The 1153433-nt window shown below is 42.9% G+C and overlaps 2 protein-coding genes and 1 long non-coding RNA gene across 5 annotated transcripts; 2 read left to right on the top strand and 1 right to left on the bottom strand.

Moving 5' to 3' along the window:
- Window positions 1-193193: 193193 nt before the first annotated feature.
- On the bottom strand, window positions 193194-246880 carry DDX1 (DEAD-box helicase 1). The gene is made up of 26 exons (XM_056564223.1): window positions 246737-246880; window positions 242829-242880; window positions 240041-240104; window positions 239862-239891; window positions 238289-238385; window positions 238071-238118; window positions 234374-234457; window positions 233175-233258; window positions 230915-230991; window positions 228405-228477; window positions 228247-228323; window positions 227966-228080; window positions 218834-218972; window positions 218689-218749; window positions 215481-215579; window positions 210881-210970; window positions 209349-209537; window positions 207737-207788; window positions 207507-207653; window positions 203390-203481; window positions 202101-202173; window positions 201488-201560; window positions 200188-200230; window positions 198712-198807; window positions 197220-197340; window positions 193194-193591 (listed from the first exon to the last, which is right to left on the bottom strand). The coding sequence occupies exons 1-26, from the start codon at window positions 246750-246752 to the stop codon at window positions 193461-193463; spliced, it is 2223 nt and encodes a 740-aa protein (XP_056420198.1). The 5' UTR covers window positions 246753-246880; the 3' UTR covers window positions 193194-193460.
- Window positions 246881-264179: 17299 nt separating this feature from the next.
- On the top strand, window positions 264180-965529 carry NBAS (NBAS subunit of NRZ tethering complex). 3 transcript variants are annotated; one of them, XM_056564221.1, is made up of 52 exons: window positions 264180-264201; window positions 277441-277495; window positions 279163-279199; window positions 284741-284818; window positions 285261-285308; window positions 285899-285942; window positions 287817-287950; window positions 291134-291267; window positions 294458-294556; window positions 338461-338599; window positions 344578-344646; window positions 352112-352240; window positions 373808-373871; window positions 376072-376265; window positions 397318-397575; window positions 398548-398673; window positions 403248-403399; window positions 406436-406573; window positions 409805-409883; window positions 416375-416479; window positions 419185-419321; window positions 469180-469263; window positions 474407-474560; window positions 485323-485508; window positions 486754-486927; window positions 495460-495593; window positions 497537-497599; window positions 506043-506165; window positions 523205-523307; window positions 542915-543144; window positions 553351-553463; window positions 581962-582075; window positions 592487-592600; window positions 595580-595737; window positions 598771-598887; window positions 619312-619470; window positions 621023-621136; window positions 623896-624019; window positions 660377-660453; window positions 661999-662136; window positions 690654-690883; window positions 706277-706387; window positions 730162-730412; window positions 733074-733408; window positions 743410-743625; window positions 746519-746721; window positions 755222-755311; window positions 801997-802192; window positions 854809-854948; window positions 877504-877639; window positions 897558-897686; window positions 963843-965529. In XM_056564221.1, exons 1-52 carry the CDS (start codon window positions 264199-264201, stop codon window positions 964116-964118), a joined length of 7014 nt encoding a protein of 2337 aa, XP_056420196.1. In that variant the 5' UTR covers window positions 264180-264198; the 3' UTR covers window positions 964119-965529. The 3 variants fall into 3 exon arrangements, with proteins under 3 accessions (XP_056420196.1, XP_056420195.1, XP_056420197.1); XM_056564220.1 differs by lacking the exon at window positions 264180-264201 and adding an exon at window positions 265095-265303; XM_056564222.1 differs by lacking the exons at window positions 264180-264201; window positions 277441-277495; window positions 279163-279199; ... (4 more) ...; window positions 291134-291267; window positions 294458-294556 and adding an exon at window positions 327898-328000.
- A 90351-nt stretch (window positions 965530-1055880) lies between these two features.
- LOC130360560 (uncharacterized) lies at window positions 1055881-1061154 on the top strand. The gene is made up of 3 exons (XR_008890708.1): window positions 1055881-1056006; window positions 1059037-1059165; window positions 1060340-1061154. It is a non-coding gene; the product is annotated as an uncharacterized LOC130360560 (long non-coding RNA).
- Window positions 1061155-1153433: the final 92279 nt, after the last annotated feature.

The following is a 1153433-nucleotide window of genomic DNA, read 5'->3' as shown; positions in this document are numbered from 1 at the left end:
GGAGCAATCACAGCTTGCAATATAAATGACCCCTGCACTTTGACAATTTAATACGTTTCCAATTTGATATCACCGTCCATCTATCAAATTCTCAGAATTCTGTTTGGTAGGTAGAAATTTGAAAAACTAGTTCTCCTGCAAGAATGTTTTCCGATCACCTTGGATTGAGCAAGGGTTTTTTATGTTCCTTAGGACACAGATGACAAGATCCAGTACGTGTCCCATTCTGTGGGATCCTTAGCTGTTAACCAATCCCTTCCATCGAATCTTTCATGAAATTCCTCAGTGTCTTCAGAGAATCCTCAGAACAATTGTTAAAGGGGTATTCCAGGCAAAACCTTTTTTAATATATATCAACTGGCTCCGGAAAGTTAAACAGATTTGTAAATTACTTCTATTAAAAAATCTTAATCCTTCCAATAGTTATTAGCTTCTGAAGTTTTCTGTCTAACTGCTCAATGATGATGTCACGTCCCGGGAGCTGTGCATGATGGGAGAATATCCCCATAGGAACTGCACAGCTCCCGGGATGTAAGTCATCAGAGAGCAGTTAGACAGAAAACAACAACTCAACTTCAGAAGCTAATAACTATTGGAAGGATTAAGATTTTTTAATAGAAGTAGTTTACAAATCTGTTTAACTTTCCGGAGCCAGTTGAGATATTAAAAAAAGTTTTGGCCTGGAATACCCCTTTAAATATGTGGCAGCTCTGCTACAGGTACACTTGAATCGTAGAAGCACCAACATGAGTTGTTGAACTGAGAAAAAAAACACTGTTGGGATCTTAGCTTTAATTTGATTCTTTATTAAAAGTTGCATTTTATTCACTGTTACTTAATTAAAGGGGTACTCTGCCCCTAGACATCTTAACCCAGGATGTCTGATCGTGGGGGACCCTTGAGACCTCACTGCTGCACTCGTCGTTTTTGTTTATAGAGTTGGGTGCAGCGCCAGAGGCTCGTGACATCATGGCTATGCCCCACTCATGACACCATGACCATGCCCCCTCAATGCAATTTGTTGGGAATGAGCGTGACTTCTGTCATGCCCCCTCCTATAGAATTACGTTGAGGGGCATGGCAATGATGTCACGAGCCTCTACCCCGCATCGCTAGTCATCCAGCATGGAGCGAAGTTTGCTCCGTGCACCGGATGTCTGGGTTGCCGCAGCCGAGATCGCGGGGGTCCCCAGCAGCAGGGCCACCGCAATCCGACATCTTATCCCCTCCTTTGGATAGTGGGTAAGATGTCTAGGGGTGGCGTACCCCTTTAAACTACAGATAAAAATGTTTTTATATCTTTTGCCTTTAGGGCATCCGGTAGTAAATTTAGTATTACATCCCACACCTACCGAAGGGGCATGTTTTGTATTGATTGTTGATACAGGGGTGAACATAGGCCAATGGCAGTTCCAGAAGATTGTGGATCAGTGTATTTTAGGGATTCATTTATTTTTGGAAACTGGGTGAGAATTAATATGGCTACCAATTATAGGCCTTACTTATTAGTACTTACCCAGCTTTCCCAGCAGGTTTGATAGTAGTTTCTTTCATCATGTCCCAAAAGAAGAACATGCGAGGAAAAAAGAGACCAACGGATTCCAGGCGCTGCTTGCTCAAACACCATAGGCAGAGGTTAATAGTAAAAGATCCTTGCAGGGATCATATTTATTATTAAAATAATAAGTTAACAGATGACGCGTTTCGAGGGTAACCCCCTCTTCATCAGATCAGCATGTTGCTGATCTGATGAAGAGGGGGTTACCCTCGAAACCCTATTAACCTCTGCCTATGGTGTTTGAGCAAGCAGCGCCTGGAATCCGTTGGTCTCTTTTTTCCTATTCTCCTCGCATGCTACTACAGGACAGAATTCCCTGATTCCTGAGGACGCTCCGGCTGAGCAGCCTGCTCCACCGCTATACCTCTATCAGAGGTGATATGCAATTTATCCTCCACTCTAAGGTGAGCGGCCACCTATAAGGTGCTACACTGTTTTAATCTTTCCTAAGGGTAATACACGAGGCGCCGTTCGCGGTCTTCTTTTCTTTTCACATTTCCACAGGCAAAAGAAGAACAGGGTGGCACTACTGTCACAGTTGCAATCTTAGTAACCGAGACCAACTGGGAACGCTGTCGATTAAGACCGATCCTTCTAATAAGTCAGGTGGTGTTGGGAACAGCCAAAAACCAAATTAGGGTGGGTTCACATTACGTTTTCGTTGTACGGGTGCTGGATCCGGTTTGGGGGGAGCAAAAACCGGGCGCTCCCGTATCCCAGCCGGACCCAGCCTGTATCTATTGCATTTCAATGAGCCGACTGGAGTCAAACGGTGACTCCGGTCGGCACATTTTTGCCCCGTATGCGGTTTTCTGACCGGACCTAAAACCCATACAGCAAAAACGTAATGTGAACCCAACCTAACACAAATCAGCATATACAGATATAAATCAGTAGCCCGCACTCAACGCTAAACTTGGGACTTCATGCTCATAAATGGACTGACCGATGGATTTGGTTGCAGAACTAGCATGGGGCACTCAGAGGCGACTGTGTTGGGTAGCTGTTGGTGAGCCATTTGTGCAGAGAAGGAAGATTTGTATGTGTATGAAGTTAAATAAAAGAAGAGAAGAAGCCCTCTGTACATGTTACTTTTGTGTCCCTGTCTCTGACTGCTATTTTGCTGCAATTTGACTGGTTCTCTAGAGCTTATCTCCCTCACTGTATAAAAGGACCCTTGGAGATCTGAATAACAACACCTGTGGGGCCTATAAATCCAGCTGTGTTGTCATTCAGCTTTCCCATGACAGCTATACCTGGGAGCTAAATGAAATTTCAAATGAATTGATAGACGACAAAGGTCTCAGTGGACCCTATGCAAAGGAATGAGCCATGTATAGCAGAAATCATACCACCTGGTTTTATTCCACATAGCGCTTTTCCTTAATCTGATTCTTGTGAATGATTTGGGTTTTCTTGTTAATAAGGGAGAGGCTTTTGTGCTTTTGGCTTAGCGTAAATCGTCTCATAGTTAATCTTTTCTTGAAATATATCTGGAGGAGAAAAGGTAGCACCTTATCATTATGACTTATGGGCCCATCTTACATCCATACAATCTCAGCTTAGACATTTCAAATTCCACTTGGATGTTTAGTAATACTCCCATTTGTCCATAAATCACTGTTAAATACACATTGTGAGTTCATTTACGGTATGTAAAATAACACAAAACAGAAGCAAACACTCTAGAGATTGACTTCAAAAAGCCTTCGGAGACAATTGGAATAAAGCAGCTTTCCTTACCATGTAACTATTTGTTATAATCTCTACGTAGTGCACTGATCACACGTTTAAATCATTTCCATAAATTCTTTATTGTTTCCAATATTGGAATGATTTGCCATTTGGTTTCAGAAAATAAAATGAAATAAAATCTGTTCAAATGTAGAATAAAGAGCTGGCTGGTGTCCAGAATCACTCTAAAGAAGCTTGTACATTAAAGCCTCACGCACGAGAGTATTATGACTCAGGACAGCCTCCAAGTTATATACCATGTATTATGGAAACCATTGATTTTTACGTGACTCTACTATGTGCTTTTATGCAGAGGCATACAGAGTTTGTTCTGTCAAAGTATACATACATTCACCCAAAACATTTGTGGCATGCTTCTTAAGATGTCTTTGTAATACAGCATCGTACGAAGGCACCATATGGCAGCAGAAAGAGCCTTAGGAACTTTATGTGCCTTCATACAAGCTCAGTTGTGCATGAGGCCTAGATGAGATTTTTAGATTTGTAGATTAGCCCAAGAAAAAGGGGGCATTATAATATAACCAGTAGCTATGGAGCTGTCTGCTACTTATGGGGGCATTGGGCATGTAACTATAGGGGCTTCAGAGATTAAGGTCATAACTAGGTCCTGGTGACCTAAGGGGTTCCAAAACGCTCATATGTGAAGAACAGTATCATAAATTACAAATAATAGTTGGGGTCCCTGTTACAGATGCTTTATAAGGACCCAAGATAGGTTATGTTTGCAAGTGGAATGCTGGGCTACAGGTTAATGTGGACTTATACAGTTAAATGGGCACTTCAATTACAAATAACTTCCCTTCATTTGATGTGAATCCATCACTTTATGCTCCAAAATAACTCCCTACCCTAGAAAACCAGCTTTTAAGTTTTGGCCTCTAGGTGTCTCACTTCTGTGCAATTAGCTGTCCACTGCCTATTGTCAGGGAAAATTTAATAACAGCTAGTCTGCCTGCTGAAGATGATCCACAATGTTCCTGAAAATAAATTGAATCAAGACTTCCCTCTCATCTCTCACAAACCAAACCAGTGAACCCCATGCTGGATGTCCATAGTGCTGCAGTGTAACCCCCCCCCTCAATTGAGCTTGTCAGCAGCAACAGTAGAAGTGCATTGCTTAGTGTAACACCTTCCTTGCTGTTACCCTGCTACCGATGTTTCTTTTATTTTTGTTCATCTAGAAAACCCAGCGCAGCAGTAGCCTCGTCTCCCTTGACATGCCATCTAGTACTGTATTGTAAATCATCCCCAGCAGAGTGTAGCCCATTAAGTCCAGTGCACTTCCTCTAGCACTATGGGATAGCAGAGGAGTATGCTGTGCTGTGCTTTCATTGGTCAGACAAATAAGTGACAGCTTTGGTCCAACCCACTAATATGAAGACAATGAGAAACAGCGGACCACTATGGGGCGGATTATCAGTGGCTCAATTACAGTAGTAAGAGTATTTTTTATTAGCAATAGATCCCTGTTTCAAGTCCATGGGTACTTTGTGTCTACTGGATGTTCTGGGGGATTATGCTATATTCCTTTCTGTTCCTATAGTCTGTTGACTTATCCATTTTCCTGTCTGGTGTTTTGAACCCTATTTTTATTAGTTCTTGATTTCAGATCTCTGGAATTCTGTATATGACTACTGATCTATAGTGTCATCTGTTCATGACCACGGATCTATAGTGTCCTCTGTTCACGACCACTGAGTCCTCTGTTCATGTCTGCTGATCTATAGTGTCCTCTGTTCATGACCGCTGATCCATAGTGTCCCCTGTGCTTCTCACTGATCTGTGTCTTCTGAACTTATACTATTGAGTTCTATGTTCCTTATGTTTCTGGTTTGTGACCGACTATTTATTAGTATGTGTTTTTATTAGGCCCCTGCACTTTAGTTCAGGAAGGGACCGGCGCCCAGTTGTCCATCTACCAGTTAGGGTGGATGGGCAAGTAGGCAGGGAGAGCAGTTTAGGGGTCAGTTTTGGAGTCACTCTCCCTGTCCCCCGGTCGGTCCCTGACAGTTAATCTAACAAAATCAATCAAGTTTATACAATACTTTTATTTTATACTTTTGAAATTGTAGGCTTTAAGTTACAGCTTACATTGTCACATGTTAGTATAAATGCAATAAGCCACTCAATGTGTATGACTCAATATGGCTTTTTGTTACTTTTGTGTGATCCAATACTTTTACATTTTAAAGGAACACCAGAGGCAAAAATAGTACGCCGTGTTATGTCAGGGTTTGAAAGGATAAAGTACAAAAAAGGGATTCAAAGAATTCCAAAGAGAGACTCTCTGTGTCAAATTTTGCCCATGAGACTTGCACAAACCAAGGCCCCTCAGGCTTTGCACTAGACATCACACATTAATAAGATTTGCAGAGTGTAGCTGTGTTAGCTATTCTTCATTGACTAAAAGTTGGGTAATTTTAATAGATTAACCCCTTAAGGACCAAGGGCGTGCAGGTACGCCTTTGCTCCCTGGTACTTAAGGACCAAGGGCGTACTTGTACCCCCCGTGGGAATTTCGGTCCCCGCCGCGCGCCGGGCGGGGACCGGACCGGGGTGACTGCTGATATCTATCAGCAGGTACCCCGCGCAAATGCCCAGGGGAGTCATCAGACCCCCCCCCCATGTCGGCGATCGGCGCAAATCGCAAGTGAATTCACACTTGCGATTTGCGCGATTCCGGGTCATTACGGGTCTATGGTGACCCGGTGACCCGGAATATAAGAGGGATCGCGGGTGTCTAAGACAACCACAATCCCTCTGAAGAGATAGGAGTGAGGTGGCAGGGGTGCCAACCCTCCTATCCCTGCTATTGGTGGTGTAGATGCGCCCACCAAAAGCAGATCGGGGGCAGGGTGTTTAACTTTCATTTTCCCCGTTCTGCGCACCCACAATAGGCGGGGCAGAACGGGGAAACGACAGAGGACCAAACGCCGGAGATCCACTTACCGATCCGGAGGCTGCGGGCGACGATCGGAGTCGGAGATCGGCGGGCGGCGATGTCGTGCAGCAAGCTTCCTGGATCCGATGGAAGCCGGTAAGTTGCCTAGCAACATCTGGAGGGCTGCAGTCCGAGACCACTATATAGTGGTCTCTATACTGTAGCACTCCAGATGTTACAAAACTACAACTCCCAGCATGCCCAGACAGCTGTTTGGGCATGCTGGGAGTTGTAGTTTTGCAACAGCTGGAGGGCTACAGTTTGAGACCACTATATGGTAGTCTCTGAACTATAGCCCTCCAGATCTTGCAAAACTACAACTCCTAGCATGCCCAAACAACTGTTTGCTGTCTGGGCATGCTGAGATTTGTAGTTTTGCAGCATCTGGAGGGCCACAGTTTGCAGTGGTCTCTATACTGTAGCTCTCCAGATATTGCAAAACTGCAAATCCCAGCATGCTGGGAGTTGTAGTTGCGATCCCTCCAGCTGTTGCATAACTACATCTCCCAGCATGCCCTTCGGTGATCAGTACATGCTGGGAGTTGTAGTTTTGCAACAGCTGGAGGCACACTGGTTGGAAAATATTGAGTTAGATAACAGAACCTAACTGAAGGTTTTCCAACCAGTGTGCCTCCAGCTGTTGCAAAAGTTTGCCCCCCCCATGTGAACGTACAGGGTACATTCACAGGGGCAGGCTTACAGTAAGGCTTACAGTAAGTTTTCTGCTTCAAGTATGAGCTGCGGCAAATTTTTTGCCACAGCGCAAACTCCTAGCACGGAACTCACTGTAAACCTCCGCCAGTGGGAATGTACCCTAAAAACACTACACTACCACATAATAAAGGGTAAAACGCTACATATATACCCCCTTACACTGTTCCCCCAATAAAAATTAAAAACATATTTTACAGCAGTGTTTCCAAAACAGAGCCTCCAGCTGTTGCAAATCAACAACTCCCAGCATTTCTGGACAGCCACTGACTGTCCAGGCATGCTGGGAGTTTAGCAACAGCTGGAGGCACCCTGTTTGAGAATCACTGGCGTAGAATAATCCTATGTCCACCCCTATGCAATCCCTAATTTAGTCCTCAAATGCGCATGGCGCTCTCTCACTTCGGAGCCCTGTCGTATTTCAAGGAAACAGTTTAGTGCTACATATGGGGTATCTCCGTACACGGGAGAAATTACACTACAAATTTTGGGGGGCTTTTTCTCCTTTTACCCCTTATGAAAAGGAAAAGTTGGGGGCTACACCAGCCTGTTAGTGTAAAAAAAAAATTTACACTAACATGCTGGTGTTGCCCTTTACTTTCTATTTTCAAAAGAGGTAAAAGGAAAAAAAGACCCCCAAAATTTGTAACGCAATTTCCCCTGAGTACAGAAATACCCCATATGTGGGCGTAAAATGCTCTGCGGACGCACAACAAGGCTCAGGAGTGAGAGCGCACTATGTACATTTGAAGCCTAAATTGGTGATTTGCACAGGGGTGGCTGATTTTACAGCGGTTCTGAAATAAACGCAAAAATATAAATACCGACATGCGACCCCATTTTGGAAACTACACCCCTCGCGGAATGTAACAAGGGGTATAGTGAGCATTAACACCCCACAGGTGTTTGACAAATTTTCGTTACATTTGGATGGGAAAATGAAAAAAAAAAATTTTTTTCACTAAAATGCTGGTGTTACCCTAAATTTTTCATTTTCACAAGGGAAAATAGGAAAAAAGCCCCCCAAAATTTGTAACCTCATTTCTTCTGAGTAAGAAAATACCCCATATGTGAATGTAAAGTGCTCGGCGGGCAAACTACAATGCTCAGAACAGAAGGAGCGCCATTGGGATTTTGAAGAGAAAATGTGTCCGGAATTGAAAGCCACGTGTGTTTACAAAGCCCCCATAGTGCCAGAACAATGGACCCCCCAACATGTGACCCCATTTTGGAAACTACACCCCTCATGTAATGTAATAAGGGGTGCAGTGAACATTTACGCCCCACAGGTGTCTGACAGATTTTTGGAACAGTGGTCCGTGAAAATGAAAAATTAAATTTTTCATTTGCTCAGCCCACTGTTCCAAAGATCTGTCAAATGCCAGTGGGGTGTAAATACTCACTGCACCCCTTATTAAATTCTGTGGGGGGTGTAGTTTCCAAAATGGGGTCACATGTGGGGGGTCCACTGTTCTGGCACCACGGGGGGCTTTGTAAACGCACATGGCCCCTGACTACCATTCCAAACAAATTCACTCTTCAAAAGCTCAATGGCGCTCCTCCTCTTCTGAGCATTGTAGTTCGACAGCAGGGCACTTGACGTCCACATATGGGGTATTTCCATACTCAGAAGAAATGGGGTTAGAAATTTTGGGGGGTATTTTCTGCTATTAACCCTTGCAAAAATGTGAAATTTGGGGGGAAACACACATTTTAGTGAAATATATATATATATATTTTTTTTTACATATGCAAAAGTTGTGAAACCCCTGTGGGGTATTAAGGCTCACTTTATTCCTTGATACGTTCCTCAAGGGGTCTAGTTTCCAAAATGGTATGGCATGTGTTTTTTTTTTGCTGTTTTGGCACCATAAGGGCTTCCTAAATGCGACATGCCCCCCTACCAAAATTTGCTCTCAAAAAGCCAAATATGACTCCTTCTCTTCTGAGCATTGTAGTTCGCCTGTAGTGCACTTCAGGTCAATTTATGGGGTACCTCCATACTCAGAAGAGATGGGGTTACAAATTTTGGGGGGCATTTTCTGCTATTAACCCTTGCAAAAATGTGACATTTTGGGGGAAACACACATTTTAGTGAAAAAAATTCCTTAATTCCTTGTTACGTTCCTCAAGGGGTCTAGTTTTCAAAATGGTATGCCATGTGGGTTTTGTTTGCTGTTCTGGCACCATAGGGGCTTCCTAAATGCAACATGCCCCCCAAAAACTATTTCAGAAAAACGTACTCTCCAAAATCCCCTTGTCGCTCCTTCGCTTCTGAGCCCTCTACTGCGCCTGCTGAACACTTTACATAGACATATGAGGTATGTCCTTACTCGAGAGAAATTGGGTTACACATACAAGTATAAATTTTCTCCTTTTACCCCTTGTAAAAATTCAAAAATTGGGTCTACAAGAACATGCAAGTGTAAAAAATGAAGATTGGGAATTTTCTCCTTCACTTTGCTGCTATTCCTGTGAAACACCTAAAGGGTTAAAACGCTGACTGAATGTCATTTTGAATACTTTAAGGGGTGAAGTTTTTATAATGGGGTCTTTTATGGGGTATTTCTAATATGAAGACCCTTCAAATCCACTTCAAACCTGAACTGGTCCCTGAAAAATAGTGAGTTTGAAAATTTTGAGAAAAATTGGAAAATTGCTGCTGAACTTTAAAGCCCTCTGATGTCTTCCAAAAGTAAAAACACGTCAATTTTATGATGTAAACATAATTTAGACATATTGTATATGTGAATAAAAAAATGTATTTGGAACATCCATTTTCCTTACAAGCAGAGAGCTTCAAAGTTCTAAAAATGCAAAATTTTCAATTTTTTCATAAAATTTTGGGATTTTTCACCAAGAAAGGATGCAAGTTACCACAAAAATGTTCCACCATGTTAAAGTAGAATATGTGACGAAAAAACATTCTCGGAATCAGAATGATAACTAATAGCATTCCAGAGTTATTAATGTTTAAAGTGACAGTGGTCAGATGTGCAAAAAAACGCTCTGGTCCTAAGGTGTAAAATGGCCTGGTCCTTAAGGGGTTAAGAGACAGAGCATGTCCTTGAATTGAAATCCTCACTGTTACGCCGAGCGCTCCGGGTCCCCGCTCCTCCCCGGAGCGCTCGCTTCACTCCCTCCGCTGCAGCGCTCCGGTCACGTCCTCTGACCCGGGGCGCTGCGATCCCGCTGCCAGCCGGGATGCGATTCGCGATGCGGGTAGCACCCGCTCGCGATGCGCACCCCGGCTCCCCTACCTGACTCGCTCCCCGTCTGTTCTGTCCCGGCGCGCGCGGCCCCGCTCCCTAGGGCGCGCGCGCGCCGGGTCTCTGCGATTTAAAGGGCCACTGCGCCGCTGATTGGCGCAGTGGTTCCAATTAGGGTTTTCACCTGTGCACTTCCCTATATTACCTCACTTCCCTTGCACTCCCTTGCCGGATCTTGTTGCCTTAGTGCCAGTGAAAGCGTTCCTTGTGTGTTCCTTGCCTGTGTTTCCAGACCTTCTGCCGTTGCCCCTGACTACGATCCTTGCTGCCTGCCCCGACCTTCTGCTACGTCCGACCTTGCTTCTGCCTACTCCCTTGTACCGCGCCTATCTTCAGCAGCCAGAGAGGTGAGCCATTGCTAGTGGATACGACCTGGTCACTACCGCCGCAGCAAGACCATCCCGCTTTGCGGCGGGCTCTGGTGAAAACCAGTAGTGGCTTAGAACCGGTCCACTAGCACGGTCCACGCCAATCCCTCTCTGGCACAGAGGGTCCACTACCTGCCAGCCGGCATCGTGACAGTAGATCCGGCCATGGATCCCGCTGAAGTTCCTCTGCCAGTTGTCGCTGACCTCACCACGGTGGTCGCCCAGCAGTCACAACAGATAGCGCAACAAGGCCAACAGCTGTCTCAACTGACCGTTATGCTACAACAGTTGCTACCACAGCTTCAGCAGTCATCTCCTCCGCCAGCTCCTGCACCTCCTCCGCAGCGAGTGGCCGCTCCTGGGATACGCTTATCCTTGCCGGATAAATTTGATGGGGACTCTAAGTTTTGCCGTGGCTTTCTTTCCCAATGTTCCCTGCATCTGGAGATGATGTCGGACCTGTTTCCCACTGAAAGGTCTAAGGTGGCTTTCGTAGTCAGTCTTCTGTCCGGAAAAGCCCTGTCATGGGCCACACCGCTCTGGGACCGCAATGACCCCGTCACTGCCTCTGTACACTCCTTCTTCTCGGAAATCCGAAGTGTCTTTGAGGAACCTGCCCGAGCCTCTTCTGCTGAGACTGCCCTGTTGAACCTGGTCCAGGGTAATTCTTCCGTTGGCGAGTATGCCGTACAATTCCGTACACTTGCTTCAGAATTGTCCTGGAATAATGAGGCCCTCTGCGCGACCTTCAAAAAAGGCCTATCCAGCAACATTAAAGATGTTCTGGCCGCACGAGAAATTCCTGCTAATCTACATGAACTTATTCACCTAGCCACTCGCATTGACATGCGTTTTTCTGAAAGGCGTCAGGAACTCCGCCAAGATATGGACTCTGTTCGCACGAGGCGTTTCGTCTCCTCGGCTCCTCTCTCCTCTGGTCCCCTGCAATCTGTTCCTGTGCCTCCCGCCGTGGAGGCTATGCAGGTCGACCGGTCTCGCCTGACACCTCAAGAGAGGACACGACGCCGTATGGAGAACCTCTGCCTGTACTGTGCTAGTACCGAACACTTCCTGAGGGATTGTCCTATCCGTCCTCCCCGCCTGGAAAGACGTACGCTGACTCCGCACAAAGGTGAGACAGTCCTTGATGTCTACTCTGCTTCTCCACGTCTTACTGTGCCTGTGCGGATGTCTGCCTCTGCCTTCTCCTTCTCTACAGTGGCCTTCTTGGACTCTGGATCTGCAGGAAATTTTATTTTGGCCTCTCTCGTCAACAGGTTCAACATCCCGGTGACCAGTCTCGCCAGACCCCTCTACATCAATTGTGTAAATAATGAAAGATTGGACTGTACCATACGTTTCCGCACGGAGCCCCTTCTTATGAGCATCGGATCTCATCATGAGAGGATTGAACTTTTGGTCCTCCCCAATTGCACCTCGGAGATTCTCCTTGGACTTCCCTGGCTTCAACTTCATTCCCCAACCCTGGATTGGTCCACTGGGGAGATCAAGAGTTGGGGGTCCTCTTGTTCCAAGAACTGTCTAAAACCGGTTCCCAGTAACCCTTGCCGTAACTCTGTGGTTCCTCCAGTAACCGGTCTCCCTAAGGCCTATATGGACTTCGCGGATGTTTTCTGCAAAAAACAAGCTGAGACTCTACCTCCTCACAGGCCTTATGATTGCCCTATCGACCTCCTCCCGGGTACTACTCCACCCCGGGGCAGAATTTATCCTCTCTCTGCCCCAGAGACTCTTGCCATGTCCGAATACGTCCAGGAGAATCTAAAAAAGGGCTTTATCCGTAAATCCTCCTCTCCTGCCGGAGCCGGATTTTTCTTTGTGTCCAAAAAAGATGGCTCCCTACGTCCTTGCATTGACTACCGCGGTCTTAATAAAATCACGGTTAAGAACCGCTACCCCTTACCCCTCATCTCTGAACTCTTTGATCGCCTCCAAGGTGCCCACATCTTCACTAAATTGGACTTAAGAGGCGCCTATAACCTCATCCGCATCAGAGAGGGGGACGAGTGGAAAACGGCATTTAACACCAGAGATGGACACTTTGAGTATCTGGTCATGCCCTTTGGACTGTGCAATGCCCCTGCCGTCTTCCAAGACTTTGTCAATGAAATTTTTCGTGATCTGTTATACTCCTGTGTTGTTGTATATCTGGACGATATCCTAATTTTTTCTGCCAATCTAGAAGAACACCGCCAGCATGTCCGTATGGTTCTTCAGAGACTTCGTGACAACCAACTCTATGCCAAAATTGAGAAATGTCTGTTTGAATGCCAATCTCTTCCTTTTCTAGGATATTTGGTCTCTGGCCAGGGACTACAGATGGATCCAGACAAACTCTCTGCCGTCTTAGATTGGCCACGCCCCTCCGGACTCCGTGCTATCCAACGCTTTTTGGGGTTCGCCAATTATTACAGGCAATTTATTCCACATTTTTCTACCATTGTGGCTCCTATCGTGGCTTTAACCAAAAAAAATGCTGATCCCAAGTCCTGGCCTCCTCAAGCAGAAGACTCCTTTAAACGACTCAAGTCTGCCTTTTCTTCGGCTCCCGTGCTCTCCAGACCTGACCCTTCCAAACCCTTCCTATTGGAGGTTGATGCCTCCTCAGTGGGAGCTGGAGCTGTTCTTCTACAAAAAAATTCTTCCGGGCATGCTGTCACTTGTGGTTTTTTCTCTAGGACCTTCTCTCCAGCGGAGAGGAACTACTCCATCGGGGATCGAGAGCTTCTAGCCATTAAATTAGCACTTGAGGAATGGAGGCATCTGCTGGAGGGATCAAGATTTCCTGTTATTATCTACACCGACCACAAGAACCTCTCCTACCTCCAGTCTGCCCAACGGCTGAATCCTCGCCAGGCCCGGTGGTCTCTGTTCTTTGCCCGATTTAATTTTGAGATTCACTTTCGTCCTGCCGATAAGAACATTAGGGCCGATGCTCTCTCTCGTTCCTCGGATGCCTCAGAAGTTGATCTCCCTCCGCAACACATCATTCCACCTGACTGCCTGATCTCCACTTCTCCTGCCTCCATCAGGCAGACTCCTCCAGGAAAGACCTTTGTTTCTCCACGCCAACGCCTCGGAATCCTCAAATGGGGTCACTCCTCCCATCTCGCAGGTCATGCGGGCATCAAGAAATCTGTGCAACTCATCTCCCGCTTCTATTGGTGGCCGACTCTGGAGACGGATGTTGGGGACTTTGTGCGAGCCTGCACTATCTGTGCCCGGGATAAGACTCCTCGCCAGAAGCCCGCTGGTTTTCTTCATCCTCTGCCTGTCCCCGAACAGCCTTGGTCTCTGATTGGTATGGATTTTATTACTGATTTACCCCCTTCCCGTGGCAACACCGTTATTTGGGTGGTCGTTGATCGATTCTCCAAAATGGCACATTTCATCCCTCTTCCTGGTCTTCCTTCTGCGCCTCAGTTGGCTAAACAATTTTTTGTACACATTTTTCGTCTTCACGGGTTGCCTACGCAGATTGTCTCGGATAGAGGGGTCCAATTCGTGTCTAAATTCTGGAGGGCTCTCTGTAAACAACTCAAGATTAAATTAAATTTTTCCTCTGCATATCATCCCCAGTCCAATGGACAAGTAGAAAGAATTAACCAGATCCTGGGTGATTATTTGCGACATTTTGTTTCCTCCCGCCAGGATGACTGGGCAGATCTCCTTCCATGGGCCGAATTCTCGTATAACTTCAGGGTCTCTGAATCTTCCTCCAAATCCCCATTTTTCGTGGTGTACGGCCGTCACCCTCTTCCCCCCCTCCCTACCCCCTTGCCCTCTGGTCTGCCCGCTGTGGATGAAATTTCTCGTGACCTTTCCATTATATGGAGAGAGACCCAAAATTCTCTCTTACAGGCTTCTTCACGCATGAAGAGGTTCGCGGATAAGAAAAGAAGAGCTCCCCCCGTTTTTTCCCCTGGAGACAAGGTATGGCTCTCCGCTAAATATGTCCGCTTCCGTGTCCCTAGCTACAAGTTGGGACCACGCTATCTTGGTCCTTTCAAAATTTTGTGTCAAATTAATCCTGTCTCTTATAAACTTCTTCTTCCTCCTTCTCTTCGTATCCCTAATGCCTTTCACGTCTCTCTTCTCAAACCACTCATCCTCAACCGTTTTTCTCCCAAATCTGTTCCTCCCACTCCTGTTTCCGGCTCCTCGGACGTCTTCTCGGTCAAGGAAATTTTGGCTGCCAAAAAGGTCAGAGGGAAAAATTTTTTTTTAGTAGACTGGGAGGGTTGTGGTCCTGAAGAGAGATCCTGGGAACCTGAGGACAACATCCTTGACAAAAGTCTGCTCCTCAGGTTCTCAGGCTCCAAGAAGAGGGGGAGACCCAAGGGGGGGGGGTACTGTTACGCCGAGCGCTCCGGGTCCCCGCTCCTCCCCGGAGCGCTCGCTTCACTCCCTCCGCTGCAGCGCTCCGGTCACGTCCTCTGACCCGGGGCGCTGCGATCCCGCTGCCAGCCGGGATGCGATTCGCGATGCGGGTAGCGCCCGCTCGCGATGCGCACCCCGGCTCCCCTACCTGACTCGCTCCCCGTCTGTTCTGTCCCGGCGCGCGCGGCCCCGCTCCCTAGGGCGCGCGCGCGCCGGGTCTCTGCGATTTAAAGGGCCACTGCGCCGCTGATTGGCGCAGTGGTTCCAATTAGGGTTTTCACCTGTGCACTTCCCTATATTACCTCACTTCCCTTGCACTCCCTTGCCGGATCTTGTTGCCTTAGTGCCAGTGAAAGCGTTCCTTGTGTGTTCCTTGCCTGTGTTTCCAGACCTTCTGCCGTTGCCCCTGACTACGATCCTTGCTGCCTGCCCCGACCTTCTGCTACGTCCGACCTTGCTTCTGCCTACTCCCTTGTACCGCGCCTATCTTCAGCAGCCAGAGAGGTGAGCCGTTGCTAGTGGATACGACCTGGTCACTACCGCCGCAGCAAGACCATCCCGCTTTGCGGCGGGCTCTGGTGAAAACCAGTAGTGGCTTAGAACCGGTCCACTAGCACGGTCCACGCCAATCCCTCTCTGGCACAGAGGGTCCACTACCTGCCAGCCGGCATCGTGACACTCACTTTATAGGAAACATAAATAACAACATTTAACCAACTAAACAATCTCAGTGTTTTGTCAATGCTCAAGTGTCTCTAACTATGTAAATCTTTCTCAAAACATATAGAGGGACATTTATCAATGTTTGCTTATGTATTCTTTTTTTTAGTAATTTTTTCCTTACTTTTTTTTTTTGCTTATGTGTGACTTATTTATCAACTGGTTTCCGCCTGTTGATCATTTTCTTTCACGTAATTAATTTTTCCTTTTTTACTTTGGTAGTAGCTTTTTCTGCTTCATGTTTGAGCTGGAGTAAATTTTGTCAATTTTTAACCCTGTTGCGACTTTTTTTTGCGCAGTTGCAACTGTCGCAGTTAATAAATACCTGACTACCCAGAGTCCATTTTAAAATTATTACTACCTAGTTAATTTTTGGAAAACTTGCTTTTCTCGCTTTCCAGTCAAAATGTTGCACGAAAAATCGCGTAGTCGCAGTAGCGACAATTTTGCGACAATTATAGTAAAGAAAACCTGACTAAACCTGTTGATAAATGTCCATAATTGTGGTGTATCGCAATGTTCCCAACAATGAGCTGCTTTGTAGCTACAGAATGGGACAAATAAGGATATTGGGGGGCATTTACTAATCTTTTACTATGTAGTCTGGTTTTTACCCAGTTTTTTTCTACTTCATTTTTGACTATGTGCGACAAATTTACTAAATTGTTGCACGGCATTAATAAATTTGGCACACATAGGCAAAAGTGGGAAATTTACTTTATGTAGTAGAAAAAATAGTCTGTTCCTTTTTCCTGCTGTCTGAATAGGTTTGGCTGCTAGGTTTCCTTCTGGATCTTTTGTTTTTGAGTTTTTTTTTAGCTTTTTCACCACATCTAAATAATTCAATAACTACAGTGGTCCCTCAAGTTACAATATTAATTGGTTCCAGGAAAACCATTGTAAGTTGAAACCATTGTATGTTGAGACCATAACTCTATGGAAACGTGGTAATTGGTTCTAAAGGCACCAAAATGTCATCCAAAATAGGAAAAAGTGACAAAGAAAAATAAGTAGATAACTGATATAGATAAAGCAAATCCTTACATATAAAAGTAATAAAGATCTGCTGGGAGCTGTAAATTACTGTCTATGTCAGTGTTTCCCAAGCAGGGAGCCTCCAGCTGTTGCAAAACTATAACTCCCAGCATGCCTGGACAGCCAAAGGCTGTCCGGGCATGCTGGGAGTTGTAGTTTTGCAAAAGATGGGGCCACCCTGCTTGGGAAACACTGTCTATGTAGAGGACAGGAGCTTCTTCAGGGGTCCTGTACAGTACAGGCAATGTCCCAAACAAGTAATGGAGTCGCCCTCACCTGGTGTCCAAAAGAGCAGCTAACCCTGATACAGGTAAAGTGTACAGAACATGTAATACCAGACACCAGTCAGTGCATACACTTCAGTAATACAGGGGTTTTACCAGTGAATGCCCATTTTGATTGGTTGGTTCTTCCAGCCATTGACACGTTTTACAGATCTGGACTGTCTGTAGCATTGTATGTTGAGTCTGGTTTCAACTTACGATGGTCCAGAAAAGACCATTGTATGTTGAAACTATTGTATGTTGAGGCCATTGTAAGTTGAGGGATCACTGTAAATTGTAGTTATGGCTCAGAAGTGGTAAACGGCGTTTAGTGTGTGTGTTTATTACATTTTTTTAACACAGTTTTTTTCTCCCTAAATGTACTTACACTTTTTTTTTTTTTTGGTTACTTCTTCTACAGATCTGTGTATCCTGTGGACTCCTTCGGATTCGGTGGACTACTTCGATGACCAGCGTTTTTCTTTGCTTGATGTTAATAAAATGGTTAACGAGGGCTTGTGGGGGAGTGTTTTTTGTAATAAATTTTTTTTTAAACCTGTTGTGTTTTATTTTTATTTTACTTTACTAGACAGGCTTAGTAGTGGAAGCTGTCTTATAGACTGAGTCCATTACTAAGCCGGGCTTAGCGTTAGCCACAAAAACAGCTAGCGCTAACCCCCAATTATTACCCCGGTACCAACACCACAGGGGTGCCGGGAAGAGCCGGTACCAACAGGCCCGGAGCATCAAAAATGGCGCTCCTGGGCCTAGGCGGTAACAGACTGGCGTTATTTAGGTTGGGGAGGGCCAGTAACAATGGTCCTCGCCCACCCTGGGAACGTCAGGCTGTTACTGTTTGGTTGGTATTTGGTTGAGAATAAAAAATAGGGGGACCCTATGCGTTTTTTTAATATATTTAATTATTTATTTAAAAAAAAAAAACGCATAGGGTCCCCCCTATTTTCATTCTCAGCCAAATACCAACCAAACAGTAACAGCCTGACGTTCCCAGGGTGGGCGAGGACCATTGTTACTGGCCCTCCCCAGCCTAAATAACGCCAGCCTGTTACCGCTTAGGCCCAGGAGCGCCATTTTTGACGCTCCAGGCCTGTTGGTACCGGCTCTTCCCGGCACCCCTGTGGCGTTGGGTACCGGGGTAATAATAGGGGGTTAGCGCTAGCTGTTTTTGTGGCTAGCGCTAAGCCCAGGTTAGTAATGGACTCTGTCTATAAGACAGCTTCCACTACTAAGCCTGTCTAGTAAAGTAAGAAAAAAACACAACAGGTTTTAAAAAATTTTTATTACAAAAAACACTCCCCCACAAGCCCTCGTTAACCATTTTATTAAAATCAAACAAAGAAAAACGCTGGTCATCGAAGTAGTCCACCGAATCCGAAGGAGTCCACAGGATACACGGATCTGAAATGAGAAGAAAACAAAAAAAATGGGTTAGTACATTTATTATCACCTGCTCACACATCTCCCGCCCCGCACGACTACAACTGCCAGCATGCCCTTACAGTAAGGACATGCTGGGAGTTGTAGTTGTGTGGTGCAGGAGATGTGTGGGCAAGTGACAAGCTTGTCCCCTGCCCCCAGCTGCAGGACTACAACTCCCAGCATGCCCTTACAGTAAGGTGGGGCGGAGGCCGGGCACAGTGTTTCCCAACCTGGGACTTGTAGTTTTGCAACATCTGGAGGCACCCTGGTTGGGAAACACTGTTTTAGGCCAGTGTTTCCCAACCAGGGTGCCTCCAGATGTTGCAAAACTACAAGCCCCAGCATGCCTGGACAGTCAAAGGCTGTCTAGGCATGCTGGGAGTTGTAGTTTTGCAACATCTGGAGGCAACCTGGCTGGGAAACACTGGCCTAAAACAGTGTTTCCCAACCAAGGTGCCTCCAGATGTTGCAAAACTACAAGTCCCAGCATGCCTGGACAGTCAAAGGCTGTCTAGGCATGCTGGGAGTTGTAGTTTTGCAACATCTGGAGGCAACCTGGCTGGGAAACACTGGCCTAAAACAGTGTTTCCCAACCAAGGTGCCTCCAGATGTTGCAAAACTACAAGTCCCAGCATGCCTGGACAGCCAAAGGCTGTCTAGGCATGCTGGGAGTTGTAGTTTTGCAACATCTGGAGGCAACCTGGCTGGGAAACAATGGCCTAAAACAGTGTTTCCCAACCAGGGTGCCTCCAGATGTTGCAAAACTACAAGCCCCAGCATGCCTGGACAGTCAAAGGCTGTCCAGGCATGCTGGGAGTTGTAGTCTTGCAACATCTGGAGGCACCCTGGTTGGGAAACACTGGCCTAAAACAGTGTTTCCCAACCAGGGTGCCTCCAGATGTTGCAAGACTACAACTCCCAGCATGCCTAGACAGCCTTTGACTGTCCAGGCATGCTGGGAGTTGTAGTCTTGCAACATCTGGAGGCACCCTGGTTGGGAAACACTGTTTTAGGCCAGTGTTTCCCAACTGTTTTAGGCCAGTGTTTCCCAACCAGGGTGCCTCCAGCTGTTGCTAAACTACAACTCCCAGCATGCCCGGACAGCCAAAGGCTGTCCAGGCATGCTGGGAGTTGTAGTCTTGCAACAACTGGAGGCACCCTGGTTGGGAAGCCTGCGCAACTTACCGGCTTCCGTAGGATCCAGCGCTGCACGACACTGCCGCGCGACACTGCCGCGCGACCGTGCCGCGCGACGATCTCCGACAGCGATCGTCGCTGGAGCCTCGGAAGGGTAAGTGAACTTCTTCGCCGGTCCCCTTCAGCTGTTTAGTTTTGCAACAGCTGGAGGACTACAGTTTACAGACCACAAACCAGTGGTCTGCAAACTGTGGCCCTCCAGCTGTTGCAAAACTACAACTCCCAGCATGCCTGACAGCCAATGGCTGTCCAGGCATGCTGGGAGCTGTAGTCTTGCAACATCTGGAGGCACCCTGGTTGGGAAACACTGTTTTAGGCCAGTGTTTCCCAACAAGGGTGCCTCCAGCTGTTGCAAAACTACAACTCCCAGCATGCCCGGACAGCCAAAGGGTGTCCAGGCATGCTGGGAGTTGTAGTCTTGCAACATTTGGAGGCACCCTGGTTGGGAAGCTTGCGCAACTTACCGGCTTCCGTAGGATCCAGCGCTGCACGACACTGCCGCGCGACACTGCCGCGCAACAGTGCCGCGCGACGATCTCCGTCAGCGATCGTCGCTGGAGCCTCGGAAGGGTAAGTGAACTTCTTCGCCGGTCCCCTTCAGCTGTTTAGTTTTGCAACAGCTGGAGGACTACAGTTTACAGACCACACACCAGTGGTCTGCAAACTGTGGCCCTCCAGCTGTTGCAAAACTACAACACCCAGCATGCCCTGACAGCCAAAGCCTATGGCTCTCAGGGCAGGAGCCCGGGCTGACATTACAGTGCAGCCGCCCGGGCTCCTCATACGGCCTCCCCGCTACCACCCCCTTGTCTCCCGCCCGGGCTCCTCATACGGCCTCCCCGCTACCCCCCCCCCTGGTCTCCCGCCCGCACCGCTCAGCTCCCGCTGCTACAAGACTACAACTCCCAGCGTGTCCTCACTGTAAGGCCATGCTGGGACTTGTAGTCTTGCAACAGCAGACAGATGGGAGTTGTGTGGCGCTGGCAGGTGAGAGAGGGGGGGATATAAATCACTGTAGTGTCCCGGTAGCGCAGTGAGGGTAGCGGGGAGAAAGTATGTCGGAGCCCGGGCGGCAGGAGCTTTTCCTGCTCCATGTTGGAGCTGGAGTAAATTTAGTCAATTTTTATGGCCGTTGCGACAGTTTATTGCGCAACTGCGACTGTCTCAGTTAATAAATTCCTGACCACTGCAAGTCAAAACTGAAAACTTGCGTAAATTAAGCGGGAAATTTTTTTTTGACTTTCTAGCTCTTGCTAGGGAAAGTCGCACAATTTATAGGGTAGGCGCAATTGCGACAATTTTGCGCCAAAAATAGTCAGAAAAAAATGACTAAACCCCTTAGTAAATGCCCCCCATTATACTTAAGAATCACGGAACAATAACATTCCTCAATAACATGACCATAATGTTATGCTTTATCTCAATACCTTTTTCTTTAGCATAGGCATATTTACTTTATTAAGCATCTCTAACGGCTATGCATAGGAGTAGCTATCACATCTGACTATATATAGAAATTGTATTGACATTTGCCTATGACTGATATTTGATATTTGACTATGACTGACTTTTGATATTTGACTAAAGTATGTATGATGATTACAATGCTTCTACACACTTGACATTATTTCTCTGTTATTATTTTCTTTTTATTAATAGACATTTAATATAATACAACTTCTGATTTCCATTGTTATACACTGGTTGCGGATTGGGTTGCCTGAGGCTTTCTGCCCAATGCCTTGGCTGCTAGGGTCTATCGGTACTACACATTTACCCCTAGAACACTCTATTCCAGATAATATTTAAACATTCTGTTACCTTTACTGTTTACATGCATTTTAGTTAGCTACAGGTATACCTTCTGGCCAGTAAAGTACCCTGGACACGCAAAGACAAGAGGAACACATTAGTTGCATGACACTTGGTGCATAACAGTGGTATGGACTGATATAGAATAGGTTACAGTCCTAAATACTCATTTATTTTTTTGTGCATGTGAGATAGATATAGTTATTTTAGTGAATTATGTGCACTAAACTTGTAGATGTCACTAATGAAGTTTTTAGGTGTACTGAATTTTATGTTCATGAATGAAGTCAGTGTTGGTATCTAATTAGTGGGAAGGTGGCTTTTCTTGTTTCTCCCAGTGGAGCTGGGACAGCACCTAAGTAGAACACTATAACACATTTATATAATTTCATGCTTCTGTACAGGAATTTTGTATTTCTGTACAGTAAACAATTTACATTTTTGGTAAGCATAACTTTTATTTTTTTAGAGACACAAAAGCTACATACCAGCAGTGCACAAAAATATATTACTATTATCACATTTACAATAACATGCATGTAAGGCTCTACAGTCCACCTACATTATGGAGTTTTTGGTTATAAACACGGCTATAGCCGGGCACAAAACTTAATAGGATCTCCTCAAGCAAGGAGTCTCTCGGCCGGAGCTGGGCACAAACTTATGAAAGCGGTTGTGTTGTTAAACAGTGGAACTTCTTGGCATAGTCTTGCCAGGCACTTAGCTTGAACTGTTGCAGACAATGGTGAACCTGGAACAATAAAGAAGGTACTAATGTACCACATAGTTAGTAGAATGCCAACAGAACTTTTAGAAGTTGGTTCTTCTTGCTTCCCAACCTCGCCTGTCGATGTGCTTCCTACTTTGAGACATATATCGGGGAGCACGAGGTTGGGTTTCCCTCATGGGGTTGACAGTAGTATTCCAGGCTACATGGGTTAGCTGGGACTGTGCCATGGTCGGATTTACATTGACCACAACATTAACTTCAGCAGCGGAGGCCACTGGTACAACTGTAGGTGCCGGCTGGTTCGGCCACACCTTCTTAGGTGGAGTAGGCAGTGGCACATCGGTCGGTGCCTGCTGATTAGGCCACGCCTCCGGGACTGGAGTAGGCCTAGGCACATACGTTGGTGCCCATTGGTCAGGCCTCACCTCCTCAGAGGGAGTAGGCCTGGGCACATTTTCTGTTAGAGAAGATGCTGAACTGGATCTCTTCATGAATTTAGGCACAATGATGGGAACCTCGTACTTGAACATTTCTTCTTTAAAGGCAGTCTCTGACAACCTCATTGTCTGAAATCCATGGTGATCTGTGTCCCAGTTGTCCGATGGAAAGTATGTGAAGGGTATTTGAGTGTGATTTTTGGGCCTGGTTATGGCTGCGGCCCATTCCCCCCACAGACTTTTCACTGGGGTGTATTCCACTATCTCCCCTCGCTCAAGGGAGTGGTATTTTTCTAGGCAGGTAGTCCCGCTGAATTGCTCTCCTGTTGATTAGTATGGTCCCTCCATGCCGGCAGTCCTTGAGGGTACCAAAGCCCCGTGCTTTGTCAAACTTAACAACGGGGGTGCATCGGCGCTCCAAGGGTGGCTCATCCTCTCATGGATAATCCAGCCTGCGTATATATAGGGCCTCCAACCTTTTAGTATCCCGTTGCTGCTCTACTAGAACTTCATAGGGCAACCGTTTAGGCCCATATCTTTCTCTGTGCTGGACTTTTAGCTTCTCAATAATGCCGGCTATTTCAGCCTCTCTGCGGGCTCTCTCAGCTTGCACTGTGGGGACCGGTGGATGGGCCTTCCCTGGCAGGGGAAGGACATGATCCCACATGTACTGGATGAGTGCAGGCTCGTCGCTGAACACCCATTGAGGAAGAGGGGGTGACTGTGGGCGTGCGGTAACTGGAACACACTTCTGCACTAGGGGTTCCCTGTTGGGGCTGGAGGAGGAAGAAGACATAGAAAATGTGGCTTTGGCCGGCGTACTTACATCCGACTCCTCAGTTGCGATCTACTCCCAGGATCTGTGATGAGGGGACAATCTCACCGGCGATGCTGTCCCTGAAGTCTGCGGTGATTCCCCTTTCAGGGGTGGCTGGCCACTCGTCGTCCTCCGGAAGCGGGGGCAGGTCGCAGGCCTCCTCGGCCCCAAGGGACAACTGCTGCAAGCAGTCAGCTAATTTGTGGAAAAGTTGTGCTGCAGCCACGGCAACTTTCCGCTGTTCCGACACCATCTTGCTGCCCTCCTCGCATGCTCCGGTGGGCTCCGCCATCTCCTTACACCTTGCTGCCATCTCTGGACTGTAGAGGGCTGGCCGCATGGTCTCTTTTATATGAGGCTTCAACAAAATGGCTGCTGGCCGGAAGAACGTCATCGTCATCAGCAAACACAAGCAGACAACAGTTCCACTTTGGCATAGAGACGGCTACATGATGTCCACGCCCAGGAGCGGGACGCAGACCAGCGCGGGACATTTTAGCGTGCTTCTCGGGTTCTTCTTTAACCCCTTCATGTACTTTTTGTAGTGGAGCACGTAACATGGCTTCGTTCCTGATTTTACACATGGCCACAATACAATATTCTTCACCTCCCCCTTACTTTTTCTAGTGCCCCAGCAAAGCACAATTTCAGCAACAATGTCCTGTACACTTTTGGGCGCAATTTCGCTCGCGACTTGCGACAATCCTGGACAGTTCTCTATACACATTCCTGCATAGGGCGAGGACTAATGGCACTTGTAATAACGATACACACCCGTTTTTCATTGCGGGTGGTCTGGGTAGCTGAGTTATTAAAGGCACACACCCGTATCCTGTTCGTAGAACGCCAAAAGCTATGTGGTGACTGGGGTGTTGCAGTATGTAGCAGGGTCTGATGGTATTAACCTGGGGTGGTAAGATGTTGTTAACCCCTTAGTGTTTGTGATGCCAGGATGTGGTTATTCCGGTATGGTAACCACCGTCAACCAACCCAAAAACAGTTTTGTAATAAAGGAATGTCAACAGCAAGGATTCTGAATAAACTGGAACTTTTACTTGAAATGCTTAGGGAACAGTCTTTACAATTACGCAGTTCCTTCAGAGGCAACCAGACACGGGATAACTTGCAGGCTTGCTTGGACTTGTGGTTATTGAGATATTTAGGCAGGCCACTGTGCTACTAATATATTACTTAGCTGAGTAGTAGTCACTGGATTTGTTGAGAGAATTGTAACTCATGTTTTAGAAGTGGCTGAGTTTCTTTAGGCTTTGGCCTAGATGAGATGAATTTGCAGTGTACAGGACTTTGTGCTTTCTTTTGAGTCCAAGAGATAAGAGAGCTAACTGAGAGACTACAGCCGATTATAAACTAGGGGGCTGTACTAAAGCCCATTGAATGCTAATGCCTGGGGTTCCTGTGCCCAAGGAACTCTGGGTATATCACATGACAGGAGGTCACATGACCAAGGAAGGTCCTATACATGGTATACAAACTATACAACTTTATGCATACAGACAATATGTACACAACACAAATATATTACATTTATATGAGGCAAAAAGGGGGAGCCCTGCAGAAGAGCCCTATGGACTCAAGGGACTCTTCCTGAGGGGACTCTTCCTGAGGGGACTCATGGAGGGGACAGGACAGGTTAAATGTTTTATGTACCAATGTTCTACATTGTTTTATACTGTTATTGTACTTTTGTGTGTGTTTTAGCAACACTGAATTTGTTAATAGACAGAGCTTAACTGTGAAAGGGTTAATCCACACTCACACAACACAGTAGGAACCTTGAAAGGGAAGCAAAGCTTAACCTAGTCCAGCCTCTCTAGATAGAGATGATGAGGGGCATTTACTAAGGGGTTTAGTCATTTTTTTCTGACTATTTTTGGCGCAAAATTGTCGCAATTGCGCCTACCCTATAAATTGTGCAACTTTCCCGAGCAAGAGCTACTGCCGCTCGGGCTCCGCCATACTTTCTCCCCGCTACCCTCACTGCGCTACCGGGACACTACAGTGATTTATATCCCCCCCTCTCATCTGCCAGCGCCACACAACTCCCATCTGTCTGCTGTTGCAAGACTACAAGTCCCAGCATGCCCTTACAGTGAGGACACGCTGGGAGTTGTAGTCTTGTAGCAGCGGGAGCTGAGCGGCGCGGGCGGGAGACGGGGGGGGGGGGGTAGTGGGGAGGCCGTATGAGGAGCCCGGGCGGCTGCACTGTAATGTCAGCCCGGGCTCCTGCCCTGAGAGCCATAGGCTTTGGCTGTCACGGCATGCTGGGTGTTGTAGTTTTGCAACAGCTGGAGGGCCACAGTTTGCCGACCACTGGTGTGTGGTCTGTAAACTGTAGTCCTCCAGCTGTTGCAAAACTAAACAGCTGAAGGGGACCGGCGAAGACGTTCACTTACCCTTCCGAGGCTCCAGCGACGATCGCTGTCGGAGATCGTCGCGCGGCAGTGTCGCGCGGCAGTGTCGTGCAGCGCTGGATCCTACGGAAGCCGGTAAGTTGCGCAAGCTTCCCAACCAGGGTGCCTCCAAATGTTGCAAGACTACAACTCCCAGCATGCCTGGACACCCTTTGGCTGTCCAGGCATGCTGGGAGTTGTAGTTTTGCAACAGCTGGAGGCACCCTTGTTGGGAAACACTGTTTTAGGCCAGTGTTTCCCAACCAGGGTGCCTCCAGATGTTGCAAGACTACAACTCCCAGCATGCCTGGACAGACTTTGGCTGTCCAGGCATGCTGGGAGTTGTAGTTTTGCAACATCTGGAGGCACCCTGGTTGGGAAACACTGTTTTAGGCCAGTGTTTCCCAACCAGGGTGCCTCCAGATGTTGCAAGACTACAACTCACAGCATGCCTGGACAGCCAAAGGCTGTCTAGGCATGCTGGGAGGTGTAGTCTTGCCACATCTGGAGGCACCCTGGTTGGGAAACACTGGCCTAAAACAGTGTTTCCCAACCAGGGTGCCTCCAGATGTTGCAAGACTACAACTCCCAGCATGCCTGGACAGCCAAAGGCTGTCTAGGCATGCTGGGAGTTGTAGTCTTGCAACATCTGGAGGCACCCTGGTTGGGAAACACTGTTTTAGGCCAGTGTTTTCCAGCCAGGTTGTCTCCAGATGTTGCAAAACTACAACTCCCAGCATGCCTAGACAGCCTTTGACTGTCCAGGCATGCTGGGACTTGTAGTTTTGCAACATCTGGAGGCACCTTGGTTGGGAAACACTGTTTTAGGCCAGTGTTTCCGAACCAGGTTGCCTACAGATGTTGCAAGACTACAACTCCCAGCATCCCTGGACAGCCTTTGACTGTCCAGGCATGCTGGGGCTTGTAGTTTTGCAACATCTGCAGGCATCCTGGTTGGGAAACATTGGCCTAAAACAGTGTTTCCCAACCAGGGTGCCTCCAGATGTTGCAAAACTACAAGTCCCAGGTTGGGAAACACTGTGCCCGGCCTCCGCCCCACCTTACTGTAAGGGCATGCTGGGAGTTGTAGTCCTGCAGCTGGGGGCAGGGGACAAGCTTGTCACTTGCCCACACATCTCCTGCACCACACAACTACAACTCCCAGCATGTCCTTATTGTAAGGGCATGCTGGCAGTTGTAGTCGTGCGGGGCGGGAGATGTGTGAGCAGATGATAATAAATGTACTAACCCATTTTTTTTGTTTTCTTCTCATTTCAGATCCGTGTATCCTGTGGACTCCTTCGGATTCGGTGGACTACTTCGATGACCAGCGTTTTTCTTTGTTTGATTTTAATAAAATGGTTAACGAGGGCTTGTGGGGGAGTGTTTTTTGTAATAAAAATTTTTTAAAACCTGTTGTGTTTTTTTCTTACTTTACTAGACAGGCTTAGTAGTGGAAGCTGTCTTATAGACAGAGTTCATTACTAACCTGGGCTTAGCGCTAGCCACAAAAACAGCTAGCGCTAACCCCCTATTATTACCCCGGTACCCAACGCCACAGGGGTGCCGGGAAGAGCCGGTACCAACAGGCCTGGAGCGTCAAAAATGGCACTCCTGGGCCTAGGCGGTAACAGGCTGGCGTTATTTAGGCTGGGGAGGGCCAGTAACGATGGTCCTCGCCCACCCTGGGAACATCAGGCTGTTACTGTTTGGTTGGTATTTGGCTGAGAATGAAAATAGGGGGGACCCTATGCGTTTTTTTTTTTTTTTAAATAAATAATTAAATATATTAAAAAAACGCATAGGGTCCCCCCTATTTTTATTCTCAGCCAAATACCAACCAAACAGTAACAGCCTGACATTACCAGGGTGGGCGAGGACCATTGTTACTGGCCCTCCCCAACCTAAATAACGCCAGCCTGTTACCGCCTAGGCCCAGGAGCACCATTTTTGACGCTCCGGGCCTGTTGGTACCGGCTCTTCCCGGCACCCCTGTGGTGTTGGGTACCGGGGTAATAATTGGGGGTTAGCGCTAGCTGTTTTTGTGGCTAACGCTAAGCCCGGCTTAGTAATGGACTCAGTCTATAAGACAGCTTCCACTACTAAGCCTATCTAGTAAAGTAAAATAAAAAAAAACACAACAGGTTTAAAAAAAAATTTATTACAAAAAAACACTCCCCCACAAGCCCTCGTTAACCATTTTATTAACATCAAGCAAAGAAAAACGCTGGTCGTCGAAGTAGTCCACCGAATCCGAAGGAGTCCACAGGATACACAGATCTGTAGAAGAAGTAACCAAAAAAAAAAAAAGTGTAAGTACATTTAGGGAGAAAAAAACTGTGTTAAAAAAATGTAATAAACACACACACACACTAAACACCGTTTACCACTTCTGAGCCATGACTACAATTTACAGTGATTCCTCAACTTACAATGGCCTCAACATACAATAGTTTCAACATACAATGGTCTTTTCTGGACCATCGTAAGTTGAAACCAGACTCAACATACAATGCTACAGACAGTCCAGATCTGTGAACAGTGTCAATGGCTGGAAGAACCAACCAATCAAAATGGACATTCACTGGTAAAACCCCTGTATTACTGAAGTGTATGCACTGAAGTGTAAACCCCTGTATGACTGGTGTCTGGTATTACATGTTCTGTACACTTTACCTGTATCAGGGTTAGCTGCTCTTTTGGACACCAGGTGAGGGCGACTCCATTACTTGTTTGGGACATTGCCTGTACTGTACAGGACCCCTGAAGATGCTCCTGTCCTCTACATAGACCAGTGTTTCCCAATCAGGGTGGCCCCATCTTTTGCAAAACTACAACTCCCAGCATGCCCGGACAGCCTTTGGCTGTCCAGGCATGCTGGGAGTTATAGTTTTGCAACAGCTGGAGGCTCCCTGCTTGGGAAACACTGACATAGACAGTAATTTACAGCTCCCAGCAGATCTTTATTACTTTTATATGTAAGGATTTGCTTTATCTATATTAGTTATCTATTTATTTTTCTTTGTCACTTTTTCCTATTTCTGATGACATTTTGGTGCCTTTAGAACCAATTACCACGTTTCCATAGAGTTATGGTCTCAACATACAATGGTTTCAACTTACAATGGTTTTCCTGGAACCAATTAATATTGTAACTTGAGGGACCACTGTAGTTATTGAATTATTTAGATGTGGTGAAAAAGCTAAAAAAAAACTCAAAAACAAAAGATCCAGAAGGAAACCTAGCAGCCAAACCTATTCAGACAGCAGGAAAAAGGAACAGACTATTTTTTCTACTACATGAAGTCAATTTCCCACTTTTGCCTATGTGTGCCAAATTTATTAATGCCGTGCAACAATTTAGTAAATTTGTCGCACATAGTCAAAAATGAAGTAGAAAAAAACAGGGTAAAAACCAGACTACATAGTAAAAGATTAGTAAATGCCCCTCGATATGAGAGAGGTTTCAGTTTAAACCACCAAGGAGGGACTATTCCAACTAAACTTTCTGCTCAGAGAAAGAGAATAATTTTCTGCCTGAAGAAGGTAGAGAGTATTGTCTGTGGTAGTATGATTCACAAGGACCCCAGATCCCTTGACTAGGACTTACAAAAGCTTTTGGCCAAGCCTAGTACTGTAACCAGGGACACAAATAGAAGTATCATGATACACCACGATAGACCAAAACCCTACAGAAATGATTCGTATAATGGAATTGAGAATGTTGTGAGCTAAACAGATCTATCTATGTGATGTAATCCTCTTGTTTGTATCTGTAGTTCAGCTGCAGCAGCGTGCACCTCTATACTTATTTCATACAATAGTTGTGTATTAGTTGTGGATTAGGCTTTTTGCTTTTTATGTTACACATGTGGGGGTTGCCTTCATTGCACTAGGTAAGAAATGTGCCAGACCTTACAAGCCCAGATATTGAGGCTCAGTGCTAGCCTAGGAGAGGCATATTCATAATGTAGGGTCCGTCCCAAATGAGGTCACATTATCGTGGTGGGATGGTACACACTGTTTGGCCAAATAGTAAGCTAAGAACCTCTATTTTTCTCTATAGCAGTATTGCATAGTAAAACATGTCATATTTCATATATAGTTTAGCGCTAGCATTGTGCTGCTGTTATTCTTTTGTTTGTATTTGTATTTCAGCTGCAGCAGCGTGTATCTGTATACTTATTTCATACATTAGTTGTGTATTAGGATGTGCTGACCAATTTTTGCTTTTTATGTGATAAAGGAACTATACAGGAAAAATATTGTGTTATTAAAGGGGTATAATGGTCATAGACATCTTATCCCCTATCCAAAGCATAGGGGATAAGATGTCTGATCGTGGGGGGGACCGCCACTGGGACCCCCTACGATCTCCATGCAGCACCCAGCATTCTGTGCTGCGCTGCTGCTCCAGTCTTGAAAACCTCTGTGTGACGGCCGACACGCCCCCTCCCATAGACATGAATGGAGGGGGCGTGGTGTCACAAGGGGGCGTGGCATGACATCAAGTTTCCAGTGCCGGTGTGAGGTGGTTTTTTGCACCCCCGTAGATCCATGCGTCCGCTCCTCCCCCAGCTCTCCGAACATTTCCGAAGCTAGAACTGGGGGAGGGCAGAGCAAGGGGAGAGAGAAGGTCCACGCCCCCTCCCTCATCTCCCCTCCCTGAGCTCAGCTGCTCGGCTGGACGCAGATCTCTACGGAACGCCCCCTCCCTGAGGACATAGATCGCCACGGCAGGTCCCCTCCCTCATCTCCCCTCCCTGAGGATGTAAATCTCCACGGCAGGTCCCTCCCTCATCTCCCCTCCCTGAGGACGTAAATCTCCACGGCAGGTCCCTCCCTCATCTCCCCTCCCTGAGCTCGGCTGGACGCACATCTCTACGGCCACGCCCCCCTCCCTGAGGACATAGATCTCCTCGGCAGGTCCCCTCCCTCATCTCCCCTCCCTGAGCTCGGCTGGACGCAGATCTCTACGGCACGCCCCCTCCTTGAGGACATAGATCTCCCCGAGCTGAGGACATAGAGCAGTGCTCCCAATGAGCTCTATGTGTAAAAGGGGACATACTGCACGGGCTAAAGGGGGACATACTGTACGGGCTAAAGGGGGACATACTTTACTGGCTAAATGTCCCCCTTTACACATAGAGCTCATTGGGAGCACTGCTCTACGTCCTCAGCTCGGGGAGATGAGGGAGGGGACCTGCCGTGGAGATCTATGTCCTCAGGGAGGGGGCGTGGCCGTAGAGATCTGCGTCCAGCCGAGCTCAGGGAGGGGAGATGAGGGAGGGGGCGTGTACCTCCTGCCTCCCCTTGCTCTGCCCTCCCCCACTTCAAGCTTCGGAAATGTTCGGAGAGCTGGGGGAGGAGCGGACGCATGGATCTACGGGGGCGCAAAAAAAACACCTCACACCGGAAAGACAGAGGCTTCCAAGACTGGAGCACAGCACAGAATGCTGCACAGAGATCGTGGGGCGCCCCAGCGGCGGGCCTTCCACAATCAGACATCTGTTTATCTATCCTTTGGAATACCCATTTAAGAAACAGACATCTAAAGTTTACACTACATGGAAAATCCTGTTTTCAGCTACGCCTGCTTGAACCTCTGTTAAAATGTGTAACTCTTGTAAGCTGTGAGGTGTGATCTTCATAATTCAGACTGGGTTTTTTTCAGCATATGCCACAAATGCTTGATCATATTTAGATCTGTGACATTTAGACCACATAGGCACCACTGTGTGGCTACACGGCCCCAAACGCAGTAAATTGTGATGCCCTGTGTGTTCTGATCTTCCTATCATAAGCAGATTAAGCTTTTCTAGCAATGCATCAGTGAGTCTTGGGCGCTCATGTATCACTGGCTCACTGGTTGTTTTTCCTTGGACCACTTTTGTTAGCTACTAATCACTACATATCCAGAATACCTTACAAGACCTGCTGTTTTGAATAAGATTTGACTGATTCTTCTAGCCTTAAATTGACCCTTATTAAAGTCACACTTGCCCATTGTTCATAGTAAAAATTTCAGATGTGAATTCTGTTATTGCAGGGGTTAGCGATGAACTTTTAAATATGCCATTTTCCAGAAACACTTAGCAAAGAAACCCCTGAGCATCTTAACATATTAGTCCTGACCTGGGTACCTAGATGAAATAGTTAATACCAATTCAGTGTCTGGCAGAAGTATCATAGTCTCCTGCGACCAAGGGCGTAGGTACCATAGTGGCAGACCATGGGGCTGCTATAGGGCCCTTTGAGAGAAAGGTCCCTGTCCTGTTTAGTCCCATTCCTATTTCTATTGATAATTTGGTGGCCCAGTACAGAAGTGCCATTCTGTACAATCTATATCTGGTCCTTTTTCAGGTGGACTCAGTCTTAGTCCCCTGGCCCCACAGTTCTCAGGACCCTGGTTATGTGATTGTTCCTGCAAATGGTTAATGTATTTTATCTGAATGTATAGGACTTTAAGTCCTGTTGTTAAGATGTGTAACCAAGGAAGGTGCCAGTGACCAGGTGATTTGGAGGTGACCTCTAGGACTCCCCCAAAAGTCCTCCTATATAAACTAAGGGAGGAGTTCATTAGTAGTGTTTAGTGGCATAGGCCATATTCAAATTTGCGATATTTCGCGAATATATGGACGAATATTCGTCGTATATTCGCTAAATTCGCATATTCGTAATATTCACGTTTTATTTTCGCATATACGAAAATTCGCGTATTCGAAAATTAGCATATACAAAAATTTGCATAAGCGGAAATTCGCATATGCAAATTTCCGCAAATGCGAAAATTAGCATATGCAAATTTTCGCACATGCGAAAATTCGCACGCCAGTCTCACACAGTAGTATTAGAGCCTTCTTACACCACACAAGCTGGAAGCAGAGAGGGATGATCACTGTGATGTGTACTGTGAAAAAATTAAATAAAAAAAAAAAAAAAACGAATATTCGTAATTACGAATATATAGTGCTATATTCGCGAATATTTGCGAATATGCGCTATTCGCGAATAAAATTTGCATTGCAAATATTCGCGAGCAACACGATTAATTAGCTCTCTTGAGTTCCAGTCTTTGCTGAGTTTAGAACAGCCAAGACCTGAGAGTGTCTGGTGTCCTGAAGAGACCCAAGGCCTAACCACGCAGCCCTGCTTCCACCAACCAAGTGCCCCACAGGCGAATGTCAAAGCCGTATAAGCTACCACAGGGGTGAAGCCTATGCAGTCATAGCCAAGTCAGTCAAATCTGCATGGGTCTGCATCATCCAGTCCACGTCCACTACAAGTCCCAGTGAGCCCGCAGGTTTCCTAAGTCACTGGTCATCTCCTTGGGCCTAACTGAGTTGTAAAGACTATTCCATCTGTTTGCCTAAGTAAAGCTGCCGTTGTTCCGCAATTTTGCATCGGAGTCATTATTTGCCCCGCGCCTAGCCCAGGATCCAGTGGCCATACCTCAGGTGGTGCAGAGGTTAACCACGCCCTGGCATTACGAATACAAGGGGTTAATGCCATCTGCCCCTAGGGTAAATAACATCTGCCCTTCATCACATTCTCACAACAACTTTTGGCGTCACGAACAGGATACAGTTGTGCACCCTATGCAAAAAGTACCCCCCCAGTCTAAACTGTGTCAAGTATTGACGAGAATTTGCACGCTGATGCGAAAAGAAATTGCGCCAGAAAGTGTATGGGACTTTGTCAGTGAAACTTGTATGTTGCGAGGCGCTTGTGAAATAGAGGGGGAGGTGAAGAAACGTTTACTGTCTGCCATTGTGAACCGTGAAAAAGTAGTGCCTTCCATGTGCAAAATACGTTCCGAAGTTATGCTGCATAAGAAAATGCTGGCTGTACCTGAAAGAGTTAAAGATGTGGAGGAGAAACGTGTAAAAAATTCCCGCACTGGTCAGCATCCCGCCCCTGGGCGCGGAAGTCATGTTGCCATTCCAAGTCCTAGGTGGAACCAGAAAGATCCCCCCCCCCCATGTTGTTGGGGGAGCGGAAGTCAGCGATGCACCACTGACGTACTCCCAGACCTCTTCAGTTTGCCGGAAGTCAGTGGAAAGAGCAACATGGCAGAATCACAGCAGAGCACATGATCCGAGAGTCCTAAGATGGCGCCCAGTGCCCGAAAAGCTACAGCGGCCGTGGCTCTAGTTTTTCAAGAATTGGTGGATCGGCTGCAGAGGAAAGTCCCGCTGCCAAACGACGACGGGGAGTGACCAGTGATCCCGGCGGGCAGAGCGCCCACATCGTCCGAGAAGTGTCGCCGGTGAGGTCCCCACACCACCGGCACTGGGGATCCTGGGCAGAGCTCTACATTGAGGAGTCGGATGTGAGTACCCCGGCTGAGGCTGTTTTTTCTAACTCCCACTAGCCACAACTCATCCAGTACATGAGGTAATATCTCCTACCCCTGCCAGGGAAGACCCATCCCCCAGTTCTGACAGCCAGTCCCAGAGGGCTAAGCAAGAGGCCCAGATGGCTGCCATAGGGGAGGAGATGAGAGCACAGCAGAGGAGAGAGTATGGCCCTAAACAAATGCCGTATGAAGTGCTCCAATCACAACAAAAAGACACTAAAAGCCTTGAAACCCTGTACATCAGGATGTTGGAACACCCAAGAGAGGGAGAGCCACCCCTAGAGCGGCGGAGGGCCACTGTCATTAAATTTGATAAGGTACGGGGGTATGGCACCCTAATAGACTGCCGCCACGGAGGTACTATTCTTGTGAATCGGAAGGCAGTCAAGAGAGACTATCTCCTACCACCACTACATTCTCTGGAGAGCAGGAAGATAGTAGAGTATACTCTGGTCCACAGTGTGAGAGGAGAGTGGGGGGCAGTGGTAACTCGTCCAAAGAACCCGACACAGCTTCCTTTGGCCTATTTCCCATAAGAAGATTGAAACGTGGACCCCTTTGGCTTACTGTCCCCCCAAGGCTAAAGAAGAGTTCCTGCCCGAGGCACCCGTCATGGCTCCCGTATACCAACCAGGAACAAGCAAGAAGTCTGCAGAAGTGCCCATGCTTACTCCTGGCATTGAGAAGGTTTGGCCTGCTCATCGGACACCAACTATAGGGCCTCGGCTTACTCCAGCTGAAGAGGAGGTTTGGCCGGCCGAACAGGCACCATCACATTGTCCCCCAGTGGCACAAGCTGCTGCGGTACAGATGGTAGTCACTGTGAGTCCTACCATCACTGATTCTGCCTTGTCATGCGTATCCTGGAATACAAAAGTCAGTCCTTTGGAGGGGGCACAGTCACGTGGTCCCCGCTATATGTTCCAATCTCAAAAGCAATCCAACAGGCGAGGCTGGGATGGCCAATTCCCAGCATAAAGCTCACATATGATAATGTTGTTTCTTTCTGCCATTAAGTTGTGAGAGTGACTGTTGCTTGTGGAGATACCACTGTTGATTTGCAGGTTAGACATAAAACATAAGACATAAAAAGTCTAATGTTCTTTCTATCCATGGCATTTGTAGAGGAGGTATCCTGGCCCTGTCAGCAGAAGCGTATCCACTTATCTCATTGCCAAGTGTACATAACAAAACACTTACAGTATGTATATACAGTAGAAGTCAGTAGTCAGAAATATACTATTGTCTAGTCACTATAGAATAACTAGTTCTTGTAAAATTTCATTTACATAAGTCAGTAATGTACATAGTATATCTTGTGTACCTAAGCTAGTCCCATGTCATTTTCAGTTAGGACTGTAGCCTTAAAGGGGTACTCCCGTGGAAAACTTTTTTTTTTAAATCAACTGGTGCCAGAAAGTTAAACAGATTTGTAAATCACTTCTATTAAAAAATCTTAATCCTTCCAGTACTTTTTAGGGTCTGTATACTAAAGAGAAATCCAAAAAGAAATGCATTTCCTGTGATGTCCTGACCACAGTGCTCTCTGCAGACCTCTGCTGTCCATTTTAGGAACTGTCCAGAGAAGCATAAGTTTGCTATGGGGATTTTCTTCTTCTCTGGACAGTTCCTAAAATGGACAGCAGAGGTCAGCAGAGAGCACTGTGGTCAGGACATCACAGGAAATGCATTTCTTTTTGGATTTCTCTTTAGTATACAGCCCCTAAAAAGTACTGGAAGGATTAAGATTTTTTTTAATAGAAGTGATTTACAAATCTGTTTAACTTTCTGGCACCAGTTCATTTTTTTAAAAAGTTTTCCACGGGAGTACCCCTTTAACCCCTTAACTCCTTGGGGACGGAGCCCATTATAACCCTAAGGACGGGAGCATTTTTTGCAATTCTGACCACTTTAAGCATTAATAACTCTGAGATGCTTTTACTTTTCATTCTGATTCCGAGATTGTTTTTTCGTGACATATTCTACTTTATGTTAGTGGTAAATTTTTGTCGATACTTGCATCATTTCTTGGTGAAAAATTCAAAAATTTGATGAAAAAATTGAAAATTTAGCATTTTTCTAACTTTGAAGCTCTCTGCTTGTAAGGAAAATAAACATTCTAAATAAATAATATTTTGATTCACATATACAATATGTCTACTTTATGTTTGCATCATAAAGTTGACATGTTTTTACTTTTGGAAGACATCAGAGGGCTTAAAAGTTCAGAAGCAATTTTCCAATTTTTCACAAAATTTTCAAAATTGGAATTTTTCAGGGGCCAGTTCAGGTTTGAAGTGGATTTGAAGGGCCTTCATATTAGAAATACCCCATAAATGACCCCATTATAAAAACTGCAACCCCCAAAGTATTCAAAATGACATTCAGTAAGTTTGTTAACCCTTTAGGTGTTTCACAGGAATAGCAGCAAAGTGAAGGAGAAAATTCAAAATCTTAATTTTTTACACTCGCATGTTCTTGTAGACCCAGTTTTTGAAATTTTACAAGTGGTAAAAGGAGAAAAAGCCCCCCAAAATTTGTAACCCAATTTCTCTTGAGTATGAAAATACCTCATATGTGTATGTCAAGTGTTCGGTGGGCGCAGTAGAGGGCTCAGAAGGGAAGGAGCGACAATGGGATTTTGGAGAGTGAGTTTTGCTGAAATGGTTTTTGGGGGCATGTCGCATTTAGGAAGCCCCTATGGTGCCAGAACAGCAATCAAAAAACACATGGCATACTATTTTGGAAACTACACCCCTCAAGGCACGTAACAAGGGGTCCGGTGAGCCTTAACACCCCACAGGTGTTTGACGACTTTTCGTTAAATTCGGATGTGTAAATGAAAAAAAAAAATTTCACTAAAGTGCAGGTGTTTTCCCCAAATTTACCATTTCTACAAAGGGTAATGGGAGAAAAATCCCCCCAAAATTTGTAACGCAATTTCTCCCGAGTATGGAGATACCCCATATGTGGCCCTAAACTGTTGCCTTGAAATACGACAGGGCTCTGAAGTGAGAGAGCGCCATGCGCATTTGAGGCCTGAATAAGGAATTTGCAGTAGGGGTTGACCCGGTTACAAGGATGGGGCTTGTCTCCACCAAAACCCTACAGCAGTGTCTCCCACAGGGTGCCTCCAGCTGTTGCAAGACTCCCAGCCTGCTAGTACAGTCTATGGCTGTCCGGCAACACTAGGAGTTGTGGTTTTGCCACAGCTGGAGGCGCCGTTTAGGAAACACTGCCGTATGAGACGTTTTTCATTTTTATTGGGGCGGGGGGGGGGGGGCGACGTGTAAGGGGGTGTATGTGTAGTGTTTTACTTTTTATTATTTGTTAGTGTAGTGTTTTTAGGGTACATTCACACAGGCGGGGGTTCACAGTAAGTTTCCTTGAAGGAAACCCACTGTAAACCCGCCCGTGTGAATGTACCCTGTACATTCACATGGGGGGGTGGGGGGCACCCCAAACCTTCAGCTGTGGCAAAATGACAACTCTCAGAATGCACTGACAGACCGTACATGCTGGGAGTTGTAGTTTTACAACAGCTGTAGGCACACTGGTGGGGAACCACTGAGTTAGAAAACAGACTAGCTCAGTGATTCCAACCCATGTGCCTTCAGCTGTTGCAAGAATACAACTCCCAGCATGTACGGTCTGTCAGTGCACTATGGGAGTTGTAGTTTTGCAACAGCTGGAGGCACACGGGTTGGAACCACTGAGTTAGGAAACAGACTCTAGCTCAGTGTTTCCCAACCAGTGTGCCTACAGCTGTTGCAAAACTACAATTCCCAGCATGCCCGTACAGTCAGGGATGCTGGGCGTGTAGTTCTGCAATATCTGGCCCTTCAGATGTTGCAGAACTACAACTCCCAGCATGCCTGGACAGTATTGGCATGCTAGGAATTGTAGTTATGCAACAACTGGGGAAGAACAGTGGCCTCCAAACTGTAGCCCTCCAGATGTTGCAAAACTCCAACTCCAAGCATGCCCAGACTATCCAGGCATGCTGGGAGTTGTAGTTCTGCAACATCTGAAGGGCCAGATATTGCAGAGCTACACGCCCAGCATCCCTGACTGTCTGGGCATGCTGGGAGTTGTAGTTTTGCAACATCTGGAGGGCTACAGTTTGGAGACCACCATATAGGGGTCTCCAAACGGTGCCACTTCAGATGTTGCAAAACTACAACTCCCAGCATGCCCAGACAGTCAGTGCATGCTGGGAGTTGTAGTTTTGCAACATCTGGAGGACCACAGTTTAGAGACCACTACACAGTTGTCTACAAACTGTGACCCTCCAGATGTTGCAAAACTACAACTCCCAGCATGCCCAGACAGCCTTTGACCTGCAATTTGCTGCGATCGCTGACATGGGGGGGTCTCAGGACCCCTCCTAGGCATTGCCACGGGATGCCTGCTGATAGATATCAGCAGGCATCCCAGTCCGATCACCGCCCGGCGAGCGGCAGTGATCGGAAATGCCGAGGGCGTATGGATACGCCCTCCGTCCTTAAGTGACGGGACGCGAGGGCGTATGCATACGCCCTTCATCCCCAAGGAGTTAAGGACGCATCCCTTTTTCACCTTAAGGACTGAGCCCTTTTTCGCAATTATGACCACCGTCACTTTACAAATTAATAACACGAAAACGCTTTTACTGAATATTCTGATTCTGAGATAGTTTTTTCGTGACATATTCTACTTTATTTTAGTGGTAAATTTTCGGCGTTAATTGCATCCTTTTTTGGTGAAAAATCCCAAAATTTCATGAAAGTTTTGCATTTTTCTAACTTTGAAGCTCTCTAATTGTAAGGAAAATGGATATTCCAAATAAATTTTATTTTTCTTCACAAACACAATATGTCCACTTTATGTTGGCATCATAAAATGGACATACTTTTGCTTTTTGAAAAAATTAGAGGGCTTCAAAGTAGAGCAGCAATTTTCAAAAATGTCATGAAAATTGCTAAATATGAAGGGACAGATGTTACAGAACTACAACTCCCAGCATGCCTGGGCAGTCGAGGCATGCTGAGAGTTGTAGTTTGGCAACCTCTGGAGGGCTACTGTTTGGGCACCACGGCAACAGTGGTCTCCAAACTGTGACCCTCCAGATGTTGCAAAACTACACCTCCCAGCATGCCCAGACAGCCTTTGGCTCTCTGGGCATGCTGGGAGTTGCAGTTTGGCCCCCCTAGTGGTTGCCACAGTAAAGATCTATTTACTTTCACTTTCAATTACCCCCCCCCCCCCACTGTCGATTCCCTACCTGATCAGGATCCTGCAGGCTCCAGCGAAGATCCCAGGTCCCAGGCACCAGCAGGTACGGCCTCCATCTTCTTTCCAGAGCCCCTCGACATCCAGGGGCGGGCAGAACGGGGGGTTGCCATGGCAACCCCCTGTCCTGCGCTGCCATTGGTCAGAACTCCGTTCTGAGTAATGGCAGGGGATAGGAGTAGATCGCAGCTTTGCGACCTCACTCCTATCCTTTAGGCTGATCGGGGCTGTTGCTGACAACTCCGATCAGCCCTATTTTCCGGGTGATCGGGTCACCAGAGACCCGATCAGCCCGGAATTGGAGAAAATCGCATGTCTGAATTGACATGCGATTTTCTCCGATCGCCGACATGGGGGGGTCTCAGGACCCCTCTGGGCGATGTGCCAGGGTGCCTGCTGAATGATTTCAGCAGGCATCTGGCTCCGGTCCCCAACCGGCTAGCGGTGGGGACCGGATTTCCCACGGGCGTATGGATACGCCCTCGGTCCTTAAGGACTCGGAAGGCAGGGCGTATCCATACGCCCTGTGTCCTGAAGAGGTTAAAAGTCAATGTATAGTCTGTCCATATCAGTCATCAAATGTCTAATGTCTATTGTTTCCTGTCCACTGTGCACAGGGTTCTCTTGTGGTCAGAGAGATCTCCTGAAAGTCGTAAGTAGCACATATAAGAGTGGCAGAGCTATTGTGTATATATGTACTGTTGTCATGTGTTGTAAAAAGGTAAAGAAAACTGCTAATCAAATGTTATGGGGAGAAGTAGCTTAAGCTGAAGGGCCCCATTAGCACAGGCATCAGTGTAGAAAGCCTCCACCAAGCAGTTACAAGGTCATCAAAATGTTCTTTATTGTATCCCATTTTCAACATCCCATTATTGAGCTTGTATGGATGTTGTGCAAAATACCACATGGACACTTTCCTAGTTTATCAGCCCTGTGCAGGACATTCTCTATAAATGCCCCAGGAACGGTCTACCATTTTTGGGCCAGTGGCCTAGTCTTTCACCCTCCATCAAGGACCTGTCATTGAGGGCGGCTTTATTTAAGAGGGGGAGTTTGTCGTGGCCCAGTATAGAAGTGGCCCTTCTGTGCAATCTTTGGCCCTTTTCAGGTGGACTCAGTACTAGTCCCCTGGCCCCACACTGATCAGGACTCTGGTTATGTGATTGTTCCTGCAAATGGTTAATGTATTTTATCTGCATGTATAGGCCTTTAAGTCCTGTTGTTAAGTGTAACCAAGGAAGGTGCCAGTGACCAGGTGACTTGGAGGTGACCTATAGGACTCCCCCAAAAGTCCTCCTATATAAACTAAGGGAGGAGTTAGCTAGCTCTCTTGAGTTCCAGTCTCTACTGAGTACAGAACAGTCAAGACCTGAGAGTGTCTGGTGTCCTGAAGAGACCCAAGGCCTAAGCACGCAGCCCTGCTTCCACCAACCAAGTGCCCCACATGTGAATGTCAAAGCCGTATAAGCTACCACAGTCCAAGTCCACTACAAGTTCCAGCGAGCCCGCAAGTCTACCAAATCACTGGTCATCTCCATGGGCCTAACTGAGCTGTAAACACTATTCCATCTGTTTGCCTCAGTAAAGCTGCCGTTGTTCCGCAACTTGGCATCAGAGTCATTATTTGCCCTGCGCCTAGCCCAGGATCCAGGGGCAATACCTCGGGGGGGGGGGGGGGGTACAGAGGTTAACCACACCCTGGCATCACGAATACAAGGGGTTAATGCCATCTGCCCCTTGGATAATAACATCTGCCCTTCATCATATTCTCCCCACAATAAGTAACTGTGCAGGACTACTCTATCCAGGGAACTACATTGTCAGGATATTAAGGATGTGCTGTATTGACTTATGGGTCATGGAAAGCAAGCGGATATCAATACCAGACCTTTTTGTGCTGGGGACAAAATCAGACACCATAATAGGAGGTCCATTTTGACATTTGCTAGGGGCCCCCTTTTATTCTATGTATGCCACTTCCTATGACTTTTAGAACAAGGTGCTTGCCCCTTTAAGACTACAGGAGGAAAGGGACCAGAGAGTTCTCCTGTTCTTGTGACATTGAAGTCAGAGCACACACAGAAAGGGTTGAGTGCTGGAGTCCCTACACTGGTAACAGAGAGCTCTGTGCTTGTTATGCCATCAGCTAAAGCCCAGGCCCCAGAATGAAGCAGTCAGCCTGGACAACAGCAGAGCTAGAATTGAGCACAGCACTAGAGTCCGAAAACTGGCAGTGTGGATACAGCCAATATGAATGTAGCCCGAATAAAGACCAGAAATCAAAAACACTAAAAACCTCACTCTTTAGCCAAGTGTGAGAGACTGTCTGACGTACTTGCTTATCAAGGATATCATGGGCTTTTTGCACCTAAACATTAAGTAAACTCTTGAGCAATGCTGCACACTGCATAAAATCTGTTACTGGCCCAATATAGACACTTTTTGCTCCCTTTCTAATACAGTGGTCCCTCAATGGCCTACAATGGCCTCAGGTTACAATAGTTGCGGTCTTTTCTGGACCATTGTAAGTTTAAACCAGACTCAGCAGACTCCATAACGGACAGTCCAGATCTGTGACACATGTCAATGGCTGGAAGAACTGACCAATCAAAATAGGCACTCACGTGTAAAACCCATGTATTACTGAAGAGTATACACTGCATGGCTGTCTGGTAGCGCCCCCTACAGTACAGAGAGGTATTACATGTTCTGTACTACTATACCTCTACCAGAGTTAGCTGCTCCTTTGGACACCAGGTGAGGTCGGCTCCAAGTTTACTTTTTTGGGACACTGTGTGTTCTGTACAGAACCCTGAAGAAGCTCCTGTCCTCTACATATACAGTGATTACAGCTCCCAGCAGATCTTTCTTACTTTTATATGAAAGGATTTGCTTTATCTGTATTAGTTATCTACTTATTTTTCTTTAATCCTAACATTTTTGGGCTTCACAACTTAATTACCATTTTTCCATTGTGGTCTCAACATACAATGGTCGTCCTGGAACCAATAAATATGTAACTTAGGGAGCACTGTACAGCTAGGCTATTGCCATTGTTATCTCTGTAATAATCAGTAAAAAGTTCTGTCTGGTCATTGACACCTAAAGCTCCTTGACCCCTTACAGAGGCACTGTATAGCAACAGCATGTGTTTATTGTATGGGACTATAAGAAAAGTAATGAAAGGTAGTAGTACATGTTTACTGCACGACACCACTATAAAGTTACTGTTATATTGACTATATATGGCGGTATTATTTACAGCAGATACAGAAACAAAAAAGGGCATAATCCTATTTACCTCCAGTCACACCTTATAGCATATATTTGATTATGTTATTGGGCAAACTATATTGTCCTTGGCATTACAAATACAATCTGAAGAGCAAGCAACAGCAAGATTCCATTCTATATCTCAGTGATACATCCACTGTTCTGGGAAACACGTGTGAACTTTTTTTTTTTTTTTTTTGCCTATATTTAGAGGAACAGCTTGAGTCAAAACCTTTGATGATGTTAAAGGGGTATTCCAGGCCAAAACATTTTTTTTTTTTTTTTGCCTATATTTAGAGGAACGGCTTGAGTCAAAACATTTGATGATGTTAACAGATCCGACTGCTGCAACAGGAAGATCTAGAGTCTCAGCACATTTCCTATACATTTTTTAGCACTTGGATATAGTCTGACAGTCCTAGTGTGTCCATTTACCAAACAAACACTATACAGTAACCCCCCGACCTACGATGGCCCCGACATACGATCATTTCAACATACGATGGCCTCTCAGAGGCCATCGCATGTTGAAGGCAGCATCAACATACGATGCTTTTGTATGTCGGGGCCATCGCATAAACGGCTATCCGGAAGCGCAGACTGCTTCAGCTGCCACCGGATAGCCGTTTACGGTGCCCCGTGTGCTCCGCTGACGATCACTTACCTGTCCTCAGGGCTCCGGCGCGTCCTCTTCGGGATCCCCTGCATCGTCGGCGCTCTCCTCCAACGTCATCACGTCACTGCGCACGCCGTCCCGTCATCCAATAGGAGCGGCGTGCTTGGTAACGTGATGGCGGCAACGGAGAGTGAGGATGCCGGGGAAGCAGAGGCCTTGCCGGAGCGTCGGGGAAACCCTGGGGACGCACGGCAGTGATGGACGGCGACATCCAGGGCAGTGGTGACGAGTAGTGACGGTCCGGAGTGGCAGGGACACGTGAGTATAACCTCCAATACCAGTGGTCTTCAACCTGCGGACCTCCAGATGTTGCAAAACTCCCAGCATCCGCAGGTTGTAGACCACTGTCCTATACTTTACATTGCACAGATCCCTCAACACACGATGGTTTCAACAAACAATGGTCCATTTGGAACGGATTACCATCGTATGTTGAGGGACCACTGTATTAGGATACATACATAATTTCTACAGTGTTGGTGTGTACATTCAATAACTACTTTTTATAGTGTCATTTGTATTGCGTTTTTATTTTATTATCAAAAATTACATGATTCTAGAAAAAGTAGACTTTTCTCCTTAAAAAAAGTTTAAAAAAATTTAAATTCAGTAATTAATTAAAACCAAGGCAATTGAGAAATCTGCACAGATGTCAAATGATGCCAGTGCAAAACAATGCACATCTTATTGGCATGTTTTGGTTAAATACAGATTTTAGGAATGCCTTATATCAAACCATTACTTAAAGAGTACATCTCATGATCTTGTTACATTTTATAATCCTCCCAGTTCACTGCCCCATAATGATAAACCACCCTCTGTATTTTCTGCTCAGTCAGATTCACAGACTGGGAAGGGGCGTTCCCCAGCAGGTGACATCATCTGAAGCCTTACAGGGGAGAACTTCTTCCCTCACTCTGCTACATAGAGCAGTTCAGTGTGTGAGATGATGGTGCTGTACTGAGTCTTGCTGCTCAAAGGGTTTTGTAAAAGGGTACTTGTGCCTTCTTTATTACTCTAATGTAAATAAAGAAACTTTCTAAAAAGTTCAAATGAAAAATACACTTTGTACATACAGCTTTTATGAAGACCTATGGGGTTCACTTGGGCACATAAAAAAATTGGGATGCAGGTCATCTCACAGCACCCCATACACAAGTTCAAGCAGGTAAGAATAGGTTTCCTCCACCACATAACAACTTTTATTTATTGTATCTGGGAACCTGGAGACTGCACTTCCGATAACATTACCAGCAGAGTGCCCACAAATAAACAGTGCTATAATAGCTTCCAGATAAACAGTTAAAGTGGAGTACTCCCCATAAGCAGTACCAGAATTGTGCTTTTAGATAAAGAGTGACAGTGGAGTACTTCCCAAAAAACAGTGCCAGAATAGTACTTCCAGTTAAAGAGTGATTGTGGACTTGAGCGAGAAGAGTACTTCCAGATAAACAGTGATAAAAGTGACAGTGGACTATTCCACATAAACAGTGCCAGAATAGTGATTCCACATAACCATGACAGTGTAGTATCCCCCATGCCAGAATAATACCCTAATATAAATAAATATGTAATAACCCACCCCTAGTGATGGATGTGAGAAGCATTTTGTGAGAAGTTTGCCTCCACCAAGACTCTGAATGTTAAAACTAGGCTCCAGTTATTTGCCATGTTTCTGGAGTAAACACCCCATAATGTCTTGCACCATTGTAAATTATTGAGTATTTAGTATTTTCCAATACTCATTTGCAAAAAATTTCCAAGCAACACACTATTGATGGGGACGTTATTTAGTCATTATAGTTTAGTTACTATATCGTTTTATCATTTTTGTGTACTTTCCCTTTAAGACCATAAGAGGAACGAGTTTTATTCTTGTAGGCAGACGTGATATACAGTAGAGTCTCTCCCTCCCCTCTTAATCCCACAACAAATTAATTATGTAGGTCTGCTGATATACTAGACTATGGGCAGCACTTCAAAGCCAAGTTGTGCCTTAAATGACGGATTATTAAAGTATACATATAGGGCTTCCTAATTACAAGATTGAATACTTGAATAAATGACTAAACAGCGAAAAAGCTTATTCTAAAATTTATGAGCACTGGTAAAAGCCATCAATAAACCATTCAGAAGTAGTTATTTGCTGATACAAAATTCTTTCACATTTAACAGATGGCTGCGAGCTCGGCCAAATAATGAAGTGTTTCTAAGAGATTGTAGACCTTGGGTTCCTGCGCTAATTATGATTTTATCACATTGCAGCTGAACGTTAGATGGGTGATGAAGTAATGGGAATCATACCAGAGATGCTTGTTTTCTAAATGTTCTAAAAGGGTTTTATAATCACAAGGCTGGAAATCAGGAAAGGAGGGAGCAACATGGCACCACCAATGAGAGAGACAGGACCACCAGACACAAAGGTAAGTACCGTAGATAGTACAGGCAGATACAGGGATAGTAGAATTGTTCCATCAGTTAAGGAAGTCAAAGTGTAAAGTGGTGGGAATAGTTGAAGACCACTGCTGGAGACACAGTGATTCTAGTTATGGAGGTCCCACAATGGGTATCAGCCAGACAGACTGAGGCTTTTTAGGGTTTTACTGTGGAATGTCACAACTCAACAGCAAGTAAGCTTAAAATCTTCCCAACTGGGAGGCTCCTACCTCCTCAGTGCACGGACTCTTTTCATACAGCAATAAACATATCAATATACATGGACTATCACATGGGTATCGTGATATCATAAGATATGTCACAGTAACACTAATATTGAAATGGATCGCAACTGGACCCGGTATCAGATGAGTATCTGCCCCCTTCCTAATTAGGTGTCAGAATCGGCATATGTAGGACAGGAGAGATCACTCTGAGACACACAGTCCAGATAAATGGTACTTCTGTCACGATGCCGGCTGGCAGGTAGTGGATCCTCTGTGCCAGAGAGGGATTGGCGTGGACCGTGCTAGTGGACCGGTTCTAAGCCACTACTGGTTTTCACCAGAGCCCGCCGCAAAGCGGGATGGTCTTGCTGCGGCGGTAGTGACCAGGTCGTATCCACTAGCAACGGCTCACCTCTCTGGCTGCTGAAGATAGGCGCGGTACAAGGGAGTAGGCAGAAGCAAGGTCGGACGTAGCAGAAGGTCGGGGCAGGCAGCAAGGATCGTAGTCAGGGGCAACGGCAGAAGGTCTGGAAACACAGGCAAGGAACACACAAGGAACGCTTTCACTGGCACTAAGGCAACAAGATCCGGCAAGGGAGTGCAAGGGAAGTGAGGTAATATAGGGAAGTGCACAGGTGATTACCCTAATTGGAACCACTGCGCCAATCAGCGGCGCAGTGGCCCTTTAAATCGTAGAGACCCGGCGCGCGCGCGCCCTAGGGAGCGGGGCCGCGCGCGCCGGGACAGAACAGACGGGGAGCGAGTCAGGTAGGGGAGCCGGGGTGCGCATCGCGAGCGGGCGCTACCCGCATCGCGAATCGCATCCCGGCTGGCAGCGGGATCGCAGCGCCCCGGGTCAGAGGACGTGACCGGAGCGCTGCAGCGGAGAGAGTGAAGCGAGCGCTCCGGGGAGGAGCGGGGACCCGGAGCGCTCGGCGTAACAGTACCCCCCCCCCCTTGGGTCTCCCCCTCTTCTTGGAGCCTGAGAACCTGAGGAGCAGACTTTTGTCAAGGATGTTGTCCTCAGGTTCCCAGGATCTCTCTTCAGGACCACAACCCTCCCAGTCTACTAAAAAAAAATTTTTCCCTCTGACCTTTTTGGCAGCCAAAATTTCCTTGACCGAGAAGACGTCCGAGGAGCCGGAAACAGGAGTGGGAGGAACAGATTTGGGAGAAAAACGGTTGAGGATGAGTGGTTTGAGAAGAGAGACGTGAAAGGCATTAGGGATACGAAGAGAAGGAGGAAGAAGAAGTTTATAAGAGACAGGATTAATTTGACACAAAATTTTGAAAGGACCAAGATAGCGTGGTCCCAACTTGTAGCTAGGGACACGGAAGCGGACATATTTAGCGGAGAGCCATACCTTGTCTCCAGGGGAAAAAACGGGGGGAGCTCTTCTTTTCTTATCCGCGAACCTCTTCATGCGTGAAGAAGCCTGTAAGAGAGAATTTTGGGTCTCTCTCCATATAATGGAAAGGTCACGAGAAATTTCATCCACAGCGGGCAGACCAGAGGGCAAGGGGGTAGGGAGGGGGGGAAGAGGGTGACGGCCGTACACCACGAAAAATGGGGATTTGGAGGAAGATTCAGAGACCCTGAAGTTATACGAGAATTCGGCCCATGGAAGGAGATCTGCCCAGTCATCCTGGCGGGAGGAAACAAAATGTCGCAAATAATCACCCAAGATCTGGTTAATTCTTTCTACTTGTCCATTGGACTGGGGATGATATGCAGAGGAAAAATTTAATTTAATCTTGAGTTGTTTACAGAGAGCCCTCCAGAATTTAGACACGAATTGGACACCTCTATCCGAGACAATCTGCGTAGGCAACCCGTGAAGACGAAAAATGTGTACAAAAAATTGTTTAGCCAACTGAGGCGCAGAAGGAAGACCAGGAAGAGGGATGAAATGTGCCATTTTGGAGAATCGATCAACGACCACCCAAATAACAGTGTTGCCACGGGAAGGGGGTAAATCAGTAATAAAATCCATACCAATCAGAGACCAAGGCTGTTCGGGGACAGGCAGAGGATGAAGAAAACCAGCGGGCTTCTGGCGAGGAGTCTTATCCCGGGCACAGATAGTGCAGGCTCGCACAAAGTCCCCAACATCCGTCTCCAGAGTCGGCCACCAATAGAAGCGGGAGATGAGTTGCACAGATTTCTTGATGCCCGCATGACCTGCGAGATGGGAGGAGTGACCCCATTTGAGGATTCCGAGGCGTTGGCGTGGAGAAACAAAGGTCTTTCCTGGAGGAGTCTGCCTGATGGAGGCAGGAGAAGTGGAGATCAGGCAGTCAGGTGGAATGATGTGTTGCGGAGGGAGATCAACTTCTGAGGCATCCGAGGAACGAGAGAGAGCATCGGCCCTAATGTTCTTATCGGCAGGACGAAAGTGAATCTCAAAATTAAATCGGGCAAAGAACAGAGACCACCGGGCCTGGCGAGGATTCAGCCGTTGGGCAGACTGGAGGTAGGAGAGGTTCTTGTGGTCGGTGTAGATAATAACAGGAAATCTTGATCCCTCCAGCAGATGCCTCCATTCCTCAAGTGCTAATTTAATGGCTAGAAGCTCTCGATCCCCGATGGAGTAGTTCCTCTCCGCTGGAGAGAAGGTCCTAGAGAAAAAACCACAAGTGACAGCATGCCCGGAAGAATTTTTTTGTAGAAGAACAGCTCCAGCTCCCACTGAGGAGGCATCAACCTCCAATAGGAAGGGTTTGGAAGGGTCAGGTCTGGAGAGCACGGGAGCCGAAGAAAAGGCAGACTTGAGTCGTTTAAAGGCGTCTTCTGCTTGAGGAGGCCAGGACTTGGGATCAGCATTTTTTTTGGTTAAAGCCACGATAGGAGCCACAATGGTAGAAAAATGTGGAATAAATTGCCTGTAATAATTGGCGAACCCCAAAAAGCGTTGGATAGCACGGAGTCCGGAGGGGCGTGGCCAATCTAAGACGGCAGAGAGTTTGTCTGGATCCATCTGTAGTCCCTGGCCAGAGACCAAATATCCTAGAAAAGGAAGAGATTGGCATTCAAACAGACATTTCTCAATTTTGGCATAGAGTTGGTTGTCACGAAGTCTCTGAAGAACCATACGGACATGCTGGCGGTGTTCTTCTAGATTGGCAGAAAAAATTAGGATATCGTCCAGATATACAACAACACAGGAGTATAACAGATCACGAAAAATTTCATTGACAAAGTCTTGGAAGACGGCAGGGGCATTGCACAGTCCAAAGGGCATGACCAGATACTCAAAGTGTCCATCTCTGGTGTTAAATGCCGTTTTCCACTCGTCCCCCTCTCTGATGCGGATGAGGTTATAGGCGCCTCTTAAGTCCAATTTAGTGAAGATGTGGGCACCTTGGAGGCGATCAAAGAGTTCAGAGATGAGGGGTAAGGGGTAGCGGTTCTTAACCGTGATTTTATTAAGACCGCGGTAGTCAATGCAAGGACGTAGGGAGCCATCTTTTTTGGACACAAAGAAAAATCCGGCTCCGGCAGGAGAGGAGGATTTACGGATAAAGCCCTTTTTTAGATTCTCCTGGACGTATTCGGACATGGCAAGAGTCTCTGGGGCAGAGAGAGGATAAATTCTGCCCCGGGGTGGAGTAGTGCCCGGGAGGAGGTCGATAGGGCAATCATAAGGCCTGTGAGGAGGTAGAGTCTCAGCTTGTTTTTTGCAGAAAACATCCGCGAAGTCCATATAGGCCTTAGGGAGACCGGTTACTGGAGGAACCACAGAGTTACGGCAAGGGTTACTGGGAACCGGTTTTAGACAGTTCTTGGAACAAGAGGACCCCCAACTCTTGATCTCCCCAGTGGACCAATCCAGGGTTGGGGAATGAAGTTGAAGCCAGGGAAGTCCAAGGAGAATTTCTGAGGTGCAATTGGGGAGGACCAAAAGTTCAATCCTCTCATGATGAGATCCGATGCTCATAAGAAGGGGCTCCGTGCGGAAACGTATGGTACAGTCCAATCTTTCATTATTTACACAATTGATGTAGAGGGGTCTGGCGAGACTGGTCACCGGGATGTTGAACCTGTTGACGAGAGAGGCCAAAATAAAATTTCCTGCAGATCCAGAGTCCAAGAAGGCCACAGCAGGGAAGGAGAAGGCAGAGGCAGACATCCGCACAGGCACTGTAAGACGTGGAGAAGCAGAGTAGACATCAAGGACTGTCTCACCTTTGTGCGGAGTCAGCGTACGTCTTTCCAGGCGGGGAGGACGGATAGGACAATCCCTCAGGAAGTGTTCGGTACTAGCACAGTACAGGCAGAGGTTCTCCATACGGCGTCGTGTCCTCTCTTGAGGTGTCAGGCGAGACCGGTCGACCTGCATAGCCTCCACGGCGGAAGGCACAAGAACAGATTGCAGGGGACCAGAGGAGAGAGGAGCCGAGGAGGAGAAACGCCTCGTGCGAACAGAGTCCATATCTTGGCGGAGTTCCTGACGCCTTTCGGAAAAACGCATGTCAATGCGAGTGGCTAGGTGAATAAGTTCATGTAGATTAGCAGGAATTTCTCGTGCGGCCAGAACATCTTTAATGTTGCTGGATAGGCCTTTTTTGAAGGTCGCGCAGAGGGCCTCATTATTCCAGGACAATTCTGAAGCAAGAGTACGGAATTGTACGGCATACTCGCCAACGGAAGAATTACCCTGGACCAGGTTCAACAGGGCAGTCTCAGCAGAAGAGGCTCGGGCAGGTTCCTCAAAGACACTTCGGATTTCCGAGAAGAAGGAGTGTACAGAGGCAGTGACGGGGTCATTGCGGTCCCAGAGCGGTGTGGCCCATGACAGGGCTTTTCCGGACAGAAGGCTGACTACGAAAGCCACCTTAGACCTTTCAGTGGGAAACAGGTCCGACATCATCTCCAGATGCAGGGAACATTGGGAAAGAAAGCCACGGCAAAACTTAGAGTCCCCATCAAATTTATCCGGCAAGGATAGGCGTAGCCCAGGAGCGGCCACTCGCTGCGGAGGAGGTGCAGGAGCTGGCGGCGGAGATGACTGCTGAAGCTGTGGTAGTAACTGTTGTAGCATAACGGTCAGTTGAGACAGCTGTTGGCCTTGTTGCGCTATCTGTTGTGACTGCTGGGCGACCACCGTGGTGAGGTCAGCGACAACTGGCAGAGGAACTTCAGCGGGATCCATGGCCGGATCTACTGTCACGATGCCGGCTGGCAGGTAGTGGATCCTCTGTGCCAGAGAGGGATTGGCGTGGACCGTGCTAGTGGACCGGTTCTAAGCCACTACTGGTTTTCACCAGAGCCCGCCGCAAAGCGGGATGGTCTTGCTGCGGCGGTAGTGACCAGGTCGTATCCACTAGCAACGGCTCACCTCTCTGGCTGCTGAAGATAGGCGCGGTACAAGGGAGTAGGCAGAAGCAAGGTCGGACGTAGCAGAAGGTCGGGGCAGGCAGCAAGGATCGTAGTCAGGGGCAACGGCAGAAGGTCTGGAAACACAGGCAAGGAACACACAAGGAACGCTTTCACTGGCACTAAGGCAACAAGATCCGGCAAGGGAGTGCAAGGGAAGTGAGGTAATATAGGGAAGTGCACAGGTGATTACCCTAATTGGAACCACTGCGCCAATCAGCGGCGCAGTGGCCCTTTAAATCGTAGAGACCCGGCGCGCGCGCGCCCTAGGGAGCGGGGCCGCGCGCGCCGGGACAGAACAGATGGGGAGCGAGTCAGGTAGGGGAGCCGGGGTGCGCATCGCGAGCGGGCGCTACCCGCATCGCGAATCGCATCCCGGCTGGCAGCGGGATCGCAGCGCCCCGGGTCAGAGGACGTGACCGGAGCGCTGCAGCGGAGAGAGTGAAGCGAGCGCTCCGGGGAGGAGCGGGGACCCGGAGCGCTCGGCGTAACAACTTCCTTCATTTGAAACAATTACAAAGGTTTATATAGGCTGTAGTATGTCATGAACAGCTGTCCTTGTGATTGGTTTCTTCCATCTGTAAGTGTACCTCGCCCATCACATGGGTATTATCATTTTGGGTGGAGTCTCTCTGGAAACGCCATCTTGAGACATTCTTTAATACTCGATGAGTTAGTTAGTGAATGAAGAGGAGGGGGAGGTGAGTGGCCTTTTTAGCAAGCTTGTAATGAAATAGCCATTTTACCTCATCCACCACAATATCACAAATAGGCAAACAGTAAAAATAAAGGCACATAATAAGTTATTCAATTAGAAAACCCAACCATTGCTTATGAGAACCTCCTATACCCTTACAGAAGAATGATACAGCCAAAGAGGACAACATACCATAAGAAGGGGCTACTTACACATAGAAAAAGTGTTTATGAGCAGCACATTGGCATTTATGAGCAACATTATTTCCTTCCATCTCTTGTGATGGATCCTCAACCGATGGTGGTCTCTGTTCAGGTGCATTACAGGGTCCAAAACAATAAACAAAACACTGTACTGATGACAGGGAAGCAGGCTACGATAAAAAGGGTTAACAGACCAAGCACAAAGTATAAAACACAGGGAATAAATGGGCAAACAAAGGAAGCGTAGTCAGACAGGCCGAATCAAAACCATGAGATCTTGCAGTACAAAAACAGATGATGGAGGGATAGTCAAGTCACTTAGCCAAGGGTTAGTATACACCAGAAAGAAAAAGCAGTGAGAGATACATTGCCCCTTTTCAGCCCAGGCATTGCCACAGAAAGCATCAGCACACTCTTCTCCTGGAACCAGATCCACTCATTACAGGTAAGTTTTAGGCTCACTTTGAAAAATTGTGCAAATAGGCCCAACAACCACAGCAGGCACATCAATATATCAAGATTCTAATCACAGCCACTGATCCCTTCTGAGAACCAGGAACTATCTTACAGAAGTTGTTGGAATGTAAGGGCCACCTTGTCCCTAAGTCCATATAAGATTTGGATGCTGACCCTTCTCTATAGCATGATTTTCCACTGTAGCAGCTGGGGATTAACCCATGATATCCAGGTTACATAAACCATATTTATTAAGGGATGCTTTATATAGACAAGTCTTGTCTATTGCTTTATACTTCTTCAGGTCAATCTTTTGTCAAAATTACACATTACACATGGAAGGGGCAGATCTGTTACATATGGTGTGGGCTTGCCCAAATCTGTGCTCATTCTGGAAAGAGGTATATAAAACTGTTGAGGTGAAACTGGGAATAAAGATATTGTTTGATGTTAAAACTGCCATTTTGGGGATAGGATTAAGGGAGAAGGAAAAGAATAGTTTTACAATCAAGGTCTTTGGAATGGCTAGAATTATGATTCTGAGGAGATGGTTTGCACCGGAGGGTCCATGCTGTGCTGAATGGCAAAGGGAAATAGTACAAATGAGAAGCTTTGAGGCCATATATTATAGAGGGAAAAAAATGGGACGAAAAATAGAAACTGAAAGGAAGAAGTGGGAGGACGCATCCTAGCTGGTAATGGGTTGGGGGAGGGAAACTGGATGGGAGGGTGGTTTATTCATTTTTCTTGAAAAAAAACTGAGTAGATTTGTGTATGTATTTTTTTGTAATCATGTATAATGAGAAATAAAATTAATAAAAAATAAATAAAAAAATTACACAATTAAAATGTCACATGGACTTTATAAATGTTGTATGATGCTAAAATGTTGTAAGGTTGTACAAAAGGTATTAATGATAATATTCTTTAGTTGCCTCTCTGGTTTGGTCCTAATATAATGTTGAATGTTCTTGTATTGAAATTAAATAGAATCCATGTTTTTGGAAAATCAAAGAGTAAATAGGTAATACAAAGAAAAACAAACTACCTCACGTAAACCTACAAGGCACTGCATCAGGGCCTATAAAATCCAACACATATAAGCAGTTTGCCGAAGAGATCTCATTACCTAGTGGTAAGTCTTTAATGTGGTACCAGCTTCTTGCTTTTTTTTTTTTTTTTTTTTTTTTGGGAAACAAAAGTTTATAACGTGAAAGTTTTATTGTCCCGTTTGTTTGACTTGGGAAGTGAGTTCTTTCTGTGAAGAGAGCAAGATGTCTATGGAGATATTTTTAAGGATTTCCTTCATCATAAGAATTGTTCTAATTATAAGGGGTAGAAACGGCAGCACTTCTCTGGCAATAAGCCAAGGTCTTAACCTCCAAGGCAGGAGGTAGAAGGAAGGTGTTAGAAGACTTACAATAGTGTTTTAAATATAAGCATATGGTAGACCAATTAACTCAACTACAAAGAATGCATCTAATAAATATATTTACCAGGGAACATGCTCAATGCAACATGTCTAGTGATTTAAAGGTCCTGTATGAGGAGGAGGGAAAGAAAGGAAATGCTTAGTGCATGTTTGTGTTTAATATGTGACAGTACCGTAATCGTAACAAACAAACAAAAAATAAATAAATAAAAATACTATAGCTATATATTTAATGTAGTACAATATATCAAGGCTCTTGCCTTAGGCACAGCTCTTCCTGGTGTCATGCTGGAGTTGTACTAGTTGTATAGGCTGTATTTTAGCTATATTTTTTGGCTATGGGACTTTTACCAAACAACATGCCAAAATAGAGTCAGAAAATGACCATATTTTGGGACATTAACAGCCCCAAAAAAAAAGGGCCCAATACTTAATCTCTTAAGGACCAATGACATATGAGTACGTCCTTGGTCCCGCTCCCGTGATATAACACGGGGTCCCACGGTGACCCCGCATCATATCACGGCGGGCCCAGAGTCATAGTGAAGCCGGGACCTGCCTCTAATAGCGCGCGGCACTGATCGCTGTGCCGCGCGCTATTAACCCTTTAGCCGCGTGCTCAAAGCTGAGCAACGCAGCTAAAAGTGAAAGTTGCCGGTTAGCTCAGGGAGCTGTTCGGGATAGCCGCGGTATAATTGCGGCATCCTGAACAGCTGTACTACAGGAGGAAGGTCTCTTACCTTCCTTCCTGCAGTCCGATCGCCGATTGAATGCTTCAAGCCTGAGATCCAGGCTTGAGCAATCAATCGCCGAAAACCCTGATCAATGCATCTCTATGGAGATGCATTGAACACAGTTAAAGATCAGTAAATGCAATGTTATAGCCTCCTATGGGGGCTATAATATTGTAAAAGAAAAGTATAAAAAAAATCATTAACCCTTTGAATTATCCCTTCCCCTAATAAAAGTTTGAATCACCCGGCATTTCCAATAATAAAAAAAAAAACTGTGTAAATAAAAACAAATATAACATATGTGGAACACCGCGTGCGAAAATGTCAGATTTAAAAAAAATATACCGCTAATTAAACCGCACGGTCAATGGCGTACACGCAAAAAAATTCCATAGTCCAAAATAGCTTATTTTTGGTCACTTTATATATCATGAAAAGATGAATAAAAAGCGATCAAAAAGTCAGATCAATGCAAAAATGGTACCGACAAAAACTTCAGATCACGGCGCAAAAAATGAACCCTCAAAGCGCCCTGAACACGAAAAAATAAAAAAGTTATGGCGTCAGAAGATGACAATTTTAAACGTATACATTTTCCTGCATGTAGTTATAATTTTATTTCTGAAGTAATACAAAATCAAACCTATACAAGTAGGGTATCATTTTAACCCTATGGACCAAGAGAATAAAGATAAGGTGTCATTTTTACCGAAAAATTTACTACGTAGAAACGGAAGCCCCAAAATTTACAAAATGGCTGTATCTTTTCAATTTTGTCACACAATGATTTTTTTTCCCGTTCCGCTGTAGATTTTTGGGTAAAATGACTGATATCATTACAAAGTAGAATTAGTGGCGCAAAAAATAAGCCATAATAGATTTTTAGGTGCAAAATTTTAAGAGTTATGATTTTTTAAAGGTAAGGAGGAAAAAGCGAAAGAGCAAAAACTGAAAAACGCCCAGTCCTTAACCCCTTAAGGACTCAGACAATTTTATTTTTACGTTTTCGTTTTTTCCTCCTCGCCTTCAAAAAATCATAACTCTTTTATATTTTCATCCACAGACTAGTATGAGGGCTTGTTTTTTGCCCAACCAGTTGTCCGTTGTAATGCCATCACTCACTTTACAATAATATATATGGCGCAACCAAAAAAATACTATTTGTGTGGGGAAATTGAAAAGAAAACCGCAATGTTGCTAATTTTGCAAGGTTTCCTTTTCACGCCGTACAATATACGGTAAAAGTGACATGTGTTCTTTATTCTTTGGGTCAATACAATTAAAATGATACCCATGATAACATACTTTTCTATTACTGTTACGCTTAAAAAAAATCACAAACTTTTTTACCAAATTAGTATGCTTAAGATCCACCTATTTTGAAGACCTATAACTTTTTCATTTTTCTGTATAAGCGGCGGTATGAGGGCTCATTTTTTGCGCCGTGATCTGTACTTTTTATTGATACCATATTGGCCTATATACAACTTTTAATACATTTTTTTGTTTTGTTTTTTTTGAATAAAATGTTATAAAAAAGCCGCTATTTTGGAATTTTTTTTTTTTTACGTTCACGCCGTTCACCGTACGGTATCATTAACATTTTATTTTAATAGTTCAGATATTTATGCACGTGGCGATACCAAATATGTATATAAAATATTTTTTTAACACTTTTTGGGGGTGAAATAGGGAAAATGGGGCAATTTACGTTTTATTGGGGTTTTTTTTCACATTTTTTTTACTTTATTTTTTTACTTTTATTTTTACACTTTAATAGTCCCCATAGGGGACTATTTAACGCAATCATTCGATTGCTAATCCTGTTCAGTGCTATGTATAGGACATAGCACTGATCAGCATTATCGGTCATCTTCTGCTCTGGTCTGCGGGAAGGCAGATGAGAGCAGAAGACTCCCGGAAGACAGCGGAGGCAGGTGAGGGGACTGCGGGCGATCCGATCATCCAATTAAGTGACTGCCATCCTGCAGATGCCGTGATCGGTATTGATCACGGCATCTGAGGGGTTAATGGCGGACATCTGCGGGATCCCGGGTGTCTGCCATTACTTGCGGGTCCCTGGCTGCGATCAACAGCCGGGACCTGCCGTGCATGATCCGGGCATCGCTCCGATGCCCGCGTTTATGCTTAGGACGTAAATGTACGTCCTGGTGCGTTAAGTGCCACCTCACCAGGACGTACATTTACGTCCTGCGTCTTTAAGGGGTTAAAGGGGTACTCCAGTGGAAAACTTTTTTTTTTTCTTATCAACTGGTGCCAGATAGTTAAACAAATTTGTAAATTACTTCTATTAAAAAAATCTTAATCCTTCCAGTACTTTTTAGCTGCTGAATACTACAGAGGAAATTCTTTACTTTTTGGAACACAGTAATAGAAGGAGTATTGGAAAAATGGGCTCATACTGGCACTGGCAATCTGAATGTTGAAGAATTAAAGTACACTTTGACTGACGAAGGGTCTGGCAAAGACCAGAAACGCGTTGTTTGTGTATCTACCAAATAAACCATTTTAAAGGTATACCACAGTGTTCCTAATCCTTCAACATCCAGATTGCCAGCATCAGTATCAGCCCATTTTTCCAATACTCCTATTGCTTTGAACTGGGACAGCGAGGCTGCTACCAGACGACTATGGCTGCGGGTCAGGAGACATAATTTGAAAACGCTATATTAGGTGTTGTGCTCAGAGCGCAACCCGACTTGGTGAGTGTAATTTTATTTACCACCTATATTCCTCTTATAACGGGCTTCACTAGGGGTACAAAATTCCCCCTTTTTATTTCTCCCTTTTTTGGGGGGGGAACACAGAGCTCTCCGCTGACATCATGAGCACTGTGCTCTCTGCTGACATCTCTGTCCATTTTAAGAATTGTCCAGAGTAGGAGAAAATCACCATAGCAAACATATGCTGCTATGGACAGTTCATAAAATGGACAGAGATGTCAGCAGAGAGCACTGTGCTCGTGATGTCAGCAGAGAGCACTGTGTTCCAAAAAGAAAATAATTTACTCTGTAGTATTAAGCAGCTAAAAAGTACAGTGACCCCCCGACCTACGATGGCACCGACATATGATCAAATCGACATACGATGGCCTCTCGGAGGCCATCGCATGTCGATGTCAGCATCGACATACGATGCTTTTTTATGTCGGGGCCATCGCATTAAGTGCTATCCGGCAGCACAAATTGCTTAAGCTGCTGCCGGATAGCAGCTTAATGTTCCCCGTGTGGTGCGGTAAGTATTACTTACCCCTCCACAATGCTCCGGGGTGCCCTCCGGGTCCAGCGCTGGTCTTCCAGTGTCTTCTCGGCCCTCTCTCGATGACATCAATACGCTGCTGCACACGTCATCCAATAGGAATGGCGTACGCAGCGGCGTAATGACGTCGCTACGCAGGACTAGTAAGGCCTTGCGGAAGACAGCAGAGGACCGGAGAAGACAGCGGAGGACCGGAGAAGACCAGTAGAGCCCAGCGGAGGCCTGGGGTCACCATCGGGAGCGGCAGGGACACCATCGCGAGGGCGGGGACAGGTGAGTACAGCTCCCTATACTTTACATTGCACGAATCCCTCAACATACGATGGATTCGACAAATGATGGCTCGTTTGGAACTAATTACCATCGTATGTTGAGGGACCACTGTACTTAAGATTTTTTAATAGAAAAGGATCCTTGAGCCTACGTCATGACACCCTGGTACTTAAGGACCCATAACGTAGGTGTACGTCATGGAGAATTCCGGCCCCCACAGCACGCCGGGTGGGGATCGGACCGGGATGCCTGCTGAAATCATTCAGCAGGCATCCCATGCAAACGCCCAGGGGGCAAACCCCCATGTCGGCGATCGCGGCAAATCGCAAGTGAATTCACACTTGCGATTTGCGCGATTCCAGGTCATTACGGGACTATGGAGACCAGGTGACCCAGAATATAAGGGGGATCGCGGTTGTCTAAGACACCTACGATCCCCCTGAAGGGATAGGAGTGAGGTGGCAGGGGTGCCACCCCTCCTATCCCTACTATTGGTGGTCTAGACGCGACCACCAATAGCAGATCGGGGGCGGGGGGGGTTAACTTTCGTTTTCCCCATCCTGCCCACCCACAATAGGCGGGGCAGGACAGGGAAACGACGGGGACCGACGATAAAGATCCACTTACCCATCCGGGCAGGCGTCGGAGGAAGTGGGCGACGGAGATCGGCGGGCGGCGATGTCGTGCGGCTGGATCGTACGGAGGCCAGTGAGTTGCCTAGCAACATCTGGAGGGTACAGTTTGAGACCACTATATGCTGGTCTCTAACTGTAGCCCTCCAGATGTTGCAAAACTACAACTCCCAGCATGCCCAGACAGCTGTTTGGGCATGTTGGAATATGTAGTTTTGCAACAGCTGGAGGGCTACATTTAGAGACCACTATACAGTGGTCTCTAACTGTAGCCCTCCAGATCTTGCAAAACTACAACTCCTAGCATGCCCAAACAGCTGTTTGCTGTCTGGGCATGCTGGGATTTGTAGTTTTGCAACAGCTGGAGGACCACAGTTTGGAGATCACTTTGCAGTGTTCTCTAAAACTGTAGCCCTCCAGATGTTGCAAAACTGCAAATCCCAGCATGCCCAAACAGCTGTCTCAGCATGCTGGGAGTTGTAGTTGTGTACATCCAGCTATTGCATAACTACATCTCCCAGCATGCCCTTCGGCGATCAGTACATGCTGGGAGTTGTAGTTTTGCAACAGCTGGAGGCACACTGGTTGGAAAATACTGAGTTAGGTAACAGAACCTAACTGAAGGTTTTCCAATCAGTGTGCCTCCAGCTGTTGCAAAAGTACAACCCCCAGCATGCACGGTCTGTCAGTACATGCTGGGAGATGTAGTTTTGAAACAGCTGGAGGTTTGCCCCCCATGTGAGTAAGCAAGTTTCCTGCTTCAAGTTTGGGCTGCGGCAAATTTTTTGCGGCAGCACAAACTCCTAGCGGGAAACTCACCGTAACACGCCAGTGCGAATGTACCCTAAAAACACTACACTGCACTACACTAACACATAATAAAGGGTAAAACACAACATATACACCCCTTACACTGTCCCCCCCAATAAAAATTTAAAACGTATTGTATGGCAGTGTTTCCAAAACGGAGCCTCCAGCTGTTGCAAAACAATAACTTCCAGCATTTCCGGACAGCCATTGGCTGTCCAGGCATGCTGGGAATTTAGCAACAGCTGGAGGCACCCTGTTTGGGAATCACTGGCGTAGAATACGCCTATGTCCACCCCTATGCAATCCCTAATGTAGTCCTCAAATGCGCATGGAGCTCTCTCACTTCGGAGCTCTGTTGTATTTCAAGGAAACAGTTTAGGGCCACATATGGGGTATTTCCGTACATATGGGGCTTTTCCTCCTTTTACCCCTTATCAAAAGGAAAAGTTGGGGGCTACACCAGCTTGTTAGTGTAAAAAAATAAAAAAAATTTACACTAACATGCTGGTGTTGCTCCATACTTTTTATTTTCACAAGCGTTAAAAGGAAAAAAAGACCCCCAAAATTTGTAACACAATTTCTCCTGAATACAGAAATACCCCATATGTGGGCGTAAAATGCTCTGCGGACGCACAACAAGGCTCAGGAGTGAGAGTGCACAATGTACATTTGAGGCCTAAATTGGTGATTTGCACAAGGGTGGCTGATTTTACAGCGGTTCTGACATAAACACAAAAAAAGAAATATCCACATGTGACCCCATTTTGGAAACTACACCCCTCACGTAATGTAATAAGGGGTACAGTGAGCATTTACGCCCTACGGGTGTCTGACAGATTTTTGGAACAGTGGTCCGTGAAAATGAAAAATGTAATTTTTCATTTGCACAGCCCACTGTTCCAAAAATCTGTCAAACACCAGTGGGGTGTAAATACTCACTGCATCCCTTATTAAATTCTGTGAGGGGTGTAGTTTCCAAAATGGGGTCACATGTGGATATTTCTTTTTTTGTGTTTATGTCAGAACCGCTGCTATTCCTGTGAAACAACTAAAGGGTTAACAAACCTTTTGAATGTCATTTTGAATACTTTGGGGGGTGCAGTTTTTATAATGGGGTCATTTATGGGGTATTTCTAATATGAAAGCCCTTCAAATCCACTTCAAAATAGAACTGGTCCCTGAAAAATTTAGTTTTTTGAAAATTTTGTGAAAAATTGTAAAATTGCTACTATACTTTGAAGCCCTCTGATGTCTTCCAAAAGTAAAAACATGTCAACTTTATGATGAAAATATAAAGTAGACTAGAGATGAGCGAACTTTTCAAAAATTTGATTCGGCCGATTCGCTGAATTTTCCGAAAAAGTTTGTTTCGATCCGAATTTGTTCGCAGCGAATCGATATTAAAAAAGGCTATTTCTAGCCTACATACAGCCCCTATAGGAGTATAAAACACTTTGCTGTGTCCTAAAACGCATATGGAGTGTGCTGGGGTAGTGAAATAATATTGTTATTCAGAATAGCATGCAGGTTACCGGCATGACTCTTAGAATCACTGCCGCACAGCAGCACAATGACAGAGCCTGGTGGTGGCATCAGTGTCAGGAGACCATATAGTGACTGAATGACACAGTGTGGAGGTGTTGGCAGCATGAGGACACCATATAGTGGATGAATGGCACAGTGTGGAGGTGTTGGCAGCATGAGGACACCATATAGTGGCTGAATGGCACAGCGTGGAGGTGTTGGCAGCATGAGGACATCATACAGTAACCCCCCGACCTGCGATGGCCCCGACATATGATCAAATCGACATACGATGGCCTCTCAGAGGCCATCGCATGTCGATGTCAGCATCGACATACGATGCTTTTATATGTCGGGGCCATCGCATTAACTGCTTAAGCTGCAAAATGCTTAAGCTGCTGTCGGATAGCAGTTTAAGCATCCCGGGCAGGTTCGCCTACCTATTCCCGCTGCTCCGGGTCCACTTCGCGATCCTCCGGCGTCTTCTGCATCTTCTCCAGGGTCCAGGCCTCGCTTACCGGCGTCGTTATTACGTCACTACGTACGCCGCGCCGGCACAGCAGCGTAATAACGTCACCAGAAAGCGAGGCCCGGACCCTGCAGAAGATGCGGAAGAAGCCGGAGGATCGCGAAGAAGACACCGGAGCAGCGGGACAGCATCGGGAGCCCCTTGGACAGCATCGGGAGCGGTGAGGACCTGGTCCGGAGTGGCGGGGACAGGTGAGTACAGCTTCCTATACTTTACATTGCACGGATCCATCAACATACGATGGATTCGACAAACGATGGGTTGTTTGGAACGAATTACCATGGTATGTTGAGGGACCACTGTATAGTGGCTGAATGGCACAGCGTGGAGGTGTTGGCAGCATGAGGACACCATATAGTGGCAGAATGACACAGCGTGGAGGTGTTTGCAGCATGAGGACACCATATAGTGTCTGAATGACACAGCATGGAGGTGTTGGCAGCATGAGGAGACCATATAGTTGCTGAATGACACAGCTTGAATGAGGCTGAAGCATGAGGACACCATATAGTGGCTGAATGGCACAGCGTGGAGGTGTTGGCAGCATGAGGAGACCATATAGTGGCTGAATAGCAAAGCGTGGAGGTGTTGGCAGCATGAGGACACCATATAGTGGCTGAATGGCACAGCCCGGAGTTGCAAGCAGCATGAGTAGGCACTAGGCCTTCACAATCCCTAAGATTAAAAGATGTATTAAGAAATTTAAGCCGAAGATTTTGGATAGCGGGTGCTACCTATGAGAAAATTTGAAATTACTAGACCCAGGCCCCACAGCGGCATCAGTAACCCATATATTGCCTGAATGACACAGCCTGGAGTTGGCTGATGCACGAGTACACACCAGGGCTTCACAATCCCCCCCAAAAAACACCAACATTTTAGAAATTTTTGAAAAAGATTTTGGATAGCGGGTGCTACCTATGAGAAAATGTTTAAATTACCAGACCCAGGCCCCACACGGCATCAGTAACCCATATATTGCCTGAATGACACAGCCTGGAGTTGGCTGATGCACGAGTACACACCAGGGCTTCACAATCCCCCCCAAAAAACACCAACATTTTAGAAATTTTTGAAAAAGATTTTGGATAGCGGGTGCTACCTATGAGAAAATTTTTAAATTACCAGACCCAGGCCCCACACGGCATCAGTAACCCATATATTGCCTGAATGACACAGCCTGGAGTTGGCTGATGCATGAGTACACACCAGGGCTTCACAATCCCCCCCCCCCCCCCCCAAAAAAAACTAGTTTAGCTACTGCTAAACTTCAAAAAATTATAGGCCCAAGGCCAGAAGCATCAGTTTCCCCCATATTAGGAGCATAGTTATCCCCCAGATTAGGAGCATAGATGTCCCCCAGATTAGGCAGCATAGATGTCCCCCAGATTAGGAGCATAATTGTCCCCCAGATTAGGCAGCATAGATGTCCCCCAGATTAGGAGCATAGTTGTCCCCCAGATTAGGAGCATAGATGTCCCCCAGAATAGGCAGCATAGATGTCCCCCAGATTAGGAGCATAATTGTCCCCCAGATTAGGCAGCATAGATGTCCCCCAGACTAGGAGCATAATTGTCCCCCAGATTAGGCAGCATAGATGTCCTCCAGATTAGGAGCATAGTTGTCCCCCAGATTAGGCAGCATAGTTGTCCCCCAGATTAGGCAGCATAGATGTCCCCCAGATTAGGAGCATAATTGTCCCCCAGATTAGGCAGCATAGATGTTCCCCAGATTAGAAGCATAGTTGTCCCCCAGATTAGGCAGCATAGATGTCCCCCAGATTAGGAGCATAGTTGTCCCCCAGATTAGGCAGCATAGATGTCCCCCAGATTAGGCAGTATAGATGTCCCCCAGATTAGGCAGCATAGATGTCCCCCAGATTAGGAGCATAGTTGTCCCCCAGATTAGGCAGCATAGGTGTCCCCCAGATTAGGCAACATAGATGTCCCCCAGATTAGGCAGCATAGATGTCCCCCAGATTAGGAGCATAATTGTCCCCCAGATAAGGCAGCATAGATGTCCCCCAGATTAGGCAGCATAGATGTCCCCCAGATTAGGCAGCATTGATGTCCCCCAGATTAGAAGCATAGTTGTCCCCCAGATTAGGCAGCATAGATGTCCCCCAGATTAGGCAGCATAGATGTCCCCCAGATTAGGCAGCATATATGTCCCCCAGATTAGGAGCATACTTGTCCCCCAGATTAGGCAGCATAGATGTCCCCCAGATCAGGAGCATAGTTGTCCCCCAGATAAGAAGCATAGTTGTCCCCCAGATTAGGCAGCATAGATGTCCCCCAGATTAGGAGCATACTTGTCCCCCAGATTAGGAGCATAGTTGTCCCCCAGATTAGGAGCATAGTTGTCCCCCAGATTAGGCAGCATAGTTGTCCCCCAGATTAGGCAGCATAGGTGTCCCCCAGATTAGGCAACATAGATGTCCCCCAGATTAGGCAGCATAGATGTCCCCCAGATTAGGAGCATAATTGTCTCCCAGATAAGGCAGCATAGATGTCCCCCAGATTAGGCAGCATAAATGTCCCCCAGATTAGGCAGCATTGATGTCCCCCAGATTAGAAGCATAGTTGTCCCCCAGATTAGGCAGCATAGATGTCCCCCAGATTAGGCAGCATAGATGTCCCCCAGATTAGGCAGCATAGATGTCCCCCAGATTAGGAGCATACTTGTCCCCCAGATTAGGCAGCATAGATGTCCCCCAGATCAGGAGCATAATTGTCCCCCAGATAAGAAGCATAGTTGTCCCCCAGATTAGGCAGCATAGGTGTCCCCCAGATTGGGCAACATAGATGTCCCCCAGATTAGGCAGCATAGATGTCCCCCAGATTAGGAGCATAATTGTCCCCCAGATAAGGCAGCATAGATGTCCCCCAGATTAGGCAGCATAGATGTCCCCCAGATTAGGCAGCATTGATGTCCCCCAGATTAGAAGCATAGTTGTCCCCCAGATTAGGCAGCATAGATGTCCCCCAGATTAGGCAGCATAGATGTCCCCCAGATTAGGCAGCATATATGTCCCCCAGATTAGGAGCATACTTGTCTACCAGATTAGGCAGCATAGATGTCCCCCAGATCAGGAGCATAGTTGTCCCCCAGATAAGAAGCATAGTTGTCCCCCAGATTAAGCAGCATAGTTGTCCCCCAGATTAGGCAGCATAGTTGTCCCCCAGATTAGGAGCATAGTTGTCCCCCAGATTAGGCAGCATAGTTGTCCCCCAGATTAGGCAGCATAGGTGTCCCCCAGATTAGGCAACATAGATGTCCCCCAGATTAGGCAGCATAGATGTCCCCCAGATTAGGAGCATAATTGTCCCCCAGATAAGGCAGCATAGATGTCCCCCAGATTAGGCAGCATAAATGTCCCCCAGATTAGGAGCATACTTGTCCCCCAGATTAGGCAGCATAGCTGTCCCCCAGATTAGGAGCATAGTTGTCCCCCAGATTAGGAGCATAGTTGTCCCCCAGATTAGGCAGCATAGTTGTCCCCCAGATTAGGCAGCATAGGTGTCCCCCAGATTAGGCAACATAGATGTCCCCCAGATTAGGCAGCATAGATGTCCCCCAGATTAGGAGCATAATTGTCCCCCAGATAAGGCAGCATAGATGTCCCCCAGATTAGGCAGCATAAATGTCCCCCAGATTAGGCAGCATTGATGTCCCCCAGATTAGAAGCATAGTTGTCCCCCAGATTAGGCAGCATAGATGTCCCCCAGATTAGGCAGCATAGATGTCCCCCAGATTAGGCAGCATAGATGTCCCCCAGATTAGGAGCATACTTGTCCCCCAGATTAGGCAGCATAGCTGTCCCCCAGATTAGGAGCATACTTGTCCCCCAGATTAGGAGCATACTTGTCCCCCAGATTAGGCAGCATAGTTGTCCCCAAGTCATCTTGGGCCGGTCAGAGCCAATCAAAGGACCGTATGTGGCAAGCGGGCCGTACAATGCCCAGGTCTGCCCCAGAGGGTTTCATTACCAACCATAATAGAGAAAATTTTGTTGTGGGAGCATGGTCAATCTACTCAGACCCATCTGTCATTGGCGCTGGAAATCCTGGCTGATCCATCCCTGATTAATCTTGACAAACGTCAGTCTCTCCACATTTTTAGTGGACAGACTGTGACTATGGCCCCAGCCGCACTAAACACCCGCTCTGATGGCACACTACTGGCCGGGCAGTACAGCTTTTCCAGGGCAAACTCCGCTAGTTGCGGCCATAAATCGAGTTTGGCTGCCCAGAAGTCCAGCAGATCTTCAACAGTTGTTGGCACGGTCATGTCGAGGTATGCCACCACCTGCTGGTTCAGTTCCTGCTCCATGTCCACCTGCTGCTGATGAGTAGCTTCACTATGCGGCTGAAGGAAGCTACTCATCAGTGACTGTAGACTCAGGCTGCTGCTGATTGAGCCGGTACTGCTCCTGCCACCCCTCCCCTCCACAGCAGCCGTGGCAGTGGAAGGTGAGCGCAGAGGGCCTCCCGAGTCAGACCTGCGAGTGGATGGACCATGTGGCCGATAGGCATCGGCCAACCGACTACATAGAAGCTCTCTGTAGTAGGTCAGTTTGTCCTCCCTCTCAGTGGGTGTAAAAAAGGCCCCCATTCTGGGCCAGTAGCGAGGGTCTAAGAAGGTGGAGATCCAGAAGTCATCGCGCTGACAAATTTTGACAATTCGGGGGTCACTACATAAGCAACTCAGCATGCATCGTGCCATTTGTGACAGTGACTCGCTGGGACTACCTGCCTCCATCTCCACTGCATACTGCCACGGTGTGTCTGGGTCCTCTGTCTCGCCTCCCTCGTAATAACCCTCCAGCTCCTCTGGCTGCTCCTGCTCCTCCTCTCCTGTCCAATGACTAGAAACACCATCTCATCCACCGTAAACTGTGCTCTGCTCTGCCCCTCATCATCCTCCTCCAGTTCATCCCCCACAGGACTCATGTAGCCTTCTGATGTAGGCGCAACGTCTCCATTGCCGTGACCAGCCATGTTTTCAATCATTTTTTGGAGAAAATGTAGGAGTGGAATTACATCGTTCATGGCGTAATTCGAGCGACTAACAAAAAATGTGGCTTCCTCAAAGGGCCTCAGCAAACGGCAGGTGTCACATATGAGCTGCCACTCTTTGTTCGTATAGTCTGACCAACATATGGAGGGTGGAATTCCAACGTGTGGCAACGTCACAAATGAGACTATGTTGTGGGATACCGTTCTGACGCTGCAGCTCAAGAAAAGTGTGCTTGGCGGTGTACGAGTGGCTGAAATTCATGCACAGTTTCCTTGCCATTGTCAGGATGTCTTGCAAATGGGGTGAAGACTTGATGAACTTCTTGACAACCAGATTCAACACGTGTGTCATGCAGGGCGAATGGTTCACACTTCCTTGTCGCAGCTCGGCCACAATGTTCTTCCCATTGTCGGTCACCATGGTTCCCATTTCCAGATTTCGTGGAGTAAGCCATACTCGGATTTCTTCACGAATGAACTTTAGCAGTTCCTCCCCTGTGAGACTCCGTTCGCCAAGGCAAACCATGTGAAGGACGGCTTGACACCACTGTGCCCTACACACATGGTACGATGAAGGGCCACCGAGATTTGGACGTGCAGTGGAGGCCGAGGACACAGGGGAGGAGGAGGAGGCGCACACTGTAAAAGGACCAACTGCCTGGGAGCGAGAGCGTGGAGGAGGAAGCGGTGTGACCTGTCCAAGTTGCTCTTGTGGCTGTGCAGGAACAACATTTACCCAGTGGGCCGTAAAAGACATGTATTGTCCCTGCCCATAGTTTTGCACTTTTGAACACACCGACAGGCTCAAGACTGGCCCACCTTCTCTTGTACAAACTTATGCAGGGCTGGTACTGCCTTCTTCGCAAAGAAATGATGGCTTGGGACTCTCCACCTGGGCTCGGCACAAGCCATCAATTCCCTGAAAGCTGCAGAGTCCACCAGTTGGAAAGGGAGGGACTGCAACACCAGCAACTTGGACAGGAGCACATTCAACTTCTGCGCCGTTGGATGAGTGGGCGCATACTGTTGTCTCTTGGAAATGGCTTCGCCTATCGATTTTGGCGGAATGGCTGACTAAAAGCGGAAGAAGCAGGAGTGCAAGAAGGAGGGTTTGACACAATGCTCCCTTCGGCTGAGGTGGTGGAGCCTTGGCTGGATGACGGAGGGAGCGGATGGCCACTGGGTGATGCGGCAGGCTGGACCACTACATCGGAGCCACGGTTATCCCAGGCCACTTTATGGTGGCGAATCATGTGTTGACACAGGGCCGTGGTGCCGAGATTTGGACCCTGGCCACGTTTCACTTTCTGTCGACAGATTTTGCATGTGGCTACGCTAAGGTCCTCCAGATTCTTTATGAAGAACAACCACACCGCAGAGTAGCTTATTTTCCCATATATTGCCTGAATGACACAGCCTGGAGTTGGCTGATGCACGAGTACACACCAGGGCTTCACAATCCCCCCCAAAAAACACCAACATTTTAGAAATTTTTGAAAAAGATTTTGGATAGCGGGTGCTACCTATGAGAAAATTTTTAAATTACCAGACCCAGGCCCCACACGGCATCAGTAACCCATATATTGCCTGAATGACACAGCCTGGAGTTGGCTGATGCATGAGTACACACCAGGGCTTCACAATCCTCCCCCCCCCCCCCCCCCCCAAAAAAAAAACTAGTTTAGCTACTGCTAAACTTCAAAAAATTATAGGCCCAAGGCCAGAAGCATCAGTTTCCCCCATATTAGGAGCATAGTTATCCCCCAGATTAGGAGCATAGATGTCCCCCAGATTAGGCAGCATAGATGTCCCCCAGATTAGGAGCATAATTGTCCCCCAGATTAGGCAGCATAGATGTCCCCCAGATTAGGAGCATAGTTGTCCCCCAGATTAGGAGCATAGATGTCCCCCAGATTAGGCAGCATAGATGTCCCCCAGATTAGGAGCATAATTGTCCCCCAGATTAGGCAGCATAGATGTCCCCCAGACTAGGAGCATAATTGTCCCCCAGATTAGGCAGCATAGATGTCCTCCAGATTAGGAGCATAGTTGTCCCCCAGATTAGGCAGCATAGTTGTCCCCCAGATTAGGCAGCATAGATGTCCCCCAGATTAGGAGCATAATTGTCCCCCAGATTAGGCAGCATAGATGTTCCCCAGATTAGAAGCATAGTTGTCCCCCAGATTAGGCAGCATAGATGTCCCCCAGATTAGGAGCATAGTTGTCCCCCATATTAGGCAGCATAGATGTCCCCCAGATTAGGCAGCATAGATGTCCCCCAGATTAGGCAGCATAGATGTCCCCCAGATTAGGAGCATAGTTGTCCCCCAGATTAGGCAGCATAGGTGTCCCCCAGATTAGGCAACATAGATGTCCCCCAGATTAGGCAGCATAGATGTCCCCCAGATTAGGAGCATAATTGTCCCCCAGATAAGGCAGCATAGATGTCCCCCAGATTAGGCAGCATAGATGTCCCCCAGATTAGGCAGCATTGATGTCCCCCAGATTAGAAGCATAGTTGTCCCCCAGATTAGGCAGCATAGATGTCCCCCAGATTAGGCAGCATAGATGTCCCCCAGATTAGGCAGCATATATGTCCCCCAGATTAGGAGCATACTTGTCCCCCAGATTAGGCAGCATAGATGTCCCCCAGATCAGGAGCATAGTTGTCCCCCAGATAAGAAGCATAGTTGTCCCCCAGATTAGGCAGCATAGATGTCCCCCAGATTAGGGGCATACTTGTCCCCCAGATTAGGCAGCATAGCTGTCCCCCAGATTAGGAGCATAGTTGTCCCCCAGATTAGGAGCATAGTTGTCCCCCAGATTAGGCAGCATAGTTGTCCCCCAGATTAGGCAGCATAGGTGTCCCCCAGATTAGGCAACATAGATGTCCCCCAGATTAGGCAGCATAGATGTCCCCCAGATTAGGAGCATAATTGTCTCCCAGATAAGGCAGCATAGATGTCCCCCAGATTAGGCAGCATAAATGTCCCCCAGATTAGGCAGCATTGATGTCCCCCAGATTAGAAGCATAGTTGTCCCCCAGATTAGGCAGCATAGATGTCCCCCAGATTAGGCAGCATAGATGTCCCCCAGATTAGGCAGCATAGATGTCCCCCAGATTAGGAGCATACTTGTCCCCCAGATTAGGCAGCATAGATGTCCCCCAGATCAGGAGCATAGTTGTCCCCCAGATAAGAAGCATAGTTGTCCCCCAGATTAGGCAGCATAGGTGTCCCCCAGATTAGGCAACATAGATGTCCCCCAGATTAGGCAGCATAGATGTCCCCCAGATTAGGAGCATAATTGTCCCCCAGATAAGGCAGCATAGATGTCCCCCAGATTAGGCAGCATAGATGTCCCCCAGATTAGGCAGCATTGATGTCCCCCAGATTAGAAGCATAGTTGTCCCCCAGATTAGGCAGCATAGATGTCCCCCAGATTAGGCAGCATAGATGTCCCCCAGATTAGGCAGCATATATGTCCCCCAGATTAGGAGCATACTTGTCTACCAGATTAGGCAGCATAGATGTCCCCCAGATCAGGAGCATAGTTGTCCCCCAGATAAGAAGCATAGTTGTCCCCCAGATTAGGCAGCATAGATGTCCCCCAGATTAGGAGCATACTTGTCCCCCAGATTAGGCAGCATAGCTGTCCCCCAGATTAGGAGCATAGTTGTCCCCCAGATTAGGAGCATAGTTGTCCCCCAGATTAGGCAGCATAGTTGTCCCCCAGATTAGGCAGCATAGGTGTCCCCCAGATTAGGCAACATAGATGTCCCCCAGATTAGGCAGCATAGATGTCCCCCAGATTAGGAGCATAATTGTCCCCCAGATAAGGCAGCATAGATGTCCCCCAGATTAGGCAGCATAAATGTCCCCCAGATTAGGCAGCATTGATGTCCCCCAGATTAGAAGCATAGTTGTCCCCCAGATTAGGCAGCATAGATGTCCCCCAGATTAGGCAGCATAGATGTCCCCCAGATTAGGCAGCATAGATGTCCCCCAGATTAGGAGCATACTTGTCCCCCAGATTAGGCAGCATAGCTGTCCCCCAGATTAGGAGCATACTTGTCCCCCAGATTAGGAGCATACTTGTCCCCCAGATTAGGCAGCATAGTTGTCCCCAAGTCATTTTGGGCCGGTCAGAGCCAATCAAAGGGCCGTATGTGGCAAGCGGGCCGTACAATGCCCAGGTCTGCCCCAGAGGGTTTCATTACCAACCATAATAGAGAAAATTTTGTTGTGGGAGCATGGTCAATCTACTCAGACCCATCTGTCATTGGCGCTGGAAATCCTGGCTGATCCATCCCTGATTAATCTTGACAAACGTCAGTCTCTCCACATTTTTAGTGGACAGACTGTGACTATGGCCCCAGCCGCACTAAACACCCGCTCTGATGGCACACTACTGGTTGGGCAGGACAGCTTTTCCAGGGCAAACTCCGCTAGTTGCGGCCATAAATCGAGTTTGGCTGCCCAGAAGTCCAGCAGATCTTCAACAGTTGTTGGCACGGTCATGTCGAGGTATGCCACCACCTGCTGGTTCAGTTCCTGCTCCATGTCCACCTGCTGCTGATGAGTAGCTTCACTATGCGGCTGAAGGAAGCTACTCATCAGTGACTGTAGACTCAGGCTGCTGCTGATTGAGCCGGTACTGCTCCTGCCACCCCTCCCCTCCACAGCAGCCGTGGCAGTGGAAGGTGAGCGCAGAGGGCCTCCCGAGTCAGACCTGCGAGTGGATGGACCATGTGGCCGATAGGCATCGGCCAACCGACTACATAGAAGCTCTCTGTAGTAGGTCAGTTTGTCCTCCCTCTCAGTGGGTGTAAAAAAGGCCCCCATTCTGGGCCAGTAGCGAGGGTCTAAGAAGGTGGAGATCCAGAAGTCATCGCGCTGACAAATTTTGACAATTCGGGGATCACTACATAAGCAACTCAGCATGCATCGTGCCATTTGTGACAGTGACTCGCTGGGACTACCTGCCTCCATCTCCACTGCATACTGCCACGGTGTGTCTGGGTCCTCTGTCTCGCCTCCCTCGTAATAACCCTCCAGCTCCTCTGGCTGCTCCTGCTCCTCCTCTCCTGTCCAATGACTAGAAACACCGGCCATCTCATCCACCGTAAACTGTGCTCTGCTCTGCCCCTCCTCATCCTCCTCCAGTTCATCCCCCACAGGACTCATGTAGCCTTCTGATGTAGGCGCAACGTCTCCATTGCCGTGACCAGCCATGTTTTCAATCATTTTTTGGAGAAAATGTAGGAGTGGAATTACATCGTTCATGGCGTAATTCGAGCGACTAACAAAAAATGTGGCTTCCTCAAAGGGCCTCAGCAAACGGCAGGTGTCACATATGAGCTGCCACTCTTTGTTCGTATAGTCTGACCAACATATGGAGGGTGGAATTCCAACGTGTGGCAACGTCACAAATGAGACTATGTTGTGGGATACCGTTCTGACGCTGCAGCTCAAGAAAAGTGTGCTTGGCGGTGTACGAGTGGCTGAAATTCATGCACAGTTTCCTTGCCATTGTCAGGATGTCTTGCAAATGGGGTGAAGACTTGATGAACTTCTTGACAACCAGATTCAACACGTGTGTCATGCAGGGCGAATGGTTCACACTTCCTTGTCGCAGCTCGGCCACAATGTTCTTCCCATTGTCGGTCACCATGGTTCCCATTTCCAGATTTCGTGGAGTAAGCCATACTCGGATTTCTTCACGAATGAACTTTAGCAGTTCCTCCCCTGTGAGACTCCGTTCGCCAAGGCAAACCATGTGAAGGACGGCTTGACACCACTGTGCCCTACACACATGGTACGATGAAGGGCCACCGAGATTTGGACGTGCAGTGGAGGCCGAGGACACAGGGGAGGAGGAGGAGGCGCACACTGTGAAAGGACCAACTGCCTGGGAGCGAGAGCGTGGAGGAGGAAGCGGTGTGACCTGTCCAAGTTGCTCTTGTGGCTGTGCAGGAACAACATTTACCCAGTGGGCCGTAAAAGACATGTATTGTCCCTGCCCATAGTTTTGCACTTTTGAACACACCGACAGGCTCAAGACTGGCCCACCTTCTCTTGTACAAACTTATGCAGGGCTGGTACTGCCTTCTTCGCAAAGAAATGACGGCTTGAGACTCTCCACCTGGGCTCGGCACAAGCCATCAATTCCCTGAAAGCTGCAGAGTCCACCAGTTGGAAAGGGAGGGACTGCAACACCAGCAACTTGGACAGGAGCACATTCAACTTCTGCGCCGTTGGATGAGTGGGCGCATACTGTTGTCTCTTGGAAATGGCTTCGCCTATCGATTGTTGGTGGAATGGCTGACTAAAAGCGGAAGAAGCAGGAGTGCAAGAAGGAGGGTTTGACACAATGCTCCCTTCGGCTGAGGTGGTGGAGCCTTGGCTGGATGACGGAGGGAGCAGATGGCCACTGGGTGATGCGGCAGGCTGGACCACTACATCGGAGCCACGGTTATCCCAGGCCACTTTATGGTGGCCAATCATGTGTTGACACAGGGCCGTGGTGCCGAGATTTGGACCCTGGCCACGTTTCACTTTCTGTCGACAGATTTTGCATGTGGCTACGCTAAGGTCCTCCAGATTCTTTATGAAGAACAACCACACCGCAGAGTAGCTTATTTTCCCACCCGCAGTCCGCACTATTTGACTGCTATTGGCGCCGTCTCCAGGAACCCCTGTTCCACTACCTCCCAGAATGGTAGCTTGCCGCAAAGCAGGTGGTCTCCCCCTGGCACGTTTGGCTCCTGAATTTCCACTACTGCCACCACCACGCTGATTGCCAAACGTGCTACCGCCTTGCTGCCTCATAGACAAAGAGCAAATCTCTTCTCCTGATGATGATGAAGCCCCGGCTTCTGCAGCCGTCTCCCAATTGCGATCAGCTTCATCATAATCAAAAGATGTGTGCACGTCACTGATGTCCTCCTCAGGTTCCACAACAGTGTCTGCTTCAGGACCCTGAACAATCGCAACACCGCCTCCCATGTCACTCTCCGCATCACTACTTGCCCGCCTTGCGGAGCAAGCGACGCATATCTCCTCACATTCTTGGCTGCCCATTAGATGCTGACTGTCCTCTATTACATCGTCCTCACTAAATAGTGGAGCTGAACCCAAAGCATGAGATACTTCTTTGGGAGAGGGAACAGCATAGGACAAAGGCAATGGGATTACAGGGACTGCTCCAGGGCCATGCCAACTGAGGGTTGTGTCTGAGGAACCCACCGACTCTTGACTGGGTTTGTCACATGTCGCTTGTGATGATGGGCATGAGTGTGCAAACTAATTGACGAGGAGAGATGGGTCGACCACACGACCGCTGGGTGTTAACGGGAGCTCAGGCTATTGCTGCGACTCCTGCTGCCACTCGCCCCAAGTCTGCTGCCAACTCTGCCTGACGTATGTAGTCCTCTGCCCCTTCTCTGTGCACGTCCTGGCACTTCCCTGCCTGACATACTTAGTGCGTTTATGAGGGCATTACAATACGCCACACTACTCTTTAAACGGTATTTGTCTAGAACAGCAGCAGGCGATTACTTATGGCTGTCCTTTCACAGTATGTAGGCCCTAGACAGAATAACAGTTACTAAATAGTACACTCCTTTGTTGTATGTATGCCCTTTACAATGATGAGCGCACTGGTATGCGTATTTCTACACTGAAAAAAAGCTTTTTTTTGTTTAATACACCAGCAGGTGTATACTAATGTGTGGAATAGCACTGAATTTAGCACAGAGACAGAATAACAGGTAGTAAATAGTACACTACTTGGTTGTATGTATGCCCTTTGCAATGATGAGCGCACTGTTAAGCGTATTTATACGCAAAAAAAAAGGAAAATGGAGTTTAATAAAGCAATTTGTGCGATCAAATGGCGGCGAAGTTCGTATTCTATCAGAATCAAATTTTTCCTGAAATTCGTAAGGAATTCAGGTTCATCAGATTCGATTCACTCATCTCTAAAGTAGACATATTGTATATGTGAATCAATATATAATTTATTTCAAATATTCATTTTCCTTATAAGCAGAGAGCTTCAAAGTAAAAAAAAAAAAGCTAAATTTTCAATTTTTTCATCAAATTTGGAAATTTTTCACCAAGAAATTATGCGAGTATCAACAAAATTTTACCACTAACATAAAGTAGAATATGTCACGAAAAAACTGTCTCGGAATCAGAATGAAAGGTAAAAGCATCCCAGAGTTATTAATGCTTTAAGTGAAAGTGGTCAGATGTGCAAAAAATGGCCGGGTCCTACAGTGAAAATTGTCTGGGTCCTTAAGGGGTTAAAGCGTACATCCATTGATGGCTTAGGCAGAGGGATGTAAGTAAAAATTTTTGCTCCACCTGAGCAGCCAACATCCTTGCACAAAACTATGGGCGTTCAATTTACAGATTGGGGGAGGTCCTGTAGACTTGAATGGGACTTCTGCAAAATGCATAGATTGAATATCCATAGTCTCGCACAAGTCTCAGGAAATGTAAGATTATATTAATCCACCAAAGCCATCACTAGATGTACACTAGTTGCCCATAGCAACCAATCAGATCGCTTCTTTCATTTTTAACAAGGCCTCTGAAAAATGAAAGAAGCGATCTGATTGGTTGCTATGGGCAACTGGGCAACTTTTCCTCTGCACAGGTTTTGATAAATCTCCCCCATTGAGTTCAGTAGAAATCAATAGTAAAAAAAATACAGCTGTATGTATCTGTAAAAAATTTCCCCCCATGAAACAGTATTTTCTGGGTGACAATAGAATCCCAAAATACTGAGTGGGAACATGGTCTTACTTTTCAGTGATCTTTTCATGACTAATAGGGTCTTGCAACTTTTACAGAGAAAATGCAAATATGAAACATCAAATCTATTGATGACACCTACCGTATTTTTCGCCCTATAGGACGCACCGGCGTATAAGACGCACCCAATTTATAGGTGCAAAATCTAAAAAAATAAAGATTTTGAACCCAATAGTGGTCTTCAACCTGCGGACCTCCAGATGTTACAAAACTACAACTCCCAGCATGCTGGGAGTTGTAGTTTTGCAACATCTGGAGGTCCGCAGATTGAAGACCACTGCATAGGAGGTAATACTCGCGTGTCCCCGCCGATCCGGACCTGTCACCGCTGCCCTGGATGTCGCTCCATCGCTGTCGCCGTGTCCCCGTCGCTCCGGAACGTCTCTGCTGCCGGCCGGGTATCCTCGCTCTCCGTCGCCGCCATCACGCCATCACGTCATTACGCACGCCGACGCACGTACGTGACGCCGTGATGACGAGGAAGGAGAGCGCTGACCATACAGGGAATCCCTGAACGGAGAAGACACCGAGGAGGCAGGTAAGGTCCCCCCCGGAGTCCTGTAAGCACTAGCTTAGCTATTCAGTCAGGCTGTTCACGATTTCACCGCGGCGGTCCCGAACAGCCCGAATGAACAGCCAGGTTAGTGTCACTTTCCCTTCAGACGCGGCGGTCAGCTTTGATCGCCGCGTCTGAAGGGTTAATACAGGGCATCACCGTGATCGGTGATGCCCTGTATTAGCTGCGGGTCCCGGCCGTTGATGGCCACAGGGACCGCCGCGATAGGGGTGTTTTCGCCGTATAAGACGCACCGATTTCTTCCCCTCAGTTTTGGGGAAGAAAAAGTGCGTCTTATACGGCGAAAAATACGGTAAGCCCCTTTTTCCCACACAGACATGCGTCGTCTGGCCAGTCATTTCCCTTGCAGGGGCATCTGCAGGGGACTTTAGTGTTATGTGGCGGCCATTCTTGGACACAAGTATAACACATAAGGGGTATGGAGACCTCTTGCACCATTTTCTTTGTTTAATATGATTACGTAACGTGAATCTTAGCACAAGCTCTGAGCTATGTCTGTTCAGTGTTATTATTACAGATCAGCCTTTCAGATTCTCATTGTTTATGTACAGCAGGGAGAATTCAATACTGATTATATCATAGCAGCTATAGTTTATGTATGAATTACCTTAAATAGAACCTTCACATTTACATTCGTACTTTCTGGCGAAATCTGTAAGCTGGATGATTAATGTTTGTTCTGGTAGTCAGTGCAGGCCGCGCTGGATAAAGCAAACAATGTGGTTTTTTAGGGGATCAAACAATTGATGTAAGATGTTCAGGAAATTATATGTATTTGAATAAAAAAGAGAAGCAAAAACCGGGCACTGCAAAAAATAAATGGAAAGAAATGTCTCGGTGGCGGTGGGGGTGGGATGTGATGTAGAGCTGTGTGGTGCTAACATCCAGCAAGGTACTGCAAACTTCAATGGAAAGGAAGCAGAAAAAGCGGAGCACACACCTGGATATCTTGCTTGTGATGATTTATTCAATGATAACCAGCAGGTTTCAAAATCCTGACACCCCTAGACCAAGCAGAGCTGGAGCGGCAGGAGCTATGCACCTGGACGACCACGCAGTTTCACGCTAATGGACGTTTCCTCAGGTCCCAGGTGCATAGCTCCTGCCGCTCCAGCTCTGCTTGGTCTAGGGGTGTCGGGATATTGGAACCTGTTGGTTTTCATTGAATAAATCATCACAAGCAAGATATCCAGGTGTGTTCTCCGCTTTTTCTGCTTCCTTTCCATTGAAATTATATGTATTGTCTGCCTCTTAACACTTCTCCCTCTTTCGATACTGTACCCCTTCTTCCAAGAAGTTTAAAGGGGTACTCCAAAGGATCCCTGCGATCTCCGGTGCGGCACCCTGGTCATCTGTGCACAGAGCGAACTCCGCTCGGTGACGGATGACTGCCGACTACAGCCGCCACGCCCTCTTCATTCATGTCTATGGGAGGAGGCATGACTGCTATGTACTAGCCGTCACGCCCCCTCTTATAAACATGAATGGAGGAAGCTCCAAGCTTCCATGTTCCGGATGCCGCCGCTGATGGCCTGAAGATCGCAGGGGTTCCCAGTGGCAGGACCCCCGCGATCAGAGATATTATCCCCTGAATAGATCAGTATAACATAGAGAGGCCGATGTTCAACTTCGCCTCTCATGCAACATGAAATACTCTATTTCGAAAACTTATGAGACAATGCAAACACCCCCATACCTTATATACAAGGTATGCATTAAAGGGGTTATCCAGGAATAGAAAAACAGAACTGATTTATTTCAAAAACTGTTCCACGCCTGTCCACAGGTGTGGTATTACAACTTGGCTACATTCACTTCAATGGAACTGAGCTGCAGAACCACACCAAACCTTGGGACAGATGGGTTTTTGAAAGAAATTAGCTCTGTTTTTATATTCCTGGATAACCCCTTTAAACAAACCTTTTGTTTTCTAGCCAACGGCTCTCTAGTGGGTGGTAGCTGGCGCTGCTGTACTGGGACACTTCAGTTGCTATATAATGTGTATGGGCCACACTGAATGTAAACAGAATATCCACCCTAAACTACCCAAGATAAAGATACAGTTCAATGTTGGCACTGCCACTAGGCACTTATAGGGAGAGGCTCCACGGTGTTCTGTGCAATTCACTACTCACAGACCCCCCCGACAGTAGGTGCAGCTCCAGGAAACCGGAGGCAAATGTTCAAAGAAAGAAACCAGAGGCACTCAATACTTCTGCGGGTGTTTATTCCAAGACAGGTTCACAGGTATGCTCAGTCGACCAAGCATACCTGTGAACCTGTCTTAGAATAAACACCCGCAGAAGTATTGAGTGCCTCCGGTTCCACCCTAAACTACCACTGTTTATATCTAAAAAAGTTCAAAATGTTCATTTCATATTATATCACTTTACCAGACAGCTCTCATTTTTTTCTGATACAGAGCTCCAAATCTCCTGATTAGACATAAATATAACCCCTTCTTTTGGCAACAGTTCATGGCTTCCAAGAAGCATAAATTTGGAGTTTTCTGTTGACGTAGGCATATGAATAGCTCGTTTTCCCTACTGGCACCATTTATTTTACCACATAATATATTGAAAAACTGTTACATTTTTTTAGTGTGTTGAAATGGAAAAAAGGGCAGTTTGATTACAATGATACCAAATTCGTATATTTTTTATTATGTTTTACTAAGTTTAAAAAAATGTTTTATTTGGTTTGCACCTACATATTCCAATACCTATAAATTTCTGTTTTTTCATCTATAACACTATGCGAGGGCTGTTTTTTGCAAGATGTTTGCATTGCAGGGACTGCCTTATTAGTACAACTTGACTTTACTAGGTTATACTAGGTGTGTTAAGATGGCAGGCCGAGGACCATGGATGCTGTGGTCCCCATTGACTGGAGCTTCTATGACAATGTTGTACCAATGACATAAAGAAGTGACAAAACTACAAAGTAGTAGCATACACCTGTTTGATATTTTGTAAGCCACATCGTACTACCAAAAGGGCTCTTAATGTGAAAGATACTATGCTGATCCATAGGATACCTGCCTCCTCCCTCCCTCCCCTAAATATTCTTGCCTTGACTGATTGATATGCATGGTTCAGTGCTGGAAGATGTGCACTGTAAATCAATCACCAAGTCATGGAAGGATGGGGGAGGGAGGCATGCATGCTCCTACTCAGCACAGCCTGTTTGACACTTGAGCTCTTGAGCATGATCTAGCACTGACAGATTCCCTTTGATTTGCTTAATGCAAAATAACTGTTATTGCTATATAGTTACTACTCCAACAATGAGGACATCATAGACTGTGGCCTCCACTGAGGCATGGACTACCCAAGAAGGTATCTGGCACCAAGATGTCATCAGCAGATGGATTAAGTCGTGCAAGTCCTAAATTGTTGCCTCCACGGATCGAACCTTTTTCTAGCAAATTGTGTGTCCATAATACTATCGCTTGGTGATTAGTAAGCCTTCTGTGGACTCCTCTTGGTAGATGCTATCTGCTGCATTCCAGGAACACCCAACACCAGAAGGAACCATTGAAGTATAAAATCTAAATTAATAAAATGAAATCTATTACATAATAATAAGTATTCTGAAAGATCAATAGACAACAAAGAGACTGATGAAGTAAATCAAGTTCTTTATGTATAATCACCTGGTACTCTCCGAATACTATAACAAGGCATTTGTATTGAACTTTGCCTTACTTTTTCATTATTGTTATTCTAGTAGAAAACTTTTAATAAAGACTTAAGTCTCCGATCCCATGAAAAACAGGACTACGAACATTTGTATGAACATTGGCTTTGAAGATTTTTAATAAAGGACTGGAAGTAAGAGAGTGACTTATATATTCACCCTCTATAATAAAGGCCAATGGGTGAGAAATCCCTAACAATATTTCTAAATAATTGATCATTCTTCTGTTTTTAGAATGAAAAGAGAATTTCGGTTGAGGCCACACAATGCCCCATTTTGCTAGCACAAGAAACATTTGAAGGCATGTGATCTTTAGTTTAAGGCCGTGTATGTTTCTGATTACTGTGATGACCCTTACGCAGATTTCCCTTTGTAGAAATTTGCCTTTTCCCCAAAAGTCAAACTACTGACTAGCACATGATCTAACAGGCTTCACAGGACATAAATATAGAGCTAATAAATTGTCCATAATTTGGATTGTCTAATTTTAGAATCAATGAAGCAATTGAGTTACAAATATCATTAAACAAAACCTAATACATGCAATTGAAGCACAAGAAAACAACAAAAATATACAAAATATAAGGCTAAGCTGTATATTATACTAATGCTATACCACTTACAGAGAACAGGCCCATGTGAAAGGGGCCCCTGGAAAGATGGCAACCAAACCATGTTTGGTGCCATCACATATTTTAACGGGAGATGAGTCACTTTGCAGATATCCCCTATACACACAGACTACAACATTACTAAATAAGTATAGAATGGACATGAGTCAACTTTACAAAAGTTGGGTTCTGCCGGTTCAACGAATTTTGGAAAAAGTTCAGTTCAGACAAAATTAGTTTGAGGCAAACCCGGTCCCTAGCAGTAACCCCAAAACACTTGTATAACACTGTCTAAGAGCCCTAAAGCCCCATATAACACTGTAAGGTCATCTAGCACTGTATCCAAGTACTTTTGAGCTGTTTTGAAAAGAAAGTTAAACTCAAATGCTACATGAATGGCTATGCGCAAACAAAAACAAAAATCTTGTTGGTGGCAGTTGCCTGCTGGTATTAGTAAGTAAACTGTGGTATCGGAAGAAGAAATTGCCTTTTCCAAGACAGGATCAGTAGAAGAGCATCAACAGCGGAAGAGGCCAGGTGTGCATACTGTTTGCAGAATATAGATTTGGCTATGGATAAATGACGGGATGGAGGAGGAGGAACACTTAATGACAGTCATGATGACAACATGGAAACTATACTGCCTGTGGATGAGGCTTGGCTACTAGATAGATGACTAGGATTGGGAGCTGCAGCAGCAAAAGCATCATCCGCAGTAGCAATAGAAGCAAGGTTTTGGTCATTTTGTGGGGCATATCATTGTCTTACATAGCCTTCTAATGCCATGTCATGTGCTTACATAGAGCCATAGTTCCTAGACTAATACCCTGGCCACTTATTACTTTCTGCTTGTGTGGTGTCCCAGTACCAGACCAGTGGGTCCTGTCAGGTAAACATTGCTTCAGGTGCCTGCGCTAGGCCCTACTGTTCACCTGATGCTTTCATATTCATTGCCTGTCAATTTATATTGTTTTGCACTGTAGTAGCGTAGTGTTACGAGTTTGGAGAGTCTGAGTGCAGAGCTCAGTGTGAGCTATAGCGTGGAGAGGAGTCAGAAAGAGTGTGAGGTGCTTCAAGGGAAGCCTGAAGAAAATCTTCAAGCAAGCGACCACGCCATTCTGCAAGTCTTCCCCGCCCAGGAGAGCGCCGGCCAAACAGGGGATCCCTGAACGGAGAAGACACCGAGGAGGCAGGTAAGGTCCCTCCCGGTGTCCTGTAAGCACTAACCCGGCTATTCAGTAGGGCTGTTCGGGACCGCCGCGGAGAAATCGCGGTAGTCCCGAACAGCCCGACTGAACAGCCGAGTTAGTGTCACTTTCCCTTCAGACGTGGCGGTCAGCTTTGATCGCCACATCTGAAGGGTTAATACAGGGCATCACCGCGATCGGTGATGTCCTGTATTAGCCGCGGGTCCCTGCCGTTGATGGCCGCAAGTACCGCCGCGATAGGGGTGTATTTGCCGTATAAGACGCACCGACTTTTCTCCCCCCAGTTTTGGGGAAGAAAAAGTGCGTCTTATACGGCGAAAAATACGGTATATTATGAAACGTGACTGGCAGGTCAGGTGGTGTTTAATCGGCTAAATCTGGCAAGTAGTGTTGCTTTTAGAGGATGCGATAGCAGACATTGTGATTAGTTGCATTTATATACACCTTTTCCAATCTCATGGTTGCCTCTTTCCCTTTTTTTCTGTGTGTATAAGCAACTTGCCAGTTGGGGGCCAGATTTGGCATAAGAGTGGGTGCTTTCCTAATGGTGATCTAGAAATGACTGGTAGTAATGGGCCTAGTGAAGCATCTCTTTTAAGAAGGTACCTTCTTATTTAGTATACAGTTATTTTTTGGGGTATCATTGTACTCATAATCTTTTTTTCAGGATCCCTGCTTGTTGTTTGAAGATACATTTTTGGCAAAGTTTTTTACAATAAGTCTATACTCATAGTACAGAATTGTAATCCTCCATTTCTTATAATGTCTACTCTGGAAGGAGAGATAACTTTGAGTCCACAGTTTTAAAATGCGTGGAAGTATGGATCTCTAATCGTTCATACAGTACTAATAGGTCTAAGACATACATTTATTTTACTGAATATTTCAGTGCTAAGGTGATTTTGCAGTTGTTGCTGTGGATCAATGTTACAAAGGGATTGATGTCCAAGTTGTTTCCTTTCCATAGAAATAATAAATATTCAATGAGTCTTTTTTTTTATAGTTTCTCATGACTTTTAAAGCCTGAATGATCAGGGTTGAATTGTGACCCAAAGCCCCCCCATGAAAATATAAGATTGATACTGCGCCATCCTCATTCCCATCGCCGTCCCACCATCATATTGTAAAATGTTATTTGTTAAGATCAGTTTCAAGCGATCTATCAGAAATAGTTTTTATATTGCTACTTTTCCCCACCAACGTGTGTACGACAAAAAAATTTCCAGTTTGAATTTGTGCTTAAACCACCATGTGCAAAAGTCAAACAACACCTAGTTCCCCCCGAGTGTACCACACAAAAAAAAAAAACACAAAAAAAAAAAACACAAAAAAAAAAAAAGAGAATGCTTTCCCTGACATAACAAATGCAACATACTCTATACAGCTTGGAATATAGTAGCGGATGGGCCTACTTGTTTCTGGGCTGTTGCACACACTATCCCTCACACAGATCTGCTCCTTATAGCTGCGCTACCTGAATCGACCACTGCAGCTACGTGCATAGGCTTTTCTGGTGCCTATGACCCACCCCTATACTGCCCCCTTAATTGGCTATGAGCTGTCTGCAAGGTAGGTGATCTGTAAGGCAGGTAATCCTTCCTCCTACTTGTAAGATATTCATGACTCCCCTTAGGTCATGTGACCCTCTCTTTTTATCCTATTCTGGCATGGAACAGATGTCACTTTACCTGGTTTAGCTAAACCAAACGAGCCAATGTTCAGCATTTCACAGCTCTAAACTTTTGCTAAAATTCTGACCGAAACCGGGTTCACCAGTTTATGTTTGCCCATCTCTAGTGAAGAATTAAACAAAGTAACTTAGAATGAAGAGTAGAGACCAACAAATATTACTCCCTCATGTCCAAGAGGATTAGGCATGTGGTTTCTACAGGAAGTTGGTGGGGATTCTAGTAGATAGTGCCAAGGAGAGAGGAGCTGTCAAGCTTTGCTCCCTGTAAAGGGTCACACGAGAGATTGCACTCAGACGGATCCCTCCAAGGAACAGCCCAGGATAAAAGCAGCGCTCAAGACTTCAAAGGTAAAATGGGTTTTTTACCCGGCATGCAACGCGTTTCGCTGGACAACCAGCTTCATCAGGCATGTGCACATGGCTGATGAAGCTGGTTGTCCAGCGAAATGCGTTGCATGCCGGGTAAATAAACCATTTTACCTTTGAAGTCTTGTGCGCTGCTTTTATCCTGGGCTGTTCCTTGGAGGGATCCGTCTGAGTGCTTCACCTGTGTTGCCAGGAGCGGCTGCCGTTCTTCGCCCGTTGAAGGGTTATCCCACGCTTTCACCATAGTTGTACTTGGTCGCAGTACAACTATACTCGGTGAGCATTTCTGCTTGTTTTCCATCTCCTCTTTACAATACGTTATCACACTAGGAGTGCACATGCCTGATGAAGCGGGTTGTCCAGCGAAACGCGTTGCATGCCGGGTAAATAAACCATTTTACCTTTGAAGTCTTGTGCGCTGCTTTTATCCTGGGCTGTTCCTTGGAGGGATCCGTCTGAGTGCTTCACCTGTGTTGCCAGGAGCGGCTGCCGTTCTTCGCCCGTTGAAGGGTTATCCCACGCTTTCACCATAGTTGTACTTGGTCGCAGTACAACTATACTCGGTGAGCATTTCTGCTTGTTTTCCATCTCCTCTTTACAATACGTTATCACACTAGGAGCGCTCTCCTTGTCTGTATTTACAGGAGAGATTGAGCAGAGGAAAGAGAAAATTATACAGCCTTTGATAAGAAGCTACTGAACCTTAGAAACCTGCAACCAAATGTTGGGAACTGCAACCCCAGTCATGACTAAAGACTTGTAGGTGAAGCTGAGAGCCAACCAGCTGGGATCTACCTTAAGAAAAAGAGACAAAGGCACCCACATATTCCTTTAGAATGGCACACAAAGGAAATGGACCTGTTTCTTAGGCCAAGAGAAACAGAATGACTGAGGTTGGTACCAGATGCTATTAGTGTTACGCCGAGCCCTCTAGGTTCCCGCTCCTCCCCAGAGCGCTCGCAGCGTTCTCCTGTTCGCAGCGCCCCGGTCAGACCCGCTGACCGGGAGCGCTGCGATAATGTCCCTAGCCGTGATGCAATCCGCAATGCGGGACGCGCCCGCTCGCGATTCGCATCCCGGCCCGCTTACCAGACTCATTCCCTGTTTGTGCTGTCCCGGCGCGCGGCCCCGCTCCCTAGGGCGCGCGCGCGCCGGCTCTCTAAGATTTAAAGGGCCAGTGCACCAGTGATTGGTGCCTGGCCCAATCAGTCTGATTAGCTTCCACCTGCCCCCTGTCCATATAACCTCACTTCCCCTGCACTTCCTTGCCGAATCTTGTTGCCTTAGTGCCTAGAGAAAGCTACTACTGTGTTTACCTTTACTGTGTTCCTGACCTCCTGCTATTACTATTGACTAGGAACCTTGCCGCCTGTCCCGACCTTCTGGTACGTCTGACCTTGCTTCTGCCTAGTCCTTCTGTCCCACGCCTTCTCAGCAGTCAGCGAGGTTGAGCCGTTGCCGGTGGATATGACCTGGTTGCTACCGCCGCAGCAAGACCATCCCGCTTTGCGGCGGGCTCTGGTGAAAACCAGTAGCAACTTAGAATCGGTCCACCGACACGGTCCACGCCAATCCCTCGCTGACACAGAGGATCCACATCCAGCTAGCCGAATCCTAACAATTAGTACCACTTGCTCCAGAACCAGAAAATGCCAGGCATTCACCCACCAGCGGCAGCAGTCGGGGAGGAACACCAAGCACCTGACAAGTTGATGGATTATAACACAATGTTAATTGTGTTATAAGTACCATATTTTTTGTCCTATAGGACGCACCGGCGTATAAGACGCACCCAATTTATAAGTGCAAAATCTAAAAAAAATTTAGATTTTGAACCCAATAGTGGTCTTCAACCTGCGGACCGCCAGATGTTGCAAAACTACAACTCCCAGCATGCCCGGACAGCCGTTGGCTGTCCGGGCATGCTGGGAGTTGTAGTTTTGCAACATCTGGAGGCCGCAGATTGAAGACCACTGCATAGGAGGTAATACTTACGTGTCCCCGCCGCTCCGGACCCGTCACCGCTGCCCTGGATGTCGCTCCATCACTGTTACCATCGCTCCGGAACGTCTCTGCTGCCGGCCGGGTATCCTCGCTCTCCGTCGCCGCCATCACGTCTTTACGCACCCTGACGCACGTACGCGACGACGTGATGATGAGGAAGGAGAGCGCCGGCCATACAGGGGATCCCTGAACGGAGAAGACACCGAGGAGGCAGGTAAGGTCCCTCCCGGTGTCCTGTAAGCACTAAGCCGGCTATTCAGTCGGGCTGTTCGGGACCGCCGCAGTGAAATCGCGGCGGTCCCGAACAGCCCGACTGAACAGCCGGGTTAGTGTCACTTTCCCTTCAGACGCGGCGGTCAGCTTTGATCGCCGCGTCTGAAGGGTTCATACAAGGCATCACCGCGATCGGTGATGTCCTGTATTAGCCGCGGGTCCCGGCCGTTGATGGCCGCAGGGACCACCGCGATAGGGGTGTATTCGCCGTATAAGACGCACCAACTTTTTCCCCCCAGTTTTGGGGAAGAAAAAGTGCATCTTATACGGGAAAAATACGGTAAGTGTTAATTTTCCCAAGGATCTCCACCAGTGTTAATACAACCCTGAATAGAAGACAATGTGTCAACACTATTCAAGAAAAGTTGAGAATAAACATAAACTGACTGTATGTTTGAACATCTTAAGGTAAAACCATTACAAAGATGTTGACCAAACCTATTATAGAGATCCATCTCTGGTTGTGGTCCCTCTCTAGTTGTGTGCTGGACAGAAGCCTGGTATGAGTCAATTACTTAAATGTGTCAGTTAGGAGAATGCCTGCCGGCCAACAGAGGTTCTTACAGATTTATCACTAGAAGGATATGAAAGATGGATAAAGGTCATCTAGATAAACTAGGAGGCCATGAGCATATAATGAGGCCCTTTCAACCAGCCCTCCACGAAGAAGACCAGAAGTGGCCCTTAACATGTATAATGACCCAGTGTATTCTATGCTGAAGCCGGTTTACAAAAATAGTACAAGAGTCTCCATCAAGTCTATGTTCTCGATTAATACTGTAACATACGATACAGATTATTGTCACATGCGGTTCAGATCAGTGTCAAACAGCGACTATTAAATCCAAATGGACAACACTATTTATGTTATATTGATCTATAGAAACGACTTTGTCATCTTTGCATTTATATCTATTTTTCTATGAGCTTCCATGGACTTTCTTTCATAAACTGCTATAACTGCTATTATGGTGATACAAATGTATGAATATAAATCAAACTAGAAGAAAATGTAAAGTACCATTGATAAATGAGAAAATGGCATCATAAATCAGTTAACAAATCAGTTAATAAATCACATATAGAATATATCTACTTTATGTTGACATTCTTTTTTAACATCCTTTTACATTTTTAGGATATTAGAGGGCTAAGAAGTTTAGCAACACATTTTAAAATTTTCATGAAAAGTTCCAAACTCAATTTTTTTTAGGGACCAATTCATCAAGTGAATTTCAGAGGCATGTGTGTTAGAAACCCCCATAAATCACCCAAATTTAACCTTTTAAGGATACAAGGCGTAGCTGTACCTCCTGCAACCGCATCATATCCGGTCGGTCCCGGTGGCTAACGATAGCCGGGACCTGTGGCTAATGCCGGACATCACCGATCACGGTGATGCCCAGTGTTAACCCTTTAAACGGGGCGATCAAAGTTTATCGCCGCATCTAATGTTAAAAAAAAGCATTCCCAACAGCTCAGTCGGACTGACCGGGACCACCGCCGATCGGCTATTAGGTCACGAGGATGGTCCCTACCTGCCTTCTCGTGGTCCGATTGCCGATTCACTGCTCCGTGTCTGAGATCCAGGCAGGTGTAGTGGAGTGCTGATAACCCTGATCAATGCAATGGTATGGCATAGCATTGATCAGTGTCTGAAATCAATGTATTGCATGTTATAGTCCCCTATGGGGGCTATAACATTGCAAAAATAAGTGTAAAAAAAATTGTTAATAACTGTGATTTAACCCCTTTCCTAATAAAAGTTTGAATCACCCCCATTTTCCCATTTAAAAAAAAAACTAGGTGAATAAAATAAATATAAACATATGTGGTATCGCCGCATGCGTAAATGTCCGAACTATAAAAATATATAATTAATTAAACCTCACGATCAATGGGGTACACGTAAAAAATTGCGTATTTTTGGTCATTTGTTATACCATAAAAAAATGAATAAAAAGCGATCAAAAAGTACGATCAAAACAAAAATGGTACCGATAAAAACTTTAGATCACAGCGCAAAAATCCCTCTATGCGGAAAAATAAAAAAGTTATAGGGGTCAGAAGAGGACTTTTTTAAACGTATTAATTTTCATGCATGTATTTATGATTCTTTCAGAAGTAAAACAAATTCAAACTTATTCAAGTAGGGGATCATTTTAATCGTACGGACCTGCAGAATAAAGAGAATATGTCATTTTACTGAAAAATGTACTACGAAGAAACAGAAGCCCCCAAAAGATACAAAATTGCGTTTTTGTTTTTTTTTCAATTTTGTCCCACAAATATTTTTTTTTGTTTCGCCATAGATTTTTGGGTAAAATGACTGATATCATTACAAAGTAGAATTGGTGGCACAAAAAACAAGCCATCATATGGGTATGTAGGTGCAAAATTGAAAGAGTTATGATTTTTATAAGGTAAGGAGGAAAAAACAAAAGTGCAAAAACGGAAAACCTGAGTCCTTAAGGGGTTAAAAACTGCACCCCCTCAAATAATTTATAACTCGATTTAGGAACGTGTAGCCTTTAGGGAATTTAAGAAAGTGGAAGTGAAATTAAACAATTTTTTTTATTACCAATTCTAAATTTTTATTCATTTTTATGTAACAGCAGATATTAACAGAAAAATTCAACTTAATATTTACTACCCAAATTCTGCAGTTTTTAGAAATATCTCATGTGTGGTCCTAGTACACTGTTTAATTTTCACACAGGCCTCAGAAATAAAGGAGCACTGCAAGGATTTGGGGGCTCTCTTCTTATTAGAATACAGTGGTCCCGCAATTTACAATATGAATTGGTTCCAGGATGACCATTGTATGTTTAAACCATTGTAGGTTGAGACCAGAACTCTGTGGAAACCTGGTAATTGGTTCTGAAGCCACCAAAATGTCATCCAAAATTAGGAAAAAGTCAGGATTAAAGAAAAATAAGTAGATAACTAATATAGGTAAGTAAGGTCTTACATATAAAAGTCTATGTAAGGAACAGGAGCTTCTTCAGGGTCCTGTACATTACACACAGTGTCCCAAAAATCTAAATGGAGCCGCACTCACCTGGAGTCCAAAGGAGCAGATAACCGTGGTACAGGTAAAGAGTATCACAGCACATGTAATACAATCCTGTAATCCAACAAAAACATGTCCTTATATGTCGACTAAAAATGAAAAATATATGGGTCTTTGAAGGTGGTGAAAATACTTACAATTTGCTGCCAAAAAGGGGTTAAAGGGGTATTTTCAACTTGCAAAGATATCCTCTATCCATAGCATATGGGGTAAGAAGCTGATCAGTGGGGTCTGACCACTAGGACTCCAATCAGTCCCCAAATTAAAGGGGTACTCCGGTGAAAAACTTTTTTTTTTTTTTTAATCAACTGGTGCCAGAAAGTTAAACAGATTTGTAAATTACTTCTATTAAAAAATCTTAATCCTTCCTGTACTTATTAGCTGCTGAATGCTACAGCGGGAATTATTTTCTTTTTGGAACACAGAGCTGTCTGCTGACATCACGAGCACAGTGCTCTCTGCTGACATCTCTGTCCATTTTAGGAACTGTTCAGAACAGCATATGTTTGCTATGGGGATTTTCTCCTACTCTGGACAGTTCTTAAAATGGACAGAGATGTCAGCAGAGAGCACTGTGCTCGTGATGTCAGCAGAGAGCTCTGTGTTTCAAACGGAAAAGAATTTCCACTGTAGTGTTCAGCAGCTAATAAGTACAGGAAGGATTAAGATTTTAGAATAGAAGTAATTTACAAATCTGTTTAACTTTCTGGCACCAGTTGATAAAAAAAAAAAAAGTTTTTCACCGGAGTACCCCTTTAAGGAGACCCGCTGGTCTTGCATAAGCGGTGCACACCTTCAATTTAGAGGACAGTTTGTCTTTGTTCTCATGATCGGTGGGGGTCCAAGCTGTCTGACTATCACTAATCAGCCTGTTAGCCCCTATATTGTAAATAGTAATTACTTTGTAAATTAGAAATACCCCTTTTAGAGCATACTATTTGTTGAAATACCAGTTTCTTTTCTAGCACTGAATATTTGTTGCATGGCAGTGTTTGGAATAATGATAGCAGCTATTTCTATAAGCTTTATCTATATTAGCTGTTGATGTTACATTCAGTGCTCAAGTAATGTACATAATGTATTTACAACCTTTTTGTTGTTTTAACCAATTTTCGTGTTTCACATGACAGAGAATAAATGTCTTCTCTTCAGAAGGGGGAATACAAATTCCCTTTTTGCTATGTGCTCCGCTCATTTTAGCTAGCAGTGATTTATGACCCAGAGATAGAAGATGAGTCAAATGGAGAAGGATGATGGACAGCGTATGTCCTGTTCTGTGCCATGTTTCATACATTTGCAATATGACGGGCGCTGACAACTTCGCCAAAGATTCAGTATTCAACAACGTTCTATTTAAATTGAAACTGAACAGCATATTTTTAACCGCCCTGAGGAAAAGCATCATATATAATACAGGAGCGCCAGTGACATCTACTTGCTCTGAGAAGTGATACATCATCCAAGGAACACAAGCAATCATAGCATTTTAGGAGAGGCCTGTAGCTTAATAATTGGTGTATTTATGCTTCATGGTACATGGCTGCCATACAGGGCTACGGGAAAGTTTTTGGTCCAAATGTCCTGTAATAATGCAATAACTAAAAAAAAAAGCTCTCCTTTGTTTACCCAGACACATCAACATACATATGGTTGTAAAGCAAATTAAGTCCAAGCAGTCGGCACTCCTCCCCTTAGCTAACCCTTAAAGGGGTACTCCGGTGCTAAGACATCTTATCCCCTATCCAGCTGTCAGGCCCCCTCACATAGGCTTACATTGAGGGGGCGGAGCGTGTCGTCACAAGGGGGCGGGGTCGTGACGTCACAATGCTCCGGCCCCCGTGATCGCCAGTAATCAGACCCGGAGCGAACGTGCTCCGGGGACTGATTCTAACAGGTGTCTGCGTGTAAGATCACGGGGGTCCCCAGTGACGGGACCCCCGCAATCAGGCATCTTATCCCCTATCCTTTGGATAGGGGGATAAGATGTCTTAGCGCCTGAATACCCCATTAATGTAGCAGCTTCTGCGTTGTCGCAGGTAAGCAGTAGTGTGGTGGAACCCTAAGCAGTCCTAATAAGGACATAGACACTTATGTCCCTCAGGTTCCAAAGCCCATAAGAAACAAGTCCATGTAATAAACTGTGCAGGTAGAAATGAAGGGTGTCATTCACCAGGACGCAGTGTCACGGATACTTTATTTCATCGGTGTGTAGGGTATGGGGAGTGTAGCTGTGCGGTAATCAAAGGGTGTTTGTAAACCCTTGCTATTCGTGATGCCAGGGTGCGGGCTCCTCAATAAAGCTTTTCCTACCGCCGCCCTTCCCAGGAACGATAGGGAGGTAGATTATAATATGTTTGAGGTAGGGAATAATAGATTGTCCACAACCGGAGAGCTTCAGTAAACAGTGTTAACTTTTAATGAAGATTTTCTGTACGCTTCATTAATATAACAGTCTCTTAGCATAACAACAGCTTTCCTTTGGAGATTGACAATGGTTGGGACTTTGGCATTCAGAGTCTTTTAGTCTATTGCGCTGTTCCACTTGATTTAGGGGAATTAGTTGCGGTCCAGTAGTCACGCTAGCATTAGCAGGAATTTAGATTTGAACTCACGATTTTGGTTCTGCTGAGGCTGTAGGTTTTGAGGCCTAGCGTGTCTTTGAAAGTTGCGTAGCACACCGCCCTGTTAGTCCGGCATCCACGAGAGAAGCAATCCAAGAGAGCGATAATTGGACGCAGCTCCCTTATATGGGCAGGGGCTGGACTAATGCTAATTGGTTCATACGGATGTCAATCACCATTACAGAGATTTGTGGGTAACGTGTGACCCAAGGACCTCCTAAGGTCCTACAACATACCACAGAGGCTACCAGCATGGTCACATGACCGAAGGTCCTGCGATGCTGAACAAGGTGAGTACTATACATTACTATGAAATATAGATATAATTATTAATTATAGACACACATTAGAGTTAGACTTAAAGAGAGGCGACTAGGGGGTTTCCCACCTGAGGAACCCTACCTGAACATAGTTACTCTGACTTTGGGGACCTCTACACTAGGTACTGTATGCAATACGGTACCGGGACACCACAAACCCCCTTACTTAAGATAAGTCGGCCTCAACGACAGTCCCCTAAGACAGGGACGAAGTGAAGGTCGGGTACAACCTATAAAGCTACTTAACATTTTCTTTTTGTGTACTTACATTGGTTTGGGTAAACTCACGAACAGGATTGGTTCATGAATTTAGTAACAGGATGATATTATTCACATGAGATGCATCCTACTTAACATTTTTTTCTTTCTCTAGCTCACTAGACAAGTTAAATCTCACTATACATTTTTGCCATATTAGCTACCTGTTTAGTACACTGGAAATATATTGGCTTGCCCTAGGCTTTCTACCAATAAGTCTGGCTACTAGGGTCTATTGGCTACACGCTCCTATCCTAGGTTACCTATAATTAAGTGCATTATTTTTAGCTCGCAAGAGTATCTATTGGCCAGGCAGAACATCTCGTACATGTATAATAACAGAGAATTAGTGTGCATGACAGGGGCAGGAATTGGCATTAGCTGCAATTCCCAAGGCATTTACTTTAGTGTGAGATAAGTTTTTGTTTGTTTGATGTACTAAGTTTAAGTGAGGTGAGTACACTTAAGTGATTGTTTTGTGAAGTACTATGTGTTTAGTACTATGTGTAAGGTCAGCCTTGATACCTTAGGGGTAGTTTCCCTTGAGTGGACCTTTGAGAAAGTGTTAGTGATGGGTGACAAAACTGTTATTCCTCAGAGGAGCCAAGGAAGCCACCTACTAGTAACTACTACAACACCTATTATTTAAATTTTTTTATATACACATGTACAAGGCTAGTTTTTCTATGTACAATATCCACTTACATTAGTTACTCTAGTATAAGCATTTATTAAACACTCCAACAGGGTTCAGGTGCATTCACCTGATAAGTGCAACTTTCACGAAGAATGTCACGTTACTATTGAGGTATATACACATAAACAAGCATGCAAGGATCAGCAGTCCACCTGCAATAAGAGTCTAAACTTCACGGCTATCAACTCTAGCCGGGCACACACTTACGAATCTACTACCGCTAAGAGTCTCTTGGTCTAATGAATAAGGCACAAAAGCTTGATGGTTGCATTACAACTTTAACAGTCTTAGCACAGTCCTGCTAGGCACATTTCTTGAACTTTGTTGCAGAACAGTCTGTGAAGAAAAAAACTTTGATGCAAGAATAAGGTTCACAGCTTAGATTAAACTCTGGCAATGTCGTCCTGCTCCTCGCCTAGAGCCTCTACCCCTCTCAAAATCACAAGCAGGCAAAGAGTTAATGTGGCTCTCCCACACCACATTGGTCAGGGTAGAATGTAACACTGAAGGATTGAGGTTAACAGTTGGTGCTGGTTGATTCGGCCCCACCTCCTCATCAGGCGTGGGCCGCAGCACATTTGTTGGTACCTGGGGGGCAAACCAAAGCTCCTTGTCGAGAGTAGGCACAGCCCAGGTACTTCAGTTGGCACCCGCGGTCGAGGCCAAACCTCTTCGACAGGAGTAGGCCAGGGCACTTTGTTGTAAACAGAAGGAATTGGTTGCTGCTGTAGAGACTCCTCCTCCTTGAGTACGTTGGTGGAGGCATCAGGAGCAGGCCATTTCAGCCTCAGTTGGAAGGGGTCCGCTTCCCAATCCTCAGAAGAAAAGTACTTGAAGGGCAACTTGGTTGGAGCTACTGGCCTGGTGACTGCGGCCGCCCACTCTCCTCGCAGGCCCCGGACTGGGGTGTATTCCACTATCTCACCCACCTCCAGGGAATGGAACTTTTTGTGAAGATAAGACCTCTGTACAGCTCGCCGTTTTACGAGGATGGTATAGCCGGTGTGGCAATCAATGAGGGCACCATAACCTCTGACCTTGTCGAACTTGGCCACTGTTGCTCTGTGACATTCCAAGGGCTTCTCCCATTCTCGGGGATGATCCCACATGCGTATGAAGAGTCCCTCCATCTCTTTGGTATTCTCTTGGTAGCGGATCCTCTCCTCAAGAGGCAGATGCACATGCTTGGAGACATAAAGTTCTCTGTGTCGGGCCTTTAATTTTTCCATCAGGTCGGCTATTTCGGCCTCCTGGCGGGCCCTTTCATGCTGTGCCTTAGGAACTGATGGTAGAGGCTTCCCAGGCAGGGGTTGAAGCACATCATGCATGTATTGAATAAAGTCATGTTCATCCCCAAAGACCCATTGGGGCAATTTTGGCAAGCACGGTCATGCATTCTGCAGGGCGGACAGGGGTATCTCTGGCTCAGGGATGGTGGAGGAAGAGAAGGCAGCCTCAGATGGTGTGCTTACCGAAGATTCCTCCGTCGGGATCTCAGCCCACGAACCCCAGGTGCAGTGGTGAGGGGACAATCTCACCGGTGATGGAGTTCCAGGTGTCCCTGCGGTGTCCCCCAGAGGGGTATCCTGCCAGTCGTCGTCGTCATCGGGCAGTGGGGGAAGATTGCAGGCCCCCCTCTTCTTCCAATAACAACCGCTGCAAATGGTCGGCAAGATCGTGGAACAGTTGGGCTGCGACCGCCGCAACTTTCCTTTGTTCCGGTGCCATCTTCGTGCGCATGCTACGTGGAACGCTGCTCTCCGCCATGTCTGTACCTTCCGGCTCTCCTTTGTGCAGACTGAAGAGGTCGCTGTGCAGGGTTCCTTTTATACTGGGCTTCGACAAAATGGCTGCCGGCCGGAAGAACGTCATCGGTGCCGCATCGACTTCCTGTCCCCCCCGGAAACAACAACTGCGTCTCTAAGTTCCCTTTCGGCTGCCATACATTCACTTGATAGCCACGCCCAGGGGCGGGTCGTGGTGCACCGCGGGCCTTCTTCGCGCACTTTTCCGGCAGCGAGTTAACTCTTGCAATGCTGACCCGACCAGGGGATCATAGCATACATTTGCATCGCACTTTACACATTTCTGCAGCAAAAAATTTTTCGTCTCCCCTACTTACTTTTCGCATGTGCTCTCTGCACGCGGCACCATATGCAATCTTCTGTGCAATAATATGGTGCTCCGTAACACATGGGGACAGTCTATTATACAGGGGGGAGTACACTTTACTTGGTGGCAACAGCTGGAGGCACACACCCTGTTCGTGACGCCAAAAAGCTATGTGATAGCCTGGGGGGTGTAGGGTATGGGGAGTGTAGCTGTGCGGTATTCAAAGGGTGCTTGTTAACCCTTGCTATTTGGGATGCCAGGGTGCGGGCTTCTCAATCAAGCTTTTCCTACCACCGCCCTTCCCAGGAACGATAGGGAGGTAGATGATAATAGGTTTGAGGTAGGGAATAATAGATTGTCCACAACCGGAGAGCTTCTGTAAACAGTGTTAACTTTTACTGAAGATTTTCTGTACACTTCATTAACATAACAGTCTCTTAGCATAAAAACAGCTTTCCTTTGGAGATTGCCAATGGTTTGGACTTTAGGATTCAGAGTCTTTTAGTCTATTGCACTGTTCCACTTGATTTAGGGGAATTAGTTGTGGTCCAGTAGTCACGCTCGCATTAGCAGGAATTTAGATTTGAACTCACAATTTTGGTTCTGCTGAGGCTGTAGGTTTTGAGGCCTAGCGTGTCTTTGAAAGTTGCATAGCACACCGTCCTGTTAGTCCGGCATCCACGAGAGAAGCAACCCAAGAGAACGATAATTGGACGCAGCTCCCTTATATGGGCAGGGGCTGGACTAACGCTAATTGGTCCATACGGATGTCAATCACCATTACAGAGATTTGTGGGTCACACCTAACCCAAGGACCTCCTAAGGTCCTACAACATACCACAGAGACTACCAGCATGGTCACATGACCGACCGTCCTGCGACACTGAACAGGGTAAGTACTATACATTACTATGAAATATAGATATCATCATTAAATATAGACACACATTGACATTAGAGTTAGACTTAAAGAGAACCCTACCTGAACATAGTTACTCTGACTTTGGGGACCGCTACACTAGGTACTGTATGCAATACGGTATCGGGACACCACAGGTGCATAGACATGGGGTGTGCACGGATGGTTTTCCAGGGACGCAGCTAGTCAGCCGTGAGCTGGGTAACAGCTGTTGCGCGTGCATCAGCATACATATGGTTGTGACTGTGTCTGGTAACGCAATTTACTTGAATGGAGGTAATTTGCTGTGAGCTGCTGTACCTGGTACAGACACAGTTGTATGCATGACACTGCGCCAAGGCAAAAAATGATGAGCAATCACCTACGATGCCAGATGTTAAATCTGTGGTGAGGGTGTGATGAGAGCAGATGTTATAACCCTAGTGGCAGATGGCATTAACCCCTTGTGTTCATGATGCCAGGGCGTGGTTTAACCTCTTCACCACCCGAAGGTATACCGCTGGATCCTGGGAAAGGCACGGTGCAAATAATGACTCAGACGCCAAGTTACGGAACAACGGCAGCTTTACCGAGGTAAACAGAAGTGGATTTGTTCAATTTGCTGCAGGCCCACGCTGACTTGATACAGAGTGATCTTGACTGACTTGACTAGACTGACTTAACAGACTTCACCCCACATGTAGCTTACCAGGTTTTGACGTTCACCTGTGGGGTAGTGGACTTGTGGATGCGTGGCTGCATGGTAGGCTTTAGGCCTCCTCAGGACACCAGACACCCTCGGGACTTGGCTGTACTGAATCTCAGCAAAGACTCAAAGAGACTGAACTAGCACCTCCCAGGGTTTATATGGGGGAGACTCTGTGGGGTCCCATAGGTCACTCTATAGGTCACATGGTCACTGGTACCTTACTTGGTTACAACACATGACAACAGTATTTAAAGGTGCATAACAATATATACAAATTACATTAGATAACATAGGTGCTTATTAACTATTTAGGGAACATAGATGAAAGGGGGGCCCAGGGTTCGCTGAAATAGAGTCCACCTGACAGGGCAGCAATGGTACAGGGGTGCAACTCCTGTACTGGGCCACCACAGATCTATCAAATATTGCCATCCAACAATTAACCTCTTATAGACATCCGATAGCTGGAACCGCTACAGCTGGGACCTCGACCGCTGGGACCCACAAAATCACCTGTAAGGTGTCCAGCTCTTGCACTGAACTTACTATACCCCTGGACCCTCTGGCCCCCACTCTCACAGACCAGCTGAGTGGGCCATTACACAAGCACGTCTCTGAATATAGGGACCAGAGAACTAAAAAAAGAAGCTGGCGAATGGTCAGTACAGCACGAGAGCCGGGTACTGTACAAGAGATAGGGGGGAAAAACTGTGTTCATGCCTCAGAAGGGAATCAGTGGACTAGTACTTAAAGGAGTAGTCCAGTATCCAAAAACATATCCCCTATCCACAGGGACTCCTGCATAGACTGTATTTGGTACCCACATACACTTTGCTTTCCTTAAGAGTGCTCCCCTGCTCTAGTTATTGGTCCAATACACCTATTTCTGTGTCTGGCCTGCTGTCTATACACTAAACATCAAGGGCACCCCACACTTTTTGCAAGTGGACATTACAAGGGTATGCCCCAGGGGAACTAGTGCCATGAACACCAACTGTGCAGCCCCTTGTTTTACTTTGTCAGAGTATGGAATAACCTTGTCGAAGTCCTGGTGCCAATTTTGACCGCAATTGTGACAAGCTGTGGAAACTACTGAACGTGGCCATCCAACAAGCTCCGCCTATTGTGACGCTCCCTCAGGGGCATTGGCTATGAAATTATTAACACAAAAGCTACGAGTAGTTATTTCTAGGATAATGATAATTTGCCTCTAAATATATTTTCCATTGTCACTAAATTTCCTCTTTAAAGGGGTACTCCACTGGGAAACTTTTTTTTAAAGCAACTGGTGCCAGAAAGTAAAACAGATTTGCAAATTACTTCTATTCAAAAATCTTAATCCTTCCAGTACTTATCAGCTGCGGTATGATCAACAGGCAGTGCTCACTGCTGACCCCTCTGTCCATTTTAGGAACTGTCCAGAGCAAGAGAAAATCCCCATAGAAAACCTATCCTGCTCTGGACAGTTCCTTAAATTTACAGAGGTGTCAGCAGAGAGCACTGTGGTCAGGCAGAAAGGAAATTCAAAAAGAAAAGAACTTCCGGTGGATTTTTTAATAGAAGTAATTTATAAATCTGTTTATCTTTCTGGCACCAGTTGATTAAAAAAAAAAGTGGAGTACCCATTTAAGCTTCATTAATTTTTATTTGCAGAGTGTTTAATGAATTAGAAAACCCCTTATACACCCAAAACCTCATCTCGTATCTTAATAATAATCTGTATTAATTACATGAATTGCATGAAACTAAAGCAAGAACTGTGAGATTTCCTTCTGTATAGAGTGTTCTTATGGGGAGAGCTAAACACTGTAATTAAGAGAAATTAAATGATATCATAGAACTAGTAATAGCCGAGCCGAGGACTCTACTGGGCTAGCATTCAGAAACAGATTACAGTATAAAGAGGAGCTAAGGATATGACAAGCCCTAATTTCAAATAAATATTAACACAGTAATGATTCCCTGGTTTCTAATCCTATAAATATTTTAAGGCCTTCTGTGCAGTCAATAAGTGCAGCTCTATTCAGGATTGTATATACCCTATGCAGCTCATATGGTACCTTGGAGAAAGAGGGCCCAGCCCTGGAAGGTCCTGCCATATTTCTAATTAAAAAGGCAAACTCATAACAGGAGTTCTATCTTCTCAAACTTCATTGTTAGTGTTGCGACCACTGTGTGATGATTGGGGTGATGGAATACAATGGGTAAGGTGTAGTTTGTGACGCCAGGGCACCGTTAACATCTACAGTCCGAGGATGAAATTGCTTTGTCCTGGGCCAGGCACAGGGTAATTAACCCCTTAAGGACTGAGCCCTTTTTCACCTTAAAGGGGTACTCCCACCCTAGACATCTTATCCCCTATCCAAAGGATAGGGGATAAGATGTCTGATCTCAGGGGTCCCACCGCTGGGGACCCCTGCAGTATTGCATGTGGTACCCACCAGTTTTTTGTCCAGAAGCGCTGGAGGGTCTGAGTCGCGTCTACAGGAACGGAAGTCCGTTCCCGTAGTCGCGACTCTGAACCTCCAGCGCTTCCCTGACAAAAAAACAGGACTGAGCCCTTTTTAGCAATTCTGACCATTGTCACTTTAATAAATAATAACTCTAAGATGCTTTTACCGAATATTCTGATTCTGAGATAGTTTTTACGTGACACATTCTACTTTATTTTAGTGGTAAATTTTTGTCACTACTTCTTGGTGAAAATCCAAAAATTACATGAAAAATTAGCATTTTTTTTAACTTTGAAACTCTGCTTGTAAGGAAAATGGATATTCCAAATAAATGTTATATTGATTCGCAAATACAATATGTCTACTATTTGTTGGCATTATAAAATGGACATATTTTACTTTTTGAAAAAATTAGAGGGCTTCAAAGTATAGCAGCAATTTTCAAAATTTTTATGAAAATTGCAAAATCTGAAGGGACAGATGTTACAGAACTGCAACTCCCAGCATGCCTGGGCAGTCTAGGCATGCTGAGAGTTGTAGTTTTGCAACATCTGGAGGGCTACCGTTTGGGCACCACTGTCTGGGCCTTTGGCTGTCTGGGCATGCTGGGAGTTGCAGTTTGGCAATCACTAGAATGGCAGCAGTAAATATCACTTTACTGTCACCTTCCTTCCCCCCCCCCCCCCCCCCCCCCCCACTGTCACTTCCCTACCTGTGCTGCTGATCTCAGCTGCTGTCACCAACGATCGGCGGTCCCCACAGCATCTTCTCTTCTTTCCCCTGTTCTGTCCGACATCCAGGGGTAGGCAGAGTGGGGGGGGTTTCCATGGCAATTGATCAGCATTCATTGCTGACTAATGGCAGGGGATAGGAGGAGATCGCATCACTGCGACCTCGCTCCTATCGCTCAGAATGATCGGGGCTGTCACTGACAGCTCCGATCATCCCTATTTTCCGGAGACCCGATCAGCCCGGAAATAGCAGAAAATCGCATGTCTGAATTGACATGCGATTTCCTGCGATCACCGACATGGGGGGGTCTCAGGACCCCACTCGGCGATGTGCCGGGATGCCTGCTGAATGATTTCAGCAGGCATCCCTGTCCGGTCCCCAACCGGCTAGCGGCGGGTACCGGAATTCCCACGGGCGTATCTATACGCCCTACATCCTTAAGGACTCAGGATGCAGGGCGTATGCATGCGCCCTGCGTCCTGAACAGTAAATAATTATTATTTATTGACTATTAAATGAAAATGGCAGTTTACATACATAGGTACAATTAACAATATTAGACTAAATAAACACTATGTAGGAGATCCTTATCAAATAATAGAGGTAGAATAATCTCATCTCATCATCTCGGGCTTAATAAATTCATATAACATGGTGGATTCCTCTTGTTTCCTTGTTCAAGATGGCCTTGCTCCGTCTTCCATCCTTCTTCATCCAGACGTCCTCATGTGTCCTCCTTCAGGCTGGCTTGATATCGTCTGACTTGGCCTCACCTCCTTCCTTTGTTCTTTCCGCTTTGAAGTCTTCAACTTATATTCAGTGGTCTCTCAACATACGATGGTAATCCGTTCCAAATGGACCATCGTTTGTTGAAACCATCGTATGTTGAGGGATTTGTGTAATGTAAAGTATAGGACAGTGGTCTACAACCTGCGGACCTCCAGATGTTGCAAAACTACAACACCCACTGGGAGTTGTAGTTTTGCATCATCTGGAGGTCCGAAGGTTGAAGACCACTGGTATTGGAGGTTATACTCACGTGTCCCTGCAGCTCCGGACCGTCACCGCTCGTCACCGCTGCCCCGGATGTCGCCTTTCATTGCTGTCGCCGCGTCCCCGGGGTGTCCCCGACGCTCCAGCAAGGCCTCTGCTTCCCCGGCATCCTCGCTCTCTGTCGCCGCCATCACCGCTCCTATTGGATGACGGGATGCGACGTGCGACGCGCCGACCATGCAGGGGATCCCGAAGAGGGTGCGCCAGAGCCCCGAGGACAGGTAAGTGATCGTCAGCGGACCACACGGGGCACCGTAAATGGCTATTCGTGGCAGCTGAAGCAGTCTGCGCTGCCGGATAGCTGTTTGTGCGATGGCCCCGACATACAAAAGCATCGCATGTTGATGCTGCCTTCAACATGCGATGGCCTCTGAGAGGCCATCGTATGTTGAAATGATCGTATGTCGGGGCCATTGTAGGTCGGGGGGGGTCACTGTACCAGTGGCTAACGTCTGATTGATGTTGAACACTTCCTTACAAGCTGAAGATTCTATTTAGGTTTGCTCATGTAAGCATATAGGTATGGTATACAGTTATGGTCATGAAATACTTCTTAGCTTTAGCCATTCTATCTATAGGATTCAGCTAGCTCAACTTGTATATATTTAATTTGTTTCAAAAGGTCAGTTCAGCCATCTTATATTCAATACCCTTGCTCAATTACCTTGATCCACAGATTACAATGATATCGTTTATTATTTTACAACTAGACTATTCCTTTCCCCCTACACTTCATTGGGGCTAGATTTGGGGGTCCCCCATTGGGGCATTAGGGTCACCTGGTCACTCTGCCCCAATCCCTTAAAGGTGCAGTGATAACTTAATACATAACATAACACCAAAATATATCACAGTATAACAGAACAGACAATGGAGCAGTGGGCCCAACACTACCAATAGACAGCAGGGATGCTCAAGGCAATCTTTAGTCCTTAGCCTCAGCCTTTGATATTGGGACATCACATCGTGAGTAGGGAAGTGAGTATACCAAGGATCTTGGATAGGAATTGGAGGCAGGAAAAAAAACACCAGGTCCTTCAATCGTTGCTATGTTTTTAAAGTTATAAACAAAACAGACAAAAGAGAGGACCCTTGTGTACTATCCTGCAAGTAAGGAAAAGGCAGGTGAATTGGATCACTCACCAGATGAGATTGTGCATATGCAGGCACAACAGTCATATAAGCCAAGATAGATCTAGTAAGACTCCCTATTAATAGTTTTTGGAAATGGTTAGGGACTGAATCAGGAATGGTTTCAATAATCTTTAACAAGACCACATCCCTCTGAGTACTGTGTTCCAGAGCAACGTGTTGTATTGTATATCCTGCTAGTGGTTAGCTTCATCATACCAGAGAAAGGGGTCAGAAGGGCCCGGAGACACGCTGTACATTTTAAATAAAGTTTTCACTACTTATACTGGATTGTGGCAGTCAACATATACAGTGGTCCCTCAACATACGATGGTAATTCGTTCCAAACGACCCATCGTTTGTCGAATCCATCGTATGTTGAGGGATTCGTGCAATGTAAAGTATAGGAAGTTATACTCACCTGTCCCCGCCGCTCCGGACCGCGTCCTCACCGCTCCCGATGCTGTCCCAGGGGCTCCCGATGCTGTCCCGCTGCATCTTCTTCGGGATCCTCCGGCTTTTTCCACATCTTCTTCGGTGTCCGGGCCTCGCTTTCTGGTGACGTTATTACATTGCGGCGCCGGGACGGCGTGTGCAGTGACGTAATAACGACGCCGGAAAGCGAGGCCCGGACCCCGGAGAAGATGCAGAAAACGCCGGAGGATCGTGAAGTGGACCAGGAGCAGTGGGGATAGGTAAGTGAACCTGTCCGGGATGCTTAAACTGCTACCCGACAGCAGCTTAAGCATTTTGCGCTGTCAGATAGCAGTTAATGCGATGGCCGCGACATATAAAAGCATCGTATATCGATTTGATCATATGTCGGGGCCATCGCATGTCGGGGGATTACTGTATTTATTTCTCTAAACACAGGTGTACAGATGCCAATTTGATTACAGAGGCAGGGACCTGTGATGGTGTCCCTACTCCGGTACCAGGGATGTGCACAGGTTGACTAGAAAGGGGGCTTGAGCCCCTGCCCTTTTGATGTTTCTCCTAAAAATGCCCTGGGCAGTGCTGGGCAGTCTGGCATCATTATGTAGGCCTTTATATAAATGTTTATGAGAAGTTCAGCCCCTGCCCCACAAAATGTCTGTGCACATCCCTGTATGGTACATATTTCTCATAGAGTCCTACTCTATTAGCATAGGGTGCAATGGAAAATAAAGACAGTGGGGGAGATTTATCAAAACCTGTCCACAGAAAAGTTGCCCAGTTGCCCATAGCAACCAATCAGGTCGCTTCTTTCACTTTTAACAAGGCCTCTGCAAAATGAAAGAAGCGATCTGATTGGTTGCTATGGGCAACTGGGCATCTTTTCCTCTGCACAGGTTTTGATAAATCTCCCCCAGTGAGCGGCAATTCATGCCCACCCCTCATTGTCGTGCCATCACCATGTGTTAGGCAATGGCTACATCTGTAACCACTCTGCAGGCAACAGAAAATGCTGGGAGATTTCTGCTCTGAAACCTGTAGATTTGGAAATGCAGCTCTCACCTATAACATTGCCTGCAACCCTTTCTTTTACTAATCACATAATAACATTTTCCAGAACGATCTGTTTTTATAGACTAGAACATTTTGTTTCATCTCATGTATCTTTCTGTAAACCCTTTGCTAAATTTAAAGTACAAAATAATGACATCCGAAAGTGCTCCTCTTAAGTAACACTGAATTATAAAAAGAGACAAAAACAGCAGCATCCGGCCTGCTTAAAATGGATTGTGAATTCTCGTATTTACCATGATTAACACAGTATATAAAAAAGCATTCAAATCTTTGCCTTCATTGTGCTCCACAGAGGATTATTGGGCTATTACCTGGGTTGTTCGGAGATGTTGTGGAGGAGAAATATGTATTGTCCCTCTGTAATTACTAAAAATATTAAAAAAAAAGCAAAAAGAGCGTATTAAACCAATTAACTCTAAGCAAACAAATACTGAACAATGCACCTTATATCCAGCAATGAGTGTACAGTATATAAATGTGGTTAATGAATTACCGTATTTTTCGCCGTATAAGACGCACTTTTTCTTCCCCAAAACTGGGGGGGAAAAGTCGGTGCGTCTTATACGGCGAATACACCCCTATCGTGGCGGTCCCTGCGGCCATCAACGGCCGGGACCCGCGGCTAATACAGGACATCACCGATCGCGGTGATGCCCTGTATTAACCCTTCAGACGCGGCGATCAAAGCTGACCGCCGCGTCTGAAGGGAAAGTAACACTAACCCGGCTGTTCAGTCGGGCTGTTCGGGACCGCCGCGATTTCACCGCGGCGGTCCCGAACAGCCCGACTGAATAGCCGGGTTAGTGCTTACAGGACACCGGGAGGGACCTTACCTGCCTCCTCGGTGTCTTCTTCATTCAGGGATCCCCTGTATGCCGGTGCTCTCCTTCCTCGTCATTACGTCGTCGCGTACGTGCGTCGGCGTGCGTAACGACATGATGGCGGCGACGGAGAGCGAGGATACCCGGCCGGCAGCAGAGATGTTCCGGAGCGACGGGGACACGGCGACAGCGATGGAGCGACATCCAGGGCAGCGGTGACGGGTCCGAAGCGGTGGGGACACGTGAGTATTACCTCCTCCTGCAGTGGTCTTCAATCTGCGGACCTCCAGATGTTGCAAAACTACAACTCCCAGCATGCCCGGACAGCCAACGGCTGTCCGGGCATGCTGGGAGTTGTAGTTTTGCAACATCTGGAGGTCCACAGGTTGAAGACCACTATTGGGTTCAAAATCTTTATTTTTTTAGATTTTGCCCCTAAAAATTGGGTGCGTCTTATACGCCGGTGCGTCCTATAGGACGAAAAATACGGTATGGATATGTGCAACTTAAATTGAATATATTACCTATATCTGTTTACTAATAGTGATGAGCAGCATTGGCCATATTCGAATTCGCTATATTTCGTAAATATATAGACTAACATTCGTCCTATATTCGCGAATTCACATATCCGTTATATTCGCATATGTGAATATTCGTTATATTCGCGTATTCAAGGCAGAAAACAGTGAGGGGGTGGGCAACTTTACTATTGGTTGCTAGGGATGTTGTTGATAACCTCTGACAAGTGTATTTGCATCACTCTAATTGGCCCACAAGTGAAAAGAAGGAATATGCGAATATTCGCGCCCAACACTATTTACTAATTAAAAGCAAATACTGAATACTTTTTTTAAGTCTATATATCCTCTATAATTGTGTGGGCAGCCATATTGCCTCAGCGGCTTTTAACAGCGTTTAGATAAACAACGCTTTACATCAGCCACAGGAAACATGATAGGGGATAAGTATATTATTGGGGGGGTCTGACTGCCTCTAGGTTGGGCCCCCCCCCCCACAATCTTGAGTTTGAGACCACTTCTGCCTCCAGCCTAAATTATGCAGGGGTTGAACATGTGCATTGCCACTCCATTCATTCTTTATAGGCTATTTTCGATCATCTCACAAAAAACGAAGAAAAGGTTAATGCAAATACACAACCGTCAGACAAAACCCTTGGTAGCCCTCCGTTCTCAAATTACTGATCATATTTATTCACTGTCCTGTGGATAGGGATTTAGTCTTAATTAGAGATGAGAGAACCCGAATTCGTTACGAATTTCATGAAAAATTTGATTCACAATGAATGCGAATATCGCCGCGATTCTATTGCGCAAATCGCTTCATTAAACCCTTAAGGACTCAGCGTTCTTCAGTTTTTGCATTTTTGTTTTTTCCTCCTCACCTTTTAAAAATCATAACCCTTTCAATTTTCCACCTAAAAATACACATTATGGCTTATTTTTTGCGCCACCAATTCTACTTTGTAATGACATTAGTCATTTTACCCAAAAATCCACAGCGAAATGGAAAAAAAAAGCATTGTGCGTCAAAATTGAAGAAAAAACGCCATTTTGTAACTTTTGGGGGCTTCCGTTTCTATGCAGTGCAATTTTCGGCAAAAATGACACCTTATCTTTATTCCGTAGGTCCATACGGTTAAAATGATACCCTACTTACATAGGTTTGATTTTGTTGCACTTCTGGAAAAAAATCATAACTACATGCAGGAAAATTGAAATGTTTAAAAATGTCTTTTTCTGACCCCTATAACTGTTTTATTTTTCCAAGTACAGGGCGGTTTGAGGGCTAATTTTTTGTGCCGTGATCTGAAGCCTTTATCGGTACCATTTTTGTTTTGATCTGACTTTTTGATTGCTTTTTATTCATTTTTTAATGGTACAAAAAGTGACCAAAAAAACGCTATTTTGGACACTGATCTTTTACACTGATCACTGGCATGCATTAATATGCCATTGATCAGTGTTATCGGCGCTTGACTGCTCCTGCCTGGATCTCAGGCACGGAGCAGCCATTCACCGATCGGAGCTGCCGGGATACTTTCAGTTTCACTTCAGACCAGACACGGCAGTCAACTTTGATCGCCGCGTCTAAAGGGTTAATACAAGGTATCACCGCGATCCTGCGTTATATAGCGGGAGCCGGCGGAGGACGCAAATATACATCCTGCGTCGTTAAGGGGTTAAACTCCATTTACTGCGGGCCAGGCTCCAGGGCATCTAAAATGGCTGATCCACATGTCAGTACATGGGGCAAGGAACGCTGGGAAGGCAAGGCGGGAAGGGAAGTAGGCGGGATGACCCTGAATCACATGCAGGATGCAGCCTATCAGCAGCCAGTCACCCCTGTGATGTCCCAGCCCTATATAATCGGCAGCCATTTTGCGGCTCGTCATTTCATTCATTACACTGCATAGAGATAGGACGGACATCGCTGTGTGTGTGTTACAGAGAAAAGCTTGTTGCAGCAGCGTTTCACCTCCTAGTCACCTCAGCCTTCTGTAGGACACAGAGCACCGCGTTTTTGTACAGAAATTTCTGCAGCGATTAACCCCTCACTGTTAACAGCATTGTATTACAGAGGGGCAGAGAGCTGTGTGTTGCCTCTGCAGCTGCAGAAACGTTTTCACAGGAGGGAGAAATAATTTTTTAGGGCAAATCTGTGTATTTGTTCCACAACAACTGGTCTGCTGGTTAGTGGTTATACTAGTATATAGACGGTATAATCCATACCCAGCAGTCCATTCCTAATAGTATTTGAGAGAGAGTCTTTTTGCAATTTTGGGTTTGGTACACAGTGGGGGATATTTATCAAAGATTTAGACTGGTTTTTCCTGTCTAAGTTTGTCGCAGTCTAAATATGTGCGACTTTTTTGCGGCTTTTGCTCAAGAGGATTTTTAGAATATAGTTACATAGTTAGTATGGTTGAAAAAAGACATACGTCCATCAAGTCCAACCAGCGAATTGAAGGGAAGGGTGTAAGGGGATAAGGGAAAGGGATATAATTTTATAATTCTGCATAAGCATTAATGTTATTTTGTTCCAGGAATGTATCTAACCCTGTTTTAAAGCTGTTAATTGTTCCTGCTATGACCAGTCCCTGCGGTAGACCGTTCCATAAATTCACAGTCCTCACGGTAAAGAAGGCGCGTCGCCCCTTTAGACTAAACCTTTTCTTCTCCAGACGGAGGGAGTGCCCCCTCGTCCTTTGGGGGGGTTTAACCTGGAACAGTTTTTCTCCATATTTTTTGTATGGGCCATTTATATACTTATATACGTTTATCATATCCCCCCTTAAACGTCTCTTCTCAAGACTAAACAATTGTAACTCCTTTAATCTCTCCACATAGCTAAGATGATCCATGCCCCATATTAGTTTAGTCGCTCGTCTCTGCACCCTTTCCAACTCCGCAGTGTCCCTTTCATGAACAGGCGACCAAAACTGAACAGCATATTCCAGGTGAGGCCGTACCAATGCTTTATAAAGGGGGAGTATTATGTCCCTGTCCCTTGAGTCCATGCCTCTTTTGATACATGACAATATCCTGCCGGCTTTGGAAGCAGCAGCCTGACATTGCATGCTATTCTGTAGTCTGTGATCTACAAGTACACCCAGATCCTTCTCTACCAGTGACTCTGCCAGTTTAATCCCCCCTAAGACATACGACGCATGCAGGTTATTAGTACCCAGATGCATAACTTTACATTTATCCACATTGAACCTCATTTGCCAAGTGGATGCCCAGACACTTAGTCTATCCAAGTCATCTTGTAACTTATGCACATCCTCTATAGACTGTACCGTGCTACAAAGCTTGGTGTCATCTGCAAAGATAGAAACAGAGCTGTTAATACCATCCTCTATATCATTGATAAATAAATTAAACAGCAGCGGGCCCAGTACTGAACCTTGGGGTACACCACTAATAACCGGGGACCAATCAGAGTACGAATCATTGACCACCATTCTCTGGGTACGATCCATGAGCCAGTGTTCAATCCAGTTACAAACTAAAGTTTCCAAGCCCAAGGACCTTAACTTACCTGTCAGACGTCTGTGAGGGACAGTATCAAACGCTTTGGCAAAATCCATAAACACTATATCCACGGCCATTCCTCTGTCAAGGCTTCTACTCACCTCTTCATAAAAGCAAATTAGATTGGTTTGACAACTTCTATCCTTAGTAAACCCATGCTGGCTATCACTTATAATACTATTATCCCCTATGTATTCCTGTATGTAATCCCTTATAAGTCCTTCAAACAATTTACCCACAATGCAAGTTAGACTTACCGGTCTATAATTGCCTGGCGAAGACCTAGAGCCCTTCTTGAAGATTGGTACCACATTAGCCTTGCGCCAGTCCCTTGGCACAATACCAGACACCAGAGAATCTCTAAATATCATGAACAAGGGTACAGATATTACTGAACTTACCTCTCTAAGAACTCTTGGGTGTAGTGCATCCGGCCCTGGAGATTTGCTTACATTTACTTTACTTAACTTACCTTGTACCATCTCTACATTAAGCCAGTTCAATACATTATATGATGTGTTACCAGCACTGACCTGGCCAATGTCAGCTCCTTCTTCCATAGTATATACAGAACTAAAGAACCCATTCAGTAGCTCCGCCTTCTCTTGATCGCCCGTGACAACCTCCCCATTATCATTATTAAGGGGTCCTACATGCTCTGTCCTTGTTTTTTTTGTATTTATATATCTAAAAAAATATTTAGGATTAGTTTTGCTTTCTTTGGCCACCTGTCTCTCATTTTGAATTTTTGCTGTTTTTATTACATTTTTACAGATTTTATTAAGCTCCTTGTACTGTTTAAATGTTATAGCTGACCCATCAGATTTGTATTTTTTGAAGGCTATTTTTTTGTTGTTTATTGCTCTTTTAACCTCATTTGTCAGCCATGTAGGATTTAGTTTTAATCGTTTATATTTGTTCCCCTTTGGTATATATTTAGCTGTATAGTTATTTAGAGTTGATTTAAAGATGTCCCATTTACCTTCTGTATCAGTATTTGAGAACACCTCCCCCCAGTCTATGTCCTGTAGTGCAGCTCTCAGCCCAGGGAAATTTGCCTTTTTAAAGTTATATGTTTTTGCTTTCCCCGTCTGTCTTTGTTTTCTACATTTTAAGTCAAAAGTGACTATATTGTGGTCGCTATTACCAAGGTTTTCCCGCACAGTTACATTCCCAATCTGCTCTGCGTTGTTGGAAATGATCAGATCCAACAAGGCATCACTTCTTGTTGGGTCCTCCACAAACTGGCCCATAAAATTATCCTGCAATAAATTTTGGAATTTTCTCCCCTTTGTAGTTTTAGCCAACCCCCGGCCCCAATCTATATCTGGATAGTTAAAATCTCCCATTATTACCACTGTACATGCCCGGGCGGCCCTCTCTATTTGTTTATACAGCCGACCTTCTATCTCTTCAGTGATATTAGGGGGTCTGTAGATTACACCAAATATTATTTTTTCAGTATTTCCCTCCTTTTGTAATTCTACCCACAGTGATTCCACATCCTCAGAATCATCACACACTATGGCATCGTTCACATTGACTTTCATACCACTTCTTACATACAGACAGACTCCACCACCTTTTCTGTTCATTCTATCCTTGCGAAACAATGTAAACCCCTGCAGATTAACGGCCCAGTCATGCTAGGAGTCCAGCCATGTCTCAGTGACCCCAACTATATCAATATGTTCCTCCAGTATCAAGGCCTCAAGCTCCCCCATTTTATTTGCAAGGCTTCTGGCATTTGTGAACATACACTTTACATTTCCATTAAGTTTTACACATGTAGTCTCACTAATGGGATTTTCAGAGTTATTGGGGTTAATGTTATTATTTGAGTTATAAGGGCTAATTGTACTATTTAAGTTATTGGGGCTAATGGGATTTTTTGAGTTATTGGGTCTAACGTTATTATTTAAGTTATTGGGGCTAATGGGATTTTTTTGCGTTATTGCGTCAAACGTTGTTATTTAAGTTATTGGGGCTAACGGTATTTTTTGAGTTAATGGGGCTTATTGTAGTTATTGAGTTATTGGGGCTAATGGAATTTTTTGAATTATTGGGATTACAATTTTTCGGGCTACATTTATTTTTACAGCTGGTTTGTAACGCATGAATCTCCTTATCCACTGCTCTTAACCTCCCCCCACAGGACTCCTCTCCACCCACCATTATGTCCTGACCCCCCTCTAACCTATCCATCCCACTGTCTGCTTTCTTTGCTTTATTATCCTTCCCCCTGTTACGCCGAGCGCTCCGGGTCCCCGCTCCTCCCCGGAGCGCTCGCAACATCCTCGCATTTGCAGCGCCCTGGTCAGACCTGCTGACCGGGTGCGCTGCAATACCTCTCTCAGCCGGGATGCGATTCGCGATGCGGGATGCGCCCGCTCGCGATGCGCATCCCGGCCCCCGTACCTGACTCGCTCTCCGTCAGTCTTGTCCCGGCGCGCGCGGCCCCGCTCCTTAGGGCGCGCGTGCGCCGGGTCTCTGCTATTTAAAGGGCCACTGCGCCACTGATTGGCGCAGCAGGCTTAATTAGTGTGTTCACCTGTGCACTCCCTATTTATACCTCACTTCCCCTGCACTCCCTCGCCGGATCTTGTTGCCATTGTGCCAGTGAAAGCGTTTCCTTGTGTGTTCCTAGCCTGTGTTCCAGACCTCCTGCCGTTGCCCCTGACTACGATCCTTGCTGCCTGCCCTGATCTTCTGCTACGTCCGACCTTGCTCTTGTCTACTCCCTTGTACCGCGCCTATCTTCAGCAGTCAGAGAGGTTGAGCCGTTGCTGGTGGATACGACCTGGTTGCTACCGCCGCTGCAAGACCATCCCGCTTTGCGGCGGGCTCTGGTGAATACCAGTAGTAACTTAGAACCGGTCCACCAGCACGGTCCACGCCAATCCCTCTCTGGCACAGAGGATCCACCTCCAGCCAGCCGAATCGTGACACCCCCACTCACCTAGTTTAAATACTCAGCCACCCCTTCCAGGATTCTCTCCCCCAGCACAGCAGACCCCCTTCCATTCAGGTGCAAATTATCCGTAGAATAGAGTTTGTACCCCAATGAAAAGTCAGCTCAGTGCTCTAAAAACCCAAACCCTTCCCCCTCACACCACGACTTAAGCCATGCATTTAACTCCCTAAGCTCCCGCTGTCTTTCCTGCGATGCGCATGGCACAGGAAGTATTCCAGAGAACACAACCTTAGAGGTCCTTCCCTTCAGCTTGGCACCTAGTTCCTTGTAATTATTCTTCAAGGACCTCCACCTACCATGTATTCTGTCGTTGGTTCCCACATGGACCACGACAGCTGGGTCATCCCCAGCCCCCCCTAGTAATTTGTCCACCCTTTCCACCACATGCCGAACCCTGGCACCAGGGAGACAGCAAACCATTCGGTTGAGGTGGTCTTGGCGACAAATTATTCTATCCGTCTTCCTGATTATAGAATCCCCTACCACAACTAACTGTCTTGGCCTACCTTGCATTCAAGTCTATTTTAGACGGAAATGCATTGGAAAATGCATTGGTGCTGAAGTCATCAATAGCGACTTTTCAGCGACAAGTCGCATCGGCTGAAAATATGCCGAAATGTCAGACCATGTTTGAGCAGGTTTAAATAGTCTAAAGCATAGATCCTGAAGTCTGTGCGCAGAGTTAATAAAGAGCCGTGCGCCTTTTAATAAATTAGGCACACAATAGACCAGCCTAACCCTCTGTAGTTTAGTCTATATTGATGCAGGACATAGACAGCTTTGATAAATATTGCCCAATGACTGTGTGCTCCAGCATTGTTGTGTACTGCAGGTGCTGTGGGCAATTATTATTATTTTTTCTCATAAGTGCATACCACATACCTACATCTAAGGGGTGTACAATTTTGTACCTGTTAATCTGTCAAGGGCCTACATACTGTGAAAGGACAGTCAAAAGTAATCACTGGCTGGTGTTTTACTCAATACATTTTTGAAGCATACTGTAGCGCATATTTCTGCCCTCATAAGTGCATACCACATACCTACATCTAAGTAGTGTACTATTTTGTACCTGTTAATCTGTCAAAGGCCTAGATACTGTGAAAGTCCAGGAAAAAAAGTACTCTCCGGCTGGTATTTTTACTCAGATACTTTTTCAAGTGTACTGTAGCACATTTTTCTGCCATCATAAGTGCATACCACATACGTACATCTAAGTATTGTACTATTTTATACCTGCTAATCTGTCAAGGGTCTAGATACTATGAAAGTCCAGGCAAAAGTAATCAACAGCTGGTGTTTTACCCCAGTGCTTTTTTAAGCATACTGTAGAGCATTTTTCTGCTCTCATAAGGGCATACCACATACCTACATCTAAGTAGTGTACTATTTTGTACCTGTTAATCTGTCAAGGGCCTACATACTATGAAACAACAGCCAATAGTACACACCTACTGCTGTTCTAGACAAATACTGTTTTAAGCATAGTGAAGCGTATTGTACTCCCCTCAAATACGCAATAAGTATATCAGGCAGAGTAGTGCCAGGACGTGCCCAGAGGAGTGGCAGAGGCCTGAATTCATCAGGCACAGGCAGAGGTCGCAACAGAGTAGGGTTGTGTGGCAGCTGGAGTTGCAGTGAAAGGTCTGAGCTCCCGGTGTCAGCTAGCAGTCGTGTAGCGTCCAGAAACCCAGCAGCCGCGATTGATCGGTTCACTCGGTCATCCACTTTATCCCAAGTGACATCTGACACCCCCATCTACAGTCGGTGGGTTCCTCATACTCAACCCTCAGTTGGCATGGCCCTCATGCTGCTGCTGCCACCTCCAGGCTCTGTAATTGTGCTGGTCTATGGTCTCCTCATGCTAATGCTACCACCTCCAGGCTCTGTCTTTGTGCCGCCATATGGTCTCCTTATGCAGATGCTGCCACCTCCAGGCTCTCTCATTCTGCTGCTCTATGGTCTCCTCATGCTAATGCTCCCACCTCCAGGCTCTCTAATTGTGCTGCTCTATGGTCACCTCATTCAGATGTTACCACCTACAGGCTCTCTCATTGTGCTGCCATGGATACTGCAAAACAAAATTAAGGTGCTGGTCCCCGGTTTCAGAAATTCCTTGCATTAGGGTCACTTTCAGAACTCCTGATGCCATCTCCAGGCTGTCTCATTCAGTCACTATATGGTCTCCTCATGCTTCAGCCCAATCCAGGCTGTGCCATTAAGCCACTATATGGTATCCTCATGCTTCAGCCAACTCCAGGCTGTGCCATTCAGCCACTATATGGTATCCTCATGCTTCTGCCACCTCCAGGCTGTGCCATTCAGACACTATATGGTCTCCTCATGCTTCAGCCACCTCCAGACTGTGTCATTCAGCCATTATATGGTATCCTCATGCTGCCAACACCTCCACGCTGTGTCATTAAGCCACTATATGGTCTCCTCATGCTGCCAACACCTACACGCTGTGTCATTCAGCCACTATATGGTCTCCTCATGCTGCCAACACCTAGATGCTGTAACTTTCAGCCACTATATGGTCTCCTCATGCTGCCAACACCTCCACACTGTGTCATTCAGCCACTATATGGTTTCCTCATACTGATACCACCTCCAGGCACTGTCATTGTGCCGCTCTGTGGCAGTGGGTCTGTGGTAGCCCTTGGGGGGTGTATGGTAGTGGTGGTATAGTATCGGTAAATGAAGGGTTAATGTTAACCCTATAATTCGTGACGCCAGGCTGAGGGCTGGTATGCTGAATCAATGTTCCGGCCTATCGCCACCCTTCCCAATAACTATAGGTGCATGAAATGACTGAAGGTCCACAAAGAGATTTAACTTGAATGTGAATAACTTTACTGGCAATATCCACGGAACAGTAACAGTCTCATATAAACAGTCCTTAGGTTACTTAGTGACTGACAGTTGTTGTGGACCTTGAGTTAGTGATACAGTCTCTGAATTTAGGAAGAGATTTGAAGATCTGTCCGGATTTAGGGGAGTTATTAGGTCCATTGATGCTGTAGAGTATTTGGTAATTGATACACTCTATAATTAGATTGTTCAGCCGTCGCCGCAAGGCTCGGGCCTAACTCACTGCGTCAGTTGCTGTACAGGTCTTGCTTGCTTGCTTGCCCAGGAACAAGAGAGCGAGAAGATGGCCACCGCTCCCTTATATGGGCAGGGGGTGGGGCAAATCTGATTGGTCCGAACATCTGCCATTCACCATTACATGGTGTAATGGGATTGCTTACGTCACAGAGCCTCCAAAGGCCCTTAAGCTTAATACCATAGAGTTCACCTAGTCATATGACCCACAGGTCCTGCAACGCTATGGAAACAAGTAATTATCCATTTATTTACAAATAAATCATTACATTTACATTAACCTTATATAGACCACTGGTCTACTAGTAGAAATAGAGGCGACAAGGGGTATACTACATTACAGGGATCCCTACGTCCTAGGGACTCTGGCTATGGGGACCCATACATAAATAGGTACCGTATAGAATGCGGTACCGGGACACCACAGTTCTAATAGCGATGTCTGTAATCTGCATGTCATACTGAATAACAGTATTATTTCACTACACCAGCACACTCCATATGCGTGTTAGAACAAAGCTAAGTGTTCTATACCCCTATTGAGGCTCTCTGTAGGCTAGAAATAGCCGTTTTTAATATAGATTTGCTGCGAATAAATTCAACCTGAAACAAATATTTCTGGAAAATTTGTCGAATTGGCCAAATCGATTTTTTCAAAAGTTCACTCTTCTCAAGTCTTAAAGGTGGCAAAACCTCCTTAAGGGGTTAAATAAAATAATGTATTAACTGATAGGGTGCATAGGACTTGAACATTGTAAGGAGGAATAACTTAGAGTTAAGTGGTATAGCTTTAATGTAATGTCTAAACAGCACCTAAAATTGCTTTTGCATTCCCGGGGGTCTGACACGTACATGAGCTTTATAACGCCAATCTGTTTTCACCCTTGTATGTGTTAATAAATGCGTTACAGATCGCTAGTACTAAAATTATGCTATAGGCTTGCATGTTGCACCACATTCTGTAGCTTCATTGTAATGTTTAGTGGAATAACACTGAAATGTATGGAAGAAGAACATTACGGTGGCTATGAAGTATGAAGACCAATATATATATATATGTGTGTATGAAGATGAGAGAGGATAAATAATTTTTAGGGAGTAGTGAGTATGAGTCTGAGGGGGGGGCTCAGACTCAGGGGATGTGAGTAAGGGGATAGTGGTGGTAAATCAGGCTCAGGAAGGTGTAACGATGTATAAGTCAAGCTGACTATTGTGTAGTCCACCTGACTATTCAAGTAAAAGTGCAGATAGCAGAGCTGTAGCTAGCTCCTTTTGCGCCCAAGGCGAGAACAGAAGATTGTGCCCTCTCCCCATGTCGGCTCAGGGCACCCCTCGGAAAATAAATTTTTGCGGGGTACCCCTACTGAATAATTTTTTTATATGTTAGCAATGTAAATTACAGTACAGCAACTCATAATTGACATGTTTTCTGATTGGAGTCGTTCTCTTCCCCATCTGGCCCAGGACATCATGATGATCACTTCCAGCCAAAACTCTTCAGCACAGAACCTGCAAGACAAACACAATAAGCTCTGCACTTTTCCAGCATTATCCTCCTATTTTCTCCACAAATGCATCCAGTGTCTCCCAAACAAATGCCAGCAGCCTCCCTACAACACACAATGTTTCAAGCCTTACTCAAGTGCCTCCAGCCCCCCCCCTCCCACAATGCCTCCAGCCCTACCTCACACAAATGCACAATGCCTCCTGCCTTACCCAAATGCCTCAATCCTTCCCCACATACAATGCCTCCAGCCTCTCACACAATCAATGCCTCCAGCCTCACCCACACACAATGCCTCCAGCCTTTCTTTTACAGGTGTAGAGGAGTACAGGGGTGTACACAGGAGTGTAGCGAGGTGACAGAGGGGTGTACATGGGAGACATGGGTGTAGAGAGGTGTATAGGGGTGACAGAGGGGTGTACTTGGGTGACACAGAGGTCTACAGGGGTGACATAGGGGTAATGAGGGGTGATAGAGGGGTGTACAGGGGTGACAGAGGAGGAATGAGGGGTGTGAAGGGGTGACAAAGGGGTGTACAGAGGTGACAGAAGGGTGCAGAGGTGTGACAGAGAGGTAACAAGGGATGTAGAGGGGTGACAGAAGGATGGAGGTGCAGTACCTGAAGCCAGTTGTGGATCCAGAGTCTAGTCTTGGGAGGGACACTATCAGAGTATTTTGCAGAAAATACGGCGTTGCTTACAGAACCCAGAGGATACTGAGTATGAGCAGTGGCGATGCTGGGGTTGGTGTCATCTGGTGCGGTAGAAAATGGTGTCACCTCATACCCCCCAAAGTAATTTTTTAGCCTTCTGTGACAGGTGCCAGTGGTCTAGCGCATTGTGGAAAATGATTTACAGTAAAATAATTAAATATACCAATTGCCACAGAATAGGAAATAGCTAAGAAAGATGTAAAACTACAGCTCCCAGTATGACCTAAGAAGTGGTGTTTTGTTTTAAGTTGCAGTTTCACCCATCATAATTGTAGAATATACAAGTGACTGCAGCTCTGATGGGACATAGTGAGGCAGAATACACAATATCAGTGATTACAGGTGACGTCTTCCCTATAGTCTTCCCTTATCTAATTCAGATGGTACATACCGCCGTGACTTGTTCCACTTGCTCCAGATCTTCTCTCAGCAAAGTAACGCCCAGATGACATTGGCTCCTCACTATGTCATTTCTGATCTTCTATATGAAAACAATAATTATTATAACCGTGCCAGACACCGTACCCTCTGAAAATAATACTACTATACAGTGTTCTCTCTAAATATAGTACTGCCACACACTGTACCCTCTGAATATAATACTACCACAAACTGCGCTCTCAGAATATAATACTACCACACACCGTACCCTCTGAATATAATACTACAATACTACCACACACTGCGTTCTCTGAATATAATACTATCACACATTGCACTCTATTTATTTTATTTATTTATATAGCGCCTACAGATTCCGCAGCACTTACAATTATGGGATGCAAACAAAGACAAGTATCAGACATAAAATTACACAATAACTATTCAAACATGAGGTGTGGGGATATGTTGAGGCCAATTAGAGAATGTTATAGGCCTGTCTGAAGAGATGTGTTTTTAGGCCATGTTTGAAACTATGGATGTTGTTGTTGAGTCTGAGGGATTGAGGGATAGCATTCCAGAGACCCGGTGCAGCACGAGTGAAGTCTTGGAGACGGGAGTGAGAAGTTCGGATTATAGAAGATGTTAGTTTGAGATCATTAGCAGATCGGAGAGAACGTGTAGGATGGTAGAAAGAGATGAGAGAGGAGATGTAGGGAGGTGCAGCATTGTGGAGAGCTTTGTGTGTGAGACTGAGGATTTTGTACTGTATTCTGGACTGAATTGGTAACCAGTGTAGTGACTGGCACAGGGAAGAGGCGTCGGTGTAGCGGCTGGAGAGGAAGATGAGTCTGGCTGCGGCATTAAGGATGGACTGGAGAGGAGAGAGTTTGGAGAAAGGAAGGCCTATTAGTAAAGAGTTACAGTAGTTGAGGCGGGAGTGAATCAAAGCAATAATGAGAGTTTTAGCAGTTTCAATAGTGAGAAACGGGCAGATTCTTGAAATGTTTTTGAGATGCAGGTGACAAGAACGTGAAAGGGACTGAATATGGGGAGTGAAAGACAGATCAGAGTCAAGTATAACTCCAAGACAGCGAGCCTGCTGCCCGGGAGTTATGGTAGTACCACATACCGAGATGGAAATGTCAGGGTTAGGTACAGTATCAGTTGATGGAGAAAAGAGAAGAAGTTCTGTTTTAGAAAGATTTAGTTTCAGATATAAAGAGGACATGATGTCTGAGACGGCAGAGAGACAGTCACTGGTATTCTGTAGGAGTGCAGGGGTGATGTTGGCGGAGGAGGTATAGAGTTGCGTGTCATCAGCGTAGAGGTGGTACTGGAAACCAAATCTACTGATTGTTTTTGACTCTATGAATATAAACCTGTCATGCAAAGTCCTTCTGAATACAATACTACCACACACCTTTGAATATAACCTTCCCGTGCAGTGCACCCTCTAAATACAATACTGTAACATATTGTGGCCCATAGAGACCATACCACCCCAGAAATTCCTTATAATATACACTATACCTCTGAAATGAAAAACACTCGGTGCCCCATTCATATAGTTATGCTCAATCCTGCCATCCTGTGCCCCCCAACATAACCCTGTGCCCCTTGCATATAATACCCTGTCCAGTGCTTCTCACATATAATGCCCCCTGTTCTCTCCCCCTGACATATAATGCCCCCTGTCCTGTGCCCCTCACATATAAGCCCCCTGTGCTGTGCCCTTCACATAAAATGCCCCCTGCTCCTGCTCCACCATTCTTGTCTACTGGATGGGGTAGAAGCTCAATCTTGGGAGGGGGGGTTGAAATTGCCCCGTTACCCCTCCTGAATCCGCCAATGCCTGAAGCTTAGTAGGCCTCTGTCAGTGCCGCCCCTGCTCCTTCCCTCTATTCCCATCATTCTGCTGAGGGACCAGTGAAAATGTGGAGTCCACAGATGCTCCACAGGAGGAGGAGGATACTCCAGAAGGATACCTTCCAGAGCTGCAGCATCCCGTCCCGGCAGTGAGCACAGACTGCCACCTGGCCAGTGCACCTGTGACTCACTTACAACACCACAAACCCTGCCGCACTGTGAATGGGTCACAGGTGCACAGGCCTGAGTGGAAAATTCAACAAAATTTCTGTGTCATCTTTAACCACCAGAGTGTCCCGGCACCCCTGCCGGGGCACCCAAGTTGAGAATCCCTGCCCAGTGTAATGTGTGCCGGACATCTCAGGCCAATGTGCCCCCTTGCAGCAGCACACCTGAGACGATTTCCCCAATTGCCTTTCGGGAGCTACAGCCCTGGCAAATATCTATATACCTATATCTTAGTAACAGGATGGCATAGCAGCAGATGAAAAACAGTGTTGGAATCTGGCACCAAGACGTAAAAATTTTATAAAAACTGAATTTTTTACATTGAACACAGGTCCCCTTAAGCCTCAACAGTGGAAATGAGTATAATGATCTTATAGGAAGTGGTGACCTGTGCAATGGTGTCACATTAGTAACATTTGTGGTACCCGGGTGGTGTAGTGCAAGTAGTAGTAGGGCAGGTGGTAATAGCCCAAGGACAGATGGTAATAAAATCCCTTGTAGTGTTCGTGACGCCAGGATGTGGTTGTTTGGTGTAGGGCACCACCGGCAACCAACCAAGAAATGGCATATATTAAATGAGAGTCCAAAGCAGGTTTTGATGCAACTGGAACTTAACTGAAGAAAGCAGTATCACAGTCCTTACAGCCAACTTCCACAGAGGTGACCAGGACACAGGGAACCTCTCAGGCTTGCTTGGACTAATAATGATAATAATGATAATGCAGGCCACTGTGCTACTGTTATGACTTTGGTAGTGTGGTGCTGGGGTATTGCAATGGTGTAGCAGGGTCTGGTGGTATTCAACCTGTGGGGTATGGTGTTATTAACCTCTGATTAGTCGTGACGCCAGGATGTGGTTGTTTTGGTATAAGGCCCTGACGACAACCAACCCAGAAATGGCAGGCAATAAAGGAATGTCCACAGCAGGAATTGTGAAAATAACTGCAACTTTTACTTGGAATTCTTATTAAACAGTCTTTACAAATATGCAGTTTCTCTAGAGGCAACCGGGATGCAGGATACCTCACAGGCTTGCTGGGACTTGTAGTATTGAGATGATTTATGCAGGCCACTGTGCTACTAATATTATTCTTGCGTTGAGTAGTAGTCACTAGAATTGTAGATAGATCTTGATAACTCACGTTTTGAAGTGGCTGCAGGTTCTTTAGGCATTGGCCTAGATGAGATGAATTTAGATAGTACAGGTATTGTGCTTTCTTATGAATCCAGGAATCAAGAGAGAGAGAGTTTAGAGACTACAGCCCCTTATATACTAGGGGGGCTGGACTAAAGCCCATTGGTTGCTAAGCCTGTGGTTCCTGTGCCCATGGCACTCTTTATAACTCTTTACAACTTTATGTATAATGAACAATATGTACACAACACATTTACAATGCATTAACAGAAGGTGAGCAAGGGGTGAGCCCTGCAGGAGAGCCCTATGGACTACAGGGACTCTTCCGGAGGGGACCTAGATATGGTACAGGACCATGTCCTGTACCGGGACACCACAAACTTACTTAACAAAAGTCGTCCCCGACGTACTTCCCCTTAGGGAGAGGAACAGAATGGCCATGGGTCTGGATGCAGTCCTGAAGCATTAATCCAAATGTTCAAGTTCAGGCTGGAGATAACAAAAATGATGAAAAAAATATATATAGTCTCTGTGCATTTAAATAATGTCCATACATGCTCTGGAACTTATTTACGAACAGGATGGAATAAAAAAATGTTTTCTTTTCCTTTTGGTAAGTTACTGATGATGTTATTAGTCAGTATAACAATGATACTATATTACGTTTCAATACTTGTTTTCTTTTACTATGATGCATCTCTAACAACTAGGCACACAATATGACTAGCTTGATCCGAGCTATAACATCCGTCTATAGCTGAAACTTTATTGACATATGACATTTGACTGACATGTAGATATTTGACTATGACTAGGACATATTTTTACTTTTTTTTTTTTTTACTTGGCCTGAAGTATGTATAATGACTGTAATGCTTCTACATACTGAAATGAATCTCACTGTTACCTTTTATTGACATATATTTGATATAATACCACAAATTATTTCCCTTGTTATACACTGGCTGCGGATTGGGTTGCCTGAGTCTTTCTGCCCAATGCCTTAGCTACTAGGGTCTATCGGTACTACACACTTACCCCTAGAACTCCGGATCTAGATAAAAATTTCACTTACTGTTACCTTTTTGAATACATGTATTTTTTAGTCCGCTACAGGAATACCTTCTGGCCACAAAAGCATCCTGAACACGTTGAGATAAGAAAGAACATATTAGTACATGACAATTGTGCATAACAGTGGTATGGACTGGTAATAAACAGGTTACAGTCCCAAAGACTCATTTCCCTTTTTTTGTGCTTGTGAGGTAGGTATATGACATTTTAGTGAGTTACAGTATATGTACTATACTTTATGGATCTACACTAAATGGATTGGTATGTACTGAATCATGAGTACACTGAATTTTATGAAAATATGGGAAGTCAGTCTTGATATCTAATTAACTAGGCTCTAGTGAAGGGTGGCATTTCTTGTTACTCCCAGAGGAGCTGGGAGAGCACCTTTAGGAAAACACTATAACACCTATAAGGAAAATTATTATTTCTATTTTTTTTCTGTTCTGTACAGGAATGTACTTCTGTACAGTAAAACCATTTACATTTTTGACATTTTATGTAACCATAAATTTTTTTATTTGCTTGAAATACAACGGTTTCATGCTAGCAGCACAACACTTGAGATATCAAGGTTACATTTACCTGCTGTTGAAGTGAAAAATTTTGTGCACAAAAATATATTACTATTATAACATTTACATTAACGGTAATGCTCGACATGTAAGGCTTGAGAGTCCACCTACATTATGGAGTCCTGGATGAAAACAGGGCTATGCCGCGCACAACTTACTACAATCTCCTCAGGCAAGGAGTGTCTCGGCCAGGGGCCAGGGACAAACTTATGCAGGTGGTTACGATGCAAACAGGAGATCTTCTTGGCATAGTCCTGCCAGGCACTTTATCTTGAACGTTTTGCAGTACTGAAGAAAATCTGTAACAACAAGAGTACTCGTGTATCACACAGTTAGTGATGAGCATGACACTTTAGAAATAGGATTTTCTTGCCTCCCAACCTCGCCTATCAGCGTGTTTCCTACTTTGCGACATATATCAAGGAGCATGGAGTTAACAGTAGTGTCCCAGGCTACATTGGAGAGCCGGGACCGTGTCAGAGGGAGTAGACCTCGGCATATTCTCTGTTAAAGATAATGCTGACGTGGATCTCTTCATGAACTCAGGCGCCATGATGGGTGCTTCATACATGAACATTTCTTCTTCACAGGCTGTGTCAGGCAACCTCATTGGCCAGATTCCATGGGGATCTGCGTCCCAGTCGTCCGATGGGAAGTATGTGAAGGGTATCTGAGTTGGATTTTTGAGCCTAGTTATGGCTGCAGCCCATTCACCCCGCAGACTCTTGACTGGAGATTACTCTACTATCTCCCCTCGCTCTAGGGAGTGATATCTTGTAGGAAGGTAGTCCCGCTGAACGGCCCTTCTGTTGACTAATAGGGTCCCTCCAAGCCGGCAGTCCTGGAGGGTAACACAGCCTCGTGCTTTAACAAATTTAACAACTGTGGCGCGTCGGCGCTCTAAGGGTGGCTCACCCTCTCGAGGATAGTCCAGCATGCGTATATATAGAGCTTCCAGCTTTTTAGGGTCCCTCTGTTGCTCTACTTGGACTTCATAAGGGAGGCGTTTTGTCATATATCTCTCTCTATGCTGGGCCCTTAGCTTTTCAATGATGGCAGTAATTTTGGCCTCCCTGTGGGCCCTTTCTGCCTCAGCTGTGGGGACCGGTGGATGGAACTTCCCTGGCAGGAGACAGACAGGATTCCACATGTACTGTATGAGCGCAGGTTCGTCACCGAACACCCACTGTGGAAGAGGGGGTGACCACGGGCATGCGCTAATGGGTGCAGACTTCTGTACTATGGGTTCCCTGTCGGGGCTGGAGGAGGATGAAGGAGTAGAAAAAGCAGCTCCAGCCAGCGTACTTACATCCGACTCCTTAGTTGCAATCTCCGCCCAGGATCCCCAGGATCTGTGGTGAGGGGACAATCTCACCAGCGATGCAGGTCCTGAAGTCTGCAGTGATTCCCCTCTCGGGGTGGCTGGACACTCATTGTCCTCTGGAAGCGGGGGCAGGTTGCAAGGGACAACTGCTGCATGTGATCAGCTAGATTTTGGAAAAGTCGCGCTGCGGCCTTTGCAACTTTCTGCTGCTCCGGCGCCATCTTGCTGCTCTTCTCACATGTTCTGGTGGGCTCCGCCATGTCCGTACACCTAGCTGCCATCTTCGGACTGTAGAGGTCTGGCTGCATGGCTGCTTTTATAAGAGGCTTCAACAAAATGGCCGCAGCTCTGACTTCCTGTCCCCCGGCAAACACAAGCATAAGATAACAGTTCCACTTCGGCATAGGAACTGCTACATGAAGGCCACGCCCAGGGGCGGGCCGCAGACCAGCACAGGATATTTTGGCATGCTTCTTGGGCTCTTCCTTAACCCTTTCAAGTACCTTCTGCAGCGAAGCACGTAGCATGGCTTCATTCCCGATTTTACACATTTCTTATCACCAGTTCTTATTGTTGCGGGTGATCAAGGTAGCTGAGATATTAAAGGCACACACCCGTATGCTGTTCGTAGGACACCAAATCTATGGTGTATCTATGGTATCCAATGGTGTAGCAGGGTCTGGTGGTATTTGCCCTGTGGGGTAAGGTGTTATTAACCCCTGATTAGTCATGACCCCAAGATGTGGTTGTTTCGGTATAAGGCCCTGCCGACAACCAAAAACCAGAAAGAAAAGGAGATCTATGGTCCTTCAGCCAGTAATATATATGCCCTTGGAGACAATTTGCCAAAATAATAATACTACTAAAATCTACCAATGAGGCCACAAAGAACGCATTAAGCTAAAAATATATAATTTTATTAACAAAGATAATAAGAAAAACAATGCCTCACGATACAGTGCTCAAAAAGGTATCAGGTATAGCACTGAATAATGAACAACAAACCAAGGGAGGGGGTATAGGGTACAGGTGAAGAACCTGACCTGACCAACCCTACCTAGTCTAACCCCTTGCCCTCACTACAATAAGTGTGGACAGGGAGTGGGGATAATATAAGTCACATAAACATAAAGAATGAACAATGCAATGACTTAATATGTGTATATTCTTACTCCTAATGACCTACGCGTTTCACCCTTACTTATAGTTAGGGGTTCATCAGGGCTCAGGGGAGCATTCAACATATCACAAATAATAATCAAAAAAACTCTATAAAAGAGTGATAAATAAACAAGTGAAGCACACGTGATACAAAGGTATAATAACCGCACATTGATACTGAGTAATGATAAATAGATATATGAGAAGTAGATAATTCATCCCACATTGGCCACAATGGAAGAGATGTAGATCCTTAATTGTACTATGAGTAGATGAAGAATACGTCCCTTGTCCAAAGAAAGTACTCCAAGAGTAATTAGGTAAGTATGAAATAGCCCAACGTCGTATTATAGATATAGTACCACAGGAATCACTGTTTGCCACACCCTATGTTAATGAATGTGCTAGAACCCATATATGATGGTAATAGGCTAAAAACTGATGACCGGTGTGACACACCAAATATAATGGTACAAGATGTTGGGCCAAAGATACCCCTGACCAGATAATGTACAGCGTCAGGACGGATAAAGGTGGATTATAGATAGATTAGAGACACTTCCAGCAGAGTACCCAATGTAGGATGTTTAGAGCATCAGGCAGTCCAAGATGCAAGATGAATAAGGTAATAAGAGAACCTGGTATCACCTCCCTAATGTGGAGGCTCCAGAGGAGACGATGACTCCCAATCCCCGGTGTCCCATGTGTGGACTCAGTGCGCGGCGTCGACGCCGCGCACTGAGTCCACACATGGGACATCGGGGATTGGGAGTCATCGTCTCCTCTGGAGCCTCCACATTAGGGAGGTGATACCAGGTTCTCTTATTACCTTATTCATCTTGCATCTTGGACTGCCTGATGCTCTAAACATCCTACATTGGGTACTCTGCTGGAAGTGTCTCTAATCTATCTATAATCCACCTTTATCCGTCCTGACGCTGTACATTATCTGGTCAGGGGTATCTTTGGCCCAACATCTTGTACCATTATATTTGGTGTGTCACACCGGTCATCAGTTTTTAGCCTATTACCATCATATATGGGTTCTAGCACATTCATTAACATAGGGTGTGGCAAACAGTGATTCCTGTGGTACTATATCTATAATACGACGTTGGGCTATTTCATACTTACCTAATTACTCTTGGAGTACTTTCTTTGGACAAGGGACGTATTCTTCATCTACTCATAGTACAATTAAGGATCTACATCTCTTCCATTGTGGCCAATGTGGGATGAATTATCTACTTCTCATATATCTATTTATCATTACTCAGTATCAATGTGCGGTTATTATACCTTTGTATCACGTGTGCTTCACTTGTTTATTTATCACTCTTTTATAGAGTTTTTTTGATTATTATTTGTGATATGTTGAATGCTCCCCTGAGCCCTGATGAACCCCTAACTATAAGTAAGGGTGAAACGCGTAGGTCATTAGGAGTAAGAATATACACATATTAAGTCATTGCATTGTTCATTCTTTATGTTTATGTGACTTATATTATCCCCACTCCCTGTCCACACTTATTGTAGTGAGGGCAAGGGGTTAGACTAGGTAGGGTTGGTCAGGTCAGGTTCTTCACCTGTACCCTATACCCCCTCCCTTGGTTTGTTGTTCATTATTCAGTGCTATACCTGATACCTTTTTGAGCACTGTATCGTGAGGCATTGTTTTTCTTATTATCTTTGTTAATAAAATTATATATTTTTAGCTTAATGCGTTCTTTGTGGCCTCATTGGTAGATTTTAGTAGTATTATTATCCTGCCGACAACCAACCCAGAAACGGCAGGCAATAAAGGAATGTCCACAGCAGGAATTGTGAAAATAACTGGAACTTTTACTTGGAATTCTAAATACACAGTCTTTACAGTTATGCAGTTTCTCTAGAGGCAGGATACCTCACAGGCTTGCTGGGACTTGTAGTATTGAGATGATTAATGCTACTAATATCATTCTTACGTTGAGTAGTAGTCACTAGAATTGTAGATAGAGCTTGATAACTCACGTTTTGAAGTGGCTGCAGGTTCTTTAGGCTTTGGCTTAGCGGAGATGACTTTAGATAGTACAGGTATTGTGCTTTCTTTTGAATCCAGGAATCAAGAGAGAGAGTTTAGAGACTACAGCCCCTTGTATACTAGGTGGGCTGGACTAAAGCCCATTGGTTGCTAAGCCTGTGGTTCCTGTGCCCATGGCACTCTGGGTAGTGTCACATGACAGTGGTTCACATGACTAACCTCTATACATTTGTAAAACTTTATTTATAATGAACAATATGTACACAACACATTTACAATGCATTAACGGAAGGTGAGCAAGGGGTGAGCCCTGCAGGAGAGCCCTATGGACTGCAGACACTCTTCCGGAGGGCAGGCACTCTTCCGGAGGTGACCTAGAGATGGTACAGAACCATGTCCTGTACTGGGACACCACAGTAGGGGCATTAGAGACTTAACTTGTAGACATAGATGAGACATAGATGGGATTGAACTTGTACAGGACTTGTGCTTGCTTTACTGTCCAAGAACTAAGAGCAGGAACCAAAAGAAGCAAGAGACTACAGCCCTTTATATATCAGGGGCTGGACTAAAGCCCATTGGTAGATGGTTGCCTGTGGTTACGTGTGCCCCTGGAACTCTGGGTATAAAGTGATCACATATCACATGACCTTAGGAAGGTGCTTTACAGTTTAAACATCCTAATAACCTTTGCACATAGCTTATATTCACTGTACAATACCTAAAATAAACATACATAATGAATGTACAATAGAAACCATAATAATGACCTAAAGGGATCCTGCAGGAGAGCCCTGTGGACTTGAGGGACTCTACCTGAGGGAACTTTAGGAACTGTACAGAACCATGTTCTGTACCGGGACACGACAAAGCCCCTTACTTAATATAAGTTGCCCTTGACGTCTGTTCCCTTAGGGAGAGGAGCAAAATGGCCACAGAGCCGTATGTAGTCCTGAAGCATTACATATAACGTACAATTCCAGGCTGATGAAACGAATATGAAAACTGATGAACTGGTGATAAGAGTCTCTGTAAATAATGTCCATACATGCTCTGCAAATCTGATGAACATAATAACTTGCTTGATATAAGGATTCATTATCTTACGAATATACCTATGACTATAACAACATGACTTATACTTATGACATAACCTTTTTTTTTTAGTAGGTATAACTATGGACTATGCACAATTAGTGACTATGCATATAACAGACATAATTGACTATATATTTCTGACTGACTAGGACATTTTATGAAACTGGACTATATCTGACATTCTATTATGACTATGATATCACACTTTATGAGTACTGAGACATTTGATTAGTACTATGATATATCTGACTATGACTAACATTTGACTGACTATTAGACTTGGTATGCATGGTGATGGCAATGCTTATACATACACTTTGACAATATACCACTGTTTATTTTTGGCTGTTAGACACTGGTTGTGGATTGGATTGCCGGAGGCTTCCTGCCCAATACCTTGCCTACTAGGGTCTATCGGCATTACACACTTACCCCTAGAACACTTTACTCTAGATAACATTTGACTTTCTGTTACCTTACTTTTTTACATGCATTTGGTTAGCTACAGGAATACTTTCTGGCCAGTAAAGTACCATGAGCACGCAAAGACAAGAAGAAATGTCATTAGTTATATGACATTTAGTGACTAACAGTGGTAACAACTACCTACAGGTGTGGAAAACCACACGACAAAATTGTGAATATACGCCAATTAGAAGTAACTTGTGACAAGTGTAATCATATATAAAAGTAATTTTATTGGAATATATAGTTAAAAAAATACATATATATATATATATATATATATATATATATATATATATATGAAACCACAGAATCAATTCTGGCGTTTCGCCAGAAGCGGTTTTGTCGACAAAGCCGCTTCTGGCGAAACGCGTCGGAGTTGTGGAGGTGGACTGTGGTGAGTCCTGTGCCAGCCTATACCAAACATTCTTCCTTTGTATATCATTTTCTGCTTCTAGTCACTACTCAATTTTGCTGCTATCTATTTGCTGCTATTCATATCATTGCTGCTATCTGCCTGCTGTTTGTTATTGCTGATTGTTAGCACCATATTGGGTGACCTTTTTTTCCCCCTTTTGGGTTGCATGTTCATGTCCTTGCCTATTTCACTTGCACTGTATTTTTTGCATATTTTTTGCACCTTTTTAAACTCACTTGAGTGCTGTGCCTTATTTGTTTTTTGCTTTGGTTATTAACTAATAATTCTTATTATTTTATCACATATTTTCACTTGCCACTGTGTGGTATTTAATCCCCACACGCATTGCACATTTTGCTTGCGTATATCCTGCACGACGCCCCTCCCCCTCTTCCCTTGCCTTGTTTATGCAACCCCCGTATATATTAATTTATTTATATGTATGAATTGCAGCTCACTATCAGCACTGTGACTTCCCAAGCAACTTTTCATCTCTCCACCCATTCTATTGGCATACAGGTCTTCTCACCCCAGTATCCACCCTATATTTTATTATTTTATATATATGTATTTTTATCCTTATACTACCCTTTATGAATTGATTCTGTGTTTTTTTATATATATTATATATATATATATATGTAGTTTTTTAAACTATATATTCCAATAAAATTACTTTTATATATGATTACACTTGTCACAAGTTACTTCTAATTGGGGTATATTCACAATTTAGTTGTGTGATCTTCCACACCTGTAGGTTGTTGTTTTAGTTGCTTTTTTAGTGAAAAATTAACCCCCCCCCCCCCCCCTATCTATAAATTATTTTATTTTAGCCCCTGAGGAAAGTCTTTTTGGGTCACATGACTAACAGTGGTATGGACTGATATAAGAATGCTACAGTCCCTAACGTACATTTGACTGAAGTTTGTGACTGATGTACATGACTTTTTTATTTAGGCTTATGTGTACTGAACTTATGTGTGTACACTATGTAGGTCAGTCTAGATATCTGACTGTGTTCAGCATTAGTGTGAAGGTGGTTTTCTCATCTCTCCCAGTGGGGCTGGGGCAACACCTATGTGGTATCACTAGAACAGCTTTAACCCCTTCCCGCTATTGGACGTATGCATACGTCCAGGCGAATTACACGTTCGCGCAAATGGACGTATGCATACGTCCAAGCGATCTCCTGCTCTGCCGCGGGCAGCGCAGGAGATCGCGGGTGGGACTCAGCTGTCAATCACAGCCGGAGTCCCACCGCAGCTGCCGGGGCCGCGATCGCGCCGGTCCCGGCAGCATTAACCCCATAGATGCCGTGATCAGTCTGATCACGGCATCTATGGTGTTTGCAGGGGGAGCGCTCTCCCCCTGCCCATCAACGGCGGCTCCGCGATAAAATAAGGGGGATCGGGGGTGTCCAAGACACCCTCGACCCCCCTTGAAGAGATAGGAGTGAGGTGGCAGGGTTGCCACCCCTCCTATCCCTGCTATTGATCGGCGGAGCGGCCGACCAATAGCAGACTGGGGGCGGGGGGGTTAAAGTTCGGTTCCCGCGCTATGCCCGCCCATCGGTGTCCGGGCACAGCGGGGGGAACCGTGTAGTAGCGGCAGCGGCGGTCACTTACCCGGCGGCGGAGCTCCAGATGACGGCGGCGGCTTTGATCATCTCGGCGGTGGAGGTAAGTATGACGCCGCGTGTCCAGGAGTCTGTTGCCTAGCAACATCTGCAGGGCGACAGTTTAGAGAGTGGTCTCTAAACTGTCGCCCTCCAGATGTTGCAAAACTACAACTCCCAGCATGCCTTTGCTGTGTTGGCATGCTGGGAGTTGTAGTTTTGCAAGATTTAGAGGGGTTCAGGCTAGAGATCACTGACAGTGGTCTCTAAACTGTAGCCCTCCAGATATTACAAAACTACAACTCCCAGCATGCTCAGACAGCAGTTTGCTGTCTTAGCATGCTGAGATTTGTAGTTTTGCAACATCTGGAGGGCTACAGTTTAGAGACCACTGTCAGTGATCTCCAGCCTGAACCCCTCTAAATCTTGCAAAACTACAACTCCCAGCATTCAGGAACAGCAAATGGCTGTCTCGGCATGCTGGGAGTTGTACTTGCGTGCCTCCAGCTGTTGCATAACTACATCTCCCAGCATTCCCTTTGGCAATCAGTACATGCTGAGAGTTGTAGTTCTGTAACAGCTGGAGGCACACTGGTTGGGAAATACCGAGTTAGGTAATAGGTTCTATTACCTAACTCAGTATTTTCCAACCAGTGTGCCTCCAGCTGTTGCAAAACTACAACTCCCAGCATGCACGTTCTGTCAGTGCATGCTGGGAGTTGTAGTTTTGCCCCCCTCCCCCCCCCCCCCCTCCCATGTGAATGTACAGGTTACATTCACACTGGCGGCGGATTACAGTGAATTCCCTGCTTCAGGTTTGAGCTGCAGCAGCCGCAGCTCAAACTCCTAGCGGGAGACTCAGTGTAATCCGCCGTCAGTGTGAATGTAACCTAAAAACACTACATTACACTAACATAAAATAAAGAGTAAAACACTACATATACACACGTACACTGCCCCCCCCACCCCCCCTTCCCCCCCAATAAAAATGAAAAACGTATCCTACAGCAATGTTTCCAAAACAGAGCCTCCAGCTGTTGCAAAACAAAAACTCCCAGCTTTTACGGACAGCCATTGACTGTTCAAGCATGCTGGGAGTTTAGCAACAGCTGGAGGCACCCTGTTTGAGAATCACTGGTGTAGAATACCCCTATGTCCACCCCTATGCAAATCCCTAATTTAGGCCTCAAATGCGCATGGCGCTCTCACTTTGGAGCCCTGTCGTATTTCAAGGCAACAGTTTAGGGCCACATATGGGGTATCTCCGTACTCGGGAGAAATTGTCTAACAAATTTTGGGGGGCTTTTTCTCCTTTTACCCCTTATGAAAAGGTAAAGTTGGGGTCTACACCAGCATGTTAGTGTAAAAAAAAAAACATTTTTGTACACTAACATACTGGTGTTGCCCCATACTTTAAAATTTCACAAGCGGTAAAAGAAAAAAAGCCTCCAAAATTTGTAACGCAATTTCTCCTGAGGACGGAGATACCCCATATGTGGGCGCAAAGTGTTCTGGGGGCGCACAACAAGGCCCAGAAGGGAGAGTGCACCATGTAAATTTGAGGTCTAAATTGGTGATTTGCACAGGGGTGGCTGATTGTTACAGCAGTTCTGACAAACAATAAATACCCACATGTGACCCCATTTTGGAAACTACACCCCTCACCGAATGTAACAAGGGGTACAGTGAGCATTTACGCCCCACAGGTGTCTGACAGATCTTTGAAACAGGGGTCTGTGAAAATGAAAAATAAAATTTTTCATTTGCACAGCCCACTGTTCCAAAGATCCGTCAAATGCCAGTGGGGTGTAAATTCTCCCTGCACCCCTTATTACCTTCCGTGAGGGGTGTAGTTTTAAAAATGGGGTCACATGTGGGGGGTCCACTGTTCTGGCACCACGGGGGGCTTTGGAAATGCACATGGCCAAATTCTCTCTCCAAAAGCTCAATGATGCTCCTTCTCTTCTGAGCATTGTAGTTCGCCCCCAGTGCACTTCACGTCCACTTATTGGGTATTTCCATACTCAGAAGAGATGGGGTTACAAATTTTGGGGGGTATTTTCTGCTATTATCCCTTGTAAAAATGTAAAATTTGGGGGAAAACAAGCATTTTAGTGTAAAAAAAATTTTTTTTTTTACATATGCAAAAGTCGTGAAACACCTGTGGGGTATTAAGGTTCACTTTACCCCTTGTTACGTTCCCCGAGGGGTCTAGTTTCCAAAATGGTATGCCATGTGTTTTTTTTTTCTGTCCTGGCACCATAGGTGCTTCCTAAATGCGGCATGCCCCCAGAGCAAAATTTGCTTCCAAAAAGCCAAATGTGACTCCTTCTCTTCTGAGACCTGTAGTGCGCCAGCAGAGCACTTTTCATCCCCATATTGGGTGTCTTCTGAATCGGGAGAAATTGGGCTTCAAATGTTGGGGGGTATTTTCTGCTATTACCTTTTTTAAAAATGTAAAATTTTTGCTAAACCAAGCATTTTTGGTAAAAAAAAAATCTTTTTTTTTACATATGCAAAAGTCGTGAAACACCTGTGGGGTATTAAGGTTCACTTTATCCCTTGTTACGTTCCTCAAGGAGTCTAGTTTCCAAAATGGTATGCCATGTCGTTTTTTTTTGCTGTTCTGGCACCATAGGGGCTTCCTAAATGCGATATGCCCCCCGAGCAAAATTTGCTCTCAAAAAGCCAAATATGACTCCTTCTCTTCTGAGCATTGTAGTTCGCCCGTAATGCACTTCAGGTCAACTTATGGGGTACCTTCATACTCAGAAGAGATGGGGTTACAAATTTTGGGGGGTATTTTCTGCTATTAACCCTTGCAAAAATGTGAAATTTGGGGGGAAACACACATTTTAGTGAAATTTTTTTTTTTTTTTTTTACATATGCAAAAGTCATGAAACACCTGTGGGGTATTAAGGCTAACTTTATTCCTTGTTACATAACTCAAGGGGTCTAGTTTCCAAAATGGTATGCCATGTTTTTTTTATTTGCTGTTTTGGCACCATAGGGGCTTCCTAAATGCAACATGCCCCCAAAAAACCATTTCAGAAAAACGTACTCTCCAAAATCCCCTTGTCGCTCCTTCGCTTCTGAGCCCTCTACTGCGCCCGCCGAACAATTTACATAGACATATGAGGTATGTGCTTACTCGAGAGAAATTGGGCTACAAATTCAAGTATAAATTTTATCCTTTTACCCCTTGTAAAAATTCAAAAATTGGGTCTACAAGAACATTCAAGTGTAAAAAATGAAGATTTAGAATTTTCTCCTTCACTTTGCTGCTTTTCCTGTGAAACACCTAAAGGGTTAAAACACTTACTGAATGTCATTTTGAATACTTTGGGGGGTGCAGTTTTTGTAATGGGGTCATTTATGGGGTATTTCTAATATGAAGACCCTTCAAATCCACTTCAAACCTGAACTGGTCCATGAAAAATAGCGAGTTTGAAAATTTTGTGAAAAATTGTAAAATTGCTGCTGAACTTTGAAGCCCTCTGGTGTCTTCCAAAAGTAAACACTTGTCAATTTTATGATGAAAATATAAAGTAGACATATTGTATATGTGAATCCAAAAAAAATAATATTTGGAATATCCATTTTCCTTACAAACAGAGAGCTTCAAAGTTAGAAAAATGCTAAATTTTCAATTTTTTCATCAAATTTTGGGATTTTTCACCAAGAAAGGATGCAAGTTTCCACAAAAATTTACCACTATGTTAAAGTAGAATATGTCACGAAAAAACAGTCTCGGAATCAGATTGATAAGTAAAAGCATTCCAGAGTTATTAATGTTTAAAGTGACAGTGGTCAGATGTGCAAAAAAGGGCTGCGTCCTAGAGGTGAAAATGGGCTGTGTCCTTAAGGGGTTAAACAATCCTGCACACGTGTACAGTAAACCATTTACACTTTTTTACATTTTATTAGGCATAACCTTTAATACCTGTAGACATGAGGGTTAAGTACAGCTAACATAATAACTGGTCTGGTCATTTTAAGTCCACCTGTTATTCTTGAGTACACAAGGGTGCACAAAATACATTACTTTACCCATATGTACATTAAAGTTCATGTATCGCTCAGTAGTCCCAATACACTATGGAGTCTCTGGTTAGAATCACGGCCGTGCCCGGCCACAAGACTTACAAAACATTGCAAGATAAACTGGCTTGACTAAAGTTTGTCAGGTACTCTTCTTGAACGTTGCTCTGTTGTAGTAAACCTGTAACAATAAGAATGTACTTGTGCACAGAAACAGTTAGCCATATACCCACCCATGGTAGGTACAACTTTAATTTGGCACTCTTCTATGCCAGCCTCACCTATCTGTATGCTTCCTAGGTTGGGACATGAACCTAGGAGTGCGAGACTGGGCCTCCTCCATGAGGATAACATGAGTGTTCCACGTTACATGGGACAACCGTGACTGTGCAATGTCAGGCTGACAGTGACCACTACGTGCATAGCAGCAGCTTGCGCCATTGGGGAAATTGTAGGAGTCCAAAGCAATTTTTAATGCAACTGGAACTTTACTGAAGAAGGCAGGATAAGGGTGCATGCACACCACGTTTTTGCTATACAGTTCCCGTATATGGTTTCAAGTTAAAAACCATACAGAACCATATAGAAAACCATATGCATTGATTTAACATTGTAAACCGTATGTCAAACACATCATCTGGTTTAGTCCGTTTTGCGTCTTATACGGTTATGTCTGGTTTTTTACCCGCACCAAAAACCGTAGTCTACCACATTTTTTGGTCCGAGTGAAAAAAACGCATTGGTTCCATCCGGTTTTCCCCATACGGTTTTTGACTTTGCACAGTTTTTTTTCTTGAAATTTCGATCAAATAAGCAAAAATGTATTCAATATGAAGTGAAAAGTTAAAAACTTATACTTTTTTTCTTAAAAAACGGACGCAACTGGACATCATTTTTCAAAGCGTATACAGTTTTTAACCCCTTAAGGACCTGTTTTTTTTCCGTTTTTGCATTTTAGTTTTTTCCTCCTTACCTTTAAAAAATCATAACTCTTTCAATTTTGCAGCTAGAAATCCACGACACATAATATTATTAAGGGCTGTTTGAAATAGTGGCAGCCCAATAAGGAGGCAAGAACAGAATACAGAATACCCTGTACTCAGTGGGGGAGATTTATCAAAACCTGTATAGAGGAAGAGTGGAGAAATTGCCCATAGAAACAGATCAGATCACTTCCTTTTATATTCAGAGGCTTTTTTTAAAAATTCAAGAAGCGATCTGATTGGTTGCTATAGGCAACTGCTCATAGCAAGGGCTTGTTTAGACTGTGAGCATTGCGCCTGTGAAATTCCACTGTGGAGTCCCAATGTTTTCAATAGGATTCTACTGCTTTGTTCACACTGTGGAATCACCAAAAGGCTCATCCACACCACGGACAGTAAGCCACCACAATTCTGCTGCCTGTCCTACCACTGATCATTCCGGCGGTGCCTGCTACAAGCAGACTTTCAGATGCAGAATTGCGCTGGATAAATGTCCGCAGCATGAATGAGCCCTAAAAGTCCAGTCTTTCTAGCAAGTTAATGATAGGCATGGCAGGCCCAGCTGCAGGATTCTGCCCTGTCTGGCACTTTTGATGTGATAGCAGAAACTGTTCTACTGCAGTATATTAGGCCTAATGCAGGGCCTGAGGGGACAGCGCATGACAGAAAATGCAAAGTACCCCAAAGAAAGAAATTGGAAAGCATGCACCACCCCTTTCAGGCCCTGCACTAAACATAACTTACAATACCAATTTCTTCAAAGGTTATTTATTGTAAAATAGATATATTATTACCAACAGTTTCAATTTCAGTGCAAATAAATGCACCTACTTTATCAACATCATCTTAAATATAATCTGTCATTTCTTTCATGCTGCCTAAACCCTGAGTCATCGGGACAGTCCAGGTGGCTTTTGCCTGTTCCACTGGCCTTGGTTATATAGATTTTTCCCTATACCCAAACATGGAAGGATCTATCAACTAGGGCTTATGGGGCAAAGAGAAGGAGCCAGTGACTACCTGATGATTCATGGTTCGGGCAGCATGAAAGTAATGACAGGTTCCCTTTACAGCTTCTTAAGGTCTACAAAAATGAAAATTTTTCCTTTAAAGTATCCCAGGATTTTTTTCTCTCCAGCCATTGACCCCAAGGTGCCAAGTTATTATACTGTGCAATATGCTTTTGTGGTAACCCAGTACAGGAGTTGCACCCCTGAACATTTGCTGCCCTGTCCGGCAGACTCCATTCCATGACCCCTGCCCCCACCCCCTTTACTTGTGTCTTATGTATTCCCCTAAGTGTCTATGTTATATGGTGCAATGTACATATAATGTTATATACCATTTAAGTTTTGTTGTCATGTGATTGTAACCAAGGAAGGTGTCAGTGACCTACAGAGTGACCTATGGGACCCCTCCTGATTCTCCCCCATATAAACCCTGGGTGGAGCTAGTTCACTCTCTCTTTTCCTGCTTAGCTGAGTTGCCGTAAGGTCAAGTCTGGAGAGAGTGTCTGGTGTCCTAAAGAGGCCTAACGTCTACCACGCAGGCACGGATCCACTAGTCCACTACTCCCCAGGTCCAAGTCAAAACCTGGTAAGCTACAAACGGGGTGAAGTCCTGTCATAGTTAGTCTCAGTCAAGTCAGTCCAAGTCAATCTGTCTTAAGTCAGCGTGGCCCTGCATCAAATTGTCCAAGTCCACCATAAGTCTCAGCAAGCCCTGTGGTCTCTAAAGTCACTGGTCACCTCCATGGGCCTAGCCAAGCTGTATAGACTGTTGTATCTGTTTGACTCAGTAAAGCTGCCGTTGTTCCGTAACTTGGCATCTGAGTCATTATTTGCCCACGTGCCTAGCCCAGGATCCAGCAGTATACCTTCAGGTGGTGTAGTGGATAAACCACACCCTGGTTTCAAAAATACAAGGGGTTAATGCCATCTGCCCCTAGGGTAATTTCATCTGCGCTCATCACACCCTCACCACAACTTTTGGCATCACGAACAAGATACGGGTAAGTGCCTTATGCGAAAAGTCATGATTACAGCAAGCTGTTATGAAGAAGAATGAACCCCACCTCAGACAGATGATGTATATAAACAGTGGTTTCCCGCGGAAGTTCAAACCACCAATCAGGTAAGGCCACACTGTCCAGTACACATGAAGGTCCAAATTCTGCACAGCAACAGCAACTTCCAGATGTTGTTCCAACTCTGCCTAGCAACAGCTGTACCTGAAAGAGAACTCCATACAAAATTAAACTCCAATCTTTATTAATAATAAACAATGAACAAACCCAGGATTGGGCGCGCGGGAGGGGGGGGGGGTGCATCCCATGTGAGCCCTACTCTGTATTCCGGGCCCTTGACATGTTTTGTCAGAAAATGTGTATTTGCTATTTGTATAATGTTCTGGGGAGAAGTAGCTATAGCTGAAGGGCCCCAGCAGCAAAAGGCATTCGGGTAGAGAGCCTCTGGCAGCCCGATCTGAGTTTATCCTTATTCTCCAGCATGCAGTTGCAAGTCCTAAAAATCTCACATGTTTATATCATTGTCCCAGTTATTCACACCCTCATCAATTGAGCATGTATGGACGTTAAGAGAAATGCCACATGGACTCTTTCCCCAGTTGTTTATTCACCAGCCCTAAAAAGGGCATTGTCTTAAAATGCCCCAGGAACTGTTATTGCTATCAACATGCCTCAGTGGCCACATCATGTCGTCCGCCCTCCAGGACTGGGCCCTGAGGACGGCTGTGGTTAAGAGGGGGAGTTTGTGGTGGGCCAGTACAGGAGTTGCACCCCTGTACCTTTGCTGCCCTGTCTGACAGACTCCATTCCATGACCCCTGCCCCCCCCCCTGTACTTGTGTCTTATGTATTCCTATGTTATATGGTGCAATGTACATATAATGTTATATTTTGTTGTCATGTGATTGTAACCAAGGAAGGTGTCAGTGACCATGTGACCTACAGGGTGACCTATGGGACCCCTCCTGAATCTCCCCCATATAAACCCTGGGTGGAGCTAGTTCAGTCTCTCTTTTCCTGCTTAGCTGAGTTGCAGTGAGGTCAAGTCTGGAGAGAGTGTCTGGTGTACTAAAGAGGCCTAACGTCTACCACGCAGCCATGGATCCACAAGTCCACCACCCCCCCCCCCAGGTCCAGGTCAAAACCTGGTAAGCTACAAACGGGGTGAAGTCTGTCATAGTCAGTCTCACTCAAGTCCGTCCAAGTCAATCTGTCTCAAGTCAGCATGGCCCTGCATCAAATTTTCCAAGTCTACCATAAGTCCCAGCAAGCCCTGTGGTCTCTAAAGTCACTGGTCACCTCTGTGGGCCTAGCCAAGCTGTATAGAATGTTACATCTGTCTGACTTTGTAAAGCTGCCATTGTTCTGTAACTTGGCGTTGAAGTCATTATTTGCGCCGGTGCCTAGCCCAGGATCCAGCGGTATACCATCGGGTAGTGTAGTGGATAAACCATGCCCTGACATCACAAATACAAAGGGTTAATGCCATCTGCCCCTAGAGTAATTCCATCTGCCCTCATCACACCCTCACCACACTTCTATTACCATGTGAATTTAAATAGAGAAAAAAACAGACAGACTGTGGTGTGTGGCGTCCATTGCTGCCACGGCACCATGTCGGTGGGGAGGCGCAGCCCAGGGTCTGTTCGGACAGTACTGGGACTGCTCTGCCAGTGAGTCGTTCCCTCTGTGGGCACATGTGTTGCTGTGGACATTTTAAAAAGTGAACGAAGTGATCTGATTGGTTGCTATGGGCAACTGGGCAACTTTTACTCTGCACATGTTTTGATAAATCTCCCCCATTGCTCTTGGCCGCATAGCAATAAAATAAAAAGACTTGCACTACAGCACTTCCGGGTGTGGGATCCTGTGCATGAAAACGGAACAAAGTGGCACACGGAGGTAATAGAAGTGTATTTCACAGTATTATAACTTGGCACTATGGGGTTAAAGGCTAAAGAGAGAAAATAAAAATCCTGGAATACCCCTTTAAATCTGCGTAAAGAGACACAAGGCACCTGTAGAAGACAGACAGACATCACTGAACCTAGCAAACGCACAACTAGGATTGTCTTATTTTCTGCCTGACGGGGTAACAACCCAATATGCACAACAAGGGGTAATAACCAAAGGGTCAGCACAGTGTTTTCCAAACAGGATACCTCCATTGCAAAACTACAACTAGTAATGTGCCTCTTGTCAGTAACACCACATATATTGGAAATAACTTCATAAATCAACCAGGTAACTTTTTTTTTTCTTTCTTCCACTATCAAACGCATCGCTTTACACCAGACTCTGTGAATAAAAGATGTCTTTATCTTTTTTTATATATATACCATCAAGGTATACATCCCCAATGTGTTTTTTTTTTTAAATGTTCCTCAGCAGCAAGTATTAATATCATCCTCCGGTAACATATGGTACAAGTTAGCAATATAATCTATCTGAGGGTCCCTGGGACCCCAGCAGAAGATTCCTCCTCTTCCAGTGTTTGTAAAGAGTCCAATACTAGGCAGTAGGTGTAATTAAAACCAACATTCTTCCAATTTCACCGGCTATAAAATGTCTGAGACAGCTTTATTCAGCATGAACAGTGACCTTGCTATAGACCAATCCAGTCTGACCTTGTTCACATCAAACTATCAATCTGGCTATAAGGAGAAGAAAGGAAAATCATAGTTCATTCTGGAGTCAGCTGTTACCTTTGAGCTCTCGACTGAAAGCGAGTGTGAATGGTATAATGGAATGTGTGGCGAGCCGGGCTGGGCTAGGACACAATTGCTAGCCATAGTTGAAAGGAGTAGGTCGGTTTTTGTCACGCAGCGCTGTTCCTCTTCTGTGGTTTGGGCTGTCTTCTCAGGCTATTCATAATAGTAACACCCATACAGGGTTATAGAATGACTGTGAAAAAAAAAAAAAGATTTAAGGACGCAGAATGAATAGGGCCTAGCAGTGCCGTACACTTCCCTGATATATGATCTATATAGACACAGTACAGAGTTCCATTACAAATGTACAGTGACCCCCTGACCTACGATGGCCCTGACATACGATAATTTCAACATGCGATGGCCTCTCAGAGGTCATCACATGTTGAAGGCAGCATCAACATACGATGCTTTTGTATGTCGGGGCCATTGCATAAATGGCTATCCGGCAGCGCAGACTGCTTCAGCTGCCACCGGATAGCCGTTTACGGTGCCCCGTGTGGTCCGCTGATGATCACTTACCTGTCCTCGGGGCTCTGGAGCATCCTCTTCGGGATACCCTGCATAGTCGGCACTCTCCATCGACGTCATCACGTCGCTGCGCACGCACATCCAATAGGAGCGGCGTGCGTAGCGACGTGATGGTGGCGACGGAGAGTGAGGATGCCGGGGAAGCAGAGGCCTTGCCGGAGCGTCGGGGACACCTCGGGGACGCGGCGACAGCGATGGACGGCGACATCCCGGGCAGCGGTGACGAGCGGTGACGGTCCGGAGCGGCGGGGACAGGTGAGTACAACTTCCTCTAACAGTGGTCTTCAACCTGCGGACCTCCAGATGTTGCAAAACTACAACTCCCAGCATGCCCGGACAGCCGTTGGCTGTCCGGGCATGCTGGGTTTTGTAGTTTTGCAACATCTGGAGGTCTGCAGGTTGTAGACCACTGTCCTATACTTTACATTGCACGGATCCCTCAACATGCGATGGTTTCAACAAACGATGGTCCGTTTGGAACGGATTAGCATCGTATGTTGAGGGACCACTGTATATGCAAAGATATCATCAAGGGCGTAAGAAAGGATGAGGAGTCCCCAAAGCAAATCTTAGATTGGGGGTCTCACTCCATCACTTCAAAACATGAAAAGCGTATGATTATTTTGGGTTCCCTAATGCACAGGGATAGTGCACACAGTGATGTGACAATTGCCAGCATAGGAACAATATACACCAGCGATAATATGATGAGGGTAGTAGTCAATGCTTCTCTGCAAACCACAACCTTTTTTTCCCTAAGGAAATGCTGTTTCTCATACAGGAATGAGACCTCTGAAGCTTGGATTCCTGTAAACAAGTGTAAGGTCAATTAGATCATTGATCTGGATTTGTGGCACGGTGTCCTTAGTATAAACTAAGGCTATGTGTGTATGTGCTGGCTTCTCTATGGGAGCTTAGGTACCGTATCTCTCAGCAGTAAATGTTCCTGATATGTGTTAGCATCTGAATCATAAGTAAGCGTGCTTTCCGAAACAACAGCGTTAGGCTATGTCGACTATAACTGTTACCCAACTCTTGTTGCATGTTGGAGCTGATACTAACCACTACTCATAATTCTGCATGTTGTCTTCTGCTTATTAGAAAGAATATTATCAGATCATCAATGAAGCGTCCCACCCTCCCTTCCCCTTTTGGTTATCCTTTCTATCATACCTGGTGATAGATAGAACGATGTCGGTTAGCCAAGGCACACCACATGTTACTATTTCACCTTCACGGACTTCACCGACCCCACCGTGTGAGCTGTTCCCAACAATATATATACCCGACTACATCTGATCATCTACATCTGCTGATTAAAATCCAGTACAACACAAATACATAAACAGGTACAGCGTTGGTGGCACAACTTTATTTTCAGGAGAAAAGTATTTTAGCCACCGTCCCTTGAAGTAAGGCTTTCAGAGAAGCTTAGAGGAATGGTAGACGTCTGGAGGTGGTTGCATTTGTATGTAAATATGTCTAATGAAGATGTATTGATGGAAAACAGTCATCCTGTTCATCAACATCAAACCCAATACACTGGGTAATAGTGTGGGTGAACAGGAGACCATTGAGGGGTCACTAACTCTAATACGCACCTTTGTTCTGGAGATATGTCCCTTCGAAGATCAGCTTCCATCTTCTGTGTATTGCGCGCTGGAGGCAGGCCTGCTGGCTCAATTTGAATATTCATTGTCGCAGGTGACTTGAATGCTGCCGGTCATGTGGGTGAACAGGATGACCCGTTTTTTTTAAATTTCTCTTATACACAAGCCGGCAGTCCAAATTACAGAAACTGCTGGACGAGGACCTTTAGGACACTTCATGCAGTCTTTTGGCGGTAATCTGTGACATGACACTCAGAGAAGCATATCTAGGGAAGGCCTGACAGTGGTCTGACCAGATGCCTGTGGTGGCCCAGTACAGGAGGTGTTACCCCGTACCCTTGCTGCCCTGTCAGGCCGCCTCCCTGCAGTGTCCCCTGGGCCCCCCTTGCATCTGTCCCCCATGTAAATATGTTTATTATGTATTATACTGAGTAACGTGTGAAGAAAGCCGCCCCCTCCCTGAATATGCTGTCTGCTCACATCTCCCCTAACATTAGCAAAACTACAACTCCCAGCTTGTCCTCGCTGACAGTAGCGGGACACAAGCTGACAGCTGACTGCGCTCACAGCTGTCAATCAAAGAAGTGTGTCCATGATGTAGATGATGATTTATAGACACAGCAGGACTAGTATGTGTCCAAGCAGGCAGGGGGGGCAGTTGTTTGGCTGGCTTTTTCAGTATGAAATACTGAAAATTTTCTAATGAAAGCAATTGTAAAACCTATTGGTTTTGCATGCTTTACAGCATATGCCCATTTGACAGTGCCCATTTAAGACTGTTTACCATGTGAGCTGTCATGTGATTGTTACCCAGGAGGTATCAGTGACCAGGTCACTTAAGGGTGACCCCATAAAAGCCCTGTGTGGAGCCTCTGCTCTCTCTCTCTTTTTCTTCCTGCTGAGGTCCAGCAGTCGTGCCTAAGTGTGTGTCCAGAGTCATAGGAGGCCTCAAGTCCAGTCTGCAGCCACAAGCTACAAACCTGCAAGTAAGCCACAGTCCCAGTCTTGTCAGTCATCATTCACAAGTCAAGTCAGTCACAGTCATCATTTGTCAAGTAAACGTGGTCTGCATTAAATTGGCCCCATCTACTACAAGTCCCAGCAAGCCCTTTAGGTCTCTGAGTCACTGGTTACCTCCTTGGGCTTGGCTGAACTGTATAGACTTTTCCACCTGTCTAACCTCAGTAAAGCTACCGTTAACCGTAACTTGGCGTCAGGGTCATTATTGCCCCCGTGCCTAGCCCAGGATCCAGCGGTATATCCTCGGGTGGTATTGAGGATATATCACACCCTTGCGTCACAAATGCAAGTGGTTAATGCCATCTGCCCCTAGGGTAATTACATCTTCCCTTTGCATCACACCCCATACCACAACTTTTAGCGTCCTACGAACAGGATAAGGGTGTGCGCCTTATGCGACAAGTCCTCCCCCCCCCCCCCAGTCTGAACTGTGTCCAGTATTGTCAAAAAATCGCATGCCGATGCGAATAAAAGAAAATGTGCAGTACTTTGTCAGTGGAAAGGGTTTTACCCGAGGCGCTTGTGAAATAGAGGGGGAGGTGAAGAAAAGACTGTTGTCTGCCATTGTTAAACATTTAAATACTGTGCCGACCATGTGCAAGATCAGATCAGAAGCTATAGTACGTTGTCAAGTATAGCCTGTACCTTCAAGGGTTTAAGATGTGCCGGAGAAGTGCGCAAAAATGTCCAGCGCTGGTCAGTATCCCACCCCTGTGGGCGTGGAAACCATGTTGCTATATCGATGCCGAAGTGGAACTGTAAAGATCCGCCCCTTGTTGTCGGGGGAGCGGAAGTCAATGCTGCACCACTAGTAATATTTCAATTCTCCTTTAGGGTACCCAGGGCACACAAATATCTATAATCCCAATTCCCTTTAAGGTATAAAAACCCCTCCAGGACTAGACCTGTCTAGTCCTAGAGGGGTTTTTATACCCTAAAGGGAATTGTGATTATAGAACGCTGCACCACTGACGCACTTCCGGCTGGCGGCCATTTCCCCAAAGCCCTGCGTAAAAGGAGCAGTGCTGCAGGGTCCTCCCATTTTGCCGGAAGTCAGCAAGTGGAGCAACTTGGCAAAACAGGCAGGCAAGCGTGCAAAGAGTCCCAAGATGGTGCCAGAGGCCCGGAAAGTGCACATGTTGTAAGTTAGCTGACAGTCTCCAGAAGATCTCCATCAGGACCGTAGTGACCTGCGACCAAGTCCCACTACCCGAGGACAATGGAGATTGGCCAGCAACCCCGGTGGAGGGCATGCCAGCATCTTCCCGTGGATCATCTCCAGTGAGGCTGTCCCCTCACCACCGGACCTGGGGGTCCTGGGCCGAACTCCACACAGAAGAGTAACTGAGGCCGCTTTCTCTACCCCTCCTTTTACCCCTAGCCCAGAGCAAACCCTCGTGGTCCAGAAGTCTGCAGCACGTCCCCGGTCCCCACCTTTACCAAAGTAGTTGTTTGGCGATGAGCCTGGACTAATACAATATATGAGGGAGCACCTTCTTCCCCTGCCAGGGAAGTCCCATCCCCCAGTCCCACAGGCCCAGTCCGAGAGGGCCAGAAGAGAAGCTCAGGTGGCCGAGATTGTAAAGGGGATGAGGGCACAGAGATGAGAAAGATATGGGCAAAAGCTGCTACCATATGAGGTGCAACAAATGCAGCAGCAGGATACAAAAGCATTGGAAGCCCTGTACATTAGGAAGCTAGAACATCCCCTAGAGGGAGAGCCACCCCTGGAATGTCACAGATCCACATTCATAAAATTTGACAAAGTGTGGGGGTTTGGCACTCTCATGGACTGTCGTCATGGAGGGACTATCTTGGTAAATTGTCGGGCAGTGCAGAGAGACTATTTTTCCCCATCATTGCATTCTCTAGAGAGCATGGAGATCGTGGAGTATACTCCTGTACAGAGCATGCGAGGAGAGTGGGCGGCAGCGGTGACCCGTCCGAAGAACCCCACACAGATTCCTTTTGCATATTTTCCCTCTGATGATTGGGAAGCCTTTGGATTACTACCTCCTCAACTCAAGAAGTCGCATCCAGAGGAAGAAATCTACATGGCCGAGGCGCCTGTTGTGGCTTCAAAATACCGTCCTAAGTCATCTGTGAATGTGCCCAGGCCTACTCCTGTGGTCGAGGAGGTTTGGCCTAACCAGCGGGCACCAACTGAAGTGCCTTGGCCTGCTCCCGCAGAGGAGGTTTGGCCAGCCCAACAGGCACCAACTGCTGTTCCCCCAGTGGAGCAAGTCACTGCAGTACAAATGGTGGTCACCATCAGCCCCACCATTACAGAGTCCACTTTGTCACAGGTGAACTGGAACATCCGAGAGAGTCCACTGGAGGGGGCACAGTCCCGTGGACCTCGCTACATGTCCCAGTCTCAGAAGCAGTCCGACCGGCGAGGCTGGGATGGTAAGTTTCCAGGTTGAAGAATCTGCTTTGCTTTGTGTCACTAACTTTACTTTGTGAAGTACTTTTGTTGTCTACAGGTTATGCAAAGTTTAAGAAGGGGTACCTGATGCACCTGTCAAGAAGTTTATGTGTAACCATTTGCGTAAGTGTGCACGGCTTTTAGCTGTGTTTTAGAACTCTAAAGTGTACCAGAATTGTGGAGCGGTACCAAAAAATAAAAAAATAAAAAATACGTATATACTATCCAAGTAATATATTTTTGCTCACAACTACGTACAAGTGAGTATTTATGTTAGTGTACTGTAATGTTTATGGTGTGCTGTAATAAAATGTATACAATATGTTTGTTCAAGTGTACAGTGTCTTGTATATATGGCGATTTATATAGGAGGTATCCTGACCCGGTTGGGAGAAGCATAACCATTGCCTCACTGCCATGACAATTACCCGTCAGATATAGGGAATAAAAATAATACCTGTATAAAATTGCCAGTATCACACAGTCCAATTAATTTAGTCAGTCTATATAATGTGTATATAACCTAGTCAAAATGCTTACTTAGGACTGCATCTAACATGTACATTCTCAGTCCATATTGTTGAAGTGTTTATGTATCTAACATTTTTTCCTGTCCCCATGTACAGTGTGCTCTCCTGGCCAGAGGGTTCCACTGCAACTTAAGTAAAGCACGTAGAGTGACAGAAATGCTGTATATAGAAGTAACAAGGATATGTTGTATAAAGTATGTATGGAGTTCTGCGGAGAAGTGTTTAGTACTGAGGGGCCCCAGCAGCTAAGGCATTGGGTAGATGGCCTCTGGCAGCCCAATCCGCAAATAATGTGTTTCAGCGTCTAGAGTATAATGAATCCCATGTGTTTACCAGTTTATTTCCCAAAGGAGCTTGTATGGACATTTTCACCAAAGTGCTACATGGACTCGTCGCCTGTTATTGTTAACTATACAGACCTGTGAAGGACATTCGGCAATAATGCCCCAGGAACTGTTAGTCTAGGCCCCAGTGGCCACTTCCAGTCATCCGCCATCCAGTACTGGGTGCTGAGAACACTGTATTCAATAGGGGGATTTTGTGGTGGCCCTGTACGGGAGGTGTTACCCTTCAGTGTTCCCCTTTTATCTATCCCCCATGTAAATATGTTTATTGTCACGATTCGGCTTCCAGGTAGTGGATCCTCTGTGCCAGAGAGGGATTGGCGTGGACCGTGCTAGTGGACCGGTTCTAAGCCACTACTGGTTTTCACCAGAGCCCGCCGCAAAGCGGGATGGTCTTGCTGCGGCGGTAGTGACCAGGTCGTATCCACTAGCAACGGCTCACCTCTCTGGCTGCTGAAGATGGGCGCGGTACAAGGGAGTAGGCAGAAGCAAGGTCAGACGTAGCAGAAGGTCGGGGGCAGGCGGCAAGGTTCGTAGTCAGGATGGGTAGCAGAAGTTCAGGTACACAGGCTTTGGACACACTAAACGCTTTCACTGGCACAAGGCAACAAGATCCGGCAAGGGAGTGCAAGGGAGGAGACTAGATAAAGGCAGGGAGCAGGTGGGAGCCAATTAAGCTAATTGGGCCAGGCACCAATCATTGGTGCACTGGCCCTTTAAGTCTCAGAGAGCTGGCGCGCGCGCGCCCTAGAGAGCGGAGCCGCGCGCGCCAGCACATGACAGCAGGGGACCGGGACGGGTAAGTGACCTGGGATGCGATTCGCGAGCGGGCGCGTCCCGCTGTGCGAATCGCATCCCCAACGGCCAAAACAGTGCAGCGCTCCCGGTCAGCGGGACTGACCGGGGCGCTGCAGGGAGAAAGACGCCGTGAGCGCTCCGGGGAGGAGCGGGGACCCGGAGCGCTAGGCGTAACAGTACCCCCCCCCTTAGGTCTCCCCTTTTCTTTGACCGGCAACTGCCTCCCCTGGGATGAGGACACCGGGAAAGAATGGAGGGTTTCCTCAACGGCAGGCAGTACAGCAGGAGTGGGAATGGGGAGGGAGGGCAGAGGGCGAAGCCTGGCACGGGGCAGTGTGACACCAGGACGGGGGCCATGAGGAGGCACAGAGGTTTGCCTGACGGGACTGGGAGGGGGGGAGAGGCACTTCCTATGGCAGGCAGAGTCCCAGTTCTTTATCTCCCCGGTGGTCCAATCAAGGGTGGGGGAATGAAGCCGGAGCCATGGCAGACCGAGGAGGACCTCAGAGGTACAACTGGGGAGAATGAAGAACTCAATCCTTTCGTGGTGGGGTCCGATAGACATCAGGAGGGGTTCTGTGCGGTAACGCACGGTGCAGTCCAATCTGGCTCCGTTGACCGCGGAAATGTAGAGCGGTTTGGCGAGACGGGTCACCGGGATGCTGAATTTATTGACAAAGGACTCCAAAATAAAATTCCCGGAGGCACCAGAGTCCAAGCAGGCCAAGGCTGAGAGGGAGGAGTTGGCTGTAGGAGAAATCCGCACGGGCACCGTGAGACGTGGAGAAGAAGATTTAGAACCAAGAGATGCCACACCCACGTGAGCTGGGTGCGTGCGTGCGTTTCCCAGGCGTGGAGGACGGATAGGGCAATCCGCCAAGAAATGCTCGGTACTGGCACAGTACAGACAGAGATTTTCTTCTCTACGGCGATTCCTCTCTTCCTGGGTCAGGCGAGACCGATCCACTTGCATGGCCTCCTCGGCGGGAGGCCCAGGCATAGACTGCAAAGGATGCTGTGGGAGAGGTGCCCAGAGATCTAAGTCTTTTTCCTGGCGGAGCTCTTGGTGTCGCTCAGAAAAACGCATGTCAATGCGGGTAGCCAAATGGATGAGTTCTTGGAGGTTGGCAGGAATCTCTCGTGCGGCCAGCACATCCTTGATGCGACTGGATAGGCCTTTTTTAAAGGTCGCGCAGAGAGCCTCATTATTCCAGGATAGTTCAGATGCAAAAGTACGGAATTGTATGGCGTACTCGCCAACGGAAGAATTACCCTGGACCAGGTTCAGCAGGGCAGTCTCAGCAGAAGAGGCTCGGGCAGGTTCTTCAAAGACACTTCGGACTTCAGCAAAGAAGGACTGGACTGTGGCTGTGGCAGGATCATTGCGGTCCCAGAGCGGTGTGGCCCAAGACAAGGCCTTTCCTGAAAGAAGGCTTACTACGAACGCCACCTTAGACCGTTCTGTAGGAAACAAGTCTGACAACATCTCCATATGCAGGGAACACTGAGACAAAAATCCACGGCAGAGTCTGGAGTCCCCATCAAATTTGTCCGGCAGGGACAAGCGGAGGTTAGGAGCGGCCACTCGCTGCGGAGGAGGTGCAGGAGCTGGCGGAGGAGATGGTTGCTGCTGTAGCAGGGGCAGAATTTGCTGTAACATGGCGGTCAACTGCGACAGCTGCTGTCCTTGTTGGGCAATCTGCTGCGATTGCTGAGCGACCACCGTGGGAAGATCAGCGAGACTTGGCAGCGGCACCTCAGCGGGATCCATGGCCGGATCTACTGTCACGATTCGGCTTCCAGGTAGTGGATCCTCTGTGCCAGAGAGGGATTGGCGTGGACCGTGCTAGTGGACCGGTTCTAAGCCACTACTGGTTTTCACCAGAGCCCGCCGCAAAGCGGGATGGTCTTGCTGCGGCGGTAGTGACCAGGTCGTATCCACTAGCAACGGCTCACCTCTCTGGCTGCTGAAGATGGGCGCGGTACAAGGGAGTAGGCAGAAGCAAGGTCAGACGTAGCAGAAGGTCGGGGGCAGGCGGCAAGGTTCGTAGTCAGGATGGGTAGCAGAAGTTCAGGTACACAGGCTTTGGACACACTAAACGCTTTCACTGGCACAAGGCAACAAGATCCGGCAAGGGAGTGCAAGGGAGGAGACTAGATAAAGGCAGGGAGCAGGTGGGAGCCAATTAAGCTAATTGGGCCAGGCACCAATCATTGGTGCACTGGCCCTTTAAGTCTCAGAGAGCTGGCGCGCGCGCGCCCTAGAGAGCGGAGCCGCGCGCGCCAGCACATGACAGCAGGGGACCGGGACGGGTAAGTGACCTGGGATGCGATTCGCGAGCGGGCGCGTCCCGCTGTGCGAATCGCATCCCCAACGGCCAAAACAGTGCAGCGCTCCCGGTCAGCGGGACTGACCGGGGCGCTGCAGGGAGAAAGACGCCGTGAGCGCTCCGGGGAGGAGCGGGGACCCGGAGCGCTAGGCGTAACATTTATTATGTATTATACTATGTAATGTGTGGAGAAAGCGTTGTCACTTTAAGAATGTTTACCATGTGAGTTGTCATGTGATTGTTACCCAGGAGGTATCAGTGACTAGGGGACTTAAGGGTGACCAATGGGATCCCCCCAGAGCCTCCCACATAAAAGCCCTGGGTGGAGCCTTTACTCTCTCTCTCTTGCTTCCTGCTGAGGTCCAGTCAAGTTGTGCCTAGTTGTGTGTCCAGAGTCATGGGAGGCCTCAAGTCCAGTCTGCAGCCGCAAGCTACAAACCTGCAAGTAAGCCACAATCTTGTCAGTCATCAGTCAAAAGTCAAGTCAGTCACAGTCATCATTTATCAAGTCAACGTGGCCTGCATTAAATTGACCCCATCTAAGCAAGCCCTTAAGGTCTCTGAGTCACTGGTCTCCTCCATGGGCCTGGCTGAACTGTATAGACTTTTCCACCTGTCTAACCTCACTAAAACTACTATTATCCATAACTTGGCATTATTACCCGCGTGCCTAGCCCAGGATCCAGCGGTATACCTTCGGGTGGTATTGAGGATAAACCACGCCCTGGCATCATGAATACAAGGGGTTAATGCCATCTTCCCCCAGGGTAATTCCATCTGCCCTTTGCATCACACCCCATACCACATGCCAATGTAGAAAACGTAGAAATATACTAATATGAAAGAAAGGCCTTTGTTCCGCTCTATCCCTTGCAGACTGTATCTTCACAGCAGGATTGGAACAAAACGTAGGAAAAACTTGGTAGCAAACTAAATGGGTGATATATGGCCTATATATGAACTATGCTAAACTTTAGCATCACCTAGGCTCACTAGACTTTCATCTCCTTAGAAATAGCAGAGGAGTGGAATAAAACGTGGGTTTGGCAAAGGCAAGCCCTGACTGACTAAAACTGATTTTGGTCGACCTGTTTTCCCAGGTGAGGAGGACTGGACTTGGGATTCTCCTGCAGCTATTGGCTAGAAGAAAACATGTGACTAAATAACTAGCTGTATAGTTTAATACGTGACAAGTGAGCAATATGATCCCTTTTGCATTGTGGTTACCTTAGTGTATGCATAAAGATGGCAGTGAAACACAGAAAATACATTTGCAATTCCAGAAAATACATGTGCATGACTCTCCAGTTCCTAAAACACACAATATGCATCCAGCAAACCTTTCTTTACTCAGCTACCTGATTACAATGGGTAGCAGCTGGAAATGCGGTACTGGGCCAATACAATAATGGGGTACAGATAGCCCTGGAGGGGATAGTATAGGACCGGAGGGGCGCATGACAGGGGGATTATGCAGGTATGGCAGGGGTTAAGGTGTGGACTTAGGAAGGGTCAAGAAGGGGTTAACAGGTTAACAGGAGGATGGAGGGGAGCTAGTCACGTAGATGGGAAGTGTTAAGTGGGGGTTGAAAGGCTGGGGGCAGAAGGGGGGGCACAGTCGGCGCGTGGCCAGAGAAAAAGTTGGCTGAAGAGCTCCCTACTTGATGCCGTCCATTGAAGACCTGCTGCAGAGGATGAGAGAGGAGGCCCTCTGGCGGAGTCCCGGGTGGCTGGGGGAGCACCTGTCCTTCTCTTTCCCCTACTGCTGCGCTCCCGGTGGGGGAGCCTGGGCCCCCAGGTCTGCGATTGGCTCCTCCCCCAAGCCGGCAGCTGGCTCCGCCCCCAGGTCAGCTGTGAGGAAGAAGAGTGCCGGTAGTGGTGGCCTCGGGCGCGAGTGGTGGGGTTCGTCTGACAGAGGCGGGGAGAGGCGAGGTGTACGTCTACTTTGAGGGCCCTTTGGGGGCGCACCTCAAGGCGGAGGTCTGGGAAAAGATCTGGAAGAGGAGTACGTGGATATATTTTCCCTGCTGCCTCTTGAGAAATTCAATTTGGATAAGGCCCGGCCGGACGAGGGTAAGCGGATGGAGAACGAGTGTTACGCCGAGCGCTCCGGGTCCCCGCTCCTCCCCGGAGCGCTCGCAACATCCTTGCTACTGCAGCGCCCTGGTCAAATCTACTGACCGGGTGCGCTGCGATACCGCCCCCAGCCGGGATGCGATTCGCGATGCGGGTGGCGCCCGCTCGCGATGCGCACCCCGGCTCCCGTACCTGACTCGCTCTCCGTCGGTCCTGTCCCGGCGCGCGCGGCCCCGCTCCCTAGGGCGCGCGCGCGCCGGGTCTCTGCGATTTAAAGGGCCACTGCGCCACTGATTGGCGCAGTTGGTCTAATTAGTGTGTTCACCTGTGCACTCCCTATGTATACCTCACTTCCCCTGCACTCCCTCGCCGGATCTTGTTGCCATTGTGCCAGTGAAAGCGTTTCCTTGTGTGTTCCTAGCCTGTGTTCCAGACCTCCTGCCGTTGCCCCTGACTACAATCCTTGCTGCCTGCCCCGACCTTCTGCTACGTCCGACCTTGCTCTTGTCTACTCCCTTGTACCGCGCCTATCTTCAGCAGTCAGAGAGGTTTAGCCATTGCTAGTGGATACGACCTGGTTACTACCGCCGCTGCAAGACCATCCCGCTTTGCGGCGGGCTCTGGTGAATACCAGTAGTAACTTAGAACCGGTCCACTAGCACGGTCCACGCCAATCCCTCTCTGGCACAGAGGATCCACCTCCTGCCAGCCGAATCGTGACAGTAGATCCGGCCATGGATCCCGCTGAAGTTCCACTGCCAGTTGTCGCCGACCTCACCACGGTGGTCGCCCAGCAGTCGCAACAGATAGCGCAACAAGGCCACCAGCTGTCTCAACTGACCGTGATGCTACAGCAGCTACTACCACAGCTTCAGCAATCATCTCCTACGCCAGCTCCTGCACCTCCTCCGCAGCGAGTGGCCGCTTCCGGCCTACGACTATCCTTGCTGGATAAATTTGATGGGGACTCTAAGTTTTGCCGTGGCTTTCTTTCGCAATGTTCCCTGCACTTGGAGATGATGTCGGACCAGTTTCCTACTGAAAGGTCTAAGGTGGCTTTCGTAGTCAGCCTTCTGTCTGGGAAAGCTCTGTCATGGGCCACACCGCTCTGGGACCGCAATGACCCCGTCACTGCCTCTATACACTCCTTCTTCTCAGAAATTCGAAGTGTCTTTGAGGAACCTGCCCGAGCCTCTTCTGCTGAGACTGCCCTGCTGAACCTGGTCCAGGGTAATTCTTCCGTTGGCGAGTACGCCATCCAATTCCGTACTCTTGCTTCCGAATTATCCTGGAATAATGAGGCCCTCTGCGCGACCTTTAAAAAAGGCCTATCCAGCAACATTAAAGATGTTCTGGCCGCACGAGAAATTCCTGCTAACCTGCATGAACTCATTCATCTAGCCACTCGCATTGACATGCGTTTTTCCGAAAGGCGTCAGGAGGTCCGCCAGGATATGGACTTTGTTCGCACGAGGCGTTTTTTCTCCCCGGCTCCTCTCTCCTCTGGTCCTCTGCAATCCGTTCCTGTGCCTCCCGCCGTGGAGGCTATGCAAGTTGACCGGTCTCGCTTGACACCTCAAGAGAGGACACGACGCCGCATGGAGAATCTTTGCCTGTACTGTGCCGGTACCGAACACTTCCTGAAGGATTGTCCTATCCGTCCTCCCCGCCTGGAAAGACGTACGCTGACTCCGCACAAAGGTGAGACAGTTCTTGATGTCAACTCTGCTTCTCCACGCCTTACTGTGCCTGTGCGGATATCTGCCTCTACCTTCTCCTTCTCTACTATGGCCTTCTTGGATTCCGGATCTGCAGGAAATTTTATTTTGGCCTCCCTCATCAACAGGTTCAACATCCCGGTGACCAGTCTCGCCAGACCCCTCTACATCAATTGTGTTAACAATGAAAGATTGGACTGTACCGTGCGTTACCGCACGGAGCCCCTCCTAATGTGCATCGGACCTCATCACGAAAAAATTGAGTTTTTGGTCCTCTCCAATTGCACTTCCGAAATTCTCCTTGGACTACCGTGGTTTCAACGCCATTCCCCAACCCTTGATTGGTCCACAGGAGAGATCAAGAGCTGGGGTACTTCTTGTTTCAAGGACTGTCTTAAACCGGTTCCCAGTACTCCCTGCCGTGACCCTGTGGGTCCCCCTGTAACTGGTCTCCCTAAGGCTTATATGGACTATGCTGACGTATTTTGCAAAAAACAAGCTGAGACTTTACCTCCTCACAGGCCTTATGACTGTCCTATTGACCTCCTCCCGGGCACTACTCCACCCCGGGGCAGAATTTATCCTCTGTCCGCCCCAGAGACTCTTGCTATGTCTGAATACATCCAGGAAAATTTAAAAAAGGGGTTTATCCGCAAATCCTCCTCTCCCGCCGGAGCTGGATTTTTCTTTGTGTCCAAAAAAGATGGCTCCCTACGTCCTTGCATTGATTACCGCGGACTTAATAAAATCACGGTAAAGAACCGCTACCCCCTACCTCTTATCTCAGAACTCTTTGATCGTCTTCAAGGTGCCCACATCTTTACCAAACTGGACTTAAGAGGTGCTTATAATCTCATCCGCATCAGGGAGGGGGACGAATGGAAAACTGCATTTAACACCAGAGATGGACACTTTGAGTATCTAGTCATGCCCTTTGGCCTGTGCAACGCCCCTGCCGTCTTCCAAGACTTTGTTAATGAAATTTTTCGTGATCTCTTATATTCCTGTGTTGTTGTGTATCTGGACGATATTCTGATTTTTTCTGCCAACTTAGAAGAACATCGCCAGCATGTCCGCATGGTTCTTCAGAGACTTCGAGACAATCAACTTTATGCCAAAATGGAGAAATGTCTGTTTGAATGTCAATCTCTTCCTTTCCTAGGATACTTGGTCTCTGGCCAGGGACTACAAATGGACCCAGATAAACTCTCTGCCGTCTTAGATTGGCCACGCCCCTCCGGACTCCGTGCTGTCCAACGTTTTTTGGGGTTCGCCAATTATTACAGACAATTTATTCCACATTTTTCCACTATTGTGGCTCCTATCGTGGCTTTAACCAAGAAGAATGCCAATCCTAAGTCCTGGTCTCCCCAAGCGGAAGACGCATTTAAACGGCTCAAGTCTGCCTTTTCTTCTGCTCCCGTGCTCTCCAGACCTGACCCATCTAAACCCTTCCTATTGGAGGTTGATGCCTCTTCAGTGGGAGCTGGAGCGGTCCTTTTACAAAAAAATTCTTCCGGGCATGCTGTTACTTGTGGTTTTTTTTCTAGGACCTTCTCTCCGGCGGAGAGGAACTACTCCATCGGGGATCGAGAACTACTGGCCATTAAATTGGCACTTGAGGAATGGAGGCATCTGCTGGAGGGATCAAAATTTCCAGTTATCATTTACACCGATCACAAGAATCTCTCCTATCTCCAGTCTGCCCAACGGCTGAATCCTCGCCAGGCCAGGTGGTCGTTGTTCTTTGCCCGTTTTAACTTTGAAATTCATTTTCGCCCTGCCGACAAGAACATTAGGGCCGATGCTCTCTCTCGTTCCTCGGATGCCTCGGAAGTAGAGGTCTCTCCGCAACACATCATTCCTCCTGACTGTCTGATCTCCACTTCTCCAGTCTCCATCAGGCAAACTCCTCCAGGGAAGACCTTCGTTTCTCCACGCCAACGTCTCGGGATTCTCAAATGGGGTCACTCCTCCCACCTCGCAGGCCATGCGGGCATCAAAAAGTCCTTGCAACTCATCTCTCGTTTCTATTGGTGGCCGACTCTGGAGACGGATGTTGTTGATTTTGTGCGGGCCTGTACGGTCTGTGCCCGGGATAAGACTCCTCGCCAGAAGCCTGCTGGTCTCCTTCATCCTCTGCCTATCCCCGAACAGCCTTGGTCTCTGATTGGTATGGACTTTATTACAGACTTACCCCCATCCCGTGGCAACACTGTTGTTTGGGTGATCGTTGATCGATTTTCCAAGATGGCACATTTTATTCCTCTTCCTGGTCTTCCTTCAGCGCCTCAGTTGGCAAAACAATTTTTTGTACACATTTTTCGTCTTCACGGTTTGCCCACGCAGATCGTCTCGGATAGAGGCGTCCAATTCGTGTCAAAATTCTGGAGGGCTCTCTGTAAACAACTCAAGATTAAATTAAACTTCTCTTCTGCTTATCATCCTCAATCCAATGGGCAAGTAGAAAGAATTAACCAGGTCCTGGGTGACTATTTACGGCATTTTGTTTCCTCCCGCCAGGATGACTGGGCAGATCTTCTACCATGGGCCGAATTCTCGTACAACTTCAGAGTCTCTGAATCTTCTGCTAAATCCCCATTTTTCTTGGTGTACGGCCGTCACCCTCTTCCCCCCCTCCCTACTCCCTTGCCCTCTGGTTTGCCCGCTGTGGATGAAGTGACTTGTGATCTTTCCACCATATGGAAAGAGACCCAAAATTCTCTTTTACAGGCTTCATCTCGCATGAAAAAGTTTGCCGATAAGAAAAGAAGAGCTTCCCCCATTTTTGCTCCCGGAGACAAGGTATGGCTCTCCGCTAAATATGTCCGCTTCCGTGTCCCCAGTTACAAACTGGGACCACGCTATCTTGGTCCTTTCAAAATCTTGTGCCAAATTAATCCTGTCTCTTACAAACTTCTTCTTCCTCCTTCTCTTCGTATTCCCAATGCCTTTCATGTCTCTCTCCTTAAACCACTCATCATCAACCGTTTCTCTCCCAAACTTGTTTCTCCCACTCCTGTTTCCGGTTCTTCTGACATCTTCTCCGTGAAGGAGATACTGGCCTCCAAGACGGTCAGAGGGAAAAAAAATTTTTGGGTTGATTGGGAGGGCTGTGGTCCTGAAGAGAGATCCTGGGAACCTGAGGACAACATCCTAGACAAAAGTCAGGTCCTCAGGTTCTCAGGCTCCAAGAAGAGGGGGAGACCCAAGGGGGGGGTACTGTTACGCCGAGCGCTCCGGGTCCCCGCTCCTCCCCGGAGCGCTCGCAACATCCTCGCTACTGCAGCGCCCCGGTCAGATCTACTGACCGGGTGCGCTGCGATACCGCCCCCAGCCGGGATGCGATTCGCGATGCGGGTGGCGCCCGCTCGCGATGCGCACCCCGGCTCCCGTACCTGACTCGCTCTCCGTCGGTCCTGTCCCGGCGCGCGCGGCCCCGCTCCCTAGGGCGCGCGCGCGCCGGGTCTCTGCGATTTAAAGGGCCACTGCGCCACTGATTGGCGCAGTGGGTCTAATTAGTGTGTTCACCTGTGCACTCCCTATGTATACCTCACTTCCCCTGCACTCCCTCATCGGATCTTGTTGCCATTGTGCCAGTGAAAGCGTTTCCTTGTGTGTTCCTAGCCTGTGTTCCAGACCTCCTGCCGTTGCCCCTGACTACGATCCTTGCTGCCTGCCCCGACCTTCTGCTACGTCCGACCTTGCTCTTGTCTACTCCCTTGTACCGCGCCTATCTTCAGCAGTCAGAGAGGTTGAGCCGTTGCTAGTGGATACGACCTGGTTACTACCGCCGCTGCAAGACCATCCCGCTTTGCGGCGGGCTCTGGTGAATACCAGTAGTAACTTAGAACCGGTCCACTAGCACGGTACACGCCAATCCCTCTCTGGCACACAGGATCCACCTCCTGCCAGCCGAATCGTGACAACGAGGAGGAGGAAGAACGTCGGCGGTATCGGCTGACCTTCTACCGCGGAGCATCTCAAATTCGCTACAGGCATTTGCTATCCTGGCCAGTGTAGTGGGGGAGAAGTCGCCGGAGCACTGCTCTGGTTTGTTCTGATATATGGATGTTGTGGGGGAGGCGTCCCGGGTCTATGGGGGAACGGTGTGGCTGCGGTAAGACAAACAATTTTGGCAGCATATGGTGGTGCACCCTTCGCTCCGCTGGGATCATAAGGATATAGGGCTGTGAATGCGGCTTATGGCGGCTCCTCGGAGCGGGAGGGCCTTCAGTCCTTTCGGGATGACGCCGGCGGTTCCGGGGTTGGAGGGGGACGGTCGGCGGGGCGGGGAGTCTGCTGGCAGTATAATGAGGGGAACTGCAAGTTTTGAGCGGAGTGTCGCTTCAAGAATGAGTGCTCAGGATGCGGTGGGGGCGGGCACGGGTTGTCCCGCTGTTTTCGTAAAAGGAAGGGGAGAAAAGGAGATTGCAAATTAACAGTCTAGTAGCTGTGGAGCCCCTCATAGCCCTTTCCTTTATATGGGGCAACAAGGAAGGGATTAAGAATCTGTACTATTTCAAAAGACATTTTGCAGAGTGATTCTCTATTCTGGCTCATAGAAGTGCCAGCAGAGAGCACTGTGGTCAGACAGAAAATAAATTTAAAAAGAAAAGAACTTACTCTGGAGCATACAGCAGCTGAAGGATTAAGATTTTTAAATAGAATTAATTTACAAATCTGTTTAACTTACTGGCACCATTTGATTAAAAAAAAAAAATAGTTTTTCACCGGAGTACCCCTTTAATGTATGGTAACTGTGAAATTGCACTTGTGCTTTAAATTCATAAACTTTTGATGAAAAATATTATACTTTAGCTTTCATATATAATCTCCCTTCATTTGGAATAGACCTAGACACAAAAGAGTCTGCAATGCTTCTAATCTGGATAGACAGCTGTGATCTCTGGAGGATCCAATCCAGACAGAAAGCCCATCATTCCATAGCAGTGATGCTTCTTTCCTGATATTACAAGGACACACCTTTAGAAAAACAACTTGGGTACCAGACAATGACCAAATGCCAATGTACAGATGCAGGTGCTGCTGGTTATTACCCAGATATCTGCTGTGTTAGGATTTTATGTTTATAGAATCATACGGTACCAGCTGTATTTATACTACCTTTATTTTTGTAATATTTATGTATTGTTGAAGACACCTCCTTAACTAACTAGCAATATATGAGTATGTAGCATATCATTAAAATAATACCGTATTTTTTGCCATATAGGACGCACCGGCATATAAGACGCATCCAATTTTAAAGGAGGAAAATCTAGAATACAATGTAAAGTATAGGACAGTGATCTTCAACCAGCGGACCTCCAGATGTTACAAAACTACAATTCCCAGCATGCCCGGACAGCCGTTGGCTGTCCGGGCATGCCAGGAGTTGTAGTTTTGCAACATCTGGAGGTCCGCAGGTTGAAGACCACTGGTATAGGAGGTAATACTCACGTGTCCCCGCCGCTCCGGACCCGTCACCGCTCGTCACCTGGATGTTGCCCTCCATCAATGTTGCCGCGTCCCCGGGGTGTCCCCGTCGCTCCAGAACGTCTCTGTTGCTAGGTATCCTCGCTGTCCGTCGCCGCCATCACGCCGCTACGCACACCACTCCCAGTGGATGACGGGACGACGTGATGACGACGAAGGAGAGCGCCGGCCATGCAGGGGATCCCGGCACGGAGCAGACACCGGGGAGGCAGGTAAGGTCCCTCCCGGTGCAGCCGGGTTAGTGTCACTTTCCCTTCAGAGGCGGCGGTCAGCTTTGATTGCCACGTCTGAAGGGTTAATACAGGGCATCACCGCGATTGGTGATGTCCTGTATTAGCCGCGGGTCCCGGCCGTTGATGGCCGCAGGGACCGCCGCAATAGGACAGGTTTTAATGTGTATTTGCCGTATAAGACGCACCAACTTTCCCCCCCAGTTTTGGGGAAGAAAAAGTGCGTCTTGAAAAATACGGTTCATTAAACAATGCATTATTTATAGGGACACATGTCAGTGTTATTTAGTCAGTCACCCGTGTGTTTATCGCATTTCAGGGGTAATGGACTTCTTTATTTTCCACCCTGTGCAGAATATCTTCTAGGAGAGGGGGGAAATGTGATTAATACGATGTGTTTAGAGATCAGGTGGGTTGCCATGTGAATAGTAAATGTGAAGTGCTGCTTACAATACCCTGTTCTGTCACAAGTTGTCCCTGCCTGGATAGAACGTTCGCCTAACAATAACGGAACCTTGACTGACAGTCAACATGAATCACAGCCGACAAGCTGGAGCAAAGCAATTAGCAGGCGAAATGTCTTTTTCATGGCGCTAATCATCAGAAAATGCCATATTACATATTGTGAACACTTTGTGGAACAGGACAAATTAAGGCTGACATACAGATCGATAAAACCAACAAAGCAAATACATTGTAGCCGTATACTTGGCCAGAATGCAGAACCTTGAAAAAGTCTCTCTTGTGTCTCATTCTCTTTGTGAGCTGTCACTTTTCAGTTTGGGAAGTAGAGTAAGGACGTTGTAAACATCCATAATGCCGACACATTTAAAAGGCTGTATTAGCACCATAATACCTGGACTATTTACAATAGAAACTCCAGATTACCGCACCAAACACCGAAGACTCAGGATCTTGATAGGACAATACTTTATTAGCTCCCTAAGGCACCATGGGGAGCTAATAAAGTATTATCCTATCAAGATCCTGAGTGTTCGGTCCTGTAATCTGGAGTTTCTATTACATGCATATCTGGACCGGCATTTCCGGACAATTACGGGCACGATGGAGGAATCCAGTGCTGTCTCTTTCCTTTTTGCTGTGGACTATTTACAGTTCTACTGAACCGCCACAACCAGGGATGTGCACACATAGACTCAAAAAGGGTCTTGAGCCCCTGCCCTTTTAATGCACCTGCCCTATAACGTCCTCATTGATTGGGACCTCCATGGGGTGATGCGAGTCTCATTCAGCTGACATGATTGCCGGAGGTCCCTTACCTCAGGAATTGTTAACATACCTGTAAAAATTTTTTAATGTATTGTATCATGTAATGTGTTCAGAAAGCGTTGTCACTTTAAGACTGGTTACCATGTGACTTGTCATGTGATTGTTACCCAGGAGGTACCAGTGATCAGGTGATCCCAGGAGTGACCTATGGGCTCCCTGATAGTCTCCCCCATATAAGCCCTGGGTGGAGCTAGCTCTCTCTATTTCCTTACAAGTCTTTTCTGAGGTCAAGTCAAGTCCTAGAGATAGTCCAGAGTCATAGGAGGCCTCAAGTCCTGTCTGCAGGCACAAGCAGCTACAAGTAACCACAGTCTCAGTATTGTCATTCATCAGTTAAGTCAGTCACAGTCACCAATTGTCAAGTCAACATGGTCTGCATTAAATTGACCCCATCTACTACAAGTCCCAGCTGAGTCACTGGTCACCTCTGTGGGCCCTGGCTGAACTGTATAGACTTTTCCACCTGTCTAACCTCAGTAAAGCTACCGTTGTCCATAACTTGGACCAGCAGTATACCTTCGGGTGGTATTGAGGATAAACCACACCCTGACGTCATGAATACAAGGGGTTAATGCCATCTGCCCCTAGGGTAAATCCATCTGCCTTTTGCATCACACTCCATACCACAACTTGATAAAAAGCATGTCACCCCTCTGTATGGAGTCAGATGTTGGAACTCGGGCTGCAGCCTGCAGGATCTGGCCGAATACTCCAAATGAGGTCGGGCAGAGCTAAATGCCAGAAGAAATACACACACTGTGGCAAACTGCTACAGTACTTACATCACCCTGCTGCAGCCTATTACGAGCCTTCCTGGAGGGGTGCGCGCGCTTGGTGACATCATCGCGTCCGCAGCACAAGACGCCAGGACGCTGAAGTCCTGCACAGCGCATGTGATGACGTCACCTATCGCGCGCATCCCCGTATAGAAGGCTCGCCATCGACTGCTGCAGGAAGATGTATGTACCAGTAGCGGGAGACACCATGGCCACTCAGCACTCTTCCCCCTATCAGCTGTGCCGTCCACTAGCAGCAACCACCCCCGGTCCTCAGCTGCGGGCAGCACGTCCACGGTTAGCACCCCAACAAACTTCCCTGACCCCCCCCCCCTCATCCTGAGCTGCTGCAGACATGGTAAGGGCACAGTAATGGGGGGATGATAAGGCTGATATTAATCCTCATCCAATCTGGGTGTCAAGTTCTGCAGAGAGGAAATTTAGCTTGAAGAAGTCACAGCGGAAATTACTTAAGTTAGAAAAGGAAAGATTATAGAGAAGACATCAAGACCTGTGACTTACCTAAAATCATTGTCTGATATGTCCAATCAGGGCTGTAGCGATTTCTTTCAATATATATCTTTGTCAACATTTTACATTTGGTGGGGGTGACACCATTTTTTACCGCATCGGGTGACACCAACCCTAGCAATGCCACTGGTAAGTACTGTAGCAGCGCTTTCCTAATGACTCAATAGGGAGGACCTGCTAATCACCAGGGGCTTCTTAGGGGGCATAATTGTTTAAATAGGAGCCCTACCTGCTGGGGGTAATATCTATCTGGGGCCTATACACCTATTTGGAACCCCTACCTGGAGCCCTACCTGATGGGGGTCATATCCACCTGGGGGCATAATGGGGGCATTATATGTGAGGGGCACATAATGGGGGCATTATATATGAGGGGTGCATGGTGGGGGCATTATATGTGAGGGGCACATAATGGGGGCATTATATGTGAGGGGCGCATTATGGGGGCATTATATGTGAGGGGCACATAATGGGGGCATTATATGTGAGGGGCACATGATGGGGGCATTATATGTGAGGGGCACATAATGAGAGCATTATATGTGAGGGGCACATGATGGGGGCATTATTTGTGAGGGGCACATGATGGGGGCATTATATGTGATGGGTGCATGCGGCCCAGCCTCACCCAGCCGCTATCTCCAGTGGCCCCCAGATAATTTGAGTTTGAGACCCCTGCTCTAGTAGTAGTAGTACAGCGGCCATTTTGCTTTAGTTTGTGATCCAGCCAGGACCCTGCTGTGTGATGTGACATTTGGGGTTACTAATAACTCGCACACAAGCTGTTGGAACCTTATGTAAACTATAATGCAATCGACTGATGAGAAACTAACAAGTTTCTAGCAACCAGTGCCAGACTATAAGGTTGTGTCCTGTGTGGCTTGTTCCTGTAAAAAAGTTGCACTGGTTATGCATACAAAAAAGGGAGCAAAGTAACAAAAAATTTTGTATTTTAATTGGAGTTGGTTATAAGCTGACTATGAACTATAGGTACATAATAACACATTACCCACAATAGATGTTGTAGATGAGATGCCCTATGGCCCTCTGTTTGTCAGGTCATGTGTCAGGCTGGTGATTCTGTCAAGGACCGACCAGGGGACAGGGAAAGTGAGCCCTAAACTGACCCTAAAGCTGCTCTCCCTGCCTACTTGCCCATCCACCCTAAGCGGTGGATCGACAACTGGGCGCCGGTCCCTCCCTCAGCTAAAGTGCAGTGGGCTTAAAAACACATACTAATAAACAGTTGGTCACAAACCAGGAACATAACAGGAACATAGAACTCTATAACAGATTAAGTTCAGAGGACACAGATCAGTGAGCAGCACAGAGGACACTATAGACCTATGGTAAAGCACAGAGGAAAACACTAGCTAAGTGATCATGTACTCTAAGACCAGTGCATGTAAAAAAAAAACTCCAAAGATCTGAATAAAGAACTAATAAACAAATAGAGTTCAAAACACCAAACAGGAAAACAGATGAGTCTAAACAGACTCCAGGAACAAACAGGAATATAGCATAATCACCCAGAACCTCCAGTAGACACAAAGTCCGCATGGACCGGTAACAGGGATCTATCGCTAAATAGTAATAATCGCAATCCCTCATAAAACCTCCAGTAGACACGGAGTCCCCATGGATAGGAAACAGGGATGCCTAGTTACAACCCAGAACTGTCACGATGCCGGCTGGCAGGTAGTGGATCCTCTGTGCCAGAGAGGGATTGGCGTGGACCGTGCTAGAGGATCGGTTCTAAGTCACTACTGGTTTTCACCAGAGCCCGCCGCAAAGCGGGATGGTCTTGCTGCGGCGGTAGTGACCAGGTCGTATCCCCTAGCAACGGCTCAACCTCTCTGGCTGCTGAAGATAGGCGCGGTACAAGGGAGTAGACAGAAGCAAGGTCGGACGTAGCAGAAGGTCGGGGCAGGCAGCAAGGATCGTAGTCAGGGGCAACGGCAGGAGGTCTGGAACACAGGCTAGGAACACACAAGGAAACGCTTTCACTGGCACTAAGGCAACAAGATCCGGCGAGGGAGTGAAGGGGAAGTGAGGTGATATAGGGAAGTGCACAGGTGTAAACACTAATTGGAACCACTGCGCCAATCAGCGGCGCAGTGGCCCTTTAAATCGCAGAGACCCGGCGCGCGCGCGCCCTAGGGAGCGGGGCCGCGCGCGCCGGGACAGAACTGACGGAGAGCGAGTCAGGTACGGGAGCCGGGGTGCGCATCGCGAGCGGGCGCTACCCGCATCGCGAATCGCATCCCGGCCAGAGGCGGTATCGCAGCGCCCCGGGCCCGGAGCGCTGCAGTGAGAGGAGTGTAGCGAGCGCTCCGGGGAGGAGCGGGGACCCGGAGCGCTCGGCGTAACAGTACCCCCCCCCTTGGGTCTCCCCCTCTTCTTGGAGCCTGAGAACCTGAGGACCAGACTTTTGTCCAGGATATTGTCCTCAGGTTCCCAGGACCTCTCTTCAGGACCACAACCCTCCCAATCCACTAAAAAGAAGGTTTTCCCTCTGACCTTTTTAGATGCCAAAATTTCCTTGACGGAGAAGATGTCCGAGGAGCCGGAGACAGGAGTGGGGGGAACAGATTTGGGAGAGAAACGGTTAATGATAAGTGGTTTAAGAAGAGAAACATGAAAGGCATTAGGAATACGAAGAGAAGGAGGAAGAAGAAGTTTGTAAGAGACAGGATTAATCTGGCGCAAAATCTTGAAAGGACCAAGATAGCGTGGTCCCAACTTATAGCTAGGGACACGGAAGCGGACATATTTGGCGGAGAGCCATACCTTGTCTCCAGGGGAAAAAATGGGAGGAGCTCTTCTTTTCTTATCCGCGAATCTCTTCATGCGTGAAGAAGCCTGTAAGAGAGAATTTTGGGTCTCTCTCCATATGATGGAGAGATCACGAGAAATTTCATCCACAGCGGGCAGACCAGAGGGCAAGGGGGTAGGGAGGGGGGGAAGAGGGTGACGGCCGTACACCACGAAAAACGGGGATTTGGAGGAAGATTCAGAGATTCTGAAATTATACGAGAATTCGGCCCAAGGTAGAAGATCTGCCCAGTCATCCTGGCGGGAGGAAACAAAATGTCGTAAATAGTCACCCAAGATCTGGTTAATTCTTTCTACTTGTCCATTGGATTGAGGATGGTATGCAGAAGAAAAATTTAATTTAATCTTGAGTTGTTTACAGAGAGCCCTCCAGAATTTAGACACAAATTGGACGCCTCTATCCGAGACGATCTGCGTAGGCAACCCGTGAAGACGAAAAATGTGTACAAAAAATTGTTTAGCCAACTGAGGCGCTGAAGGAAGACCAGGAAGAGGGATGAAATGTGCCATTTTGGAGAATCGATCAACGACCACCCAAATAACAGTGTTGCCATGGGATGGGGGTAAGTCAGTAATAAAATCCATACCAATCAGAGACCAAGGTTGTTCGGGAACAGGCAGAGGAAGAAGAAAACCAGCGGGCTTCTGGCGAGGAGTCTTATCCCGGGCACAGGTAGTGCAGGCTCGCACAAAGTCCACCACATCAGTCTCTAGAGTCGGCCACCAATAGAAGCGAGAGATGAGTTGCACAGATTTCTTGATGCCCGCATGACCTGCGAGATGGGAGGAGTGACCCCATTTGAGGATTCCGAGGCGTTGGCGTGGAGAAACAAAGGTCTTTCCTGGTGGAGTTTGTCTGATGGAGGCTGGAGAAGTGGAAATCAGGCAGTCAGGGGGAATGATGTGTTGAGGAGAGAGTTCAATTTCAGAAGCATCTGAGGAACGAGAGAGAGCATCGGCCCTAATGTTCTTATCAGCAGGCCGAAAGTGAATTTCAAAATTAAATCGGGCAAAGAACAGAGACCACCTGGCCTGACGAGGATTCAGCCGTTGGGCAGACTCGAGGTATGAGAGGTTCTTGTGATCGGTGTAAATAATAACTGGAAATCTTGATCCCTCCAGCAGATGCCTCCATTCCTCAAGTGCTAATTTAATGGCTAGAAGCTCTCGATCCCCGATGGAGTAGTTCCTCTCCGCCGGAGAGAAGGTCCTAGAAAAAAAACCCACAAGTAACAGCATGCCCGGAAGAGTTTTTTTGTAGAAGGACAGCTCCAGCTCCCACTGAGGAGGCATCAACCTCCAATAGGAAGGGTTTAGATGGGTCAGGTCTGGAGAGCACGGGAGCCGAAGAGAAGGCGGACTTGAGTCGTTTAAAGGCGTCTTCCGCTTGAGGAGGCCAAGACTTGGGATCGGCATTTTTTTTGGTTAAAGCCACAATAGGAGCCACAATGGTAGAAAAATGTGGAATAAATTGCCTGTAATAATTGGCGAACCCCAAAAAACGTTGGATGGCACGGAGTCCGGAGGGGCGTGGCCAATCTAAGACGGCAGAGAGTTTATCTGGATCCATTTGTAGTCCCTGGCCAGAGACCAAGTATCCTAGAAAAGGAAGAGATTGGCATTCAAACAGACATTTCTCAATTTTAGCATAGAGTTGATTGTCACGAAGTCTCTGAAGAACCATACGGACATGCTGGCGGTGTTCTTCTAGATTGGCCGAAAAAATTAGGATATCATCAAGATATACAACAACACAGGAGTATAACAGATCACGAAAAATTTCATTAACAAAGTCTTGGAAGACAGCAGGGGCGTTGCACAGGCCAAAGGGCATGACCAGATACTCAAAGTGTCCATCTCTGGTGTTAAATGCTGTTTTCCACTCATCCCCCTCTCTGATGCGGATGAGGTTATAGGCGCCTCTTAAGTCCAATTTAGTAAAGATGTGGGCACCTTGGAGGCGATCAAAGAGTTCAGAGATGAGGGGTAAGGGGTAGCGGTTCTTAACCGTGATTTTATTAAGTCCGCGGTAGTCAATGCAAGGACGTAGAGAGCCATCTTTTTTGGACACAAAGAAAAATCCGGCTCCGGCAGGAGAGGAGGATTTACGGATAAAGCCCTTTTTTAGATTCTCCTGGACGTATTCAGACATGGCAAGAGTCTCTGGGGCAGAGAGAGGATAAATTCTGCCCCGGGGTGGAGTAGTGCCCGGGAGGAGGTCGATAGGACAATCATAAGGCCTGTGAGGAGGTAGAGTCTCCGCTTGTTTTTTGCAGAAAACATCCGCGAAGTCCATATAGGCCTTAGGGAGACCGGTTACTGGAGGAAGCACAGAGTTACGGCAAGGGTTACTGGGAACCGGTTTTAGACAGTCCTTGGAACAAGAGGGCCCCCAACTCTTGATCTCCCCAGTGGACCAATCCAGGGTTGGGGAATGAAGTTGAAGCCAGGGAAGTCCAAGGAGAATTTCCGAGGTGCAATTGGGGAGGACCAAAAGTTCAATCCTCTCGTGATGAGATCCGATGCTCATTAGAAGGGGCTCCGTGCGGAAACGTATGGAACAGTCCAATCTTTCATTGTTTATACAATTGATGTAAAGGGGTCTGGTGAGACTGGTCACAGGGATGTTGAACCTGTTGACGAGAGAGGCCAAAATAAAATTTCCTGCAGATCCAGAGTCTAAGAAGGCCACAGAAGAGAAGGAGAAGGCAGAGGCAGACATCCGCACAGGCACAGTAAGACGTGGAGAAGCAGAGTGGACATCAAGGATTGTCTCACCTTTGTGCGGAGTCAGGGTACGTCTTTCCAGGCGGGGAGGGCGGATAGGACAATCCCTCAGGAAGTGTTCGGTACTAGCACAGTACAGGCAGAGGTTCTCCATGCGGCGTCGTGTCCTCTCTTGAGATGTCAGGCGAGACCGGTCGACCTGCATAGCCTCCACGGCGGGAGGCACAGGAACAGATTGCAGGGAACCAGAGGAGAGAGGAGCCGAGGAGAAGAAACGCCTCGTGCGAACTGAGTCCATATCTTGGCGGAGCTCCTGACGCCTTTCGGAAAAACGCATGTCAATGCGAGTGGCTAGGTGAATAAGTTCATGAAGATTAGCAGGCATTTCTCGTGCGGCCAGAACATCTTTAATGTTGCTGGATAGGCCTTTTTTAAAGGTCGCGCAGAGGGCCTCATTGTTCCAGGATAATTCAGAAGCAAGAGTACGGAATTGTACGGCATACTCGCCAACGGAAGAATTACCCTGAACCAGGTTCAACAGGGCAGTCTCAGCAGAAGAGGCTCGGGCAGGTTCCTCAAAGACACTTCGAATTTCCGAGAAGAAGGAGTGTACAGAGGCAGTGACGGGGTCATTGCGGTCCCAGAGCGGTGTGGCCCAAGCCAGGGCTTTTCCAGACAGCAGGCTGACTACGAAAGCCACCTTAGACCTTTCAGTGGGGAACTGGTCCGACATCATCTCCAAGTGTAATGAACATTGGGAAAGGAAGCCACGGCAAAGCTTAGAGTCCCCATCAAATTTATCCGGCAAGGATAGTCGTAGTCCAGAAGCGGCCACTCGCTGCGGAGGAGGTACAGGAGCTGGCGGAGGAGATGGTTGCTGGAGCTGTGGTAGTAACTGTTGTAGCATAACAGTCAGTTGAGACAGCTGTTGGCCTTGTTGCGCAATCTGTTGTGACTGCTGGGCGACCACCGTGGTGAGGTCAGCGACAACTGGCAGAGGAACTTCAGCGGGATCCATGGCCGGATCTACTGTCACGATGCCGGCTGGCAGGTAGTGGATCCTCTGTGCCAGAGAGGGATTGGCGTGGACCGTGCTAGAGGATCGGTTCTAAGTCACTACTGGTTTTCACCAGAGCCCGCCGCAAAGCGGGATGGTCTTGCTGCGGCGGTAGTGACCAGGTCGTATCCCCTAGCAACGGCTCAACCTCTCTGGCTGCTGAAGATAGGCGCGGTACAAGGGAGTAGACAGAAGCAAGGTCGGACGTAGCAGAAGGTCGGGGCAGGCAGCAAGGATCGTAGTCAGGGGCAACGGCAGGAGGTCTGGAACACAGGCTAGGAACACACAAGGAAACGCTTTCACTGGCACTAAGGCAACAAGATCCGGCGAGGGAGTGAAGGGGAAGTGAGGTGATATAGGGAAGTGCACAGGTGTAAACACTAATTGGAACCACTGCGCCAATCAGCGGCGCAGTGGCCCTTTAAATCGCAGAGACCCGGCGCGCGCGCGCCCTAGGGAGCGGGGCCGCGCGCGCCGGGACAGAACTGACGGAGAGCGAGTCAGGTACGGGAGCCGGGGTGCGCATCGCGAGCGGGCGCTACCCGCATCGCGAATCGCATCCCGGCCAGAGGCGGTATCGCAGCGCCCCGGGCCCGGAGCGCTGCAGTGAGAGGAGTGTAGCGAGCGCTCCGGGGAGGAGCGGGGACCCGGAGCGCTCGGCGTAACAAGAACACAGATATAACAGGATACAATTGTAGAACACGGTTCACACTGAACACAAGAAAGGAATTGCAATCCCTCAGAAAACCTCCAGAACCCACAGAGTCCCCATGGACAGGTAACAGGGATGCCTAGTTACAACTCAGAAAACTGATACAACAGGAAATAATTATTGAACACTGTTCACACTAAACACAAGACAGGAATCGCAATCCTTCAGAAAACCTCCAGTAGAAGCGGAGTCCCCATGGACAGGTAACAAGGGATATCTAGATCAGAGCCTCCAGTAGACACAGGAATGTCCCCATGGAGTGATAACACAAAAAACGGATACAAGAGAAAACACAGTGTGAACAGATACATAACAGAAAGGATATACAAATCCTAAAACCGACTAAACAAACACAGCTTAAAATCTACTAAGAGCATGCCACATAACCATGGCTAAAATCAGAACATAAAAGGTGCATGCTAAGACAGAGCTAGTAGATTAAAAGCTCAAATAAAGAGTGTTTCACCAAGAGCTCCAAAGCAGCATGTCAGGATCTCAGGAAGTCAAAATGTCAAATGTTCTCAATCACCAGCCCAGAGGCTAGAATGGGATGACTTTAAATAGACACGCCCTATGAGCTACTGGCTAGCAAGCCAAAGGCTTTAACTATTCCCTGACTGGGAAACATAAAACTGTTCTAGTGGGGTACCACAGGGGTCCGTCTTGGGTCCTGTTCTATTTAATATATTCATTAATGACCTTGTAGAGGGGTTGAATAGTAAAGTAGCAATCTTTGCAGATGATACTAAACTCTGTAAAGCGGTAAACACTATAGAGGACAGTGCACTGTTACAAATGGATCTGGATAGGTTGGAGGTTTGGGCTGGGAAGTGGCAGATGAGGTTCAACACTGATAAATGTAAGGTAATGCACATGGGGAAGAAAAATCCTGGCTGGGATTATGTATTAAATGGGAGAACGCTTGGACAACTGATGTGGAAAAGGACTTGGGAGTCTTAGTTAATAGTAAATTTAGCTGTAGTGACCAGTGCCGAACAGCTGCTGCCAAGGCAAATAAAATCATAGGGTGCATCAATAGGTGCATAGATGCCCACGACAAGGAAATCATTTTACCGCTGTACAAATCACTAGTCAGACCACACATAGAATACTGTGTACAGTACTGGGCACCAGTGTTCAAGAAAGATATAGTGGAGCTGGAGAGGGTTCAAAGACGGGCAACCAGAGTAATATGGGGAATGGGAGGACTACAGTACCCAGAAAGATTATCAGAACTAGGGTTATTTATTTTAGAAAAAAGACGGCTTAGGGGCGACCTAATAACTATGTATAAATATATCAGGGGACCGTACAGAGATCTCTCCCATGATCTATTTATACCCAGGACTGTATTTATAACAAGGGGGCATCCTCTATGTTTAGAGGAAAGAAGGTTTCTACAGCAGCACAGACTGGGGTTCTTGACTGTAAGAGCAGTGAGACTGTGGAATTCTCTGTCTGAGGAGGTTGTCATGGGGAACTCTGTGAAAGAGTTCAAAAGGGGTCTGGGTGCATTTTTGGAGAGTAATAACATTACAGGTTATGGATTTTAGATTTATAGGGATAGAACGTTGATCCAGGGATTTATTCTGATGCCATATTGGAGTCGGGAAGGAATTTTTACCTCTAGTATGAGGTTTTTTTGCCTTCCTCTGGATCAACTCAGTAGGGACTCATTAGGGATAAAGGTTGAACTTGATGGACTTTAGTCTTTTTTCAACATTATGAACTATGTTACTAAATACAGTAGCTGTGTGTGAACACAGACATGACTGCATGTTAGATATAGTTTTGTAATAGCCAGAGCGCCACAGGTTGAAGACCACTCATTTAAAGCATAAATCTTCAAACTCCTCTATGTGTACCCTTAAAGTGTTAGTGTCTGCGGTCGTAAGCAAATAACAGGTGAGGTGCACAACTGTGCACTCCTTACTCTCCAGCTTTCAATTAAATCCACCTCATTCACCGTATTAGTCTATAGAGTGTCATATCGGGCAGCTGGCAATGGAGTGAAGAGGGCTGCCATGCACTTCAGCTGGCTACTGCAGATAATTCGGGACAGTTTGGGAGACCAGGGTAGTAGCTTCCCGGGCCAAGAGCTGGGGTAATCAGACCACAGATGCAGGGTTACGGAAACTAGTGAATTTTACTCAGGAACATGCAAAAAATATAAAGGAACAGTTCAACAATAGTGCAAAGTTCCCTGGAGTTTGCCGCGGGGATCACAGTTGCTTCAGGGCACTATAGGACTTGTAGTCCTTGCTGACTAACTAGCTTCTTGCTTGCTGAATTATGTTTGGACTGTACTGTATTGGGTTGTTTAGTTTGTATGAGACTTAGGAGCTGACCAACGCTAACTCTACTCTCCACATAGGTATCCAGAATTAGGGCTTACTGTCAGGTGAAGACTGTAGATTTATGGACTGGAGTTGCCCAAGGCTTTCTATCTCCTGCAATACTCTTCTCTTCCGTGGGCTCTCTTGGCTCTTCTCCTCACTGCAGACTTGCTTTTGACTAGCTGGATGGCCTGGATGGTGGGGTCCTGTAAAGGGTGCTGTAGCTCTGAACAGATTAGTGCTGCAACTGGATTTTCTTAAGCCTGCCCTCATGTGTCCTCTTGAGTTACAGGTCCACAGCCGAGGTCTAGAGGTGACCTTCACTCTTTTCTCCTCCTCACAACTCTGACTCTAGACTGACAAACTCCTCTCAGTCTAGCAGACTTGGGGGAGGCAGGGGCCAGCCATGGTTGGCTAAAGCAAACATGTGATCCCCTTAGCATCCTCCTGCACAAACAGGTTAACCCCTTAGGGTACAAGAAAGTAATATAAGGGCATTGACAAGACATTGCAAGGTAATAACACATTTAAACCTCAGTAGTGGGTCCAGAGCAGACACGATAGGTGACATTCACCCGACAGGTCAGGAAAATGCCATCGGTACACCACACTGTATGTTGGCATTCCGCCAAAAAATGGTTGCCGATTGGCATCCTGACATGTTGCTGGTGTGCTTATAGATAAATGGGCCAAATGTAGTCTCATTGTAACTATTTTCAGTCCATTGGCCAAAAGTATACGATTCCAAAACGTGACACTGGTCTACCAGTCCTCCATGCTGATTGTTTTCATAATGTTTCCAATTAACAGGTCGAGAATGTTTCCAGTCAGCACATTCTTGGTTAGCTACATGTCAGAGAATGGAGCCCTGTATAGTGTGGAATTATAAAAACTGTAGTGATGTTGCCTATAAGGCTCACACACAGATTTTGAGGTGTAGTTTAAGGCGTAACAGCCATATTATGCCTCAAAATACCATGATTTTGAATTCATATTGTGCACCAAAAAACTATCATAGGCTGGTTTCACATGTGTCTGATGTCTGGCTCAGTAAACCCAGCTGGCAACTGATGCCACAACTGATGGAAAAAAGTGCATCAGTTGTCATCAGTTGTTTAGATCTGTTGTTCATTAATTGTGCATGCCTATACGTCGCCTATGCAGCATGTTCCAAAGTCTTGGAACATGCTGTAGAATAAAAGGTTTTCGTGTTGCTGTAGATTGTGTCCTGTTAATATAATCCTGTCTGGGTATGGTTAAACTTGTCTGAAGTTACACATTGTTTTGAACTGCTACACATATGCATACACTGATTAGTTAGTATGTGCAAGGGTTCATACTTCTGTTCTTCCACCACGAGGGGAATGTCACATACATTTCTTTTAGCCAGGCTGGAACCAGTCACAACTAGTGAGTGTGTTTTGGCTAGGCCTAGTCTGGTCTATCTCCTTGCCAGCAAAATCTGCTGTGCAGTAAATTGGTCAAGCCCTGGCTTTGCCAGCAAAGTTTAACCCAGTTCCAAATTGCTACCAAGTCAAGTCAGCTGTATGTGGTCGCCCAGTACGGGAGATATTACCGATACCCTTGCTGCCCTGTCAGGCAGCCTCCCTCCAGTGTCTCCTGGGCCCCCCTTCCATCTGTCCCCATGTAAATATGTTTATATGTATTATACTGTGTAATGTGTGAAGAAAGCCTTCCCACTCTAAGACTATTTACCATGTGAGTTGTCATGTGATTGTTACCCAGGAGGTATCAGTGACCAGGTGAATTAAAGGTGACCAATGAGATCCCCCCAGAGCCTCCCCCATAAAAGCCCTGGGAGGAGCCTCTGCTCTCTTTCTCTCTTGCTTCCTGCTGAGGTCCAGCAGTCGTGCCTAAGTGTGTTTCCAGAGTCATAGGAGGCCTCAAGTCCAGTCTGCAGCCACAAGCTACAAACCTGCAAGTAAGCCACAGTCACAGTCTTGTCAGTCATCAGTCACAAGTCAAGTCAGTCACAGTCATCATTTGTCAAGTCAATGTGGTCTGCATTAAATTGGCCCCATCTACTACAAGTCCCAGCAAGCCCTTAAGGTCTCTGAATCATTGGTCACCTCCTTGGGCCCTGGCTGAACTGTAGAGACTTTTACCTCAGTAAAGCTACCATTGTAGACTTTTCCACCTGTCTAACCTCAGTAAAGCTATTATTATCCGTAACTTTGCATCTGAGTCATTATTGCCCCCGTGCCTAGACCAGGATCCAGCGGTATACCTTCGGGTGGTATTGAGGATAAACCACGCCCTGGCATCACATATAAAAGGGGTTAATGCCATCTGCCCCTAGGGTAATTCCATCTGCCCTTTGCATCACACCCCATACCACAACTTTTGGCATCCTATGAACAGGATACGGGTGTGCTCCTTATGCTACAGGTCCTCCCTCAGTCTGAACTGTGTCCAGTATTGTGAGTGAAAATCGCATGCCTATGCCAATAAAGTTTGTGCCAGAAAGAGTACATGACTTTACCAGTGAAAAGTGTTAAACCTGAGGAGCTTGTGAAATAGAGGGGGAGGTGAAGAAAAGACTGTTGTCTGCCATTGTGAAACATTTAAGTACTGTGTCGACCATGTGCAAGATCAGATCAGAAGCTATGTTACGTTGTCAAATATTGCCTGTACCTGCAAGGGTTAAAGATGTGCCGGAGAAGTGCGCGAAAAATGTCCTGTGCTGGTCAGCATCCCACCCCTAAGCATGGAAACCATGTTGCTGTAAGGATAGGAGGTTGAGATAGGAGGACAGGACAGGAGGTTGGGATAGGAGGTAGGGATAGGAGGTTGAGATAGGAGGTCGAGATAGGAGGACGGGATAGGAGATCAGGATAGGAGGACGGGATATGAGGACTGTTGGCAGTATATAAGCAGCGCGAGAAGGCGGGTTCCCCTGCGCGCAGACTCGGTAAAAGTCCTCAAAGGATGTCGATCTTCAATTCCATGAAACAGCAGATGTAATGTTTCGGGTTGTTTGGATGCCTGTAGACATTACCCAGAGCGGCCTCATTACTATAGGATCGTAAAAAGTAAATCTATGCTACCCCAAATTTAACTGGCAAAAGCTAGTCTTATATATAAAAGGAGAAGACCTGACTCACTGACTCACTGACTCATCAACACCCAGCCTAAATCATTGAACCTAGAAACCTGAATTTTTGCGCAGGTGTTGTTTTTAAGATGTAGACAAGGAATAAGAAAGGATTTTTCGAAATTCCACCCTTAAGAGGGTGAAAAAGGGGTTGTTTTTTTGTTTTTGTTTAAAGTCCCATGCAAATCAATGGGAAATGTATGTTCCCACATAACTTCCGTACGGCTGGAGATATTTCAATACCTGGTACACATATTACAGGTCGGGATATGAGGATGGGATGGGAGGTCGGGATATGAGGTCGGGGTAGGAGGTCGAGATAGCAGGTCGAAATATGAGGTCGAGATAGGAGGACAGGATGATCGTGATAGGAGGTCGAGTTAGGAGGATGGGATATGAGGTTGAGATAGGAGGACAGGATAGGAGGTCGGGATAGGAGGTAGAGATAGGAGGACAGGATAGGAGGACGGGATAGGAGGTCGGGATAGGAGGACGGGATAGGAGGACGGGATAGGAGGTCGGGATAGGAGGCCGGGATAAGAGGTCGAGATAGGAGGATGGGATATGAGGACGGGATATGAGGAAGAGATAGGAGGACGGGATAGGAGGACAGGATAGGAGGACAGGATAGGAGGTCAGGATAGGAGGACGGGATAGGAGGTCGAGATAGGAGGACGGGATAGGAGGTCGAAATATGAGGTCGAGATAGGAGGACGGGATAGGAGGTCAGGATAGGAGGACGGGATAGGAGGACGGGATAGGAGGTCGGGATAGGAGGACGGGATAGGAGGTCGGGATAGGAGGACGGGATAGGAGGTCGAGATAGGAGGTCGGGATAGGAGGTCGGGATAGGAGGACGGGATAGGAGGTCGGGATAGGAGGTAGAGATAGGAGGTCGAGATAGGAGGTCGGGATAGGCGGTCGGGATATGAGGATGGGATAGGAGGTCGGGATAGGAGGTCGAGATAGGAGGACGGTATAGGAGGTCGGGATAGGAGGTCAGGATAGGAGGTCGAGATAGGAGGATGGGATATTAGGACAGGATAGGAGGTCGGGATAGGAAGTCGGGATAGGAGATCGGGATAGGAGGTCGGGATAGGAGGTCGGCATATGAGTTCGAGATAGGAGGGCGGGATAGGAGGTCGAGATAGGAGGACGGGATAGGAGGTCAAGATAGGAGGACTGGATGGTTAGGATAGGAGGTAGAGATAGGAGGTCAAGATAGGAGGAAGGGATAGGAGGATGGGATAGTAGGATGGGATAGGAGGTCGAGATAGTAGGATGGGATAGGAGGTCGGGATAGGAAGTCAGGATAGGTGGACGGGATAGGAGGACAGGATAGGAGGTCGAGATAGGAGGACGGTATAGGAGGTCGGGATAGGAGGTCAGAATAGGAGGTCGAGATAGGAGGATGGGATATTAGGACAGGATAGGAGGTCGGGATAGGAAGTCGGGATAGGAGATCGGGATAGGAGGTCGGGATAGGAGGTCGGCATATGAGTTCGAGATAGGAGGGCGGGATAGGAGGTCGAGATAGGAGGACGGGATAGGAGGTCAAGATAGGAGGACGGAATGGTTAGGATAGGAGGTCGAGATAGGAGATCAAGATAGGAGGAAGGGATAGGAGGATGGGATAGTAAGACGGGATAGGAGGTCGAGATAGTAGGATGGGATAGGAGGTCGGGATAGGAAGTCAGGATAGGTGGACGGGATAGGAGGACGGGATAGGAGGTCGGGATAGGAGGACGGGATAGGAGGATGAGATAGGAGGTCGGGATAGGAGGTCGAGATAGGAGGTCGGGATAGGAGGACGGTATAGGAGGTCAGGATAGGAGGTCGGGATAGGAGGTGAAGATAGAAGGTCAAGATAGGAGGACGGGATATGAGGATGGGATAGGAGGTTGGGATAGGAGGTCGGAATAGGAGGTAAAGATAGGAGGTCGAGATAGGAGGTCGAGATAGGAGGTCAAGATAGGAGGAAGGGATAGGAGGATGGGATAGTAGGATGGGATAGGAGGTCGAGATAGTAGGATGGGATAGGAGGTCGGGATAGGAAGTCAGGATAGGTGGACGGGATAGGAGGACAGGATAGGAGGTCGAGATAGGAGGACGGTATAGGAGGTCGGGATAGGAGGTCAGAATAGGAGGTCGAGATAGGAGGATGGGATATTAGGACAGGATAGGAGGTCGGGATAGGAAGTCGGGATAGGAGATCGGGATAGGAGGTCGGGATAGGAGGTCGGCATATGAGTTCGAGATAGGAGGGCGGGATAGGAGGTCGAGATAGGAGGACGGGATAGGAGGTCAAGATAGGAGGACGGGATGGTTAGGATAGGAGGTCGAGATAGGAGATCAAGATAGGAGGAAGGGATAGGAGGATGGGATAGTAAGACGGGATAGGAGGTCGAGATAGTAGGATGGGATAGGAGGTCGGGATAGGAAGTCAGGATAGGTGGACGGGATAGGAGGACGGGATAGGAGGTCGGGATAGGAGGACGGGATAGGAGGATGAGATAGGAGGTCGGGATAGGAGGTCGAGATAGGAGGTCGGGATAGGAGGACGGTATAGGAGGTCAGGATAGGAGGTCGGGATAGGAGGTGAAGATAGAAGGTCAAGATAGGAGGACGGGATATGAGGATGGGATAGGAGGTTGGGATAGGAGGTCGGAATAGGAGGTAAAGATAGGAGGTCGAGATAGGAGGTCGAGATAGGAGGACGGGATATGAGGTCGGGATAGGAGATCGGGATAGGAGATCGGGATAGGAGATCGGGATAGGAGATCGGGATAGGAGATCGGGATAGGAGGTCGGGATAGGAGGTCGAGATAGGAGGAAGGGATATGAGGATGGGATATGAGGACTGTTGGCAGTATATAAGCAGCGCGAGAAGGCGGGTTCCCCTGCACGCAGACTCGGTAAAAGTCCTCAAAGGATGTCGATCTTCAATTCCATGAAACAGCAGATGTAATGTTTCGGGTTGTTTGGATGCCTGTAGACTTTAACCAGAGCGGCCTCATTACTATAGGATCGTAAAAAGTAAATCTATGTTACCCCAAATTTAACGCGAGCGAAGCCGCGGGCAAAAGCTAGTATATGTATATTTGTAATATACATTGATTAAAATATTTCTATATTTTTGGGTGAAAAAGTACTGTCCCTGCAGCTATTGCCTGTGTGTCTCTATGAGGAGACCAAATACAGGAAGTGAGGGCAGGATAAGCAGAGCTCTGTGCAGGCTCCTGACTTGTCAAGCATCCTGATGTATAAACTGGGAGCGTGTCATAGAGCCTCACAGCATAGAGCCCTGCTTGTACTCATTGCACAGAACCCTGCTTGTCCTCAGTGTGCAGAGCCCTGCTTGTCCTCAGTGTACAGAGCCCTGCTTGTCCTGTGTTCAGAGCCCTGCTTGTCCTCAGTGTTCAGAGCCCTGCTTCTCCTCAGTGCACAGAGCCCTGCTTCTCCTCAGTGTACAGAGCCCTGCTTGTCCTCAGTGTACAGAGCCCTGCTTGTCCTCAGTGCACAGAGCCCTTCTTGTCCCCAGTGTACAGAGCCCTGCTTGTCCTCAGTGTACAGAGCCCTGCTTGTCCCCAGCGCACAGAGCCCTGCCTGTACTCAGTGTACAGAGCCCTGCTTGTCCTAAGTGTACAGAGCCCTGCTTGTCCCCAATGTACAGAGCCCTGCGTGTCCTCAGTGTACAGAGCCCTGCTTGTCCTCAATGTACAGAGCCCTGCTTGTCCTCAATGTACAGAGCCCTGCTTGTCCTGTGGATACAGGGCCCTGCTTGTCCTCAGTGCTCAGAGCCCTGCTTGTCCTCAGTGCACAGAGCCCTGCTTGTCCTCAGTGTACAGAGCCCTGCTTGTCCTCAGTGTACAGGGCCCTGCTTGTTCTCAGTGTACAGAGCCCTGCTTGTCCTCAGTATACAGAACCCTGCTTGTCCTCAGTGTACAGAGCCCTGCTTGTCTTATATAAAAGTTTTTTGTTAATGACAGGAACACTTTAACTCCTTAAGGACCCAGACATTTTACACCTTAGGACCCGGCCATTTTTTGCACATCTGACCACTGTCACTTTAAACATTAATAACTCTGGGATGCTTTTAGTTATCATTCTAATTCCAAGATTGTTTTTTCGTGACATATTCTACTTTAACATAGTGGTAACATTTTGTGGTAACTTGCATCCTTTCTTGGTGAAAAATCCCCAAATTTGATGAAAAATTTGAAAATTTTGCATTTTTCTAACTTTGAAGCTCTCTGCTTGTAAGGAAAATGGATATTCCAAATAATTATTTTTTTATTCACATATACAATATGTCTACTTTATGTTTGCATCATAAAATTGATGTGTTTTTACTTTTGGAAGACATCAGAGGGCTTCAAAGTTCAGCAGCAGTTTTCCAATTTTTCGCTAAATTTCCAAAATTTAAATTTTTCAGGGACCAGTTCAGGTTTGCAGTGAATTTGAAGGGTCTTCATCTTAGAAATACCCCACAAATGACCCCATTATAAAAACTGCACCCCCCAAAGTATTCAAAATTATATTCAGTCAGCATTTTAACCCTTTAGTTGTTTCACAGGAATAGCAGCAAAGTGAAGGAGAAAATTCACAATCTTCATTTTTTACACTCGCATGTTCTTGTAGACCAAATTTTTGAATTTTTACAAGGGGTAAAAGGAGAAAATGGATTGTTATTTTTGTAGCCCAATTTCTCTCGAGTAAGCGCATACCTCATTTGTCTATGTAAAGTGTTCGGCGGGCGCAGTAGAGGGCTCAGAAGCGAAGAAGCCACAAGGGGATTTTGGAGAGTACGTTTTTCGGAAATGGTTTTTAGGGGGCATGTTGCATTTAGGAAGCCCCTATGGTGCCAGAACAGCAACCCCCCCCCCCCACATGGCATACCATTTTGGAAACTAGACCCCTTGAGGAACGTAACAAGGAATAAAGTGAGCCTTAATACCCCACAGGTGTTTCACGACTTTTGCATATGTAAAAAAATATATAATTTTTTTCACTAAAATGCGTGTTTCCCCCCAAATTTCACATTTTTTCAAGGGTTAATAGCAGAAAATACCCCCCAAAATTTGTAACCCCATCTCTTCTGAGTATGGAGGTACCCCATAAGTTGACCTGAAGTGCACTACGGGCGAACTACAATGCTCAGAAGAGAAGGAGTCATATTTGGCTTTTTGAGAGCAAATTTTGCTCGGGGGCATGTCGCATTTAGGAAGCCCCTATGGTGCCAGGACAACAAAATAACCCCCACATGGCATACCATTTTGGAAACTAGACCCCTTGAGGAACGTAACAAGGGGTACAGTGAGCATTTACAACCCACTGGTGTCTGTCAGATCTTTGAAACAGTGGGCGGTACAAAATGTTTTATTTGCACAGCCCACTGTTTCAAAGCTCTGTCAGACACCAGTGGGGTGTAAATTCTCACTGCACCCCTCATTACATTCCGTGAGGGGTGTAGTTTCCGAAATGGGGTCACATATGGGTTTTTTTTTTTTTTGCGTTTGTCAAAACCGCTGTAACAATCAGCCACCCCTGTGCAAATCACCTCAAATGTACATGGTGCACTCTCCCTTCTGGGCCTTGTTGTGCGCCCCCAGAGGACTTTGCGCCCACATATGGGGTATCTCCATAGTCGGGAGAAATTGCATTACAAATTTTGGGGGGCTTTTTTCCCTTTTACCTCTTGTCAAAATGAAAAGTATAGGGCAACACCAGCATGTTAGTGTAAAAAAATTATTTTTTTACACTAACATGCTGGTGTAGACCCCAACTTCACCTTTTCATAAGGGGTCAAAGGAGAAAAAGCCCCCCAAAATTTGTTAGGCAATTTCTCCCAAGTACGGCGATACCCCATATGTGGCCCTAAACTGTTGCCTTGAAATACGACAGGGCTCCGAAGTGAGAGAGCGCCATGCGCATTTGAGGCCTGAATTAGGGATTTGCATAGGGGTTGGACATAGGGGTATTCTACGCCAGTGATTCCCAAACAGGGTGCCTCCAGCTGTTGCAAAACTCCCAGCATGCTTGGACAGTCAACGGCTGTTCGGCAATACTGGGAGTTGTTGTTTTGCAACAGCTGGAGGCTCCATTTTGGAAACAGTGGTGTACCAGACGTTTTTCATTTTTATTGTGGAGGGGGGCTGTGTAGGGGTATGTGTATATGTAGTGTTTTTTTACTTTTTATTTTATTATGTGTTAGTGTAGTGTAGTGTAGTGTTTTTAGGGTACAGTCACATGGGCGGGGGATTACAGCGAGTCTCCCGCTGCGAGTTTGAGCTGCCGCGCAAAATTTGCTGCATCGCAAACTTGCAGCCTGATACTCACTGTAAGCCCCCTGCTCATGTGAATGTACCCTGTACATTCACAGGGGGGGGGGATCTCCAGCTGTTGCAAAACTACAACTCCCAGCATGCACAGTCTATCAGTGCATGCTGGTAGTTATAGTTTTGCAACAGCTGGAGGCACACGGGTTGGGAAATACTAAAGTTAGGAAACAGACAATGTTTCCCAACCAGTGTGCCTCCAGTTGTTGCAAAACCACAACTCCCAAACATTCTCAGGCATGCTGGAAGTAGTAGTTCGGCAACATCTTTAGAGCCAGATGTTGCCGAACTACAACTCTCAGCATGCTTGGAGTTGTAGTTTTGCAACATCTGGAGGACTACAGTTTGCAGACCACTAATACAGTGGTTCCCAATCTGTGCCCTTCCAGATGTTGCAAAACTACAACTCCCAGTATGCCAAAACTGTCCAGGCATGCTGGGAGTTTTAGTTCTGCAACCTCTGAAAGGCCAGATGTTACAGAACTACAACTCCCAGCATGCCTGGACAGTAAGGGAATGCTGAGGATGTGTAGTTTTGCAACATCTGGAAGGGCACAGTGGTCTCCAAACTGTGGACCTCCAGATGTTGCAAAACTGCAACTCCCAGCATGCCCAGACGCCAAGGGCTGTCTGGGCATGCTGGGAGTTGTAGTATACAGGGTCCCATTACAGCAATGCATGTCGCTTTACGGCGACGTGCATTGCTGTAAAGGGCCAGACCACGGCTGAAGATCTACTCACCTGTCGCCGCCGCTGCCGCCATCTTCATCGCCGGGATCCGAGTCTTCAGGGACGAGGTAAGTAACGGGGCCGGGCCCCAGCACTCCCCCGTCCCCCGCCGCGTCCTCCGATCTTCCTCCCGTCCTCTCCGGACTTTCAGGGGCCGGGCAGGACGGGAAGGAAGTAACCGCCCCCCCCCCCCCCTGCGATTGGTCGGTTAACTAACCGGGGAATCGCAGGGGATTGGAGGAGGTGGCAGGCTTGCCACCTCGCTCCTATACTCCAGCATGGTCCTGGCTGTCTGTGACAGCCGGGATCATGCAAAATTACCGGGCGGTCGGGTCCCAGAGACCCAATCAGCCCGTTATCGCCGCAGATCGCAAGGGCGATTTCCCTTGCGATTTGCGGCGATCGCCGACATGGGGGGCCTACCCAATCAGCCCGGTATCGCCGCAGATCGCAGGGGCGATTTCCCTTGCGATTTGCGGCGATCGCCGACATGTGGGGCCTCGGCGTTTGCCCTGGATGCCTGCTGAAGCATTTCAGCAGGCATCCATTTTCGATCTCTGCCCGGGGCGCGGCAGGGGCCGGAAACCACCAGGGCGTAAGTTTACGCCCTGGGTCCTTAAGTACCAGGGCGCCGGGGCGTAAAATTACGCCCTGGGTCCTGAACAGGTTAAAGAGGTTGTCCAGGAATTGAAAAAGTTATAGGTAAATCTATGTATTATAGTTGAGCTATTATAAGCATATATGCCATTCAGTAGCATGAAAAATCTAGGTGAGGAATTGTCACACAGCTTCTCTGTGCTCCTTAGTGTCATTTCTACTTATATTAGTTTAGCTATTATAGAGATGTTTGCCTATAATTTACAGTAAGTTATTCTTACTAGACTTTAAGCAGCAATAGCATTCAGGAGCACGGAAAAGCTAGGTGATAATTTCTCACCTAGCTTTTTCATGCTCTTGAACGCATATCTTCTTATAATAGCTCAGCTATTATAGACAAATTTGCCTAGAAGTTATAGACTAATGTGCTTAACCCCTTTCCTGCAAAAAAAGTGTTAAAAAAAATAAAAATAAAAAAGTAATACAATTGAATTAACCCCTTCCCTAATAAAAGTTTCAATCATCCCCTTTCATTCCCCCTTCTCATTTTTATGTGGTATCGCCACGTGTGTAAATGTTCAAAATATTAAAATATAATGTTGAGTAAGCCGCATGGTCGATGGCCCGATTTGGGTATTGTTGCAATCGTATGGACCTACAAAATAAAGCTAATGGGAGAGATTTATCAAAACCTGTGTGGAGGAAGAGTGGTGCAGTTGCCCATAGCAACCAATCAGATTGCTTCTTTATTTTTTAAAAAGGCCTCAGAAAAATTAAAGAAGTGACCTGATTGATTGGTTGCTATGGCCAACTGCACCACACAGGTTTTGAAAAATCTCTCCCAATGTGTCACTGGTTGTGACAAGTGCACTGTGTAGAAAGCCTCTCAAAATATTTTTACCATTTGGGCACTATAGATAGGTGGGGTTCACACTTGCGAAAAATTTAAGTTGTTTAAAGTGCATCTGTTGTACATTAGTTTCACACTGCTGTTGTGCCCCACCCTTAAATTTTGGGACGGGGCACAATGGGCAATAACGGGTCCCGATGGATCCCATTTACTATAATGGGGTCCATTGGGCACCATTATTTTGTATTGGGACTAGCAGGAGAAAGTGAAGCCGCAAGCAGTAATTTTTCTCCCGCTATTCCCCCAGGAATGGAAGGGGTGGTGAGTATGGGTGTTTTTTGTGCTTTTAAATCTTGGTGAGGAGGATACTACCTATACACCCTGTTTCAAATTATTATGCGAATTATATTTTTCTGATTTTCTTAAATAATTGATGTGAATAACAGTCAGCATAATTCTCATCAACTATTAAGAATACAATTAAAATTTTATTGAACAAACCTCCTAATGATAACAGTACTTTTTTTAAACATGAAAAACTTACATGCACTGTTCCAAATTATTACGCACAGTAAGTTTCAAAACACTTTATAGGTTGTAAAGAACTGAAAATTGTCATTTGTTGTGTTTACAGAAATCAAAAGCTATTTTAAACTTTTAATAACATTTTAACTTTTTAAACCTATTAACAGATCACGCCACATTTTAACATAGGACCCCTTATTTGATGGCAGCTTCACAAGTCTTGCATCCATTGAACTTGTGAGTGTTTGGACAGTTTCTGCTTGAATTTGTTTGCAAGATGTCAGAATAGCCTCCCAGAGCTGCTGTTATGATGTAAACTGCCTCCCACCCTCATACAGTGGGGCAAAAAAAGTATTTAGTCAGCCCAAAATTATGCAAGTTCTCCCACTTAAAAAGATGAGAGGCGCCTGTAATTTTCATCATAGGTATACCTCAACTATGAGAGACATAATGAGAAAAAAAAATCCATAAAATCACATTGTCTGATTTTGAAAGAATTTTTTTGGCAAATTATGGTGGTGTGGTAGCCCAGTACGGGATGGTGTTTCCCCGTAACTTCCCTGCCCTGCTAGGCAATGTCCCTTAGTGTCCCCAGGGCCCCCTGCAGTTGTTCCCCCCATGTAAATAGGTTATGTATTATATTGTGTATTGTACTTTTAATAAATGTACCGTGTTATTGTTACCCAGGACGTACTGGTGACAAGCTGACCCCAAAGGTGACCTATGGGCTCCATGCTAGACTCCCCCATATAAGTCCTGGCAGGAGCTAGCCTCTTTTTATTTTGCTCCAAGTCTTCGCTGAGGTCAGTTGTGCCTATAGTGTGTGTCCAGAACAGTGGAGGCCTCAAGTCAAGTCCTGCAGCCTCAAGTTAAGGGTAAGTAAGCTCACTGTCCTGTCAATCAAGTCAAGTCTTCTGTCTACTCAGCGTGGCCTACACTAAATTCTCCTGTCTACTATAAGTCCCAGCAAACCTGCGAGGTCTCTGTGTCACTGGTCACCTCCTTGGGCCTGGGCTGTACTGCATAGACTGTAACAACTGCCTACCCTCAGTAAAACTACCGCTGTCCGTAACTTGGTGTCAGTGTCTTCATTGCCCCCGTGCCTAGCCCAGGATCCAACGGTATACCTTCAGGTGGTTAAGGCTAAACCACACCCTGGTGTCACGAACAAAAGGGGTTAATACCATCTGCCCCTAGGGTAACAACATCTGCCCTGGACCTCACACCCCGCCGGCACACCACAACTTTTGGCATCACAAACAGGATACGGGTGTGTGCCTTATGCCACAAGTCCTCCCTAATAGTCTGAACTGTGTCCAGAATTGTCTGCAAGAATCGCATGCCGATGCGAATAACGTGTGCGCCAGAAAGTGTACTAGACTTTGTCTGAGGAAAGTTAATCTCAATACTTTGTATACCCTTTGCTGGCATTGACAGAGGTCAAATGTTTTCTGTAAGTCTGTACAAGGTATTTTGGCCGATTCCTCCATGCAGATCTCCTCTAGAGCAGTGATGTTTTGGGGCTATCGCTGGGCAACATTGACTTTCAACTCCCTCCAAAGGTTTTCTATGGGGTTGAGATCTGGAGACTGGCTAGGCCACTCCAGGACCTTGAAATGCTTCTTACGAAGGAACTCTTTCTGCGCCTGGGCGGTGTGTTTGGGATCATTGTCATGCTAAAAAAATAGCCATGTTTCATCAATGCCCTTGCAGATGGATGGAGGTTTTCTCTCATAATCTCAGGATACATGGCCCCATTCATTCTTTCCTTTACACAGATCAGTTGTCCTGGTCCCTTAGCAGAAAAACAGCCCTAAAGCATGATGTTTCCACCCACATGCTTCACAGTAGGTATGGTGTTCTATGAATGCAACTCAGCATTCTTTCTCCTCCAAACAAGACGAGTTGAGTTTTTTACCAAAAAGTTCTAATTTGGTTTCATCTCACCATATGACATTCTCCCAATATTCTTCTTGATCATCCAAATGCACTCTAGCAAACTTCAGATGGGCCCGGACATGTACTGGCTTAAGCAGCAGGACACGTCTGGCACTGCATGATTTGAGTCCCTGGCGGCGTAGTCTGTTACCGATAGTAGCTTTTGTTACTTTGGACCCAGCTCTCTGCAGGTGATTCACTTGCTCACAGTTTTTGTGATCATTTTGACACCACGGGGTAAGATCTTGCGTGGAGCCCCAGATCAAGGGAGATTATGAGCTGTCTTGTATGTCTACCATTTTCTAATAATTGCTCCCACAGTTGATTTCTTCACTCCAAGCTGCTTGCTTATTGCAGATTCAGTCTTCTTAGCCTGGTGCAGGTCTACGATTTTGTTTCTGGTGTCCTTCGACAGCTCTTTGGTCTTGGCCATAGTGGAGTTTGGAGTGTGACTGTTTGAGGTTGTGGACAGGTGTCTTTTATACTGATAAGTTCAAACAGGAGCCATTAATACAGGTAACGAGTAGCGGACAGAGGAGACTCTTGAAGAAGTTACAGATCTGTGAGAGACCAAAAAACTTGCTTGTTTGTTATTGACCAAATTCTTATTTTCCACCATAATTTGCTAATAAATTCTTAAAAAATCAGACAATGTGATTTTATGGATTTTTTTTTTTCATTATGTCTCTCGTAGTTGAGGTATACCTATGATGAAAATTGCAGGCCTCTCTCATCTTTTTAAGTGGGAGAACTTGCACAATTGGTGGCTGACTAAATACTTTTTTGCCCCACTGTAGATCTTTTGCTTGAGGATGCCCCAAAGATTCTCAATAGGATTGAGGTTAGGGGAGGATGGAGGCCACACCATGACTGACTCTCCTTTTAACCCCATAGGAGCCATTGATGCAGAGGTATTCTTTGCAGCATGAGATGGTGCATTGTTACGGAAAGCATAGTTCTTCCTTCTGTACCAGGGAAGAAAGTGGTCAGTCAGAAACTCCACATACTTTGCAGAGGTCATCTTTACACCTTCGGGGACCCTAAAGGGGCAGACCAGCTCTCTTCCCATGATTCTGGCTCAAAATGTGACTCCACCACTGCCTTGCTGACGTTGCAGCCTTGTTGGAACAGGGTGGCGGTCCACCAACCATCCACTACTCCATCCATCTGAACCATCCAAGGTTGCACGGCACCTATCAGTGAACAGGACTGTTGGAAAATTAGTCCATGTATTTTTCTGCTCAATGCAGGCATTTCTGCTTGTGAGCATTAGTTAGTGGTGACCGAATAGAAGGTTTATCCACAATTGCAAGACTCTGGAGCACTCTACACCTTGACCCCTACTCCAGAGGCACCAGCAATATCGGTTTTCTTTAAATATCTGTTTGCTGCTATGTAATGGTATTTTAGCAGCTGCTCTCTTGATCCGATGCATGGATCTGGCAGAAATCTTCCTCAATGTGCCTTTATCAGCCACAAATCTCTTAATAATGTGATGATCACGCTTACATTTTCGTGAAATATCTAATGTTTTCATACCTCGTCCAACGCATTGAACTATTTCACTCTTTTCGGCAGCAGAGAGATCCTTTCTCTTCCCCATATTGCTTAAAAAAGGTGCTCGGCTTAATAATGTGGAACACCCACCTTTAGTAGTGCAATCTAATTATCTTAGGTGTCCGTGATCAAAAGAGTTTTCAGTGACCAAAAGAGCCCTGAGACACAATGCCATCCATGAGTTAAACTGAAAAACAAAATATTTAATCTCTGTGACACTTAAATAGAATTTGCATAATCATTTGGAACAGAGTGTAGAGAGTGTAAGGCTACATTCACACCTCGTTTTTTACATACGGGTGCCGGACCCGGCTGGGGGAGGGGAAAACCGGGCGCTTCCGTACCCCAGCCGGATCAGCCCGTAAATCCATTTACTTTAATGAGCCGACCAGAGTCAAACGGTGACTCCGGTTGGCTCAGTTTTGACCCGTATCCTGTTTCCCAACCGGACCTAAAACCGTAGTGTACTATGGTTTCAGGTCCGGTCACAAAACGGGATACGGGTAAAAACTGAGCCGACTGGAGTCACCGTTTGACTCTGGTCGGCTCATTAAAGTAAATGGATTTACGGACTGATCCGGCTGGGGTACGGGAGCGCCCGGTTTTCCCCTCCCCCAGCCGGATCCGGCACCCGTATGTAAAAAACGATGTGTGAATGCAGCCTTACCTATATATAGGGGGGCTCCAAGTAGCTGGTCTTTCTAAGTACACAAAGTAGTCTAGCACTGGCCCTGGCTGCACCCCTCAACACTGCTGCCCTAGACACAGGCCCACTACGTCTAATGGCAAATCAAACCCTGAATGTTGAATGTGACAACCCTTTTATATATAATGTATAATACCTGGGGTACCAAAACTCTTTTTCTGCTACACAGGGTGGCACAGTGGCTATTGCAACTCTTATAGTGGACTCCCTGAAAATAGTATTAATCATTGCTAGCATATGCTTCCTCTTGCATTTTAAAAACCTCCATGTATATTTATCATCTTATGATCCTGAGAAATGTATGTATATAGGGTAGGCTCCCTTGGGGGTAGACGCTGATATCAATGACGATTTATTTATAGAACATCCTGTTTTCCAAACAGTGTGTTGCAAAACTACAACTCCCCGCATGCCCGAACAGCCTTCGGCTGTTCGGGCATGCGGGGAGTTGTAGTTTTGCAACACACTGTTTGGAAAACAATGCACTATACAGCTATGCTATAAGAATGACTGAATAGGATTCTACATGGGGCATTCTGTTTCTTAACTATATAGTTAATATTGCAATGTTACTTCGCCTTATCACAGTGATCAGCTGCCATTTACAACCACCGCAATAATGTCAAGTAACCGAACCAAAAAAAAATAAAAAAATAAGTGTGTCTGGAAAACTAAACTGAGCTTCCCCAGCCGGCTGCAATGTAAGAAGGCGGATATATAAAAAAGAATGAATCTCTATCGCCATCGTGTGACCGGGATCAAAAATTGCGAGCAGGAGCAGTAAGCTATAAATAGCCGTACATCCCATCAATTATACTGTATATTTGTGGGGCTGGGTCACAAGGCTGTAATGGGATTGGCCCTTTTATTGCTACTTGTTGACAATCCTCCAGGATAAACAAAGCCATGTTGCCATGGCGACATCAGCCGAGCTCGGAAAGTAGGCCAAATATCTCCTCTCATTTATTCATACAGAGGAGGCAGCGCCAAGGCCGCCCAACGTTTAGCCAAATATTGCACACAGGTTGCTTCATAGCCTTGGGTAAAGCTCGTAGAAAGCGATGAACATCGGGCATAGTGAAGTATGACAGGATTTCTTTTTCACAGCTTGTATTTCTTTCCATTTTATTCTTTCACACATTCTGCCAAAATACACACTACTTGTAAATTTCATGTATAATGTAGGAGATTTATCAAAATCTGTGTAGAGGAAGAGCGGTGCAGTTGCCCATGGCAACCAGAGTGCTTCTTTCATTTCTAAAGAGACCTGTGAAAAATGAAAGAAGCGATCTGATTGGCTGCTATGGGCAACTGCACCACTCTTCCTCTACACAGGTTTGGATAAATCTCCACCAATGTCTTCAAGGGATTTTCCTGTTTTAGTAAAAATAATACTTTGTTTCGCTTCCTTAAAGGAAAACGGCCATCCGGTTCACCCACGCTAAACCCAATATACTGGGTTATAGTGCGGGTGAACAGGAGACCGATGAGTGGTCACTGACAAATACTTTCCTGCAGTCCGGAGATATGTACCTCTGAAGATCCGCTTCTATCTTCTCTGAATTGCGCTGTGAATTGCGCTCAATTTGAATATTTGTCAGTGACTCCTCGTTCTAGTGACCTGGAGTCGCTGGTCACCTGAAGGAATGCGCCGACTGAGCGTTCACGTGACCAACGACAATGAATCAATGAATATTTAAATTGACCCAGTGGGGCCCGCCTCTAGAGCGAAATTCAAAGTAGATAGAAGGGGATCTTCGGTGGGACATATCTCCAGACTGAAGGTACGTATTTAATCAGTGACCCCTCTTCGGTTTCCTGTTCACCCATACTTAACCCAGTTTATTGGATTTAGTGTGAGTGAACAGGATGACCATTTTCCTTTAAAGGGGTACTCCGGTACTAAGACATCTTATCCCCTATCCAAAGGAGCCTCCAGTGCTGCCTGCAGTGCTAACAGGTGAGTGCTGCATGCTAGATTGCGGGGGTCCCCAGCGGCGGGACCCCCGCGATCAGACATCTTATTCCTATCTTTTGGATAGGGGATAAGAGGTCTTAGTGCCGGAGTACCCATTTAATGTTTGCTGTCAGTGAATGAGAACACTTAATTCAAACCCAGAAGCCGTAAACTGGTACATAGCTAGTCTTGTAGACTTGTATCCAATCTAGACAATTGGGGGGCATTAATTATTGTCTTTAGAGCTATTTTTGTGTGTAGATTTGTCTCAATTTAGTCGCAGCGCTGCACCTAAGGCTCACACCTAAGGATCACATGCATCTTAGTAAATGCCCCCAAATGTTCTGTGAGCGAAATACATCAGCTGCATAGAGTTGTATCCGCTTGTGCTCTCTCACCTCCCGTCACGCCCCCTCCCATAGGCTTGCCTTGAGGGTGCAGGGCGTGACGTCACACGGGGCAGAGTCATAAAGTCACAATACTCCAGCCCCGTGGTCGTAAGTCTGCAGACACGGAGCGATCATAGCTTTGTGCAGCTGAGACAGCTGGGTGCTACATGAGAGGGGATAAGATGTCTTAGGGCCGGAGTACCCCTTTAAGGCAGCTCCTTTACTCACAAATCCGGGATAAAGCTGGCACCATGACAGACAACGGGCAGAATCTGGCTGCCGAGCCAGGGTGTGAAAGTGCTGCCTTGTACAGACAAAATGTAGGCACTGAAGTAACTGCACCTGAGGCTGCACTGAAATAAGAACCCAGAGCGGAGGGCCAAGAAGGAGAAGAGTTGCTCCAAATCTCGGTCAAGGGAGAAGATGCCAGGGTGAAGATATACACAGACATGTAATGGGTGTGATGTGACTAAGAGGAGGGTGCATGCTGCCAGGAGAGTACTCCACTGGTCAGAGAGCCATTCTGAAGGGCAACAGAGCCAGTAGGCAGTCACCCAAAAGTAGAGACCCTCAGATATCCAAGAGCTCCATGTACGGAGCTTTTCATCTTCTGCCAACAGAAGAACAAAAAACACACCTCTTCCCTGGCTCGTAGGATATTTATGGAGTTCTAATTGGTCTAATTTCTTATTGTCATTGCCTAAATACCTTGTTCTTCTGCCTGGTAAGATGAATCCTAAGTTAACCTATTAGTTTTCCCTGTGTTGCTGTAGGATGAAATGGAAACCTTATTTACAAACACATTGGGGGAGATTTATCAAAACATGGCATTCGTGCAATGATATAAACCTGTGTCTAGAATTTCATGCAAAATCTATGGGGAAAAAAAATGCAAAAATTGCATGTACTATCCCATAATATATTATGGTGGCACAGAGTGTCTATCAATCTGTGGCACCGAACCATATAAGGTCAGTACGGGGTTAAAGGAGTAGTCCAGTGATGAACAACTTATCCCCTTTCCTAAGTATAGGGGATAAGTTGCAGATCGCGGGGGGTCCGACCACTGGGGCCCCCCGAGATCTCCTGTACGGAACCACGACAGCCCGTGGGAAGGGGGCGTGTCGACCTCCGCACGAAGCGGCGGCCGACACGCCCCCTCAATACAACTCTATGGCAGAGCTGGAGCGCTGCCTTTGGCAATCTCCGGCTCTGCCATAGCGATATATTGAGGGGGCGTGTCGGCCGCCGCTTCGTGCGTTTGTTTTGATCGGACTTTTTGATCGCTTTTTATAAATTTTTTAATTGTATAAAAAGTGACCAAAAATAAGCTATTTTGGGCTTTGGATTTTTTATATTTTTTTTTAAGTGTAAGCCATTGACCGTGCGGTTTAATTAACAATATATCTTTATAGTTTGGACATTTACGCACACGGCGATACCATGTATGCTTATATTTATTTTTATTTACATAGTTTTTTTTTATGGGAAAAGGGGGGTGATTCTGACTTTTATTAGGGAAGGGGTTAAATCCAACACTTTTTTTGCAATGTTATAGCCCCCATAGGGGAGCTATAATATTGCACACACTGATTTCCTACACTTAACACTGCCATGCAATAGCATGGCATTGATCAGTGCTATCGCTGCTCGACTGCTCCTGCCTGGATCTCAGGCACAGGGGAATTAGGCGATCGTACACGCAGGAGGCATGGTAGGGATCCTCCTGGTGTCCTGCAAGCTTTTCGGGATGCCGCAATTTCACTGTGGCGGTCCCGAACAGCCCGACTGAGCTGCCTGGATGCTTTCGGTTTAATTTCAGACGTCTGAAGGGTTAAAGGGGTAGTCCAGTGGTGAAAAACTTATCCCCTATCCTAAGGATAGGGGATAAGTTTGAGATCGCGGGGGGTCCGACCGCTGGGGCCCCCTGCGATCTCTCTGTACGGGGGCCAGGCTCTCCGGCCAGATAGCGGGTGTCGACCTCCGCACGAAGCGGCGGCTGACACGCCCCCTCAATACATCTCTATGGCAGAGCCGGAGATTGCCGAAGGCAGCGCTTCGGCTCTGCCATAGAGATGTATTGAGGGGGTGTGTCGGCCACCGCTTCGTGCGGAGGTCGACACGCCCCCTTCCCGCGGGCTGTCGGGGCCCCGTACAAGAGATCGCAGGGGGCCCCAGTGGTCGGACCCCCCGCGATATCAAACTTATCCCCTATCCTTAGGATAGGGGATAAGTTGTTCACCACTGGGTCACCACTGGACTACTCCTTTAATACCGGGCATTACCGTGATCGGTGATGTCCAGTATTAGTTGCAGGTCCCGGCCGTTGATGCCCGCCGGGACCGACCTAATATGACGCGGTTATATCGCGGGAGCCGGCGCAGGACATCAATAGTACAAACATTCATGCCTTCCTATGGTCTAAACACCATGAGGTACTGCCCAATGTGGCCATTTGCTAAGAAAACACCTTTGTACCTCTTTTAGCAGTGCCAATTTGGTTGGGCCCTATTGGGCGGCCTGGAAAAATAGTCAGATAATCTATTTCCAAGAGCAGCTTATCGTACCACTCAGTACTATACAGACTATTTCTTGAGCATACTGTGGAGGCAATCCAGGAGACCTGGCGCCCTAAAGTTGTTTTATAAAGGGAGCATTGTATGGTCTAGAAGACTCCCTATTCTAGCTTGGTGACCTCTTTACAGAAACATTAACTCCTCAGACCCACAAAGGCCTCCCAGCTAGCCACTATCCTGCTCAGTACTGATCAGGAGCAAGAATCACACATGAAAAGTTCTTTGGGACCCCTCAGACCCCAAAACCCTGGTGCCCTCACACCCCCTATAATATGTCCCTTTATCCATTGCCCATTGGATATATGACCTATAAAGAAGACCTTTTTTAAACATCACAAAACACCAAATTTGCATTAAATGCATTTATTATCTCCACTGCATGCACTGAACAATGTCAAACATCTTGGAAAAAAAACAGAACTACATGATGCATTAAATTAAAAGTCTAGTATGGACCAAAAAAAATAAATCCAATTGAAGAACAGTAAACGTCCATATTATCACTTCTACAAGCTGGATAAGTGCATGACAGTGAGTATATCGGAGCGTTCAGCTGCTGGATCCACACAATGTCATCAGGATTCTCAGGAAGATGAACGTCAATATTTCCCATATTAGAAGGTTCTGAAGAGCTGGTTCTGGAGATATCCAAGGTGCAAGAAAGATGTCTGGGCCTCCTTTTCTAGAGAAGCCAATTCCTGTACGGTTGGTGCCAACATTTCTACATGTCCTTTATAGAGGCCACCTACAAGAGCAGGGGAAATGTCAAAGAAGGATATGGTGAAGACTTGAAGACCGTGGCTCAAGATCACCTCATGTTTTGAATAGATTTTTTTCTCTTAAAGGATATGTTCACTTTAGCATTTTTATAATTGCCTTAATGCAGTTTTAAGAAAGAATTAAGCAATTTTGGCAATAGTCTTAAAGAGAATCTGACAGGCTGTTCACCCACAACAAACCAAATGTACTGGGTTATAGTGCGGGTGAACAGTCTACTTGTCCCTCATGACAATCCACTTGTACACAAAATAATTTTAACCAAAATAGTATGTAAGGTCTTTATTAGTTTATTTCGTTTTTGTACTTTAGTTTTTTCCTCCTCTCCCTATAACAGCCATAATTCCTATTTTTCCATCTACAGACCCATATGAGGGCTTGTTTTTTGAGGGACCAATTGTACTTTGTAATGCCACCTGTCATTTTTCCATAACATATGCTTTGAAACAAAAATTTATAATTTGTGGAGGTGAAATTGAAAAAAATAAAAAGGCAATATTGCAAGTTTGGGGTTTTATTTTACACACCATTCACCTTGTGGTCAGACTTACATGGTATTTTGATACTTTAGGTCGCCCCTATTACAGCTATACCAAATCTGTTTAGTTTCCGTCATGTTTTACTAATTTAAAAAAAAATTTAATTGCCATTTTCTGACCCCTATAATATTTAAATTTTTCCGTATACTGGGCTTACGAGGGCTCATTTTTGCGCTGTAATCTGCTGTTTGTATCGGTACCATTTTAGTATTGATCAGATTTTTTGATAGCATTTTACATTATTTTTTGTGGGATACGACGCACACAGTAATATCAAATACAATTATTATTATTATTAGGTTTACATGTTTTTTTGTATGGAAAATAGGAAAAGGAGAGAGGGTGATGTAAACTTTTAATATAGAAGGGGTTAAAAGGGGTACTCAGGTGGAAAACAAATTTTTGCTAATAACTGGTGGCAGAAAGTTAACAAGTTAACCACCATGGACGTGTATACATGTCCAGGGGGATGCACGTTCTTGCACCTGGACGAGTATACATGTCCATGGTTCTCGCGGGTACTGCCCAGTATACCCACGAGATCGCGGCAGAGACTTGGCCGTACTGCCAGGACCGAAGTAAACTTCTGTCACGATAGTTTAACCCTTACAGCAGCGTCTGGAAGTGACAGCGGGCTGGAAGTGCTTTGACAGAGGGTGCTCTCTCTATGTCTCTCCTGTAGCACCCCGCAACGATCACGGGGTGCTGCTAGTTACTTGGGCAGCGGGGGGTCTTACAAGGACCCCCAGGTCAGCGCCGGTTATTGCCTGTCAGGACGTGCCAGAGGCAGCATATAACTGCAATGCTTTGGAATACTAAGTATTCCAAAGCATTAAAAAAAAAATTGTACAAAAAAAAATAAAAAATAAGTGTAAAGAAAAAAAAAGTGTAAAACAATAAGTGTGATAAAAAAAAGTGTAGAAAAAAGGTTAAAAAAAAGTGGAAAAAAAAAAAAAGTGTAGAAAAACATTAAATAAATATAATGAAAACTAAAAATGCATAATGAGTAGGATCACACGGTGCACATCCACATCATATTACATGCTGCGGACGCCCGCCAGCAGTCACAATAACGAACTACCTGCTGCAGCTGGGTAGTTCTGTGTGTCCACTCATTATTACCACAACATGACGGATATATCCATCAGGAACTTAAAGGGGTATTCCAGGCAAAAAAATTTTTTTCATATATCAACTGGCTCCGGAAAGTTAAACAGATTTGTAAATTACTTCTATTAAAAAATCTTAATCTTTCCAATAGTTATTAGCTTCTGAAGTTGAGTTGCTGTTTTCTGTCTAACTGCTTTCTGATGACTCACGTCCCGGGAGCTGTCCAGCTCCTATGGGGATATTCTCCCATCATGCACAGCTCCCGGGATGTGACATCATTGAGCAGTTAGACAGAAAACTTCAGAAGCTAATAACTATTGGAAGGATTAAGATTTTTTTAATAGAAGTAATTTACAAATCTATTTAACTTTCTGGAGCCAGTTGATATATAAAAAAAAGTTTTTGCCTGGAATACCCCTTTAACTGTCACAGACAGCCGCGCGTCACAGCTAGTTGACCAAGGACCGATCAGAGTAGTCCCTGGTCCAGCAAATACACTTGTATTGTTCTGCCAGCTCTGATCCTTTGCAGGCATGGAATGGGGGGGTCTATAATTCATATAATTATGCCCTGAAAGCCAAACGGGGCTCCTCTCCTTCTTGGTCCTACCAGGCGGTCAGGCAACCAGATATGGCCTAAGTAGGGGTACTGCCCAGACCGGGACAGACAGTGTGATAAGATAAGGGGCACATTTTCTACTTTTCAGATGCAATGTACAAAAAATATCTCCCATAAATGATGCATTTGTGAAGAAAAAAAAGCAAATAATTTTTTCCACTGACTTTGTAACCATTCCAGCCACACAAAAAGGACTCAAAGTACTCACTTTTGGTCTAGGTCAGTGTTTCCCAAATGCGGTCCTCTAGCACCCCCAACAGGTCATGTTTTCTGGATTTCCTTAGTCTTTCACAGGTGATATAACTGTGTTGATGCCTGATTCACTGACCAGAATTATATCACCTGTGAAAGACTAAGGAAATCCAGAAAACATGACCTGTTGGGGGTGCTAGAGGACCGTGTTTGGGAAACACTGGTCTAGGTGAATACTTTAGGGGTGTAGTTTCCATAATGGGTCACTTGTGGGGGTTCTGTATGGTTCTGGCAGCTAAAACCCTTGCAGGCATGAAGTGTGGCCTATAATCCATTCAGCCTAAAATGATGCCCTGAAAGCCAAATGGCGCTCCTCTCCATCTGGGTCCTACCACGTAGCCAAGGAACCAAATATGGGCTAAGCGGGGGTATTTCCAAACACGGGACGAGCAGCTCAATAAAATACAGGGTGCATTTCTTTCAATATCAGAAGTGATGTGCAAAAAATATGTCCCACAAATGATGCATTTGTGAAAAAAAGCTAATTTCGAATTTTTTACGCTGACTTTGTAATAATTCCTGCCAAAAAGCTATGGGGTTAAAATACTCACTGTACCCCCTAGCGAATACCTTGAGGGGTCTAGTTTTTAAATGGGGTAATTTAAGGGGGGGGGGGGGGGGCTATGTTCTACCACCTTCAAATTTCTGCAAACCTTGCATAGCACATAAAAAAAATATGTATTTAGCAAGTAGACATCTGAAAGTATAAGTTTCATAAACTATTTTGTCAGTAAGTATAAATATATGCAACCTATTATTGTTCAAATAGCTAAAAAACTTTTTTATTTCATGATTTTTTGCATTGTAAAAAATAAACTACAAATTATATCGGCTTACTTTTACTATGTACATGAAGTACAACTTGTAACAAAAAAAAAACGATGTCAGAATTATCGTGATCGGCAAAGCTGTAAACTCAAATGGCAGGATTTATTTTAATATTCTTTTTTAATAAGTAAGACTATTTGTAACATTTTTTTTGTTTTATTTTACAAACATGGTGGGGTTGGAAACAAAAGCAGCTTGCAATGATGGATATACCCTTTATAGAAGTAAAGATAGTTCCATTGAACATACCTCCAGTAGCCCTCCTTTGTCCATAGGTCACCTTTCCATCAAATTCATCCAGGGGCACCTTCATATCAGGCTCCACTTGGGATATAGTGCAGGTCAAGTGCTCCTCAATTTCTGACAGCAGCTAAAGAAAGGGATTGCAGTGACATAATACACTTTAATTAAACAAGGAACAGATTCCAATAGACAAAACAAACGGTGGCCCCTCTAGATGTTGCAAAACTACAACTCCCAGCAAGGTCGGACAGCTGTTGGCCTACTACACAGTGTTGCCTCCTAAATGTAAGACAGCAGTCATACATGTGCCCAGATGTTTTAGAACATCTAGTGCAGTGGTCTTCAAACTGTGGCCCCCCCCAGATGTTGCAAAATTATAACTCCCGGCATGCCCGGACAGCTGTTGGCCTACTATGCACACAGTGTTGCCTCCTAAGTGTAAGACAGCAGTCATACATGTGCCCAAATGTTTTAGAACATCTAGAGCAGTGGTCTTCAAACTGTGGCCCCCCAGATATTGCAAAACTACAACTCCCGGCATGCCCGGACAGCCAACGGCTGTCCGAGAATGCTGGGAATTGCAGTTTTGCAACATTCGGAGAGCCAATGTTTGGAGACCTCTGCACTTAAGTTTATGAAATGCAGCTACACCTATGTAAACTGGGAGGCAGGTTAGATGCATGGATTGGATGTCAGGTCTGTGTGCTATATAAATGTAGGTCAAAACATAGCATTTTTATTTTATGGAGGATTTTTTTTTCCATTTTTTTAAGTGCTTTATTAAAGTGGTACTCCAGTGCTTAGACATCTTATCCCCTATACAAAGGATAGGGGATAAGATGCCTGATCGCGGGAGTCCCGCCGCTGGGGACCCCCGTGATCTTACATGCCTTACCCTGTTAGAATCAATCCCCGGAGCGTGTTCGCTCCGGGTCTGATTACTGGCGATCAAAGGGAAGACTAAGCATAGTGACGTCACGGCTCCGCACCCATGTGATGTTATGCTCCGCCCCCTCAATGCAAGCCTATGGGAGGGGGCGTGACAGCTTTCACACCCCTCCAATAGACTAGCATTGAGGGGGGCGGAGCATGACGTCACACGGGGGTGGAGCCGTGACTTCACAATGCTCCGTCCTCGTGGTCGAGATGGACTCAGCCTGAGGACCTCCAGCGGTTCCGGAAGCCGCTAAAGGTGGGTGCTGCACGGTAGATCCCGGGGGTCCCCAGTGGAGGGACCCCTGCGATCTGACATCTTATCCCCTATCCTTTGGATAGGGGATAAGATGTCTAGGGGCGGAGTACCCCTTTAAGTGCTGCAGACATTTTTATCTGTTACCCCATGACACATCTTATATAATGATTGAGAATGCCTGGAAATGTGGTGGTGAAGCTTATATTTAAAGACAACATGGCAGATACACTTTTCTCTCTTCCAATATCGTATGTACAATTCTTCAACACACAGACTGAATGTTACTACAAGAAGGATAACAGATACCTGCATCTCATTGTACCAAATAGTGCAGCCTCCTTCTTCCTTTAGTCTGGTGTTATAACAGCCTTTTCCACGACTGCTGCAAACATGATACCAAACCTATAACAAAAAGGAAGGCTTTTATAAGTTTTTATGAAAAATGATAAAATAACTAAATTCACCAATTTCCATTCCTATTGCTTTTTGTATTGCACTTAAAAATTTTTTTTTTTTATTGCAACAGTTGCAGTGGCCAAAGTCCCTTACACGCATAAAGTGAGGGAATGACATCATACAGCCATCCACTCTGTCACTGTCCATATCCCTCTCTGAAAGCAGCCCCCACTCTCCTACGAGACAGAGACCATGTGATTTCTGCCCTGCCCTGATGAGTCATGCTCTCTTTAGTGCTGAGAACTGGGAGGTGTGTGCAGCCTCAGCCAATCAGACACTGAACCTCTCTCTGCTGCTCAGAGCAGGAGGATGGGGGCTGGCAGAGCAGAGCTGCAATGATTGCTGGGAGATGTAGGCAAGGGGAGAAAAGGATGGCAAAGAATATCAAGCCGCCAGAGAAGACAACAGGGGCCACATGACCCATCTATATCAGGTAGGGTGGTTTACAGGGAACATATTCCAGAAGTGTGGGGGGCAGTGGCAAGATAATGCCACTAGGTCTATAAGGTTAGACTTCCTGTTGTGTACAGATCACTTCCCAGCAGTGTCCTCTTTATCATCCCATACAGAGTTACAGTGAATGGTGACACCAGTGTACAGATAACAGAGATACACCGTATAGCTGTTGCTCACAGATCAGCCTCCCCCTCCCTGTGGAATGATCTCTGTAAAATTCACTGAGAATGCACAAACCCCTTTCCTATTCATATGAATGGGATAGCTTGTTGTCTATAATCCCTGGGTCCTGCTGTCAAGCATCTCTCTAACTATGATGTTACAGCTCAGGCAAAATGGCTTCCTCCATAATAATGTACAAAAAAATGAAATAAATTACAATCAGAAAATAGAAACAAATTACAACAACATCAAGAACATTTTTAAGTAACTGGCTCTAATCAGAAGAAAAATCTAGGTGATACATTTCTTTTAATAGGCTGCTTGCATTAGACATCACTACTCAACTTTCTCTATTAGGGAATACAGATGTAATAGAGAGAGTGGTACCTGGCTCTTGTCTTTCCTCACCCCACTGGCTAAAGCAGATCGATAATAAAAATCTGTAAATCAGTAGCAGATAGAACGTGCTGTCCGATACCCTTAGCAATAATAGCAGATTACAGAGCGTTCCTAGTAGAAAACCACCCGGTGATCCATACAACAAGGGTCCAACCTGAACAAGACCTTCAAAGTCCTAAAGAGCACTTCTGAGCATATAACCAAGTCCTGTGTCTTTAATGTTTGCATTTTACTGCGATTACATTTTCCACTGTATTATTACCACTTTGCTAAAGCCTCCAGAATCCCGTGTATTATCTTGTTCCTTACCTTTTCTTTTTCTGATGCAACCAGAGAAATTGCCAAACCCATTCTGAAATATTAAGGAAGTTGGTAAGTGCACTATCATACAGCATTTATATAACAGACAAAATAGTAGAATGTTACTAACCCAATTTAATCCTTTATGCTCTATTCACATGTACAGTATTCTGTGCAGATTTGACGCGGAGGATTTTCTGCTGCAGTTTTCAATATAAACTGAACACAGGTGGAAAGCCTGTGCATCAAATCTGCGCAGAATACTGTACGTGTGAATAGACCCTTACGGAGCAATGAGCAGTATTTTACCCTTTAATCCCCCACATGATATCCCAATTAGTGGCCAGTAGTATAGGACACTGCCATGATACATCTTAGGAGAAGGAAAGGTCTTTAGATCTCTTTAGATTAGGAGTTTCCAGGCTTGTAATAATACAGAAAACTAACAGAGTGTCTGAATGCTCACAACAGGATGTCACCAGAGCTCAGAAGTATTTTTCATTTAAAGCACAACGCCAGCATTCCTCTCCTGCCATTCTGTGGAGTTCAAAAGTAGAAGAAAGATGATACCCAGCACTCACCAGTGATGCACAGTGAAGATTTATTATGCCGTAGTGTAGTACAAGGATGAGTTTCAGTGTGGGAGCCTGTCTGTAGGAAGACAGCTGAGGAAGGCTCCCACACCGAAACGCGTCTTTGTACTACACTATGGCATAATAAATCTTCACTGTGCATCACTGGTGAGTGCTGGGTATCATCTTTCTTCTACCTGTGGCTTTACCCTACCTAGTGCACCACACCACAGATTCCAAAGAAGTGCCGACATATCCCCTATACACTGTGGAGTTTGGCGTGGCAAGATAGAGGCCAGGCAACTGTACAACGCCCAGCGAGTTCGGTGCAATACCTTTTACTTAGATGTGTGCCCATGCACAGAACTACAGGGAGCTACAGGGAAGTGAGGGAGAAGAGATAACCGTGTTTTCAGAGTCCGAGATGTCACATGAGCAGGAGAAAACACCAGGAACGTGATAATGTGAATGCATCTTAGATTGGCCTACAAAGGCATCTCAGCTATAGACATTACATTTGCACATAATTTTTAAAGATCAATTTATTTTTTTTATAAAACAAACAGTTAAGTCAATCCCTTTCACATGAATTCCTACCAATGAATGAATAGGATCCGCATTAATGCACACAGTGTTAGCATATGAGGGCACATGTACAAATATGAGGTGCTACCTTATAACATCAATTAGACCAATTGTAATTAGGAAAAATAAGATGCTTTATAATTCTACAATACCTCTCAGCTCGGCCCACTCTACCAATGCGGTGGACATAGTTCTGCTTCTCATCTGGAAGGGTTACATTGATAACTGCAAGATAAAAAAAAACACCAGAGCTTTACCCCTCTGAACACAACCAACACAATAAACAATAAACACATACATGAAAGCGATATTCCGGCCATAGACATCTTAAGAATAGGGATAAGGATAGGGGATAAAAGGTCTGATCGCGGGGACCCGCCGATGGGCCCCCGCGATCTCCGTGCAGCACCCGCATTCTGTGCCAGGCTGCTGCTCAGAAACCTCTGTGTTTCCGGGACAGGGGATGTGACGTCACACTATGCCCCCTCCATTCATGTCTATGGAAGGAAGCATAACGGTCATGACCCTCGGGCCTCCTGCGATCAGATATCTTATCCCCTATCCTTTGGACAGGGGATAAGATGTCTATGGCCGTAATACCCCTTTAAAGGAGAACTATCATGCAGAAAAACGTATCCTCTTTCTAAAGGGGGACCAGTCTCTTCCCGGGAACCCGATGCGATCCCAAACTTATCACCTATCCTTTGTATATAGGATACATTTTTCTACATGATACTTCTCCTTTAAGATTTTACAGGCACTCACCATAAGGGACTCCACGGATATCGATACCTCTGGCAGCCACATCCGTACAGATCAAGAACCGGACATCGTTTTTCTTAAGAGAATCAATGCAACAAGTAGTTAGACGATAACAGATTTATTGTACTCGCAAATTGTTTTCTTCTATGCTAAATGTCCATGAATCTATTAAGCCATTGATCACTATGGCCAGAGGAGTTTTCAGATGTCACTGCACAAGGATGATATTTTAAGGTATGAAGGAAACGTCTTGGTGTTCACACAGTAATATGTGTTTTGCAAGAGGTTCCCTAATTTTTATATAATCTGTAAAAGCAATCTGCAACTGTGACGATGACCTTTTATTTGGACACTCAGCAAGTATAAATGAAAACTTAAAGGGAACCAATCATCAGATTTTACCCTATATAATGCTTGGCAAAGCGTTATATAGGGTAAAATTGTTGTCCTCACCATCCCCGGGGGACGCTCCTGCCCCCAGGGATGGTGAAGATAGGAAGTTACAAACTAGTCACCGCCGCCGCCGTAAGTAGTCACCTGGGCGGGGAGCTCTTCTCACCTACTCCCGTTCTTCGGCCAGGAGCAACGCCCCCTCCACTTGATTGATGGGCCGCGTCATTGTTCCACTCACTGAACAGACGGAGCAGAGCGATGACGCTGCCCGTCAATCAAGCTGAGGGGGCGTCGCTCCCGGCCGAAGAACGTGAGTAGGTGAGAAGAGCTCCCCGCCCAGGTGACTACTTACGGCAGCGGCGGTGACTAGTTTATAACGTCATATCTTCACCATCCCTGGGGGCAGGAGCGTCCCCCGGGAATGGTGAAAATAAAGATTTTACCCTATATAACGCTTTGCCAAGCATGATATAGGGTAAAATCTGATTGGTTCCCGTTAATGTGACATATACTAATACTAAAGCAACACTTGTTATGGGGCAGGAGGGTATTTTCTTTTTCTGTTCTCATTAATTAATACTAAGTAATACTGAGTAAGTGGTCTTCTGAAAGAGACTGGCCACTATGCAGAATATATGGTGGACTCAAAAAATCTGGTCTGGATAAGGGGGTGATCTCTCATAAAGGTGGTCTTTAAAGAGGTTTAATTGTATATTGTATTCTCCTTGTTCACAAAACACACAACAGTGACATCTCCAGGTTTTACTAATATTATATTGAGGTTGTATGCTGGACATACTGGGAGTTGTAGTCTTGAAACAGCTGGACACACACTGTTTAGAAAACACTGTTTTAAGAGATACTCAAATTCATTTTCTAACCAGGGGGCGCTGTTGTACCTTAAATCTTTCCAGATTTTGTTTTCTCTCATGCGGCTTTCTGTCACTATGAAGACATACACATGAGAACTGATGTCCTTTTCTGTCAGGTCCTGTAACATATTGAAGCATTTCTCAGATTATTTGTGCACATTGTATTGGGATACAGATGTAAATTCTTTTAAATACTTTTTTTTTTTTTTTTAGACACCCTGTATGATGAAAGTATATGCAGATCGTGCACTGTTGTATATCCAGCAACTTTTCACCAAACCACAAACGTCTTATTGTAACAGAATACATACCTATAATAATAGGTGTTGATTATATTTAGTAAATGTTGGCACCCCTGAAATTTTTCAAGAAAATGAAGTATTTCTCACAGAAAAGGATTGCAGTAACATGTTTTGCTATACACATGTTTATTCCCTTTGTGTGTATGGGAACTAAACCAAAAAAGGGAGGAAAAAAAGCAAATTGGACATAATGTCACACCAAACTCCAAAAATGAGGAACATTGTGGATAAATAAGATTGTTTCAAGCATGTGATGCTCCTTTAAACGCACCTGGGGCAAGTAACAGGTGTGGGCAATATAAAAATCACACCTGAAAGCAGATAAAAAGGAGAGAAGTTCACTTAGTCTTTGCATTGTGTGTGTATGTGTGTGTGAGCGCAACACTAACCATGGACAACAGAAAGGAGAAGAGAACTGTCTGAGGACTTGAAAACCAAAATTGTGGAAAAATATCAACAATCTCAAGGTTACAAGTCCATCTCCAGAGATTTAGATTTGCCTTTGTCCACAGTGCGCAACATTATCAAGAAGTTTGCAACCCATGGCACTGTAGGTAATCTCCCTGGGCGTGGATGGAAGAGATAAATTGATGAAAGGTGTCAACGCAGGATAGTCCGGATGGTGGATAAGCAGCCCCAAACAAGTTCCAAAGATATTCAAGCTGTCCTGCAGGCTCAGGGAGCATCAGTGTCAGCGCAAACTATCGATCGACATTTAAACTAAATGAAACGCTATGGCAGGAGACCCAGGAGAACCCCACTGCTGACACAGAGACATAAAAAAGCAAGACTACATTTTGCCAACATGAACTTCAGTAAGACAAATTCCTTCTGGGAAAACATCTTGAGTACAGATGAGACCAAGAGAGAGCTTTGTGGTAAAGCACATCATTCTACTGTTTACCGAAAACAGAATGAAGCCTACAAAGAAAAGAACACAGCACCTACAGTGAAATATGGTGGAGGTTCAATGATGTTTTGGGGTTGTTTTGCTGCCTCTGGCACTGGGTGCCTTGAATGTGTGCAAGACATCATGAAATCTGAGGATTAGCAACGGATTTTGGGTGCCACTGTACAGCCCAGTGTCAGAAAGCTGGGTTTGCGTCCGAGATTTTGGGTCTTCCAGCAGGACAATGACTCCAAACATACGTCAAAAAGCACCAAGAAATGGATGGCAACAAAGCGCTGGAGAGTTCTGAAGTGGCCAGAAATAAGTCCAGATCTAAATCCCATTGAACACCTGTGGAGAGATCTTAAAATTGCTTTTGGGAAAAGGCGCCTTCTAATAAGAGAGACCTGGAGCAGTTTGCAAAGGAAGAGGGATCCAACATTCCGGCTGAGAGGTGTAAGAAGCTTATTGATGGTTATAGGAAGCAACTGATGTCAGTAATTTTTTCCAAAGAGTGTGCAACCAAATATTAAGTTAAAGGGGTTCTCCGGTGAAAACCTTTTTTCTTTTAAATCAACTGGTGGCAGAAAGTTAAACATATTTGTAAATTACTTCTATTAAAAAATCTTAATCCTTCCTGTACTTATTAGCTGCTGAATACTACAGAGGAAATTCTTTTCTTTTTGGAATGCTCGCTGGTGACAGCACGAGCACAATTCTCTCTGCTGACGTTATTATAATAATAATAATGCTTTATTTATTCTTGTCCTTAGTGGGATTTGAACCCAAGTCCCCAGCACTGCAAGGCAGCAGTGCTAACCACTGAGCCACCATGCTGCCCTTAGCATACATCTGCTATGCATGGTTGCTAAAATGGACAGAGATGTCAGCAGAGAGCACTGTGCTCGTGATGTCATCAGTGTTCCAAAAAGAAAGTAATTTCCTCTGTAGCATTCAGCAGCTAATAAGTACTGGAAGGATTAAGATTTTTTAATAGAAGTAATTTACAAATATGTTTAACTTTCTGCCATCAGTTGATTTAAAAGAAAAAAGGTTTTCACCGGAGTACCCCTTTAAGGGTGCCAATAATTTTGTCCAGACCATTTTTGGAGTTTGGTGTGACATTATGTCCAATTTGCTTTTTTTCCTCCCTTTTTTTTAGTTTAGTTCCAATACACACAAAGGGAATAAACATGTGTATAGCAAAACATGTGTATAGCAAAACATGTGTTACTGCAATCCTTTTCTGTGAGAAATACTTCACTTCCTAAAAAAAATTTCAGTGGTGCCAACATTTACGGCCATGACTGTATATATATTCACAAAATTAATAATTATGTAATTTCTCCGATTTCCCCTGATGCTTTTTTACACCTATTTTATACACAGACATTTAATGTGTCCCTGTATACATGTTAACTAGAGATGAGCGAACTTACAGTACATTCGATTTGTTACGAACTTCTCGGCTCGGTAGTTGCTGACTTTAGCCTGCATAAATTAGTTCAGCTTTCAGGTGCTCCAGTGGGGTGGAGACTCTCTCCTAGGACTGTATCCACCTTTTCCAGACCACCGGAGTACCTGAAAGCTGAACTAATTTATGCAGGCTAAAGTCAGCAACTGCCGAGCCGAGAAGTTCGTGACGAATCGAATGTACTGTAAGTTCGCTCATCTCTAATGTTAACTGACTGGAAGTGTGCCTTAACACAAATGCACCAAGACAGGGCCTTATCCTCAGGGTAACCCAAACATTGCAGCAGGCACCTGTAGATGAACCCGCACCTGCATGCAGTGGTCTAAGGATCAGTAATCCCAATTGTCATATGCCGTAGTCATGACCTCACTCCTTGGAGCCATGATACCGTGAGTATGACACTTGACAAATGAGGCTATTGACTAGCTGTAGTAGTTAGCTGTTTCCTAACCAGGGTGCCTCCAGCTGTTGCAAAACTACAACTCTCTCAGCCAAAGGCTGTCCGGGCATGCTGGGAGTTGTAGTTTTGCCACAGCTGGAGGCACCCTGGTTGGGAAACCCGTTGTTAGATGCTTGTAAAAAGAGCGAGCTTGTAAAACGGATCACCCCTAGATCGAAGAGGTAAGTAATCATTTTTTTGTTTTACCTATCTATTGAAGGACTCTCTGTCACTCAGAGTTCTCATATAACTAATGTGCAAAGTGAGAAACCGACTGTCCGGCACTACATGCAAGAGTAAGGCCCGTCTGTATAGCAGCCTAAATTCTGTTGGCGGGGGTGATGCAATGCAGGTGGTGCTCTATCCTGGATAGCACAAATCACTTCCATGCAATGGTCCGCAGCGGGTGGTGGTGCCGGGACTTCTCTCAAAGACGGCGCAACAGCTGTTTCGTAGCTCGCACTACTTCATCAGGCCATCAGCCTGATGAAGTAGCGCGAGCTATGAAACAGCTGTTTGACCGTCTATGAGAGAGGTCCCGGCGCCACCGCCCGCTGCGGACCTAGCTGCACCCTGCACTTCGTACAGCATCACGAATAAAGTCACGTTTTACAGCAGAATTCCGGTGAGTGCCATCCTTATTTTCTATTTGGAAACGTTCTCATATAACTGAAATGAAGAAAGTAAACTCCAGCTCGGCTCAGGAAAATGTGGCTTTATTCACATCAACGAGGCAACAGGTACAGAGAGGAAGTGACGCGTTTCGCCAGGTGCTGGCCTTGGTCATACCTTAGTCGTGGTACGACTAAGGCCAGCACCTGGCCGAAACGCGTCACTTCCTCTCTGTACCTGTTGCCTCGTTGATGTGAATAAAGCCACATTTTCCTGAGCCGAGCTGGAGTTTACTTTCTTAATTTCCATTGTTCTGGGTGAGGTCCACACCTTCTCCTTGCTCGGGGTCCAGACCAGGGATAGAGCCGGAATATCTCTACTTTTTCACAAGTTCTCATATAACTACACTGAGCAGCTGTGGTTATTACCTCCTCCGTGCTGTATAAAGTATTGCTCCATATTATCACAGTCCAGCTTAGTGCGGCAGAATATAATGGCTTGGTCCATGTTATGTTCCTTGATGGCACGCAGCGCGTACTCTCCCTTCAGGATTTTTATTGCTTCTGACATAGTTTCTGAAATGTAAAAGCTGTGATCAGATACACTGAATAACATCTCTTACATATACTAATTCAGATTTATCACAAAAATAGATTACCTGCAGAAGTACCACCGGGCCTAGTGTTATCTTTGTCGTGTACACCATCAGTCTGGGGAGAGAAACAAGTATTTTACATTTATATGTATTCTGAGGTTCCATGTGACAGGCGGATGACCTCCTTTACTTTTACTTGTTATTTTAGTGGTGGGAATGGCTGCGTTGCATGACTATAGACTCTTTCCTTTGGCATGCTCCCCTACATGGTGCCAGGCCTGTGATTTCAAGTAATTATATATTTTTCAATCCAATATGAAAAGACAGGGGTTCCAGCTCCACCAAAAAATTGTTAAAAATAGGTAACTTTAATTCATATCACATAAAAAAAAAATGATGAAAGGAAAACACACACAACAAAAAAAGTGCTCTAGTGAGCTAAAAACCCACGCGTTTCGAACAAATATGTTCTTAATCATGGCATATGGTCTGCTCACTAGATATATATTTTTCAGTGTATACTGAAGCAGATATTTTTAGCTACTTTTGGCAAGATAGGGCAACACAGCCATACCATGAGATCACAAAGAGGAAGATTTATCAAAATGAGTGGGAGGCAAAGTTGTCCAGTTGCCCATAGCAACCAATCAGATCGCTTCTTTCATTTTTCACAGGCTGTGTTAAAAGGGGTACTCCGGTGGAAAACAAATTTTCTTTTCTTTTTCTTTTAAATCAACTAGTGCCAGAAAGTTAAACAGATTGGTAAATTACTTCTATTAAAAAATCTATACTCTTCCAGTACTTTTAAGCAGCTGTATGCTACAGAGGAAATTCTTTTTTTTTTGTCTTGTCCACAGTGCTCTCTGTTGACACCTGATGCCCATATCAGGAACTGTCCAGAGCAGGAGAAAATCCCCATAGCAAACCTATGCTACTCTGGACAGTTCCTGATACAGGCATCAGGTGTCAGCAGAGATCACTGTGGACAAGACAAAAAAAGAAATTATAAAAAGAAAATACATTTCCCCTGTAGCATACAGCTGCTAAAAAGTACTGGAAGGGTAAAGATTTTTTTAATCAAAGTAATTTACAAATCTGTTTAACTTTCTGGCACCAAAAAGAAAATTTTTCCACCGAAGTACGCCTTTAAGAATGATTGGTTGCTATGGGCAACTTCGCCTCTCCACAGGTTTTGATAAATCTCCCCCAATGAGATTACAAATCTAATATATTCCCATAGTAATGTATAAAACCATATAGGTACACGTGACTTTTTGTAATCTTTTGGGATTTTATATCGTAATTAGAAGAATGTTGGATTTTCTTAACATCTTAAAAGACAAATCTGAATGTAGGCCTGGCATGGTCTGTGATGTTATATTGCATAACATCCAAATGTAGTTTGATATTGTATAAGAGAAGTCCCTGTGGAAACAGTCTCCACATAACTCATTTCCATTTATCCCAGAAACTTGAAATCAGTTCCACTGCATAGACCAGTGTTTACCAACCAGGGTGCCTCCAGCTGTTGCAAAACTACAACTCCCAGCATGCCCGGACAGCCTTCGGCTGTCCGGGCATGCTGGAAGTTGTAGTTTTGCAACAGCTGGAGGCACACTGGTTGGGAAACACTAGCATAGAACGTTGATTTTCCGAGGTTCTACAGCATCCTTACTCGAATATGGTTCTTGCCAAGTCGTTCCCACTGCTTATCTTTCTTGGGGTTGATTGGGACAACAACATGATGCACAGTTTCAGGCACAGAGTCTTCTCCTTTCAAGTCCACCCATGTAGGAAAGTGCATGATCTTCTCCGACAACTTCTTTACATCGAAAGAATGAAGGGTGGCGGAGCAAACTATCACCTAAATAGGAAACATCAAATACGTTGCGGTCTGTAACTAACATGACTGTAAAGCTACATAGCATCCTGATCTGTACCCTGGTCTAAGTCATCACATAGATGTACAATAAGGCCCGCTCACACTACGGAATTCTCGCGGCTGAATTCCGCTATGGCCCGCTCGCGGATTCCGCGCAAGGAAAGAACATGTTCATTCAATGGTGACGGCTAAGTGCCCCGCGGCCCTAGCGCCGAAGCAACTCCGGCGGCGGCCACCAGGCGGAATCTCCGCTCGCGAAATTCAGCCGCGAGAATTCTGTAGTGTGAACGGGTCTCGCGGAGACCCGTTCACACTAATGTTAAAGTTCACACCGCGGAATTGCGCCCGCGGAATTCTGCCCGGAAATTCTGAGGCAATTCCTTAGTGTGAACGGGGCCTTAGGGGTGTGAATTGGCAAGAATTTGGCGATACGATACATATCGTGATACGATATATCGAAATATATCCCGATTCTGTTTACGGGACGATATATCGCGATATATCCAGATTCTGTCTCAAAAACAATGTCTTTTACACTTTTATTAAAACTTTTTATTTTATTTTTTTTTATTTTTTATTTTTTATACCCTTTATTAGACTTTTAGGAGGAATCATTAGATTCCTCAGACAGATGAATAGAGTTCTATTGAACGCCATTGATCTGCGATCCATTGATAGAGCCTAGTCAAACCAGGCTCTATCAATGACAGAGCCACGGGACAGCTGGAAGCAGAGGTAAGCCCTCCGGCTACCTCCACAGGGGATCGCCCACCCGCGATCGCGCTGTGGGGGGGGGGGGGGGGTAATGGCAATCCACCCCACTAGCTCACCAGGGAGCATTCACAATATCCTTTTAGACGCCGCTGTCAGCTTTGACAGCGGTGATCTAAAGGGTTAATAGCCAGCCGCGGCGATCGCTGCATGCTGGCTATTAGCAGCGGCCCGGCTACTGAAAACAGCTGGGGGCTGCAGAGTATGGTGTGTGCAGGAGTCCGGAGCCCGCTCCATACACCCAGAGCGATGTCGCGTCAGATGCGGCCCTGCTTGCACGAGCCGGAAAAATTCACCTGCCCGGCGCCCAGAACAGCATGTCCCGGGCGTCAGGAGATACAAATTTCACATCCCTAAAAGGATCGATTCAAAAATATTTTGAATCGATTCAGTGTCGCCAAATGAAAAATCGCGATAATCGCGCAAATCGATTTTTTCTTACATCCCATTGTACAATAATGGGGAAAAATAAAACAACATAAAAAAGGGTCATACAAAAACCTAGAGTACCTTGAATACTGTGCAGAGAGGGGCAAAAGTAAGCCAGTCCCTACCTGTAATCTCTTCCCATCCGAGGTGACCTGCGGGATCTGATGATGAATTCTATTAATGAAGTCGGAATATCCCTGGGACAACAGTCCATCCTGGAAACACACGGGAGCAAGAAGACAAGTCTGTAAGTCAGTGTCACACCCTATGACCGAGATAAAGAGGAGGTATACAGACAATGCACATGTGTCTAAAGTGTCATAAATCGATCACTGCCTGCTTCTATTGGAGAAGGTTACCTTAATAAAAAATAACCTAAAACACAAAGTTATAGTGCAGAAAAAGGGATACAAGAAGAGAATACATTCAAAAAAGAAAGTATCAATTATTTATATTATTATGAAAAAAAGAAGGAAAATAGAAAGCTCTAGTATGCCTGTGTATGCATCACAGGGAATGTGTCACCTAAGGGTACGTTGACACTGACAAATATCTGAGCGGAATTTGCGCTGAACAAATCCACTCAGAAATGACAGTTTTTTTCTGCTCTGACTCGGCGCTGAATCTGCGAGTAATCTGCGCGAAATTCCACGCTGATTACGCACAGAAATTTCTGTACACAGTACATTAACAGTACACAGAAATTTCTGTGCGGAGTTCAGTGCAGCATAGAAGACATTGTAATTTATTTTTTTTGCGCGAATTCCGCATGAAGAACGAACATGTTCATTCTTAATGCGGAACGGAATTCAGTGACGGAATTCCGCCAGCGGAAATTCCTCAGTGTGAACTGAGGAGCAGAATTTTCATTACATGCTATGGGGTTTTTCACTGCTGAATGATTTGGAGAGGAATAAGCGAGCAGAATTACTTGCGGAAATTCCTCTGCAAACCCTCAGTGTGAATATACCCTAAATGTTTATTTTATTTTTTTTTTTTTTTTGACCGATTAGAACCAGATACTGAACATTTTTTTCTAATCTGTTTTCTCTATTTTTAAATAAAAATTAAAGGCAGGGGTGGTTTATTATGATGGGCGGAGTGAACTGGGAGGTTTAAAGGGGTACTCCGGTGGAAAACTTTTTTTTTTTTAATCAACTGTGTCAGAAAGTTAAACAGATTTGTAAATTACTTCTATTAAAAAAATCTTAATCCTTCCAGTACTTATTAGCCGCTGAATACTACAGAGGGAATTCTTTTCTTTTTGGAACACAGAGCTCTCTACTGAATCACGAGCACAGTGCTCTCTGCTGACATCTCTGTCCATTTTCAGACCTGTCCAGAGTAGAAGAAAATCCCCATAGCAAACATATGCTACTCTGGACAGTTCCTAAAATGGACAGAGATGTCAGCAGAGAGCACTGTGCTCATGATGTCAGCAGAGAGCTCTGTGTTCCAAAAAGAAAAGAATTTCCTCAGTAGTATTCAGCAGCTAATAAGTACTGGAAGGATTAAGTTTTTTTAAATAGAAGTAATTTACAAATCTGTTTAACTTTCTGGCACCAGTTGATAAAAAAAAGAAAAGAAAAAAAAAAAAGTTTTCCACCGGAGTACCCCTTTAAACCTCACAGTTCACTCCGCCCATCATAATAAACCACCCCTGCCTTAATTTTTATTTAAAAATAGAGAAAATAGAAACAGATTAGAAAAAAAGCATGTTTCAGTATCTAAATCGGTCAAAAAAATTAATAAATAAAAAAAATACGTTCCCTCAATGTCACACTCCCTCCTTCCATTATTCAACAGCTGCGTGACTCTTTTCCATTCAAATGGTGTAGCAAATCGATCACATATCTAGGGATTCAGGTCCCTGCTACCCTCTCAGACACGTTTACCCTCAATTACCCCCCCTCTCTTACACCTACTGAGGACAGACTTGGCCAGATGGGAGCGCAGGGACTTTTCATGGATAGGGAGGATCAATATACTGAAGATGAATATCCTACCTCGTCTCCTGTATTTATTCTCCACAATCCCAGTTGTCCTCCCCCAATCCTTTTTCAGGGAGCTCTCTGCACTCCTTTCTGGCTTTGTTTGGGCAAATAGACACCCGAGACTGGCACACAGGATCCTGGTCAGACGTAGATTGGATGGAGGCCTGGGCATGCCTGACTGCCTCTTTTATCACATTTCTGCGGTTCTGGCCAGGACCCTGGACTGTTTCTCACCCTCCCCTGCCAAACTATGGATAGGTCTTGAACGTGATGCCTCTGAATTAGACCCCAAAACAATTATGTGGCTACCTGATGGTAAGCTCACAACACGGTCTCTCGCTGCTTTGCCACCGGTCCTAGCGAGTATGGCTCATGTCCGTAGTGTTTTCCTGGCCTCCACGGCCCTTTTCACTCCCGATGGCCCACTTACCCCTATATTTGGCAACTCATCCTTTCTGCCCGCCCTTTCCACCTCCCTCTTTCTTGGGCTTTCTGAATCAGAGTCCCCCACTTTCTCTAGTCTCCTTGCATCAACATCTTTGAGACCACTTCACGACATCTTGGGAGGGGCTCCAGCTTCCTTCCTAAATGTCTTTCAATATTCTCAGCTTAGTCACTTTTATGTACAGGCCAGGGACACACTTAAATTACACCGCCCCCTTTCCACCTTCGAGAAATTGTGTATTTCAAATTCTCGGACGCTCCGTCCAATTAGCTCCATCTATGCCCTTCTTCTTGATACGCTTCAGACTGATCCACTACCTTTTCGGATCGGTTGGGAGAGGGAATTAGCCACAACATTCGATGATGAAGAGTGGGAAAAAGCATTCCGACTTTGCCATAAGTTGTCGATTTCCTGCAGGGCACAGGAAACTAATTACAAAATTCTAACAAGATGGTACCGGGTACCAACCCTTTTATCCAAATTTTACCCAGGTGTTTCTGATGCCTGTTGGAGTTGTGGTGAGCCAGGAGGGTCAATGTCCCATATATGGTTATTATGCCCGAAACTGACTCCTTTTTGGTCCCAAGTACTGGAAGTAATTCACCAATTGACGTCTATCCGTTTACCTGTGTCCCCAGGCCCCCTTCTTCTCTCCATGCTCCCACCCTCTTTGCCAAAGTGGTCCGCCCGACTAGTTAGCTTTATGCTTCTGGCGGCTCGTACGGTCATCCCCCGATTGTGGAAATCTTCCTCTGCTCCCACATTCACTTCTTGGCTCCAGGAACTCTCCCATCTACATAGGATGGAGGAGTTGCTAGCAGACTCCAGAGGGCAAGTGGAGAGACACTATCTCATATGGGGACCGTGGATATCCTTTCTCTCCTCTGACACATACAGAACTCTCCACTTGAACTCTCAAGAAATGTCTACTGACTGATGCCTTGAGCGTGTGCCCTTACATATGATGTCAGTCTGTCCGATGTTGGGGTTCTCGCCAGTGCACCGTGCTGAAAGGTTAGTCCTCTTTATTGTCTCTCTCTCTCTGCCTGTGTTTTTCTGTCTCCTTCCAACTCCTCCTGTCTTTCTTCCGGTCTACCTGGGAGCCTTCTCCCTTTCTCATTTATTATTGCTCTTCTCTTTTTCTTGTAGGAACACTTGTGCCAGACTAGGTGCTGATATTTTATTGTCTGCCATGTATGCCTAAGTGTTTATTGTTGTCATGTTGGAGTCCTAAAAGACTAGTGTTACTGCTCCTAATATGACTTGTTTGCCATACTGCCTGTCTATTTCTTTTGGGCGCATGTGCACCACATATTTTGGCCCCTTGGTCACTTGCACATTTACTACTTTGTATGTTTAAAATCTTTAATAAACTTTACTATTGAAAAAAAAAAAAAAATACGTTTCCACTGGAGTACCCCTTTAAAAAAAATTCAAGATCATGATAGGATTAATATAAAAATGTGATTTAAACAATAGGTCATTTTCTGAGGACACATTCCCTTTAAGGGTAGGCGCATCCTCAGCATATTTCACGCTGTGGATACGCTGAAGGCAGTCACAGAGGTACTACTGAGCGAGCTCCTGGCTGCAGCTGGGTAGCTGTGTGTCCGCCCGCTATGAGCGGACACGAAGAGCTACCCCGCCATAGCCAGGAGCTCGCTCTGCAGTCCCTCTGTGACTGCTGTTGGTGCATCTGCAGCGCATTTCACGCCCCGTGTGACTCTGGAAAAGGGATGTTGAGGATTGCAATAACATGGAAGCTGAAATCAATGCCACATCAGTGCATGAGTTGTGTGTGTAGCAAAATTTGGCAAGGTTTACAACCCCCAGAGTATGAATGGAGCACTGGCCACACACACAGGCTGCACCTTATTAATTTGAGGGACAATTTTCCTCCGCTTATGTGTTCGGTGGGGGTCCCAGCAGTCAGACCCACGGTAATAGCTTTTTTTATCCCCTGCAGATAGGAGATAACTTTTGGAGATGGGATTCTCTCCTAAGGGTATATTCTCATGTACATAATCTGCTGCGGAATATCCGCAGATTTACCCGTTGAAGTCAATAGATAGCAACATGACCCGCTGCGGAATGTCTGCTGTTTAAAAACTGCAGTGGAATTTCCACAGCTGATTATGTAGGTGCCGTTGGCTGTACGGACATGCTGGGAGTTGTAGCTTTGCAACATCTAGGTGGTCCACAGTTTGGAGATCTCCGATATATACTAATCCAAAAAAACACCTTCCTAGTCAATATAATACAAACTGCTCTGTCTTCTAAACTTACAGCTTCATCAAGTACCAGGAACCGCACTTGTGATAGATTAAGTTTCCCTGTTGAAATGAGATCATCAATTCTGCCCGGAGTGCCCACCACTATATCAACCTGTAGAGAAAGCAGAGAGGTTGTCTTCAGTCTCAGCAAGGCAATGAGTGGGCACAAAACATACAAACCATTTGACTGCATTAATATTAAAGTATCAATAAGAGAAATCATTTTCTAAGCTCAAGGTTTAATGGAGAATTCCAGCAAACATTGAAATAAGAGAAAAGAAGGAAACAGGTCAGGGTTGACTCGTATGTAAGGCCCTGTCAGAAAGAAGGCTGCTTGTTTCCAATAACAACCAAAAGAATTAGAATTGTAGTGCTGAGTATAATAGGGGCTGTAATTCAGGATCAGTACAGGATCAGTAATGTGATGTATTTACAAAGTGAGAGAGTTTAAGAGGTTTAATAGTGGGTATAACGTGGAATAGAGTCTTAAGGGAAAATACAGCTTTGGTATTCTGTGGTATTCTGGCTTTAAACATCTTATCCCCGAGACGAGATGGGACGTTGCGGCCACACCCACTCAATTCAAGTCTATGGGAGGGGGCGTGGTGTGACGTCACTAGGGGCGTGGCCGTGAGGTCACGTCCCCGTCTCTGAGGCAACGCCTGGCACAGAATGCCAGGAGCTGCACAGAGATCGCATGGGGTCCCCAGCAGCAGGGCCCCTGCGATCATACATCCTTTGGATAGGGGATAAGATGTATAAAGCCGGAATACCCCTTTAACCATTCCACTGTCAAGGACATACATAATGCAATACATCCTATCTTTAAAAGCAGTATTCAGGCACTTCTAAAAAAAAAAAAAAAAAAATTATAATACTGGAAGCCAGCACCCTGCAGGTCCATTTTGGCCCGGTCTGGTCCTCCGAACTTCTGTCTTCTTCAGGACCTGCCGAATCAACCAAGACACCACTGCAGCCAGTGATTGGCTGAGCCAGCTGTTCAGAAGAAGGAAGAGGACAGGAGATCGGGGACCAGAAAGAGCTGAAAGGGAGCTGTAGAGAACCAGGGTAAGGCAAGTATGGCTTTTTTTTTTTTACGGGTCCCAGCAGATTCATTTTTATCAACAAAACTGCTAGGAAAGTTGGCTCTCCGGTATCTGCTCTATAAGGCCACGAAGATCTACACAAACACCATAAGTCCTAACAGACAACAAGGCAGCAGCCAGAATCATCTATGGGCAAAAACTATCACTAGTGTCTGTCACTAAATCTCGAGCTAAAAGGTTTCTGGGAGGGAAACATTTATCATGTAACTGTAGCATCATTAGAGTTACACTTTACGTTGTTAATATACATGCTCCTTTTACCCAGTTGTATAGGTATATTATCACTTAGTGGATGATCCGGTGATCTGTATGAGAACCACAACCGCCCTGTTTACTACTAATCAGTAGCCGACTACAGGTGCTATTGCCTTTACTGTCCTGACTTTTAACTATGTAATATACTTCTACATTGATTTGTTCTCAAACAAAGGAGCCAAATGGGCTCTTTGCACAACGAACACCGCCGGGGCTCATTGATTTGAAAGCGTTATGTCAGGTGTGGGTTATTCTAGGAGAGTTAAAGGGGTACTCCACCCCTAGACAAATGATAGGGGATAACATGTCTGATCGCAGGGGGTGCGACCGCTGGAACTCCCTGTAATCTCTAGAAAGGCACCAAGTTATTTGATGCACAGGGCAAACTCCACTCCACGTCTGATGACTGGCGACAAGTCTATGGGAGGGGGCATGACGGCTGTGTAAATGGAGGGGGTGTGGCATGATGTCACAAACACGGAAGCCCCGGCTTCTTTGTTCGTGAATGCCGCAGCGCAGGCTCAGAGATTTGGGGGGGGGTCCAGCGGCTGGACCCCCACGCGATCAGACATGTTATCCCCTAGCCTTTGGATAGGGGATGACATGACTAGAGGCGGAGTACCCCTTTAAGTGGCGAAAAATACTGCCTTCCCTTTGAGTTCCCTTTAGCGGATGATGATTGTCATGTGAACATAGCCTTAAATGGGCACTGTCATGAAATAAAAAAAATTGATATGTTGTAGTACTTAAGTACTACAACATATCTCTAATATAGTTTAATAAAAAAAAAGTGATTTTAAACCAGTTTAAAATCACTTTTAAATTCGGCCACTAGGGGTCGCCCTCCTAGTGGCCGAATGCATTCGGCAGTGACGTCAGTACAGAATTTCGTCTCATTTGAGCCTGGCAAATGAGTCGAAATTCCAGTCACTGCGGTGCTCGCTCCCGCCTGTCAATCAAACAGGCGAGAACGAGCACAGTGAAATCCAGGGCTGCGCATTGGCTCCCTGGACTCACACACTGGCCGCCTCCCTGCTGCATATTCTCCCTGCAGCAATGAGGCACATGGCTCTTACCTCTCCTTACAGCCGTGGCTCCTGTGGGGATACACCGCCTCCTCACTGCTGTGTCCTGTCATTACCGGGAGCGCGTTATACAGAGATGGGGGCGCCATTTACAGGAGGGCCCATCACACTCTGAGCAACAAGCGTGTGCCCGGCTTCCTGTCATGCTTCTACACTCTGGTAACTCTCTCTATGGTTCTGGAGGACTTTCAATCCTCCAGAAACATAGAGACAGTTTCCAGAGTGTACGGGCATAACAGGAAGCCGGGCACACGCTTGTTGCTTGCTACGGACCCCCGCTCATGGTCCAGCACAGGTGAGGGGGACGATATTGGTCGGGGGCTGGGTGTCTTCCAACACAGGGTGCCTCCAGTTGTTTCACCACTACAACTCCCAGCATGCCCTGACAGCAAATAGATGTCAGGGCATGCTGGGAGTTGTAGTGGTGAAACAGCTGGAGGCACCCTGTCAGGAGAACTAAGGGCGGAAGTCGGCCCCCAGTAGGCATCAGTGACGTTGTGCCTGCTGGGGAAGTCTGCCTGGTACTGAGCACACTACCAGGCAGACAAAATGCCATTTTTAAGATAATAAAAAAAAAAAATAAAGGCAGAAAAGGGGTTAGGGATAGATGGGCAATAGGCAGGGACAGAAGAAAAAAAAAAGAGGATGGTAGGAGCTACCCTTTAAGGCAAAAACTACACTTAGATTTCCATAAAGCAATGTTTTTCTGAAAGATTTATTGTATGTTTCCTATGGTCTCTGAGGCCAGGTAACTAACCTACATTCCAAAACTTACCCCACCCTCAAGCATAGCCAGCTGATCCTTTGCAGCAACTCCTCCAATGATAAGCAATTCCCTGCAAAACAGAACAAACAGGGATGACTTCTTCTGCACCACACACAAGAGCCACAGTGCGACAACCAAAGGATGCAATGGTTACCTTAGCTTTGGATTCTCAACATATTTCTTGAACTGTTTCACATTATTCAGAGTCTGTTCTGCCAGCTCTCTGGATGGTTCAATGATAAGGGCTTTTGGTGCATTTGGAACATTCTTGGTTTGTGCCACCTGTGCACTCCCTAAAAGGAAGGGAAAAAAAGACATGAAAAATGAGAAAAAATAAAATAAAAATTATGGGTAAGCATTGGGCAATCAAATAAAGCAACATTTGCACTTATGGGCCCAGAAAAAGCCTTAAATCTCTTAAAGCTGTTTGTCCATCAGTAAGGTCAGTTACAATAAACTAAAACCTGCCTAGTAAATAGAACAACAATGGGCCCACTCTATAACCTCAGCTTGCCACTAGGATCATGAATGGAGATATAAATGCTACGAATAATGAAAAAAGTCTTCTATAGCACATGGCTTTCCAAATGTTATTTTTTTTCCATTATATTTACTTTTTTACTGCATTGCATACTTAAAAGGAGTACTCTGGTGGAAAACTATTTTTATTTTATTTTATTTTATATTTTCAAGTCAACTGGTGCCAGAAAGCTAAACTGATTAGTAAATTAGTAAAAATCTTAATCCTTCCGGTACTTAGCTGCTGTATACTACAGATGAAGTTGTATTTCTTTCTGGAGTTCTTTTCTGTCTGACCACTGTGCCCTCTGCTGACACCCCTGTACATGTCAGGAACTGTTCAAAGTAGGAGCAAATCCCCATAGCAAACCTCTCCTGCTCTGGACAGTTCCTGACATGGACAGAGGTGTAAGCAGAGAGCACTGTGGTCAGACAGAAAAGAACTCCAGAAAGAAATACAACTTCCTCTGTAGTATCCAGCAGCTTAAAGTACAGGAAGGATTAAGATATTTAAAAATAGAAGTAATTTACAAATTTCTTTCTGGCACCAGTTCATTTAAAAAAATATATATTTTTCCACTGGAGTGCCCCTTTAAGTGTTTGTTTACCCGGTGGTGTGGCCTGGATGCCTAGCTAAGCGGTCGCACACTGAGGAGCTCCCGCTGGCCGGCACCTTTTACCCTGCATATGAGGTTTTTACCTAATTTTTGCAGGCTTTCATGACCCCCAAAAATTATTTTGATCACAGCCACTGACAGTCGGATAGGCGTAGCGCGACTTACGAGATGCCCTGCCACCACGCCCACCCCCTGTATGTCATCTCTCAGACCGCTGTGTGATTGACACCCAGCTCCCAGCACAAGCGCTCTCCAGCTCATCTAACGTGCGCACCACTGCATTTTATCCAGGCTCGCTCCCGCCGCCGTCTGCCTGCACAGTATCGGGAACTGAAGGTCGCATGCGCTGGGACCTGTGTGTCAATCACACAGCGGTCCCAGCGCTGACAAACAGGGGGCGGGCGTGGAGGCGGGGCATCGCGTACCTCGCGCCACGCCTATCCAACAGTCAGTGGCTGTGATCAAAAGCATTTTTTGGGGTCATGAAAGCCTGCAAAAATTAGGTAAAAACATTGCTGTACACACCATCTGCACACAGTACAAAGGCTGTGTGCAGATTATAGCACCCAGATTTCATGACAGTTGCACTTCAAAAGTATTCCGGAGTCCGGTGGATCTGTGGTGGTGTCCTGGTGAGAGGCGGTGCGGAGACCAGGCTTCGGCAGAGCAGACTACTGCTGCGGCCTGCTGAATGCGGCTTCTGGTATCCTGGCTGGTGATGGTGATCCCCTGCTTATCTGCTGTGGGCGGCTTGGGACACATTAGAGGAGCCGGAGGTGAGAGCGCTGGGTCCTGAGGTCTCTGTGCCTGAAGTGAAGCGATCCTGTGAGAAAGTGGGGGGATGCTGCCATTACCGGCTCCGTGGGCATGGATACCCCATTACCCTGGAAACTCACGCTTTTCCTGAGGGGCGCACTGCTGCTGCCACACACTGAGCTCAAGGCTTAGCTCCTGCATGGTATGGAGCTCCTGTCCCTGTGCTCTCTAGGGACCTGAATCTTAGCTGCACTTCTGCCCCTGTTGAGAAGGAAGTACTGCATCCTTATTCGACTGTAGAGACCTGGTCTGGGGGCACTTGGAGGTGCTTGTGTGTGGACTCCTACTGCATTATCATTCGTGTGAAGCTCATGGACTGTGTGCTGACTCTTGCCTTGGTCTGCCTGTGAGTACAGTGCATCTGCTGGGACCTGTGGTGCTTTCCTCCCCCCCCCCCCCGTTAAGGGCTGCAATATCTTCTGAAGTACCCGGCCTCTCCCGAACTGTGTGCTTGCTGTGACTTGTGGTGCCTCGCACACTTGCTGGGGTCTGCTTTGCCGCTTGGGGTGACCTGTGCTCCTAGTGACTCTCTACCTGCTCTCTGTGTGCCCTGTCAACCATGGGTGGCCCAGTGGTAGTAACAGAAGTAAGAAATCCAAACTAAATACTGCAGCCGACTTCTGATGAGGAAGCCTCCTCTGATAATGGGTCTTCCCGCTCTTGTGATCCGTCCCACTGGGACCCTGGTGCTCAGACCCTGTTTGCTGCTAAAGTCTCTGTGCAGGCAACGAAAGAGCTGAGCCAGTTAAAATCTGGACTGTCCTAGGGGCGACTCTCCTGATCCTCCACTGTCATTGTTTGAGGGATCTCGGACTCCTCCACAGCAACAGTCCCTGAAAGGCCTGCATAAGATGCTGTTACAATGGACCAGCGGTTCTCTGAACTACTGGCTGCCTTTACCTCCTGTCAAGCGATTATGGTGTGCAAGGTGGATGAACTGCTGCAGGAGTTTATCTTACTACTTGAGACTCAAAAGATACGCGAGCGGACTGAGGAGGTGGAGCGCTGGGTCTCTACAGTGGAGGATACTCTCCATCCTTTGCCGGATCAAGTTGCATTCCTTCAGCTCCAAGTGACGGGAGTCCTGAGCCGCATGGATGATATGGAAAAAAATCGCTTACGGCGCAATATTTGCCTCAAAGGCTTTCCTAAAAAAAAAAAAAAAAATGAATGAATGAAAAGGTGGAAGGGAATGACCCTGTGTCGTTCCTTGCAACGTGGCTGAAGGAGATTCTTCCAGCGGATACCTTCTCTCCTTATTTCTCTGTTGAAAGGGCCCACAAAGTATCGGCTCGGCCTCCCCCTGGGAGTCCTCCACGCCTTTTCCTAGCAAAACTTCTCCACTTCAAAGACAGGGAAGCTGCTCATCATGCAGTGCAAATAAAGGGGGACGTCATCTGTAGTGGTAGCAGAGTATCCTTTTATCCGGACTTCTCGTTGGAGTTACACAAGCAGCAGGTTAAGTTCACCGAGGTTCGGTCAAAGCTTTGTGCAAAGGGCTACCGCTACTTAATGTTGTATTGCTCGCCTGAGGGTGGTGGATGGGGCCGCCACGAAATTCTTCACCTCCCCGACTGAGGCTCTCCACTGGGTTGATGCAGCCCTGCCTGAAAAGTACTGGACTGTACTACCCGGGACTGCTCTCTCCTCATTTTCCCCTTAGTTAGTGGTTAGGGAGCTAGTTTGCCCCGTGAATCTCCCTAGGTTCCAGTTATCCTTAGGGGTCATTTTCCTTAGTTACGGGCCATTTAAGTGTTAATGGTGGGGTGGTGGGAGGGTTTTGGTATTATTTGATCAGTTTAACAGGCATTCTTCTAACGCCCCGAGGTAGTTGCATTTAGGGTATAGCACTGCACTGTGCACTGTGTTAGGGCATAGAGTTTATATTCTGTCCGTTTAGTGCTAGACAGGGAAGTTTTGGGGAATAGTTTGTGTGTTGGATGTGAGCGTTATGTGTGGACCCGGTGCTCTCTTCTTCCTTGCTCTGGTCCTCCCTTGGTCTTTTCCTGTGTTTGCTCTTTCCTGCTTGTGATGATGGGGACCCTAAAAGGTAGTTAGCTGGAACGTGCGGGGGCTTAACTCCAAATTTAAAAGGGCCTTATGCTTAGACTGTGAAAAGTCAGTCTCATATTATATGTCTACAAGAGACTCCTATAACAGGCCAGAAGGTTCTTGCCCTGAAAAGGGCTCGATACCACAGGGTTATCAAGCCTCCAACACTAACTACGCTAGGGTGTCTCTGTACTGATTGCTAAATCTTTGCCGTTGGTTGTTTCCCAGGCTGCTTGTGACCATTTTGGGAGATTTGTGATATTGCACTGTTCTGTCGACTCTTTTTCCTTTGTTCTTGTCTCTGTTTATGAGCCTCCTCCTTTTCAGGTCTCTGTGCTAGAGCTGATTACTAATAAACTTTGTTTCCTTCTGACCCAGTCCTTTTTATAGGTGACTTTAATGTGGCTCCAGATCCTCAGCTTGACCGCACCACTGCTGCTAACCCTGGTTCTCCTTCCTTTACTAATTGGCACTTGGCCTGACAGAACTCTATAGACACAATTACCCGACTGCGACTGCATTTTCCTTGTACTCTGTGGTCCTTCTCTAGCATCGACCTTGCCCAGGCTTCTGAGGATCTCCTCCAAGTGTTAAGAGATGTTTCCTATACCATTAGGGGGATCTCAGACCACTCAGCTGTACTTGTGGTCCTCAACTTAGGTCCTAGTCCCCCTTCCAGTCTTTGGCACATGCACCTTGGCTGGTTGAGGGCTGAGGCAGTTGCGGAGGCGTTGGGGGTGGCTCATGCTGAGTACTGGGAGCATAAGCTTCTTCTCCTGATCCCTTAGTTCAGTGGGATGCGTATAAAGCCACGATATGGGGTGTCTATGTAGCGGGCCAGAGGAAGCTTAGGTCGGCTATGGAGGATGGCTGCAGGTGGAGGTGAATACTTTGGAGGCGGAGTATGTCAGGGATCCCTCCCCAGATAATGAGAGGACGTGAGCTAGGGCCCAGAGGTCTATTTTAGGTGGTTCAGAGGGATAGGATCCAGTTGCGGTTGGCAGACAGGGAGGCGTCCCTTTTTGAGTTTGGGGACAAGAATGGGAAGTTGCTGGCTTATTTGGAAAGAGCTAGTCGACCAGCCCCCCCTATTCCGTTTATCAGGTGTGATGATGGTGCTGTTGTGTGAGACCCCCAGATGATTAACTCCGTCTTCAGAGACTTCTGTGTCTCTTTATATTCTTCTCCTGTTCAGCCCCGTCAGGGGGAAATCCTAATTTTTCTACAACACCTATCCCTTCCATGCTTAGTCGGGCAGAGGCGTTAGATGCTCCTTTTACAGTTGAAGAGTTGAGTCAGGCTATTCGTGATCTTCCTTCTGGGAAGACCCCGGGTCTGGATGGGATGATTGGTGACTGGTACGGGATGAATGAGGAGAGGCTGGCCCCTATACTCCATGGATTGTTTTACTCGGTGGCTGTCGCAGACTCTCTTCCAGACTATAAGGGAGGCTTTGATTGTTGTACTCCCCAAACCTGGTAAGGATCAGTTGCTGCCTGATTCTTATAGACCTCTCCATGCTCAATGTTGATATAAAAATTTTAGCTAGAGTGTTGGCTACTCACATTTCTGGTGTCATTGCCTCTGTCATTCATCCTGAACAAACTGAATTTACACCGGTTAGAGCTACTGATGTTAATGTTAAGTGCCTACAACTTAATATTGCAGCGGTGGGGGCTGGATTTCCTTCCGGAGTGGTAGTTAGTTTAGTTGTTTACAAGGCCTTTGATTCTGTAGTATGGCTCTATCTCTGGGAGCGCTTGGGTTTGGTTCCCATTTCTGTGCTTGGGTCCGCCTGTTATATGATAACCCTAGGGCCCGCATTCACACTAATTTGGATGTCTCTGCACCTTTTCCCTTAGGTCGTGGGACGAGGCAGAGATGTCCGCTGTCCCCTTTCCTATTTGCACTTGCAGTGGAGCCTTAAGCGGAGGCCATCCGTATGGATCCCACTATTTGTGGTATAACCAGGGGTTCTATTGTTGAAAAGGTATCCCTATATGCAGATGATACGTTAGTGTACTAGGCGGATGCAGAGGGTCCTCTCCTGTCTTTAATGGAACTACTTGACCGGTTTGGTTCGACATCACGGTCACTCGTGACATCACCGCCATACCCCTCAATGCAAGTCTATGGAAGGGGGCGTGATGGCCATGACGTCACGAGCCCCCCGACACTGTAAACATATGCCGGGTGCAGCACAGAGATCGCGGAGGTCCCCAGCGGCGGCGGTTCTGTATGATCACGAAGGGGTATGACTTCTGGGGCTCAAAGTCTCCAACCAAAATGAAACAGCAGTCAGCTGTGCACACTGGTGCTTCATTTATTGTCTGCAGAAGCTGCCAGTGATAGCGGAATACATTGCTTGGATATGGCAGTCCAATAGCGAGTGAAGGGAGCAGCAGTGAGCATGAATTCCTGCCAAATTGTGACTGGAGGCCCAGGACCATCAAACACTTCACCTCTTTGTGATCTGGCTGTCTGTCCAGTTTGTCCTGCATTGTATTCATGAATAATTTGAAATAAAGAATTTAGAATTTATATAATTTTATACTGCAACACTTGGTAAGTGCTGATCAGCTTCTACATTTATACTTTTGGAGTTAGACTGTTGTTTTCTAAAAGCTATTTGAGCATCACCCTGCTGCTCCTACTTAATGTGGATCCATTGACTCTACTGGTGCTGGGACTTCTAGTTCTAGTCAGGCTGTGCCAGCAATATGTGCCTACATCCCATATTGTGGATAGGGGATGTTAGTTAATGGCCAACCCCTTTAAAGGGGTACTCCACCCCTAGACATCTTATCCCCTATCCAAAGGATAGGGGATAAGATGTCTGATCGTGGGGGTCCCGCCACTGGGGACCCCCGCAATATAGCATGCGGCACCCACCTGTTTCTTGTCCGGAAGCGCTGGAGGGTCTGGGTTGCGACCACGGAAACGGAAGTCCGTGACGTCATGACTCCGCCCGTGGGTGCCGCATGCTATATTGCGGGGGTCCCCAGCGGCGGGACCCCCGCGATCAGACATCTTATCCCTTATCCTTTGGATAGGGGATAAGATGTCTAGGGGTGGAGTACCCCTTTAAGGAAGGTACTGTGATACTGTACACTAGCCAGTGCATATCTCTATTCTCTTAGGTAATTCAATTAAGGTAATTCAGAAACACTTATCAAATGAAATGCAAGAGAAAAGTAGCATCATGTGCATTGAAAAAAGTGCAAATGAGGTGCAAGATACTTTCTCTTGTTGTTTATGACAGATTCGGCAAAACAAACTTGTCATGTGCGAGACAGATTTAATATCAAGCACATTTTTAAGTGGTGAATGTGTAAAACGACCATATAGTGTACTTAACACCACAACCTTGATAATTCTGCCACATTGTGAACTGAATAATGCTACTTGTTCTCCATTTGTTAAGTGTCACTAAAGACAAATGAGTCCCAATGCTTTAAAGAAAACCCACACACTAAACATTTCACAAGCTGTAATATTGTGTAATTTTCATTAAAGAGGTATTCCAGAATTATTATTTATTTTGTTTTTGACTTTGCTACAGTGGCTGTATAGTTATTGTAGGGGAATGTTTATCAAAACCTGTCCAGAGGAAAAGTTGCTGAGTTGCCATAGCCACCAATCAGATCGCTTCTTTCATTTATTACTTCTTCATTTACCAGAGGCCTTTTAAAAAATGAAAGCGATCCGATAGGAATTTTTTCCAGGTGTGCTTCATTGGGTGTGGCGGCTGATGTGTGGGAGGGAGAAAAGTGACTTCACGCAAACAAGGAATCCTGGGACTTGTAGTTGGGGGGAGAAAACTCCAACAGGAAATAGCAATTTCAAAAAAAGAAAGCTGCAGCATTATAGTGGACTCCTCATCCCTAAGCATGTCCATTACTGTCTGGTAGTTAAGTACTAAAATCACTTTATGGTGGATAACCGCTTAAACTCCTTAAAGGAGTTGTCTGGAAAAAAAAGTGACGGTCAACTGCATCCGGATAGCAGTGCCATGAAGGTTGAGAATAGGAATACCCTTTTCCAGTGAAAACAATTGCCTTTTCACTTGCAGACCCTTTCTTTATCATATTTGCTAAATACTGGGAGTCCACTCCATTCATTGTCTATGGCAGCTACTGGAGATAGCTTAGCGCTGTATGTCCTATACCGTATGAAAACATACCGTATATACTCGAGTATAAGCCGATTTTTTCAGCACGTTTTTCACAGGGACATTCATGCGCAAACATCCCTGTGCGTCATCATCAATTCAACGTCACTATTCCAGGCCCGAAGCGAGTAGAAGAGGCCCTCCCGTTGAAGATGGGACAACCCGGAACGACTATTCCTCCCCACCGGACGGCCCTGCAGCACAAATGGCCCGGACCAGGTCACCCTTCTTACCCACCGAGGGGAGGAGAGTAGAAAACTAAAGGGGGGGTCTGGATGATGACGAAGGCCGCAGTGGTCTTCAACCTGCGGACCTCCAGATGTTTCAAAACTACAACTCCCAGCATGCCCCGGTTTTGAAACATCTGGAGGTCCGCAGGTTGAAGACCACTGTCATTGAAAGGAGGTGATGATGAAGGGGGGGGGATGATGACAGATGGTGATGATGAAGGGGAGGTGTGGGATGATGACAGGGGGATGATGACAAGCGGTGATGAAGGGGGGTGGGATGATGACAGGTGGTGATGATGAGGGGGGGTGTGGGATGATGACAGGCGGTGATGATGAAGGGGGGTGGGATGATGACAGGCGGAGATGATGAAGGGGGTGTGGGATGATGAAGGGGGATGACGACAGGGTAATGATGAAGGGGGGGATGATGACAGGTTAATGATGAAGGGGGGATGATGACAGGCGGTGATGATGAAGGGGGATGATGACAGGGTGATGATGATGAGGGTGTTAATGATGGGGGTCTGGATGATGACAGGCGGTGATGATGAAGGGGGGTCTGGATGATGACGGGGGTCTGGATGATGACATGGGGGGATGATGTATTTCACACCCTAGGCTCATAGTCAAGTCAATAACTTTTCCTGGGTTTTTGGGGTGAAATTAGGGGCCTCGGCTTATATTCGGGTTGGCTTATACTCGAGTATATAAAGTATTAGGGATACAGAAGCATATTATTGAGGTTTGGAAGATTTAGAAAAAAAAGCAAATGTTCAGCAGGAGACAGAAAGCAATGTGGCCCCTCTACTACGTGTCACACAGGTTATTATTTTTCACCATGTCAAAGTCAACAGAAGAAGAAGAAGAGTCTGTGCACATACCTGCATTCTGTGATTTCACAACTTGGCCTTCCGGGGCCTTGCACAGAGCAACAAACCCGTCCTTAGGAGGAAACTTGAACTCCTCATCTCCAAAGTTAAACTTCAGTTCAGCATTCTGAGGTGAACAAACAAACAGACGTTACCAGACAAATCAATGGGATTATGTTAATGAGTAAATCCAATAAATAATCGCAAAATGAAAGATAAGAATACATAATACTTGTATAGCATTATTGGATATACCAGCACTACATAAGAAACAGGAAATAAAATAACTTTACCTTCAAAACACACGATGCAAAGAAGGCCTGGTTCTTTAGATGAGAAGGGATGTCAAACGCATGACCAAGGTCCTTGCCTAAATGGGTGGAAGAAAGCACACCGATTATCACGAGACCTATCGACCTATCCATTGTAGGACACTGTACAGACTACTCACCATTTTTAGAGAACTTTACACGGCCACCATCTATGTCCAGATAACAGCCAATAGTGTCATGCATTGTGAATTCCTGCATAAGAATAAAATGAGTTAAGATCTTTTATTCTATATAAAGGAAATTTGTTGAAATTTACAAAAGCGTTCTATAGAAAAAAAAAAAAAACACAACATGCTCACAGTGACCAATCACATTGCTTCCTTCATTCACAAAAGAGGCTCTGAACTAAACTTTGCACCCGATTTGATACATTTCTAACTTTTATAAGTCTAGGAAAAATAATTAGCTTGTTCCGCCGGCACTAGGACCGCTCACAAATGCGCCATCTTAATAGATAGACAATGTATAGCCGAGTGGAATCTGCAGACACAAACAAACACGTTTATTGTTTCTGCGGATACCATAATCTGGATTTCCGTGGCATTTGTTTCTGCTGTGGAAATAACATCGTGTCAACGGTGCAGCGGAATCCCATTGAAATCAATGAGACTTTGCTGCAGCAGAATTCCAGGGCTTATTTTTTCTGGCAGATTCGTAAATTCCTCCATGTGAACACGACTTTAAAAGGAGCACAATTTTTTTTTTTTTTTTTTTTTTAAATCAACTGGTGCCAGAAAGGTGAAGAGATTTGTGAATTACTTCTAGTAACAAATCTTAACCCTTCCAGTACATATCAGCTGCTGTATGCTGCAGAGGAAGTTGTGTCGTTCTTTTCTGTCTGACCACAGTGCTCTCTGCTGACACCTCTGTCCATGTCAGGAACTGTCCAGAACTGGAACAATTCCCCATAGCAAACCTCTCCTGCTCTGGACAGTTCCTGGCACGGACAAAGGTGTCAGCAGAGAGCACTGTGGTCAGACAGAAAAGAACGACACAACTTCCTCTGCAGCATACAGCAGCTGATCAGTACTGGAAGGGTTAAGATTTGTAAAAAGAAGTAATTTACAAATCTGTTTAACTTTTTGGCACCGGTTGATTTGAAATGTTTTTTTCCCACCAGAGTCTCCCCAACACAGAACATTATGTTCAAAGGGGCCCAAGAAGGCAACAGTAAGAACTACCGGCTGGGATTAAAAGGGAATGTTTAGGTTTTCTGAACTATTATATTATATATATATATATATATATATATATATATATATATATTTTTTTTTTTTATATTAGTACCTTTTTACAGGACTCTGAATTATAGGGATATTTCTTGTAAAATGTTGGCACAGCACTAGGATATGCTATCACTTTATGATGGGTGGGGGATCCGACCACTGGTGCACCACCAGTTTTGAAAATGAAGGTGCCACAACACTGTTTTTGCTAAACAGTACCGCACCCAACCATAGAAATGTGCATGGGACTGCAGTTGTTCCCATTCACTTAGAGTATCTATCATGATTGTGCTAAGTTTTATAATCCTCCCAGTTCACTGCCCCCATCATGAGAAACCTCCCCCTGCCTTTTTTTTTATTATTTTTTATAGTTTTCTACCTTGATATTTCTCTGTATTTTCTGCTCAGTCAGATTCACAGACTGGCAAGAGGTGTTACCCAACAGGTCTGACATCATCTGAAGCCATACAGGGGAGAACTTCCTCCCTCACTCTGCTACGCACAGCCCAGTTCAGTGTGAGATGAGCTATGATTGGATAAGGCTGCACACAAACCCTCAGCGTTTCCCGATTTTGGACTTCTGCCAGGCCAGCAGGAGTACAAAGTCTGTGCAAGAGAAAGAAATATCCATCTAACAGTGGGAAGTCTCTAGGATCTTCATCTTTTGCACAAAGTGAATGAGTACCGGAATGTACCTCACTGTAGAGCAGTTTTTTTCCCCAAACAGTGTTCTACCAGCTGTTGCAAAACTATAACTCCCAGCATGCCCGGATAGCCAAAGGCTGTCCGGGCATGCTGAGAGTTGTAGTTTTGTAAGAGCTGGAAGCATACAGTTTGAAAAACACTACTCTAGAGGACCTGTTCTGTATTCCATTATGCAAACAACAGATTGATATCAAAGATGCTCTGTGTAATACTGAATTTCCCCTGTGGTGGCGCTGCAAGAAAACTAAATATTTACTGCAAGGTTTCTTAACATTACAGCTCATTGTTGGGGAACACTTTGTGACCTGCTTTTGGTTAGGGTATCGTTCGACCCAAGGCAACTTGCATTTGATAGTCTACGCCGAATCTCACGCAGTCACTGTTACACATAGCTAATGTTACAGAACTGTGGAAACTCTGGTACCAGGATTCAAATACATTGCACAATTTCTTTTGTATTCCCAGCAATGCAAAAATGGTGGAATTTCATCCAACTTTACATGACCAAACAATAAACACTTATGCCTGGTCATCCCGCGAGCAAAACTTGATTTCTTTAATCCCAATAAAGTCACCTAAGATCAGTTACACGCTGCTATACGTTTCCACTGACGTATACATGTGCAGCCATAACTACAAGGTAAAACCTCCATGATAAAGAAAAGTTACTTTATTTAGGACTACAGGAACACCATTACCTCGCCGTAATTATCAAACTGCTTGTTATGGGATTTCTTCCCTGTTCCACCAAAACCAAAGCTAAACTTGTCAGTTCCTATAGAAAAATTATTGTAAAGGAGATAAGAACACAATCAGTTTTATTAACAAAACAGAATTTAAAATCACACACAGATGAGCAACAATGAATAGGTTAATACAGTGACCCCCCCAACCTACGATGGCCCCGACATACGATAATTTCAACATGCGGAGGCCTCTCAGATGCCATTGCATGTTGAAGGTAGCATCAACATACGATGCTTTTGTATGTCGGGGGCATCTATTAAACTGCTATCCAGCAGCACTGACTGCTTCAGCTGCCACCGGATAGCCGTTTACGGTGCCCCGTGTTCTCCGGTGATGGTCTCCTACCTGTCCTCGGGATTCCCTCCATCGTCGTCATCACGTTGCACGCACGCCGTCCTGTCATGCAATAGGAGCGGTGTGCGTAGTGACGTGATGACGGAGAGCGAGGATCCCGGGGAAGCAGAGACGTCAGGAGCGTCGAGGACACCACGGGGTCACGGCGACAGCGATGGAGGGCGACATCCAGGGCAGCGGTGACGTGTCCGGAGCGGCTGGGACAGGCGAGTACAGCTTCCTATACTTTACATTGCACGGATCCCTCAACATACCATGGTTTCATTTGGAACGGATTACCATCGTATGTTGAGGGACCACTGTACAACATTTTTCTTTAATTTTATATTCCAATGGCATGCAGGACACCAATGACACCCAACACTACCGACTTATTTTACTGGGGGATCCATCATGATGCCCAGCAGTTATTGGGCAAAATCTAATGTCTGGTTTTTGCAGCAGAATCATAGTAACACAGTTCATAAGGTTGAAAAAAGACAAACGTCTCAAGTATAACCAATATCGCTATGTGGCCCTTCCGTGATAATGTTGAGGAGGGCAAATATAACCCTATAAGTGTGATGCCAATTGCCCCATACAAGGAGAAAAATCCTTCCTGACTCCAATATGACATAGAATAAATCCCTGGATCAACATTCTGTCCCTATAGATCTAGAATCCATAACCTGTAATATAATTACTCTCCAGAAATGTTTGAAGAACCCTCCAAATTTCTTATTTTGTTAACCATGACCACCTCCTCAGGCAGAGAGTTCCACAGTCTCACAGCTCTTACAGTAAAGAACCCCCTTCTGTGCTGATGTAGAAACCTTCTTTCCTCTAAATGTAGATGATGTCCCCTTGTTATAGATACAGTCCTGGGTATAAATAGAACATGGGAGAGATCTCTGTACTGTCCCCTGATATATTTATACACAGTGAAGCAAAGACAGATCCCTCCAAGGACAGCACAGGATAGAGCTGGCGCACAAGACTTCAAAAAGGTAAAAACTGATTTATTTTACCCAGCATGCAACGCGTTTCGCTGGATAACCAGCTTCATCAGGCCTGCCTGATGAAGCTGGTTATTCAGTGAAACGCGTTGCATGCCGGGTAAAATAAATCAGTTTTTACCTTTTGAAGTCTTGTGCGCCAGCTCTGTCCAGTGCTGTCCTTGGAGGGATCTGTCTTTGCTTCACTTCGTGTTGCCAGGAGCGGCTGCCGAGTCTCGCCCGTTCAGGGTTTTATGCCTACACCATAGTTGTACTTGGTCGCAGTACAACCAACATCGGTGAGCAATATTGCTTTAGCTTTACCTTATTAATTAACTGTATCACACTAGGAGCGCCGTCTCCCTTTGCCTATAATATTTATACATAGTTATTAGGTCTCCCCTAAGCCTTTTTTTTTTTCTAAACTAAATAACCCAAATTCTGATAATCTTTCTGGGTACTGTAGTCCTCCCATTCCCTGTATTAGGGTGCATGCACACTAAGTTTTCTTCATATGGTGACCTGATCAAGTGATTCTGTATCCCAGCTGAACCCCGGCCCACATATTCATTTAAATGAGCCGACTGGAATCCGATAGGGACTCCGGTCGGCTCATTTTTGTATGAGGTTTTCCCCATATCCGGGAGTGCCCGGTTTTGACACTGTTGCAAAACTACAACTCCCAACATGCCCGGTTTTGACACTGTTGCAAAATTACAACTCCCAACATGCCCAGACAGCCTTCGGCTGTCCGGGCATGCTGGGAGTTGTTTTGCAAAAGCTGGAGGCACAATGGTTGGGAAACACTGTGGCAGAGAACTGCAATATAAAGGAAATTTACAATACACAAGACATAGCTGTCACAATTCTGATCCCAACTCACCGAGATCTAAGGAGGCCTGTGGGGTAGACCACCCCACTCTGCACAATCCTTGGTCATGGCAGGACACCTCGTAGTAATGCTTTCCTGTTAAAATGAAAAAAATATTTTTACATATTAAAATGATTCCTATTGCAGCACAAGCCCAGATGTTACACTGGAAGCCCTTGTCATGCCTTCTATAGCAAAGTCACTGTGTTTGTATTAGAGATAAAGAACATTAGAATACAACCCCTCAGTGCACAGGGACTGATGTAAGTGACGTGTGACTAACAGGTTGGCTGGACCGATTGTCTGGCTAACGTGTCTGGTGACTTTCTTGCTCTCTCCTGATAGATGATGAAATCGTTCGAGCAAAAGAGGATGATTATGACATTTAATTGAGTAAGCTTATTTTAGTAGGTAGTGACTGCATTTGATTATTGGGGGGGTGCTTTATTTTCAAAAACCTTTTTTTCACAATTTTGGAGAGAGGGTGACAGCAGAAACTGTGGGGGGGCATCAGAAGGGAGGGCGGCTGAGAGGAGGGGCATCAGAAGGGAGGGCGGCTGAGAGGAGGGGCATCAGAAGGGAGGGCGGCTGAGAGGAGGGGCATCAGAAGGGAGGGCGGCTGAGAGGAGGGGCATCAGAAGGGAGGGCGGCTGAGAGGAGGGGCATCAGAAGGGAGGGCGGCTGAGAGGAGGGGCATCAGAAGGGAGGGCGGCTGAGAGGAGGGGCATCAGAAGGGAGGGCGGCTGAGAGGAGGGGCATCAGAAGGGAGGGCGGCTGAGAGGAGGTGCAACAGAAGGGAGGGTGAGAGGAGGGGCAACAGAAGGGAGGGTGAGAGGAGGTGCAACAGAAGGGAGGGTGAGAGGAGGGGCATAAGAAGGGAGGGTGAGAGGAGGTGCAACAGAAGGGAGGGTGAGAGGAGGTGCAACAGAAGGGAGGGTGACAGGAGGGGCATCAGGGGGCCTGGGGCTGACTGGCAACACTACAGTAGAGTTATTAAATGTGCCACCTGGGCAGGAGCAAGCTGCAGGGCAGGGCCTGGTGTACAGCACCTGAATGGAAAGAGGTCTACTGTTCACTAAACTACTAGACATAGATATGTTTGGCCTATAGGTTGGGAGTTTTCCAAACACACACTAAATATACATAATGTGATGTGAACAGGGTTTGACAATTGATAAAAATGCAAACAGATGAAATCCAGTATGGCTTACCTTTAGTGACTCCTCGGGTTGACCTGCAGCCATGCCAGTCCTTCACCTCTCTGCTCTGACAAAGCAGCCCATCTGCTCCAATAGCTGAGTAAAATGAATAAGGATTACGTCACTTCCAGTCATTAGCATAAATGTAATGCTCTGACAACAGCGTCAAAAACTCTATGTGCAATAGTCTTGACTGCAAAACTGTAGAGCAGCCTTAGACCCCCCAAGGTAATTATCAGCCAAACAGGCAGCTATCACCCAGTGTAATAGAGCCAGCAAACGGGAAATTGCACTTGACAGTAAAACTGACATGTTCTTTTTATTCTGTGGGTCAATGCTAGGGATCGACCGATTATCGGATTGGCCGATATTCACGATTTTGTAAGTTACCGGTATCGGCATCTAACCTGCCGATAATGCTTCCAGCTCTGCTCTGCACAGCAAAACAACGCGTACGCACTAGGTGCACGAATCGCGGGACTTCAGTCCCGGCCCTGAAGCAGTGGCGGATCCCCAGGGGGGTCCTTCAACGGGGCAATTGCCCCCGCCCCCCCCCCGCCCCCCCCCCCCAGGATTGTTGCCCCTCCCTTCCTGACAGCATGGTGTAGTGGGAGCTGTCAGCTGTCCCGCTCCACCACTCCCTCACCTTTCTTACACACTGCTCCATTCTTGCAGTGGGAGTGAGAGCCGCGGGGACGCCATCACGGAGATCATGTCCCCGCAGCTGTCACTCACAGTGTTATCAGCAATCATTGCTCCAGATGGCCGAGAGCAGGCAAGAAACTCCGGCAGACATCTTGATTGATCAGACACCCGAGATTGCACCACAGGTAGTCTAATGAATCCCCCCCAAGCCTGGCAGATACTTCAGATGCAGTGATCATTGTTGACCAAGGGATCTGAGGGGTTAATGATTGGCATCAGTGGGAACGCTGATAGCAGCCGGAGCTCACATGCTATGAAGCGAGCGTTGCTTCTGCGCTCGCTTCGTAGCTGCACCATAAATGTATGATACTGTGTGCAAAGTTACTCACTGCAGCGGCTTACAATTACCCCGTGTGTCCTTATGGGGTTAAACATAACAGGCTTTAAATTTCAGCAGCATTTCTGACAGAATTCTGCACAGAAATTCCACTCATAGGCTCTGTAAACAAGCACTAATCTATGGAGATAGGTAATTTTACAGAGCAGCTTGGCTCATGTAAATGGGCTCTTATTTCTGTGAAAGACCGGGAGATCGTGACGTCAACACCCCGCCCCCTCAATGCAAGTCTATGGGAGGGGGCGTGGCATCCATCACGCCCCTCCCATAGACTTCCGTTGAGGGGGCGGGGCGTGACATGAGGGGGCGGGGCTATTATGTCAAGCGCTCCTGGCACCGGCTCCAGCGTTCGGAACAGTTTGTTCCAAATGCTGAGCAGCGGAGTACCCCTTTAAAGAAACGAAAGCAGCAAGTTGGGCAACTGATCAACTCTACCTCTTTACACGTTTTGATAAATTTCTCCCATATCTCCTGATTCACATGCAGCAAATCTGTTGCAGGAATTTCTATGACTGAAAATCTGTTCCACTAAACTGTATGGGCGTGTTTCTGCAATATGCCCATGGATTTCTGCAAGCCTCAACCAGATAAATCATCCAAAGAAGTCTTAGGGTACGTTCACACGCGCGGATTTACAGTGTATTTTACGCTGCAAATCCGCTGGTGAAGGCCCGCTCTATGCTGGCCTTACATGTGCCTGCTCGTAGCGGCAATACACCGCTACCAGCAGACACACTGCGATGTGCGAGTTGCAGTATACTCGCACATCGAAGGAGCTCTCTGCCTAGCTCAGAACAGGGAGAGTGGCCGCGCACATCGCTGTAGTGTGTCTGCTCGTCACGGTGTATTGCCGCCACGAGCAGACACATGTAAAGACAGCATAGAATGGAGCCTTCACCAGCGGATCCGCAGCTAAATACGCTGCGAAAATCTGCATGTGTGAACGTACCCTTAAAGTATGTTTAACACAAATCTGCTGCATGTGAAAAAAACAAAAAAAACAAAAACATACATGGGAATGCAAAAATAAAAATGTTCTGTGAACTTTTATATACAGAATAAACCAATGCAACAATTAATGTGCATTCTTGCATCTATACAGGATAAAGGAGGATGACTGGCTTAAAGGGGTACTCCGGTGCTTAGACATCTTATCCCCTATCCAAAGGATAGGGGATAAGATGCCTGATTGCGGGAGTCCCGCCGCTGGGGACCCCAGTGATCTTGCACGCAGCACCCCGTTTATAATCAGTCCCCGGAGCGTGTTCGCTCAGGGTCTGATTACCGGCGACCACAGGGCCGACGGCGTGTGACGCCACGCCTCCGCCCCCGTGTGAAGTCACGCTCCGCCCCTCAATGCAAGCCTACGGTAGGGGGCGTGATAGCTGCATGTTAATGGGGTACTCCTGCGCTAAAACATCTTCTCTCCTATCCAAAGGATAGGGGATAAGATGTCTGATCCCGGGGGTCCTGCCGCTGGGGACCCCCTTGATCTTCCACGCCGCACCCCGTTAGAATCAGCCCCCGAAGCGTGTTCGCTCCGGGTCTGATTACTAGCGATCACGGGGACAGAGCATAGTGACGTCACGGCTCCGCCCCCGTGTGACGTCACGCTCCGGGGGCTGATTCTAACGGGGTGTGGCGTGCAAGATCACAGGGGATAAAATGTCTTAGCGCTGGAGTACCCCTTTAAATCCACACAGGATCCCAGCATTCTACAAATCTCATCCACATGTTGTGGGATTTTTTCACAAAAAAATTACCTGCAGTGCAGAATATAAAGAATCATTAACAAAAAATAAAAAATAAAAAAAAAAGCTTTAACATGTCATGCAGATACGCCAAAAGTTTAGATCAAACTGGGTCTTAGCATTAGAGTCTAAGTCACTGCCACACACTTTACCCTTAGTAACTCACAATCGCAGCAGATCTCATGGCCGAAACCCAGCAACATCTGAACTTTTGATATGTCTGAGTAACATGTCTACAGTTTTTCCAAATGACAGTCACGTTTTTAAGTCTGTGGGACATAAACTTCTGTTGCAGGTTGCTGATGTCACTTTCAATTTGGCAGGGCCGCAATCTGTTGTGCATTTACAGCAAAATTCACAAGTAAGGCTGGGTTCACACTACGTTTTGTCCCATACGGGAGCGCATACAGCAGGGGGGAGCTAAAAGCTCGCGCTCCCGTATGTGACCGTATGCGCTCCCGTATGTCATTCATTTCAATGAGCCGACCGGAGTGAAACGTTCGGTCCGGTCGGCTCATTTTTGCGTCGTATGCGCTTTTACAACCGGACCTAAAACTGTGGTCAACCACGGTTTTAGGTCCGGTTGTAAAAGCGCATACGGCGCAAAAATGAGCCGACCGGACCGAACGTTTCACTCTGGTCGGCTCATTGAAATGAATGACATACGGGAGCGCATACGGTCACATATGGGAGCGCGAGGTGTTAGCTCCCCCCTGCCGTATGCGCTCCCATATGGGACAAAACGTAGTGTGAACCCAGCCTAACATGGATTTTTCTGAAAAATCCTGGAGGAAAACCATGGCTGGAAAATCCACCACCAAATCCGTCCCATAGTGTGTGGATACATCTAAAGCACTTGAGGGTAGATATAGGAATACAGTAAGATTCTGTTACGTGAAATATATAAAGCACTTACCGAAGGCTGATCCTCTGTCATATGGATTCATCTGCCATTTATTTAACACTATTAAAACAACATAAAGCATCTTATTATAACCACATTCTACAATGTACAGTACAACTAGACGACATTTTGCAGCATATATATATATATATATATATATATATATATATATACATACACACACACACACACACACACACACGTATGAAGTGAATATATGGGAGGGTCACCTGAGCTTCCAGTCTTTATTGAGGTTTTACCCTTCTTCCCCTCTTGTTGATCCTTCAAGGTTTCATACACAATTTGGATGACAGGTATACTGAAAGCCTTCATTATAATTATAAAAAAATATATATTATTATTTCCAATCATTTAACCCCATGCATACACATTCCCTTTAGAGATGAGCGAACTTACAGTAAATTCGATTCGTCACGAACTTCTCCGCTCGGCAGTTGATGACTTTTCCTGCATAAAATGAGTTCAGCTTTCAGGTGCTCCGGTGGGCTGGAAAAGGTGGATACAGTCCTAGGAGACTCTTTCCTAGGACTGTATCCACCTTTTCCAGCCCACCGGAGCACCTGAAGGCTGAACTAATTTATGCAGGATAAGTCATCAACTGCCGAGCCGAGAAGTTCGTGACGAATCGAATTTACAGTAAATTCGCTCATCTCTAATTCCCTTCCATGCGGTGGCCCAAACATTTGAAGGAGCTGCCTGGTCCAGTGCGCAAAGAAGTAGCAGAGTGAAATACATACTAAATCCCCCCCACCGTGGTTATGACTATCACTATCAGGCAGGCTGTACAAATTGAGCGCCAAACTCATAGATCAATGTAATGCTTCTGCAATACACTGATCTATATAAGCAATCAAACTTATAATAGGCCCCTTCAAAATCCCAAAAAAATTAAAAAAAATATTTATATACAAACCCTCCCCACCCCTTATCTCATCATCCTCTTAGCTCAATAAAAAAATAATAATAATTTCAGAATGGGTGCATATGGAGTTGTCCAAACTATTAAAAGGAGTAGTCTACTGGACAGTATTTCAGTCCGTTGTGCCCGGGCTGCAAAAAATAAAGAAAAACTTTAACTCACCTTCCTTTGTTCCCCCCTGCAGCACCGATACAGCTGAACTGGCCTCTGGTCCGGTCTTCTTCCTTCTTCCATGTGCACGGATCGTCACACTGCGCCAGCCAAGGCGGGACATCGCACGGAAGAAGCCCGGACCGGAGGAGCGATCAGCTGTAGCGGCACTACGGGGGAACGGAGCCCGGGCACAACGTACTGAAAATACTGTTTGGTAGACGACTCCTTTAAATGTATCACATTCCCAATCCTGCACGTCAAAAACGTAAATGCAAAAAAAAAATAATTTTAAAAAAAGTACAAAAAATTGCAGATTTTTGGTTACATCACATCCCGTAAAAAAATTATAAAAATTCATCATTAAATCAATACTACCGGTAAAAACGAAAGCACAAAAACTGAAAAACTACTTTTTTGGTCGTTTAAAAAAAAAAAAAAAAAAAAAAAATCTTGATTTTATTGTCTGGCTCCTAGATTGAAAAACGACATTTTCAAGCCCAGATGTAGACGTGTAAGCAAAACTTTAACCTGCGGCCAGGAACTTCTATCACAGTGTTTTCCTAAGTGTGTCTCCAGCTGTTGCAAAACTACAACTTTCAGCATGCCCGGACAGCCTTTGGCTGTCCGGGCATGCTGGGAGTTGTAGTTTTGCAACAGCTGGAGGCACAACGCTCAACAGATCCTTTCGTACACCGCACTGGTAGACTCACCCCAGTTTTTCCACTTCCGGTCTCTGCAGCCTAGAAATAAAAATATCCACAAGGGTTAATGACAGAGAGAACATTACCAATCTCTGTAATGCTACATTATAGATATTAATGTCCTTATAAGGACATTTCTGGGTACAGATATACATATAAATTCCTATACAGGGCGCTAGTGAACTCACCATGAGCACGTCGCCTCCGCCCAGGATCAGGGGTATGGATTCTGCCTGGATATCAGTGGGGAGGCTAGACAGAGAGATAAAGTAGATATCACTCAACTATAGACAAAAGAACAATAGTAAAGTATTCACACCCGCAACATACAAAAAAGCTCGTCTTAAAGGGGTACTCCACTGCCCCAGCATTCAGAACATACTGTTCCTAACGCTGGGTGCGGGCTGCGGGGGTCGTGACGTCACGCCACGCTCCCTCAATGCAAGTCTATGGGAGGGGGCGTGGCAGCCGCCATGACTTGCATTGAGGGGGTGTGGAGTGACGTCACGAGGGGGCGTGGCCGTGACGTCGCAACCCTGGCAGCCAGCGTTCGGAACAAAATGTTCCAAACGCTGGGGCAGTGGAGTACCCCTTTAAAACGGTGCCACCTTATGCCATGTGTACAGTTTGTTTACATGGACTGCACTTTTTATTGCCTTAGGGTGCATTCACAGGTGCATATTTTAGCAGCAGATTTTGCTGCCCATTGACTTCAATAGACAGCAAAATCTGCTGAAGTAGATCTGCAGCAGAAAATACGCATGTGTAAAGGCACCCTTTATATGGGGTATTCCAGGAATTTTTTACATATATATATATATATATATATATATATATATATATACTGGCTCCAGAAAGTAAAACAGATTTGCAAATTACTTCTATTAAAAAATCTTTATCCTTCCAATAATTATCAGCTGCTGACGTTGAGTTTTTCTTTTCTGTCTGGCAACAGTGCTCTGCTGACATCTCTGCTTGTCTCAGGAACTGCACAGAGTAGAAGAGGTTTGCTATGGGGATTTGCTTCTTCTCTGGACAGTTCCGGAGACACGCGTCATCAGAGAGCACTTTGACAGAACAACTAAACTTTAGCAGCTCACAAGAACTGAAAGGATTAAGATTTTTTTATAGAAGTAATTTACAAATCTGTTTAACTTTCTGGAGCCAGTTGATATATATATATATATATATAATAATTTTTTTCCTGGATAACCACTTTAACCCCTTAAGGACTGAGCCCATTTTGGCCTTAAGGACTCAGACAATTTAATTTTTACGTTTTCATTTTTTCCTCCTCTCCTAAAAATCATAACTCTTTTATATTTTCATCCACAGACTAGTATGAGGGCTTGTTTTTTGCGCAACCAGTTGTCCTTTGTAATGACATCACTCATTTTATCATAAAATGTATGGCGCAACCAAAAAACACTATTTTTGTGGGGAAATTAAAACGAAAAACGCAATTTTGCTCATTTTGAAAGGTTTCGTTTTCACGCCGTACAATTTATGGTAAAAATGACGTGTGTTCTTTATTCTGAGGGTCAATACGATTAAAATGATACCCATTATTATATACTTTTCTATTATTGTTGCGCTTAAAAAAAATCACAAACTTTTTAACCAAATTAGTACGTTTATAATCCCTTTATTTTGATGACCTCTAACTTTTTTAATTTTCCGTATAAGCGGCGGTATGGGGGCTCATTTTTTGCGCCATGATCTGTACTTTTTTTTGATACCACATTTGCATATGAAAAACTTTTAATTAATTTTTTATAATTTTTTTTTTTAATAAAATGCATTACAAAAGTAGGAATTTTTGACTTTTATTTTTTTTTTCGTTCACGCCGTTCACCGTACGGGATCATTAACATTTTATTTTAATAGTTCGGACATTTACGCACGCGGCGATACCAAATATGTCTATAAAAAATGTTTTTTACGCTTTTTGGGGGTAAAATAGGAAAAACGGACGTTTTACTTTTTTATTGGGGGAGGGGATTTTTCACTTTTTTTTAACTTTTACTTTTACATTTTTTTACATTTTTTTTTTTACACTTGAATAGTCCCCATAGGGGACTATTCATAGCAATACCATGATTGCTAATACTGATCTGTTCTATGTATAGGACATAGAACAGATCAGTGTTATCGGTTATCTTCTGCTCTGGTCTGCTCGATCACAGACCAGAGCAGGAGACGCCGGGAGCCGCACGGAGGAAGGAGAGGGGACCTCCGTGCGGCGTTATGAATGATCGGATCCCCGCAGCAGCGCTGCGGGCGATCCGATCATTCATTCAAATCGCGAACTTCCGCAGATGCCGGGATCTGTATTGATCCCGGCACCTAAGGGGTTAATGGCGGACGCCCACGAGATCGCGGGCGTCGGCCATTGCCGGCGGGTCCCTGGCTGCGATCAGCAGCCGGGATCAGCCGCGCATGACATGGGCATCGCTCCGATGCCCGCGGTTATGCATAGGACCTAAATGTACGTCCTGGTGCGTTAAGTACCACCTCACCAGGACGTACATTTACGTCCTGCGTCCTTAAGGGGTTAAAGGGGTATTCCGGGTTTATAAATCTTATTCCTAGCCGGAGGCTGCACCTAGATTACGGGAGTTCCCAGCGGAAGGACCCCTGCAATCATACATCTTATCCCCTATTCTTTGAATAGGGCATGAAATGTATAAACCCGGAATACCCCTTTAAAATAATTGAATTCAGGCGGACTCCACAGTGTGCTGTCTGTAAACAGGATATCGCTTATGCCCATCTGGCAAAAACAACCATGTCGCTTTCAAAGTCACCTAAATCCCCTTTCTTCCCCCATTCTAATGCCAGGTTGTCTTGACCACATCTACATGCCTAAGTGCATTGAGCTGCTTTGGGCTTATTAGCCACTTAATACAACAGATGTCCCTAATAAAGTGGCCAGTGAGTGCATTTCGCACACAAATATACAACGTTTCCACTTACAGCCAATCCATCTCCTCCACGGCCTGAGCGATTTCCGGCATCACGCCCATTTCTGGAATATAAAAGATCTACGTGAGGTCAGCAGGACAGGGCGATGATGGATTCCGGAAGGAGTGTGGATGTGTGCTACCAAACATACATTTCATCCTCCATGTCACTGAAATGTTATCTGGTTACTTATAACTAGAGATGAGCGAACTTACAGTAAATTTGATTCGTCACGAACTTCTCGGCTCGGCAGTTGATGACTTTTCCTGCATAAATTAGTTCAGCTTTCAGGTGCTCCGGTGGGCTGGAAAAGGTGGATACAGTCCTAGGAGACTCTTTCCTAGGACTGTATCCACCTTTTGCAGCCCACCGGAGCACCTGAAAGCTGAACTAATTCACGCAGGATAAGTCATCAACTGCCGAGCCGAGAAGTTCGTGACGAATCGAATTTACTGTAAGTTCGCTCATCTCTCCTTATAAGTTTAGATTTTGCTGTCAGGTATGAGGCCAGATGACATCTATTAGTATGAAGAATTCCTGCAAGAAGAAAGGGTATCACTCTCCTAAGGATGGGGCAGTGTTTCCCAATCAGAGTGCCTCCAGCTGTTGCAAAACTACAACTCCCAGCATGCCCGGACAGCCTTTGGCTGTCCGGGCATGCTGGGAGTTGTAGTTTTTCAACAGCTGGAGGCATCCTTGTTGGGTAACACTGAAATAGGGAATAAGAATCTGATCATTGAGGGGTGCGTCCATGAGAATGTAGATCAACCAGAGTGAATAGCGCGGCAGTGCACATGCTTCACCGCTGCTCCATTCATTCCCTATGGAACGTCCTAACATTGCCAAGGGCTATACTGGTAAGTCACATAGACAGTAAATGGATCAATGCCCAAGCAAGTGCCCCCTCACTCCATTCATACAGGGGGAAGATTTCCTTCCGTTCTGAGGCTGGGTTCCCACCACGTTTTTGTAATACAGATCTCGTATACGTTTTCAATTTGAAACCGTATGGAACCGTATTGACTCTCCATTGAAAACCATATACCAAAAGATGCAGCAGGTTGTGTCCGTTTCGCATCCTGTACGGTTTTGTAATTTTTTTTCCCCGTACCCAAAACCGCAGCCTACCACGGTTTTTGGTCCGGGTGAAAAACCGCATTTAAACCGTATACGTTTTTTTTTTTTTAAACATGGGAGTCAATGGGAACCGTACAGAACAGTATGTGCGTACAGTTCGATCTGGTTTTCACCATACGGTTTTTGACTTTGCATGTTTTTTTTTTTCTTAGAATTTCAATCAAACAAGTGAAACTTTATTCATAATGGAATGAAAAGTTAAAAACGTATACTTTTTTTTTCTTTAAAAAAAAAACGACGCAATCAGACATTTTTCAAACCGCATATGGATTAAAATTTGTACACACGTTCTGATACAGTTTAGTCAGGTTTTGAGGAATCCGTTTGTTTGTTTTATCAAAAACCTGATACGTGAACTGTATTGCAAAAACGTGGTGTGAATGCAGCCTCAGATGGGTGGTCATCCTAGTGGTCATACCCCCACGGTTCAGAGAGTTATCCTGTGCAAAACGATAACTTTTAATCTTGGGATCCCCACACACACACTTAAAGGAGTACTCCGGCGCGCACTCTTTTCCTTTTATCCCGTCAGGGCTGCAAAATAAAAGAAAACACACTTTCTCTTACCTGCCAACGAGCCCCCGATGCTCCGGTACAGGTGTTCGGTCCCCGGGCTGTATTCTTCTTACTTCCTGTTAGCCCGGCACGTCACACAGAGCTTCAGCCTATCACCGGCCGAGGCGGGACATCGCTGTGGCCGGTGATTGGTTGCAGGCCAGACGGGATAAAAGGAAAAGAGTGCGCGCCGGAGTACTCCATTAACTTTCATACAATTATTCTAATCAATGTCCTTTAAAATTTTAAAATTTGCTTCATAGAAAAGAAACTGCTCCATAGTTTAGACATTGAAAACAATGGGATGTGGTCGTGAAGCAAAATTCACTCAGATTATGGCACCGAAATTCGCATGACCTTCCTCTGTGACCCTGCCTTAAAAGGCTCTGGTCATGAGGATACGGCCGCGGGATGTGTGTAAACTGGTGTGGGCCAGTGATATGGAAAAATGTGACCTGATCACTGTTAGGTTAAGTTTTCACTTTTTTTTATTTATTTTTTATTTTTTTTTGGGGGGGGGGGGGGAAGAGAAACATCAAGAAAAACGCCAATTCTGCCGCATGGCGTTTTTTTTGGCCAAAAAACACTGCGGACAGATTTTAGCTGTAAATCAATGAGAAATTGCTAAATTCTTTTTCCACTTTGCGTTTTTTTTTTTTATCCTTTTGGCGTTCTTTCACTCTTTTTTGGGCGTTTTTCAGCACCTTGGCGGTTTTGCAAAATTGCAGCATGTTGAGGCAATGGCGTTTTTTTCCCCCTGAAATCGTGGCGTTTTTCTCCCATAGAAGTCTATGGGAGTAAAAAAAACACCAAGAAAAACAAGGTGGGTTTTAACTTTGGCGTTTTTGCAGGCGGATTTTATTCTTTTTTGGACTATGGTGATCCAAAAAAGTGATGGAGATACCTTTTTTAATACATTTTCATAAGGCACCCTTAAAACAAATATTTAAAAAGATACAGTAGAGTTTGAAAAAATTGTATTTAACGAAATTTATCTTTATTCTAACTAAAATTTAAATTAATTTTTAAACAGGGATCAATTTATGTTGGCGGGCAGGGCACTAAAAATGTAGCCGACAATAATAAAAATGTAGCGTGTGTGTTTTTCACTTTTTTTTATTTAATTTTTTTGGCAGTACTACTACTCCCAACATGGAACACACTGTTCCATGATGGGAGTAGTAGTTCCAGTACTAATTGATAGATTGCCCGTGTCACTTCTGACACCCGTTGTGATCCTCCTGTATAATGTATAGATGCGGCGGCCGCTCATCTCTAGTCCCCTGCACTCACGTATATATACACATATTCCTATTTCCTGCAGAGAGCTGTGATTGGCCAGATGGTTCCAGCCAATCACAACTCTGCGGGAAATGTGAATAGGTGTATATATACGTCAGTGCAGGGGATTAGAGATGGGCTGGAAAAGGTGGATACATTCCTAGGAAAGAGTCTCCTAGGACTGTATCCACCTTTTGCAGCCCACCGGAGCACCGGAAAGCTGAACTAATTTATGCAGGAAAAGTAATCAACTGCCGAGCCGAGAAGTTTGCGACGAATCAAATTTACTGTAAGTTCACTCATCTCTACAGGGGACCATAGAAGAGTGTCCGCCGCATCTATACGTTCTACAGGAGGATCACAGAAGGTGTTAGAAGTTACAGTCGCTGCGTTCTGTCTATTAATGCAGGTACTACAGCCCCAGCATGGAGCAGAGTATGCTCCATGTTGGTAGTAGTAGTAGTACCTGCAGTTAAGGACAGATCATAAAAGGCGTCACTCCTGACACCCGCCGCAATCATCCTTCATCCCTGAGGTGCGAAGCGGCTTTCTCCTGCGCTCATATATCTGCTATATACTCTTTGTGTCTAAAATCTGAAGGCATAAGCTGTCAATTTGCGCCAAAGAATTGGACGCGGTTTTACCGCACACAGAATTCTATATCACGGAGGAGACATGTCCACTATATCAGAGAAAAATTCTGCGGACCTCAAGGTGTTGGAAAACATGCTGGGAATTGTAGTTTTCTAACAGCTGGAGATAAACAGTTTGGAGACCACGATCTATAGACTGGACAAATGGATCTAGAGAAATAACATGGCAGGGCATGCTGATACTTGTAGTGCTGCTCCATAGCTGGACGGGCTTTACTAGTCTGATTACACACAGAGCACTACATACACATGTCTATGGCTGCCACTTCTTCACTATAACCATATGTATCTCACCTCCAAAAGCCGCCATGTCTACCGATTGCCAGCGCAGACAGCACACAGAAGGAACTAGTCATAGGGCCGGAAACATTCCCGTCATTCACATAAAGGCTCATTTTCACGTCTGTGTTTTGCAGCCATTTTTCCGTCGTCCTGAAGCTTCCTGGGAACGGGATTGAGCTTCGAAAACATGGCGGACGCAGCTTGGGAACTTATCTATACACAACCTCTAGTGTTTGTCATCCTTATAGGGGCATGATTAGCTGACATGCGTGAAAGGACAGGGCGACACCATGGCGGCCATGTTTGTTTAGGCAATATGTTCCAGTTTTTGTTACAGCAAATGTATTTGTTGAAAAAAAAAAAAAAGATAAAAATTATTTTATGCAAATAAATAAATAAAATACAAATGTATTGGCTTTAATCCGGTTATGGCAGTATATTACCGGTACTTTGTATTTGGGTAATAAGGGCATAGACTGTTGTTTCCCAACCTGTGGCCCTCCAGCTGTCACAACCGCTGCAGCCTGTCGGGGCATGCTGGGAGTTGTAGTTTTGCAAAAGCTGGAGAGACACAGGTTGGGGAACACTGGTATACACGTGACATATACATCCATATTCCATTTGGTAAGTAAAGGCAGAGACTGATGTTCCCCAAACTGTGGATCTCCAGCTGTTGCAAAATTACAACTTCCAGCATACTGGGCATGCTGGGATTTGTAGTTCTTCAACAGCTGGAGAGCAACAGGTTGGGGAAACACTAGAACAGTGGTCTTCAACCTGCGGACCTCCAGATGTTGCAAAACTACAACTCCCAGCATGCCCGGACAGCCGTTGGCTGTCCGGGCATCCTGGGAGTTGTAGTTTTGCAACATCTGGAGGTCCGCAGGTTGAAGACCACTGCACTAGACTAAACATAAAAGTGAGATCCCCTTGACTCCAAATAAGGGGCCAGATTACAGCAAGTTTTTTTTTGTTTTTAAATGCAGCACATGGCGTATCAATTTAGTCATTTAGTTGCATCAGACATGTTTCCTTGTTATTGTATGCATACACCATAAAAGGGCCAAAAACACATAATTATGTACACACCGCGTAGTCCAATTTATATTTAGATATATATTAAACTGGAAGGAAATCATAAGTACGAGGCTCATTACTTGCGCCATTTTTCTGTTGCCATGATGTTTATACATTATACTGTACGTTTAGCGCTAGAGATGAGCGAACCAAACGAACCAAACCCGGGAGGAGAAAGGATGACATGATCTCTGGGAATTCCATAATGCCTTGCATACAGCTCTCCCAGATAATGAGGAGGCAGTGATGTCAGAGCCACCATAAAATACTATGCACAAAGATTCAGTAGCTATTAGAGATACCACCAAAGTGTCTCTTTTGGAAGGACAGTCCCTACTTTTGGCTCAAGTCCCTTTGTCTTTTTTGCTCCTTAAATGTCCCTTTTCAACCTTTAATTTGCATTAAAGGGGTACTCCTGTGGAAAACTTTTTTTGTAGATCAACTGGTTCCAGAAAGTTAAACAGATTTGTAAATTACTTCTATTAAAAAAATCTTAATCCTTCCAGTACTTTTTAGGGGCTGTATACTACAGAGGAAATGTTTATCTTTTTGGATTTCTCTTATGTCACGACCACAGTGCTCTCTGCTGACCTCTGCTGTCCATTTTAGGAACTGTCCAGAGCAGGAGAAAATCCCCATAGCGAACCTATCCTGCTCTGGACAGTTCCTAAAATGGACAGCAGAGGTCAGCAGAGAGCACTGTGCTCGTGACATAAGAGAAATCCAAAAAGATAAACATCTCCTCTGTAGTTTACTGCCCCTAAAAAACACAGGAAGGATTAAGATTTTTTAATAGAAGTAATTTACAAATCTGTTTAACTTTCTGGCACCAGTTGATTAAAAAAAAAAGTTTTCCACGGGAGTACCCCTTTAACCCCTTAAGGACGCAGGACGTAAATGTACGTCCTGGTGAGGTGGTACTTAACGCACCAGGACGTACATTTACGTCCTAAGCATAACCGCGGGCATCGGAGCGATGCCCGTGTCATGCGCGGCTGATCCCGGCTGCTGATCGCAGCCAGGGACCCGCCGGCAATGGCCGACGCCCGCGATCTCGCGGGCGTCCGCCATTAACCCCTCAGGTGCCGGGATCAATACAGATCCCGGCATCTGCGGCAGTTCGCCATTTAAATGAACGATCGGATCGCCCGCAGCGCTGCTGCGGGGATCCGATCATTCAGAACGCCGGACGGAGGTCCCCTCTCCTTCCTACATGCGGCTCCCGGCGTCTCCTGCTCTGGTCTCTGATCGAGCAGACCAGAGCAGGAGATGACCGATAATACTGATCTGTTCTATGTCCTATACATAGAACAGATCAGTATTAGCAATCATGGTATTGCTATGAATAGTCCCCTATGGGGACTATTCAAGTGTAAAAAAAAATGTAAAAAAATGTAAAAGTAAAAGTTAAAAAAAAGTGAAAAATCCCCTCCCCCAATAAAAAAGTAAAACGTCCGTTTTTTCCTATTTTACCCCCAAAAAGCGTAAAAAACATTTTTTATAGACATATTTGGTATCGCCGCGTGCGTAAATGTCCGAACTATTAAAATAAAATGTTAATGATCCCGTACGGTGAACGGCGTGAACGGAAAAAAAAAAAGTCCAAAATTCCTACTTTTTTAATACATTTTATTAAAAAAATTTATTAAAAGTTTTTTATATGCAAATGTGGTATCAAAAAAAAGTACAGATCATGGTGCAAAAAATGAGCCCCCATGCCGCCGCTTATACGGAAAAATAAAAAAGTTATAGGTCATCAAAATAAAGGGATTATAAACGTACTAATTTGGTTAAAAAGTTTGTGATTTTTTTTAAGCGCAACAATAATATAAAAGTATATAATAATGGGTATCATTTTAATCGTATTGACCCTCAGAATAAAGAACACATGTCATTTTTACCATAAATTGTACGGCGTGAAAACAAACCTTCCAAAATTAGCAAAATTGCGTTTTTCGTTTTAATTTCCCCACAAAAATAGTGTTTTTTGGTTGCGCCATACATTTTATGATATAATGAGTGATGTCATTACAAAGGACAACTGGTCGCGCAAAAAACAAGCCCTCATACTAGTCTGTGGATGAAAATATCAAAGAGTTATGATTTTTAGAAGGCGAGGAGGAAAAAATGAAAACGTAAAAATTTAATTGTCTGAGTCCTTAAGGCCCAAATGGGCTGAGTCCTTAAGGGGTTAAAGGGGAAAGTGTCAAAATGCTGGGGGTCTAACTGCTGGGACCCCTTGCGATCTCCTGTGTGGGGCCCAAAGCTACTTATCAATCCTCTGTGTGCTCTGGCCCCCACCTACCTTGATACGGCCTGATCAGACACCGGCTGAAACAATGTCCTACCTCAGCTGGAATCAGATGGGTACCCTGATGGGTAGCAGTTGGAGATGCTGTACTGGGCCACCACACATTTTTAACATGTTAGTTTGTAAACTCTTAAAAACAGGGCATGTATTAAACGGATATTCCAGGAAAAAACTTTTTTTTATGTATCAACTGGCTCCAGAAAGTTAAACAGATTTGTAAATTACTTCTATTAAAAAATCTTAATCCTTTCAATAATTATCAGCTGCTGAAGTTGAGTTGTTGTTTTCTGTCTGGCAACAGTGCTCTCTGCTGACATCTCTGCTTGTCTTGGGAACTGCACAGAGTAGAAGAGGTTTGCTATGGGGATTTGCTTCTAAACTTGCCGAGACACGTGTCATCAGAGAGAACTTAGACAGAAAAGAACAACTCAACTTCAGAAGCTCATAAGTACTGAAAGGATTAAGATTTTTTAATAGAAGTCATTTACAAATCTGTTTAACTTACTGGAGCCAGTTGATATATAAAACAAAGTTTTTTCCTGGATAACCCCTTATAATTTCACCCCTTGGGTTGACAGCACATAAACTCCTGTCCCATGTTACATTACAAGTGTTATGGGGCTCAATCCCCACATTGTACATGTCCTCACTTCTACATCAATTTACTACCTGAAAGAAGAATGAAGACTGGGCCAAAAGAACAAAGTTCCTAGTGGTGAATATTAATAAAGGTGTAGTAGTTTTGGTATGGGCTTATTCATCAACATGTGCATTTAGTTTAATTTAGATCATTCTCTATATACCAACAAAGCCCTCTATTGCAAAATCTACTGTCAGAGCTCCCCTAAGGGGACTAAAATAGTGTTAAAAAATCCTTTAAATTAGATCCTCCCTCCCAAGGGAAAAATATTGATTCGATGGAAGGTTAAGACGGTAGTGTTTGGAAAATGCGTATAAGTCGAAAATATGTTGTCGCCTTAGGCTGCATTCACACTACATTTCGTTCATACAGGGACCAGATCTGGCTGGAAGATGGGAAAATCGGGCGCTCCCGTATCCCAGCCTGACCCAGCCCCCCCTCTCATTCATTTGAATGAGCCGACCAGAGTCACATAGTGACTGGTCGGCTCATTTTTGCCCTGTATCCGGTTTTCTAGCTGGACTGAAAACCACAGCATACCACGGTTTTCAGTCTTTTTCATAAGTCTTTTTAGGCTAGCCTTAGAAAGTGGTTCCAATGGGGTTTACATAAGCCCTTCTAATACACAATTAAAATCCTGATTAGAAACTAAATTCTTGAACCTGTGGTCAAGTCTGCATGCTGCCTTGATGAATTTCTGAATCCATTTTAACAACAAATACCACATATAAGGCTGAAATTTTTACTTTTACCCGTCATGGCAAAAATCTTGTCACTAAAAAATTTTGGCTAAAATATAACTTTTAATCTTCACATTTAAAACCACTGTATACTGACAATTTAGAGATTTTCATATGACATGCACCAATTTCACGGTACTGGGTTTAAGTCCCTTACTAAGTCCAGCCTGGAGAAAATGTAAGATTTTAGGGATGCCTGATTTATTAAGAGAAGGTGAAGAGGCTCCACATCAGGATAAAATAAAGTTTACTAGGCACATGGACACAAGAAAATATTAGACATTAAACATTATAAACATTTTGTTGACTCGTAATATGGTAAATGCTATAGCTCTATTGTGATTATAGACATATGTGCATGACTTAACGTGGTGTCAGTGGACTATGTGTAGCACAGGACTTTTTGTGGTATTTTAATCTTTATATTATTGCCCTGGCGGTGAGGTAGTAGTGACGTCACTCCTGACTGGGTCAGGATACCTGCCATATAAAAAAATCGCCAGACACAAAAACACTGTACACTTTGATCTTGATGTACAAACATGTTATATACATTTTATTACATTACGACACTTATAGCATATTAGCACAAGTGTTGACTTGTGCAGAATAGTAAGCAAAAATATATAACTACAACAGGAAATATATATATACACACATAGGTCCATTGGACCACTCCACAGTCCAGGTACATTATAGAGTTCTTGGCAAAGATTCTCGGCTAAGAGCCAGGCACACTCTTACTAAATTGGTTGCAACAAAAACTCTTGACAAGTTCGTCAGGCGCTGTACTTGAACGTTGCTGTAGAAACCTGAAACAAAAAAAGTATTCTTACACGAGACTGAGCCCTCTCCATGGGATTGACATGTGTGTTCCATGAGACATGAGACAAACGGGGCTCGGTGATGGTCGGACTCACAGTGACTACCACCTGCACCGCAGCAGCTTGTGCCATAAGGGTACCAAATCCCCGTACCTTGTCAAACTTCACCACCGTCGCACAGCGGCGTTCCAGGGGTGGCTCACCCTCTCGGGGATGCTCCAATTTTCTTATGCACAGGGCCTCCAGGGTCTTGATGTCTTGTTGCTGCGCCTGTCGCACCTCAAATGGCAGCAACTTTGGCCCATACGTCTCCATTCTCTGAGCCCTCAGTCCCTCCACAATTAAAATTCAGGTAGAAGACAGACATGGTGCACATCTACAATCTTGCACAATGATCTAATTGCTTCTCAGCATAATTTCAAAAACTAACAGGTTGTTAGTATATACGTTTTGATCAAAAAGTACAAAGCCCACTCGCCATGTCAAGGCCACCTATTTAGAGTGGGTCCCTAACGTCCCTAGCATAAAATGGCATAGCACTGGGCGGCGACCACCACAACCGCGACACCAGCGCCCACGGGGGGGGAATCACCCACTGGCAAGCCGACCCCAATGCCACTCAAACCAGTCCATGGGTCGCACCTCCCCGCAGACACGGCGCCGCGGCAGCAACAGACGCCGAACAGCACCACACCAGTGTGAACAGGATGCTACAGCTCACTTACCATGCTCTCCCAGTCAGACTGGGAGTCTGCCAGGAAAGAAAAGGCCCATGTGTAGCGAACTACTACTTATATAGGGTTGGGCTGAGGGGGAGGGGAAGAGTGCAGACAACATGTTTTGATCAAAAATTTATACTAACAACAAAGTTTTTGATATTATGCTGAGAAGCAATCAGATCATTATACAAGATTGTAGATGTGCACCATGTCTGTTTTCTACCCGAATTCACACTGTGTTTTCTATCCCCTCCTTTTTTTTTTTTTTTTTTTTTTTTGAACATGTGCTGCACTCTTCCCCACCCCCTCAGCCCAACCCTATATAAGTAGTAGTTAACTACACAAGGGCCATTTCTTTCCTAGCAGCCTCCCAGTCTGACTGGGAGAGCATGGTAAGTGAGCCATTACACCTTGTTCACACTGGTTTGGTGCTGTGCGGTGTCCGTTGCTGCCGTGTCTGCGGGGAGGTGCGGCCCATAGACTGGTTTGAGTGGCATTGGGGCCACTCTGCCAGTGGGACGTTTCCCCCCCGTGGGCACTGGTGTCGCGGCGGTGGTGGTCGCCGCCCAGTGCTATGCCATTTTATGCTAGGGACGTTAGGGACCCACTCTAAATAGGTGGCCTTGACGTGGGGAGTGGGCTTGTACTTTCCGATCAAAAATGTATACTAACAACCTGTTAGTTTTTTATATTATGCTGAGAAGCAATCAGATCATTATACAAGATTGTAGATGTGCACCATAGTTACATAGTTAGTACGGTCGAAAAAAGACATATGTCCATCAAGTTCAACCATGTCTGTTTTCTACCCAAATTCACCCTCCACAATTAAAGCCACTTCAGTGTCTCTTTTGGCCCTTTCGGACTTGGCTGGAGGAACTGGGGGATGGGACTTCCCTGGCAGGGAAAGGAGGTTCTCGCTCATGTATCGGATCAAACTGGGCTGATCGCCGGATAACCACTTAGGCAAAGATGGTGATGGTGGACGGACTACAGACTTCGGGGCCTGGGGGGTTTGCTCAGGGCTAGGGGTGGAAGGAGGGGTAGAAAACGCGGCCTCAGAAGGGGTACTCACTTCTGATTCTTCCGTCGGAATTTCGGCCCAGGACCCCCAGGTCCACTGGTGAGGGGACAACCTCACCGGCGATGATGCACCTGATGACTTGGATGTTTCCTCCTCTGGGGTTGCTGGCCAGTCCCCGTCTTCCTCCGGCAGTGGGACTAGGTGGCAGGCCTCCTCGGCTCTGAGGGAAAGACGTTGCAAGCGGTCAGCCAGTTCTAGGAACAGAACATGTTACTCCTCTCTGCGTCTTCCTGCGTCTTACTGTGTACCTCCGGCAGCTTGGTCCCTTTTATATTGGGCTCCAAGAAAATGGCCGCCGGCCGGAGGGACGTCAGCTGTGCAGCGCTGACTTCCGCTCCCCCGGCAACAAGGGGCGGATCTTCACAGTTAGACTTTGGCATGGAGACAGCGACAGGATTTCCATGCCTATGGGTGGGACATTGTCCAGCGCGGGACATTTTTGCGTGCTTCTCCGGTGCATCTTTAACCCATTCAGGTGCAGGCAATGCTGAATAACGTAACATGGCTTCTGTTCTAATTTTGCACATAGTTTTTGCGACTTTAGCAGTTTTCAAAACAACAGGCAGCAAACTTTTTTTCACCTCCCCCTCTATTTCACAGGGCGCCTTGGTTAAAACACATCTGAATGACAAAGTCCCGTACACTTTCTGGCACAAACTTCTGTCGCATCGGCATGCGGTTTTTGCAAACAGCATTGGACACAGTTCAGACTTGGTGGGAAGACTTGTGGCATATGTTGCACACCCGTATCCGTATCCAAAAGTTGTGGTATAGCCAGGTGCAATGCAGGGCAGATGTTGTATCCTTGGGGGCAGATGTTATTAACCCCTTCTTTTCGTGACGCCAGGGCATGATTTAACCTTAACCACCCAAAGATATACCGCTGGATCCTGGGCTAGGCACGGGGGCAATGAAGACACTGACGCCAAGTTACGGACAACGGTAGTTTTACTGAGGGTAGACAAGTGATACAGTCTATGCAGTACAGCCAATATCCCAAGGAGGTGACCCTTGACACAAGGGGACCTCGTAGGCTTGGTGGGACTTGCAGTATGTAGAGACACTTTAGTGCAGGCCACGGTGACTATATAGAAGACTTGACTTGACTGACTTGACAAATGACATGAAGATGACTTTGAGCTTACTTGAGCAGACTTTGTAGCTGCAGACTTTAGGCTTGACGCCTCCAAGAGAATGATTGCAGCCCCACCCCTGGTTTTTATAGGGAGCTTATCAAGGATCCCATAGGTCACTTGGGGGTCACCTGGTCACAAGTGCCTCCTGGGTAACAAGCATATGGTATAATATTTAAAGCAAAAGTACACTATTTATACAAACATATATACAATAGGGGTTACACTGTAGGGGGGGGGGGGAGACATGGAGGGACTCCAGGGCAGGAGAAATGTACGGGCTCACACCATCCCGTACTGGGCCACCACACTAGCTTTGACCCATTGCTTGTGCTAACTCTATTCTAACGCCCCTGCATGTAGTCCAGTGTAGGGACATTCGTCCAGTTGGGGGCCTGCTATGTAGGATGGATCTTAGATAGGGAAGTAGATAGGGACAGAGGTCTGGGTATGTTTCAGTCTGCCCTCCTCCCTATCCTGAAAGTGACATGAAATAAACCACTCAACCACTTATTTTGCCTGGTACTTTCATCATTTGCCATTTTCATCACTTCCTGAAGATAGGGGATAAGTTATCTTCAGCGCTATTCACCTGCACTGAACCGAGTACACAAGGTTATATGATGTATAATTTACTCCAATCCATGATCCTGTTCATTCCAAGCTTCCCTGCCTTTCTCAACTCTGCTCCCATGTGCCCTCCCTCAGAGCGGTCACATGGATGAAAAGTCTATGAATATTTGCGAGGTGGGAGGGCAGTAAATAAAAATTCCATACTAGCTATAGCTATTAATTTGCGAATATGCAATAATATGCACTTATTTTCGCTTATTAAAGAAATGAAGAAATGTAACTCAGAATCATGACTCATTGAAGGCATCGGGATTCCCATGTTAAAATTAGAGTAGATTGCAATTGCAGGAAGGTAATACAGACAGTTCAGCTCAACAGATGTGCATGTGTAACAGTGGATGAAGCAAGAAACCACAGTTGCTCTCATGGGATTGCTGGAACTTATAGCCTTGACCATCTCTGATGTGACTAGGACTCGACTAGATAGGACTTGAATAGACTCGACTTAATGGGAGCTGACTAACACTGACTTGCTCTGCTTCACAGTAGCAATTGTAAATTTGGGGCTTACCGCCAGGATGGACTATAATGGACAGGTGCGGCCTGAGGATCTTCTCACCTCTATCCTTGGTTGCTGCGGGGCCTGTCAGATTCTTCTATTGTCTCCAAAGCTCGACTTAGGCTGAACTGAGGACCAGGTCATCAGGATCTGTGTGAATAGTTTAGTCGCTCTTAATTTGATTGTTTAACTACTGGGTCTTGGGCCTGTCCCCATGAGGTATGGGCCAAGTCACACAGAAGAGGAATTGTCTCTCTCCTGTCTTACACTCAGCAACTCTCCTCTCTGTTTCTGATTGGACTAAACTCCTCTCTGTCTTGTCAGACTCGGGTGGAAGCAGGGCAGTAGGGCTCTGATTGGCTGGACTGCTCATGTGGTTTCTTACCCATCCTCACAAAGAAATATCATTAACTCTTTACATGACATTGAAGATACAATGACATTAGACAGTGAGAAAAAAACAATAAAGGCATTTTCTATGACATAATACATTTAGTTATGGAGCTGTGGAGGCAGAAGCAGGAACCATATAGTGACATCTACCTGACAGGGCAAGCAGACAAGGGTGTTCCGCTCTGGGACACCACAACCACTTTTTTTCTGAATGCCATAATTTGCATATATATATCTTCTAATTATAACAATGAAGTAGCTCAGAGGCATAGAAGCATAACATCATAAGCCTAACATCTCTGTAGCCCCCACCTTTAACAGGGCCCCCATCTAGTTTGCTCCATTTATAATTCGGGTAGCTTGTTATATGGCAGGTGCGACTGTTGCTTCTCAGCATAAATTCAAAAACTAAGAGGTTGTTAGTATACATTTTGATCAAAAAGTACGAGCCCACTCACCACGCCAAGGCCACCTATTTAGAGTGGGTCCCTAACGTTCCTAGCATAAAATGGCATAGCACTGGGCGGTGACCACCACCGCCGCAACACCAGTGCCCACAGGGGGAACGACCCACTGGCAGAGCAGCCCCAATGCCACTCAAACCAGTCTCAGGGCCGCGCCTCCCCACAGACACGGTGCCACGGCAGCAATGGACGCCGCACAGCACCACACCAGTGTGAACAAGGTGTAAAAGCTCACATACCATGATCTCTCAGTCAGACTGGGAGGCTGCCAGAAAAGAAAGGGCCCTGAGCAGCTTCTTGCTAATTTATATAGGGCTGGGCTTAGGGGGTGAGGCAGAGTGCAGACCAAGTGAAAACAAAAAAAAAGAAGGGGATAGAAGACACAATGTGAATTCAAGTAGAGAAAACAGACATGGTCGCACATCCACAAATTGTATTTTGATCTAATTGCTTCTCAGCATAAATTCAAAAACTAACAGGTTGTTAGTATACATTTTGATCAAAAAGTACAAGCCCACTCGCCACGTCAAGGTGGTAATTAGGTGGCATTGACGTGGCGAGTGAGCTTGTACCTTTTGATCAAGATGTATACTAACAACCTGTTAGTTTTTGGATTTATGCTGAGAAGCAATTAGATCAAAATACAATTTGTGGATGTGCGACCATGTCTGTTTTCTCTACTTGAATTCATATGGCAAATATAGCTCTAGGTTGGAAAAATTTGCCCAAAGGTGATATGTTGATGAGACAAAGTGTCTCTGATTTACTCACTTCTGTTGTGATTCATTGTGTAACATGAGGGGCTCATGCACGGTATGGAACTTTAACTCTGAATTATCCAGAGTGGAATTTCCTTTGAGCATCCTCCCATTGTTTTCAAAAGGATTCTGCTGCTCTGTGGAAAATTCTGCTACACATCTATTGAGGCGGATCCAGGTTCTGCCGAAAGAATGAGCATATGGAATAAACCCAGAACTGCATTGCAGTCAATGTTCCATGTGAACATTAAGCGCCGATTACGACAGAGGCAGCTGCAAGCGGAATTCCTCTCAGAATAATTCCAATCGGAATTTCGGTAGTGTGTATGGGCCCTTACTGTAATACAACTAGTTCTCCTATATGTTTGATAGACCTCAAGAATGCAAAAGTAATTTCCTATTAAGTAAATGCACCAGTTTACATCAGGAGGCTCATTTTTTTTTTTACTGCTGCAATGTTTTAGGGCACAAAAGAGCGATAAATAAAATAAAGGTATTAATCTCCCATAGGCAGATCAAGCTGCGCCATGGGAGGACCAGTCCATGGGGAAGTACAGAGAGCGGTTTTATTAGCTGACATTATTTTATTGCATTGATGATTATAAAGAGCTCGGGGCCCATTTATGGGGAGCAGGCATATGCCTTAAATAAGCAACAATGGTGTAAGTGCTGCCGTGATGGATAGTAGGTACTAAGAGAAAAATTTATCTTCCCTGGAATTCAGGAAACACGTTTCATGACACTAAATAAATTATACAGGGAACATTTATCATTGTGTAACCTAAATTGGATTTCTGTACAAAATATTTATTCCCGTTGCAGTTTAATGTTCCTATACATTGATTATAATTTAGGGGAACATTGGGTTTTGTTTTATTACTTGGCAATGTGTTCAGTTTAACATACATTTCATAAATACTTATTTCATAGGTACTTTTACTATGGCATAAGAGCATTTACAGATAAAGGGACACCTTTCAGCCTGTAGGAATTGATAAATGCTTTTATTCTGCATGTTAATCAAAACCATGATATATCAGTTACTATTAACTATTTTTTTTAAATGATTTTATAGTGTTTTCTGTGTGGTGTCCTGGTACAGGACATGGTCCTGTACCCTTCCTATGTCCATAGGGCTCTCCTGCAGGGCTCACCCCTTGCTCAGCTTCAATAAATGCATTGTAAATGTATTGTACATATTGTTCTTTGTATATAAAATTGTACAAATGTATAGGACGTTCCTAGGTCATGTGATCTACTGTCATGTGATGTACCCAGAGTGCCATGGGCACAGGACCTACAGGCTTTTCAACCAATGGGCTTTAGTCCAGCATCCCTAGTATATAAGGGGCTGTAGTCTCTAAATTCTATTTCTTATCTCCTGGATTTCATACAAGCAGAATACCTGTACTATTCAAATTCGTCTCAGCTAGGCCAAAGCCTAAAGAACCTGCAGCCACTTCAAAACGTGAGTTATCAAGCTCTATCTACAATTCTAGTGACTACTACTTAACTTAAGTATACAATTAGTAGCACAGTGGCCTGCATAAATCTCAATACTACAAATCCCAGCAAGCCTGCGAGGTATCCTGCATCCCGGTTGCCTCTAGAGAAACTGCAAAAGACTGTTTCATAAGAAGTTTAACCCCTTAAGGACCATGGGTTTTTCCGTTTTTGCACTTTCGTTTTTCCTTCTCTCCTTTTAAAAATCATAACCCTTTCAATTTTGCACCTAAAAATCCAAAATATTGGATTATTTTTTGCGTCACCAATTCTACTTTGCAGTGACTTCAGTCATTTTACCAAAAAATCTATGGCAAAATGGAAAAAAAATCATAGGGGGCTATAACACTGCACATACTGATCTTATACATTGTTCACTGCAAAGCCATAGCTTTGCATTGATCAGTGTTATCGGCGGTCGATTGCTCAAGCCTGCATCTCAGGCTTGGAGCAATCAATCGCCGAAGGGTCATGCCGGAGGAAGGTAAGAGGACCTTCGCTCACGTCCCAGCTGATCGGGACACCGCATTTTCACTGCGGTGGTCCCGATCAGCCCCACTGAGCAGCCGGGCAGCTTTCACTTTTGTTTTAGACGCTGCGTTCAACTTGAATGCCGCGTCTAAAGGGTTAATAGCGTGCGGCACTGAGATCGCTGCCGCGCGCTATTAGCCCCGGGTCCCGGCTTCAGATACATGCTCGGGACCGACCCGATATCATGCGGGGTCACCGCGTGACCCCGTGTTATATCATGGGAGCCGGCCAAGGACGTAAATATACGTCCTTGGTTGTTAAGGGGTTAAGTAAAATTTCTAGTTATCTCAAAATTCCTGCTGTGGACATTCCTTTATTGCCTGACGTTTTTGCGTTGGTTGTCGCCAGGGCCGTATACAGAACAACCACATCCTGGCGTCACGATTAATCAGGGGTTAATAACACCTTACCCCACAAGGTTAATGCCACCAGATCCTGCTACACCATTGCAACATCCCAGCACCACATCTGTATATGATTATGGGTGCAGACATCTGGGTGCAGACATCTCTGTGAACAGCAGTTCTGAGACTAGCTTTAAAACAGCCATATAAACTTCTTTAGGCAACAGGAAGACTATGAGAGAGTACTGTGGGCATGCTCTTCGACCTGTGCAGAGGTGTATCCCAGCGCTCCTTCACCTCCTCCCCCACTCCCCTTTATCTCTTCCTTATACACTTCTATGGGCAATGTAATCTGATCCCTCAGGTGAAAGTCTGTCGTCACTTTGCTCTATGAATTTCTCTTAGTGCTGAACAGATAAGAAGTTAGGAGGGGATAAGTGAAAAGTAGAGAAAGAATTAAGATATGCTGCAGAATTTCTGTATTATAAAAAGCTGTTTGTAATGACAGTCATACTTTAAAGTGTACCTGTACTTTCCAAATCCTTCATGGTTTTATGACAAGTCCATTTTATTGTGAACCCTGTTGGCTGTCTGGTACCTGTGGTCCTATGCATGTCATGGTTGTGATTACTCCCACGGAGTTGCCCCATGCACAGTGAAAGAGTGGGCATGGGGGCCTGTGTTGTGGTGGCCCAGCACAGCTGTACCAGCTGCTATGCTGAGTTTACCTCAGGTGGCTGTGGTCTTATACGGTATGCAGGACATTCAAATATATGTCTAGAGTGCTAAGGCCCATATCTCTATGTTACCTTACATCTCATATCTATAGTCTTACATCTCATATCAATAGTCATGAGCTGGAATACGCATGCACTAAGTCTTCTGCAAAGTGTAAGGGGTTAAAGGGGCTGTGTGGGCAAAACATTCTGTTAAAAATCTGGTTAGGGATGGGGTAAGGGAAAAAAACAAAACAAAAAACAGCTCTCTTACTTTCATCGCTCATGTGCTGCAGCTGGTATAACGGAGCTCTAGTCTTCTCTGTCTGGTGCCTCCAGGTTGCGGGACATGATAAAAAGCGCCCGTTCACCCATTCAGTGGCTGAGGTGGAACACCCTGTGGCTGCTGATTAGATGAGTAGGCATCTAACATCAGGTCCCTGTGGTGTCCCAGTACCGCATTCTATACGGTACCTATTTATTTTTGGGTCCCCATAGCCAGAGTCCCTAGGACGTAGGGATCCCTGTTAGCCAGTCTACCCCTAGTCGCCCCTATTTCTAGTTTATAATTAGTAATTCATGCATAGGTTAATGTAAATATAATAATATGTGTAAATAAATGGTTAGTTACTTGTTTCCATTAGCGTTGCAGGACCTGCGGGTCATGTGACTAGGTGAACTCTATGGTATTAAGCTTAAGGACCTTTGGAGGCCCTGTGACGTAAGCAATCCCATCACACCATGTAATGGTGAATGGCAGACATTCGGACCAATCAGATTTGCCACGCCCCCTGCACATATAAAGGAGCGGCAGCCATCTTCTCTCTCTCTTGCTCCTGTACTCCTGACGTGGAAAGACCTGTACAGTAATTATCGCAGTGAGTTAGGCCCGAGCCTTGCGGCAACGGCTGAACAATTATAATTATAGAGTGTATCACCTCCCAAACACTCTGCAGCATCTCCGGACCTAATAACTCCCCTAAATCCAGACGGATCTGCAAATCTCTCCCTAAATTCAGAGACTGTATGTCTAGCTCAACTACTGCCAGTCACTAAGCAACCTAAGGACTGTTTGTATGAGACTGTGACTGTGCCGTGGATATTGCAAGCACTTCAGTAAAAGTTCTTCAAGTTCAAGTTCAATCTCTTTGTGGACCTTCAGTTATTTTATGCACCTATCGTTACTGGGAAGGGCGGCGATAGGCCGGAACACTGATTCAGCATAACAGCCCTCAGCCTGGCGTCACGAACTCTAGGGTTAACATTAACCCCTTATATACCTATGCCATACCACCACAACCATACACCCCCCAAGGGTTACCATATCCCCAAAACCTGAATCACTTGACAGCGGGAACTGGGGCTCTGTTACACCAGCAGTGGTGCAAGGAAGATAAGGGGGTGGGTTTTTTCTACTTACCTTGTCTCTGACCAGATTTAAAAAACATTTTGTCTGGACAGTCCCTTTAACAGTTGCTTTTGCAAAAGTGTGTTCCAATGTTAAAAGTAGTAGTAAAGAGTCACATGTACAACTCCTGTTAAATAATTGTTCAGCCTCACCCTCCACCCCTGTTTGGGGGGAAGAACATAGGTGGTCTCTGGAACTTTATACTTTGCTGTAGCCTGTACTGTCAGTCTAGTCCTAAGTCTTTTTCCTCTGAGAGATATAATGCAGATGGTTGGCTCGCCATGAATCCCAAGAAGTTTTTACCTACTCTGAGCTGCAATACCAACTGTACGGTGCAGGTCTCTGAAGCCATTTAGTTCCTAGGCCCAGCAAGAAGCTCTAGATGGGTCCTTAGGTAGGCTGTGGGGCACATGTCCAACTTCATCCCAAATTCTCTCTTCGTATAATCCTCTCTACTTACTTTCTTTGTTTCTTCCCCAGGAGGGGACTAGGTAGGTTCACCAGGACGAAGCAGATTTTTTGCAGGAGCCCTTCAGCCCCAAGCGATCCTAGGTTTTGGCCTAAGTATAATTTTACAAGGCAATTCCTATATATGTGATTGCTTTGTAAAATCTGCAACTGTGGATTTTACAACTTGAAATCCGCAACAGTGAATTTTACAACTTGAAATCCGCAGCAGATCGGTGTGTGTGTGTGAATGCACCATAAGGCCCCATTTACACAGCAAAATTTTCGAGTGGAATCAGGCAGGGAAAATTCAGCTTGGAAATTCCATAACAGCACCATGCACACACGGCAGATGCATTGACATGGAAATTCTGATACTGCACACATGTCAATTCTCTCTGCGGAATCCACTCGGAAATGCATTGCCGTCTATGGAGACAGCGCATTTCCAAGTGATGCTATCGCTGGCTTGTTCTACCAGTGTCCGCTGTGGACGTAATGTCCCGCCTGAATTTTTTCCGGATGGAAATTCGGCAGTGTGTATAGGGCCTTAGGACAGAGATTCCATCTGCAGCGGGCACCAACTGCTCTGAATTGCACCATCTCCATAGAAGACAGCAATGCATTTCTAAGTGGATTTCCTCGAGGGAATGAACATGAGACATGAGATAAAGGTAGGTGGCTGCGAGTGGAATTTCTCAGCTTGGAAATTCTGTAATGTGAATGCGTCTTCAGATGGTTTTATTATTACAGTAAAATGTCCCTTAGCGGACACCTTCCAATAGCAGACTGTTTTTTATATTACTGCATAGGCCCATAAGACTTAAAGGGGTACTCGGCCCCTAGACATCTTATCCAGTATCCAAAGGGGACCCCCGCGATCTCCCTGCTGCACCCGGCGTTCGTTTAGAGCATCAGGTGCAGTCATCTGGCACGGAGCGGAGTTCGCTCCGTGCCCCGGATGTCTGGGGTGCCGCAGCCAAGAATAGGGGATAAGATGTCTAGGGGCGGAGTACCCCTTTAATGTGTTTTCACCCTCAGAATAGCGGACACTCCCAAGAGTGGACATGGACACACCCGTGCGGACTTGTTAACTTCACAATAGCGGACAACCAAGCTTATCTGCTGGCCCTACCTTGTGCCCTACTACACTAAAATGGACTAGTCAGCATGTGGAAATGGACTAGCCCGCTAAAGGGTTGTTGGGCAGCCGGTCACTTCATTAGAGAGAGGAGAGGGGATGCAGTGGCATGGTAGGAAAGAGGGTAGATGTGGGGGAAGGGACACTGAAAGCTCAGTGGGGGAGATTTATCAAAACCTGTCCAAAGGAAAAGTTGCCCAGTTGCCCATAGAAACCAATCAGATCACTTCTTTCATTTTTAACAAGGCCTCTGCAAAATGAAAGAAGCGATCTGATTGGTTGCTATGGGCAACTTTTCCTTTGCACAGGTTTTGATAAATCTCCCCAAATGTGCGTGCAAACGCTGTGTTTCGCTTGCAGACGTATTTTCGCCAACAATTGGGTGAGGGAGAAAAACATAGGTCACCCATGGCCGCTCTGCAAAAGCGAAAAATACTGAAGGTGAAAGTGGACGTTATTCGAAAAAGTAAAGGTGCAAGCATAATAAATCATTACTTTTCCTATATAATAAAACATTTTTACATTGCAAAATGATTTCTTTATAATATTGCATTTTATTATGTCCAATAGGTAATAACCCTCTGGAGTGGGTACAGTATTCGGTCATTTAGAATGGATTCTGATCCTTTTTTCCCCAGTAGCGGACACCTCTCAATAGTGGACACTTTTTTTTCTATTGGGAGATTCTACTATTATTTTATTTTTACACTAATTTCTGTAGCATAATAAATAACTAATAGGATCTATCACTGTCTTCGTTGCCCATAGCAACCAATCAGAGCGCAGCTTTCATTTTACCAGAGCAATATGGGAAATGAAAGCTGACCTGTGATTGGTTGCTGTGGGCAGATTTATTAATTTCTTATTTATGTCCGACTTATCAGTATAAGATAAGAAATTCATAAATCTTCCCCTTATCCTTGCAGTGAACCGATAATAATGATGATAATAATAATGATAAGGCGATTGTAGCGGCGCTCTGCTGACTATACATGGGGCCGCTCCCCCGCTATCACGTGGTGTCCTGCCCTCCCCGTACTTGTGACACGCGAAGCGCTCAGTATGTCTCTTCCGTGCCGCCGTACCTATCAATTCTTTTTCCCTCAGTAAAGATGGCGGCGCCTATGGACACGACTGGCAGCGGGAATAGTGAAGATAATATTCTGTATGATTTGCTAATAAACACAGAGTGGCCCCCGGAGCCCGATGTGCAGGTGAGGGGTGACTGGGGGGTTATCCGGGGAGATTATGGGGGGCTGTGAGGAGCCAGCAGCTGTTCCTGGCGGGTGACAGGGTGATGTGACAGGACACGTAGCACTGCTGTTGGGGGAGGACACCCGAGTACCTGCTTATTACTAATACCACAGGATTTATTAGGAATATCTTAGCTGGCTGGGACTTGTGGTTCCACAACAGTGTGCCCTCCTGTCCTGTGAAAAGCATTGATGTGCCCAGTGTTTCCTATGAGGGGCACAGAAGTGTAGCTGGTGGTACCGTGTTTCTCCGAAAATAAGACCGGGTCTTATATTAATTTTAGTCACAAAAACACACTAGGGCTTATTTTCGGGGTAGGGCTAATTTTTTTAACGGTATGTACATTGGACAAAATACATTGCCCCCAACGTACCCCCCCCCCCCCCCGCGCCGGTTTATCAGCCCAGCGCTGCACCCCACATCGGGGGACTAATCGTACCGTAAGTCACCCGCGAGCGCTGCTTCTCTCTCCCCCTGCCAAATAATTATCAGCCGCTGCGCTGTACTTTGTATTCCTGTGCCCGGGCTGCAAATATTAAAAAACAAACTTTAACTTACCTTCGTCCTCCGTTCCCCGTTGCTAAGGAACCGGCCTCATGGTCCCTCCGCTGCTCTTGCTGCTTCATGGTGTTGGGATGTCTCAGAGCCTTCAGCCTATCACTGGCCGCAGCGATGTCCCCCCTCTGCCGATGATAGGCTGAGCCCACTGTCATGTAAGAAGCCGGCTTGCTCCTTACATGACAATGCGCTCAGCCTATCATCGGCAGAGGCGGGACATCGCTGCGGCCGGTGATGGGCTGAAGGCTCTGAGACATCCCAAAATCAGAAAGCAGCGGAGAATAGTGAGGCCGGTTCCTTAGCAACGGAGGACGAAGGTAAGTTAAAGTTTGTTTTTCAATATTTGCAGGCCGGGCATTGTCTAGGTCTTATTTTCGGGGTAGGGCTTATATTGCAGCCCACCCCGATAATCCAGCTTGGGCTTATTTTCGGGGAAACAGGGTATATGAGAAGGGTTGGGGGTTCAGACTTGACAGACATGACCCCTGGGATTACAAGGTGGTGATGTCAGCGTGTGCCCAGAGACAGAAAGTGCCTCTACCTACCTTCTGTGCCTGGTGCCACCTGCAGCTACTGTGCCTGCCAAAGAGTGTGCCCTCGACCTGTTATGCCCGGCAGCGAGTGCCCTCGACCTGTTATGCCCGGCAGCGAGTGCCCTCGACCTGTTATGCCCGGCAGCGAGTGCCCTTGACCTGTTATGCCCGCCAGCGAGAAACTATGTCTGGCAGTAGGTGTGTATGTCCCTATCTGTTTTGTCTGGCAGCGAGTGCCCTCCTTTTACAATGCCTGGCAGTGACCGACCACTACCTACTGTGTCTGACAATAACATGGTGCCTTCTGTGCCAGGCAGCTTGTGCCTTCTGAAACTATGCTGCCTGCAGCTCAGTTCCATTGAACTGAATGGAGCCAAGTTGTAAAACCACAAACAACCTGGAGACTGACGTGGAGCTGTTTTTGAAAGAAATAAGATGTTTTTCTATTCCTGGATAATCCCTTTATATGAATACAGTTCTTGTAGATTAGCATCTGTTTGATAAAGCCTATTACAGAGCTCTAGAATCACACAAACAATCGCTGGATTATTCATGCTTTCCTCTGCTTCCATAATTTGCTGGCACTGTTATACAGGGAGAAGTTAAAGGGGTACTCCGGTGCTTAGACATCTTATCCCCTATCCAAAGGATAGGGGATAAGATGCCTGATCGAGGGAGTCCCGCCGCTGGGGACCCCCGTGATCTTGCACGCGGCACCCCATTTGTAATCAGTCCCCGGAGCATGTTCGCTCCTGGACTGATTACCAGCGACTACAGGGCGGGCGGCGTGTGACGTCACGTCTCCGCCCCCGTGTTATAGCTGTCACGCCCCCTCCCATAGGCTTGCATTGAGGGGCGGAGCGTGACATCACATGGGGGCGGAGACGTGACGTCACACGCCGCCCGCCCTGTAGTCGCCGGTAATCAGTCCCGAACACGCTCCGGGGACTGATTACAAACGGGGTGCCGCGTGCAAGATCACGGGGGTTCCCAGCGGCGGGACTCCCTCGATCAGGCATCTTATCTCCTATCCTTTGGATAGGGGATAAGATGTCTAAGCACTGGAGTACCCCTTTAAACTAATTGATATATACATAGACAATTAGCACTCTCACAGCTGTCTCATATGGATGACATTGTGGTCCGACAGGCGGATGAGGGGAGGGGGGGGGGGGTGTCATCCTGGATGCGGGTCTGTATGCAAAACTGAACATGTCTATGTTATCTGACCTGGACACATACAGACCCCTCCCTAGGGATCCCACTAATATTTTTAAACGGGAATTATCTGCACTTGTGGACCTTGGGTTTAGCTATGGTATTTTTTTCTCGAAAACAGGCTGATTACATAGTTATGGAGGACCCAGTGGTCTCTATCTTCCTTTCTTTGCCCAAGGTCCACAAGTGCACCTTTCCTCCCCCCCTCAGACCCATCGTTGCGGGAATTTCTTCCCTGAACGAGAGGCTCTGTGCCTGGGTGGATGCTTCCTTGCAGCCCCTCATTGTCCACATGCCGGGATACATCAAGGACACGGGACATACCCTTCATATGATGAGCCAGATTGAGTGGCAGGATACTTACATATGGATTACAGCAGATGTAGTTTCTTTATATTCTGTTATTCCTCACTCCCTGGCTCTACAGGCTCTTAAATGGTTTTTGAATATGTACTCTAATTATACCCATGTAGTACAGGAATTTATCATCCAAGTGGTTGACTACTTATTACATCATCATTTTATTATGTTTGACCACCAATTCTTTTTGCAGGTTACGGGAACTTCGATGGGGGCGAAGTTCTCCCCCTCTCTCGCCAACATTTACATGTGTTGGTGGGACAGGGGGACTATCTTCTCCCCGTCGAACCCCTTCATGGCATCCATTATCTGGTATGGCCGCTACATTGATGACCTTCTCATAATTTGGGGGTCCGATGTGGCGGCCATACCAGAATTTTCCTTGTATCTTAATGATGATAATCTTAATTTGAGGCTTACACTTGCACATGAAAAATCTGCTGTTAATTTTCAGAATTTGCACCTGGTGGGTGACACGGGGAAACGCTGTGTGGTAAATACCACATACCGCAAAAAGACTGCGGTTAATTCAATATTACATGTGTCCTCCTGCCACCCCTCTCACGTAACCCGAAATTTGCCTGTGGGGGAAATGATCAGGGCCCGCAGAAATTGTTCTGCGGACCCAGATTCTGAACTGGAGTCATGTGATATTTCCTCTCGCCTACATGCCCGAGTCTATTGCACTTGCGATATAGAACGAGGGTTTCACATTGCGTCCAATAAGACCAGGGCCAAACTTATTTCTCCCGTTGCTAAAGCGGATGACAAAATCCAACCGTATGTAACGGATAACCCAGTGGTGTCCTGCACTAAATTTAGCTTGGAGTACAAACAAATATGTAATATTATACACAAGTATATGCCGGTCATAACCTGTGACCCAGCCTTTCAAGGTGTTTTCTCGGCAGGTTATACATCTCTAAAAGGGCTCCAACTATCGGACAACAAATTTCACCCAGTCTCTTTTCCACACAACAACAGAAGCCGCAGCCCACTTGGCTGCGATACCTTGGATCTTACAAGTGCGGACATGGTAGATGTGTGTGTTGCAGATTTATGCATAATTCTGATTCTGTGGTGTCAACTAGAGATGAGCGAACTTGCAGTAAATTCAATTCGTCATGAACTTCTCGGCTCGGCAGTTGATTACTTATCCTGCATAAATTAGTTCAGCTTTCATGTTCTCCGGTGGGCTGGGAAAGGTGGATACAGTCCTAGGAAAGAGTCTCCTAGGACTGTATCCACCTTTTCCAGCCCACTGGAGCACCGGAAAGCTGTACTAATTTATGCAGGAAAAGTCATCAACTGCCGAGCCGAGAAGTTTGTGACGAATCAAATTTACTGTAAGTTCGCTCATCTCTAGTGTCAACCTCTACTGGTGACATCTATAAGATAAATGAATACATTAACTGCAACACATCGCATGTCATATGTCTTCACTTGTCGAGACTGCCAGCTCCAGTATGTAGGGTGTACCACCACCCCCCTCAAGGTACGCATCCGAAAACATATTTCAGATATACCACACTTTAATTCAAGACACATTTCCGTGGTATCCAGACACATAGCAGAGGTACATGCTGGGAAGACATCGTCCCTTATGCTACAGGGACTGGAACGAGTCACACCACCTGCTAGAGGTGGTGATACCAGACTCAAGCTCCTGGACCAAGAGGTCTATTGGATCTTGAAGCTGGACAGCCGTACTCCATGGGGTTTGAACAAGAGGATGGACACCATCCTCCACTATTGATCTTTGAAGTACATTCCCGTGGGTGGGGTTTCCCTATTTATTCTGTCTGGTGCTCCCTTCCTTAATCTATGTTATTTCATCTTCTCTCTTTCCATATTCTAATCATTTTTCCCTTAATTAATCTTGCAGTGGTGCTCAGTCTTTCTGTCCTCCCTCCAATATTTGGTTTCATTTACATCCAGTTCGTCTTTTCCTTTTTTCTCTTTCCCACCCCCTTGCCTTTTTCTAGGCTTCTTATATTAAGCCCTATGTTGGACTTTTGCAGCGACATATTAGAAATGCATATATATATATATATATATATATATATATATATATATATTTACTATTTTTTTTGATATTTCTATACTGATATGATCTCTGCATTAACCCTACATTATGGTCTCAGTAAAAGTATTTATACCTGTAAAAGTATTTATACCTGTTATGTGCTGTTACCTTATTTGTATGTTTTTTGCATTTGAGTGGATGGGAGACAATACATTTTTTTCTTTTTCCACAATGATTTAATTACATTATCAGTTATACTTTGTTCTAGTGTAATAGTCTGAAGTACAATATTCCTTACCTCGTTCCTCCATACCTACTCCCTGCTCTCTTTTTTGTTAACTTTTTAGGATAAACATTATGATTTTATCTATGTAATTTTTCCTTTCGAGTGTTAACAAACTTTTACAATGTTAATTTGATATAAGTGTATGTTGTTTTGCTACATTTTTATCATGCCTTATAGCTACATTGTTGCTTTGCTCTGTGTCGGCAGCACGGAACTGTATCTGGGTTTTTGATGTAGCCGTCATACAGCAAAGGGGGAGGAGTACACCTGTTTGCCGCCGCCATGCCATTGGTGGGCTGGTAAAAGGTGTACCCTATTTAAGATCTGTACATACACTAACACTTTGTATGACTAAGGTCCGTGCCTAGGACCGAAACACGTCACGTTGTCATGTCGTCCATGTATTGAAGCTTTTATACAATAAAGAGTTTTTCCAACACCTGCGCTGGACATCTTGTTCGTCTGTATCCACGTGTCAGTTGGCGTTGCCCACCCCAGTCCGAGCGCTACGGGCTTAGGGAGTGAGCTGGACTTTCTTCTAAGTGGTATACATAGACAATAATATAAAATAAATAACAAAAAGATACAAATTGAATACATTTTTCACTCAATGAAAAATCGTGGTCAACCATGATTTTCCATCCAATAAATAGGGTGAAAACATAAACAAACCAAAACAGGTGCATGTGTTGCATACATTTTGTCAAAAGAAGTCTAGTTATATGAAGTTGCGGATCCGCATTTGTAAAATCCACGGTTGCAGGTTTTACAAGGCAATCAATAATACATAAGAATTGTCTTGTAAAATCTGTGTTTTTACAGCTTCAAATCTGCAACAGATGTGTGTGAATACAGTGTTAGGGTAGGGTCACAGGTAGTGCATTTTCAACGTATTTAACTCTGCGGATACACCGACAGTAGTTGCAAGACCGAGCTCCCTGCTGCAGCCAGGTAGCCCTGTGTGTCCGCATGTAGAAGCGGATTTCCCAGTGCTCATCTGCTTCAAGCAGGCTCTGTGTCTTCAGCAGAAAATCTGCTGCTATGAGAGACATAGATACTAAGCTGCAGCAGGGAGCTCATCTTGTAACTACTGTTGGCACCTCTACAGCATGAAATACTCTGCGAATGCACTACTGTAACTCTACCCTTAGGGTGTTTTCACACATGACAAATCTGCAATGGCAGAACAGCAGTTGCAGATTTTACAAAGCAGTCAAAAGAACATAAGTTTATACCACTTCACTTTTTACTAATCTGCAGTGGTTCCTGTGTGTGTGAATGCACCCAGGTTCACCATTCACATGACGGTAGACATTCGGCAAGCACAGGAACCTGGTCAGAGAAGTGGAATTCTTATCGCCGACGCCCGGGACATTCAGTTCCGGGCGCTGGGCAGGTGAATGTTTCCAGCCCTTAGCCCGGCTTCAGGCAAGCAGGTCCGGACCTGACAAGCGTGGCGGCGCTCAGCAGTCTGTATGGAGCGGCTCCCGACTCGTGCCCGCTCCATACTCTGCAGCCCCCAGCTGATTTCAGTAGCCGGGGGCCGCCGCTAATAGCCAGCATGCAGCGATCGCCAAGGCTGGCTATTAACCCTTTAGATTGCCGCTGTCAAAGCTGACCGCAGCATCTAAAGGGACATGTTGTGAATGCTCCCTGGTGGGGTGGATTGTCCCCCCGCAGCACGATCGCGGGGGGAGGAGATCCATTATAGAGGTAGCCAGAGGGCTTACCTCTGTTCCCTGGTGTCTGTGGCTCTGTCATTGATAGAACCTGGCTGGACCAGGCTCTATCAATGGATCGCAGAGCACACAGATGAATGGAGTTCAATAGAACTCTATTGATCTGTATGAGAAATCTAATGACTCCTCCTGAAAGTCGAATAAAGTATAATCTAATTATAAAATATAACATTATGTATCCCATGCGGTAAATTACGTAAATAAAAAAAATCACAGAATTGCAATTTTTATAATTTCCCAGAAATTTTTTTTAAAAGCAATTTCAAAAGTCAGATCAATACCAAAATGGTACTGATACAAAAAACTGTTTATGTCACAAAAAAATTAGCCCTCATACAGCCTGGTATGCAAAAAAATAAACAAAAAAATGGCAAATAAAAAATTTGTAAAACTATACATATCTGGTATTGCTGCAATCAGGCCGGTCTAAAGTATCAAAACAACATGTTAGCTAAACCACAAGGTAAATGGCGTATAAAAGAAAACCACCAAACTTTTCAAGATGGGTGGAGACCATGGCGGCCATTTTCAATCCAACTTGTTTTTTCAATAGGAAGAGGGTCATGTGACACATCAAACTTATTGGGAATTTCACAAGAAAAACAATGATGTGCTTGGTTTTAACGTAACTTTATTCTTTCATGAGTTATTTACAAGTTTCTGACCACTTATAAAATGTGTTCAATGTGCTGCCCATTGTGTTGGATTGTCAATGAAACCTCTTCTCCCTCTCTTCACACACTGATAGCAACACCGCAGGAGAAATGCTAGCACAGGCTTCCAGTATCCGTATACACTGCTATATACTACTATATACACCGCAGGAGAAATGCTAGCACAGGCTTCCAGTATCCGTAGTTTCAGGTGCTGCACATCTCGTATCTTCACAGCATAGACAATTGCCTTCAGATGACCCCAAAGATAAAAGTCTAAGGGGGTCAGATCGGGAGACCTTGGGGGCCATTCAACTGGCCCACGACGACCAATCCCCTTTCCAGGAAACTTCATCTAGGAATGCTCGGACCTGACACCCATAATGTGGTGGTGCAGCATCTTGCTGGAAAAACTCAGGGAACGTGCCAGCTTCAGTGCATAAAGAGGGAAACATCATCATGTAGCAATTTCGCATATCCAGTCACCTTCACCATTAACATAAAAGTTTGGCTCGTCACTGAACAAAATCTTCTGCGTAAAGTGAGGGTCCTGTTCCAATTTTTGTTTTGCCCATTCTGCAGCACCTGAAACTACGGATACTGGAAGCCTGTGCTAGCATTTCTCCTGCGGTGTATATAGTAGTATAAAGCAGTGTATACGGATACTGGAAGCCTGTGCTAGCATTTCTCCTGCGGTGTTGCTATCAGTGTGTGAAGAGAGGGAGAAGAGGTTTCATTGACAATCCAACACAATGGGCAGCACATTGAGCACATTTTATAAGTGTTCAGAAACTTGTAAATAACTCATGAAAGAATAAAGTTACGTTAAAACCAAGCACATCATTGTTTTTCTTGTGAAATTCCCAATAAGTTTGATGTGTCACATGACCCTCTTCCTATTGAAAAAACAAGTTGGATTCAAAATGGCCTCCAAGGTCAACACCCATCTTGAAAAGTTTTCCCCCTCACATATACTAATGTGCCTCAAACAGGAAGTTAATATCACCAACCATTCCCATTTTATTAAGGTGTATCCATATAAATGGCCCACCCTGTAGTAGGTAGTTATGGCTATTATAGGGCGAGGAGGAAAAAAGGAGAGTGTAAAAGCGAAAATTGGTCCAGACAAGTGGATCTTCATGAGGGATAAGTAGATTTTGCTCTGTTTTAGTCATGTGAACAAGTAGTTTTTTAATTTTCCACACCCCTGCTGGTACTAGGACTGCTGGGAAATGCTCCATTTCCACAGACTGCAAGCATTTCCGAGCAAATTCTGCAGGGTTTGGAATCGGAAGTTCTGGGACAAACAATGGGAGTCTGCTGCAACGGAATTTCAATTTAAAATTCTGCCATGTGAACAAAGGATGTATTTATACTCTAGATCTGCAATTGGTGATCTGCAGTTATGGATATTAAAAGCAGTCAAAAATACTTAAGAATTACCTTTTTAAAATCCACAGTTGCGGATCAAGATTTTACCACTGTACAACTGCAGGGGATCCTAGGTGTGTAAATGTTTTGCATCTGTCCTACATTTTTATAGCGGTGGCCTGAAGAGTATGCTAAAATAGGAAATTAGATGTCTAAAAATCATATCTATCAGACATATGCTTTCACACATTTTTGTCTTTTTTATTTTTGTTTTCCTATCATTCTACATTATTCCTAAGCTTCTATTCATGTGTACAAAAAAATTGTGTACGATTAAAGAAATCGAAATATGTATAGACAATAATGTTAAAAAAATTGTATACAGATTAATCATTTTTTTTTAAATCTGGATGAGAAATCGTGGTCAATCATAATTTTTCATATGACAAATTGCGGGAAAACAATAAGACCAAAATGGGTGAATGTGTTGGATACATTTTGTCAAAAGAAGTCTAGGCATTACAATTCTATACGATTTTCAAAGATAATGACAGTTAAAGTTGCAGATCTGCAATTTTAATAAATCTGAAAAAAATAATTAAAGCGTACCTGTCAGATCCCCCCCCCCCCCCCCCAAAAAAAACTGTTAAATGTTACTCAGTACCTCAGCCTGATCATGTACATGTATTTTTTTATGTCTCTATCACTGATATTTCACTAAAAAATACCATATTACAGCTGCTCAGTGTCTTTTCCATCTTGTTACTCTGCTGACTCACTGCTGGATTCAGTCTGTACACACACACACACACACACACACACTGATTATTGGGGATTGCCTTTACTCTCCCACTAAAGACAATATGGTGAGTGTATAACTTACATCTTATGTTATTCATGTGCATCATCCTTTGGCAGTCCTGTAATACTGGGATTGGTCGTTTTGGAATAGTTGGAGGTAAATTGTTTGGATAACTCTACTTTTACAGCAGTGTTGCCTTCAGCTGTGTGCCTACAGCTATTGCAAAACTACAACTCCCAGCATGCCCAGACATCTTTTGACTGTCCAGTCATGCTTGGAGTTCTAGTTTTGCAACAGCTGGAGTCACATGTTTGGTAAAAATCTGTGTTACAGCAGTGTTGCTGTAGAGCTGGGCGCTTTGACCACATATGTGTATCACAGTATTTTTGTACCTTATGGCAGTTCCACGGTATATAATGGTATTCCCCCCCCCCCAAATGATCAGCCCAGTGCTGCGCTATCCCCATCGGGTAATACTCGCATATCGCCCTCAAGCGCTGCCCTCCTCGTCCTCCTGTTTGTTGGGGGCCGCCGGCGCTGACACTCTATACTGTACGCTGTATCCCTATACCCGGGCTGCAAAAGGTAAACAAAGTAAACTTTAACGCACGTTCCAACGTCGGCCTTGCGCTCCTCCTGGGAACGTCAGAGAGCAGTCAGCCTATCACCGGCCGCAGCGATGTTCCGCCTCTTCCGGTGATAGGCTGAGCGCACTGTCATGTAAGAAGCCAGCTGGCTCAACCTATCATTGGCCAAGACGGAACATCGCTGCGGCTGGTGATAGGCTGATAACTGTCCGATGTTCCCGTGCCCAGGAAGCAGGTCCGGACCGACGAGGAAGGTAAGTTAAAGTTTTTGTTTATCTTTTGCAGCCCAGGTATAGGGATACAGCGTACAGTATAGAGTGTCAGCGCCGGCGGCCCGCAACAAACAGGAGGAAGAGGAGGGCAACGCTTGAGGGTGATATGTGAGTATTTACCCCGATGGGGACAGCGCAGCACTGGGCTGATTAATTGGGGGGGGGGGCAGAACAGCACTTGCGGGTCACATATGATTAGTTCCCCGATGTGGGGACAGCGCAGCGCTGATAATTCATTCATTCCCGAGGGGGAGGGGCCCAACCGGTATTGTGGTATGGGGAAAAATTCATATCATGCAGGACAAAAATTTCGGTATGAACCGATATACCGCCCAGCCCTATGTTGCTGCAGACTGTGTTCCTCCTGCAGCCTTAGCAATAAACCATCTTGTGTCCATGACCCTTGGACACGCTCATGCTGCTGTGGGACTTATCAGTGTCCAAGGAGGTATGGGGACCTCTAGTGGTGGGATTTTCAAAGGCAGTTTTCTTTAATAAAATGTAAAAAAAATGTAAAAGTAGATTAGAAAAACTATTGTTTTGCCAAGATGTACAACATATAAAAAGTTTTTATATCTGACAGTGCCCACTTAAATCCTTTTTTTTTTGTTATCGATATGGGGTATTATGTGCAGAGTCATGGGGGCTAATTATTATTATTATTATTATTATTATTATTCAATTTTTTTAAATTTTATTTCAGCACAAAGCTGTAACATAAAAAAGGGTGAAAGGCTCTGAAAATGTGTGCATAGTGGTACTACTATTTCTAGGTCCCCACCTATTTCTAAAATAACATAATTAGCTGTTATTATTGATGGGGGGTCTCAACGCCCAGACTTGTCTGACATTTTTATTTATTTATTTTTAACAGTAACACTTTAAAATAATTGCATATTCTCTCTTGATAAAAAGAAACCCATTTAATTCCTGAATATATCAGACAACTGCAGCAATTCCTATAGAGGTAGTCCAGGGAACTGAACTTATAAGACCCTTATCCACAGGATTTGGGAATACGGTCTGATTTTGAGGGTTCCTACTGTTGGGACCCCCTGCAATCTCATGTACATGGCCTTCATCTATTTACCCATCCTTTGCACTCCTCAGCCCCCAGCCTTCCTGGGCATGGACAAACATTGGCCTATTCAGCCAATCACTGACTGTGGCAAGACATCGCTGCGGCCGGTGATTGGCTGAGCATCCATCACTTGCGCTCTTCCATGAAGGTGGGACCTGTGCGTGCAGAATATGGGTAAATAGATGGGGGGTCACATAAAGAGATCACAAGGAGGTCCCAGAGGTCGGATCCCCCCCCCCCCACAGTCAGACACTTATTCCCTTTCCTGTCGATAGGCGATAAGTGTCTGATAAGTTCAGTTCCCTTGACTATCCCTTTAAATAGTCAGTTCCTTTGATTACCCCTTTAAATATAGAGCCTACATATTCCACAGTGCTGTACAATGAGTGCAGACATATACTGCAGACTGTAAATCTGAGTGCCAAAAACTAATCCCTAAAACCACTTAGCGTACTGTATAGATTGTGCGCCAGTTATGAAGCCAGAGCCATTACCAGGACGGGCACACAGAGCTTTGGACTTGGCAGTGTAGCAGCCGCTCGCAGAATTACATGACAGATTTGTGACCTGGTGTTGTTTCCTGCTGTGTAATTGTCCTGTTTTTATTGCAGCCTCGAGGTGGCCGTGAACATGGAGCATCATTTGTCCTCACAAAGGCTATTACAGGTACCCGGGGCTGTTACATTATCTAGACACAGAGCAGGCCATAATCCCTTCTGTATACTGCCGCTGCTTATACTCTCAGCCAGTACGTAAGTCCAGAACACATGTCTAGGCTGGACCACGGTGCTTCATCTGTCCTAATACTAGTCAGCAGCTGGATAGGGAGAGTGGGAGTCACAAAGCAGTTGTGGCTCGATGCTTATTAATTCAGATTATTTTTTATTATTATACTTTAGATGCCATTGGTCCTTCTTCTAATATGCTTCAAAGCTGAAAACCATAACCAGTGCAACTTTCAGCACCTGGGGCTCCCAGTAGAACTAAGCTGAACCCTACCCTCCATCACTGGACAACTGGAATTATTTTTTTTTAAATCAACTGGTGCCAGAAAGTTAAACATATTTGTAAATTACTTTTATTAAAAAATCTTAATCCTTCCAGTACTTATCAGCTGCTGTATTCTACAGAGGAAGTACTTTTCTTTTTAAATTTCTATTCTTTCTGACCACAGTGCTCTCTGCTGACACCTCTGTCCATGTCATGAACTGTACAGAGCAGGAGAGGTTTGCTAAGGGGTTTTTGTTGTTCCTAAAATGGACAGAGATGTCAGCAGAGAGCACTGCGCTCATGATTCAGCAGAGAGCTCTGTGTTTCAAAAAGAAAAGAATTCCTCTGTAGTATTAAGCAGCTAACTTTCTGGCACCATTTGAATTAAAAAATACATAAATAAATAAAAAAAAATAAAACGTTTTCCACCGGAGTACCCCGTTAAGTCTTTATCTGCTCTACTAAATGTTAGGCAATGGAGCCAAAATTTCCACCAAGGTGAAGCAGATATTTCTGTAGCCTTCCATATTCTCTATCCTGTCTTGCACTGCTACATTGTCTAGGGCTGGCCATGAATATTAGGGTGACCCCCACAGATCACTAGAATGTGCGAGTAGAAGTTGGTGGTTTAGTGCTGATCTCTCTGTCTCGTTGCAGAAGATGGATTCTACAGTAGGTCTGTGGAGCCTGCCCCCTGCAGCGAGACAGGGAGAACAGCACTAAGCTGGGCACCTCTCCTGGCTTGTTCTAGTGATAGGTAGTGGTCTAAATACCCAGACTAAGCTACATTTTTGACATGTCAAAGTTTTTTCAAATGACAGGGACACTTAAAAGGGAATCTGTTGTCAATGTCACCAGCACTAATCTGTTGGTACAGGCGGTAGTGGGGGTGACATTAATGATAATGATACTTACCTATCCCTGATTTGCTGGTCCCGTGTCTTCCTTGTTGGGCGGCAGGCTTTGTGCACGAACAGAGCTCCAGGAGCAGGCTGACGTTACGGCTGCTGCTTCTTTACTGTACCCGGTGCAAGCAGAATTGGTGACGTCGGCATGCTACTGTAGCGCTTGTCTGCTACCCGAACAAGGAGGATAACGGGTGAAAGGGAACACAGATTGGGAATAGGTAAGTATCGATATAATCAGTGTCACCCACTCTACTAGCCTGTACCATAAGGTTAGTGCGGGTGACACTGGTGACAGATTCCCTTTTAATATTTTGCATGTGGATCCTGTGTCTTTTTAGATGATTGCTGTTCTTTTTTGCCTTTTTTTTTTTTTTTTTTAAGTAGAAATGTACTTTAATGAATAATAATAAAATGTTTTTGTTTTTTTTCTCACAGCTCCAGCATATTACTTCCAGCAGCTTCTCTGGTACAGGTATGTCGTCTTCTTATAATGTGAAGATAATGCCACATCTACTACTGTTTGGCCCTAAGCTGCTGAGGCCCCTACTGACCACTAGAATAAGGGGTGCATGGCACATACGATTCTGTGTCTGATAACCCCAATACAGTTGGGAAATGTAAGAAAATTTGGTGGTACTTGAAACTGAAACTGCTTGGACTGTTGTTTGGAAAATAAAGGTGGTTTCTAGTTTGGGTACGTATGCTGTAGATTTTCATGCTGTGGCTTTTTTTTCTTTCTGTGCTACACATCATAAAATATGAGACATCCACTAGGTATGCTAGAATGTACCCTAAAAGCTAAACCATAGTTTTTGAAAATGCTGAATGGTACAAGATCCTCAGCTAGAGCAGAGAGTGACTAAAAAGTGCCTTGATTTTAGAGGGAACTTGTTACTTTCATGCTGCCCAAACCACAAGGTATCAGAGTGGCCCACAGCGGCTTCTTTTCACCCACCAGCCTTGATTAATAGATCTCTCCCGATACACAAACAGGTATCGGTCAACGATGATGGCGGGGAGAAAAGCCATCATGGTTCAGGCAGCATGAAAGCCATGATAGGTTCCCTTTTAAAGTGGTGCCATAGCATGTAATGCTCTTTTTTAACCTTTAGTGGAGCTGCAGGGAAATTACAGACTTACTGCTGGGTTCCCAAGCAGATCACATCTGGTCAATGATGGTTTAGCAGCAGGATGGTTTGTAATCAGCTAATCGTGTAGGAACCTTAAAAAGAAGATATATATATTTTTTTTTCTAAAATATCATTTTTATAAAACTATAAATCATAGCAACATAATAAATGGGGGAGAGAACAAATCCCAGGCTGCAAGGCAAATGAGAAAAGAGAAAGCCGCTATCTGGTCTTCAAGAGGCATGGTAGAAAAGGAAAGGAAGTGCGCAGATCAGTAAAACTCGGCAAAAGTCCTGATACGGTACAAAATAATTAGGGTGCAATCGAAAGACTGCAATATATTTTGGCATGACCTGGGAATAGACAACATAGAAAGCAGGAAGTGAAGGAGGGGGGAGTGATAGATCCTCTGATTCACCAGCGCTCCAGAAATGGGCACTACTAAGGAGTTACAAAGGGGGTGGCCCCCAATTTTCTGCTTAAGGTACCAAGTGGTAGATTGAAAGTGTACCTTAATGGCCAATGGTATGCTAGAAGGTAAAGTAGAACTATAGCTTTCCCACATGCCGAAGAAGCTATCAACTTTTTTTCCTTGTGGAGGGTAGCTTCAGCCCAATCCATGCAAAATAAAAAATAGTTTTTTCATAAAGAGTTTACTCAGAGGAGTGATGGGATGTATCAATTCCTGCAGTATTGTTTTTCCAGTCCAGTAGGTACTGGCCAAACAGGCTGAATAAGAGACCATAAACATTGGGAAATTTCTGCCCAGGGGGGAGCACCACAGCGAATACAAGAGTCCATGGGATAAACGCCCATGACCTATGTGCCGGGATATGTATGTTCATGAAGGGTCCTAAAAGTTACTTATGTATATTTTGTAATACAAAAGGTTTTAAATGAGAGTGTGTGTATGTATGTATGTGTTTGTGTGTGTGTGTATATATTGAGCAAGTCTTTAGTGGGGATATCATGGAGCCAGGCAGAGAGGCCCCTCATTGAGGAGTTAAAGTCAAAGAGAGAGTATTTGTAGAAATATTTGTTCCCTACCAGAGATGGGACTTGTATTGAGGAAATAAAAGACTGGGTCCCATTCAGTGGGAGAAAGTGTGTGAGCATGGGTCGTGACAAACTACTTGGCCTGAATATAAGTGGAGAGGGGAATGGTCAGTGGGCCAAGTTTGTCACACAATGTTTGAAGAGGTAGTAGAGACTTGTTAGAGAGGTCCAGCAAGTGCAGTGGTGTACAGATACCCTTTTGTATGCCAATCTCGAAAGACTGGATCCAGGCAGCCATTTTGGAGACTTCATTTGAGTAGGCACATCTTTTGCCATGACCTCCACATAGACAGACATAAAGGGGGAGATTTATCAAAACCATAGCAACCAATCAGATTGCTTCTTTCATTTTTCAGAGGCCTTTTCAAAAATGAAAGAAGGAATGTGATTGGTTGCTATGGGCAACGCAGCAGCTTTTCCTCTGGACAGGTCTTGATAAATCTCCCCCAATGAGAGGATTGTCCTTAACTGCCATGGAAAGCATCGCATGCAGAGTGTATAAAATGTTAGGGAGTGAAAGTCCAGGCACCATCGTCTGGTCTGGGTCTACATGAGGTGTTATTTAGCCAGTCTAATGATCCTGTATTGTGCGGACAGATTTAGGAAAATATTGGTATTGTTGAGGCCACCTTGGAGTTTTGTTTGTCTGAGGGTTTCTAGAAGGGTTTAAAAAAAAAAAAAAAAAAAGTCAAAATCCTCTTGGTTTGACTGCCCTTGTTTAGATTTGTGCCCGCATTGCCAATGCAGCCAGAAGTTTCTCGGTTCCTTTCCTTTTGATGTACCCTTTTTCTGTTCTGTTGCTGTCTGTGTACTGTGGTACATGTTGTCTGTATTTGCTAATGACTGAACCTATAAAGAAGCAGCTGGGCACTAATATGAATGTGACGGGCCCCCGATCAGCACCGGGAATGAGAACAATACATGTTTATTGACTGCTATCAGTTAATGCACCATTCTGACTTTACACCTCCGCAAATACCGTCTTGATGCGCTCGCTCTTTTTACCACCAGCCAGATATGTTTCAGTAATAATTGATACAAAACTGCCGAGTCTACTCCTTTATGAGATAAACACTAAGTGTAATATAAAAGCTATTTAAAAAACAATTGCAGCATTGAAATATTAAAATGTCCTTGTTGTAAAACTTTTTACTGCCCTATTATCTATGAACACAAAAACTCTCAATCTCGGCATAAAGATGTCAGCCAGATTCATCGTCTCTGTTATGGAGCCATCGATGAGGTGTCCCAGGCAGAACCGTGAAAGCTTTTAGCCTCAGATGAAGCAGCCAGCATTCCGATCGTTTTTCCTTTTAGAGATAAACATTTCTGTAGAAAGAGGACTACTTTGTAAATGTTGGACTCAACAAAAACAAAGATTTTTATATATTTTTTCATTTAAGGATTTTTGTGGTTTTTATTAGAATAATCAGTGGTCTATTACCGCGATCGGTGATGTCCTGTATTAGCCGCGGGTCCCGGCCGTTGATGGCCGCAGGGACCGCCGCAATAGGGGTGTATTCGCCGTATAAGACGCACCAACTTTTTCCCCCAGTTTTGGGGAAGAAAAAGTGCGTCTTATACGGCGAAAAATACGGTATATGTGTGTTCCAATTGAAATCAGTGGTCTGTTAAATTTTCCTTGTAGATGACATGCACTTTTCCCACAGATTTACCGTAATGTTATTCGCTGCAGGTTTTGTGGGTAAAGCTGCTTTTTACCTGTGACACTGTCCCTAAAGTCACTACAAAAAAAATATTCTAAAATTGTGAAAATCACTGTAAAAATGACTAGTTCTGCTGCTTTTGGAAAATCGCCGCAGAAAAAGCCAAAATGGGTGAAAAATGCTGTAAAAAATTTGACATGCTAACACAGCCTAAAGAAGTACAATCTGCATAAAGCAACTTAATTGTGATCATAGGTCACTTTTTGCCTTGTGACAATGGGGGAGATTTATCAAAACCTGTCCAGAGGAAAAGTTGCTGAGTTTCCCATAGCAACCAATCAGATTGCTTCTTTCATTTTTCAGAGGCCTTTTCAAAAATGAAAGTAGTGATTTGATTGGTTGCTATGGGCAACTCAGCAACTTTACCTCTGGACAGGTTTTGATAAATCTCCTCCAATATTTCTAAAAAAAAACAAACCCAAAACAACACGCACTTTTATATTAGAAAACACATAAAAACTGCACCGTGTAAACTGACATCAACCCACTTATGAGTATAATGAGTTCAGCTGGGTAACCTCCAGCACTAGCAGCCTGATTAACTGAACAGGTGCAGTGATCAAACGCCACACATAAAGCCAGATGATTTTTGAGAATGGTAGACTGCATTACAGAATCGTTTTAGTGATGAATTTACATCAAACCTTAGCCTAACCCATGCCTGCCACATTCATGCCCTCTCCTATTGAGCCTGAGGCTAAGTTTCCACTTGATTTTTTTTCTGGCAGTTTTTGAGCCAAAGCCAGAAGTGGATCCATAAGGGAGGAGAAGTGTAAGTCCTTTCTTTTATATGTCCTATTCCTTTGGAATACACTTCTGGTTTTGGCTCAAAAACTGCCGTGGTGGTTTTCCAAAAACTGCCAGAAAAAAAAAACCAAGTGGAAACACACTTTAACAGAGAGAGTAGTGTGCAATGCAAACACACTAAATACCGGATATACTCGAGTATAAGCAGAGTTTATCGTGCTGAAAACGCCCCCCTCGGCTTATACTCGAGTGAACTCTCCGCCTGTCAATCCCTTCATCAGTGGTCTTCAACCTGCGGACCTCCAGATGTTGCAAAACTTCAACTCCCAGCATGCTGGGTGTTGTAGTTTTGAAACCTGTGGAGGTCCGCAGGTTGAAGACCACTGCGGCCTTCGTCATCATCATCATCATCCAGCCCCCCCCCCCCCTTTTTGTTTTTTACTCACCTCCCCTCTGCGGGAAGTTAGGGTGAGCTGGTCCGGGCCATCTATGCTGCAGGGACCGTCCGGTGGGGAGGGTTAGTTGTTGCAGGCTGTCCATTTTCACCGGGGAGGGGGGGGGGGGGACTCTTCTCCGCGCGCAGAAGAGGCCCCCCCCCCCCAGTGAAAATGGACAGCCCGCAACTGCTAACAATCCCCACCGGACGGTCCCTGCAGCATAGATGGCCCGGACCAGCACACCCTAACTTCCCGCTGGGGGGAGGTGAGTACAAAACAAAAGGGGTGGGGGGGGCTAGATGATGACGAAGGCCGCAGTGGTCTTCAACCTGCGGACCTCCAGAGGTTTCAAAACTACAACACCCAGCATGCCCGGACAGCCGATGGCTGTCCGGGCATGCTGGGTGTTGTAGTTTTGAAACCTCTGGAGGTCCGCAGGTTGAAGACCACTGATGAAGGGATTGACAGGCAGTGATGATGAAGGGGGGGATGATGACAGGGGTCTGGATGATTACATGGGGGGATTGATGTATTTCCCACCCTAGGCTTATAGTCGAGTCAATAACTTTTCCTGGGTTTTGGGGGTAAAATTAGGGGCCTCGGCTTATGTTCGGGTCGGCTTATACTCGAGGATATACGGTAGTTGCAAAGTTTTGACGCAGGGCATAAATTTTGGCATTCTGGCATACGGAGTGTGAGAAAAGCCCCTGATTTGAGTCTTTGTATTTATTTAATTTAATTAATTTTTAAGCCAAAATTGGCCCGAAAAGAAAGGCTTTCCTTTTATCTTTTCTTCCATTCTTGGTTCTGGTTGGAAAAAAATCTCAAATGCTTTGGTGTACAAAACTAGTCACTGTAGTTTTCTTATATATTTTCAAAACTTTTGTAATATATTTCCTTTTTTCCCCACTCACAGCCCAGCTAAATTCTGTCTTCAACCCGGCCTCGTCCGCCTTGTCAACAAGCAAATCAACTGGCAACTGGTGCGGACCAGGTAAGGACTGACCCGGGCTCTTTACTGACAGGCCAGACAAGGTCACTAAGGGTGCACTCGTATTATGGTGACTGCCCCGGCCTTACACAGGTTAATGACTCCCAATTACAATGTCTTTTTCGGAATCCGGTGACACAAAACTGTAAAAATAGTTCTGGTCTGAAGTAGGACTTGTAGGGGTTAAATGTCAAGTGGATTAAGTAGCGTACTGTGTTCTGAAACATTTCTCTTTTGGGGGGGAAATTCTGACGCTGCTGTCATCCAGATCATTGCGAATCAGGAAAACAATTCACAGCCAGAGCCATTTTAAGGGACCCTGCTGATAATGTGTACAGTGGTAACAAGAGAGATGAAGTACCAGTAGACAGAATGTATTTCCATTTCATTATTCTTAATGGCTTAATAATGATTTCTGTGTTTTTCTTCTTTTTCTCCCCCCCAGTAACGGAAAGCTTTTGGCAGCGATTCAGGACCAATGCATCGAAATTAGGTGGGTTTTTAATTGTGCTTAAAAACATGAGATGTGTGGACAGGACCTGAATAGTGGTTAGGCTCTTTACGTGTGACATGCAGTACAAAGGGTTTAGGCTTGGAAAAAACTTTAAAAAATACGGAAATTTTTTCTTTTTTTTTTTTTCTTTTTAACTGGATTTGAGCAGACAGCTTTAAAGGGGGTCATCCTACAGTGTAAGAAATTCAGAGTGATCCCGTCGCCTTTGATTTATTTTTAATTTTTTAATTTTTATTTTTTGCACCAGTAAAATCCTCTCCCTTAATCAAAGACCATATCACTCCAGTGCACCCCCCCCCAGAACAAACTAAATAGTTTGCATTAGAACTGCACATAGGATAGGTCATATAATGCACATTATAAATAAGAATTTTACCATTTTCTTCACAAACCTACATAAAAGATTTTGTTCCCCTAATAATTTTGACAAGACTCTGAAGTTGTATTAGTTCCTTTGCTCCTAATTCTGATGGTTACATGTCTTAGGTGTATGTTTTTGCAAAAATCCATCACCCTCTTGTAGTGATTAAGATATTTCATTTTTGTATTCTTTTTCTTGTGAAATCCAGGTCTGCGAAAGATGACTTTGGCTCAGTTATAGGAAAATGTCAAGGTGAGTGATAATACAGAATGTACCTGCTCTGCTCAATCTGTTCTGCTCTTTAATTTTTAATAATGCAGCCAAAAAAAAAAAAGTCTACCTATTTAAAAGGGGCTCTCCAGGTAAAAGCAATACAGGGCTATGCTCTTTGTGGTGCATAATATGGTTTCTGTACTAGGTGGAACACAATATTTTGTAGAACCACATTTCGTTGCAAATACAGCTGGGTAGGTCTCTACCAGCTTTGCACATCTACAGATAGTAATGTTTTTCCATTCTTGGCAAAAAAGGAATTTTCAAGTCTGGCCACAGATTCTTAGTTGCATTCAGGTCTGGACTTTGATCGGGCTATTTTCAGACATAAACGCGCTTTGATTTAAACCATTCTATTGTAGCTGTATGTGGGTCATTGTCCGGTTGAACGGTGAACCTCTGAGGTGAGGGAGAATTTCCTGTCTCCCCTTCCGCTCGTAGCGTTGAGCATAACATAGGGAACCCATATAACCAGCCCCGGGTCCTTTCCAAGGCTCTTCTCCATCCTCTTCGGTGGCATAGCCACCTGCAGATGAATCCCGCTGCATAGTTTCTCTGCCACCTCCCGCATCACCATTCCAGCCAATACCCAGCCACAAAAAATGTCCCACCGAGGGTCACTCTGGGGGAAACAGGTAACAATAAGGCTAGGTTCAGACTACGGAATTTCTGCCTGCAATTCCACTTTGAAATTGCAGGCGGAAATTCCGCTTGCTAAAATGTATAGTGTAGTGAATGGGTTTCCGTTCACAAATTCACACTTCGGAATTTGTGAAGCGGAATTTGTGAACTGAAAATCTGCTTGGAAATTTCAGCCTGAGGAATGGCAGTGCTCTTTCTTCAGGCGGAAATTATCGCGGAACACATTGCAGTCTATTGTAGACTGCAGTGTCCGCGCGGTCCTAGCGCCGACTGATTCAGTCGGCACTGACCACACTCTTAATCTCCGGTCGGAAATTTTCTGCATGGAGATTCCGTAGTCTGAACCTAGCCTAACTCCAGCTGTTGACCACCTGTTGACAGGATACAGATGGATGGGGGAGTGGGGATTTGAGAAGCACCTAGGATTGCAGCCCTATGTCATTCTGCACACCACACCTCTGCCCTCTTCATTTTCTGATGATAGATTTTATAGTGCTCCTAGAGATCTTCACAGCTTGGGAAATTCTTTTATAACCTAACCCTGCTTTGTTCTTCTCCACAACTTTGTTCCTGACCTGTTCGGTGAGCTCCTTGCTCTTCATGCTGCTGTTTGTTCAGTAAGGCTCTTTAACAAACTCTGATGCTTTCACAGAAAAGGTGTATTTGTACTGAGATAGAATTTCAGATAGGTGACTTGCAAATGTGACTTGTGAAGGCAATTGGTCGCACCAGATCTTTTTTTTTTTTTTGCAGTTAAGAGGGTGAATACTTATGCACTCAGATATTTATATGTAAATACTTTTGTATTCCATGTAATATTTCCCCGCACTTTGAAATGGACTATTTTGTGTTAGTCCAGTGATTTCCAACCAGAGTGCCTACAGCTGTTGCAAAACTACAGCTCCCAGCATGCCTGGACAGCCAATGGCTGTCCGGGCATGCTAGGAGTTGTAGTTTTGCAACAGCTGGAGTCACCCTGGCTGTGAAACGCTGCTTTAGTCAATTACGTTATCGTAATTAAAAAAATGTTATTCTGTTTTTATACCATGACAAAATGTAGAAAAGTTTAAGGGGGATTACTTATGCAAGGCAGTGTAGCTAAATGTCATTTGTGGGCTCCAGCAGTTGGACTACTACCAGTCTGTATAGTTGATAAGTAATACATGTTTCCAATTCCCTTTTATCGAAAATGCTTTTTTTCCTTCATGCAGTTCCTAAAGACCCCAATCCTCAGTGGAGACGCGTGGCGTGGAGTCATGACTGCACCTTGGTGGCTTATGCCGAGAGCACTGGGACCGTTCGGCTCTTTGATCTTATTGGCAGTGAACTCTTCGTCATCCCTCCGGTATATGAATTATTGATTTTTAATACAAAACTTATTGGCATTGGTTAGAGGTCCAAACAAAGAATTCATGATCAAGGGATCATAACAGCGGATCCACAGTGTCTGATCCTTGTCTCTCTATCATATGGGGCAATGAGGGAGAAAGAAAACAAAAGATGAAAGCGGGGCTTCTTTCTTTCAAGGCTCAGAACAGCTAAATGCAAGAACTTCATCTTTTTATGTGGATTTTTTGTTCTTTTTGTTTGAAGTTGGTCTGAAACAGTATGAAAAAGGTCCCTTCTTGTTGTTTTTTGCATTGGGTTATATAGTATATCCTCATTGACCTCATCTCTATTAGGGCTGCACGATATATCGCAAAAGCAATCGAATCGCGATTTTTGCTTTTTGCGATATGGTGATACGGCCCCCCAGGAAAACATGCGATTATCTGCTTGGGCTGGCTCCAGTGGCGGGGGCTGGCCAGAGCCGGTAAAAACTAATTTAAATACAAAAAGTCAGTGTTTCCCAGCCAGGGTGCCCCCAGTTGTTGCATGCTGGGAGTAGTAGTTTCACAACAGCTGGAGGCACCCTGCTAGAAAAACAATGAGCTAAGGGCGCAGGGAGAGAATAAAAAAAAAAACCTTTTGCTCACATGACCCGGTCCCTGCAGATTAGTCTCCGTGCTCTCCGGAGTTTGATCTCTTCTTAGTACAGGGTGTAGGGCCTTTCCCTTTTCAGCCAATCACTGGCCGCAGTGGTGTCACGCGTCAAGCCAGTGATTGGCTGGTGGGGAAAGGTCTTGTACTGCAGTAATACACTAGGTTTCCCGTCCCGCGGAACAGGGCAGCAATCGGAACCCCTGTGATCTGGCAACTATCCCCTATCCTTTGTATAGTGGAAATTTTTTTTTCTACTGAGGATAAATCCTTTAATACAACAGAAAACTTTTTTTTCTTTTTTTTTCATGACTATGCTACAGGGGCTGTAAAGTTAGTGTAGTTCATAATTTAGTGCTTATACCTGTGTTTGATGGTGATCTCGCAATTCTTCTGTGAGTTTAGACCCAATGTTTATTTTTAACAGCATACAAAATGACTGTTGTCTCAGGTTTTTCCAGGTTGCAGTGCAACCCGAGACATTACATCACTAGTCAGGTGTTCAGAGGGAGCCTGTCTTTGCTTTCATGGGTAGAGTGACTGCTGGGTGGGAGGGAGATCATTTTGAAAGAATTGTAGTTTAGCAACAGCTGGAGGCTCCCTGGTCAGAAAACACTGGTCTTTTACATGGAAAGGATCACAGATGAGTTTCAATTGGTGGGGTGGCTGGTGTGTGTGTGTGTGTGTGTGTGGGGGGGGGGGGGGGGGAGAATAGTGACCTCACTCTTACAAACAAGGGATCCTGGGAATTGTAGTTTGAGAAAACTCCAACAGGATATATAGCCAGTTCACTAAAATATAGCCACAGTGTTATGGTAATCTCACAATATTTAGCCCCAAGACAAGTGCGAATCCTTCCTAAGCATGCCCATTACTGTCTCACAGTTAAGTATTAATATCTCCTTATGGTGGATAACCCCTTTAATGTATTCTATAGGATTTAGGTCTAAGGCTATGGTCACAAAGAGGAATTTCTATGCAGAATTCCGTGGAAGAATTGCACTGGAAATTCTGCAGAAATTTAAAGCACATTATGTTCAATAGGATTTCTCTGTCCTGTTCACACAGCGGCAATTCTGCATTATGCTAAATTTAAAGATCTCTCTTTAAATTTTGCGGAATTGCAGGTGAAATCACATTGAATTCTGTGTTCTGAGCACATAAATTCTGCTGCCATGTGAACATAGCCTAATAATGTCACTTATAATAAAAATATATTAACAAATTGACCATTTCTACAGAATGAGGACAAGGTTTAAAGAGGTTGTTCAGGCTTGGATATAAAAGGGCGCCCTTTATAAAAAAAAAATTCTTCTTGAAGGAAAGGCATAACATATATGTTTGGGGTCAATAGGGCCAAGCAGCAATGCAAGACATAGTCAATGGCCATTTTTTTTTTTTCTTTTTTTTTTTCCTGGTAATTAGGGATCGAGCGATATCTATTTAATTTTTTTGAATTTTTTTTTTTTTTAAGGGCCGGTACCGATAATCTGTGACCTTTCAGGCAGATAGCTGATAACTCATACCGATATTTCAGTATAAGTTATCGGCTATTTCCCACCTCCTGGCCATGCAGAAGCTGCTGCAGATCAGTGATTTAAAGCGGGCGCTTTAAATCACTGAACTGCAGCGTCTTTTGCGGGGCCAGAGACCGCCGCCGCCATCCATTTCTCTCCCCCTGCCTGTCCTGGGGTCCTCCCTAGTCCAATCACCACCGCTGCTGCCCCATTGCCTCCCCCATCCCCGTTTTATAATTACCTGTTCCTGGGGCCCGGAGTCCGTGCTACTTCGGGCTTCGGCGGCGTCCTGAGCTGTCACTGTGCGGTGACGTCACGTTGAGGACATCACTCGTCATTGCACTGCGCAGCGCACAGGACGTCGCAGGAGCCAGAAGTAGCGCGGGCCCCAGGAACAGGTAATTATAAAACCGGGGATGGGGGAGGGAATGGGGCGGTGGTGGTCACTGGCCGGGAAGGCAGGTGGGTGGCGGGCGGGGCATTATCAGCATATCGGCAATATAATTGCCGATACCGATAATGTCCAAAATCGTTAATATCAGCCAAACCGATAATCGGTCGATCCCTACTAGTAATAGCATTTATCACCTACCTCGGTGGTCAGTCAGCAATTCGAAAAAGAAAAAACTAAATATTTCTCCATGGCATCCAGCTGTGGTGATATAATTTGTAGAGCAGTGTTTCTCAACCAGTGTGCCTCCAGCTGTTGAAAAACTACAACTCCCAGCATGCCTGCACACCCTTTGTCATTTCCGGGTATGTTGGGAGTTCTAATTTTGCAACAGCCGGAGGCACCCTGGTTGGGAAACACAGCCTTATAATCACAAGCATTCATGACACTATTTTAAAAATATCACCTAAAAATCTGATATTTTGCCAGGGCCCTTTCATGTTCTAGTTCAGCAACTTTTGTCGGTTTTGCAAAGTGGAAAATAGATTTTGTTTTGTCTTGCTTTAAATACATACGGCTAATGAGAATTGATCTGGAAATAAATCGGCCTGACTCAGGTTCTTTCTTCTTACATCTACAGCAAGCCAGCTTCCCCGGGGACATGAGTTATGCTGTTGCTGGTCTGATCTTCCTGGAGTATAAAGCGAGCACGCAATGGTCAGCCGAACTTCTAGTCATCAATTACCGGGGGCAGCTGAAAAGTTATCTAGTGAGGTAGGTTTGTTACAGCGTATTTCATTGGAGTTAAACACTTGTGTTTCCTTATAACAGTGTTTCCCAACCAGGGTGCCTCCAGCTGTTGCAAAACTACAACTCCCAGCATACCCGGACAGCCGAAGGCTGTCCGGGAATGCTGCGAGTTGTAGTTTTGCAACAGCTGGAGGCACTCTGGTTGGCAATCAGTGCCTTATAAGGTTTACTTTTAGTATAATTTTTTTTTTTTTTTTTTTTTCATATATATGATACCTGAGATCCCACTGATCAGATAACAGAACCTATAGGCCAGATGTTTTGTGGTTTGATATCAGCTTATTTTAAAGGGGTTTTCTGATTATTAATACAGTGGTCCCTCAAGATACGATGGTAATCCGTTCCAAATGAACGATCGTTAGTTGAAACCATCGTATGTTGAGGGATCCGTGCAATGAAAAGTATAGGACAGTGGTCTACAACCTGCGGACCTCCAGATGTTGCAAAACTACAACTCCCAGCATACCCGGACAACAAACGGCTGTCCGGGCATGCTGGGAGTTGTAGTTTTGTAACATTTGGAATGGAGCAGAGGTTACACTTGTGCGCCTCTCCTTTCAGTATCCATAGAAGCTGACAAATATCCTATTCTTAAAGGGGTACTCCGGTGGAAAACATTTTTCTTTTAAATCAACTGGAGCCGGAAAGTTACAGTTTTGTAAATTACTTCTATTAGACAATCTCTTTACCCTTCCAGTACTTTTAAGCAGCTGTATGCTACAAAGGAAATTATTTTCTTTTTCAATTTATTTTTTTTGTCTTGTCCACAGTGCTCTCTGCTTAAACCTGATGCCCGTATCAGGAACTGTCCAGAGCAGGAGAGAAGCCCCATTGCAAACCTATCCTGCTCTGAACAGTTCCTGATATGGGTATCAGGTCAGCAGAGAGCACTGTGGACAAGACAAATAAGAAATTCAAAAAGAAAAGAATTTCCTCTGTAGCATACAGCTGCTTAAAAGTACTGGAAGGGTAAAGATTTTTTTTAATAGAAGTAATTTACCAATCTGTTTACTTTCTGGCACCAGTTGATTTTAAATAAAATGTTTTCCACCGGAGTACCCCTTTAAGATCATGGAGGTCTTGGCATTCGGACCTCCTGCGATCTTATACTTATCCCCTAACCTATGTTTAGCTACTTGCGACAAGATGTAACATGTGTATCCTCTCTGGAGGCTCCCATCATACCCAACACCAATGACATCACATTCCCACACCCCCCCCCACCCCCATGGTATAGCATGTAACCTCTGACCTCCTGCCTAGTTAATGTTTAATATGGAGCCTCCATATAAAGGAGTGGTGCTAAATCTGAACGGTAGAAAAACAATTCAGATGTAACAGTGTTCCTTTAAGTCACAGCCATGAGATCTTGCCGGATTTAGCCTAAACGGTGGTGGTTTGTGATGTTGGTTGTGCTGGGTAATGGGTATGATAGGAGTATCCATAGAAGGACACACATGCCAACTCCATGATGTTTTCTTTCTTTCTTCTTTTTACTCTACATCATGAGGTGTCTTCAGGAGGTATGCATCAAGGTTTATGGAACAGTCTACCTCAGGAACTGGTCACAGCAGGAACAATTAATAGCTTTAAAACAGGGTCAGATACATTCCTGGAACAAAATAACATTAACGCTTATGCAGAATTATAAAACTACATCCCTTCCCCTTATCCCCTTACACCCTTCACTTCAATTCCCTGGTTGAACTTGATGGACTTATGTCTTTTTTCAACCATACTAACTATGTAACTATGTAAGGTTATTCCCACAATGTGTAGCTATGACAGATACCACTTAGTGCTATTTGAATAGGTTTAAATGTAAAAAATGTATTTGTAAATTCTTCACTAAATGCGGCTCTATGGAATATTACTTATTACAGAATATTACTGTAAAGCTCCATGAGAACCCTCTGAAAGGATGCCAAGATTACACTCTGGGCCCCACCAGGTAGTGGGGTCTATGGATACATGTACACGACAGGAATTTTCCTGAAGCATATGACAAATGTGCAGCAGGGTACGAAACCTGGACACGAGGCTTAACGCACAAGGCCGATTTACACACATTAATGAGAAAGGCGGCAGGAGCTGTGAGGTGTGCCAGGCCGCAGCTTTGAATCTTCATAGGTTATATGAAGTGGCATTTTGTCTTTTTTGACAACACGGATAGCTACCACAAACTTGTTGTTGATCATGTCCGAGTGCCGTTAGATTCTTTAAGGCTGGGTTCACATCACGTTTTTGCCATACCGTTTTTAATCAGTTTTTCTAAAGAAAACCGTATGGGAAAAAGTAAACCTTATGCTTTTTTTTTTTTTTTTAAGCCATATACTGTTTTAAAAAGTGCATACGGTTCCATCCGTTTAAAAAAAATAAAAAAAATAAAAAAATAAATAAAAAATAAAAGCGAGAAATACATTTTTTTTAAATTTTAACTTTAGAATGCAAATGCGCATGTGTAAAGTAAAAACCGTGTACGATTTCCCATATGGAACCGTATACATGTGCGTTTCCCATTGACGTCCATGTTAAAAAAAAAAAAAAACATATGCGGTTGCAATACGGTTTTATAACCTGGAGACAAAACCGTGGTTAACCACAGTTTTGAGTACGGGGAAAAAACGTATTGCAAGTGAACCGTACGCAACTGGATGCATCTGGGTACATACGGTTGTCAATTGTTTGTCTATGTATATGGTTTTCAATACGGTTCCATACGTTTTCTATAATGAAAACTTATATGGGAAACGTACTGGAAAAACGTGGTGTGAACCCATCCTAACAATGTATTTTAAAGAGTATTGTAGCAGGGGGGTTTTGAGTGCCTGTGTATGTTATAATGGACCTGTTTCTAAACTTTGGCTTCATTATGGTATTTCTTGTGCACAGGTAATTGATCTTAGGTTAGGGTCACATTACATTTGGCGGAACTATTTCATAAGGTCCGCTGGATGTATGACTCAAACATTTGCTTTTGGTACACGTATGGTTTATGGTTATTCATGGATATGCAAGAAATAATTTGTCAATAGAATGTTTCCGAATGTATTACCCAGATGCAGAGTGAACTTATTCTTATACAATCCATGTGTAGTTCAGGCTAGTAAGTGTATTCTAATGTATGTACATTCTTTGTATTTCTTTTGTTCAGCGTTGGAGCCAACCACAGCTATCAAGAGAGCCACAGCTTCAACTTTGGATCCTATTATTCTCATGGGGTTTCCTCAGTCATGTATCTCCCTAAACACAGGTAGGGTTATATGGATGTTTGTTTCCATTAAGCTAGTCTTGGTTTTAGTGGACTCACTGGTGGATGTGTATAATTCTAGTAATGAATTATAATTGTATTAATGATTCTCAATAACCTGTCTGCTAAACCTTTAGTGAATAGATTACTTTAAAGTTTCAGCTCTTCACATGTTTCCAGAACCTGTCACAAAAATCTTGCTTCTGTAACATAAAGCACCATGACCCATGATGATGACTCTGCAGTCCATGTACTAGTTGAGTAGATGGTCTCTGAACTCTCTCCAATGTATTGATATCCTTCTGGAGATACTGCCTTCAATACTACTCACAATACTCAAAAGTGAGGTCTGACCAGGTCTGTACAGCGACATAACTTCCCTCTCTACTGCTAATACCTCTCCCTATACACACATGAGCACATCCCTCTCTACTACTGATACCTCTCCCTATACACACATGAGCACATCCCTCTCTACTGCTAATACCTCTCCTATACACCCATGAGCACATCCCTCTCTACTGCTAATACCTCTCCCTATACACCCATGAGCACATCCCTCTCTGCTGCTAATACCTCTCCCTATACACACATGAGCACATCCCTCTCTGCTGCTAATACCTCTCCCTATACACTCATGAGCACATCCCTCTCTACTGCTAATACCTCTCCCTATACACACATGAGCACATCCCTCTCTGCTGCTAATACCTCTCCCTATACACACATGAGCACATCCCTCTCTGCTGCTAATACCTCTCCCTATACACCCATGAGCACATCCCTCTCTGCTGCTAATACCTCTCCCTATACACACATGAGCACATCCCTCTCTACTGCTAATACCTCTCCTTACACACCCAAGCATTCTGATTTCCTGCTGCTCTATTACATATTCTGTCTGCTTTATTACATTCCCTAATGCTGAATATACTGAATAAAATGTCCTAATCAAGTCTACTTATTTGCTGCAAGTGCCCTTCTCCTGGACTATATAGAGTTAACATCAAGGAGTCAGCAAAGCATAGTAGCAAAACTCAATGTAAACTTTAGTCAGGACAGTCTTGCTGGTCACTCAGGACTTGAAAAAACACCCATTATCCCTGCTGATAAAGAACTAATCCTACTCAGAGAAATCTCAGGTACAACTATACGAGTGTTTATAGACCAACATTTATGGTTTAAAGCTATTACACATGTAGAAAATACATTTAAAATCCCATAAAAATGCAATAAGACAGCACATATAAATGCATAAAGAAAACCCTGACACTGCAGAATGTACATATATATGTGTGTATAATATATAGCAACAGGAGAATACAGCAGCACACTGCTAGCACAAAGATATAGATAAAACATGAGTATATAGATACAACATGAAAAGCTATTCAGCTATGGTGCAGTAAATAAATAGTGAGATACTTAGTAGAGATGAGCGAACTTACAGTAAATTCGATTCGTCACGAACTTCTCGGCTCGGCAGTTGATGACTTATCCTGCATAAATTAGTTCAGCTTTCAGGTGCTCCGGTGGGCTGGAAAAGGTGGATACAGTCCTAGGAAAGACTCTCCTAGGACTGTATCCACCTTTTCCAGCCAACGGGAGCACCTGAAAGCTGAACTAATTTATGCAGGAAAAGTCATCAACTGCCGAGCCGAGAAGTTCGTGACGAATCGAGTTTACTGAAAGTTCGCTCATCTCTAATACTTAGCTTGCAATTTGGTGGCCAGATAGCGTGGACCGTCCCACGGTAAGGTGATCTCATTGGGACGGACCCTACACTGTGAATATGCCTCTGTGTGAACAGATCAGCAGGCATTGCAAGATCTGGAACATCCAAATCACCTTATGTACACCTGATAGAAGTGGGTGGGGTGCAAGAGCCAACATGGAGGTAGCCACTCCCCCCGTATGTGTAATACAACCAAAGAATAAGTTGGCCAGCACTATTGATCCAAACTATTATACGGACCTGGCTTACAGGTTCAGGCTGCTGGGCTAAATATACAGCAACAGGAGAATACAGCAGCACACTGCTAGCACAAATTTGGCCGCCAAATTGCAAGCTAAGTATCTCACTATTTCATTACTGCACCATAGCTGAATAGCTTTTCATGTTGTATCTATATACTCATGTTTTATCTATATCTTTGTGCTAGCAGTGTGCTGCTGTATTCTCCTGTTGCTGTATATTTAGCCCAGCAGCCTTCACCTGTAAGCCAGGTCCGTATAATAGTTTGGAATCAATAGTGCTGGCCAACTTATTCTTTGTTTTTATATATATATATATATATATATATATATATATATATATATACACAGTATTTTTCGCCGTATAAGATGCACTTTTTCTTCCCCAAAACTTGGGGGGGGGGGGGGGGGGGAGTTGGTGCGTCTTATACGGCAAATACACATTAAAACCGGTGGTCCCTGCAGCCATCAACGGCCGGCTAATACAGGACATCACCGTTCGCGGTGATGCCCTGTATTATCCCTTCAGACGCGGCGATCAAAGCTGACCGCTGCGTCTGAAGCGAAAGTGACACTAACCCGGCTGCTCAGTCGGGCTGTTCGGGACCGCCACGGTGAAATCGCGGCGTCCTGAACAGCTTACAGGACACCGGGAGGGACCTTACCTGCCTCCTAGGTGTCTTCTCCGTGCCGGCGCTCTCCTTCGTCGTCATCACGCCTTCCCGTCATCCAATAGGAGCGGTGTGCGTAGTGGCGTGTGTAGCGGCATCATGGCGGTGACGGAGAGCGAGGATACTGGGCAGCAGAGACTCCTTGGAGGGACGCGGCGACAGCGATAGAAGGCGACATCCAGGGCAGCGGTGACGGGTCAGGAGCGGCGGGGACACGTGAGTATTACCTCCTATACCAGTGGTCTTCAACCTGCGGACCTCCAGATGTTGCAAAACTACAACTCCCAGCATGCCCGGACAGCCAACTGCTGTCCGGGCATGCTGGGAGTTGTAGTTTTGCAACATCTGAAGGTCCGCAGGTTGAAGATCACTGTCCTATTCTTTACATTGTATTTGGTTCAGAATCTTTATTTTCTCGATTTTTATGCTTTAAAATTTGGTGCGTCTTATATGCCGGAGCGTCTTATATGACAAAAAATATTTATATAATATTTATATATATATTATATATATTCTATTGCTAACAGAGTATCTTGCCTAGCCCGGTCTTCTTACCTAAACCTTGTTGTAGTAGAGGAAAAGCAACAATGACTCCCTACTTTTCATATCCCATTCATATATCCTGTCCTCAGGTGGAGCTGAACCGTGATGAAGAGATTGTAGGACGAAGAGGGGGCGTAACATTGTAGGGGGACATGGCTTAATGGGAGGGAGCGTGGCTTGCAAAATAGACCAACACAAAAAAGGGTCAAAATGTACTGTGTACCAAGTTTAATCAAAATGTCTCCAGCTGTTTGGAAGTGATGTTGTTTTTTGGTGTGTAAACAAGGCGCAAATTTGGCGCATTGATGATTTTGCGTTTTTTTTTTTTTTTTTTTTTTTGTGAGACTTTTTATCTTGAAGTGATTTTTGCCAAACATGCTTACTTTAACATAAGTTATATCCTTCCAGAACAAAATAGTATGCAAAATTGCATGGAAATAGGATTCCGTAAAGCTTAGTAAGCATTGCATACATAAATGTTTATTCCTAACATAGGAGAAGATTAAAGGGGTACTCCACTGCTCAGCGTTTGATACAAACTGTTTTGAACGCATGAGCCGCCACCGGGAGCTCGTGATGTCATAGCCCCACCCCCTTAATGGTTTGGTTGCATTGAGGGGGCGTGATGTCATGAGGGGGTGGGGCTATGACAGCGCTGGCTCCAGCATTCTAAACAGTTTGTTTCAAACGCTGAGCAGCGGAGTACCCCTTTATGTATAGTAAATGTAATGGATCACATGTAGTACCCCCAAGAGTCTATGCTTATATAATGGTCAGATATCAAGTAAGACGGCAGTATATCATACCAAGTGGACCCCAAATACAGCAGTAGCACCCACCTGACCCAACATTCCGTGCCCACTGGCTATGTCTGGGGTAGTCCACTTAGCTCTCCAAAAACAGATATAACAGAGCACCATTGGATAACAGGAGACTTTTTTGTTGACTTGGGAAAAGTCTTTAACATTTAAGCTTTTGTTCCATATTTCCGATCACTGCGTTACGCCTCAGCCTCACTGGCAGGGCCTCTTAAATAGCGCTTCATTTTATTTTAGGTTGCGTCCGTGGAAATCTTTAATCATCACAAATGGCCTTCTGCTAACCAAGAGCTTTAGGAACCAGCCAAGCAATACCTCCATTAATCTTAATAGAGGCTCTCACGCTTCTCTCCCTCTTTCGGGATGTGTGTAGAAAAAGAAAGCACTTTTGGTTTTCTCTCAGCTATGCGCTGCCATAATGAATTTTACTTTCAGCCCTGAGAAAAGGGTGTAGGGTTTTTTATAAGCCTTAACTTTATATGGCAGCTCCATTCCAGCTGTCAGGGATTCTCATCCATCCTGATAAGAGTCCATTAAATTATACATCTGCTCCGCTAATGTGATGGCTTTTCTGCAAAGAAAAGGAGAAGAAAAAAATATATATAAAAGTCCCTGTTCAGTGTTACGTCCCTACGTTCCTGAGGGTTTTGGATGTCTGGTTGTCATGGATACCAATCAACTTTGCAGCGTTTCCTAATATTCATGTCAAAATTGTGGGCACGTGCTCACCTGTAGCAGCTCAGAAGACGCGTCTGTAATTGAGATCTTCGCCTGTCATAGCCGTAGGTTTTGTGTTCGCTCCTCTCTGAAGTCTCATGAAAGGTCGTTTTGAGGTTGACGTCTCCCCTCAGAAGCGCATTAACACACATATTTAGATATGTCACCAGAGCGCCTTTTGATTTCGGTGGGAAATGCTATCAAACAACGCACAGTCCTCTGATACAAGTCATTGGGAGCACAGAGCCACACTTCTGGGGCGAGTAGTTTACAATGTGTGACTGAAGTAAACTTAACCCCTTAAAGGGAATGTTTCATCTAGATTTTTTTATTACTGATTAGAACCAGATACTAAAATGTATTGTTTGTTTACCTTTTTTTTTTATTGCACATTATTTTATTTTTTGGGGAAATTAATATATTTATACTTTAAATTTTTTCCCATTATTTACCCCTTTGTTAGCCAGAAATAATTAGATATGTCTTAATATTTATGTCTTTATATCTATATTTATAATATTACTTTAATGTATGACTATACTCCTCATTATATCATCAGTTAAGCAACCTACTGCTTTCCCCTCTTCTCACTGCATGGTTCAGCAAGGGGCAAATAACCGCAAACTTTGCTTGAAATAGCTGTGCCCAGCCAAACACTGCCCCCTGGAGAGGAAACATACTTTCTCTATCGGCTCCATTGGGGGACACAGACCATGGGTGTATGCTGCTGTCACTAGGAGGCTTGACACTATGGCAACAAGAAAAGTCGGCTCCTTCCAGCAGGATATACCCGCCCACAGGCACCTGAGGTAATCAGTTTTAGCTTAGTGTCTTAAGGAGGTTGACATGGTCTGGAGTTCTCCCCAGACCAGGTCTCATAATTTTTATTTTCCTAGGATTAGGAGACGTGTTAGTTTTTTATTCCTTTTTTCTTTCCTGTTTTCAGGTGGGGACTCAGGAACTGTGGCTCACTGTTTCCCCATTGCGATTGAGGGGGCACAGACATCGCGTTTATGTACTGTTAACCCCCTCTGGCCAACGGCCAGCGCCTGGGCTTGTACTGCATGGGTCCGGGTCCCCCTACCTCCCTGCTCGCCTCGCTCGCATATGGTAGCCCGGCATGATGCAGATGATAAAAGCTGTCTGAAGACTTCATTGGGAAGACTTCATGAGTTAAGTTCTTCTGACTAAGGTGAGTATTTTCCCCTTGTTTTCTTTAGGGAGGACTTAGGACTTTAGGGAGACCCCCAGTTTTTGGCCCACTCTTCTATATGGGGACTGTTGGGGCTGGCCAGGAGGGATTTCCCTCCTTTCCTTTATTGGGGGTTCTTTATTATATCTGGGGCTGAGCAGGCACATGTATGTTTCAGTTTATCATGTGTGTGTGTGTGGTGTTTGACAGTATTACCGCAGCTGCAAGAGGCAGCCGCGGCGCATATCTTCCTTTACGGGCGCTCGGTGCCCGTTCTTACTTTCGTTTTAGCAGCGCAGCTGCCAACAGTATCTCGCCCGCTCCCTCCCTTCCACCCGCTGACGCATATGCGCACCATTAGGGACCGGGCTGCATATCTTTCATTGCGGGCGCTCGGCGCTGTTCTTACTTTCAATTTGGCAGCGCGGCTGCCGACAGTGTCTCGCCCGCTCCCTCCCTTCCCCCGCTGGCGCATATGCGTTCGCATATGTGCTCGGGGCCGGGAGCGGGCGTCATTAGGGACCGGGCTGTATATTACTTCGGCGGCCCGGTGTACGTTGGCTCCGCCCACCCAGGGCCAACGAAGCCTGCATAAGGGCGCGAGCTGCACCCCAATCATCGCTGTGTGCGCGCATAGGGGGTATTGCAGGGCCAATCACAGAGCCCTTGTGTTTAGCACAGCCCCCTCTTCTTCATCAGCCGCAGTTCTCAATGGGCAAAAATGCTTCTCACAGCAGCTGCCTTAGGGACAGAATTGGGAGATGTGGTCCATGCCCAGAACTGTTCCTCTTAGTTATAACTAGCCCTTAGTTACTTATTACACTTGTAAAGCTGTAACTCAAAAATTTCTGGTTCTACTGAACCTTCTTGTTCTGCCCCTCCAGCCTGGGTTTCCTCCCTCTCCCAGTCTATATCCGACTTGGCTGAGGTCTCCCGTTCTGTGGTGACTGCCTTGGAGAGGTCCTCCCTACACCGGCCCGGCAGGCACGGGCGCTCCCCTCACAGGCTTCGCCCCGTTACTCCAGCTTGTATCAAGTGTCACTCCCCTAGAGGACGCTCCCATGGTCGCCGCTCTGGCTCTCCAGACCCACGTACCAGGTCAGTCTTTCTCTCTTCCAGGGCCGCCTCACACGTTCCCATTCACCTGGAGAACTTGTGGATGAAGTTTCCGCTTGGGACTCTGGTTCACCAGCGGACAAGAAGAGGACCGCACGGATATGTCGGACATGGTGCACTCATTGGTTTCGGCCATAAGAGACACCTTCCATCTAGAGGACCCAGGAAATTCGGACCTCCTCTCCAACTGTGGATCTGCCGGTCTCCCGCCTCTCTAAGGTGCCTACCTGGCTGTTGGCTGATGCGGCTGCCTTAAAGGATCCAGCGGATATGAAGGTGGAGACTTTGGCAAAATTTGCCTTTGAGACAGCAGGATCTTCCTGCTTTTGCTTCGGCCTGGGTGTCAAGGGCCCTTTCAGTATGGTCTCCCATCTCTGCCAGGGTAGTCTTCAAGATCTCTCTGGAGGATTTATTTCATCTAGCTCTCCGATGCTCCGCAGCTGGAGATTTTCTGTGTTCTGCTTCCATGCGCAGCCACTATGCTGCCTTTGCCACAAGCTACCTGGTAGCCACCGTCCCTCCATGTGGCTTAAAGCCTGGAATGTGGACGCCGCCTTCAGGAAGTGAGGCGACGGGCAGAAAAGAGTTCTTTATTACCTCTGGATGAGGCTCACAGAACTGCTTTCTGTCGTAAGTCCTCCTTCGGGTTCTGCGGACCTTTGGTGCCACCAAAGGGTACCAACAAAGGGTCCAACCGGGCGCCTTCATGGGAAGAGGGCTCCCTCCTTCCGGACCTGTCCCTCCCAGAGGTCGGCTATCAGTTCTGGACGTTATGCAGCCCCATCAGGCACCCGTAGGCCTTCCTCGTGTCTGAAGGGTTGCCCCCACCCGCCGACCTTTCACGGGTGGTTGGTCGCCTCTTACTCTTCTGGGATGCCTGGACCACGCACATTCGGGATCCAGCTCCTTTTTTATCCAGGGAGTAGTTGTCCCGGTTCCTTCAGGGGAACGTTTTCAAGGTTTATTCCAACCTCTTTGTGGTCCCCAAGAAAGGCGTTTCTGTTCGTCCAATCTTGGTTCTCTAGTATCTCAGCCAGCATCTTTTGCTTTCCCATCCCGAATGGAGTCTCTCCGTTCGGTGTTGGCGTCCCTGGTTCATGGGGAATTTTCGTTCCTCGGTAGACATCAAGGATGCCTGCCTCCACATCTCATTGTTCCGGTCATCAGCGGTACCTCCGCTCTGCAGTTCCGGACGGTCATTTTCTATTGTGGCTCTCCATTTCGGTCTGACCACTTCTCCACGGACCTTTACCAAAGTCCTGGTGCCTGTGATGGCCCTTTTACGGACAACAGTTGTTTCCGTGATTCCTTACTTGGACGACCTCTTGATCAGAGCTTCAGCCAGGGCCCAGATCCTGGAGAGTCTTAGTGTCAACCTCCAGACCTTGTCTCACTTCCCAATTGACCATCCAACCGCTCTCCTGGGGCTCCAGTTCGACGCAGCCTCTGCCCGTTTTGACTCCGCCGACCAATCGGCTGACTTTCTTCTTATCAAGAGTCCGATGACTTCGGCACCCTGCTCCCAGTTTCAATTCGCTTTTGCACGGATTTCCTGGGTCGGTAAGACCGTGCCATTTGCCCAGTTTCATCTCCGACCTCTTCAACTGGTGATTCTCTTCCGGTGGGACAGGTCTCCATTGTCTCTCGACCGCAAGATCGTTCTCTCACGACAGTCTTGTCGGTCCCTTCTATGGTGGCTTCGTTTCCCCCCTGCTTTTTTGGGGGTGATCCTTCCTGCCCCTCTCTGCCAGTCTGTCGGGCTGGGGAGGTGTTTTCAAGGACCGCCCGGTCTGGGGCCTTGGTCCCTCGAGAAGCCCTTTTCCCCTTCAACATGTTGGGGCTTAGGGCAATCCTTTCTTTGCTTGCTTCTTGGGAAATTCCCTTCTGGGCAGAACTCAGGTTTCCGGCCATCTCGGCGCTCTTCATTCCAGGCGTCTCTGGGATGTGGTCTTTCTCAGCTGGTCCTCAGCCATCTAAGGCGAGTGGTCCCTACATCCGGAGGTGTTTGCAGTGATCTGCAACCTCTGGGGTGCTCCGGGTGTGGACCTCTGCACTTCCCGCCACAAAAAAGTTTTCCTCTCTCTTGGTCGTGCTTTGCCCTACCTTATCTGTTTCCTCCCCTTCCTCTCTTTTCGGGGTCCTGAGGAAACTCGCAGCAGAGGGCGTTCCCGCCATTCTCGTGGTCCAGACTGGCCCCTGCAGGCGTGGTACGTCATCGTGGTCAGGCTCCTGAACTACTTACCTCTGCACCTTCCCTATCGTCCAGACCTCCTATATCAGGTCTCCTGTGCCACCCCTATTTGCTGTCTCTGCTTTTGACGGCATGGCGGTTGACACAGCGGTTCAAAGGACTCGCAGTTTCTCTTCCCAAGTGGTTCGCACCATGCTGAGGGCTCACAAGCCTTCCTCTGCAAAGATTTACCACCATACCTGGCGGTCTTGTTTCTTTTGGTGTGAAACTCAGCCTTTTTCTCTGGTCGTGGTTGCCTTTCAGCTCCCTTAGGGGTCAAAGGTTCGGCCGTTTCCATTCTTTTTCAACGTTCTCTGGCGTTCAATTATCATGTCCGAACCTAGTTCAGGGAGTGGCACAAGCTGCCCCTCCTTATCAATCCCCTTTTTTCCCTTGGGACTTGCACTTGGTCTTAGATGCCCTGCAAGGCCCCCCTTTTGAACATCTCAGAGACATTTCTCTTCGCCTCCTTCCCCGGAAGGTGGCGTTCCTTATTGCTCTTCCCTCTGTTAGGAGGGTGTCAGAGCTGGCAGCTCTCTCCTGCCGTTCTCCCTTCCTGGATGTTTACCAGGACACGTTGTTTTGTTTTCCGTCCTTCGTACCTGATATGGTTTTGGCTTTTTCTTCTCAATGAGAACATCGTCCTACCGTCCTTTTGTCCGGCCCCATTTCATCCCTGGAAGCGTTTGTTCCACAACCTGTTGTGGTCGTTGGACAAGACAACCATTTTGGGAGCTTACCGCTGCAATGGGGAAGATCCCACCCTTCAGGGTTTTGGCTCATTCCACCCGTTTTTCAGGTCATCCTGGGCCCTCCGCTATGTTGCAGTTCTGTAAGGCGTCCGCGTGGTCGTCTTTGCATTCTTTCTCAAGGTGCTACCAGATTCATACCTTCGCATCAGTTGATGCTACTCTGGCCTGTAAGATGTTGCAGACGGCGGTGGTCCCACCGTCCACCTGTCTTATTCCTTACCCACCCAAGGGGCTTTGGTACGTCCCATGGTCTGTGTCCCCCAGTGGAGCAGATAGAGAAAAGGAGATTTTTTATGCTTACCGTAAAATCTTTCTCGAAGGATCCATTGGGGGACACAGCTCCCACCCTTTTTCTGGTGTTTCTATTTCAGTTATCTGTCCGAAGGTGTGTTCAGTTGCCTTTTCCTCTGATTGCTCGGACAGTTCGTGGTTTTCTCTTGACCTGTCGGTCTTCTCCTATTGCTCTGGGACTAAAACTGATAACCTCAGGTGCCTGTGGGCAGGTATACCTTGCTGGGAGGAACCGACTTTTCTTGTTGCCATAGTGTCAAGCCTCCTAGTGACGGCAGCATACACCCATGGTCTGTGTCCCCCAATGGATCCCTCGAGAAAGTGATTTTACGGTAAGCATAAAAAAATCTCCTTATTACAGGGTGGCCATTCTGATGAATAGCTCTCCATGTAATATATGGAAGGTAAGAGTCCACCAGAGAGGGCGCTGCTGCTTGTTAGCCTGACTCCACTGTGGCTCATAGAGTGGAGGATCTCGAGCTGGGACTCGCTCCTGCACCGTCCGTGCACTTTGTAGACATATAGAAAGATTGTGCTGATGGGACCGTCGCCTCAATGAATTTCATCTAATGCACAATACAGGTTTTTTTTTTTTTGTATTTTTCTCATTGTTACAAATAAATGTTTGGTGCTAATTTGCATTCCACCAGAAGACAAGCAATTGGGGATGCATTATTGTTTTTATGTTCATCGGTTCCTTTCACCCCAAGGGAAACTTCCATTATTACCTTTGTTTTAACTGAATGTGTTGTATTCTCCGGTGTTGAGATGCTGCGCGCTTCTTCTGTATATATAAAAAAAGGAAGAAATCACCAATTACCATATGAAATTCATGAGCTTTAAATATTTAAAAGTGCACTTATCATCCATCAGGCAGTTTTACAGCCACATCCCATAAAATGTTTTTTCTTTCTTTTTATCCCTTTACCGAGATTATAGAATTTCTTTTGTTGTTGCAGTGAAATGAGTTTGTATGAAATAGCGCCTGGTAATAAAGTTGACCGCACTAAAACTGCACATTTTAAGCTGCTTACATTCCGCCCTCTTTCTAATGGAGAATTTTATTATTTTTGTATCAAGGCTGTACAGTTTCATTGTCCTTTTTGTGCCTATTGACTCCACAACGTTATATTTTTCGGCTTAACTGAACTTTGTCTTGTAGATGATTTTGTTCCGGTGTTAGAGTATTTTATTATCCTGTGTGTGTTTTTTTGTATTTATGGTTTGTTTGTCTGTTTTATTTATTTTGAAGATATTTATCATGCAATAAATACTCTGCCAATCATAGATTTATTTGCAATGTATTCAGATTTTATGAACCTAAAGGAGCTCCTCCAGTGTACTAATCCCTTATTCACAGAGGATAAGTGTCTGTCTGATCGCGGGGGTCCCACCTACAATCTCCTGAACTGTTTCTGAATACCCCTGTGCATGGAGGTCGGTGGTCGATATGCCCCCTCTTAAGCCCCCTTTATGCCTTCTCTACATTTCCAGGATCCATGGGAATGTGGGACCACATCATGTCCAGCACGTTTGCATCACGAACACCCTTCCTCTACAACCCCCTTTTTTTTCTTTAATTAGTTTTATAGAATTTTTTTAACCCCCTACCACCAGCATAATTTTGTCCCTTAAAGGAGAACTATCATGCACAAAAAAATGTATCCCCTATTGAAGCAGTCGGACCCCTTCTATCTCCTGCAAACGATGCCGGCTCTCCCCGGGAACAGGGTGTTTTGACCCCTGCACGAAGCTGTGGCCAACACACCCCCCTCTATGGATCTCTATGGGACAACCGAAGATGCAGCGTTTGACTATCTCCGGTTCTCCCATAGAGATGCATGGAGGGGGCGCGTCGGCCGCCGCTTCGTGTGAAGGTCGAAACGCTCCTTTCCCATGGAGAGACGGGGTCCCCCTAAAACTTATCCCCTGCCCTTTGGATAGGGGATACATTTTTGTGCATGATAGTTCTCCTTTAACTCCTTAAAGGACAACTGCAGCACAATATACACTTATCCCCTATTTACAAGATGGGGGATAAGTGTTTGATCGCGGGGGGTCCGACCGCTGGGACCCCCTCGATCTCCCTAACAGGGCGCCGCCATTAGCGCTTATAGTGAGCGCTGAAGGCGCGTAGCGTCGACCTAGAGGTCGACGGTGACGCCCCGTCCCAATACAGTTCTATGGGGGAGACGAGGAGGCAGGAACACTGCCTCCCTGCCTCTCCCATAGAGATGCATGGAGGAGGCGTGCCGGCCCTGTACAGGAGATCACAGGGGGTCCCAGTGGTCGGACCCCCCGCGATCAAACACTTATCCCCTATCCTGTGAATAGGGGATGTGTTAATTACGCTGCAGATGTCCTTTAACCCTTTAAGGACCCAGCCATTTTACACCTTAGGACCCGGCCATTTTTTGCACATCTGACCACTGTCACTTTAAACATTAATAACTCTGGAATGCTTTTACTTATCATTCTGATTCCGAGATTGTTTTTTCGTGACATATTCTACTTTAACATAGTGGTAACATGTTGTGGTATCTTGCATCCTTTCTTGGTGAAAAATCCCAAAATTTGATGAAAAATTTGAAAATTTTGCATTTTTCTAACTTTGAAGCTCTCTGCTTGTAAGGAAAATGGATATTCCAAATAATTTTTATTTTTATTCACATTTCCAATATTTCTACTTTATGTTTGCATCATAAAATTGACGAGTTTTTACTTTTGGAAGACACCAGAGGGCTTCAAAGTTCAGCAGCAATTTTCCAATTTTTCACAAAATTTCCAAACTCACAATTTTTCAGGGACCAGTTCAGGTTTGAAGTGGATTTGAAGGGTCTTCATATTAGAAATACCCCACAAATGACCCCATTATAAAAACTGCACCCCCCAAAGTATTCAAAATGACATTCAGTCAGCGTTTTAACCCTTTAGGTGTTTCAGAGGAATAACAGCAAAGTGAAGGAGAAAATTCACAATCTCCATTTTTTACACTCGCATGTTCTTGTAGACCCAATTTTTGAATTTTTACAAGGGGTAAAAGGAGAAAATGTATACTTATATTTGTAGCCCGATTTCTCTCGAGTAAACACATACCTCATATGTCTATGTAAAGTGTTCGGCGGGCGCAGTAGAGGGCTCAGAAGGGAAGGAGCGACAAGGGGATTTTGGAGAGTACGTTTTTTTGAAATGGTTTTTGGGGGGCATGTTGCATTTAGGAAGCCCCTATGGTGCCAGAACAGCAAAAATCCCCCACATGGCATACCATTTTGGAAACTAGACCCCTTGAGGTACGTAACAAGGAATAAAGTGAGCCTTAATACCCCACAGGGGTTTCACGACTTTTGCATATGTAAAAAAATAAAAATAAAATTTCACTAAAATGTGTGTTTCCCCCCAAATTTCACATTTTTGCAAGGGTTAATAGCAGAAAATACCCCCCAAACATTTTAACCCCATCTCTTCTGAGTATGGCGGTACCCCATAAGTTGACCTGAAGTGTACTATGGGTGAACTACAATGCTCAGAAGAGAAGGAGTCATATTTGGCTTTTTGAGAGCAAATTTTGCTCAGGGGTATGTCTCATTTAGGAAGCCCCTATGGTGCCAGGAGAGCAAAAAAAAAAAAAACACATGGCATACCATTTTGGAAACTAGACCCCTTGAGGAACGTAACAAGAAATAAAGTGAGCCTTAATACCCCACAGGGGTTTCATGACTTTTGCATACGTAACAAAAAAAAAAAATTACTAAAAGGTGTTTCCCCCCCCAAATTTAACATTTTTGCAAGGGTTAATAGCAGAAAATACCCCCCAAAATTTGTAACCACATCTCTTGAGTATGGAGGTACCCCATAAGTTGACCTGAAGTGCACTACGGGCGAACTACAATGCTTAGAAGAGAAGGAGTCATATTTGACTTTTTGAGAGCAAATTTTGCTTGGGGGGCATGTCGCATTTAGGAAGCACATATGGTGCCAGAACAGCAAAATAACCCCCACATGGCATACCATTTTGGAAACTAGACCCCTTGAGGTACGTAACAAGGGGTACAATGAGCTTTTACCCCCCACTGGTGTCTGTCAGATCTTTGGAACAGTGGGCTGTACAAAATTTTTAATTTGCACAGCCTACTGTTCCAAAGATCTGTCAGACACCAGTGGGGTGTAAATTCTCACTGCACCCCTCATTACATTCCGTGAGGGGTGTAGTTTCCGAAATGGGGTCACATGTGGGGTTTTGTTTTTTTTGCGTTTGTCAAAACCGCTGTAACAATCAGCCACCCCTGTGCAAATCACCTCAAATGTACATGGCACACTCTCCCTTCTGGGCCTTGTTGTGCGCCCCCAGAGCACTTTGCGCCCACATATGGGGTATCTCCGTAGTCGGGAGAAATTGCGTTACAAATTTTGGGGGGCTTTTTTCCCCTTTACCTCTTTTCAAAATGAAAAGTATAGGGCAACACCAGCATGTTAGTGTAAAAAGTTAATTTTTTTACACTAACATGCTGGTGTAGACCCCAACTTCACCTTTTCATAAGGGGTGAAAGGAGAATAAGACCCCCAAGATTTGTTAGGCAATTTCTCCCGAGTACGGCGATACCCCATATGTGGCCCTAAACTGGAGCCCTGTCGTATTTCAAAGCAACAAAGTGAGAGCGCCATGTGCATTTGAGGTCTGAATTAGGGATTTGCATAGGGGTATTCTACGCCAGTGATTCCCAAACAGGGTGCCTCCAGCTGTTGCAAAACTCCCAGCATGCCCGGACAGTCAACGGCTGTCCGGCAATACTGGGAGTTGTTGTTTTGCAACAGCTGGAGGCTCCATTTTGGAAAGAGTGGCGTACCAGACGATTTTCATTTTTATTGGGGAGGGGGGCTGTGTAGGGGTATGTATATATGTAGTGTTTTTTTGCTTTTTATTTTATTTTGTGTTAGTGTAGTGTAGTGTTTTTAGGGTACAGTCACATGGGCGGGGGATTACAGCAAGTTTCCCGCTGCGAGTTTGAGCTGCCGCGCAAAATTTGCTGCATTGCAAACTTGCAGCCTGATACTCACTGTAAGCCCCCTGCCCATGTGAATGTACCCTGTACATTCACAGGGGGGGACCTCCAGCTGTTGCAAAACTACAACTCCCAGCATGCACAGTCTCAGTGCATGCTGGTAGTTATAGTTTTGCAACAGCTGGAGGCACACGGGTTGGGAAACACTGAGTTAGGAAACAGACAATGTTTCCCAACCAGTGTGCCTCCAGCTGTTGCAAAACCACAACTCCCAAACATTCTCAGGCATGCTGGGAGCAGTAGTTCGGCAAAATCTTTAGAGCCAGATGTTGCCGAACTACAACTCCCAGCATGCTTGGAGTTGTAGTTTTGCAACATCTGGAGGACTACAGTTTGCAGACCGCTAATACAGTGGTTCCCAATCTGTGCCCTTCCAGATGTTGCAAAACTACAACTCCCAGTATGCCAAAACTGTCCAGGCATGCTGGGAGTTGTAGTTCTGCAACATCTGAAGGGCCAGATGTTACAGAACTACAACTCCCAGCATGCCTGGACAGTAAGGGCATGCTGAGGATGTGTAGTTTTGCAACATCTGGAAGGGCACAGTGGTCTCCAAACTGTGGACCTCCAGATGTTGCAAAACTACAACTCCCAGCATGCCTAGACGCCAAAGGCTGTCTGGGCATGCTGGGAGTTGTAGTTTACAGGGTCCCATTACAGCAATGCATGTCACTTTACGGCGACGTGCATTGCTGTAAAGGGCCCGACCACGGCTGAAGATCTACTCAGCTGTCGCCGCCGCCGCCGTCTTCCTCGCCGGGATCCGGGTCTTCAGGGACGAGGTAAGTACCAGGGACGGGCCCCAGCACTCCCCCGTCCCCCGCCGCGTCCTCCGGTCTTCCTCCCGTCCTCTCCGGACTTCAAAGGGCCGGGCAGGACGGGAGGAAGTAACCGCCCCCCCTCCTGCGATTGGTCGGTTAACTAACCGACAGATTGCAGGGTATAGGAGGAGGTGGCAGGTTTGCCATCTCACTCCTATTCTTTAGCATGGTCCTGGCTGTCTGTGACAGCCGGGATCATGCGAAATTACCGGGCGGTCGGGTCCCAGAGACCCGATCAGCCCGGTATCGCCGCAGATCGCAAGGGCGATTTCCCTTGCGATTTGCGGCGATCGCCGACATGGGGGGGCCTACATGGCCCCCCTCGGCGTTTGCCCTGGATGCCTGCTGAAGGATTTCAGCAGGCATCCAGTTCCGATCTCTGCCCGGCGCGCGGCAGGGACCAGAAAACGCCAGGACGTACGGGGACATCCTGGGTCCTTAAAGCCCAGGGTGCGGGGACGTTCCCGTACGTCCTGGGTCCTTAAGAGGTTAAGGACACATGACGTACTCGAACGTCATGTGTCCGCTCCCGATCTATAACGCGGGGCCCGCGTCATAGCGGGCCGGGCCCATGGCCGGGACCCGTGGCTAATAGCGCGCGGCATTGATCGCGGTGCCGCACGCTATTAACCCTTTCTAAAGTGAAAGTGAAATCATGCCAGTTAGCTCAGGGAGCTGTTCGGGATAGCCGCGGCGAAATCGTGGCATCCCGAACAGCTTATAGGACAGCAGGAGGGGTCCCTATCTGCCTCCTTGCTGTCCGATCGCCGAATGACTGCTCAGTGCCTGAGATCCAGGCATGAGCAGTCAAGTGGCAGAATAATAGATCACTGGTTTCCTATGAGAAACCAGTGATCAATGTAAAAGATCAGTGTGTGCAGTTAGAGATGAGCGAACTTACAGTAATTTCGATTCGTCACGAACTTCTCTGCTCGGCAGTTGATGACTTTTCCTGCGTAAATTAGTTCAGCCTTCAGGTGCTCCGGTGGGCTGGAAAAGGTGGATCCATTCCTAGGAAAGAGTCTCCTAGGACTGTATCCACCTTTTCCAGCCCACCGGAGCACCGGAAAGCTGAACTAATTTATGCAGGAAAAGTAATCAACTGCCGAACCGAGAAGTTTGTGACGAATCGAATTTACTGTAAGTTCGCTCATCTCTATGTGCAGTGTTATAGGTCCCTATGGGAGCTATAACACTGCAAAAAAAGTGAATAAAGATCATTTAACCCCTTCCCTATTAAAAGTTTGAATCACCCCCCTTTTCCCATAAAAAAATAAAAATAAACATATATGGTATCGCCGTGTGTGTAAATGTCTGAATTATAAAAAAGATATCGTTAATTAAACCGCACGGTCAATGGGGTATGCGCCAAAAAATTCCAAAGTCCAAAATAGTGCATTTTTGGTCACTTTTTAGATCATGAAAAAATTAATAAAAAGCGATCAATAAGTCCTATCAATGCAAAAATGATACCGATAAAAACTTCAGATCACGGCGCAAAAAATTAGCTTTCATAACGACCCATACGCGGTAAAATAAAGTTATAGGGGTCAGAAGATGACCATTTTAAACATATTAATTTTCCTGCATGTAGTTCTGATTTTTTCCAGAAGTGCGACAAAATCAAACCTATATAAGTAGGGGATCATTTTAATCGTATGTATCTACAGAATAAAGAGAAGGTGTCATTTTTACTGAAAAATGTACTACGTAGAAACGGAAGCCCCCAAAAGTTACAAAACAGCATTTTTTTTTCTATTTTATCTCACAATGATTATATTTTTTTCGTTTCGCCGTAGATTTTTGGGCAAAATGACTGACGTCATTACAAAGTAGAATTGGTGGCGCAAAAAATAAGCCATCATATGGATTTCTAGGTGCAAAATTAAGAGTTGTGATTTTTTAAATGCAAGGAGTAAAAAATGAAAATGCAAAAACGGAAAAACCCTCGGTCCTTAAGGGGTTAAAGGCCAAGATTATTGTTTGTTTTTATTTCTATTTATTTATTTTTAACCTTTTTCCATATCTGCTTTCCCGTGGAATATTTTTTTTGTTTATTATTGACATATTTATAACATTTTGGGTGGGACAATCAATTTTGACCTCTTGTATTTAGTTTATTTTGGAGCAGGGTGAGGGGAGGAATTTTGATAATGATTTAGTTGTCGTTTATTGTATTTCATTTATATTTATTAAATATATACCATTCAGCTTACATCAGATCACTGGCATAATACATTGCAGTGTATTGTTCCTGTCTGCATAGTGGATTGTTCACATTACGGTCATCAAATGTAATTAATAGGGTACTGATACTCTTAACCCCAGTGTCCAGAGTTCATAGTGCCCTAATGGAGACTGTGACCTTATTGTGTAGCAGCCATGGTGAGTTACTGCAGCTGGGCTCCCATTGAGGTGAATGTTAGCTGAGCTGTAGTAACCTGGCATGACCACTAGACAATGAATGGAGCCAGAGCGCCATTTACTGTGTACGTCCAGGTGCAGCAGGAAAGCTCTTAGAACATTTTACATTTTAGTGAACATTTCACCAATTTTTATGATGTGTTCATGGGATGCATGCTTTTAGAATAATACTATATGGCAGTGTTTTCCAAACAGTGTGCCTCCAGCTGTTGCAAAACTACAGCTCCCAGCATGCCTGGACAGCCTTTGGCTGTCCAGGCATGCTGGTAGTTGTAGTTTTGCAACAGCTGGAGACACATTGTTTGGAAAATACTTCTCTATTGGTGACGGATCCAGCAACATTTATTACCAATAGGCTGATGACATAGCTTCAATGGATGCAAAAGCTTTAACCAAAAATATTTCCATTAAAGGGGTACTCCGGTGAAAAACGTGTTTTTTTTGTTTTTTTTTTAAATCAACTGGTGCCAGAAAGTTAAACAGATTTGTAAATTACTCCTATTAAAAAATCTTAATCTTTCCAGTACTTTTTAGGGTCAGTATACTACAGAGGAAATGCTTTTCTTTTTTGAGCACAGAGCTCTCTGCTGACATCATGACCACAGTGCTCTCTGCTGACATCTCTGTCCATTTTAGGAACTGTCCAGAGCAGCATATGTTTGCTATGGGGATTTTCTCCTACTCTGGACACTTCCTAAAATGGACAGATGTGTCAGCAGAGAGCACTGTGCTCGTGATTCAGCAGAGAGCTCTGTGTTCCAAAAAGAAAAGAATTTCCTCTGTAGTATTCAGTAGCTAATAAGTACTGGAAGGGTGAAGATTTTTTAATAGAAGCAATTTACAAATCTGTTTAACTTTCTGGCACCAGTTAATTTAAAAAAAAAAAAATAGTTTTCCACCGGAGTACCCCTTTAAATAGATCCCATGATAGTCTATGGGTGACTGTTCCATCACAGCCTCTGTTTAACTTTTCCTATGGAGGCCATAAAGCAGTGTGAATCCCGCCTTTGACCGTCCATCTTTAAATACCTTATTATATTGTAAATAAAGGGGTCCCTCCATTTAGTGCCCTCAAACAGGACCTGGAATATTTGTGCATCATAGAAAGCTCAAAACTGCATCATAACAAAAAGTGAAAGAAAAAAAAAGTCAAAGGGTGTGAAAACTTTTCTGATACGTTTGGCCTTTTATACTGTGTTTTATATAGATGAGAGGCATTAAAGGGGTTGTCCAGGAATAGTACACCAGAGCTGATTTCATCCAAAAACAGCTCCACCCCTGTCCTCAGGTTGTGTATGTTATTGCAGCACAGTTCCATTGAAGTGCATAGAGACAAGTTGTAATACCACACACAACCTGAGGACTGGCGTTCTGGCGTTTCACCATTTTTTTTTTTTCTATTCCTGGATAACCTCTTTAATTAATCTATTGATGACCTCTTTTCCATGTGTGGTGAGCCACGGGGGTGTGTTGTGAGGTTTAGGGGCAGATGGTGTTAACCCCTAAATGTTCGTGACGCCAGGGTGTTTTTTTTTTTTTTTTTTTGCCGAGAACCACCCGAATGGTAGCACCGCTAGTCCCAGCTAGGCAGGACAAATAAGTCCAAGGCTAGGCCAGGCTTAACGGTAGCTTTACTGAGGTACACAGATGGTTCCGTCTTTACAGCTAGGCCAGGATCCCAGAGAGGTGACCAGTAACACGGAGGTCCTCGCAGCTTTCTGGACTTGCAGTGACTTGGAAAGACTTTAGGACAGCCACGCTGACTATAATAGACTTGACTGAAGATAGTGACAGCAGATAAAGATGACTTGACTTAATGACTTGTGGCTGCAATTTAGGCTTGGGGCCTCCAGATGTACTGGACACCGGCTCTGAGATGTCTGGACTGGACTTGACCACAGAATCTGAGAGTGATTGTAGTACCTCCCCCTCTTATAAAGGGGGGCTGAGCAAGGAGCCCATAGGCTAGCTACGGGTCATCTGGTCACCTGGTGCTCTCTGGGTAACAAAACATGTGACTTTAACATGTGACAACCATTATCATGTGCTCAATAACCATGTGACCACATCAAAGGTCCTTTACACATAATATTCAACTAATTACATTATGGGGGTACAGTGCAGGTGAGCCCTGAGGATGTGTAGGGACTCAAGCTGATAGGACTGTGGGATGCATATCCCGTACTGGGACATCACACAAGCAATAAACAATCTACATTTCCTGTATATAACCTGTACTGTAATGCTCCGGGTCATAGGTGGGAAATATTTATTACTTACATTTTATCCTGCATTCTAGTTAAAATACTTTGCAGTCATATAAGACTTTCATTTACATGAGTTTCTATAGCTGTAGTCACAACTGTCCCTAACTCAGGTCACAAAAAATAGAAATACCTTGTGCAGTATTACATCTGTGGATGGGATCAGAGAGGTCCCCGTGACTGTCTAAAAATCTATTTCCTGTCCCTTTGATCATAGCAGGCAGTGCCACCTTCTAGGGCGACACCAATGAATAGCAAGCCTAGATAACAGGTGTTAGAGGATAATGGCGCCCGCTGCTGTAGATGGCGGCGCACCGAATTCTGTCTCGCCAGGCAAGGCTTTTGTTTGCTGCTGAATAATTCACAATCATTTATTTTTTCTTTCTCTGGGGTATACAAGCTTTTACAAGATATTAAGAGATTAGTCTATCATTGACCCGTAATTCCCTTAAGAAAATAATTCGCCTGGGATTAGTGGATGAAATCTACTAATCGTACGTTGGAAAGATGTAACCTATTCACAGTGTAATGTGGGCACTATGCGTTCTCTGTTCTGTCATGAATCAAACTTAGTTATCTTAATCCCGCACCGCTGGAGCCATGAAAGGATATGTATTACACGGAGAACTTGGGATTTGTCTTTATTTTTTAAATATTTTTTATATCTAAAATAAAATGTGTGTGTGTGTGTGTATGTATATATATATATATATATATATATAATATATATATATATATATATATATATATATTAAATATATGTGTGTGTATATATATATATATATATATATATATATATTAAATATATGTGTGTGTGTATGTATGTGTGTATATATATATATATATATATGTATGTGTGTGTATATATATATATATATATATATATATATGTATGTGTGTGTGTGTGTGTGTGTGTATATATATATATATATATATATATATATATATATATATATATATATATATATATATATATATATATATATATATAATATGTGACCCCTCGACCTACGATGGCCCCGACATACGATAATTTCAACATACGATGGCCTCTCAGAGGCCATCACATGTTGGAGGCAGCATCAACATACGATGCTTTTGTATGTCGGGGCCATCGCATAAATGGCTATCTGGCAGCGCAGACTGCTTCAGCTGCCACCGGATAGCCGTTTAAGGTGCCTTGTGAACTCCGGTGATGGTCACTTACCTGTCCTCGGGGCTCCGGCGTGTCCTCTTCGGGATCCTCTGCATCGTCGGCGCTCTCCATCATCGTCATCACGTCCAATAGGAGCGGCGCGCGTAGCGACGTGATGGCGGCGACGGAGAGCGTGGGTGCCGGGGAAGCAGAGGCCTTGCCGGAGCCTCGGGGACGCGGTGACATCACGGGCAGCGGTGACGAGCGGTGATTGTCTGGAGCGGCGGGGACACGTGAGTATAACCTCCTCTAACAGTGGTCTACAACCTGCGGACCTCCAGATGTTGCAAAACTACAACACCCAGCATGCCCGGACAGCCAACGGCTGTCCGGGCATGCTGGTTGTTGTAGTTTTGCAACATCTGGAGGGCCGCAGGTTGTAGACCACTGTCCTATACTTTAAATTTCATGGATCCCTCAACATGCGATGGTTTCAACAAACGATGGTCCGTTTGGAACGGATTACCATCGTATGTTGAGGGACCACTGTATATATAAAAAATAAATAAATATATGTGTGTGTGTATATGTGTGTATGTATATATATATATATATATATATATATATATATATATATATATATATATATATATATAGCGAGAGGATAGTGTGTATGTGTTTTCCGGACTCTGATATATATATAGATATATATATCTATCCGCATCCTCTTTAGTTATTTATACCCAGATACAGTAATCTCTCAATTTACAATGACCTCAGGTTACAATATTTTCTGGACCATTGTATCTTGGAACCGAACTCCACATGCAATGCTACAGACCACTGTTTTCCAATCAGGGTGCTTCCAGATATTGCAAAACTACAACTCCCAGCATGCCCCTCCAGCCGAAGGCTGGAGGCACCCTGGTTGGGAAACACTGCTACAGACAGTCCAGATCTGTGAAACATTTCGATGGCTGGAAGAACTGACCAATCAGAATGGGCATTCACTGGTAAAACCCCTGTATTACTGAAGTGCATGCACTGACTGGCTGTCTGGTAGCGCCCCCTACAGTACAGGGAGGTATTACATGTTCTGAACTACACTTAACCTCTGCCAGGGTTAGCTGTTCCTTTGGACACCAGGTAAGGGTGGCTCCATTTTAGTTTTTTTTTTAGGACATTTTCTGTACTGTACAGAACCCTGAAGAAGCTCCTGTCCTCTACATAGACAGTGATTACAGCTCCCAGCAGATCTTTCTTACTTTTATATGTAAAGACTTGATTTATCTGTATTAGTTATCTACTTATTGTTCTTTAATTCTTAATTTTCCCTATTTCTGGATGACCTTTTGGGGCTTCAAGACCAATTACTAGGTTTTCATAGAGTTATGGTCTCAACATACAATGGTCGTCCTGAAACCAATTCATATTGTAACTTGAGGGAGCACTGTACGCTGCCCTGTAGTGCTCTGTATTTATTTATAGCGTATATCTCTATGTAGAACGTTTTTGTCTTCCAATAACCTAGGATTGCCGTGCCTGCTGTGCTCTTACCTCCTATCGCTGCATTGATCCAGTTCTAGACATTGACTGATGCATTGCAATAGATAAAGCCGTGAGCGGTTGACAATGTAATGTAGGTCCTATGGTTTTTCTTCTTTGATTACTCGTTTTCTGCTGCGTTATGTTCATGGAAAGCACAATAGCTCTTACAGAAATGAGTTCCTGGGGTCACTGATAACATCTGGGGAGTTCTTCTTGTGGATCTTTGCTGACGTTCTTTGTCCTGTGTATGGAAGATCCAGTCATGTAATGACTTGTATGGTCCTTGTATGACCCTGGAGCAGTGTTTCCCAACCAGGGTGCCTTTAGCTGTAGCAAAACTACAACTCCCAGCATGCCCGGACAGCCGTCGGCTGTCCGGGCATGCTGGGAGTTGTAGTTTTGCAACAGCTAAAGGCACCCTGGTTGGGAAACACTGCCCTGAATGCTCCGCCTCTCCTATACGTAGGCTCATTCCTCTAAGTACAGTGGTCCCTCAACATACAATATTAAGCGGTTCCGGGAGGACCATTTTATGTTGAAATAATTATATGTTGAGTCCATAACTTTATGGGAAACTGTTCCTGCTTGAAATGCTTTTAAAGGGGTACTCCAGGAAAAAACTTTTTTTATATATCAACTGGCTCCAGAAAGTTAAACAGATTTGTAAATTACTTCTATTAAAAATTCTTAATCCTTTCAGTACTTATGAGCTTCTGAAGTTAAGGTTGTTCTTTTCTGTCTAAGTGCTCTTTGACACGTGTCTTGGGAACCACCCAGTTTTGAAGAGATTTGCTATGGGGATTTGCTTCTAAACTGGGCGGTTCCCGAGACACGTGTCATCAGAAAGCACTTAGACAGAAAAGAACAACTTAACTTCAGCAGCTCATAAGTACTGAAAGGATTACGATTTTTTTAATAGAAGTAATTTACAAATGTTTAACTTTCTGGAGCCAGTTGAGAGATATATATATATATATATATATATATATATATATATATATATATATATATAAAGTTTTTTCCTGGCTAACCCCTTTTCTGAGTACAGAGATTAGTAGTGTTTCCCAATCAGGGATTGGCTGTCCGGGCATGCTGGGAGTTGTAGTTTTGCAACAGCTGGCTGCACCCTGGTTGGAAAAACACTTTTTTGCGATAGGTTGGGGGCACACTGGCAACACCCTCTCCCATAGACATGAACAGAGGGGGTGTGGCTTCACCAGGGGCCGTGGCGTGACATCACGACCATGGCCTCCCAAACCCAGCGTTCTGAACAAAATGCTCAAAACGCCAGGCGTCTGCACGGAGGTCTCCGGGGATCCCAGCAGCGGCTCCTATGGATAAGGGATAAGATGTTTAGCAGTGGAATACTCCTTTTATTATGTATCAAAAAAAAATGTCAGCAGAATATGTAATAAAATAATAAGACATACCTCTTAAAGGGGTACTCCCATGGAAAACTTTTTATTTATTTTATTTTTTTTTTTAAATCAACTGGTGCCAGAAAGTTAAGCAGATTTGTAAATCACTTCTATAAAAAAAATCTTAATCCTTCCAGTACTTTTTAGGGGCTGTATACTAAAGAGAAATCCAAAAAAGAAATGCATTTCCTCTGATGTCATGACCACAGTGTTCTCTGCTGACCTCTGCTGTCCATTTTAGGAACTGTCCAGAGCAGGAGAAAATCCTCATGGCAAACCTAATGTTGCTCTGGACAGTTCCTAAAATGGACAGCAGAGGTCAGCAGAGAGCACTGTGGTCATGACATCAGAGGAAATGCATTTCTTTTTTGGATTTCTCTTTAGTATACAGCCCCTAAAATGTACTGTAAGGATTAAGATTTTTTAATAGAAGTGATTTACAAATCTGTTTAGCTTTCTGCCACCAGTTAATTTTTTTTTTTTTTTTTATTGACATGCCAGCAGCCGTTATATGCCAATCCCTGCCTCATTACTCACTACTGTACCATCCGCAGCAGTGGTCACTCACAAGTAGTGTGACGCACTGTATTGGTATGTCAACAAAGATTGCCAGGGGACGAAGGGGGCATTGAAGATATAGAGATGAAATTAAAGGCGTTATCCCAAGATTTTAAACTATCTACAAGAGAAGTGCTAAGTACCTGATTGGTGGAGGTCTCATCATGCTGGCAGTTGTAGTTTTGCAACAGCTGGAGGCACACACATTGCCATAGCACTTAAGAATAACAAACAATGTTGCGCTTCCCTTTTCTTGCCACAAGGTGGCGCAGTGTGTTTGCGTTGATGCAGTGCTGCAGTACAGAGGTTGATTGATTCCTCGCATGTTTCAAGAGGCTGCGGTCTGCGTGTGGATAAATGATTATAGCTGCTTCACAACCCGATAGCTACCTGTGATAATATTCACCTTTATGAGGCCCAGATGACCAAAACGGGGGAAGAAAGCAGAAGTTATTTGCAGTTTCACCCCCCAAATTTTTTTTATTTTTCCCTAATATGTACTTTCATTGCAGACAGATTCTCCTCATTGATCATTGGGAAGCGAGGCCTTGCGATCTATACGGGTGAGGATAATGGGATTATGCAGTCACCGTGTGGATTACATGAGGCAGCAAATCATGTGTCTGTGACATTTGTGAGTGCAAGGCATAGAGGCCAGGGAGGTATAATATACTGTCAGTAATTGTTTCCTGCATTGATCTGATGGGATAGCTTTCAGTCAGATGTGGACTGATTAACCGGAGTCCATAGACTGCATCATGTGGCCCCTTTAATAGCTCATTGACATGCTGCCGAGCGCTCGCTCATTGACTAGACTTATACTATATTGAGCGTTTCATTATGGGGACAATACATTATTAAATGCCTGTAAGATGTATGGTTTGATCTTCAGGACTTTATGGGCCCCTTGGTGACATCCCAGCAGAGACCTGGCTGTTTATAGCCATATATATTATACACATTGCAAAACCACTTGTAGCCTGGGGCCACAAACTGAATCAAGGCTGGAGACCCCAGTAGTGTTAATGAGAATGTGCTGTAAAGGTGATTGACCTGTACCCTGTGTATTGGGACTTATACAGACCAAAAAGAAAGGAATTTGTCTGTCAGGATACTAGAGCAGATTTCCCCAACCAGTGTGTCTCTAGCTGTTGCAAAGCTACAACTCCCAACATACCCGGAACATGTTCATTCAGACTGCATTGCCGTCTATAGAGAGGGCATATTCCTGCGTAGTCTTACTGCAGACAGAATCTTTGCCCAGAATATCTCTGGGCGGAGTTTCAGCAGTGTGTGGGTGGCCTAAGACAGGGTTCACACGGCGGAAAACATGTGAGGACATTCCGCACATTTGACTAATTCGGTGGGTGCCAGGGCCGTCTCATAGATGGCAGTGTATATCCTTGCTGTTCCTGCAGAACAAATAGACATGTCAATTCTTTCTGTGGAACCGGAAGTAAAAAACTTCTGGTGGGGAAATTCTGCCGTGTGAACGGTGCAGCGGAATCCCATTGAAATTAGTGGGGCTCTGCTGCAACGGGATATTCTGTGTAGACAATCCGCACAAATTCTGCTGTGTGAACATACCCTAAGCAGTATTCTGTTCTCAGTTATCAAAAGTTAAACAATTTAGCAAAAGTTTAGAGACTGACAGAAATCTTGGTTTTCACAAAGTTTGCCACTTTAGGGTTTTAAGATCTTTTAGTCAAATGTTTCCATGGTTACTGAAGTACAGAAGTGTTTAAACTTTTGACAAATACATCAAGTTTATGCAAATACTCATATTGTTATATACTGCTCTCAAAATATAAAGGGAACACTAAGATAATACATCTTAGATCTGAATGAATGAACTAATCATATGAAATACTTTCGTCTTTACATAATTAAATTTGCTGACAACAAAATCACACAAAAAAGAAATCAAATTTATCAACCCATGGAGGTCTGGATTTGGAGTCACACTCAAAATCAAAGTGGAAAACCACACTACAGGCTGATCCAACTTTGATGTAATGTCCTTAAACAAGTCACAATGAGGCTCAGTAGTGTGTGTGGCCTCCACATGCCCGTATGACCTCCCTACAACACCTGGGCATGCTCCTGATGAGGTGGCGGATGGTCTCCTGAGGGATGTCCTCCCAGACCTGGACTAAAGCATCCGCCAACTCCTGGACAGTCTGTGGTGCAATGTGGCGTTGGTGGATGGAGCGAGACATGATGTCCCAGATGTGCTCAAACGGATTCAGGTCTGGGGAACGGGCGGGCCAGTCCATAGCATCTATGCCTTCCTCTTGCAGGAACTGCGGTCACACTCCATCCACATGAGGTCTAGCATTGTCTTGTATTAGGAGGAACCCAGGGCCAACCGCACCAGCATATGGTCTAACAAGGGGCCTGAGGATCTTATCTCGGTACCTAATGGCAGTCAGGCTACCTCTGGCAAACACATGGAGGGCTGTGTGGCCCACCCGCAAAGAAATGCCACCCCACACCATTACTGACCCACTGCCAAACCGGTCATGCTGGAGGATGTTGCAGGCAGCAGAATGTTCTCCACGGCATCTCCAGACTCTGTCACATCTGTCACATGTGCTCAGTGTGAACCTGCTTTCATCTGTGAAGACCACAGGGCGCCAGTGGTGAATTTTCCAATCTTGGTGTTTTCTGGCAAATGCCAAATGTCCTGCATGGTGCTGTAAGCACAACCCCCACCTGTGGACGTCGGGCCCTCATACCACCCTCATGGAGTCTGTTTCTGACCGTTTGAGTGAACACATGCACATTTGTGTCCTGCTGGAGGTCATTTTGCAGGGCTCTGGCAGTGCACCTCCTGCTCCTCCTTGCACAACGGCAGAGGTCCTGCTGCTGGGTTGTTGCCCTCCTACAGCCTCCTCCATGTCTCCTGATGTACTGGCCTGTCTCCTGGTAGTGCCTCCATACTCTGGACACTACGCTGACAGACACAGCAAACCTTCTTGCCACAGCTCGCATTGATGTGCCATCCTGGATGAGCTGCACTACCTGAGCCACTTGTGTGGGTTGTAGACTCCGTCTCATGCTACCACTAGAGTGAAAGCACCGCCAGCATTCAAAAGTGACCAAAACATCATCCAGGAAGCATAGGAACTGAGAAGTGGTCTGTGGTCACCAGCAGAACCACTCCTTTATTGGGGGTGTCTTGCTAATTGCCTATAATTTCCACCTGTTGTCTGTTCCATTTGCACAACAGCATGTGAAATTGATTGTCAATCAGTGTTGCTTCCTGAGTGGACAGTGTGATTTCACAGAAGTGTCCATTGTGTTGTTGTGTTCCCTTTGTTTTTGAGCAGTGTATATATTGTTCACCCTTCTTTTTCAAATCTTCTGCAGTTCACTCTGGCATTCTGGATATTCGCTTTTAGGCCAAATCTTGACTGATGGCAACCCATTTTTGCCGAACTACAATATCATATTGTACACCCTTTTTATGAGGATTTGACCTCAGGTTCTCATTGGGAATGGGATCTGGGGAGTTTCCTGGCCATGGACTCAAAATTTCAGCTTTGTTCACCAAACCACTTGGTTATCACTTGTTAACTGTACTTGTATTGGTCTCTTTTTAATTTTTAAAATCTTTCCGACATAAATGTTCAGCACAAGTGGCTTGGGAATGCTCAGCGGGTCTGCCTGCTCCACATGTGTGCGCTTTAACATACAGCGCTCTGCAATACAGCACTGTGCCAGGGATCAGAGATAACGCAGTTTCTGGCCATTTTAACTATGGTACTTGGTTGTTTTTGTCGATTACAAAGAGGGAGGGTCCTGCTGCTGTTGCCATATGGCCTTATACTCCTGTGAGGTGCTGATCAGAGTGTGCTATTGCATTGTCATAGCAGCAAGGGGCCTAATGAAGTATTTCTGGGGCCTAATTCCCCAAAAAATCCCTTTTCACATTCGTAATGTAAAAAAATAATAAAAAAGTAAGCGTGATTGGCATCACCACATCTAGAACAGTCTGAATAATTAAAATAGAAGTTATTTATCCTGTATGGGGAATACTGTAAAAAATGGCGCATGTGTGGAAGCCTTGTTTATCCAGCACACACACCCAGGAGATGCTGTGATGTTAGCAGAGAGAGGCATTGCAGACCCCGGAGTATAGCGCCCCCCCGTGCCACGGCTCTCCAACTGTGCCAGACTATAGAATAAAGCTTATTATAAAGGAACTAAAGCAAGATTATGCCTTTCATCTTACATCAGATCACTGGTAGAATACATTGCTGTGTCTGTCACCATAAGGATATGTTCACACTACAGATTCTCTGAGCAGAATTCCACTCAGAAATTTTGCTTCGAAATTCCAGTGCTGCAGCTTTCTGGTGTTATTAATGGAATTCTGCTGCATCATTCCCACGGCAAAATATCCACGGAAGATGTTTTGCCATGAAAATTCTGTATTTCCGCCTCCAAAATAATAATAATGCTTGGGAAGGATGTACCTCAGCCGCCATGGTTATTATGTATGTAGGAATAAAAAATATAAAAAAAAAGTTGATATGGCCATCTTTCCTTTATCCCAGAGTTTAATGGAGTGTTCCGGCTTTAGACATTTTATCCCCTAGCCAAAGGATAGGGGGGGGAAAGATCTCTGATCGCTGGGGTCCCGCCACTGGGACCCCCCCCCCCCCCTGTGATCTCCCTGCAGTGCCCGCCTTATGTGCGGAGCTGCGTCTTTAGGATTGGAATCCGGAAGTTTTTAGAGACTGGAGACCACGCCCCCCCTCGTGACGCCATGTCACGCCCCCTCCCTTCATGTCTATAGGAGGGGACGTTACACCTATAGACATGAAGGGAGGGGGTGTGACGTGACATCACGAGGGGGCATGGTGTTAAGTCACATCTCGGGTGCCAAAAACTTCTGGTCTCCGAGCCTGGAGACCCAGCTCCGCACATAATGCGGGTGCTGCAGGGAGATTGCAGAGGATCCCAGTGGCGGGCCCCCCGCGATCAGACATCTTATCCCCTATCCTTTTGGATAGGGGATAAAATGTCTAAAGCTGGAATACCCCTTTAAGTTTTAAAGTGTGCAATATATGTGAGAGATTTAGGTGCAATTGGTCACAATTTGAGATGCGCACAAATTCTGTGTCACGTGAGACGCATTAATAAACGTGAAAGGTTTTACACAGTAGGTAACAAAGCAACATGAGAAATGCAAACACCACACTATTGACAAATTCCCCCAACTTAGGAGCTAGTTTACCATTTTATGGGACAGATGGACCAAGGGTACTCAAGTGAAAAACTTTTTTTTTTTAAATCAGCTGGTGCCAGAAAGTTAAACAGATTTGTAAATTACTTCTATTTAAAAAAACCCAATCCTTTCAGTACTTATCAGCTGCTGTATGCTCCACAGGAAGTTCTTTTCTTTTTAAATGTCTTTTCTGTCTGACCACAGTGCTCTCTGTTGACACCTCTGTCCATGTCAGGAACTGTCCGGAGCAGGAGAGGTTTGTTATAGGAATTTGCTCCTACTCAGGACAGTTTCTGATACAGACAAAGGTGTCCGCAGAGAGCACTGTGGTCAGACAGAAAAGAACAACTCCACTTCCTCTGTAGTATACAGCAGCTGATAAGTACTGGAAGGATTAGTATTTTTAAATAGAAGTAATTTACAAATCTGTTTGAACTTTCTGGCACCAGTTGATTTAAAAAAAAAAAAAAAAAAAAAAAAAAATTTCCACTGGAGTACCCCTTTAAAGAGTAACGCCATTTACGCTCTGGGAACAGGATACATGTTTAACTTTTTGCAGCACCTTTTGTAACCTGAGACTTGTCCAAGACTACAGCGATCAGGATCTGAATTTGGCAGAAGTCCCATGCAAGTCTATGGGGGAGATTTATCAAAACCTGTGCAAAGGAAAAGTTGCCTAGTTGCCCATAGCAACCAATCAGATCGCTTCTTTCATTTTGCAGAGGCCTTGTTAAAAATGAAAGAAGGGATCTGATTGGTTGCTATGGGCAACTGGGCAACATTTCCTCTGCACAGGTTTTGATAAATCTCCCCCTATGGGATTACTGCCGAATCCAGAGAGTCGCCCCCACGTGCCCTTTCCCTCCTAGTCTATAGTCCTCCAAGAGAACCAGGATTGTCACAAGCTTTGCCCAGTGCCCACCGCAATTCCAGTATGTTTTGTAATAAGAAACAATGGAGTTGTGGAACAGGAGGCACATGGGGTCTCGGGTGCATCCTCCATGTTGACAGTCATGCCTTTCTGGCAATAACATGACAGCCGCCTGCCCACCAGATAGGCTGACATCTCTGGAGTTGCAGGGAAAAGCCTTGATACTGTCTCGGGATGAGAGCAGATGTTGCTTTTAGTGGCACTAAGACTTGTCATTAGGAGAAATAGCAGCTGGCACCACAGCACTCACATCAGCTTAACACTTCTTTTTATTTATTTATTTTTTTCTTCCCGTATTCAATTATGGATACTGTTAGGGAATTAAATAAAGTCGCTAGAAAAGCCTTTATAGATGCCATAATCTATCGTAAATGGCTTTGTGAGGAGGGAACTGGGGGGCACTAAAGGAAGCCGCCTATGCAGAGAGATGGTTGTTGTCTTGGTATGGGCTTTGAAGTAAACACTGCCTTTCTTTACACTGCCAAGAGTCCTGCGCAAGCATTGCGCACGTCTTCCACTGAGAAGAGGATGATGTTACTGTCATATACAAGGGAAAAGCTGTTTAGATGTGAGGAATGAGATGTTTGTTTGTCTCGGATCGCGTCTCGTCAACATATCCTCAGCTCGCTGCCAGATAAAGAAGTGTTGTGTGAAGATGGTATCCGACTGGCAGGTTATTACCGTATTTTTCGCCCTATAGGACGCACCGGCATATAAGAAGCACCCAATTTTAAAGGTGGAAAATCTAGAAAAAAAAGATTCTGCACCCAACAGTGATCTTAAACATGCGGACCTCCTAATGTTGCAAAACTACAACTCCCAGCATGCCCGGACAGCCGTTGGCTGTCCGGGCATGCTGGGAGTTGTAGTTTTGCAACATCTGGAGGTCCGCAGGTTGAAGACCACTGGATAGGAGGTAGTACTCAAGTGTCCCTGCCGCTCCGGACCAGTCACCGCTGCCCTGGATGTCGCTCCATCGCTGTCACCGCGTCCCCAGGATCATCGCTCTCTGTCACCGTCATCACGCCGCCGTCAGCATGTCTCTACGCACACGCCGCTCCTATTGGATGACGTGATGACGTTGAAGGAGAGCGCCGCCATGCAGGGTATCCTGGCACGGAGCAGACACCGAGGAGGCAGGTAAGGTCCCTCCCGGTGTCCTGTAAGCTGTTCGAGATGCCGCAATTTCACCGCGGCGGTCCCGAACAGCCTGACTTTCGCTTCAGACGCGGCGGTCAGCTTTGATCGCCGCGTCTGAAGGGTTAATACAGGGCATCACCGCGATCGGTGATATTCTGTATTAGCTGCAGGTCCCGGCCGTTGATGGCCGCAGGGATTGACCCGATAGGGGTGTTTTCACCGTATAAGACGCAACAACTTTTCCCCCCCAGTTTTGGGGGAAGAAAAAGTGCGTCTTATACGGCGAAAAATACGGTAGATGTGTGCGGGGAGAAGAGCCGGTGTATGTGTGTAAACTCTTTGGAGGAGATCTATCAAAACCTGTCCAAAGGAAAAGTTGTCCAGTTGCCCATAGCAACCAATCAGATCGCTTCTTTCATTTCTAAAGGCCTCTGTAAAATGAAAGAAGTGATCTGATTGGTTGCTATGGGCAACTCGGCAACTTTTCCTCTGGACAGGTTTTGATAAATCTCCCCCTTTATGTTCAGGGCACCTGTCATTTACACACGATGGAAGCAATTGTGGTGCCAATCAGTTCATTAGGGACCATTGAAATCCCAAGTAACACGGTAACGTCAGTGAGTCTTACAATGGTCATAGACACAAGGATGTTCTCTGTTCTAGCTAACCATTCCAGATTATAAACATTTCTGACATTAGAAGCTGGCCTTATTTGATATTCTGGGATGTAGATAGTGTTGCCACCTTTCTTTCCCAAAAAATACCGGCCATGTTAATTTGCATTATATTTCATTATATATGAATATATGAATTTTGTCCTATACTGACCCCTATATATTTTTTGTTTACCCTTTTTTGTTTTGATGTGACTTTTAAATTCCTTTTTGCATTAAATTCCGGAGTTGGTCAGTTACTAACTACAACTCCCAGCATGCCCTGATACAGCCTGTGGCTCAGCAGCTGCCCTAAACGAAAACTACAACTCCCAGCATGTTGTACTATCTAGTAGTATATAGTATAGGTCAGTGTTTCCCAACCAGGGTGCCTCCAGCTGCTGCACAACAACAACTCCTAGCATACTCGGACAACCGTTGGGTGTTCGGGCATGCTGGGAGTTGAAGTATTGCAACAGCTGGAGGAGCTCTGGTTAGGAAACACTGGTATAGTACATGGTGCAACAGTCCAAGAGTTGGAGGATTGGTTGGATAAATACTGGCCATTTCATTGCCAGTATTTTTTAATATAAAAATATAAAGTATATTTAATATAAAAATAGTGGCAGGGTGGCCAAAATACTAGCTGTGCCAGTAAAATACAGGCCAAGTGGCAACCCTAGCTGTAGATGAAGAGCTCTCCAGTGTTGCTGACAGCCAGATATGCTGCCTAATATGTTAATAGACTTCCCAGAATCCTGTTAAACCTCCTTGTGGTGAAACTATCTTAATTATAAGAAACACAGGCACTGAGGGTTCTTTAAATGGATTGTCTGCCTTGAATATAGGCTAATCACAAAGTGCTCCTTTGCTGGGACCCCCAGTGATCAGCTATGATCAGTAAGGAAACCTGGCATTAGGGCCCTATTTACCCTGTGGAATATTCACCCAGAAAAGCTGAATCCAGCTGAAAACAACGGAAAGCTGCTGCATCAAAATTTCTGAGCAGAATGTGTTAAGTATACAGTAAAACAACGAAAACTAAAACCATATACGGTACTACAGAATGAGGATACAATCAGATAGCTGCACAGTTAGATACTGTTGCCAAAATAGTGTATTCTACAGTGGTTTTCATTTAAAGAGTACCTGTCATCAACAAAAACTTTTAATATGTTGTTCATAATCATTAATGAAGACATATTGGAATATATTAGAGATGAGCGAACTTACAGTAAATTCGATTCGTCACGAACTTCTCGGCTCGGCAGTTGATGACTTTTCCTGCGTAAATTAGTTCAGCCTTCAGGTGCTCCGGTGGGCTGGAAAAGGTGGATACATTCCTAGGAAAGAGTCTCCTAGGACTGTATCCACCTTTTCCAGCCCACCGGAGCACCGGAAAGCTGAACTAATTTATGCAGGAAAAGTCATCAACTGCCGAGCCGAGAAGTTCGTGACGAATCGAATTTACTGTAAGTTCACTCATCTCTGGAATAGATCTTCATTAATAATTATTAATATTTATACCAGTTTTTTCATTTTATACTTTTGGCCACTAGGGGTCTCTCTTCTATGCCTGGTCTGCAGGCAGCTTCCTATGCTTTTCATAGTAAGTGTACAGCTTTTAGGACTAATGCTGAAAGGGCACTGGTCCTTCCACCGGAAGTTCAGTACTCTCAGCTCAGGACTCGCTCCCAGCCTGAGATAGAGGTTGCTGTCCCTCCCCTGTACTTAGTCTGTATGCACACTGCAGAGCAGTGTTTCCCAACCAGGGTGCCTCCAGCTGTTGCAAAAGTAAAACTCCCAGCATGCCCGGACAGCTGTTGGCTGTCTGGGCATGCTGGGAGTTGTAGTTTTGCAACAGCTGGAGGTACCCTGGTTGGGAAACGCTGCTGCAGAGGGAGAGCAGCATACAGGAAGACTGGCAGAAGCAGAGTCCTGGCCAGGCTTCATGTGACATCATGCCTGCCGGGACCCGCCTCCTTCCACCCCTCAGAAAGACAGTGCTCCTGAGCTAATGAAGAGGGATAAAAAAAAGGTATTTCCACAGCGTTTTAAACCTCAATAAACACAGGGATAGGCATAGTTAGAGTAAGGGACAGATGGGGAGGAGGATCAGGGAAAGTTTAGTTGATGACAGGTACTCTTTAATAAAAATTTTAATGAAATTTTTTTTTTTTTTTTTTGCTGCAGTTTTCGTAACATCCATGGATAGATATTAATGGGATATGTACAAATAATAAATTTGTAACACAGATAATTTGGCCATTTTAGTGCTTCTTCACCACCTCTAGTGGCCCTGACCAGGTGGGAGGGGGCCCTAGATCTTTACATAGATTAGTGTTTCCCAACCAATGTGCCTCCAGCTGTTGCAAAACTACAACTCCCAGCATGCCTGGACAGCCTTCGGCTGTCCAGGAATGCTGGGAGTTGTAGTTTTACAACAACTGGAGGCACACTGGTTGGGAAACACTGACATAGATGTTGTCAGAGGCATGGATATGGCTTAAATTTTCACTTTGGATTACTCGATTTTATTTTTGGACTCTAAGATGATTCTTTGCTTTATTGAAAAAATAAGCTAAACAATATAAAATTTGATAAATATGTAATCTCCTTATCCAGAATAGGGTACAGAAAATACCTAGAATATAAGGTTGTCACCGTATAATGTTTGTTTATTTTTATTTTGTCCATCTTTATTAATTTATCTATTCCATTTCCGGCTCCTCCGACCACCACAGAGCAGTGCCAGCAGTGCAGCAACAGAGTGCTCTTAATACTCAGTTAGTAGTGAATTAGACTGTAGAGCTTGTCCTTCCAGCGCTCACATACGGCAGATGTCCTCTCCATGACTGCTTCACTTGTATTGGCTTGTGGTTTGTTTTCACTGGCCAAGGCTGAATGATGTGCCGGCTAACAGATTATAAATACAATGTGGTTTAGATGTGTCTGACGGAGATAATGGCAGTGATCAGCCAGCATGACTTCAGCCTTACAAAGAAACCTATTAATGCTGCTGTGTGATAACAGTGTATCCTGACACCTATTTTGGGGTTCTGACTCCTGTCTGGCGTTTCCATATGACTACTAGTTTGGGACAAATATTACATTAGAACGACACTTAAAAAGATGACCTCTTAAAAATCCCCATAAACTTGTATTTTTTTTTTTTTGTTTTAACAAGAGTAACGACCTTTATTCTTTTCTACTTTATTCTTTTTTTTTTGTCTCTTTTTCTATTTTTTATTTTACTGATGTTTCGGGGGAAGTAAACATTACTATGATACGTTTTATAATAAAAGTACATTACTCATACTTATAATCCACTTGGTATGGAACATGGTCTGTACTTCCTAGATTTATCATTTTATTCTGTAGAGTATTGCTTTCTCATACAATTGTACAACTATTTACACCATTGTAATACTTCTAAACTCTTGTGGAAGCTTCACTGTTGTATCAGCATTTTCTCTTTGTCATATGATGTTTACGACTTTTGGAATATTTTCTATGTGTGATTTTTCCTTGTATTGAAAACATTTTTTAAACCCATAAATAAACAGTTAAAAAAAATAAAAAAAAATCCCCATAAAAATTCAGCACTCCAAAAATGTATCTTATAACGAATCTTTATGTTCTTCATGAAATAACAATTCTGGATCATCTTTTCTTAGAACTCTACTTTGTGGCTTTGTGTATACGTAGAAAGACGAAAAGAAAACCTGGAGGTAGCGCCTCGTGTATTACCCTCATAAGGTGGGGAATCCTATAATGAGCAGTGGATATAACATCCAGGCAGTCAGTCTAGGTGGCCGCTCACCTTACTGCAAAGAAAATGTGCGTATCTCCCCTTCCAAGGGGTACCAGATATAGTAGGAAGAACTGCTTATCCTGATGATCACAGGAAGGGGGCAACCCGACCTGTTGCAACATAAATACAAGGAAAAAGACCAATGGATCCAGGTTCTGCTTCATCCAAAATTACTCCAAAAGATGCAAAGTGGTATAATAACCAAAGAGCTTTTATTGATACATACAGGATTATGACGCGTTTTGGGGCTGGCTTGCCCCTTCCTCAGATAATCTTTGTGGCTTGTCCTTTTGGAAATGTTTGAATCAATGGACTTTTCACCATCACATCAAGGCTTCTTTTCCACTCCACAGTGGCTTGTTGGCTGTACACCAATAAGAAATTTATGTCATTGTTGACCTTAGGTCAGGCTCAAACATGCAGTTGCTAGAGCAAGCAAAGGCAGAGCAGCCACTATCTTTAGTAGTCCCCTAGTGAGTAAATAAGGTGGCGCTCAAGCATGCACACTGCAGCTTCATTCACTCAGGGGACAACAGGTCCCAATTCTTGTAATTGGTGGGGGACCCAGTGGTTGGATTTCCATCGATCATATACTTATCACCTTTCCTATCGATAAATTGATAAATTATCATATTGGATGAACCTCTTTAGGGCAGTTGAGGCCTGATGTTTCCTGCTTCCCCAACAACCGAAATATTTACATGTGCTGGCCATCTATTACATTACAGTGGATTAATATGTCATTTTTTATGTTGAACTTATATGCCATGTGTTTACCCCCCTATGGTCAATAGGTAAGAAAAAAAAATGTCTGTGGAATCCACTACCATACATCTCAAGTTGAACCAACTAAATTGCTGTAGGTTTATTTGGTGCATAACACACATTTCTTCGGATTAAACCAGTTCCTCTTTAAGGGCATTTTTTTTTTATCTTGCTAGGATATGCCATCCTAGTGTTTTTGACATCACTCTATGATCTAGGAATACCCTTTTAAAGGGCTTTTTCAGGCAAACAAAAAAGGTTTTACACTGAAATGGGGGTGCTTTCAAAATTAAAAGCAACGATACCTATGTACCCTGATCCCCCTATAAATGCCATTTTAACAGCTCCTGGTACCTGCTGCTCCCCACTTTCAATAAGGGTTTCATTCCTACAGGAAATGACCATTGAGCAAGCATTTTCTACAGGAACAAAATGTAGTGAGAAACCATCAGGACAACAATTTTGGGGGATTGGGGCAAGTGGATACCGTATGTTGGATGCACAATCATTTCAGTATAAAACTTTTTGTATGCCCCGATTAGCCCTTTGAAAGGGTATTCTGTTTCCCGGTCCCATCTGGCTTGTTTGTGGTGTAGAAAGTAGTTGAAAATCCAAAAGCCGCTGAAGTGGGGAAATTACACAGTTAGCCTTACTCCCATTGACTGGAATTGTCCAAATGGTTGTGATGCTATTGTTTTGCCAGCTAATTTTTTTACTTAATACCTATTGGGTTCAATTGGACTGGGATTACATATAGGACTATAAAGAGTTATCTAGCGTTTTACTACCAAAGTGTCACCGTAGACTGACTCATGAGTAGCGGACTGACTTGGCTTTAAAGACTAGTCTCGAATAATCATCACTCTGTGTAGGTTTTCCAGCCTCCTATCACAGTGTTAGGAAATGGAAAAGTTTGCAGAACTCCAATCACACAAGTTGTATATTTTATTGTTGTTTTTACCTTTTTCTCTTGTCTAGTTCATGTGCTGGAAGAAAAAGTGAAGTGACATCTTAAGTGGAGGGTTAGCAATGAGTAATAAAGTCTGTCTTTTAAAACAAAGGCATGGACAATTAGACGCAATCTTCACCTGCTGACTTGTCACATGGGGTATTGCGTGGGCACACGGCTCTGTAAACATTTGCCTGAATAGAATTTCCCTGCAAGCCATGCGTCACACAATTTTTATTATCATCTGAATAAAATCGGCTCTAGGCAAACCTATTTTATTGTGTATTTTTGTCGTTGTTGTGTTTTTTTTTTCTCTCCCTGAGCAAATTTAATACTGTGTTGTGATGATTCCAACTGGCAGAAGCTTCGCCCGGTAACAAATGAGAGAGCAATTACTATGATTTGGAGTAATTACTTTTTGTGGAATTGGCACATTTTCTGTTGTTATGATACAGTGCACATTAGGAAGGTTGCAGCGCGCAGCTCTGTGTATTTATTAGTTTTCTGTGAAATGCTCAGCTAAAGAAATAACTGATTTATTGAGGAGTACAACAGCCATTTAGATTACATACATGGATTCTAATGAGTGGATATCCCATGAAAACAGATTAATAAGTCAACACTTTTTATTTAATTATTTAAAAAAAAAAAATTTACATTGAATTCTAATAGCATTTTGTTTTTATTAGACATGTAACTATATTATCATTTTTATGTCATTGTCTAACTTAAAGGCGCTGTCTAGTTAGACATGGTAGACACTATTCTTATTCCACCTGGCTGTTGTACTTTACCACAGTACATAAAAATAACTCTCTTTTTACGACTCTTCTTAGCCACTCGCCTAATTCTAGACACACTTCAGAGGGAGGATTAAAGCATGTCCAAAAAAGTCCTAGTATACTTGGCACACATCCTTTTATGTCACTTGTGCATTTTGCTTAATGTACAGAGACGGGATGGCAGCATTTGTGACCACCTTCCAAAAAAAGATCCTCCGTGTTTGCATGTAATTCAAACAAGAAGTTCTGATGCCCATAAAGCTGGCTATGCTCTTGAAATGGGTTGTCCAGCCAAAAATAACTTGTTCTCTATCCTATAACAATCAATGGGAGTTTCACATATTATCTAATTTCCTAGCATCAGCTGCTTTGGACTGTCCGATCACCTCAGGTGGCCACAAACAGACTGAAGCATTTATGTATGTTAGTAGATAAGGGTCTCTAGAGCTGGGCCCTGGCTTTCCGTGCATCCTGGAGCTGCATGCGCCACATCATCTATTAATTTTCATGGAAGCGCCAGAGATACCATAGTGCTGCATTTGCATTTCTCTGACTTCTTCATAGAGATGACTGAATAACGTGGCATCTGCAGTTCTAGGATGAGGACCCCGTTCTGGAAATCACAGGGGGGGCCCAGTAGTTGGACCCCTTGCGATCAGACATTTATCCCCTATCCTGTGGATAGGGGATAAGTTGTGCTTGACTGGACACACTCTTAAAATAGCTGTTTGATGAAGAGCCATTTTACCCCACCATACACATGCACACTTCGCTTGGTCCAATAGGAAGGTAGAATGAACGGTTGCCAGGCACCTTTGGCAGCACCTTATATACACAGACAACAAAGTATTGGGCAGGTTAAAGTAAAGCAGCACCATCCTTCTTTCAACGGACACCTGCTGTCTGGGAATAGTTGGGACATAACCATACACAATTGAGGTTCAGCCAGTCCCACCAGAATCCTAAAGTTTGGTTGAAATTTAAGGTCATAAAAGTGAAGGAGATTAATTATCACAAATTTTTGGAAAGAAATCAAGTCACCAAAGTGCAAATGTTGCTATGCAATGGCCTCAGTGTGGGTGAATCTAATATCTAGTGACAGTAAAAGAACATGTACAGTCATGGCCGTAAATGTTGGCACCCCTGAAATTTTTCAAGAAAATGAAGTATTTCTCACAGAAAAGGATTGCAGTAACGCATGTTTTACTATACAAATGTTTATTCCTTTTGTGTGTATTGGAACTAAACCAAAAAAGGAGGAAAAAAATCAAATTGGACATAATGTCACACCAAACTCCAAAAATGGGCGGGACAAAATTATTGGCACCCTTTCAAAATTGTGGAAAAATGCAATTGTGTCAAGCATGGTATGCTCCTTTAAACTCCCCTGGGGCAAGTAACAGGTGTGTAAAAGGTGTGGGCAATACAAAAATCACATCTGAAAGCAGATAAAAAGGAGATAAGTTCACTTAGTCTTTGCATTGTGTGTCTGTGTGCCACACTATGCATTGGCAACAGAAAGAGAAGAGAACTGTCTGAGGACTTGAGAACCAAAATTGTGGAAAAATATCAACAATCTCAAGGTAACAAGTCCACCTCCAGAGATCTAGATTTGCCTTTGTCCACAGTGCGTAACATTATCAAGAAGTTTGCAACCCATGGCACTGTAGCTAATCTCCCTGGGCAAAGACGGAAGAGGAAAAATTGATGAAAGGTGTCAATGCAGGATAGTCCCGGTTGGTGGATAAGCAGCTCCAAACAAGTTCCAAAGATATTCTAGCTGTCCTGCAGGCTCAGGGAGCATCAGTGTCAGCGCTAACTATCCGTCAACATTTAAATTAAATTAAATTAAACGCTATGGCAGGAGACCCAGGAGGACCCCACTGCCGACACAGAGACATAGAAAAGTAAGACTACATTTTGCCAAAATGAACTTGAGTAAGCCAAAATCCCTCTGGGAAAACCTCTTGTGGACAGATAAGACCAAGAGAGAGCTTTGTGGTAAAGCACATCATTCTACTGTTTACCGAAAATGGAATGAGGCCTACAAAGAAAAGAACACGGTACCTACAGTGAAATATGGTGGAGGTTCAATGATGTTTTGGGGTTGTTTTGCTGCCTCTGGTACTGGGTGCTTTTAATGTGTACGAGGCATCATGAAATATGAGGATTACCAATGGATTTTCGGTCGCACTTTACAGCCCAGTGTCAGAAAGCTGGGTTTGCGGCCGAGATCTTGGGTCTTCCAGCAGGACAATGACCCCAAACATATGTCAAAAAGCACCAAGAAATGGATGGTAACAAAGCACTGGAGAGTTCTGAAGTGGCAGCAATCCAGAGTCCAGATCTAAATCCCATTGAACACTTTGTGGAGAGATCTTAAAATTGCTGTTGTGAAAAGGCGCCCTCCCAATAAGAGAGACCTGGAGCAGTTTGCAAAGGAAGAGTGGTCCAACATTCCTGCTGAGAGGTGTAGGAAGCTTATTGATGGTTATAGGAAGTGACTGATATCAATGAATTTTTTCAAAGAGTGTGCAACCAAATATTAAGTTAAAGGGGTATTCCAGGAAAAAACTTTTTTATATATATCAACTGACTCCAGAATGTTAAGCAGATTTGTAACTTACTTCTATTAAAAAAAATCTTAATCCTTTCAGTACTTATGAGCTTCTGAAGTTAAGGTTTTTTCCTGGATAACCCCTTTAAGGGTGCCAATAATTTTGTCCAGCCCATTTTTGGAGTTTGGTGTGACATTATGTCCAATTTGCTTTTTTTTCCTCCCTTTTTTTATTTATGGAATAAACAGTTGTATAGCAAAATATGCGTTACTGCAATCCTTTTCTGTGAGAAATACTTCATTTTCTTGAAAAATTTCAGGGGTGCCAACATTTACGGCCATGACTGTATGAGACAAGCACTTGGAATTCCTCAATAGAACACATGGGAAGGAAATGCTAGATTTGGATAAAGTTTTCTTTTTAGCGACAACCCCTTTCATTTTGGAGACTGATTTAACCAGAGAAGATCACAGCAAGCCAGATGTTTCTCCTGCTCTATCTGCTGTAGAGGAAATGTAGTATTACATGGTGACCATCGAGATGATCTGCCGTCAATAAAAAAAAACATGATTGACTGCAATCTGTCAGAGCTGGAGCTATTCTTGCGGAGAACCCCATTGACTCATATAGGGGGTCACAAGCATATGACCTCTATAACATCATGAATGGGCATATGAACAAGGGTTGATTCCTGAAACAAGCCCTTCAAGTAATATTCTTGTTAGTGCTCAAAACTGGGCTATAAAAGGCTAAAGTCTCAGTGGCATCAAGGAAAATGTAGAGATGATTGTATTTTAAGTTTCAACTCTTGGATGAAGGGGCATTAGTTAGGGTTAGTACACCAGTATTTGACACACATAATGTGCATATGTTTAATAAATCTGTCTCTTCTTATGACTTGCTATTCTTCTTCAAGACACTTTTCAGAGCTGTTGAACGTAGCCTAAAATATGCACTAATGAATTTAGTGCGCCCCATATGTGCCCCATTTTGGTGCAGTTCTCATTAAAGGGTTTTCCAGTATGTCAACATTTATGGCCTATCCTTACAAAAGGCCAACAACATCGCCTCGGTTTTTGTCCAAATCCTGGCACCCCCATAAAACAGCTGATCAAACGGGCCATACTGGTTAGAGGAATGCTGTGGCTGCACAACACCGTACACTTTGTAGTGGCTGTGCGCGGTACTGCAGCCCAGTTCCATTCAAGTAATTGCACATGACTCCTTCAGTCATCTGATCAGTAGGTGTCACACCCCCACCAATGTCATGGCTTAAGAATAGACAGCTAATAAAGCTAATTATTGTGTATCCATTGATTCATAATGATGGCACAGGGACCTTCAGATGTTGAAATGTATGCATATTTATTCCCATCTGTATGTTTGCCTTAAAGTTTATAAGTTTGAAATAACTTTTTTTGTTAAGCACTTTTTATCCTCCTGCAAATTTCTGAGCAAGAGCCACCGTGAATTTTTTTCTGTATTAATCCAGGTTCACACAGTGTTTCCTTAAAAATGCCACCTGTGTTCTTTCTGTATACTTCTAGGCTCCTGCTAGTTGGAGGCAGCGAGACAAATGAAGATGGAGTGTTGGAGGCGACGCAGCGTGGGCTCACCTCCTGGAGAGTACTCTCCGGTGCCCCTCATTACAAACAGGTCACTAATTACCAGGACGACGTGGGCACGGTGGGTAATGAGAAAAGCCTTGTGTGCATTTTAGGATTCATTTGCCACCCTTAATTATTTATCAGAGAATCTTTAATGTTCTTATTTAAATTTTCAGCAGTTTAACGTGTTTACAGTAAATTAAAAAATCATCAGATGCAACGTGTGGATAACCGCAGGCTCTGATCCTGGATGCCGAGATCGTCGCTTTCATTTACACTGCTTTCTCGGCACAACTAGGTCTGAGGCACCTATTTATGGCCATTTCAATTTAGCAGTTTAGTATTTACTTATAAATGGAATAGTCCTCTTAAAAAAAACACATTCATGTGTGAATATACGGTCATGTCCGTAAATGTTGGCACCCCTGAAATTTTTCTAGAAAATGAAGTGTTTCTCACAGAAAAGGATTGCAGTAACACATATTTTGCTATACACATGTTTATTCCCTTTGTGTGTATTGGAACTAAACCAAAAAAGGAGGAAAAAAAAAAGCAAATTGGACATAATGTCACAGAAAACTCCAAAAATGGGCTGGACAAAATTATTAGCACCCTTAACTGATTATTTGGTTGCACACCCTTTGGAAAAAATAACTGAAATCAGTCGCTTCCTATTAGGGATCGACTGATATAGATTTTTTTTAGGGCCGTTACCGATAATCTGTGAACTTTCAGGCCGATAGCCGATAACTTATACCGATATTCCGGTATAAATTATCGGCTATTTCTCCCCCCCGCCTGCCTACCCTCTGGCCAGAGACTGCCGCCGCCCGCTTCTCTCCCCCTGCTGGTCCTGAAACCAACCACCGCCGCTGCCCCATTGCCTCCCCCGTGCCCGGTTTTATAATGACCTGTTCCCTGGGTCCGCGCTACTTCTGGCTCCGGCGGCGTCCTGAGCTGTTACTGTGCACACTGACGGTGATGTCACGTTGAGGACGTCACTCGTCATTGCGCTGCGCAGCACACAGCAGTAGCGCAGGATGCCGCAGGAGCCAGAAGTAGCGCGGACCCCGGGAACAGGTTATTATAAAACCGGGGATGGGGGAGGCAATGGGGCAGCGGTGGCGGCGGTCTCTGGCCGAGGGGGTGGGACATTATCGGCATTATTGGCAAGGTAATTGCCGATAACGTCCAAAATCGTGAATATCGGCCGATAATATCGGCCAAACCAATTATCGGTCGATCCCTACTTCCTATAACCATCAATAAGCTTCTTACACCTCTCTGCCGGAATGTTGGACCACTCTTCCTTTGCAAACTGCTAGGGATCCACCGATATTGATTTTTTTAGGGCCGATACCAATACCGATACTCTGTGGAGGTTAGGGCCGATAGCCGATAACTTATACCGATATTCCGGTATAAGTTATCGGCTTTTTATCCCTCCCGGCGACACCGCTGCAGATCATTGATTTAAAGCGGGCGCTTTAAATCAATGAACTGCACCGGCTTTTGCGGTGCCAGAGACCGCCGCCGCCACCCGCTTCTCTCCCCTGCCTGTCCTGGGGTCCTCCTGAGTCCTATCACCGCCGCGCCGCACCCCCCACTGCCCCGGCCAGAGACCGCCGCCGCCGCTGCCCCATTGCCTCCCCCATCCCTGGTTTTATAATTACCTGTTCCCGGGGTCCGCGCTACTTCTGGCTCCGGCGTCGTCGTCCTGCGCTGTCGCTGTGCGCACTAACGGTGATGTCGCGTTGAGGACGTCACTCGCCATTTCGCAGCGCACAGCGTAACATAGGACGCCGCAGGAGCCAGAAGTAGCGTGGACCCTGGGAACAGGTAATTATAAGACCGGGGATGGGAGAGGCAGTTGGGCGGCGGTGGTCTCTGGCCGGGGTGGTGCGGTGGTGGTGGGGGCGGTGCGGGGCATTATCGGATTATCGGCAAGGTAATTGCTGATACTGATAACGTCCAAAATCGTAAATATCAGCCGATAATATTGGCCAAACTGATAATCGGTCAACCCCTACAAACTGCTCCAGGTCTCTCTTATTGGAAGGGTGCCTTTTCCCAACAGCAATTTTAAGATCTCTCCACAGGTGTTCAATGGGATTTAGATCTGGACTTATTGCTGGCCACTTCAGAACTCTCTAGCTCTTTTTTTTCCCATCCATTTCTGAGGGCTTTTTTACTTATGTTTGGGGTCATTGTCCTGCTGGATGACACTTGGCTGTACAGTATGACCCAAAATCCGTTGGTAATCCTCATGATTCCTTGCACACATTCAAGGCACCCAATGCCAGTGGCAAAACATCATTGAACCTCCACCATATTTCACTGTAGGTACCGTGTTCTTTTCTTTGTAGGCCTCACTCCGTTTTCGGTAGACAGTAGAATGATGTGCTTTACCACAAAGCTCTCTCTCTTGGTCTCATCTGTCCACAAGAGGTTTTCCCAGAAGGATTTTGGCTTACTCAAGTTCATTTTGGCAAAATGTAGGCTTGCTTTTATATGTCTCTGTGTCTGCAGTGGGGTCCTCCTGGGTCTCCTGCCATAGACTTTTCCACAGCTTGAATATCTTTGGAACTGGTTTGGGGCTGCTTATCCACCATCCGGACTATCCTGCGTTGACACCTTTTCATCAGTTTTTCTCTTCTGTCCATGCCCATGGAGATTAGCTACAGTGCCATGGGTTGCAAACTTCTTGATAATGTTGCGCACTGTGGACAAAGGCAAATCTAGATCTCTGGAGATGGACTTGTAACCTTGAGATTGTTAATATTTTTCCACAATTTTGGTTCTCAAGTCCTCACAGTTCTCTTCTCCGCTTTCTGTTGTCCATGCTTAGTGTGGCACACATAGACACACAATGTAAAGACTAAGTGAAATTCTCTCCTTTTTATCTGCTTTCAAGTTGGATTTTTATATTGCCCACACCTGTTAGGCTGGGTTCACACTACGTTTTGTCCCATACGGGAGCGCATACGGCAGGGGGGAGCTAAAAGCTCGCGCTCCCGTATGTGACCGTATGCGCTCCCGTATGTCATTCATTTCAATGAGCCGACCGGAGTGAAACGTTCGGTCCGGTCGGCTCATTTTTGCGCCGTATGCGCTTTTACAACCGGACCTAAAACCGTGGTTGACCACAGTTTTAGGTCCGGTTGTAAAAGCGCATACGGCGCAAAAATGAGCCGACCGGACCGAACGTTTCACTCCGGTCGGCTCATTGAAATGAATGACATACGGGAGCGCGAGATTTTAGCTCCCCCCTGCCGTATGCGCTCCCGTATGGGACAAAACGTAGTGTGAACCCAGCCTTACTTGACCCAGGTGAGTTTAAAGGAGCATCACATGCTTGACACAATCTTATTTTTCCACAATTTTTGAAAGGGTGCCAATAATTTTGTCCAGCCCATTTTTGGAGTTTGTTGTGACATTATGTCCAATTTGCTTTTTTTCCTCCCTTTTTTTGGTTTAGTATCAATACACACAAAGGGAATAAACATGTGTTACTGCAATGCTTTTCTGTTAGAAATACTTCATTTTCTAGAAACATTTCAGGCGTGCCAACATTTACGGCCATGACTGTAGAAATTAAGTGATTAGCACTGTTGTCTGTTACCTTCCTGTAAAGAATTAGTCCCTATGGGTCTGCATCACATGACTGTTGGCATGCCATTTGCCACCATATAGTGCCTCCCATCTAGCACTAAGTTCTCCTCTAGAAGCATTACTCTATAGCAGGGACCTCAAACTGGTGGCCCTCCAGATGTTGCAAAACTTCAACTCCCAGCATTCCTTACAGCCATTAGCTGCAGCAAATGGCTGTCTGGGCATGTACAGGCATACCAGGAGTTGAAGTTTTGCAACATCTAGAGGGCCACCAGTTTGAGATCCCTGCTCTATAGTGTAGCGTGTGATAGGCTTAAGTATAATGTAATATGTAAAGACAAGAAAGGGGAGGCCACTCTGAGGGCATATATCACCTGGACTGGATTGCGGTCAAACCCTGGTACCTATCTTCAGATCTCCTGTGGGGTGCACACATACAAGCATCAAGTATCGGAAAGATTCAATAAAGAAAAACGTAGGTGCACTCACCGCTAAGCAGAGACTACTGCATGCCGGGTCCGGTCCACGGGGAGCTGGATCTCAGCGAAGGCGCAAGAAGTGTGGCGCTCGGAGGCTACGCCGGCAGTTTCGCACGTAAGTGCGTGCTTCTTCCGGTCTCAGGCAGGAAGATGCACGTACTTACGTGCGAAACTGCCAGCGTAGCCTCCAAGCGCCACACTTCCTGCGCCTTCGCTGAGATCCAGCTCCCCGTGGACCGGACCCGGCATGCAGTAGTCTCTGCTTAGCGGTGAGTGCACCTACGTTTTTCTTTATTGAATCTTAAGTATAATGTACTTTAAAAATTAGAGGCTCGCAGACAAACATACAGTATTGGCTCTATTACAGACCCGTACAACATGGGGTTATCCAGGAAAAAACGTTTTTTTTTTTATATATCAACTGGCTCTAGAAAGTTAAACAGATTTGTAAATTACGTCTATTAAGAAATCTTAATCCTTTCAGTACTTATGAGCTTCTGAAGTTAAGGTTGTTCTTTTCTGTCAAACTCCTCTCTGATGACAGGGTCTCGGGAACCGCCCAGTTTAGAAGCAAATCCCCATTTCAAACCTCTTCTAAACTGGGCGGTTCCCGAGACATGTGTCATCAGAGAGAGCTTAGACAGAAAAGAACAACCTTAACTTCAGAAGCTCATAAGTACTGAAAGGATTAAGATTTTTAATAGAAGTAATTTACAAATCTGTTTAACTTTCTGGAGCCAGTTGAAATATTTATAAAAAAAAAAAAAGTTTTTTCCCTGGATAACCCCTTTAATATGGTCTTGTGCAAGATGCCTGAATGAAATAAAAGACCAATGTGAGTGGGGAACATTTGTATACTATGCTATGAACTTTCTATCCAGTATATATATAACTCAACGTGTGTATGTATGTGTGTGTGTATGTTCCAGCATCACATCCAAACTGCTAAAGATATTAACATGAAACTTGGCATACGTGTTACTTATATGTCAACAACAAACATAGGATAGGTAATTTAACCCTTACTCACCCCCATTTGCCAGGGGCAGGGTTTATGTTTAAAGTCCCATACAAGTCAATGGGAAATATATGTTACTGTATAACTTTCAAACGGCTTGAGATATTTCGATAATACTTGGTCACATGTTACTTATATGTCCACTTAAAATATAGGATAGTTAATTTAACCCTTAACTACCCCCATTTGTGAGGGTCAGGGTTTTTGTTTAAAGTCCCATGCAAATCAATGGGAAATGTATGTTCCCACATAACTTCTGTACGGCTGGAGATATTTCAATACCTGGTACACATTTTATGGGACGGGATAGGAGGACCGGGATAGGAGGACGGGATAGGAGGTCGTGATATGACAACAATATATGAGGACGGGATATGAAGTCAAAAGTTTCCTCCTTAGTTTATTTTCCTCCCCAACAAGGATTAGGAAAGAAAAACCGGGCAACGCCAGGTACTCAGCTAGTGTGTGTATATATATATGAACAGGAAAATAATTGCTTTTATTCTTGTGCCAAAGGCTAGGCCCCATATTGTGGCCCATGGCCCAGGCCCCTGTTGTGCTTAAAATTCTGGCTATATGTTTTAGCTGCCTTCATTCCCTAATAGAACATGTAATGGAAAGTATGGAGAAGACAGTGTGGTAAACTGACAACTAAATAAACTCATTACTAAGTAGGTTTTTGGTTATTTCTTTCAATTACAAGTAATGCTGAGATAAATAAAATAATTTCTAATACCTTAACACGTGTGATTCATATGTACCAATAATTCACAATAGTTGTAAATTAAATTTTAAAATTGCCTGAAGGGGCTTAGATGCGTCCTGGGAAATGTAATGACATAAGTGCTTTATTTATCCCCCTCTTTTGTCGTATTTTCTTATGTTGTGTGAATTTTGGCCTCCAATTTGAGTTGTCGCTGTAACGCATGACTTGATCTCGTTTTACAGGCGCTGAAGGGAAAAGGATTGTGGAGGATTATTAAGCTGCGATTATCTAACAGACACGGAACTGAACAGGTAATGGGGATTTACTTCATTAATTTAGTTCCAGCATATGGAAAACAATTTGATTGCGAATCATTGGTGTACGGCAGGAAAGGAAAGAGCGGCTTACCAGGGCGACTCCGATGCAAAAGTTCACATTAATAATCAGCTGTTGCTTCTTTGTCTAACAAAATAAGCGGAAATTGTATTTATTGTTGTATAATAGGGTTTTAGTGTGTAAATACTGATATCAGAAGACTATTTGGTTAGCTAAGTCATGTACTGGAATAGCTGCTATTCTTGATTTGCTTGTTTATTCCATTTGTGTCTATACCTCTGTGTATTTATTTTAGTTAAAGGAGATATATCATGCATAAAAACTTACCTCCTATTCAGAGGATAGAGCATAAGATTTAGATTGAGAGGGTCCGACCACCGGGATGCCAGCGATCTCCTGGACGAGCATGAAGCAGCGGCCGACACCCCCCCTCTATGTATCCCTATGTGAGAGCCGTAGATAGCCGAACAGCTCTCTCATAGAGATACATAGAGGGGGCGTGTCAGCCGCCACTTCATGCGGTGGTCAACACACCCTGTTCCTGGGGAGAGCCAGGGTCCTTTGGACCAAACATAATGTCTATATGTGACTATGGGGCTCAAAAAGGGGGTCTGCTTTGCTTATAAGTGCCAAAGGAAAGTGTATCTCTTTTGGGAAATCAACTGAACATAGACACTAATGCTATGCCGTGGTTTTAGGTGCGGTCACAAAACCGGATACGGGGCAGAAGTGAGCCAACTGGAGTCAACATTTGACTCCGGACAGCTCAATGAAATGAATTAGATACGGGCCGGGTCCGGCTGGGATACAGAAGCACACAGTTTTCGCTACCCCCCAGCTATATCCGGGTCCCATACTGTAAAAACGTAGTGTGAACCCAGCCTAAGACTTTGAGCAAGTGCAGTGATTATACTTTGTGCTCTGCAAAGCCAAAGGCATTATGGGAAATATAGGCTGCATTAGGAAACCATATCATAAGAATTAGTAATCAAGATAGCAGACAGTCCATGCATGCTACATTAACTGTCAATTAACATAACTTAAAGTGGGTTTCCCACTACATATACAATATTTATGACATAACAATGGAATATGTGTGAAATATCTATTAGGTAGGGTCTTGACCTGAGGTTCATCTAATCACTAAAAAGGGCTATTTAATATTGCTTAGTAGTACCACTGCAGCTTAAAGGGGTTATCCAGGAAAAAACTGGCTCCAGAAACTGGCTCCAGAAAGTTAAACAGATATGTAAATGACTTCTATAAAAAAATCTTAATCCTTTCAGTACTTATGAACTGCTGAAGTTGAGTTGTTCTTTTCTGTATAAGTGCTCTCTGATGACACGTGTCTGGGGAACCGCCCAGTTTAGAAGCAAATCCCCATATCAAACCTCTACTACTCTGTGCAGTTCCCGAGACAAGCAGAGATGTCAGCAGAGAGCACTGTTGCCAGACAGAAAACAACAGCTCAACTTCAGCAGCAGATAATTATTGAAAGGATTAAGATTTTTTAATAGAAGCAATTTACAAATCTGTTTAACTTTCTGGATATAAAAAAAAAAAAAAATGTTTTTATTTTTTCCTGGAATACTCCTTTAAGTTTAGTGATTAGTTGGGATCCATAGGTTTTACCTGAGAAGTGTATCTTATTTACATTCTATGAATAGAAATGGTGGGAAAACTTGGTTTACCCATGAGCAACTACCTCTGCCATTAGGTGTAAATTCTAGACCTCTTTTGTAGAATGTTAGTTTTTTGTGGCGTCCTTTTGTAAAGGTGCCAAACTCTAGGCATATTACTTATGTGGCCAAAGCAGGGGTACACCATCCTAGATGCAAGGTGAGAATTCCTCCTAAAGCATCCGTACATAGCTGACTGCAGGGGGTTAAGATTTTGGCAGATATACAGTCCATACTTTCACCAATTTAGGATGGGGCACTATTTTACTTTTTAGCCTGTAAAAAGTACTAACCATACTCCTGGACTGAAATATGGGTAATTTCGTCTTACTGAGGCCATCATTTGTATGTGTAATCCCACAACAAGTGAGCCATTGCTCTGCCTGCCAAATCACAAAAATATACTTTGGCAAGTCATTGAGAACACTTAACAGTGAGGCGCAGACATTTTTGTTAAGCTGAGCCGTCGTTGCTGAATGACCTAGAGAGCTGAACGGCCGCAGAGTCATTAATTCCGTTTCGGCCCACGAGATAGCAGCTTCAAGTGCCTCTGTCCAATGGATGGCTGCTCAAGGGTTAAGTCATGTTTTTATTGACTTGGAAACACTTAGTAGGTATCTTCTCTGTCAATGGGCCGTATAATTGTGGCCTTTTGTGGAGGATATCTTGTTAAACATCACACAAGCGTAGTAGCTAACTGCTATTCATTGCAATATGTTCGTTTTATTTTCCAGCTCCTTTGTCAGTAAGCAGCGCTAATTTAACAATCCGGTAAAACAGATGCATTTCCCTAGAGATAAGAGTCCGAGCTTGTTTTGTGAGATGCGCTGGATGCAGCATTGTAATCCTCGTCCCGCTCCGGGGCATTTGTTATTAAATTACTAATGCATTTGAATTTAAGAGGCTGATTCGTGGGCCCCAGGGACGGCCCTTAAACAGATGCTTAGCCTGGTTTATAGCCGGGACAGGCTGCACTATATAGAGAACGGTCTGTATTTGTTTACAAAAGGAAATTGCAATAAATATATCACTGTCCAGTCAAATATAACACAGATTGTGACCAAGGTAGCTGTAGTTTAAAATCATGTATTTCCAAAAATTAGCTTACCTTATCTGGTGTTTTGGTCCAGATTCTCATCAACAAAATAAACAAAAATATTACTACATCATCTTATATAGCCAGTGGTGGCATGTCCATAGAATATGCCTTCACACACTGATCAGTGAGGCTCTACATGCTCTGTTTCAAACTAGATGGGATTAGTCATAGTATGACTAGGTGCATCTAGCACGAAACACGTCAGGTGCTACATTGCTCCTGTGCATGTCCTTCTTGTAATGTGGATTCCTGAATAAAGCAAGAAATGTGTTTTACGTTCCACCGTTGTGCTCAGCAATTCTCTATTTTCTATAATCCTGCCTGTAATCATAATAAGATGACTGCTGAGAAGTGATCTCTACAGAGCAGGAAGTGTTAGTCTACTGTAAGGGGTCATACACTCTACATATTTTCTGGGCTGAGATTCCATAGTGTAAATGGGGCCTAAGAATCAGAGTGAAAACATCAGTGAAGATTTCAGCACTTTTAATTTTTTTTGGGATATATATATATATATATGTACAAAAAAAAAAAAAGTTGCAACAGCACTCTTGGTCAAAAAATGGGGGCTCTTAGCGCACTTTTTGATCAAAATGTGTCCCCCCATCCACCACGCGGAGGTGGCCTCATATCGGATGGGACCCTAACATGATAACTCACCTCTGCTGTGCATACAGCCTCTGACTGTGTGACATGTTGGATCAGCCATTGACTAAACCACCCCCAGTCTGAGAGGGGTGGGGTGCACGGCTAAAGAGGGCGCCACACCCCCCAACTTACAAAGTAAAAACAAAAGGAAAAATAGCCAGCACAACAACCTAATACACAGGTGCCCGCTGCTGTGGCAAATACAAAATGTACAAAAAAAAGAAAGTTGCAACAGCACTCTTGGTCAAAAAATGGAGGCTCTTACCGCACTTTTTGATAAAATGTGTCCCCCCATCCACCACGCGGAGGTGGCCTCATATCGGATGGGACCCTAACATAACTTACCTCTGCTGTGCATATAGCCTCTGACTGTGTGACAATATATATTTTTATATATACTCGAATATAAGCCGAGTTTTTCAGCACGATTTTGCGTGCTGAAAACACCCCCCTCGGTTTATACTCGAGTGAACTCTCCACCCTCAGTGGTCTTCAACCTTCGGACCTCCAGATGTTTCAAAACTACAACTCCCAGCATGCCCGGACAGCCGATGGCTGTCCGGGCATGCTGGGAGTTGTAGTTTTGAAGCATCTGGAGGTCCGCAGGTTGAAGACCACTGTTCAGACATTGACAGGCGGTGATGATGAAGGGGGTGGGGGTTGGGATGATATGATGACAGGTGGTGATGATGAAGGGGGGGTGTGGGATGATGAGAGGGGGATGATGACAGGCGGTGATGATGAAGGGGGGTGTGGGATGATGACAGGCGGTGATGATGAAGGGGGGGGTTGTGGGATGATGGCGGGGATGATGACAGGCGGTGATGATGAAGGAGGGGTTTGGGATGATGAGGAGGGGATAATAGGGGGATGATGACAGGTGGTAATGATGAAGGGAGGATGATGACAGGGTGATGATGATGAGGCTGTTCATGTCGGGGTTCTGGATGATGACAGGGGGGGATGATGTATTTCCCATCCTAGGCTTATAGTCGAGTCAATAACTTCATGTTTTTTTGGGGTGAAATTAGGGGCCTCGGCTTATATTCAGGTCGGCTTATACTAGAGTATATACGGTATGTATGTGTGTGTGTGTGTATATATATATATATATATATATATATATATATATATATATATATATATATATATATTAACATGTATTGAAAAATCTTAAAAAATATGTTTAACATTGAAGTTTGGTTTAAACAATTTCGTTTTTTGTTTTTTTTTATAGACAAAGTAATTTTTACAACAAACCATATAGTTACAATGTCCATTACATAATAGCATTAGCTTGACCAATGACGGATTGCCTATATATTAGGATTACAGATAAAAATTATTCACAGAAGAACCTGTTATTTGTTTTATTTCCTAACGCACTTCTCTAGCTACACGGTTCCCTTTAGGGAATTTTCAAGCAGGATCCACCAGAAAAATTCAGCTGCACTGCGGACATCCTGATTTTAGCATCTGCAGAAACAATGAACAGGTTTAATGTTTCTGCGGATCCTATTGAGATGGTGCATTTCCAAGTGTGTCTCCACTTGCACATTTTTGTAAATAATTTTTAATATTTTTTATTTTTTTTTATGTAATTCTATACTTTTTATTTTCAAATTTTAAATGTAAGGAAATGACACAACCTTCCCTACACAGAGAGTGAGACCAACAACAGGCATTTGTAATGCATGGCGATAGTCACTAAGTGGTCATAGAAACATAGAATGTGTCGGCAAATAAGAACCACTTGGCCTATCTAGTTTGCCCAAAAATCTGAATAGTCCCTGGCCCTATCTTATATGAAGGATAGCCTTCTAACTATCCCATCCATACATGCTTAAACTCCTTCACTGTATTTGCAGATACCACTTCTGCAGGAAGTCTATTCCATGCATCCACTACTCTCTCAGTAAAGTAATACTTCCTGATATTACTGCAGAAACCTTTCCCTCTAATATAAAACTATGTCCTCTTGTGGTAGTTCTTATTCTTTTAAATCTCCTCTCGTCCTCCTTTACCGTGTTGATTTTCTTTATGTATAGATTATTATTTATGTATATAAAAGTTTATCCCCTCTGTCTTGTCTTGGATTCTATACATCTTAAAGGGGTATTCCATTGAAAACCTCTTATCCCTATCCTTTGGATAAGATGTTAGATTGCGGTGGTCCTGCCACTGGGGACACCGTGATCTCGGGGCCGGCAGCGGCGGCGTCCAGAACACGAAAGCTTGCAGCTTTCGTGTTTGTGACGTCACGCCACACCACCTCCATTCATGTCTATGGGAGGGGGCGTGACGGCTAGTACGTAGCCCTCACGCCTCCTCCCATAGATGTGAATGGAGGGGGGTGGTGGCTGGCATCGCCAGTCATCTGCAGAGGCCCAGAGTTCGGTCCGTGAATCGGGTGACAGGGGTGCCGCAGCGGAGATCACGGGGGTCCCCAGCTGCGGGACCCCTGCAATCTAACATCTTATCCCCTATCCTAAGATGTTTTCAGCAGAGTACCCCTTTATGGTCCTTCAACCTTTCCTGATTAGTTCTATCCTGCAATCCATGGACTAGTTTAGTTTATGGATTGCATGGTGAAAATCCCAAAGGCATAACAGTGGAAAAATCAGAAGCAAGAAAGAAGAGAGTGAATAAAGAGGAGATGGACCAAAAGGGGAGGGAAAGGGGAAAAGAATTAGAAAGCAAATGATTATATAGACACTCGGACCATAAACAACAGCCATCAGGGAACCAGAGGGGAAGGGGAGGGAACAGATCCCAACAGCCTTGGAGTGGAGGTTGCAAATATTTTTTTCTCTCTTAAAAATCATCTTTCCTGTATCCTCCTCCAGAGACAAATATAGATTTTCAGCGTCTATTTCCCTAAAACATTATTACTTACTTGTTGGTCAATGTGGCAGGTCCATCCTAGTGCAGCTTCCCTAGTTACCTTCTTGTGACTTTCCACGATGGCTCTCCTTGGAGGAATCTCGTGTTGGCTTATCCCCACCGTTAAAAACACATCCACACTCAGCCAAGCCAAGTGTGCATGTGTATAGCGTGATCAGACAAGATAGCTGTCGGGAGAACAAGTGTTCAGCTGACCTCTATCAGCAGTGTATGGCCAGCTTTAGTCTTTATGGTGTTTTGTTCCTCTAGTTCCGAATATAAGAACAACTTTGCTTGTACATTTTTCATATCCCTTTTGTATCTACTCCTTGAGTTTTGTAGAATGACTTTGTATTGTATAGCTCAGTCTTTGTAGGTTTAGTTGGGAACAATTCCTGTAGATAAAAAGAATAGACTGAATGTCATATCATCAAAAAGGGGAATACATACTGTGCAGGTAAGGAGGAGGATTGATTTATCTGGCGGTAATAGTTTACATCAAGGGTTTATGTCTTAACTTCTATTTTACACCATTTACATACCTCCATCATTGTTGTCCTGATATAGTTGGCCTTGGATTACTTGTTCAATGTTTTGTTTTTGTTTTTTTCTACTGGGCTGGAATTTCCAGTTTCTGAAGGTATTTTTTATTTTATTTTATTTACTGTGATTTAAAGGCCTCCATGCACATGAGAAGAAAAACAAATTATCAGAACCTGAGAATTTCGTCAGGGTCATCAGAATATATGGAGGCCTCCTGACTCTCCACAACAGATGAGGTCAGGCTTGTTAATTTTCAACTGTCCTATCCTGTTGTTCTTGGAGAGGGAAGCGATTGCCACCTTAAAAGGTATTGTTTAGAAGGGAATTAAGAGCTGATGGTAAGGGGGGCATTTCAATCCAGGACCTTTATCTGTCAGCAGGGAGCAGCAAAAAAGACCATTCCTCATGCTGAATGTCTCCCTCAGATCAGAGCTGGTCTTGTAGCAGGCCTGCCAGTGGTCAGTGGACCTTTCTAACAAAATAGGAACAGCAACTTTATCATTTCTATAATGTGTTGTTTTTTTTTTTTTTTGTGTGTGTGAGCTAAATTGTGATCCTTATTTTAATTATTTTCTTCTGGTCTTACAGGATGGTATTTTTAAGATGAGTCTTTCTCCTGATGGAAATCTTCTGGCAGCCATTCATTTCTCTGGCAAACTGTCGATATGGGAGATCCCATCATTACGACTACAGGGAGAGTGGTCTCAGAGTGACCAGGTATGAACTGTACATGTACACGATTACTGTTACTTATCTTTAAAAAAAAAATCTCTCTGTGCTCGCTCCCTCCCTTTCTGTGCTCGCTCCCTCCCTTTCTGTGCTCGCTCCCTCCCTTTCTGTGCTCGCTCCCTCCCTTTCTGTGCTCGCTCCCTCCCTCCCTGTGCTCGCTCCCTCCCTCCCTGTGCTCGCTCCCTCCCTTTCTGTGCTCGCTTCCTCCCTTTCTGTTCTCGCTCCCTCCCTCCCTTTCTGTGCTCGCTCCCTCCCTCCCTTTCTGTGCTCGCTCCCTCCCTCCCTGTGCTCGCTCCTTCCCTCTCTGTGCTCGCTCCTTCCCTCTCTGTGCTCGCTCCCTCCCTTTCTGTGCTCGCTCCTTCCCTTTCTGTGCTCGCTCCTTCCCTTTCTGTGCTCGCTCCCTCCCTTTCTGTGCTCGCTCCCTTCCTGTGCTCGCTCCCTCCCTTCCTGTGCTCGCTCCTTCCCTTCATGTGCTCGCTCCTTCCCTTCATGTGCTCGCTCCCTCCCTTTCTGTGCTCGCTCCCTCTCTTTCTGTGCTCGCTCCCTCTCTTTCTGTGCTTGCTTGCGCCTTCTCTTTCTGCTCTCGCCCGCTCGCTCTTTCTCTCTAACATTTTTCTTATGTCATTTATATGTCAGATCTCCCTTATCCACTTCACATATCAATTCTTTTTTTATCAACAATTATTGCTCATAATTCTGATTGTGAAGATATGTGATTTTTTTCTATCTTTTATCAGACTTCCCATATGCTTTTATTTATCTATGAGCTCCTGCATTGATTGGTATTATCCCTCACATATAGCACAAGTGCAGTCATGATAAGCTCTCAGAGAAAGGCAGGTCTATACCTTGTCTGGATGAGAATTTTAATCTGCAGTGAACTTTACAGAACATTTTTCCATCCTCTTTGTACCTGACATGACTGCAGAACATTTCCCTCCTATATGACCTGTTCTCCAATAACCACGGTTAGAGAAGTGGAATAATTGTACACATGATGATGTAGAACGCGATCTGCCGGATGTTTATAGGTAGGCGTATATAATTGTCCCAGCCGTGCTGGCTGAGAGCCGTAATGTGGACAGTATTATCTAATTGAATTGGAAAGCTTTTTGTTGAATAGCTCTGCTATTTACAGGTGTAATCTCCCAGTGCAATGGTTATGTGTACATACAGATAATAATCGCACAAGAAAAAAATTAGCAAATATTTTAACATACTTGCTCCATTTTTCCCATGTGGTTAAAAGTGGCACTGTTTTTTTTTGTTTTTGTTTTTTTACATTAAATGTGTTTTAAACAAAAGAAAAACCAACCCTACCCCCTCCATGTAAATGTTACCCTGAACAAGACTTGTGGTCAAAAAGCCAATGAGCCATATGTACAAATTTGGGGTCAAATGTTCTTTACAGCCATGCCCTGTTATACCCTACAAACATGCCGACAAGTCCACTTTAAGCTGGCTTTAGGTGACCAAACAAAGCAGTGACTCAAGGATGACAAGTAAATAAATTAAACTATGACCTGATGAGGGTGACCATCCTAGAAATACTGAAGGACTGGTACGAAACACACATGCAGAGAGAACACTTCATATTTGCTCCTCAACATTGTGCAAATTGTGTGCAACTACATGAAGAGTTTGGCGGAGGTGAATGATGCTAAGGGTTATCTAGAAGTTGTTAAACTTCGGATGTTTACTGACTGCAGTCAGCAGAGGACGTGAACAGTGCAACCAGTTGTCTGCTATATGTTTAGTTGTATTGGAGGAGATTTATCAAAACCTGTGCAGAGGAAACGTTGACCAGTTGCCCATAACAAAGGGATTGTCTTTTATTTTTCAGAGGCCTTGGTTGCTATGGGCAATTGGTAGACTTTTCTCTGCACAGTTTTTGATGAATCTCCCCCATAGTTAGTACCCTAAACCAAAAAATAACTCTGTTCCTGCGAATTCTGTTCCCTCATTGGCTGATAACTATAGGGGCAGGGCTTGGCCAAGGGTGGGGCTCGAAGGGGTTTTCCCTTAAAGCAAAGTTGGTAGAAAAGTTGATAAAATCAGCTGTGTACCACATACCTTTCTGTAAAAGTGTGCTATATTTTAGGTAAAATTACCTCATCTGCACAGGTTTTGATAAACCTCCCTCATTATGTTTGTCTACAATTGTTACTTGAATAACAAAAAAAACACATTTTGTTATATATATTTCACCTACTTCTTCTCCCTGCACTGCGGATGTTTATTCAGTGGGCTTTATTATAGACAAGAACAGTACAGCGATTATATGTTATTAGTTTAGTTAGATTCTGTTTGTCTATCATTGTGACTTAGATATCAATCAGACCACATTTTATTAATAAGCAATACAGAAATCCAGGCAATTGTTCACTTACTTTTTCTTGCAACTGTCAGTGGATCTCAGTAGAGATGAGCGAACTTACAGTAAATTTGATTCGTCACGAACTTCTCGGCTCGGCAGTAGATGGCTTTTCCTGCATAATTTAGTTCAGCTTTCAGGTGCTCCGGTGGGTTGGAAAGGTGGATACAGTCCTAGGAGACTCTTTCCTAGGAATGTATCCACCTTTTCCAGCCCACCGGAGCCCCTGAAGGCTGAACTAATTTTACGCAGGATAAGTCATCAACTGCCGAGCCGAGAAGTTCGTGACGAATCAAATTTACTGTAAGTTCGCTCATCTCTAGATCTCAGTCTTTTTGGTTTATTCAACTATCCTGTTTCTCCACTTACAAATTGATAGTGATAAGCTTTAAGGTGCTTATACACTTTTAATAGCTTTTAGTTGCATGTTCTTTTTGCTACCCCCCCTTCATACATCTAAACATTCAGCTTGTTCAAATGTTTATTTATTATGCAAAGGGAATCGGGAAATAAGCCACTGTCAGACAGCGATGACCCTTCTTTCCTCGACAGAAATCAGAAATCTTTCCTCTTTCCCAGAAATCAGTGGGTGTTAAAACTTTTGACTAATGTGTACGGGGGACTTAAAGGAGAACTCCAGCAACGTTTTTCTTTATCCTATACTGTATACCTGGGCTGCTGGAATGAAAATAATAAACTGTGATCTACATTTTTCCACTGCCGCTTGAATTGGTCTCCCGTCCTACGGCAAAAGGAAATGCCGGATGGAAATTCTGTGGTGTGAACCAGGCCTAAGTTTGGGCAAATTAAAACCTGGCGGTTCAGCCATTGGTAGCTTTATTCTTCAGAAATTACTTCCATTTTTCAAAGTTCTCTGGGTACCTAGAATAGATGAGTATAGGTCAAAGAGATCTGAGTCTGACATCCCAGACTTTTAAGGGCAACTGGGGCACTTCGAAAAGGGAAAAAATGTATGCAGACTAAAGCAATCAATGACAGAACAGTCAGGTTTAGGTTTGGCTGCACTTGCTGTAAATTTGCTGAACACTAGATTTGACCACTTTGGCGTGCTTGCCTGCCTAGCTGTAGGCAGGATGGGCCTGTCACACTGTACAGTAACAAGAGACTGGATAGATCAGTTCCATGACACTTAAAAGCCCTGAACACAGCACTTGGATCAGGTCAAGTGCTCCTGAATGATACGAGATATGCTTATCTTTATGTCTGACTATACAGATCACTGGTAATACCAGTGATCTGTATATGAGGATAGCAGGGAACACACACAAATGTGTTTTCTGCTGACCTGTGCCCCCATTATAAAAAACTGCTAAACTAAAAGTTGCACAATAATTTGCCAATTTGTTCAATTGTCCCCATCTCATTTTTCCAGGCAATTTTATAAATTAATATTTACCCCAGGAATTTATACAATAATTCTCCTATGCAAGTGATGCCAAATAAGCGAAACGTAAGATGTTTGATACCTTTATAGCAGCCATAAATGATGGCCCTATTTTAGCTTTAACTGTAAGGCCTTTAGCTCCAGACACAGGCTCTGTATATGACTGATTATTACCAGGTACAGAAATTTTTAAAGAAAAAAAGTGCAAAAGCAGATAGAGCCATGGAAGAACATACAAAAGTGTTGGCTAGGGTTAACTAGTTAGGTAGCATTTATGTCTTCTGGCTCCCAGATTTGGAAAAACTACTGTGCCCAATTGTTCACCTTTTAATTTTGACCCATAGCGATTAGGAGGGTGATCCTGTGCATGATATTGCTCTTCACTCCCCAGCTTATATCAGTCTTAGTCTCACTGCTCTATTATAAGTCTATGGAGCAGCGAGACCAACATCACTACGAGCCGGGGAGTGAACAGCCATACCCACCACTGCTCCATGCTCCTTATCCTGCTCAATATGGATCTCAGCACTGAGACCCTGACCGATCAGAACTTTTGACGTGACAATCGGTAACACAACAAAAAGTGTCAGTGCAGGCCTTACCCGCAGCAAGTATTGAGCAGACTTCTTTGTGTATGGAAGTGTAGTGCTATGTGGAACTATTTCATATCCATTTATCTATTGTCTGTGTAGATTTTTATAGTTTTTTTTTCATCTTTACTTTATTGCTTTCTATGAAACAAGTAAAATTTACATAAAAAGTTTTCTACAGGGTTTTATGTTTTTGTTTTTCATAAGAAATTATGGCCACCTTTTCCTTAGTGCTATTTGTGAAGAAATGAGATTTTTTTTTCAATTGTATCCTAAATATTTATTTGTGCTCGTAGCCCATTAGTTCAGCAGCAGGGGATTTCTGAAGGGATGGAAGCAGATCGGTAAACATTCGGCAGCACAATAAGCTTTAAAACGGTTGCAACATAATTAGGAAGAAAACTAACAACACTATTTGAAAACTAAATAAAAGTAAGTTTTGTGAAGCCGTGTGAAGTCAGCTGCATTCTCTGAGGAACCTGGGGAAGACAGGATTGGCGTTAATGATGAGCCTTTTATGTGTAATGGGGAATTCTGTTCTGTATTTTGACACTTCTGGTTCTAGTCATGTGGAACATAGCGCAATGCAGTATTGACATGTAAGCAATATAGAAAATTATCTTTTTCCACTCATATTATGGCACAGAAATTGAACTGTTAGTATCTGACATTGTGCTCCAATAATTCAATGATGGCCTTTAGAGTTTTTTTTTTTTTTTTTTTCATTTATTACTAAGACAAGTTTCAAAATAAAGGTGAATAATTGGGCAGTAGTTGTTCTAAATCTGGTAGTCAGAAGACGTAAATGCTACCTAATTACCTAGCTATCCCTGGCCAACAATTATGTATGTTCTTTCCTGTCTCTCTCTGTTTTTGCACTTTTTGTCAAAAAATTTCTGTACATAGCAATAATCAGCCATATACTAGGCTTATGTCTAGAGCTCAGGGAAAGCTTAGGTCAGATTCACACTGCGGAATTCCGTTTTGAAGTTCCGCTTGGAAATTCCAGTGCAGCAGAGTCCCATTGCTGGCAATTGTATTCCATTTCACAGTGCACACTATGGAATTATGTGAAATTCCTCCACCAAAAGAATCCGCTACCCCAACATTGCAGTCTATTTTTTCGGTCCCTATCCAATACACTTTAAAATCATAACCCCCCCCAAATTTCAAAGAAAGGGCAACAAAAACATAAAAACAAAACATGTAAGGATATATTAAAGATGGTATTATGGTAGGCCATCAATATCAGATAAACAAATGCTTGACACCCAACACCGCCACCAATCATCTGTTTGAAGAGTCTGCGACTCTCATCCTAGCACGGGGCACTTTTACTACTAAAAGTATGGCGCCTAACACGGACAGACAATTATAATATGTTTACCGTACATACAGGTTAAAAGATAAAAAATCCAGTGTAATCAGATGGTAAAACATCACAAATGCTCACAATAGACAATAATTGTGGGCTTCTGACTGCAACAGTTGGTGATATAAAATGTAGTGAAATAAATAAAGTACAAGTGTATACACTAAAATAATGAACTGATGAGGTGTCCAAAATACTTTCTATGGACACCGCCTGGTTGTAGAGGTCTTAAAAAAAAAAAAAAAAATAAACATATATATATATATATATATATATATATATATATATATATATATATATGTGTGTATATAGCTAAATGGGACGAGTATTTTCCTCAGGGAGAGGCACCATTTCTGGTGTAAATCAGCCATTAGCACTCTGCGGGCTTTCTGGGTAAGAGGTCTCTCATCCTCAAGCCAGGCCAGAACACCCTGCTTTGTACTGACGAGGGGCAAGCACCCCGAAACAGCTGTCTGCAGATGGGACTTCTTCCCTTGTGGGGAGAATTCTGACTTGGCATTAATCCCAATAAGACTTCTGAGCCTTTGGTGCTTTGTCTGTTAGGGAGAGATCAGCCGGGGAAGCGGCTCCTCCCTTTCCCGGCCCTATCAAAAACTTGTTTGGGAAAAACTTTCCTGATAGAAGTTTGAGCCTTATTAATGGTACAAAATAAACCCACATATTTTCCCATCTCTTGAATAAAATCATTTCCAAAGAGGGATCCTTCTGTGGGTTTCTCTGGCTCTTTAGAGGCTAAGTTTATAAGCTGAGGATCTATCTTTATGAGAATAGATTGCTTACGATCAGTGGAAATTGCTGCATTTGCATTTCCAAATAGACAAATGGCACGTTGTGCCCATCCTAAAAGGACTTCCGTGTTAACGGGTCTACCACTGGCGGAGGATTCCTCGGCCATGTCTAATATTTTTGTGAGTGGACTTATTAGGTCCATAAGTTTGTCTTGACAAGCACGGAAGCTTCGATCTAGACCTTTTTTTTAGGATTTATTCCTGATTTTGTAAGAAATTTTGTAAGGACAGAGTCCAATTCAGGGGTAAGGGCGGAATTATTAGGCAAAGTTGGTCGAGGTTTACTCTGCCTTCAACTTGTTTCTAGTGGCTCTATCAAGGCCTTTATAAAGTCTGGTAGTTATACATTTTGCCACTTTTGGAGTAGGTAACCATTCACCAGATCTAGGATGGTGAATGAGGGATGGATCAAAGTAGGATTGATCCTGTTCTGTATCTATATCAACTTCCTGTTCAACAGGGTCATCAGCTATCTCGCCACTTTCTTCCGAAGAATAATCGGATTCTGCAAGGATGTCATCACATACCACAGAAACGACCGATTCATCAGAATCTGATTCAATGAAAGAATCTGGTTTTGTCCGCTTAGCGGATTTCTTAGCCTTTTTGGGAATAACTTCCTCAGGGTTAGAGGGTATGGGGTGTCTTGATGGAACACCGGTATAGTGACCAGTTTTAGGTCCTTTATTAAATGTAACTTGGCGTGTTCTCTTAGTAGATTTTTTATGAGGAACGTCGCCATCATTAATGTGGTTATGTTTGGCGGTAGCTTTTTTAGGAATGTGGAATCCCTTCGCCATATCAGCGACAGATGTCTCAGGTGACCAATACATTTCGGATGGTGTAGTAGGTCCAGAAATGGTATTGGAAGGGCCAGGACGGGAGAGGGCCACAGAGATAGTTTTATTAATGCTGTCTTGTAAGGCAGACACTGCCCTAGCCACAGATTCATCTACAAGAGATTTCAGATGGTCATGAGGAACATTGTCAGCTGGAGCATTATTATTTGAGACACATCCATGATGAAAGAATATTGGGAGATGATAAATAAAATAGTTTCTCAATGTAGAGTAAGACAGTTTATGCAGACAGAAATATTACTATATTCTGTCAAATATTAAATAATGATTGACTGTGCATGAGTGGAATAAGAAATCGGAACATAAATATATGTACAGCAAAAGAAATTAAGGAATAAGGGGAAAAAAGGGGGGGAGGGGAAATAATGGGAAAAGAAATAAAATATATATATATATATATATATGTATATTAATTGAATTAGAGAAATCGGTATCAATATACAGAAATAAGAAAGAAATGATATCATTAAAAGGATATATATAGGGAATAAGAATGAACTTTTATTGAAATTAGTGTAAATGAAATAGTGGAAATAAATGAAAAACAGTAAGGAACTAAGGTACTTATCTGAGCACACTGCTGAGCAGCAAAAGAAGAGGAAGAAATACTGGCAACTGTCACTGTTATACCTTATCCTGCTTCCTGATTGGTTACTATACATGACAGCATCCTAGGATATGCCATACCTGTTAAAGTTTTTTCTGTATTATTACTTTTAACCCTTTTGCTGCTGAGATAAGTAAAAGAGGATTAAGCATAATATGAGCGTCTTATATTTACATAAAATTGTGGGCTTCTAATTGCAACAGTTGGTGATAAACAATGTAGTGGAATAAAGAAAGTACAAGTGTGTACACTAAAATAATGAACTGATGAGGTGTCCAAAATACTTTCTATGGACACCGCCTGGTTGTACATGTCTTAAAAAAAAAAAAAAAATTTATATGTATGTATGTATGTATGTGTATATATATATATATATATATATATATATATATATATATATATATATATATATATATATATATATATATAGCTAAAAGGGACACCCTGCTCTGTACTGATGAGGGGCAAGCACCCCGAAACAGCTGTCTGCAGATGGGACTTCTTCCCTTCTGGGGAGAATTCTGACTTGGCATTAATCCCAATTAGCTTCTGAGACTTTGTAACCAAAGCCAGAGCTGATCATAGGGCACGCTACCTTATATGGCGGTGTGATGGGAAACTTATTTGCATATATCTATCTAATCTATCTATATTAGGATGTGAATGTGCTACTACTATGTGTCACAATGAACTAGTCAAGGATATGAGTGGATTGTGTGTGGTAGGATTAGTGCCACACATGTAACATTTACTACAAGGTCTGCTTTCTTGTTCCCAGTATATAAAGAGTTACATCTATCTTTGGCCGTCTTAAGTGTTCAGGCGAGGTGATTTTAAACTCTTGAATATAAGTGTGTTTTAGGTGACTCTTACTAATTCTTCCATTATCCGTAATTACTTTGTTGCCCTGCACACTTTTCATCATCTAGGTATGATAAGACAGAAGCACACTCATATTTAAAATGGAGATAAATTAATGTGGTTCTCGTCTTTTTCATTAGGATTAAATCATGCGTAGCCACAAGGCTGCCAAGCTCTGAGCAAAGCAATTTAACAAAAAATCATCAGATACAACCTTGTCTCTGCCATAATGGTTTGTTTTCCATTTGTAGTTTGTCAAACTCTTTAAAACTGAACCTTATATTTTTTCACATTATCTCTTGAGGCGGAATTATTTCTCCTTGTGGAGACCATTATCTGCCATAGTCTTACAGGCATTGCTTCCAGGGAAAATGTAGGAATGTTAGTTCTTCTCCAGAAGAAAACTTTTTCTAGTGCCATCCTTTGAAAGTAACTTTCCAATAAGTTTCTGACCCTTTTTAGGAACCTTTTAAAAGACAACTACAGATTTTAGCCAAGTCAGTAAATATTTCAAAAGTAAGAGACTCCCATCTGTAGCCAGTTGTTTTGTGGTTCTTGCCCCTCATCAGTATATGATCCCATGCATGGAGCTTAGTTTAGTAGTAAGAGCAGCCAGAAAAAACTAAGATGGCTTAAAGAAGTTTGAGAACGGCCAAGACAGTGCCCTGCATTCTTTTTTGTGGGCTTCCAACATTGCTCAAATTTCTGATTGGTGCCCAGAATCCCTGTCCTATTGGTCTCTGTATACACTTTAGAGAGGTGTCCAGTTCTGACTGATTTAGACTAAAGTGTGTGGGGGCCTCAAAACAGATGATGTTAGGCATGTGGAATATCAACTGCGTGATCTTATTGTTCTGAGCGGTAAGCTGCCCCTGGTGCTGTCTGACTTCAGCTCACCCCTCCTCTCTCTAATGACACCACATGATTGTTCAGCCAAGCTGGAAGTTGGTGTGTGGGAGAGTTCTGGATTGATAGCTGTCATGTGAATAAATGTTATGCTCACAGACTTTGAAGGTGTATTGGCACCTTAAGGGTAAGAGTGAAAAATTTTCCATTGTTTTCAGGGGGGTTTCTGCTGCACTGTGCACACGACTGAAGATATTCTGGCCGCAGAAATTCCGCTGTTTGACAAAAGAATGCACATGTTCATTATTTTGGAATAATCCATTCGGAAAAGCAATGCTGTCTATGGAGGCAGAGCATTTTTGAGGAGTCCTAGCAGAACATGCTATTTGTGGAATGTCTGTCCGTGTTTTCCGGGAAACATTTTGCTAATTTTCTTCCATGTGAATGATGCCTCATTACCACTTTAAGTCACTATGTATGCAGAGTAGGTTTCTCTTACCCATTGTTGAGTAATCTCCTATTATAGTTGCCATTACTTTTCATCGGACATCTTACAAAACAGCATCCTGGAGCTTTCCCTGGCTACCAGACACACAAGGGGAATTTATTATTGGTTTAAAGGGGTACTACCGTGGAAAACCTTTTTTTTTTTTAAATCAACTGGTGCCAGAAAGTTGAACAGATTTGAAAATCACTTCTATTATAAAATCTTAATCCTTCCAGTACTTTTTAGGGGCTGTATACTAAAGAGAAATCAAAAAAAGAAATGCATTTCCTCTGATGTCATGACCACAGTGCTCTCTGCTGACCTCTGCTGTCCATTTTAGGAACTGTCCAGAGAAGCATATGTTTGCTATGGGGATTTTTTCCAGTCCCCAAAATGGACAGCAGAGGTCAGCAGAGAGCACTGTGATCAGGACATCACAGGAAATGCATTTCTTTTTTGGATTTCTCTTTAGTATACAGCCCCTAAAAAGTACTGGAAGGATTAAGATTTTTTTAATAGAAGTGATTTACAAATCTGTTTAACTGTCTGGCACCAGTTGATTTAAAAAAAAAAGTTTTCCATGGTAGTACCCCTTTAACCCTGGTTTTGTGGTGTACATTTGTCGCACAGTTTGTCTCAGATGCTGTTTAGAGACTTTACATTGCGACTTTTGCTTTAGAGGGTTTTTTCATAAAGAACATACCAAGTTTACTCTAAATCAGTCAGAACTGGCCGCCTCTCTAAAGTGTGTGGGGGCCTCAAAACAGATGATGATAGGCATGTGGGATTTCAACTCCCTGACATTATTGTTCTGAGAAGTAAACTGCCCATGCAGCTTGCGATTTTTGCTTTAGAAGGTTTTTCATAAAGAACATACTAAGTTGATATTATGCAGTGGTCAGGAATTTATGATGTGCAACTTTTCAGTTTGTCGCTTTTATTGCCGAAACTGCTGTAACTTAAAGGGGTATTCCAGGCAAAACCTTTTTTTTGTATATATATCTCAACTAGCTCCGGAAAGTTTAACAGATTTGTAAATTACTTCTATTAAAAAATCTTAATCCTTCCAATAATTATTAGCTTCTGAAGTTTTCTGTCTAACTGCTCAATGATGATGTCACGTCCCGGGAGCTGTGCATGATGGGAGAATATCCCCATAGGAACTGCACAGCTCATCGGGACGTGAGTCATCAGAGAGCAGTTAGACAGAAAAGAACAACTCAACTTCAGAAGCTAATAACTGTTGGAAGGATTAAGATTTTTTAATAGAAGTAATTTACAAATCTGTTTAACTTTCCGGAGCCAGTTGAGATATATATACAAAAAAAAAGTTTTGGCCTGGAATACCCCTTTAAGAGCAAATCTACACCAGCCCTGACTTGACTTACAAAACTAACTGCAAGCAGCGTTGTTAAAAAACGGGATAAATAAAAAGTCCAACAAAAAAGTCGCAGAGGGATCACCATACATACACAGTTGAGTTTTGAAGTCAGAAATGTGATCCGCACCAGATTTATCACACGCCCTGAACCAGGTAATAAATTTGGTGCAGGTACACAGTTTCCACCACACAAATTAATGGGGTAAAAGACGTGCTCCTGCACCACTCTAGATGAATTCCCCCCATAGAGATAAGCCCCCAGAGCCCTAGTAACAGTGGGAAAGGATAGTCTAAAGCAGTGGTCTTCAACCTGCGGACCTCCAGATGTTGCAAAACTACAACTCCCAGCATGCCCGGACAGCCAACGGCTGTCCGGGCATGCTGGGAGTTGTAGTTTTACAACATCTGGAGGTCCGCAGGTCAGAGACCACTGGTCTAAAGAAATAAAAATCCACAGTGGTCTGTTCTTAAAGGGGTATTCCACCCCTAGACATTTTATCCCCTATCCAAAGGATAGGGGATAAGATGTCAGATCGCCGCGGTCCCACTGCTGGGGACCCCCAGGATCCCCACTGCGGCACCGCGTTATCATTACAGCACAGAGAGAGTTCGCTCTGTGCGTAATGACGGGCGATACAGGGGACAGAGCCGCGTGACGTCATGGCGCCGCCCCTCGTGACATCACGGCCCGTCCCCTTAATGCAAGTCTATGGGAGGGGGCGTGACGACCGCCACGCCCCCTCCCATAGACTTGTATTGACGGGGGCGGGCCGTAACATCACGAGGGGCGGAGCCATGATGTAATGATGCTCCGGCCCCTGTACCGCCCATCATTACATGCAGCAGTGGCACCGCGGCGATCTGACATCTTATCCCCTATCCTTTGGATAGGGGATAAAATGTCTAGGGGCGGAATACCCCTTTAACTCTGTTGGAAGTATCAATTATTAAACTACCACCTTTATTTAACGCAAGTGTTAAATGTTGTTTGATCCTGAAGACACAAATACCCTGGATGTGAAACAGTGGAGAATGGGTTGCCCAATTGTTATGTTTTTCGAAAAGTGAAAGGCAAACCAATAATTTCGGCTACCACGGAAGATACAGCTTAAAATAAACACCAGGGTAGAAGACCAAAGTATAATTTTTGAAAAAGACATGTAAAGCTTTATTTAAGATTAGACCTATAAAAAACACATAAAATACATATATAATATGGCAAGATGGTGGCACAGGAGAAAATGGGAGGCCGAGAGGAGCTGTATATCCTATGTGCAGAGCATACTCGTGGTATACAAATATTGACGGATGGTCAAGTATAGAAATATAATTGGCCACATGGGGCATTAACAGTAGAGATGAGCGAACTTACAGTAAATTCGATTCGTCACGAACTTCTCGGCTCGGCAGTTGATGTCTTTTCCTGCATGAATTAGTTCAGCTTTCAGGTGCTCTCGTGGGCTGGAAAAGGTGGATACAGTCCTAGGAGACTCTTTCCTAGGACTGTATCCACCTTTTCCAGCCCACCGGAGCACCTGAAGGCTGAACTAATTTACGCAGGATAAGTCATCAACTGCCGAGCCGAGAAGTTCATGATGAATCGAATTTAATGTAAGTTCGCTCATCTCTAATTAACAGTATACATGGCAGGCATGATGTAAAAACACAAAAGTGCAAGAAAAAATTAAAGGGGTATTTCAGGCCAAAACTTGTTTTTTATATATCAACTGGCTCCAGAAAGTTTAACTGATTTGTAAATTACTTCTATTAAAAAATCTTAATCCTTCCAATAGTTATTAACTTCTGAAGTTGAGTTGTTTTCTGTCTAACTGCTCTATGATGACTCGCATCCCGGGAGCTGTGCAGTTCCTATGGGGATATTCTCCCATCATGCACAGCTCCCGGGACATGACATCATCATTGAGCAGTTAGACAGAAAACTTCAGAAGCTAATAACTATTGGAAGGATTAAGATTTTTTAATAGAAGTAATTTACAAATCTGTTTAACTTTCCGGAGCCAGTTGATATATATATATAAAAAGCTTTTGCCTGGAATACCCCTTTAACAACATAAGAAAGCAGAACATAGTAATAATGAACATGCACCTATTCAGGACACCTCCACCCCGAAGATACAGCTTGTAGTGCCGCACCTTGTGAGCTTTCAGATAGGCATGCTCCGCTAAACTGGAAGGAAACCTGGAAAATTAGGATTTATAATAACTGTGTGTGTTCTATGGTGCAGGCACAGCTTGATATCCTAGTATAAAATGCCTCTCGGTAGGAGATATAATCTGTGAATGAGTTTCTCATTAGATGCTGTATGTGTGATAACACAGAATCCCTCTCTGTGTGATGAACCAGGATACGAGCACCATGTATGGAATGACAGAATGGCAGCTCATTGTCTGACAAAGTAACACGTTGGCTTCAAGTCTGAATTCTATGAAATGCGCCAAAAAGAGACTGAACTAAAATATATGTTGGCTGCACAAAAGCACATGATGAACTGCTGGTTATATGTAACTCTCAAATAATGACACCGAGAAGACAGGCAGCCACGAGTGCTGCGGAAAACCTCTTCACCTTGACCCATCTGTCTTATTTATATGGTACGTAGACTTGCTACAGCATAAAGAAACACTCCTTTGTGTGCGGCAGTCAGTTTTTACCTTCAGGAACTCCTTGTTTCTTTCCATTCCGAATGTATCGGTAGTTTAGGTTCTGTTCACACTACTGTGTTTTATCCTGGACTAAGGCATGATAAACAGATCAGTTTCCACAGGTTCCCAAACCATTCTGACAGATTAAATTGAATTACAATGTGGGCCACTGGGGATTTCTGTGTGTTTCTGTAGCACTGAAGACTACCACACTTTTATCAGGAAGACACAGAACACTGTACCAGTGTGAACAGAGCCTTAAAGGGGTACTCCGGTGGAAAACTTTTATTTTTAATCAACTGGTGCCAGAAAGTTAAACAGATTTGTAATTTACTTCTATAAAAACATCTTAACCCTTCCAGTACTTATTAGCTGCTGAATACTACATAGGAAATTATTTTCTTTTTGGAACACAGTGCTCTCTGCTGACATCTCTGTCCATTTTAAGAACTGTCCAGAGTAGGAGAAAGTCCCCATAGCAAACATATGCTGCTATGGACAGAGATGTCAGCAGAGAGCACTGTGGTCATGATGTCAGCAGAGAGCACTGTGTTCCAAAAAGAAAATAATTTCCTATGTAGTATTCAGCAGCTAATAACTACTGGAAGGATTAAGATTTTTTTAATAGAAGTAATTTACAAATCTGTTTAACTTTCTGGCACCAGTTGATAAAAACAAATAAATACATTTTCACTGGAGTACCCCTTTAAAGAGTACCTATCATCAACTACACTTTCCCTAATCCCCCTCCCCATCTGTCCCAGACTCTAACTCTATCTCTGACCTTTTTTTAATTCAATACCCCCCTATAAATACCTTTTTTATTTATTTTTTTATTCCATCTTCGGTAGCTCAGTATGGGGCTGTGTACAAGCAGAGGAAGTGGGCGGGGCTCGGCAGGCGCAACGTCATCTGCTGCCTGGTCACGACTCGCTTCCGCCCTTCTACCTGTATGCGGCGCTCCCTCTCGGGAGCGCGCATACAGGCTGAGTACAGGGGAGGGACGGCAGCTTCTGTGTCTCCTCCTCTTAGTTTGGCTTTACACGTGCCATACAGAGAGGAGGAACATCTGAGGACAGAGCTGCCGTGCCCTGCAGGGATACACGCACAGCACTCGCTCTCGCTTATTTGATTGACAGGTGGGGAGCTGCGCTGAGTCTGCAATGTCGTACTCCACAGCCAGGCCAGTGTGATTCCGAAATCACTGAAACAGGGACTCCTAGGGAGACCCCTAGTGGCCAGAATTTCAAAAGGAAATCAGACATGAAAGGAATCATTTGTTTTAATAAAATCCGATTGCAAAGTTGATCTATATAGATTAAGCTATAAAAAAAAAATAATTTGGATGAGAGGTACTCTTTAATTAATCTGAAAAATCATAGGAAAGAAAACGGATGCTGAGGATGTTAAGAGCTGTATTTAATAGCAATGACAACCTGATATTTTATTTAAAGGGGTACTCCGGTGCTCCTGTGTTGGTCGTGACGTCATGACCACTGCTGCAGGAACCTGGCATTTGTTTATAACGCCGAGTGCTGCGGGAGATCACGCGGGGCCCTAGTAGCGGGACCCCTGCGATCAGACATCTTATCCCCCATCATCTGCATAGGGGATAAGATGTCTAGCAGCAGAGAACCTCTTTAGCAATGTGAAACATCAATATTGGAATGATGTATTAGTAAAATCTACTGTAAATTATATTTTGAGGTATTTAAAAAAAATATGTATTTTTTTTTTTTATATATTGCCAAAAATATTTCAAACTTTGTACACTTTTCTACAATCTCCACATTTCTTTAGAGCTGATGTATGGGGTCTTCTCCAGACTGCACGGTTCAGTTCCTATCACATATGTTTAAAAGGTGTCACACAGGGCTAATAGAAGGCAATTTCACAATAGTCCAATGTTTTCCTCTTCTTGGGTGTTTTTAGTTGTTGAACCTCTGACCTGCGACTGAAACCAAGTTTCCTGACATTCAGCAGCACATTTCTCTTTAGAATACCTTGACAGTCTTGAGATTTCATTGTACCCTCTACAGATTCCATACACCCTATGCCAGATGCTGCAAAACATAACCGAGCCTCACAGTGGGGGAGAATATTCAAAGACTTGTGTAATCATTGCTGTTTTATTATCGCCACTAATAGTGTTATTAGTTCCATATTTTCAGAAGTGGGGCATGGCTTTTGAAAAAAATAAAATAAAAATAGCACATCATTTAACACCAGGTTAACTTATTAACTGCAACACTTCTGTGCGCCGAAAAGTTCTTCTAAACCTTTGAAAATAGGGTGATAATAGCAAACAAAGCCTAGCCATGCCCCCTAAAAAATGGTTTATAGGGTGCCAAATCAGGTGCTAAAAATCTGAATATGTGGCACTTAGTGTGTGCCACATTTTAAGCAAATGTGGCAGGCTAAAGCAAAAACAGTGGCACAAAATTATTTGAATTTCTCCTTTTCTAAAGCATTCTCCCAGAAATGTTGTGGCTTGTCAAAATGCATTTAATCTAATTCAAGCCTCTCTCTTTATGATTTGTTACTATTGTGTCCTCCTTGCTTGTTTTCTATTAATGGAGATAACCAGTCCTAAGGATAAGTTTCAGATAACAGGGGGTCTGACCCCAGGAACCCCACGCAATCTTCCGCATGGGGCCCCGGCAGTAGTAACAGGAACATTGAGCTGCTTGGAGATGGTCTTATAGCCATGACCTTTTAACGTGCTTAAAAAAAGTGTATCACTAGTGTTCCCTGGGATGGTAGTGTCCTAATTTATGCCTATCCTGCCGCCTGGTATATTATGAGTCCCTGATACTCATCAAGGATAGAAAGTTCTGTATATAATGATTGATACTGGCACAGAAGAAAATAGGACTTACTGTTAAGTAGTATTTATTGTAGTCAAGCGAGTGCTTTTACAAGGTCCGTTGCTAAAGTGCTTTAAAAAATACTTTTGGTTATCCTATGTTCACTGAAAATAGTGTGATATGTATTATTATATATTAAGATATTAACCTTAGTATTAATAATGCTCCTTGTATGGTAAAAATATGCTTACGTAACTATTCAATGACTGTATAGTATATATCGGAAAGAAGACGGCTCAATAGATATAATAGAGTGCCTTATAATATTGCTGAGGTCTGTAGAAAAGAGTAATTTGATGGGACTGAGACTGGTAGCACTTATAACAGTGTTGAAAAAGTTAAAACAAAGGTATATAGATGTACATGGATTAACTCTCACCCTGTATCTAATGTAACCAATGATTATGCAGAATGCAAAGTCCAAGTAGAATTTCCGTTCATACAAATAGTGTGCCTCCAGGTCCTGTATATCTTATAGGATGTATCTCCCCGCATGTATATCTATATAAGTAAGCTGTTTGAATTAGGGCAAGATTTTCCGCCTGTTAGCCAACATATATGATCGGTACCTTAAGTTGTTAATGTCCGTACTCGTCCCGTGATCCAAAAGGCTGTTTCATGCAGGTAAGGTGAGTGAATACGGGATGCTGTTGATGGGAGCGGACGGGAGACTTCCCCGGCTGGTAGCGTCTCTACCGTACTGTAATCCTGCTAGAAAGCAAAGTGGTCAGCTTTTCGCCGCTAGTGACCTCACTACGGTGTGGCAGAATGTCCAAAAAATCACCAACGCGTTTCAAAGACTGTTTGGTCTCCTTCATCTGGGATAGGTATGCAGTGGGATATTCCCCTATTTATACTGCCAGTATCAGCACAATATTCAGGTCGTCTACCTTATTCTCCTGCTTGATTGAATAGTAGTGTCAATTGATTGTATATTTAGTGAGAATTATTAATATAATTCTTGATATCTATTCTCAATCTTTTCAGTATTAATTGTTTTGGTATATGTGTTTTTTATATTATTTTCTTATTTATTTGGGTTTTTGATATTGAAGTTTATTGATCCAAACTAACGAAAATTTCAAAATCTGTGTTCATACCAAAGGGTTCCCCTGTATTCGGCTCAAAGATCCATTTTGCCTCTGCTCTTGACATCTGGGCGATGTAGTGTGGTTGTAATTTGTTCTAAGCCACAAAAAATGGATCCCTTCATGGTGGAGTTATATTTATCCCTGAAGTGTGTAGAAAACGGGTGTCCTTCAAAACCCCTTCTCATGTTATAGAGATGTTCTGATATTCTCTGGGATAAGTCTTTTTGTGCATCTTATGTACCATTTATTACCTGGACATCTTATCCCATATATAACTCCCTTTGTTTTACAATGGATGTGACTGGGTATGTTCTTCGTTGTTCCTCCATTATCAATTGATAATTTTTTTATTGCCTGTACTGCAGCAGTCTCTACATTTTCGGCATGGAAAACAAACATTTTGATTGTTGTAGGGGAGGAAAAATGGGAGTTTTAATCTCCTGTTCAGGTTTTTAATTGTTTAGATTGTTATTGCTCTTTACTGTTGAGGCCACCATGTTGCTCAAATTGCGTGCCTTAATGAAAATGAAATAGGGTCTGTCTGACATTTTCTTCCCTATTATCTGGTTATTTTTCAATTTTTACGTGTGATGCGTTTTAAAAGGTGGCTTTGATTTGAATATGTGGTTATAAATGGAAAATTTGTTTTTTCATCATTTTTTGTTTTGATTTTCCTGTTTTTTTTTTTGTTTTTGTTTTTTTTTTAACAATGTGTTCCTATCTACTGTTTCCACTTCCTTATAGTTTTTTTTCCAGTATTTCTTCTGCATAACCTCTATTGATAAATTTGTTCTTCAAAATAGTGGCCTCTTGTTTATGCTCTTCCATCCTTGTGCAGTTACACCGTAATCTGACGAACTGGCTCCATGGGATATTTTCTAGCCACACTGGTAAGTGGCAGCTCATTTTCTGAGTAAAGCTATTACAGCCAGTTGGTTTAAGAAATGTTTTAGTTTCTATTTTATTGTCTTTAATATAAATATTTAGATCTAAAAAAAAAAAAGTGAATGCTCGTAAAACTATAAGAAGCTGAAAATTCTAAAAAAATTCAAACCAACTGGCTGTAATGGCTTTATTCAGAAACTGAGCTGACACTTACCAGGGTGGCTAAAAAATATCCCATGGAGCCAGTTCATCAGACTACGATGTAACTGCACAAGGATGGAAGAGGATGAACAAGAGGCCACTATTATGAATAACAAATTTATCAATAAAGGTTATGCAGAAGAAATACTGGAAAAAACCATAAGGAGGTGGAAACAGTAGAGAGAGGAACACATTTAAAAAAAATAAAAATAAACAGGAAAATCTAAATAAAAATAATGAAGAAATGTTCCATTTATAACCACATATTCAAATAATAGGGGAGAAACTGTCAGACAGACCCTCTTTCATTGTCAAAAAGGGGCACGCAATTTGGGCAGCATGGTGGCCCCAACAGTAAAGAGCAATAACAATTAAAAACAATAAAAAAAACTAACAGGAGATTAAAACTCCCATTTTTCCTCCCCTAAAACAATCAAAAGGTTTTTTTTCCCATGCTGTAAATGTAGAGCCTGCTGCAGTACAGGCAATAAATAATAATAATAAAAATTATCAATTGATAATGGAGGAACAATGAAGACAATACCCAGTCACATCCATTACAAAACAAAGGGGCTTATATATGGGATAAGATGTTCATGTAATAAATGGTACATAGTATGCACAAAGAGAATATCGGAGCATCTCTAACATAAGAAGGGGTTTTGAAGGACACCCGTTATCTACACACTTGAGAGATAAACATAACTCCACTATTAAGGGATCCATTTTTTGTGGCTTAGAACAAATTAGACCACATAGGAGTGGTGGGAACCACATCGCCCAGATGTCAAGATCAGAGGCAAAATGGACCATTGAGCTGAACCCTTTGGTATGAATACAGATTTAGAATTTTTTTTTTTTTTTGGATCAATAAACTTCAATATCAAAAACCCAAATAAATAAGAAAATAATATAAACACATATACCAAAACAATTAATACTGAAAAGATTGAGTATAGACTTCAAGAATTATATTAATAATACTCACTAAATATACAATCAATTGACACCACTATTCAATCATGCAGGAGAATAAGGTAGACGACCTGAATATTGTGCTGATAAACTGGCAGCATAAATAGCGGAATATCCCACTGCATACCTATCCCAGACGAGGGAGACCGAACAGTCTTAAAAGCGCAATGGAGATTTTTTGGACATTCTGCCACACTGTAGTGATGTCACTAGCGGCGAACAGCTGACCCCCTTTCTTTCCAGCGGGAGAGACGTCACCGGTCGGGGCAGTCTCCTGTCCGCTCCCATCAACAGCATCCCGTATTCACTCACCTTACCTGCATGAAACAGACTTTTGGATCACGGGGCAAGCACAGACATTAACAACTTAAGGTACCGATCATATATGTAGGCTAATAGGTGGAACGTACCGGGAAAAGCTTGCCCTAATTCAAACAGCTTACTTATATAGATATACATGCGGAGAGATACATCCTATAAGATATACAGGAACTGGAGGCACACTATTTGTATGAACGGAAATTCTATTTGGACTTTGCATTCTGCATAATCATTGGTTACATTGAATACAGGGTGAGAGTTAATCCATGTACATCTATATACTTTTATATACTTCTATATACCTTTGTTGTAACTTTTTCAACACTGTTGCTACCAGTCTCAGTCCCATCAAATTACTCTTTTCTACAGACCTCAGCAATATTACAAGGCACTCTATTGTATCTATTGAGCAGTCTTCTTCTTTCCGATATATACTATACAGTCATTGAATAGGTACGTACGCATATTATTACCATACAAGGAGCATTATTAATACCAAGGTTAATATCTTAACATGTCATAATACATATCACATTTTGATTTTCAGTGAACATAGGATAAGCAAAAGTATTTTTTAAAGCACTTTAACAACGGACCTTGTAAAAGCACCCGCTTGACTACAATAAATACTTCTTAACAGTAAGTCCTATTTTCTTCCTCTCAGTATCTATCATGTTCATCTCTTAATAGTACATTACTGTAGTGATAAGGCTGTGGTCAAGGATTTATTAAAGTGATTTCATCCTCCGTCATTTCCTTGTGTACAGTTCACTTGTTATCCAATGGTTAATGGACGAGTGTTCTTCCGTATTCTCTTCCATGACAGTCCTGATCACATCTGTTACAGATTGAGTCTTCTTCACTGCAGTGTGCTTCTATGGGATGTCCAGCAATATTATAGTCATCATTGTCTGTCTTCCTTTATTTAGCTCTTCTTTTTTGCCTTCTTCCCCTTTTAGCCGGAATATGATGAGATCAATCCTGATTGGCGAAGCTCAGTGGAGAAAAGGAAGAAGATGAAAGGTAAATTAGAATTTAAGTACTTTGCCTTCTTCTGGAATAGGGTTCTTGAAGCAGTATTGACCCCAGAGGAAATTGGATTCTTTGAAGGATGTGATCATTGTGTGGTATTTTTATGTAGGCTTTATCCATGCCTATGGGACATACATGAGCAGATTTTTAACTATGATCAACATTATTTTCTCACAGCCTTAATTTTTTGTTGTTGTTCCTTGTTAAGAAGTGGGATTGCTTACATCTCCAATGTAAAGCAAATTATTTTTGATCCTGTACAAACCTTACTGGACTGTAATATTTAGAAATTTTACAAGTCAGGAAAAAACTTTAGGATATATTCACACATGCATATTCTCTGCTGCAGATTTGTTGTAGGAGATTTTGCTATCCATGGAAGTCAAAGAGCAGAAAAATCTGCAGCAGCAGATCTGCAGCAAAAATAGGCATGTGTGAACGTACCCTTAAAGGGGTACTCCACTGCCCCAGCATTCAGAACATTTTATTTCCGTACACTAGGTGCGGGCTGTGCGGGTTGTGAAGTCATGGTCACGCCTCCATGTGTTGCCACGCCCCCTCAATGCATGTCTATGGGAGGTGGCGTGGCAGCTGCCATTCCTCGTGACTTCACGAGGGACGGGGCCTTGACTTTATGACCCATGCAGCTTGCACCCAGGGTTCGGAACAAAATGTTCTAAATGCTGGGGCAGTGGAGTACCCCTTTAATCAACATTGATGAAATTGGGTGGGATTTTCTGCTAGCTCTGCCTTTGGGATGGACTGTCCACAGTGGACTGAGTTTTTTGTTTTTGTTGAAAGCAAGTATGTCAAGAGAGAACCAGTGGTGTACATTAGTGTAAAAATCTTGATACAATTTGTCACAGTGCCAGATATGGAGTCTTCAAGTACCTATAATTCTTTGTTATTCACAGTCTGTGGCCAAACACGTTAAATAGAATTAGGTTGGTGGTTGAACAATCAATAAACGAACAATCATTAGTGAATGGTCCTTTTGCAAACAGTCTTACACATTCATTCTTGTGGCAGAATCCACTCTATTGAGAAGGCACATTTCCGAGCAATCCTAACATCGGCTTATTTTGCTTTCGTCTGCTCCAGACGAAATATCTGCCTTGAATATAGAAACATAGGGGATACATTGCAGGTGGTCCTGTTCTCCTTCTGCACGGAGCGGGGGGGTCAGCATGCGCCCTCAGTGTATCTCTATGTGTGAGACGGAGATACAGGAGTACAGCGTGTGCCAACCCCCGCTTTGTGCAAGAGGAGAGCCGGAGTGTCATGTAGGAGATTGCAAGGGGTAAGATAGGGAGATAGAGGATAAGTTAGTTTTCGCTGCACAACCCCTTTTGAAAGTGGGTTACCCATCTTGATAAAATAGGTCTTCCTGGCCCCTGCAGCCTCAAAATGGTTGTCGGGAATAGAGAAACAACTGAACCAGCAGTCATGCGCAAGTCCCATTGCCTTTTAATGGAAGTTTTGTCCCTGATGTAGGAACATAATTTTGGCACAACACCAATTTGGGGAAACTCTTCAAAAGACAACCTTGTGAGATATAACCTAGACCACCTTGTGAGACATAACCTGTTGCTGTTCATCAAACATCCATCCTTATTGAGAATTGTGGAGATTCCCCCCTCCCTCCTTACTGTGAATTCCATTTTTTTAGGCAATGCCAGAAGTGGATTCTAAGGAATAATAAATAATAAAGGATCATTGCTGGGACAGCTAAGTGACAACCCTTATGGGCACTCTAATGGTGGCCATAATGGTTTAGGTTACTCCAATAGCCATAACACTATAGAATGTATTAACTTGTTGGCAGAAACATTTGTGCCAAGAAGTTATAAACCAGTCTTTTTTTTATATTTTTATTATATTTAGGTTTCTCCTAAGATTTTTAAGAAAATGTCAGAAATGTGTGAAATTTTAATGTGCGGACTTCCCTTGTCAGAATTCCTTTGCTCAAATAAAATCCTGAATTAGCAGATTATGAAATCTCTCAGAAGCTGAAGCTATGTCGACAGCTGAGCGTTGGTATTAAACGTCTGCAGACAGAATCTCTTACATGCCGGACAACACTCGGCCTAATCTTATTTCTAGTCGCCTATTGTTTCTTTTTGATGCAACATAAACTTGTTATCATTTTACTGTGTCTTCTGACGTGTTGGTGTCCTCTGTCTGTGTCCAGATAAAGAATCCTATTATCCGCTGATTGATGTAAATTGGTGGGCGGACAATGCTGTGATTTTGGCTCGCTGCTCCGGTTCTTTGACAGTGTCCTCTGTGAAAACATTAAAGAACTTGCTTGGGAAATCATGTGAATGGTTTGAACTCTCTCCACAAGTTACTGCCGCTCACGATGGAGGCTTTCTCAGCTTGGAGGTAACATTTCAAAAATAAAAAGTGTTTGTTTATTTATTTTAATTAATAGAAGAGTTTTTATTGTGTATTAATGTCATATTAGCACATAATTATAGGTTTGAGAAAATGAAGTGTATAATTTTCATCCGTCAATGTTCAGTGAATGAGTGGATGCAGAATTAGAAAGCAATAGCACATAAAAGTCTAATGCACACAGCCCATATGCTTGTACTACTGAACTGTAGAAACTGTCGCCCGTATTTACCAAGCACATATCTTACACCAATCAAGGTACTTGGGATTTATCGAAACCTTTCTAGAGGAAATGTTGCTGAGTTGCCCATAGCAACCAATCAGATCGCTTCTTTATTTTTGAAAAGGCCTCTGAAAAATGAAAGAAGCAATCTGATTGGTTGCTCTGGGCAACTCAGCAACTTTTCCTTTGGGAGGGGGGGGATTTATCAAAACCTGTTCAAAGTACCTGAGTGATTTGTACCAAATGTATTACAGTAATTGTCCTCAAACCATATTTTCTAAACTAACTCAGATTATATTCCCTAAATACTCCTAACATCCCTCCAGCCGTTAAGAAAAAAAATTCTGAGCTTTAAAAAGCTGTGTATCATACCTTTCCCCTTGCTCACATTGTATAAGCTCCCGGCAGGAGAAAGTGGACGTTCTCCAGCAGGCACGACATCACTGAAGCCTGCGAGAGCTGTGCCTCACCATGCCCCGCATGCACTCCCTGAGTTTCGTCTCCTGCCAGGCTGGGAGGAGACCAAACTAACAGGGAACAGTACAGAGCCACCTAGTAAGCTTTTTTCCAATCACATTAGATGTTGAGAATTTTAACAGCAAAGTAAATAGCAAAGTGTCTTATAATCACATGAGGAACAGCCTGGACCCAAATCTGTCTTGATCACGGAGTTTGCAAAGAAGAGCTTCATAGTAGGAGAAAAACTTGGTTTGCTGAGGCGTGCACCACTATGGTATATGTTACAACCGCAGACACTCAGGTTTATTGTTACACAGACGACGCATTTTGAGAGCCACCTGCTCTCTTTTTCAAGTCTTATGAGGTTATACAGGACTAGTGCTTTATACACACCTTAACATGGAATTTGCGGTGTGGTGACTTAATCACATCCTGAACATCCCTTCCTGTTTACATTGGTATAACGAACAGGTGAGATAGAAGTACCTACATTTTACACAAAATATACATAAAAACAAGTTGCATTTATTTATAATGTATTAAAAAAAATATGTATAAAATGTATAAATAATCCTAAAAACCATAGGTTGTCTGGTGAGAATCTCCTTTTTATTTTTTTTATTTTTTTTTATTGGCATAATGGTTAGGGGAGCTTACTTTTTACTGATGTTTGGGCTGGAAGTCAAGAATTCGAGTCAAGCCGCATTTTTATCACCCAGCCGTTTAAAAACAAATGTTTTGTTGTTGTTTTTTTTTCTTTTTCTATGAGATACATAGATTGAAATATTATAGATAAATAAATAAGATAGGTATATCTCAAACTTTTAGAGAGTGTTTTTATGAGCAATCTTGAAAATGAATGTGACCATATGAGCCACTGGAGGGTGCTGGAGGGTATTGCCTTTTAGGGGGTTGGGCATGATCCACTGCTGAGGTAGCCGGAGGGCTTACCTCTCGTCCTATGCCAGCTGCTGCGCTGAGAATGATAAAGCTATTGATCTGTATGAGGAATCTAACGATTCCTCCTAAAAGTCCCCTAAGTGGATTAAAAATATGATTTCTCTACTCATTGGGGGACACAGACCTTGGGTATATGCTGTTGTTGCTAGGAGACTTGACACTATGGAAACCAAAAAGGTCGGCTCCTCCCAGCAGGATATCCCAGCCTACCGAGCCTGAGGTAATCAGTTTTAGCTTAGTGTCTGCAGGAGACAGATGCTGGTCTGGGGTTTCCCAGACCTGGTCAAACATTATTATTTTTTTTTCCAGATTAGGGACGTTTAGTTTCTTATTCCCTTTTCTTTTCCTGTTTTTAGGTGGGGACTCAGGAACATAGCATTCACTGTTTCCCCATTTGTAATTGAGGGGGCACAGGCATCGTGGATGTACTGTCGACCCCCTCTCGCCAACAGTCAGCACCTGGGGTTGTACCTCATGGGTCCGGGTCCCCCACTTTTCCCTGCTCGTCTCACTGTTACAGCCCGGCATGATGCAGGTGACTAAAAACTGACTGAAGACTTCATTAGGTAAGTTCTTCTGAATGAGGTGAGTATTTTTCCCCCTTTTCTTACAGGATTTAGGGACTTTCAACCTCTGGAGAACCCCTGTTTTGGGCCCACTCCTCTTTCTTATTACCTAAGGATGTGGGGACCGTCTGTTAACCCACCTTTTTTCTTACTGTCCCGGGGTCTCCCTACCACAGCAACTTGTCCGGGGCCAAGGGGTATTGGTCAGTGGTGTAGGACTGTCTCGGCGCCTGTCTGTTCAGGCGCCGGCACTTAAACACTTGCAGTTCTTTCTCCTCAGCAGCCGCGGCTGCCGACTTCTCCCTTCCCTGCTCTCACATATGCGCCGGCTTCGGCTCTGGCCGCATCATGTGTCTATGCGTCCGGAGCACAGTTTCTTCTCCTGTTGGCACCTGTAAGCTGCCGGCGGCATTTACCCGCTCCCTCTACCTTTCCCTTGCGCTCGCATATGCGATGGGGGTTGAGAGTGGGCGCCATTATCACCGGCCATGTGCGTCTTTGCGCCGGGCGTTTGCGGACTTTAGCTCCGCCCACCCACGGCCGGAGGCGATCGCGCCCTATGAGGTACAGGTGCACTAATTACTTCTGCCAATTAGCGCAGTGCGCACGCAGAGGGGCTCTAGGACCAATCAGAGGTGTCCTAGTCTAATCCGGCCCCTCTCTTCTCATTGGTCCTGCTTTCCCCTGCCTCTCTCTCTCAGCAGCTGACTAAAGTTCTCCTCACAGCAGCTGCCCTGTTAGGGACACAGACGCTGGTGAGACGGTTTAATTTTTTACTATGTCCAAGCCCAGATCTGTTCCTCCCTCTAAGCAGTTAACTGGGACCCTGGTCACCTATTATACTTGCAAGGGCTGCAACACTAAAATGTCTGGTTCTGCTGAACCCACTTGTTCCGCCTGCACCACTGCACCACCTGACCCCCCCCCCCGGTATTTCTACCTGGGATGCTCCCCCTGACCCAGTGGGCTCGGCTATCCCCCCAGGTTGAGTGTCCTCCCTCTCCCAGTCTATATATGACTTGGCACAGGCCTCCCGTTCCTTGGTGACTGCCTTGGAGAGGTCCTCCTTACACAGGCCCTCCAGGGAGACCTGCTCTCCCTCTTACTATGCTAAACACTTTCACAAGGGTCATAGGGGTGTTTCCTCGGACTCATCACCAGAGCCTTGTAGCAGACGCAGGCGCTCCCCTCACAGGTGTCGCCCCTCTGCTCCAGCTTCCCGCACATGTCTCTTCCAGAGGACGCTCCCCTGGTCACCATTCTGGATCTCCAGATCAGCGTACCAGGTCAGACCCGCCTTCTTCCAAGGCTGCCTCCACTCGTTCCCATTCTCCTGGAGAACTTGTAGATGAGGCTTCTGATTCTTCCTCTGACTCCGTGGACCGAACAGATACAACTGACAGAGTAGACACATTGGTTTCGGCCATAAGGGACACCTTCCATCTAGAGGAGCCAGGAACTTTGGACGTAGCTCCAGAAGTTTCCTTTTACCGTATCCGACCGGAACCCAAGGTTTTCAGCTCCCATTCTGAATTTGAAACCTTACTGGAATCTGCCTGGCGGCACCCTGATAAGAAGTTTCAGGAAGCAAAGAAGGTTCAAGCGTAGTATCCCTTCGCCAAGGACCTCATTGCAAGAAAGTGGAGACCTTGGCAAAGTTTCACTTTGAAGCAGCCGTTTCTTCACTTCTTCCTGCATTTGCTTCGGCCTGGGTATCTAAAGCCCTTTCAGTCTGGGCTTCCCAACTCCGCCAGGGTATCCTTTCTGTGTTTCCCACGGAGGACTTGGCTGATTTAGCTCTCCAACTTTCCAAAGCTGGAGACTTTCTGTGTTCTGCTTCCATGCAGTCGGCCCGCTGTGCTGCCTTTGCCACAGGCAACCTGGTGGCCCTCCGTCGATCCATGTGGCTCAAAGCCTGGGATGCGGACGCCGCTTCCAAGAAGTCTCTGACTGAACTTCCCTTTACTGGTTCTCAGCTCTTTGGTAAGCACCTAAATGAAATTATCTGAGGCGACTGGGGGTAAAAGTTCCTTACTACCTCAGAATAAGGCTCGCAGTACTGCTTCCCATCGCAAGTCAACCTCCTTTCGGTCCTTTCTGACCTTTGGTGCCAATAAGGGGGCCAGGCAGATGCCTTCGCAAGACAAAAAGGCTCCCTCCTTCCTAACCCGTCCCTCCTGGAAATCGGACAACCGTTCCGGATGTTTTACGGCCAAAGCGGGCACCCGCAAACCTACTTCTGCCTGAAGGGATGCCCCCCACCCGCAGATTTTTCTTGGGTGGGAGGTCGTCTGTTACTCTTCCGGGATGTCTGGGCCGCACATGTTCAGGACTCCTGGGTCAGTGAAGTGGTATCCAATGGTTACCGGATCGAGTTTGCCTCCCTTCCAAGGGACCACTTTTTTCTTTCCTGGTCCCCCCTCTCTAGCAAAGGCTATTCGAGGCGCACTACAGTCACTTCTCATCCAGGGAGTAATTGTCCCGGTTCCTCCCAGGGAGCGTTTTCAAGGTTTTTACTCTAACCTCTTCGTGGTACCCAAGAAAGGGGGTTCTGTACGCCTAATCTTGGATCTGAAGCGCCTCAACCAGCATCTTCTCCTTCGCCATTTCCGCATGGAGTCTCTCCGGTCGGTCGTGGCGACCATGGATCAAGGGGAGTTTCTTTCTTTGGTGGACATCAAGGATGCCTACCTCCATGTTCTGATTTTCCCAGGAAACCAGCGGTACCTCCGCTTTGCTGTTCCGGAAGGCCATTTTAAGTTTGTGGCTCTCCCCTTCGCCTGGCCACTGCTCCGAGGGTCTTCACCAAGATCCTGGTGCCGGCGATCCTATGGACCAGAGGTGTCTCAGTGATTCCTTACTTGGATGACCTCCTGATCAAGGCACCGACCAGAGCCCAGAATCTAGAGTCTCTCCCTCACCCTTCAGGCCTTGTCTCGCTTCGGCTGGATGGTCAATCAGGACAAGTCCAACCTCTCTCCCACCCAGTCCATGATATTTTTGGGACTCCAGTTCAACACGACGTCTGCCCGGGTTCGGCTTTCGCTGGACAAGCGGCTGACTCTCTTGTTGGGGGTTCGGACACTTCGGTACCCCTCCCAGGTTTCCATTCGCTTTTGCATGGAAGTCCTGGGTTGGATGGTGGCGGCCATGGAGGCTGTTCCGTTCGCTCAGTTTCATTTCCGACCCCCTTCCCTTGTCTCTCGATCGCAGGATTGTCCTTCCTCGGAGGTCCCGCCGGTCCCTTCTGTAGTGGCTTCGCTCCCCCCTACTTCTTCAGGGGTGCTCCTTTCTGCCCCTCCACTGACAGGTCATTACGACGGATGCCAGCCTTTCAGGTTGTTTTTTTTTTTTCTGTGACCGGATAGTCCAGGGCCTCTGGTCCCCCCGAGAAGCCCTTCTCCCAATCAACGTATTAGAGCTGAGGGCAATCTATCTCTGCCTGTTACATTCGGAGTTCCTTCTTCAGGGCCGCCCGGTTCGTGTCCAGTCGGACAACTCCACTGCTGTGGTGTACACCAATCGCCAGAGCGGCACTAGCAGCTCCGCGGCGATGGCCGAAGTATCCAAAATTCTCCTCTGGGCTGGAATTCCAGCCATCTCAGCGATTCACATCCCGGGAGTAAACAACTGGGAAGCGGACTTTCTCAGCCGGTCCTCAGCCTACCCCGGCGAGTGGTCCCTTCATCCGCAGGTATTTGCGGAAATCTGCACCCTCTGGGGCACTCCAGACGTGGACCTCTTTGCGTCCCGCCACAATCTGATGGTTCCTCTCTTTGTGACGAAGTCCCGGGACCCTCGTGCTCTAGCCGTGGATGCTCTGATGATTCCTTGGTCGGGCTTTGCCCTACCCTATCTTTTCCCTCCTCTTCCTCTCCTTCCCAGGCTCCTGAGGAAGCTCAAAGCAGAAGGCGTTCCCACTATTCTCGTGGCTCGGAGGGCATGGTACGCCGTCATGATCTGGCTTCTGGACGACGTGCCGCTGCGCCTTCCACTTTGCCCAGACCTTCTCTCTCAGGGTCCCCTGTGCCACCCCAATTTACTGTCGCTGCATTTTATGGCGTGGTGGGTGAGACCACAGTTCTAAGGGCACGAGGTTTCTTTCTCCAGGTGATTCACACCATGCTCAGGGCGCGCAATCCCTCCTCTGCAAAGATTTACCACCATACTTGGGGGTCTTATTTTCATTGGTGTGAATGTCAGTCTTTTTCTCCAGTTGTGTTCTCCCTCCTCCGACTCCTTTCCTTTTTGCAGTAGGGGCTGGAAGAACAATTGGCTCTCAGCTCCCTTAAGGGTCAGGTTTCGGCCCTTTCCATCCTCTACCAACGCCCTCTAGCGTCCGATTCTCATGTTCTGACTTTTCTTCAGGGAGTGGCCCACGCGGCCCCTCCTTACAGGTCCCCTGCACCTCCCTGGGATCTGAACATGGTCCTTGGTGCCCTGCAGGGCGCTCCCTTTGAACCCCTCAGGGAGGTTTCCCTTTGTCTCCTTTCCTGGAAGGTGGTGTTCCTTATTGCAATTACCTGTATTAGACTGGTTTCCGAGCTGGTGGCTCTCTCCTGACACTCTCCCTTCCTGATCATTCATCAGGACAAGGTTGTTTTTCGTCCGGTTCCATCTTTTTAACTTAAGGTGGTTTCCACTTTCCACTTCAATGAGAACATCGTCCTCCCGTCCTTTTACCCCGCTCCATCTCATCCCAAGGAGCGTTTGGATGTGGTGCGGGCTGTATGAACCTACCTCTCTATCACTTCTTCCTTTCGTCAGTGGAAAGGACACCATTTCGCGGTGGATCAGGTCTGCCATTTCGAAAGCTTACCGTTGTAAAGGGAAGAACCCTCCCTTTAAGGTTTCAGCTCATTCCACGCGTTCTGTCGGAGCTTCCTAGGCTCTCTGTAACAGGGCTTTGGCCTCACAAGTCTGTAAGGTGGCTACCTGGTCGTCCTTTTCTAGGTCCAAGGATTTAGGCTGGGCGTTGATGAGTCAGTGAGTCAGGTCTTCTCCTTTTATATATAAGATATATTATTATTATTATTTTTTCCTGCCAAATTCATTTTAAGTCCTGCAATAAAGACCATCTAGAATCCCTCTATATATCAACGGAAGCATATGGCATTACAGTAAGGCAGTGTTTCCCAACCAGAGTGCCTTCAGCTGCTGAAAAACTGCCAAAGGCTGCCTGGGCATGCTGGGAGATGTAGTTTTGCAGCAGCTGGAGGCACCTTGGTTGGGAACCACTGCAGTAGGGCCCAATAGCCAAAACACATTGCTCACAGATGTCTAGGTCCAACTTTTAGGCCTGCCTGAGACCTTAGTAAGATCTCAAGTTAAGTTCCCTTAGCTGCAGAATTTTTTTTAAACCGTTTTATTAATTGGACACCAGTTATCTGTATGTTTCGATTATAAAATACAACATTCCTGGTCTGCATGTGAGCGATGTTGGGTTCTGGGAAGTGAAGTTCAGTTAGTGAGATCATTGCATTAGCTAGTAGATAGTTTCTCCTCCAATATGGCTTTTGGTAATCAATAAATATAGCTGCAGCCTGGGGCAGAAATGTATAGAATGGAAAATAGCACACAGGATTTATAACACATATAGCAGTTTAATTGTCAACCCAGAGACACCAGCCCTGAGCAATTTTGTTTCTAATCCCTGGAAATATGCTGTAACCCCTTAATCACTGGGCTTGTTTGGGTCTAAAGAGTACCTGGTATTTGGAAAAACTTTTGACTTGTCAAAAGTTTTTATTGGCGGGGATCTGAGTGTTCAGACCTCCACCGATCAGGTGAACGATCCAGGAGAAGTCTGCTTTGTGTGACGGAATCGAGACCTGTTCCATAGGCTTAAATTGTGTGTGCCTCGATCAGGTGACACTGAGCCGGGAGAGAACACGATGAGTGAGAATCTCTCCCGACTCTGTTTTCTGCTCGGTGGACATTTTAAACACTCAGAGCCTTGCTGATCCAAATTGGGCTCTGTAATAAAAAAAATAAAAAATAAACGTAAAAATAAATATACCATATATACACTGCTCAAAAAAATCAAGGGAACACTAAGATAACACATCGTAGATCTGAATGAATTAACTAGTTGTATGAAATACTTTCGTCTTAACATAGTTGAATGTGCTGACAACAAAATCACGCAAAAATTATCAATGAAAATCAAATTTATCAACCTATGGCGGTCTGAATATGGAGTCACACTCAAAATCAAAGTGGAAAACCACATTACAGGTTGATCCAACTTTGATGTAATGTCATTAAAACAAGTCAGAATTAGGCTCAGTATTGTGTGTGGCCTCCACGTGCCCGTATGACCTCCCTACAACGCCTGGGCATGCTCCTGATAAGGTGGCGGATGGTCTCCTGAGGGATGTCCTCCCAGACCTGGACTAAAGCATCCACCAACTCCTGGACAGTCTGTGGCGTTGGTGGATGGAGAGAGACATGATGTCTTAGATGTGCTCAATCGGATTCAGGTCTGGGGAACGGGCGGGCCAGTCCATAGCATCAATGCCTTCCTCTAGCAGGAACTGCTGACACTTTCCAGCCACATGAGGTCTAGCATTCTCTTGCATTAGGAGGAACCCAGGGCCAACCGCACCAGCATATGGCCTCACCAGAGGTCTGAGGATCTCATCTTGGTACCTAATGGCAGTCAGGCTACCTCTGGCAAGTACATGAAGGGCTGTGCCAATCCCCAAAGAAATGCCACCCCACACCATTACTGACCCACCGCCAAACCGGTCATGCTGGAGGATGTTGCAGGCAGCAGAACGTTCTCCATTCGTCTCCAGACAATGTCACATCTGTCACATGTGCTCAGTGTGAACCTGCTTTCATCTGTGAAGAGCACAGGGCGCCAGTGGCGAATTTGCACATCTTGGTGTTCTCTGGCAAATGCCAAACATCCTGCACAGTGTTGGGCTCTAAGCACAACCCCCACCTGTTGACGTCGGGCCCTCATACCACCCTCATGGAGTCTGTTTCTGACCGTTTGCGTGTACACATGCACATTTATGGCCTGCTGGAGTTCATTTTGCAGGGCTCTGGCAGTGCTCCTCCTGCTCCTCCTTGCACAATGGCAGAGGTAGCGGTCCTGTTGCTGGGTTGTTGCCCTCCTATGGCCTCCTCCACATCTCCTGTTGTACTTGCCTGTCTTCTGGTAACGCCTCCATTCTTCTTGCCACAGCTCGCATTGATGTGCCATCCTGGATGAGCTGCACTACCTGAGTCAATTGTGTGGGTTGTAGACTCAGTCTCATGCTACCACTAGAGTGAAAGCACTGCCAGTATTCAAAAGTGACCAAAACATCAGCCAGGAAGCATAGGTACTGAGAAGTGGTCTGTGGTCACCACATGCAGAACCACTCCTTTATTGGGGGTGTCTTGCTAGTTGCCTATAATTTCCACCTGTTGTCTGCTCCATTTGCACAACATCATGTGAAATTGATTGTCAATCAGTGTTGCTTCCTGAGTGGACAGTGTGATTTCACAGAAGTGTGACTGACTTGGAGTTACATTGTGTTGTTTAAGTGTTCCCTTTATTTTTTTTTTGAGCTGTGTATTTTTTTTTTTATATAATAAGAACTTTGACTCCCTGCTCTACACCACATGACTCACGGACTGAACACTTCAGACACAGACCAGATCAGACAAGTTTTTGATTTAATTTTTCATTGACATTTACACTTTAAAGGGGTTTCTGGGAATAAAACTTATTCCCTAGGAACACCCTCGTTTTCCAAAACGGGGCCCATCTCTTACCTTGGAGCGCTCTGGCTTCCACTTTCTGAGACGAACTGTTCGGACGCACTGTGATCAGACACTTATGCTCACTCTTGTGGTTGGGGATAAGTTGTATTTGCTGCATAACCCCTTTAAAAATCAGCAATATTAGATTGGTAGGGGGATTGGCACCCCATGAATCAGCTGTATCTCCGAGCTTGCATACACAATGAACAGAGCTGGGAACATTATGTAGTGTCCATTCTGGTTTAACACGATTCAGTTCTAATTTACTTCAATGGATTATAGTGCGGGTGAACAGGAGACCGATGCGGGGTCAGTGAATTAAATACGTAGCTACAGTCCGGCGCAGTGTCCCTCTGAAGGTCTGCTTCTATCTTCGGTGAATTGTGCACTGGAGGCTGGCCCAGCGAATATTTATGATCGCTGGTCACGTGAGCGCTCAGTAGGCGCAAGCGCTCATATGACCAGCGACCGTGATAGAAGCAGACCTTCTGAGGGACAATGCGCCAGACAGAAGCTACGTATTTAACTCACGGACCCCGCATCGGTCTCCTGCTCACCCGCACTATAACCCAGTGTATAGGGTTTAGTATGGGTGAACAGGATTACTGTTTTCCTTTTAATGCCTCACTAAACAATGTACGGAGCTCTCTACTTCCGGCTGTATATGCGGGTGCGTCATCTCAGCTGATCAGCGGAGGTGCCGATGTCAACACCCAACCAATCTGATATAGATAGCCCATGCAAGTGCTGAATGTGCTAGTGTCCAAGTAGGCCCATAAAGAATGAATGGAGTGGTGGCCGTTCATGGTTTGTTCATTCAGGGCCGTTTTACTCCATTTTGGGGGTTGCAATGGTCATACACTACTGATCTGCACTGTGAATAGGGGATAACTTTCTGCAATGAGAATACCCCTTTAAACTTATACATTCACATGAGACAGGTCTAAGGCTGAGTTTACATTGCCGTTCGCATCCGTTAAGGGTCTGATGCAAACGGCTACTTTTTGGCCACGAAGCACCCCATTCACTTGCTTGGGGACTGTCGGTGATCTGGTAAGTTTACAGGAATTTAGCGGAGGAAAAAAGAGTTTGCTCTATGTTTTTTTCTCCGCTAAACTCCATTTCTTCTGGACAGAGTGCCAATGGAACCCTGAATAGTGGAGCCAGACAGCAATGTAAATGAGGACTAAATAGTTTTCTTTTGGTCTCCTTCAGGTTGGGATATATCAGTCTCCCTTTTGTTTCCTGTACACAGTAATGGAACAGACTTTAAAAGTATATGCAGTAAAATACGTATATAATGCATGGTATGTTTTTTTTTCCCACCTACTATAGGAGCCTTTTGTTGATAGATGACAGTGTATGCTTGCAATCTATAGGGGGTTAACATCGGGAGCACTGCAGAACCATATGTGAAGATTATGTTTATATATATATATATATATATATATATATATATATATATATATATATAAAATTATAGTAATAATAATAAAAAAAAAAAAAAAAAAATATATATAGATATATAGAGATATATAGAGATATATAGATATAGATATATATAGATATATATATATATATATATAGAGAGAGAGAGAGAGAGAGAGAGAGAGAGAGAGAGAGAGAGAGAGAGAGAGAGAGTGAGACTGAGAGACTGACACTTTTCCTGGCTATACAGATATTCAATGGCTACAGTCACTACACGTTAGAAATACATGGAGGTAGTGATTAGCAGGGGCAGAGGATTATACAGAAAAGGAGGGGATTTTGTAAATCCTGCAGGGAAATTGTGAATCATACCTGTAAGTTTCTCAGTGAGTTGCCCTCATACTCCAGAGCGCTGCTGGAGGAAATTATTGGAGCAGTCAGTCATTTTAATCACATAATATCGCTTCTCGCAATCTTTGCCGCCAGATCAGCATTAGGAATCTTTTATTTATCCTATTAATACAGTGTTTTCCAAACAGTGTTTCCCCAGCTGTTGCAAAACTACAACTCCCAGCATGCCCGGACAGCCTTTGGCTGTCCGGGCATGCTGGAAGTTGTAGTTTTGCAACAGCTGGAGACATATTGTTTGGAAAACACTATATTAATACTTGATTTTATCTTTGGGAAATGCCTGAACTATATAAACCTTCTGTATCCACTGCTTAGTACACATTATAGATTTTTCAATTCTGGGATCCCTTTCTACCTTTACCATATGTTTAAAAATTCTGGCTAAAATAGTAAAGATTAAAAAATGTCACATTATTCCTGCATGGTTGGTTTTCTTGCCTGTCTGAATGTTCTTACAAATCGAGACATGGTGGAAACATACGGGCAGGAGAGGAAAGCTGGAGTTACGTTTTAATTGTAGTAAAAAGTGTTACGGGGTGTTTTCCTGAAGATGGACCATTGATGATTATTATTATTTTTTTTTTAATAAAACCCCTTTAATCCCCTTAAAGGGCTACTCCCGTAGAAAACTTATTTTTTTAAATCAACTGGTGCCATAAAGTTAAACAGATTTGTAAATTACTTCTATTAAAAAATCTTAATCCTTCCAATACATTTTATGGGCTGTATACTACAGAGGAAATGCTTTACTTTTTCGATTTCTCTGATGTCATGACCACAGTGCTCTCTGCTGACCTCTGCTGTCCATTTTAGGAACTGTCCAGAGCAGCATATGTTTGCTATGGGGATTTTTTCCTGCTCTGGACAGTTCCTAAAATGGACAGCAGAGGTCAGCAGAGAACACTGTGGTCATGGCATCAGAGAAATCTAAAAAGTAAAGCATTTCCTCTGTAGTATACAGCCCCTAAAATGTATTGGAAGGACTAATCGTTTTTTAATAGAAGTAATTTACTAATCTGTTTAACTTTCTGGCACCAGTTGATTTAAAAAAAAAGTTTTCCACGGGAGTACCCCTTTAAGGACACAGCCGTTTTGGCTTTAAGGATCAGGCCAATTTTATTTTAGCATTTTTTGTTTTTTCCTTCTTGCCTTCTAAAATCCATAACTCTTTTATATTTCCATTCATAGAACCATATGAGGACCAATTGTACTTTGTAATGACATCACTCATTTTACCCTAAATAGTATGGTAAACCCCCCCCCCGCCCCCCCCCCCCCCCGAAAAAAAATTTTGTGCAAGGAAATTTTAACAAAAATCTCAATTTTGCTTTAGAAATGACATGTTATCTTTATTTTGTGGTTTAATACGATTAAAAATCTCAACTTTTTTTTTCCACCTCTAACATTCTAATTTTTTTGTATATGGAGCTGTGTTAGAGCAAATTTTTTGCGCCATGATCTGTAGTCTTTTTTATTTATCTTTTTAGTACCACTTTTGCATATATTTGACACTTTGATCGCTTTTAATTATTAGAATTTTTTTTTTTGCCATGGTATGTAACCAAAAAGCAGAAATTTTGGATTTTTTTTTTTTAACGTTCATGCCATTCACCGTACGGGATCATTAACTTTTATATTTTTTATAGTTCGAACATTTACACATGGGGAGATACCAAATATTTTTTTATTATTTATAATTTTTTACGCTTTTTTTTTTTATTAAAATGGGGGAAAAGTGGTGATTTAAATCTTTATTGGGTGAGGGGCTTTTTCACATTTTTTTTTCACTTTTTCTAAAAACTTTTTTTACATTTATTGTACACTTTATTTAGTCCCCATAGGGGACTATTTATAGCAGTCATTAGATTGTTAATAATGTTCAGTGCTATGCATTAAAGGAAAATTGACAGCCGGTTCACCCGCATTAAACCCAATACACCGGATCATCTGTGTATTGGCAAAACAAAGCAGCACACCAGCATTCCGATGCAAAAAATAGTAATATTTATTCACTACATTTCTACTCATTCAGTAAAGGTCTTTTTCAAGGGTAATAGTGTGGGTAAACAGGATTGAATTGATTTATAGCTTACTTGGATAGGCAATGCCATTCTGGCTATACAGGGTGTATTAGCCTCTAATACATAATATCTATAATATGTAAATGTCCTTTGTGCAATGGAGGTGCGACCTATCATACTAAACATCCCTGCCTCTGTCCCCTCTGCTCCGTTATGCCCATCATTCTCATAAATATTAATGAACCCCTTCGCCCATGTGAGTGCGGGGTTGGTGGGGATATCGGAGCAGAGGGGATGGAGGCAGGGATGCTGGGTATGACTGGTCCCACCTCCATTAAGCAAAGGACCTGGAATACCCAGCAGGCTAATGCACACTGTCGTATGGAACGGTGGTGCCAATCCGGGTAAGAAATACATATTAATCCTATTTACCTGTTATATAACCCTGTGGGTTTAGTGTGGATGAGCCGGTGGTCAGTTTTCCTTTAACTAGACAGAATTTTGACCCAAAGCGTAAAAGAAAATTAACTATATACATGAACATGTGGGTGCCACTGCCAGTCCGGATGCGATGACACCAATGCTCCTATATGCTTTCAGGCTTAGTAGAAAAGTTGGCCTCCTCTTATCTACACCAGTACTTACATGAACATCACAATGCCGGTAAGACTAATTATTATTAATTATATCAATATTTGTGCCACACCAGCCCCAAGGCCCATTAGGTCAGAACAGAATGCAGCTGCTTGGCCTGCCTTCTCTCCCACCCGCTGCCTCATCTGCCTGCTTGCACACTGCAGGGGACATGTCCTACGACTGTTGGTAATTATCAAGATTTATGGGCGCTGAATTTGTAGTTATACATTTTGGAGTGGAATTCCTGTTTAAAGAGAACCTGCTAACACTTTAATGCTGCCTGAACCACAAGTCATTGTGGTGCTCCCCAGTGCATTCTCCCTGCCTCAGTTGCCTGAATTAATAGATTTCTCCCTTTATAAAACAATGTTCCCGTTGTTACAGGGGGTTATCCAGGATTAGAAAAATAAAGCTGATATTATAAAACCACACCACCTCTGTCCTCAGGTTGTGTGTGATATTGCAGCTCAGTTCCTTTTAAGTGAATGAAGCCAAGTTGTAGTACCACACACAACCTACAGACAGGTGTTGTGCTGTATTTGGAAGAAGTCAGCTCTCTTTTTCTAATCCTAGATAACCCTTTTAACGCGATACATTAGTCCATAGTACCTACAAAAGAAATAGTATATGTAATTGATTTGCATTTCCTAAATGGGTGTTTTGCATAAAATTTTGCACCAAAGTTCCCCAGGTCTTACTGCCGATGCAGTCGTGAAATGTTGCTCTAGGAGTTATGTATGAAAAAATTGCAGGCAGAACATTTAGAGTAGAACTACTGTGATTTTTCACAAACCATAACTAGTTTTGGTGAATGGCTGCCGATGGGACAGTCTTTTTTTAATACAGAGAACAATTTAGAAAAGTAGGATAGCCTGTCTCCATGGAGCTTGCTCTCAAAGATTACAGGGCAGGTAGTCACCACACAGAAGAGTGCAGGGCAGTCATGGGTAAAGTAGTTTATTAGGTTACAATGGGGATCATGTGATTAAAAAGTACCTGTCACCAAATAAACTGTTCTCAACTACCTCAGGCTATGTTCCCTAACTACTCCTAACACCCCTCCTGCCTTCAAAAACAATTTCAGAGCTTTAAAAAGCTGTGTTATCATACCTTTCTTCTTGCTCACATAGTGAAATTTCCCAGCAGGAGAAAGTGGGCATTTCCCAGCAGGCATGACATCACTGGAGCCTTCTGGGGGACCACTTCTGCCCTCACTTTGTTGCAGCATTGTGATGAATAGAAGACCTCAGCAACACAGACTGAAACATGCACAGAGCCTATCAGTAAGGCTCTCCTGCAGCTTTGTCTGTGTGGCTTTCTGTGAGAATCTGTGAAGCTTTCACTTTCTGTGTAGCTGTCAATCAAGCTCCATGCAGAGAAACACTTACTGAGTTTGGACTCCTGCCAGGCCGGGAGGAGACCAAACTCACTGTATTAATTGTGGCAGGGAACAGAACATAGCCACCTAGCCGTTTTTTATATTGCATTATAATCATATTTATGTTGATAATTTTAAAAGCAAGTGAAAAGGAAAGTGTCTTCCAATTACACAAGGAACACTATATTAAAAGTTTTATTTGGTGACAGGTACTCTTTAACTTTTGGGACCGTCATTTCAGCCTGTGGAGGAAGCAGAGGAAGCAAAGGAACATGCAGTCGGCACACACATTAGAAGTTTAATAAATAAAGGGGAGGATGGATTGAAAAAAATATTTATAGGTGGGAGAACCCTTTTAAACAGGACCCAAAAAATTAGATTGCATCATCATTAAATAGTTTGGGATATCATGACCGCACACCTTTATTTATTTATTTTTTTTGTTCACACTGAGGAATTGGAGAGGAAATCAAGCAGAAATTTTCTGCCTCAAAATATTGTTACTTTTCCACAAGAACTCACAGAGAATTTGCGCGGAATTCCACACGCGGAAATGAAAATTTTCAAGCGGAGGAGGAGAAGAGTGTATATGTATGTATGTATATATATATATATATATATATATATATATATATATATATATATATATATTATCCTCTTTTTTATTTTTCATGTGGAAATTCCGCGCCATTTCCGCACCAATTCCGCGTGGAAATGATTCTGACTGAAAAAGAAAAATTAACCTCTATGGGAGAACGACGCTGATTCCGCCTGAAAGAAAGAACGTGTTCTTTCTTCAAGCAGAACAGACATCCTCATCAGAATTCTGCTTGAGGAAATTCCTCAGTGTGAACTGAGGGGCAGAAATTCTGCACAGCTCTATGGGGATTTTCACTGCTGAATGAATTGGAGAGGAAAAAGCAGCAGAATTGGAAATTCCTCTCCAATTCCTCAGTGGGAACATACCCTTACAGTTGCTCGATGGGTTCTACCGTTCCCTAGATATGAGAGTTTTTTAGTTTGACAATTCACAGAATCAGAATCAGATGGGTGTTAACTTGATTTTAATAATCATACAGTCAGGGGGTGTGTATTAGACAAACACGCCCCTGTTATGGAAGCCAAATAGTTAATAGTAACTGGATGATTAAGTACCAGAAAAACAAGGATTCTATGAGCAAGACCATGAGATGGTTGTATGTGGAGGGGGGAGAAGACCAACCTTGAGAGAGGAGACAATTAGTTTCTTTTGGATCTGGGACGGTGTCCAATGATTGAGGGCTGGGGGATGTTTTCTTGTGATCGTGTGAGAAAATGCTGTGTATGTATTTTAAAACAATATAATCTATGATGTATATCTAGTGTATAAAAGGTGGGTAGCCATTTTCAATAAACAGATCAGCACATTACTGACTTCATACCAGCTTTTCTGTTTATTCATTAATGTGGCTTTTCTCATTTGGCCAAATCATACCTCTCATCCTAGTTTGAACCCACACAGGTGACCTGTCAGTGGATGTTTATCCAGATCACCCCACAATGTACAACATTCACACCCACTGACCGAACATTCCCGCCCATCACCCGTCACTCCCATTCCTGAATAAGTTCACGCCTATGTGACAACCTTTTACATAGTTACATAGTTAGTATGGTTGAAAAAAGACATACGTCCATCAAGTCCAACCAGGGAATTGAAGGGAAGGGTGTAAGGGGATAAGGGGAAGGGATGTAGTTTTATAATTCTGCATAAGCATTAATGTTGTTTTGTTCCAGGAATGTATCTAACCCTGTTTTAAAGCTGTTAATTGTTCCTGCTGTGACCAGTTCCTGAGGTAGACCGTTCCATAAATTCACAGTCCTCACGGTAAAGAAGGCGTGTCGCCCCTTTAGACTAAACCTTTTCTTCTCCAGACGGAGGGAGTGCCCCCTCGTCCTTTGGGGGGGTTTAACCTGGAACAGTTTTTCTCCATATTTTTTGTATGGGCCATTTATATACTTATATACGTTTATCATATCCCCCTTAAACGTCTCTTCTCAAGACTAAACAATTGTAACTCCTTTAATCGCTCCTCATAGCTAAGATGTTCCATGCCCCATATTAGTTTAGTCGCACGTCTCTGCACCCTTTCCAACTCTGCAGTGTCCCTTTTATGAACAGGCGACCAAAACTGAACAGCATATTCCAGGTGAGGCCGTACCAATGCTTTATAAAGGGGGAGTATTATGTCAGATTGGTTTGACAACTTCTATCCTTAGTAAACCCATGCTAGCTATCACTTATAATACTATTATCCCCTATGTATTCCTGTATGTAATCCCTTATAAGTCCTTCAAACAATTTACCCACAATGCACGTTAGACTTACTGGTCTATAATTGCCTGGCGAAGACCTAGAAGCCCTTCTTGAAGATTGGTACCACATTCGCCTTGCGCCAGTCCCTTGGCACAATACCAGACACCAGAGAATCTCTAAATATCATGAACAAGGGTACAGATATTACTGAACTTACCTCTCTAAGAACTCTTGGGTGTAGTCCATCCGGCCCTGTGATCAGGGTACCCCAAGCTATTTAATGACAGTAAAATCTCAATTATTTTGGATTGACCACAGGTTTTCTTTAGGTCCTTGCACCATCATGAAGAACTGCAGAAGATATAACTACTTGAAGCGACATGGGGGGGGGGGGAGATTTATCAAAATCTGTCCAGAGGAAAAGTTGCAGAGTTGCCCATATAACCAATCATCTCACTTCTTTAATTTTTGAAAAGGCCTCTGAAATATCAAAGAAGCGATCTGATTGGTTGCTATGGGAAACTCGGCAACTTTTCCGCTGGACAGGTTTTGATAAATCTCCCCCATGGTTCGTACATTTTATGTGCACTTAGTGATGACTGTATAATTGTCCGACTCCTTGATAACTGATAAATTATATTGAACATACAAATTAAAATCCCAAAGTCTATTTAGTGGAAAGACATATACGAAGCAAAACAGAAAGCCGTCGTGCTGACTTGTTCTCACGCCGTGCAGCTAATCATCGGCCTATGATAAACCACAGTGGTTGGTCTGTCATTATGCGCACAGTGTGAGCCACCATGTCATCCTGCTCTAGTGTTGCGTTCATGTTATTTAATCTTTAGGACAGCATTGATTTTAATATATCGATTAGCTGAAGATATTTTTTGTTCATTCTCTCTCACCATAAACCCCTGCTGTTGTTCCACAGTAATGTTGTGTCATTGTACAGCAGCATAGCATAAATATGGCTCCTTGTCAGACCCCTCGGTTGCATGTGGTTGGCCATTTCATAGCTTTCTTAATTTCTTTATCATAGACAAATTTTGTGTGAGCTTAAAGGGGTACTCTGCCCCTAAACATCTTATCCCCTATTCAAAGGATAAGGGATAATATGTCTGATTGCGGGGGTCCTGCCACTGGAGACACCTGCGATCTCTGCTGTGGCACCTCAGACATCTGGTGCATGGAGCGAACTTCGCTTCGTGCCGAATGACTGGCGATGCGGAGGCTCGTGACGCCACGCCCCTTCCCATAGACTTGCATTGAGGAGGCGTGTCCGTGACGTCATGAGCGGGGCGTAACCGTGACGTCACGAGCCTCCGGCGCTGCACCCAACACTCATAAACGAACGCCGGGTGCAGCAGGGAGATTGCGGGGGTCCCCAGTGGTCCCCAATCAGACATCTTATCCCCTGTCCTTTGGATAGGGGATAAGATGTCTAGGAGCGGAGTACCCCTTTAAACCCCTTTAAATTCTTTGTAGTAGTGATAAGTGACAGTAGTTTACAAGGACACGGATAGTCTTGTGAATATTCCTGGGATGAATCTTTAGTAATGGTCAGTGGGTTTAGTTTTAGATGATACTATACATGCACTGGACACTTTTATTTGGTACACCTGTTCAGTTGCTTGATAACACAAATCAGCCAATTACATGTCAGCATGCCTACATTTAAGCATGTAGATGTGGTCAAGACAACTTGCTGAAATTCAAAATGATGATTAGAATAGGGACAAAAAGATATTTAAGTCACTCTGAACGTGGCTGTATTTTTGGTGCCAGGTGGGCTGTTCTGAGTATTTCAGACTGCTGATCTACTGGGTTTTTCATGCACAAGTGTCTCTAGGAATTATATGAATGGTTTGAAAAAAGGGAAAATATTCAGTCAGTGGCAGTTGTGTGGAAAATATCTTACTGTCTGAAAAGAATGGGAAGGCAGGTTTGAGATGACAGAAAACCAACAGTAACTCAAATAATAACTGAATACAACCAAGGTACGCGGAATACACTCTAGTTACGCACAACACAATGAACCTTGAAGCAGATGGGCTACAGCAGCAGACCACCACACCGGGTGCCACTCCTGTCATCTAAAAACAGGAAAGTGAGGCTACAATCCACACAGGCTCAACAAAATAAGACAATGGAAGACTGGAAGAACATTGCTTGGTCTGATTAGTCTCCATTCCATGATAAATATATAGAAAATGTCCCTGTGACTCAGGAGATCAGTCATGTACCCCCTCCTCACAATCCTGGATCTTGCTGTAAATTGGCTGCAGCAGGATCCTCCTCCTCTGCCTGTCTGTAGTAGAACATAAAAATTCTTAAAGAGGTTTCACTACAAAGATAAATTGGTCTAAACGGTTGCATTGTTTCAAATGAAACATAGTTTTTTCTTCTTCTTTATTTACTGTTTGAGATATATACTTATACTCTGTGTCTTTTTAGTTTTTCCCTGTTGCTCTTGGTTACAACCAAGTTTATCTGCATATGTTGCTCCTTAGTCTCTACTGTGTATACTGTGATGGGACAAATTTGTGATCAATTCACCTTTAAAATTCGTGATCAATTTTATGGCCACACAATGTAACAGATCACAGGATCGTTTCTGCAGCGTGCTGTCGGCCGCATGTCCCCTATTTACGCAGGGCAACATGAGGCTGATATTTATCATTTAAATGGCCGCACAAAAAATCCAATCAGCCAACAAACAAGTGTGTTCTCGTACATCGGCTGTAAGAACATGCGTGTTTGTGAGCATGTGTATGACAAAATTAAGAGAATTGACTGTTGTCAACAAGTGTTGAAGATGTTTGGCCACCTTTACCGCGACAGCAATCTGATTTTTTTTTTACTATCTATTTTCTCAAGTAGTCACTTTCTTTTGTTTTTTAGTGTGAAGTAAAACTTGCTCCAAAAAGATCACGCTTAGAGATCCGATCTGGTGAAGAAGAATATGGAGACCAAGACTCTGATTTTGATGACGAGATGTCTGCCAAAGACAGATATTTGTCTTACATCAAGCAAGGCCTGTACTTTGCCACAGAGATGGAACGCTTTGCCCCTCCTCGTAAACGTCCTCGAACCATTACAAAAACGTACAGGCTTGTCAGCTTGAGGTCCACAACACCAGAAGAACTTTACCAGAGGAAGGTGTGTTGAGGTTTAGCCGACTATTATTTTCTTTTTTTTACCATTAGATTTTTATTGCTGTGGATGGTGAAGCTTATATTTATTTGTTACTTTCTCATGTGATTAAAATGTCCTTTACTGATCATGAGATAATGTATATTCTTCTTTGTAAGCAAATATAACAGAAGTATTATCCTAATTTCAATTGATATTTGAACTCTGTAAGTCTCCAGGTTTTATCCTCATTTCTCTTGAGATATAAAAACCATCCGTTTTTCTCCATTGTTCATGATCTGTATGTTTCATTAGGAAACATGGATACTTGACAACTTTGATAAAGGTAAAATTTGGACATTAAAGGGGTACTCCGCTCCTAGACATTTTATCTCCTATCCAAAGGATAGGGGATAAGATGTCTGATCGCAGGGGTGCGCCGCTGGGGACCACCGTGATCTCGGCTGCGGCACCCTAGACATCCAGTGCACAGAGCAAACTTCGCTCCGTGCCAGATGGCTGGCGATGCGGGGCGGAGGCTCGTGATGTCACACCCTCCTCGTGACTTCACGGCCATGCCCCCTCAATGCAAGTCTATGAGAGGGGGAGTGACGGCCGTCATGCCCCCTCCCATAGACTTGCATTAAAGGTTGTGACATCACGATCCTCCAGCGCTGCACTAGGCGCTCTAAACGAACACCTGGTGCAGCAGGGAGTTTGTGGGGGTCCCCAGCGGCAGGACCCCCCGCAATCAGACATCTTATCCCCTATCCTTTGGATAGGGGATAAGAAGTCTAGGGGCAGAGTACCCCTTTAAGGCTCCTCCCTGGAAGTGCTCAGGGAACACCACCAAACAACCCCTTTTAGGTGGGGATTGCATAAACCCCTCCTATTTGCAGCCTGGTTCTGCGAATTGTCCCACCAACATAATCATGAAGTGATAAGATAATAGATAACTGTTTCCCTCAGTAATATTCAATATTGGCATTCTTGTTTCAGATTGATAATGAAGAGTACGGAGAAGCTTTATCCTTGGCACATGCATATGGACTGGATACAGACTTGGTTTACCAGAGACAGTGGAGAAAATCAGCTGTCAACGTCGCTACGATTCAGGACTATTTGGTATGTTATTTTATTGTTAACTCGCAGTTGGCATTAAGGTTATATTCTGGATATGCTGCAGGTTGGTTGTGTAGATTTTGACTTCCTTATTTATCTGTAAATCTGCAGCATAACCACTTTATGTGAACATACCCTGTTACATGTACATCACCTTTGACCGCTTTCCAAGCATTTCTGATAACCGAAAGTGTTCGAGACACAAGTTTTTTTTATTTAATAATTACTATTTTAATGTCATCTGTTTCTTATTTAAGGTCATAGTGACGAAATATGAACATGACCTAATAGATTAGGGTATGATAATGTTTACTGGCTAGGATTATGTAGATACCATTGGTAAGTTGCTGGGGTGTAACTATGAGCCCCAGGGAAAACTTTGGACCTGGGCACAGTCCCCTCCCAATAACTGCAATTACAGTTACATCAAATGACTCCTGGATGGTGTCGTCTTGGAATTATTTATTTTTTTCCTTCCGTCTCTGCCTCACCACTCCGGTGCCGGTGCTGCTGGGTCCCTACCTGTGAGCACTGCACTACCGGCATGTCTACAAGCTGGAGTAAAGTCGATACCATGTTGACTCTGTGCTGTGTCTACAGGGGATCGCTGAAGCCAGTGTTGTGAGTGGGCCCCCCTGGTGTATGTGCCCAGTCACAACTGTAACCCCCCATTACTAATCTACTGCCCAGTCCAGTGTCATTCAGCACCAGTTTTCCAGTGCCTTATAACGGTCCATGATTTATTGAATAGAAAAAACATAAGAGGCAACACTTGATGTACTGACAATAATTACTGCCGAAATTTATAGTTACCTCTTCTTCAGCATTGGATTTTCCGCTTTTGCTGTAAAATATGCACCGAAGGGGGGAGCAGAAAAATGTATAAAAAAAATTAAACGTAAAAAATTATCTGACAAGCAACATACAGGACAAAAATGCTGACGCGTCTCGTGCCGGTATGACCCTTAATTATGGCATCACACGTGTTTCCAGGTTAGGTGTGGTATTACAGTTGAGTTCCATTGAAGTAAATTGAAGCCAATTTGTAACACAACCTTATGGAGAGGTGTGGCACTCTTTTTGGAAGAAGTTAGCTCTGTTTTCTGCTGCTAATGTCTTGGTGCTAGATACCACAGGACACCTTTAGAACTCTTGTGGAGTCCAGGCCTTAATGGGTCAGAGATTTTTTGGTGATACAAGGTGATGTTTGGTGATCCACAATATTAGGCAGGTGGCTTTAAAGGGGTACTCCACTGCTCAGCGTTAGGAACAAAATGTTCCGAACACTTAGAGCTGGCGCCGGGAGCTCGTGATGTCATAGCCCCGCCCCTCATGATGTCATACCATACCTCCTCAATGCAAGTCTATGGAAGGGGGCATGACAGCCATCACGCCCCCTTCCATAGACTTGCATTGAGGAGGTATGGTGTCACATCCAGAGGGGCGGGGCTATGACATCATGAGCCCCCGGCGCCGGCTCTAAGCGTTCGGAACATTTTGTTCCAAACGCTGAGCAGCGGAGTACCCCTTTAATCTTATGGCTGAGATCTAGTGCACTTGTTTATTACATTATCAGTGCACATTTATTACTATCACAGAGTGGTAATTCTGACAATTACTAAATGAGCTTGTTACATATATCTCAGTTCCTTGATCGCTTTGATAATCAGTTTTTGTATGGATAATAAGCGCTTGTAAAGCCCTCATTATTTTGTTCCTCGTTTTGTATGTTCCTTATTGTTGAGAATTGCAAAACATCCAGGTGATTTTTTTTTCTATCAGTACATTTGACCTTGTACAAAATTAATTTCAGTGAATGTATTCATTTTTCCTTTGTGATTCTATTCCTTCCTATTTATTACAGGCTAATGATGGGCACGTAATTAGCTTATACAAATCAGTCAGGAAGAAATTACAGCTTTACAAATTCCCTGCATACAAAATAGATTAGTGCAAAGTATAAAAGAGCTTATCCTGGAGTACGGAGCCCAAGCATTGGAAATGCAGTGATGATGTGTTGTACATCCTCAGTAGTCACGCTATCCCGTACAACATGAGACGGTGGAGGCCAATCAATAGATCTGATGGGACGACATCATCTCGGCAGGAAAATAAACATAAGCGTTGAGTGTTGGGGGATTTAAAGTGTACCGGTCATATCACAGAAAAAACAATCCTTATAGGTTACTCACTTTTTTACATGTCTTTTTTTTGTGTCTTCCTTCAGTTTTTGGTTCACAAATCCCTCTATTCTGCTTCTCACTCATTCTGACATCCACTGCTCAGGAAAGGGTGTGTCCAAGGCAAACATTGAGCTGCCCTCACTCACCATCCATTAAATTCCTCCCTGAGTCTGCTGCGCTGTGCTCGGTCTCTTCATCCAATTACTGCAGGAGATAAAAAGGAGATAAAAAAGTACAACATGTACATATGTACAACGTATGACACGTTTTTGATTCTAACAGTGGCCATTTAATGTATCATTGTCATTTAAATAACATTGTATGAACATGTCAAGGGTTTTGATCTGTTGGGGTTCTGCTAAGCCAGTGTTTCCCAACCAGGTGTTGGTGCTGCAGTTTTCTTATTTTGGTTGAGATGATAAAATGAGCTGAACAAACAAACTAAATGGCCTAAAAAATAAATTGGAAGTCTTTTTTTAGTTTTTATTTATTTATTTTTTATAAGCATGAAAAAGTATTTTTGGAGGCTGAAAACTTGGATCGAAAAAAAAAAAATATGCCAGTAGCGACAACATTTTGTGCACTTTTAGACTGTCTAGTCTAAGTGTACACCATCGATTAGTGTAGTTTATGTAAAGGACAGTAACAGCTTTGAGTGTAGTGTTTGATCACTGCACCTGTTCAACTAATTAAGCTGCTTGTGGATGTGAACTCATAAAGCTTATAAGTGGGTTGGAGCTAGTTCACACTCTGTGCAGTTTGGATGTGTTTTCCTATTCAAAATGCTATATATATTTTGCGAAATATTGCTATGAGGTAAAAGGGATTTGACCTATAATCACAATTTGACTGAGTTTACACAGTCTATCCTTACTGTATTTTTCATACATTCTTACAACATTTTGGCAGTTTTTTCAGCATTTTTCCAAAATTGTGGTAATAAGGAAATCTCTTTACTGTGATTTGCACAATTAACCCTTTCCTGCAAATGGACATATATTTAAGTCCTCTGCCCTGCTCTGAATGTATGAAGCATGCTCATCAGGTGGGATCCGGTTGCTATAAGCAACCCACGGCTAATGCGGAACAACACCGCTCAAGCCGATGTCCTACATTAACTCTTTAGACACTGCAATCAAAGTTGGTTTTGGTGTCTTCATTCGATTAATTCCGTTCCCTGTTAGCTCAGCGAACTGATTGGGACTACCGCGACTAAATCGTGGTGTCCCAATTAGCCTACTGGACGTCGGGAGGTCTCTTACCTTCCTCCGTGCTTTCCGATTGATGCTCCAATGTTGCAGCCAGCCATGGCAGCCTGTAGCAATGGATCGCTGATAATACTGATTAATGCTGTTCTATTAATGTATGCAGTCTAAAGAGAACATGAAAAAGTCCTCTATGGGGACCAAAAAAAGTGTAAAAACAGCCTCAGGAGATGTGCACATCTACTATATAAACTTATCCCATAGAGACAGCGGCAGTATACAGATCTGGATGAGGAGGGTCAAAAATGTAACAGGAGGGGATCTGGTAAGTGACAATGTCAATCTGTAGCACACAGGAAGTCAGCTGACCCAGGACTTTGATTTGATAGATTAAAGTAATTTTCTGTGAGTCGGACTGGTGTTTAGAAAACCAAGTAAGAGTAAGGAAACACATAAACAATAAAACCAAAAAGAAACCCTGACTGCTTCATTAAGCTCTATTACATGTTGCTGCTTATTATATTGGATCAAACTCTGTGACAGTTTCCCATTTGAACTTAATCAGAATCCATTGGCACAGTTTTGAGGCACAGACTCATATTTTATAGGGGTACTCTGGTGAAAAAATGTTTTTTCAAATCAACTGGGGCCAGGGAATTATACAGATTTGCAAATTACAATAACTTCCTCTGGAGCATGCAGCAGCTGATAAGTACTGGAAGGATTAAGATTGGTAGATAGAAGTGATTTACAAATTAATATAATTTTCTGGCCCCAGTGGATTTGAAAATATTTTTTTTCCCACCGTTGTACCCTTTCACCCATATTTATAAAGCCACTTCCCTTTGTCATACTCTGCAGAAAAAGTGTCTGAAACACATAATTCGTTTGCATACACACACAGACTGGATCTGTAATTACAGATTTATAGGTTTTACAAGGCAATCCCTTTATTAACATGCTAATCAAGAATACATAAATATTGCCTTGTAGAATCTGGTGGGAATCTGATGTATGTGAATGCACCCTAAATGTAGTGCACAGTATGTAATTCAGTTTCTTGGTTGCAAATTGTGCCAGAATTCTGTTGCCTTTTAAATAATTAATTTGCCACGTTGTGTTCTACTGTATGAATGTCATCATTATCTTTCGCAGTTCCAAATTGTAACTTAAAATGTTTTTACTCCAGAGTAAAATTAAGAAGAGATCTTGGGTCCTGCACGAATGTCTGGAAAGAGTCCCTGAGAATGTGGATGCCGCCAAGGAATTGCTGATGTTTGGCCTTAAGGGAACAGATCTGGAGGCACTTGTTGCCATAGGCAATGGAGAAGACGGAGGAAGGTGCGTTGTGTTACAAGTCATGTATGAAAATACGGATAATTTGCCGTACCGCAGACTTAATGTTTTTATTTAGTGAGCTGCGTGCAGAGCTCTTGTAAGAAGTCTCAGGAGAGAAGTGCGGAGCTCGGGCCAGCGGTGTTGCTCCTTGCCATTTGCATATTCCTACACAGATGCCGGCAGTTCACTTGTGAATCCTATCTTCTGATTAATGATCTCGAGCCCAAGACGCCGCAGTGAAGTGCCTTATTCCTTAACATGTTAATGCATGCGTAAATTCATTTACCAATCTTCAATCTCGCCCGTTCTAATTATCCCTTTCCTATCTGATGGTTATGCTAATTAGCATACTTCACTAGAATGTTGGGTAATAATATGCCGTTGCTCGAGCTCTTTGATTCGGAGCAATGTATTATCATTACAGTGGGCACTCTCCCAACATCTTCCGAGCAGCTCCGCCGCTCCCCTGTTGCTTTTTGATAACCATTTAAAGTGTGGGTTTTAATGCATAATATATGCAGCCGCTCTTTAGTGGAAATAGCCTGTGTCTAAGTGGAGAAGCCAACTGCTATTTCTCCACGAGGCATACGACTGCCACAAACAAGACTTTTATGCTTTACAGGTTTTGGGTTGTAATACTGAAGTGATGCACCATTTTCAAATTAAGGAGCGCCAGGTGCCCGCTTCCACACTGTCTTTCCATTTATGTATTACATGCTAATGTGCACTTATGGGTGTTTTTACTTCTCAAATTTCAGCTGCACCTTTCTCCCGGGAGACCGCTAGATTTGCCTTTCCAACTTCTAACAAAACCTGACATGTCTGTGTTAAGGTGCCCATTAGAGAGAGAGCATTAGATTCGGAAATGGCTTCATAGAGTCAGGAATTGCGGCGCTGAACCAGGCATGGAGACGTGAAGGTGAGTTGAAGCAACTTAAATGTATTACCCACAATGCAACGTGTTTCGCAGCACACCTGCAGCTTCATCAGGCATGGCAATAGCCATGCCTGATGAAGCTGCAGGTGTGCAGCGAAACGAGTTGCATTGTGGGTAATACATTTAAGTTTGTTCAACCCACCTTCACGTCTCCATGCCTGGTTCAGCGCCGCAATTCCTGACTCTATGAAGCCATTTCCGAATCTAATGCTCTACAACCCAGGAATGCTGCAAACAGGCTCTTGTTTATTTACATGCTTTCACCATTGTTGTGTATGATGGTACACAACAATCTCTGGTAAGCAGTGACTCGCGTCCCCCCCCCCCCCACTCCCCAGGTATCCTTCTAGTCAAGCGATACTTCACAAGGAGCGCCGTTCCTCTTATTTCATTAGAGATAGAAGAAACTACACTAAGGCCATCCGAAACGGAAACAAGTGGATCGGCTGTTGATTGATTTAGTTTGCAAAAATGAGTATCACCTTCATAGTGCCCTAAAAAATCCATAATGACAGGTTGATGGGACTAGTCTTGTCTAATAGCGATCTATCCTATCAATTTCTTACACTTTTATGTGGTGCAGAATAGGAGTATGTACTCCAATGTCCTCCTTATCCAGGAGATATTACTAATATAGATTTTTTTTTTTTCACGGCTATGTGTCTATGATATTTTTTACCTACACAGTGGAGCTTGTTTAGTTAGACACACCCCTTCCATTCATGTCTATGGGAGGGGGCGTGATGGCAGTCACGCCCCCTCCCATAGACATGAATGGAGGGGCATGGGGTGACATCACTCGGGTGCGTGGCCGTGAAGTCACGTCCCCGTTTCGGAGGCAGTGCCTGGCACAGAATGCCAGGGGCAGCACCAAGACCATGGGGGTCCCCAGTGGCGGGACCCCCTGCAATCATACATCTTATCCCCTATCCTTTGGATAGGGGATAAGATGTATAAACCTGGAATAACCCTTTAATATTGATACAGGTTATGTTTTACAAATTAGTGGAGAATAAATTTTGGGAAACAGTAAGGCCAGATTAACAGTATGAAATATCAGTTCTGAAAAATTCCGGGTGGACACTACGTGCACAGGAGACGCTGACTGATTTTAGGGACGCTCTGACATGCTCTATTTCCATAGGATTTTTAATTTACATGTGCACAGTGCAGCAGAATCCCATTGAAAACAATGTGAGGCTTCTGCATGGGAATTTCAGAGTGGAATTTCTCTGTGGTGTAAATGTGACCTAATAGTTTATTCCTTGTACTCCTTGAGTTTAAGTTAGATATTCCTACAATTATATCAACCTTTTCTGAGCAACCAGAGCACTAATTTTTGCAGACTAAACGACCGATCTGATAGTATCGCTGCCATACAGTTTCACTGTAGTTTTGGTAATTTTATTTAATTTTTTTTTACCCATACCCCTAAAATAGCTGTCAGCTGAACATACATTCATTTGGCGGACAAATGTTTCTTCCAATCCCTCCATACATGTGAATGTTTAGCTTAGCTGAGTGCTCATGTGTTCCAAATAGTGAGAGGAGGGGTAAACTGCTGCCAGACTCCTCTGGTCAGCGGCTTGTATATCCAATAACAAACAGATTGAGCAATTTAAATCCAACATGCCCGATCCTGCTCTTCCCAAATCATGTGTTGGCCCTGGTTTGGTAGATTTTTCTAATGTGTATAGAGGCCAGAAGTCAATCCTTGTATTCCCCATGAAATAACAATTCTGGAGAATGTTTTCTTAGAAATATGCATGGTGCTATTACTCTGTTATTCTTCCTGTGGTTGTGTAAATAAATGAATGAAAGGACAGCCGGCTTGGTTATCAGTCACTGAGCCAAGTGCCAACACAGATGTGAACCTAACATAAGAGAGCTGCTCCTGTGAGTTGACTAGTCATGGATATTCAACTTTTCCAGCCTAACAGGATCAAAGCCTTGGTGCACGGTAGACTTTTTAAAGTTTATATAGTATAGACTTCTTCTGCTATTATGATTTGTGGAGACCTGGGCACATTTTTTTTATTTTTTTTTGTATATTGACTTTTGACTCTAAAATTGTTAATGTCTTGCTATTTCTATATGGACAGGTTTATATTACCGGGAGAGGTAGACATTGATGATGTTCCATATGAAGACTTCCTTACTCCAGAAGAGGAGGCAGAAAGCCGAAAAGAGAGAGAAACCCAGAGACATAAAAAACTCCTGCAGCAGGTGGACTTTGAAGAGTGAGTGGGTCTTGGTTGTTACTTCATTTTTAGTAAACTTAACTCTTTCATTTTGGTACCAATAAATTTAATGGTTTAACCATTCCGACTGCATGTGAATGTTGTGACTACTGATAGTTTTGCAGTAAAATCGTGCTAAGATAAGTGAGCACTTGATTCTGCCTGTTGGCTTACATGATATCATTATGACTGAACATTGGAAAACAGCTATGTAGCTTTAAAACAATGTTAAATGGGACATTGGCCGTCAGTGAAGCTCATAGTGCAAAGTAACGTGTAAGTAGCCTGTAGACACAGACTCCTATCAAGTAGACCCCATGTTAAATTGGTTTTGTTTAAGAAATTTATGGTACATACCATTTTACAGACTCATGTTTATCTCCAAAATAGGGACCCCTTTCCCATCTGTTCAAATTGCCACCTAGAATGGGAAGGTGGTTGACATTAGGGATTCAACCAAGCTCACTGTGCCATGCTGTCTCTGTGACTTCTATTCTTCTCTAGGAGAGTTACATAAAGAACATAGCACAGCAAGCTTGACGTCTCTTAACTCACAGTGGCCACTTCATTTGATGAGACTAGAAAACTCCCTTTCTAGAGATAGATTTGGAATCTGCACCTATCTGATATGTATGGCTTATCCTGTGGATATTCCTTAAATGTCTAAAATGAAGCTAACCCTTAAAGGGGTACTCCGGTGAAAACCTTTTTTCTTTTAAATCAACTGGTGGCAGAAAGTTTAACATATTTGTAAATTACTTCTATTAAAAAATATTTATCCTTCCAGTACTTATTAGCTGCTGAATGCTACAGAGGAAATTCCTTTCTTTTTGGAACACTGATGACATCACGAGCACAGTGCTCTCTGCTGACATCTCTGTCCATTTTAGCAACCATGCATAGCAGATTAATGCTAAGGGCAGCATGGTGGCTCAGTGGTTAGCACTGCTGCCCTGCAGTGCTGAGGACTTGGGTTCAAATCCCACTAAGGACAACAATAAATAAAGCGTTATTATTATTATAATAATAACGTCAGCAGAGAGAACTGTCCTCGTAATGTCATCAGAGAGCATTCCAAAAAGAAAAGAATTTCCTCTGTAGTATTCAGCAGCTAATAAGTACAGGAAGGATTAAGATTTTTTATTAGAAGTAATTTACAAATATGTTTAACTTTCTGCCACCAGTTAACCTCTTAAGGACCCATGACGTATGCATACGTCATGAGTCCCGGTCCTGCGATATAACGCGGGGTCACACGGTGACCCAGCATCATATCGCGGCGGGCCCGGCGTCATAGTGAAGCCGGGACCCGCCTCTAATAGCGCGCGGCACTGATCGCTAAAAACGAAAGTAAAAGTGCCCGGCTAGCTCAGGGAGCTGTTTGGGATCGCCGCAGTATAATCGCGGCATCCCGAACAGCTGTAGCACAGGAGGAGGTCTCTTACCTTCTCCTGCGCTGTCCTATCGCCGAATGAATGCTTCAAGCCTGAGATCCAGGCTTGAGCATTCAATCGCCGAAAACCCTGATTGATCCATTCCTATGGAGATGGATCAATCAGTGTAAAAGATCAGTTAATGCAATGTTATAGCCCCCTATAGGAGCTATAATATTGCATTAAAAAAGTGTAAAAAAAATCATTAACCCTTTCAATTATCCCTTCCCCTAATAAAAGTTTGAATCACCCGGCATTTCCAAAAATAAAAAAAACATTATGTAAATAATAATAAAAATAAACATATGTGGTATCGCCGCGTGCGGAAATGTCCGAATTATAAAAATATACCACTTTTTAAACCGCTCGTTCAATGGCGTACGCGCAAAAAAATTCCAAAGTCCAAAATAGCGCATTTTTGATCACTTTTTATACCACAAAAAAGTGAATAAAAAGTGATCAAAAAGTCTGATCAGAACAAAAATTGTACCGCTAAAAACTTCAGATGACGGTGCAAAAAATGAGTCCTCAAAGCGCCCTGAACACAGAAAAATAAAAAAGTTATAGGGGTCAAAAGATTACCATTTTAAACGTATACATTTTCCTGCATGTATTCATGATTTTTTTCGGAAGTGATACAAATTCAAACCTATACAAGTAGGGTATCATTTTAACCGTATGGACCTACAGAATAAAGATAAGGTATCATTTTTGACAAAAAATGTACTGCGTAAAAACAGAAGCCCCCAAAACTTACAAAATAGCGTTTTTTCATCAATTTTGTCGCACATTGATTTTTTTTCCCGTTTCACCGTAGATTTTTGGGTAAAATGACTGTCATTACAAAGTAGAATTAGTGACGCAAAAATTAAGCCATTATATATAATTTTAGGTGAAAATTTGTAAGAGTTATGATTTTTTAAAGTTAAGGAGGAAAAATTGAAAATGAAAAAACGGAAAAAGCCCGGGTCCTTAAGGGGTTAAACAAGTTATCCCCTATCAATAGGATAGGGATAACTTGCTGATTGGTGGGGGTCTGATGACTGGTACCCCTAGTGATCACAAGAACTTAAGTAAATTGTCTTGTGAGAGAATAGAGTGGTAGCATACATGCTCAGCTGCCGCTCCGTTCATTCTTTATGGGATTTTTGAACTTTGGGAAGCACTGAACTCTGTTGTGTTTGGATGTCCCATAGGCAGTGCATGGAGCTGTGTTCCAGCATGTGTGCTATTTATTTGAGGGACAATTGGCCTCTATTCTCAGGAGTGGTTGGACCCGTTTACCATGTGCTAGAGACACTTTAGGAGCTCTGATCGATCAAGATCTGGGTGTTCAAACCACCACAGATTGTTAGATATTGTAGAGTAGTGCAAAAAAGATTGCAAAAAAAATGGTCTGCGGTGGCGCTGCCAAACCCGTCCGACGGGTTTGGCAGCGCCACCGCAGACCATTTTTTTGCAATCTTTTTTGCACTACTCTACAAGTCTACTGCCGACCTCTCATCGAGTACCCGGCTGGATCCTGCAGGCTGCAGCCAGAGACCATCTGACCCCACACGGAGGGGTGATATGCACATATCGAGCCATACCCCAGGTGAGTACCACTAGCATTGGGGTTGTGGACCGGGATTATCCCACTGAATTACGCGAGGCGCTATCCTCTCCCTGTCTCTTTTTTCTCTTTTCTAGATTGTTAGATAGGGAGAAGTTGTCGGCTTCTGTTACATTGACTGTGAAATACATTTGATGTCTTTGTTAGCTGTATACTATCACTAACTTCACTTATTTACCCCCACAGATTAACACTTGAGCAGAAGGAGATCTGCCGCTGTAGGCTCAAGTTACTGACGTACCTAGATCGCTTGTCAACATATGAGGTAAGTGTTTGCATTGAGCACAGTATAACATCCCCTTTATACAGATGTAACACAGAAGAATTTGGCATGCAAATGTATTGAGCCAGAATGTAATGTGCAACCGCAACCACACATAATATATACAGTAGACACTTGCTCCAATTACAGACTAGGCGAAATCCTGATGGCAGCAACATCTTATGCATCAGAAAAAAATATGCTTCAAAATAATGTACAAGCCCAATGAAAATAAACTATAGGGTGAATCTAAGACCGGGTTGTATTAGAAGCTGGTCCTAAGTAAACTCCCTCTGCCATTTGAAGATTTATTAAAGGGGTTAAACAGGAATAGAAAAATAGAGCTAATTTATTCTAAAAACAGCTCCATGTCTGTGTGCTGTATTTTAACTTGGCTTCCTTTACTTCAGTTGAACTGAGCTGCAATGCCCTTTGACATCACTAAACATTGCACAAAAATGAACAACTTTTTTACTCCACATACCTGGCATTCATACTGAGTTAAATTCCCTCCTATATATTTAAAAGGGTTATCTAGAATAGAAAACCAGATCTAATTATTTTTCAAAAACAGCTCCCCTTCTGTCTCCAGATTGTTTGGTATTACAACTTGACTCCATTCACTTCAATGGAACTGAGCTGCAGAACCACACCCCACCTGGAGACAGCTGGGGAGCTGTTTTTGAAAGAAACTGGCTCAATTAACCCCTTTAAGAAGGGAAAATAATAATAATATACAGCGCCGTTTGAAGGAATTTGGGGCCCCAAGCAAAATGGACATGAAGGCCCCCCCCCTTGAGGTTTACGCACGTCACACTCTAGGGCCGGCGTCAGGACGTAGTAACACCGGCCCTTGAATGCTGGGAGCGCGAAGTGAGCGAACGTCGATACGAGGCCCCCACATTAGGTGCGGCACAGTTCCCCCCACGTTAGGTGCGGCACAGTTCCCCCCACATTAGGTGCGGCACAGTTCCCCCCACGTTAGGTGCGGCACAGTTCCCCCCACGTTAGGTGCGGCACAGTTCCCCCCACGTTAGGTGCGGCACAGTTCCCCCCACGTTAGGTGCGGCACAGTTCCCCCCACGTTAGGTGCGGCACAGTTCCCCCACGTTAGGTGCGGCACAGTTCCCCCCACGTTAGGTGCGGCACAGTTCCCCCCACGTTAGGTGCGGCACAGTTCCCCCCCACGTTAGGTGCGGCACAGTTCCCCCCCACGTTAGGTGCGGCACAGTTCCCCCCCACGTTAGGTGCGGCACAGTTCCCCCCCACGTTAGGTGCAGCACAGTTCCCCCCACGTTAGGTACGGCAGTGTTCCCCCACATTAGGTGCAGTATAGGTCCCCACATTAGGGCCGGCGTCAGGACGTAGTAACACCGGCCCTTGAATGCTGGGAGCGCAAAGTGAGCGAACGTCGATACGAGGCCCCCACATTAGGTGCGGCACAGTTCCCCCCCCACGTTAGGTGCGGCACAGTTCCCCCCCCACGTTAGGTGCGGCACAGTTCCCCCCCACGTTAGGTGCGGCACAGTTCCCCCCCACGTTAGGTGCGGCACAGTTCCCCCCCACGTTGGGTGCGGCACAGTTCCCCCCACGTTGGGTGCGGCACAGTTCCCCCCACGTTAGGTGCGGCACAGTTCCCCCCACGTTAGGTGCGGCACAGTTCCCCCCACGTTAGGTGCGGCACAGTTCCCCCCACGTTAGGTGCGGCACAGTTCCCCCCACGTTAGGTGCGGCACAGTTCCCCCCACGTTAGGTGCGGCACAGTTCCCCCCACGTTAGGTGCGGCACAGTTCCCCCCACGTTAGGTGCGGCACAGTTCCCCCCACGTTAGGTGCGGCACAGTTCCCCCCACGTTAGGTGAGGCACAGTTCCCCCCACGTTAGGTGCGGCACAGTTCCCCCCACGTTAGGTGCGGCACAGTTCCCCCCACGTTAGGTGCGGCACAGTTCCCCCCACGTTAGGTGCGGCACAGTTCCCCCCACGTTAGGTGCGGCACAGTTCCCCCACGTTAGGTGCGGCACAGTTCCCCCACGTTAGGTGCGGCACAGTTCCCCCCACGTTAGGTGCGGCACAGTTCCCCCCACGTTAGGTGCGGCACAGTTCCCCCCACGTTAGGTGCGGCACAGTTCCCCCCACGTTAGGTGCGGCACAGTTCCCCCCACGTTAGGTGCGGCACAGTTCCCCCCACGTTAGGTGCGGCACAGTTCCCCCCACGTTAGGTGCGGCACAGTTCCCCCCACGTTAGGTGCGGCACAGTTCCCCCCACGTTAGGTGCGGCACAGTTCCCCCCACGTTAGGTGCGGCACAGTTCCCCCCACGTTAGGTGCGGCACAGTTCCCCCCACGTTAGGTGCGGCACAGTTCCCCCCACGTTAGGTGCGGCACAGTTCCCCCCACGTTAGGTGCGGCACAGTTCCCCCCACGTTAGGTGCGGCACAGTTCCCCCCACATTAGGCTAGCAGTGTTCCCCCACATTAAGTACAGTGTAGTTCCCCACATTAGGTGCAGTGTAGTTCCCCACATTAGGTGCAGTGTAGTTCCCCACATTAGGTGCAGTATAGGTCCCCACATTAGGTGCAGTATAGTTCCCCCCATTAGGTGCAGTATAGTTCTCCCCACATAATGTGCAGTATAGTTCTCCCCACATTAGGTGCAGTATAGTTCTCCCCACATTAGGTGCAGTATAGTTCTCCCCACATTAGGTGCAGTATAGTTCTCCCCACATAATGTGCAGTATAGTTCTCCCCACATTAGGTGCAGTATAGTTCTCCCCACATTAGGTGCAGTATAGTTCTCCCCACATTAGGTGCAGTATAGTTCTCCCCACATTAGGTGCAGTATAGTTCTCCCCACATTAGGTGCAGTATAGTTCTCCCCACATTAGGTGCAGTATAGTTCTCCACATTAGGTGCAGTATAGTTCTCCACATTAGGTCCAGTATAGTTCTCCACATTAGGTCCAGTATAGTTCCCCACATTAGGTGCAGTATAGTTCTCCACATTAGTATAGTCCCCCACATTAGTATAGTTCTCCACATTAGGTGCAGTATAGTTCTCCACATTAGGTGCAGTATAGTTCTCCACATTAGGTGCAGTATAGTTCTCCACATTAGGTGCAGTATAGTTCTCCACATTAGGTGCAGTATAGTTCTCCACATTAGGTGCAGTATAGTTTACCCCACATTAGGTGCTGTATAGTCCCCCCACATTAGGTGTAATATGTTCCCCCACAGACATACAGCCTCCAGCCATACATTGTATGGCTGGAGGCTGTATGCCTGTTTACTGCCCCACTTCAGTGTTCTGACCACTGCTCCTCTGGTCCGGCCACCATAGCAGTAGGTCCCGGGACTGGAGGAGCGGTGGTCGCAGCACTGAAGCTGATGTGCCGCTGGTCACTTACCATGCTGGCCAGCACATGTCCGATTCGCTGCTCCGCTCCTCCGCGTTGCTTTCCAATGGGCGCACGCACGGGACGGGGCAATTGCCCCGTTCCCCCCCCCCCCCCCCCCGGATCTGCCACTGCATGCAATATATACACACACAACACACTGTACACATTACATACTGCACATGCATGCTTCATACACACACAACACACTGTACACATTACATACTGTACATGCATGCTTCATACACATGCAGATACTGTAAACATTACATACTGCACATGCATGCTTCATACACACAACACACTGTACACATTAAATACTGTACATGCATCATGCACACACACTGTACACATTACATACTGTGCATGCATCATACATACACACACTGTACACTTCATACTGTACATGCATCATACACACACTGTACACATTACATACTGTACATGTATCATACACACACACACTGTACACATTACATACTGTACATGCATCATAAACACACATACTGTACACATTACATACTGTACATGCATCTTACACACACCACATTGTACACATTACATACTGTACATGGATCATACACACCACACACTGTACACATTACATACTGTACATGCATCATACACACCACACTGTACACAATACATACTGTACATGCATCATACACACACAGCACACTGTATACATTACATACTGTACATGCATCATACACACACACTGTACACATTACATACTGTACATGCATCATACACACACACTGTATACATTACATACTGTACATGCATCATACACACAGATACTGTACACATTACATACTGAACATGCATCATACACATACTGTACACATTACATACTGTACATGCATCATACACACACATACTGTACACATTACATACTGTACATGCATCATACACACACACATACTGTACACATTACATACTGTACATGCATCATACACACATAGGGGGACATTTATCAAAACCTGTGCAGAGGAAAAGTTGCCCAGTTGCCCATAGCAACCAATCAGATCGCTTGTTTCCTTTTGCAGAGGCCTTGTTAGAAATTAATGAAGTGATCTGATTGGTTGCTATGGGCAACTGGGCAACTTTTCCTCTGCACAGGTTTAGATCACCTCCATACTGTACACATTACATACTGCACATGCTTCATACACACACAGATAGATAAGTGTTTCCCAACCAGGATGCCTACAGAGATTGCAAAATTACAACTCCCAGCATGCCCAGACAGCCTTTGGCTGTCTGGGCATGCTGAGAGTTGTAGTTTTGCAACAACTGGAGGCACCCTGGTTGGGAAACACTGGTATGGATACACACATGCACTTTACATATAGTCATCCACAGTAGTAGCACACACACAGGCACATTACATAGACATACACATGTACACACACATATATATATCTCCACATACACACACACGCTTATACATATATATATATATATATATATATATATATATATATATATGTATGCAGGGACACTTACTGTAGTCAGGCCCCATGTTGTACAGCCTCTGCAGTCTCCTTTCCTCACAGCTCTCTCCTCCCCCTCCTCCTGCTCAGACTTCCGGGCTGAGGGAACATACCAAGTGCAGTGGGGATGGCGGGAGCGTGATTGTGGTGAGGTGAGAAGAACTCCAAAGCCGCAAATTAGTTTATTTAAAAAAAATGTCAGACATTCGGGGGGCCCTCTTGTTTGACTGTGTGCCTGGGGCCCGGAGCACAAGCTCCAAGAGCATGATTATTAATCGCTACAGGACGGGCAAGCACTGGCTTTGCATGGGGGCCCCCAGCTAGCTCGGGGCCCCAAGCAATTGCTTGGTTTGCCTGTCCTGTAGCGACGGGCCTGATAAAATATATATACACACACACACACACACACACACACACACACACACATACACACACACACACATATATATATATGTGTATGTATATATATATATATATACTAGCTGAGTACCCGGTGCTGCCCGTTTTTTTCTACCTTTATCCTTGTGGTGAGGAAAAGCAACAAAGGAGGAAGCTTTTGTCCTCATATCCCATCAGTAAATCCTGACCATATATCCCCTCCTAATAGCCTGACCCCAAATCTCCACCTCCTATTTTTTGTAAGCTGAAAATAAAAGGGGTGTGGCTTAAACGGTGGGCGTGTCTTTGTGAGATGGGACTTTTCATGCGGGGAGGGTGTGGCTTCCCAGTGACTGACACATTCACCAGGAGATGCAGAGCGGAGCTTGTGGAGTAAGGTACCAGAAGTCCTATATACTTGCATGGGACTTGAAACAAAATCCCCATCCTTCACATATGGGGCAGGTTAGGGGTTAATTAAACTATTATATATTTTTTATTTGACATATAAGTAACATGTGACCAAGTATTATCAAAATATCTCCAGCCATTTGGAAGTTATACAGTAACCTATATTTCCTATAGACTTGTATGGGACTTTATATAAAAACCTTGACTCTAGCAAATTGGAGTCGGTAAGGGTTAAATCACCTATCCTATGTTTGTTGATGACATATAAGTAACATGTGGCCAAGTTTCATGTTAATATCTTTAGTGGTTTTGAAATGATGCTGGAACATATATACACACACACACACACACACACACACACACACATACACATATACATACATACACATACATACACACACACACACACACACACAGACACATACACACATTCCCCCCATATACACACACACACACACACACACATAGACACATATTCATACACACATTCCCCCCTATACACACACATACACACACACGGACATACACATGCACACACACACACACACATACATACACACACACACACACATACATACACACACACACATATACACACACATACATATCTATCTCATGTGATAGACAGAATACACCGTGAGCATTATGAGCAGTGAATCATATCACTGAATACCTGGCTGCTTGTTTGTTAAGCCGCTCTTGCCTACAATGTAGTGTACTGCAGAACTGCTGATAAATAGATGGAAATTATCCATTCATAATCTGCTCCATTACCATATTTTGAAGGATTTCTCTAACATCTGCTTCTTTTGTCCTGAAGGAGATCCTCGGGGGGCCTCAGGCAGCGGAGAAGAGCTACGATGCCGACTTCTTCAAGAAGTTTAGGAACCAAAATATTGTGCTGTCAGCGAGAACATATGCTCGGGTAATGTTACAAAGTCAGAACAATAAAGGCGGAATTGATTCCTCTTTAAGTGAGCAGCCTTTCACCTCCATTATCATTTATAATCTGATTCAGTTAGTTAACTCGGCGTTAAAGCCCAGCACGCTTTGAACTCTGTATAGCAAGATGATCCTGTCAATACTAATTCACAATTAAGTAATCCTATCTAACTAGATACGAAGCAGTGCAATACTGGGCACGGTGACAAATGTTATTATCCATCTGCCTTTGTTATTTTTAATATGCGGATAATCTAAGGGCATAGAATTATATTCTTTGTGTCGCTGTTTGGTATAATTGCAGTTGTGTAATCCGCGCTGGCGGAGATTTGTAGGGCTTACGCTTAAAGAGGAATTTAACAAAAAAAAAAAATAAGGTAATAAAACGTGATGGAGGGTGTAATGGTTTGTGTTAGATCTACATGAATATCCTCACATGTTCAGAATTTAGTTTAGGAAGTTGATTCACTTTGGTGTTATTTCACAGAATATTTTAACCCTTGGTCTATTCTGAGCTTTGCAGAATGCTAAATTTATTATTTTTTCCCATAGTTGTAGCTGTTTTTTTTTTTTGTGTGAGATGTATCATTAAGTCTTTTACATAATTAAAGGGGAACTCAAAGATTGAACAACTCCTGCGGATAAGTGATAAGTGTCTGATTGCGGGGGATCCCACCTCTAGGACCCCCCTCATTTGCAAAATTCTTGTTTTCTTTTTACTTTCCTACAAAATAATATTTTTAGGGTAAAATAAAAGGTTCCATTACAAAATACATTTGGCCACTAAAAAAAAACAAGCCCTCGTATGGGTCTGTGGATAGAAAAATAAGAGAGATGGATTTTTGATTTTATTTTTTTTATTTGAAAAAAAACTAAAACCAAAAACAAGACAGCAATTGCACTTTTTGGGGGAATTTTCCAATGCAAGATAGGTTATATTATAGATGTTGATATCCCTTGGCTGCCATGGCAACCCAGCAGTGCTCCGCAGTCTTGGGCTGCTATTGGGATGATAGCGGTAGCTTCCTTGTTTTATCTTACCAACTACATGCTGCAGTCATTTTTGGCTGCAGCATCTAAGGGGCAGCTTTAGTGGTCTACCCAGGGATATTTGTCTTTGTGATACTTGGGGAAATGCAGACAGTAGGTCAGCAATCTACTCCTCTCCAGCCCAGATAAGTGTCTCCTAGTTGGAGTAATTTTTATTCATGCAGAGAACAGAGAAAGAATTTCCAAAGTCGCTACCACAATTACAATATAGTAAATCACACACCATTACCCATTGTGGTTGAGACTAATATACCACATCACGGTGTAGTTACATCCTGAGGATAGATAGCACTTTAAAGTTGGTGTTTTACTTCAATTAGAGGTCTTAGAACATGACTGGGGATGTAAGCAAAGCTTGAAATCACTCCAGAAACAAGATACCCATCCGTAGACAGAGTGCTGGCTGTTACAAGGCCTTTCATTTTAGCTACCTTGAAAAGATGGCTCTAGAGCGAGCTGCTTTGCAAATCCTTACCAGAATTTTCAGAGGAGAATATGTCTCGCTCCTCAAGGAGATACATTACACCCTTAAATCCTATGATGATAGGCGTCTCAACAGCCAGAAACACCTTGCTCTATCCTGATGAAGGTCAATATCCCTCCAAACGATTGTAAATTATGCACGTCTGCAGCCTGCTCATGGACTGTTGAGGAAGAACAGAATTAACACCCCTCTCCTTCCCTGTCTCCCCTTATGTGTTTGGTCTCTCAGTAATGATTCAAGCCTGAGATCTCCTGCCCCTACCCCCTTTTTCCCAACCCATACTGTGTGCAATTACTAATTGTTTGATATTGTTTTAAAATTTGTGTGCCGGAATGTTAGTGTAGCATGTGGAATGATGTATAATGTTGGTATTCCCATGTTATATGTTGGACTGTAGCACTATATATGGTAGTTGTATTGTGTGCCGCCTCCTAGCCTGCACTGCTTTACAGTACATTGGGGGAGATTTATCATAACCTGTCCAGAGGAAAAGTTGCTGAGTTGCCCGTAGCAACCAATCAGATCGCTTCTTTCATTTTTGAAAAGGCCTGTGAAAAATGAAAGAAGCGATCTGATTGGCTGCTATGGGCAACTTCACTCCTCTTTCTCTACACAAGTTTTGATGAATCTCCCCCATTGTGTCTATGTTTATGACAATTGACTGCTAATAAAGTTATTTTCAATAAAAATAGTCTGTCTACAGATGGAAGATTCTTTCCTTACTGTCTTGGCAAACATTCCCAGTCATGTTCTAAGACTCCTTATTGGAGTAAAACAAAAAATAAGGTGGCAAAAAGGAGCATGATTATGTATATACATTCTTCCCAGAATTCCCAGTGGAGCATGAACGGCATATAAGTCTCCATATGTCTTGATGACTTTCTCCTCACAGAGAAACATTACCCCTTTTGGTTCCAGGTCTAAAGACAACACTTCTCGGAATGCAAATAAGCATTGCTATAAGATTTCAGCTGTGAAGCCAACATGATTGTGAACGCAGCTTTATATTATGAACTGTGTGACACAGGATTAGCATTAATATGTGACTAAAGTTTAATATAGATGAATTCAATCGTTTTAAATGTAACCAGATTAAGGTAGTAGAAAAAAACTGATTGTGATTATAAAGAACATTTTTTTTTTTTTTATTGTAGGAAAGTAATGTACAGGCTCTGGATCTTCTCTTCACTTTCCATGGGTCCGATCTGCTCCCCCATCGTCTGGCTATTCTCTCTAATTTCCCTGAGACCACTCCTCCTCATAAATATGCCATATTGCTACCTGAGGCGAGGTAAGATCCTTTCATATGCATCTCTTATTACACTTCTTATTGTTTAGAGCAGTGGTCTACAAACTGTGAACCTCCAGATGTCACACAACTACAACTCCCAGCATGCCCGGACAGCCGTTGGCTGTCCGGGCATGCTGGGAGCTGTAGTTGTGGAACATCTGGTGGCTCACAGTTTGGAGACCACTAATTTAGAAGAATGGTATGATTGTCTTTTGCCCCTTTACTTTACTGTAATTCTCTGTAGTTCGGCTTAAATGCTTTTGTCGATGTGGCTTTTTTCTGCTTTATTAACCACTTAAGGACACATGCCGTAAATGTGCTGCGCTGCATAGCGTCACTTCCCGCACATTGTCGTACATTTACGGCGCGGCTGTGACGCGAGCACAGGATCTGAGCTCTCTTCATTCCCAGCAGGTCCTGGCCCTGCCGGTAATGGTGGGCATCAGCGATCGTTCTGATGTCTGCCATTAACCCCTCAGATGCCGTGATCAATACAGATCACGTCATCTGTGGCAGTGCGGCACTTAAAATGGCTGATCTGATGATTGCCCGCAGCGATCAGATCAGCAAAGATGGCGGATGGAAGTCCCCATCGCCTGCTTCCGTCCATCTCACGGGGTTTCTGCACTGATCTGCCTTCCAGCAGACCAGAGCAGAAGATCGCCGATAATACTGATCAGTGCTATGCCCTATGCATAGCATTGAACAGTATTAGCAATCTAACGATTGCTATAAATAGTCCCCTATTTCTGCGTTTTGTCACATGAAACTGGATTTTTTTAAATATAAAATGCGATCAAAAAGTCACATATATGCAAACATGGCGCAAAAAATGAGCCCTCACACATCCCTGAATACGGAAAAATAAGAGTTAGAGGTGGTCAAAATAGGGCAATTTTAAACATACTGATTTTGTAGGGAAAAAAAAGTTTGAGATTTTTTTTAAAGCAGTACAGTAATAGAAATGTATGTAACCATGGGTATCATTTTAGTCATATTGACCTATAGAATAAAGAAAACGTAATTTTCTCTATCGGCTCCATTGGGGGACACAGACCTTGGGTATATGCTGTTGTTGCTAGGAGACTTGACACTAGGGAAACCAAAAAAGTCGGCTCCTCCCAGCAGGATATACCCGCCTAAAGAGCCTGAGGAAATCAGTTTTAGCTTAGTGTCTACAGGAGATTAACACTGGTCTGGGGTTCTCCCCAGACCTGGTCTAACTTTTTTATTTTTCCAGATTGGGGACGTTTAGTTTCTTATTCCCTTTTTATTTTCCTTTTTTCATGTGGGGACTTCCTTAGGTAAGTTCTTCTTACCTAACGTCCCCCCCTTTTTTTTTTCTTACATGTTTTGAGGACTTGCAACCTCTGGAGACCCCTGTTTTAGTCCCACTCCTCTTTATTGTCATCTAATGTGTGGACTTCTGAGGTGGATCTGTTCATCCCTCTCTCTTACTATCTAGGCAGGGGCTCCCTATTACTTTATTGGGGAACTGGGGGGGCTGGTGGTCAGTAGTGTAGGACTGTCTCAGCACCTCTCTGGGCGCCAGTGTTTTAACATTGGCAGTTCTGTCCTCTTCTTCAGCAGCCGCGGCTGCCGTCTTACTCTGCCTATTCTTCTGTGTTCTGGCCGCATCGTCTGCGATGCGTTCGGGGCACAGTTTACTTTAACTTTCTTGGCAGTAACCCCGCCGACATCATTCCTCTCTCGGCGGGGTTCGTGCTCTGTGAGTTCAGACGCGCGAACCACTACAGCCAATGGGAGCAGGCAGAGGAGCCTTAGGACCAATCAGAGGCGCCCCAGTCTAACCCGGCCCCTCTCTTCTCATTGGTCCAGCTGCCCCTGCTTATTTCTCGCTCTCGCTCTCTCTCTCTCGCTCTCTCTCTCTCGCTCTCTCCTGAAGAACTTCTCCTCACAGCGGCTGCTGGTGAGACTGTTTTATTTAATCATGTCCGAGCCCAGAACTGTTCCTCCCTCTAAGCAGGTACCTGGGCCCTGGTCACCTACTATTCTTGCAAGGGCTGCAACTCTAAAATGCTTGGGTCTGCTGAACCCGCCTGCACCACTGCACCTCCTGACCCCCCTGGTATTCCTACTCAGGATGCTACCCCAGACCCAGTGGGCTCTGCTGCCCCTCCAGACTCGCTCTCCCTCACCCTATGTTAAATGCTCTCACAAGCGTAATAGGGGTCATTCCTCTGACTCCTCTCCGGAGTCTTTGTACAGACTTGGCGCTCCCCTCATGGGCATCGTCCCTCTGCTACGTCTTCCCGCAAGCGTCCCTCTTCTAGAAGACTCTCCCCAAGTCGCCATTCTGAGTCCCCAGAACGGCGCTCCAGGTCACTGTCTCCTTCTTCTAAGGCTGCATCCACCCGTTTCCCACTCCCCTGGAGAACTAGTTGATGAGGCTTTTGCTTCTGCCTCTGATTCAGAGGACCGCACAGACATGACTGACAAGGTGGACTCATTGGTTTCGGCCATAAGAGACACCTTTCACCTAGAGGACCCAGGAACTTTGGACGCTGTCCCAGAAGTTTCCTTTCATCGTGCCCGTCCGGCACCCAAGATGTTTAGCTCCCATGCTGAATTTGAAGCCTTGCTGGAGTCTGCCTGGAAGAATCCTGATAAAAGGTTTCAAGAAACAAAGAAGGTTCAAGCACGTTATCCCTTCGCTAAGGCCCTCAGTGCCCCGGTGGACTTCACCTTCTACGGTGGACCCACCAGTCTCCTGCCTATCTAGGGCTACTACCCTGCCTTTGCCTGATGCTGCTTCTTTTAAGGATCTAGCAGACAAAAGGGTGGAGACCTTGGCAAAAGTTGCCTTTGAGGCTTCGGGTTCTTCTCTTCTCCCTGCTTTTGCCTCTGCCTGGGTTTCCAAAGCCCTTACGATCTGGGTCTCCCGACTCCGTCAGGGCATTTCTTCGGGGGCTTCCTCGGAAGAACTGACCGACTTAATTCTCCTGCTTTCTAAAGCTGGAGATTTTCTATGTTCTGCTTCCATGCAGTCGGCCCGCTGTGCTGCCTTTGCAACGGGTAACCTAGTGGCTCTCTGTAGATCCACGTGGCTCAAAGCCTGGGATGCGGATGCAGCCTCCAAAAAATCTCTCACTGAGCTTCCATTTACTAGCTTTCTGCTTTTTGGTAAGCGCCTAGATGAGATCATCTCGGAAGCCACGGGAGGGAAGAGTTCATTATTACCTCAAAATAAGGCCCGCGGTACTACTACCCGCCGCAAATCTACCTCCTTTCGGTCCTTTCGTACCTTCGGTGTCACGAAGGGGGCCAGGCACTTCGGAACAAGAAGGCTCTCTCTTTCCTGACCCGCCCATCCTGGAAATCAGATAATCGTTCGGGCCGCTTTGCGGCCAAGGCGGGCACCCGCAAACCCACCTCTGCCTGAAGGGACGCCCCCACTCGCAAATTTTTCTCTGGTGGGAGGTCGTCTGGTGCTCTTCCGGGACGTCTGGACCACGCATGTAAAGGACTCCTGGGTCAGAGATGTGGTATTCATCGGTTACCGGATCGAGTTTGCCTCTCTTCCAAAGGATCGTTTTTTCCTTTCTCGAGCCCCACGGTCTCCCTCTCTGGCAAAGGCCTTTTGGGGTGCGCTTCAGTCCCTCCTCATTCAGGGGGTCATTGTCCCGGTCCATTCCAAGGAACATTTCAAGGTTTTTATTCAAACCTCTTTGTAGTTCCCAAGAAAGGGGGTTCAGTACGCCCCATCTTGGATCTAAAGCACCTCAACCGGCTTCTCCTCCTGCGCCACTTCCGCATGTAGTCTCTCCATTTGGTCTTGGCGACCATGGTCCAGGGGAGTTTCTTTCCTCAGTGGACATCAGAGACGCCAACCTCCACGTTCCGATTTTCTGGGACACCAGCGGTCCAGTTTGTGGCTCTCCCCTTCGGCCTGGCCACAGCTCCTAGAGTATTCACCAAGGTCCTTGTGCCGGTGAACGGCCTGCTACGGTCAAGGGGGTCTCGGTGATTCCTTACTTGGACGACCTTCTGATCAAGGCTCCGTCCAGAGACCAGAATCTAGAGAGTCTCACCTTCACTCTTCAGGCCCTGTCTCGCTTCGGTTGGTTGGTCAATCAGGACAAGTCCAACCTATTCCCCACTCAGTCGTTGGTTTTACTGGGACTCCAGTTCGACACCTAGTCTGCCTGGGTTCGCCTCCCGCCGGACAAGCGGCTGACCGTTCTGTCGGGGGTTCGTGTACCCAGGCGTAAACAATTGGGAAGCAGACTTCCTAAGCTATCCTCTCCTGACCCCGGCGAGTGGTCCCTTCATCCGGAGGTATTTGCAGAGATCTGCGACCTCTGGGAAACTCCGGATGTGGACCTCTTTGCATCCCGCCACAACCAGAAGGTTCCCCTCTTTTTGTCGAAGTCCTGGGACCCCCGTGCTCTGGCAGCGGATGCACTGGTGATTTCTTGGTCAGGTTTCGCCCTACCTTATCTGTTCCCTCCTCTTCCCCTCCTTCCCAGGGTCCTGAGGAAGCTCAAAGAGGAGGGCATTCCCGCCATTCTCGTGGCTCCAGATTGGCCTCGGAGGGCATGGTACGCCGATGTCGTCCGCCTCCTGGACGACGTTCCGCTGCGCCTTCCGCTTCGTCCAAACCTTCTCTCCCAGGGTCCCCTGTGCCACCCCAATTTACCGTCCCTGCATTTGACGGCGTGGCGGTTGAGACCGCGGTACTAAGGGCCCGTGGCTTCTCAACACAGGTGATTCGCACCATACTCAACGCGCGCAAGCCCTCTTCCGCGAAGATATACCACCGTACCTGGCGGTCTTATTTTCGTTGGTGTGAATCTCAATCTCTTTCTCCAGTGGTGTTCTCCCTTCCCCGACTCCTTTTATTTTTGCAGTCAGGGCTGGAACAGCAATTAGCTCTCAGCTCTTTAACCTGTTCAGGACCAATGATGTAACCTTACCTCATGAGTCCGCTCCCGATCTATAACGCGGGGCCACGGCGGGCCGGGACCCGTGGCTAATAGCGCGCGGCATCTAAAGTGAAAGCATGCCGGTTAGCTCAGGGAGCTGTTCGGGATAGCCGCGGCGGCGGCATCCCGAACAGCTTACAAGACAGCTGGAGGATCCCTACCTGCCTCCTCGCTGTCCGATCACCGAATGACTGCTCAGTGCCTGAGATCCAGGCATGAGCAGTCAAGCGGCACAATCATCGATCACTGGTTTCCTATGAGAAACCAGTGATCAATGTAAAAGATCAGTGTGTGCAGTGTTATAGGTCCCTATGGGAGCTATAACACTGCAAACAAAAAGTGAAAAAAAAAGTGAATAAAGATCATTTAACCCCTCCCCTATTAAAAGTTTGAATCACCCACCTTTTCCCATAAAAAAAAACCAGTGTAAATAAAAATAAACATATATGGTATCGTCGTGTGCGGAAATGTCTGAATTATTATAAAATATATATTGTTAATTAAACCGCACAGTCAATGGCGTATTTTGGTCACTTTTTATATCATGAAAAAATGATCAATAAGTCCTATCAATGTACAAATGATACCGCTAAAAACTTGAGATCACGGCGCAAAAAATTAGCCCTAATACCACCCCATACGCGGAAAAATAAAAAAGTTATAGGGGTCAGAAGAGGACCATTTTAAATGTATTCATTTTCCTGCATGTAGTTATGTTTTTTTCCAGAGGTACGACAAAATCAAACTTATATAAGTAGGGTATCATTTTTATCGTATGGACCTACAGAATAAAGATAAGGTGTCATTTTTACCTAAAAATGTACTACGTACAAACGGAAGCCCCCAAAAGTTACAAAATGGCGTTTTTTTTTCAATGTTGTCTTACAATTATTTTTTTTTCCTTTTGCCGTAGATTTTTGGGCAAACTGACGTTATTAAAAAGTAGAATTGGTGGTGTAAAAAATAAGCATAATCATATGGATTTTTAGGTGCAAAATTGAAAGAGTTATGATTTTTTAAAGGCAAGGAGGAAAAAACGAAATTGCAAAAACGGAAAAACCCCTGGTCCTTAAGGGGTTAAAGGGTCAAGTTTTGTCCCTTTCCATTCTTTTCCAACGCCCTCTGGCATCTGATTCTCATGTTCGGACCTTCCTTCAAGGAGTGGCCCACGCGGTTCCTCCTTACAGGTCTCCTACACCTCCTTGGGATCTCAATTTGGTCCTTGGCACCCTACAGGGTGGGCCCTTTGAACCCCTCAGGGAGGTTTCCCTTCGTCTCCTTTCCTGGAAGGTGGTGTTCCTTATGGCAATTGCCTCCATCAGACGGGTTTCGGAGTTGGCGGCTCTTTCTTGCCGCTCTCCCTTTCTAATTGTCCATCAGGACAAAGTTGTTTTTCGTCCGGTTCCTTCTTTTTTACCTAAGGTGGTTTCTGCCTTCCACCTTAATGAGGATATCATCCTCCCGTCCTTTTGTCCCGCTCCATCTCATCCCGGGGAGCATTTGCTTCATAAACTTGATGTGGTACGGGCGGTGCGTACCTACCTCTCTGTTACGTCTTCTTTTCGTCAATGTGATTCCTTTTTTGTTCTTACGGACGGTCACCGTAAGGGTCTACCTGCTTTGAAGGCAGCCATTTCGCTGTGGATCAGGTCTGCCATTTCAGAAGCTTACCGTTGCAAGGGGAAGACCCCTCCTTTCAGGGTTTCAGCTCACTCCACGCGTTCTGTCGGAGCTTCCTGGGCTCTCCATAACAGGGCTTCAGCCTCTCAAGTCTGTAGGGCGGCTACCTGGTCGTCCTTGCATACTTTTACTAAATTCTACTAGGTTCATACCTTTGCATCCGCGGATGCTAGTCTGGGCCGTAAGGTGTTGCAGGCGGCGGTGGCTCAGCCTGCCCCTTGATTGTTTTCTGTGCCCACCCCAGGGACGGCTTTGGTACGTCCCAAGGTCTGTGTCCCCCAATGGAGCCGATAGAGAAAAAGGGATTTTTGTCTTGCCGTAAAATCCTTTTCTCGGAGGATCCATTGGGGGACACAGCTCCCGCCCTTTCTTGGGTATTCTGGTTTTGGTTAACTGTCCGAGGGTGTGTTCAGTTAATTTTTGGTTCTGGTTACCTCGGACTGGTCTTGGTTTTCTGCCTCTCGGTCCTCTCCTACTGCTTGGGGACTAAACTGATTTCCTCAGGCTCTGTAGGCGGGTATATCATGCTGGGAGGAGCCGACTTTTTTGGGTCTTAGTGTCAAGTCTCCTAGCAACAACAGCATATACCCGAGGGCTGTGTCCCCCCAATGGATCCTCCGAGAAAAGGATTTTATGGGAAGACAAAAATCCCTTTTTTACAGTAAAATGTACAGCATGAAAACAGAGCCTCCTACATTTGTTTACCATACATTTCAGGGTAAAATAAGTGATGTCATTACAAAGTACAACTGGTCATGAAAAAACAAGCCCTCATGTGGGTCTGGAAATGGAAATATAAGCGTTATGGATTTTAGAAAATCGGTCTGTTTAAAATTGCCCTATTTTGACCAACTCTAACTTTCTTATTTTTCCGTATTCAGCGATGTGTGAGGGCTAATTTTTTGCGCCATGATCTGTAGTTTCTTTCAGTACCACGTTTGCATATATATGTGACTTTTTGATTGCATTTTATAAAAAATAAAAAAATTCCAGTTTCATGTGGCAAACGCAGAAATAGGGGACTATTTATAGCAATCGTTAGATTGCTAATACTGTTCAATGCTATGCTATATTATTGGCGATCTTCTGCTCTAGTCTGCTGGAAGGCAGATCAGTGCAGAAGACCCCGGGAGATGGACGGAGGCAGGAAATGGGGACTTTCATCCGCCATCTTTGCTGATCTGAAATACTTATATTAAAAAATCTGAATAATTCCAGTACTTAGTAGCTGCTGAACACTACAGAGAAAAATCTTTTCTTTTTGGAACACAGAGCTCTCTGCTGAATGACGAGCACAGTTCTCTCTTCTAACATCTCTGTCCATTTTAGGAACTGTCCAGAGCAGCATATGTTTGCTATGGGGATTTTCTCCTACTCAGCAGAGAGCACTGTGCTCGTGATGTCAGCACAGAGCTCTGTGTTCCAAAAAGAAAATAATTTCTTCTGTAGTATTCAGCATCTAATAAGTACTGGAAGGATTAAGATTTTTTAATAGAAGTAATTTACAAATCTGTTTAACTTTCTGGCACCAGTTGATTTAAAAAAAAAAAAAAATGTTTTCCACCCCTTTAACCCCTTGAGGACCCAGGACGTTTGGGTACGTCCTGGGTCCCGGTCCTGCGATATAACGCGGGGTCACACGGTGACCCCGCATCATATCGCGGCAGGCCCGGCGTCATAGTGAAGCCGGGACCCGCCTCTAATAGCACGTGGCACTGATCGTGGTGCCGTGCGCTATTAACCCTTTAGCCGCGCGCTCAAAGCTGAGCCGCACGGCTAAAAACGAAAGGGAAAGTTGTCGGTTAGCTCAGGGAGCTGTTTGGGATCGCCGCGGTATAATCGCGGCATCCCGAACAGCTGTAGCACAGGATGAGGTCTCTTACCTTCCTTCCTGCAGTCTGATCGCCGAATGAATGCTTCAAGCCTGAGATCCAGGCTTGATCATTCAATCGCCGAAAACACTGATTGATTCATTCCTATGGAGATGGATCAATCAGTGTAAAAGATCAGTTAATGCAATGTTATAGCCCCATATAGGAGCTATAATATTGCATAAGAAAAGTGTAAAAAAATCATTAACCCTTTCAATTATTCCTTCCCCTAATAAAAGTTTGAATCACCCGGCATTTCAAAGAATAAAAAAACAGTGTAAATAAAAATAAACATTTGTGGTATCACCGCGTGTGTAAATGTCCGAATTATAAAAATATACTGCTTTTTAAACCGCACATTCAATGGCGTACGCGCAAAAAAATTCCAAAGTCCAAAATAGCGCATTTTTGATCACTTTTTATACCACAATAAAGGGAATAAAAAGTGATGAAAAAGTCTGATCAGAACAAAAATGGTACCGCTAAAAACTTCAGATCACGGTGCAAAAAATGACCCCTCATAGCGAGCGCCATGAACACAGAAAAATTTAAGTTATAGGGGTCAGAAGATGACCATTTTAAACATATAAATTTTCCTGCATGTATTCATGATTTATTTCTGAAGTGGTACAAAATCAAACCTATACAAGTAGTATATCATTTTCTTCGTATGGACCTACAGAATAAAGATAAGGTATCATTTTTTCCGAAAAATGTGCTGCGTAAAAACGGAAGCCCGCAAAACTTACAAAATAGTGTTTTTTCATAAATTTTGTCGCACATTGATTTTTTTCCGTTTCACCGTAGATTTTTGGGTAAAATGACTAATGTCATTACAAAGTAGAATTAGTGACGCAAAAAATAAGCCATCATATAGAATTTTTGGTGAAAATTTTTAAGAGTTATGATTTTTTAAATTTAAGGAGGAATAATTGAAAATGAAAAAACGGAAAAAGCCCGGGTCCTTAAGGGGTTAACTGTTCATTCAGACCGATCCTTCGTCTTGTCTTGCAGCATTGTTGTCACCACGCTCAATGACCTGCTTTGTTTTTATTTGCAATTCCACTTAATCTGTCTTAAAATAAGACATTTTCTCCTTGTTATTATATACTTCATGACATATCTCCAATTTGGAGTCGCCCGGAGAATAATCAGTATATTGTTCTTTTACCTAGATTAAGATTCAGAGATTTTAGATTTCTGAGAAATATTGATGTAGAGATAATTACTTGAGACAACGTAAAGAATGAAGCTTTGTTCTGCCAGGGAGGTTATCTGCAATTTATAGCCGCCCAGAGAATAATCAGTATATTGTTCTTCCACCTCCATTATAAATGATCTGAAATGTGAAAGTTTAATGTAAAATCTAAAAGTTTATTTTATATTTTGAATTCTACATTTATTCCAAAAATGTATTACTAATTTATTTCTTTATTAATTTTGTGTTATATGTTTCATCTACTTTGGGGTTGTCCCACTATTAAAAATTATTCCCTAGTCAGAGTATAGGGAATAAGTGTATGATCGCAGGAAAGGGGTTGTTCCAACCATTGGGATCTCGAAAATAGGGGTGGTCACAACGCCTATAGACAATCCATGGAGCGCATATAGGAAGGTGTCTAAAACTTCATAAGTACCTTTATTTATTAGGAGCTTCATATCAGAAATACTAAACTCTGACCACTAGATGTATTAAAAAAAATTAATCGGTGCAGAATGTTGTGCCTAGAAATTTGAAGGTGTTTAAAGGTGGAGATTTTCTTTAAAGGTGGAGCCACATTCTGCGGAAAATCTGTGAATTTTATTTTAGCGGGAAATTCACAAAACAGATTTGTTGCCTTGGATTTGGAGACAAATAAACTAACACTTTAGAGATGCAAAGTCATTGTCTATATAAGGTCTCATAGCTGACAATGTGTATCGAAGCAAAAAACCAAGCAAAGAGGTGGAAAGAACTGCTTGTAGAGCTTAGAGACAGGATTGTGTGGGGGAACAGATCTGAAGATGGGAATGGTACAAAAAGCATTTTCTGTTACACTGAAATTTGCCAAGAGCACAATGGCCTCCATTCTTACATGGAATATAATTTGAACAACCAGGACTCTTCCTAGAGCTGCCCGTCACACCAGGCTAAGTAACTGGTAGAGAAGTGACCAAGAACCCAGTGGTTATTCTGGCTAAGCTTCAAAGATTCTGTTTGTAGATGGAAGAACATCTCTGGAGAGACCTGAAAAAGGCTTCCATCGACGGTCCTCATCCAACCTGACAGAAGTTGACAGAAAGGGGTACTCTGCTGCTAGACATCTTATCCCCTATCTAAACGATAGGAGATATGTCCGATTGCTGGGGGACCCACTGCTGGGGGCCCCCTACGATCTCCTGCAGCACCCGGTGTTCTAAACAAATGGCAGGTTCCTGTGGGAGTTTTCGTGTCGTCACAGCCATGCCCCCTCGTAATGTCACGCCACACACCCTACATTCATGTCTATGGGAGGGGGCGTGTTGGCCGACACATCCCTTCCCATAGACATGAATGGAGGGGGTGTGGTGTGACATCACGGCCTCTGGCTCCAAGCGTTTTGAACTAAATGTTCAGAACGCTGGAGCAGCGGAGTACCCTTTTAAGAGGAGCTTCAGAGAAAAATAGCAGAAAATCCACAAATCAAGTTGTGCAAACCTTGTGGCATCATCCCTAAGAAGACTGGAGGCTGTAATCTCTGCTGAAAGGGGCTTCAGCGAAGTCCTGAGTAAAGGGTCTGAATACTTATGTCACTGCAATATTTTTCCTTTTTTTTTTTTTTTCTTTTTTTTCTTAACGTTCTGTTTTTACTTTGTCATGATGGGGTATTGAGTGCAAAGAATTTTAAATTTTTCATTTTAGCACAAGGCAGCAACAAACAAAATGTGAAAAAAGTGAAAAGGTCTGAAGACTTTCCGAATGCATTGTACGCAGCAAAATATGAAACGCCTGCAGATTTATTGTGGATTTTGACTTCCTAATTGAAGTAAATTGATAAAATCTATATATATATATATATATATATATAACTCAACGTGTGTATATATGTATGTATGTATGTGTATGTTTCAGCATCACGTCCAAACGGCTAAAGATATTAACATGAAACTTGGCACACATGTTACTTATATGTCAACAACAAACATAGGATAGGTAATTTAACCCTTACTCACCCCCATTTGCCAGGTCCCGGGTTTATGTTTTAAAGTCCTATACAAGTCTATGGGAAATATATGTTCTGCATAACTTCCAAACGGCTGGAGATATTTTGATAATACTTGGTCACATGTTAATTAATTATATGTCCACTTAAAATATAGGATAGTTAATTTAACCCTTACCTACCCCCATTTGTGAGGGTCGGGGTTTTTGTTTAAAGTCTCATGCAAATCAATGGAAAATGTATGTTCCCACATAACTTCTGTACGGCTGGAGATATTTAAATACCTGGTACACATATTATGGGCCGGGATAGGAGGCCGGTATAGGAGGCCGGGATGTGATGATGGGATAGGAGGTCGGGATGTGATGATGGGATAGGAGGTCGGGATATGAGGACGGGATATGGGGTTGGGATATGACAACAATATATGAGGACTGCATATGAAGTCAAAAGCTTCCTCCTTTGTTTATTTTCATCCCCAACAAGGATTAGGAAGGAAAAACCGGGCAACGCCGTTTCAATACCTGGTACACATATTACGGGTCGGGATAGGAGGTTGGGATATGACGACAATATATGGGGATGGGATATGAAGTCAAAAGCTTCCTCTGTTGATTTTCCTCCACAACAAGGATTTAGGAAGGAAAGACCAGGCAACACTGGGTACTCAGGTAGTCTCTGATAAATCCACAGTAGATCAAACATAACAATTGTTCCATGGGTCAGTTTCCATTACAGATTTTTTGTCACTGTGTGGTTGAGAGCTCATCTATTTTGCTGCTCTGTAAACATTGCGGAGGACATGTATAAAACTTTTTCACACCAATCTTTTGGCCCAAAACGTAAATTGCGAAAAGTGGCGAATGTTTTTTTTTACTAAATATTTAAAGGGTTTTACATGAGAATGACCAGAGGTTTATGCTATTCACGTCAAATTTTGAAAAGAGGACGTTGTGACGTAAATTTCTTGTTTTACATGATATTTTCACATGTAAGTTGCTGCGCCCTGGTAATTGGCGCACATTGAAGTACATTGGCGACATGTTTACAGTCTATGAAGTAAGCGCTGGAGCTACCCTTGATTCATAGACTGCAGATCTCGGCTGCTATGAGCAGTTAGGGACCCGCCAGTATTTGTGGTCGACATGGATCATACTGATGTCCGCCATTAACCCTTTAGACACTGTGATCAATACTGATCTCTATATCGATTTTCCTCTTGTCTTTGCCTTCATACGTTTCATCCACTTAGTTGTCACTTGTCTGGGCACTATGGGGGAGGCATTTATTAAGTGTGGTGTGAATTTTTAACTGTTGTAGAGCACAAAAGTTGCTGTGATAGTTGTGATAGTTTTTTTTAAACCGTTTAATCTGTTTAGAGCCTGCAAGAACGGAATCAAAACGGGATAAAAAACGGGGAAAGACGGCCGTGTGAACGCACCCTAACATTCAATCTTTACTTGTAGCTCATAAATACTATTGTAAATTGAAGAAAAATAATGCTGTGCTACTGAATGTCAGTGGGGGGCGCTGTTGGCATTATTTGTTAAGCTGTAAAATTTGTAATTTCAGGTATTGTTGATTCTTGGCTGGGTAACTGCCTGGTTTTCTATGTTCAGGTAGTGATCTATAAATTTACACAGAATTTTTAGGTTATATTCACAGAGTGCAGCAGAATTTCTGCACAGATCTAGAATACTGTCCTTTCCTCATTGTTTTTTTTCTTCTTCAGATATCTATTTGCATGCTGTAGGGAACAACTATTCAGATACTTCTGCTGCTGATCTGTCATGTGCAAATACACTTAAGCTTTAACATTAAAACCCCCAGCCCTGTATTGTGTAGGCCTTCCTTCAACCGACAAAGCAGCTCTGACCTGTCGAGACCTCTGACGTGTCCTGTGGTGTCTGCTCTCTAGATGTCAGCAGCAGATCCTTTTTAAAGGGGTACTCCACCCCTAGACATCTTATCCCCTATCCAAAGGATAGGGGATAAGATGTCTAGGGGTTGAGAACCCCTTTAAGTCCTGTAAGTTGCAAGTTGTGACCTCCATCGACCAGACTTGTTTTAGTGCAGAGATCGGATATAGATTGAGGGATTTTGGACACCAAGTCATCACCTTGAACTCTTTGTCATGTTCCTCCAACCTTTTCTGAATAATTTTTGGAGTGTGGTTGGAGCGGCTGTATGGGATTTTGTAACGGCCGTTTTTATTAGGGATGTCCCGATAACGATACTAGTATCGGTATCGGGGCCGATACTAGCCATTTCCATGGTATCGGGGACTCGTTCAGTGTCCCCAATACCAAATCCAATACCTGCTGCTGCTCTGCTGCCCCGATCTCCCGTCCGCATCATGGTGTTCTATGGTGGAGCATGTGACACACGTCACTCCACCTCCTCCACTGCGCCCAGTGTAATGCTACGGAGGAAGCAGAGTAACGTGTATGGCACAGGCTCCTCCATAGAATGCCATGATGCGTACAGGAGAACGGGGAAGCATAGCGGCAGCAACCGTCAGAGAACAGCCGCAGGTGAGCTGTCTACAAGGGTGGCGGCTGTGGTCTAAAGGGGGGCCTGCTACTAGCGTCTGCAGGGGGGGCTGCGGTCTACGGGGGGGGGGGGGAGCTGCTACTAAAGTCTAAAGGGGGGGGGGCTTGGTGTCTAAAGGGGGCCTGCTGTTTACAAGGGGGGCTGCGGTCTACAGGGGGGGCCTGCTATCTACAGGTGAAGGGGCCTTCTGTTTACAATGGGGCTGCAGTCTACAAGGGGGGGGCGCTGTCTACGGGGGGGGGGGGGCGATTCTACTAATGTCTGCAAGGGGATACTACCTACTATTATGGGCAATCTTACAGCAGAGTCATCTGAATCTTCAATTTATAAGTAGATAGTGCAGGTGACCCGGTTTCTACCACTGCTCACCATGTGAACATCAGCCCAACCGCTCCGGAGACATCGGTTTCGCCGCCAATGCAAATTCCCTGTTCTGCCCAATGGAGAAGAGAGAGAGATCTTGGTTCATACTACAGCATTGTACACAACATTGTACACCACAATTAACCCACATCAGCACGGAAAGCATCATCAGAATCCCTTTAAAATAAAAGTACTAGTAATTGGTACCAGCGAGTACTAGAATTAAAGTATCGGTACTCGTACTCTGTCTTAAAAAAAATGGTATCGGGACATCCCTAGTTTTCATAACGGAAAATTATAACAGCTTTTTAAAACCGAAGAACTTTATAGTGTGAAAGCAGCCTTAGTCTTGATTTTCATTTGGAAACAAGGTTTATAATTTTAACAAAAATGAAAAACCCTTTGTCACAAATATTATGACTATATTTTATATTTAATGAAATTCACACCTCGTGGGGCTCTTTCTATGTCAGATGTGCTTCCTGTTTGAGAAGTTGCTCAGCACTACAATTCCCAGAATACAATTGTTTCCCTCAGCTCTTCATAACAACCTGAAGAGCTGAATAACAGCTGAAGAACTGCTGCAGAACATTGCTGTACAAAACAGAATATCTCTCCACACAGCAGGTCTGCAGAAGCTGTACTCGGCACAAGGCAAACACATCTCCTACTTCATATTAATGTCCTAATAAAGAAATATATATTTATGTATATGCATGTATGACAGTGAGATGGTGATGTAGGCTACAGATCCTGCCACACCTCTTAGAACAGCAGAAGAGGATGCATTGTCTCTGGAGAGAGGGAGTGCCGGGGGGCTGGGGACAACACCTCACTGACAATGGAAGGACTACACAACTTTCTGTCAGGGGTGTATCGAGCAAAAAAAATGCTGAAGCCAGTACAATTTGTGACTACATTATTAAAGGGGTTAGCCACTATAAGATTATTTTAATACTTACCTGGCAGGCAGTAATGGACATTCTTAGGATGGATCTGCGCTTGTCTTGGGGCTAAATGGCCATGTCAGGAGATTACCATAACACTGTGGCTAGCTTTTTGTGAACTTGTATTTCCTGTTTGACTTTTCTTTTTTTTTTTTTTTTACTACAAATCCCACAATTCTATTTTTCTCCCTCTCACACATCAGCCGCCCCACCCATTGAAACAAAAGACCTGTGGTTTTCAATCAGGCTGCCTACATCTGTTGCATTAGTTGCAGATTGATCCCTCCATCCATTGAAGCAGACAGGCTCCCTGTCATCAGCTGACTAGTGAGTCAGGTCTCGGCCGCATTGCAAGCTGGGAAAAACCTGAGACAACAGTCATTTTGTATGTGGGTAAAAATAAATAGTGGGGTGAAAATCACAGAAGAATTGTGAGAATGCCGTCACACACAGGTACAGACACTATATTATGAACTACACTAACTTTACAACCCCTGTAGCATAGTCAAATAAAAAAAAAATCCTGGAATACCCCTTTAAGTTATGTATCTTGGGATGACAGTTCTATTTAAAAACAATTTTCTGATACTGGAATACTCCTTTAACCTCAAATTGCCAAATAACCTCAACCTTATGATTTGTATAGAGGGCGCTCATACACGCAACACTAGTGACCAGGGTAGCCTTTACAATCCTGATAATTTTCGGATGGCACTTGGACTTGCCACACTTGTATAAGTTAACATCAAATTCTGACTGTTTTTATTGCGAGGTACCTGTCAATGAGCTTCCATTCCTAACCCCCTTCCCCTACCTACCTCTCTTGGGCTTCTTGGTGTGCGACAGGGGTGGTGATGATTTTAAGGGGCCATGTGAAAATGAAATTTGCATCTTTTTTTTTTGTTTCCATTTCCATTGTTATGGAGGTTTTGCTACAATTCATTTTCCACAGTGATAAAAATCAATCCATGTATCCGTCATCTCTGCTGCGGTCTCTCTGTCTTTAAGATTTCTCTATAATTTAGCAGATCGATAGTTGGCGTGGGGGGAACAGAATAGCAGCAGCAGAGGATATTAACATGCTGGTTGTCTGCCACCTGATCACGGTGTCTTCATATTCCAACTTTGTTTTCTGGGAAGCAAATTGTTCACCTGCCTAGTGTTAGCGACTTTGTTGTTGAACGTTGAAGAAAAATGTAGTAATTGATGCCGTCCATGAATACCAGCAGTAAATAACCAGATTCCGTCAAAGTGATATCTAGGGGTCAAAGTTCAATTTGGAATAAAGAAAACGGAAATCAGTTGCTTCCTATAACCATCAATAAGTTTCTTACACCTCTCAGCTGGAATGTTGGAGCACTCTTCCTTTGCAAACTGCTCCAGGTCTCTCTTATTGGAAGGGCGCCTTTTCCCAACAGCAATTAAGATCTCTACACAGGTGTTCAATGGGATTTAGATCTGGACTCATTGCTGGTCACTTAAGAACTCTCCAGCTCTTTGTTGCCATCCATTTCTTGGTGCTTTTTGATGTATGTTTGGGGTCATTGTTCTGCTGGAAGACCCAAGATCTCGGACACAAACCCAGCTTTCTGACACTGGGCTGTACAGTGCTGCCCAAAATCTGTTGGTAATCCTCAGATTTCATGATGCCTTGGACACATTCAAGTCACCCAGTGCCAGAGGCTGCAAAACAACCCCAAAACATAATTGAATCTCCACCATATTTCTTTGTAGGCCTCATTCCATTTTTGGTAAACAGTAGAATGATGTGTTTTACCAAAAAGCTCTATCTTGGTCTCATCTGTCTACAAGATGTTTTCCCAGAAGGATTTTGGCTTACTCAAGTTCATTTTGGCAACATTTTTTATGTCTCTGTGTCAGCAGTGGGGTCCTCCTGGGTCTCCTGCCTTAGCGTTTCATTTAAATGTTTACGGATAGTCGCGGTGACACTGATGCTCCCTGAGCCTGCAGGACAGCTTGAATATCTTTTGGAACTTGTTTGGGGCTGCTTACCCACCATCCGGACTATCCTGCGTTGACACCTTTCATAAATTTTTCTCTTCTGTCCACGCCCAGGGAGATTATCTACAGTGCCATGGGTTGCAAACATCTTGATAATGTTGCGCGCTGTGGACAAGGGCAAATCTAGATCTCTGGAGATGGACTTGTAACCTTGAAATTGTTGATATTTACCACAATTTTGGTTCTCAAGTCCTCAGACAGTTCTCTTCGCCTCTCTGTTGTCCATGCTTAGTGTGGTACACACAGACACACATTGCAAATACTAAGTGAACCTCTCTCCTTTTTATCTGCTTTCAGGTGTGATTTTTATATTGCCCACACCAGTTACTTGCCCCAGGTGATTTTAAAGGAGCATCTCATGCTTGAAACAATCTTATTTGTCTACAATTTTCAAAGGGTGCCAATATTTTTGTCCAGACAATTTTTAGAATCTGTTGTGACATTATGTCCAAATTTTTTTTTTTCCTCCCTTTTTTGGTTTAGTTCCAATACACACAAAGGGAATAGACATGTGTATAGCAAAACATGTTACTGCAATCCTTTTCTGTGAGAAATACTTCATTTTCTTAAAAATTTCAGGGGTGCCAAAATTTACGGCCATGACTGTAGGGTCTGCGGCAGATGTTCCGCAGCAAAAATTCTGCAGCCGAAAATCTGCTACGGACAGCCGCAGAGAGGCCGCCCCTTTCAAACATGCAGCGGGAAACCCTCAAATAAACTGCTTGTGTGAACAAACCCTTAGGGTAGAATTAACAGGCCTCATTCACATTAGAAAGTCATTCAGTCCAGCCAAAATAAACGGGTTCAGCTAACGTTTTTCTAACGTGTATTGGTGTAGGTATGATTTAAAATTGTCCTATTTAATACAGATATGTATAGATTGTACATGCATGTGTGGCTTTGTCTTAAAGGGGTTTTCCAGGCAAAAAAAAAAATATTCTTTAGTCACAGGATAAGCCATCAATAGCAGATTGAGGTATCAACATTCACTATCCCTTCTAATTAGCCAATACACATAACCACAATGCCCAGATATGAACAATGTAGAGAGCGGGAAGCCCCTGCATTGTACATTGTGTAATAGTGGCTTCGGTTTACTGAGCACAGCTCCTATTGAGATCAGTTACTTTTACCTGTAACATTTTCAGCTGCAATTCACATTTTAAACTTCTGACATTGTTGAATATGTGTGAGGAGACAAATAGAAAAATGATTTCATTTTCTTGTTCCGAATGCCAAAGGGATTCCCAAGCCCCTGAAGTGCAAAGGCTGAAACATCTTCTCACTTAAATTTCTGTCCTTGTTTGATTGACAGTTAGCTGGAAGCCGAGCCCTGTTCCCAAGTCTTGCTGTGCATATAAATTGAATGCTGGTGCAAGAAAACAGTGCTCCACTTCCAGCTCAGTAAAGCGGGGACAGGGATAGGAGAGGAGTTGCATGACTGAGGTCCCAGGTATCCTCCTGCTACCTTCCCTGGCCTCTGTATTGGGCTGTCTCCAGTTCTGATGACTCAAAGCAGCTGACACATTCATTTTACCATTTTGACTGCTGCAATTGATTTTGTTCATCAGATGGAATAAACATCCTGTGTAAACTTGACCTAAAGATAAAAATAAATCTTCTAGAACAGTGATATGTAAAAGAGGTACAACTACAACAGCAGCAGTGGTGAAACTACTACATCCAAAATGCACTGACCGCCACAACACCTGCACCAAAAGCAGCAGGCTCTGACCCAGCATTGCACATAATTGTGAACTGTCTTACATCCTATTCGCTATCACATAACATCTAATTGATGAGGGGAAACCTCAATAAAAACACAAGACCACAATGAAGACATTGTAAATATAAAATGTAACATTTTGCATTCTATGTGATTAAAGGGGTACTCTGCCCCTAGACATCTTATCCCTTATCCAAAGGATAGGGGATAAGATGTCTGATCGCCGGTGTCCACGCAATCTCGACTGCGGCACCCCAGATATCTGGTGCATGAAGCAAATATCGCTCCCTGCCAGATGACTGGCCATGCGGGGCGATGTCACGGTCATGCCCCGCTTGTGATGTAACAGCCACGCCCCCCTCAATGCAAGACTATAGGAGGGGGCGTTACAGCCGTCAAGCCCCCTCCCATAGATTTGCATTGAGGGGGCGCGGCCCTGACGTCGCAAGCCTCCAGCGCTGATCCAGATGCTCTGAATTAATGCTTGGTGCAGCATGGAGATCGCAAGGATCCCCATAGGCGATAGGATAGGGATAAGATGTCTAGGGTCAGAGTACCCCTTTAACCCCTTAAGGACCAGGGGTTTTTCCGTTTTTGCACTTTCATTTTTTCCTCCTTACCTTTTAAAAAATCATAACGCTTTCAATTTTGCACCTAAAAATCCATATGATGGCTTATTTTTGCGCCACCAATTCTACTTTGTAATGATAGGAGTCATTTTACCCAAAAATTTACGACAAAACGGGAAAAAAAATCATTGAAAAATTGAAAAAAAAACACCATTTTGTAACTTTTGGGGCTTCTGTTTCTACACCGTACATTTTGTGGTAAACATTATATCTTCTCTTTATTCTGTAGGTCCATACGATTAAAATGCTACCCTACTTATATAGGTTTGATTTTGTCGTACTTCTGGAAAAAAATCATAACTACATGCAGGAAAATTTATACGTTTAAAATTTTCATCTTCTGACCCCTATAACTTTTTTATTTTTCTGCGTATGGGGCGGTATGAGGGCTAATTATTTGTCATGTTTTACTAATTAAGAAAAAATTTTGAACTTTTTAGAATTTTTTTAATTGACATTTTTTGACCCCTGTAAGTATTTTTTTCTTGCATACCAAGCTGTATGAGGGCTAATTTTTTGCGCCATAATCTGTTCTTTGTATCGGTACCATTTTGGTATTGATCTGACTATTTAATCGCTTTTTAACTTTTTTTCTGGGGATATTATAAAAATTGCAATTCTGTGTTTTTTTTTTTTTTTTTTTTTTGCATTTACCGTACGGCATACATAATGTTATATTTTAATAGGTCGTACAATTACGCACGAAGCGATACCAAATATGTTTATAATGTTATGTTTATAATATGTTGCATGTTTTTATATAGCAAAAGGGGGTCATTTGAACTTTTAACATGAAAGGGGTTAATGTGTGTTGTTTTTTTTTTTTTTAAACTTATATTAAAACTTTTTTTTATACACTTTATTAGACTTATAGGAGGAATCATTAGATTCCTCATACAGATGAATAGAGTTCTATTGAACTCATTGATCTGTGAGCTCTGCGATCCATTGATAGAGCCTGGTCCAGCCAGGATCTATCAATGACAGAGCCGGACAGCAGGAAGCAGAGGTAAGCCCTCCGGCTACCTCCATAGTGGATCGCCCCCCTGCGATTGCGCTGAGGGGGGGCGATCCACCCCATTAGCCCACCAGGGAGCATTCACATGTCCCTTTAGAGGCCGCTGTCAGCTTTCACAGCGGCGATCTAAAGGGTTCATAGCCAGCTGCGGCGATCGCCACATGCTGGCTATTAGCAGCAGCACCCGGCTACTGAAAACAGCCGGGGGCTGCAGTGTATGGAGCGGGCACGAGTCCGGAGCCTGCTCCATACAGACTGCTGAGAACAGCCGGGGGCTGCAGAGTATGGAGTGGGCAGGAGTCCGGAGCCCGCTCCATACAGACTGCAGAGCGCCGCATGCTGCCTATCAGCGGCGGTGTGAAACTTGCTCCCCGTGCAGACGTGCGTCTGCACGGGGAGCGAGAAGCCACGCCCCTCATCTCCCCCCGCAGGTCTGCATTGCAGAAAGAAGGCAGAGCAGGGGAGATAGGACATACACAGCTTCTTATCTCCCCCTGTTTTGCCTTCAGAGGACACCAGTTTCCACAGCCAGGGGCTGCAGAGTATGGAGCGGGCACGAGTTGGGAGTCCGCTCCATACAGACTACAGAGCGCCACAGTGTTTGTCAGGTCCGGCCCTGCTTGCCCGAAGACAGGCTAAGGGCCGGAAAAATGTACCTGCCCGGCACCCGAAACTGCTTGTCCCGGGCGTCAGGCGATAGGAATTCCACATCCCTGTTTCCCCCTTTTTTTTTTTGCAGTGTTATAGCTCCCATATGGGGCTATAACACTGCACACACTAATCTTTTACATTGATCAATGGTTTCTCATAGGAAACCATTGATCAATTATTCCGCCGCTTGACTGCTCATGCCTGGATCTCAGGCACTGAGCAGTCATTCAGTGATCGGACACCAGGAGGCAAGGTATGGGACCCTCCTGCTGTGTCACAGCTTTGCGGGATTCACAGCCCCCTGAGCTAAGCGGCATTATTTTACTTTCACTCTAGACGCAGCATTCAACTTTGAACACCACGTCTAAAGGGTTAATAGCGCGTGGAACTGCGATCAATGCCGCGCGCTATTAGCCACAGGTCCCGGCCGTTGTTAGACGGTCCCGCGTTGGGGAAAGGGAAAGGACTCAGGGTGTACCGGTACATACTTGGCCCTTAAGGGGTTAAAGAGTGGAAATATTATCCCTTGCACTACGGCTATGACTTTACAATACTTAGGAGGTGTTCACTGTGAGCTGTGAACAGACTGTTATAAGAGAGCAATGTATATATGCAACTTGGTTTTTATGTAGGACTTTTTTTTTTTTTTTTTCAGAATAACCACAGGTTCTCTTTAATTATCTCCTCAACATCCTCATCTGTTTCCAGACTGTGATAGTTGGTGGTCCCACTAAGACCCCAATGATAGGAGTCTGGTTCACTTGGAGTTCAAAAGGTTCCGTCCACATTAAACCAAGTCGTATATATTCATTGCTCTCTCATTAGAGTCTGTTCACAGCTCACTGTAAAAACTTCCCAAGTATTGTAAAGTGATAGACGCAGTGATAGGGATAATATTCCTGCTGTCACCTCCGCCAGTACTGAGATCTGAGTATATCTGCAATGTGGGCGCCAGTCTTCTGTTACTGTAGCAACCAGATGTGACTTTATTAAGTGCCGATAGTTAAAGGCGATGGTGGTGGCAATATACTCAGCACTTCGCATGACAATTGAGAATTAATTGTCTCTCAGAATAGTCATGATCACAGTCACTTCTGGTATTGCAGCTGTACACTTGCAAAGTAGGAATAAAGAACAAACAAAAGCCTCATTCTGTAACATTTCATTGCTTCCAGGCTCATAGGAATATCACAATAAAACAGGACCTGTAGGCTCATCTTATCCATCTCTTTATGCATTATCATCGTTTTGTTATAGATGTGAAAGGAACAATCAATGCTTTAGAAATTTCTACAAGTGCCTGCTGGGATAGCACAGTTAGAGACAAGCCTGTTATTCCCTGGTGAATATATTACTCTTGTACCATAAATGCTTTAGTGTTTGTCCTGAAGACACTGCAGAACCAAGAAAACACGTTGGGTGGATGTAAGCCTCTAATACTGAAAGCCTTGAAAAGGTTTCTCAAACAAGACAGCCCTATTACATGTGTCATGTTAGAGCGTGTGCACATCATATAGAGGGTATCTCACGGAGTATTCCCTGTATTAGAATGTTGCATGGTCCGAACTTCATTTGAAAGGCCAGCACCTAAAACTGCATGCTGGCAACATACCGTATTTTTCGCCCTATAGGACGCACCGGCGTATAAGACGCACCCAATTTATAGGTGCAAAATCTAAAAAAATAAAGATTTTGAACCCAATAGTGGTCTTCAACCTGCGGACCTCCAGATGTTGCAAAACTACAACTCCCAGCATGCCCGGACAGCCGTTGGCTGTCAGGGCATGCTGGGAGTTGTAGTTTTGCAACATCTGGAGGTCCGCAGATTGAAGACCACTGCAGGAGGAGGTAGTAATCATGTGTCCCCTCCGCTCTGGACCCGTCACCGCTGCCCTGGATGTCGCTCCATCGCTGTCGCCGTGTCCCCGTCGCTCCGGAACGTCTCTGCTGCCGGCCGGGTATCCTCGCTCTCCGTCGCCGCCATCACGTCGTTACGTACGCGACGACGTGATGACGAGGAAGGAGAGCGCCGGCCATACAGGGGATCCCTGAACAGAGAAGACACCGAGGAGGCAGGTAAGGTCCCTCCCGGTGTCCTGTAAGCACTAACCCGGCTATTCAGTCGGGCTGTTCGGGACCGCCGAGGGGAAATCGCGGCGGTCCCGAACAGCCCGACTGAACAGCCGGGTTAGTGTCACTTTGCTTTCAGACGCTGCGGTCAGCTTTGATCGCCGCGTCTGAAGGGTTAATACATGGCCACGAACGGTGATGTCCTGTATTAGCCGCGGGTCCCGCCCGTTGATGGCCGCAGGGACCGCCGCGATAGGGGTGTATTCACTGTATAAGACGCACCAACTTTTCCCCCCCAGTTTTAGGGAAGAAAAAGTGCGTCTTATACAGCGAAAAATATGGTACTTGCAGATGTCATAGACATGTTTACATTATGTTTGGGGAATCTGTTTTCCCAGCCTACCGTATATTTCATGAATGAAAAGAATGTGTGTGTGTGTGTGTATATATAATATAGGAAAATATTAAAGGGGTACTCCGGCGGAAACTTTTTTTTTTTTATCAACTGGTGCCAAAAAGTTAAACAGATTTGTAAATTACTTCTATTAAAAGAACTAAATCCTTCCAGTACTTATTAGCTGCTGAATACTACAGAGGAAATTTTCTTTTTTGCACACAGTGCTCTCTGCTGACATCATGGCCACAGTGCTGACACCTATTGTCCATTTTAAGTACTGTCCAGAGGTGGAGAAATTCCCCATAGAAAACATATTCTGCTCTGGACAGTTCCTAAAATGGACAGAGATGTCAGCAGAGAGCACTGTGTTCCAAAAAGAAAATAATTTCCTCTGTAGTATTCAGCAGCTAATAAGTACTGGAAGGATTAATATTTTTTTAATAGAAGTAATTTAAGTACAACTTAAATGGGTATTCCAGGGAACGTAACTTATGTTCTATCCACAGGATACGGGATAGGTTTCTGATCGCAAGGGGTCTGACTACTGGGCTCACCTGCAATCTCCTGTATGGGGCGCTGCAACTCGCCAGTTCTCTTATTTCTTCCTCACCGTTGGAGACAAGCAGGAGTGGCGGCCGGAGCACTCCTAAGACTGTTGAGTTGCAGCCCTGTACAGGAGATTGCGGGGATCACTGTGGTTGAACCAGATATTGAACCAGCAAGGAATGTTTGGAGATTTTAGCTCTGAAGTCTATAGATTTGTGAATGCAGCTTTAAATTGTGATACAGTCTGTAACTTTGTATTAGTAAGTAAGATTATTATTGCAATGTTTTTGGAAATCAGAACTTTTCTTATGAGCACCAGCCACCATGAAAAGTCAATTTAACAAGATGTCTTCCTCTCCCGTGGTACTTTTAAACATAAAATGATTAACATTTAATTTCTTCAAAAACTTCACTTCATTTAAATATGGTTTAAATGAGTAAGACGGTCACAAAAGTTTCTCTAACAAATCTGCCACTTGTGAATTGACCCTCATACTTGTTTATGTGTCTGCCTTGTTTTATACTTTACACTTTTCCTATTGGTAAAAAGACATTTCCTCTATTATTTTATACTAATACGTTTTCTTGTAGTTTTTTTTTTTTTTGTTTTTCTCTTGTATCTGGGAAAAATGTATAATCTTCTTCCTCTGGTTTGTTTTATTTTGCTAATTACGGCAGACTAATTAAAAGTCATGTTGACCTCCCAGTCGTAATAACCGGCAGAAAATAAAAACAGCCTCATTTTAACAGTCTACAAGATGTTATTTAAGGGAATTGGAGTTTTCAAGGGAATTAATTACAGGATGGAAATAGTTGAGTGGAAGAGTTCATTAAGAGTAGTAATAACAGAGAGGGCTCCAATTATGAGCGCACAGTCTTGGCGCTCTATAAATACCATATATGTTGAATCAGGGTAAGTGTTGTTTTTGTTACTAAAAAGGAAACATTTCTAGGGACAAATCTGTTCACAATTTTTTTAACCACAATTATCAAAAGTAACTCAGTTTGTGCTTAGCGCATTAAAGGGGTACTCTGGTGGAATATTTTTTTTTTTTTTTTTATCAACTGGTGCCAGAAAGTTAAACAGATTTGTAAATTAATATCCTCATAAGAAAGGAAATGTTTTTTGAGCACTCACCTCAGACACCCGATATATCATGCAGAAGAAAGTCCTTTATTCATGGTTACATTAGCAAGTACATAGCAGGGAGGTGGAATGATGGAACGGGAGCGGGTGGGCTAAGCCGGTAGGCGACGGTCCGTTATGGCGCTTTTGCGCTTCGAAGCGCAACATTTCCTTTCTTATGAGGATATTGTTGTGCATGCTTTGCTGAATTTGAGAAGCACCACACCAGGACACATAAAAAAGACCAGGCTGCAAGCTACCTGAAATCCAACAGATGAACCCTCTGAGGTTGAAGACCTTGGGACAGTGCCAGGTCACCTACTCCATATGATATTTAGATTTGTAAATGACTTCTATTAAAAAATCTTAATCCTTCCAGTACTTAGTAGCTGTTGAATACTACAGATGAAATTATTTTCTTTTTGGAACACAGAGCTCTCTGCTGACATCACAAGCACAGTGCTCTCTGCTGACATATCTGTCCATTTTAGGAGCTGTCCCGAGCAGCATATGTTTAAGAGGATTTTCTCCTACTCTGGACAGTCCTTAACCCCTTAAGGACCCAGCCCATTTTCACCTTAACCCCTTAAGGACCAAGGACGTACCGGTACGTCCTTGGTCCTGCTCCCGTGATATAACGCGGGGTTACACGGTCGCGGCGCCGAGCGCTATTAACCATTTAGCTGCGCGCTCAGAGCTGAGCAACGCGGCTAAAAGTGAAAGTAAAAACTGCCGGTTAGCTCAGTGGGCTGTTCGGGATAGCCGCGGCGAAATCGCGGCATCCCGAACAGCTTGCAGGACAGCCGGAGGGTCCCTACCTGCCTCCTCGCTGTCCGATCGCCAAATGACTGCTCAGTGCCTGAGATCAGTCATGAGCAGTCAAGCGGCAGAATCATCGATCACTGGTTTCCTATGAGAAACCAGTGATCAATGTGAAAGATCAGTGTGTGCAGTGTTATAGCTCCCTATGGGAGCTATAACACTGCAAGAAAAAGTGCAAAAAAGTGAATAAAGATCATTTAACCCCTCCCCTATTAAAAGTTTGAATCACCCCCCTTTTCCCATAAAAAAAAAACACAGTGTAAATAAAAATAAACATATATGGTATCACAGCGTGCGGAAATGTCCGAATTATAAAAATATATAGTTAATTAAACCGCTCGGTCAATGGCGTACGCGCAAAAAACTTCAAAAGTCCAAAATGGTGCATTTTTGGACACTTTTTATATAATTTAAAAATGAATAAAAAGCGATCATTAAGTCCTAGCAAAAATGGTACCGTTAAAGGGTACCTCTCATCAAATAAACTTTTGATATATTTTAGATTAATGAATGTTGAATAACTTTCCAATAGCATGTTAATGAAAAATATGCTTCTTTCTATAGTATTTTTCCCAATCAGTCCTGTCAGCAAGCATTTCTGACTCATGCTGGAGTCCTAAACACTCAGAGCTGCCAGCCTGCTTTGTTCACAGCCAAACAGGCTGTGAACAAAGCAGGCTGGCAGCTCTGAGTGTTCTCCTTTGTGAAAAAAGCAGACTGGCAGCTCGTAGTGTTTAGGACTCCAGCATGAGTCTGAAATGCTTGCTGCCATGACTGGTATGGAGACCCCTAGTGGTCATTTCTTCAAAGTGGAAAATTAAATAGAAAGAAGCATATTTTTTAATAACATGCAATTGTAAAGTTATTCTGCATACATTAATCTATAATATATCAAAAGTTTTTTTGATGAGAGGTACCCTTTAAAAACTTCAGATCACGGCGCAAAAAATGAGCCCTCATACCGCCCCATACACAGAAAAAAAAAGTTATAGGGGTCAGAAGATGAGAATTTTAAACTTATAAATTTTCCTGCATGTAGTTATGATTTTTTTTCCAGAAGTACGACAAAATCAAACCTATATAAGTAGGGTATCATTTTAATCGTATGGACCTACAAAATAAAGATAAGGTGTAATTTTTACCGAAAAATGTACTACGTAGAAACGTTTTTTTTCTTCAATTTTGTCGCACAATGATTTTTTTTCCGTTTCACTGTAGCTTTTTGGGCAAAATGACTGACGTCATTACAAAGTAGAATTGGTGACGCAAAAAAAAAAAGGAATCATATGGATTTTTAGGTGCAAAATTTAAAGAGTTATGATTTTTTAAAGGCAAGGAGCAAAAAACAAAAATGCAAAAACTGAAAAAACCCCGGTCCTTAAGGGGTTAAGGGCCTGGCCATTTTTTGCACATCTGACCACTGTCACTTTAAGCATTAATAAATAACTCTGGGATGCTTTTACTTTTCATTTTGATTCCGAGATTGTTTTTTCGTAACATATTCTACTTCATGTTAGTGGTAAATTTTTGTTGATACTTGCATAATTTCTTAGTGAAAAATTTCAAAACTTTATGAAAAAATAGAAAATTTAGCATTTTTCTAACTTTGAAGCTCTCTGCTTGTTAGTATAGATGAGCGAACTTACAGTAAATTAGATTTGTCACAAACTTCTCGGCTCGGCAGTTGGACTTTTCCTGCATAAACGAGTTCAGCTTTCAGGTGCTCCTGTGGGCTGGAAAAGGTGGATACAGTCCTAGGAGACTCTTTCCTTGGACTGTATCCACCTTTTCCAGCCCACGGGAGCACCTGAAAGCTGAACTAATTTATGCAGGATAAGTCATCAACTGCCGAGCCGAGAAGTTCGTGACAAATTGAATTTACTGTAAGTTCGCTCATCTCTACTTATAAGGAAAACAGACATTCCAAATTAATTATATATTGCTTCACGTATACAATATGTCTACTTTATATTTTTATCATAAAGTTGACAAAGTTTTTACTTTTTGAAGACACCAGAGGGCTTCAAAGTTCAGCAGCAATTTTCACATTTTTCACGAAATTTTCAAAATCAGAATTTTTCATGGACCAGTTCAGTTTTGAAGTGGATTTGAAGGGACTTCATATTAGACATACCCCACAAATGACCCCATTATAAAAACTGCTCCCCTTAAAGTATCCAAAATGGCATTCAGTAAGCGTGTTAACCCTTTAGGTGTTTCACAGGAATAGCAGCAAAGTGAAGGAGAAAATTCAAAATCTTCATTTTTTACACTCGCATGTTCTTGTAGACCCAGTTTTTGAACTTTTACAAGGAGTAATAGGAGAAAAAGTCCCCCAAAATTTGTTACCCGAATTTTTCTTGAAAAAAGGAAATACCTCGTATGTGTACGTGAAGTGTTCGGTGGGCGCAGTAGAGGGCTCAGAAGGGAAGGAGCGACAATGGGATTTTGGAGAGTGAATTTTTCTGAAATGGTTTTTTTTTGGGGGGGGGGGGGGGGGGGGTGCATGTCGCATTTAGGAAGCCCCTGTGGTGCCAGAACAGTGCAAAAAAAAAAAAAACACATGGCATACTATTTTGGAAACTACACCCCTTAAGGAACTTAACAAGGGGTACAGTAAGCCTTAACACCCCACAGGTGTTTTATGACTTTTTGTTAAATTTGGATGTGTAAATGAAAAACTACTTTTTTCACTAAAATGCTGTTTTTGCCTTAATTTTATATTTTTACCAGGGGTAATAGGAGAAAATGACTCACTAAATTTGTAACCCCATTTCTTCTGAGTATGGAAATACCCCATGTGTGGATGTGAAGTGCTCTGCTGGCGCACTACAATGCTCAGAAGAGAAGGAGCACCATTGAGCTTATGGAAAGAAAATTTGTTTGGAATGGAAGTCAGGGGCCATGTGCATTTACAAAGCCCCCCATGGTGCCAGAACAGTGGATCCCCCCCCCCCCCACACACACACATGTGACCCCATTTTGGAAACTACACCCCTCACAGAATTTAATAAGGGGTGCAGGGAGCATTTAGACCCCACTGGCCTTTGACAGATCTTTGGAACAGTGGGCTGTGCAAATTAAAAATTACATTTTTCATTTTCACAGACCACTGTTCCAAAAATATGTCAGACACTTGTGGGGGGGGGGGGGTAAATGCTCACTGTACCCCTTATTACATTACGTGAGGGTGTAGTTTCCAAAATGGGGTCACATGGGGTCCATTGTTCTGGCACTATGGGGGCTTTGTAACCACACGTGACCTTCAATTCCGGACAAATTTTCACTTCAAAATCCCAATGACTCTCCTTCTCTTCTGAGCATTGTAGCGCACCCGCAGCGCACTTTACATGCACACATGGGGTATTTTCTTACTGGGGTCACAAATTTTGGGGGGCTTTTTTTTCCTATTTTCCCTTGTGGAAATGAAAAATTTAGGGTAACACCAGCATTTTAGTGAAAAAAAAAATGTTTTTTTTCCCATCCAACTTGAAGAATGAAAATTCTTCAAACACCTGTGGGGTGTTAATGCTCACTATACCCCTTGTTACATTCCGTGAGGGGTGTAGTTTCCAAAATGATGTCACATGTGGGTATTTATTTTTTTGCGTTTATGTCAGAACCACTGTAAAATCAGCCACCCCTGTGCAAATCACCAATTTTGGCCTCAAATGTACATAGTGCGCTCTCACTCCTGAGCCTTGTTATGTGTCCGCAGAACATTTTACGCCCACACATGGGCTATTTCTGTACTCAGGAGAAATTGCGTTACAAATTCCAATGGGGTCTTTTTTTTCCTATTACCGCTTGTGAAAATAAAAAGTATGGGGCAACACCAGCATGTTACTGTACAATTTTTATTTTTTTACACTAACAGGCTGGTGTAGACCCCAACTTTTCCCTTTCATAAGGGGTAAAAGGAGAAAAAGCCCCCTCAAAATTTGTAGTGCAATTTCTCCCGAGTACGGAAATACCCCATATGTGGCCCTAAACTGTTGCCTTGAAATAAGACAGGGCTCCGAAGTGAGAGAGCGCCATGCACATTTGAGGACTAAATTAGGGATTACATAGGGGTGTACATAGGGGTATTCTACGCCAGTGATTCCCAAACAGGGAGCCTCCAGCTGTTGCTAAACTCCCAGCATGCCTGGACAGTCAGTGGCTGTCCGGAAATGCCGGGAGTTGGTGTTTTGCAACAGCTGGAGGCTCCGTTTTGGAAACACTGCCGTACAATACATTTTTCATTTTTATTGGGGGGACAGTGTAAGAGGTGTATATGTTGTGTTTTACCTTTTATTTTGTGGTAGTGTAGTGTTTTTAGGGTACATTCTCACTGGCAGGTTACAGTGAGTTTCCCGCTAGGAGTTTGCGCTGCAGAAAAACTTGCCGCAGCCCAAACTTGAAGCAGAAAACTCACTGTAAACTCGCCCGTGTGAATGTACCCTGTGCATTCACATGGGGGGGCAAACCTCCAGCTGTTGAAAAACTACAACTCCCAGCATGCACTGAAAGACCGTGCATGCTGGGAGTTGTACTTTTGCAACAGCTGAAGGCACACTGGTTGGAAAACCTTCAGTTAGGTTTTATTACCTAACTTAGTATTTTCCAACCAGTGTGCCTCCAGCTGTTGCAAAACTACAACTCCCAGCATATATTGATCGCCGAAGGGCATGCTGGGATATGTAGTTATGCAACAGCTTGAGGTACGCAACTACAACTCCCAGCATGCCGAGACAGCTGTTTGCTGTTTGGGCATGCTGGGATTTGCAGTTTTGCAACATCTGAAGGGCTACAGTTTAGAGACGACTGCACAATGATCTCCAAACTGCAGCCCTCCAGCTGTTGCAAAACTACAAATCCCAACATGCCCACACAGCAAACTAGTTTTGCAACATCTGGAGGGGTACAATTTAGAGACCACTGTATAGTGGTCTCAGACTGTAGCCCTCCAGATGTTGCTAGGCAACTCACCGGCTTCCGTAGGATCCAGTGAGCCAGCCACACGACATCGCCGCCTGCTGATTACCATCGCCCGCAGCCTCCGTATGGGTAAGTGGATCTTCAGCGCCTGTCCTCTGTCGGTTTCCCCGTTCCGCCCCGCCTATTGTGAGTGGGCTGAACGGGGAAACCGTCGTGCGGCGCGGACCGAAATTCTCACGGACGTATGGATACGTCCTGGGTCCTTAAGAACCAGGAAGCCAGGGCATATCCATACGCCCTAGGTCCTTAAGGGGTTAAAATGGACAGAAATATAATCAGAGAGCACTGTGCTCGTGATGTCAGCCGAGAGCTCTGTGTTCCAAAAAGAAAATAATTTCCTCTGTATTATTCCGCAGCTAATAAGTACTAGAAGGATTAAGATTTTTTAACAGGAGTAATTTACAAATCTGTTTTCCACCGGAGTACCCCTTTTAACAAACAAATATATGGAATGGGTTTCCTAATGTATGATATTAACCACAATAAGACAAAGCTCTACACAATTCACCTTTGCAGTATCCCATTCTTTCTTTATTTGCCATGTTAAAGGGTTTATCCACCATAAGGTGATTTTAGTACGTACCTGGCAGACAGTAATGGACATGCTTAGGAAGGATCTGCACTTGTCTTGGGGCTAAATGGCTATGTTGTGAGATTTCCATAACACTGTGGCTAGCTTTTTGTGAACTGGTATTTCCTGTTTGAATTTTCTTTTTTTTTTTTACTACAAATACCACAATTCCCTTTTCCTCCTTCCCACACATCAGCCACACCACCCATTAAAACATAAATGAGCTGCATCCTTTCAAATCAGTGTGGTTTTCTATCAGGGTGCCTACAGCTGTTGCATTAGTTGCAGATTGATCTCTCTCCCACCAAGCGATCCCTCCACCCATTGAAGCAGACAGGCTCCCTGTCATCAGCTGACTAGTGAGTCAGGTCTCAGCCGCATTGCAAGCTGGGAAAAATCTGAGACAACAGTCATTTTGTATGCTGTTAAAAATAAATATTGGGGTGAAAATCACAGAAGAATTGTGAGAAAACTATCACACACAGGTACAGACACTATATTATGAACTACACTAACTTTACAGGCCCTGTAGCATAGTCAAATAAAACAAATCCTGGAATACCCCTTTAACTTTACATTCTGGCTCCGTGCTCTTGCCAATTACAGAAGCCTACTATGAAATCCCCCATTAATAAAACAGTATGTGTTTAAGTTCCTATGACCACCCTTAGTGGCAGCTTCTGGTATCCAACACTGTTTCTTTTAAAGTGCACGTGTCAGCAGGTTTTTGGTTTACTTTTCTGGGCTTCTGAGGCTTATTTACATATCAATTTAAAGTGTGATATCTTGCTGTCGGAGTGGTGAATTATTACAGGTATATGCAGATTCAGTGTCAGAAGCCTTATGCAGCCATGATCACTTTAAACTCAACCAGTACAGTTATAAGTTATAGTGTTGTTTTCTGGTTTAGGCATGTTACATACGTAGATCATTTCAATTTTTAGTTTATTTTTGTACACAACTTGCTGTGCTGGGTTCTTGCAGAGCACATGACTTTTTGTGACAATCTGCTGTTAGCAGTGAGTAACACAGCGAAACACTGAATAGAATTCACCTACCTGAGGGTCTTGTACTTTATTTTGGCAGCTTAACAGCTGCTGGGACAAGTGCCTTAAATCCATCCTAATGTATCTCATAATGCAGAAGTCACAGTGTCAGGCCCATCTCTCCTAAAGTACTGTGTGTTACGTCAATGATCTGTCTGAAGTTTCATACCAGTCTAACAAGAGCGGCCTTTTCAGAGATCAGAACATGACTATTTTCTGTCTGGTTCATTTTGTGTCTGCCTTATTATTTTGATCCTAATGTGTACCCGGTAGCAGTTTGGCAGGTATCTCTTTATGCCTGTGATTAGACTCACAATCTGAGATCTGATTTAATAATTATTGACTCTTATAGTGTTTAAAGAACTAAAGGGACTATTTGTTTTTTTCCTCTCTCTTGTCAATGGTCTGTGTTGTGGCTCCTTTTCATTTACAATGGGGCATAAAAATATTTAGTCAGCCACCAATTGTGCAAGTTCTCCCACTTTAAAGTATGGGAGAGGCCTTTAATTTTCATCATAGGTATACCTCAATTATGAGAGACAGAATGGGGGGAAAGAATACAGGAAATAACATTTGTAGGATTTCTAATGAATTAATTGGTAAATTCCTCGGTAGAATAAGTATTTGGTCAACTACAAACAAGCAAGATTTCTGGCTCTCACAGACCTGTAACTTCTTCAAGAGTCTCCTCTGTCCTCCACTTGTTACCTGTATTAACGGCACCTGTTTGAACTTGTTATCAGTATAAAAGTGACCTGTCCACAACCTCAAACAGTCACACTCCAAACTCCACTATGGCCAAGACCAAAGAGCTGTCAAAGGACACCGGAAACAAATTTGTAGACCTGCACCAGACTGGGAAGACTGAATTCGCAGTAGGCAAGCAGCTTGGTGTGAAGAAATCAACTGTTAGAAAATGGAAGACGTACAAGACCACTGATAGTCTCCCTCAACCTGATGAGTAAGATCTCACCCTGTGGTGTCAAAATGATCACAAGAACGTTGAGCAAAAATCCCAGAGCAACATGGGGGGACCTAGTGAATGACTTGCAGAGAGCTGGGACCAAAGTAACAAAGGCTACCATCAGTAACACACTACACTGCCAGGGACTCAAATCATGCAGTGCCAGACATGTCCCCTTGGATAAGCCAGTACATGTCCAAAGTAGAACTTTTTGGGGAAAATTCAACTTGTCATGTTTGGAGGAGAAAGAATGCTGAGTTGCATCCAAAAAGCACCATATCTACTGTGAAGCATGGGGGTGGAAACATCATGTTTTGGGCTGTTTTTTTTGCAAAGGGACCAGGACGACTGATCTGTGTAAAGGAAAGAATGAATGGGGCCATGTATCGTGAGATTTTAAGTGAAAACCTCCTTCCATCAGCAAAGGCATTGAAGATGAAACATGACTGGGTCTTTCAGTATGACAATGATACAAAAAACACCACCTAGGCAATGAAGGAGTGGCTTCGTAAGAGGTATTTCAAGGTCCTGGAGTGGCATAGCTAATCTCCAGCTCTCAACCCTATAGAAAACCTTTGGAGTGAGTTGAAAGTCCGTGTTGCCCAGCGACTGCCCCAAAACATCACTTCTCTAGAGGAGATCTGCATGGAGGAATGGGCCAAAATACCAGCAACAATGTGTGAAAACCTTGTGAAGATTTACAGAAAATGTTTGACCTCTGTCATTGCCAACAAAGGGTATATAACAAAGTATTGAGATGATCTTTTGTTATTGACCAAATACTTATTTTCCACCATAATTTGCAAATAAATTCTTTAAAAATCAGACAATGTGATTTTATGGATTTTTTTTCTCATTCTTTCTCTTATAGTTTAGGTATACCTATGATGAAAATTACAGGCTTTTATCATTAGTGGGAGAACTTGCACAATTGGTCACTGACTAAATACTTTTTTGATCCACTGTAGGTGTGCTGCAGTACCAGACACAGCCCATGGAAAAGTATGGTGCTGTTTCTGGAAGAAACCACTGATTATTGCATACTCTAAAGTAGGGATGTCACAATACCATTTTTTAAGGACAGAGTACAAGTACTAATACATATGTATTTAGGTAGAAAATCAGATAAAGACCCCATTAGGTAGGCAGAGAGCTCTCCTTTTTTAGGAAGAATTCCCCAGAAGATATTCAAGTACGGAACTTCCCTATTAGGTAGAATCCCCCTGTAGGCAGGTAGATAGGATATCCTCCCGTATTAGATAGAAGCCTTCAGAAGATATGCAAGTACGGAACCCCCCTATTAGGTTAAAGCCTCCAATAGGTAGGTAGGGAACCCTCCCCTATTAGTTAAAAGCCCCCAGTAGTTGAGGTAGTAAGGTAGGCAGGGAGGCAGGGATCTATTAGATAGATGCTCCCGTTAAAGAAGTCTCATGCCGGTATGTACAGGAAAAACTAGTTTAAACATATAGAGAAGAAAGTCACGACACTGCACCCGAGATGCTGCTTTTCCTTGCTGCTTTATTAGCAATAGCCGGGTAAACACACTAGCATACAGTCCACCAACAATGCTAGTTTTAGATTATGGGGGTCTGAGCGCTGTGCCCCCTCATGATCATCTGTATGGTGCCCAGGCTCTCCCACAGAATGGCACGTCACGACCCCTGCCCCCTCCATATATCTTTATGGGAGAGCCGAAGATAGCCAAACTGCTCGCCTATAGAGATATATGGAGGGGGCGGGGGTCATAACGTGCCATTCTGTGGGAGAGCCGTGGCTCCGTACAGACAATCGCGGAGGGGCCACATCTCTCGGACCTCACACGATCTAAAACCCCCTACATTCTTCTCTCTCTTAGTGGTACAGTACCTCCTCCTTCACCCTAATGGGGCAAACAATGAAGAGGCCTCAGTGTGGGAGCGAAGGGAAAGTGAGAGGGATTATTTTTCTTTTTTAAATAGTCTGCAGGTGGGACGTACTCGTGCAAGTGCCTGGTATTGTCATGGGTACATCCCTAGACGAAAATCTCCAGCAGCAATCCCAATGCCTTTTTTGCCGATAATTGCTCTGTGTAATAGGGCCCCCACCCCCTTTTGAGGCCCTGCACTGGATATACTACTCACATTTCCATCATCCCTCTCTTCTTTTTTTTATATTTCCTCCAAAGCAAACACATATTCTTAATTTTTTTTTCTGTTCTGATTCTGCTTGGAGGTAATTGTAGATGTCTTTGTCTCCAGAATGGCTCGAATCTCTGCTCTAATTAAAACACATACTTCTTTTGCCTGAAGTTGTTCTAAGCCAGCTTTTACATTCTCAGATGAGATTAGAAGAGCCTTGCTCCTTGTCTCTTAGAATAAGATAGACTTCATTATCTGGCAGGCTCTAGGAGGACTTTGATGTTTCATCATGAAAGGCTGATTTGCGCGAGATCTATCGCCCCGGTTGCATCTCAGCTGCATTGTGGGTCACTTAGTAATATCCCTCTTATTAGGTTCTTTATTCACAAGAGGCATACTATGACAGAACACATGCACCTGCTCTTTAGGTAAAATAAGTGACTGCACATACTTATTGGATGTCATCAGTTGAAGTCAACGGTCCTGTGATCATTGCTCCATTAACATAAATAATTCAGTAAAAGCTTGGTCGCCTTCAGAGACATTGAGAGTAAACAGAGGCAAGTGAGCTGATCTGGCGGAATCAGTCTAAGATGCTGTGGAGCAGCCAGAGGGTCCAAGACAAATAGTGGGAGGAGGATTCCTACTGTCTTAAGATGACGTGCTTTTGTTACATTGTCACCTGTAATAGATGATATAACTATAGGGTCACTACCTTTTTAATTTTATTTTTCCATCATTTATTTTTTTATGATTTTTTTTTTTACATTTTATCGAAACTCTTCCACATAAGGACCGATAATTTACAGAAGCATATAGTCAGGTTATGTTAACCTTTTTTTTTTCTTCATATTTTTAGCTTGTCTTTGTAGATCTATAATTTCATTACATGTTAACCAGATGTTGCAAAACGAACAAAAAACAGTATACCCTATCCAGTGAGAGGGTACATTCACATGTACTGTATTTTTCGCCATATAAGACGCACCCAATTTTAAAGGAGGAAAATGTAGAATACAATGTAAAGTATAGGACAGTGATCTTCAACCAGCGAACCTCCAGATGTTGCAAAACTACAACTCCCGGCATGCCCGGACAGCCGTTGGCTGTCCGGGCATGCCAGGAGTTGTAGTTTTGCAACATCTGGAGGTCCGTAGGTTGAAGAGCACTGGTGTAGGAGGTAATACTCACGTGTCCCCGCCACTCCGGACCCGTCACCGCTGCCCTGGATGTCGCCCTCCATCGCTGTTGCCACGTCCTGGGATGTCCCCGTCGCTCCGGAACGTCTCTGCTGCCAGGTATCCTTGCTGTCCTTCGCCGCCATCACGTCTCTACGCACGCCGCTCCTATTGTATGACGGGACGGCGTGCGCGATGACGGGATGATGACGAAGGAGATCGCCGGCCATGCAGGGGATCCCGGCACGGAGCAGACACAGAGGAGGCAGGTAAGGTCCCTCCCGGTGCAGCTGGGTTAGTGTCACTTTCCCTTCAGACGCGGCGGTCTCGCTTTGATCTCCACGTCTGAAGGGTTCATACAGGGCATCACCACGATCGGTGATTTCCTGTATTCGCCGTGGGTCCCGGACGTTGATGGCCACAGGGACCGACCCGATAGGACAGGGTTTTAATGTGTATTTACCGTATAAGACGCACCAACTTTTCCCCCCCAGTTTTGGGGAAGAAAAAGTTAGTCTTATACGGCGGAAAAATACGGTACCTATTTTGTGCAGCTGATTTTTCTACGTATTTACTTCAGTGGATAGTAGGATCTGCAGCAGAATTTACATGTGTAAAAGTATCCTAAAACAATGTTTTCTATCCTGTTTGACCGTTGCAAAACTCCCGTAGTATTATTGTTCCCCAACCTTTTTGTCCTATTACAATTCTAACGTTAACCAGTGCTCCTCAACCTGTGCCTGTTCTGCTGTTGCTAAACTACAATAAAACAGCGTTCCCCCAATCTGCTTGACCTGTTATACTATTGAAAAAGAAGCATCACCAAGTACTCCCCAACCTGCGGGAAACACTGCCATAAGGTAAGGTATTTGACGCTGCGGATTCTATTTTTTACACCTTGGCCCATTCACTTCAGTGGAACTAACCTGCAATACGACACAAAACCTGAGGACAGGGGTGGAGCTGTTTCTAATCCGGCATAACCCCATTAGTCTTAATGTCTACAAATTAGAATATTCTGAGCATCACAAGATCTATTGTCTTCTTAAACATTTAATGTGCATATGATCGGTATGATGGGGCAGGAGAACAGTAGAATAGATGTCCCCATGACAGTCATGTATGTCCAACCTGACCAAACCAGCAAGCTTTTCTCTTAGATCGTGAAACATAACTATCTTTCATAGGTTTGTCTCTGCCTATATCCAAGTACAGACTTTAAAAACTCCTCTAGGCCTCATGTTTATTTGTCTTCATACCAGACATCCGTAGTCACTTCATAGTCACCCCTGACATTAGATTGTTTGCAATCTGAAACTAGATCCCACATTCTCTACTGACTACAATCTTAAGATGTCTTCATAGCAGTCAGAGCTCTATTTTTATTAGACAGAACGCCAAATCCTCAGCAGAAACTGGAATGATACAGCTATGACAGCCTGCAGCCACCACCAGGAGGATCTGGGGAACATCCTATTGTATTGTTATGGAGTTTAATCTACGAGCAGTCTGCAGATATCTTCTACGCAGCGGCAGAAGGCTGACAGAATTTTAGCTTTTAATGTGGCTTAACAGGGGATTTGGAGCTTTGTATCAGAAAAAGGGAGCTCCAGCTATTATGAAGATATATTAACCCCTTTTGGGTTGGCTATATTTTGGCTTTAGATTAGATACCAAAGGAATATATATATATATATATATATATATATATATTATATATATATATAAAAGTCCAAGGTGGATACAGCACCAAATAGCTGAGGACTCAGGCTAGTAGATGGAATAAGACTTTATTTGCCATAATAAATTGCAAATAAAGTCTTATTCCATCTACTAGCCTGAGTCCTCAGCTATGTGGTGCTGTATCCACCTTGGACTTTAGTATGCCTTTCCGGGTTGGCATTCCCGGATGATTACCTGCTGACTTGATCAGTGCGGTCTCTCCTCTCTACACACACACATATATATATATATATATATATAATATAATTATTTTTTTTTTTTTTTGAAAACTGCAATTCAGGGGGCCATAACATTATTTTTCTTTGTAACTAATGTAGATCTAGCTATTGTTTCAAGTTTTGTAAATTAAACACACACATACATATGTGTGTTTATATAATATGTGTGTGTATATATCAAATTTACCATCTATATTACAGAATGATCCAGACATCTTGCAGTTTCTAGTCTGGCCACTAGGCCTAAAACTAAGCTGAGACTTCTTGTTCTGAACAGATCACTGTCCAGCAGTCTCCTCACTATCCTATCACTATCAGGCAGGATTACAGTAAAAGGTGACAACAGTATAATAGACACAGGGTTGACACAAAAGCTGATTCTAAGACTCGCCTACTGACTATTGAAGTAAGTATCTGTCCAGAAATGTTTCCTCCATCACATTTCCTGTTTGTGTTTATTTTCCCTTTATGAAGTGTGATGTTATTATCTGTGGCGCGGTCTATGCTTGCGCACACTACCTGCTGTTAGTGAAGAAATCAGACTCACCCCCCCCCCCCCCCCCCGGCTTCCCTGGAGGGAGTTAACAAGATAAGCCCCTTAACCTCCAAAAATCAAAAGCTGATTAGATCCTATAATCAAAATGTAAAGCAGATGGGCGACAGCAGCCGCGGCAGCACATGGAGAAGGGCCTTGATGCTGTTTTCTGTGCCGCCTCAGTATTTAATCTCGGGAAGGCAAGACTGCTAAAGAAATGTTGTAGTTGTGTTTTTTATTTTTAATTTTTTTAATTTTTGAAGATGATGATAATCTTAAATTACATTACTATGGCAGGAAAAGAAGCCTCAAACATTTATTCAAAAGATTCCTCAGCAACATCCTCCATTTATCTATATCTTGCGATGGCATTCAGGTTTATTCATTACCTGCAGGGTAGATGTATGTAGTAATTAATCTGATAAACGCTTCTCCCTCTGGCGTCCTGCACGCTGCATATGAAATGCAGATTACGGTGCACAATGGTCTTTTATTTTTAATTGATCTGAGCTACCTGTGGATCTGACTGTCTTATTACGAGGCCACATACTTCATACTTTTCTTCTAGCAATGGTTATAGGTAACCTGCAGGATATTTGCCGTTTTTAGTTTTATGCTTGGTTTACTCACGACTTTTGGATTTTTTTGGGAGGGGCTAGAAAAAAAAGAGGCACAAAAAACTGGCACTTTATTTTTTATTCCCAAGAAGCAGTTTTTGTGGTGACTGTAAAACACAAGAAAAAAAAAATCAGTATTAAATACACATTGCACTTTTTCTGGCACCTGAATTTAATGGGGAAGAAATTTAAATAAAACACCATTCCCTTAACATCCTGAGGTTTTGGTAAACTGCCCCTGAGCCTAAAAAAGTTTTGAAAAAATATATACTCGAGTATAGGCCGAGTTTTTCAGCACGATTTTTCGTGCTGAAAACACCCCCCTCGGCTTATACTCGAGTGAACTCCCCCACCCGCAGTGGTCTTCAACCTGCGGACCTCCAGAGGTTTCAAAACTACAACTCCCAGCAAGCCCGGGCAGCCATCGGCTGTCCGGGCTTGCTGGGAGTTGTAGTTTTGAAACCTCCGGAGGTCCGCAGGTTGAAGACCACTGCGGCCTTCAACATCATCCAGCCCCCTCTCACCCCCTTTAGTTCTGAGTACTCACCTCCGCTCGGCGCTGGTCCGGTCCTGCAGGACTGTCCGGTGAGGAGGTGGTCCGGTGGGATAGTGTTCCGGGCTGCTATCTTCACCGGGGAGGCCTCTTCTAAGCTCTTCGGGCCCGGCCTCAGAATAGTCACGTTGCCGTGACAACGACGCAGAGGTGCGTTCATTGCCAACGTAATTCTGCGTCATTGTCAAGGCAACGCCTCTATTCCGGGCCGGAAGCGCGGAGAAGAGGCGCCCCCGGTGAAGATAGCAGCCCGGACCACCTCCTCACCGGACAGCCCTGCAGGACCGGACCAGCGCCGAGCGGAGGTGAGTACTCAGAACTAAAGGGGGTGAGAGGGGGCTGGATGATGTTGAAGGCCGCAGTGGTCTTCAACCTGCGGACCTCCGGAGGTTTCAAAACTAAAACTCCCAGCAAGCCCGGACAGCCGATGGCTGCCCGGGCTTGCTGGGAGTTGTAGTTTTGAAACCTCTGGAGGTCCGCAGGTTGAAGACCACTGAGGGCGAATGATGAGAAGAGGATGATGAAGGGGGGTTGTGGGGATGATGAAGGGGGGTGGGGATGATGAAGGGGGGGGTGTGGGATGATAAGGGGATGATGAAGGGGGGATGTGTGGGATGATGACAAGGGGATGATGAAGGGGGGATGTGTGGGATGATAAGGGGATGATGAAGGGGGGATGTGCGGGATGATGACAAGAGGATGATGAAGGGGGGATGTGTGGGATGATAAGGGGATGATGAAGGGGGGATGTGTGGGATGATAAGAGGATGATGAAGGGGGGATGTGTGGGATGATGACAAGGGAATGATGATGAGGATGTTAATGACTGGTCTGGATGATGACAGGGGGGGGATGAGGTATTTCCCACCCTAGGCTTATACTCGAGTCAATAACTTTTCCTGGGATTTTGGGTTGAAATTAGGGGTCTCGGCTTATACTCGGGTCGGCTTATACTCGAGTATATACGGTAACTAAAAATAAAGGCATGCTGGGAGTTGTAGTTTGGTTGGGAAACTCTGTAATGTCTGCTTCCTGTGTTTTTGGTGCTAAATAACTGCGTTTTTAGTATGGCTATTATTATTATTATTATTATGATTATTATGATTATGATGATTAAACACGATATATATATAATTTTATTTAAATTTTTTTTTTACCAAAAACACACATGAAATCCCAGCCTACTCTGTTGCATGTAGAATGTCTGTTGTACATGGAAATGATAAACAAACAGTTCAGTTGATGGTGACAGATTTTTTTTTTTTTTTGTGGTGTGATTTGGCATCTTGGATTTGCAATTACTGTGTAAACGTGCGCATTGGCCAATACCTATAATGTTTGGGACAGTAAAGAGTTCTGGGCCGATTATCGAGTAAATGAGTGTCCCTAGGAAAGCTTCTTCCTAACAATCGACCTATGTAAAAGGGCCAGCAACAGAGCGCCGGTGCCTAAGCTGAATCTTCATGTGTATGGGGTGGGGGGTGGATCAGAAGAAGGATCTGTTGGCTGAGCTGAATGTTTATATGGGGATCAGGAGAAGGATCTGTTAGCTGAGCTGATTGTTTATATGGGGATCAGGAGAAGGATCTGTTGGCTGAGCTGAATGTTTATGTATATGGGGGATCAGGAGAAGGATCTGTTGGTTGATCTGAATGTTTATGTATATGGGGGATCAGGAGAAGGATCTGTTGGTTGATCTGAATGTTTATGTATATGGGGGATCAGGAGAAGGATCTGTTGGTTGATCTGAATGTTTATGTATATGGGGGATCAGGAGAAGGATCTGTTGGCTGAGCTGAATGTTTATGTATATGGGGGATCAGGGGAGGATCTGTTGGCTGAGCTGATTATGTATATGGAGATCAGGAGAAGGATCTGTTGGCTGAGCTGAATGTTTATGTATATGGGGGATCAGGAGAAGGATCTGTTGGTTGATCTGAATGTTCATGTATATGGGGGATCAGGAGAAGGATCTGTTGGCTGAGCTGAATGTTTATGTATATGGGGGATCAGGAGAAGGATCTGTTGGCTGAGCTGAATGTTTATGTATATGGGGGATCAGGAGAAGGATCTGTTGGCTGAGCTGATTATGTATATGGGGATCAGGAGAAGGATCTGTTGGCTGAGCTGAATGTTTATGTATATGGGGGATCAGGAGAAGAATCTGTTGGTTGATCTGAATGTTCATGTATATGGGGGATCAGGAGAAGGATCTGTTGGCTGAGCTGAATGTTTATGTATATGGGGGATCAGGAGAAGGATCTGTTGGCTGAGCTGAATGTTTATGTATATGGGGGATCAGGAGAAGGATCTGTTGGCTGAGCTGATTATGTATATGGGGATCAGGAGAAGGATCTGTTGGCTGAGCTGAATGTTTATGTATATGGGGGATCAGGAGAAGGATCTGTTGGTTGATCTGAATGTTTATGTATATGGGGGATCAGGAGAAGGATCTGTTGGCTGAGCTGATTATGTATATGGGGATCAGGAGAAGGATCTGTTGGCTGAGCTGATTATGTATATGGGGATCAGGAGAAGGATCTGTTGGCTGAGCTGATTGTTCATGTATATGGGGGATCAGGAGAAGGATTCACCTTGCTCTGGTCCCGACATGCTGCATTGTGGCTAGCAGTTTTACACTTGGGTTTGGGTGTGAAACAGAAGTCACTTTTTTTTTTATGTACAGTAAGTTTGAGCGTCTCCCCAGCCCCACAGACTCATGTGTAAAACCGCTGGTCACAAATCAGAGCATCGAGACCGGAGCCACATGGTGAGCCAGTAATTAGGGTATTTTTTATAGCCCCATCCTGCTATTTCCCCAGATTTTATCAAATTTAGGACTGAATGGTCCCTTTTTAATGGGGTATTCCTGGCAAAAACTTTTTTTATATATATATATATATCAACTGGCTCCGGAAAGTTAAACAGATTTGTAAATTACTTCTATTAAAAAATCTTAATCCTTCCAATAGTTATTAGCTTCTGAAGTTTTCTGTCTAACTGCTCAATGATGATGTCACGTCCTGGGAGCTGTGCATGATGGGAGAATATCCCCATAGGAGCTGGACAGCTCCCAGGACAAGAGTCATCAGAAAGCAGTTAGACAGAAAACAGCAACGCAACTTCAGAAGCTAATAACTATTGGAAGGATGAAGATTTTTTAATAGAAGTAATTTACAAATATGTTTAACTTTGCGGAGCTAGTTGAGATATATATATATATATATATATATATATATATATATATATATATTATATATAAAAAGTTTTTGCCTGGAATACCCCTTTAAGCTTTCCACTATTATTACTATTGTTCTCATTTCTGTTGTCTTTTCTGTTTTATATTTATTTACTATTCTACCCTTTTTTGGTGACTCAGCTAAAGGGTTTTTATAAGATATAATAAAGGTAGACAGTTTACAGTTTGGAAGATCTCTGCTTGCTGTAATTCATTAGGATTGTTTACTCTCAGCAAACATAAGTCACGTGATATACACGCTGGTACGTTGCTTGTTACAATCTGGGTGCCTCCAAATGTAGCGGACATGCGAATAGGAAAAGGTACATTTAGTGGATTTTTAGTGCATATTTCACCATTTATTTATATGTGAATGAAGTCCACAATGAATCTGCAAAAGGTCCATATGTAATACATGCAGATTTTGCTGGTAAATAACCACCGTTTTTTTTTTTTTTTGCGAGATAAGGAGCAGCTTAGTTAAGTACTCAGAGTTGTGTTTTGTGTCGTACCATGCACCTATGTGTGACATGATAATTATATAATATTTTGATAATTTCCTGAAAGTGGATTTTTTTTTTTTTGTATACAGTGGTCCCTCAAGTTACAATATTAATTGGTTCCAGGACGACCATTGTATGTTGAAACCATTGTATGTTGAGACTAGAACTCTGGAAACCTGGTAATTGGTTCTAAAGCCCCAAAATGTCATCCAAAAATAGGAAAAAGTCAGGATTAAAGAAAAATAAGTAGATAATTAATATAGATAAAGCAAGATCGTACATATAAAAGTAAGAAAGATCTGCTGGGAGCTGTAATCACTGTCTATTTCAGTGTTTCCCAAGCAGGGAGCCTCCAGCTGTTGCAAAACTACAACTCCCAGCATGCCCGGACAGCCAAAGGCTGTCCGGGCATGCTGGGAGTTGTAGTTTTGCAACAGCTGGGGGCACCCTGCTTGGGAAACACTGGTCTATGTAGAGGACAGGAGCTTCTTCATGGTCCTGTACAGAAGACGCAATGTCCTAAAAAAATAACATGGAGTCGCCCTCACCTGGTGTCCAAAGGAGCAGCTAACCCTGGTACAGGTAAAGAGTACAGAACATGTAATACCTCCTCTGTACTGTATGGGGCCATACCAGACATCAGTCAGTGCATACGCTTCAGTAATACAGGTGTTTTACCAGTAAATTGCCCATTCTGATTGGTCATTTCTAGAGATGAGCGAACTTACAGTAAATTCGATTTGTCACGAACTTCTCGGCTCGGCAGTTGATGACTTTTCCTGCATAAATGTGTTCAGCTTTCAGGTGCTCCGGTGGGCTTGAAAAGGTGGATACAGTCCTAGGAAAGAGTCTCCTAGGACTGTATCCACCTTTTCCAGCCCACGGGAGCACCTGAAAGCTGAACTAATTTATGCAGGAAAAGTCATCAACTGCCGAGCCGAGAAGTTCGTGACGAATCGAATTTACTGTAAGTTCGCTCATCTCTATTCATTTCTTTCAGCCATTGACACGTTTCACAGATCTGGACTGTCTGTACATTGTATGTTGGGTCTGGTTTCAACTTATGGTACAATGGTCCAGAAAAGACCATTGTATGTTGAAACTATTGTATGTTGAGGCCATTGTAAGTTGAGGGATCACTGTACTGTTTCATGAACAGTGTTGCACACTCTCCCCTCCCAGTCTACAGCAGGTGTTGTATAGTGAAGCAATGTGAGATGACGCATTAAAGGGTTGCATGTGCAGGGATATAAGCACCGCATCGAAGTTAAGAGCGGCTGGGAATAAAACACCGTAATGTGATTTAAAGGTCACTGGATTATTTTATTTTGGAAATTCCTTTTATCGAAATGTTCCTTCGCATTCACTGCACTGTAAAATTCTGTGTCAGCTGCGAGATTTAACACTGCCGCAGTGTCAAGTGAGGAAAATGTTAATCGCGTATGTGAAAAAACTATTATTTTACGAATGAGGTGGAAAGGTCCTATACACCAGTGGCTTTTAAAAGAGCATTATGTGTGTTGTAAATGTTACCTCCTGGAAAATGGAGTATTTAATGTTCAGAGCTGTAAACAGAAAGTTCCCTTAATATCAGTAATGTGCGATAAATTGTACCTTCCTACTGGTACCCGCTAGATGTGACCATACATAATGGAGTTCTGACAAGAACAAAAGGGTTCCATGAGAAATATGCATCCCAGTGGATTTGTGTTTATCCCAATAACTATATTAAAATGTTCGAATGTCAGGCCCCATGGCTCCTCCAAAAATAGAAGTGTTTGGAGTCTTGGTAAAGGAAAAAAAAAAAAAAAAGGTATCTGATAGGTTGTTGTTTTTTTTATTTTATTTATTTTTCCTGTGTAATCTTTTTGTACTCTTCACATAAGTGACATTTAAAGGGGGTTTATCCAGGGAAAGAAACAACCAGTGTATGGTGTCAAAAAGTGTAATAAAGCAACTAACTAATATGTTATTAGCCATAGTGCATAGCTCTTCCACTATTAGCCGTGCTCCCTTCTAGCTGTGATATCACGTCAGACTCTCTGAATGCAGTCGGCACCCATCCCTGCTCCCCCCTCCCCCTCTGTTTGCTCAGGACAAGACCATTGATATTAAAAGGGTAGCTCATTTTACTGTTCATTATATTTTAAGAAATGAGGAAGCCTTTCTTAGATAAGGCAGCAGTGAGCCTGTTATGATGAAAATGATTGTGATTGAGACAGGCCTCCTGCTGCCTTAAAATCTAGTGAGCAGTAATATGAACTCCCCTCTTTACATCACTGGCCTTGTCCTAACCAGGCAGGAGGGGACTAGAGGCAGCGATGGAGCTGTGCTTTCCGAGTGTGTGACTGTGCCCTTCATCTAAAAGAGACTGGGATAATGGCACTTAGGGGATCTCACAGGTTCCAGTTAAAGGATAGTTCCCATTTTAATAATTTTTTTATTGCAGGGCATGTAAAGTTGTACACTTTTGTAAATATGTATATGTGTGTATATACTATTTTCAAACTTTCCTCTTTCTCTTGTTACAGCTGCTCCTTTCTGCCTCTTGTTTACTGCTAGTTGTCTAGACTACAGACCACCTTTTCTCACTTAACAGTCACAGCCTGACATCACACACTTATTCTGCACAGAGGGGTATCACTGAATAAAGAACCTCTAGTTAACTAGCAATATCATTATAAAACATAACCTTTATTCATCTAAAAATAAAACCAACTGAGTAGAACAAAATAGTGAGAAAACACAACCGTCAATCACCATGCACAGAGCAGAAGTGGGATGTTATCTTCTGGGAACCTGATCTTTATGTAAACATCACCAAATACACATCTTACACAGGGGCTCTTTTGCTTGTGTGCAAGCTGTTCTGTGTCAGTGAGTTATGCAAAGTGCTAGTAGTTTGCACACAACCAATGTGTCTCAAGTTTCATTCACAGAGCAAGAGCCCTCCTGCTGAAAGTGAGAAAGGGAGTCTGGGCTTTGCTCTGAGCTGAAAAAGGCAGAGGAGAAAATCCCTTTAAAAAACTAAGCCGGAAACTCTGCAGCCAGTAAACACCCTGCTCTGTATTGATGAGGGGCAACAATCCCAAAACAGCAGATGGTTCTTCCTCTTCTGGAGAGTAGAAAACAAATGTTTTCAAATCAACTTATCTAGGGCTGCAGCTAACGATTATTTTAATAATTGATCAGTTGTCAATTATTTGATCGATTATGCCAAAAAAAGGGGTTCAGCTGATTCTACTTGAAAAAGTATGTACAATGGCCATATTAAAAGTTTCTAACATGTGTTGTGACCAAACAGCAGTAATTTTGGATTTTTGAAATTTTTTTTTTTCCATTTACGCCGGTTGCTGTACAAGATCATTATTAATGATCCTGTACAGAAACCAGCGTAAATTTGATACTGCCGCATGGGTAACTGTCTGAACTATTAAAATAAAATGTTAATGATTCAATAATATTTTAATAGTTCCGACAGTTAGCCATGCGGCAGAATCAAATATGTAAAAAAAAATAAATATATATATATATATATATATATATATTTTACTTTTTTATATAGCAATAGGAAAAGGGGGAGCTAATTTTTTATTGGGGGGGCAGTTAATTTACATTTTTTATTTTTTACTTTACTCTTTATAGCACTCCTATACACATGGGGGTATGTGCAGACTGCAGAGCATTGCACCCGACCCATGTCTGTAGTACTAAAAATACTAGGGTGCAAATGCTCGGCACACACCCCCATGTGTATAGCTGTGCATATGTACTACATACATATTGCACACATACACATATATGTACTACATACACAGTACTACAGACACAAGGGTGCAATGCTCTGCACATACCCCCATGCGTAAAGTGGTCTGCAGTGCACACAGTACTACAGACACAAGGGTTCAATGCTCTGCATATACTGCTATACACATAGGGGTATATACAGAGCATTGCACCCTTGTGTCTCTAGTACAGAAACTAGGATGCAATGCTCTGCACATACCCACATCTGTATAGCAGTGTGTGTACTACATACACACTGCTATACAAATGGTAGTATGTGCAGAGCATTGCATCCAAGTGTCTGTACTGCAGACACAAGGGTGCAATGCTCTGCATATACCCCTATGTGTATAGCAGTATATGCAGAGCATTGAACCCTTGTGCCTGTAGATGCTGCTGGCAGTGTAAGCAGTGGGCGGGCCTGTGACTGCGCATCCGAAGGAGGGCGTTCAGCTGTCGGGATTGCTGCCCCTATGAAAAGTGAAGAACCAGCCCTACCTGTGTGATTGGTAAGCAGTGAGCCAGCGTAGGGTGGGACAGGGACATCATGAACAGAGGCTGCGGTGGTGCGGCCTAGCGTCTGACCGCCCCACCGGCAGCAGCCTTATGACCGCCAGCGCCAACGAATCAGCCGATTATTCGATAACTGGATTTGTCGGCAACGTATCCCGTTATCGAATTTTATCGATTTTATTGAATAATTGTTGCAGAGGTTGTTTAGTTCTTTCCAGTCTGACCACAGTGCTCTCTGCACACAGAGGTGTCAGCAGAGAGCACTGTGGTCAGACAGAAAAGAACTACACTTCCTCTGGAACATGCAGTAGCTGATAAGTACTGGAAGGATTAAGATTTTAAAATAGAAGTAATTTACAAATATGTTTAACTTTTTGGCACCAGTTGATTTGAAAACATTTGTTTACCACCGGTGTACCCTTTAAATCTCCAGTCATGTTTCTTTTTAAAGGAGTTAAACACTGACTTGAAGTGAAAGCTACCTTTAAAAAGAGATATCGGAGAGATGTTTGTTTATCCCTCTTCTCAGCTTATTATTACAACAGGTCCTAACCTCCTGACTGTATACACACACTGATCACTGTTGCAGGCAGAAATATTCTTTAAGAGCAGTGTACATATATAGATGAATGGGCTCTGTTTATAATATTGACATCTCTTCTGTGTCTTTAGCCAGCATTCGTTACTTGCTTCCTCCATTTTTGCATTCATTGTATTTCTTATCTTTGTTTACAATTTCCTTCATAGCTTTGAAGCCGGCGTGCTGAAGATTGTCGCCTGGAACGAGCAGGAGCACCGCGACAAAGACTGGTGCGAGGAGCCTCGGTGCAAGTAAGTCCAGAATGGAGTGTAAATTGAAAGACGCACATCAGATCCACACTCATACATATTTAAATGACTGTTTTTATGTTTTCCACTCAATATGTTAATACATTTTAATAGAAAGAGCGAGACACATCAAAGAAAGAAGCGGAACATTAGTGAGCATTAAGAAAAGAGGCCTTCACGCCAAATCCCGTCCCTTCCGCCATCATCCATTGTTACTTTTACAGGACTAAATTGCTTTCCTTTCTTTGGATTGCTAAGCTAGACTCTCGATTAAATAAATAGAGGCGCACACCGCTTTGGGGCAATGAATACAAACTGTTTTTTTTATTAAATGATGTTCAATCACTCTCAAATCATGGATGCAGGATTGTCTTTACCAATAAAAGCCACCTGATGAGGAGCGTGTAAGGAAACACAGCACCTGGTGCTCCATGTAGAGTTGTAGGAACATCATGAGTTGATCTTCACAGGCAAATGTCAAGGGGCTCTACAACCAGCAGGTTGCAAAGAGACAATGCTCTGTGTTCATAGCTCTCTTGGTTTAAAGGGGTACTCCACTGCCCCAGCGTTTGGAACATTTTGTTCCAAAAGCTTGGAGCGGGTTTCTGGGGTCGTGATGTTACGGCCACGCTCCCCTCAATGCACGTCTATGGGGGGACGTGCATTGAGGGGGCGTGGCATGATGTCACAAGGGGAGCGGCCGTGATGTCACGACCCCCGCAACCCGCACCCAGCGTTCTAAACAAACGCCGGCTGCTGCACAGAGATCACGGGGGTCCCAGCTGCGGAGACCCCCCCACGATCTCACATCTTATCCCCTATCCTTTGGCTAGGAGATAGGATGTCTAAGGGCGGGTACCCCTTTAACGCACTTCTTATGCAAAATAAAGGTTTTGTCTCACTAAAGGCCACCTAATGGGGAGCATGCAAGGGACCATAGCAGCTGGTGCTCCATGTATAATTGTAGGAACATAATGAGTAGATCTTAGTAGGCAAATATCAAGTGCCTCTACAGCCAGCATGTTGCAAAGTAGAAGGCTCATTACGGGAGTGTCGGTCTCCTAGATTGATGTTTGTATTGACCATGCTCTAGAAGAACCTATCACATTTACTGCTTCCCTAAGCGTGTGATATACCTTAAAATACACTGCCACTAATTTTGGTCCTGAACCGCTGTTTGTAGGTTCACATGTCCCGACCTTTTCTCGTCTTTCCTGCTCACGTGACCTCAGGCTGTGACTGTAAAGGGATATTCTGCCTGCACACTTACTTTCACACACACCTATCGTAATATGTCCCTAATGAGTTACACACACCAAATTCTGCCACCAACCGTCACTTACAGCAGCCAGGATGCCACAGTTCAAAAGCCTAAGTTCTCTAAAACCCCAGAGTGGTAGCTGAATGGTTGCCTATTCACAGGTGTTAAAGGGCTGTTCCAGGAAAAAACTTTATTTTTTATTTTATTTTTTATATCAACTGGCTCCAGAAAGATTTGCAAATTACTTCTATTAAAAAATCTTAATCCTTCCAATAATTATCAGCTGCTGAAGTTGAGTTGTTCTTTTCTGTCTGGCAACAGTGCTCTCTGCTGACATCTCTGCTTGTCTTGGGAACTGCACAGAGTAGAAGAGGTTTGCTATGGGGTTTTGTTTCTACTCTGGACAGTTCCCGAGACACGTGTCATCAGAAAGCACTTAGACAGAAAAGAACAACTCAGCTTCAGCTTCATAAGTACTGAAAGGATTAAGATTTTTTAATAGAAGTAATTTACAAATCTGTTTTGCTGGAGCCAGTTGATATAAAATTTTTAAAAACTTACTGGAGCCAGTTGATATTAAATTTTTGTTTTTCATGGATAACCCCTTTAATTGGTGTGCAAAGAGTAGATGTGGAAGATCTACACATTACAGGGTTTAAAGTTTATTTTTAAAGCTGCCCATACACATAAGATAGCTACCGGTAAGTCTCCTGCCCCCCTCATACACATTATCATTCAGCTTCCAAGGTAGGGGGTAATAGCTGCCGACAAGCTCTTATGGAGGTAGTTGGTTCCTTTCCGAGAACAAAAGGATCGGGTAGTTGTAATTCAACATAATCGTTGCTTCTTTCCCTAACTTCCTAAGACACATGTTTAATGTGCTTGGGGACCTGAAGTTTATGCGCTTGGATACAAAATCTGTCATAGGACCCAGGAACTCATAATAATGGTGTTGTCTTGGGCCATCAGGCAACAAGGGTCCAAGGGCAGTTGCTCCCCAATAGCTTCACACCTCCTATTTAAATTATTTTTCTTCAGTGCATTAAAAATTATTTTAGACATAAAGTACAAAAAGCAAAAAAAAAATAAAAAATGTAAAAAAATGGACATTGGAGCCTTGCTGTAATTACTGGTGACTTGCATTAGGATTCCTTAAAGGTTGTTTGTAATGTTCCAGTCGTTCTTTCCCTCAAATGCACATTTAAAAGATGTGAAATGTATTTTTATTTTCCCTCAAGCTTTAATAAAAGGTATCCAGGGCCTGAAAGAATGGTATTTTCTCCAACAGCAATGTCTACGCTAAAAATCCATACTACATTCTGTAATCATTAATACATACACAGCCTTGAGGACTTGGCCAGCAGCCGCGTGTTCCCTTTTCTGTGCGGATAATATCAGGCAACACATATAGAATAAAAATGATCAGACACCTTGGCTTCCTGCAAGGACAAAGGATTTATGGAAAGAGAGCACAAGGGCAAGACACCTTAAAATAGAAGCATGGCTTGGCTTATGGGATTCAGAGCAACGTACATTTTATTCCAGCTGCCTGGTGTGTAAGCACCACTGCTTTATTTCTTCTCTCATTCTGAAATTGAAGCTCACAGGGATCCCTCTTGGAATTAGTCTGGAGGTGTATTAGGCCTTCTCAGAAAATTCATTTACAGCCTCCAATCCAGCTGACAGAAATGCACAATCTCCTGCTCACTGTTATTTTACATATAATCACAGCTGGGGTAAAGCTGTCATGTGCAGCCTAAATAAATATGGATTATGTCTGGTATTCTATTGCCTATTTACTTAAAGAAACACTAAACCTGAACAATACAATAAAAAAATAACAATCCAAGAAATTCCCCCCTTCATCTCCTGTTTTTCTCTAAGCCAGTATTGCCTTATATTGTCATCAAACAGAAGAATAGATATATAAAAAATAATTCTTCTCTTGTGTTTCAGGAGACCATCCATGCCCCCTCCTTTTACTTCTTTTGTGTTTGTCCGCCTGCAGAAGGAGCCTCCCCCCTCTACACTGTCTGTAGTTAGGAAACAGAGATTCTTAAGCCCCACCCCTTGGCAAAATCCCACCCCTTCAACCTTTTTCTTGCCAAAATAGAAAAGATTAGCAGGAATTTTTCCCTGTGTTATCTTCAGAATTTCTTCAAGATTTTTCAGATCAGGAACATTCAGAAAATCCTGCAGACTGACAAACCGTTGTGTGTAGGATTGTCCGTATATTTTTTATCATTCTTTGATAGGTTAAAGGGGTACTCTGGTGGAAAATAAATGTTTTCAAATCAACTGGTGCCAGAAAATTATACTTCTATTTAAAAATCTTAATCCTCCCAGTACTTATCAGCTGCTGTATGCTACAGAGGAAGTTGTGTAGTTCTTTCCATTCTGACCACTGTGCTCTCTTCTGCTACCTCTGTTCATGTCAGTAACTGTCCAGAGCAGGAGAAAATCCCCATAGCGAACGGACAGTTCCTGACATGGACTGATGTGGCAGCAGTGAGCACTGTGGTCAGACTGTAGAACTACCCAACTTCCTCTGGAGCATACAGCAGCAGATAAGTACTGGAAGAATTAGGATTTTTAAAGGTAATTTACAAATTTGTATAACTTTCTGGTACCAGAGGATTTGAAAAAATGTTTTTCAATGGAGTACCACTTTAAATATTCCTGTAAGGTAAAGAGAATGCATTGGAGCTACATTGGACATGCATGTGATGACATGACTTTGTCTCCAGCAGTGAATGAAGCAGCGTTCAGGCAAGCGACTGCATTTTTAAAAGTCCTTTAAACGGGTACTCCGGTAACATGTTTTTATTTGTTTTTGATTTTTAAATCAACTGGTGCTAGAAAGTTAAAGATTTGTAAATCACTTCTATTAAAAAATCTTAATCCTTCTAGTACTTATCAGCTGCTGTATGCTCCACAGGATGTCATCTTTAAAATGTTGGGCTGTGTAAAAGCGAGAGACCAAGGGGCGGAGCCATGGGGCTGGAATAAAAAGGTTTTACCAAGGGTGGCAAAAATCTAATTGATGTCAACCAATATAAGAAAAAAGTATTTCAATACAGCATATGGCATGTTGCTCTAATTCCGTATATGGCACTGATGAAGGCTCCATATACTAAGGAAATCAGACATAAAATCAATCCAATCAATACCAGCGGAAAATCAACAGTAACCCAATGTATGCAAATATCACTTTTTCATAATATGCTTACCCATATTGAACTCCCTCTGTACCCCTACGCACGTTTCGGAATGAATCCTTTGTCAAGGGACCCCAACATGCCGGATGCTCTCTCAGTGATTGGAGTGACACCCAGCTTATTATCTGTATGTTTTTTGTCACTTATGCTGCTGTATTAATACTTTTCTCTGACACTCCTCTGTGCATTTTATGTTCATCATCTCTGTCACGTCTTATTATTTTGTTCATTAAATGTTAACATTATCTAATAAAGTAAATGTTTTTGATCTAAGGATGGTTTTATACTCTATTCTTTCTGTGTAAAATATAGTACAGGCTTGTATATTATTTATACTTCAGTGCACAAACATTGACATAACCCTGTCCTGGAAAGAAACCTGAATCTCCTGGATAGGAAACACGAAAGCATGTTGGCACTACTATCACTGTGCGTTTTAGCTTAATCAATTAGTAGAAATACTTTGTAGAAATACTTAGCAATCATAAGGATGGTTGGTGATGAGAATTCTAACTCTTAATTTTCATCCAGTTTGTACCAAGGTGCAAAATAACTTCCTGACAAATTGGCATTGAAAGCTGTTTCAGCTTTGCATTTACATACATGTTGATATTATTACAGGTAACACATTGCTGTATCGTCTTCTCACTCCATGATGTTCTTTAAGGTTACAGGTAGAGCCCAGCTCATCAGATTTGGCTGAGTTTCTCTACGAGGAACAGCCTGAGCTACTGAGGTACAGAACAAACTGTCTGTCCATCGACATAGTGAAGAACTGGTATTGGAACAGAGCTGAAGAGATTGAAGAATATGCCAGACAGGTAAGTGCACCTAAGATTTCTTATTTCATTACTGAATCTAGTTACAGTATTTAAATGGGTTGTCCCATAAAAACAGCCCCCCTCTAAAGACAGACCGTCCTTTCTATATAGCCATCTTGGTTGGCCCAGATCAGCTTATTTGGCTGGTGGAATCATTGTCTGGCAGCCTATGGATCTGCTCCGCCATGACAAGAGGTGCATTATGTCTCAAAATGCATGAAATGTCAGCTTAGCCAATCATTAGTGAAGGTGGGTCACCATAACGACCAGAGAATTGGCTTTACCTGCCTGGTAAAGTGAATGTGTCATTAGAAACAGATTTTTATGTTGACCATATTTTTTAAGAGTGTTTGATGTGTTTAGTAATTTCCCATTTTGCTATCTATATTTTACAATAATCCTAAAATATTGCAGTATCCATTCTGGCCTTTAGATCTAAAACTAAGCTAGACTTCCTGTTCTGTACAGATCATTTCCTAGTAATGCCTTTCTGCACAACACAGACGAGGAGTACAGTAAAAGGTGACACTAGCATATATATATATATATATATATATATATATATATATATAACACTGGATTCACCACCATTCACAGCAAAGATCAGCATCCCCCCTCTGCATTGATTGACTAATGAAAAGCTCACAGATAATGCTCTGTGTTTTGTTAAATTGTCTAAATAGGACAACTCCTGTCTATTGTTGACTATGTCTATGGGCCATGCTGTAAAGCATATCACTAAATGCTACTTAAAACAGCTCAGGCAGGATGGCAGCCCCCCATAATAATGCACAAAAAATAAATAAAATAAATTACAATCAGAAAATAGATACAAATTAGTGTTGAGCTATAATCGCACAAAAATATCTAGGGTATACATTCATTTAAAGGAAAAGTGTCAGAATAGTCACCCGCGCAAACCAATGGTACTGCCTGGTTGTGCTGGTGACGCTGAGAAAGAAGATGCTTACAATGCCTGGATTCGTTGCTCCATTCGTCTGATATCTCCTTCTTTCTGAATATGCAAATTAGCAGTAACTGGCATGGGCGCGGTTACAATCTAGCCTTCGGGCACTGTGACATCAGCACTGTTTCTTAGGCTCTAGGCCCGGCTAATTATTATTCACTGCTTCCCTCCGCCTCTCCCCCTCCTCCCTTCTCTGTAACCTTCTCTGGCTACACCCGGAAGCAGCCTCAGAGCGGCTTCATAACAGGCTTCATAACCGCACTGAGGCTGCTTCCAGGAAGCTGCACACGCACAGTAAACGCAGGGAGCAGAGCAGGGAGGAGGGGGAGAGGCGGAGGGAGGCAGTGAATAATAATTAGCCGGGCCGAGACCTGGACAAACAGCACTGACGTCACAGTGCCCGAAGGCTGGATTGTAACCGCGCCCATGCCACTTACTGCTAATTTGCATATTCAGAAAGAAGGCGATATCAGACGAACGGAGCAAAGGATCCAGGCATTATAAGCATCATTTTTCTCAGCGCCCCCCCCCCCCCCCCCCACTACCAGGCAGTACCACTGGTTTGTGTGGTTGACTATTCTGACAGTTTTCCTTCAAGGGTGCGTTCACACTGAGTAATTCAAGAGGAATTTACTCGAGTAATTCCTCTTGAATTCTCCTCTCCAAATTAATGCACGTCTCCTCTGCCCATTGACTTTAATGTTTTTTCTGCTGTCCTGTTCCCACTGCGGAAATTCCTTTCTGCTTGAAGAAAGAACATGTTCACTCTTCAAGCGGAATCCGCGAGCAGAATCCAATAGAGGTTAATGGTAAAAAAAAAATTCTTCCCGACATCGGTTTCAAGTGGAATTCGAGCAGAATTGAGAAAAGTAGATTAAATAGCCTCCTACTTCATTCCTCTTCATTTCCGCATGGAAATTCCACTTGAATTCCACTCAAATTCCGCTTGATGGATAAAAAGACAGATGGCAACAATTTCCTTATCGAAATTATTCCTCATGAATTCCTCTTGAATTCCTCAGTCTTCACCAAGAGGTGCTGTCCAGCAGGGGCATCAACTGTACGGCTGCAGCAGCAGAGAAGTATAACTTCTATTTACAGTGGTCCCTCAAGTTACAATATTAATTGGTTCCAGGAGGACCATTGTATGTTGAAACCATTGTATGTCGAGACCATAACTCTTTGGAAACCTGGTAATTGCTTCTGAAGCCCCAAAATGTCATCCAAGAATAGGAAAAAAGTGAGGATTAAAGAAAAATAAGTAGATAACTAATATAGATAAAGCAAATCCTTACATATAAAAGTAAGAAAGATCTGCTGGGAGCTGTAAATCACTAGAATTTAGTGCATACGCTTCAGTAATACAGCAGTTTTACCAGTTAGATGCCCACTCTAATTGTTCAGTTCTTCTCGCCATTGATAAGTTTCACAGATCTGGGACTGTCTGTAACATTGTATGTTGAGTCTGGTTTCAAGTTACAATGGTCCAGAAAAGACTATTGTATATTGAAACTATTGTATGTTGAGGCCATTGTAAGTTGAGGGATTACTGTATTTATGTTTAATTCAATTATATATCTATTTGTTTTAATTTTTTTTTTATAAATACCATTCTTGGCTGTACAAACATTTTGTGGCAAAGGATAAACCTATTAAAACAAAAACAAAATCAGCACTTGAACAGAGTGGATATAAACTGGTAAAACACACAAAAGCGGGGCAGCCTTCATTGTAGGCATTGAATGTGGTGCAGGGATACACAGTGTTGTGCGTGTGCTTTTGTCCTTAATCATATGCTGATTACATACTTGTAGTGAACTGTCAGGACAGGACCGTTGGTGGCTTCAATAAGCGGCATCCCGCTTACTGGCTCATTGTGTTGGTGTCTGCCCTGGCATAGATTGGAGCTGCCCAGCGGCCTCTCGCCAACAGTTTGTTGTAATTGGCAATCGGAGCTAAAGCGTTGATTACTCATAATTTTCTTTGCAGTCCCAGTCTGGAACCCTGATGTCGTATTATTTCTTCTCATATATTTCATCTTCACATCATATAATTATTATTTTCCAACAATGCCCATTCTTGATTAGATCATGTATTTGAAAATCTATCAGTTTGGATTATTTAGACTTTGTGAAAAAATCCTAATGTCAGAAAGCTGCGGAGTCTTCATCAATTATTTGGCGAGATACGTTCCATCCTGATTAAAGCCCGGTACAACCCCCAGTGGTAACACATTATGTGTCTCATCCCAGCACTGTCATTAGGGCTTTGATTTTGAATGATTTATTTATATATTTTTTTCTATTTTGAAAGATTAGTTTTTATTTCTGTCACATTGCAAGTTGTATAAATGTTCATTTGGAATGGGCGAAATGCTGGCAGCCACGCTGTATGTATAATTTATCTGCGCTGTATTAGAATATAATTACACTTACTCTCAGCCTTTCATCTGTGACTCTTACTTGTTTTCCAGCTATGGCTTTTCCATCTTATTCACTCTGGAGTTTCCTCCCATGGGGCTCTGTAGTATTGTGGCTATCGTATGAACCTTGATCTTTTATTAGAACTATGCTTCTCAGCTCAGGCTTGCTTACTGATATAAATCACATACAATCCTTAAAAGTGTGTCATGGGCCAGTGACTTTTTCAAAGGGAAAAGAACCTTTTTTTTTTTTTTTTTTTTTTTTTTTTTAAAAGAAGACTTATGGCCTCCCCTGACTTGTTTTAGCAAATACTTGTTACCTGTTAAGTATCTATTGAAGAGCATCTGTTTGCTCTGTGTTTATCTTTCCTTTGCTAGACAACCATGAGTAAAGAGCCATTTGGGTATTAAATTTGGGGGCATGTCCCCGCACAGTCTGACACAATCCAATCAAAGCTAACTGTGCCAAACTGTGAATGGACACACCTCCTGCTAGTAACACCCATTTGGCTATTTAAACATACATTTCTAGTAAGAATAACAAAGGAATAGCGCAAGACAGAGCCATGAAAAAGATCACAATCACATCCTGAGCACCTTGACTTAAAGGGGTATTCCAGGCCAAAACTTTTTTTTTTTTATATATCAACTGGCTCTGGAAAGTTAAACAGATTTGTAAATTATATAGAAGAGTTGGAGAGGCTCTTGTCTGACTACCCACCAAATAAACCCGGGCTACCTAATTAGACACTTATACCCAAGGTGTGAGATTGTAGTTTGTCTGTAGAAATATATATATTAGGGCTCAGGGTTTGAGACAACTGGACAGGTTGTGTTTAAAGTAATATTTCGATTTATTGATTGTATATAATGTGACAATTGAATATTAGATAAAATGTAAATAGCAGCAACTGCGTCTCACAGGGCCCTTGTGTAGGCGCAGCACCAACTATTAAGAACTATAGCATATGTATAGTACAGTATATAAAATATAAAAATATACTTGTAAAAAATTATAAAAGATATAAAATAAGAATATAGAGACCACCATAAAAATATATATAGAGAGGGATCTGGGTGGGAGAGTCTTAGTCCATCCTCTATAGTAAATAATCTCCTCTCATAAAAAAGTCCTGCTCATATAGACCGATTCTGGTATTGTGGTAACCAATGGCAACCATAGGTTAGTAACCCGTAGCAACCTTTCTGATGAGTCCGGCTATTTAAACACTTCAACGTTTAAGTAGAAGATAAACTTGATATTTGTAGACAATATTCAACATGAACAGCTAGTGTGCAGTCACTGTTAATATGCATGCATATTTGTATGATACTTTGTATCTCACCGCTCCCGAACACTGATGCGCTGAACTTCACGGGGATGCTGCGATCTCCTCCTGATGCGCTGTGTAATCCTGCAGTGTATTAGCACTGAGTAGCTGTCTTGGTAAGCTGCAGCATCACCGGAGACTCGACACAGTGGTGATGTTGGTAGATGGTGGGTTGCGGGTGGTGTTGTCGCAGCGGTTCTGCGGATGCGCACGTACATGTGCCGGTGGCGTCCTCGTGGCAGCGAGGCGCGGATGTCTCCTTCACCGGGTGTCGGGTGATTGACAGTTTATTGTCCGGTATCGGACTGCTATTGACTTAAGCAGGGCAAATATACTGGTGGTCTCAATAGGTATTGAGGGGACGCTGGACGCGTTTCAGGACTGTCTCAGTCCTTTCTTCAGCAGCAAGAAAGGACTGAGACAGTCTGAGACTTTGCTGCTGAAGAAAGGACTGAGACAGTCCTGAAACGCGTCCAGCGTCCCCTCAATACCTATTGAGACCACCAGTATATTTGCCCTGCTTAAGTCAATAGCAGTCCGATACCGGACAATAAACTGTCAATCACCCGACACCCGGTGAAGGAGACATCCGCGCCTCGCTGCCACGGGGACGCCACCGGCACATGTACGTGCGCATCCGCAGAACCGCTGCGACAACACCACCCGCAACCCACCATCTACCAACATCACCACTGTGGGAGACGGCCGAGTCTCCGGTGATGCTGCAGCTTACCAAGACAGCTACTCAGTGCTAATACACTACAGGATTACACAGCGCATCAGGAGGAGATCGCAGCATCCCCGTGAAGTTCAGCGCATCAGTGTTCGGGAGCGGTGAGATACAAAGTATCATACAAATATGCATGCATATTAATAGTGACTGCACACTAGCTGTTCATGTTGAATATTGTCTACAAATATCAAGTTTATCTTCTACTTAAACGTTGAAGTGTTTAAATAGCCGGACTCATCAGAACGGTTGCTACGGGTTACTAACCTATGGTTGCCAATGGTTACCACAATACCAGAATCGGTCTATATGAGCAGGACTTTTTTATGAGAGGAGATTATTTACCATAGAGGATGGACTAAGACTCTCCCACCCAGATCCCTCTCTATATATATTTTTATGGTGGTCTCTATATTCTTATTTTATATCTTTTATAATTTTTTACAAGTATATTTTTATATTTTATATACTGCACTATACATATGCTATAGTTCTTAATAGTTGGTGCTGCGCCTACACAAGGGCCCTGTGAGACGCAGTTGCTGCTATTTACATTTTATCTAATATTCAATTGTCACATTATATACAATTAATAAATCGAAATATTACTTTAAACACAACCTGTCCAGTTGTCTCAAACCCTGAGCCCTAATATATATATTTCTACAGATTTGTAAATTACTTCGATTAAAAAATCTTAATCCTTCCAATAGTTATTAGCTTCTGAAGTTGAGTTGTTGTTTTCTGTCTAACTGCTCTCTGATGACTCATGTTCCAGGAGCTGTGCAGTTCCTATGGGGATATTTTCCCATCATGCACAGCTCCCGTGACGTGACATCATCATTGAGCAGTTAGACAGAAAACTTCAGAAGCTAATAACTATTGGGATGATTAAGATTTTTTTATAGAAGTAATTTACAAATCTGTTTAACTTTCCGGAGCCATTTGAGATATATATATATATATAGATATAGATATATATAGATATAGATATATATATAGATATAGATATATATAGATATAGATATATATATATATATATATATATATATATATATATATATATATATATCTATATGTTTTTGCCTGGAATACCCCTTTAAACCTCCATAGTAATTCTCCTTATTTTGTGGCTCCTCAGCTGTTGCCAATAAAAAAAGAGGCGTAGCTTTTCTATAGCTGTCACTGCTCTCTTAAATTAGAGCCTATAAAATAAGGTAAAAAAAGTGTGTGTGTGTCTTTTATTTATTTATAAAATTAGAGATTTCAACATGGGGGATAGCTCTGGGACCGTCTCCTCAACGCAGCCACAGGACACGTTTCTACTTCATTCAGCAAGCAAACAACTGTTCTTTATTCAAGTCTGGCTCCTTGCCAGCTTTATTAGACAGGTTGAGGGATAAATAAAAACATAACACAGGAACAAACAAAATCCTAGACCGTCCAGTCACTTACTAAACAACTCAGCATGCCCTGACTATCAACTGGAGGGCTTTTCCCTCCCAGTTAAAACATAAGTTTCCTGCAACCTTTTACTCACTGTTCACGCACAGCGTTTGCAGCCTTTTGCTGTGTGTATGAAGACTCCTTGTCTTGTCCACTTCACTGTTGTGGGTGTCACTCACATCCCTGGCTGTGTACTCGTCGCAAGGTCCGCTGCCTCCCCTCAAAGCCACCTTGCTGTCTTCTGGGGAGAGCCCAGACTATTCTGTTTTTCTCCTGTTTAAACACACTTACCCTCTCTGCTGCCTCATTGATTAGGCCCCAGGTGGAGGTTTCTCCAGGATCTGGTAGGGAAATACACCCTTTCCTTGCCACACTGTCACAAAAAAAAAAATAATAATAATAATATATATATATAAATATGTACAATAAATTCAAAAAAAAAAAAAAAATTGTTAAAATGTTTTTTTACTTGATATTACACATTAATTATGTAAGCCTTTAATTGATTAATAAATAAATAAATTACATGTCCTTAATGCCAAAATTTATGATTTTGGGTTACATGATATATCAAAGAAAAAAATTATAAAAAGTGATTAAAGAGTCTCATCAAAACATAAATGGTACCGATAACAAGATCACAGTGCAAAAATTGAGCCCTCATACATTCCCGTATACTAAAAAAATTTTTTGTAGGGGCAGAATAGAGCAAACGTTAATCGAAAAGTGCACAAAATATAACTAACTGGGAAACACTGATCTTTAAGTTTTTACCTATCTATAGGATAGTATAGATAACTAGCTTATTGGTGGGATTCAGACTGCTAACAGAAATGGGACAGAAGCGGCAGCGCATGCTTGACCGCCTCTCCATTCTCTATCTATACAGTAGGACTGCTGGTGGTAACTATCAGCTATCTTCAGATGTCTTACAGAGAGTTAATGGAGCAGAGGCTGTTTTCTTCCAGATGTTTGCAAAATTAGGACTTACTGTAGTAGAGAGGATACAGATGAGCCGCACAATGTGTGTCCCATCTGAGTAAATTCAAGAAATTGGTTTTATGCCCACTTCAGTCGAAAGATTTATTTTTCACTTTAATTTCCTTGATGCTGGAAAATCATTGCACATAAATCTTATTTATAGAGAGAAGCACGGAGAGTAATTTGCAACCATACTGATCAGATCAAGTTGGATGTTTATGTGGCACATTTAAGTGAGGTTAATCTGCAGGTTCTGGCTGTCCGGGCATGCTGGGAGTTGTGTGTATCTATAAATCTATAAATCTATCTATCTATCTATCTATCTATCTAGAAAAGTAGAAAAGCAGCACAGCTAACCAAGGTAGAGGTGGTTTTTGCAGGTACTGTGGATTTTGGTCAAAAATCGTCCATGCAAAAACAGAGTCCCACAGCACACAGAGGTAAAGTGCAAAAAAGCTGGATTTGTTTATCCCATCAGAAAGTGCAAAGTACATCTATGTTTCAGCAGCCTCACGCCGCCTCTCATTCTTGAAAATGGCAGCATGAGGCTGCTGAAATGTAGTTGTACTTTACACTTTCTGATGGAATGAACACATTTTACACTGAAATAATTGTAGACCTTACACTTAAATAAATTAAGTCCAATTTTATTTAGCATGATTAAAATATAACCTGAAGCTCTGCAGACAGGATCTACCAATATAAACCGATTGGAGCATAAGGTTCAATACTGTTGTAACACTATGCACTCTATATATAATCAATATCTGAGGAATACACAAAATATATATCATATGGAGTATAATAGATTTAGTCTGATAGTATCCCCAACATTTCAGAGCCCACTCCTGAGAATCTGTCAGGTAACATTACCTGCTACAGTACCCCCAATAAACACATCCAGTTTTTGCACTTTACCTTTGTGTGCTGTGGGTAGAAATGAGCAAACTTACAGTAAATTCGATTTGTCACAAACTTCTCGGCTATGCAGTTGATTACTTTTCCTGCATAAATTAGTTCAGCTTTCCGGTGCTCCGGTGGGCTGGAAAAGGTGGATACAGTCCTAGGAGACTCTTTCCTAGGAATGTATCCACCTTTTCCAGACCACCGGAGCACCTGAAGGTTGAATTAATTTACGCAGGAAAAGTCATCAACTGCCGAGCCGAGAAGTTCGTGACAAATCAAATTTACTGTAAGTTTGCTCATCTCTAGCTGTGGGACTCTAATCGTTTTATCTAGCTATCTATCCAAGCAAAAGAATTAAAGCAGCACACTGCTAGCACAAAGCTATATATGAAATATGACATGTTTAACTTAGCAATACTGCTGTGTTGAAAAAAAATAGAGGTTCTTATCTTACCATTTGTCCAAATAGTGTGTACCGTCCCACCACGATAAGGTGACCTCTTTGGGACAGACCCTACACATGTGGGGGAAGTGGCTGCCTCCAATTTGGTTCCTGCACCTCACCCATTTCATTAGGTGCAGGATGTGGTAGACCTTACATGCCCAGAAATTGTCATAGTGTAGGGTCTGTCCCAAATGAGGTCACCTTATCATGGTGGGATGGTACACACTGACTCTCAGCTAGAGCCTGGCAGCCCTGCTCTGTAACCCTTTCCTCTTTGGTTTCATGCTGTATACACAAACATAAAATGATTATTGGACATTACCTGTACTCTTACTCTTCCTAAATTAGTAGTCAGTGCAAAGGTTCAGTGCTAAAAGTACAGTGGTTTTTTGTGTCATTCATGGGTATCATCCTTTACAGTCCTGTAATGCTGGGACTTGGGTAGTGCTTCCTTTAGCTGTGAGCCTACAGCTTTTGCAAAACTACAACTCAAAGCATGCCCAGACATCCTTTGACTGTCCAGTCATGCTTGAAATTGTAGTTTTGCAACAGCTGGAGGCACGTGATTGGTAAAACTGTGTTACAGCAGTGTTGCTGCAGGCTATTTTCCCCTTGCAGCCTTATCATTCAGCCATCTTGTGTCCATGACCCTTGGACACGCTCATGCTGCTGTGGGATTCATCAGTGTCCAGGACCCCTAGTGGTGGGATTTTCAAAGGCAGTTTGTGAACTTTTTTTTTTTTTTTTTAAAGAAGTATATTAGGAAAACTATTGTAATTATTTTGCTTGTATTTGTAGTTCAGAAGCAGCAGCGTGCACCTGTATACTTCTTTCATACAAATGTTGTGTATCAGAATGTACTGACCAACCTTTTTTTGTATCTATCTAACTATAAATATATACTGTATATAACAATAATTAAAATAAATATTCAGTGGCAGTTTATTTACCTGGAGCAATAGAGGGGCTGAAATGTTAAACATATAGGGGAAAAATAATAATAATTTTTTATTTGTATAGCGCGCAAAGATTCCTCTGCGATTCATTGTGGGGCTCACAATCTAACTCACTTATCAGTATGTCTTTGGAGTGTGGGAGGAAACCGAAGTACCTAGAGAAATCTCATGCAAACTCAGGGCGAACGTACAAACTCATTCCAGATGTTGTCCGCTTTCATGTCTAAATGAGCTCTGGTACAATTAAAGCTGAGCTGTGATTGGTTATTATGGGCAAAACCCAGACATATTCATTTTCAGGCAGATTGCTAAATTTGGACCTGTTGCTTGGTGCAATATGTTAATGAAGGTTGAACCGAAATGTGACAGTTCATTACCGTATGGGTAATTACATTACTTTTTGTTTCATTCTGGAGTTGTGGAGTGCTGCTTCTTCCTTGGATCACATTGTTTGAACTTGGTCCTGGAGCTTAGTACTCCCTCTGAATTATAAATTCTATTATCTGGATTAGAAGTAAATTTTTTTGCTATAGACCTTCAAAAACTACTTATTAATACTTACTTTTGCTGAACTGTAGGTGGACGGTGCACTTTCATTGGTACGCCTGGGAAAGGAGAAGAATATTCCTGGATTGGAGCGGCTCTGTGATGATCTGGTCACGTTGGAGACCCTTGTGTACGAGGCCAACAGTGATGTGTCTTTGACTCTGAAAGACCTGCACCAAATGAAGGACATCGACAAACTGCGGCTTCTTATGGAAAATGTAAGTTATGATAAAGAATGTTTTGCAGTGTTGTGGGATAACCAGTGATCTACTATGTTTTTTCACAGGTTTTAATGGTGCCATTTTGGTAAACATATAATGTAAAATAAATATTAACTTAGCCATTGTGATTTTTGGAGTGTTCATCATGCAACAAAAAAATAACATAACTTAATTTTATGGGTTGTTTACTGTGTTAATAAATTTTAGTTTATGTGATTACAGCCTTAGGTGCTGCACCCTGTGCTGTTACAGCTGAAACACATTGTGAATGATATGGAGACAGACACAGAGACACTTTATTTCCGCATCACAATAATATTGGCACAGTGCAAGAACCTACAGCGCACCTATAATAGACCAAGCTTTGCTGTACACCTCTGCGGCTCTGAAAGAACGCATACATTTTTCTATATATACTCATTTCTATTACATTGGTGCAAAATAAATTATTGCAAATTGGGCAAGTGCTGAATAAGTGACCCATTCTTCAAGATGTGTTGAAGCTGAGTCTGTTGAGGCTTAATCTGTTGAACTACCTACCCATACATAGGACATGGGAGGGTTGATCGGTTTCATGTATTGTACTGTACACTAAGCGTCCTAATAGTGTTAAGTCTCCTGAGCACAATGTCTTAAAGGGGTACTCCACTGGCCAGTGTTCCGGCTGCGTTCAGAACATTTAGTTCCGTACACTGTGCGCATGTTACGGGGGTTGACCACGCCCCCTCATGACGTCAGGACATGCCCCCTCAATGCAAGACTGTGGGATGGGGCGTGACGCCGCTCCCATAGACTTGCATTTAGGGGGCGTGACCTGATGTCATGAAGGAGCATGGCCACCCCCATCGCAGCACGTACACAGCGTTTGGAGCTAAATGTTCTGAACGCAGCCGGAACACTGGCCAGTGGAGTACCCCTTTTAAGGTGAGTGCATAAAATGCAGAGGCACTCTATTTTTCCTTGATCTTCAAAGGTGTATTCTGGGATTATTATTATTTTTTTTTCTTAGTACTATGCCCATGCAGTTGTAAAATAATTTTTTTTAATATACTTACTAGAAGGATTAAGATTTTTAAATAAAAATTATTTCCGAATATGGTTATAACTTTCTGGCACCAGTTGATTAAAATAATAAAAATGTTTTCCAGGCGAGTACCCCTTTAATAATAATTTTGAATGACTAGTCCCACATTAAGCCCCATTAATATAGCTTATTTGTTTTCTAAACCTATTATCTTCCAGTCCTCAGAAGAACACTACGTGAAGAACACCTATCAATGGATGGTTCCTTTCCTCCATCGTTGTGAGGCTCAGACTCCAGGAGCAGCAAACACACTGCTGAAAGGCTATATAGTAACCCAGGCCAAGGACGACCTTAAATTCCCTCTAAAGATTTTTCAGCATTCCAAGCCCGATGTAAGTTGATGCTCCTGTTCCTTTTATCTGTTTGCTTTGCTTCATGACACTGTTCTTGCAGATATGGACATAAGTGCTTTCTTGGGTATGACAGGCCTGAGTTTCTGATGCTCATTTCTATTCATGAATTTCCCAGGGAGTTATTTGCTGAAGCATTGTTTGCAGTGTTTAAGAAGGAAAAAAATCACTTAGTTCTGTCACCACATGCAAAATAAAACTAACACCGTAATGGGGGTTGGAGACGGAAAAAATAAGTATTAAAAAGCCTTGACTTGTTGCTGCGCTGCCAGCACCTTGTGTCACCGCCGTCTACAGCAAGCTGAAATATTCGGTAATTGTACAGCCATTTGCTGCTGTGTAAATATTTTTAGCTCTGAATGTTTTATGCCTCGAGCATCATTAACGTGTTTGCATCTTCCAAATTCACAGATATCATCTTCATAGATTAGGGCTTCATTTGTTTACATATTCTGCAGCAGAATTTCCGAGTCTATACGGACTGCTCCTAGGAAACACACACAATATTACAATAAACACATTTATATCCTACTTTAGAGGATCTGTCAACTCTCCAGAAGGGTCTGTTTTACTATACTGTGTACTTGTATTTTACAATACAGTGGTTTCTCAAGTTACAATATGAATTGGTTCCAGGACGACCATTGTATGCTGAGACCATAACTCTATGAAAACCTGGTAATTGAGGATTAAAGAATATGTAGATAGCTAATACAGATAAAGCAAATCCTTACATATAAAAGTAAGAAAGATCGTCCGGGAGCTGTAATCACTGTCTGTGTAGAGGACAGGAGCTTCTTCAGGGTCCTGAACAAGTACACACAATGGCCTAAAAATGTAAAATCTAGCTGCCCTCACCTGGTGTCTAATAGAGCAGCTAACCCTGGTACAGGTAAAGAATAGTACAGAACATGTAGTACTTCCCTGTACTGTAGGGGGCACTACCAGACAGCCAGTCAGTGCATGCACTTCAGTAATACAGGGATTTTCCATTGAATGGCCATTCTGATTGGTCGGTTCTTCCAGCCATTTTCAAGTTTCACAGATTTGGACTGTCTGTAGCATTGTATGTTGTGTCTGGTTTAAAGTTGCAATGGTCCAGAAAATTTGTGCATCTGGTGTGTGTGAAAAAACCCTTAATCTATTTTCCGGGTGTATTCACACACCAGATCCGCAGTTGCAGATTTTACAAAACAGTAAAACATGCATAAGAATTGCCTTGTTAAATTCGCAGTTGCGGATCCGCAATCACAGATTTCACAACTTGAAATCTGCAGTGGATCTAAAAATGGGTTGTCCGGGAAGGCTGGGAGTTGTAGTTCTGAAACAGCTGGAGGCACACTGATTAAAAAAACAGTAGGTAAGAGTATCAACATAACTACATAAGCATTAGATAGTAAGCTGGTCTCTCCAAGAGCTGTGGATTTAGCTTAGATTTACAGAGTGCCTGGCATGACGACCCGGTGGCAGGATATGTGTAAACTGACCGGGCATTTTCATAGCCCGAGACTTTGACCAACATGACACTATCAGGTGTCAAAATGCCGGATGTCCCATGCAAAGTCTGTGGAATTTTTTACTCCTGATCACGTCATGTCAGACCAAGTCTCGGGCTACGAAAATGCCCGGCCAGGTTACACATATCCTGCCACCAGATTGCCGCGACAGGACTCGTTTAAAGCTTGGTCAAATTAGGCTACAGCGGGTCATATCTATGGGAGCGGCGCAGGTAAAAAATCAGTATCATAAACCTTCTGAATGGGTAATTTTATTGCAAAACCTATCCTTTTTGTTTGCAGTGGCAACAGGTGCAATGATGGAAAACGTCTTTCTAAAGCAGCGTTTGTCAACCAGTGTTGCTCAGCTGTTGCAAAACTACAACTTCCAGCAAGCCCGGACAGCCTTTGGCTGTCCGGGCTTGCTGGGAGTTGTAGTTTTGCAACAGCTTGAGGAACCCTGGTTGGGAAACACTGTTTTATAAATTGATCAAATCAACTGGTGCCAGAAAGTTAAAGATTTGTAAATCACTTCTATAAAAAAAAAAAAAAAAAAAAAATCTTAATCCTTCCAGTATTTATCAACTGCTGTATGCTCCACATAAAGTTCTTTTCTTTTGAATTTATTTTCTGTCTGACCACAGTGCTCTCTGCTGACACCTCTGTCCATGTCAGGAACTGTCCAAAGTAGGAGAAAATCCCTATAGCAAACCTCTCCTGCTCTGGACAGTTCCCGACATGGACAGAGGTGTCAGTGTCAGCACTGTGGAAAGGAAACTCAAAAAGAAAAGAACTTCCTGTGGAGCATACAGCAGCTGATAAGTACTGGAAGGATTAAGATTTTTTTTAATATAAGTAAATTGCAAATCTATTTAACTTTCTGGCACCCGTTGATTAAAGAAAAAAAAAATGTTTTCCAGTGGAGTACCCCTTTAACCTCTACCTATGTCACCCAAATAATAATCCAAGTGTCCCACTATAGCAGTGCCTGATCTTCCTTGCCTATAGAACACAATGCAGTTCATTGTCCAGGTCTGTACGGTATAGTTTCTGTGCTCTTTGAGTGCTCTGAGAATGCGTTTTTTCCCATAGCCTAGCAACAGCTTTGAATAATTAAGCAGTGGCAGCACGTTCCCATTATAAATGAGGCCGCTCTACAGATGTGCGAACAATAAATCATATTTCATCACCATCATTTGGGCTTCGAAGATTAGACGATTTTGTGAGCTCCTTTAGTTCTTGATTAACTAATTTGACGTCGAGATATTTTACCCTCATCATTGTTTAGGGAGAGAATTTTATGCAAATCCGAAGGCTTGGAATTGAAAACATGTTCTTAATAATGCCAAAAATATACTATCCGCTTGCTGATCCTATGTGTCTATCTTGCTTCTGTCTAAAAATGTATATTTCTCAAAATCTAGACTTCGCAACATGCATGTGTGAACATCATTACACCTTGGCTTGGAGCGCAGTAGGGCTCCCTGATGACTGGGAGTTTTAGTAATTTTTATGATATGGTTAATAAGGTTGTATTACAAAACTATCAAAGGTACTAAATATTAAAGAAATGAAACCAACACAAATCTGTGTAGTGTATAGAAAATAAAAAACGCCAAAATCACGTATAGTTCACATAAATAGTCGGCACCAAAAGATATCCCCTCTGGGACATTACATCACAGAAAGGAAAAGTAAACATAGATAATTCAATGACATTATTGCTTTGGTCACATGCTTACAAATAAGCCTATGTAACGTGAATAGTGCAAGTATAAACACTTATAATAGGACCAACCACAAAGTAATAATATTAGATCTTGGTAGGTATCATGTAGATTAATCTTACCCGAGTGCATGAAAACCTCAGCGTACGACTCGCTCCGACTGAGCTTCGTCAGGGGGCGTTCTGGCAATAATGTAATTGAATTATCTATGTTTACTTTACCTTTCCGTGGTGTATGTTCCAGAGGGGGGATATCTTTTGGTGCTAACTATATGTGAGATTATTATTATTATTATTATTATTATTATTATTATTATTTTTTTTTTTTTTTATAAAAGTAATTAGAGATGAGCGAACTTACAGTAAATTCGATTTGTCACAAACTTCTCGGCTCGGCAGTTGATGACTTATCCTGCGTAAATTAGTTCAGCCTTCAGGTGCTCCGGTGGGCTGGAAAAGGTGGATACATTCCTAGGAAAGAGTCTCCTAGGACTGTGTCCACCTTTTCTAGCCCACTGGAGCACCTGAAAGCTGAACTAATTGACGCAGGAAAAGTCATCAACTGCCGAGCCGAGAAGTTCGTGACGAATCGAATTTACTGTAAGTTCGCTCATCTCTAAAAGTAATATATTGTGTAAGAGTTCATAAGGTTGAAAGTCTAGAGAGTTTATCAAGATCAACCTATAACTCTGTCTATATTTAGGAAGAATTGGGTGTCCGGCACTGACTCATTATTCAAATGCTTAATCTGTAGTGTTCAGATACATCTTCGATCTGTACATCTGAATGGTGCTTCCCGTGACAATGTAGTATATGAAAAATCCTCAGACAAAAGAAAAAAAAAAAAAAAAGTAACGGTGCACTCACCAGATATTCTTGCAGCTTTGTTTTTTTTTTGTTTTTTTTCTTTTTAAAGTATTTATTATTTTCATAAAGACATAAAAAAAAAAATACAAACATAAGAAAAAAGGTAACATAGGAGTATCCAAGTGGGCAGGCATCCTCCCACAATAAAGTTAACATATGCAATGGATACAACACATAATGACAAAGTAATAGATCGCGCCAGCTTTTAGCGATGAACCTCAGCTGCTGTAACCCCTTAACGATAAGCGCTGTAAATGTACGGTGCTGCAAAGTATCACTTCGCGCACATCGCTGTACTTACGGCGCTGCGTTCCTTGATCACCGCGCCTCTGGACGCGGTGATTGGAACGGGATGACTGCAGATCTCTATCAGCAGCCATCCCGGCATATCGCTCTGGTGGTCCTGAGATTCTGACTGGCGAATCACGGCTTTTCCGGGCTGATCGGGTCTATGGTGACCTGGTCGCCCGGAAAATAGGGATGATCGGAGCTGTCAGAGACAAGCCTGCAATTGGCTAGTCAGAACTGACCGACAAATCGCAGGGCAGGGGCGGGTTTAAGATGGTGTCATGGCGGTTACCGGCGGCAGACAGCGGGGGACCGGCGGCAGCAGAATGCAGTCGGCAGAGGCAGCAGTGAAGATCTGGTAAGTGAACTTCACTGCTGCCTTGTAGTTTCACAACTACAACTCCCAGCATGCCCAGATAGCCAAAGGCTGTCTGGGCATGCTGGAAGTTGTAGTTTTTCAACATCTGGAGGGCTACAGTTTGGAGACCACTGTATAGTGGTCTCCAAACTGTGTACTTCCACATGTTGCAAAACTACAACGCCCAGCATGCCAGGCCAGGCATGCTGAGCGTTATAGCTTGGCAACATCTGAAGGGCCAGATGTGGTAAAACTACAACTACCAGCATGCCCTTCTGCTGTCCGAGCATGCTGGGAGTTGTAGTTTTGCAACAGCTGGAGGCACACTGGTTTGGAAACACTGTCTGGTTTTTTAACTTAGTATTTCCCAACCCATATGCTTCCAGCTGTTGCAAAACCACAACTCCCAGCATGCATTGACAGACAATGCATGCTGGGAGTTGAATTTTTGAAACAGCTGGAGGTACACTGGTGCGGAAACACTGCGGTAGTCTGTTACCTGATTGTGTTTCCCAAACAGTGTGCCTCCAGCTGTTGCATAACTACAACTTCCAGCATGCACGGTCTGTCAGATCATGCTGGGAATTGTAGTTTTGCAATATTTGAAGTTTAGCCCCCCCCCCCCATGTACATTCACACGGGCAGGGATTTACAGCTAGTTTTACGCTTTAAGTTTGAGCTGCAGCAAATTTCCGCCGCAGCTCAAACTCCCAGCGGGAAACTCGCTGTGGACCCCCACTAGTGTGACTGTACCCTAAAAACACTACACTTCACTACACCTTCGCAAAATTAAAAAGGCATGCTGGGAGTCCAGGCATGCTGGGAGTTTTGCTACAGGTGGAGGCACCATGTTTGGGGAACACATGTTTGTGCCTGTGCAAATCCCTAATTTAGGCCTCAAAGGCACATGAAGCTCTCTCACTTTGGAGCCCTGTCATATTTCAAAGCAACAGTTTAGGGCCACATATGGGGTATTTCCGTACTCTGGAGACATTGCATTATACATTTTAGGGGGCTTTTTCTCCTTTTACCCTGTATGAAAAGGTAAAGTTGTGGGTACACCAGCATGTTAGTGTAAAAAAAATTTTTTTTATATTAACATGCTGGTGTTGCACCATTACGTTTTTACAAGAGGTAAAAGGAAAAAAAGTTCCCCAAAATTTGTAATGCAATTTCTCCGGAGTACGGAAATACCTCATATGTGGGTGTAAAGTGATCTGCGGGCGCACAACAAGGCTCAGGAGTAAGTGTGCACTATGTATATTTGATGTCTAAATTGGCGATTTGCACAGAGGTGATTGATCGTTACAGCGGTTCTGACATAAACGCAAAAAAAAAGTCACCCACATGTGACCCCATTTTGGAAACTAAACCCCCTCACCAAACATCACAATGGGTATAGTGAGCCTTTACACCCCACCAATGTTTGAAAAAGTTTTGTTAAAGTTGGACGTGAAAATGAAAAATAAATATTTTTTCACTAAAATGCTGGTTTTACTCCCAAAGTTTTTATTTTCACGAGGGGTAATAGGAGAAAAATCCCCCCTAAATTTTTAACACCATCTTTTCTGAGTATGAAAATACCCCATGTGTGGATGTAAATTGCTCTGCTGGTGAACTACAATGCTCAGAAGAGAAGGAGCGCCATTGGGATTTTGAAGAGAGAATTTGTCTGGAATTGAAGGCCATGTGCGTTTACAAATCCCCCCCCCCCCCATGCTGCCAGAACAGTGGACCCCCCCACATGTGACCCCATTTTGGAAACAACACCCCTCACAAAATGTAATAAGGGGTACAGTGAGCATTTACACCCCCACAGGTGTCTGACAGATTGTTTGAACAATGGTCCGTGGAAATCAAAAGTTTAATTTTTCATTTGCACAGCCCACTGTTAAAAAAAAAAAAAAAAAAAAAAAAAATCTGTCAAATGCCAGTGGGGTGTAAAAGCTCACTGCACCCCTTATTAAATTCCATGAGGGGTGTAGTTTCCAAAATGGGGTCACATGTGCGGGGGTCCACTGTTCTGGCACCACGAGGGGCTTTGTAATCCTTCTATTCCAACCAAATTTTCTCTCCAAAAGCCCAATGGCGCTCCTTCTCTTCTGAGCATTGTAGTTTGCCCGCAGAGCACTTTACATTCACATATAGGGTATTTCCATATTCAGAAGAAATGGGGTTACACATTTTGGGGGCTTTTTCTCTTATTACTCCTTGTAAAAATGAAAAATGTGGGGTAACACCAGCATTTTAGTTTAAAAAATAAAATAAAAAATTATTACATTTTTCATTTTCACATCCAACTCTACTGAAAATTCATCAAACATCTGTGGGGTGTTAAAGCTCTCTGTACCCCTTGTTACGTTCCTTTAGGGGGTGTGGTTTCCCACATAGTGTGCCATGTGGGGGTGTTTTTTCTGTTCTGGCACCATGGGGGCTTCTTTATGAGACATGCCCCCCAAAAACCATTTCGCTCCTTCCCTTCTGAACCCTCTAGTGCACCCACAGAGCACTAGATTTTGGGGGACATTTCTACCTATTACCCCTTGTAAAAATGTAAAAAAAAAAATTTCTCCTACACGTTGCTGCTTTTCCTGTGAGACACCTAAAGGGTTTACACACTTTCTGAATGTCATTTTGAATACTTTAAGGGGTGCAGTTTTCATAATTATAGGGTATTTATAACAGAAAGACCCCCAAATTCACTTTGAAACTGAACTTGTCCCTGAAATTCCGATTTTGAAATTTTCATGGAAAATTTTGGATTTTTTTCACCAAGAAATGATACAAGTATCGATGAAAATTTACCACTAACATAAAGTAGAATAAATTCTGAATCAAATTCATAAGTTGAAGCATCCCAGAGTTATTAATGCTTAAAGTGACAGTGGTCAGATTTGCAAAAAACGGCTGCATCCATAATCCACTGGAAAACTTTTTTTTTTTTTTAATCAACTGGTGTCGGAAAGTTAAAAAGTTTTGTAAATTGCTTCTATTAAAAAATCGTAATCTTTCCAGTACTTATCAGCTGCTGTATGATCCACAGGAAGTTCTTTTCTTTTTGAATTTCCTGTCTGCCTGACCATAGTACTCTCTGCTGACACCTCTGTCCATTTTAGGAACTGTCCAGAGTAGGAGCAAATCCCCATAGAAAACCTATCTTGCTCTGGACAGTTCCTAAAATGGACAGAGTTGTCAGCAGAGAGCACTGTGGTCAGACTGAAAGGAAACTCAAAAAGAAAAGAACTTCCTGCTGATCATAACAGCAGCTGATAAGTACTGGAATGATTAAGATTTTTTAATAGAAGTAATTTACAAATCTGTTTAACTTTCTGGCACCAGTTGATTTAAAATAAAATGTTTTCCAGTGGAGTACCTCTTTAACGGGTTAAGGTCAAAATGAGCTGCGTCCCTAAAGGGGAAAGCAGCTGGGAGCTGCTGGATTGAAATCAGACTCAGCCTTCTTTATACACCCTTCATTCGACATTATTTTTCACCCAATTGCGTGAAGGGGTAAATGACAGGGACAACTTAAAAATTATCTAAACAGAGACTGGACAGTCAAAATATGTGACCGATTTCCAGCAAGCTTTTAGTCACTACTAAATTATATATCATATTTTAATATATTAGGTTTTACACTAGGCATTACTCAATATATCAGGTTTTCATTGGCTTCTGTAACATTTCTGATTAGTAGCAAGTTTGCAACCTGGTGCTACTATTATTATTGTTATTATTATTATTATAATATATTATAATTTTTTTTTTTTTCATTTTAGTGCCAACAAAAGCTTATCCCCGGTCAGGACCAGCTGATGATAATCGCTCTAGAATCCATCTACATTTGTAATCGGGATGACCAGCTTTCCCTTTGCTATGACATCCTTGAATGCTTACCACAGAGGGGCTATGGGTAAGGGAAATTCATCTATGCACAATGAAGTCTGTCAGTTAGTAAACAGAAAGCTTGTTCTCTAAAATGGATATTACCATAGACATTGGCTCTAGGATTAGACATAACCATATTTCAGAGCATATAACTCATCTTTTTACATGCAGAGACTTGTGCCACCATGAAGGTTAATATGGTTCAATGGTGCTCGACAAACGTGTGCCACCATGAAGTTGTGTGTTACTGTGATCGTACGATACACTTCCTAGATATTCGGACTCCTAGGTAGCTAAAGAAATTCTGTCTCTAAGCACTAGTGGAGGCCATGCACGATAGGCAAATTTTAATTGGTGATTGAAAAATTGTTAAACAACTTTAACGTCCAACATGGACTAAAATATGTATGCCCGCACAAATATTCTTAGAATGTTCTTTCCTGAAGGATTTTTCATTCACAATCCTTTGTCAAAGTTTCGTTTTTAAACATGGCCGACTTTTCGGATGAGAACAGTTGGTCAGCAGTTGGCTAAAATTGTCGTATATTGTTAAATTTTACCAAATGTATGATCATTTTGGTTGAAATTGTCAATCAACTTTAATCTAAGGTATATGGGCACCTTAAGGTGGTATCTGGCCCCAAGACATCTTATCCCCTATCCAAAGGATAGGGGATAAGATGTCTGATCGCGGTGGTCCTGCCGCTGGGGACCTCTGCAATCTAGCATGCAGCACCCACCCGTAAGCACTGCAGGAAGCGCTGGAGGCTCTCGGTGTTATGCCTCCCGACCACGGGGACGGAGTATCTTGATGTCACGTCTCCACCCCCGTGTGACGTCCCGCCCCCTCAATGAAAGTCTATGGGAGGGGACGTGCCGTCCCCATGGTCGGCAGGCATAACACTGAGAGCCTCCAGCGCTTCCTGCAGTGCTTACAGGTGGGTGCTCCATGCTATATTGCAGGGGTCCCCAGCGGCGGGACTACCGCAATCAGATATCTTATCCCCTATCCTTTGGATAGGGGATAAGATGTCTTGGGGCCGGAGTACCCCTTTAAGGTTTTGGGTATGTTAAGGGCTCACTCCTTCTGGTCTGCTTATTGTTAGCCCTATTATGGATAGGGTTGGATTCATTGTCTTTGTTATGGGTTTCTTTACCCCCCTCATTGTGAGAAGGAAGATAACTTAAGTGGAGATTGCCTTGTTTATTGCTGACCAGAGAGTAGCATGGCCATATTATCGTCATTATAGAGTGTCCCTGTAAATAAGTGCACCTTCAGTAGCCATTTGCCAAATTCTTGTTCAGCCAACAGCTATTCCTTCTCTCCTCCCTGTACACAATCCAAGAGTGCATGTGTTCTCCTTGGGGAGAGTGGAATAAACAGCGCAGGACACATCTGGCAGCACCTTATCTTGTTGAGAACAAAAGGATTGGGCTTTGTAATTTAACATGCCCGATCCTTCCTTCACCCAGATCATTAGTTGGTATAAAGTTGGCCCACCCCCTGTACACTACAGATAGTTTGCAGGTTGGTTTTGGCTCATGTTATTTGTATTGGCACCATAATGGTTGACCTCCTATTGTTGTGGGGAAATCGGTATGTGTTCAATCTCAAAGAAACCCCCCCAATATCTATTCCTGACATATATGTATATATTTTTATATATGTATAGCGTTGGATGGCTTTCCAGTTTAAATGAAAAGATCCCAGTGAATACACATTATTTGAGATATTGCTTTGTTTTTTTCTCTTATTTTTTGTCCTGTTTATAAATCTTTTTCCCGTCACCCATCACAATAACGTCACTCTTTGACTACAAGACAGTGCAAATCTCCTAAGACATAAGAGTGCATGGTGTGGAACGGAGACTTGCTTATTGTTTGTGTCACTCAGTAATGCCATGGTAATAACTGCAGGAAATTATAGCCAGCTATCTGATTGTGTGTCTCTTTCCTTCTTATTCCCAGCGTGGAGACAGACATAACTAAATCTCTGCATGACAAGGTGGATCAGCTTGAACAAATCCTCAGGTAACACACATTCGATTTCCCCAATTCCTGGATCCTCTTTAGCCTTGTACACAGCGATGAAATGAACATGTTTTTTCAGTATCTGAAGCACTGTGTCTGAGATTACTCCATTGCAAAGAGGTTTGGGAGCATTAGAAAGCATTGGGGGGTGAGGTGGTTCTACCTTGCAAATTTATAGTGACATACATATTTTCTTATAGTTATCATGATTGGAAAGTGAAGTTTAAAATGCATTGCAGAGATTAAAGCACCATGCTCTCTCGCTTTTCTTGCCCTCTTCTTTTTAAATCTATCATCCACTCCTATAAAAACAGCCAAGTCCATTTTTAAAGGGGTTATCCAGGAAAAAGTTTTATATATATATATCAACTGGCTCCAGAAAGTTAAACAGATTTGTAAATTACTTCTATTAAAAAATCTTAATCCTTTCAGTACTTATGAGCTTCTGAAGTTAAGGTTGTTCTTTTCTGTCTAAGTGCTCTCTGATGACACGTGTCTCGGGAACTGCCCAGTTTAGAAGAGGTTTGCTATGGGGATTTGCTTCTAAACTGGGCGGTTCCTGAGACACGTGTCATCAGAGAGCACTTAGAAAAGGACAACCTTAACTTCAGAAGCCCATAAGTACTGAAAGGATTAAGATTTTTTAATAGAAGTAATTTACAAATCTGTTTAACTTTCTGGAGCCAGTTGATATATAAAAAAAAAGTTTTTTTCTTGGATAACCCCTTTAAGCTCACTAAGGGATCAGTTTACATCCTGGCAATACAAGTGTATGGAGAGGTGAGGGAAAAACTGTAAAAAGGGGAAGGTAGTGACTGCAGAGAGAGCCAAGAGTAAACAGAGACTGTAAGGGTGCGTTCCCACAGGGCGTATACGCAGCGTATTTGACGCTGCGCAAAATTTATGGCAGCAGCGGGAAATACGCTGCATATTCCTTGCTCACTATACACACAGGGCTTTCCGGCGGCAGCCCTATATGTGCAGTGAGTTTTGGAGGCAGAGCCGCGTGTCACAGAAACGCCGGCATGCGGCTCCGCCTCTAAAACTCACTACACACATAGGGCTGCCGCCGGAAAGCCCTGTGTGTATAGTGAGCAAGGAATACGCAGCGTATTTCCCGCTGCTGCCATAAATTTTGCGCAGCGTCAAATACGCTGCGTATACGCCCTGTGGGAATGCACCCTAAAAAACAAAAGTGCACTTGCTTGCTGAGAGTATAAGATTGCACACCAGTGCTGGATTCACATCTTATAATGCTTTATAATGTTTTTATGCTGCTGCCTCTTAGGGTGTGCAAAGAGACAAAGAAGAACAGGACCCCCTACCATTTTTTTAAACTCTGTCCCAGTGATTCAGTGTAAAACTGATTTTCTGCTTGGTTGGGGTCATGGAGTGTTGCTGACCTTGGCTGATTAATCATTAAATGGGCACTCTCATTAAAACACATTTTTCTATTGCACTCCTTATGGTAAATGAAAAATATTTCTAATATACTTTGTTTAAAAAAAATGAAGTTTTCTATGTTTTATTTGTGCTTAAAAAAGCTCAAGAGCACCTATTCCCCCATTTTCCTGTGAGAGGAGCTATGATTGGATGAGGCTGGACACCCCCCCCCCCCCCCCTCAGCACTCCAGGCGACACTTCCTGTGTTTGGACTTTGGTCCAAAGTCTGTGTATGAGTTGGGGGGAAATGTGCTCTTGAGCTTTTTTAAGCACAAATAAAACATAGAAAACTTAATTTTTTTAAATCAAAGTGTATCAGAAATATTTTTCATTTACCATAAGGAGTGCAATAGAAAAAAATTGTTTTAATGACAGTGACCCTTTAAGGGATTACTCAGGGTATGTGTAATTTAAAATGCCCTGTTGTTTAAATCATGTCTAAATGATATATTTTTAGGTTTTCCTTTTGTTTGGGAGGGGTACATTTTCCTTGTCACTATATAATGATAAAATCCTGCCCAATTTGCAAAGTTTTGTTATGAAGAATCCCTGCACATGCTGGATGGTTGGGTTGCCGATGCAGCTGTGCAATGCCCAGCGAGTTCCGAGCCACCACCCACACAGTATTTACAGAATCTCTCCATCCCAAACTTTGCAACGCATATTGGAGAACACTGCTGGAGTTATGCTTCGCTCTTCACGTTTTACAATCCTTCCCTCTCAATATGTGTTAATAACATGCAGAGAGAAAAGATGCTCACGGCACGCTGACATCATATCGCTTCTTTATTCAGACAAAGGGGTTCACAGACATGGAGTGGAAACAGAAAGGGCAGGTCACCGACCGTTTCGCCGCAACCGCGACTTCTGCTTCACCCCAGTGGACCAGCAGAAGCAGCGGTTGAGGTGAAATGGTCGTTGACCTGCCGTTTCTGTCTCCACTCCATGTCTGTGAACCCCTTTGTCTGAATAAAGAAGCAAAATCATGTCAGCGCATCGAGTGCCGTGAGCATCTTTTCTCTTTGCATGTTATGAACATTTGCTACTATTTGCTCTATTTGCTACTGAGCACCGAAAGACTGACTGTGGGATTGCGGCTTCTCTTAATTCGGCACCTCTCCAGGTACTAGGCATTATATGGTGGGAATCCAGGCAGTGCCGCCCTAAACTTCTATTGTGTTTTCAATATGTGTTAATCTGTGTTTGTTTAATGTGAAACATATTTAAAGGAGAACTCCAGCAACAAACTAACTTCTCCCCTATCCATAGTGCTGCAGACGACTTGCTCTCCATTCATTTCTATGGGACCGCCAAAGAGACCAGAGCACAGCACTCCGGCATCATAGGCTCTCCCATTTTGTGTTAAAAGTATTCAGTATTCACTCTGGCCACTTAGCCTTACAGTAAATCATTTATCAGCATTTATTTCATTATGAATTCCATTATTACAGATTACACAGGATCCAAAGCTAACAGTAGATGTTGGTCATGGCTCACTATATTACCCTCCCTGCACAGGTCACGGAACATGCCCTGAACACTTTACCTTAAAAATCCTCTCCAGACTACAAATAGAATACATAATAGAATACAGAAAATAGAATAAATAAGTCTATCAGAAAAGCAATATCTGGTTTAATTTGTTAAAAATAATAAAGTAGGTGATAAACGCTGTGTAAAGTTTTTGAAATGATTCATTTTTCCATGAAGCTTACCGTAAGTAAAGCTATAAATTATACAGCAATGGACATTACAACTCTGTTCATTATTCCTGCAGACTTATTATTTGCAAAAGAAGTATCTTTTGATATGTCTGTTTTTTGATTTAGCGATAAACTCTACCAGCCAGGAACGAATTGAATCATAAATATCCTCTTTTCATAACGTTGGTGGCGAGGCCTGAGGAAGCTTGTGTCTGATGCTAATACTGTAGATGTCTGATAGTAGAATGAAATGCACAGGAAATATCCACATCCTTCTTGCTCCTTATTTTATGAAAATACAGGCTTGCTGGGTGACACAGACTTCGCCCTTGACAGATACTAAAATAAAAAAAATAAAAAAATGGAACATTTATTTCTGTAGTATATCTATTTTTGGTAAAGCTGAATAATAAACAACATGGTCTCCATTGCAAGCTGCCACCCAAACTATGACTCAGCTTTCCATAACTACAGAATGACAAATGTCTCTCTTACTCCATCACAAATTTTAAATGCCTTAAAATTAAATGCCTTTCCTCCTACTTAGAGATGAGCGAATTTACAGTAAATTAGATTCGTCACGAACTTCTCGGCTCGGCAGTCGATGACTTATCCTGCATAAATTAGTTCAACTTTCAGGTGCTCTGGTGGGCTGGAAAAGGTGGATACATTCCTAGGAAAGAGTCTCCTAGGACTGTATCCACCTTTTCCAGCCCACGGGAGCACCTGAAGGCTGAACTCATTTAAGCAGGATAAGCCATCAACTGCCGAGCTGAGAAGTTCGTGATGAATCAAATTTACTGTAAATTCGCTCATCTCTACTCCTACTAACAAGGTTGGTGTGGTATATTGTGAATAGAGCCAAGTTATAATTCCATAGAACTCCTATAATGAGGACTGATCCCCTAAAACGTTCATTATTTCAGCTCTGCAGTCAGTCAGATACCCCAAATTACCTGTACAGTATTGGATCTGTTGTTGAAAACTTTTTTGCTAGCCACCAATTGTATTGTGAAGTCTGTTGGATGTTATGTTGCTTTAGTCATTTGGAGTCCTTCCTCCATAAACCTTCTATCTTCTCTCTCAACTTTTTTTTTAAGCTTCCTCCTATTGCCTTCTAACTTCCCAATTTCCTTTCCCTGCTTCCTAACCTTAAAGGGGTATTCCAGGAAAAAACGTTTTTTTTAAATCAACTGGCTCCAGAAAGTTAAACCGATTTGTAAATTACTTCTATAAAAAAATCTTAATCCTTTCAATAATTATCAGCTGCCGAAGTTGAGCTGTTTTCTGTCTGGCAACAGTGCTCTCTGCTTGTCTTGTGAAGTAGAAGAGGTTTGCTATGGGGATTTGCTTCTAAACTGGGCCGTTCCCGAGACAGGTGTCATCAGAGAGCTCTTAGAAAAGAACAACTCAAGCAGCTCATAAGTATTGAAAGGATTAAGATTTTTTAATAGAAGTAATTTACAAATCTGTTTAACTTTCTGGAGCCAGTTGATATATATATATATATATAAAAAAATCTTTTTCCTGGATAACCCCTTTAATCTTTTCTGCCTTAAAGGGGTACTCCAGTGGAAAACCTTTTTGGATTTCTCTTCTGTCACGACCACAGTGCTCTCTGCTGACCTCTGCTGTCCATTTTAGGAACTGTCCAGAGCAGGAGAAAATCCCCATAGCAAACATATGCTGCTCTGGACAGTTCCTAAAATGGACAGCAGAGGTCAGCAAGGAGCATTGTGGTTGTGACAGAAGAGAAATCCAAAAAGAAAAGCATTTCCTCTGTAGTATACAGCCCCTAAAATGTACTGGAAGGATTAAGATTTTTTTTAATAGAAGTAGTTTACAAATTTGTTTAACTTTTTGGCACCAGTTGATTTAAAAAAAAAAAAAAAAAAGTTTTCCACTGGAGTACCCCTTTAAATTTCTTTACGGACTCTCCTTCCCTTGCCTCCTGTTCCTCATTTCTCTTCCTCTCTACTGTTTCCTCCCTCCTTCCCGGTCAGTCATTTAGGTGAACGGTCAGTGACATATCCAAGTCATGATGGGACGGGGCTATGACGTCATGAGCTCCCGGTGCCGTCTCCCGCGTTCGGAACAGTTTGTTCCAAGCGCTGAGCAGTGGAGTACCTCTTTAAGCTTCCTCCATTTGTTTCCTAACTTTCTTTTCCTTGCTCCCTACATCTTCCTCATGTACCCGTTTTTCCCTTGCCTCCTCTGTACTGTTTTTTTTTTCTCACATTCCCTCATTTAGCTAAACAATGAGAGATCCAATAGCAACTTGTAGGGGTGTACCCATAGCTATGAAGCCTATGAACCAGTACAGTCATCAACCTTATTACTCCTCTTGGTAATTGGATTAGAATGTTGAAGTTTTTGAATAATCAACTCTCACTGCGTCAACCCAAGTATCTTCACATTAGCTAGCTGCCAGTGTACCCCATAATGGTATGCACGGTTATGTTCTCATCAATTTAGGAAAGTCATCTAAAAAAAAAGTTTTACTTTTAGGGAAAAAAAAAATCTTAAAATCACTTTAACTTGTATTCTTACATTGCTCTTGTTCTATATATTAAAATGTAGTTTATGTAATGAGCCAAGTCTTTTGTTTTCTTCCCAGTAGACAGCAGTGTTAGTTTATACGTTCATTTATTTTATAATTTGTTTTTTTTATTTACAACTTAATCTTGCTTGTCTTATAGCTGGTTTCCATATGGTAAGTGCAGGTGTTGGAAATTAAGTCACTTTATTAAATCAACAGCTCTGTTATCTAGTTACAGCAGATAGATGGATTAGCTCAGTGGTTAAACGCTTGTATGAATAACAATAACACTACAAGACATGCTGGAGATTGGGCTCGTCTCCTCCTGACCTTGAAGTAGTCGCTTTGTGTCTGTGTGTCCCAAGTGACAAGATGACATTGGAAGATCAGCTGCAAAGTTATCATTGTCATTGTGTATTCTGCTCTGTGTCTTATTGTTTGGTTGTTTTTTTAGTTAGATTTTAATCTACAGAGAGCCATTTATGTCCACCTTATTTGTCATTACTTGCTGTGTAGACTATGAAAAATAAATAGAATTAACTTTTTATTAATAAAACAATCAGTGAAAATGATAAATATTGTCCAAAATACTTTAATTCACTGTAAAGCAGTGATGAGAATGTAACTGATAAGCTAAGAGTGCACTTAACATACAGAAAAGTCCCTTTGAATTAATTTGGATTCTGCTACACTGTGCACATTTCAGAGTTTAGCCGCAGAAAGAATAGACATGTCTATTCTTTCTGTGGAGTCCGTCTATGAGACAGCGTGTTTCCGAGCAGTCCTAGCGCCAGCATGTCCTGCCTGCGCACTGCATTCGGGGGAATGTCCGCACACAATTTTTCCATGCGGACATTCGCTGTTAAAGGGTTACTCCGGTGAAAAACTTTTTTTTTTTTTTTTAAATCAACTGGTGCCAGAAAGTTAAACAGATTTGTAAATTACTTCTATTAAAAAAAATCTTAATCCTTCCTGTACTTATTAGCTGCTGAATACTACAGTGGAAATTATTTTCCGATTGAAACACAGAGCTGTCTGCTGACATCATGAGCACAGTGCTCTCTGCTGACATCTTTGTCCATTTTTAAGAACTGTCCAGGGTAAAAGGAAATCCCCATAGCAAAAATATGCTGTTCTGGACAGTTCCTAAAATGGACAGAGATGTCAGCAGAGAGCACTGTGCTCGTGATGTCAGCAGACAGTTCTGTGTTTCAAAAAGAAAATAATTTCCGCTGTAGTATTCAGCAGCTAATAAGTACATGAAGGATTAAGATTTTTTAATAGAAGTAATTTACAAATCTGTTTAACTTTCTGGCATCAGTTGATTTAAAAAAAAAAAAAACGTTTTTCACCGGAGTACCCCTTTAACATAGCCCGAGGCTACTTTGGAGTTGACCATTGAATGATGAATCGGGTGCATTAAAGGTGTACTCCGCTGCTCATCGTTTGGAACAAACTGTTCCGAACGCTGGAGCTGGTGCCGGGAGCTTGTGACGTCATAGCTTTGTCCCCCTCATGCCGTCACATCCTGCCCCTTCAATGCAAGTCTATGGGAGGGGGCATGATGACTGTCAAGCCCCTTCCCATAGACTTGCTTTGAGGGGGCGGGGCATGATGTCCTGAGGGGGCAGAGTTGTGGTGTCATGAGCTCCCGACTCCAGCTTTCAGAACAGTTTGTTCCAAATGCTGAGCAGCGGAGTACCCCTTTAAATCTGAGGTATGACTTGTTTGACCACCCTTTATTAGTCTTGATTCCCAATAACATGCACATTGTGCTTCCTTTCAGGCACCTGGAATCAAGGCCCCATTGATGTCAATGGAAGGTCCTGACAGGGATTCTTTTCCACTTCACTAATCGACATGTCCTTTCTTGAAGCAGAAAATACTACTTGTCAGGACCTTCCATTGACACCAATGAGGATTTGATTCCAGGCAGAATTTCCACATGTAAATTCAGCTTGGAATCTTCTTCAAATTACTTACATGCCATGGTTTTTGCATGGAAAAGTAGAGGAAATTCAGTTAGGAAATTCTGGCATGTAAACTTGGCCTTAGGGCTCATTCACAGGGACGGATCTGCAGCATATTTTACGCTGCTGATCCGCCGACGGTGGACCCTACAGTGCCACCAGATGTTCCTGCTTGGAGCGGCAATCTGCCCCTACGAGCAGACACGCTGCGATGTGCGAGTTGCCGCACACATGCACGGTATACTCAATTTCTTATAGTTTCCTGGTCAAAGCAGATTTACGGCAGAATCGGCATAATTTACATGGAATCCTTATCAAAGAATTGACGTGTCCTTAACTGAATCAAAAATTCAATTCTTGCCAAATTTTCTATTAAAATCAATAGGGCTTGGATTTCAGGCTGATTCTGAGGTGGAATCTGCATAGAAATATTTGTGGAATCTGCCCCAAACTACTCAAAGTTTGGCCATGTGCACTTTTAGGCCTGATGAAGGGCAGTTGCCTAAATATTATTTTTAAATACAACAATATTATGCACAATGATCCTCTTACAGGACACATACAATAAATAATGACACTATTTGCAAATTGACTTCATGGTGTGCAGACTCATCCTTCCTGTTTGACTATATTTTTATGATCCCTTGTTGGCACTAATGACTTGATGTATTATCATAATTTACAAGGACACACACGTATGACATAACACATAAAAATAACACACAATTGATTGTGATTTTCATGCATCGATACCTACCACAGTGCTTATATTATGCTTGTATTGACAGTGTGTCAGAGATCCTGGAGAAGCATGGATTACAGAAACCCATTTCATTTGTGAAGGAAACACAGTCAAGTTTAGAAGAAGCTCGCAAGCTGATTGTACGCCTTACCCGGCACACTGGTCGCAAGTAAGTGTCTGTAGATTAGGTGTAATGTAATTCCATTACACCCCTGCAATTAACATCAGAAAAATTGTCAACTGGTTGTTACCATACCCTTATCAATGTGAATTGTTACTACACACTCTGGCACTGTCCTGTCAGTGCTCATTGTGTATACAGCCTGTTGGTAAGTGGAATATTAACGCACAATTTATTTGTATAGTTCCATGGGGAATAACAAAGGAAATTCTAGGAATCGGAATTCTAGGAAATTATTCTATTTACGGAAAAAGACATATTGGAAGAGCTGACTGGTCATTTTTAACACCTTGACAACCTCCGCCATACGTATATGGTAGATGTGCACTGCAGTGATATGCAGTGGCTGCTGGCTGTGTTATATAGCTGACACCTGCTCTCACTGGCTGAGATTGGAGATAACTCTGCTCCAAGGCCATTTAAAGGGGTTGTGTCCTCATTAAAACATATTCACTATCTTGTATACAATGACCAAAGGGGTTTGACCCCTGGGAGCAGAGTTCTCGAAACTCCTTTTGGAACGGAGCGGCAGTCGAGTATGTGTACTGCCACTCTATTAGTTGGCTATTAAAAGGGGTACTCCGCCCCAAGCATCTTATCCCCTATCCAAAGGATAGGGGATAATATGTCAGATCGCCGGGGTCCCGCTGCTGGGGACCCCCGGGATCTCTGCTGCGGCACCCCGCTGTCATTACTGCACAGATCACGCTCGCTCTGTGCGTAATGACGGGCGATACAGGGGCCGGAGCATCGTTACGTCACGGCTTTGCCCCCTCCGTCGAGGGGCGGAGTACCCCTTTAAACTGCTGAAGATGGTCTCATAGACAATGAATGAAGCGGCAATGTGTTCACGACTTCTGCTCATAGAGATGGGAGCTTCGGAAATACAGTTCTTAAAATGAAAGGGGTCCCAGCAGTCGATCTTCCTCGACAATTATACACTTACTTCTATCCTGTGGATAAGGAAAAAGTGGTATTGATCTCACAATCCCTTTAGAGCCTCAGATGCTGCCATGAATAACAATAAAAGTATTTGAGATGTTAAACACAGGCGGCACTTTTTCTATCACCTCTTCTACCTTCTACTTGCACATCCTCAGATTGCCATTGGGTTGTCACGGTAGTCAGCAATCTAGTAAAGTCCTTGAGGCCTTCTGTGAAAGAACGGTAAAATCACAATACTATAGTATTGCAGTGTATTGTACAAGTGATCTCATGGTAAAGCCCGCATCCAGGAACTTTTAATCAAGTGTGAAATTATGTTATACACCCTGCACTAGAGTGACTATAAAAACTACAGCACACCACAATTAAGCTTTATTTTGCACAGCTACATCTGCATCCTGTCAAAATGGAATGATTATGTAGCCATATATGGATTGGCATGGGTCATTTTCCGATTGTATGATAGTTTATCCTTGAACCGTAAAACATAGCTTGCTGCACTTTAAGCTCGGAATCAAAACTCTTAGGGTATGTTCACACATACAGGATCCTGCGCAGATTTGATACACAGGATTTGTAATTGCAGATTAAAAGCGGTGCTCAGTCATTTAATTAACATTGAAATCTGCAGCAGAAAATCCTGTGCATCAAATCCCTTATACCCTTATACGTTCAGAAAATGATCCGAAACACTAGCTGACTGTGTCCGGACTGTTTCAGGGAAACTACTGCAATTCATGTTTCAGAACGGTGACATTGTTGCTGTTTGGGCAAATCAGGCACCTGATACCTTTTTATATATCTGTGTATATCTACATTATGTGCTTTTATAATGTAGAAAAATGTTTTTATTCTCTGAGCACTGTGACATCTCACTTTCCATCCCTGTTCCTGCTTGATTGACAGTCAGCTGGAAGCCGAGCCCTGTTTCCAAATCTTGTTCCTGCACTGTGTATAGAAATTGTGCCCCGGTGTGAGATCTGGAAACAGAGCTCAGCTTCCAGCTGACTGTCAATCAAGCAGGGACAGAGGTGGGAGGGGAAATGAGGAGGTGTTCGCGCCCTCAGGACTCCTGGGCTTGGGACCACCTGTTTGACTCTGCACAGAATAAAAGCATTTTTCTAGCGTTTGAAAGTACAGATATAAATATGAAAGGTATCATGTGCTTTGTTGCACTAACAATGTCACCAAATTGGAACCTGAATTGTAGCTGACAGATACACTTTAAAGTCAATAGGTAACAAATCTGACTGTGCATGCATAGAGAATGAGATTCCGACATATCCATGCATGGAAAGAATGGGGCCTCATAAACTTTAATGGCCTAAACGTACAACAAGGAGCTAATTCATGGCTGGTGATGTGTGCTTCTATTTCTGCACTATATCTTATTCTGCATCATACACAGATTTTATTTGCTTACATCGCTCCTCAACAAGACTCTGGCACTCAGTCTGATGGACATATATACATATTCTAATCCACAATATGACTTTATTTTTCCCGGTTGCCTTTGGTTACTACCATTCAGGGCATTCACTGAGACGGCCAAGCATGCCCAGTTGAACTGCATATTGCTTGTTAGTCTCTACTGTGTATACAAGCAAGGGGGATCGTGGGGAAGTGTGTGTTTTGTTGCCTGCCAACAGCAGGGTTACAATTCAGAGAGGAAATCAGGAAGTGATTAGATTATTAGGGAAAAGAACAGTGCTGTAGGTCACCTTTTCCAATTTAAAATTAATTAATTAATTCTCGCTACGCATCTGGTTTTACCAAATTTGCTTACTACTTTGCTAATGAGAAAAATCCCTTTAAGGCTCCCTATTATTAATCAGTGGGTTATAATAAAAAAATGAAATGTATCCTTCATAGCAGTCCAAGAACACTGTGTCCTGCGCCAGTCTTGCCGCACTTGGTCTGAGATGATAAAGCAGCAGTGATTTTATATTATTATTATTATTACACTGATAATAATTAGTATTTAGTTTTGTAGATTCCTAACAACCTCTTGTTTTCTGCAGTGTTTTATATGCTGAGATCTGGTGCTCTGGTCCTCTGTTATTTCTTTCCCATTGCATGTTAATCTTGCCAGCTGGCTCCTTTTCCTGGTACGAGCGCTGCTCTTACTTTATAGGCTTATAGACTGCAGCCGATAACCGAAATGAAGCTGCTTTATTTACACACAGCTCATAAACCATTAACTACAGGTAGTGAAAAACAGAAGAACCACTGAAGCCTGAAAGGATCAAATCTACCAAACAACGTTTTCCCCATTCACAGATTTAAAGTAGGAAAAAAAAATAAGAAAAATAGAAAATATAAATTTTGGCCTTTTCTCAATGGGTAGCAACACAGGTTATTTTATAGGAATTTAAGTGGTATGTGTTAAAAATGCATCTTCTCTTTAAACAATAGCACATCTTATCCACAATGGTCCTGATTTATCAATCTGCCTGAAACCCTAATTGTCTGATTTTTCCCACAACAACCAATCACAGCTCAACTCTTCATATCTTAACAAACTATTGTAAAGTGAAAGTTGAGCTGTGATCGGTTGCTGTGGCAAAATACTGACAATTTGGGTTTCAGGCTGATTGTTAAATTATGGTCAATGTCTCTTAGGCTGGGTTCACACTACGTTTTTTCCATACTGTTTTCAATCCATTTTTCTAAAGAAAACCGTATGGCAAAAAATGGATGGAACAGTATGGGAAAAAGTAAACCGTATGTGTTTTTAAACAGTATACTGTTTTTAAAAGTGCATACAGTTCCGTCAGTTTTTATAGAAAAAAAAAACATACGTTTTTGAAAATGTTGTCAATTTTTAATGGGAGGGGTCTTGGGTGGGGACTTTAGGATTCAAATGCGCATGTGCAAAGTAAAAACGTATACGTTTTTCCCATATGGAACCATATACATGTGCGTTTCCCATTGACGTCCATGTTAAAAAAAACGTATGCGGTTGCAGTACGGTTTTTAAACCGGAGTAAAAACCATGGTTGACCACAATTTTGTCTCCGGTTTAAAAACCGTACTGCAACCGCATACGTTTTTTTTTTTAACATGGACGTCAATGGGAAACGCACATTTATACGGTTCCATACGGGAAAAACGTATACGTTTTTACTTTGCACATGCGCATTTGAATCCTAAAGTCCCCACCCAAGACCCCTCCCATTAAAAATGGACGAAATTTTCAAAAACGTATGGTTTTTTTTTTCTATAAAAACTGACGGAACTGTATGCACTTTTAAAAACAGTATACTGTTTATAAACGCATACGGTTTACTTTTTTCCATACTGTTCCATCCGTTTTTTTGCCATACGGTTTTCTTTAGAAAAACGGATTGAAAACAGTATGACAAAAACGTAGTGTGAACCCAGCCTTATTCAGTAGAAAAAAAAATGAATGCTATAAATCCAATTTCTGCATATTTACCTTTTATGTTTTGAGGCTGTAGCTGTGTGATGTCACGAGCAACCGTAAAAGAATATGTTGTCAAAAAATGATCTAATGTTTAAAGCAGGTTTATTTTAACCATAATTTAAGAATTTTTGGTAATTAGTTTTTTAATTTTCTATTTTATTATCTATATAATATAATAACCCTTAACGATGCAGGGTGTAAATTTACGTCCTGGTGTGGTGGTACTTAACGCACCAGGATGTATATTTACGCCTGCACATGACCGCGAGCATTGTACCGATAGCAGCCGGGGATCCGCCAGTAATGGCGCACATCAGCAATAGCGCTGATTTGTGCCATTAACCCCTCAGATGCCGTGATCAGTACAGATCACGGCATCTGCGGCAGTGCCGTCAATATAATATAATGAATGATCGGATTGCCCGCAGCGCTGCTGCAGGGATCCAATCATCCAGCATGGGGGGCCGGAGATCCCCTCACCTGCCTCCGGCCATCTCCCGGGGTCTTCTGCTCTGGTCTGAGATCGAGAAGACCAGAGCAGATGATCACCGATAATACTGATCAGTGCTGGGCCCTATGCATAGCACTGAACAGTATTAGCAATCAAGTGATTGCTATAAATAGTCCCCTATGGGACTATTAAAGTGTAAAAATAAAAGTAAAAAAAAAGTGTTAAAAAATATGTAAAATCCCCTTCCCTATTAAAAAATTAAAATTGTCCCTTTTTCCCCATTTTACTCGCAATAACTGTTTAAAAAAAAATATAATAATAATAAGTATAAACATATTTGGGATCGCAGCGTGCGTAAATATCCAAACTCTTAAAATATAATGTTAATGATCCTGTACGGTGAACAGCGTGAACATTAAAAAAAAAAAAAAATCAAAATTGCTGCTTTTTTTGTAATATTTTATTCCCAAAAAAATTGATACATTTATTAAAAGTTTTATATATGCAAATGTTATATCAATAAAAAGTACAGATCACGGCACAAAAAATTTGCCCTCATACCGCCGCTTATACGGAAAAAATGAAAAAGTTATAGGTCTGCAAAATAGAGGGATTTTAAACGTACTAATTTGGTTAACAAAGTTTGCGATTTTTTTTAAAAGCGATACTATATTAAAGTATGTAATCATGGGTATCATTTTAATCGAATTGACCCACAGAATAAAGAAAACATGTCATGTTTACCGTAAATTGTACAGCTTGAAAACGAAACCTTCCAAAATTTGAAAAATTGTGGTTTTCTTTTCAATTTCCCAACAAATAGTATTTTTTTGGTTGCGCCATACATTTTATGGTAAAATGAAGGACAACTGGTTGTGCAAAAAACAAGCCCTCATACTAGTCTGTGGATGAAAATATAAAAGAGCTATTATTTTTAGAAGACAAGGAGGATATACAAAAACGTAAAAATAAAAAGTAAGTCCTCCTTAGGGAGTTAAAGCCTACCTGTTATTTCAGGTGACTTGCAGGTGATTTCTTGGCCATCATATAACTTGTACATGGTATTTTTCAGCAGATTTCTGCAGGCTTCCTCTAGAATTTGCAGTTCTCCCAGAGCTGGTGGGTGGAGCTGCCTCCTCCCACTATATAGATAAATATATAGTAAATAGATAACACTGGATTCACCGCCATTTACAGCAGAGATCAGCATCCCCCCTCCCTTCTCTTGGTAGAATGAGCTCTGAAATGGTCACACAGAATGCCCAATAACTTCTCCAGTTCATCTAAAGGGGACAGGTCCTGTCTATTGTTGTCTATGGTCCAGCTGTGAAGCATATCTCTAAATGCTGTTAAAACAGCTGAAGCAAGATGGCAGTCCCCATAATAGTGCCCAAAAAACTAAATAAATGTTTTTTATTTTTTTAAATAGAAATAGAATAAGAACATGTTTTAATATTTGCCTTTAATCAGGAAAAAAGAAAATCAATACATCCTCTTTAAAGCAATTTTTCAGCTGAATGAGCATTTGTAGGATTGCTCATTTTGGATAATAACTTAAATGCTTGTTCAACGGCTGATCATATCTTTTTTGCGGCCATTAAAATCATTACCGCACGTTGCCTTGTGTGAACTGGAGATGTGGGTCCGACAACGATGAAATAAAGGACACATGACTCATGTAGTGAGACTCTTAATTGATTTGAGTAGTATGAGGATTCCTTGGACAAACACATCATCCTGCAGCCATTGACCTGTATAAAATGGCCTTTATACAGTCAACAGAGCCTGAAACAGACAGCTCCATCCACTTTAATAGGAACTTAACTGCATTAACCCAGCATGTCCACTAGACAATACTGTATATGGGTAACTGGCTGCTCTCAGCTCTGATAATAATGGCCTATACCGAGGGTAGGTAATCAATACATGTTGCCTGCAAGACAGTAATGGACATGCTTAGGAAGGATCCATGGCTGTGTTGTGAGTCGACCATAATGCCGCTGCTTTCTTTTTGTGAAATGTCTATTTCCTGTTCCAGGTCTCGGGATCCCTTGTTTGTAAGTGTGAGGTTGTTTTTCTCCCTTCCACTATACGACTGTAGTACAGCTGCAGCTCTGTGGAGAATGGTCTCCCCACACCCCAAAGCCACCCAGCGGTTGCTCCACCCATTGAAGTAGATAGACTCCCTTTTAGCACATGACTAGTGATGTAATGTCTTCGGTCACACTACAACCTGGGAAAAGCTGAGACAACACAAATTTTGTATGCTGATAAAAATGAACATCGAGGCAAAGATCACATAAGAATTGCAAGACCACCATGAAACACAGGTGCAGACACTATATTATGAACTACACTAACCTTAAATTTCCTGTAGCACAGTCCATTAAAAAAAAATCCCTTTGTCTTGTGCCACCACCTAAGCCATTGCACTAGGAGTATCAGTATTCTACACTAGTAGCATTTACAAATTGGTGGCTGGATCCTAGCAGTCATCTCTATGTTGTGAACCCCCATTCTCATGATCATTGGAGGCCCCAGCGGTCAGGTCCCTATCGATCAAATACTAAATATACTAATATTCCGTGGATAGATGATAATGCATAATCTTGGGATGCCTCTTTACTATCAATAGCTGTTGTTTTAGTATATGTGGAAGCAAATTACTGGCTAATTTATGGCGGTCTATATACGGTAGTTTTATTTATTTATTTTCGTTTTATCCCTTAAATAAAACATCTCCGGTTTAGCTTCATGTACATGTCGGCTTACAGAGAAATAAAGCCTGTGTTACGTATACCATGACTGATCAATAACTTCCAAATGAAACATTTCTTAGAGGTGAAAAATCACGATCTCTTAACTTTGCAAGAAACCTTTTCAGGGATTTCTGCGATGCTTTGTACATTTGAAGGCCAAATAACTTGCTGACCCAAGTACAATGCCTGTGATAAAGTCCAGGGTCAAAGTCAAGCCGCCTGATCCAATGCTTGCCGATTTCAGTGATATAATGGCCGGACAGGAGCAGGTAATTACAGCACCCAGTCAATAGTCTAATCTACAAGAATGATATCCCTTAAACAGCAAGCAAATCTTCCAAGGTTGGAGAAAGATGAATAGCATTGTGGGGCTTTAATCACAAAAGGGAGGTAATGGATAATGAAGCCGATTGGAAGAGCTGGATAAGCTAAAAATAAAGCGCAACATTATTCCAGCTGGTTTGTTGGATTGGAATAGTCCCTATTGACAGAGAAAAGTAAAATAATTAAATACGTTTTCTGGTTTTAAAGTAAAACTGTCACCAAACACCCCCCCCCTGCACTAACCAGAGGTACTGGCTGGTAGTGTGGGGGATGCTGATCAATATGATGCCTACTATGCCCGGATCCGTCCAGCTGTTCGCCTGATATCTTCATTTTTCAAGATATGCAAATCATCTTCTAACTGGCACAGGCGGGGTTACTGCCTTCATTTGGCACTGTGACGTCAGCACCGGCCCGGCTTATGCATATTCATGCCCTCCCTTAGTATATCCCTCTCCTCCCAGCTCTGTATGTGACTCCATTGCGCATGTGCCAGCTTCCTGTGTACACCCGGAAGAAGCCTCAGCGCAGTGGAGTCACATACAGAGCGGGTAGGAGAGGGAGATACGAAGGGAGGGCACAATTATGCATATGCGGTGCTGTGGGCCGAGCGGCGGTGACGTCACAGTGCCAGATGAAGGCAGTAACCCCGCCCATGCCAGTTAGAAGATGATTGTCATATCTTGAAAAAATGAAGATATCAGACGAACAGCTGGACGAATTCAGACATGGTAGGCATCATATTGATCAGCGTCCCCCGCACTACCAGCCAGTACCTCTGGGGGTTTAGTGACAGTTTTCCTTTTAAGGGGTACTCCCGTGGAAACCTTTTTTTTTTTTTTTTAAATCAACTGGTGCCAGAAAGTTAAACAGATTTGTAAATTACTTATATTAAAAAATCTTAATCCTTGCAGTACTTTTTAGGGGCTATATACTAAAGAGAAATCCAAAAAAGAAATGCATTTCCTTTGATGTCCTGACCACAGTGCTCTCTGCTGACCTCTTTCAATTTTAGGAACTGTCCAGAGCAGCATGTGTTTGCTATAGGGATTTTCTCCTGTTCTGGACAGTTCCTGAAATGGACAGCAGACGTCAGCAGAGAGCACTGTGGTCAGGGCATCACAGGAAATGCATTTCCATTTTGGATTTCTCTTTAGTATACAGGCCCTAAAAAGTACTGGAAGGATTAAGATTTTTTTAATAGAAGTGATTTACAAATCTGTTTAACTTTCTGGCACCAGTTGATTAAAAAATAAAAATAAAAAATAGGTTTCCATGGGAGTACCCCTTTAATGAAGAATGTTAAGTACTGTACAGTATATTAGAAAGGTATGCTAACTTCTAACTTATTGGCTGCATCATTTTTTCACAGTTTTCAAGCCAAGCTTTCTGCTTAATGTCAGTGAAAGAAAAGCTTTATTGAAAACTGTCCTGATCGTGCAATGAGTACAATAGTCCTTACTGGTAACAATATAGATATGGGAGCTCTTATAAGGGGCTGGTCACTCCTGCGATCACTTGACCAGGACACATCCTCAATCTCTGAAAGTAAACAATGGATTCTCTCATTCACTGACTGCAAGCAATGCTATTTTCACACTGTGTTTTGCAATGCCCATCTGAGGTGTGTACAGGAGACTTTGACTTGTACCTCCAGTAGATGCTGCCATATATGTCAACCATGTGCTCTCATTGTGAAAGAAAAAAAAAATCTGTTTTTGATAATATTGCAGTTTGACAAACATTGTACCAAAGTAAAACATAATCTTTATTCATTTTTATATAAAATCTTTTAAGTCTAGCAAAGACCAGTTCATCTAGACATAAGATAGCATTAAATTCATAAAATGATCGTGCATTACCTCTGGTGGACACATATAGTGACAAACCTAAGGGAGAGGAAGGGGGAGGTATCCCTATTGTATGTATGTTGGTGTCTGTATCAGGATGAAATACGTGCTGTTTTGATGCCATAGGGGTTCCCTGAAGATCCACAGTTAGTTCATCTTGTAGTGAAACATGTTGGGAATCGCCATTTGGGAACTTTTTTGGTTTGGGTGCACCAGTAACACACACAGGTGACAAATAAGTACCTGAATAATGAACCCCAACAAAAACTAGTGCACCCCAACAAATAAAATTTCCTGACATGTTTCTTCACAAGGTAAACTGCAATTCATCAGGGAACACTTATAAGATTAAAACAGCATATATATATCATCTTGATACATAGACAGCAACATGAATGCAAGAGTACGGCAGTTTCAAAAGATGAGTTGCATTGGCTCTTACTGCATCCATAAGACAATGCTGTAGATCCTTGGGTTAGACAAGACAGCTTGTTGGTTTTCTCATATGCCAGAAATTTATGTGACAACTTTGCATTTCAGTAGCAATTTAGTGATACATACTAGCATATACTTGCAGACAGAAACTAGGGTGGCCAGGTCCTTGCAGGTAGGTCGACAGCCTCACCCTTGGTAAGCATGCCTGCCTTAACGGGGTACTCCCCTGGAAAACATTTTTTTATTAACTGGTGCCAGAAAGTTAAACAGATTTGTTAATTACTTCTATTTAAAAATCTTAATCCTTCCAGTACTTATCAGCTGCTGTATACTACAGAGGAAGTTCTTTTCTTTTTAAATTTCCTTTCTGTCTGACCACTGTCTGACAGGAACTGTCCGGAGCAGGAGACGTTTGCTATGGGGATTTGCTCCTGCTCTGGACAGTTCCTTACATGGACAGAGGTGTCAGCAGAGAGCACTGTGGTCAGACATAAAGGAAATTCAAAATGAAGAGAACTTCCTCTGAAACATACAGCAGCTCATAAGTACTGAAAGTAATTTGCAAATCTGATTAACTTTCTGGCACCAGTTGATTAAAAGAAAAATAGTTTTCCAGTGGAGTGCCCCTTTAAGTGAGTTAAAGGGGTATTCCAGGAAAAAACTTTTTTTTTATATATCAACTGGCTCCAGAAAGTTAAATAGATTTGTAAATTACTTCTAATAAAAAATCTTAATCCTTTCAGTAGTTTTTAGCTGCTGAAGTTGAGGTGTTCTTTTCTGTCTTAGTGCTCTCTGATGACACCTGTCTCCGGAACTGTCCAAAGTAGAAGCAAATTCCCATAGCAAACCTCTTCTACTCTGTGCAGTTCCCGAGATAAGCAGAGATGTCAGCAGAGAGCACTATTGCCAGACAGAAAACAACAACTCAACTTCAGCAGCTGATAATTATAGAAAGAATTACAATTTTTTAAATAGAAGTAATATACAAATCTGTTTAACTTTCTGGAGCCAGTTGATATATAATTTTTTTTTTCCTGGAATACCCCTTTAATTGTTGTGCATGGAAATAGAAGCGACGGTGTACCACCTTAAACTGCATTGCTCAATAATACTTTGTTAAACTGGTATCCTAAGCTATAGTGATATTAAGTTGGCCAATTTTTATGTTATTGTACCTGTAGTATGATGCTCTTACATGCATTGCTTCAGCTGATGTTTCTGTGCAACATGTTTGAGTTGGAATGACCTCAATTAAACGTGAATGGCCTTACATGAGGCTCATTGCTTCATTGGGTTTCGGAGACTATGTATCAGGTCACAGAAGACTGGTGCCTGTGTTTAGATCACTGTGACAATACACAGTAGAGGAGCGCTGATTGTGTGCACTGATCCACAACTCATTGGGGTAGCATGAAGGATGTTCACGGAACAGCAGGACTTGGCTCAGACGTGGCCAGAATCAAATGATCTGTGATCACTTCAATGACGAGCTTTCCATTTATTGCTTGCACTGATGTCTTGTGTCGGAGCATTTACCTCACATTATTATACTTTGTATTACTGCAGTACAAGCAAATTGTAACATAGAGGGAATTTTTGTTACTCTGATCTAAATTTTTAGTTTGCAGACGTAGAAGAAAAAAGGCAATGCCGCACATACCGGTCCGATTCAAACTTAATTTATTGAAGGTAGCTCTGCGGGTACACAGGTCATAAGTGTGGGGGCGCCTCCATGGAGGCGCCCCCGCACTTATGACCTGTGTACCCGCTGAGCTACCTTCAATAAATTAAGTTTGAATCGGTCAGTGCGACATTGCCTTTTTTCTTCTACGCCTTCACTGTTCTATCATCTCTATTTTGCTAATATTCCAGCGCCATAGACGGCCCATGTTATGATTTCCTGCATGCGGCTTAGAAGTCAGCTGAAATTACCTGTCTTTGAAGTGCCAGACACCTACTTGCCTTTTTGTGTATATCTTTTAGTTTAGAAAAATAGGCAGAACCTAGCAGGCTGGTGGTCACTGGTTACCCTGGCTTTCAGCTTAAAGGGGTTATCCAGGAAAAAACTTTTTTTTATATATATATATATATATATATATATATATATCAACTGGCTCCAGAAGGTTAAACAGATTTGTAATTTACTTCTATTAAAAAAATATTAATCCTTTCAGTATTTATGAGCTTCTGAAGTTAAGGCTGTTCTTTTCTGTCTAAGTGCTCTCTGATGACATGTGTCTCGGGAACCGCCCAGTTTAGAAGCAAATCCCCATAGCAAACCTCTTCTAAACTGGGCGGTTCCCGAGACACGTGTCATCAGAGAGCACTTAGACAGAAAAGAACAGCCTTAACTTCAGAAGCTCATAAGTACTGAAAGGATTAAGATTTTTTAATAGAAGTAAATTACAAATCTGTTTAACCTTCTGGAACCTTCTGATATTAAAAAAAAGTTTTTTCCTGGAATACCCCTTTAAAGCTAAATTTACACTAAGCAAAGGCATAGTAGGGTCAGGGAGATCACTCAGTGTATTCATTCGGGGGGGGGAGGGGAGGGTGGCAGGGTGGGCAATGGTTCTTTCGGCCAACAGCTGTATTATGTCTGTGTCTTTAGTTACATACACACGATACATCAAACACCCATACGGTAAAATAGATGGATCCTTGTCAGAACCACCTGCATGCACTATTTTTTCATAATGAAATATTTCCAACATTCGATTGGGCAGACGTATGCGTCACTGAATGGGGTGAAATCAGACCTTGGACGACCAATGTAACTTAATTTTATAATAATAGAGTTGTTTTTTTTTCCCCCCAATATTTTCAAGATGGGACAAATATATAAGGGATTCACCGAAAGGGAAATTTTGGGCTGAAACGGAAAATTTAGGTTTTGCTTGGCCCAAAAACCATACCAAAAATGCATTGCCCCGCCCACTTTTTAAAATATAGTTTCTATATAACTTTTTTATTTTTCTGTATTGTTGGATGTATGAGGGCTTATTTTTTGCGCCGTGATCTGTAGTTTTTATTGGTACCATTCTAGTTCTGTTTATTTTTTTTTTTTTTTTTTTTACTTTTAATAATTTTTTTCTGATAAAAATCCATATTTTTGGACATAGATGTTTTTATTTTTATGTTTATGCCATTTACCATACAGGATCATTAACATAATGTTTTTATGAACCAGATATTTATGCACCCGGCGATACCAAATATGTTTTATTTACATTTGTTTATACTTTTTTTTTTTTTTTTAAATAGGAAAAGAGGAGAATTACATTTCACTTATTTACTTTTTACTACAACCTCCACTATGCAGTGCAACAATGGACTATAACTCCCAGTATGCAAAAGGAAAAAGCACTACAACTCCCAGTATGTAGAGATACAATGCATTGCAAGCCTTCTTGTCTTCTGTGCTGGAGGTTATGAGCTTCTAATGCATTGTATCTCTACAAACTGGTGGTTGTAGTGCTGTGTACCCCTTTCCATATTATATTTACATACTGGGGGTTCTATTGCTTTACCCCTTTGCATATTAGAATCTGTAGTACAGACTCCAATATGCAAAGTGACAAAGCGCTACAATTGTTGTAGTACTTTGTACCTTTGTATACTGGAGGTCACACACAAATGAAAAACAGTTACCAGGACAGACAGAAACTGCAGCTGATGATGGTAGGCGGGGGGATGTTTGGGTTGATAGATGATAATAGAGTGGGCGGAGACTTCGTGGAGGGAAGAAGCGGGGCGGGACTCAGGGCGTACAAGAGCACTCTGGTGCACTAAGTCCCTGGCGCCGTACCTGTAGGCCCTGTGTCATTTAGGCCACAACCCCAAAATTTGCAGCACGAAAATGCAGAAAGAGGCATTTTTTTGCGGCTGAAATTTCGGTGCATCCCTAATATATATATATATATATATGAATTCAGGTAGAAGACAGACATGGTGCACATCTACAATCTTGTATAATGATCTAATTGCTTCTCAGCATAGTATCAAAAACTAACAGGTTGTTAGTATATACGTTTTGATCAAAAGTACAAAGCCCACTCGCCACGTCAAGGCCACCTATTTAGAGTGGGTCCCTAACGTCCCTAGCATAAAATGGTGTAGCACTGGGCGGCGACCACCACCGCCGCGACACCAGTGCCCACAGGGGGAACGATCCCACTGGCAGAGCGGCCCCAATGCCACTCAAACCAGTCCATGGGTCGCACCTCCCCGCAGACACGGCGCCACGTCAGCAACGGATGCCACACAGCACCACACCAGTGTGAACCGGATGCTACAGCTCACTTACCATGCTCTCCCAGTCACACTGGGAGGCTGCTAGGAAAGAAATGGCCCATGTGTAGCTAACTACTACTTATATAGGGTTGGGCTGAGGGTGTGGGGAAGAGTGCAGCACATGTTCAAAAAAAAAAAAAAAAAAAAAAGAGGGGATAGAAAACACAATGTGAATTCAGGTAGAAGACAGACATGGCCGCACATCTACAATCTTGCACAATGATCTAATTGCTTCTCAGCATAATATCAAAAACTAACAGGTTGTTAGTATATACGTTTTGATCAAAAAGTACAAAGCCCGCTCGCCACGTCAAGGCCACCTATTTAGAGTGGGTCCCTAATGTTCCTAGCATAAAATGGCGTAGCACTAATATATATATATATATATATATATATATATATATATATATATACATACACACCGTATATACTCGAGTATAAGCCGACCCGAGTATAAGCCGAGACCCCTAATTTCAACCCAAAATCCCAGGAAAAGTTATTGACTCGAGTATAAGCCTAGGGTGGGAAATACATCATCCCCCCCTGTCATCATCCAGACCCGTCATTAACATCCTCATCATCATCCCCTTTTCATCATCCCACACATCCCCCCTTCATCATCCCCTTTTCATCATCCCACACATCCCCCCTTCATCATCCCACACATCCCCCCTTCATCATCCCCTTGTCATCATCCCACTCATCCCCCCTTCATCATCCCCTTGTCATCATCCCACACATCCCCCCTTCATCATCCCCTTATCATCCCACACATCCCCCCTTCATCATCCCCTTGTCATCATCCCACACATCCCCCCTTCATCATCCCCTTGTCATCATCCCACACATCCCCCCTTCATCATCCCACCCACCCCCCTTCATCATCCTCTTGTCATCATCCCACACCCCCCCCCCCCTTCATCATCCTCTTCTCATCATTCGCCCTCAGTGGTCTTCAACCTGCGGACCTCCAGAGGTTTCAAAACTACAACTCCCAGCAAGCCCGGGCAGCCATCGGCTGTCCGGGCTTGCTGGGAGTTGTAGTTTTGAAACCTCCGGAGGTCCGCAGGTTGAAGACCACTGCGGCCTTCGACATCATCCAGCCCCCTCTCACCCCCTTTAGTTCTGAGTACTCACCTCCGCTCGGCGCTGGTCCGGTCCTGCAGGACTGTCCGGTGAGGAGGTGGTCCGGTGGGATAGTGGTTCCGGGCTGCTATCTTCACCGGGGGCGCCTCTTCTCCGCGCTTCCGGCCCGGAATAGAGGCGTTGCCTTGACAATGACGCAGAAGTACGTTGGCAATGAACGCACCTCTGCGTCGTTGTCAAGGCAACGTGACTATTCTGAGGCCGGGCCCGAAGCGCTTAGAAGAGGCCTCCCCGGTGAAGATAGCAGCCCGGAACCACTATGCCACCGGACCACCTCCTCTCCGGACAGCCCTGCAGGACCGGACCAGCGCCGAGCAGAGGTGAGTACTCAGAACTAAAGGGGGGTGAGAGGGGGCTGGATGATGTCGAAGGCCGCAGTGGTCTTCAACCTGCGGACCTCCGGAGGTTTCAAAACTACAACTCGAGTATAAGCCGAGTTTTTCAGCACGATTTTTCGTGCTGAAAACACCCCCCTCGGCTTATACTCGAGTGAACTCCCCCACCCGCAGTGGTCTTCAACCTGCGGACCTCCAGAGGTTTCAAAACTACAACTCCCAGCAAGCCCGGGCAGCCATCGGCTGTCCGGGCTTGCTGGGAGTTGTAGTTTTGAAACCTCCGGAGGTCCGCAGGTTGAAGACCACTGCGGCCTTCGACATCATCCAGCCCCCTCTCACCCCCCTTTAGTTCTGAGTACTCACCTCCGCTCGGCGCTGGTCCGGTCCTGCAGGGCTGTCCGGAGAGGAGGTGGTCCGGTGGGATAGTGGTTCCGGGCTGCTATCTTCACCGGGGAGGCCTCTTCTAAGCGCTTCGGGCCCGGCCTCAGAATAGTCACGTTGCCTTGACAACGACGCAGAGGTACGTTCATTGCCAACGTACTTCTGCGTCATTATCAAGGCAACGCCTCTATTCCGGGCCGGAAGCGCGGAGAAGAGGCGCCCCCGGTGAAGATAGCAGCCCGGAACCACTATCCCACCGGACCACCTCCTCACCGGACAGTCCACCGGACAGGTGAGCGGAGGTGTGTACTCAGAACTAAAGGGGGTGAGAGGGGGCTGGATGATGTCGAAGGCCGCAGTAGTCTTCAACCTGCGGACCTCCGGAGGTTTCAAAACTACAACTCCCAGCAAGCCCGGACAGCCGATGGCTGCCCGGGCTTGCTGGGAGTTGTAGTTTTGAAACCTCTGGAGGTCCGCAGGTTGAAGACCACTGCGGGTGGGGGAGTTCACTCGAGTATAAGCCGAGGGGGGTGTTTTCAGCACGAAAAATCGTGCTGAAAAACTCGGCTTATACTCGAGTATATACGGTATATATTTATTTATTATTTGCAATATGTTTAACCAATTTACATGTACACATTACTCATATGTCTATTTTGTGTATTTACCATTTTTTTTTAGGCAACCTCCAGTCAGTGAGAGTCACTGGAAGGGGCTGCTGCAAGATATTCTGGACATGCAGCAGAATGTGTACACATGTCTGACTACAGATGTCTGCCACGAGGTAAGACCAATACTTCTACTACCACTACTACTTCTACTTCCCTATTGTTCCTCATTTATTGTTACAGTTAGATACATCAGTAAATAGAATTTGCTGAAGTCTGTGGGGACACAAACTTTTATTTTCTTGGTTCCTATCCATAAATAATTTTTGCAACCAGCACAGGATACAGTTCTACCACCTTATCCAATCTATTGCTATAAATATTTTGCCAATTGTCCGTATGATATACTAATCTGGGTTCATAGCCAAGATGAGTTCCCTCACTACTGGACTGGTTTACTTTCCTTGAAAAGCAGTAAACTTCATTCAGTGATGAGTTGAACCCGATGCAATTTAAGTATTGAAGTAAGTAATAGTATGCAAGAAGCTTACCCTAGTGGGGTTAGCCAGCCAGAATTTATCCTTTAACTTGTGATATTGGTGCTCTGTATCAGTAAAACAGAATTCTGACCACTATGAATGTATATTGTGAAATGGATCTTCACTGAATTTTTTGGGACCTGACGCTGATGGGTTGTTAAAGGGAATGTGTCATCAGAAAAGGCGTATTGTTTAAATCAAGTTTTTATGTTAAACAATATTTTTTTTAAACAATTTTAGTTTAAATTTTATTCTGAATTTAAGAATCTTGAAACTTGCAGTTTTCATTTTGGCTACTAGGCCTAAAACAAAGCTGATACTTCCTGTTCTGTCTGTGATGATAAAGAGGCTGCTGGGAATTGATCACCACAGTATAACAGTGAAAAGTGTTACCAGTAGATGTAGGGAATAGTAGCTCAGCCTCCCCCTCCCAGTGGACCTCTTCAAAGGTCAATGAGATACCTTTCCCATTCATGTAAATGGGGCAGCTCCTGTCTATTGCTGCCGATGTCCATAGGATGGGCTGTCTAAATTAATGGCAGCCTCCATAATAATGTGTAAAAAATTTAAGTGCATCTGTCATGTTATTAACACCTGAGGCGAGGCGTCCCAGGGCCTCATCGCCTCTCTCTGCTTATGTCATGCCCGCCTGTTGATTGACTCAACTGCCTCCAGTGGTCCTGTGTAGTTGTACCGTGCTTGCGCAGCCATGTTGTACCGTGTATGCACAGTAGAGGCAGGGAGAAAATGTCTCTAGCTATTACGACACAAGTGCAGTGAGTCAAGTTCTGAATCACTCGTAGACTCACGGGGCATGTACTGTGATACACATTGAGAACACATGTACAGGATAAGTACACAGTTCCACCTCATGCATGTGATACATTCGCTTTAAGAGGTGTACCACCTAGTCATGAAACTTAAACTGGGATAATTATTCAGCAAATTAGAGCAACTTTTGAGTGTGTTTAACCACTGGTAATTCTTGCTAAGTACGAAAATCATTTGCTGGGCAGAAGAAGATATTGTCTCTGACTTTCTCATTGGTTGTATGATAGCAATATGTGTCACCCAGCCTTATTTTAGGATATATAGTCTATGAGTATAGTAGGCATCCATCACCTGAGGAGTTCCTCGGCTGCTCTCCTGCCCGGTGTCATCAGCAAAGCGTCTTAAAAGTCATTATGTAAAGCAGATTGCACATGTCTGGAAAATGAATAACTTGGAGATAACACACTCCTAGACAAATGGTTCCAGAGCCATCTATATGCCGGCTACTTAAGCCATAGGACATAATTGGTGAGCGGTCAACTTTAATGAGCTGAACATCTTGACAGGTTGAGCTTGTAGTTTGACGGGTCTGTACTGTGCAAACACCAGTGTCAGCGGAGGAGGGATTTTTTTTGTCTACTTCACACCGTGTGGTTTCCTCTGATCTCATTTTGGTACAAGCTATCCTGAGAGGACATGACTTCCACGATCTGCCATCTGGTTGTCTCACTGAAAAAGCGTATGACACTGTTTTTACCCGTAGGCGCTCTGAGTATTCTGTCACTTAATGGAGACGACGGATAAGGTTTACAACCTATTAGATACAATTAAGTACAATATTGGAGACATAAGCATTTCACAAAAGCCAACATCATGTAATATCATTTCTTATAGCAGCATCCGTGTCAGACGTTTGATATAGTTCCTTTTTGATTATTCAAATGGTGCGAGACAGGTATGTTTCTTAGGATCCTGCAGCCACTTACTTTTTATTATATATAAATTCATTACGCACAAAGAGGAAGATATACTATTGCAAATACTGCATAATTCTGTCACAGTAAAATTCCCGGTACTATGTTTATTATTATGTTTTGTAGACAATTTTTTTGCTTCACTTGGCAGGGGGCATTGCTCATTGTGAGAAGTTGTGGTTAACCATGAAAGGGGCAAAGCTTGAATGTATTTTTTTTCTACCTTTTACTTTTAGTATTTGCTCCTTTTATTAAATACAAAGCTTAATGATGGTATTCAAATATATCCGACGCCAAAATATATAACCTCCCGGTTTCCAATGGCATTATGCTGTTAGAAATCTATTTCTAAGCAGTATTTGTAGAATAGGCTCAGATTGCTTTAGTAAATTGTACCTTGTATCACTGCACTGTTCCCATGTCTTGCTGTCATCACAGAGCGGAAGGACAGCAGTAATGTGTGGCTGTAACATACCCTGCCTGTGATCACATCACAAGCCCTGCACTATTCGCTTAATACAGTACATCAACGCTTGATGTTCAAAGCCAGAGAATAACCATCCCAAGCTATTTGTAAAATGTGGATTTTAAGACTGAATTGAATTTGCATAGATGCACGCTGTTTATTTGCATGTTCACTTTAATCAATTGAGCGCATAAAGCCCGAACAAGCCCGCGAGTGGCATAATTTACTTAGAAAGCTTGACATCTGTTAAAAGTTGAAAATTATTTGAAGCTTTTTATTACAGTTTACCGATTTAGTTGGATACGACTGCCAATCTCCTCTTCTCCCGGGAGAAGCTTTGAAAGCAAATTATAAAAGCTACGTAGGAATCTTTCTGAAATGGCATGAGGGAGTTTCAACAAAGACCTAAAATGTGTCAATTTTCTGCAGTAATAAAATACAACTAATTTTAAATGGAGGAAAGGGAAGAAAAAAGTCTGAAAATATGAAAATATTCCAGACCTCCCTTGGATTTCAGAATCAAAGACCTACGCTTCATATTTAATCTTGGTTCCAGAATAGTTTGATATTCTAAGGAATAGATTGGGGTATTGTGTAGTAGTCTTTTTGACAAAAAAAAAAAAATACAGTATTATGAACAATTGCTGCTATTTTGTATGGAGTTCAAGAGCACCTGTCTGGCTTAAACACAGAAGCAGCCATTTTATTTGACAAAGCTTGTTCAATGGGATATTTCGTTAATAAACATTGTAGAAATGTCTCTAATAATCTGTGGTGTTACAGGGGTTCTGTGACAGTATTCAGTAGTATTCCTAGCACTGAGTCCATTACTGTTGGGCCATCACTGACCAATAAGTTTACTGCCCTAGGCCACCAGGAATTTTTAATGGAACCCTTCACTGCCCCAGACTACCATCAGTGTAGATACAAGCCATCACTGTGCTAGATTTAAAGGGGTTATCTAGGAATAGAAAAACACATCTCATTGTTTAAGGGGGGTTATCCAGCCTATAAAAATTGATAGGTTATCAATATTAGATAGCAGGGGTACAGCTCCTTGCACTGTCACTTGTTGGGCAGCCTCTTCAATATTTACTTGGTTTGCCCTTTCCTGTGCTGTATTTTTAGTAGCAATAGCAAGGAGATGGAGAATTACCCATTCACTTGTTTTTATAGACTGAATAACCTCTTATAAACACTACTTAATGTTTAGATCCAAAAGTCTTCAAACTCTTTAAAACATGATAAAATTCTAGCTACCTGCAGCCACCACTAGGGGGAGGTTAGGAATTTACTGCATACACACAAGTTCTAGCTGCATAAGCGTGTATGCAGTTAACACCTCCTAAGTGATGGCCAAAAATGTACAAAATGGAGGAAGTGCATGATGGGAGGGAGTGGAAGATAGCTCCTCCTCCTGGCGTTGATGCCTTGTGGCTAAGCCCAAACCAAAGACCCTAGATGCTGGCGTTACTTTGATGGTGGGAGAGCAGAGGCAGGGGAGCTGAAAGCCGGGCAGGACAGAGAAGCGGGCTGCAGCTGTTTTTGCCCCCCTTGCCCGTGCAGCTGTGCGGAGGCAGTGTCTTACCGAAGGTGGCGGGGGACTCCTGTTGGAACCGCTGGAGAGAACGGAAGGCGTGTTGCCACACGTGACCCCAGCATGTGACCTCAGCCATATGGTGAATTGGTTTCCCAGGTGGTTGAACGGCTCCTGCCAGAGCCTCGCGAGAGGAAGGGGGAGTGTGCTGCCACACATGAACCCAAGCACGCGGGCAAGGGAATGCGCTGGAGCTGAGAGCAGGAGGACTGGAGATGGCGCAGAGCTGAGAGGTGCCTGACACTGGGCAAAAGAAAGAGGCCATTAAGTTGGAGGAACAAGAGGATAACAAAAGGCGAGGGGGGAAGCAGCAAACGGTTGAGACCGCTCTGATTTTTACATTGCAGCCCTAGCAGTCTCCTGGCATATCAGCTAACTATCTGAACTGTCCCACTGTAGATACAGATCACTTATTGGTTAAAGAAAGTCGCACTTATTATTATAGACTAATCCATTGTTAAGGTTGTTGGACTTTCTTTACCACCTGGTAGAGGATTAAGGATAACTCTCTCTCTAACTGATGAACTGATAAAGGACTCAATCCAATGATAATTATCAATGAATTAGTGACTGGTAAAAGCCATCTCAGAGCTAGTCCCCCACTGAAAAAGAATAATAAATATATGGCATCTTTTCAGGAATTGACTAAAGAAGTGTTATGCCCCTCGTTAATTACAAGAGCTTATCTTATAGATCAATAAGCATTGAAATAACAATTGTAATTAATCTGATCCATGATAAATGGGTAATCCACATAACACATTGTTCATAGGCTGAAAGTGATATACAACAAAATAGTCTGAAGTACTCACCCGTGGTGTATAAATGTCATTTCTTGTGGTGAAAACTGCTATGACGCCCATTGGGTGTTGGATGGGTAATTATGGTTATTTACTCGTCGTGTTACTAACTGGAAGGTAACTTGCATCCTACGTGGACTGAGGAACTGAGACCGGTGGAGTCAATTTTGGACTAACCAGCTAACTGCATATTGGTATATACCATGGATGCATCCATTAATGTTTGGTACAGGGTAAATCTTGAAAAATGCATTAATTGATTGACTGGTGGTGTCAGACGGAAGTTTATCTCTATCTGCAATTGTGCTGCACCCCTTGCCAGTCAATTGGTGGGTTTCTGACAATAACGAATAATTTGTGACTGATCCATAACATGTCGTGATGGGGGATTCGGTGCACAGTTTTTTTTCAGTAATTAATAGCTTAATCTATTTGCTTGTGGGAAGAGTGAAAGATACTGGGGGGGCCCATTTACTGCATAGACCAATTAAGAGGTAACCATTGTATGGTATCTCTTATTGATTAAGTAATAGGTAACTGGCATTTGGGACCGGTTATAAAACTGGTAGCTGATGCACCAAATGTTATATCAAAATAGTTATCTGGGTATTGGTACATCTTATTGACATATTCCATAGTAACTGGTGAATTAGTAATTTGGTGATAAGTACTCAAGTGGTAACTGGCTCTTTGGTACGGGTTAGAGGGTTGAGACGTAGAATACAAAATTTTGGTATCTTGCTGAAAGGGCAGACTATGCCGAAAATGGTATAGAGTGTCCATGGCAGCAAAGTAGAATTTAAGGCAACATGGGCCCTAGGGCAAGAAAATCGACCAGCCCGGTCAAAGATAAAAACACAGTGAAGATGGATAAATTCTTCGCTTCACCGGGAGCAGTGTCTAAAACCGGAGGGCAAGGTCAAATAATTGAAGAAACGATAATAGAGGCTGACAGAGAGGCAGGTAAAGAAATCTCCATAGCTACTTTGGAAACCATATTAGAAGCAATAAATAAATGTAACCATTCTATAGATTCCCTGGCAGGTCAGGTTTGAGTCATAGGAGGGGATATAACAATGAAAAGAGATTATCTAAAAAATATTAGTGAGAGATGCTTGGAAATGGAGCAGAGAATCTCATCAGTGGAGGATGAGATGCATATTGTTAAAGCTCAAGTTGAAAAAAATAATGTTCTGAGTCAAAAAGCAATAGATTTAGAAGACCGCTCTAGAAGGAACAATTTAAGAATAATAGAATTACCGGAAGGAGTGGAGGGCAAAGATATGGAAGGGTTTTTACAGAAATGGATTCCATCCACATATGAGGAAAAAAATCTCTCACCATTTTTCCACATAGAAAGAGCACATAGGGTACTCAGCCAACCTCTTCCACCAGGTAGTCATCCGAGAGCAATCATTTTCAAATTACGAAATGCAAAGGATCGAGACACTATTATGCAAGTAATGCGGGGGAAAAAGGATATTATGTATGAAAACAACAGGATGATGCTCTTTCCGGATTATGCAAGAGACACAAAAACAAAGGGGTTTTATTCAAGACAGTTAAAAAAGGTTATATCAAAATGGGATACAATTTTCACTTCTGTTCCCAGCAAGATTGCGGATCATTAATAATAAGACAATCTTTTTCAGTAACGCAATAGAAGCAACAGAGTGGATGGATAAACAAGGTCTTAACCCCTTAAGGGGTGTTTTCATTTTTGCATTTTTCATTTTTTCCTCATCCCCTTCTAAAAATCATAACACTTTTCAATTTTGCACCTAAAATGTCATATTATGGATAATTTTTTGTGCCACCAATTCTTCTTTGCAGTGACATTAGTCATTTTACCAAAATATCCACGGCGAAGCAGGAAAAAAATTCAGTGTGCAACAAAAGTTTATAACTTTTGGGAGCTTCCGTTTCTGCGCAGTGCATTTTTCTGTAAAAATGACACCTTCTCTTTATTCTGTAGGTCCATATGGTTAAAATGATATCCTACTTGTATAGGTTTGATTTTGTATTACTTCTAAAACAAATCATAACTACATGCAGGAAAATGTATACGTTTAAAATTGTCATCTTCTGATCCCTATAACTTTTTTAATTTTTCCACGTATGGGCCGTTATGTGGGCAAATTTTTTTGCGCCATGATCTGAAGTTTTTATCTGTACTATTTTTTTTTGTTGATCGTACTTTTAATCGCTTTTTGTATACATTTTTTCATGATATAAAAAGTGACCAAAAATGCACTATTTTGGACTTTGGAATTTTGTTGTGTGTACGCCATTAACTGTGCTGTTTAATTAACAATATATTTTTATAATTCGGACATTTCCACACGCGGCGATACCACATATGTTTATTTACACAGTTTTGTTTTTTTAAATGGGAAAAGGGGGGTGATTCTTACTTTTATTAGGGAAGGTGTTAAAGGGGTACTCCGGTAGGGTACTCCAAAGGATAGGGGAGAAAATGCCTGATCACGGGAGTCCCACCGCTGGGGACCCCCGGGATCATGCACGTGGCACCCCGTTAGTAATCAGTGCCCGGAGCGTGTTCGCTTCGGGACTGATTACCGGCGCTCTGCGGTCGACCATAATCAGACCCGGAGCGAACACGCTCCGGGCACGGATTACAAACGGGGTGCCGCATGCATGATCCCGGGGTCCCCAGCGGCAGGTCTCCCGCGATCAGGCATCTTATCCCCTATCCTTTGGATAGGGGATAAAATGTTTAAGCACCGGAGTACCCCTTTAAATAATCTTTATTAACTTTTTACGCTTTTTTTTTTTTTGCAGCGGCTATTTCACTGCACATACCGATCTCATACACAGATCACTGCCATGCATTAACATGGCAAAGATCAGTGTAATCAGCGGTCGATTCACCAAGCCTGGATTTCAGGCTTGGAGCAATCAATCGCAGATCGGACACGACGGAGGCAGGTGAGGGGACCTCCACTCATGTTCTAGCTGATTGGGACATCGCAATTTACCATGATGGTCCTGATCAGCCCAACTGAGCTGCTGGTAAGCTTTTACTTTAATTTTAGACGTGGGGATCAACTTTGATCGCTGAGTCTAAAGGGATAGTAGCGCGCGGCACAACAATCGTGCCACATGCTATTAGCCCAGAGTCCCGGCTGTCAGCCACCAGGACCGGGCGCAGTTCGTACAGGTACGCCCTGCGTCCTTAAGAGGTTAAAAATATTATGATTAGTTAGATAAGGGGCAAAAAGGTCAGGAAACATGCTAGGCTAGAGGCTTGTCAGCTTTTGGGGCAAGTCAAACTGGGGAATTGTGGGGGGGGGGATGGGGACTTTTGGTTTTTGGGTTCAGTTTTTTTTTTCTCTCTCCCTCTACTTCTCCCTCTTTTATTGGGATTCAATGGAATCAATACATCTTCACAAACAGTGACTTGGTGGTAAAGTACATGAAAATAATATTAAATGCGCAGGAATCGGGGTATTCATGATCGAAGGGAACTGGATGACTACACACATACACACATGGAATATTAGGGGGTCGGGAGATTAGCTATTATGGGGGTTATTAAAAATCATTTGCCAGGGGTAGTGGGATTACTAGAAACACATTTAATAAGAGACAACACATGTATTAAAGAGAAATTGGTGGTCGCGCTGTTATCACTCGTGTTCACATCACACTCTAGAGTAGTGTCAGTATTAATTCACAGAAACGTGAAATGGGAATTATATGGGAAATTTATAGCTAGTAATGACAGATTTGTAGTTTTACATGGAAATTTAGATGGATTCATTTGTATAATTGCTTTTGTGTACATACCACCACCATACTTATCCAGAGCCTTGGAAATGATACTCGAATACTGTGTGAGAGAAAAATGACTGCCCTATTTTTATACAAGGGGATTTGAACTGTGTCATGGAGGAGAAACAAGATAGACTTAGGGTTAATAACAATACAGGGGAAAATAGGGGCTCACCATTAGCAAAATTTTGTCAAGAGGTAGGATTAATTGATATGTGGAGAATAAAAAACCCTGGAAAAGGATATATTCCTGCTGGAACAAAACGTGCCAAACTTTATCACGGATAGATCTATGCCTGGGTAATAAAGAAGGATTTAAAAATAAACAAACAAAATTAGATATCTGACACGTCGGATATCAGATCATACACCCCTGGAAATGGCCATCAACACTGACACATCTGTTGTGTAATGGGATGAAAAAAATGTATCCATACTGGTTGGAGTTAATTGATATTAAGGTTATAGAGGAGCATTTAGAAGAGTTCTTTCGTATTAATTGGGATACATCATCGGACCAAATAGTCTGGGACATGGCTAAATCCTTCTTGAGAAGAGAATTGATGTGGGACATCTCGAAGAAAAAGAATAATAAAAAAAAAGGAACATGACTTAATGTCAGAGGGGAGAAAAGCGGAAAAAAGTCATATACTGGACCCATCTAATATGGAAAACCAGAAGAGCTGGAGGGATAAGCAGGATAGATTGAATGCATACTTAAAATGGCACTGTCGCCAACTTTTTTTTTTTTTTTTTTTTTTTTTATATCTTCTAGTATATCTCTAATATAGATTCATTTATTTTTTATTAAAATAATCTATTTTACATTTGAAAACCGGCCACTAGGGGGTCTCCCTCCTAGTGGCCGGCTGCAGTCTGCCGTGACGTCACGACTGCCTGCCCCCGGCATGTACAGTCTGGAGGCAGCGCGGCACTGAATCTCAGGGCTGCACTGATGCTTTGTTTCGGTCCCGGGTTTCGGCAGTGAGCACGGCAGGTGGGCTATGCTCCTATATGCCTCCTCCCTAAATAACACTACACTGTTAAACAGGGAGGAGACCCCGGAGCAGCCTGCTGTGCTATAGGCCGCTCACCTATGCGTGCTCCAGATAGGAGCACAGCATAGATGAGGTGAGGGCGGAAGTTGGCGCCCAGCAGGTGTCAGTGACGTCGCGCCTGCTGGAGAAGTCTGATTCCGGCAGAGGTACATATACGAGCAGAAGATGAGCCATTTGTAAGGTAGAAATATTTTTTTAAAAGGCAGGGAGGGGTTTAGGGATAGATTAGCAATAGGTAGGGACATAAAAAATAGATGTTGGGAGCTACTCTTTTTAAGGGAAAAAAGCAAAAAAAAGTTAGAATTTTTAGGACAACAAAGGATTTTGGAATCAGGAAAACCAAATATGAGACTGATGAATATTATACAAAATCAACAGAGTAAGTCTTATATTTCAGAAATAAAGAGTAGGAAAGGGAAGATTTGTAGGGAACCCAATGATATAAAGGATGAATTTGCACATTGTTTTAAAAAGTTATACACCTCCAAAGTAACGCGAACGAAAGAGGAGATTACAAAATATCTGGAAGCTATAGAATTACCCGAGGTATCAGAGTGATGCGTAGAAAAACTTGGTAATCCTATAACTCTGGATGAGTTGGAGGTGTTACTATATGTGATTAAAGGGAACATGTCTCCTGGGGGAGACGGGTTCCCCTTTAAAATATACAGAACATTTAGGAAAGTTTTGGTACGAGCACTACTCAGAATAATAAATAACTCACTAGGGGAAGGAAAGCTCCCCAAATCTATGAGAAAGGCAGAAATAATTTTATTACTGAAACCAAATAAAAATAAAACGGAAAGGGAATCATATAGGCCGATATCACTCTTGAACACAGATGCAAAAATACTGGCTAAAACCCTAGCAGTAAGACTGCAAAACATAATAGGTGAATTAGTTCATGAAGATCAATGTGGCTTCATGCCAGGTAGGATGACCAAGCACAACATCTACAGTGCACTAACAAATATCCAACTTGTTAAGGGGAGTGAGGGAGCCCACTCCATCCTGTCACTAAATGCCAGTAATTCATTTGACAGGGTGGAGTTGGACTTCCTCTGGGGGTTGCTAGAGAAATATGGATTTAATAAGGAGTATATAGACTTAATTAAATTGTTAAACGTGGGAGCGGAGGCCAAAATTAACATTGAGGGAAACGGGTCAGAGGGTTTTGAATTGTCCCGTGGAACCAGACAGGGATGCCCCCTCTCCCCCCTGTTATTTGCATTGGTAATCGAGCTGACAGGATAACTATTATTAAATCAGTCATCTTACAACCATGTATGTGTTTGGGGCATCCCCAGTGTGGTGTGAGAGGGGAGTTTTTTGTAAAATAATAGCCATGTTTAACGCTCTTATATGGGGGAGGAAAAGAACACGGATAAAAATAGACTATCTCTGCCAAGAGAGAGAGAGAGAAAGGAGGAATACAGTTCCCCAATACTTAGTGGAGTGGAGGAAATTTGGCATTTTTAAGTACATCTTATGGAAAACAAAGGGGAATTATGAAAATATATTACAGGTTCTAGAGTCGGGGCAACTAAAAGAGAATGGAAAAAGAATATTATGGTTGGAGGGATCTGTAAGACATGGGAAAGATTTAAAGAGGAAATAAAGGTTAGGGGTGTGCTAAATACGGCGCCGATCTGCTATAACGCAAATTTGAAGGAAGTAGCCAAATTAGAATCAAATAGGTTGTCTAAGCTGTGGATGCAAACAAATGAAAGATGTGTGGAAGAGGGAGAAGATGAAGAGCTGGTGTGAGGTAAAGGAAGAATTTAAGTTGGTAAAAGGGATGTGGTTGGATTTTGAGAGTTTGATAACTGCTTTCATGGGATCACTCAGAGAAGGTAATGCGCAGATAGTTTAAAGAACAGAAATAATTAAGAACATAAAAGAAGGTGAAATAGTAAGAAGGGTTATGGCGAAAATATACGGTATAATAAGTAAAAATAAAGAGGGGAACCTGAAACATAAATGTTTCCATTATTGGTAGATAGAGATAGGTGGGGACAAAGAGTGTAACTGGGCAAACATATTTAGGAATATAAAATTATCCTCCCGAAGTGCAGATTACCAATTGATTCAATGGAATATTGTCTGTAGAATTTATTATACACCAAAATTTTTATTTAAGATTGGGAAGAGAAGTGTTCAAGATGTAGTTCTGAAAATGTGGGTTTCCTGCACATAAGGGAATGCGAGAGGATTCAGGAATATTGGAGAAAAATTATTTTAAAAACAAGAGAGGGGAAAAATAAAATACAAATTAGAAGACAATATAACGCTATTACTTGTGGGTGATGATAGTAAGGTAAATCAACCCAGAAGGGAGAGAAGAAGGCCACTAGCGATGCTCTTCTATGCCAGACTTTTCATAATTAGGAGATGGTTGGCCCCAAATGTACCAGATATAGAAGAATAGAAAGAAGGGGTAAGGGTTGGTGTTAGAAGATGTGGAATAGAGAGGAGAGAGAGAGGAATATTGGTATATTTTTGTTTCCTTTCTTTTTTTTTCTTTTTCTTTTCTTTTCCTTTCTTGGAAATGGGGGAGGGAGGGGGGGGGGGGGCTTATTCGTACTTGGAGGAGTTCATGGTATTGTGAGGGGGCTGGGAATTGGGGGACATGAGACGCAAAATAGAAATTAAGTGGGGTATGATGGAAAGTGATAGAGTGGGTATGTGTTAAAAATGTCAATGAATTCTTGTGACCCCCTGAGACCCTTCCGCCCAAAAGGAGAATACAATGTGGGAATATGGGAAGGGATAATTGGAGGGGGGGGGGGGGGTATTTATATTTATGATAATACATTTTGGAATGTAAATGTTTATACATGTTTGAAATGAAATTAAAAAAAAAGTATTAATTAAAAAAAGGGAATTCTGGTCGGCTGGAACTTTACGCATGGACTTTCTCAGTTCAGTTTCTAAGGCAGCAAAATGTCAGGACTCACTAAGCAGCTGCACATGGCAGACAAAGTATTATAACTAGAGGGGTAAAAATATGGCGCAAAGGGGCATCGGCATATTCAAACATATGGTGCTATAATGTAACCTTGTAATTTATACCATTCTGGGTCATGTTCAATTCGCAAGTGTGCAGGGGGGTGGGGGTGTTGATTATTTATTTTTACATTTTCAAATAAAGTTGCTATATATTTAGAGTAATATAGAAATAGGCCATCAGAGCCAGACACATAAGCAAGGACAGAGGTGAAATGGATAACGCAAAAAAAAAATTTCTAATTTAACTTTATGGCTACATAGGGCATCTGATTCTCATTAAGAAAAAAAAAATGGATATAAAATTAGTATAGAATTGTGTACAGTATATGTGTGTGCATATAATATATATTATATACGGTATTAAAACGATGATCAAAGTGGACATTGACCACAGCTATCACGGTCTATAGTGTTACTGTTATAATAGCTAGGGGCAAGTGCTGCTTTAGAACACAACATCCCTTTCCTCTGATGCAGAAGAGAGGAATCATGTCGTTTCCACAGCTTATGTGACAATCGGGTGGATTAGGAGGTGCTCGAAGGTGGCATCTGCTGCAAAGCTTCACAATCCGGTATGTCAGTGCAATGAAATTAAGGATTTATTTTAAAATAATCCTTTATTCTGTATTCATGGGTATAAATGTTCACTGCTCAGCCTAAAAGATACCTAAAGATACTGGAGATGTATAAAATGAGACAATAGGTGGCAAAAAAAAATATTAAAGGGGTTATCCAGGGAAAAACTTTTTTTATATATATCAACTGGCTCCAGAAAGTTAAACAGATTTGTAAATTACTTCTATTGAAGAATCTTAATCCTTTCAGTACTTATGAGCTGCTGAAGTTGAGTGGTTCTTTTCTGTCTAAGTGCTCTCTGATGACACGTGTCTCGGGAAACGCCCAGTTTAGAACCAAATCCCCATAGCAAACCTCTTCTACTCTGTGTAGTTCCTGAGACAAGCAGAGATGTCAGCAGAGAGCACTGTTTGCCAGACAGAAAACAACAACTCCACTTCAGCAGCTGATAATTATTGAAAGGATTAAGATTTTTTAATAGAAGTAATTTACAAATCTGTTTAACTTTCTGGAGCCAGTTGAGATATATATATATATATATATATATATATATATATATATATATATATATAATTTTTTTTTTTCCTGGAATACCCCTTTAATGTTTAAAGCACAGCAAGCTATGATGTCCTAGACACCTTTCTATCATAGCCAGTATTTTATTTTTATTTTTTATTTGTTCTAGAATAGCTTCTCTGTGGGATTGGACCATATGGGCTCCCACTCCCCACACACATCGAGCCTTGGGCACCCATGATCCTGTTAGGTGCTGACTGGTTGTTCTTCCTTGGATGAACTGTCTCATACTGGACCTAACACCTAACAGTTCATGTAAATTCATGTGCACAATACAATTGGATAAGTTGCTTCTTTTTGAATATCCCAACAGTAGGACATCATTGTTGAAAGGGTACTCCGATGGAAAAAAATATTTTTAAATCATCTGGCTCCAGAAACTTAAAAACAGATTTGTAAATAACTTCTATTAAAAAATCGTAATCCTTCCAGTATTTATCAGCTGCTGTATGCTCCAGGAAGTTCTTTTCTTTTTAAATTTTTCTGTCTGACCACAGGGCTCTCTGCTGACACCTCTGTCCATTTTAGGAACTGTCCAGAGCAGGATAGGTTTGCTATGGGGATTTGCTCCTACTCTGGACAGTTCCTAAAATGTTCCTAAAATGAACAGAGGTGTCTGCACTGTGGTCAGACAGAAAGGAAATTCAAAAAGAATACAGAAGCTGATAAGTACCGGCAGGATTAAGATTTTTAAATAGAAGTTATTTACAAATCTGTTTAACTTTCTGGCACCAGTTGATTAAAAAAAAAAATAATAATAATTTCCACCAGAGTACCCCTTTAGGATTACACCTGCCATGATGAATTGATAGACAATTTAGCTCTGCCTCATTGTATTTGTACTGCTGTTACCTGTAGTACATGGGCCAAGGTGATTATTTTTATTTTTATTTTTATTTTTTTTTACTTATACGAAGGTGTTCATTTTTTTTTTTCTGGTTTTCAAATAGACTCAAAAGAATATTCTCCAGGTTTTGACTTGTGTAAAAAACAGGCAGAGATTCTTTCCTTATGATACAGTGACAGATTTGTGATATTCATACCTGTCATGTGACAAGCAGTCTATTAGAGGAGAGACGCTGTGTAATTGTTTCTGCCTCCTCTAATTGACAGCAGTGGGAATTAATGTGTGAAAATATGTCTGCTGGTACGAATCTACATTCAATATTGTATGGATGTCAATGAAGAAAGGAAATTATGCAGATAGGATGCAGTACTGTAGTAAATGTGATGTACGCCTTGTGGGAGCCATACTTAGTTATTTATTTGTGTAAGTTATTAAATATTTTTTTTAAAGATTTTTTAATTAAAGGGAATGTGTCATCAAAAAATGATCTTTGTTTAAATCAAGTTTTCTTTTTAAACATATTTTATAATAATTTTTGGTGTTGTTTTTTTTTTTTTTTCTTCTTCTAATTATTCATTTTACCAACTATCTTTAAACATCCTAAAATCTTAAACTTTCTATTCTGACCACAAAGCCTAAAACTAAAAAACTAAGCTGAGACTTCCTGTTCTGTACAGATCACTTCCAAGCATTGTCATCCTTATGATCACAGACCTGAGTACCATGACATATGACACCAGTATATAGATAACAGAGGTGCACACAATAGCTGTTGCTCACAGATCAGCCGTCACCTTTTTGTAGAATGCAAAGGCCACAGAGCATGGCCAATAACCTTTTCCAATCAAGTCAATGGGACAGTTTGTCTATTGTTGCCTGTATCTATGGGCCTTGCTTTAAAGCATGGGAATCCTGTTTAAAACAGTTGAGGCCAGATGGCAGCCCCCATAATAATGTACAAAAAAATTACCATGAGAAAATTGGAACATATGTATATAGATAGATCCAGCTTCCCTGTTTTTTCCATGTCAAGAGGTAGGTAAAGATAGTACTGCCTTGCTGTTTCTCCATTTAAATAATGTAGGTACAGATAGCACTGCCTCTTCAAGTCATTATGTAAGTACAAATTGTACTTTTTACATCTTTATTTATATCATGATATAGGTACAGATAGCACTGCCTTTTTGTCTCTACATGTACTGCTATAATACAGATAGTACTGCCAACATGTCTCTTCAAGTAATGATGTAGCTACAGATAGTACTGCCTTCCAGTTTCACCATGTATATGATGTAGGTACAGATATCACAGCCACTGCATGTAATGATATAGGTACAGATAGCACTGCCTGCCTGACTCTTCATGTAATGATGTAGGTACAGATAGCACTGCCTCCCTGACTCTTCATGTAATGATGTAGGTTCAGATAGCACTGCCTTCCTGACTCTTCATGTAATGATGTAGGTACAGATAGCACTGCCTGCCTGACTCTTCATGTAATGATGTAGGTACAGATAGCACTGCCTGCCTGACTCTTCATGTAATGATGTAGGTACAGATAGCACTGCCTTCCTGACTCTTCATGTAATGATGTAGGTACAGATAGCACTGCCTGCCTGACTCTTCATGTAATGATGTAGGTACAGATAGCACTGCCTCCCTAACTCTTCATGTAATGATGTAGGTTCAGATAGCACTGCCTTCCTGACTCTTCATGTAATGATGTAGGTACAGATAGCACTGCCTGCCTGACTCTTCATGTAATGATGTAGGTACAGATAGCACTGCCTGCCTGACTCTTCATGTAATGATGTAGGTACAGATAGCACTGCCTCCCTAACTCTTCATGTAATGATGTAGGTACAGATAGCACTGCCTGCCTGACTCTTCATGTAATGATGTAGGTACAGATAGCACTGCCTGCCTGACTCTTCATGTAATGATGTAGGTACAGATAGCACTGCCTTCCTGACTCTTCATGTAATGATGTAGGTACAGATAGCACTGCCTTCCTGACTCTTCATGTAATGATGTAGGTTCAGATAGCACTGCCTTCCTGACTCTTCATGTAATGATGTAGGTACAGATAGCACTGCCTGCCTCATCTCTCCACGTAATGGAAGTACTAATAGTATGTAATGTATGCACCAATAGCACATACTGTCTCTTTCTATCACTTTAAATAAGATAGGCACAAATACTTCTTCCTTGCTGTAAATGGTGTAGGCGCACAGATGGTACCACTTTTCTGTCATTTCGTGCAAGGGCAGAAGATACTATTACTTTTGATGTAAGTAAATCCAAGCCTTTACCAATCTCTATGCAAATGTTTTATTCACATTTTCAGCTGTCAGTACTAACACTGAGCATGTGTAAAGTTGCTAAATTTTCTCGGGTTCTTGTGAAGAGACCCCCACTCTTTAATTCAGTGTAACACAACCAGCATGTTTCCAGCTGTTGCAATACTGCAACTCCCGGCATGCCCGGACAGCCAAAGGCTGTCCGGGCATGCTGGGAGTTGTAGTTTTGCAACAGCTGAAGGCACGCTGGTTAGAAAATACTGCTCTATTAATTACACCATACATATCACTTCTCTCTGCTCTTCCCTCTCCATAGACGTGTCTGCACAGAATGTAACCTGATCCCTCAGTGAGCTGCTAGTCCATCTTGTAAATGCAAAATAGAATTGAGCTGTTTTTTTGAGTGAAAAAGTTTAGGAGAGAGGGGCAAGAAAGGGTCCTGATTATAAAAAAAAAACACCTTTTTTCTCTAATAAAATGCATTACAAAGTTTCTTAGATTTGCTTGTACCATAGATTTATGCAACGGTGACCATTTGCGGCAACATAAGGAGGATTTGAAACAAGGGCTCTGTTGAAAGCTATTAGTATTTGGTGCCTTATAAGACCAGACAAGCTCATCAGTTTGCTTCAAGAGCAGCTACAGGGCAAAGAGCATTGCGCCAAGGACGTACCCCAGAGGTGCTGCGACACCAGCATCCATCATACATTATACAAGATAGAACTTTACAAAACAGAGCGGGGCCCATACATATTCAATCTGATATGGGTAAATGTGTTTGTAAACCACAGCTACACTTGATATAAACAGCAGCAGCATTTCCAGTAGAAGCGCCTATATATCAATGTCTCCGTGCCTGATACAATGAATGAGAGTCCCATCTCGCTCTAGATGAGTTTAAAATAATATCATGTTTAGACGCTGATGCCTCGGAATGAAAAATGAATTTAAGCGCAGTTTCCATCTATTTCCATTTTTTTCTACAACGTTAGTGCTACCTCATTGCCCAGCAGAAGAAACTATCATATTTGCTTTCAGATATATCTCCCCCTCACCTATTTTTCCATTAGAGGGTTTTACTCTATTTGTTTACACCCCTCCCCGCAGTCTTCCACCAACATAATTTCTTACATGGTGGGCGAGTTGTGCGAACCAGAAAATGTCATAAAAACACAAGCTAAATGCATTGTGTTGTAGAAGTTCTATAAATATTCTAAACAAAATGTAAATGGTCCATCGGATGAGCTATACTTTTTAAAGGGTTTGCTTTGCTTCTTAAATTGTGACATGTCCAAGTGTCCCCCCGCCCCGTAAGTAGTCCCCCTGGCGATGAGCTAAACGGACCTAGTCCTGTCTTCTCCGGCTGGAATCACACCCCCTCCATGTGATTATTATGTATGGTAAAATCTGATGATAGGTTTCCGGTTATACTTGACCATTAAAAACCAACATTTGGATCGAAAGGAAACCTATTTTATAAATTGGTATAGGCGTAAGGACTGGGTGTAGAGACCCCAGATAAGTTTGGGGGGGGGGGGGGGGGCTTGGAGACCCATGGAAAGTGAAGACTTGTCTTTGTTTTTTCTGGTTTAAGTAATAGTTTAAGCAAAATAATGTGACCTAGTGTGCTGTAGACAGAAGGAGTGCAAGTCATGATTTATTATTCTCATCATAGACATTTAAAGAAACACTCCAGTTTTTTTCCCCCCCCCATATCATGCCCACTTGCCAACACTAATCGTAGAGTGCCATTTGTTTGATTCTAGCACAGCTGCATCCATGTGTTTTACTACTGTAACTTGGTTATGTGATCACTTGTATAACTCATAGAAACTCCCAAAATCACAGCAAAAAGGTGCTGTTTTACTGCAATTATGCAAATCACAAAATAAAATTTTTACAGCTGTTATGTAAAATTGAAGCAGTACCAGCCAAAATGCAGTAAAAATACAGTATGAATTTACGTGAAGCCTAAAGACTTAGGATCTTAACAAAATACCTCAAAATACCAATAAGGTCAAATCACGGTCACTTCATGGCAATATTTCTCTAAAAAACACACTTTAAGTATAAAAAAAGCATCACAAAAGCATGTAGTATGAACTGACACCAACCCACTTCCCACTTATGAGTCTCAGCAGTTTAGTCTTCTGGTTGCTGCAGTCTAGCCAGGTAATTTGCTTGGTCTCATTAGGTGAATTAAAGGGGTACTTCACTGCCTCAGAGTTCAGAGCCTGCTGCGGGAGTTGTGACGTCACGGCCATGCCCCCTCAATGCAAGTCTGTGGAAGGGGGCGTGGCAGCTACCCCTTTAAACCACCTCCATAGGAATAAAACTATAATCACTACATTAATATGGGTAGTGCTGAAATAACTCCAGCTGGAAGGAAAAACCTAAGTATCCAATAGAAAATATTTGTTCCTTGTATTGCTTATGATATATGTTAATCTTCACCTATTGCTTTTTGTATTTCAGATATTTGCTGAGAGTTTGCTATGTTCGGGTCGCCATGAGAATATCCAACTGGCCGGGCACATGATGCATTGTAACTCAACCTCTGTAGACCTTCCCGTAAGCATCAGCTCGAAAGGCAAGCCACAGTACAGGGTCAACTATGAGAAGAGCGTGGAGCTGGTGCTGGCTGCCAGCAGAGAATACTTTAATTCATCCGCCACCCTCACAGACAACTGTATGGATCTGGCAAGGTATGCTTGGAGCTTTTTAAAGGGATTTTGTCACAAACATGCTTTTTTTTTATGTTTTAGTCATACAATTATATTCGGCACTATGCTAAAATCTTTTGTCTTCATACAATTTACACTGTAATTTCAGCTGTGTATCTTAGTCAAAGTAACTATCCTTTAAAATCCATTAGCTGTTAAATCCACATCCAGGTAATTCTATATAATTTACTAACTGACTGTCCAGTCACATGATACCACATTCACTACCGAGCAACCATGAATTTTATTAAAGCCTTCTCTAAACAAGTTTACAAGCTCCATCTCCTAGACTTGTTCAGATGTAGTCCAAAACCTTTATACACTTAAATAAAATAAATTCTGGCTTCTTGGACTGTGGCCATTACCATAGTCCCCCCTACTATATGCAGTTTGGTGACACCGCCAGTGGAGTCTCATATCGTGGCCTGACATAGTCTGGATAATGGCCCCTCTACAAAGGGCGTTGGACTTGATTAAAGAGTTTGAGAAATCTTTACATTTTAATGTAAACTAGTCTTGAAGGAGTATTCCGGCGTTATACATCTTATTCCCTATCCAAAGGATAGGGGATAAGATGTATGGTTGTAGTGATCCCGCTGCTAGGGACCCCTGCGATCTCTGTGCAGCCCCTGGCATTCTGTGATATCATAGCCACGCCCCCTAGTTGTGTCTTGCCACGCTGCTCCATTCATATCAAAGGGAGGGGGCGTGATGGCCATCACGCACCCTCCCATAGACATGAATGGAGGGGGCGTGGTGTGATGTCACTAGGGGGCTCCAAAGGATAGGGGATAAGATGCCTAAAGCCAGAATACCCCTTTAAGGTAGCCTTACATTTTTATTAACTGTCGGCAAAATGTCCGTTCTCCTCTGACCTCCCTACACATAGGGAGGGGCATGGCTAAAAGTTCTTATGTAGTCTGTGGGGACACAAAAATCCAGAACAAAAATCCAAAATGTCTGAAGTTACTCTCGACCGAGTGGGAGAGAGTTGGGAGGCCATCATAGAACTGAGTTGAGTTGACTTTAGTATAAAGTGTATGGGGCATCTTAAGCCACTTTTTATGCCCCTTGGTTCCTTTCCCAGAACAGAATTTCTTAGCGAGCGGCTTAGCTAAAACAAATATGTAGTCCTCCTAGGTACTTGAGTTGAGATCAGTAGAGATATACTGGGCTACTTAACTTTGCACATTGTACTACTCAGTAAATATGTATGTAACAAGACACACTACTGGACACAGCTGCCCCTGTCGATTGGAGACCAAGTCAATATTGTAAAAATTATATTTCTACCAAAAATACTTTTTTAGTCAGCAAGCTCCATTGATTATTTATTGATGTATTTTGTATGGCAGAGTGGAAGGGGGGGGGGGCAAATTGGCCTGGTGATGGATACAAAATATCTTAAATAGTGGGGCAATGGTTATTCCCAATACCCAACTATATTATATAGCATCTCAACTTGCCTCATTTTAGTCACTGATTACGTCTGGCAAGACACACATCTATAGTATAGGCCTCGGCACTGGATAACTGTGCTCTCCTCTGGGACAGATATCAGATATTTTTTCCCAAATTATCTCAACTCCTATCCTTGCGCATGGTATTACAACTGTGCGCCCTTCACTTCAATTGTAATAAAAAAAGAAAAATAGGGCACTTCTTTGTGTAGTATGTGGAATCACCCACACATATCAGTGAATTTTGGGGAGTTTCCTTATTTTTGGCCCGTGGTTTGCATTGGATGGTCAATTGTGTACTGTTGTGTAGAAGTTTCTGGGGGAGATTTATCAAAATCTGTCCAGAGGAAAAGTTGCTGAGTTGCCCATAGCAACCAATCAGATCGCTTATTTCATTTTTCAGAGGCCTTTTCAAAAATTTAAGAAACAATCTGATTGGTTGCTATGGGCAACTCAGCAACTTTTCCTCTGGACAGGTTTTGATAAATCTCCCCCTCTGTCTTTTGGTTCCAGACTTTTTAAATAGTACTATTTTCTTCAATGAACAGAGTTGCAATACTACATGCAAACTGAGGACAATGTGTAGAAAAGAAGAAAAATTGGAGCACACACCTGTTTGACTTTCTTGAAGTGGTTTATTTCATTAAATTCTGACCCAACATCCCGACACCCCTAGACCAAACAGAGCTGGAGCGGCAGGAGCTATTCACCTGGACGACGGCACAGTTGGTCTAGGGGTGTCAGGATGTTGGATCAGAATTTACTGAAATAAACCACTTCAAGTCAAACAGGTGAATGCTCCAATTTTTCTTCTTTTCTGCACATTTGAAGATTACTGCAATTGCTATATGTGAGCTGTACCCTGCTTCACCTTTCATCCCACCCACACCGCCATATAGACACCTGTGTTGGCTATATCCACTTACCTTCCTTGCCTGCAGTGCCCAGTCGCTAGTCTTTTTTCTTTTGTCAAACTGAGGACAATAATTGCACTGTTTTTGGAATAAAGTAGCTTCTAATGCTGAATAACTCCTTTAATTTAAAGGGTTACTCTGGCGCTTAGACAGCTTTTCCCCTATCCAAAGGATAGGGGATAAGATGTCTGATCGCGGGGGTCCTGCCGCTGGGGACCCCCATGACCTTGCACCCCAGTTAAAATCAGTCCCCGGAGCGTGTTCGCTCCCGGTCTGATTACCGGCGACCACGGGGCAGGCGGCATGTGACGTCACGCCTCCGCCCCCGTGTGACATTACGCTCCGCCCCTCAATGCAAGCCTATGGGAGGGGGCGTGACAGCTGTCACGCCCCCTCCCATAGGCTTGCATTTAGGGGCGGAGCATGATGTCACACGGGGGCGGAGGCGTGACGTCACATGCCACCGGCCCCATGGTCGCCGGTAATCAGACCCGGAGTGAACACGTTCTGGGGACCGATTTTAACTGGGGTGCTGTGTGCAAGATCATGGGGGTCCCCAGCGGCGGGACCCCCACGATCAGGCATCTTATCCCCTATCCTTTGGATAGGGGATAAGATATCTAAGCGCCGGAGTACCCCTTTGGAAAAAAAACAAAAAAAAAGAATTAGTATCCACTCATCCCCCCCAAAAAGTTGTTGAAACAAACAGGTTTTACCAGTAGAGTGTATAAAGAAAAGCTTTTAGCCTCTGAGTATTGTAATCTGGACTCTCAGGTCCTCTTTGGCAAACCTAGAACAACCATATATTAGATCAGTGGTCTTCAACCTGCGGACCTCCAGATGTTGCAAAACTACAACTCCCAGCATGCCCGGACAGCCAACGGCTGTCCGGGCATGCTTGGAATTGTAGTTTTGCAACATCTGGAGGTCCACAGATTGGAGACCACTGTATTAGATGGTCACATATTTATTTGATCTTGTCACATCTCCTGCCACCTAGAACAGCCGATTGTTTAGGGTGTTTCAGCAGCTGGACATGCCTTGTTTTATACCTTTTTTTCTGTTAGGCCCCCTTTAAATACAGAGGATTTATTGTATTTGTATCATATTAATAAATCTTTCCCAGCGCCATGAACTCTAAACACATTAGCCCGATCCATACTGCTTAGAACAATCATGTGTCTATTGACTTAATACCGTAGCAGTCTTTCCAAAATGAGTTTTTGTCTCACAGAGAAAACTTGCAGACATTCTCTCTAATTAAATAACTTAGGTGGATCTATGTGACCTGCTCTGAGCAGCCGCTCTTTGTTTTTTTTACTGTGTATTGAGGCATTCCGCAGTTTTAATGGAATATTTTACCAGCGCTTAGCTGAGTACAGCAATAACACAATTTCACAGTTTAAAACTAGAAAAGTTTTATTGTATTGGCTAAGTTTTAATAAGCCGAATCTCTGTTATTTGTGCTTTACCAGTGATTTAATTTATTTTGAATCGGGTCAAAACCTCAAACAGAATCGGAGTTTCTTCAGTTAAATAATGTAGGTTTTTAAGCCAGTCTTCCTGCAGGTATTTCTCATTGTTACAGTGGATTGTGATTTCTTTATACTTAGAACTCTTTGAGGAAAGCTGTGGTAATGATGGCTTTTAAAGAGTAAACTGATAAAAAAAAAACCTGTCTGTCCAATATGTATCAGACCCGTATCTATACAATTAAGAATCCGGGCCAGAAGTGGTCTTGGGGGTGCTCCAGGGGGAGGAGCCCGGGTAGGGACCCGGTGGGCTCTTTCCACAGTGAAAGCCACTGACAGTGGCGCGTTAGGGAATAAATCCCAGAACCATCGTTCCACAAATGCCACAGGAGTCTGACCCTCTGCACGCTCCGGCAGTCCAAAAATCTGACACGCCCCCTCCCATAGACTTGCATTGAAGGGCGGGGTGTGACTTCACACAGGGGTGGAGTCGCGATGTCACGGTCTTGCGTCCCCGTGGTCGAGATGGACCAGCGGTTCCGGAAGCCGCTACAGGTGGGTGCTGCATGGTTGATCCCGGGGGTCCCCAGCAGTGGGACCCCGGCGATCTGACATCTTATCCCCTATCCTTTGCATAGGGGATAAGAAGTCTAGGGGCAGAGTACCCCTTTAACGTCCTCCATCTTACCGACCAGAGTAGTCTGGCATGATGTTATGGCATTGAGGAGCTGAGCCGTAATCTGCTTCAGCGTGAGGTCCGGAGCAGGTCCCTGCACCGGCAGTGCATGTGCCCCGGAGGCCCCAGCATGATCACCAGGCTCTCCCTCTTCCACAGGGCCACGGGTGCCATCTTGGCTGGCGTCCTGCACAAAGTCTCGGAGCCTTTCAGTAGTGGAGTGGTCCCTGTGCCGGTTCTAACCATAGTCCGGAGCGAGGTGGAGGTAAGTAGGGGTACAGGAGAATAAGCAGGAGGCTGAAATCACGGGCTCAGAGCGGGAGCTACTCCAACATGCGACCACTCTGTTCACAGGTCAGGCCACTCCCCTCTCAGACCCGTATCTATGATTAGCGCATTCACCAAATTTGGGCAAGGACATAAACTCAAAGCTCATGGGCCCTAGTGTAAAATATGCCCACACCTAATATGTGCCATTTATACTACTGATGTTTTCTTATACCACAAAGGGGCCTGTGTGAGCCATCAGGCACCAGTGCCTTGGTGTGACAGCTACTATTGCTCTACCTATAGCTCTGCCATTGACAATGGGACCTGCCCAAATTAGATCATTCTCTCTCTCTCTTTTTTTTCTTTTTTCTTTTTATTAGAGTACCATTCTTCTTAAAGCATACCTGTTTAAAAATGTTTGTTTAAAAATAATTTTGAGAAACCTGCATGGCTTTGTAAGATTAACCATTCAGTGTCATGACAAGGTGACTTTAAAGGGGTACTCCGCTGCTCAGCATTTGGAACAAACTGTTCCGAATGCTGGAGCCAGCACAGGAAGCTTGTGCCGTCATATCCCTGCCCTCATGACGTGAAGCACCGCCCCCTCAATGCAAGTCTATGGGAGGGTGCGTGACTGCCGTCACGCCCCCTCCCATAGACTTGCATTGAGGGGGCGGGGTGTGACATAATGATGGGGCAGGATTATGATGTCACGAGCTCCCGGCGCCGGCTCCAGCATTCAGAGTACCCCTTTAATACCGGAGTCCTCTCTGGAGCACAGCTATTTCTTATACTCTCCATATCAGTGGATTGCACCAGAGCTAGCCTGTGTTCCAGTGGCACACACACACAGTTTCTTCCTTTGCCTTACTTGTCTGGCCAATCACATGACCTACTCCTTACTACTGTGCTATGATATAATGCTGGTGAAAGTACAATAGATGGAACAGGCTGGCACTCTGTTGCAGAATTAATTTATAGTACACTATTGTAGTAATTACAGAGACAGTGAGGCTATTCTCAAGGAGAGAGAGAATGGTTATGTACCCGAAATGCAAAAGCCGAAGAGTGTTCTAGATAAGATTTAAAATCTAACAGAAAATCTGGTCTAGATGAATGTTTTGGAGAGGTTGCCATCGTAGATTCAGTACATGGTTGGAAGATGTCCAGTGCTAAGCAATTTATCTCCTCTCCACAGGAGCACACACAGCCGCAGAGCCGGAACCCCGTACGGAAGATCGCAGGGGGTCCCAGCATTCGGACCCCCGTGCAATCAGACATTTATCCCCTGTCCTGCCATTAGGGAATGAATTGCTTAGCACTGGACATCTTCTTTAATGTTCTACATCCCAGTCTGCTCTGGAATCAGAAGATTTTAAGATTGAGTTGCCACATAAATGACGGGCCTCCTTCTTAAATAAATAATCTTCTACAACACTTATCTCTCGGCTTTTTACTCCTTCTCAAGCTTACGATATCATTATAATATTGTTCTCCCGAAAATAGGTATTTATAGAAAAGGCAGCCGCTTTCAGTCTTGTGAGGCCTCCTTTTCTGCTTGATGTAATTGGTCATGACAGGGTGTTGATAACAATTGATTTTTCGTTTGTCCTCCTTTGTCAAGGAGAAAATCAAACCTGCATTCATTTACGGAGAACCTAGAATGGTGCTTGGCACTAGCGAAATGTGTTAATGCATTATACATGTAGGCAAATGCCAGGGACCTGAGTCGCCCGGGTTGTAACCGCGAGGTCCGTGAAGCATAATTCTAAAATCGCTATCGCTTGCAGTGACCTTGCTTGTACGTTCCCCATCTAACATATATGTCGCGGTCACTAGAACGATACCCCACAATGCTGATATGATCCTTGTACCGTGTCTGCACAGAAGCTAACCCATCCTGGTTTTCATAGCGGTCAAGTAATAATAATATTTGTAATTATTCTCTTTAATTATTGCTTATTTTTAACTTGCAAACTTAATTGGTGTTTCTACAAGTATGGAATAAATTGATGGAATTCTAGCATGTGAACACACACATTATTACACATTTCATTCCATTAATGACAACTATGGGATTCATTAATGGAGCTTAATTAGGTGTTAATTGAGAGACAGCTTTATTATCAATTATCTCATGCGGGAAAAGCTTTATGTTTTAAAAAAAATTAATTAAAAAAAATCTGATTTTCACCTTCCATTCCTTATAATACAGTATATACGGGTACGTTTTATAATTCCGAGCCTGATGCCACCATTGTCTGGCCACATCACATCTATATGTAAGAATTGTTTTTCTTGTCATGAAATAAGTGGATTTTCTAGTTTAAACTTTACTTTGTAACAAGTTTCCAGCACTTGTTTGTTGTGTCTGTGGATCTACTTCCTGATGGAGAAAGTCTGACACATTACACGGTCCCTATATTTAGTGAAAATTACACCTCTAATTCCTTTTTCTCTATCCTCAGGTAGTAGATTGTCTGGTACTTTTATATTGCGTCAAGCGATAATTGAGTGCTGTTCACTTTTTTTTGCTTGAATTCTTTTTTGTTTTTATATGTTTGCAGTTTCATTGTTTTGTAGTTTTAGACCTCTTTTTGTATGCTGTATAAATTATTTATGTGATAAAAATGTGTTTGACTTAACCTTTGGCTGTCCGGGCATGCTGGGAGTTGCAGGTTTGCAACAGTTGGAGGCACCCTGGTTTGGAAACACTGCTTAAAGGGGTACTCCGCCTCTAGACATCTTATCCCCTATCCTTTCGATAGGGGATAAGATGTCAGATCGCGGGGGTCCTGCCGCTGGGGACCCCTGGGATCTCGGCTGCAGAACCCACCTGTTGCGGCTTCCGAAAACGCTGGAGGCTTTGACTCCTCCCCCGTGTGACATCACGTCCCGCCCCTCAATGAAAGTCTTTGGGAAAGGGCGTGACAGCCGTCACGCCCCCTCCCATAGATTTGCATTGAAGGGGGCGGGGCGTGACATCACACAGGGGCGGAGTCGTGACATCACGATTCTCACGTCACCGCGGTCGTGAGGCGTTAAGATGAGAGCCTCCAGCGCTGCCAGAAGCCGCAACAGGTGGGTCCTGCAGCCGAGATCCCGGGGGTCCCCAGCGGCAGGACCCCCGCGATCTGACATCTTATCCCCTATCCTTTCGATAGGGGATAAGATGTCTAGGGGCGGAGTACCCCTTTAATGCATTGCTCTGAGATGAAAGCAATGAGCTTGTGCAACAGCGGTCATAAGAAGCTGCAAAGGACTATAAATGACTGCACAGGCGCAAACACCCGGTGCAGCACGGAGGTGCGAGCTGTGGTGACCTTCCAGATGCTAAGTGTCCTTTGACATAATATTTTGCTAAGGAAAAACTTCCATGGTCGTGTAAAGATGTCACTTTGCCATAATAAGCCCTATAATTGTGCGTTAAACCTCTGACCCGGGTAAAGCAGCAGGACATGTTATTTCTCTTGTGCATCAATCCCTCCTTCCTCCCCCTGTGCTCTGCTGGTTAACATTTAGTATGTGACACCTGTGGCTCTAATGGTTGCTTGTTTGAGTAGATATGTACTCCAAAGAAAACATCTAATGCATTAGTGAAAGGGCTGTTCAGGATGAGAAAAACAACTTGAGCTGCGTCTGATATTGAAGCTTTTTGGGCTTTGAAAGAAAGAAATAAATGTGCAATAACCTCTGATTCCTTCTCAAAATTTTCATAGGGACCTCACAGTATTGAAAGCTGTTATTGGTTGGTGTTTTCCTTTATGATGTCACAATCACATGAATTACACCTGAATACTGTGGCGGGGGTTTCAGTTTAACACTATCTCATGGCAGAATATCCACCCATAAAAATGAATAATCTCTTCAGTCAAATCTTCCATGCGTGCCAGGTAGAGATGAGCGAACTTCCAGTGATTCGATTCCTCACAAACTTCTCGGCTCGGCAGTTGATGGCTTTATCCTGCATAAATTAGTTAAGCTTTCAGGTGCTCCCGTGGGCTGGAAAAGGTGGATACAGTCCAAGGAGCGAGTCTCCAGCCCACGGGAGCACCTGAAAGCTGAACTCATTTATGCAGGATAAAGCCAGCAACTGCCGAGCCGAGAAGTTTGTGATGAATCTAATCACTGTAAGTTTGCTCATCTCTAGTTCCAGGCATGGACTGAATCAGTCGGTCCTAGGACTTCTTGGATAAACGCCGACTGGATCTCTCGGACATGTGCTGACTGAATCAGTCTGTACTAAGACTTCTCGGACGTGCACTGTCTCTATAGACCGCAGTGCAAATCTCAGTGTATTCCGCTGTTAATTCTTTCTTAAACTTGATTTTCTGCGGCGGAATTTTCCACTGCAAAAATTCTGTTATGTGCATGGGGCAGCAGAATCCCATTGAAAGCAAGGGGAGGCTGCTGCAGGGGAATTTCCAAGCAGGATTACTCAAATTGGATCCCACTTGGAAATTCTGGCATGTGAATTGGACCTTAGAGTGAATTAGTTTGTCGGAGCCCTTTCTTCATTTCTGCATGCCTTTGAACAACTTATCTGAGCACCTACGATGGGGTGGGGCAGTTATATCAGTTATACACAGAACAGACTGAGCAGAAAATACAGAGCAATATCAAGGTGGAAGGGAGTCCCATAGACTTGCATTGAGGGGGCAGGGCATGATGTCATGAGGGGGCGTGGTTATAACGTCACAAGCTCCCGGCTCCAGCATTCGGAACAGCTTGGTCTGAGCAGCGGAGTACTCCTTTAATCAAATGTGCATGTAATCTCAATAGGAAAAGGGAAATTGGCTGCAGCTGAGCTCCTGTTGTTGCATCTTATCTCTCGTTAGAAAAAAAGGATTGGAGATGTTAAAATCAACTGCACCATCCTTGTTTACCCCAATATCTGTTGTCTTGGGAGAATCCGGACATCCCCATATGCCTTAGATGGGTGGCTTGTCCCTGAAATTGACAGGTTGGTCTTGCATTCATCTACTATGAATGGCTACATTAGATAACTGTACGGTGCCTTTCATATAGATTGCATTTTCCATAATGTAAATAACCAGAGCATGGTTGCTGCACTATGACAAGAATGATTCTTGTGGTTGGGACCGGTTTCTGCCCTATGTTAAACATTCTCATCTATGTAATTGCGCTTGTTCTGTGAAGACATGGACTCGGGAAAGAATGCTTGGAGAGTTCAGCTCTGAAGCTTACAGAATTGAAAATGCAGCTCTGCTCTATAATCATTGCTGTAACACATTAGTAATACAACATTTTCAAAAACCTATTGTTTTAAGTAACTTAGATGGTGTCTGTGGGGGACAAATGCTTTAAGTTTAGTGTACCTTTTTCAAATTGATAGCACAAAAAGTGCAAATTATTTTCTGTATTTGTTCTTACAGGAGCTGCTTACAACTGATCACAGACTGCCCTGACTCAATCCAGGAGGAGCTGGACCTCATACGATCTCTAGGATACCTGGAGGAGTTTGGGGTCAAAATTTTGCCATTACAAGGTAAGGAACTCCTGGTGTATCCCCTTAGATAGTGTCACGATGCCGGCTGGCAGGTAGTGGATCCTCTGTGCCAGAGAGGGATGGCGAGGACCGCGCTAGTGAACCGGTTCTAAGCCACTACAGGTTTTCACCAGAGCCCGCCGCAAAGCGGGATGGTCTTGCTGCGGCGGTAGTGACCAGGTCGTATCCACTAGCAACGGCTCACCTCTCTGACTGCTGAAGATAGGCGAGGTACAAGGGAGTAGGCAGAAGCAAGGTCGGACGTAGCAGAAGGTCGGGGGCAGGCGGCAAGGATCGTAGTCAGGGGCAACGGCAGGAGGTCAGGAACACGGGCTAGGAACAAACAAGGGAACGCTTTCACTAGGCACAAGTGCAACAAGATCCGGCAAGGGAGTGCAGGGGAAGTGAGGTGATATAGGGAAGTGCACAGGTGGAAACTAATTAAGCTAATTGGAAGATTGGGCCAGGCACCATCATAGGTGCACTGGCCCTTTAAATCGCAGAGACCCGGCGCGCGCGCGCCCTAGGGAGCGGGGCCGCGCGCGCCGGGACAGGACCGACGGAGAGCGAGTCAGGTACGGGGACCGGGGTGCGCATCGCGAGCGGGCGCCACCCGCATCGCGAATCGCATCCCGGCTGGAGGCGGGACCGCAGCGCACCCGGTCAGTGGATCTGACCGGGGCGCTGCAGCAACGAGGATGAGGCGAGCGCTCCGGGGAGGAACGGGGACCCGGAGCGCTCGGCGTAACAGATAGAAGTCTTTGTAAAGTAAAAAAAAATAATGTTTTTGTCACAATACTTCTGCTCTGATAACAAAAGTGAACACCCCTAATATCATTGGATGTGGACATGAAGGTGCCCCCATTATAGAATGTGGAGCCACCTCCCCCAGTCTATGGTCAAGCAAGATTCTGACCTCTGGGACATACATACATACATATAGGGGGAAAACTATCCACATAGTATGCATATGGGGAGTGGGAACGGCACCGAGGATCAGTTTTACCATATTGAAAAACTTTATTTTTTTTTTTAAAGGTGTGCCCAGAGCTTAATAAAAGTTGGGAGAGAAGAACTCAGCATCGCGCTTTTCTCCCTGCTCATTCTTCTAGCGATCAGTGAGGGTCTGAAAACTCAGACCCAGAAAAATCTAAACTTTTGACATGTCTGCAGAACATATCTTAAGTCTTTTTAAAGTAACTGGTGCACCTTAAATTTAGACATCATAAAACTAGATGAAATGGAAGGTGGCCCAAATTCTACAGTAGCGCACACTGTGTAAACGATTTTGGTAGACATATTGAACACATTGGCAAATTAATAGTAATTAATAAACCCGGCACATTTTACAACTCTCCAAGCCACACCCCATTTTCTAGTATCTTCTCTATAGTGCCTGTCAAGCCATTAGGATTGTCTAAAGCCCATCATTATTTGGTTTGCCAGTTTGTTGAACAATTAAAGACAGAATTCTAGAACATTTTGCTTAGTAACTTAGTAAATCTTTCCCAGAGTTCTAAGAATAATAAATGCTCAAAAATCTAAATTAGGCACCTTCAGCTGTAGACTAATTTCTATGAGAACCTAAAAGTCCAGCCTTATAAATGTGTGGGCGACCCCCGGCCCTGCTCTCATAAAATGTAATAAAATGAAATAAGCGAAAAACAGGATTGGCTTGTTCCTAAAATACATCACTTTAAATGGAAAAAGTATCGGATCAATCCCACCTGATTTAACAGCAATTATTGTATAGAGGAAACATTGAGAGGCTATGGAGTGTTACATGTGGATGTCAGTAGGGGTTTGTACGCTACATAATATGATCATGAGCTTCACAGAACACTGAATTACCCCTCAGCCACTAGTCACATTTTGGCTCATCGCTTCCTGTCATACTGCAGATTTATATGCATTTTGTTTCTTTTTATAGGTATTGAACAGTATATATTTACACTTGTAGCAGAGCTGACTGTCATTTAACTCTTTCTGTTGTACATCTTCTCTCGGGGCTACTGGATTTCCTTGCAGAGATCCAACTGGTATAGGGAATCTTAGGGTATGCTCACGTGGGCAAACAATGTGCCAAAAAAACACAAGGTTTCTATTTTTCATTGGCTTCAATGAAGAATGGTGAGTGCCGAAAAGATGTGATGTCACTTTTTACAGTGGTTTCACTTGGAAGCTCACAATGAACTCAATAAGAAGATGAGAAAAGCCCCTGAAAATCCACATTACAACCAGCACAGCAATTCCAATCTGATTTAAGTTAGTTTTTTGTAGAACAGGTTTTGCCTATGTAAGCATAGAGGCGGCAATAAAAAAGAGCATTCATGCACTCACCGCGGGGAAAGTATCTGCGTGTACGGGATCATGCAGAGACGATGTGAAGCGCTCAGAGGCGTTGCCTCTGAGCGCTCAACAGCGTCTCTGCATGATCCCATGATACTTTCCCCGTGGTGAGTTCATGTATGCTCTTTTGTATTGCCGTTTACACGATACTTTACCTAGTACATGCACCCTGCAGGTATCGCTGATTTACAAGGACCTGGGAACACTGCTGCCACTATCTGTCATCACGAACACTCGCTACTCATGGTGATTAGTGTGCTCTCCCCTGGTTTCCTTCTCTGTTATATCCTTAGAGGCATTGACCTGTGGGGGGGGAAAAAATATGAATATTAGCTTAAATATAGAAGCTTAAAACTATCCCTAATACCACCTATAGGTAGCTACCCAATAAGTCATGTCCAACACATATACATGCATTTCCCAGTCTTGAGATCCCTGTAGATTGTGATGATGGGGCTGTTGTCACGTTTTTATCATTGATCATAAAAAAAAAAACATCCCAGCGATCAGCTCAGTGTAAACAGGGATGTCTATAAGAGGAGGGGGATGAATAATTGAATGATCACTTGTTCAGACCGACTGACCTAATAGTATATCAAACATCGAGAAGGGGGTTAATAATGGTGGTACACCCATAACAGGATCCATAAGGTCTAATATCCTACAGCCTATCTGAAGCTGAAACTTGTGCAGATAACTTACTTAAAGGGGTACTCTGGTGGAAACCATTTTTATTTTTTAATCAACTGGTGCCAGAAAGTTAAACAGATTTGTAGATTACTTCTATTAAAAAAATCTTTATCCTTCCAGTACTTTTTAGCAGCTGGATGCTACAGAGGAAATTATTTTCTTTTTGAATTTCTTTTTTGTCTTGTCCACAGTGCTCTCTGCTGACACCTGATGCCCGTATCAGGAACTGTCTAGAGCAGGAGAAAATACCCATAGCAAACCTATGCTGCTCTGGATAGTTGCACACGGATAGAGGTATCAGCAGAGAGCACTGTGGACAAGACAAAAAAAAGAAATTCAAAAAGTAAAGCATTTCCTCTATAGCATACAGCTGCTAAAAAGTACTGGAAGGATAATGTTTTTTTTTTTTTTTAAATATAAGTAATTCACAAATATTTGCAGTAAGAAACAGCGTTCGTCACTGCCAGCCGTGCAGCCTAGTGATCGCTCTTGGTGAAACAGGTGTGCGCGTGTAAGTCGCTGGTGGTGGGGTGCTCGGCCGGGACAGAGTCATACATCAAACGTGTGGGAGAGCATAGAAAATGAGCGGCACTCACCACAAACAGCTAGCGACAACTTCTTTATTTCTTAGACGTGCAGTTAGAACATACAGGTGCAGGGAGACAAGGACGCCGGGGAATCTAACTGCACGTCTAAGAAATAAAGAAGTTGTCGCTAGCTGTTTGTGGTGAGTGCCGCTCATTTTCAATGCTCTCTCACACGTTTAATTCACAAATATGTTTAACTTTCTGGCACCAGTTCATTTAAAAAAAAAAAAAAAAAAAAAGTTTTCCACCAGAGTACCCCTTTAAAGTGTACCTGTCATTTAGAAAAACTTGTGGCATGCTAAAAGTTTTGATCGGTTTAGGTCTCAGGCCAGAAACCCCCTCAGGAAACTGAGCAGGGAGGAGTCTCTGTCCAGCTTTTCTGGATGGCCATATATAAATATAATATAAAGGAGATTGATGAGAGCTGAGGAGTTAAATGCTCTACCATATCCTCCTTCTGATCATTGGGAATTCTTAGCACTGAGACCCTGACCGATCAAAACTTTTGACATGTCAGTAGTTTTGTTTTAATGATACTACACGTTATAGTCACACTGCATGTTTAAAGTCATGCAGACATGTCAAAAGTTGTAATTGATCAAGGAGCCTGTCTCTTGCAGTTAGTCAGATTGAGCGATGAGCCGGAGAGTGAATGGCACAGACGCTTCCTTCTCCTAGCTGTGTCTAATGAGCCCCCGACTGATCAAAACTTTAGACATTTCAAAAGCTCTTTTCTTAAAAGGCAGTAATGCTATATTTGCACATATTTTATTGGACAATGATAAGTGAACGTTTATAGGGAAGACCTTGAAAAGGATCATCTCTGGTGGGTCTAAGGCTTATCCTGGTGTCTATTAAGCTGAGAGGGATCTGTCCTTTCTGATCCAGGGGCCACAGTCTATGATGTCGTCATTGTTGGAGTAGAAACTATATAGCAATAACAGTTATTTTGCATTAAGCAAATCATAAGGAAAATATGAGGGCTAAAACAAGCTCAAGATCTCAAGTGCCAAATAGGCCGTGCTGAGCTGCAGCATACACGCCTTCTCCCTCCCCCACCTTCCCTGCCTTGGTTAACTGATTTACAGGGCACATCTTCCAGCACTTAACCATGCATGGCAATCATTCCAGACAGGGATGAGTAGGGGAAGGAGGAGGCGGGCATCCTGCAGATCAGCATAGTCTCTTTGACACTTAGGCTATGTTCACACGTCCGGAATGTCCGCATGAAATATCTCTGTGCGGACATTCTGGAGACTGCTATGCATTCCGTGCAGAGTCTTCGGAAAGAATGGACAGGTTCATTCTTTCTGCAGAAACGGAAAAAAGGAATTTCTGTGCAGAAAAATTTGACATGGAAATTCCAGCCGTGTGCACAACACAGCAGAATCCTATGGAATACAATGGGACTCCGCTGCTCTGGAATCTCCTATTGAATTCCGCACACTCCAGATGTTTGAACATGGCCTTAAGCTCTAAACATGATGTAGAGGCGACAAATTTCCTGTAATGAAGCCGTCTCCCCTTCATACAACTAGTCCCCCTGAGTTTATAGACAATTATCAATTATTGTCCTCATCCTACTCTTTGACAATATTGATCTTTTATAACATTATTCTGAATATCAGCATAGTTGGGGGCATTTATCATTGTCTTTAGAGCTGTTTTTGTGTGTAGATTTGTCTCTATTAGACACAGCGCTGCGCCTCAGGCTATATTTTTTCGCCTTCTCGATTTGCACCTTTTTTTTTTTTTTTAAACGTACAGGCCAGATGTTAAGGGTTAGTCTTGTGCAGTAGTAATGATTTTATCAACTGCGACTTTCGCAAAAAAGTTGCAAAACCCCCCAATAAGGCGCAATTCTACAACAGACCTAGTGTAGCTTTTTGGTGTATGTGACATTTCAGAAAATTAGTATCCTCCACAAAATGTATCACATACCCGGTGACCATATAATACATTTGGCGGAGTCAAGCAAAAAAACACGAAAAAAATAAATAAATAAATAAATTAACTGAATCACACACATCTTAGTAAATGCCCCCCACTGTCCTTTGCTGTAACCGCTGCAGTTTTCCCCAAGCGGCAGCTCCCGAGTGAAGGACAATCGTTTTAGAAGTGCTTTATATCATCTGCCAAATGAAGATCATTTACTGGTCTGTGCTCACCCACATTCACAGGTACTTCTGGAAAGGTCACCATGTAGAGAGATTTGAGAGATGGTCTCAGATTGACTCCTTTCCATTTGTTTAATGGCCATGTGAAAATGTCAGCACTCACTGCACCTTTACTTTATGCAACATTTCTATTTCTCTTAATGGACTCGTGTTCATCATTCTGTTTCCCCGTCTCCTATTCTAGGCCTTTTTATTCCAATCGTAACTCACGACAAGCTAATGACTCAATGGAGCAATGGCTGGTTTTAGAGAGAATCGGCAGGGAGTTAGGGAGACTTAAAGTGATGCTCTTCTAAAAAGGAGAAAGGTGGTCTCTAAAGAGGCCTTGTCTGGGGACCCTGAAAGGAAATTACTCAGAGTGAGAGAAACTGCAAGGCTGCATTATGTTTATAATTGTACAATCACAACGCGTCCATTACTGGCTCTAGTCATTGGGCTTCATAACAGTAACATTCAGCGCTGTGATTCCACCAGTGCCGAAGAACAAACCTCACTGAGCTATAATGGGGTTCATTCAGTATCACCAAGTTTTCCATTGGAAAAATAATGCTACATATGTCACTGTCTTTTCAGCCAAATAGTAAAGAATTTTCTAATGCATTTGTGAACAGAGCTTTGAAAGCTTCAAAACAGGATTAGATACATTCCTAGAACAATATAACATTAATGCTCATGCAGAAATATAATCACATCCCTTCCCCTTCATCCCACCACTCCCCTTCCCTTCAATGCCTTTGTTGAACTTGATGTATGGATGTCTTCTTCCAACCATACTAACTATGTAACTATCTCATGTCTGTCTGTCTGTCTGTCTGTCTGTCTATTTATGCATCCATCCAATATCTATCTATCTATGTTATATCTATCTATCTATCTACCGTATCTCATATCTATCTCTCTCATATCTATCTATCTATCTATCTCTCTCATATCTATCTATCTATCTATCTATCTATCTATCTCATATCTATCTATATTTCTATCTCATATCTATCTATCTATCTTTCTATCTCATCTATCTATCTCATATCTATCTATCTTTCTATCTCATATCTATCTATCTTTCTATCTCATATCTATCTATCTTTCTATCTCATATCTATATTTCTATCTCATATCTATCTATCGATCTATCTATCGCATATCTATCTTTCTATCTCATATCTATCTATCTTTCTATCTCATATCTATCTATCTTTCTATCTCATATCTATCTATCTTTCTATCTCATATCTATCTATCTATCTCATACCTATCTATCTCATACCTATCTCTATATCTCCTATCTATCTACCTATCTATCTATCTCATATCTATCTATATCATATCTATCTATCTATCTATCTATCTATCACATATCTATCTTTATATCTCATATCTATCTATCTATCTATCTCATACCTATCTATTTCATATCTATCTCTATATCTCCTATCTATCTATCTATCTATCTATCTATCTATCTATCTATCTATCGCATATCTATCTTTCTCTCTCATATCGATCTATCTATCGATCTATCTATCGATCTATCTATCTATCTATCTATCTATTTATCTATTCCATATCTATCTATCTCATATCTATCTATCTATCTTTCTATCTCATATCTATCTTTCTATCTCATATCTATCTATCTATCGATCTAGAGAAAAACAAGAGACCAGCAGCACACAGAAGTAAGGTGCAAAAAAGGTGAAAAATTTATTGCATCATCCCAGTGTACAAAAGAAGCGACGTTTCAGCGACCTCTCGTCGCCGTTCTCAAGCTCAACTGAATAGATCCCTGTGCAGTCATATATGTGCAGTTAATTACATAATTGCTTAATCTAATAATGAACATACAGTACATTAATAAAATTATACAAAATGTACATACATCAATACAAATGTGATTTTATACCAACAGACAAGTGTCCGTATTATATTAAAGTGCAATAGTGATTTCATATTAACCCCGTGTGTTTAGGTTGTGTTTCTCTTAGATGTGCATAACTGTGCCGTTGTGTTCCATCATTCTTTACTTCTTATTCACATTGATAAGTACAGTATTGCACTTACCCAGCAGAGCACCATAATCCACGTGTCATAATTGCCGGAGCGTGGGTACTAACTTAGTGCGCAGATGCGTTTAGTCCACCAATCAAGAAAGGACATCCTCATGTTGAGTTTAACCAATAGAGGAAAGGAAACTCGCGCATGCGTGTTGGAGTTGAGAAGTAACTTGCGCCATCTTGGTTCAGGGAAAGTTGCCCAAACCTTCATCATAGGTACTTCTCTTTGTAGGTGCGTCATGGGTGTCTCATGCTCACTTGATAGGGTTTGTTTGCAGATTGAGCTGGCATAGCTCTTCCTCATCCTAATCGCTGCGGATGTGGGGTTCACATATATCGGACCTACATGTCTCCATGTCGGACGTCACATGCGAATCCTGGACGTATAGACGTCAGTCAAAGACTGGCTCCATCATCCAGATATCACCCACATATTTCAGCAAATTAAATGGGGGGTCTGCACCCTGTGGAGCACATTTGACAACCCTGGTTGACACAACCAGACAAAACTCCTGCATGTAAAACAGGTTTCCATGAAATTTAAATAATGAACACGAAATAAAGAAATAAAAAAGAAAAAAGAGGCTCCTTTATGCTTATATGACGTGGTGGTTGCTCTGTTGGTGGCAGCAGTGCAATTGTTTGTTATCTGTAACAAAACATAAAAACAAGTATAAGGATCAGACAGTAATACAACATATCCAGAGTGCATATAACAAAACAGAGGGGCTACAGATAGGTCACTACCTAGTACACATCTTTGCCGTAGACTTAAATTCTACATTGAGACCCCCTGGTTTCATGGATCCCAATGTAAAAATCCATTTGAGTTCTCGTTTCTTCAATAGTGTGACACGATCCCCACCACGTTTCATTGGTGGAATATGATCTAAAATCATGAATCTGAGATCACGTTCTTTGTGATTGGCCTCAGAGAAATGTTGAGAGACTGGGAGATCCAGTCTCTTTTTTCTAATGGTGTACCGATGTTGGTTGAGACGAGTCTTACAGTCAAGACTCGTCTCTCCCACATATAACTTCTGACACGGACACCAAAGGATGTACACTACATGATCTGAGTTGCAGTTTAAGTAGAAATTAATATCATATTTGCGGCTGGTATGTGGATGAGTGAAGCTAGGGCCCTTAACCATATATTCACAGTTTACACAATTGCGACATGGAAAGCTACCTTTGCTTTTTACGGTAAGGTAACGTTGTTGTGCCTTAGGCTGTTCAGAGATGTCCGTTTTTACTACCTTATCCCTCAGATTCGGTGGTCTGCGGAAGGACATCAGTGGAAAGTCACTGAACTCTTCAACTTGTTTATGACAGTCGCGAAGTAAGTGCCAATGCTTGCGTATGATGGAGGAGACTGCATGTGAGGACTCACTATATGTAGTAATAAAGGGGATACGTTTGTTGGTATGTTTCTGTTTCTCCCCTGTTGTCATTTCATCATCTACTTGTATGTCACTAACAGGGCTATTTTTGTCACGTCTGCACTGTCTAATTTGATTCTTATGTTCTTCAATTAGTTTCAATGGATACCGTCTCTGTCTGAAGTCAATAGTCATTTTGTGTAAGGCTAGTGAACCTTCCCTGAACCAAGATGGCGCAAGTTACTTCTCAACTCCAACACGCATGCGCGAGTTTCCTTTCCTCTATTGGTTAAACTCAACATGAGGATGTCCTTTCTTGATTGGTGGACTAAACGCATCTGCGCACTAAGTTAGTACCCACGCTCCGGCAATTATGACACGTGGATTATGGTGCTCTGCTGGGTAAGTGCAATACTGTACTTATCAATGTGAATAAGAAGTAAAGAATGATGGAACACAACGGCACAGTTATGCACATCTAAGAGAAACACAACCTAAACACACGGGGTTAATATGAAATCACTATTGCACTTTAATATAATACGGACACTTGTCTGTTGGTATAAAATCACATTTGTATTGATGTATGTACATTTTGTATAATTTTATTAATGTACTGTATGTTCATTATTAGATTAAGCAATTATGTAATTAACTGCACATATATGACTGCACAGGGATCTATTCAGTTGAGCTTGAGAATGGCGACGAGAGGTCGCTGAAACGTCGCTTCTTTTGTACACTGGGATGATGCAATAAATTTTTCACCTTTTTTGCACCTTACTTCTGTGTGCTGCTGGTCTCTTGTTTTTCTCTAGTACATGTGAACCTCTCACCAGGGTACACACCCAGCGTGCACCAGCATATTGTTTTTTCTAAAAGTTGTTGTGCTGCTCTTCTGGAATTTTTATCTATCGATCTATCTATCGCATATCTATCTTTCTATCTCATATCTATCTATCTCATATCTATCTATCTATCTCATACCTATCTATCTCATACCTATCTCTATATCTCCTATCTATCTATCTATCTATCTATCTATCTGTCTGTCTATCTACCTATCTATCTATCTATCTCATATCTATCTATATCATATCTATATATCTATCTATCTATCTATCTATCTATCACATATCTATCTTTCTATCTCATATCTATCTATCTATCTCATACCTATCTATCTCATACCTATCTCTATATCTCCTATCTATCTATCTATCTATCTATCTATCTATCTATCTATCTCATACATACATATCTGTCTATGTATCTTGATAAAGTTGTATACTTTTGTACTTTTCCAAGATTTCACTCTAATAAAGTTATTATTTTCCCCTTCGCACTTGTTTACTGCTCCTGTCCATATATCACCCTCTCCCCCTCATCTCTCTTGCTCTGGAAATGTGCGTTGTCTTGCTGATATATATCTTTCCATCACTTCTGTACTTTATACACTGCTAAGTGCACCTTCCAGATGGAGCTTTTTACGTATTAAGATGGCACATTTCTTTACAGAACATGTGTCTTGAATTTAAAGGCTTCATGTTTTAGTTTTTTTGTTGCTTTTTTTTTTTTTTGCCTTCTCTTTTCATTGTTCTCAAAAGCTTCTTTATAAACCCCAAACTTTAAGGGGTACTCCACTGGAAAACTTTTTTTATTTTTTTTTATTTTTTTTAAATCAACTGGTGCCAGAAAGTTTAAACAGATTTGTAAATTACTTCTATTTAAAAATTGTAATCCTTCCAGTACTTATCAGCTGCTGTATGCTCTAGAGGAAATTATTTTCTCTTTGAATTTTCTTTCTGTCTGACCACAGTGCTCTCTGCTGACACCTCTGTCCATTTTAGGAACTTCCAGAGTAGGAGCAAATCCCCATAGAAAAACTATCCTGCTCTGGACAGTTCCTAAAATGGACAGAGGTGTCAGCTGAGAGCACTGTGGTCAGGCAGAAAGGAAATTCAAAAAGAAAATAACTTCCTGTGGACCATTACAGCAGCTGATAAGTACTGGAAGGATTAAGATTTTTAAATAGAAGTCATTTACTAATTTGTGTAACTTTCTGGCACCAGTTGATTTAAAAAAAATAAAAATAAAAAATCTTTTCCAGTGGAGTACCCCTTTAAGTCGACCCTCTGTAAATGAGTCCTTAGGATTATCCAGAAGATTCATAATTGCACTTTTTGCTACTGTGGTTGTGCGCCTGGTGGTTAACATTCCCAATAGGGGTTTTGCATTGAGAAAAAAGCTCACTGTGAAATAAAGTTAAATTGCCACAAGGTAATAGTGCGTATGTTACTAATAGTCTGCCTGTGAAAGGGCGTCAGTACCTTGGAGAGCGCTCGGCAGCAAAACGACACTACTGCATTCACAGTATGAGGGGTGTGAGACTTGTTCAGTGAATTGCTTGGCATTTTATAGAAAGGTGCTTAGATTGCAGGGAACAGCAAAGTCAAAATGGAAAGTGGGGATTTAGCTGTCGGAGGGCTGATGTGGGTTGTACTCCTACCTGTACACTCTACCAGTACTATGCAACCAGTGTGCCTCCAGCTGTTGCAAAGCTACAACTCCCAGCATGCCCGGACAGCCGAAGGCTGTCCGGGCATGCTGGGAGTTTTAGTTTTGCAACAGCTGGAGGCACACTGGTTGGAAAACACTGTCAGTGTGTTTGTTAGAAGTCCCTGAAGCTTTTCTATACATGCCAAATATTTGTTTTTGACTATATAGCACTATGTGTGGTATACTTAAATGCTGTTAAATGCCTAGGGTCACACATGCCATATTTTGCTGCATATTTTCTGCCGCTGATTTTTCTACCCTTTGACTTCAATGGGTAGGAAAATAAGGAGCAGCGAAACACGGTGCATGTGACCCTACCCTTATGCTGCGCATTTGCTGCTGCGTATTTTCCTACCCATTGATGTTAATAGGTAGGCAAATACGCAACCGCAAAATATGGCACGTGTAACCCTACCCTAAAGGAGTGTTTCCATCTCAAGTAATGTAGTTCAAATTGTGGGACACGTCAAGTTAAACATTTTTACAAATACACTCATTTAGCTCATTTTCCTGCTCATTTGACTGTCCTTTCCTCCCATTGTTGACAGTTCATTGTCTTTGTTACAGACCACCACTCTACTCTAGAACAGGTGTTTGGGACTGTGTGTCCGGGGCGATGATTCCGTAGTGTCAATGAGCTCTTAAAGGGGTACCCCGCTACTCAGCGTTTGGAACAGTTTGTTCCAAACACTGAGCAGCAGAATAACCCTTTAAAGATAAGGAGGAGCTGAGGGGCGTGGCTTGGCCGCAAGAGGAAATGGCCGCTTAACTGGACAGCTCAACAGCAGACTCTCAGAAAAGTAACCTTAACCTCTGCCAGGGACATTACAGGTGACTTTCTCGGGCCTCCGGGTCCTCATGGCGACTTCGGGCAGAAAACGATCCAACAAGCAGGGGCAAAATAAAACCCTAAAGCAGTTCTTTGCTTCAGAGAAGCTGAACGCGCGGGAGGCCAAAGATGGCACGGCTCCCTCAGCACTGCGGAATACCACTCCATACTCCGGGCACTCACCACCACCGCTGCCGCAGAGAACAGCTAGGTACGCTGCGCTTTAGGTAGGAGCTATGATGCTGAACTCTAAAGCAGGCACTGTCTCCTACCTGCACGCTGGGCCTCCCTGGACAGCGCAGTGGAGCCGAACGTGGCGGCTGTGGAGGATGGAGATGATACACTGCCGTTACACCCAGGAGATGTTACCGGACTCCTAGGGGATGATGATAATTCCTCCCGGCACCGCTTTACCTCGTCTCCCCACATTAGCCCCGTAAAGCCAAGACCGAGACTTACCTCTGAGGTTGCCAACACTTGTTTGCCTCATACCAGACTTCAGACAAGGCAGTCTCAGAAACGGCACTGAAGGAGATGTTGCAGCTCCTCCTTTCCTCCCTGTGTAAGGACTTCTCCTCTCTGCTGGGACCGCTTAGGTCCTCTGTTGTGACCCTAGAACGGAAATTCGAACTTGTCGAATACAAAATGGCGTCTTTTTCTGCAGCCCATAACGATCTAGTGGATGCTCATAATGCACTGGATGTCAAAGTTGCTGTGGTACAGGAGAAAATGGGGGACTCTGAAGACCGCAATAGACGTAATAATATTAAATTCCACGGCATTCCGGAAATGATCCCCAATTCTCAACTTGCCAAGTATGTGAAAGAGCTGACCCGCCATTTCTTACCTGATCTGGAGGTGATTGAATATAGCATCGACCAAGCACATAGGGGGAGATTTATCAAAGGATTTAGACTGCTTTTTCTTGTCTAAATTTGTCGCACAGAAAGTCGCAGTCTAAATATGTGCGACTTTTCTGCGACTTTTGCTCTAGAGGATTTTTAGAACATGATGCATGCAAGTCTATTTTAGACTGAAATGCATTGAAAAATGCATTGGTGCTGAATTTATCAAAAGCGACTTTTCAGCGACAAGTCGCATAGGCTGAAAGTACGCCGAAATGTCAGACCATGTTGGAGCAGATTTAAATATAGACTAAAGCATAGATCATGCAGTCTGTGCGCAGAATCTATAAAGAGCTGTGCGCCATTTGATAAATTAGGTGCACAATAGACCAGACTAATCCTCTGTAGTTTGGTCTATATTGATGCGGGACATAGACAACTTTGATAAATATCCCCCATAGAGTGGCAAAGCCTAAGTCTCTCCCTGAAGACCTTCAGAGAGATGTCCTTGCGCGCTACACCTTCTACTAAACCAAGGACTTACTATTTACAGTTTTCAAGGAAGTGTAAGACGTTGCCCGCACTGTATGATGATATACCGCTTTTTGTGGACTTATCAGTGGCGACACTTCAAGCAAGTCAAAATCTCCATTCCATCACTCAGGAACTGCGGCGTCTGGAGATCCGTACCGTACCGATTGGGCTTCCCCACGAAAATCCTGGTTTTATGCCAGAATAAAATGCATGTCATCACCTCTGTTACCAATGGCTTGAAAGCTGTCCACAAATGGGGATTCTCGGTCCCTGATCACCACAGATCCTCTGCTTGTTCTTCGGAGTTGGGTTCCCTTGCACCCACCTGAGCCGAATAGCTGGAGTGGACTCTCCCCGGTCTGTTTATTCTGTTAAGTATGCTGTATTCTGAGTATTCTGCTGCATACTCCTTTGCTGATGTTTATATTTCACGTTCCCAAAGATAGGTGTTATTTTCTAGTATACACAATTTCGTTTATTTTTTTTATACTCGTTAGTATTGTGTATAGCTTTCCACGCACACATATATTATTGCACATCGCTAGTCAAATGCTAATGGTATGGTGCCTTATACTCTCTAGATCGGTGACTCCCCCTTCCTTCCCTTCTTATTTCTCTCTCTTTTGTTATTTTCCTCTTATTTTCCTTCCTCTCTGTCTTTGCTTTGAGGAAAGTCTGACTGTGGGTATAGGCATTTTATCTCTGAATGTGAACGGGCTTAATTGTCTGCAGAAGCAGAGTTTCCTGTGGCGTTAGGCGTTGCGGAGCCATGCAGATGTTTCGTGTATTCAAGAAACGCATCTGTCTTCAGTCAATCCCCCGCTCTTGCGGCACAGGAGATTCCCGGTTGTCTTCTCATCATCATTTCCGGAAAAAAAAAGAGGGGTTATGGTGGCATTTAGCGATAGGGTTGCCCTAACTATTACTGCACAAGTCATTGACCACCAAAGCCACTATATTACTGTGGTGGGTTTGATAGATAATGTTGAATATACAATTGTGAATCTCTATGCTAATTCAGGTCAGAGGCGGTTCTTGAGGAAAGTGATGCGCAAAGTTGAGGCTGTCAGAATGGGAGCTCTGGTGGTTTGCGGAGACTTTAGCACAGTGGTGTCACCATCTCTGGATCATTTGTCCCCAACCACTAGACACTCTTTCTATCTGGAAAGTTTCCTGCCTGACTATGATCTCTTTGACTTTGGAGGTTACAACATGCTTCCGGGCGTGACTTCATGCACTGCTTGGCAAGATTTCACACTTTTTCGAGGATTGATCTGATTCTGGTGGATATATACCTGATTGAAAAGGTTGTGAGCTCTGACATTGACCTCCGTGCGTGGTCAGACCACACTCCGGTAAGCATAACTGTAAAGGATGAGTTCCCAAACATACTGATTATGTATGACGTGCCAACACGCATCTGATAGCGAATACCAAACATGCGACCTTCCTAGAAGGGGTTCTATCCGAATGCTGTGGCCTAAATGTGACTCCTGACGTTAGCTCCACGATCACCTGACTGGCACACAAGGCAGTTGTGAGAGGGTCCTTTATTTAACTGGTAGCTACCCTGAAAAAGCATACGACTTTAGCACTCACTGAATCTCTCAATAAGATTGCTGCCTTGGAGGCCATTCAAAAAAGACAGCTTACTCTGTTGACACAGATAACCATTTACGTACTGAAAGACTATATATGAGACGTCTGTTGTTACATGACCATGAGAGAACTCTTAAGCGGTCTAGATTATCTTTTTTTTGTCCAGGACAATAAAGTGGGCTCACTTCTTGCTAGGAAGCTAAAACCTGCATTCTATAAACAACGTATTTCAGTTCTGAAACGCCCTAGGACTCTACTGCCGCAAAGATCCCCCGACAGTTTGCAGACGCATTCAGGGAATATTATGATACCCTCACTGTCCTCAACCGGCTCAGGAGGCTATTGACACCTTTCTTTCCTCTCTGCATCTTCCTAAGCTTCCACCCTCTGCTCTGTCTGCTTTAAAGGCTGGACCCCCCCCTCAGCACTCCAGGCTGCACTTTGTGTTTGGACCTCGGTCCTAAGTCTGTGTATAAGATGGGGGAAAATGTGCTCTTGAGCTTTTAAAAGCACAAATAAAACATAGAAAACTTCATTTTTTTTAACCAAAGTATATTAGTAATCTTTTTTATTTACCATAAGGAGTGCCATAGCAAAAACATTTTTAATGAGAGTGCCCATTTAAACATCTATGCCCAGGAGATCACCGATGCTGTCAAATCCTTGCCTAATAATAAAGCCCCTGGACCGGATGGTCTCCCCAATGAATATTATAAATGGTTCCTCCCTGTACTACTGCCACATTTATTGCCTGTGTTCAATACTGCAGTTAAATCTGGTTCTCTGCCTTCTGACATGCTAGATGCTCTTATGACTACAATCCCAAAACCTGGCAAGTCTCCAGATCTTACATGAAATTATCGCCCCATATCCCTCCTTAACGGCGATGCCAAGATACATGCTAAAATTATTGCAGCTTGTCTGCAACCCCATTTACCAGCACTGTTGGGCAGGGAACAAGTGGGATTTACATTGGGTCGCTAGGCCCCTGATAATACCAGATGGTCTTATCCCTATTACAGCATTCCAAGAGAGGAGGGGCTCCAGCAGCATTTTTAACCCTGGAAGACGAAAAGGCTTTCGACAGAGTGAGCTGGCCATACACTTTTTCTGCCTTGAGAGCTTTTGGCTTCTAGGGTCCTATCATGACCACCATTCAGGCTTTGTACACTAATCCTGTGGTGAGGGTGTTCACTAATGGTGCGCTCTATGACTGGTTAACTCTGTCAAACGGCACCAGAGAGGGCTGCCCCCTGTTGCCATTGATCTTCCTTATAACTATTGAACCGTTAGCTCATTTAATCCATCTACAGGGCGACATTACAGGCGTCTTTGTGGGGGTGGGGGGGGGGAGGAGCACAAGTTGGCTCTCTTCGCAGATGATGTGCTTCTCCCTTTGATGAATCCCACCTCCTCTCTTCTTTCCCTCTTCCACACTCTGGACTCCCTTAGTCAACTCTCCTATTACAAACTGAACATTTCTAAGTCCCTGGCCCTCCTGGTAGGGATTCCCCCACCCTTATTAGACTCCCTACGCCCCTGATTCCCCTTGGATTGACAGCATCGGTCTATCTCCTAATTGGGGATTCAACTCGCATACCCTTCCTCTTCTCTTTTCCATTCCAATTTCTTGCCATTCTTATCTACTCTCTCCACCTCTCTTTCCAATTTCGGGAAACATATACCTTCTTGGTCTGGCCGCCTTGCGGCATTCAAAATGCTGCTGCTGCCCAAATTGCTATACCTGTTCCGAACCCTACCTATAGAGATACCATACTCGTTTAAGTCTGTTGAAAAGATAATTGACAACTTTATATGGCAACAAAAATGGCCTAGGGTCCCTAGGAGGGTTATTTCTCACAACAGAGGTTCAGGGGGGTTGGGCAGCCCTAACCTTGAAGAGTATTATAGGGCATCCATCCTAGATCAGATGAGAAATTGGTGGTCGGGAGAGTCAAGTAAATTATGGGTGGCTCTAGAGACATCCTACACTACAGAATGTTCCCTACAATCTAGAATTCTAGCAACGCTATCTAACAGGAAGCTGGCTCCCACCTACTTGTCTGCTATTGATGTTACGGATAAGATATGGAAGTGTAGCCTTACAAAGTTCCCTAAATTTATCAAATGCCCACCTAGGAACATACCTTTTAGAACACTTGACCCTTTACATCCCGGGCCTAGAACTGTCTACTTGGAGGGATGCTGGTATTTTCACGGTACAAGACATTTTAGCTGACTTTGGCAGTGTCCACTTCTCGACTCTTAGAGAACGTTTCCATCTCCCAAATAGGGAGTTATATAAACGCTTACAGATTTGGAGCCTGCTTAGTATCTTTCAAGCTACCCGCTAGACTGCTGGGCACCCTAAATGCCTCAGGGCCCTTGACACAGGACATTTCCTTCTTTTGTGACCTCCTGGGTGACAAATAAAACAGAGAGATATTCCCCTACATGACGAGATGGGAAAGAGACTTGCACATTGCTATCACTCTAGAACAGTGGCAAACTGCCTTTCGAAGCATACGGGGCATTTTCAAATGTGCCAATCACCAAGAAGCAATGTTCAAAACCCATCCATAGATGTTACTACACCCCACATAGGTTTCATAAAATGGATGCCTCCTGCTCCAACTTGTGCTGGAGGGGATGCGGACATATAGGTACCCTACTCCACACACTCTTGGACTGCCCCCTACTGCAAGCGACCTGGAAGGGAATTGAGCTGGTCATCTCTAGATTACTTGGTGCAAATTTTGCATTGTCCCCAGCAGTAGTGTTGTTGCTGCTGGACCTAGATGAATTTCCCTCTGCGTTCAGAACTGTTATTGCACATCTCCTAATGATCACTAAACGGTTTATCACCAGGAATTGGAAATCCCCAGTAGTTCCGACGCTGTCTGAAATCCTGGCTTATGTGAACCTTACGTGTGATTATGAGCGCACATTTACCTTGTTGAACCATCGTGACCTACATTTTCTGAAACACTGGGATGTATGGATTCACAGTGCACATTAGGTCTCTCTTGAGGTTAATACCTGCTGACTGATACCTGTTGTATTTCTTTCTTTCTCCCTTTTCCTTTTTCTCTTCCCTCTCTTGGGTCCTTCGGGGGAGTTTACTGACTGAATTTACTGATTGATTCCACTGAATCTAGTGATTTTGACACTGCCACTAATTATCCTTTGGAATAGCTACATGATGCACAGTATTGTGTATGCCGTTACTGCCACTCAGGAATCGCCAGAATACTGTAATTCTCTTCGGTGGATGTTGGATTTTCGTACCTCTACCTACTTGACTATGACCAAGTGAATTATTACGTTATTTTGTTGGAACTCTGATCAAATTAATATAGAATTTTTTATGGAAATAGGTTGAATAATTTGTAACTTAAAGACTAAAACCATTGCTTATTCTAGCTTTGGGAGTCCAATAGACTGACGGCAATCTATGTTTGCTTGCCCATACATAGATAGTTGACAATCATTGAGTAAGACCTTCCATTGAACTCTTAAAAGAGAGCACTGTGGTCAGACAGAAGAGAAATTCAAAAAGAAAAGAACTTCCTCTGGAACATAAAGCAGCTAATAAGTACTGGAAGGATTAATATTTTTAAATATAAATTATTTACAAATCTGTTTAACTTTCTGACACCAGTTGATTTAAAAAAAATAAATAAAAAAAACTCCAGTGTAGTTTAGTCTTTTCCCACAAATCTATATATCAGTGGTCTCAAAACTGTGGACCTCCAGATGTTGAAAAACTACAACTCCCAGCATGCCAGCTCCTCATGTTCTACAGTATAACCTGATGGCGATTGATTGAACTGTTTTTGTGCAGAGTTAGATCTTAGGATTCAGATCTGTTCGGTGAAGCTGTATCATGGCCGGTGTCTACCTCTCCTGTAAATATTTCATACATCGGGATAAAGTATGAGTCCTTCCACATCATCATCTCATGGCACATTCACATTATACAGTCTTCTTTTTTTTTTTTCCAGCGCGCGCTCATAAACCGAGCATTTTTTTTACAAGCACAGAGGATCCTGCTCATTTTTCTAAAAATATTTCCTCCCATTTGAAATGACCATTAAACATATGCAGACATTTTTATTCCTCCATCCAGCAGTCTAAGCAAAGCTTTATGGGCAGCAATGCGCTTACCTTATAACAAACGCTATAAACGTGTGCTGGAAAATAGCCGAATAAATATATTTTATTTCCGGGGGACGGCTCTCTTAATCTGCGCGTAAGAAAAACGAACTTTTCTCGTGGAGCAGACACCGGAGTATATTGAGAAATAATAAGTGGCTGGAAGTAGTTCCATTGTAACTTGGTTACCTCGGGTAACTTCCCCGGCTGGCTTTTTGTTGTTCTTCGGAGCGCCGCCGTTTTGCATACTGATTACTTATTAGGGCTGCGCACACTTCAGCGACTAATGTTGCCTTCATTATCTTCTTCTCCGAGTGCACAACTATGTGTTAAGCATCTGTATCCCCCCCTCTCTTCAGTATTGTCTGTCTAGAACATCTGCTCCTGTGCTGTGTGTTTTCCAATTGTGATAAATGTCTACACTTCTACTTTATGATTCTGATTGTTTGGAAATCTGAAGAGCGATGGCCCCGGCAGCTTAACATGTGCTGGAATTACTGCCAGCCAAGAGGAAAAGCGAAGCCGCCAGTCAGGTGATCCTGTCCAGGGCGGCCGATATCTCACACATTTGGCAGCGCTCTCACTCAATGTATTGATGGAAATATCTACTCATCACCTCCGCGGCCGGCAATGCTCCGAGTCAAATAGAAACCGACCCCCTGTATTAAGTGCTGTCTGGGGAGCTTGCTGTATAATGGTTGGCATCTTTGTGTATAAACACGCATGCATGAACGATTCTTCCTTTTTTTTTACCTTTGGTGAGTCTTTTTACAGGTGCATAACATCATCGTGGAGTAAAAAATTTGACTGAGACAACTTATTAGTCCATGCGGTCAGTATAGGTACTAGGGATATAAGCATAGCGTGTAAGGCTCAGTTCACATGGCTGTTGTGCTTTAAACCGTTCAGAGTCCCGTGTTTGGGTTTGTTTCCTCCGTAAACTCTGGATTCCTCCCACACTCCAAAACATACTGGTATACAAATTTAGGTTGTAAGCCCCAGTGGAGACAGGGACCAATTTAAAGGGGTACTTCACTGGCCAGTGTGTAACTAAATGGCCAGCGTGTAACTAAATGTTCCGAATGTTGTTTTCGACCTTGGGGGATTGGCCACGTCCCATGTCCCCTCTGAATGTCGCGGCCACACCCCCTCATGCAAGCGGGTTTGGGGGGCTTTCACGCCCCCTCCCATAGACTTGCATTGAGGGGGCACGGTCATGATGTCACGAGGGGCGTGGCGAACACCCATGGCACAAAAACAGCATTCAGAACATTTAGTTACATGCTGGCCAGTGGAGTACCCCTTTAAATGAACAGTGTACATCACTGCATAATCCGTGTGCCCTATGTGAATAGGGAAGTGTTATTATTACTCAGTGCAAAAAAAAAAAAAAAAAGAGCCACTGAATAGGTAATAATAATAAAACTCTATTCATATAGTGCCCAAAGATAGCACTGTACACTGTTCACAAATTGTTCCTTGGCCCTTTTGGGGCTCACAATCTAAGCCTGTCAGTATGTTTTTTGGAGTGTGGTAGAAATCCGGATTACCTGGAGAAAACGGACACAAACACAGGGAGATACAACCCATGCATGACTTCATCAAAAAAGGACTTGTGCATGGAACTTGCTGTGGGTCATACAATTGCTTCTGCGGCTGTGCTGCCCAGTGTGAGCTGCACCTCGCCTCATTGATCTGTGCAGAGCAGGCACAGTTAGGTTCCCCCGCTCTGCCTACCCACTGTGGTCAGGGCAGAGCAGGGGAACCGTTGGTGACCGGCGCCGGAGGTAACTTACCATCAACGGCGGCAGCGGACGGCGATGACATTCGACTGGCTCCCTGGTGCAGACTATGAAAGCCGGTGAGTTGCCTAGCAACGTCTGGAGGGCTACTGTTTGAGACCACTATACAGTGGTCTCTAAACTGTAGCCCTCCAGATGTTGCAAAACTACAACTCCCAGCATGCCCAGACAGCTGTATGCTGTTTGAGCATGCTGGGATTTGTAGTTTTGCAACAGCTGTGCAGTACTGTGCAGTAGTCTCTAAACTGTGGCCCTTAAGATCTTGCATAACTACATCTCCCAGCATGCCCTTTGGCGATCAGTACATGCTGGGAGTTGTAGTTTTGTAGCAGCTGGAGGCACACTGGTTGGAAAATACTGAGTTAGGTAACCGAACCTAACTGAAGATTTTCCAACCAGTGTGCCTCCAGCTGTTGCAAAAGTACAACTCCCAGCATGCACAGTCTGCCAGTGCTTGCTGGGAGTTGTAGTTTTGCAATAGCTGGATTTTTGCTGCTTCAGGTTTGAGCTGCGGATAATTTTCCGCCACGCAAGGCAAACTCCTAGAGGGAAACTCACTGTAACCCCCAGCCAGTGCGAATGTACCCTAAAAACACTACACTAAACTAAAACATAACACTACATGAAAAACTTATTGTACGGCAGTGTTTCCAAAATGGAGCATCCAGCTGTTGCAAATCAACAACTCCCAGCATTTCTGGACAGCCACTGACTGTCCAAGCATTCTGGGGATTTTAGCAACAGCTGGAGGCATCCTGTTTGGGAATCGCTGCTGTAGAATACCCCTATGTCCACCCCTATCTAATCCCTAATCTAGTCTTCAAATGCGCATGGCGCTCTCTCACTTCGGAGCCCTGTCGTATTTCAAGGAAACAGTTTAGGGCCACATATGGGGTATTTCCATACTCGGGAGCATTTGCACTACAAATTTTGGGGGACTTTTTCTACGTTTACGCCTTATGAAAAGGAAAAGTTGGGGTCTACACCAGCCTGTTAGTGTAAAAATATAGAAACTTTTACACTAACCTGCTGGTGTTGCCCCATATTTTATATTTTCACAAGAGGTAAAAGGAAAAAAAAGCCCCCCAAAATTTGTAGTGCAATTGCTCCCGAGTTCCTTGAAATACAACAGAGCTCCGAAGGGAAAGAGTGCCATGCACATTTGAGGACTAAATTAGGGATTGAATAGGGGTGGACATAGGGGTATGCTATGCCAGTGATTCCCAAACAGGGCGCCTCCAGCGGCTCTACGGACGCACAACAAGGCTCAGGAGTGAGAGCGCACCATGTACATTTGAGGCCTAAATTGGTGATTTGCCCAGGGGTGGTTGATTTTACAGCGGTTCTGACATAAACGCAAAAAAATAAATACCCACATGTGACCCCATTTTGGAAACTACACCCCTCACGAAACGTACAAGGGGTATAGTGTGCCTTAACACCCCACAGGTGTTTGACGAATTTTCATTAAAGTTAAATGTGAAAATAAGGGAAATTTTTCATTAAAATGCTGGCCTTACCCTAATTTTTTTCATTTTCCTTAGGAAAATAGGAAAAAAGCCCTCCAAAATTTGTAACCCCATTTCTTCTGAGTAAGAACATATCCCAAATTTGGATGTAAAATGCTCTGCTAGTGAACTACAAGGCTCAGAAGAGAAGGAGCGCCATTGGGCCTTTGGAGAGAAAGTTTGTCCGGAATTGAAGGTTATGTATGTTTACAAAGCCTCCATGGTGCCAGAACAACGGACCCCCCCCCCCCATGTGACCCTATGTGACTTTCACCCCTCACGGAATTTAATAAGGGGTACAGTGAGCATTTACACCCCACAGATATCTGACAGATTTTTGGAACAGTGGTCTGTGAAAATGAAAAATGTAGTTTGACAGATCATTGGAACAGTGGGCTGTGCAAATGAAAAACTGCATTTTTCATTTTCACAGACCACTGTTACAAAGATCTGTCAAACGTCAGTGGGGTGTAAATACTCACTGCACCCCTTATTAAATCCTTTGAGGGGTGTAGTTTACAGAATGGGGTCACATGTGGGGGGTCCACTGTTCTGGCACCACGGGGGGCTTTGTAAACGCACATGGCCCCTGACTTCCATTTCCACCAAATTCTCTCTCCAAAATCTCAATGGCGCTCCTTCTCTTCTGAGCATTGCAGTGCGCCAGCAGTGCACTTTATGCCCAAAATGTGACATGCCCCCACCCCCAAAAAAAAATTTACATTTCAGCAAAATTTGCTTTCCAAAAGCCAAATGTGACAAATGGTGCTCCTTCTCTTCTGAGCATTGTAGTTCGACTGCAGAGCATTTTACTTCCTTACATGGGGTATTTCCATACTCAGAAGAGATGGGGTTACAAATTTTGGTGGGCATTTTCTCCCATTACCCTTTGCAAAAATGGTAAATTTGGGAGAAAAAAATACTGCACTTTAGTGAAAGAAAAGGTTTCATTTATACATCAGACTTTAACAAAAAGTCGTCAAACACCTGTTGGGTGTTAAGGCTCACTGGACCCCTTGCCTTTTTTTATTTATTTATTTTGCTGTTTTGGCACAATAGGGGCTTCCTAAATGTGACATGCCCCCCCAAAACCATTTCAGCAACATCCAATTGTCGCTCCTTCCCTTCTGAGCCCTCTACTGTGCTCGCCGAACACTTGACATACACATGAGGTATTTCCTTACTCAAGAGAAATTGGGTTACAATTTTTTTTTCTCCTATTACCCCTTGTAAAAGTTCAAAAACTGGGTCTACAAGAACATGAGTTTAAAAAATTAAGATTCATCATTTTCTCCTTTGCTGCTATTCATGTGAAACACCTTAAAGGGTTAACAAGCTTTCTGAATGTCCTTTTGAATACTTTGAGGGGTGCAGTTTTTATAATGGGGTCATTTGTGGGGTATTTCTAATATGAAGGCCCTTCAAATCCACTTCAAAACTGAACAGGTCCCTGAAAAATTCCGATTTTGAAAATTTCGTGAAAAATTTGAAAAATGCTGCTGAACTTTGAAGCCCTCTGGTGTCTTCCAAAAGTAAAAACATGTCAACTTTATGATGCAAATATAAAGTAGACATATTGCATATGTGAATCAATATATAATTTATTTGGAATGTCCATTTTCCTTACAAGCAGAGAGCTTCAAAGTTAGAAAAATGCTAAATTTTCCATTTTTTTCATCAAATTTTGGAATTTTTCACCAAGAAATGATGCAAGTATCAACAAAATGTTTTTTTTTTAAAGTAGAAATTTTTATTTTCCGTTAGAGAAACAAACAGTTGTGCAGTAACAAGCAACAATCAATTTAAAAGTTAACAGAAGACAATAGGGTAGGTACCTCTGAGCTATAAAACAATCACAGTGGTAGAAGGACTGCAAGAAGTCAGGTAAACACTTAGCTGTATTGACCATATGTCATTCAGGAGAGGTGTGTACTCAGGGGTGTGTGCGGTGAGCTAGAACAACTATCTATCTAAACGAATTTATAGCAACTGTTCAGAGAGGTCAAGAGAAAGGAAAGAAAGAGAGGGGCTGGGGCAACAGGACAAAGGAAGGAGAGGTGGTAGTAAAGGAAAGGAGGTAGGAGGTATCGACAAAATTTACCTCTAACATAAAGTAGAATATGTCTCGAAAAAACACTCTCGGAATCAGACTGAAAAGTAAAAGCATCCCAGAGTTATTAATGCTTAAAGTGACAGTGGTCAGATGTGCAAAAAACACTCTGGTCCTTAACCCCTTAAGGACGCAGGACGTAAATGTACGTCCCGGTGCGGTGGTACTTAACGCACCAGGACGTACATTTACGTCCTAAGCATAACCGCGGGCATCGGAGCGATGCCCGTGTCATGCGCGGCTGATCCCGGCTGCTGATCGCAGCCAGGGACCCGCCGGCAATGGCCGACGCCCGCGATCTCGCGGGCGTCCGCCATTAACCCCTCAGGTGCCGGGATCAATACAGATCCCGGCATCTGCGGCAGTGCGCGATTTGAATGAATGATCGGATCGCCCGCTGCGCTGCTGCGGGGATCCGATCATTCATAACGCCTCACGGAGGTTCCCTCTCCTTCCTCCGTGCGGCTCCCGGCGTCTCCTGCTCTGGTCTGTGATCGAGCAGACCAGAGCAGAAGATCACCGAAAACACTGATCTGTTCTATGTCCTATACATAGAACAGATCAGTATTAGCAATCATGGTATTGCTATGAATAGTCCCCTATGGGGACTATTGAAGTGTAAAAAAAAATGTAAAAGTAAAAAAAAAAGTGAAAAATCCCCTCCCCCAATAAAAAAGTAAAACGTCCGTTTTTTCCTATTTTACCCCCAAAAAGCGTAAAATTTTTTTTTTATAGACATATTTGGTATCGCCGCATGCGTAAATGTCCGAACTATTAAAATAAAATGTTAATGATCCCGTACGGTTAACGGCGTGAACGAAAAAAAAAAAAGTCCAAAATTCCTACTTTTTTAATACATTTTATTAAAAAAAAATGATAAAAAATGTATTAAAAGTTTTCTATATGCAAATGTGGTATCAAAAAAAAGTACAGATCATGCCGCAAAAAATGAGCCCCCATACCGCCGCTTATACGGAAAAATAAAAAAGTTATAGGTCATCAAAATAAAAGGATTATAAACGTACTAATTTGGTTAAAAAGTTTGTGATTTTTTTTAAGCGCAACAATAATAGAAAAGTATGTAATAATGGGTATCATTTTAATCGTATTGACCCTCAGAATAAAGAACACACGTCATTTTTACCATAAATTGTACGGCGTGAAAACAAAACCTTCCAAAATTAGCAAAATTGCATTTTTCGTTTTAATTTCCCCACAAAAATAGTGTTTTTTGGTTGCGCCATACATTTTATGATATAATGAGTGATGTCATTACAAAGGACAACTGGCCGCGCAAAAAACAAGCCCTCATACTAGTCTGTGGATGAAAATATAAAAGAGTTATGATTTTTAGAAGGCGAGGAGGAAAAAATGAAAACGTAAAAATTTAATTGTCTGAGTCCTTAAGGCCAAAATGGGCTGAGTCCTTAAGGGGTTAAGGTGAAAATGGGCTTGGTCCTTAAGGGGTTAAAGCACGCTTTGCCTCAGACCTCTTATTACAATATCCTCCCATATTCTTAAAAACATAAGTAAAATTATATAATCCAAAAGCAAGGGCACAATGGTATAGACTTTTGATAAACAATGTCTCTAGTGTCATATAGACCCACCAATATAATAACCAAAGAGATAACACTGAGACAAGAAGTAAGGTACAAAAAAGTGTATAAGCTTTATTCATAGTGACAACAATAAAATCAAATAAAATGGAACAACAGCAGACAGACTACTACGGCATCTGAACAAGGGCCAAAGAAAGAAATGGGACTACAATACATAAACAGATGGAGTTACCAAAGTAACACTAAACCTGTTGTATACATACATAGCAAATATAGCTGTATAAAAACATACTAGCAGATATATACCTATATATGTAAACGTATACACCCAGAGATATTTGCACTATTGGTCAGATAAACGTACCCGCACAAAAAGGGAATTATGTGTGCAATTATGGTAGTGGGAGGAATGGGTGTAAAGGAAAAACAAAGGCCCCAGGAAACGGGATTAAGCTGCTGCACCAGTACACAGCATTCACCTCAGTCCTGTAATAACGGCTCCAAATTCCAAGCACCATGGGGTGGCATTCTGAATAAGGGTAAGATATCCGCACTATGCACTTGTGATGGGTGCTTGCAATTTGGAGCCGTTATTACAGGACTGAGGTAAATGCTGTGTACTGGTGCAGCAGCTTAATCCCGTTTCCTGGGGCCTTGGGTTAAATAACAGGCTTAAAGCTATGAGACAGACATGTAAAGGGGTCATACAACCTATTCAGTGCAGTCATATTCATGTAGGTGATTATGTAAAGTATAAGGATGTATAGGATGGTGTCCAAGATCAATATAGTCTTTATATCAAATTGCTGACCAGCCTGCTGCCGTCCAGGACCAATATACTTGGATATACCGGGACTAACGCCATACATACAGGCATTGCTCCTGCTCTCATGGTATCAGAAGGTGGCAGTAGTGCAAACCATCAGCAAACTGATGGTACCTAAGAGATGTACCTCAAATTTAAATAATACCTTATATGAGTACCTCCATTTGTAAATAACATAAGTGTAAGCAATATAAGCTTTATATTCTATCTTATTATAGAAAAATACTTCTCCCCTCAGTCTCCCGCACTGATCACTCTCTCTGAATTCTCTGATAAAATCTGTACAGAAGGCACAGGGGAGATGGATTGTCATCGTCAGAGTGATCACAAAATTCTATTGAAACATGAGGGGGGAGGAAAAGGAGGGAGTCACTGCTGCTTCTAAGTATTTTATTCTCTCACTTCCCTAGCAGCACTGCTTATTGCTGCTGTGTAATGTCCTTTTGTACTGCTTCTTCTCTCAGTAAAACACTTGAGTTGAAGCAGCAGCAAAGTCTCTTTTTTTGCAGTTGCTTCCTCCTCCTGCCCCTGTCTCTGTATATCTGTATACATTTATTTATTTATTTTTTGCTGATCCCTCAGCATACCTGATGCCTTTTATCAGTGAATCATTCACTGGCTGATCATACCTTTTGTGCAGGCCTAAAAAATATTGTTTGCCTGCAGCACATTTTTCTATGTAAACAAGGGATGCATTGCTTACAATAATGGATGTGAATGGGAATGATCATTTGAGTGACCATCCATTCCCCATAATTGGGCTGTGTGAATACATATTTTAATGAGCTCCAATCAACTTGTACATAGATGGCCAGTGCTTCTATCAGCGGCCTGCCCATGTAAGAAGACCAGAGTTCTGTGATCTATAATAAATCCTTTTGTGATGACTGTGTGTAATGTTCATATGTCTTCTGTTCTTTGTCCTTACAGTGCGCCTGTGCTTGAAACGCCTCAGCCTTATCAAGGACTGTATTTCTCAGTCCCCAACAAGTTACAAGCAGTCGGCAAAGCTGCTGGCCCTGGCTCATCTGCTGCGAGTAGCAGGTAAATACTTGTAATAACTGAACTGTAATGTTTTGCTGGATGTGTGACATTCGAAAGCTCGCAGGCTAATGATCAGCATGTCCTCTTGACCGGGCAGTGAGAGTTTTCAGACGATCAATAGTAAAGATCTGCTGTAATAAGGGGGACTTCATACACAGACTGTTAGAGCCTTTATTTCTGTATTCAGTGTTCACAAGTGTTAGATTTCCCTCTAGAGGGGCAACTTAGCAGTAAGCTCCAGGTTCTCCAGTTTTATAGTCCCAGCCTAAAGGGATAATCCAAGTTTTATTAACTTTTCCGTATTGTGCCCATAATGCAAAGTAATGTGATTAGTACATGTATTTGCCTTACATGTGTAGAGTGGATCGACCCCTTATTTTGTCTTTTCATGGTCCCCGCAGATTCAGCATTCTGCTGTTCTCTGGATGACTGTTGTCTCGCACCTTTCCCAGGATCCTGTTCAGCTCGAGACAAGATCTGATCACAGGGGGCTTGGCTTCTTGTCTTCCCTGACAAGCCAGCCCTCTGGTAACATATGCAGTCCAGCTGAACATGCAACTGCACCGCCATTCAATGCATCCCCCACTGTCATGTGATTTCAGCGGGGGAGGGGGGGGGGCGGGGAAAGATGCATTTCACGGCGGCACGTACAGATGTACTGTACTTAAGATATAACTTTGCATTACGGGCACGACACTGAAAAGTTAATAAAACTTGGCCTCCAGTACTGCGCACAATACTCCAAGTGAGGTCTCACCAGTGCTCTTTACAATGGCATGAATTAGGGATTGACCAATCTCGTTTTTTTTAGGGACGATACCGATAATCTGTCACCTTTCAGGCCGATAACTTATACCGATATTCCGGTATACTGATATTCCCGGTATAAATTATCGGCTATTTCATAATGCCCCGGCGGGGCAGAAGCAGATGCAGATCAATGATTTAAGGTGGGTGCTTTAAATCAATGAACTGCAGCGGCTTTTGCCCGGCCAGAGACTGCAGCCGCCTTCCGCTTCTCTCCCCCTGCCTGTCCTGGGGTCCTGAGTCTAACCACCACAGTTGCCCCATCGCCTCCCCCCCCAATCCTCTGCCCACATACCGCCGCCACCCCATCGCCTCCCCCCATCCCCGGTGTTATAATTACCTGTTCCCGGGGGTCCGCGATCCTTCTGGCTCCGTCGGCGTCCTGCGCTTTCACTGTGCGCACTGACGGTGACGTCGCGTTGGGGACGTCACTCGTCAATACGCAGCGCACAGCAACAGCGCAGGAGCCAGAAGGATCGCAGACCCTCGGGAACAGGTAATTATAACACCGGGGATGGGGGAGGCAATGGGGCGGCGGCGGTATGTGGGCAGAGGATGGGGGGGGGAGGCGGTGGGGCAGCGGTATGTGGGCAGAGGATGGGGGGGCGGCAACGGGGCAGCGGCGGCGGTATGTGGGTAGAGGATGGGGGGGGGAGGCAATGGGGCAGCGGCGATGACGGTCTTCTCTGGCCGGGGCATTATCGGCAAGGTAATTGCCTATACCGATAATGGCCAAAATCGTGATTTTCGGCCAAACCGATAATCGGTCGATCCCTAGCATGGACACTTCCCTCTCTACTCCTAATACCTCTCCCTATGCACCCATGAGTCCATCCCTCTCTACTGCTAATACCTCTCCCTATGCACCTATGATTACATCCCTCTCTACTGCTAATACCTCTCCCTATACACCTATGAGTCCATCACTCTCTACTGCTAATACCTCACCCTAAACAACCATGATAATTTTCCTCTTTCTCCTGCTGCTCTATTATGTTGTCTGCACTAATGACCCCTAAATCCCTTTTCTGAAATACTGTGGCTAGGACTATATCACACATTCTATACTCTGTCCTTCTTCTTGTATTATGTTGCTGTTAGTGACCAATAAATTATAACACAAGCTATGTGTGGGTTCCAGGACAGTGTTTTCTTCATTGCTCTAGGGTTTATTCTTTTAAGAGCACCATACTTAGTACAGAGGTGCTGATCATTCTCTATTACTACAATGGCTAATATCTATAGTCAGTATATTTTAGGACTATCAGAAAAACCACAGGTACTCAGAGGAAACATTGGGGAAACATACATGCTGTTTTGCCCTGGCTCAGAGCTGCAAGGGAATTATGCTACTCACTGTGCCATGCTGCTCTTAGCATTTTTCTTTAAAAAAATTTTTTTGCATTTTTATATGTTCTTTACCTTGTTGCTCTAAGAAGCATTTACAAACAGCTGAATAAAGGTTGCTTTTCCAGCATTGACTTCTCCGTCTAAGTGTCATGCACACAAAAAGACAACATCAAAGCTCAATTAACAAGGAATCGGTGCCTGAAGAATAAGATTACAGCGTGGCATCAGACTGGCCTGTATAATAATAGTAAATAAATTATGATGCCATCCACAAAACACGGGCAGCAAAAGGTTCTAAAAGCTTGTGGCTTTGTCTTGGGCTTCAGCACGCAGGGCATATTTCTTTTCCCAGAATTGCATTTGTATTTCACACTGCTCACACACAGGCCTGACGGGGAGCATTGTCAGGCTTATTGCACCAGTGCGTGCCAGTAATGATTGCCTGTAGAGTTCTTAGATAAATTTGCTATCTTTTAGCTGCAACTCAGCTGTAACTAATTTCTTTCTGTGGTACTGCGCTCCCAGTGCCAGAGGAAAGACTAAACTATTGATTCATTCTCTACTGGAATTTGTAGCTGTGGGCTCAATACGTCTCATTGTTTACTTGTTGCCGAGTTTCTGGAAACTGTTCGTTTTTGGGTAACTTTTGTCGTAGATGGCTACATTTTGTTTTGCTGTTGTAAATACCCCTCATATTACTGACAGGATTGAAGGGCCTGTGCCATCAGGATGACAACTCATGTCTATTTGCCTTGATAAGGCACGGTGGGCATCATAGAGAAGGTTCTCCCACTCCTTATCTCTCCATGAGCCATAAGTAGCACTGGTTAAAGTATAACTACAATGTTACGGTGGCTTTATAGACTTTTTAAACTGCTGGAAAACCCTAAAGAAAGTGGTCTACAAAATTACTGGAAGTTCTATGCAATTCCGTGGGTTTTAAACATGTATCCTGTTGCCGCAACAATGTTGTAGTTATATTTGAAGCATGTGGGGGTATATGCACCCAATAGACTGTTATCATTTGAGAAGGAGGTGCTATTTAGCCCATCTGGCAAGTCGGCAGTGCCAAGCAGGCTCACTTGACACCTTCAGGTAGTGCCCTGGACAGGTGGAAGAAAAAAAAAAAAAAACTTGTATACTGAGTACCTGTCATCAAAAAATTGTTTTATATGTTATAGACCATTCCATATTAAACAACTTTCTAATAGGATTTTTTTTTTTTTAAATGCTTCATTGTATGTCTTTTTACATTTTGAACGACGGTCTGGCAGTGAGTCTGTAATCGCAGACCGCTGGCTGAGCACGTGACCAGCTCAGCGCAGCTCCCTGACTGTAAATCAGACAGGCGGGAGTTCTGTGCTCACCCGCATACCCCACAGGGCTCTTTACACTGAGGACAAGCAGGGCTCTGTGCACTGAGGACAAGCAGGGCTCTGTGCACTGAGGACAAGCAGGGCTCTGTGCACTGAGGACAAGCAGGGCTCTGTGCACTGAGGACAAGCAGGGCTCTGTGCACTGAGGACAAGCAGGGCTCTGTGCACTGAGGACAAGCAGGGCTCTGTGCACTGAGGACAAGCAGGGCTCTGTGCACTGAGGACAAGCAGGGCTCTGTGCACTGAGGACATGCAGGGCTTTGCAAATGCAGGCTCACTCGCACACCAACTCAGAGATACCTAGGTGACATGTATCACCTATATCAATATTGTACTTTGTTTAAAAAATACAAAATGTGTGATACTTCAGAAATGTGCAGGTACTGATGTGTTACATAGTAGAATGCTATTGTCTCTTGATGAGATGAGTATTCCCCATATAACGAGGTACTCCAAAAGGAGACCCACATACAGTCCAGCCAATGCCTCACAATAGTAGTAAAATAAGATAATACACACAAACATATAGGGCTTCATGATTTCACCAATAGGGTACTTGCCTGCTGATTGTACTGGTTATTTAAGGAGTATTACAGTGCAGCAAAATGTATCCCTATCCTAAGGGTAGGGAATAAGTAATGTAGAAAAGAGCAGTTATAGATGAGAGCGCTCATCATTCTGAAGGCTTTATTAGGTACACGGTGCAAAATTTACAACTTCGGCAGGCATGGACAGGATGGCAGGGGTATCGGGACAGCACTGTTACGCGCAGCATGCGCGCTTCCACAAGTTGATACAGAGCGTTCACGCACGCACAGGTATTAAGTACATGCAAGATGCTGGAACTGCAGTCTAAACAAAATTGTCATGTTATATACAAACAAACAGGTAAGAGGAGACATCAATAAAAGCAGAACATCACTATTAAGCACAGATCATAGAAAATAACTATATTCATTACGAGCATTGAGCTTGACTTTTCATCTCGCTTCCTTTTGAAGCAGCAAGTTCTTACGATTTCCTCTTCCTCAAGGCCAGCAAATTTGACATCAGTGCAGTTTCCCCCATTTACCTCTCACATATGGGCTAGGTGCACCTGTACCTGTTTTAATAGATCTATAATGTTCATGGACACAAATGAATAGGGGTCTTATAGTTTTGCCCGCATAAAAGTAGCCACATGGGCATATAAGGGCGTATACAACTTGAGTGGTCTGACATGTAATACGTTGGTTTACAATATGAGTGAAACCTCCTAGTTGAATATGTCTGCTAGCAATATTATGGGAGCAGAAAGAACAGTTCTTACAGGGATAGTTAGGGATATACTTAGCCATGTAGAGCCCTTATATTGATCCTTCTCCATAGTGGATTTCAATTTATCACCTAGGGTAATATTCTTCCTATATGTGATTAGAGGTTTCTGCCTCACCACTTCTTTAAGATCGTGATCAGACTCTAACATGTACCAGTGTTTGCGTATAGCTTTCGCTACTGCATGATTCAGATTAGAATTATTAAATGATAAAGTAAAGCGTTTAGTTTTTGTTGTAACTCTGGATTTACCTTTCAATAGGTCAGCCTCTCAAAGCTGTTATTGACAATGGAAAATGGATTTTTTTCTTTCTAAAAATGGATATTTTAGTTCTTCTGCTGGTTGGCTAAAAATTTTATTGTTGTTGTTGATTCTTCTTAATCGCAAAAATTAGGCGTATGGAATGCTGTTTTATTTTTTTACATGAGATGGGTGAGAACTATGGTAATGTAGTAATGTGTTTTTGGCGATCAATTTACGATAACCCATAGTTATGAGGTTGTCCTCAACAACCTTAAGTTTAATGTCTAGAAAATAGAGTTCTGAACCACCAAAATTGTAAATAAACAGCATATTCTCTCTATTGATGGTACTAAGGTAGGAGATAAATTATTGAAAGATGGATTCCGGAGCCGTCCCATATGACCAGGACATCATCTAGAAAGCGTAGGAATAATTTAATGTAACGGGAAAAACTATGTTTTTTCAAAGAAAACATAGCGACATTCCAGGGCGGCGGGGAAAAGGTTAGCATATGTGCAGGAGACCGGCATCCTCATAGCGGTAGTGGTCACCTGCCTAAACAAATCCTCGCTGCACCTGAACTCGTTGTGAAAGGATAAAAACAAGTGCTTCACAAACAAAAGAAGTGAAAGCCTCAGATTTGTCAGTTTCCTGATGGAGTTCTTTAATAGCCTGTACACCCGCATTATGAGGGATGCGGGTGTACATGCTCTCAATATCAATGGAGGCAAGTTGAAAGCAGTTCTGCCAGTGAAAGGTCTCTAAATGGGATAGAAGGTCACCTGTATCTTTAATGTATGTGAGTGTGTAATGGAGAAGGGGTTTAAGTAGCCACAATATTGTGACAAAGGCTCAGTCGCAGAGCCGATCCCCACCTCAATGTGGAGTCCAGGGGGTCGGCTCTGCAACTTATGCACTTTAGGTAAAAAATGCCATTTAGCAAATTTAGGAGTAGTGGGAAGTAATTTTTCAGCAGTGTGTGATGAAATAACACCTTGTTTACACTTAGTTCTTAAAATGTACCGAGTAGAGAAATAGTTTTAGTTTTGGGGTTCAATGTGAGGGGCTCATAAGTGACTCTGTCATTGAGAAGACATTATGTTTCAGACTCATAACTCTGTTGTCATAACGACAGTACTGCTGTCTTTGTCGGCCCTAGTAATTTTTAAGTCTGGTCTAGATGACAAATGTCTGTTCGCGGGGGGTCTGACTGCTGGGACCCCCGCAATATTCTGCATGGTGCTTTGGCTCTTTTCCCACACTGAGCAGAGATCAGCACATGCCCCCCATTCTTCTATATGGGAGAGCTGGAGATACACGGGTACAGCGCTCAGGTATCTCCAGCTCTCCCATGAAGATGAATAGAGGACACCTGCCCAAGCCATTCCGTGCACGAGCAGCGCCAGAGCAGCATGCAGGATATTGCGGGATAGGGGATACATTTTCCTGCACTGTAGTACTCCTTTACGGACTTCACCCCACCTAGTAGAGGCTGGTAGAATAGATAAGCGAACAGCGTACAGAGATAGTTTCTCTCTGTGGTTTTAGTTGCCAAGCCTAAGCATCCTGCAGCTACTTTTCTCTTAGGGGGTACTCCGCCCCTAGACTTCCTATCCTATATCCAAAGGATAAGGGATAAGATGTCTGATTGTGGGGGTCCCGCCGCTAGGAACCCCCATGTCGTATGCTGCAGGAAGCAAATTTCGCTCCGTGCCCCCTCGTGACCTCATGGTCCTAGTGCCGGTCTAACTCGGACTCTTCAGCCGGAATATTTCTGGCTGGGGATTCCCCAGTCTTTACCCGGCCATACAGATAAGAAACAATGATATACATATGACTTTATAAGTATTCTAAAGGCGTGGAGGGTCTATGTCTATGGCAAGGCTTATAGATCTGGGCCTTTAATTAACAAGTCTAAAAGTGATGTAGGATAGATTTAGGCTGAATTTCCTAGATTTAGTTAACAAGTGTGATATACGTAAATTGCATGGGCACGGAGGTGGCGGGGGAGAAAAGCGTTTTCATGACACATTTACACTAATGCAATTATATAACTGTCCAACAAAGCAAAGACTTGGATAGACTTCACAGGCACATATGCCAAGGACTATGCGCCAGAGAGCTTTCATCTTAATGTAAATACATATTCTGTATTCCGCCCGTACCACATTCTTTGCTTTCATGTAAACAGCGCGCAGGTAATTTGTTGATGAGGACATTGTGCTCGGTTTAGGCTGGCGCTGTCTGTTAAGTTTTTTTTCGTATTTTTTTTTATAAGAAAGCAGGTAATAATTTGTTAAGCTCCATTACAGATGTGCCACTTAAGCTGTAACTCTTCGCAGTCTTGGAACAGTCATTAGCACGTAGCTTTTTTCTTTATTCTGTCACAAAGGGGACAATGTGGTTAAGTGAATATCTCTAAGGAAGTTGTTAAAAGCAAGTGAAAAGAGGAATGGAAAAAGAAAAGAACACATTCATTTGCAGCAGTAACTTCGACATGTGAGATTACTTTTGGTTGGCGTCTAAATGATGGCAACTGAGAAGTGCTAAAAGGGGGAAATGTCCAAAATATTGTAATTATGTATTGCTGAGGGTGCCATTGGAGTAAAACATTGAATTGGTAAACTCCAGACTAAGGTTCATGAGTTTAGGACTGACCTAGTAACACTATACAATAGGTTATCCCTAATTTTATCCAGGTTTGTAGTTATGGCAAAGAGGTATACCCTATGTGTACAGCAGTGTTTTCCAACCAGGGTGCCTCCAGCTGCTGCAAAACTACAACTCCAGCATGCTGTGGGTTCACACATAGGCCGTGTTCACACTGCAAAATTTCTGTGCAACATTCCACAGAAGAATTCCGCATGAACATTCCACTGCAGCAGAGTCCCATTTTTATTTTTTTATTTTATAGGATTCTGCTGCACTGTTCACACGGCAGACTTTTAGCACCAGCTGTTTCTGCTGCGGAAATTCCCAAGCCGGCATCCGCAGAAAGAATAGACATGTCTATTTTATTCTGCAGATTCCGCAAGGAAATGCATTGCTGTCTATGAGATGCATTTCCAAGCAGCGCTCCGCTCTGTGGAATGTCTGTAAGGAAGTTCTCCGTGCGGTCATTTCACCATGTGAACATAGCCTTAGTCTTTCACTCAGTAGTTTTATTAGTCTTTGTCGACAAAACCAGGATTGGCTCCAAAACAGAAAAAGGTGCAAAACTTTCCATTATAGTTTTTCTGTGTAGGTTCCGCTCCTGGTTTTGGCTAAAAAAAAAAAAAAAAAAAAATTAAAATTCTGAGCGAAATACTAGCCAGCCTTAAAGTGCAATTTTTTAAAAATATAAAAGAAAGTTTTGTTTGATCAGGGCTGAAATGTTGATATTCCTCATTCATTTCTAGTATGAGTGGGAAGAAGCACTCAGCTCAGCACTTCTCTCCCTTACTCTCTGGAGACAGATTATTTGTAAAGGCTGTAGAGACTGTAGTGCAGCAAGGAGACAAGGGAAAAGAAAGTACTCAGCAGAGCCCCACTCATTCTAGCCATCAGTGGGGTCTCAGCACCTAGGCCCATTCTGATCAAAGCTTTCGACATGTCACTATTTTGTGTCAAGTCATGTGTGTGTATATATATATATATATATATATATATATATATATATATATATATATCTCTATCGTTAACACTTTAATGTGGACATACGGCAATAATCATTCATTCAGCTGCTCCTAGACCCTGGTTTCTTAGCAATGTGTGCATTACTTTTGTCACCAAATACAGTGACCCCTTCAACTTACAATGGCCTCAACATACAATGGTCTTTTCTGGACCATTGTAAGTTGAAACCAGACTCAACATAAAATGTTATGGACGGTCCAGATCTGTGAAACGTGTCATTGGCCGTAAGAACTGACCAATCAGAATGGGCAATTTACCCGTAAAACCCCTGTATTACTGAAGTGTATGCACTGACTGGCTGTCTGGTAGCGCCCCCTACGGTACAGGGAGGTATTACATGTTCTGTACTCTTTACCTGTACCAGGGTTACCTGCTCCTTTTGACACACGGTGAGGGCGACTACATGTTACTTTTTTAGGACACTGTGTGTACTGTACAGGACCTCGAAGATGCTCCTGTCCTCTACATAGACCAGTGTTTCCCAAGCAGGGTGCCCCCAGCGGTTGCAAAACTACAACTCCCAGCATGCCCGGACAGCCTTTGGCTGTCCGGGCATGCTGGGAGTTGTAGTTTTGCAACAGCTGGAGGCTCCCAGCTTGGGAAACACTGACATAGACAGTGTTTACAGCTCCCAGCAGATCTTACTTACTTTTATATGTAAGTATTTGCTTTATCTGTATTAGTTATCTACTTATTCTACTTTAATCCTCAACTTTTTCTATTTTTGGTGCTTCAGAACCAATTACCAGTTTTTCATAGAGTTATGGATCCAACATACAATGGTTTCAACATACAATGGTCGTCCTGGAACCAATGAATATTGTAACTTGAGGGACCACTGTATGCTATTGGCTGTTTAGGCTGTTAACCAGGTGATCACCAATGTACAGTTCTCAACTGCTTGAGCGTCAGAAGCAGCGGTGACCACCCCTTAACAGAGAGAGATCCTGAGGCTATACCCATTGGGACCTGAGTGGCAGTGGTCGCCTAGTTTACGGTCTAAGCCCTCATTAGCATATGGGCCACCAAAAGGAACAAAAAGCAAAAAAGGAAACAAAATTATGCACCAATCGGTGAAGCTGCAGGAAAACATGAATGATGGTAGAAGCAGGATCACGTCTTCTTTATCTGATGTCCTCAATAGATGTTATATACTGCATGTATTTTGTCAGGTCAAAAAAAGATCAGCAAACAATGTAATTAGAGATGAGCGAACTTACAGTTAATTCGATTTGTCACGAACTTCTCGGCTCGGCAGTTGATGACTTATCCTGCATAAATTAGTTCAGCCTTCAGGTGCTCCGGTGGGCTGGAAAAGGTGGATACATTCCTAGGAAAGAGTCTCCTAGGACTGTATCCACCTTTGCCAACCCACGGGAGCACCTGAAAGCTGAACTAATTTATGCAGGATAAGTCATCAACTGCCGAGCCGAGAAGTTCGTGACGAATCGAATTTACTGTAAGTTCGCTCATCTCTAAATGTAATGTATGTCTAATAAAACGAATAAACTCTGCATTAACACTGTTCTGTAGCCAAGAAGTTTCCTACATTTCCTGAGATCGACACACATTGTATTTCTATATTGGAGGTGGGAAAATTATTATTTGTGTGTATTTATATATAATTCAACATTCTTCATTTTAGGAAATGAAGAGACAGAGATGAAAGGACAGGTTCTTATTCTTCTAGCTGAACAGGCACTTTATTGCCAGGATTACAAGGCTGCCAATGGACACTGCCAAGAACTCATGGCTGCTGGTACTAGACTTTGAACATTTATTAGCAATGTTATCTATCTATTTATCTATATATATATACTTATCTATCTCATATCTATCTATATATTGATCTCATATCTATCTATATCATTATGTATCTATCTATCAATCTATTCATCTCATATCTATCTATCTAAAAAAAATAAATAAATAATGTAGAAAACCAGCACAACCAAATTCACATGAAGAAAAGTACCTGGTACAAAGCAGCTTCTGGAGTCTTGGCCAAGGGTAACTCTACACTAACATACAGCAAAAGTATCTCACTGCAGCGCACAGTCCATTATAATGTGCAAAAAAGTGTGTTTATTCCATGATAAAAAAGTGTTTCAAAAAAAGCAGCAACGTTTCAATCGGCTCACATGGCCATTATCAAGCAATGCACAAATGTGATCAAGCAATGCACAAATGTGATCAAGCCAGACATGTTTGAACAAATCAAACATTATATATACATAGTTTTACTTAAAGTGCATATAATTTATCATATTACAATACAGGGTTATATATTTGCCATAGTAAAGTGCTCTAGTGCATAATTATAGTGCAAAAAAATCATAATATTGAAACTTGAAATGTCCCAGTACAGAACATAGTCTTGTACTACACGTAGGCCCTGTCAGGTTGAGTCCCTCAATGTCCTGGGGGCTCTCCTGCAGGGCCTCCCCCATAATGAAGTTAGTGTTACTATGTCTAGGCAGTACGAGGTTATGTATTATGTGTATATAAAGGACCTTTGAAGGACCAATGTAAATGTCTAAAGGACCTTTAGAGTTATCACATGTTACCCAGAGAGCACCAATTATACACATGACCTGCAGCTTGACCTATGGGCTTCTTGCTCAGCCCCCCTTTATGAGAGGGGCAGCCATTACAATCTCTTACACATCACTACTGCTGAGGAACAGCAAAGCACGGACTTCACAGATTCTGTGTCCAGTACACCTGGAGGCCATAAAGCCTGCACACCAGCCATTGTCAGTAAGTCATCTCATCTATGTCTGCTGTCTCTACCAAAGTCAAGCCACTAGTCAAGTCAATTATAGTCAGAGTGGCTGTATTGAAGTCTGACCCAAAAGTACTCCAAGTCCCAGCAAGCTGCAAGGCCCTTTCCGTGTTACTGGTCGACTCTCTGGGATTCTGGACTAGCTATAAAGACTTTGACAACTGTCTGACCTCAGTAAAGCTACCGTTACTTGGACCATCATTGCCCTGCCTAACCTTGGGATAGCGGTGCTACCGTTCTGGTGGTTACCGGAAAAAAACACTCAGGTTTCATGAACATTAGGGGTTAATAACCTCTTGCCCCAGGGGTTAATACCGTCTGCTCCTTCCACCTACACCCTTCACACCCCGTGGTCACCCCACAACTCGGGGTCACCACACTCTGCTGATAATAAGATTGATATTAAGGGGAGGGGATTCAAAAATACTCACCAGATGTATCGATATAGAATCCATGAGTACATTTTATGATTTTTGCACTATAATTATGCACTAGAGCATTTTATTATGGCAAATATATAACTCTGTATTGTAATATGATGAATTATGCAGTTTAAATAATACTATGTATGTATAATGTTTGATTTGTTCACAATTGGTACTTAATTGCTACCCCTATATATGTCTGGCTTGATCACATTTGTGCACTTCTTGATAATGGCCAGGTATGCCTGTTGAAACGTTGCTGCTTTTTTTTTTAAACACTCGTTTGTTTGTTTTTCATTTGTTTTTTTTTTATCATGGAATAAACACGCTTTTTTGCACTTTATAGTGGACTATGTGCTGCAGTGAGATACTTTTGCTCTCTCTCTCTCTCTCTCTCTCTCTCTCTCTATCTATCTATCTATCTATCTATCTATCTATCTATCTATCTATCTATATATATATATATATATATATATATTTATCTCATATCTATCTATCTAATGAGTGTCAGTAACATTTCAGCTAGCTCTCCTAGCCATTCTCAAGCTCAGTTGGCTAGGAGAGTTAGCTGAAACGTTGCTACTGACACTCATTGTTTGTGAATACATTTCTGGATTTTTTTTTTTTTTTTGGAATTGTGTGCTGCGGACATTTTATTGTTTAGTAATTCATATGGACCCCTGACCCAGGTCTGGAATCTGCGTGCACCTTCATTTTTTGCCTTAAGATGTGCTGCTTTCCTTCTTTCATATCTATCTATCTATTTATCTATCCAGTAAATACACTTAAGGCGCAACTGTCATGAGGTTTGGGGCATATAACCCAACCACAGTGTGTAAGGTGTGTAAAATATGTCTGCAGCCTTGCTTTTATCCCTCTTATTGCAGCTTTTATTAGCTCAAGAGGCATCAGACAGTTGAAGTGAGCGCTCTCGCTCTGTAAAGAAATGTTGGCGCTTACATATGAAAGATAAGTGGCGCATGCGCTGGGGCCTATATGTCTCTCACTCACGCTCACTTCATCTGTCTGACGCCTCTGTGCGCCTTCTCTTACTTGTTCCCGTGCGGGAGACATGCTGGGCTCTTCTGCATTCATTAGAGGAAGAGAGCGCTCACTTTCTGCCTCCAGTATTGTCCGTGCGCACGGAGGTATCAGACAGAGCGCTCGCCTTGTAAAGAAATGTCAGTTGGCGCTTAGATAAGGGCCGTATGCACTGGGACCTGTGTGACAATCACACAGCGGTCCCAGCACTGGTGTACAGGGGATAGGCTTGGTTGCCGCGGGGCATAGCGAACCCCTGGCCACGCCTATCCGACTGTCAGTGGCTGCATTTTTGAGCTAATAAAACCCGTAGTAAGAGGGATAAAAGCAAGGCTGCAGACATTTTACACACCATAGAAACACTGTGGTTAGGTTATATGCCCCAAACCTATTGACAGTTGTGCTTTAAGATTGACTTCAACTTTATTTGCTGTTTATGTGGAACATAAGTGCATGGTTATTGACACGTTGTATTCTCTGTTTTCAGGGTATAATAAAAGCTGGGAAGTTTGCAGCAAGTTGGGACAGTGTGAAAACTACGAGGATCTTGGCACCCGTAAAGAACTGATGGCCTTTGCTTTAACACATTGCCCCCCTTGCGCCATACAGACACAGCTAGCTGCCAGCAGCTCATTACAAACACAGGTCAGTGCAATGCATAGAAGTGAAGGCTGTTAGGGACGAAGTAGAGAAGGCACGTGTGTGTGTGTGTGGGGGGGGGGGGGGGGGCGGGGGGAGAGAAATCAGCTGGGTTACATTAACATGTCCACTTTTCTTATCAGCCAATAAACTTCATATATTTTTTTTCATAAGTCTGACAATATTAAAATGTTTCTTAAAAAGTACCCGTCACCAAATTACCTTTTCTAAACCTTTTCTAAACTAACTCAGACTATGTTCTCTTAACTTTATTCTTGCTCACATAGTGCAGTCTCCCAGCAGATGAAAGTGGCTGTTTCCCAGCAGGCATGACATCACTGAAGCCTGCTGGGGGACCACTTCCTCCCTCACATTGTTGCAGTGCTGTAATGCATATAAGACCTCAGGCTCTTTGCAGCTTTCAGTGAGGGTCTGTGCAAGTTTCAGTGAGGGTCTGTGCATCTTTCAGTGAGGCTCTGTACATGTTTCTGTGAGGCTCTGTACATGTTTCTGTGAGGCTCTGTACATGTTTCAGTGAGGCTCTGTGCATGTTTCAGTGAGGCTCTGTGCATGTTTCAGTGAGGCTCTGTGCATGTTTCAGTGAGGCTCTGTGCATGTTTCAGTGAGGCTCTGTGCATGTTTCAGTGAGGCTCTGTGCATCTTTCAGTGAGGCTCTGTGCATCTTTCAGTGAGGCATTGTGCATCTTTCAGTGAGGCTCTGTGCATCTTTCAGTGAGGCTCTGTGCATCTTTCAGTGAGGCTCTGTGCAGTTGTCAATCAAGCTCAGTTCAGAGAAGCTCTTCCTAAGTTTGGTCTCCTGCCAGGCTGGAAGGAGAGCAAACTCACTGTATTAATTGTGGCAGGGAACAGAACAGAGCCACCCAGTGGCCGTTTTTTCTATTACATTTCAAACATATTTATGTTGATAATTTTAAAAGCAAATGAATGGGAAAGTGGCTGCTAATTACACTAGGAACACTATATTAAATGTTTTATTTGGTGACAGGTACTCTTTAACCTGTTGAGGACACAGACGCCCTGACGTCCTGGAACTTAAGGACACAGGGCATACTTGTACGCCCGTGGGAATTTTGGGTACAGGTGACAGTGCCTGGGGGGTACTGAGACCCCCCCCCCCCTATGCCAGCAATCGCTTCAGATCGCCGGTGAATTCACATTGGAGATCTGCGGCGATTCTGGTCTTACGGGTCATATACCGACAATCATCTACTGTATCTGGGGGGAGGTGGCGATCCCGTCACCTCCCCAGGAGCGCTGCTATTGATCGGATGATCGTCTGATTAATAGCAGCCACCAGAGGAGGGGTTAATGTCCCCTTCTCTCAGCTCTGCTCGCCCACTGAGCTCGGACAGTGGGCAGAGTTGAGAGGAGGAGCCAGGAACGCCACGTCTGTGAAGATCTGTGCCCCTCAGGGCTGAAGTCTTAGTGCAGGGTGAGCTTCAGTACAGGAACACACACACACACACAACCCCGACACCACTCCCCGCCACGCCACCACCACTACTGTAGAAAAAAGGTGATGGCCCGCCGGGCATTTTTGGCAGAGTAGGCGTATGCTTTACTTGCCTCGACTCCGAATCTGCCAGTGGGGATGAGGAAGATCCTGCTTTTCTGTGTGCTTCCTCGTCCTCCTCATCATCCAGCACTGATGAGTCCCCCAGAAGGCGGCGGAGACCACACACCACCATGATAGTGACCCAGTAGCCAACCGTAGTACGAGTGTCCATGCCGCTCGTAATAGGAGTTTGTGCTGTAATGCATATAAGACCTCAGGCTCTTTGCATTACGATGTAAGGAGTCTGGGGGATATTGTTAAATTGAAGGAATTAGGTTCCTATAAATAATGTAGAGCAAGAGATATTTGAGTTAAAAGAAAAGCAGACTGTGGAATGTGAGAGGCGTGCTTAAAAACATGTTTATAGGATACCTTTAAACTTGGGTGCTTAAATTTAACATGACTTTCCAGGGCAGTGCAGAAAACTAGTGCAGAACATGAAAAGATTGGATTGAAGATGGAAGTTGAGGTTTGGAATGTGGTAAATGCTAGCCTTTAAATCATTAGCAAAACAGAGCCTGGCCAGGCTGGTAGACAGAGATGGGGATGTGCCTAATTTTAGCACTGTGGAGAGCTTTTGTGTGTAAGAGTGAGCCATATAAATTTGATAATATAATGAATGAAAAACCAATGCAGTGACTGGCATAGGATAGAGACATTGACTGACTGGGCCATATCTGCCATGAGGTGAGTTGAGTATCTTGCATCATGCAGCAAATTGCATCACCCTTGTAGGATGGTATGCTCCTTGTATTGGCTCTAAATCTTACTTTTTCACCTCTTATGCTACACATTCCCGTACTGTACTTTAGGCACCATTGACCCCAATGACCGGCAAATGATGGTTGGCCCCGGATGTTGAATGTAAGGTTGTCAGTAATGTGAATATTATGCAGTTTTTGCCTCAGACAGCAGAAAAGCTAGAATCAGAATGAGCATTGGTATAGAACAGATGTGGGCAACCTTTTTTCTGTAGAGGGCCATTTTGATATTATAAACTATATATGTTTAAACATTTACTTACCTAATGTGACGGCTGGAACGACTTCTTCTCTTTGGTGAGATTTGTGATGTTAGCTTGGGATTAATGATGTTGCAACTTGCATCTGCTTTTCAAGGTTTGCTTTGTTCAGTTTCTAAGTATTTTGCTCCCCCAGTAGTCTGTCATCATCCAAATTTGTAGATTTTTGTTGAAGATTTAGATACAAAGCATGAGGGAATTTTAAAATAATATTTCAATCATATTTCAAATATTCAATTTTAGATGCATGGCTAAATAAACATAGAGAAAAACCAAAAAAGATTATGAAGATGGCATATGTATGTATGAAATTGAACTGCTGAGCGAAGATTGAGCCTTCTTGTGTTACCTCTAAAGAACAAACAAAAGACAATGATAAAGTTTATTTTCTTCTTAGTGGTTGGTTTCAGAGTTTATTTACATGATTTTCTGTTTTCTCCAGATTCTCTTCCAAGCAGTAAATTACCAGATACACCCAGGCAGCGGCGGTGGCGTTGAAGGGCTGGAGAATTCCCAGCAATCTGGACCTCCTGGGACAGTCAGTAGAGAAACCAGTCAGGTAAAAAGCTGCTCACATCTGACTGCGTGTCCAGTTGTTACTTTTATACGTTTCTGAATCAATTTTCAAATAAGCATTAAGACTTGCCATGTGAAGAATGCAAAGACTGAGCCAGGAAGCAATTATCTGTCTGGCTCTTGCAAATATATATATATATATATATATATATATATATATATATATATACACAAGGTAGCTTACCAGAGGCCAGCCTCGACGAGACAGCTTCATATTGTCTGTGCTACATCCTATTTGTGTCTCCGGATTCCACGCTGGAAGATCTTCTGTGCCTCTCAGCTGGTCGGCATTCCAGAGAGATATGGATTTGTTACTTAATGTCAAGCGCGATTTGAAGATAATTGGAGATGCCAATAACATGACGGCGAGCTGAGTGCAATAATAAACCATACAGGCTGTCTCCTCCATAACTATGTGATTGCTTTGTAAAGTGGACACAGTTGTTTTGGTCAAATGTTAAATGCAGCAAGATCTTTTGAGTGTAATATATACACTGTTTTTTGAATATGTGCTCTATATATTTAGCTTTGCAAAAACATGACCCCTTTGTAGGAGCAACACCCAACTTATCTTGCAAGTTGAATCCCTATGGTCACCTTGAACACCTGCCCTCAGTCCAGCTAGCTGAAGTGGTGATCTGTTGTGTACTGATATGGAGTCATGGATTTAAGATTTTTTTTTATGTGTTGGGCCTCTCAGAGATAGGGATTTTTTTATTGTAATGATGATGATGATGATGATGATGATGATGATGATGATGATGATAATAATAATAGTATTCAACACTGAACATATGGTAAGTTGTTAAAATACATAACACAAATGCAATGATTAGCCTGTTATGGAGGGAGAGGGGGCTCTACCCATGAGGGCTTAGGAATGCTTTCCCTTTCTGATAGTAATCTGAATTGTAATAAACAGCAGCAAAACTACCTTTACTTTAAATCAACCAAACCCAAATAATGGTTCCTCAAAGGAGGTATCCAGGATTTAAAAAAACATAGGTTCTCTCTTCTAGAAACAGCGCCACTTGTTGTCCTCAGTTTGTGTGTAGTATAACAGCTCAATGGAAGTGAATGGAGCAGTGTTGAAATACCCTACACCACCTGGGGACAGGAATTATACTGTCTTTGAAAGGAGGCAGCCTTGATGTTTTTCTAATCCTGGACAACCCCTTTAATCTCTAGTTTCCCGTTCTATTATTGCCATCAAAAGTGAGAAATCTTAGGAAAAAAAAAAAAAAACACATTCCTTGTGTATCACAGGACTTTACAATTTTTCCCTTGTCATTCTTACTTTCCTGTGTCTGCATGTAAGACTACTGGCAACAGCAGGAGCCTCCCCCCACTGCTTTCGCTACATTAAAAGTTCCTACCTTGCCTAAGATCCACCAATCAGTGGACTGCCAGCCATAACCAGAAGGAACAGATTCTCTGTGTTCTCTACAACATTTCTATAACATTGTTTGCTTTAGAAAAATGCAGACAATTCTTCAGACTAAGGCTACATTAATTCTGCCGATTTAGGATCGAGAATAGCCAAAGAAAAAATATTGCTTGCTCAGTTTTTTTCTCCGGCTATTCTCTCCGAAAATAACGGCGCCCGATGGACCCCATTGACTATAATGGGGTCCATTGGGAGCCGTTATTGGCCATTATGACTCGTCAAAATTACAGCCATTAAACTGCAAAAAAAAATATAAGTATTTGATGGGGCGTACCGGCAGTGTGAAAGGGGCCTGACAGACACTGTGGTTAAACCTATTGTGCTACATTGTTTGACTAGATAGTTGATACTATCAATAAATAGGTCTGGCCAAGTATTGCTAATGGATCATCTATGAAGCTCTTACTATACAGTGGTCCCTTAACATACGATGGTAATCCGTTCCAAATGGACCATCGTTGTTTGAAACCATCGTACGTTGAGGGATCCGTGCAATGTAAAGTATAGGACAGTGGTCTACAACCTGCTGAAATCCAGATGTTGCAAAACTACAACACCCAGCATGCCCGGACAGCCAACGGCTGTCCGGGCATGCTGGGAGTTGTAGTTTTGCAACATCTGGAGGTCCTCAGGTTGAAGACCACTGGTATTGGAAGTTATACTCGCCTGTCCCCGCCGCTCTGTATCGTCACCGCTCGTCATCGCTGCCCTGGATGTCACCTTCCATCGCTGTCGCCGCGTCCCCGGGGTGTCCCCAATGCTCCGGCAAGGCCTCTGCTTCCCCGGCATCCTCGCTCTCCGTCGCCGCCATCATGTCGTTACGCACGCTGCTCCTTGGATGACGGGATGGCGTGCGCAGCGAAGTGATGACGTCGATGGAGAGCACCAATGATGCAGGGGATCCCGAAGAGGACACGCCGAAGCCCCGTGGACAGGTAAGTGATCGTCAGTGGACCACACGGGGCACCGTAAACGGCTATCCAGTGGCAGCTGAAGCAGTCTGTGCTGCCGGATAGCCGTTTATGCGATGGCCCCAACATACAAAAGCATCGTATGTTGATGCTGCCTCCAACATGTGATGGCCTCTGAGAGGCCATCGTATGTTGAAATGATTGTATGTCGGGGCCATCGTAGGTCAGGGGGGTCAATGTATTGTGATTCTGGAACATCTGGTGTCTTTAAAAATTATTCCAGTTATCCTCTTACTTCCCTCTAGAACGGCCTTTCAGTGTATTCACTAAGTTCTGACTTTGGAAAGTGACTAATTCAGTAAATGTTAGCCTTGTTCACAGTAACGTTAGTCTTAGTGATAACTGCCTGGGACATTTCTTTTGGTTCTTTTTGGCTTGTGTAATGTGAATGTTTGTTTTTCTAAGCTTTCCTTATGGTTTTCTCCTTCCCTGTCCTTCATATTTCTGATCTCTTAACCACACAAATTGCAGCCTTTTTAGTATACCGCTGGGCACATTAGTCACTCTTTACCCCGCGCTTGCTGCATGCCAAAAGTAAAGTTTATGTGAAAAGTAGGAAAATGTTTGTGATTTAGTGGAGGTTATTTTAGCTGGAAAAGCAGTGAAAACTCATAATTCTATGTGTATTATATTCAATTTTGAATTATTTTCTAGTTCTTTATTTTTATAAATTTTTTTGCCTTGCGTTTGTTATTCAGGGGTGGTCTAGAAGTTTAAGAAATAAACCTAACCACTAGAGATGAGCAAACTTACAGTAATTTGATTCATAACGAACGTCTCGGCTCAGTAGTTGCTGACTTTATCCTGCATTAATTAGTTCAGATTTCAGGTGCTCCGGTGGGCTGGAGACTCTCTCCCAGGACTGTATCCCCCTTTTCCAGCCCACGGGAGCACCTGAAAGCTGAACTCATTTATGAAGGCTAAAGTCAGCAACTGCCGAGCCGAGAAGTTTGTGACGAATCAAATTACTGTAAGTTCGCTCATCTCTACTAACCACAAAAGAATACTTAACCAATTAAGGACCACAGGTTTTTTTCATTTTTGCACGTTCAAATTTTCCACTTTACCTTCTAACACTTTAATTTTTGCACCTACAGACCCATATAAGGTCTTATTTTTTTGTGCCACCAATTGTACTTTGTAATGATATCAATCATTTCATTACAAAATTTATGGCAAAACTTGAAAAAAAAATGTGGGTCATAATTGGGGAAAAAAACCCACCATGTTGTAAATGTTGGGGGCTTCCAATTCTATGCAGTGCACTATTTGGTAAAAATGACACTATATTTTTAATTCTGTAGTTCCATACGGTTACAAGGATACCCAATTTATATAGGTTTTATTTTATTTTACTACTTTAAAAAAAAAAATTATAACTACATGCACCAAAATTAGTATGCATACTTTTGTCAATTTTGAGCCCTGTAACTTTTTTATTTTTCCATATACAGGGTGGTATGATCTGAAGTTTTTATCAGTACCATTTTTGTTTTGATGGGACTTTTTGATTGTATACCCTAATTTTTTTTAATAAAAAGCAAAGTGACCAAAGATACACAATTTTGGACTTTGGAATTTTTTTTGCGCTTACGCCATTGACCGTACAGCTTAATTAACATTATATTTTTATAGTTCGGACATTTACACACGCAGCGATACCACATATGTTTATTTTTATTTTATTTTATTTTTTTATGGGAAAATGGGGTAATTCAAACTTTTATTACTGAAGTGGTTAAATCACATTTATTTACATTTTCGTTTTTACTTTATTGTACACTTTCTTTGTGTCACCATGGGAGACTATAACATGCAATTCTTTGATTGCATACAATGATCAATGTTCTGCCATAGCATAGCATTGAACAGTGTTATCGGTGCTCTGCTGCTCCAGCCTGCATGGCAGTTTTGGAGCAATAGAACACCGATCAGACAACGAGGAGCAAGGTAAGGAGCCTCCCGCTGTCCTCTCAGGTTTTCGGGACAACACGATTTCACCGTGGCGGTCTTGAACAGCCCGCTGAGCTAACTGGCAACTGTTTTCTCCCGTTTTAGACGCCACAATTAACTTTGATTGCAGCATCTAAAAGGTTAATACCGGACATCAGCCCGATTGGTATTAGTCGCGGGTCTTGGTTGCTGGGTATGAAGCTTCACATAGCTGGAGCCGGCAATGGACGTAGATATAAATCCATGGTTGTTAAGGGGTTAAAGTGATACTCCTCTCCTAGACATATTATCCCCTATCCAAAGAATTATGGGATAAGATGTCTGATTGTGGGGTCCTGCCGCTGGGATCCTTGCAATCTTTGCTGCAACACCCCAGACACCTGTTGCACGGAGCGAACTTCGCTCCATGTCAGATGACTAGCAATGCGGGCCGGAGGCTTGTGATGTCACGGCCACGCCACGCTCATGATGTCATGGCTATGCCCCCCCCACAATGCAAGTCTATGGGAGGGGGCATGATGTATGCTGGGGACAGCAGTGAGATCGCCCTTGGATAGGGGATAAGATGTCTAGGGGCGGAGTACCCTTTTAAGGAATCTACTGTCGCTCCAGCGCTGATCGTGTTTGTTTTCCTGCATCGATTATGTCACCCACAAGCCAATAACTGTCCCCAGCAGTCTTGTCATGCCGAATTGCTGAGGCTGGTGATTGGCTGCAGTAGTCACATAGGGATATAAATACTACTGGGGATCACCAGAGCATTGGTTGTAGCAGATTGGTGCCAGCTGTATATTACAATAGTGACTGCAGCACCTAAACAGCTAGGTGTCAGTTGCTGGAGATATCTGGGCTCCAACTTGCCCCTACACCATGGTACAATCACAGGGTGCTGATCAGTTGTCATGGCAGCCATGGACCTTCTAAGGCCCCCCTATTACACTCTGCCATATGTAGGCCTAAATACTGTAGGTGTTTGGCAGTTTGATAGTACATTGCTATACATTGTATTGCAGTGTTTTGTACAAATTATTAAACAATCTCTTCTACTGGTCCCCTAAGGAGGCCAAAACGTTTATTCAATAAAACTAAAAATACATATTTTTAAATGAATAATAAACCCCTCCCCATATCTAAAATTTAAATCAGTCCCCTTTTGCCATTTTACAAATGAGAAAACCACTACAAGAGATAAACATAATTTGTAGTGTTCAAGATTTTAAAACATAACATTATTTATATCATGCTGTAAATGAAATAACGTAATGCCAAAATTGCATGTTTTCTTTAGGAACCTCACATCTCCGAAAACATAAACTCAAAAAGTCGTATGCGTATGCCAAAAAGCTTCTACTAAAAACTACAGCAAAATGAAAGCCCCCTCACAGTTATGAGTCAGCATGTGTTTTCTTTCTTTTCTTTTTTTAAATTAGTCAAACATACCCAAAACAATATAAAGTGGATATTGTTGCGATCGTACGGACACACAGATTAAAGATAAGATGCAAGTTTTACCACACATTAAATATTGTAATAACAATCAGATTTGAAGATTTTTATTTTTATTTTTTTCTCCACAATTTCTGTTTTATTTTTTGCTTTCACATTGCATTTTATGGTAAAATATAGGCACAATTAGAAATACAATTGCTCATGCAAAAATTGTGACTCTGTTAATAAAAAATACTAAGTTGTGGCTCTTGGAATGCAAAAAAGATAGAGCAAAAAAGTTGAGGTTCAACCTTAAATACCATTTACATTTTATATATAAATATATTAGTATAATTGTATTGTAATCCAAAGGTGCAATCACAATTCTCTTGGTCACTTCTAGAGATGAGCAAACTTACAATACTTCGATTCATCATGAACCTCGCGGCTTGGCGGTTGCTGACTTTATCCTGCATAAATGAGTTCAGCTTTCAGGTGTTCGGGTGGGCTGGAGACTCTCTCCTAGGACTGTATCCACCTTTTCCAGCCCACCGGAGCACCTGAAAGCTGAACTAATTTATGCAGGCTAAAGTCAGCAACCGCCGAGCCGCGAGGTTCGTGATGAATAAAATCACTGTAACTTCGCTCATCTCTAGTCACTACTGAAACCAGTTAGGGTAAATGCACACTAGACTAATTTGCTGCAAAAACATCTTGTGCAGATCTGTAAAAATATGTGGCCTCATGGCCGCGCCCCGCTTGTGATGTCACAGTCACACTCCCTCAGTGCAATTCTATGTGAGGGGGCATGACTGCCGTCACGTCCCCTCCCCTAGACTTGCATTGAGGGGGCTTGGTCGTGACGTCATGAGCCACCGTCACTGCACCCAACGCTCTAAACGAACGCCGGGTGCAGCAAGGAGATTGCTGGGGTCCCGCCGCTGGGGACTTTGGTTAGGGGATAAAATGTCTAGGGGCGGGGTACCCCTTTAAGTATGACAGTATGGCTTTGTTGTGTTCTAGGTGTTAAGCTAAAGCTAGGTTCACACTGACGTTGTGCTCTGACCCATTCAGGGTATGTTCAGCTTTTTTTTGTGCGAAAGGACCTTGAACGGTCAGATCACAACCGACACTGCCAAGTCCTGATGGATGGATCCATTGACTTGAATAGAGTCCATCAGGTATTTGGTATTTTACAGGGGTTAAAGGGGTTCTCCCTTGTTTATACAGTTTTTTGTTATTATGTTTGTGTGTTATGTGTGTATAAGTATGTGGTTTTTTTATGTGTGTTGTGATTATGTATATATGTATTTTCTTACCTTTTGTGAAGATCAGGAAGCTGGCCCCTTTTTCTTCCAGCAGCTTGCTGTGTAACTTCGGCCTCCACCATGTTGTGTTCGGTAAGTGGGATGTCGGGGGGGGGTGTGTTCTTGCTTCTGTCCTTCCTATCTTCTGACGTCCGAGGCAAATGTTTTCTTCCTGTTTCTTCCGTGGCTCAGCGACGAATCTGCGGCCTCTTCCGGCGCATGCACAGGTAGTTTTTTTTTTACCAATAAAGTTTTTTTTGTCTAATTGACAAACTGTCTGCGCATGCGCGAGTACGCAAGTGCTACGCTAACAGCGTAGCGTACGTTAGGTCTACGCTAATAGCGTAGCTTCGCACAAGCGCAGACAGTTTGTCAATTAGACAAAAAAAACTTTCTTGGTAAAAAAAAACAACTACCTGCGCATGCCCCGGAAGAGGCCGCAGATTCGTCGCTGAGCCACGGAAGAAACAGGAAGAAAAGATTTGCCTCGGACATCAGAAACACACCCCCCGACATCCCACTTACCGAAAACAACATGGCGCAGGCCGAGGTTACACAGCAAGCCGCTGGAAGAAAAAGGGCCAGCTTCCGGATCTTCACAAAAGGTAAGAAAATACATATATACATAATCACAACACACATAAAAAAAACACATACTTATACACACATAACACACAAACTTAATAACAAATAACTGTATAAACAAGGGAGAACCCCCTTTAACCCCTGTAAAATACCAAATACATGATGTACTCTATTCAAGTCAATGGATCCATCCATCAGGACTTGGCAGTGTCGGTTGTGATCTGACCGTTCAAGGTCCTTTCGCACAAAAAAAGCTGAACATACCCTGAATGGGTCAGAGCACAACGTCCGTGTGAACCTAGCTTTAGCTTAACACCTAGAATACAACAAAGCCATACTGTCATACTGTGATAACAAACAATACTTATGCTGCCATTTAGAGGCCAAATAATACCACTATAAAGTATCTAATCACGATACAATATATAAAATAATACTAGTAAAGATCCTTTATATTATTCTTATACATCTTCTTTCTTTATGGTCTTATTGTTTATGCAACCATAATGCATTGACCATTGCAATGTTCATTAAAGGGGTACTCCACTGGAACCTATTTTTTTTTAATTTTTTTTTTTTTTAAATCAACTGTTGCCAGAAAGTTAAACAGGGCCCTTGCAGGGGGCAGGAATTAATACAGATATATACGTAAAATATAGGTTAAAATATGAAACTAAAATAAAAATAGTGATAATAGTAAACCAGCTTATGGTTAAATGTCCAGGATATAAAATAAATAAGCAGCAGTTGGTAGTACTTCGTTGGTGGTATATTGGAGTTATACTCCTATGCTCATTGGTGGTACCACCTTTGGTGATATAATGGAGTTAATGCTCCTATGTTCATTGGTAGTGCAGTGGGTTAGCAATATGCAATGGTGTACAGCACCACTTACCTGACCTCCCGGCGGTGTCCCTATGCACACTGACAGGCTGGCTCGGCTAGCGTCCAGCAGAGTTTTATGTGCCCGTCTGGAGGGAAAGCCGCACTTCTCCGCGTGGTCCTGTGGTGCCGGACTGGCACGGCTGGCATCCGGCCGATGTAAAATGTCCGGGCTTCAACAGGTGACTGTGGGAGTGATGATGTAAGGGAGGTCGGCAGTGGATGCTGATGTCCTGTGTAGTAGCGCACGTAACAGTGCTGATGTCCTGTGTAGTAGCGCACGTAACAGTGCTGATGTCCTGTGTAGTAGCGCACGTAACAGTGCTGATGTCCTGTGTAGTAGCGCACGTAACAGTGCTGATGTCCTGTGTAGTAGCGCACGTAACAGTGCTGATGTCCTGTGTAGTAGCGCACGTAACAGTGCTGATGTCCTGTGTAGTAGCGCACGTAACAGTGCTGATGTCCTGTGTAGTAGCGCACGTAACAGTGCTGATGTCCTGTGTAGTAGCGCACGTAACAGTGCTGATGTCCTGTGTAGTAGCGCACGTAACAGTGCTGATGTCCTGTGTAGTAGCGCACGTAACAGTGCTGATGTCCTGTGTAGTAGCGCACGTAACAGTGCTGATGTCCTGTGTTGCTGCGCATGTAACAGTGGGCCGCTCACTCGGGGCCTCCAGCAGTTGCAAGTAGGTTTGTAAAGATCCTGGTTTCTATGGTGGTGAGTATAGTATAATAGATTGCTGGTATATGTAGAGGCTAGAAGGGTTTCGAGACGTTCATCTGTCTCTTTTTCAATAGCTGTGATGATCTGTTGGAAATGTGCTGCTTTTATAACCACAGCTTTTCTGTAACTGGTGAATTTTCTTAGCTGTAAATGGAACAAGCACTGAATCTCATTAGTTATTAGGGATCTGGATGATCCTGAACTTTAGCAGATGAACCAAAGTGTGGGTATTGGATCATATATACATATATTTACTATAAACTATAGTGAGTGAAATGAATCATATATAGAGCAAGATGAAAGAAAGAAATATATATGATATATGGAAAAATGTAAAAGTAAAATGAAAACTAAAATATATGGTGGGTATTGTATTATAAAATAAAAAAAATATTTGGTTTATAAAAATGAAATATATATTTGTATATGATACATATATATGATAATATTAACCCCTGAAGGACCGAGGGTTTTTGCATTTTCGTTTTTTACTCCTTGCCTTTAAAAAATCATAACTCTTTCAATTTTGCACCTAAAAATCCATATGACGGCTTATTTTTTGTGCCACCAATTCTACTTTGTAGTGACATCAGTCATTTTGCCCAAAAATTTACGGCGAAACGGGAAAAAAAAGAATTGTGAGACAAAATTGAAAAAAAAATGTTGTTTTGTAAATTTTGGGGGCTTCCGTTTCTACGCAGTACATTTTTCGGTAAAAATTATAACTTCTCTTTATTCTGTAGGTCCATACGATTAAAATGATACCCTACTTATATAGGTTTGATTTTGTCGCACTTCTGGAAGAAATCATAACTACATGCAGGAAAATTAATATGTTTAATATTGTCATCTTCTGACCCCTATAACTTTTTTATTTTTCCGTGTATGGGGCGGTATGAGGGCTCATTTTTTGCGCCGTGATCTGAAGTTTTTAGCGGTACAATTTTTGCATTGATAGGACTTATTGATTATTCATTTTATCATGATATAAAAAGTGACCAAAAATGCACTATTTTGGACTTTGGAATTTTTTGGCGCGTACTCCATTAACCATGCGGTTTAATTAATGATATATTTTTTTATAATTCGGACATATCCGCACGCGGTGATACCATATATGTTTATTTTTATTTACACTGTGCTTTTTTTTTTTATTGGAAAAGGGGGGTGATTCAAACTTTTAATAGGGGAGGGGTTAAATGATCTTTATTCACTTTTTGTTTTCACTTTTTTTTTGCAGTGTTATAGCTCCCATAGGGAGCTATAACACTGCACTCACTGATCTATTACATTGATCACTGGTTTCTCATAGGAAACCAGTGATCGATGATTCTGCCGCATGACTGCTCATGCCTGGATCTCAAGCACTGAGCAGTCATTCGGCGATCGGACAGCGAGGAGGCAGGTAGGGACCCTCCAGCTGTCCTGTAAGCTGTTCGGGATGCCACGATTTCGCCGCGGCTATCCCAAACAGCTCCCTTTCACGGCTTTCACTTTCACTTTAGACGCGGCATTCAACTTTGAACGCATCGTTTAAAGGGTTAATAGCGTGTGGCACCGCGATCAATGCTGCGCGCTATTAGCCACAGGTCCCGGCCACTGTGGCCCAGCGTTATAGATCGGGAGCGGACACATGACATACGGGTACATCATGTGTCCTTAAGGGGTTAATATTATGATGAGGTGATATGGATATAAAGTGTGTAAATGTCTGATGTATACTTCCATATGTAAAATAGACAAAAATATTAAAACATTTATGGAAAAATATATATATATATCTGTGGTTTTTGGTGTATCTTCACTGAATATGTTCTGACATATTTATTTGGTATGTTGTGTGTTTTCTTGTTTATTGTATGGCGTGTAATATATTAGCTAAAAATAATGTGTACCATATATGTTCCTGTATATAAGTTTTATTGTTGGTGTATATTTTATTAAAGGTATGTTTATATACTATAGCTATACAACTGCCCTATCAATTTGAACATGTGGATATGTACATATATTGATTTAACTATGATGATGGAGATGGGAATAGGTTTTTGAACAAAATTTGTTATTCCGTATATCGCTTTATATGGTAAATACCGAATAGCAAGTTTTATCACATGCGTATCAGTTAGGAGTATATGGATTTTTAATTTATTTTTATTTATTATGGTACCTATCTTGTTTAGTAAATTATTTTCATTAAATGATATGTTATTAAATAGAATTTTTAAATAAAACCAAAGATTTCTAGTTCAGCATTTAGGCCTTTAGGGGCCAGTGTGTCCATCTCGTATATGTATTTTGACTCAATTCTTGACATCTTGGCTATGAAATTTCCCCCCCTCCAATCTGGTTGTACTGACTGTAGTGCAGAAAATTGTGTACCTCTTATATGGCTATTGTGGAATTGTTTGTAGTGGGCAGATAATGTATTTTTTTTGTAACCTCTTTTTATGTTGTAAAAATGTTCTGCTATCCTTTTTTTGAGGGTGCGTGAAGTGCGGCCTATGTATTGTTTATTGCAGGGGCATGTGATGATGTAAATAATATTATTGCTATTGCATGTAAGTAGTTCTTTGATGGAATGTATTTTATGATTTGTAGTAGATGTAATTTTATCTGTTTTTTTGGGGAATACCGTAACTTTGCAATTTTTTGCATTGGCCGCATCTGTAGAAACCGGTTGTGTAAGATATAGTGGATTGTGTTGTTGTGGATGAAGTGATCTTGGTTTGTTTTGTGGTCGGGGCGATCTTAAAAGGGGTATTCCAGGAAAAAACATTTTTATATATATCAACTGGCTCCAGAAAGTTAAACAGATTTGTAAATTACTTCTATTAAAAAAAACTTAATCCTTTCAGTACTTATGAGATTCTGAAGTTAGGGTTGTTCTTTTCTGTCTAGGTAATCTCTGATGACACATGTCTCGGGAACCGCCCAGTTTAGAAGCAAATTCCCATAGAAAACCTCTTCTAAACTGGGCGGTTCCCAAGACACGTGTCATCAGAGAGAACTTAGACAGAAAAGAACAACCTAAACTTCAGAAGCTCATAAGTACTGAAAGGATTAAGATTTTTTAATAGAAGTAATTTACAAATCTGTTTAACTTTCTGGAGCCAGTTGATATATAAAAAAACAGTTTTTCCCTGGATAACCCCTTTAAACCTAGATTCGGTGCCTTGGTGAATATGATAGGGGCGTGTTTTGGTAGGGATGGGCCGATGGTTTTATCTAGCTGTAGTAAATGCCAATGTTTATTAATGATTCTTTTGATCTGATTGTGTGAAGTGTTGAACGGAATTATTCATTTTGCTTGGTGGGTAGTGTTGTCTTGTTTCTTGTTAGTATCACTGAAAAATTGTGTTCTATCTTGTATTCTAGCTTTATGTAATGGATCCTGAAGTAAAGTAGTAGGATATTGTTTTTGTATGAATTATTGTGTTAATGTTTGTGCTTCATTTTCAAATTGTTGAATTTCTGTGCAGTTGCGTCTTTGTTAATTACTAATATTAAAAAATCTTAATCCTTCCTGTAATTATCAGCTGCTGTTATGATCCACAGGAAGTTCTTTACATTTTGAGTTTCCTTTCTGCTTGACCACAGTGCTCTCTGCCGACACCTCTGTCCATTTTAGGAACTGTCCAGAGCAGGATAGGTTTTCTATGTGGATTTGCTCCTACTCTGGACAGTTCCTAAAATGGACAGTGATGTCAGCAGAGAGCACTGTGGTCAGACAGAAAGGAAATTGAAAAAGTAAAAAACTTCCTGTGGATCATAATACTGTGGATCATAATACTAAGTACTGGAAGGATTAAGATTTTTTAATAAAAGTCATTTACAAATCTGTTTAACTTTCTGGCTCCAGTTTATTTAAAAAAAAAAAAAAACTTTCCAGTGGAATACCTTTTTAACCCTTTAACCCCTTAAGGACGCAGGACGTAAATGTATGTCCTGGTGCGGTGGTACTTAACGCACCAGGACGTACATTTACGTCCTGTGCATAACCGCGGGCATCGGAGTGATGCCCGTGTCATGCGCGGCTGATCCCAGCTGCTGATCGCAGCCAGGGACCCGCCGGCAATGGCCAGGGACCCGCCGGCAATGGCCGACGCCCGCGATCTTGCGGGCGTCCGCCATTAACCCCTCAGGTGCCGGGATCAATACAGATCCAGGCATCTGCGGCAGTGCGCGATTTGAATGAATGATCGGATCGCCCGCAGCGCTGCTGCGGGGATCCGATCATTCATAACGCCGCACGGAGGTCCCCTCTGCTTCCTCCGTCCGGCTCCCGGCGTCTCCTGCTCTGGTCTGTGATCGAGCAGACCAGAGCAGGAGATGACCGATAATACTGATCTGTTCTATGTCCTATACATAGAACAGATCAGTATTAGCAATCATGGTATTGCTATGAATAGTCCCCTATGGGGACTATTCAAGTGTAAAAAAAAATTTAATAAAATGTAAAAGTAAAAAAAAGTGAAAAATCCCCTCCCCCAATAAAAAAGTAAAACGTCCGTTTTTTCCTATTTTACCCCCAAAAAGCGTAAAAAAATTTTTTATAGACATATTTGGTATCGCCGCGTGCGTAAGTGTCCGAACTATTAAAATAAAATGTTAATGATCCCGTACGGTGAACGGCGTGAACGAAAAAAAAAAAGCCAAAATTCCTACTTTTTTAATACATTTTATTTAAAAAAAAATAGAAAAAATTTATTAAGTTTTTTATATGCAAATGTGGTATCAAAAAAAAGTACAGATCATGGCGCAAAAAATGAGCCCCCATACCGCCGCTTATACGGAAAAATAAAAAAGTTAGAGGTCATCAAAATAAAGGGATTATAAACGTACTAATTTGGTTAAAAAGTTTGTGATTTTTTTTAAGCACAACAATAATATAAAAGTATGTAATAATGGGTATCATTTTAATCGTACTGACCCTCAGAATAAAGAACACACGTCATTTTTACCATAAATTGTACGGCGTGAAAACGAAACCTTCCAAAATTAGCAAAATTGCGTTTTTCATTTTAATTTCCCCACAAAAAGTGTTTTTTGGTTGCGCCATACATTTTATGATATAATGAGTGATGTCATTACAAAGGACAACTGGTCGCGCAAAAAACAAGCCCTCATACTAGTCTGTGGATGAAAATATAAAAGAGTTATGATTTTTAGAAGGCGAGGAGGAAAATATGAAAACATAAAAATTAAATTGTCTGAGTCCTTAAGGCCAAAATGGGCTGAGTCCTTAAGGGGTTAAGGACCAAGGACGTACCGGTACGTCCTGAGTCCTCTCCCTTACTATAACGCAGGGGCCACGACGTGGCGCCGTGTCTTAGCAGGTCGGGCCCGGCACCTAGCAATGGCCGGGACCCGTGGCTAATAGCGCACGGCACTGATCGCGGTGCCGCACGCTAATAACCCTTAAACCCGCTAATAACCCGATCAACTTTGAACGCTTCGTCTAAAGTGAAACTAAACTGGTGCTGGTTAGCTTAAGGGGCTGTTCGGGATCACTGCAGCGAAATCCCGGCCTCCCGAACAGCTGTAGGACACGAGGAGGGTCCCTACCTGCCTCCTGGTGTGGCCGAATGACTGCTCAGTGCCTGAGATCCAGGCATGAGCAGTCAAGTGGCAGAATCATTGATCTATGTTATCCTATGGGATAATAAAGATCAATGTGTGCAGTGTTATAGCCACCTATGGGAGCTATAACACTGCAAAAAATAAAAATAAAAGTTAATAAAGATCATTTAACCCCTTCCCTAATAAAAATTTGAATCATCCCCCTTTTCCCAATTAAAAAAACAAAAAACTGTGTAAATAAAAATAAACATATGTGATATTGCCGCATGCAGAAATGCCCGAATTATAAAAATATATAGTTAATTAAACCGCACGGTCAATAACGTATTTTTGGTCACTTTTTATTTCATGAAAAAATGAATAAAAAGCGATCAAAAAGTACCCCTAAAAACTTCAGATCACGGCGCAAAAAATGAGCTCTCATACCGCCCCCATGCAGAAAAATAAAAAAGTTATAAGGGTCAGAAGATGCCAATTTTAAACGTATACATTTTCCTGCATGTAGGTATGATTTTTTCCAGAAGTACGACAAAATCAAACCTATAAAAGTAGGGTATCATTTTTACCGTATGGACCTACAGAATAATGATTTTTTCTTCAATTTTGTCGCACAATGATTTTTTTTTTTCTGTTTCAACGTAGATTTTTGGGTAAAATGACTGATGTCATTACAAAGTAGAATTGGTGGCACAAAAAATTTGCCATCATATGGATTTTTAGGTGCAACATTGAAAGGGTTATGATTTTTAAAAGGTAAGGAGGGAAAAAAAACGAAAGTGCAAAAAAACGGAAAATTGCTTGGCCCTTAAGGGGTTAAACGCAGTGGATAGTGCTAACCTCTAGGTTCTCTCTGCTCTTTTTATGTTTTCTCTTGTTTATGGCTTTTCTCTTCTTCTTCCATAGAGTAGTGATTGAACTCTGTAAACTGCGGTCCTTCCTAGAGATGGCGTTTGTAACCTAATAACACTTACCTCTCCTTCATAGACTATAAGTGACTATTTAGCTGGAGTGCAGATCAATACAGGTGTTCGGAATGACCTGTATATAGTTTGGTTTCTTCACGCTGGTAAAGCACCTTTTGGCCTCTGAGTCTCATTTATAGTTGGCCTTTTTGCTTGCCAATTATCTAGTGAAAATATATACCGGGATCTTGTCTTTTTTTTTTTTTTTAACCTTTAGTTGAAGAAAACACTGATACAGTATAATATATGGATAAACTGGACATGGTTCTGATGATGCCTTTCTCTGTACGGTATTGCCAGAATAGAGGTTTAAGTCTGCTCTCCTTTTGCTTCACAATGTCATGCTCCTTAGACTTTTTAGGCTTGTAAAGATGTAATTTCCTCCAAAGTAAAGATCCTCTAGGACTAAGCTTTGGTTGAATGCCCATAGCTTGTCAAGGCTTGATTTAGAGCTTTAGCAGGAGACTATGGTAAAAGACAATTTAGAAAGATGCACACAGCAGGTCATGTTAACAGTCTTAGACTGGCCATGCATGACAAGTTGTCTCATTGATACCTGTGATCTTTCAGACAGAGGCTTTTTAGTTTATCCTTACAAGAAAAGAATTGCAGGGTATTAGGAGATGCTGTCATGGAAAACCTTTGTGATCTGAAGGACTTTCTCATATACATTCCCTGTGCACTTATATTTTTGGTCCAATATTACATAAGGCTGAATTGTTCTTAATTTATATATCATATATTAGTAATTAACAATAGAAGTACATAAATTCTATATGATGAGGAGATTGTGTGTATTTACTTTCATTTTATGAATCTATTTTCCATTGAAATTATGCATAATTTATAATAGAGATATTCGGTTAAAGGGGTATTCCAGCTCTTATCACCTCTTATCACCTATCCAAAGTATAGGGAATTAGATGTATGATCGCAGGGGTCCCCAGCGGTGGGGTGCAGCCCCCGGCATTCTGCACCGTGCGCTGCCTCCTAGACAAGGACCTGACGTCATGGCCACACCCCTCCCATAGACATGGATGGGCGTGGCATGGTGCCACTAGGGGTGTGGTTGTGATGTCACATCCAAGTCTCAAAGTCAGTGCCTGGCACAGAATGCCGGGGGCTGCACAGAGATTGTGCGGGTCCCCGGTGGCAAGACCCCTGCGATTATACATCTTATCATCTATACTTTTGATAGAGGATAAAATGCAGCTGAATACCCCTTTAATTTTAGTAAAGTTATGCTTACCTGAGTCTGAGTGAGGTGTGAATCTGAGTCTGTGAATCTGGCCTTAGTGTGAGGTGAACACTAAGGCCAGATTCACAGAAGCGTAATATACTGTATATACTCGAGTATAAGCCGACCCGAATATAAGCTGAGGCCCCTAATTTCACCCCAAAAACCCAGGAAAAGTTATTGACTCAACTATAAGCCGAGGGTGGGAAATACATCATCCCCCCCTGTCATCATCCCCCCCTGTCATCATCACCCCCTCATCATCACCCTGTCATCATCACCGCCTGTCATCATCCCCCCCCTCATCATCACCCTGTCATCATCCCCCCCTTCATCATCACCGCCTGTCATCATCCCCCCCCCTGTCATCATCCAGACCACTGTCATCATCCCCCCCCCCCCCCTATATCATCACTGCCTGCCAATCCCTTCATCAGTGGTCTTCAACCTGCGGACCTCCAGATGTTGCAAAACTACAACTCCCAGCATGGGAGTTGTAGTTTTGAAACACCTGGAGGTCCGCAGGTTGAAGACCACTGCGGCCTTCGTCATCATCCAGACCCCCCCCCTTTAGTTTTCTACTCGCCACCTCTCGGTGGGAAGAAAGGGTGAGCTGGTCCGGGCCATCTATGCTGCAGGGACTGTCCAGTGGGGAGGGTTAGTCATTCCGGTAGGCCCTCTCCTCCGCTCCGGACCCGGCTCCAGACTAGTGACATTGCCTTGACGACAACGCACAGGGACGTTCATGTGCCCTGTGTGTCGTCGTCAAGGCAACGTCAACGTCTCCTGTCCGAGCATGCTGGGAGTTGTAGTTTTGCAACATCTGGAGGTCCGCAGATTGAAGACCACTGAGAAGGGATTGACAGGCGGAGAGTTCACTCGAGTATAAGCCGAGGGGGGCGTTTTCAGTATGAAAAATTGTGCTGAAAAACTCGGCTTATACTAGAGTATATACGGTAGGTGACTTTTTGTGACACTATTATGGCCATAATCCTGGTGTGACTGCAGGTCTTATGATTGGACTGACAGCTTCCTAGTGCTCTATATGCAGTCAGTTCGTCAATAGACCCACGGCTGGACTGGAATGAGCTGCTGTAATATAAGTGCAAAATTGTGTATTTATTCTGCTATTCTAATGTGGGAATCTCGCCTCTCAGTAGGGACATCACAGTTTCATTTTGCAAACTTTGTACAACTATTTATACACATTTGTTAATGGGAAAACAAAATCACAACCCTAAATTAATCTAGAACACAGAAGAGGCCCCTAAACTCATTCAGACCCCAAACATTAATTTAGATATCAAACCTTTAAAATGAATCTGACCTGACTGCTAACATTAATTCAGGCTGCTGACCATACTAGTTAATCACTCAAACAAAAAACAAATACGGTACATAAAAAGAATGTAAGCAAATTAAAACTAATAAATAAAACACTCACTGCATCTGGGTCGTCTTGTCTTCAAGGCATTGCCTTTTACGTTATGCTGCACAATGTCAGAACTAGTGTTGAGTAAGTTAGAAAGTTTCTTGGGTCTCCTTCGACTGCATCCATGTTTTCCAGGCACCCAGAGCACTTTTAAAATTAATTTATGCAGACTAAAGCAATCGATGGCGGAACCATCAGCTTCAAATTCGGCCAAACTTACTGTAAATTCGGTCAACACTACTCAGGACCATGTGTGCCAGGCCCTAGTTTTAGTACAGCTGCCGATGGAAGATCTGCTATCCTAAATGCAGTGAAGGAGACTACTTATATATCAATGAAGGCAGGCCTGCAGGGTCCAGACAACTGTTGTCCCCATTCTAGTTTCAGAACACAGTCTGCCATTTGAGGGCTGCTGATCTAAGATATCTGTTTGCTATTACTTTTATTATTATAGTAATGTTAATAGAAAAAAACTATTCTAAAATGGTATTCTTTTTTACTTGTCCATAACTTCACTTCTTAACTGATTTATTATCATTCTTGTTACTCTTCATATTTCTAATTCATTGGTCCTTTCATCGACTGCCTATAGTACAAATTACATAGAAAACTCTATTCAAGGGTGCATTCACACCACATTTTAGCTATACAGGGACCGTATCTTGCTGGGGGGGGGGTGAAAACCAGGCACTCCCGTATCCCAACCGGCCCTGGCCCCCCTCTCATTTATGTGAATGAGCCGACCGGATTCAAACAGTGACTCTGTTAGGTTCATTTTTGCGCTGTATCCGCAGCATACCACGGTTTTCAGTCCGGCCAGAAAACCAGAACATGGGGCAAAAACCCTGTCTCTTCAGCTCCTTACCTTCTAGGGTCCAGATACCACTCTTACTACAACCTGTACCCTTCATAAGATATTTTCTCCTCTCCTTGTTTCTTCCTTTTACTTGTGTCTCTCGGTCTTCTGTCTTGTCCCCTCCTTTGTTATGTCTGCTACCCCCAAAAAAAAAAAAAACACTGTCCTATGCTTTGTCCCATACTTCTATCTGCCTGAAACCAAAACTGTCTGGTTTTTCCAAAACAACCTATCACAGCTCAGCTTTCAGTTAAAAAATATAGACAATATATATTTTGAAGGGGTATTCAAGCTCCCATTACTATTGCTGTACTTTAAATGTTTACCTTATTAAATTTCAGTTTTGATCCTAAAATGAGTGACATCATCACAGTGGCCCATCATGTTTTGCAATGTTTAGTCCACTGCTACATTGTGACTTTACCTTAGTATTTTTTGGAAGAAAATGTAGCATAGCCTCTGGGTGACCAGGATGGAATATATAAAGTGCATTATAAAGTGGTCTGCCTCTGGCTGGCTAAAAAACAAGACAAAACAAAATTATACTCACCTACTTGAACCCCCGCTGCTGCAACACCTACAGTGTCCGATCCCCACTGAGCAATGCTTCCTATATTTGTTTCAACATGAAGGAAATGCCTAATTAGCCAATCACCAGCCATAACAGTTACCTGCCTGATTGACAAGTGCAAAGCACTGCTCAGTTGGGACCTGGCACTTTCAGAAGTGGGGTATTGGGCAGGTAAGTATAACTTCTTCCAATCCTATGACAAAAACTTTAGTGGTACTGGACAATTTTACTGGACAAATTTACACAAAATAACTATGCTTACTATAAAGACACATACTGCTATTGGTGTTTTATGCAACTTACACGCACCCTATCCTAAATCTGAGCTGCTATCAGCAGGGCCTTCTACTACTGTGTTTGTTACTGTGTTTTTTTCTTTTTTTGACTGGTTTTATTTGTAAATTTGCACCTTGCTCCTTGTTTTTCATCATATTGTAAATTGTAATGAAAGACTGTGTAAATATTTCAGGCCGATTCCAAGCACCAGTCTGTGGATTTGCTGCATCGAACGACTGCTACAACCATGAAAGTTCTGACTAATACAACCCTGACTACTAAGGCTGTGCTGCATGCTGTTAGTGATGGGCAGTTCTGGAAAAAGTCACTAACTTACCTACGTCCTCTAAATGTAAGAAAGTTTTAAACAGGCTACTCTTGTGTTTTTATTTTATTTTTTTTTAACAGGCAACTGAACATACACAGATTGATTTTCTGAATATAAAGCAAGTGTGGCCTCAATGGTACCTTCAGTTACAGCATGGATGCTTTGAAGCACAGCATGGACCCTCTGCAGTTCAACATGGCAGAGAGCCTACACTATCTGATCCCTGCCCCATTTTTATGTTTCATCTTGTTCTCTCTGTCAGAGACGGAATTCCTCTAACAGCAGGCAGCAGCCAGCGGTTTTCAGGGAGAGCATTTCTTGCAGAATGCTAGTGGATTCTGTAAAGGGTTAGGAGTCACCTGTCAGACAGGTACCACTGTCCCTTCTTGTATTGTAGGTAGGTTACTTTAGAGTGGGGGCAGAAGAAGTGGAGTAGCACATAACTGTTGTCAGACTACATGGAGAGTTTGTAGACTGTAGTGATGAAGCCATATTGGTCTTCTTAGGTACTGTAGACACAAAACACAATTCCTTCTTGCCTTACATGAAATACAGGTACAGTGATGGTTACAAACTGACAATGAGGTCCAAACTTGATGGTTACAGTCCCACATTTTTAAACTGACAAAAATATCCAAGCTACAAAGTGATAACACAATGTAGTCTATGCAGTCATTGTAGTCTAGTGAAAAAGATAAACTTCAATAAATAAATACATATGCAAGCAGCACCTTGTAGTTAGATCCCAATTGCTGGTCACCTGGAAGGCTTGGTTCGTCATGACCCTACACTGGATATGTGTCAGCCAAAATGTCGCTTTTGGAAATTAACACCTGAAAATCATCTACAAGTTGCCTGTGTATTGTTGTCACACCCTTCTTTTCTGCCTCTCCAATAGAGGTAAACAGAACTGAATCTATTGGAATGGGAAGCTTTGATCCACTTTATGTAAACCTACACTTGTTAACAAGACTATAAATTCAACAAGTCTCATACATTTTAAAGCCATGTAAAATGTTATGTTTTATTGCAATAGGTAAAAAAAACAAAAATCAAGTTTGTGTCGCTTGAAAGTACAAACTCTTTTCTCACTTTCCAGTTGAATTTTCGCACTTTGCCCCAGCACCTGAGTGTAATAGCAGGGAACGTACTCCGCCCTGAAGATGCTCTGTTAACTTCTTTTGCTACAAGACTTATTTCTGTGGAAAAAGAAAGGAAAAACATATCACTTCCCGGAGATTAATGCTGGATCTCCTGTGATGAACACACAGCGGTGTCTAAATGATCTCTCAAGGAATCATTTATACTTTCCAAGGACATATCTTAACAATCCCCTTGAGAATATTCCTCCACACCTAACTTGGTCGCTGTCTGCATTTCTGAGTCACATCCTTCAATCATTCCCCACAATACTTAAAGTTCCAGATTGTAGCTGTCAGAGATAGCGCTAACCTATCATTTCTATCCTCTTCCCTATCTGCAGCAGTATGATCTTCTCTTTATTAAACCCTATTGTCTTCTCACTTAAGGCAGTGCTGCAGATTAACAATTTTCTCTACGGTTTTCCCTCATCCAGGGTCTGGAGCAGAGCAGCACGTCCAAAAGCGCCAAAGGCTCGACCACGCGAGGTGTTAGCCAAGGCTGCCATCCCTTCTACGAATCTCTAATTGTCAATCCTTTCCTTGCTGAAGTAAGTGTAATAAGCCCTGCACAAAGTGAGAGGCAAAGCCTTTATGGCTCTTGATTTAGATAATTAAACATCTTAAAGCGGATCTTAAGGATTCATTAATGAATTATTCTTTCCAGCTCAACAGGACAGATATTTATCTAATGCACACCTGTTTTTAAAGATCGCTGCTGAAGATCAGTTTCCTGTGTAGCTTTTGCAGTGTGTTTCTGCTAAGGGTTTTGTGCAAATGTAAAATATTAAAGGAGTATTCCAGACCATTTTTAAGAACAGTATGCTGGTGGGGCATAGTGGGGGTGGAGGGTAATAACAAAAAAAGAAAAACATACTCACCAATCCCCACATCCCCGCAGCTCCCATCTATTTCTGTCAGGCCCTACCCCCCCCCCCCCCCCCCCCCCGAATTACTTCTTTAAATAGTAGCTGTCATAAGCTTGATAATTTCTTTTTAATTCCTTTCAGTACTTTGATATTATTCTGTATCTTCTCAGTCTCATTGAGCTCCACAGAATGGGAAGGGGTGTTTACCAGCAGGCATGACATCATCATAATCTCCCTCACTCTGCTACTGACAGCCTTGAGCAGTTAAATGTGAGATGGGCTGTAATTGGTTGAAACCGCACCCCCTCTCAGCTCTCTCCACTAGCTCACCTCTGCCCAGTAGCTTCCAAAGGGAGCAAATATATGTAGAACAATATTTAGCACTATGCACTAAAGACACCATGACTCTACAGTCTAGCTCAGCTCTAAGGGAAAGAGATCTTAAATATTCAGCTCTATACACTGAGCTGAGGTCCCACCTGCATTTCCTGACTTTCATCTCTGCCAGGCTGCTCCAGGAGGCAATCTACTAGCAGGACTGCAGGCAGGACCAGAAGGAGGACCCCTTATAGCCAGACTTTTAGGGGTTAATTTAACTTAATTTTTATTAAGTGGGCACTGTCATTGAAATAATTTTTTTTGCATATGATACAGCAGGTAAAATAAATAAGATTTGTAATTTACTCCCTGTGGAAAAAATCCTTTTACGTCACTTTCATGACCTTATAAATCTGGCCACTAGGGGTCTCCCTTCTTGTCCAGACTGCATTCAGTCTGCTAAAAAGCACATACTTTAGTCCCCTGCTGGATTGGAGGGAGACCAATCTCAGGAAGTTCAGCCTGGTCATAGGCAGTGAATAGCACTCGCTCTCTGCCTGTGTATGAAACAGGGAGAATGAGTGCTATTCACTGCCTATGGCCAGACAGAAGGAGACCAAAGTCTGTGCTTTTGAGCAGATGGAATGTGGTCTGGACCAGATGGGAGACCCCTAGTGGCCAGATTTATAAGGCCATGAAAGCGACCTAAAAATAATAATTGTTTATTTTACCTGGTGTATCATATGCAAAAAAACATTTTAATTACAGTGCCCATTTAAGTAGTATGTCAGAAAAGTAATTTAAATAGGCTAATCTAGAACATATTCATTTTTATTACTTATGGCCGGTTCCATTTTCTCTTTGTGTATAGTTGAGGTATCAGCTGTTAATATATTATTCCTCATATTATTGGGCACATACCATGAAACAAACATGAACAAAAAATGGAACTCCTTCCTGGCCATGGTTTACCCCACTGTATTACATCACAGGTCGGAGAAAAGGGCAGCATCATTCTGTGGCTCTCATAAAGGCTTCTTCAGTCCATATGTCTTATTAGGTTACATAGGCATACCAGAACAGGACCTCCCTACCTTCTGAGCCCCCCTTCTCTATGAGTTAGAACAAACATCTGAAGGGCCTTCAAATAACGCTACATTTTCCCATACAGCTATCTTGCAGGGAATAAAAACTGTCTGCAGCTTTACTGAGCAATCCGAGCTGATCAACAGCTCAAGAAGGGTTATAAACAGTGGCCTTATATTCATTGTGGAGGGTGGGGGCTCTGTGCAGGTTAAAAAAGTGTTGTGACTTTTGGTTCTGGTTCCCGTTTGCATACTTACAATACCATTAATGCTAAGAGTAGGACGTTTGAGAGGTGCGGCTTAACTCTGTAGCAGAGCTATGTTATGAGAGTCTACCTCTGATCCCAGCTAGTTAGTCTGTGCAGGAGCTTTACCAAGTTAGAGGGCTCCCTCCATAAGCTATTAGTATAGTTTCCACCATGGGGATCGATACAGTGAAATTGCAACATTGTTTATCCCGCCTGATATGAGCTGGTTAATATTAAAGGGGATATATTGCTTACCAGAGCACAATGGATCAGCTGATCTGCAGGTTTGCTTAGGGCCCTATTACACAATGCAATTTGTGGAATTATTGGCCAAATAGGTCACTATTGCCCATTGTAATAGAGCCAGCAACCAGCTAATGATTGGGTAGACATATGTTTGTGGCTAATCCGGTTGTTTTGACCTGCTAACAATGGTTGGCCATCGCCTGCTGATCTCCCATGTAATAATGGAGGTTCAGCTGATTGTAGAAAAGGGTCACATGGACGATTCAGTGATCATTCGTGTAGGATTGCCAAGCTGTGTAATAGGCTCTCTAAACAAGTGCAGATCTTGTTTAGATTGGTCCTCATTTACATGGTAGCTCAAGCCATGCAGTATGGCCATTATGGTGCTTGAAATATGAAGAAAGCCAAGGACAGCTTTACGCTACAGTTAGCACTGCATATAATGGAAACCCCTCTATATAGGTAGAAAATATAACTTGGTGAAGAAATGGCTACTGGGGGGGCCTGCGGTCACTGATTTAATGTGCTTGTTTCTTTGTGTTAGGGTGAAGATACGTACACCGCATACCAGCAAAATTCCCAGGAAAGCTTTGCTGAAGTTCTTCTCAGGACAGGAAAATTGGCTGAAACCAAAAGTGAAGGGGATTCCCTCTTCCCTGCCACAGAAGGTAAAGTCATTGGTGCTCAGTCCATTTACATACACATTGCTGGGAGATACTTGTTACTCATGTTTTGTTTGTTCCTGTCCTTTTGTTTTCCATGCAAAAAGCATAGCACATCTGTAGTTACAAATTAATGCTGCCAAAAACATATAAATGTATCATTGGGTGTAGAGGGGCTGTGCCTTGGTGTTTGAGGAGTCATGTAAGTCAGGGACCCTGTTACATTTAAAGCATTGCTGTGTTTAGTAACAACTTTTTTCATTTAATACTTCCTTAAAAACGAAGCATTTTCCTAATATACTTCATTTAAAAAATGTGATTGCTAAAGAGATGAAAAAATTGTTTAAAAAAACAGCTACTAGGGTTCTCTGTCTGTTTAATTTTGCAAACGAACCCTGGAAATCAAACCTTTTTGGACCATTTTCTGTGCGGGAGGCGGGAGGGAGGTGCGGTTATTTCTCTTCTGTGCCTTAGTGCAGTGTATAATCCAGCTTTCACCAGCATGAGCTGAACACCTGTGTGAGCCAGGCAGCTTGCAGTCTTTTCAGAAGAGTAGCATTTCCAGACTCACAGAGATGCTGAATTATTATTTATCTGTAAAATGGTTTCTCTTTGGTCATTTTATGAACTTTTTTCCTATGTATTGGCACCGTGTACGTTCTCATTGCTGCTTTAGAGTTATAAAAAGTAGGCACAAAGCTTTGCACATGTAAAAATGTTTGTGCATACCTCATGACGTGGGAGAGGGAGGTGAGAGGTAAGGAGCAAGTTTGTCAGGGTTCTGATGAAATGCCCCCAGCCTTCAGGAGGTAGTAATACATAGATCAAAAGGTATTTTACATATTTAAAAAAATGCATATTCTTATTCATACACTCACTTGAGCATTTTGTTTTCTTACAAATGACAGTAACGCTTTAACATTAAAGGAACTAGTGTTTGATCCAGATAAGGCTAAGCCATCCAATAGCTATAACACACAGTTTATCAGCATATTCATTATTCCTTATCTTTTGTTTCCCCAGTCAGTGTTAGTGGTTTCTGGCAGAGACATTTTCCCCTCTCCCTATTGAAATAAACATGCATCCACCTGTACATTCATATGGAGGAGTCACCTGTCGGCTGACAGTAATCTGTATGATCTGTCGGTTCTCCATCTATCTGTCAATTTATAATAATAATTTCCATTTAAAGTGAGGAATTGTTTAGAATGCTGGGGTCACGTCTTATAGAAAACACTCTTTGAAGTTTGAGCTGTCAATACACTGAAGGAACGCACCAGCAGTCATTGCACTACAGGGATAAAGCATTATGGACAACTCTAGTCAGCCAGAGGTGGCAGATATGCAGTAGGCAATGGCTTTAGTGGGGGTAGTGAAGTATATAGACAACTTTAATTTACCAGAGGGGGATCACGTTTACCCAGCTGCTGTCCATTTTAGGTCATTGTAGAGGGGTCCTCAGCTAAGAACACTCCATTTTGACTTCCATTTTTCTTAATAGGGTGTATGGACAAATGTTGTCCTTATGACAAGTGCTTAGGTAAATGAGGCTTGCTGGATAACAGATTGCAGTTCTATGTGTAGGGCAGTGTTTTCCAAACAGTGTACCTCCAGCTGTTGCAAAACTACAACTCCCCGCATGCCTTTGGTGGTCTGTGCATGCTGGAAGGGGAAGTTTTGCAACAGCTGGAGACCAACTTTTTGGAAAACACTGGTGTAGAGACTGAAAAGGATTCTTGTGGCTGATGACATACAGTTGTCCCTCAAGTTACAATATTCATTAACTCCAATAAGACCATTGTAGATTAAAACCATTGTATCTTGAGACTAAAACGCAGGTGGACCTTCAAAGTCCCGTACAGTGCACAGTGTAAAAAGCTTGATAAATGTCCCCACATCTGGAATTTCCGTGCTAGATATTTCTGACACAGAAATTTATTTTCCTCTGTCCGCAGATAGAAGGAACCTGTAATTTTTTTCTGTGGACACCGCATGGAATGCATAGCCATTTTTGAGACGGCACACTCCCGTGCGGTCCTAGCTCCGGCATATTATGCCAGTGCCCCACAGCCTCCCGAATGTCCGCACAGAGATTTTCCGTGTGGACATTCCGGAAGTGTGAACAAAGCCTTTACAGGCAATGGTCCATGTGAAAGAAGTATAAATATTGACCAGCTGCCCATAGCAAGCAATCAGATAACTTATTATTTTTCAGAGGCCTTTTCAAAAAGGAAAGAAGCATTCCGATTGGTTGTTATGGGCAACTGGTCAACTTTTCCTCTGCATAGTTTTTGATGATGATCTCTCCCGATATTGTACAGGAAAAAATACAAATGCGCTCTCCCCCTTAGGAAGAAAACGGTCTGTCTAAATTAATTTCCAATGTCTACCAAGGCTTTCAAGGTGACTAGAGATATATTAGCCAAGCCAGACACCCATTTGTCGACAGCTGTTTGGGGGTACTTGCCGGGGTGCCTGTAGACCATGAAATGTGTTATGTGAAATTGAATGACTAGTTGCTTCTGTATATTATATACTGTTATGTATATTTGTATCAGTTAGTGTGTTGATCAGTGAAGCAGTACAATAAATACAAAACCCCCGAGCACTATGGTAGGCACATTCTAACACATAGCATTTCACAGAAGGTCATCTTTTAAAGCGATTCTCGTCTTTTGTTGTCCCCTCCAGTTATCTACAGCAGAGTTGGATAACATTCACTTGTTGACTTCATTTGATCTTCCTCCTCATCTCTCTATTGTTTTTTTTATTATTTTTTTTATTCTTTGTATCTGTTGTCATTTTATAATAGCCATTATATGTAACCTGCCAGGTCATTGCGCTCCTCTGCCATTTTATTCTGCGTAGTCATCTGACATATAAAAACAAGGTTGCTATACTAGATCTAGATGCCTTTCATATTATCCAACCTGGTTGTGACCCATATCAAATAAATCCCACTTCACCTGCAGCTGAGCGGCCTCGGTTTTGTGAGTGGGTCATGCTTGACTTAAATGCGTCATTCTTGACATTTTATGGAGTAATCTTACCAGATGCTACCCTTTCAAATTTTTCCGTAACCGTAGTCTTAGTTCCTTTGTCTACTTGCTTTATAATAATACCAATAAAAATACATGAAGTACTGTGCCTCGTGTGTACTGGCATAAACAGTTTAATGTCCAAAATTGTAGGGTAACTAATTTATTATTCTATTTTTATAAATAGAGATGAGCGAAGTTACAGTGATTCGATTCGTCACAAACTTCTTGGCTCGGCAGGTATAGATACCTATATAAATTAGGTATCTTTGTAACCGTATGGACCTACAGAATTAAAAATAGGGTGTCATTTTTACCCAAAAGTGCACTGCATAGAATTGGAAGCCCCCAAAATTTACAAAATGGTGTTTTTTTTCTTCCAATTTTGCCGTAAATTTTGTAATGAAATGATAGATGTAATTACAAAGTACAATTAGTGGCACAAAAAATAAGACCTTATATGAGTCTGTAGGTGAAAAATTGAAAGTTTAGAAGGTGAGGTGGAAAACACGAAAGAGCAAAAATGAAAAAACCTGTGGTTCTTAAGGGGTTAAGTATTCTTTTGTGGTTAGTAGAGATGAGCAAACTTACAGTAATTCGATTTGTCACGAACTTCTCGGCTCGGCAGTTGCTGACTTTAACCTGCATAAATTAGTTCAGATTTCATGTGCTCCGGTGGGCTGGAAAAGGTGGAGACAGTCTTAGAAGGCTCTCTCCTAGGATTGTTTCCACCTTTTCCAGCCCATCGGAGCACCTGAAAGCTGAACTAATTTATACAGGCTAAAGTCAGCAACTGCCGAGCCGAGAAGTTTGTAGCGAATCAAATTTACTGTAACTTCGTTCATCTCTCTTTATAAAGATCAGAGATCACTTTATTTCAGAGCCCCAAATCCCCTGAATAAACATTGTTAAATTATACAATTCTTATTTTTTGTCACCCCTATAGAGAGCCTAAAGAGGTTTCACCACCCCCCTTTTTCAGCTCAGGACAGTATTGGTCCTGCTCTGACATCCTGGGTTAGAAGGGTGGGACATTCTTTCTTCATTGGCAGCTCTGGCCAGCAGCTCTCTGGTGACATCATGGCTGCTGACCTAAACGTGCAGGCTGCGTGATACTGCTATGTAAACCACTCATTTTGACTTCTGTCATTTAAAGGGGTATTACTCTACCGGAAAATAAATAAATATATATACACTTATCAGCTGCTATATGCTCCACAGGAAGTTCTTTTCTTTTTTTAATTTTCTTTCTGTCTGACCACAGGGCTCTCTGCTGACACCTCTGTCCATTTTAGGAACTGTCCAGAGCAGGATGGGTTTGCTATGGGGATTTGCTCCTACTCTGGACAGTTCCTAAAATGGAGAGAGGTGTCCACAGAGAGCACTGTGGTCAGACAGAAAGGAAATTCAAAAAGAAAAGAACTTCCTGTGGAGCATACAGCAGCTGATAAGTACTGGAAGATTTTAAATTTTTTAATAGAAGTAGTTTACAAATCTGTTTAACTTTCTGGCACCAGTTGATTAAAATAATAATAATTCTAGCGGGGTAAAGGCGTACAAACCCTGTTTTCATGCTGGGGGGTCGGACACAACCCTTGTGACATCACAGTCACGCCCACTCAATGCAAGTCTATGGGAGAAGGTGTGATAGCCGCCACCCTCCCTCCCATAGTCTTGCATTGAGTGGGCGGGACCGTGATGTCACAAGGGGCGTTCCCCCCACCCCAGTGCATAAACAGCGCTTGGAACATTTACTTTGGAACGCTGGCCAGTGGAGTACCCCTTTAATCAACAGGCTCCATCTTGATCTTAAGTGATGATTTGTTCACGTGGTGTATTTTTCCCCTTAGTAACCTGGGATTTCAGGTTCATGGACGCCGGTTCTCACCATTTAATAGGGCTTTTCGCCGTTCTGCACCTCCGAAGAGCATTCCGAATGCCTATGGAAAATGCAATAAAAAAAATATTAACCCTGCAATTCACTTGGTGAACTTCACATTTCCATTGAAAACAATAGGTGCCCGTTGCACCAGTTTTAGTTTGCTCATATTTTGGCTTGTGAAAAATGCTAAAATATATACCTGAAAATTGTGTGAACCCAGACTAATAAGGGGAACGTTGTCAGTGTAGAGGTGGCCTGCATCTCATGAATTCATTAAATGTAGTTCCTCAGCAACTTTAAGTGTCAGCTTTTGCGATTTCTTGATTGGATGTTAGCGCTGTCATTTATAGCTGAGAAGAGGGGCAACGCTCTGTGCATTTATCATAAAAGATTTACCTTCTGGGATTTTGTGATAGCGGGATGCTAGCGGCTTGCTATAAGTCATTATTTTCAGACTTGCAGCGATGCCTGGGGAAGGCTCCATGAGAAGGAGACGAGATGCATTGCAATGAAAGAGAAATCAGGTAAATGTTCACAAAGTCCAAGTTGTTGTATGAAGTGTGGAGATATTTTTTTCATTAACCTGGTCCTGGTTGTGCTCATGGGGTACTCGGAAGAATTGCTGTTTTCAAATCAACTAGTGCAAGAAAGTTATACAGATTTGTAAATTACTTCTATTAAAAAATTACAAAGCTTCCAGTACTTATCAGCTGCTGTATACTACAGCAGAAGTTGTGTAGTTCTTTCCAATCTGACCACAGTGCTCTCTGCTGACACCTCTGTCCATGTCAGGAACTGGCCTCAGCAGGTGAGGTTTGCTATGGGAATTTGCTCATGCTCTGGGCAGTTCCTGACATGAACAGGGGTGGCAGCAGAGAGCACTGTGGTGAGGCTGGAAAGATCTACACAACTTCCTCTGGTGCATACCACAGCTAATAAGTACTGAAAGGATTAATATATATATTTTATTTTATAACAGTGATTTAAAAATCTGTATAACTTTTTGGCACCAACTAATTTGAAAATAAAATAAAATAAAAAATTCCCCTTAACTTCCCTGCCCTCTATTTCTAAATGTCAGCGGTTTTGGGGGTTCAAAACTGCTGACAGATTCCTTTTTAAGGTAGGGTCCCACTTGCTGTTCTTTGCTGCTGAAGTGAATGGGTAGCAAGCAGAAAATATGCAGCAAAATACGGCATGGCTGACCCTACCCTTAAAGGGGTTATCCACCATAAGGGGATTTTAGTATATACCTGCCAGGCTATCTTTTTGTAAACTCGGTATTTCCTGTTGGAGTTCGGTCTTTAAAGCTACACATCTCATAGTTCCATGTTTGTAAGTGTAAAGTTACATTCCTCCCTCCCACACGTCAGCCACCCAACCCATTTCAGCCCCAATGAGCTGCATCCATGCAAAAGACCAGTGTTTTCTAACCAGGGGGCCTACAGCTGTTGCAAAATGATCTCTCTCACCCAGCGGTCACTCCACCCATTGAAGCAGACAGGCTCCCTTTGCACAACAGACTAATGATGTCATGTTTCGACACACTGCATTCTGGGAAAACCCTAGACCTGAGCCATTATAGATTTTGTTCAAAATAAATATTGGGGCGAAAATCACAGAAAAATTGTGAGAAACAGTCACACAGGTACATACACTATATTATGATCTACACTAACTTTACAGCCCCTGTAGCATAGTCAAATAAAAAAAAAATCCTGGAATACCCCTTTAAATTGTGATTTAGATGAAAAGTACCCTTTAGGAAAAGATTACAGACACTTGACCTAATATCAGCATGTCCGTCATGACCAGTTTGTTCTCAATTAGGGAGCTTCCAGCTGTTGCAAAACTACAGCTCCCAGCATGCCTGGACAGCCAAAGGCTGTCTGAGCATGCTGGGAGTTGTAGTTTTCCAACAGCTGGAGACACACTGGTTAGGAAACAATGCTATAGAGCAGCATAAACTGGGTGAGAGGTTCCTCTTAACACAGTCAGCAGACAGAAACAATGGACGTACATGTGCTTGGGGGTAAAAAATCGCACCTTTCATGTCTACGTGAGAGAAAATCCATAGAGAGAAGCAGTTGGATGAAGCATTTCAGACCATGAGCCGCCTATGTTTTTGCCAGGATCATAGCAGGTTACAGATTGTACATGGAGGTAATGTCACCCTGCAGGCAACAGTCACAAGCAGCAGATAAATATGTAGAGCTCGGCTAAAGTGTCATGTCGAAATTAAGTTTTAATAAAGCAGCGATAATGAAAGTTGTCCGAATGCTCTTTTCTGCTTTCTATGCCAGCAGAGCCTGGAGGGAGCTGTCTGCCTAATCCTGGAGGCTGAGTGAGCGCCGTGCCATGTTAATCCTGCACACAGGTTTAATGAACCGGCTTAGATCCGCACAGTTCCTTACCTGTTAAACAAATGCTCAGGGCAGAGGACTTGTCAAAATGTGGATTCCTAAAGAGAACCCATCTTATAATGAGGTTTCTGCAGCGCCATTTTCTTTGGCCTTCTGGTGAACTTGATATGCTATTTAGGTTATTTTTATTAGTTCCTATAATGCCTACCTGATACTGAGCTTTAAAGAAAGAAAGAAAGAAAAAATATTTAAATAAACAAACATGTAAGTTTAAAATAAATAAACATATAATAAAGTTTATCAAGATATATATATACATATATATATATATATATATATATATATATATATACACCGTATTTTTCACCGTATAAGACGCACTTTTTCTTCCCCAAAACTGCGTCTTATAAGGCAAATACACACCTATCGCGGCGGTCCCTGCGGCCATCAACGGCCGGGACCTACGGTTAATACAGGATATCACCGATCGCGGTGATGCCATGTATTAACCCTTGAGACTTGGCGATCAAAGCTGACCGCCACATCTGAAGCGAAAATAACACTAACCCGGCTGTTCAGTCGGGCTGTTCGGGACCGCCGCGGTGAAATTGCGGCGTCCCGAACAGCTTACAGGACACCGGGAGGGACCTTACCTGCCTCCTTGGTGTCTGCTCCGTGCCGGGATCCCCTGCATGGCCGGTGCTCTCCTTCGTCGTCATCACGTCGTCGGGCACACCGTCCCGTCATCCAATAGGAGCGGCGTGCGTAGCGATGTGATGGCGGCGACGGAGAGCGAGGATACCGGGCAGCAGAGACGTTCCGGAGCGACTGGGACGCGACGACAGCGATAGAGGGCGACATCCAGGGCAGCGGTGACGGGTCCGGAGCGGTGGGGACACGTGAGTATTACCTCCTATACCAGTGGTCTTCAACCTGTGGACCTCCAGATGTTGCAAAACTACAACTCCCAGCATGCCCGGACAGCCAACGGCTGTCCGGGCATGCTGGGAGTTGTAGTTTTGCAACATCTGAAGGTCCGCAGGTTGAAGATCACGGTCCTATACTTTACATTGTATTTGGTTCAGAATCTTTATTTTCTCGATTTTTATCCTATAAAATTAGGTGCGTCTTATATGACGAAAAATACGGTATGTTATTTTTTTTTGTAAAGGAAGATCTGTGGTCAATATAAAATATCAATATATTATTTTGTAGCCTCCAGGACCCTGATTCCAATGCTGCTTTTATTTTCTTGCTACAGCCTCCTGTTCACAACAAATAGGATTTAACTATTTGGTAGATAATCTTCCCTCCTCCCTAAATAGTCAGGTGGACGTGGATTTTATTTTAAAAAGGTATGTAAATAAATGCCAGGCTCAGGGGGTGTGAATCTGAGTAACACCCCAAAAACCTCATATTCAGCCCCCGCCCCTCGATCCTTTTTTACACTCCCTCAGCATCATTGTCACATACGATCTCTGCAGATGTCACGTGGTATCTACCATTAAGACTTTAGCAGCAGATCTTTTAAGTCTTTTGTGCTGTGGGGTGCAGAGCATTGCTCAGAACATTACATTGCCTCTACTGAGTTCTTCCCATAGTGCATCCTAGTGCCATCTCTTCCCCAGGTTGTAAGTGACACCCACCCACCCATTTATGTCATCCACATGATATAAAGGAGAACAAGGTTTATCAGAGCTTCCATTGCTCCAGTTCTGATGCTTTCAGGACCAATTTTGAAACTTAAAGGAGTACTCCGGGATATGGAAACTTATCCCTTATCCTAAGGATAGGGGATAAGTTTCAGATCGTGGGGGGGTCCGACCACTGGGGCCCCCACTATCTTCCATATGGGACCCTCCCCTCTTTGCCTAAATACAGTGATCCCTCAACTTACAATGGCCTCAACATACAATAGTTTCAACATACAATGGTCTTTTCTGGACCATCGTAAGTTGAAACCAGACTCAACATACAATGTACAGACAGTCCAGATCTGTGAAATGTGTCAATGGCTGGAAGAACCGACCAATCAAAATGGGCATTCACTGGTAAAACACCTGTATTACTGAAGTGTATGCACTGACTGGTGTCTGGTATTACATGTTCTGTACACTTTACCTGTACCAGGGTTAGCTGCTCTTTTGGACACCAGCTAAGGGTGACTCCATGTTACTTTTTTAGGACACTGTGTACTGAACAGGACCCTGAAGAAGCTCCTGTCCTCTACATAGACCAGTGTTTCCCAAGCAGGGTGGCCCCAGCTTTTGCAAAACTACAACTCCCAGCATGCCCGGACAGCCGAAGGCATGCTGGGAGTTGTAGTTTTGCAAAAGCTGGAGGCTCCTTGCTTGGGAAACACTGACATAGACAGTGATTTACAGCTCCCAGCAGATCTTTCCTACTTTTATATGTAAGGATTTGCTTTATCTATATTAGTTATCTACTTATTTTTCTTTGATTCTCACTTTTTCCTATTTTTGGATGACATTTTGGTGCCTTTAGAACCAATTACCAGGTTTCCATAGAGCTCTGGTCTCAACATACAATTGTTTTAACTTACAATGGTTGTCCCAGAACCAATTAATATTGTAACTTGAGGGACCACTGTAGCGCGTTTCGACCACCGCATGACACAGCGGCCGACACGCCTTCCTAAATACATTTCTAAAGCAGAGGCGAAGACTGCCGAATGCAGCGCTTCGGCTCTCCCATAGAGATGTATTGAGGTGGGCGTATCGGCTGCTGCGTCATGCGGTGGTCGGACATACCCCCTTGCCGCTGACTGCCGGGGCCCTGTATAGAAGATCACGGGGGGTCCCAGTGGTCGGACCCCCGTGATCTGAAACGTATCTCATATCCTTAGAATAGGGGCAACGTTTTCTTATCCCGGAGTACTCCTTTAAACCAATAGACGGGGGAACTTCATGGCCACTCTTGTCTGGTCTTCGTCTACACAGCCCTATACACAGCTTTTTTTATCCATGTATTCTGCAGAAACTCTTTTGGGGGATCATTGTGGTAGCCTCCTCAAGCCTTGGGCACACATGTCACCTTTGGTTGGCACTAACCACTGTATACTGGCAACACCCCACAAGACCTGTATGCTGTAACCTAGTTCTCTAGCCATAATTTAATGCTAAATAATTGAATATATAAGCGAGGCCTTCTGTGATGTTAGTTCCATCCTGAGTGGGGCACACTTGTCCAAACAAGACCGGACCAATGACATTAATAATGGAGGTTGACGCAAGTGTAGTACATAAATAATGTACACTCCTACCCATTGAAGATATTCTGACTTTTTTTCTTATTTTTTTTTTCCCCATGTTGTTCAAATGTGCTGGTCAGGCAGAGTTCTTCTGGCAGGAATCAGCAGTTGTTTGTACAGATGGGACCTGACCTTGTTATAGCTTACGAGAGCTGCTATTTTACCCATTATTCTTACTACAACAGCCATCTCCGAGCATTTATCTGCATACGCTATAAGATTTTATTTTCTATACACCCCCTGTAAAGCCCTATGCTCGCTGTCATTTTGTATATATGCATAATCTCACTATATCAAAACATTAATTTATTGCAGTGGTCTCCAAAAACTGTGGGCCTCCAGATGTTGCAAAACTCCAACTCCCAGCATGCCCGGACAGCCAACGGCTGTCCGGGCATGCTGGGAGTTGGAGTTATGCAGCATCTCCTTCCACAGTTTTAAGACCATTGCTCTTTAACACATTATTTTTATCATGTTTTTTATTTATTTATTTATTTTTTATCTACTGAGTATTTTTTTTTCTCTTTTTTCTGTATGGTCGTTGAGCTGCAGGTAATGAAGTTTACTTGTTGCTTTGTGCACATGGAGTGGGTAATGCTGGTAGTGAATAGACACTTACAGAGGATAACACCTGTTTTTCTTTTGTCTGCAAAGTGAATAGCAATCTCACAGGAGCACATGGAAGCATAATGCTTTTTCTTACTCATTAAAAAAATAATCATTTTTTTTCCCTTTTTATCTCTTCAGTTCTTGGCTCATACAATCGTCACCAAGGTTTCCAAGGGTATAATTTTTCAGACCTTGGGTCTTGGTCCGCACCTCCGTTCATGTCGCGGTTTGTTACACTTCATCTTTTCCAAGCCTTTTTAGATAGCCTACAACCTATAAGATTTCTTATTCCTGCTCTGTGACCTTTTGCTTAGAGGTTTTTACTGTTAGGGATGGTGGTCACGACCATTGTGTTGTACAGAGTTGTAGTACTAAACCAATAGACCTCTGCATGGCCATGTTGTGCCTCCATATGTCTCTGATTTCTTTCAGAAACACTTACGGAATATTATCTATATATGGAACCCAATAGAAAATTGTGCCATGTTTCACTGGATGGCATATTAGAGAGCTGTTCTAGTCATGCTTACAGGGGAGAATATCTCCTTAAAGGAGTACTGCAGTGTTAGACACTTATCCCCCATGCGCAGGATAGATGATAAATGTCTGATCGCGGGGGGCATGACCGATGGGACCCCATGCGATCTCCTGTATGGGGACCCGACATTGCCGTGACTAATCCGCGTGACGTCGATGACACGTCCACTTTATACAGCTCTATGGGAGAGACGGGAATAAACAAAAACTGCATCTCCTCCTTTCGCATAGAGATACATGAAGGTTGCATGTCGGCTGTATTGTCATGCTGCGGCCGACACCCTTCCTGCATGGGAGAGCCGGAGCCCCGTACAGGAGATCACGGGGGGTACCATCGTTCTGACCCCTCGCAATATGACACTTATTAATGCCTAGGGCTGCAGATCTCCTTTGATTCCGCTACTGAAAATACAATGCAGCAGTCTCCCATTGTTTTCCCTTGGATTCTAATGCACCATTAACACTATGGAGACAGGAGAGAGCACAGAGGAGTACTATCAGACAGGAGAGAGCACAGAGGAGAGCTATCAGACAGAAGAGAGCACAACTGAGTACTATCGGACAGGAGAGAGCACAACTGAGTACTGTCGGACAGGAGAGAGCACAGAGGAGTACTATCCGACAGGAGAGAGCACAGAGGAGTACTATCCGACAGGAGAGAGCACAGAGGAGTACTATCGGACAGGAGAGAGCACAGAGGAGTACTATCGGACAGGATAGAGCACAGAGGAGTACTATCAGACAGGAGAGAGCACAGAGGAGTGCTATCAGACAGGAGAGAGCACAGAGGAGTACTATTAGACAGGAGAGAGCACAGAGGAGTACTATCAGACAGGAGAGAGCACAGAGGAGTTCTATCAGACAGGAGAGAGCACAGAGGAGTTCTATCGGACAGGAGAGAGCACAGAGGAGTACTATCAGACAGGAGAGAGCACAGAGGAGTACTATTAGACAGGAGAGAGCACAGAGGAGTACTATCAGACAGGAGAGAGCACAGAGGAGTTCTATCAGACAGGAGAGAGCACAGAGGAGTTCTATCGGACAGGAGAGAGCACAGAGGAGTACTATCAGACAGGAGAGAGCACAGAGGAGTGCTATCAGACAAGAGAGAGCACAGAGGAGTACTAGCCCACACTCACTTACTGGACTTTGTCCATGCCTGTGCTTCAGCTTGGACAAAGCCATGATTTTATAAGCCATGATTTCTATAAAAATAAAATAAAATTTTCTTATGAAGTATATTAGAACGGTTAAACCTTTTTTCTTTTAAATCAACTGGTGGCAGAAAGTTAAACATATTTGTAAATTACTTCTATTAAAAAATATGTATCCTTCCTGTACTTATTAGCTGCTGAATACTAAAGAGGAAATTCTTTTCTTTTTGGAATGCTCTCTGATGACATCACGACCACAGTTCTCTCTGCTGACATTATAATAATAATAATAATGCTTTATTTATTGTTGTCCTCAGTGGGATTTGAACCCAAGTCCCCAGCACTGCAAGGCAGCAGTGCTAACCACTGAGCCACCATGCTGCCCTTAGCATACATCGGCTATGCACGGTTGCTAAAATGGGACAGATATGTCAGCAGAGAACACTGTGTTCGTGATGTCATCAGTGTTCCAAAAAGAAATGAATTTCCTCTGTAGCATTCAGCAGCTAAAAAGTACTGGAAGGATTAAGATTTTTTAATAGAAGTAATTTACAAATATGTTTAACCTTCTGCCACCAGTTGATTTAAAAGAAAAAAGGTTTTCACCGGAGTACCCCTTTAATGTTTTGTCAAGATGTACAAAATATATATATATATATATATATATATTTTTTTTTTAAATCTGATAGCTCCCATTTAACTTCTATATGATAAAGTTAGCTGTCCATTAGATATTGTACCTATGGGGCAGTGGGCTGTACAGATATTTTCTACCTTCACATGGAGCTTACAGCCTTATTTGCTTATTTCGGATATATACAGTCAAGAACTAGGGACAAGTTATAATGTTGCTCTCTATCCTATTTCACGTATCTCCAGTGCTGAGCTCTTCTACAGACATTTATGATCACATAAGTGACTGGTATTAGCAGCTCTTCTTTTCCACTACGTGTAGATTTAATACTTCTTTAACAAGGCTTTCTCCACATGATCCTTGGAGTACAAGTTTTGCAATGCAGTCCTATTTGAATTGCATGTCATTCTGCTATTCACTGATAAATAGCTCTTAATGTGTTATGCTGGTTTAACATTAATATTTAAAGCTGCTGTATTGTGCTCGCGGGATGACTTAACAGTCCGCTCCATCCATCACCAACACTCGCTCTGTCACCAAACTTCTCTGCATGTTTATAGCTGAGTCCATTCACGCTCTTTACATCAATCATCTACCCACGTTGTGCAGTACATTTGCAATATGGAGGTTTTTGGATGTTAAGTTCACTGGGATAGACCAGCCCATCAAACATGGGGGATTATTGTGTAAAAATAAGAAATAAAATTATCATTAAATGGGCGCTGTCAGATTAAAAAAAATGTTATATGTTGTACATCTTGGCAAAACATTAACCTTTCTAATATACTTTAAAATAATGTATTTCCTTTTTAAAGAAATAATGGCTTATAAAAAAAAGAGCACTAGGGGTCCCCATACCATCCAGAACATAATCCTTTCCAGTTGCAGCATAATCTTTGTCCCAGCTGAAGCACAGACTTGGACAAAGTAGAGTAAGTGAGGACTGGACTAGCACTGCTCTGTGCTCACTCCTGTTCTGTCAGACTGCAGCTTGAAAATAGAGAGGGTTACAGAGCAGCCTGTGCTTGCATGAAGAGACACAGCACAGCAGACTCAGGGAGGAAGTGAATGTATGGTGAGTGAGGGTTAGCTTAGTGTTTGCCTCGGGCACGCCCCTTCCTGAGCAGTGGATGTCAGAATGAGTGAGCGGCCGAGCATAGGGATTTTTGAGCCAAATACAGATGCTAGATACACACAAAAAAATTATATTAATTACTCACAAGGTCATGCAGATGCTTTATATGTTTTTTTTTTACAGTAAAATAATGGGTATGCTTTAAAGGGAATTTGTCAAAAATCAAAGCAGTCAGATACATATCCCCTAGGGCGGTGGTCTTCAACCTGCGGACCTCCAGATGTTGCAAAACTACAACTCCCAGCATGCACGGACAGCCGTTGGCTGTCCGTGCATGCTGGGAGTTGTAGTTTTGCAACATCTGGAAGTCCGCAGGTTGAAGACCATTGCCCTAGGGGGATAAGTTAATTTTTAGTGGACAGCCCCTTTAATGAGACTTCTCCACCAGTTAAATACATTTTTGTTCTTTATTTGGTACCAAGGTGTCTGATGAAGCATCTTGTATCTTCTCCAGGCGCAATTACAGTGTCAGATGGACGTGACTTTGGTCATGGGTAGAGATGAGCGAACTTACAGTAAATTCGATTTGTCGCAAACTTCTCGGCTCGGCAGTTGATGACTTATCCTGCATAAATTAGTTCAGCTTTCAGGTGCTCCGGTGGGCTGGAAAAGGTGGATACAGTCCTAGGAGACTCTTTCCTAGGACTGTATCCACCTTTTCCGGCCTACGGGAGCACCTGAAAGCTGAACTAATTTATGCAGGATAAGTCATCAACTGCCGAGCCGAGAAGTTCGTGACAAATCGAATTTACTGTAAGTTCGCTCATCTCTAGTCATGGGTATTGCATAAAAAATGTTTTGCCTGATGAAGTGCCCATTCTGGGCAAGAAACGTGTTGTTTGTTGCGCCTAATAAAACATTTGTTATACCCATGACTAGAGATGAGCCAACTTACTATAAATTTGATTCGTCACGAACTTCTCGGCTCGGCAGTTGATGACTTATCCTGCATAAATTAGTTCAGCTTTCAGGTGCTCCGGTGGGCTGGAAAAAGTGGATACAGTCCTAGGAAAGAGTTTCCTAGGACTGTATCCACCTTTTCCAGCCCACCGGAGCACCTGAAAGCTGAACTAATTTATGCAGGATAAGTCACCAACTGCCAAGCTGAGAAGTTCGTGACGAATCAAATTTACTGTAAGTTCGCTCATCTCTACCCATGACCCAAGTCACGTTCATCTGGCAGTATAATTGCGACTGGAGAAGATCCATTTTTCTGAGCTTTTTTCTTTATTGTTGCCAACCGGTGAGCGAGGACCTAACCGGAGGATCAAGGCTGCTTACAGATTGTTACCTATCCATTCACTTTACAGTGTTGTGCCCTCAGCGCAACTTCACTTGGTAAGTGTATTTCTACATTTTGCGCCAGCCGAGCATCCTAAAGCACTGCACCAGGGGCGCGTGTGCCTTTTTTTCTTTTTGTCTTTCTGATGAAGCATCTTGACAAGTACATAATACTGATGTCTGTGGGACTGAGTGTTCCTCTCCATTCAGCAGAACATTTTTCTCTTCTTTTATATCTATTAGCTAGGTATGACAAATCCCTCTTCTCTCCACGGTGCCAGTCATCTCTAGGTTTCAGTGAGTTGCACCTGTTGGGTTTTTTTGTGTGGATGTTTCGCGTAGGAGGAACTTTACAGCCAAAAACAAAGTCATAATATTCTGGGAAAGAGAATTAAATGGAGGAAACTTTGACAGCTCTCCACCCAGCGCTGAAATTTCCCAGTCGAACAAAGCTGCTAAATGCCTGCACGCAATTATGTATTAATTCCAATGCCAGCAGTTTTAACAAATCTGAAGCACAGTCGCTTCCCTTGCATCTCGTACTCGACTTGCTTTGAAATTATAATAAAGTTTTTAGTTTTGTTTTTCAAGCAAAAAGTTTGCCTGGAACGTCGAAAGCAGGTCTGCTTGTTCGGGGGGGGAGGGAAACGTCAGTCATCAGGAATGAAAAATTCATGACTGATCTTTTGTACAGAAAATGTAAATTCTCTTGTCCAAGGAACTGCTAAGAAATGACACACGTTGCCTGCCCCAGTTTAATATGCGTGTCGAGCTTGACATTAAATTGCAGGAAATCGCAGAATTTGCTTGGCACAAAAAATAGTTCCCTGTGTGTACACAAAACCAGTGTAACAAGTCCAGAGGTGAAGCGCAGGTACAGGGAGAGCTCGTGATTCTGATTCATTGTGATTTCACTTAAAGGGGTGTTCTAGCATTTGCAAAATTATCCCCCTATCTGACCAGCATTCTCTACTTGGGGTGTGAATTGGCAAGAATTTGGTGATATAATACGTATTGCGAGACACGTATGACGATACAATATATCGCGATAGATCCCGATTCTGTTTACGGTACGATATATAGCGATATATCCCGATTCTGTCTCAAAAATAATGTCTTTTACACTTTTATTAAAACTTTCTTTTGTTTTATACACTTTATTAGACTTTTAAGAGGAATCATTAGATTCCTCAGACAGATGAAAGGAGTTCTATTGAACTCCATTGATCTGCGATCCATTGATAGAGCCTAGTCAAGCCAGGCTCAATGACAGAGCCACGGGACAGCAGGAAGCAGAGGTAAGCCCTCCGGCTACCTCTATAGTGGCTCACCCGCCCGCGATCGCCCACCCCACTAGCCCACCAGGGAGCATTCACAAATCCCTTTAGACGCTGCTGTCTGCTTTGACAGCGGCGATATAAAGGGTTAATAGTCACCTGCGGCGATCGCCACATGCTGGCTATTAGCGGCATCCCCGGCTACTGAAAACTGCTGGGGGCTGCAGAGTATGGAGCAGGCAGGAGTCCGGAGCCCGCTCCATACAGACTGCTGAGCGTTGCATGCTGGATATTAGCGGTGGTGTTGCATCAGCGGCCCCCAGCTACTGAAATCAGCCGGGGGTCGCAGAGTACGGAGCGGACACGAGTCGGGAGCCCGCTCCATACACCCAGAGCGTCGCCGCATCAGATCCGGCCCTGCTTGCGCGGGCCGGAAAAATTCACCTGCCCGGCGTCCAGAATAGCATGTCCTGGCATCAGGATATACAAATTCCACATCCCTAAAAGGATCGATTCAAAAATATTTTGAATCGATTCAGTATCGCCAAATGAAAAATCGCGATAATCGTGCAAATCAATTTTTTTCTTACATCTCTATTCTCTACACCAGTGGTCTCCAACCTGCGGACCTCCAGATATTAAAAAACTACAAATCCCAGCATGCACGGACAGCCGTTGGCTGTCCGTGCATGCTGGGATTTGTAGTTTTTTAATTGGGACATCTGGAGGTCCGCAGATTGAAGACAACTTCTCTACACTGTAGCACTGGAAATACACAGGTACACCGCTCGTGTATCTACGGCGCTCCCATAGAGAATGCATGCACTTACTCCATATCCTTTGGATAGGGTATAAGTTTTGTGAATGCTCGAGTACCCCTTTAAAGGGGTACTCGGGTGGAAAACTTTTTTTTTTTTTTTAAATCAACTGGTGCCAGAAAGTTAAACAGATTTTTAAATGTCTTCTATTAAAAAATCTTAATCCTTCCAGAATACTACAGAGGAAATTATTTTCTTTTTGGTACACCGAGCTCTTTGCTGACATCAGGAGCACAGTGCTCTCTGCTGACATCTCTGTCCATTTTAGGAACTGTCCAGAGCAGCATATGTTTGCCATGGGGATTTTCTCCTACTCTGGACAGTTCTTAAAATGGACAGAAATGTCAGCAGAGAGCACTGTGCTTGTGATGTCAGCAGAGAGCTCTGTGTTCAAAACAGAAAATAATTTCTTCTGTAGTATTCAGCAGCTAATAAGTACTGGAAGGATTAAGATTTTTTTTATAGAAGTAATTTACAAATCTGTTTAACTTTCTGGCACCAGTTGATTAAAAAAAATAAAAAAGTTTTCCACCGGAGTACCCCTTTATGGAGCTATATAAAGAGGCCTTGATTGATAGCAACAGTGTCGGTAACCTTTATGTTCTATAATTGTGCATAGGGAAAAGGCTTTTTTTGTGAGACGATTCCTTTAAGTTGCTTTCTAAATCTTTTGCTTTACTTAGCATTTGTTGATTTTGATTGTGCACAAATTTCTTTGCCTTCATGCCCCAAAGCAAAAATCATAATTCTGCTTTCTTGTTACCGGAGAGCAGTGCATCATTGGAGTTCCGAGAAAAATTTAATATAAGATAAATATAACCCAGCTGTTAGGCCACATGTCTTAAATAAGAATGAATATAATCTGCTGTTCTCCGTTAAATAATACGGTAGCTATTCAGTGACGGTCTCAAACCCATCTCCTGTCCTTAACTTACATTTGTTGTGTTGTTTACCATGTTTCCTATGATGGGCATTTTCTTGTTGTTCTTATTGTTACATTGTTTATACACTCAATAGTTTATATATATATATTTATATATATATATATATATATATATATATATATATATATCCAATATGGAGCAGCACACCAAATTGCGGTGGGTGCTATCAGTCAAACCCAGGTCACGGGATACAGGTAGATATATTCCAAAAGGACTGCAGCACTCCAAGTTCAGGTGAAAATAAAGGTAGCGTTTATTCCATCTAGTTCAAAGGCAACGTTTCAGCTGCGTACCTGCAGCCTTTATCAAGCAAACACACAGTGTACAAGTAGTGGTATAAATATGGTGGAGACTGTGACATCATCATTACATCACACATTTGCATAATGATCATAATACATAAGAAAACAGAAGCGATCTCGCGATGGGTACAAATATTCAATCAAGTGTACATACAGTAGCGTAAAGCATGTCGATAGCGATACAGGGTGATAGCAAAATCGTGCATATGTATATAAAATAGACATAATAATAATAACATAAAAGTGACTCACATAGACGGAAGCTCTGGGCGGAACCTGTTTGATGCAAAAAACAAACGCCGGCTGCGTCATCACCCTGTGACAGGCACGAGCACAGCGTAAACGGAAGCTCAGGAGATCAACCGGAAACAGGCGCATTAGCGCATGCGCAGCAAGGCGGATAATCCTCCGTGGCCATCATGCTAGAGGGCTCAATTAAGGGCAATGTGCAAAGTCAATTCCAATGGGGCAGGGCAGAGAATCCTCCGCGGCCATTATGTTAAAGGGCTCAAGTGAGGGCAATATATATAATAGATGCAGAAGAACAGCAACCAACATTGGCAAATCAATGAGCAAGAATGTAAAAAAATGGCGCAATTAAGAGTATGTAGTAAATAAAGGAAAAAAATATGAAACAAGAAAAGAAATAAACTGGAATGAAAAATAAGATGAAAAATAATAGAGATGAAAAAATAATAATAATGATAAAATGATAAATGTAAAAATAACCTTAGGGGGGACTCAATCAGTGTCTGCACATTCAGGGGGCCATAATGGTAAATACAAGGGACATCCGCAAAGGTGGTAAGACTCTCTTGGAAATAATAGACCAGGATCCATAGCATACAAGAGACACTTGATTGAATATTTGTACTGATCGCGAGATCGCTTCTGCTTTCTTATGTATTATGATCATTATGCAAATGTGTGATGTAATGATGATGTCACAGTCTCCACCATATTTATACCACTACTTGTACACTGTGTGTTTGCTTGATAAAGGCTGCAGGTACGCAGCTGAAACGTTGCCTTTGAACTAGATGGAATAAACGCTACCTTTATTTTCACCGGAACTTGGAGTGCTGCAGTCCTTTTGGAATATATATATATTTTGCTCTTTAGGTTCTGCAATCCAGCTGTTTGATCAGACTTGTTCTGCAGAGCATGTGTTTAGGAGCAATGCTTAGCATTATATGGTACCAAAGGGGGAATTGATCCCTTAGCTTTAGGGATCAAATTACGATGTAAAACGTATTGCCAACTGGCCTGTGCGTGCCGTTGGCTATAAGGCAACTGAGCAATCATGCTGGTTATTTCTCCAGATTATGATTATTAATGGTTTATCTGTGGTTTTGAGCTCTTAAAACTGCTGTCACCTCTAAATAGAGGAAGGGGGAGGAGTAATATGATATATTATGTTTCTGCATGATCAAGAAAACCATCCTTTGATGTCCTCCCTGCTGTATCAGTAAGTGTCCAGGAGGCGGCCTCTTATCACTAGGTGCCCAAAGCACTCTGTAGAGAGAGTTCCAGCCCCTAGTGTATCATCTTTGATATCTCTATGCAAACACCTCATCAGTAGTTTACCAAATGATAATAATGCCCCATCACCCTTTGTTCACATACAGTAGGTAGTTAAGCCACTACATTGAGTAGGTAGAAAGGCAAATCCTACATTATAGATCCCTTTGCACCTTTACATTAGGCAGTTCCTCCCTCCAAATGAATAGTGCCCCTTCCACAATATAATTTTCCCTACAATAGGTAGGTAGGTAGATCCCCCTCCCCTTTAATTTTGGCCCCCTTTTCTCCATAATCTTACCCACACTATCTAGGCAGACTCCCCCATTAGAAAAATAGTAAGATAAGGACAGGAGTCATTCTGGTAGATAGCCCCCCTTTAGTTAGTTTGGGTAGGTAACTCTATCTATTGGTGTTGTCCATTAGGTTGATAGAGCCCCTACATTATGTAAATAGCAGACCACACCTCCCCCCACCTTAATAGTACTTCCTGCGCTCACAAGAAAAAAGGTTACTCCACCTTAACGGGAGGAAGAGGAGCTTCCATTCCTTGCTGAGCTCTTCTGCCTCCTCAATATTCACTTCACAGCAGCACAATATTAATATTTTAAAAAAGGTCATAGCTCTGTTATTACTACAGCGATTAATGTAAGTAACCCCTCTCCATGTTAAAGAGATGGAACCCATGGCTCACTGATGGTTCCCTGTTCCACCAGAGCATTCAGGTTTCTCTGTGTCCGAGGTAAAGCCACACTGCAGTTGTCAGTGGGCCCCACAATCAATTGCACCTATTGTTAAAGCGGTCCCCACACAGCTTAAGACACTCTTTTTGAAAAGCCTTATGAGAGCATATGGATATCTTAGGAGTCCACTATGTGAGACCCCCACCTCTATATGCAACAGCAGATACAATAGGCTCTAAATATCAATGACTCTCTCCTGCAGACCAGTCATGTCTTTGTTTTACATGGGGAAATGTCCATTTGGTACCATGTGGCTTGTTGCCACATGTCCGGCTTTTTAAAACCCCCCGTAGCACGGTGATAATATCATCAGATGATATTTGAGGAGGTGTAAGAACACATTAGTAGACTGATATATTAAAATGAGAATGACTCAGGGACTTGCTGCTTTGGGCTTCTCTGAGTCGTGTTTTCTTATCCAGACAGCTCATGTTCCTAGAACGAGTCTCCGCAGTCCATTCATTTTCTCACATAGGTTGTGCTAAATTAAAAAGCGTAGAAACAATTTTACCCAAACAAAGCCATCATTCTCTTAAATGAGTTCCCTTCGTAAGATGGAAGCAATCACTCTGTTTTTGTGTTCTTGTGGGAATAATACTTAAAAAGTAATAACACATTAATGTCGTTTGCCTTTTTACTCGAAGCCATCAAAGCTTTTCTTAATCTGACTGAAGATATTATTTCCAGAGAAATTACACTGCATCCACGAATACTAGAAATGAATAAATCAATTGAGTTGAATATAGAAAAAAAAAACTTTCACTTTCTTTGTACTTATTCATTAAAACTGCTCATAGAAAATGTACTAATTGCCCGTTGTAATGTAGTCGCTATCTCAGAAATGTGTTCTGGGGGTTCTTGTATTAAGGAATGGTGGCTTTTTTTTACAATAAAATATCTGCTCAAAACAACATTAATCCTAAAATAAATGCTGCCATAGGGACTGAATGTATATGAACGTTTAGAGTGGTATTGTACTTGAGCTGATTTATCTCTCCATTTACAGCAGTTTTTCTGCTCATCATTTATGTCAGTGCAGGCAGATGTTTGTTTTGTATGAAATGTCATTGCAGAATGTGAATGCATTGCTGTCTGTGATATTGTTACAAACAAAAATTAAAGTTGTATTCAAGTTTGAAATATTGTTACCCCCTGATCCCTAGAATAAGGGGCTTCACAACTCCATCAATTGCAACAGTTCAATGAAGCAAAATTGTATTGAGCATGCATACTGTTGGCTCCAAATTACGGCAACATCTGAGCACTCATACATGGCTCTTGCCAAGAGTCCCATCAAGTATGTGTAGAGTAGAGGCATTAATGGTCAGTCTCCACTCCTTGGTTTTGGGAGAAAGGATGACTTGGGTGTCACGGTCGGAATATTGATGGAACAACACCGGACTCAGCACTGGAAGCAGACGAAATTACCAGGGGGGCAGGCAGAGAGATCTGGCCGCTAAGGTGACTGAGAAGTGGTGCACTCATATAGGAGACAAGGTAATCATATAAGTTAGCCACAAGAGAAATGAAACGTAGCACCCCTTTCTTCAATCTTGAAGGCTTTATTTGGAAGACAAATTCCATTGCACAAAGCATCACATCACGAAGAAAGATTAAAGCAAACGGCTTCCTGAGCCCAGGACGGCTCCATTTCGCGGTTATACCGCTTATTCACGCCTATGGCATTTCCAAGCGGTATACCCACGAAACGGAGCCGCTGCCACTCTCCCGGGCTCAGGGAGCCGTTTGTGCTATTCTCAGGGAGCCGTGAGTGCTATGTTTCATAGCTCTTGTGGCTCACTTAGGTTTCATGGTCACACACTATCGGTCCAGCTTAGACACTATAGAAAGTGCAAGGGTTAATGCCAATCGACCTTGTTCCTGTTGCTAGTCACAGCAAATCAATAAATTAAACCCTTTTGTATGCGTGTTCTACCCGAGCTTCCTTCAGAAGGATGAACTCATATTTAGAGAGCTCAGAACGGAACTGGTTAAACATTTAATCTGAAAAAAGGTTTCACAATGCTGTGTACAAAAATACAGGCACAGATGATGACCTACAGGTTACCTTAATGCATGACTTGTCCAGCTCTGGTGACCTTAAGGTCTCCTTAGTTTCTATGACATGATTTTATGGATAAGTTAAAAAAGGTCCTGGATCTGGCCTTGCTCCAAAGATGATAGAAAACAGGCCACAATAAATCTCCACAATTCACATACACACTTAAAATACATAATAATTGAATAAACTTTTTATATGTTGTAAAGCATGCAAAACCAATAGGTTTTGCAATTGCTTTCATTATAATATTTTTAGTATTTCATACTGAAAAAGCCAGTCAAACAACTGCCCCCCTGCCTGCTGGGACACCTACTAGTCCTGCTGTGTCCATGCATCATCACCTACATCATGGACACACTTCCTTGATTGACAGCTGTGAGTGCAGGGCTCAGAGCTGGAGAGAAAATTCTCCCACTGTCAGCTTGTGTCCCGCTACTATCAGTGAGGACAAGCTGGGAGTTGTAGTTTTGCTAATGCTAGGGGAGATGTGAGCAGACAGCATACTGAGGGAGGGGGCGGAGACCTGCACAGTGAGGCCACACCCCCTCCCTTTGAGAGGAATTCAGACTAGTGAGCTAAATTAAAAGTGCAATTAAAAAATAAAATAAAGGTGCTAGACACATAAAAAGTACATGTACATGGTCAGGATTAGGTACTGAGTGATATATTGAAAAAAAAAATTTTGTTGTTTTTTTTTGTTGTTGAATCTGATGGGTACACTTTAAGCCTGATATTAGGTCCCCCTTTTTGAAGAGATCGGCGGTTGGTCCCCCAAAGATCCAGGTAATAAACGTCTTAGGCTGAGAATCCCTTTAAAGGAAATCTGTTAACAGTCTTGAGCCATCAACATTGTTGACAAACTTAAATGGGACTGGCAGAGATGTTTAATGATAACCAATCAGGAGGGCCCTAAAGCTGTCAATCATAACTGAGAGGAAGGGGCTGGGGAAGCTCTAAATACAAGGGATCTCCTAACATAAAGAGCTGGCCTATTGGGCACTTGCCTTAATGGCAGAAAGGACATCAAATTATGTTTTTAATTTTTTTTATAAACATGCACATGACCGAAACATAATGTACCATCACACTCCTATCCTCCTCTTTTATAAATGGCAACTTGTATGACCAAGAAATTTTTTTTTAATGTCTTGACTGCCACCACAGAAAGTGTCCAGGGGGGCATGTTAAAGGGGTTATCCAGGAAATAAACTTTTCTTTCAGCAGAGAGCACTGTTGCCAGACAGAAAAGAACAACTCAACTTCAGCAGCTCATAATTATTGGAAGGATTAAGATTTTTTAATAGAAGTAATTTACAAATGTTTTTAACTTTCTGGAGCCAGTTGAGACCACGAGAGACATCTATCATAATGTAGTGAGCTCTAGGCACCTAACAGAAGAGCGTACATTTTGGACACTTGCCGTAGTAGTGGGCAGGTCATCAAACAACATTCTTTGTGATAATGCAAGTTGCATCACTGAAAAAGTAGGTATTTATTCACTCCCCTTGCCAAGCTCTCTAAAGAGTATTGATGACAGATACCCTTTAAAGCACCAAATCCTATATACAGTGTGTGTGTATATATATATATATATATATGTGTGTGTGTGTGTATACACTTATTACTTAATCACCCATCCGCAAGATATAAGTTTGGGGGGGGGGGGGGGGGGGGTTATTGTCCTAATGGTCAGACTTTCACAATCAAGCTCCATCATTTATCCTTGGGGATAGGGTGTCCTTCACAAGACTACTCATATGAAGTATTTATTTGTTTTGGTGCCTCTTTTGCGAAGTCATAAACACTGGTTCATCTACTTTTCAGCCCTTACCTGATGCCAAGCAGTATAACAGAGCTAGAGAATAATAGATATAAATCCGTCCCCAGTATATATGGAGATAAACAACAGTCAGTCTTACTTTAAGTTATCTGGAAAGAACGGGAAACAGCGCTCCGTGGTGTATTAAAAGAGGATAAAAAATTGTTTAAAAAGGCATGTAAACTGCTCACCTGGTAGGGTTGTGTAAGCACATACACACCAATGGTGAGCACATAATAAGGTGTCCGCAGCCCTCCGGCACAAGGATATGTATGAGAGTAAGCAGCTTCCACGGAGACGCCGGATCAACATGGCGCTGGACACAGACCTGTGTCCAGCGCCACGTTGAGCCGGTGTCTCCGTTGAAGCTGCTTACTCTCTTACTTTAAGTTAATCAGGTTGGAGCCGACCGGGTGGAGAAATAAGACTGACCTGTCACTTTATATTAGAATCACGAATCTCCACCGTGCATATCATATAGTGAATGACATAGTACATCGGTTACATAGCAAGGGATTAAGTGAAGTCAGATAAAACAAGGGGGATTACATAAATAACCCCTTACCCACTGTGCACATTCATTAGAAATTGCATCACGCTATGTATTTATTCATAGGCTTTAAATGTAGTTATTTCAGTCCCACCAGGAGAAGCTGGCCTATGACCTGACTATATCCAAGCAATATTTAATATATACCCGGCACTCTGCTCATGGTGTAAGCGTGACTAAAGGAGAGCAGCAGAAATTGGTTTTTAGAAATGTAATTGCTCATGGCCGCAATAAGCCAAGGCATTACAATGAATATAAAGTGAAGTGTCTGAAGTTACTTGGGATTGTCATGCAGATATGTTCTTTAGTCAAAATTCATCCGCAGGAGAGAAATTTTAACATTTGCAGCATAAAACATAATTATCGGATAATTGTTGCCAACCATTGGGGTTCTCCTTTCCCTGGATGGTCCCTTTCTGAATTGCTTTCTAGATGCAACAGACACAAATGAGCCACCTGCCGCACCTTCTTTTCACCTTCAGTGCTATTAGTATACAAGTGTTCAACAGGGGACCTGTAATCTATACAGACCAGTCACCAATTTTATTAATACAAAAGAAAAACCATTGAAAGAAACTATAGAGGGGGGAAAAAACACCCCAGATTTCTGTCAAAAATATAATGCACACAGGTCCATCCCATTAACCCCTTCATGACCCAGCCCATTTTCACCTTCATGACCTGGGCATTTTTTGAAAATCTGACCACTGTCACTTTAAACATTAATAACTCTGGGATGCTTTTACTTATCATTCTGATTCCGAGATTGTTTTTTCGTGACATATTCTACTTTATGTTATCGGTAAAATTTCACTGATATTTGTATCCTTTCGCTGTAAAAAATCTAAAAATTTCATGAAAATTTTGAAAATTTTGCATTTTTCTAACTTTGAAACTCTCTGCTTGAAAGGAAAATGGATATTCCAAATAAATTACATATTGATTCACATATACAATATGTCTACTTTGTGTTTGCATTAAAAAATTGACAAGTTTTTACTTTTGGAAGACACCAGAGGGCTTCAAAGTTCCGCAGCAATTTTCCAATTTTTCACAAAATTTTGAAACTCGCTTTTTTTCAGGGACCAGTTCAGGTTTGAAGTGGATTTGAAGGGTCTTCATATTAGAAATACCCCATAAATTACCCCATTATAAAAACTGCACCCCCAAAAGTATTCAAAATGACATTCAGTATGCGTTTTAACCCTTTATGGGTTTCACAGGAATAGCAGCAAAGTGAAGGAGAAAATTCTAAATCTTCATTTTTTACACTCGCATTTTCTTGTAGACCCAATTTTTGAATTTTTACAAGGGGTAAAAGGAGAGAAATCACCCTAAAATTTGTAACCCAATTTCTCTCGAGTAAGGAAACACCTCATATGTGTATGTAAAGTGTTCGGCGGGCGCAGTAGAGGGCTCAGAAGGGAAGGAGCGACAATGGGATTTTGGAGAGTGAGTTTTTCTGAAAGGGTTTTTGGGGGGCATGTCCCATTTAGGAAGCCCCTATGGTGCCAGAACAGTGGACCCCCCCCCACATGTGACCCCATTTTGGAAACTACACCCCTCACGGAATGTAATAAGGGGTGCAGTGAGCATTTACACCCCACTGGCGTTTGACAGATATTTGAAACAGTGGACTGTGCAAATCAAAAATTTTATTTTTCATTTTCACAGACCACTGTTCCAAAAATCTGTCATACACCAGTGGGGTGTAAATGCTCACTGCACCCCTTATTACATTCCGTGAGGGGTGTAGTTTCCAAAATGGGGTCACATGTGGATATTTATTGTTTTGCGTTTGTCAGAACCGCTGTAACAATCAGCCACCCCTGTGCAAATCGCCTCAAATGTACATGGTGCACTCTCCCTTCTGGGCCTTGTTGTGCGCCCCCAGAGCACTTTGCGCCCACATATGGGGTATCTCCGTACTCAGGAGAAATTGCGTTACAAATTTAGAGGGTCTTTTTTCCCTTTTACCTCTTGTGAAAATGAAAAGTATAGGGCAACACCAGCATGTCAGTGTAAAAAATTTATTTTTTTACACTAACATGCTGGTGTAGACCCCAACTTCACCTTTTCATAAGGGGTTAAAGAAGAAAAAGCCCCCCAAAATTTGTAAGGCAATTTCTCCCGAGTACGGCGATACCCCATATGTGTCCCAAAACTGTTGCTCTGAAATACGACAGGGCTCCAAAGTGAGAGAGCGCCATGCGCATTTGAGGCCTGAATTAGGGATTTGCATAGGGGTGGACATAGGGGTATTCTACGCCAGTGATTCCCAAACAGGGTGCCTCCAGCTGTTGCAAAACTCCCAGCATGCCTGGACAGTCAATGGCTGTCCGGCAATACTGGGAGTTATTATTTTGCAACAGCTGGAGGCTCCGTTTTGGAAACAGTAGCGTACCAGACGTTTTTCATTTTTTGGGGGGAGGGAAGGGGAGAGGGGGCTGTGTAGGGATAATGTGTATATGTAGTGTTTTTTACTTTTTATTTTAGGTTAGTGTTAGTGTAGTGTAGTGTTTTTAGGGTACAGTCACATGTGCAGAGGTTCACAGCAAGTTTGCCGCTGGAAGTTTGAGCTGCAGCGCAAAATTTGCGCCATCTCAAACTTGCAGCACTCACTGTAAACCTCCGCCCATGTGAGTGTACCCTGTACATTCACATTGGGGGGAGGGGGCAAACATCCAGCTGTTGCAAACTCCGAGCATGCCCTTGAGCTGTCCGTGCATGCTGGGAGTTGTAGTTTTGCAACAGCTGGAGGAACACTGGTTTGGAAACACTAAGTTAAGTAATAAACTTTCAAGTGTTTTGCAACCAAACTTAGTGTTTCCAAACCAGTGTGCCTCCAGCTGTTGCAAAACTACAACTCCCAGCATGCATGGTCTGTCAGTGCATGCTGGGAGTTATAGTTTTGCAACAATTGCAACAGCTGGAGGCACTGAGGTAGGAAACGGACAATGTTTCCCAACTAGTGTGCCTCCAGTTGTTGCAAAACTACAACTCCCAGCATGCCCAGACTGCCAAGGCATGCTGGAAGTTGTAGTTCGGCAATATCTGAAGGATCAGATGTTGCCGAACTACAACTTCCAGCATGCTTGGGCAGTCTGGGCATGCTGGGAGTTGTAGTTTTGCAACATCTGGAGGTCCACAGTTTGGAGACCACTGTATAATGGTCTCCAATCTGTGGTCTTCCAGATGTTAGAGAACTACAACTCCCAGCATGCCTGGACAGACTGAGCATGCTGAGATTTGTAGTTTTGCAACATCTGGAAGAGCACAGATTGGAGACCATTATACAGTGGTCTCCAAACTGTGGACCTCCAGATGTTGCAAAACTACAACTCCCAGCATGCCCAGAAAGCCAAAGGCTGTCTGGGCATGCTGGGAGTTGCAGTTTTGAAACTCTCAGAGGCAGCAGTGAGATCGCTTTACGGCGATCTCACTGCTGCCAATGAAGATGCCGCACTGCTGCCGGAAACTCACCTCCGGGACGCAGCGCAGCCGGGACCGCACGGAGGACGCCGGGACCGCACGGAGGACGCCGGGACCGCAAGGAGGACGCCGGGACACCGCTCCGACGGGTAAGTGACGCCGGGGGACGGGTCAGGGACACTTAGCAGAGCGGGACTCACACACCACGCTGCTAAGTATTTTCATAGCGAAACGCTGCTATCAGCTAGTCAGATTTGCCCAGCTGATAGCAGCGATCGCTGGGGGGGGTGGGGGACGAAACCCCCCGTGGTCGCACGGTAAGATGGCTGGCTATCAGTGATAGCCACCATCTTTCCGGGCGCTGCGGGGTGCCGCGAGTAGCGGCAGTAATATCCATGACGTACCTGTATGTCATGGGTCGGGAAGGGGTTAAAGGGGTATTCCAGGCAAAAACTTTTTTTTAATATATCAACTGGCTCCGGAAAATTAAACAGATTTGTAAATTACTTCTATTAAAAAATCTTAATCCTTCCAATAGTTATTAGCTTCTGAAGTTTTCTGTCTAACTGCTCAATGCTGATGTCACGTCCCGGGAGCTGTGCATGATGGGAGAATATCCCCATAGGAACTGCACAGCTACCGGGACGTGAGTCATCAGAAAGCAGTTAGACAGAAAACAGCAACTCAACTTCAGAAGCTAATAACTATTGGAAGGATTAAGATTTTTTTAATAGAAGTAATTTACAAATCTGTTTAACTTTCCGGAGCCAGTTGATATATAAAAAAAAGTTTTGGCCTGGAATACCCCTTTAACTTACATAGAACCAGAACCCACACACAAACAGGTTTGGTGCTGTTTTTTTTAAGAAAGCAGCCATGTTGTACTTATCCTGGACAACTCCTTTAAAGTATCACTGTCATTTAGAAAAAATTTTGACACAAGGGGCATGTCATAGTTTTGATTGGGTGTGATCTCGGTGCTGAGACCCATAGCCTACAGGAGAATGAATCGTGAGAAGTGCGCTGCATTGCTGTTCACTCCCCAGCTCGTGGTGATCTTTGTCTTGCTACTCTATTATAAGTCTATTGAGGAGTGAGACAAAGATTACTACAAGCCAAGGAGTAAAAATCAATATAGTGAATGACATAGTACTACAGAACTAAGACCCAGACCACATGAAGCTTTTGATATTTCCCCGTGACATGTTGAAAGTTTTTGTAAGTGACGGTGCCCATTAAAGGCTCAGCCTACCGTTATATGCATTTACATGACTTGTGTAGCACTGTGTCCCTTTCTGAGCACAGTGATCCTGGCCACCAGGAATGGAGCCACACTGTAGTTCCCTGCACAGTTATGTGGCCGAGGTCACTGTGTAGGCAGAAAGCAGTGAGTATGTGACACTACACCAGCACTAGGTCATCTTCATTCTCACAAGTGGTGGTGGTCTCAGAGGTTTTACTCCCATTGATCATAAAGTGATGACATCCTAGATAGTAATGTACCTAATAATATACAAAACTGTTCTTCGAGTTCTGAATATCTTAAATTAACTTGAATGGCAGCATTGGGTCATGAGTACATATTTATATTATACCAATGGATATTCTGTGTCCTAATAATATATTTTCTCTATGTACTTAAAATCTGTACACATAGTTAAGATTAGCCAAATCTGGTGATATCTGTCATGTGAATACAACCAATGACTGCAGAGAAATTGTCACTTGTTACATATGATATACAAGTTAATTTCCTTTGCCTTTAATGTCAGGGCTGAGGTATCTTCTGTATTTCCCTCACTGAGGGTGGTCTGCACACTCACACAGTAGATGCACACAGTATATCCAAAATACTTATTCTTTGAAGGAGTACTTGGGATACAACTTTTTTTTTTACCTGCCTGAAATGCCAACATTAAAACCCAAAAAAATGGTATTTCCTCTATCACTCTCCCGGTGTTTTCGGTATCCCTCTCCCGACCTCCACTGTGGTCTTCTTCATGCTTTTTGTGGTCGACCCCTCACACTGCAGCTCAGCTAATTGCTGGCCACAACGATGTTCCGCCTTAGCCAGCGATATACTAAGTGACATTGTGATGTGTTGAGCACTGGTTCCAGCCTTCTATCCAGGAGCGGGATACTGGAGAAGCAGGGCCAGTTTTAGGCTTAGCATGGCCTGGGCAAAATCAAAAGTGGGGCCCCAAAAGTCATAATAGTGCACTAACCAGATTTCAAAAATCAACAGAGGAAGCTTTTGACTTCATATCCCGCCCTCATATGTTGTCATATCCCAACCCCATACCCCGACCTCCTATCCCGACCTCCTATCCCGACCTCCCATCCTGTCCTCCCATCCTGTCCTCCCATCCTGTCCTCCTATCTCGACCTCCAATCTCGACCTCCAATCTCGACCTCCTATCCCGACCTCCTATCCCGACCTCCTATCCCGACCTCCTATCCCGACCTCCTTTCCCGACCTCCTATCCCGACCTCCTATCCCGACCTCCTATCCTGACCTCCCATCCGGTCCTCATATCCCGACCTGTAATATGTGTATCTCCAGCCGTACGGAAGTTATTTGGGAACATACATTTCCCGTTGATTTGCATGGGACTTTAAACAAAAACCCCGACCCTCACAAATTGGGGTAGTTAAGGGTTAAATTAACTATCCTATATTTTAAGTGGACATATAAGTAACATTTGACCAAGTATTATCGAAATATCTCCAGCCGTTTGGAAGTTATGCAGTAACATATATTTCCAATAGACCTGTATGGGACATTAAACAAAAACCCCACCCCTGTGACCTCATTAGGTAGGCAGTATAGTTCCCCCACATTAGGATGCAGTTCCCATACATTAGGTTGGCAGTATTGTTCCCCCACATTAGGTTGGCAGTATAGTTCCCCCACAGACATACAGCCTTCAGCCATATGCAGTGTATGGCTGGAGGCTGTATGCCTGTGTACTGCCCCACTTCATTGCAACGTCAACCGCTCCTCCAGTCAGGGGCCATGATCTACTTCTATGGCCTATAGCTATAGCAATTGCCCATCCCCCCCCCCCCCGATCTGCCCCTTAGCAGCCGGGAAGTTAAGGCCAGGGTTTCTTTTTTTCTTTTTTTTTTTTAAATGCTGGTATTCTGGGCTGCAATCCAGTATACTCCTTTTAATAAAGAAATCAAAGGATGTGTTTAGGCTATTTTCCTTTATCAACTGCAGTTATGTACTTTGATTTCTTCAATAAAGTAAAAGTATTCTTAAGAGCACACACGCCAGGTCCTTCTTTTCATGTATTGAGTAAATATTGACCACGCTGAAAACCATGTGCCTACCTACACCCACTACTTGGAGCTAATATTGCAAAGAAATAAAACGACTTAGGATTTTAGAAGACAAGTTATTTAAGCTGGAGGTCTACTGTACAGGGGTCATGTGAACATTGATGCAGACTGGCCACTGTGGATTTTCCACTGGATTAAAAAAAACTTAAAATAAAATTGGTTTCAATGTCCACAGATATACCACAGCAAAATCTGTTTCTATATTCTAATTTTTCTTCCTCTTTCCATACCAAATTTATCTTTATTCGGTAACAAAAATTGACACGCTGAGGCCTTAAAGGGGTTATCCACCATAAGGTGATTTTAGCACCTACCTGCCAGACAGCAATGGGCATGCTTAGGAAGGATCTGCGCTTGTCTTTGGGTTAAATGGCTGTGTTTTGAGATTACCATGATGCTTTCTTTTTGTGAACCTCAGTGTTTCCTGTTGAAGTTTTCTTTTTTACTACAAATCCCAGAATTCCACTTTCCTACCTCCCACACCAGCCACCCCACCCTTTGAACAACAAACTGGATTCAATGAAAAAGGTCAGTGCTTTCTATTCAGGGTGCCTCCAGCTGTTCAACCTATTGAAGCAGACAGGCTCCCTGTCGTCACCTGACTAGTGATGTCAGATCTCGGCGGCACTGCATCCTGGGAAATACCCGGGACAGCAGTAATTTTGTTTGCTGTTAAAAATGAACATCCAGAGCAAAGATCAAATAAGAATACGAGAGCAGCCGTTAGAGACAGATACAGACACTATATTATGAACTTTACAGCCCCTGTAGCACAGTCAAATAAAAAAAAATCCTGGCATACCCCTTTAAGAATCGAACTACAGCTTAATTCTGCATGGAAAAAGTGCAGCATGTGAACAAGTCCTCTCCACATACATGGTGCAGTTTGTACTTGCACAGGTTTGCCAATAAAATCCATAGCAAATATGTCCTTATTGATTATACCCTTCAGGTCCAATGTGTATGGGAAGATCAGGATTTTTACTTTTATTTTTATTATTATTATTTTTTTTATAACTATACCAGTTATCTGAATGCATTTTGGCAAATAAACAGTTATTATCTGTGCTGTTCAAATGCTCCCACCTCAGGCACAGTATCTGAATAAAGTGAGATAATTCCGCTATTATTGATAAAAAATAAAAATAAAACTCTTTTAATCTAGAGGTCTCTCTGGGCATTTTCTATTATACAGGAAAATAACAGAAAGATGATAAACAACCCATTATTAAGCTACTAACAAAATAGTATTGTGAGCATCTTTGTATTGTGTTAGAATTTTAGAGCAATTAAAGCCATTTACCTTGAAGAAGCTGTTTTTGTAATGTCACCTCCAGATCAACGCTGAAGGAACATTAACAATAGAAGTATTAATGAGAGTAGAACGCTACATGTAGAACAGAGAGTGGAGCCGGAAGCTTATTTTTGTGTAGTATTAATTATTGAAACTTAACGTGTACCTCTACAGTGTTAGCCACTTTCATGAAAAATGATTATAGTGCAGCACTGTGCACAATAATCATTTTTTTTTTTTTTTTTTTTATTGAACCATTTGTAGAGACAAGCTTCTGGGAGTCTTCCCGTCAAAAGCACTTCTGGGCAGAAAACACACAGGTTGCAATTCACTAAATATGCAGGGGTTAAAACAACGGATGTGGAGACTTCACACTAAGTAGGGCTATAAAATGTCCAGCTATAGGAGGATAGACTATGTAGATAAGGATGAGAAAAGGGAGGGGGAACTGCAATCGTTAAAGGGGTATTCCGCCCCTAGACATCTTCTCCCCTATCCAAAGGATAGGGGATAAGATGTCAGATCGCCTCGGTCCCGCTGCTGGGGACCCCCGGGATCCCCGCTGCGGCACGCGCTATCATTACAGCACAGAGCGAGTTTGCTCTGCACGTAATGATGGGCGGTACAGGGGCCGGAGCATCGTTATGTCACGGCTCCGCCCCTCGTGATGTCACGGACCGCCCCTTTCACTGCAAGTATATGGGAGGGGGTGTGGCGGTCGTCACGCCCCCTCCCATAGACTTGCATTAAGGGGACAGGCCGTGATGTCACGAGGGGCGGAGCCATGACGTCACGCTGCTCCGTCCCCTGTATCGCCCGTCATTACGCACAGAGCGAACTCGCTCTGTGCTGTAATGATAGCGGGGTGCCGCAGCGGGGATCCCGGGGGTCCCCAGCAGCGGGACCGAGGCGATCTGACATCTTATCCCCTATCCTTTGGATAGGGGATAAGATGTCTAGGGGCGGAATACCCCTTTAAAGGGGCTGGAATATCCCTTTAACAAACGTGAACCTACCTAAAGAGAGGAATATCACAATGCAGAATTCTAAGAATTGTGGAGGACTGCTATGTCCTTTGAATAGATAATCTTCCACATTATTGTATGAATGGTCCCAGTCTAGCATAGCCCTCCATTATGTTTTTGTCAGCCTCATGTGTGGTTGTCATTTCTATTAGTGAAAATGGGAAAAAAGTTAAGGATTATTTGCTCGGATCATTGTATCCTGCAGACCTTGCACTTTTCTTCCGAAACAATCCTTGATTCACTTCCAGGAGTTGATTTTATTTTATGACCCGCTGATTATCGAACTGAATTGTGAGCCGGATGTGTTCCCGCAATCTGCCGCAGCATCTGTTTTCTCATGTTTAGCTGAAACGGGGAAATATTTTGCCTGACGATTAACGTAAGGAAGCGTTACAGCCTGATCGCCCATGATCTGTGCCATGAATCATACAAACTAGCTTTTTAGTTAAGTTAAGTTACGCAAGCCATTATTCCGTACGCCAGGTAATGAACTCTGTATTACAGAGCCGGGTCTATCGCTTATATATCTATAACCTGTGTACAGTGGTCCCTCAAGTTACAATATTAATTGGTTCCAGGACGACCATTGTATGTTGAAACCATTGTATGTTGAGACCAGAACTCTATGGAAACCTGGTAATTGGTTCTGAAGCCACCAAAATGTCATCCAAAAATAGGGAAAAAAAGTGAGGATTAAAGAAAAATAAGTAGATAACTAATATAGATAAAGCAAATCCTTACATATAAAAGTAAGAAAGATCTGCTGGGAGCTGTAATCACTGTCTATGTCAGTGTTTCCCAATCACGGTGCCTCCATCTGTTGCAAAACTACAACTCCCAGCATGCCCGGACAGCCGTTGGCTGTCCGGGCATGCTGGGAGTTGTAGTTTTGCAACAGCTGGAGGCACCCTGGTTGGGAAACAATGGTTTATGTAGAGGACAGGAGCTTCTTCAGGGTCCTATACAGTACACACAGTGTCCCAAATTGAGCCGCCATTACTTGGTGTCCAAAAGGAGCAGCTAACCCTGGCACAGGTAAGGAGTAGTACAGAACTTGTAGTTCCTCCCTGTACTGTAGGGGGCGCTACCAGACCGCCAGTCGGTGCATGCACTTCAGTAATACAAGTGATTTACCAGTGAATGCCCATTCTGATTGGTCGGTTCCTCCAGTTGTGACACGTTCCACAGATCCTGACTGTCTGTACATTGTATGTTGAGTCTGGTTTCAAGTTACGATGGTCTAAAAAAGACCATTGTATGTTGAAACTGTTGTATGTTGAGGCCACTGTAAGTTGAGGGATCACTGTATATGTGTTCTGTTTTCCAGTTCTGCTGCAGCTGGCGAGCGACACTTTGCCAAACGACATCACCCTGTCTGTTGCCTATCTACTTGCTCTACCCCAGGTAGGTACACCGTTTTATATTTTTATTCTCACAATGAAATTTCAAGTACCCTAGAGCAGTGGTCTTCAAACTGTGGCCCTCCAGATGTTGAAAAACCATGACCCCCAGCATGCCCGCATAGCCAACGGCTGTACGGACATGCCGGGAGCCGTCATAGTTTTGCAACTACTACAGTTAGGAGACCAATGGCCTTGAGGATATGCAAGCCCGTCATTTGCAAAGCATGTGCCTGATTTTTCTGGCACAAATTCCTCTGTGTTAGGGAATATTATAGATGTGACATAGTAACTATAAGGGTATGTTCACTTGGCAGAATTTCCCTGAATTATTCTGCTCGGAAATTTCAATGGGATTCTGCTGCACTGTGCACACAGTGGAAGTTTCTGCCGCGGAAATTCTGATTACGGTGTTTGCCGAAACATTGAACCTGTTCAATGTTCCTGCAGAATCCGCTTGGAAATGGAAAATGCATTGGTGCTATTCTGTGTCAAAAACTGCAAAAAATACCAGAATCAATGGCATGCTTAGGATTTCTGACACGTGTTTGCATTTTATTTGTCCAAAGCAAAAATATGCTATGAAATATCTTTAAGACAAACACTAGTTTACTGCCATGGTTGCTATGTTGAATTTCCGTTCTATGTTGAACGTTCTCTCAAGTTGAGTTGAGTAAGAGAAAACACTTGAGGGAATTTAGCATTCCCTGCCCCAGCACAGAATGGCAAAATGCTGGCAAAATTACGGACAAGCCAATCTTTAAAAAAAATAAAAAATAAAATGTTGTGAAAACTTTCACTGTTGTCCCTAAAAAAGATAAGACTATGAATAACCAACATTCTAGTGCCAGACATTTATAATATGCACCAAAAAATTGCAAATAAAAAACATTATTATTTATTGAAAAAACATATACAATACAATCAATAAAAACCCCAGCAGCCCTTTCCCAATACATAGGTGGACAATGTCAGCACAAGTAGTTATTAAGGCAGAGCATTAATATACAAATACATGGTACAAATGCAAGAAAAGTGCACGTGCAATAGTAAGGTACATATGGGCATGAATGCTACTAAGATGCAATGCCTAACCACAGCTACCAACCACAATGTCTGCTGTGTAGGAATACCACTCCTGGAGCTCGTGTATCCCAATGATCATTTCGCTTCTACTGAGCTTCATCAGGGGGCGTGCAAAAAAAATTGCACAAAAATTTGGTTCTGGTGCAGGAAAGGATACATTTTCCTAAATGGTCTGTTCCCGCTTTTGCTAAGCTTCTTATGGGCCATCTGACTTGTCTGTGCCAGGCTCTGTCCGTTTGGCTGCATACTATTTGGTTTGATATTAAATTACATCTTTAAGTAAAATTGATAAGCAACATCATTATTTAAAGATTATGGAGAAAGAGGCATTCATTAGCCGAGCTGTGGTCTCGAATTAACCATTACACAGACCGTTGCAGCCATTCCACCACAGAGGTTTTAATTCAGAGGCTTGCGTGTTTTCTTTCGCCAAGTCAATTCCATTTCACTCATTTTTTCGTAGGTGCTAGATGCCAACAAATGCTTTGAAAAGCAATCGCATTCAGCTCTGTCACTCCAGCTGGCGGCTTATTACTACAGCCTGCAGATCTATGCCCATTTGGCACCGTGCTTCAAGGACAAGTGCCATCCTCTCTACAGGGTAAGTTCTCATAGCTGTCTGTTTCCACTCCATTCCACAGTGCAGGTGATCTGCTAGAATAGCTTAGACCATAAGTTATATCTAATTAAAAAGAGTATTCTCATCACCTAGCTGAATGTCCCAGAATCTCACATCCATTACGAACAGTAAACTGTTATTTGCTTTTGTCTTTTTGCCACCATTTTTTATTTTTTTTGGGATTTATCGGTATTATCTGTATCCTTATAGGATTTTTACCTTTTTTTTTTTAAACAGAAAAAAAACTGTTTTTGTAAAAATATTGCATGTTTTTTGCATGTTTTTCCAATACCTTGGAAAATCTATGACTACTTCTGCAACATGTTTAAATTGTTGCATTTACAATTAAAAGAAAAAAATATCTATAATTTTGGTAATAGTTTTTCTTCAAAAAATGTGTAGACTCTTTAGTGCAGAAAAATGTGTGTTCCTGGTAACAGACTACAAACAAACCTATTCGTAGTTAAATGGAAAGCGTAAGAATTATCTGCAGAATCTGACTAAACAGGGGATGTTTTTAGTCTGTTACCTTGACAGGAGTTGTATACACAAAATGATAGGGTATTGTTAATAAAGAATACTTGCAAAGTTGCTTTTGTTTTCTGAATTCTAAATAAAGCAACTTTCTAAGTAGTCTTTATTAAATAATTTTTTATCATTTATGTATGAGCCTAATCTCTTCATTGGAATGGGGAAGCAAACTGAAAGGGATAAAGACAATATCTTAATATTAAAAATCATAGATACAAAATGACTGTTGTCTCAGATTTTTCCCGGGCTGCAATGCGGCCGAGACCTGACTCATTAGTCAGCTGATGACAGGGAGCCTGTCTGCTTCAATGGGTGGAGAGATTGCTTGGTGGGAGAGAGATCAATCTGCAACTAATGCAACAGCTGTAGGCACCCTGATTGAAAACCACAGGTCTTTTGAATAAATGCCGCTCATTTATGTTTCAATGGGTGGGGTGGCTGATGTGTGGGAGGGAGGAAATGGAATTATGGGATTTATAGGCAAAAAAGAAAACTTAAAAAGGAAATACCAGTCCACAAAAAGCTAGCCACAGTGTTATGGTAATCTCACAACATAGCCATTTAGCCCAAAGACAAGCGCAGATCCTTCCTAAGCATGTCCATTACTGCCTGCCAGGTAGGTACTTAAATCACCTTATGGTGGATAAACCCTTTAATACAGTTCAGAATTATGCATGAAATGTATTTGTCACCAAATAGTCTCTTTAGGATTAGAATTAGGCAGGATGATAAATGCCCACAATGTGATATGCCAGGGGCAAATTTCCTCTATAAGATTTGGAAGGTCATGAGACTGTGGGACTGAGTTTGGTCAGAAATGTTTTGTATGTGAAGAGGTAACATTAGACCTGAAGATATGTATTCTGGGGGAATTGTCGAAAAAACTGATGCTCTTTTTCTTGCTCATCATTTAACCTTTAGGACATGGTGTCCATAGCATTTAATATTCACTGGAGCAATAAAATAGTTTTTGTGAACGTGGACACATCTTTTAACATTTAAAAATCTCCCATATTGAAGAAGCACTTATACAGGACACATCAGGTCATACACAAGAAACTAAAGAGCAAATTAATAACTTTTTAGCACCATTTTACAGTTTACATCTAGGTATAGTACAGATCTTACATTGAGGGAAATCACGGTTTATGCTCCATTCACTCCTAGAGCTGTATTCAGAATGCTGAAATCTTTGGGCTGACTTTGCTGCAGGTAATGACGAGGTAGGATTCTTGTAGTTTCAATGATTGTTTCAATATAATCATTGGCTGAGGTGGGACATCTCTGCGGCTGGTGATTGACTGAGCAGGCTGTCACTGCAGAGACCAGTCTCGGGAGGTGGGTCCGTAGTGCTCGGCAGGGAGACCCTTCTACTGGAGATCACTGGGGGTCCCAGTAGTCGGACCTTCCGCTATCAGACAATTATCCCCTATCCTTTGGTTAGTGTATATGTTTTTGGTAGCCAGACATACGCTTAAACTGAATAAGCCAATTGATACTGTACACCATAGATAATCTGTGTTATAATAAAGTAATATTTGATCCTTATCAAAGGGATAAGGAAATGTATTCATATACACCACAACCGGCCAGCCATCAAGATTGGTTCCACACTGTAACTGTGAGGGCCTGAGCAGGGTCCTTCTTTTGTGAAGTCTATATATATCCAATAAGGACATATGTTGTCTGCAAGGGAACATCCCCTGTAAGGATTCCACTAGATTTATTGCCTACACTTTATCTTCCTGTTCCTAGTGAAGACAGTTGAACATGACGTGATAATTCTTGATAACTTGAGAGGAACATTGTGTTTTCTCGTGTCAGCAGCGTCCATATGGCAGCTCCCACTAACTGATTAATGTAATTCACAGATAAGCAACGGAATTGGTGGGTGACTAATATCTAGGTATTCTTTTTCTAAGATGCACCTGCAAATTGTCAACTTTTATTTATTTATTTTTAAAATTGAACATTGAATAGCAAAGGTAGTAAATGTGCTTATCTGTCCTTGTCAGAGATTCCCAGGACTCCCAGCTCCGCGCTTTTTATTATTTAGCAGACTAGGGGTCGCTTGTCCCATCGTTTTCTCCCCGTAGTGTATAATAAACAAATATATAGGGGGAGATTTATCAAAACCTGTCCAGAGGAAAATTTGCTGAGTTGCCCATAGCAACCACTCAGATCACTTCTTTCATTTTTCAGAGGCCTTTTTGAAAATGAAAGAAGAGATCTGATTGGTTGCTATGGGCAACTGGTCCCTTTGCCTCAGAACAGGTTTTGATAAATCTCCCCCGTCGTGTATAAATTCATCAGCCAACTGAATTCACATGGGCCCTGATTAAATCAGGGCCCAAGTGAATTCACTTGGCTGATGAATTCGTACAGTATATGAGTAGGGTCGCACGTCGCGTATACAATGCGTACTTCAAGCTGCAGGAAATCCACCGGACAGCAGGACGTACACAACATATTTTGCTGCTGGCAGACACACAGGGCTTTTCTGCCGTAGCCTAGGGGATATGGAGGTTTGGAGGCGGGCACATGCATCACAGGCACATGGGCACGCTGGGCCTGCCGCCAAACCTCACGGGTGCACACAGGGCTGCTGTGGAGAAGCCCTGTGTGTTTGCCTGTAACAAAATAAGCTGTGTATTTCCTGCTGACCAGCGGATTTCCTGCATTGATGGGACAAGGGAACAGGTGACAGGTTCCCTTTAAGGGTGCGTTCACATGCTAGTAGCTAACAGTGAGTTTCCCGCTGCGGGAAACATGCTGCGAGTTACACTACCATTCATTTATATGGGTCCGCAGACACTCCACAAATCTGACACTATTGCATACTGTCTGTGGACCCATTCAAATCAATGGTAGTGTAACTCACAGCAGGTTTCCCGCAGCGTGAAACCCGCTGCTAGCAATAGCATGTGAACGCACTCTAAAGTAGAATTCTCACCATGGGCGAGCCATTCGGCTATCTTCGGCTCTCCAATAGAGAGATATGGAGGGGGCGTGGTGGCCCCCACTTCAGACTGGGGCCGTGAAGTTACGCTTCCGGGGAGTGCCGGGGCCCCGTACAGGAGATTGCGGGGGCCTCAGTGCTCGGACCCCTCGCAATCTGAACCCCATACCCTATCCTGCAGATGGGGGATACATGTTTTTATTTTTATTTTATTTTTTTATGTATAAAGCCTCTCCTTTAATAGGGGCCCAGGAGCTGCTCTCTGCCCAGCCAGCACTGAGTAACATTTTTCTTTCTAACTGCAGCCGCAAGCAACCATCTTAATGGTCCCTGTTACTCAGGTCCCGGTGGCTTTTTTTCAACTGCGGTTAGCGCCCGATTGTTCCAGAGTAATTATGTCATGTCAGTCTTGGTCTGTGTTCACACACAGCTATTGGATCTGGTTGTGTTTGAACAGTTTTATGTTCCCCGGTCAGGGAATAGTTAAAGCCTTAAAGCCTTTGGCTTTCTATCCAATAGCTCTTAGGGTGTGTCTTCATAAGGTGAGCTCAGTTCCAGCTTCAGGGCTGGTGATTACTTATGGACTTCCTGATGTCTTGCTGCTAACATTTTGGACATGCTGCTGTGGAGCCTTTGGTGAAACATTCCTTGTTTGAGCTTTTAATCTACTATCTCTGTCTTAGCATGCACCTTTTATGTTCTGGTTTTAGCCATGGTTATGTGGCATGCTCTTAGTAGATTTTTTGCTGTGTTTGTTTAATTGGTTTTAGGATTTGAATATCCTTTCTGTTATGTATCTGTTCACACTGTGTTTACTCTTGTATCCATTTTCTTTGTTATCGCTCCATGGGGACATTCCTGTGTCTACTGGAAGCTCTGATCTAGATATCCCTGTTACCTATCCATGGGGACTCCGTGTCTACTGGAGGTTTTCTGAGGGATTGTGATTATTCCAGTTTAGCGATAGATCCCTGTTACCGGTCCATGGGGACTTTGTGTCTCCTGGAGGTTCTGGGGGGTTATGCTATATTTCTGCCTTCCTGGAGTCTGTTTTCCTGTCTGTTGTTTTGAACTCTATATGTTTATTAGTTCTTGATTTCAGATCTTTGGAGTTTTTGTATGTGCACTGATCATAGAGTACATGATCACTTAGCTAGTGTTTTCCCTCTGTGCTTTACCATTGGTCTATAGTGTCCTCTGTGCTGCTCACTGATCTGTGTCCTCTGAACTTAATACTATAGTGTTCTATGTTCCTGTTATGTTTCTGGCTTGTGACCGACTATTTATTTGTATGTGTTTTAAAGCCACTGCACTTTAGTTCAGGGAGGGACCGGCGCCCAGTTGTCGATCCACAGGGTGGATGAGCAAGTAGGCAGGGAGAATGGTTATTAGGGTCAGTTTAGGGATCACCCTCCTTGTCCCCTGGTCGGTCCCTGACAAAATCCTAGTATGTCAAGATTGTGCTGCCTGCACCTGTTTCATGCTGCTTGAAGTTTGTCAGCACAAAACAGATTACAGGTTTCCTTTAAAAAAAAGTTCTTAAATAGGTCACTGCTGGGATCAGCTGCCATCTAAGGTTTAACTTGGTAGTAAGTAATACATTCCCTTCAGCTCGGAAATTCTGCTACATGAAATTAACATTGTGTTGAAAGAGATTTCTGCTGTCCCATTCACACTGCAGATTTTTCGATGTGGGGTTTCCGTGGCGGAACTCACACATTCCAGATTCGGCAAAGAACATCAACGTTATATGCAAAATATTAAATAAAACTTTTAAATAAAGAAAAAATGACCATGTCAATTCTTTTTGCCAGAATTCTGTGGCAGATCTCAGAAATATATTCAGAATCTGTGTGTTGAGCTGAATTTTTTGTGGAAATTCGGCAAGACAGCCACAAAAATCGGCAAAAAAATTAATAAAAAACAAATCTGTATGCAAGGCAGATTCACCGTAATTCCTCCATGTGAATGGGGCCTTACAATATAGGAACCAAATCATACTATTTGCTCACAATTGTGTCATGTCTATTGAATACCTTTTTATGTTTTCACATATTTGTATCATGCAGTTGAATGTATAGGTTCTATGTAAGTAACAGGTATTAACATATTGCCCGTTTATCCTTTGATCCATCGCTTCTCTATATTCTGGTTTAGACTAAGGGCGGGAAAAATCATCCAGAAAAAATCATCCAGAAAAAATACTGCCTTCATAGCACAATATCTTGTCTCGGGGTAATTCTTCATTTCCTGAAGGCTACATAGCCTGACCCCTCTGTGTGGTTTCCTTAATGAACTGCTCAGTTCAGAAAAACCTATAATACAATTTATAGCCAGAATAAATAATATAGGGAAATATATCACAAAGCTATTTCCGTAGCAAATTTTTTTTTTTCATACGCTCCCGTTCTTGCAATAACCATAAATTCTGGCAGCGAAACTCTATTAGCTGACCTATGGCAGCCAAACTTTAAATACAAATCCCAGTCATACACTTGTCTTCATCAAATACTATCCATCCATTGTCTATGGATCAGCCATTGGAACGCGACTCAGCCAGCAATACCCGGAGGTGTAATTTCATTACTTTTGACAAAGTCTGCAGTGCGAGTCAGTGAAGGATTTCCTGGGACACCGCACCTATCAATAATTGACTTGAATAAATGTAGCTATAGTCCAAGAGGTTGTTCCGATAAGGACGTTTACCTGGTTATTCCGCATATATAAAAATTCAGCCAGGCTGCAACGTAATGTATTTGATATCTGAAGGGCGATTCGTGAAGGTGGACGGTCATCTTGGCATGCCGCCTGCTGTTCGGAGATAAGCTGAACCTGGAACAGCTCCGAGTAAATGATCATTGGTGGTAAAAGAGGGTGAAGATCGGGTACACGGATGAGTTTTAGCTACAGGTTAAAAATAATCGTATTTCTTATTCATGTCTGGAGTTAAGTTTGAGGATATTGATATTACTATACTCAGAATCAATATAAAGTATCAGGTTCAGTAATGTGCCTTTTGGTTCATGCTGCCTGATCTTTAAAATATCAGAGCCGCTCCCCACTGCTACTTTCCTCTCCCTATACCCCAACAGGCTGGGGTGTAGTGTTAGCAAAATGCATATTGAATTGTCATCTTGTATCTAATTCAGTGTTTCCTAACCTGGACACCTCCAGCTGTTTAAAAACTACAACTCCCAGCATGTCCGGACAGCCTTTGGCACAATGCGCCAAAATGTGTCGTACATCGCCACATTTTGGCACACAACTGGACAAAACAGGTCAAGTTTATTATAGTAAATCAGGGCCAATGTGTTGGTCTCTTTTCTTTGGCTGTAACAAGAGTTGACTTTAGATGCATATGACTCCTTTTATGTTTATTTTAATGTAATATTTAATTGGTAAAAAAAAAAAAAGACTATTTTTTTTCCTAATAAATTTTAGCATAGCTTCAATCACTGATGCTTTGGCATCTCCACAGTCCTGAATTGATAATCACCCGGTTTAAAAGCCATCCCTCATTAAAGGGGTACTCCCCCCCCCCCCAAGACATCTTATCCCCTATCCAAAGGACAGGGGATAAGATGTACGATTGCTGGGGTCCCGCTGCTAGGGACCCCCGTGATCTCCCTGCTGCATCCGGCATTTGTTTAGAGCGTCGGGTGCAGCACCGGAGGCTCGTGACGCCACAGCCTTGCTCCGCCCTGCTTGCGACGTCACGGTGGCGCTCCCTCAATACAAGTCTATAGGAGGGGGCGTGGCGGCCATCATGCCCCCTCCCATAAACTTGCATTGAGGGAGCGTCACTGTGATGCAATGAGCCTCTGCATCGCCAGTCATCCGGCACGGAGCGAAGTTCGCTTTGAGATCGCTTCGCAATCAGACATCTTGTCCCCTGTCCTTTGGACAGGGGATTGGATGTCTAGGGGCAGAGTACCTGTGATACAGGTAGGACATGACTGTCATTAGTGAATAATAAGTAACAGTGCATGCGTGCATGTACGATCTACAAGGGAATAAGAGCTATTCCGACTGCGTGAGCATGAGTCTTATCTAAGATGATAATACTGTGCAGAAGTGAATGTAATTGTTATATAGTTATGATATATATAAGAAAGGGGGTCTCCAACATTGACGCGTCTCAAACTGTGATTCCCTGTAAACTTCCCAATCAAATGGAGTCCCCTCGACTGAGTATTGATGCTACAGTATCCGGTGATGTATTGATGTTTACTCTATTCTTTTATATTATGATTCGTGCTAAATAAGATTTGTACTGTAATAAAAGATGTTCTATCGTTAAAAATAAATGCCTAGTAATTGTATGCGAGTGAGCGAGCTGCTGGTGAACATTTTTGTATGACAGAACAGTCCCCCTTTAAGGACAGTTATTGTTTGTGCATTTCCTTGTACAGCACTACAGAATCTGTTGGTGCCATATAAATCCTTGGTTATGTATGGCAAGTTATTCTGAGGATTCTTTAAAAAATAAAAGTTTCGTATTTATGTGCGATCTCATACAAGTGAACAGGAATTCATATTTCATATGATAAGCCAGTAAGCCGGGGAGGGCTCCTGTTTGCTAGTCTGTGCAGAGTCTTGCTTCAGTGCTGCAGACTTCTTTACCAGTCTTCTGTCATACGTGACTCGTCAGGTGCCAAAGGGACTTCTGGGCTATAATGTGTCCTAATAGAGTGATCAGAACACTATTGATCTTCCAGTCCATTTAATTCAGTCAAGATCGACAGTTCTCATCAGCTAAAGGGTTGGTGTGTCAGCAGAAAGACACCGTCATTTGGGCACTGACACCTCTCTCTTCTTTTCTAAATTGCTGTGATGTGCAGTGTGTAATGGGCAGATGTAACATAACATGGTTTTATCTGATATGCTGCAATGACTTAAAGAAGACTTGTCACCCCTCCTCACTTGGTTTTCCCCATGGTGGTATATTTTGTTCTGTAGAACAGTGGCATTCCTCTGTTCTTCCACCTAATTATTATTATTATTTTTTAATCTACAACAGGGCTCTAACACATTATTGCTCTTGTGCTGCAACAGCTACATGTGGACAAAGCCACACCCGCATACAATGTGAATGACCATGCAAATGCAGTATTACTTGCTAAATTGTGCACCACATGTTAGGTTGGCTTGATGTGCATGCAACAACCATAGTGTGAGACCCCTTATATTGTGCTTTCTGTCCAGGATCCCAGAATGCAGTGTTTTTCCTCAGGTCTCCATCATAGCCCTCCCACCCTGTCTACTCTCCTCCTGCCAGCACTGTTGCAGAACATCTAATTCCACAGCATACTGTTACACATTGAGGTTGCAGCACCTGCTATTCATTCTCTGTCTGCTTCTCTGCCTGACAGCATGACTGCACATGACAGCATGGTATAAACACACCTCATTCTCCCAAAATGTTCCTGTAATAATATGTAGGTATATGACAATGAGATGTTGATGTAAGCTGTAGGGGCTGGTCACAGGTGTTGATATCACTCGGCGCTGGGCCTGAGCTCAGAGACAAGATCCACCACGCCTTCTGAGGCGGCAGAGAATGAGAGGCATGAGCTAGGAGCTGCTGAAACAATACAACAATAAAAGGACTTCACAACTTCCTGCCAGGGGTAAATCACGTAAAAAGAAAACTAAAGCCAGTTCAATTTGTGATAACTATATATGAGTAAGTTATATATGTCCAGGTGATTTTTTATTTAAAAACCACTTTCTGATACAGGATTACCTCATTAACCTGTTTTTCAGGTTACATGATTCCCATTGGTACACAGGGCAGGCTTCTTAAATCTCTACATGCAAATGTTTGATCGTGTCTAGATCCTGTGGTTGCAGATACAGAAAAGACTGCTGAAAGCATCTGGCAGAGGTTACATATCACATGACCATGCATGGCAGCTTCCTATAGGTGGCACTGGAAAGACAGTTCTTATTTATCTGTAGGAAATCTATACTGCATGCTTTTTCCCATGGAGCATTGCCTGTAAGACTTAACACACATCTGGATGTATTTTATGAGGACCAGTAACGATCAGGAATGTGTGGCAGAACACAATCCTTTCTGCTGCTCAGGGTAACAGACAACAATATATCTTCAGCCTAATATACTGTCAGCAGTGACTGTGTTAGGTAGAGTACTTTTAATAATTTGTGAAAACATGCTCCCACTAGTTGAAAAATGATGTGACTTGGTGGTTGCTTTCATGCTCCGTGCTCCGGCCACATGCGCATTGTTCCTATGTCCCCATCTACCGACGGGGATTCACATTGTGGGACGTGCCCGCATGCGAATCCCAGCCTGTCACTCACCATGCTCCCCTGCTGCCTCCACTGTGTCTCAGCTCCGGCACGCGCATCCCCGTCCCTTAGGGAGCTCGCGCGCTGGAGCTCTGAAATTTAAAGGGCCAGTACACCCATAATCATGTCATGCACCTGTCTCCACTCTATAAGTTCCTGCAACTCCCCCTCTTCCCTGCCGGATCTTTAGTGCCCCTAGCCTGAGAATAAGCATTCCATATTGCCTGTTTGCCTTACCCGTGTATCCAGACCTTCACGTTACGTTATTTGACTTCGCACCTTTGCCGCCTGCCTTGACCTTCTGCTACGTTTGACTACGCTACTGCCTTATCCTTCGGTACCTCGCCTTGCCCAGCTACCTGTGTGGTCGAGTAGTGTCTGGGGGTAGTGACCTGGGTGTTGCCTGCCGTAGCAAGCCCATCCTGTCTTCCGGCGAGCTCTGGTGAAGATCAGCGGCACCTTAGACTCCGCTCCCCGATATGGTTACACACATGGTGGTTACACACATGGTTAAGCCTCACAGCTTAGAGGATCCACATCCAGCTCCATAACAGTTGCAATTGATAGATTTCTACAAGGTAGCCCCTATATACAGATACAGATCAAGACTTTCCTAAATTCTTTTCTTCAGCCAATTTTTTTTCTATTATTTCACACTTTAGGTTTTCTTCCTATGCTACTTTTATGCGTCTTTCCTTTCTTCGTATTGGCTGTAAGACCGAAAAAAATCCTTACCTGTAGATACCAACCATTCACCTGCTGTGCATAAAATCGGGTGTGAGCTGAGCCCACATCCTACTAAGCCCCCAGATTACCTGAGTGTATTTTAAGAATAGCTTAATTAGCAGAAAGTCTTCTCCCTAACCCCCACCCTAGAGATGAGCGAAGTTACAATGATTCGATTTGTCATGAACTTCTTGGCTCGGCATATGTTTGACATGGGGATTTGTTCCTGCTATGGACAGTTCCTGACATGGACAGAGGTGTCAGCAGAGAGCACTATGGTCAGACAGAAAAGAAATTCAAAAAGAAAAGAATTTCCTCTGTAGTATGCAGCCGCTGATAAGTACTGGAAGGATTAAGATTTTTTAATAGAAGTCATTTACAAATCTGTTTAACTTTCTGGCATGAGTTGATTTAAAAAAAAAAAAAAAAGTTTTCCACCGGAGTACCCCTTTAAGGCTCTCTCACACAGGCAGATTTACTAGCAATCTCACAACGTGTTTCCCGCTGTGAGTTTGAATGTGGAAAGGTGCTCCTCGACAGATTATTATTATTTTTTTTTGCAAGCAGAATTTACACTGTAGAAAATCTGTGCAGACCTTATGGAAGTCAATGGGAAGCAAATTCTGCAGCAGATCTGGAGCAAAATATGCACTTGTAGATGTAGCCAAAAGGTAGCATCACACGCAGCGTATATGCAGCGTTTTTTACACTGCGCAGCAGGAAATACGCTGTGTATTCTTGTTAGGTGACACACAGGGATACCCAGCAGCAGCAACCGGGTAGCCCTGTATGTCAGCTAACAAGAATACACAGCGTATTTTCTGCTACATAGTGGATTTTGCGCAGTGTCAAATATGCTGCCTATGTGTTGTGTGTGACTCTACCCAAAGGGTGTATTCACATATACAGTATCTTGTGCATATTTGATGCTGCAGATTTTATGGGATACACAGGATTCTGTACATGTGAATAGACCCTTAATGTTTAAAGCGACAATGTTTTTTCACATTCCTTGGAGAATGGAAATCAGAACTAAAACTAAATGCAACAATTGGGAGGGTTAGCCAAAATAAATAAATAAAAGAATGAATCCTTCAGGATGTGATAGATATGAAAGCGACCATTAGAAGATCTGCCAGGAATTCATCATTCTATGAAATGAGATATTTACATATAAATAGTCCTTGTATCCATCTCTCTGCCATTCATAATTCTGGATGACAATATTGCTAGATTAATGTGTTTGGTGTATGCAGGATATCATGACCACAACAGATTGGTAGGCTTCTAGAGAAATGGAACCACAAATCTTAAACATGGATGTCGTGAAAGTTTAAACAGGAAGGAGGGAATTTATCAAAAATGTAAGTATAGTAAACTTGGTGGGCATAAAAGGGCCATGTGCATAGAATGGAGGAACTACTGGCGGAATCCCCGAAACAGATACATAGATTCTCTCTGACCTGGTCGCCCTGGATGGCCTTTACACCCTCTACAACCTATGTTCAAATATATTTGGCCGCTTTATCGCCGCGGCCCTTCAAACGCCCTCCCTACTAATATACATTTACCACATGTGGCCTTACACCTCCCCCCATAACTGACTTGATTGTATCTTTCCCCCTTCTCCTACTCATTGACTGGACTGCCTTGGTGGCCCAGGGGGTTCCTGGTCCGCTCCGACCCGTCAGGTAGGTTTTCAAATCTGTAACTTCGTTCCTGTGCTTATTCTCACTACCTTTCTTGCTACTACTTTTCCCCTGTCTTAACTTCTTTATTTCACTCCATTTCTGACTCATGCTTCTTATTTAGTTTCATTAAAGATACACATGTGGTTGTACCCTTGTCCGTTCACCCATGCACTACTCAATGACAGATTAGTAATACCTATTCTGTATACGCTCTCCACCTGACTCATATATACCCAGTAACCTGCCTGTAGTTGAGAGTGCAGTGCGTACCCGATCTTCCAGTTTACCTTACTTAGTTCTGATCCCTGAGTCCGATCCCCTGGGTATGCTTCTGAATCTAACTGTGATGTGATGCGGTCATGTCCGTCTTTCTCCTCATAAACCACGCAGTGTAATACTGACTTGTTTCATTTATACTTGATTGTTTACAGCCGCTGTTTACCTTGCATTATCCTGTTAAAATTCAATAAAAGTCTATATTGAAAAATAAATAATAAGGGCCATGTGCAAGCCCTGCACACTTATTGCAAAATGCCTAGCCCAGCATAGAAGGGTAAAGGGTCGCAGGTTTTTACATACAATGGGCTTCATGAAAAATTAGCAACTTTTTCATGCCAGAAACCTGTTGATAAATTCTCCCTTAGGGTGCGGTCACGTGCCGTATTTTGCTGCATATTTTCCTACCCGCTGAAGTCGATGGGTAGCAAAATCAGCAGCAGCAACAAAAGTCACGTGTGACCCTACTCTTAAAGGTAATGTGTAATTTGATTTATGGGGCAGCATAAAACTGGTGGCGGGAGCGTGATTCTAGAACACTATGAATTAGTCTGATATGCTTAGATGTTTTAAATTAAAACATTTTAATAATGCTGCCAGGACCCAGGTAACTAGTCTTTGGGGTGTATCGTGGCAACAGCTCCTTATCCGGCTGGCTTAATTATACCCCCTACTATCTCTATGTTAAAAGGGTATGAGTACTGAGCTAAGCCCTGTGCCTGCTTTATTGGACAGTCAAGCACAGCATAGTACAGGCTCATAAAAAGTCTATAGTGCAAACTCTGCTAACCTGGCCTCTTATCTGGGGAATTAAAAACAGCCATCAAAGCCAGTGTCAGAGACCATGAGGATCTCAGCAGCTGGCCCTCACTGGATGAAAACTAAGGCAACAGAACCAGTGATTCTCAACCATTCTCCCATGCCAGTCCTTAAAGAGGTTGTCCCACTATAATAACTTAGATAGGGGATAAGAGTCTAATTGCTGAGGGTCCTGACAGCTGAATCTCACATGATTTCTACAATTCGGTCATGATACTTCCATAAAAGGAGTAGTGGTCATGTGTGCACAACACCACTCTATCCATTGTCTAGCGGAGCCCCCTAAAATAGTGGAGTACTGTACGGTTCCCAAAGACAATGAATAAAGTGAAGCCTCTGGGCCAAGTTTTTCACATCCCTCTCGGCCCAACCCCTCTGCCCACTGCCCCAGCCCGCAATCAGACACTTATATCCTATTGTGTGAATATTTTTATGGTGGGACAACCCCTTGTCTGACAATCTGCAATCTGACAACAGCAGTTACATTTACAGTTGCTTAAAATAACTATGGCAAATATTTTCCCAGGCCAGACAACGTGTCATACTCCGGACTTGGTTCAAACTTTCAAACGCATTAATTTGACAACCAAGTGCCTCCCTGGTTGGGGCAGCAGCACTTTACCACATAATGCAGAAACCCCCTACTGTGGGCAAATGTTCACTTCATACATCTTGTATTGATACATTAGTTTGTTGAGAAGTAGTGAGAGGCAACATGTTCCTAAATTGAAATGGAAAGCTTGAAAATATCTAAAACCAACCTAAAAGCTATCAATTTATACATTAAAAAACCAACGTGAGTCAGTCGATGGAGCCTTTTATCCCCCGGCTTCTCTTTCTTGTTGCTTTCTTAACTCCTCTATTTGTGCAGCTTCCATGCATTAAGCTGGAATTAAAGCACCTACAGCAGAGAGGAATTGCAATAATACACAACTTCATTGTGCTGTCAATGTAAACGCCGACTGCTTCGGGTTAAGTAGGCTGTTTGTATTGGTGTTTTTTTTCTGCTTTTTCTCAAATGAACATTCAGTGCCGCAGAGCTGACGCATTGTTATTTCAAGTGTGTAAAAAGTGCGAGAACTTAACCTTTTGTGTCACTTTGAATACTCAGAACAATGTGCCACTGTGATAAACATCCACACCAGGCCGCTATCTGCAACTTTTAATGGCAAAGCGCATGGGGGGGAGAAAGTCTTTCCTTTAGGTTGTCATTCAATCCCTAAACCTTAACCAATTTCTTTTAAATGGCCGTGTCAGGCTGAAAAGATTAGTACTGAATCCCGTGTAATTGGCGTCTCTCTGTAAATGTTTTTGGTGTGTGATTGTGTTATAGCAGGTAGCACATAACTGGGAAGGTTCAGGCTTTGCGGTATGTCATTTAAAGATTTGGGGGTAATCGCTGCGTCGGTATGCTCATATCTCAATTGAGCCATTTCAATGGCCCCTGAGCACAGCCGGACTTAATCCTTGAGAGGATTTCTGAACATGATTTCTGGCTGCGAGGTGTTTTCATCTAAATTTACGGTTGAATATTAGATGGAAAAATCTGAAACTTTCGACTGTCTGAAAAACAGCTGCATGTAAAAAATAATAATAATAATGTTTTGTGTTTTTATATGATTAATTTTATTTGACATGGATTTTTGAAGATGGTGGGGCTATCGTTTGTCAGAAAAAAAAATTGTCTATACAAAAGGAAGTTGGGGGGGAGATTCATCAAAGCCTGTGTAGAGGAAAAGTTGACCAGTTGCCCATAGCAACCAATGAGATTTTTCAGGGGCTTTTTTAAAAATTAAAGAAGCGACTTTTCCTCTGCACAGATTTTGATAAATCTCCCCCATGAAGTCTGTTTTGGGGGAAGATGGCACTTGGAGCACTGGTAATGGCTTCTCTTTTACCCAGGTTTTGAATATTATATGATATGTTCAAACATACTTTATATGCTGGCAATTTTATAATAAGATCTGCATAATAACATCCCCAGCATATATACAGCATGTGTAAACATACCCTTATTGAGTTTTGTAGCAGCTAAGCTTTACTGCACCCCTGACAACAATCCATATATCTAGATATCCAGGCCAAAACAGAGTGATTATTTTCTGCTCCACCCCCTTTACTTGTCAAACTTGGCATCCATTGGTAAAGAAAGTGCCCCAGAGCCCCTCTACTACATAAGACACCAGTCCAATAAACGGCACATGGTAAATGCTGTTACAGATTTTTCACCAAATCTCACCATTTAGAACACATGCCTGCTCGGAGACCAGTCAAGAGTGAAAACTGTGAGCCAATAGCTTTCTGTTGTGTACGGTCAGGTGACCAGACTTAACCCGACCATAGATTTAGATTAAAGTTGTCCGAACCTTCTGATTTTGGTGTGATCGGCCAACCATGTAATATTTATGGCGGCCTCCCAATTCTTCCCATATGCTGCCTGATCCTTCTGTTCGCAGCAAGGTAGGTCACTTCCAGAGGAGCCTGTTCGCAACATTCTTCCCATTTAGATTGAGCAGACTCAGCTTAGTGTTCATGTGTATGTGAAGATCGAGTGAGATTGCTGTCAGTCCAAACTATAGTGGAGATTGCTGACTATATCCGTATGAACATCACTTTATCCAACAAAGCTTTACTGCTGAGAACCTTCAGAATCCTTAACATAAGGCCTTTTTACACGGGCCAATCATTGGACCAATAAGCGTTCGTAGAAACACTTTCCAGTTGCTTCATGTCTAATTCTTCAACAAGTCTTGAAGATTCAGGGATGCTGGTTCCTATTGAGGAAATCAGCCTATGGATGCAGACTTACAGGCAGTGGTCCATGGAAGGAACCATGGTCCATGAAAGAAGGAAGGAGCAGTCTCTCTGGTGCCATTTAATTTGAGGTAGCTTCCCTGTAAGTCTGTCAATATATTTAATAAGCCTTGAAAATCAGCCAAACCAGTCTCCCCCCATTTGTAGACAGCATTTTGGGGGAACTTGCTTCTTAAAAAGTAGTGTGCTATTACTGTATATTGCTTCAGTTACAATTATTTACTGAACTCTGCCAGCCCGAAGTCTATCATTTCCATCTGCTCGATAGCTCCTTGCATGAAATCATATCACATGTGGCTTCTTTATAGAGTCTTAGGATTAAGGCTAATGACATGAGCACAGTCAGTGCAGGTTTCCCCTCCTGCAAACCACATTCCCATCACATACCCCCCCCCCCCCCCACACACACACAGTTATCCCTAACATGTAAGGCTGATGTTACAGCCGTTGGAGATTAAAGTCATGTAAAGCGGCTGAAATACACAATTGCATACTGTTTTCTGGGCAATTGAGCACAACTCCTGTCTGCTGCAACCCATAAAAACTCATGGTGAGAAGACACTTATGGATCTTATAATTCATTTGTTCTCATGGGACATATGAATCATTGTAAATACTTCTATGAATTCTATATACAATATATATATATATATATATATATATATATATATATATATAATGTACAAACCTCATAACCATTAAATTCAGTTTTGTTTAGTTTTTTTTGTCCTATTTTTCCATGATGCAGTCACTTATACGAACATTTGTGAAAGAATTGGTCATTATCAAGAGCTTATTGAACTGGAGTGGTGCTGTAATAGGAACCACCGCTTCAACAAGCCAGTCAGGGAAATTACTTTTTCTAGACCTTTCACAATCATCTTTGAATGGTATTATTGAAAAGTGGACATGTGTAGGAACCACATCATCTCTGCCAAAAGTTAGAGACCACACCAAGGCCATAAAGGTCACAAACACTCTGCCCAAACCAAATATGGTATTAAAATCATCACGTAAACTGTGCCCCATCAGGAGCCTCATTGCTTAGGTGTCCATGAATGGGCAGCCGCATGCAAGTCTTACAATGCAGTGTTGGATGGAGTGGTGTAAAGCTTCCACTACTGGACTCTGGAGCAGTGGAAATGTGTTGTGTGTGGAGGTGAATCTTGCTCCTCTCTCTGGCAGTCAAATGAGGGAGTCTGAGTTTGGCAAAGGTGAATAATGTCAGAATGAAATATAGCCAGCTCACTGCTTATGATGCGTTATTTAATGAGCACTTTGTCATTGGTATCCAGGAGCAAGGAGAAAGTCGGGCCGTTGTCCTCGATATAGCAATAGAAGAGAAAGGGTTCCAGCTTCCCGGAAAATCATGAAAAAATTGGTGAAAATTAAAAGTCCATTTAAAATCAATTTAAAATTTAATTAGTCCATATTAAAATCCAAAAGAAAAAACACCCAGTGCGGATAAAAAAAAAAAAACAGCGCCAATGCGTTTCGGACTAATTAGTCCTTAGTCATGGCAAGGAGAAGGTATACACCTTAACCTTATATACCCTATGTCAAAAGAACACACGGTTTGAGAAAACCTGATCCGCCTCTGGAAGTCGGTGTCTGCCGTCATTTCCTGGGCGGATACACATTTTACTACTTGGATATTAACCCCTTGAGGGCAAAATTCAAGAAAAGTTTTATTGTATGTATATATATATATATATATATATATATATATATATATATACACAAGAAAATCCAAAAAATGTATTACACTTGAAAAAAAAACAGGCATACAAATATATGATTATATGATTAAATTCAGTAACTCGTACCATATCATAACTTCAGAAAATCAAACCGGTATGATCAATAAAAGTATGAAAGATCATTGCGGAAGTTTAACCCCCGCGGGTAGCGAGAGTCCAATCTAAGTATCCAGAAGGCTTCCCTCTTGAATACCACATGGGACCTGTCCCCCCCTCTCTGAGGACGGGGTACACGCTCAATACCAGTTACTTGAATATGTCTTGTCTTGAGTGCAAGTTGCTGAATAAACCACATGCGTAGTTTCACAATTAATAAACAATTTTATATTAAATGTCTTTCCGTTTGCTGAAGATTTAAATTGTTTTGTACATGCCATATAACTACATAGGTTGCACCTCGGACGTGAGCAGCTGTAATTGCCCACTGGTTTGAGCCAACACTCTTTTGTATTACTTTCTTTAAAATCAATGGTAGACAATCGCGCTTGCAATGTTCTACCTTTCTTAGCCACAAACCTGACTCCATCATTCAACACCCTACAGACCTCTTCATTCTCGTATAATACCGGTAAGTGTTTTTGTAGAATATTTTTGACTCTATCAAAATGGACACTATAGGGGGTAGAAAAGGTTACTGGATATTTTTTATTTTTATTATTTAGATAAATGTTCCTATTTCTCCTATTCTTCCCCTCTTCTGTATCTAGATTGTCCGCATTACGGTCCTTGCTGTCAACTATACATTTTGCTCTGTTTAGAATGCCAGTTCCATAACCTCTTTTTCGCAATCTAGTTATAATATCATTGCAAGAATGTTCATATAATGCATAATTTGAGGAGGCTCTCTTGGCTCTAATAAACTTCCCAATGGGGAGATTACGGATAGTATGTTTGGGGTGGCAACTGGTGGCAGCAAGAATACTATTCCCAGAGTTTGGCTTTCTATATATTTTAGAACATATACATTTGTCCACAGGATCCCCTGTCAGTGTAATGTCCAAAAGATTGGTTTTACTACCACCCCATTCCAAGGTAAATCCAAGTTCATTGTATTATTATTGATGTATTCAAGAAAATCGTTTATCTTTTCACTGCCTCCAGTCAACACTAGGAGGAGGTCATCCACATATCTGCCATACCAACCTATACAGGATGAGAATGGATTGCTGGCAGAATATAGATGACTCTCCTCCCAGTACGCCATAAACAAATTAGCCAGAGTGGGCGAGAACTTTGCGCCCATAGGACAGCCAGAAACCTGAATAAAGAAATCATCATCAAACCGAAAATAATTGTGCCTCAACAAAAAATCCATTACCTCCAAGATATATTCACAAAGTATTTCATCATAAGTAATATATTTTCAGATATAGTATTATAAATATATATAAGTCCGTCCCAGAATGAGGTCCCCTTACCGTGGTGGGACGGTCCGCGCTATTTGGCTGCCAGATTCGCAAGCTAAGTACCTCATAATTTCATAGTTTCATATTTTCATTTATTGCACTACAGCTGTATAGCTTTTCATGTTCTATCTATATACTCATGTTTTATCTATATCTTTGTGCTAGCAGTGTGCTGCTGTATTCTCCTTTTGAGATATGTATATATATATATATATGTGTGTATGTATGTGTGTGTATATGTGTGTATATATATATATATATATATATATATATATATATATATATATATATATATATATATATATATATATATTGTAAGGATTCCTCCTTGGGGATTAGCTCTGGGATCGTCCTGGTCACTTGCCACGGGACACGTTCCTCTCAATAACACCACAGACCACAGTTCAGCATACAAGTCTGGCTCCTCGCCAGCTTTATTTCCACAGGTTGCAGGTAAAACTAAACATAAACAAAATAAAGTCCTAGACAGTCTGGTCACTGACTACACATATCAGCATGCCCTGACTACCTACTGGTGAGCTACTCTCAGCCAGTTAAACATATGACTCCTGCAACCTGTTACTTACAGTTCACACCACTTCTTGGACCATTCGCAGCGCCTTCTGCGTGTTACCTAAACAGGGTCTGTGTGTCTCCCCCTCTAACAGCCAGCATACTGTTACCCAGGGAGAGCCCCAACTATTCTGTTTCTTTTCCTTTTAAACACACTTTCCCTTCCTGATACCTCATTAATCAGGCCATTCTGCAGAGTTAGCAAGGGAAATAAACCCTTTCCTTGCAACACTGCCACAATACCACAATATATATATATATATATATATATATATATATATATATATATATAAAAAATGTTGCTTTATTTTTTATGCCATTATCAGTTAATGTCTGACTGTAAACTTGCATCGCTTAGCAGAAGAAAGGATAAGCCAATAATGAAAAATCCTGTGTTTCTGCAGGAAGAATGTTATATTGCAGGAAGAGCTGAGCAGATTACCATATAGTTTTCTGTGCAATATTATGGGTATTTGATTTAAATCCCTGATCTTTTCATGCTTATCAGCCCAGTGGGTGGTCCTAGTCAGACATTGACAACTATGTCATGCATGGAAAGCTGTCAGTCACTAAGGGGAACTGCCCTCTGGACTCATAAGCCTGGAAACAGCAAAGATTGTAAAAATTATACAATATTTTGAATCTTTTTCCACACAACTATAAATCAACCTGCTCCACTCCTTCTGCTCTCTGGCAATCTGCCTACAAACAGGGCAGTATTTATTGTGACAGACTCGCTTCAATTAAACATGTAGCCTTAACACATTTCTTTTATGCAAATTTGCTCTCTTGATCTTTTATTATTGCCCTACTTTTCATTACAGCTTAGACCATATTTCTACAGAGATTGATGTCAATGTCCTTTGACACATTTTCTGCCCTTTTGTATGTTTGTTTATATGCTGATGTTGCTATGGTGGTTTCATATATTTGTATAGAATAGAATCTATGAAGAACAGTAAGAGAACATTGTAAACACTGGTCAGTCCGTCATGTGCTCTTACATTTTACAATAGTGATTTACCCCTTATTATAAGACTATAACTGGACATAGGATTACATTTAAAGAAAATATATTATTTTGGATGACAATGAACATTTCCTGTCTGCACAGTAACATGTGTTAAAGGGATTGTGCGCTGCCCTGACTTTTGGAGCTCCGCTCACAGCGTCCGGAAGTTCATTACTCCGAACGCTGTGTGCTGGCTTACGTGTTTGCAGCCGCCGTGCGTGACGTCACGCCCGGCCCCTCGCGACGTCTCGCCCGCCCCCTCAACGAAAGTCTATGGGAAGGGGGCGCGACGTGCTAGAGGGGGCGGGCGAGGGGCCGCCGCGAACACTAAAGCCTGCACACAGCGTTCGGAGTAATGAACTTCTGTACGCTGTGAGCGGAGCTCCGAAAATTAGGGCAGCGCACAACCCCTTTAAGCGCTGCGGAATCTGTAGGTGCTATATAAATAAATAAAATAAATAAATGCATGTAAAAGGTAATCTATCAACTGTAATTCACTTTCCAATTGATACTGTTAGGCTACGTTCACACTACAGAATCTCCTCCCAGCGAGATTCCAGGTGGACATATGTCTGCCCTGTGTGCTGCAGAAATCCCTAGCGCAAGGACTGCGCGGACATGCGGATGTGCTCAAATACAGTCTGCGCAAGAGACAATGTAGTCCCCTTTATCCTGTTCATATAGTCCCCTTTCCCCTTTATCATTATGCAGGCATAATTGACATCACCGAGGGGGGTCCTGACATCCACCAAGACTCCCCTCCCTCCCTTGTCGATGAGCGCTGCGATTCATGGTCTCCGGTGACCCGATGATCCAGAAGAGGAGGGTGACTGGTGATGGGAGGTTGCAATGATGCCACCTCCAGGACCGCTGTGATTGATCGGTAAGTACGACCGACCAATCACAGGTACCAGTGGGAGGGGTTAAACTCTTCTAGTTGGTGAGCAGAGTTGATCTAGTGCGGCGCGTACCTCAGTACCCTTTTTCTGTGCCATCTGTACTCTTCTTGTGCCATCCAGCACTCTTCTGGTTGGGAAAGTCAATTTGTAGGCAGGGACATCTAAAAGTATATATATATATATATATATATATATATATATAATTTTTTATTTTTTTATTTTTTTATTCTTCAGTGTGCCCACTTTCTGGGATCTGAGGGTGCACAACACCATCCGCTGTGTGCTCCAGACCTTACAGGGGTACTGCGGCTTGTCTCCATCTTTTTTGGGGTGTAAGCATTTATTTATTTATTTGCTTACTTTGTGGCCGGACCCTTTTCCCTATAAAAGAGTGCTTTTTCATTTATATAAATGTTTTTTTCTTTATTTTTTAAGCATCTTTTTTTGGGGGCTTTGCGGTCCGTGCCATCAGCAGCATGTCCGTGCTGCTTGAACGGACCGTACCCCTGTGTGAGTGCTAATCAGTGGCGCACACAACTGATTAGGTATCTGCTCTTTTTTGGTGCAGGGTTTTTTGTGCTAGAAGTACATCCTTATGTTTTTTTCCCCACCAAACCATATATACACTGCTCAAAAAAATAAAGGGAACACTTAAACAACGCAATGTAACTCCAAGTCAATCACACTTCTGTGATATCACACTGTCCACTCAGGAAGCAACACTGATTGACAATCAATTTCACATGCTGTTTTTCCAATGGAACAGACAACAGGTGGAAATTATAGGCAATTAGCAAGACACCCCCCAATAAAGGAGTGGTTCTGCAGGTGGTGACCACGGACCACTTCTCGGTTCCTATGCTTCTTAGCTGATGTTTACGTCACTTTTGAATGCTGGTGGTGGTTTCACTCTATTTGTAGCATGAGACGGAGTCTACAACTCACACAAGCGGCTCAGGTAATGCAGCTCATCCAGGATGGCACATCAATGCGAGCTGTGGCAAGAAGGTTTGCTATGTCTGTCAGCATAGTGTCCAGAGCAGGGAGGTGCTCCCAGGAGACAGGCCAGTACATCAGGAGATTTGGAGGAGGCCGTAGAAGGTCAACAACCCAGCAGCAGGTCCACTACCTCTGCCTTTGTGCAAGGAGGAGTGCTGCCAGAGCCCTGCAAAATGACCTCCAGCAGGCCATAAATGTGCATGTGTCCGCTCAAACGGTCAGAAACAGACTCCATGAGGTATGAGGGCCCGACGTCCACAGGTGGGGGTTGTGCTTACAGCCCAACACCGTGCAGGACATTTGGCATTTGCCAGAGAAAACCAAGATTGGCAAATTTACCACTGGCGCCCTGTGCTCTTCACAGATGAAAGCAGGTTCACACTGAGCACATGTGACAGACGTGACATTGTCTGGAGACGCCGTGGAGAACGTTTTGTTGCCTGCAACATCCTCCAGCATGACCGGTTTGGCGGTGGGTCAGTAATGGTGTGGGGTGGCATTTCTTTGGGGACCCGCACAGCCCTCCATGTGCTTACCAGAGGTATCCTGACTGCCATTAGGTACCGAGATGAGATCCTCAGACCCCTTGTGAGACCATATGCTGGTGCAGGTGGCCCTGGGTTCCTCCTAATGCAAGAAAATGCTAGACCTCGTGTGGCTGGAGCGTATCAGCAGTTTCTGCAAAAGGAAGGCATTAATGCTATGGACTGGACCGCCCGTTCCCCATACCTTAATCCAACTGAGCACATCTGGGACATCATGTCTCGCTCCATCCACCATTGCCACATTGCACCACAGACTGTCCAGGAGTTGGCAGATGCTTTATTCCAGGTCTGGGAGGACATCCCTCAGGAGACCATCCGCCACCTCATCAGGAGCATGCCCGGGCATTGTAGGGAGGTCATACGGGCACGTGGAGGCCACACACACTACTAAGTCTCATTTTGACTTGTTTTAAAGGCTTACTCTGCTCCCCAGCGTCCGGAACTCAATGTTCTCAACGGCCGCCACGCCCCCTCCCAAAGACTTGGATTGAGGGGACGCGATTTCAAGGGGCGGGGCGTGACATCACGAAGGGAAGGGAGTGAACACAGAAGCCCGCACCCAGCGTTTGGAACATTGAGTTCCGGAACTGGGGAGCGGAGTTACCCTATAAGGACATTACATCAAAGTTGGATCAGCCTGTAGTGTGGTTTTCCACTGTGATTTTGAGTGTGACTCCATATCCAGACCTCCATGGGTTGATACATTTGATGTCCATTGATAATTTTTGTGTGATTTTGTTGTCAGCACATTCAACTATGTAAAGACGAAAGTATTTCATATGATTAGTTCATTCATTCAGATATAGGATGTGTTATCTTAGTGTTCCCTTTATTTTTTTTTTGAGCAGTAATATATATATATATATATATATATATATATATATATATATATATATAAAAAAAAATTTTTTCTTTAAGTAAGGGATACATTGAAGGGGTTATCCAGAAATAGAAACACAGAGCTAGTTCCTTCCAAAAACAGCATCACCCCTGTTGTCAGGTTGTGTGTGGTATTACAACCTGCTCTATTCACCTCAATGGAACTGAGTTGCCATATCACACACAACCTGAGGGCAGAGGTGGTGCTGTTTAGGGAAGAAATTAGCTCTGTGTTTCTCTCTCCAGATAACCCCTTTTAAAAAGCACCACACCCCCCCCCACACATACACACATTTCAATACATACACACACACACACACACAATCCCTTTAAAGTTAGGAAGTGGCATACAGGGTATTTTCAGCAGAGGAGGCAAACGCCATGATGCTCTCAGACACCGAAAGCACCAGTGAAGGCTAGGATAACCCCACTTTCCTGCTGTCTTCCTCGTTCTCCTCATCCTCAAGTAGTGATGATGAGCCCCCTAGAAGGCGGCGGCAATGCCATGTGAGGCAACAACACCCGCCCCATACTAGTACAAGCGACCCACCCTTACTAGTATGCCAGCCCACCAGGCAAGTCCACCTGTACCCTTTACCGGTGAACCTGTCTGGGCTGCACCAGAGATCTATGAGCCTGTGATTCCTGGGTTTGTTGGCAATCCAGGAATCAAAATTGACATTGCTGGCTTCACTGAAATTGACTTTTTTTTTTTTTTTTAGTTATTTTTTCAGTGAAGGCTTTGTCAATCTAATGGTGGCGCAGACAAATCTGTACGCCCCACAGTTTGTCGCCGCACACCAATGAATGGACCCCCATCTTTACTTGGTAGAAATTAGGTTACACATTTTGGGGGCTTTTTCTCCTATTATTCCTTGTGAAATAGCAAAATTTTGGGGTAACACCAGCATTTTAGAGAAAAAAAATATATATTTTTTAATTTTTACGGCCTTCTGTTCCAAATACCTGTGAGGTGTAAATACTCACTTTACCTCTTGTTACATTCCTGAATGAGTGTAGTTTCCAAAAGGATGAGTAAAATATGTGAAGAGAAAAAACACAGAAGTGGCGCCTTGATGGTGCCTTTACCTTTCTAGTTATAGGAGGTAAGGGGGGGGGGGGGATTTAGCGGGGAAGGATAGGGAGATTTTCTGCTCACCTTTCAGAGTTGTGCTGCATAACAGGCACAACTCTGCGATGCGTATAGGCTGGTATGCGGCAAGGTTCCGGGGCCGCTGACTGCTGGATCTGCTGGCTGATGTTCTTGCTTGTCTCTGGTGCTGCGGGGTGTCGCCTGGTACCGGTGATGTGGAGCGCTGCTTTTGTGGAGTAGACACCGTCCTCTGATGTACTCCAGATGTTCAGATGTGATCCGCTTGGCAGAGTCGGCAGATGCGGTCAGCTGGGTAATCCCCTCGATGTGTGCTGGTACCTTGCGGCCAGTGCGCAGTGGAGATCGGGGTGAGCAGTCGGGTGCCACTATCCTTTAAGTCCCGATGATGTGGCGGGGAAAAGAGCCTTAGGTTGGTGATCGGGAGCAGCTTTCTGCCGAGACCGCTGGCAGGCGGTGGCAATAGTACAGGAGCAGGTTGCGGGAGATCCCACACGGGGATTTATCCCAGAAAAAACCTTGGCGTGTGAAAGCGCTTCTCCGTTGCAAAAAATAAGGTTGCTGGAAACTTCTTGGATAAGAAGGGGGGGATTTATTGACGGTTGGGTTTACAGAAATAAAGAACACAAAAAGTTAAAAAAAAAAATAATTACAAATAAAAATAAAAAATAAAGGATGGCACAGTTTGGGGGGGGTGGGTTCACTGTTCTGCCAAGATGGGGACTTTGCAAACGCACATGGCCCCCAACTTCAATTCCAGCCAAATTTTCTCTCCAAAAGCCCAATGGCGCTCCTTTTCTTTTGAGCACTGTAGTGTGCACGCAGGGCACTTTACGCTCCCACATATGGGGCATTTATATACTCAGAAGAAATGGGGTTTAAATTTTTTGGGGGAATTTTTCTCCTATTATCCCTTGTGAAAATGAAAAATGTGGGGTAACACTAGTATTTTAGTATTAAAAATCTAATTTTAAATTTTCATGTTCAATGGAAAGTTGTCAAACTCCTGTGAGGTGTTAAGGCTCAATATACCCCTTGTTACATTCCTTGAGGGGTGTGGTTTCCCAAATAGTGTGCCATGTGTTTTTTTTTTTTTTCCTCTTCTGGCACCATGGGGGCTACCTAAATGCGACATTCCCCACCAAAAACCATTGTTACATTCCTTCAGGGGTGGAGTTTCCCAAATAGTGTGTCATGTTTTTTCTTTCTTTTGCTGTTATTGCACCATGAGGGCTTCCTAAATGTGACATGCCCCCCAAAAACCATTACAGCTAAATTTTCTCTCCAAAATCCCAAAGTTGCTCTTTTCCTCCTGAGCTATGTTGTGTGCCCGCAGAGCACTTTTTGTCCACATATGAGGTATTTCCATACTTGAGAGAAATTGGCTTACATATTTTGGGAGGCTTTTTCTTCTATTACTCCTTGTAAAAATGAGAAAAAAAAATGGTCTACAAGAACATTAGTGTAAAAAAAATGTAGATTTTGAGTTTTCCCCTCCACTTTGCTGTTATTCCTGTGAATCACCTAAAGGGTTAACAAACTTATACTTATGCTATACTTTTAAGCCCTCTAATGTCTTTAAAAAGTAAAAAAATGGCAACTTTATGATTCCAACATAAAGTAGACATATTGTATATGTGAATCAATATAAAATGTATTTGGAATGTCCACTTTCCTTTCAAGCAGAGTTTCAAAGTTAGAAAAATGCAAAATTTTCATGCCATTTTTTTATTTTTCACCAAGAAATTATGCAAGTATCGACAAAAAATTACTACTATCTTAAAGTAGAATGTCACGAAAAAACATTCTCAGAATTAAATTAATAAGTAAAAGCATCCTAGAGTTATTAATGCAAAAAGTGAGGTCAGATTTGCAAAAAATGGCCTGGTCCTCAAGGTCAAAATGGGCTTCGTCCTTAAAGAGGTACTCCGCCCCTAGATATCTTATCCCCTATCCAATGGAATCTCCGGAATCTGTTCTGCAGCATCCACTTTTCATTAGCTGCACGGAGTGAAGATCGCTCCGTGTCTGATAACTCACAATACAGGGGTCAGAGTATTGTGACATCATGGCTCCGGCCCCTTGTGAGGTCACGCCCCTCCCACTCAATGCAAGTCTATGGGAGGGGGCGTGACGGCCGCCAAGCCCCCTCCTATAGACTTGCATTGAGGGGGCAGGTTGTGACATCACAAGGGGGCGGAGCCATGACATCATTATACTTTGGCCCCTGTATCGTGAGTCATCAGACACGGAGCGATGTTCGCTTCGTGCAGCTAATGACAAGTGGGTGCTACAGGACAGATTGTGGGGGTTCCCAGTGGTGGGACCGTTGCAATCAGACCTATTATCCCCTATCTTTTGTATAGGGGATAAGATGCCTGGGGCGGAGTACACCTTTAAGGGGTCAAGAATCAACATATTATTTTTTCGGCAGGTCCTGAAGCGAGAAGTTCCACGGAATTCTCTGTTGCAGAAATCCTTCAGTGTGAACAGTGCAGCAGAATTCTAGTGAAAACATTGGGAGGCTGCTGCATCAGATATTCTGAGTTTATTTCTTAGACATTCTAGCTCTTTGGGCAAGGAGACACATGGCAACATAATTTTTTTTTTGTCTGTGATTCCATAACATAGAAAAAAAAATCTTCTCTGATTCCAAGTGTCAAAAAAGTGTTCCCAAGCCCCTGAAATGTTGAGGACTGGAATGCCTGCTTGCTTTTCCTCCTATCCCTGTCTCTGCTTGATTGACAGTCAAATGGAAGTTGAGCCCTTTATCCCAATCTTGCAACTGTGCTATGTGCATATATGTGATTTTTGAAAACAGGGCTTGGCTTCCAGCAGGCTGAGGTGATGTGAGGTAGCAATGAAGTGTTCAGCCCTCAGCACTTAAGGAGCGAGGAGATATGAGTGTCCTCCGGGCACCTCAGACACAGCATATTTTTGAAAAATGTCAGGAGGGAATACAACCTGTATAATCTTTTTTTTCACTATATTGGCTATCCCTTGATTTGAAGGGTCATAAAGCATTTGTATAAAACAGAATAGGGATTTTCCCAAAATAATCTTAGGTTAATGGAGAAAAGTTCCCAACTAGAAATATTCATTTATTCTGGATCCACAGACTTGTTACATATGGTTTCTTTATTTCTTTATTTTTTATTATACATTTCTATTTTTCCCCTTATAGGCCGACCCAAATATGCTCATCAAATTGGTTTCGAAGTACGTCTCTGATTATGCCAATACCAACTGGCCCATTGAGCTGGTTCCTCTGATTGAACAACTGCACTATTACAATGAGCGGCTGGTAGACTTCACTCAGGCTCAGATTCTCCAAGGTCTTGGCAAAGGAGTAGATGTGCAGAGATTTGCCACAGACAGTCAGTACAAAACGGAGACCATTCTTGGACTTGCGGAGTAAGTATTATATGTAGCAGGTGGGACGTTGGTCTTTTTGTGTCACATTATTGCCTTATGGAGAGTTATCTCTTATAGCTGCATTATCTCTGCATTGAGCTTTACATTCACTTGGAAGCTCCATTTAGTTCTATATCAGACAATTCCATAAAATTTTACAGCAAAAATAAGTGCAGCATGCAGCCCTACTGTTGCTTGTTAAAATACCAAAAGTCTTATTGGAGCCTCAACAGACCCTTTTATAAGACAGTGGGGTCTGTTGGGTACTGTTAGTATCCACTGTTGAGCTAAAGATGCGACACATGTAATCGGAACCTTAAGTGTGCGGACGGTGTACTATTGTGAGGAGGATGTTGGGAAATCAGATGGGTTGTCTCACAGAGACAACCCCTGTCCATATGCCCTATGAGGAGAAACAACTACTGTATGGGAAACCAAGTGTATACCAGGGTATCTGTTGAAATAAGTTCATATGCCACAGTTCACACTACAATTTTACTGTACGGGAATCGGATACGGCTGGGCGGAGCGAAAACCGGGCGCTTATATATCCCAGCTGGACCCGGCCCGTATCTAATTAATTTCAATGAACCGACTGGAGTCAAAAGGTGACTCTGGTCGGCTCATTTTTGACCGGTTTCTGGTTTTCTGATCGAACCTAAAACCGTGGTATGCTGCTCATTGAAATTAATTAGATATGGGCCGGGTCCGGCTGGGATATGGGAGCGCCCGGTATTCGCTCCCCCCAGCCGTATCTTGTTCCCATACAGTAAAATTGTAGTGTGAACCCAGCCTAAAAGAGATCTTTAGCAGGCAACATCCCACTGTTACTTAAACTATACCCCAGTAGGCTGTATAAACGGCATGCTTATTGTCCCCTATGTCCATGACATAGAATAACTTCTGTGCAAATAAAGGGAAAAAAATATATATACACACACACACACACATATACCGTATTTTTCGCCATATAAGACACACTTTTTCTTCCCCAAAACTGGGGGGGAAAAGTTGGTGCGTCTTATATGGAGAATACACACCTATCGCGGCGGTCCCTGCGGCCATCAATGGCCGGGACCCACTGCTAATACAGGACATCACCGATTGTGGTGATGCCCTGTATTAACCCTTCAGACGCGGCATTCAAAGCTGACCGCTGCGTCTGAAGCGAAAGTGACACTAACCCGGCTGCAGCGGGAGGGACCTAACCTGCCTCCTCGGTGTCTGCTCCGTGCCGGGATCCCCTGCATGGCGGGCGCTCTCCTTCGTCGTCGCGCACGCCGCCCCGTCATCCAATAGGAGCGGCGTGCGTAGCGACTTGATGGCGGTGACGGAGAGCGGCGACGGAGAGCGAGGATACAGGGTAGCAGAGACTTTCCGGAGCAACGGGGACACCCCGGGGACGCGGCGACAGCGATGGAGGGCAACATCCAGGGCAGCGGTGACGGGACCGAAGTGGCGGGGACACATGAGTATTACCTCCTATCCAGTGGTCTTCAACCAGCGGACCTCCAGATGTTGCAAAACTACAACTCCTGGCATGCCCGGACAGCCAACGGCTGTCCGAGCATGCTGGGAGTAGTAGTTTTGTAACATCTGGAGGTCCGCTGGTTGAAGATCACTGTGACCTATACTTTACATTGTATTCTAGATTTTCCTCATTTAAAATAGGGTGCGTCTTATATGCCGGAGCATCCTATATGGCGAAAAATACGGTATATGAAAAGGGAGATCCGACCATATATTACCATTTAAACATCAAGCGTCCTAGCAAGATGCAAATCCACTTACTTCAGAGGGGAGGAATGTGTACTCTCCCCTCAAATCCAAGAAAGCCTTTATAGAGCACCAGCAGTGATTTCTTAGCCAACCACTTAAATGCCACATTCACTTTCACAGTCTTGAAGATGTCTTGTGAAAGGGGCAAGTCCCCGAAATGCACAATATATAATATTGTAAGCTTGTCTTTTATGTATTCTTTTTATATATAAAAAAAATAAATGTTTGCTTAAAAGAACAACGGACTCCAGGTCTGTGAAAGTGAATGATACATATGAATGGTCGGCTAAATAACCACACTGCCGGTGCTGTATGTAAGCGGGGAACATTCTTCCCCTTGGAACTAAGTGGATTTGCATCTTGCTATGGTGTTTGATGTTTAGTGTTAATATATGGTCGGGTCCTTCTCTTCAATATATTTTTTTTCGCATATTCTAAGGATGGCATCTAGAGATACTTTTGGACTGGCCGGAGAAAAATTGCAGCAAGACCACATTTTGGAAGGTGCACAAAATGTTTTGAGTTGAATTAAAGTACCACTCACCTATAATAAGTCATCTACTGTGTGTACAAGTGGTGGTCTTACTGGGGAACAGTGTGCAGGTACAGAATCGCTTAAAATTTTGGGTTTTTTGTACGTCTATTAGACTTAAATATTAATTTCTCTGGTTTAGCTTTATATTAGAATGATCTCCTGCCTCTAAGCATGCAATGCACTGAGCGCAAATGTTGAGGACCACAAAGTAGAATACATAACGGCACAGAACTGAAGCGGGATCTGATATGCCTCCAGATTACAGCATTTTACACAGCCTTAAAATGCATTAACAGCAGATAATCTTCTGAGCCTGGAAATCTGTCTTAAGAAAAATAAATGAGAGGAATGCAGCCCGGGCTCTGTGATGTCATATCAGAGCTCTACAAGTTCTAGCAATTAGCCTGTGAGATTAGGAGAACCTATCTGCACATAATAATGTATTTGTGCCACGGCCCTGAATAAGGCAGCAGGATTAGAAGTGTCGCTATCGGGAGTCTGCTTTCAGACTTTTTTTTTTTTTTTTCAAATGTTCTTTGAATACATTTTTGGTGACTCTAAAAACAGAAATGTTAATACATGGAGGTTTGTAAAAGAATTATGAGCCCTGATAGGAAATCATATGTTATCTCATGTAAGTCCCTTTCCCAATTGCATAGAACAACTCAAAGGAGACAATTTTTATGGTAGCATCTGCTGCTTCTTTTCTATTTTGAAGAGGACTTGGTGATCAGTTGATTGCCACAGGTCATTTCACAGCAAACTCAGGCTGGCCATACTTTTGTGATACATGGACATACTGGGTCCAAGAAAGAGCCTACAATAGTTTGCGGTACCTTGTTTCACTATTACTTCAAGGTGATTGCACAAGTATGGCCACTGTGACCACGCGATCACTGGTGGGTCAGTGATTGTAATACACAGCCACATTCCTGGCATTTAATCCTTTCAGTGCTGCAATCAAACCTGGCACTGTGTATGGGGGAGGCTATCCTTGAACTATGATACCATGCCCTGGTAACATGTTTGTAAAAGCAGCTGTGATCCCAAGCCCTTGCACCAGGTCTTTTGTAAAAGCTTGTTTGGCAAAACCGTTGGCATGCTCTAGCTGGTAGACGGGCATAATATTACCTTTCTTGAATTTACTAAACTTTGCTGTGGAAATTATTAAACAGCCTGGTTTTGTAATGCTCTTTGCAGTTTTCTATGCTACACAGTTAATTGTTAGGCTTAGTGGCCAGAGACCAACAAGAGAAAAGGAATTCATGTCCCAGAAAAAGGTATTTCTACCGAAACAACATTGAAGTGTTATCACCCTGGGTCTCGCATGTCCTACCTGGTAGACAGGCACAATATTACCTTTCTTGAATTCATGGAACTTTAGTGGTGCGTCCCCCGGATGTGTCAGAATTCATTACAATTCTAATAGTAATTTTCTGGTGCCTGTGTCCTCCTTTATCACATTTCTAATTCTGTTTCTAAAGTACATTTAATTGTAGTCTGACCTCGCTCAGCCCTTACTTACTGCAAGGTGTTTCTCTACTTTTCCCAGAGTTGACTCTATTAATTCACATTCATTCACAAACTATAACATTGTGCTGCCTTTGTACTCATGTGATCAATAGGGGTGAAATCTTCCTGCAGTTTTCTTTTCACATTTTTCAATGTGTATCGATGTAATGGGAACACAGCAGAGATCATGCTCTGTAGCCTCCTCCTGTTAACACCGCTAATTCTATTGTAAAGCAGAATCACAACATGTTCCTTATTTACTGAAACTTGTTTGAAAAGGAAGTTTGAGGTTAACCAGATTGGCTGTATCCCTATTACCTCCTCTCATGCTAATGTGGAAAAAGGCAAACATGGGAAAACTACAAAGTTATAGGTTCATGCAAAGTAAATGCAATACATATTTACCAGCTTCACGCTGAAATATTTATCATCCTTTTTCATAAAGTAAAAGTACTAATATCAATACTAACTAGATACAAGAGCGCATTCTACAGATGCATTCACATCACACTTTAGCCCTTTTGTTGTCTCAATGTCATCTTCACTTCAGAGCCTAAAGTGCCCATCGCCTTTAATGTGCTGAACATATATTCACCTTCTGTGCGGGACTCAGAAATGAGGTCTACCACACTGAAAGTATATAGGTTTGGAAAATAGATATAACTGACTTACAGTTAGACTTTGTTTAGCCCTTCTAAATTATTAGGCACGTTGGGCTTTACGATGGCTTCCTGTATTGACAGCTTGCTGTCTAACAGGAAATGACTAAATCGTAATATGAATGTAGCCATAAAGGGGAACTTCGGTTATGCAAAATGTATCCTCTATCCTCAGTATAGGGGATAAGTGTCTGATCCTGGGGGAGTCTCCAGAACAGGCCCACCTTTTACCTCTAATATTCCTGGCCACCACTTTCCAAGGCAAACTGGTCTTGGGAACAATTTCCTGCTCTGCCAATCATGGCTCAGGTGCGACATAGGGGATGCATTTTACATAACCAGCATACCCATGTAACCAGTATTTTCAATCCAGAGACTTCTGTTGGTTTGTTTTTGAAAGCTGCAAATATAATTATACTACCACAGAATGTGAATTCATACGTTTTTTCTAGGATTAAAGGGCCTTCTGGAGAATTGATATTATTTAAGAGGTCAGGTTAAGATGAATAGGCAAAAATTCAAACAATTTACTCCCCTGCCAGTGCCATTTAAGTGGTGCTGGTACTTGCTGCTAAATGCTTCCTGTTCTCCTCGTGATGCAGGAAATGCCCACTCCATCAATCACTACCAAGATGGGTCACCATTACGTTTAGAAATTGGCTAAGCAGGCATTTTCTTTGTGTCAAGAGAAAATCAGAAAGCACTGACCAGTGATCAGCAAGCCGATGAGTACAATGGGTTTTTTTTTCCATCCTACTTGGAGTTCCTGACACATACCTTTTCATTATCCCTCCGATCCCTTTTAAATAGAGATGTCATTCTCCAGACAATTCCTTTAAAAAGATGTTGCTGATTTTTGTCAGATGTACAACCACTGTTTTTGGGTCTGGGGTATAGCTGAAGAGTGCTGAACCACAACCTCCTTCCCTGCTAGCAAAGTCCACCATATTGGAACCTTGAACCAGAAAGAGCCCTGATCAGGCGAATCATAAAGCTAGACCTTGTAAATGAGGCCCTGAAGGGCTTGATGAGGAATCCTTAACCCACCTCCCCTCCCCCCCCCCCCCCCAACCCAAACACACGCTCGCAAAACTTCTTTCTATTGGTAGACTAATAGAAAAGTGGTTGGTTGATGAAATGTTGGAGTCCTTAGAAGTCTGTCAGCATTTTGCTTTTTCCTTTCTTACTGCGATTGCCTGGTTTCTTTACATTGATGTTCTGAAGGATTGATACCTAATTATTTTGGTGATTTTCTTATTTCCCTTGCATGCCCATAGCTTTCTATAACCTTTTTTTCCAAAGAACTCACAGAGCTCTTTGAATCTAGAAATGAGGATCATGTCAAACTAAATGGTTTAAATAAGAATCAATTTATGTTAAAAAAAAAAAAATGACTGGGGCAAAGCACATCAAACTATAATGCTTGTGATACAAATCCACAACACAGAAAGGGTAGTGAAGGTTATTCATATACAGTCGGCTTGTGAACGAAAAGTTCTAGCAAATAATTTTAGAATATAATCTGAAATCTGTTAGAAAAAATACTAAAAAGGCCTAAATGACCGTTCACACGAATCAGCTCACGTGATGGCATCCTGGTATTATTCTTGCATACTCTGCCCTTTGCTATGATGTGAAACATGACTGAATTTGTATCAGATAAATGATTGGGTTTGTTCGGTATAATAATGTGTTTTTGTCATCCGGCACTATGGGAACAACAAAGTGTGAAAGAGCCAATTATGGCATGCTGCTGATCTTTGAGATGGCCATGAATCATTTTTATAGTGTTTTTATATGCTTTTAATTAGACTTTCCAGGGTAAGAGGCTTTGTGCGATGCATTGGTATGCAATACGCCTCTCCGACGGGTCTTATGGGAAAAAAACGTACAGAGTGAAGAATGCAGTTGCAACCATAGAAAGATACTTACTTCATTACAGCTAATGGAGGATTGCTCATCTTAAAATAAACTGTGCAGGCTTTTTATTGACCTTCTATGCATTATGCCTTTGAGATCTTATGACCCCAAGAGCAACCACAAAGTTGTGTGAGTCACTTTTGTAGCAAACTATAGATTCATACTTTGCTAATAGTTTTATTTAAAAGTATTCTACTGCTTTATGTATTCAGCTCCTATGCAGATATATATTTCTCCATGGATACAGGCTACAGACTTACCCCTGTGTAGTCTGAACTTTAAGCAGTGGCGACTTTAGTATCCCAAGAAAATGCAGACCTCAGGCTTAGAACTTCTATCCTATGGGGTCCACATCCAAATCTCCATGTGTTCCCAGCTAGGACCTTAACCTCTAATAGCCAGGCCAATTTTCATTTTTTTGTGTTGCTTTTTTCCTCTTTGTTTTTTAAGAACCATAACTCTTATTTTTTTCATTTAAAGGCTTAGTTTTTGCATGACCGAATGTACTTTGTATTGACTTTATTTTATGATACAATATACAATACAAGAAATATTTGTTGGTTGAAATTGAAAACATAACCCAATTAAAAATTTTTTGGAGGCTTCCGTTTTTACAGGGAAACTGATATGTTATTTTTATTTTATGGGTCAGTACAATTAAAGTGATATCCACTGTATGACTTTAGTTTTATTTTGCTACTGTTAAAACTAAAGAAATCTCCCAATCTAAAAAAAAAAAAAAAATTCTCAAAATCACCCAATTCTAACCCCTAAAACTTTTTCTTTACACTTAATTTATAAATGTCCCAAGTAACTTAAAATATTAGGTTGCTTATACTGATTAATGCTATTATATTGCATAGCATTGATCAGTTAGATCGGTGCTCTGCTAGTATTATAGATCTGCCTAAGGAATGCTGTATCAGCAGATCTATCAGCCATAATAACCAATCAGACTGGGAGCACATGGTGAGTATACCATTTGTTTATATTGGTGTGGTGCTGTGCAATGGCCATTATTGTTGTGACACAGTGTCTGTGGGTTGACATGGTCCATAGCCAGGGGCTAGGTTGAGCAGTATTGAATCTGCTCGGGCACTGGGCCATTCCCCCTATGGGCACTGGTGTCACGGCAATGGTGGTCGCTGCCCAGCACTACTTCATTTTAGGTTAAGGATCCACTCTACCTAGGTGGCCTTGACTTGGCGAGCAGGCTTGCACTTTTATATCAAAATGTTCATTTTATAAATATACTGAGAAGCAAAGGAGCTTTGTAAAATATGTGGATGTGCTGTTTTTCTACATTTCAGTCACATAGTAACCAATCACATTGCGAGGGTGTCGATCGGGCACCTGATAGGAGCGGCACTTGTCACCTACCCTTTAAAATGCTATGATCACTATTAATGGTGGTATTTAAGTGGTTAAATGACTGACATCAGCAGGGGCAGATCCAGTTTGATAGTTGTGTTGAGTCCCTGTTGTCCATTATTCATGTTGAATATTGTGCCACAGTCCAGTCTGTAGACATGCTGACAGACTAGGACAGTCATATTTTAAGGCTCTTTAATGGGGTCAGACTTACAAGTTATTGACCAGTGGCACTAGAGGGACAGTTTTCTTTCTTCTGGTGGAGAGCTAATTTGCATAGCTTTTCCCAGGTATCATTGCCTATAAGTGTGTACAATTTGTGCTGCCCATGATATAAATGGATAGACCATGTACACCGTTGCTTTTCTTGATGCTTTTTCTTGTTGAGGAAGGCCCATGTGGACTTCATATTTTGTTAGTGAGACAACCACTTTAATACCGGATTTAAAAATTATTCAGTTTAATAACAACAGGAAAAATCTTTGTATTTAAGAGTGTTTGAAGTCACCAGAAGCTGTTTAGTACCCAGGATACTATTTGTTTAACACAAGGGGCTGAGTGAAAATGTCGGTAGGAATAGGAGAGCGTGGCTGTCTTGTGTTGTCTGCTCTTGTCAGTTCGATATGTAAATCAATGCCCCCGTCTGATTTTTGAGTGACGTGAACACATCTTTGTGTCCTTTCAAGCTCCGCACTAGTTCAACACTGTTTCTCAACAATGACATTTAGTGGCAGCTGTATATTCTGGTACATGAGGAACGTATTGAAAAAAGGAAATCGACTGGGATGCTGATGTGCTTTTTAAACTTTTTAGAATTAAAATAAATCAAAAAGTTTTGAATGAGCATAGACATCTGAAGATACGACGTGAGTGCAGTCAGCAGGGGTTCTATCCTATTTCTTTTCTCTGCCATTTCTCTCGCAGAGTGAGCATGCAATCACATTGTCACTCAGAACTATTACCGGGGACTCTGAACGGAGCTTTTTTGTACCAGTCATTTATGGAGGACTCCTCACCTTCTTTTTGTTTCCAGCCTTGCATTAGGGAAAATAACTAGCATACTTCCAGTATCTGCTTTTTCAATGTCATCCATTTTGTAGAGTAAAAGAAAGTTATATTTATAAAAAAAAGTATATCTGTATTTTTACTAGATGATGTTGGCCATAATGTATGTTAAAGAGTACAAGTCACAACAAAAACTTTTTATATTTTGTTAATCAATGTATCAGAAACAACTTTCTAATAACATGTGATTAACAAAAATGTATCTTTATATCTTTTTTTTATTAAAAAAAAAATGACCACTATGGGTCTCCCTACATGTCCCGGAACAAAGAATTCGGACTCATGCCGCCCTGGACAATGAAGAGCCCAGCGCAGCTCTCAGCCTGTCAATCAGACAGGTGGGAGCGAGCGCTGTGCCCGCAGCACGGGCGCACCTGTCATGGCCAGCCAGGTCATCAGGCTGCTCCCCCCTTGCAAGGAGAGCCGGCACGCGCTGGCCAAATGTCAATGTAATGAAGGGCTGCACAGAAGAGGATCGGGTCTGCCTCTCCTTAGTCTGATCAAGGTCTTACTCTGATTGAGGTCTTCCGAAGTAAGCTGGGAGCAGCATGGTTGGATTTTTCAATGGGCATTTTATACATTATATATATATATATATATATGATCTGTGTAAAGAGGAAAAAGGGTTGAAGTACTTCAGATGACGTTGCGCCTGCTGACCACACACCCTTCCTCCATCGCTCACGGCAGGAGCCTTAGCAGCCACAGGGGATTTAGAAACAATTTATTTATATACCGTTTAGGTAAAAATTAAGACAGGAATAGTGTCGGTGAGAGTCGGGGACAGATTGGGGGGGGGGGTGTATTAGGGACAGTTTAGTTGGTGATAGGTACTCTTTAATCTAAAATGGTATTTACAAGTTTGCAAAACATATTGCCTCAAGGCATCTAAAATAATTACATGAACTAACTTTGCTTATTCCCTTGATTAATCATGTTCTATCATTCTAATTATGCTAGCCTGTGTGTCTCCATAGCTACAGACTACATACAAACCCTGAGTAGTCAGATCATGTAATCATGTGTTACTTCCATTTTCCCCACCATTGTTGGTAGATTAGTACAAAAATTCTTATTTAATTTTTTTAAAACATGACTCTACCATGGTTTGGCTGGTAGGGTTCTGAACCAGACCCAGACCAATGAAAACTTTTGAGGTGTCCCTAGGACATGTCAAAACTTTTTAAAAAGCTCATTGACCTTTTAAGGTCCCTTTCACACTGCCGGAGAGCCGGGGAGAATAACGGCAGAAAAATTACAGCATGTGCCGTCTTTTTCTCCCGTTATTTATAACTGGTCCTGGCAGCCCCCATAATAGTAAATGGGAGTGGCCAGGACCCGTTGTTTGCTGTTTCTCCCTGTTATGAGAACAGCCACAGTATGAAAGTAGCCTAAGCCTAAACATAAAGAAAATAAACTTTAAACTCACCTACGTCGGGGCCACACGCTGGGGACTGGTACACTGGACAGCAGTCAGCCTATCACTGGCCGGAGCGATGTCCCACCCCGGCCAGTGATGGGCTGAGCCCACTGTCATGTAAGAAGCTCTGGCTGGCTTCTTACATGATAGTGGGCTCAGCCTATCACTGGCCGGGGTGGGACATCGCTCCGGCCAGTGATAGGCTGACTGCTGTCCAGTGTACCAGTCCCCAGCGTGTGGCCCCGACGTAGGTGAGTTTAAAGTTTATTTTATTTATGTTTTGCAGCCCAGGCATAAGGATACTGCGGACAGCAGTGGTCTCCAACCTGCGGACCTCCAGCTGTTGCAAAACTACAACTCCCATGCTGGGAGTTGTAGTTTTGCAGCAGCTGGAGGTCCGCAGATTGGAGACCACTGGCGTACATTGAGTTCCAGCGCCTGGTGGCCCCCAACAAAGAGGAGGAGGGCAGTGCTTGAACGTGACATCTGTGAGTAGTTCCCCGCTGGGCTGATCATTAATTGGGGGGGGGGGGGGGGACAGAACAGCGCTGGCGGATCACATGATTTGGGGGGGGTCGCTGAACACTGCGCGCGGATCACATGATTGAGGGGGGGAGGGTGAAAATACTGTTGTATACTGTGGAACCACCGTAAATTAAAAAAAATACCGTGATACACATATTTGGTCATACCGCCCAGCCCTACACTGAGCACATGTGACAGTCTGGAGACGCTGTGGAGATCATTCTACTGCCTGAAACATCCTCCAGCATGACCGGTTTGGCGTGGGTCAGTAATGGTGTGGGGTGGCATTTCTTTGGGGGGCCGCACAGCCCTCCATGTGCTTGCCAGAGGTAGCCGGACTGCCATTAAGTACCGAGATGAGATCCTCAGACCCTTTGTGAGAACATATGCTGGTTCAGTTGGCCCTGGGTTCCTTATATTGCAAGACAATGCTACACCTCATGTGGCTGGAGTGTGTCAGCAGTTCCTGCAAGAGGAAGGCATTGATGCTATGGACTGGCCAGCCTGTTCCCCAGACCTGAATCCGTTTGAGCACATCTGGGACATCATGTCTCACTCCATCCACCAACGCCACGTTGCACCACAGACTGTCCAAGATGCTTTAGTCCAGGACTGGGAGGACATCCCTCCAGGAGACCATCTGCCACCTCATCAGGAGCATGCCCAGGCATTGTAGAGAGGTCATATGGGCACGTGGAGGCCACACACACTACTGAGCCTCATATTGACTTGTTTTAAGGACATTACATAAAGTTGGATCAGCCTGTAGTGTGGTGTTCCACTTCGATTTTGAGTGTGACTCCATATCCAGACCTCCATGGGTTGATAAATTTGCCATTAATAATTTTTGTGTGATTTTGTTGTCAGCACATTCAACTATGTACGACGAAGTATTTCATGCGATTAGTTCATTCATTCAGATCTAGGATGTGTTATCTTAGTGTTCCCTTTATTTTTTTGAGCAGTGTATAAACACTCAGAATTGTAAAAAAGTGTGTGATCAGGACATCCTAAGATATTTTATGGTAATGAAATGTCATTTTTTTGGGTTTGTCAAAGGTCCTCTTTAAGAATTACTGTACATGTCCTTGAATATAAATGATAAATTATGCAGTTTGAAGTATAGTAATATTTTGAAGGTATTTACAACAATTAAACACGTGTAAAGCTACACACCCTGGGAGTTAAAAGCAATAATTACCCATATAGTGCCACATGTAGAGGCTACCCATATATATATAGGTGTCAAGCCCAAAGAGAATTGGCTGGCTAAATTAAAGGAGTACACCTGCGTGCACTTTTTTCCTTTTATTCCATCCGGGCTGCAAAATAAAAGAAAACACACTTTCTCTTACCTGCCAACGAGCCCCCGGAGCTCCGGTACAGGTGTTCGGTCCCCGGGCTGTATTATTCTTACTTCCTGTTAGCCCGGCACGTCACATGGAGCTTCAGCCTATCACCGCCCGCAGCGATGCCCCGCCTCGGCGGTGATAGGCTGAAGCTCCATGTGACGTGCCGGGCTAACAGGAAGTAAGAAGAATACAGCCCGGGGACCGAATACCAGTACCGGAGCTCCGGGGGCTCGTTGGCAGGTAAGAGAAAGTGTGTTTTCTTTTATTTTGCAGCCCGGACGGAATAAAAGGAAAAAAGTGCGCGCCGGACTACTCCTTTAACTCTCCCCAAATATGTGTAGCCTAAAAAGCCTAAAGTGTAGACTCCAAATGAATCATAATATCTTATAAAAAATTTAGCTATTTACACAAATAACATGAAATAAAAGGTTGCTTGAATTCCTCCTTGATTTTATACATATGTTTTTATTGTATGCTACACTATTGTACTACTAAAGATTATATATTGTTCATGTTATTTGTGTAAATAGCTACATTTTTTCTTGGGTATTATAATATTTTGAGAATTGTGAATGCAGCTCTAAGGCAAAACACAGACAGTAACTCGGGATGCAGTGTATTTACACACTTATGGACCATGAAGTGCACACTGTGTTGTGGTCTGTGTTATTCAGGATTGTGTGTAGAGATGAGCGAACTTACAGTAAATTCGATTCGTCACGCACTTCTCGGCTCGGCCGTTGATGCCTTTTCCTGCATAAATTAGTTCAGCTTTCAGGTGCTCCCGTGGCCTGGAAAAGGTGGATACAGTCCTAGGAGACTCTTTCCTAGGAATGTATCCACCTTTTCCAGCCCACCGGAGCACCTGAAAGCTGAACTAATTTATGCAGGAAAAGTCATCAACCGCCGAGCCGAGAAGTTAGTGACAAATCGAATTTACTGTAAGTTCGCTCATCTCTAATTGTGTGCTTAAGTCCAGAGCTACTTCCCGGTCTGCGCAGATCGATACAAGAGAGATGCAACTCACGCTGGGTGGAACGTTTTTGAGAGAACCTTATGATGCCTAGAAGATTCCGTGCAGGACTCCTGCTCATCAGAAAAAGGCTCGTGCACGGACCTTGCTGTGTGTCGTACAGTTGCCTTGGTTTTCTGCAGTTGCCTTGGTTTTCTGCACTGGCGAGAGACAAGCTTTGAACTTACACTGTACTCCCCTCTCAAGGCAGTGGGTTTTTCGGGCGCATTTTTAGGAGGGGGTAGCATGACATAGACTGGTGAGTTGGGGCACTCTCCTGGAGACGAGCACAGCAATACTGTGATAGAGCATCATGGAGTGTCAGTGGAGAAGGCAGCCAAAAGAGGTTTCCACCGCTGCTTGGCCCAGATCCTCTCTCCCTCTCTATTCAACAGTGCATGTAGTGGTGTATTGGGCCTGCATTTTTGCCTCCTCCCTTAAAATACTGCCCTAGGCCTGAGCCTTGTTGGCCTAGTGGTAAATATGCCACTGGTAGTAGGAAAGCATCATTATACTATTGTTTTTCCCAGTCCAGAAGCCACAAATACAAAATGTTCCTGAAAGAGCTGGAACAAACTTATTGTTCTATCCAGAAAATCAAAGCTTGTTTAAGAGAAGCCCAGCGATCGCCTGTTGATAGAATGAAAATGTTAGAAATGAAATGATTAATCAGTCATCTCGGATAACATTTACTTAACTCATCCCCAGAGCTTCATTTAAAAATGTCAAATGTTTTCTGTCTATTGCCAGTTGTATTTATGTTGTTTTTTTCCCAATATTTTCTTATTAATAAAAAAAAAAAGCTAATTGAAAAAAAAAATCACAACAAAAACATCAGCTGTAAATTGTTAAATTATTTTGGCAGCTTATGTGCAATGAGGTTCAAAGTGTTGGAGTTTTGCTTAGCTAAATATTTCTTCGTTATTAGTGGAAATGGCTTATGCTCCCATAGAATTTATCTGAGGGAAAAGTGGTGGAGGATAGTCTTAAAGGGGTACTCCACCCCTAGCCAAAGGCATATTCTCCCCTATCCGAAGTTCGCTCCATGCAGCAGATAACACGGGGTGCTGCAGGAGAGATCGCGGGTGTTCTCCTGCAGCACCCCGTGCCATTTGCTGCACGGAGCGAACTTTGCTCCGTGCCTGATGACGGGCGATACAGGCCGGAGTATCGTAATGTCACGGCCCCGCCCCCTCATTACGTTATGGCCACCCCCTCAATACAAGTCTATGGGAGTGAGCATGGCGGTCAGCGGTTGGATTCTCACAATCAGACATCTTATCCCCTATTCTTTGGATAGGGGATAAGATGTCTAGGGGAGGAGTACCCCTTTAAGGTCTGTTTCAGTTTTTATTATCCTGCTGTGCATTTATGTTGTTAGGCCAAAAAAAAAAAAGACTTTTCATTTCAGCCTGGAACAGGTTTAAAGAGTTACTTTCATTTGAAACTAGTGTGACATGTTGCCAACACCCCCTGCCATCACGAGTTATAAGCCGATAAAGTGTGCGGCTGCAATGTTCTCTCTGGCCGGCCAACAGATCCGACTCTTTCATTCCATGCACCAATGCAGAAAAGAGTCAGATTTGATTGACAGCTGGGGAGTGAATTGTGCAACGCACTCTAACGCCTTATTACTCGCAAGTGCAGTTGGTCTCAGAACTTAATGCAATTAAAACTTTTAACAGGTCTGGATGACATGCCAAAAGTTTTTGCAAATTATCACAGGCTTGCTTCACGTTACAATTCTGCATTGCGTTTTATGAGCCGAACAGGGTGAACTAGTGTCTATGTTTAGGTAATTTTCCAAACATATGCATTTATTCTCCTGGACTCAAAATCCTGGGAAATACAGGGTATACATTTGTATAATGACTTGCATGTAGTCACCAGTTGGCCATGTTTGGACCATTAAAGTCAAAGAAGCCTGTACCAGTATATGCACGTGTACTTCAGCATGCCATTTTGATAAGATGCTGATTTATACTTGGAACATATTGCAAAATCAGGATGTGAATCCAGAATTAGAAAAATGGGTGTTATTAATTGCATAAACTCAAACATGATTTGCTCTGTTTCTTTATAGAATTAACCTTTTTTTTTATCCAGCATACCATTTTTAAGCTGTTGTTGCTTGAAGTAGTTGTCCACTCTTGAACAAATCAAATTAGATTATTATTACGTTTATTAATGTATTAATGTACGCTCCTAATGTTTTTTTTTTTTTTATTATTCCTTTTGTCTAGGACTCTTGAAGAAAATGTCTACAAGATTTCTCTCTCCTTGGCTCAGCGGTACAAAGTGCCTCTATGGGAGGTTTACATGACCCACCTGGAGTACTTGTTCTGTGACAGTGGGTATGTATTTCACTTTATGTCATCTATTGTTGTTAGTCGAAATACATATCTTCTATGGTGATTATGTCTGCAATGTACATTGTGTTCCAGTTATCTCAGAGTACTTGTCACCACAAAAATGTTTTATATTTTGTTAATAAATATATTAGAAACAACTTTCTAATAACATATGATTAACAAAAATGTATCTTTATATGTTTTTTATTTTATTTTTTTACTTTTAAAAACCGACCACTAGGGGTCTCCCTACATTTCCTGCTCATAGAGTTCGGACTCATGACAGCCTGACATGAGTCCGAACTCTCAGTGCAGCCAGGACACTAAAGAGTACAGCGCAGCTCCCTGCCTGTCAATCAGACAGGCGGGAGCGAGCGCTTTGCATGCTGTACGCTACATTGAACCCAATTTTGTCTGGTTTTCTCAATTTGCATCTACAGTACGCAAAGTAAAGCAGACAGTGATTTAAACGGATATTACTTTTTCTAAACCGCAGCCTACTAGGGCTCTAAAATAACAACTATTACTCCATATTCTCCTGGCCTAGTCCAGTTCTCCATTCCACCATGGACCCTCTGTTTAGTTACTCTGGTGATGTACTCTCCGTTCTCTACTTCTGATGACATTCTGAATCATGTAAAATACACCTCGAACTTGACAAGTGGTCATCTGAACTCCCTGAATGTTTAGCTGTATGGTAACCAGAAACTAGCAGTCAGATGTATTGGACTTTAACTTGACATGTAACACATTAACAGGGTATTGTAGCCTTTAAAAGTCCCCCTGCAACTCTAGATTTTCTCCATCCCATCCCCCGATCTCCTCGTTTTCCTCGTCATTCTTGCTTCTGAGATGGAGCTATTGGGGACCATAGCATGTATTTTTTTTTTTTTTGTGATGGGGTTAATTATATTTTAATAAACTTCTCTTAGTGCTTACATGGTGCACAGCCACTTCTATAGTGTAGTAAATAATTTCTGTCAGCATAAAGCCATCTGTTACGGTGGTGTCATGACTTCAAAAACCATTTAGATCCTGCGGTCACAATTTAACAATGGTTGGGATTAAACTACCCAAATCAGAGGATGCCCTATTCCTGAAGGTTAGCTGTCATGATACACCCGGCACAGACTCATTCTGGGTTAGTCAGGCCTATGGTCAAACGTTATTTGGAATAAAGCCTGTATGTGACATTGTCATACAATCTAGGTATAGATAGGTGGCACTAGAGTGATGGTTTTTTGACCCCCCCACCCTCCAATAAGCCTTGTTGCCTTTTTCAAAAGTAGAGTAGGCAGTGCAACATTGTATAAAGTGACAAACTTGTGTGCAAAATATGGCTTCACATTCCTCTTCTTGCCTTAGTGAAATTGTTCTATTCTATATATATTCTATAGAGAAGTTAGAACATCCTGTGACCACAGTAGCCACAGTGTTGATGGTCTTACTGACAGAAAGCCAAGAAGATAATGGGCAAGTGAGATACCACAGCTTGGAAATACAGTACAGTGATCCCTCAACTTACAATGGCCTCAACATACAATAGTTTCAACATACAATGGTCTTTTCTGGACCATTGTAAGTTGAAACCAGACTCAACATACAATCCTACGCACAGTCCAGATCTGTGAAACGTGTCAATGGCTGGAAGATCTGACCAATCGGAATGGGTATTCACTGGTAAAACCCCTGTATTACTGAAGCGTATGCACTGACTGGTGTCTACAGTACAGGAAGGTATTACATGTTCTGTACACTTTACCTGTGCCAGGGTTATCTGTTCCTTTGGACACCAGGTGAGGGCAACTCCATGTTACTTTACTCCATGTTAAAGTACTGCGTGTACTGTACAGGACTCTGAAGAAGCTCCTGTCCTCTACATAGACCAGTGTTTCCCAAGCAGGGTGCCCCTAGCTGTTGCAAAACTACAGCTCCCAGCATGCCCGGACAGCCTTTGGCTGTCCGGGCATGCTGGGAGTTGTAGTTTTGCAACAGCTGGAGGCTCCATGCTTGGGAAACACTGACATAGACAGTGATTACAGCTCCCAGCAGATCTTTCTTACTTTTGTATGTAAGGATTTGCTTTATCTGTATTAGTTATCTACTTATTATTCTTTAATCCTCACGTCTTCCTATTTTCGGATGACATTTTGGTGCCTTTAGAACCAATTACCAGGTTTCCATAGAGTTCTGGTCTCAACATACAATGGTTTCAACATACAATGGCCTTCCTGGAACCAATTAATATTGTAACTTGAGGGATCACTGTATATCACTTTGTCTGTCATCTCAATGACTGCACCTTTCTTCAAAAGAGTTTCAAACCTATGATAGACACCATAATGTAAAGAGGTGTCACCCAATACTGATGATGTATACAGTATATTCTGCACACTGTCAAGTATTCTTATCCCATATAAAGAACACAGATATCTTTAACTTTTAAAGCAACACATCATGAAGTAGTATAAACCCCAGAATAGCACAGCAGCTCTTCGCCTTTCATCTTTCTTTGTGTAAGCTTCCATGGTCAGCACTCCTGGGACAGGTAAGCAGAGCATTCTGCCATTGCAGCTCTGTGCCTGGAACTTCTACGTGGAAAATACAGAGGGCGACTCTCTTGGGACCCTAACACAGAACTTGGCATACTTAGAGTAATCTGCTAGAATAAGGTAGAAATGGGTATGTTTGTATAAAAATAAATAGAAGATGCATGAATTACTGATATACTCTGTCATATGTCCTATTATTTAAAGACAATTTAATCTCCTGCTGTGACGTCTGTGTTAGTAAATACTTGCATTCCCCATGAAATATTCAATTCTTTATTATACAGTGATCCCTCAACTTACAATGGCCTTAAAGGAGTAGTCCAGTGGTGACCCAGTGGTGAACAACTTATCCCCTATCCTAAGGATAGGGGATAAGTTTGAGATCGCGGGGGGTCCGACCGCTGGGGCCCCCCGCGATCTCCTGTACGGAGCCCCGACAGCCCGCGGGAAGGGGGCATGTCGACCTCCGCACGAAGCGGCGGCCGACACGCCCCCTCAATACAACTCTATGGCAGAGCCGAAGCGCTGCCTTCGGCAATCTCCAGCTCAGCCATAGAGATGTATTGAGGGGGCGTGTCGGCCGCCTCTTCGTGCGGGGGTCGACACCCGCTATCTGGCCGGAGAGCCTGGCCCCCGTACAGAGAGATCGCAGGGGGCCCCAGCGGTCGGACCCCCCGCGATCTCAAACTTATCCCCTATCCTTAGGATAGGGGATACGTTTTTTACCACTGGACTACCCCTTTAACATACAATAGTTTCAACATACAATGGTCTTTTCTGGTCCATTGTAACTTGAAACCAGACTCAACATACAATGCTACAGACAGTCCAGATCTGTGAAACGTGTCAATGGCTGGAAGAACTGACCAATCAGAATGGGCAATTTACTGGTAAAACACCTGTATTACTAAAGTGCAGGCACTGACTGGTGTCTGGTAGCGCCCCCTACAGTACAGGGAGGTATTACATGTTCTGTACACTTTATCTGTGCCAGGGTTACCTGCTCCTCTGGACACCAGGTGAGGGCGGCTCCATGTTACTTTTTTAGGACATTGCCTGTTCTGTACAGGACCCTGAAGAAGCTCCTGTCCTCTACATAGACCAGTGTTTTCCAAGTAGGGCACCCCCAGCTGTTGCAAAACTACAACTCCCAGCATGCCCGGACAGCCTTTGGCTGTCCGGGCATGCTGGGAGTTGTAGTTTTACAACAGCTGTAGGCTCCCTGCTGTGGAAACATTGACGTAGACAGTGATTTACAGCTCCCAGCAGATCTTTATTACTTTTATATGAAAGGATTTGCTTTATCTATATTAGTTATCTACTTATTGTTCTTTAATCCTCACTTTTTCCTCTTTTTGGATGACATTTTGGTGCCTTTAGAACCAATTACCAGGTTTCCATAGAGTTCTGGTCTCAACATACAATGGTTTCAACATACAATGGTCATCCTGGAACCAATTAATATTGTAACTTGAGCGACCACTGTATTTTCACTCTGTTATTCCTGTATTGTATTAATAAATTAACAATTGGGCGTTACCCTTTTCCTTATAAAGGGATGTTGCCAATTTGAACCCCCCTTTCTATTGGCTTACATTATTTTATTCTGTCTTTTTCATCTAGCAGTTTAGTCTGGCATATTGATGTTCTGTAGTACAGTTAATTGGGCATGCATCAATGGGCACTGGCATTAAAAATAACTTTTTATATGCTTTAGGGATATATCAAAAGTTTCCGTTCACCAGATTTGGCTCATGCTGACTGATAAATCTGGCACATCCATAAATTGCCTAGTCTAAGTTTAGCCAAAGTATTAGTAGATTTTCTTTACATCACAATAATGTTTCAACATTTTGACACATTTAGGCCACATCCCCTATCCTAGAACCCTCGCCTCTTTTTCAGTCAAGGTGAAAAAGTGTCTAAAAAACACAATAAAAGTGGAGCAAGCCTTGTAAGACGTGAAAATGATACCAGGATTCTGGTGCATTTACCCCAGTGTGCATGATATCTATTTAACAATTACAACTACCCCAGGAGTTATTTAAAGCGTATCTATCATATCACAGAAAAAAATATTGCAAATCTCTTTGTTCTGCCGCTCACTCATTCTCAAATATACTGCTCAGGAAGGGGTTTGTCTGAGGCAAGCACTGAGCCCGCCCTCACTCACCATGCAATCACTTTCTCCTTAATTCTGCTGTGCTGGGTCTCTTGATCCAGTCACCGCAGGCTTCTCTGTAATCTCCTCTCCTCTTCTCGTCTCTTTCATGCTGTAGTCTGACTGACAGGACAGGAGTGAGCACAGAGAAGTGCTAGCCCTGCCCTCACTTACTAGACTTTGTTCCAGCCTGTGCTTCAGCTGGTAATATGGATAGAGAGACGAGCACCACCCTATAATGTCACCACTGACTGGGTGCAAACCAGTTGCTATAATACATATGAAGCAAGAAACGAAAGAGCAAGCTAGCAACCGTAAGTGGATGAACAACAAAAATAACAGTGTAGTCCTGCAACGCTCACCCCGAACTAGGTAAAATGACCCTAAGATGGAGGCTGTCCCAGGCAAAAATGCAATAAGAGAATAGCAAACAGAGGCCCCAGAATATAAAAAATAGGAACAAACCGTGCTCAGGTATATATAACAACAAAGCAATGTTACAATATGCTCTATGTAACACTCATGCCCCTGTAATCACAATAAATCATGCACCGAATAATCTCCGATAGTAAACTGAAATCCAGTTAACGGTGCATTCACACCACGTTTTTAATGGAAAACGGATTCCTCAAAACCTGACTAAACTATATGAAAATGTGTGTACAAATTTTAAACTTTATACAGTTAAAAACCGTATACGGTTTGAAAAATGTCCGGTTGCATCTGTTTTTAAAGAAAAAAAAGTATACATTTTTAACTTTTCACTCCATTATGAATAAAGTTTCACTTGTTAGATTGAAATTCCAAGAAAAAAAAATCTGTGCAGAGTCAAAAACTGTATTGTGAAAACCGGATGGAACCGTATGCACATACAGTTCTGTATGGTTCCCATTGACTCCCATGTAAAAAAAAAAAAAAAAAAAAAAAAAAAAAAAAAAAGTATACGGTTTAATACAGTTTTTCACCCAGACCAAAAACCATGGTAGACTACGGTTTTGCGTACGGGGAAAAAACGGACAAAACCGTACAGGATGCAAAACGGATGCAACTGGATGCATAGTTTGGCATACGGTTTTCAATGGAGAGTCAATGCATAGGATTTTCAATATGGTTCCGTACGGTTTTGACGTTGAAAACGTATATGGGAACTGTATTGCAAAAACGTGGTGTGAATGCAGCCCAATAATGAATACTCACTAACTGTTTCAAGTAAAGTGCAATGTACTGCGGGTCTGTAAGATGTTATAAGCTACAAGTCTGTAAAGTGCATGTGCGGCAAGGATTGCCTCTAGAACCCAAAATATCTCTGTCAATGCCGGGACTGCCTTCATCTATGCTGGGGGAAAGCCGACCCCACTAGTTCCGCCTCCAGCAACGGAGGCTTCCTCAGGAGTGATCTGTATCTCTCTCATTCCTTATTATCAGGCCCGTCGCTACAGGACAGGCAAACCAAGCAATTGCTTGGGGCCCAGAGCTGGCTGGGGGGCCCCGAGCAGAGCCGATGTTTGCTCGTCCTGTAGCGACTGGGCAATTCCCCCCCATCACTATTAAGGACATCCTGGTGTCCCAAAAGATGTTTTCGGGACACAGGGATGCCCCGTTAAAAATGCAGGGGCCGCCGGGAGACAGTGCATGCCGGGATGTCACTGACGTCCCGTGCGTGCGCCCATAGCAACGAAAGCGCAGAAGACTGGAGCATCGAGGAGGAGGAAGACGTGCGCTGGCCAGCTTGGTAAGTGACCAGTGGGACGTCATCTTCGGTGTTCCAACCACCGCTTCTCCGGTCCCGGAACTAATGCTATGGCCGGATGGGAGGAGCGGTGGTCGGAGCACTGAAGTGGGGCAGTACACAGGCATACAGCCTCCAGGTATACACTGTATATGGCTGAAGGCTGTATGTCTGTGGGGAACACTGCCTGCCTAATGTGGGGGAACCCTGCCTGCCTGCCTAATGTGGGGGAACACTGTCAGCCTAATGTGGGGGAACACTGCCTGCCTAATGTGGGGGAACACTGCCTGCCTAATGTGGGGGAACACTGCCAGCCTAATGTGGGGGAACACTGCCAGCCTAATGTGGGGAGAACTATGCTGCACCTAATGTGGGGAGAACTATGCTGCACCTAATGTGGGGGAAAACTACCTGCCTAATGTGGGGGAAACTGCCTGCCTAATGTGGGGAGAACTCTGCGGCACCTAATGTGGGGGGAACTCTGCGGCACCTAATGTGGGGGGAACTCTGCGGCACCTAATGTGGGGGGAACTCTGCTGCACCTAATGTGGGGGAACTCTGCTGCACCTAACATGGGGGGGAACATGTCCATTTTGCTTGGGGCCCCAAAATTCTTTCAAACGGCCCTGCTTATTATATATCCTAGTAATTACAGAAACTCCTGTAAGGTTACCTGTATGCAGTAATTCATTGTGGCATGTGGTCTTGAGTTGCCCGCACGACCGGAAATCAAACACTGGAAGCAGCGGGCATCATGTAATGAACGTGAACATCGCGCAATAATGGAAACTGAATGGAAACGAGGCTCCATGTGTGACGTATATCGTCCAATTCTAAGTATAGGGATGAGAGGGAGGCTTGGCATCCTCATTTATTGAAAGCTATTAATAAGTGAAAAAAATCTTCTTTTAAACAAATGAATGGGGCTCTGTACATAGTATGTGAGTGTATGATGTTATTCTAGACACAATTCATGCAACACCAAAGTTTTGTATACGTGGTACTGCATATCCATCCTAGAAAAAAAAATTTGAATAAAAAGTGAGGCTTGGCGAACTCATCTATTAAGAACTAGTGGGGATGAGTGAGTGAAGCTTTGTACATAAGAATGAATAGGGTTCTATGCACTATGTGTGACTGCATGATCCTGTTATTCTCTACCTATTTCATATACATGCTTGGTTAGACATATTCAAGCTACATTTCCCAATTTAAACACCAATAAAGATATAAAAATGTACAACACCAAATAATAATAAATGTGTACAAAAAGTATATATAACTCCATGGGGACATGTATCAGAGATTTTACCTGTTTTGTGTTTAAATTTTTTCGCAAAATTTTGTGCAAGCTGTTTCTTTGGCGTCTTTTTTGCGTACATTCTGGTGGAGCATTTCCTCTAGATGTGTAGGTTTCGGTGGACCTTGGAGTGACATATTTAGTGCGCACAAATTTATTTACTGCGTACATTTCATTTACCCGCAGAAACCTTGCACAATGACCATATTTCTTACGCAAATATAAGCCATCTTGGACTGCACGTAGCAAGATACTCTTAATCATTGATTCCATTTTTCAAAGAGTGGATTGAGGAGATTACTATATTTGCCTGCAATTTATGAAATTCATTGCGCATGATTGATAAATTTAGCGCTTCTGCGCATAATTTAGAATTCGGGAAAAGGGGTAAACTGCTTCTACCATACACAAATAATGATTTGTGTGTGTATGTTCCAGCATCACGTCCAAACGGCTAAAGATATTAACATGAAACTTGGCACACATGTTACTTATATGTCAACAACAAACATAGGATAGGTGATTTAACCCTTACTCACCCCCATTTGCTAGGGTCGGGGTTTTTGATTAAAGTCCCATACAAGACTATTGGAAATATATGTTACTGCATAACTTCCAACCAGCTGGAGATTTTTCGATAATACTTGGTCACATGTTACTTATATGTCCACTTAAAATATAGGATAGTTAATTTAACCCTCAAATTCCCCCATTTGTGAGGGTCGGGTTTTTTGTTTAAAGTTCCATGCAAATATACGGGAAATGTATGTTCCGGCATAACTTCTGTACGGCAGGAGATATTTCAATAATACCTGGTACACATATGTAAAATAAAAAGATATGATAGTTAAATTAACCCTTACATACACCCTTATATAAAAGATTGTTTTTTGTTTCAGTTCCCATGCAAGTATATGGGACTTCTAGTATCTTACTCCACAAGCTCCGCTCTGCATCTCCGTGTGAATGTGTCAGTTCAGCTTGCAATCCACACCCCATCTCACAAAGACACTCCCACATTTTAAGTCCTACCCCTTTTATTATCTACCCTTTTTGTGCATCGGTCTGGCTTGCAAATCACGCCCAGTCCCACAAAGCCACGTCCCCTTCTATTTTCAGCTTACAATATCTTCATCACAAATCAGTCCCCCCTGAGGACGGGATAGGAGGACGGGATAGGAGGACGGAAAATGAGGTCGAGATAGGAGGACGGGAAATGAGGTCGGGATAGGAGTTTGAGATATGAGGACGGGATAGGAGGTTGGGTTATGACAACAATATATGAAGACGGGATATGAAGTCAAAAGCTTCCTCATTTGTTGTTTTTCCTCCCCAACAAGGATTAGGAAGGAAACGGTGGGTACTCAGCTAGTATACAAATAAAACTATCACATACTAGAAATAAACAAATCCTCATTAAAGTTATATTAGTGGTAATATTAACAACCAGTAATGGTGTGTGTATACCGTATATATATATATATATATATATATATATATATATATAAAAATATATATGATCCAACAATATATATAATCTGCCATGTTATACATAAGATCAATACACCACTATAATATCCTAACCAAATCAAACCCCAAGTGAAGATAAAAGATTAATGATTATAATTATACCAGCCCTAGCTTACATACGAAGATGCATCTTTAGAGAATGTCAATTAGGCATACTTGTATCCTGACTCCAACTTATATGTATGCCACATATTACCAGATACAATCCTATTAACGATGAATACCCAAAACAACATAGAGTCCATAAATAATATCCAATGCAGGTGTTCCCCTAATCATGAGTCCCATAGTGTGCATGATAATCTGATCAGGAATATGAATCTGTGTCATCATCATTCGGTAATTCAGGATAGATGTATAATCTTTGTAACCAATGTCCCGAATGATGCTTCCTGTAGTGGGCTGCTACTGACGTCAGAGTCCGATCACTTTTGAAGTCCCTCTCTGCTAGGGATATTGTGCAAAAATGTTTCTGTATCTGCTTCCTGAGTTCTTGGGTCGTTTGGCCTATGTATACCACAGGGAAAGGAACCGGTATAATTCTTCTTCTTTTTCTGTATACCACATGATCTTGAAAAGTGATTCTGTGTCAAGATGTCCTTAAGGTTGGGTGCCTGTTTTGCTGTGAGTAGTGGAGTAGAGGGTATCAAGGGGTCAAACATTGAATCTGATTTAAGAATACTACAGTGTTTCTGCAAGAGTCATTTTATCTGATTCCACTGATTGTTAAATGGTGTAGTCAAGGGCCATATCAACCTGTCTTTTTCTTGGTTGTAGAAGTTCATTATGGTCCACATGCAGCGCCTTCTGGAACGCCCTAGAAATTACCTTTTTTTGGTATCCCCTATTTCTCAGGCGATCTGTCAGATCTTTGCATGTCTTCTAAAGTCCTCAATTTGGGTACAATTTCGCCTGATCCTCAAAAATTGGCCTGTGGGTATTCCCTTACATGTATGTCCAGGGTGAAAACTTTCAAAATGAAGAAGGTTGTTAGTAGCTGTCTCTTTCCGATGCAGAGAGGTCATTAGTTGGTTGCCCGTGCGTCTTAATTTTAAATCCAAGATTTCCAACGTTATCCTTGAGATCTGAGACGTTAAGTGTACCTTTTAGATTGAAAATGTCAGAGACTGTTCTAATTACATCATCATGCTTGATGTTCGAATACAAGGACTCCACGTCGCATGTAACAAACAGAAATTCCTCTGGTAATGTGATTCCTTGTAATTGCTCAATCAGGTGCATGGAATCCCTCACATGCGAGGGCAACTCCAACACCAATGGCTTCAGTAACATGTAGTATGTCGGCACCACTGGTGTTGTCACAAGCATGTAGCGATGTTCCTTTTCTGTGATAATTCCATAGCATCGTGCGGAATCCAGTAATCTTTCAAATGTCTTTTTAAAGACTGTCGTAGGGTCCAAGGGTATTTCCAGGTAGTATGTGGTGTCACCAAGTTTTCGTCTGGCTTCTGATGAGTCATCATTCTCCGATAGTAGGTCCAAGAGATCTTGTGAGACTTGTTTGTCCATTTCCAGGGTTTCATGGGCATAGCCAGGTTGTGAGTAAATCATTTTCAATGCCAATTTCCTCTCTGCATCATTTAGATTATATGAAGATAGATTAATAATCTGTAACTGTTGGGAGGAGTCATATAATAATTCCTCCTCCATCGATGACTGTATACTGGTGAGGGGTTGTGATTCACATTGTGCCTTTGTGGACTTATTTTTCTGGGTTGGGGGGCGCCTACCCCATCTTGTCCTGTGTCTGTGTCGCTTGACCCTAAAAAAATCACTTGAGCTAGATGTGGTGGCACCTTGATCCCTAACTCCCTGTTTATGGTCATACTTGCCTCTCACATTTCCATTGTGCTTCCACCTATACACCGTGCCTCTCTCATAATCCCCTTTGTCTCGTGAGAATTTCGAACTTTTGCATGCAATTATATCCTTTTCATATTTGTTAAGTATATCACAAAGTCTCTTTTGGAATTGTTCAACCTCTTTTTTGTCTTATCAAACTGTGTTTCAGCTGGGACAAAGATGATGCTGCAGCCAGATTGGATTATGTTCTGGATGGTACGATGACCCCTAGTGGTCTTTTTTTAATAAGCAATGATATCTATTAAAAAAAAAAAAAGATAATGTATTTGAAAGGTTATTGTTTTGCCAAGATATACAACATTCTAAAAAGTTTTTGAATCTGACAGTGGCCATTTAAAGTCTGTGTGTTTTTTTGTTTGTTTTGTTTCATTTTCTTTCCATGGAATGTGTCTAGTATTGCTGCTCATTTCCATACACTTAAGCCCAGAGCCCATTAACAAGCATAGCATTGTTTTTGTTTTTTTTAGGGTACATTCCCACACGGCGTATTTGCTGCGTATTTGCTGCTGCGTATTTTATTTTCTCTGTTGAAGTCAATGGGTAGGAAAATACGCAGCACCAAATACGCAGCAAAATACGCCGTGTGGGAACGTACCCTTAAAAGAATCAGACCTACCCCATCGCCCACCAACTACCCCCCACCCCGATATTGTTGAGAAAAAAAAAACAAAAGCACATACTTTCTTTTCTTTATTGTGAACAACCCTTTTAATGCAATTCAAATCTTGCTTGCTCTTTTCTTTTTGTAAAGAATGGATCTACACAGAAGTAATGTAAAGCAACTTCTCCCTGAGTCGCTGGCTTTTTGTGGTTTCCAGCTTTATTAGCATCTTCACAGAGACTGCTGAGAGTTGTGGTGAAAGTCTTTAGTCATCCATTAAGCTGCTGTTTTACCTTCTCCTTCCATTCTGCATCCCATCTATTCATTATCTGGTAATCATTTTTCTGAGGCCAAGACTACTGCAGATCATTACTATTTCATCCCGGTGTTATATCAGGTTAATCCAATTGAGCCCTGTGTAAATCCTGCACATCCAGATTCATCTTTTCTAGTTTTCCTCTCTCTTTTTTTTTTTTTCTCATATTCCTTCGATGTTCTATCAAGACCTTCACACCATCTTATGAATTTTTTTTTGTCACCATCTCACTTTTAAAGCAGAAGAAATTTTTTGCAGATATGTCGCAGGAGTGACTTTTTGCTCAGTCCATATTTATTCATGACTACAGAAGACACTTGCCTTGTGCTTTGTTCTACACCAGTGTTTCCCAACCAGTGTGTCTCCAGTTGTTGTAAAAGTACAACCACCAGCATGCTGGGGGTTGTACTTTCGCAACAGCTGGAAACACTGGTGTACACAAATGCTGTGTTTGCGGATAAATTCATCTTGTGCCTTACCAAATGGAATTATCAAGGGGAAACCGGCATCTGTCATATCACAAAAAAAAATGCATATATATATATATGTGTGTGTGTGTGTGTGTGTGTGTGTGTTACTCACTAGGTCATGTAGATGATTTATATGTCTTCTTCATGTGTCTAGCTTATGTATTTGGCCCACAAATCCCTCCATTTTGCTGCTCATTCATTCGGACATCCTCTGCTCAGGAAGGGGCGTGTCCAAGGAAGTTTTTCTCTGCACTGAGCTTTGACAGCTGCAAAGAGCCTCACTGAAAGATAAACAGACTGAAAGATGCTGCACAGAGTTTGAGGTCTTCTATTCATCACAGCACTGCAACAATGTGAGGGCAGAAGTGGTCCCCCAGCAGGCTTCAGTGACATCATACGTATGATACAGAGCTCTTTAAAGCTCTGAATTTTTTTTAAAGGGTGGAAGGGGTGTTAGGAGTAGTTGGGGAACATAGCCTGAGTTAGTTTTAAAAAGTTTGTTTGGTGACAGGTACTTTTTAACCCTAGTTTCCAAAAAATATTTTTTTATTATTTTAAAATATAAATTGTAAAATGCAAAATTAGAAATTCTTTAAAAATAGGGTTAACATAAAAAAAATGTCTTTTTTCAATGACACATTCCCTTTAAATCTCCCAATGCACACAGCCCCCTGTCAATCAGTGCCACTAATCTCCTTTGGGTGCCAAACCCTGATCATTTCTTATTCTTTGAACATGTAGCAGTAAGATTGCGCATCCACAGAAAGCATTATGCATTAAATCTCTGTAGTATGGCCAGCAATCAGTCAACAAACAAGCAATTTTTTTTTCACCAGCTGAGCATAGGCTTTAAGTATGTTTAAATATCATAGGGCATGTGCGGCCGATGAATGACAGAACATTTAGGAGATCTGCGCTCGTATCGGATGGGAGTCAGGCTTTGTAATATAACTCTTAAAGTCGATGCCCCATGAAAAAGAAAAACATACAAATTAGCTGTCTTCTAGGGAGGAACTGTCTCCACCTGTGGTAACTACTGTGTAGGTCTCTCTTACTTGAAGTTCTAGGGATTTCAAATTGGTCTTTCGAATTCACCCCCCATATGTTCACAGACAGCCGCTGGGTCTTTATACTTCTTATTTCCTCTGTAGATTTCTGAATGGTCATTCTAACAAAGTAATTTAACTGAAGTGCAAATGGAAGACATTCTCATTGCTGGCATGCTAAGAATAATTTAATCAGGAAAATTACCTGAATTCATCATCCATATTAAAGTAAGTTTATAAGATTGTCTTTCATGGATCCTCAGAAGAGTTACATGCAAATCAAAATGAGTATCTTACATACAGTAGAAATGAACACTTCAGTATTCTATGTCTCTTGGCGCTTGAGGGATCCATTTCCTCTTAAATGTGGAAAATTTGAAACTAGAAAATGAAATTATACTTGTGACATCTTAAGGCATAACCATTATTCATTACGAACAGCCCACGCTCATGGTGTGGGCCCTTATAGAGCCACTCCTTAACTATTGGTAGGGGAATGGTTTAGTAATTTTCAAAATCTTTAAGGCCACTATAGGCAAAATAAGGGCACAAAGGGTCAATTATTTAACCTCTTAAAAACTCGGCCCATTTTGTTTTTGCCAATTTTTTTACTCCTTGCCTTTTAATAGCCATAACTCAAATCTTTTTCCATCTACAAACCCATAAAGGGCTTGTTTTTTGTGGACCCTATTGCGTGCTTCTATGCTGTTCATTGTATTGTCAAACTGACATGTTATCTTGATTATTCAAGTACGTTTATGACAATAATCAATTTGTTTCTGTCATGTTTTACAATTTTTTTAAATGCAAACTTTTCAGATTTTTTTTTTTCTGGGAATAAACATGTGTATAGCAAAACATGTGGTACTGCAATCCTTTTGTGTGAGAAATACTTCATTTTCAGTGGTGCCAACATTTACAGCCATGACTGTGTGTATGTGTGTGTGTATATGTATGTGTATATATATGTATGTGTGTGTGTATATATATATATATATATAATTTGTTTTTTATTTTGTGTGTGTGTGTGTATATATATATATATATATATATATATATATATATATATATATTTATTTATTATTTATTTTTTTTACCTATGTGGACATTACTTAGAATTTTAGTTTGAAGTTATTTTTTCATTTGTACTATTGTCTTATTCAGTGTGAAGAATATCTGGGCACGCATTTGTATTTGCACTTATTCTTAGCCATCTTCCCTCTTTCTATTTTTTCCCTTGTGTTGGTTCTTTTTATATATTTTCTCTTTCCTGTTTACTTTCTTAACTGGGACCCAATAAAGTCTGCAATGTAATTAGATTCAAAGCTATGAGGGGAGTTCACAGGCTAAACAGAGCTGTGTGTAGAATGACTTTAGACTACATCTGTATAATTGGCAAAGTCTTTAAGATCAAAAGGTGTTTTTCCTGTAAATTTTATTTTAAAACTTGGATTCTGAAAAGCTGTGATGCTCACCTTTCTCTAGTATAACACATTACCCAGGACTAGGGAATCTGTTCTGTGAAGAATGTGTGCACAGGAATCAATAAGCGCTACAACCCTCCACATAAATCACTTTTATTTCTTAAATATTTAATTAACCATTCGGTTGTAAGACTCAATCTTCCATATCCAAAGCACATTGTCCTTTCTAAATGCATATGTCTCATGAATCCGTGTCCATCACAAAGTAAGTCTTGGTTAAAAAATGGAATGCCACGTAAAGTTTGTGAAAATTTACCAATTCAGCCACAATTATTTTTTATAAGATGCCGAGGCAGTTCATCAGTCACCTAAGTGCAAACATGGGAATGTGCGCTAGGATTCGGTACATCACAAGCCCTTACGAGGATTGTAGAGAGCAGAAGAACATTATGACCCTACACACCTCCCCTATACTTCCAGGAGGGAAGAGCACTGCACCCTGACCAATCCAAGTGGACAAACAATATGCGAAAAGTGGCACAGTGACAACAAAGATAAATAAAGTCACGTGTGCTTTAAGTACAGCCCGAAAATCTGGACAGATCTATAAAAATTCCTCAGAGACCCAAAGCCAGACAGCCAGGAATCAAGAGGTAAAGCTCTAAGAGGGGTGAACATGAAATAAGTGCCTGTGCCGATAATCACTGAGTGGTGGCAAAGCCTACTGGTGCTTTGGACCACCCAGTGATTTCCGGCACACCAAGGCCACCACTCAACACACAGTTTCCTGGCCCTTAAGGGCAGATCCCTAGAGCCAGGTTTCTTCAGGGCAGCCGTTGGGCCAACCACAGAATGCCCCAGTATACCTTTAGTATTCTGTGTTTATACATTCATTCTGTTTCAGTGTCCGTCTCACTGATAAAAACAAATACTATACTTGAACTTGAAAAAAAGGCTGACAGAGGTACACTTTAAACGTAGGGATCTGTGTGCTATGTCCTCCACTTTTGCAGGGCCTCTCTGCTCTGGCTAAAAAAAAGGAGGAGTCTTTAAATGGTGACCCCCCTCCCCTCCCACCCAGTGTCAACTCCATATACCCTCACATGGTGTTGTCAGGGGTTGTTCTAATGAAACAACCTTTTAATTTTATCTTACTGGATTATTTCCAGGTTCATAGCCCATTATTAAGAGTTAAATATTGAAAAACTGTGTTCAATATAACTGTGAGCCGGAGAACCCAATTATTCTCATAATAAGTGCTGCCCACACTTGGATCAATGAAAACTGAGAATTTCTCCTATATACTTAGGATGAAGATGATTACAGAGATAAACCGAGTGTCAATACATTTCTTCATGTCCTATAACTGCACACTATATTAAAGCAGACGTATCAATTTTTAATATTGTATAGCATTGATCAGTCCCAGGCCGGCCTCAGGTTGGATGTTACCCGTGTGAGACTGTGTTGCCGCCTTCACCACTGTTTTAGGTTGTTTACATTCAGTATGTACTTTGTAATGTTGGTGCTATTTTTGTATTACTTTTGGAACCAAAAAAGTATATGTGAATACAAACTTCCTTCTCTTCATAGTGGAGCTGTATTGTTATGTACACTGGATACAATAACAGCCATAATATCAGATCATAGTGTTAATATATACACACACCAGCATATGTACTAAGAAAAGTTCAGATGTTTAATCTAAGAAGGACTAATCATGTGCACATTTGCGTACACAATTGCTTTTCATCATCAAAGTTTAATATTTCATAGCAGATAATAGTGTTGTCTGGTTTATTGTCTATGCCAGGCATTAGCTCTTGTGCTCTGCATCACTGTCAGTCAGACAATAAATACAAGAAACAGAGCTTAGTTTTTCGTTTGGTACAGCTGATCTTAACCCCTTAAGGACCGGGAGTTTTTCCGTTTTTGCTTTTTCGTTTTTTGCTCCTTGCCTTTAAAAAATCATAACTCTTTCAATTTTGCACCTAAAAATCCATATGATTGCTTATTTTTTGCGCCTCCAATTCTACTTTGTAATGACATCAGTCATTTTGCCCAAAAATCTACGGTGAAACGGGAAAAAAAATCATTGTGAGACAAAATTGAAAAAAAAAAAAAAGCCGTTTTGTAACTTTTGGGGGCTTCCGTTTCTACGTAGTACATTTTTCGGTAAAAATGATACCCTACTTATATAGGTTTGATTTTGTCGGACTTCTGGAAAAAAACATAGCTAAATGCAGGAAAATTAATACGTTTAAAATTGTCATCTTCTGACCCCTATAACTTTTTTATTTTTCCATGTATGGGGCGGTATGAGGGCTCATTTTTTGCGCCGTGATCTGAAGTTTTTAACGGTACCATTTTTGCATTGATAGGACTTATTGACTTTTTATTCATTTTTTTTCATGATATAAAAAGTGACCAAAAATGCACTATTTTGGACTTTGGAATTTTTTTGCGCATACGCCATTGACCGTGCAGTTTAATTAACCATATATTTTTATAATTCTGACATTTCCGCATGCGGCGATAACATATATGTTTATTTTTATTTACACTGTTTTTTTTTTTTTTTATGGGAGAATCGATGATTCTGCTGCTTGACTGCTTATGCCTGGATCTCAGGCACTGAGCAGTCATTTGGCGATCGGACAGCGAGGAGGCAGGTAGGGACCCTCCGGCTGTCCTGTAAGCTGTTCGGGATGTCGCGATTTCACCGCGGCTATCCCGAACAGCTCCCTGAGCTAACCGGCATGCTTTCACTTTCATTTTAGACACGGTGTTCAACTTTGAACGCCGCGTCTAAAGGGTTAATAGCACGCGGCACTGTGATCAATTGCGCGCACTATTAGCCACGGGTCCCGGCCGTTGTTAGACTACGCCGTGTCCCCCCGTTATAGATCGGAAGCGGGCACATGACGTTCCAGTACGTCATGTGTCCTTAAGGGGTTAAAGGGGTACTCTGGTGGAAAACTTTTTTTTTTTTTTTTAAATCAACTGGTGCCAGAAAGTTAAACAGATTTGTAAATTACTTCTATTAAAAAATATTAATTCTTCCAGGACTTATTACCTGCTGAATACTACAGAAGAAATTATTTTCTTTTTGGAACACAGTGCTCTCTGATGGCATTATGACCACAGTGCTCTCTGCTGACATCTCTGTCCATTTTAGGAACTGTCCAGAGCAGCATATGTTTGCTATGGGGATTTCTCCTACTCTGGACAGTTCTTAAGATGGACAGAGATGTCAGCATAAAGCACTGTGCTCGTAATTCAGCAGAGAGCTCTGTGTTCCAAAAAGAAAAGAATTTCTTCTGTAGTATTCAGCAGCTAATAAGTCATGGAAGGATTAATATTTTTTAATAGAAGTAATTTACAAATCTGTTTAACTTTCTGGCACCAGTTGAAAAAAAATAATAAAAAAATAATAAAATAATAAAAGTTTTCCACCCCCAGAGTACCCCTTTAACCCCTTAAGGACACATGACGTACTGGAACGTCATGTGTCCACTCCCGATCTATAATGCGGGGCCACGGCGTGGCCCCGCGTCATAGCGGGTCGGGCCCGGCCTCTAACAACGGCCGGGACCCGTGGCTAATAGCGCGCGGCATTGATCGCTGTGCCGCGCGCTATTAACCCTTTAGACGCGGCGTTCAAAGTTGAACGCCGCGTCTAAAGTGAAACCGAAAGCATCCCGGCTAGCTCAGTGGGCTGTTCGGGATAGCCGCGGTGAAATCGCGGCATCCCGAACAGCTGACAGGACAGCGGGAGGGCCCCTACCTGCCTCCTCGCTGTCCGATCGCCGAATGACTGCTCAGTGCCTGAGATCCAGGCCTGAGCAGTCATCCGGCAGAATCGTTGATCACTGGTTTCTTATGAGAAACCAGTGATCAACATAGAAGATCAGTGTGTGCAGTGTTATAGGTCCCTATGGGACCTATAACACTGCAAAAAAAAAGTGAAAAAAAAAAAGTGAATAAAGATCATTTAACTCCTCCCCTATTAAAAGTTTGAATCACCCCCCTTTTCCAATAAAAAAAAAAAACACAGTGTAAATAAAAATAAAAATAAACATATGTGGTATCACCGCGTGCGGAAATGTCCGAATTATAAAAATATATCATTAATTAAACCGCTCGGTCAATGGCGTGCGCGCAAAAAAATTCCAAAGTCCAAAATAGTGCATTTTTGGTCACTTTTTATATCATTTAAAAATGAATAAAAAGTGATCAATAAGTCCTATCAATGCAAAAATGGTACCGTTAAAAACTTCAGATCACGGCGCAAAAAATGAGCCCTCATACCGCCCCATACACGGAAAAATAAAAAAGTTATAGGGGTCAGAAGATGACAATTTTAAACGTATTAATTTTCCTGCATGTAGTTATGATTTTTTCCAGAAGTCCGACAAAATCAAACCTATATAAGTAGGGTATCATTTTAATCGTATGGACCTACAGAATACATATCAGGTGTCATTTTTACCGAAAAATGTACTACGTAGAAACGGAAGCCCCCAAAAGTTACAAAACAGCGTTTTTTTTTTTCAATTTTGTCGCACAATGATTTTTTTTCCCGCTTCACCATAGATTTTTGGGCAAAATGACTGACGTCATTACAAAGTAGAATTGGTGGCGCAAAAAATAAGCCATCATATGGATTTTTAGGTGTAAATTTGAAAGAGTTATGATTTTTTAAAGGCAAGGAGCAAAAAACGAAAATGCAAAAACGGAAAAACCTCCGGTCCTTAAGGGGTTAAAGTTGTTATTTAGGAGATTTTAGTACTTACCTGCCAGACAGTAATGGGCATGCTTAGGAAGGATCTGTGCTTGTTTTGGGGCTAAATGGCTGTTTTGGGAGTTCACCATAATGCCGCTGCTTTCTTTTTGTGACATGGCTGTTTCCTGTGGCAACTATAAGTCCTAGGATCCCTTGTTTGTAAGTGTGAGGTCACTTTTCTCCCTCCCACACAGGTACAGACGCTATATTATGAACTACACTAACTTTACAGCACCTGCATCATAGTAAAATAAAATAAAAATCCTGAAATACTTCTTTAAGGGGATGTGGTTTCATATAAATCTACAAGTAAACTTCCACTTCAACCAGCTGCATTCTCCAAACTCAAAGATTTATCACGAAGCAAGGAATCAGAATAGCAGCAGTCGTCTGAGCTCTTAGCGGTGATCAGAAGATGACTATTTTGACAAGTCCTTTGTTTATTTCCTGGTAAATGCATCACAAATAGTCACAGCCGCTTCATATTCAGAGCATGTATGACAGCTTCTAATATCAGCAGAACCGGCTATCATGATGTAGTTTAGGTTGTGTAGGAGTATATATCCCATATCTATCCATCTATCCATCTATCTACCTATCCATCCATTGTCTCTCTCTGTGCTTAGGTAGGGGTCCCCTTTTGGGTACTGTTGATCATGGTGAACAGGGCCATTTGGGAAACCACAGATGTCCCATCCCAGAGCCTTATGTAGTTTGTCTCTGCATCAAAGGGCATCTACTAAGCTTTGATCGTTGCCCCAAGGCATTGGATAATTGAGACAATATGGCGATGCCAGCTGCTCCTGCAAAATGCAGGACATGTCTTCATGCATCCTCTAAACATGTAACGTATCTCCAGCCCTGTTTAATTTTTGTTGTCTCTTTTTTTTTTTTTCTTTTTGTCCTCAGATTAGGCAGTATAGGCGTCCAGACCGAGATTTCACATGCAGCAGAAATTTCTGCTATGAAAAAATAGTTCCATTTAGCTGAATGGGCAAAGGGTAGTTGCAGAAATTTCTGCAACAAATCTGCTACTTGTGAATTTACCCTAAGGATACGATGGGCAGATCTTGCAACCATTGACTTCAGCGGTTCAGTGGTAAATCTACAATAGTGGAATATTTCTGGACCCATTAAAGTACTTATCAGATGCTGTATGCTACAGAGGTAGTTCTTTTCTTTAATTTATTTTCAGTCTGACCACAGTGCTCTCTGCTGACACCTCTGTCCGTTTCAGGACACCTCTGTATGTTTCAGGATAGGTTTGCTATATAGATATTTTCTCCTGCTCTTGACAGTTCCTGACACGGACAGAGGTGTCGGCAGAGAGCACTATGGTCAGATAGGAAGTTCTTTTCTTTTTGAATTTCTTTTCTATGGAGCATACAGCAGCTAAGTACTGGAAGGATTAATATTTTTAAATAGAAGTAATTTACAAATCTGTATAACTTTATGGCACCAATTGATTTTAAAAAGAATTGTTTTCCACTGGAGTAACCCTTCAAAAAAAACAAGAGGAAATGATACAGAAAGTACTTATGTAAAATGTATATGCTTTTGGTGTGCAATGAATAATCCCTTTAACCACTTCGGGACCCAGGGCGTACAGATACGTCCCGACGCCCTGTTACTTAAAGGGTACCTCTCATCAAATAAAGTTTTGATATATTTTAGATTAATGAATGTTGAATAACTTTCCAATAGCATGTTAATGAAAAATATGCTTCTTTCTATTGTATTTTTCCCGATCAGTCCCGTCAGCAAGCATTTCTGACTCATGCTGGAGTCCTAAACACTCAGAGCTGCCAGCCTGCTTTGTTCACAGCCAAACAGGCTGTGAACAAAGCAGGCTGGCAGCTCTGAGTGTTCTCCTTTGTGAACAAAGCAGACTGGCAGCTCGTAGTGTTTAGGACTCCAGCATGAGTCTGAAATGCTTGCTGCCAGGACTGGTAGGGAGACCCCTAGTGGTCATTCCTTCAAAGTGGAAAATTAAATAGAAAGAAGCATATTTTTAATAACATGCAATTGTAAAGTTATTCTGCATACATTAATCTATAATATATCATATATATATATATATATATATATATATATATATTTTATTTTTTATGAGAGGTACCCTTTAAGGACCGAGGGTATGCCTGCATGCTCGTGGGAATTTTGGTCCCCGCCCTGCCGTGCGGGGACCAGACCGGGATGACTGCTGATATCTATCAACAGGCACCCCATGCAAACCCCTGGGGGGGTGGGGGGGTTCTGAGACCTCCCATATCGGCGATCGCCACAAATCGCCAAAAAATCAAACCAAAAAATTAAGATTTTGAATTTTCTCCTTCACTTTGCTGATATTCCTGTGAAACACCTAAAGGGTTAACACACTTTCTGAATGTCATTTTGAATACTTTGAGGGGTGCAGTTTTTATAATGGGTCATTTATGGGGTATTTCTAATATGAAGTGCTGAACTTTGAAGCCCTCTGATATCTTCCAAAAGTAAAAACATGTCAACTTTATGATGAAAATATATAGTAGACATATTGTATATGTGAATCAATATATAATTTATTTGTCTATTTTCCTTATAAGCAGAGTTTCAAAGTAAAAAAAAAAGCTAAATTTTCAAATTTTTCATCAAATTTGGGAATTTTTCACGAAGAAATGATGCAAGTATCGATCAAAAATTTCCACTGACCTAAAGTAGAATATGTCAAGAAAAAACAATCTCGGAATGAGAATGAAAGGTAAAAGCATTCCAGAGTTATTAATGCTTAAAATGCCCGGGTCCTTAAAGGGTAGCTCCCACCATCCTATTTTTTTTTTTTTTTTGCTAGGCTGTTCTCCCCCCCCCCCCCCCCTACGGCACTAGCCTGTTCACTCCTCCCCCGCCCCGCATACCCCGTTCCCTCATTACACTTACAGTTACTGCAGAGTCCGGCAGCGGGCGTGCAGGGACAGCGGCGGCGGCGATGTGCGGGAGGAGTGGCCTCCCATCCAGTGGCCGGGGAGCCAATGCGCTCGCTCCCACCTGTCTGATTGACAGGCAGGGAGCGAGTGCAGCCTAACTGAAAAAGGACTGATTGCTACTCCAAAATCAGTCCTTTTTCAGTGGCCGGTTTTTAAATGTAAATTAAACCTTTTTAATGAAAAAAATAACGAAAAATAATAAAAGTATATTAGAGATATGTTGTAGTACATAAGTACTACAACATATCAAAAAATAAAGTTGGTGACAGTGCCCATTTAAGTTGAAAATGGGCTGGGTCATTAACGGGTTAAAGGAGACCTCTGTCCTCTATAAAAGCATGTGCCATCATCATCCATGTGAAGCTTTTTTTCCAGGGATCCAGGTACGTTTTTTTCTATGCCCTTGTTCATATGCAATTAGTGCCATTTGTTTTGGTGTCTCATCTGCTAATATGGGCCTAGACCATAAGCTTCTAATATGGGCCTAGACCGTCAGCTGGGCAGGCCCTTACATTTAAGTGGAAGTTAACAATGCTCTCATTCTGGCATGAATTTGCAGCTCTCCCCATTTAGGACTGAGAAGTGGTGACCACCCATTTGGCACCTGATATGCTAAAAGAAGACCTAGACCATCAACTGGGCAGGCCCCAGCGTTTATTTCTTAATGGGGTGAGCCTTGCGTTGCACGAAGGTGGCTGCCCACTTAGCAATCTACCTAGTAGCAGTCTGTACACTCTCTAGGGGGTGGTCACCACTGTTCCCATTTTGGGGTGAACCTGATGCTGCCACTAGTGATAACTAAGTGGTAATGACCACCTAGTTGACAGTCTAGGTCCTTATTAGTATATCTGGCCCTAAAAACTGCACTGATTGCTATTGAACAGCCTAGTGTCCAAATCCATAGAGCAGAGCCTCCACATGACAATGTAGGTTTTTCCAGAAAACACAGATCCTCCTAAATTTACTATATAATAAATATCACTATTCTAACATATGCTATTTTATGTTTTTTCAGGTTGTCTACAACAGAAATAGAGGAGAGGGCTAAATCCCTCGGCCTGTTTGACACTTTAAGAGCGAACCCTGAAGCTTTCCATGAGCACATGGCCAAATATGTCTACCCCACTATAGAGGGCAGAGACCTCCAAAGACTGTTGTATTACTTCACCCTCCTGGAGAACTGTGGCTGCTCACAACATGTCAAACACCCCATCAAGCCTGAATCTCACGTGAAGCTACTGAAAAAGCTGAAGGCTGTGGCATCAGGTACATCTTACACTAAATCTGATGAGATGTATAAAACCAGTCTGCCTGGATTTCACAGGTGTTTGTGTGGCTTTGTAGCGCTGCATACATTCCATGAAATCTATATGCATGGCTGTTCTCTACAGGAAACAGGAAAGTTGACCTCTACAGTTAGCATATTCATTTACTATGTATTACGGCTATGGCTCCTTGTTAATCAGAGGCCTGACCTTGTGTCTCAATCCTATTTTTGTACATAATTATATTGCTTCAGGCGTATGTGGATAACAAGCCTGTCTGTATAGATGATGCCCTGTATTTTACACCGCCCAACAGAAGTAATGCCGTTCCTTTACACTGGTGTCTGATCATTCAGAAAGTCTTATAGCATAGTACGTTATATATTTATATAAAGTAAGACAGATATCTTAAACATTTACAAAGAAAAATAATAATAATAATAATTGAAAAGTAGTCCCCTCACCACCATACATACACAGGAGACAAAACACCATTTAGTTTAGGAATCGTGGATGAAGATGAATTCCAGCCGTCTCTCAGGTTTTTTTGGTGAAAAAATGGAACAATTCTCCAGCTAACAAAAAGGTTAAAATCTCAATAAAAATCTTTATTAAAGGAGATGTGCAGCAAAAAACGTTTACCTCTCCCTGTGCCCGGGCTGCAAAAACATAAAAAACAAACTTTAACTCACCTTCCCACATTCCCCCGTTGCTCCGGTATCGGTGTCCTATTCCTACGGCGCGGCTCTGCTCTGTGCTTCTTAGGCTTGGAACGTCACAGCGCTGTCAGCATTTCACCGGACGCAGCGATGTCCTGCCTCGGCCGGTGATAGGCTGAGCGCACTGTCATGTAAGGAGCTCTGGCCAGCTTAAAGTTTTTTTATGTTTTTGTAGCCCGGGCACAAGGACAGGTAAAAGTTTTTGCTGTATATATCCTTTAAGGCATTATGTAAAAAGAACAAATCATACAAAATTGACTACATAAAAATGCAAACAAAATGATATATATATATATATATTTTTTTTTTTTTTTACACAATGCCTTATTAACGTTTTTTGGGATTTTAATTATCTTTCTGGGAGCAGGAGAACCTTAAATTTTTCCGTACTCTATACATACATTATTGCTTTCCATGAGCATTTGCTGTTACTATGATCCATATTTTCCAGTTACTGTAGCAGGAGGTGATAATGAAGTGTTGCCTTTGCAGCCTCAGAATAATATCAGGTAGAGGTAGAAACACTGTCGCCTTCATGTGGGAGTACATATCAGCAGAAGGCAGGTACATCTGGCTTCTTACCTTTTACTGTAACACAAGCAGCATCTTTTGGTCCCAAGGGCAACACATAGCGAGGCTGGCTTAGCTGTTGTTCTGTCACTGTGAATAAGAGATGAGAATAACATTCCTGTGAAAAGGCATGTTCTGCCTATTTCTGCACATACAGGTGCTATGGAGCTAAGTTTGTCATATATCACTGAGTTTGTTTTGTACTGCTGAGCAGTACGGCACCTACAATTTTCCCCAATTTATACAGTGTCTAGTTATCCCTATGTAGCAGAAACAAGTTGCTCCCTTACGTTAGTACCAAGTTACTCTGCTGTGGCAGAATGGAGTTACAGCAGCATTGTTGAGTTGCTCCAGTTTAGCCAAAGCCAAATTGTTCCGTTGCAGCAGAATTGTATTGCTTCTTTTAGCCAGAGCCGAGTTCCTTCAGTTTTGGAAAACTGTCAGATTTAGGAGAGTGGAAGATGTCCTTTGCGACACAGCCAAGATGCTCTGATGCAGAAGAGCCAAGTTATTTCAATGCAGCCAAATTGAGTTGCTCCAATTTAGCCAGAACCAAGTAAGTCAATTGTGGCAAAGTCGAGTTAGTCCGCTTTGGTAGAGCCGAGTTGAGTTGCACCAATTTAGTCAGAGACGAGTTCCTCCAGTTTGGCAAAACTAAATGTTTAAATGGGCACTGTCAGATACCAAAACTTTTGATATGTTGTAAAGCATGTATAACCAATAGGTTTTGCAATTGTTTTCATTAGAAAATTTTCAGTATTTCATACTGAAAAAGCCAGTCAACACCTACTAGTCCTGCTGTGTCCATGCGTCATCACCTACATCATGGACACACTTCCTTGATTGACAGCTGTGAGCGCAGGGCTCAGAGCTGGTGGAAAAATCCTCCCACTCTCAGCTTGTGTCCCACTACTGTCAGTGAGGACAAGCTGGGAGTTGTAGTTTTGCTAATGCTAGAGGAGATGTGAGCAGACAGCATGCTGAGGGAGGGGGCGGAGACCTGCACAGTGAGGCCACGCCCCCTCCCTTTGAGAGGAATTCAGACTAGTGAGCTAAATTAAGTGTCATAAAAAAATTTATAAAGATGCTAGACACATAAAAATTAGATGTACCGAGTGATATATATATATATATATATATATAAATGTTTTGTTTATTGGATCTGACGGGTACACTTTAAGTAAGGTGTCTATTTACTCAGCTGAGTGGGCCATATGCCATACATGTGCCATACAAGTGGGATGTCTTTACATGTTGTAATGCAGTTTTCATAAACAAAAAATGGCAGACACAACTCTGCTACAGCTTTATTTGTAGAACACTTATTCATAATAAATAAACCTGTTCTTATTTTTATTTTTTGTCTTTCACAGGTCTGGATTATAAGAGAATGACAGATGTTAGTCTGAACCCCCTCGAGTCACTGGCACCCGTGCTCACCAGTCATAATGTACTTGCTATTTCCAAGCTGGCTGCACGAATCCCAGATTTAGATGGGAACATGCTTTCCTCAAGCTCTGTGCATGCAGCTTGGCTAAAGAAACTCTTCTGGAGCGGGGACCCACAGCTTCTCAAGGAAGCCCCGCAGTCTGCAGCTGAATGGTCTCAGGCCTATGCTATCTGCAGGAAATACTTTGACAGACTGACGCCCGGAGATTTAATGACTTTTATTGATGAAATCACTTTCACCTCACATGCTGTTGGCAAGGTAATCTTCACTAAAGTAAATTGGCCCTCCACTTATCCTCTCTGGACCATGAATAACAATGATATAATAGGTAATGGAAACCTGATGTTCTATTATTGTCACCTTAGTAGTCAATGGAGCGATGGATCATAGCGGACAGCTTCTCTTAGTAATCATTTTACTTTCTAGTTTCATACTTTAAAAACTTAAAGCATAGCTGCACTTTCTGGTGACTTTTTAGCATAATCTGTCCTATGTATCCACTATTTCTCGACATTATATAACTTGCATATAGCATTTTTCACCATATATGCCCTCTATAGGCTCCTTCTCTAATTTTCTGTTGTCCATGGGCTGGTGGAGCCTAGCCTCTATGATGTTTTCTATACACTGCACACACATGGAAGAGGAGCTTCTTCTTTCCGTTATCTTCATAGTAGCAGCATGGTGGACATTATAGAGCAGTAACCAGCATATTACACACTACAAGTTGCATCCCTTTATCCCATCTGCCTCTTTCATAAAATATGACGTGGCACCTTCTTCTACTGGTTATGCCTGTTATTGCGGCTCATTCCCATAAAAAAAAAATATGGACTGAACTGCGATGCCAGACACAGTAGTGGTGCCCATTTTTTTTTTTTTTTTGGGTGGGGGGGGGGGGGGAAGCCACCTTTTTTATAATGTTGTCCACTGCTTTAACCCCTTAAGAACCAAGCCTATTTTGACCTTAAGGACCAGGCCAATTTTATTTTTGTGTTTTCGTTTTTTTCCCTCTTTGCCTTCCAAAATCAATAACACTTTGATATTTCCATCTACAGACCCATATAAGGGCTTGTTTTTTGCATGACCAATTGTACTTTGTAATGAAACCTCTCATTTTACCATAAAATGTACGGTGAACCCCAAAAAATATTTTTTAGGGAGAAAATTTAAATGAAAACTACAATTTTGCACATTTTGGAGGGTTTTGTTTTCACACTATACACTTTACGGTAAAAATGACGTGTTCTTTATTCTGTGGGTCAATATGATTAAAGTGATACACATGGCTAGATACTTTTATATTTTTTGTACCGCTTAAAAAAAATCTAAAACTTTTTGTACAGAATCAGTAATCTAAAATTGCCCTATTTTGACCACCTATAACTTTAACATTTTTCTGTCTTTAGGGCAGTATGAGGGCTAATTTTTTGCGCCGTCATCTGTACCTTTTATCAATACCACATTTGCATATATATAAAACTTTTAGATCATTTGTTTATTAAGTTTTTTTGTAATAAAATGTGACAAAAATGCTGCATTTTTTACTTTTACTTTTAGGCCGTTCACCGTACGGGATCATTAACATTATATTTTGATAGTTCGGACATTTACACATGCGTGGATACCAAATATGTTTATTTAAAAAAAATTACACCTTTTGGGGTTAAAATGGGAAAAACTGACAATTTTCATTTTTATTGGAGGAGGGGATTTTTTTTACTTTTTATTTTTACATTTTTCAACTTTTTTTTTTTTACACTTTTTATGTCCCCATAGGGGGACTATTTATAGCAATAATTTGATTGCTAATACTGTTCAGTGCTATGCATAAGACATATCACTGATCATTATCGGTTATCTTCTGCTCTGGTCTGCTTGATCGCAGACCAGAGCGGGAGACTGATGGAGGCAGGTGAGGGGACCTCTGTCCGCCATTACAGATGATCGGATCGCTGCAGCAGCGCTGCGGGCGATCCGATCATCTATTTTAACATGCGCATTGCCGCAGATGCCGTGATCTGTATTGATCATGGCATCTGAGGGGTTAATGGCGGACATCCGTGCGATCGTGTGATAGCAGCCGGAACCTGTCGTGTATGACGCGAGCACCGCTCCGATGCTCATGGTCATACACAGGACGTAAAAGTATGTGCTAGTGCACAAAGTACCGCCAAACCAGGACGTACATTTGTCTATGGTCGTTAAGGGGTTTAATCTGTACTTGGCATCCCTATTCACAAAGCTTATTAAAGGGATAGTCCTGTGAAAACTTTTTATTTTTTATTTATTTATTTATTTTTAAATCAACTGGTGCCAGAAAGTTAAACAGATTTGTATATCACTTCTATTAAAAAATCTTAATCCTTCCAGTACTTATTAGCTTCTGAATACTACAGAGGAAATTATTTTCTTTTTGGAACACAGTGATCTCTGCTGACATCTCTGTCCATTTTAGGAACTGTCCAGAGCAGCATATGTTTGCTATGGGGATTTTCTCCTACTCTGGACATTTCTTAAAATGAACAGAGATGTCAGCAGAGAGCACTGTGCTCGTGATGTCAGCAGAGAGCTCTATTTTCCAAAAATAAAATAATTTCCTCTGTAGTATTCAGCAGCTAATAAGTACTGGAAGGATTAAGATTTTTTTTTATAGAAGTAATTTACAAATCTCAATATGAATTCGAGTAGAATACAGACGTAGCGCACATCTACAATCTTGTATAATGATCTGATTGCTTCTCAGCACAATATCAAAAACTAACAGGTTGTTAGTATACATTTTTGATCAAAAAGTACAAGCCCACTCGCCACGTCAAGGCCACCTATTCAGAGTGGGTCCCTAACATCCCTAGCATATAATGGCATAGCACTGGGCGGCGACCACCACCACCGCAACACAGGTGCCCACGGGGGGGAGCGACCCACTGGCAGAGCGGCCCCAATGCCTCTCAAACCAGTCTATAGGCCGCACCCGCCCGCAGACACAGCGCCACAGCAGCAACGGACGCCGCCCCGCACCACACCAGTGTGAACAAGGTGTAATGGCTCACTTACCATGCTCTCCCAGTCAGACTGGGAGGCTGCTAGGAAAGAAATGGCCCATGTGTAGCTAACTACTACTTATATAGGGTTGGGCTGAGGGGGTGGGGAAGAGTGCAGCACATGTTCAAAAAAAAAAAGATAGAAATCACAATATGAATTCGAGTAGAATACAGACGTAGCGCACATCTACAATCTTGTATAATGATCTGATTGCTTCTCAGCACAATATCAAAAACGAACAGGTTGTTAGTATACATTTTTGATCAAAAAGTACAAGCCCACTCGCCACGTCAAGGCCACCTATTCAGAGTGGGTCCCTAACGTCCCTAGCATAAAATGGCGTAGCACTGGGCGGCGACCACCACCGCCGCAACACAGGTGCAAATCTGTTTAACCTTCTGGCACCAGATGATTTAAAAAAAAAAAAAATGTTTTCCACCGGAGTACCCCTTTAACTAATTCCATACATTTTATTAGGAGGTGAATACTCACGGCCCCCTGCACTGAACTTTAATTATATATTTTATTGGCAATAATATGGGTGACTGTATACAATGGACCAAGAGAAGTGGAAAGCTAATAATGTATCTCATTTCATGCAGCATAAAAACTTGACTGATGCGTGAATACACGGAGCAGAGTGTTACGTATGGATGAACATATGGAATGAATTGTAATGGAACATATTCTCTATACAATGTTGAGATTTTTTTTTTTTGTTACAACGCGTGAATTACATTTGCAGCATATCCATTTCAGCTATGTAAGTTTTAGTTGCAGTATATGTTTTTTTGATGGGATATTCACCACAGTGGAATATTAATACATGCTGTTTTTGTCATGTTCATCAAAGATACTAGGAAATGTTCCCAGAACTGCTACTGTGAAAAATTGCCTTGTGGTAGTACAAGTAAAAATTAATGCATTGTCTGAATAGTTTTTTTTTTTTTTTTTTTAAGTTACAACCATATTACAAAGCTGGTGCTTTTAGACATTTCTTTATAGTTTTGTTAGTGAACTTTTCCCACCTGAATGCTTTGTAGCACTGAAACCCTGTAGTAAGCAAAAGCTGCCACCTAAAATCACACTTATTTATTAAAGGGTCATTCCCTTGCTCATGAATAAGGGGGTGTGCCCTCTAAACATTCCGTGTCCGCATTAGGCAGCGGTTGTGAATGATCTGACCTGAGGCTCCACCATTGTGATGCTTATACTTTGTAATATCATACTTTGGAAACATTATGGGAAGAAAGAAACAAAAAAATATGGATAATGAATTGTACATTATTGGTCTGGGAGTTACATTTAAAACATATTATTTGTTGTCAGTTTCTCTATCCTTGCAATATAGGAAAGTCTACCAGCTCTGTTAGCATTAAACAGATGTCTCGGTAAGAAAAAACAATAAGTCTGTTCCAGTGATGCAGAAGAGAGAAGTATTTCAAAGAAGAAGAAGATAACCTCCAAACTTGCCTCCAAAAGAGAACAAGAATCGGCAAGTCACAAAAAGCATGTACAATAGTGACATCACCTCTACAACCCCTCCAGTAATTAAAAGGGACCATGGATATCATCTGATGAAGGAGGGAGGACTCTTTATATCATATAGCACAGTAAAGATGAGAAGATGCTGTCCTGTGATTGGCTAGACAAGTAAGGGAAAGAAAGTCCTTGTGTGAGTACTGCTGGCAAACAGCACAGCTCTGGTCCCATTCCCTGAAATGGAGAGAATGAGAAATAACTGTGCACTATGGAGGGGACTCTCAGGGACTCAATAACAGCACTGAGAGGCCAAAAATCAATCTTGCGTAAATTGTAGCCAGGCAGGAGGGGCTTGTGGAAGATAAGGATGCTGATAACATGAGGAGCAGTGTGGTCCTTTTAGGTGCAATCGCCTGATTATACAGACACTAGTTACATATATGCCATAGGAAACTCTCTTCACATTATATTTTATGTAATTGCTCTGTATTTCATTTTCTTCTACTTGTTCATCTACTGTATTTAGAAACTGCCAGATGTTCACTCTACAATATGAAGTTAATAACTTTTTACAAAATGAAGACAGCAGAGAGTGCAGAGGAGCAGATATGATACGGCAATGCATGTTAATGACATGAATCATTCTGAAAGCCTGGAGTATTCATGCACAAAGCACTCAAGTGTCTGCTAGAATGATACAGAGTAATTACCGCCTCCCGTAATGCTCAGCACCCTGCATGTCTTTGTAGATTCACTGCCTTATGAGAGTTGAAGTGTTAAGTAGTAGTATCAGCTGTATCATATTTTATATTTATTTATTTTTACACTATATGTTTCTTGCAACTTACCATCTGCCTCCATGGCTGTAAACTTACAGAGGACCATGTTGGCGTCTTCGTCAGACATGTAGGCCACATGCCCCGCAGCTTGAATACTTTGGCATCATTAGCATGCAGAGTTGTTTAATGTGCTGGAACACTGGCAATGAGATCTCATGCTGCCCTACTTGGCAAATGCTAAAACCACTACAGATATGAAAACAAAATGGTACAAATAAGAAAATACCCATACAAGCCATTTATACAGTAACTGCATGAATGGCCTGTACACTATGTATTGGATGCACCATGTGCACAGAATCACTGTATGGACCCTCTTGGGAAAATCAACATGTACAGTGCAGAGGAAAAAGTATTTGCCTCAATCTCACTTTTTTTTTTTTCCCATTTTTGCATTATTGTCACACTTGAATATTTAACATTATTAAATTACGGTACTATTAATATCAGACAAAGATAACCTATAAGCAGATGTTGTTACTCAATGATATCTCATTTACTGAAATAAAAATGCTGTTTAGCCCTACCTAGTTCTAGGTGAAATTGTAATTGTTTCCTTAGCTACTACATAAACCAGCTAGCCCAATACAGTTGAAAATTTGGCAGGATTTCACTTTACGCACTCAGACATTATCACTGCCAGACCCATTGGCTATAAACATCACTGACTAAACTGCCAGGTCACTCAACTTGGCCGATTGCTTTTTGCCCCTTTGTTTTAGCAATTGCTGCAAGTCTCAGTATCCAGACTTCCACTATTTATAACTTTTTAATGTAGAAAAGTATTTCACTGGCAATATGCATAAAACAAGTCCGAAGATAATAAGGACACTATATATGCATTCTGCTCACCTGTGCACATTGCTTTTAAAGCACAACACCTTAGATCTCTGTGGATGTTTGACGCTGCCATCTTTTGCCTCTAAAGACTAGCCAGTGGAGTAACTTTAATGCAGCAATATTTGGAAAGATGGGAGGCTAAGTATAGGTGTTCTATTGTTTTGTTGAATGGTTTTAACAAGGACATTTCAGACCTAGACACTAGCAAGTACCAAGAGAAGAGGGAATTCACTAGCTACCTGGTGACCAGCATAAGCCATTTTATCAAATTATCATCTTTGCACCCTGATCAGGCATTGTGACCCTTGTTGATCGATGCATAATCAATTCTTCCATCTTCCCATACTACTTTGCCATAATTGTCCACTGAGGAAACTTAATTGTTGGGACACCTAAGTATTATGTTCATTGTAGTCATGTCTACTTGATACTGGATTTCTCTACTAGATGGAACAGCTAAACAGAATATTAATTTTGGCTAATGCTGGACTGAGTTGTTTGCATGTGAGAGCTGAACGATTTGACTGTATCTAGATTGATCACCATGGTTACATTCAAAGGGATAAAGGATATACGTTTTGCCAGGTACACTCCTTTCTGCAGCTGGAATGTGTGTATGTATATATATATATATATATATATATATATATATATATATATATATAATGTGTGTGTGTTCTACCCAAGTGCTTCGACTAAGATGCACAAATACTTTAATATAATCAGCAACTGGTTACAATAGACAACTACAAAGCTTTTCTTTTCCACCAATTTAGCAAAATCTCCCCACAGTGTGAGCCGTACTTAAAGTAGTGGTATCCAACCTGTCTAATACTACAACTCCTATGCACTTGTAGCCAGAAACTGTCAGGGCATGCTTGGTGCAGTAGTTTTTGTAAAAGTTAGCCATAAGTGTTCTTCCTTAGTATGCCAATGAATATTTCCTTAGTATATTTTAATTATCCATTAGTTCCGATCTTGCAAATTCTTGGCTGCCAGCACTGGCCGATAATTTATTTAGCTCAAATAATACTTGTTCTGTGATAATGAACAAAGGTGCGACAAAGAGTGTTGTGTCATGAAGCCTGGGGTCTCTTTGAGGCTTTCTGTTCTTTGTCTCGCGTGTAAAAGTTGTACAAGCTATGATCTGAATCTGTCAAATCAAGCTCTTTGCGGAGTTTACACGTCTGAGGCTTTTCTCACGTCGGTTCTTATTTCTAAATATTTAGTGTTTCTCGCCCTCATAATATTTGATTAATTCCTCGCTTTTGTGATAGTTGTTTCATGTCGAAGTTTGACAAGTGTCACCAAAAGCTTCTAAAATCTACTTCATGAGGAGCATAAAATGGTGATAGAGAATTTCTCTTACATCCATTTTTATCATTATAGGGGCTCTACAATATTTGTTTTCTTAAAAGAATTATATAGATAGATAGTCTGTACCTTTAAAAAAAATAGAGCATTTTTTTCTTGATTTTTATGTAATTTGCTATACTAATTTTTATTCTGATGCTTTTTAAGCAGCAATAAAAAAAATTTACATAAAGCATTTCACTGTTTATCATTGGATGGTCTTAATAAGTGAAAATTGTTAGTATAATTTTCCACGTTTTTTTACAATCGGTTATTTAGAGTAGTTCTTAGAAGACTTTCTGAAGACCTTCCTTTAGTCTATATTAAAAATATCTACTTACTATGTACAAATATATGAATGGAAAATAAAGAGAAATGCTTTCTAGTAATCTTTTGCATCTAGGACTGTAATCATGACAAGTGCAGCAACCCCTCTGTCGGAAGGAAAAGGGATTCTATACTGTAAGACAAGGCACACCATGGAATTGTGGTCAATACCTTAAACCTTCGAGAAGTTCGTTTGTAGAATATCAAAATTTTGTGTACTTATTAGAGAAGATTTGTCATTCATTTAAAGATTTATTCAGCATTTTTCTCTCAAATAGAGGCAACTGCCTCATATGGGCGTTTGCCTTCCTTAGTGTGATTATACACTGAATTACTACTTTATTAGAGACACTTTTTTTTCATGACTGAAACGTTCCTGTATGGAAATTAGACATTAGACAGGGTTGAAGAAACTTTGAAACTACTGTGGTTTACCTTTCAACAGTGTTAAGAGAATACCGAGATTGGTGTGATCGAGTAAAAACATCCAGAGAAAGGAGATCCTGTGGATGTAAGCAACTCATCATAGTTACATAACAGTAGATGACCAGTTCTAATACCAGTTGCCAAAAGAGCAAATGAAATAAAACAAAAGAAAAGAAACAGCAAATGTGCAGACCATGGTTCATGTACATCATGAAATGAAGTAAATTGGTAATGGATTTAAGGGTGTTTTCCCTAGCCTCCCTGGCTACTACAAAACTGACCTGGTCAGTATGCACCAGAGAGGGGAGCAGGGGGCAAAGGTGGGACGCCAGTAACTTGGTGTACAGCTTAAGATCAAGTATAAGTAAGGAAATGGGGCGATAGTTACCGCAATGACCAGCATCCTTTGCGGGTTTAGAGAGATAACTACAATATGTGCCATCAGGGACTAAAGAGGAAACTAGGCACCATCAGCAATGGTGTTAAAGGAGGCCAACAAGGGCTCTATTAGTATCTTGTTATAGGTCTAGAAGCGGGCCATAAACCTGTCAGGGCCAGGGCTATTGACGTACTTAAGGCCCGATATAGCAATCAGGAGCTCCTCAGTCCTCAATGAGGCGTTCAAGGCCAACCAGGTATTGGGCGAGAATGAAGGTAATTTGTGTTCAGAGAGATAAGCCCGGATCTTATCATGAAGAAGGGTAGGAGGAAGGTCAGTTTGCTGACCTTTGATATTGAAGAGGGATTCATAATAAGCGCAGAATTCCTCTACATTATGATTAGTGGTATAAACCTTACCTCGGGAGGGGGAATTGAGAGAAAGAACATAGGGAGAGGTGAGTTTGGGGTGAAGCGCCCTAGAAAGCCAAGAACCACAGCGGTCTGCATATTCATAATTAAAAATATAAAAGAGAGCGCTCCATAGCGTAAAACTGACTGGGTACATATTGGTAGAAGGATTCTTTTTAAAGCCTCTTACCCCAGGTGGTTGTGTGAACTCACACATAACAATGGACAGTGTATAAGGATTGTTAGAGCCCGGTGTGCAGCCTCCCAACCAAGTAGATAGAGACAAATGGACTTCAAAGGTGCGGTGGGTCTTTTGCGGCGCTGACTCGGAACAGGCACATCAGGTGCGTATAAAAGGTTTATTAAAATGCAACGCGTTTCACCGCACATGCGCGGCTTCATCAGGAATGGTAATCACAGGAAGGGGGGGGACTTTTATACAGAGAAAAACTTAACTATTTAACAACTTTTGTATCAGGAATAAAAGATTATAAAGTTACAAAAAATACAGGTTACCAATCAACAACTTTTAGCATAGCATGCAAACAATATCACAAGGGTTGTTTACTCATGAATTGGCTCTAGGAGCATGAAAGTAATTTTTGCTAGCTTCTTTGACCTTCACAGTTTCCAGATAATACTCCTACATGGTAGAACAGACTGTTTTGAGCATGTCAATACCTCCATCAAATGTGTAGTCACTGCTGGAAGCTTATCTGTCCACATGAGCAAATATTTCCCCAGAACAATTTCAAAACCTATTGGAATCTATGTCATGACAAATTGCTGCTACTAGATGGGGGTCTACAATAAACTGTCCTTGCAACATAGGTTGGACTTGATGGATATGTGTCTTTTATCAGCCCTATCATCTATGTAACTATATATCTGTATCATATACACCTTGTATGGACCCAAATCACCAAATACAACATAATCTGCATTCGGCCTGGCTGGAATTATGGTTTTGTATGTGAAGGCATCCTTGAGTTTGGTGATTCGTGTTCACATAAGGTCATCATGACAGTACTACAGATAGAATTGATGGATCTCTGTTTGGTTAAAACTTCAAGCAATAAAATTTTAAATGCACACTAAATGATATTTGGGACTAAAGAACACAATTATATATCCTAATTGTGTTTTGTGTATTTGTAGTTGACAGTTGACGCCAGGAGGGAGATGACAAAGAAGACCATTACAGCAGTGAAACAGTTTCTCGAGAAACATAGGAAGAAAACATATGGAGAAGTCTCTGAGACATCACATTCCTCGGTCACATATGAGGTGGTGTTGAGCCACCTAGAGCAGTCACTTGCTCACCTAGAAACTCTTGGTCATGACTTTATTGACCACTTGAGAAGTTTGGACCAGGTAAGAAAAAAACAGCTTTGCTCAAGTCATCTTATCCCAAATATCTCTGACTTATTATAGTAAACCTTATCCTATGTCATTATTGTTATACCACATAGGTTTTGGCTAGTTGAGCTTTTTGCGGTAATGTTTACTTCCTTGGGCACCCTTATTATGTTGTTACTTGTTAGATCTGGCAACAGTCCCAACCTTGGTGAGAAAGTCACTTTTATTGTAGCACAAAAGTGTGGTTTATGCAAATGAGGTAGTTCCAGGGGGCTTAAGTGTAAAATAGGCTTTTCTTTTGATGGGTTCCCTTTAAATATTTAGAATAATTGTATAAGAACAGCAAATTACCATGAGACTTGACCCAAACTTATCAAGAAAAGGAAGGAATGTCCAGCCCAAAAAGTTTGGAAATGGGATGCTTTTTTATTGCAAGAAAGTTCACATGGATTCACGCAGATGAGTAAGGCCAATGTGATGAGCGGAAACGTTTCACGTGTCCCGTGGTGCTTCGTCTGTGTGAATCCATGTGAATTTTCCTGCAATAAAAGAAGCATCCCATTCTCAAGCATTTTGGGCTGAATATTCCTTCCTTTTCCTAATAATTTTCATCGAGGTGGTCCACATCGATCCTTGCCATAGGTGGCGTGAGGTGTGAGCTGGACTTATCTTCTTGTTTATATTGACCCAAACTTGTTTCCTTTAGAGCCATAACTCTTGGTGCACAGCTCTGTGCCAACTTCTAGTCTACCCTTCTCTCATGCCTAGTCTACCCTTCTATCATGCCGGCGACACTCCATAGAGGGGAAACTCAAAAATTAGAATATCGTACAAAAGTCCATTGTATTTCACTAATGCAACTTAAAGGAAAGGAAGCATGAAGTGCTCCAAAATCTCCTGGTAGACAGATGCATTGACCCTGGACTTAACCTCTTAAGGACCAGGGGTTTTTCCGTTTTTGTACTTTTGTTTTTTGCACCTTGCCTTTAAAAAATCAGAACTCTTTCAATTTTGCACCTAAAAAGCCATATGATTGCTTATTTTTTGCGCCACCAATTCTACTTTGTAATGACGTCAGTCATTTTGCCCAAAAATCTACGGTGAAACGGAAAAAAAATCATTGTGAGACAAAATGGAAAAAATAACGCCGTTTTGTAACTTATGGGGGCTTCCGTTGCTACGTAGTACATTTTTCGGAAAAAATGACACCTTATCTTTATTCTGTAGGTTCATACGATTAAAATGATACCCTACTTATATAGGTTTGATTTTGTCGTACTTCTGGAAAAAAATCATAACTTCATGCAGGAAAATTAATACGTTTAAAATTGTCATCTTCTGACCCCTATAACTTTTTTATTTTTCCGCGTATGGGGCGGTATGAGGGCTCTTTTTTTGCGTCATGATCTGAAATTTTTAACGGTCCCATTTTTGCATTGATAGGACTTATTGATCGCATTTGATTGAATTTTTTATTAAATTTTTCATGATATAAAAAGTGACCAAAAATGCACTATTTTGGACTTTGGAATTTTTTTGCGCATACGCCATTAACCGTGCGGTTTAATTAACAATATATTTTTATAATTCGGAAATTTCCGCACGTGGCGATACCATATATGTTTATTTTTGTTTTTATTTACACTGTGTTCTTTTTTTATGGGAAAAGGGGGGTGATTCAAACTTTTAATAGGGGAGGGGTTAAATGATCTTTATTCACTTTTTTTTCACTTTTTTTTTGCAGTGTTATAGCTCCCATAGGGACCTATAACACTGCACACACTGATCTTTTACATTGATCACTGGTTTCTCATAGGAAACCAGTGATCGATGATTCTGCCGCTTGACTACTCATGCCTGGATCTCAGGCACTGAGCAGTCATTCGGCGATTGGACAGTGAGGAGGCAGGTAGGGGCCCTCCGGCTGTCCTGTAAGCTGTTCGGGATGCCGTGATTTCGCCGCGGCTATCCCGAACAGCCCACTGAGCTAACCGGCACTTTTTACTTTTTTATTTTTATTTATTTATTTTATTTTTCAATTTAAAACATTACAACATCACAAAAACACAGTCATAACAAATTATAATATTTCTTCCATCTACCAAACTAAACTTAGTATTTGTCTATTCAGGCCCCTGTAGATAAATGGGTAGCTAAGTACTCTACATTCATTCAATCCATCTCCACATGCCCTTATTTTATGATCACACTCCAAATTCCCCAACTAACAAAAATAAAATGTTACCATCTCTAGTCCCTATCCATCTACTGCTCCAGAAGGCTTCCCTCCCCCTGTTCTTGACTTATTTCTTGCAGTTTTTTTTGCCAATAATCTCATATACTGCATTGACTATCATGAATATTTTCTAACCTATCCAACCTTAATCTCTCCGCTAAAGGGTTAATAGCGCGCGGCACCGCGATTAGTGCTGCGCGCTATTAGCGGCGGGTCCCGGCTTCACTATGACGCCGGGCCCGCCGTGATATGATGCGGGGTCACCGTGGGACCCCGCGTTATATCACGGAGCGGGACCAAGGACGTACTCATACGTCCTTGGTCTTTAAGAGGTTAATGAAGCACAGTGGACCAACACAAGCAGATTACATGGCTCCCCAAATCATAGTAATTGGGGGGGCTTTGGGGTTTTCATAAGCTGTAAGCTATAATCATCACAGTTATGACAAATCACTGCTTGAACTGTCTTGCTTTGCATGTAGTGAGTCTCTCTCATATATTAGTTTCACCTTTTAAGTTGCATTACTGAAATAAATGAGCTTTGCACAATATTCAAATTTTTCGAGTTTCAACTGTATATGTGACACTTGATGTTTCCTCCTGTGTATCAATGTTCTCAGTAAATATGGTCTTTAAAAGATCATTTATCTGTATTGACCAATTTATTTCCAGGACCGTGTGCAAAAGTATTCACATATGTATGATCTATCAAGATCGGAGAAGGAGAAGCTGAAGAGCCTAGCAGTCACAATGTGTCTAGATGGGCAGTCTCTAAACACTATACAGAAGCTATTAGAAGTGGCAGTCAGTGATACAGACATTAGTCCAAAGGACGTTGTGCAGAACTCTACTGAGAAAATCATTACCAAACTAAGGTAATAACATCAGCAATTTTTTAACACTTTATATTTGTTTTCACAGTTGCTAAAAAAGATTGATTTTTTAGATTTCTATTCAGGTTCATAGAATAGATAAGAAACCATTGGTATGGCTTAGACTAAATAATTTTTTATACAATGTACATTGGATTTAATAAAATATAAATTTTATAGGAAATCCTTAACACTAATAACTACTTTCTATCTTTTAGGGTTCCCACCACTTTAATGGGGTGGCCCCAATGACAGTGTCAGTCCTTAATCTACAAAAAAAAGTGAGGATACAAAATAACAAAAGAATAGGGGGGGAAATGTTAGTCTGTTGGTGTTCTAGACAATAAATTACTCCAGATAGGCTATAGAGATGGTAAGATCAGAGTGGCGCAAACAGTATCAACAGTAGGAATAATGTAAGTGATATCAATCTAGATGATAAAAGTTAGTCAATAACATGAAATCCTAGTATCAATATATGCAATAGTAAATAAAGTCTGTCATGCAAAATATCCAGTCCAGAAATAGTTATATATATCATCGTTTCAACGTGTTTCCCTGCTTATGTATTGTGGGTTCATCAGGGAACCAATAAAATGATGATGACTAGACTAGACCTCACAATCATCAGTCATATTTCATATTACCATAAGGGAAAGGAAGCAAGTGGATAAAATGTATATTGATGCAAGGTCACAGGAAAACGAAGATAACTGTCACTATAGGACCGAACCTGTATGGTGATTAGGTACTTATATGTCCTAAGGCACGCACCTGCCACATAAATCCGTTGCGGCCATAAACACAATTCCAGTTTTGTGTAGCAAGAGCTTCACCCTTGATGGTGAGGAGTCTATACTTAACTTTTTTTTTTTCATGTGTAATATTTTTTTGGGTTCTTGCCAAGTCCTACTAAAGAACCCTTTAGAAAAAGCAAACAAGCAAAAAGAAAAATAGCCAGCTCAACTACCTAATACACGGGTGCACGCTGCTGTGGCAAATACAGAGTATACAAAAAAAGAAGGTTGCAGCAGCACACTTGGTCAAAAAATTGAGGCTCTTAGGGCACTTTTTGATCAAAATGTCGTCGTCCCCCCCCCCCATCTACCACGTCGAGGTGGCCTCATTTCGGATGGGACCCTAACACAAATTCTGAGCCTTTCACTCCTAACACTCACACCTCTGTTGGACATATAGCCTCTGACTGGGTGACATGCTGGATCCATTATCAATTTAAAACACCTCCTGTGAAAAAGGGGAGGGGTGCTTTAGAAAAAGCACCTGAAGAATTACCAGATTAAGAGCATGCTGATTTTGGAATGAAAAAACACCAGAGACCCAAAAGACGACCACATTGTCAAAGAAATGCTACAAGAAAAAACGCACTGTATGTAGTATGAATATTATTATAGTATAAATGTTTCACAATGGATTTTCATGTAACATTTTTGGGTAAAAGAAAGAACACCAGGAAAAATGGAGAGTTCGGAAAAAATGTACAAGCAAACAAAACAAAGCAAAAAAATATAATTTACTTTTAGTTTAGTTAAAGGGGTACTCCGGTGGAAAAAGAACAAGTTTTAAAACCAACTGGTGCCAGAAAGTTATACAGATTTGCAAATGACTGCCATTATTAAAGGTTTTAGCTCCGAAAATCTTTTACGGTAGTTACTTTTAGCTCCTTCATGCCCAATACCAGTGACATTTTAACAAATATGTGCTCTTTTTATGAGTCCTTTGTGGTTCAATGATTGTATGACCTTTGCCCTTCACTCACATCGTTGGCAGCCACACATGTCCTGTCTATCCATAGAGATGTGCTTCCAACCAGTGACTTTATGAGGGCACAATCTTAGCAGTCCTTTTATGAGTTAGCTGGTGCTCTTCATCTGCTGATCGCTGGGTCTCATACACTGGGCGATAATAATCAGCCGTTTGTCTGATAATCAACCTGTGTGAAATGTGACTGTCACCAAGTCATGTAGTTGTGAAATGCTGATAATTTCACACCATACATATTTGAATATATTGAGTTTAGAGATGAGGACACATTTGTATGTTTAATCACTCATAAAAGATTCTGACAGCTTTTTCACCCGTAGTTCTGCCCTTTCCTATCATGTTACAATTGTCCTCCAGCGTGAAATGAAGGCGGGGAGCCGTCTCGCGCCACTCCTATGCTCTCTTCTGTCATATCAGAGCTGGGTGAGGTTACTAACACCCCCCCCCCCCCTCCCAAACATGGAATGCAAGGGAGTGGGGAGTGAATATTGATGAGGCATGGAATATTGATGAGGCATCGTGTGCTTGAGTGCAATGGTAACATGATTGTAATAAGCAGAATACTGCCACAAAAATTGTAAATGACCCCTCTTTTTTTTTTATAGCTATTCACCCGCACTATAACCCAGTATATTGAGTTTAGTGCAAAGTGCAAGTGAAATAGCTGTCAGATTTTCTTTAAATGGGCACTCTCATTAAAACTAATTTTGCTATTGCACTCCTTATGGTAAATAAAAAAAAAATCATCCTATTGTTCTACTTTGTTAAAAAACATTTTTTAAGTTTTCTATGTTTTATTTGTGTTTAAAAAAAGCTGCCACGAGGTGTCTCCCTACTTGTCCAGAGCACATTTCCCCCCCCCCCATCTCTTGAACATAATTTGAACTCATGTTGGCCTGGCAGAAGTAAAAAATCAGACAATGCATTCTGGAGTGTGTGTGCAGCCTTAGCCAATCATAGCTCATCTGACACTGAACTGCTCTGTGTGTAGCAGAGTGAGGGAGGAAGTTCTCCCCTGTAGGGCTTCAGATGATGTCACGCCTGCTGGGTAACGTCCCTTCCCAGTCTGTGAATATGACTGAGAGACTGAGCAGAAAATACAGAGAAATATCAAGGTAGAAAACTAAAAATAAAGGCAGGGGGTGGTTTATTTTGATGGGGCAGTGAACTGGGAGGATTCTAAAATTTTACAAGATCATGAGAGGTACTCTTTAAATGTTTGTTTTCTTTTCTCTAGAGCTAGCCTTAGCCTGGTATACGTGTTTCCACACTGTCAACAAAGTTTCTGTGTTTTTGGCTAGTGCTTTCTCTTTTCTAAGCCTTTTAGCACAGAGTGTGTGCTTTGAGGGCTTTCCAGGACACTGGAGTCTGTTACAATCCAGGCCTCCAAATGGATCTCCAGAATATGAAGAGACGGCAGTAATTAGCCCCTTCAGCACCGGAGGGGAAATGATTAATCACCTTTAGGCCACTCCAGCACGGAAGGGTTTAAGAGATAGATAATTGTTGTCGATGGAAAATAAAGAATCATCTGGGCACACAGCACATAAATACCCTGGACGGCCATGCAGAAAATGTGAAATTCATACACGGCCCAAAAATTGCTTTAGGAGCTCTCGACGATGCAGAACAACATTGCCGTGCTGCCACTTGATATAAATTAATATGAGCTGTAATTACCATAAATAAAAAACGTCCCAAATAGGACCCCGATGAATTTCGTAATTGTATTGATTTTTATTTAACTTCTTCCTAACCAGTCAGATGTGTGTTTTATATAAAGTGCCATGCTGATGATATTGTACACAGGTGGCGATCATTGGGATGTTTTTGAACTTAAAGGGGTATTTTAGGATTTTTTTTTATTTGACATTGCTACAGTGGCTGTAAAGTTAGTGTAGTTAATAATATAGTGTCTGTACCTGTGTGTGACTGTTTTCTCACAATTTTTATGTGATTTTCACCCCAATATTTATTTTTAACAGCGTTCAAAATGACTGTTGTCTCAGATTTTTCCCAGGTTGCAATACGGCCGATACCTGACCTCACTAGTCAGCTGATGACAGGGAGCCTGTCTGCTTCAGTGGGTGGAGGGTTCGCTTGGTGGGAGAGAGATCAATCTGCAACTAATGCAACAGCTGTAGGCACCCTGATTGAAAAACACTGGTCTTTTGAATGGATGCATCTCATTTATGTTTCAATGAGTGGGGTAGCTGATGTGTGGAAGGTGGTAAAATGGAATTATGGGATTTGTAGGCAAAAAAGAAAACTCAAACAGGAAATACCAGTTCACAAAAAGCTAGCCTCAGTGTTATGGTAATCTTACAACTTAGCCATTTAGCCCCAAGACAAGCACAGATCCTTCCTAAGCACGCCCATTACTGTCTGGCAGGTATGTACTAAAATTACCTTATGGTGGATAACCCCTTAATATAGTGTTTCCCAAACAGTGTGTCTCCATCTGTTGCAAAACGGCAACTCCCAGCCTGCCCGGACAGCCAAAGGTATGCCAAAGGCATGCTGGGAGTTGTCGTTTTGCAACAGTTTAAAGAAAATCTGAAAGATTGTTCACCCGCACTAAACACAGTCTATTGGGTTATAGTGTGGTTAATAGCTGTAAAATAAGGGGTTACTCACTGAAATCTGTGGCTTCTGCGCAGAGTTATGTTTGTAAATAGCTTTATTCCTGGAGAGCCTCAGCATGCATGGGAGGTGGGAAGCCGGCTGGCTCAGCTCCCCGGCCTCATCTGTATTCACTTCCCAACCCACAGAGATAAGGCAGGGGAGCTCAGTCAGCCGGCTCCCCACCTCCACTGTGTGCTGGGTGTGCATTAGGAATAAAGCAATTTACAAGCATAACTCTACACAGAAGCCACGAATTTCAGTAAGTAACACTTATTATACAGCTGCGTTTAGTGCGAGTGAACTAGCTGCCAGATTCTCTTTAAGGCATCCTGGTTGGGAAACACTGAATTAAGGCAACCTAAAGTGGTGGTTACAAGGAACAATAGATTACTCTCACTTGATCAAACATAGAGTGAGAGAGGCTTTAGGTGTAGTGACCCTTTAAAGCGTTATTGTCATCCAAAAAATACTTTTCTCAAGGACATGTCAAAAGGTGCAGAAGACGGCCTCTGCTATTAGTCTATTAGTTGGATCTAGTAGCTCGCCAGCGTCCGATTGGCTGAGGCTGCACACACCTACCATTTCTCTGCACTAAAGAAAACATGACGTATCAGTGCAGGGCAGAAACCACATGGTCTGTGTCTCTCAGGAGGGTGGTGGCTGCTTTCAGAGAGAGAGTGCATTAGGTACAGATAAGTTGAAAGATAAACCGCCAGTGATTCTGATGGGACAGGAGGTCTACTTTTGACTGCTATAGGCTTTAGCTATGTAGATTAGCTTGATCACCTTTGTAGCTTTGTTATTGCAGAGCTAAAAAAAAAAAAGAAAAGCAGCCAGGACTAAAAGTAAATAGCAGGACTAAATAAATAGCAGATGATCACTAGCCGAATCCGTTGCCTGACGTACAGTAAAGTACCACCGCTGCTCTACCGCAGCCTGACAGTCGCACTAGTTTTCATCCTCTGAGCTGTATTTCTGCTATGTAAATCTCTGCTATTGTTGGTTTAAATTTTCATACATTTTTTGAATAAAGACTGACCTGGTGACTGTGAGCATGCCAGTAAGACTTTCTGGTCTAATAATTGAAGGGACTGGATGTCGGTAAGGACAAAACAGAGATGTGATTCCTGCTGCAGTTTGTGGTCAGTTCAAGCCAACAGTCATATGGTAAACAATAAGACTGATCGCTGACACGTGCAGAAATGGTGATCAATACTGGGTTATTTTTAGCCACCCTTCAATTATAATCTCTATAAGAGGCAAACAAATACAATCATTGTTATGCTGTCTTTCCTTACAATGTTGGTGTATTCCCCCCCCCCCCCCCCCCTTTTTCGAAGAAAAAAAAAAAAAAAAAAATATATATATATATATATATATATATATATATACACACACACATACAGTGTGTATTATATGTGTGTGTATATGTATATATATATATATATATAAAAATCTCAATCATGCTTACCAGCATTTGAATCCCAATTCTGTAATCTCATGTAAGCTTTGCCACTGTTCCATCCTCTCATACACCTATTCCTTCCTGAAATGCCACTATTAGTGCAAGTTTGCTTAATTTACTTTCATTGTCTGGTTTATAAGAGTTGATGGGGCATTCTGCAGATTTTTTTTAAATGTATATGTTGCAGGGGGAAGGGAAAAACTAGAAAGAAACCCTCTACTTTACCTAGCTCTAGTTCCCCTCAGCTCCCATTTAGCTCCATCGGTCCCCAAATCTTCTGTCTGCTTCCTGCAAGAGCTCGTTGCAGGACCTTGTGGCTCAGCCAATCAAGGGCGTAGACAGGACACCACTGCACCCAGTGATTGTCTTAGTGGCAGGTCCTGCTCCAAACTTTTGTCACAGAATAAGACAGAAGATCAAGGGACCAGATGGAGCTGCAGGGGTCTGGGGCTAGGTAAGTATAGTTTTGTTTTTTCTATTTTAACCCTGCCCCAGCAGCATATACAACATAGCTTGTACTAATAATACAACAGTGGAAAGAAATAGCAGAATAGGCAGCTCCTCGACCCCTTCAAACATCTAATTGTTGGGTGTACCTAGAGTTAAGCCCATCTAATATTGATGACCTGTCTTTGCTGACCACTTTTAAAATGGGTTTCTTACTCTTATCTATTAGCGAGAGCAGAAAATGTCTACAAAGAGCTCTGGGAGATGCAAATATGTACATGCCACAGACAGCCCATTTATTTCAAAAGGAATAATGTAATGCTTCAGTTTTCCTGCAGAGGTGCTGCAGGCACATCAAATACTTGCTGTCAGATTCCTCTGATCTCCGGGGTATTTAGCAGGCAGCAAGATACTTGACGATCAGCTGATCATTGCTGGACAACAGAGATATATAAAAGAAGATATGTATGTATTTCCTAAAATAAGATGCATTTTCTTTTTTTGTCTGCTGAATCTCCGTGCCACTGTCAGTTCATCAGATGCCAGTTTAATTGGCTGTAATAGGGCTCACCCCATACCATGGCACTCTGGAATCCATAGGCAATGGGTACACTTTAAGACGTGACTGCGCTGTACACACAAATGAAAAGTGTGATCCAGATTTCTTGTTCATTATGCATTGGAAGCTGTTACATTGTAGCTAAATTATTCATCACTCTTTCACATGGAAATTAGCCCTTGAAACATTCTCTGTTTTGTAACATTCCCCGGGCTGATTTCCGCAGTAGAAATATATAGTACGAGGAAATTTTCACTTCAGAATATTGATGACAGCCATTAACACAAAACACTTCGGTGTGTGTCAGTCACCGCCGCCGCGGATTGTTCGGCCTTGCTGAGGAGAAACACATTTAAATGCTTTTTCTTTCTTTAGATATATCATTATATCCATAGAATAACAAACAGTGAATAAACTTTATTATAGGGAAGGCATTGTTTTTACTAGTAGGGTACAAATGCATCTTCACAACCATAGAAACCATATTATCTTATATATAGTATATAGTGTTTACAGCTAAAGAAAATACTCACGAGTAAATCGAAATCTGAGTTGTGTAGAATAAATCCAATGAGCCACAATTATATATATTTCTAGAAAAGCTGAATTACAACTATTATAGTCATGACTGTATTCTTCCTTAGGACTATTCCTAACTTGGAATGGCAAATGGCATAGTTGTGCTTGACTTGAAAACAGCTTTATTATCTCTCTTATAGAGATGGGAATCGCATATATTTAAATGGGCACTGTCATAAAATACAAAACTTCTGATATGTCGTGAAGATACATAAAAAGTTTTGATTGGTCAGGGGCCGTGTTCAGACCCTAACTGATCACGAGAATGAGCTGGGAGAAGTGCACACTTAGTGTGTTCTTTCCCAGCTCTGTTTCATGTGACCAAAAGGAGGAAAAAAGGGTGCCACATGCTTATCTCCCTGAACGTTCTTTTCATCGATTGGGGTCTGAACACTTTTTTTTTATTGACAGGTATGCTTTAAATGGGTATTCTCGTCATCAAAAGTTATTACCTATCTACAGGATATGGAATAGCTAGCAGATTGGTGGGAATTTGTCTTTTGGGTTCCCCACCGGTCCTGGGAATGAAGGTTAAATGTCCTCTAAATGAATGGCGTTGAAGTGCGCCTACTCAGTCAGTCCTCCTCTCTTTCACTGGAGCGTTAGCATGACAAAGTTTGGAATCTCCATAGTGCATACATGGAGCGCTACAGCACAATTCATTTAGAGAACATTTCTTCTCTATTCGTGGGATCAATAGTGGTCCTAATGTTTGGAGCCCGGCCAGTCCACTAGAGATCCCCTACCCTGTGGATAGAGAATAACTTTTTATGATGAGAATACCCCCTTTAAGTAGAAGCTGAATAGAATATTTTTAGAGCCTACGTGAAGGTTTTAAAACCTGGCCTGTAATGGGTGGGTGGGTTTGGTCTTACTTTGATATTTGCTATGTGGCTCCCTTTTCTCTATCAAATCCAATGATTCCAAGGCTCGTATATCACAGTCTAGTATTTTTCACTGAGGGGCAGATTTCATTGTGAGCACGTGTTATGTATAAATAGAGTTTATTAATTAGAGGAAATGACGTGTTCTTAATTCTCTTCCAGTGGGAATGATTTGGATACGGGTACCATTGAAGATCCTTTAAAAATTTTGGAGGCTATTGTGAGAGAGGTGAATCGGAGCACAGAGAGAGGGTGAGTACACAGCTGGGTGATTGTTTTTTCTATATAACCAAAAGAAAAATGAGAGAATTAAGTAATATTGCCACTATCCTCTTGCATTGGGGATAGAAGGCAAAAATGCTACAAGGATTATCAATTGTTTGTGGTGTCCTGAAACAGTAGGATTACAAAGGACAGTGGGGCAGATTAATAAAAGTCTGGTTCGTAGCTAGTATACACTTAGACTAGATATTCTACAAATGCAGCAGATTTATCAATGACTTTAGATTGCATTGTCTTATAGTGTTAGGCCCCCCCTGTGGCCCATTGACAACCCTTCAGAGCCATAGCAGACGGTGGCCAAATCATGACCTCTGGGTCTGCCAGCTATGGAAGCCTGAAAAGCCCAGCCACAGCCTGGGTCAAACAGGCTAAGTGTAATACTGACTGTGTATAGTGCACAGATGTACTGTATAGTGCAGCAGGTGTACTCCCGTGTACTATAATTGTCATCAGACTATCAGAGAAAAAAAAATATTTAATAAAAAAAAGTGTAAAAAATTGCTTCTTTCCCAATAAAATAATAATAAAAAAAAAACTATTCATGATTGGTATTGCCAAGTTCATAATGACCCCTACTATCTTTCCTATGCCAGTGAATGGCGTAAAAAAGAAAAATGAAACCGGAAACCATGCTAGAATTGCAAATTTAGGCCACATTGCCTACAAAAATTGATAAAAAAAAATGGTACCAATAACAGCTACAACTCATCCCACAAAAAACAAGCACTCCCACAACTTTGTTGACATCAAAATGAAAAAGTTGTGAATGGCAGAATATGGCGACACAGTTTTTTCCTGTGTGTAATTTTTTGGTGATCGTATTGTGTAGAGATAAGGAAAAAAAAAAATCTATATCACCAAAATTTTACCAACCATAGAATAAAGGTAGCATGTTATTTTTACTACGCAGAGCATACCAATAAAAAATTCAGAATTACAAATCCTCCGTAAACATGGTAAGAATTTTTTTTTTTACAGGGTTATCCCAACATTGCAATTTATATATCCAAAGGATGAATGATACATGATTGGTGGAAGTCTGGCCACTGTGACTCTGACCGATAACAAAAATGTGGTCCCTAACTGGACCTTCGCTGCTTTCACAAACAATGGGACTGCTTATAGGGGTATTCCAGTTTCATACATTTTATAAGATGTATGATTGCAGGTGTCCCGCCGCTGAGGACCCTCGCGATCTCTGTACAGCCTCCAGCATTCTGTGCCGGGCGCTGCCTCTAAGACGGGGATGTGACATCATGGCCATGTTCCCCTAGTGACGTCACGCCACATCCCCGTCTCGGAGGAATCGCCCGGCGGAGAATGCCGATGTGACCCCTGCGATCATACATCTTATGCCCTAAAAATTATAAACTATTCCATTAAGCTAAAACCATTCATTTATAAAATTCCCATAGTAATCAAAAATTGTAAGAAAGAGAAAATGATAACAAAAATAATACAGACACACCATAAATAGGTAAATTCTCCTATGATGAACAACTGTATATCCTAACGCGTTTCCCCATGTATCCTATTGTATACAGCGATTCATCAGGGGATGACAACAGGTAAAAATATAGAAAACATGCACATAGACCGGGGGGGGGGGTTTGGTGAAGAAGATAAAGTCATCAGATAGTGTACAGATAACAAACACTAGCACAAAGCTAAACATACAGTGTTTGTATGCGACAATACAGATCTAGCATAACATGCATATGCACAATACAAGAAATATGCAGTAGCACATATAAGCAGACAAGTGGTTGAGCAGCTTGTTCGTAGTATCTTTTAGATGGCAAATCCTCCAGATATCAGCAAATTGCAAATCCTCACGGTAACTAGATACAGAGAACAAGTATCAGGAAAAATATAGACCCTGTCAGCATTCAGGGAGTTATTGGTGCTAGGTCCCCCACAGAGGGATATCATCTTACCCTTGGAGAAATCTTTGTATTAGGGTCTGTATTTTTCCTGATACTTGGTCTCTGTATCTAGTTACCGTGAGGATTTGCAATTTGCTGATATCTGGAGGATTTGCCATCTAAAAGATACTACGAACAAGCTGCTCAACCACTTGTCTGCTTCTTTGTGCTACTGTATATTTATTGTATTGTGCATACACATGTTATGCTACATCTGTATTGTCGCATACAAACACTGTATGTTTATGTTTGTGCTAGTGTTTGTTATCTGTACCCCATCTGATGGCTTTATCTTCTCTCCCCCCCCCCCCCCCGGTCTATGTGCATGTTCTCTATATTTTTACCTGTTGTTCTCATCCCCTGATGAATCGCTGTATACAATAGGATACACGGGGAAACGCGTTGGGATATACAGTTGTTCATCGTAGGAGAATTTACCTATTTATGGTGTGTCTGTATTATTATTTTTGTTATCATTTTTCTCTTTCTTACAATTTTTGTTTACTATGGGAGTTTTAAAAGGAATTAATAAATGAATGGTTTTAGCTTAATGAAATAGTTGATGATTTTTCTGTAAAAATAGCTAAGAGACACTAGTGTGTCCGACTGTCAGTGATGGTGCATGTTATCCCCTATCCTATCGATAGGAGATAAGATGTATAAAGCCGGAATACCCCTTTAAGATAACTGGGACAACTTTTGTTTCATTCAAACATGGGCACATAGGCCCCTCTTTCTTTTTATCAGTGGGGTTCCTGCAGATAGAACCCCCAACTGACCATATATAACCTATCCTGTGGGTAAGTCTTGGGATAACCTAAATAGGCAGTGGAATCCGGCCAAAGATTAAAGGAGTACTCCGAGATATAAAAACGTATCCCCTATCAGGGGATATGTCGGATAGGGGATAGACCCACAATCTCCTGTACAGGGCCCTGGCTCGCCCCTTGAGATGTATTGAGGGGATGTGTCAACCGCCGTTTCATGCGGTGGTCCAACAAGCCCACTTCATGCGGACTGCCGGGCCCTTACGTGAGATCGCAGGGGGTCCCAGCGGTCGTACCCCCCAAGATCTGACACTGTTATATACTAAAGTACTTCTTTAATGAGAGCTGCATTTCCATAAGCTGGTCACTGGTACATTTTCAAAGAGGCTTCTATTTATGGGGTGTGTGTCTCTGATGGCAAAAGTCAAGCAGAACATATGGCACAGTGAAATAGCATATTTGTGGAAAAATTGCAGCTTTCACTTTGCCACATCTAAATCGCATTATTTCTGGAAAACAACTGTGGGGACAAAGTGCATAGTTTACAAAATACAGGAGGATGGATGTGGAAAGGGGGAAATCCCAGCAGGGATTTCCTCTCCTTCCAGTGGCATGATAACACAGGAGTCAGTTGTACAGTTTCGATACTCTTTATTGGAATTCATAAAAAGTATAGTACAGGTGCAGACAACGTGTTTTGGAGGGGCTCCCTCCTTCGTCAAAGACCTGACGAAGGAGGGAGCCCCTCCGAAATGCGTTGTCTGCACCTGTACTATTCTGACTCCCGTGTCATCATGCCGATGAAGTGCTTTCTGCCAAAGCCTGATTTTTCACTGGAAGGAGAGGAAATCCCTGCTGGGATTTCCACCTTTCCACATCCATCCTCCTGCATTCTACACTGTCCCTGACGGCCGGCTTCTCCCGACACACCAAATCGGAGACCTGCTTAATACGCTTATCAGTGTTGAGCCTGTGATAGTGCAACCTGCAAAGGTGAGCAGGTCCACTACTATTGTTGCTACTCCCTCTGGTATCTCTGATAATCGGCACTATATAGCACCATCTCTATCTTTCTTTTTTTCTGCAATCCTCAATAGTTTACAAAATAGGGTCACTGGTCAGGGGTTCCCTCTCTACTGATACCTTAGGGATTGCATATATATGCGAGATGGCACCCTTAAACTATTCAAGCAAAATCTGTACAAAAAATGTCGCCCCTTCACTTCTGAGCCCTGCTGTGTGCCAAAACAACAGTTGATGGTCACATATAGGGTACTGCCATACCCAGGAGAAATTGCTTAACACAATTTTGGGTGCATATTCCCCCCGTGTTTTTTGTGAAAATGTTTAATTTTAAGCTAAATGTATATATAATTAGAAAAAATGTAAGCTTTAATTTTTATGGCCCGATGCTGAAAACTTTTCTCAAACTCCTTTGGGGTCTACAGCTCATTACACACTAAATGACTTGTCTGAGTTGGGCAGTTTCAAAAACGGGGTCCTTTCTGGGGTCTCCACTGTATTCATACCTGGGGGTGTTCAAAATTCACATGTCACCCTAAAACCATACCAGCAAAATCTATACTAAGATTTGCCCTCCTCCTCGCTGTGCCCAAACAGAGACGGTAACGTTTAAAAAAAAATGACAGCATTTTAGCTAAATTACACAATAATCACTAAATTGCTGTGGGTTTGCAGTGATTGCAGTAAATTGCAAAGGTTTTGCCAGGATTGCACAATGAAATAGTGAATTTTGACTGGAAAACGCTATACCACTGCTACTATTTATTCTTGTGACAGCACTGAACTATGCCTGTCAGGACCCCTGCACATCTGGCATAAGACAACATCAAAATGAAATATAGCACAGCTTTGCAGGGGTACTACACAGACTAAAAGGGGTTATCCAGGAAAAAACTTTTTTTTTTACATATCAACTGGCTCCAGAAAGTTAAACAGATTTGTAAATTACTTATTTTAAAAAATAATCTTAATCCTTTCAGTACTTATGAGCTGCTGAAGTTGAGTTGTTCTTTTCTGTCTCTCTGATGACACGTGTCTCCTGAACTGTCCAGAGTAGAAGCAAATTCCCATAGCAAACCTCTTCTACTCTGTGCAGTTCCTAAGACAAGCAGAGATGTCAGCAGAGAGCACTGTTGCCAGACAGAAAGGAACAACTCAACTTCAGCAGCTGATAATTATTGGATTAAGATTTTTTAATAGAAGTAATTTACAAATCTGTTTAACTTTCTGGAGCCAGTTGATGTAAATAAAAAAGTTTTTTTCCTGGAATACACCTTTAACGTTTATATTCCTCCCAGCAAAATAAGAGCAAATCAAATTTAGTGGAGAGGTGCAAATAAAACATTAATTTTAATAGTAGCCTTAAAATACACAAAAATTGTGATACCAAATAGTGAAGTTACATAAAGTAAGATATCCATTAAATAATACCAACACCTGAATAATGGCACCAGATCCAGACAATAATCACCATGCAGCGACAGGTCAACCCCTCTGTGATACTGGTAATGCGTGGCCAGACCTTAATACACTATATATACAAGTTCTTGTTACTATATATTACATATCTGCTGTACTCTCAACACGTTTCTGTCACCATTTGGGGTAACATCATCAGGGTAGATAAAAGAATAGAGAATATTAAAGAGGTATTCCAGGGAAAAACTTTTTTTTTTTATTATTTTTTTATCAACTGGTCCCAGAAAGTTAAACAGATTTGTAAATTACTTCTATTAAAAAATATTAATCCTTTCAATAATTATCAGCTGCTGAAGTTGAGTTGTTCCTTTCTGTCTGGCAACAGTGCTCTCTGCTGACATCTCTGCTTGTCTCAGGAACTGCACAGAGTAGAGGAGGTTTGCTATGGGGATTTGCTTCTAAACTGGGTGGTTCCCGAGACAGGTGTCATCAGAGAGCACTTAGACAGAAAAGAACAACTCAACTTCAGCAGCTCATAAGTACTGAACAGATTTTTTTTAAGAGAAGTAATTTACAAATCTGTTTAACTTTCTGGAGCCAGATGATATATAAGAAAAAAGTTTTTTCCTGGATAACCCCTTTAAGTAAATCAGAGACAAATCTGTCTGGGTAGCGTATGAGCAGTAGAAGCACTGCATAGAATAGATAATAATGTATATTATATTGCAGCTAGTTGTTACCCATGTCAGTACAACTAAACACAAAAGATGCCAGAAGGATGGCACCAGGACAGCTGCCTAGTCAGACTGGATGCTATTGTGCTTAAGAAACCCATGTCACCTTTCTTGAATGATCTCACTGAGGTACAAAGACTGCCACAGAAGGGAGTTGTGAGGGATCATGGTTTAATGTAATTTATTATTGTGGAATACAGGCCCCGTGGCACACTGTTGAGGATGACCTATTTCAGAATCCTAACAGACAAAAACCATATTAGAGGGACAGGGGTGAGGAAACAGGGGGCCGTACAGTAAGAATGCTTCTAACATTTTAAAAAGGTTGCAGGAGTTTGGGGGTTATCTCACCAAGAACTGAAATTCCCAATCAGTGGGGCTTTTTGTATTAGAGGGCAGAGTTAAAGGGGTTATCTACCTTAAAAATTATAATAATTTAAAAATAAAAAAGGCCCCAAATTACAGACATTTCCAAAATTGTTGGTACCCTTACGTTAAAGGGGTAATCTGGTAGAAACATTTTTTTTCCAATCAACTGGTGGCTGAAAGTTATACAGATTTGTAAATTACTTCTATTTAAAAATCTTAATCCTTCCAGTACTTATCAGCTGCTGTATGCTCCAGAGGAAGTTTTTTTTTTTTTTCTGTCTGACTACATTGTTCTCTGCTGCCACCTCTGTCCGTGTCAGGAACTGTCTAGGACAGGAGAGGTTTGCTATGGGGATTTGCTCCTTTTCTGGACAGTTCCAGATACGGACAGAGGTGTTAGCAGAGAGCACTGAGGTCAGACAGAAAAGAACTACACAACTTCCTCTGAAGCAGCTGATGAGTACTGGAAGGACTAAGATTTTTAAATAGAAGTAATTTTCAAATCTGTTTAACTTTTTGGCACCAGTTGATAAAAATAAATTGTTTTCCACTGGAGTACCCCCTTTTAAAGCCAGAAAAAAACCACAATGATCCTGGAAATAACTTAAAACTGACAAGAGTAATAATCAGAAAAATATGGTCTAGGGCAGCTTTTCCAAATCTGTGGCATTTGTACGTGGATACGATATTGTCAGTGCCACTTTGTGATTTGCTGTCTTGTCACAGCCCATAGACTATGAACACACACTAGAGCAAGTGGGCTCAGCTATATATATAAAAAAAAAAAAACACACATAATCATCGGGGTACTGCTATGTGTATCAATACACTAACACTAAACCATCACAGAAAAAGAGAAACGCAATACAGTGCACACCCAAAATGTATGTATCAAAGTTTGTTACAAATTCCAAAATCACGTAACAGACAGAGAAAAAACATTTAAAAGGGCCACTGCACAAACAGGGTGGGGTGGGGTCCTAAAAAGACCCCTCTCAGGGCACCTGCTAATCACAGTATAACCTTATGCCAATAAGCCAACCTGTGCTATAAGTAATTCCACATACAAAATAGTATTCCTGGCTATTATCAATAATACAACCTGTATCCAGGTATCAAGCTAGTCAGGGTACCAGTGGGCAAAGATGACTGGTGGAGGAGTGTCTCAGGCAGGGGCCCCCCTAGACCCCACGCCTTGCGTTGCCCGTCGGCAACTTCCTCAGGGCAAAGACGACAGATGGAGGAGTATCTCAAGCAAGTGCCCCCCTAGACCCCACGCGTTACGTTGCCCGTCAGCAACGTAACGCGTGGGGTCTAAGGGGCACCTGCCAGAGACACTCCTCCACCAGTCGTCTTTGCCCACTAGTACCCTGACTAGCTTGATACCTGGATACAGGTTGTATTATTGATAATAGCCAGGAATGCTATTTTGTATGTGGAATTACTTATAGCACAGGTTGGCTTATTGGCATAAGGTTATACTGTGATTAGCAGGTGCCCTGAGAGGGGTCTTTTTGGGACTCCACCCCACCCCCCTGTTTGTGCAGTGGACCTTTTAAATGTTTTTAAATGTCTGTCTGTTACGTGATTTTGGAATTTGTAATAAACGTTGATACATACATTTTGGGTTTGCGCTGTATTGCGTTTCTCTTTTATTGTGATGGTACAGCCCATAGACTATTGATTACCTGGCTCTCGATAACTTCAGAAACTTGCGTCTATGAAGAAGAGTGACTTTTTTTCTGGTGCTTGGTGTATCCTCCATTGGCCCCAGAAATTTTTACCGCTGTCTTCCACGTACTGATCGTTTTTTGTTTTTATCTTGAGATTTTTCTTACCTAGCTATTATAAAGTTTTGAAATGAGAAATCTTACAAGCTCCATCACATCTCCTACGGAAATGGCATGTCTGATACGTCTCAGAAAAACAAGATATATGTGAATTGAGCTGGGAGACAACATAAAAATAGGAGTGTGAAATGTCTATTGAAATGTAACAGATTTCTGTATTTCCATATTCTGCTCTCTGCCCAGACACTTAATGTGTTTTGCTTTATCCCGAGCCCTCGTAGCTTGACAGGAGTAAACATGCTTCCAATTAGTGCTAATGACATGGAAATGTTAAAATAATCCATATTCAAAGGACGGGGTTTATGAAGGCAGTGATTAAATACGAGAGCAGCCGACAGATAACCCCGCAAGTTGCTTTCTAATGGAAAAATCCGACACAGGTAAAATCTAAGAAAGGTCATGGTAGTTTATATGCAGCTCTAAATGGTGCTAAACACAGCGATACAGCACCGTCACAGTCACTGCAACATTTCCTACCCTGATTTGCATCGACACAAAAGTGCTAAGAAGAAGTTTATATACTGATAAATAGTCTTCATGCAACTTTGGAATCAAACCAAAATAGGGAGCATGAATGTGGCTGAGCTAGAAATTTATTGGAAAAACCAGTATAACCATTCCTCCAAGCCCAAATATACCCAGATGTCAAGAAATGGCCTGGTGTTAAAACACTTGTTCTCACTTGATATTTGCATTGTGTTTTTAATAATGCTTAGACTAGGTTTTCACAGTTTCTTCTTTTTGGAAAATTTCCACTGCATTTGTGCCAAAACCGGAAGTGGGTCCAGTAGGAAGGAGTATAAGTCCTCCCTATACATTTCCCATTCCTTTTTTAATACAATTTTGCACTTTGGCTCAAAAACTGCAGTGGTAATTTTCCAAATAAAATAGAAAAACCTGCGTGGAAACCTAGCCTTATGGTGGACTTTTTATTCTTTATTTAAATCTCAGTAAGAGCAACATACATGAGCATTGGGCAGAGGGGAAGAAACTCTATGGGATGTCACAGGGATAAAAGAATTTCCCAACAGTCGCTGTGTGTCCAATTTGTTCATTTTGATTCAGTTCAAACCAAAAGTTCCTATTTGCCCATTAATGTAGAATGTAATGTAAAACATACTGCAGTCTCTTGGCTTAAAATTTTCTATATTTATCCTGTGCAGGTTAGGGTTTTCCTCAGTAACAGTACAGTATGGAACATTATGGACATGGTAGGAGATGTGCAACGGTGTAGAAGTAGTAGTAGTAGTACAGTATGAAACATGATGGACAAGGCAGTTGTGCGGTTGTGTAAGGCTAGCATTAGTAGTAGCAGTACAGAATGGAACAGGATGGATAAGGCAGGAGCTGTGCAGGAGATGGAACATAATGTACAAGTAATGAGATGTGTGGCTGTGTAGCACTAGTAGTAGTGTGGAACAGGATGGACAAAGCAGGAGATGTGTGGCTGTGTAGGGATAGTAGTAGCAGCTGCACAGTATGGAACCTGATGAACAAGGCAGGAGATGTGCAGTTTTGTAAGGATAGTAGTAGTAGTAGCAGTTCAGTATGGAACACGATGAGAAAATGTGTGGCTCTTTAGGGCTGGTAGTAGTAGTAGTAGTAGTAGCAGCAGCTGTACAGTATGGAACATGATGAGCAAATGTGTGGCTGTGTAGGGCTGGTGGTGGTAGTAGTAGCAGCTGTACAGTATGGAACATGATGAGGAAATGTGTGGCTGTGTAGGGCTGGTAGTAGTAGTAGCAGTTCAGTATGGAAAACGATGAGGAAATGTGTGGCTGTGTAGGGCTGGTAGTAGTAGTAGTAGTAGTAGATGCACAGTATGGAACATGATGAGGAAATGTGTGGCTATGTAGGGCTGGTAGTAGTAGTAGTAGCAGTTCAATATGGAAAACGATGAGGAAATGTGTGGCTGTGGAGGGCTGGTAGTAGTAGTAGTAGCAGCTGCACAGTATGGAACATGATGAGGAAATGTGTGGCTATGTAGGGCTAGTAGTAGTAGTACCAGCCCTACACAGCCACACATTTCCTCTTCAGTAGCAGCAGCTACTTTTCCAGTTAACAGCTTTTAAAGAGAATATACCTTTACTTACCTCCAGTGTTTCTGCAGTGCCTTTGGTGTCCCACTCCAGTCCCCAGCTGTGATCCTCTTTCTGTCAAAAATGGTGACGCCTGGGCCTAGAGTCTCATAGGGGCCCGAGTGTCATACAGCCCTTTAGCCAATCACTGACTGAGACAGGACATCCTGCGTCCAGTGATTGGTTGAGCGGCAGTGTGTCACTTTGGGCCCCAATGTCAATCCGAGCCCAGGTGTCACGATTTCTGATAGGAAGAGGATCACAGCCTGAGCCTGGAACCAAAGTGGGACAAGGTATATATTTTTTAAAAGCTGTAAACTGGAAAAAGTTTTATCCACCCCACCTCAGTGAATAACCCACCCCCCTACCCTCCCTCCTCTCCTGCTGGATATCGCCTTTATCAATATCCATTAAGTGCCGACAGTATCAGACTGTTTGGGGTAACATCCTATTAATATGGGTAATAGTAACACCCCAATAGTCAATGGATGTATACATTTCCAGGAGGCAAAACAGAGAAGGGACACAATGCAGAGTTATAGAAAAACATTGTCAATCATAGACATAAACATATTAGTAGATGTGATCTACATAGGCATATGAGGAGAGGTGATCTACATAGACATATGAGGAGAGGTGATCTACATAAACATATTAGTAGATGTGATCTACATAGACATATCAGGAGAGAGGGCAGCTATAAGAAGCATGGTGCCCATCAGATTGCTTCTTAATTGTGTCAGCTACATAATGACTCAAAGCAAATATGACCTGAGAGAATTTAGAAATTTTCTGCATTCAGTATTGTGACAGACGGCGCCTATTATGAAAGGAAGAGGGAATGTAACCCACCTCTGCATATGTATGACTAGAAATGACAAATCATGCAGGTGGTTCTTTTAGAAAAACATAAAAGTGGGGGTGTGGGGTACGCGTCATAGCTAAATAGATGTGACTCAGCTGAGCTTATCATCCCAATCTCCACAGGCGTTAGAAATTGTTACCGTAATTACATCTCGCTGCTCCCTTCTTTATCCTATATGTAAATGAATATTTTAATATTTGAAGATGTTTATGATCCGGCCTTCGTCAATATTACATGTGCAGTGTAGTCATTTGTCGCGCACAACATAGATTAGAGCGATTTTCTTCAGAAGTGAATATACAATTCGAAATCGCATCTCTGTTTTCCAGAAATGTTTGTCCTCAGCGAACACGATCTTTCTCCTGATTTAATATCCCCCGACACATCGGCCACTTCTGCTCAGAATGAGATTTGATTAGTCCCAATGAACAGCGGATTTCCACTAACATCTTGAAATGATAATGTGACATTTTTATCAGGATCTTTTACATATTTATCAGGCGACGGATACAGATTTCCTGCGTAGAAGGCCCTTTGGTGCAGAATTGATGTCATTGTTGGAGGATATCAATTATGCACCACAGAAGTGAACAATTTGTAGACCGGCTTACCCAAAACACTGGCAAATTACCCTCCGTCTCATTTGAATAATACAATTTCTCTTCATCGAGACATTGTAACATTATAAAGTGTGGACTCCCGGCAATTTGAACTTTAATGGAATGACCGCTATCAGCAGGGCACGTTCTGGCTTCCTGACAGGTTAATCTGTCGCTTGATCCATCTTTGAGCTTTCTGTAATAACCTGTAGTGTTTATGTGTTGTTGCTAAGGATAGATATATATTTCTATTTACATGTCTTTCATGAGATATATGCAGTATATAGCAAGATAGATACATTGTCCCATGTTTATCAATCAGCCTGAAACTCTATTTTGTCTGGTTTTTCCCACAGCAACCAATCACAACTCAACTTTCTACCAGAGCTGGTTAGGATATGAAAGTTGAGCTGTGATTGGTTGTTATGGGAAAAAATTGACAATTAAGGTTTCAGGCTGATTAATAAATATGGAAAATGTCTGTATATAGATATCTCTCTCTTGTGTGTTACAACCACTTTTCTAATATGACGTAGGTCCTCTGTGTGCCACCTAATCTTTTGTGACATGTTAAGGCCTGGACTCCTCAAGATTCCTAAAGGTTTCTGGAACCAAGATGTTAAAAGAAGATTCTTGTGCAACTGTCACAAACAATATCCTTGTGAAACTGCACACACTGTGCACTAGAGATTCACAAGCAAATTCTATGCATACCTTTAGAGGTTCAATAGACTGCTTTATACTTACAGAATGTTGCTTTACAATCCCCTTGGGAGTAAGGCTGACAGTCAGGGAGGCGGAGCCGGGGGTCCGCTCTGCTCCGGGAGGCACCACCTCTTTTTGCCTACGTTGAGCAGTTGATTGACAGTGAGGGCTTGCAGCAGCCCTGTGTAGCTCTGCTGCGCACGAGCCCTGCCTGTCAATCAACTGTGCAACGTAGGCAAAAAGAGGCAGAGCGGACCTCCACATCCTGCATCCTGGTGCCATCTCTTCCTCAGATAAGTCACGCACACACATGATGTAAAAGTAAAAGCTATTCATCAGACTAGATTACCTTCTTACATTGCTTCATGATTCAGTGCTGATGTTCACCTACCCATTGTAGGAACTTTCACTGGTGAACAGGGGTCAGTATGTGGACTGGTCTGCAGCTGCGTAGCTACATAAACTGTGATGCCTTGTATATTTTGACAAGAAATAGAGTTGTCCAGCTTAGGTCTCATGCATAATTAACTATCTTATTGTTTAAAAGCCAGAAACAGGAGACGCCTGTAACTTGTTTCAGGTGCCTTTACTGCGCTCTTAATCGTACATAAAAATGAGCAAAAATAAGCTACTTTATATAGGAAGAACATGTGACCTCCGCAGGTGAAATGAATGAAGGTGTAATCCCTTGGAGGCACATGTTAACCCTTCACATCATAGAATAAAGTATAAATGCAAAATAGAATAGACCTGCGCTGGACGACTCTATTTCTTCTATCATCGCATATGTGCTCTGGGTGGGGGTCAGGCCATGGGGGTGAGCAGAAGTACTTTTTGTCTTTGTCCTGACTTTGACACCTTTGTATCATAGCCAGAAGAATTATCTTCAGGAATTTGTGCTATAGTAGCTCTTTTATGGTATCTTATAAAATGGATTATCTTTTGCTCTTCATTTGCATCTGTGAGTATTGGGCGCCATGACCTTACATGGATCATTTTTTGGTAGGTACTTACCATTACATACCAGTAACACCGCACAAGACCTGCTGTTAAGGGGATGCTCAGTCATCTAGCCATCACAATTTGGTCCTTGTCATAGTAATTCAGATGTTTACTCTTAACCTTTTTTCCTACTTGTATCACATCAACTTCAAGACCTGACTGTTCACTTGCTGCCTAATAAACTATATATACTAGTTAAGGACCCGGTGTTGCTCAGTTTTTCCTAATCCTTGTGGGGGAGGAAAAGCAACAAGGGGGAAGCTTTTTTCCTCATATCTCCACCTCATATCCCGCCCTCATATCCCATCCTCATAACCTATCCTCGTATCCCATCCTTATATCCCGACTTTTTATTCCGTCCCCATATCCTGTCTTCATATATCACCCTCATACGCCATCCTCAAATCCTGTCCTCAGGTGGGGCTGAGTTGTGATGAAGATATTGTAAGCTAAAAATGGAACGGGTGGGGCTTTGTGGGAGTGGGCGTGGTTTGCCAGCCAGATCAATGCACGAAAGGGTACAAAATAAAAGAGGGGTGGCTTTAGGGTCGGCGTGGCTTTGTGTGATGGGGCGTTACGTGCGTGGTGTGGCTTGCAAGCCAAACTGACTCACTCACCAGAAGATGCAGAGCAGAGCTTGGGGAGTAAGGTACCGTAAGTTTTACATACTTGCAATGGACTTGAACAAATACCCCATCCTTCACGTAAGGGGGTAGGTTAGGGCTAATTTAACTATTATACATTTTTTATTTGACATATAAGTAACATGTGACCAAGTATTATCGAAATATCTCCAGCTGTTTATATAACTTCCATGGACTTGTATGGTACTTTAAAGCGCAACTGTCCTGAACTTGGGGCTATATAACCTACGCACAGCCTTTTTACTGTGTGCAGATTGTGTCTACAGTAGTGTTTTTACCTTAGTAGGTTATATAGCCCCAAGTTCATGACCGTTGCGCTTTAAAAAAAAATCCCCAACCCCCAACGTCTGGAACTGCATGATTTTCGTCCCTGGCAGTGTAGTGTGTTACTGATGGTAGCCTTTGTTACTTTGGTCCCAGCTCTGAGCAGGTCATTCACTAGGTCCCCCCATGTGGTTCTGGGATTTTGCTCACTGTTCTTGTGATCATTTTGACACCATGGGGTGAGATCTTGTGTGGAGCACCAGATCAAGGGAGATTATCAGTGGTCTTGTATGTCTTCCATTTTCTAATTATTGCTCCCACAGTTGACTTCTTCACACCAAGCTGCTCGCCTATTGCAGATTTAGTCTTCCCAGCCTGGTGCAGGTCTACAATTTTGTTTCTGGTGTTCTTCGACAGCAATTTGGTCTTGACCATAGTGGAGTTTGGATTGTGACTATTTGAAGTTGTGGACAGGTGTCTTTTATACTGATAACAAGTTCAAACAGGTGCCATTAATACAGGTAACAAGTGGTGGACAGAGGAGATTCTTAAAGAAGTTGTTACTGGTCCGAGAGAGCCAGAAATCTTGCTTGTTTGTAGGTGACCAAATACTTATTTTCCACCATAATTTGCAAATAAATGCTCAAAAAAACCCAGACAATGTGATTTTATGGATTTTTTTTCTCATTATGTCTATCATAGTTTAGGTATATCTATGATGAAAATTACAGGCCTCTCTCATCTTTTTAAAGAGGTACTCCCATGGAAAATGTTTTTATTTTTAAATCAGCTGGTGCCAGAAAGTTAAACAGATTTGTAAATTACTTCTATAAAAAATTTGTAATCCTTCCAGTACTTTTTAGGGGCTCTATACTACAGGGGAAATGCTGTTCTTTTTGGATTTCTATTATGTCATGACCACAGTGCTCTCTGTTGACCTCTGCTGTCCATATAATGAACTGTCCAGAGCAGGAGAAAATCCCCATAGCAAACATATGCTGCTCTGGACAATTCCTAAAATGGTCAGCAGAGAGCACTGTGGTCGTGACATAATAGAAATCCAAAAAGAAAAGCATTTCCTCTGTAGTATACAGCCACTAAAAAGTACTGGAAGGATTAAGATTTTTTTTATAGAAGTAATTTACAAATCGGTTTAACTTTCTGGCACCAGTTGAATAAAAAAAAAAGTTTTCCATGGGAGTACCCCTTTAATTGGCAGAACTTGCACAATTGGTGGCTGACTAAATACTTTTTTCCCCCACTGTATATACACACACTGGGGTAGATTTATCAAAACTTGTGCAGATGAAGAGTTGACCTGTTGCCAATAGCAACCAATCAGATTGCTTCTTTCATTTTTGAATCGGCCTCTTAAAAATGAAAGAAGAAATCTGATTGGATGGTATGGGCAACTGGTCAACTCTTTCTGTACACAGATTTTGATAAATCTCCCCCAGAGTGTGTATAATGTATTTTTTAGTGGATGTTTTGGTGGTTGGAATTTTATGGTGATGAGAAGAGGAAGCAGCTCTGAGATGGAACCGGTGGCTCTATTAATAAAGGCAAATCAGAGTAGAGCTTTATCCTGTCTTGATAGAAGATGGTGCTGGTGTAGAGCCATAGAAGGTTGGTAGCAGAAGATAAGCGCACTCTCATGTCCTGCCAAGGGGAAGCTATTTTAAGGGGCAATGCATAATAATATAGGAATGCTCTCTCCGATTAGCTACACCTAATACTTTGTCTGTTGAACGTAGAATTGAATATTATCCTTATGTCCTATACCGTATCCATCAGTAAGAATTCAACACTCATGGGTTTGGCCGACAAGCATCTAATATGTATGGGCTTCTTAAGGAACATTGCCAGTGAAAGTAATACACCTAACATGGCAGTCAACAGCCACCAGCATGGCCCAGAGCCAAGGGGCTTGGTTTGGCAGTACAGGAGTTGCCAGAATGCTTCAATGCAAAAGTTATAATTGGGTGTGGGGGACAAACTGATTCTTTGGTCCATGAGCCTTTATCTATGTTCCTGCCATCTATCTGTCTATCTATCTACAATAGATAAAGGCAGCACTCCCATTTGTAGTGAAAACAAACTTGTAATGTATTCCATGATGCAGACAATGTTTCGGCGATCTCTCACCGCCATGTGAGAAATCGCCGAATCGTTGTCTGCATCATGGAATAAATTATAAGTTTGTTTTCACTACAAATGGGAGTGCTGCCTTTATGTATATTAGTTGAATCCAGAACACCGAGGCTCCATTGTGCTTGCACCCAACCTCCATTTGACGCATTTTGGATGTGCTGCTTCTATTTGGACTATCTATCTATCAATAATCTATCTCACATATGCAGTATCTGTCTATCTTCTATCAATCTATCTCTTTGAGGCTAGGTTCACACAATTTCCGTGCAGAATTACGGTGCAGCAGAGTCCCTTCGCTCTCATATCTATCGATCTATTTCATATCTATCTCATATCTATCTATTTATTTCATATCTATCTCATATCTATCTATCTATTTCATATCTATCTGTCTCTCTATCTATTTCTTATCTATCTCGTATCTATCTATCTATTTCTTATCTATCTCATATCTATCTATCTATTTCTTATCTATCTCATATCTATCTATCTATTATCTATCTCATATCTATCTATTTCATATTTGTCTGTCTATCTAATATCTTTCTGTCCTATCTATCTATCTCATATCTATCTTATCTAGATATCTATCTGTCTATCTAATATCTTTATCTAAGCTCTGCTTTTACTTGCTCCTCTTCTTCACCTGCCCCTTGTACATTTCCATGGACCCGTGGAGAGATCCACCAGTTTTCTTAGCAGCTCAGAAACCTTTTGTTTTTTAAGTCCTGATCACCCTGTCAGTTGTTCGCGATCCCTGATCCATGACGTACAGAATGGTGCACAATGGAATAGAAAAAATTCTTACAGAAGGGGGATATCTTCTGACTTATACTTGTGCGCCCAGCATAATATATCGGATGTGAAATGACTCCACAGACATGTTTACAGTATAAACCATAGCCCACAAATCCCACAAGCTTGTAACTGGAGCTTGAAATCCTTTTCATTTCCCCGGTCTCCATCCATCGTGAAGTTCCATTTTATTTTTCATGACGTACTAATGTCAGACTGCTATTTCATCTGGCAGCTGAGAAGTTGTAGGCGTCTGGAGCAGTTACCTTACTTGGGTTGACAACCGATTCTTCTCGGATTTCTTGGCTTTGAGAAATGGCTCTTCTCCTACTGCACAAATCATTTTGGCCTTTACCTAAAAAGCCTTTGACACTTGTGAATAACAGCCATGGTAGCTGTACAGCTCTTCAACTAAACCCTTCTATTTCTCCAAAGTTTCTGATTTATACCTTTTATAAACATCTTATAACAAGTGGAAAAGTTTGTCCAAAGAACTTTAAGGGGACATATACCCTAAACGTATACCCTAGTTCAGTGTTACCCAACCAGGCTGTGTCCCTCTGATGGAAAACTACAACTCCCAGCATGCCCAAACAGCCTTCGGCTGTCCGGGCATGCTGGGAGTTGAAGTTTTCCAACTGTTGGACACAGCCTGGTTGGGAAACACTAAACTAGGTTGGGACACAACCCTGGTTGGGAAAGACTGCGTTAGTTGTACATTATCATCATTCCTCTTATTCCCCCTATGGTCACATTACTCTTAGACTCCAGAGACTACTATATGACTGTAAATTAGTGTAAATGCTGCACTAATTATTAGCTAGTAAGTCCTCGACACATACTTTTGCAGCTTAAAATGTCTTGATTGAAGAGGTTCTGAAGTTGTTAAAACAAAAATAAAAATATGTATGTATATATATATATGTGTGTGTGTGTGTGGTGTGCCACTGTGGTGAGTGGCAGGGCCACGTGTGTTGCGGTGATGAGTGTTGGGATCAGATGTGATTAGCCCTGGGGGTCGGATGGTATTAACACCTATGTGTTTGTGACGCCAGAACACCACACACCCTGATTCTCTGCTATCCCACGGGCTAGTAGTGAATAAAGAGCCCACAACGAGTTAAGGGTAAACTGAGGCTTTACTGAATAGAAGACAGGTGTAATTATCTTCACAGCTATGGCCAGAATTCCCAGAGAAGTGACCAGTACCCAGAGGACCTTTAAGCTTGCTGGACCAATACTTGTATTAAAGGGGTACTCCGCCCATGGCATCTTATCCCCTATCCAAAGGATAGGGGATAAGAATTTAGATCGCCGCGGTCCCGCTGCTGGAGACCCCGGGGATTGCCGCTGCGGCACCCCGCCATCGTTACTGCACAGAGCGAGTTCGCTCTGTGCGTAATGACGGGCGATACAGGGGCCAGAGCAGCGTGACGTCATGGCTCCGCCCCTCATGACATCACGGCCCGTCCACTTAATGCAAGTCTATGGCAGGGGGCGTGACGACTGCCACGCCCCCTCCCATAGACTTGTATTGATGGGGGCGGGCCATAACGTCACGAGGGGTGGAGCCGTGACATAACGAAGCTCCGGCCCCTGTATTGCCCGTCATTATGTGCAGAGCGATCTCGCTCTGCGCAGTAATGATAGGGGGGTGCTGCAGCAGCGATCCCCGGGGTCCTGACATCTTATCCCCATCCTTTGGATAGGGGATAAGATGTCTAGGGGCGGAGTACCCCTTTAAACTTGACTGACTTGTAATTTAGACTTGACTGGTACTATGTGCAGGACTTGACTAACTTCAGTGACAGCAGACATAGAATTGTAGACTTACTGGAGAGTTGTAGCTTTGTGGTGCTCCAGATGCTGAACACTTGTCCTTGAGATCTCTGGTAGCTGCTTCAGCAAAGACTTTAAGGGTGCGTTCACACGTGCGTATTTTTGCTGCAGATTTGCTTCAGCAGATTTTTCTGCCCATTGAAATGAATGGGCAGCAAAATCTGCAGTAGCAAATCTGCAACAGATCTGCAGCAAAAATACGCACGTGTGAACGCACCCTGATGGTACTCTCAAAAGAGACTGAGGAAAGAATAATTAAACATGGCCACCCCTTTATATAGTGGGGGGCTGGACTAAAGCCCATTGGTCTAAAGCCCATTGGTCAAGCTGTGTGTCATAGGTTAAAGCTGGCGCTCTCTGGCAGTACATGTTGTAACAAATCATATAACTGCATAACATAACACGTGACAGGATTACTCCTACGGGTCCTTGCGTCCTCCAAAGGTCCTGTATACTATCTAGACATTAGGATCCTGTCTATGCTCTTAAAGATACACATACCATATTTAATAAATTAACAATAGAACAAGGGGTGTCCTTGCAGGGGAGCCCCCAGGTAACTGAGGGACTCAACCTGACAGGGCCTACAGGTAGTACAGGAACGTGTACCTGTCGTGGGACATCACATATATTTTTATACAAAATATCCAGTAGAAGAAAGAGAATGTGTCCGCACTCAGTTGCAGTTAAAGCCGGACTTTATTGTGATATGTCCATACAAAAAGCAGACTTGACTGGTGCAGGGAGGGAAGGCAGCTCCAAGCCTGGAGCAGGGGCGTATCACTGGAACAACAGCACCGTTTTGCATCCCAGAAGCGTCTTCCGGTTACTGATCCCTTGGAATTACTAACAGGGTAGATATGGGTAAAGGGGAGGAGTGACCCAACACCTGGAATATATGCATTTTAAAAATGCATTTCTTTTTCTTCTACTGGATATTTTGTGGAAATGCTGTGTTCTGCTAGTGTCTGGCACCCCATTTGTACTTCGCTGGGATCTCTCCTACTGTGCTCAACAAGGATGCTACTGTTGGTGTTGCAGTGCCCATCCCCCCACCTCTACACTACATTGGATATATTCTTACACACACACACACATTACTTTTATTTAAAAATCTTAATCCTTCCAATACTTATCAGCTGTTGTATACTACATAGGAAGTTGTGTAGTTATTTCCAGTTTGACCACAGTGCTCTCTGCTTCCACCTCTGTCTGTGTCAGGAACTGTCCAGAGCCAGGAGCAAACCCGAATAGCTAACCTCACCTGCTCTCCACAGTTCCTGACACGGACAGAGGTGTCAGCAGAGAGCACAATGGTCAGACTGGAAAGAACTACACAACTTGCTCTGAAGCATGAAGCAGATGATAAGTACTTGAAGGATTAAGATTTTTAAATGGACTTAAAGGGGTATTCCAGGCAAAAACTTTTTTTTATATATCAACTGGCTCTGGAAAGTTAAACAGATTTGTAGATTACTTCTATTAAAAAATCTTAATCCTTCCAATAGTTATTAGCTTCTGAAGTTTTCTGTCTAACTGCTCAATGATGATGTCACGTCCCAGGAGCTGTGCATGATGGGAGAATATCCCCATAGGAACTGCACAGCTCCCAGGACGTGAGTCATCAGAAAGCAGTTAGACAGAAAAAAACAACTCAACTTCAGAAGCTAATAAGTATTGCAAGGATTAAGATTTTTTAATCAAAGTAATTTACAAATCTGTTTAACTTTCCGGAGCCAGTTGATATATAAAAAAAAGTTTTGGCCTGGAATACCCCTTTAAGTTATATAAGTCTTTATAACTTTCTGGCACAAGTTCATTTGAAAAATTTTTTTTTTTCCCTCCATAGTACCCCTCTAAAGCAGTACTGTGGTGCAGAACAATTTATCCCATATCCAAAGGAAAGGGGGCATAAGTGTCTGATCACAGGTGGTATGACAGGTGGGAAACCCCCAGCACGGCACCCCGGCTCTCCCATGCACAGAGCTTTTGTCGACTCCCCCCCCCCCCCCCTCCTCCTCCACATGCATCTCTATGGGACAGTAGGAGATACAGCGTTCATGTATCTCGGGATCCCCGATAGAGATACATGGAAGGGGGCTTCATGCGGGTTTTGACACAGCTCCGTGCATTGGAAAGCAAGATATTGCGATGGGGCGGGGGGCTCCCAGTGGTTGGACCTCCAGCGATCAGACACTAAACCCCTATACTTTAGAAAAGTGATAAACTGTCCTGTACCACATTGCTCCTTTAATGCACACCTAAACAACCCATGCTAGTCTCAACAATAACCTAATATACCGGCACATAACTACTGCAAATTGCAGGCCACAATAATGATGTCACTAAGTATTCCAAGTGTCCACTGTGTCAAGTGATTAACGAAGTGGTGACGTCTCAGTAGGGCTGCTGTGGTGTGAAAAAAGATCAGCCGTGAACCACAGGAATAATGGTGCTGGAGAGGTAGAGGTTAAACAGGCTAGTATGGTCTGCTTTGATATTTAAATACATACTTTGTAGCCAGATTTTTTTTTTTTATCCGATGGATTACCCTTTTACAAAATTACAGTTGTTTTAGCTGAATAGCTCTTTCTTAGCATGGAGGAAGTAAAGGTCTACAATCAAGTCTCATCCTATCCTGTCACACATTAAAATTATTAAGGTTATATTATTAAATGTTATATGTACTCAGTACTTAATCCTGATCATGTACGTTACATTTTTTCTGTGTGTAGCACCTATATTTCTCTCGCATATACCTTCTTTCTGTTGCTCACTTGGTTTTTCATCCTGTTCTTTAGAGGGGGCGTGTCCTCACTCTGCATGACTTATCTTCCTCTCTGAGTGCTGCGTCTCTTCAATCACTGCAGGCTGCTCTGTAACCCCTTCCTCTCTGTTTTCATGCTGCAGTCTGATAGGACAGGAGTGAGCACAGAGGATTGCTAGTCCCGCCCTCACTTTCTGGACTTTCTGTCTCTGCCTGTGCTGCAGCCAGACAGGATTATGTTGAGGATGATATAGGGACCCCTAGTGGTCTTTTTTTTTTTTTTTTTTTTTTTTTAATAAGCCATGAATTCTGTAGAAATGGAAATACAATTTTCTTATGAAGTATATTAGAAAGATTAATGTTTTGCCAAGATGTACAACATATAAAAAGTTTTTGAACCTGCAAGTGCCCGTTTAAAGTATGTTGTTCATGCTGTGGTGCTTATTGTAAGTGGTTTTTAAGTGGATCACTGAAGGTTCACTTTAAAAGCTCCAATACACTGATGGAAGTTAATCTCTTTCATATTATTTTCTCTGTAAAACTGACCATAGAGATAATGATAATCATTTACACTATCATTAGAATACCATTACAATCACAATTATGTCCAATGTTCTAAAAGAGTTAGCTTTTTTGACCCTTGGCAGTCTGTTTGGATCATGGACTTGGTTGGATCATGGACTTGCTTCCTAAATTGCAACAACATTATTTTCCTTAGTAGTGCTGTTATATGAGAAAAATCTTTGTTCTTAATGACTTGTGTATTAAAGGGGTTATCTAGGAAAAAACTTTTTTTTTTTTTATATATTGACTGGCTCCAGAAAGTTAAACAGATTTGTAAATTACTTACCGGTATATTAAGAAGTCTTAATCCTTTCAGTACTTATGAGCTTCTGAGGTTGAGTTGTTCTTTTCTGTCTAAGTGCTCTCTGATGACACCTGTCTCGGGAACTGTCCAGAGTAGAAGCAAATCCCCATAGCAAACCTCTTCTACTCTGTGCAGTTCCCGAGACAAGCAGAGATGTCAGCAGAGAGCACTGTTGCCAGACAGAAAAGAACAACTCAACTTAATCAGCTGATAATTATTGGAAGAATTAAGAAGATAAGAAGTAATTTACAAATGTGTTTAACTTTCTGGAGCCAGTTGATATAAAAAAAGTTTTTTTTTCCTTGAATACCCCTTTAAGCCTGATCAGATTTTTTATTTTATTTTTTTATTTCAAATAAAAAAGAGAGGTTTTATGAAGTAAAGACAAAAAAAACAATAGTCACAAACCTGTCAAAACAATATGCGAGTTGATTTGGATGGCCCAATAAATGCACAATATGCAGTCATAAAAATGTAGCCAAGTCAGAACATGTAAGCATAAGCCTGATCTGAATTTTAAAATATCCATATTGATTTTTCGCCGTATAAGACGCACTTTTTCTTCCCCAAAACTGGGGGGAAAAAGTTGGTGCGTCTTATACGGCGAATACACCCCTATCGCGGCGGTCCCTGCGGCCATCAACGGCCGGGACCCGCGGCTAATACAGGACATCACCGATTGCGGCCACCTTTCTCTTATTTGATGGAGGCGACAGCTGATCATAGAAAATCATAGATTTATCCTGGAAACATAATAAATGCTATTAGTGGGCCAACACCGTTAAACCTTTAATGATTACATATATATATTTTTATGTATACACACACATACATACATTTTGTCTCTTTGGTGCCCTGAATCCAATGGTGTTGCTACCCATAGAATAGCATAGCAACCAGAAAAAAATAAACAGCTTTGAAATCAGGGGCGCACTATTTTATTAAAATTTTTTTGTACTGACCACGTAAACTCTTTACGTAGTCCATAAACTTCAGGCTGCTGTATCTTGTATTTATGTATTCACTGATAAAAGTTAAATGTTCCCCAATTTTGAGTTCAGTATAGTAAAGTGAAGACCCTTTTCACACTAAAATACATGATTTCATCTGTTATTTAACCAAATATGTTGTGACTAAACTTGTTTCTAATGGATCTAAACTCACATTGACATAGAGTTCCTGTATTTTTGATGGCATAAATAGCACTGTAACACTTTTAGCTATAAAAAATAAAAATACCAGAATGACCCCTGACTCCCAATTTATGATCAGAACCTTAGCCCCTTAAGGACCGGGCATTTTTCGGTTTTTGCTCTTTCGTTTTTTCCTCCTTACCTTGAAAAAATCATAACTCTTTAAATTTTTCACCTAAAAATCTGTATTATGGCTTATTTTTTGTGCCACCAATTCTACTTTGTAATGACGTCAATCATTTTACCCAAAAATCTACGGCGAAACGGGAAAAAAAATAATTGTGCGACAAAATTGAAAAAAAACAGCCATTTTGTAACCTTTGGGGGCTTCCGTTTCTACGTAGTAAATTTTTCGGTAAAAATGACACCTTATCTTTATTCTCTAGGTCCATACGGTTTTATTCTCTAGGTCCAAATGATCCCCTACTTATATAGGTTTGATTTTGTATTACTTCAGAAAAAAATCATAACTACATGCAGAAAAATTTATACGTTTAAAATTGTTATCTTCTGAGCCCTATAACTTTTTTATTTTTCCATGTTCATGGCGCTATGATGGCTAATTTTTTGCGCTGTGATCTGAAGTTTTTGTCGTTACCATTTTTGCATTGATCTGACTTTTTGATCGCTTTTTATTCATCTTTTCATGATATAAAAAGTGACCAAAAATATGCTATTTTGGACTTTGGATTTTTTTTGCGTGTACGCCATTGACCGTGCGGTTTAATTAGCGGTATATTTTAATTCGGACATTTCTGCACGCGGCGATACTACATATGTATATTTTTGTTTTTATTTACACTTTTTTTTTTTTTTTATTATTGGAAATGCCGTGTGATTCAAACTTTTATTAGGGGAAGGGATAAGTCAAAGGGTTAATGATTTTTTTACACTTTTCTTTTTTAATATTATAGCCCCCATAGGGGGCTATAACATTGCATTTACTGATCTTTAACAGTGTTCAATGCATCTCCATAGGGATGCATTGATCAGGGTTTTCGGCGATTGATTGCTCAAGCCTGGATCTCATCTCGGCGATCGGACTGTAGGAAGGAAGGTAAGAGACCTTCCTCCTGTAGTACAGCTGTTCGGGATGCCGTGATTTCACCGCGGCAATCCAGAACAGCTCCCTGAGCTAACCGGCACTTTTTACTTTCACTAAAGGGTTAATGCTGCGCACTATTAGAGGTGGGTCCCGGCTTCACTATGACGCCAGGCCCGCCGCGATATGATGCGGGGTCACTGTGGGACCCTGCGTTATATCACGGGAGTGGGACCAAGGACGTACTCATACGTCCTTGGTCCTTAAGGGGTTAGAGAAGCAAACAAGTATTATGTTTCCATACATCACTAGATCACTAATAAACAGTTAATATTGTATGTAGTCATATTTATTGTTGATACAGCACCTTGCATGATGCATTTAGAAATGTTGAAATGTCATTGTTTAAATTAAATACAAGTAGTTGACATTTTGTGCTCACCTTTATCAATTGTCTGTCTTGTTTTTCCTCATTAAAATGATGATTTTGTACTTTTAGGGTACTGACAAATTGCCTGACTGGCAAACAACATTCCCTGTGGTGAGAATCTGGGGTTTGTGAAACAAGCTTTTTCTAGAATCTTTAGATAAACAGACTCCATTGATTATGTGCTCACTAAAGTCTTGACATGTAATAAACACTGAAGTAAAATGGTAAAAACCTTAAAAAAAATAAAATAAAAAAGAGGTGCTTACTAGAGGATTCAGCTGTTTAGAGTTAGAATATGAATAATGCCAAGAAAACTCTATAGGCTGAATGGCTGGCATATTTATCATTGTAGGTGTAAGTGAAGCATTTTTCTACACCTTTTTTTGTGTGCTGGTAATGGTCACAGATCATTAGATACATTTTGTGCAGGTCACATTTTCTAAAATTTCTGTCTTCACATACACCAAAAAGGTAAGCTAAATCTGGGCTGGTGTAGTTTTAGAGACTTTTCAGTGGCTGTGCACCTTTTTTGCGCCTTTTCACAAAAAGGTGCAGTTCATAAAACCCGTCCATATCTTGTATATTGCCAAAATCAGTGAATTACTACTCAAAATCAGCGGAAATGTGTAAACCAAAAGGCGCCTTTTTTGCACCTTTTCTAGACACAAAAAAACAGTCTACAGGCAATGATAAATGTTTGCCAATCTGTCTCGTTGCAGAAGGTGGGCTCTATTTTAAGTGTATGTAACCTGTCTCCTGAGATGGAATGAGGCTGAGCCAGGGGTTAAGCGTGCTGCCGTGTGCTTCTTCCGCTTCTTGGTTGAGGTTGGTGGGAGTCTCCACAAATTAAATGACAGTAACGCTTCCAGGCCACAAAGGGGCAATTGTCAATCTGGCTTTTTTCCCCCCTGTGTTCCCTGTTGTGCCTGCCTTAGCCACTATGCATGCAAAAGATAAAACTTTTAGGCTTAGGCTATATCACCTGTGAGCTGGAAGAGAAACATGCTCCATACTACTAGGTAAACTACTAGGTTCACAAAGTAAAAACTAACACTGCAATGCACAAGAGTTTTCTCTTTCTGGCCCTCAACTACAAAATTGGGAACAAGCAGCTTGAGTCAAAAAATTTAATACAAAGCTAGAGGAAATCTGCCCCACTGTTTTTGGACTTAATGCTCATTTATGGGAGAAGGAAGGGGCAATATAATGAATGCCTCTATAAAATTATTGTAACCGGGGAAGCAAGTGTTAACCTCCTATGCTACCCATCCAGTTTGGCTTTGGATCTCAGAAGCAGAGTCTAAGTACCATCTAGGTTTTTACCCTTGGTTCCACTCATTATGGATCATTAAGCGTTTTTCTTCTCCAGGCCTTCTTGGTTCCTTGCTCTCTTGTCGTTTACAATTTAACCATGTCCCAGCTGGCCGTGTTTTTAAGGCACTTGACTCCATATTGGGGCGAATGGCTGTCTTCTCGGTGTGCCCCTTTTGAGTAAGCAAGCTATGATATTTCTACCCTTCTCTTTAGGGGCAAACTAACTTGCATCGCTCATGTACGGCCTTTGAAAATCTGTATCTGGCCTCCTCGTACGTTGGCACTCTATATCAGTTATCTATGGTTTGTTTGATCTATGCTTTAGATCAGGGGTCTCAAACTCCCGTCCCTCGGGCTATTTGTGGCCCACGGAAGGAAAGTTTGTGGCCCGCACCAGGTATATGTAATTTGTATTGCCTGACGCCCGGGACATGCAGTTCCGGGCACATAACTTCTTCAGGCATTTAGCCCTGCTTCGGGCAAGCAGGACTAAATGCCGGAAGGCTTCACTTATCCCCCCCTCCTCCGTGTCTCCAGTTGGCCGGCCCAAGTCTGATGAGGGACATCACACATGTGGCATCCCTCCGCAGACCCGCACAGGAGGACGTCGGTGACGTCACTCATCAGGCCGCCGCCGGAGAGAAGCGCATCGCAGGACAGGTAAGTGTGTCTATGTGTGTGTGCATGCATGTGTGTGTGAGAGTCGGGGGAACGACAATGCTACCTAATGTGGGGAACCTGCTTCTACCTAATGCGGGGACCCTGCTTCTACCTAATGTGGGGAACCTGCTTCTACCTATTGTGGGGAATCTGCAACTACCTAATGTGGGGAACCTGCTACTACCTAATGTGGGGAACCCCCAGAAGTAGCACACCCATCATCCGTCAACTCATGATGGGGGCATTATATGTAAGGGGCGCATGCGGCCCAGCCTCACCCAGCTGCTACCTCCAGTGGCTCCCCGATAATTTGAGTTTGAGAACCCTGCTTTAGATGCTCATCAGAGGTTGGCACCTTTTTACATGCGGTGTTGGACTGTCCCATCATTTCTGTCTTCTGGAGGGGGGTGATGGGGTTTCTAGCTGATCATCTAGACTTCCTTTTATATTCAACCCTTTGGTGTGCCTGCTGTGGTAGTAAGGACATGGAAGGATACGTCCACTAAACTCCTCCCCCCCCCCGCGCTCTTGATGGTTAACTTTGGTAAACAAATATGTTCCATTGTACCAGGCTCTAATATGTAAGTCGTAAGTGCCCTAAGAAATTTGACAAGGTATGGACCACCTGGCTTTTGTTGGACGTTTGGGCTGACTCTCCGGCCAGACTGACTCAGTAGGTTGCTATGGTATAATGCTGTCCTTTGCGAGAGGGATCTGGGATTTGGGGGGGGGGGGGGGGGGAGTTGCCGGGAGGTGTGCTTGTTTGTGTGTATTTGTGTTTGTTTGTGTTGGGCCTCCTCTGGTCGGGTCTCATATATACCCTTCTCTCCCACTGGTGCTCTCATCCCCGTGTGATTTGAATCCTAGTTCACACTTTCTGTAGAGAAGTCCAGTTTGAGTTTGATAGATGGATTGAATCTGTTAAAGGTGTTAAATCAATTTCTTCAATTCAATAGTGTATTCTTTGGTCAGTGTATTCTGTCAGTTTCTTGTAGTATGTAGTGTCTGACAATTGTCTGTGTCCCTCTTTGATGTCATCCTCAGTGTTCATTATCACTACTGCTCCTACCTTGTCTGCTGGTTTGATTGTTATGGTTTGATTATTCCTTAAGTTTTTGATGGCGTCTCTTTCTAGTTTTGAGAGATTGTAGTTGGTTTTGTAATGGTGTTTTGTGACAGCACCCTTGGTCACAAAACACCATTATAAAACCAACTACAACCTCTCAAAACTTGAAAGAGAAGCCATCAAAAACTTAAGAAATAATCAAACCATAACAATCAAACCAGCAGACAAGGTAGGAGCAGTAGTGATAATGAACACTGAGGATTACATCAAAGAGGGAAACCGACAATTGTCAGACACTACATACTACAAGAAACTGACAGAAGACCCCACCAAAGAATACACTATTGATTTGAAGACATTGATTGAATCCTTCCCAAAAGAGTCACAGAAAGGATTAGAGACACTCATACCCACAAATCCCATACCAGGGACATTCTACATGCTTCCAAAAATCCACAAAACTGGGAACCCAGGCAGACCAATAATAACAGGTATGAACACATTAACAGAACAGATCTCTCTAGCTTAGTAGAAAATCTATTAAAGCCCTTTGTCAAAAACACCAGCAGCTTCATACAGGACACCACTGACTTTCTTAACAAACTCAGTCAGATTACAAACTTGCCTGCCAACTCCATATTAGTAACAATGGATGTATAATCCCTGTACAGCAACATCCCACACAGAGATGAAATTGATGCCTGCTCCCTGTTCCTCTCATCCCAAACCCACAACCGGAAAGGCAGCCCTGGAGCCATCACTAAACTCATAGAATTCATCCTAACACACAACTACTTCAGCTTCAACAGTGACATATATCTACAAATACAAAATATATAGGTGTGGGAGCTCTACATAAAACGGAAGGGGCCTAAGCCGAGGATACTGTGTTGCACATACCTCATGTGCCAAATATAACACTATAAAATAGAAATGAAACAGTCCTACTTGGCTATAGGCGGTAAAAAAGGGAGAAAAATTGGGAGAGTTAGGGTGAGAAAATGAAGAAAGGGAAATCAGGAGTGTGTCTAATAAAAATACATTTATTGTGAATAGTAAATGATATAAAAGTGAGATCCCAAGCAGGGCCCTTGCTTGGGACACCTCACAATACAAGTAATTTATAAATAGTAATTATAAACATTAAAAACTAGCGATGCACACGATAGAATTAATGGAATAGTGGGGACATATGTAAACTGCGCTATAATGAGCGCAATGCGATACTCCAATTTATACTGGTGACTTATCGCTAGGGTAATATGAGTCACAGTTCATTAAACAGTTAGTTGGCGCAAGCGGCACTAATAGAAACTTCAGTCTTTTCCTTCTCACCATTGAAAAAGGGGACAAGGCTCCCCGAAACGCGTCTGGTCCGAGACTGCACGCATGCACAAAGATTGGGACCCATCACTACAGATATTGACAAGTATCTCAACCTTATGCTGGCAAAGCCGGTAAGAAGCCTCCAGCATAGCACCTCCATCCCACTCTCAAACCTTTCCCCATGCCGTTGGGTTAGAGAGGGAGAATCTCTGAGGACCTTTTACACTGCCATATACTGGATTTACATCACCAACCCGGCACCAACAGACCTGGTAGGAGGCACATAGTGCCGGACTTCCTATTCTCCCTTACCATTTGTGCCCATGCCGTCGGGGTATAGCGAGTGCTGGGCTGCGCATCCAACCAGCCTTGCGCAGACAAGGAATTAGTGGGCTCCCATTCAGGAGTCTCCTGCGCTGCCGAGTGCAGCCGCGAAGTATACAGCAGCCCCATACTGGATTTAATCTATTAGTGCCGCTTGCTCCAACTGTTTAACCCCTTTAAGGGGTACTCTTTTATTTTTTTTAATTTTTTTTATTAACTGGTGCCAGAAAGTTAAACAGATTTGTAAATTACTTCTGTCTGCTGACATCATGAGCACAGTGCTCTCTGCTGACATCTCTGTCCATTTTAGGAACTGTCCAGAGTAAAAGGAAATCCCCATAGCAAACATATGCTGTTCTGGACAGTTCCTAAAATGGACAGAGATGTCAGCAGAGAGCACTGTGCTCATGATGTCAGCAGACAGCTCTGTGTTTCAAAAAGAAAATAATTTCTGTTGGAGTATTCAGCAGCTAATAAGTACAGGAAGGATTAAGATTTTTTAATAGAAGTAATTTACAAATCTGTTTAACTTTCTGGCATCAGTTGATTAAAAAAAAAGAAAAAAAGTTTTTCACTGTAGTACCGGTTTAATCCCTTAACCTGTTCAGGACCAAGGGCGTAATTTTACGCCCTTGCGCCGTGGTACTTAAGGACCAATGGCGTAAACTTATGCCCTGGCATTTTCCGATCCCTGCCGCACACCGGGAAGAGATCGGAACGGCATGCCTGCTGAAATCGTTCAGCAGGCATGCCGTGCAAATGCCGAGGGGGGTCCCGGGACTCCCACATGTCGGCGATCGCAGCAGAGCACTCGCGAATTCACACGAGCGATCTGCTGCGACTCCGGTCATTCGGGTCACTTGTGACCCGATGACCCGGAAAAAGAAGGTGATCGGCGGTGTACAATTCATCGCCAATCACCTCCAGTTGCTGGGGAGCGGTGACTATACTGTCACTGCCCCAGCAACACTGCTATTGGCCGGCGATCCTCCGGCCAATAGTAGTCCAGCAGAGGAGAGGTTAACGGTCCCCTCACGCAGCTCTGTGCGCTCGCTGAGTTCAGTCAGCGGGCAGAGCTGCCACGAGAGAACCGGGACCTTTCCTCTGCACCATCGGAGCCCCCTCAGGAGCCCCTAGATCAGGGAGAGCAGTATTCAGGGCAAGGTAGGCATTCTGTGTCCAAAAAGTAAAAAAAAAATGTAAAAAATAAAGCTAAAAAAAAAATCCCCCCCCTGACCCCCTAATAGGTCCCCAAGGGTCCGCTGTCACCTGATCCATGTGACCCCGGGCCCTATTGGGGGTTCAGGGTGCTGCAAGTGCCACCCGTTTTTATTTTTTTTGGCCGCAGCTTTTTTTTTTCCCTGTAAGTTTACACCAAGCACCACACACTACATACATACACTTCATTGCCCACCACCCCGATTCGCTTTTGGCCAGGTCCAATGAATGGTACGCCATTGATGCAGCGGAAATGAGGACATTTTGGGGCCTCACACTGCATATGGGCCTGGACAAAAAACCAAGTGCTCATCATTACTGGAGCGAGGACGTCCTCTACCAGACCCCGCTTTACAGTATGGCGATGACACGAAGGCGGTACGAGGCCATTCGGAAATGCCTGCATTATGCAGATAATGCGGCATGTCCGCCCCAAGGTGATCCCGCCCATGACCGGCTTTACAAAGTGAGGCCGGTCATCGATCACTTTTTGGGGCCAAATTTTTGGAGGCCTACGTACCCCTCAGGGACCTCTCGGTAGAAGAGTCTCTCATCAGTTTTAAGGGGAGACTCCTCGTCCGCCAGTATATTCCCTCGAAGCGGGCGCGGTATGGCTTGAAACTCTACAAACTCTGCGAGAGTACCTCCGGGTACACTTGAAAGTTTAGAGTATATGAGGGACGAGATTCCCGTATTGAACCCCCAGAATGTCCCCTCACTCTGGGTGTTAGCGGGAAAATCGTTTGGGACCTTATGCACCCATTGCTGGATAAGGGTTTCCACGTATACGTGGATAACTTTTATACCAGCATCCCTCTGTTCAAATCCCTTTCCGCCAGATCCACGTCCGCTTGTGGGACCGTGCGGAAGAACCAGAGAGGCCTCCCTCTAAATTTGGTCCAGTCGCCTATTCCCAAGGGTGAGTCCCGTGCCCTGACCCATGATAACCTGTTGTTGGTGAAGTATAAGGATAAGAGGGATGTCCTTATACTCACCACTATTCATGGGAACGGCAGCACCCCTGTCCCTGTGCGAGGTACCGTGGGACCGATCCTCAAGCCCGATTGTATTCTGGACTACAATCGGTATATGGGGGGAGTTGATCTCTCAGATCAAGTCCTCCAGCCATATAACGCCATGCAGAAAACACGGGCATGGTACAAAAAAGTTGCGGTCTACATGGTACAGGTTGCCATGTACAACGCTTTTGTACTATCCCAGTACGCTGGCAACACAGGGACATTCCTCCAGTTCCAAGAAGAAGTCCTAAGGTTCCTGATCTTTGGCGACCAGGAAAGATCAGGCCTGACTTCCCAAGGGTCTGGAGTTATCCCAGAAAAAATGCAGAGTGTGTCGCAGGAAGGGGATACGGAAGGACACCATCCATCAGTGCGACACTTGCCCAGATAATCCGGGCCTCTGCATAGGCTGCTTCAGGGAGTATCACACTTCCATGGAGCCCTAAATTTTCCCTTTACACTTTGAATTGTCCATAATTTAACCAATGTACCAAGTCCAGAGTACATTCCAAATTTTAAACCCATAAATCACTAAATTGCCCAAAAAACTGAAAAAAAAAACCAAAAACCTGAAGACCTCTGGGGTTTTTTTTTTCTTCAAAAAAATGGGTCATAGGTCACTGAGTCACTCTCATCGGGGACTTTTTATGTTGCCTCAAATGCGCAGAGCTCGCTCTCCACCTGAGCGGGTGCACATTTGAGGCAACAGGTTAGAGACGGCCACACACATCACATTCCCAGAATGATGACTCAGAGCATAGGGTGGGCATAGGGTGGGCGGGCATATTTTTTTTAAGTTTTGGCTATGCTCTGGGTCATCATTCTGGGAACATATCCTTTTTTATTATGATTTCTAATTTTCTTACGGGCCTCTGTACCCCTTTTGTGTACCCCAGTTACGGCCCGTTGTCCCCCATAGTGTTCCCCTATTTCAGTGCTCCCCCATCAATGCTCCTTGAGGGGGGGGCCCCACATCCTGGCTCCATATGAAGCTCAAGGCCCCTGACTGACCTCACGCTATACCAAGATCCGCTGTGCCTCCGCCAAACCATAATCATTCAAAAATAAGGTATGTCCTTACTCCAAAGAAATGTATTTACAAATTGTGGGGGGTCTTTTCTGCTATTAACCCTTGTAAAAATGTAAAATGTTGGTGAAAACATACATTTCTAGTGAATTTTTTTTTTTTTTACATATGCAAAAGCTGTGAAACCCCTGTGGGATATGAAGGCTCACTTAATTCCTTGTTACGTTCCCCAAGGGGTCTAGTTTCCAAAATGGTATGCCATGTTGGGGGTTTTCTGCTGTCCTGGCACCATAGGGGCTTCCTAAATGCAACATGTCCCCCCCATTTCAGCAAAGTTTGCAAATGTGACACCTTCTCTTCTGAGCATTGTAGTTCGCCAGCAGTGCACTTCAGCTCCACTTATGGGGTACTGCCATACTCAGAAGAGATGGGGTTACAAATTTTGGGGGGTCTTTTCTGCTATTAACCCTTGCAAAAATGTGAAATTTGGGGGGGAACCCACATTTTACATTTTTTTTTTTTTACATATGCAAAAGTCGTGAAACCCCTTTGGGGTATTAAGGCTCTCTTAATTCCTTGTTACCTTCCCCAAGGGGTCTAGTTTCCAAAATGGTGTGGCATGTGTTTTTTTTTTTTTTTTTTTTTTTTTTTTTTTTTTTTTTGCTGTCCTGGCACCATAGGGGCTTCCTAAATGTGACATGCCCCCCGAGCAAAATTTGCTCTCAAACAGCCAAATGTTACTCCTTCTCTTCTGAGCATTGTAGTTTGCCCGCAGTACACTTCAGCTCCACCTATGGGGTACTCCCATACTCAGAAGAGATGGGGTTACACATTTTTGGGGGGCTTTTCTGCTAGTAACCCTTGCAAAAATGTGAAATTTGGGGGGAAACACGCATTTTAGTGAATTTTTTTTCACATATGCAAAAGTCGTGAAACCCCTGTGGGGTATTAAAGTTCACTTAATTCCTTGTTGCTTTCCCCAAGTGGTCTAGTTTCCAAAATGTTGTGGCATGTGTTTTTTTTTTTTTTTTTTTTTTGCTGTCCTGGCACAATAGGGGCTTCCTAAATGTGACATGCCCCCCGAGCAAAATTTGCTCTCAAACAGCCAAATGTTACTCCTTCTCTTCTGAGCATTGTAATTCGCCCGCAGTACACTTCAGCTCCACTTATGGGGTACTCCCATACTCAGAAGAGATGGGGTTACAAATTTTGGGGGGTCTTTTCTGCTATTAACCCTTGCAAAAATGGGAAATTTGGGGGGAAACACGCATTTTAGTGAAACTATTTTTTTTTTTTACATATGAAAAAGTCGTGAAACCCCTGTGGGGTATTAAGGCTCACTTAATTCCTTGTTACGTTCCCCAAGGGGTCTAGTTTCCAAAATGGTATGGCATGTGTTTTTTTTTCTGTCCTGGCACCATAGGGGCTTCCTAAATGCGACATGCCCCCCGAGCAAAATTTGCTCTCAAAAAGCCAAATGTTACTCCTTCTCTTCTGAGCATTGTAGTAGTTCCCCCGCAGTACACTTCAACTCCACTTATGGGGTACTCCCATACTCAGAAGAGATGGGGTTAAAAATTTGGGGGGGTATTTTCTGCTATTAACCCTTGCAAAAATGTGAAATTTGGGGGGAAACACACATTTTAGTGAAAAAATAGTTGTGTTTTTTTACATATGAAAAAGTCGTGAAACCCCTGTGGGGTATTAAGGCTCACTTAATTCCTTGTTACATTCCTCAAGGGGTCTAGTTTCCAAAATGGTATGCCATGTGTTTTTTTTTTTGCTGTTCTGGCACCATAGAAGCTTCCTAAATACAACATGCCCCCAAAAACCATTTCAGAAAAACGTACTCTCCAAAATCCCCTTGTCGCTCCTTCGCTTCTGAGCCCTCTGCTGCACCCGCAGAACATTTTACATAGACATATGAGGTATGTGCTTACTCGAGAGAAATTGGGCTACAAATATAAGTATACATTTTCTCCTTTTACCCCTTGTAAAAATAAAAAAATTGGGTCTACATGAACATGCGAGTGTAAAAAATGAAGATTGTGAATTTTCTCCTTCACTTTGCTGCTATTCCTGTGAAACACCTAAAGGGTTAAAACGCTGACTGAATGTCATTTTGAATACTTTGGGGGGTGCAGTGTTTATAATGGGGTATTTCTAATATGAAGACCCTTCAAATCCACTTCAAACCTGAACTGGTCCCTGAAAAAAAGCGAGTTTGAAAATTTTGTGAAAAATTGGAAAATTGCTGCTGAACTTTGAAGCCCTCTGGTGTCTTCAAAAAGTAAAAACATGTCAACTTTATGATACAAACATAAAGTAGACATATTGTATATGTGAATCAAATTTTTTTTTTATTTGGAATATCAATTTTCCTTACAAGCAGAGAGCTTCAAAGTTAGAAAAATGCATTTTAATCAAATTTTGGGATTTTTCACCAAGAAAGGATGCAGGTTACCACAAAAATTTACCACCATGTTAAAGAAGAATATGTCACGAAAAAAAAAAGCATCCCAGAGTTATTAATGTTTAAAGTGACAGTGGTCAGATGTTCAAAAAACGCTCTGGTCCTAAGGTGTAAAATGGCCTGGTCCCTAAGGGGTTAAGGACTTAGGACGTATGAGTACGTCCTAAGTCCGGTCCCTGTCTATAACGCGGGGTCCCGGCGCCTATTCGTTCGGCCACGCTCTATTAACCCTTCGGATGCGGCGCGCAAAGCTTAGCGCCGCATTGAAAGTGAAAGTAAATGCTTCCCGGCTGCTCAGTCGCGCTGATCGGGGTAATCACGATAAAATCGCGATGCCCCGATCAGCTTCCCGGAGAGAAGAAGGTCCTCACCTTCCTCCGACGGCGTCCGGGCTCTGATTGATTGCTCCATGCCTGAGTTACAGGCTGGAGCAATCAACCGCCGATTACACTGCTTGTTGCCATGCAATGGCAAGGCAACAATCTGTGTATGAAATCAGCCATTGCAAGCTCATAGGTCGCTATAGGAGCTATGATCCTTTTTAGTGACCGCGATGCTGCAGATGCCGTGATCTGTATTGATCACGGCATCTGAGGGATTAATGGCGGACATCGTGGATCGTGGATGTCCACCATTACGGGTGGGTCCCTGGCTGCGATCAGCAGCTGGGACCTGCCGCGCATGATCCGGGCATCGCTCCGATGCTCGCGGTTATGCTTAGGACGTAAATGTATGTCCTGGTGCATTAAGTACCACCTCACCAGGACCTACATTTATGTACTGCGTCGTTAAGGGGTTAATGAACTGTGACTCTTATCACCCCAGCAATAAGTCACCAGTACTAATTGGACTATTGCATGGCACTCATTATAGCGCAGTTTACATATGTCCCCACTATTTCATTAATTCTATCTTGTGCATCGCTAGTTTTTAATGTTTATAATTACTATTTATAAATAACTTGTATTGTGAAGTGTCCTAAGCAAGGGCCCTGCTTGGGATCACACTTTTATATAATTTACTATTCACAATAACTGTATTTTATTAGACACAATCCTGATTTCCCTTGCAATTTTTCTCCCGCCTATAGCCTAGTAGGACAGTTTTATTTATATATCTACAAATGACTACTGCACCCCAGTTGGACACCATTTTACCCAAACAGGCCACTCCATACATGACGTTACAATCAAGATACTGAGAGGGAATTTCAAAAACACACGAGAGAAAGACATTTGAAGCTAAAATGATACTGTTTTGATTCCAAAAACAGGGGACTCAATGTGGATTTGAGCTTCTTATCGCATTATGAAAACTTCTTATAACCTGTACTGTACTGTATTCTCTTATAACCTGTACTGTACTGTATTCTCTTATAACCTGTACTGTACTGTATTCTCTTATAACCTGTAGTGTACTGGATTCTCTTATAACCTGTACTGTACTGTATTCTCTTATAACCTGTACTGTACTGTATTCTCTTATAACCTGTAGTGTACTGGATTCTCTTATAACCTGTACTGTACTGGATTCTCTTATAACCTGTACTGTACTGTATTCTCTTATAACCTGTACTGTACTGTATTCTCTTATAACCTGTACTGTACTGTATTCTCTTATAACCTGTAGTGTACTGGATTCTCTTATAACCTGTAATGTACTGGATTCTCTTATAACCTGTACTGTACTGTATTCTCTTATAACCTGTACTGTACTGTATTCTCTTATAACCTGTAGTGTACTGGATTCTCTTATAACCTGTACTGTACTGTATTCTCTTATAACCTGTACTGTACTGTATTCTCTTATAACCTGTACTGTACTGTATTCTCTTATAACCTGTAGTGTACTGTATTCTCTTATAACCTGTACTGTACTGGATTCTCTTATAACCTGTACTGTACTGTATTCTCTTATAACCTGTACTGTACTGTATTCTCTTATAACCTGTACTGTACTGTATTCTCTTATAACCTGTACTGTACTGTATTCTCTTATAACCTGTAATGTACTGGATTCTCTTATAACCTGTACTGTACTGGATTCTCTTATAACCTGTACTGTACTGGATTCTCTTATAACCTGTACTGTACTGGATTCTCTTATAACCTGTACTGTACTGGAGTCTCTTATAACCTGTACTGTACTGGAGTCTCTTATAACCTGTACTGTACTGGATTCTCTTATAACCTGTACTGTACTGGATTCTCTTATAACCTGTACTGTACTGGATTCTCTTATAACCTGTACTGTACTGGATTCTCTTATAACCTGTACTGTACTGTATTCTCTTATAACCTGTACTATATACTGTATTCTCTTATAACCTGTACTGTACTGGATTCTCTTATAACCTGTACTGTACTGGATTCTCTTATAACCTGTACTGTACTGGATTCTCTTATAACCTGTACTGTACTGGATTCTCTTATAACCTGTACTGTACTGTATTCTCTTATAACCTGTACTATATACTGTATTCTCTTATAACCTGTACTGTACTGGATTCTCTTATAACCTGTACTGTACTGGATTCTCTTATAACCTGTACTGTACTGGATTCTCTTATAACCTGTACTGTACTGGATTCTCTTATAACCTGTACTGTACTGGATTCTCTTATAACCTGTACTGTACTGGAGTCTCTTATAACCTGTACTGTACTGGAGTCTCTTATAACCTGTACTGTACTGGATTCTCTTATAACCTGTACTGTACTGGATTCTCTTATAACCTGTACTGTACTGGATTCTCTTATAACCTGTACTGTACTGGATTCTCTTATAACCTGTACTGTACTGGATTCTCTTATAACCTGTAGTGTACTGGATTCTCTTATAACCTGTACTGTACTGGATTCTCTTATAACCTGTACTGTACTGGATTCTCTTATAACCTGTACTGTACTGGATTCTCTTATAACCTGTACTGTACTGGATTCTCTTATAACCTGTACTGTACTGGATTCTCTTATAACCTGTACTGTACTGGATTCTCTTATAACCTGTACTGTACTGGATTCTCTTATAACCTGTACTGTACTGGATTCTCTTATAACCTGTACTGGATTCTCTTATAACCTGTACTGTACTGGATTCTCTTATAACCTGTACTGTACTGGATTCTCTTATAACCTGTACTGTACTGGATTCTCTTATAACCTGTACTGTACTGGATTCTCTTATAACCTGTACTGTACTGGATTCTCTTATAACCTGTACTGTACTGGATTCTCTTATAACCTGTACTGTACTGTATTATAACCTGTACTGTACTGTATTATAACCTGTACTGTACTGGATTCTCTTATAACCTGTACTGTACTGGATTCTCTTATAACCTGTACTGTACTGGATTCTCTTTTGCATCTCACTTTGTCCTGCTTAATTACCAGTCTCCCCCCTGCTTCCCCCTCCCTCCCCCTTTTTTCATCCTTATCTATTTAGTCTATGTTACTATAGCAGGACAATTTATGGTCCATCTTAGTGTGAATTCTCCACATCTATTGTCTTAACCCCTGTATTTTTTTGAGATTGTAACCTGTGTCTTCCGCTTTTGAGCTTAGATTTGCTTTGAACTTGATAAAGGGAGGAATCCCGAAAGCTTGTCTCTGTCTTCTGTTAGTCCAATAAAAAAAAGTTTAACAAAATACTGCAACTTTTTTTTTTTTTTTACAAGATGCTGCAACACAAATTTTAAAGTAGCTTCATCTGCCTGCAGTATGTTTATTTTTTTGCCAATATCCAGCAAACATTAGTTAATAAATTACTTCATTAGATAAAATATTCCTTCAACCAACTCCCTTGTTTTTGAGCATATTGTGTTTACTGTAATGATATATTATATCGCACACATACTTTTGTTCCTTCTTCGTTATCCAGATGGCCGATTGGTTCCCAATCCAGCCATCTTTTTAAAGTATTAAATGTTGTCATCTTGCTGTCATTGCAGAGATGCTTTTTTATGAGCCTAGGTCCTCTCGAGACCATTTAAGTGATTCATCAAGTGTCTTTAATAGAACTTTAATTAAAACAAAAAGAGGTGGGGACAATATATCACAGCCCAAATGGAAATACATGTGATGTCAGGCTCTTTATGTAATGACTGGAACATGGACTTTGCGTTTTCCAATTGATTATTCCTCAAAAATCCATGTTTTGGTCACCTTCCTTTTCCATCCATGGGCCTTATAGCGCTGAAAAAGTCACCAGTTCTATGTTTTTGTTGGTTGGTTTGAATTAGTGGGTGGCTTAATATCCATTCTTTGCTGACAAATCTTTTGGGAAGATGACTACTGACAGGATTTTTGTGCAGCTCTTTATTACATCATCCGTATTTATTCTTCCAATTATGTTTTCTTTTCCATAGTGTGTAACCCAATCATACCGAATACATGTGTCCATTTAAAGAAATGTTAATCTGTGACAGGTCACGTTCTGTTACGCAGTGACAGTCCACATCTGTTGGGCTTCTGCAGTCCTCATGCGTTCCCGTGTCAGTTCATGTCTGCTGGACTGTGACAATCCATATCTGTTGTGAGGCAACAGTCGATGCTTGTTGTCTTGTGACGGTCCACGTCGGTTGCCCTGCGAAGACCTACATCTGTTCCGTTTCGATGTTTTATGTCTGTTGGGCTCTGATGGTCTGCATCTTTGGGCTGTCACGATCTATTATGCTGCGACATTCCATATATTTTATGCTGCCACAGTCCACATCTATTATGCTGCCACATTTCACATTTGTATGCTGCCACAGTCCACATCTTTTATGCTGCCACAGTCCACATATTTTATGCTGCCACAGTCCACATATTTTATGCTGCCACAGTCCACATCTTTTATGTTGCCACAGTCCACATCTATTAATGCTGCGACATTCCACATTTTTTATGCTGCGACAGTCCACATCTTTTATGCTGCGACAGTCCACATCTATTAATGCTGCGACATTCCACATATTTTATGCTGCCACAGTCCACATCTTTTATGCTGCCACAGTCCACATCTTTTATGCTACCACAGTCCACATCTTTTATGCTGCCACAGTCCACATCTTTTATGCTGCCACAGTCCACATCTTTTATGCTGCCACAGTCCACATCTTTTATGCTGCCACAGTCCACATATTTTATGCTGCCACAGTCCACATCTTTTATGCTGCCACAGTCCACATCTTTTATGCTGCCACAGTCCACATCTATTATGCTGCGACAGTCCACATTATTATGCTGCGACAGTCCACATCTATTATGCTGCGACAGTCTACATCTCTATGCTGCAACAGTCCACATCTTTTATGCTGCCACAGTCCACATCTTTTATGCTGCCACAGTCCACATCTATTATGCTGCCACAGTCCACATCTATTATGCTGCGACAGTCCACTTTATGATGCTGCAACAGTCCACGTCTTTTCCCTGTGGTGGTATTGTTCAGTGAATAATTGTAGAAGTATCTAAAGAATTATACCAAGTTAGTAGATGCAGAGATTACGGTTTCATTTGCCTCTGGTAAAGGTAAGTACTGTGGCCACATAATGTGTAAGAATAACCTGTTTTAGATAGAAGGGCATTGTAAATTAATGATGACAGTGGATTTTCTGTCATCGCTCGAGTGCTTTTATTCTCCCATATGTCACATTATGTTAGATATAGGGTTATTACTTTCTGGCTTTGTGTCTGTAGGCTACGTAAATGTATTATCCTGTAAGATTAAATCGAATTATGATAATATGGCATTTAAATAACATTCTTGTTTGCCAGAGCATATCAAGGTGGAGGAAATACCTAACCCATCTTCTCTAGTCCAAAAATGTAAAATGCAGAGACAAATAGAGTGGAAAGGGTCTATTATTTACTTTTATTATCTTTTGACAAACAAGAGGAGCATATCTGATGCCAGCAGTAGTCCATCCACCAAATAACACATCAAGAATTTGATAGATTGGTCCATGACACAGGGACACCCAAGAGATAATCTCTGTCATTAAATAAAATTATTGGCACTAGTTGCTATAATTTCCTTTAAGGGAGCCTGTTGCTGTAAAAATGTTGTGTATTCTATTGGTATCATGTTAAAGAGGAGGAGGGGCCGAACAGATTGATACATAGTTTTCTGGGAATAGATTTCACATAACTTCTAACTTATTACCTGAAATTTCTGCTGGTACTATGCTTAGGAGTCCAGTGGGTGGTGTCACTTTGACTACCTCCCTTCTCCATATAGACATTTATACAGAGACAGCTGTCAGTCACTGTTCAGGACTGCCCACTGGACTCCCAAGGACAAATAGGCAGTGATTTAAAATAACAAAATACAGATTGTGTGTGTATATATATATATATATATATATATATATATAGTCTGCTTAATTCCTGCTCTAAAATGTACTAATAACAAATTTGATTGCACATTCAGTGGGAACTTTCCCTTCTAAGTAAACCCATCACCTGTTTTAATGCGGGCAACATATGAGAAGTGAGTGGCATCCCGGAAAACTATCACTCACTCTAAAATGTGTGGTCCTCTCATAGTAACCGAAGTTATAAAAAGCTGCCAGGACCAGAGTAAGTAGGAAAAGAATGAAAATAGAAAATAATGTTATCACTTTTTTTTGTGTATTCAGCTCCTATACAGATCTATGTGTCCCCATGGTAACAGACAACAAAAAAAATCAGTGTAGTCATACTCTCTTCCATCTATCCACTACTTCTTCCTTGCATTTGTTCAGTAGGGCAGGGTCTTTTAAACAGTTCTGAGCGAGTCTCATCACCAAACGTGTACTGATACCCTGTGTACTTCAGGTGAGCCTATTGCAATAGGCTGCATATTAGTAATGAAATCATGTTAGTAAGTTTACATCAGTGTTCTGCTTCACCCCTTTAGATGTCTGTTTGGCTTCTTTTTTTGGGTCCTATTGACTTTAAGCGAAGTCTGTTGGATTTCCATCAGATGTCCATTGTATGGCAGGAGTCGAGCAGAGAAAAAATTACTGTTTGTGGTATTTTTTTTCTCCACTCAAGTAGCGGAGCTTTGAATGGAGCACAATGCTGATGTGAACTGGGCTTGATCACCTCTACTATATCTGTAGATTTATTTTGTTTAAAAAATTATAAAAAATAAGACAAAAATCCCAAGTACGTGTTTACAGTACAGTATGTTGCTGTGTGGTTATTTTTGTATGTTGGCTGTGTTTCATGTTCCTACAGCACACACGTGATTAAATGCTGTGTCCTCTGTATTGTATCAGCCGCTCATGCAGCGCTGGCTGTCATCTGTGTGTGTGTGGGGGGGGGGGGGGGATTGGCCACCTCACACTTAATTATTGTACTTCAGACTAGATAGTCATCACCAAGGTTAGATCTGATCCCAGAACAATGCCACTTTTGATATCCCATGGGCAGACACAAAATGCTAAGGCAGTGTGAGGTAACCATTCCATTCTTGTGTAGGTCTGCAGCAGACATAAAGGAGGAGATTTATCAACTCCTGTCCAGAGGAAAAGTTGCTGAGTTGCCCATAGCAACCAATCAGATCGCTTCTGAAAATGAAAGAAGCGATCTGATTGGTTGCTATGGGCAACTCAGCAACTTTTCCTCTGGACAGATTTTGATAAATTTCCCCCGGTGTGTGGCACACGAGATTCAGTATGATCTGAATGCAGCCTTTTTTTGTTCATGGCAGAATTAATTTATCATTTCACACAAAGCGTTTTAAGCTCCCAGATAATATACAGTGGCAGAAATTTGGGTCGGGGTAATGTCTTTGCTCTCTCTATCCAGCAAAAATGTCCTCCCTGACTTTTCCTTAGTATCTAAATTTTATCATCTATAGATTCATCTATATGCAAGTCCTTACATATAAAAGTAATATACTGTATATACTCGAGTATAAGCCTACCCGAATATAAGCCGTGGACCCTAATTTTACCCCAAAAACCCAGGAAAAGTTATTGACTCGACTATAAGCCTACGGTGGGAAATACTTCATCCCCCCATGTAATCATCCAGACCCCCTCATCATCCAGACCCCCGTCATCATCATCACCGCCTGTCAATCCCTTCATCAGTGGTCTTCAACCTGCGGACCTCCAGATGTTGCAAAACTACAACTCCCAGCATGCCCGGACAGTATTCGGCTGTCCAGGCATGCTGGGAGTTGTAGTTTTGAAACCTCTGGAGGTCCGCAGGTTGAAGACCACTGCAGCCTTCGTCACCATCCAGCCTCCCCCCCCCCCCCTCTTTTGTTTTGTAATCTCCTCAGTGGGAAGTTAGGGTGAGCTGGTCCGGGCCATCTATGCTGCAGGGACCGTCCGGTGGGGATGGTTAGTCGTTGCGGGCTGTCCATTTTCACTAGGGGGGGCCTCTTTTCCGCGCTTTGGGCCCGGACTAGTGACGTTGCCTTGATGACAACGCACAGGGACGTTGCGCATGAACGTCCCTGTGCGTCGTCGTCAAGGCAACGTCACTACTCCGGGGCCGGGCCCGAAGCACGGAGAAGAGGCCCCCCCGGTGAAAATGGACAGCCCGCAATGACTAATCCTCCCCACTGGATGGTCCCTGCAGCATAGATGGCCCGGACCAGCTCACCCTAACTTCCCGCCGAGGGGAGCTGAGTCCAAAACAAAAGGGAGGGGCGGGGGAGCTGGATGATAACGAAGGCCGCAGTGGTCTTCAACCTGCGGACCTCCAGAGGTTTCAAAACTACAACACCCAGCATGCCCGGGCTTGCTGGGAGTTGTAGTTTTGCAACATCTGGAGGTCCGCAGGTTGAAGACCACTGATGAAGGGATTAACAGGTGGAGAGTTCACTCTGGTATAAGCTGAGGGGGGCATTTTCAGCACGAAAAATCGTGCTGAAAAACTCGGCTTATACTCGAGTATACACGGTATCACAAAAGTGATATAAATCACTGTCGATTTAGAGGACAGGAGCTTTTTCTGGGTCCTGTACAGTACACACAATGTAAAAAAAAAAAGCAAATTTAATCTGCCTCTACCTAGTGTCCAAGGAGCAGCTAACCCTGGCACAAAATGTTGTACCTCCCTGTACTGTAGGGGGGCGCTACCAGGCAGCCAGTCAGTACATGCATTTCAGTAATCCAGGGGTTTTACCAGTGAATGCCCATTCTGATTGGTCAGTTCTTCCAGCCATTGACATGTTTCACAGATCTGGACTGTCTGTAGCATTGTATGTTAAGTTTGATTTCAAGTTGTAAGACCATTGTATGTTGAGAATATTGTAACCTGAGGCCATTGTGTTTTGAGAGACCACTGTGTGTGTGTTAGGCTGAAAAGACATTACTCCAGGAGCGCATCTGCTTGCAGAAGTAGCTGTGTACGAAAGTCAAAAGTTGACATGAGAGATAGAGGAGCACTTTGTCTAATTGTAGCCAAAAACACAAAACCAAAGCCCCTTAAGTTACTCCAAATGACTCCCTGCAAAAGCTGCTGCAGGATAAATGTAATATTAAATGACAGGTCTACCAGAACGGGAGCCACTCACATAGTTACATAGTTTATAAAGTTGAAAAAAGGCAAAAAAACAAAACAAAAAAACATAAGGCTGATGCCAATGGCCCCATGAGAGGAAAAATCCCTTCCCGACTCCAATATGGAATCAGAATAAATCTCTGGATCAATGTTTTATCCATTAATCTAGTATCCGTGAACTTGTTTATTGAGTCAGAAATCACTACATCATGTGGCAGAGAGTCCCATAGTCTCACTGCTCTTACAGTAAAGAATCTCTGTCTGTGATGATGGTGAAACCTTCTTTCCTCTAGACGTAGAGGATGCCGCCTTGTCATGGTCACTGGCCTAGGTATTAATATATCACTAGAAAGATCTCTGTACTGTCCCTTCATATATATTTGTACATTACAACTGCCTACATAGAGGCGGCTCCTAAACAGGGCACTCCCCTCCCCTCTATGTTGTCCATTTGCTCTAATTGGCAATACAGGTACAGGGATTGTCTTATTCAATGTCTAATGCAGTGCCATTGCTGAGAAATTGAGAAATGATTGCCAAAAAGCTTAGCAAATCACTGTGGGTTCCATAAAGCACAACTTATTGTCAGCAAAGAAAAAATGGTTTCCCCAAAGTAAGGAATCCCTTCAATATATGTTGTCCTTTATAGCAAACTATTAACATAGCAAGTGAGCAACCTTGGACGGTTAAGTAGAGAGTAAAAGCAACATTTTGAATAATGTACTTATCATAAGCTGCAGATACTTGATGATTGATGGTCATTTATGGATGTCAAAGTTCTATAAAGTGGGTTTTACTCTAAACTTAACCTTAAAGGAGTACTCCGGTGAAAAACAGTTTTGTTATTTCTTCCAAATCAACTGGTGCTAGAAAGTTAAACAGATTTGTAAATGACTTCTATTAAAAAATCTTTATTTTTTCAGTACTTATCAGCTGCTGTATGCTCCAGAGAAAGTTGTGTAGCTCTTTCCAGTCTGACCACAGTGCTCTCTGCTGACACCTCTGCCCATGTAAGGAGCTGTCCTGAGCAGGAGAGGTTTGCTATGGGGATTTGCTCATGTTCTGGACAGTTCCTGACATGGACAGAGGTGTCAGCAGAGAGCACTGTGGTCAGACTGGAAAGAACTACACAACTTCCTCTGGAGCATACAACAGCTGATAAGTTCTGGAAGAATTAAGATTTTTTAATAGAAGTAATTTACAAATCTGTTTAACTTTCTAGCATCGGTTGATTTGAAAAAAAAAATTGTTTCCCACCAGAGTACCCCTTTAAGAAGCCCTGTTTTTGCTATAGCTGGGCTGTATTCCTGTAACCCAGTGTAAGATGTATACTGTAGTAGCTGCTCAACACTGTTTTGTAAACAATATTTCTTGCATACATATTTTCATTCACCTATTTCATTTTACAGGGAGAACCTTGTCTCCTCTGATGACCTCTTGGAGTGGTTGCGGCCATTTTGTGGTGACGATTCACTGCCGGTGAAACCCAGGATCGACGTTCTACAGATTATGGAACAGGCGTTTAATCTGAGTGATGAGGACAGCAAGTTATTGGTGTTTTTCAGAACACAAGCCGTTTTGAAGGCTTCATGGCCAGACAAGAAGGTAGCGTTATTATTTATTATTTATAAAAATGGTGTATTCAATTGAGTACTCCCTTTCCATCTGTTCTGTTAGGGCGTATGAACCTTCTAGAGAGAAGTTAGGGAACTCCTTCTGAATCCGATCTGTCCATTCATTACATTCGAGTGGCCACATTAACCGTAGCACAACTTTTCAGTAGCAGTTGCAACAGAAAATGGGATCTAGACCGTCATAAAGTCTTTTAATTTGGGAGCTTACCGAATTTTTCGCCCTATAGGACGCACCGGCGTATAAGACGCACCCTATTTTTAGGTGCAAAATCTAAAAAATTTAAGATTTTGAACCCAATAGTGGTCTTCAACCTGCGGACCTCCAGATGTTGCAAAACTACAACTCCCAGCATGCCCGGACAGCCGTTGGCTGTCCGGGCATGCTGGGACTTGTAGTTTTACAACAGTTGGAGATCCGCAGATTGAAGACCACCGCATAGGAGGTAATACTCATGTGTCCCCGCCGCTCCGGACCCGTCACCGCTGCCCTGGATGTCGCTCCATCGCTGTCGCCGTCGCTCCGGAACGTCTCTGCTACCGGCCGGGTATCCTCGCTCTCCGTCGCCGCCATCACGTCGTTACACACGCCGACGCACGTACGCGACGACGTGATGATGAGGAAGGAGAGCGCCGGCATACAGGGGATCCCTGAACAGAGAAGACACCGAGGAGGCAGGTAAGGTCCCTCCCGGTGTCCTGTAAGCACTAACCCGGCTATTCAGTCAGGCTGCTCGAGACCACCGCGGTGAAATCGCGGCGGTCCCGAACTTCCCGACTGAACAGCCGGGTTAGTGTCACTTTCCCTTCAGACGCGGCGGTCAGCTGTGATCGCCGCGTCTGAAGGGTTAATACAGGGCATCACCTCGATCGTTGATGTCCTGTATTAGCCGCAGGTCCCGGCCGTTGATGGCCGCAGGGACCGCCACGATAGGGGTGTATTCGCCGTATAAGACGCACCGACTTTTTCCCCCCAGTTTTGGGGAAGAAAAAGTGCGTCTTATACGGCGAAAAATACGGTATATCTGCTGTAATAGGGTTCTCTCAATTCGATGACTCCCTTTACTAAACGTTATTCATAACACACAGACTGCAACATAAACCAGAATAATTATACTAAAAATACTGAAGCTAATCGCCTATATGAATAATACCACTTCCAATAAATATCTGGAATGGGCTTCATATATTTACTCCTATCTCATACAAGAACAGTGTGGAGTCATTTCAAATAATTATAAAAATAGTACATTTTATTACATGATTTAAAAATCAAGGGACATTACGGCTAGAGATGAGCGAACTTACAGTAAATTCGATTTGTCACGAACTTCTCGGCTCGGCAGTTGATGACTTTTCCTGCATAAATTAGTTCAGCTTTCCGGTGCTCCGGTGGGCTGGAAAAGGTGGATACAGTCCTAGGAGACTCTTTCCTAGGAATGTATCCACCTTTTCCAGCCCACCGGAGCACCTGAAGGCTGAACTAATTTACGCAGGATAAGTCATCAACTGCCGAGCCGAGAAGTTCGTGACGAATCGAATTTACTGTAAGTTCTCTCATCTCTAATTACGGGCAATTGTAAAATCACACCGGGAAAAAAACTCCCACTGGTGAGCCATTCCTGCTCCGTATTTGCTATTGTATATTCTTTTGGAATGCATAGCTATGCCTGACCTCTTACTTCTGTTTTTTGAGGTGGTAGTACTCTGTTTATATGTATAGAGGGTGCCGGCATTAGTTGCCCTTCCTACATTATTCTTACACAAGTTACATGTGTGAGCAGATTGTGTCTCCCCGGCGGGAATTGTTTTTTTCTCTGTGTGTTTTTACAATTGTCTGTAATGTCCCTTGATTTTTAAATGATGCAATAAAATTTACTATTTTTATAATTATTTGAAATGACTCCACAGTGTTTTTGGGTTGTTAAATGTTATTCATGTACAACAGAAGGCTTGCCTCTCTCTATCCTGGGCCTAGACCTACAGAATGTAGTTAGTATAAATAAAGCAGTAGCCCGACATAAGCCAGCTACAAATTGGAAGAGAAGTATTGGCAAGTTGGGCAGGCAATGCGCTTCTGTATTGTCTAAGCTCTTGGTTGTTTTCCGTAAATACTGTGGGAGATTAGCTCTGTAGAGCCAAGCAAGTAGGGTAGAACTCTCAGAGACAGTGACACAGAAGTATGTTTTCAAACAGGTTTTGTCCTGTTTTTATTTTCAGCATAAAACAAAAGGACACCCAAAGGCCAACCTGCGAAACCCCCCCCCAACCTGTTGAAAAACTACATCTCCCAGCATGCTGGCAGTTGTAGTTTTGCAACAGCTGAAAGGCCGCAGAGACCACTGTTCTAGACCAACTCCTAGTTCTGGCTTTTTTCTAAGCCCAGTGGAAAACTACATCCACCTATGCTAACTTGGGTCTAACTGAAAACTGGACCGGGCAGGGAGGTAATGACAGGCCCCACTACCAAACTGCAGACTCCCAGCTGTTGCAAAACTACAACTCCTAGCATGCCCGGACAGCCTTTGGCTGTCCGGGCATGCTAGGAGTTGTAGTTTTGCAACATCCGAAAGGCCACAGTTTGGAGACTGCTGGTCTAGAACCTAGGTGTCCAACCCACGGCCCTTCAGCTATTGCAAAACTATAGCTGGGAGTTGTAGTTTTTCAACAGGTGGAGGGCCGCTGGTTGGACACTTTGGGTCTAGAACATGGAAAAAACAAATCTTTCTATTAGTTTTATCCTCCTCATTGTTATAAAAAATTAAAAAGCATCATACAGATATAGTTTGTGGCCACTTATATTCAACTTTTTACTTAGAACCTAAAATAACTACTATTAACCAAGTGTAAGTTGTGTTGTGCCTAATAGCAGTGTTTTTGCAGACTATTCCCGGTGCGGAGCATATCTGTGTATATAAGGTAGACCTTGTAATTAAATATCAGAGACATTTTCAGCTTTTTGGTCTCCATGATCTCTGCCGCTTAGATTCTGTGAAGATACACACATTTCACACAAGCAAGAAAAATCATTTATGTGAAACTTTAGTGTCGGAGAGTTTTTCCACAGAGAAATAAGGATTGATATAAATACTTCGCCGGCTTTGCTGCTTTTGCTTTATTGCTTGACAGTTTTCTGCTTTTTGCTACTTCCAAAACTCAGTCGGAGGCTTCTGAGAAAAAAATATTTAACATTCCATTCCATTAGACAAAAATATCCGACATCTTTGTCTATCGTTACTTTCCCATCAATAAGACAATTTTGCTTCTCTTTATCCAGTGAGGCAGAAAACCGAGAGAACAGAAAAGATCTTCATACAGCAAATATACAATTAACCACCGCCTGACCTAAGCTATAAAGGTGGAGCAGAGGCCGGCAATTTTTATGGAGGCAAAGAGCTTTATGCTAATCTAGTAAATAGGAATTTAGGATTTGCCAGAGATAGATGTTTATCTATAGCTTCCAGATTTCAACCCGGGATTTTCTTTTTTCCCTTGACTTGCATACATGAAATGTTGCCTTGAAAGAATTTAAAGGAAAACTGACATCTTGTTCTCCCCCACTAAACTAAATACATTGAGTTAATAGTGCAGATGAACACGAGTAAAATGATGTGGCACTTAGGCTATTTTCACACTGATGTTTGTCTCCGGCAGTGTGAAGCCCGTTAATTTAGGATCACGAATAGCGGGACATAAATTTGCGCTTGCACAAATTTTTCTCTCACTACTCGCCGCTAAAACATAACAGGTCCATCTGGACCCTATCATAGTGAATGGGGTCCATCGGCACCCGTTGGGATCCGTCAGGTAATGGGCCCGTTTTTGGTGAAAAAAAAAAAGAGCCTGACAGACCCGTGGAGGCGGGGAGCCGTCTTGGCAAGCTTACCTGTCTCCTGAATATGATGTGATATACCCGCCTGATTGTTACATATCTTGGGTGTAGCAAGAGAGCAGCACCTGCGCTTTAGCAATAGAACAACAAGGTGGGGGTGTCAGTGTGGGTGAACAAGCTGTCAGTTTTCCTTTAAAGGCTAGTTGTAGTTCTGCAACTGCTGAAGCACACTGGTTGGGAGACAATACTCTATGAAGATATGTTTTAATTGGTGGTTGGATTAACCCATAGGCCTAGTATAACAACAGGCAATTATTTCTAGACCTATAAAAAGCACAGTTGAGGGAGTATACAACTCGATTTTCTGAACCCAACTCACTGCGGGAGGATAAATGAAAGGGAAACGATAATGTGGAGTCATTATGGGTAGAAATATATGGAGATAAAAAATTATAATTCTGAAAGGGGTTTACTATAAACCACCAAACATAATGGAAGAGGCAGAAGATCAATTACTGAGGCAAATAAGCAAGGAAGCAAATCAGGATGAGGTGATAATAATGGGGGACTTTAACTATTCTGATATAAATTGGGAGACTGAGTCCTGTGAATCTCATAAAGGAAACAGGTTTCTGACTATAGCTAAAGACAATTATCTGTCCCAAATGGTGCAGGGCCCGACCAGAGGGGGCGCCCTACTAGACTTAATATTAACCAACAGACCTGAGAGAGTAACTAATGTGCAGGTAGAAGGACACCTAGGAAATAGTGATCATAATATAATACAGGGTGGGCCATTTATATGGATACACCTTAATAAAATGTGAATTACATTTTTCATTTTCACGGACCACTGTTCCAAAAATCTGTCAGGTACCTGTGGGGTGTAAATGCACACTGTACCCCTTATTACATTCTGTGAGGGGTGTAGTTTCCAAAATGGGGTCACATGTGGGGGGGGGGGTCCTTGCACTATAGGGGCTTTGTAAATACACATGGCCTTCAATTTCAAATTTTCTCTCCAAAAGCCCAATGGCGCTCCTCCTTTTCTGAGCATTGTAGTTTGCCCGCAGAGCACTTTACATCCACATATGAGGTATGTACTTACTCAGAAGAAATGGGGCTACAAATTTTGGGGGGCTTTTTTCCTATTCTCCCTTGTGAAAATGAAAAATGTAGGGTAACACTAGCATTTTAGTTTTTTTGTTTTTTTTTTCACATCCAAATTTTAATGAAAATTCTTCAAACACCTGTGGGGTGTTAAGGATCACTATACCCCTTGTTACATTCCGTGAGGGGTGTAGTTTCCAAAATGTCACATCTGGTTATTTATTTATTTAGTGTTTATGTCAGTTCCGCTGTAAAATCCGCCACCCCTCTGCAAATCACCAATTTAGACCTCAAATGTACATGGTACGCGTTCACTCCTGAGCCCTGTTGTGCGCCCGCAGAGCACTTCACGCCCACATATGGGGTAGTTCTGTTCTCAGGAGAAATTGCGTTACAAATTTTGTGTGTCTTTTTTTCTTTTTACCGCTTGTGGAAATTAAAAGTATGGGGCAACACCAGCATGTTAGTGTAAAAATTGGAGGCCTAAATTGGGGATTTGAATCCCCCACAAAGATACCCTACGCCAGTGTTTCCCAAATGGGGTGTCTCCAGCTGTTGCAAAACTCCCAGCATGCCTGGACAGTCAGTTGCTGTCCGGCAATACTGGGAATTGTTGTTTTTCAAGGGATGGGAATGTGTATATGTAGTGTTTTACTTTTTATTTTGTGTAGTGTAGTGTTTTTAGGGTACATTCACACGGGCGGGTTTACAGTGAGTTTGAGCTGCGGCAGAAAATTTGCAGGAAAAAATCTCGCTCTAAACCCGCCCATGTGAATGTACCCTGTACATTCGCATGGGGGGGGGGGGGAGGGAACCTTCATCTGTTGCAAAACTGCAACTCCCAGCATGCACTGACAGACCATGCATGCTGAGAGTTGTAGTTATGCAACAGCTGGAGGCACACCGGTTGCAAAACACTAAGTTAGGTAACAAACTCTGTTTCGCAACCAATGTGTCTCCAGCTGTTGCAAAACTGCAAGAATCAGCATGCATTGACAGTCGGAGGGCATCCTGAGAGTTGTAGTTTTGCAACAGCTGGATGCACACTGCTACAACTCCCAGCATGCCTTTTGGTAGTCTGTGCATGTTGGGAGTTGTAGTTATGCAACAGTTGGATGCACACTTTTTCATAGAAAAATGTGCCTCCAGCTGTTGCATAACTACAACCCCCAGCATTCACAGACCACAAAGGGCATGCTGGGAGTTGTAGTTGGAACTCCAGCTGTTGCAAAACCACAACTCCCAGCATGCCCTTTGGCTTTGCATGCTGAGAGGTGTTGCTAAGCAACAGCAGGAGGTGAACAAGCCTCACCTCCTGCTGTATCCTGTCGCCGCTGCTGTCACCGATCCTGCTGCTCCTGTCGCCGCCACCGCTCCTGAGGGGACCCCCGCCAGACTAGGGAAAGGTAGGAGACCCCTGCCGGCCCCGATCGTCGCCATGATCACTGTCCCGATCACCGCCCAGCAGGGTTGTGATTGGTCTCTCGTTCCGACCAATCAATCACATGATCGTGAGGCGGCACCCATGCCACCTCACTCTTGCTGGTTAAGGGTGAATGGGGCTGTCTCGGACCCTTTTTTCCGGGTCACCAGAGACCCAATTGACCCGGAATCGCCGCGAATCGCCGGTCTCAAGACCCCCCCCCCCCCCCCCCCCAGGGATTTGCACGGGGTGCCTGCTGGTAGATATCAGCAGTCACCCCGGTCCGGTCCCTACATGGCGAGCATCGGGGACCGGAATTCCCACAGGCGTACCCATATGCCCTCAGTCCTTAAGGACTTTGAAACGGGGGCGTATGGATATGCCTGGCGTACTTAAGGAGTTAAAAAACGATAAAGAGGAAATTATAAATGGGGATCAGGAAAAAGCAAATATATTAAACCCATTCTAGGCCACTGTGTTCATCGAGGAAAATTAAATGCCAGGGGAAATGCAGTGTGATAAGGTAAACTCCCCAGTACAAGTCACCTGTCTAACCCAGGAAGAAGTACAGTGCTGCCTACAAAAAATCTAAATAGACAAATCACCAGATCCAGATGGCATTCACCCCCATATTCTAAAGGAATTAAGTAATGTAATAGACAGACCCCTGAATATTAAACAACAGGGACTGTTCCTCAGGACTGGTGCATGGCAAATGGGGTGCCAATATTTGAAATGGGGTCAAAAGGTGACCCCAGGAATTATTGGCCTGTTAGTTTAACCTCCGTTGTATGTAAATTGTTTGAGGGTTTTCTAAGAGATGCTTTTTTGGCGTAGCTTGATAAAAATAAATGAAGGACTCCATATCAGCATGGCTTTATGATGGATTGGTCCTGTCAAACTAACCTGATCATTTTTTATGAGGAGGTGAGCTCCTGACTGGACCCGGGGCAATCGCTGGATGTCGTATATCTGGATTTTTCCAAAGCATTTGATACAGAGCCACATAAAAGTTTGGTGCATAAAATAGGAATGCTTGGACTGGGGGAAAATGTGTGTAAGTGGCTAAGTACCGGCTCAGTGATAGGAAACAGTGGTTATTAATGGTTCTTATTCTGATTGGGTGACTGTTACTAGTAGGGTACCACAGGGGTCCGTCTTGGGTCCTATTCTATTTAATATATTCATTAATGACCTTGTAGAGGGGTTGAATAGTAAAAAAGCAATCTTTGCAGATGATACTAAACTCTGTAAAGCGTAAAAACACTATAGAGGACAGCGCACTGTTACAAATTGATCTGGATAAGTTGGAGGTTTGGGCTGGGAAGTGGCAGATGAGGTTCAACACTGATAAATGTAAAGTAATGCACATGGAGAAGAAAAATCCAGGCTGGGATTATGTATTAAATGGGAGAACACTTGGGACAACTGATATGGAAAAGGACTTGGGAGTCTTAGTTAACAGTAAATTTAGCTGTAGTGGCCAGTGTCAGGCAGCTGCTGCCAAGGCAAATAAAATCATGGGGTGAATCAGTAGGGGCATAAATGTCCACGACAAGGAAATAATTCTACAGCTGTACAAATCACTAGTTAGACCACACATAGAATATTGTGTACAATACTGGGCACCAGTGTACAAGAAAGATATAGTGGAGCTGGAGAGGGTTCAAAGACGGGCAACCAGGGTAATACAGGGAATGGGAGGACTACAGTACCCAGAAAGATTATCAGAATTAGGGTTATTTGGTTTAGAAAAAAGAAGGCTTAGGGGAGCCCTTATAACTATATATAAATATATGAGGAGACCATACAGAGATCTCTCCATGATCTATTTGTACCCAGGACTGTGTATATAACAAAGGTGCATCCTCTACGTTTAGAGGAAGAAGGTTTCTACACCAGCACAGATGGGGATTCTTTACTGTAAGAGCAGTGAGACTGTAGAATGTTCTTCCTGAGGAGGTGGTCATGGTTAACTCTGTAAAATAATTTAAAAGGGGTCTGGATGCATTTTTGGAGAATAATATTACAGGTTATGGATTCTAGAGCTATATAAACTCAGTAGGGACTCATTAGGGTTATAGGTTGAACTTGATGGACTCTGGTCTTTTTTCAACCTTATGAACTATGTTAATATGAACTATGTCCAAGCGCACCATCAATACGGTCCCTTCACAGACACCAAGAGCTCCTAAAAGGAAAGGCAGACCTCAAATTTTAAGATTCGCTTAACATGAATCTAGTGAATCGGCAATGGATTCATATATGGGAGATTTATCATTGTTGCTTTGGTAAGCGAGTTCTGTAGGCATTTTTTTCTTGCTTTTGGTTTTGCTTATGTATGACACATTTATTAAACTATCACAGGGGAATGATAAATTAGCAAAAACCAATAAATCACTTTTGAATACCATTTTTTTTTAGCACACATAAGCAAAAACCAAAAAATGACATCAGAACACAAATTTGTAACCCCACCACTAGTCGCAGCTGTGAAAAAAAGGTCTGATACATATATATCCCCCCCCACCAAATATACTAACACATGTTTTGTTTGTTTGTTTTTTCCTTCTCCTTTTAGATCCGTATATCCTATGGACTACTTTACATTTGGTGGAGTATGGTGTCCAGGTTTTATTTTTGTTTAATATTAATAAAATGGTTAACAAGGGCTTTTTGATTTTTGAAATAAATGTTTTTTAAACGTGTTGTGTTTTTTTTTTTTTACTTTTCAGGGTTAGTTGTGGAAGTTGTCTTATAGACGGAATCCATTACTAAGCTTGGGTTTATCGTTAGCCCCAAAACCAACTAACGCTAACCCCCAATTATTACCCCGATACCCACCGCCACAGGGGTGCTGGGAAGAGCCGGTATCAACAGGCCTGGGGTGTCAAAAATGGCGCTCCTGGGCCTAGGCGGTAACAGGCTGTTGTTATTAGGCTGGGGAGGGCCAGTAACAATGGTCCTCGCCCACCCTGGTAACGTCAGGCTGTTGCTGCTTGGTTGGTATCTGGCTGAGAATAAAAATAAGGGGAACCACACACATTTTTTTTCCTAAATAATTAAATATAAAAAAATAAATAAAAAAAAGCATAGGGTTCCCTGTATTTTTATACTCATTTAGATACCAACCAAGCAGCATTGTTACTGGCCCTCCCCAGCCTAAAAAACGACAGTCTGTTACCGCCTAGGCCCAGGAGCTCCATATTTGATGGCCTGTTGGTACTGGCTCTTCCCGGAACCCCTGTGGCAGTGGGTACCGGGGTAATAATTGGGGGGGGGGTTATTGAGGCTAACTCTAAGCCCTGGCTTAGTAATGGATTCCGTCTATAAGACAGCTTACACTACTAAGCTTGTAGAGTAAATAAAAATAAAAAAACACGTTTATAAAAAATTTATTCCAAAAATCTCTCCCCCACAAGCCCTCGTTAACCATTTTATTAGTATTTAAGAAAAAAAAGTGAGTCGTCGATGTAGTCTTCCAAATCCAAAGTAGTCCTCTGCATAAACGGATCTGAAATGAGAAGAGAAAAAAAAAAACAGAAATATGTTAGTAAATTTATAGGGCTCTCCCCTGGGGAGAACACCCATAAAGCAGTGTTTCCAAACAGGGAGCCTCCAGCTGTTGCTAAACTACAACACCCATCATTTCCAGACAGCCTTTGAAATAACAGTGTAGTTTCATATTTCTGGGACCCCCCCCCGCCCACCTTTAAATATGGCTTTAACATTCTTGTTACCCTCCTTCACCCTTGGATCTGCTGACTCAGACTTAGTTCACCAAAGGGCTCACTTTTGATCTATGTTTGGCTGTTTGTAATCACCTTCAGGAGACATTAGAATCCTATCACACATTACCTATCTTAGGACACTGTTTTATTACCACTAAAAAAAAATATTTACCATCCTAACCTCAGTACGGTATTCTTGTAGCTGATGACTTTCTTTGATTGAATTATATGGACTAGTATGGTAGCCATCCCTCTGCCATTAACCAAAAGCTCATCTGAAACATAGAATGTGTCATCAGATAAAAACCATTCAGCCCATCTAGTCTGCCCAATATTCTGAATACTATGAATAGTCCTTGGCCTTATCTTGTATTAAGCATAGCCCTATGCCTATCCCATGAATGTTAAAATGGGCACTGTCAGATCCAAAAATAACTTTTATACTGCTACTGATGAAAATTTAATATATTTAGTAATATGGTTGTTTACATGTTTTTAAATATTTCATAAAGAAAATGGCTCCTAAAAATCCCACCACTAGAAGTAGTATCCCCGTACATACTGGGATACTAACCAGTCCTGTAGAAGGTTTGTTTGAGTAAAGGACAAGAGATGACTCATGGACAAGGCTGCATGAGCAGAAAACCAATCACCTCCCACCACCACAAGGAGGGACATGCCCCCTTCCCCTGAGAGGATTTCTAACAATGTGAGCTAAGGATTATTTTAATGAATATAGGTGATAGGGGCATAAAAAAAATAGATGTACATGGTCAAGATTAGGTACTGAGTAACTTTTTTTTCTGTGGGATGTGACAGGTACGCTTTTGACTCCTTCACTGTATTTGCAGCTACCACTTCCACAGGAAGGCTATTCCATGCATATACTACTCTTTCAGTAAAGTAATATTTCCTGATATTACTGCAGAAACTTTTGCCCCTCTTGTGGTACTTTTCTTCCATTAAATGTACTCTCAATTCTCCTGGGCTGTCTTGTTGTTTGAGACCATAATATGGGTGCAGCATGATTACCCACATGGTGACCACTGCCTACGAATATCTAATGCCAGCATTGCTATTTTAGGCCACCTCCCCACCCAAAAACTTGGACTAAAAAAGTGGTGAAAAAGTTGTATCTCTCCTTGGTTTTCAGGGCAAAATCATATAAACAGCAACTTTAGGAGTTAGCCCTAAACTTGAAATCCCCCCCCCCCCCCCGCCCAAAAAAAAATATATATAATGCTTTATTGTGTTCACTTAAAATAATAGGTAATGAGCGTGACTGATACTTTAAAAACACAGCCTGTGCTCATTGGTGGTTTCAATGCATCCCTGTATGCATGAAGTCGCTATAAGTATATGAGTTACTTTAACTAAGGATGCATAATGACATATGTTCTCTGGCATTCATGGCTGCTTGTTAAAATAGATCACTCGCTAGCCATCCGCACCCCGATGTTTCGTCTGTCCACGCTGACTTTATCAAGGAAGTGAGGCTAATGCCCACAGGATCGGGACTCCACTCTTATATATACTCCATTTGTGACGTAACTACAAGGGCATCAACTTGCGCATCAGATCTAGCCAATTCTGACCGTAGACATCTAGACTATTGTATGTTAACCAATCCCTATATTCTACATCACCACGCTCTGATCTTGTTCCTCCGTGCATGTAAATGCCACACATGCACAATAACTTATATTGTACTGTGCTGACATTAATCTTCTGCGCATGCGCATGCATGAGTCCCAATCCTTTGGCCATTAGCCTCACTCCCTTGATAAAGTCAGCATTTACTGACGTAACGTTGGGGTGCGGATGACTAGCGAGTGATCTATTTTAACAAGTAGCCGTGAATGCCAGAGAATTCTAATTATGCATCCTTAGTTAAAGTAATTCAATAGCATGCAATGTCAGGCTGCTGCTTCCAAGGCCGGCAGGATATTGTCATGTATAAAAAGAGGCATGGACTCGAGGGACAAGGACATAATACTCCCCCTTTATAAAGAATTGGTACGGCCACGCCTGGAATATGCTGTTCAGTTTTGGGCACCAGTTCATAAAAGGGACAGTGTGGAGCTGGAAAGGGTGCAGAGACGTGCGACTAAACTAATATGGGGCATGGAACATTTTAGCTATGAGGAGCGATTAAAGGAGTTACAATTGTTTAGTCTTGAGAAGAGACGTTTAAGGGGGGGGGGGATATGATAAATGTATATAAGTATATTAATGGCCCATACAAAAAATATGGAGAAAAACTGTTCCAGGTTAAACCCCCCCCCCCAAAGGACGAGGGGGCACTCCCTCCGTCTGGAGTAGAAAAGGTTTAGTCTCAAGTGGCGCCTTCTTTACCATAAGAACTGTGAATTCATGGAACAGTCTACCTCAGGAACTGGTCACAGCAGGAACAATTAATAGTTTTAAAACAGGGTTAGATACATTCCTGGAACAAAATAACATTAATGCTTATGAAGAAATATAAAATCCCATCCCTTCCCCAATATCGCGCCGCACCCCTACCCTTCAATTCCCTGGTTGAACTTGAGGGACGTATGTCTTTTTTCAACCGTACTAACTATGTAACTATATACTTATCGCAACTTCATGCATACAGGGATGCATTGACACCACCAATGAGCACAGGCTGTGTTTGTAAAGTATCAGTCACACTCATTACCTATTATTTTAAGTGAACACAATAAAGCATTATATATTTTAGGAGGGGACTTCTAGTTTAGGGCTAACCCCTTTGTGGGGTAACCCCTAAAGTTGTTGTTAACCCAAAATAGTATCTGTATAAACTACAGCTCACAAAAAACAAGCACCTACACAGCTCTGTAGAATAGAAAATTAAATTAAATTAAATAAAAAAATTAAAAAAAAGTTTTAGGATGATGCAATTTTTTTAAATCAGATGCTGGTAATAAAACGTAACTGAAACAATATAAATTTGCTATTACTGTAAATGTACTGACTCACAGGATAAGATTCAATGTGGAATACGGTTACGGTAACTGACCCATAGAATAAGTTTACAACCAACAGAATTTGGTTTTTAAATACATTATATAGAGAATGAAGGGTGCCTTTAAAAAGTTCAACTTGTTCCACAATAGATAACCCCTATATGTGGTGCTTACTGGTTTTCATAAAAAGACAGTTTTTATTTCATGTTGTCAATGATTAAAGCAACAGCAGATTAGGACAAAAGGTGCAAAAAACAACAGCCCATTCTCACTTCCTAAAGACTGTTGTTTTTTTGCACCTTGTCCTAGTCTGCTGTTGCTTAATTGTTGGAAAAAATTTGTTTTTTTTTTTTTGTTTTTTATGATTACCGGTGAGTGCCACATCTTTCTATTTCAAGAAATTGTGTATTATGTTATACTATTTACGCTGAGCACCATCAGTTTCTGTATTCTGTGTTCTCCGGTATTATACTGTAAAAGCAGCAGCAGAGGTTTAGAGCAGGACCAGCAGGTTGAATCTTGAAAGATGAAAATCCCTGTGGCACAACTTTGCTTTCTCACAGTTGCTGGTCTCCGAGGCCGCTTACTTCCCAACCTCTTTGGAGGCTACATCTTTTCCTTGCGTACTCTATTTGTCTCTTTTAACCAGCTTCAGCAGCAATAGCATATCCCAAGAATGGGCATCTTCCATTTTTATCTCTTCTTATCCATTAAGTTGAAATTTAAAGGGGGTACTCTGCCTCTAGACATTTTATCCCTTATCCAAAGGATAGGGGATAAGATGTCTGATCGTGAGGGTCCTGCCCCTGGCGACCCCCACAATCTCCCTGCTGCACCCGGCGTTTGTTTAGAGCCTCGGGTGCAGCGCTGGAGGCCCGTGACATCACGGCCACTCCCCTCAATGCAAGTCCATGGGAGGGGGCGTGACGGCCGTCACGCCCCCTCCCATAGACTTACATTGAGAGGACGTGACGTCACAAGTGGGGTGTGACCATGACGTCACGAGCCTCCGCCCCGCATCGCTAGTCATCTGGCACAGAGTGAAGTTCGCTCTGTGCACCGGATGTCTGGGGTTCTGCAGCCGAGATTCCGGGGAGCCCCAGCGGTGGGACTCCCGCGATCTGACATCTCATCCTCTATCCAAAGGATAGGGGATAAAATGTCTAGGGGCGGAGTACCCCTTTCAGGAGCTAGAGACCTTATATTTAGCTTGTTCACTCATGTTTTAAGTAGCCTCCCTACATCTATGCCCTGGGTGGTAGTGAAAATATATAGAGTAGATTAATCCCAACTCTTTTGCATGAAAAGTTAGAAGAAGGCTTTGAATTCCCCATGATCAGTAACTCCCACCACAAGTAACAGACTTCTTTATATACTCCACCAATGTTATTTAACCCCCTTACACCTTCACAGAATAGGAAGGCTTGCAGGATATAGGAGGCAGATTTGATACATCTTATGTGGATATTCTCTCCATTTTGTGATTTCTGAAGGAAGGTCAGAAACACCTTAGAAGTATTGAGTTTTCAAATCCACTTACCTCATTGTTTTTTTGTTTTTTTTGTTTGGTATGCTTGATGAGGTGGAGTGGCCTGATTAAGGTCTCCCTGTTTTTTGGCCAAAAGACAGTGCCTGTGCGATGGATTGAATGATGTCATCCTTCCTATCATGTAACATTGGTTAAATAACTTCAGCACCAGTATATCTGACAACAAAACAAAAAAATAAATAAAATACATATATATATATATATATATATATATATATATATATATACACAAAAATGGATGATGTTTTAAAAGTGAATAAATTATAGACAGTGTGGTGTGAATCCCCTATCATACAGTACAATAGTCAGGTGCTATGTAGCAGTGTCACCAAGGGATGAGATTTTATTCTATGCTTTGTGGCGTAACTTAAAGGGGTACTCTGGTGGAAAACTTTTTTTTTTTTTAAATCAACAGGTGCCAGAAAGTTAAAGGAGTAGTCCAGTGGTGATTCAGTGGTGAGCAACTTATCCCCTATCCTAAGGATAGGGGATAAGTTGCAGATCGCAGGGGGTCCGACCGCTGGGGCCCCCTGCGATCTCCTGTACGGAGCCCCGACAGCCCGCGAGAAGGGGGCGTGTTGACCTCCGCACGAGGCGGCGGCCGACACGCCCCCTCAATACAACTCTATGGCAGAGCCGAAGCGCTGCCTTCGGCAATCTCCGGCTCTGCCATTGAGATGTATTGAGGGGGCGTGTCGGCCGCCGCCTCGTGCGGGGGTCGACACCCGCTATCTCGGCGGAGAGCCGGGGCCCCGTACAGAGAGATCGCAGGGGGCCCCAGCGGTCGGACCCCCCGCGATCTCAAACTTATCCCCTATCCTTAGGATAGGGGATAAGTTTTTCACCACTGGACTACCCCTTTAAACAGATTTGTAAATTACTTCTATTAAAAAATCTCAATCCTTCCAGTACTTCTAAGTTGCTTAATACTACAGAGGAAATTATTTTCTTTTTGGAACACAGAGCTCTCTGCAGACATTTCTGTCCATTTTAAGAACTGTCCAGAGTAGGAGAAAATCCCCATAGCAAACATATACTGCTCTGGACAGTTCCTAAAATGGACAGAGATGTCAGCAGAGAGCATTGTGCTCGTGATGTCAGCAGAGAGCTCTGTGTTCCAAAAAGAAAAGCATTTCCTCTGTAGTATTCAGCAGCTAATAAGTACTGGAAGGATTACGATTTTTTAATAGAAGTAATATACAAATCTGTTTAACTGTTTGGCACCAGTTGATTTAAAAAAAAAAAGTTTTCCACCGGAGTACCCCTTTATACAGAGCTATGTTTTTTTTTTTGTTTTTTTTTTTAACTTCTCCCAGTCTGTCTCCAGGTTGGGTGTTGTATTACAACTTGGCTCTATTCACTTCAATGGAACTGAGATGCAGAACCGCACCCAACCTGGAGACAGAAAGGGAGCAGTTTTTAAAAGAAATTAACTCTTGTTTTCTATTCCTGGATAACTCCTTTAATGCCCTTTTACATTAGTGGGTAATCGAGCGTTCACCATGTATAAGGACCCATGATTAGCTGTCGAATGAGTAAATGTAAAATCAAAGTAATAATAAAACAATACCGGCGCTAAAAAATTTTTTATTAAATAAATAGTGAACGAATAGGATAAAAACAACTAAAAATAGACTGTGGTAAAACTATAATCCCTGAGAGTTACGATATCTCCTGCAGCTCCAGTGATGTCCTCCTAAGGTAAAAGTGGAGGGTCATAGGCGCTGGGGAAAGAGAAAGGGGGAATTCTTATGAGAAGATGTACCAGTGTACACAATATTAAATGATGATAAGTATACTGGTTAATCTTACTTAGCTGCAGGGGGTGTAGAGGAGAAGTAATGCAGCTGTATCCCTCGGGGAAAGCAACATTATCAACGTGGGTTACTGTAATGATTGGACCTGTAGGTAATACAAAGCAGGATACTTCTTATATTGTAACACTTTCGGTGTTTGAAATGAACGTGAGGAGTATTACTTGTAGGCGTATAGTTATCTATGTCTGTATATAATATGCGGCGTGTCAAAGGTGGGCTATAATATAGAACCTGTGAGGAGACCGTAAATATATGTCTAAAAAATGCATTAATACGTTTCTAATAGCTCTGTGGAAAATGAGAAGGAGTATTGGAAATAGACCTCCTTGGTAAGTGCAAGAAATAATGAAGCACCGAGGAATAGTTTTGTTCTGAGGATAGTGGTGCTTGTTTGGATAAAGATTGTATAAAAGATATTATACTTTTGTTGGTAAATATGCTGCAGAGTCGGGAGGCTGTAAAAAGCAGGAGAAATTATTTTTTTAGGGTACCTTTATGTTGAATTCTGGGGTAACGGAACCTTCCTTCAGTATAACCTGAATGTTCCGATACGTGAGTTTTAACGGTCTGGGAGACAGTCCCGGCCGGCGGCGTCTGAACCAGTTCCCGTTACAGCTGCACGGTAAGAGATAGGTGATCTTTGAATGTTTCGCTGCTGCAGTGACGTGACTATGAATCCAGAGACAGACCAAAAAGGCTCCAACGCGTTTCATTAGTCAGGGAGTGTCTATTGGTCCGTGATCCCCTCTCTTATATACCGGCAGCCCGTTTGTTACTTATTTGATTCAGGTGCGTTTTGTGGCTACGTATGTTCATGATGATATGCCAAACGCCATATTGTTCCTCTTTACATGGAGGGAGGGGAAAAAATAAGGAAACAAAACGTATTGCAAGAAAAAAACATATTAAAGAAAACCAAAAAGTTCCATCTCCATGTTTAGTCCCCTCGGAACTATAGTGTTGAGGGAGAAAATCCATCGGGTTTTTGCCCGGGACATTTGGAAGATGTAGTCACCTCCTCTCCAATGAGGTGTAACGTGTTCGATGGCGAAAAAGCTTGATCCTTTCATGCTGGAATTGTGAAATGCCTTAAAATGATTTGATAACGGGTGACCTTCATAGCCACGATTTATGTTGTGAAGGTGTTCTGAGAGTCTCTGGTGTAGCAATCTTTAAGTTCTCCTGTCATATAATTTTTCACAAGGGCATTTTATTATGTAAATAACCCCTTTTGATTTGCAATGCAAATTTTTATTTATTTTGAACTCCTTCTTTTGATGGAAAAAGGAAAAAACAGGTTCTCCATTGTTGGCGTTTCTACATGCTTTGCAGTTTCTGCAAGGGAAAAATCCCTTCTTTTCCCCTAATGTAGTGATGTCTGGCCTATTTGTATTGGTATTGTTAGTATGGTCTTTTGTCTTATCATTTCTAGCCTTTTGGGGATTTTTTACACTCGGTGCAATAAAATTGCTGATATTTTGTGCTTTTTTTTAACACAAATTTTGGATATGTTGATAGCATTGAACCTATTGTTTTATCATTTTTGAATATATCCCAGTGGTTAGTTATGATTTTTTTGAACTTGCTACTCTGCTGGCTAAAAGTTGTAATTAAAGGGATAACTATTTCCATAGGGGTTTTATCCTCTGTTAGTTTGGGAAGGGTGTGTTCAGTACTGTCGGCACTTTTTTTCTGCACAATTACCGGTAGTTTTTTTCTATCTATTTCCATTATTTCCACTTTGACTTGCTGTAAATGGCTTTCTTCATAACCTTTTTCTATAAATTTTAGTTTTAGGTTATTTGCTTCTTGTTGGAAAACTTCTTCATGGGTGCAGTTCCTTTTTACCCTTAGGAACTGGCTGCGAGGTATATTCTGCAACCAGAGTGGTAGGTGGCAGCTACTTCTATGAATATAGCTGTTGCTATCTGTCGGTTTGTGATATGTTTTTGTTGGTATCTTGTTGTCTATTATTGTTATGGTGAGGTCTTAAAAGTAAATTTCTTGTTTGCTGTGACTAGCTGTGAAATTTAAATGAAAAGTATTCTTATTGATGTCCGTTAAAAATTCTTCCAATGTTTCCACTGGTCCGCTCCATATAAAAATGACATAATCAATGAAGCATTTCCAGAGGACCAGACTCGCACCCAGCTTATTATCAGAGAAAATGGCTTTTTGCTCCCAATGGCCGTAGAGATTCGAATTGCTGGGTGCGAATATGGTCCCCATAGCGGTCCCCCACTTCGGGATTTAAAAAATGGTTCCTCGTACTTAAAATAATTATGTTCCAGTATAAATTGGATACAGTCTCCTATAAAGTGCGCTTGTGCCTGGGGAATTTCTTTATCCAGTAGTAGGAAGTGTTCTGCAGCTTCCATTCCCTTTCGATGTTCGATAATTGTGTACAACAAAGTGACGTCCAGGGTCCCCAAGATATAATTTTCCTCCCACTTGATGTCTCCTAGTATTCTTAGAATGTGGGTTGTGTCTTTTAAATATGCCGGAAGCTTGGTAATGCATTTTTGGAGTTGTATGTCCACATAATGCGATACATTTGCTGTAAGACAATTGACCCCGGAGATAATTGGTCTCCCTGGTGGATTTTCCTTTGTTTTGTGGATTTTAGGAATCGTGTAGAACGCCGGTATTTGTGGTGAGTTGGTAAGAAGATACTTGACTTCTTTTTTGTTAATGATATTTAGATTCAGCCCTTTCATTGCTAATACTTTTAGCTCCTTTTTGAAGGGGTCTGTGGGGTTGCTCCTGAGTTTGCCATAAGTCTGGGTGTCCCCTAGTAACCTCAGACTTTATGGTATCGCCCTGTGTAAACGGGGTGTGCGGCCATTAATGATGATTTGAAAGGCCCGCATAATACATTGAGCCTTGTGAAGGCATGTAAACTAACACTTATTGGGATGTTTTCTTTGTCACTGGATAACACTATTACTTTTAAGATATAATGATATTGTCCCATATAAGCGTGTTTTTTTTTTTTTTTTTGTTACATTCCTACTTATATGGTATTGTACTTGTATGATAAAGAAGAAACGCTATTGTGTTTTAAGAGTCGCTTGCTGTGTTATACCACTTGTTTAATTGACATTTTCAATAAAACAACAACAAAAAACAAAAAAGATATGGCTCTTAGAAGCCAAAGCGGAAAAATAAATATTATGTAGCCATAATTTGCTTGTGGCAAAAAGAGGTTAAAGGGGTTATCCAGGAAAAAACTTTTTTTTATATATCAACTGGCTCCAGAAAGTTAAGTAGATTTGTAAATTACTTCTATTAAAAAATCTTAATCCTTTCAGTACTTATGAGCTTCTGAAGTTAAGGTTGTTCTTTTCTGTCTAAGTGCTCTCTGATGACACGTGTCACGGGAACCACCCAGTTTAGAAGCAAATCCCCATAGCAAACCTCTTCTAAACTGGGCAGTTCCCGAGACAGGTGTCATCAGAGAGCACTTAGACAGAAAAGAACAACTTTAACTTCAGAAGCTCATAAGTACTGAAAGGATTAAGATTTTTTAATAGAAATCATTTACAAATCTGTTTAACTTTCTAGAGCCAGTTGATGTATAAAAAAAAGTTTTTTCCTGGATAACCCCTTTAACCCATTATGTTTTTGGAGTTTGTATTGAAATTGTTGAAAGGAAGGGGATCTCCAGTGCATCCAGGTAAGTATAGAATTCAAGCTTTACACCCTGTTCCAAATTATTATGCAAATTATATTTTTCTGATTTACCTAAATAATTTATGTAAATAACGGCATAGTTCACATGTTATCAACTATTAAAGGGGTACTCCACTGCGGGGGGGGGGGGGGGGATTCTAGATCAACTGGTGCCATAAAGTTACACAGATTTGTAAATTACTTCTATTTAAAAATATTAACCCTTCCAGTACTTATCAGCTGCTGTAAGTTCTTTTCTTTTTGAATTTCCTTTCTGTCTGACCACAGTGCTCTCTGCTGACACCAGGATAGGTTTGCTATGGGGATTTGTTCCTACTCTGGACAGTTCCAAAAATGGACAGAGATGTCAGCAGAGAGCACTGTGGTCAAACAGGAAGGAAATTCAAAAATAAAAGAATTTAGAGCAGCTGATAAGTACTGGAAGAATTAAGATTTTTAAATAGAAGTAATTTACAAATCTGTTTAACTTTCTGGCACCAGTTGATTTCGAATTTTTTTTTCCCAGTGGAGTACCCCTTTAAGAGTACAATTGAAATGTTATTGAATAAACCTCCTAATGATGACAGTATTTTTATTTTTTTTTTAAACAAAATTTTTTTTGACCTGTGTTAAAACTGGGACTGCTTTCTTTGTACTTTGTGAAAAGAAACTGAAATACCTAGTGAAAAGTAAAGCAGTTATGGGAAAAACATGCAAATGTTTTCATTCATTGGTTTTGAACCCAGGAACACCCCCCATCCCCCAGTGTTATGCAAGGAAGCAGGGATATTCACTGAGCCTTACTATCTACTCCTCAAGAATGTGGAGCTTCATGCAACACTCACAAATAGCTGATGACAGAGCTAAAAAACCAGGCAACCATGGAGGTATCATAACGCCTCGAGGACAGAGCTCACATATGAGTATTAATCATACCACACGTAAGATGGGCTTAATGATATTGAAAAGTTAATTTTACCAGATGATGTGTGAAAGCTACTCCTAGTTTGTCAAGTAATCCTCTTTGAGCATAAATCAAAGTGGGGCTTAATATTTAATTACACTGCGGGTGTTTTAAGAAGTGGTCCACAAATCAATGCGCTGCCGGGAAGCGGTCCAGCTAGTGCAAAATTAAAAATGTGCTGCATGTAGAAAGCCACAAATTCTGGAGCCCAAGCCCGGACAATCTCCAGCTTTCTGATTAGTTCACACAATTAAAAATTCAGAGGTCCTCATTTTTCAATGGCAGGAAAAAAAAAAAAAATAATAATTCCGCCTTATTTCGCATTCACTCGCCGTACAAGTCTTGCAGCGGTGGGGGGGACGTCTGTGTTGTTCTAATCCCCCTGATACATTTTATCAGGACACTTCAGGTTCTGTAATTTTCTAGTTAACTGGTGCATGAAAAATATGGGTCAAAATACTGGCATTTTCTTTGGGGAAAAAAAAATTACACTTTGTATAAAATGAAGCTTTACGTTATGAATTGAAGGTTATGCAACCGTAAATTCATAGGCGCGTCATAGCTATTAAATGATACCAAAATGCACTTTATCAGCACTTCCCGGAACAGCTGCTAATGTACATTTTATGTCTGGTTATGGATCATATATGAAGTTGTGCACACTACCATTTTACAGCACTTGGAGGCATGAAAAGATGCCACAGCTATCTATTTTGGTTTGGGAATCTGTGCAGTCTACCTGAGGAGGTTTCATCTGACAGAACCCCTATCAAAAAGTGGTCATTAGGGCGGTCACCTTGGTCTTGCTCCTTGCGCCCTTGACAAATTGCTAATTTTGCCATGGGAAGCCCAAAAAAGTCAGGCTATGCGGGAAAGATGAAGTATTGCATGGCGTCTATACAGACAAATGGCCTTCTGTTTCAGCAAATAATTGGATTCCCCATGAAATAACAATCCTGGATCATCTTTTTAGAGTTCTCCTTTAAAAATGTATGAATTATTTGTCAGCTGGGTGTTACCAGTTGTCTGTTATTGTCAGCTTTGATTGGATAGTGTCAAGCAGTGTATGACACGCCCCAAATTGGTAAAACCCAGTTGACAAATATCTAGGACGTGTATTGGACGTGGAACTGTACAGTGTAGAGTTGTAGGAAAAGATGTTCCAGAATTATTTCATTAGGAATGTAAGTATATTATTTACTAAAATGGACGTCAGGAGAGGTAACTTGTCCTCTTTAGCTCTGTCTACAGTATATAGGATATTTGGAGCTTTGTATTAGGAAAATGGAACTCTACTTCTAAATATATATAGATTAATATATTAATAGGAAAATAATTTTTTACCAGTGCAGTCCTACCATATGTAACTTTGGGTACAGCTATAGTTGCCACATGTTTTCATGTCCATTAAAGGGGTCTTTTCTGTCTGACAACAGTTCTCTCTGCTGACACCTGTCTGTCTGTCTCAGGAACTGTCCAAAGTAGGAGCAAATCCCCATTTCAAACTTCTCCTGCCCTAGACAGTTCCTGAGACAGACACAGTGTCATAAGAGAGCACTCTTGTCAGACAGAAAAGAACAACTCAACTTTAGAGGCTGATAAGTACTGGAAGGATGAACACTTTTTTAATCGAAGTAATTTACAAATCTGTTTAACTTTCTGGAGCCAGTTGATGTGAATTTTTTTTTTTTATACAGGAATACCCCTTTAATGGGGTTTTCTTCACCCTAGTAAGTGATGGCATATTGCTAGGCTATCACGAAGTGGCAGCCCCATTAAGCTTCGAGGGGCAATTCACCTTTAATAGCTGTCAGACAAACATTATTTTAGCCAACAGGAATCCTTCCCGTTCTACCCATACACAGGAAAGTTTGGCATGACTGAATGTTCACATGTTGTCAATTCTAGGCGGCTTTAGTGGTGGCTTATCTAAGAACACGAGGGTCAGGCAGTTGAATTGAACATGTTCAATCCTTTTTTTCCCTGACATCTGTTGAAGGACAGTCGGGAGACCCCCATGCATTTTACACAGTCGGTGGGTTCAGATGACTTTTGATTAAAGTGTATGGGGACCTAAACAGTGTTCCCTTACTTTTTTTTACTGTGCAGGAAAAAGGATAAATGGACCTTGGCCTTTTTGCTCTTTGGATCAGTGTGGGTTCCAGATGTTGAATCCCACCAGTAATCATTTAATAGCTTATCTTAGTGCCTAAATAATTCCAGATGGAAATACCACTTTAATGAAGCATTGTCCCTAAAGCTGATGCACATTATGATTTTACCATTTTACATGCAAATAAAGTAGTACAAAACTGTATATCAAGTTGTATCCATTGATTAATCACATTCAACACGTGCATCAGTTTTGATCTGCATCCGAATTTGCCCGATTTTTTACTGGTGGACAATCGTGGTTGACTAAGATTTTTCGCACAGAATCAAAATCGTATTACAATTGTATCCGATTTTCATATAATTAAAGGGGTATTCCGCTGCTCAGCGTTTGGAACAAACTGTTCTGAACGCTGGAGTCGGCGCCGGTAGCTCGTGATGTCATAGCCCCGCCCCCTCATGATGTCACTCCCGGCCCCCTTAATGCAAATCACGCCCCCTCCCATAGACTTACATTGATGGGTGGGGCGTGATGTCATGAGGGGGTGGGGCTATGACGTCACGAGCTCCTGGCTCCGGCGTTCGGAACAGTTGGTTCCAAACACTGAGCAGCGCAGTACCCCTTTAAGCTCTATGTAAATCGTATTGAAACGTGTGACTGTGCGATCTCATATGAATAATGGCACACATTTTTTATTTGACAGTAGCCTCGGAATACACTTGACATACAGTTTTACAATTTTTTGGAAAAAAATCGAATAAAGAATCATAACATTTTCTAGCATATGATTTTTTTAAACAATTTTTAATCAGATCCCCAAAAATTTTTTGCTATACGATTTCATGGAATCGGTTTTTTTCCGATTTTACTGTCCGTTAATCGGATGGTAAAATCGTGATGTGAACCCAGCCTAAACAGCTACAGGAACAACATTTTGGGGGCAGATATAATCCTACCTGTTGTCTGTCCATACATTTGCATTAGATTATGGAAGCTGGTACTCCCATCTACAACTTCAGTCATTACAGATTTCTTTCTTGTACGTTGTATAAAGTGAAGGGAACATCAGCTACAGTCCATGTAAGTATAATTAGAACAAGGCAACCGAAGGAAATGTACTGCATTGTAAACTATAGGTTTGTCTATTAACATACAGTGGGTATTGCGTTTGTGGACATCTCTTTATTATAGTCAATCCATATGCAGTTCATCCATGCATTGTACTCAATGGAGCAAAAATCAATTGTGTTCCTATATTTGGTGTTCTAATAATACGGGTAAATTGTATTCTCACACCGTGATGTAATTTTGCTTTCAAAAGACATGTAAGGAGCAGGATGCAGGCACGGAGATGGACACGTGTATAATGAATGGAAAAATATAGCTAATAGTTTCAGAGGCCCATAGGCACAATTTAGTAATTGCCTTTATGACACTTTAGCTCAAAGTGAAAACTAGTGAAATAACTAGAATTTTGCAGCAGTCGCCATGAAATCACATACTATATGCATTGGGGCATATATACAATGGTATCCTGTCAAAATGGGATGCATACATGAATGTACAAGCTCTGGCCCTGTTGATTTTAATTGCCCAAATGCAGTCACCTACTGAGAAACGTAGTATTGTGTGCTGTAATTTCTGGCTCTGGTAGGCAGGGTTGCATTGCAAGAGTCCATCACCATTGTAATTGAATTGTCTAATAGCCTATATACCGGCTCCTGGGCACTTCTATTTGGACTGTGAGACAAACAGCGCCACTCTTGTCTATGGGTTGTGTCTGGTTTTGCAATTCAGACTTATTTCAGCAAAAGATTTTGAGCTTCATTGGCACACACAGCCAGTGGATAATGGTAACATCTCTGATTGGTTTATCTCAATGGTTTATCTCTATTAGTTATCTACTTATTTTTATTTAGTCCTCACTTTTTTCCTATTTTTGGATGACATTTTTGTGGCTTCAGAACCAATTTCCAGGTTTCCATAGAGTAATGGTCTCAACATACAATGATTTCAACATACAATGGTCGTCCTGGAACCAAATAATATTGTAGCTTGAGGGACCACGGTGTATATGTATGTATATATATATATATATATATATATATATATATATATATATCTCTATTAGGGATCGACCATTTTTTAGAGCCGATAACCTGTGAACTTTCTGGCCGATAGCTGATAACTTATACCGATACTCCGTGCATTTTAATTCCCCCTCCCCTAATATCCTTGGTAAAATGAGGGGGCATGTGTGTGTGCGGGTATACCCTGATAAACTGTTTCTGGCCCCGCAGAAGCTGCTACAGATCAATGATTTAAAGCAGACGCTTTAAGTCAATGAACTGCAGCGGCTTTTGTGGGGCCAGAGACCGCCGCCCGTTTCTCTCCCCCTGCCTGTCCTGAGTCCAACCACCGCTGCTGCCTGATTGCCTCCCCCTGCCTATCCTCTGGCCAGAGACTGCCGCCGCTGCCCCATTGCCTCCCCCTTCCCCGGTTTTAGAATTACCTGTTCCCGGCGTCTGCCCTACTTCTGGATCCTGCGGTGTCTTGCGCTGTTGCTGTGCAATGATGAGTGACGTCCTCAATGTGACGTCACCGTCAGTGGCCCAGCACACAGGGACAGCTCAGGACACCGCAGAAGCCGGAAGTAGCGCCGACCCCGGGAACAGGTAATTAAAAAATCGGGGAATCGGTCTCTGGCCCCGCAAAAGACGCTGCAGTTCATGGATTTAAAGTGCCGGTATTATGAGCAAGGTAATTCCCGATAACTTAAAAAATCGCGAATATCGGCCGATAATATTGGCCAAACCGATAATCTGTCGATCCCTGATATAAATATATAGTCAAGGCTATAAATGTTAGCACCCCTGAAATTTTTCAAGAAAATGAAGTATTTCTCACAGAAAAGGATTGCAGTAACACATGTTTTGCTATACACGTTAATTCCCTTTGTGTGTAGCTAATTGGACATAATGTCACACCAAACTCCAAAAATGGGCTGGACAAAATTATTGGCACCCTTTCAAAATTGTGGAAAAATAAGATTGTTTTAAGCATGTGATGCTCCTTTAACCTCTTAAAGGGGTATTCCGCCCCTAGACATCTTATCCCCTATCCAAAGGAGAGAGAGAGAGAGAGAGAGAGAGAGAGAGAGAGAGAGAGAGAGAGAGATATCTTCTTTTTTGTATACTCTGTATCTGCCACAGCAGTGTGCACCCGTGTATTAGGTTGTTGTGCTGGCTATTTTTCTTTTTGCTTGTATTTACTACACAGGGGGAATGGCACCCTCTTTAGCTGTGCACCCCTCCCCCTTTCTCCCAGGTGGTGTTTTAAATTGTATATGAATCCAGCATGTCACCCAGTCAGAGGCTATATGCCCAGCAGAGATGAGTTGTTATCTGAGTGTTAGGCTCAGAATGTGTGTCAAGGTCCCATCCTAAATGAGGCTACCTCCCCGTGGTGGATGGGGGACACGTTTTTGATAAAAAAAAGTGCGCTAAGAGCCTCAATTTTTTTTGACCAATGTGTGCTGCTGCAATCTTCTTTTTTGTATACTCTGTATTTGCCACAGCAGCGTGCACCCGTGTATTAGGTTGTTGTGCTGGCTATTTTTCTTTTTGTATATATATATATATATATTTATTTATAATTTCTATTATAATTTTTTTACTTTATTAGTGGGTGGTCTCAATCAATGATTGACAGCATTCTCTGCATGACATTCAGAGGTAGCTGTCAAACACTTATTTGGACCGCCCACTGGACTCCTATATGAATTCCAAGCAGAGATTTGAATGAATGAAATACAAATTATTTCCAACAACACTATGTAATTCAGCTTAAACCTTCCTGCTCTAGAACATGATACTGGCAGCTTAAAGGCATTATCCAGGAATAGAAAAACTCAGCTACTTTCTTTCAAAAACAGCTCCCCGTCTGTCTCCAGGTTGGGTGGGATTTTGCAACTTGGCTCAATTCACTTCAGTGGAACTGAGCTGCAGAACCACGCCCAACCTGGAGACAGACTTGGAGCATTTTTTTATAAAAAGTAGCTGTGTTTTTCTATTCCTGCATAACCCCTTTAAATTACAAATGGACCTATAGCCAACCTGAAAAAAACTTAGATTTAAGTGTCATTAAATAGTTTTGGGTGCCTGAATTGTACTGAATTGTACTGGTTTATAGTTTTCAGTCCATTCAGTTAAAGGAGTACTCTGGTGGAAAACAAATTATTATTATTATTTTTATTAATTTTTTTTCAAAATCAACTGGTGCCAGAAAGTTTAACAGATTTGTAAATTACTTATATTAAAAAGTCTTAATCCTTCCAGTACTTATAAGCTGTTGTATGCTCCTGAGTAAGTTGTGTAGTTCTTTCCAGTCTGACCACAGTTCTCTCTACTGACACCTCTGTCCTTGTCAGGAACTATCTGGAGCAGGAGAGGTTTGCTGTGGGGATGCTGCTTCTACTCTTCTACCGTTGCTGGGGAGCGGTGACGCTGCTATTGGCTGGCGATCGTCCAGCCAATAGCAGAGCGGCAGAGGAGGGGTTAACGGCTCCTTCCTGCTGCTGGACCCGCTGTTTTGGTTCAGTGGTTCAGCGGGTGCAGCAGCAGGAAGAGGACCGTTGATCCCCCCCCTCAGACCTCCGGAGCCCCCTCAGGAGCCTTAGAATAGGGTGAGATCATTTTAGGGACAGGTAGGAGTTTAAATAGTTAAAAAGTTAAAAAAAAGTTTTTAAAAAAAAAGTACTCCCCCTGACCCCTAATAGGTCCCCCAGGGTCCTATTAGGGTCTGATCCCTGACCCCGGGTCCTATTAGGGGTTCAGGGAGCTGCGTGTGCCACCCCTTTTTTTTTCTTTTTGGCCGCAGCTTTTTTTTTTTATAAAAAACAAATCCCCCCCCTAATAGGTCCCCCAGGGTCCTATTAGGGTCTGATCCGTTACCCAGGGTCCTATTAGGGGTTCAGGGAGCTGCTTTTGCCACCCCTTTTTTTTGGGGGCCGCTGCTTTTTTTTTTTTTCTATTACTGTTCTACACTTTGTACACCATACACCACACACTACATACTTCCCCTCCCCCCCTCACCCCCACCATAGAAAAAAGGCGATGGCCCGCCGGGCATTTTCGGCAGTGGAGGCTTACGCTTTTTTAGCCTCCGACTCCGAATCTGCCAGTGAGGACGATGAAGATCCAACATTTTTGTGTTCTTCATCGCCCTCCTCATCATCTAGTAGTGATGATGAGTCCCCTGTATGGCGGCGGAGACGCCGCCAGGCGAGGCCACGCACCCCCCTTGAGAGTGACCCAGTGGCCGACACTAGTACGGGTGGCAATGCCGCTCGTAATAGGAGTCCGGCCCCCCCAGACAAGTGCACCGGAGCCCCCTTCCGATGACCCTGTCTGGAGCCCCCCAGAGGACCAAGTGCTGGTCATTACTGGAGCGGGGACGTCCTATACCAGACCCCGCTTTACAGTATGGCGATGACACGGAACCGGTATGAGGCCATTCGGAAATGCCTGCATTATGCAGATAATGCGGCATGTCTGCCCCAAGGTGATCCCGCCCATGACCGGCTTTACAAAGTGAGGCCGGTCATCGATCACTTTGGGGCCAAATTTTTGGAGGCCTACGGTACCGCTCAGGGACCTCTCGGTAGATGAGTCTCTCATCAGTTTTAAGTGGAGACTCATCTTCCGCCAGTATATTCCCTCGAAGCGGGCGCGGTATGGCGTGAAGCTCTAAAAACTTTGTGAGAGTACCTCCGGGTACACTCTCAAATTTAGAGTGTATGAGGGATGAGATTCCCGTATTGCTCCCCCACTCTGGGTGTTAGGGGGAAAATCGTTTGGGACCTTATGTACCCATTGCTGGATAAGGGTTACCACGTGTACGTGGACAACTTTTATACCAGCATCCCTCTGTTCACATCCCTTTCCGCCAGATCCACGTCCACTTGTGGGACCGTGCGGAAGAACCAGAGAGGCCTCCCTCTAAATTTGGTCCAGTCGCCTATTCCCAAGGGTGAGTCCCGTGCCCTGACCCATGATAACCTGTTGTTGGTGAAGTATAAGGATAAGAGGGATGTCCTTATACTCACCACTATTCATGGGAACGGCAGCACCCCTGTCCCTGTGCGAGGTACCGTGGGACCGGTCCTCAAGCCCGATTGTCTTCTGGACTACAATCGGTATATGGGGGGAGTTGATCTCTCAGATCAAGTCCTCAAGCCACATAATGCCATGCGGAAAACACGGGCATGGGACAAAAAAGTTGCGGTCTACATGGTACAGGTTGCCATGTACAACGCTTTTGTACTATCCCAGTACGCTGGCAACACAGGTACATTCCTCCAGTACCAAGAAGTCCTAAGGTTCCTGATCTTTGCTGACCGGGAAAGAGCAGGCCGGACTTCCCAAGGGTCTGGAGTTATAGGCGCCAGGATGGTCCAGGATCGTCCATTCCCCCCCAGTGGAAAGAATCGACGATCCCAGAAAAAATTCAGAGTGTGTTACAGGAAGGGGAGACGGAGGGACACCACCATTCAGTGTGACACTTGCCCAGATAACCCGGGCCTCTGCATAGGCTACTTCAGGGAGTATCACACTTCCATGGAGCCCTAAATTTTCCCTTTTTAGTTTAATTTTCCATAATTTGACCAATGTACCAAGTCCAGAGTACATTCCAAACTTTTACCCCCCATAAATCACTAAATTGCCCAAAAAAACCTGAAAAAAAAAAAACCTGATAAGACCTCTGGGGGTGTTTTTTCAAAAATGGGTCATAGGTCACTGAGTCACTATCATCGAGGACTTTTTATGTTGCCTCAAATGCGCAGCGCTCTCTGTCCACCTGAGCGGGGTGCGCATTTGAGGCAACAGGTTAGGGACGGCCACACACATCACATTCCCAGAATGATGACTCAGAGCATAGGGTTTGGGGCGGGCATATTTTTTTTTAGTTTTGGCTGTGCTCTGGGTCATCATTCTGGGAACATATCCTATTTTATTATTATATTATTTTCTGGCCCACTGTACCCCATATTACGGGCCACTGTACCCCACCTGTCTACCCCAGTTACGGCCTGTTGTCCCCCATAGTGTTCCCCTATTTTAGGGCTCAGTGCTCCCCACCCATTAACGCTCCTTGAGGGGGGGTCCCACATCCTGGCTGCTATAATAAGCTCAAGGCCCCTGACTGACCTCCCACTCCAAGACCTGGTGTGCGCCCACGGAGCGAAAATCATCAAAAATTAAGGTATGTCCTTACTCCAAAGAAATGTATTTACAAATTTTGGGGGGTATTTTCTGCTTTAACCCTTTGTAAAAATGTAAAATTTTGCCATGTGTTTTTTTTTTTTTGCTGTCCTGGCACCCTAGGGGCTTCCTAAAGGTGACATGCCCCCCCAAAACCATTTCAGAAAAATGTTCTCTCCAAAATCCCCTTGTCGCTCCTTCCCTTCTGAGCCCTCTACTGCGCCCGCCGAACAATTAACATAGATATATGAGGTATGTGCTTACTCGAGAGAAATTGGGCTACAAATACCAGTAAAAATGTTCTCCTTTTACCCCTTGCAAAAATTCAAGAATTGGGTCTGCAAGAAAATGCGAGTGTAAAAAAATGAAAATTTTAAATTTTCTCCTTCACTTTACTGCTATTCCTGTTAAAACACTTACTGAATGTCATTTTGAATACTGTGAGGGGTGTAGTTTTTAAAATGGGGTCATTTGTGGGGTATTTCTAATATGAAGACCCTTCAAATTCACTTCAAAACTGAACTGGTCACTGAAAAAAAGTGAGTTTGAAAATTTTGTGAAAAATTTGAAAATTGATGCTGAACTTTGAAGCCCTCTGATGTCTTCCAAAAGTAAAAACTCATCAATTTTATGATGCAAACATAAAGTAGACATATTGTATATGTGATTCCAAATTTTTTTTATTTTGAATATCCATTTTACTTACAAGCAGAGAGCTTCAAAGTTAGAAAAATGCATAATTTTCATTTTTTTCATCAAATTTTGGGATTTTTCACCATGAAAGGATGCAAGTTACCGTAAAATTTTACCACTATGTTAAAGTAGAATATGTCACGAAAAAACATTCTCGGAATCAGAATAAGTAAAAGCATTCCAGAGTTTTTAATGTTTAAAGTGACAGTGGTCAGAATTGCAAAAAACGCTCCGGTCCTAAGGTGTAAAATGGCCCGGTCCTTAAGGGGTTAAATAAATATTCTGTCATCATTAGGAAATCACCTGCATTTTTACATGTATTTTAGTTGGTGACTTTCCTGAAGTGCTGCTTTGGTCCAGTACATGTGTGCCAACATTTAGTTATTTATGAATGCACTGAATATTACGTGCACCGCCATCTCGAAACCCAGGAACGCTGCTGAAGAATATCATTATTCAGATTTCATTGCTTCCTCCTTCCTGCGTGTGAATACCTGAATCCTATCTTCTTTAAACAGAAAAAGCCAGAAAAATAAGAAATGATTGGCCAGTTTCTATTCATCCAGGCATCCATTTATTCAGGGCAAAATAATTATATTTTGGTTTTTAAAACAAGGTTTAGCTGAGAATAAATGGTCTATTGGTGTGGGGAGATAGGGGCAGCACTCCAGTGACCGATTATTGATGCTTCGGTTTAACCTCTCAGAGCAAAGCGTCTTTGCTCATGTCCTGTGCAGATGGGGGGTATTCTGCAGCCACATTTTCTCCATTTTCAGTCATTCATTAAAGGGGTGCTCCGCAGCTCAGCGTTTGGAACAAACTGTTCCGAATGCTGGAGCTGGTGCCAGGAGCTCGTGACGTCATAGCCGCACTCCCTCATGACGTCACGCCCTGCCCCTTCAATGCAAGTCTATGGGAGGGGGCGTGACAGAGACTTAGTTTCATTTTGCCTTCCATTCTGACAATATATACTGTAGATGGATTAACATTTTTTGTTGTGTGGAATTGTAGTGCCCCCGTACCATCTCCCAAGCTACTAAGGTGTATAGTTGGCTTGTGGCTCAGGAGTTCTTTTTTTTTACATTTCTAAATTTATCTCTTAGTATCGGGAGTTAAAGGGGTACTCCGGCACTAAGACATCTTATCCCCTATCCAAAGGATAGGGGATAAGATGCCTGATCGCTGTGGGTCCTGCCACTGGGGACCCCCATGATCTTCCACGCCGCACCCCGCTAGAATCAGCCCCCGGAGCGTGCTGGCTCCGGGTCTGATTACTGGCGATCACAGGGACGGAGCATAGTGACGTCACGGCTCCGCCCCGTGTGACGTCACGCTCCGCCCCCCTCAATGCAAGCCTATGAGAGGGGGCGTGACAGCTGTCACCCCCCCCCCCCCCCTCCATAGGCTTGCATTGAGGGGGCGGAGTGTGATGTCACACGGGGCGGAGCCGTGACGTCACTATGCTCCGTCCCCGTGTCTTAGCGCCGGAGTACCCCTTTAAACGTATAACCTGCTAATTTTTTGTGGCACATTTCACCCTCTACATACATGTGCTATTATGGATGTGCAAGGGTTAATGCACTGCTCTTTATTGCCACCTATGGTGAATTGTATATGTAAGGATTAGAGATGAGCGAACTTACAGTAAATTCGTCACGAACTTCTCGGCTCGGCAGTTGATGACTTTTCCTGCATAAATTAGTTCAGCTTTCCGGCGCTCCGGTACAGAAAAGGTGGATACAGTCCTAGGAGACTCTTTCCTAGGAATGTATCCACCTTTTCCAGCCCACCGGCGCACCTGAAGGCTGAACTAATTTACGCAGGAAAAGTCATCAACTGCCGAGCCGAGAAGTTTGTGATGAATCGAATTTACTGTAAGTTCGCTCATCTCTAGTAAGGATGTATGGAAAGTTGGTCACATGGCTTCCTCAAAGGGGTATTCCGAGCAAATACATCTTATCCCCTATCCAATGGACAGGGGATAAGATGTCTGATCGTGGGGGGGGGGGGGGGTGCACCGCAGATCTGGGTCAGTGATCACAACATCATGTGGTGTTTCAGGAGGTTTTACCGAAGACGATTTCCAGTCTACACTGAGAGGACGTTAATCTCTGAAATCATGTTCCTGCTCATCTAGTCTTAAGAGGGAATAGCTGAGTAAGGACTTTTTGTGGGCTTCCAACAGTAGTTAGTGCCGCATGGCATCATCTTCAGCATAAGCGTCCTGAGATAGGAAACCACACTCAACTGTAAGTCCTTAAACTGATATTACAACATTGATGAGATTGTACGCAGACCAGGGTCTGTTGTACCCCCCCCCCCCCCCCCATGTTTTTCTGTTTTGCAGTGGGAGCCTAAGGGGGAACTATGAATCTTGAAGACCCTGACAACTTTTCTCATCACTTTTCAAATTTGACAAGTGATGAGAAGAGTCCAAAATGTTGTAATTTTGTCACATTCATCATTTGTACATTTTGTATTTTGTTAGTACAGATTTTGCCAAAAAGTGGCATAATATGCTTAGTTATAATGTACTGTTTGCTATACAGGTGCTGAGGTTGCAGTTCATTAATCCAGGTACTGAGTGGACACAGTGTACGTGTTAAACCTTTCTATAATAAATACTTTAAGTTTAGATCTCTCTTTCAATATTAAAGTGTTTCCCAATGTCCATTAATTTTTAGTCAACTAAGAAACAGTAGTAGAGTTAGAGCTGTTAAAATGTTTTGCCCTTTCCTTCTGGAAATAGCTCCACTCAGGCTGTAACTGGTATTGCAGCACAGTTCCAACAGTTGCAATACCAGACATAGCCCAAGAGTGGCGCTGCTTCTTGGAGAACTATTATGACAACCCTTATTAATATTCTCTTTGCACAGTCTTTGACACAATGGTTACATAATGGGATTGTACTAATTGGGTGAAATTGTTCTTTTTTCCTCTACTTTATCTCAAACAGAAGAACAAGGCTTAAAATGTGTGAATTCATATTGATAAAATTAACCACTCTATTCCTTTTCACATTTCCAGGATAGAACAGCCTTGCGTCCCGGTATAAGTTGCATCATGTGGAATTGTATCCACGTAATGAACAGTAACAATGGATCTTGTAGTGATTGGTCAGATGGTAGCTATTAACTGCGCAATTTCAAATGCCAGACTTCTGTGAAAATGTGGCAGCGCTATCTTTTATCTCAGTGGGATTTTCAACATCTCCACTTGTCATGAAAGATAAAGGTTTTCTGTTCGCTCTGTGCAGACCCGAGTTGGAGGAAAACGTTTACTTCTGAGAAGAAATGCCCCCTCGGTACAGCACGTTCCTGAGACTTTCCTAATCACTCCTGTCTCTTTGGATAGATTGAATAGATCTTTCTGCCTGACTGACAGATGAGCCAAGCAGAGAAGCAGAAAGTTAAACTTCACATAAGTGGCATCAAAGGCTTGTGTTCTGTCTATTACCTGACTAATGCCATGTTTAGAATCCGAAGCATGGAAAAGTGGTGTATTAAATTATCACAGGGAATGGGCCTCAACCAGGTTAATGTTCATTAGGAAATAAGATGAGATGTACACATTTAGTCTTCTTACCAGTAGGTATGTACATCCTCACGTTTTGCCCTGAAGATATGTGGATCTTGTTTTCTGCTGCTAATTCTTTTATGTTGAATTTTCGGACATAGAAATATATGGTTAATGGAGTAGATTTTTTTTCCGGTGAATTTCAGAAAGCATGTTTACTCTTCTTGATGATAAAAAATGAGAATCTTTTATGTATACTCTGTGTAGAATCCCAGGTACATTACCATGGCAGCCAGTTATGGCGCCACACTGTGAGGTTACGTGATTAGCTGCCACAGTTATGGATTTCTACGGACTATGCAGTATTTTAAGAAGAGACCTGGAGTGTGTGCTAGCGGCAGAAACAGTTTTTTGGAAGACTGTAAATATAGTAAAGTAAGTGGATCCGGGGTATTGATGTGGGGTTATCTGTAAACATGTTAGAAATAATTAAACACCCACAACCTAACAAACTAAATTTATATGAGGAAAAAAAACAACCATGCATCGTATAACACTAGAAGAGATAGATGGTGGCCATACAAACTCCTACACCAGCGCCACCTGAAGTAGGCTAAACTCTTGTCCGCAACCAGACCTCAAGGCCTTTAATCTGTGTATCACGAAAGGTGTCTTGTTGAGGACCAGGGGAGAAGAGTTTCAGGCTTACCCTTACACAGACCCTAACCAAGTTTTTCCAGCTGTAGTTTGTCCTACTGCTCACAAAAGCTGTAGTGTAATCAGTTCTGGAACTCTCCAACTCACCATCAGGTCTCTCTTAGCTGTTACATCACACTTGGGCAGAGCCTGGTAACCTCCGTCCTCTCTTCTTGACTTGCTCGTAGAATCTTCCAAAATGGCTGCCACTGTGTACAAAACTCAACCTCCCAGCTTTAGTCACTGCTCAGTTTATTTGTTGGTGCAGTCCACATCTACTGGACACTTACGGTAATGCAGGGTAATGCAATATTAATCCCAAATAAAAAGTTTAAATATCATGGGGTTCTGAGACTCAATGTATTGAGAGAATAAGTGTACCCTCCTTTCCCCATTTGACACCCCTCAGAAGTGAAGATCAGGTGTCTGCAGATGCCTTTGCTTTACTTCATTGCAGTTCATTCTGTATAGAAACTTTCTCTAGTAACCTCAGTGAAAAAACCCATGTACATGTTCACCCACCTTTCCATAGTATCCTGTCATGGGTGGAAAATCAAAATAAATAAAATAAATACCCCATATGGGTAATGCTAGTTGGCCTTATGGTTGGAGTCTTCATAGAATGCCACCATGGGCTACAGGTTGTGCACCCGTGGTCTCCCACCTTGTCCTAAAGGCCTACCAACAGTCTAGGATTTTAATTGTTCCCTGTTCTCTTCCAATGTAGTAAATCCTTGGGCCTTGAGGACTTAGTTTGGGGGCCACAGGTCTACATGGTACTCATGAATTCCGCTTAGTAACTGAATAAGAGTAGGACCAGAAAAACATACATATATACATACGTATGTGTTTTTATTTGGTGTTTTTATGTGAGTTTTTCTCTTTACAAGCCATGTGATCCCCACGATTATGTGATTGGAGAAATTCTATTAAACAATTTTAGGAACATTTGCTAGAAAAAACACACACACATTTCCAATTCTACTAAAGAGAGAACAAGCAAAAACATTTACATTGACTCCCAGCTAACATCTGGTTGCTGTGTCTCAATATCCCTCCCGCCACCCCCCCCCCCCCCCAAAAAAAAAACCAAGAAAAAAAGACTTTGTTTTTGAAAAAGGAGTTCTCCATAAGTCTTAGCTTCGGAAAAAGTCTGCTATAAGACATGGTATTGAGGGAGCCCACCATGAGACTTAGTATTGGAAAAAGTCTGGCAAAAGGCATTTCATATGGTGGAATATACTGCCATATAAAATAGTATCAGTGAAGCATTAGATATACTTTTATATAGAGTCCAGTCTGAAGAAGAGCAGCATAAGACATACTAACAGAAGGAGCTTAAGACATGGTATCAGGAGTTGTTCGGAATGAGAATATTGGGGGTGTGGTTATGTTAGTCATATGTCATCTTATTACATACAAAGAACAAAATAACACCTGCACTCACCGCAAGGGTACTGCAACTCCGGCCTCACTCGTCCAGTGCCTCCAATCAACGATCGGGCATATCAGATGTGGAGCGCTCAGAAAAGGCGACTGCCGGCGGTTTCACGCAATCACTATGCGCTTCATCCGGCCTCAAGAGGCCGGATGAAGCGCATAGTGATTGCGTGAAACCGCCGGCAGTCGCCTTTTCTGAGCGCTCCACATCTGATATGCCCGATCGTTGATTGGAGGCACTGGACGAGTGAGGCCGGATGAAGCGCATAGTGATTGCGTGAAACCGCCGGCAGTCGCCTTTTCTGAGCGCTCCACATCTGATATGCCCGATCGTTGATTGGAGGCACTGGACGAGTGAGGCCGGATGAAGCGCATAGTGATTGCGTGAAACTGCCGGCAGTCGCCTTTTCTGAGCGCTCCACATCTGATATGCCCGATCGTTGATTGGAGGCACTGGACGAGTGAGGCCGGAGTTGCGGTGCTCTTGCGGTGAGTGCAGGTGTGATTTTGTTCTTTGTATGTACTATTATTGACTATTACCTGTTTCACCTAGCACCGCCGATGGGACCCTTTGTACAAGTACCTATCTGATGTAAACCTCTGATGTATATCCTTTACAATTAGACCCTGTGTTTGCTAGCAGTGCCACTTGTTTCTGTCTTTTCAATATGTCATCTTATGATTGGTCATACTGTGGATTCCTATACACTGCTGGCTAAGTAACCAGGTAGTTATTGTACTTCCAGCAGAACTAGTGAATGGGAAAATGAGAATATTCTTTTCATTTTGTAAATGACAGACATTTGCGAGGCTGGAACTATCACGGCAAAATTACAGTGATCTGTTGTAACGTTGCCACAGGTGGAACACGATATGTTCTTTCTGTGATAGAAATGCATGTTTGTTTCTTTTCACTATTACTTCAAAAGCTAAAATCTACTTTCAGCTAAATTATCCTACCTAGTTATTATAAATAATTCAGCTAGGAGCGCGGCGGCGGCACAGAGACACCTGTGTTTTCAGTGCTGATTGTTAAACACTACTAATGTTATTTAGCAGCTGCTACAACATTCTTGGCTATATATAGGGGGACCTGTGGCTTTCCTTCTTTCGGGTTTTTAGCATACTTAAACTGCACAAAATCTGGAAATGGGATTATCAATTAAGCTAAATCAATAATTTACAGGAAGCTGAGATATGTGGTGGTACTACTAAAGTTATTTTGACTTAATAACTAGTAGCTCTTCAAGGTAAATTTCCTTTTTGACACCCTAAACAGAACCTGTCATCACTCAGTCATTGGGGCACTTCACTTTTGGCTTCTGCCGGCAACATCCCCCAACCCCAACTCCCCTCCCCCTGCACCGCCTTTATTTATAGATCTCTCCCTATACCGCAAGACTTTTTTGGGGCCCTAGAATCACTGAGACTCTTATTTCATGCAAAATCTGCCTGAAAAAAAATTGTGTCACAAGTCTTTTTGCCGAAGCATTATAGAGGAGAATGAAAGTGAAAAGCTGAGTTCACACATCATAAAATCTGATGAAAAATACATCCATAAAGTAGCATATTTTTTATCTTATAAGGTGCTCTAAAAAGTCTATAGAAAAGAGGGCATCAGTGCAGTGCCATTATTTATACAATGTGTGCCCTGATGTAACATTTTGGTCAATATTTGGCCCTCAATTTCATCAGTATATGTTTGTAAATCCAGACGTTCATTTGAAAGATTTTTGGACCCACTCCTGGTTTTGACTACAAATACTGACCAAAACAGGGGCCAAATGCTATATGTGAACCCAACATTGAGCAAAAAAGTGCTATAAAAATGTAGCGAAAAATCAGTGTTAATAATTTTTTTTGCAATGTACCCTTAAAGGAAATCTGTCACCAGCGTCACCTGCACTAACCTGTCAGTACCGACAGCTAGTGCAGGTGACACTGATGACAATGGTACTTACCTTGTCCCGTTCTGTGCAGGGGATCGCCAGTAATCTTCTCAGTTAACTCCAGCTCCGGGCACCCGGTTTGGGGCACGGGCAGAGCTTAGTGATGTCACAGCTGCTGTTCCCAGGACTCGGGACCCAGCAGAGAGCAGCTGCGGCTTGGGGCATGGGCGGAGCTTAGTGACGCCACCGCTGCTGCTCTCTGCTGGGTCCCGGGTCTTGGGAACAGCAGTGGTGACGTCACTAAGCTCCGCCCGTGCCCCAAGCTGGGTGCCCGGAGCTGGAGTTAACAGAGGAGATTATCAGAGATCCCCTGCACAGATTGGAACAAGGTAAATACCGTTATCATCAGTGTCACTTGCACTACACTGGTGACAGATTTCCTTTAAAAAGATGGGGAGGGTTGGTATCGTATTTGCAGCAATAGTTGGATTAACTAGCCATGTCTTGGCACTGCAAGGCATTAAGAAATTCACTGTCCTATGGGAGAAGCAGTCAGATGCTTTGGGTCCCAATTTTTAATGGGGTTTAACTCAAACTGCATCACTTCAAATGCTTTTTAGGGATTGTCCATTAATTTACTTAAATTTTTGAACAGGCTGTGGACAGGCAAGGCTAAGAAACAAAATAAAAGAGAAAGTTACTGAGTATAAGTGAGATCCCCTATCTCTGCTGTTCCAGTGGTTTTTGGTTACCAATGCTTTCCAGTTGCTGTTCTCTTCTTGACACGGGAATTCCCGTTAATGCTCTACTGGCTGAGCAGTGACTTTCTTGTGTCATAAGGAGATGAGGAATTGTTAAAGGGGTACTTTTTTTTTTTTTTTTTTTTATCAATTTGTGCCGGAAAGTTAAACAGATTTGTAAATGACTTCAATTAAAAAATATTAATCCTTCCAGTACTTATTATCTGTTGAATTCTACAGAGAAAATTATTTTCTTTTTGTAACACAGAGCTCTCTGCTGACATCATGAGCACAGTGCTCTCTCCTGACATCTCTGTCCATTTTAAGAACTGTCCAGAGTAGGAGAAAATCCCCATAGCAAACCTCTCTTGCTCTGGACAGTTCCTAAAATGGACAGAGATGTCAACAGAGAGCACTGTGCTTGTGATGTCAGCAGAGAGCTCTGTGTTCCAAAAAGAAAATAATTTTTTCTGTACTATTCAGAAGCTAATAAGTACTGGAAGTATTAAGATTTTTTAATAGAAGTAATTTTTCAAATCTGTTTAACTTTCTGGCACCAGTTGATAAAAAAAAAAAAAAAAAAAAGTTTTCCACCGGAGTAGCCCTTTAAACAGTAGGGACTGGAAACTGTGTTACTGCAGTGACTATAAGGCTAAGGTCGCATGACTATTCAGCTGCATCAGGGGAGCTCCATCACAGGGTCCGTTTGGTGCCATCACCTGACATGTCCCATTGACTTGAAGGGGTCCTTCTGGCTTAGTGTCTGTTGTTTTAGAGAAGTTAAGCAGAAAACAAAACAGGACTGACAGTATTTTTGGCCGTCCACCAACCATCCACTACTCCATCCATCTGGACCATCCAGGGTTGCATGGCACTTATCAGTGATAAGGACTGTTTAACCCCTTAACGATGAAAGACGTATATTTACGTCCTCTGCCGGCTCCCGCGACATATCGGGTCAGTCCCGGAGGCCATCAACGGCTGGGACCCGCGGCTAATACAGGACATCACCTATCGCGGTGATGCCCTGTATTAAACCTTCAGATGCGGCGATCAAAGTGACGCGACGTCTGACGCGACGTCTGAAGTGAAAGTATCCTGGCTGCTTAGTCGGGCTGTTCGGGACAGCCGCGGTGAAATCGCGGCATCCCGAACAGCTTACAGGACACCAAGAGGCCCCTTACCTGCCTCCTCGGTGTCCGATCGGCAAATGACTGCTCCGTGCCTGAGATCCAGGCAGGAGCAGTCAAGCGCCGATAACACTGATCACTGGCATGTTAATACACGCCAGTGATCTGTGTAAAAGATCAGTGTGTGCAGTGTTATAGGTCCTTATGGGGGCTATAACATTTTAAAAAAAAAGTGTTAATAAAGATCATTTAACCCCTTCCCTAATAAAAGTTTGAATCACCCCCCTTTTCCCATATAAAAATAAGTGTAAATAAAAATAATCATATGTGGTATCGCCACATGCAGAAATGTCTGAACTATAAAAATATATCGTTAATTAAACCGCACGATCAATGGCGTACACGTAAAAAAAAAAATGCATATTTTTGGTCACTTTTTATACCATTAAAAAATTAATAAAAAGTGATTAAAAAGTCAGATCAAAACAAAAATGGTACCGATAAAACCTTCAGATCACGGCGCAAAAAATGAGCCCTCATACCGCCCTGTAGATAGAAAAATAAAAAAAGTTATAGCGGTCAGAAGAGGACATTTTAAACGTATACATTTTCCTGCACGTAGTTATGATTTTTTCCAGAAGTACGACAAAATGAAACCTATATAAGTAGGGTATCATTTTAACCGTATGGACCTACAAAATAATAACATTTTGGAGGGCATTTTCTCCTATTACCCCTTGTAGAAAAAATTAAATTTGGGGAAATAACTGCATAAAAAATTCATTTACACATCCAACTTTAATGAAAAGTCTTCAAACACCTGTGGGGTGTTAAGGCTCACTGTACCCCTTGTTACGTTCCTTGAGGGGTGTAGTTTCCAAAATAGTATGCCATGTGTTTTGTTTTGTTTTTTGCTGTTCTGGCACCATAGGGGTTTCCTAAATGTGACATGCCCCCCAAAAACCATTTCAGATAAACACTCTTCAAAATCCCATTTTCACTCCTTCCCTTCTGAGCCTTGTAGTGCACACGCAGAGCACTTGACATCCACATATGAGGTATTTCCTCACTCGAGAGAAATTGGGTTACAAATTTTTGGTGGCTTTTTCTCCTTTTACCCCTTGTAAAAATTCAAAAACTGGGTCTACAAAAACATGTGAGTGTAAAAAACAAAGATTTCAAATTTTCGACTTCACTTTGCTGCTATTCCTGTGAAACACCTAAAGGGTTAACAAACTTTCTGAATTTCATTTTGAATACTTTGAGGGGTGCAGTTTTTATAATGGGGTCAATTATGGGGTATTTCTAATACAAAGGCCCTTCAAATCCACTTCAAACCTGAACTGATCCATGAAAAATTCTGATTTTAAAAATGTTGTGAAAAATTGGAAAATTTCTGCTGAACTTTGAAGCCCTCTGATGTCTTCCAAAAGTAAAAACATGTCAACGTTATGATGCAATTATAAAGTAGACATATTGTATATGTGAATCAATATGTAATTTATTTGGTATGTCTATTTTCCTTATAAGCAGAGAGTTTCAAAGTAAAAAAAAAAAGCAAAATTTTCTAATTTTTCATCAAATTTTTCATCAAATGATACAAGTATTGACAAAAATTTACCACTGACATAAAGTAGAATATGTCACAAAAAAACAATCTTGGAATCAGAATGAAAAGTAAAAGCATTCCTGAGTTATTAATGCTTAAAATGACAGTGGTCAGATTTGCAAAAAACGCTCTGGTCCTTAAAGGGGTACTCCGGTGGAAGACTTTTTTTTTTTTTTTTAAATCAACTGGTGCCAGAACTTTCTGGCACAAGTTCATTTAACCTCTTAAGGATGCAGCCCATTTTGGCCTTAAGGACGCAGAAAATTTTCATTTTTTCCTCCTCGCCTTCAAAAAATCATAACTCTTTTATATTTTCATCCACAGACTAGTATGAGGGCTTGTTTTTTGCGTGACCAGTTGTCCGTTGTAATGCCATCACTCACTTTACCATGAAATGTATGGTGCAACCAAAAAAATACTATTTGAGTGGGGAAATTAAAAAGAAAACCGCAATTTTGCTAATTGTGGAAGGTTTCGTTTTCACGCCGTACAATTTATGGTAAAAGTGACGTGTTTTCTTTATTCTTTGGGTCAATATGATTAAAATGATACCTGTGATAACATTCTTTTCTATTACTGTTGCGCTTAAAAAAATCACAAGCTTTTTAACCAAATTAGTACGTTTAAGATCCCATTTTGAAGACCTATAACTTTTTCATTTTTCTGTATAAGCGGCGGTATGAGGGCTCATTGATACCATATTTGCTTATATAAAACTATTAAGACATTTTTTATAAATTTTTTGGGAAATAAAATGTTATAAAAAAGCTGCTATTTTGGATTTTATTACATTTTTTTTTTTACGTTCACACCGTTCACCGTACGGCATCATAAATTTAAATCACCCACTTTTCCTCTTTTTCAAATAAAACACTTTAGAAAAATTAAACATATTTGTTATCGTCGCGCGCAAAATTGTCTAAACCGCTAAATTATGACATTCCTGATCCTGCACGATGAATGGCATAATTACAAAAAATTCCAGATGCAAATTGCTGATTTTTGGTCACATCACGTTTCAGAAAACAATTTAAAAATCCTGATCAAAAAGTAATTTATACCCAAAAGTGGTACTGTTAAAAACTATAGCTCATGGCAGAAAATATACCCTAACAAAGTTATAGTGGTCACAACATGGCATTGAACAAACTTTATTTCTTCTTTTTCAAGTGTTCTGTTTTTTTTTTCTTCCTTTAAACAAAACTGTCCAAGTTTGGTATCATTGGAATTGTTCTGACCCATAGTCATGTCATATTTACCATATTGTGAACCCATAAAATTGTGCAATTCCATATTTTTTTCAATTTTGCCTTACATATATTTTTTTTATGTCTTCACAATACATTATATGATAAAGTGTGCCACTTGTCCCACAGAAAAAGAAGCCCTAGTTTACCTCTCCCCCCCCCCCCAAAAAAAAAAAAATCTGTTATCAGGGTTATCAGACTTAGCAAATGGATCTCCCCTGAATGTAGCTGAACGATGATGTGAACTTAGCCTAAATTAGTTATTTATTTATTTTTAGCCCAGCCTGGCCACATTGCTTCTTGGGGGTGGAAGAGTCTCTGAGCCCTTCCCTTCATTTTCAAAATAAGCGCATTTCTCTTGTGCCTGAGTTATACAGTCATGGCCGTAAATGTTGGCACCCCTGAAATTTTTCTAGAAAGTGAAGTATTTCTCACAGAAAAGGATTGCAGTAACACATGTTTTGCTATACACATGTTTATTCCCTTTGTGTGTATTAGAACTAAACCAAAAAAGGAGGGAAAAAAGCAAATTGGACATAATGACACACAAAAATCCAAAAATGGGCGGGACAAAATTATTGACACCCTTAAAGGGGTACTCCGGTGAAAACCTTTTTTCTTTTAAATCAACTGGTGGCAGAAAGTTAAACATATTTGTAAATTACTTCTATTAAAAAATATTAATCCTTCCAGTACTTATTAGCTGCTGAATGCTACAGAGGAAATTCCTTTCTTTTTTTGAACACTGATGACATCACGAACACAGTGCTCTCTGCTGACATCTCTGTCCATTTTAGCAACCATGCATAGCAGATGTATGCTAAGGGCAGCATGGTGGCTCAGTGGTTGGAACTGCTGCCTTGCAGTGCTGGGGGACTTGGGTTCAAATCCCACTAAGGACAACAATAAATAAAGCATTATTATTATTATTATTATAACATAAGCAGAGAGCACTGTGGTTGTGATGTCATCAGAGAACATTCCAAAAAGAAAATAATTTCCACTGTAGTATTCAGCAGCTAATAAGTACAGGAAGGATTAAGATTTTTTAATAGAAGAAATTTACAAATATGTTTAACTTTCTGTCACCAGTTGATTTAAAAGAAAAAGGGTTTTCACCGGAGTACCCCCTTTAACTTAATATTTGGTTGCACACCCTTTGGAAAGAATAACTGAAATCAGTCACTTCCTATAACCATCAATAAGCTTCTTACACCTCTCAGCCGGAATATTGGACCACTCTTCCTTTGCAAACTGCTCCAGGTCTCTCTTATTGGAAGGGCGACTTTTCCCAACAGCAATTTTAAGATCTCTCCACAGTTGTTCAATGGGATTTAGATCTGGACTCATTGCTGCCACTTCAGAACTCTCCAGCGCTTTGTTGCCATCCATTTATGAATAAACATGTGTATAGCAAAACATGTGTTACTGCAATCCTTTTCTGTGTGAAATACTTAATTTTCTAGAAAAATTTCAGGGGTGCTAGCATTTACGGCCAGGACTGTACCTCTGCAGAGCTGACAGACTAGAAGGGAATTAGGAATGGAGTAAACAAGTTTGTTTGAGAAAGAGGAAAGTGGGTAAAATTGAGTTCAAGAAAGGTGAATTTTTATGCACTCTGTTTCTGCAGGCCCTCACCACCAAGTCTGCTCTAGTGGGGGGGGAAAAAAAGAGAAATTATTTTCTTATATTTATATAATTTTAATATACTGAAAGCTGCCTGTGCTCGCAGTATGATGTGGCTGCTTATTCTAGCTCTAACATAGCGAGTTTGAGATATTTTTATTTCTAATTAACTCACTGCAGTATAATAATACACGGGGGTTGGGAACATGTTTATTTTTCTGCTGTTGTCACCAATTTTTATATCTACTGCAATCATCCATTTTATGCATGGCTAGCCTTAGGTAAGTTTGTTCACAGCCTGCTGCCATTCTACCTTGTAGTCGTACTAATATAGCATTTACTACCGCATACAGATGTTAGTGTACTAGGCCAGCTGAAACTTTATGATTTTCATTTTTGCATACTATTATTTTATGAAAATGTGGCATATTTGTTGAATAATAAGAGGATGTTTTTTCTGTCATAGTGGTTTTCCCCGAGGATTGATTTTCTGTGCATTTATGTATTTGCGTAAATCATTTTTATGTTTTATTTTTTTATACAGTAAACCTTTTTTCCATATGTAGTGGTGGTTTGTTGAGACTGAGTTACTGCCCTTCATGGTCCAGAATGCACAGCAAGGCATGAAGCTGTGAGCATATTCATTCCTGACTAAACCTAGCCTTATATATTAAAGGAGTTCTGTAGTGAAATATAACTTTATCCCCTATCCAAAGGATCTCCTGAATAAGGCAGTCTGCTGAACCCCCGCACGGATCGGCAGCCTACATGCCCCTTTGCAATCTTTTACTTATCCCCTACTCCTTTACAGCTGAAATTGTTGGAAAGGAAAATCAAAGGAGGAAGCTTTTGACTTCATATCCCATCCTCATATATCGTTGTCATATCCCGACCTCCTATCCCGACCTCCTATCCCGACCTCCTATCCCGACCTCCTATCACGTCCTATTATCCCGACCTCCTATCCCGTCCTCCTATCCCGTCCTCCTATCCCGTCCTCCTATCCCGACCTCCTATCCCGACCTCCTATCCCGCCCTCCTATCCCGTCCCCATAACCCCGTCCCCATACCCTGTCCCCATACCCCAACCTCATATCCCGTCCTCATGTCCCTTCCTTATGTCCCATCCTCATATCCTATCATTTCCGTACATTTCCCATGTATTTGCATGGGACTTTAACCAAAAAGCCCGACCCTCACAAATGGGGGTAGTTTAGAGTTAATTTACATATCATGTATTTTTAGTGGACATATAAGTAACATGTGACCAAGTATTATTGAAATCTCTCCAGCTGTTTGGAATTTATGCAGTAACATATATTTCCCATAGACTTGTATGGGACTTTAGACAAAAACCCCGACCCTGGCAAATGGGGGTGAGAAAGGATTCAATTATCTATCCTATGTTTGTTGTTGACATATAAGTAACATGTGTGCCAAGTGTAATGTTAATATCTTTAGCCATCTGGACGTGATGCTGGAACATACACACACACACATACATACACACATTGAGTTTTTATATATATATATATATATATATATATATATATATATATATATATATACACTAGCTGAGTACCCGGCATCGCCCGTTTTTTCCTTCCTGATCCTTGTTGTGGTGGAAAATCAACAGAGGAAGCTTTTGACTTCATATCCCGTCCTCATATATTGTTGTCATATCCCGTCCTCCTATCCCGTCCTCCTATCCCGTCCTCCTATCCCGTCCTCCTATCCCGTCCTCCTATCCCGACCTCCTATCCCGACCTCCTATCCCGACCTCCTATCCCGACCTCCTATCCCGACCTCCTATCCCGACCTCCTATCCCGACCTCCTATCCCGACCTCCTATCCCGACCTCCTATCCCGACCTCCTATCCCGACCTCCTATCCCGACCTCCTATCCCGTCGTCCTATCCCGTCGTCCTATCCCGTCGTCCTATCCCGTCGTCCTATCCCGTCGTCCTATCCCGTCGTCCTATCCCGTCGTCCTATCCCGTCGTCCTATCCCGTCGTCCTATCCCGTCCTCATATCTCGACCTCCTGTCCTGTCCTCCTGTCCTGTCCTCCTATCCCGTCCTCCTATCCCGTCCTCCTATCCCGTCCTCCTATCCCGTCCTCCTATCCCGTCCTCCTATCCCGTCCTCCTATCCCGTCCTCCTATCCCGTCCTCCTATCCCGTCCTCCTATCCCGTCCTCCTATCCCGACCACCTTTCCCGACCACCTTTCCCGACCACCTTTCCCGACCACCTTTCCCGACCACCTTTCCCGACCACCTTTCCCGACCATCCCGTCCTCCTATTTAGACCTCCTATCTCGACCTCCTATCTCGACCTCCTATCCCATCTTCATATCCCGACCTGTAATTTGTGTACCAGGTATTGAAATATCTCCAGCCGTACAAGTTATGTGAGAACATACATTTCCCCTTGATTTGCATGGGACTTTAAACAAAAACCCGACCCTCACAAATGGGGGTAGTTAAGGGTTAAATTAACTATCCTATATTTTAAGTGGACATAAAAGTAACATGTGACCAAGTATTATCGAAATATCTCCAGCCGTTTGGAAGTTATGCAGTAACATATATTTCCCATAGACTTGTATGGGACTTTAAACAAAAACCCCGACCCTGGCAAATGGGGGTGAGAAAGGATTCAATTATCTACCCTATGTTTGTTGTTGACATATAAGTAACATGTGTGCCAAGTTTCATGTTAATATCTTCAGCCGTTTGGACGTGATGCTGGAACATACACACACACACACATTGATTTTTACATATATAGATAGCTATAGATAGATCATAAAGTACATCATAAACTTATTGATTAGTAGGGATGCACCGAAATTTTGGCCACCGAAAATTATCGTCCGAAAATGCCCCTTTCGGCCTTTTCAGGTAAGGGGATTTTCAGCCGATAATTTTAGTGGGCGTGGCCTAAAAGAGGGGCGTAACTTTCTCTCCGATGTGAGGTGCAGAATTGCACAACAGCATCTCATACCGGCACTAAACTGCCTTATCCTCCCTGTGCCATGGGAGGGAATTCAGGCAGTGTGCATTCCCTGCTCCAGCTCACCGAGGTGATTGGTGCTCCAATAATGCAGGCCTTAGCAGCCTGTGGTAATGGAGCCCCGATAACACTGATCAGTTATTTGCTATAGGCTCCTATAGCATAGAATTGATCAGTGTCTAGAAGTAAAAAAGTTAATTTGTGTGTCTCCAGCTGTTACAAAACTACAACTCCCAGCATGCCCTACAGCCCTTGGATGTCTGGGCATGCTGGGAGTTGTAGTTTTGCAACAATTGGGGGCACACTGTAAATCACTACCCTATGGGGACAATAAAATATTATAAAAATAGATTTGTAAAACATAAAAAGTCAATAAATGTAAAAAAAAAAAACACTTTCCCCTAAATTAAAGTTTAAATGACCCCCTTCCCATGACCCCCTTCCCTCTACCCCTTTTTCAAATAAAATAAAGTTAACAAAAATAATTATTTTTGGTAACACCGCGTGCATAAATGTTCGAAACTGTTAAAAAAAAATACCAACGGCCAGAATTGCAGATTTGCAGGACCGGATAAAATAAGAAAAGTGCGCGCTGGACTACTCCTTTAAAGGAAATATGTGGCGAAAGCTACTTATCCCCTATGCACAGAATAGGGGATGTGTCTGATTGTGGGGGGTCCGAATGCTGGGACCCCCTTGCAATCTTCTGCACGGCGCCACGGCTCTGCCACAGCTCTCCCGTGCAGGAGGCATGTCGGCTGACATGCCCCCATCTATGTATCTCTATGGGAGAGGCGGGGATGCAGCGTTCGTGCCCCCTCCCATAGAGCTGTATGGGGAGGGGGCGTACACTACACACATTAGCTAGCGCACAGCTCGGCAATGTGGGGGCCCCTTTTGGGAGATAGCGGGGGGTCTCCGCGATCAAGCACTTATCCCCTCTCCTGTGGATAGGGGATAAGTTGTTTTCGCTGCAGATGCCCTTTAATGTAGCATAAAAAGAAAAAGGTGATCCAAAAAGTCCCATCAAAATAAAAATGGTACTTATAAAATAATACAAATCATGACACAAAAAGGCCCCTCTAGAACCCCGTATATGGTAAAAATAAGAGAGTTATAGGGGTCAGAAGACAACTTTTTAAGCATACTGATTTTTTTTTTTAAGATATAAGGGGGAGGTTTCTCAAAACGTGCTGAGGAAAAATGGAGTAGTTGCCCATAGCAACCAATCAGATAGGTGTGTGTGTACCCTAGTGTGTCCTGGAGTCAATGTATGGTGAGTGGCAGTGCTGTGGCTCCAAGCTCAGCCAGTACCTTCTATAGCCACCCCACATCCCCTTCAAGTAAATCAGTAACTAAAAAATTCTGATTATACAATTTTACAAAAACTTTATTGAAAAAGTGGGCGGGGCAATGCATTTTCATTTTCAGTTTCTGTTTTTGGCTAAGCATAGCCTAAAGTTTCGGTTTTGGACCAAAATTTCCCTTTCGTTGCATCCCTATTGATTAGCGTTTTCTTGAGTTGTTTTTTGTTTTGCTTTTCTATTTTTTCATTCCTTCTGATAAACAGAAAACATGTATGGGGCTTTGTTGGCAAATAAAGATATTTCCCTGATATACTAATCTTAAAGGGCTTTTCTGGGACTTTTTGTTGCACTATCCTCAGTCCTCAGCATAGGCCATAATTATCAAATCAGAGTTTAGTCGACCCCCGATCATTTCACGAATCAGCTATTTGAGAGAGTCATGGTGCCCACAAACACTGTGAACAGATGCAGACAACTCCATTTGTTGTGTAGCTACCGTGTTGGGTTATTGTGTTTCAGTATCCATTTACCGTACTTTGGAGTGTCTGGTGTGAGACCACCACTGTTCAGATATTAATTACATATCTTGAGGATGTTCTTCTTGGTGTTGTGGAAATAGTCAATTCATTTTCTCTATTCAGTTGTGTGGTTTTCTATTTGGATCGATGCAAAAAGATGTGGGAATATGGAGATCAGTCATCCAACGTAGAATGCTATTTTTTTGGGGGGCCATCAATTTAAAAAGCCCTGATAAACCTATAGGGGAGTATTTAAATTTTTTTTTGTTCAATTTTCTTTTTGTTCACAATATGTTGACATTGTTTGACTATTATAAGGTATTATTTGATTATTGTAGACATCTTCATCAGAGGCTCTGCTCATGGCTTCTAATGCATATTTTGTTCAGTGCCGGAAAATAGAGCCAGCCAGTCCATCGCTTAATAATGGGATTATTTTGCTGGATTTAACCTAGGCAAAAAAATGTATGCAACATATTTCTTCCAGTTATTTACACAGAATCTACAACAGAGGCCCTGAATTGAGCCTTTGACACAGATGTTAAGCCATAAGCACTGTACAGTTTTTATTTTTGTATTTATTTAGACACTTTTTGGAAATGGTGTTTTTGTTGTATGACATTGATAATAAAACACTAAATGGTATAGTTATTTGTACCCTACATGACAGTACACCGTATTGGGGCACCAGCAGAAGGTACCATCCATCCTACAACCAACCCTACTTTTCTTTTTCTTTAGTAGTCAAATAAGTAATGCAAGGTAGACTAACCTGGGCTTTTGCTCCCCTTCCCCCTGTACAAGAATATAAATCAGGTCAGTTTGACGATTTTGACAGCATTTTGCCGTTTGTTTATTAGCTTTTTCTGAAGCTATGTGTCACACAGCCGAGCCAAGTTAACGCAAGGTTAACTTGATGTCCTTTGCTGAGACTAAAAGACCAGGCGCATTGTGTCAACGACTGAGAATATATTGCTGATAAGCAGTCATACCACAGCCGAAAATCTTACTTCAGTGATGGTTAAAGTCACCCAAGTCAATGAACTACTTAACGCCTTTGCAAAAGGAAAGTAAATTAGTTTTTTCATCTTTATCCCCAGAAAGAGGACATTATATTTTTTTCCCATCCTGAAGAAAATTAAATGTTAAAGTTGAACTTTTAACATACAGCAAATATGCATTTCAGCACAAATGTCACAATTAGTAATATGATCACCGCTCCAGAGTATAGTGGCGACATTCAAGATGGTCTATGCGCCTTCATCTGGAACGTATTGCAAGGGAACCCAACTGACCTCGATATTGATGCTCGCATCAGAGCATGCTGGGAAATTGGGATTTAAAATAACATGTTGAAAAAAGGATTCGTCAGTTTTGCTACATTTCTGAAATTTCGATGTAAGGGTATATGCTGACGCAAGATTTTCTGCAGGATTTTCTGCAGCTTTGGCTGTGACATTCAATTGTGGCTTGTAGAATCTATGAGCCTGCTGTTGAAAAAAGCAGACTTTAATTTGCAGAACTTTTGGGATGCTATAATCAGTTGTCAAAGTTTCATGTGGGGATATATATATTTATAATGTTTTTTATGTGGTCTACTGTTAAAGTTTCTATATTATGAATTTTTATATATAAATTAAAAAAAACTTGATGCATGAAATCAGAATTAATGTTGGACATTTAACGGTCAAGCAATGGTGCAGCTTACCTTCTTTTCAGCTTGGACCACGAGAGATCATACTTTAGTTTTAGTGTTCAAATGAATTGTGGTGCTAGCCCATAAAATCCACATGACTATCCATACAGAACAAGTAAAGACCTGACGCGTTTCGGAAGCATAACCTTACTCATAGATCACTGATAATGATCCATGAATAAGGCTGTGCTGCCAAAACTTATCAGATTTAAACTTTTTCTGTATAGATGACCATGTGGATGTTAGTCATAAAATAAAGAGAAGTTTTATAAGATTCCATCAGTGTTGGACCTCCTTTTGCGTCTCTTTTGGATTTTTACTGGGCCTTAGCAATCCATGCACATTGGATATTTTAGACAAAACCCAGAAGAGGTTCATTATTACATTATGCCTTTTCTTTGTATACATACTCCTGATTTTTGATTTTTTGTTTTATCTCAGTTGTCTTAAATTAGCCTATGATATTTTTTACACTTGTTTTACCTCTTAGATTTTTATTTTTAGGTTGCAATTTTTTTGTTTGTTTGCTTTTACATGGGGTTTCCCTTTTGGTAATTTGAGTGGTCTCTGTCCATTTTGTGTATATTAGATAATGTTTCCAGGGTTTACAGTTGAAAGGGCTTGTTTCTTTAGATCTAGACCGGTTTCTCTAAGGACAGGGTACATCTATTTATCACTATGCATGTAATCCTCCTCCACCTGTATGAGCGTACTCTTTTATTCTGACTTTGTAGTATTAAATGAATATAAAAGCTTTAGTTACCATCTCATTGTCATAAATAGCTTTTTTATCAGTATCTACTGTATAGTAGTAACCTTTAATCATCGTGAAGCTTTTACTGCATTAGTTTCTTTAAAAAGCAGATGATTTTCGCAATGTTTCCAATGCTCTGTAGACTTTCAGCTAGTAGACTTTGACAAAGAGCTGCCTTGGTTATATTGTGTACCGGATTCATCATGCTCCTTGCTTTTACCCAGTTACACAGAATGGATTCAAGGACTGTGCTGTGGTTTTTCACCCTCTAGGTGGAAGTGGCTGACATTGAGAATGAAGAAAAAAGATATTGTCTCTTTGTGGAGCTGCTGGGCATCAGTCACAAGCACACAGAGTTCCAGCACTTAGTTTTACTTCTACAAGCCTGGCCTCCGATGAATGGAATAAGAATGTAAGTACTGGCCTTCCCACTTCTCTGCAGGTATAGTAGAAAATAATGTCACATACCTCAACCTCTCCCAAGTTCAACCCAGGAATCATCAAACAATGATCTTCTTGTTTGTGTTTTGCTAAAAACTTTTTGATAACATCCCGATTTATTCTACAAAAATAACCATAATGAAAATATTTGTGTGTAGCAGAGTTGATTTTGTGATTTGACATAACCTATTGTGGTGGTATCATTGTGTTATCTGAGGTTCTACATAGGATGGCAGGTAAATCCATTGCATTATCTTTGTAACCTATCAAGCTGTACAGTGCAGCGCCAGCATTGTCCTGAGCTCTTATTCTAATTGGCATCACATCACAATGCTCCTCCCACATGTCCTTTTTAGCTGGATGTCAAGCAGAGTATATAGCTCTGAAATTCTGTTTAGTTTAGCTTTATAATGATAAATTTAGATTTATTTATTTTTTGGCCATAATTTAAATTTTTTAAGTGAATCTGTCATCCCATCTGCACACTATGGGCTGACAGATGGTGTAATAACAAGAACGTTAACTTTTCTAAAGCTGAGGGTCTTTGCAAAAGTCATAAAGTAATTTTAATTTGGGCTGAGCTGCTAACCACACCTCCTTGACACTTAAGCCCAAAATAAAATCCTTATTTTATGACTTCTGGGAAGGACCTCTGCTTTAGAAAAAATAATGTTTGTGTTATTGTGCCATTGTCAGTCCACACGTCTGCAGCTCATGGTGTGCAGATAGGCCAACAGATTCACTTTGAAGTCCCCATGTGACGAACATGAAAGTCCAAGTCCAAGTCCAGTTCACAGTTAAAAATCCACACAGAATTTAAGCAGCTTTACTAACATTTATTATGTCATGACTGAGTCACAGTGTTATACGACATGAATATATAAAGCAGAATTTTAGTATTTCTGTAGTTACCCTTGAAAAATTGCAAGACATCAGAAGCATAGCTAAATTCCCATAATGCACTGCTCTCTGCTAACTGGAAAATAGCAGAATTCTGTGTTGCTTTAAATGGAGAAAACCTCACGTGACTTTAAATTGGTATGATAATTTATGCAAAATATATACAGTATTGCATAACTTTTTATGTAGGTTTAAACAGGGAAATGTTGTAAAAATTTACTATTTAAAGGAAAATACACTCTAGTAATGATTTTGAGAAATAGAGTACGCTAGTACTTCCTGATGTTTACTTAAACAGAAATATGAGGTTTGTTTATATGCAGAAAAAAAAAATTATTGTACATGAGATTCAGGAACAATTATCTTTGTAGAAAATTGTGGCATCTGTCAAATATCATTGTTGTGACTTTTATCTGATGTCTTTGACTTTTAATGTACGATGAAGAGATATTATTGTAGTGTGATGGTGACAACTGTATGAGCTCTCTTCAAGCATACCTGTCATATCAAAGAAAAAAATGATGCTTACATATGTTACTCACTAGGTCATACAGATGCTTTACATGTCTTTTTATATGTCTAGCTTCTGTATTTGGTTCACAAATACCTCTGTTCTGCTGTTCACTTATTCTGACATCCACTGGTCAGAAAGTGGTGTGTTTGAGGCAAGCACTGAGCCTGCCCTCACTCACCATGCATTCACTTCCTCCCCGAATCTGCTGTGCAGTGTTTCATCTAATCACTGCTCTGTAACTCCTCCTCTCTGTTTTCATGCTGCAGTCTGATAGGACAGGAGTGAACACAGAGGAGTGCTAGTACCGCCCCCACTTCTTGGACTTTTTCTTAGCCTGTGCTTCACCTGGGACAAAGATAATTCTGCAGCCGAACAGCATTATGTTCTGGATTATATTGGGACCCCTAGTGGCCTCTTCCATAAGCCATGTTTTTTTTTTTTTAGAAAAAGAGATACATTTTTTAAGAAGCATATTAGAAAGGTTAAAGGAGTAGTCAAGTGGTGAACAACTTATCCCCTATCCTAACGATAGGGGATAAGTTTGAGACCGCGGGGGGGGTCCGACCGCTGGGGCCCCCTGCGATCTCCTGTACGGAGCCCCGACAGCCCGAAGGGGGCGTGTCGACCTCTGCACGAAGTGGCGGCCGACACGCCCCCTCAATACAACTCTATGGCGGAGCCGAAGCGCTGCCTCCGGCAATCTCCAGCTCAGCCATAGAGATGTATTGAGGGGGCGTGTCGGCCGCCGCTTCGTGCGGAGGTCGACACCCGCTATCTGGCCGGAGAGCCTGGCCACCATACAGAGAGATCGCAGGGGGCCCCAGCGGTCGGACCCTCCCCCCCCCGCGATCTCAAACTTATCCCCTATCCTTAGGATAGGGGATAATTTTTTCACCACTGGACTACCCCTTTAATGTTTTAATGGTAAATAAGCATTGCCAGGATCCTCCTCAGCTCTAAATGTTGACTAGCTGTTCAAAGTAGTTATCCCAGGATTATCCCCTATCTATGGATCCGCTAACTAGATGATTGAGGTCTAAATGCTGGGATCCCCATCGATCACTTGTAAAGTGGTCATTTGTCCCCACGTCAATAGAGCAGCAGCACACATTCTCCATTTACTGTTTGTCACACAAGAGCAAAAGGGGGCGTTACATAGTGCAATATTGTAAGGTTCAATCAGATTGATAAATAAAAACATCAGGAGTGTATTAGGTGGATAGGCGCAACTCTATTGTAGGCATAACTTACAACTTCTTAAACATATTTGATATAGCCGCATTCAGAAATGTCCAAACTATCAATATTCAACATTAATGAAACCGCATGGTGAATGTTTTTAATGTAGAAAAAATACTGAAGTCCAGAATTGCAGATTTTTGGTGACTAAATTAATAAAAAATTATTAAATAGTCCCGGCAAAACAAAAAAGATACCAATTAAAACTTCAGAACGCAGCGCAAAAAATGAGCCCTCATTTAGGCCCATATACAGAAAAATTGAGTTATAAAAGAGTTATAGTGATCAGAAGAGGACAATTTTAAGCATAATCATTTTATTTTCTTACAAAATGTTATTCTTTTTAAAAAGTTGTAGAATAAAACAAAACTTATAAAAATTGGACATTGTTGTAATCGTATTGACCTACAGAATTAAAGTAACAGGTCATTTTAACCATAAAGTGAAACTCCCCGCTCCCCTAAATTGCGTGTTTTTTTTTCTTTTTTTTCAGTTTTGTTCCTCATATTATTATTTTTTTTTTGTTCGCAGTAAATTTTGTGGTACGTTAAAATTAACGATGTCATTACAAAGTACAATTGGTACTGCATTAAACTAGCTGATTCACGTATCACAGTAAATACAGTTATACTAGTCTCAAGCATATATTGTTTATGGGACGGATATTTGAGTTCCTGGAACCTGCAAGCGCCAATTCCCATATCCTTTTACAATCTTGTCCTGATTGTTTTCTGCTCCCTTCACTATCTTCACTGGAATGAGTTAAGCACTTGCCAATCTTCAGATGTCCCATAGAAGATGCCAGGAGTGTTAGTCGAGGGTGCATACAACTGCTCCATTCACCCCTGTTTTTGTAACTGTTCTCTTGGCCAAGCCCCAGCTGATCCCCTAGTTTATCCCCTATCCTTTGAATGGGGCATAACTTTTAATCTCAAGAAAAACTTGTTTAAACATATACATGGTACTGCTTAACTGCTACTTCAGAGTTTATATAAAAACATTTAAATGGGTCCTGTCATTAGCCAATTTTCAGCTGTGAGGAATGAGGGAAGAAGTTCCCACATAAGAGATGAGAGTAAGCAAGGAGCTCCCCCCTCCTCCGCAGTAAACTGCATGCAGTGTTAGCAACATAAACAAGGAAATTAGGAGCCATAAAAGGATGATGGATCAGAGTTTAAGCCTAGGGACAGGATCAGCACCAGGTAAAGAGAAACCACAAACATATTTTATCTTGTGACAGGTTCACTTTAAATATACTTTTCAAACAACTAACAATAGCCATATATCACCATTCGTGCGTGCACAGTAAAAGTCTACTTTGGTGAGCACTTGCCACTAGGAGAAGAAAGATGATATAGACATATCAGGTGTGACTTTTTGGAGGTGTCGCCTCCTTCATCAGACAGTCCTCGTATTCACTGTTTAACCTAACAAAAATGAAGAAAAAACTAAATAATTGATATATATAATTTTGTCTTATAATTTTGAACATCCCCTTTTTACTAATAGATTTATCACATAGCACTATTATAACATGCATACGTGTCAAAACAGGATAAGGGATGGCACCACCAGACTTTGCTAAAACATCAGTTGTGGATACACGGTAGATTGAACCGGCAGAAGTTCTACTCACATTATGAGTCTCCGGCAGTGCTAGGACATGTTAAAGGACAGACCTGAGCAAGTTTTGTACAGCTAAGCAATACAAAGTATCCTGCACTCACCGTTAAGTAAGCGACTCGAGGCTCCAATGTAGAGGGCACTGGAGGACCAGGTCTGCAGACGTGCGTAAGAGCTCAAAGGCGACTGCCGGCTGTTTCACGTAAGGTACGCTTCTTCCGGCCTTCCGGCCGGAAGAAGCGTACCTTACGCAAAACCGCCAGCAGTTGCCTCTGAGCTCCCACGCACGTCTGCAGACCTGGTCCTCCGGAGCTCTTTACATAGGAGCCTCGAGTCCCTTACTTAATGGTGAGTGCAGGATAGTTTACATTGCTTAGTTGTACCATACTATTAAAGGATGCACTGCACATTACAAAATGCATGCACATTACAAAATGTAAAACCCTCTCTGAAAAGCCGTGTAACCTTAGTCGATTGAACTGCAGCCTTGTATTTCATTGCTTACTGTAGTCGCCCCTGCTCCAGAGCAGAATGGAAAATTAAGAGGGGTGAGGGTTAACAGTCTTAACAAACATTGGCAGGATGAGGGGTGCTGGAGGGGTTGTGTTCTTTTACGGTTTAGCTGAACACTCCGTGATTTAGCACCAGCCTCTGTGCCCACACTTTCCGCCATCAGCAATCATTCAGCCTTTTATCTGTGCTTCAAGGTGAGTGTCGGAATTAACTTTTTTTTTATGGGCTACTCAGCACGAAGTGTCATTCTTCACTTGTCAGCGGTGGGGTGGAAGCGTGTTACTAACTCTTTCCAGTGAAACTTTCTCTCTGCCATTGATCTCGGTTCTGTTTGAACTAAAGAAATAGACTCCCTGTAGGGATTATAAACGCTTAGTCTCTGCTGAAGTTAAGGGGCAGTTTCTCTTAAAAACTAATTACTGTATATTGTGCCCTATTGAGCACTGGACTTGAAAAGTCAGAGAAAAAAACCTAGCTGGGTTGTCTCCGAGTTTGTGCTTTGACTGTTTGATGTAAAATGAATATATTTCTGAGAAGTCTAGGAGCTGTCTGAGAGTAATGCTTTGTATCTGAAAGGATTTTCCATAGAAAGGAAAAAAAAAAATGTGGAGTATCATCTGAGGCCATATTATTCTCGGTTGGATTTCGTAGGAGCCCACATCACCAGGACATGAGATCGTCCAGTCTGATGGATCTACTAAAAATTAAAGGAGTGTCCTACAACCTCTGAGTATATTAGAGTGCTTTGGCTACCTTTATTAGCCATACAAATTGTACCTATACTTTCTGCAATGCTGTGACGTATCATAGAGACTTGTCAGAAGTTTGGCTCTACCACTGGTTAGATGGGGGCAGATGTGCTCAGCTGACCACTGTGCCCCTTCAGTTTTGTTGAGCTCACCTCATAAAGCCAAGCACACAGTATATTGGTTCAATAAAAGTCTACCAGACGTGCATTTAATCTGTACACAAGACTTCATTTTTTTTTTCTAGCCATGAGTGTGGGGGGGGGGGGGGGGTCTTAGCACATGCAAACATCTGACATGTCTCTATGAGGAACACTTAGAAGATTGTCCTCTTTTCAAAATCGCATTTTAGGTCTTGTAATAATAAGCAGTGTCCTGCTGCTCGTCCCTCTGGAACCAGGAACCCAGCTAGAAGCATTCAGTTCCTCTGCAGTGCTACCATAAGGGAAATAAAGCTTGGCATTGCTACCGCTGAACTGCAACTCTTTTTGTGATGGTTCAGCCTGTAGGGACCTTCACAGAGATGGTTAGTTTTTTTTAGCTTATATGCATTCTAGCTAATGGATGATAGTGCTGAATGGGAGAATCAATTTGGTATCTCAGAACTCACTGAGTATTACATTTTTTTTTTTTTATTAAACCCCTTTAAACACTAATCCACCAATCTAATATAATGTTAAAACCACCCATCTGATATTGTGTAGGCCTCTTTTCTGGTGCCATAACAATAGGGGCCCATGCACACTACTGGCAAAGTCAATGGGACTTTGAGTTCTTACACTTATTTCCATAGTACAAAATAAGAGCCGAGTGGCGTGGCTTATGCAAGGAAATTGTGTAGAGAATTTCCTCAGTGTGCATGGGCACTAACTCTGATCTGTCAAGGTATGAACCCCTCATGATGTTGTCCTGTGGTATCTGGAACCAAAACATTGTTATGGTATGTTCACACTACAGTGTGTGAACGGAATCTCCACTCGCTGGATTCAGCAAGCGGAGATTCAGACTGGCAGGCAGCGGCGGAAGGACCGTGCGGCACTGCGCTGTCACCATTGATGGCTATGCAGTGTTCGCGGACTTCCGCGCAAATAATGAACATGTTCTTTCTTTGCGCGGAACAATTTCAGCGGCGGAATTGTCCGCCGCTGAAATTCCGCAGTGTGAACGGGTCTCGCGGAGACCCATTCACACTAATGTTAAGTTCACACTGCAGAATACCGCGGGGAATTCCGTAGTGTGCACATACCCTTGGGTGGAACCTTAATAGTACCTCTCACATCCAGATTGAGATCTGGGAAATTTGAAGACCAACTCACCACCTTGAACCTATTTGTAATGTTCTTCAAAGGATTCCTAAACAATTTTTGCTTTGGCATTGCCCTGCTTAAGGAGGCCAATAACATTAGTGAATACTGCTGCCATGAATGAGTGGACTTGTTTGTACAGTTTTTAGGTAGGTGCAGTTATTGGTCAGGAAATATATCAGTTTTTTTTGTTAAATTTCACCTGATTGATAGTCACCCTGGTAGTAAGGTTATTACATGAGGAGGAAGTTTTTTACAGTATTTCATCCCAGTAGTCAGGTGTGTCGTTTCAAAGGACAGAGCCAATGGACAGGGTCAAGGGGTGGCAAAATTAGCTTTCGTCTAGGGTGGCAAATATCCTTGCACCAGCCCTGGGGCTGTACTTGGGGGGGGGGGGGGGGGGGCGTGAATTTTTGCCAATTAGACCTTCTGTCATGAGTTCAGGAGCCAATCATCTGTGCTCATTTTCTTGATAAATTGATGCGGTTTGTGAACTTTTTAAAAAGAAAAGACAACTAAAGATGGCCTGTCATATAGGTTGCTGAGAATTCTGACCTCTTCGGTTTAGAAATAGGGACACTAAGTTTTATATAGTCCCTCTCTACACACTTTACTACTTGGACTTAAGACTCATATTTGAGCAGCATTAATCCTAGTGTCAGAAATCTCATCACAATGCCAAAAGGGTTGTCACTTTTATAATGTTTCACAGTTTCTTCCTTCCTGCTTTCGAGAGGGCATGAGGGGACAGCATGCTTGTGACTCCATCTATGAGATATGTGAAGATCATTTTTAGCTCTTTCTTCCCCTGGTACTTCATTATTCTCATTCTTCATTGCAAAACAACATTAAGTACTTATATAATAGCATTGCTCCATCACGTCAACTATCTATTCATCCTGTGCATAGGAACAGTATGTGCAGACATACATAGTGCATGAGTTGTAAGAGATGATTGTCATTATTGTTATTCTTTTTCTATATTTGTACTTTAAATGTCAGACACATACAGTGGAGCAAAAAAGTATTTAGTCCACCAAGTTCAAGAGGTCTGTAATTTTCATCATAGGTATACCTCAACTATGAGAGACATAATGAGAAAAACATTTATTTGCAAATTATGGTGGAAAATAAGTATTTGGTCAATAACAAAAGTTAATCTCAATACTTTGTTATACAGTGGTCCCTCAACATACGATGGTAATTCGTTCCAAACGAGCCATCGTTTGTCGAATCCATCGTATGTTGAGGGATTTGTGCAATGTAAAGTATAGGAAGCTGTACTCACCTGTCCCCACCGCTCGAGATGGTGTCCCCGCCGCTCCCGATGGTAATCCCGGGCCTCCGCTGGGCTCTCCTGGTCTTCTCCGGTCCTCCGCTGTCTTCTCCGGTCCTCTTCTGTCTTCTCCGGTCCTCTTCTGTCTTCCGCAAGGCCTTACTGGGCCTGCGTAGCGACGTCATTACGCCGATGCGTACGCCATTCCTATTGGATGGCGTGCGCAGCAGCGTATTGACGTCATCGGAGAAGACACCGGAAGACCAGCGCTGGACCCGGAGGGCACCCCGGAGCATCATGGAGGGGTAAGTAATACTTACCACACCACACGGGGAACATTAAGCTTCTATCCTGCAGCAGCTTAAGCATTTGGCGCTGCCGAATAGCACTTAATGCGATGGCCCCGACATAAAAAAGCATCGTATGTCGATGCTGACATCGACATGCGATGGCCTCTGAGAGGCCATCGTATGTCCATTTCATCATATGTCGGGGCCATCGTAGGTTGGGGGGTCACTGTATACCCTTTGTTGGCAATGACACAGGTTAAACGTTTTCTGTAAGTCTTTACAAGGTTTTTACACACTGTTGCTGGTATTTTGGCCTATTCCTCAATGCAGATCTCCTCTAGAGCAGTGATGTTTTGGGGCTGTCGCTGGGCAACATGGACTTCTATGCGGTTGACATCTGGAGACTGGCTAGGCCACTCCAGGACCTTGAAATGCTTCTTATGAAGCCACTCCTTTGTTACCCGGGCAGTGTGATTCAAACAGGTGCCATTAAGAAGAAGTTACAGGTCTGTGAGAGCCAGAAATCTTGCTTGGTTGTGGGTGACCAAATACTTATTTTCCACCATAATTTGCAATTAAATTCTTTAAAAATCAGACAATGTGATTTTATGGATTTTTTTTCTCATTATGTCTCTCATAGTTCACCTATGATGAAAATTACAGGCCTCTCTCATCTTTTTAAGTGGAAGAACTTGCACAATTGGTGGCTGACTAAATCCATTTTTGCCCCACTGTAGTTCTTACTTTTTGAATGATTTCTTGTTAAAGGACAACTGCAGCGGCATTACACTTATCCCCTATCCACAGGATAGGGGATAAGTGTTTGATCGCGGGGGGTCCGACTGCTGGGACCCCCCCGATCTGCCTAACGGGGCGCCGCCATAAGCGCTCATGGTGAGCGCTAAGGCACGTAGCGTCGACCTAGAGGTCGACGGTGACGCCCCGTCTCCTCCCCATCCCCATACAGTTCTATGGGGGATGCGGGGAGGCCCGAATGCTGCCTCCCCGCCTCTCCCATAGAGATGTATGAAGGAGGCATGCCGGCCGCAACGTCATGCTGCGGCTGGCACGCCCCCTGCACAGGACAGCCGCAGCCCCGTACAGGAGATTGCCGGGGGCCCCAGCATTCGGACCCCCCGCGATCAAACACTTATCCCCTATCTTGAGGATAGGGGATAAGTGTTTGTACCGCTGCACATGTCCTTTAAGTCATTAGAGGACTAATAGAGCATATAGGGTTACAGCTCAATGTAAATAGACCAAGTGTTGTGCCATGGCAAAAAAACATTTGATGGTTTTACTTTAGGTTTGTAACCATCTCTTGTTGTTTTGGTAGAAAAAAATAATAATAATTTGAATGAAAAAGTCTGCAGCAGGATCAATGGATGGTACACTGAATAGGTAGGCAGAAGACCTTGGTGACAAGCCCTTGTTTTCTTTAGCTCAATGGGCTATAACCCAACCTCTTACACACATACAGCCCCATTCATCACCTGAGCCATAAGCATGTCCATCACTGCCATGTCTGGACTCCCTACTGGAGCTAACATATACATATAAGACCACTAGCATAATCTTCTACATATAGACCCTTGACAACCAGTGTAGATCTATTAAAAGTATCATTAACTATCGTCTTCAGCCATTGGTACTGATGTAAGGATGCCAAAAGTAACAAGTGCATATGGGCATTTCTCTATTGACGTCATGTACAACCATGGAGCTGCTGAAGACGTGCCAAGTGCCAGAATATTACATACATTCCTGTTAAAGAAGCATTCTGGGAATTTGTATATATTTTTTCTACTTGTTTTAGTGCAGCATAGGCTATTTTTAAAGAATAATGTAGAGTTTCTTGTGTTGTGTTGTGGATGGGTTAGGCTCCATCTTAGTTCACAAGAGCACAATGATCTGGGTTCTGTAATTCAGCTTAAATTTACAGTGCGTCCTCTGGCTTTGGGTGGGGTGTTTGATAACTGCACCTGGTCATCTCATCAGGCTATTTGTTCTGGTTACCCAGGTGAACTCATTAGATTAAAAAGTGGATTTGTGTCAATTCACCCTATGCAGTTCTAGTGTGTTTTCTTGCTCAAAATGTGTTTTTGAGAGAAATACTGCCTTGAAAAGAAAGTCATCTGACCTATAATCACAACTAAGGTTTTTTTTTTGTTTTATTTTAATAAAGATTTGATGACTTTAGGTTGTGTTCACACATTGAGTATTACGCAATTTTACTGCATTATAGACTGCGTTAATGCGTTGTGGCTAATTAGCTGTACATATGAGTCCCTTTATCTCATACTAGAAAGTCTATAATAAATATATTGAAAATACAAAAAGCTCTGTGTGGGACTTAAAATATCATTTGATGAAGATAATGTTTACCAATAGACAATAAGTGCGATTGACAGGCAATGATAAAGTGCAAATGTGACTGGAATTTTTTGGAAACTGAAAAAATATTAATATATAAATATAATAAAAAATAAAATAAAATTATAGGATTATAAAATATTTCACTAAAAGAAGCTGCGTACCTGACGCATAAGGTGCATGATAGAGCGCAAGACAGCGATAAAGTGCATATAAGGATGTAGTCATTGGTAGAATCTGAATGGAAAGAAGCAAATAAATAATTGAGCAACCTAGTATAATCGGCCAAGTTAGCAAGTAATATACGGGTTTATGATGAGTATATACTTATTTACATGTGATGTATAAAACAGCTGTTCCTATAGTATATTTATCCTTTACATTAATATTCTATTTCCATGGTATACAGTCTAGTCCACCTCTATACTGAAGGATGCTAAAAGACAAGAAGAGTTCGACTTCAGTTCAGGTTAGTAACGTGCAAAATCTGCAGGTACAGTTCAGGCTAGAAACGAACAATGTCCACCGGTGGGGTACAATTACACTGGGTATGGGCGCAACTCCGATGTGTGCGTGGTACCTGACATCTGAAGCGGCGTGTCCGGTTCTGTGCTTCCAGTGATCCGGGTGTGTCTTTTGGGCTTGCGGTACAGTGGAGATTTGCGAGATTATGGGAGCATGCCCTGGCCGGTGGTGTCTCAACGTGGGATCTCAGGCTTTAGAGTATGCCTGGTGGTTCCGGCAGTTGCAGTGTGCACTGCAGGGTTCAGCGAGGGCCAAAAAGCACTCCAACTCGTTTCGGAGACAATACACCACTCTCCTTCGCCGGGGATGTGAGAGTGGACCTCATAGTTGCCGTATATACACTTGCAAGCCGTTCTCCTTATCTCACTGCCAGATAGTACTGCTATTTATGATGTGCTCGATCCAGTTTCGAACACATCATAAATAGCAGTACTATCTGGCAGTGAGATAAGGAGAACGGCTTGCAAGTGTATATAAGGCAACTATGAGGTCCACTCTCACATCCCAGACGAAGGAGACCGGTATATTGTCTCTGAAACGCGTTATAGTGTTTTTTGGCCCTCGCTGAACCCTGTAGTGACGTCACTGCAACTGCCGGAACCACCAGGCAAACTCTAAAGCCGGAGATCCCACAGTTGAGATGCCACCAGCCGGGGCATACTCCTGTGATTTCGCAGATCTTCACTGCACCGCAAGCCCAAAGGACATACCCGGATCACTGGAAGCACAGAACCGGACACGCCGCTTCAGATGTCAGGTACCGATGTCAGGTACAGATGTCAGGAGTTGCGCCCATACCCTGTTTAATTGTACTATTCTCTACCGGCGGACATTTTTCGTTTCTAGCCTGAACTAACCATCACTAACCTGAACTGAAGTCGACCTCCTCTCGTCTTTTAGCATCCTTCAGTATAGAGGTGAACTAGACTGTATATCATGGAAATAGAATATTAATGTAAAGGATAAATATGCTATAGGAACAGCTGTTTTATACATCACATGTAAGCAAGTATATACTCATCAAACCCGTATATTACTTGCTAACTTGGCCGATTATACTAGGTTGCTCAATTATTTATTTGCTGCTTTTCATTCAGATTCTACCAACGACTACATCCTTATATGCACTTTATCGCTGTCTTGCGCTCTATCATGCACCTTATGCGTCAGGTACGCACCTTCTTTTAGTGAAATATTTTATAATCCTATAATTTTATATTATATTTATATATTAATATTTTTACAGCTTCCGAAAAATTATAGTCACATTTGCACTTTATTATCGCCTGTCAATCGCACTTATTGTCTACAGGTAAACATTATCTTCATCAAATGATGATATAAGTCCCACACAGTGGTAGTTGTGAGCACATCCCATGCTGTTTTTGCAGTGATTTTCTAAAATCATGGTAAAAATTACACATATTTACCATATTTTGTACAATTGCCGTACAGTCTACAAAAAAAAAAAAGGCAACACAACATGTGAACACAGCCTCATGGAGGTGTATAACTAATGTATATTGTGATCCCATTTAGATAGCCGATGGATCTGGGAGGGGAGGGGTCTGGGAGCTAGTAGGAGGGACCTGGTAGGTGATGATGTAACTGTGTAGTCCACAGGAAGTCAGAGTCTGATATCTTGTTGGAACCATTAGGTACTAGAAGATATGTAGAATCAGGAATGTGATCACGTGACCAAATTAAGTTATAAAACATGGATGCTGCTGTGATGAAACAAAACAAATGGTGCTGCATGACTAGTGATGTTACATGTGCATAATATGGGCAAAGAAATAAACCTGGGGTGCTTCTTTAAATGGAATGTGTTAATTCTAGATCATGCCCAGTGCTCAAACCCATAGGCCCAGCTCCATATACAGGGAATTGTTATTATAGTAAAACTACTATGTGGTTCAGTCAAATTGAATTAGTAAAGCTGAATGTGAACAATTCCTGTCCCATATGCTAAAACGAGAGGACTGAATAACAACCGGGTAGTTCTGCAATGACTTATGTACATTGGCAAATCCATCCACACATGCATTCCTATACCATACCATATAATTTGGGCCTATTCCTACCTCCTGGGCACAATACAATAAAATCCAACAAAAAAAACTGGTCACAAACAGGTGGAATTCCTTTTAAACAGGCATAAAGACATAGGACACAGTACGGTGTATGCATCACCATTTACATACACTTGTCTGAACAGCACCTGTCTGGTTCCAAGAGGTTCCGATCAGGTGTGAGAGCCGTAGTGCAGTTGTACCCTGTGGTGCCATGATGTTGGGCTGCCACGCTCATGTTGGTGGTGGCTATATCTGTAACTGACCAGTACTAGGCAGAAGGTGAACATTGACCATAGAGAAATCCAACCTCATCTCAGATATTCCAAGAATAGGTGCAACCTGGAGCAGAACCAAACCATGTGCCAGAAAGTCCCCTTGTTTACTCTGGCACCTAAATCCCATGCAATTTTGTGATATACCCTGTAGTTTAAAGCTAGTGGGGACATAATAAACTCTATGAAGTATTTTTTATTGAATGAGTACATCCTTGGCTCTGTCCATAGACGTTAGAAAGTAGTCAACCACATCCTTACAGTCATCCACCGTCAGCTCAGGAATTTTTGTCAGCCATGTATGTTGTGTATTGCCGAAGGAGCTAGTAATGTATTCGTTTTTAAGTAATTCTCACATATATCCTCAAGGATTAGTTTACTGTGAATTTATACAAATTAATTTTATATAATCTTATTTTATTATTTTTTTGCTATACAAGCAATAAAATGTTATGATAATAGAAATTACCAAAATTAACCTGTGATGCACAAGGGTCCACCATTCATCTTCACCCTTGCCTTCTTATACCCATTGGGTCCATGGGAGAGCAGTCCCTTAAGGATTGCTGATTTGGTATTTAGATTTGTTTTACATAGTAAGCTGGTGTTTGCTTCAGGGAAATGATACTGGTGTTTAATAAACCCCTGCCCGTTCCTGACACATAAAACATTAATGAGTCATTTTGAAGTTCCTGTATTCAGAGTTTCCGTCTCACTTTCAAAGAGCACTATAAGCCATTAAAAGACTTATCAACACTTTTTTATTGCCCTTTGCGGTGACAATAAATTACCAACTTTGTATCTAATTAATGGTTTTATGTATAATTAATAGACTGCTCACGGAAGGTCCTGTGCACTGTAATTAATCATAGCTTTTGATTAGGAAAGAAATATTTTCTGTTGGTATCTTGACGTTTGTTGGTTAACTCTTAAGGAGGTATAGTTTGTTGATCCCTATGCTCATTTGAGGTTTATCAATTTCTGACTTTTCCCCCTTTGCCAAAATTAACTAGTCATATTGTGGTGGTGTGAAGGAATGCCAATAAAGACTGGATTACTATTGCCTTCTTTAAAATAAAAATGACATTAGAGTCATCCCTTCGATGGCCTACTCCAAATCCCCTGCCAATTCCTTGTCTTATTTATATAGAGAACCCCTGGTATATAAAGCAGATGCAGATGAACATTATGGGGCCATTAGACTGAGGATTTTGTACTGTATTCTGGACTGAATTGGTAACCAGTGTAGTGACTGGCACAGGGAGGAGGCGTCGGTGTAGCGGCTGGAGAGGAAGATGAGTCTGGCTGCGGCATTAAGGATGGACTGAAGAGGAGAGAGTTTGGAGAAAGGAAGGCCTATTAGTAAAGAGTTACAGTAATTGAGGCGGGAGTGAATCAAAGCAATAATGAGAGTTTTAGCAGTTTCAGTAGTGAGAAACAGGCAGATTCTGGAAATGTTTTTGAGATGCAGGTGACAAGAACGTGAAAGAGACTGAATATGGGGAGTGAAAGACAGATCAGAGTCAAGTATAACATCTTTGGAACTTGTCTGGGGCTGCTTATCCACCATCTGGACTATCCTTCGTTGACAACTTTCATCAATTTTTCTCTTCAGTCCACACCCAGGGAGATTAACTACAGTGCCATGGGTTGCAAACTTCTTGATAATGTTGCGCACTGTGGACAAAGGCAAATCTAGATCTCTGAAGATGGACTTGTAACCTTGAGATTGTTGATATTTTTCCACAATTTTGTTTCTCAAGTCCTCAGACAGTTATCTTCTCTTCTTTCTGTTGTCCATGCTTAGTGTGGCACACACAGACACACAATGCAAAGACTAAGTGAACTTCTCTCCTTTTTATCTGATTTAAGGTGTGATTTTTTTTTATATTGCTCACACCTGTTACTTGCCCAAGGTGAGTTTAAAAGAGCATCACATGCTTGAAACAATCTTATTTTTCCACAATTTTGAGAGGGTGATGATAATCCAGCCCATTTTTGAAGTTTGGTGTGACATTATGTCCAATTTGCTTTTTTATCTCCCTTTTTTGTTTTGTTCCAATACACACAAAGGGAATAAACATGTGTATAGCAAAGCATGTGTTACTGCAATCCCTGAGAAATAGTTAATTTTCTTGAAATATTTCAGGGGTGCCAACATTTACGGCCATGACTGTAGGTTTTATGGTGGGGATCTACCTACCTACTTACCGATATACGTTGTTGCCTTTTTTAGATAGTAATTCATGTGATAACTCAGTTTCTTCTGAGATTTTCGATTAGATAGGAGGTTATCAAACTGAATGCAATAAAAGGAACAGTTGAACTATAACCATAAAGCTAAATGAGCCAAGCTGTAAGGATAAGTGGGCATTACATTACAGCAAACGCTTTATGGACTTCCATTCTACATTCCCTCTGTTACTTTTTATACGGGTGTCACTTCTGCTCTTTCCTCAAGCTCTATCCCCTTTTTTTCTTCTACATAGTAATTTGTGACCTTCAGCCAGCTTCATTTCAAGGTCACTGACCTCAATCGGTCTTCCCATTATGTCTCCAGCTGCTCACAGAAGTGCCACCTCTACCTCACCCCCGTTGTCTTTCCCCCAAGTATTGCATTTCCATTTTCCAGGAGGCTTGTGCATTCCCTTCACGGTGGGAGCGGAGTAATTGTCATTATTATTTTCCATTAGTTGATCCTACTTAATACTTTATTGTCAGATGTTGATTTTTGACAGAAATGAGTCTGCTCTCCGTACACCTGAGATCTGGCGCTGGCTAGGAGAGGGATTTACAATATGTTCTGCCTGTGAGGATGAATTCACTTTCAAGGCTTAATTAATTAGCTGCCAGAATTAAAGAGAATCATCAGTCAGGACCGACGTGGATTCTGATTGTTATTATTAAAAAAAAAAATGTTTAAAAAAAAACACTCCACTTTTTGAAATGAATAAAGTTTCTTAATGATACAAGATCATGTACCGGACTTTACTTTCATAGACCAGGGTAATGATCCTGTGTAAGGAGATACTTATTGTACTGTCTAGTCATACCCACCACGTGTACTTGTATGCCCATGAGCATGCATGTCCATGTCTGTTTTGCAGTGTATCACAAAGTTATGTGCTAGGTGGAGGTCCCTGCGACTGCTGAAGGTGGTTGGGAAGCCAAAGACAGTTTCCGTAACTTTTAGTGACTTTAATTTAAATTGCGTAAACATTTGTACTTCTGCTAGCTGCACTGTTTCCATACCCTCTGAGTTATGGAAAAAGCATAGCAAGTGGTGGTATACTTTTTATGACCCTTCCATTAACCTCTATGGGAGTTATATAAACTATGTAAAAGAGCTCGTTCAGCTGTTTTTATTGTCCCAATCACTGTTAGTAGCGGGCATGTCCAAGGAGCCTTCGATCTTAAGATAGGTGTGGGTTAGACATTTTTGCCATATCTTACGGATATGCCATAAATGTCTAGGTGGGAATATCTCTTAAATTTAAAGGCCCCTGGGGGCATGCAATAAAAACATTAAAGCTGTATTCTTGGGGTCTGGTGGGTACTTACTACTAGGATTCAGCGGTAACTTACTGTTTACTCCAAGCACTGATCAGGGAGGGGATAGAATGGACTGTACAGATGTAAATGTAGAGCCACACAGTCATTGTGGGGGATAGAGAGAACTGTGCAGCTGCAAATTCATGATCACACAGTTTTATATAAGATCATGCAAAGCAGTTCAGAAGATCTCTGCCTGATCATTAAAGGGGTTCTCCGGTGCTTAGACATCTTATCCCCTATCCAAAGGATAGGGGGATAAGATGTCTGATCGCGGGAGTCCCGCCGCTGGGGACCCCCCGGGATCTTGCACGCGGCACCCCGTCTGTAATTAGTCCCCGGAGCGTGTTCGCCTCCGCCCATGTGTGACTGCACGCTCCGCCCCTCAATGCAAGCCTACGGGAGGGGGCGTGATAGCTGTCACGCCCCCTCCCGTAGGTTTGCATTGAGGGGCGGAGCGTGACGTCACACGGGGGCGGAGGCATGACGTCACATGCCGCCAGCCGTGTGGTCGCCGGTAATCAGACCCGGAGCGAACATGCTCTTGGGACTGATTACAAACGGGGTGCCGCGTGCAAGATCATGGGGGTCCCCAGCGGCGGGACTCCCACGATCAGGCATCTTATCCCCCTATCCTTTGGATAGGGGATAAGATGCCTAAGCACCGGAGTACCCCTTTACGAAGAGGGTCAGTGTAACTGGTGGGACTTTTTGGTTTAGGGCCCAGTTACAACTTATACTGCTGCAACCCTTAAAGCTAAGCCACTGTGGGATCCACAGATAGATAGATATGAGCGAGGAAGATACATCAGAGTTATGCTATAGATAGATCATTTATAATATTTTGTATACACGCCACTATTTATCTCTCTGAGTTTTGCCGCTCTTTGGATTGTCCTTTTCAGCCTGACGAGAATGGCAAATATTGATTTAAAGCCTTGTCAGCGTGTAGGGCAAACATTTTGAACTACATCAGAGTGAAGACTGATTGAATTTAGCAGGAGGAAGCCTGCAGTACAAATAATACACAGTGCATTTATATTTATAGATATATCTGTATCTGTGCTTGGACTGAACATTATTTTGTTATTCTTGTCTATAAACAGATTCCAGTGGATCTGGTGGACCATATGGAATAGGAGTGATGGCTGTCCAGCTTGTCCACTCTTGGGGTCCTGCAACCCACTTTTTGCAAATTGTTGATTTTAGGAAGTGAAAACCACTGAACGACGCAGGGTGCACTGTGCCCACTTTCCTGACACGTGCGTAGGAGCTAAGCGCGAACCATAGTGGGGTGGTCCCTGCAGCCATCAGCCGCCGTGACCCTTGTCTAATGCTGGACATCACCGATCGCGGTGATGCCATGTATTAATCCCTAAGACGCCATGATCAAAGTTGACTGCAGCGTTAAAAATATGAGAGAAAAAAAACACTCCCGGCAACTCAGCAGAACGGATCGGGACCATCGTGGTGAAATTGCGATGTACCTGCATCCTCGCCATCCGATTGGTGCTCCAATGCCCCAGTCTGCCATGGCAGGCTGGAGCAATAGAGCACCGATAACACTGTGGTATAGCATTGTTCAATGTATGCAATCTAATGATTGCATGTAATAGTCCCCTATGGGAACAAAAAAATTGTGTAAGAAAATTATCTCAACAAATGTGTTTTTACCCCTATCTTAATAAAAGTTTGAATCACCCCCACCCCCTTTTCCCATTTAATAAAAAAAATAAACATATGTGGTATCGCTGCGTGATAAATGTCTGACAACTGCACGGACAATTACATATGCGTAAAAAAATACCAAAGTCCAGAATTTAGTATTTATGATCACTTTGTATACCCTAAAAAATCTTACAGACCAATCAAAACAAAAATAGTACCAATACAAACTACAGATCCCGGCACAAAAAATGAGCTCACACACATCCCCATATATGGAAAAATAAGAAAGTTATAGGGGTCAGAAAAGGATGATTTTAAACGTGCTTATTGTCATAAAAATCATTAAAAAATTTTATTAAAGGGTTACTCCTGTAGAAAACTTTTTTTTTAATCAACTGGTGCCAGAAAGTAACAGATTTGTAAATTACTTCTATAAAAAAAAATGTACCCTTCCAGTACTTTTTAGCAGCTGTATGCTACAGAGGGAAATCATTTTCTTTTTGAAATAATTTTTCGTCTTGTCCACAGTGCTCTTTGCTGACACCTAATGCCTGTATCAGGAACTGAACAGAGCAGGAGAAAATCCTCTTAGCAAACCTTTGCTGCTCTGGACAGTTCCTGATACGGGCATCAGGTGTCAGCAGACAGCACTGTGGACAAGACAAAAAAGACATTCAAAAAGAAAAGAATTTCCTCTGTAGCATACAGCTGCTTAAAAGTACTGGAAGGGTAAAGATTTTTTTTAATAGAAGTAATTTACAAATCTGTTTAACTTTCTGGCACCAGTGGATTTAAAAAATACCGGAGTACCCCTTTAAAGCGTACCTATTGTCAACAAAAGCTTTTTATATAATGTAGATAATACCATTATATGTATATTTGTAATATACATTGGTTAAAAAATATGTATATTTTTGTCCCTGCAGCTATTGCCTGTCTGTCTCTATGAGGAATCCAAATACATGTAGTGTGGGAGGACAAGCAGGGCTCTGTACACTGAGGACAAGCAGGGCTCTGTACACTGAGGACAAGCAGGGCTCTGTACACTGAGGACAAGCAGGGCTCTGTACACTGAGGACAAGCAGGGCTCTGTACACTGAGGACAAGCAGGGCTCTGTACACTGAGGAGAAGCAGGGCTCTGTACACTGAGGAGAAGCAGGGCTCTGTACACTGAGGACAAGCAGGGCTCTGTACACTGAGGACAAGCAGGGCTCTGTACACTGAGGACAAGCAGGGCTCTGTACACTGAGGACAAGCAGGGCTCTGTACACTGAGGACAAGCAGTGCTCTGTGCACTGAGGACAAGCAGGGCTCTGTACACTGAGGACAAGCAGGGCTCTGTACACTGAGGACAAGCAGGGCTCTGTACACTGAGGACAAGCAGGGCTCTGTACACTGAGGACAAGCAGTGCTCTGTGCATTGAGGACAAGCAGGGCTCTGTGCACTGAGGACAAGCAGGGCTCTGTACACTGAGGACAAGCAGTGCCCTGTACACTGAGGACAAGCAGGGCTCTGTGCACTGAGGACAAGCAGGGCTCCCTACACTGAGCATCTGTGACACTCCAGGCTCGCACATGAGGATGATTGACAAGCCAGGAGTCTGCACAGAGCCCTGCTTGTCCTGCCCTCACTTCCTGTATTTGGACTCATTATAGACACACAGGCAATAGCAACAGAGACAACATTTTTTTACCCAAAAATATACACATTTTTTAACCAATGTATATTGCAAATATACATATAATGGTATTATCTTCATTATATAAAAAGTTTTTTTTGAAAAAGTTTTTGTTAAAAAAATTATGACTTTTTTAAAGTTATAATTTTTTTAAAAGAAGTAAAACAAGATCAAAGCTTGGGGAAAATTTTATTCGTATGGAACTGCAAAATAAAGATAAGTTGTCATTTTTACCGAATATTGCACTGCGTAGAAGTCGATGCCCCCAAAAGTTACAAAATGCAGTTTTTGTGAAATGATTGATTTCATTACAAAGTATAATTGGTGGCGCAAAATACAAGACCTCATTTAGGTCTGTAGGTGGGAAAACTGAGATTGTTATGATTTTTTGAAGGTGAGGCGGAAAAAATAAAAAGTGCAATAGTCCTTAATGGGTTATGGCGTTAAAACTTCCATACAATGTAGTTCTTCCTGTATTAGGTAGCCACTTCCACCTTATAGAACCAACTGTGCTAGCATGCAAGTGCACAGAGTTCTGCATCACCCGTTTGACTTAAAATACATAGGCACAAACTGGTCATTTTGCTTTTCAATTGATAAGTTGCAGCGTCTGGGACCCTAAAAGGTTGCAGTTGCATCCACCGTGCCCAGGTCAATGGTAGTACCAAGCAAACCAGGGCAGATTCCATGGCCCACCATATTTACAAACGGCCCTTTGTATTCCGGTAGACATGCGCTCTGTTTGTCAAGTCCAGATTGAGTTACACAGGGGTTCCCTGTAACTCTATTGCTGGTCCTAATAGTGCTCCTATACAGTGTCAGTATAGCGTTCCTCTCCCTGTGCAGCTGCATACATTGTCCAGGCCCAGCAGCCCAGGCCTTACAGAAAACTCAAATACCTGCAGTGTATATAGGAAGTCACCTAGAGATACATCTGCGGCGTGCTTTGTGAATCACTAAAGGAAGTGTATGTCAGCCTGTACAGAGCGTGCAGTGATATCATCTGTGCCACATTTTAACCAGTGTGAATTGTTCAGTAACCTTACATTATGTGTTATGCAATGGGGCTGCGTGCAGTCTGACTGACAGATCTTGCGAGCAGCAGTGACATGAATATGCTTTGGCGTACACAGATTAAACCCTGCAGTCTGGCTGTTGTATAAATATACTACCTCAATCTCTGCCATCAGAACATCGAAGGTGCTTTTATCTCCTGTTTTTCTTATTTCACATAATGTGTTCTGAAAGCCAGCAACATCATGTCGTCCCCCCCCCCCCCCCCCCCCCACAAAACACAAACATATTGTGCATGTCATAATGTTGCTTTCACTCCTCTGTGTCCGCCGCTGGGAGAGAACCAACTCCATCTATATTTACTTTTATATAGGTAAGGGATTATTGGGGATATTTAACAACACATGTGTAAAGGAAGAGTGGTGCAGTTGCCCATAGCAACCAATCAGAGCACTTCTTTCATTTTTCACAGGCCTCTTTAAAAAAGAAAGAAGCGAGCTGATTGGTTGCTATGGGCAACTGCACCACTCTTCCTCTGCACAGGTTTTGATAAATCTCCCCCTATATCTCTCCTTACGGTTCTCCAGCGGTTGCAAAGCTACAACTCCCAACATGCCCGGCAGCTGGAGCCACCCTAGTTGGGAAACACCAGTCTAGAAGTTGGAGATGTAGTTGAGGAGTCTGACCTTGTATACGGTATACCTCGGCCGTGCTTCAGAGGTCACTTGGTAGACCAACCAGCTACTGAATTCCATATTCCGTCAGGGCTGCACATGGATGGAGCCCCTGATGAATATTCATGAGCAGCCATTTTGTTATGATACGATTCAGAACTACTATGGGCATCTATTAGGGTCATCATTTTTTTTATTTGATCTATCTTGTACATTTTAAACATATTCCTCATTGTATATTCTTCTACAAAGTTGCTCGTCCAGTGACATCTATTCTCTTTCTCTTAGTGAGGATAATCCATGGGTGAAGCTGGTGAAAGCCATGCTCTCTGGCTGCGAGGCAGCGAACCGGGAGGGGACATCCTCTGAAGTCCTGAAACTGTGCCGGTCCTTCTACAAGACTAGGCATGCTTTTTCTGCAGAGGTAAGGTAGTTATTCTTAGGTGCACATATGTCTACAAGTTAAGGTCCAATTCACATGAGGGTAAGAATAAATGGCCGTGTTGTGACTAGTTTGGCATGAGCATGTCCATACTATGTCCATTTCACTGTATGGGTCCATTTTGTAAGTATGCAAATGTTCTTTACAATGTATTGTAACAACCCACTGGATACACATTACAACCTTATGGGTCTATTCACACGGCAGAAATTCAGCTTGCGGAATTTTGCCTCAAATTAAAGCCATAGGCTTCTATGGGATTACAGACTCCCATTCACGCAAGCGGAAATTCAAAAGTGTGAATGGGAGCGCAGAATCCCATAGAAGTCTATAGGCTTTAATTTGAGGCGGAATTCCGACCGTGTGAATAAACTTTAATCAGTAAGTGGTTACGCATCCAGCCACATGTATTTCCCAGAGGAAAGTGCACAAAGCATTATTTCCTGAACAAGAAATTTACACCAAATTCTTATGCTGTCATCTTCTGGATATCATGATGGATCAGACCACACCTCACTTTGGAAAATGCTTTCTGTAGCCCTTATGTGGGCCTGTTATGGTAGATAGATACTCTATGGACAAAAGTATTGGAACACCTACAGGAGCTTCTGAATCCATAGGTATTACCGTAATATGACGTAACAGCTTTCATTCTTCCGGAAAGCCTTTCTACAGGATTTTGGATCTTGTTTATCTGTACGTCAAACACTGATGATGGAAAAGAGGTTCTTGTTTGCAATCTCCATTCTAGTGTTCATCCCAAAGGGGTTGGATGGGATTAATGTCAGGACCCTGTTCAGACAGTCACGTTCTTCCATTATAGACCTTGCTATGTGCACCAGGGCCAGGAAAATGGGAACGAAAAAGCTCCAAACCCAGACTGCCCCCACAAAGTTGGCAATGTAGACCTGCCCAAAATATTTGCTATGCTGAAACATTAAAGAAGAAAAACTCTGCAAAACCAGCACATCTCCTGTTTACAAGTTTATTTACAATTTTAAATACATTTTGTTGCCTCTTTCAAGCCAGGGACTTGCGCAAGGCTTCAGTGATCAGGATATAGATTGGCCATAAATCAATAGGGCATCTGGCAAATCTGTATCCTGATCACTAAAGCCGATAGAAAGATAGATAGAAAGATAGATAGATAGATAGAATTTAAAGCAAGGAGCAGCACATCCTAGTAGATGAAAGTGGTAGGTGCAGGCAGGTCTCAAGAGCCCCAGTCCCAGGGCCAAAAAGCAATCCAGAAAGTAAAAAAGGTGACCACAGCACACTGAAGTATCCAGTAATAAAAGTGATTTATTCCATGAACAGAAAAAAAAGCTAGTGCGACGTTTCGGTGTTCTCACAACACCATTCTCAAGCGTGAAACGTTTGCACTAGCTTTTTTTTCTGTTCATGAAATAAATCACTTTTATTACTGGATACTTCAGTGAGCTGCGGTCACCTTTTTTACTTTCTAGATAGATAGATAGCTGAGAAAGATTGATCTTGAGAAAGACCAGGAGAGCTGGTGGAAACATTGCTATGTGACATTCACATTTTTGGATGGAAAACATTTTCACGTTTTTTTAACGTATTGGAGTGCTGTAAATATATTCTTTATTATAGATAGATATAAAATAGATAGATATAAGATATATAGATTTATAGATAGATATGAGAGAGTGAGAGATAGATATGAGATAGATATGAGATAGATAGATATGAGATAGATAGATAGATAGATAGATAGATATGAGATAGATAGATAGATAGATAGATATGAGATAGATAGATAGATATGAGCGCGATAGATAGATAGATATGAGATAATTTAGATATGGGAGATAGACATAAATATGTGAGTGAGATAGCAATGAGAATGATAGCTAGTCAGGTAGATAGAGCAGATAGATACGAGATTGACATTAGATGGATAAGATGTTGTTTTGTGCATTTACACATGTAATCCTACAAATCTTCATCCTGGCCCTCACTCTTCTCGGCATCTTTTAAAGAATATTTGCTTCTTTTTATAGCTCAGCGTCCTCATTTAGGGTTTTGATGGCTTTTCACTCTGTACTGTATCAAATGTTACTTTAAAATTGCTCTCTCTCCCTCAGTGCAACCTCCGAATTTATTGCTCCGCACATTGTATCCATGGCGATGGATCACATTTTTTTTTGTTTCTGGAAGCTGTGAATTTCACCCAGAAATATAGCTTTTCATGCATCCGGTGTGAAGCAATTTGGCTGTGTGAATATAAATATATTGTGGTTGGAAATCTCGGTGCGATGTGGCGGATTTCTCCTGGTGTTATATGTGACAGGCTGGAGGAAATCCACTTAAAACCTGCCTAGCCATTGCCTCTTAGTTATTGCATTGATATCTGTCACTTAGACGGTGGGTGCTGACAGGCGCGCACTTTGACACTGCTTAACTGGCTAAACAAAGCATGACTTCATCCCATGTACAACGGGCAGGAAATAAAATCTCTCTATACAGCAAATCTCATTTCTGTTCTTTTCAGCCATAATAACCTTGTCTGCAGCAGTGCTTACAATGAAGACCTCGTCTTCTCACCTCTCCTCTTAGGTTTTGTTTTAGTTGCGCTTTTTCTTTGTAAATTAATCTTTTTGTCCCCCTCCCCCATCCGATTCAATTTCCGACCAGCCAATCGGACCATGACCAGAAGAATTTCATGATTCGCTTGCACTATTTTAACCAGAATGATTTGTTTAATTGCAGCCTGGCGGAGTATAATAGAAGCCATCAGTAAAGGGGAATTGGAATGGTAGTTCCGACAATGCGGCGGGTTATAGATGGTATGCATTTTTATGGCCACTAGTAAACTGCTATGATAGAACTCTGTACTGTTAAGCCATAATATTGTATCCACAGCTGTCTGTGGACCCCGACTGTGGATGCCTCCATTTTATATCCATAAACTTTTAACACGTTCATAGAGAACACTTTAGAAAAAATATCCTTAAATGATTGTATTTTCTAAGGGAGATTATCTCCGTAATACAATTTTATATGAAGGCACCTTATGTTTGTACATGAGGTACTGAGGATCAATGGGAACACTGTAAGCTCATCGCAGACCATAAGCTCTGGGGTGTACAACACAAATAATGTTCTCATAAAGAAATATGTTATCACTGATACCTGACCATAGTAACCACTATATTCATAGGGGAAATTTTACTAAAACTGGTTGTAATTGGGTATTCCTGCCCCCAGCATTTCATTGGATATGCAATAAATGTTATGTAGATGTAGGTCCCACCTCTGGGACCCACATCTATTTTGTGAACAATGGTCCCACCCCATCCTGTGGAAGGTGGGATGGGAGGCGGGTGGGATACCAGAAACAGCCCATATATATTGGGTTTAGACATACGTAGGTTGTTCCTCCATTAGATAGGCACATCTCCCCAGTATGAAGGGTCACCCATGTAGGAAAGTAGCACCCCCCCCCATTAGATAGGGTTCCCCAAGTAAGCATGTAGGATCACCATCCCCATTAATCCCCCCCCCCCCTTGTGACACCAACATTTTGTTTCAGGTGAGATATGATTAAGGCAGTGGTCACAATCAATCAACTCCTGTCCCCCTGTAGGCGGCAGGCATAATGCACAGTGTTGCCTATAAGAGTGAAAGAGTGAGGAGCCAGTGGCTCCTTTCTACATCCTTTAGACTTAGTACAGTTGAAAGAGGATCTTACTTGAATGGGGATCTGAGGCAAGAGTCATAGGTTCCCCTGTCCTAGCGACCACCAGCCATTATTATTGGCTGTTTATTATTATTATTAATGGCCAGTTTATTACCGGTATCTGACAGTTTTCATTTTGTCACAATAACGCCGGAATACAAGGCTTAATAATCTTTCCCTGTAGATAGATGCATTCACTGTAGAGTGAGTGGGATTAGAAATGAGTTACGTTGATCGATTGCCAGAGACCACCGACTGTGGCCATACACCCTCAGTGTTTGTCATTTGGCTAACAGCTATTCCTTAGAGTGCTTAGAGAGCGGCAGATGAGGCGAAGGGAGGAATTAAGCCACTGACTGACATCCCTGGAGGCGACATGTTTACTTTTATCTCCTTTGAGGAGAAAAATAAAATGGGCATGTTATAATTTGACATGGCGCCATGTAGTTTTCACCATTTACCCAGAATAAATGTAACGTCACTTTATAGTGTTGTGAATAAAGTTTCCTCTCTCGGTGTAATGACTGGCTTCATTTAGCCTTGCAAGGCAATTTGATTATAAAATATGGCTTACGGCTTTTCTCGTCCTTTTGGCCATGCAAATAGTGCGGTGTTGTGAGGGGACATGCCAAGTCATCCTAGCTGCTTTCCTATAGAGAAAAGTGCAGGTTACTCGAGGCTGGCAGCAGCTCCCGTCACATTTGGGGTTTTTCCTATAAATCAAGGATGTAATCTGTTAACCTCCTATCCAAATGTGTTATCAGCAGCGGAAATGTTGTGCCTACAGAGAACAAGTTTTATCTGGAAAAAAACCAGAGTACAGAAGGTTCTATCAGGGCGTTATTATGGCTGCCAGTGACCATGTCCCAAATGATACTCATAAAAAACAAGGAGTGAGAACAGGTCATACAATGCAGTGTTCAGGTAATGATGTATAACATTCCTAGTGCCTACACAATTTCTATAAAAAAATAAAAAAAATTTGATGAGAGCAATTTTGTGTGTTAAACATTTTGGAAGAAAGAAAAATATATATATGTCTACTGAGATTATGCCAAAATCAGTTCTTTTTATCCTTGTACCCTAATGGTTGTCAAAATTCCAGGATATTGATCCTATTCTTCAGCCACATTAATAACCTCAACTGACATAAGGTTATTACAGATTATGAGGTGGATTTATTGATGAAACTTTAGATCTGCTCTATCCCCATAATAACCCTGAAACAACAGAGCTGATTTATTTTATATAACCAATAGTAAGTAGTAGTTACTGTGTTCCTGCCCTTTGCAAAAGCTTTTTATTTAATGTAGATAATAACATTGTATGTATATTTGTAATGGTTAAAAAATGTGTGTATTTTTTGTGTAGAAAAATGCTGTCTCTGTAGCTATTGCCCGTGTGTCTCTTTGCAGAGACAAAAATACAGAAAGTGTGGGGGCGGACAAGCAGGGCTCTGTGCAGACTCCTGGCTTGTTAGTCATCCTGTTGTGTGAGCCGGGGGGGTGGGGGGGGTGGTGGTGGCATAGAGCCTCAGTGCACAGAGCCCTGCTTGTCCTTTATAGCACAGAGCCCTGCTCGTCCTTTATAGCACATAGTTCTGCATGTCCTTTATAGCCAGAGCCCTGCTTGTCCTTTATAGCCAGAGCCCTGCTTGTCCTTTATAGCACAGAGCCCTGCTTGGCCTTTATAGCACAGAGCCCTGCTTGGCCTTTATAGCACAGAGCCCTGCTTGTCCTTTATAGCCAGAGCCCTGCTTGTCCTTTATTGCACAGAGCCCTGCTTGTCCTTTATTGCACAGAGCCCTGCTTGTCCTTTATTGCACAGAGCCCTCCTTGTCCTTTATTGCACAGAGCCCTGGTTTTCCTTTATAGCACACAGCCCTGCTTGTCCTTTATAGCACAGAGCCATGTTTGTCTTTTATTGCACATAGCCCTGCTTGTCCTTTATTGCACAGAGCCCTGTTTGTTCTTTATTGCACAGAGCCCTGCTTGTTCTTTATTGCACAGAGCCCTGCTTGTTCTTTATTGCTCAGAGCCCTGCTTGTCCTTTATAGCTAGAGCCCTGCTTGTCCTTTATAGCACAGAGCCCTGCTTGTCCTTTATTGCACAGAGCCCTCCTTGTCCTTTATAACCTTTATTAGTTATTGTGTAATATTATGTCTGATACTTGTCTTTGTTTGTACCCCATAATTGTAAGCGCTGCAGAATCTGTAGGCGCTATATAAATAAAATAAAAAAATAAATAATAATTGCCAGAGCCCTGCTTGTCCTTTATTGCACAGAGCCCTGCTTGTCCTTTATTGCACAGAGCCCTGCTTGTCCTTTATTGCACATAGCCCTGCTTGTCCTTTATTGCACAGAGCCCTTCTTGTCTTTTATAGAACAGAGCCCTGCCTGTCCTTTATAACCTTTATTAGTTATTGTGTAATATTATGTCTGATACTTGTCTTTGTTTGTACCCCATAATTGTAAGCGCTGCAGAATCTGTAGGCGCTATATAAATAAAATAAAAAAAGAAATAATAATTGCCAGAGCCCTGCTTGTCCTTTATTGCACAGAGCCCTGCTTGTCCTTTATTGCACAGAGCCCTGCTTGTCCTTTATAGCCAGAGCCCTGCTTGTCCTTTATAGCACAGATCCCTGCTTGTCCTTTATTGCACAGAGCCCTGCTTGTCCTTTATTGCACAGAGCCCTGCTTGTCCTTTATTGCACAGAGCCCTGCTTGTCCTTTATTGCACATAGCCCTGCTTGTCCTTTTATTGAACAGAGCCCTGCTCGTCCTTTATAGCACAGAGCCCTGGTTTTCCTTTATAGCACAGAGCCCTGGTTTTCCTTTATAGCACAGAGCCCTGCTTGTCCTTTATAGCCAGAGCCCTGCTTGTCCTTTATAGCACAGAGTCCTGCTTATCCTTTATTGCACAGAGCCCTTCTTGTCCTTTATAGCACTGAGCCCTTCTTGTCCTTTATAGCACAGAGCCCTGCTTGTCCTTTATAGCACAGAGTCCTGCTTCTCCTTTATTGCACAGAGCCCTGCTTGTCCTTTATTACACAGAGCCCTGCTTGTCCTTTATTGCACAGAGCCCTGCTTGTCCTTTATTGCACAGAGCCCTGCTTGTCCTTTATTGCACAGAGCCCTGCTTGTCCTTTATTGCACAGAGCCCTGCTTGTCCTTTATTGCACAGAGCCCTGCTTGTCCTTTATTGCACAGAGCCCTGCTTGTCCTTTATTGCACAGAGCCCTGCTTGTCCTTTATTGCACAGAGCCCTGCTTGTCCTTTATTGCACAGAGCCCTGCTTGTCCTTTATAGCACAGAGCCCTGGTTTTCCTTTATAGCACAGAGCCCTGGTTTTCCTATATAGCACAGAGCCCTGGTTTTCCTTTATAGCACAGAGCCCTGCTTGTCCTTTATAGCCAGAGCCCTGCTTGTCCTTTATAGCACAGAGCCCTGCTTGTCCTTTATAGCACAGAGCCCTGCTTGTCCTTTATAGCACAGAGCCCTGCTTGTCCTTTATAGCACAGAGCCCTGCTTGTCCTTTATAGCACAGAGCCCTGCTTGTCCTTTATAGCACAGAGCCCTGCTTGTCCTTTATAGCACAGAGCCCTGCTTGTCCTTTATAGCACAGAGCCCTGCTTGTCCTTTATAGCACAGAGCCCTGCTTGTCCTTTATTGCACAGAGCCTTGCTTGTCCTTTATTGCACAGAGCCCTGCTTGTCCTTTATAGCCAGAGCCATGCATGTCCTTTATAGCACAGAGCCCTGCTTGTCCTATGTCCCTAAAGCCCTGCTTGTCCCACCCACACTGCCTTTGTTTTGTTTCTGCACAGAGACATAGCTGCAGGGACAAGACTGGATTTTTTTTTTTACACCCAAAAATATACACATTTTACAGGCACACTTTAAGAACAGAATAGGATTGTAGGGGGCCATAAGGGCCCAAGGTTCATTAATCCACATGGAAGTGAAGGCTAGCTTGCTGGGACAAACTCATAAAAGATCTGCTGAACACACACATTTCTGTGTTGGAGGAAGGCATCAGAACAGACAGTATATTGCAGTGGGCAATGTCACTTAATGAGTTTAGTAAGTTATATCTAGTAAATATTAGAAATGTTTACTATTTAGCACGCAATCCCTATGTGTTTCTGTCCTCATAATAATCAAGTTACATATGCAAACGTCTTCAGGGGAACTACCTGTTTGGGTTCAGAAAATCCAGCAAAGATCTGGCAAAAATAATTTGAAATAAAGTAGAGTGTTGTGTAGTACTGAGCAAGGCAATATTGCAGTGTACAATTCATCTAGTGCTCCCTAACTCTATAGAGATACAAGTGTAAAATATGTGATGGCAGCAGCTGGGGGACTCTCACATCTAACATATTCAGGGGTCAGGTGTAAAACAGATAATTCCTGCACTGTACTTGAACCTTCCAGTCGCTCAAGATCAATGGCGGAATGGCGGTGAAACCCTTCAATGGCTGGGAGACGGACTGGTACCCTGGCATAGCATTAGTGTTAAAATAATCTGTTAATACATATTCAGTAAATGAGCCTATAGCTTGGTCAGGGGTTTTAGTGGACAATGTGCCCATAGGAAGGTGCCAACAAATTACTGCCATTTATTTGCCAGGCTATTGCAGAGAAGTAAACCCTACATGGCTTCCTCTTCTGGTCCTGCATTCAGTTCACTTAATCCATCAACCTGGCCCTGTACCTTCAGAAACACCCAGGCAGCCATGTATTAGATAAATCACAACAATGGAGTCAACGACCACCACTGATTTCCATAACATTATGGCTGTGGTGCTCAATAGACAAGCACTGAGGTTTCCTTTATTGGAAACATCTGACACAAAATTCTATTTATAAAATAATCGAGTGACCTTTTGTCTAGGTTTTGTCAGAGATTTTCTGAGGAAATTAATTTCTTAGTGGGCTGAACTTATGGACATTACCATTGTTAATATTTCTCAGTGACATTTCAGAACATCATTTTTGCTTTTAATTTCCTAACCACTACCAACATTTCTGACCAATGTGGCGATTCTGAGATCCCCAATGTTACTGCTGTCTAGCAGGTGTTTTCCACTATACCAGACTCCATTTACTTCATTACAGGGGTTAAGGGGGACAAACTCACAATCCTTTAGACTTCATTCCTTGGTTTAACGCTTAGGTCCCTTCATCAGGCGGGTAACATGCCTGATGAAGGGACCTAAGAGGTCTTGAAAGCTTGCAATCTATATCTTCTCAGCCAATAAAGGTATCATCGCTACTCCACTCATCTCCTATATTTCTAAGGTTCACATGATACAAACTATCATCCGGTCCCTAAAATAAATCCTTTAGCGTGCTTGCCAATGATTTTGGCAGAATTAATACATTTTAACCCCTTAACGACCACTGGCGTAAATGTATGTCCTGGTGCGGAGGTACTTCGCTTGCCAGGATGTTTACATTTATGTCCTGTACATGCACTGCAGGTCCTGGCTGCTATCAGCAATCGCGCTGATGTCCACAATTAACCCCTCAGATGCTGTGATCTATGGATGTGCATGTTTAAATAGATGATCGGATCACCCGCAATCATCTAAAATGGCGGCCGGAGGTCCCCTCACCTGCCTCCTGCTGCCTCCTGGCGTCTATTGCTCTGGTCTGAGATCGAGCAGACCAGAGCAGAAGATTGCTGATAATACTGATCAGTGGTATGCCCTATGCAAAGCACTGAACAGTATTAGCAATCAAGTGATTTCTATAGATAGTCCCCTATGGGGACATAAAAAGTGAAAAAAAAAAAAAGAAGTTTCAAAATGTAAAAATAAAAAGTAAAAGAAATGTGAAAATTCCCCTCCCCAATAAAAATGGAAATTGTCCTTTTCTCCCATTTTACCCCCCCCCCCCAAAAAGCGTAAAATGAATAAACATATTTTGTATCGGCGCGTGTGTAAATATCCGAACTATGAAAATATAATGTTAATGATCCCGTACGGTGAACGGCGTAAAAAAAAAAAAAAGTCCAAAATTGCTGCTTTTTTGTCACATTTTATTAAAAAAAAAAACAATAAAAAGTGATTTAAAAGTTTTATATACGCAAATGTGGTATCAATAAAAAGTACAGATCATGGATCAAAAAATGAGCCCTCATACCACCCCATATACGGAAAAATGAAAAAAGTTATAGGTGGTCAAAATAGGGCAATTTTCAACATTCTGATAATGTACAAAAAGTTTAACATTTTTTTTAAGCAGTACAATAATAGAAAAGTATGTACCGTAATCATGTGTATCATTTTAATCGTATTGACCCTCAGAATAAACCATGTCATTTTTACCGTAAAGTGTACATTTGAAAAATTGTGGTTTTCATTAAAATTTCCTCCCTAAAATAATTTTTTGGGTTCGCCGTATATTTTATGGTAAAATGAGGGGTTTCATTACAAAGTACAATTGGTCACACAAAAAACAAGCCCTTATATGGGTCTATAGATGTAAATTTAAGAGTTATAGATTTTAGAAGGTGAGGAAGAAAAAACGAAAACACAAAAATAAAATTGGCCTGGTCCTTAAAGGGGTTATCCAGGAAAAAAACTTGTTTATATATATCAACTGGTTCCAGAAAGTTACACAGATTTGTAAATTACTTCTATTAAAAAATCCTAATCCTTTCAGTACTTATGAGCTTCTGAAGTTAAGGTTGTTCTTTTCTGTCTAAGTAATCTCTGATGACACCTGTCTCGGGAAACGCCCAGTTTAGAAGCAATTTCCCATAGCAAACCTCTTCTAAACTGGGCGGTTCCCGAGACACGTGTCATCAGAGATTACTTAGACAGAAAAGAACAACCTAAACTTCAGAAGCTCATAAGTACTGAAAGGATTAAGATTTTTTAATAGAAGTAATTTACAAATCTGTTTAACTTTCTGGAGCCAGTTGACATATAAAAATTTTTTTTTTCCTGGATAACCCCTTTAAGTTCAAAATGGGCTTGGTCCTTAATGGGTTAAAGAAGGCAGATAACCCCTTTAAACATATAGCTATAGGGGGTATGGCGCTAACAAGTGCACCTGAGCCCTGGTTTCTAAGGGGCCCAAAATGTGTAACTAGACACCGATATTATAAATAACATAGTAGATGTTGTTGTTTTTTGCAAATCACTGGTTCCCTGGAGCTCCGCTTTACCCCTCTTCTATGATCTTAGTTTTCCCTTTATCCATAGTTAGATGGATTTTTCACATCTTAGAACATCTCTATCACTTCAAATCATGTATTGTAAGGATTGTTCTACCACACACCCTAGTGAAAGAGCCCATCATTCTTGTAATGGGTTTAAGCGATTACACTTCTAGGTGTAGATAGTAGTACAATAGGAGAAATAGATTTCTGCAAGGGTGTCTGGAATTATTCTTTAAAGCAAATTAATTTGCCAAAGGCTGGGAAAAGTAATATTTTTCCATTTAAGAAGGAAAAAAATTCATTGTGATGGGTTGATTGCCAAGTGCATTGATGGAAGTGCCAACCTTCTACGGCTCCGAATGCCATAATATAGAGGAGACAATTATAGCTTGTGAGAATTTTAATGAACCTTACTATGAAAGGGACTTCCATCTCAACTCCCTTTGTCTGGCTCCGACATGCAGCCTTCTTAAAACCTCCACAGGATGAGAGATGTTTTTGTATGGGATTGGTAGGTTTATTTCGTGGAGCTCAGATGTCACCGGAATGAAAGCAATATATTTGTTTGGCTCTGGCCCAGCGGTTCTTTTCTCCCTGTGCTTTTTTAACAAAGCGCACCACATTTGCTATCTCTCTGAATTTCTATTTTTGTAGCCTCCTCTATAATTAAATAGCTGCAGTATTTCATTTTCCTCTTCACATCTCATTTGGTAATATCATTCTTGCAACTGTTATAAAAAGTCTATCTATAGTTCTGTTTTGCACTTAAAGGGACTTTTGGAGCTACAGGAAAGGGCTCATCTTGCTCTTCTGCTTCCAACTCCATTGTCACCAGTTGTAGCCCGTTATGAATTACATACATTATTTTGAAGGGATAAAAAACGGTGCATGCACACATTTTTCTCCAGTCAAAAATAACGGTCGAATAATGGACGGTAAAATTTTTACATTGAAGTCTATGGATGATGGATGACCACAAATGGCCATCCATTGGTACCCTTTATTTGTATATTCCGTCATGATACGTTATTGCTACTGAGCATGCTCAGTAAAGCCCCTCAACCAGGAAGTCAAAAGGGGTTAAAATTAGCAGACAATAACGGATCATAACGGATGGCCAATGTCCGTTATTTTAACAGAATGTCCATTAAAGTAAAGGACATTGGCCATCTGTTATGATGCGTTGTGATCAGTTATTTAATCTGTTAATTCATGATCTGTTATTGATGAATAATGGATCAAGAACAGGCAGGATCATGATGGTAGTGTGAAAGTAGCCTCGGGAGGTATTTAATTCAAATAGTTTCTACAGTAAGAAGCAGTTTCCAATTGTCATTATTAAGGAGTCTTTTGAATACCTTATCAAATAATCTCCACAAGTGTATGAATGGATAGGTAGCACCCTATTAAGCTTGGATGGCACTTTACCAACAAGCTTCAAGTGCCACTTGTGACCACCCTGGGTTTTCTGATTGTAGAATGGATATTTTCTATGTGCCATGTTGCTGATGTGCCACAGAGATGTTTGACCCCAGTATGAATATGGCCGTCATGGAAGTGAGAAGAACAAGAGGCCTCATGTATGTAGCAAAATGTGAACATAAAGCGTGCACAGAGGAACATGGAATTCAGCATCTATAGAGAATAACCATAATTTTCTATATAGATGACTATCTATATAGAGTTATTGAGAATAACTCTACAATTCTCATTCAGGTGTACTACTATTTGGTTACTCACGGATTCATATGTGAAAAGAAACCTGTGTGCGCCTCTGTATGAAATCATTATGGAAATAAATCTTACAGAAAAGAATTTGAAATACAATACTAGAAAATGCAACACAATCTTTTCTATACAGTTTTGCTTAACAACACAAGCTTTTTCTCCATTCTCCTAGTAAATATCCTGAAAGCCTACTGCTCCTATAGCCTAGTTATGAATGGATTACCTTTACTATTAATAATGATTCATGACATACCTAAAAAAAAACAAATGGAAGACGTATAAAGGACAGACATCATTCATGGCCCTTCATTTTTACAAAATGATTTGGAAACTCTTCCACAGTTTTTTATTTGTGGATTTGATCACTAAATAAAAAATGTATACACTTTTTAAATAGTCTTCATTAGATGGTTATTACATAGCTTAGAATTCCCTGGTCACATACTTTTTTTTTTTACAGTTTCTTGATTCTGTTCATGAGATATGAAAGTTTATAATTTGTTTAACAATTTAGTGAATCAGTCAGGGCGTGAACTTATTTTTAATAATGGAAAAGACAGACAGGATTAAACAGTAAGGTGGTATGTAATAGGTAGACAAGCCCCTCAGTGTGAAACATTTACACCCCCTGACTATATAATTTTGCCAATTACCTGATAATCACTTCCACTATTAAAATAAAATTTACACCCATCTGAACATCCCCTGAATTCTCAGACAAGTTTCTTAGAATCAGCTAAAAGATTAACAAATTCTAGTTGTTAGTTTCTTAGACCTCTTCATTCCAGAAGAAGATCTTTAACCCCTTTATGCAAAATCAGGTACATGCACCTGATGATTAGTGGTGACTTCCCGCAACATCAGGTGCATGTATGTGGTGATTAGGGATGACTTCGTGCAACATCAGTTGCAAGTATGTAATGATTAGGGATGACTTCCCGCAACATCCGGTACATGTATGTGGTGATTAGGGATGACTTCCCGCAACATCAGATACATGTACCTGATGGAAATAAACTGTCACAGCCCCGCCGGGCGCTGTGACAGTTTCTAGAGCTCGGCTGTGCTGCACAGCCGGGCCTCTTTGAAGCCGGCCAGGGACCAATCGCAGCGGTCCCCGGCCGGCAATCGCAGCAGTCAGTACAGACGGACCGATGGCAGGGATTTGGCAGGGGTCTCCTCCTTCCCCCTCTCCTCCGTCGCTTCACACAGTGAAGCGATCGGTAGTGAGGGGGGCCCAGTCAGGGGAGGCCACCCGCAGCACTCCGATCCTGAGTTAACCATGTAGACGCTGCGGTCGCTGGGACCGCAGCATCTATTAGGGTAACAGAGGGAGGGAGCTCCCTCTGTCACCGATCGGCGCTCTGTAAAGTGAAAGCAGACCGCAGATGGTCGCCATGACAACTGGAGGACTGACAGTAGCCTCTGTTGTCATGGCAACAGTTCAGTCTTTACCTAAGGTAGGGACTGGTATATTGGTAAAAACAAAAAAAAAATTGAATGTGAAAAAATTATTAAATAAAGAAATTTGAAAAATAAAAAAAACGTGAAAACATAATAAATTATATATATATATATATATATATATATATATATATATATATGTGTAAAATATACCCCAAAACACACCCAAAAATAGTCCCCCCCAAAAATGTCAGCGTGTCCCACAAAAAAAAAGTCCTCACACAATTGAGTCAGTGAAAAAATAAGAAAGTTATGGCTCACAGAATACGGCGACTTACAAACGTGATTTTTTTTTTACAAAAATAGTTTTTATGCTATAAATGAACTAAAATATTTAAAAAGTATAGAAATTTGGTATCGCCATAACCGTATGAACCTGCAGAGTAAAGTTAACATGCCACTTATACCGCATGACGAACGACCTAAATTTTTTTTTTATAAAAAAACAACCGCACAATAGATTTTTTTATGTATACCACCTCATAAAAAATTTAATAAAAAACGATCTGTGTCACATGGTACCAATGAATACGTCAACTTTTCTCCCAAAAATTATTTTTCACCCCAAGGACTCTGCGACTTTATATGATGGCAACAAAATATCCTAAACTAAAAGGAGGCCCTTAAAATCCACACAACATGCCTTCATGTCTGAGGCCTGTGTGTGAGACACTTAACGCATAAAGGCCACATATGGGATATTTCTAAATATGTCAGAATTCAAGGAATAAATCTTGAGTTTTATTTCTTTGTCAACACCTACTGCGTTACAGAAAAAAAATTGATTAAAATAAAAAATCTGCAAAAAAAATTTCATTTTTTAATTCAGCCTCCACTTTGCTTTCATTTCTGTGAAACCCCTAAAGGGTTAATAAACTTCTTTAATGTCATTCTGACTACTTTAAGGGGCAACATTTATAAAATGGGGTGATTTATTTATCTTACATACAGGCCCTTCAATTCCACTTCAGAACTGAACTGGTCCCTGAAAAATCAGATTTAGAAATTTTCTTGAAAATCTGGAAAATTGCTGCTAATTTATAAACCTTCTAACATTCTAAAAAAGTAAAAGAATGTTTATCAAATGATGGAAACATAAAGTATACATATTGTAGAAGTGAATTAATCATTAATTTGGTGCTGTATGACTATTTATCATGCGTCTAGAAAAATGCTAATTTTTCATTTTTCTCGCAGAATTTTGAATTTTTTTTTACAAAAACCGCTAAATATATCGATCAAAATTTACCACTAATGTAAAGTACAATATTTCACGAAAAAACGATCTCAGAATTGCTTTCAGAAGTAAAAACATTTCAAAGTTATTACCAAATAAGTGGACGCATGTCAGATTTTGAAAATTTGCCTCATTAAGGTCAAAACAGGCTATTGAGTAAAGGGGTTCATCATGCCTAAAATGTGTACTTGCAAGGATGGGTAAATTACCAACAACTTCATTTTTCTATTGAAGGAACCAAATCGAGATTTTCTTTCTGAATGGAAAGGATCATAGACATTAATATTAAGCAAGAAATTGTTAAGTTGTGGATCATATTCCTTGGTATAGATTTCATTTCTTGAGAAATCCACTACCGATTGATTGCCACAAACCTTAAATGGACACTTCCAGCAGGATTTTTTAACTTCCTGTCTGCACAGTGAACATGAAAGAGAAGATTTGCTTACCCTTCCCTGTTAGTCCATTGTTCAAGCACTTATTTGTTGGCTGATCGGGTTGTTGATGGGTTAAAAAAAAATTATTGACCGTCGCCTGCAAACTCGGTTAATCACTTGTTGCCATTCTTCCACCAGTGTTGTTCTAATAGTGTCAGTCCCACTCAGAACTTCCTATTCTCCATCTTTGCACATAGTAAGTGCCTGCTCAGCCAGTGATTTGACTACAATGGTGACCACCTCAATCAGTGATCAGCCAAGCAGGCATTTTCTCTGTATCAAGAGGAGAACAGAAAGCAGTGAGAACTAACACTGTCCGAACGGCACCAAATGGGGATGACCATATGGTCACACATTATCAATTCCTCTCCTACCACAATATGATCTTCTTTATCCTTTTGAGTTTTGTAGATCCAGGTATTGTTTTTTTTCTTGTACCTTTAATACTAGTCAGTTTAAATAGAATTTTTTTGTACCTGAAAGTAATTTGTCTCTGTAATCCAGTGGATATTCTAATACATGGTGATATAATGACCTGCCCTAACTTTGAACTAAGAACAGGTTTCCTCAGTGTCTTCTGCGCTGCTCCTGCCGCCTATTATTCCATCACGGTTTCCTGTCTATATGGTGTTCAATAATTTAAATTCACACCTGAAACTTTTTCGAGCGAGGTAACTCTGTTCAAAGGGTTTCGTATTTATCATCGGATCTGCCTGGCCCTGGAAGTGCCCTTCATTAATAACCTATTTAAATGCAGGCTGCGCATGCAGAACAAGCAAATGGAATTAATTAGGTCCTTCAATGTGGAACTATTTTCAGAGTTTTAAACCGGCAAATGAGTGCTGAAGTGTCTCAGGATTAAAATTTCCATTTTTCTTTTTTTTTTCCTTCTGTCTATCACATATGCTAGCAATTGTTTCAGTCTAAAATATTGAGTCACTGTAAGACAAATTAATTATTTCCCTGTTACAATTTAGTGTAATCTGGATTACTGTTACATTCAGCGGGTACTTAAATTCTACCTTGGTGCAAGCCATTGACCAAAGAGCATCATAACTTGATGGAGACATAAACTTAAAGGGGTTGTCTCCTAGGACAATGCCAGTCTATATGTCCTATTAGCACATATGGACTTTACAGAGGTCAATCTTCTCTTCGAGACCCCCTTCTCGTAGTTTTTCTGTACTACTCAAGCTCTCTTGGAATATAAGAATCCCCATTCTAATGGGTACTGCTATGTAACACTACATTTCCCCTGTAGTGGGAGCTGTAGGAAAAAAGCTTGGCTGGCTTGCGGCTTTCCCTGGCAGTTGTTTGTCATAGATGCCAAGAACGGGACGTGAAGTGATCAGCCGATTGCACAGTGTCCACTTTTTAAAAACTCTTCTAGGGCCATGTCAGTTAATAGATGAGAAGGCCTACAAAGAGGGTCTCACCCTGGAGGTCGAAGCATGACTATGCATTGCATAGACGCAACATAATGCTTCATTTCTCATGTGTAGAAGCTTAAGGGGCTTTAAACACTTTCTGTTAGGTTTACTCACAGGTTAAAGCTAATCGCTGAGTGTTCCGACAGTGAGACACTACCATTTTTTTCTACCAAAATAGTATTGCCCAAAGTGTACAACCCCTTGAATCATCATCCAGTACCCACGCTACCAAACTATGTGATGTAATACTGCAGTTGCATCTGGGCTACTAAAATTAAGTGTTCAATTGTTTAGAACATTTTTCAGAAATGATTTACAATATCAATGGCCGTGGGTTGATAGTGTATCTGGTGGATATGTTGACTTTTTGCTCAAACCTAACCCATTTTAAGGAGTTTTCCAGTCTAAATGTATGAATAATCTATCGTCAATATCAGATATTTGGGGGATTGACACCTGGCATCCCAATGATCAGATGTTTGCTGGAGACACAACAGACACATATACTGTAGAGAAAACAGAGCCAAAGCAGACAGCTCAATATATTGTATAGTGGTGAAGCTGGGATACTGCAGCTTAAAGGGGTACTCTGGTGGAAAACAATTTTTTCTTAATCAACTAGTACCAGCAAGTTAAACAGATTTGTAAATTACTTCTATTAAAAAAATATTAAATCTTAAAAAACCTTCCAGTACTTTTCCAGTTGCTGTATCCTGCAGAGTAAGTTTTTATTGTATTTTTATTTGTCTGACCACAGTGCTCTCTGCTGACACCTCTGTCCATATCAGGAACTGTCCAGAATAGAAGCAAATCTCTCCTACTCTGGACAGTTCCTGACACTGGTGCCATAAAGTACTTATCAGCTGCAGTATGCTCCAGAGGAAGTTGTGTAGTTCATACCAGTCTGACCACACTCCTCTCTACTGACACCTCTGTCTGTGTCAGGAACTGTCCAGAGCTGGATAGGTTTGTTCTGAGGATTTGCTCCTACTCTGGACAGTTTCTGACATGGACAGAGGTGTCAGCAGAGAGCATTGTGGTCAGACGGAACATACATTTAAAAAGAAAAGGACTTCCTATGAACCATACAGCAGCTGATAAGTACTGTAAGAATTAAGATTTTTTTTATAGAAGTAATTTACAAATCTGTTTAACTTTGTGGCACCAATTGATAAAAAAAAAATAATTTCCACCGGAGTACCCCTTTAACTCTTATAGAAATAAATGGGAGCTGAGCTGCAATAATCCAGCACTGCCACTACACAGTGTACAGAGCCAACTACTTTTTGGCTCTGTTCCCTGTTTATTATGGCACTTAGCTCTGGCAAGCAGCTGCTTAGCAAGATGTCAGGTGTTAGAAACCCCCCCCCCCCAATCTGATATTGATGACCTGTCCATAGGATAGTTCATCAAAAATTCAGACTGGAACACTCCTTATAAAAGGTCACTATAATGATGAAGGACTGGATGGTCAATGGAGTCCACAACTTTTCTTTTTTAATCGTTTTGGTTAGGTGATAATAATTTGTAAAAGAATCATGACTTCTATCATAACAAAAAGCCATGACACTAGTGTAAATCAGTTCTAACCATTTAGGGTACATGTATAAACCTGTACAGCACAGCAAAGTCCCTCCCCAAATACACGGGTTAGCCTAAACTCAATCCCTAACACAGTCCATGTCCCAGACAAGTCATGCAACCATCTATTAATAGTAGAGAAAAAAGATGGATATCAGCTCACCCAGTCGTCTCCAAGGTATATGGAAAGTAGCACAATACACCTGCACCAGCGGGAGCTTCGGATGGTCTCTGAGGCCAAGTCCTCAGGTGAAGCAATCAGGAAGGAGAAAAGGAAGTTCCGGCTCCCAAGGCTGGATAAAACATTCAAGTTTATTTCTTCATATTAAAATCCAGTGCATGAGCAAACAATAAAACCAATGAAAGGGAGAACAACACCAAACGCACCGACGCGTTTCGACTTAACGCTAAGTCTTAGTCATGGCGTCTATTAATGTCTGCCCAACACTTCTCTCCAGCAGTCAAGGGGTTAAAACACTTTAAAGTCAACAGGCCTTTTTTTTTTTTTTTTAAGTGCTTGCAAGTACCAGATTTGAGATAGATTTTTGCCATCCAAGCCCTGATCTGTACTTGTAATTGTTGAGATGGGTTGAGGTGAATGCTTTGCTTCAATGAATGAACATATAGGTGGTTCATGATAACCCTTGTATCCATTCCATGATCCTCGCTCTGGATGAGATGACCTTTTGTCCATCTCTTGGCATTTGCACAGACTAGTCTTGGGTGTTCAAGGTATTGTAGAAGTAAAAAAATGGCTGTTTGCTTACATACCTAATCATGGCTTGTGTCTGGTGTTGCAACTAAGCTCCATTGAAAGGAAGGGGGCTGAGATGCTCTAACTTTTTTATAAGTATTTTTTTTTTACTTATGGTATCATATTTTAACACTGCTGACCATATTAACATCCTGGGTGAAGATCCTCTTTGTGCCCTGTTTGTAACCACTGTCACCGTATTGATGTAGGCCATGCTGCCCTTCTTTCATATAATTGCATGTTTGATCGTGTTTTATTCACACTATCGATCTAGCTTTCCTTTTTTTCCCTTTGTAACGTGTTTAAATGAAAGAAACCTAAATGTAGTAACTATAAAGACTGTACGACATTTCTCCTGGTGTATACACTATACACACTGTCACTCTTTTTCTTGCAGTGCATAGATGCGATCTGCTCGCTGATGTTGGAGCACGACATGCTGCTGACATCACTGAAGTTATTTATTGAGAGCGGCGATACCAATCTCCATTCAAAGGCGCTGGAGCTTTTAACTGCAGTTACCAAGGTATGAGAAGCTGAGCACTGTATACAGCCTAATGCAATGTAAACAAAAGAGACAAGCTGCACCCCGCCATTAGCTTACACTTACGGCTCTAGTGAACGATCGGTTGCAAGCTGTGATGTTCATAATCTTTATATCCATATTGAGAACTCTACAAGTATGAAGGTGTAGAGATGTAAGAAATGTGAGAAACAGGCTAACTATGAAATAGATAGGATTGATATAAGAAATATGTGATAGGAGATATTAAAGATATGAGGTAAATATATAAGGTAATTAAATGCATGATATATATATTGAATTGATCAGATAGATTACTTAGAATAGATAGATACATTTTATGAAAAAAAGTATTGGGACATCTACACGTTACCCCTATAGTAGCTTTATGGACGTCCCATTCTGAATCCATGATAATAATATGGAGTTGATCCTGTTTGCAGTGATAAGTTTCCACTTTTCTGGGAAGACTTTCTACAATATTTTGGAGGTGTCTGTGAGAATTTTCCCCCATTTACCCCATTTGACTCCCCAGAAGAGTATTTGTGAGATCAGACACTGATGTTGGATGAGAGGGCCTGGCTTCACAATCCCCATTCTAGTTCACCCCAAAGGTTCTGCATAACCAGTCATGTTCTTTCACACAACCTCCCCTAACCATGTCTTTATAGACCTTGCTTTGTGCACTGGGGAACTGGAATTCTGTGACAGAAAAGGGTCAACCCAAACTGTACCCATCAAGTTGGAAGCATACAACTGTCCAAAATGACGTAGTATGCTGAAGCAATAAGATTTTCCTTCGATGGAATTCAGGGGAATTAAGGGGTCTAGGCAGAACCCCCAAATAGTAATCTTATAACATCATCCCTTGTTCACCAAACTTCACACCTGGCACATTGCAGTCAGGCAGGTAACATTCTCCTGGTATTCTCCAAACACAGACTCGTCCATTAGATGCCAGATAGAGAAGGACGATTCATCAGAGTCGAGTGGTGGTGGCCTTACACCACTTCATCCAATGCTTGACATTGTGCTTGGTGATGTGAGGTTTGTACAGTTATGGCCGTAAATGTTGGCACCCCTGAAATTTTTCAAGAAAATATAGTATTTCTCACAGAAAAGGATTGCAGTAACACATGTAAAACATAACTGAACTCAGTTGCTTCCTATAACCATCAATAAGCTTCTTACACCTCTCAGCCAGAATGTTGGACCACTCTTCCTTTGCAAACTGCTCCAGGTCTTTCTTATTGGAAGGGCGTCTTTTCCCAGCATCAATTTTAAGATCTCTCCACAGGTGTTCAATGGGATTTAGATCTGGTCTCATTGCTGGCCCTTTCAGAACTCTCCATTTCTGGGTGCTTTTTGACGTATGTTTGGGGTCATTGTCCTGCTGGAAGACCCAAGATCTCGGACACAAACCCAGCTTTCTGACACTGGGCTGTACAGTGCGATCCAAAATCCGTTGGTAATCCTCATATTTCCTGATGCCTTGCACACATTCAAGGCACCCAGTGCCAGAGGCAGCAAAACAACCCCCAAAACATGATTTGAACCTCCATCATATTTCACTGTAGTTACTGTGTTCTTTTCTTTGTAGGCCTCATTCTGTTTTTGGTAAACAGTAAAATGATGTGCTTTACCAAAAAGCTCTATCTTGGTCTCATGTCCACAAGACGTTTTCCCAGAAGGATTTTGGCTTAATCAAGTTCATTTTGGCAAAATGTATTCTTGCTTTTTTATGTCTCTGTTAGCAGTGGGGTCGTCCTGGGTCTCCTGCCATAGCTTTTCATTTCATTTAAATGTTGATGCTCCCTGAGCCTGCAGGACAGATTGAATATCTTTGGAACTTGTTTGGAGCTGCTTATCCACCATCCGGACTATCCTGCTTTGACACCTTTCATCAATTTTTCTCTTCCATCCACGCCCAGGGAGATTAACTACAATGCCATGGGTTGCAAACTTCTTGATAATGTTGTGCACTGTGGACAAAGACAAATCTAGATCTCTGGAGATGGACTTGTAACCTTGAGATTTTTTCCACATTTTTCCACATTTTTGGTTCTCGAGTCCTCAGACAGTTTTCCTCTTTCTGTTGTCCATGCTTAGTGTGGCACACACAATGCAAATAATAAGTGAACTTCTCTCCTTTTTATCTGCTTTCAGGTGTGATTTTTATATTGCCTACACCTGTTACTTGCCCCAGGTGAGTTTAAAGGAGCATCACATGCTTGAAACAATTTTATTTTTCTACAATTTTGAAAGGTTGCCAATAATCTTGTCCAGACCATTTTTGGAGTTTGGTGTGACATTATGTCCAATTTGCTTTTTTTTTTCCTCCCTTTTTTTTTTAGTTCCAATACACACAAAGGGAATAAACATGTGTATAGCAAAACGTGTGTTACTGCAATCCTTTTCTGTGAGAAATACTTCATTTTCTTAAAAAATTTCCGGGGTGCCAACATTTACGGCCATGACTGTATGTTGCTGTTTGGCCATGGAAACCCATGTCATGAAGATACCAGCAGGGAACAGTTTTTGTGCTGATTTCATTGCCAGATGAGGTTTGCAGAATGTTGGTGGCTTTTATGTACTATTTGCCTCAGCATTTGGAGACCCCACTGTAACTTTTCATGGTCTCCACTGTGTAGCTAAGTTGTTATGGTTCCTAAACACTTCCACTTCTCAATTATACCACCCACCTCTGATGGTGGGAGATCTAGGAAGGAGGAAATGTAATGAACTGCCTTGTAGTGGTGGCTCCTATTACAGGACCACGTGGGAATTCTGACTACGCGTGATCTCTGTAGAATGGCCCATTCTGTCACAAATGTCTATAAAGGCAATTGCATTGGTAGGGGCTGTATTTTATTCACCTGTTGCAATGGGACTAAATAAAACACATCAATTGAATGATTACGAGGTTGAGGCCCAAGACTTTTGTCCATAGAGTATGGGTTTATAGAAATCAGACTAAATAAGCATTTCATATAAAGTCCTAAAGCTGTGGTTGCCAGAAGGTCAAGGCCCTGGGGCTCTTGTTAGCTATTCTGTAGAGCGAAGCAAACAAAGCACTCCAAAGAAGAAGAAAAATGTGTTGTTGTTTATTCCTTAAGATGCCAGTGTGATGTTTCAGCTCCCTTGCTGAGTTTGCTGAGTTGCTAAGAGGAGAATAACAGAATGTGATTTGTATAGCACCAGTCATATAGTCATAGCCTATAAAGGTCTAGACTAATAATGCAAGAAGTGATATCAGTTATACAATAAATACAGTGTATCCAACATGTAGAGCAGGGGTCCTCAAACTTCTTAAACGGGGGGCCAGTTCACGGTCCCTCAGACCGTTGGAGGGCCGGTCTATAGATAACAAAACATGAACAAATTCCTATGCACACTTATATATCTTATTAGTGGACTACCACTTTAAGTACGCAGCACAGTTCCCCCCACATTAGGTTGGCAGTATAGATCCCCCACATTAGGTTGTAGTTCCCACACATTAGGGTTGGCAGTACAGTTCCCCCACATTAGGTGCAGTACAATTCCCCCACATTAGGTGCAGTACAATTCCCCCACATTAGGTGCAGTACAATTCCCCCACATTAGGTGCAGTACAATTCCCCCACATTAGGTGCAGTACAGTTCCCCCACATTAGGTGCAGTACAGTTCCCCCACATTAGGTGCAGTACAGTTCCCCCACATTAGGTGCAGTGCAGTTCCCCCACATTAGGTGCTGTGCAGTTCCCCCACATTAGGTGCTGTGCAGTTCCCCCACATTAGGTGCTGTGCAGTTCCCCCACATTAGGTGCTGTGCAGTTCCCCCACATTAGGTGCTGTTCCCCCACATTAGGTGCTGTTCCCCCACATTAGGTGCAGTTCCCCCACATTAGGTGCAGTTCCCCCACATTAGGTGCAGTTCCCCCACATTAGGTGCAGTACAGTTCCCCCACATTAGGTGCAGTACAGTTCCACCACATTAGGTGCAGTACAGTTCCACCACATTAGGTGCAGTACAGTTCCCCCACATTAGGTGCAGTATAATGTTCCCCCACATTAGGTGCAGTATAATGTCCCCCCACATTAGGTGCAGTATAATGTTCCCCCACATTAGGTGCAGTATAATGTTCCCCCACATTAGGTGCAGTATAATGTTCCCCCACATTAGGTGCAGTATAATGTTCCCCCACATTAGGTGCAGTATAATGTTCCCCCACATTAGGTGCAGTATAATGTTCCCCCACATTAGGTGCAGTATAATGTTCCCCCACGTTAGGTGCAGTATAATGTTCCCCGACGTTAGGTGCAGTATAATGTTCCCCGACGTTAGGTGCAGTATAATGTTCCCCCACGTTAGGTGCAGTATAATGTTCCCCCACGTTAGGTGCAGTATAATGTTCCCCCACATTAGGTGCAGTATAATGTTCCCCCACATTAGGTGCAGTATAGTTCCCCCACATTAGGTGCAGTATAGCTCCCCACATTAGGTGCAGCATGTTCCCCCAAATTAGGTGCAGTATAGATCCCCCAAATTAGGTGCAGTATAGCTCCCCATATTAGGTGCAGCATGTGCCCCCACATTAGGTGCAGTATAGATCCCCCAAATTAGATGCAGTATAGATCCCCCAAATTAGGTGCAGTATAGATCCCCCAAATTAGATGCAGTATAGATCCCCCAAATTAGATGCAGTATAGCTCCCCACATTAGGTGCAGCATGTTCCCCCACATTAGGTGCAGTATAGATCCCCCAAATTAGTTGTAGTATAATGTCCCCCCCCATTAGGTGCAGCATGTTCCCCCCCATTAGGTGCAGTATAGCTCCTCACATTAGGTGCAGCATGTTCCCCCACATTAGGTGCAGTATAGATCCCCAAATTAGGTGCAGTATAGCTCCCCACATTAGGTGCAGCATGTTCCCCCACATTAGGTGCAGTATAGATCCTCCAAATTAGGTGCAGTATAGATCCTCCAAATTAGGTGCAGTATAGATTCCCCAAATTAGGTGCAGTATAGCTCCCCACATTAGGTGCAGCATGTTCCCCCACATTAGGTGCAGTATAGATCACCCACATTAGTTGCAGTATAGCTCCCCACATTAGGTGCAGTATAATGTTCCCCCACATTAGGTGCAGCATGTTCCCCCACATTAGGTTCAGTATAGTTCCCCCACATTAGGTGCAGTATGTTCCCCCACAGACATACAGCCTCCAGCCATACAGTGTATGGCTGGAGGCTGTATGCCTGTGTTCTGCCCCGCTTCAGTGCTCCGACCACTGCTCCTCCGGTCCGGACATAGCAGTAAGATCCGGGACCGAAGGAGCGGTGGTCTGAACACCGAAGCTGACGTGCCGCTGGTAACACTTACCTAGCTGGCCAGTGCACGTCCTCATTGCTGCTCCGCTCCTCTGCGCTCCGTTGCTATGGGCACACGCATGGGGTCAGTGACGTCCCTGCGTGCGCCACCTTCCCGGCGGCCTCTGCGTTTTTAAAGTAAACGCGGGGCCTCCGAGAGCGCATCCCTGTGTCCCGAAAACATCTTTCGGGACACAGGGATGTCCCAGGCAGCGGCGGGCAGGATAAATGTCCTCGGCGCGCCGCATATGGCCCGCGGGCCGTAGTTTGGGGACCCCTGATGTAGAGCTTATTCTAGTGCAGAACATCATTTGATGAATATCTATAAATTACAGTGTACATGGCAGTGAATTCATAAAAGTCAGATAAATATTTTAGTCTTGGCAGCAGGGAATTCTTCACTCACCGAATGGTATTCATAAGGTGGTAATTTATATCAGGGAGGAAAGATACATGGCCCCGATATGAATTATTACTTTATGGCCCTCATTTCATTTACCACTATTTGGTGACAAGTGAAAAGTAAATGTAATGTAAAATATATTTATAAATTTGTTTAACATCTCTTTGTTAGCAAAAGAATATAAGGAAAAAAGACACCAAAAACGGTGTGGACAACTTAATACTCCTGGATTTCTTCCGGGTTAGCTTCAATGAGGGATAGTAGGGTATTGGCTGTATCCAATTTTGGCTGTATCCAATTTTGACCTTTGCAGATAGAGGTCATCAGCTCACCCTGGTGTAGTCTTCCCTGCGACACGGATGGTGCTTGGCACCACCCAAAGTAGAAACTTGAAAAGAAAGAGAAAGCCAGGGCAGGATCAATGCAGTAAATGAGCATGGTACCTTTATTCCATAAAAACCAACAATACAAGTGGTGCATCAGAGAGTCATGCAATTTTGACCTTTATGACACCGTTTGTAAACCTAGAAGAGTAGGTTTTTTAAACCCTAAGCTGCCATTTTATTTTTCATATTCTCTTAAGCCCTGATGATGCTTATGGACAATGGACATGTGATGATAAGCACATGTCCATTGTGTTTAAAAAAAGCACAAATACACTAGTATCACGCTCGTCGGTACACTGCAACTACCAATATATCCATTAGATAGAGACAGAGAATGCATTATAGAGGTTCTTCCCATAAAACAGCATCACTAGTCCCTTTCTTTCTTTGACCAGGGGAGTTCTTTCTATAGGGGTGCTTGTGGCCCTTTGGCTGATCATTCACCTCTCCCCCAACTGGGTGTACATTGGGGTTAGTAGTGAAAACTTAATAAGTGACTCTTATTGTGAAAAAGTAGAAAGCCACGCCCACATGTAGAATAAATAGGTGAAAGTGACAACGCTCTGAAAATTTTGGTGCATGTTAGATTCACAATGTTAATAAATACAGTGAAATGCGTTTGCCAATAATTTTTTTCACAACAATTTATACATAACACCAATAGTAAATAACGGCCTGTGAAAACACTAAGGTTGGTGCCCCCATTTTTGAACATATGGTGCTGTTTTTTTTTTTGACTCCCAGTATAGGTATTTTATTATTTTCCTAGCTGCCAATATAGATGTTTTCCTAGATGTAGCTAGCTTATGTTCTCAGTCTCTTCACGGTCTTCACTCCCTGAATGTCCTGACGTTACGTGTTCGCTATCTCTGACTCGTTAGCTCTCATTTACAGTAATAATCACAGTCATTCAGTAAACATTTGGGCTGCGATTGAAGACACCTGCATCACAATCTCTCTTAGATTTGTATCTGGCTCTTTGCAATCAGCCTTAGATATTGTTTATACTTTTCTATCTGCATCTTTTACATTTGCATCAAAATTATGAAAGTTCTTGGGTTAAAGGGCATTCAAATTGGATATTTGGCGTGTGTGGATGGGGGTGTTATGTACCTATTTACACACGGCACCTGAGTTTGTCACCATTGAGTTTTTCTGTCATCTGGATTGCAGATATTTTAGTAGTGATTTGTGCATGTTTAGTGTTCATAGACATTAGTGGCACATAGAACCTTTATACATCATGACTCTGGGGATAGGCTATATGGCCTAAACATGAAATCACAATTATTTTTAACCTATGAGTCTCTAGTTTAGGTCGGGTACACACAGCTTTTGCATTTATATTTAATTGGTTTCTTTTTTATGTTTTCTTTTGTTTTGGGTTTTTTCTTGAATATTGTAATAGTCTCTGCTGTTTTGTCCAGCAAAAAATGTATAAATCTGTTTTTGTTAATAATGTTAGTAATTGGGAATAGGATTCTGCTGTATGGCATAAAGAGGTATTCGTTTATAGCATCCATTTATTGCATATGCCTTTATCCTTTAAGTATAAAATGTATGCGGTGAATGTAAACAGAAGCGCAGTAAAAATTAGCATGATTTTTATCATGATATGCACAGTTACAGTAAAACAGCACCTATTTTTAGGTGATTTTCAGGAAATCATGGCACAAAATAAAAAAAAAATGTATAAAAAAATCGCAGCCAGAAGAAACAGTGTGTGAACACAGCCGCAGGGAAGGTGTAGAAGTATATATATTTATTTATTTGTCTGTGTTGTGTTATGTAATACTTTTTTAGCTTTTGGGCGTGAAAGTTTAGATTTTTGGATAGAGTGCATGAGTAGGTATTGTTCTTGCAAAGAACATTTTAATAAAGAATAATGGAAAAAGTACTATATATCCTAATCCTAAAGAGATAGCAGCAGCAGTAATGAATGGTACTGTAGGACTAGTGATGGTAAGTGTGCATGATATGGGAAATAAAAAGCTGGAGTGCTTCTTTAATGTTTTATCAGGGTCTATCGTTTTTCCCCCTACTGAGTCTACTGCATTTGTCTTCAGTTCTTGCTTGTTCTTGGGGCATTTTTCCCTTCAGTTTTGTCTTCAGCAAGGGAAATGCTCAATCGGATTCAGGTCAGGTGATTGACTTGGCCATTCCATAACATTCCACCAATTCTACTCCCTATGGGAGCTATAACATTGCAAAACAAAAAAAGTGAAAAAAAAGTTTGAATCACCCCCCTTTTCCAGTAAAAAAAAAAACTGTGTAAATAAAAATAAACACGTGGTATCGCTGTGTGCGGAAATGTCTGAATTATAAAAATTAATAAGTGCAATAAATAAGCACCATCATGTGAATTTTTAGGTGCAAAATCGAAAGAATTATGATTTTTTTAAAGGTAAGGAGGGAAAAAACGAAAGTGCAAAAACAGAAAAACCCTCAGTCCTTAAGGGTTTAAATACAGCTGTCAGGTTTTCAGGAAAATGTCAGGAACCCCTAATTATGAAAAACAATGTCCCCTTAATTGGGGTAAAAAAAAAAAACTCTGAGTAATTAGAAAACCGTCAGGTTTTAACCAGTAAAATGTGTCGCACAAAGTGTCGCAGAGGACGCGCGACACAAATTGTGTTGCATAACCCGATAAAAAGAGTTGGAATCATGTTAGTAAATTAGGGCCAATGTGTTAAAATGTCGCTGTTGCAGAATTTGCTGCGGAAAGGTTTTAAGCGTACCTGTCAGACCCTACAAAAATAAATGTTACTCAGTAGCTAATCCTTTATGCCTCTATCACATATATTTATTAGAAAAATGTCTCCTTTCATTAGCTCATATTGTTAGATATCCTCTCGGGATGGGGGCGTGCCTCCTCATGCAGCCCAGTCCATGAGTCATCTCTTGTCCATGACTCATGGACCAGTGGGATTCTGCTTTGGGACTGGTGTCTCAGTAGTTATGGGGAACCCTAGTGGTGGGATTTTCAGGAGCCATTTTCTTAAATATTCAGCATTTTTTAAACATCCATATTACGAAAGGACTTTAATTTTCATCAGTACAACATATTAAAAAAAAATTGTATCCGACAATGCCGATTTAAGGTTTTGGTCAAATCAGAAATAATGCATTTAATGGCGGATTTCTTGCAGGTTTTGACTTCTGGTTTGAAGTCAACGTGGAAAATCCACAACAAATCAAAGAGAGTACTCCAGTGAAAAACAAATCTTTTCTAATCCGTTAGGGCCAGCAAGTTACTGTATACAGATTTATACATAACTTCCATATAAAAATCTTAATCCTTCCAGTACTTATTAGTTCTGTATACTACAGAGGAAGTTGTGTAGTTCTTTCCAGTCTGACCACAGTGCTCCCTGCTGCCACCTCTGTTTGTGTCAGCACAGGACAGGTTTGCTATGAGGATATGCCCTTGCTCTGCACAGTTTCTGACATGGACAGAGTTGTCAGCAGAGAGCACTGTGGTCAGACTGGAAAGAACTACACAACTTCCTCTGGAGCATTCAGCAGCTGATAAGTACTGAAAGGATTAAGATTTATAAATAGAAGTAATTTACAAATCTGTATAACTTTCTGGCACCCGATGATTACCCCTTTAAAATGCAGCTCTGATTCTCTCTGCAAAGTGTGAAAGAAATGTTATTCACATGGCTGGTACTATATAATACACCAGGGATTTCCCTCCACGTGATGCAGGAAATTCACAGTGTATTTGACAAGTGTAATAGTGCTGCAATTACTGGTACTATAATTATCAGTAATATGGTAATCCATTAAATATAATATATCAGGCTCTCATCCAATGGTGCTATATAGCAGCCCAGTGGTGACATAATAGTATACTATCATATATGTTTATAAAGTTATATGCAACTAAAGTGTCATAAGTGGAAGCTATTGTAAAAGTGACAATAGTGAGCGTCCTGCTCTGCACCCTTCAACGTGTGTAATAAGGCAGCGCTGTAATAAGGCAGCGCTATGTGGCGTTTAGCAGCGGTGATTTAGTGCTCTGGTTTGTGCAGAATGGCTTTGGTCATTCTCAGATAGCACTGATCAAAGGGCACCGAGCTGCACACAGGCACTAAACCACTGCTTGCTGCTTCTGATAGCGCTGCCTTTCATCATTACACGTATTTGGACAATTTAGACTTCCATGACCTGCTGTCTAGCTGTAATAATTCTTTAGAGCATTGTTTCTCAATCATTATTTCTTAACCAACATTGTGGCTGTCCAGGCATGCTGGGAGCTGTAGTTTTTCAACAGTTGGAGGCACACTGGTTGGGATAGATAGACATTGTTACTTTATCTGGAGACTAGCCCCAGCTGAAGTGAAGTTGCTGGACGGAGCAGATTACCCAATGTGCATGTGAAGTTGGCATCTGCATGGTATACTACACCTGGAGCATGATTGACATGCATCTAATGCAGGAGCTATTGGGATAGACTCCAGGATGGGCTATAACGCAATCAGCTTTACAGCTATGCATTGACGTTATGAGATAAGAGAGTACTAAACGTCATCGGTGTACAGTGCTACTTACTGCCACAAGCTCCGCACTGAGAGGTAGGAGTTTCAACCATTTCTGATTGTTATATTAGTGTAAGTTTGGCTGGGGTCCAATTCCTGGCCCTGCACGAGTACCAGGGTGCTTCAAACAGCTTATCAGTAGGGGTGCAAGAAGATGCATACCTCCCAAGTGTCCTTTTTTTGGAGAGAGAGTCCCTACTTTTTGGCCTAAGTCCCTTTGTACCTCTTTGACCTTAACCCCTTAAGGACACAGCTCATTTTCACCTCTAGGACGCAGCCCTTTTTTGCACATCTGACCACTGTCACTTTAAACATTAATAACTCTGGAATGCTTTTACTTATCAATCTGATTCCGAGATTGTTTTTTCGTGACATATTCTACTTTAACATAGTGGTAAATTTTTGTGGTAACTTGCATCCTTTCTTGGTGAAAAATCCCCAAATTTGATGAAAAAATTGAAAATTTTGCATTTTTCTAACTTTGAAGCTCTCTGTTTGTAAGGAAAATGGATATTCCAAATATTATTTTTTTTGGATTCACATATACAATATATCTACTTTATATTTTCATCATAAAATTGACATGTTTTTACTTTTGGAAGACACCAGAGGGCTTCAAAGTTCAGCAGCAATTTTACAATTTTTCACAAAATTTTCAAACTCGCTATTTTTCATGGACCAGTTCAGGTTTGAAGTGGATTTGAAGGGTCTTCATATTAGAAATACCCCATAAATGACCCCATTACAAAAACTGCACCCCCCAAAGTATTCAAAATGACATTCAGTAAGTGTTTTAACCCTTTAGGTGTTTCACAGGAAAAGCAGCAAAGTGAAGGAGAAAATTCAAAATCTTCATTTTTTACACTTGCATGTTCTTGTAGACCCAATTTTTGAATTTTTACAAGGGGTAAAAGGATAAAATTTATACTTGAATTTGTAGCCCAATTTCTCTCGAGTAAGCACATACCTCATATGTCTATGTAAATTGTTCGGCGGGCGCAGTAGAGGGCTCAGAAGCGAAGGAGCGACAAGGGGATTTTGGAGAGTACGTTTTTCTGAAATGGTTTTTGGGGGCATGTTGCATTTAGGAAGCCCCTATGGTGCCAAAACAGCAAATAAAAAAAACATGGCATACCATTTTGGAAACTAGTCCCCTTGAGGAACATAAAAAGGAATTAAGTGAGCCTTAATACCCCACAGGTGTTTCATGACTTTTGCATATGTAAAAAAAAATAAAACATTTTTCACTAAAATGTGTGTTTCCCCCCAAATTTCACATTTTTGCAAGGGTTAATAGCAGAAAATACCCCGCAAAATTTGTAACCCCATCTCTTCTGAGTATGGAGGTACCCCATAAATTGACCTGAAGTGCATTACGGGCGAACTACAATGCTCAGAATAGAAGGAGTCATATTTGGCTTTTTGAGAGCAAATTTTGCTCGGGGGGCATGTCGCATTTAGGAAGCCCCTATGGTACCAGGACAGCAAAAAAAAAAAACGACATGGCATACCATTTTGGAAACTAGACTCCTTGAGGAACGTAACAAGGGATAAAGTGAACCTTAATACCCCACAGGTGTTTCACGACTTTTGCATATGTAAAAAAAATAATTTTTTTTTTACCAAAAATGCTTGGTTTAGCAAAAATGTAACATTTTTAAAAAAGGTAATAGCAGAAAATACCCCCCAACATTTGAAGCCCAATTTCTCCCGATTCAGAAGACACCCAATATGGGGATGAAAAGTGCTCTGCTGGCGCACTACAGGTCTCAGAAGAGAAGGAGTCACATTTGGCTTTTTGGAAGCAAATTTTGCTCTGGGGGCATGCCGCATTTAGGAAGCACCTATGGTGCCAGGACAGAAAAAAAAAACACATGGCATACCATTTTGGAAACTAGACCCCTTGGGGAACGTAACAAGGGGTAAAGTGAACCTTAATACCCCACAGGTGTTTCACGACTTTTGCATATGTAAAAAAAAAAATATTTTTTTTACACTAAAATGCTTGTTTTCCCCCAAATTTTACATTTTTACAAGGGATAATAGCAGAAAATATCCCCCAAAATTTGTAACCCCATCTCTTCTGAGTATGGAAATACCCAATAAGTGGACGTGAAGTGCACTGGGGGCGAACTACAATGCTCAGAAGAGAAGGAGCATCATTGAGCTTTTGGAGAGAGAATTTGGCCATGTGCATTTCCAAAGCCCCCCGTGGTGCCAGAACAGTGGACCCCCCACATGTGACCCCATTTTTAAAACTACACCCCTCACGGAAGGTAATAAGGGGTGCAGGGAGAATTTACACCCCACTGGCATTTGAGGGATCTTTGGAACAGTGGGCTGTGTAAATTAAAAATTTTATTTTTCATTTTCACAGACCCCTGTTTCAAAGATCTGTCAGACACCTGTGGGGTGTAAATGCTCACTGTACCCCTTGTTACATTCCGTGAGGGGTGTAGTTTCCAAAATGGGGTCACGTGTGGGTATTTATTGTTTTGCACTTATGTCAGAACTGCTGTAAAATCAGCCACCCCTGTGCAAATCACCAATTTAGACCTCAAATTTACATGGTGCACTCTCCCTTCTGAGCCTTGTTGTGCGTCCCCAGAACACTTTGCGCCCACATATCGGGGTATCTCCGTCCTCAGGAGAAATTGCGTTACAAATTTTGGAGGCTTTTTTTCTTTTACCGCTTGTGAAATTTTAAAGTATGGGGCAACACCAGTATGTTAGTGTACAAAAATGTTTTTTTTTTACACTAACATGCTGGTGTAGACCCCAACTTTACCTTTTCATAAGGGGTAAAAGGAGAAAAAGCCCCCCAAAATTTGTTAGGCAATTTCTCCCGAGTACGGCGATACCCCATATGTGGCCCTAAACTGTTGCCTTGAAATACGCCAGGGCTCCAAAGTGAGAGCGCCATGCGCATTTGAGGCCTAAATTAGGGATTTGCATAGGGGTATTTTACACCAGTGATTCTCAAACAGGGTGCCTCCAGCTGTTGCTAAACTCCCAGCATGCTTGGACAGTCAATGGCTGTATGGAAATGCTGGGAGTTTTTGTTTTGCAACAGCTGGAGGCTCCGTTTTGGAAACACTGCTGTAGGATACGTTTTTCATTTTTATTGGGGGGGAAGGGGTGGTGGTGGGGGGGGGCAGTGTACATGTGTATATGTAGTGTTTTACTCTTTATTTTATGTTAGTGTAATGTAGTGTTTTTAGGTTACATTCACACTGACGGCGGATTACACTGAGTCTCCCGCTAGGAGTTTGAGCTGCGGCTGCTGCAGCTCAAACCTGAAGCAGGGAATTCACTGTAATCCGCCGCCAGTGTGAATGTAACCTGTACATTCACATGGGAGGGGGGGGGGGGGCAAAACTACAACTCCCAGCATGCACTGACAGAATGTGCATGCTGGGAGTTGTAGTTTTGCAACAGCTGGAGGCACACTGGTTGGAAAATACTGAGTTAGGTAATAGAACCTATTACCTAACTCGGTATTTCCCAACCAGTGTGCCTCCAGCTGTTGCAGAACTACAACTCTCAGCATGTACTGATTGCCAAAGAGAATGCTGGGAGATGTAGTTATGCAACAGCTGGATGCACGCAAGTACAACTCCCAGCATGCCGAGACAGCCATTTGCTGTTCCTGAATGCTGGGAGTTGTAGTTTTGCAAGATTTAGAGGGGTTCAGGCTGGAGATGACTGACAGTGGTCTCTAAACTGTGGCCCTCCAGATGTTGCAAAACTACAAATCTCAGCATGCTAAGACAGCAAACTGCTGCCTGAGCATGCTGGGAGTTGTAGTTTTGTAATATCTGGAGGGCTACAGTTTAGAGACCACTGTCAGTGATCTCCAGCCTGAACCCCTCTAAATCTTGCAAAACTACAACTCCCAGCATGCCAACACAGCAAACAGCTGTCAAGGCATGGTGGGAGTTGTAGTTTTGCAACATCTGGAGGGCGACAGTTTAGAGACCACTCTCTAAACTGTCGCCCTGCAGATGTTGCTAGGCAACAGACTCCTGGACACGCGGCGTCATACTTACCTCCACCGCCGCCGGGTAAGTGACCGCCGCTGCCGCCGCCGCTACTACACGGTTCCCCCCGCTGTGCCCGGACACCGATGGGCGGGCATAGCGCGGGAAACCGAACTTTAACCCCCCCGCCCCCAGTCTGCTATTGGTCGGCCGCTCCGCCGATCAATAGCAGGGATAGGAGGGGTGGCAACCCTGCCACCTCACTCCTATCTCTTCAAGGGGGATCGAGGGTGTCTTGGACACCCTCGATCCCCCTTATTTTATCGCGGCGCCGCGATTGATGGGCAGGGGGAGAGCGCTCCCCCTGCAAACACCATAGATGCCGTGATCAGACTGATCACGGCATCTATGGGGTTAATGCTGCCGGGACCGGCGCGATCGCGGCCCCGGCAGCTGCGGTGGGACTCCGGCTGTGATTGACAGCTGAGTCCCACTCGCGATCTCCTGCGCTGCCCGCGGCAGAGCAGGAGATCGCTTGGACGTATGCATACGTCCATTTGCGCGAACGTGTAATTCGCCTGGACGTATGCATACGTCCAATAGCGGGAAGGGGTTAAAAGTGTTACTTCACTTTATAAAAACGTATCCCCACCTTCAGACGCACTGGTGTTGAACAGAAGTGATAACCCGCCTAGCCAATCACCTGCTGAGGTGTGGTCCCATCTCCAGAGGGAGAAGTGATGGACCCTGCATGCAGAGGTGAAAGTCAGGCCTCGTTTTGGAGATCAAGGAGGGGGTGTTGGTGTTTCCAGTGGTCAGACACACCAACAATCAGGTCATGCAGGTACTAGCTTCTGCATTTAGCTAAAAAAATCCATTTGTTCTGCTGCTCACTCATTCACTGCTCAGAAAAGGGCTTCATTTAGTTCCTTTCTGTGTCTGCTGTGCTTTTCTGGGTCTCTTCATCCAATCACTGCAGGCTGCTTTGTAACCCCTTCCTCTCTGTTTACATGCTGCAGTCTGATAGGACAGGAGTGAGCACAGAGGAGTGCTAGTCCCGCCCTCTCTCCTGGACTTTGTTCCTGCCTGTGCTTCAGCTGGGACAGAGATTATGTTGCAGCCGGACAGATCATGTTCTGGGTGGTACGGGGACCCCTAGCTATGATTTTTATAAAAAGGAGATAACATTTTTTATGAAGTATATTAGAAAGTTTAATGTTTACGAAGATGTACGACATATAAAAAGTATTTGAATCTGGAAGTGCCCATTTAAACGTCTTGTAGCCTCAGACTGATGTGGTCAGGTGTTGGAATGCCAGAAGTCCCATACAAGTCTATTGGACTTCCACATTCCAAATCCTGATTGTGCGGGATGTTTAAACTTATCCTGCTGGGTCTTATGGAGACAGTGCTCATTCAGATGTCCAGATGTCCCTCTGTTTGACCTGTGAAATAGATTTACATAATTAAGCTTTATACATTGCTCCAGAAAATAACTGCCTAACTTATTAGACCCCAAATTTCTGGTGTAAATTGGGTCCTAAAAACTATTATAGTCTGTCACATAGAAGAGCATGTAAAAATGAAACTTTAACACTATGTACACAGTGGCCGTACAAAAAGTTGTGAGTTATGAACATAGACCCCTGCCAATGGACATTAAATTTAAAGTGGTACTCCAGCAGTAGGTTGTTTTTATACAGATGCCCACGCTGTCTCTTATTAATAGTTTTTGCTTACCTCCTGAGCTTTTCCTCAACCAGTGATTGGCTGAGTGGCTGTGAGGTATTAAGCCCACTAGCGCCAGAAAAAGAACCTGGATTCAATATGTCATATTGCTACTTAGCTATTCTTTGGTTGAGATGAGACACTGATGCATCCAGCAATTCGCATGGACCCCCAGCGCCAGGAAAAGGATCACACTGGGGACCGGGAGCATTGATACCGAAGACACCAGGAGTGTGTGCCAGGTAAGTAAAGATATATATATATATATATATATATATATATATATATATATATACATACACACACACATATGTAAAAGACAGGCTGGGCATCTGTACAAAACAAAAAACAAAAACATCAATATAGACAAGTTATAAATGTTATCTAGGTTTTAAAAAATTTCTGATGGACCCCTCATTCCTTAAAAGGGTATTCCGAGATATTTATTTATATTTATATATTTTTTTTATTAGACTATGGTACAGGGGCTATAAAGTTAGTGTACTTCTTAATATAGTGTCTGTAACTGTGTTTGATGGTGGTCTCGCAATTCTTTTTAGATTTTTGGCCCAATGTTTATTTTTAACAGCATACAAAATGAGTGTCATCTCAGGTTTTCCCAGGTTGCAGTGCAGCTCAAGACATTACATCACTAGTCAGGTGTTCAGAGGGAGCCTGTCTATGCTTCAATGGGTGGAGTGACCGCTGGGTGGGAGGAAGATCATTTTGCAAGAATTGTAGTTTTGCAATAGCTGGAGGCAACCTAATCAGAAAACACTGGTCTGCACTGAAGGGAGCACAGGCGTGTTTCAATGGTTGGGGTGGCTAATGTGTGGGAGGGAGAAAAGTGACCTCATACTAATAAACAAGGAATCATGGGACTTGTAATTTTAAGGGAATGAACTCCAACTGGAAATAGCCAGTTCACAAAAATATATCATCAGCATTATGTTAATTTTATAACATAGCCATTTAGCCCAAAAACAAGTGTCCGTAGAGGACATGTGACGTACATATGCGTCGCCTTGTACAGTAAGTCTATGAAGCGAGGACAGGAGCTGTGCTGGCTTCTTAGACAGTGAGTAATGACAGTCGCCACTCACAGTAAATGACAGACATCACCGATCATGCCGTGTGCAGAAATGTCCCATTTATTAAAATATAACATTAAATAGTAACTGTCACCAAATAAAACTTTTAATATAGTGTTCCTTGTGTAATTAGCAGACACTTTCCCATTCACTTGCTTTAAAAATTATCAACATATATATGTTTAAAGTGTAGTAGAAAAAAATGGCCACTACATGGCTCTGTTCTGTTCCCTGCCACAATTAATACAGTAAGTTTGGTCTCCTCCTGGCAGGAGTCCAAACTCAGGAATGGCTTCTCTGCGCTGAGCTTGATTGACAGCTCCACAGAAAGTGAAAGCTCCACAGAAAGTGAAAGCTCCACTGATTCTCACTGAAAGCTGCAGGGGAGCTTTACTGATAGCAACACAGACTGAAACATGCACAGAGCTTGAGGTCTTCTATTCTGCATTTCTTTAAGGGTGGAAGGGGTGTTAGGAGTAGTTAGGGAACATAGCCTGAGTTAGTTTAGAGCAATTTATTTGGTGACAGGTACTCTTTAATTATTCCATATGGTCAACGGCATAGACGTAAAACAATACCAAAGTCCAATATTGATGATTTTTGTTAACAGCACATCCCAGAAAAATTGAAACAATCGAAACAAAAATGGTACCAATAAAAAACAACACATTATGGCTCAAAAAAAAAATCCCTGTATATGGACAAATAAAAAGATATAGCGGACAGAATAGGGCATTTTTAAGAATACTTATTTTTTTTAAAAGGTTTGACTTTTAAAAAGTAGTTTAATAATAGAAAAGCATGTAAACATGGGTATTGTTTTAATCGTATTGACTAAATAAAGAGAACATGTCCGTTTTACCCTAAAATGCATAAAAAGGACACCACCCCAAATGTTGCATAATTGCATATTTTTCTAATTCTTTCCCACAAATAGTATTATTTTCGTTTCACCTTACATTTAAAGGTAAAATTAAATCTGTCATTACAAAGTAACAAAAAAAATGCCTGGTCCTTAAGGCCAAAATGGGATTCGCCCATAAGGTCACTTGACTGCCTCAGCCAATCAGCAGTCTCATCGGTCACAGACCATACTTCGGGCATCATGACTCTCATCACTGAGCGGTGATGCCCAGAGTACGACCCGTGACCACTAAGGCTCCAGAGTGTCTAGCATACCTTACAAAATATGTCTCAGTTGTCCTTCTACATGCACCATTTTCTTCATCTTGGTAGATTTTGCACTCATTTTTCAGCAATTCAATTAAAACATCTTACAGCACTATGAATAAATCTCACCAGTGAATGGAAAAATAATTATTACATACATAGGGGAGAAAATCATATGCTCCAGTTTTTGCCTCAATTGCTCTTGAAGTTATTTAGGATTATAAATTAATGGGGGGGGGGGGGGGGTCATATTTTCTGCCCTTGTAGATGGAAAAGCCTATACTGACTAATGAGTTTCTAATTCCCTGCATAGATCTCTGGTCTTCAGAGAAGAGTCTACCGTTCTCCACTAATCAGGCTCCTATATTATCTCTTATACATGGTCTCCGGGGGTCTGTGTTCAGGGATTTTATCATTGTAATTAAGGATCTGTGGGGGGTTTCTTACCTCCAGACTGGAGACAAACCTATTGTTAACCTTCTTACCCATGTTTAAGAACACACGGTATAGACTTCTGAGCTTCATATCGTATGTTTCATTGGATGCTGTATAAAGGGGTTATCATCATCTAGAGGTGTTGCTTGTTAGGTAGAATATCTCTGTAATGTGGTGTTGTATGAAGTACATTGATGCCTATGGCACTGTAGGATTCGAGAACTTACATGTATGAACCCGTAGAGGGTTCTTCTGGTTCCTTCTTTTGAAGATACAAGGAATCAAAGAGTCCTCCACTGAGACGAGTCTGCTGTGCATGAACCCTATGTTCATGAAGTACTATAGTGCCGTAGGTACCCAAAGTACTGCTGTATGGAGCAGCCATACAACCCCGCATTACAGAGATTTTCTACCTAAGAAGCAATACTTCTAGATGAGAACTCCATAATACAGCATCCAATTGAACATAAGATATGGAGCACATTATGGTTATCCATATGGAGGTACACTGTGACCTTACAGATTTCTATGGCTATTGTATGATAACTCCATACAACTTGGAGTACATCTTATACAGAATTGTATTACACACATGTACATGAGGTCTTAGACAAAGGGCCCTAACTATTTGTAGGCTACTTTCATTTGAGTAGTAAAAAGCTATTAAGTACTATTATTAAAGTCATACGTCCAAGTGTTTTTCAAGTTTGCTGTTTTTAGCCCTAGATCAAATTGTTTTTTTTATGTCTCTTGTGCTATATTGCTCCATAATATATGCAGCTGCCAAAAGGTAGAAAGCCACATGCTGGGATCCCCTTATGACTTCAGAGCCAATGGTATGGAATACTGCCTTAAAGGGGTACTCCGCTATGGAACAAACTTTTCCGAATGCTGGAGCTCCGCTATGGAACAAACTGTTCCAAATGCGGCGCCGGGAGCTTGCGACATCATAATCCCACCCCCTCATGATGTCATGCCCCACCCCCTGAATGCAAGTCTATAGGAGGGGGAGTGACGGATATCACGCCCCCTCCCATTGACTTGCATTGAGGGGGCATGGCATCATTAGGGGGCGGGGCTATGACCTCACGAGCTCCCAGCTCAAGAGTTCGGAACAGTTTGTTCCAAACGCTGAGCAGCGGAGTACCCCTTTAAAATGAGAAGTGCAGCATTGGCGTCTTAAAATTCTCCTTCCATCTTGAATCCGAAAAGCAAGAGATTTATTGCTAGCTTTAGAAGCCCTCTGGCCTACTATTCATTCTGTACTTTAGCCCTTCGCAGGACTGTTCTTAATCTTGCTCCCACTAGATTTCTGACCATTACCACCGCTCACGCAACGTGTCTAATCCCCTCTTCCGCAAACATTTTGTCACAGCTTTTATAAATAGTACTTGCCATTTCATTACCCCTTGTGCCGTTTAATGGGCCTCCTGTTGCATTTCAGAGGACTGCAGGATTTTGTGGGACCGGCTGTATGTTCTGTGACTGCCTGCTCCGGCCCGCCACAGTCTTATTGGCACCCGCAAGTATTTTATTGGGTTCTGTGGGATCTGCAGGATCCCAATCTTGATGCAGGGCTCTACAGTAGTGAGCCATGTATTCCTAATGTTTCCGGTTGTTTGTACTAATCACTTCAAGATAGGGAAATTGTGACTATGGATTATGGCTTGTGGATCCAAAAGGTTATTTGGTTTGTAAGTGAAAAAAATTAAATAAAATGAAGTACATGATGCTATGTCCTCTCTATGGGAACCACTGTAACATAAAGTGGGCACAGTTGAAAAATAATTTTATTCATACTTGTGCTTTTGAGAAAAAAAATTTTTCTTCAGTACCACAAAAAATTTAAAATGTACTACTTTGATACACACTACACCACTTTTTTAATAGCGACTGTCAGGGCATGTTGGGAGTTGTAGTTTTGCAACAGCTGCAGGCACCCTGTTGGAAAACACTGGTCTACAACAAATAAGTCCGTTAAACCTGATGACTACATCTATCTGTGTGATCCCTGGGTCGCAGCCCCTACAAAAGGGCTATTTTCTTCATGTATGTCCTGCTACTTTGATAATGGCATAACAGCGGTCCCAGTGGTCGGACCCCCCACGATCAGACACTTATCCCCTATCCTGCAGAATAGAAGATAAGAACTTCAGTACTGGAGTTCCATTTTAATGCCAGAGAGATTTAAAGCTTTTGTGTTGTCCATGTCTTCATGATTTAAAGCTGTTTTGTCTCATATCTATCTATCTATCTATTGTGTATCTCATATCTGCCTTTCTCATCTATCTCATATCTATCTATCTATCTATCTAATATCTATCTATATAATATCTATCTCATCTCTATCTATCTCTATAATATCTATCTCCTATCTATCTATTTCATATCTATCTATCATCTCATATCTATCTATCTATCTATCTATCTATATCTATATATCTATCTATCTCATATCCATCTATCTATTATATCTATCTCATATGTATCATCTTTCTATCTCCTATCTATCTATCTCATATCTATCATCTTTCTATCGATCTATCATCTCATATCTATCTATATATCATCTCATCTATCTCACATCTATCTGTCTATAAGTATCTATCTAATATCTATTTATCTCATATCTATCTACCTTATATATATCTATATATCTCATATCAGAATTCCAAGTGTGGAGTGGCACTGTGTGGGATTCAAATCCCCGGATCTAGGCAGGTGCTCAGTCCTATGTTAGACTCGACCAAGGTGTCACAATCAGGCATGTATCCAAGAAAGAATAGGGCGGCACTCCAACGATCCAAATGTACAAAAATAAATTTATTCACCCAATAGTGAAGCAACGTTTGAAAGGTTGCTTCACTATTGGGTGAATAAATTTATTTTTGTACATTTGGATCACTGGAGTGCCGCCCTATTCTTTCTTGGATACATATATATCTCATATCTATATATCTATGTAAAATATATAAATATATAATACACCCTATAATATCATTTGTTTGCTTATAAAAAATACAATATTGCTCTGAATTTAGTTTTACGCAATCTGCTTCTTGTCCTTTTTGATAGGATCTTGCAGCTCAGTATTTTAGACTTGTGTAAGGGCTTTTATAGTGGATATCGCTATTGCCATGGTCATGTATTAGGTCTTATAAACTCTATATGTGAGATGCCCAGTAATCTGTGAGTATTTTATGTACTAGAGTAAGTAGACAATGTCAGTCATCCAGAAGACGTTTCCCCATCTTCTTAGCCTAGAGATCATTACGCCGCTGGCTCGGGAGACTCTGGGACATGTCGTTGTCGTCTGTCATATGAAAGGCTCAGCCTGGGTTCTTGCATGCATTGCCAGCTCCGAAGCCTGTGTCGTGAATCCAGCGCTTATTGTTGTGCTGATATACAGTGTGCGTCTGCATCCCCAGTCCCCTCTCATTTATCCTGCTTTTAGGATTCATGTTTTAAACATTTGTACGCAGAAGATGATATGAAATATAGACTGCCTGGCCAAGGAGACGAGGCTTCGCTTTTATCATCTGTCCTTCTCTGCCCCTTCTGTACCCTGCTGCCAAGAAGCTGTGCACTTCCTCTGCCTGTATTTTAATTCTCAGCTTGTTAAGGAGCATTTTGACTGTGCCTAGAGATGAAGCAGAGCTGAGTTTGTTTTATGTTTAGTTTTTTTATGTTGGTGCAAGTATATTTTATTCAAACATTCTCTGCTGATTTATTTATCAGTACATTTTTAAGAGGCCAAAGCACAGAATATCTTATATATTGAGCTCAAAATTCCATGCATAGATATATTGTAAAAATAAAGTTTTATCTGCATGTTGCCACCACTAGAGGGAGCAAACTGCATCCGTTCTGAACACGGAAGCTTGGGGCTTCCATGTTTGTAACGTCACGCCATTCCCCCTCCATTCATATCTATGGGAGGGGGCATCATGCCCCCTTCCATAGACATGAATGGAGGGGGCGTGATGGCTGTGGTTGCCCGTCATCCAGCATGGAGTCGCAGCAGCTGGACCCCAACCCCCCCCCCCCCTGCCGATCAGACATCGTAAGGGTCTATTCACACAGCAGAATTTCCTCAAGCAGAATCCAATACACTTCTATAGCAGTCCACACTCCTATTCACACTTCTGCAGAATTTCTGCTTGGATTCCGCACCAATTCAGCACAAAATCCACACAAGCGGAAGTGGAATTGGGGCAGATGAGCGGACATTCTGCCATGTGAATAGACCCTAAGATGTCTAGGGGTGGAGTACCCTTTAGGGACATTTTACATGAATAGATAAATCGTTTAGGCAATCGTTTTCGTACAATTGTGATTTACAAGTGGAGAACGTGGTAGAAAACGTAATTGCAGTAGTTTTAGAGATTGTCTAACAGAATGTACCTTTTTAGGTGTTTAAAGCCAGCCCTAATATTCTGGCCCTTGTCACAGTCCCTTAGATTCTTACACTTTCCCATTTTTCATACTTCTAACACGTCAACTTTACTTTACTTGTTGCCTAGTATATATCCCAGACTTTGACAGCCGCCTTTTGTAACAAGATAATCTATATTATTTCCTCCTCCTGTCAGTGCAGGCTTCAGAACTTAAAAACTCCCAGCATTCCTTGTTGACCTAATGTATCCATAGAACTTTCTCTGATTATTAAGTTTTTAAAATTGTAGTCTTTACAGCAGGTGGCGAGCAGTCATCTGATATATAGGATAAATGTCTTCAAAGGGCCTCAGCTAAGCTTTCACAATTCTATGGTAACAAAAAGGCATAAAGTGTTTCATGTACTAAATTCTTGGAAAAAGAGAAGTTGGTAGGATGGAGAAATTTAGAATTTTGTGCCAATCTCCAGGAACAACTCAATACTATTGCTAATATTTATATTGCCTGCTGCCCCACCCCTAAACAACAGGCAAGGTATGCCCACCCCTGAACAGGCAATATGTGCCCACCCTTCAATATTAGGCAAGGTATGCCCACCCCTGAACAATAGGCAATGTATGCCCACCCCTGAAAAGGCAATGTATGCCCACCCCTGAAAAGGCAATGTATGCCCACCCCTGAAAAGGCAATGTATGCCCACCCCTGAAAAGGCAATGTATGCTCACCCCTGAACAATAGGCAGTGTATTCCCACCCCTGAACAATAGGCAATGTATTCCCACCCCTGAGCAATAGGCAATGTATGCCCACCCCTGAACAATAGGCAATGTATGCCCACCCCTGAACAATAGGCAATGTATGCCCACCCCTGAACAATAGGCAATGTATGCCCACCCCTGAACAATAGGCAATGTATGCCCACCCCTGAACAATAGGCAATGTATGCCCACCCCTGAACAATAGGCAATGTATGCCCACCCCTGAACAATAGGCAATGTATGCCCACCCCTGAACAATAGGCAATGTATGCCCACCCCTGAACAATAGGCAATATATGCCCACCCCTGAACAATAGGCAATGTATGCCCACCCCTGAACAATAGACAATGTATGCCCACCCCTGAACAATAGGCAATGTATGCCCACCCCTGAACAATAGGCAATGTATGCCCACCCCTGAACAATAGGCATTGTATGCCCACCCCTGAACAATAGGCAATGTATGCCCACCCCTGAACAATAGGCATTGTATGCCCACCCCTGAACAATAGGCAATGTATGTCCAGCCCTGAACAATAGGCAATGTATGCCCAGCCCTGAACAATAGGCAATGTATGCCCAGCCCTGAACAATAGGCAATGTATGCCCAGCCCTGAACAACAGGCAATGTATGCCCACCCCTGAACAACAGGCAATGTATGCCCCACCCCTAAACAGGCAATGCATGCTCCACCCATGAACAATAGACGATGCATGCTTACCACCTTTATTAGCAGTAGGGCATGGGAAGAAATGAGGGAATGCTGGACACTGGCAGAAGAAGTCTGAAGAAAGCACCCATCTAATGCCAAAATATGCATCTTTACACCTCCTTAATGGGCATTGTCACTTTAAAAAAAACAAAGTTCTTTGTGACTGCCTTGATGGCATGCACAGAGAGTGGAGAGAGAACAACTCATCTGTTCAAACCAACAGACAGCCGCCATGCTCCTTCTGCAAAGGAGACTCACTGGCTCACAAGGTAAGTGTATCTTGGAGAAGTTTCACTGTTGCAAATACACCAGAATTCTGGCATAATTTTCACCACACCCTGGTTGACACCACATTCAATATGTTTTAGACAAAAAGGAGGGGATACCGTTCTCTAGTGTACCTAATGGAACATGTATGGTCATATAATAGTATAATGAATTGTAGGTCCAATCATAATTTTTTTTTTTTTAAGAATAAAATAGTATTTATTTGAATATATTTATAGTCCTATCTGTATATGAATAAAATAAAAATAAATCTATACACATAGGACTATAAATATATTCAACAAATAAATACTATTTTATTTTTCAAAAAAAAACTTTGATTGGACCTACAATTCATTATACTATTATATGACCATACATGTTCCATTAGGTATACTAGAGAATGGTATACTCTCCTTTTTTTCTACATTTGCATATTTAAGGCTCTAGAAGGTACACAGCTTATTACCAGCTCTCGTTTAACCCCCCAGCTATAGTTGAGCTACCTATTCATGTGTTTTAAGACCGTTTTCCACCATGTCCAACAGAGAAGTGCGTCTTTTGCAGTGTGAGACCATGTAAGTCTATGGGACAGCCTGGGTCGCATGCACAAAGAGCGGAGAGGGAAGCACTTAAACACATACTTCTCTCCATGCTCATTATATCGATCTGTCGGAGTCTGAGTGGTTACTTTTAGCATTTCTTCATAACATTATCAAAAAGAGAATACAAAAAAGAAGGTTGCAGCAGCACTCTTGGTCAAAAAATGGAGGCTCTTAGTGCACTTTTTGCTCAAAACTTGTCCCCCATCCACAACGCGGAGGTGGCCTAATTTCAGATGGGACCCTAACAATGATTTCACTCACCTCTGCTGGGCATATGACCTCTGACTGGGTGACATGCTGGATCCACTATCAAGTCCACATCTATTAGGCTGCAGCAGTCCACATCTTTTATGCTTCCACCCTCTCTAGCCATGCACCCATCCCTTTTTCACCGGAGGTTTTTAAATTGATAGTGGATCCAGCATGTCACCCAGTCAGAGGCCATATGCCCAGCAGAGGTGAGTGAAATGAGTGTTAGGGTCGCATGCGAAATTAGGCCGCCTCCACGTGGTGGATGGGGGACACGTTTTGATCAAAAAGTGCTCTAAGAGCCTCCATTTTTTGACCAAGTGTGCTGCTGCAACCTTCTTTTTTGTATACTCTGTATTTGCCACAGCAGTGTGCACCCCTGTATTAGGTGATTGTGCTTGCTATGTGTCTTTTTGTTTTTGGCTGATTATCAAAAAGAGAGCCATGTGAATAAAAATCTAAAATGTTTCATTTAACATAAATTCTAAATACAATACATTTAAATGCATATAATGAAGCCTTCAGAGGTGAAACGTTGGGTCAGTGGGAGTCCCGGTCACACTATCCTTGCCACCGGGTATGATTTTCATGTTATATTTACTATGCATAGAAGTGAATAGGGCTCATGTTTGCTCTGCTTTCTGTGATTAAAGAGGTACTCCACACCTAGACACCTTATCCCCTATCCATAGGGGATAAAATGTCTGATGGCGATGGGTCCGACCGCTGGGACCCCTGGGATCTCTTGGCCGGCAGCCCAGCGTTCTAGTGCTATTTTTGTGATTGGCTTATTTTTAGGTTGATCTCTTAGGATAGCATATATATATATATATATATATATATATATATGCATTTTGCCAATCCTATTCGTCTATCTGAAGGGTTTTCCGCATCTTCTGTAGCATTCATGTACTAAATCAGACACTTGTCTATGGTGATGAGGCTTAGCGTGTCTGGTTTCCTGCAGCAGACAGAACTGTGAGGGAGGGCTCGTGTTGCATTTAGTTGCCTTACGACAAAAGAGAGAGGTCTGATCTGACCTATGTTTGTTTTTGTTTTTTAATGTATTTTTTATATTTAGATTTCTACTGTTCTTAAAAGAATACTGTAGTGGAATATAACTTATCCCTATCCGAAGAATAGGGGATAAGTTCAGGGATGTGGAAATCCTATTGCCCGATGGCCGGGACAAGTAGTTTTGGGCGCCGGGCAGGTGAATTTTTAATAGATTTAGCCCTGTATCGGGCTATCAGGGATAGTCTGTCCTCCTTCACACACAGAAATCCTCCCCAGCCCCGTGCAGTGCGTCCTCTCCCCTCCCCCCCCCCCCCCCCCGTTCTGTGTTTTCCCCGTGCAAACTTGCAGCCTCTCCGTTGTAGATTAGGTCCTGTGGAGACAGAGCAGGGGGAGGGGGATGGAGCTGTGTGCGGGGGATGGAGCTGTGTGCGGGGGAGGGGGGTGGAGCTGTATGTGGGGGAGGGGAGGAGCTGTGTACCGAGCTGTGTTCGTCCTCGCTCTCCCACTGCTTCTTGTGTAATGTAGAGCGGGGGGTGTGAAGCTCAGGTGAGGAGGCAGAGCATGCAGGCGGCGGGAAGGGTGGTTGTATATGTATGTAATGTATGATTAGGGGGGTGTATCAGCGGCGGGTGTATGTATGATGTGTGTATATGTATGGTGTATATGTATGGTGTGAGTGGATGTGTGTGTGATGTGTGCATGATGTCTGTGTATATATGATGTGGGTATGATGTCTGTGTATGTGTGATGTGTGTATGATGTCTGTGTATATATGATGTGTGTATGATGTCTGTGTATATATGATGTGTGTATGATGTCTGTGTATATATGATGTGTGTATGATGTCTGTGTATATATGATGTGTGTATGATGTCTGTGTATATATGATGTGTGTATGATGTCTGTGTATGTGTGATGTGTGTATGATGTCTGTGTATATATGATGTGTGTATGATGTCTGTGTATATATGATGTGTGTATGATGTCTGTGTATATATGATGTGTGTATGATGTCTGTGTATATATGATGTGTGTATGATGTCTGTGTATATATGATGTGTGTATGATGTCTGTGTATATATGATGTGTGTATGATGTCTGTGTATATATGATGTGTGTATGATGTCTGTGTATATATGATGTGTGTATGATGTCTGTGTATATATGATGTGTGTATGATGTCTGTGTATATATGATGTGTGTATGAAGTCTGTGTATATATGATGTGTGTATGATGTCTGTGTATATATGATGTGTGTATGATGTCTGTGTATAAATGATGTCTGTGTATATATGATGTGTGTATGATGTCTGTGTATATATGATGTCTGTGTATATATGATGTGTGTATGATGTCTGTGTATAAATGATGTCTGTGTATATATGATGTGTGTATGATGTCTGTGTATAAATGATGTCTGTGTATATATGATGTGTGTGTATGATGTCTGTGTATATATGATGTGTGTATGACGTCTGTGTATGTGTGTATGTAATGTATGATGGGGGGGCAGCGGCGGGTGTATGTATGATGTGTGCATATGTATGGTGTGTATGTGTGATGTGTGTATGATGTCTGTCTGTGTGTGATGTGTGTATGTGTATGTAATGTATGATGGGGGGGAGCGGCGGGTGTATGTATGATGTGTCTGGATGTATGTAATGTATAATATAGGGGGCAGTGGCCGGTGTATGTGTATGTATGATATGTGTATACATGTATGTTATGTACAGGGGCGGACTGACAAGTGCTGCTGCCAGTTGTGCTAATTTTTTAAATTTATTTTTAGTGGTTTCTGGCCACCTGCACTAAACGGCCAGAATCCCACCCTTCATACTCACCCGCCGACCAAGAGCCCCACAGATGCACACAAACATGCCCGAACCAAAACTACAACTTCCAGCATGTTGCACCATAACCTGAACTCTAAAACTAAAGTGTAACATGCTGGGAGCTGTAGTTTTGGTTCGGGTCAGCTGAAGAGCCATAGGCTGCATCAGGGCATGCTGGGTGTTGTAGTTCTGCAGCTGACACGAACCAAACTGACTGACACGAACCAAAACTACAACTCCCAGCATGTTACACAATAACCTTAACTGTACTACTATACAGTGCAACATGCTGCAACACCCACACAACCATAGGCTGTATCAGGGCATGCTGGGTGTTGTAGTTATCTAGTAACTAAATGCAACTTACAGCATTTTCTGACACATAAATTAGAGTAAATAAAATGCAGCATATAAACTGGAGAAGCAAAACACCCCCCCCCCCCGCCCCATAACACAGCGACGTTCACTGTTATCCAATCAAAAGACTTCATATATAAGTCCCTATGAGAACTGAAAAATAGTGATTAAAATATTTTAAAAAGTGCGTATATATGCGAATATGCCCCTTTCCTAATAAAAGTTCCGATAATAAATGGTTCCGATAAAAACTACAGATCACGGCACATAAGATTACCCTCATACATCCCTGTATATGGAAAAATTGGAGTTATTGGGGTCAGATGGGGGGGGGGGGGGCTTGCCTCGGGTGTAAAAGGATCTACAGCTCTCCCACCGCTAATAGCCTGACATGCTGCGATCACCGTGGCCGCTATTAAACCATTAGATCACCGCTGTCTAAGTTGACAGCAGTGTCTAAAGGAATCTTATATCCATCCCTGGTGGTCTAGTGGGGGGGATCAGACTATTTTGGTTGAAATTATTTCATCTACCAGGACAAGTGGATTTTCTTGAGGGACAAGTAGATTGTGTTCCGCTTTAGTTCCTTGGACAAATAGTTTTTATTTTTTATTTCCACACCCCTGAAGTTAAAGATCAAAGGGGGTTCTACCGCTGGGACCCTCCCCGCAATCTCCTGTACGGGGCCACGGCAGTCTGCAGGAAGGGGGCGTTCCGTCCCCTCAAGACGCGGCGGTCGACACGCCCCTTCATGCATCCCATAGAGATACATGGTGTGTCTGCCGCTGCTTCCTGCTGGGGGCGGCACGGCGCTTCCTTCAGACTGCTGCGGCCCCATACAGGAGGTTGCGGGGATCCCAGCGGTTTGACACAACCGTATTCCTTTAGGTTAATGAGTTAACATAGTGCATACAGTAGTTAGATTGCATATTATGCTCTGCTATATTAATACATTAACATGATGAGTGGGATTATTGAAGGAAAGGAAATTAAAGAAACAAGTAATGTTACTACTATTCATATTAATGTAATTACTGTCTGGTGTTGTTGTGTCACACCGGCATTTACTGCTGTGCTATATTATCAGGTCGAATACTAAATGTATAGCGGTACGGTAACAGCCAATAAATATAGTGAGTGGGTGTGAAATGCATTGCAGGTATTGTGGCAAAGGGATTACTTTCTTCAGTATAAAGAGGAGTTGTCTCTCCCCTTAAAGGGACTCTCAACAAATTACAAATTGGACAATATAGTGATAGCTGTTTGAGTGCTTATGCTCTTTATGGTATACGCTCTAAAATATTACAGGAAGAGATCACTTGAAAAAATCCATAGTGAAAAACTCCAGCACTTCCAGAGTGGATAAAAAAGTATAGAATTAATTCAATCTCCGTGGAGGTAAAAATCATGCATAGAAGGCAGGAAAATACAATAAAAACCGACGCGTTTCGTTAGCCTTTGACAGGCTAACGAAACGCGACGGTTTTTATCGTATTTTCCTGCCTTCTATGCATGTTTTTTACCTCCACAGAGATTGAATTAATTCTATACTTTTTATCCACTCTGGAAGTGCTGGAGTTTTTCACTATGGATTTTTTCAAGTGATCTCTTCCAGTATTGTTGCCTTGTGGAGCGACCACGTTTCCCGTGCACCCAGACTGGATGAGCAGCAGAGACTGAACACTACGAGGGTGAGCTGTATATATTTCCCAGTTTCTCTCTACTAGAGTGGCTCAAAAGGAGTAGGGAATGAGGAATAAACAAGGGCTCTCTGGAAAGATTCCTCCATGTCTGGCTGCTCTGAGGGTGGAGCTTATTCTATCGACTTTGCTGTATTCTGGGTGAAAAGATAAGCTTGAAGACACTGTCTGCTTTACAGCAGAAAATCTGGCACCATAGAGGGAACTCCAGCAAAAATTGTTATTTCTACCATATGCCTGAGCATTGATGAATAAAAAAAAAAGAATCATTTTTTGACTGCCCTTCCACAGCTCCCTTGGTGCTGCTGGAATTGGTCTCCTGTTCTCCAGCCCTGATCGTCTTCTGGCTTTTGGTGCCTAACACGTGACTGCATTCTTCTGCTCGCCAGCCGCAGTGTTGTCCTGTCTTCATGCACTGAGCAGCAGTGTGATGTAACAGGCTCGGGCCCGGCCTATTTTATGCGTCTCGTGCCCGTTCAGATGACACTGCCCGTAGGACAGAAGAGTGGTTCCAGCGCCATCAGGGGAGTAAGTCAAAGTCAATATTTTTATTCCAGCAGCCTGGGCATATAGGAGTAATAAAAATTTTCACCAGAGTTCTCCTTAATAAGTGCATTAAGAAGTGTGATATTTTACACAAACATAGGTTTCAGCACTGCATCCATACTAAAAAACTTTCTGCTGGATTTTTGAACCTCTCATGAGAAATTTGGCAGGTAAGACTTTAAAAGGAAAGTGGGATGGTGCCGGTGCAGGACACAGCTCCTCCATCACACATGTAATTCATTCAACAATTTAAGAAGGAATTTTTTTCTATTTTTGCTTATATAGTGCTGTTATCGGGATGAAACATCTTCTCGTGCTTCTAGGCAGCAGGCAACTTCTTCCTGCAGTTAGGATGCATGTTGTCATTGTGCGCGTTTAAGAGAAAACGATGCTCCTGGCCTCTAGTGGCCACAGGCCATCACTAGAGGTGGGAAGCCCTCGAGACTTCACATCCCAGGATGCGCTAGGACACCCTACATCCTAGTGCGTCTTGCCAATGTCTTCCTCACTGGAATACTGTTGTACTCCTGGTGGGAACCATTAGGCAGTGGCCTTCTCAGGCCACACCAAATGATACAGCGGACTAGATGTTCCCCACCACTTCTTTAGTTATATAGAGATGCTGGTGGCTTTTTTTTTCAGTCCTTTACTTGGTTGATACATACATTACCAATATCGATTATCAATTGACAGTCTTTTATATGCCTGCATGCAAAGCACGTGGGGGCTCCCTTCTCCTTACCTAAATCCATTTATTTATAGGATCAAATAAAGAATCCGTGCAGCATTTGTGCTCGGCAGCACAGCAGAACAAGTCGATTCATGTTTGTATTAGGTTGAAAGAGAGCAAATAGCAGCAGGCAGAGGAAATCATAGACTATTGATTCAGTGACACTGTGCGAGCGCAGCTCACGCCATAGCTGTGTGTAAAGTAGTGTACCGCTTGCTGATACCATGTATTATTTAGCCATTTGTTAGGGGCTGCTGACATTTTTATGGATGTTTATAGTTAAAAAGGATGGCATGGAATTGCTGATCCCGGGGATTGTGCCTCCTTCATTCCAGCAAAAATGGTCTCAGAGCCTCTCTCAGATATTAATGTAATGCACTCCTCATGTGAATAGGCTGGCACACACACTTACCACTGGCTCTGAGCGTCTTTTGTTTTCTCCCAATTGCTGTAGATATTTTCCCTCTGACTGTAGAGTCATTTAGCAAAATCAGACATAGTCAAAGAGGAGCGAGCATCATTCCCCTCCACCTGCACTGGGCGATAACTGCGGAGGCCACATCATTAGATTACTCTGCTTCCTGCCAATACAATGATTGTACAGGTCCATACATATTTGGGATTTTAGCACTGACTTTATATTTCTGGCTGTTATCATTAAAGCCTTATCCCAAAATATCCAATCGTGAATTGACTTTGTATTTACTGCAGACATCCGCACATATTCTGTATAATTTAGGGTTTTCCTGCTATCTGTATTGACCAGTTACCACAGACACAGAACGTTATGGAAAATCTGGACCGATTAGCCCGTAAAAAGCACATTTGGTAGCTTATTTTTAACAGTATGTAACAGTATGGTGTCCTAGGCCAGCTATGTATTGGGTTCACTTTCTGTACCATTTGGGTTTTTTGTGGTATTCAGTAGGGGTACTACATGAGTTTGGTGTGGTCTCAGTAGGAGTACCAAATGAGTTCCATATTGTATTCTTGAAAGATTCCAAATATATCTGTATTCTTTTCAGTGAGAGGTACTGTATACGTTTAAATTATGTTTATTGGGATTCAGTATGATGAATCAGTGAGGGTATGGTATGAGTTCCATATGGTTTTCTTTTAGGGTACCACATAAGTTCCATATGGTTGTTTATTGAAAATATCCTATGAGCTCCATATGTTGTTAAGTAGGGGTACTGTATAAGTTCGATATAGTGTTCAGTATGAGTACCACATTAGTTATGTATAGTGTACAGTATGGTTAACATATAAGTATATACTGGATGGCGTTTAATAGGGTTCCATATAATGGTTCAGTAAGGTTCTGTATGAGTTGGTGTAATGTATGAGCTCCATGTCATGTTCAGTGGGTGCTGTATGAATTCCATATGGTAGTCAAATGAAATCTGTATTGTATTCAGTGGGGGTACCGTATATGTTCATATAGTATTTATTAGGGTACTGTATGAGTTCCGTATGGTGTCTATTAATGGTACTGTATGTGGTGTTTAGTAGGGTTACCATGTGTGCTCAATGCTCAGAAAGAATAGGGTCCAATATACACTTCACATAAGAAAGTAAAGAAGCATGGCGCTCACCACATGGTCTTCATATCTTCCAGTTTATTGCTGCAACATAGCGCTACAACAAACCACCTAGCTGACATGCCAAGAGGGATGGTGTCATGGAGTGATGGGGATGCAAGTTCCATAGGGTATTTATTAGTAGTACTATATAGGGTTCTAAATGATGGTTTAGTGAGGATACTGTATCAGCTTCATATGGCATTCAGTTGTTGTACCATATGAGTTCCATACCATAGGGTACTGTACTACTGTATGAGTTCCATATGGTATTTGGTAGGGCTACAGTATGAAATTTATAGGATGTTCAGTAGGGATACCATATGAGTTCTATATGGTGTTTATCATAATTACTATGTTAGGGTTCTACAGTGTATGTTGGTTAAATGAGGATACTGTATGAGTTCCATATGGTGATTATTAGGATTATTACTATGTTAGGGCTCTATAAGATTGTTAAATGAGGATACTGTATGAGTTCCATATGGTGATTATTAGGATTATTACTATGTTAGGGCTCTATAAGATTGTTAAATGAGGATACTATATGAGTTCCATAAGGTGATTATTACTATGTTAGGGCTCTATAAGATTGTTAAATGAGAATACTGTATGAGTTCCATATGGTGATTATTAGGATTATTACTATGTTAGGGCTCTATAAGATTGTTAAATGAGAATACTGTATGAGTTCCATATGGTGATTATTAGGATTATTACTATGTTAGGGCTCTATAAGATTGTTAAATGAGGATACTGTATGAGTTCCATATGGTGATTATTAGGATTATTACTATGTTAGGGCTCTATAAGATTGTTAAATGAGGATACTATATGAGTTCCATAAGGTGATTATTACTATGTTAGGGCTCTATAAGATTGTTAAATGAGGATACTGTATGAGTTCCATGTGATGTTCTGTTGGGTACCATATGACTTCCAAATTGTGTTTATTAGGATTACTATGTTAGGGCTCTATATGATTGTTAAATGAGGATACTGAATGAGTTCCATATGATATTTGGTAGGGGCACAGTATGAAATCTATGGGATGTTCAGCAGTGATACTATGAGTTCCATATGGTGTATATGTGGATTACTCTATTAGGGTTCTATATGATGCTTCAATGAGAATATCGTGTGAGCTCCATATGGTGCTCAGTGGGGTACCATCTCAATGTGGCTGGGTTCACACTCAGTAATTTAGTCAGTATTATAGCCAAAACAAGGAATGGAACCAACACGATGAAAAATTATAATAAAAAGATATGCACCTTTTTTTCTCTGTTATAGACCCACTTCTAAATATAGACTAAAATATGTGAACCCAGCAAGAGTACCTTATAAGTCTTCTATATAAGTTATTTATTGTATTTTGTTTGTGTATTGTAGGACTTCCAATGTATATGCTTTTTCAAAATCAACTACTTATAGCAGTGTTTCTCAAAGTGCCTCCAGCTTTTGCAAAATTACAACTCCCACCATGCAGGGAGTTGTAGTTTTGCAACAGCTGGATAGGGACTGTTGCATTATCTCCATTTTCGTATCTTGAACTTGGAGCACAGCTTTGTGATCCCAGATAACGTATTTGTCTTCATCAATGCAGATGTCAGTGTTTCCTTAACAACTACAGGGCACAATTGTTAGACACTGAACATCCAGTCTTTCTCTTTGGGTCTTGATCGACCTAATATTTAAATTGCATTGAAGTAAAGTATCATTATGACAATGGCGATGTGCTGCCGCCAATAAATGTGATGACCCCGTTTATTGTCCTCAGAAATGAAATTGCTTTTAGCCGAGTGTAATATACAGAATGCAATCCAAGGGTATTGTTAGACCATAGAAATAGTATGTGCGTAGCTTTCAAAGACATGGGTAGGATGTTGCGCCGCTACTTAGTTAAAAGATAACTTTTTAAAGGGGTACTCCGGTGGAAAAACTCAACTAACTGTTGCCATAAACAGATTTGTAACCCTTCTAGTACTTATCAGAGGCTGTATACTACAGAGAAATTTGTGAAGTTCTTTCCAGTCTGACCACAGTGCTCTCTGCTGACACCTCTGTCCATGTCAGGAACTGTCCAGAGCAGGATAGGTTTTCTATGGGGTGTTCTTTTCATCTGGACAGTTTGTGACACGGACAGAGGTGTCAGCAGAGAACACTGTGGTCAGACAGAAAAGTAATTCAAAAAGGAAGGAGCTTAAATAGAGAGATATGATAGATAGGTAGGTACATAGATAGGTACATAAGAGATAGATACATACGAGATAGATAGATAGATAGATATGAGATAAATATATAGATATGAGAGATAGATAGATAGATGGATAGATATTTATTTATATTTATTCATTTTGGATTTTATTTATTTTGTTTTCATTTCTTACTTACCTGCTGCACTTAATCTAAATACGGAGTGCCACTATCACTGGAGTGGTTATTTTACTCCTATACTCCTCAGTGTATGTCATCTCCATGGCAACATAGACGCAGAGATCGCTGTGAGGTTCCGTCGGCGCTAGGTAACTAATGCGCCTGTGCAGAAGTGACGCAATGCGGCTGCATCGCTACTATAGAAACACCACACTCATATACTCCCGTATATCCGGTCTGTGATCACGCAACCCGGCGCGCAAGCGCAGTTTGGAATTACCTACGCTTCTCTTTTTCTTGATGCCGGTGAGTGATAAGTCCCTTATCAACGGTAGGTTATAGGTTTTAATTGGTTTTAACATCTTTGCCCACCTGTCCTGAGGAATTATCAGGACCTGATTAAAGCTATATTGTTTTTTTCATGTATCGGAGTGCTTCGGATGTATCTGCTGTTCTGCTTATATATGGACCCCTGACCAAGGGCTGGTTCGGCGTGCACCTATGTACTTGGGACTTTTGATAGATAGATAGATATATGATAGGTAGATATTAGATAGATAGGTAGATAAGAGAGAGATCGGTAGATATTAGATTAGATAGACAGGTAGATATTAGATAGATACAGTAGATATTAGATAGATATTTAATAAATATAAAAAAAAACAACAGATAAATAGATATAAAATAGATAGATATGAGACCGGTAGATAGATAGATATTTAATGAATATAAGAAAGATATTTAATAGATATAAAAAAGATAGATAAATAGATATAAGATAGATAGATAGATATGAGATAGATACATACATAGGGGGAGATTTATCAACACCTGTGTAGGGGAAGAGTGGTGCAGTTGCCCATGGCAGGTCTCTTTAATCCTTTAAGGACCCAGCCAATTTTCACTGTAGGACCCGGCCATTTTTTGCACATCTGACCACTGTCACTTTAAACATTAATAACTCTGGAATGCTTTTACCTTTCATTCTGATTCCGAGATTGTTTTTTCGGGACATATTCTGCTTTAACATAGTGGTAACATTTTGATGTAACTTGCATCCTTTCTTGGTGAAAAATCCCAAAATTTGATGAAAAATTTGAAAATGTTGCATTTTTCTAAATTTGAAGCTCTCTGCTTGTAAGGAAAATGGATATTCCAAATAAAAAATGTTTTTGATTCACATATACAATATGTCTACTCTATGTTTGCATCATAAAATTGACGTGTTTTTACTTTTGGAAGACATCAGAGGGCTTCAAAGTTCAGCAGCAATTTTCCAATTTTTCACAAAATTTCCAAACTCACTATTTTTCAGGGAACAGTTCAGGTTTGAAGTTGATTTGAAGGGTCTTCATATTAGAAATACCCCACAAATTACCCCATTATAAAAACTGCACCCCCTAAAGTATTCATAATGACATTCAGTCAGCATTTTAACCCTTTAGGTGTTTCACAGGAATAGCAGCAAAGTGAAGGAGAAAATTCACAATCTTCATTTATTGCACTCGCATGTTCTTGCAGACCCAATTTTTGCATTTTTACAAGGGGTAAAAGGAGAAACAAGGGGATTTTGGAGAGTACGTTTTTCTGAAATGGTTTTTGGGGGGCATGTTGCATTTAGGAAGCCCCTATGGTGCCAGAACAGCAAAAAAAAACACATGGCATACCATTTTGGAAACTAGACCCCTTGAGGAACGTAACAAGGAATTAAGTGAGCCTTAATACCCCACAGGTGTTTCACTACTTTTGCATATGTAAAAAAAAAAAACCATTATTTTTCACTAAAATGTGTGTTCCCCCCAAATTTCACATTTTTGCAAGGGTTAATAGCAGAAAATACCCCCCAAAATTTGTAACCCCATCTCTTCTGAGTGTGGAGGTACCCCATAAGTTGACCTGAAGTGCACTACGGGCGAACTACAATGCTCAGAAGAGAAGGAGTCATATTTGGCTTTTTGAGAGCAAATTTTGCTCGGGGGGCATGTCGCATTTAGGAAGCCCCTATGGTGCCAGAACAGCAAAAAAAAAAAACACATGGCATACCATTTTGGAAGCTAAACCCCTTGAGGAACGTAACAAGGAATAAAGTGAGCCTTAATACCCCACAGGGGTTTCACGACTTTTGCATATGTAAAAAAAAAAATAATAATTTCACAAAAATGTGTGCTTCCCCCCAAATTTCACATTTTTGCAAGGGTTAATAGCAGAAAAGACCCCCCTAAATTTGTAACCCCATCTCTTCTGAGTATGGAAATACCCCATGTGTGGACGTCAAGTGCTCTGCTGGCGCACTACAATGCTCAGAAGAGAAGGAGCGCCATTGAGCTTTTGGGAAAAAAATAGTTTGGAATGGAAGTCGGGGGCCATGTGCGTTTTCAAAGCCCCCCGTGGTGCCAGAACAGTGGACCCCCCACATGTGACCCTATTTTGGAAACTACACCCCTCACAGAATTTAATAAGGGGTGCAGTGAGTATTTACACCCCACTGGCGTTTGAAAGATCTTTGGAACAGTGGGCTGTGCAAATGAAAAATAAAATTTTTCATTTTCACGGACCACTGTTCCAAAAATCTGTCAGACACCTGTGGGGCGTAAATGCTCACTGTACCCCTTATTACATTATGTGAGGGGTGTAGTTTCCAAAATGGGATCACATGTGGGTATTTATTTTTTTTGCGTTTTATGTCAGAACCGCTGTAAAATCGGCCACCCCTGTGCAAATCACCAATTAAGGCCTCAAATGTACATAGTGCGCTGTCACTCCTGAGCCTTGTTGTGCGCCCGCAGAGCATTTTACGCCTAGATATTGGGTATTTCTGTACTCAGGAGAAATTGCGTTACAAATTTTGGGGGTCTTTTTTTCCTTTTAACGCTTGTGAAAATAAAAAGTATAGGGCAACACCAGCATGTTAGTGTAACATTTTTTATTTTTTTACACTAACAAGCTGGTGTAGCCCCAACTTTTCCTTTTCATAAGGGGTAAAAGGAGAAAAAGCCCCCCAAAATTTGTAGTGCAATTTCTCCCGTGTACGGAAATACCCCATATGTGGCCCTAAACTGTTTCCTTGAAATACGACAGAGCTCCGAAGTGAGAGAGTTCCATGCGCATTTGAGGACTAAATTAGGGATCGCATAGGGTGGACATAGGGGTATTCTACGCCAGTGATTCCCAAACAGGGTGCCTCCAGCTGTTGCTAAATTCTCAGCATGCCTGGACAGTCAGTGGCTGTCCGGAAATGCTGGGAGTTGTTGTTTTGCAACAGCTGGAAACACTGCCATACAATACGGTTTTCATTTTTATTGGAGGGGGGGACAGTGTAAGGGGGTGTATATGTAATGTTTTACCCTTTATTATGTATTGGTGTAGTGTAGTGTTTTTAGGGTACATTCGCACTGGCGTGTTACGGTGAGTTTCCCGCTAGGAGTTTGAGATGCGGCGAAAAATTTGCCGCAGCCCAAACTTGAAGCAGGAAACTTACTGTAAACCTGCCTGTGTGAGTGTACCCTGTACGTTCACATGGGGGGGCAATCCTCCAGCTGTTTCAAAACTACAACTCCCAGCATGTACTGACAGACCGTGCATGCTGGGAGTTGTACTTTTGCAACAGCTGGAGACACACTGGTTGGAAAACCTTCAGTTAGGTTCTGTTACCTAACTCAGTATTTTCCAACCAGTCTGCCTCCAGCTGTTGCAAAACTACAACTCCCAGCATGTACTGATCGCCGAAGGGCATGCTGGGAGATGTAGTTATGCAATAGCTGGAGGTACGCAACTACAACTCCCAGCATGCCGAGACAGCTGATTGCTGTTTGGACATGCTGGGATTTGCAGTTTTGCAACATCTGGAGGGCTACAGTTTTAGAGAACACTGTAAAGTGATCTCCAAACTGTGGTCCTCCACCTGTTGCAAAACTACAATTCCCAGCATGCCCTGACAGCAAACAGTTGTTTGGGCATGCTAGGAGTTGTAGTTTTGCAAGCTCTGGAGGGCTACAGTTTAGGGACCACTATATAGTGGTCTCAAACTGTAGCCCCCCAGCTGTTGCAAAACTACATATTCCAGCATGCCCAAACAGCTGTCTGGGCATGCTGGGAGTTGTAGTCTTGCAACATCTGGAGGGCTACAGTTAGAGAGTGGTCTCAAACTGTACCCTCCAGATGTTGCTAGGCAACTCACCAGCTTCCGTCTGATCCAGCCGCACGTCATCGCCGCCCGCCGATCTCCGTCGCCCGCAGCCTCCGTCGCCCACCCGGATCGGTAAGTGGATCTTCAGCGCCGGTGTGAATTCACTTGCGATTTGCCGCGAACGCCGACATGGGGGGGGTCTGATGACCCCCCTGGGCTTTTGCACGGGATGCCTGCTGAATGATTTCAGCAGGCATCCCGGTCTGATTTCCACCCGGCGCACGGCGGGGACCGGAACTGCCCATGACGTTACTGTACGTCATGGATCCTTAAAACCCAGGGTGTCGGGACGTAACGTTATGTCATGGATCCTGAACGGGTTAAAAATTTAAGAAGCAATCAAATTGGTTGCCATGGGCAACTGCACCACTCTTCCTCCACACAGGTTTTGAGAAATCTCCCCTATAGTGCTTTGTCATAACCATTAGAGACTGACACCTTTTTTTGCAACAGTAAAAAATGCAGGACCTGTGCCTATATCTTACCAACAAGCAAAGTAAAAATCCTCCACACACACGAGGACTAGAAAATCACTAACATGTTCTCATGTACATCAAGAGAGAATCCGGGCACCGTATACGATGCTTTCAGGTGGCCATACACATCAGATATAAGGGACCCTGCCATCACTTTCATGCTACCTGAACAACGTCATCATAGCCGTCCCAGACTACTTCTCCCTCCCCACTAGCCTTGACTAACAGACCTTTCCCTGGGGCAGGGACCGCCCTGATGACTCTTGGTTCAGGCAGCATGAAAGTGATGGCAGGTTCCCTTCATTGTTGTTTAAACTGGCCAAATTGGTGGAACCTGCTGACCATATGTGTACGGTTGCCTCCCGACTCTTCCAGATGGCAGATAATCTGAGGAGGAAAGAATTGAGCAGCTGGAATTCAACATGCTCAATTTTTTTTGTTGTGTAGATCTGTCGAGAAAAAAGCCACCTCCAGAGGAGTCTGGGAGCCGTTTATTCCTCTTTCCAAATTTAGAACCCATGCTGGTCCTCTTCTCAGTCATTCATTTGTATCTCTCATAATTTTACGCTATTGCGGTAATACACAATTGTATTATTTTCTACGGTACTAGCCTACAGTTGGCTCTTATTCCCGAGTCATTTTCACACATTTAATGTATTGCCCCACATAGATTAAGATAAAATGCATTGAAAGGAGTTTTTTCCTGGGTGGGCCAGGTGGATAATGCAGCTCTGGGTTTTCATGTCACATGGATTCTCTCTGTCTAGTCCTGTTATTAGCTCCTATTGCCAGAATCTGACAGATCTGCCTGTATTTTTATCTAATAGTGAGTGCTTCGCTCTGCTTTGTAGAATTTCCCAGCCTGACAGCTCTTTATTCCTGTAGCTGAATTCGCTCTATGCTCATTCCCTTTGTTAGAGATGTATTAATAATTAAACAATTTTGAAAATACCATTGCAGCTCATGTAATTTTGAGATGGAATTTCCCCAGATATTCTGTGTATACCGTATTTATCGGAGTATAACACGCACTGGCGTATAACACGTACCCCCATTTTAACAGGGAAATTTAAGTAAAAAAAGAAATACATGTAAGGCTGGGTTCACATCAGGTTTTTGCCATTCTGTTTTCAATCTGTTTTTCTAAAGAAAACCGTATGGCAAAAAAACGGATGGAACAGTATGGGAAAAAGTAAACCGTACGCGTTTTTAAACTGTATGCTGTTTTTAAAAGTGCATACAGTTACGTCCATTTTTATAAAAAAAAAAAAAAAACATGCGTTTTTGATAATTTTGTCCATTTTTAATGGGAGGGGTGTTGGGTGGGGATTTAGGATGCAAATGCGCATGTGCAAAGTAAAAACCGTATACGGTTTCCCGTATGGAACCGTATACATGTGCGTTTCCCATTGACATCCATGTTAAAAAAAACGTATGCAGTTGCAGTATGGTTTTTAAACCGGAGTCAAAACCGTGGTTTTTTGCCATACGGTTTTCTTTAGAAAAACGGATTGAAAACAGTATGGCAAAAACGTGATGTGAACCCAGCCTAAGATAAAAGACTAAATGCCATATTATCCCCCCAACTTTGATTTCCCCTGCACCTCAGTTTGGTCCCCCCCCCCCCCCCAGTGCCACATCATTCCTCCCCTTTTATTAGCCCCTGTGCCACATTTACACCCCTTACCTCCCCCTCACCCTCGCATCATTCGCCCACCCTCTCATCATTCCCCCACCCTCTCATCATTCGCCCACCCTCTCATCATTCCCCCACCCTCTCATCATTCGCCCCATCATTCCCTCACCCTCTCATGATTCCCCCCATCATTCCCTCACCCTCTCATGATTCCCTCCATGATTCCACCACTGTCTTATCATTCCCCCGATCATTCCACCACTGTCTTATCATTCCCCCATCTCATGATTCCCCCCCACTGTCTCATCATGCCCCCCCTGCCTCAACATCTCCCTTCTCCCCCTGCTTTTTAATGTTTTTTTTTCTTTCTTAATCTTCCTTACCTAGCCGCACTCCGGTCGGCATGGTCAGGTGGCGGGTCTTGCGGGCTGCACGGTCAGTGAAGCAGGAGAGTGACTTCCTCTGCCAGCTCCGCTGCAAAGCATGAGGGATGTCACTTTTCATTCAATGCTGCTGCCGCTGGTCATTCTAAGGTGGCCGCATCCGGCTGCTGAAGTTAAACAAGTTGCAGGGAATGATGCAGGCAGCTGCAGGGAATAATGAGTGACGTCCCTGATGCTGTGCAGCGGAGGCGGCAGAGGACATCACTCTCCTGCTTCACTGACCGCGCAGCCCTCAAGACCCACCACCTGACCAGGCCTGCACGGCTAGGTAAGGAAGATGAAAAAAAAAAAAACAATAAAAAGCAGGGGGAGAAGGGAGGCAAGGAAAATAAAAACTAGAAGCCGCCGGTGGTCACTTATTTAAAGTGGCCGCGGCCGGGCTGCTAATCCTTAACAAGCTGCTGCGGCCACTTTAAATCAGTGACCAGAAAATTTATCGGCGTATAACACGCAGGCAGGGTTTTTGCCTTGAATTTAAGTTTTAAAAGTGTGTGCTATACGCCAATAAATACGGTTTATCACAATACTGTGTTCATTTTGTGCCTTGAAGAACCTTAACGTTGTCTTCTAAGGCTCCTAATGGATGTCTGGTCTGGCTGGCGTTTGGAGGAGATAGGCTATCGATTACTTTGTGCTAGTTTTTAAAGTACTTTACCCTACTTTAAAGGAGTGCTTTGTCAAATTAAGCTAGACTCAGATATTACTTGGTTAAAGGAAAAGCCTGTATTATTCCTCCCTGTAGAATATAGAAGATAATAAGTAAATGAGTTGTCTGTTGATTCTCCAAGTCTACACTAGCACACAATTTAAAGGAAACCTGTCATCCCTTTTATGCTGTCTAAATCATGAGTCATGATGGGTGGTCCCTGGTGCTTTCTTTCTGCCCCTCCTGCCTTCATTGATTTCTTCTAGAGACTTTTTTAGCCAAATTTTTCGAAAAAATTGGGTTGGATACGAATTTATTTGCCGTGAATCTAAATTAAAAACAGCTATTTCTGACCTACAGAGAGCCTCAATAGGGATGTAGAACACTTTGCTTTGTTCTAACATGCATATGGAGTGTGCTGGTGTAGTGAAATAATACTGTTATTCAGTATGACATGCAGATTACAGGCAACACTTTTAAAATCAGTGCCACAGAGCGACACAATGACAGAGCCTTGAGGTGGCGTCAGTATGAGGAGACCATATAGTGGCTGAATGACACAGCATGGAGGTGTTGGCAGCATGAGGAGACCATATAGGTCCTCGGCTGAGGTCCTCGGAGTTCCTGCCACAATACCTGCATGACACCGCCACCCTGTTTGCACAATAAAGGATATTTTGAAGCTACTACCCTAGTGAGTGCCGCCCATATTTCTACACTTCGCTATTTGGATTTATGTCTATTGTTCCTGAACTGAGCACTGTGCTGGCTAGCTAGCTATCTTGATAAACACCTGGGTTTTTCTAGTGCCATAGTTACAGCAGTGCCAGACTCTCTGCCTTATCCACATCGCTTTAAGAATCACTGCCGCAGAGCGGAACAATGACAGAGCCTGGTGGTGGCATCAGTATGAGGTCACCATATAGTGACTAAAAGACACAGCGTGGAGGTGTTGGCAGCATGAGGAGACCATATAGTGGCTGAATGACACAGCGTGGAGGTGTTGACAGCTTGAGGAGACCATATAGTGGCTGAATGGCACAGCGTGGAGTTGTTGGCAGCATGAGGAGACCACTGGAGGTGGCTGATGCATCCATAAACCATATATTGGATGAATGGCACAGCCTGGAGGTGGCTGAAGCATCAGTAAACCATATACTGGGTGAATGATGCAGCCTGGAGGTGTTGGCAGCATGAGGAGACCATATAGTTGCTGAATGACATAGCCTGGAGCTGGCAGCAGCATGAACAGACACTAGGGCTTTACAATCCCTAAGATTATAAGATGAATTTTGAAATTTAAATTGATGATTTATGGTAGCTACTTCTACCATAAAAACTTTTAGGCCCAGGCCCAGCAGTATCAGTAAACCATATATTGGCTGAATGACACAGCCTGGAGGTTACTGAAGCATGAGAAAAGACCATATAGTGGCTGAATGAGACAGCTTGGAGGTGGCAGCCGCAGCATCAGGAGTCCTGAAAGTGACAGGTTGACAGAGTGGTACGTTGGGTGGCAATACCAGTACCCGGTGAGGAATGTGGGTGAAAAAAGGTCTGATGCGGAGGAATGTTTGTAACTGGGGAGCAGCGCCCTAAATCTGTTTGGCACTATCCATGTTTGTGAAGTTTTGGTGTGGCACCATGGTCAATCTACTCTGATATATCAGGCATTGGTGGTTGGAAATCCTGGCTGACCAATGCCTGATTCATCTTCACAAAGGTCAGTCTCTCCACATTTTTTGTGGACAGACAAGTTCTCCTTGGGGTGACTATGGCCCCTGCCGCACTAAACACCCGCTCTGATAACACACTTCTGGCTGGGCAGGACAGCTTTTCCAGGGCAAACTCTGCTAGTTTCGGCCACAAATAAAGTTTTGCTGCCCAGAAGTGCCACCACCTGCTGGTTCAGGTCCTGCTCCAGGTGTACCTGCTGCTGATGAGTTGCTTCACTATGCGGGTGAAGAAAGCTACTCATCAACGACTGTAGACTTAGGCTGCTGCTGATGGAGCACCCCTCCCCAGCAGCTATGGCAGTGGAAGGTGAACGCAGGGGGCTTCCTGATTCAGACCTGCGAAAGGATGGATGATGGCGCCGATAGGCATCGGCCAACTGACTCCATAGGATGCCTCTGTAATAGGTCACTTTGTCCTCCCTCTCAGTGGGTGTAAAAAAGGCTCTTATTTTGTGGCGGTAGTGTGGGTCCAATAAGTTGGAGATCCAGAAGTCATCCCGTTGCCGAATGGTGACAATTCGGCTGTCACTATGCAAGCAGGTGAGCATGCATCGTGCCATTTGTGCCTCGGAGGGACTCCCTGACTCCATCTCCACTGCATACTACCACGGTGTGTATGGGTCCTCTGTCTCACCTTCCTCATAACCCTCTAGCTCCTCTGGCTGCCCCTGCGTCTCCCCTCCTTTCAGATTACTAGTAAAACCACCCATCTGGCGAAACCTAAAACTGTGCTCCACGGTGCCCACAGCATAAGATACTTCTGTTGGGGAGGGAACAGCATAAGACAGAGGCAGGGAGAGGACAGGGACTGCTCCCGGGCCATGCCAACTGAGGGTTGTGTCTGAGGGACCCAACAACTGTGACTGGGGGTATCAGATGTCACTTTTGGTTAAGTGGATGACCGTGTTAACCAATTGATGGCGGCAAATGGGTTGCTGGTCGAGACACGACCGCTAGCCAATACCAGGAGCTCAGGCCTCTCGCTGCGACTCCTGCTGCCACGTGCCCCGACCTCTGCCTGATGATTTAGGCCTCTGCCACTCCTCTGTGGACGTACTGGCACTTCTCTGCCTGACATACTTATGGCGTATATGAGGGTAGTACAATACGCTTCACTACGTTTGAAACAGTATTTGTCTAGAACAGCAGTAGGTGTGTACTTTTGCCTGGAATTTCACAGTATCTAGGCCTTTCACAGATTAACAGGTACACAATAGTACACTACTTAGATGTACGTATGTGGTATGCACTTATGAGGGCAGAAAAATGCGCTCCTGTACGATTCAAAAATTATTTGAGTAAAACTCCGGCCGTTGATTACTTTTGGCTGTCCTTTCACAGTATGTAGGCCCTTGATAGATTAACAGGTACAAAATAGTACTCTACTTAGATGTACGTATGTGGTATGCACTTATGAGGGCAGAAAATGCGGTACAGTACGCTTAAAAAAAAACATATTTTTGCACAACACCAGCAGTACACAACATGGGGACAACTATACTGAGTTCTGTTTCAGGCAGCATGAACATGACAGGTTTCCACATTTGTATAATTTTTTATTTGTGCTGAAACAGTATTTCTTTCTTTTTTATGTAATATTCATGAAACAAAGTACAATAGTAGAAAATGTGGTTGGTACAGCACCCTTAGGTAAGAAATAATGGTCAAAAACAGTGAGGACATTAAACAATAGGATTCATCGTGAATATCATAGATTAAGTATGAAACTAAAACAAAAGAAAAAAAAGAGAAGAAAGAAGCTTCCATGAGTCCACGAGTAACCCTTAGAGCTTCCAAAGAGCCCTCAATGTCTGCCTCCAAATACATTGTAGTGTGCCTAAATGGTTAGACCTTTGGGGACCTTTGGTCCAAGGGTTTAAGCAGTCTTCATACTTAACCCTTACAAGGTTATTTGGACTTTCCTACAGGGAATTCCCAGGTTGTCACCCCTGGAATATGGGATAAAAGCAGGAAGAGTATGGTTACAAGTGGTTGATAGGTAGCGGTCAAAACTGGCAACAGACAACAAGATGAGGTCAAGAATGCAAACTTGGTTAATACCAAACACACCTTTGCCAACTTGGGAACCTGAAGGGCTTCATTTTGGAGGGATATACTGAACATACTTTGCAGTCTTGAAAACCTGAAAAGCTTTATTACTGAGGAATGGACTGATGGGTAAGGGTCCTTATAAGGGAGAACTTTGACATTAAATATGGTCTTTGGCATTTAGGATACCAGAGCAACTCAATGCAGGAGGAGAGCATTCTATTCAAAAACAAGAAGCTGCTCAGCTAAAACTTTTAGAAAGCTGATGACATCCAGTATTTCTTCCAGTTATTCCAAGCAGATAAAGCTCTTCTCCTTAGAAGACCATCGTAACACAAGATGTAAATTGTGCACATGAGCCGTGGAGGTGTTGTACTGTGAAGTGACAATCCAATGCCGCTCTGTCACCTCCCTCTCCCATTACAGACAAGGGAATCTCTATCTCTTCCTGTGGTAAGAACACCATCCTCTTTGGATTTCATGCATGTCTACAAGTGAGAGTGCAGTCATCTGTGGATCCATATATTGTATGCGTAGTTTTGCATATGTATATATACTCCAAGCCGGTTTTTCTACATTTGCACATTGCAGTTGTCATCGCTGCCTAGTGTTCCATGTCATTTTTGAAGATCTCCTTTAGATGTGAGGAAAATCACCATTTGCCACTGTATGCTTACAGATCCATAAAATCCACATTTATTTATATCTTGTGCTTGTTTTAGATTGTAATTCAGAAACCTCAGTCAAAGCAGTCACTCGTGTAAGGCAGAGGCTTTATCCCAAACGTATTTCTGCTGAATGTTCCACCAGAAAAGTTCCTCTTGTTTTCTGCCTCAAATCCATATATTTTCTTATTAATCTTTTACTGTGCAAGATTTAGAAACAAATATAAGAATATTTTCTCATATTTAAGTGGCTTTATATATGGGGTCCATTGTAGCAATGAGAGTAGTACTTAGGCGAAGTATAAAAAGCTGTCAAAGCTTGTGATCTATGTGGGAACAACTCAATTACATTACTCCCGTCTTTTCTCAGTAAGTTAGAAAACACATCTGAGTGTGTTGATGTCTCAATGGACGAAGGTCTCTCCTGGAAAGAAAAAAGCTTGCTCTCTGCCACCACCTATTAGAGGTAGCATTCCTTTAATCAATACTTTACTATTTTAAAGGGGTTTTCCAACATAAGGTGACTATAGTATTTCACTGCCAGACAGTAATGGACATGCTTAGAAATAATTGATTCTTGTGTTTGGGCTAAATAGCCGTGTTGTGAGTCTACCATAATGCGGCTGCTTTCTTTTGATGAAATTTGTTTCCTGTTGGAGCTCCTTCCCTCCTGTGCTCGCTTCATAGACTTACCGTAAAATGCGACGTATATGTCACATTTCCTTTGTGGGTTAAAGGGGTTATCCACCATAAGGTGATTTTATTACATATCTGCCAGACAGTCATAGCCATGCTTAGGAAGCATCCGCACTTGTCTTGGGGCTAAATGGCTATGTTGTGAGAATACCATAACACTGAGGATATATTCTTGTGAACTGGCTGTTTCCTGTTGGAATTCGTTCCTTTAAATTACAAGTCCCAGGATCCTTTGTTTGTAAGTATATGGTCTCTTTTCTCCCTCCCACACCCATCAGCCACCCCACCAATTAAAGCACACATAAGCCGCCTTCCATGATGTGTTGTGCTTAAAACTACAATTCCCTGCAGCCCTGTGGAGAATAATCACCTTCACACCCGGGGTCACTCCAACTATTGAAGCAAGGGCAGGCTCCCTTTCAACACCTGACTAGTGACGTAATGTCTCGGGCTGCACTGCAACCTGGGATACGCTGAGACAACACAATTTTTTTTTATGCTGCTAAAAATGAACATCGGGGCAAAGATCACATAAGAATTTTCGAGACAAGCCATCAAACACAGGTAAAGACACTATATTATGAACTTCACTAACTTTACAGACCATTTTTGTCTTCTAAAGGCCATAATGCTTTACATTTTCCACTTACATACCCATATGAGGGCTTTTTTTTTTTTTTTTGCACCACTAACTGTACTTTGTAATGACATCACTCATTTTACCATCAAAGCTACAGCAAAATGAAAAAAAACAAAAGCAATTTAGCATTTTTTGGAGTCTTTTGATTCTATATAGTCCCAAAATATCCCATCAAAACAAAGGTGGTACCCATAAAAACTACAGACCAATGCGCAAAAAATAAGCCCTCATATAGCCCCGTATACAGAAAATTAAAAAAGTTAAAGGGGCCACAATATGACAATTTTTAACATACTAGTTTTGGTGCATATAGTTTACATTTTTTTTAAGTAGAAAAATAAAACCTACATAATTAAGGTATCCTTTTAACCGTATGAACCTACAGAATAAAGATAAGGTGTAATTTTTACCGAAAAGTGCACTGCATATAAACAGAAGCCCAGTTTTTACACAGATTATTTTATAAAATAAGTGTTGCCATTACAAAGTACAATTGGTGACGCAAAAAACAAGTCTTTATATGGGTCTGTAGGTGCAAAGTTGAAAGCGTTAACATTTTAGGAGGAGGAGAGAAAAACGTCCTTAGGGGGTTAAAAATTGGAAAAGAGAATGATTCAAACTTTTATTAGGGAAGGGGTTAATTCATATTTATTAACTTATTTTTTTTAAACACTTTATTTAAAATTTTTTAGTCCCTATAGGAGACTTTTACCAGAAATTTCAGATTGCATTCACTGATCAATTCTGCTCCATAGGAGAGCATTGATCAGTGTTATCATTGCTCAATTGCTACAGCCTGCAATGGCTGGCTTCACCAAACAGACAGCAGGGAAGGAGGTAAGAGGCTTACATCCATCCTTACAGCTGATCGGGACATTGCAAGCTACCAGGAACAGATTTCAGCACTTTTAGATGCAGTGATCAACTTTGATTGTGTGGTCCAAAGGGTTAATGCCAGACATTGGCCTGATCGGTGATGTCCAGCATTAGCCATGGGTCCTGGCTGCTGATAGCAGCCGGGACCATGTGGAACTCCGCTCATGGACTCACTTCATACCACTGCCACGCTGTTAATAAATGGCATTTTGCGGCATGGTGTTAAGAACCCTTGAAGGGAATGTGTCCTCAGAAAATGAACTAGTGCTTTATAACAAGTTTTTATGTTACCACATTTTTTTTTAAAGAATTTTAACATTTTCTAATTTCCCATTTTGCTACCTATAATTTATAATAATCATGAAATCAGGCAGTTTCCATTCAAGAGGCTAGGTCTAAAACTAAGCTGAGCTTCCTGTTCTGTACAGATCATTTCCCAGTAATGCCTTTCTTCTTTGCACAGAGTTCAGTGAAAGGTGACACCAGTTGATAGATAAGACACCATTCTCAATAGTTAAAGGAGAACTCCAGAATATAAAAATTGTCCTCCATACTGCCGGCAGAAAAAAAATAAAGATGTACATACCTTCCTTCGCTCCCCCGGGGCCTCCGGTAACCGGCTCCGGTCTCTGCCGCGATCCTCTTCCTGGTTGCCGGCGAGCCATACTGTGCTCAGTCAATCACCGGCCGCAGTGAAGTCCCGACTTGGCCGGCGATAGGCTGAGCGGCAGTGTGAGAACGCTTCAAGACACAAAATTATTCACTACATCGCAACCTGCTGCCAGGACCGAAAACATCACACTGCCGCTCAGCCTATCGCCGGCCGAGCTGGGACTTCGCTGCGGCCACTGATTGGCTGAGTGCAGTATGACTCGCCGACCACCAGCAACCAGGAAGAGGATCGCGGCGGAGACCGGAGACGGTCACCGGAGGCCCCGGGGGAGCGAAAGAAGGTATGTACATCTTTATTTTGTTACTGCCGGCAGCATGGGGGACAATTTTTATATTCTGAAGTTCTCCTTTAAATCTTAGCATCCCCACCCTGTAGAACGGCCTATGCAAAGGTCACAGAGAATCCCATTAACGTCTGCAATTTATCTGAATGGGATAGGTTTTGTATCTTGTTGCTGTGTGTCCTGCCATAAAACATATTGCTAAATGCTCTTAAAAACAGCTAAGGCAAGATGGCTGCCCCCCCCCCCCCCATAATAAATAGACGTTTTAGTATCTGTTTTTAATCAGGAAAAAATCTAGGTAATAAGTTCCCTTTTAGAACATGAGTGACTTGTCTATTAAAATCCACAGTCATGTTTTCAGCTTCTTTGAGGAGTAAAGCATTGATGTGAACTATAGGTGGGGACAGAGAGCAAGTTTTCTTTCTTTCCAGGAGAGAACTACTTTACATATCTTTTTCTCCCAAATCCCCAGTGGAGCATGAATGACTTATAAGTCTCCATACGAATTTTGGTGCTCTCCTTAAGCAGAAACATTACCCCATTCATTTCAGTGAATTTAGACAGTTGGCCAACTGAAAAAAACAGTACTACTCCTGTCCTCAGGTTGTTTGTGGTATTACAACTTGGCTTCAATTACTTCAATAGAACAAAGCTGAAATACTACAAACAACCTTAGTTTAAGCGTGGTCCACATTTTTGACCCCTAAAGGACGCAGGGCATACCTGTACGCCCTGATCTCGCTAACAGGGTTTAAACTGTTCTCACGAGCAGAGGACGGTTTAAACTCCTTGGGTCCCGCTTGCTACGGACAGCCAGGACTCACGGCTAATGCCGGGCTTCGCCGATCGGGCAGATGCCCTGTATTAACCCTTTTAGACGACACTATCTAATTTGATTGCGGCGTCTAAACTGAAATTAAAACTATCCAGGCAGCTCAGCAGAGCTGATCAGGACTATTGCAACAGAATCTCAATGTCCCAATCAGCTTACTGGACGACGGGAGGGTGCTCATCTGCCTCCTCCTCGTCCGATCGGCGATCTACTGCTCCATGCCTGCAGGCTAGAGCAGCAGAGTGCTGGTAACATTGATCAATTCTATTCTATGGCACAGCATTGAACAGTGTATGCAATCAAAAGATTGCATGGTATAGCCTCCTAAGGGGGCTAAAAAAATTAAAAAGTGGTAAAAAAAAATATAAGAGAATAAATGTGGATATTTTTTTAAATAAAATAATGTAATTAAAAAAAAATGTGGTGTCACCGTGTGCGTAAATGTCTGAACTATTAATATACAGTGGTCCCTCAAGTTACAATATTAATTGGTTCCAGGAAGGCCATTGTATGTTGTGACCATTGTATGTTGAGACCATAACTCTATTGAAGCCTGGTAACTGGTTCTGAAGCCACCAAAATGTCATCCAAGAATAGGAAAAAGTGAGGATTAAATAGAAATAAGTAGATAACTTATATAGATAATGCAAATACTTACATATAAAAGAAAGAAAGATCTGCTGAAAGCTGTAAATCACTGTCTGTCAGTGTTTCCCATCCAGGGTGCCTCCAGCAGTTGCAAAACTACAACTCCCAGCATGCCTGCACAGCCAAAGGCTGTCCAGACATGCTGGGAGTTGTAGTTTTGCAACCGCTGGAGGCACCCTGGTTGGGAAAGTCTGGTCTATATAGAGGACAGGAGCTTCTTCAGGGTCCTTTACAGTACACGCAAAATGTAGCTGCCCTTGTCCAAAGGAGCAGCTAAAGAGTAAAGGCACAGGTAAAGAGTAATACAGAACATGTAGTACCTCCCTGTATTGTAGGGAGGCGCTACCAGACAGTCAGTGCATGCACTTCAGTAGTACAGTTGTGAATATCCATTCTAATTGGTCAGTTCTTCCGGCCTGGACTGTCTGTACATTGTATGTTGAGTCTGGTTTCAAGTTACAATGGTCCAGAAAAGACCATTGTATGTTGAAACTATTGTATGTTGAGGCCATTGTAAGTTGAGGGATCACTGTATAAGGTTAGCTAAACCGCACAGTCGATGGCGTACACGAAAAAAAAAAAAAATCCAAAATTGTTGGTCACTTTGTATTTGCACCCTGGTATGCCTGTGGGAATTTCGATCCCCGCCACTAGACGGACGGGGATTGGTCCTGGATGCCTGCTGAAATCATTTAGAAGGCATCCCTTGCAAATGCATGGGGGGGGGGGTCCTGAGACCAATCCCCTCCCCCCATGTGAGCGATCGCCGCAAGTCCATGTTAAGTTCAGATCGGCGATTTACGGCAATTCCGGGCTGATCGGGTCTCTGATGACCCGATAGACCGGACAATAGGGATGATCGGAGCTGTGCCACCTCCTCCTATCCCCTGCGATTGGCCGGCCTGGATGTCGGGGCAGAGCGGGGGAAAGATGTCGGCGATGGTGCTGCGGGGACTGGTGGCAGTTACCTCCGGAGCGGGGACCAGGAGGCAGGCAAGTGGCGGTGGTATCAGATGCAGCTGTGAAGATCGACATAAAGTGATCTTCACAGCTGTATCTAGGAGTTTAAAAACTACAACTCCCAGCATGCCTGGGCATGCTGGGAGTTATAGTTGTGCAACATCTGGAGGGCCACAGTTTGGAGACCACTGTCCTTCCAGATGTTGCAAAACTACAACTCTCAGCATGCCCAGACAGTCAAGGCATGCTGGGAGTTGTAGTTTTTTAACATCTGGCCTTCAGATGTTGCAGAGCTACAACTCCCAGCATGCCTGGACAGTCTCAGCATGCTGGGAGTTGTAGTTTTGCAACATCTGGAAGGGCACTGTTTGGAAACCACTATACAGTGGTGTCCAAACTGTAGCGCTCCAAAAGTCAATTCAAAGCATGCCAAGACTGTCCCAGGCATGCTGGGAGTTGTAGTTCAGCAACATCTGGCCCTTCAGATGTTGCTGAACTGCAACTCCCAGCATGCCTGGGCAGTCTGGGCATGCTTGGAGTTGACGTTTTGCAACATCTGGAGGGCTACAGTGGTCTCCAAACTGTTCTCCCCCAGTTGTTGCATAACTACAACTCCCAACATGCCCTTCGGCTGTCTGGACAGGCTGGGAGTTGTAGTATTGCAACAACTGGAGGCACACTGGTTGGGAAACATTTTCTGTTTCCTAACTGTTTCCCAACCCGTGTGCCTCCTGCTGTTGCAAAACTATAATTTCCCAATCCCAACCAGTGTGCCTATAGCTGTTGCATAACTACAACTCCCAGCATGCACGGTCTGTCAGTGCATGCTGGGAGTCATAGTTTTGTAGTTACAGGGTACATTCACATGGGCGGGGTTTACAGCAAGTTTCCCGCTTCAAGTTTGAGATGCGGAAACTCACTGTAAACCCCTGCACGTGTGAATGTGCCCTAAAAACACTACACTACACTACTAACCCTAAATAAAGATTAAAACACTACATATACACTACAACCTTACACTCTCGCCCCCCACCCCAAAAAAACATCTTGTACGTCAGTTTTTCCAAAACTGAGCCTCCAGCTGTTGCAAAATAACAACTCCCAGTATTGCCAGACAGCCCTTGACTGTACATGGCATGTTGGGAGTTTTGCAACAGCTGGAGGCACCCTGTTTAGGTAAAACTGACGTACAGTATTTTTGGTGGAGGAGGCAAGTGTAACGCTTTCATCTGGGTACACCCCTATGAAAATACCTAATTTAGGCCTCAAATGCCCATGGCGCTCTCTCACTTCGGAGCCCTGTCGTATTTCAAGGATACAGTTTAGGGCCACACATGGGGTATCGCTGTACTCGGGAGATATTACGCTACAAATTTTGGGTGACTTTTTCTCCTTTTACCCCTTATGAAAAGGTAAAGTTGGGGTCTATGCCAGCATGTTAGTGTAAAAATGTTTTATTTTTTACACTAACATGCTGGTGTTGCCCCATAATTTTCATTTCATAAGAGGTAAAAGGAAAAAAAGACCCCAAAATTTTTAACACAATTTCTCCCAAGTATGGAAATACCCCATATGTGGAAGTAAAATGCTCTGCGGGCGCACAACAAGGCTCAGGAGTGAGAGCACACCATGTACATTTGATGCCTAAACTGGTGATTTGCACAGGGGTGGCTGCTGATCAGAGCAGTTCTGACATAAACGCAAAACAATAAACACCCACATGTGATCCCATTTTGGAAACTACACCCCTCACGGAATGTAACAAGGGGTATAGTGAGCCTTAATAGCCCACAGGTGACTCACTTAAACAGTGGTCCGTGAAAATGAAAAATCTGTCAAATGCCAATGGGGTGTAAATGCTCACTTGCACCCCTTGTTACGATCCTTGATGGGATTAGTTTCCCAAATAATATGCCATGTGGGGTGTTTTTTTGTTGTGGGGGCTAAATGAGACATGCCCCCCAAAAACCATTTCACCAAAATTCGCTTTCCAAAAGCCCAATGTCGCTCCTTCCCTTCTGAGCCCTCTAGTGCTTCCGCAGATCACTTTACATCTACATATGATATATTTCCTTACTCTAGAGAAATGGGGTTTCAAATCTGGGTGAACATTTTCACCTATCACCCCTTGTGAAAATGAAAAATCTGGTGTAACATAAGCATTTTAGTGAAAAAAATCTAATTTTTCATTTTCAAGTCCATCTTTATTGAAAATTTGTCAAACACCTATGGGGTGTAAAGGCTTACTGGACCCCTTATTACGTTCCTTGAGGGGTGTTGTTTCCCAAATAGTATACCATGTGGGGTGTTTTTCGCTGTTCTGGCACCATAGGAGCTTCCTAAATGTGACATGCCCCACTAAAACCATTTTAGCAAAATTCGCTCTCCAAAATCCCATTGTCGCTCCTTCTCTTCTGAGCCCTCTAGTGCGCCCACAAAGCACTTTACATCCACATATGAGGTATTTCCCTACTCAAGGGAAATTGGGTTACAAATTTTGTTTTGTTTTTTCTCCTTTTACCGCATGTAAAAAAAAAAAATATGGGTCTACAAGAACATTTTAGTGTTAAAAAGTAAGATTTTGAATTTTCGCCTCCACTTTGCTGCTATTCCTGTGAAACACCTAAAGGGTTAACAAACTTTCTGAATGTCATTTTGAATACACTGAGGGGTGCAGTTTTCATAATGTTGTTTATTATGGGGTATTTCTAACATAAAGACCATCAAATTCACTTAAAAACTGAACTGGCCCCTAAAAAATTCGGATTTTGAAATTTACTTGAAAAATTGGAAAATTGCTGCTGAACTTTGAACCCCTCTGTCTTCAAAAAGTAAAAACATGTCAACTTTATGATGCAAACATAAAGTAGACATATTGTTTATGTGAATCAATATATAATTTATTTGGTATGTATATTTTCCTTACAAGCAGAGAGCTTCAAAGTTATAAAAATGCTAAATTTTCTAATTTTTCATGAAATTTGGGAATTTTGGAATTTTTCACAAAGAAATGATGCGAGTATCAAAGGAAATTTACCACTAACATAAAGTAGAATATGTCACGAAAAAACATTCTTGGAATAAAATTTATAAGTACAAGCATCCCAGAGTTATTAATGCTTAAAGTGACCGTGGTCAGATGTGCAAAAAATGCTTTGGTCCTTAGGGTCAAAATGGGCTTGTCCCCAAGGGGTTAATAAAAAGCAGTCAAAAAGTTCCATCAAAACAAAAATGGTACCGATTAAAACCACAGACCACTGCTCAAAAAATAAGCCCTCATATAGCCCCATACGCAGGAAAAATAAAAAGTTATAGGGGTCAGAAGATGACAATTTTAAACATACTAATTTTGGTGCATGTAGTTATGATTTTTATTAAAGTAGTAAAATACATAAAACCTACATAAATTGGCTATCCCTGTAACTGTATGGACCTACAGAATAAAGATAATGTGTCATTGTTACCAAAAAGTGCACTGCGTAGAAATGGAAGCCCTAAAAAGTTGCAAAATGGTGGGGTTTCTTTTTCAAAAAATGTTTTTGTTTTGTTTTGCCGCAGATTGTTATAAAATAAGTCATTACAAAGTACAATTGGTGATTCAAAAAACAAGCCCTTATATGGGTCTGTAAGTGCAAAATTGAACGCATTCAATTATTTTTGGAAGATGAGGAGAAAAAAACGAAAGGGCAAAAACGAAGATTGTTTTGAGTCCTTAAGGTGAGAATGGGCTGAGACCTTAAAGGGGTTCTCCGGTGCTTATACATCTTATCCCCTATCCTAAGGATAGGGGATAAGATGCCTGATCGCGGGAGTCCCGCCGCTGGGGATGCCCGTGATCATGCACGCGGCACCCCGTTTGTAATCAGTCCCCGGAGCGTGTTCGCTCCGGGTCTGATTAGCGGCGACCTTTGGGCCGACGGTGTGTGACATCACGCCTCCGCCCCCGTGTGACATCACGCTCCGCCCCTCAATGCAAGCCTACGGGAGGGGGCGTGACTTGCTTTGAAGGGCGGAGCGTGAGGTCACACGGGGGCGGAGGTGTGACATCACACACCGCCGGCCCCGTGATCGACAGTAATCAGACCCGGAGCGAACACGCTCTGGGGACTGATTACAAACAGGGTGCCGCGTGCAAGATCCCGGGGGTCCCCAGCGGCGGGACTCCCGCGATCAGGCATCTTATCCCCTATCCTTTGAATAGGGGATAAGATGTATAAGCATCGGAGAACCCCTTTCTGGGGTTAAAGAAATTAGCTGTTTTCTAATCCTTGATAACCTCTTTGATATGATGGCTTTTTAGGCAGTACATTTTTAGATTAGAGCTCCACTTTATTCCATCTTTTCAGGTTATGATGGGATTTTTTAAAATAAGACTGAAATAAAGTAAAGTCTACTTTGCTCCAGATACAGCTTCCCATGGGCTTATATGGTATCTTGTTGTGTCTTGTATGGTAGTTTAGCCCTGTTCACTGTTATATTTAGACATCTTGTACATGAGCATTATAAGACCCTGAATAGCTCACAGAGCCATAATGGGGATGTCATAATTAGAGATGAGCGAACTTACAGTAAATTCGATTCGTCACAAACTTCTCGGCTCGGCAGTTGATGACTTATCCTGCATAAATTAGTTCAGCTTTCAGGTGCTCCCGTGGGCTGGAAAAGGTGGATACAGTCCTAGGAGACTCTTTCCTAGGACTGTATCCACCTTTTCCAGCCCACCGGAGCACCGGAAAGCTGAACTAATTTACGCAGGATAAGTCATCAACTGCCGAGCCGAGAAGTTTGCGACGAATCGAATTTACTGTAAGTTCGCTCATCTCTAGTCATAATATCTGGAGGCAGTTTTCATACCTCAACATTCCGCCATGTATTTGTATACACAAGTGTTTTTTATGGTTGCACTGTGTGTGTGCTACCAAATTAGAAGTTATTTTTGTGCCATGCTCCACTGGATATTGTGTGGGTGGTGATTTCCCTATAGAAGTCAATGAATACTGAAACATGACTTCACTGAATACAGAGATAAGTACAAACCTCTGTGCCGGGGCCATACAGTTGCTGATTGTTTGTTTCCACTAAACTAATGACAAGGATGACTGATTTTACTGCAGGAAAAGCATCGGAACTCAATACAGCTGTTATATGGAATACGATATAGAACTCCTACAGGGTTTCATAGAAATCATGGGGTAAGTCCACATGGGTTAGATTTGCCCTGCATAATTTTCACAGCCAATGCACATATGTGTTGCTTAGGGAAATTAGGACAAATCCACACCTTATCGGGCAGGTTTTGTGACAAATCTGCTGTTGAAGATTAGAAGCTAAAAGTTGGAAAAAACAAGCATATTTACACAGTAATTGAATGAGATTTGTGAAGTCTCATGACTGCTACTGTATTCTGCTATGAATTTTACCTGTACAAATCTACAGATAAAATTGAAAGCGTTTCCCCATATCGCTAAAAAGTGTCTACACCTTATACTAATCTGGTGGTTTGGGCCAACTACTGAATTTAAGGTGTATAGGAGACTCCAGACCCTCCTTTGACAAAATCAAGGGTTATGCATGTAGAATTATAACTGTACGCCCTTATTGTTGTTCAAGGGAGAAGCCCTGGGACCAGAGCTGCAGTTAACCCCTTGCTTCATCATTGACAACACATGAACATGTTGAGTCGGGAGAGAGAACTATTAGCTGACAATTTTTAAAAATGAATGGTCACTTCTGGCATTCTGCCTTTCATTATAAAAGTTGTATTTAATTCCTCAGTCAGTCATGTAATCACTAGTTGTGGGGGATACTACCTCTAATGGGTAGCAGTGAAAAGCAACTTTTTTATCCTTTGGCAATGAGCTCCTTTGCATACTTTTATCCTGTGGGTCATTGCGTGACTTATAAGACTCCATAGACTAGTTTGTCACTTTCCTCAAGGAGGCATACTACCCACTTACCTAGCCAGCCAATACCCTGCTCTCTACTGACAAAGGGGCACACAGATGAGTGACTTTGGTTTGGCATATAATCCCCAGTTATGTTTCAAGGTTTGTAAGGGATTCTCATTGATTTAAAGGGTAGCTCCCACCATCCTATTTTTTTCTTCTGTCCCTGCCTATTGCCAATCTATCCCTAACCCCCTCCCTGCTTTTAATTTTTATTTTTTACTATATTTAAAATGCTTTTTGTCTGCCTGGCAGTGTGCTCACTACCAGGCAGACTTCCCCAGCAGGCACCACGTCACTGATGCCTGCTGGGGGGGACTTCCGCCCTTAGTTCATCTACACAGCGTGCCTCCAGCTGTTTCATCACTACAACTCCCAGCTTGCCCTGACATCTATTGGCTGTCAGGGCATGCTGGGAGTTGTAGTATTGAAACAGCTGGAGGCACCCTGTGTAGATAAACTATTAGTTACATGCGGCGCTAGCCCGTCCCCTCCGTCTCCCTCCCCCCCCCCCCCCGCACCATACCCCGTTCCCTCCATCACAACACCACCCCCCCCCCCCCCCCATTACACTTACTGCAGAGTCCGGCAGCGGGCGTGCAGGGACAGCGACGAGGCGGTGGTGGCGGAGGCGATGTGCGGGAGCCAATGCGCTCGCTCCCTGCCTGTCTGCCAGCCACTAGGAGGGAGACCCCTAGTGGCCGGTTTTCAAATGTAAATGAAACCATTTTAATTAGAAAAAAAATTATAAAAGTATATTAGAGATATGTTGTAGTACATAAGTACTACAACATATTAAAAAATAAAGTTGGTGACAGTGCCCATTTAAGGTATGTTACCTCCAATAGGTGGCAGTAAGGACTAAGTTTTCTTTGCATTATAAATATTTTACAGTCTTAAAGCTGCTGATATTTTTAGACAATGTCCACACATTTTATCAGATTTAAATTGTTTTTTAATGGTTATGATAGCATAGCTTGCAACATGTACTATCCAGTAAAAAAAAAAAACATTTTGAAAATATGCTGGAAAGGATTAGTGACACATTATGGCTAATCTGCCATTATCCTGTATGTTATTCTTCCATTTAACATAGAACCAATGACCAATTTGGCCCTCATTTACTAAGAGTGTTGTGTAGGTTTCTTTGTGGGTTTTAATTCCCTACAATTTATATTCCACGGTATTTACTAAGGTTTCCCTACATTTTCCACTTTCCCTACATTTTGCTTTTTTTACACATGCTCTGATCTGTCTGGTTTTCTTAGCTCAAATCCACCACATTTTATGTGGAAACCTTAGTAAATATGTTGGGTTTTTGTGAAAATGTCGGGAACACGCCCCTTTTCGGAGGCCACATCCATTTCCCAGCGGCCACGCCCCTTTTCTGGTTTTCTTGGCAAAACAGAGAGTTAGCCGGGGTTTTTTCAAGTCTGGCGCAGAGAGAATTTCTCGCGCAATGAGACAAAATCTGGCGCAATGGGACAGAATCTAGCACACAACCCAACAAAGCATGTCGGGTTTGCAATAGTAAATGAGGGTCATTGTCTGTTATTTTGAGATAATAAAGATCTTTATTTTTGACAACTGTAGGAGTTTTTCTGACCATAGAAAGTGTAAAACTAGGATTAAATAAAGCTAATCCTTTTCTCAGCTATTTTGCCTGTGTTGACTGGTACCTATAGTCGTGTATACTTGGCAATATACCGATAAATATCCTTCTATACTAATGCTATAAAACCCAGCTAATAAGAAGTATCATTGCAATGTACAGAGCTTCAATGCTAAATTACTGTGTCCAGAAGCCTTATTATACCTGTAGGAGGCCCTTTCATTCTCAACCCACACGTTTGAAGCCCTGAATCCAAAGGAAACTTCCACATTAGAAGTCTTACAAATGTTAAAATCTTTACATTTACCCTGAGTGAAAAATACGTTTAGAACTTTTAACTTTTTGTAATTTTATCAACCTGTGAATTTTTTATTTATTTTTTGGTACTTTATTAAAACCTCACTTCTACAACATTTGCAAACAAAATGCATTAAAAATCTAATATCAGGAACCCTTAGGAGTTTGTGAAGGAATCAATCCCTTTTTGGAAACAAATGGTAATTACTAGGCTTATTTATTTCCTTACAATATCCTGTGAGAGAGAAAAGGAGGCAAATGACAAAGCCTTTGAAAGCACCTTAGGGTACAATTCCTATATGTTATGCCACCAAACACTCATTTTCCTAATGTTCTTCCTTTCAACCTCGAATGATAAAGTAGGGCAGTGAGCAAGTTATGCACATTAGGAAAAACTATGATGCCTAAAGACATCACTAAAAATACAGACTCGACTGAATAATAACCACAGGGCTTTGAACTAAGTTCAAATACAGAGATTAATTTTAATAGATACAGGTAGTCCCTGCTATAATGAGACAATGTAGTAAAAGAAATTAGATCAGCTCACAACAGAATTTAAATGTCCCGGTATCCAGCACAACTTCCCTTCGTGGAAGCTCGGAGACAAACACTGAGGCTGGGTCCTCAGGTGAATCAATCACGAAAAATGAAGGTGGACTTCTGGCTCCCGACTCAGGGTAAAATCCAATTTTAATTCCAAAGCATTAAAATCCAAGTGCAGCAAATGCAAAAATAGAATAAAAACACACAAACGAAACGCACGCGTTTCGTTTGTGGGTTTTTATTTTATTTTTGCGTTTGCTTCACTTGGATTTTAATGCTTTGGAATTAAAATTGGATTTTACCCTGAGTCGTGAGCCGGAAGTCCACCTTCATTTTTAGTCCCTACTATAATGCATGTATTGAAATCCTTCTGAATATGCTATATAAGCACTAGGAGGGATGCTCTGGTGATTTGGTGACCAGCAGATCTCTTCTGCATTATAATAGACATTGGTGGCTAAAACACAGATCCATTTTACGCCACCATTGTCTCTTCCACCATCCTCTATTTTCCATTTGGGTCATATTTGCACCATAGTCTTCATCCATGCTGCTGTTCAGAACCTTTTCTTCTTTCTCCCAAGTCTTTTGAACTTGAGCTGTAGCATAAAACATCTAAAATAAGATCTAGCTTTAGTCTGGTCCTTTGGTTCTCTTATGGGGTACTCCGCCATGGACATTTTATCCCCATCTTATACCCTATGTCATGTTCAAATCTCGGGGTTCGGGCGGCCGTGGTCTTAACGTCACGCCACACCCCCTCCATTCATGTCTATGGGAGGGGGAGTGACGAGCAATCACATCCATCACGCCCCCATCTCATAGACATGAATGGAGGGGGTATGGAGAGTCACTACGACCGGCTGAACGCTGGGGTGCTGGCCTGGAGATCTCAGGGGGTCCCAGCGGCCAGACCTCCCATGATCAGACATCTTAGACATCTTATATAAGATGTCCAGGGTGAGAGTACCCCTTTAAACATAAGCAGCTTTAATTGAGCCAGGAACTACAGTGGTCCCTAGGGAACAATATTTTCAACATACAGTGGTCTTTTCTGGGCCATCGTAACTTAAAGGGGTATTCTGGTCTCAGAAATGGACAGTATAAACATGTCTGGGAGTCTACTTAACTCTTAGCGTCAACAAAATTAGACATGTAAAATAGAGAGGGAAGAAAAAAAGGGGGGGTGCGGAATAAAACTTGGATTTATATTAACATATTTTAAGAATGTTTGTTTGGTGATGTTTTCTTGTTTTCCAATTTACTATATGTCTTAAAAATTCTAATCAACTTTTAATTCTGGCCACTAAGTCTAATAATAAGCAGACGTTTCCTGTTCTGTTGAGAACCATTTCATCACCATTATCATCATTGTAGGGATTACAGTGAAAGGTGACACCAGTATAGAGGTATTATAGAGTCAACCATTCATAATAGGTGATTATTACAGCTTTTCTCCCCCTTCATTTTGCACAGGTCACAGTGCATGCCTGGAAAATCTCCCATATAAGTTATATCCAGACTGTTGTTACTTATGGTCCATGTGGCTGCTGGAAAGTATATCTTTAAATGGTGTTAACAGAGCAGAAGCTCGGGCCAAATGGCTACCTACCTAATAATATACAAATATGAAATTTTCTCCAGAGGAAAATATGCCCAAAAAGTAATGGTGCACAGCCAGCGGGGCTTCTGAACGTTGCCAAGCTCAGCACTCAACAAAGTTTGAAAACCTCATAGAGAGTAAATAGAGTGCTGGCCACACATGCAGGCTGTGAACCATTTATACGAGTGGCAATTTCCTCATGATCAGATATTGGACTCCCACCAATGAGCTTGTTATCCCTATCTTTTGGAAAGTAGATACCTTTTGGAGCTCAAAATACTCTTTTTAAGTGTACTCCCTGGAGATTAAAAAGAAAATACTCCAGGCTCTTTACCTGGTGCTCTTATTTTTTACCTGGTGCTGACCCTGTCCGTGTGCTTAAATCCTAGGTTTCATGCTTTCATGGCTCCTAATTCCTGTTATGTTGCTCATACTGGATGCGGTTCACTGAGGAAGAGGGGATGTCCCCTTGCTTGCCCTTACATCTTATGTGAGAACTTCTATTCTCACTCCTCAGAGCTGACAACTGGTTGCGCACTGAGGCTCTATGACACGCTCCCGGCTCACACATCAGGCTGATTGACAAACAGAGAGCCTGTACAGAGCCCTGCTTGTCCTGCCAACACTTCCTGTGTTTTTTCTTGGCACAGAGACACACAGGCCATAGTTGCAGGGACAAAAAGTATGGAGCATTTTTTCACCACATTTATTGTTATTATTTTATATAAAACGTTTTTGCAAATAACAGTGTTCATTTAAGGTTAAAAAATGTATAATATATTTTTTCCCCACATAGAAAGTTTGATCATAGGCATCAAAATCAAACTTTAGTATAGACATTGTAGGGGGAATTTACAATTCCTCATGCACCACATTTTTGTTCTCAGGTACACACTGTTTACTATAAATGTATACTGTTTATACCAGGGTATGGCGGTAAGAGGGATGTATGTTTTCCTGATTAATTTATTGATCTATAAGGCAAATTTTTGGCTCAATTTTTGCAATACAAAAAGCATAAAGAAAAGTTCATTTTGTATCTGTCAGAGATTTACTAATAAACGTGCACCAAAATTGTCAATAAAAAAAGTACACAATGCATTTTGCCGTGTCAGACACTCAGCAAGCAATAGTAAATTCCCCCATATACAGTCATGGCCATAAATGTTGGCACCCCTGAAATTTTTCAAGGAAATGAAGTATTTCTCACAGAAAAGGATTGCAGTAACACATGTTTAGCTATACACATGTTTATTCCCTTTGTGTGAATTGGAACTAAACCAAAAAAGGGAGGAAAAACAGAAAATTGGACACAATGTCACACCAAACTCCAAAAATGGTCTGGACAAAATTATTGCCACCCTTTCAAAATTGTGGATAAATAAGATTGTTTCAAGCATGTGATGCTCCTTTAAACTCACCTGGGACAAGTAACAGGTGTGGGCAATATAATAACCACACCTGAAAGCAGATAAAAAGGAGAGAAGTTCACTTAGTCTTTGCATTGTGTGTCTGTATGTGCCACACTAAGCATGGACAACAGAAAGAGGAGAAGAGAACTGTCTGAGGACTTGAGAACCAAATTGTGGAAAAATATCACCAATCTCAAGGTAACAAGTCCATCTCCAGAGATCTAGATTTGCCTTTGTCCACAGTGTGCAATATTATCAAAAAGTTTGCCTGGGCATCTCCCTAATCTCCCTGGGCGTGGATGGAAGAGAAAAATTGACGAAAGGTGTCAAAGCAGGATAGTCCAGATGGTGGATAAGTAGCCCCAAAAAAGTTCCAAAGATATTCAAGCTGTCCTGCAGACATCTGTGTCAGCTCCGCTCACAGCGTCCAGAAGTTCATTACTCCAAACGCTGTGTGCGGGCTTCCGTGTTTGCGGCCGCCGGCCCCTTCGTGACGTCTCGCTCCCGTAATGAACTTCCGGACGCTGTGAGCGGAGCTCCGAACTGCAGGGCAGCGCACAACCCCTTTAAGTTAAGGATGTCAATAATTTTGTCCAGCCCATTTTTGGAGTTTGGTGTGACATTATGTACAATTTGCTTTTTTTCCTTCCTTTTTTGGTTTAGTTCCAATACACACAAAGGGAATAAACATGTGTATAGCAAAACATGTTACTGCAATCCTTTTCTATGAGAAATACTTAATTTGCTTGAAACATTTCAGGGGTGCCAACATTTACGGCTATGACTGTAGTTTCTGTGAGGCAGTTGACATAAATTGCTTGTTTTTTTTAGTAATTTGGTTATTTTTACCATGTTATCTGCCTACTCTGTTACGTTTTAGCAATGGGATGCTGTGACTCACAGGATGAAATAGGATTTGTTACTATATATAGCTCACTTTTGTTCCTGGGCTTTGTCTTGTTTCTTTCAGGATTGTGGTACACAAAGCAGAAAATGTGCAATCTTCCACTTTTCATATAGCTTTATTTTTTTTAATATCATTGTTATTATTATTATTGTTTGTTATTATTATTATTTTTTTCTAGGTCTCTGATTCAAACTGTGACGCTGAAATAATTTCTCTTCTCCTGGATTCCAAATTGTTGGTAAAGTGTATTGGCACCCTCTACTACCCCCATCTGATTAACCATTTACTTGCTGCACCTGAGGATGCCAGGTGGAATGTTGAGGAGATATCAAAGGAGCTTCAAGATTCTGGATACAAAGCAGAAGCAGGATCTCTACTGATGTCTTACAGGGGTACACATCCCGCTCTTCGAACCTTTACATCTGCTCTCTCTAGTCTTAAACGTTGGTTGTAGAGGATTAAATACCATGAGCACCATTCTAAATAACCTCAGGATAGGGACTGTCAATCTCTATTTTAACATGATTGTTATTGAAGAAGAGGTTTATGACCCATTATGTGTTTTGAGTAAAAATATTGTGTCTGTTGATACCTATATAAATTTGGGAACGCATCACAATACAAATGCAGTCTTATCTGTGGGCAGCAAGTAAGGGAATAGGAAGAACTGAGCAGATTATGTATATATTTGTGAGAGAGAATAAGCATTCTGGTCTTAGAAGTCCAATGGGTGGCCCTACTCTGTGATTGACAGCTTTTTCTTTATTCGTGTACATAAAGTACCGCCCACTTCTCTCCGAAGCCCAGAATAAGCAAAGGTTTTAATGAATAAATTGCTAGAATTTTTATTTGCAAAAACATATACAAATCCCCTCAGCTCATTTTGCTCTTAAACGTGGTGCCTACATATTAGACATTTTCACTAAAACAGGCTTCCTTTAAGGTTGTTTAGTTTGGATGGTGAGATTCTGTCTCCCTTATATCTCTGTGAAGGACATATGGAACCTTTTAGACTCCTTTTGCGCATTAGCCCCACCTGTCAATATATTCATCCCAAAACACTTTTCTTAGGCACCTACCAATTGATATCTATAAAAGAAAACAAAGAGTTACTTAAAGATGTTAACAGATTAATATAAGTTATCCCCTATCCTCGCTGTCTAACCACAACCAATACCCCCCCCTCAACCCAAACGCAATATCGACAACAGGTAACCAAGTCTACCATGAGAATGTATTAGCAGTCATATATGCACACCCATGTCCATGCTATCTTCAGTGGCTGCCATAAAGAAAGAGTGAACGACTGCCACTGAATTCTTAGGGTACATTTGGTTTAACATTCTTGATATCATGAGGGGCCGACTGCTAAGATACACGACTGCCACTCTGTTCCCCGTTCTCGTAATCGCAGAAGGTCCTCATGGGAATCCCCTTTAATAGTTCACAACATAATATGTTTTATAATGTGGAACCTGCATAAAACCTGTAATACCTGTAATAAAAAAAACTGTTTATATCCTGTCAGGACTGAGGGAAAGTTTGAAAGTCCTGCTTCCCCTGCCCACAAATTGAGGGAGATTTATCAAAACCTGTCCAGAGCAAAAGTTGCTGAGTTGCCCATATAACCAATCAGATCACAACCAATCAGATAGCTTCTTCCATTTTGCAGAGGCCTTGTTAAAAATGAAAGAATTGATCTGATTGGTTGCTATGGGCAACTGGACAACTTTTCCTTTGCACAGGTTTTGATAAATCTCCCCCATTGTGACTGACAACTATTCTTATATGAGTTTATATACCATAAGAGCTGTCAGTCACCATGTTTAAGTGGGGGAAACAGGACCCTCAGGCCTTCTTTTGCAGTCCTGACAGCAAAAATAAGCCACACCGAGACAGCAGAGTACTGGAGAGCCGACAGCAAACTAAATATCTGATAATCTGATACCTGAATACTCAGCGTTATCTTAGGGTATAAAATAAAAGTCGGTGGCAAATGATGTGTTAGTAAATATTACAATATTGTCTCTAATATATGTAATAGTATCATGGCTTCCCTTTGGCATGGGCTTTTACTCTATACCTTATGGCAGACTGTTTTAAGCAGAACATTTATTTTAAGGTGCAGTAGGTCTAAATAATGTTTCCTAAAGGATGCCTGGTACAAGAAATGGAGACTAAAGTTTCACTGTGTAACATTTTTGTGCAATTTTAATTTTGCCTTGGTACCCCCCAATAAACCCCCCCACCCCCTACTCCCCAAAAAGGCATCACTTCTTTGTCTGTGTCTTGTCCTGCAGCTTATTCCCATTCAAGCGTATTGAACAACCCCTGTACATGCAGCTCCCCTAGTCACAGGTTATACACTTGACTTGAATACTACTTGTTGTTTCAGAGGACGTATCACTGCGCTCTGCCACCCATGTTCAGTCGGCAGGGTTCCTACCTCTGTTACACTTGCTGATCGCTAGAAGGGATCAGCACTTCATCTCCTGACAGCTCTGTGTGGCTTTCTTCAAAAAGGCCGGAAGGTTGATTCTTTATAGTCAATGAGCTACTATGTGACTATACAGAAAATTTAAATACACTCAGTATCATATAACTTTATTTATGCTACCGCTTTATTGTTCCAGTGTACGCTATAGCAATATACCGTTATTTTCTTTTTTCTAACCTTTCAAAATTCACACTAAGCATTTAACTTTTAGCAGTCATTGTAGCTATAAAAGCTGATCTACACATATTTAGGGGTCTCTCTGGAATGTGAATATTTGCCATGTGCCAACAGATGTCTGATTCTACCCCTAGAGAATAGAAGGCTCTACTTTATGAACCAGTCATATTGTAGCAGGAAAAGCATCGGACCCCACCTGAGAGTAGTTATGTGAGGGTAAGCAGAGTAGTGGAGACAAGCAGCTGCATTAACATTGCCGCTATACAGTATACACACAAGCATCTGACCGCCGGTGTGACTCATATTAATATTCCCACGTCGTCCGCTTCCAATATGGTTTCCAGACTTCTTCTAATGAAATGAAGAAAACATTTTATTTGATGTTTGTTTAAGCTGGTATTGCATCTGAATATGATGATTTCTAACTGCATTTGATGTCCTGACTGCGCCTCTTCAATACTACAGAGTATAACTATGTCATTTTACTTTGCATATTTATGGCAGTAAACATCATGTTTGCTCTTTACTGAGAAATGACAAACTGAAAAGCCATATGGATATTTTATGTTGATACAATAAACTCTAACAACACAATAAAAGTTCAAGGTTTTTCATTTTTAATGTTTTCTTTTTGTCTTTCGCATAAAAATGAATGAAAAAAAAAACTGTGACTTTATAGGATGGGTCTATGGGAACTGCACATAAATATTAGAATCGTAGGGCTATGGATTAGGATACATGGAATCTGTCAGGGTCAGGTCTTTGGTATGGACCTGTGGGCACTCTGTGTGGGGAAGCATGGTGCCAACATGAAGTATTGAAGTCATCATAGAAAACAGTTCTTCTAGGACTACATGGTTAGACCTACATGAACATCCAAAAATCACATCTATTTTGGCCAGTAAAATATATTCCATAATGTTTTTATCACTGTTTTCTCCAAAACTTTCGGACAACTGATATAAGAAGTTGCCTCTACGTGTCCTAAAGGGCACTTGTGAGGTCGGGCTGGGTTCATTAATTGGGTTCTTTAATTGGGTGAAATTCATATAATCTGGTTCAAAGTAAAATTGGTAAGAAGACGACCTGGATGGCAGAACAAGCATGTGTCCTGCATAGAGATGGAAAGACCTGAAAATTTGAGGGGAAAAATAGTAGTATTTTGGGAAAAAGAAGCAAATTTTAGTATACAATTCAAATACAGAGAATGCAATTATTAAAGAAGAGCAATATGAATTTATGTCTGTAGAGGCGCTGCAGGGAAAAGGTTTTAGTTAAGTTGTGGCAGGACTCCATTTGTTGGTATTACAGTAGTTGATGTTTCTGTTCCTATTAATGTTCTCACCCCCATCACAGATAATGTTCTCACCCCCATCACAGATAATGTTCTCCCGATCACAGATTATGTTCTCTCCCCCATCACAGATTATGTTCTCTCCCCCATCACAGATAATGTTCTCTCCACCAGCACAGATAATGTTCTCTCCACCATCACAGATAATGTTCTCTCCCCATCACAGATAATGTTCTCTCCCCCATCACAGATAATGTTCTCTCCCCATCACAGATAATGTTCTCCCCATCACAGATAATGTTCTCTCCCCATCACAGATAATGTTCTCTCCCCATCACAGATAATGTTCTCTCCCCATCACAGATAATGTTCTCCCCATCACAGATAATGTTCTCCCCCATCACAGATAATGTTCTCTCCTCCATCACAGATAATGTTCTCTCCCCAATCACAGATAATGTTCTCTTCCCCGTCACAGATAATGTTCTCTTCCCCCATCACAGATAATGTTCTCTCCACCATCACAGATAATGTTCTCTCCCCAATCACAGATAATGTTCTCTTCCCCCATTACAGATAATGTTCTCTTCCCCATCACAGATAATGTTCTCTTCCCCATCACAGATAATGTTCTCTCCACCATCACAGATAATGTTCTCCCCATCACAGATAATGTTCTCTCCCCATCACAGATAATGTTCTCTCCCCCCATCACAGATAATGTTCTCTCCCCCATCACAGATAATGTTCTCTCCCCCATCACAGATAATGTTCTCTCCACCATCACAGATAATGTTCTCTTCCCCCATTACAGATAATGTTCTCTCCCCCCATAACAGATAATGTTCTCTTCCCCATCACAGATAATGTTCTCTTCCCCATCACAGATAATGTTCTCTCCACCATCACAGATAATGTTCTCTCACCATCACAGATAATGTTCTCCCCATCACAGATAATGTTCTCTCCCCATCACAGATAATGCTCTCGGACATCACACATAATGTTCTCTCCCCATAACAGATAATGTTCTCTCCCCATCACAGATAATGTTCTCTTCCCCCATTACAGATAATGCTCTCTCCCCCCCATAACAGATAATGTTCTCTCCCCATAACAGATAATGTTCTCTCCCCCATCACAGATAATGTTCTCTCCACCATCACAGATAATGTTCTCTTCCCCCATCACAGATAATTTTCTCTTCCCCATCACAGATAATTTTCTCTCCCCATCACAGATAATGTTCTCTCCCCATCACAGATAATATTCTCTACCTATTACAGCTTATGTCCCCCCCCATCACAGATAATTTTTTCTCCCCATCACAGAAAATTTTTTCTCCTCATCACAGATAATGTTCTCATTTTGTAAAACAAAATAAATTCAGCAATTTTTGTCAGATTTTTTTTTAGAAAATTTCATTTTTTTCTGGAAAAAAATGATTTTTTTTTCATGGCTTTGTAATGTCCAGAAATTTGACCTCTCTAGCTGTACACACCCAAGTGTCGGAATAGATAAGTGACCACAGCTAGCTGACCCCTCCCATTTATCTTTGTGGAGAGTGTTTGTAAATGCTCATCTTGCTTTCAGGCCAGCTTAAGGATTTTGGGCCCCTGATTCGATCCTACAGTGGGATCAGAGATGTTGGGTCCCTACAGAACTTGTATGGCCTGTTGCAAATTTGTCCTTAACTGGAGGCAGTTATAGTTGGCCGGCTACATTGTGGAGAGTTTATGCCGTACAGAATTGACGTTTTAGTCTTTTTTTTTTTTTTGTAATTTTTCTTTCTTTTAAAATAAGAAAAGATTTATTTTCTTGACAGCTATATCCTAAAACTGCTTGAGGTGGTGGAAAAGATTTCGCTTTTGTTTTGTTCAAGATTTATAACTTTGTGTTTTCAATCTCTGCCACTTCTTTTTTAGCTCCTTTTATGAAGCTGTCAAATAATGCAGGTAAGGTGGGATAAATGTGCAATGCCCCTCAGCTCCAGACACAATATTAGTAATATACTAATATATCGAAACCCCTGAACCAGCATTACACCACTACATTCGTAGCTAGGACCAAACCTCTGTTTGGCACTGGCCAAGTTTTTAAGATGCATGGAGGATCACAAGATTTTCTAACATCTCATTGTTTGTTTGTTTTTTGCAGTACTATTGAAAGTGAATCTGATCTTAGTTATGGCCCATATTTGCAACCGCAACGGTGTCAGAATTCTGGTGCAGTTTGCACCAGAAAAACTGGGGTACATTCCTTCCACTACTTGTTCTACGGGGGAAATTTATAAAGGCATTCCACAATCTTCAGTTTGATGTATATTTATACGCCACCTAGTTGCTGGTCTAAACTAAGGCCCCTATTAAATGAGCCAAACAGGCCGGCACCGCCCTATGTAATAGAGATTAGTTAATGAACAAGCAAACATTTATTGATCGGCTGAACGGATCATTTTGAACTGCTTAAAAATCTTCGACCGTTAGCCGTGAATCTTCCCATGTAATAGGAGAGGTGCAGCCAGCAACTGATTGCCGAAAATTCCTGGCCAAACAATCTAGTGGCCGCTCATGAGGCTCAAGCCATATGATAGATCAGCCCCTGTTTACAGAGCCTATGAGATTGATTCTTATTTACAGGGCAGCTGTGCCCATCTAATTCAGTCCTTCGATTAGACTGCCAAAGAATGCGACGGTTTTATCAAACGGCATGCACCACTTTGATAAATCTGGCACAATTATAGTGTACACCCAGAATTTCACAGCTTTAGTAATTCTGGGCCTATGTTTTGTGCGGTAAACATATAACATCTTGGAGTACGGGGCAGATAAGTGTCATTTCTTTTTATGATCGCATGTGGACATTATAGGTATGGCCATACTGTCTGCCAATGCAAAATCTTGGGACCTCTGTATAGTACTTGGGGCTAGCAAACAGAGATTGCCATCACTGCAAAGCCTTGACACATTCCTAGTGTCATTCTTTCCTCCTTAAGAAATGGGGGCAAATGGACTTTCTGCTATTTTCATTCTTTTAATTCCTCCATGGAATTCCAGAATACATTTTCATTATTTATTGTGCACCTTTGATCTTTTTTGGCAGAAAGAACTGTAGAAGAATGCTTCATTTCTTGCCTTTGAGTTTAATAAACAATGCTGCCGTATGAAGATATCGACATCCTGTATGTTTTTGACTATTAATGTGTATTTTAAAGGCTTGGAACGGAAAAATATTGATATCAAATCTTATAAGATTGCTCAGTTTTCTAGCTATGAGATTTTTATTTGTAGTACAGAGCCCTAGGCCATATACTCATATTTAAAGGGTAACTCTCATCAAAACACATTTTTGCTATTGCACTCCTTATGGTAAATACAAAAAAATTTCTAATATACTTTGTTAAAACATGGAAACTTCATTTTTTATTTTTATTTGTGCTTTAAAAAGCTCGAGCGTACATTTTCCCCATCTTATACACAGACTTTGGACTGAAGTCCAAATACAGAAAGTGCAGCCTAAAGTGCTGAGGGGGGTGTGTCCAGCCTCATCCAATCATAGCTCCTCTCACAATTACCTGCCATATGCTGTTGGTCGGACACACACCCCTCAGCACTCCAGGCTGCACTTCCTGTGTTTGGGCTTCAGTCCAAAGTCTGTGTATAAGATGGGGGAAAATGTGCGCTTGAGCTTTTTTAAGCACAAATAAAACATAGAAAACTTCATTTTTTTTAAACAAAGTATATTAGAAATATTTTTATTTATCATAAGGAGTGCAATAGCAAAAACATTTTTTAATGAGAGTGCCCATTTAATATCTATTCATTATATGGGTATTTTATTCAAATTTACATTGGTAGAATGTAGTTCATGAGAAGTCTCATACGTACCTGATCTTGGCTCCAGCGCTGGCTTTGTTCCTCACTCAGTCCAGCCACAGTGTCGCTCGTAGAGTCATTCATTAGATTGATGCACCCAGCCAATAGGGAAGTGTGAGCGCCGGGCCAATCAGCCTTCACTTAGGTATTCAGTCCTTGCCTGTGTTAAAGTTTTATCCATTCACTCAGATTTCTTCATTCTTGTGACCTGACTAAACCATTGCTTGGATTCTAATTTCAGGTTTACCCTTAGTTTACTGATCCAGTACTATTTTACCTGGTTGCTGCTGACTTGGACTGAGTATTCTTGACACCCATTGTAGGCATAGTTATCCAGTTGTGGCCACTGTGTAGGGTGGATCATCCAAGCAGCTAGGGTTGTTGAATTGATATCACCGATAGAGTTTTTTCTACAACATAGTAGAATAAGGTGCATTTATAATCACCATCACCGATTGATAAGCAAATGCACCAAACACTGAATATATCAGCAAAATACAAAAATCTTTATTTCGCAAATATCAGATAAAAGTTAATCTAAAAGATAATACATATAAGCACACAAAAACAGCACCAGTACATACAAGATATGGGTAGGGAGGCACAGAGGAGAATGTAGTATAACAATACAAGAATAAACAGGTCGCAATAAGCAGCAGCAATACTGGATAAAGTACCAGAAGCATACATAAAGTGCATAGTGCAAAGAACACATGGACCTAATAGGGACAAAAGAGCAAACGAAATACAAACAATAATAACACAAGTGCTAAATCCTACCTATACCTGACCCCAACAACCGTTTCTCGGTAAACTCCGCTTCCTCAGGGGAAGATACAAAATTTTTGTATTTTGCTTATATATTCAGTGTTTGGTGCATTTGCTTATCAATCGGTGATGAGGGTTGTTGAATTGTAACACTTAGTGGATAGAAGACGACATAAAGGGCTTATCTCGGCTTTTAAAATTGCTGACCTATCCTGCCTGTTGTATATCAGGGTTCTATTGTGGTGGGCTTTTTTTTTAGGCCCAGGCCTGGGGTGGGCTTTTTTTTTAGGCCCAGGCCTGGGGTGGGCTGGGGAGAGGAGGGTTAATGCTGCCGCGGGGTGAGGGGTTAAGTTACCCCTCACCACATGGCAGCGGTAGGCCTCTCATCCCGCAGCAGCGATAACACTGCCGCTGCCATGGGGTGAGGGGGTTAAGTTACCCCTCACCCCATGGCAGCAGTAGCGTTAACTCCTCACCCCGCAGCAGCATTAGCGCTGCCGCGGGGTGAGGGGTTAAGCAAGTGAGTAATGGAACTCACCAGCTCCTCGCGAGGCGTCTTCCTCTCCCGGCGGCGCTCCTCGATTGAGCGCGCAGGCCGGCGACGACACTGTCATGTGATGTTACATTGTCACATGACAGTGAGGATCCGCGCGGCCCCGGAAGAAGAGACTCCGCTCCGATGGCACCAGGGCAGGTGAGTAAAAGTAAAGGTAAGGGTGACCGGGACAGACTCGCGGAGCCGCAGCAAAGGCTTAAAAGAGCCGCGGGTTGCCGACCCCTGGTCTAGAGAATGTCTCCCACTACCAACTTCTCCATGCAGTGAATTATGGCAATATTAGTTACCATGAGCAACATTGGTGTTACTATAGATTTACATTTAAATTACAGTAAATTCTGATGGCAGACAGAATAATATTTGTAATAATGAAGTGTGTGGAGGCAGCATGTATTTGGTGTGATCAAGACCATAGACCATGCCTCACATCAAGAATAAACATGTATATACATTATATGGGTGGTACTTAAGGTTCCATACATCATGGCATCATCCAGCATAAGGCTAGTCCTGCATTTACTAAAGCTTTTATTGTTGTTCACAGATGTAAAATGGTGGTAAACAAATGAATTTTAGAAACCTAAAATTACTCAGAATGTTGCAGTATTAAGGGGATCATGCATGGTGGGAATAGGAACAAGGTTGGGTCAGAATAGAAAAACAATTGAAATATTTAGGATATGACTGGAAATAAATATTTATCTTGTTTCTTCTTAATTATCAACTTTTGCAGCTTTAGTCTCAATTTAGAACGTGGGATCCTTCCTAGTGTATAAAATGTTATATGGAAGTTTAATTCCAGGAGATGTCTGTAAAATCTATCCACATTTATGTTCTGCTCAAGAAACTTATGTTCAATATTATTATATTTGCTGGAAAAATGTTACGATAACTGACCATGGACCTACGTAGTGCTGTCTGTGTTCAGTTTAATCTGTCTAGCTAACCTGTCAAAAAATTTTTTTAGCAGGTGTTCTGGAGAATACTACAGAGGAAATTATTTTCTTTTTGGAAAGCTCTCTGATGACATCACGAGTAGAGATGAGCGAACTTACAGTAAATTCGATTCGTCACGAACTTCTCGGCTCGGCAGTTGATGACTTTTCCTACATAAATTAGTTCAGCTTTCAGGTGCTCCCGTGGGCTGAAAAAGGTGGAAACAGTCCTAGGAGACTCTTTCCTAGGAATGTATCCACCTTTTCCAGCCCACCGGAGCACCTGACGGCTGAACTAATTTACGCTGGAAAAGTAATCAACTGCCGAGCTGAGAAGTTTGTGACGAATCCAATTTACTGTAAGTTCGCTCATCTCTAATCACGAGCACAGTGCTCTCTGCTGACATTATAATAATAATAAGTCTTTATATATTTATTTATTGTTGTCCTTAGTGGGATTTGAACCCAAGGCCCCAGCACTGCAAGGCAGCAGTGCTAACCACTAAGCCACCATGCTGCCCTTAGCATACATCTGCTATGCACGGTTGCTAAAATGGACAGAGATGTCAGCAGAGAGCACTGTGTTCGTGATGTCATCAGTGTTCCAAAAAGAAAGGAATTTCCTCTGTAGCATTCAAAAGCTAATAAGTACTGGAAGAATTAAGATTTTTTAATAGAAGTAATTTACAAATATGTTTAACTTTCTGGTACCAGTTGATTTAAAAGAAAAAAGGTTTTCACCAGAGTACTCCTTTAAACTAAATATTAAAAACTTTCAGTGTTCACACTGGCTACTACACCTAATGTTGAGCTGTCCATTCCTGTTCTGTAGTGATTACTTCTCAGCAGTCTCCTTCTTATCATCACAAACAGGATTAATGTAATGCCCCACGGGTTCGGACCCACTGTGCTACATGTGGCAGCTGGCCAGGTAGGCAGAATGGGGGAAAATGACACTTAAAGAGACATTGTGATTATGAAAAATGTTTTATATTTCTTAATACTACTGACTTTTTTAAATATACATTTATAAAAATAAAAAAATGTAAATTTTACTAAAAAAGGAAAATATACGCCACTAGGGGTCATTTATCTTTATGCAGACAGACTACTCTGTATTTTGCAGCATACTGGATACTGGCAATAAAGTTGGTATCCAGTATATTAGATCACCATTGCACCACTGCAGCCTTCAGCTGTTCCTAAACTACAACTTCTATGATCGGAGTTGTGGTTTTGCAACACCTGGGGGTACAATCTTTGTAAAACTCTGTGTTAGAGCTGTATATTCTCCAGCTGTGTGCCTCCAGCTCTTGCAAAACTACAAAGGATGTGTGGGTATGATTTGTAGTTTTACAGCTAAAGGGAACACTGCTCTAACACATTACTTTACAAACACTGCAGCTCCAGCTGTTGCAAAACTACCACCCCCAGCATACTTGAATAGCCAAAGCTTTCTCTGACATCTGAATGACAAATAAGCTGATCAGACATTCAGGAGTCTGTGAAAGCTGAATGACACACACAGTGATTATGTTGATTAGCATCCTGCTTTACTAGGAACAGATAGAAAATGTATTCATAAAAACTACTGTGCAATAATTTGCAGACTGCCAGGCTGCTCCCAGACTCAGAGCAGATGAGTCATCACAGTGAGGGAGAGACGGACAAGCCCCCTCCACAAGGCAAGAAGACAAAGCAAGTGAGCAACATATAAGGATGTTAAGGATATATAGGTCCAAGACACACAAAAATATACATGATCAGGATTAGGTACTGAGTAACATATCTTTCTTTTTTTTTTTTTTGCAATATGACAGGTACACTTTAAAGATAGCGTCAGAAGATGCAGCAAAGCTGATTAAGGTGTTAATAACCAGAGCAGGTACAGAGTCCAAGGAATGAGGCAACAGACAAGTCCAGTAGACAGGCAAGATCTGCAGACAAGCTGGTTTCAGGTGAGGCAGGGTACAGGGACCTAGTAGGGCAAGATAAACAACCTTGCTGAGGCCTCAGGCAACAGGTGTGGCTTCTTCATCTAGGAAGTGCCTTGGAGGGAGACCTACTTGGGAGTGCACGCTGGCTCTATCAAATGCAGTCAGTGCACGTGTGTGCCCCTTAGTGCCCAGAATGGAAACTGCAGCATGAGACACATGAGAGCAGGAAGACCAGGAAATACAGCAGACACATGGCACAGAGAGTATCACCCAAAACATGGTACGCTGGAGGTTTCCAACCAGCACCATTACAATTACAATGAGAGGTAGCAAAAATATGTAGATAAGGGATCAGGCCATTCACTGTAGGTGATGGTCACCACTCCCCTCCTTCCTCTCCCTGCACAATGACCTCTGCACAGCTCACAGAACATGTCTAGAAAACTTCTATAGAAGTCAATAAGTCCCCTCCAGTCTATTGTTTCCAATGTTCATGTAGCTACTGTAAAGGATGGTTTTGGCAGTAGCTCAGGTAAGGTATCTGATCCCATAATAATGTTCAAACCTGAAATAAAAAATTACAAGCAGAAAATAAAAACTGATTAGGAAAATAGAATATCTCAGTAAATAAGCATTACACAAAAAATAAATATAAACGAGGTGACACATTCCCTTTTAGTGTGTTTTACAGGGTACAATCATATAGAGCGTTTAGGTCTATGTCAGATTGGTTACAGACCAGATGCTGTGAGGAAAGCCATAGACATACAAAAGTTATAGAACTGAGTATCTTGATAGGGGAAAGGTATATGTAATATTTTTGACAAAATACTGCATTTACTTCATTGCGTACATGGGACTATGTTTGCTGCCTCCAGGCTTTGGAGGAGATATTTCTACCATATGTATATGTTTACAACCCCAGGATGTTATTGTAGATCAAAGTGGTTAAAAGACTGTCACTTTGATGTCCGAATGTGCCATGAAATGACACTGCATACCGTGAAATGTCAATTATCAATACTACACTGACTCTAGCCATTGACCCATCCATCCAAACATATACAGTGTTATAAAGGATGAAAAACTATCCTGCTTGTATGGGAAGAAATTCTAATAAATATACAGAAATCTATGGAGCTTCATATTGAACTTCATGATTACCCACATCAAACTTTATAAACGTCATGCTTGTACTGTTTTTGCCCAAGTGTTGTCAACCTAGTTTGCCTGATGCCCAGCACTAATTTCAGTGTAGAGACCGTCGCCCAGTTGGGGGCCACCATTTTAGGGTGTATTGTCAACCCTACCATACCAAGAATTCAACCACCACTTCATCTCAGTTCTGTACACTGGTTTGTGGGAGCGTGAGGGAACCATCTGAATCGGTTTGCTGAAAATGAGTTCCCACAGATAAATAAAAAAATGTAATCTTATGCAATTTTTTTTTACAAATTGTTATTTTGTGGCCTTGTGCTAAAATCAACAAATTCAAGTTTTCCCCTGTCATTCTGCACTCAATACCCCGTAACGTCAAAGTGAAAACAGACTGGTTGAAAGTTTAGCAAATTTATTGAAAATGATAAACTAAAATATTGCAATATTCTTCTATGCAGATCCTCTTTAGCTCTGTGAGGTTGGATGGGGACCATTGTTGGAAGCCATTTTCAGGTCTCTCCAGAAATGTTCCATTGGGTTCAAGTCAAGGCTCTGGCTGGACCACTTAAGGACTTTCACAGAGTTGTTGCTAAGCCCCTCCTGTGTTGTTTTGGTTGTGTGCTTTTGGACATTGTCGGGTTGGAAGGTGAACCTTGGGCCAGTCTAAGGTCCAGAGCACTTTGGATAAGGTGTTCATTAAAAATATCTCTATTCTGTGCTTCATTCAGCTTTCCCTCAACCCTGACCAGCCGCTGAGAAACATCCCCACATAGAGATGGTATTGGGCAGGTGATAAGCAGTGACTGGTTTCCTCCAGACATTATGCTTATAATTGAGGCTAGAAAGATTAATTTTGCTTTAGTCAGACCAGAAAATCTATTGGTGCTTTTATGCAAACTCCTTGTGCGGCGATCATGTTTCTTTTACTGAGGAGAGGCTTTTTCTAGCCACTCTGCCATAAAGCCCAGATTGGGGGAGTGGTGTAGTGATGGTTGACTTTCTAAAAGTGTCTTCCATCTGCATACGGGATCTTTGTTTGTTGGGGGAGCCAGCTCTGGGAAGAGTCCTATTTTTATTTCTTTGTTTTTCCAGAGCAATGGAGGCCATGGGGGGGGGGGGGGGGGGCTTTGCAAATAACAAAATGTGAAAAAAGTGAAAGGGTCCCTCACTTTCTGCAGTCACATGATCCAAGATTTACATAATTGGTAATGAGGAAAATGTAAAGTAATGGCACAATAACGGCATCATGGAGGACAAAATTAATTTTTGTGCCATTTTGAGTCCCAAAAAATAGAAAGGGTGTGTCTAAAGGAACATTTGAAAACAAGTTATCTGAGGAACCAGCTGTAATCAGAGAAATTGCCGGAAGTGGCAAAATAATAACTCAAGGACTTATATTTTGATCTTATTTTTTTTATCTTATGGCTGTAAAATATTGTATAACATTGACAAGTTTTCTAGAAGGTCAAATTCCAACAAATTGCATTAAACTATGCAAATCATAAATGAACCTGGTGAGAGGCACAACCAAGGTCAGAACGAGTCATCATATCTAGGACTAATGTGGATGATACAGATCAAAGAGGTCAATAGGACATCTCGTCCACCCACCACTACATTACATGATGCATTTGCATGATAAGTGAGGGGGCTGATTTAGTTCCACCTTTAATAGGCAGTTACACTTTCTAATTACACCTAATGTTCTTCTCCGCTTATTTCCTGCAATATGTGACATAGACTGCTAATAATTTATTTAAAAGCTCCGTTCTGTTCTGCATAAATCGTGTTTTCTCAAGACAAGTTATTTGAAGGAGTCAATAATGGTCACTTGTGTAGGTCTTTGCTTACATTGATTTCCTTTGAAAGTCGTATGTCTCCAGTGTAAGAAGTCAGCAACCTGATCTTCTAGACATATTTACTTCATTATGTGTCAGGTTATTGCAATGGACATTGCTATCACTAGGTCTGAGTGAAAGAATATTATACACCAAAAATACCATGGCTCCAGCACCGCTTACGTCCTCTGTCTGGACCAACCAGCATCTTCTCCCAATGTCATGACAACAACCCTGCAATGAGTGACATGGCCGTCCAATCAGGAGGTGGGAGAAATTAACCAATCAGCTTGGCTTTGGTACTCACACATCCCAAATGTGGAATATTAAAACTAAGCTGCTGCATTGCTGTCCTACCTGTCATCAAGGTTCTTGGCCTTTCATTACCATTTCTGGTTCCCTGTGATTCTGTAACAAGACCTATGTATCCTGACTTTTGCCTGTGACGTGACTACTCTTTGCATGTGGACTTTGTGCTATGCCACTATCTAGGTTGACCCATTGATTGCCCGGAATCTGACTTTGCATTGTGATTTTGTACTTCACTGTCCTCTGGGTTACTGACTTTTGGCATGTCCCTGGTTTACCCTGTGCCTGTTAATTTTGTATCGTTTTGCCCATGTGTTGTCAACCTAGTTTGTCTGATGCCCAGCACGAAGTCCAGTTTAGGGACCGTCGCCCAGTTGGGGGCCACCATTTAGGGTGTATTGTTCAAGTAGGTAAAGACAGTGGTTAGGATGAGATCCAAGTTTGCACTTTTCCCTACCCCGGACATTCACATCAAACTAGAAAGAAAGGAAAAGGCACTGCAGGCTGTAGTATCATCAAGCAACAGAAAAACACACAATGTAAATATTGTGCTCACCAAGAAGGGTTGTGCTGTCCAAGTATGAAGTTGTAAAAGATGGGGTCTTTCTGCAGCCTTCCCATCCACAATTACACACACAAATTCGGACACTCCTTTACAGTAGTGATGGGATTCCACTCGGCACTGGACAGACTTGCGCAACATCTGGAGGTCCACAGTTTGTAGACCAACAAAGATCAACAAAGTTCTTTATCCCAAGGGTGATCTACAATACTCACTAGAAATGATTGTGCAACCAGAAGTACCATGTGTAGATCCCGTTAGGTTGAAGTCACACCCGTACTCTTCGTCTTCGGGAAAAAAAAAGCATAAACCAATTTCACCTCCCCTTCTCATGGGATTATAGTGACACTTCCCGGATGGTGATAGTAGCCCAATAATGCCTGTACTTACCTTCCTCGCTTCCCCGCAGTCTTCTCGATCATGGCACCCGGTCTTCACTGTGCTTAACTTCCTGGTTTTGTGGTTGGCATGAGACATTGCAGCTCAGTCACTTTCTATCTGAGGCGGGACACCGCTGCTTGCATATGTATATCTATTTTTTTTATTTTATTTTTTTTATGGAGGGATATCTCAGTGCTGAAGTCAATTAACTGATAAAAAAATATATGTGGGATCTGGGTCAAAAGCCCTTTACAGCTTTTAAAAAACTAATAATAGGTCATCTTTAAATTCTTCGTGCCTTTAAAATTTGAAAACATTTGAGGTCAACACCTTATCGTAAGTTCCATCCTGGAATGCTGGGCTATCCTTCCTCCAAATGTCAAACAGTCTCATGGGACAGGTTAAAATAATATTTGGCTTCCTCTAGGTTTGATCACAGTGTATTGTACAAAACATGAAATCCTTTATTGAAAAAAATCTAATTAAAATAAAAACACAATTAACACAGCACCCCTCCCACCCCCACAACAAATACACGTCACCTCTTTGGAGAAAAAAAGGGGACAAGGATGAGCGCAAGAATAGGTCTCCACCCTGGCCAAGATGGGGCATGCAAAAGCTGTGAGTCCAAGACAATGAAGACAGAAGTAAATATGTAAGAAAAGTATAAAATGCTGCAAGGGCCTCAAAGACACAGGGAAAAGCCCACAAAACAAGAACAGACACAAAAGTGCATGTGACTCTACATCTGCCTTGTCCCATTTATTTTTCTTCAGAGGTGTTGTGTATTTGTTGTGGGGGTAGGAGGGGTGCTGTGTTTTAATTGTGTGTTTGTGTTTCATTTTAATTAATTTTTTTTTTAAGAACTTCATGTTTTGTACAATACACTGTGATAAGAGTTTTTTGCTGAAGATAATTAGTATCACTGCACAGTTCTTTTCTAAAATGTTCTACTTACCTGGTTGCCTTAAATTTGGTGTTTGGGTTTCTCTAGGTTTGGGAGAACCATCAGGTAATACAATTTATTTCCAGGCAGTTTGTTGACTAGACTTATAAAGTTAGTTGTCTAGGTTTTACGTAGAGCACAGATTTGCACTTGTCAACTCAACACTATTATACAAATCATGAATCGAGCTTCTGCTCTTAGTGGAATACTGTGAAAATACATGTAAAAGAAACTGACTTTAGGCAAAATGCTTATTTATCAAAGTGGGTGTTAAAGGGGTACTCCGGTGGTCAACGTGTTTTTCCGTTTTTGACTTACCCTATTTGTTTTGTTTCATTTCTATTCTTGTTGTTTAGGCGACTCTATTTCCGTTCTTTGTCGTCTTTTTATCCCCCACTTTGTTTTGTTTTCCTATCTTTGCTTCTATTTCCTGTTTCTTGCTGTGCTGAAAACTACAAATCCCAGCATGCCACATGCCTTGCTGGTTTGGGGTGGCTCCTTTTTTTTGTTGTTTTGTTTGTTTGTTCCGCCGTTTACCCATCCTACTATTTTCCTGGGTCGGCCCCCTTATATACAGCACACTAATATAATCAGCCCTGGTTGGGATACACTGTCATACACACACAAAAGGGACTACAACTCCCAGCATGTGTCATTCAGGAGTCTTCAGTCTGTGGTATAACACCAGCATGCTGCCTCTGTAGTCTCCTGGGGGTTGTAGTTCACCACACCTCTGTAGGGCATACACCAGTGTTTCCCAACCAGGGTGCCTCCAGGTGTTGTAAAACTACAACTCCCAGCATGTTCTGACAGCCTTTGGGCATGCTAGGAGTTGTAGTTTTGCAACAGCTGGAGGCACACTGGTTGGGAAACACTGGTGTAACATGATGTGTATGCTGAATAGGCTAGAGCAGTTTTTCCCAACCAGTGTGCCTCCAGCTGTTGCAAATCTACAACTCCCAGCATGCCCAAGTCTGTCAGGGCATGCTGGGAGTTGTACTTTTACAACAGCTGGAGGCACACTGGTTTGTAAACACTAGCATACACACACACACACACACAACAGGGACTACAATTCCCAGCATGTGTCATTCAGGAGTCCCCCCTCCCCCTTCACATATAGAGATCATTCCCAGTATGAGATTTATTCCCCTGCAGTCCATACATCCCCAGCCCGTGCACCTTCTCATCCTCCCCTTCAGATAACACTTATCTTCTCTGTGTTTCTTCTCCTGTGCAGACCTGCATCCTTAGAATACAGAGCTGGGGGAGGGGAGGTGAGGAGCTGTGTACTCAGCTGGATGAGATGAGGGGCGTGGCTTCTTTCTCTCATGCAGACAGAGAAAAAAAAAAACCTAAGACATGTTGTCCACCTCAGACTCCGAACATGGCCGACAGTGGACAACAGTAAAAGAAAACCCTCTGAACTACAGAACTTCCTGCCCAACATACAGGTAAGAAAAACACACACATGCTGCCAAAACATATAACACATATATATTGCAAAAAAACAAAACTTGCAAACAAGATGCCATATAGTCAAAAAAATTAACCACCGGAGTACCCCTTTAACTTATCCTATTTGCAAACAATGAAACCTTTTACATTTGAGTTTATTGAATAAAGACCCCTTTAGACAGACCACGTAGGTGCCGAAGACAAGCACCATGACCCAATTATTATGCTGGCCTTGTTCATCAGTGAAGAAGGTTGAGTATGCATGCGATAGGCATTAGGCTATCCTTCATATAAGATAGGGACAAGGACTACTTATATTCATAGTATTCAGAATATTGGGCAGACTAGATGGGCCAAATGGTTCTTATCTGCTGACCCATACTATGTTTCTGTGATCCCTTGGCCCTTTTACACTGGCCAATTATTGGGGAAAAAACATTCCTTTTATAGCTTCTTTGCCGAACAACTGGCCCATGTAAAAGGGCCTTAAAGGAGTGGTCCAGTAAAAAATATCTTATCACCTATCCACGGGCAATGGCATCAATATCTGATTGTGAGGAGTCCAATTTCTGGGACCCCCCTGCAATCTCCAGAACAGGGCCCCATCTCTCAGAGAGTATGCTTGTAATAGACAGCACATGCTACATTCATTTGTATGGGAGCACTGAAGATGCCTGAGTGTTGTACTCTGGTATCTTATCCCCTCCTGTGGATAGTGGATAACATATTTTTTACAGGACAACTGTGTTGTCTCAGCACCAAAGGTTGTCCTGTGGGCTAAAGATTGCCTTGGGCATCCCTGCTGTCTATATGTTGGTCCCACTGCTCCATTGTATGACCTGTTACACTGTGATATATTGTTGTGTTATGTTATGTACTTATGCACTGTACCTTTAAGGGATTGTGGTAGAGTGACCATGTGACCCTGGCGCCCCAATGGGGGACCCCCAAATTTAGCCCTTATGTAGTGTAGCGAGGGGGGGCTGTGAGAGTTAAGTTGTTACTTAGCAGATGAGGTTAAAAGTTGCAGTAAGGAGTGGAGTGCAGGTATCGAGAGGATAGGGGGTAAGATCTCCCTGTAGCACCCTCCAGTCTCAGAAACCTCTTTGTTTCCGGGACGGGACATGTGACATCATGCCACGCCCCCTTGTCATGACGCGCCCACTCCATTCATGTCTATGGGAGGGGGCATGACGGCTGTTACGCTCCTCCGATAGACATGAATGGAGGGGGATAAGATGTTTTTGCCCAGAATACCCCTTTAAGTCTTTCCAGTCAGCATGTGCTGCTGATAATCTTAAAGTTGCGATCAACAGCAACTACAGTTCCCAGCAAGGCGACAGGCTTCCCTGGTTCCACTCTGCCCATCCCTCTGCACCAAAAGACTAGCCTGGTTAGGATCTGCAACTTCCAACAACAGTAAAGTTAGTTAACCCTAACCATGCATTGGTGTATTCATTACCCCGCGCCTGGTCCAGGAACAGCTATCTCATCCTCGGACCCTGGAGGTAACGGTGCCCTGGCATCACAAACTACACCTTACCCCACTGCATTCCATCACCACAAACACCACCCAGTGGGCACCACACAACCCCTTTAATACATGTGGATTTCAATTTTCCATACTAGATAAATTAATGGAATCCCCACACCAATAAGATGTTCGACCAGCAAAATCACAGATATAATACAAAACAATGAATAATAGATGAATATTATGGCTTCATAAAATGCATCTTAAACCAATGAAAGGAAATTGTTTATTCAATGGCATATGTTTTCCCAGATCAAGTATACGAGAAAGTGATGGAATTATTCACATTAAGGAAAACATTAAGGAGACATTAAGGAAAACAGATGATGAAATAACCTTAATATTTGCATTTATAACACACATTCTGTCACAATTTAAAAAATTAAAATGAGTCTACAGATAAAAGAGGAAAGGAAAATAACTTACTGGGCTGTGGGTCTGGACTAATTAAGTGGAAATATGACCCCAACAAGATAGCTGTCAACTAAAATAGTGGAAAGGATTATAAAGCCCCTTTAAGAAATCCAACATGGAGTATTTAAAAGATGTTGGTTGTTCCCAGTCAGCTATGTGTAAAATTTGTAGCTTCTTAACTTTTTAGCACATGTGAATACTTTGAGACATTGGGGTTTATTTACTAAGAGTGGAGTGTAGGTTTCTTTGTGGGTTTTGATTTACGACTGGTATTTTCCCAAGGTATTTACTAAGGTTTCCCTACATTTTGCACTTTTCCCTACATTTTGCTTTTTATTACAACTGTTCTGATCTGTCGGGTTTTCCTCAGCTCAAATCCACCACATTTTATGTGGAAACCTTAATAAATATGTTGGGATTTTTCAAAATCGTCGGGACCATGCCCCTTTTGTCGGGACCACGCCCACGTTATCCAATGGCCACACCCCCTTTTCAAATTTTTCTTGTAAAGTGGAGGGTTTTGTTTTTTTTGGTTGCAAATTGTGTCGCAAGGGACGTGGGACACAATTTGGGTGCAAAACCCCACGAAAAAAAGAGTTGGGATGACGTTAGTAAATAAACCTCATTGACTTCACTAAAGTTAAAGAATAATTCTACACCAACCTGGTTTCATTTTTTAAGTTTATAAACTATTCGTCTACTGGTGATTTTTTACCCTTATATTCTTTTGTGTTAAAAAGCCTTAAAATTCCGCTAGTGCAGTGTGTTTGTAAACAAGCTATTAGTTGCCATGGGTTACCACATGTGGTTGTAACTTTTTTTTGTACCCATTTGTTAAATAGTCTGTGAATTTAAACTGTCTGGGAACAACCATCATCTTTTGCATGCATATTAGATTTCTTTCCTGAAAGAATTTAATCATGTTTTTTTTTCCACTTGACAGCTCTCTTTGGGGCCATGATTTCTCTAAATTAGCCCCCATAGTCCCACAGCTAGGTCTGTAAGCAATTTCCCTTTTATCTGCAGACTAATCTGTATTTATAATTTAGAAATGCAAATTAAGAAATTATTTCATATTTTATTCCTTAAAATTAAAGGATTCCATTTCTTTTTTCCTCTACTTGATCTGGGAAAACATGCCAATAATCAAAATCAAATTTAATGTGAGGAATATTTATTTTATTCCATTCTATACTAAATTGTTTGATAATCTTTTATTCAGTATCAATCAATAGGTGCTTGATGACAAATGAACAAATAGCACAAGAACTTTCTCTTTCTGATGGCGCGTTACTAGCAATCAGTAAAATTGCATATACCGCAACAAATCGCTGGAGGCCTATCCTCAGGACTCCACTCACAGACACATGGTACTTATTTAGGGAATTGGCAGCCAGACATATAGTAGATGATGAAGCTGAGAGTAAATTGCCAAATGTGTCATTACGATTTTATGCTTTCTGTAATTTCACTGCACAAAGGCAGACAAATGATTTATTGATAGAAAGTATAATAAAAATAGTTCTTCTCATGAGCACAGCATCTTACGCCAGCAGGAAACTGCTGTCCTATAAACTTCACCTTCTAAATGGCACCTGTGAAGCACATGCTATTGTATCGGGGGCAAAGTGATAACTATGAGCAAAACATCTGTAGAAATGGAAGATAAAGATAAATCTGACAAAATAAACTTAACGGATATGTAAAGATATGCAGCGGAGGATATTTTTTACACCTTTCTGCCGTGCCAAACACTTACGGTGTTCCACACAGGTGGGCACCATGGTTGGTCTGCATAATCACCGACAAGGGGCACTTTGATTCTTTGTATGCATTTGTATGCATCCAGCATATCTACGTGATTGTGTGACATCATTGAAAGAAAAGAGGTTCTGCATAAAACCTAACTTTTATTTAAAGTGTCTCATCGTTTAATGGTGAAAACGCACAGAATATCAACAAAGCATTGCTATCAATTATCCTTTAATCAAAATAATCATTTTCAGAAGATATGGCTACTGTGGGACAACTTCATGGACATTTTGGGAACCACATAGATGTAATATGCAGGTTTTGTGGGTCTTGGTGTTGTGTGGGCATCTGTTAAATGTCTCTGTCCTGTTTTCTATAGTCTCTAATCTTTACAGTCTTCTCTCTCAATCCTCACTTCTATTCTACTCTCCTTTACTGTTCTTCAGAGTTACCTCACTGACTCTGAGGTGTTGCTTTCACACCATTAAAGGGTACTCCGCCCCTAGACCTCTTATACTCTCTCCTTTGGGTAGGGGATAAGATGTCTGATTGCATGGGGTCTGGCCACTGGGACTCCCGTGAGCTCCGGGCCGGTACCCCAGTGCTCTGAACGTTTATGTTCAAAATGGCGGGTTCGGGCAGCCGTGGTCATAATTTCATACGATTTCATACTGATTAGGTAACTGCTTTTTTTGGCGCAGGGTATTTTGTGCTAGAAGTCTTTAAAAAAAAAGAAATGTTTTTCTTTTTTTTTAGTTTAATTTTATATTTTTATATTTTTGTTCTTAGGGAGGGTTAGTTAGTTAGGTTAGTGCAGGGTAGGGTAGGAAGTCTCGCACCACACCACACACAGCACACACTCCAATAAAGTTTCCCCCCAGATTTATACACTTCACCCCCAATTAGAGCAGGGATTTGGCCCGCAGTGCGTTTTCAGCGCATATGCCATACTTGCCTCCGACACTGAAAGCGCCACAGAGGATGAGGAAGACCCCACCTTCCTTATTTCCTCGTCCTCCTCATCATCTTCTTCTGCCATGCGAGGCCGCAAACCTCCTCAGCACCTGACCCTGTGCCCCATGCTAGTATGAGTCCCCCTGTCGCTCATACTAGTCAAGCTCTCCAGCCAAGTTTACTGGTGCCCCATACTGGCGAGCCGTACTGGACTCAGCCAGCGTACCACGAGCTTGTGATTCCTGAGTTTGTTGGCAACTCAGGAATCAAGATTGACATCGTCGGGTTCACTGAAATGGACTACTTCAGGGTTTTTTTCAGTGAAGACTTTGTCAATCTGATGGTTGACCAGACAAATCTGTATGCCCAACAGTTCGTTGCCGCAAACCCGGGGTCATTTTTAGCTAGACCCAATGAGTGGTACCCAGTCAATGCAGTCAAAATTAGGACATTTTGGGTCCTTGTGTTGCATATGGGTCTAGTTAAAAAAAAAACAGTGTCAGGCAATACTGGAGTGGGGACATCCTCTACCAGACCCCGCTCTACAGTATGGCCAAGGCACGTCCCCGGTTCGAGGCCATTCAGAAATGTTTGCATTATGCTGATAATGCGGCATGTCCCTGGGCGGGAGGTCGCTATTGATGAGTCTCTCCTCAGCTTTAAGGGGAGACTCAGCTTCCGGCAATACATCCCAACCATGCGAGCGCGGTATGGAGTAAAGATGTATAAACTTTGCGAGAGTACCTCAGGGTACACTTGCAAGTTTATGGTGTATGAGGGATGAGATTCCTGTATTGAACCCTCAGAATGTCCCCCCACTCTGGGTGTTAGCGGTAAAATCGTTTGGGTCCTTATGCACCCATTGCTAGATAAGGGTTACCACTTTTACGTGGATAACTTTTATACTAGTATCCCTCTCTTCACATCCCTCGCTGCCAGATCCACGTTCGCTTGTGGGATAGTCCGGAAGAATCAAAGAGGCCTTCCGCCCCATCCCCTGCACTCTCCTATCTCCCAGGGTGAGTCCTGTGCCTTTTCCCATGAAAACTTGTTGCTGGTGAAGAAGAAGGATGTCCTTATGTTCACCACAATTCTTGGGAACGGCAGCACCCCTGTCCCTGTTTGAGGTACCGCGGGTCCGGTCCTCAAGCCCGATTGCATTCTGGGCTACAATCAGTATATGTGTGTGTGGGGGGGGGGGAGTTGATCTCTCTTATCAAGTCCTCAAGCCATATGATGCCATGTGCAAAAAACGGACATGGTTACGGTCTACATGGTACAGGTTGCCATGTATAACTCTTTTGAACTGTTCCAGCCCGCTGGCAACACAGGGACATTCCTGCAGTTTCAAGAGGAAGTTCTAAAGGCCCTCATCTTTGGTGGCCGCCAAGGAGCGGGTCAGAACCCCTTCTTTAACTGTGGGCCCCGGATCGTCCCCAGCCAACACTTTTCAGGTGAGGTCCCCCACACTGGAAAGAAGGGATGATCCCAGAAAAAATACAGTGTGTGTCACAGGAGGGGGATTCGGAAGGACACCACCACTTAATGTGACACTTGCACCGATCATCCGGGCCTCTGCATTAAAAACTTCTTCAGGGAGTATCACACTTCCATGGAGCACTATATTTTTAATCCTTTTCCCTCATTTTAATTCCCCAGAATTATACTCCAATGTACCAGTCCAGAGTACATTGTCTTCCAAATTTTAAAACCAAAACACTGCCCCCCCCCAAAAAAAAAACAGAAAAAAAAACCTCTTTCCCAATACCCCTGATATCTTTTTTTCCCAAAAAAATGGGTCATGGGACACAGAGTCAACAGCATTGGGGGTTTGCAGTTGCCTCAAATGCGCAGCGCTCTCTCCCCACCTGAGCGGGGTGCGCATTTGAGGTAACAGGTTAGGGACGGCCACACACTTCACATTCCCGGAATGATGATTCAGAGCATAGGTTTTGGGGCGGGCATCATTTATACTTATGGCTATACTCTAGGTCATCATTCTGGGAATTGGCATATCAGTATTAAAATTGCAATTTTCATTCCCCCCGCCCATAGTACACTTCATCCATTCCTGGAAAATAAATTTAGGGAACACCCGTCTGTTCCAAATCTCCACTTCACCCCTATACATCTTCCCTAGGGTGTGTACTGTTTGTAATATTCTCACATGTGGGTGTTCCTTTCTTGTATTTTCCTCTCAATGTATGTAACTGTTAGGTCCGTAAGAAACATCGGCCTCAAATGCGAAGAGTTCTCGCTCATGAGCTCTGTCGTATTTCCAGGCGACAATTCGGAGTCACATGTTAGTTGTTCCCAGAAAGATGAAGCAGAGTATAGGTTGAAAATTGCAATTTTCAAAAGCTACCCTTCATCCATTCCTGGAAAATAAATTTAGGAAACACCCGTGCGTTCAAAATGTCCTCTTTACCCCTCTACCCAGTCCTCTATGACTTCTGAGCCTTGTTGTGCGCCAGCCCAGCACGTTACCCCATATGTGGATGTGTTTCCATAGTCAGGAGAAAAAGCCCTCCAAAATTTGTAACCCAATTTCTCCAATTACCCCTTGTGAAAATGTAAAAAATTGGATAACACCAGCATTTTTGTGTAAAAAAATCAAATTTTTCAATTCACGGCCGACTGTTCAAAAAACCTGTGAGGTGTAATTATTCACTGTACCCCTTGTTACCTTCCTTGTGGGGTGTAGTTTCAAAATTGTGGTCACTTGCCGTTTTTTTTTTTTTTTTTTTAAAGATTTTATGCAGTGCAAAGCACCACTTTAGGCCTCAAATCTCATCGGTGCTGTCTCACTCCTAAGCTCTGTTTTGCACCCGCATAGTGCGTTACCGCCATATATGGGGCATATCCTTATTTTGGAGAAATTGGGCTACAAATTTTGTGAAGCTTTTTTTCTCTTACTACTTGTGAAACTAAAAATGTTTTGGTTAATACCAGCAATTTAGTATTAAAAATCTAAATTTTCACTTTTACGGCCCACTGTTCAAAAAACCTGTGAGGTGTAAGTACTCACTATTACCCTTGTTACGTTCCTGGAGGGGTCTAGTTTCCAAAATGGTGTCACATGTGGGGGGGTTTCTGCTGTTTTGGCATCATGGGAGGTTTGAAAATGCACATGGCCCCCGACTTCAATTTCAGCAAAATTCTCTTTCCAAAAGTCCAATGGCGCTCCTTCTGTTCTGAGACCTGTAGTGCGCCAGCAGAGCACTTAACATCCACATATGGGGCATTTTCTTAATCGGGAGAAATTGGGCTTCAAAGTTGGGGTCCATTTTCTCCTATTACCCCTTGTGAAAAAGAAAAATTTGGGGTAACACCATCATTTTAGTGTTAAAAATCTAAATTTCCATTTTCATGTCCAACTTCAACGCAAAGTAGTCAAACACCTGTGAGGTGTTAAGGCTCACTATACCTCTTGTTATGTTCCTTGAGGGGTCTAGTTTCCAAAATAGTATTCCATGTGTGTTTTTTTTTGTTTTTTTTGCTGTTCTGGCACCCTGGGGACCTTCTAAATGCAACATGCCCCCCAAAAACCATTTCAGCAAAATTCTCTTTCAAAAAGCCAAATTTAGCTCCTTCTCTTCTGAGCATTGTAGTGTGCCAGCAGAACACTTAACATCCACATATGGGGCATTTTCTTAATTGGATGAAATTGGACTTCAAATTTGGGGTCCATTTTCTACTATTACCCCTTGTGAAAAAAAAGTTTGGGGTAACACCATAATTTTAGTGTTAAAAATCTAACTTTCCATTTTCACGTCCAATCCAACGCAAAGTCATCAAACACCTGTGAGGTGTTAAGGCTCACAATACCCCTTATTACGTTCCTTGAGGGGTGTCGTTTCCAAAATAGTACACCATGTGGGAGTTATTTAGCTGTTCTCGCACCATGGGGGCTTCATAAATGAAAACCATGACAGCAAAATTTGTTTTAAAAAATCCCACAGTTTGAGGGGTTTTGTTTCTATAATGGGGTCATTTACGGGGTATTTCTCACAGAAAGGCCCCTCAAATCCACTCCAAACTTAACTGGTCCCTGAAAAATTCAGATTTTGAAATTTTTGTGAAACTTTTAAAAATTGCTCCTATACTTTGAAGCCATCTGATGTCTTCCAATAGTAAAAACATGTCAACTTCATGATGCCAACATAAAGTAGACATATTGTATTCGGGAATCAATATAAAATGTATTTGGAATATCCATTTTCCTTACAAGCAAAGAGTTTCTAAGTCAGAAAAATGCTACATTTTCAACATTTTCATGAAACTTTGGGATTTTTCACCAAGAAAGGATGCAAGTAACGCCGAAAATTTACCACTATGTTAAAGTAGAATATGTCATGAAAAAACAATCTCGGAATGAGAATAATCGGTAAAAGCATCCCAGAGTTATTAATGCTTAAAGTGACAGTGGTCAGAAATGCAAAAAAGGGCTCAGTCCTTAAGGGGTTAAGAGGTATAATAAATAAAGTATTTTTCTTTTTCTTTTTTTTTAAATCTTTTTATTAACATGTTTTTTCCCTTATTTAAAAAAAACTGTTAAAAAGTTTTACAGTTACACAAAAGAAAACTAACTTTTATTTGATATGCGTTGATATAGTTAAAGGAAAAATAAAAAGGTGTTTTTCAGAATACAAGAAATGATGCTAAATTACACAGTCCGGTGTGTCATCTGTTGCTCAAGTGGACAAGTGTAAAGTGCCACACACAGGTGCATTGGCCCAGGTAAATGTAGCTGATGCTACCCCCTGTCTTACAGAATAATGCCTTAAATAAACAACATCTGTAACATATTACAAATCCATATGCGTTTCCCCCTAAAATAAACAGAGGTTCATCAGGGAATAAATTACAAGTAAAGTACAACTGTACTTTATCCCCTGATGAACCCCTGTTTATTTGAGGGGAGGAGAGGGGGTAAACATGCCGGGATTTGTGCTTTGTTACATGGATTGCTAACTTTAGGGGTCAATTTAAAAAACAGGGGCAGCATCAGCTACCTTGGCCTGGGCCACTGCACCCAAGTGGGACACTATATACTTGTCAATTTGGGCAGCAGATAACAATTTTTTGTGCATTGAAACAGGCTTGTTTTTTTTATTTATATTTTTCCTTTTACTATATTAACACATATCAAATAAAAATGATGTTTTATGCAGAGCCTCTTTCAGTGATAGTTGTTCTTTGCATTCTGCTTACAATATCCTTCACCTTTGGTACATGTTGTGGGTTGATACCTCTTTCGAAGAACTTTGTTTCTGAATACAGTGCTTATTCATTTGAGGTGATGCATTATATCAATTGTGACACAACTCTTGTTTCATGTTTAATAACCTGTACAATATACAATTCAGTATGTTGGCCGCACATCCTGCCACTCTGATCATCTATCAGCAACATCCACGCCCTTTGCACAGGTGCATTTCTGGAGGCATATCTGGCAGTACAGTACAGGCTATTGAAAAATTCTATTTTACTAAACACTGACTACACAAAACTCATTAAAAAAAAATCTAATAATTTAGGGTGTTTAGGGGGGAAAAAAACTTATAGCAGGCCTTAAATTGTGCTTTAAAAACATTAAAGTGGTTATCCACCATAAAGGGATTTTAGTACTTACCTGACAGACAGTAATGGACATGCTTAGGAAGGATCTGTGCTTATCTTGCAGCTAAATGCCTGTGTTGTGAGTCCACTATAACGCTGCTGATTTATTTTTGTGAAATGTCTATTTCCTGTTGGAGTTCCCTTCCTACAACTACAAGTCCCAGGATTCCTTGTTTGTAAGTGTGAGGTAACTTTTCTCTCTCCCACACATCAGTCAACCCATCCATTAAAGCACTAATGAGCTGCCTTCCATGCTGTGCTGTATGGAATGCACTGTTTTCCAACCTGGGTACCTTCAATTCCATGCAGAATAATCTCACTCCCACCCAATGGTTGCTCGACCCATTAAAGCAGACAGGCTCCTTTGAACACCTGACTAGTGATGTAATGTCTCGGGACGCACTGCAACTTGGCAAAAGCTGGGATGCCACTAATTTTTCTGCTGTTAAAAATAAACATTGGGGCAAATTTCACAGAAGAATTGTGAGATCATTTTAACACAGGTACAGACACTATATTATGAATTACACTAACTTTACAGCCCCTGTAGCATAGTCAAATAAGAAAAAATCTTGGAGAACCCCGTTAAAAGTAAACAGAAAAATTAGCTGTATCCTTATTTGGTGAAAAAAGAAGCTCCTGGAAACAAAGTTCTCTGCGGGCCAAAGCTTCTGTAGTTATTGGTTTTTAGTTCTTATATTTTTTTGTGAGATACTCACCGGAGAGACTGGAGAAGACACACTCATTTGTCTACATCTAATTCTCCTGTAAAGTTCAGCACAATAGGGGAAGCTGTAATTATTACAATTCAATGGCTCTTAAAAAGTGTGAGATCCTGCTGCCCTGTGGATGTGTGAAGTTGAAGGATCTCACACTTCCAGTTCATTTGTCTCTTTGAAATTTTTTTATCAATATATATATATATATATATATATATATATATATATATATATATGTAGTAAATTTGAGTAGCCGTATTAGTCCAGTGATGCAGATGCAAATCATAAAATGTTGCAGTATCTTGTAATACCTTTTTTTATTGGACTAACAGCATTTTGTAGAGACAAGCTTTCGGGATTCCTCCCTTTATCAAGTCCAAAGCAAGATTTGCTTTGGACTTGATAAAGGGAGGAATCCCGAAATCTTGTCTCTACAAAATGCTGTTAGTCCAATAAAAAAGGTATTACAAGATACTGCAACATTTTATGATTTGCATATATATATATATATATATATATATATATATATATATATATATAAAACTCAATGATGGACATTTATCAAGGGATTTAGAGTTCTTTTTTTGCTTACAAAATTCGCATAAGCACTTAAGCAAATTTTTATGCAACTTTTGGCTGTAAACAAAAAGCTACAAAAGAGCGTACGAAAGTAAATTTTATTTTTCACTTTGCAGTGGTCAGGGATTTATCAAGTGCGATAGTTGCACAAAAAGTTGCAACCCCTCAAAAACAGCGTAAATGTAAGTCAGTCCGGAGCTGGCTTACAAAACAGCTTTGGAGAGCAAATTTTTATATTTCCTACTGGCACCTGTGATCGCGGCTCCAGTGGGAAATATGATATTACAACTGTACAGAGGAGCGAGGGCTCCATCCGATTCTAACCCTGTACCCTAACTTGGGGACGGGGACACTGCTTACATTCCCCCTTGTCTCCCACCCACGCTGCACATCTCCCATCTGTCTGTTACCTGTTGCAGGACTTCAACTCCCAGCATGCCCAGACAGTGAGGGCATGCTGGAAGTTGTAGTCTTGTAGCAGGTAGCTTTTTGGAATAATTTTTTTTTAAACGTTATGTTTTTTTATTTTTTATTCCCTTTAGAGGCTTAGTAGTGGAAGCTGTCTAATAGACGGAGTCCATCATAAAGCCTGGGCTTAGCGTAAGCCCCAAAAACAGCTAGCGCTAACCCGCAGTTATTACTCACCGCCATAGGGTTGTGGTACCGACATGCCCGGAGCATCAAAAATGGCGCTCCTGGGCCTAGGCAGTAGTAGGCTGGGGAGGGCCAGTAAGAATGGTCCTTGCCCATCCTGGTAACGTCAGGCTGTTACTGCTTGGTTGGTATCTGGCTGAGAATTAAAAAAAAAACGGGACCCCTATGCGTTTTTTTTTAAATATATTTAATTATTTATACAAAAAAAAAAAAAAGGTTCCCCCTATGTTTATTCTCAGCCAAATACCAACCAAGCAGCGACAGCCTGATGGACCATTGTTAACCATTTTATTAACATTTAACCCAAAAAACGCAGGTCACTGTACTCCTCCGAATCTAAAGTAATCCACAGGATACATGGATCTGAAATAAGAAGTAAAAAAACAAAAAATGAGTTAGGACATTTAGGGGTAAAAAAAAGTAGTAAATAAAATGTAATAAACACACACACATATATATATATATATATATATATATATATCACACTTTTTTTTTCAAAGCTGCAAATTTGTGTTCTGAAGTCATTTATTGGTTTTTGCTTGTGTGCTAAAAAAAATGGTATTCAAAAGTGATTTATTAGTTTTTGCTTGTGTAAGTCAAATTTATCAACCCCCAGTGATAGTATGATAAATGTGTCATATATAAGCAAAGCCAAAGCAAAAAAACAATACCTACAGAACTCGCTTACCAAAGCAACAATGATAAATGTCCCTGAATGTCTGTATGTGTGTATGTATATGTATGTATGTATGTATGTGTGTGTGTGTGTATGTGTGTGTGTAGGTATGTATGTGTGTGTGTGTATGTATGTATGTGTGGGAGTATGTGTGTGTATGTATGTGTGTGTGAGTATGTGTGTGTGTAGGTATGTATGTGTTTGTGTGTGTAGGTATGTATGTGTGTGTGAGTATGTGTATGTGTGTGTGTAGGTATGTATGTGTGTGTGTATGTTCCAGCATCACGTCCAAACAGCTGACGATATTAACATGAAACTTGGCACACATGTTACTTATATGTCAACAACAAACATAGGATAGCTATCACACCCCCTCCCGTAGGCTTGCATTGAAGGGCGGAGCGTGACGTCACACGGGGCGGAGGCGTGACGTCACACGCCGTCGGCCCTGTGGTCGCCGGTAATCAGACCCGGAGCAAACACACTCCGGGGACTGATTATAAATGGGGTGCCGCGTGCAAGATCATGGGGGTCCCCAGCAGCGGGACTCCCGCGATCAGGCATCTTATCCCCTATCCTTTGGATAGGGGATAAGATGTCTAAGCACCGGAGAGCCCCTTTAAGAGCATTGATGACATCTTGTATGGATAGGCAAACCTAATCGTACACATCACTGTAATAATGTCATATGTCCAATAGTGTATCTGCATTGTACCATTGTTCATGTAGATCACCTACTTTTGTGGCCTAGAAATACGACCGATAATATTTGTAGCTAGATTTTAATTATGTGCAAACACAGTATACTGTACAGTATGTAATGCAACGCACATCCTCACCACCTCCGGTTTTAAAAACACATTCTGCAACTATTCACTGAGTCAATGTCGGATCTCAGGGAGAGCGCGCTGTGTGTGGCAGCCAATGACTGAGGTGGTGACAGCTACAGATTGTGCTCTGCCTCTGGGATTCCCATTTATAAGAGTTCATTAGGATTGCTGCAGGGGTCCTTCATTCATTTTCTCTGTTAAGAGAAGACTGCTGTTTTCAGGTTACGGGAAGTGCATTTTGCAGTCATCCCATCCCCTTTACTTTTAGATTGTGTAATGTTTTTATGCACAAATAAAATATAAATTAAGATGGCAATTTCTTCCATCGCAGCAAGATAGGTATGGAACTGTCATCTGGGTGGCAGAATCTAATTTCATGTGAAATATTGTGCTTCTAAAACAAGTCCATTAAAAGGCTAAGTGGCTGTGCCTATATTCAGGTGTAGGATAGACAGGGGTAGGGGGTGAAATGCAGAATGATACTTCAGCTATTCATCTGCTTTATACATGATAAGTGACAATTCATATTCAAGAAGATGGTTGGGTTCTGACATCTATAATTTATTTACTGATGGCTGAATTTTCAATAAGTCTAAGCATGAGTATAGTGTAACAAAATATTTTTATAGGGGTGTAGACATTAGAGCTAACCAGAGTAAATTATTTTTAAGGGTAAGGAAACTTAATGTGTAACTATATGTGTGGCACAATACCCCTTTAAAATGTAACTTTTATTAGATCCTTAGACAATAAAATAATATAATTGACAACCAAATGAGACCATTAGTAATGTCTGTAGGGTGTATATCAGGGCACAGGGTTGATAAATACAAAAAATATCACCAAAACAGGTCAAGATATACCAAGCACACAAACCATATATGGACCATGTGTAGAGTAATACGTGGCAATTCTATGACCTGCACAAAAGTACCATAATATATAGATGCCGTGTATAGTTATAAATACAACAAAAATATATATGGTTGAAATTGACTTACAGTTCTTCACCAATGGTATCAGGACATACTGGTCGACTTAGGACAGTCGAAGGGTGTAGTCTGTTGGAATGATGGTATAAAGATATAAACCATACAACAATTACTATCCCTAGGATATAGATCCTACAATTGCCCTACCTGACAGTGGAGGATGAGCCCCCCCTTCAACCGTTGACTGTCCGCTAGATAACCCTAAAAAACCCCATACAATAATAGGATCCCTAATGATGATGCATGACCACTTACAGACTATAGATAAAATACAGTGCAATAATGTGCTCAAAATCATATAGATAATAACAAAAGGTAAAAACCTAAACTTCCTTTACGCGTTTCCCCCCATGTTAGATGTTTTTTGGGGTTCTTCAGGAGGGAGTGAAATTGATATAAAATTAAACACTATGAGAGAAGATGATGGAAAAATTGATGTAACAAAGTCTCTCCATAGCTGAGGTGCACATAGATGCCGTGCGTCCCTAACACAGAGAGTGAAAGAGATCTTTTTTTATAGTCAAATACTCAAGAAGGGGGAGGGATATGCTTAAATTGTCACACACCTGTACTGTCCCATAAGTAGGTTTGATGATGGTTCACAGGACTCCATTAACGCTGCCATGTGGAACGCCAGATCCATGGAGTCCGGAAGTATAATTCACTCATGCGCACAGTATGCGTGTCACGGCCGCACATGCGTACACAACATATTTTATACAAAGTGCGATAAAAATCAGCTGTATGCGCTCCAAAGCCGCCGGCGCTTGCGCATGAGGTATTATAGCCCCTTAGTATGGCGCATGCTCCCGAGGTATAATAACCCCTAAGGGCAAGTATCCTGTATGCGACTCCAACAGGAAGTGTCGTGTGCGTGTCACGGCCTCCCAATATGAAACGCAAACATAGCAACTTGTGTGTGATAGAGACAGATAGTGTATATGTGACTCCAGCCGGAAGTGACGTGTGCGTGTCACGGCCTCCCGAGATGGAACGCAAGCATAGCAGCATGTATGTGTTAGGGACAGATAGTATAATTCAACTGGAAATGGTGAGTGTGTTTAAATAGTGATAATGCGCATGATATACTGGGAAAACAGAATTATTCAACCAGATGGAAATCTATAGATGATATTATGGTAGCAGATAATATACTTATAGTAAGAATAATAGTAATAAATATGGTTCCTCTGATAACCTCGGGGAGAACTATATCTCCCCTATCGTACTTATACTGATAATAATAATATTATATATTTGGATAGATATATATACTACTGGTAGCAGCAAATCTAACTATCTATAGTGGTGGTGTGAACCGTATATATAGTCATAGCACTATATAGCTAAACATGTCACATATATAGTCATATATGCATAATCTTATTAGACATAATATTAATCGTATATACGTATGTTCCCATGAACTGCACCATCCTAGTTGTAATATACTATAAATATTCTTCATAATATACAGTAAACATTACCATTTCCTAGTCCCTATAGGGTTGTGCAATAAACAAACCATGATGATTACAAAACACATACATACTACATTGGGACTAACATAGTGTGTGTAATAAGGTATATAACTGTCACGATGCCGGCTGGCAGGTAGTGGATCCTCTGTGCCAGAGAGGGATTGGCGTGGACCGTGCTAGTGGATCGGTTCTAAGTCACTACTGGTTTTCACCAGAGCCCGCCGCAAAGCGGGATGGTCTTGCTGCGGCGGTAGTGACCAGGTCGTATCCACTAGCAACAGCTCAACCTCTCTGGCTGCTGAAGATAGGCGCGGTACAAGGGAGTAGACAGAAGCAAGGTCGGACGTAGCAGAAGGTCGGGGCAGGCAGCAAGGATCGTAGTCAGGGGCAACGGCAGGAGGTCTGGAACACAGGCTAGGAACACACAAGGAAACGCTTTCACTGGCACGATGGCAACAAGATCCGGCAAGGGAGTGCAGGGGAAGTGAGGTGATATAGGGAAGTGCACAGGTGAACACACTAATTGGAACCACTGCGCCAATCAGCGGCGCAGTGGCCCTTTAAATCGCAAAGACCCGGCGCGCGCGCGCCCTAGGGAGCGGGGCCGCGCGCGCCGGGACAGGACCAACGGAGAGCGAGTCAGGTACGGGAGCCGGGGTGCGCATCGCGAGCGGGCGCTACCCGCATCGCGAATCGCATCCCGGCTGGAGGCGGTATCGCAGCGCCCCGGGTCAGTGGATCTGACCGGAGCGCTGCAGTGAGGAGAGTGTAGCGAGCGCTCCGGGGAGGAGCGGGGACCCGGAGCGCTCGGCGTAACAGTACCCCCCCCCTTGGGTCTCCCCCTCTTCTTAGAGCCTGAGAACCTGAGGAGCAGACTTTTGTCTAGGATATTGTCCTCAGGTTCCCAGGATCTCTCTTCTGGACCACAACCCTCCCAATCAACTAAAAAAAAAGTTTTCCCTCTGACCTTTTTAGATGCCAGAATCTCTTTGACGGAGAAGATGTCCGAGGAGCCGGAAACAGGAGTGGGGGGAACAGATTTGGGAGAGAAACGGTTGATGATAAGTGGTTTAAGAAGAGAAACGTGAAAGGCATTAGGAATACGAAGAGAAGGAGGAAGAAGAAGTTTGTAAGAGACAGGATTAATCTGGCACAAAATTTTGAAAGGACCAAGATAGCGTGGTCCCAACTTGTAGCTAGGGACACGGAAGCGGACATATTTAGCGGAGAGCCATACCTTGTCTCCAGGAGAAAAAATGGGAGGAGCTCTTCTTTTCTTATCCGCGAACTTCTTCATGCGTGATGAAGCCTGTAAGAGAGAATTTTGGGTCTCTCTCCATATGATGGAAAGATCACGAGAAATTTCATCCACAGCGGGCAGACCAGAGGGCAAGGGGGTAGGGAGGGGGGGAAGAGGGTGACGGCCGTACACCACGAAAAATGGGGATTTGGAGGAAGATTCAGAGACTCTGAAGTTATACGAGAATTCGGCCCATGGTAGAAGATCTGCCCAGTCATCCTGGCGGGAGGAAACAAAATGTCGTAAATAATCACCCAAGACCTGGTTAATTCTTTCTACTTGTCCATTGGATTGAGGATGATATGCAGAAGAAAAGTTTAATTTAATCTTGAGTTGTTTACAGAGAGCCCTCCAGAATTTAGACACGAATTGGACTCCTCTATCCGAGACGATCTGCGTAGGCAACCCGTGAAGACGAAAAATGTGTACAAAAAATTGTTTAGCCAACTGAGGCGCTGAAGGAAGACCAGGAAGAGGGATGAAATGTGCCATTTTGGAGAATCGATCAACGACCACCCAAATAACAGTGTTGCCACGGGAAGGGGGTAAGTCAGTAATAAAATCCATACCAATCAGAGACCAAGGCTGTTCGGGGACAGGCAGAGGATGAAGAAAACCAGCGGGCTTCTGGCGAGGAGTCTTATCCCGGGCACAGATAGTGCAGGCTCGCACAAAGTCCACAACATCCGTCTCCAGAGTCGGCCACCAATAGAAGCGAGAGATGAGTTGCACAGATTTCTTGATGCCTGCATGACCTGCGAGATGGGAGGAGTGACCCCATTTGAGGATTCCGAGGCGTTGGCGTGGAGAAACGAAGGTCTTTCCTGGAGGAGTTTGCCTGATGGAGGCTGGAGAAGTGGAAATCAGGCAGTCAGGAGGGATGATGCGTTGCGGAGAGAGTTCAACTTCGGAAGCATCCGAGGAACGAGAGAGAGCATCGGCCCTAATGTTCTTATCGGCAGGCCGAAAGTGAATTTCAAAATTAAATCGGGCAAACAACAGAGACCACCTGGCCTGGCGAGGATTCAGCCGTTGGGCAGACTGGAGGTAGGAGAGGTTCTTGTGATCGGTGTAAATAATAACTGGAAAACTTGATCCCTCCAGCAGATGCCTCCATTCCTCAAGTGCTAATTTAATGGCTAGAAGCTCTCGATCCCCGATGGAGTAGTTCCTCTCCGCCGGAGAGAAGGTCCTAGAAAAAAACCCACAAGTAACAGCATGCCCGGAAGAATTTTTTTGTAGAAGGACAGCTCCAGCTCCCACTGAGGAGGCATCAACCTCCAATAGGAAGGGTTTAGATGGGTCAGGTCTGGAGAGCACAGGAGCCGAAGAAAAGGCAGACTTGAGCCGTTTAAAGGCGTCTTCCGCTTCAGGAGGCCAAGACTTGGGATCGGCATTTTTTTTGGTTAAAGCCACGATAGGAGCCACAACGGTAGAAAAATGTGGAATAAATTGCCTGTAATAATTGGCGAACCCCAAAAAACGTTGGATAGCACGGAGTCCGGAGGGACGTGGCCAATCTAAAACGGCAGAGAGTTTGTCTGGATCCATTTGTAGTCCCTGGCCAGAGACCAAGTATCCTAGGAAAGGAAGAGATTGGCATTCAAACAGACATTTCTCTATTTTGGCATAGAGTTGATTGTCACGAAGTCTCTGAAGAACCATACGGACATGCTGGCGGTGTTCTTCTAGATTGGCAGAAAAAATCAGGATATCGTCCAGATATACAACAACACAGGAGTATAAGAGATCACGAAAAATTTCATTAACAAAGTCTTGGAAGACGGCAGGGGCGTTGCACAGGCCAAAGGGCATGACCAGATACTCAAAGTGTCCATCTCTAGTGTTAAATGCCGTTTTCCATTCATCCCCCTCTCTGATGCGGATGAGATTATAAGCACCTCTTAAGTCCAGTTTGGTAAAGATGTGGGCACCTTGGAGGCGATCAAAGAGTTCAGAGATGAGGGGTAGGGGGTAGCGGTTCTTAACCGTGATTTTATTAAGACCGCGGTAGTCAATGCAAGGACGTAGAGAGCCATCTTTTTTGGACACAAAGAAAAATCCGGCTCCGGCAGGAGAGGAGGATTTACGGATAAAGCCCTTTTTTAAATTTTCCTGGACGTATTCAGACATGGCAAGAGTCTCTGGGGCGGACAGAGGATAAATTCTGCCCCGGGGTGGAGTAGTACCCGGGAGGAGGTCGATAGGACAATCATAAGGCCTGTGAGGAGGTAGAGTCTCAGCTTGTTTTTTGCAAAAAACATCCGCAAAGTCCATATAGGCCTTAGGGAGACCGGTTACAGGAGGAACCACAGAGTCACGGCAAGGGTTACTGGGAACCGGTTTTAGGCAGTCCTTGGAACAAGAGGGCCCCCAACTCTTGATCTCCCCAGTGGACCAATCCAGGGTTGGGGAATGAAGTTGAAGCCAGGGAAGTCCAAGGAGAATTTCGGAAGTGCAATTGGGGAGGACCAAAAGTTCAATCTTCTCGTGATGAGATCCGATGCACATTAGAAGGGGCTCCGTGCGGAAACGTATGGTACAGTCCAATCTTTCATTGTTTACACAATTGATGTAGAGGGGTCTGGCGAGACTGGTCACCGGGATGTTGAACCTGTTGACGAGAGAGGCCAAAATAAAATTTCCTGCAGATCCGGAGTCCAAGAAGGCCATAGTAGAGAAGGAGAAGGCAGAGGCAGATATCCGCACAGGCACAGTAAGACGTGGAGAAGCAGAGTAGACATCAAGGACTGTCTCACCTTTGTGCGGAGTCAGCGTACGTCTTTCCAGGCGGGGAGGACGGATAGGACAATCCTTCAGGAAGTGTTCGGTACTGGCACAGTACAGGCAGAGATTCTCCATGCGGCGTCGTGTCCTCTCTTGAGGTGTCAGGCGAGACCGGTCGACCTGCATAGCCTCCACGGCGGGAGGCACAGGAACAGATTGCAGGGGACCAGAGGAGAGAGGAGCCGGGGAGAAGAAACGCCTCGTGCGAACAGAGTCCATATCCTGGCGGAGCTCCTGACGCCTTTCGGAAAAACGCATGTCAATGCGAGTGGCTAGGTGAATGAGTTCATGTAGGTTAGCAGGGATTTCTCGTGCGGCCAGAACATCTTTAATGTTGCTGGATAGGCCTTTTTTAAAGGTCGCGCAGAGGGCCTCATTATTCCAGGATAATTCTGAAGCAAGAGTACGGAATTGTACGGCATACTCGCCAACGGAAGAATTACCCTGGACCAGGTTCAACAGGGCAGTCTCAGCAGAAGAGGCACGGGCAGGTTTCTCAAAGACACTTCGAATTTCCGAGAAGAAAGAGTGTACAGAGGCAGTGACGGGGTCATTGCGGTCCCAGAGCGGTGTGGCCCAAGACAGGGCTTTTCCAGACAGAAGGCTGACTACGAAAGCCACCTTAGACCTTTCAGTGAGAAACTGGTCCGACATCATCTCCAAGTGCAGGGAACATTGGGAAAGAAAGCCACGGCAAAACTTAGAGTCCCCATCAAATTTATCCGGCAAGGATAGTCGTAGACCAGAAGCGGCCACTCGCTGCGGAGGAGGTGCAGGAGCTGGCGGAGGAGATGATTGCTGAAGCTGTGGTAGTAGCTGCTGTAGCATCACGGTCAGTTGAGACAGCTGTTGGCCTTGTTGCGCTATCTGTTGTGACTGCTGGGCGACCACCGTGGTGAGGTCAGCGACAACTGGCAGAGGAACTTCAGCGGGATCCATGGCCGGATCTACTGTCACGATGCCGGCTGGCAGGTAGTGGATCCTCTGTGCCAGAGAGGGATTGGCGTGGACCGTGCTAGTGGATCGGTTCTAAGTCACTACTGGTTTTCACCAGAGCCCGCCGTAAAGCGGGATGGTCTTGCTGCGGCGGTAGTGACCAGGTCGTATCCACTAGCAACGGCTCAACCTCTCTGGCTGCTGAAGATAGGCGCGGTACAAGGGAGTAGACAGAAGCAAGGTCGGACGTAGCAGAAGGTCGGGGCAGGCAGCAAGGATCGTAGTCAGGGGCAACGGCAGGAGGTCTGGAACACAGGCTAGGAACACACAAGGAAACGCTTTCACTGGCACGATGGCAACAAGATCCGGCAAGGGAGTGCAGGGGAAGTGAGGTGATATAGGGAAGTGCACAGGTGAACACACTAATTGGAACCACTGCGCCAATCAGCGGCGCAGTGGCCCTTTAAATCGCAAAGACCCGGCGCGCGCGCGCCCTAGGGAGCGGGGCCGCGCGCGCCGGGACAGGACCAACGGAGAGCGAGTCAGGTACGGGAGCCGGGGTGCGCATCGCGAGCGGGCGCTACCCGCATCGCGAATCGCATCCCGGCTGGAGGCGGTATCGCAGCGCCCCGGGTCAGTGGATCTGACCGGAGCGCTGCAGTGAGGAGAGTGTAGCGAGCGCTCCGGGGAGGAGCGGGGACCCGGAGCGCTCGGCGTAACAATAACCTATTATCTCTTCCCCTGAATTTTTATCGGCATCTATGAGAAAATAAACCACGAATATTCAGGTCCCATAGATCTATTTGGGGTGTCTACAAATGGCTTGCCACTAAACGGACAAGTACTCAATATCATCTGTCACCCCCCATGAAGATGAAACATACATCCCAGAAATTCTTCTGGGATTCCTCGGTATTCAATAACCAGAATGTAACCAGAAGGCACTATAAAGTAACAGAAAATTTTGTCAATAAAGCATTGGAATGATAATTGCTCATTAAGACCATGAGGTGACATACAGCCAAACCTGAAAATCCACTGAGTTTCCTTTTGCAAGATCTTTTTGTCCCAATAACCCCTTCTAGGGCTTTTCCGAATGACCTCAATCCCTTGAAAAGTGAGGCTTTTACTGTCACCCCCATGCACTTCCCAGATATGTCTTGCCACTGAGGTATCCCTACGATGCCTGATGTCCCTTAGGTGTTCACCTACTCTTCTCCTGAGTTCCCGTTTGGTTTTGCCTAAATAATTCAATGGGCATGTGCAGGTAATCAAATACACTACCCCCTCAGTCCTACAATTCACAAAATCTCTAACCACATAAAGACGGCCATTTCAGGCATTCTTGAAGGTTTTGCCAGTACTGATGTATGGACAGGCAATGCAACCACTACATCTAAATTGTCCCAAAGGTCTACGTGTCAACCATGTACCTTCTCTGGGGGGTCCAGAATAATGACTGTGGATGATCCGGTCTCCTATGGACCTCCCCCTTCTATAGGTCACGGAAGAATGTTTTGTGATCACAGTAGCAATATCAGGGTCGGCTCTTAGAATTGACATAAGTCTATTATTTTGATTATCAAACATACCCACTAAGCGGATGACATCCTCAGTCTTGATTTTTGGTCTCAATAATGCAGATCTATCCTGCGAAATGGCATGTTGATATGCTACATTTAACGGCTTACTGGGATATCCCCTCTCCAGGAATCTATTAGATCTAGGGCTTGATTCTTGAAATCACCAAGGGCTGAACAATTTCTTCTCATCCTGAGATCTTGGCCCTTGGGGATTCCAGTTTTTTGTTTTGATGGGTGGTAACTGTCCCACCTCAGTAGGCTATTGGTACTAGTGGGTTTTCTGAATGTGGTAGTCTGTAGGTACCCTCAGGGCTTTTTTTAATAGATACATGTAGGAAAGACAATTTATGCCTATCCATCACAAAGGTGAACTTAAGGCCTATGGGATTGATGTTTAAATCCTTAACAAAATTACTGAAAGATAGTTCGTCTCCTGCCCAGAGAACTAGAATGTCATCAATATAGCGCCCCCAAAAAATGATCTGGGGGCACCACCAAGCATCTTTCTCCTGAAACACCATTGTGTCCTCCCACCAGCCCAGGAGTAAGTTGGCATACGTAGGCGCACATGGACTACCCATGGCGGTACCCCTGAGCACTCCCTTTATTCCAAAATCATGGGGTATGCTGCTATATAGAGCTTCCACGTCAATAGAAGCCAAGATAGTATCAGGCTCTACCATTATACCCTCGATTTTGTTAAGTAGGTCAGTTCTATGACGGGAGTGCAGTAACAAACTGGCGTAAAACCGTATCAATATAAATCCCGACATTGAGTAAGTGATCCCACTCCCGAAACAATAGGTCTTCCTTTTAGGGGTCTAAGCCCCTTGTGGATTTTCGGTGAGGGCATAAAATGTCAGGACTATAGGATGTTTAGATATTAAAAAATCACATTTATCATTAGAAATAATGAAGTTCTCAAGGGCTGGTATAATAAGAGACTCTAGCTCTCTACAAAATTGATCAGTCGGATCAGTTCTCAGACATCCATACGTTGTATCATCTTCCAATAGAGTCAGACACATTTGTACATATTGGCCCTCATTTACTTAGAAAATCGGGTTGTATGTCTATCTTGCTTTCTTACCCGACTGCTTTTTTCCCCTGGTATTTATTATTATTATATCGCATCCTGTTTGTCGCACGTGGGTTTTGTTGGTTTTGGTTTCCAACTCCTCTGAGTTGTCGGGAAAAAATCCACAACAATTCAACAAATTCGGGTTGGAAACTTTTATAAATACGGGGGAAAGCTCAGAAATGTCGGGTTACGCCCCTTTTTCGGGTTTGGGAGAATCCACATCGGGTCCGTCGGGAAAAAATGTTGCATTGTGTCGCAGACTGGCGCACGATGTCTGTGACATGTCGCAGACAAAGATGCGCCAAAAAAAAAAAAAACGACAAAACAAGTCGGGTTTAGAATAGTAAATGAGGGCCATTGTGTATGGTCCATTACGACCAGGTTGCCGCCTTTATCAGCATTCTTAAATATCAAATTCGTGTCCATTTCTAAAGTATGTAGAGCTTGCTGTTCCTAAGTAGATAAATTGGACAAAGTTCTATCACCAAAATTAATCTTTTTAATGTCTGTCATAACCATATCCACAAAAATATCTATACAGTTTATCTCAGACACAGGCGGCAATCTCGTACTCTTCCTTTTTAGATTTGTAAAGGGGCCGTCACCAAAGAATCTCTGGCCCTCTTCCCTCTTCTCTTCTTTCACTCTCAGTGTTAGGGATGCACGGCATCTATGTGCACCTCAGCTATGGAGAGACTTTGTTACATCAATTTTTCCTTCATCTTCTTTCATAGTGTTTAATTTTATATCAATTTCACTCCCTCCTGAAGAACCCCAAAAAACATCTAACATGGGGGGAAACGTGTAGAGGAAGTCTAGGTTTTTACCTTTTGTTATTATCTATATGATTTTGAGCACATTATTGCACTGTATTTTATCTATAGTCTGTAAGTGGTGATGCATCATCATTAGGGATCCTATTATTGTATAGGGTTTTTTAGGGTTATCTAGCGGACAGTCAACGGTTGAAGTGGGGGCTCATCCTCCACTGTCAGGTAGGGCAATTGTAGGATCTATATCCTAGGGATAGTAATTGTTGTATGGTTTATATCTTTATACCATCATTCCAACAGAATACACCCTTCAACTGTCCTAAGTCGACCAGTATGTCCTGATACCATTGGCGGAGAACTGTAAGTCAATTTCAACCATATATATTTATGTTGTATTTATAACTATACACGGCATCCATATATTATGGTACTTTTGTGCAGGTCATAGAATTGCCACGTATTACTCTACACATGGTCCATAAGTGGTGTAGACATCCCTTATTCATACTGTAGCTGATTGTCATGGCGGCTCTCATATTAAACAGGTGTGGTGGACCACCAGTGTATGGCGGGACCACGGGTGTAGCGGTGTAGGTGGTGGGATCAGATGGTATTAACCCCGGGGGCAAGATGGTATTAACCCCCAGTGTTTGTGACGCCAGAGTAGTTTTGGGTACCGAAACCACACAATGGTATAATGGCTAGTAGCGAAATGAGAGTCCACAACCAGTTATGGTCAAACGGAGGCTTTACTGAGTATAAGACAGATGGAATTATGTTCACAGCTAAGGCTAGATTTCCCAGAAAGTTGGCCAGGACCCAGAAGGACCTCGCAGCTTGCTGGACCAATATACTTGTAAGGGTAGTACAGGATCATATCCTGTACTGGGATATCACACAGGTTTTACAGTGGAAACAGTTTATTTACGATTGTCCCCAGGCTGCCTCCAAAAATAATAAACACTTTAACTCAACGTCTGTCACGCCTTTAGTAGCTCTGGTCTCGGGACAGGCCCATCCATGGCTGGTGATGCTGCTTTCCCCCTAACTGCAGAGCATAATGTCCACAGCCAGGGGAGGTGAGAATGCCATTCGCCAATCACTGTCCGCAACGGGACACCGCTGAGGCCAATGATTGGAGAGGCATGCTGTGACGTAAGGTCTACCTCTCTTGCCGACTCCGCTGAAGCAGACTGAGACAGCCGGAGATGGGGTGTCTGGATCCCTGAGCTACAAGGGAGCAGTAGAAAGTGAGTTAAAAGTGTTAATAATTTTTGTTGGCTGCCTGAGAACAATAGTAAATTAACTGTTTCTCAATGACGACTAGCAAAACCCAAAATTAAAATCTCTGTTCCCTCAAGTTAAAATTTGGGAAAGATTTATGGTAGACTGTACCTGGCTATCTACCTAGCTGCCTACCTTCTTAGCTGCCTACCTACCTGACTATCTACCCAACTACCTAACAATCTAGCTACCTACCTGGCAGTCTAGTTACATACATGTCAACCTACCTATCTGGCTATCTATCTACCTAGCTCATAAACATGTAATATAAATCATACAGTGCTCCAACATGTTTCAATCCCTTCTGGTTTCTTCAAGAACTCAGAGGTGTTTAAAACATGTTTTGGCATTATATCACGCTTGTGATTCCACATATTTTAGATAATTTTAATTTGGAATGCAGGACCTTTACTCCTTCTCCGCCTCAAGTGTTCTAAGAGTAGCTTGATTGAAGCATGAACTACTTCTATGGGAATTCACTTCAAAGCACCCACTGGTGAATACACCACAAGCAGTCGTCAGTAGGGTTGCAGTAGTGAGCACATTTCTTTTGTTAAATGTTGAGACATTGTCCCAGCAACAATGTTGAGACATTGTCCCTGATTTGCCCACAGCAACCAATCACAGTTCAGCGTTCAGCTTTCATAGTTTAACAAGCTCAGCTTCCAGTTCTAATTTCTTACATGGAAGATATTTGTTTTAACTTAAAGGGGTTGTCTGTGGATTCTTTTTTTTTTTTTTAAGAAATGCTTCCAGGTGTTACCAAAATAAAAAATAGCCAAAAATCACATTGTATGTTTTTTAAAAATGAATTTGCATTTTATTGCATGAAATAAGTATTTGATACATCCGAAAAGCATAACTTTAATATTTGGTACAGAAACCTTTGTTTGCAATTACAGAGATCAAACGTTTCCTGTAATTCTCCACCAGGTTTGCACATACTGCTGCAGGGATTTTGGCCCACTCTTCCATACAGACCTTCTCCAGATCCTTTAGGTTTCGGGGCTGTTGCTGGGCAATATGAACTTTTAGCTCTCTCCAAATACTTTCTATTGGGTTCAGGTCTGAAGACTGGCTAGGCTACTCCAGGATCTTGAGATGCTTCTTACGTAGCCATTTCTTAGTTACCCTGGCTGTGTGTTTTGGGTCGTTGTTACGCTGGAAGACCCAGCCACGACCCATATTTAATGCTCTTAATGAGGGAAGGAGGTTGTTGTTCATGATACATAGTTCCATCCTTCCTCCCTTCAATATGGTCCAATCGGTCGGTCCCCTTTGAAGAAAAGCAACCCCAAAGAATGATGATTCCACCTCCATGCTTCACGGTTGGGATGGTGTTCTTGGGGTTGTACTCATCTTTCTTCTTCCTCCAAACATGGTGAGTGAAGTTTGTCATCAGACAACATGACCTTCTCCCATTCTTCCTCTGGATCATCCAGGTGGACATTGACAAACTTCAGACTTGCCTGGACATGCGCTGGCTTGAGCAGGGGGACCTTACTTGCACTGCAGGATTTTAATCCATGACAGCATAGTGTGTTACTAATGGTTTTCTTGGATACTGTGGTCCCAGCTCTCTTCAGGCCATTGACCAGGTCCTGCCATGTAGTTCTGGGCTGATCCCACACCTTCCTTATGATCATTGATGCCCCACAAGGTGAGATCTTGCATGGAGCCCCAGACCGAGGGAGATTGACCGTCATCTTGAACTTCTTCCATTTTCTAATAATTGACAGTTGTTGCCTTCTCACCAAGCTGCTTGTCTATTGTCCTGTAGGCCATCCCAGCCTTGTGCAGATCTACAATTTAATCCCTGATGTCCTTACACAGATCTTTCCCCAGTCTTGGCCATTATGGAGAGGTTGGATGGAGTCTGTTTGTTTGAGTGTGTGGACAGGTGTCTTTTATACAGGTAACAAGTTTAAACAGGTGCAGTTAATACAGGTAATGAGTGGAAAACAGGAGGCTTTCTTAAAGAAAAAATAACAGCTCTGTGAGAGCCGGAATTCTTACTTGTTGGGAAGTGATCAAACACGTCATGCAATAAAATACCAATTAATTTTTTTAAATCATACAATGGATTTTTGTTTTAGATGCCGCCTCTCACGGTTGAAGAGTACCTATAATAAAAATGACAGATCTCCACATGCTTTGTAAGTAGGTAAACCTGCAAAATATAAATAAATAAAATATTTTGTTATGTAACCTATTAATGCTGATGTGTAGGTTTAGATGTCGAACGAGGGGCCCAAATAAAATTGTTGCCCAGGGTCCAATAATAATTGCAGTCAGCCCTGTCTGAAGTTTTCATCATCAGATATTGGTTTCTATTAATTAATAAAGACCCTATGTAGTAGTTTCTAAAATAAGTATTAATTCTTGTGGATGAATCTCACACAGTAAAAAAATCAATTCTTCCAAATCCCAGCAATAGCTTTATCTGTCTGCCAAAGATCACCGTCATATCACTGCACAAGCCATTAATAAAACTCTATTTCAAGATACTAAAAGAGAACAAGTTGATGCATTTAATGGATTTTAGAATCAATTGAAGATGGATTCTATCATGAAAATGATCCTTTATAATGTCACTTTATTACTCACCTGGCAGTGTGTCCACTTGACTGGATATTATCATGGCATTACCAGCCAAACGGCTGTATAGTGTTACTCGCTGAGGGCATATTTGTTATTTCTAATTACACCAGTTTTGTCACACAATTGCATGGAAAAAATGGCTTCTAGTTACTTAAAGTATTAATTTAAAAGGCATTATTACACCATCTAACTTTCTCTTCTTCCTTGTGAGATGGCTTTTTACTTGGGCCATTAAGGGTTTAAAGGGGTTCTCCAGCTTTAAAAATAAATGTATACCCCATCCATAGTAGAGGAGATAAGTTTGATTGCGGTGGGTCTGACCGCTGCGACTAATCCCCTGTGATCTCCAGAACGGGTCCAACTTTTTCAGCTGAGCATTCTGGCTCACACCTTCCAAGATGTACTAATCTTAACGGTCCGCTCAGTCAATCATTGTCCCTTCCCAATATTTAATTAGCTGAGCCAAGACCAATTAAAGGGGTACTCCCATGCCCCAGCATTCTGAATATTTTGTTCAGACCACTTGGAGCGGGCGGCCGTGATCGCGACATCACAGCCACGCCCTCCTTGTGTTATCAGCCATGCCCCTCCATTCATGTCTAAGAGAGGGGGCGTGAAAGCCGTCACGCCCCCTCCCATAGACATGAATGGAATAGGCATGGCCGTGATGTCACCATCAGGGCCGGCCACTCCAAGTGTTCTGAGTACCCCTTTAAGCTTGAAAGGTCGGGACTGTAGCACTCAACAGGAAAAGTGGGGTGCCATTTTTGAGATCCCAGCATTTGCCCCCCCATGATCAGATACTTAGTAAGTTTTTTTTAAAGCTGTGATATGTAGACAGTGTTAAGTTTGTTGAAGAAGGATTCTTGTGAGTGAAGCTCAAATATGTCCAGCTATCCCCTAGCTGTTGAGGCAGGAGAACTAAAATTAGGCCTCAGTCTGTGGGTGCCAACATTGAGAGCCAACTGGCCACTAAATTGGTGGGAAATCACTTCTAGGTCAGTGCCTTTGAAGTCATCGTCTGAGAGAAGAAAGACATCACCAGACAAAAGCTGGTAAATGCCAAACTCACATCTCTGTGAAAATAACAGGATCTTGAACCCAAAGTAGGTGCTAAATACTGTTACATTTCCATCAATGTTGTGTCATTTTATAATGTTTAAGAATTTATGAAAATTTTAACCATTAAGAATGTTGTACCATTGCGTACATAGAAAACAAAATGATTAAATCTGTTTATCTGGATTACATTGCTGTGCAACCAAGAGTGCAGGCAGAAGATGGATCCCGTGATACAAATGATTCTGTGCAGCATGGAAGCCCCCTTGGTTTGTTATTCTGTGATGTTGTACATTTTATTATGAAATTTTGAGGAACATTTACTGGAACTAATGTGAGTATGTGGATCCTTCCTTTCATGCTATGTATCATTCTGATCTGGGAGCACCGGAGAGAAGAGTCTTACGTATGACTGACAAATGTTTGTTTGTGTCTGAGAAGAAATAGGAATGATTAGGGTGGAGCAGAGTTCAGTAGACGCACAGTCACAGCTGCGATCCTCTCAGAATTTTAATTATCTTTATCGTGTACATCTTAAAGATGATGCCCCACTTAGCGACATAATTTGCAATAAAATGAAAGCGCTCGACTGTGTAATACCTTCTCCAGCAGTTTTAATAGTAGTTTCATAATTTGCTATGCTTAATAAGTTTGTGCATTTCATCGTCAAAGAATCATGGTGCAGATTACTAAGAAAAATTCACAGTATTATGGGGAACATGTGATGGCTCTGAAAAGTTTAGTCTAAAAGTTTCCTCACTTCAGCGTAACTGTAAATATCTAGAAGCTGATCCTGTGAGGCTTAGATTCATTGGTCCTACATGAGGAAATAATTCTGAAGACCTATCCTACATCCTTACAGAGCATATCCATGTTTCAGTACATTCTAGGAATGTAATGCTGGGGAAAGGCCTGTACTATCTAGGTCACACCTCTACTTCCTGTGTTCCATTTTGGGAATTCCCCTAAGTACAGGCAGAGAGAGGACAGCAGTTCGTAAGGAAGCCAGTAGCTTAGTGGCCAATACTGGGATTTTTCCAGGCAGTAACTATTTGTGGCCTTTCCTAAGGATAAGCCATTAATATAGCTGGCACTCCCGATAATCAGCTGTTTTTGCAGGATGGCTTTGGTCGGATCTACTTTGCGGACAGGGCTTGAAGCAGTTGGCTCAGTTCACAGCATTGTGGCCATGCCTGGTTATTGCAGCTCAGATCCAATTTCCTGTTTAAGTATTATGGGACAGAATACCTGAGTACCAGTGTAGCCAAGTCAGACATGATACTGGCAGCAGTCAGATAGGTAGAAAATCGATCTTTAGGCGCTGCTTTTCCCAATGGATACACTCGAGTCAGGTAGTCGATTAAAGATGAATTTTATTTAAACCAATGACGCATTTCGGGTAATAACCCTTCCTCAGATTGGTGTCCAATCTGAGGAAGGGTTATTACCCGAAACGCGTCATTGGTTTAAATAAAATTAATCTTTAATCGACTACCTGACTCAAGTGTATCCATTGGGAAAAGCAGCGCCTAAAGAGGGATTTTCTACCTATCTGACTGCATGTACTGTGGACATTCCTGCTCTGGCGTCCACCTCCCTACGTCATCGCAGCATCCCTCGGATACCCCTACTCGTTTGTACCCCTTGCTTCAGGGTGATATGTGCATATTCATTGCGCTCAAGGTGAGCACAATACTAACCATTATTTCCATCTTTTACTGCTATCTTGGGATAACGCACTAGGCGCCTGTGTGGTTTTTCTTTTTGTCTCTTATTTCTATTATGATACTGGCAGGGCCAGAGTGGGTTGTACAGTCATAGAGCGGGTCACCTTATTATTCCACATTATTATTCCAACATATGGGTCTATCTGTGAAGACAACTTGTTGGCATGTCTACAGATAAACAACTCAAGAACTCCCTGTGACTTCAACGTGCATTCTGATAAGTGAATGACTATTTGTTGTTCCATTAAGGGGCTTTTTCCCTTCCTATGCACAAAAAAGTAATCCTACCTGTTCACTGTTTGATTGTTGTTGTGATGTCTGTCATACAGATTGTTTTAATGGTTCTACTTGCACCACTTATCCTGTAAAGAATGGATATGCAGAATCACCTATGGTTATTGTTGTCTGATCCTATTACAGACTGATTCCTCCACAAACACTCTCTCTCTACCAGTGTAAGGGTCTATTCACAAGGTGGAATTTCTACTTGCGAAATTCCGCCTCAAATTAAAGCCCATAGATTTCTATGGGATTCTGCACTCCCATTCACACTTCTAAGTTTCTGCTTATGGAATTCCGCAAGCAGAATTTCAGAAGTGTGAATTCCCATAGAATTCTATGGGCTTTAATTTGAAGCAGAAATTCGGCCTGTGTGAATAGACCCTAAGCGAATTCCTTACTCTATGCATGTTACCAGCTTTTACTTTGCAGCTTTCCAGCTAGTTGTAGCTTTCCAGCTAGTTGTAGAACATATTTCTACCTTATCCCAGGACTGAATGTGTGCAAGGCATCATGAAATCTGAGGATTACCAACAGATTTTGGGTCGCACTGTACAGCCAGGTGTCAGAAAGCTGGGTTTGCATCTGAGATCTTGGGTCTAGTAAAACATGCGTTACTGCAATCTGCGTTACATGCGTTACTGCAATCCTTTTGTGTGAGAAATACTTCATTTTCTAGAAAAATTTCAGGGGTGCCAACAGTTACGGTCATGACATTATATGGGAATTATTTATTATGGCAGTCAGGTCAATTACATCAGTGACATAATTTGATTGCAGATGCAGTCAGGAGTCCCTGTTTGTGACTTATACATCATTTCACAAGTGTCTCCTCTCAGATTACTTACTTTTATATAACATGTTACTGTTTACTATTGCCTCCTTCTTCTGATTCTCCTTTCTTTAAGGACACGTGTAATGTATTCTCCATTAGCATTTGGGACACACATACACATACACCTTGAACAAGTAGCAGACACTAGGCCACAACTGTCTTGAAGGCAATCACAATCCATGGGCATAAATGTAATTGCTACTGATCAATGTCCATCTTCCTAATCTACCTAAACCTTCTGCTGTCCCAGGGCCTTTGCATTAGCCTTGCATCCTATTGACTACAACCTGATTAAATCGATCTGTCTGCCTAAAAAAAACATTTGTCTTTGGAGGACTTTCACTTCTATTTATTGTCAAGTATTACACTAATGACTCATAACCTCTCCAAGTGTAAACAACATGTACTTAAAGGGATATTCCAGCATAAGAAAATAAAAATGCTGCTGGAAGGGGAGGGGGCGGGGGTGATATAAATAGAAAAAAAAGAAAGAAACATATCTATCCCCAATCCCCCGCAGCTCACAGTCACCTGCAGCTGGTTCCTTGATCTCCTGTCTTCCTGCAAATGCTTAGGGAAGGACATGTCTGCTTAGCCAATCACTGGCCAAAATGGGACACTGCTGGGGCCAGTCATTGGCTGAGCTGGCCTCGTTTTATAAGCAAGAAGATAGGGGACAGGAGAATGGGAGCTGCAGGGGACCTGGACAGGGTAAGTATGGCCTCCTTCCATTTTGTAAATACAGAATTCACAAGAATAAGTGGTATTCAACTTATTTTGCAGATTCCACATTAAAAAGCCAGAGTAGCAGCCAGTTTAAAGGGTGGCTTATCTTCATTTGGATCTGAGGCACTTTGAAATGGATACATTTATAAGGTTGTGATACCTAGTGATGATACCTGGTGATGGCACAACCTAGAACTATTCCATCATTTATTAGGATGACAATATAGCTTTGTATTAATGTTAGTATAAAATTACATCTCCAGCGCAGACGTCTTGCCCAAAGATATTGTAGCTCATTAACCTTACTCCCAGCACTATGGGAAGGGAAATAAATTAGGCTGGGATGTTACACAGAATAAACAAATACTTCCATTTCTCTCTCTGATCATTGATAAATGTTTCATTTCTTCATTTCTTCTGTATCATTATTTTTTTGTTAGGCTATGAAAAACGATAATTATCTTGGCGCGATGTATCTGGTGTATTCCCTAATTGTCTGTTCATGTTCCACTGGAACTAACTCCTATGCAAACAATTAGTAAAACACCATCCCAGTGATATATTTAACAAGACTTTACCAAATGAATGCCTTGAGAAGCACAGCCAGGATCGGTTTAGGATAAAACCATCCATGTTACATCCTAGAAATGTATATTGTAATAGACTGTCCAAAGCCCACATGGAGTTCTGATGATGGAAGAAGTAGTTAAAGGGTAACTCAGGTGGGAAACAAATGTTTTCAAATCAACTGGTGTTAGAAATACAAACATGTACATTATACAGATTTGTAAATTACTTCTATTAAAAACTCTTTATCCTTCAAGTACTTTTCAGCTGCTGTATGCTCCAGAGGAAGTTGTATAGTTTTTCCAGTCTGACTACAGTGCTCTTTGCTGCCCCCTCTGACTGTGCTAGGGCCTGTCCATATCAGGAGAGGTTTGCTATGGGGATTTGTTTCTACTCTTGATGTTCCCAACACAGACAGAGATGGCAGCAGGGAGCACATTGGTCAGTATGGAAAAAACTACACAACTTCCCGTAGAGCATACGGCGGATGCTAAGTACTGGAAGGCTAATGATTTTTTAATAAAAATAATTTACAAATCTTTATAACTTTTTGACATCAGTTGATTTAAAAACACTATTCGAAGTACCCCTTTTAAAGTATTTTTTTCACCCAAAAACTCAATTTCTCAAAAACTTCTTTCCTCCGTTGTGCCCACCTCCCTGTGATCTCCACTCTTTCTTTCCAGTCTGTAAGCATTAATGGTACTGTAGCTTACTGTTCCTGGGCTCTTCACAGAGCAAAGAAGCATATGTCTCCCTGCTAAGTAAGTTTTTACCATGGTGCCCTGCTGAAGGGCACCATCTAGGTAGGGATCGTGGTAAGAGTATAGACTGGATGCGCAGAGCCTTGGGATCTGCCAACCACTGGGGGCATCACCGGGTTGGGACGTGAGCTCCTAAAAACCAAGAAAGAGAAATAAATGAGGGAAACATGTGATCCCTGTCCATGACTGCCAGGCAGAGTAAAGAAACAGAACTTCTATTTTAAAATATATGGATCTATGTTTTATAGGTGTCAAACCCCTTTTAATATTGTAACTCAAGATCAGTTGGAAAAAAATGGGTCTTTACAAGTTTATGGTGACCTTTCTCCCTGATTCATTTCAACAATGGCCCTCATTTACTAAGAATGTAGGGTTGTATTTGTTGTAGGTTTAATAACCCATGTTTTTTTCCTCATTTTTTTTTTAAATTATGTTGTGCGTTTGTGTGGCTTTTTGGCTCAATTATGGCACACTTTATATTTTTTGGCGCACAGGGGAAAAATAAAAATTCTATATTACATTAAAAATAAACTACTGTACGATTGTGTTGCCCACCCCTTTATTGATTTTATTGGTTTTGCGGATTTTCCTAACTTCTTAAGTTGCACACTGGTGATTTCCCTCCCACCCCTTTAATCTCTGCACCAATGCTGGCACCACTCATAGATTAATTTGCCAAAAACAACTACTGTATATAATGCTGTATGGTCTTGCCCACCATTCTGCAGCTCAGTTTCAGGGTCTTGGCAATCTTCTCATAGTCATCTTTTTGTAGAGCAACAATTCTCTTTTTCAGATCCTCAGAGAGTTATCTGCCATGAGGTGCCATGTTGAACCTTCAGTGTTGGAGCAATAACACCAAATTGAATACACTTGCTCCCCATTCACACCTGAGACCTTGTAACTCTGAGTCACATGACCAGGGAGTGAAAATGACAAATTGTACCCAATGTGGACATTTACACTTAGGGATGTACTCACTTTTGTATCCAAGGTTTAGACATAAAATTCTTTCTGAGTGTTGAGTTATTTTAAGGGGACACAACATTAAACATCTTGCAGCTCGTGCATAAAGTTGTAATGTAAGTATAATAATGTAAGAAGTTAATGATTTTTAGATTTCTCCATGACACCATTGTTTTCCTGATTAGGCAGATGCCACTAGTAGGTACCTTCTGCAGTATACAGATTCCCTAATAGGTAGTTTTCCCCTATAGATAGTCCCCAGTAGGTATTTTCACCCTGTATATGGTCCCCCAGTAGGTGCATTCCCCTGAAGATGGCCCCCAGTAGGTAGTTTTTCCTTGTAGATCGCCACCAGTAGGTTGTAACTCCCTTTTAGATAGTCCCCCAGTAGGTAGTTTCCCCCTGCAGATGGCGCCCAGTATTTAATTTCCCTAATAGGCCCCAGTAGGTAGGTTTCCCATTGCCAAAGTGAAAGAAAAAAAACAATCAAACAAACCACAACATACTTACATTGGCCTCCAGCTTCCCCTACAGACACAGATGCTTTTCTATCTTCATGACTCCAGTCAGCTACATGCCTGCAGCCACTAAAGGTCTTAGCAAGTCTCTTTCTGCAGGCTTCACATGCGTAGGGTGAGTGACGTCATCCAACTCCTGAGATGCTCCAGACCTTTAGTTGCTAAAGGCGTAATGCGACCTCCAGCCAAGAAGATGATTTCTGCTTTTAACTGCAAGCGCATCCTTATGATGCACTTACAGTTACAAATGGCACCATAGTATTTACCTGGATTGGTGTCCTGAGGATGCCCATACAGTTGAAAGGGGCTCAAAGGGGAGGTTTAATCTGTGCTAAAACCCTGGTCTAGGTGAGTGCTGTACTAGGGATTGTATATAGTAAATAAAATGACTTGAAGCCTCTTATACCCACACACCTGTATTAGTGGAGCTTGTAGACAGGGCCTTTGTATTGATGTGTACATTGCTTGCTTGGATTGTTCACGGAGGGTAAAGGAGAATAAATGTTCACATTGTAAATGAATAACGTTAATAATGTTATGTACACAGACTGCTTGGAAATGCTCTGGATCTAGGAGTAATTTAAAATATCTAATGCGTTCCTCGGTGGAGTATTTCAGGACCTCTCGCTGTTCTATACAAAAATCATAACTCGCTTTCAATGGCCTAAGTTGAATCCAGTGAAAGAACTTCTGTGTTCACCTCTCAGGAAATAATACCACGCTGATTCCTAACTCACAGATACTGTTCCCTTTTTATGTACTGCGGTTGTCAGGCGGCACTCTTTTTATATATTTATCCAAAGGATAGGGGATAAGATGTCTGATCGCAGGGGTCCCACTGCTGGGGCCCCCGGCGATCTCCTGCAGCACCTGGTCACATCCACGCCCCCTCCATTCATGACTATGGGCTGACATGCCCCCTTCCATAGATATGAATGGAGGGGGCGTGACATGCGCTTGACTCGCTTACCTATCTACCCCAGTTCTGAAACCAACAAAAAGTTATTTGCTTTGTGCATCTGTATTCCTCTCCTCTACCTTGTCAAAAAACAATACCTCCTGGATGAGCAGTTGCTCAGTACTGCAATTCCCAGAATGTATAACTTACCCTAGCTGTTCAACACAGCCTCCCACCCTGTCTACTGTCCTCCCACAGCACTCCTACCAGTACCCTTCCCAGATCTGTTGCAGAGCATTGAACCTTCATTTCCTGTCTGTTCCTCTGCCTGTAGCAATGTTCAGCACAAGGCAGCATTGTATAAAAACATCTTATTTTTTCCTAAATGTCCTATGATATGTGTGTGTATGTGTATGTATATAATATATATATATATATATATATATATATATATATATATATATATATATATATAACAGGAAGACAGGAAGATGGTGATGTAGGTTGTTGGGGCTAGTCAGACATGGTAACATCACTCAGGGGGCAGGGATTGACCTTAGAGGCAAGATCCAGCCACTCCTCCTGACACAGAAGAAGATGATGCGTTGCCTTGGGAGAGAGGGAGGAGCAGACAAGACAACACCATACTGAGAGGACTACAGAACCTCCTGTCAGGGGTGAATTACACAAAACATCCTGAAGCCAGTGAAATCTGTGACAACACTTTATTAGAAAGTTAATTTAAGGTGATAGTTTCATCTCAATACAACTTTCTGATACCGTAAAACCCCTTTAACACTGCAAGAAGCTAAACAATTTGTGGCCTTAAAGGAGTACTCCAGGATAAGAAAACTTATCCCCTATCCTAAGGATAGGGGATGAGTTTCAGATCGCGCGGGGGGGGGGGGTACACGACCGCTGGGCCCCCCCGTGATATCGTGATATCCTGTACGGGGCTCTCAGCTCTTTGCTGAAATAGCTCATTTCGACCACCGCATGATGCGGCGTCCGACACACCCCCTCAATACATTTCTATGGCAGAGGTGGAGGCTGCTGATTGCAGAGCTCCAGCTCTCCCATAGAGATGTATTGAGGGGGCGTGTCGGCTGCCGCGTCATGCGGGGGTCGGACACAGCCCCTGGCCGCTGAATGTCGGGGCCCTGTACGGGAGATCGCGGGGGGCCCCAGCGGTCGGACCCCCTGCGATCTGAAACTTATCCCCTATCCTTAGGATAGGGGATACGTTTTCTTATCCCGGAGTACTCCTTTAAGGACTGAGCCTTTACCTCCTTTCATTCAGTCAGCCATCTTTTTTTATTTTTTTCGCAACTACATAGCTATTTCAAATGTGTAAGTTTATTATACACATGCTATTAGTGTGTGGATTCCTAATACACTGTATATGGTATATGCTTTTACTGTTTATTGGTGGATCTAGATTGGTGGCACACAGTTGTTGTCCATTAACCCCTTAAATGCTGCAATCAGTGACAGGAATGGTGCCTGCTGGGTGTCCGATTGGCACCCCTACAATGTGACTGTGGGTGCCTATTGATTGTTATAGCTAGAGATGAGCAAATTTTTGAAAAATTCAATTTGGCCTATTCGCCGAAATTTCTGAAACAAATTTGGTTTGGTTCTAATCTATAAAAAAATGGCTATTTCTGGGCTACAGGGAGCCTCAGTAGGGGTGTAGAACACTTTGCCTTGCCGTAACACGCATAGGGATTGTGCTGTGTTAGTGAAATATTAAATGTTATTCAGTATGACATGCAGATTAGAGGCGTAGCTATTAGAATCACTGACGCAGAGCGGCACAATGACAGAGCCTGGAGGTGGCATCAGTATGAGGAGACCATATTATGGCTGAATGACACAGCCTGGAGTTGGTGGCAGCAAGAGGAGACCATATAGTGGCTGAATGACACTGCCTGGAGGTGGCGACAGCATGAGGAGACCATATAGTGGCTGAATGGCACAGTCAGAAGGTGGCGGCAGCTTGAGGAGACCATATAATGGCTAGATGACACAGCCTGGAGGTGGTGGAAGCATGAGGAGAACATATAGTGGCTGAATGACACAGCCTTGAGTTGGTGGCAGTAAGAGGAGACCATATAGTGGCAGAATGACACAGCCTGGAGGTGGTGGAAGCATGAGTAGACCATATAGTGGCTGAATGACACATCCTGGAGTTGGCAGTAGCAAGAGGAGACCATATAGTGGCTGAATGACACACCCTGGAGCTGCCATCAGCATGAGAACATATGGTTGCAGAATGAGACATCCTGGAGCTGATGAGGAGAACCATATGGTGGCAGTATGAGACATCCTGGAGCTGGCGTCAGGATGAGGAGAACATATGGTGGCAGAATGAGACAGCCTGGAGCTGGCATCAACATGAGGCTAACATATGGTGGCAGAATGAGACAGCCTGGAGGTGGCATCAGCAGCATTAGAAGTCCTGAAAGTGACCCGGTGACAGAGTGGGGCAGTAGGTGGAAATACCAGTACCTGGTGACGGAGGATGAAAAAAGGAGAACTTGGCATCAGATGTGTGACATCAGGTGAGTGTCAGGATCAGAATAGTAGCTGAGGCAGGTAGGCAGCATAAAACTGTCTCTGTTGTAAAAGTGTTTGTGTGCACAAGTAAGTATTGAGGATATGCATTACGTAAAACTTAACTTTTAATAATATTCTTAGGATAAAGTATACCCAAATAATTTTTTTTACGTAGATGTATGCACTTATGAGGGGAGGACAATACGCTCCACTATGCTTAAAACAGTATTTGTCTACAACACCAGCAGGTGTGTACTTTTGGCTGGCCTTTCACAGTAACTAGGCCCTTAAGACTTTAACAGGAACAAACTAGTACACCACGTAGATGTACGTACGTGGTATGCACTTATGAAGGGAGTACGCTTCACAGAAGGGGTATAACAACTTAAAACTTAACATTTAATGTGCTATTTAAAAGACAGGACCCCACTGACAACAATACAACAGAAAAAGTAGTCACACCGGACCCAGAGACCATAGATTGTGAACAGCAGTCTGAGTCAGTCACAAAGGCCAAGGTGATGGTCAGGGAGTGATAGGGGATAAGCAATGAGAGACCAGGGTGGGTAGGGCTGTGGCCCTAGTATACCCTATCAGGGAGATGTCGTGCCACTACCCCTGCTCGCTCAGGGAACTGTCGGGGCACTCGTCCTAGAAAGGACGACCCCTGCCCCGGTCTACCCCTTTGTCAATCCCTGTACTAAAGAATAGTCAGCCCACCCGCCCAACGCGTTTCCCCCAGGTCACTGGGTTCGTCAGGGGCTACAGAGCATAAACAACCAATGTCACAAATATAAACTACAATTTAGTGACACAGAGTGTAAGATAAAAGCCGAGGCCAAAAAGGTGCAACAGTTACAATAAAGTGCACCATATGAAGTAAACAAATGAAACACACCACAATCACATCCCATCCGTTTAGGTACCCCTCAATAACAAGTTATAGTGCAGGGAGTAGCGATGTGCTAATGACCCAGAGCAGAGCCCTGCTCCTGGGTATTGACTCACGTGACCCACAGTGGCGGTCTGCGAGATGCTGGCATCTGTAGTGGCAGAATGCACAGCTATGGCGTCTGTTTTCCGCTGGTTTGATCAGCGAAAGAGGAGCCCTCTTATAGCACTTACCTAATCAGACGCTGCTACGCTCGGATCACGCGCCACTGCCGGATGCCGACGTCACGCTGGTGAGTCTGCATCACTTCTGGGGGCGCGTCAACAGTACAGAGCGGAGCATCTGCCGTTGCCTGGCGACGCCATAGTGCTAAGCGCAGGCGCCGTCCGCAACTTTGTAAACAATGACAGAATGAGTATTTTGGGGGCTGGATCTGGGACATCAGTGGTAAGTAAAACATAGAGGTTGTGCAATCCTACTAATTGGGGACATGTTAATCAGTGTCGGGCAACTGAAAAACTAAACTTCAGACAGGTAGATTCAGAGTACCGAATGAGTAAATCATTGTGGTAGAAATAATACAAAATAATAACAAGGGTGTGAATGGCGAAGGAACCATAGAAAAAAGCCATGTGATGATGGAGTAACAGGGCATGAGGGTATTGGCTCAAAATGACCATATATATATCTCAGCTATAAAAAACATGCGTAACTTAATTTCTCATTTAAGCCTTTCGGGGACTGAGTCTGGAGACGAAAAATCCACTGGGCCTCTTTTTGCAAAATCAATTTGTCCCAGTCCCCTCCCCTAAGGGGGGGGTCTTACCAGCTCAATCCCCACAAAGGTCACCACTTTTGAAGGGACTACAATACGTTCCACTACACCTAAAACAGTATTTGTCTAGAACAGAAGCAGGTGTGTACTTTTGGCTGGCCTTTCACAGTAACTAGGCCCTTAAAGGGGTAGGACGACGCACAGGGACATTCATGAGCAACCTCCCTGTGTGTCGTTGTCATTATTCCGGGGCCGGGCGCAAAGGGCGGAGAAGAGGCCCACCCGGTGAAAATGGACAGCCCGGAACGACTATCCCTCCCACCAGACGATCCTGCAGCACAGATGGCCCGGACCAGCTCACCCGAACGTCCCGCCGAGCGGAGGTGAGTACAAAACTAAAGGGGGGGAGGGGGGGCTGGATGATGACGAAGGCCCGGGCAGTGGTCTTCAACCTGCAGACCTCCAGATGTTTCAAAACTACAACAGGGTAATGATGAAGGGGGGGGGGGGGGTGATGACAGGTGATGATGATGATGAGGGTGTTAATGACGGGGGTCTGGATTATGACAGGGAGGATGATGTATTTCCCACGTTAGGCTTATAGTCGAGTCAATAACTTTTCCTGGGTTTTTGGGGTGAAATTAGGGGCCTCGGCTTATATTCGGGTCGGCTTATACTCGAGTATATACGGTAAGTCCTTTTGTGCAATCCTGCTTAAAACACAAGTCCTTGGCAGTTCATAGTAGTAGATAATATTAAATACAGTTGCAGTGGTCTTCCTTTGAAAATGAAAGTATATAGACACAAAGTATCAGCAATTGACAGTCTTCGTAATATACAATGTTACCCGTCCTTAGCAGAGATCACAGCTCAAGTTTCGTTGGTTTGTGAGAAGCGCTTTCAGGCGCTGACAGCTCTGATTGATGTGGCTGCAGAGAGATACATGCTGAAGAAAGCAGGTCACGATTGTGCTGGTGACCAGGAGGGAGCCTTTGGCCAGGGGAAGCTGTTCACTGTAGCTGATAGCCTTGTGGTACTGGCGTGTGACGTCAGGATTTCCCGGGCTCTCTCCTCCAAATCTCTCTGGCTTAATGGACCGGGCTGGATTAGGCTGCAATGCTGGATCAGATCAAGGAAGCTTTCCTTAAGGCACAGGATATTCAAATACCGCTAATTTACAAATCTGTTTAACTTTCTGGCACCAGTTGATTTAAAAAAAAAACTATGTTTTCCACTGGAGTACCCCTTTAAGACTTTAACAGGAACAAAATCATACACCACGTAGATGTACGTACGAGGTATGCAACTATGAGGGGAGGACAATATGCTCCGTTACGCTTAAAAAAGTATTTGTCTAGAACAGCAGCAGGTGTGTACTTTTGGCTGGCCTTTCACAGTAACTAGGCCCTTAAGACTTTAACAGGAACAAAACTGTACACCACCTATGTACGCACAGGTTACACTTAATAAAGGAAAATACGCTCTGCTACGCAACCTGTATTAGGCACTCATAGCAGGTTATTATTGCTTTTAGTGCTCTGCTCACCCTAGCTGCCTGGCTACTATTAGCTTTCCAGTTGTTGTACACACCAGTGCTGCAGCACACAGTCGCTGTGTAGTACACCCAAAATTCCCCAATTCTCTCTCAATCTCTCTCCCTTACCTGTCAGTGCTTCTAGACTGGATTTGGACTTGAGGTGAATCACTGCTGTAAAAATGCTTTTCTGTGCAACACACACTGCTCTCTGTCCCTCTCTCTCTGCAATAAAACACTGAAGTGACTGGCCACAAGCTGGTTGACAATTATATAGGGCTGTGACATCACAGGGTTTCCTTGCCCCATTTCCTGACATGGGGAGCCACCATCTTAGATGCTACAGAGCCTGGATCGCACGAAATAGGAGTTTAATAAAGCGATTTGTGCAATTGAATCGCAGAGATATTTGCATTCGTTGCAAAGTGAATTTTTCCTGAAATTCGTAACGAATTTGGATTTGTCAGATTTAATTTGCTCATCCCTAGTTATTGCAGTCAAATTGCAGCAGATACATGTGCCACTCCACTACAGTACAGGGGTAGGAAGTCTTGTTTACAGCCACACTCTCTGCTCCTGTACAATCTTGGGCAGTTGCCCAAGTTGCCTAATGGAAGTTATAGGTGGCAATATAGAGAATTTTTTTTCTTTGTGAATGAGATTATGTTTTATGCAGATGGAGCAAAGGTTTGCCTCTGACCACTCTTCATGGACTTTCCTAAAGCTCGGATGCATTTCCATTGAACACCCCTTACCACAGGTCCAATCCCCTAGATGCCTTTGTGACATTACTTGCTGCCATAACCTGTACCTATTAAATATTAACAGTGAGAAAGCGCAGGATCAATACAACTGTCCAATCTCGTATGTACTGTAGCCAGTAGCAAGAGTCCCGGAAGAGTGGCATTGCTCTAAATTGGTATGAGATGGATTACACTTTGCTACCTGACTGAACACCCGTCCAAGCCATTTAAGCAGATTGTTCACTGTGACTGATCTACCTGAGGTTTGTTCAGAAATGCAATTTCTTCAGAAACTGTGCTTGTTGATATCCACTTTTTTTTTTCCTTTTTCAGAATTATAATACCAAATGTGAAAAGTAATGAATATTCGTAAGGAGGCAAATACATTCTACATCAATTATTATGTATTGGATGTTACTATGTTGCTGCGCCTTAATGCTGTAGAGATATGTATTAATTTCCACTATTGATTCTTGGATACTGCTGTATCTCTGTTCTGTATTTCAGGCCAAAGACAATTTTCTTGGGCTCTTTGGCCTGAGACCTTTAAGCTGTTTATATCTACAAAAACAATTCTGTTACAAAACCTAGTGTTTAATTCCTGGAAAGGATTTTATTGCATGCAGCAATATTTTTTTCTGGTCTAAAGCCGGAGAAATTTTTTCTGTAATAAGATATATTTTATGGGCACTGTCACCAACCTTTGTTATGTTTGATATGTTGTAGTACTTATTTTTTAAATTAAAATAGTTTATTTTACATTTGAAAACAGTCCACTAGTGATCTCCCTCCTAGTGGCCGGCTGCACCCTGCCGTGACATCACGACTGAATTAGGACTGATGCCAGCCAGGCTGCACTAGCTCCCGGCCTGACAAAATGAAACAGGCAGAAGCGAGCGCTGAGAACACAGAGGATGCGCGCATTGGCTCCCTGGCCTCGCACACCGGCCCCGCCTCCCGGCATATACGCGCAGCTGCTGCTAAGCAGTGCTGTGCTGCTGCCGCCACTGTCCTGCACTCTTGCACTTGGGTATGTCTTTTCCGGGTCGACGGTGGTAGCGGATTGCATGGGGGGGTTCAGGGGAGCTAGTTGCGGGGCGGGGTTCAGGGGAGCGGGTTGCGTGGCGGCCACGGAGAGGTATTGTTTTCAACACAGGGGCCTCCAGTTGTTACACAACTACAACTCCCAGCATGCCCTGGCAGCCAATAGATGTCAGGGCAAGCGGGGAGTTGTAATGGTGAAACAGCTGTAGGCACCCTGTGTAGATGAGCTAAGGGCGGAAGTCGGCCCCCTGCAGGCATCTGTGACGTTGCGCCTGCTGGGGAAGTCTAATTGTTTTTGCTGTGATCTATAGTTTTGATTTAGACCTGACTTTTTGATAGCTTTTTACACATTTTGGCAAAAATTGGCAACACTTTTTTTTCTTCCGTTTATGTCATTTACTATACATTATATTCTAATGTCTGGACAATACCAAATGTGTTTATTTATTTTTACATTTTATTTAAGAGACTTTTATAATTAGTGCTATGCTATTCTGTATGAGTACACCATGTGCAGACTGTAGTAGCACATCTCCCCATGGCAGGTAAGGAGGTCTTCAGAAGGCCTGTGGCTACCATGCAGACTGATCGGCACCCTGCAATCACATGGGGCGATTGGGCCTTAGACATTTGTGGCACCTGTGTTTGAACTTTTAAAATACTGCAATCGCTCTTGATCATGGCATTAGAGGGATAAGTTGTTAAATGAACAGCAGCATGATCACTGACATTAGTTATTGGTAGCAGCTGGCACCCACCATCTATGAAGCAAGCGCAGCTCCTAAGCTCACTCATAGTGTACTAGCTCCTGTATTTTGTAAACTAGAGGAGCAATAATACAATGACTATAAGGGAATTGGGTAATAAACCACTTAACATAGAAAATTAATGGAATAAACCACCGATCATAAGACGCTAATAGCTTAATGTTATGACCATCAGTAATATGAGGAGTAAACCACAAGCTAGTGGTCTAGACCATTGTTAATCAGGGAATAGTGGAGTAAAATTTTAAAATGTTAGAAAAAGAGAACCCCTTTAAAGTTACTTTGACTAAAATTACTTTTTTTTTTTTTTTTTACTTTGCTGTAGTTACTGATTTAAAGAGTGTGATTTATAAAGTGTTACCCCGCAACCGGGTAAAAAGTTGCAGAGGAGAAATCATCCAAAGAGGTATTCTGAAGTGATTTGTTGTCTTCTTTTGCTTTTGTGTACCAAATTTATTAACCTCCATGCGCTATTATAATAAATATGTTCCATGTAAGTAAAAATTAATGACTTAAAAACACACTTTCGAAAGACACAAAATGCTAAACATCCCTCTGTATAGATATGACAAAAAAGTGAAGTAATGCAAAAATAAGGAATAAAGCAGTATTCAAATGTGTATGCCCAATGGAACTACAGATCAGCCTTACAAACATATTCAATTTTGAATATTTACACAAAAGTTGAGAAGTGTATGTAACAGTCACTGTTCAGTAGACAGGAACACTCTGGGTAGTAGATCTGCTGGACCTGTGAGGCAGATTACACGAGCAGTACCAGGGAGCGGAGTCTAAGATGCTGCTGGTATTCACCAGAGCCTGCTGCAAAGTAGGATGGACTTGCTGTGGCAGGCGGCACCCATGTTGCTACCCCTGGCACGACTCGACCACACAGGCGGCTGAGGAGATTCGAGGTACAGAAGGAGAACAGCAACTCATAGTAAGGATAGCAGAAGGTCTGGGCAAGCGGCACTGGTGTGTGGTCAGGAACGAAGCAGGAGGTCAGTAGGCAGGCGGCACAGGAGCAAGGTCAGGAATGTAGCAGGAGGTCAGTAACAAGGCAAGGCAAAACACAGTAACGCTTTCTCAATGGCACAAGACAACAAAGATCTGGCAGGGATGTGAGGGAGGAGCAGGAAGTTAGAGAAGACACAGGTGAACACATAATGAAAGGCGTACTGACCCTTTAAATCTTAAAGCTCTGGCCGCGCCCTAGGAGACAGCGACACGTGCGGAGGTGAGAGGCAGGAGGTGGCAGAGGACTGGTGTGAGTGACGGGCTGGGATTCGCATGTGGGCGCATCCCGCGATGCGAATCCCAGCCCCGCCAGCAGAGGTAGATGACAGGGAAATGCGCTCACAGCCAGCACAGGCGGCCCGGAGCGCAGACCGTAACAGTACCCTCCTTCCTTTGGTCTCCCCCTCCTTTTACGGTTCAGAAATTTCCTGAGAAGGTCACAATCAAGGATATTCTCCTCCGGCTCTCAAGATCTCTCCTCAGGACCATATCCTTCACAGTCAACCAAGAAATTTTTTTTTCCTCTCACGGTCTTGGTGGCAAGAACCTCTTTGACTTTAAAGACATCAGAAGACATGGAGACTGGCGTGGGGACAAGATGCTTTTGTAAAAAAAACTGGTTTATGACAAGAGGCTTGAGGAGAGAAACATGGAAAGAATTAGGAATATGTAAAATAGCAGGTAAACTGAGTTTGTAATATACAGGATTAATTTTTTGTAACACTTGGAAGGGACCAAGATAGCGAGGACCGTGCTTGCAGCAGGGTATCTTGAACCAAATATATTTGGAGGAAAGCCAAACCTTGTATTCAGGAGAGAAGGATGGAGGAGATCTTCTATTCCTATCAGCTTGTGCCTTCATGCGTGTGGCTTGAGAAAGAGATTGTCGAGTTTGTTGCCAAATGGTAGAGAAATCCCGAACAAGCTCATCAACAGCTGGCACACCGGAAGAGACTGGAAGAGGGTAATGGAGATGGAGTCCATAAACAACAAAATAGGGAAAAGACCTTGTAGACTCAGAATCCTTAAGATTATATGAGAACTCGATTATATTCGCCCAAGGGAGAAGGTCAACCCAATCGTCCTGGCGAGCTTAAATAAAATGACGAAGATAAGTCTCTAAAATTTTATTAACCCTCTCCACCTGACCATTGGACTGAGGGTGGTAGGCAGAGGAGAAGTCCAAATTGATGTCCAGACAGGTACAAAGAGCTCCCCAGAATTTTGAAACAAACTGAACTCCGCAATCCGAAATGATATGCTGTTGAAGACCATGAAAGACATGGAGCAAAAAGTACATAACCAGCTGTGGAGCAGATGGGAGGCCAGGAGGAGGGATGAAATGTGCCATTTTGGAAAACCAATCGACCACAACGCAAATGGCCGTGTTATTCTGGGAAGGTGGCAGATCGATGACAAGTCCAGCTGGTCTCTGACAAGAAGTTTTGTCACGGGCACAAGTTTCACAGGAAAGGACAAAATCAGAAACCTCACGTTTAATATGCGGCCACCAATCTTGCGTCTCAATCTGGTGGGCACAAAGGATTTTCCAGGAGGCATTGCTGAATTTCGTCTGGAGCGACATAAATCAAGCGATCTGGAGAAATAATATGCCTTGGCGTGGAGTCCAAATCTATGACGTCAGAGGACCTGGAGAGAGCATCAGCTCTGATTTTCTTGTTAGCTGGACAGAAATGAATGTAGAAATTAAATCTAGAAAAGAACAAAGACCACCTTGCCTGGCGAGGATTCAATCGCTAAGCAGACTGCAAGTACAGAAGATTCTTATGGTCTGTGTAGATGCTGACCGGATGAGACCCTTCCAATAAATGTTGCCATTTCTCCAAGAAAAGCTTAATGGCAAGGAGTTCTCCATCTCCGCTGGATTAGTTCCTTTCAGCAGGAGAGAAAGTCTTGGAAAAGAAACCACAAGTTACAGTCTTGCCCCAGCGTTTCTCCCGGTCAGAACGGCACCGGCTCCAACAGAAGAGGCATCAACCTCCAAAGCGAAGGGCCTCTCCGGATCAGGTCTAGAAAGCATGGGAGCAGAGTAAAATGCAGTCTTTAAATGGGTGAAGGCCTGTTCAGCTTATGATATTTGTGGACCAAAGGAGCATCAATAAAGTCACCTGCGTATCCAGAATCCAAAAATTCTGTAGTGCTGAAGGAATACTTGGCAGAAGCGAAGACTTGTACAGAAATTGTCCAGCGAGGAGAGGAAGTATTCACATTTTCCCGGATACTGTGGACAAACAGAACAGTCTTTGAGAAAGTGTCCCGGGCTAGCACAACACAAACACATATTCTCACAGCGTCAGTCAGAGAAGAAGGAGGAACACGTGCAGCAAGGGCATCTTTAATCCTGCTAGATAGACCTTTTTTAAATGTGGCACACAAGGCCTCATCATTCCATGCTAGTTCTGAGGCTAGAGTGCGGAATTGAACCGCGTATTCACCAACGGAAGAATTCCCTTGACAGAAGTTCAGCAAAGACATCTCAGCAGAACAGGCACGTGCGGGTTCCTCAAAGACAAAGCAAAATTCTGCCAGAAAAGCCATTAAGTTGGAAGCTCCTCGATTGCCGCGGTTCCAAAGGGGTGTAGCCCAGGCCAGGGCTTTTCCGGACAGTAGGCTAATAACAAAGGCCACCTCGGCAAGTTCCGTCGGAAACTGTTCAGACATGAGCTCCAAATGCATGCAGCACTGTGTAACGAAGCCTCTGCATAACTTGGAATCGCCGTCATATTTAGAGGGTAATGGTAGACATAGCTGGGAGCCAGAAGACACTGCAGGAGCTGGAGGAGGGAGTGGGACAGGTTACGCGTGCTGCTGCTGTGGCAAGGCCAAAAGCTATTGCATTATAGCTGAAAGTTGAGTCAGTTACTGCGCCGGTTGGGCCAACTGCTGCGACTGACGTACCACAACAGAGGGAAGATCCGCGACTTCAGGCAGGGGTACCTCAGTGGGATCCATGGCCAGATCTTACTGTAGCACTCTGGTTAGTAGATCCGCTGGACCTTTGTGGCAGATGACACAGGCCGTACCAGGGAGCGGAGTCTAAGGTGCTGCTGGTTTTCACCAGAGCCCGCCACAAAGCAGGATGGACTTGCTGCGGCAGGCGGCACCCAGGTCGCTACCCCTGGCATGACTTGACCACACAGGCGGCTGAGGAGATTCGAGGTACAGAAGGAGAACAGAAACTTGTATTCAGGATAGCAGAAGGTCTTGGCAGGGTGCACTGGTGCGTGGTCAGGAACGAAGCAGGAGGTCAGTAGGCAGGCGGCACAGGAGCAAGGTCAGGAATGTAGCAGGAGGTCAGTAACAAGGCAAGGCAAAACACAGTAACACTTTCTCAATGGCACAAGGTAACAAAGATCCGGCAGGGATGTGGGGAGGAGCAAGAACTTATAGAGGAGACACAGGTGAACACATAATGAAAGGCGAACTGGCCCTTTAAATCTTAAAGCTCCTGCGCGCCCGCCCTAGGAGACGGGGACATGCATTCCAGAGGTGAGAGGCAGGAGAGGAGGTGGCAGAGGACCGGGCTGAGTGACGGGCTGGGATTTGCATGCGGGCGCGATGCGAACCCCAGCCCCACCGGCAGCAGTAGATGACAGGAAAATGCGCTCATGCCCAGCACAGGCGTCCAGAGCGCAGACCGTAACAGTGTGAAGATAGCTTTACACATCTTTACATGTATCAAAAGTATAGTCTTTATTACACTTACCAGCTGGAATGAAAATTCTACTGGCTGCTTTAGGTCCCAGAATATTAATATTCTGGGGTCACAACCCCTATTACCTGACCTCTTATAATAAACTCTTATGTACGTATTTAAAAGGGTATTCAGCTGCTAGACATTTTATCCTTTATCCAAACGATAGGGGATAAGGTGTCTGATCACCGGGTTCCTGCGGCAGTGGTCATGACCTCATGGCCATGCTCCCTAGTGATGCTATGTCCCCTTCATTCATGTCTATGGTAGGGGGCGTGGCCATGACATCACAATCACTCCCTCCAGCTCCGAGTGTTCTGAACAAAATGTTCAGTACACTAGAGCACCGGAGTATCCCTTTAACCCCTTAACGATGCAGGACATACATGTACGTCCTGTTGAGCTGGTACTTAACGTACCAGGACGTACATTTACCTCCTATGCATAACCGCGAGCATCGGAGCGATGCTCGTGTCATGCGCGGCAGGTTCCGGCTGCTGATAGCAGCCAGGGACCCGCCCGTAATGGCGGACATCCACGATCGCGCAGATGTCCGCCATTAACCCCTCAGATGCCGTGATCAATACAGATCACAGCATTGGCAGCATCAAGGTACTTTGAATGGATGATCGGATCCCCCGCAGCGCTGCTGCGGTGATCCGATCATCCAGCATTGCAGCCGGAGGTCCCCTCACCTGCCTCCACTGTCTCCTGTGATCGAGCAGACCAGAGCAGAAGATGACCGATAATACTGATCAGTGCTATGTGTTATGCATAGCACTGAACAGTATTAGCAATCAAATGATTGCTATAAATAGTCCCCTATGGGGACTCTTAAAGTGTAAAAATAAAAGTAAAAAAAATTTGATAAACCCACCCCCAATAAAAATGTAAATTGTCCCATTTTCCCTATTTCATCCCCAAAAGTGTAAAAAAAATTTTTTTTATATACATATTTGGTATCGCCGTGTATGTAAATATCCCAACTATTAAAATAAAATGTTAATGGTACCGTATGGTGAACGGCGTGAATGTTAAAAAAAAAAAAAAATCCAAAATAGCTGCATTTTTTTAATAACATTTTATTCCCCCAATAAATTAATAAAAAAAGTATTAAAAGTTTTATATAAGCAAATTTGACCCAAAGAATAAAGAACACATGTAATTTTTACCATAAATTGTGCGGAGGGAAAACGAAACCTTCCAAAATTTGCAAAATTGCAGTTTTCTTTTTAATTTCCCCACACAAATAGTATTTTTTTGGTTGCACCATACATTTTATGGTAAAGTGAGTGATGGCAATACAACGGACAACAGGTCAAGCAAAGAACAAGCCCTCATACTAGTCTGTGGATGAAAATATAAAAGAGTTATGATTTTTTTAAGGTGAGGAGGAAAAAAACGAAAACCTTAAGGCCCAAATGGGCTGAGTCCTTAAGGGGTTAAAGGAATCAAGTCCCCCTTACTAGGTTTTGATTCTTTACCTGCTGCTATGTTGCACCAGTTGGGTTTCTCCTGATATTATACTACCCTGTGACCCGAGAATATTGATGCAGAGTCCCATTGTGCACCCTTCTTCACTTGTTGATAGAGATAGTGGTTTAAAGTCCCTTATTTTCATGTCTTTTATGTCAATTGTATTTCAGTACTCTTTTTACAATGTTTGTCATGCTTTGGGAATATTCTAGAGTGGGGAGGAGCTTAGTCTAGGCTAGGCTCCCAGGCTTGGAGGATGTGCAGGCTAATGCAGTCTCTATTTTGGACAGGTCCTGCTGATAGGGCCTCTACCCAGTATCACTAGGGGTGAACATCACCTGAGAAGATTCTAATATATCTCTGTGTCCCATCCTTACGAGGAAAGTACAATAGAGAAGAAAAAATAGAAAAATATATCCAAGAGAAAGACTGTAAGCCCAACAAGTGCCCAATATTGACACTTGACTTCAGCACTTCAGGCCAGGCCTAGAATTCAAGTGACTATTCCAACTATACTTCTTTATGAGCCTGCACCCCGCAATCAGCATTGCAGCACCAAAGTGAGTGTTTCTCAGGAAAAGTAGGTGTGGCAGAAAATCCCGATTGCATAGTATGCAGAAAAATAGGCGTGTCTATTCATTTTGCATAGACCGCGTAGAAATGCATTGCGGTCTATGAGATGGCACCTTTCCGAGCGGTCCTAGCGCTAGTATGTTCTGCCGGTGCTCCTCTGTGGGTGGAATTTCTGCACGGAAAGTTTCCGAGTGGACATTCCACCATCTGAACATAGTCTTACACATTACTCTTTGAAATCAATGGACTATTTATGTTTTGCTCAGCCTTATGTTTTGTCCTTCAGAGAGATGTTCTTCAAAGCCAGTTGAGGGTCCTGAATGGGTATTTGAATTTCTTTTTCCCCAAACAACATCTGTAAAGTCCATTTCTTCATCTACGTATAATATTGTCACATTTCTGACACAGCCTGATAAAATTGTCCCCCGCAGATCTCCGATTTCTTTCCTAGTGTTTTTAAGTGATTCATCTTTAGCGATAACTATGCAATTTTCTTCGGAGGGACTGATACAAATATGGTTAATGAAAGTGTATTAGTGGTGAAGATCCCTCTCGCGGTACAGCGTGTCTCGCTGTGATTAGTGGCCTCTTATGCTGGACATTAGCAGTTCAATCAAATATCTTTATATAGTTCCTTTCAGCATATCATCCTCCAAAGAACATCTCTCCTTTTTATTAGAACAACCAAATTGAAAGTAGCAGGAATATTAAGCTTGATGCTGAAGGACGCTATTAGCATTGGTTCTGTACTTAAAGCTTTCAGAAGGAAATTGTGGAGGCAAAAGCTGTAGAAAGAAATTATATAATCAGCATGATTCTCTTTTATATGAGCTTTGCATGCAAAATAGTTACTAATAAATGCGGGATTTCTACTCTGGTTGTATGCATAGAGTAATAGCACGTATGAGAAATATGATGTGGCCGGTGATTTTGTAGTAGACCATGGCCATGAGCAATAGTGCTGATTTTCTTTGCCATGAAACTCACTTGATGATGCCTGAGCTATGTTTATGCAAAGAAAACACAAGAAATGGCACAGAGCGCCTCATCGAGTAAAAACGTACAACGAATAGAAAGGACGCTTATTGAAAAACAACAGGCTGCTCACCTGAGATGGTTGTGGAGAAGACACAACGCCACTGAAGATATATCAATCCCACTTCGGGGAGAGCAAAGATAGAAGGATCTAGATGTGCAGCGTAGGAGTCAAGTGCCGGCTCAAACAATTCAAGCCCATAGAGAGGCCAAAGTAAGACAGAAAAAAAGTAATCTCCAATCGCGCACAACTCTCATAAACTTCCAATGTTAATGGACAAGTAGTAGTTTATTGTCCAATCAACAAGGGCTTTTAGAGCCCGTACGGCTCCTTCCTCAGGTTACAGGACTTAGGACAGAGGTGTCAGCAGAGAGCACTGTGGTCAGAAAGAAAAGAACTTCCTGCGTAGTATACAGCAGCTGATAAGTACTGGAAGGATTAAGATTTTTATATAGAAGTAATTTACAAATCTGTTTAACTTTCTGGCACCAGTTGATTTAAAAAAAAAAAAAAAAAAAGTTTTCCACCGGAGTACGCTTTTAAGTCACGCTGTTGATTGACACACAGTACTCGTCTGCCATGGCGGGCCTGTGTAGTTCTCCTGTATATTACAGTGCGCGCTGTCATTCCACAGTATTATGTATGCAGAGAGAGGCAGTGTGGCCCCGTCCCTCCGACTGTTTGGACGATTACTGGCCAGGTTACAAAAGCAATGTCTATGGATATACAGCACCCTACAATTTCAACACAGGTAGGACTGAATTAGACTTGTGAAGCTCTAATACACTGTGTGTGCAGCTGAACAAGTCTATTTTTACATGATAGATGCACTTTAAAGTCTACTTGTCATATTACAGAAACACTTATGCTTCTATGTGTAACTCACTAGGTCATGCAGATGCTTTACATGTCTTTTTTATGTATCTAGCCTCTGTTTAGCTGTCAAATTCCTCTGTTCTGCTGCTCACTCATTCTGGCATCCACTGCTCAGGAAGGGGTGTGTCTGAGGCAAGCATTGAGCCCGCCCTCACCATGCATTCACTTCCTACTTGAGTCTGCTGTGCTGGGTCTGTTCATCCAATCACCGCAGGCTGCTCTGTAACCCCCTCTCCTCTGTTTTTTATGCTGCAGTTTGATAGACAGGACAGGAGTCAGCACTAGTCCTCACTTTCTGGACTTTGATTTTTATGCTGCAGTTTGATAGACAGGACAGGAGTCAGCACTAGTCCTCACTTTCTGGACTTTGTCCCAGCCTGTGCCTTAGCTAGGACAAATATGACACTGCAGCCGGGCAGGATTATGTTCTGGATGGTATTGGGACCCTTAGAGGTCATTTTCATAAGCCATATATCTATAAAAAGGAGATTAAAGGGGTGTTCCAGGCAAAAAAATGTTTTTATATATCAACTGGCTCCGGAAAGTTAAACAGATTTGTAAATAAATGCTAGTAACAAAGAAAAAGGGGTCCGGCAACTCACAGTAAGACGCTAGCTGCTAATCGACATGAGGTCCGTCCATGGGGCAGGGAAGAGTGAGGGAAGCTCAGGAGGCGATTAACCGGTTGATTTCGTGCACATGCACTTCATCCGGCCTCTGAATTACATCATCGCACTTTTATATCCGGATTAAACCACCTGAGAATGGTGGAGACCGGGATGCAATGTTGATCCGTGCAGAATCCAGGTAGATCATCCGCCTCGGAGCTCAAGGGCCGGCAGGCTTGAATGATAAAGTGGATCTCTCTCCCTTTATAGAATAACTGCTATTAATAAGAACATTTCTCCTGTGTTCTATTATATATTTTTATGAAGTTGTGCACTTTTTCGATTTTTTTGAGGACTATAATAAAGTTTTTGATTCTTTTTCCACATGTACTGGGTCACGTGAACAAATTGATCCGGATATAAAAGTGGGGTTGCGATGACGTAATTCAGAGGCCGGATGAAATGCATGTGCCCGAAATCAACCGGTTAATCGCCTCCTGAGCTTCCCTCACTCTTCCCTGCCCCATGGACGGACCTCATGTCGATTAGCAGTTAGCGTCTTACTGTGAGTTGCTGGACCCCTTTTCTTTGTTACTAGCATTATTTGAATTGCACTGTTTCTGTCCAGGCACCACTGTTACGCAGGACATTTTTTAATGTACATGGACTACCACAAAAAAAAATTCAGACATTTGTGGGACCTCTATTATTGAATTTATTGCATCCTTTCAATAGACCGTTAGGTGCCATTGCCACTATCTTTCTCTACTTTACAGATTTGTAAATTACTTCTATTAAAAAATCTTAATCCTTCCAATAGTTATTAGCTTCTGAAGTTGAGTTGTTGTTTTCTGTCTAACTGCTCAATGATGATGTCACGTCCCTGGAGCTGTGCATGATGGGAGAATATCCCCATAGGAGCTGGAGAGCTCCCGGGACGTGAGTCATCAGAAAGCAGTTAGACAGAAAACAGCAACTCATCTTCAGAAGCTAATAACTATTGGAAGGATTAAGATTTTTTAATAGAAGTAATTTACAAATCTGTTTAACTTTCTGGAGCCAGTTGATATATATAAAAAAAGTTTTGGCCTGGAATACCCCTTTAATAATTTCCCATGAGGTATGTTAGAAAGGTTAATGTATTGCCAAAATGTACAACATATAAAAAGTTTTTGAATTCTGACAGTGCCCATTTAAGACTTCCTAAGTAAAATATAGCTCAAACTGTGCCCTTTTATTAGAACAGGCCCCACAATGTCCCCCAAACCCCCAGTAAATAATACTCACCTGCAAATATTCTCATGCTATCCCCCACCCAGAGAAGATGTGGCCTATTTTCTTTTCCCCCTTTTTTCACTTATTTTATGCCTTTTGTATTCTGAGACAAGGTCTGTTATAATTTATTTATTTGCTTTTACATTGGTTTTCAACAGTTCTTTTGTGTTCCCCTTGGGGTATATGACTGGACTCCCACTGCTCCTATACAGTGGTCCATCAAGTTACAATATTAAATGGTTTTCCCAGATGACCATTGTATGTTGAAACCATTGTATGTTGAGACAATAACTCTATGGAAACCTGTTAATTGGTTCTGAAGCCACCAAAATGTCATCCAAAAATAGGAAAAAGTGAGAATTAAAAATAAATAAGTTGATAACTAATATAGATAAAGCAAATCCTTACATATAAAAGTAAGAAAGATCTGCTGGGAGCTATAATCACTGTCTATTTCAGTGTTTCCCAACCAGGGTGCCTCCAGCTGTTGCAAAACTTCAACTCTCAGCATGCCCGGACAGCCTTTGGCTGTCCGGGCATGCTGGTAGTTGTAGTTTTGCAACAGCTGGAGGCACCCTCTTTGGGAAACACTGGTCTATGTAGAGGATAGGAGCTTCTTCAGGGTCCTGTATGGAACACGCAATGTCCTAAAAAAAGTAAAATGGAGCAGCCCTCACCTGGTGTCCAACTGGGCAGCTAACCCTGGCACAAGTAAAGAGTACAGAACATGTAATACCTCCCTGTACTGTAGGGGACGCTACCAGACACCAGTCAGTGCATGCCCTTTAGGAATACAGGGGTTTTATCAGTGAAATGTCCATTCTGATTGGTCGGCTCTTCCAGCCATTGACACGTTTTGCAGATTCCATAGCATTGTATGTTGAGTCTGGTTTCAAGTTACAATGGTCCAGAAAAGACCATTGTATGTTGAAACTATTGTATGTTGAGGCCATTGTAAGTCGAGGGATCACTGTACTTGCCATATAGGTTGTCCATGTAAGAAGTACATTTTACAATAATTGTCAAAAAATTATTGTACCTGACTTCTATTCTCCACCTTACATTCATGTGTTGAAAGTCTTCTGTCTTTACACTGCTGGTTAAATGAAACTTAGAGATTGCTTAACTTTGTTTTATTGACATTAGTTTTGATTTATTTTATTGTTCTTATAATTGAAATTTTTTGTATGTGTTTTATTCTGATTATCAACATTTAAAGCACAAAAGAAACAATAAGGAACAGAAACAAAAGACAAGTTTATGTAACGCACGTGCATAAAAAAATATGTGAATTCGAGTAGAAGACAGACATGGCCGCACATCTACAATCTTGCACAATGATCTAATTGCTTCTCAGCATAATATCAAAAACTAACAGGTTGTTAGTATATACGTTTTGATCAAAAAGTACAAAGCCCACTCGCCACGTCAAGGCCACCTATTTAGAGTGGGTCCCTAACATCCCTAGCATAAAAGGGCGTAGCACCGGGCGGCGACCACCACTGCCGCGACACAGATGCCCACGGGGGGGGGGGGGGGGAGCGACCCACTGGCAGAGCGGCCCCAATGCCTCTCAAACCAGTCTATGGGCCGCACCCGCCCGCAGACACAGCGCCACGGCAGCAACGGACGCCGCCCCGCACCACACCAGTGTGAACAAGGTGTAATGGCTCACTTACCTTGCTCTCCCAGTCAGACTGGGAGGCTGCTAGGAGTGAAATGTCCCTAGTGTGGCTAATTACCACCTATATAGGTTTGGGCTGAGGGGGTGGGGAAGAGTGCAGCACATGTTAAAAAAAAAAAAAAGGAAGGATAGAAATCACAATATGAATTCGAGTAGAATACAGACATAGCGCACATCTACCCCATCCCCTCAGCCCAAACCTATATAGGTGGTAATTAGCCACACTAGGGCCATTTCATTCCTAGCAGCCTCCCAGTCTGACTGGGAGAGCAAGGTAAGTGAGCCATTACACCTTGTTCACACTGGTGTGGTGCGGGGCGGCGTCCGTTGCTGCCGTGGCGCCGTGTCTGCGGGCGGGTGCGGCCTATAGACTGGTTTGAGAGGCATTGGGGCCGCTCTGCCAGTGGGTCGCTCCCCCCCCCGTGGGCACCTGTGTCGCAGCGGTGGTGGTCGCTGCCCGGTGCTACGCCATTTTATGCTAGGGACATTAGGGACCCACTCTGAATAGGTGGCCTTGACGTGGCGAGTGGGCTTGTACTTTTTGATCAAAAATGTATACTAACAACCTGATAGTTTTTGATATTATGCTGAGAAGCAATCAGATCATTATACAAGATTGTAGATGTGCACCATGTCTGTATTCTACTCAAATTCATATCATAAAAAATATGTGTTAGTAAAATACTTGTACACTGATTAATGTGGTGAGGACAAAAACATAGACAATTTAGAGAAGATGAAAAGTTGGCAACTTTTAGGAAGGAAAACAAAAAGGTTCTAAAAAGGGAAGTATGCCCTGCCCATTGGAATTATCTGTACAATACAGAACCCAGATCAGACACCCTAAATAAATACAGACCCTAGAGTAGACTACTCTAGTAATAAAGACTGTAGATTAGACTCTACAGATACTCACCTCTCCTCACTCCTTCACTCATGGTTGTCACTGCAGACAACATCCTTATGGTAGCCATAATGTCAGGAAGGATGTTCTTTGTGATGTCCAGGATGGATAAATAGTAGTTGTATAATATACTTCATTATTTCATAATTTATTAATAACTGTGCAGCCAATGCTAAGATATAATTAGCGGTTTGTTGCTGCAACATGTAAACACAAGAGAACATGAGACGTTATCTTTACATACCGTATTATTTGCCGTATAAGACACACTTTTTCTTCCCCAAATCTGGGTGGGGGGGGGGGGGGGAAAGTTGGTGCGTCTTATACGGCGAATACACACCTATCGTGGCGGTCCCTGCGGCCATCAACGGCCGGGACCCGTGGCTAATACAGGACATCACCGATCGCGGTGATGCCCTGTATTAACCCTTCAGACGCGGTGATCAAAGCTGACCGCCGCGTCTGAAGCGAAAGTCGGGCTGTTCAAGACTGCCGCGGTGAAATCGTGGCATCCCGAACAGCTTACAGGACACCGGTAGGGACCTTACCTGCCTCCTCGGTGTCTGCTCCGTGCTGGGATCCCTGCTTGGAGGCGCTCTCCTTCGACGTCATCACGTCGTCGCGTCATCCAATGGGAGCGTCGTGCGTAGTGATGTGATGACGGCGACGTGATGACGGCGATGGAGAGTGTGGATCCCGGGGAAGAAGATGTCCGGAGCGTCGTGGACACCACGGGGACGCGGAGACAGCGATGGAGCGACATCCAGGGCAGTGGTGATGGGTCCGGAGTGTCGGGGACACGTGAGTATTACCTCCTATCCAGTGGTCTTCAACCTGCGGACCTCCAGATGTTGCAAAACTACAACTCCCAGCATGCCCAGACAGCCAACGGCTGTCCAGGCATGCTGGAAGTTGTAGTTTTGCAACATCTGGAGGTCCACAGGTTGAAGATCACTGTTGGGTGCAGAATTTCTCAAGTCAGACCCAAATGGGTTGTCTTCTGTTGGATGTTTGGGCCCAATGTGTCAGAGCCTAGACCCACCTGAGTATCCTCTGGTACCTTGGCAGACCAATCCAACTTTGAACTTTTTTTTTCCAGTAAGGCCACAAACGAACGAAAAAGCCACCAAAAATGCATTGTAAAAATGTCAAGTATGTAACGTCATGGTACCAAAATACAGTCATTTACCCTCTTTTATGCAGTCATTATGTAACATTAAACAAAAAAAAGTTGCAATCTGGAACTGGTATTTATATAACAGCAACACAAAAAAACCCTATTGCAGACCATACATAAGTGGGTAGGTAGGTGTATATGTCACACTTGCCAGAGGGTGTTGTGCTGAGGGGGCACCCACATGAGCTTATAAACTCACCATTTATGGGTCAGCTGCCTCATGATCCACCCAATCCTTGCGCTCTCAGGATGGTAATTCCCTGCTCTTTGGGCATGATGAACAATAAAAGCATTTACCAATGCATGTAAAAAAGAAACTGCGTGTGTGGTTCTTCTCCCAAAAATTATTATGATGGTAAGTGGCATAAAAATGCTTGTTGAATGCACTTTTCTTTAAAAAACACTTTAAATTTTTTTTTTTTGCCACTTATCATCATGGTTACTTTTTAAGAGAAAAGCCACACACAATTCCGTTTTTACATGCATAAGCGTATGATGTATGCATATTTTAGCAAATTTGGCAGGACAAACATATACTTTAAACTTATGTGTGTCAACTTTTTTCTTTTAAATCAACTGGTGGCAGAAAGTTAAACATATTTGTAAATTGCTTCTATTAAAAAATCTGAATCCTTCCAGTACTTATTAGCTGCTGAATGCTACAGAGGAAATTCCTTTCTTTTTGGAACACTGATGACATCACGAGCACAGCGCTCTCTGCTGACATCTCTGTCCATTTTAGCAACCGTGCATAGCAGATGTATGCTAAGGGCAGCATGGTGGCTCAGTGGTTAGCACTACTGCCTTGCAGTGCTGGGGACTTGGGTTCAAATTCCACTAAGGACAACAATAAATAAAGCGTTATTATTATTATAATAACGTCAGCAGAGAGAACTGTGCTCGTGATGTCATCAGAGAGCATTCCAAAAAGAAAATAATTTCCTCTGTAGTATTCAGCAGCTAATAAGTATAGGAAGGATTAAGATTTTTTAATAGAAGTAATTTACAAATATGTTTAACTTTCTGCCACCAGTTGATTTAAAGAAAAAAGGATTTCACCGGAGTACCCCTTTAAAGAAGTAGTCCAGGGAAGGGATGAGTTGTAGGACATAGGCACCATTGGTGGCATTGGGTTTTGGACAGTTTAGTATACTTTTTACATTTTTAAATTTTTTTCCCCCCACTGGACAACCCCTTTAATTATGAAAGCTCTGCTCTTTACATTCACATCCACCAGGTCTGGATAGGGATTATTATACAATCTTTAAGGACCATGGGGGGGGGGGGGGGTATTTATCAAAGGATTTATGTAGTTTTTTTTCACGTAACTTTGGCGCAATACTTTGGCGCAGTGTCTTTTTGTGCCAAAGTTTGGCGCATCTTCTCCACTGTCATTTTTACAACTTTCTTAAAATCACACGGTCCTGTGTGTGATTTCAACTTTAGTCAGTAATTCATCATTTGCGCCAATCGATCTTTGGCACAATTTTGGCGCAAATCCCGTTTTTTTGGCGCAAATCCCCGCCAATAAATTTTGCACATGGAAAACACACTTAGCAATGTCAGAAAATGTAAAGGTGTCGAAATACATAAAAAAATGTTTTTGTGAAAGCAGCGACGCCTCCAGGGCTGCTCAATACTATCCTGCGACATAGTTGTCTCTGAGGGACCTTCACCCTCCGTTGAGCCAGCATTGGACATGGCCACACAGGTTCAGGAAAGGTAAGCACTAAAGCCGTGGTCTCCAACCTGCGGACCTCCAGATGTTGCAAAACTACAACTCCCAGCATGCCCGGACAGCCAACGGCTGTCCGGGCATGCTGTAAATTGTAGTTTTGCAACAGCTGGAGGTCCACAGGTTGAAGACCACTGCACTAAAGTAACCAAAAAAAAAAACTACCCAAGTTGAAAATAAAATCCATTTCACATGGTGGCTATTAGCCCCACAAAAGAAAATAACTCCTGTCGCTTGCTGATATCCTGCAGGAGGGACTCCGAAATGGCTGCTCTACAGGGTAAAATACGCGTCCTCTGCGGTGGTAAGTTCTGGGTAAAAGGCGCTGTGAACAGCTGATTTCAACATTTGAGCCAAAATTACTAACAACTTGCACCAAATGATAAATTTGGTGCATGTCCACGAAAACCAAAGTGAAAAAAAAAAAGTGTAAAAATTGTCAACAGGCAAAATTGTTAAATTCCCCCCCATGTTCCCACCACAAGAGAAGGGGTAACTCACCAGACATTGATGATCAGACATTTCATGTCAAATATTCAAATATTTGTGTGATGTCCCAGTACAGGACATGGTCCTGCACTACACTTAGGCCCTTTCAGGTTGAGTCCCTCGGTGACCTGGAGGCTCTCCTGCAGTGTCTCCCCTGCTTTTATTATAGTGTTATTTAATGTAATAGGATTGTAGTCAGTATGTCAATGTATAGTCTGTATAAAGGACCTTTGGAGGACTCCAGTAAATGTCTAAAGGACCTGTGAGATGTCACATGTTATGTTTATGTTATCACATGATGTTACCCAGAGGGCTTCAGCTTAACACATGACCCGCAGCTTGACCAATGGTCTTTGGCTCATCCCTCCTCAATATAAGGGGGCAGCCATTACAATTCTCTCTCTTCCATCACTTTACTGAGACCAGCAAACACCAGAGATCTCAGAGCTAGTGACCAGCTCCTGGTAGGCCTCAAATCTACAGTCATTACAGTGAGTCAAGTCTATGTCTGCTGTCACTACTTTCTACAGCCTAAAGTCAAGATTTTAAAGTCTATTACAAGTCTAATTGGTTCCAGCAAGCTGCGAGGTCTTTCTGTGTTCCTGACCACCTCTCTGGGATTCTGGCCTAGCTGTGAAGATAATAACACCTATCTTAACTCAGTAAAGCCTCCATTAAACCATAACTTGGTTGTGGACTCTCCTTTCACAGCCTAGCCATTGGAATAGTAGAGATATAGTTTGTGTGATTCAGGGACCCAAAAACCAATCTGGCTTCAAGAACATTAGGGGTTAACAACACCTTGCCCCTGGGGTTAATACCATCTTGCCCCCTCCACCTACACTGCTACACCCCGTGGTCCCACCATCACCATGGGTCACCACATTTGTAATTAAAACAAGTTATTTTATTCTCTCTTTTTGGGAATTTTGAAGAGGAGTAGAGGAAAGGATCCTTTTTGGCGCTCTTCATAGAAGGAAAGGTGAAATTACGGCCGTAATAGCAGCATTGGGTAAAACTGCTATATTGGAGCGCTCGTGGACAACACGTTTTAAAGGGTAGCCCCCCTTCTTCCTTTTGGAAGAAGGGGGCTACCCTTTGAAACGCGTTGTCCACGAGCACTCCAATAAACCAGTTTTACCCAATGCTGCTATTACGGTCGTAATTTCTCCTTTCCTTCTATGAAGAGCGCCATAAAGGATCCTTTCCTCTACTCCTCTTCACTGCACTAGACCGGTGGCGATTCCATCCCGTTTGGGCGGATCCTGGCAGCACTTCCACGCCTGATCCACACCACTTGGGCCCATATGTCCTCGCAGGTGTTGTGCCCTTAGCATAACGCCCCCAGGTGAGTGCAAAAATAAGAGCCTTTTTTTGCATACCACTTTTTAACCTGGGTAACGGCACAAGGTTGGTCGCATTGTCTCTCTTTTTTTCTTCCATATATATGAGCATCTTTTTGGGAATTGTGCCAGTCCTGCGATAGTTTCCCAACACAGAAAAAAAAAGACTGTCATAGAAAATGTCACTCATTGGTTGTGTGCATAAGAAACAATGCTTCTGACTTCTGAGCAGCGAGTCCCATGGGCTCCTTTTTATCCCTCAATCAGATATACCGAGTTTTGTGTATATACAGTATAAAGAAGATGAAAGCCGTCTCAGGCATTGTTACTGTTAAATTTTAAACATGTACAATTCCTTTCATGTGGGAAATCAAGTTTCACAGCCACCGTCAAATGTATTCCAGACAGTGCGCGGTCCCAAACAAACGCCCAAATAAGCACACAACACAGTATTTATTTTCTGAAAAGAAATGTCATTAAACCGTGCCGGCATTCACGATAGGTTCCAACTCAAAAAGACAACTTCAAACTTGCTTTGGATTTTGGGAACTTAAGCCCACCAAGTCCCTGTTGAATTCACTTCAAATAAGAATGAAAGAGACTAAAAAACACAAAAGACCTGGATCCTTAGTGATTTTTTTTTTGTGTGTAATAAACTTCTGTGAAAATCAACAATAAATGATAAAGCTGAGGCCTCACTGTAACCTCTGGTGGATTCTCCAAACAAGTAAACATCAGGTATTAGCTGCTTCCAAATTTACACTTTATGTATTACATAAAATAATTTCATTTATTATCTCTGATGTAGGGGTACTCCAGAAGAAAACCAATATTTCCAAATCAGCTGGTTAGAAAGTTATACAGATTTGTTAATTACTTTTAAAATCTTAATCCTTCCAGTACTTATCAGCTGCTGTATGCTCCAGAGAAAGTTGTGAGGTTCTTTCCAGTCTGCCCGCAGTGCTCTCTGCTGCCACCTTTGTCTGTGTCAGGAACTATCCAGAGCAGGAGCAAACCCCTCCTGCTCTGGACATTACCTGACACAGACAGAGGAGCATACAGAAGGCTTAGGATTTTTAAAAATAAGTAATATACAGACATGTTTAACCCCTTAAGGACTCACGGTTTTTCCGTTTTTGCACTTTCGTTTTTTCCTCCTTGCCTTTTAAAAATCATAGCCCTTTAAATTTTCCACCTAAAAATCCATATTATGGCTTATTTTTTGCATCACCAATTCTACTTTGCAGTGACATTAGTCATTTTTCCCAAAAATTCACGGCGAAGCGGAAAAAAAAATCATTGTGCGACAAAATCGAAGAAAAAACGCCATTTTGTAACTTTTGGGGGCTTCCGTTTCTACGCAGTGCATATTTCGGTAAAAATTACACCTTATCTTTATTCTGTAGGTCCATACGGTTAAAATGATACCCAACTTATATAGGTTTGATTTTGTCGTACTTCTGGAAAAAATCATAACTACATGCAGGAAAATGTATACGTTTAAAAATGTCATCTTCTGACCCCTATAACTTTTTTATTTATAACTTATAACGTACAGGGCGGTATGAGGGCTCATTTTTTGCGCCGTGATCTGAAGTTTTTATTGGTACAATTTTTGTTTTGATCGGACTTTTTGATCACTTTTTATTCATTTTTTAATGGTATAATAAGTGACCGAAATACGGTTGATTTAAAAAAAATAAAATAAAAAAGTTTTCCACCGGAGTACCCCTTTAACTGTCTGGGGGGACTCCGCTGGAAAACTTTTTTTTTTGTTTTTAAATGAACTGGTGCCAGAAAATTAAACAGATTTGTAAATTACTTCTGTTTAAAAATCTCAATCCTTTCAGTACTTATTAGCAGCTGTATGCTACAGAGGAAATTCTTTTCTTTTTTAATTTCTTTTTTTGTCTTGTCCACAGTGCTCTCTGCTGACACCTCTGTCCGTGCCAGGAGCTGTCCAGAGCGGCATAGGTTTGCTATGGGGATTAGACAAAAAAGAAATTCAAAAAGAAAAGAATTTCCTCTGTAGCATACAGCTGCTAATAAGTACTGGAAGGGTAAAGTTTATTTAATAGAAGTAATTTACAAATCTGTTGAACTTTCTGTCACCAGTTGATTTAAAAAAAATTTTTATCCACCGGAGTACCCCATTAATTTGAAAATATTTTTATTTTTCCACCATCGCTTGGTGTATCCCTTTAAGCATAGGCACCTGTAGCCAGTTCTCTCATTAATAAAAAGGTGCTTGCCAGTCAGTAAATTTGCCACAGCTCTGACTGCCCATAAACTTGTTGTTGCATCGGAAAATACATTAAGTTGCACTTAAAGGGGTACTCAGGTGAAAACCTTTTTTCTTTTAAATCAACTGGTGGCAGAAAGTTAAACATATTTGTAAATTACTTCTATTAAAAAATCTTAATCCTTCCTGTACTTATTAGCTGCTGAATACTACAGAGGAAATTCTTTTCTTTTTGGAATGCTCTCTGATGACATCACGACCACAGTTCTCTCTGCTGACGTTATTATAATAATAATAACGCTTTATTTATGGTTGTCCTTAGTGGGAATTGAACCCAAGTCCCCAGCACTGCAAGACAGCAGTGCTAACCACTGAGCCACCATGCTGCCCTTAGCATACATCTGCTATGCATGGTTGCTAAAATGGACAGAGATGTCAGCAGAGAGCACTGTGTTCGTGATGTCATCAATGTTATACAAAGAAAGGCATTTCCTCTGTAGCATTCAGCAGCTAATAAGTACTGGAAGGATTAAGATTTTCTAATAGAAGTAATTTACAAATATGTAAATGTAAAAAAATGCAGGTTTAGCTAGTATGCGATTTTGTTTCTTCCTTTTTGAAGGAAAGCAAGTTTAGGTAGGTGTCCATATACAGTGCATTTGGGAAGATTTCAGACCTTTTCACTTTTTTCACATTTAGTTATGAGGCCCCAATGTTTCCACACCAGGATGTGGGGACTTTCTGCCATTTCTCTCTACAGGTTGGATGGGGACCGTCAGTGGAAGTCCTTTTCAGTGCTCTACTGAGATGTTTCACTGGGCAACTCGATGACATACTGCCACTCAGTGAATGGCTGGCCACAGCAATGTCACACTTCGCCCAGCGATTTAAAGGGGTACTCCGGCACTAAGACATCTTATCCCCTATCCAAAGGATAGGGGAAGAGATGCCTGATCGCGGGGGCCCTGCCGCTGGGGACCCCCGTGATCTTCCACGCCGCACCCCGTTAGAATCAGCCCCCGGAGCGTGCTCGCTCCTGGTCTGATTACTAGCGATCACGGAGACGGAGCAAAGTGATGTCATGGCTCCGCCCCGTGTGACATCACGCTCCGCCCCCTCAATGCAAGCCATAGGCTTGCATTGAGAGGGTGGAGCGTGACGTCACATGGGGGCGGAGCAGTGACATATCTATGCTCCGTCCCTGTGATCGCTAGTAATCAGACCAGGAGCGAGCACGCTCCAGGGGCTGATTCTAATGGGGAGCGGCATGGAAGATTACGGGGGTCCCCAGCGGCGGGACCCCCGTGATCAGGCATCTTATCCCCTATCCCTTGGATAGGGGATAAGATGTCTTAGTGCCGGAGTACCCCTTTAATGAGTGGCAGTATGACACATTGGGCCTGGGTGATTCCGGGGCCCAAAAGTCACTCTGCTGCTCAGGAAGATGATTGCATTGGGGACCAGAACAGGACACCGGAGGCACTGCAGGAGTTGGAGGTAACTAGAGGTTTATTTTATTATATCACACACACTAAACATTTTTTTTTAAATACTCCTGCCAGATAACCCCTTTAATATAATAATAAAAAAAAATCTTTAAGATGACAATAGTCAATAGGCAGAACTTACTGCATGTACAAAGGGGGGAATTTATCATTGGCTTTACCCAGTTTTTTTTTTTTTGTGGTAAATTATTGCAAATGTTTGTGAAACAGGTGGAAAAGTAAAAACTCCCAGGATCCCTTGTTTGTAAGTGTGAGGTCACTTTCCTCTCTCCCACACATGAGCCACCCCACCCATTTAAAGGTGTTCTCCGGGGGAATTTTTTTAAAAAAATGGACTGGTGCCAGAAATTTATACAGATTTGTAAACTACTTCTAATAAAAAATCTTAATCCTTTCAGTACTTATTAACGACTGTTTACTACAGAGGAAATTATTTTCTTTTTGGATTTTTTTTCTGTCTGTCCACAGTGTTCTCTGATGACACCTCTGTCCATGTCGGGAACTGTCAAGAGCAGGAGAAAATCCCCATAGCAAACCTATGCAGCTCTGGACTGTTCCTGACATGGAGAGAGGTGTCATCAAAGAACACTGTGGACAGACAGAAACGAAGTCCAACAGAAAAGAATTTTCTCTGTAGTATACAGCTGCTGATAAGTACTGGAAGGATTAAGATTTTTTAATAAAAGTAATTTACAAATCTGTTTAACTTTCTGGTACCAGAATGATCTTCCTCCAACCCAGCTCATCCTATAGAAGCAAAGAAAGGCTCCCTCTGATCCCCTGATTGCGAGACCACCATGAAACACAGGTACAGACACTTTATGATGAACTACATTAACTTTACAGCCCCTGTAGTATAGTCAAATAAAAAATAATAATCCTGAAATACCCCTTCAAATCTATTGTTCTATTTTTTATAGAGGTCAGGCCTTTATCTACTGTATGTGATATAGAATCCCATATTTCCGGGTTTGGCTTGCCTTCACAGAGCCACCGTGGTGGATACAGTTGGCGTTGCCCGCAGCCGTCCCTGGGGAGAGATTACTGAATGCTTTTTATTATGGAGTTAAATGTATAAATGTTATACTATAAGCTTCTAGTTTTTCATCTCCAAGTTTCGACAATCATAAACTTTTTTATTTCTTCATTACCGTAGCCATATCTGGGTTTGTTTCTTGTGGAATGAGATGTGATTTTTAATGGAACCATTTTGAAGTGTATATAAAATATTATTAATATTGTAAATACATTTCCTTATTTTTGTTTTTATTGGGGAGAGAATTGAAAAAAGCAGCAACTTTAAAAAAAAATTTGCAGCGGGGGGTAAGGGGATGGGGGTTTGGGACACATAAATAATGCAACATAAATAATATTTTTCCTTCTGCAGGTCATGACAATGATAGTGACATCAAATGTACCGTATTTTTCGCCGTATAAGACGCACTTTTTCTTCCACAAAACTGAGGGGGAAAAGTTGGTGCGTCTTATACGGCAAATACACATTAAAACCCTGTCCTATCGCTGGGGTTCCTGCGGCCATCAACGGCCGTGACCCGCGGCTAATACAGGACATCACCGATCGCGGAGATGCCCTGTATCAACCCTTCAGACGCGGCGATCAAAGCTGACCGCCGCGTCTGAAGCGAAAGTGGAACTAACCCGGCTGCTCAGTCGGGCTGTTCGGGACCACCGCTGTGAAATTGTGGCATCCCGAACAGCTTACAGGACACCGGGAGGGACCTAACCTACCTCCTTGGGGTCCGATCGGTGAATGACTGCACCGTGCCGGGATCCCCTGCATGGTCGGCGCTCTCCTTTGTCGCCATCACGTTGTCGGGCACGCCGTCCCATCATCCAATAGGAGCGGTGTGCGTAGCAAAGTGATGGTGGCGATGAAGAGCGAGGATCCCGGGCAGCAGAGACATTCTGGAGCAACAGGGACACCCGGGGGACGCGGCTACTGCGATGGAGGGCGACATCCAGGGCAGCGGAGATGAGCGGTGACGGGTCAGGAGCGGCGGGGACACGTGAGTATTACCTCCTATACCAGTGGTCTTTAACCTTCGGACCTCAAGATGTTGCAAAACTACAACTCCCGGCATGCCCGGACAGCCAACGGCTGTCCAGGCATGCTGGGAGTTGTAGTTTTGCAACATCTGGAGGTCCGCAGGTTGAAGATCACTGTCCTATTCTTTACATTGTATTTGGTTCAGAATCTTTTTTTTCTAGATTTTCCTCCTTTAAAATTGGGTGCGTCTTATATGCCAGAGTGTCTTATACGGCGAAAAATACGGTATATGGTTTCATTTATGTTTTACCACTTTGGTAAAATAAAAATGCCTTTTGTTTTAGGGAAATTATTTATTTTTGTGCAGTGTAAACAAAAAACAGCAATTCTAATAGGACTATTGTGTCAGAAAAAAACTTTTTTTCCTGTGTGGACTTAACCATGCAGTCCTTTGATTGCTTAGATGAAACACAGCAATTTTTTTGCATAGTTTTAAGTATTTCAGTGTAAGAGTCTGTTCACACGCTGGATTTCTTCTGGAAATTACTGCCCATTATTTTCAATGGTATTCCGCTGTCCCATTCAGACAGTACAATTTCCGCAGTGTGCGTTACGCTTTCCTCATTCTGCAGAAATGTAAGATCAGTCTTATATTTTGCAGAATTCTGCAGCAGAATCCCATTGAAATCAAGGAGGCTTGACACTTTTGTCTGAAAACACAGAAATGCCATTGCAAGTCTGTTCAGCATGCTTTGCTGAAAGGAATTTTTGCGGAATAGCCAAGATTGCGCCGTGTGAACATACCCTGATTCTAGATTTCCACATATTAATATGATCAGTATTTTAGCCAAAACTAGAAGTGTGTCAGAAACACATAAAATAGGGCAAATAGTTTTTCTCTGCATTCCTTCCACTTCTGGTTTTGGTTAAAAATACAAACCAAGATATTATGTGTGAACCCATCTTTACATTGACAGATACCTTCATTGGTCTCAACTTAGGCAGGGCCTAATAAGCTATGGTACAGGGTAAACTTAAAGGGGTACTCCGGTGGAAAACTTTTTATTTTCAAATCAGCTGGTGCCAGAAAGTTAAACAGATTTGTAAATTACTTCTATTTAAAAAAAAATCTTAATCCTTCTAGTACTTATTAGCTGCTGAATACTAAAGAAGAAATCCTTTTCTTTTTGGAACACAGAGCTGTCTGCTGACATCATGAGCACAGTGCTCTCTGCTGACATCTCTGTCCATTTTAGGAACTGTCCAGAGCAGCATGTGTTTGCTATGGGGATTTTCTTCAACTCTGGACAGTTCTTTTAATGGACAGAGATGTCAGCAGAGAGCACTGTGGTCAAGATGTCAGCAGAGAGCTCTGTGTTCCAAAAAGAAAAGAATTTCCTCTGTAGTATTCAGCAGCTAATAAGTACTAGAAGGATTGAGATTTTTTAATAGAAGTAATTTACAAATCTGCTTAACTTTCTGGCACCAGTTAATAAAAAAAAAAAAAAAGAAGAAGGTTTTCCACCTGAGTACCCCTATTGTTAGGGTCTGATAAGTCCTGTAACATAAGTTGCCATACTTAACACAGGGTCCAAGGTTAGTGTTAAATACAGTCCTGGTCATTGCAGCGGGGTGTCATTTGAATGAATTATTCACCAGGTGATCACCTGTTTATACCCTATAGCACGCGCCATCATTTTTCTTGTGAGAAAAGGGGGAGCTCACTGTATATATATGTATTATAGAGTCCTTCCACCACCCACTTTACTGCTGGGGTAGAAATCTTCCTCCGGTGTCATTTGAGTTTAATTTCCTTCCTTTGTATGCCCACTGTACACCCTGCCCATTTATTATTTTGCAAATTCCCCACCTAACAATGCAGATCCTCTGGAGAGAGAAGCCCTGCACAGTTTGTTATCACACCATAGCAAAGAGGATAGGACAGATCACAGCTTGTCCCTGGCTTGAAAAATTACAAAATCTATAACAAGGCGCACCAAGCACTACATGCCAGGGCACACCACGCATTACATGCCAGGTCACACCAAGCACTACATGCCAGGGCACACCAAGCACTACATGCCAGGGCACACCAAGCACTACATGCCAGGGCGCACCAAGTACTACATGCCAGGGAACACCAAGCACTACATGCCAGGGCACACCAAGCACTACATGCCAGGTCACACCAAGCACTACATGCCAGGGCACACCAAGCATTACATGCCAGGTCACACCAAGCACTACATGCCAGGGCACACCAAGCACTACATGCCAGGTCACACCAAGCACTACATGCCAGGGAACATCAAGCACTACATGCCAGGGCACACCAAGCACTACATGCCAGGTCACACCAAGCACTACATGTCAGGGCATACCAAGCACTACATGCCAGGGAACACCAAGCACTACATGCCAGGGCACACCAAGCACTACATGCCAGGGCACACCAAGCACTACATGCCAGGGCACACCAAGCACTACATGCCAGGGCACACCAAGCACTACATGCCAGGGCACACCAAGCACTACATGCCAGGCACACCAAGCACTACATGTCAGGGCACACCAAGCACTACATGCCAGGGCACACCAAGCACTACATGCCAGGGCGCACCAAGCACTACATGCCAGGGCGCACCAAGCACTACATGCCAGGGTGCACCAAGCACTACATGCCAGGGCGCACCAGGCACTACATGCCAGGGCGCACCAGGCACTACATGCCAGGGCGCACCAGGCACTACATGCCAGGGCGCACCAGGCACTACATGCCAGGGCGCACCAAGCACTACATGCCAGGGCGCACCAAGCACTACATGCCAGGGCGCACCAAGCACTACATGCCAGGGCGCACCAAGCACTACATGCCAGGGCGCACCAAGCACTACATGCCAGGGCGCACCAAGCACTACATGCCAGGGCGCACCAAGCACTACATGCCAGGGCCCACCAAGCAGTACAATACTTGTATCCCATTTGTGGCTCTCTTTAGGCACCACAGCCCAGGAAATGACTGTAACCTCTGTGCCCCTATAGCTACTACATTTGTAATCCCATTTGCTACCACAACATTGTGCCCCAGTAGATTTTCAATCCTTCTTCTGTCCCTTTCCTCCTGTGCTCGTATCCAAACACTTCAGCTTGGATTACGTTCTCATTGATCTGCACCAGCTCATAGTGCAGATAGTACATAGCGCAGGGCGAAAGTAATTCCAGGAGGAATTGTTAAATTGCTGTTGATAAAAAGTGCCGTGAAAAATGGTCTATACTAACTGCAATGGGAAATAATGAAAGCAGACACGTTCATATTCCAAGAGAATCGTCTCCGCTCCCTAGAAGATGTCTCACTTTAAGCAGTCATTATTGTCCTACTGGAGAAGAGATTTGCTTTCACCTCACGTGATCTTAGCAATTACCCCGAATATCTTTAGATTTGTTCTTGGCCCCAATAATAGGCTTCACCTTATATTATGTATTTTTGTACAATTTGTACTTTCATCTATTGAGAAAATACCGATTCCTAGCATCCGTAGTTCCGTATACTCTGTGAATTATTGTACAGTATTTTTCAAAGTGTCACTGAAACCGTCCCAAAAAAATATGAAATCTTGCTTAAAATTCTGGAAGCAGATTGTTTTTTGTGCATTTATGCAATGGATCATTTACAAAAACAAGACTCCAGAGCCGCTTGGTTCCTGCACCACTTACACTGATAATTGGTTCCCCTGCCGGCTGGAAGGAGACAAGCCTGGTTAGGCTCTGCTCAATGAAGGCGGCGAAGGAAGAAAAAAAAAGAGTTAAAAGACATAGGGAAAATAGCTGATATTATAAAGGTCTTTCCTTCAGGGAGAGAGATGTCAGGTTTTATTAGCCGTGCAGAGTCTTAGTCAGAAGGATTTATGTAAAACTTCAATAGTTATCCAGCTATCGAGCCCTGGGCTCCGCAAATGGGACAGAGGAAATCTGCTCTGACATCAGGTATGAAAACAACTCTTTTGCAGCCTCATTACAGCTCAGACTTTTGCCTCAAAGACCCCCCAGGCAAAAAGTATACCTGATTCATGTAACCTACAGTTAGGTCACAACAGAGTATATAGTACAGTGGTCCCCCAAGTTACAATATTCATAGGTTCCAGGACGACCATTGTATGTTGAAACCATTGTATGTTGAGACCATAACTCTATGGAAACCTGGTAATTGGTTCTGAAGCCCCCAAAATGTCATCCAAAAATTGGAAAAAGTCAGGATTAAAGAAAAATAAGTAAATAACTAATATAGATAAAGCAAATCCTTACATATAAAAGTAAGAAAGATCTGCTGGGAGCTGTAATCACTGTCTATGTCAGTGTTTTCCAACCATGGTGCCTCCAGCTGTTGCAAAACTACAACTCCTAGCATGCCCGGACAGCCAAAGGCTGTCCGGGCATGCTGGGAGTTGTAGTTTTGCAACAGCTGGAGGGACCCTTGTTGGCAAACACTGGTCTATGTAGAGGACAGGAGCTTCTTCAGGGTCCTGTACAGTACACGCAATGGGGGAGACTTATCAAAACCTGTCCAGAGGAAAAGTTGCTGAGTTGCCCATAGCAACCAATCAGATCGCTTCTTTCATTTTGCAGAGGCCTTGTTAAAAATGAAAGAAGCATCCTGATTGGTTGCTATGGGCAACTCAGCAACTTTTCCTCTGCACAGGTTTTGATAAATCTCCCCAATGTCCTAAAAAAGTAAAATGGAGCCGCCCTTACCTGGTGTCCAAAGGAGCAGCTAACCCAGTTACAGGTAAATAGTACAGAACATGTAATACCTCCCTGTACTGTAGGGGGGCGCTACCAGACACCAGTCAGTGCATGCACTTCAGTAATACAGGGGTTTTACCAGTAAAATGCCCATTCTGATTGGTCGGTTCTTCCGGCCATTGACACATTTCACAGCTCTGGACTGTCCGTAGCATTGTATGTTGAGTCTGGTTTCAAGTTTCAATGGTCCCGAAAAGACCATTGTATGTTGAAACTAATGTATGTTGAGGCCATTGTAAGTTGAGGGATCACTGTATCAGGGTGGGCATGTCATATGGCAGCCTTATTGCTATTCCTTTTACTTTGTAATTTACCAGATAACAGGTAAAATAATGCGTTAATAATTCATTCGGCGCACAATAACTAGTAAAATGCAATTTAGCTAAGAAACTGGTGCATTAAGATTTGTTAGAGATGCATCACTTCTTTGGGGACCTTCTATATACACTATAATACGAGACAAGTACCATATTTATCAGTGTATAACATGCACTTTTTCAACTAAAATATGAAGCTAAAACCGTACCGTGTGTTATATGCCAATAAATCCTAGGACAGGGCTTTCCAAACTGGGTGTCACGTTCGATCCCGCAGCAGCCGCCCCTGGCCACTGCTCTAAAGTGAATGAGCAGCCGGTGCCATGGGCACTTTAAACCAGTTACCAGTGGGGGCTGCCAGAACTGACATATGACATCCCTGGCGTTGGGCTGAGGAGCTGCGCAGAGGACATCACTCGTCAGGAAAAACAAGGATCAGAGTGATGAGGAAGGGGGGGGGGGGGGGGAATGATGTGGCACAGGGTAGTGATATCAGACTGAGCAGGAGGGGTAGTGATGTGGCACAGGTGGAGCAGACTGAGGGGGGGGGGGAGATGTAGGCAGCCCGGGGGGGAGCAGACTGAGGAGGAGGGGAAATTATGTGGCACTAAGAGCTTCCAAGTCATTTAGTTAAAAAAAAATTTTTTGTGCGCGTTAAACACCAATAAATATGGTATTTTAAAGCATTACGGCTGCTTTACACTGACAGGACAAACATTTTGATCAGTCAAGGTCTCAGACTCCATTATAAGTTATAGCCGGGAAAGGTGTATGGTGCTGTGCTTCACTTACTGGCTTGCAGCTAGATCACCTTTTGGCAGGCGATGGGCTCCAAAGTGAGTAGAGTGCTGCTCGCCTATCCTGGCACTTTCCACATAATCGTAAACAAAACCCCACAGATCACTTTGCTTTTCCATGGTTAAGATTCCTACAATGTAGAAGTGCGAGAAACCATCCTCCTTATGTGGTATCCCAGTACAGATACATTGTGTCAAGGTATTGTAGGCCCTGTCAGATTGAGACCTCCAGTGTCCTGGGGGCTCCCCTGCAGGGACTCAACCATTTCTAATGTGTATTTGCACTGTTATAACTTAGCAATCCATTATTAGGTGTCTGTAGCTTTAAGTATGTTACCTAGCAACCTCATGCTTAGTCAGGGTATGTGAGAGTGGAGTACTGAGGGCTAGACTAAACTTTTGTGTTAGGTATTATGTTATTGCTTGTATGTAACTTTATTGTAAATCCTAAAGGGGATGCAGACAACTCTATGATCCACAGCTGCCTGGCCAATGGGCTTTAGTTTAGCCTTCACTGATAAGGTGTGGCATTTCCTGTGTTGTTTAGTTCAGAGGTGGAGTTCAGAGGTTGAGTTCAGAGGTTGAGTTCAGAGGTTGAGTTCAGGTGTGGAGTTCAGGTGTGGAGAGAAGCTGAGTGGAGAGGAGTACAGGAGTTCAGAGTGAAGAAACAGCAACTCATTTCAGTTCAGAGTACAGAGTGGAGAAATATCCAGCCTTTACTTCAGCCTTGATCAGAGAATTCCTAAAGGACAATTCAATATCTTCCGGCGAAAAGCCACAAATCTACCGACACTTCAGTAAGTGACTTTAATCTCAAGTCAGTAAGTGACTTTAATATAGCGCAGACCTAAAACTCTTAGTCTGGCCGTAAGAGCCAAGCATATATGCAATATCAAGTCCAGGCACTGCAAGCTGTGTGGTCCTCTAGAGACTGTCTGTTAAACCTTTGGGAGACTTTGGTTGAGCGCTGTGGAGATTGTGCCACCTATCTTCAAGTTAGTAAAGCCTCCGTTAAACTGCAACCTAGTGTGGAGTCAATTATTTCCTTGCTAGCCTGTGGGGAGACGGAGTTCCTCGGACCTGTAGTACCCCGGGAGATACCAAGACTACAGTGGTGTCATGTGACATTAAGGGTTAATACCATCCGACCCTGGGTTAATACCCCCAAGAAGCAAGTGATAACCCCCAAGCGTAGTGGTGGCTGCGGACCTCACCCGTGGCCACCACACTTAAGTAATAATATCTTATTAAACTCCATTGCCCATCCCACTACCACCTACTATCCCTCTCCTCTCCCTAACGTCATATCTGCCTCCCTGTCCCACCCTGCACTATAATCAACCCCATTTCCCAATGTGGCCTGTATCTATGAGGATGTATGAAGTATGTATAGGTATGATTTACACATGAACCATAAGGAAGTTCTGTAGTTCTTTCCAGTCTGACCACAGTGCTGACACCTCTGTTCATGTCAGGAACTGTCCAGAGCAGGAGAGGTTTGCTATGGGGATTTTCTACTACTCTGGACAGTTCCTGAAATGGACAGAGGTGTCAGCAGAGAGCACTGTGGTCAGACAGGAAAGAACTACACAACTTCCTGTGGAGCATACAGCAGCTGATAAGTACTAGAAGGATTAAGATTTTTAAATAGAAGTAATTTACAAATCTGTTTAACTTTCTGGCACCAGTTGATTGGAAGACTATTTTTTTCCTCCCAGACTACCCCACTAAGTGCTATGTTAGTACTATGTTAGTACTAAGTGCTTTGTTAATATAGTTTAAAAAAAACATATATGTGCAGTAAATATGTCTGTCCCCGTACAAATAATGATGTGCTTTCTTCAGGAAGATTTTCTTAAAATATAGTTGTCATTTCCTTTTTTCCCTGACTTACCTCAGCAGCTCATTCAAAGTGTATGACTTAGCAGGAGACAACAATGAGCACAGAAGGAACCTCGACCAGCAAAAAGAATACGAAATCTGCTCCATTCGGAGCCATGGCAGGAAGGAAATTCACAATAAATAAAGGTACTCAGAAAAAAACTATTTCTAAAACATCTTTATCGTTTAACTAAGTAATGTTTAGAATGCTTACCCCGAAGCTTAATAAAAATCTATATATATAAAATTCAATGTGTGTGTGTGTATATATGTATGTGTGTGTGTGTGTGTGTGTGTATGTATGTGTGTATGTGTGTATGTATGTATGTATGTATGTATGTGTGTGTGTGTATGTGTGTGTGTATATGTATGTGTGTGTGTATGTGTGTGTATGTATGTATGTATGTATGTATGTGTATGTGTGTATGTATGTGTGTGTGTGTATGTATGTATGTGTGTATGTATGTATGTGTGTATGTATGTATGTGTGTGCATGTTCCAGCATCACGTCTAAACAGCTAAAGATATTAACATGAAACTTGGCACACATGTTACTTATATGTCAGCAACAAATATATGTTACTGCATAACTTCCAAATGGCTGTAGATATTTGTATAATACTTGATTAGTTTATTTAGTTAAATTAACCCTTACATACACCCTTATATAAAAGATTTGTTTCTGTTTCAAGTCCCATGCAAGTATATGGGACTTCCACTACCTTACTCCACAAGCTCAGCTCTGCATCTCCTGGTGAATGTGTCAGTCTGGCTTGCAAGCCACACCCAATCTCACAAAGACACGCCCACTGTTTAAGCCCCACCCTTTTTATTCTCCACCCTTTTTGTGGCTTGCAAATCATGCCCAGTCCCACAAAGCCATGTGCCCTTCTATTATCAGCTTACAATATTTTCATCACAAATCAGTCCCACGTGAGGACAGGATATGAGGATGGGACATAAGCATGGGATATGAGGATGGGATATGAGGTTAGGATATGAAGTCAGGATATGAGGTCGGGATATGAGGATGGGACATAAGGACGGCATATGAGGATGGGATATGAGGTCGGAATATGAGGACAGGATATGAGGTCAAGATATGAGGACGGGATATTGGGTTGGGATATGACAACAATACTGTGTGTATATATATATATGTATATAAGTATCTGCATGAGATTGTGGAAGAAAAAACATATATAAAGTATTAAAAAATATATATACACTTTTCTTTTACAGGTATCAGAAATAGTGCGTATAATATGTGATGATTTTTTATAATTTTTTTGTTTTGTTTATCGCTTTCTTTTACTGGCAGAGCAATAAATAACGCAGCAGTGTATCTGGATTTATGCCATCTGCTACTGTATATGATATTAACTCTGTACAGTACTAAAGGAAGTGAAGAACAATTCACAGCAAGATGCAGGATCACCAACTGGACTCTACTTATTGATATATTACCAATGTGAACCGTACAAACAATGTTCCCAGCAGGACACGCCAGATAAAACTCACATTCTGAGACAGGATTTTATACAGTATGTTTTAAGGAAAATGTCTGGTATAATTTTATGCAAGTCTGTTGGAGAAAAGTAATATATCTGTATTTGTTTTAAATGTGGTATTTATTTGATTTTATTTTAACCCCTAAAAAACGCAGTGGGTAATTGTAACCCTTTGCTATCTAGTACATAGCGCACCAGGGCGTACATTACACCCGGCGGCGTGTACAATCTACAAAGTGAGCAGACGCCGTGACCTGCCACTAGTGGGGGACATCGGCAGTCAGACTGATACCCACCATTAGCGTGGCTGGGGCTTAGCAGGGCTTTGTGACTATTTGCCAATATGTGGTAGTTTATTACACAGTGCAGAATAGGTTTTGTCATTGGAAAACCCCTTTAACCCCCTTAAGGACCAAGCCCATTGGACCAGAGCGTTTTTTGCAAATTTGACCACTGTCACTTTAAGCATTAATAACTCTGGAATGCTTTAACTTTTCATTCTGATTCCGACATATTCTACTTTATGTTAGTGGTACATTTTCGGTGTTACTTGCATCCTTTCTTGGTGAAAAATCACAAAATTTGATGACAAATTTGAAAATTTTGCATTTTTTTTTAACTTTGAAACTCTGCTTATAAGGAAATTAGATGTATCAAATAAATTATATATTTATTCACATATACAATATGTCTACGTTATGTTGGCATCATAGAGTTGACATGTTTTTACTGTTGGAAGACATCAGAGGGCTTCAAAGTTCAGCAGTAATTTTCAATTTTTTTTTTAAAAATTCAAAATTGGAATTTTTCAGGGACCAGTCCAGGTTTGAAGTGGATTTGAGGGGTCTTCATATTAGAAATACCCCATAAATTACCCCATTATAAAAACTGCACCCCTCAAAGTATTAAAAATGACATTCAGAAAGCGTGTTAACCCTTTAGGTGTTTCACAGGAATAGTAGCAAGGTGAAGGAGAAAATTCAAAATCTTCATTTTTTTACACTTGCATGTTCTTGTTAGACCCAGTTTTTGAAAATTTACAAGGGGTAAAAGGAGAAAAAGCCCCCAAAATGTGTAACCCAATTTCTCTTGAGTAAGGAAATACCTCATATGTGAATGTCAAGTGCGTGTGCACTACAAGGGTTAGAAGGGAAGGAGCAACAATGGGATTTTGTTTCAAATAAATTTTTATAGAATTTTCAAGAAATACAAAGAACTAATAAAAATGACATATAACTAAAACAAAAATAACATGTCTGTATATAAACAATAAATCTCAGACAATCTGAAACATGTTCTAGAATTGTAACAAATGTGTCAAAATTAAGGCTTCAAACGTAAACTGTACCTATTTTGTTACTATCAAGAAGCTACGTATAGATTAGTGAAGCTCGGAAATTCTCTACATATACTACATACAAAATATATATAATGTAGTGGGTGTTAACATCTTAAATATATTGAGCATATTTCAGTTGAGTAGGGATAGAAAATGTGAACAATAAATTTTAAATAACAGTTTATACCATATAATCATACAATCTTACTTGATTTCCGCACTATGCTTCTCCAGGCTCCTCCGTCTCCCTTTATTTCAGAGCACTCGTCTCGTCCGTCCAGGTAAGTATAAACAGTTCGTAAAATATACCAATGTATGTAGTGTTTCATATGCCTTTATTGAAATGTGAGTTCCATTTTTGCCATGCCTCTCTACATGCAATGCCCTTACCTAATTGCCATGCAAAGGTACATTCATATATTCCTGCCGTGGAAACCATTTCCGTGATTTCATTGATATGTGGTATGGTAGCTGTTTTCCAGTTTTTTGCAATGCAACATTTTGTTGTAATCGCTACATGACATAATGGGGTTCTAACGTCGTTGGGAAGGGTGTCTGCACCTATATTTAATAAGAACAACTCAGGTGTCCACAATCTGTCGCTGTGTGTAAGGATTTGGAGTATTGAGTTAAGATCCCTGTGAAGTTGTCCCAGTAGTGGACAGTCCCAAAAAATATGTTTGAGCGTACCAATTCCTCCACAACTGCGCCAACAACTGTTTGGGCAGCTAGGGTAGATTAGGTGTAGCTTGGAAGGAGTAAAGTACCATCTAGAAATAATTTTATAATATTGTTCCCTGTGAGAGGAGCAATTAGTATCTAATTTCATCATTTGCATCGCTTTTGACCAGGATTTAGGGGAAATGTTCAAATTTAAATCAGTTTCCCACTTGGTTCTATATGAAAGAGTAGAAGGATGGGAGTCTACATTATAAAAATCATATAAAGGTTTTGTTGGTAGGTCGTTAATCTGTTGCAAGGACAGATCCAACAAGTTGTGTAATATTGTTGGGAAATCAGTTTGTTTAGTAGAAAATCTGCTGAAATGTGCTTTAAGATTATTATATATAGGTTTTTCTGTGTCTGGTATGTTGTATTTTCTAGATAGGTATTCAAAAGGTGCTATTGTGTCGCCTATCATAATGTCAGCTACATTTTCAATGTTGAATTTGGTCCATCTCTCTATGGTACCTTTCCTTAAGAACCATTGCAGGGAAGAAAATGGGATATTTTTTGATCTAATTTCAGTGTCTCGTGATATTAAGGATGCATCATGAGTCCAGGAGTGAAGAGTAGCTTGGACTATAGGGTTGGTTTTAATGTTAATATTTTTCATCCTACTCACATTTAAAATAATATTTGAACAAACTCCAACTACAAATGAGAAAGTACATGTGGGGCAACTCTAAACCCAGATTGTCTAGATTTCTCTTATCGAAAAAACAATCTCATGGAGGCTTAGCAGTTCCAAACCTTATAGCATATCACAAATCTATCCTCCTACATCAATCAACGGAATGGCTTAAACCGTACACACATAGGAAAAAATGGGCAACAATGGGATTTTGGAGAGTGAGTTTTTCTGAAATGGTTTTTCAGGGGGCATGTCACATTTAGGAAGCCCCGATGGTGCCAGAACAGCAAAAAAAAAAAAAAAATAACACATGGTATACTATTTTGGAAACTACACCCCTCAAGGAACGTAACAAGGGGTACAGTAAGCCTTAACACCCCACAGGTGTTTGACGAATTTTGGTTAAAGTCGGATGTGTAAATGAATTTTTTTCACTAAAATGCTAGTTTTCCCCCAAATTTTTCATTTTTACAAGGGGTAATAGGAGAAAATGCCCCCCAAAATTTGTAACCCCATCTCTTCTGAGTATGGAAATACCCCATGTGTGGACGTCAAGTGCACTGCGGGCGCACTACAATGGTCAGAAAAGAAGAAGTCCCATTTGGCTTTTGGAAAGCAAATTTTGCTGAAATGGTTTTGGGGGCATGTCACATTTAGGAAGCCCCTATGGTGCAAGAACAAAAAAAACAAACAGATACATGGCATACTATTTTGGAAACTACACCCCTCAAGGAACGTCACTAGTTGTACAGTGAGCCTCGTACCCAGAGAGTGGTGGTCAATGATTCGTACTCTGATTGGTCCCCGGTTATTAGTGGTGTACCCCAAGGTTCAGTACTGGGCCCGCTGTTGTTTAATTTATTTATCAATGATATAGAGGATGGTATTAACAGCTCTGTTTCTATCTTTGCAGATGACACCAAGCTTTGTAGCACGGTACAGTCTATAGAGGATGTGCATAAGTTACAAGATGACTTGGATAGACTAAGTGTCTGGGCATCCACTTGGCAAATGAGGTTCAATGTGGATAAATGTAAAGTTATGCATCTGGGTACTAATAACCTGCATGCGTCGTATGTCTTAGGGGGGATTAAACTGGCAGAGTCACTGGTAGAGAAGGATCTGGGTGTACTTGTAGATCACAGACTACAGAATAGCATGCAATGTCAGGCTGCTGCTTCCAAAGCCGGCAGGATATTGTCATGTATCAAAAGAGGCATGGACTCAAGGGACAGGGACATAATACTCCCCCTTTATAAAGCATTGGTACGGCCTCACCTGGAATATGCTGTTCAGTTTTGGGCACCTGTCCATAAAAGGGACACTGCGGAGTTGGAAAGGGTGCAGAGACGCGCGACTAAACTAATATGGGGCATGGATCATCTTAGCTATGAGGAGCGATTAAAGGAGTTACAATTGTTTAGTCTTGAGAAGAGACGTTTAAGGGGGGATATGATAAACGTATATAAGTATATTAATGGCCCATACAAAAAATATGGAGAAAAACTGTTCCAGGTTAAACCCCCCCAAAGGACGAGGGGGCACTCCCTCCGTCTGGAGAAGAAAAAGTTTAGTCTCAAGGAGCGATACGCCTTCTTTACCGTGAGGACTGTGAATTTACAGAACGGTCTACCTCAGGAACTGGTCACAGCAGGAACAATTAACAGCTTTAAAACAGGATTAGATACATTCCTGGAACAAAATAAGATTAATGCTTATGAAGAAATATAAAATCCCATTCCTTCCCCAATATCGCGCCACACCCCTACCCCTTAATTCCCTGGTTGAACTTGATGGACATATGTCTTTTTTCGACCGTACTAACTATGTAACTATGTAACTATGTAACACCCCAGGTGTTTGACAAATTTCCGCAAAATTTGGATGTGAAAATGAAAAATGTTATTTTTTTCCCTAAAATGCTGGAGTTACCCCAAATTTTACATTTTCACAAGAGGTTGTCGGAGAAAAAACCTCCCAAAATGTGTAACCCCATTTCTTCTGAGTATGTAAATACTGCGGGTGCACTACAATGCTCAGAAGAGAAGGAGCACAATTGAGCTTTTGGAGAGAGAATTTGGTTGGAATAGAAGTCGGGGGCCATGTGCGTTTACAAAGCCCCCTGTGGTGCCAGAACAGTGGACCCCCCCACATGTGACCCCATTTTGGAAACTACACAACTCACAGAATTTAATAAGGGGGGCAGTCAGCATTTTCACCCCACTGGCGTTTGACACATCTTTGGAACAGTGGGCTGAGCAAATGAAAAATAACATTTTTCATTTTCACAGACCACTGTTCCAAAAATCTGTCAGACACCAGTAGGGTGTAAATGCTCACTGTACCCATTATTACATTACGTGAGGGGTGTAGTTTCCAAAATTGGGTCACATGTGCGGGGATCCACTGTTCTGGCACTATGGGGGCTTTGTAAACACACGTGGCCTTCAATTTCGGACACATTCTCTCTCCAAGAGCCCAATGGCGCTCCTTCTCTTCTAAGCTTTATAGTTTGCAGAGCACATTACATCCACATATGGGGTATGTTCTTACTCAGAAGAGATGGGGCTACAAATTTTGGGGGGCAACACCCGCATTTTATTTTTTTCATTTTCACATCTAACTTTAACGAAAATTCGTCAAACACCTGTGGGGTGTTAAGGTTCACTATAGCCCTTGTCACATTCCATGAGGGGTGTAGTTTCCAAAATGGGGTCACATGTGGGTATTTATTGTTTTGCGTTTATGGCAGAATCGCTGTAAAATCAGCCACCCCTGTGCAAAACACCAATTTAGACCTCAGCTGTGCATAGTGCGCTCTTACTCCTGAGCCCTGTTGTGCACCCGCAGAACATTTTACATCCACATGTAGGGTATTTCCGTACTCAAGAGAAATTGCGTTACAAATTTTGGGGGTCTTTTTTTTCCCTTTTACCGCTTGTGAAAATTAAAAGTATTGGACAACACCAGCATGTTAGTGTAAATATATATATATATATTTTTTACACTAATATGCTGGTGTAGACCCCAATTTTACCTTTTCATAAGGGTTAAAAGGAGAAAAAAATAAAAATAAATACCTCATATGTAAATACCTCATATGTGGCCCTAAACTGTTTCCTTGAAATACGACAGGGCACCAAAGTGACAGTGCACCATGCGCATTTGAGGCCTAAATTGGGGATTTGCATCAGCCACAAAAATACCCTACGGCAGTGTTTCCCAAACAGGGTGTCTCCAGCTGTTGCAAAACTCCCAGCATGCCTTGACAGTCAGTAGCTGTCCGGCAATACTGGGAATTGTTGTTTTTGAAACAGTGCCATACAAGATGTTTTTTTTATTTTTATTGGGGGGGACTGTGTAGGTATAGGTGTATGTGTTTATGTAGTGTTTTACTTTTTATTTTGTGAAGTGTAGTGTAGTGTTTTTAGGGTACATTCACACGGTCGGCTTTACAGTGAGTTTCTCGCTGGGAGTTTTTACCTGAGGAGGAAAATTTGCCACATCTCAAACTTGCAGCTGAAAACTCACTGTAAACCCACCTGTGTGAATGTACCCTGTACATTCACATATGGGGGGGGGGGGGGGGGGTCAGGGGGGCAAACCTCCAGCTGTTGCAAAACTACAACTCCCAGCATGTTCTGACAGACCGTGCATGCTGGGGGTTGTAGTTATGCAATAGCTGGAGGCACATTGGTTACGAAACACTGAGAGTTTGTTACTTAACTCAGTGTTTCACAACCAGTGTGCCTCCAGTTGTTGCAAAACTAGAACTCCCTGCATGTACAGTCTCTCAGTGCATGCTGCTAGTTGCATTTTTGCAACAGCTGGAGGCACACTGGTTGCGAAATACTGTGTTAGGACACAAACTCGGTGTCAATCAGCATGCATTGACAGTTGAAGGGCATCTTGAAAGTTGTAGTTTTGCAACAGCTGGAGGCACACTGCTACAACTCCCAGCATGCCCTTTAGTAGTCTGTGCATGCTGGGAGTTGTAGTTATGCAACAGCTGGATAAACACTTTTTCATAGAAAATATGTGCCTCCAGCTGTTGCATAACTACAACCCCCAACATGCACAGACTACTAAAGGGCTTGCTGGGAGTTGTAGTTGGAACTCCAGCTGTTGCAAAACTACAACTCCCAGCATGCCCTTTGGTTGTGCATGCTGAGGGTTGTTGCTAAGCAACAGCAGGAGGTGAACAGGCCTCACCTCCTGCTGAATTGACAGGCAATTTGCAGGGGGATGTCAGGACCCCCCCGGTGTTTGCACGGGGTGCCTGCTGATAGATATCAGCAGGCATTCCGGTCCGGTCCCCATGGGTTAACAGGTATTCCCTGTGTCCTTAAAGCGTACCTGTCATAGTGCAAAAAAAAGAAAAAAAGTGATATGTTACTCAGGACCCAATCCTGATCATGTGCATATCATTTTTATGTGTATCGGACCTATATATCCAGAGATATAAGCATTTATCTGCTGGTGAGTTACTTTTTCATTGTGCAGGCTGGAGGGGGCGTGTCAGTCTGTCTCCCTCACAGGAGCAAGCCTGGGCAGTCAGCCAATCAGTACTCTCTACTCTGTAACCCTTTCCTCTCTGGTTTTAGGCTGTGTCATGTGTCAGAGGAAGATACTTGGAGCTTGCCTGCAGTAATCAGAAGACATTATAACAGGATAAAATTTATTAATATAAGAATAGATCTTTATAAAATTAGTGCAAGGATTTTTTAGATAAAAGTACAGCATTTTTATGAATACATGTTTTATCTGTTTTTATTTTCTCCTAGTAAAGCTGGATGCTAATCAGCATAGCTGTCACTATGTGTGTTATTCATCTTTCACAGACTCCTGAATGTCTGATCAACTTCTTTGTCATTCAGGAGTCCGAGAAAGCTTTGACTATTTCAGCATGCTGGGAGTTGTAGTTTAGTAACAACTGAAGCTGCAATGTTTGTAAATAACTGTGTTAGAGCGGTGTTGCCTCCAGCTGTTTTAAAACTACAGCTCCCAGCATGTCCACACATCCTTTATCTGTAGTTTTGCATACACAATAGAAATCTCCTATACTGGATACCGGTATGCTTTACGGCCGGTATCCAGTATGCTGTAAAATCTAGACTAGTCTGTCTGGCTAAAAGACAGACGACCCCTAGTGGTGGCTATTTTGAGCTTGAATTTCAGGTGAAAATTTAATTTTTTTTTAACAGGTGTATATTGTGAAATGTCATATTATAATGATTCCTGCAATATATGAAGCGTTTTTAACAATGACATGCGGGGTTAAGACACACATAAGAAGGTGACTTTTTATTTGCCATCATTCTGGAAAGCGCCCTACCTGCATGCAACATAACTAAAGCAGAACTGCTGCTTTCATTGAATGCCCCAGTGTATATCCCATAAATATGCAGCACCCAGTGATCCTGTACATTGTTCTATAACCAGTGTGCCTCCAGCTGTTGCAAAACTACAACTCCCATGAATGCCTGGACAGCCAGCGGCTGGTTGAGAAACACTGCTCTACAGCCAGCTGGGACTTAACATGAGTAAAAAATTAAAAAATCATAACTCTTTCAATTCTGCACCTAAAAATGCATGTGATGGCTTATTTTTTGTGCCAAATTCTGCTGGATCTCAGGCACTGAGCAGTCATTCGGCAATCAGACACAGAGGAGGAAGGTAAGGCACCTCCTCGTATACTCCAGCTGTTTGGGACGCCGTGACTTCGCTGCGGCGGTCCCGAACAGCCCACTGAGCTAACCGACACTTATTAGCTTTCACTTTAGACGCGGCGATCAACTTTGAATGCCACGTCTAAAGGGTTAATAGCGGGCGGCACCGCGATCAGTGCCACACGCTATTAGCCACGGGTCCTAGCCATTGTTAGGTGCCGGACTCGACCCATGGCCCGCGTTATAGAAAGGGAAAGGACCCAGGATGTATGGGTACATCCTGTGTCGGGAAGGGGTTAAGTGAAATAGAGACCTGTATTTTAATAGTCTTGTCGCGTGCGTGTCGCCTAAGGAGCAATTTTGCCAATAACAGTGTATTAAGGATTCACACTTTGCACCATTCTACAGTCTAAGAAGAGTTTAACGCCTTAAACACAATGGGGAGTTCTGAGCAAAATGCCTTTATAACTTTCCCTCTTCACAAACAGTAAAATACCCTATAATCTTAGTAGATTCAGATAGCTGATAACTATATATAGCTCTTTCTTAGCTGTCAATTAAGTCCCCCACAATGATGCTGAGTCACAAACAGGTCTCATTGTTTTGTAGGTCAGAGCCTACCCTTTTGGATTATTTTTAGCATGCGATATTATGTAAAATGAACAGCGTTTTCTTAAGCAAAGAGCTGGCAGAGATTAAGCAGGAGCCGAGCACAACAAGGATCTCATTTTCCTGCCTCTAAATGCATTTCCTCTTATTCAGCCGCTGTTGAAGGTACTTATAAAGTTCCCTTAATGGACATGTTGTGACTCATTTATGGAAGTCTTGCTACTTGTTACAACTAGCGCTCCGGCCAGACATGCTCGCCGTGAGCGCTCTCCTGCCCCGTCCTCCTCTGCCGGTGGTGCCGCTGTTCGCATCGCGGGACGCACCTGTATGCGAATGCCGGGCCATTACTCACCTCCTGCTTCCACCGCTGTCCCAGGTCGCCGGTGTGTGTGTACCCGCCCTCTAGGGTGCGCGCTTGCAGACTCTCTGCGATTTAAAGGGCCAGTACGCCTAAATTGGTTACTGCTGCTCACTGACACTATAAGTGCCAGCACTTTCTGTTTCCCCTTGCCGGATCTTTGTGCTCATTAGCCAAGAGAAAGTGTTCCAGTTCTGTATTGCCTTGTTGTGTTCTGACCTCTTTGCTTTGTTCCTGACTATGCTCCTGTGCTGCCTGCCCTGACCTTCTGCTTTTCCTGACTACAAGTTGCTTCATCCTTCCAGTGCCCCATGTCACCTTGGCAGCCTGTGTGCCAGGGGTAGCGAACTGGGTGCTGCCTGCCGCAGCAAGTCCATCCCGCTTTGCGGCAGGGTCTGGTGAACACGAGCAGCACCTTAGACTCTGCTCCCTGGTATGGCCCATGCCATCATCCACACAGGTTCAGCGGATCCACTTCTTCAATGCTGCTTACAGTAAGATCCGGCCATGGATCCTGCCAAGGTGCCTCTGCCTAATGTCACTGATCTTTCTACTATTGTGGCACAACAGTCTATGCAGATAAGGCAACAAGCACAACAACTGAACCAGTTATCCACAAGCAGCAGATCCTCACCACCCAACAGATACAACAGCCACAACCAGTTCCAGTGGCTCCTCCAATGTATGCAGCTTCCGTGGTTTCCGTAGGCTCCAAGTTACGACTGTCACTGCCGAGGAAATATGAAGGTGACTGTTACGCCGAATGCTCCGAGTCCCTGTTCCTCCCCGGAGCGCTCAGGGCGTTCACCTCCGTGCAGCTCCCCGGTCAGACTCGCTGACCGGGAGCGCTACACTAGTGTCACCGGCGGGGATGCGATCCGTGTTGCGGGACGCGCCCGCCCGCGGCTCGCATCCCAATCTCCTCACCTGCTCCGTAATCCGTCTGCTCAGTCCCGGCGCGCGCGGCCCCACTCCCTAGGGCGCGCGTGCGCCGGCTCTCTGAGATTTAAAGGGCCAGTGCGCCATTGATTGGCGCCTGGCCCAATCAGTACCTGCACCTGTGCCTTCCTCATATAAACCCACTTCCCCTTCCTGTCATCGCTGGATCTTGTTGCCTTGTGCCCAGTGAAAACGTTTAGTGTGTTCCCAAGCCAGTGTTTCCAGACCTTCTGCTGTTGCCCCTGATTACGACCCTTGCTGCCTGCCCTGACCTTCTGCTACGTCCGACCTTGCTCTTGCCTTGTGCCTTTGTACCGCGTCTGTCTCAGCTGTCAGCTGGGGTTGAGTCGCTATCGGGTGGAACGACCTGGGGGTTACCTGCCGCTTTAAGTCCATCCCGCTTTGCGGCGGGCTCTGGTGAAAACCAGTAACCCCTTAGACTCCGTTCCCCTGATATGGCCCACGTCATCACCCCACTGACACAGAGGATCCACCACCAGTGTCCTCGCTGCATACCTATCCGGATCCTGACAGTGACCCTATAGTGTGTAGAAGGTTTGTGACCCGGTGTTCAATGCATTTGGAATTTATGGCTGATCAGTTCCCCAGGGAGCATGCTAAAGTGGCATTTTTGGTTAGTCTGTCCCTGAGTCGCAAGCTATGGCTCAATACATAAAAAAAAAAAATACAAAAAGGCTTTATCCGGGAATACACTTCTCCTGCCGGAGCTGGATTCTTCTTTGTGGGAAAGAAGGATGGGTCACTCCTCCCCTGTATTGACTATCGGGGATTTAATAAAATCACGATCAAGAATCGCTACCCTCTACCTTTGATTTCGGAACTCTTTGATCATCTACAGGGTGCCAAGGTATTCTCCTAGCTGGATCTACATACAACCTCATTCAAATTCAAGAAGGAGACAAATGGAATATGGTCTTTAACACCCGTGATGGGCACTTTGAATACCTTGTGATGCCTTTTGGCCTCTGTAACACTCCGGCTATCTTCCAAGAATTTGCCAACAACATCTTCTGTGATCTACTCGACATGTGTGTTGTTGTGTACCTTGATGACATCCTGATCTACTCGTCAATTTAGAGGTGCATCGTTCACATGTGCGACAGGTCCTACGACGCCTCTGGGTCAATCATTTATATGCCAAAGTCAAGTCTTCCATTTCTTGGTTATATTGTTTCCAACCAAGGTCTCCAGATGGACCCTGATAAGCTGTTGGCAGTTTTGAACTGGCCTCAACCTACTGGCTTATGGGCATTACAACGCTCTCTGAGATTTGCCAATTATTATCGTCAGCTCATTCCACACTTTTCTTCTTTGGTTGCACTGATTGTGGCTCTTACTAAAAAGAACTGTAATCCAAAATCCTGGTCTCCTGAGGCTGAAGAAGCCTTCTCCCGATTAAAATCGGCATTTGCCTCCGCACCAGTCTTGTCAAGACCCGATCCTGAGAAACATTTCATCCTAGAGAAGTAAGAAAAAAAATGTAGTTGAGCTCACCACCCAATATGGACACTGGATAACAGGACTGTGGCTGTAGTGCAGCACTGCAGGAATGCTTGGAACATGGACAATGCGGGCCGTATCCTGTATGGAACAGATAGAACAAAAATGGTGGGGTCCAGCTTACAAAAATAAAAATTAAAACATAACTTTTACTGAATGGTATTAAAACAAGAACAAAAGCAACAAAAAATCTAGAGGTGCATTCAAAACAAAACTGACGCATTTTGAACTTCAAACGAGTTTTTAGTCATGGCAAAATAACATGAAATCGTGAAGGTTTATATACACCCATACCTGAGTATTGGAGAGGCGTCGGGCAGTGGATTTGACATGTGATGAAAGTTCTAGTTCAGCCGGCTGCAAGGAAAAGAAGTAATATCTGGTGTGGAACCAGACCCTGCAGATGAGTGAACAAGGGAACCGTAATATTCATTAATAACTCACTGCCCGACATTTGCAAATTGGCCAAAATGTGACACAACGTAAGAATCTCACCATCACTACATTTAAAGAACTATACATACAAATAAATAGCAGCATGGGTGTGTCTCATATGTTCCGCTACTCAAAGCTTTCCTTTTTGGTTGTACATCCTACATATTGCAACAAACAGTCTCTGCAGGTAGCTAGATACATGACGTGATCAGTGTTGCCCAGTTCTGTAGTGGCTTGTTGTTTTCTGACTTCCTTGTTTTGTTCCTGACTACGCTCCTTTGCCGCTTGCCCTGACCTTCTGCTTTTCCTGACTACGAGTTGCTTCATCCTTCCAGTGCCCCGTGTCACCTCAGCAGCCTGTGTGGACAAGTCATGCCAGTGGTAGCGACCTGGGTGCAGCCTGCCACAGCAAGTCCATCCTGCTTTGCTGTGGGCTCTGGTGAATACCAGTGGCACCTTAGACTCCGCTCCCTGGTACGGCCCACACCATCATCCACACAGGTTCAGCGGATCCACTTCTTACACTACTTTGTTCACAGCAATAACAGTTCAGCATGGGTTGGCATGTCTTGTGAATTGGTACTCATTATTATTATTATTTTTTTTGTACATCCTATGGATAATAAATATAGTCGGACAAATAAGGCTAGAGTTACAAATATGTGGTGTCCGGCTCTGGCAAAACTGGGTGAAAATTGCCACAACTGATACCACAACTGATGTCAGAAGTGCATCAGTTGTGCATCATCTGGCGTCCATTGTTTGTGATTGCCGGAAAGGTGAATGCAGCAAAATGCGTTCCCCTATCTGTGCCGGTCCGCCCAATCATCCGGTGTCCAAACTGAGATTTTTTACTGTCCCATTCAAATGAATGGGATCAGTTCTTGCTTCATTTTCCCTCCAGTGCACTTTCTGCAGTGCTGGAGGGAAAAATAAACCGAGGAGAGACGATGCATATATGTAAAGGATGTCTAAGAGCAGATGTCATTGATGTATGGTCTAGATGAAGATGGTAAATGTTGCTATGGCACTATGATACTTGAAAAAGAAGTTAGGATGAGATCCATAAGAGAAAGAAAAAAAACATAGTGGCAACTCGCCAATCAGAGAAAAATACTTTCTTTATTCTTAAAATGCAGATGGTGAAGCAATACAGACTTTCCGTTCAGTCCACCGGGAGTGAGATGCCTTAGTACCTTGTGCAATGTGTATTGGTGACAGCCGTTTTACACTTAGGTCTGTAGAAGCAAATCTTATGCTCCACGGGAGATTTCTGTTCTCCCTGAGCGCTCCTTAGGACCCTATGGTTTGACAGGTGTACGGCCCCAGGTGGTGCTTGAGTACAGGTGTCAAATCCTTATAACTTTCAGCTTCACTTTTGGGATGAGTAGTAATTTTGGTTTCTACTTTCAACCACATATGGTAAATGGTGACACATTGTTAAGAATTTGCCAGGATCTGGACTGGGTCTTCCTAAATCCCTTTTGCAGAGGTTTACCTATGAGATGACCTCTTGTTTAATTACTAATGCTGATCTTTGGATTGCCTTAAAGGGGTACTCCAGTGGAAAAATTTTATTTTTTAAATCAACTGGTGCCAGAAAGTTAAACAGATTTGTATATTACTTCTACTTATTAGCTGCTGAATAATACAAAGGAAATTATTTTCTTTTTGAAACACAGAGCTCTCTGCTGACATCTCTGTCCATTTTAAGAATGGTCCAGAGTACAAGAAAATCCCCATAGCAAACCTGTCCTGCTCTGGACAGTTCTTAAAATGGTCAGAGATGTCAGCAGAGAGCTCTGTGTTTCAAAAAGAAAAGAATTTCCTCTGTAGTATTCAGCAGCTAATAAGTACTAGAAGGATTAAGATTATTTAATAGAAGTAATTTACAAACCTGTTTAACTTTCTGGCACCAGTTGATTTAAAAAAAAAAAAAGTTTTCCACCGGAGTACCCCTTTAAAGCATTATTGTCATATAAAAAAAAAAAAATAATAAAATTAAGAGTTGTATTGACATTTTGAAAGTTTTGATTGGTGGAGGTCTCAGGGCTCAAGCCCCCACTGATCTCTAGATGTAACCAGGAGAAGCACATGGCAATGCATTTCACTCCCTAGCAAAGTGCTCAATTTGTCTCATTATTCACCTTTGCCAGTTGAATCTGCTCTTATTTCCATTAACTCCTCTATATTTGATGCCACAAACCTGGATGTCATAGACCCGGAAGCCACAAACTACTGTAAGGTGGTTGAAATGTGAAACTCCCATAATCCACATAACCATCGGTCCCCAGTCAAGTCTAGTCAGTTCCATTGTTTTTCTTTTCTTTGTTTTCTGTGTGGTAGAGGTACTGGTAGCTTCAGGTACATTTAAAGCATCACTGTCATTAATAACAAATTTTCATCACTGTCTGCCAAATTAGAAGAATTTCCCTGGGTGCACCTTTACAAGTGTCGTGTCACAGATTGCTACCAAAGAGTTATTAAAGTGGAGTCCTTTATTATTTTAACTTGCACCATGGTAAACTAACCTGTAAAGATCCTTTTTCAGTGTTTTTTTTATAATTTGGACTGAGAAATTGAGAGCCAGAGAACTTTAACATCTGCATGGAAACTGCTAAAAGCACTTAACCCCTTAAAGACCCAGCCAATTTTCACTGTAGGAACCGGCCATTTTTTGCACATCTGACCACTGTCACTTTAAGCATTAATAACTCTGGGATGCTTTTACCTTTAATTCTGATTCCGAGATGTTTTTTTCGTGACATATTCTACTTTATGTTAGTGGTAAAATTTTGTTGATACTTGCATAGTTTCTTGGTGAAAAATTCCAAAATTTGATGAAAAAATTGAAAATTTTGCATTTTTTTTTACTTTGAAGCTATCTGCTTATAAGGAAAATGAATATTCCAAATAAATTATATATTGATTCACATATACAATATGTCTACTTTATATTTGCATCATAACGTTGACATGTTTTTACTTTTGGAAGAGATCAGAGGGCTTCAAAGTTCAGCAGCAATTTTCCAATTGTTCACAAAATTTTTCAGGGACCAGTTCTGTTTTGAAGTGGATTTGAAGGGCCTTCATATTAGAAATGCCCCACAAATGATCCCATTATAAAAAATGCACCCCTCAAAGTATTCAAAATTACATTCAAAAGGTTTGTTAACCCTTTAGGTGTTTCACCGGAATAGCAGCAAATTGAAGGAGAAAATTTCAAAATCTTGATTTTTTACACTGACATGTTCTTGTAGACCCAGTTTTTGAATTTTTACAAGGGGTAAAAGGAGAGAAATCTTCCTAAAATGTGTAACCCAATTTCTCTCGAGTAAGGAAATACCTCATATGTGTATGTCAAGTGTACGGCGGGCGCAGTAGAGGGCTTAGAAGGGAAGGAGCAACAATGGGATTTTGGAGAATGAGTTTTTCTGAAATGGTTTTTGTGGGGCATGTCGCATTTAGGAAGCCCCTATGGTGCCAGAACAGCAAAAAAAAAAAACAACACATGGCATACTATTTTGGAAACTACACCCCTCAAGGCACGTAACAAGGGGTCCAGTGAGCCTTAACACCCCACAGGTGCTTCACGACTTTTTGTTAAAGTTGGATGTGTAAATTATTTATTTATTTTTTCCACTAAAATGCTAGTTTTCCCCAAAATTTTTAATTTTTACAAGGGATAATAGGACAAAATGCCCCTCAAAATTTGTAACCCCATCTCTTTTGAGTATGGAAATACCCCAAGTGTGGACGTCAAGTGCTCTGCGGGCGCACTACAATGCTCAGAAAAGAAGGAGTCACATTTGGCTTTTGAAAAGCGAATTTTGCTGAAATGGTTTTTAGTGGGCATGTCACATTTAGGAAGCCCCTATGGTGCCAGAACAGCAAAAAAAAAAAAAAAAAACACATGGAAACTACACCCCTCAAGGAACACAACAAGGGGTACAGTGAGCCTTAAAACCTGACAGGTGTTTGACGACTTTTTGCTAAAGTCGGATGTGTAAATGAAAAAAAAAAATGTTTTCACTAAAATGCTGGTTTTCCCCCACATTTTATATTTTTACGAGGGGTAATAGGAGAAAATGACCCACAAAATTTGTAATCCCATTTCTTCTGAGTATGGAAATACCCAATGTGTGGATGTCAAGTGCTCTGCTGGCGCACTACAATGTTCAGAAGAGAAGGAGCACCATTGAGCTTATGAAGGCAGAATTTGGTTGGAATAGAAGTCGGGGGCCATGTGTGTTTACAAAGCCCCCCGTGGTGCCAGAACAGTGGACCCCCCACGTGACACCATTTTGGAAACTACACCCCTAACAGAATTTAATAAGGGGTGCAGTGAGTATTTACACCCCACTGGTGTTTGACAATTACATTTTTCATTTTCACGGACCACTGTTCCAAAAATCTGTCAGACACCTGTGGGGCATAAATGCTCACTGTACCCCTTATTACATTATGTGAGGAGTGTAGTTTCCAAAATGGGGTCATATGTGGGGGGGGGGGGGGTTCCATTGTTCTGGCTCCATGGGGGCTTTGTAAACCCATGTAGCCTTCAATTCCGGACAAATTTTATCTTCAAAATCCCAATGGTGCTCCTTCTCTTCTGAGCATTATAGTGCGCCAGCAGAGCACTTTACATCCACATATGGGGTATTTTCTTACTCAGAAAAAATGGGGTTACAAATTTTGGGGGGCTTTCTTCCTATTTTTCCTTGTGAAAATGAAAAATTTTGGGTAACACCAGCATTTTAGTGAAATTTTTATATTTTTTCATTTTTCCATCCAACTTTAATGAAAATTCGTCAAACACCTGTGGGGTGTTAAGCCTCACTATACCCCTTGTTACTTTCCATGAGGGGTGTAGTTTCCAAAATGGGGTCACGTGTGGGTATTTCTTTTTTGCGTTTATGGCAGAACCGCTGTAAAATCAGCCACCCCTGTGCAAATCACCAATTTAGGCTTCAAATGTACATGGTGCGCTCTCACTCCTGAGCCTTGTTGTGCCCCCGCCGAGCATTTTACAAACACATATGGGGTATTTCCGTACTCAGGAGAAATTGCGTTACAAATTTTGGGGTCATTTTTTCCTTTTAACACTTGTGAAAATAAAAAGTAAAGGACAACACCAGTGTACACTGACAGGCTGGTGTAGCCCCCAACTTTTCCTTTTCATAAGGGGTAAAAGGAGAAAAAGCCCCCCAAAATTTGTAACGCAATTTCTCCCGAATACGGAGATACCCCATATGTGGCCCTAAACTGTTTCCTTGAAATACGACAGGGCTCCGAAGTGAGAGAGTGCCATGCGCATTTGAGGACTAAATTTGGGAATCACTGGCGTAGAATACCCCTATGTCTACCCCTCTGCAATCCCTAACAGGGTATCTCCAGCTGTTGCTAAACTCCCAGCATGCCTGGACAGTCAGTGGCTGTCCGGAAATGCTGGAAGTTGTTGTTTTGCAACAGCTGGAGGCTCCGTTTTGGAAACACTGCTGTACAATACGTTTTTCATTTTTATTGGGGAGGGGGGGCAGTGTAAGGGGGTGTTTATGCAGTGTTTTACTCTTTATTATGTGTTAGTGTAGTGTTTTTAGGGTACATTCACACGGGCGCAGGTTTACAGTGAGCTTCCCGCTTTGACACCACGAGCTCACGGCGCCGGCTTCAGCGTTTGGAACAGTCTGTTCCAAATGCTGAGCAGCGGAGTACCCCTTTGAAGATGATGACATTCAGCAATGCTGCTATAAAAGTGTTAATTAAAGGGTCATTGACCTAATAACTTCTGGGCCCCAATGCAAAATCTGTAGCAGGGCCCCATGTGCCAAGTATAGTACAGTGACCCTCCGACCTACGATGGCCCCTCTTAGCAACCTCTTCAGGATCCCCTTAATCGGTGGCGCTCTCCTTCGTCGTCATCACGTCGCCATGCACACCGTCCTGTCATTCAATAGGAGCGGCGTGCGTAGTGACGTGATGGCGGTAACGGAGAGCGAGCATCCCGGGGAAGCAGAGACGTCCGGAGCATCGGGGACACCCCGGGGACGCGGCGACAGCGATGGAGGGTGACATCCAGGGCATCGGTGACAAGCGGTGACGGTCTGGAGCAGCGGGGACAGGTGAGTACAGCTTCCTATTCTTTCCATTGCATGGATGCCTCAACATACGATGGTTTCAACAAACGATGGTTCATTTGGAACTGTACTGATCTCTTATGGGGCAGATATGATTTGGGGCCCTCTCAGGCACCCGGGCCCCGGTGCGACTGCTACCTCTTCATCCCCTTTAGCACCCCCTTTACCTGCACCTACCTCTGCACCCCCTTTACCTCTCTGCCCCTGATTCAAGTAACTGTATGTCATTAGAATTGCGAAAGGAGTTCAGTAAAGTTTGCAAGTTGTGTTTAAAGTTGTTTTTTATACATTATTCACAACTGGTCTCTGAGAAAAGGTCGGTCTTTTTGCATAAATTCCTGAGCTCTTCTACCAGGGATTAAATTCTGCCTGATTTACAGTACACAGCAAATACTCAATTCTGTATTCTTCAGTTTATTGTAACAGCACTAGCATTTATAGTATTTCCCATTGCAATATCTTTGTTCTTATTACCTGTATAGATACCTGGAACATTGTGTCTTTAGTTCCAGACAGTTCCCATGAGGTTTCTCCGATAGCTGCTCTAAAGCTGTAGAGGAAAAAGTTTTGGTTCAACTTCTACATTAATTAACATGGACTTTTACCTATATTAATCTTGTCCCCATTTTATAAATCAGTATTAACAATATTTGACAATGTTTATTATTTTGATACATAGGAAAATACATTTTGTTTCAGGTCAAAAAGCATTTATTCTTTCAAAAAGAGTATTAAAGGGGTATTCCTGTATCAGAAAACTGTATTTAAATAAAACTACCACCCCAAAATATATAACTTTTGTGTTATATTAAATTTTTGCTAAAAAAAAAATTCTGATGGGAAGTTTGTGTAGTCCTGTCATTGTGGTGTTATCTCCAGTCCCTGGCACCTCCCTCTCTCTCAAGACAATGCATTTTCATCTTCTGTCTCAAGAGGCATGGCTGGATCTTGTGTCTGAGCTCTAGTCCTGCCCCCTGAGTGACGTCACCACCTCTGACCAGCCCCTTCAGGTTACATCACTATCTCCCTATCATATACACATATAAATTTATATCTTTCTTGAGAAATTTAGGGACGCAAGTTTACAGCATGCTGCCTTGTGCTAAACAAATGTCACAGGCAGAGGAGCAGATCGGGAATGAATACAGCAGGTGCAATTAATTTACTTAACGCAAAGCAATAGTCTGCTGTGTACTGACATGTTTTGCAACAGCTTTGGGCAGGGAACTGGCAGGGTAGCTGTGAGAGGGGAGTAGGCATGGTTGAAGGGCTGTGATGGAAAGGTGAGGCAAAGCAATGCATTCTGGGAATTGTAGTACTGAACAACTGCTCAACCAGAAAGTAGTAAAAGGTAATGATAGGGGAGAGGATGACATACCCCCCGAAACACATGGATTTTTGGTGATTTCAGAACTGGGGAAGCAAGTTGAGAAATGCTGCATATACTTCTGCAGCATTTTTTTATTTTTTTTATTTTTTACCAGATGTCAAAGGAACCCCTAAAATAGGAATATATGATCAAAACATAGATTTTACCTACCTATTAGATTTTAATTATAAACTTTTTTCATGTTAGACCTCACCCTTTTACTTTAGCCACACCGGGTTTCCAAAAAGCTGCGCCCTTTTTTTAAGATAAGGTAAAAATTATCTAATTATATAAGGTAAAAATTATCTAATTATATAAAATAATAAATAACATAAAAAAATAATAATAAAAAAATAATAAATATTAAAATTATATGATAAATAAGTCATGTAAGACATAAAATGGCTGTCACCTTTGCAATAGTAAATCTGCCCCAATATTTCCATTCAACATACATTAAATGCATTGTTTCTCAACAAGTGTGTCTCCAGCTGTTTCAAAACTACAACTCCCAGCATGCCCGGACAGTAAATGCAGTGTTTCTCAACAAGTGTGTCTCCAGCTGTTGCAAATCTACAACTCCCAGCATGTCAGGACAGTAATAAGCTACGCCCTTTTTCAGATAGGGTAAAAAAAAAGTATCTAAAATAATAAATACTACTACTACTACTACTACTACTAATAATAATATTAATAATAATAATAATATTATAGAATAAATAAGTCATGTAAGACATGATGTGATAGCCCTTGGGTGGTGTTGGTAGTGGGGATGTTGTATCGGTACATGAGGGGGTTAATGTTAACCCCTGTCCGGACATGCTGAGAGTTGTAGTTTTACAACAGCTGGAGGCACCCTGGCACCCTGGAGACACCCTTTTTTGGTGTAATATAAATATTGCAATATAAAATCCTTTCACTCGCCCCCATACAATATGATATTTAATTACATTTAGAAAATAAAATCCCCTAAAATTACCTACAGAAGGACTACCTATCATCCTGAGACAACCAAACACTGAACGTTCCTTCCGTAGGTTCTGATTAATTCGCTTTGGCTACAAAGTGCGATTATATTTCATCATAGAAGACAAGCTATCCGGTTATGACTCATATAGATGACAGATGCTTACGCTAAGAGTTTAGACAGAACTATCAATTAGCCGATAGGAAAATATTTATGTGCCTTTTTATGCCTGCAGGACGTTAATTGCAAACTTAGATGTTTAGACCGCGCAAATCGGAAAAAATCGACTTCATTTAAATAGTTGAAAAAAATAAGGGGTCAAAGGGTGCAGTAGATTGTGGAGGAGGTAAACCTTTCTAGTGGACTAATCCTATAGAGAGTCTATTATATAAGCTTAAAGCGGTATTCCAGGCCAAAACTTTTTTTTATATATCAACTGGCTCCGGAAAGTTAAACAGATTTGTAAATTACTTCTATTAAAAAATCTTCCAATAGTTATTAGCTTCTGAAGTTGAGTTGCTGTTTTCTGTCTAACTGCTCTCTGATGACTCACGTCCCGGGAGCTGTGCAGTTCCTATGGGGATATTCTCCCATCATGCACAGCTCCCGGGACGTGACATCATCGTTGAGCAGTTAGACAGAAAACTTCAGAAGCTAATAACTATTGGAAGGATTCAGATTTTTCCGGAGCCAGTTGATATATAAAAAAAAGTTTTTGCTGGATCTCAGGCACGGAGCAGTGAATCGATGATTGGACAGTGAGGAGGCAGGTATTTTGTGTAAACAAAAAAATCCCAAACAAATGCCAGAATTCCATCTCTTTATCGCATCACATCCTCAAAAAATATGGAATAAAAAGCGACCGAAAAGCCCAATCAATTAAAAATGGTACCAAAACTACAGTTAATAATGCATAAAAATTATCCCCCCTCCCTCACTTTCATACACAACAAAGTTAAAAACATTGTAGGGGTCAGAAAATGGAAATTTAAATGATATACATTTTTTTTTTCTAAAAAGTGTACTTTTTTTTTGTTTTTATAGTAAACCATGATGGAAACTATGCAAATTGTCGTAAACGTACCGAACTGAAAAAATGTAGGATGAAAATGGTAAAATTTTTAATTCCAGGGTTAAGGGGTTAAAAATGCTCATGCTTGCTAATAAAATAAAGTTTGTGATAATAAATCCGTACTTACCTGCTCCAGGGCCCTGCTGCTGTTACAGCAATGCCGGATCTCCCTTCCCACCACTTACTGATCTTAGGGTATGTTCACACTGAGGAATTGGAGAGGAATTTCCACGAGTAATTCTGCTCGCTTTTTCCTCTCCAATTCATTCAGCAGTGAAAATCCCCATAGAGCTGTGCAGAATTTCTGCCCCTCAGTTCACACTGAGGAATTTCCTCAAGCAGAATTCTGACGAGGAAGTTTGTTCCGCTTGAAGAAAGAACATGTTCTTTATTTCAGGCGGAATCAGCGTCTTACTCCCATAGAGATCAATATTAATTTTTTTTTCAGTCAGAATCATTTCCACGTGGAATTGGTGCAGAATTGGCGCGGAAATGGCGCAGAATTGGCTAGGAATTTCTGCATGAAAAAAAAGAGGATAATATATATTATACTCTTCTCCTCCTCCGCTTTAAATTTTCATTTCTGCGTGTGGAATTCCACTCGAATTCCGCGCCAATTCCGCTCCAATTCTGCGTGAAATTCCAACGCAAAATCTCTGTGAGTTCTTGTGGAAAAGTAACAATATTTTGAGGCAGAAAATTTCTGCTTGATTTCCGCCCCAATTCATCAGTGTGAACATACCCTAAGTCTCGACATAAGGAAGTGCCCACGCAACCAAACACTGTGGAAGATCATAACTGTTGCGAAACAAAAGATAAAAAGTGCACGAATCATACAATGATCGAAGCATCTTTCATAAAAATAGGGTAGTTACACAGCTGTATCAGTCAGCTTCCAGTCAGTATCTAGACTGTATGTATGGGGGAAAAGTGGTAGAACTGCCTAAAAAGCCTAAAAAATTGTGATACTGGTAATGTAATTGTCCTGAGTATGGTATTCCAGAGTATAACAATAGAACAAAGAGAGTCTATGGAAGGTAGGGTCAGCTCACCACTTCAGAGGAATCTTTGGAATATACACCATCAAAACACTTGCTTCTTGGAATGGAAGCTCGGTAGGCGACTCAGCTGTGTGTAGGTAATCCAGGAAAAAAACTGGAAAAATGTCATCAAGCTCCCATATAAAATCCAACTTTTTAAACACATAGTGAACAGCGATTAGTTTTTATTCTATTTTTGATATGATTCACTACATCTTTTTAAAAATTTTTTATAATAAAGTTGGATTTTCTATGGGAACTGGATTCCATTTTGTCCTGTTTTTCATTGTATTCTGGAGAACCGGTGTAGCATATGAAAAGTCCTGAAGACAAGTATAAGAGGTTCAGATTATGAAGGATGTAAGGCTTACATCACTAGCAGAATGTAGATGTAAGTAGTCCAAGTCAAGTAAGGAAAATCACAAAGTGTTATTGGGTCTCTGGGGGCCTCACTACTTGTATAGTGGTATAGCTGTGATATTGGAACTTGTTTGTAGTTTACCTGGTAGCCTAACCTGTCCGTACAGTGACATGTCTGGTACCTACTACTCTGCATAAAAGCACCTGGAAGAAGAACCAGGACAGAAAATCAGATTTGTAGGGGCTGTAGGTGGCAATAACTTAAGATAGTTTGTGCCTGAAACTTTTTTTTTTTCCAAAAAGGAACTTTGAAGAATACTTTTTGATGACACTTTGTGACCTCGAACAGCAACCATTCTGTGCAGGAGAAAGCATTTAGTTATTGTTAACCTGTGGTGTGTCCTCCTGTACCTTTCTCCAAGTAGAACAGTTCTTTCGAGAACTACGTATCGGAAGTTGGCTACAATGGGACATTTCTGTGAGACAAGAGATGTCAAGAGTTCATATTCCGGTGTTAGAGAAAAATGTAACTGGTAAAATATCCGTAACATTCCTGATATTCAATATATATATGCATTTCCCTAAATGGTCCAAAGGATAGTGTCACATATGGGCAGGGAACAGTGAAGCCCTAATTCACCCACAGTCACTGTCCCTACCTATTGCCTATCTGCCCTAAGTGACGGATCGACAACCACGATGACATACCCTCCCTGCTAAGCGCTGGGGCAGTGTTGTCAAAATAATAAAACACAAAAACAGGAGGAGTCAGGGAATAGCTGGAGGCACACAAACTAATCGAGATTCACTAAGAAACACACACGATCAAATCAATGTCAGTCTAGCCAAGGTCAGTGCCAGGAGATAGCAGAGAACAAGAATGCAGAGCAAGAGAAGAGTCAAGGGAGAAGTCATCAATAAACAAGCAGGTATTCAGTAAGCAGGAGGTGTCAGCTAAGGTATAACCTTTCACAGACATTGAACTGATAACTACTCCTTGCTTATATAGGCAGGTGATCAGGGATACACCTTCCCGATAGGTAGCAGAGCTGAGAACCATACCCAGATTGCACAGGTTAGCTCCAAGCAGCTCCAGCCCAACTTGAGTCATTTAAAGGGGTACTACGGTGAAAAACAATTTGTTTTTTATCAACTGGTGCCAGAACGTTAAACAGATTTCTAAATGACTTCTATTTAAAAATCTTAACCCTTCCAGTACTTATCAGCTGCTTTATGCTCCACAGGAAGTTGTTTTCTTTTTCAATTTCTTTTCTGCCTGATCACAGTGCTCTCTGCTGACACCTCTGTCTCAGGAACTGTCAAGAGTAAGATAGGTTTGCTTTTGGGATTTGCTCCTGCTCTTGACAGTTCCTGAGACAGAGGTGTCAGCTCTGCACCTCGCAGTTCTGTACCTCGCACTGGGGGCATGTCACAGATGAGTCTCAGTGCATAGAACAGCCAGTTGTCAGCTCTGAGGAGTGAGGGAGGAAGTTCCTACATGAGGTGAGGGCAAGCAAGGAAATGTCCCCTCATCCTCAGTGAACTGCATGCAGTGTGAGCAACATAAACAAGGAAATAGAGAGAGAGACAGAACCCTTTATTGCCATTTTCTGTGCTGGCTAATTGACAAAACCTTTAGGATTAGATGTTCTAATATTTTAGACTTTTACTTTAATCTGTTGCTTAAAAAGGGAATAGTATTCTCTTATATTATAGTTAATTTGTATTATTATTAATCATCCCTGGAGTTCAAAGAGTTACTCTTTGAACTAATTCCATATCTGTAGAGTATGCACACATACCTGCAACCATTATTTTACATTTTTGAAAGGTACAATTATCTCACTTGGAAGAAATAGAATATATTAATGCCAATGACTTTTGCATGCCAACCGCTCACTGCCCCCTATTTTTCCGTTCTCCTCTAATCTCTTCAGGCCTTCTTTCTTAGAATGAGCACAGACGCTTCTTACTGTGGTAAAAGCTTTAGTACACAGAACTGAGCAGTCTATTGAGTGAAATACAATTTGCCCTTTTCACATGATTGATTCTTTGGATTTGCATCCTCATGTTGCGATCACCTTCTGTTATTTTATTTTTGTCATTTTATGTTTTTTGGGGATTTTCTCAGCATTTGAATGAGTTAAAGTTCAAGAACTGCTACAATCTCAGGCGACATAAAACTTTTACCAACACCGCTTTACATTTAGTGCTTTTTTTTTTTATATGGGGTTGTCAAGTTGTTTACTGGAAACTCCTGCTATTAGCTGCTATTGTTGAGGCAATAAGGTGTTATTAGAAAATAATCTACTGTTTAAATCAAGGATTTTATATACATATATAAAAAGGATCAGCATTTAAGTTAATTTGCTTAAATTATTTAAAAAAAAAACCCAAAAAAACCATACAGATGATACATTCACTATAAAGCGGACCTGTTTTTAGGGTATACAGTAAGGGCGTGGCTGTATAGGGCTTTTGATCCTGAATCCATAAATACCTGCCATTGGTTAATTGACCCCTCCAGTGCTGAGATATCAGAGTTTAAAACAATATCAATATGCAAATTAGGCTTTAGAGCCCATTGGGTGTACCCCTCGCCTTAGATTACAGGAGGGAGGCAGGATTACAATTCAGACTAGTGGCCGTCAGGGGGTTGAGGAGGTGACCTGTGCACAGTGGGGAGTGACTAACTGTTGAAGGGGCAGAACGGCCTATAGCAGCTGAGGGGAACGCCCAGTGGGCTCCAAAGCCGAATTTGTATTTCTTTTTAAACTCTGATATCTTTGCGCTTGAAAGGCCATTTAACTAATGAGAAGTAGATATGAATTTAGGGTCAAATGCTCTATACAGCTATGCCCTTACTTTATACCCTAAAAACCTCCTGGTAGTCCGCTGAAAACTCAGTGGACCTCTACTAATATCACTGACGTGGCTTTTGGCTCTTAATAATAGATGTGAATCCCAATTCAGCGACATCTCTCTCATAGGTCAGCGAGCTGTATGGGCTGTGAGCCGTAATAGAGAATTTTAAAAGAGGCTATTTGAAGCGGACAAGTGATTTAATATTAATATTGGTCCTATGGCAATATTGGATTGGCAGCACTCCAGAGTATGTGGTTCCTCTATCTGCAAACCATGCTTAAATGATACTTGGGAGTTTTTCCAATATATATATCTATATATATATAAAACTCAACGTGTGTGTGTATGTATGTATGTATGTATGTGTGTATGTTCCACAAAAACTTTCAAATGGCTAAAGATATTAACATGAAACTTGGCACACATGTTACTTATATGTCAACAACAAACATAGGATAGGGGATTTAACCCTTACTCACCCCCATTTGCCAGGGGCGGGGATTATGTTTAACCCCTTCAGGACGGAGCCCATTTTGGCCTTAAGGACCAGAGCGTTTTTTGCACATCTGACCACTGTCACTTTAAACATTAATAACTCTGGAATGCTTTTACTTATCATTCTGATTCCGAGATTGTTTTTTCTTGACATATTCTACTTTAACATAGTGGTAAATTTTTGTCGATACTTGCATCCTTTCTTGGTGAAAAATCCGTAAATTTGATGAAAAATTTGAAAATTTAGCATTTTTCTAACTTTGAAGCTCTCTGCTTGTAAGGAAAATGGATATTACAAATAAATTTTTTTTGGTTCACATATACAATATGTCTACTTTATGTCTGCATCATAAAATTGACGTGTTTTTACTTTTGGAAGACATCAGAGGGCTTCAACGGTCAGCAGCAATTTTTTCAGTATTTTTCAGGGACCAGTTCAGGTTTGAAGTGGATTTGAAGGGTCTTCATATTAGAAATACCCCATAAATGACCCCATTATAAAAACTACACCCCCCAAAGTATTCAAAATGACATTCAGTCAGCGTTTTAACCCTTTAGGTGTTTCACACGAATAGCAGCAAAGTGAAGGAGAAAATTCACAATCTTCATTTTTTACACTCACATGTTCTTGTAGACCCAATTTTTGAATTTTTACAAGGGGTAAAAGGACAACATTTTTACTTGTATTTGTAGCCCGATTTCTCTCGAGTAAGGACATACCTCATATGTCTATGTAAAGTGTTCGGCGGGCACAGTAGAGGGCTCAGAAGGGAAGGAGCGACAAGGGGATTTTGGAGAGTACATTTTTCTGAAATGGTTTTTGGGGGGCATGTTGCATTTAGGAAGCCCTTATGGTGCCAGAACAGCAAAAAAAAAAAAACACATGGCATACCATTTTGGAAACTAGACACCTCGGGGAATGTAACATGGGATAAAGTGAATCTTAATACCCCACAGGTGTTTCACGACTTTTGCAAATGTAAAAAAAAAATAATAATTTTTACCTAAAATGCTAGTTTTCCCCCAAATTTTGTATTTTTAAAAAGGGTAATAGCAGAAAATACCCCTAAAAATTTGAAGCCCAATTTCTCCCGATTAAGAAAACACCCCATATGGGGGTGAAAAGTGCTCTGCTGGCGCACTACAGGTCTCGGAAGAGAAGGAGTCACATTTGGCTTTTTGAAAGCAAATTTTGCTCTGGGGGCATGCCGCATTTAGGAAGCCCTTATGGTGCCAGGACAGCAAAAAAAAAACCACATGGCATACCATTTTGGAAACTAGACCCCTTGGGGAACGAAACAAGGGGTTAAGTGAACCTATATACCCCACAGGTGTTTCACGACTTTTGCATATGTAAAAAAAAAAAAAAATTTTTTTTTCCTAAAATGCTTGTTTTCCCAAAAATTTTACATTTTTAAAAAGGGTAAAAGCAGAAAATACCCCCAAAATTTGTTAGGCAATTTCTCCCGAGTACGGTGATACCCCATATGTGACCCTAAACTGTTGCCTTGAAATATGACAGGGCTCCAAAGTGAGAGCGCCATGCGCATTTGAGGCCTAAATTAGGGACTTGCATAGGGGTGGACATAAGGGTATTCTACGCCAGTGATTCCCAAACAGGGTGCCTCCAGCTGTTGCAAAACTCCCAGCATGCCTGGACAGTCAATGGCTGTCCGACAATACTGGGAGTTGTTGTTTTGCAACAGCTGGAGGCTCCATTCTGGAAACAGTGGCGTACGAGACGTTTTTCATTTTTATTGGGGAGGGGAGGGGGGCTGTGTAGGGGTATGTGTATACGTAGTGTTTTTTACTTTTTATTTTATTTTGTGTTAGTGTAGTGTAGTGTTTTTAGGGTACAGTCACACGGGCGGGGGTTCACAGTAGTTTCTCGCTGACAGTTTGAGCTGCAGCAGAAAATTTGCGCATCTCAAACTTGCAGCCAGATACTTACTGTAATCCTCCGCCCATGTGAGTGTACCCTGTACATTCACATTGGGGGGGGGGGGGGGGGGGGGGGGGGACATCCAGCTGTTGCATAACTACAACTCCCAGCATGCCCGTTGGCTGTCGGTGACTGCTGAGAGTTGTAGTTTTGCAACAGCTTAAGGCACACTGGTTATGTATCACTGAGTTTGTGACCTAACTCAGTGTTTCACAACCAGTGTGCCTCCAGCTGTTGCAAAACTACAACTCCCAGCATGTACGGTGCATGGTGTACATTGACTGCTGAGAGTTGGAGTTTGCAACAGCTGGAGGCACACCGGTCGTGAAACACTGAGTTAGGTAAAAAAAAAAACTCTAAGTTTCACAACCAGTGTGCCTTCAGCTGTTGCAAAACTACAACTCTCAGCAGTCACCGACAGCCAACGGGCATGCTGGGAGTTGTAGTTATGCAACCAGCAGATACACCACTACAACTCCCAACATGCAATTTAGCTGTTTGTGCAAGCTGGGAGTTGTAATTAGACAACAGCTGAAGGTACACTTTTCCATAGAAAAAATGTGCCTCCAGCTGTTGCAAAATCATAAGTCCCAGCATGCCCATAAGGGAATGCTGGGAGTTGTGGTGGTCTGCCTCTTGCTGTTGCATAACTACAGCTCCCAGCATGCCCTTTTAGCATGCTGGGAGCTGTTGCTAAGCAACAGCAGGAGGCTGTCACTCACCTCCAACGATCCAGCCGCATGAGGTCAGTCCCTCGTCGTCACCGCCGCCGCCGCTGCTCCTGGGGCCCCGATCCCAACATTAACGCCGGGGAACGGGGTCCTCAGCACCCGGGGTGCACGTCCCGCACCCGCTCACGTCCTCCGGAAGAGGGGCGGAGCGGGTGCGGGAGTGACACCCGCAGCAGGCGCCCTGATTGGTCGGCCGGTAATCCGGCCGACGAATCAGGGCGATCGTGAGGTGGCACCAGTGCCACCTCACCCCTGCTGGGTATGTCTGTTCGGGGCCGTCTCTGACGGCCCCGAACAGCCAGTAATTCCGGGTCACCGGGTCACTGGAGTCCCGATTGACCCGGAATCGCCGCAGATCGCTGGACTGAATTGTCCAGCGATCTGCGGCGATCGCCCACATGGGGGGCGGGCATAATGACCCCCCTGGGCGATATGCCGGGATGCCTGCTGGACTATTTCAGCAGGCATCCGGCTCCGGTCCCCAACCGGCTAGCGTTGGGGACCGGAATTCCCACGGGCGTATGGATACGCCCTTGGTCCTTATGGACTCGGGATGCAGGGCGTATCCATATGCCCTATGTCCTGAAGAGGTTAAAGTCCCATGCAAGTCATTGGGAAATATATGTTACTGCATAACTTCCAAATGGCTGGAGATTTTCGATAATACTTGGTCACATGTTACTTATATATCCACTTAAAATATAGGATAGTTAATTTAACCCTTAACTACCCCCATTTGTGAGGGTCGGGGTTTTTTGTTTAAAGTCTTATGCAAATCAATGGGAAATGTATGTTCCCACATAACTTCTGTATGGCTGGAGATATTTGAATACCTGGTACACATATTAAGGGTTGGGATATGAGGACGGAATAGGAGGTTGGGATAGGAGGTCGGGATAGGAGGTCAGGTAGGAGGTTGGGATAGGAGGACGGGATAGGAGGTCTGGATAGGAGGTCAAGATATGAGGACGGGAAAGGAGGATGGGAAAGGAGGATGGGAAAGGAGGACGGGATAGGAGGACGGGATAGGAGGTCGGGATAGGAGGTCAGGATAGGAGGTCGGGATAGGAGGTCGGGATAGGAGGTCGGTATAGGAGGTCGGGATAGGAGGACGGGATAGGAGGACGAGATAGGAGGATGGGATAGGAGGACGGGATAAGAGGTCGGGATAGGAGGTCAAGATATGAGGACGGGAAAGGAGGATGGGAAAGGAGGACGGGATAGGAGGACAGGATAGGAGGACGGGATAATAGGTCGGGATAGGAGGTCGGTATAGGAGGTCGGTATAGGAGGTCGGGATAGGAGGACGAGATAGGAGGATGGGATAGGAGGACGGGATAAGAGGTCGGGATAGGAGGTCGGTATAGGAGGTCGGGATAAGAGGACCAGATAGGAGGATGGGATAGGAGGACGGGATAAGAGGTCGGGATAGGAGGTTGAGATAGGAGGTCGAGAAAGGAGGACGGGATTGGAGGTCTGGATAGGAGCTCGAGATTGGAGGACAGGATAGGAGGACAGGATAGGAGGTCGAGATAGGAGGACGAGATAGGAGGACGGGATAGGAGGACGGGATAGGAGGACGGGATAGGAGGTCGGGATAGGAGGACGGAATAGGAGGTCGGGATAGGAGGTCGAGATAGGAGGACGGGATAGGAGGTACGGGTCGGGATATGAGGACGGGATGGGAGGTCGGGATGGGAGGTCGGGATAGGAGGACAGGATAGGAGGACGGGATATGAGGCGGGATAGGAGGACGGGATAGGAGGACGGGATAGGAGGTCGGGATAGGAGTTTGAGATAGGAGGTCGAGAAAGGAGGACGGGATAGGAGGTCGGGATAGGAGGTCGGGATAGGAGCTCGAGATTGGTGGACAGGAGAGGAGGTGGGGGATATGAGGACGGGATAGTAGGACGGTATAGGAGGTCGGGACAGGAGGTCGAAATAGGAGGATGGGATAGGAGGTCGGGATGTGGGGTTGGGATATGACAACAATATATGAGGACGGGATATGAAGTCAAAAGCTTCCTCCTTTGTTTATTTTCCTCCCCAACAAGGATTAGGAAGGAAAACCGGGCAATGCCGGGTACTCAGCTAGTATATATATATATATATATATATATGTTGAGCTAAGAAAAAATATTTGTCTCTTTCTCGATTTCTTATTTTTTTTTGGCACATTTCTTACACTTTAAATTTTAGATAATCAAAAAATGTTAATATTACACAAAGGAAACACAAAATGCAGTTTTCAAGTGATGATTTTGTTTATGTGGAAAAATCCTATCTGAACCTTTATGGCCCTATGTAAGAAACTTACCACCCTCTAAACCTAATGACTGGTTTTGACACCCTAAGCAGCAGCAACTGAGCATTTGTGATAACTTGCAATAAGTGTTTCACATCGCTGTGGAAGAATTTTGGCTCAGTTTTCTTTACAGATTTGATAGCATGAACTGCCTTTTTAACCCCTTAAGGACTCAGCGTTTTTCTGTTTTTGCATTTTCATTTTTTCCTCATCACCTTCTAAAAATCATAACGCTTTAAATTTTGCACCTAAAAATCCATATGATGGCTTATTTTTTGCGCCACCAATTAGTCATTTTACCAAAAAATCCACGCGAAACGGAAAAAAAAATCATTGTGCGACAAAATTGAAAGAAAGAAAAAATTTCATTTTGTAAATTTTGGGGGCTTCCGTTTCTACGCAGTGCATTTTTTGGTCAAAATAACACCTTATCTTTATTCTGTAGGTCAATACGGTTAAAATGATACCCTACTTATATAGGTTTAATTTTGTTGTACTTCTGAAAAAAATCATAACTACATGCAGGAAAATTCATACGTTTAAAATTGTCATCTTCTGACCCTTGTAACTTTTTTATTTTTCTGCGTACGGGGCGGTATGAGGGCTAATTTTTTGCACCGTGTTCTGAAGTTTTTCTCTATACCATTTTTGTGTTGATTGGACTTTTTTTATAGCTTTTTATTCATTTTTTTATGATATAAAACATGACCAAAAATACGCTATTTTAATGATATAATTTTATAGTTCGGACATTTATGCACCCGGCGATACCACATATGTTAATTTTTATTTTTATTTACACAGTTTTTTTTTTTTCATGGGAAAATGAGGTGATTCAAACTTTTATTAGGGAAGGGGTTAAATGACCTTTGTTAACTTTTTTTTTCACTTTTTTTTTTGCAGTGCTATAGCTCCCATAGGGAGCTATAGCACTGCACCACTGATCTCCTATGCTGACCTTGCAAAGCCATAGCTTTGCACGGATCAGTCAGATAGGGGCTTGATTGCCCAAGCCTGTAGCTCAGACTTGGAGCAATCAATCGACGATCGGACGTCGCAGAGTCAGGTAAGGAGACCTCCGCCTGTATCCCAGCTGATCGGAACATCGAGATTTTACCGCGATGTCCCGATCAGCCCGACTAAGGTGCCGGGAAGTGTTTACTTTCGCTTTCAGACGCGGCGGTCAACTTTGATCGCCGCGTCTGAAGGGTTAACAGCGCGCGGCACAACGATCCATGCCGCGTGCTGTTAGCCCAGGTGTCAGGCCCAAGGCCTGATTATGGAAACATACATGTGTTTTATAATTGCATCTATGTATAAACTAAGACCTGGGGGGTGAGGGGTCATTCAGACCGTGTATCCTTTGTTTTTGTGTATTGCAGTCAATTGGAGCCTGTCTGCTGTTTTCCTCTTTTGAAGTCAAAGGCCCTTTGAAGCAGCAGGATGTAAGGGGTCTCTGGTCCCATATATGAGATAAGAGATGCCCCCACCTGGTGGGATGAGAGGGGAGGGGGGAATTGAGTACCTCCAAAAAGGAGATGGATATATTTAAAACAATTCTAGACTCAGGTTGTACAATGCTGGGGACAAGCTTACAAGACCATCCAAAGAACAGCTGGAACCTCACTCTCTCTCATGGACTGCTAATATCATCGTGCTGTAAGAACTTCATTTTTGATTTCTTAACTTGACTTGCTAAACTCTTTTATACATTTTTGTAACTGTATGTCATTTGTTTATTTTTATGCATAGCACTGTGATATCTTTTATCAGATTAAATGTTTAATTAATCAGCTCTGGTCTTTGATCTCTAAATATATGAGCTCACCTTTCTGAAGGCAGCTCGAGTGAAACACGTTTATCTAAGGGTTAATTTAGTGACTTGCTGGGACTAGTAGTGGATACCCAGAGGTCTGGCGGATTTAACCCTTGCACCATCACACTCTTTCTAGCGTCTCGGCTGGACCGATAGGGTGTGATCGTGACACCAGGGTCCCGGCTATGATTAGCAGCCAGAACCAACCCGGTGTGATGTGGGTCACGGCGTGACCCCGTTTTTCACACTGGGACCGGGCTTAGGGCGTACAGGTACGCTCTAAGTCCTTAAGAGGTTAAAGGGGTTATGCACCATATGGTGACTTAAGTACTTACCTTCCAAACAGTAAGGGACATGCTTAGGAAGGATCAGTACTTGTCTTGGGTCTAAATGGCTGTGTTGTGAGTCCACCATAAGCTGCTCCTTTCTTTTTGCGAAATGGCTATTTACTGTTTCCTCTCTCCAACTACAAGTCCCAGGATCCCTTGTTTGTAAGTGTGAGGTCACTTTTCTCTCTCCCACACATCAGTCACCCCACCCATTGAAGAACACCTAGGATATTTCCCTGCAGCCCTGTGGAGAATGAAAAATCATAAGAAGTAGAGACATTGCAAGCACTGCAAACTTCCCATCAATCACAGTCTAAGCGTGGTAAGCAGCTAATAGCGTTGAACAGTTCATAAGTGCAGCAACTTATAGGTGATGCTCATTTGTAAGAATAACAGCATGAACATAAAATCCAGTGATGAAGAAATGACAAAGGCACTCACCCTGTGCTGAAATAATATCTTCTTTTATTTCATATCATCAGAACAGGATGGTGGCGACATGCCGCTACGAGTGCAGGACACTAGTGCGTGTAGATTAGTGACAGCTGTTTCCTTCACCGAGGAACTTTAACGGACCATTTCCTCTCACCTGTATGCTCCTTCTTTACACTCCTCTTCTAGTGACGTGGAACACAGGTGAGTGGAAATTGGATACAAGTAGAATAGTAAAGTGCAGTGCAAATACAGAAACAAGTATACAAATATATAAAGAATGTATACAATCTACTTGAAAAAATCTCTCTACACAATGTTAAAGGAAGACTCCTATATCTATTCTGTCATTTAGACCTGCTTTTTCTTGTGCTCGTGTTCGCAGGATCCATCTGCCTTCTAATTGTCACGATTCGGCTGGCTGGAGGTGGATCCTCTGTGCCAGAGAGGGATTGGCGTGGACCGTGTCGGTGGACCGGTTCTAAGTTGCTATTGGTTTTCACCAGAGCCCGCCGCAAAGCGTGATGGTCTTGCAGCGGCGGTAGCAACCAGGTCGTATCCACCGGCAACGGCTCAACCTCTCTGACTGCTGAGATAAGCGCGGTACAAGGGAGTAGACAAGAGCAAGGTCGAACGTAGCAGAAGGTCAGGGCAGGCAGCAAGGATCGTAGTCAGGGGCAACGGCAGGAGGTCTGAAACACAGGCTAGGAACACACAAGGAAACGCTTTCACTTGCACAATGGCAACAAGATCCGGCAAGGGAGTGCAGGGGAAGTGAGGTATAAATAGGGAAGTGCACAGGTGAAGGTAATGATTAAAACCCATGCGCCAATCAGTGGCGCACCGGCCCTTTAAATCGCAAAGACCCGGCGCGCGCGGCCCCGCTCCCTAGGGCGTGCGCGCGCCGGGTCTTTGCGGTTTAAAGATGTGCTCTCAACTGAAAGCTTGGTCTCTGTGCCGGGACAGCACAGACGGGGAACGAGTCTGGTAAGCGGGTCGGGATGCGCATCGTGAGCGGGCGCGTCCCGCATCGCGAATCGCATCCCGTCTGGGAACATTATCGCAGCGCAGCAGGTCTGACCGGGGCGCTGCGAATAGGAGAATGCTGTGAGCGCTCCGGGGAGGAGCGGGGACCCGGAGCGCTCGGCGTAACACTAATTCACGCAATCTCTTCGTATTATCTCGACCTTCTATTATATTTAATTTCTGAATACCCTTAAACATGAGTTTCTTTGTGTTTCCATTATGTACAGTGTTAATATGTTCTATCAGCTGCAGGGATCATTTTACTGTACTGACAGATCTAATATGCTCATGAAATCTGGTATTCACTGATCTGATTGTGCTCCCTATATAAAATCTTTTGCATTCGCAAAAAATAGCATATACAAGATTTTTTGTTCTGCAGCACGTAAACTCCTTAAGTTCTCTTGTAACACCTCCTATGCAGGTGTTTTTACCTGTTTGGTAGTGTTTACACCAGTTACAGTGGCCACACTTCCAATTTCCTTTTACATGCGTTTTTTTTCAGCCAGTTATCTGCCTTTTCTTTATTATCGGAGAAACAACTTCGGACTAACATGTCTTTTACGTTTTTTGTACATTTGAATGTGATCATAGGTTTTTGTAAGCCTTAAGTTTCCTATTGTAGGGTCCCTTTCTATTATTCCCCAGTGGCTCAGTATAGTCTTTTTGATGACCTCTGCTAGAGGGCTATATTTGAAAGAAAAGGAAAAGCGTCCTACATCAGTTTCAGAATTTTGTTTAAACCTGGTATGTTTTCTGTGGCCTTTTTTCAAGAGAGACTTCCGATCCATTTTTTGTGTCCGTTCTAAAGCTTTTTCAAGCACCTTGCTTGGGTACCCTCGGTTTTGCAGGCGTGTGATTATGTCATTAGCTTGTAAATCAAAAGAATGTTCAGAGCTATTTATGCGCCTTTTTATGCGCTATTTAAGCTCAAAAATTGTCCGTATGGGATCGCGGTAATGGGGTGGTAACTAATAAAATGCAATATCGTGTTGGTAGCTGTGGGCTTATGGTAACGTTGTGTGATTAGTTGTCCTGCTTTTATCTTTACCTGTACATCTAAAAACTCTATTTCGTCATGGCTCCATTTAGATGTAAAAAGCATGTTCATATAGTTTATGTTTAGGGCAGAAACAAAATGGTGGAATTCGTCCGGGGACCCATCCCAAAGCATGAAGATGTCATCCACACAAGGTGGAGATAACATCTTACATGCTTCAGGTATGGGTTCCCGGACGAAAAAACGTATTTTTCTTCAAAAAAAGCCAGAAATAAATTAGCTAGGGTACATGCAGTGGGCATGCCCATTGCTGTTCCACCCTTTTGGGCATACCACTTTTTACCAAATTGGAAAACATTGTTTTCAAGTATAAACCTTAGGGCCTCACTTACGAATTATATAAAGTTGCTTTTTTTTTCAGTCCTACCCCGGATAATTTCTATGCAATTGATCGCACACTCCTGGGGGATACGGGTGTATAGCGACTCTACACTGATAGAAGTTACCAGACAACCCTCCACAGTGGGAATTTCCTATAGTGCAGCAAGGAATTCATTGGTATCTTTATCCAAAGCTGGCACCTTGTCTAGGAGTGACAGGGGTTCGGTCAAAGAACCCACCCCTGCCATGACAGGACGTCCTGTAGGAGTCCTGTGTATCTTGGGTACAAAGTACCATTTAGCATTAGTGGGGTTAAGGGGCAACAGCTTTTCTGCACTTTTCTCTGTAAGAATTCCTCTTTCCACCTGTATTCTAAGGAATGTTTGCAATACTTTTTGCTAGGATTAGAGTCTCCTAATTGCCGTCTAGCTTCAGTTTCGTAATAGGTTTTGCTTATGACAACGGTGTACCCCCCCTTTTTTTTATAATGAAATGATCTTGCTTTTTGAGCCATTATAGCATTTTGCACTCAGACTCACTAATGTTGGATATAGTATGGGGGTACACAAGGGCTCTTACTCCATCAAGTATTTTTTGCTGGAACAGGTCCAGGCTTCCCCTCGGTTGAAGGGGTGGGGAAAACCTGGACCTGCTCCCTTCGGTGAACTCTGGATAATCACCTATTGAAGCCTCACTAGCAAGATCACCACCTAACAAACAGATTAAGGAATCAAGGCATTCTTTTTCTTGTTCTGTGCCCTCTCTTAAAATTGTAAATCCCAAAGGGTCAATTTCTGTAGGAATTTCTCCTTCTTTTTTATATATTTATTATTTAACTGAGGCACTGTTTTGTGTGTAAAACAACTTATTAAAATTTAATTTACTTATGATTTTAAATAAATCTATCTCAAAATCCTCAAGACAGAAATCCTCAGTTTAACAGAAATTGAGGTCCCTGGATAACAAATGAATAACTGAGTCATCAAGTACTACTCCCGACAAGTTCACTACTGCTGGTGCTTCTTTGTTCTCTAAGGAGCCCTGTGCTAGGGCTACAGACGTACCAAGACACACGCTTGCAATTTTGCTTCTTCTTTTCTTTTTCACCTTCTTCCCCTTATGATTTTTTTTCCTTCCCAGGATCCCTTGTTTGAGTGTGAGGTCACTTTTCTCCCTCCCACACATCAGTCACCCCACCCATTGAACCACACCTAGGATATTTCTCTGCAGCCCTGTGGAGAATGAGCTTCTTCCAACCCAGTGGCCGCTCCACCCATTAAAACAGACAAGCTCCCTTTCAGCACCTGACTAGTGATGTAATGTCTATGGCCACACTGCAACCTGGGAAAACCTGAGATGACACTCATTTTGTATGCTGTTAAAAATAAACATTGGGGCAAAGATCACATAAGAATTGGGAGACGAGCCGTCAAACACAGGTACAGACACTATATTATGAATTACACTAACTTTACAGCCCCTGTAGTATATAAAAAAATAAAACATTTCTGGAATACCACTTTAAAGGGGTACTCCACCTCTAGACATGTTATTCCCTATCCAAAGGATAGGGGATAACATGTCTGATCACAGGGGGGTCCTGCCGCAGGGACCCCCGTGATCTCCGGACCGACACTGCAGCATTGCAGTCACAGAAGCCTGGGGCTTCCGCATTTGGGAGGGGAGGGAGCATGAGGGCTAGTACACAGCCATCACACCTCCTCCCATAGACATGAATGGAGGGGGCGTGGTGGCTGTTTTCTCCAGTCATCCAGCACCACACAGAATTCGCTCCGTGCACTGGATGACTGGGGTGCTGCAGCAGAGATCACAGTGGTCCCCAGCGGCTGGACCCCCACGATCAGGCATGTTATCCCCTATTCTTTGGAAAAGGGATAACATGTCTAGCAGCGGAGTACCCCTTTAAGGTCAGGTCACAGCATCACAATCAGATTCAGGTGGACATACTGGTGTGTTTTGGATCATTGCCCTGCAGCCAAATTCAAGTGCCTTTTAGCTTGAGGTCACAAACTGATGGCCAGACATTCTCCTTCAGGATTTTTACTGCACTTCATCAGACAGGTTCTATTTAAGTGATAAGTCATCAGGCCTGGGCGGTGCTTGTACTCAGCTTTCCAAACAATGTGATTAACCCTTGATGATTTAACAAGGGAAGCAGACAAATTCCTTTTGCACATAGAGCCATGAAGGTTTGGATAGCTTTTCCATTATAATTGAAATGATCACTTGAAAACTCCATTTTGTGTTTCCTTTGTGTAATATTAAAATTTTTTGATGATCTAAAACATTTAAAGGAAATGGTTAACCTGTTTTCCCACACTAAACCCAAGACATTGGGTTATAGTGTAGGTAAACAGGAAACAAATGAGGGGTCACTGACTAAACTACATACCTTTGGTCCATAGATCTGTCCCACCAAATATCCGCTGCTATCTTCTCTGAATTGCGCGCTGGAGGCGGACCCGCTGGCTCAAGGAGTGTAAGAGGACTCCAGTGGCACCCGTGAAGCTCTGGTGCACTCCATGCCCAAGAGACTTAAGGCAGTGTCGGAAAATAATGGGGGCCACATGAAATGTTTACACTCTAGGCCAATTTGGACATTTTCACTTAGGGATGTACTCACATTTGCTGCCAATGTTTAGACATTAATAGTTATGTATAGTTATACAGGCTGTGCACTTACTATTTTACATTGTAGCAGAGTTTAATTTTTTCAGTGTTGTCACATGAAAAGATATAGTAATTATTCACAAAAATGTGAGGGTTGCACTCTCCTATTTACTTGATAGCTATCTCCCCTATTTCTATCTAAAATGCCTTGTATTCTTACTGTATTATAGCTGGATACTGACTATGCTGTATTATCTAAGGCAATGAAGGTGATCAGTATTAGGATCCTGTTAAAAGTAGCTTAGCTTGGTAAAGTTTGGGAAAACTTTTGTTGGTCTTATTGAAAATATTGCTTGCTAGAATAGAAGGTAATTGGTTCCACATTGATTGGTTCTCTCAGGAGAGATAATTACTATCTTTTCATGTAACCTTGACCACCATGTCCTTAGAGGAAGAAAGTGCTTACTTTCCTACACTTTTAGAAGAGGACTACAAAAATAAGTTTTATTTTGTGAGGAACTTTTTATTTTTATTTTGTTTTAACATAAAGGCTTAAATAATATTACTGACCAATTCATAAAGTTTTGAGCAAACTAAAAAGCTCTTTAGGGCCAATCTTCTCCGAAAATCTCATTTCCCAGGAACCTGCAGTCCGGAGATTAAAATTTTCTTATTTTCCTTTACGATGTATGACAACCTTGTCAATTCCATGTAAAAACAATCTACTAGATATTATAAAATCCACATAATAAAAGTAATACTGCCCTGCATCTCTCTCTCCGCATGTTAATAAGGCCCCAATCTTGTACTCCACGTTGTACTCTAACTTGGATATGATGCTCCTATATTGCCCTGCACATTTTAATAAAACCCAACCTTAGTAGTAATTCTTATTTCTCTCCAGGTTGTAATAATTTTTCCTTAAGTAATAGTGTCCCCCTTTGTAATTACTCCCCCATAACACCCTCCACATAGCAATAATGTCCCCCCTTGATATTGACACTCCCATATAGCCCTCCACTGTCGTGACCACATTAAAAAGAAATCATAGAAAACTACTCTTGTTCCCATGATCAATGGAGCCGTCACGATGGGTCCCCTGTGATGCCATTCTTGTGGCTAAAAGGTTGCAGGCCTAAAGTGCAGCCTATGAGACTGAATGACAACTGACAGCTCCCTGCTTCACCATTGTATTCAAGTGCATATGTGTCTGGAGAACATGGCACTTGCCCAGAGATCTGAAGCACCAGGCTAAAACTCTGAAGCTTGCATCCTGGTTGCCTGGTGCTAGTGACGCCCCTGGTGGTATCCCAAATAATATAGATTTTGGGTTCATTTTCAATTTTGGGCTAAGCTATAGCAAGTGTGGTGAGGGTGTGAGGAGAGAAGATGGAATTAACCTAGGGGCAGATGGCATTAACCCCTTGTGTTGGTGATGCCTGGGCTAGGCACGGGGGCAAATAATGACTCAGACGCCAAGTTACGGAACAGTGACAGCTTTACTGAGTCAGACAGGTGTAACAGTCTATACAGCTTGGCTGGGCCCAAGGAGGTAATCAGCGACTTCAGAGACCTCAGGACTTGCTGGGATTTTTGATGGACTGGGACAATTTGCTTCAGAGCCATGCTGACTGAAGACAGATTGACTGGGACTGACTGGACTATGGCAGACTATGACTGACTTCACCCCTTCTGTAATTTACCAGTCTTTGACATGACCTGTGGGGTACTGGACTTTAGGATCTGTGGCTACATGGTAGACTTTAGGCCTCTTTAGGACTCCAGACACACACCTAGGACTTGACCTTGCTGCACTCAGCTAAGCAGGAACTAAGAGAGTGAGCTAGCTCCACCCAGGGCTTATATGGGGGAGACTAGGAGGGGTCCCACAGGTCACCCTTAGGTCACATGGTCACTGGTACCTCACTGGGTTACAATCACATGACACATTTCTTAAAGGCATAACACAATCTATGTATATTACGCTGTATAACATAGGCATAGAAGCAGATATACAAAGGAACAGGTGCAGGGGGGCCCAGGGGTCACTGTATGGAGGTTGCCTGACAGGGCAGCAAAAGGTACAGGGGTGCAACTCCTGTACTGCGCGACCACACAAGCATTGTCCACTTTTAAGATCAAAGTGAGGCCAAAGAGGTAGCCCTCAGGTTTTGAGATACAGGTTGGTAATTACATAGCAGATGCTCAACAGGACCTTAGAATCAAATCTTAGTTGGCCAAGTGAGGCAAATACTGATAGGTACAAAACGCTGCCCTGGTTAATTTCTTATTATGTATTTATAGTTTTTTTTTTTTTTGATACAGAGCAGAAGGACGGTTGCATAGACATAGCAGTAAATAAATCACCATTAGAGGAAGCTAAGGAGCTTATTGCCCAGATCAATACATTGAACTATATACATAAAACGGTTTGTAATATCCTAAGATCCCTTTAGTCACTTATCATGCACAGCATTTCCATCCCTTACAACATTAAGGCTGTCAATCAAATGCAGGAGGAGGAAGCAAGCAGTGATGGAAATGCTGGGCTCATGAGACGATGGGGTCTGACCCATGCACTCTTGACTTAAAAATAACTGGCCACACCCTAAGGGCACTTAAGATGATCTGCCCTGCCCTTTGGGCACTTAAGCATAAACAGGATGGCTTCAATGAAAGGTACAGGAGTACATCGGCGCTGAACGGACCCAGGACACAGCAAGGTAGGAAGATAAAATCCAATTTATTCGATGCAACGCGTTTCCCTGCGCAAGCGCAGATTCATCAGGCAGGGCACTTAAGGCTCATTTGAATATATAAAAATGTCAAACTAATCTGCTGACAAACAAAAGTTCACAAATCTATAGGTATGACTGTAAAGAGGCTTTAAATCCCAATGTGGCACTGTGCTTAGTTACACTGTGTTAAATCATCCATCAGATTCCCTTTAAAGTTTCCTGTCATTTTGAAGAGATTGTGGTCTTGGAAATGGTGCAATAAAATATAAATGACAAGGGATATTTAAAAATGACTTTTCAATAAAAAGAAGAGCAAGAACCAAAGAATGCCTTTCATAAATTGTCTAATTTCAGTCGGCTGGAGGGAGTTCATTACCTTCTATTTACTGAGCACAGTAGATTGATTTTACCATTCAGTTGCAATCTCCTTGGCTTTAATATCCTGATTAATTTCTAACTCTCTAAATAGGAAATTGAGATTGATCCTTCATATTTTCTTTTCTTCCGTAGTCTGACAAACGGGAGTAAAGATCACCTAGTCTTTATCGTGAAGTCTTCATATTCATTTAGGATGGACATTGTCAACTATGGTTGATCTGCCTGGAGGTTATATTTTCTATTGCCATTATTGTAAATTAATACTGCAAGAAAAAGCTATTCTACCTTATCGACCTATAGCAACTGCTTGTCTGAAATAAATAAAAAATATAAAACTGCCTAGTAGGTCAGCTGGCTTAAAGATTAATTCTGAAAATACGGGTACCTTAATATTTCATTATGTATTATTGTTAATTGGGCACTGTCATTAAAACTAATTTTTGCTATTGCACTCCTTAGGGTAAATAAAAATCTTTCTAATCTACTTTGTTTAAAAAAAAACGAAGTTTTCTATATTTCTCCCTACTTGTCCAGAGCACATTCCCCCCCATCTCTTGCACAGACTTTGGACTCCTGCTGGCCTGACAGAAGTCCAAAATCAGGAAATGCAGTCTGAAGTCCTTAGCCAATCATAGCTCATCTCACACTGAACTGCTCTGGGTTGTGTGTAGCAGAGTGAGGGAGGAAGTTCTCCCCTGTAGGGCTTCAGATGATGTCACGCCTGCTGGGTAATGCCACCTCCGAGTCTGTGAATCTGACTGAGACTGAGCAGAAAATACAGAGCAATATCAAGGTAGAAAACTAACAAATAATAAAAATAAAGGCAGGGGGTGGTTTAACATGATGGGGCAGTGTTAATGAGAGGATTATAACATTTAACAAGATCATGACAGGTACTCTTTAACCAATATGTGTGTTTTGGGGTACATGTGAACATTTGTCCATTTGGGGTACTTAATACTGCTGCGCTACACCTTTACAGTCAGAAGGGCACCAGGCTTGTTGCTTTCTTGAGGATAAAAGACATGTCTCAGTCTACTTTAGGCTAAACACAAATCCACAACTATTTAATATGGATCAAGGAAGGCATAACCGCAGCTCCTGTCATATACAGTTGGAAACAAGCCCACACATGGCAAGTTTGCCCAGGCCCATTTCAGAACTGTAGCAGGTGGGTAAAACGCAGTCAACTTATGCACCTTAAGCAGGTCATGTCAGGTAACCATAAAATGGGCAACTTTTGGAGAACCCAAACATAAAAGAATACTTTTAGTACCTGATTCATAGTGGAAGATAGAGACCCTTTTCCTATTTTTAAGACATATAGGTGTGAACAGGTAAGTGACATTAACCAGGGATCTTCTCAGCCGCTTCTATTCTTCTGCCCTGTTCATTCCAGAGGCTGACATAAAAATTTGACCCGCAGCCAGCAGGTATAAAATATGCTGTCCTGGAAACTTTATGGGCCAATTAGAATTTAGCTGTAAGTCTCCATTTCTCACCAGAAGTCCCCCTGAGATAGTATAGAGTACTTCTGCAAGTAGGATTTCTATTCAGCTTTCTCCTTTTTCTTTTTATCTATTTGGTGTAACTGAATGATTATTTACAGTTTTATATACTGTATTTTTTATTTCATAATATATAATTTATTTATTTATTAAGTTCTTACCTTTCTCTGGTATTAGGACCACATTCTCCTATATTTCTGAGTTTGCCAAAATGTTTGACAAATTTGCAGGTTTGAGTTATCTTTTCTTTTTTTCTTTTAGCTACTTGGCGACAGTATAATAAACTGAGGATTGTAAGTTTTTTGTCCATGTTTGGATTGGTGGCAGCGTTATTGAGCCCATAAGAAGTGGGTGGCGTGTAAGCAGCCAATGGCTGTCCAGGAATGCTGGGATTTGGAGTTTTACAAAATCTAGAGGGTCACAGTTTGGAGACCACTGTCCTAGATAGATCACAGCTGATGGAGAGAAATAGAAGTTATAAAAAGTTTAGAACAAATAAAACAACACAAATCAAAATGCATCCACAGCATTCTTAAAAAACAGTTTTAGAGATGAAGGGGAATGTGATGACAGATAGCTCCGCTCATTGGAATTCTAATGTTTCACTTGTGATTCTCTCTGAAATGTCTGATCAGTATTCTCCATGCACTGAACTAGCCGGATAAAAATAGAATGCAAATTCAACATATACCGGGGTACGAGAAATCCAGCCAGACCATCTTATGTGCCCAATTATCCTTTTATTTCAAAGATGTCCTTAATTTATTCTCTTGACAGCTGTGTGTTTGTAAGAAGCCTTTCGCATTAGCTGACAGAACTGTATTTTGTTGCAAAGCAAAGACTTGTAGTTTAGGAATCGTCTCAGATATGCCTCATAGGGTCCACTTAAATCTACATTTTTTTCCACATCATTCTGCAGCTAGTTGACCTTTCTACCTGCGGAATGTTTAAAAGATTGGAAATACATAGTCTCTTTCTTCTACAAGTCATAGCTCAGCCCTAGTCACTTTTATAGTGCCAAGGAATGATACCAAACAGGACCCATGAACAAGCGGACATGTTCTTCTAATCCTGAACAAACCTTTTAACACTCTTGACTTTTTCCTTAGTTTTAAGCAGCACTTCTATTTCCTTCCCCGTTGGCTTGAATTCTTTATCCCGTACTAGTTTGTGGTTTGGCACTGGTGAAATACATACAGTTGTAATGTGAAGTACAACAAACTTGTAGATATTTTGCTTTGATATACCATAGAGTATAGCCCTGTGTTGGACTGTTTTTTTTTTATTCCTGCTCCCGCCCGCTCCTAAGGAATTTTTGACCATTACCACCACTCCCATAATGTGTTTGTTCAACTCCCACCCGTTCCGGCAACATATGTGTCCAATTTCTCCGGCTGACATACCCCATGTGCATATCACTGCATAGACTGGGGTGCAATGCTCCGCTGATACCTCCTTGTGTATAGAAACGTACAGACACTATGGTATAATGCTCTGCACATACCTTTATGTGTACAAGAATACAGCTGGGCAATTCCACACTATGATGATCATAAGAAGTGACTGGAAATTATCTTATGGAATGCGTGAAGCCATTCATATACATCAACAGGGCAGGTTATTCAGCGGGCAATCTGCAGTCACCTGCGACCCATGTATGTGTATACTGGCTGGTGAGGTGATGACGAGTCCTCCAGGGCAGGCTCTGAAGTGGTTGTTGTACGTACTGGGACTCGGAATGGTAGGGTTGGACCTAAATTATAGAGGGCATATCCTGGTATTGTTATTTCCTGAAAGATCGCTCTTGAAAAAAAAATATTTTCTGAATAAGTGACCTTGCATCCAACTAATTCCCAAACATGGATGACTTCTTTTCAGACCATAAAGGTCGGCCATTGGTTGACTAAATTGTGGGTTTATTGTAATGCTTTACAATGACTTAAAACCACAACTCCAGTGATCGCTCTGGTGGTATGATATCTGTTAAACTTTTTGCACTGTTGCCTGAGTTCGAGACATGTGCAAGATGTTTGGCCAGCAGGGCCTTTGCTTAAATTTTCACACTGCCACTCAAGACTTGCGTGAGACTATTATGTACAGCGTACAGATTTGGCAGAAGTCTCATAGACTTGCATGGGTCTTCCTCAAAATTTGTAGATCGCATGCTCTAGTCTCACGCAAGTCTTGGGTGGCAGCATGAAAATTTAAGCAGAGATCCTGTTGGCCGAGCCATTATTGGAATCAAGCTTTTATCTATTCTGTATGGGTGCCTTGAAGCGTTGCTGCTGTAAAAAACAAAACAAAAAAAAAACAATTTTTTGACATGTCATGCAGACATGTTAAAAGTATTGTTCAGTCAGAGTCTCAGTGCTGAGGGCCACAATGATCCCAAGACATATCTGGGTAAGGACTGGCAGCACATGTCATTCCCCTGCTTGGTAATAATTGTAGGAGAAGGGCTCCATTATAGTCTGCAAAGTGATGGATTGATTTCACTCGGCTGTATCTATCGGTTAGTGGTGGTCTTAGAGACCACAACAGATCAAAGCTTTTGAGTGTTTCTAAAGCTATACCCATATAGTGTACTGCATATTACAATTGCAATATTAGGAAAGTGCATCTACCCTCTATAGAAGTAGCATGGATCAGCAGGTGTTACACAGACTTTGAATCTAAGGTCTGTGGGGGTGATTTCTTAAAACCTGTGCAAAGCTAAAGTTGTCCAGTTGCTTCTTTTATTTTTCTAAGGCATTTTGTAAAAATGAAAGAAGTGATCTGATCTGAACTCTTCCACTTTTGCTCGGCACAGGTTTTGATAAATCTCCCTTATATCTTTGGTATTCCATTGCTTAAATAGAGCTAACACATTTCACAGTAACCAATAAACCAAGTAACCAAGTTTGTAATGTGGGATGAAAGTGAAGAAAACCCATGTAACCACCATGCAGATGTTACCTTTGGTAAGTTTCGAACTCACGATGCCAGGGCTTTGACACTATGATTCCAACCACTGAACCAATCCCTTATGTCTTTTCCTAGCAGTTGTTACAGAAGGTGGGAAGAGCATAGAAGGACTATGCTGTACTTTCTTAAGAAGCTGTCACTATCGGAGTTACCATGACAATTCATTTTATACTGACATTATAAGCCTTTCTAATACTATTGATAACAATGTGTTGATGTTGCTGACAGAACTAGTTCAATAGTAGTGACTGGCGCATTTAAGAATGATGTTTAATTCTGCATACCATTGCTATTTATTCCTCTGGTCGTTGTGGCTTCAGAACAATGATAAATAGTTTATCCAGGGGTATGCAAGCCTTACATTGTAGTTCAAATTTAGTATATATATGCTGTGCGGTATTATGAAGCCAGAATTGCAAAATAATAGAAAATTTTGCCCCACCTGACAGTGAGAGCCTTAGCTTACTGGTAGGTCAGATGTCAGATGTACTACAATTGATATATAACCTTCCAGTAGGCTGGGATCCACTCTGTCTATATAATTTATGTCACAGAGTTATCACCTGACAATGAAGCATGGATTATTAAAAAAAAGGAGTGGCTTGTACATAAGGGGGCAGGGCTTAAATGGAATCAAAGCTGCAGACATGAGAAGATAGCTGATTGAACAAATAAAACCTGTCCCTTCGCTGATGAAAGTTTGCAAAGTGATAAAATAATGTTTGATTTATAAGCTCAAGAGTTATTGAGCTGCAGCATGCACACCTCCTCCCTTCCTCACTCCTCTAGGCCCTGCATGGTTATTGTACAAGGCTCAGTGCTGGAAGTCAAACCCTGTAAATCAGCCATGCAGGCCAGGGAGGGGTGGTGGAGGGAGAAGGCATGCATGATGCTGCCTAGCCCAGCCTTTATGACTCTAATAAGAAAAATGTCATTTCATAACTTTGCAAGCAGCCATCAGTTAATTGAAATGTATATTTTGTTTTATATCCTTATCAGCTATCTACCCATGTCTGGCACTCTGAGCATAAAAGTCTCTTTAAAGGGGCGATCCAGCATAAGAAAAACAACTGATTTCTTTAAAAAACTGCACCACATTTGTCTGTAGGTTGGGTGTGGTTTTGCAGCTCGGTTGCATTGACGTTAAAGGGGTTATCCAGGAAAAACATTTTTTATATATCAACTGACTCTAGAAAGTTAAACAGATTAACAGATTTGTAAATTACTTCTATTAAAAAATCTTAATCATTTCAGTACTTATGCACTGATGAAGTTGAGTTGTTCTTTTCTCTCACTGATGACACCTGTCTTATGAACTGTCCAGAGTAGAAGCAAATCCCCATAGCAAACCTCTTCTACTCTGTGCAGTTCTGAGACAAGCAGAGATGTCAGCAGAGAGCACTGTTGCAAGACAGAAAAGAACAACAACTGATAATAATTGGGAGGATTAAGATTTTTTAATATAAGTAATTTACAAATCTGTTTAACTTTCTGGAGCCAGCTGATTTAAAAAAAGAAAATGTTTTTCCTGGAATTCCCCTTTAATGGAGCCAAATTGTAATACCACACACAACCTGCAGTCAGGTGGGGTGCTGTTTTTGTAAGGAATTGGTTTAGTATTTCTTTTACCAGATAACCCTTTTAAATTGCTATACTGTGTGGCAACAATATACCAAGAATTTTGCCTTAACAAAGAAGTCTCATGCCTGGTCAGAAAAAGTCTCTACCATAGAGATATATGGAGGGGGTGGGGCGGCCCCAACTTCGGGCGGGGGACATGACGCGCCATTCTGTGGGAGAGTCGGGGCTCTGTACAGACTATCGCGAATAGGGGATTGCGCTGATGTTCACCATTAACCCCTCAGATGCTGTGATCAATATAAAATGGCTGACAGAGGTCTCCTCACCTGCCTTTATCTGTCTCCTGGGATCTTTTGCTTATGATAGCTATAAATAGTCCCCTATGGGGACATAAAAAGTGTTAAAAAAAAGAAAGTAAAAAAATGTACAAAACAAAAAGTAAAAATATGTGAAAAATATAAATTGTCCCTTTTTCCCACTTTACCCCAAAAAAGCGTTAAAAAAAATGTAATAAACATATTTGGTGTCACCACGTGCGTAATTGTCCAAACTATCAAAATATAATGTTAATGATCCTGTACGGTGAATGGTGTAAACATTAAAAAAAAGGTCCTAAAATGCTGCTTTTTTTCTGTCACATTCTATAAATAAATAAAAAATTATAAAAAGTTCTTTAAAAGTGTCATATATGCAAATGTGGTATAGATAAAAAGTACAGATCACAGCACAAAAAATTAGCCCTCATTCAGCCACGTATACAAAAAAAAAAAAAGTTATAGGCGGTCAAAATAGAGCAATTTTAAACAAACTGATTTTGTAAAAAAAAAGTTTGATATTTTTTAAAAGCAGTACAATAATAGAAAAGTATGTAAAAATGGGTATCATTATAATTGCATTGACCCACAGAATAAAGACATGGCATTTTTACTGTAAAGTGTACAATTTGAAAACATAACCCTCCGAAATCTGCAAAATTGTGGTTTTCATAAAAATTTTCTCAAAAATTGAATTATTTTGGGGGTGGCGTAAAAAAAAAAGGGGAAAATGAGAGGTGTCATTACAAAGTACAATTGGTCAAGCAAAAAAACATCCCTTAAATGGGTCTGAGGATGGAAATACTGTATAAAAAGTTATGGATTTTAGAAGGCGAAGAGGAAAAAATGAAAACGCAAAAATAAAATTGGCCTGGTCCTTAACCCCTTAACGACCACGGACGTAAATGTACGTCCTGGTTTGGCGGGACTTCCCGCACCAGGACGTACATTTACGTCCTGTGTATGACCGCGAGCATCGTAAAGGTGCTCGCGTCATACACGGCAGGTTCCGGCTGCTAGCAGCAGCCAGGGACCCGCCCGTAATGGCCGACATCCGCGATCGTGCGGATGTCAGCTCTTAACCCCCCCGATGCCGTGATCAATACAGATCACGGCCTCTGCAGCATTGCGGCACTTTGATTAAATGATCGGATTGCCCGCAGCGCTGCCACGGTGATCCGATCATCCAGCATGACAGCCGGAGGTCCCCTTACCTAGCTCTGGCCGTCTCCCGGGGTCTTCTGCTCTGGTCTGCGATCGAGCGACCAGAGCAGAAGATGACCGATAATACTGAGCAGTGCTGTGTACTATGCAGAGCACTGCACAGTATTAGCAATCAAAGGATTGCTATAGATAGTCTCCTATGGGGACATAAAAAGTGTTAAAAAAAACTTGAAAAATGTAAAAATAAAAAGTAAAAAAAAGTGAAAAATCCCCTCCCCCAATAAAAATGAAAATTGTCAGTTTTTCCCATTTTACCCCCAAAAAGCGTTTTTTTAAAAAAAATAAACATATTTGGTATCCCCACGTGTGTAAATGACCGAACTATCAAAATATAATGTTAATGATCCCATACGGTGAATGGCGTAAACATAAAAAATTAAAGTCCAAAAATGCTGCTTATTTGTCACATTTTATTAAAAAAATAATGATCTAAAATTTTTATATATGCAAATGTTGTATTTAAAAAAAGTACAGAAGACGGCGCAAAAAATGAGCCCTCAAACCACCCTATATACAGAAAAATGAAAAAGTTATAGGTGGTCAAAATAGGGCGATTTTAGATTACTGATTTTGTACTAAAAGTTTTAGATTTTTTTTAAGCGGTACAAAAATATAAAAGTATCTAGCCATGGGTATCATTGTAATTGTATTGACTAACAGAATAAAGAACACATGTCATTTTACCATAAAGTGTACAGTGTGAAAACAAAACCCTCCAAAATGTGCAACATTTTTGTTTTCATTTAAATTTCCTCCCTAAAAAAATTTTTTTTTTGGGTTCGCCGTACATTTTATGGTAAAATGAGAGGTTTCATTAAAAAGTACAATTGGTCACACAAAAAACAAGCCCTTATATGGGTCTTTAGATGGAAATATAAGAGTTATGGATTTTAGAAGGCGAGGAGGAAAAAACGAAAATGCAAAAATAAAATTGGCCTGGTCCTTAAAGAGTACCTGTCATCAACAAAAACTTTTAATATGTTGTTCATAATCATTAATGAAGAGATATTGTAATATATCTTCATTAAAAAATATTAATATTTATACCAGTTTTTTCATTTTATACTTTTGGCCACTAGGGGTCACTCTTCTATGCCTGGTCTGCAAGCAGCATCCTATGCTTTTCATAGTAAGTGTACAGCTTTTAGGACTAATGCTGAAGGGCTCTGGTCCTTCCACCGGAAGTTCAGTACTGTGAGCTACAAGCCTGCACATGCCTCTCATATAACAGAGGCCAGTCACCTCCCCCTCCCCCCTGCTCTGTGTTCTCCCTGTCCCTCACCACACGTTATCTTATACATTGTATTATCTCACTGCACTCCCTGCTCTGTGCCCCCCCCCCTGACATTCATCTCAATCACTGCCTCTATAATTGCTCCCTCAGCCCCTGGTTCTCAGCAATGACTTTTTAGTGCAGAGAGACACAGGAGAGAGAGAGACAGGCTGCAATCCATCCACTGTACTTAGTCTGTATGCACACTTCAGAGCAGTGTTTCCCAACCAGGGTGCCTCCAGCTGTTGCAAAACTACAACTCCCAGCATGTTGGCTGTCTGGGAGCTGTAGTTTTGCAACAGCTGGAGGTGCCCTGGTTGGGAAACACTGCTGCAGAGGGAGAGCAGCATACAGGAAGACTGGCAGAAGCAGAGTCCCAGCCAAGCTTCATATGACATCATGCCTGCCGGGACCTGCCTCCTTCCACCCCTCAGCAAGACAGTGCTCCTGAGCTAATGAAGAGGGATGAAAAAAGGTATTTCCACAGCGTTTTAAACCTTAATAAATACAGGGATAGGCATAGTTAGAGAAAGGGACAGATGGGAAGGGGGATCGGGGAAAGTTTAGATGATGACAGGTACTCTTTAAGGTTAAAATGGGCTTGGTCATTAACCCCTTAAGGACCCATGATGTATGCATACGTTATCACACCCTGGGTTTTAAGGACCCATGACGTATGCATACGTAATGGTCTTTTCCTGGTCTCCGCCGCTCACCCGGCGGAGATCGGAAGCGAATCCTTGCTGAAATCCTTCAGCAGGGATCCAGGGCAAACGCCGAGGGGGGCCATGTAGGCCCCCCATGTCGGCGATCGTTGCAAATCGCGAGGGAAATCGCCCCTGCGATTTGCGTTGATACCGGGCTGATCGGGTCTCTGGGACCCGACGCCGAGTAATTTTGCATGATCCCGGTTGTCACAGACAGCCAGGACCATGCTGGAGGCTAGGAGCGAGGTGGCAAGCCTGCCACCTCCTCCTATCCCCTGCGATCCGTTGGCTAGCTAACCAACCAATCGCAGGGGGGGGGGGGCGGTTACTTCGTCCCGCCCTGCCCAGCCCATGGAAGTCCGGAGAGGACGGGAGGAAGACCGGAGGACGTGACGGGGGAGTGCTGGGGACCGGCACCGGTACTTACCTCATCCCTGAAGACCCGGATCCCGGCGATGAAGACGGCGGCGGCGGCGACCGGTGAGTGGATCTTCAGCCGCGGACGGGCCCTTTACAGCAATGCACGTCGCCGTAAAGCGATATGCATTGCTGTATTGGGACCCTGTATACTACAACTCCCAGCATGCCCAGACAGCCCTTGGCGTCTGGGCATGCTGGGAGTTGCAGTTTTGCAACATCTGGAGGTCCGCAGTTTTGGGACCACTGTGCCCTTCCAGATGTTGCAAAACTACACATCCTCAGCATGCCCTTACTGTCCAGGCATGCTGAGAGTTGTAGTTCTGTAACATCTGGCCCTTCAGATGTTACAGAACTACAACTCCCAGCATGCCTGGACAGTTTTGGCATACTGGGAGTTGTAGTTTTGCAACATCTGGAAGGGCACAGATTGGGAACCACTGTATTAGTGGTCTGCAAACTTTAGTCCTCCAGATGTTGCAAAACTACAACTCCAAGCATGCTGGGAGTTGTAGTTCGGCAACATCTGGCTCTAAAGATGTTGCCGAACTACTACTTCCAGCATGCCTGAGAATGTTTGGGAGTTGTGGTTTTGCAACAACTGGAGGCACACTGGTTGGGAAACATTGTCTGTTTCCTAACTCAGTGTTTCCCAACCCGTGTGCCTCCAGCTGTTGCAAAACTATAACTACCAGCATGCACTGATAGACTGTGCATGCTGGGAGTTGTAGTTTTGCAACAGCTGGAGATTCCACCCCCTGTCAGACTGCAAGTTTGCGATGCAGCAAATTTTGCGCGGCAGCTCAAACTCGCAGCGGGAAACTCGCTGTAATCCCCCGCCCGTGTGACTGTACCCTAAAAATACTACACTACACTACCACAAAATAAAATAAAAATTAAAAAACACTACATATATATACATACCCCTACACAGCCCCCTCCCCAATAAAAATGAAAAACGGCTGGTACGCCACTGTTTTCAAAATGGAGCCTCCAGCTGTTGCAAAACAACAACTCCCAGTATTGCCGGACAGCCGTTGACTGTCCAAGCATGCTGGGAGTTTTGCAACAGCTGGAGGCACCCTGTTTGGGAATCACTGGCGTAGAATATCCCTATGTCCACCCCTATGCAAATCCATAATTCAGGCCTCAAATGCTCATGGCGCTCTCACTTTGGAGCCCTGTCGTATTTTAAGGCAACAGTTTAGGGCCACATATGGGGTATCGCCGTACTCGGGAGAAATTGCCTAAAAAATTTTGAGGGGCTTTTTCTCCTTTCACCCCTTATGAAAAGGTGAAGTTGGGGTCTACACCAGCATGTTAGTGTAAAAAAGAAAATTTTTTACACTAACATGCTGGTGTTGCCCTATACTTTTCATTTTGACAAGATTTGTAATGCAATTTCTCCCGACTACGGAGATACCCCATATGTGGGCACAAAGTGCTCTGGGGGCGCACAACAAGGCTCAGAAGGGAGAGTGCACCATGTACATTTGAGGTGATTTGCACAGGGGTGGCTGATTGTTACAGCGATTTTGACAAAAAAAAAAAAAACACATGTGACCCCATTTCGGAAACTACACCCCTCACGGAATGTAATGAGGGGTGCAGTGAGAAGTTACACCCCACTGGTGTCTGACAGATCTTTGGAACAGTGGGCTGTGCAAATAAAAAATTTTGTACAGCCCACTGTTCCAAAGATCTGACAGACACTAGTGGGGGGTAAATGCTCACTGTACCCCTTGTTACGTTCCTCAAGGGGTCTAGTTTCCAAAATGTTATTCCATGTGGGGGTTATTTTGCTGTCCTGGCACCATAGGGGCTTCCTAAATGCGACATGCTCCCCGAGCAAAATTTGCTCTCAAAAAGCCAAATATGACTCCATCTCTTCTGAGCATTGTAGTTCGCCCGTAGTGCGCTTCAGGTCAACTTATGGGGTACCTCCATACTCAGAAGAGATGGGGTTACAAATTTTGGGGGGTATTTTCTGCTATTAACCCTTGCAAAAATGTGAAATTTGGGGGGGAAACACACATTTTAGTGAAAAAATATTTTTTTTACGTATGCAAAAGTCGTGAAACCCCTGTGGGGTATTAAGGCTCACTTTATTCCTTGTTATGTTCCACAAGGGGTCTAGTTTCCAAAATGGTATGCCATGTGGGTATTTTTTGCTGTCCTGGCACCATAGGGGCTTCCTAAATGCGACATGCCCCCGAGCAAAATTTGCTCTCAAAAAGCTAAATATGACTCCTTCTCTTCTGAGCATTATAGTTTGCCCGTAGTGCACTTCAGGTCAACTTATGGGGTACCTCCATACTCAGAAGAGATGGGGGTTACAAATATTGGGGGATATTTTTTGCTATTAACCCTTGCAAAAATGTGAAATTTGGGGGGGAAACACACATTTTAGTGAATTTTTTTTAAATTTTTTTTTACACATGCAAAAGTCGTGAAACACCTGTGGGGTATTAAGGCTCACTTTATTCCTTGTTACGTTCCTCAAGGGGTCTAGTTTCATAAATGGTATGCCATGTGTTTTTTTCTTCCTGTTCTGCCATATCAGAAAAACGTACTCTCCAAAATCCCCTTGTCGCTCCTTTGCTTCTGAGCCCTCTACTGCGCCCGCCGAACACTTTACATAGACATATGAGGTATGTGCTTACTCAAGAGAAATTGGTCTACAAATATAAGTATACATTTTCTCCTTTTACCCCTTGTAAAAATTCAAAAATTGGGTCTACAAGAACATGTGAGTGTAAAAAATGTAGATTGTGAATTTTCTCCTTCACTTTGCTGTGTCATTTTGAATACTTTAGGGGGTGCAGTTTTTAAAATGGGGTCATTTGTGGGGTATTTCTAAGATGAAGACCCTTCAAATCCACTTCAAACCTGAACTGGTCCCTGAAAAATTGTGATTTGGGAAATTTTGTGAAAAATTGGAAAATTGCTGCTGAACTTTGAAGCCCTCTGGTGTCTTCCAAAAGTAAAAACTTGTCAATTTTATAATGCAAACATAAAGTGGACATATTATTAATGTGAATAAAAACATGTGATCAGATGTGCAAAAAATAGCTGGGTCCTAAGGTGTAAAATGGCTAGGTCCTTAAGGGGTTAAGATCAAAATGGGCTTGGTCCTTAAGGGGTTAAATAAGCCAACTAAAAATTGTTAAACTCAGATCTTAGACCTAGAGCATGAGATTTTTATTTATGTTTTCAGACTAGACAATGCAAACTTAGACAACAGTCGGCAGGTCCACAAAATTTATCAAACATCCTAAGCCATGGTGATAAATGCTCCATCAACCTATTTAATTGTCAAAATATCATTCATTAGCTATATAGAACAGTTTCTCCTCTTTGGTTGTCACTTACATGCAGGAAGTGAGGGAATGACATTATCCAGCCATCTACTCTGTCTCTGTCCAAATCCTTCTCTGAAAGCAGCTCCCACACTCCTGAGAGACAAAGACCATGTAGTTTCTGCCCTGTACTGATAAGTCATGCTCTCTTCAGTTCTGAGAACTGTCAGGTGTGTGCCGCCTTAGCCAATCAGACACTATACCTCTATCTGCTGCTCAGAGCAGGAGAGTGGGGGCTGCTCTATGACATGAGCTGGTGGACAGTGAATGCACAGCTGCAATGATTGCTGAGAGATGTGGGCAAGGTAAGGATGGCAAAGAAAATCAAGCAGCCAGAGAAGACAACAGGAAACAAAAAAAGGACAAGGTGCGCTCCTAGTGCAATACAATTAAACACATAAGCCCCAAGAAAAGGTAAGCCGTATCCAAGCCGTAAAAATAAGGATATAGTCCAGGCGCTGGTCCTCCCAAATGGATGGTATCAAGAGTCAGATGTATAGTAAAATAAGGGTTCTTTAATGCAACATAAAAGTTTCAAGTCCTCTGCTGGACTCTTCGTCAGGCATACCATACATAAAATGAGTGGAATTTAAATACACCAGGTAGACAATCCCTCCCGAGTCACAGGTACCACGATGACGTCAAACCTATCTAAACATAACAATTGCTATGTAAAATTAACTTAAAAACATAGATTCAATATACTGTACCATATGTTATTTAGATTTCACACTAATCCTATTTAAAATAAGGGAGCTCCTTTATTTGAAAGCGATGGAGTCCCTCAGTTCGGGGACCCCCAGCGCCGCTTACAAGAGTGAGACCGGTAGCACGTTACCAGTCAATCACCCTGTGACAAGGGTAAACATCCGGGCAAAGCGCTCCTGAGTTATGAATGAACTCGCATTCCTCTGGTTGATAGCAAGGCTGATGACGTGCGACCGTCATGCTGCAGAATGTAAAAAAACAGAACGGGGCCGTCAGTGTGTGCGGTGAGTTTTAACTCTAAGTGTATGTTTGACTATGCAGGCATCATATTAATTAGAACTAATGTAGGCAAAAGGATGGAAGGAATGTTTATTATGAACAATGGAATGCCAGGCCATTCTATATGATGACTAACTGGGCTGATCATGGGGTATAGATATATTTAGCTATATTTAGCAATATTTAGCAGATTGGCAATACACACTGGTCCGGCGGTATAAATGCCACCGACGTGTGTATCTACCTTATATGCGATTATGACAGGGTATATAAGGATACCCATCTTTTGCCAGGGGATGAATTCTAAGGCTAGTAAAAACATATTATAACCATATCATAAAGGTGATAAAGGAACACAATGTAGATAACAGGTTCCGGACTGGTATGCAGCGAGGACACTGGAGGTGGATCCTCTGTGTCAGTGGGGTGATGGCGTGGGCCGTACCAGGGGAAAGGAATCTAAGGGGTTACTGGTTTTCACCGGAGCCCGCCGCAAAGTGGGATGGACTTGCAGCGGCAGGTAACCCCCAGGTCGTTCCACCCGATAGCGACTCAACCCCAACTGACAGCTGAGACAGGCGCGGTACACAGGGACAAGGAAAGAGCAAGGTCTGACGTAGCAGAAGGTCAGGGCAGGCAGCAAGAGTCGTAGTCAGGGGCAACAACAGAAGGTCTGGGTACACAGGCTTGGGAACAAACTAAACGGTTTCACAGGGCACTAAGGCAACAAGATCCGGCAAGGACAGGAAGGGGAAGTGGGTTTTTATTCACGTGGAGCAGGTGAGAGCTAATTAGGAAGATTGGGCCAGGCACCAATTAGCGGTGCGCTGGCCCTTTAAATCTGAGAGCCCCGGCGCGCGCGCGCGCCCTAGAGAGCGGGGCCGCGTGCATCGGGACCCAGCAGGAGATCGGGACAGGTGAGTGGAACGGGGTGTGATCCGCGAGCGGGCACGTCCCGCTAGGCGGATCGTATCCCCGCCGGGCACAACAGAGCAACGTCTCTGGTCAGCACTGCCGACCGGAGCGCTGCAGGGCAGAAGACGCCGCGAGCACTCCGGAGAAGGAGGTGGAGCCGGAGCGCTCGGCGTAACAGTAGAGCTGTACGGATACATAATAACCATGGCATTAAACCCATAAACAAAAGAAATACACAATATTGGGACATAGATTCAATGATGTGGAATAGATAAGGGATACAGTTTAATGTCCCCACTTGATTACAACTTGGTTACAGCAATCTTTCTGTGTTGAAATCTATGTTATTGCATAGAAGTGGTTATATGTAACAAAAAAGTAGTTATATGTAACAAAAAGCAATGAATCATATTATTTAAGCTATGTTTTCTGTTTCCTCATGTTTAATGAATAGTACCTATGTATTAGGGTGGAACTGATACTACATTTGTGGTCTCCATTTTTTCCAGATATTAACAAAATTGTTTCAACAGTCTCATTAAGGCCTCTGGGTGCTACAGTGGACAACTTGTACATCCAGTAGACCTCCTTTTTCTTCAGCAACTCGAATCTATTAGAGACTTTATCAGGTATGTGATCTATGGGAATAATGGTGTACATATTTACTTGATCTGGGTGTTTCATGGCACAATGCCTAGAGACCCCATGTAACATGAACTTGTTTTTGACGTTTTGTCTGTGCTTGTTTAGTCTATTTCTTAGTGGCTGTATGGTTCAACCAACATATTGGAGGCCACACATTCATTCAAGGAGATATATAACATAGGACGAGTTGCAGGTCAATCTGTATTTTAGAGTGAACTTTTCTTTTGTGCTATTGGAACAAAAGTCAGTCTTCTTATTCTGTATATCATTACAACAGAGGCAGCGTTTTATGTTACAGCGGTATGAACCAATTTGGGATTTGGATACTTTATTGGCGTGTTTATGTTGTTTAATCACGCTGGGGGCCAAGATGTTTTTAAGAGTGGGGGCTGTCCAATATGTTACCATTGGTTTCTCGGGTAGGATGGTACCTAATATGGGATCATTTCCCAGTATATACCAATGTTTACTCAAGATGTTCTTGATGTCTTCTGCTTTACTGCCAAAGGTAGTGATGAAATTTAGTTTTTGCTTGTCCGCATTGGTCCTGGGTCCTGCCGTTGTAAGACACTCTTTTTAAGTTGTTACGCCTAGCGCTCCGGGTCCCCGCTCCTCCCCGGAGCGCTCACGGCGTCTTTCTCCCTGCAGCGCCCCGGTCAGTCCCGCTGACCGGGAGCGCTGCACTGTCATGGCCGTTGGGGATGCGATTCGCACAGCGGGACGCGCCCGCTCGCGAATCGCATCCCAGGTCACTTACCCGTCCCGGTCCCCTGCTGTCATGTGCTGGCGCGCGCGGCTCCGCTCTCTAGGGCGCGCGCGCGCCAGCTCTCTGAGACTTAAAGGGCCAGTGCACCAATGATTGGTGCCTGGCCCAATTAGCTTAATTGGCTTCCATCTGCTCCCTGCCTTTATCTGACCTCCTCCCATGCACTCCCTTGCCGGATCTTGTTGCCTTGTGCCAGTGAAAGCGTTTAGTGTGTCCAAAGCCTGTGTACCTGAACTTCTGCTACCCATCCTGACTACGAACCTTGCCGCCTGCCCCCGACCTTCTGCTACGTCTGACCTTGCCTCTGCCTAGTCCTTCTGTCCCACGCCTTCTCAGCAGTCAGCGAGGTAGAGCCGTTGCTAGTGGATACGACCTGGTTGCTACTGCCGCAGCAAGACCATCCCGCTTTGCGGCGGGCTCTGGTGAAAACCAGTAGCCTCTTAGAACCGGTCCACTAGCACGGTCCACGCCAATCCCTCGCTGACACAGAGGATCCACTACCTGGAAGCCGAATCGTGACAGTAGATCCGGCCATGGATCCCGCTGAGGTGCCGCTGCCAAGTCTCGCTGATCTTCCCACGGTGGTCGCTCAGCAATCGCAGCAGATTGCCCAACAAGGACAGCAGCTGTCGCAGTTGACCGCCATGTTACAGCAACTTCTGCCTCTGCTACAGCAGCAACCATCTCCTCCGCCAGCTCCTGCACCTCCTCCGCAGCGAGTGGCCGCTCCTAACCTCCGTTTGTCCCTGCCGGACAAATTTGATGGGGACTCTAAACTCTGCCGTGGATTTTTGTCTCAGTGTTCCCTGCATATGGAGATGTTGTCGGACTTGTTTCCTTCAGAACGGTCTAAGGTGGCGTTCGTAGTAAGCCTTCTTTCAGGAAAGGCCTTGTCTTGGGCCACACCGCTCTGGGACCGCAATGATCCTGCCACAGCCACAGTCCAGGCCTTCTTCGCTGAACTCCGGAGTGTCTTCGAGGAGCCAGCCCGAGCTTCTTCTGCCGAGACTGCCCTGTTGAACCTGGTCCAGGGTAATTCTTCCGTTGGCGAGTACGCCATACAATTCCGTACTTTTGCTTCTGAACTATCCTGGAATAATGAGGCTCTCTGCGCGACCTTTAAAAAAGGCCTATCCAGTCGCATCAAGGATGTGCTGGCCGCACGAGAGATTCCTGCCAACCTCCAAGAACTCATCCATTTGACTACCCGCATTGACATGCGTTTTTCTGAGCGACACCAAGAGCTCCGCCAGGAAAAAGACTTAGATCTCTGGGCACCTCTCCCACAGCATCCTTTGCAGTCTTCGCCTGGGCCTCCCGCCGAGGAGGCCATGCAAGTGGATCGGTCTCGCCTGACCCAGGAAGAGAGGAATCGCCGTAGAGAAGAAAATCTCTGTCTTTACTGTGCCAGTACCGAGCATTTCTTGGTGGATTGCCCTATCCGTCCTCCACGCCTGGGAAACGCACGCACGCACCCAGCTCACGTGGGTGTGGCGTCTCTTGGTTCCAAGTCTGCTCCTCCACGTCTCACGGTACCCGTGCGGATTTCTTCTTCAGCCAACTCCTCCCTCTCAGCCGTGGCCTGCTTGGACTCCGGTGCCTCTGGAAATTTTATTTTGGAGTCGTTTGTTAATAAATTCAGCATCCCGGTGACCCGTCTCGTCAAGCCGCTCTACATTTCCGCGGTCAACGGAGCCAGATTGGACTGCACCGTGCGTTACCGCACAGAGCCCCTCCTCATGTCTATTGGACCCCACCTTGAGAGGATTGAGTTCTTCATTCTCCCCAACTGTACCTCTGAGGTCCTCCTCGGTCTGCCTTGGCTCCGGCTTCATTCCCCCACCATTGATTGGACCACCGGGGAGATCAGGAACTGGGACTCTGCCTGCCACAGGAAGTGCCTCTCCCCCCCTCCCAGTCCCGTCAGGCAAGCCTCTGTGCCTCCCCATGGCCCCCGTCCTGGTGTCACACTGCCCCGTGCCAGGCCTCGCCCTCTGCCCTCCCTCCCCATCCCCACTCCTGCTGTACTGCCTGCCGTTGAGGAAACCCTCCATTCTTTCCCGGTGTCCTCATCCCAGGGGAGGCAGTTACCGGACAAAGAGAAGGGGAGACCTAAGGGGGGGGGTACTGTTACGCCTAGCGCTCCGGGTCCCCGCTCCTCCCCGGAGTGCTCACGGCGTCTTTCTCCCTGCAGCGCCCCGGTCAGTCCCGCTGACCGGGAGCGCTGCACTGTCATGGCCGTTGGGGATGCGATTCGCACAGCGGGACGCGCCCGCTCGCGAATCGCATCCCAGGTCACTTACCCGTCCCGGTCCCCTGCTGTCATGTGCTGGCGCGCGCGGCTCCGCTCTCTAGGGCGCGCGCGCGCCAGCTCTCTGAGACTTAAAGGGCCAGTGCACCAATGATTGGTGCCTGGCCCAATTAGCTTAATTGGCTTCCATCTGCTCCCTGCCTTTATCTGACCTCCTCCCATGCGCTCCCTTGCCGGATCTTGTTGCCTTGTGCCAGTGAAAGCGTTTAGTGTGTCCAAAGCCTGTGTACCTGAACTTCTGCTACCCATCCTGACTACGAACCTTGCCGCCTGCCCCCGACCTTCTGCTACGTCTGACCTTGCCTCTGCCTAGTCCTTCTGTCCCACGCCTTCTCAGCAGTCAGCGAGGTAGAGCCGTTGCTAGTGGATACGACCTGGTTGCTACTGCCGCAGCAAGACCATCCCGCTTTGCGGCGGGCTCTGGTGAAAACCAGTAGCCTCTTAGAACCGGTCCACTAGCACGGTCCACGCCAATCCCTCGCTGACACAGAGGATCCACTACCTGGAAGCCGAATCGTGACATAAGTTTTGTGTCTTACCTTATTATAGGCATCTTTTATGATGGAGTCTGGATATTTTTTCTCCTTGAACCTATTAGATAAAATTATTGCCTGTATTTGGAAGGTTGTATCCTCAGTACAATTCTTCCTCACACGTTTGTACTGCCCATTTGGCACATTCCTGAGCCATTGCTTATAATGTGCGCTCTCATATTCCAGATAACTATTAACGTCAACTGTTTAAAAATGAGTAGATGTTACATAGTTTTTATTGTTGTGAGAAATGCTAAGGTCCAAGAAGGTAATTTTATCTTTATTGTATTCGAGGATAAATTTGATCCCCCAGGTGTTGGAATTCAAATATTCAAGAAAGGATTTAATGGATGTCTCTGATCCTTTCCATAGAAAAAACAGATCGTCGATGTATCAACGGAATAGAATAATATGATGTGAAAAAACAGGGTTATTTTGAATATTAAATTTTTCGAACACTCCCATAAACAGAGATGAGTCCATCATTACTGATAAGGATTTGTAGGTGCCATTGATCGACCTTTATTTATCCATTCATGAGGCCATTTCACCTTCCGGTAAGGTTGAAAACAACCATGAAATAGAAGACGCAGTTATTGTTATTGATAACACCAATAATAAGGGTTGTCTAGCTCCCTTTTTGAAAAAAAGGTACTAACTATAGAAGAGATAATAATTTGATCTCCGGTGAAGAATGCCCATCAAATCCCTTTGATAACATACTGAAATCACCTACATCTGCCCTATTACAGGAAATAGAGAAAGATAAAAATTGCACTAGCAATTCATCTATGATGACACCGGATTTTCGGGAGGGAAGACCTCAGAGGACTGTCATAATGCCAAGTATGTTCAACAGGAACAAAGAAAAATAGAAGAAGTAGAGGATGCAGGGGTAGACAGAGGCGGAAAAGAAAAAGTGCTATGCCAACATCAGGAATAGAAGAAGGGACAATGGAAGTTCACAATGACAAAAGATCCACCATTAAAATATTCAATCTGTCAAAAAAAACACTTAATCCCTATGAGATCTCTCTTTTGGGTAAAGTATTATACTTTTGTCCCACATCCAACAATGATGATTTCTAGCTGTTTTTGGATTTTAACCGTTTTAATTAGGAAACTCACACTCCAAAGGTTTTTCAGTTTGAAAACAGAGGTCCCCACTGACACCCCCATATGTCAACAAGAAAACGATATAGAGACATACCAAATCAAACATCAAAATGTCAAGGCACCCTCCACCTTTTATCCTTTACACGCGCAAGGGTCACATATTCAGGTATTTCAAGACATAGTCCAGGAGGACTTCAAGAATCTAAATAAAAAAATAAAAAAGAGTAACCTTACCATCCAATAGAAAAAGGCCCTAAAAAGTTTGAAGGAGAACCTGGATCTGGTAATTCGACCTGAGGGTAAAGGTGGAGGAGTGGTCATGATGGATCACGAATATTACGAGGAAGAAGCCTTGAATATTCTATCGGATGAGAAGTTTTACAAACAGATACATACTAATAAAGGAGTTACCGATGGTCTCCTGAACCAAAATGAATCAAAATATCTACAACATAACAATAGCAATAAACCTTATTTCTACTTTCTACCAAAAATTCACAAGTCTATAACAAAACCTCCCGGTCGCCCTATAATTTCAAATACAAACTGCCTCTCCAGTAACCTTACACATTATATTGATTTATACCTGCAAGAATATGTTACGAACCTACCGAGCTACTTGCATGACTCCACTCAATTAATTCAACAACTTATGACGATACCATGGGAATCAGGGGTATACCTTGTTACGTGGGATGTTACCGCACTATATACCAATATTGGACATAATATTGGTATAGAATGCGTCAGGGAGTTCCTTGTTGGCGACCCTAACATTCCAGAGATACACAGCAATTTTATCCTGGAAGGGCCTAAATTTATACTAGAAAAAATTTCTTCTTATACAATAAACAAATATTTCATCAACAAAATGGTGCGGCCATGGGGGCTAAAGTCGCACCATCGTACGCCAATCTGTTTATGGGGGTGTTCGAAAAAATTCATATTCAAAATAACCCCGTTTTTTCACATCATATTATTCTATTCCGTCGATACATCGACGATCTGTTTTTTCTATGGAAAGGATCAGAGACATCCATTAAATCCTTTCTTGAATATTTGAATTCCAACACCTGGGGGATCAAATTTATCCTCGAATACAATAAAGATAAAATTACCTTCTTGGACCTTAGCATTTCTCTCAACAATAAAAACTATATAACATCTACTCTCTCTAATTTTAAAACAGTTGGCGTTAATAGTTATCTGGAATATGATAGCGCACATTATAAGCAATGGCTCAGGAATGTGCCATATGGGCAGTACAAACGTGTGAGGAAGAATTGTACCGAGGTTACAACCTTCCAAATACAGGCAAGTATTTTATCTAATAGGTTCAAGGAGAAAAAATATCCAGACTCCATCATAAAAGATGCCTATAATAAGGTAACACACAAAACCCAAAAAGAGTGTCTTACAACGGCAGTACCCAGGACCAATGCGGACAAGCAAAAACTAAATTTCATCTCTACCTTTGACAGTAAAGCAAAAGACATCAAGAACATCTTGAGTGAACATTGGTATATACTGGGAAATTATCCCATATTAGGTACTATCCTACCCGAGAAACCAATGGTAACATATCGAAGAGCCCCCACTTTTAAAAACATCTTGGCCCCCAGTGTGATTAAACAACATAAACACGCCAATAAAGTATCCAAATCCCAAATTGGTTCATACCGCTGTAACATAAAACGCTGCTTCTGTTGTAATGAGATACAGAACAAGAAGACTGACTTTTGTTCCAATAGCACAAAAGAAAAGTTCACTCTAAAATACAGATTGACCTGCAACTCGTCCTATGTTATATATCTCCTTGAATGTATGTGTGGCCTCCAATATGTTGTTCGAACCATACAGCCACTAAGAAATAGACTAAACAAGCACAGACAAAACGACAAAAACAAGTTCATGTTACATGGGGTCTCTAGGCATTGTGCCATGAAACACCCAGATCAAGTAAATATGTACACATTTATTCCCATAGATCACATACCTGATAAAGTCTCTAATAGATTCGAGTTGCTGAAGAAAAAGGAGGTCTACTGGATGTACAAGTTGTCCACTGTAGCACCCAGAGGCCTTAATGAGACTGTTGAAACAATTTTGTAAATATCTGGAAAAAATGGAGACCACAAATGTATTATCAGTTCCACCCTAATACATAGGTACTATTCATTAAACATGAGGAAACAGAAAACATAGCTTAAATAATATAATTCATTGCGTTTTGTTACATATAACTACTTTTTTGTTACATATAACCACTTCTATGCAATAACATAGATTTCAACACAGAAAGATTGCTGTAACCAAGTTGTAATCAAGTGGGGACATTCAACTGTATCCCTTATCTATTCCATATCATTGAATCTATGTCCCAATATTGTGTATTTCTTTAGTTTATGGGTTTAATGCCATGGTTATTATGTATCCGTACAGCTCTACATTGTGTTCCTTTATCACCTTTATGATATGGTTATAATATGTATTTACTAGCCTTAGAATTCATCCCCTGGCAAAAGATGGGTATCCTTATATACCCTGTCATAATCGCATATAAGGTAGATACACACGTAGGTGGCACTTATACCGCCGGACCAGTGTCTATTGCCAATCTGCTAAATATTGCTAAATATAGCTAAATATATCTATACACCATGATCGGCCCAGTTAATCATCATATAGAATGGCCTGGCATTCCACTGTTCATAATAAACATTCCTTCCATCCTTTTCCCTACATTAGTTCTACTTAATATGATGCCTGCATTTACTCAGTCAAACATACACTTAGAGTTACAACTCACCTCACACACTGACGGCCCCGTTCTGTTTGTTTACATTCTGCAGCATGACGGTCGCACGTCATCAGCCTCGCTATCAACCAGAGGAATGCGAGTTCATTCATAACTCAGGAGCGCTTTGCCTGGATGTTTATTTATTTATTTAATTTATTTATATAGCGCCTACAGATTCCGCAGCGCTTACAATTATGGGGTACACACAAAGACAAGTATCAGACATAAAATTACACAATAACTATTCAAACAAGAGGTGTGGGGATATGTTGGGGATATATTGACGATATGTTGAGGCCAATTAGAGAATGTTATAGGCCTGTCTGAAGAGATGTGTTTTTAGGCCACGTTTGAAACTATGGATGTTGTTGTTGAGTCTGAGGGACTGAGGGATAGCATTCCAGAGACCCGGTGCAGCACAAGTGAAGTCTTTGAGACAGGAGTGAGAAGTTCGGATTATAGAAGATGTTAGTGTGAGATCATTAGCAGATCGGAGAGAACGTGTAGGATGGTAGACAGAGATGAGAGAGGAGATGTAGGGAGGTGCAGCATTGTGGAGAGCTTTGTGTGTGAGACTGAGGATTTTGTACTGTATTCTGGACTGAATTGGTAACCAGTGTAGTGACTGGTACAGGGAGGAGGCGTCGGTGTAGCGGCTGGAGAGGAAGATGAGTCTGGCTGCGGCATTAAGGATGGACTGGAGAGGAGAGAGTTTGGAGAAAGGAAGGCCTATTAGTAAAGAGTTACAGTAGTCGAGGCGGGAGTGAATCAAAGCAATAATGAGAGTTTTAGCAGTTTCAGTAGTGAGAAACGAGTGGATCCTTGAAATATTTTTGAGATGCAGGTGACAAGAACGTGAAAGAGACTGAATATGGGGAGTGAAAGACAGATCAGAGTCAAGTATAACTCCAAGACAGCGAGCCTGCTGCCCGGGAGTTATGGTAGTACCACTTACCGAGATGGAAATGTCAGGGTTAGGTACAGTATCAGTTGATGGAGAAAAGACAAGAAGTTCTGTTTTAGAAAGATTTAGTTTCAGATATAAAGAGGACATGATGTCTGAGACAGCAGAGAGACAGTCACTGGTATTCTGTAGGAGTGCAGGGGTGATGTTGGAGGAAGAGGTATAGAGTTGGTTGTCATCAACATAAAGGTGGTACTGGAAACCAAATCTACTGATTGTTTTTCCAATGGGGGATGTGTAGAGTGAAAGGAGTAGAGGATGTTTACCCTTGTCACAGGGTGATTGACTGGTTACGTGCTACCGGTCTCACTCTTGTAAGCGGCGCTGGGGGTCCCAGAACTGAGGGACTCCAGCGCTTTCAAATAAAGGAGCTCCCTTATTTTTAATAGGATTAGTGTGAAATCTAAATAACATATGGTACAGTATATTGAATCTATGTTATTAAGTAAATTTTATATAGCAATTGTTATGTTTAGATAGGTTTGACGTCATTGTGGTACCTGTGACCCGATAGGGATTGTCTGCCTGGTGTATTTAAACTCCACTCATTTTATGTATGTTATGCCTGACGAAGAGTCCAGCAGAGGATTTGAAACTTTTATGTTGCATTAAAGAACCCTTATTTTACTATACATCTGACTCTTGATACCATCCATTTGGGAGGACCAGCGCCTGGGCTATATCCTTATTTTTACAGCTTGCATAAGCCAATATTTTGCAGAGAAGGCAACAGGGGCCACTTGAGCCAGGCATATCAGGCAAGATGGTTTACAGGGAACATATCCAGGAAGTGTGGTGGCTTTGGAGCTGTATATACCTCTACTACCATATACCTTGATTTTCCGGTCTCTAATCAGAGTTGATCAAAAGGAAATCTGGTCTATAGATAGAAGTCTGGGTGAGATGGTCCTTCGATGTCCAAAGCAGGGGATTCAAGTTCTGGACGAGGTTGACAATAGAGGATGGAAGATTTAAAGAGTACCTATCATGATCTTGTTAAATGTTATAATCCTCCCAGTCCACTGCCCTATCATGATAAACCACCCCTACCTTTATTTTTATTATGTTTTAGTTTTTTACCTTGATATTGCTCTGTATTTTCTGCTCAGTCTCAGTCAGATTCACAAACTGGGAAGGGACGTTTCCCAGCAGAAGTGACATCATCTGAAGTCATACAGGGGAGAACTTCCTCCCTTACTCTTCTACACACAGCCCAGATCAGTTCAGTGTGAGATGAGCTATGATTGAATAAGGCTGCACACACCCCCTGAGCACAACAGACAGCATTTCCTGATTTTGGATTTCTGCCAGGCCACAAAGCTTGTGCAAGAGATGGGGGGGGAGGATGTGCTCTGGACAAGTAGGGAGACACCTAATGGCCTCTTTTTAAAGCACCAATAAAACATAACTTTTTTTTAAATAGAAAATATATAGGGGCAGTAAAACTGCTGGTCATTTGTAAAGCCTGAAACTAGATAATTACTAGGACTTGAATAAAGACATCATCAGAATATAAAATAAAAATAAAACAGTTTTGAAGAAGAAGTACAATGATAAACATGTATATTTGTACGTGGTCTAATAAATCTATTAAAACATGACCATCTTAACTTTGTCTAGGATCCCATTTCATTGGTAAGAGTGGAGAGCCTCCACAAGCAGCAGCTCACTAATATGTATTCCATGGTTGTTTAATGATTTCTCTTTGTTTATAAGGTGAGTTTCTAGATTTCCCTTACTAAAGCTATATTTTTTTTAGTATATGTACAGCTATTATTTGCAAAGCTTTTTTTTCATTGGTGATTTGACAATCTGTAATTTTTAATTCTTCTGCCCTTGTGGCAATAGAAACCAGCTCTCTATTTACTGAGTTTCTGGTGAGCCTGTTGAGTGCAGGGACTTCAATGACCAGGATCAGATGTGCTTACGTATGTAACATATTCTGGTGGGCTGTGTTCCAACTGCAGGTGTTGCGGATGAGACTGGTGCTGTCTATGCTGTGGCTGCTCTCTCTGTCGCTTCTTGCTCTGTTATTGTCCAGGCAGACTGTGTTGTACCATCACAGGGGCTTCACCAGATGGTGCAGGCTTGTTCCCTGCTACAAGCCTGAGACTTTTTTGAGCTAAACTCTCCCGCCTTAGGCTTTGTTTACATGATGATCTGCACCTCCCAGGCACGGATACATTGACAAACTGTCAAAACGACCTGATGTATTTGTGCTCGGAAAGAAACAGGCTTCATTCAACTGACCCGAATGTAGCCAGCTAGTGACTACATTTGGGTAATTTTCAAAATGTATTCAAGCTATTTACTTGAACTGAAAAGTGCTGCAAATGACGACAAAACTCGTATACACTTAGAAAATGACTCAAACATAGTCACTAGCTGACTACGGTTGGATCATTGAAATTAATGGGGCCCATGCCTGTCTGATCACAGATACGTCAAGATGTCATTTTGACATTTTCCAGGTGTATCCGTGCCTTGAAGGCACAATTTGGGATTTAATTCCGACCTTACTCACCCGTTTGGAACTAACAGGAACAGGGAATCTTTGGTGTCCTCCCCTCCTGAAGTCCTAAAGTGGAAAATGATCTGTTTTGTCGAGCACTGTGTCACATGTAATTGATGCTGTGATCCTGTTCAGAACATGTTTGGCGAGGTCGCATATGTTCTGAACAGGATCGCAGAATGAGTAACTCCGGTGGGCCTGAGGAAGTCACAGGGTAATGCTGAAACACATTTTCCAACAATACATCAAATAAAGTCTATTTCGTCCTGTGCATCGCCCATGGTCGTGTTTAGATCAGAATTGAGCAGCACCTCTAAGACCAGTTATTCTTGTTTATTACCTATCTATGTGTTACCTTTCGGCTCCTATAAGGTGTGGGATCAGGTCATACTGCAGCAGCTCATACACTGTCTAGTGATGAGCGGCATATGCCATATTCAAATTTGCAATATTTCGCGAATATGAGGACGAATATTCATCCCATATTCGTGAAATTCGAATATTCGTGATGTTTTTTTGAATTGCGAAATTTCGCTATTGTGAATGCGAAATTAATAGCGAAATTTCGCTCGTCTGCGCATGTGCGCTATAACATCATGCGAGGGACGTTGCTAGGGACGTTGCTAAGTTCTGACAACTGTGCTTGCAGAACTCTCATTGGCTCACAGGCATAAGTAGGGCGGAATTTCCCCGAATATTCGCATGCATAAACCTTTCGCCTCCCAGTCTCATCCCTGGGTCTTTAATGATACAAGAATTGCATTTATCAGTCGAAGAAGATCCCTACAATGTGCTCAGTTTTTAAAACAGTTTGAAAAAAAGACGAATATTCGTAATAGCGAATTTTAATTGCGAAATTCGTAATATTCGCGAATTCGCAAATATGCAATATTCACAACCAATATTTGAATTGCGAATATTCGTGAGTAACACTAATACTGTCCTACTTTCTATGCCCACTTTTATACTACACAAGGTTTTTTTTTTCCCCCCAAGTGGATCAGAGGTGGGCACAAGCATGTTCTTGTGTTTATACAGTTTATACAATCTGGGGAGACAGAAATGCAGGGGGTGTGATAGAGCAGCACCCTGAACCAATGATGAAACAGGAGGTGTAACTTAGACTACCGCAGACATATCACAGTTTTGCTCTATAGGAAATGAGCAAGTAACAAGCACAGGGTAAAATAAACAGTAGGTAAATGCTGCCTCTAGGCATCGGTCTACATAGAATCTTTACATTCACAATTTGACAATGCTTTGAAAATGAATTCTTTTTTGTTTAAAAAAAATAAAAAATATACAAGAATAATGAATTAATTTTGTCTAATTTACTACATCTAAGTGATTTATGAAATTTGCTAAGTTTGGAGACAAAGGCATAAAACACAACTTAATGAGTAAAAAAATTCTACTTCCTAGGCAAAATGGCAGAGAAAAAAAGTGATCTAGTAATGTTAGACGCCAGCAGAAAATATAGAAAAAAAAAATTAATTGCATTTTGTGCGTTATTTTTACTCACATATGCTTTCCTCTATAATTCTTTTCCGTAGCTTGTACAATTTAGAAGCACTTGCAATCTCCCAGACAATTTACACTTTACGCGGCGCTCATAAATACCAGCACTACATAAATGCATTTACTTTCCTGTCCAATACGCTGTGTCATCTCATTTATAATTGTTGGATTACTGTACCAGCGCTTAATATCAAGCAGGATATGATTTTTAGGATATTTATGTTTCGAGGAAACAATGAATTCATTTGTTGATGCACAGATTATAGATGTTTCTTATATCAGCCACGGAGCATCCTGAATCGCGGCCATTTAGAAATCATAAAAGGAACTTATTTTTATAAAGGTGTCGTAAATATGGATTAATCTTTTGGTTTTGTATAATAATGAACAACAGTTTGTGATTAAACTGCAGTGTAATACCCACTAGGAGGACATGTTTCACTGACTTTTATCACTTTAGTACCAAGTTTATTGTGTATATTATATTTTCCTTTTTTTATTTTTATTTTTTTATTAATTTATTTTTTATTGTTCACTTTCATTTATGTGCACATAACGCATAAAAAACATGTAACTTTATAGAAATGGTCTTAAAATACTAGCATTTTTTATTGGTATTGTAAGTTTAAATGATTTTTTGCCTCAATAAAACTACTGATATAGAAAATGGACCAGTGCTGCGACAAGCACATTGGGTGGTACTGGGTGTAGTAGATAAGTCTAGAATTTATCATTGACCAATACATTATGGCTTACAGTGTATTTTTACATATTTTTCATGTTTGAAACATGCCTGTTGTTTTAGGTGACTTTTCAGAATAAGCTGTCCTGTGTGTGTACATTTTTTTTTTAATTTTCAGCAGAGCTCCCTCCTCCCCCTCCATAGACATGTATTGTTTGTCTTACATACACAGGACAAAGCTGAGCTAATTTTCAGGGAGCATTTAATAGCAGGAGAAAGAAGAAGTTTTATCTAAGAAGATATATCACATATCCAAGATTTCAAGATACAAGTTTCTTATAAGTTTTAGTAACTTTCTCTGAACATACAACTGTATAGAAAAGTATTATCTGCTGTACTTTCCTATGGGCCAACAAGTTTGTATACAGTTATTTTATTATTATTATTTTTAACATGGACCAATGCAACATGGACCTAACATGGATCTATACATTTATGATATATTCTGAAAGATGTCTCTGGATTCCCTAAATGTAGTTGTCACGATCACACCCTATCGGTCCAGCCGAGACACTAGAGAGAGTGTGATGGTGCAAGGGTTAAAGCCACCAGACCTCTGGGTATCCACTACTAGTCTCAGCAGGTCACCAAATTAACCCTTTGATAAACGTGTTTCACCAGAGCTTCCTTCAGAAAGGTGAGCTCATATATTTAGAGATCAGAGACCAGAGCTGATGAATTAAAGATTTAATATGAAAAGGTGTCACAGTGCTATGTATAAAATAAACAAATGACATAGAGGTACAAAAATATATAAAAGAGTTCGTCAAGACAAGTTCAGAAAAACAAAAATAAAGTCCTTACAGCATAATGATATCGCAGTCTTTGTGAATGAGTCTTCAGCTGTGTGTTAGGGTCTTATCCAGCTTTTGCCACAGGCTTCTAACCAAAGTTTGTGTCCAGCATCTAATGTTTTATAGCTGCTTTTCTGGAGGGAAAACTCCATTCCCCCCTCCTATCTGACCCCACCAAGTGGGGGGCATCTCTCTTCCAGTTCCCTTATCTCAGTTTGTTTTATGATGGGACCAGAGTGCCTGACTTCAAAAGAGGTATAACACAAACAGAAAGACCCCCCCCCCCCCAATAAAACTGGAAACACATACAATGGATATGCAGTCTGAATAAACCCTCACATGTCTTGGATTCTAACATTATATACAAATACAATTATATTACACATGTATGATTCCATAATCAGGCCTTGGGCCTGACAGTAGTCTATAAAAAAAATCTCCCCAACAATAATGTGGTCAGAGTCAGGGTTCATTCTAGCATTTCTGCTGTCTGTGGTGAAAAAGTGAAATGGTGCCCCCCGATCCAACTGAAGATCATAAGTAAAATAGGTTTGCGTGCAGGAAATATGAAAACTATAGCAATGCTAGTAAAATGTACTGAATATCTCTGTATAATAATAATAATTAATAAGTTCTGCGCTTAGCAAATACCTGCTGCATTTCACATGTGTCCAGCTGCCATTTGCACCTCATGGGGTCAATGGTCAAGTAGTGTGTAGCAGAACATGATACAGTATGACTTACAGTCATTCCATGGAACATGCCGCCCCTTAGGGTCTCTGCAATCTGCCATCTGAGGCAAGATACTTCTTTAGCCTCATGGCAGATTTGTCCCTGGTTTCACATAAGTGTCAAGCTATCATCTGCAGTTCATGGGATCAATAGAGCCAACAGTTTAGAACAAAAGATGCTGGACAGTATAAATGATGCCCACTCCAAGGAACATGCTGATTCTAAGGGACTCTGCAATCTGCCTCCTGAGGCGGGATACTCATCTTGCCTCATGGCAGATATGGACCTACACAGAGTTTCTGCTGTTGGGAACACCAGCAATTAGGTATAATCAGCTATATATCCCTTTAAGATGACCTTATACTTGAAAATATATTTTATTACATTGATTGAAAACTAGTATAACTTATTAGTCATAAAGGGGAATTATTCAGTCCAATATAAAGCCAGAAGGTCTTCCAACACCAGATCTAGTTTATCAGCAAGTCAGCATACATTATGTGATTATACTAGGAATCAAAGTGTGCCAATAATCCAGACATCTATTTCAAGTATTTATTTAATTTACGGTAGATATATCTGATGTGGAACAACGGCAGCTACACTGCAGCAGTAGCTAGAGAGTGCTCTGAAGTTGTAAGGGAACACCGGCATCCACTGTACGTAGTAAAACATGGCTTCAAAACAGCATAAAATATATAACAGGTAACTCCAACAAGTCTCCACTTCTTCTGACCATAGGTCAATCCCTAGCCTTGACTGAGGCCGAACGTGCCCTTTATGAGTTGGTATCACCTTTTCCAGGTTTTATTCTGTTTGGAAGTCCTAATTAAAGGGGTACTGCGGTGGAAAACTTTTTTTTTTTATGAACTGGTGCCAGAAAGTAAAACAGATTTGTATATTACTTCTATTAAAAAATCTTAATCCTTTCAGTACTTTTTGGCAGCTGTTTGCGAAAGAGGAAAATCTTTATTTTTTGTGTTGTCCACAGTGCTTTCTGCTGACACCTGATGACCTTATCAGGAACTGTCCAGAGCAGGAGAAAATCCCCATAGCAAACCAATTCTGCTCTGGACAGTTCCTGACACGGACAGAGGTGTCAGCAGAGAGCACTGTGGACAACACAAAAAATTAATTAAAAGAAATAAAGAATTTCCTCTGTAGCATACAGCTGCTAAAAAGTACCAAAAGGATTAAGATAATTTTTAATAAAAGCAATTTACAAATCTGTTTAACTTTCTGGTATCAGTTCATTTAAAAATAAAAGTTTTCCACCGGAGTACCCCTTTAAGCTAGCCATGTTTTAATACTTACTATGGAAGCGCTGGACCTTTCTTCTTTCTCATTACGGAATGTAGATATCCTCAATGAACAAGAAATACCAGATATAAAACCATAATCCATAGCAAGGGTTAAGAAAGAAATTACATTCTTGCAACTTTCCAAGTTCTGCTTAAAAAGTGGAGAAAACTAAGCACAGAGATGGGGATTTATCATTGCCAAATGCATGGGACATTTCTATTCATTTACAGCGGGGCTAAGAATCTATTCTCATCTGCAATAAATAATCCTTCATCAAGCAAGGACTATGATTTACTGCTTTGTGTGAACACTGGTAAGATTTAAGTATAGTGGCTTATATATTGGGTGTTTGGTGCTATCCTTTAAATAATGTTTATACAGTATATAAGACCGCCAGAAACCTTCACAGTACAGGTGTATGTTACCTGCAATGCACAGTAAAAGGCTAAGTTTCCACTTGTTTTTTTCTGGCAGTTTTTGGATATCTACCACTGGAGTTTTTGAGCCAAAGCCAAAAATGTATTCAAAAGGAATAGGACATACAGTACAGACCAAAAGTTTGGACACCTTCTCATTCAGAGTTTTCTTTATTTTCATGACTATGAAAATTGTATATTCACACTGAAGGCGTCAAAACTATGAATTAACACGTGGAATTATAGACATAACAAAAAAGTGTGAAACAACTGAAAATATGTCATATTCTAGGTTCTTCAAAGTAGCCACCTTTTGCTTTGATTACTGCTTTGCACACTCTTGGCATTCTCTTGTTGAGCTTCAAGAGGTAGTCACCTGAAATTGTTTTCACTTCACAGGTGCGCTGGTGTGGAGGAGAAGGTGTGATGGTGCTTTGCTGGTGACACTGTTGGGGATTTATTCAAATTTGAAGGCATACTGAACCAGCATGGTTACCACAGCATCTTGCAGCTATTCCATCCGGTTTACGTTTAGTTGGACCTTCATTTATTTTTCAACAGAACAATGACCCCAAACACACCTCCAGGCTGTGTAAGGGCTATTTGACCAAGAAGGAGAGTGATGGGGTGCTGCGCCAGATGACTTGGCCTCCATAGTCACCGGACCTAAACCCAATCGAGATGGTTTGGGGTGAGCTGGACCGCAGAGTGAAGGCAAAAAGGGCCAACAAGTGCTAAGCATCTCTGGGAACTCCTTCAAGACTGTTGGAAGACCATTGCAGGTGACTACCTCTTGAAGCTCATCAAGAGAATGCCAAGAGTGTGCAAAGCAGTAATCAAAGCAAAAGGTGGCTAGAACCTAGAATATGACATATTTTCACACTTTTTTGTTATGTCTATAATTCCACATGTGTTAATTCATAGTTTTGATGCCTTCAGTGTGAATCTACAATTTTCATAGTCATGAAAATAAAGAAAACTCTGAATGAGAAGGTGTGTCCAAACTTTTGGTCTTTACTGTATAAAGGAAGGTCTTACACTTCTCCTCCCTTGTGGATCCACTTCTGACTTTGGCTCAAAAACTGCAATGCCAGATATCCAAAAACTGCCAGAAAAAACCCCAAGTGGAAACTTAGCCAAAGGAGGGTTCACCCAAAAGAGACATGCTTATTATGATATACTATGATTTACAGTATCCTGTGGCTTTTCAGAGAAATCATAGTTTTGAAATTATCTTAGTCAACAGGAAAATCTTCCCACCCTCCCACTGTGTACAAGGAAGGGATCCATCAGTCAAGAGCAACTGGGTTGGACCAAGTCACCAGGGACTGGTTGCTTCGTCCCTAGATGGCATTAAAGCTATGATCTCTCTAAAATGTGGTGGTATATCAGAGTTCATTTTCATAAGGGAGCCTGTCTCAGTTTCATGCCTTCTGTTGTTTGGCCAGCATGAAACTTCTAATAGGTTCCTAACTTTATGACTGTGTAAAGAGAAGACGGAGGTTTGATGCTCTGCGACAAGGATATATCAATGTTTTAATACATTCTCTATAAAAGTGCCAGAGATAAATGAGCGCTGTACTCATGTATGTCAGATGGAGAGTTTATTCCACACAGTGTGGAGATCTGAGGCCCCTTTGTGGAGATCACAAGTGGTCCCATAGAACCCACAGAGAGCAATGTATGCAGGAGGAAAGGCAATCTGAGGAAGGAAGTTGTACCTCCGAAAATACATCATTTCTGACTAAATTTAGTTACACTGCTGTCTTTTTTGTCTGTGTGTAAATAAAAAGTATCAATAGTTTAAATGATTTAGACATACTGAGGATATTTCCGAAGCAGCGCCATTTGCAGTCCATTGATCACTAGCAGAATTGTAAATGCAGCTCTGGAGTATCCTTGCTAGGAACCCGCAGAGAGCAAAGCATGAAAGAGGAAAAAGTACACTGCCGTGACGCATTTTGGGAAATATAACACCCTTCCTCAAATTGCACATTGTGCAATCTAAGGAAGGGGGCTGTACCTTCTGAAAAGCATCATAATGCAGTTACACTGTTTATTTTATAAGTGTGTCAGTAAAAAGAATTCATACTTTAAAGGGGTACTCCGGTGGAATTTTTTTTTTCTAATAAACTAGTGCCACAAAGTTAAACAGATTTGTAAATTACTTCTATTTAATGATCTTAATCCTTCCAATACGTATCAGCTGCTGTATACTCCAGAGGAAGTTGTGTAGTTATTTCCAGTCTGACCACAGTGCTCTCTGCTGACACCTTTGTCCATGTCAGGAACTGTCCAGAGCAGAAGAGGTTTGCTATGGGGATTTGTTCCTTCTCTGGACAGTTCCTGACACAGACAGAGGTGCCAGCAGAGAGCACTGTGGTCAGACAGAAAAGAACTGCACAACTTCCTCTGTAGTATATAGCAGCTGATAAGTACTGAAAGGATTAAGATTTTTAAATAGAAGTAATTCACAAATTAGTATACTTTTTTGGCATCTGTTGATTTAAATAAATTTGTTTTCCACCGGAGTACCCCTGTAAATAATCCAGACCACTTGAGGATATTTCAGAAGCAGCGCCGTTTGCAGTCCATTGATAACTAGCAAAATTCTAAATGCAAAGCTGCTATAACTCAGGATCAGCATAAGAAAAGCAGTGCAGTTAGATGACGTCAGCTCTGTTCATTTCGAGGAAAGACTTATTTAACCTCTCATCACTTTAATGCTGCCTGAACCACGAGTCACCATGGTGATCTCCACATCCCACTGGCCTTGATTGATAGATCTCAGCTTGCTTTGGTAAAGGGAGAGATCTATCAAAGAAGGCTGGTGGGGCGGGGAGAAACCACCAGGGACAACCTGATTACTTGTGGTTCAGGCAGCATGAAAGTGATGAGAGATTCCCTTTAAGACCGGGTTCATGCAGCCGAAAAAATTTGCTGGATGTCTGCCTGGAAAACACACTGGCGGACATTCCCCACATTTGCATAATCCGGCGGGAGCTAGAAATGCATTGTCTCATATCGGCAATGCATTTCCGAGAAGAATACGCAGAAAGAAGAGACAAGTCTATTCTTTCTGCGGACACCAGAATCCGGATTTCTGCTGCAGAAACATCTGCCGTAAAAATTCCACCATGTGCACAGTGCAGCAGAATCCAAACGGAATTCCGCAAGGACATTCTGTTGTTTGAACATAGCCTAAAACTGTGCATTATACCTATATGTCTCCTTTTCTATAACAATGTTTCCAACCAGGGTGCCTCCAGCTGTTGCAAGACTACCACCCCCAGCATGCCCGGACAACCTTCGGCTGTCCGGGCATGCTGGGGGTTGTAGTTTTGCAAGAGCTGGAGGCACCCTAAAACTCTGCATTATACCTATATGCCTCCTTTTTTATAACAGTGTTTCCAACCAGGGTGTCTCCAGCTGTTGCAAGACTACAACCCCCAGCATGCCTGGACAGCCTTCGGCTGTCCAGGCATGCTGGGAGTTGTAGTTTTGCAAGAGCTGGAGGCACTCCGGTTGGGAAACACTGCTCTATGATATCGATCCTATAACATGGATCCTATGTAAGTTCGAGGACATTACACAGGACACCAAAGGACAGAGAATAACACCGAACAATACGAAGCAATAAAGAAATAATCCAAATCAAAGCTAATATCCTCTCATCTTTCCGGCGGGACGTATTGGTTAAATAATTATTTATTCATTATTTGAACTATGAATTGAGGTTTAGTTTAATTTATAATTGGAAAATGTAACTTGAATCACAACCAGAATAGTCAATGATGATCGTCTATTGAAGCCGAACTTCAAAGTGCAGAGCCGGAAGGGAAACAAAAGCATTGAAATATATTGGAAAGCAAAGCTAGTGAATTCATTTCTGTTGAGTAATTCATGATTTCTTTCATGCCGCGAACCCAACTGAACTGGTCATTTCTAACTTTTCCTCCAATTTTAAATATCACTCATATTCCTTCCCACGTGATATAGTAAATATATCATTTTTTTGTATTTATATAAAAAAAATACATAGTTCGTGGGGTTCATAGAAGTGGTTATTTAGGAGGAAAAAAAATCAGTGTGTAGTTTGTTAGGAAAGGTAAAAATAAGGTTGCATTTAGATGTAGGTAAATCAGATTCTGGGCTAAGTAGTCAAGTGGGCGGTCCTAATCAGTGTTTGATAGCTAACTGTGCATAAATAGAGAGCTGTCAATCACTGAGTAGTACCTCCCACTTGACTACTTATGAGCATAAGTTATACAGTAAGCTGTATAAGGCTTTTGATCTAGAAGCCATACAGTGGGGCAAAAAAGTATTTAGTCAGCCACCAATTGTGAAAGTTCTCCCACTTAAAAGGATGAGAGAGGCCTGTAATTTTCATCATAAGTATACCTCAACTATGAGAGACATAATGAGAAAAAATAAATTAAATCACATTGTCTGATTTTTAAAGAATTTATTTGCAAATTATGGTGGACAATAAGTATTTGGTCAATAACAAAAGTTAATCTCAATACTCTGTTATATACCCTTTGTTGGCAATGACAAAGGTCAAACATTTTCTGTAAATCTTCACAAGGTTTTCAGACACTGTTGTTGGTATTTTGGCCTATTCCTCCATGCAAATCTCCTCTAGAGCAGTGATGCTTTGGGGCTGTTGCTTGTCAACATGGACTTTCAACTCCCTCCAAAGGTTTTCTATGGGGTTGAGATCTGGAGACTGGCTAGGCCACTCCAGGACCTTGAAATGCTTCTTAAGAGGCCTCTCCATCGTTGCCCCGGTGGTGTTTTTGGGATCATTGTCATGCTGAAAGACCTAGCCATGTTTCATCTTCAATGCCCTTGCTGATGGAAGGAGGTTTTCACTCAAAATCTCACGATACATGGCCCCATTCATTCTTTCCTTTACATGGATCAGTCGCTGAAAAACAGCCCCAAAGCATGATGTTTCCACCCCCATGCTTCACAGTAGGTATGGTGTTCTTTGGATGCAACTGAGCGTTCTTTCTCCTCCAAACATGACAAGTAGATTTTTTAACAAAAAGTTCTACATTGTTTTTATTTGACCATATGACATTCTCCCAACGTCTGGCACTGCATAATTTGAGTCCCTGGTGGCATAGTGTGTTACTGATGGTAGCCTTTGTTACTTTGGTCCCAGCTCTCTGCAGGTCATTCACTAGTTCCCACTGTGTGATTCTGGGATTTTTGCTCACCGTTTTAGTGATAATTTTGACACCACAGGGTGAGATGTTGCGTGGAGCCCCAGATAGAGGGAGATTATGAGTGGTCCCACAGTTGAAAAACAATTTAGCAAATTTTGGAGACTTCCGTTTCTATGCAGTGCCCTATATGGTACAAATGACATGTTATATCTATTCGGTATATCCATATGATTAGCATGATACCCAACTTATATAGATTTTGTTTTGTTTTACTACTTTTAAAAAATTATAACTTTTTGTATAAAAATTTGTATGTTTGAAATTGTCCTCTTCTGATCCCTATAATTTTTTTTACTTTTTAGGTAAATGGGGACGTATGAATGCTCAATTTTTGCATTTTTTATTTTTTTATGTTTACGCCATTGAACATGTGGTTAAATCAATATTATTTTTTAATAGTTTGGACTTTTACGAATGCGGTCATACCACATGTTTATATTTATTTTTGTTTACATAATTTAATTTAAAAAATGGGAAAAGGTGGTGATTCAAACTTTTAATAGAGACAGGTTTAATTTATTAACTTTTTTAACACTTTATTCACTATTTTTTAGTCCCCATAGGAGACTATTTCCTGCATTCTTCAGATTGCATACACTGATCAATACTGCTCTATAGAAGAGCATTGATCTGTCTTATCAGTGCTTGATTGCTACAATCTGCAATGGCTGGCAGCAGCAAAGCAGGGAAGGAGGTAAGAGGCTTCTCTCCGTCCGTACAGCTCATTGGGACCTATCAATTTGCCCGGGTTTGGTACTGATCAGCTCTGCTGAGCAGCCAGGAATTGATTTCTGCACTTTCCGACGCTCTGACCAACTTTCATAGTGGCACCCAAAGGGTTAATGCCGGACATCACATGGGTCTGTGGTTGGAAAAATAAAAGAGGTATAGTGAGGAGGAAAAAACAAAAATCCAAAAATGAAAATTGGTCCTCAAGGCCAAAATGGACTGTGTCCTTAAGAGGTTAAAAATATATGCAAATTATAGTTTGGAGCCAACTGGGTGTTCCCTTTTGGCTGCTAGAGCCCAACACAATTCAGCCCCTCAACCAGTTAGTCACACCCCTCTGTGGCTGGTCACCTACTTTACCTCCTAGATTGATGGCCATTAGGGGTCGAACTGTGCTGGTCTCTAGCAGCCAAAGGGGAATGCCCCATGTGATTTAAATTCTAATTTGCATATATTTTTAAACCCTAATATCTTGACACTGGAGGGGCCAAATAACTAATGAGAGAGATATATAGATTCAGGGTCAACAATCCTATACAGCCATGCTCTTACCATATACACTAAAAACCCGATGACATCCTCTTTAATAAGCTGTGGTAAAATAAAAGCTGAGCAGTGATTGGTTGTACTTTTTTCCATGTGGAAATTTTTTACTACATGCAGAGGGTGTATTCTTCATAGCTCTATCCTCAGGGCTGGCCCTACCATGGCACCCTGTGGGACCATTGTTCTCAGGCGGCACTTTTCTGGGGTGTCACTTTGCTGCCTCCTTTTTTTTCTCTTTTTTATGCCACCTAGGATCTTGGTCGAGTCGGTCCTGCTGCTGCACAGGGAGCCAGCAGCCGCTTGGCCCTGGTCTGACAAGGGACATCGCGCAAGTGATGTTCCTCTGCAGACCCGTGCAGGACGACGTCAGTGATGTCACTCGTCAGGCCACTGCCTGAGAGGAAAAGTGTTGAGCAGGCAAGGTGAGTTTGTCTGTGTGTGTCTGTGTGTGTCAAGGGGGGGGGGGGGAACTATGCGACCTAATGTGGGGAAACTATGCTACCTAATGTGGGGAAACTTTGCTACCTAATGTCGGGAACTTGTGCTATCTAATGTGGGGAAACAATGCTACCTAATGTGGGGAAACAATGCTACCTAATGTGGGGCAACTATGCTACCTAATGTGGGGAAACTGCTACCTAATGTGGGGAAACTGCTACATGTAAGGAAACTATGCTACCTAATGTAGGGAATCTATGCTACCTAATGTGGGGAAACTATGCTACCTAATGTGGGGAAACTATGCTGCCTACCTAATGTAGGGGAACTGCTGCCTACTTATTGATTTTCTTTATTGTTTCTTTTGGGTGGTGGTAGTGGGGGGCAGCATTTCACTCTTGGACCCAGACAGCACGATGTCTTGGGCTGTCCCGGCCTATCCTCACATACCGCAATGTAATTTGCTTCAGATTTATGGATTTGAAATGTTTACTGCAAACTCATAAGAAATTCTGCATGTCTCCTGAGGTGAAGGAATTGGGAGAGCTTTTTCCAATGACTTTCTCCAAAAAGTAAACACACTTTAATACAATATAAATTTCTATAAACAAATTAAAGAAACATGAAATCCTATGTATTACCAATGCTAAGTTCTTTCACAAAGTACAGTAGGTCTCCCAGTAGCTTTAAAATCACCAACGCCACCAATCCCTCACAGTTTTCTCAGACCTGTTTTATCAAACTTGTCTTTGTTCCTCGTTTTTTTGTAGTTTCCAACTTCAGTTTCCTGACATTTCAGGTTCAGAGTGCAGAGAGCAACACAGAGAACATTCACTTGTTAAAAGTGGTACTCCGGTGGAAAACTTTCTTATTTTTTTAAATCAACTGGTGCCAAAAAGTTAAACAGACTTGTAAATTACTTCTATTAAAACATCTTAATCCTTCCAGTACTTATTAGCTGCTGAATACTACAGAGGAAATGTTTTTCTTTTTGGAACACAGTGCTCTCTGCTGACATCACGAGCACAGTGCTCTCTGCTGACATCTTTGTCCATTTTATGAACTGTCCAGAGAAGCTTATGTTTGCTATGGGGATTTTCTCTTACTCTGGACACTTCTTAAAATGGACAGATATGTCAGTAGAGAGCACTGTGCTCGTGATGTCAGCAGAGAGCACTGTGCTCGTGATGTCAGCAGAGAGCACTGTGTTCCAAAAACAAAAAGAATTTCCTCTATAGTATTCAGCAGCTAATAAGTACTGTAAGGATTAAGATTTTTTAATAAAAGTAATTTACAAATCTAGAAGTAAAAAAGAAACAACAGTGGCACCGATACCTTAAGCCTCCTAAGACCACGAGATGGAGACGGCGTCCCGCTAGTCTGGAAATCCACCCTGGCAGCGGAGGTGCTAGGACAATAAAGACCGTAGTCACCAAATAGTAGTAAATAAAGAAAAAAGGTGTCCTGCACTCACCGCTTCAGTCCAGGTAATCCTGCTCCCATCTCGGGTCACGACTCGAACACGGAGGACATGGATAGTGGAGCGCTCAGAGGCGACTGCCGGCGGTTTCACGCATAGGAATGCGCTTCATCCGGCCTCGTTAACGTCATCGCGCTGTGCGAATTATAAAGGTGCAGCTGGTGAGTCACGTGATTCCAGGTGAACTCTCACCCCGTGTTGCGTTAAGAAATGAACGGAACAAAAACCACATAAGGAAGCAAAAAGCAAGTTAGGTAAGTACATCAATACTAATAAACCTAGAACTGCCCTGAAGAAAGAGAAATTTATAAAAATTTATAAAAAAAAGGGGAAAAGTCTAGTTTATCATTTAACCCTAACGGCCCCTGCACGTCAAGGCGCAATATCCATCGCGCCTCAGCACGCAGGAGCAGGCGGCGTATATCTCCTCCAGAAGGGTGACAAGGGATTGTTTCAAGACCTCCAAATTTTAAAGAGGTGCAATTTCCACCATGTATGGATTGCATATGTTGAACAAATCTTGGGGACCCGCCTCCTTTTCGAACTGAATATATATGCTCTCGTACTCGGGCCCGGAGCTGTCTCTCGGTTTTTCCAATATAGAAGAATTGGCAACTACAAATTAAAAAATATACAACAAAGGTGCTCCGGCATGTGATGAGGTGTTTTATTTCAAAAACGTAACTCCCTAATTTAATAGAAATCGCATTGATATTATGAGGGCATAGAAGACAGAAACCGCACTTCTTATTCCCTTTCGGGGCTATACCAGACAACCAAGTCTCCTTGGGATGTGCTTCTCTATTCAACTTCTGACCCTTCAATAAGTCAGCGATCGTCTTGTTTTTTCTGAAGGTCACTATAGGTCTATTCTGGGCTGTATTCACAATATCTGGATCTGCCATGAGTAGATGCCAGTTCTTGGTGATGGCAGATTTAATGACATGATTCAATGGGCTGTTTTTAAAAGCAAACATAAATCTAGAATTCTGTTCAGTAGTGAACTGAAAATCTTTTTTCTTCTTTTTTGCATCTATAAGTAGGTCCGCTCTGTTTTTTGTTGCAGCTCTCCTGTAAGCTCGTGCCAATACTTCATTAGGATACTGTCGCTGTCTAAAGCATGTAAGTAATTGTCCTGCTTGTTCCTCGCAATCAGACTGCTTACTATTATTTCTTTTTAGACGTAGAAGCTGGCTATAGGGAATAGAATTTTTAGTTTCAATAGGGTGGGAGCTCTTATAGTGCAAAAGAGCATTTCTTGCCACTTCTTTCCTATAGCCTTGTGCCAGAAGCTGGTTATTCTCCACGTATAGTTTAAGATCCAAAAATTCGAGGCTATCTCCCCCAAAAACACTCGTAAAAACCATGTTCATGGCATTGACATTAAGATAGGCTACAAAATCCTTGAACACACTGGGGGGCCCATCCCACACCACCAGACTATCATCCATATACCTCCAAAATGCCCGAATGTATCTCGAAAACAGATTGGAGGTACTGAAGACATACTCCTGTTCAAACACGGCTAAAAACAGATTCGCGCATGAACAGGAGGTGGGACTCCCCATTGCGGTTCCGACTTTCTGTCGATACCATTGATTGTCGAGTTGAAAAGTATTGTTGTTAAGAATGAACATGAGGGCATCACAGATAAATTGTACAAAACTATGTGACTTGTCAGTCCTACTCAGGATGTTTTGGATAGCTTGCACACCCGCATTGTGAGGAATGCGGGTGTACAACGCCTCAACATCTATAGATGCCAGAGAGAAAGAGGGTTCCCAATGAAAGTCATGAATGAACCTTAGTACGTCTCCTGTATCTTTAAGATACGTTGGGATGGAGGAAAGGAGGGGTCTAAGGGCCCAATCTACATATTTAGATAAGTACTCGGTCACCGAACCCACCCCCGCTACAATAGGTCGCCCGGGGGGGTGGGTGCGGGACTTATGTACTTTGGGCAACAAATACCAATTGGGGTCACTGGGGGCCACAGGTATAAGACGTTCTGCTAATTTTAAATCCAACACTCCAACCTCTACATAGTGGCGGAGGAACGATCTCAACTTCTCTTTAATACGGCCCGTAGGATTCTCTGACAACTTTTCATAGGTATCTACCATAGCTAATTGACGCTGAGCCTCTTGGTTATAGTCAGCTCTAGACCAAACAACAATACTACCTCCCTTATCTGCTCTTGAGGTGACAAGATCCTCTCTCTTAGTTAACCAACTCAGACCTTCAAATTCATCATTAGATAAATTACTCAGTGGATGGGGGTAAATGAGTGCCTTCATGTCATTTTTTACTGCCTTCATGAACAAATCAATAGGGCCACCTGGTGCTAAGGGAAGGTTGAATGTGGAGGGGACCCCCCCAAAAAAGGGGGGGAGTCTACTCCACACTGAACCTGAGTGGTATCATCTGACGCTAGGTCAGCTAACATATTCGTGAACTCCATATCGTTAGCATCAAAACCTTTAACAGGAATGAAGCCTAAAGGGCCTATATGGCAAGGTGTGTTGCAGTCAACTAATACAGGAGGTTTTTTAATGGAGCTGGAAAAAAACTTATTGAGATTAATTTTACGAACAGCCCTAAACAAATCAACTTCAAAAGAAACAAAATCAAAACCTTCAACCAATCCAAAATTGAGACCTTTAGACAAAGCAGTCAGAGTATTCCGGGGGAGGACAACATCTGTCAGGTTCTCCACCAGAGTCTCACCTGCTAATCTCTCTAAGTGACCTCCTTGCGTTTCTGTGCCCACTTTCCTCTGAACGTGCCTCTTTCTGCCCCCCCTTCTGGTCTTCTTTCTAAAGGGGGTTGCTGAGTAGAGGAGTTTCCCTGACTAGAATCTCTATTACCCTCATCTGAGGCGCTCGTGTCTGATTCAGTGGTCCAGAAGTCTTGACTTCTGCGACCCTTGAAGTTTCTTCTTCTAAATCTTCTACCTGCATTTCTTCTACCATTTTTGTTATTGTTGGTACTCCAAGAAAATACATTGTCGTTGTCATAATCGCGCTTATCGCGCACAAATTTGTCGCGTTTTACTTCTTTTATCTCAATCTGGAGGAGGGCAATCTTTTTCTCAAGATTTTTTTAAAAAAGTGGTTGCTTGTATTTCAGATACTCGTTTGCGAAATTCGCTTTTAGACTTTTCCAAATCTTCAGTAATTTTAACATAGCAGAACGTCTTATACCTGTGGCCCCCAGTGACCCCAATTGGTATTTGTTGCCCTAAGTACATAAGTCCCGCACCCACCCCCCCGGGCGACCTATTGTAGCGGGGGTGGGTTCGGTGACCGAGTACTTATCTAAATATGTAGATTGGGCCCTTAGACCCCTCCTTTCCTCCATCCCAACGGATCTTAAAGATACAGGAGACGTACTAAGGTTCATTCACGACTTTCATTGGGAACCCTCTTTCTCTCTGGCATCTATAGATGTTGAGGCGTTGTACACCCGCATTCCCCACAAGCTATCCAAAACATTCTGAGTAGGACTGACAAGTCACATAGTTTCGTACAATTTATCTGTGATGCCCTCATGTTCATTCTTAACAACAATACTTTTCAACTCGACAATCAATGGTTCCGACAGAAAGTCGGAACCGCAATGGGGAGTCCCACCTCCTGTTCATAGGCAAATCTGTTTTTAGCCGCGTTTGAACAGGAGTATGTCTTCAGTACCTCCAATCTGTTTTCGAGATACATTCGGGCATTTTGGAGGTATATGGATGATATTCTGGTGGTGTGGGATGGGCCCCCCAGTGTGTTCGAGGATTTTGTAGCCTATCTTAATGTCAATGCCATGAACATGGTTTTTAAGAGTGTTTTTGGGGGAGATAGCCTCGAATTTTTGGATCTTAAACTATACGTGGAGAATAACCAGCTTCTGGCACGAGGCTATAGGAAAGAAGTGGCAAGAAATGCTCTTTTGCACTATAAGAGCTCCCACCCTATTGAAACTAAAAATTCTATTCCCTATAGCCAGCTTCTACGTCTAAAAAGAAATAATAGTAAGCAGTCTGATTACGAGGAACAAGCAGGACAATTACTTACACGCTTTAGACAGCGACAGTATCCTAATGAAGTATTGGCACGAGCTTACAGGAGAGCTGCAACAAAAAACAGAGAGGACCTACTTATAGATGCAAAAAAGAAGAAAAAAGATTTTCAGTTCACTACTGAACAGAATTCTAGATTTATGTTTGCTTTTAAAAACAGCCCATTGAATCATGTCATTAAATCTGCCATCACCAAGAACTGGCATCTACTCATGGCAGATCCAGATATTGTGAATACAGCCCAGAATAGACCTATAGTGACCTTCAGAAAAAACAAGACGATCGCTGACTTATTGAAGGGCCAGAAGTTGAATAGAGAAGCACATCCCAAGGAGACTTGGTTGTCTGGTATAGCCCTGAAAGGGAATAAGAAGTGCGATTTCTGTCCTCAATGCCCTCATAATATCAATGCGATTTCTATTAAATTAGGGAGTTACATTTTTGAAATAAAACACCTCATCACATGCCGGAGCACCTTTGTTGTATATTTTTTAATTTGTAGTTGCCAATTCTTCTATATTGGAAAAATCGAGAGACAGCTCCGCGCCCGAGTACGAGAGCATATATATTCAGTTCGAAAAGGAGGCGGGTCCCCAAGATTTGTTCAACAAATGCAATCCATACATGGTGGAAATTGCACCTCTTTAAAATTTGGAGGTCTTGAAACAATCCCTTGTCACCCTTCTGGAGGAGATAGACGCCGCCTGCTCCTGCGTGCTGAGGCGCGATGGATATTGCGCCTTGACGCGCAGGGGCCGTTAGGGTTAAATGATAAACTAGACTTTTCCCCTTTTTTTTATAAATTTTTATAAATTTCTCTTTCTTCAGGGCAGTTCTAGGTTTATTAGTATTGATGTACTTACCTAACTTGCTTTTTGCTTCCTTATGTGGGTTTTGTTCCGTTCATTTCTTAACGCAACACGGGGTGAGAGTTCACCTGGAATCACGTGACTCACCAGCTGCACCTTTATAATTCGCACAGCGCGATGACGTTAACGAGGCCGGATGAAGCGCATTCCTATGCGTGAAACCGCCGGCAGTCGCCTCTGAGCGCTCCACTATCCATGTCCTCCGTGTTTGAGTCGTGACCCGAGATGGGAGCAGGATTACCTGGACTGAAGCGGTGAGTGCAGGACACCTTTTTTCTTTATTTACTACTAATTTACAAATCTGTTTAACTTTCTGGCACCAGTAGATAAAAAAAAGTTTTCCACCAGAGTACCCCTTTAAGAACAAATTCCACCTTCTTCACAGAATAGTTTGAAAGTGTCAGCTTTTATTTTTAGACAAGTGGATCTTAACACAGGAAACAATGAGCAATAGAAGCCACACAATACTAACTTATACTTATTGGGGCTCATTTATCGTGAGGGGATTTTCAAAGTAATATTAGATATTCTTGACTTTTCTTCACTTTTAATTTTTTTATTTTGCAACAAATATTTCGTATTTGTAACAGAAAACTCGAGGGTATAACAACATATCAATAGATTTGTTAAGCTGAGTCACTCAGATGAGACCAACTTTTTTGGTTTAGATGGTGCAAAGTGTGTTTTTGGTGGCAACCAGGTAAAAAGTACAAAGATAAGTGTGTCTTGCCTACAGTCAAGCATGGTGGTGGGGGTGTCATGGTCTAGGCCTGCATGAGTGCTGCTGGCACTGGGGAGCTACAGCTTCATTGAAGGAACCATAAATGCCAAAATGTTTTGTGACATACTGAAGCAGAGCAAGATCCCCTCGTCTTAGCGACTGGGCCACAGTATTACAACATAATAATGACCCCAAATACACCTCCAAGACCACCACTGCCTTGCTAAAGAAGCTGAAGGTAAAGGTGATGGACTGGTCAAGCATTTCTCCAGACCTTAACCCCATTGAGCATCTGTGGGGTATCCTCAATTGGAAGGTGGGGGAGCACAAGGTCCCTAACATCTACCAGCTCTGACATTATGGAGGAGAGGAAGAGGACAACTGGTGAAGCTCTAGTGAACTCCATGCTCAAGAGATTTAAGGCAGTGCTTAAAAAAAATGGTGACCACTCAAAATATTGACAATTTGGACCTAGTTTGGACATTTCCACTTAGGGGTGCACTGACTTTTGTTGCCAGTGCCACGATTTAGACATTAATGGGTGTGTTGAGTTATTTTGAGGGGACACAACATTAAACACCCTGGCAATCAGCACTTGTTGGCCTATCCTGTGGCTAATGACTATGTAATGGTGATAAAATATTTTAAAGCATAACTCTGATTTCACTATGATGGCAGGATATCTAGTCTTGCATGGGGCTTTAGACCAATCTATTTTCTGATTGGTGTAGTCTTAGGCTTCAAAGTTGCTGGAAGATATCCTGCCGCCAGAGCGTGATCACTTGTAAAAACAAATCCCCATATAGGAGGAAAGTTTAAGTAAAGTGTGTATATTAACGCTATCACATAAATAGGAACTCTGGTTATCTGCATTGCCGGTGCTTTGCCTGATTTGTATACGCGTAGGCCTTTTTAATATTTAATACAATCTAATTGAACTCAGAAGAGTCAATCTAAATCTCATTGTTATCTTTAAAAGTTGATTAGAAAGCGAATGTTTAAGGTCCAAACAGGAAAGTGTTTTAAGAAGCTTAGAAAAAAAATGTCAGGCTGAAGATTTGCATCAAGGAGCTTTTTACTTAAAGTGTAAGATAAGATGTAAATGGCTGGATAAGGAACATAGAGGGAATGTTAAGCCGATAAACAAGAAATTAAGCAGTCAGGATATAGGAGTTTGCTCTTTCTTACTTATTTGGAAAATGTAATGTCAGTTCTGCCCTAATCGGCTTGTATCTGTGACTGTTGTACAAATTACACATTTATATTGGCCTTGTAGTATACACTACAACTTTAATACCACCTGTCTAGTAATGTTTAGGCTGTGAGGTGCCACCATGAACCAGACTTGTTTTTCCACTACATGCAGAGATCTCTTCTACAATTTATCATGTTCCTCAAACCATTTCTAAACAATTGATGTAGTGTGGCCATTGGGGCATACAGCTGGCAGTAGGAAGGGACTTAGTCTGTAGAATGTTTAGGTACAGTGGGGAAAAAAAGTATTTTGCAAGTTCTTCCACTTAAAAAGATGAGAGAGGCCTGTAACTATGAGAAACTTAATGAGAAAAAAAAATCCATGAAGTCACATTGTCTGATTTTTAAAGAATTTATTTGCAAATTTTGGTGGAAAATAAGTTCTTGTTCAATAACAAAAATTCATCTCAGTACTTTGTTATATACCCTTTGTTGGCAATGACAGAGGTCAAACGTTTTCTGTAAGCCTACAAAAGGTTTTCACGTACTGTTGCTGGTATTTTGGCCCATTCCTCCATGCAGATCTCCTCCAGAGCAGTGATGTTTTGGGGCTGTTGCTGGGAAACATGGACTTTCAACTCTCTCCAAAGATTTTCTATGGGGTTGAGATCTGGAGACTGGCTAGGCCACTCCAGGACCTTTAAATACTTCTTACAAAGCCACTCCTTTGTTGCCCAGGCGGTGTGTTTGGCATCATTGTCATGCTGAAAGACCCAGCCACCTTTCATCTTCTGGAAGGAGGTTTTCACTCAAAATCTCACGATACAGGGCCCCATTCATTCTTTCTTTTACACAGATGAGTCATCCTAGTCCCTTAGCAGAAAAACAGCCCCAAAGCACAGTAGGTATGGTGTTTGTATGGTGTCTTTGGATGCAACTCAGCATTCTTTCACCTCCGATCACAACAAGTTGAGTATTTACCAAAAAGCTCTAGTTTGGTTTCATAATATAGGTGATAAAGAGAATGTCCGTTCGGCACTGCGGATCCTCCACTGCTGGAGGTACCTGGATAGGGGCTTTTTAATGTATTGGTTCTTGCTGATAAATGTGTTGGTGGGGCTCAGGCCAGAGGTGTGTTCAGCAATATCACATCAGTGGAATATAGAGAAGAATAGAAGCCGGTCACTCACCAATAGTTTCTTTCTTCAGGCTTTATTCATGCAAAAAATATACTCACATATACAAACGGGGGAACATGACAAGGAAGAGTAGGGAGGTACAGTGGCAACAAGCTCCGCTTCGCACACTTAAGTGCTTCGTCCGGCCATAAAACCATTACTGAGATCTGCTCCGCAAATTATACAGGTGTGTAAAACACGTTAACCGATCCCTTACTGTACACCTTCACACGTGACATTGAAAGTATCAAGTGGGAGTGCCTAGAACATCAGAAGCACACTGACAGGTCTGTGCGGTCATTTAGCCCTAGAGGGCCCGTAGCGCTGGAACATATTATCCAGTGCGTTTCTCTTTTCAGTAACGTAATATCTGGATTTTCTCCTACAACGGGCTCAACTATTTCCAGACCTGCAAAGCACAGGACCTCTGGGTTATTACCGTGCGACTCCTCTATGTGGGACACAAGCCTGGGGCTTCCTTGTCTCTCCATCCGGATGGAGTAAAAATGTTCCCTAATCCGAACGAAGAGACACACCGCTTTGTCTTGCCCACGTAGCCGCACAGACTGAACAGGGCGTATACTACTCTTTTTGACCTGCAGGTAATGAAATCAGATACCATGTTTGAAATGGCTCCTATTCTGAGACTGTTTATTGCTAGATTAAAATTACAAAAATTGCAATTTCTACAGCGGTGGTTACCTTGTGGTATAAGGTCTCCTAACCAAGTTTTTTTTCTTCAATTTTTGGTCTTTCTTTTTAATGCTGTCTCCTATTGTCCTAATTGTGATTATAGGTTTTCTTGCTGCAATTTATTTAATTTCAGCATCGGCTTCCATAACAAACCAATTACTTCGAATAGCTCGTTCGATTGCTTGGTTCATTGGTGTGTTATCGAAGATGAATGTAAACCTTTTGTCTTTTTTTGAATGAATTATTTGTCAATAAGATCGTGTCTATTTTTCTTGTCTTCTCTTTCTCTACTCTTTTTTAATAAGCGGTATGGGGTATCCTCTCAGTGGTATCACCTTCCTAAAGTGCACAAGTCACTGAGCCAACCCCCGGGTAGACCAATTGTGGTGGGGATTGGGTCAGTGACCGAGCACTTGTCCCAATACCTCAATTGGCTAATGAATCCCCTATTAAAGTCCATCCCCACGTATATCAAAGATACAGTCCACTTGTTGAAAATCATAGAGGATGTACAATGGGAAGAGAGTTACAGTTTGTGTTCTATTGATGTTGTCAGCCTGTACACCCGCATCCCACATGATGCGGGTGTACAGTCTGTAAGTGAGATGTTACTATTTACCAACACATCTACAGTAGTAGGAGAGTTTATAAAAGAGGGTTTGAGTTTCGTTCTCAATAATAGCATGTTCAAATTTTCTGATCAATGGTTCAAACAGAAGACTGGGACCCCTATTGGGACCCCAGTCTCCTGTACCTATGCTAATTTTTTTTAGCTTCTTTTGAGAACAAAGAAATTTATTCTTCAAAAAAAAAACATTCAGTTCATAAAAACATACGTCAGGTATGTAGATGACATACTAGTCGTATGGTCGGGATCCGAAAAACAGTTCATTGAGTTTGTTCAATATTTGAACATTGTTAACCCCTTAAGGACACAGCCCATTTTCACCTCTAGGACGCAGCCCTTTTTTGCACATCTGACCACTGTCACTTTAAACATTAATAACTCTGGAATGCTTTTACTTATCAATCTGATTCCGAGATTGTTTTTTCGTGACATATTCTACTTTAACATAGTGGTAAATTTTTGTGGTAACTTGCATCCTTTCTTGGTG

The sequence above is a fragment of the Hyla sarda genome, chromosome 3, assembly GCF_029499605.1.
Source record: "Hyla sarda isolate aHylSar1 chromosome 3, aHylSar1.hap1, whole genome shotgun sequence".
Classification (NCBI taxonomy): Eukaryota; Metazoa; Chordata; class Amphibia; order Anura; family Hylidae; genus Hyla; species Hyla sarda.
This window is presented reverse-complemented; position numbering and strand designations above follow the sequence as displayed.

Bases quoted from the DNA above. Each gene is read 5' to 3' on its own strand.
- DDX1 (XM_056564223.1), bottom strand. The intron at 230,992-233,174 runs GTGAGTTGGGAT...ATTTTTCTATAG, and splicing joins ACAGGCCTCCTTAGATCTCG to GAACTGACAAGTTTAGCTTT. The intron at 207,654-207,736 runs GTAATCTATTTT...TTTACATTTCAG, and splicing joins GCCCGGTGGTACTTCTGCAG to AAACTATGTCAGAAGCAATA.
- NBAS (XM_056564220.1), top strand. From the start codon at position 265,202: ATGGCGGCGCCTATGGACACGACTGGCAGCGGGAATAGTGAAGATAAT. The intron at 409,884-416,374 runs GTAAGTGTTTGC...TTTGTCCTGAAG, and splicing joins ATCGCTTGTCAACATATGAG to GAGATCCTCGGGGGGCCTCA. The intron at 690,884-706,276 runs GTAAGTATTATA...CCTTTTGTCTAG, and splicing joins ACCATTCTTGGACTTGCGGA to GACTCTTGAAGAAAATGTCT.